Source organism: Platalea leucorodia (assembly GCF_965183815.1).
Source record: "Platalea leucorodia genome assembly, chromosome: 5".
Lineage (NCBI taxonomy): Eukaryota > Metazoa > Chordata > Aves > Pelecaniformes > Threskiornithidae > Platalea > Platalea leucorodia.
Genome location: NC_138827.1, coordinates 96,288,654 through 97,442,086, shown reverse-complemented (window position 1 = coordinate 97,442,086; position 1,153,433 = coordinate 96,288,654). Strand labels below are relative to the sequence as shown.

General features: G+C 38.3%; 2 protein-coding genes across 2 annotated transcripts in view; one reads left to right on the top strand and one right to left on the bottom strand.

The window, feature by feature from the left end:
• The window catches only part of KYNU (kynureninase), a gene marked incomplete at its 3' end in the record, with an annotated part of 60,319 nt that extends 44,429 nt beyond the window's left edge, over nt 1-15,890 (bottom strand). Inside the window, exons 1-3 of the mRNA XM_082314581.1 lie at nt 15,852-15,890; nt 10,981-11,170; nt 5,447-5,567 (exon numbers count right to left, since the gene is read on the bottom strand). Of these exons, the coding sequence (XP_082170707.1) occupies nt 5,447-5,567; nt 10,981-11,170; nt 15,852-15,884 (344 nt within the window). The 5' untranslated portion in view covers nt 15,885-15,890. The remainder of the gene's footprint in view (nt 1-5,446; nt 5,568-10,980; nt 11,171-15,851) is intronic.
• A 241,291-nt stretch (nt 15,891-257,181) lies between these two features.
• On the top strand, nt 257,182-1,012,278 carry LRP1B (LDL receptor related protein 1B; the record flags this gene model as incomplete). The annotated part of the gene is made up of 91 exons (XM_082312062.1): nt 257,182-257,263; nt 428,314-428,439; nt 545,481-545,618; nt 635,094-635,213; nt 636,596-636,724; nt 644,613-644,870; nt 665,795-665,957; nt 705,730-705,952; nt 708,924-709,095; nt 711,120-711,263; nt 712,711-712,947; nt 721,440-721,620; nt 724,581-724,800; nt 728,192-728,381; nt 734,587-734,709; nt 736,316-736,456; nt 740,672-740,797; nt 742,663-742,779; nt 748,376-748,456; nt 749,649-749,816; nt 751,700-751,882; nt 758,842-759,042; nt 761,508-761,753; nt 770,475-770,672; nt 772,316-772,520; nt 776,312-776,476; nt 777,421-777,665; nt 787,883-788,014; nt 789,242-789,469; nt 792,992-793,166; nt 793,462-793,556; nt 799,005-799,154; nt 811,926-812,066; nt 814,251-814,376; nt 816,341-816,472; nt 823,777-823,911; nt 824,413-824,542; nt 829,538-829,664; nt 829,819-829,970; nt 830,262-830,386; nt 833,499-833,870; nt 849,872-850,061; nt 851,474-851,678; nt 864,115-864,307; nt 864,781-864,906; nt 871,241-871,369; nt 874,108-874,227; nt 875,245-875,358; nt 875,557-875,706; nt 879,564-879,686; nt 881,444-881,563; nt 884,236-884,364; nt 885,341-885,463; nt 888,554-888,694; nt 889,837-890,024; nt 891,916-892,099; nt 894,164-894,249; nt 897,845-897,967; nt 901,721-901,902; nt 904,061-904,260; nt 917,810-917,998; nt 918,806-918,954; nt 922,077-922,170; nt 923,805-923,921; nt 924,096-924,215; nt 927,134-927,253; nt 934,809-934,925; nt 942,152-942,258; nt 942,926-943,055; nt 944,107-944,213; nt 945,133-945,265; nt 948,595-948,717; nt 949,223-949,345; nt 949,605-949,742; nt 950,243-950,377; nt 951,409-951,528; nt 953,204-953,445; nt 959,432-959,655; nt 959,909-960,015; nt 963,290-963,406; nt 965,801-965,974; nt 966,533-966,658; nt 975,057-975,221; nt 985,388-985,549; nt 990,007-990,181; nt 990,801-990,905; nt 1,003,599-1,003,675; nt 1,005,835-1,005,925; nt 1,008,335-1,008,479; nt 1,009,506-1,009,604; nt 1,012,138-1,012,278. The coding sequence occupies 91 exons, from the start codon at nt 257,182-257,184 to the stop codon at nt 1,012,276-1,012,278; spliced, it is 13,800 nt and encodes a 4,599-aa protein (XP_082168188.1).
• Between the last annotated feature and the right edge of the window lie 141,155 nt (nt 1,012,279-1,153,433).

Below are 1,153,433 nucleotides of genomic sequence, written 5' to 3'. Positions count from 1 at the left end.
ATCCACCTCCTACTGTCCCTTCTCAGGTAGAATTTTGTTCCATCTCCCACACAAATTATCTGGATTTTTATAGTCAGACCCTTTCTGATTGACTTGGGTGTAATTCGCGCCTCCTAGGGATATCTCCAAAAGAACCACAGTCCTAAAGAAAAGAACTGCTGCAAAAAGCACAATTTGTATTAACCATTTCATGACTCTTATCTTTGCAAAATACCATTTGCTTTTGGACTACTTTAGGTCAACAGCTGAAGGAGGGCACAGGTACAGCTGAACATCTCTTACAGATAAAATAACCTCCCTACGTTCAACAAGTCCAACCACAGAGGGACGACAAGAAGGACCCTGACCCCTAATTTGGATAAGGTTGCGGTACACTAGCTCACCGCTTTTCTCCATTTTAGAATTGCTCTCCGATGAGACCTTGATAGCAGAAAGCAGGCAGTGTAAAATAACACTCGTTTACAAGAACATTTCATACATGAGGAATAAAGGCAGTAGGTTGGTAGGGGAGAAAATGCGGTAAGGGGCAGGATTAGTGCTAACAGTTCCTCCTTCTATCAAACCAAAATGCAGCTACTTTCCCTAAAGACAGTGGTATGTGTTACATAAACAGCAAGACATTTATTGCTAATTTCCCTTCTTATTCTTAACTGTAATATAGTGATCAAAGGACTTCTTCGAGGTAATACAGACTGTTAAAATAAAAAAACCCCAAAGATTTTCAGTGGCTCCCAGCCCGAGGGGATCTGTATTTCTGAAAGAGGATAGCAAACATAATAAGACAGGAAAAAGAAGACCTAACTACCTATGGGATTCTCTTTCATTAGCTTTCTCTGATTTTATAGCCATTAGTGTCCTTCTAATGGGAATTTACTGATGAAAGCTCTTTCTACCAGCACACAGGACTAACAAAATTTCAGAATAAATTTCCAAGTTATCATGAAAACAGATATGAGATTTTGAGCATAAGAATATTTTATTTTGAGAAGAAAACATGGAAATTTAAGTATATTGAAAGAGGGGAGAGCCAGCATTAATTATTATTCCTATTATTATTATTATTACAGCACAGCTTACAGCTTGCCTCCCTCTTGATGGCCAATATAAATGCCAAGAGACAAAAATTATTGCAGCTAAAATGGTAGTTAAAGGCATATTCTTGGACCCTTTTTTTATTTTAATCACATGAAACTCTGTAGCCTTTGCTGATGGCACAATACATCCTATTACACTTAGGTTGTAAAATTCTATGCTCTGCCTCAGAGAATTTATATCTCTGTATATTATGCCACCCCTCTCTCAGCTCTGGTAGGCACTGGGGGTAATCTTTAAGGACACAACTGCAGTGCTTCTGGCATTTCCCTCAGACACGGATAGCCTACGTCTCATTTTCTTTCCTCTGCACCCTAGGTAGCAAGAGAGAGATTTAAATCGAGGTACCCAAATTAATGAATACAAAACATGGCCTATCAAATCATAAAGCATCACACAAACAGAATTATTTCTTAAACTACTGTGAGAGTTCTTCATTGCGCAAATTAATTTTTAGTCGGTTACCATTTTATTTTCAATTTGGCAAGAAATCACAATGCCACGTTTTATTCGTTGAGGTCTGGTTGATTTAAAGCTCACTAGGGGAGCTAGAAACGCGTTTTCTTATATGATCCCAGGGTTTCAAAGGAGGTAACAAAAGGGATTTAAATTAATTGCCAGCTTCAGGAATCCTCTTCGCTCATCCAAATCTTGTTCAAGTGGAAATGTCCTTCTTGTTTCTTTGCCAAAAATGATGCAAAGCATTTAATAAGCCAATACAGACTCTTAAGTTTGATGATGGTTTCAAGCAAAGAAATAGCCAAGAGAAAGGAAGACATATCCAAAGAAAAAGAACTGTATGGAGCAGTAGATTGAAGGCAAAACTAAAAAAGCTAGGGCATTAAACCAGGCATTTACAGCTCTAACATACAACCTGCTGAAAGGTACTATGCAGAGATGACTCCTGCCAAATGGCAGAAGAAGTGAGTTTGTCAAACAGAATATGACCAAGCCCTGCCAAGCTGCACTGCTGCTTGCAGGGCTGTTATATCTTGCAGGATTAGTTCAGAACATAGAATCAAAGATACTTTTTGACTCACTGAGAACAGTCCTTTGCTACTGCAGGTGCTATATTATAAAGCCCTCCACAGACTTGGGTTTTTTTGTCTACTATACTCACGTCAGAAGCCTGTTGCCAGACTACTTCAATGCTTAGAAGTATATATACATATTTAGGTTCTAGCCTAAATTTATTAATTCCTAGTTTATATTTACTGTGCCAGCATGTTATTTCATATAAGTGGCTCCTTTTTTCTCCTATGTTTATCCCTTGATACGTTCACAGAGAACAATCATTTTTCCTTTCAGTCTTCATTTTGCTCAGCTAAACAACTCTAATCCTCAAGACTTCCATTAAGCAGGTTCTCCACTCCCCAATCACCCTACCAGCCCTTCACAAGAGCACAACTGGCTATGGCAGACTCCCTTCTGTTTTAATAGTTGCACTTTAATGAGCTACTCGGACGTGAGAGACATTGCCCGCTGCAGCGAGTTTGTTCGCATGCAATAACAATTCTATAAAATACATTAATTGCTTAAACAGTTGTGGAGGGGGAAAGGAAAACAAGACACTGCAAAGCACCTATTGGCCTTTATCCAACCAAACAGGTCACTTGATCCTTGGTCTTTTAGATTTCAAAAAACTGGATTATTGGCTACTCTAAGCACAGAAGAGAAAACTCTTCATTCTTTTTTGCCCCTCATTCAGTAAATCTTGGATTTAGCTGAAATCAAAACAGAAAGATGAAGTCTCAAAGGCTCTTTTTTAATCCATACTAAGAATGCCAGTGGCTTGAATTTGTAATCTTTATACATTAGCATAAAAAAGAGGACTGAGGAATGTGGAAAGAAAGAATACAAAAACAGAACAGGTACGTGGGAGGCAGATATAAGAGAAGAAAGTTATAACCTGTCATTTAAAGGCAAGGGGGGAGAAAAAAAGGACAGTGACACTGTAAGAGGGAACACAACCAGAAAGAAATGCATGCAAAGGCCTCTTTCTCTCCAGGCCTTACTCTAATGAGTTGCCATCACCATACAGAGCTAAAGCTATGAGCTTCCCTGCCCTTGACAACAGCTACCAAGTAATCTTCCTTCTCACTCTTGCCATCAGCTATAAGCAGTGAAAACCATTTAAATAGACAAGTATAGTAGCTATTTGAGATGAGTCCCAAGACACAACAAACAGAAAATGCAGTAAACCAATTTATAAGAGAGCCAGAATCTATATCATTGCTGACTTGAAGGATGTACCTAATTTGCATGCCATTTCTTAGTTTCTTGCTACTTATTTATCTAAGCCACAGACACTAAATTCCATGCTGCCAACACACAAGACATTGAACAGGCTTCGGCTGGTAACAGCTACTACCTTAGACTGCATTTTGCTAAGCTATCCTTGGTGACTGGAATAAAAGCATCCATTTGTGTATCTCCAACCACCTATTCCTTTGCAGCCTCCAGCACCCAATTCCACCCATCAGCTTCTTTAAGCATAAATTGCTCTGTTCAAATTCAGCTTGACCTCACCCTGACTTTCTGAGTTGCCTTAGGTGCATCTGCAACTAGCAGGATTTTGTTGTGGGGTTTTGTTGGGTTTAGTTTGTGTTGAGGTTTTTTTTTGTTGTTGTTGTTTTTTCCGAAACTTTCTGATTTATTCTGGGTAAGGTGTTTGGGGCCAAGCTGTACTTTTGGCAAACAGCCTTCTAGATTTACTCCCTCTCTTCCAATGGCTTGAAATCATGTTCAGCCATATTTCCCCCTTAGATACAGCTACTGAAGGTACTTTTGATCTTCTGGAGGAACATGCTGCCTACCCTTTTCTCTCAGATTTTTATAATCATCAAGGAAAAAAAATATCCTTCACTGTAGCAAAGACAAACATAACAATGAAAGTGAACCAATGAAAAGGTACAGTGAAGGAGTTGAAATATGTTTGCACTCCCGGTGCATCACTCTAACAGATAAGAGTGCTATCTGACTTTTACCTTTCGAGAGAGCTCAGCTGTTTCCCTGATAAAGTACGATAATCATACAGAAATGGACAGGGTTGCAATTTTTTCAAATGACTGGAGAAATTGCAGTGTTGTGCTGAATGAATAACCAGAAGGAACAAGTATTTCCCAAAGTTCACATTCATTCCCATTCATTCTCAATCTTCTTCTCACTTACAAGAATACAAGTAATAAATAGGAAAGAGTAAACCATTTTTATTAACCCACAGCATTCGTATATTAAGTGAAACAGCAGCTACAGAGTTTTCGCACTTACATTGCAAAGCCTCCATTTATAGCATTTCTACTGAAACAAGGTTGCCCAGTTAGCAGAATTAGCTTTTCTTCTTCTACCTCCCCATATTTCCTCTGCTCTCTCACCATGAAATCACATCAGTTCCACTCATATCCCGCACCCTATAAAAGCATTCATCTCTTTTCCAGCTCACTCACTCATCTGGATGTTATTTTCCTTTGCCACCTTCAGCTCCCTGGTTTTTACTTATCTTTTTCCTTACTCCTCCCTGCTTCAGTTGCTCAGACTGGTGCTGGACATCTCAAAGCACAGGCTCTCCAGGGAAACAAAGTATAATATATATATATATATATATATTAAAAATAAAGCTATTTTCCCCCTCCTATATATCTAAAAGTTTCTCATCTGTTATGATGACAATGCTCCTTTCCCTGCAATGCTGAAATGTGTCCCTCTTTTGTCCTCCTGTCTCTCTTACATCAGCTCTGTTCAGCACAGCTCATTGCAATCTACCCTCAGCTCCTCGCTGAGATGCTCCTGAGAAGACAGGAATGCTTCTTTCTAAATAAAATGAACTTGTCAGGCAGAGACCTGGTTTAAGAGGAGCCAAAAACCTGCCAGCACTGGCAGCAGCACCACCTGCGCTCGGTGCTATTTCAAGGGGAACTGCCCACTGCAAGGCCTGCGGGGTGAATCAGACACAGTTAAAAATACTAATTAGAAAATCACAGGGTCTGAAACTGAATCATGTTCACCAGCAAGCAGCAGTAACCAAATGAGTTTGTGTGTCTTGTGTATAAGCACACACAGCAATTGGATGGGGCTGGTTAAACGATACAGGTCCTCCAGATGAGCCAAAGCAGAGCCACCATGTGCAGTACAGGTTATCACAGCTGGAAGTTTCTCTTTCCCCATTTTACTGCTCATACCTTTAAAGGAGATTTAAATAGTGCTAGGGAAACACTGAACATGTTTTACTCCTGGGCTATAGTGGTTTTAACACACTATTCTTCTATTTGAGTGTTTTCAAGGCAGATCCAAAAAAAACCCAAAGTGCTCATCTGAAGCATGGGTTAGCATCTCGCATACCCTGCTGTGTACTCACGTTCGAGCCCACTTGTCCAGTTCTTCATCCAAGTAAGTTTTAACTTTTCTTGGCTGGAGCCCGAGGGAATTCCCAGCAAAGTATACACAGCTCTCCTCTCCGTTCACCAGGCTCAGATCAGCTGTGGAGGGAAACCACAGAAACAACACGCACGTGGGAGTGAGCCCAGGAGGGACAGCACACGCACACACACACACACACACACACACACACACGTGCCACCACACAGAGGTCTGCCCGTTCAGGAGCACCCTCGGACACCATGGTCCCTATGCGCAAATGGAGGTGCCGCATCCTGACCTTCCTCCTGGGACACCACGCAGGCGACCCTGCAAAGGGATCTAAGGAGGCGGACAGCAGGGCAATTTGCAAGCAGTTATTCCCCTCATCCTCCTGCAATTTTCGGCTGAGTCCATCCATACCTGTTCTGGAGCTAATGTGAGTTCAGGCAGCATTAAATCCCCAGGTGTCTGGGGCTGTGTGGGAAGCAGCCACTGGCACCGATTTTGTCAGGTCTGTAACCAACGGTGAGTGGAGAGGGAGTATTTTCCTGACCAGGCTATCCACCTTTCTTCTATCATCAATATATTCCTACTCCAAGTCATGAAACTACTTGAATCGTGCATTTAATAAAAGTTAAGACTAGGTAAATCTGCGTCTTTCGTGTAAGTTCTCCCTGCATGATTAAATCATTATTTAGAAAAATGTAGTCTTTGCACAGAATATTTTAAGGCAGTCTCAAAAGTTCTTGCCTTGTCAGCATATATTGTGGGCTGCACTTCATGTCATCATCTGTGGAGGAGGAGGAAATCTATGTTGACAAATCCTTTCAATGATTAGGAGAAAGGCAAGGCAGTAGAAATTTATAAATAATAGCTCTAGTGATGTTCTGAACAATCTAATTACCCCGTGTCATCATCTATCAATCCAAACATTGCCTTTTTCTATTATTTCTCATGTTACAGATTCTTGGAGGGACAAGTGATGGTGACCTTCTAGAAGTAGTAAGTAATTTGCATTCATCTATACATATACTTACAATACCCCAAAAGCTAACATTACATGTATTTTTGGTAAATATAGCCGATATTCCTCAGAAAAAAGATCAAATGAATTAATATGCTAAGATACATTCTAGAAATGAATGATAAGATTGCATTTCTGTCTGTGAAAATTTTATGTTAGGGCTGTAGAAAAATAGATTAGATGCCTGGAAAAGGTCTCTTACTATTTTTTGCACTAACAATTACCAACTTCATTGAACCTCACCAGAAACACATTTTTAAGAAGTATAGACAACACGGGTAATTTCTTAACTAAAGCTTTAGAAGCTTTTAAAAAGCATAAATCAGAGAGCAATTTCAGCCTAATCTGTTTTACAGATGCTATGTCTGTTTTTCATCTCTATTCTAATATGAATGAAAACAGAGAGGCATAAATATTATCCATGCTCCTACATTGGTTCTATCAACAGTTCTTTTCCTATCAAGACACACAATAATACTGTCTCATTGGGAATAGAGAGAAGGATCTTTGCTCAAGAATTTGGAGCTCAATCTCACTAATACTCTTTATAGTCCAATCAACCAATTAAAACAGGTAAGGAATTATAAGCAAGTTAGCTTTTCTTGCACCACAGTCCTTTCCAAATAAAAATGCCCCTTGGGTCACTGTTGGACAGAGATGGCATTACCACTTCGACAAAGTGTATTTTTCTACTTTTACGCCTGTTACTTGGTCATTCTTTTTTTGGCATGTTATCAACTCTATATTGGGCTGTACTCTTTTCCTTTTCACAAAAAGCCGTTTACTTCCCCCTCTCTGACATCATTAAAAGACTCATTTTGGACCACTGCTGCTTCCCAAACTAGGCTTGTTTTTTGCAGCATCTTTGCCATTTCACAGCTTCTCCTGACCAGCACACCCTTGTGCTCCAACATTTCCTTGGTCACTGTGATATTCTTTACAGTAATGCATTTGTTTTCTTAAGACTTGTCTTTCCCCAAATTACCCTCATTTCTTACAGTATCGGCCCTATTTATTTCTGGAGAAGCTGTGGCTAACATGCAATATATATTGAAATATTCAAATAGGAAATAAGCACAACTGATGAAATAAAGGCTGGTGCAAAACAAGCAGGAGATAATTATTGAAATGTGTCCTTAGAGTAGCCTGAATAAAAAAAAAAATACATGAACAATAATTTACATTAAGATTAATTAGATACATTATAAATTATTCTCACACCTACTCAGATTCATGCAAACTAGTCAGATCAAGTAACGTATATTATTTTGCATACTAAATATACCCATTTGTCTACATTAAAGATGTATTTCTATACCTTTTAAACCTCAAAGAAAAAGTAAGTTTATTTTCAGAAATATTCAGTCCAAAAAAAAGGGAAAAATACAATGTCTTTATTAACCAGAAAGGAAGGACTAAATCTGTTTATACATTATCTGAGTCCTACCCCTTGTTGAAAGATAAAAGATCACCTCTTTCACACCTTCCCATACCCCCCTCACAAGCTGTCCAAACAAAGAGCCAGATTTATAAGATTAACCACTACCTTTAACCATCTCTTCAGGGAAATATAGCTCAACACTTTCAATCTGGGACATCTTTTTATTCCCAAGAAGCCCAAATGATCCTCTATTCCTTTACAAGATGACAAAGCACAAGCAATAGCCTTAATCAGATTGGTGATTTGGTGCCTGACTGCCAACTGCAATCCAGTCATTCCTACCTCCCCCCAGTGCACGAAAAAGCGTTAAAGAGACTTTGTTGTCATCTCAGAGCAGGGCGAAGAGATCCAAACATTTCTGTAAATCTTCTGTTGTCATCTTTTGCTATTTGCTCACCTGAACCTCGCCTCATCCCTCATGCTTGCACATAAAAACTCAAAGATTTGCCAGGGAGTTAGTCTGCTAGAGGTTTCCACTTGATCGATATAACAAATAAACAGCCGTGACAGTTTTTAAGTTGATAACTAAATTAAACTATTATAATGACTTTCTAAATATTTTTATGTACGTAATCTTACAATTGTCTCCTATGGATGTTCTCATCTGCTTCTTGTAAGGCTTCATTTTAAAATCTCATTGTAATGCTTTATGTAAATATATAAAGAATATATGATGCCTAATATCTGTAATGACATTTATCTTCAGAAGCATGTTATCTAGGATCCGCTCCTGTGCTCAGATAAATGTCATGGGAGATCTGTCTCTATCGTATAGTCAAACAATGTAAATATACATATGTATTTACACCCCTGCTGTTTTTCAGTGGGGAAGCTGTTCCTGATGACAGCTGAAGCACAGAAAAGAGAGACAGGGGAAAAAGAGGAGGAAAAAACTCCTCAATTTGATAACACAAGAATGATAGGTTCTCTGTGCTATTCAGCTGGTACTACTATGTAGGCTGCTTATCTTCACTAAAACATGTATATCCACAGTCTCAGGACTAAATATTGTAGTAACTGGGAGAAAAAAACCACATCAACAGTCTTTGAGTCTAAATATGATGGCAAATGATAAATAAACTATAATGGAGGTTAGAAGGGAAGCAATGAAAACTGTCACAGCGGTATCAAAACCTTTACGTACTTCTTGGAAGATTCTTTAATCTGAAGCTGCTGAGACACTACACTGAAAAGTGACCTTTTATATTCTTGAGAGACATTTCACACACTGCAGTCAAAGACACGGCTGCAGTTCAGGTGCCCTAGTTGAGCTGGATTTTAATAGCACAGCCAGATTAAGGGCAGCAGCGCAATGGCCATGTGCGCTGCCTTCCAGCATCTCTCCAGCTTCGGAGGGACATTTTGCAGTGGCATGGTGGCAGCTGAAGTGGCTTTGAGCACAGAATAGTCATACCCAAACAAACAGATGGGGTTTACGAAACCCTTTTAAGCAACCAGAGCGAAAAAGAAAAAAAAGGACTTCTTGGCAGACAGGCTGAGAACACCTCCTCCGTGCGGAGGAAGCACCTAGTTTAAATATTTGTAAAGTGTCCAGTTCTGCTCTGAATAACACAAATAGCAAAACTCAAGGATTTAAATGTGGGGAAAGATAAGCCAATACCACTGGTACTTAGAGAATTAAGATTTATCATGTCCTAAGGACAGGAGCAGGCTGCATTCCTGACATTCATCATCTCTAGGCAAAAAGATATTGAAGACAAAGGTAGTTTCAAAAGATGTCCAGAAATTCAGACAATTGATACCATTTTCTACCATGGATCTTTACTGGATATAATTTAGTGAATGTACCTGTAATTTCTCATGTACTGTCAGTGCCGTTCTTTTGAGAAAAAGAAATCTGCAGAAAATTGTATCTGCATTTATTAGAAAGTGAAAATATTTTGCAAGAAAGTTCTATGATATTTTTTCCTTTAATTTTTAATAGATGCTTTCTGCCAAGGCAGAACAGGACGAGAATGACTATGCCTATATAAGTTGACCATCTAAGGAAATAATATGCCGTTTCTTCAGCTTCCAGCGTGTGATGACCAGGGCCTGCAGAGCAGGGGCAGCTTTTGCTTCCCATGTATTTGACATGTGAGCTGAAAATAAACCCAGATAGGACTTGGGAAGCCGGAGAAGAGCCCAGGACCATGTTGCCTTCATAGGTGGGTGCTTCCACTACGTTTCCCCGCATGATTTTGGCCAGACACTGCAGCAGTGGTGGGTACAAAATAAAACCTTGGAAATGTTTTGTACTTTCGCTGGGCTAGGAGCGCTAACTCGAAGAAAATGCCTCTCTCTCAGCTTGCCAGCCCTCCTGCACACCCCTCCTGCCTCCCTGCCTGTACACCAAGTCCTCTCAATAAATCAAAGATACCCCTGCTCCCATGCCCAGGCATGCCACAGGCTCCTCGAAACAACCTACAGACCAGGAACGAAGTAGAAAAATTTTGAGAGCCATTTCGCACAGCTACCTTGAAGCCATGTGCAGTTATCAATTCATGAGGAAAGTGGGAAAGATCTTCAAATACAAGGTTTCATTATGAATTATTTGCTCAGATCAATTATTTATTCTAAGGCACAGTCTTCCATTTGGCCTCAGGAAGAAAATAATCTCTACTATATATGTACCATCTCTTTCATTAACTAAAATAATTGTAACTAGATAGATAATACCAAACTATATTACACCAAGGAAGCAACTACTCTGAACTATTGTAAGCTACATTGCCGTTTCAAACCATTAGATAGAAATGCTTCTGCCTATAATTTTCAATCAGTCACTATATTGTTCAAAGCAGCTGACTGACAGCATAAGCACCATGTAAGTACTGTATCCTCGCATTTTATTCAGGACGGGAATGAGAGCATAAAGCTTTTGGTGCCAGAATAAGTTGATGGATTGATTTAGCAACATCAGGGACATACTGTGCTCAGATATGACTGCAATTGCTCAATTATCTCATAAGTGACAATGATTTCCAAAGATTTGTGATAAACACATGCAGACGATGTGAAGCCCCACCCTTTCCCCCCGCTCCCCCACTGTAATTATAATTCTCACTTGGAGGCAGATCCTTGACTTTTGGGATACAGAAACATTCACGAAGATGTTTTAACTCATCCTCTTCATCTAAGTGAAAAGCAAGTTTCTTGTCTGCGGGACTGCATCCTAGCCGCAAGGCAGTTTGCTCTAAAATGGTTGCTGGTAACACAGGAGAAGATGGATCCATTTTCAGGTCATTCAATTTCACCTTAAAATGAAAAATGCCACAGTTTAGCTTCTGCAGTATGCATATTCACGAGTGGCTGATAAGCAGCCACTAAAGCTACATCATTCAAGACCCAAACTTACTTGATGTAAAGCTTTTAAAAAGTGAAGTATTTGAATAGAATGGTAAAACTGATCAATTCAAGTATTTCCAAGGCAACATATTGCTGTAACCCCAAAGGCTTTTTTTTTTTTTCCTCTCTATAGATACAATGTTCTTTTTTTAAGCTATATCAGCAGCTTCTAAGTTCTCCCACCAGACTGGTAGCAGTTACAAATGCTGAAGTGTCATTCACAATTTTGAGATCTCAAAGCCAGAGGCAGCATTATTGTTTCTGCAGTCTGTGCTCAGCTACACTGAGGCTGTTTCCAGGCTGTGCCACATTCAACCTCATTCAGCTTTTCTTCCTTAAAAATATGAGGGGGTGTTTTTGTGCAGCCATGCTCACGTACAAGGGCAGAGCAGGCGGGATACAGATGGCAGACAAAGGCATCGTTAGAAATGTAGCTTTCAAGACCAGGAACTTGAATTACTGTTGCCTTCTAGCAACACCAAATATCCTAGTGTTTTAGCTCCGTTTGTCCTGGGAAAGGAGAGAAGCCCAAGTCAAGCTGCAAACATGACAGACCATAGTTTCTAACAGAATATCCAAAAGTGTATCTGCAAAATTTACAAGCTCGTTGATCTTTATAAGAAGAAGAGTTCTGTAACTGTAATGCTCAGAGACACCATCGAGTTCAAAATAGCATTTGTGCACTGGGCTTTACAGATCTATTGGCAAAGAAAATTTATGACATGTACTCTGTATTTTAGGGAAAATCTTCGCCAGTGTTGCCTGCTGCGTTCTGTTGCAGAAGGTAGTCAAGAGGCTCACTGAGGTACTCGGTGGTTTCCCCAGTTTAGGGAACTGTATAGTTAGACCACAAAATATTCTCTGCCTTTTTAAACATCTCCAAGAGTTTTGGTGCAACAGAAAAACTCTAGGGGATAGGCAGAAATAGGACAAGGTTAGCCCATAATACGCAGCATAGAGCCACAAGAGAATATAGCTTTTTCCCCTCTTTGAGAAAGAAAACTCTTGAAGTATGTATCTTCCATAAGTACCAGCTCTCTTTTATTAAAACCAATAGTATATTACAGAGAGTTCTCTAGAAACAAGCTGTAGAAAGAACGACAGATGATTATATGGGTTGTAGCCAGCTGAGCATTACATTCATTGTCACTGAACCTAGCTCGGGTTTTTGTAGAAGGGTTCTGAGAGTCAGTGTGATGGTATGTTCCAAATTATAGAAATTTTTTAAAATTAAATCCCTTAAGACACATTTGTCTCTATTCTTTTTGGTACAAATACATAAATGCAGATCAGGTTTTTTTATCAAATTTTTATGCCAGTCCCTGAAGACCATCCATAAGAGCTTCATCGATGCATATGGGAAGGACAACAGTTGGTATTTAAATATAAACTCCTAAATAGCACAGCCTCATTAGTGCCAATTAATCCAAACCTGTTTATACTTTAGCCAAATGGCCAGCATGATGCTAATACCTGGTTTAATTTGCTATCATTTAGTTTATGATGAGAACATTTTCTTTTTCCCCTTCAGACTTGATATCTTACACAGTAGCAATTTTTCCTCTCCTACCAGCACGCAGAGTTAAAAAAAAAAAGTATGCCAATAGAGCTCTTTAAGACAGCAGTTTTCATTTAGCTAATGTTCACCTTCTCCTGGGAGGTATTGGAGACATCCTATTTTTGTGCTGTCTCCACACTGGTTGTTCACACCTCCTCATTGTCACCAAATTTATCATTCCCACTCATTCATCCTAATCATCCCTTAGCTGGTAAAAAGGAAAATAAAATGGCAAAAATGAAAAAAAAAAAAAATATTTAAACTTCTTTGTTCTCAGAGTGTTTTTCAAGGCTCCTAGAAGGCAGAGGGATACACCTAAGCAAGTAGTTTGGTGTGATGTTAGAGTGGCTGAGCTGGCTGGAATCAATACACCCAACGAGTCACCTCCCAAAGAGCTGCCACCCCACCGTAAGCGCCACAAGAGATGTGGCCAGGCTCCCTATTGCCCAGGGAACCACTTTTCAGTTCCTCTACAGCTGAACAGCAGATCCAAGACCTTGCCTCTGCCAGCTCCCCTGCTGGGGTATTGGTAACAACTTGTGTGCTCTTCTGCAGGTCAGAAGAGTATTGACCTTCTGGACCTCATTTGGCAGTCACCAGGGAGGATGGTTTAGAGATCTTTATTTTCTCCAGTAGATGTTGTGAAACATCTAGAAAAGCAAGCTAGGCTCACGGACACTATGGCTACCACTAATACAGGCACCTTGTTATAATCTAAAGACACTGTAAGGTAACTTAAGTTTCACTTCTCCAAATTACAAATTTTAAGAACCCATGGGCTTAATCAGCAAATCAGGCTTTATTTTCAAGCAATATTGGGATCAGCACTGGGAAAGTAAAACCACTTTTTGTTTCTAAAGGCTTATTTCCTTGATTTACAATACTAGCATGGGTGTCCTGATCCCATAGACATTATCAATGCATGTCCAATACATACTCATATAAACAAGATATAGTCCTCTGTTTTTAATAATGAGTGTTTAATGCAAATTATGGAAAAAATTCTTGGAGAAGGGGCTGGAAATCAAGTCTCCCTGACTGTCTCCTTCCAGATAAAAGGACCACACAGTAGTCTGTGTAGTCTTTTCTGCTCAGTCAATCTTCCTCCCACTCAAGTTAATGCCTGGATTTTTTTTGCTCCCCAGTGCCGTAGCTCCTGAAGTAAGGGAAGGAGCCTTTTAATCTCTCTAAACAGATGACTCATATGAGTTAGGGATATTTGTTTGGTGATGCTCAGCTCCTCTGGTCCCTAGGAGGGGGACCGTGCAGCATCGGCATTGCCATCAGCTATGTTCTCTCCTGGATACAGCCTATGAGGAAGGTTTGGGAGTCTCCAATGTTTATCTCCTAGGGCCCACACAGGCAATGCCAGCTAATCCCCTTTCAATTTATGATCAGGAGATGGATGATAAGGGTGCTTGAAGGACAGTTTGGTTTTATACACCAGATCCCCCTCATCTGCTCTGTAGATTCTCTGCTTTACACCATGTGAACACAACGCAGCATCCTCCCATTTGTCTTACTAGTCACCATTTTTCAGTAAGGACACACAGTTATTACAGTGGATTAATGGCTATCATATTCCAGGCCATCCGCTGACCTGCCTGGCAAGCATAGGTGGCTTTTGTTTCCATTTGAGGCCTGACTCAAAACCCACTGAAGTCAATAGGTGTCTCTATTACAGTTAAAGATTTCTGGCTGGGGCTTTTTGTTCCCTGTCATTGCTGCAGCTTGCTGCATCTGATCAATGACTTTCGTTTATTATGATTCTTATTTATATTAAATTTTGACAGCAAATATAATATTAAATACAAAGATCTAGAAGCTAAAAATGATTAAGTGCTCAGAGGTATCTGATTTAATACAAACATTATGAAATAAGATAAAACTACTAAAATAAAATCAATCAAAATCCTATTGAGGAATGAAATCCCAGAGATCCAATTCTAAGACCAGAATAAGAAAGTACTTTTGTCCTTCGAATGGGAATTAGGCTTCATAGAGAGGGAAACCCAGAATTGCTTGGGTTTTTTCTTTTCTTTTCTTTACTTCTCTTTTTTTTTTTTTTTTTTTACTCTGACTGGCATTATTGCATTTTCTAATTGCTGCAGAATAGAGTCCCATGCAATTATTTTACAATAATTCATGAATCATTTGTTATTTTCTATACGTAAATACATTTGTATAAAAACAGCACAACTTTAGTCCATCCAATTATTTTCATTTAACTGAAAACTATATTCTGTATCATCTTCAAATTAAAATTCAGTCCCATAGTGCAAAATGATTCCCACCTTGATAAACATGGTTCCTTATAAGGATTTTTTTCATACAACTTAGAGCCAAAGTAATCAACATTTTAAGAGAAACAACTTGCCTCCACCACCTACTCTGGAAAAAACAGTCAGGTGTTTTCTTCTCCCTTTCCTTGAAACTTCCTTACACTGTTTGACTTCATAGATAGAGATGACATGAAGTCAACATTTTTTTTTTATTTTTTTTTTTTACTCTTTCTTTGCTCTTTTGACTCTTCCACAGAATTTGCCTCTTCTGCATACTGATTCAAGGTAAAGAATTCACCAATGACTGTTGGCAATCTCATTTTCAAAAAGAGCATATGCAACTTAAATTAAGAAAACAGTCCTTATTACATATTTTATCAGCATAGATATCAGCCCCACTACTTCATCTCCCATTTTACAACTATAAAAGACAATGGATGAGAATTAGTCAGACCTAAGTGACATGAATGTCTGGGTGATTATTTCTGTTTTGTCCTTTATGCATAATTTACTGACTAAATAGAAAAAAATCGTGTGAATATTAGCAAGCCATCCTATCAAACTTACACAGGAAGGTCCATTAGGCTTAATTATACAAATGATAATTTCTCCTATTTTTAGATCCACTGACGATATTTTTATAGATCTACCCTCTGTCTATAATTGTATCTTGATGTCTTTATGAAAAAACTGTAAAGTCCTCTCACCCCCCCTTAAATATTCCTTTAAATATTCCAAGATGTTACTCACAGTCTTTCTACCCAGCACAGTGCTGACAGGCATACAATGAATCCCTATTTAAAAAGCTGTATAAGTACCATCAGAGAAAGAGAGTTTATCATGGAAATAGCATATCCTGCACTTTCTGCCCTCCAATAGCTGTTTACCAGGTTGCTAAACACAGCTCAGCCCACAGACCTTTGACATTTTTAGGTTAGCGTCCAAATGAACTCTTTGGAAGGAAAGCTGGGGGTGGGCACATGAATAAGCGTGCAAGTTTGCAGTATAGGTCCATGCTGTCAAAATACACCCACTGAAAGCACCAATAGCACTGTGGATTGAAGCTGCTTTAAAAACAAACATTGAAAAACTACAGAAATGCACAGCGCATAAGGGCTGGTTCTTCTTCCCATCTTTACACAAACAAAATTGCTTTTGTGAATACAATTTTGCAGAAGGAAGTTCCTAAAAAAGCACAGCCCAAAGCAACACACATTCTTGATTACTTCAGGTTAAATACACTTCAGTGAATTTGTTTAAATTACGGAACTGCAGAGAAAGAAAAATCTAAATATTCATAGCACACCCAACAACAGACACACAGCAGCAAACACAACTGTATAATTAAATAAGTTACACAGCACAGTGTCACAGCTGCAGCAAGGGAATGTGACAGAGAGGAATTATAATAAACTCAGTAACTTAGAGCAATTTAGGCACATATTGACCTTTATGTCAAGAAGTGTTTTGGTGTTAAAAGTAATTTTACATATAAAACTCATCTCTTCCCCTCCACAGTGAAACTACGTTACCCTGCGGTTGGCAGCTGTTCCTGAGAAAGGATGATGAAACTCTTGTGCAAATACTCGGCGTTGCATGCAGAAACAGCCATAGTCACGTGCCTGCTCCTCCAGACTCTGACCCGTACAGCGACCAAACACATGACCTCTGGGAGTTAACCAAAAACCAGGTGTATATATTTATTTATTTATTTTCCTTTGTTACCACAGAAAAATTTAAAGCTCTGATTAAATTAAGACGACACCTTTCTCCTATACAGGAACAAGAATACACACACAATTATAATGAAAATTCTTTTAAACCAAACTCTTTCGCTTGAGTGAAGGAGTAGATTGATGGCATAACAGCTAGAAGTCACCAATGTTCACAGCCACAAGGCAGAGGGAGTGGTGGCAATTTAGACGGAGCATGGATTTGCCAGGGTGGAAAAGAGAAGAAGAATTAGAGGTGAAATTAGAGAAGAACAGAGTTGATATCTCTCTTTACTCTCTATAAACATTATCTCAAACCAGCCACATGTTAGCCCAGTCCCCTCCCTTCAAGCTTGAATGACACCCATTCCTACACATAGAATATAGTCATCTGGAAGCAACAAAACTCATTTCTCTCTATTCAGCCTCTGAAGGTTTGTTTTTGTTTTTTTTTTGTTTGTTTGTTTGGGGTTTTTTGTTTGTTTTTTGGGGGGGGAGGGGGGCAGAAACCCACAGGGTAAAAAAACAAACAAACAAACATTGAGGAGAGATATAGGGGCAAAGGGGTCAGAGTTGTGGACTAACAATGTAATTTAGAGATACTACTCCATCTTGGTGTTTTGCATGCACAGACCCCTGAGTAATGCTTGTTTATTATCTGTATTTCCATTTTCAGTAAGCACCAATATATTTGACACTCTTGAACTGTAAAATTTCATCTTCTTTGCTAGGAAAAAAACCAACGAAACAAACAAACACAAAACAGCAAAATAACCACACAAAGCAATCTAATATTGACCCAAAATAAAGCTAACCTCTATCCATCAGTTCTTGCAGTATCCTTACCCTGCACTATCAAATGATTTTTTGGACTTCCCACCAACTTGTCTTGTTCACTCCACCAGCAAGACAACTGGACTGCAGCTCAGCAAACTTTGTACCACCAGGAATTTGGACCAAAAAAGAGAAGCAGGAGATTGAGGCACTTCAGCTACTGAGGCAAGAGGGATCCAATGTCAAACTTACCCCAAAAGGGTATTTATTTCTTGTTTGGTTGGCCATTTAGGTCAAACCTGCAACTTTTCATTTTGCCCTTCGAAATAAAACTACATGAGTGACTTTCCCACTGCATTTTCCTTTCAAAAAGCGCCTTGAGTTTTATCCTTGATTGTCAATGGTGGCAGGAAAGCAGCTGTGCTGGCAAAAGCCATATGTTTGTAGACTTTCATGAGCGTAGGAATATTCACCCCTTTTTCCCAGCTATTCTTCTCAACTCTTCAGATGAAATGAAAGAAAAACAAAGACAAAAACCTTTGCCCTTAAATTCAAGGCTCAAAAATCAGCAAACTTGTCTCCTTGGTACCTTTTTTAGCTGCAGAACTGATCTAACAGTCTGTATTTTTTTTTCCTGTGATGCAGTGAAGTAACCAGAGTGCAGGAAGAGAAGAAGGAGCCACTGGGAGCCACGATGAGACCAACATGCAAGGGAGCGAGGCCACACAAGACAGCCAAAGTCTCAGTGGGCACTGGCTGATGCGGCAGAGAGAAAGCAGAAAATGCAACGGAGGGCAGCCCTGCCATCACTCTCTCAAAGGAGCTGTTAGGAGAGCGATAGGAAGGCAGTGACGTTTGACAGACAGTTCAGAGAAGGAAAAAGAAAAGAAAAAAAGAAAAAAAAAAGGATTTGCAGCTTTGTGGGAAGACAAGCTCTGCGGGAAGATAAGCTCTGCATGTCTGTAACTGAGGGTTGTATGGGGTACATGGGGCAGAGAAGAAATTAAGGGGTGGACAGACAAACACATTCTTTATACCTACAGCTTCCCTGTCTCATTCGGAGGTGCTTAACCATGTTAAGCCACAGGCTGCCAGACAAATCCATGAGCGTGCTGATACCGCTTCGTCTCATCCTTCACCCTAACCATTTGCCGTACCCGCCTGCTATCCGTCACTGCCAGCCCCAGGCTCACCGGAGCACGTTCGAGCCCTTGTCATGGGAGCCGTGTCCCTTGGCTGAAAAAAAACTATGCGAGCTTTTCCACAGGAACACCAATAAAACTTGTAATAAATTAATTTGACAAAACATATGCCTTCTTCTCAAGACATGTGACAACAACAAATAACCAAGTGTGCCCTGAAGCACGCCCACCCCATGCCAGATGGGATGCTAGGACACTTGGCCCATCAGGTCATGAAAGCTTGCCTTGGCACTGCTAGCCCAGAGCACTCTTTCTGTCAAGAGGGTAAAATGATCCAGCAAACAAAGAAGGATTCTCTTTAACTGAAAAAGGCAGGTCTTACCCAGGATGAGATGGCCTGGAAGACCCTCGGGCAGGAAAACACTGTGGTTTCTACAGTCTGAAAAGGAGCAGCAAGGCAGTGATTTGTCCAAGCAGCACACACTGCACCTGCAGCAGAGCTCTGCTCAGCACACAGATGCTTAGAAAAACTAAGGTTGTCTGTACTTGTAAGGCAAGCCCCCCAGCTATTTTTTAAAGCATGCCATCTGCACTTTATGATGGCATGATGCATTTCACCTCAGGCCTAACAGCAGTGACTTGGTAAACAACAGCATAAAACCTTTGGTCTGTCTTTCTGCTGAGCTTGCTATACCAACTTTCTTATCACTTTTGTTTTCTCTTCACCCCATCAACACTTCTGCTCTGCCTGAAAAGCTCATCTTTTACCTCAAGCTGCATTTAAACCCTACTTGATCAGGATGCCCTACACCTGCTCTCACTTACCTTGTTCTCCTCCCTCCCAGACCCTAGAGAGTTATATTTTGCTCCTGAAGTGAATATTTGGCATGTTTGCAGCAGTGGATCACTCTGGTTGTGTGATTCTGACTTTTGGTCTTCTGGTTAAAACTGAAAAAAACCTGACTCAGTCCATTTAGCTTTACTTTACAGGGTTAACTCTCTATAACTATGATCCAGGGTTTTTTTTTTTTTTTTTTTTTTATTTATGGGGCAGTGATTAGTAGCTCCTGCTAAATTATTGACTGCCTTTTCGGTAGCCAAAGTGAGCCCCTGAAATCTTCTTGCTTGTCTGAAGCACTTTTCCTTATTCTCTTTTCTGTTGGACTGTTAGGCACACCTCCTTAAGTACATATGGATTTTTCCCTGTTCTGTGACCTGCTCCTAATACTGTTATTTTTCATGCTCTGTATCAGTTATCATTTTCATTTCTTTCTGAGTCTTTAAACATAGTATTTGTCCTTTAAAATCTATTCTTAAAGTAGAGTCTCTATGGAGGAAAAAAAAAAACAGAGATAAAAAATTATTTACTTTTCTGCAGTAACATTTAGGGAGAAATATTCCACCAGTGCACTAATAATAGTAATACCCAGAGAGGGACAATAAGGGAATCAGGGTCAAGTGATTTCCACGTAAAGAGAAACAAGAACAGTAACTCCCCCCGGCTTTGATAACTCCACGGTAGCTGCAACAGCAAGACAACATATTTTGAATAGCTGAAACTTCCTTGCATCTCTCCAAGTTAGCTGCTACTAATAAAAGATGACTGTACTTCTGATGCCCTCACCCGCATTTCCAGGTGGAAAGCACATACATGTGTTTTAAAAGCCTCTTGCTATAAGGAATTGTTCATCACTGTTGTTTATCTTAACGTTTTGCAAAGGATAAGAGCTTTTTTTTTTTCCCCTGTGGTCAAATATTTGGTGTTAATGTTTGCTTTGGACAGAGAGGACTTTTTGAGCCATTTTTACCAAATACAAGGACTGGAGTGAGGATGTGTCTGTCCCTTCCCAAGGGAGCAGTAGTATCACAGCAAAGGGGGAATCTGAGAGACTGAAAGGAAAATGGGGGACCTGGCACCCCCTTTTCTCATGGCAGCTACTTGCTATGTTTTGCATAACCTTCTCAAAAATAAATGTGAGTGCTTTGGGGATGGATTTACAGCAAATCTCCTAACTACTCTTTCTCCAAGGTCCTCTGAAAGACAGGTGAAAGTGTCTGTGTATCAGATATAGCCTCTCTCTATATAGCCACTGTTTCATCTGCAGGTCCTCACCCACCAAATGACCAGCTGTGTGTCCGGGCTCTCACAGTACAGGCCAATTGCCAACTTCTTCATCTACTTGTAGCACATTTCCTGCCTGTGGTCAAAGAGCTTCTGAGAAAGGGGAAATCAGAAATCAGCTACAGGCCAGATGCAGTGGGGTAATAACAACAAGACCTTATTGAGAGGCTCCCCACAATACCAGAGCTTTCTTTTTTTCTTAAATATTTGTGTACGGTGTCTTTTACGATGTACTTCATACCACTGCAGGTTGACTAATGGCTGAGGACACCAATTGAAGCGAGGTAGACAAACGATCCCGGTGCATTTTCCCTCCTTTCCCTGCCCCCTGTTTGCAGCTCCATAAAGGTGAATGCACTTCACACTTTCATTTTTATTTTTAAGCTCTTGCAGCAGTTACCATCTGGAGCAAGACTCAGGGAGGGAAGAAGGAAGAAAAGACAGGTCAGAAAATAATAAGCTGATCTTGTACTACATGTGTGTTGTATCAAAAAAAAAAAAAAGTACTACAGCGTAGTACTGATTAATGAGAAGCACCATGCAGATCCGGACCCTCCAAGAGCTGAAGTTGTGAAGACAGGCTATGCCTGATTTAAATAGCATGCAACTGTTCTGGATGGCCTGGAAGCAGTAGAGGAAGCAACAGTACATAAAGGATCGTGACAGGCAGCAAAGTGGTGTGTGACACCCGGGGGAGGCCACCATAAAGACCTAGCGGTGGCTTAGGAAGGGGATATATTCATACATGTTCTGTGATAAGAAACTCATTCTGCAGCTTTCTATCAGAGGGGGTTTAACAGCACAAATTTAAACAGTGGTAGATCTTTTCGGCAAAGCTGAAATTCCTGAAAAATACTTTAATGTCAAATAACAAGAAAACCAACAAGCTCCTGCATTAAGGCCACTGGGGCATGGCATCGTTCTTGCAAGGGGGCAGAGGTGAGAAGAAAACCTTGCCCTTTATTCATAAACTCAGCAGGTTCCGTGGGAATGACAGAGAAGTACCAAACTCTTTCTAGAACAAATACAGGTTCTTGTGCCACTCACAGCAGCCTTTTGATATCCATACACTCACTCCTTCCTTCAAATCGCCAGATTTGAACCTCTCAGCCTTTCCTATCCGAAGATTTTATCTTTGTTTGATTCACTAATAAAATGATTATGCAGCAAATCAGACTGCAAACCGGCCAAGGTCTAAATGAAGCTTTGCCAATACCCGACTTCCTACCAATATTTATAATCCTCAAATAACCCTTTGCTTGAACCCCTGGTTGCAGACAGTGACTCAGCAGTCGCAGGGCTCCTATTAGTATTCTCAGAGCATTTCCAGAGCGTTTTAAACTGACTGTCTCACTTGTGCTGTGATCAGACTTATCAGTTTGTGGTGAATTGCTCTGAGGAAGGTTACAGGTCTCCATAGGGACTGCACATGATCTTTGAAAAGTGTATTTCCCTCTAGCAAGTCATAAATGCTCAGGAGAGTTGCTAAAGATCACTCAAAATACATTATTGAATACTTTGATGCCGTACTCTCATTCTGTGTTATCATACACTTAAAGTATATTAAAAGGTTCCCTAAATACCAAGTGCATTTGCGTGGAATAGATTTTTGTTTTCCAAAGCCAGAAGAAAATAGTTTTGTATTGTTACAGGATATATAACACTTTTTCTGCAATTCTGCAGAATGGATTATAAGTGTTTGACAGTGCTTTTTTTTTTTTTTCCTCTTTTTTTTTCCCCAGCTCCAATGACTGTTGTGATAGACTTTAGTTAACTCCTTTGTATTGTTTTTTTCCTTGCTAACAGTCCGCAGTCAAAATGAAAAATAAGAACCTTCTGGATCCTGTCTTGATAAGGTCAGATTGTAGAATTTTTCTTTCCAGCAATTTAGCCAGGCTCTCTCCTTCCAGAATACATTTACTCGGTAATAAACATCTCCAGACAGCCGGGCTGTACAGACTGGAAACAATTAAGCCAAAATTGGGGAAAGCAACACATGAATAAGTATTCCACTTTAATGAAATTAGACTGAAAAATTCAGGAGCAAAGGAAGTAAAAGCATTTTCAAATTGTATTAATTAGGCATATTTGTAAAAATCTGTGCTCATGCAAGTACCTTATGCATTTTTTAATATCAAACTATGAACAAAATATGTTGGGTAATCACAAGCTTTTGGTGCTGTAATGTTGCGGTCAAGCACCGGGCACACACCAATATTTGGGGTACATAGGTCTAGTAGGAAAAACAAAGAAGTTTAACCAATTTTCTTTAAACTACATAAAAGGAAGGCTGCCAAGCAGCAGTTTAAAAGGGTTTGTCTTACTGAAGCAGAATAAGGTTAAAAAACAGCTTATTCTAGAAATGAGTTAACTTATGCTATGAAGAAGCCTCATCTCTCAATTAGGTAAGCAATTAAGTAAATATGTTTAGCCGTCCTAACTTGTTAGAGATCCAAGTAAAATCCCTCTGAAACAACCCAGAATTTTCCTGTCATCACGAACATTTCACCAGATCCTAAATTTTATAGCTTTCTAATTTTTGCATAAATGCATTTACCACTTAGACATCACACACTTAATTGCAAATCCATCACCTGTTTACTTGCAGTAAGAGAACAAAAAGCACCTGTGCCATTATTTTTAATTAGGTTATCCTCCTACACCTCCGCTGTCCAACATCCTCAAATAGCTTATACATAAATTCTAAAATAATTCAGAATTGAATAATTACACACCATGCTTGTGAAATCTGTCGGTGTGGTTTTCTCGAGAGACTCAAAACTAGTACAAAACTAAACTTGGGTTTATAAAGCACTGTTTCAATTTGGAAAGTTCACAGCATTTTCAAGAGGAATTAATGAACATTGCTAATAGCTGGATCCAAGTTATAAGGCATTAGGAGGACACAATCATGAGGAAAGGCAATATATAACCTTTAGATGGGACAATTAGAGATCAATTATTAGAGCCAGAGAAGAGCATTCGAAAGCAGCTTCTTCATTAATCAAAGATTGTCTCAAATTAGAATGTTTAATTATTTGCCAAGGTTCTTTGTATATTCTTTTGTATCAAAAAAAAAGAAAAAAAAAAGCCAGGGGCTTTTGGAAAACTGCTAGCTTTTTGAACATTTCATTTTAACGTGGTTTTAAAGCTAAAATACCAAATATTTTAAAGAACATGTAACACAGTGAAAGTTGCATAACTCAGAAAATTACATCAAAGATGCCACAGCTGCTGGTTTTTAGTATGCTAAGTCTGGTGGGTATTGTTAACTATTTGGATGTCTGGCTACATGGAAAAAATGTTTTAACAGAAACGGCAAGAAAGGAAAAGATGTGAATATCCTATGCACTGTAATGATTTGCAGCAAGATCCTAGGATCTGATGTTAGGTTTAGATCAAACTTGTAGGCATTTGAGGTTTAGGTTCCCAAAGCACTGAGCATATCCAAAATCTAGAGTGGGAGGCAGCATCATGAACAGGCACAGAAAGGGTGATTAGACCAGCTGGTGGGCAGAAAATGCTGGGCACCAGTATCTGCTCCCCTGCCACCGCATGGAGAGCACCACCTCCCATGTCAGAGGCAGTCCTCCAAATACAAGCTGCAAAACATGCTGGAAGTCAGTTCAGCATTACCTTTCCTGGGCTAGGAGCCATCACTGACCAAATCACCATGTATATTTGTATATTCTGACAGTTTAGATAATAGCTGGGAGGAGATACACCTGGACTGGAGGAAAGGCCTTTTGCAAACAGGAATTTTTGAGAAACACAAGGGGAGGAGAGCTTTGCTGAGACCCCTTTGCAGTCTAGGCAGGTGCAAAGTACCTGGCTCAGGAGAAACGATAACTCCTACTCATCTGTATAAGAGCTGAAGCGCTTGGGCAAGTCCCCTCTAAAACAGCCCTAAAAGTTACCAGCTTTAGGGAGCACATCTTCAGCTGTGACAGCATGAACAGGAGCAGGAGTGGCTGAGCTGTCCTGCAAAGGCATCGTGGCCATCCCAGAGCACAGTTATCCCGTTCTTAGGGAAATGCCATCCACCGGTTGTTCACGATGTAAAGTCTGTTCAACCTGTGCTTGGCACACTCACCATTTGTCTCCTACGAGGGAGATAAATGCTTGATGGGCACAATGCGAGCTGTCCGTGGGGCTGTGGGCACCTGAGTACCTGCTCATGGATCTTCTCGGGAAGTGTGTCCCAGTGCAGTGCCTGGGCAGTTATTCTTCAGTGACAGCCAGACACAGATATAGATGTAGTCTGGGGAACCAAGCTGTTCCCATTATGAAATACCTTTCTTACACAATTATATTTTTCCTCATGGCCAACCTTATATTCAAGCCACAATGAAACTCTTTTATGTCTTTATTCCTTGGTAATGTGTATCCTGAAAGTGGATACAGACTTTCTTCTTCTCATAGATGACCTTCTTTTCTTGCAAGTCTCCGTCCTTGGTCAGCTAGGTCAGGATGATCCCAGGCATGTTCAGAGTCATTTGAACTAGACTTTTGAACATATTGCAACCACAAACCTTTGTGGTACAACTCTGCTTTTAACAGAAATGCCTCCTGAGTAATAACTAACCCTGAGAGATTCTGATTAAAACCTGTCACTGTGAGAAAGAATACTAGCAACCTGAGACAAACAAATGGCTCTCAGTCTGTCTTTCACCAAGTCTCTCCCCTACTGTTCATTAGTTTACCTGCTGTTATAATGAAGATTTGTCAAACATTCATGCTTGATGCAGCAATCTAAGTCACCACTAAAGAAGATGGCAGTGATACTTGTAGCACATGGCAACTCCTGCTGTTGTAGCATACCTTGTGTAGTACACATACAGCGAGGTGTGAATTCAGGCGATGCAGAAGGGCTTCCTTCCCACAGAGTGCTTAGCACGAGTTCAGAGAGGCGTTCCTCCACAGATGGCCATAAGAGAAGGTGGTATAAGGGATACTGGGGTGATCCTCGCTGATAAAAGGAGATAAATGAAGATGAAGTCAAGGACGTAGGGAAATCCACATGGTCACTTGTCTTTATAGAGACCAGAGCTAGGGTCCTACAACATCTGTTGGCAGTGTCACCAGAACAAAGTAAAATGTTTGACCCTTTCACACCAAATTGTGATGAGTGAGGGGTGCCAAGTGTGCCATCACTCTCTTATTTAATCATTACCTTTTTTTCCACTTTGAATTCTTGACATTCTGCTAAATAAAAGGCAAAATGATGGATAGCTAGTTATGCTGTGTGCTGTTTGCTGCAATTAAAGTCCATTCTTGAAACTATTTGGCCTGCTTTTTCTTAGATTCCAGGGAAAAAGTTATTTTCACACTTCCCGCAGTTTTCTTAAATGCTTTAATTCTTACTGGTGTAAGAACGTAACAAAATGAGGTGCTATTTAGAACTACTCAAATATTCAGCTAATAGTAGTGCATGACATAACTATCATATAGACTTTATCAGAGAGGCTGTAGCCAAAATAGTCTGTCTATGGGAATATCATGCAGACATATGTGAACATTCAATATAATAAGCAGAATATAATACAGTTGTTCCCACGTTGTTCCTATTTTCTGCAGCAGGAAAAGCATCCAGGTCTGAGGAAACAGGACTGTGGCCATGGCATGTCTTACACGTTATCGATTCCTGGCTCCTTTCTCTGCCCTTTGAATCAGCCACTAATTGCCTTGGTGAGAGCAGATTTCAGGATGCTCAAGGTCATTGCCACTCAAACCAACTATGCCAGACTCTGCTCCATTTGTTAATTATTTATGCCTCCTCACAGCATAAGTCACAAATGCCACGGTGCCCTGCACTTCACTTGCCATTCCATAAAGCTTTATAGGTAAGATGCATCTCTCAGGTTGAAGAAAGGAGTTAAAAGATTGAAGTTCCAGAATCACTTTTAAGTTGGTGCAAGGCTTGGCTAATGCTGACAGGTTTGATCTCTCTCTGTCGAAACTGTATCTTAATGCTCACCCCCTTTTTTGCTAGCACTAGCACTTCTACAACCAAATCAAGAACTGCAGCTATATATATTGAATTGCTGGATTAATTTTCAGCCATAGATTTGCAGGGGTGTTAGAACTCACATGGGGAAAATAGCAAGAATAAATAGCCACTCCAAAGTAGGGTTGTCCAGACTTCAGTTGTCTGTGGCATTGCAGCCTAAATCAACCACTACACTGCCTAAGGGGGTGGCTACTGCATTATGCATCTCCATTTCTCGAATGCATGGAGTTTAGCAATGCAACGCTAAGGCATACGTAAACATCTGGCCCAATAAAGAGCAAGTAAATCACAGTAGGATGTCCACATATTTGAAAACTGTTAAACAAACAGCTTCACTGTTTCAAGTAGTAAATTCATGTGTTTTTAGACTAGACAAGCAAAAGCCCAGGCTCCTTCATGGGTCGGTTCGGGGCTGTGGCAAGGAGTCCCAAATGATGGGCCAAATTTAAGGCACAAACTCTCCTTAGTGCTTTCTACAGGCAAACTCTATGTTGTTTCTTTCTCAGCATGCTGGATATTACTTAAAAAAAAAAAAAAAAAACCTCTCACATATAAGATAGGAAGAACTTAAAATTATTCTATAGACTAAATACTTATGGATGAAATACTTGGTGGGTTAAATATATCCTCAATGGAAAAAATATTGGTATAAATTGAATTATGCAGCAATCTCTCTGAAACCTGAAAGAGTTTCTGATAGTAGATATCACTCAGTTCCCTGATACAGACTTACTTATTAATTTGTGGCAGAAGAGCCACATCTTAGAGCTGCCCATTGACTTCAGCCAGAATTTGAGCCAAAACAGTGAGATCCCTTTGCAAGTTTTTTGTTATTATATCAGTCTGGGGAAAATTACTTGTCCCACATTTTAAGAAAGCACACAATTTTCTTGTAAATTACAAAAAAATACACCAATTCTACCATCTATTGGCATGAAAATTGCTTGTTGATTCAAAGAAAATGCTAGAAATGTTTTACATAAAATTACTGTGTTAAAACTAGAGTTTATAACACTGAGAACTTTTGCGAAAAAGTTTGAAATTAGTTTTATGATGCTAAAGGATAAAATAGGTTTTAAAAATGTTTTGCAAAAAAATTAAATGCAGAAGTTTTGGGTTTTTTTTAAATCAAGCTATTTCTATTTAAGATGTACAAATATTAAAAAATTTATTGTTTCTTCTAGCTCATTTTAATTCATACCAAAGCAATGATATCTGTATAGAAATGCAGGGTTTTTTCTTCAGAAAGCAGAATCATTTATAGCAATGTAATATATCAATCAGATAAAATTATTATAACAAACAATTCAGAGTAAAGCATAAATGTAAGCATTGTGGCTATGCTAGAATCATAGAATCGTTTAGGTTGGAAAAGACCTTTAAGATCATCAAGTCCAACCGTTAACCCAGCACTAAGTCCACCACTAAGCCATGTCCCTAAGCGCCACATCTACCCGCCAGGGATGGGGACTCAAGCCCTTCCCTGGCAGCCTGTTCCAATGCTTGGCAACCCTTTTGGTGAAGAAATTTTTCCTAATATCCAATCTAAACCTGCCCTGGCGCAGCTTGAGGCCATTTCCTCTTGTCCTAATAGAATCACAGAATCATGCTGCTGTACCACAGAGGTAACTCTCAACCTGTTTAATCATTTCCATTCTCTGCACCACAGAAATATGTGAGAGAGGGCAAGAGAGCCAGGAGAGAGCTGGTACTCATGCACCAGCACCGGCTTTCCTTTATCAGCGCTGAATGGAAGTAAGCACCCTGCCTTGACTTCACAAAGTTATTCTTTAGGATTATTCACACACCTAAAATTAAACACCTGCTTAAGTGTGGCTAGATCAAAGCCAGAGGTCCCCCAGTAACAACCTTTCCCTGTTCTGCTGGTGGAAAATTTCTATTTCTGATTCAGCAAAGCACTTAAGCATGCAGGTTGATTCATCTAAGTCCCCGTAAATCAACATAAATATACACACACTTACAGTCAAGTACGTGCATAATTGCTTTGCTGGAACTAGACCTATATCAACAAGGGAGCTTCTTGCCACTCTCTTAATCCTGGTTTATTGTATGTGAATCCTTCAGTGCCGAAAGTGTGTCCAAGACAGAGAGCAGGAAGAGAATTTGCAGACATTTGGGCTTCTGAGGCCATTTTAATGAAGCAAAGGCATAATATGCTTCTTACTGGCGTAGGCTGAAGAAGTTTACACCAGCCAGAGACTTTGAAAGATAGAGCCCATAAAAATTATGTTACCTGACAGTGGCACCGGCTGCACATTTCTGGCAGAAAACAAGTTTCACTTGACCTTGGAGGAAAAAGTTCCCAACAATTTAGAACTAAGGGCTCATCTGCTTATACGTTTCCACTGGCTTTACCTGTGAGCTCTCCTCATCCTTCTCCCATATATTGTTGAAAAAATAAGGCCATGACTTCACAGGCAGTTGCAAAACTAAGTTTAAGATAAACTTTGTGCAGCAGGGTGCATCTTTTCATTGTGGATGTTCAAAGTGTGATATAAAAGGATCCCAATACGTTCCTGCAACCACTATGAGCTTTTGCCAAAAAAAAAAAAAAAAAAAAAAAAAGCATTAATACAGGTGCTGGAGCTCTGGTCAGCATTTCAAATTGCCCCAGTCTGTTAAACATATTAACCCACCTTTGAAAATAAAATACCTGCCTGGAGCAATTTTCAATGCATTTCCCATTAAAAAAAAAAATCCCAGTTCAGCTACTTGAAAATAGGTTGCATATGTGATGAGGTATTTCTACAGTATGCCAGGCTTAACCCCAAAATGTCCCCAGTTATTCCTCTACACTCTATTACAAATGCCTGAAAACAGGATTTATTACAGAAGTGCTTGATCATAGCTTTACAAAAGACAACACCATTATTTTGGTGTCTCGGGAGTTGATTGGCAAAACACCTCACTGCAGGTTATCTCAAATTTTTATAGTCAATATCTATTTTTGTTCTGCATCACATATAAAATATTACTCTTTTTAAGTTTCTCAGAGCAGTGCTAAGATGCAGTATCTGCCAGGTAAGTACCTGTCCTCCCAGCCAAGCTCTCAACTTCACTGCAGGCTTTTTCTACAGTTCCTGTACTGCAAAAGGTATATAAATACCACCAATAAAACCTCTCACATGTCTTCCCAGTACAAGCCTTAGGGATTTCACTGCTGGAGCAGTACCCTTCCTCCTCCAGAAGGTTATCTATATGGAAAGAAAAAAAATATATATCTACAGCTAAAAAACCTCAGTGCCACAGCAAGTACTACTCATGAAATCAGTCAGAAACTAGAGAGTTACGGCAATATCGTTCATGATTGTGGCGGGGGTAAAGTGGCTGCTCAGCACACAGCATAGCAGGGGTGCAAAGCCAGGTTGCCTTCTCCTGCAGAAGGCATTGCCCTGCAGAGGGGGTGGTTCCCATCAGGAATCAGCAGTGACCCCATGCACAAAGCAATTGCAACATGGGGTCCATAGGAGAATGACTCCTGCATAAAAATGCTAGTGAAAATTGAGGAAATGGAAGAATTCTGGGAGAATATTCATGGTGGCAAAGGCCACATATATGTGCAGAAAAATGGAAGTTTTTATTTCAAAATTGGTGCTTTAACGCCAAGTCTCAGTAATAAGGGGTGTTCAGTTTTAAAAGTCTGATATCAGATGCTGGACTAATTAACAGTGTGTTGTGAAAAATCACATTCTCTACTCCACTTTTTCCTATGACTTTAGAAGGACAAATGTGATTAGCAGAGAACACATCCACCTGCATAAGAACATTTTCTAATTATTCATGTGGCTATAAATGACCTCTGGCAGCTCATAACACGGTGAAAACTGAAGATGAACAGGACATGCCATTGGGAAAATAATGCAAATCCTTACCCGTTTCCCTTGAAATGAAATTTTTGGCCTTGCTATGGCAAAGAAATAAAATTGAACACACAGTTTTATTAAGGTTTAAGATCCGCCTTTGTCTTGGCCACATGCTTTCAGTACCTCTCCTGTGCCAGCACCGGCAATCATGGTTGAGAAATTATTTTTGTTCTTATCCTTTTGTTTGTTTGTTTGTTTTTAATCTATTTTAATTTTCATCCATGTCAATTCCTGATACAGCTCACTGTAAGGTCCCTCAAAAGTAGGACTGCTGGCTTGAGATGCATAGATGTTTTGCACAAACAGAAGAGGGGATGAAGGGATGTTATATTCAATGTTAACATATTTGGACCTGTTCAAACTAGTTGCAAACTTGCAGCCTGATTCACCCTCATCTGAGGTAGCATAGATGTCCATATTATATGAAGACCTGTGCAATCTTTCATGTTGTGTTTGTAACTATTAACTGCAGTGTAAACACCACACAATATAATAAAACAAATTGGTTCTGTCTGAAAATGGGAGAGGCAAACTTGTCAGATAAGATGAAAATCTCTGCATTTCACTCAGAAACAAGCTTTACAGATTACCCATAAATACCTAAAAATCTTGTTTTCTAATAGAAATGTGATACAAGTTAATTTATTTTATTTCTGGGTGGCACACGTAGCACTAGAAAATCCAGTGTGTCCCCATGGCAAACCTATGCCTGGAAGATGCAATGTTAGTTTTTTGATACAGCTTACCTACAGGATCCAAGTTCAACCTAGCCCCAGCTGAGAGTTAACTCAGTCATAGTGTTTACTACAGCAGCCCACAAAATAAATTATATCATAGTAGTATTGCCATTAAATTATGGTATATAGTTTTGAGGTAGCAATGCTAAATAAATATTTATGAATTTCTTACTGTACTGATCTTGAATAGTGGTTATTCCACAATTTGCTTTGTCCAATAAGCAGAATAATTTGCAGATGGAAATATTAAACTCTTCCTATTATTTCTGTTTTCATAGAAGGATATCCTTATTGTCCTATTCTGTTTCACAATAATTATGCTATACTGAGATAGCTTTAACAATTCAGTAGTCATTTAGGAAAAAAATGCCAAAAAATTATGCAGTTATTAAAGTAACATTAAGTGCTTTAATAATAATTTTTGGTCGGGGCACACATGTTATAAATAAATTCAAATGCCATATTAACCTTAGATTAAAAAAATAGAAAAATTGCAGTCAGCAAGAAAATTAGATGTCTTACCAAACTTTGTATTGCAACTTTTAAATTCCCTGAGAAGATTTTACTGGAAGTGATACTTAACCTTTATGTGTCATGATCTTGGAATGGCAAGGTCTACACTTCTATGGCCAGGCCAATTATCTTCAATTAAGCAATAAATGTGCAAGGCTTGTTCAGTGACAGTATAAATTCCCTAGCTTTATACCATACGTTCAGAAATGCACGAAGAGTTAAAAAACAGAATCACCTTCCAGTAACATTTTAATGAAACACACCTTTATGTAACTCCACCATTTAATACTTTTCATTTAGATAAGGTTTTACAGCAGCCTTAAATAAAACTGCTTGGCTACCCTAATTTGAAATAGAAAGCATACTGCCCTAGTGCCTTACAGGGGTGTCTTAACTATCCACCATGTACATTTCTTCTGGAAAATGACCATATAAAAGATTAACATGTTGAGTGTGTTCATTGTAAAACATGAAATTTATTGGAGCACTTCATTTTTTTTGAATTTCTATAAAAGATTACAATCACCTACCCTGCAGGAACAATGGTAATATATCTGCAACATACCTTACTCACCCAGTTCTTTTGGCTTTGGTATCAAAAAGGTATATGAAATATATCTGAGACGCATGTTGAGATTTTTTTTTTCAAGATGAATCAAAAATATTTTTTTTTCTCAAAAGTAACATATTCTACTGAAGTGCTCTTATTAGAAAAAAGATATTAATTATAAAGGTATAAAAGAGTGGCTGTATGGGCTAGTCTGGCATTACCAGGGCATGATAGAAAAGATCAAAATGTGTAGGAGTGAAGTGAGATACAGCGTTCTCCCTGATTTTCACTGAGTGTGTATGGGCCACTTAGATCACATTTTGCTTTACAACACAATCCCAGTGTACGCAGAACTTTTAGGATTCACAGAAAGACTGTTATGCATTCCTTGACCCAAAAAAATATCAGAGACTTTTTAGTGTCTAGAGAGACAAAGCAATACAGGAAAAATAAACCACAAATGATTTTACAAAATGCAGCATGGCATTTACTACCATCTGATGTGCCTTTTAAGCACATTTATTCCTCCAATACGTGTTTCCCAAAGTGAGTCTTGCAAATAATCGTGAAATAAAAGATCACAGTAACCGTGTCCTTTCCTTACTAACTGGTGAGACCAATCACTTTTTATATCATTTTTTATGCATAGCCACTTTTTTCTTACCAATGCATTGCTTTACAAAATTGTAGGACCAGATCAGTCCTACTATATTAATACCACATTCACTGGGGTTTACCCGGATGATGCTTTCCAGACTGAAGACACCAAGTTAAATTACCAATGGGTTTGAGAGGAGAAGGCTTTGAAGCAAGACAGGGCACAACAGCACCGAGAATGACACCAAGGACCCTCAGAGAAGCACAAAGCAGCTATTTGCTAGTCAATGGCAAATATCTCCAACAAGGAGGTTGAGGATATCCTTCTTGGTACAAAGAGAGAAAAAGGAGAAGGAAAGCCCTGGGCAGGTCCAGTCTCCAAGAAATATCATCAACTGCTGACAGAAGGCAAAGAAGAAATGCAAAACCATGATGCAGAGGGCAACCCATGGCTGCAGCTCACCACTGGGATTCACTTGGTCGTGCTCACCTCAGCTTTCTAACTTCACATTTCCAATGCAATGAGTGAGTCTCACCAAAAACGTGCTGAGAACTCTGATCTGCCAAACTTTCAGAAGCCAAGGTTAAAATATCAAAAATATTTAATTCTACTTCTGCATATAAGTCTTCTGATGTTTCATGCACTGTTTTCTGTGTTTTGCATTGCTATCTGTATGTGAAATAAGTGCATGTTGTCTGGCACCCAGAAATCTGGGTTTAATCACTCAAAACAAGCAGAAAAGACTCCAAAGAACAAGACAGCTGGGCAAGGGATAACACAGATTGCTGGATGGAGCCTCTAGCCACATTTCCCTGCCCTCCAACTTACTGGCACAAGGGAATTCACTGGGCTTAACATTAACCAAACAAAAGAAAACAATAGTACCAGCTGCCAGGCAGCCTCAGAGAAAGTACCTCATTATTTACTGCAGTGAAAAAATATTCAATTTGTCCTTAAATATTTTCAAATGTTTTAGGATTCATTCTTTAAAATTTGTTAAATAAAGCTGCTAGGTTGTAAATCTTTGCTGTTCTGTATTAAAATAAAAACCTTTGCTGACATTACAAATATTTTGCTGCAAGGTTCCAAAGCATATATGCATATTTTACAACTAGTATATTTGTATAGATATATTATGATCATCCTGCAGAATCAGGTTTTAAAATGACCTTAAAAGAGCCTGTGTTTGTTAATTGGATTCTCCAGAGCCCAGAAACTCATTTTTCGTCTGAGTCAGAATCCCATCAGCAAAGTAATATTCAAAAGATGCTGTCAGATCCCTCACTTTCAGTTGTCTCCTTGGTTTCTACAGGGAGGAGTGCTGTAATTCATACTCAAAGATACGCAGATCATTCATAGCCAGAGATGCACATATTATGATGCAGCCTTCCCAGCAGACATTTTTCATGGCAGATAATTGAAAAAGGAAGGGCTAACATTGATGCAACAGCTTTAATACATGTACTCTAACTCTCCTCCCACCTCCGCTTCTCGCTGGTTTAGAGGGTGAACGTGCAAGACTGCTCTCCGTAGTGGAAACTTTTTGTAGAGTTTCAAAAGCAGCTATTGAACGTGTCTAACAACCATACTCCTCTCAGTGTCTTTGAATCCTTCCAACAAATTGCTTTGCCTGGTTCTCAGTAGAGATAAAAAGGATTCAACTAAAAATCTGTGATGTCTCACGCCTTCTCTTTCCTGTTACCTTCTCTGTCTGTGGGCTTAAAACTGAAGTCAATGCTGTAGCACAGGGGTGAGTCTGTGATAGAAACATGGTTCTTAGCTTCTGAACGAAGGACACCAAGGCGCTTCCTTTAGCATAGTTTAAGATCAATCACAATAGCTAAAAAGGAATCCATTTCTCAGGTTTGCCCTTGTTTGGCTTTAGCCAAATGAATTTGACAGCAATTTTTCTTTAACTTTATAATGAGAGTAAAGAAACAAAACCATGAAATATCCATATATTTAATCAGAGCCTTATATGTACTCTAACTGATACATCAGTTGGACCTAGAGGAGTAGCTATACGGTTAATGAAACCTTTATTTTGTAGATGGTATTTCCTGATGGTGAGTTATTTTACAATGCAGTGCTTTTATTCCTGTGGCACTGCTAATTATGATAGCATTTCTTCTTATTAACTAAATAAACTATCAGAAATATGCCTTTTTGATGTCTTTGTTGAAAGCCCAATCATAATGTCAGCAAGTTCATCAGGAAGCCGTTGGAGGCTTCCATACTACCTTTTTCTCTGAAAAATTATCATTTGTAGTGTGGGCATTTCTATACAGTACATGTTACATAGAGCACGTTTTCGTTGTACCTGGCCACCACATGTAACATCATAGCCTACAGCTGGTTCTCATCTGCAAGTCACAGAGACAGCACCGCTCCATCAGTGTCATGATAATTTAAAGCATTGTGAGCTGACGTCTTACACGCTTCTGCTCCCTTTCTTAAGCCAGCATTAACGCTCATCTGTTTCCAGGATGAGCTGATGTGAGGAATTATCAAACAACTCACCAAGCGAGAAGAGTGGCTGGCTCAGCTTGCAGCAGTGCGGCAGCTGCAGGCCTAGAGAAAACAAAATGCCTTCAGCCTGCACCCTCTTATGTACCCCTAGCACAGACAGCAGCTTTGTTGGGTATACAGTGGTAAAAAAGACAAAAACCCTGACAATTTTGTCTAATTTAGTGTTCTTCCCAGAGCAGAACCTGAGCATCCACAGAAGAGCTATAGATCTCAGCATCACATTGCTACCTCCCTCCCAAGACTGAGCATATCCTCAACAGGAGGAATACAAAAGCAGAAAGCTGAAAAATCAGACATAAGAGTACTTCTAAGGGAATATCACCACCGCTTGAGATGTTGGAATTAAGAAAAATTCTGAGATTTAAAATTTTATCAAGTATGCCTCTCTTTCTTAATCTGAATAAGCTCTGAAATATTAACTGTTTTTCTAATGTAGGTTGCACTTCAAATCAGAAAATAAAGTCATGACTGTGCTTAGAAGAGTCGTCAGAAAACTGTAAAACCCATTTCTGTGAAGCGTGAAAAAAAGGACTGTTGAGAGACTGAGCAGAACCAACACCGGCTTTTTGCTGTGCCCATGACCAGAAGGACACCTTCACAACCCATGTAAGCGCTCCGGCCACTGCCACTACACCCGCAGCAACACCTGGGTGAGCTATTATAGGACAGATGTGCAAAAGAGCAAAGATAAAATTGCACAGACAATTACACACTGGGCATTTCTTAATTCTGAAGTGTTTAACTTCACAATTAAAATACTGCTTAGCCAATAGAGTTACTTTGTATGTAATATATGCTTTATGAACATATATGGAGATGCTGTACTAAAATCAATACAAACATCTCAAAAACACTTTAAATTTTTTTTTATTAAATTAAGCCAGTGGATTTGCTAATCTCTATGTGTAAATCTATTCATTTCAATTTAATGTCTCCCCTGTGTTGTTTTTTATTTCTTTATCTGGCTTTGATCAGGCTCATGACTGATTCCAAATTGTGAAGCCACTCCTTGCAAAATGCCTATGATGTGGTGTACCAAGTCTATGTGTTTAAGAACATTAACATTAATAATGATTTGAAGTTTTTCACACATATCTAAAGCAATCAAATTGGGATTATTTTCAGCAACTTGAGAACTAATTTTTATTTCTGTGATGAATATCTCTTTCTCTTTCAAGATGAGATTTCTTATAGAATACAGTGTAACAGTTTTTATAGGAATTTGCCACTGATAATATTTATAAATTTCAAGGACATTTTAGAATTGTCAGCATGAGGCCGCCAGTATTCTGTCACTCAAACTGAAGTCCTCTTTGACAAAACAGCATTTTCCCCCAATATTACTGACAGATGTCTCAAGAGCGAGTCACCTGTTACATTCAGCGGTCTGTAGCTGACACTTCTCTTATTTTATATGATAGAACATTACTCCACAATAATTTTAAATTATTTTTCTCTTCAATGACTTTGAAACTGATAAAGCCATTTGTAACACAAGCCAGAATATTTTTACACTGTGGCAGCACATCACACGTCCCACATTTTTCTCTTCTGCAAGGGTTTCACTGACAGCAGGAAAAGACACCTATTTAATATCATCCAGGGTAAAACTCACAAATTTTTGTGTTCAATTTACCAAGAAAAGCAATGAGGTTCTAAATATTTAAAGTAAAGGCACCCTGCGTAACTCTGTTTCTTGCTGAACAGTTTGCTAATTCAAAGGGATATCAGGAAGAAACAACATTTAACTAGCTGCGATATGCATTGATTTTATGAAAGATTAAGTTTTGCCAAATTGCAAGAAGAAAATATTAGGCTTCAGAAATTTGCTTCATATAAGGGAAAGAATGGTGGAGGTTCATTAATCAAAGTCTATAAGGACTTTATTAATAACCTTACCTGTTAAAGGAAAACAATGATATTTTAAAACATTTAGAACATTTAGGGTACCTGCAGGAATTGCCTTTGTTAGAAACTGTGTTCATAGTTAAGCTCCACTAATACAATGAAAATTGCTGGTATCAGTTTGAGGAAAATATAAAAGAGTAATTTGGGCAAAGATGTGCTTGCAAGAATGCATAGTTAATGAAAGCATCTGAGAGTAGTTATTTGGAGCTTTCCCTGGGCTGTATCTATTGACACAACAGCATCTCAACCTACCAGACCACATTAAAAAGTTGTAAAAGTAAAAAAAGGAAAAGAGCTGATGTTCATACTGTTTGCTGTCTTCAATGAGTTGACACAGAAAACTGTTTGGGTTTTAGTATGGGGTGCAAACCATTTCTTTAGATTTTGCACAACAAACCTATTAATTTTTGTAATTAGTCAATGAAATGCATGCAATTAAGCCTATCTATCTCATCTGAACTAATCTTGACAGTGAACCCAGTATTATTGGGAGTATATCAAGTTTTGTGGGTAAAGATTAATTCTAGTCTAATTCTTAATGTACCAAAATGTTACTTGGAAAGCAGTTGAAAAAGATCATTCCAAGCTATAAAAGGATTCAGGGATTAAAAATCCCAGAAGCAAATATACAACATTGATAATTAGGTTATTGGAGAATTGAATTAACCAAAGTATCTGTAGTGGAAGCCTTATCCTGAACTATGATGCATACTACCTAAAATTATTTTCATGTTAAATAATATAATATATATATAAATATATAAATATACAAATGAACACAGACTTTTCATGAATGTTCAACCAAATAGAAAATATATGCTTTTCCAGTTTACATAATCCTTATTTTTCATCTGCACAGTCCTATTCCTTTTAAATTTTACTTTAAATCTTCCCCTTTCTCTGCAAAATTATTCTGCACAGCATTTGGCAAGGACCCCCACAAAGCATAAGATTTGAAAATAAATAATATCCTCTATTTCAGTGCTTTTGTTCTGGTGAATTTGTGTAGGTACTGTTAACAAAATTATGACTTTTTTTGGAAAGACCTCGATGTAGAACCACTAAATTATCTTTATTGTACTGTAACGTACCTCTACAACAGTTTTCAGTGAAAGCAATCAGGCCATATTTTCCACTCATGCTTATGTAAATCAAAAATAAATCATTTGAAGCCAGCAGGCATGACCCAGCGAGAACAGGTTCCCAGCTGTTAAGTATGGGCTTAGTCAGGAAAGATTTGTTGGATTCTGTGGTTTACGCTAAATGCAAGTAAAGAGCAGATTTATCTTTGCTCCTGGTTTATAGAACATGTCTGGAATCTGGGCTTTTGTAACACACATTATCACTTTGTTTTTCCCTAAATGTACACAGTGTGTTAATTACTACAAGTAGAAGGAGTTGTGATCCCCTTCAAACTCTGATTCAGACCCAGGTACTCACTAACATCCTACTGTCACCTGAACATCCTCTTCTTTACACTTATCACACACAATAGAGGCAATTTACTGACAAACTGCAGAGCCAGGGAGAGAAATAATGTATCCCCATCTTACCATTCTTCTGGATTCATTTCTTCAGGGTTTCAGCTAAAACTCCCAACCCTGAGCAGCTTCAAATATCTGATCCTTTTTTCCACTGCATTTATCCTACTGCCTGTCTCAGATCTGCCCTTTGCAGGCTGTACCATGAATCATAGAATGATAGAATGGTTTGGGTTGGAAGGGACCTTAAAGATCATTTAGTTCCAACCCCCCTGCCATGGGCAGGGACACCTTCCACTAGACCAGGTTGCTCAAAGCCCCATCCAACCTGGCCTTGAACACTTCCAGGGAGGAGGCATCCACAGCTTCTCTGGGCAACCTGTTCCAGTGCCTCACCACCCTCATGGTGAAGAATTTCTTCCTTATATCTAATCTAAATCTACCCTCTTTCAGTTTAAAGCCATTACCCCTTGTCCTATCACTACGTGCCCTTGTAAAAGTCCCTCTCCAGCTTTCTTGCAGACCCCCTTCAGGTACTAGAAGGCTGCTATAAGGTCTCCCTGCAGCCTTCTCTTCTCCAGGCTGAACAACCCCAACTCTCTCAGCCTGTCCTCATAGCAGAGGTGCTCCAGCCCTCTGATCATCTTCGTGGCCCTCCTCTGGACCCGCTCCAACAGGTCCATGTCCTTCTTATGTTGGGGGCCCCAGAGCTGAACGCAGTGCTCCAGGTGGGGCCTCACCAGAGCGGAGTAGAGGGGCAGAATCACCTCCCTTGACCTGCTGGCCACACTTCTTTTGATGCAGCCCAGGATACGGTTCGCCTTCTGGGCTGCAAGAGCACATTGCCAGGTCATGTTGAGCTTCTCATCAACCAACAACCCCAAGTCCTTCTCCTCAGGGCTGCTCTCTATCCACTCTCTGCCCAGCCTGTGTTTGTGCTTGGGATTGCCCCGACCCATGTGCAGGAACTTGCACTTGGCCTTATTGAGCTTCATGAGATTTGCATGGGCAGGGCTCAGAGAAAAGGCACGAGACATCATGCTGCAGGGTTGAAGGGCAGCATCAAAAAACATTTTACATTTCTTGATGCCTTATTTATCTATTTGTAAAATATGCTAATCACAGTCTCTCTGATATAAGCTGGCTCACTTTGTGGCTATTCTGAACATAACATTTTATATGTCTGAGAAGAGACAAATAAGACGGTCTGGGATGGATAAGGGTGGAGTTTATAGAGTTTCCCCACACTGTGACAGATGAATATACATTCATCCTCATACAGACCGAGTGCATGCAAACATCAAAATCAAATTTAATTTATTCTCTATCAAATAAGACAGAGCATACTGTATTCTTCAAGCAATCAGTATTATCTACTCAGGCACTGATATTTCTCATCTCCTAAACTCTGTTAGCTTGGCCTTTGAAGATCTTTCTCTGTGATTAGATAGTGGATATAATGTGGTCAAATGAACAGTTGTATCAGTTCACATACACAACCACTGATGTCTAGGCATTGATACTGGGAAAAACAGATCCCTTCTGGTCTGCATCCCAAAATTTGGGGAGAAGGTAGTGGTCTGTTAAATAAAGTTACATCAAATTAGAGGGAACAGGCTCTGCTTTCCCAGCTCTAAATTTACTAAAATTTCTCTAAAATTACTCAGTACAAAAAGGCATGCAATATCAAATCCAGCATGTAAAAGAAAAGATTCTCCCCAGAACCTGCTGAATCACTGGTTAATAGATTGAATTAAACTAAGGGATGATTTTTTTCCTTAGTATGGAACTTTCTGGGGAATAAAAGACAATAGTTGTTTCAAAAACACATATTCCAAAACTAATATTTCCTTTTGATAAAGCAGATGCATTAAGGGACCGAGGCCTTATTCAATCTAAGCATTCAAATTACTTAATGGAATGTAAAACAGAAGCAAAAAGTTAAACTGATGGCTATCGACAGTCCTCAGCTGCCATGGGCTTAATCGGGTACTTTCTGGACAATATTCATCAGTCTAACCAGGGTTCCTCACCTGAACAGCTGATGGTAAAGTCAATGGCCGCTGTTGTGCTGAGGTTGAGATCTAACAGTCTTGTGCAGCCTTCAGAGCTCGTGTACCAGCCCTGCATGTTTAAGGGCTTTTTATAATCTGCCCAGTGTAATTACACCCGATATAACTCAGTCTGTCTTTGTGCTCCCTGTGCTGGATTCTGGTCTCCACAGATCACCCTTAAGCATATGGGATCATTTCACCAGACCTCATGCAGAGCCAGGGCTTAACTCTCACTTCCACCATCATCAACCTTTTCTTTTACAAGTCTGGCTTAGTTTAAAAGCCACTTAATTAGGGTCTAGCATCTGCCTTTATGAAGAGATATTAGTATATGTTTGTTTTTTATTGTTAAAGAGTTACATTTTCCAGTAAAAAACAATAACTTTAATAGGTTTCTTTATATGATTAATTCTATTTTTAAATAGACATAGCAGCGGCAAGCAATAGTGAGAGTTCAGATCTTCTTGAGTCCTGGAATCAGGAATCATTCAAGCAAGTAAACTCAAAACAGCTGCAGTAATTGGCTGAAATTGCCACTTTTAATGACACAAATTATACCAGAGTGATGCTTAATGAAAGCTACAATTCCCAGCTTCCACACGCAAAATTTAAAACATTCTCCTAAATTGTGTTGACCTCTCTTGTTTAATACCCTGCTAATCTTTGAAAATTGGAAACAAATGCTTCAATTAAGAGACAATTAATTGACAATTAATTCAACAATAAGCAGATGGCCAGAAAGAGCATCCTGCTATTAAACGAATCAAATGTGAGAAGGAGCATTTGACCTTTCTTACGTAAAGCTCCCCCCCTCCAAAAACCCCTTTTCTTAAAAAAAAAGAAAGCGTGTGGATTTTTTTGTGTCATACTGTGCTGAGCTATAACTTTGAAAAATGAAAATAAAAAGCTTATTTACATCAGTATTTTGGTCTAGGGGATAGGAAATGTGAATTAGGATAGGAATAAAGAGAAATAGCATGCACAAGTGCAAGAGGATTTACAATAGCTCGTGCACCCCAAGGCCTAATAGAAGAAAATAAAGCCGCCATTATCATCAAAACTGCAGATGATCTCATAAAGGGCTTGTCTACATGGGGAGGTCAGCGCAGAACAAGCTCTGTTATGAATTTAAAGTGCATCTGCAACTTTGCCTAGCTCCCTGCGCAGGCACGACGGCTGCTTTTCCATGGTTACAATGGATGAGGTGCATTAAGAGGCTCGGGGTAGAAATGCCCGCTCTGATCCCCGTGCATTAACCAAAACTGGACTAAGACACTGAAAGCACAAAGCAAAGGTCAAGTATGTACCTTTTGTGGGGTGCAGCCAGGGGGATTACTGATATGCATCGGGTCACCACCTTCTCAGCTGTTCTGCAGGTGGGAAAGGGGCAGTTTGGCATGCCAGGAGAGAAAAGACTCTTTACATTCATCCTTCCACTCCTTCCGCAATAACATCCCCATGCAGGCTAGCTGAAGGGTTTATTATCCTTATTATATCTTAGTACATGTCTAATCATTTTGCAGTGAGGGTGAAGAGAATATGAGTAAAGCCTTGAATTCCTGAAGTCCATGGCAGAACTCCCTCAGCCAAGCCAGGACTTCACTCTACATATCTCAAAAGATCAAAGCCAGATTGTCAGTGACATTGAGGATATTTTCCGATAATTTCAAAAAAATGGTCCTTCTTCAGCTCTTTGCTTCTTTGAGAAGATAAGAAAATTCTAATTTTTCTCAGAAAACTGTCATATGTGTAAATACAAATTTATTCTGAATTTGTAAGGCAGTGTGTAGAACAGAGAAGACACTATCCCATGAAAAAAGAATTATGTTTATGGGACACTAAGAAATCAATTTTCTAGAAAAGAAAATATTATTTTGTCTCAAATAAATTACAAAAGATAAACCAATGAAAAAAGATAGACTTGTCCAAGGTGAGAGTTCCTGTCAAAGAACCTGACCTACAGATAAACCAATGTTGCTATTCTCCAAATTTTATTTAGCCTATATGAAAAAATTAACATGATTAATGATTGAGACATACAAATAAAACATTTCAGTCATCCTACACACAGCACTGCAGGAGCTCTTGCTATGTTTCATTTGTTAGTGTGTTTTATGCAGTCTGGCTATGACTTCATTGGTAATTTATACTGCATAAACCTTGACACCTTTTGTGGCAGAAGCAGTAAGCCTGGCTTTCTAAGACTTTGACATAGGCGAAGCAAGCAGGGTAATCATTGCTTATACCTGGAGCTGTCTGAGTTTTGTTAATATTTATCAGATACTCCTGCCCTTTATTTCAATGTATGTCTCTTAATCCCACCATGAGAACAACCTAATCCAAAAGCTGGAGCAGCAAGACCATTAAGCAAATTCATGAATACTTTCCTCATAATACTCATCTTTCCTATGTCAACATAATAGTGAAGTTTTTTTCCTTTAATATTAATAATACATTTGTACTTGAAAAAGGTTTTCTTAAGTATTCTAGAAGTTAAACAACCAAATAAAAATTGCTGTATAAAATCAGATGTGTTCTGTGATTTGTGCTTGGGTACAGTGGTGTCTCCTGGAAAGTACCTCCTGAACTTGTGAGACTCTAGGTAAAAGTTTGCATGGTTTAGACAAGAAATGTGTAGACAGAAATAATTAAGCTTGATTTCTCCAGGTAGTTCCTGGAAAGTGGAAGATATCAATGGAACTGGAAATACACGTGAACAACATCAGGGCAAGTATGTTTGTTATCTGTCAGAGATCTGGGAACTCCAAGTGCGTAATAACACAAGTACCATTCAGGACAGGTCAGACAAAAGCTTTATTAACTATGATCATAGTGAGAGAATATTTGGACAGCATCTCCCCCTCTGCTGCCCTGGTCCCTCCCAAGTGATTGGGGAGACCTAACCTATATATTGCTTCAGGAAAAAAAAAAAAAAAAAAAAAAAAAAAAAAAAAAAAAAAAAAGAGGTGAGGAAAAACAATCATTTCAGTGTTAACCAAGCCAGACCTCTTAAGTAGTTTGCTAAGTGCCACAAATATAAGAAGGAACCAGGCAGTAAGTAACGTGACAATATGGAGAGATGGCTCTTAGCAGAGCCCACTGGAGTGGCACAGTCGGTATTATCTTAGCTCAGCATTGGGGAGTTGGAAACAATCACAGCTTTTAGTTGAAAGGAATGTTCTTTAGTTAGGATACACTTCTTAGCCAGACCTCTCAAATCTTAAATATTAATGATTTTACCACCACACATCTTTGATTCCTTTTCAGTTTCCTCCTGCTCAAGCTTAGGATTTGAGACTGTGAAATAAAAATGACTAATTATAAATAAATTTATTATGTTCAGAGCCATAAAGGAATAAATTTTTTCTCCCTTATAAAGACTGTTTTACACTTGAATAGTGAAGATTTGATTACCCATGTCGTTATCTCCGTTGTTTTCATTTTCAAGAAGAGAGGGCTTGTTACTGATTACTGAATTATCTTGCCTTTTGCCAAATTTAGCCATAGATGTTTCATCAAACTTCATGTGTAAAGTGAACTCTACAAACTGCTTTAAAATTGTAGCATTGGTTCCAATTTCATTCTTTAATTAAACTTTGAGTCCCCCAGCAGTTTTGTGCCTGTCCCTTCACTTGGAATGTCTCAATCAATTCCTGGTCGGCGTGCTGCACAGTGCTGAGTCTGCACACTCATTAGCAGATGCCATATTGGTGGGGGAAAAAAAAAAAGAAAAATGAAGATAGAGAATATGATTCAGGAAAATGTGCTGAGTTTGTCTTCACAGCTCATTACAATTTTAAAATATTTTTAATTGTTCTCAAATATGAAAGAAGTAAAAGGAAAAACATTTTTTTTAAAAGAATCAATTTTGATTAACATCTTGACATAATTAGTTTTTAAACTTGAAATAAGGAAAAAAGTATATTTTTATTTTTTTCATTTTGTTTTCTATTTTGAAATGCCTTTTCAAACTTTATGTTGTAATAAAGGATTCTAAAAAGTAAAATACAAAAAACAAGCAAACAAACAAAAAAACATCCCCCCCAAACAAATACATCAAAAACATGACAGTAAAAAGTTTAGCTTAATACGAAGTAAGTTTTCTTGGGAAATTTGCTGTTTTTAATTCTCATCCCAATAAGAGATTAGGAAAAAAGTATAGATCAGCAAGAAAGAACAACTGCCACTCATGGTCAGGCTGTATAATGTGAATTTTGGGTAAACATTATTTTTTCAAAAAAAAATCTTCGCATTTTCTGAAGTTCAGGAAAACAACTTGTTGAGTGCTATTATTTTGTCTAATATTGCTAAGATTAAGATGTCCTTTGATTTTCTGAAAACTATGTCAATGATTTCATTCCTGTAGTAATCAAGATAATTAGGAAAAAAACGGGTTTTTATTAGTTCCATGCCAGAATTTTTAAATGTCTGGCAAAGCAGCTATTATAACCATTAATATAACTCATATTTGTAAGTATTCATTATTATATTAGTATAATATAATATTAGAATAATCTGGGGACATTCCAAATGACCAGAAGAAATCTGGACAAAAACACCTTGTCAATATTTTAAGAGAGTGCACAAGAGCATCTGTGTAATTATATTCCTTAGCCTTTGATTCCAGGCTCAATCTACTTCTCTAATGACACCAAAATTGAGGGTTTAACTAATACAATACACCATCATTCTATAACAATCATTACTGTGAACCAATTGATGAGTGCTCCTCAACACTACACTGAAATCAAATAGGTATGTTAGATATTTAAAATGGTAAATTCAAGTACAGTTGGTTTCCTTTGACAGTGAAGGTATTTCAAATAATAAAATACCTAAATAAGGGTGTGTTTACTATTCCATCATTAATGATATCTAAAGGTGACATCTTATTTCACTACAGCTATTTGAAGAATTTGTATAAAGCCAGTACAATCCACGGGTTGGATGTGGGACCAGAGATCTAAAGGGACCCATGCTCAGTGATGGGCTGTGTTCAGTTTTGCAAATTAAAAAAAGAAAAAAATTAACAGGTTTTCTAGTCTTTTGCCCTCATTTTTCTTTGTTGCTACTGGAACATAGGCTTAACTGGTTTTTTGTAGCCCTTCATAAAGACTTGGCAGCTTATCACAAGCTCCAAGGCAGGATACAGGTTAGCAGAGTATTAGCTCTGTGTCGTCTTCACTTGAGACCAAAAAAACATGCAGTCAGCTAATGAAAGATATAGTAGACCTGGCAGTTTATTATAAATCCTGTGCACTCATAAATGGTCCCAACAAGCAGGTACACTCCTGCGGCTCTCTGATCCGCAGTCAGGCATTTCAGGGATGCGCAGAGGATAATGTTCCCTTTAGATCCAGCTCTGTCCTTTGCTAATCTCCTGTCAGCCAAATTCTCCTTGCTCTTCTCCATTTTGCACCATGTTTCATTTTAGAAATCCTTAATTAGACAGCGAGGCAGGTTACAAAGCCGTGACATCACTGATGAGTCAGCATTTCAGCTAACAATTGCCGAAGTTTTTTGATTTCCTTTTTTTTTTTTTTTAAGTCCCAAACTCAAGAAGTATCTGGCTCTGCAGCTCACTTTCTGGGTCTTTGAAATGCAAATAAGTAAGTCCAGTAGACTGAAACTCAATCTGAACTACTCAGAAATGTCAGAAGAAAAGCTTTGCAAGTGCAATGCCCTATTTAACAAACCTTTTTAAAAAGATGGCAGAAAGCATGGAGTTTGTCACTTGGAAGTCTTTAAAAAGTAGTCTGCCTAATCACAGTTATCAGACCTTTCTGAGGAAGATTTTGAACATACAGGTATAAAAGTGTCCTTAGCTAAACTACACAGTTTGCATCCAGTTCACCAAAAACCCTCTAACTGGTTTTATATATAGTGTGGTGCAAGTGTGGTGGTGCAAAGGGTGATGAGCTCAACAAGTTAAGTGTCAAATCCTCAAAAACAGCTTTATTGAGCCATGATTTCTGCAATTCACATCATGTTTCCGTGGTGCACATGAAAAGTGACCTTAGTCCCAGTTAAATCACACTTCCATGAGGAGACGTGAGCAAATATATGAGAATCCCCTTGACTGGATGCTTCTCTGACAGACTGCTTCCTCCCATGCAATAATTAGTAGGAGTTAATTCAACATAGGAATTTGCTTCTATAAGATTTTTTAGAAGCATGGGCCTTCAAAGCCCACACCAACCTAAATATCCTACACAGTCATTAACTGTATGATTCACCAGATTTAAATGTTATACAAAAATATCTATGTGGACACTCATTCCCAGACACGTGACATCTGATCTCCTTTTCCAGAGTGTTTAAATACGCTGGTTGAATACCCTTATTTGCCATGTTGTTGCCTTGTTCCCTCACAGATATGGGGCCCTGTCCCCTTTTCCCAGCTGCTCCTGCTCATTCTCCCTCTCCGACTCTTGTACTCAGTGCACTCAGTGCAGCTCCCTAAGCCTTCATGCAAGTTGTCAGCTACATCAGTCTACAAATAAAACATATCACAAGACAGACACCTTTCCTTAGGTGAACAGAACAAATGGATAGAAAAGATGCACTGGCAACTGCTTATCATTTACTCGCCTTTTACAAAGCAAACAGCCCAGATTATACTACAAAGGCTCTTCAGAACAGACATTAAGACTAATCTCAAGGTGAATGCTTCGTAATATGATGTAAAAGTCTGTTAGTTTTCTAACCCACTGAATACTTCTGGAGGGTCAGAGTGTACAACGGGGTGGCTGCTGCCATCAGGGCTTGGAAGCTGCTTGGCAGAGCTCTGGATGACAGCCACCTATCTGCCCTCCTGCTCCACCTGGGCAATGCTACCCGGGCAAAGAGTGGTTTGCCTTTCAAACACAGCCCTTCAGTATTTCCACGTGGATTCACTCAAGAGCTCTCAGTAAGGACTGCCTGAAGGAGAATGGATGCAATCACAAGCTCTACAGCCGCTCCTTGCAGAGCTGAGTTGGTGTTGTTCACCAAGGTCTTCTACCTTGCATTCCACAGATCGGTAAAGGCTGCTGGGTACCACCTAGTTTCCCAACTAATTATACCCACTTGGGATCTCTAAACACAAGAGTTTTCCTACAAACACAGCCAGGAACCTATTTTGAGATGATGAGAGCAACTCCCTGCTTCATGCTGAGGTGAAGCCTTAGGTCAGCATTTTGCTGCTACAATACACAGATGAGCTCAGCAAAGGTCTTTAAGAAAACAGACCTTCTTAGACCTAATTTCAACCACCAGTGAGCAGTTCGTGTCATCATTCTTTCTCAACAGTCAATGCCTGTGAGCTCAGCCATTTCGTCTCACCCAGTAAGTTACTTCAGATCAGTGCTGTCAAGAATATAAATAACTTTCTTATTTCACCCCATTGCCGTTCCTCCTCCTCCAACGGATTCAGAGCTTGAGCACCCTACTGGAATAGCAGACAGAAATTCATCCCCTTGTTTGAGTCCAAACACCTGAGCACCATCTCACTTGCATGATGATTGCTGCGCTCCTGGTCCAACCAGTGCATATTCCACATTTGGCAATTTATAAACAATGGCAATTCCACGGTATTTGGCAATTTATAAACATAGCTGAGAAACTAAGGCATGTATGCTGTATGGCTGCCTGTTTACCCCCAGCTTCTGTTTGACATCTTCCATATATATGAAGAAAAACAAAACAAAATAAATTATAGGAATAATGAAAGACTATACCATGAGGTACCTGCTCAGAATAGAGTGATTAATTCAAATTAGCATAGGGACTTTAGTGGGCCGCAGGGACACAATGATTAATGTGAAAAATACTTCATGCTAGAATAACAAAGTAGACTTACTCAGTTCCATATATTACTGCAATTAGAGCAAAAAAAAAGTAGACTGTGTAATATTTCCAAGGAGGCTAAGCTAAAGGTACATCTATATCAGTCCTTAGTGTGCATGTCTTTAGCCCAAAACCTTACCCCCAGCGCTTCCGAGCTCTTCCCAGTGGGGCCCCTGCCATGCCAAACCCCCCCGTGCCTCATCCCTGTGCCTGCCCCTTCCCTCCAGACACAAGCCAGTCTCCCTCCCTCCAGCAAGTTTCACTTGGCTCAGTCGCGCCTTCTTAAAGGAATGTAAAACAACTGCGGAGAAAGTGCAAACAAACAGGAGCCATCACATACGTGTTCTGGAAGAGCTGATTCCTGTGTGGGAAGTGCTAGAGTGCGCAAAAGAACTTTTATATCTGTGTAAGCGTAATGCCTTGGGATCGTGCCAGCAGTGCCAAAGAAGGAGAATTCCACGTCCCTGGTTAATCTGACTATGAAAACTTCGTGCAGGCCAAAATTAGATGTTATTAACATTGTTCATTGCTTACAGAGTGTGCCTGTGCATAACACTGAAATGGGATGAATAATGTCCTGCTTCCAATGCTGGAACTGATAAACAGCCGAAATAGTTAGTCTGCATGAGTACATTTTCAGTTATACACTTCATGTGTTGCGCAGGAGTACCATGACCTGAGGTCTGAGGCTCCCTGGCATCCGCAAAGTGAACAAATACTCCATGAAAACTTCTACCTGCCCTGTATACGGAAAGACTCTGACTATAACGTACCATGTGCAATCGAGTTCTTTTTTACCATGTATTTTTAATGAATGAGGAAATGTCCTGACTAAAACCTAGAAATTTATATTAATAAGGATCAATCAGTAAATAAAAGCATTCAAATGCAATGTTGTCCTCCAGGGCTAAAGACAATACCTTTTATTTACCTTAGCACAGTGGAGTCATTGAACTGATAAATAAATAATAACAGCTAGCACAGAGACTACTGTCAATGTTATGTGCCAAAAGAAATAACACACTGTATTTGCCAGGAACAAAGACAAAAACAATACCTTGCATAATGTGGTTTGCAAAGTAAAATTTAACTATCCTCTGAAGTAATTAGCAAGTACATGAAACATGTAAACAGAGAAAAAGGGACATCTCCTGTTTCTGCATCTCAGACTGTCAGGCGCGGATCGGGAGTGTGAACCTGTTTGACAGTGACAAGGCAGCAGCAGAAAGCATGGCACCACTCGGTTGGCAGGATTTCATAAAACCACAGCTCTTTCAGAAGGGCAAATTAGCTGTTCTTGTTCTGCTTTCTGCCCCTCCTAAAATATGCTGTCTGCGCCCAAATAGAGACATAGGGACGCAAGACAGCTGGGCTGTCAGGGATCCTGCTAACCTAGATCTGTCACGGTGAACATGTGAAAGACTTCAATTTTCCGTAGACTGGTTGGAGGAGGAAAATGATGTGCTGTCCGTGCTAAGCTGCTGCCATTGGGGAGTCAGTAAGCTTTCAGCAGCACTCACCGGTGTTTGAATACATAACATATTCAACATTTTATGCATAGTGTGAGGATGCAGCAATTAGGTGCCCACGTGGAGGGGCTGCTGCTAAGACAAGACATGGGAAAAAATCATGGCTTTGTTTGTTGTGTGGAGGGAAGAGCCAGGGTTGTTTCATAGTTCGCAGGTTTTCTTTACTTGAGGCCCAGGCACCCGCCCTGATAGCATCAGACTCCCTGAACCGAAAAGTTAACAATCCCAGCAGCGTTGACTCAGTTTTTTTATCTTTCTGTGGCAGAAATTACTTTAAGGCTGTGTACTATAGGTGCTGGCGTCCTTTGGGGTGAAATGTTAAAATGGGGAATCATGTCTGTTCCACCTGGGCATTTAAGAGCTGGTGGCATTTTGGTTACATGCTGGAGTTCACCACAGTCTTCCTGGCTTCTCCCAGAGATATTACTTCAAATTCTGACAATACTTTCTAAGACATATCATTGAAGTTAAAGTTTTGCACGTTTTTCTAAGATTCATGCACAGACAGAAGCACAGTGGTACATGCACCACTGTAGAAAAGAATTTTACTAAAATAAGAATTAGAGAACATCAAATGAAGAAAAGGCTACACTGGTAAGTGGTATCTTGACAGCATGCTCAGCAGATATCTTTTCCAGATAAACCTAGTCAATACTAGGATGAGTTAAGAGAACACTTAGAGAAAGCAATAGGTGTTTTCAAAATGGATGGGCCATTAACAGCAGTTAATTGAATCCTTGTGGCTAAGAAGACCCATTGAATTCAATAGGACATACATTTGAAGCCAACACATGCTTTTGACAGACACCAGAAAAGCTCATGGGAGAGCAGCACAATTCTGAGCAGAAAAAAAAAGAAGCATTAGTTTACAATAAAAATTTAAAATACAAATTGAGGCTCAAATATTTTTACCATGGCCAAACTTTTCCCAAAGTAGTGAAAAGCTTAGGTGGAAATATGTGATTCACTCCCCTTGGTGCTGCTTCAAAAATAGACAAAGTCTCCCTTCCCTCCGGTCTGGTCTGGGGAAAAAGAAAACACTGGGCTGTTTCACCAGAGACTTGAGATGGGGGAGTTATTGTTATGTGGGTCTGCCATAAATTTTCCTTTGCCATCTTCCACTTATGTTGAGGAATATATATACACACACACACACTCTTAAAGAGTTTGTGTTCAAATTCAGTATCACTTAGCTTCGCTCCCATGCAAGGAGCAAGAAAACTGCTCCTACATCAAGATATTCCTGCTTGTTCAAGAGTTTTGACATCCTCCAGACCAATAAATGAGGTCTGTCAGGGGTTTTATACAGCTTAATAATCTCCCATAGGGAAACCAGAGAATTCACATGATAACCTGACTAAAGCGGTTGCTGGAACATGCACCTCAGGCACATGCTGGCAGGTAGATCACCTTCCAGCTATATTCAAATCCAGCCAGTGTTATAGGTTCATTTTTGCTGCCTTTAGATCATCTTATTGCATGTAAGCAAACTCCAGATAACGTCTCAACGGTATCTGAAGGCAGTAATTATCCATCTCGCTGTAATGAGCCAGTACAGTGATGCGTCACAGTTAACGCAGAGCTTATACCAGCTTCTCATTGATTTATAGGGAAACATTCAGTCTGGTGGGTTCATGTTTGTGCCTGTGAGATCACAGCAGCAGATAAAGTCAAAACCAAGATTTCATGGACTTCCTTCATGTTGTGAGCCTTGACTTCCTTAATACAGAAGTGCCAGAGCTGACCTGAACGCTTTGACAACTTCTCTTCAACCTTACCCCATCAGTTAGCTCTTTGTTACATTGCTAAATGCACATTAGCGTCTTCTTATCCCAGTTTTTTTGTCTTTGGCTTCAGCTGCCACATATTTGATTATCTCCCTACTTAACTAAAAACGGCACTCCAAATATTCCTGTTGCTTCTGCTTTCATTTTGGAACTAATTATGCCCTGTTTTCATCTTTAATTTGGATTATGGCTGTACAGTTGCAAAAATGCTTTTCTGGGAATGCATGCAGCATATATTGCCAGCAACTGTTCTCAAAATATGCCTACTGAAGAAGCTCCTATGCCAGAAAAAAAATTGCAAACTTCAAAAGAGTTGCACAGAACTTACAAGACTTTCTCCTAATTAAAACTTTATTATTTGTATTAAGTGTTTGAAATATGAGGTGAATTTTTGCAGCCTCAGAATATTATTTTCCTGTAAATTTTGTCAATCTGCAAAGGTATTTATTTGCTATTTCCCAATATTTCTCCAGTATTTCTACATATTTTAGTAGGCCGCTGTTGATTATAGTTGTAAAATACAAATTAGCTCACAATTCTCTTGAAGACAGTGTTAGGACTAAATCTATAATGCTCTTCCCAATACATTTGAAAAAGACAGAGTGAGGATTTCAGAGACATAACACATACTAATGTCTGTGCTATGTGATACTTCACAGACATTTTTCCCAAAATAAAAATGATTAATTTAGTCAAACCTTGGATTTTGAATCTGTAATCACTGATAGGATGTTCCCCTGATATAAAATGACATTGTTCCACTGACACTGATGTTGAAAAACCAAAAAGCTTTCTATCTCTTATCTTTGGTTGTGCTTCAACCATTTTCATTTAAATAACTGCTTTCAAGAGCTAAAATAATCATAGATTGAAGCTGATTTTCAGTAAATTTTTTTGATGAATCAGAAACCTGACATTTTTTGCCAATTCTGCTGGTCATCCATATGGGCCACAAGAAGGGGAGTCTCCATTGTACAAACTATCCAAGTAATCTTACAACTAAATATTTTGAAGCAATGCCAGAATGATATCTTGGTCTCCCAAAGGTGACCTATGGTCATACTTTTGTTTACAAATTACTCCTCTATAATCTCTAGATATTGTTTTATTACTGGTGCTGTTCTCTAAAATTGAAGATGTTATATTTTATCACTTGAGAGATGTTGAATATAAAACTGCAACCTGCGTGATTCTGCTTTGTGAGCAGCCTACCAGCACCAAAACATCTCTTTAGACTGATAAATATCTGTGGATAGCTCCATTTGTATCAGGAATTAAATAGACAACGAGGAACATGACCACTTGAAAATAATTTGTGTCTCCCCATCAGGCTTCCACTTGGTCTTAGCCTTTTCCTAAGAAATATTTAGCTATTGTGAAAAATGATTGCAGAAATTCTGCACATTAAAAAAAAAAAAAAATCACAGATTTTTATCCTTGCAGCTGACAAGAAAGAAATCACTGTGAGCCATTATGTTTTGGAGAATTGGGAATACCTTGGGCAAGGGTAATGGTGCCAGTGATGCTGTTGATCCTTTTGGGAGCAGTGACCTTTACGAAGAGCAGCAGCATCCAGCACCTTCCTTCCCCACCCAAAAGCACTAATCTGCAAAGACAGAGGAGAGATGCACAGAGTCCATAAGCACCTGGGACTAGTTGCTAAGAAGGCAGCCCATGAATATGAAAATCCAGCGCACAGAGCACCAGGCAGCTCTCTGGCAGGCAATGTCAGCAAGAGCTATGCCCTTCCAGTATGGAGCATATATATATTTTTTTTTTTTTTTTTTTTCAGTCCATCAGAATTTGCGCTTGTGCTCTGAGAATTCATCAGTCAGCTATAAAAGCATAACAATAGCTGGTCAAGGACAGAGCACACAATGCCTTTTCACAAGGGGCAAAGGCAATCAAGAGATTTCACACATATTTGTGCTGCCTGAGAAACATCCTTAATGTGTGGGGACACAGACAAGGGTAAGAGCAAGAAAGATAAATTATCTTGCTCCTAGCTACAGTCAGCCTGTGGATAGAAGCAGATTGACACAGTTGAGTACAAGCACCATGAGCCAGAGACTGTAAATACCTGTTAGAGTGCAAGCTGAGCTGAGCAAGGAAAAATGCCTCTCTCCTTCTTCCTAACCCTTCTGCTCATCTTTATTTGTCTCTCCTGGTAATTTTATCATTCTTCTCAGAGAGCAAAGAGGGGATGGAGAGGGTAAGTGGCATTTCTAACCCCAACCCTGGATATTAAGGGTGAGGTATTTAAAACTGTAAGGTAGATTTAAGAGTCGTCAGTCCCTGGAGACAAGCTCTTAGATTAGCGGCTCTAAAAACTCTTCGGGAATTACAGCTAAAGCAACTCATACAAAGCCTCCCAGTAATCCCATTTTTGCACATTTGCAAAAATGGATTGAGGCAGCTGAGAAATATTCAGACCTTCTGAAACCTGGTAGCTTAAGTGGCTACTGCTGCAGACTTCAGCTAATTACACTACTGGGTGCAGATCCTACAGAAAGATTTAGACCTGGGAAGAAATACATAAGAAAATGCTGAAAATTTCTGTGAAATATTCCTACCTGTCCTCTTCCTAAGTCCTCCTGTATCCTGCATATGTTGTAAAACTGCTTCTGCTTTGTGATGGCTGAAAGTTTTATAGAGAATACTACTTACTGGGACAACATCTCATTTGCTGGATTCAGGTCTTGCACTGCACCCATCATTCCTGAGGAGATTAAGATACCAGGAACTTGCCAGATACGGCCAAGAAGATAAGGGCCAACCTTTAGGTTTCGTTGTATCCTTACCATGCCAGTGTAGCATAAGGCTCTGTTTTGGATCTGACCTAGAATGTAGCCCACCACACTGCTTTTGGAGGATGGTCCCTGCAGATGTCACGCCTGTATAGATCACAGATAGCTTTAGCACTGCCTTGTGGGAATCCAGAACTAACAAAAGGTCGCTACCAAGCTGATAGTGCTGCTGTGCCCTGCCATACCTGAGGATCTGGCTTTCCTCATCATTTAAACTACAGAGTGGGACACCCTTTTACTCCTTTCCAAACTGTGTGTGCAGGTTTCTCTTCATGAAAACTAGGTCAGGGGAAGGAAAGTTGCTGAGTTTCTGAACCTTCTCCTACCATTTGCAGGACACAACTAGGGCGTGGAAACTTGGAAGCATTTACACTAGTTTATGTGTAACTAGAGGTAGGTACAGCTATAGCTATGCCTAACCTAAGTAGGAACTGCACCTGGGAACATCCCAGAGAATCGCTCAGGAGAGAGTCTGAGCTCCACAAGAAGAGGTGGTCCAGAGCTTACCATGCATGTGTGTAATGGACAGGAAAAGTGGGAGTCTTGCTGTAAGAGTTGCCGGTCACTTTGTCGTCTTACATTCCTGCACTGGAAAAGACATGGGAGAGTTCTTTGTACTGGGAATAACCGATATCCTGAAATCCTGACGGTGTCCAAGAACAGCACAGTGATCATCTGGACACATGACCATATGGCAGGTTGTATGTGGCAGATGAAGGGCCCAGGAGAGGAGTTTCCACCTTCAGAATATCACTTTCCTCCAGATTGTGACAAGCAAAATGCACAGGACCCCATCAGAATCATACAGAGGTCTATAAAAGAGCTAACATGTTCTGTATGTAGCAAATTTAGTACAATATTGAAATATGAATAAAAATAGAATATATTGGAATAATATTATCAATGTGTTTTGAAACACAGCAGTAATACTGTTTGATGGTCTCCAATTGAATATTCTTGTTTTGTTTCTCTTCAACTTTTGAATTTTGTTTTTTCACTTTGATTTGGAACTTATTTCATCTACAATGAATTTACCACAAAACAGAAAAAAAATATGTTGCTCATCAGTCAAAAGCAAACGGTTTGCATTTAACATGGAAACACGACTCCTTAGAATAGCATGAATCCCTGATCAAAAGAGAAACTTCACTGTTTTTCAAAATCAAATATTAGTGATTACTGTAAGGATCACTGTAAATACCATCTATATGAGTGCTCAGGAGCCCATTAAACTCCGGATCTATTCACAAAAGCAGCTATGCTAATAACCATAAATTAGACTAGAGTTTACTGAATGTTAAGATTGCTGAATATTAAATAAGAAACTTCTAAATTCCAACACAGCTGATCATCCTCCAGATGAGCCAGTGAATAAAATCATCCCTGAAGTGTTCAAATTCATGTACTGTTGAATCACATTTTCCATCTCTGATTGAAAAGCAGAATGACTCTATGTTATCTTAGTTTTATCTCCATGGAGAGCTAAAGACAGCTACTGTCATCTTGTATGCCAGTTCTGTCACACTTGGGATATCTTGCGCTGGGACCCTAAGAATATTGCAATTCTTAAAGGCAAGATACAAGCTCTGAAAAATTCTTACCAAAAGAGGAAATAAGAAAATAATTCCTTAAGTTGCAAGTCAGATGGAAAGGCACACTTCTTTGCTGTTTCATTTCCAGAGAGAAGAAAAACAAAAATCATAATCAAATGCAACAGTTCATGATTAAAAACACGATTAAACCAAAATATCACAAATAATGTCTGCTTGCTGCAGTTAAAACTTAAGGCACAGAACTGACTGCCTTCTAGGCAGTTCTCATTGTCTGCTGGAATCCATGTGCTTGCTTAGATACCATGTTGGTAACTGCTTAAGAAATGATGATACATGTATACAGTTGAAATATTATTGGCCAACTGTGAAATAACAACAAAAACATTTTACTTATAAAAACAGATAAGTTAATGACAATACTTTTTTTTATATAAATAATTTCTTTTTTTCATTGTTACAATAAAGTGTGACGTGGAGTCAAGGCCCATAAATGAGATAGATAAAAGAGAAATCGTGGTATCTGAAAAGTGATCACCCCAACCTTCCTCTTCTTTTGTTGTTCTCCGTAAAGAGAAGAGCCTCAACAATCACGTTAAGGTTTTGAGTGGACACTTGCATCAACTTGGGTGTAATTCCCCAATAACCGGAGCCTTCAGGAGTTTCTGCAGCCCCCAGAGAGAGAATTCAGTGCAGCTGGAGAAGGGCCGAAAGGTGGTTTTTGTTTGCGTGATGCCCCAAAATACCTGTGCATTACCGAGCTGGCAGCCTAGCACAGAGCAGACTTGGTGGTACTGAATGAGCCCATAAGCAAAAGATTTGACCAGTAAGATCTTCATTTTTATGCTGGAGGAACTGTGTCAAAAACAATGTCTTTGCTATTAAAAATTAATTGTCTTAAGCAGTATATGACATTAAAATGTAAATTTAAAGCTCAGCCTTTTAAGGTGCTGAACTGTATGGCTTTAATCCATGGAGGTGTTAATGCATGTACTTAAACTTTGTACATGTGTAGTCTTACCGATGTAAGCACTTTGCTAAAAGGGGCCAGATTACAAAGCCTCTTTGAGGATCTATTCCTCAACCGTGAAAAGTAGTAGTTTAGGCCAAAGCCATCAGAGTGGGCTAGAACCCACATGTATTATTTGCATTTTGAATGAAAGCATTTTAATAATTTAATCACTTTTGAAAACCATTGTACAGAGACGATCCCTAGTCACTTTGAGGAACTAAGTCCTCTTAAATTCTAATTCTTACCCTTCCACTTATTCACAAAATGGCTTTAAGAAATATCTTGCCACCTCTCAGCTTTTCCATCTCTACAATACTTACCTCAAAGGGCTATTGTGCATGTCATTAGATAATGCTGGTAAAGCATTCTGAAGATCTGCACTGGCATATACATTCGAAGATAAATCATTATTGTAGTGTTAGTACCATATGAAGTTTGATACAAATCCATGAACTATACCATTGGTTACAATTCTTTAAACACAATCTCCAGCATAAAGATATTAAGTTTAAGAAATAGTTGACTACTTTTGAACATAGTTCTGTAAAACCTTTATTCTTATAGCTATATTATATTCAAGTGTCAGAATATATACAAACCCCTATTTTTATTTTAAGCTTGGCTGATTTATTGATGGCTGTGCTTAATTTTTAAAACATTTTCTCCTTTAGAAATTAGTCTTCTGTCAACCTTTCTAATGTACACAGTCTGGAGTCACAGCGTTCATCTTAAGCAGCTTAGCATTAATGTTTAATTCTGCAGTCTTTACCCTGGCTGTGCAGAACAGTTTGATAGTTTATGTACTTTTGCAACCGGTACCTCGCACATATTCCTGTATTCTCAACTGTACTGATAGTAAGTTGCCATTCCCTCCCACTCTGTTTTCCCTGTTTTTTCCCCTGTAATTTCTACCTGGTTTAATATCCTTAAATTTTTCAGTAACAGGGAATTTTGAAAGCCAGCAATGGAAATGCTGAAGTACACAGGCTCTCTGGCCCCTCTTTGGATGCCGGAGTTCATGAGATGCTTTTGAATCAGATTGTCCAAGCACCGGTGAACGTGGTCTGCTTATTTGCTTCTGTGGGTCATCCCTTTGCCACCAAGGGCTTTAGACACAGCAGTTCTTGCTGTTATGAGTAGCTCCTTTCCCACAGAGCAGACCTTCACATAAGTATTACTTTTGTTTTAACAAGCAGAAACAATACCTTAACCCTCTCTCACATTTCATATAGGACAAAATAAAACATGGGGTGCCTTACGCACTGATGCATGCTCCCCACTGGAGTTTAAGTTAGCTTAAATGAACTGCTTTTCTTCATTTTTCATGTCCTCTGTCTACATTTATACCTTATACACATACATTTCTTGTATACCCCAGGTTTTGCTATCTACTAGAATCCACACAAAAGAAAAACCCTTTTTACTGTAGAAGAGTTTCAAGTCCGCTACTCTGAAGTATATGGAGATTGGGCAGGTCCTGATTCAACAAAGTATGTGCTTAACATTAGCCCATGCTTATCTTCTATTAAACCTAATAGGACTAGGCACTTGTTTAATGTTAATTATACACTTATGTGTTTTATGGATTGGGGCCTGGATTAGTTATTTGATTACAATTAGGCCTGTGATTGCATGTTCACTGAGCTGATACTATTCAGCAATGAGCCTGACTGCTTGCCTACTCCCCACCTACCCTCATTTTGAGTAACAGACGTTGCTACATCTGCAGTGCTAAGGGGTTTCTATTAGCCTTGTGGTAATGATGGATTCTATTCTTTTTACACGGTCAACCACAAAAATAAAAATACCGTTACTCTTTTTCTCAGTGCCTCATGATCATGTACAGAGACAAAGCTTTCTCAATGAGAGCATATGCAAACTATCCCCAAAACACAAACCTTGTACATCTTCAATATATGAATACACACGTATATTACTTTTATCCAGAGAAGCTGTAAACAAGCTGAACTCTTCTAACCTCACTCAAGACTATCAAACTAAAATCAAGAGAATAACTGCTCTAGGGAAAAAGAAGAGGTAGAGCAACCTTTAGCAGAGCGACAAGGAGATCTCACTGTTTCCAACTGTAAAAGCAGAAACTTCAGGGGAGAAACTCCTGCCCTGTGAAACACTAACAGGCTTAGAGCTTAGTGTGACTGCAGCAATTTAACAGTTGACCTTGCAGAGTCAAAAACGACTGTCAGCTGGAAACAATATTAATTATAGTGGTACAAGAACAATGCATTTAAAAATCATTTTATAGAGGGTAATGACTATAAAGTTTTTTAAATAGTTCATTTCTTTATGCAAAGTGTCTTCTCTAGACAAACACATTAAGAAAAGCTGATATCCTCGTCAGAATGGCCTTGTGGTTAAGGTAACAGATTGGGAGTCATTTCCGAGGTCTATGTCCTTTTCGTGTCTTATCTTTGAGAGACAGATTGTGAACCAGTTATTCTCATTGATGAGTAGTACTCGCACTAGTTGTCCCATACAAAATAATGATACAGCTCGTGCAGGCAGTCATCCATCACTGCAGAAAAGACATTCTTAGTGTAACCTTTAGATTGCATGAGATGTTGAGGGAAGTTACTATCTCCTGCATTTAGCACAAAGGTCTCCCTGCAGCTGGTGTGTCAAACTATCTGCAATATAGGTAAAGACAACCTTAAGTGTAGCCAAACAATATCTTTTGAGAATATTTAAGTAAAGTTATTATAGGCAAAATACTAAATTCTCAATAGTTTCCACTGTAAAATTATTATAGTCCACATCCCTACATCTGTTTGAGGCCTCAAGAATAAATTTGAGGCTGAAGGTATAAAAGAAAAGGAATAGTTAAATACTGATTCATATATAAAAGCTGGGTTTGTTTTTTTCATAAATGACAATCTTTCAAACTATCAATCATCTGGAGAGGAAGAATCAGCAGGCAATCTAATTCAGGGAATTAGATTGTAATGCCTGATGTAGATCTACCAGTTAATTTAAATAATGAGTCACCTGGTAGGCAATCAAATCTAGGTCAGGACATTTAGCAGGCTGAAAATAATGAGTCTAACAGCAACAGAGCTAACAAAACAATCCAGATGATAATAATGACAGCACAGAATGACAGTCCTAACATAATCAGACAGTGCACACAAACTGTAAATAGACAGAGTAAAGAGAATGAACTTGCGTAGGGAGGCAAAACATATTCTCCAATGAAACTATTACAGAAGAATTACGTTTGGTTAAAAGGAAGCATAGTGACAATCACAGCGAAGACATACAATATTTATGTGCTCTTACTGCATCTACGATATCTGTGAAAGCGTTCTTTTCCAGCTTTATTTTTTATTATTTATTTTGTATGTAAAACAAATATAGTAAAATTTGATTGTTGTTGCTTTTAGGCAGTGAGGCAGAAAGGCAAAACTTCTCCTAGTGGCTTTTCCTGACTTTTGCTTGCATTGATTGATGATCTTGATTTTAGAAACTGCTTCTTAGTTCAAGAAAATAAGACTAGAGGGGGAAAAAGAAAGTAAATGTTCAAATGCAGCTCCCCCTGCAGTCCTCTCTGCCTCGGTGTGCAAATGGATAGGTATATTAGAAGCACAGCTAATATGGACAGGCACCAGCGTCGGGGAATTTCAAGCCTGCATCCTCTGCAACCCCCTCACTAAATTGATGTCATGAAGCCTTGCACCCTGTGCTCTCTGAGCAACCCAGGGGTTGTAACCAAATACAGGTACTTCTGCTCCTTAAGAGTACCAGCAGACGATTTGTTTAAGTAGAAAACACTAGATGTCAGCAGTCCTCCTCGCTCTCCAAAGTGTGCTCCCCACTCGAGAACACAGCACTCGGTTTGCAGCTAATCCATTTGTTCCCGGCCAGGACACTGTTACCATTTTATGGGGTATTTTTATCTCCACATAGTCCTACCTGTGTCTGGCTGCCACAAGGTGTTTTCATCTTGTGTTTGATTTCAGTCTTGTTCATTTGCACAAGCAGAGCGTAACTTGTTCAGCTGGTGTGTCGGGATGCTGGGGTCTGAAAATGCTCTTACATGTAGTCCATTGGGTAAAGCACTTCACCTATACTGCGGGGAGGCCGGTGATACCTTCCTGCCTTCCCCGGTGGTCTGGTCCAGAATTTTTAAATGCCTTCTTTTTTTTTTTTTTTTTTTTTTGTATTAAGAACAGCTTTCGCTTACCAACAGCATTATTAAGTTATTTGATAAAATGTGGAATGGCAACAGATTTACCTATTGAGATGCATTTTATAATCCATTACCCATATGATGCTCCAGGCAACTGGCGCTCTGTTGGCTTGTTACTAATGCTGGTCTGTTGAATTTATTCAGCTTAAACTAATAGGGAAGCATATAGGAGATGACTACCAAATAAATATTCTTCAGTTTTGGCATCTCATTATGCCTTCAACTTTGGCATCTCATTATGTCTTAGAATGAATGATGGCACTTCTTTTTGTAACTCCAGGTAGCTAGGTAATGTTGAAAGCCCATTTTTTCCTCTGTGAGCTGTTTTTATAGTTTATAAATACAATTTCAGTTTTAAAGGCATTGTTGAGTTACACCCACAGATTTAAGAAAGGATAGGGCTTTGCAGCTCAGCTTCATGTTTTCAAACGTGTCATCGCCTTCTTTGCTTCTTCAAGAGAATCTGTGGGAGCTCTGGTGATTCCTTACATCATGCTTTTTTTCTTAGGAATGTCAAAAGGGAATGATCAGACTTTATTCTTACATACATCAGTGTGAATTATATTTGCCTATGGACTGGATCTACTGTGGTGATAAAGCAACATTTGGTACTTCATCAGGTTTCAGTAATGCAAAATGGGTGACACAGAGCCCAAACTGGATTTTATAGAAGTAAAAATTTCATCTTCTAAGACAATCTTAATCATTGGCTTAAGAGTTAGCCATAACATTTCAATTTTGTTTACCTTTTTACTGCATTTTTACACACAAAAAAACCAGTGAAAGCTGTTTCAAAAGCATTCAGTATCAAAAGAGCAATAGCTCTGCATATCTGCAGCAGCACAAGTTGAATCGCATCTGGATCATAATATCCATGTCCAAGGGGGCCTGACACAGTGCTCAGGACAATGGGCGCTGAATGAAAAGATCCCAGCTATTCCTCCAGTTCTGCTAATGATTTCTGTCTCACCTTGCTGAAATCACTGTACGTTTTTGCGCTAATTCCTCTCTCACCCTCTGTTTATATTGCAGATTTCTTTTAGGCCTTCTGAGCTGTACTGGAATGCAAGTGCTAACAGGAACAAGATGTTGCAGAGACGTATTACTCCATCTTCCCTACTCTGTGCTAAAGTTGGCTATTCACAGTATTACAAACTCAGATGTCTTTGTTGTCGTTGTTATTTAATTCTATTTTATGTTAATCATTTTTATGCATTCTCAAACTTAACAAGAACCAGGCCAGCAGGACCAGGGAGGTGATGGTGCCCCTGCATTCGGCACTGGTGAGGCCGCACCTCGAGTCCTGTGTTCAGTGTTGGGCCCCTCACTCCAAGAAGGACATGGAGGGGCTGGAGCGTGGCCAGAGAAGGGCAATGAAGCTGGGGAAGGGTCTGGAGCACAAGTCTGGTGAGGAGCGGCTGAGGGAGCTGGGGGTGTTTAGCCTGGAGAAGAGGAGGCTGAGGGGAGACCTTATTGCTCTCTACAACTGCCTGAAAGGAGGCTGTAGCGAGGTGGGGGTCGGTCTCTTCTCCCAAGTAACAAGCAATAGGACAAGAGGAAACGGCCTCAAGCTGCGCCAGGGGAGGTTTAGGTTAGACATTAGGAAAAACTTCTTCACCGAAAGGGTGGTCAAGCATTGGAACAGGCTGCCCAGGGAAGTGGTTGAGTCCCCATCCCTGGAGGTATTTAAAGAACGGGTAGATGTGGTGCTCGAGGACACGGTATAGACGGACTTGGCAGTGTTAGGTTAACGGTTGGACTCGATGATGTTAAGGGTCTTTTCCAACCTTGACGATTCTATGATTCTAACTTCCTAATATATCAGAGAAGTAGAATTCATTGCGCAAAGTGGGTTGTGGAGTGTTTTGAGGTCCACTTAAATGAAGGGAGCCTTGCAAATGAGAAATTATAACCAAAGAGCAGGTTGAACATTTTAGAATACACAAGAAAGCACCAGCCTGTACGGGCAAGATGGAAATCACAACCTTATACCTAGTCCCTCTATTTAATTTGTATGATTTTTGTTTCACATATATCAGAGCCTGTCACAGTTAGAATGTTTTTCACAACCTGGGAGTAACACATTTAAGTTGTAAGTAGTAAAAACATTTGGCTAGCTGGCCTGCTAAAATGGTAATCCTTGAAATAGTAATTTTCCTCTTTTTACTTATATTTTACAGTTTATAGATGCCTGAAATAGTAATGCCATATGTAATTCTCTTTCTAGCCAAGCTTACTTAAAATGCTCGTTCAAAAGTAATAAGCGCAATATTTTTTCTAATCAGGTCCCCTTGGAATGAAATCATGGAAAAAATGTTCCTGCCAGTTCATGCTGATTACCTGTGTGTCTCATTATTCCAAACCCTATCTGACAGCCGCACAGTCATAACTGCCTTTCAAAAAGAACTACCACCGAGTCTTTTAAAAATAATTTTATTTCAATTTCTAGCTAGTTCTAGCTTAAACAGCACATATAATTGCCTAATAAGCAGTTCATAAGAAGAACATAATTTCAAAGTAAAATGTTGGACCTATCCAGTCTTTGACAGTAACAGAAATTAGAGATGCCTTTTAAGTTCTCCAGAGCAAGTTATTCTGCAACAGAGGAATCAGCAACCTGGAAACTCGTTAGAATACTGATTAAACTTTCAAAGTATGCACAGAATTAAAAAAAAAAATATATTGTTAATATTAAGCAACTACTGAACTTAAAAGGTAAAATCTAGTCACTGTTTCAGAAGTAGTAGTATGCTCTAAAATAATAAAAATCCCAACAGGTTTGGTATATGGACAGGGAAAACTTTCCATGCCACTGGAAATTGCTGTTATTTTGTTACCACATACAATACCTGTACAAATATACAATGTACCATATGCAGGGTCTAATTTTGTCTGATCTTCTGTGTCAAAAAGGCCACAGCATTTAATCCAAGTATTTTTTCTTTTAGTTCAATTATATGTGCCTGATGAACTCCCAGTTTCAAAAAGCTGCATTATCTTGAGGAGTGCCAGGAGATGATGCACAGGACAAAGTTGTCTTAAGTCCTTGAGGTTCTCTAGGAAATTTTCTAAGGACTTATTGCAGGTTGACTTCAGTCACCAGTATCAGATATCTCACCTCAATTGCTTTGTCCACATGTGTATCTGCGTCTGTGCATATGTAATGGATCCCCCAGCTCCCCTGCAAGCCCAGGTCTGTCCGAGGAAAGCCAGGCTGCAAGGGAAAACAGGCAGGGAGGAAGACAGGAGGCCCAGAATCCTTCAACATGGAGCTGGGACATAGCTGTAAAATATTTTGGAGTTAATCATATTCAAACAAGGCATGGTCACAGATCTAAAATCCTAATTCACCATGTTACATGTGACAGAATAAGTCCCTCACTCACCTTCTGGACTTTTGTCATGTCTTGAATCCTCAAATAATAAAATATTAAAGTCCAAAGCCTGAAACAGAGATAATGGATAAGGACGCTACCCCCTGCTTTTCCTTTTTGAATAGCAGAGGTGCTGAGTGGTCTAGATAATGTGTTTCCTGCCAGTGTGATCACTCTAGGATGAATAAAAATTTTTGGCAAATACCAAGAGAAGCAAAAGTGGCTGGCAGATCGGGTAAACTACCAACCTGGGCATTTATTTAACATCCCGGACCTTTTTCTGTGTCTGGAAGACAGTAAAACCAGTTACTACAAGAGATATGCTGTAGGAAGGTAGTAGAATCAGGTGAGATCTTTAATAGGAATGCTTTTCTGTTGAAACAATATTCAGTTCTGGAAATTGATACATTTTGTCAGAATGTCTTGTCTCTCATGAAACTGTGCAAATAAAAAAGAAATAAAAGAATTAAACCCCAATGATTTTCGTAAGGTCAAATGCACTGCAGTATCTCCATCCATTATTTTAAATTACTTTTTCTTTTTTTTGTGATACCATTACAAATTGGATAACCATGATGTAAAAAATTCTAAGATTTCTGTATTCTGCTCTTACCTGAATCAAACGGGAGACTCTTAGCCTCATTTTAAAAGATAATATTGTGTTATTAAGATGTTGCAAATATTTTATGAGATTACTTTTAGTAAAAAAAAAAAAAAATCAACAAACTGTAGCTACATAGAACAAATAACATACAAAGTGAAATAAAATTGCATAATCAAAAAATAGAAGACATTGGTTAGTACAGGAAATACTTCTGAAGAAGAAATTTCCTTCTGCCATCAGCTCAAGATAGAATTGCCTGTGTTTTTACTCCCAGAAAATAAGAAAATAATTTTGTTTATGTGCATGAAGATTTAAAAAAAAACTAATAAACTAAAATTATAAAGTCATAAATCAAATGTAAGAAAAATTTCAGAAGTGATAAATAATAACACATTTTCTGCTGTAGATCTGTCTGTAGCTGTGCATGTGAAATACCCCTTTAACCTGCCTTTTCCCATGATTTGGGGAAAGTTTGGTATATTCAGTTCCTCAACAAAATTCTTATTAGTTAAAGCATTAATCACTGGGTAATTGTAATTATTTAGCCTGTGGAAAATCTGGGAATGGAATTAGACTGCGACTACAAGTCAAATAAAGTTTGCTTTTACTATTGATTTAAACATTTTTGAGACAGATGTTCAATATGGTTTGCTTAGCTTTTTTTTTTTTTCTTTGGTAATGTTTGGTCAATGTGCTGAATATTAATTGAACTCAGTCTTTACACAAATTTTTGTATCACATATAAGTTACCTTGTAATCATCAAGGTTCTTAATAATAGAGGACAACACACGTTGCTTTTCCAATATATCTGTGCACAAAATTACAAACCAAGATATTTTTGAGCTTCTATAAAATTTGTTGTTCAATTGCATGTACCTGACAACGTTAAAATTATTTAAAGCCTGCAATATACACTTTGATGCCTTCTTTAAACACTTTTAAACTTTTTCAGTATCATAGTCTAATGCCCTTTTCTTAGTCTTACAAAATTTTAATTATGCTCAGAAGGCCAGATCCCAAACAGGCTGTCAGTGTTGCAAAGCACCGACTGAGGATGGGGATCTGTCTACATCTGACACTGGATTTTCTTCAGTCATTCAGGGCAAGACTCTGAAAGTTAAGATCAAGGGCTTAATTCTTCTATCATTGAAGTCAGTGCCTTCTTTTTTTTTCTTCTTTTTTTCTTATCACCTTTAGTGTTGATGACTTCAACTATGTGAAAAAAATATTCTATTTTTCACTGAATTTGTTGGAAACTGGATGCGGTTACTTTCAGAGCTAGTGAAACCCCTTCCCCTCTGTCCTTCCATCTATGCCACAGAGCTCTTCTACAATGTAGGTCTCCCAAAGCCTCCTCTACCTCTGGTAGATCATCTGTAATACAAAAAGTTCATGAGCACCTGAAGAAACAGATTTGTGACTTGGAAGGCATTGGCTTTTTAACCAAATTACATCAGTGGTTCACCTCTTCCTGTGTCTGAGTCTGCAAGGGGACAGACATCAGGCTGCCTTACTCACAGACACAAATCAGTGCAAGTCACCAGGGAACGCAGGCGGGAAGACATTTTAACTGAATGGCAGAGATGGTGTCTAATAAGTTGTTTCACTATGTCTTTCTCGCTTATCCACCTGCCTATTTCACAAAACCTGTGGGAAGTACTTATTACCCTCGAGGCTCAACGCCTCTGTTGAAACTGGATGAAATTAGCCCAGTGCTCTAAAAGTCCATCCACTTGGAAAAACAAATAAGCAGCAAATAAGAACTTCAGAATAACTGTTCCTGTAAATGATATCTCCCCAGTCTGAGAGCTTGAGATTGGTGATGTTGATGTATATTTAGTAAATGTATCACAATTTGAGCTGGTGAAAATGATGCACACCTTCCAGGGGAAACTATAATTCCAAAAAGGTTAATTGACTTTTAAATTTAAAAGGAAATTGAAATGTATTACTTTTAGAAAGTGAGAAGTTTGAGCTATTGGATCTTCCATTTTCTCTTTTGTTCTTTCTATTTTCTCTTTTTTTAAAGAGATGTATAAATATAGAGGGAGAGAAATAAAAACGGGGAAAGGAGACATTGAAGGAAGAGAATTAAACCACCAATAAAAAGACTTCAGCCATGATGGTAAAATTTTGCCAAAAAATGATTTTTTTGCAAAACTTTAAAATGGTAGCAAAGAAAAACTTCCCTGTAATATCATAACGTAATGATAAAACAATATGTATTTGCACAGCAAATAAGTAATTCACTAGTATTTAAAGTTACTATGGAAATTTTTCATGGGCTTCTGAACCAACCACACATTACCACTTCTAGTGGTAGATTATCTCACTTTCCCAAGTTTTATTTTTCTAAACTTAAGTCTGAATAATAACAGCATTATTTTCTCTTTTCCATTCAGATTTCAAATATAATGACATTTTATTATGACGTATTACTTAGTCATGCAGTTTGAATCTCTTGTCAAATACTTACTTTTAAAATAATATCTGAAAATATTCCCAAATGGAGGGAAAAACGTATTTATTTAGAATATTTGGAGTTGTTTTATTTTAAATTCCATACAGAACTGATGCTGCTTCTTCAGTTCCCACCATGACCGATGGTAACATGACTCATCTAAGATAGCTATGTCTATTATTATGCAGCAAAAAGGTAGGAGGTATTATTTTTCTCAAACACTTTTAGCTAACTTCTTCCTCATTTCCAGTGAAGGCTAAGGTAATAATTTATTGCTTAGCAGAAAATTACAAGACTTCCACAGTGATTCATCTGTGTTGGTTGGGTTGTATGTAAAAGCAGACGTATAGCTCATCTTTTTCCCACTCTTTATAACCTGTTTTATTCTTAGGTTTAAGATTTGGATACTTTTTGAATAACAAAATGGGTACGAAAATGAAAAGATTTTGACACCTTAAAATTTTTAAGCTCTTCAGCTCTAAGTTGCTACAGCAAGAGCAGGCAGACAAACCAGGCTGAATTCCTGGCTTGACCCTCGACCCCAGCTTCTCCAGAAACCCGTACTGGCCAAGCCATATTTGTATTCCTCACGCCAAAGAACCAGCATTTACAGAAACACCACAGGACTGCATGCTTCTATTTCACCTTTCTTTTTTAACTGAGGTGATAGAATAAAACTCATTAATGAGAATGCAAAGTCCTTCTGATACTCACAGAATTCCCCATATTACCCCAATCCACAAGAAGGGGCTCGGATGCAAGTCATGGGCCAAATTTCATCAGGCCATGTGGGTGTTTATATGGGAAGAAGCACTCGTCATGAATAATACATCAATAAATAAAAACGTATTGCCTCTCTCAGAACTCTTTCCTACAAAGGATCGTAGTAATCATGAGTCTGTTCTTATGTACAGACATTTTTACATACACAAACGAAGACAACGATTCAAAGTAAAAACTTGAAGAGAGGATGAATACAGAGCAGCAGAAGTCAAGACTTACAATATAACTGTAGAGGACAATATCAGCAAAACATTGCATTGGCCTCTCTGCGTTTGGTCATGATATAATTAAGCCAGTCCAAATCCTTTTGTAAAAGAAATAACTACTAAGATAATTTTAATGAGTTTTAAATTGCATGTTATACTTCACATTCTTTCTAAATTTAAATATTGGCAATAATTCCTTCACCAAAATATTTTCTTCTATTATAATTTCAATAACTACAGTGTATGTAAGCCAAGATATGCCTTAGTAGAAGACAAGAAACTTTGGATAATATATCATTAACCTTAGGCCATATTTTAATCTTCATTTCTAAAGGTTTCCCTTTCCGTACAGTTTATTCATTACACACTGCCCGCTTACAAGAAGCAAATTCAGCAAACATTATTTATCAGAGTTCCTTTGTAGGCTAACGGCTGCCTGGGTTTCCTGTTGTGTTGTGGAGGACAAATCAAGGAGGCAGATTCAACCGAAAATAAATGGTCGATGCCCAGGTTTGCACTCTATTTCTTTAAACATAGTGGAAATGTCCTTAAAAGCTGCAAGGACACATAGTAAAGTGTCCCAAGAGGAGACTAATTCATGCTCTGACCTTTTATACCAGTTTGGTTATAGCATATATTCAATTACCCAATTAAAAAAAAAAAAAAAAAGAGAAAGAAATGAAGAAAACAGCATAATCTATGCCAACATCATCTTGATGCCTCTGATTCTTCAACTGAGTTATGCCTTACTTATAGACTACAGTGAGGCCCTCAAAAACTAATAATCCAAGGATAATAATATTTTTTGAGAAAATATTCCAAACTGAATTAAACTGTTTTGATCAGGAGCTCTTTTTACAAAACTGTCAATTTTTTTCTGTTATGTAATATCTGAATTTTCTGCCCACTCCTTACTTTCCTGTCTTTAGAAACCTGGAAATGAAAAATATGTCCTCATTTAAAAGAAGGAGGAGATTCTTTATATCAAAAGCTAAACAGTGCATTTCCATCATGGTAAATGAGGTCATTTTTTTATTACTCCACTCTGCTTTTTTCTTTATTCTCCTGGATACCAAAGTCTGAAACTAAATTATCTGCAGTTCCTTTTCTGGGGAACTGAAAAAGCAACTTTTGTGTACATCATAATGTTTATTAAAAACCACAAGGGTTTAAATTTTGTAGTTTGTAGATAAATGTAGTGCTTTCTTTTAGTTAAAAGAACATATTGTTCTTTTTCTAGTATTTCAGTGTGTTATTTAATTGCATTGTACGTTCCATTTCTTAGCTGTGTGAAAGTTGCAAAGCCACAAGAATCATAATAAAATTTAATGAAGTTTTCATATGACACCCAAGGGAATATTGTCACAAACTTTGGTACCTACTAAGAACAATATATTCAAAAATATCTGCTTATTTTGGTTTATTTAGTCATTGTATGATTACTATAGATGCTGTATCTGTGGAGGACATCCACTGGTCTTATTTAAAATTGTAGGCATTCATCAATTTTCAGAATCCAAACTCCTATAACAGCCTTTTTTCTTGGCATCACTGATGTCAACCTGAGTTCTATTGATGAGCCAATGGTACCACATTCAAGTCTGTAAATTCATGTGACATTGGGAAAGTTTAAGTTTCATCAATACCATATAATAACGGAAAGAGTTTTCAGGGATTTCTTATCCAACAAGATTTTGTTGCACAAGAAGCACAAAATCATCTCTATTGCATCCAAGACTGATGCTAATCCACGTTCAATAAGATACCTTACTTGAGTAAAAATTACTCACGCAATTAAAAAAAGTTTGAAGGAGTGGCAGTAATATTTGTTGCGATTGTACAATTACTTTCATAATGGAGAAATCATTGATCAGTTTTATTTTTAAAAGAAATTATTACATTTTTTCCAAAATTCCATCGTGAGTCATTTTAAAGAATGGCTGAAGACTGAATAGAATTACAATATTCTGTCGGGAAGAGAAAGATTAGATTACACTTCATATTTTATGTGAAGAAAATTGTGGCTATTTTGGCCATAAATATAGCCTGTAAGAAAAAAAATACTGAATTTGGATTGCCAGTGCAATGCTATTATGCCAGAGTAATATAATATTCACACAGATATGATAGGTGCTTTCAAAAAAGTACAGATATGTAACACTCTGTAGATGAAACGTTCTCTCTTAATATATATCCTACATAACAATTTCAGTATAATAAATGGTGGGTGGATTTCTTATTATTGATTTTACCATCTCAGACAGTTGGAGGTCAGCATACATTTATACAGGACAAACTACAAATCCCAGTAGTCATAAGTACACTGCCTCAGCTTTTTTTTTTCCCCCATATAGTTGGTACAACAGTAAACACAGATAATAATAATCCTTAGTGCTTAGCAATTTCTTTTATTGTCCTTTATATTATATACAATCTTTTGGTGTGAAAGCCCTTAAGAGAAACAAAATCAATAGGACACTATGAAACTGTAATAGGAATCTACAGAAATCACTCTAAGAACCATCAGATATAATAGAAAGTGATAATCTCTCCATAGGGCTTTTCTTTCTACGGCAAAGCATCTAATAATTATAAAAAAGGTAAAAAGCTTGTTTGCTTTTTCCTAGTAGATTGTTTTATATTCTACCAGGGCTGACGGAGAGAAGGTGTCACTGTAGCTCTGAACATATCATTGAAGTGCAAATGCAGAGGAAAAGCTCAGCCCTCAGAGGAGTTGTTCCTTCCTCTGAAGGCCTCACAGAAGATGACTCTCCCAGAGCCTCCACCAAGCTTCAAAAGAGATAATGATATTAAAAAAAAAATTGGGAAAATTGGAAGGGGGGGGGGGGGTGGTATTTCTGCAGGTAGTTTGAGATCACTGAGTACTAAACTTCCAAAGCAATTCCTGAGATACTGTACTGCATCAAGGCCTTTTAGAGAATAAACAGATGATACAGCTCCTTCATAGAGCCACCAGTGCTTCTCTATTTATCCCTTGGAAGGAAATCCCAAAGCAAAACAGTTTAGTTTACTGCACAACTTTTTTTTTTTGCAGGTTTTCGGTATCAGACCACCCAATTCTGTAACAGTTTGAGAGCTTTAGCTGTGAAAGGTTCCTTCCCATAATGGCACATCCTGATGAGCTGATGACTCTCAAAATACATAATACTAACTCCTCTAGGCACACCACAAAGTTATTCTTATTTAATTTCTATGTTTAGTGATACACTCAAAACCTTTCAAGAAGTTTGAGTGATGACAGCAGTATAGGCCCTGATCCAAACTTACCTACAGTCAGTAAGAACCTAGACTTTGATTCATTTAATCCTGATTTAGCTAGATAATAAAGCCAGTGCTGAATTTTAAGTATACAAATAGTTCTATTAAATCTGATGAGCTTAAAATTATGTATACAAATCCATTTCCAGATTGGTGTATATGTTAATGTACAAAACACAGATATAACTTCTGCAATAAGCTTCCTTTTCACAACTAATAAATTCACAATGGGAAGACTCAGAATGAGTATTTCAAAATTATATTCAAAGATATGTAAAAGCTTCAATGAATTGCTGGGTTAGAGACTGGAATATTCCCTGTCAACTATCATACTTCTGAAACCTGTAACCACAGGCTCTTCTGCATACAGTTTAACTTCTGGTATCTCACGAAGGTATTTTCAATCACTATCTGCAGACACCTGTCTTTCCTATAGTGCCTACTCAAGCTCCTAGCTTTGGACAGTTAAATACCTAAGCTAAATGCCTAAAGAATCTGAAATACATGGTGAACACATCCTCAAGTCAACAAGAGATCCTGTCAAACCCTACGCTCTTCCAAGTTCACACAAATTTATTGAACTGAATGGAGTCAAGACCCATTTGCACTATATATGTATTTGGTTCGTATTAATCCTCAAATCGTTTGTGTAGCTCTAGAGTAACGGTGGAAATAATTTTTTTTTTTAGCAACATAACTTTCTTTTTGCTAAATACCTAAAACAGTCCAGACCGAAGGCTGAACTGATTCATAGCAATGGTAGTACTGAGCACATTAGTGTTCTATTTTCCCTCACTATCCCAACCACAGAAACACTGCTCAGCCCATATATTCATCAGAGTGTTTTAGTGTACCTTTTATATTTTCATCTTTCTCTTTGCTCCATTAATAGAACTATTTGCATGAAAGAAAGAACAAATTGTCTTCTAACTGGTCTATTACAAGGTACATTAATGAATATAGGGGAACTTTATTAGTACTTTTATGGTGTACCCGTTCACTTCAGATTATCATTGGTGTTAGTGTTATAACGGGTTGCTTCACAGACATCTTAAAGTGCTGCTAGGTACAACAAACAATGTATTAAAAAACAACTTTTACACTTGTATTTTTTCCTTTTCCTTGTAAAATAGGTATTTTCTGAGCAACATTTACCACCAGTCATTTGATGGCATCTTAAATGTACTTGCCAAGCCAGGCACTTCAAGTTCTATATGACTTTGTCCCTGCAAAGTGACTTTTTTTTAAAAAACAAAAACCAGTTGTAAAATAAATTTTGAAGAGCAGAGTATTAACTTAATGTTTTATCACATTAACTAAACAATGTCCTGTAAAAAACTTTCCTATAAAATACTACATTAAAGTTAATGCAAGATTGAATATTTTACACGGGTATATTCACTGCAACTTAGATCCTCACTAGGAGTAAGCTTCCATGGACAGCTTTGAGAACTTGGCTTGACTAAACATGGGAAAATTAAACCTTATATTAAGGAGGAAAATGACCTTCCAGAACATGGGTCATATATAACTTCTTTTTTTTTTTTTTTTAAGGCTGGCCATCACCGTTGAATACTGGAAATGAAAAGGCAAATTAAAAGGCCTTGTTACTTGTTACTGTTGTTATCCCCAGATCAGCAAAGGCTATGGGCCACCATGGGATGGGCTGGATGTAAATGTCATATACAGGATATAAAATGTGTAAATTCCATAGCGATTTCTCACACTGTCCCAAAGCATCATCATCATGGTTTCCTTTGTTAGAAACATTTTCAGCCATTTCCTGTGAGGGAGAGTGAGCTATTTATGCTTCAGAAAAGTATTACATAAAAGGAAAATATTATAAAACCATAATATTTACTTTGCAAATATAAATTTATTGTTGCTCAAGTGACTCTTCTGTATATTTCAATGCTTAAAGACCATATATATCTAAATTATACATATATGTATATATTACATACTGGATAAGGTTGCAATCCTTTCATAAAGAGTCCAAAATAATGAGAAATTAAGTCAAAACCTTAAAATAAACTGATACTAAGGAGGGATAGTTTAAGGAGACATATATATAAAACATATGTATAATGTGAAATTTCTATCATTGAAAATGGCACAGTATACGTTTCAATGACTTCAGTTACATTTTTCATCGCCAAAGCAAACTGAATATTTTTTTTCATAAATCACTATCTAAAACTCTAAATACTTTTTCCTCTTCATTTCTGGAAGAAATACAGAAAGACTCCTCTATTGAAAAGTAAGGTAAAAAGCCTTTTGCAAGATTGTCTTGCTTTTTATCTGGTTTAAGAGAAAGGATTGCAAGTGGGCAGAAGAAGATCTGGAGTCACCTTGTCCAGTGGGACCTAACAGTGACAGAATTGTGATAATATTTACAAATGTGCATAGTACAGATATCTTTGACATGACCTAATTTCACTCCATATTCATAATCTGTTCATTCATAATCATTTATCAACTTGTGGTTTTTTTATGAAGTACTGTTTGTCAAAAAGGTTTGAATAAAACTTAATCTGGTGAAAGGGCTTAAACATCTCAGAAGTAGTACAATGAGGCTGAAGTTAACATTAATGTTTATATTCATGAAAATCATTATTGTCTGAGCATTTTTATACTGCCTTTTTTTCCAAGTTCATAACATAGGCTGACGTACCATGATGCATTTTTTATTAAGTGTTTGATTATTCAGTTTGATTTCCTGAAGGCTTTAGTGTCTAATTTACTGAGGAGGGAGGGGATCAGCTTAAACTTTGCGCAGAAAAATGAGAATGACACATTTTTATGCAGACCTGTTATGGAGTGGCATGATTATATGAGGCCAGTCTTCAGGAGGCTACAGAAATAATCTCAGTTCATGATAAGTGCCAGTGTGGCAGAGTATATGAGGTTACTAGTAATATTTAAAAAGGAATACAAGCTTTATGTAAAATCCTCAAACTTTAAGAAGTAGGAAAGAAAATATACTGCCACCAGATTTAGTGCCCATTTTGGTGTTGATTTTGCAATATCTACATTGCAATGACTAAAATGCCACACAGCTGTGATTATGTACTTTTTCATTGCAGAGTTCAGCACTATTCTACTGACATTTTACAATCTAGACAGAGGACTATTAACTAGTCTAATTTTACAACAGGTGAAAATAAGCCCAACTAACCCTTCTCTGATACCAAGTTTAAAATTAAAAAAAAAAAAAAAATCTACCTTCTCAAGGTTTATAAAGAGATAATCTAGTTTAAGTGCTGTGTCTAATATTTTGCACTCTATTGCTATATATGGCATGGTAGGTTGAATATAATTTACATGTTGCTTAACATCATATTAAGAGTTATATGCAAGAAATATTAGGATGGAGTGCATACTGCCATCAAAAGATTCCTCCAGAAGTTAAGAGAAAGGCTGTATGCAAGGTAACAGCAGCATCAAACCTTTGGGTTCTTTGACTAAATCTTGACTAATGTTCAGGAATGAGGATATTCACTATCAGAAATGCAGAGATACCTTCCACTCAGTTTATTTTGTATCCAAAATCCAGCTTATCCAATTTTGTGTTTGAGGCTGGTAGCACATATACTGGAGGAGGCGCAGCTAACTGCAGTGTCATTTCTCATTTACTTTTTTTTTTAATACCATGTATACTTGTTTTGATAGATATACTACTGTTGTTGTTAGAGGTGCTTCGAGTAACAAAGTGAAATGTAAATTCCAAGAAGTATACCTGTAGGACAAAATTAATGTGACACAAAAGAAAACATATATGTATTCCAGTAGAAAGGCTTTATGGGGTTTTGAGTTAGACAAACTTATGTGGAAAGTAACCAAAAATGGAGGTAAATTATATCAACATAGATTTATCCCTGTATTTAGTTCAATGCTTTATAATACTGATACAAATACTCACACAGGTTATTTTAAAACACAAAGCACAGGAAACACAGACAGCGAGACAGAAAGACTCAACCAATTTTTTTCAGTTAAGCCTCTGACATTCATAAATCACCAGGAAGGCTGACCAGATATTCCAAAGCCCGTCCAATTTATCATTGCACTGATAGGTTACAGTTTCTAAACTTGCTTGTTCATTCTGATCATTATACTAATTTGAAATGGCAAGATAAATGCTTATATTGATTTCATTAAGACCATTTTTTGCCGTTAGAAGCGCTGTTTAATTTTTTCCTCCTCAGGTTTAGGCACCAGCTCAGGAAAGCATCTGTGCATGGAGTTAAACATGTACTTACTTTACTCTGAGTTTAAGCATCTACTGAAAGCATGAAAGCATTTAAATAATGCACTTAAATGCCTTCTGCATAGAAACCTCAATATCAGCATTTTTTTATAGAAGGCTATTGATCGCAGCTGGCCTTGCTGTCACCTGCAGCTCCTGGCTCCAGCGGAGCAGCCCACTCCCTGCTCCCAGCCACAATCCGCCCTCCCGGGGGTCCTGTTCCCCCTTGCCTTGTGAAAACACAAACAACTGATCAAAAACATATTTCATTAGTTTCAATGTTTGTCTTCTTGTGTGCTGAGTCTAAGATGCACTTGTAAAACCGAAGCTGTATTTTGCAGAACAAAAATAATTGGAAAAATCCTAAACGTTATGTCAATCAAATACTAGAATTGCTTTTGTGAAATCCACTGGTTTGTTGCATTTCACAAAAAGCAGAACACCTCCTCCAGGTTTAATGGATGGCATATGCCTGAAGCTGTACATTAGAATAAATGATGCTCCAAGTGTTCTTTGTCCTAATTATACCGCTGTTTAAAGAATATATGGCATTTATAGAGATGTGACTTGTCAAAAGTTAGAAATGATGCCTCTTGGCAGGCCGGCACACTCAGATGACATGTCAATGTACAGTGTACACCCATCTAAACATTGCCATAAATAGCAGAAGGAAAGGGGAAAACTTTGCTATTTACCAAGGGGTAAAGTTCATTTAAATAATACTCTTGATCCTTGCTGCAGCCTGTTCTCCTTTCTGAGTTCTACAACTTTTTTTTTTTTTTTTTTTTTTTTACACTGTTCCTCCAGGATTCACAGAGCTAACTGCTCTTAATAAAATTCCTCAGAGAATTTTCTCATATAAAGTGGTAAGGGAAAGGCCTGCTCCAAGAGTTAGCCACCGAATTGGTGATAGTCCTCATTTTGATGCACGTCTCTCTGCTTTCCCTGACTGAGCTTTAGAGTCAACAAAGTCATGACCATATCTTTGCATTAAAGTCTCTTCACAGTTATTTTTTCATAGCTGACTATCACTCCTGTCATTAAAATATTAAGGATGAATGCTCAGCATGCATCCAGTAGTGTTTCTAAGAGCCCTATTGCCTTCCATTAGTAATAAGCAGATTGGAGCAAATCTAACTCAAAGCCTTTGAAGAAGGAACTAAGGAAATCATGTCATTATTTATAACACAGTAGCACCTGGGACTATCAGCCAAGAACCTGACTTCCATTGTGCTAGGCATGATACTGACAGAAAATTAAAGGATTGTTTTCCTATACAAAACTTTTAAGGTGGTTGAAATAAATGATTGGAATGTCTTTAAACAGTATTTAAGCTTGAGCATTTTTCTGTCTGCTGATGGCTTGTTAGTCATTCTGCTTTCCTAGCAAACTTCTTAAGCAAAAGCTTAATTTTAATATATTTGACTTGATTGGACTTAAGCTTATACTTAATTGCTTGAATCAAGTCCTATTAAATAGCTCTACAAATATTGATAAACTGTGTAATCTTTCCATGCAAGAAGCGTGATCATGGAAAATACACCAACAAATGAGAGTCAACATTACAGTGAAACAAATACATTGGCTGTCCAGGTATCAGTTGCTCTCTAAACAGGGGTCCATCTAAGAGTCAGTATTTGAAAGACAGGGTCACTTCAGTAAAGAGACAGTCCAAATACGTTAATCTCAAAGGATTACAACCAGTACAAATGGAAACAAACTTTCTAGCTCTTTTCTAAATTAAACAATTCACTCTAATATTCACATCCTCAGAGACATTTCAGTTGAGCTAGCATGTCTAATTTATAATCAATGATTAACAGAAGATGCAACTAATTTGTCTTTGTTATTTGATTTTGCCACAGTCAAATTTACTCAGCAAAATGGATTGAAACAATGTTCTAAAGACTGGTAAGCATTGAATTAAAAATCTGGTATGTGGCTTCTTTGTAGACTAGCATTAAATAGATGTAATACAGGACAATATCTCTTGCATTAAGTAGTTTTAACAAATTAATTTTGACCCATGAGCTTAATAAAGTCTGTTAAGTAGGCCCAACATCTCTGTTAAGTTAAACGGAGACTGAGTATTTAATTATTTTAATTGTCTGATAAATTTGAAATTGAGAAAGTAACAGCCCTGCAAATCTTAAAATATATTTTCAGCCCTGTGTGTCATTAAGCATTACTCTAGTGATTTTACTGCATTCAAGAGGTTACAAGTCAAACCCAGCCACCCCTGATTAAATGAGAATTGCACATTAGTTCAAGAAAAAAGTAGTTTTCCCCAAAGTTAAAGTACCAGTCCAGGGAAGCCAAGACACATTTTCAGGAATATTTAGAATGGTGGTTAGGCAGCAGAAGAACTAACAAAGATGGGCAGCCTTAATAATGATAAAATACATTGCGCTGGTCAGTTGCAGTCATTCTTATAGTAAAGGACAAGAAATTTTAGTAGTTTATGCAGAACTATCACTTTCATAGTAATCTTCTATGCTAAATTGAGGTGTAAACATTGAAAGACAAGGTAGCTGCAGCAGAACTACGCTGTTAGCCACAGCATGGCTGCGTGCACCCTCTCAGCTCTCCGAATTACCACCAATACACAGTCTCTGCAGGCAAGCGGCAATCTTCTCCCAGTTCTTTTTTGGGTTTAAGTGCTTTTTTTACACAAACTTACTCTGATGTACATCAGTGAGTCACTCTTTCACAGAAACCTCTCATGCCTGCAACACAATAGCTTTACACTCAGTTTAAGCTGGTGCTGCCATTGAAAGACTATGTCGTGCATCCCCCAGCATTTGGCACCTGATTTGTGACACCCGTACCCAAAGGGTCTGCTGACCTGGGTCAGCAACTAACTGTATTGTCACAAAGCAAGAAGGTGCAGGGAATGGAGAAATATTGGGGGGTAGAAGTAAAGATGCAACTAAACCTTCGAATAGCAGTATCCGATTATTCAGCTACCGCTCACATATAAAGTTTTTGAACAATCTAGTTACTGAGCAGCACCACTGAAGTCAGCAATAATTGAGACTGTGATATTTCCTAGAAAGAGCTTTGGAAAAAAAAAAAAAAAGAAAAAAGTCTTAACAAGGATCACAAACAAACAGAAAAGTGACTTTGCTGCTGAGAGGAAGAAAAGTATTCCTTTCATGGGAAATAGCCTGTGCAAAGATGTAGTTGTAGAGGGGCAGATTAACAAGACACCAAAGGGAAGGAATGTTGTGATATGCTGGGAGATACACATGTTCATGCTGTACGTGTACATTTGCATATTTACGTGTCACAGGAAGACAATTATGACCATGTTGCTAATACAGGATTTAATTCACTGCACAGAAATAAAAATTAAATGTCCAATACAATAGAGTAACTCAAGTATTTTTACTGTGGAGTATGCTAATCACAAAGAAATATTTATTCACTTCATTGGTTCCAGGTATTCATTCCACCTTCAGACCAGTTGGTACATTGCTTTTCTCATGCAGCTTTCTCACTTTTGTGGAGTACCTATGCCACAACCTCATATTTTCCTGCAAGATTGTTTTCAAAATGGTTTGAACTGAAATCATCTATAGTTTATGGGCATACAGTACAACAGGCCTCTTAGGAAAATAAGAATATATATACACATCTTTTAATTTTCCATAATAATCCAATAAGAACATAAGATGATTCAACTGCAGTTGTTATGTCTAATCTCTTCAAGTAATTATTTTAATAAGGAAAAAAAGAGTATCTGTGAAAGTGCTCTCTCCAGAGGATGGTTCTGCACTGGACATAGAAGGGCAGACACTCATCAGCAGCAGTAAAATAAGAAGGACAAAAAGCAACTACAGTCAGTATGCTGTAGTCATCCCTGTTAAAAATCAATACTGTGATTAATGCTGAAACACAGGAGATCAGAATCCATCATGCAATATTTTTCCTGTCTGTGCTGTTATTTTTATTGCTTTAACTTTGCTATGCTGATCTGCTTTACTTCTGAATAATTGCTGGAAACCAGCTCCAACCCTTCTGTCAGAAACAAAGGGAGGCTGAGGTTCATGCTTAGCTAAGAAGAAAGAGTAGGAGAAGGAAAAACAAAGTGAAAGCAAATCTGTGTTATTTTTTTATTTCTCAGGTGAACTTTGTAGCATAAACTAAACCATACTACCTGGCAGAGAATTCCTGCTGAAATTGCCGCAAAATCTCTCAAGGTTTTCTGAGAAGTCACTCTCTGCCACAGACACCATCGCTCCGGTGACCCTGGACCTCACTGGTGGAAGACTGGTGGTCACAGTATTTCTGCCCCTTGTGCTGTTCTTTTCTGGATTCATTTTCCACTGCAAGAATCATCACGTCCTCAATTTCTATCCCCTGAAAAGCAAACACTGCAAAGTAACCATGATGCACTGATATACAATTTTAAAAGACAAGATCAGGTCCATATAATTAAAAAAGTAGCTGTTCAGAATATTTCAGTCTTACAACTTTTTTTTTTTTTTAAAGAGTTTGATTGCTGCAATAAAGAATGACCTTGATGCATAATAAATGTGTTGGTAGTTTAACAGGTAAGTTGCAGTGTGGGGTAGACTGCTTTACAGAAAGGGACAAAATTGTATTTGCTTGGATTCTTGAAATAAAATAACTAGCCATGTATCTGCAAAATTTGGCTGGTGACATATCAGTATTTACTGTGTGGAAACATATGACTGAGCACATTGTGAAATAACACAAAGAACTTTTTCTACCCATAAAGCTACAGTTTAGAAAGTAGTCATTAATTCCAGCTATTCGCCATCTACCCACAGTGTGTCTTAGCATACCCTGGTATACCTTGACAGAACTGCACTGGGGACAGACTGGTGAGTACCAGCAACTTTATAAAGAAGGAAAACTAACATTGGAGCATCTTAATTACAGAGTCTTAACTTCAGAAATCCTGCCCCATACAGACAAACGTTACTCTAAAGAGACTAACAAGGAGTGACATCCATTATTTATGAAAAAATACCATAACAGGGTTCTCTTCTACTCAAAAACTATGCACAAGCAATTCCACTAAGGTCTACAGAATTACACTGATATTACGTGAATAGAATAAATGAGATAGCATATCATATTTAAAACAAAAAAAGAAAAAACAAACCCCAAGTAATTCCCATACTTGCTGCTTGGTTGGGCTCTCTGGAAATAGATCTATTTATAAATAATTAGAAGTAGACCCCAGAAACATGGCAGTCTAATGCATTGCGCCTTTAATATTGTCCCTCTTCCACAACAGTAGCCCATAATATTACTGGTTTCTAAACAATTAAAGTAATTTGCATTTGTCTTACAACTGACATGGGCTGAACATGTTTTTAAATCCCTTACTGAATTGTTGGTCTCATAGCACTAACGTATAGAAACTGCAGAAGTGTATATTTCACAATTTTGCTAAAGATCATTATTTAGCCATTGCTAATTATAACAATAAATGATTTAGCGTTAATTATAAAGTCATATTGTAGAGGAAAGGTACATATATTTTATACACCTAGCAGATTTTATTAGACAGCTATATCGGGCTTTGCTTTTCATCATCTTGCACAAGTTTTTACATCAAAGATTTTGGTTTGACATTTGCTTTTTTATTCTGTTCCGTTTTATAATATTATTGATGTATAATTTAATGATAGAAGATTTTGAATGCATTTGTTGATAAATAGGCGAGAAACTTTGTTCTCTATAAGATCATTGCTTTTTATCTTTTCTTCATTGAATTGTCAAGACTGCATACTTAATCACAGCTAGGTGTTGGGCCTCATCTTGAACGCCATAAAGTCAATGAGAGTTTTGCAACTGATTTTTATTGGAATGGAACTGAGCACACTATTGGTAATGTGCAACTTATAAATGCCATTTGCACACATATCAATTTTATTAACTCCCTTAGTATGGAATTTTCAGAATGTAATAGTTTGGCAGGCATTACTTTAGATTTATAGTGCTCCAAGATGACACTATTAAGCCACATTCACACCTCTGAATATTGCTATAGCAACAGATTAGGACCAGTTCTTCCTCCACACTGGTGGGTGAGAATCATCTCAACTGAAGCTTCTGCTGCCACGTTTCACGGGGTGTCACTTAAGGAAAAGGTGGCTATGTGAGATATATTCACCAATATATACACACAAATAAATATAGATGCAAATAGTACAAGCAGATGGTCACAAACTCTAGGGTAAACCAGAGATAATATGGGAAGGCATGGGATGTGTGGGACTATCTGATTTCTAACTGAACTGCTACAGTGGAGTTCCCCTCTTTGGGAAGATGCCTTCTGAAACTTTTGTCTTCTACAGACCTGGAAACCTGAGACAAATACTGGAAAGATGGTTTGAGCATTTCTTAAAATATCAGTAATTCCTACAAAAAGAGAGAAAGTGATTGACCAGTCTGGCTCGCAGTGCTGTCTCCAAAACTCTGCACAAACCACAGTTGACCTTGCCAGAGCCCCTTTTCTGCCATTGCAGGGGAAATATGTACTCACTTCATCCCCGTGAGGTTCTTGAGAGCAAAAGCAGTGAAATCATCAGGTTTCTACGCACCCCCAAAGTCACCGACCATTGCACAGAGCACGCAGAAGAGCTGAACAGACAAGGAAAGATGAAGTCAAGCTTCACTGAGGATGCTGCTGGAGTGAAACCTCCACTCACCTTCATGGAAGAAGGGCGATAATCCAGGTAGAGACAAAGCCAAGTCACTGGACTGATTCCTCTGGGAGAAGAAACAGAGATTCGCCCTTCATCTCAGAGAACAGCTAACTAAAGAAAACCCAGAGGAAAGGCAATCTCCTGTTGCTATTTCCTACACTTTGAGGTTAGCCTTTATCCTGGCTGTGAAACTAGTGTTTTAAAATGTGAAATACTAAGGGACCATTATTTGCTTATAAGGATACTTTATATCTTCATACTTTTAACTAAATCTTTACATTTCTATTTGCCTAGGGAATAAAATGCATCTCTGACTCCAATGACATGTCAGGTTATTGTACTTTTAAATGGTATTTCAGAATTAGCATACTGGTCCATCTCCTCTGTAACTGTAACGCATGGTAGAGCCTGACTCACTTTTTTGGCAATGGTGACACTCCTGACTAATGCTGAATCACACTAGCAATGCTATTTAATAATTTTCTAGCAGAAGAGCTACGAGCAGTACTTTCACAAAACTATGAACTAAGATTTATTTTCTACAAAAAAATTAAACTCATTATATACTTGTGAGTTTGAGATGTTCTCAAAGAGTTACCTAATTCTGAATTAATGCCTTCTAAAGCATTTCTGAACAATTGCTTTTTGATAAGATTATAGAGATATAGGTAGTTAGCAGATAATCTTTTGAAATAAAGAGATTTAAAAGCCAGAGGAGTAATCTTCTCAGTGCCTGGAGATGGAGTGTAACCATCACAAAAACCTCTTCACTTTTTGTCCTTTGAAAGATGATAAAAAGAATAAAACTGAGGATCAAATTGATGCAACACAGAGATGCTGGCAGAAAGCAGAGTAAGGAGGCTGTGGCTACTTCACAGGTCCAGCATTGGTGGGCAGCAAAGCAGTAGGAGCTTCCCTCTTCCACAATAGCTGGTTGGAGGGCAAACACCTGATTGCTTCAAACCAGATGCTTGAACCTGGGTGGTCTGCATTCCCTCTGTTTTCTAACCACTGGGCAACAGATTCTCTCTTTCTGCAGTAACATTAATTAGACAATACTCCAGCAGAAGACTCTTGTCCTCCAAGACATACTGAGACAAGAGCTGACGGGGGCATAAATCATAACATCTTAAATCAGCTGTGCTGAATCTGGCCCAAAGCTCTTATGATTTGCTGTGCTTAAAGGTTTTTACTAAAATGTCAAACCATTGCTATGGCCACTGCCATTGGCTATGTCACTGTTCTGGCTCCAGTGTATTCTCTGGCTAGTCGCTGTGTCATGAGCACAGGATGATACCAGCAGACACTTCTTGAAGAGGGCTTGAGAAGAAGAAGAAAAAAGTAAAAAATTATTTCACAGTTAGCAAGTGAAATGGTATTGTCCTTGCAAAATACCTACTGCATCAAACCTGAGAGGCAGCTGTTTCATCCCTACTTCACTGCACGTCTGCTTATGCCTATGCATAATTTGAGTTCTCCTCTATGCACACATCTGCTGATATGTAGCTATGAAGGAGTTTTGAAAGGGTGGCTTAGCTCACCAGCTGTGGAACGTATTTTCTTTTTTTGTTGAACTGAGCACTTCCTTATAGAGAATGCAGTCACTATGCAACTTTATATATATATTTATATCTTCCTGAAAAATACATTACATATTGATAATATAATTAGTCTTATTTGTTGACAGGTCACTAGTCATCCTGGAGAAGTAAAAGGCCCCACATTAGGAAAGAAAAAACAGTGAAGTTTAAAGACAGGGAAACTGTTTTTGAGGAGCATTTAAAAGAACTGAGAGTCAATGGGCAAAAATAGGAGTCTACCAACACTTTCTATGAAAATAATTTTAAAATGCTTGCCATTTGGGGCAATACTCTCCATGCCAGGGGTAAAATAATACATACTTTCCAACAACCTTCAGCTCCTGCCAGCTCAGTTCTGCCTACCCATCTTCAACTTGCTTTAAGTTTCCTATGGATCAAGGTCTAGATTATTATATGCCAGCTGTATAAGCTACACATAATCTGAGAAAATTCTGTCAGTACTTTTTCTCATTTACCATTTTCTTTTCTTCAGATAGATTGTTCAGATATGCTTTCCCCAAATTTCCCCACTATTTTAGCTAGTCTCTTAAATCTTCTTTCTCTTTCCTCCAGACTGATCTCTGACAAAGCTCTTTCCTCTGACAAAGCCATTCCAAGGATTACTAAACTGCAAATCACTATTGAAAAGAAACTAAGGTATTTCACACATAAAACTCAATGTGAGCCAAACATGATTTATCTTTAAAAAGCTACAAAACAACAGTCTTAAGATAGACACAGAAAACATTCAGCAAAAAGTGCAATCGCTCATTTAGAGCAAAGGTAGATCAAGACACAGGTTACAAAGTCCTGATATTTGCACTTGTGTTTTCCCAGGCTGTATTGTTGGTGTTATTCATTTCATGTGTAAATTTAAGTCCCAACTCTTTAATGTGTAGACAGGCTTGTAAAAATAGGTGTCGTTAAATGCTACTGTCTTTATAAAGACCTCTACAAAAACAGAAACCAATATGAGTGCAACATATATTTATATTTTCTGTTTTCCTTCTAATGTGTATCAGCTGATTATCTCTCAAACAGATTGCTTATTCAAAGGAAGGCTGAACCTATGCTATACTATTTCACTCTAAAGTAAGAACCAGTTTCCTGATTTCTTTTAATCTATCTGTAAACTGTGAAGTCTGCCATCAAGTAGCTACATATTAGTTGTGGGTGTTACAACCTGTCAATCATGGAAGATTATTTAAATTAGTAGGTTTCTTAGTGATTTTGTCCCAGATATCAAGTTATTTCCTACTTAAAAAGGACAAAACTTCAGAGACCTATATGAAAAATCCACATGAAGCTCCTGGAACTTGTAGATTTGTTCCCATGTATAGTTTTGTGATATTCTTAAATTCCACATAAAGTCCTCGTTATATGAGTGATTTTCCATCTTTGGTGATTAAAACTTCAGGACTGCAATTACAAATTTTCTAGTAGAGAGAAAAAATACATAAAGCACTCTAATCGATTCTCTTCAACATGTTGAGTATAATCCTCTGTTACGGGCATAAGAAGTTCCCTACTGGGTGAGACCCGTAGTCCATCTAGTCCAGCTGGGAGCCTGCATAACTTGCTATGATCCTCAGTGTTCTTCAACATACACATTTCTTGGATTAGGGATATTAGCGCAGACATCTCTGCCTGATCCCTTCCTTCAGTATATTTTCATGGACTTGTTATCCATGGATTTGTCTAACCCCTTTTTGAACAGGCTGATGCTGTCTGCCTCCACAACCTCCTGAGACAGTCGGTTCCAGAACTTCACTTCCACAGTGGAAAAAAGTACTTCTCTTGTATGTTTTGAACAGATTTTCTTCTAGTTCCAATGAGTTTCAAACCAAGAAGAGTTTGATATTAAAATGTTCCTTTGGTCTACCCAAAGCCCAGACCTCAGAGAGCACAGGACTACACACTTCTCTCTTTTCCCACAGTTTTCCAGCATGTGACCATGCCTGCAAAATTCACCGTCCTGTGTTAGTGATCATACAGGCTCTTCCAGTCTTTTCAGCACTACCACATCACAGCTTACTGAATCCACAGATCTTCCCTTTCAGTTAGTCACTCCACTTCATTTGCCTTCAACTGTAGGGCGAAAAGTCTCCCTGTTGCATAGTCTACCCTTACTCCTTGCATGGACATCAATGGCAGCAGTGAGCCTGAACACGCGGCAGAGACCAGCGAAGCCGTGCGTGGTGCGGATCAGAGGTTGGCACTTTGCCCTTGCTCAGATGCCAGCTGGGCGAATGGGACCCTTTAGCTGGGAAGCGCCACAAAAGCAAATGAAAACACAATTTCTGCAAATACACCAGCCCAGGAAAGGCTGATGCCATAACATCCTGTGTCAATAAGCTTAATTTAACCATTAAAATTAATCTAAGAATGATCATTGCAAATGTAGGAAGTAAAGACATTTCCCTAATAACACTCATTTAGATTAAATACTCTTCTCTTGTGGTTTCTTAATAACACATGGCAGGTCCCATTAACTGGTATACATAAGTGTCTACAATGCTGTGAGGAATGAAATGGGCTAAGAGAAAAAGTGGTTGAATTTGTTAGCTTGGTTTTGCAAACTAATTCCTTAAGCCTGTTTCAACTTTTTCTTTGAAGTGGAATTTAGATAGGTGCCACTTGGAGGCACTCTTATACTGTTCTCACTTGAAGTTTCTTATAAGCATTTCATGCAAGGAACCAGTAATTTTTTTAAAATTTCTTTTTTTCTCTTAATAATAATCTAGAAATGGGTAATTAACAATGGTTTGGGTAGTTAAACTTTGACATTACTCGTATTTATTACCTTGTAATTTTGTCTGAGGTAAACAGTCCCCTATACTTTCAGTAACACTCACTTAATTCCCATGTGTAACAGATAAAATGTTGTCTGTGATGCAATACTGTTTCAAAGAAGTGGTTAGAAAGGACTGCAAACTTACACAAATTGTTCACTTTAGAACTGTGTGTGGTTTTATCACTTCAGATTTGAAATTAAACACCCAGCTTATAATTATATTCTATATATGTTAAATTATATATAATTATCTTTGAGAAGCAGAGAAAAGTATTTCTGTTTTATAGGCACATATAATCTCTCCATTTTGATTCATGTTAGATATGGAACTTTGGAACACATTTCATTGTATTTGCAGCAGTGTATTTCTTACACAGAACTCAAATAATTATTCTCAGCCTAAGCAGAGATGACATTTTGCAAAGCATTTGTGCACAGTACTTTTAGATTTTAAACATGTGTTTGTTAATTTTCCCTAGCTCACCAAAGAAAAAATTAATTGGGTTCAAAGAAAGCTTGCCCATTGCTTGCAAGGCAACACATTGCACACCTGTGAAAGACTATAAAGAAAAAGATTTGGATTACAGTGTTGTCCTTAGTAAAGGGTACATAAAGGGAACTGGTCTACTAACAGGGGGGGAAAGAAATCATGACTCAAAAATCACAGATTTCCTTTTCACTCTAACCCAGGGCTATAGCACCCATGCTCCTCTACCACCTCACACCTCTGCACTGGTCAACTGACCAAGGTTTGTAAAGGAATGATGCAGGATCCTGTTTCCTGCTCATCCTGCTGAGGATGTGCCATTAACAGCAGCACAGGACCTGTACTGAGGTGCTGCTGGAAAATCCTCTCTCAGACTGCAGAGAGGTGAGCTCACTCTCCTACACGAGCACAGCCTTATGGCATCTCAGCATCAAGCAAACAGCAATATTACAAGCAAGTTCCTAGCAAGATCTTCTCATTTCAAATGACTTTCACAGCTAAATTGCACCATTGAAAACACTTTTGAACAATGCATGCAGTTCAGAGAGATGTACCTCATGTTCATCTTTCCAAAGAAAACCTTGCATATGCTCTAGATATGTATTAGGAATTCCTGAGAGTGAAGGAGATTATCACAAACTATACTTGAGCACAGCGTAAGTCTAAATACTGAGTGGTGAGAGATAATATCTACCTAGGGAGGCATAAGGACAAAAGTGTACTTAAGGAGAATGATGGGTTTCAGCAATGTCATAAAGAAGGCAGCAAGTGGAAGCCACCTCGTCAGGAGGAAGGGAAGGAGCTGAAAGCCAGGGAAGTCGTGTGCCACAAGAAGAGCAAAGGGAAATGGATATTAACCCTTTGGAAATCTTCTGGCTCTGCTTGCACCCTTCTTTTTAAAGTCTATAAACATTCCTTCACAGCATGCACTGATCATGCTTTTCTGCCAGCATTGTTTTCTTTTCCTGACATAGGACCAGCCCTAAAGGGACAGACCAGCAGTGCCAGACCACATCTCCCATCTCCAACAAGGAGCAAAAGCCAAAGCCTGCCCCTGCCCATCCCATCGCCAGCAGCTCAGCACCCAACAGATGTGCTTTCCAAATAGCAAGTAACCCACAGGGGATTTTTCTTCAATGAATGTGTCTACCTTCTACCTGAACATAAAGTATCTTTACTACGCCTTTTTATTTTGTCCTCTCTGCTAAAGACATCTACGCTAAACATGTGCAGCATGTGGAAATAATATTGACTGGGAAAAAGCAATGGAGAGAGTACAAATTTTCCCAGCATCCCGTGGCAGGAGTTTCAGAGCTTACCCCCACACTCTATAGCTTGTTTGTTTTGAACCTGCCACCTCCTACTCATCCCTCTCTTCATCTTCAACCGCTTGAAACACTACTACTTCTTTTCGCCCTTTTCCCTTTCCCTTGTTATTTATTTACTGTTTCTCTTTTTCACTTTATCCCCACTCTTTCCTTCTTGTTCTTCTCCCCTGCCTTTATTTTTCCCTCCAGTTTCTACAGCTCGCTCTCTCATGTCAGGCATTTCTTATTGGCATAAAAATGTTCTCACAAAATTAAGCAGGAATTGGAAAGCCATGTCCCCTAAGAGGCAGGATTTCTTCTAGGTCTTATTCTGTTCAGAGAAGTCTTCTGGCACTATTCATAATGCAGAACTGTACTGAGCAAATAACTAAATGTTTTTTTCAGTGAACTGAAGTAGCTGGTTTGCCACATCTTCCTCCCCCCAAGACTTTCTGCACAAAAAAAATATCTAAACAGAACATCACCTAAGCCAAGCATTTGCTACATGAAAGTCAAATTTCCTGAGAACAAAGTAATGGAGGCAGCACAAAGGATCTGATATTTGTTATACTTAAACTATGCATACTTGATTATAAGGTGGTATTACACCACTCATGTCAGTTAAACATTGCTTTCTAAACAGCCCTTCATTAAGGATGGTCTGGAGTCAAAATCAACAGTAGTAAGATTGCGCAGCCATCAGACCCTGGCATTAAGGACTCACAAATATCCTTTCCAGCCCTTCCGTTATTTCATGGTAGAGCAGTAGGCACCTCCATGACCTCAGTGTAGAAGGACACACACCCCGCACAAAAGAGGTCAGCTCCAACTTGTCAACCTCTCTGCTTGATGATGTTATCAGAGCACAGAAAAGGCTTTTCTTCAAGTTAAAAGTTTCCTTTTAGCTAATACTTCATCCACCCTCAGGTCACCAAATGATTTATGCTTGTGATTTTACACCCAAACTGGTCCCTGATGCTAATTTGACAAGCCAACTGGTGAATCCTTAAAACACTTTCCTGTTAAAGTGACTAGACAGAGTTGAAACTGTGCATTAGGGCGTCAATCACAGAAACCATCTGTTCGAAGAGGGCTTTTTGTGCTTTCCAAATTCAAGCTTTCTGAATGAGATGCTGACTGTTTTATAAAATACTGACAAGAATCGGTATACAAGAAATTACCTATTCAGCATCTCTTAGAGATGATAATTGACAGTAGTCAGTTAACAACTAAAGATGTTTTGAATGATTAACATTAGGGAGGATGAGTAATAGAGTCTCTTCATTAATTCTGTATTAAATTAACCTTCTTAACACTTACAGTTTGAGAATTGCTTTGCAAAACATTGCATACAAGCCTTAAGTGCAAGTCATTGTTTCCCATGACTAGCCACAACTGCCATAAAATAAATCTGGGATCTGGAAGAGTTTTGTTGTCTTTCTTCAAGACAATATCTTAAGGTAATTTTATTTTTGGTCATGAATGCTTCACTATCACCATCATCTTTTCATTTATCACTCTAATTTTTCAAAATTAAAGAGTGATTCAGAGTAGATATGATGATAAACCCTCTCCCCATGAGGACAGTCAAGCAGGGGAGCAGCTTGCCAGATATGTCACACCATCTCCAGCCTCAGATTTGCAGGACCTGAGTGGATCAAGCCCTGAGGAAGTGAGTCAGACCTCAGAGCCAACTCTGCTAGATCTGACCACAGACCTCCTAGGACCCCTTCCCACCTAAATTATTCTGCCACCCTTGGATCCCAAAATAGTCCACTTGCACCCAATATTCCACCATTACAATTTACAGACATTAGGCTGACCCTGCCTTATCTCAGATACCTGAACATTCCCCAATCCTCCACAAGTTTAAAGCAGAGTCATTATATTGTTTCAATTCCCACCAAACTAACTACAACCCTGATCTCTGCTCTGCCCCTTTCAGCAGAGCTGACAGTGACTTGCCACACCAGGTTTTTCTAGAGAGATAAAATTGCTTCCCTAGAATTTCTTCCTTCCAGACACTCTACAGATATTTTGATAGCAGAGCATCACATGGAGAAATACAAATATCTTGGATACAATTATTTCCAAATTTTGTGCCCTTCAGTAGCTATGTGGCATTGCCATCCCAAACCTCTTACAGTAAACTGTAACCAGTCTCTCTTTTGGTATCTGCAGGTGGTTGGGGAGACACTTTCCTATCCCGAGGACACAATTTATATAGAGAGAACAAGATAATACTGAGAACTCAAAAAGGAAAGAACATTGTAACATCAGGCCCCTGTTAATCTACAGTAAAATTAGTCTTCAGTTTATTTTGAAAGTAGCAGGCACCAACTTTCTTCACCCTATATTTCCTGTAGGTCTTTATCAAGACTTTTAAGACATATATATCCTCTCAGATATATGCCTTTTTTCCTTCGTGATACCAGAACACTCTACAAACAATGCAGTGTTCACCTGTTGGTATGCAGCTACAGAAGGCACAATTCCTTCCCAATACGCCACACAAGACAATACAAAGTGATTCTAAGAGAAAGCAATACATAAACTTTGGGGAAGAAATGTCCACAGAGTGGGAAGAACCTCTCCATTAAGGTCTTCCTTTTATGTGTTGGTATACAAAGCAAGAAAATGGGGGAGTGAACATGACACTACAATTTATTTTTCTAAATTAAAAAAGTCTGAGAGATATATATTACATTACAGCACAGCATTCCTTTCTATCAGCAGCCTGTGAAGCTCACGATGCCCTAGGTGTTCTCGGAAGGGCTGCTGAACAGACTGCGGTGATAGAACAGACCTTCGCTCTGTGAAATCCTGCTGACAGCTAGGAGCTGAATGCTGCAGTTTCTTGTACCCTTAAGATAACACAATTGCTTGGATGCAGCAACATCTTACGCTGTTTATGAGGTAGTGATCAATCTCTGATTGACAATTCTAATTAGCAGCTCTCTTATGTGCAACATTATGGCATTTTATAGCAACTTTCTGCTGCCTATTAAATCTCTGCAGTCATCTTATATGAAATTGAGTACTTTATAGATCATTTGATACCCAACACTGTCAGTTATGTTTGTTTATACTGAAAGGCTTCATTGGTATTGCAACATGCTGGTTTTGATATAAAAGTTCATATCTATAATACCTAGTGATATCTTCCAAGACCTGAGCTTTTCTTCTCTGAAGAGCTACTAGCATTTGAGGCTGACACAGGAGGACTACTGTGTCCTATTATTATTGTTTCCAGAACACAGTGTATTTCAGGTATAATGTTTTGTACATTTAGAGATGAATTTTTTTCTCCCTCCAACAGAGGTGATTCATAATGGAATACAGTAATCTTAAGAAAAATGACATCTGTTTAAAAATATGGTTCTCTGTTACAGTCACGATGACATATCACATTTTGCTTGGTTGAAAACATGCTAGAAAATGGTGTTCATTTGAGATGTGTTATGAAATGTCCAAATAGATTTTTTCATGGAATAACATCTTTCCCTTGAAATCAACAACAAACTAGACAATAATTACAGAGCAGGGTCATACCTTAGCATCCCCATTAGAATTTGTAACTAGCAGACCAAGTTCCATCAGAACCACAGGAAATAAGCTTGTCTTTTAGTCATCAAGTTCCTCACCTGTATGGAATATGAGTTTCAGGGTTTGTTTTTTTTCTCCCTGATATTTCTTTTGGAAAAGTAGGCTTTCCATCATACAGAAAGTGATAAATTACTGAGAAAAAACACTATCTTTTTTTGTCATGTGTGTAGATTGTACCAGAGATCTGTTTTCCCTGGTGTTCTTGGAGGAAAAGACAGTATATAAAATAAAGTTCTCCTTCCTCCTCCCCAGAAATCCCAGAACAGCAATTTGAGCTTAAATGTTACCTTAAGCATACTTTAAATTAACCACTGAACACTTCCAAAACTAAATTTAAAGATGAGTGATCAGCAAAAATTTTGTAACAACACCAAAAAAGAAAAAAGTGATTGTAAAGTACAGATAAGGAGGTCGATGATATATGCACTTGAAATACTAGGTATCAGCAGACAGAATGCAAAGCACAGCAGGGCAGTTACAACTCAGTGTGATTCATCTTTTAAATAAGGCTTTTCTAATTTTATGAAGTATTTGTCATATCAAATGCTTCCTAGTTCCATGAAAAATTTCTTTGATTTCCATCCCTTAGGATTTTGAGGTACAGTATGGCATTGCCTTCATGTAAGGATTAATGCTGGAATTATAAATAAACCGCTCAATATTTAGGACTATTGATGGTGGTAAGTGGCACCCTGAAAGTTGAATTCCCTCACTTCACAGTAACTTTACTGTATCACACAAGACTAGAAGCTGTACAGGAAGGACTCCCTCTATTTTATTCAGAAGGGAGAGGGCCTGAAGATGCATCGCTTTCAAACTTATTTTGCAAGTTACCTTTTAAAAGATATTATAAACCTTCCCTGTAACTTGAGAAAATATTTTTTTTTCCTTGGGAAATTAGTCAGGAGGTAATATCTATGCATATATCTAATGCACAGGCACACAAACATATAAAAATGTTATTGGAGAGGAAAGATTGTATTGCACCGCATTAATAAAAGCAAAAATAAAAATTCAAATAGTAGCTTCAGCATAACCAGTCTCTCCTAGTCATATTGACTGTGCAGGAGCTAAACCATCCAAGACTGCCTTTGGCTTTCCCTGCCTTCCTGCCAGGTCACCCTCCTCCCGCACCCTGGCCACCTCCCACTTTCTGGCTCAGGGATTTTTCCTTCAGCTGCCAGCCCCAATCACTTTTTGCACTGCCAGGTGCTCTGCATATCCTCTGCTAACAAGGCATTTCTTCTGCTCTGCTGATAAACTTTGTCTTTTGCTATTTTGGCAGCCTTCATTCCCTCCCAGCTCTTCCTTTTCACCCTCATCCCCCTCCTGCCAAAACATACCTTCCTTGAACCACTCTTCTCCAATTCACTTCCATAATGCTGTGGGATCATATAGGGCAATTCCTGTGCGAGCCATCTAAATAACCCTGGTCCCCAAACATCTTCTGCTACACACTCAGGGATGGTATGTTTTACTTTTAAATTGAGTCTTTCCATGACACAAAACAATTTTCATTAAATATTTTCACACAAACTATTGAAGAATGAGAGACCTTGTTCAAATTTAAACAGGACCCTCTCCTACGCATTGAAAAAGCTAGCCAAATTTGCTTAGTGTGTTAAATAGCAATAATCAGAAGTGGCAAAGAATGTTAATACCAAATACCATTTTGTACTTGGAGAGAGGGAGGAATAGGCATCACCCATCCTGAAATCATTGTTAAATTTGGCATCACTAACAGTGCCATAGACAAGGATAAATCTTCCCTCTCATCCGCATTCAAGTGCAGTTTGGATCTCTGCTCTATGTTCTGCACTTCTGTTATTCTCTACTGATTTTTGGTAGAGATGCATAAAATATGCAGCAGAAACCTGTGGTGCAACTGGAGGGTGTAAGATTACTCCTGCTTTGATGAAGGGAAAATACACTTCTCATTTATTCCCCTTGGACCACATAGGCAGGAAAATGGAGTTCCATGGTACGCCTTTGGAAAAGAGAATGCTGTTAGCCCAAATAATCCAGCAATAAAGTAAAACCATAAAAAAATGACAGTTCTAATACTTGACTAGAACTGTGTGACTTTCCCTGTGTAGCAGAAATACCTCTACAATTTTTAAGGTGTTGAACTCATGGAGTTAGAGTTTACATTTTAACTGTATAATATAGCTTAGACCTCACCTAAGACTCAAATTTAATAAAAATCTATTGGAAAGCCTTAGGTGCATTTTAAACAAAATCCATTGTTTTTTATCCAGTGTTTCGAGATCTATACCCAAAATGGAACTTAAATAATGTAGCATGTAAGCAACACTCATGCTGAGGGTCTTTTACTTTCTTATAACTATCTTTTTTTGTACATACACACACACAATGAATCAACTTCCATGGTATATCTTCATATTTTTCAACTTCTGCTCTTTGTTTTTTATTTTGTTTGGGTGGCTACCCAAAATACAAGCATTTACATATAATGAAGAGTTAAATATAAACCAACAATTTTGCATTAACATTAATTTTATCTCAGATATTTATGCCACTTTTAAAAGTTAGAGCTACTAAATTTTAATTTAAAAGCTTAATTTATATTGAATTTTTAGAGCTAGCCTTATTTAAAATAGACTTTCTGTACAGTAGACTTTGTCATTTAAAATGACCTATAAAACATAAAGACAAAGCACCTTCTGATATGTGTGTCCCTTGTACCAGGTTGATCTACTGGCATGCCCTCAAATATTGGCTTACAAGGAAATTATTTCAAAATGCTCTTCCATTTTTCTTTATCATTGTATAGATAAGAAATAGGTTAACAAAAAATTAATTTGCCCAAGATTATCTAGACTGTTATCTAGGAACTCAGAGTTAAGATGGGGATTGAACATGCATCTTCCAGCTCTTGTAACACTGATGCCTTCCTAACAGAACATGTTATCTCCTATACCATACCACTTAAAATACCCACAAGATAAATAGTAGACAGGTCAGACTGCAGCCCTGCCTGCTACTTTCCCTAGTTAGAAATGCAAACAAGAATTGACCTGTACCACTCCTCCTGATCTCAAACCAGTTAGAGTGCATCTCCTCCAGAAGCCAGGCCAAGGAAACTCAAATCAATGACCGTGGATAAAAGCTTTTCCGATAAACTCTCAATTCATTAAATCAAATGGAGACTTTAAATTGATGAAGATTATAATAAATTATTTCTTAATCCTGCTGTATCAATCTATCATACATGGTACTACAACGCAACGAGCAGTAACATTAAAAGCTTTATGAAAGTCATCATCTCTTCATTCAGATCTCAGGGGTGGCTGGGGGCAGGAGAAGAGTTACAGTGGAGGATGTAGAGGAGTAATGGGTTACAACTTCTGAGCAAGTAGGAAGGAGGGCCTCACTTTGGCATTGCTCTGTGAAAAGTGACACTCAGATGTCAGCATTTGCAGTGGCTTGCACACCTTTGCCACAAGCTTCTTCCATACTCTTCCCCACCCCCTGGCCAGATTTCCAAGCCCTGTGCTCATAAAGGGCAGCCCAGTGGCAATATCTAAATACACAGTAGGTAGACCAGCCAGTCCAGTCAGTCTAGAAGGAGTACAACAAAGCCCAGTGAAAAATATCTGATTCACATTATGGTACAGAGGTTGACAGTGCCATAGATAGGACCAATCTGTTCTGGTTGCTTTGAAGAGCGTAAGGAATAGGACGTTTCCTCAAATGTAGGGAATATTTACAGTTGTTAGCTATCCCTATACTATTATTATTAAGATTGTGAAGCACAGAGCCCCATTAGTCTGCTGCTGATATGCTAGTTATTTTGAACTCTGCTAGCTTATGATTATCATATTAATTTAGGAAATTGCAATACCATTAGTTAACTCTTTTTTAAGCATGCTAACAGATATTTTGCAAACAATGAAAAATCAAAATAGCAGCTGTTTTCAAAGCTCTTGGTATTACTCAAAGGAGGAAGCAGTAACTCTAAGAACTTTTATTTATTTTTAAACAAAAACAGCTTGATCAAAGAAACATACCTTGAAAACAGTCAGATATGGGTTGTATTCACTGACTAGCTCAGAACCTGGCTATTTTATTACTATTATACATTTCTGCCTGATGTATTTCTTGCTGGTACTTCTGGATTCAAGACCTTACCTCAACATCGACTGGTAAAATGCAGTGTTATTTTGATCCATTAGACTGGATCCTCATGATCCCAGACTGTTTGTGTACTTTGCTACCACAAAGGAAAAAGTGATAATACCTCCAGGGAATTGCCTGAAGTGGGATGGCACGAGGGGCTGCGTGGGTGGCCCTATGCAAGTGTCACAAGCTGTGCAACCTTCCCCTTGCTGCCTTTAGTTGGAAATGCTAACGTGTGCTCATCAGGCTGGTGGTCGCTCAGGGCCCTTACACCCTATTGACTTTCAGTAACTCATGGGAACTTCCCAGTGATTTGTATTTAAGCACATATGGTTTTACATTAGGACAATGACATCATTACAAACCCACCTTCCTTTCACACTGAATTTTATATGCTTAAAAAGACCAAATGAGTTTTCCTATGACCTTGCAGTTCCTCGGGAGTTTGGTCCAATGAGTACTCAGATGATCTTTATTTTATAGTCTATGCTTCACAGGTCAATAGAGCTCTATCTACCCATATCTGCTCTGAGCTGCAACATCCAAGAGCTCTAAAAAACCAAAAACAAACCAAGAAATGTATGACTGAGTCGCATTTCACTGCAGATATTTTCTATGCACCACAGCACACTCAAACAGCAAATCTGATAGGAATATTGCATGAAAGGGTGTTGTCGTAAGTTTTCAAGTCCAGTATTGAAGACTCAAGACTTCAGATAAAAATCCAAAGATTTGACGTTCTCTTTGTAATAGTGTTTTATGCTTACACAGCCATACAAGCAACTCAAAATATTTTCTGTTTCCTATAGAAATAAATCTTGCAATATCCCTGTGAGATAGAGACATAGTACAGCCATTTTACAGATGAGGAAACTTAAGCACAGAGCAAAGTACATGACTATCAAATTGACATTTACTTTCAATATCTAAAATGGACTCTTAGGCATCTAAATGGCGGCTTAAGTATTCACATTCAGAAATAAGCATCTTACTCCAATTCAAAAACAGGAGTTGGCAAATGTAAAATATATAAAATACTAAAAATAACCTAGCCAACATCTTAGGTTAATTAAAAGACTTAAATAGACAACACCTACCTGGTAAATTTTCAAACAGCAACCCTAGGGGGAAAGCAGAGGTCTAAATATTAATAGCAGTTCTTTTACCACTGGACCTAGTACTACTGTAAACAAAAGCAATTATTTTTGGCTTAAGAGTATGTGGTTGGGATGTTATTTATTACCTTGGTAAATGAAAGAAAAATTCAATTCACAAATAGAAGCACAGTAGGACAGTTAGCAACTACTATTGCCAAAAGTTGGTCCATCTCATCAGAAGAAAAAAATATGTCTCTCCTAGCTAAACAGTTTTGGTTATTTTCTGTAGCAGGACATTCTTTAACAATTTTTTCTGTGTGAGGCAGCTGTATGTTTTCCCCAAACTGTGAACCCAGGGCATGCATTTCATTGTGATTTTTTGTGCCTTTAGAGTTTGGTCATGCCACCTTCACCCACCTGCCACTTCCCAAACCTCTTTTCTTCTCTGTGTGCACAGGAGATGGACCAGACAATATAGAAATCATTCAAATCACTTTACATCTCCAGCACCTGCTCTTCTGCACACAGGTTGGATCTGCTATGGCTTTGCACTGCTTCTATCCCCTGCAATAAATTTTAATCAGATACTTTGTACCCAGTTGTACTCTTGTCTGAAACCATCCAAAGTGCTGTTGTTGCTAAGGAAACCACTTCCCCGTTATCCTCACACTCAGCTCTGCTGCCTCCTTCCCTCCATTTCCCCTCCCTTTCCTTCTCCCCATTTTTCCTTAGCTCGAAGGGGCAACTCTGGTACCATATTATGAGTGCTGAGCCATTTACCCCACCTCCCTTGAAGTGCAAACTCACTTGGAACACATAAGTCACTGCAATCAGAATTTGTGTCATTTAAAGTATGACTGTCCTTGCACAGGCCCATTATGTTTAATTAGTCCCTATGCAGCAAGAGACAAGCCAATCCCAATGGGCCGTAAGAGGAGGAGCTCTAACCCACTCTGAAAATAGGTAAAAAACCCCTCAGCTCTAGGCTCTTCTTGCAGGAGACGAAAGAAGAAATACATGGAAGAGAGCAGATATGGGCTGGATATGTGAGTGCTTGAGTATTTTTTTTTTTCCTAAGCATTAAAGTTCCAGACCCCTTCACTCTCCTCTGCTGATCATTGCCTCCATGCCAGCCCCACTGCAGGAAGACTTGTTTACCTCTTTCAGAGAAATAAAGTCCCCTGAGCCATTTAACTGCAGAATTGATTTCTGACCCTTTGCTTCCTTCCAATCTCCTAATGTTTAAATTATGCGGCTGACAAGCAGACCACAAGAGCAGCTCACATTTAGGGTTATGTTCTCAAAGCTGTGTGTAGTGCATGCAGAACACAACTCCATCACCACAAGGGCATGGGAAAAAAAAAAAAAAAAAAAAAAAGAGTGGGGAATTCAGCTTTTGCCACGTCCCTCCCTCCACGTATGTCCAGACCCAGAAGGCAAAAGTGTAAATCAAGGTGTTAACTGAAAAAGGCACAGGGAAAGCACAATAAGGAAGGAAAGTCAACAAAATTAGAGTGCTTTCTTGTACAGCATTTGAATAAAGCCTCATTTTACTTTGTAGATCTTTTAGGGAAAAGGGAATACATTCAACATACACAACTCCCTGTTGAAAGGGCCCCTTTAACTATCCGTTGTGCTTGTCAGTAATGGTAATTTTGACACATTTCAGCTTTTTCTGCACTCATTACTCCCCCCCCCCTTGCTTTTGCTTTTTATCACACTCATCTTTGTATGGTGGGATATAGAAGATACAAAAGGTAAAATTCAGAACTAAAGAGCAAGTAACCTCTAATATTATAGAGGCTTCTCTGTGCTTTTGCTTTTCCAAACTAAGCATCATTGCCATTAGTATTGAGTGTAAGGATCCTGCTGGGTCTGTTGCGGTTGTCCTATTGACTTTCTCTGGATGAATAAGTTCCTGTCAAGAGCACCACTAAATATCCACTTTAGAAAAGCACTTTTAGCCATAAAGAGCACATTTTCCCTTCCTTCCTAGAGTCAGAGCCAGCACTGCAAAACAAAATGAAAATGCAGTCTTTGGAGACAGATATAATTATAAGTAAATACTTCATGGGCATTAATTAGCAACATTTTTTCACCTGTGTTTTGTATAGGGAGTCAAACATCCCTCAACAGAATTTGCTGGTGCTCCTATACTTGCTACTACCACTTTACAAGTAATAATTACACCAAACACTTGTACTGCACCAAGCTTCAGATGCTTGAATAATATGAATCTAAATTCTTCAGTTGTAGATTTTTTTTGTAGTCAAAAAAAGCCAAGATACTGATTCAGAATCAACTGCATGGCAGTTTCTTAGTGGTCATGAACAAAAGCAGGGATAGGTTCATCACATAAAACATCCTCAGAGTTCCAGAATGTTTATTTAAGACTTCAGTTAATTATCTGAAAACAGTCTTTGAGAGGAATGAAGCAATGGCTCATCTGCATTCAACATCAGTGCCATAAGATGAAGGTTAAAGAAAAAACCCTACAGAAATAGGACAGCAGAAGAGATGAAAAATAAAGGTCACTATTGGCCTTCACACTTCTAGAAACAGCAGAGCAAATGCTCACTGAGAATATAAGCCACTAGGTCTGCATTTGCAAGCAAATAGAACAGCCAATTTCTTTGGGCTGTTTATGTCCAAGGCTATGCAGTTTTTAATCAAAGGCTACTGCTCTCTCCAACATAGACAATGCATTACTGATATTGTAAAGAGCCTTAAAGAATTTCTTGAGTTATTTTTCATATAAGAAATTTAAGAATTCTTAACTCACTTGTCAGAGTTCAGCCCTTTTCTTTAGACACAAGCCATGAAAGATGTCTGTTCCTGTGCTTTGCTGGGATGTTCAGAGTTAGGGCTCCTACACCAATGCAGAACACCACAAATCCCACAGAGACACTCGTGCATATATTGCTAAATATTTACAAAGGTTTTATTCTAGTGAATATTATCATCAATAAACCCATGTGTTATAGAAGGGTCAGAGGCAGATGGAAGAGAAACGCTGAGGTATTAATCTGAAAAATAAAATAAATGGTAGAAAGACTGGAATTATTTTGCAGAAGTCTTGAAATGCATGCCACCAGCATATCCCTAGAGCAGCTATAAGAAGTGCTGGCTGTGAAGGCAGACTAGTGGAAAAACAACACAGCCACTTACGGCGGTGACTCAGCATCATGACTGTCTTCTGACATACAGTCTACTGCGATCATGTACTCAAAGGGGTCCTTATCATCAAGCAGCAGAACCTGTATTTTCATTCTTAAATGCCTTCAGGTTTGCTTAACCTGGGGCTTGTGAATGCCTAGTTTACCTCATCCCTTAGCTGGGCAGAGGGGAACATCCTTATAGCTGTCTTAAGATTTCTGTCTGAGATGTAGAGTTCACTGTTTGAACACATGAATATGCAGTTAGGAGTCAGAAGCTGTCAGAAAATCATGCAGCTGTTCACTGGAACAAACAAGAGGAGAAATGTCTTAATATCAGAACTGTCTTGACATTTCCCAGCATAACCAGATCTCACTGTGGTCTGCAAGAAATCAATTCACAGAGAAGCCACAAATATCAGCTAATGCCTTGATTCATAAACTTTTATCCATGCTGGTATGAAAGTCCTATTAAAGTAAACAGGACTATCATCTCATATACTCAGGTTGCAGGACCAGGGCAGGTGAGAAGTCAAGCGGCCTCTTTGAAAGCTCCCTAGGGGCAAGGGCAGGGGTGGTGTTTGGAAACCAGCCCTAAAGTTTTTCCTTCATACAGATTCACGTTGTCCTCATTTTACCCACCCTGGACAGTCTGAACTAATGAGATTGCTTAGTGCCTTAGTTTTGGTAAGGAGTACATAAATATTGATCACTACTGGAAAGGTTCCAAAAACCTTTTAAAGTGACACTTTTGTTTTGCACTAATTATTATTCACATAGTTTGGATAGAAAAGTTCTTGGTTCCACTTACTTGACAAATGCTTTTATTGAGTACTGTGAATAAGAAGCTTTTATAGGACAAGGTAAATCGTTGGAAGATTTTTATTTTCAGGACTACAGTTGACTCCTTTAGATCTGTTATTTTTGACAAGAGGGAAGAAAGGTTAGAGTAGTGTACAGCATAAATAATTTTCAATGAATGACCTAAAACTTCAGGGTCAAGTCTTTTATGGGTTTATTATTAATCTCTTGACTTCAACTGACTTACAGTTTCATTTGGGGGAATTGTTTTTAAAGAAAATGAAGGTTTTCTTTTTTGAAAAGTAGTTAGTTTTAGCTGTTTTCTCAGATTTTCATTGATGGGTGTCTTGATTATGAATTTCCTGAATGCATGGTATGCTTCTGATGAAGAGGGGGACTTGAGGGCTATTTAGTTGGTGGCAGGATGTAAACACTAATTGGGGCTACACTGGGAATTATTCTTACAGGTATTATTTCAATGGAAATAGAAATAGCCAAGAGGACATACACTTATTTAGTGGACAGATACATTTAATGTAACTGTGCTTGCAATAATTAATATTTCAGAAACCTGTGAAAGTAAATTGGCAGTAAAGAGCCAGAATTGCAGCTTGATTTCCAAATCTCTGCTCGAAAACTAACCAAGGTCAGGGATGGCATTAATTTCTTCCATGCAGGTTACAATCTCAGTGGTTGTTTAAAACCTGTATAACCATAAAACAAGTATGACTGGTGGAGAAGAAAGTGGAAGAGTATTGTTTATCCCTCCAGCTGATAAAAATCAAGACCCATTGGAACTTTCTCCAAGGATACTGGATGAGGTAAAGGGTACTGCATTTCCAGGTACAAAGAACTGTTTAAATGTTGGCCCCACGACCCAGCAATGCGACACACAAGTGTATAGGTTTCCCATTACACACGTCATTGCTCAATTAAAAACACAGCACTAAGCGAGCCCTCAAAGTCCTGACCCAAGATGGTGCTAATATCAAATCTAGGGGAGGTTCCCCTCAGGAAAACATCTAATTCCTTCTCTAAAGCACTGCATAGGGCAGTTCAACTTCAGCTCTAAGCTTTTTTTAAGTTTTCAGACAGTTCTTTATTAGCAGTCATACAAGCATGGACTGCAGAACCTTACAGCATTGTGTTAAACATGTAACATCTAATCACAAAGAGAGTATTTCTATGTACTAATCAAAACCACTACACTTTAAGAGATAAAGCCTATTGAAAATATACTTTGTCAGGAAGAGCTCTGATTTTCTATCAGGTGCCCTTTACTTGTAGCTCTGTGTAGTAAAGAGCAGCAGTGGCTGAGAACAGCAGCAAAGCTCTGGTTTACAGACACAGCTGAATCCCACAGCCCTTGCAAGAGCACAAGCCCATCTGAAAGGAAGGGACTGACTGTGCTAAAGCAAAACCTGCTGTTCTGCAAGGAGCAACTCAGCAGGGGAAAAGGCAAAGTCTCCCCTTCTGCTAGGAAGCTAGGGCTGAGAAACTGTGCACACAAAACTCCAGCTCTTCTAATGCGTCCTCTTACACTGCCAGACTCATGAACACATAAGAGTAATTCCCATTTAGGTGAAACGCATTAATAACTGCTTTATATACCTACTGGAGGAATTTTTATTTTAAATATGCAGAGAAGTTAAGCCATCTATACTCTGAAATTATCCTTTACAAATTCTGGGAAATACACACTTGCCACTGCTGAAGCGATCACGTGGTTGGTTGAACTGGCCTGGATGTCTCCACACTGCTTTTTCTTGCAATGTGGAAGGAACTAGCTGAACAAAAACCCCTACACCCTGTAGGCAGACCTTGCAGCTGATTAGTCAGCCACACACTTAAGTCTATTAATATATAGCTCTATTGCCATGGCAGCAGGTTAAAGTTAGAAGTAACTAGATCTGAATAATTTAAATATGCTAAAAATACCAACTTCTAGGCTTAAGTGGTTCTATTTGTCACTACACGTTGTCATCCATAGTGACAATTGCCACCTATGTTAGAAAGTCTCCTTAGAAAACTCAGTCACTGCATATGCACGTAGTTCTCCTGTCTACGTATTCATACTACAAAATCCATGTCAAATAGTTCCAATTGCAGACACTGAACCCGGTAGTTTTCTTCCTCAGATATAGTGAATACATGCTTTATGATAGAAATGAAACTGCAATAACCAGATATTGGAAGAAGGTTGAATAGATTTAGTTCGATTCAGTACGTCCCAGCCAAGTCTGCCTCCAGACAAACCCGAGTACAATTTTATAAGTTTCTCTTTTCCTACATGCTTACAACTATACAAAGACCACACAAAAAAATTTAACAAATTTAGATTTTAAAAAGTAATTTTGCAGTGCAAACATATGATAAAAACCTACAAAAGATGCAGAGAATACTGAACCATATTGTCCTATCACCTCAAAATAATGACCACGCTTGGGGAAAAAAAAAAAAAACCCCACACCACAAAAATTAACACTGGGTTTCAGAAAGGCAGTAGAAAACGTAGTTCCTCTACATCAGTTTGCCAAAGAGTAAACCCAATGTAAGCTAAAACTTTTCCTGTTCCTGAGAATTTCTGACTGAGTGCTCCAGAGCCTCCAAATTAATCCAGTGCCAATCCCAATCAATATAAACCACTCGCCTAAGTAAAATCATTCAGGTGCTTTAGTGTTTCCAGGACTGCCTTTTTGACAGCAATGGGAAAGAGATATGGCTCACAGTTAACAAAAATTAAAAAAATAATTCTATCTGTATCTGCATTTAGCACAGACAGTATTCAAGGTCTTCTTGGCTTGTCGTATTCATTTCTTAATTAAAAAACTAACAGGGAACATTAAACATCTCCCCATTTCAGCTTTCAATATGCAAATTATAGATACAAGCCTACTAGTAGCAGCCTACTGAAAGATATGGCTGTATGCCACGCAGGTGCAAGAAAAAGATCATTTTAACATCAAGGCATTACAACTACAAATTTACCCATCAGTAACCCAGCTGGGAAGCTGGTCTAGTGGACACTGGATTGAAGATTTTGAAAGAGAAGAGAAAGGAATGTACTTCATAACACTGAATAATATATGGTCAGTTCTATAATTTAATGTACTTTGGGAATGGACAATCTTATTCACCTTCTAGGGGATAAAAAAATGTTTTTTTTTCTTATTTCTGTGCCAAATCTACAGAGATTGAAACATTTTCACTTGCAGTTTACAAGTGATTCCCCCTCCCCATCCATCTGGTCCAACTCTTCCCTGCTGGTCAGACCACAAAGCTATGGATAGACATAACCACATTGATTTCAATATTTATAAGAACAAATCCAACTCTTGCACCATGATTTTCTCCCTGTACACCAGTAGAATTGACTATGTACTACTTCGACTACATTGCCTCTCAGTCCATGCACTGAAGGTGGCCTTGCACAAGATGAGGAAGAGCTTTTGTGCATAAAAAAAATGTGGGGAAACTGCTTTCATCTGCAGCACCTTCTCTTCAATGAGACTCCAAAGATGGTAATAGCTCAATATAACTAAAGGGAAAGGTGTGCCTCAGTCCCCACATCTGGCTCCATGATCACTCCTAAGACAACAGACAGCAGCCATGCATGCAGCCTGTGACATGCTGCCTCAAAGGAGGCTCTCCTCCTTCCTATATCTTGTGCAGCTCAATGCAAGTGGAGAAGAAAAGGTTTTGTTGATTTTGTTTTTCTGGAGGGAGAGGAAGGAATGAGGCAGCATTACGGCTTTGATGGAGCAGAGCTGCTGGGAGACACCCTCAGCCAAGGGCCAGTATGGATGCAGATGTCTCTACACATCTCCCCTGGATTCCCAGGGGCAGAGCAATCCTATTTTGGTTGGGGGATAAAGGACTGAATGATGAAATGGCCTCTGCCTGACTGCCCATGGTACAATCGTGGGTAGGAGATAATAGAACTGTGGTCCTGGAAGGCCAAAGGCCCTCCTTGGGCATGACAAAAGCAAGGCAGCTCATTTCCAGAGGTGGAATAAAAAGTATTGAATTTTCCTAAAATGATGTCTCTGCATGCAACAGGGACAGGAGGCTAATTGGCAAATAGGGCTGCAGCAAGGAGCTTCTGAGAGGGGTTTTAAAGAAGAGAAGAGCCAGCTAAACTTACAGAACAAGCTGATACTGATAGCTGTGTGAGATGCAGATACAGGGAGCCAGAAATATTTTAAATTTGAGCTGTTGTTGCGACCATGGATTCCCAGCATTGCCTCATTTGCTGCCCCCACTAGGCTGCCACTCTAAATTTCTGCTAGATTATGCTGTGCTGGGAGATCCTTCTCCTGGGATCATTAGGCATATCTCAATTTAGTTTTCCAATAAAAATCTGAAAGTTACAATTTAGTGGCACAGCTGCAGTTACTGAAATAGCTTTGGCTCTACTGGCTGAGGGCTCTGAGATGGGGAAAGAAGGGGAGAGCAACAGCCACAGCACAGAGGAGGTGGTTGGGGACGGACATAGAAAAGACATAGGAAGGACAAGGAGGCTCACATCAGCAGAAGCAGCCAGGAGAAGAGAAGGTGATGCATGTCAGCAGAGACTTTATTTCATTGTGTTCCTATTTCATACTTTAATTCATTAAAGAAATCTTGTTCAAACCAAGGCCAACACTGGTAGTTCACCTCCCTGTTCCATCTCACTGTTTGACCCAGTCACAGTCCTCCCAACACATGCTGGGTATTACCTGCATACAACCAACAGCTTGACTATCTTATAAAAAAGAAGCAAAACCAAGACATCTACTCACTGCATGAAGCAATTATATAGCATAGCACCACACTGAACAGACTGTCATGCTTGCTGAACGCCTAGGACAGCTTTTCGTATTTTGTATAGGCTGACCCATGTTAAGTACCCATGTCAATTGTGTTTCTTATGCAGCCAGTTTAAGCACCTGAAATGGTGCTGCTTTATTTTTATCAGCGGATAGGTATGACCAAACTGCAAATAGACTTGCCCATCAAAAGTCTTGAATGACACTGTTAGTACTATAAGCTTCCACACTTCGAATCGGCACCTCTAGGTTTTTTGGCTTTGTCTATTCACAGAAGCAAGAAAGCGAGAGAATGAGAATAAGAATTGTTGGCTGAAAATCTGAAGGCAGAAGATGTAAACACTCAATTATGTTCACAATTCCAAAGGAACAGAAAAAGGAAAACGTACATTAAAAAGGACATGTCAGCAAATTTGGAGGAATAGTCAAGGCAGTCCCTGGGGTTAAAACACACTCTAAAAGAAAGCATAGGACAGCTGGTAGTTATGGACAGCCTATTAAGGGCACAATATCAAATAAATCTGGTGCAGGGAAAACGGAAGAAAGAGCCTCAAGACCTCTTTAACAATCCAGATAATCAAAAGGGAATTGTATTTAAAGTGGAATTGTGCTGAAAGTGGAAACGTCATTAAGGACAAGTGTAAAAGAATAGCACAAGTATGTAGGCATAGAATTGAAAAGGCAGAGGCACAAAGCAAGTTATAACCAGCTATTAATGTAAATGAAAACAAGAAAAAAGTTCTGTTATGGATGATGCATTTATAGAAGACAAAGAACCATCAAGTTCACTTATAATAGTCAAACAAATAATGGCAAATGCAGGAAAGCTCAAGTACCCAAAGCCCGCCTTTCTTCAGTTTTCACTAAGGTTAATTACAGCCAGATATTTGAACAATTAATATTAACTGAGATAAAAGTGTAGGACAGGAATATGAAAAGGACAGGTTGAAGAATATTTAAGTTAGACACGGTCAAATTTTAGGGACAAATGAAATGCACTTTCAAGGAATTAACTTAGGCCATCTAAGAACAATTAGCAATTATCTTTGAGAACTCAGAGGACAGGGAATTCCTGGGGGACCAGGGAGGGGCAAACAGAGCACCAACTCTTAGAAAAGATGACAGAAGGAAGGTCCAAAGATTTAAAGATCAGTCAACCTTGCTTTTATACTTGGAAGTGTATCAGAACAGTGCTTAAAATGAGACAAAAATGTGAATATAGACCATACGAATTTCTTGAACAAATTAACCCAGTCACCAAAAAGAGGTATTCCTGACACTGATGAGCACATGGAAAGTTGCAGGCATGCTCCAGTAAGGCTTTTGATAGCTAGATTAGCTCTTATAAGTTTCACAAGTAAACTCAGGAAATATGGCCTAAATGAAGTTATTATGAAGTATATAGACAGTTGGTTTAAAAATAGCACTTAAAGCTACTACCTTTGATCATCCAATGAAATGCAAAGACACTTCCAGGGGCCCTCCATGGGAGGCCTTTCCTGGACTTTTTTCTGTTTTGTGTTTTCATCTGGGGTGGTGGAATTGGCTGCACTTCATCGGCCTGAGAGATAATTCATTCTTTAGCAAGAGATGCATGTTTTCACAAATATAACCATTTGTGTGGTCCCAAAGTAGTAAAATAATAGAGTAGCATTTTGCTAGAGGACTGGGAACAGTTATTTTACATGGGAGGCATTTCTGTAAAGGTTGTCTTGCATGAAATGCTGCATGCAGTTACCATGCTTAGCAAGTCTAAGGTTACCTCCTGTTTCTAAAAGAAATGCAGTAGCAGAGCCAAGCATTCAAGTGACAGTGCTGGAGACAGATATAAGGAGATGAGGATTTATCAGCTCAGATAAGGGTCTTTGGCTTCCTCATTACAGTCACTGTGGTTGAGCAACTGCATAGCCTCCTCATCCAGACTGGGGCGGGACAAAGCTAGCTACAAATTGCTGTGAATGCTGCATTTATCATTAGCTCAAATTCACTTTCAATCTGAGTTGTATTTATACCTCATTCAGGGAAAAAAATTTAATAGTCATAATAGAAACAGGCATTCTGCAGCAGTTTGATCCAAACCCTATTTCAGACTTTGGGAATGCAAGAAGCTTATAGTGCCCACCAGAACCAAATAAGCAGTGCAACACCAGCCATACAGGAATATCATTTCTTGAGAACCAGCCAACCATAAGGATAAGTTAGCCCAGCTGAGAAGCAGGCCATGTAATCTGTAAAGGCGCTGTGCTCATCTAGTACAGCAATATTGCTCCTGGCACTCAAAGCACATCTTGCTCAAGACTACAGAAATCAGAAAATATTTTACCCTTTTTGTTAGATTTCCTTTACCATCTCCTGTACAAACAGATAAGGAACATGCTCTCCCTCATGAAATCAAGGTGCCTTTTCAAAATCTTAAGCAAGATTGAAAGTCACAACAAGTAACAGAAGACCAACCAGTCACAGTAACTGAAAAAAAGTACAGTTGTAGGGCTTGTCTGCTGTCTTCCCTTAGGGAAAAAAAACCTCTATGGTATTGGTCTTTTTGTAAAAAGAAATAAAAAACACTGATGAACCGTGAATGGCTCAGCATTAGATATGATCTAGAGAAAATTTTCCCTGCGCCTCTGTAGTGTTAAAAACAGACCATACACCTCTTCTTCCTTCCAAGAGGCTCACATATTTTCATGCATAATATGGCTTGACCTAGAAGAATATTAATTCAAGGAATACATGCCTTGACAGCAGAACTGAAGATAAAACTAAGCATGGTACAGTAAATTTAAATTGTTGATATGATAGTTGCATATTAATCAAAAGAAAAAGTTGCTGAGGTCTTGCATATTGAGCTAAATTAGATTCACATAGAGGGACATCAAGAACAGTGTGAAAGGAGTTCTTCCTCACTTGTGCTCTTCCACATGCTTTGACTCTAAGCCTGAGGACCAGGAGTGAAGCAACAGCACAAACAACTAAAAGGAGAAGAATGGATAAGACTAAGGCTATTACTTTTCCATGTGTAGGCTTCTCAGCAAGCCAATGGGGGTATGAGCACATGATATTTGGAAAGAGAACAGCAAGGGAGAAACAGGGCTTGTGCTTCTTTGCTTCTCTGAAAGTATTTTCTGCAGGTTCTTTTCTTCACATGGAATTAAGGTTAGTCTTCCCAAGTTTGGCTGAATGATGAGGATATTCAGCATGAATGCTCTTGTCTTAAAAAGATTGGTGGGTTGAGAAGTTAAACTTTAACAAACCCTGTTTTGTAGAAACTCATTGGACCTCTGAATCCACAGAAAAGCAAGAAGTTATTTCCCTAAAATGCTCTATTTTTATGTCATCAATGTTACTCCGTGCGCCAGTGATTTGGGCGCTACAGGATCTTTCAACCTTAACGAGACCAGACTTCTAAGATAAAACATGAGCAGAGTTCTCCCCCACTCCTTCACAAATATTGCAACTCTAATACAAAGCAGCAAGACAGGTCACCATCCTTTTTTGTCCAAGTAATAAGGTGTTTCGAAGCCATGTCCCCCAGGCATTGTATACACAGACACACATGCACAGATCCCACTGTGCACTGAGACTTGAAACTACAATACAACGTTAAAAGGTATATTTTTCCTTCAAAGTCCATTTATAATTCCCACCAACACTTATGGGAGCTGTGCAAACACATTAAGAAAGAGATGAATATACTTCCCTCCCGAGCATAGCCTTGAATTATAAGCCAAGAAGAGCTACAGAGGTCTGACACCTAGAAGAAAAGCTTGAAAATCTATAATTCTAATGGAGATGCATCTGCTTCTCTCACTCCAGCAGCGCTACAGTACAGTGTGCTACGCTCACCTCCGCTGCCGTCATTATGCAGATATACTCTCTATGGTAAAAATTAAGTGCTAATGATATTTAAAATCCATTTCCAAATCAGTCCTTTCTGCATCTCTCTTCCCATCTGTATCTGTTTACTTGGCTGAAAATCTGTCTGCAGTACTCCGGTATTTTTCTGTAGAAAAGTCACGTAGACATTTATTCAAGGATCTTTAGCAGGTTTCCAAGCTACTTTGGTATTTGTCATTTCCAAAATGTTTTCTCGCTTTCCATTATAAACAATAATCATAATGAAACATGCTTTGGAAAACAGGGAAATAAAAAAAAAATCAGCTAACAGCTACTTATTTCCCCCATCCACCTGCCCAGGAGGCAGACAGGAGTCCTCACTAGTAGCTTTTCATAGACACAAAGCTATATTAAAAAGTACTTTATGGTGGCCTTTCTTGCTTCCAAAACTACAGATCTCTCATCAAGGCCAGGTTTTGATCCTCCTCAGACCTTAAAGTCCAGTGATGTCAAACACCTGCTGAAGCACAAGCACGGGCACTCAATGGGATTGGCGATTTGTCCTTCACAGGTAACATGGGAAGAAACACAATGAAGTTACTTTATACAGAAGGAGCATATGATTACATTGGAGTTCATATGTGTGAAAAATTAATTTATCAAAATCAGCTCCCTATTTGTCTTTAAGGGTGTAATGAACTAATTCTTACCACTGCCTCCTCCAGCACAATTTCATTGCTTAGACTTCAATAAGCATAGATTGAAGCAAACTCAGAATTAACTGTAATTTGTCCTACTTCAGGAAAAATTTCCTGGACTAGCTCTCAAGAAACCCCAGTTCTTTTGTACCTGTGTTACTTACTCACTGACCTGCTCATGTTCTTTTGTCTCTGTACCTTATTTCTTTACTTGCAAGAGGAGAGTAATAATTTCCAACTTGAATACTGCCAGATCAATTCGCCTTAAAAACAGCTGTATATGCATAACTGCGTAAGAATTTCCAAAATGCTAAAGGCAATCTGGTGCCAATCTCTCATTGCCCATCAGTGAAGCTAACCACCATACCACTGGAAATCTTCATTTTCCCCCCTAACCTGGGCTAACAACTAACCCCTAAGAAACTCCTAGCACGCAGTAACGCCTTTATTTTCAACACTTCACTGTCATTTACAGATAACTTCTGAAATTAACCCTTTGTACAAAGCATGTTTGCTTACAGGTAGATGGTGATTTAAAGCACACCAGGTGGTGATGGTGCTCATGCAGAAACCAGAGAAATTTGTGTCAGTCAAATGACCCCAGGGAGCTCTCTGTTGTACAGCTGCCATAAGGATGGCTGGTGGCCATTTCTGCCCCTTTGAAATATAGATTCTTTAGGCTCATCTGAGATGTCTGGACAGGGACTGCCCAGAAACCCTTCGCTTGTTCTCCACTGTATACAAATCAACCCTTCAGCCCATGCTCACTGCCACTGAGGAGTGTCCAACCTACTGCCTGCCTGCTTTAAAATTGATTTTTTACATCTTGGCAAATTTAAAAGCCCCAACAGTACAGGATTCATTGCACATTTACACTACATCACAGATGCATTGGACACACTGCACATGACCCACCACACATCTGAGCACATACTTCTGTTCAGAAACTCAGAGAAAGAAATGCAACAGCTTCACCTTGCTACAAATACATCTCAAGTAGGTGCCTCTCAGCAGCACTGACCTACCTGAATTTCTGCAGCCCCTACTCATCTGGTAGTCTGCCTTGCTCTTGCCACTAATGGATGCAGCAGATGCAGTGCTGGCTCATGATAGTTTTAGATTTCATCCTAAATTAGCCCACTGGACTCAACTGCTAAAGGAAGTGTTATCACAGGTGACTAGACACAGCAAGTTGAATATAGACAGGTGTTCTTTTCCACTGAAAAAAGCTTCCAAAAAAATGCCGTGCCTGGGGTTTCAAGATTTCTCATCAGAATTCAACACAGTACCAACACCTCTAGGTAGAACAAACACCGCACAGGAAAGCAAGCCTTGGTGAAGAAATGAGTGAAGCAAGGTGTTTTAAACACTGTACTTAATTCACTCTCCCTTTTTCCAAACGTGCTTGTCTTTCACCGCTGCACCCCACTCACCCAAGAGAAGCTCCTGCCCTGTGGCTCTTCCAGCACAGGTTAAGCCATGCCTGCGTACAGCTGTGCGTGTCTGGGCATGCGAGTCTCATGTTGTATTTGCTGGCTCACAGCAACACAACAAACGGCTTTTTTAGGGGATGGTGGAAAAGGGTGAAGGGTGCCAGAGCCTCAGGGAATCAGTCACAACTATTGCAAAGGAGAAACAAAGAGTTTACTGAAACAAATCCTAGTAGCAACAGCAGACTGCAAACTAGCCTGTTTGCAACTCTACTTGCGTTGACGAGCCAGAAAAGTCTGTATACTAACATTAGAGGAGAGCAGGACTCAGCTTTCTAGCCAGCTCTCTTTTGCTACGTAGGAGTTCAACTTTTCGATTATTCCTGGTGGCTTAAGGATGAACCTTGTTCTAAATTATTAATCCATGGCAATGGGCTAAGCAGGTGATCCTTCTAATGGAAAATTGATTACACAGCAAAGTTTGGTGCAGAACTGAAATGGTATGGATATTAAATGGCTCTTAAGCAAGGAAAAATGATTAGTCATTGAAAGTCCTAACTAAGTTCTGATTTAAAATAAAAGTCAATGTTTTTTAGAAAAATAACCTCAGCTTCACTGAGATATTGTTTTGACAAACATCTTTGAGGGTTAGGGGGTTTTAGAGGTTTAAAAAACAAAGGGAAAATTAGAAGTCAAATGCATTTTCAAACATATTTTAGTCAAAGCACTGAAAATATAGCTTTCCTACCTTTTGTTAAAGTTCGCTTCATAAGAATTATGAAACAACTATATTCAAACATGCATGCTGTCAAATCTGCACTTTGTCAAAGATTCCATGGGGAAACCTCCACACTACTGTTTTCAATCACTTTATTGGCTTTTACTGTATTTGAAGGCCTTTTTTTTTTTTTTTAAACTGAGCCCTACTCCCCAGCAGCATTCAAGGCCAATGCTGAGGTGTATGTGCCTGTACTCAGGCCACATTTCTGCTCCGACCTGTTATATCAGATAACTGCACTTCTCCAGGCTCACTCAGACTCCTCTCCTGTTACACCTCAAGTAGTTACCTTAACTAAACCCGGTATTGCTGCCTGTCAGATTCCCCTGACAACAGCCATTAGCACAGTTCAATGAAACACTGCACTGAGTACATGGAGTTTCCCTCCTGATCAGAGGTGCACAAGAAAACTTAGTTCTGTATTGGGTGCAAAACCCACTCAGTGGCTGAACAAAAGCAGTTCAGTTTTCACCCATCTTATGTCTCACCTGGCCACTTCCACCAGTGAAATGCAAAAAAACCTGCCATTTAAGAAGAGAAATAGGCTATACCTACTGCAAACCTGCTTTGCCCACATGTAATCATCCAGCAGAGCCAGCTTCACACACTCAGCATCACTTAATTCATAAGGCTCTCCAGTGGAGCTCAAAGACAAAGTCTAATAGAGGAGGTAAGGAGAAAGTGAAAAACAGGGAAGAAAGAGTAAGAACAAATGTTGCTGGACATAATCTGGAAAAAGGACAAGACTGAAAAAGGACTTCTCTCAGATACTCATTCAATAAACATAACTATCCCAACATGCAAACACATAGGGCAGTAGCAAAAATTTATGTCTTAGTGTTATTTGAGAGATTCATATTGTCCAATGTAGAGGGAACAACAGCCAAGCTCAATTTCAATGCTTTGGCACAAAGACACCATAAAATAAGAAAACAATATGTACCAGCGCATTCACACTCTGGAATACAGGAGAACAACAACATGGTGAGGCAACTTCCTGACCTAAGAGCCAGAAGTTCAATGTGTTTCATTTACTACAGGTAGCAGAGACCAGCAATGTTATCCAAAATACAACCTCACTTCTGATAGTGGTTTGACACACTAAAGGTATTTAATATTTGTCGTTAAATTCATTATCTCAGTGGAAGCAGCTAAGCAACCGTAACCATTAGTAACTTTTGAGAATTACTGCATACCACAGGATCTTAAGTGTAATTTTCATTAGGGAATACAAAGAAAGGGAGACTAAAATTCTGCAACCTACAAGCAGTTAAAGAGAAAATAGCCTCCAAAGCCCTCTTCATTATTAGGGGCAGAGGCAGAAAAGAGCAAGAGTGGGATACAACTACCGGTCATTGCAGAAAAGGGAGCAAAATAGGTTCATTTGTGTACAGATGCTGAAGAATAAGCAACAGCATCCTTCAAAGGAGACAAACAGCTTCCATTTTGTTTGAGAAGGTCTCATATGGCCAACAGTGATAACTGGTTAAATAGCTACATCCAAGCACACTTTTCATCTGAATAAATGTGCTCTCAAAGTGCCAACATCTCAGAGGACCAATAAGTTCAAGTGGTACTGAAATGCATGTGAAATGAATTGAGTGTAATGAAAGTGGTTAATGGTTTGGTAAGTTTTTGAAGTTATGCTCATTGTTATTGTTAAACTTGGATGCAAAAAGAGCAATCAAGCTGCTTTATCTGGGGGAATCTGGGGGCAAGTGCCACCAAGGCACTTAATGAATGCTGGTAAAACATCTTTCCCAAGCAACTCTGAAAATCCACATGTATGCAAGAAGTCCATTTGAGGTGTTTTGCCTTGAAAAGGGAGACTAGGAGTTAAGGTGTCATGAACTCTATTTGTATTGAAAATACCCTGAAACAGGGTCTAGGTGAATGACGAGAACATGTCCACCACAACACAGCTTCCAGACTTGATGCTTAGGGCTTCGGAGAAGCAGAGACAACACACCTTTTTACAGACAAATAGGACTGCCGAGAAGATTACTTGTTTCTGCAGCTTCAAAGACACCCTGTCTAATAGCTGTCAGTGTAGGTGAAAATGCCTTCTGGGGATGAGAAATCACTTCTGTGGAAGTGCTTTTCCTCCTATTGCTACCACCCCCCCATGCAAGACATGTGTGGCCCCCTGAATGCTGGCTTTGGGAAACACAACCTGAAGTGAGCACTTTCCACATTCTCTTTTTCACCTGAGCTCACTAAATTGTGACTAATGACTCCAATAAAACACTGCAGATCTTAAGCCATGAACAAAATGAGAAAACCCTCACTTTACTTGCCTAGCCAATATATTTCAGACTCCTGCATAATCAGTGCTATACCTGGCTGCTGCCCCGGAGCCCTCTCAGGCTGTACATTTCCGAAGTCCCTTCTGCAACCACCAGTTAAAATGGGAAGTTTCAAACTGAGAAATAATCAGTGTGGGTTTTATGAATTTTTTTAAAAGCATATTTACCTCCTACCATTAAACAGGTATTATCTTGGTAAAAATAGACTCAAATTATGGCCAATGGTGTTCTTAAACTTTTGGGAACCCTGCAAAAGTCAAGGGGAAGAAACACTTAGTAAAAGGAGAACAGGTAAGAAGTCACTTTTACATTCTCCCTCACATATGGGGAAAATAATATATACTTTAATCATTGGCACACACACCTATATACTTAGTTACTTTTCTTACAGATCTCAAAGCCACACTGGAGCAGGGAGAGTCACTCACATTTTCTAAAAGAAAATAGATTCTTCTATATAGCTTGGAAGGAGAAATTTTCATATTATATTGCACAGTCAGGACCATACAGTGAACATTATCCTCTGCTCCTTTATTGAGATAATACCTGCCAGATTTTGTTATTGACCTTCCATTGAAGCCTCAATACTAAGCTGTCAAAAGACTGTTTATTTTTTGTACCACACAAGTTAAAGGGTCATCATCCGCCAAACAATACTGTGACAAAAAAGTGCTTAAAGGATTGAAAGAAATAGGAATTTTGCGCTCTAACATGAATATAATTTTTACCTAGCAATAAATAGGAACCAAAGTTAGTCTACTATTGCCTATGATTTCCTGAAAGTAATTTGAGACAAATATATGCTGCAATTCAATCACATATGGAGCTTGGGCACCTCACATTAGAAGTTCTTCAACAACATTTCTTCAGGTCTTGCTTTGTGATGTATGACATTAACACAGCTCTCGATGTGAAAAAACTTTTAGCCTTTCATGCCACTTCACACATATGTAGATTGCCATGTCGTGTTATAGCTTGTGTATTCTCTCATTTGGAGGTTACGAGATGTAAACATTCCCTGTGGCTAAGTGCTTGTAATTAAATACAGTGCTGAAGAAGCTAATTAAAAAATGTTCTGATGATAGCTGCATAATATTTAATAACCTTCACAGTGGAACAGCTGTGCAGAAAATACTAGATTTGTTAACATTTTTACGAGTGTTACATTAATACCATGTTTACATGACTGCAGGCACTAAGAACCAGAGGAAACAAGCATTAGCTTGGGTGGCTTGCGGGCTTACCACAGGGGCTAGGTGTCACCTAACCTGCCCCAGGACCTGGGCACAGGGGAACACTGCTCTGCTCCAGTGCCTTCTGTAAGTGCAGGTACCACTGCTGAGATGGGGTTTTAAATGCACATATACCCTTATCATAAACTCAGGCTTGGACATCTTGGGTGCAAAAGTTACAGAAAAGCAGATATCCAGGCAAAAATCTGCTTACCATCTCCTGGTGAGGAGCTTCCCTTTCACAATAGGAGTGTTTGGGGCTGCATGTGTACTCTCTGCCCTTTGCTCTATAGGGGACCTCAATGCAAAGTTTGGGATTTCTGGATTCCACTCTGGGGCCAGAAACTAAGAGGCAGAGGATACAGCATATATAGTGACCACTTTCTTACCCGAACCAGCTCACATACCACAGATTTAGCTATTTTCTTTTGTACTAAATCATCACACCTCAACAGTCGCTGAGACTCTGCAGCTCACTGAAGTCACAAATGGTCTCATAATAAAAATCACTCTGTTCCATGCCTCAACAGCACAATAAGTTTTCACAAATCACAGAAGTAACAAACAGATCTCTGTAAGGGACAGATCGCAAACAAATATTTCAACTTCATATGTGCATGGAAAAAAGGGGACAAAGCAAAATCAATAGCAATATGCTTGCTAATATGTGTCTTAGCCACAGGCTGCAGCATAGAATGCAATATACATAAGGTAAACATTTTCAATGCAATACAGTTCAATAAAATGATAGATATTCTAAAAATAAAGTGTCCCCAAAGAAACAGAAAACATAATATCTGCCCTAGAAAAAGAAAATCCTTGTAGTCTCAGCAATCAGTATACAATGATATATGTTTTCAAGGCTAACTTTGTAACAAAAAGGTCTTTTTGAAAAAAAAAAAAAAAAAAAAAAAGTAAAGTTTCGCATATATTGCAGTCCTGCAGATAGGCCAGGCATCCCAGAGCCGCTCACAAGAAGATGGTGGTCAGTAACGCTTGCACCTTGAAAGGTCTTTGTTCCTCCTGCACTTCTCACCTCTCATCACTGTCACTGTGGGACTAATTTCATACAACATTGCCAAGGTTTCAACCGATGGCTGTATGGAAAACGCAAATCAATCCTCACTGCCTGTTTGGCAATCATCTGATTTTTAAAGCAATCCCCTAGTGCATGTGATTTGTAGGGGAGAATCTGAATTTGACAGCCAAGTCTCACAATACTGCACATAAATTTAAAACATATCATGGACTTCTCAAAATCTTTGAAACACTTGGCTGGGCTTGTTGCATCAGAACAGATCAACTCCTTATCAGGTATCTTCCTATCCAAAACGGATCATCAGTTTTCCAGCCAATTGACAAGAGTCAGAAATTGGGAGGATGACCAACGAAGCACAACTTATTTTTTTATTGTTTATACTAAAGAGCCTTAAAACATTGAATTGTAATCCAGTTAAATGCAGGCACTAAGGATTTGGTCTAATTGCTCCTTTTTTCATCTTGCCAGGTTATTTGCTTTAATCCTAACAGTGACTTCCACAACCTAATTACACCTTGCAGAACCAAGTACAAAACTAAAACAGAACATGGCCAAGGTTTCTTGAACACTGTCTTAAGTCATTAATAAAAATGAAAAATCATTTAGGAAAACAATAGTTCTCCACCAAAAAAAAGAGAAAGGTGATTCTTCATATGAGTATTTTGCAAGACTAAGTATTTGTTGTGGCTGCAAGATTTTTGTTGCAAAAGAATGTATTCTTGGATGGCAAAAGTTTCTTGAACCTTGAATGACTGAGTACCATTTTTCATTATGTTAATTTAAGTGGTAAAAGGGTTTCCTGACTGACACTAATTGATGGTCCCTCCTGGGGCTTAATTGACATGAGTTTGTCTCTATAAACTTGCACTGTTAATCAGCTCCTTACCCACTTTGAAAAATGTTTGCAGCTGAAGTGTCAGTGGGGGTTCCAGACAGACACACTGATTCTAAGTGAGGGTACTTTTGAGCACTCTAGTTGTGGTATTTCATTAAACTGATATTTTCCTAATCTCACTCTAAAGTAGAAAGATAGTGTCTTGGATTCGTTTACTGCTGGAATTATTTTTTGTTGTTGTTTTGTAAGCATTTCCTTTAGATGTTAAATGTTTCCTTTTATCTATTGCAAATCAGTAGGCTTAGATAACTAGAAGTTAAATACTGTTTGAAAACATACAGAATTAGCTAAGATATCAAGTCATCCTGTTCCTCAAGGAGAGAGTCATCCTTTTGATTGCTACACCCACAGTATTCCTGTAGTGATATCCTATTTAGGAAATAAAAGGAAAAAATTGTGTTATGATATAGTGATTGGATAAATATCCTTTCTTCCCTAACAGAACCAGCATTGAATATTTTCTGAAGTTTCTGTCAACTGTCAAACTACACCAGTATTGAATTACCCCAACAACTCTGCCCCTTGGGCTAAGATCTTTGTATTTTAATTTAGATAGTCCTTGTAAAAACAATGCTTACTACCCAAATTGAGCTATACTCATAGTCCTTTCTCCTATACCAGTTGCCAGTGCTATTTCTAACTTCTCATTTTTAGCACATCTTTTATTTCCATCAGTTTTCTTATTTCTTAAGAAATCCTGTGCATTCACAATATAAGCCATTACCTATTAATAATAATGGTACAGTTATAAACTTCCAAGATAGGTGATAAATTTGAAAATCTGAATTCCTATCTATCATGCATATAAGGAAGAGGCGACTTCATTGCATTGTTTCTCAACAGAAAGTACAGCAAGTATCAAGTACCACTTTGCATTTGATTTACTTGGCCGATTATGGTCTTTGTTCACTAGCAGTATCAGCAAACTGGTTAAAAACAGTTTTAAAGAGTAAAAAGGGTGATTTATGAAGCATAACCAATTATTTTATTGCCCATTGCAGATGGCAGGGATGCTTGGCAGAAATAGGAACTGCTGAGCAATGGCACTGTAGCTGACTTATACAGAGGCAGAGAGCCCACTCTACATGTTAGAAGGACTCTCTTTTCAGCATTTAATTTTCAAAAGATGTTTGGGAAGATAACGTTATTTATAACTGTTTCGCTTTAAGTTACGCAGAACTAATCTACAAGATATTTTGGGAATGCAACTTTTCCTCTTGCCTTAAGTCATTGGCCAGGCTCTCAGCTTTTTGGCCTCAGGTACAGTACCACTTTCCTGCAGCCCCAAAAGCAATCCTGCTCTACTGATCCACATTCATAATTCTGATGTAAAGCGCATTTTACTCACCCATCATGCTGACTACACTGCTCCTCTCTATGCATCCCTCTACTCACTACCCTCCCTAAAAGCACCAAACAAGTTGTTTATTTACTTTCACAGCCCTCAGCAAAATAACATCTGCTCTAACATCCCTCCTGCCATATCAAGAGCTCAGTCTTTCCCCATTCACTCTACAACATTGGCTTTCATCACTCAGGTTTTTCAAACAATCATCTTCATGCCATCTTTTACTCTTGGGAGGAACACTTTAGAAATACCTGTAAAGGTATTTAATTTTTCCTCTTTACAACTCTTCATAATTCATCTGCTGTGAAGCACTTTGGAACAGTAACTAGATCTTGGAGGGGGTTTTGCTCTGTGTTTGTACAGTGCTTTCTATAAGGTCATAGAAACTATAGACAAGTTGATAATAATGGTAATATTTGGTAGGTTCCCAAAAATGCTGAACTACCTCCAATTTTATAATAGCTACCTGAGTGGGAAACACACAGCAGTAAACATGGCTAAATCCATTTTTATAGACATGTATATAAATTATTGGGATAAACTCATCAAAAGCACAGCAGGTAACTGGTATACCAAGTGAAAAAATCTGATGACGTCCTAAAAACAGCAATATAAGCGTGGCCTTTAAATTGTTAAATTATTTGGACAGGGAAAATTATGTAGATAAAGATAAATTATTCAGTATGCATCCTATGCTTATTTCACTTCAAGTTTTTGTTTCCTGAGAAGTCAAAGCTTGTGGGTTGCTTTGAATTTACAAGTCATAATGGGCTGACCCAATTTAAACAAGCACATTACAAGTCTCCAGAACCATTTTTCACATCATCCATTTAACATCTTTCTTTTTGATGGCTGTATTGTTTAGCTGGTCATACGTCAAAAGGTACTACATGCTGTCAGGATATTTTCTTAAAGTTACACCAAGGAAAAGAAAGACCAAAAAGATTTTAAGATGGGCTCATGAAAACTTTCAATCATATATTATTCCACAATACATAAATCATACAGTTGTTCAGATACCAGCACTCAGTGTATGATGGTATACATCTGTTAGGCAAGGAGCTATCAAAGCCATCTCATATTTCTTCCATTCTGTTATATTTGCCTGCCTGATACTCCGTCCAGTGTTTTCTCTCTCCTCTTGCATGAAATGAAATATATACAAAATACATAGATAGGGTTCACTGTTACATCAACTCAATTTTATGAATGTTTAACAACAAACCACTGAGAAATAATAATTATTAACTGCTCTTAAGTAGAAGAACAGTGCTTATAAAGCAAACTCCAGACTGGACAGTGAAAGAGTCATGTACTTATTCTAGCAAGTTATAGTCATATAGTGAAAGCTGCCATTGTAAACTTCAAGCCCAAGTTACCTATGCTTCTTACTTAGAATTCCCCAACACATTTTACTGCTAACATAAACAAGAATTTTTCCCTCCAAAGCATTCTCTGGCATACCCTGCTTCTACTGCTATCTCCAAGATGTTGAACATCTAGATAATACTAGCCAACACTCACTGTATTTTACAGTAATTAAATACATTCATAGGCTCCAGCATAAGCATCTCTTGAATAGCTCAGTAGATGACTGGTCCAGCCTTACAAATTTGCACCGTGGCTGTGTTACCTGAGCTGAAACAGACATAAAAATCATTTAATCTAAAAAATTTTGTAGCAAGCAGAAATGCCTTCAGCAACTGAGAACATGTTATAGCTGAAAACAAAGCTCTACAGTCATCCCTGACAAATTCCTCAATAAAATGTTTTTTCTAAGTAGATTACATAAATTTATGGCTCTAGAAGAGTGGCTGTGTGGCATGTTTTCCAGCAATTAGCTCAGGAATTGAAGAAGGTTTTCCAAAGCCTCTTGGGAAGCTCAGAGCTCAAGCATTTTTCCCCTACTACCTTGAAGCTGTTCAGTGCAAATGGCTAAACACCAGTCACTGGGAACTGCTTATTCCGCTCCCATGTTTGTGATACCAGCTCCTGAAGCATCCTCACATTGAGAAGGATCTCTTACGAATCCTATAGCTACACACTGGCCTCAGATATTTTGTTCCTTAATATCAGAATATCTGAACACTCCAGAATTTGTTTCTACCTTAACAAGGCTTGGCTAAATGAAAACACACTTGTTCAAAGTCCAAACAAAACCAAAGGCTTAGAAGGATGCAAATGGGGAATACAGCAAGTCTCATTTAATACACTTACTCCAAGGTTATGCAGAAAAGACCTTTTCTGTTCTCAATCTAGCAGGCAAGCTTTAGACTCATAGTTAATCTAAGTAGGCAGAAGCCTAGTTTTAATCCACATCCATATCCCCAGGCTTGTTTTCGCAGGCACAAATTTGGGGTTGGGGGATATCACCCTCAGCCAGATTTGCTGTTTGCCTGGGGATTCACTCACATCTCATCTGTTCTACGCTTGGACTTGTTCAGAAAGGTATTTTTCCTTCAAAACTTCACCTATTTTTAAATATAAAATTCACTTCAGCAGTCCATTCTTTTTTATGTTTAAGTGGCTGGAAAACTGGAAACCCATTGAGCCATAAAAGGCTCTTTCTCACCCATTAACACCATAGCAAACCTAAGTGCTGAATGTTTCCAGTCAGCCAGGGACATAGAACATTTATATGCAAGCAGACAGTCATACTTTAGAAATCTATAAACTTTAAACCCATTTATATAATTAATAATTCTTGATTAACCACTCTGGGAAAAATGGCTGATGTATAACCCTTGTCTGGATGTTACCAAACCAGAGAATTTAATTGTAAGAAACCTAGCATGTGTAACAAAGTTTATGGTGGTAAGATACTAAGAGTTTAGACAGAATGGCAGTGTTTGCTGATTTACATGCCATGAGCCACACTAGCAGGCTCTGGGAATCTTCTTATGCTAATAGCATTTGGGGTAGACCAAAACGGGATTCCAAATAAAAATACATATACAGGTCATAAATCTAGTAACTGTCTGTAGTAAACACATCAAGAATAAAAGTAGAGAAGAGGAACAAGAAATCCTTAAACAAACTCTGGAGTATTATTAGGGTATTTTATACAAACCAAAAAACCCCAACTTCATGCATTTGCATATTCATATCATAGAGGTATCATGCAGTAGTGCAGCCTTCAAGCATGTATACAAGCTATCCATTCTTGGTACAGAATGGATTTATGTAGGACATCGAGCTCATCTCCAAAGACTCAAGTTATCAAAAACAAAAATGGGTGGCTCAGATTTTAAGCAAGCCATTTCATCATGTAGCTCTAACATGAAATGTATGCTTTATCATAAAGTCAAGGAAAGTGTGCACATTTCTATTGGCTAATAGTTACACATCTACACTGCTTTTATACACATATGAGTTTCTGCTAGAAGAGTTAGTTTATGAACTGGCTGGTCTAATTAATTTGCGCTTTCTGCTTGGGTACTGTGGTTGTCACAACTCGGTAATTAGGCATATGCAAACAGACTTGGTATAAGTCAGCACTGAATCACAAAAAGTTGGTCTGACTATCAAAACTTTCACTTATATCCCAGTTACTAGTCAAACATCCAGGCTTGGTTCACCGAGCATACTAGCGGCATGTAATTGTAGCCTTGTGGGGGCATTTCAAGCCTATCTTGACATAATCGATAAACTATTCTCCATGGAGAACAAGTAGAGTATTGGAAATAAGCATCTGTGTCACCAAGTCAGGTCCATGCTTTCTTTTCCATTTGCTGCGCTGCATACATTTTTACAAGGACTTATTGCCCCTGAAGTTATGTTAACAAGAAGCAAATAAACCATTACCAACCAGCTCATATTACCAGCATGCTCAGAGAGAACTTTGTTCTTTTGAAAAGGTGGTGCTTTTATTAGTCAGAGACTGACTGAAAAAGGGCAAGGAGTCATTTTCCCTGTGCGGTTTCACAGATACTCACTCAGGTTGCTCCTGTATCTCTTCTGCAAATTCCCCCTCACTGTATTTTCTTAGAGTCAAACTAGGTAATACCACTCCTCATAAACTGTTTGACCCTTCAGAGGTAACCCCTATCTTCTTGTGGATCTTTCTAGAAAACTAATCTTTTATCTTTTGGGGGTTGTCAATGATACTGAGTAGGAACTCTTACCTGTTTTGGCCCCCCTCCTCCTTCCATGGTTTTATCTGCATTTACACACAGGTAAGGGAATGTGCAATACTTCAACAGATATTGAATAGTTTCTTGTTGAAAAGAAATACCTTAAATTTAAAAGCCCACAGAGAAAAGAAACTGAGAGCTAACATTAAGGGCTCTGCACTAAGTTCTCCATACACAATTACTGTGAAGTGTTGTGGGACAAAAGAGTATCCTTGCTAAACACTGCTTTCAAACTGTCTCACCACATTACATTATTATATTGCAGCTTTTAAAACGTAAGGAGTAACTCTTAACCCCATATCTTTTTGCCTTTTTCTTACACTTTTGAAAGTGACAGCTGCAATCAGTTGTCTTTTCTGATAACATTAGGAGTTGTCCATATAAAATGCTGCCAAGGAAGACTCGTATTTTATGGGCTTTTTTTAGGAAAGAGGCCCTTCCTTAAGTCTAAGAAATAGGAGAACTACTCCAAATGCACTAATAAAAGAAACAAAACAGATCAAGGAGTTAAATTCTATCTGAGAAGTGAATGTTTTCAAAAAGATTAGCTTATGAATTTTCCAAGTTTAGACCAATGTAGACAGAGTAATTAAGTCTAGGAAAAAACCCAAACACACATGGAAAAAAAGAATGCATTTCTGAACATGCCATTTCATGGCTGTGCATGTTAGTCCAACTCTTCCTACTGGATATATTTAGTGCTTTCCTTATTCTGGGTTGCTACATAGTCAGCAAGATTGACAAGATAAATGAGTCAAAAACCAATCCCACCAAAACCAGGTGATATTTCTTTGTATCAGTGACCTAAGCTAGCCTAGAGCAGGTACAAGAGAAGAAAATGGAAAATGGGGCAGGGGGGAGTGCAGTGAATTCTTCACCCTTTCGGTGGATGCACTGGCTGAGCTAACTAACCTGCACTAGGATGCACTAACCTGAGCTCCTCAAGAAGCCACATCCTGGTAAAAACAGACACAATCATTTTGCAAAGTGGACATGAATAAGGAGGCATTTTTTATTGTCAGCCAGTTGAAAACCAAGACAGGCAGAATCACCTTTTGCAACCTGAAAGCTCACATGATGATATTTTGAACCCAACACTGAATAACACATATTTGGACACTCAGCAAAATTTAGCTTACATCAGCAATCACACCTGCCATTACATTGGCAGAAATTTCATTAAAACACCACCCCTTTTTTGCACTCCTGGAAAACAGATTAACATCTTGGTTAAAAATTCTTGGGGTTACAATTCCTCTAGCTAAAAAAAGAGCCTGCACAGCCTTTTAATACATGGATTAAAAACAAACCTAAAGAAACTGAGAAACCACTTCACAAAACACCAGGCTCACTACTGCCATGGGAGGAGACCTTGGATGCTCTGTTTAAGCCTAGAGTTGATTACTTCTCACACAATAGGTGTTCACACTGGGGAAAACTACTTTAATATCAAGTTGCTGTTGGGCATCTCTATAATACTGTGCTGTGTCTACAGTGCCTCCAATAAATATAATAAAAAGTAGTAATGCACTGCCATGATACACTCTGACCTCAGAAACGTAACAAGTAGGGGCAAAAGCACCAGAATCTTAGAAATGGGGAAAGCAATGCAAGAAGGGGGGGAAGCAACTCTACTTTAAGCATGTCAAGGCAATGAAAGGAAATTACAGAGAAAAAAAAATCAATGTGGATTTAAAAAAATGCAGGGAGTTACTATTAGGGATACCTGGCTGGATGAAGAAAGGTAGAATTTAGGTGGTTGTATTTAGTCCCTCTAAGGTGCTCTATATCTGGAAAGATATTGAGGAGTCAGAGGACTTGAAATTAATCAATTGACTTTTAGTCACAAGCAGCCATTGCAATGATGCTACAAGAGAGACATACGACCTGACTCTCTTAATCAAAGCTGGAGAAGTTACTCCTCATGCTGGGGAAGATTACATGTACTCTTCCTAAATCTACCCAGCCTGTTTTCCTGCTTATTTAGTTTATGCTGTATTTGTGTGTGTAGTTACAGAATGAGATTTTCATGACGCTAAGCCACAAACATTGGAGGGAAGAGTTTCTCTCTATTCATAAACTGTATGCCATAACTAAATAGGTGTTAAGGTTGCAATTCAACTGAGTGTCAATAGCTGACACTGAATTGTGATAATAGAAGCAGAATTGCATAAAGGATGTTCTCCTCACTCTTAAATTAGATTATTTCACCTTTGTCTTATTCAAGGTTTTCTTCTTTATAAAAAGGAAAAGAAAGCCTCAGAGTTCTGACTCATCTGACAAGTGATGAGGAAAATATGAACATGTTGGACTGAGGGAAAGATGGCTTGTAACTCTGGCTCTGTCCCAAAAATCTGTACGATATGGAGCCACCTCTGTTTCCCCTTATGCTTTTAGGGACCTGACTCACCTTGCACGTGTCCCAGACCAAGCAACCATTGTGCAACTATGAATAAAACCTACAACAAAACTTCAAACTCCAAGTCTGTAAATACAGTATTTGCCAATACAAGTTATCCTGTATCATTATATTTAAAATGAAAAAAATATCAAGAATAACATCCCAGGGAGAGTATGAAAAATAGTGGCATCTATCCTAAAAAGGCACCAAACCTCTCAGAATACCATCCTCACCAGTATTTTTAACTTCACAGCATAAAACTTCTGTACTTCTAACAATTTTTTTTTTTCTTTTTTGTGATCAGACATTGGTTCTGCCAGTAACAGCCACAGTAAAATACAACTTCCTGAAAAAGATGGAAAGCTTATAATATTTCTACCTTTTTTTTAGTGTGCCCTTGGAAAACATCACGCAGAATATGAAACAGCACAAGCATAATTACTATGTTGCTCAGCCTCCTCTGTCTGAGCCAGGTGTCTACATAAAGGGAACATATCTTCAAAAGTAGTTGGTACCTCATGGCTTCACTTGATGAAGGTACTAACAGCTCTGAAAGTCTGGTCTCCTCAATCTCATGGTTTAACTATTTTTGCATATAATAAGAAACTAATACAAATAATGTATGCAGTCACAAGCTACTAATACCTGCAGAAGACCTGCTACTGTGACCAGGAGCATCCTGGAGACTCTCCATGAAGAGAAACTTTCTTCTTCACCCCTGCCCCAGGTGGAGTGTCACAGTTTACAAGAACAAGGCAGAGAACTTGGAAGAAATCCCGTGCCAAATGCTCCAAGATGCAGAAGGTCTTTCCAAGTGACAGACCTGTAACTAAATGGACTAGCAAGAAAACTAGAAATATTCACATTTCAGTTGGCAAGTTCTTGCTCATACGTTAAGAAATAAATTTGGAACCATTTAAAGGATAAAAACACCTTTTTTTGTTTAAAGGATTAATCAGGAATTTCAAAGGGCTCTTAAAGGGTTTAAGCATTCTTCCAGCACCACAGGGAAACCAATAATTAGCTTTTCTCGGCCAATATGTACTTGGAGCACTGGAAAATGATGAATTATATTCTGTATGCCTACCTCCACAGAGGAGGCAAAGTTTATCCTTATCACTAAGAACCAAGTCCAAGTTCAGCTGGCCAGGCTGCAAGTGGTTGTAGACTTCTGCTAATGTTAAGAAAGGTATAGGCATTCATTTGGGGGGAATTTACTGTACAATACACGGACCAACTAAGCAATTCTTAAACTTGCATACTTTGTGGAACATTCCATTCATTCAAACCACCCTTATTACATTAATCTAGCTAAACCAAGTTTTAGAACAAACAAGCAGCCATAAACTGTTTCTCTGCTAAATAAAAACATGACAGAATATGTAGGTGTACATTTTGAAAGCTTTCCTACTTTTTTTAAAGTATCTTTAAAGGTAACAGCAGGATCAGTGGCAGGCAACACAAAGCACCAGTGAAGCAGTATCTGCAGAGGTTTGCTTGGGCAAATTCATCATTGCTTGGCAAACTAAGCACTTTCCTCAGGAAAATCTTTGTCCTTTGGAGTTTTTGATTTAAACATAGTTAGTTGATGCAGCTTCTTCATAAGTCTCTCTTTCTTAAAAGCACCTCTGGCAAAAAGTAGAGGATAAAAGCAGAGCAGAGCCAAGTAACCAAGGATCTACATGCAGCTAATGCCTCTGTGCAACAGCCCACCGAGTCCCAGCTGCACTCCCAGGAGCCAAGGACAGGACACAACCTTGACTGTAAAGTCCTTGGGCAGCCACAAATTGGAAGAGGACCTGCCTTACAGCAAGGGCAAAAACCACCAGGAGGGTTGCATTACCAGTTTTCCTAAGTTAAAATAAAACCTGTGCAGCTTTGCCATGGGAGTCCCACTATCCCCAACCCAGCCACACACATGTACCTGCCTCACTGCTGGCCCTAGGCTTGCTCCCATCCCTCTTCCCAGCAATCTTTTCCATGTGTGCTCCCTTGCTCTTAAATATTCTTCCTTGCAATTAGACATGTAATTCCTCCCACCTGCGCTACAGGGCAGCCTGGTTCACCCTCACCCTCTAAAGGCCCGTAACACTAATATATGCTATGCTGCAAAAAGATGGTGTCTATCTCAGGCCGCCACCACTTGCATGCTGAGTACAGGCTGGAAAGATGAGAAAGACCAAATGAAAGCCCTAAATATTTTCAATCATGAGTATCAAATAATGAATAGAGTCATGGATCGCTTCTAAGAGTAAAGCTTATGGGAAAAGAAACCAAATACTGGAAATTTCTTAACTGTGTTACATAAGTTGTGTAAATCCACCCAGGCGAAGAAGATGAGCTTTCTAACTTGGACGTTTATGGAGCCAGAGTAGGTATGCAGATGCCAGCACCTCATTAGTAGAGGAGACCTGGTTACCAGAGAGCAGTAACAGGATTTATCCCAGCAGCAGCATTGTGGTGTCCATCCAACACGCTGATAATTCACCCAGACCACATAGTTCCTGGCTGTTTGCCACACAGCCTCTGAGTCTGTGTAGTTTTGAAAACAGTGTCCGCGTAGTAGGGGGAACCCCAGTGCTGCAAGTGGCGCGTTAGAGGAACTTGGGCTCCTAACGGTGAAGGTCCTCAGGGCCATCCTGGCTGCCGTCTGTCATGACAGCATCCCATGGGGATCTGGAGGAGCAACCTGTCACCTCCATGATCATCAGGGGCAATTTTGAAGTCAGCTGCAAGTCACCAATGTTATTTCCATTGTGAAATCCTAGCGAGAGTCCTGAGCAACTCTGGGGCGTCCAGTGTGCTCTTGGAGATGAAATAAGAGTTTGCTTTCTGCCAACGACAGCATCTTGCAGGTCATAATCGTGGGAAACCCCCTCTCCTGGCTGCTGTCTCTAGTGACAGAGAGCCCAGACCTCTGCAGAGGGGCTGGGTACCCCACCGACCAACTCAGAGCCCACAGGGTCCGTCTCGGGACACCTGACTCTGCAGAGCAGAACTACATAGATTAGGCTGGGCAAAGAGCAGAGGCAAGAGCAGAAAGGGAAAGAGTTTATGTGGCTTAGCTGAGTGTGAATACCAGAGAGGCTGAACCTAAATATCAATATAATCTATTTCCTTCCAAGAATGTATTTCTTGGCCACTGACTGATCTGTTAATCCTCTTTTTCATTCTCCTCCCTTCAGTAAAACTCCCAAGTTATTACAGTGATATCTAGGGACACAATATTCATGGTTCTACTGTAGTATGTTTTACTGCTCCCAATAAAATTTGTACAAAGGTTACAGACTGAACTTGAATTGTGCACTTACTGGAAGCAGCTTGAACCCCTTGGTTCTGCATTTTCATCCTGTAAAATGAAGATTATCCTCAGAACTATCTGAATGATAAATGAACCCCTTGCATCATTTCTCTTCCTTCTCTTTTTCATAATTTCTGCTCTTATTTTTCTTTCTCTATGTCCCGAGCCTTGCTTTTTATATATCTTTCAAAGTTCAGCATATGCATATACCTCAGTATGGGCCTATCTTGAATTGCTAATATCATAGGCTATACGTGCTTTCCGTCTTGCTGGAGTGAATACGGTAAAAGAACAGAATGCATTTTTCGGAGATGTCATGTAACATGAGATATGCAAATTGTCTCTGATTGGGAAGAAGAGATTATTTTTCCTGTCAAATACATATGCTTTATGTACACTGCTTGTTAGAACAATGTTCAACAAACTTTCAATTTTTAAAAGCTAGAATAGTCCAAAAATGAGTTTTGCATGTGAAATCTTCAACTATAAGAAGAAAAACGAAAGTACTACACAGTGTATTCTGTTATCAGGACTAAACACGGGTAACAAGAAAGGTCTGAGGCAAAGTGAGGAATGGAGACTGCCAAGTTTGTCTATACAATGTTGGTTTTGTCCTTTTTTTTTCTTGACCTGCATGGTGGGGTAGAGGGGGAGGGAAAATGTACAGCAGTGGTGCCAGCCCCATTGCCAGCGCTAAGAGGAGGGAGGGACGGTTGTCAGGACGCGGTGGCTCTGTGCAAGCTCTGTGATATCCATAGGATTTAGCCAATCTGTTCCTGCAGATGTCAGTTTTATGCATGATTTACCTGGCTTGACGCGGCTTCTGCTCCTGCGCCAGCACTGCCAACTCGCAGGTTGGAAAGCCGTGGTGCCCCGCAGCCGCCGCGCTGCCAGGGCTGTGCAGAGCATCTATTCAGCCCTCTGCTGCCCCAGAAAAGGGAGGATAAGGCCTCTGTGATTTTGGTCTCCTTTGTTCTAGGGTTTTTCCTGAGCTTTTCTATATAGCTCTGAACATTTGCAGAATTTTTGTCTTTTTTTTCCTTTTTTTTTTTTTTCCAGATGGGCTTCTACTAAAGACTACAAGTAAACAAAGGAAAACAGACACAAAAAAATGCTTTTTGAGCCAGACACTGGGACAGCACAGACACTTGTCATCCCTCCATGAAGTATTGGCTATTAAAGATGTAATATTTCCACTATATCTCAATTGCAGTATAACAAGACTGACTCTGAGTGAGTGTATGCAGCTGACCTTCTGTGAGCATTTTCAATACACTTCAAAATATCATATTATTTACCGGTTGTGGGAAAGTGTTCTTTAGTAAGTAGTACAAAGCAATCACAGTGGCTTTGGAGATTTTAAAGATTTCCTAAGGAGCCACTAGTGTCTGTAAGATGCCCTTGGGGCTTCTGTTTTGCACTGTGATTGTGCAGTGTTTTATTTCTGTCATAAAATGCATACAAAGGGAAAAGGAAAGAAGTAATCTTCTACAGCTGGAAACCAAATTACAGGACTCTCTTATAATAAGGAGAGATTTTCCCCAAAGTGACACAGTGGGACATTAAGGCTTTGAATTTGATCCTACCTAAATGAACAGGAAAAAATTCCATTGACTTTAGTGGTAGAAGATCAAACTCCAAAGGAGCTATTTAAAATGTTATGTAGGTGATTTATGAATGTGGTTTTATATATGTTCATTAAGGGTCTTTTTATCCACCTACCTCCAGAAATACTATAGAAATATTATCAAAGTCTGTGATTACAGCTATGTGGTGATATGGCAATGGTATCTCTGTGAACAACATTTCTGTTGAGGTTCTTACTCAAATGGGCTTTATATTAACATGGATTCACAAATAAGGATTTGTTATCTCTACTTTTGGCAATTGTCAATACACACTAAAGCATTTATAACATTCATGCAATCAGAAAAGAAAATACTACACCTCAGCGCCGATAATGTGTTGGTACCTTCAGGATCCAAGCATTATCAGTAATTTGAGTTCCAGTTTCCTATCTAATCTACCTTTTAGCAGTATTTCCAGAAAAGAAAGAACAAAAATAGTAAGAAAGCAGAGTTTCTGAGAAGGACTCTCCAGCATCTTAAAACCTCGAATTCTCTTTGGAGAAAAAAATGTATGCATCTGTAAATTTAATGCTGCATGCACCCTACTATGTGGGTGTGATTCACATTTAGGAAATTCAGCTTCTGTGGTCAATTTTACAGAAGTCAGTATTTCCTATTTTGCCACTCCATAGATACTATGTGGAACACCTAGAACTGAGCTCAACTTGAGAGGAAATAGGAATTTTACAATGATTATTTTAAGTATGAAAATGAGTATAGTTTAATATAATGCAATGACAAAGTGATTGTAATCCACCTAACTTTACCTTTTGTATTTGCACTAAACTGTGAAGTTACTTGCAAGCCACCTGCCTCTAGGTTATACTTAGAAGTACATTAGAGGGAAGGAATTACAGCTTATGAGGTCCAGCATTTCAGTCTCATTCCAGTCAACCTGATGTCCTGAAAGGACGGATTTGGCTTGATGCTTCTTTGGCAATAGGATAGTTAATGAATCGTCAAAAAGGAGTTCAGCTCCTTGGATTATTTTGGAAAGCCACAACTGTTTCGTTGTAAGACCTGATCCAGCGACTGCTTGTGTCCATCTTCCCATTCACTACAACAGGCTTTAGAAAATGTTTACTAGAGAGTCAGAAAGTGATATGAGAGCAATCATACATTTGGTTGCTAACTGTTGAAAGAAGAAATGAGCTAAAACTGAGCTAATGGTTTGCCTTGAGAGATTCTTATAAAATAAGATTATACTTAAATGAAAACTGTCAAGAACAGGTCTTCTAATTTTGTGATAGTCACTCAAGTCACCAGAGTAACTTTGCTTTTCCCACAGAAAGAACTTTTAGTTTACAAATGTAGGGCATAAAATTGCAATATGGGATAAACCAGGCAGCTTCAGGACAACAGCCAATGAAGCTAACTAACCTTTGAAGAAAAAAAAAAAAAAAAAAAAGCCTTTTAAAAGCAGTCTCCTGAACATCCAAAGAGGATAATGATTTTGTAATTCGCTTTCTTAACAAAATCCTTGCTAATACTTACATTCCTGTAAGCTCAGAAGTGCTGCTTTCATACAGGCAAGCAAGTCCAGACAGCCCAAACCTGAGCTGAGGCCTCCCAAACCCTAAGCATTTCAGAAAAACCCAATAAGATCCCTAACGAAAGTAGCTGCAGTTGCTGTTTGTTTGACTCCTGGCGATTGCTTTATCACTTGCCTTCGCTTTCTGTTGTTGCCTTTACGCTGCTGTGTGCGCATCACTGCCATTCTTGTGCTGGGCTCTCAGGTTTTTCTCTCTCCTACTTACCAGTATTTTAGCTTAGTGCTTTGAATCACTGTTTATGAGATCCTGTTTTATTTTAAAAAGAAACTAAAGGCTGGGGCTGCACACAAGCTAATGCGCTGTGATGTTTTGCTGCTCCCAGGTGGGAGGTCTTGTCTCCTCTGCCTTTCCTGCCCTGGTGGTCCCTCATCTCTCCTGCCAGCTCTGTCTTCACTGGGCTTGTCTGTGAGCCCAGTCATCTGTATCACGTAGCAGGAACATATCTTTTTGCTGGGTGCATTTTCCACCAGCTTTTGTAGTTGAATTAGCTCATGGAGGGGTCTGATAGGCAGCAAAACTGGTGCAAATTAGACAGTTGGAGCATGTAACAGGGAGCACGGGATGGGAAGAGTGAGGTCTCCCCTTTCCAGTGGCAATAAGCTCTTATGTCAGCTTACCGCCTCGTGGAAATGCACCCACAGGCATCTAATTGGTGCTGTAATATCTTTCAGTCTACTCCTGTTTAAAGCAGTGTTTTGTTAGGGTCGAAAACAGCCAGCACAAGAGAGCAGGCTAAAATTGATAGGCTTAGACTAAAGCTGCCAAGAGGGAGAAGCAGCACATCCTGAGCGCGGGGCTGCGTTCAGCAAAAGCCCCCTGTTTGGTATCATTAATGTCACACACTCTTCTGCAGATACCTCAGCTGGATTCCTCAGGGAGCACAGCAAAAGCTCACATTATTATTTTTGTTCAAACCACAGACTGAGGCTAGAATGACACATCTTCCTAAAGAGAGCTGTGGCTACAGCACTTCCCCAAAATGCGGAAGACACATCCCGGTCCTCATGCCATTCAATCATTTTAATCACCTGCACAGCAGCATATAGCCTGGCCTCCACTTGGCTGTTACAGCTTTGTGTCCTAGTTTAGGCCTGAACGTGAATCTCTGCTTCAAGGGAATGATTATACAGTTTACATGCAGCTCCACTACATAAATAGCCGGTCTTTGAGGCAAGGACTACACTCCAAGGTCCATTGCTCCTTAGCAGCCAAACCACAAGTCTACAAAAGTTTCTTTTGTGTTTTTTATCCTTCTCCCAGTATACTCTGAAGTACTTTATGCAAAGTGAGGCAGCTTGAAAAAGAGACGATGGGTGCCTTCAGCCTGCATAGTCTGTAGGCTGGTGGCTGGTACGCGCTGCCCAAAGAGGCAGGTTCACGTCTTGCCAGGCAAAGCTGGGAATTCAGCACGTTGCTTTCACCTCAGGCAAGAGCTCTCCATGATAAGCAATGAATAAGAAGGGATATATAACCACCTACTCTGAAAGAAAACAGAGTCTGTAGTCATATTTTATGTGAAGCTTAGTTTTCCACGGAGCATTGCTGGCAATGTAAGGGCGTGATGGGTACAAGGGAAGTTATAGCTCAGCTGAGACTAAAGAACTTTCTGCAGCCAGTCCTGGTGTGAAAGGAGAAAGGGAAAGGCTGTAAAGGTTGTACATTGCCACATGGTATTCTGGGGAAAATATCTTGCTGAAATGGCTTCAGCAATTTCTGGAAAGCTATTGCATTCAGGTACTTTAACAACTCCAGTTTTGATTGCTTGATATGTTTTCTGTTCAGTAATTTGAAGCTGTAAATCACTGTCTAAGCCCCTAAAAATGAAGTGATCATTAAGTAATTAAGAGTATAGTACTCTCAGTGATATCTGATCCTCTGAGACTTTGGAAGAGTAACTTTCTTCCACCACATAACATCTCTTTAAGTATCTCTGTGGAAATTGCGGGGAAGGAGTTGACTTTTTTTTTAATCAGACCTTAGATTCAGAATTCCAGCAGTGCAAACTGGGAATACGATGTTCACAAGAAGCGTGATGGCCTGAAATCCAAATAGCTTTTACCTAGATTTTTTTTTTTCTTTTAAGAACACAAGCAGTATGGAACACAAGTGGAAGTTTGCTGAATTGGACCACTGATTTTACTCAGAAATGTTCGAAAAGCAGTCTTTTGAATACATACAGCACAGAAGCAGGAAGAGTAATCAATCAGTCAATAAGATTGGCCTGGACTAAGCAATAGGTTAACCTTTCTGAAAAAGCATTATTTCAGTTTGAGATCTGACTTCTCATCAGAGCAGACCAGGGTCTGTTTCCAAACAAGCATTCCGATCTCAGTTAGATACCGTAAGACCGAAGTAAAAAAAAAAATTTAGCCTGAGAACAGAATTTAAAACTCAAAACAGAATCATAACTAAGAGTTTAGATATCTATAGCTCTAAGAGTAATCTAGAAAACTTTCGCATTGTGTGGGGCATTACTAGGAGCTAGCTATTAGGAAATGCTAAACACATAACTGTATTGGAAGTCTCCGTCCTCTCTGGAGATTAAATGCCAGGCTGAATCAGGTTGGAAAAAAGGCACTCCTATTCCCCCCAGGCTCTACAGTCTGCAGTATATTCCTGAGGGTTTAAATCAAAAGTTTAAAAAGTTTAACTTTGCAATAGTCTCAACTTCAGTGCAAAAGCCTGGCATACGTACCATGACTCAATTCCCTGCTCTGGGTAAGCAGATAAAACATGCATTTTTCACCTCAGAGAACATTGCAGATAGGTAGTATTTGCACAGCTGTGGGGTCACTGTATGGCAAAGGATGCAGGAGTTCAGGAGTCAGAAAGAATTAGCAAGATAGGGCATAAAACTCAAGCTGTAGCGGATAGTCTGCCTCTCAAGGAGCAGGAAACCTGGGTTCAAGTCCATGCTTAGACAGTAGTTTGTGCATTGTTCTTCATTACGATAATTGGAGCAGAAAGATAATAATGTTGGGGGTTGGAGCACAGGACTCATTGTGTCTGCTGAGCCTTTCAGCCTCTGAACATCTCTTCAGGTCATGCATCACCTTGCTAACTATAGAAACCTGGATTTGGAGCAAGAAGGTGCTTTGACCCAGATCAGCCTACAGGTTCATTTCTAGGTTGGAATTTCAACCATAAGGCATGTCTGAGACACAAACTTTGTCTTCTGGAATGTCTTCTACAGCTAAGGTAGGGGGTTATCCCCATCCCCTGCCCAGCAGTTCCCACACTGGGGCCAGAAGACAACCAGTGCTCAGCAGGTCACAGCAGGCCCAGCTCAAAGGGGCCTTGATGGGTGGCTCACCTGGGGTCACAGGGTAGTGCTACAGCTCCTTTTCTGATCAGCCAAATTTATTGCATGCCACATGCAAACCTTTTATATTGCATTTCAGTCTACAAGGAAAAAAAAAAGGAGGTGAGGGATTTTGATCTAGGAATGATATAAAAGTATGGTGGGTTTTTTTTTGCTTTTCCTTTTTTTTTTTTTTTTTTTTTACTTCAGGATGTCTTATTTAAATATATGGTGCTTGCTGTCGTTTTTGAAAGGGAAGAGTTTCAGAACTTAGCTGTGCAGCTTTGAAGATTTATCAGAAAACTGAAGATTTAGCTGGAAGCTTGTTTTCGACTGTCCTTCGAAATTTTTAGTAAGGTTCAATTTCATGTATTCATAACAATTTCATTTGTTTCCTATTGAGTGACAGGCTGGAGATAAAAACATCTTTGAAGAACTGGTGTTTTTATTGGATATGAATGTAGGTCATTTTTTTCTTTGGGCTCCTTAGGTAGAGCCTAAAATTCAAACCATTTTAAGGCAAATTTCTAATGGTAGCATGATAAGATTGCGAGAGAACAACTATTCTTGAGGTAATTTCTGTTATCAATGACACAGATTTTTCCAGCAGAAAATGTACCTCTACTGTGTGCTGCAATTCATGTGACAGATCTTGGTGCTGCACAAGTCAAAGGCACTGTTTTCAATACATTGAAGAAGGATGGTACAGTACTAGACCCTTGTTAGGAAAGAATATTTTAAAAATTATTATCTAATGCTGCAAAAAGCAAAAAATAATGGAAATGTAGTTACGTTCTCCATATCATCTATTGAATCAATCTCTGGTCTTGTTAGGCAAGGAAAAAAAAATGCACCTGTCTTTGATAAGGTGAAATACTTCATCAGGAACAATTCTTGTAGCTTTCTGGAATTGGCATAGAAGTTTTTTATGCAATGTGTTGCTTGATTTAATTTCTGGCATGATAATCTCTCTCCCTTGGTGGATTTTCAGATGTTTGAGGAGAAGAAAGATGACGGATTTGATCTATGTGAGAAAAATCTTCCTCAATGAAGCAAACTGGCAATTTCATCTAATTCCAACTCGAATGAATGAACACCACAGAGATGATAAGTAAAAACAAAAAAAAAGTTTGAACGACATTTAAGTCTTGCGTTGACTTTCACTGGGAAATAAAATACTTCACAAAAAAAATATTAGGATCACCAGACAGCTTCATGCCCAGACTAGGGAGGAAATACTTAGAAAACTTTCAATTAGACTGAACCTTTAAGCTTATCCCTGCACATAATTGGACTCTGGACATACAGATGTTTAAGTCCTCCTCTTTTATGGCTGAAACAATGAAATAATTTTTCTTAGAGCACGGCTCCACTAACAGCATAGAGGCACTTTAAAATCTACCTGTAAGCCTGTTTTGTATTCCTTTTAGTTTCTCCTTGAACCTCCTGCTCCTTCTCCTCCTTTCCACTACAGATTTTATCCATGGTTTTCTCTGCACCTCAAGTCTGCAGGTCTGGGATAGAAATTTATATTTCTCACAAGCCTTAGTGGATCTGCAGCCATTAATACGTGTATAAAACTTTTGTAACTTGAGAGATACTTTTCTTTTCATCTTTGTCATTGGCATCTTTGTCACAGGCATCTTTGTCACAGAAGCTCTTTGGATAAATGGACAAGCCCAAAAAATACCCAGTTATCTAACTAAATCAAGCTTTGGGCAAGCTTAACTGGCTTTAAGTGGCTTAACTGGCTGAAATGTTTGCCTCTTGTCCATATGGACACTGAAAATTCTGTACAAAAATTACAAATATGTAAAATAGGGAGGCAATATAAATGTTGGGTTTGTCCATTAGGATGTACAACATAGAACCGCAAGTTTTTCTTTTCATCCCCTTTCATTTAGCAGCAAGATTGCTGCAGCTTATTATGCCTCATTATGTGTCTAGCAAAATCACAAACAAGTTCAGCAACTGAATAACTAAAGAGGATCACACACATGTGAAATTGTACAGGAGGCAGAAGTACAGAACTACAAGCTAAAAATCTTTGTAGGAAGAAGCAGCTCTCAGTAACGTTTGCCTGTGATCCTTGATCATGCAGACACAGCAACCATCTGAGTGAGGGAACTGCTATTCAGCAGGGGAATTGTTTGAGTAATTATGGTAAGAGTTGCTTAAATCTTATGCATGTTCTGCTAAATAAATTTGTGTCTCGATAGATGTGCCTCTTGTGAAGCCGAGAGGGCTGCTTCAGCACAGGGCCGGGAGCGTGGCACCTTGGTAGCCTCGGTGGTTCCCTTCTGCTTCAATAAACATCTTGAAGATGCTAAAAAATCTACTGAAAACAAAGATAAGAGGAGGACTTCTAAGAGCAGACATCTCTCCTTCCTTCATAGTGGAAGTGATCTGTCTGTTCTGTCTTCCACTGGTGATGCAAGTGCTGCCCATGCACCCATACTCATATCCTGCGGGTGCCTGTGGGGTCTTTTGTTTTCATTCAAGCCATCCCTTATATAAAGAACAATTCCTCCCTTTTTACATTTTCAGCTGATTCATAGATAATTTTACACATCAGTGTTTCACTCTTTCAAAGACAATATTTAGAACTATTATCTGTGGAAAAGATGTTCCAGAGAAATATCGACAAGGACAGGCGAGAAATAAAGATCACTAGGTTGAATTTTGCTCTAAACTGATCTTTGTTCTATGCTGAATAAAACTTTAGCCAAAATCAAATGCCAAATTCATTTCTTCCTTCCTCAGCTCCATTATCTCTACAACTGGAATATCAGTCTGCAACTGAGGGTTACAGTCTCTTTTCTAGACTTTTAGGAAGTCTTCCAATGTAAATATTAAAAATGTTTGAACAGTACCAATCTATAAAAGTTGATGGAAAGTCTTACTGGCTAAGCTGACTCTGCTCCTTAATGGCACCCCCAAGTGCTATCCATCATTCAGCAGGATAGGCTGCAATATCAAACATCCCCACACGTCAGAGGTTGAGGTCACTTCTGCAGTGTCCTGTCTCCCTCTGCACTGCACTGAGACAGTGTGCGGTGCTTCAGGTAACATGCAACAGTTTGGTATGTGCTCCTTTAGACTCTTCTAGCCTTTCTGCTGCACAGGACCTTTCTGAACCGTGAAGAGCTTGCGACCTACATCACCCCCTTTCCTCAAAAGACACGACATTAGTGCTCTCCCTATGATGAGCCTCATCATTAAATGAAATCTCAGTGCCCAGATCCAATGCATCCCTGCAGCTTTGGAGAAGGAGACCAGCCAGAGGCCCATGTGGCTTTTCCATGAGGTAAGGAAATGCACCCGAAACTGCAGATTGGGGCACTACTGGGGCAGCCATACCCCCACAGGCACTGAGTAGGATTGTCCCTGGCCTACTGCACCTTCATTTGTCCATTTTGTCAGGTATTTTTCATTCACATGTACAGCATGATTGCTGAGGAGTCCTGCCAGTGAATTCATGCCCCATCCTTCTCCCTGGCGTTCCCATCACCAGCAGGAGCACAAGCCGCATGCAGAGCAGTTGCCATGTGAGAAGCCCATGCCACACCATCTCAGGTGGTGCTAATGCATGCATGCAGCGTGGTGGCCAGCGTCTTCTCTGCCAGGGGAAGCCATCCTAGATGACATCTGCACCAGGCTTTGGTGGAGGAGAGCCCCTGACCAGCAATGCCCCTCAGCCTCTGGTGTGCAGGTGGGTTCTCATGGAGCATCTGGCATGGAAATAATCGCCCAACCCATCCCTTGCCTTGTCAGCTGCAGAGGCCACACACCTTCCTGAACTCCAGTCTGCTCTGGCCTGCTGGAGATATCGAAGGCTGATGATGTGTCTGGTGCGGCATGAGCAGGCCATGAGCGGTGTTACCCAGGCAGTAACACAAAAAAGGGAGCAGGCTGTTGGCATTCAACAGCTGGATCTGGCAGTGGTGTTCAGGCACTTGCTGGAGCCTTTTCAGATTTCTTGGGAGCTTGTGTGGCTGGCAAAGATGGGTCTGGTAAGCCTTAGATCTCCCATGGTAGTTTCTGGCAGGCTTGAGGCACTTCATATTTTAGGAGAATTCAATGTGTACATCTACTGGCATGCCCTCGTGTTGGTTCCAGAGTTGTTCCTCTCAGCTGAAAAGTGTGAATAATCTATGCCAACGCCATGGATGCCCTCACAAGTCAGACAGCTACTTCATCTTAATGGTGTTAAAAATCTGTGGTTGTGTAGGAACTGCAGAGGATACTTATTTACCTTAGGAAAACAAGTGTATTAATGTGCTTTTAAAATGTAAAGCACAGTTTCCACTAAGAAGCCACAATGAATCTGTAGAGAATCTGATACAATTGATTATTGCATTATTGTCAGATTATCGCATTGAAAAAGTGTGGCTGTTCCCCTCCGATTTCTATGTGGTAAAAGCTCCTCAATTTTTCAGAAAGTAGGCAGGAATTTTGCTTACTGTATCTTCATTTTCAATGTATCGCGATCCTACAATGTTATGTTGAGTGTAAGGTGGAAGATGCTTTTTCTTTTATCTGTAATACTTTCTAAATTCTCTAGGACTGCTGTGTCTCATCTTGCATAACACAGCAGATGGGAGAGAGAACAGAGTGGGGCAGAATCCAGTAACATCCTTTGGATGGTTGGACTGGCAGATTGCAGGAAACTGTGTTGATGGTACCTGCCAAGTCACCAATCAGTCTGAATCAATTAATTGTCAAACTGGCACACAACTCCTAGCAGGAAGCTCTGTGTCTCATTCCGGTTGGTCGTCTTTGTTTTTCTATTTTTATCAATCCAATGTCACATTTATTAAAAAAAATAGCTTCATTCTTTTGGATGAAGGTTCATCTTTTTGTTTACTGACATCTTGAGTATCCATACTTCTTGTAACTCTGTAGATAATGCATCAAAGTCAGTACAGCCTGATTTTGCTAGTGTTTAATGTTTTCTGGATAACAAATTGTTTTCAGAAAGTGAAAATATTATTCAAGGGAAGATATGTTTAAGATATCAGAAGTTAAAATATCAGTGACAATACTGGAAAAGAAAATATGTTTTATTTCTTCATTAGCAACATCCTCTAGACACTACACTTAAAAGTTTTATTTTCTATTTTTGCATGTGTCTTTCTCCAGCAGTAATATTGCTGCTGGCTTCACATAAATGACCTTGTTTATGGCTTCATATTTATTCATAGCACCACGCTATGATATAGTATACAAATGTAACATACACATGACTAACAGCATTTAAATTAAATATGGTCTGTAGCAGAGGCAGCTCTTTCCTTGGGGATAGTGAGGTCCATCCCCACCAACCTTTTCCTCTTGGTAAAATCTTTCTGAGCCTTATTTCCTCCAGGGCAGAGGACATGCCAGCCCCACGCTGGCACTGGGGCAGTAGGCACACGCAAAGCAGGAGATACCCTGTGCAGCCCCCGTGGGCATCCCCACCGCCTAGGAAGCGTTACAGCTGCCCTTCATCTATATATTATTTTATTCTGGCTTGTTTTTGCCCCAGATCTAGCTCTGCCTCATCTCCCTGCCTGCCGAAATGCCTGTAAAGATATGAGGCTCCAACCCCAGCAGGAGCAACGTTTCACAGCACAGTGGGAGCACCCCATGTCTTCATACCCGCTGTCACAAAATCTGGAGTAACATTGATTAAAGCTGCTGTGGTATGGACAGAAGCTACCTGCCTGGCTGCACCGGCACTCGCAAATCCACCATGTCCCCGCTAGTTTTTCGGTAAAATGTAGTGCTCTTCATAAGTGGGTTGGGAGCTGCGATGTGATCTCTATGCAAAGAACTGCTCTTCAATGGACTCACTCGGCAAAAAAGTTCATTTTTCACAAGTGTAACTTTCTTGAAGATGTTTTTTTGTCAGTGTGTGGAAGACACGATACGCCTGTAGAAGTGGGGGCCTGGCCTGTAGGAAGCAGGTGTTCCCTCCCAGTCTCACGTTGCCATCAACGGTCTCAAGACATATGTCATTGTGCACAGAAAGGTAGTCTGAGCTGGAGAAAAAATGCATATGTAACTAGATAAGTTTGTATCAAATGAAAGAGTTGCAAATGTTTCAGAAAAGAAATGAATGTTAAATACCGCAGCCTGTGCAGCATCTAGGAGAATCTCGTAACCTAAGATGGTCCCACAGGTTCAACACTGGGTGCCAAGGGTCAAATACAAAGTGATGAAGGACTCTGGGTCCTGCCAGGCGTAGATCTTCACTATTAATACTAGATCTTTACACCAGATTTGACCTGGTGTCTCCATTTCTCTCAAAGTAACCAGTGCACACAACATGGATTTTGTGTTTTGTGTTATGACACTGAAGGAAGACAAATATTGGATGTCCCAGCATCCAATGATAATGATGAGCATGGTGTCTCCTCATACAAACTTAACCCATCAAAAAATTCCTGAACACATTTGAATCAGCCAAGTGGGTTTGAATCAGGCTAGTGCTCTGTATCATCTGGCCACAGTGGCTCTAACCTGGTAGCAAAAGCCCTGCCAGATGATGACTGAGTTGGGGATCTTGGGTAGCCCGTGGTCTGTCATATCCATGGTCTCAGCCTTCTCCTAGGCTGCAAACATTACTCCCATTCATGTCAGAATGGAACTGTATTGGGGCAATATTCATTGGATCTAGGAAGTCGAAGCACTAGGGAGATCAAATGGCCAAAAAGCAAGAATAAGAGCTGACATGGTTTTCAGAAATACAGATCCTCTGAAGACCAAAGAACAAATGCACAAGAACATGTCTGTCATGGAGGTGAAATCACTGTCTGCACACACAACCGGAGAATTTGAGTGCACAACTTTTCCCGGAGCCAAACACTCACATGCCCAAATATAGAATTGCACATGAAATCTTAGTAATTTTTAATGTATTTTAATCCAGCCCTTAGAGTTTATTTGGACACTTGTCACTTTTCCCACATCAGTGCATTATTCAATAATAAGTTAAACCTATTAAAATCTTGCTTTGTGTTGGCTGAAGGATAGAGTTTGAATTGCTGTACAAAGGATTTTTCCACTGATCAGCCTAGCATATGGTGACTCTCTCTCTCCACTTGTCGAATTAATTTTAATTCTAAACTTGAAAAAAAAATCTTGTATCAGGATAGTTCCTGTTCACTTCAATGTGATTTTGATTACATTATACTACAGAAGTAACACTGGCCTTCCTTCAAGTCTAGGTGAGAAGCTAATTGGTTTCAAACTGTTTTAAATATGCTGAAGTTATAGTTGTCAATTATTTTTCTGGAACAATAATAATTTCTCAGATTGAACTCTGCATTGTTAAAGAGCTTTAAAAGCTAAAATAATTAAATAACTGACATTATTTTCCCTGTTTTCCTCCGCTTTCACATTTAGAATCCTTTGGTTTCTGACCTCCGTATCCTGTTAATTTTGATCAGCTTTCATTCTGAATTTAAAGAGTGTGCTGTGTTCTCTTCTTTTAAATTGATATTGTGTTAATATATTTTACATAGCTTAAAGTTACTTCAGGAACTGGTGCCGAAGGAGACGTGGCAATATCATTTAATAAGCTTGCTATTCATGCTTACTTTTAATGTCTTTTTACTGATCTAATCAATAATTTTAAAGCAGCGTTGCACCATCCTTGTAGCCATCTCTCATCTAACTGATTACAAAATCTTTTTAATAGGTATTCAAGGCTAATGTGCTGTTATAAAATTTAGCTATAGAGATGTAATAGTGCTGAATGTGCACAGAATTGCCTTCAAAACTTCAGTTGAGATTTAGTTACACAATTATTATCCAGTTTCCAAAAAGAGAAATGCTTCTACAAACATTGCATTAGATGTGTGTTTGCCACAACACCGCATTCAAAACACGTCTGGTTACTCACAGATACAGCAGTCTTTTAGTGTTCTCTGGGTAATATATTGTTGTCACAGAACATTTATCACTTTTGATACATAATTATCTGTAAAACAGGGATTAAGATTTTGTTGGGTGAGGCCCAGCCATATGTGAAATCAGAACAAGGGTCATTACCTTTAATGCCTTTTTATCTCTTTGGATGCTGAAACAATTACCGTTTGGAAAGAAGGAGGACCAGGAGTGACAATGGGCATATTCCAAGGTGTTCGAGACATCTGTTTGCCTGGATCGGTGTGCAAGAGAAAAAGGAAAATCAAGAGATTCAACCAAAAATTAGCAGCTAATCCTCCTCAAAGGCACATAGCAAAACCCATTGCAGGGAATGGAGCACGTGCTGGAGACGGATGGGATGCTGATGGGGCAGAGTGACTGGATTTCCTGATGGAAGAAAGAGGATTTCTTTGGTTGTGTATGGCCAGAGCCATTTTTCCAGTTTTAGCACTCTGTTTTCAAAAGTGATTTAGGGTTTAACCAATGGAAATGAATAGATTTGATATTGAAGCCTGGGGGACTTAGCTTTAGTTTTGGAGGGGTTTTACATGAAAAGACAATATGCCTTTTATGAGTATTAGGAATATAGGATTCACCTTGCCAGATCACATTAATCTAGTGCAAGATCCGTCTATCAACAGTGGCCGATACTGATATCTGACACCGCTCAGATAGTTCTTGGATATGTCTATAACAACTGCTCACCCTGACCCTGAGCAGCCAGATAACTTCTCTCTTGGTGTGCAGGGATTTATGACCCTCATACATTTCTATTCTCTCAGTGTAACTGCAGACATTTTATTGGGTTATTTTTGTTTTATTTCAAATATTTTTTTAAATCTTCTTTGACTCTTACTAAGCTTCCCTATTATTAGCTGTAAGGCTGAGCTGGTGTCACTGCAGCTCAGTATGTTTACCTAAAAGGATGCCTTAAAAAAGATGCTTATAAAGCCCGACGTACTCCTCTGAAAACCTGGAGCACAGACATCTGATCCTGCTCCCATTGACATCAGGGAAACTGCTGCTGGTGACGTATGTGGGAAGAAGAGGAGATCCTGCAGGTGTGGATTTTTACGGCTTTATACTAGGTGCCGTGAAGTCGTGATCAAAGCCATGTAGTCTGAGGTGTGCGCAGTGCTTGCGAGCGAGATCTGAGCGCCTGCTGGAGCCTCTCCGAGACAGCGGGCTGACGCACGGTGGGCACAGATGAGGAGAGGGTTTGCAGTAGCTCCAAATATCCTTTAAAGAACTGCTTGCTTCTCCTACCCGCTTACGTTTGCTGCGGCATGCTCGTCTTCCCACTTACCTGCTAGTTAAAGAGAACTGAAGCAGCAAGGAGACCCCCTGCCCTGCCAGCAGAAGGCTTTCTGGAGCACACAGAGGGAAAAGGGAACTCCATTTTTTTTGTCCTCTGGTAACTTTATCCATGTAGAGAGACTCCTGCAGAGTGTCACGAAACCAGGACAAATGTTATGAAAATGGACTAGATGATCACTGTAGGTGCCTTCCAACTGAAAATTATTCTATTCTATTCTATTCTATTCTATTCTATTCTATTCTATTCTATTCTATTCTAATTTTAACTACCAAATGACCCCAAAAGAACTATCTGACAAAAAGTACCTGCTAACATAAGGTGCGCTGCACTTGGGGGCCAGAGGAAAGATTGGTTTGGAATAGCTTTTTTTCTGTTTGGTTGAAAATGTACTTAGTGACTTCAGAGATCAGGCTGTAAGACCCAGAAAACAATTCTTTCTCCAGATCGAGAGTACGAGCCGCAGCAGCAGGCTCTGCTTGTTCATTCTGCCAACGTGTTCCCAGCCTGACGAGGAGAGGCCACATATTGAGAAATGCAAGTAATTCGCTTTCCACACCAATTCATTTTTTGGCTCCTTCACTAAGATTAATTCTTCTCCTTTGTATTTAATAACACCTTTAACTAGCACAACAAAAACAGCTTTATGAATATCAGCAAACAAACCTCCAGCCAGATTGCCAGCTACTGTAGTGGGTTTGCAGGAGAGACATCTGTCCGATGGCAGCTTGACCAAGACCACCGGCAGAGCAGCAGTCACAGTCCCACGTGCCGACTTCAAGCTGGTAACCTCCAAGGACTAAAGGAAAAGTTGAGATTTCTCAGTTCTGTTACCAGTGCTCTGAAATTTCCAATCTGTTTCTAAAAAATGCTCTTTATTTCGCAGTTGGCACAGGAAATGCCTCAAAATGCAGCACAAAGTTTTAAAAGCAAAATAGCCTGGTTTTCTTTCCATGGAGCCTATGCACAGTCTTTTCTCCAAGGCCTCATTTTTGTTATCCAAAAGATACTCGGACAAATTTCAGCCCCTGTCATAGTCACAGCCTGAATAGAATTTCAATTTAAATTTATCAGAATAAAATAAAATCCCAGCTAAGTATACCCAGAATCTGGAACCTAAGGTTGAAATGTAAATCCCTTGGATCAGAACACAAACCCATTTTTAAGCCCAAAACCACAATGGACCTATTCCTCCCTTAAGTCATGGTTGCATTCACATGAGAAAAGCTATTTTTGTAAAACTTTGGCTTTTGATGGCAGGACTCTTAGATCTAATTTCTACAATTTGAGGCTGAGCAGCTATGATACATATGTTGTGAAATGCAGAATAGAGTATCTGACCCTTCACTCCAGCACTTCTCAGCCTCCTGCTCCCTAGCATCCCTTTCTGAGCCCTCAGGTCCCAGTTTGTGCACAAAGTGCCAGCTTTTCCCTCCTTTCTGTGCCAGCCCCAATCTTATGTCTGTTCTAAATACAGTTTTGGCAATGGTTTAAGCGTTTCGTTGAAGCGTGTGTGTGTTTTAACCGGTACGTTTTTTCTGCACAATTCCTTTACGGGAACATGCCAGACTGATTTGAAAGCGCCTGATACAGGAATGGTGTATTTGCCTTTCCACCCAGGAACTGGAATGCTCTTAAAAAGCACAGTTACACTGGAATAACTGGATCTACGCCAGTACAGGTAAAGCGATGCAACCTCCTGGCACTCGCAATGCTATTCTCCAGTTCATAGCATCACTCCTTGCCATGACAACTCGATCTCTGCTTTTGGCACGTTTAGCATCTCAGTCCCCAAACCAGGGTCTCAGGGCAGGGTGGACAGAGCCCACCAAAGCTCTGTTATAATCTCCAGGTCTTTTTAAAAGAAATGTAATCAATAGTCCAACTTTGAACTTCCAGCGTGCTCTGAAGCTGGCTGAGCATATTCTTCCATCTTCAGTTTCTAATATGCCTATGTTTGTCCTTGTTGTACAAGTAGTTCTTGGCTAGACATAACTGTCAACTTTGCTGGAGACACAGTGTAAATATTTTGCACTTGTACAGCAGTGTACTTACTGAAGGAAATTGTGATGCATACCAGTCTGTGCTGGGTTAAAAGAAAAAGCGAGTTTTCTCATCTCTTTGGAGCAGCTCAATCTGTAGTGTGGTGCATGATTTAACAGCATTTGTGATGTTTCCCTGATTAATTCTTAAACAGGTCTCCTAGCAACAGGCAAAGGGAGACCACAAGTACTCTGCCATAGGAGAAACATCTTTGTATTTTCACGTGGTGTCAAGTATTAGGATTCTTACCTTCCCATTTATGAATGTGCACAGAGGTCTCTGGCATGCAGTCACTTCTCCACATATATATTCCTGAGATAAGGCATTGGGTTAGGGAAGCTTCTGCAGGCGTGATGGAAGTAAGAAAAGTACCTAATTTCTTAAAATCCTGGCAACTGGATTTGAAATTCACAGTAATTACTTGATTAAAGTATTTCTTAAAGGATGCCAGGTTCAATTTTAGAGATTTTTAGGATACGTTCTGTACGCTTCTAGGTAATTCACAGATGAAACGAATGAGAAAAGTAAGGCAAAACTCTTTTTTTGATATTTCTGCACACAGAACAACTGTATTTGCAATTAATTTCCACTGTTACAGAAACTACGTATAAATATATATTTAAGCTCCTGTCTGATATGATAAAAAAATTTGATATTAGAATGTGACCTGTATACATTTTTTTATATGTGAAACTGAAATAAGACTGCAATAGAATAAATGCACCATTTCCATTATTTCTTTCTACCTTCCAGCCTATAAAAGCCTATTCCTTTAAAAATTAGGCACAGTGCCTACAAAAGAAAGCATCATTAGCAAAAAAGCAGCGTGTTTCCACTAAAACACAAAGTATCAGTAGAACTCATCTGTGATTTGAATTAAAATTGCACCAAAAGACTGCAGCACTTGTGCATCCTTCTGAAAAATAAAGGTGGAGCCCCAGATTTGTCTTTGCACTCAAGGAAACCTCTCATTGGGCACGCTAGGAGGAAAAAGCTGTTTTTTTCCTAAGGGCAGTAAGACAACTAGTTAACCCAGGGAAAAGACAGCTGGATAATTGTAAGCTGTTAAATCCTGAATTAAAGGACGGTACAAAGGCATCTCAGCAGACACACACGCAAGGTATTTGTCCTCTCCCCAGTTCTAATAAACTTGTTGTTTCGATGGATTTATTAATTGACTTCAGGATTAGACACTTTCCTTAGATGTGTCTTCATGACCTGGAAGTAAAATTAACATAACACCAGAATGCAGATTCCAAAGTCAAAAAGGAGTTGAAGGACTCAAGAACTGAGAAGCAAGGATAAGTGCTTAGTTGAGGGGTTAGACCTCTTTAGGAAGCAAAATCTAACAAAACAGATTTGTTTTCTTACAAATTATACCTGGGGAAGCAGGACTTTATGTGAAATTAATCCCAACTTTAGAGTGAATATTCTCTGTGTATGGCTTATTTCTTGTGTACAGATTTGCAAGATTGAGCTCTCCGCATACATTCCTGGGTCATTACCTTTAAAACAAGTCTTGAAAACTAAATATTGAGTTTCTGAAGCCCCCATGATGAGTGCTTGCGTCAGTAGGAAGGTGGGATGGGCAGATGGGCCGAGAGGCAGGTTTGGGTTCCCCTGTGCCGGGGAGCAGGGAGGGGATGGTGAGGACAGCAATGCCCCGGCACACGTGCTGGGCTGCTGCTCCATCCTGCACCCAGAGCTCTGCACAGCTTCCAGCTCAGCTTGTCCTCCGCTTAGCTGCCTCCTAAGGCAGATGTGTTCAAAAGTTTGAAGCCTCAGCTCCCCTGTTTCCACTTCTCAGCTTTCTGCTCTTTGCACTGCAAGCAGGCAGTTATCTATGCTGAGAAACAGCTTGACAATTTAAAGAAGCGTATAAGGCTATCCATCATTAATATGAAGCCTTGAAAATATGTTTAATTTTGTTGTCTTCGGGAAACCAGCAGACTAAAATTCCAGCTGCTCAAAATATGTCAGTGTTAACTGCAACTGCAGGGCTTTGAGAGTAAATCATAGAAGTCACTTTGATTTATACATCTGCCTGCTTCTGCGGTGCAAAGTTTGGTCTCTATCTTTTATCATTGGTTCGTTATTGGTGCATCCCACCACACTTGGTGGATTTTTATTCTCAAATTTTGTGTAGTTCAAAATGCAGGGCCAGTTCCTGAAGATGCTGCCATCTTCAGAGAGGTTGAACTACATCGGCACAATCCTGTTATGATTTTCTTGTCTCGTGCTAGTAGGACACCCCTCCAAAGAAACATTGGTTGCAGCTTTCACAGCCAAGCCCACCCTACATTAACACCCCACTTCTCTCGCAGAAAGGTATTTCAGAAGATAAAGGGTAGCGTGGTTTCCATATCCTTTCAGCATATGGCATCAATTAATCCATCATGAATCAATTAATCTTCTAACTCAAAATGTTGATATTTTATAAGAATGAGAGAACATTCACTTATTTTATTCCGCTTCCCATGGGCATACACTTAAAAAATGTTTCCTAACTTATCTTAATTCATATCTCCTATTTCATAATTACCATTTTACTATACTTTCTGCCCCTGTCATAGCTTAGTTGTGTTTTTTGAAATTTAATCAAATAATAATTAAATTCTGAGGGTAACACCTCTGGTTATCTCTTCATAATTAAACTTTACTTTTTTATTCAGAAATATTTGAAAGGAAAAGGCAATTGCTTGTAAGAATGCATGCATATCATTTGTGTGTGAGTTTGGTGACTGCAATGACTTTGTCAGTGAATTCAGAGGAGATATACTTCATGCATTCAGATACTGGCTTTTTGGAATTTTTCTTTTTTCATTTGGGTTTGGTTAGCTAGTTTCAAGAAGTCCCAAATACATACCAAATACAAAACCCAAGAGGTTTGTAGGCCTTCTATCTTAAACATTGGTTTTGCTGAGCAAGGTAGGCAATACGAATTTTTCTCTTTTTTACCTTCCCTCACAGGCAGACTAAATTATGCTGCAGTTTAACATAACGCAAAGTTCTTTCCTAGATGGGTTCAAGAAGGATCTCTCAATATTTGCATAATGGGGCAGTAGATACTCCCTGAAAACCTAGGGCAAAATCCAAATCTCACTTTGCTGAAGAGGAGTGAGACAGAGTGCTATTAATACAGTGAGAGCCGTGCCCAGGCTACCATTCTGCTTAGGCAACAATCTTTCGTCGCTCAAGGCAAGGGTTACTTGGCATCTGAGACTCACAAAGGGAAAAAAAAAACCACCACACCATAACCCTCTCAATATTTCAGAGTTTACATTGACAAAATTGTTCTTAATATTTTATTGGACTATCTCCTCACCAGACGGCTTGAGGGTATTTTCCTCAAAATAAATAATGGTCAAGAAGATCTAAAATAATAGCTTTTTATTCTATGGTTATTTACAGTCCCATGATTAAGTCATGAAACTGCAGAATACGGAAAGAGGTGATTATAACATTGTCAGTGTCAAGCAAGGTGACTGACAAGAGTTAGCTGGGCAAGTAAATCCCCAGCGGTGACAGATGTGGCAGCCAGTAGAAAGAACATAGTTTTAGCCTATCAGCAATGGAAAGCTAGATTTGAAAAGTGCTGTCAGAGATGAAGAGGGGAAATGATTATGATGACAGAGAAAGTGATGCAAGTTTCCCCAAAGCTGAACTTACAGCAGGGCAAGGAGAGGGAACGGTAAATAATAATCAGTGCATATGTTACAGGCAGAATGATGTGTTTGTTCTTGGTTACGTGGAATAATTCTGCAAGTAAAATGGGTTGTTAAGTATTGCACATCAATGTTTCTCTACCTTATTAGATTACAAGGTTTTACCGCACTCTCTCAGAACCTGATAACAGTTCAGACTCCCTCTCCTTACACAAACCTTGACAAGTATACAACATTTTGAATTTAATTACTCTAGCTGAAACTGTTCCTTGTACAAAGGTTGTTTTCAAATTAATTAATCTGCTTCCTCCATATGTCACAATTCTCTTTTGTATCCTTCATGATCTTTCAGACATGAACAAAACTCAGCCAAGATCCATATGTCTATATATTTGCTGTTGTTCTGCATTTGTACTTGTTTTTTTTTTTTATTTAAACTTTCATTGAAAAGCTACTTTTAAAAATAATAAAAAGCTTTTCAGAATGTCATCTAATCATAATATACTTTTTTTTATTATGTGAGAACTGTTATCCCTGATATGAACACTAATCTCATTCATATAACAACTACCTAAGGAAGCTACTGGGCATTTGGCCTTTTAATGCAATCCAACTTAAGCCCATAGATAACCAGCAGGAATTCTGCAGATCACGGTCTAGCTGTCCACAGACCATACAGCTAACTGCTAATATTCTAGAGCAGTTAGCACCTAATCTAATTAGTTTCCTTGGGAAAAAAAAAAAAAAAAATAGAGAGCACTATCTCCCTGGGTTTATAATGTCTAGTTTTTAATCCTATAATTAGCATTGCAGTGGCTTATCCTGGTGGAATGAGATATTCAAAGTTATCAGTTTTGCTACCCAAATTAGAACTCTTAGCCTCTCCCAGTTCAAACTATCTCAAAACAATTATAATAATAATTTTTATAAAAAAGGACAGGAATCTCACAGTTGTGTCCTCACACAGTACATTTGCTGACAAAAATGAGCATCTCATTATTTTACAGTGGTTCTCAGAGGCTGGGCTGGCAGAGGACAATCCTTTGGCATCCTCACATGTTTTGGTACAAAATCACAGTAGAAGTGCTCTGGGTCTCAGAAACCTCTGGGCCTCTTGATGGAGGAAGGGCTGGTGCAACCCAGGGAATAGGGAGTGCTTGAACCACTGCTGCTCCCAGCTGCAAAAGCCTCAGCCGTTCCCATTCTGGGAAGGTTTGGAGGTCACTGGACCAGCAAAATCTTCACTAGTAACAGTCACAAACATTAGAAAACTATGAATAGTTTCTGCCCAACTCTTTACAATCATGAGTTTTGTTGTCAGAAAGCTGAAAGAAAATGGATTGTTTTTCTCCACCTTAATTTTGTTACTCCTTAGGATGAAAAAAAAAAACCAAAACCAAACATCCATTGCCTAAATATCGACCTCTGATCTAGAGCCCTATGGAAATTTTTCATAGTTTAAATGTGGAGGAAAAAAAAAAAATAAGGCTGGTAACATCAGCAGTTAACTGTGATGACTATCATCATTGGTCTGCCACAAGAAAGCCAAGACATCTTAAATGTTCTGCTGATCTTGTGCCTTCTGTGCCATCAATTTCCTTTATTTTTCCATCAACTGCTCTTGATTGCAAAGCTGCATTTTGTTTCACCTTGATTTGTTAATATAATGGTGAAATTCTGGGAGTCAGCTGAAGTTTCAACGATTCTAGTCTTTAGGAGAAGTTGGCAAGGTGGATAGAAGGGAGCTCTTGTTATGACAACTTTGTTGGGGGTCAATACATGAAGTCTGGATTTTTCTGGATCCTGCTTAATCTTTTTCAGATTTTGCCAAAACAGCAGAGCTCCATCTTCAGGGGATGCACTAAAGTATGAAAGGAGCAGAGCATATATTAACAGCAACATACCAGGTCATGAGTTCAGTCACATTGTTAGGAATCCGCTGATAAAAAAATATTAATTTGGTAGATTATAACAACATAGTAAGTGCTATATAAAAAAGAAAAAAATATAGCCAACTTCTACTCTGAGGTTTTTTTTTTTCTTTTCTTCTTTCTTTGTCCTTTTTTTTTGCCATATTAAAGACAGATAGAGAAAAGTACATGGTTTTCACTTCAGATTTTACCGTGTAATTCTGAGTACACCTCAGACCATGAAGGATGAGGCATGGAATACCAAGAATTATCCATGCTGCAGAAAAAAAGGAGAAGTTACTAGCATAGTTTTGTCCACAGTTCTTCTTTACAAACAACAGCAAACAGGGAGGAGGATGGCGAAATGAGAAGACAGTGGTTTATTACTGGCAAAAGCTCCAAACCTGGACAGCCTGGCACAAGACTCAAAATGTGACAATTAAAATATATGAAATTTCAGAGGATTAGGAAGACTATTCTCTGACTAGTAATGTCATATTGAAACACACTACACAATCATCTGCCACAAAAGTGGAGCCATTTAATTTTAAGGCAATTTTAAAATCAAAGTGAACACATCTCTCACTCAAAGCGAGTGAGACTTGGCAGGCCCTTTACAGACAAGAAGAGTTAAGCCCTGGTGCAGACTGTAAGCTCTGGTTCATAGAGGCAGAAACTACAGAAGGGAAAAAAATCCCTAACAACATCTATGACTGAGGGGAGAAGTGTGCCCCTGAAAATCAGAAGGGAAATCAGAAGAGTCGGTGGTGTGGGAATTTTTATCTCCCGATCAAAGGGTTCGGAGCAATACAAGCTGTTTATGTAAGAAAACATCTTTAGAGCAGGGAGAAGAAAAAAAGATAACAAGCACATGGGAGTATTTGCTCTAAGTCAATGAAAAATAAGCATTCATTACTAGAGAAGAAACATTTGCACAGTTCAGCAAACAGCCGATGAGCAACAGAGGAAAAGGCAGAAAGCACAACAAATTTTGAGTGTGATCCTAAGAAATTACTTTAATAATCTTAAACTCATGTATGATTGAATGGGTTTGTAACTCAGTTTGGACCATCAATGTGAATGAGACAAATAACTTGATACACAGAAAAAAACCAGGCTAAACTCTGCAAAAGTGCCTAGCAATCAAATCTATTAAGTTATTCAAGTGACTAAACATGTACAGAAGTATCAAAGTGGATTTTTCAAAAGCACCTAGATATTTCCACATACCCTTGGCCCCAACTCAAGTTCTCAAAATGACCTAGGGTCGGATTTGTGGAGTTATTCAACAGCCTAAAATATACACATAGATACTAATGGGACCTACATAGTTGCTTAACTAATTCAGTTGCCTGACTTCTGTTAAAAATTTCAATTAATATATTCCACTGAGCTTTGAAAAGAAATTGTAAATGCTGAGAATTTATTCATTAAGCGTTCATCTTCATAATCTGGTGTGTAAGCATAACAATGATGTTAAATGCTCCTTGCTGGCATCAGATGTATCTTTTGACCACCTAAATCCAAGCAGTCTGAAGTTATCTTCTGTACTCTAGACTGTTCACTGTGACTTTATCAAACATGGCAAGACAATTGCACTGTTATTTCTCCTAGCATAAAATTTGAGTTTTATCTTCTTATGTATCAATATGATTTTGGCTCCGTCTGCACTTGCTAAGTAAAATTAATTGGAATCACATTTACCACTATCAAACTAAAATTAAATAAGATTATTGAGCTGGAGACTTTTTTTTTTTCTGTTTTAGGTAGATTTAAAACAGAGATTTTTCCTGTTCTTTCTTGGCTGTGGAATTTTTTCTGTTCACTCTTAAACCCAAAGAAATAGAAGGAATTCAGCATAATACTCTGCTTTTTCTTTTCTCTATTACCAGTTAAAAACACTATCCATGCTGTCCTTTTCATTTTAAAACTCCAACAGGAGAATTACAGACTTTTCTATTTCTTAAAAAGGGTACCATTTTGAAAATATACAGGGAAAATGATTAATAAAAAATGGAGCACCGGCACTGATTGAACATTATTGTATATGCTCAGCCACTAAGCTGGTCTGTGTAAGATGTGCTTTATACTCAGAACATTGTGCGCATTCAGAATGAGAAAATTAGTTTAAAACTTTCCGAGAACTTCTGAACTGCAGATTAAGTTCCATCATCCTCTTCAGAAAGGGAAAGCAATTGTCGTCCACTAGCTGCCAATACAATCCAGGAAAGGAATGCTTTGCCCTCTTTTCTTTACGTACATAGAAATGGCATGCAATTTTAATTCGTTTCTTGGTGAAGATCCTGAGGCTGTTTTCCTGTATTACCTCTAACTGTTTATTTTGTGTCCACTGACAAGTCAGGTAGAGGAATAAAAATTGAGTAAGAAAACCTTAAAAATATGACAGCATTTAATCTGCAGATCATCTCTGCCCAGAGTGCTGTTACCGAACCCTTGATATCCTCCATTACACACTTCTGATGGTTCCCTCTAACCTCGAGTTAAAGGTCCACCTCCTCTCCTCCTCCTTTTAAGCAAATTTTTCAGGCTGAGCTCTTAAGACAACAACGTTATTTTCCACTTTGATTTTTAGAAAGCGTTCGATTTCTGAAATACTTTCAATTAGCAGAACATGGCAAAGGGTGTCTGAGGCATCCTTCATTTCTGAAAAGAACACAAGTTTTCATCACTAAACTGTCAATGCAATGAACCATATTCTTGATCTGATACATTTCTCCAGAGCACTACCTTTCTGTTTATTGTCAAGGACCACATATCTATGACAAACCTTTCAAAATGAGTGAAAAGGTTAAAAACATCTCCTCTGAGTTTGTGTTCAAACGTTCTGCATGTTCTCAAACATCCCCCTCTCCAGCTGATTTTCCCAGGTCATGGTTTTCATTCTTATTCTGGTCCTGTGGTTGCTATGACTTTAGACACTGTGATACCATATGAGAAAACCCTAAATAACAGCGTATTGTGAGTGCTGACTTAGTAACTAACAAAACGAGAGCTTTACTGAACCACACAAAAGATCCATGTTTCCTTACATTTAACAAACTGTTGAAAGACCTGTAATTTAGATAGCAGGAACTAAGAAGTTCTGTGCTCTAAATAGGGAAGAGATAAAGGGCTATAAGGCAGAGGAAGGGAAAAGATAAAGAGCATCACTGCAAGATCCATTTTTGATACTATCAATCCCTTTTAGCCATCCCTTTTACTCGAAAGGTTTGTTTATGCCACCGTGGGTTTTTATTCCAAATGTCAAAGCGACAGGCATGATATGAAAAACATAGATTAGAAAGCAATTGCCCGAGTGCAATGTCCTCTGAGGTAGAGAGAGAGAGTTGCTTTATGAAGCCTTGCACAGAGAGAACATGGTAGTTCTTTCATACTCCAGATTGCAAGCCAGCTGACTACAACAATACTGCTAAAACTCAGGATCTCCCTAAGTCCCTACTTGCATTAATCAGCAACTGCTGCCTATACTACACCAAGCACACTAGTTCCTGGAGTTCCTTCAATGAAGGAAAAGGAAAATCGCTTCTGTCTCTCTTGCAGACCGTGTCAAGGAGAGAGCCTTGACCTTCAGCCAAAGGAGGTGGGTAACCTCACTCCCATCATGGGCAGAGCTATTGCTCCTTGGAGCAGACTGGTCAGCTCTAAAGTGTAGAGCGCTTGGTTTGCATTCCCATGCATTGCATATGTCTCCTGTGGCTAAGCAGGGGTCATGGGAAGAAACTAGGATGCATGCCACACGGATTATCCAGAGAGCAGGGCTTTGGAGAGAAGTGGGAAATAAGACAGTGTAGACTTGGTTCCTTTTTGGAGGAGGGGAAATAAGTATTTGCATAAGCCTTCCATATTGTCAAAACCACCTTTACACTCTGGACCAGTGTGAAACTGGGTCTGGTATATGGGATCATTATATATGCAAGGAAATGGGTGCTTGGTTCTTGATGTGCAATAGTTTATGCTACTTTGAAATGAAAAAAAAAAAGCTTTTAAAAACTGGTGGGACTTTTTGGAGAAAGCATTAAAAAATGATACTTTGCATAGCTATATGACATATTTTAAATGCATGAAAACACCGACTAGTTCTTTACAGCATTGTCTCTGTACTAGATTTTGCAGCAACCCTATCTGCAGAGTCCTACTCATTTGGGAACACCAAACAGTACTGATCGCTTCTCTTTCTGAGGTGCTGCTCGGCAACATTCTGTTACAAATAGCTTTCACTGAGCTTCAAAAGGAGTTCATGTGTTATCGGAGGACTTAGTGTCTGTGATCCATGGTCACTGCAGGGAATGACTAAAGTAACCAGAGTGGTTGCAAATTTGGCCAAGGCATGTCCATGCAAGCGCAGCTACCAGGTTTTATTGTGTCCAAGTCAGTACTTGAGCTCGCTGTGTGCATGTCCGCACAGTTCAAGAAATAGCCCAAGCTCCAGAAGAGATCATAGGAGCAAAGCAGCATGCATGCAGGGCGGGCAATCAAGAGCCCAGGGCTTCACAGTGAATTAGAAAGCAAACAACTTCTAAGCTATGGCTTGAATGAAAATGAAGACTTTGGATTGGATTATCAGGAGGTGGGTAATTCAGCTGCTCGCTATGTTCTTGCATAGAGGGACTAATGGCAGCTCTGAGACTTGTCTCAGTTTGAGCTGTGCCCTGAACTCCTAACGTTTCTAGCTGAAATGCAATGATTGACTGTGTGAGTGATATCAGTCCGGCTCAGTGCAAAGGTGAGCAGAGCAGTTTAAACCATTCTTCAGCAGTCATTTAGACTAAACTGGATTGAATTAGGAACAGCCCTTTACAGTCATACCACCTACAGCTGAGGAGAGCTTTAAAAAGCTGTCCTTGACACCCCTTAGCATTTAGTTAGTCTTATCTTGTTTCTTTATGACTCTGTCATTCAATCCACCATCCAAGCTGCATCTTGCTCTGGCCAATCCCATGGTTTTCAAGAAAAAAAAAAAATGATAGCTAAAGAACAGAGAGTGTCCGAGGGCAGGACCAGGGGACTTGGCAGCAAGGAAGAAGCAGGACCTTGAAAGAGTGGTAGTACAGCTGGATGTAACTGCAGCTGCTCCTCTTCCTCCTGTCCCTCTATGTGAGCAGATGAGGTCTGAGCCTGATTCAGGGTTGAAAAATGCCATCTCTTTGGTGAAAGACAGACAGAGTAGCTCCTGGAGAGGGATAGCAGCTGTGAATACTCTGGTGTTATGGTGAAAATTATTAACAGCTCTCTTGGCAACAATTATGAGAATTAGATTGACACTTTTCCTTCTAACTTTTGGCTGTTCACTCATTTTTGTATGAATTAAGCATCACAAAATCACCTTTTCTTTAATATCTACAACATTCTGGGTCTATCTGAAATAGACTTAATATTTTGCACATATTCTGCCCCAAATTTAGATTCAGAGTTCTGTCTTAAATCTGTCTGTAACCCCATATACCTTTAATTGGGTTTTCATGAATCATAAATTCTTTCAAAATATTTCACTGCAAATCACACACAATCCCTTGTTATCACTGTGGTGGATTATAGAAGGGCTTAATTTGCTGGACCCTGTAACTGGGCTCACAGGAGCCATGCTGTATACACTTCACCACTTTGATAACCTACTCAGATTTACTCTGTGGTAATAAGATGTAATAAAAAAAGAAAACATATAATTTTGCCGCCACATAATATCATGTATGTATCAAGTTTGGTCTGGTCTTCTCTCATCTTGGGCTGGCTTGGGTTGCTGAGCTCTGTGTTTGGCACAGATACAACGGGAGCAGGGCCGGTGTGGTGCTCACGTTCATGCTGTTCTTGCTCAAGCAACAGCAAAGTGCCAGCGCAGCACAGATTAGAGCAAGATTTGATGCTCCCAGCGTACTCACTTTGAAATGTTCAAGAAACCGGAGTGGGATCAGTGAAGGCAATACTCAGATATCCTTTTTAATCAGGTGTTCCTCTCCAGCTTTCAAAGCCTGAATGGGGGAATATATAGAAACAGTAAAAGACACAACGCAATGTGTGCATATAATTAAAAACCAGTAGCAGCATAATTAAAATGATAACAGAGGCAGAAAGGTAACCAGTCTTCAGAGGTGATTTGAGAAAGCACCAAGGTGAAATGGAATTTTTGCCATTAACTGAACCAGGGCTCGGCTTTCCCTACAAATTTAACACCTTCCTAGGCATCCGCCTTAATTTCTATACTTACTAGGAGCTATACAGGTGAAAATCAAGTAGATCATTTTCATTGTGTCATCCTTTCAAAAAACTGCAATAGAAAGTTGTCCCCTAGAAAAATAATATTTTAATTTTAGAGCATAATATTTATTTGATAGCTCAGTGCACTATTTCAGCATTTCCTTTTACATGAAATAATATGTATGCAGCACGGTGATACAGAATGGTATTATAAAAAACATTTCACAAAGTTCAATTGCACATAATGGTTTATATTGCCTATGCATATGCACATACACAGTATAAGTTTTATTTCAGGGGAAAAAATAAAAGTGGAATTTTGCAGTATTTGTTACACTTATCAGACTAGAACACCTTTAAAAGGTTTCTTTTGAAAGATGTTTCTATGTGACCAAAAGCAGTTAATAGTAGTTTCTTGTTGAAGACCTCAAGCTATCTTTCTATAAAAGACTGATACCGTAAAGTCCTGTATATCTATTTCTGCTACGGTCTATGAAAATCCAGTTGCACCACTGCAGAAGAAGGAGTTGTACTTGTGCAGTCGGTTTTGTTTAGAAGGGCTGTGCTATGCATCTTGTCTGTGTTTTCACAACAATCCGCTGCTGCTTAATAACAATCCATAATGTTCTAAAAATAATAAGCTTAGGTGGTCTGGAAAAATAGAAAATGGAAATCCTGTCACATTTTATCCAGAGGGAATTGATACATTTTGTTTTGCTCTGTTCCCTAAAGGGTACAGCAGATGTACAGGTGCTAGGCTAGAAATTGTTATAATTACAAAACCTGTATTCAGTTCCTCGGAGAGCCTTGAAATTTTCAACATACAGTAGAAACTCGAGCTTTGAAGAGAAAAAAAATCCATATGCCTGGAGAACAATAGAGTACAGGATGATTTCCTGAATTATTTACTGCAGCAAGTCGATCATTAAGAAATACAGCACAACAAACAAAACTCAGAAGAAGCACTGTAAATCTAAACAATATCAAAACCAAAATTGCTGGCCCACAAAGGGTTTTTATATATATATATACACACACACAACTTTTGTTTTATATTTTGTGCACCTTTGGAGTGGTTATATAAGAATCTATACAGACTGACATCACTCTTCTCCTCACTATCTCTGTTGCCTGTGAATTGCAGCTATTTTTTTTTTTCTGTGAGGGGAAAAGTCTGTATTATTACTAACATAGGAAAATGAGTTGAATTCTGTATGTTCCTATGCAGCTGAAAAAAAAAAAAAGAAATTATGCTTACTCTTTATTTGCAAAAGGTCTATCATTGATGATGGCAATAAAAGAGAAAAGATGTTCAGGTCCTTGCTTACAATTCTGTTGTGCTGTTGGGTACCACGCCGTTCTCTTAAGTCCACGCAGCCATGGGTAAATCCTCTGGTTTCTTGGGCAGCTCCAAAACTTACTGACATCAGTGTGAGGCTCATAGCCTTTCATCAGTACTGCTGGGACATTCACATGTTCCTTCTAAATCAAGATATATAATTTATGGATATCTTCTGGAGACTAGAACACTTTATGTAGATTTGTCCCAATTATTTGACAATCTGCATTGTTCAAATTTCATCCCTTCCTTCTATCATTTGAAATTCATATGGAAATTGAAATGCACTGTAAGATGGTTTCAAATTTCTACTGGGAGTTTGGCAAAAGTGAAGTTTTCTTGTGTTTAGCATTTTAACCCCCTGTCGTATTTACCTGCAGCCACTTTGCCACAGGGAAATGCAGCAGCCATCTCAGGGATGAATGGGGAGAAGCTGAGTGAATTTGGTGCCTGGAGCATTTGATGACTGGCATAGCACCAAATTATTAATACTGTGATAACAGCTTTAAATCAGGTCCTGTGATGTACATCCTTTTCCTTTTAATCGCTGAGTGGTTTTCTGCTAGTCACTGTCACAGCTCTTATTTAACCTCTTATGTTTAACAGATTGTGCTTAGGTAGTAAGAATGAGGCAGAGGAAAGAAGGGCTGAGCGACGTCGAAGGAGGAGGACGAGGGCAGAAGGCTCAAGGCAATGGCTCAGACCAATTAACTGAGCCCAGGGCAGCCATCGTGATGCCCTGTGAGAAGACGTGAACTCGTGCACTGGTACCCCCAAACAGAATGAAGCAGGAACAGTGGGTTTTCTATTTTTTCATTTTGATTTCTAGTCTGTTTGCAGATCATGCATTATGTGCTACTCCTTACTTAGGATGGTTTACAAATAACAGCCTAATCCCAATCGTTACTTAAATTATTTGATAAATAATCTGTTATACTAGCAAAACTTCAGTCTCATTGAAAACATGAAAGCTATTATACAATGAATTTTTCACAGTCTCACTGGAGCTCATTCTGATAAAATCTATAGGGAAATCACTCCCTGCGTTGCTGTTCTCATTACACAGCTTTTTAGACAATAGGCTCACTATGGCTAAATAGAAAAGTTTTACTGCTTTTCCTCTGTACAAGAGCAACTTTATTCTTTGCTGATTTTCACATAAAACAAATCCAAACACCAACAAATAAAGAAGTTATCATTTAGCTATTGCTGTCACTTCTGAGGGACCTTACAGAGCAGGAACTTTCTATTCAGTCTCTGCAACTGAGAAGGAAAAAGTGTTTGCTCTTCTGTTCACCTTAAAGACAGCAGCAGGTTCCAATGGACTTCACAAGCTCAGCTCCATCAGCAGACACAGAAGGAATTCAATGTCACAGTTATTTTTGTGTGTGTTTTGAGTCAGTATAGCTATTTTTGTTATGGAAATGTACCTTTCAAGTCTTCAAGATTTGTATTCTCCAATACAGAATAACATGAATTTAATAGTATTGTCTGCTTCCTTAGATGCCCTGACTCGAGAAACAAAGCAGGAACCTATCTTACAGACTTTTACATACAAAACGTATGAAATGGGAAGCTGAAAATCTCTGTAAGTATCATCATTCTGTGAGCTTTATGGGTTTTTTATGTATGTAGTAAATTGTGTTAGCGTGGCTGATAAACGGAAGCATGTAAAAGAAGAGTATTTCAGTTTTAAAAAAAAAAAGAACAAACAAACAAAAAACAAAGAACTGAAAAATAACCCTCAGAGAATATGCTGGCACTTACATTTCTCACAATTAAGCTCCAAGCAAGAGATTTTTTTCTAATTTGAAGGAAACTTCTGTAGTAACCTTTCCAAAATTTACAAAAAAAAAAAAGAAAAATATGTACTAGAATTGCATCACATTGTGTTTCATCTGGCATAGCTCTTCAATCTCTTCAATAATTTCTGGTGCCACAAAATGTCTTCATGTAACATAGCAACAGTTTCAGCAACTGTGCAGATTTAGAATCATCAAAAACATTGTCATTTGGTCTAAATCACATGGATCCCTTCCCTGTTCTATCCATTGTGTAATGTGTAGGTATAGTATTTACAAATAGCTGTGTCCCCTCCCACAGCAAAAGAGAAGACTAATAAAGCAATATGAATGGATACTACGTCTGATGCTTGAAATCCCTACGAGGTATCCGAGACATTTTGGAAAGGAAAAAGCTCCTGATTTAAGGGGAAGATACCTCGGTTCTTTCTGAACACATAAGAGCAACACATTAACGATCAAAATAACCAGATAACAATAAATAAAATGGAAATGCTAGAACGAAGAAAGATGTATTGCTTACAGAATGTGTGTTTTCTCATGCAATTCACTGGGTTTCAAAACAGCTTTCAAATAGATATTCAGTGTACAATGTTATGTTACCAACAGGGTATGGACAAAGTGACCGAGTTCAAAGAACATTGTCAGAAGTGCCACAGCCTGGGACGCACTGATTCATGAGCAGTAGCTTACATATAGAGTGCAGCTTAATCACATTAAACAAACACTATAATAAGGCTTTAAATATACTTGTACGGTTCCCTATTTAAACAAGGAAATGTGTAGGATTCACTTGCTAAGGGGTTGGTTAGTTATTTGGGTTTTTGGGGTTTTGTTTGTTTGTTTGTTTATTACAGTGTAGTATATTTTCCAAAAAGGAACATTGGAAGTTGTTTAATTTTTTTTTTTTTTTAATAGATTGAATGAAAACCTAGAAATTTATAATTCCCCAGAAAACCTAGAAAATACAGTTCTTCCACCAGTCAACATGAAATGGCCTTCATGGTCTGGTAGGTCTTTGCCAGTGTAGACATGTATTCTTATTATACTGCAGTTTGTTAAAGGATACTATCATGAGCTACCTTTAATCTGTGGAGCAGTGACAGCTGATGGTCGGTGAGGGGTGCTCAGTGCTGTAGTTACACTTATGTGTATATAAACACTTATGTGTATGTGTATAAAATATATGTGGGTGAATATAACTTGAATGCGGAAACTCTATTCTGAAAGGAAACTTCTTTCTCACCATCTCTCTCTGTTATGCTCTAAAATTATGACTGCAGGGAGTTTTTCTTCCTAGCAGAAACTCTACAATCAGAGCAGGGGAAAGGAGCAGCCTCATAGTGGAATGAGCCCCTCAGTGGGATGATGCATTAAATGTCTCTTGATCACACTGAGATCAAATCAAGACTTCTAGAACATGAAATGAAGACCACGCTGGTCTGAAAACACTGAAGAATGTTATTAAAACACAAAAATCCCTCCTGCAGTTGAGTTTACTGACCTGAAATTTGGAACGAGCATCCTTGCATTCGGGTGCCTTCCAAATACAAATAGCCATGCATGTCTGGGTAAGACACTGCACAGAGATGCCACCAGGCTCTGCTCCCACCCCAGAGAGATGAGTGCTGTCTTTGCCTACGTGCTGAGCCAAGACGAACCTCATAACCCTGCCCTAGGAACTGAGCTGATGTACCCCTGGCCACGGGGAGCAAAAGCAGAGGGAGGTGACCCACCACACAAAGCAGCCTCTGACAATAACCGTGGAGCACTACGCTGCTGTTTTCACACAGCCTTCCTCTCCGACTGGAGCAGAGCTGCAGCTAATACGAAAGGCACAGGTTTCACATTTCAGTAGCTGTTGAGATGTTCAGGACATGAGCTGCTGGTAGCCAAGTGAGCAATTAGCTCATTCTGAAGATGCAGTTTCTGGAAAGATCTCATTTTCCTTCTTGTACAATACATCCTAGCAAATAATGGTGAACTCAAAGATGGATATGAACATTACAAGAGTTAGATACTAAAAATTCACTACTGGTGCCTGACTTCATCTTTAGCAAACAGCACATTGTAAGAGTAGGAGAAAGTGTAATCTAAATAATCACGTTTAAAACAAAATACATGATATTAGGGGAAATCTTGTCGATAATGAAGTCCGTTAGGTCTTGCAATTAATCTCATTATAACCAGGATTTCATGTAAATAGTTGCTAGCAATATTAATGCTGACAATAACACTTGCCACTGCTGGAGGTCATAAGAACTTAAGGGCATTTTCCAGCCCTCTTCCCTGAGCACCAGTTTCACAAGGAATAATTATGTAGAGTGAAAGCTGATGGATTGTTCCGATATCAGTGAAGCCTTCATGTCTTTTCACCAGATGTATAGTGTAATCAGAATTTTACAGAAGTACTTCTGAATGTCATTTTTACAGTTTTCTTGGCAGCTTTTTAGAATCCATTTCCTGTCATACACGGAGGTACAAAGAGGCAGAATTGTAAAAATGTTGCATTTCTTTTCCTCCTTTTTCTTAAGCAGGGGAAAGCTAATGACAAGAAGCAGAGGATCGAATCGATATCAGATGTGTAACACTGTGGAAACTTCGGTAGCCCTGTAAGCTGGCTGTGGTTTTTTGCATAGTCTGATCGTGCCAGGTTGCCTATTATCTCAACTTTTGTTTTGTAATTAAAACATCTTTAGTCAGAAGTATCACTGTATTGCTCTGCTTACTGACTGAAAATTCCAGATCATCAGCATCCCTTGCCAAACGCCTCGTGCATGCTGCGCCTAGCACCTGGAACGTGTGGTTTACAGCAGTTTCCTATACTGCAAAGAGGAAATATTTGGATTGCAATTCAGGACTCTCAATGGCAAAGCAGAGCTGATACCGGAGTGTGGTGGTGTGCTGCTGTGCCAATGGCAACAGCAGATCGGAGCAGGGGAAGAGCTCAGCAGAAGATTGCTCAATTATTTTTATAGACAATCTACCTACCTGGCCAAACCGTGGAGAAGCCCGTGGCCAGTCACCAACTTACTATCGTTACTGGACCTTTAATTAAAGTCTATCGCTTCTGATTGCTGATACTGCACAGTTAATTTAGTGTTGGTAGATCAACTGTATAGACTGTAGTCATGGACATTCGTGAGACCACAGTGCCAGGTCATAAAAAGATTGGCAGCGCGCAGCAATACTGAGAATCTTACACCTGTAAAGCTGTCAAACTGTAGATAATGTACATATTCATTGTCTTACAAAACAGATGAATAGAAAGGTTTATCAACAGTAAAGAGTTGTGTCTGCCTGACTGCTCCAGATTGAAAGGAAAGATCCATATTGGCAACATCTTTATCAATTTAAGGCTGTTTTCTGGAATCAGCAAGGGTATTTTTGCTTCTCAGATTTCCTTCTGACTGCTATTCTGGGAGATTCAGCTTAATCTTTGCTTCTCTTCTACGTTTTGATCCTTAGTGAGCATTTGTACATTGGGAAATAGGCTCTTTCCCTTTAGACTGGACATGGGACAACTGGGGATTATTTCAGGAGATCTGAACGCATAGCAAGGGGTCAAAACTTGAAAGCTCTTATCATGCTTAGTGTTGTACAATAAGTTGTATTGTAGCCCACATTTCTGAAAGATCAAGGGAGAAAGTGTTGCCCAGAGAACAAAAAGTGCAGGCAAATGATGCCACACGTCATGACCAGCTAGCGAAGGTACCTCTGGAAAACATTTTGGTGAAATAAGGCCAGGAAAGTTTTATTTGTTTTTTACTTTGATGACATGACTTCAGTAGCAAGGATGTATTTGAAATTGTTTGGTTTTGATCTTGTTAGGAGTTAAATCAATGGGTTGGTGAGTGACTGGAGGAGCTGTTCTCCCATAAGGTCTTTTACGCAGGAACAAAAAAATTGTCATGCATCACACGAGTAAAACCAGGAACAATGCAGCTCAACATAGTGACATGTTTGTGGAGCAGGAACAGTCCAAACAGTTTGCCTTTGGTGTGGTTAATTAGCCCAGTAAGGGCTTGCAAAGTTAGAGACGAAATGATGTTCTGCTGTTTTTCCTCAATCATCTGCATGACATGGTTGCGCTGGGAAATTGTGCTGGAGCTTGGAAACAAATGCAGTCTAAAACAGCTGTCTGCCTGTGCATCCTATACATAACGCAAGCTCCATGAGCTCTTTTTCACGACTACTCACTTCTATCCGAGTCTGCTAAATTGCCCTTCCTGTTCCTTCTCTCATTGTTATGGTCCTATTTTAAGACAGATTTGCCATTCCCTGAACCTTCTTATTTACCCTGTTTGGCTTTTCTCTCAAAGGCTTGGCAGCTTTCCATAGATAAGGTTGCTACTGAAGACATAGTATTTCAATGCCAATGATGTAGTCAGAAAGAAATTTAACTAATTATTATCCAAATACCAGTATCCATGCCAACAGTGATAATGTTGCTTTTATGACAAATTAGAATGCATTTTCTAAATCTGCTTTCAGATTTTCTTCAAAGCGGTGAGATGTTTTCCAATACACTGTGCCTTTGTACCAGACTGCTGCACTGGTGGTATGTGGCTGATAGGTAAACAGAGAATGTGAGTATGAACAAGAAAGGTTAATAATTACTGCAAGATATATTTAACCTGGGAGATGTCATAATCCCTGAGGCAAAGGACATAAGACATAGGGGTCTTATATGAGCTGACAATCAAGACATGCAATGCTGTTACCAGCACTAGAAGAAAGTTTATTTCTATTCCTGTAATTTCAAGTAGGTCTTAAGAAGAATGTAAGTATCTCTTATGTTTGCTGTCTGCACAGCTGTGAATTTCATCGAGCTCCAATGTAGTTCTTATGCATTTAAAGAAAGAGCTTCTAAAACAGCAAAGGGCTGGGTTTTCTCCAGAAATGCAGCAAAACCAACTTCTCTAGGCATCACATGTCTCCAGCTCCGTTTCTTATGGCTTTGTGCGACACAGAGCATCATAACCTTCTCACACACACCCAAAAGGAAGGGTGTTTTGTTTTAAAGGAACCTTTTAACTTTTCTTTGCCACCCCCAAGGTGCCTAAATAACGTAGTCAAGTCATCCAACCTTGAAGCCAACTTATCCAGCCTTGATTTTTCCAGACCCACACACCAATATGAAAAGAAATACTGTCTCAAAGTCAATAGGTTTATGTATGCATTCAGGAAGATTTAAGCCTGTGTCAAACACAAATACTTGCTTTCAGGTTTATCTGAGTACAATCAAAACTCTTGTCAGATATGTCTTTAATTAGATTTCTTTTTTCCCATGCTATTTCTACAGTAACATTTATTTAACCAGTGAGAACTGGTAATATCATTCTCCTTGAGGCATATTTACACTCCAGCAAGTTCCTGTGTCTGTAAACGCACCCAGAGAGTACATCAGCTGCCACCATTCCACGGCCAAGAGCCAAAACAGAAGAAAAAGGGCAAAGCTGATAGTATATTTTTTCAACAAACTAAAGACAAAGAGTCAGTCATGAGAGCAAAATGATTGCCACTTGTTGTGGTTTAACCCCAGCCAGCAACTAAGCCCCACACACAGGCCCTCGCTCACTCCCCCCCGGTGGGATGGGGAGAGAATCAGAAGAGTAAAAGTGAGAAAACTCGTGGGTTGAGACAAAGACAGGCTAATAGGTAAAGCAAAAGCTGCGCGCACAAGCAAAGCAAAGCAAGGAATTCATTCACTACTTCCCATCGGCAGGCAGGTGCTCAGCCATCCTCAGGAAAGAAGGGCTCCATCCCATGTAACGGTTACTTGGGAAGACAAACACCATCACTCCAAACATTCCCTTCCTTCTTCTTCCCCCAGCTTTATATACTGAGCTTGATGTTATATGGTGTGGGACAGCCCTGTCCCAGCTGTGCCCCCTCCCAGCTTCTTGTGCACCTGGCAGAGCAGGGGAAGCTGAAAAGTCCTTGACTGGTGTAAATTCTACTCAGCAAGAACCAAAACATCAGTGTGTTATCAACATTATTCTCATCCTAAATCCAAAACACAGCACTATACCAGCTACTAAGAAGAAAATTTACTCTATCCCAGGTGAAACCAGGACACCACTCTAGGAGAGATAAGAAGACCGCAGCTGCAGAATACAAAAGAATTTCATTGACCTGTTGTTGGTTTGAAAAGATAAAAGGCTTTCTCTAGAAGTGCTTTAAACATGCATATATACACATGCACCCATACACATGCACACATGCAAGGTTAGTAGAAAGCTAAAAAAGTTCAGCTGACAGCAGTGGTTAGAAGTTATACCGGGGGGTATTATCTCTTCATATGACCGTGGATGCATTGTAGTTGTCTCATTGCTTGTTAAGGAGTTTCTGAATGTCTGGGAAACAGAGAAATCCCTACTAATTAAAGCTGAGAATGGGAGAAATAATGAATCAGTAAGAAATAAAGGGATGGAGGTAATCAATGAGGAAGGAGGATCCTGCTGGTAGGATGCAATTAGACTTCAAGGAAAAGGACACAGTGTGATTGATCTTATGATAGCTCCCTGGCTATCATGAAATATTTTACTCCACTCACTGTGAGGACACAAAAGTGGTAATTGTGTCAATCTTGCAGTCAAAGTTTTAAAACTACAGAAAGTTGACACAGATAATTGTATTGAATGAAAATTTAACGAAAAAAAAACACCAAGTATTGAGAATCACAGCTTCTTTCTATTAGATATTGGGAAAGACAGAAAAATGGAATAACAAACGTATTGCACTGATGACAATTTGGTCTCAATAATTAACTCTGAAACACAGAATTAAAAGCTGAATTGTCTAGGATGATCTTACACAACAAAGCTCAGCAGAATTGTGGACAAAAGTTTCTCCTAAGCAAGCTTGGTAGTAGCAGGAAGTGGTTTTGATTGAAAGTAAAAGAATGAATAAATATGTAAAATAAAGAAGATCTGATAAGGAGCAGAAAAGCATGTGAGATTTCCTTTTCTGTAGAACCCACAGGACTGTAGCTGAGATGGATGTCTCCCTTTGCAGCTGCTGTGGGTGGAGATTCTTTGAAATGGGTGTGCCATGGAGTGAGGGATGGACCACTGTGAAAGGCTAGGTGAAATGTTTTTGACCCAAATCTCATCCTATTGTGTGAATTCACATTTTAATATTGAATTTCATTCTGGCTCTGGCAGGGGGTCAGGACACCACTGTGGTAATGCCTGTCAAATTCATATTAGATGGGGTGGTCTCAAGAGCTCATAACTAATTACCATCTTAGTTGTTTACTAACAACTAATCCAAGCCCTATATTTTTTATAGAAAATTGGATTAATCTGGTTTTCAACTTCCATCAGCCCAGTATGCCTTCTGGATTATTCTTCATATAGGCTCTGTTTGTTTTTTTTTTTCCCAAATCCTTCAACACCATATGACAAATGCCCCCAAAAGACAAACCATCAGGGGCACAGGCTGGACTGGGGCAGGATATTACAGGACATAAATAGAAAGAAGAAGCTGTAAATTCCTAATATGCTGACTACCTTCCTTACCTTCACCGCTGGGGCTCTCAGGATATATTGCTGCTGTTGAGGAAGTCACCTCTGAAACCGAAATGGAGAAATGGCAAGTGCTATGTTCTTCCTGCAAGATGTTTTCTCAGAGGTGTTTATTTGTTTTCCTTTCCAGCAGGGAAGCCACAGCAGTTCATTCTGCTTTTCTTCTTCTTGAAATTAATGTTATGAGCAAATGAAAAAGTCACACCTAAAATAATTCGCCATCTGTAAAAATGGGGGTAATAACGTCTTCTTCACAGGGGTGTTGTACATCCCAGCTAAGGGTTTGGCACTCTCTGAGCCAGCTTCTCTCTCTCTCTGCGTGGCTTGCTCAGCCCTCGGCTCCCTCCCCATGCATTTGCACAGGAGCTGAACCTCAGCAACATCTTAGATGCCTTGATTTTCTTTAAAACTAGTGGCTTAAAACTCATAGCTTACCCTCCAAATTTCTAGTCTCTAACCTGTAGATCTTGAGTTTTACTCAGATACAGACTTCAGAAGAACGCAGTAAAATACAATACATGTTCGATGAACTTTTAAGACACTTTTTGTAATAACATGCACTAAACAATGTACAGCTTTTGGGTACCGCTAGGTAATACCCCAGGGCTGGCCAAGTGGGAGGAGACGCAACTTGCACTCCTGGAGCTGAAGGACCCACACCCAGCCGATGCCCTACATACTGTGCTGTCTGCAGTATTGCATTCATAACATAGCCACCCTTCATGCAACTTTATGGAAATTATGTGAAATAATTTTTTTTCTTTTCCTTCTACTTCCTCTAAGATTCAAGCTGATGTGAATTTGGATATGGGTTTTTTTCAGGTTGGGTTCTTCCTTTCCCGCATGCAATGTGACAGCTGTTGACAGCTGGGTGACAATTCTTTGACAGGAAGTTGGGTTTTTTTGTTGGAGGAGGTGGTGGGAATCAAATTTGGCAGCCATGAAACATTTAACAAATTTGCTTTGGTCTCTCTGAGGTGCTTGTGCTTAACAAATTTTGTAAAAAGCACTTAGATTTGTGTTGTACTTTGCAACATAAAAATAATATCATAACATCTTAGTGACCACTACTATTGTGCAATGGAAGTGCATATGGCCAAAAGATATTTAATGAAAAGAAGTTTTAAAGACACTAAATCTAGATTTAAAAAACCCTTTGTTTCTTACAGCACTCATCTCCTCAAAGAAGAATGCTTTCTTAACAAAATTTTAATGTTAAAATACTTTCCACCATCAAGGGCTAGAGTGACCTGCAGTTCAGGCTGAAGACAATTGTTTGTCTTTAAAAATTAGTGGGAGAGAGGATTTTTTCTCCTTACTGCACAAGCACGTTGCTGCCTTTCCAGGGTCCCATGCTGCCGGACAGGAGTGCTGCCTTCCCCATCTGTGCTTTCTGCCCACCACTGGAAACGGCACCCAGTGCAAGAAGGTAGAGATACGGGTTTCCTATTTTGTAAACGTCCTTCTTATTGAGGGATACCAGCTCTGCCAGCCTTCACTGGTGTAAATCACAACTCAATAAGCAGAGATGCTTTGGTGTGAAACCAGCCTAAGGAAGGGAAGAATTAGACCCCTGTCTCTGAGGAGTTCCTGGTAACATGCTTTTGCCTGTGGCGATGGTTTACTTTTCAGGTCACCTTTCTACAAAATGTTCTTTCAACAACTTTATGCTGTTTTCCAAGTATTTGGAATATATTTGCAGCAGTTCAGGGGAGTCAGGAGTCTAAAAAAGCAAGTGAGATACCCATACTGTCTTTAAACATCACTTTAAATATTCTTTTTTCTGCCCAATTGCATATGCACATGCACTTTAAACAGGATATATTTATCACTAAACTTACACATTTTTCAAAATTAAACATTAGACTCGGTTTCACAATACACAGTCCAAAAGTGAGCAAAAGTAGCGGCGTAAGGACACTTCACTCCAGCCCGCCTTCCCCTTCCAGAGGGTCCCAGGGCTGTGCTGAGACCCAGCTGCAGCCCCCCTGCGCGGCGGCTGCCCTCCCACTGGCCGCCGCTCCTGCCAGCGTTTCCTAATTGCTGCCACCAGCGCCTCTTTGCTGCGGGATTTCTCCTCCTAACAAATGTGAGCGCCTCGGTGAATGTCAGACCAACCCTGTCGGGATGAAAATCCTCAACAAAAAGATGATGATTACAGACTCATTAGGCAAACCTATAGTGAAAGTGCTGTGACCAAATGTTCAGTACTTACAGTGCCATAAATTTTCCTAAATGGTAAAGCAATGTTTTAAGCAGCCTCACACTTATTCTGGGTCAGGGTCATTAGAGAAGGATTCTCTCCTGCTTTAACTCATGTGGCAGTAACAGAGGTTGTATATTTTGGGGTTGCTTCATTTTTACTTTTAAGAGATGGTCTCAAGCCAAAAGCCTGGATCCGAACTCAAGCTTTGAACCCAGGCTTGCACTATCAAAGCATCCCTCTAAGAGGCAAGAGCAGTGGAGCATAGGAAATGTTTCTTTCGGATTTGAATTTCAAACTTCCAGCTGAAAGATCTGGATCCTTGATTTTTGGCCCACATACAGTATCTGTACACAGAACAACAATTTTGTTTTGAAGCTCTTTTATATTTGGGGAGCATAGATTGCTTTATAAAGAAAGAGAAGGCTAGCATATTCACAGCAGCATTTAATATTAAATATGATGTATATACAATTGATGGTGATGATGACTGAGCAAATTAACTCTGGGATTTATTTTTCTTGGAGAGGTTTGTGTGTTTTGTCCAAAATTGATTAGTTGTTTTGCCTTGACGTTATCACACCGTATTGAACTCACTGGCACTGAACCCGTTGCACCTGTGTCTTTGTGGGAATGAGTAATGCAACCTCCATAAAGTGTCATATGAAGGAAATAGTAATCTGGACAGAGAAACAGAGTTATTGATGTCTGTCTTGTAGTAAGCTAAAATGATGCTCGCCGCACCCGCCACTGGGTCCGCCAGTACTGGGGCGTGTTGGACATCACTCAGATATTTTCTTGAAGGAACATCCAAATGGAAATCTTGGCCTCCTACAAAAAAATGGAGGTAACAAAAAAAGAATTAGTCTTTGGGTACAATTCTACTATGATTAATAGTAGAAATAGTGAAAATATTTTTTTATAATAGTCCATGGGGTTGCTAAGGTTGACACAAGCGTACCTGAATGTTAAATTTGGTCAATTTTTTCCTGCGTACTGCAGTATTTTGTCAGCTGTATCAGGAGTTACTGTTTAGCTCTGGTCACCAGAAGGATAAGCAAAACAAGGTGAGCAATAATAGAGACATTTGTGCAATCCCAACCACTCTTGCATTTGCTTTTTGAGTGACAAGTGGCAGGGAGCCAACTTTTCAGCTAGTGTTTTGAAAGAAGGGATGAGTTCATTGTAGTCCTGTTCAAAGCATGCCCACAGGTAACCGAGTGGAACAATTTACCACTGCTGAAAGGCAGAGAGGGGACATGATCTCCTTTCTGAATACAGCATGGAGCTTAACACTGGGAAGGAAGAAGAGCTGCTTAACTGAAAGACAATATTGGCACAGGAGTAAAACAAAAAGAATTAAATGGTCATTAATAAATGGAACTGGAAATGGGAAGGTTTTTAACTATTACAGGAGTAAAGTTATGGAAACATCTTTAGATTTAGGTCCGCATGTCAGCAGAATCTTAGTCCTGGAGATGACCCCACAGTTTTTATTTGAGTTCTTTCATTCCGCTCTTGAAAAAGAAAATGAAAAAATGACTCATAGAAATGCTCTATTGACATGGTGTCAGTCCCATGAGCCTGCCATATTCTGCAGAGAACTAACTATAGCTCTACACTTATCCACCTGGATTTTACTGTTAGATTTGCACATTTGCTTTCTCTTTTTTTCTTTACTGATATTCCTGTATGCAATAGCTTTCAAAGATTAAATAAATTACTATTCAAAAGGCAACATTACAATTCTATTAATACTCTCAGGTTCTTCACTGAAACTCAGTACTACAATGTAGTTTCTAAAAGTGAAAGAATTTGCTTTTTTGTAAAATACATTAATATAGAAAGCTTTTGAAGGAGAAGGAACTTGAAAGACTCTGTAATGCTCTATTATTATCTAGTCCATAAAAAGGGTATCACAGTCGCTTACCTTGCTGACAGTGCATACGACTACCTATTTTTTGGGAGTTTAGGATATATAAGGGGGAATGAATTAAACTATCATCAGTCATTTCACAAAATGTTTCTAGGGAAAGATTAAGCTTCACCTGTGAATTTCCCTCAAGTACAGTCATTTGTGTACATACATGAAGCAAAATGCACTTTTACGGTATCGTGTCATTATATAGAACTGTTTTCCCCTAAATAAGTAGTCAGCAAATGGGCATTTTTGCAGCTTTGATGTTTTTTTTTTTGCTTGAAGGATTACCTTAGTTACTCTTCTTCATATCCTGTGGATTATTACTTGACTGAAGGACCTGGGAGCTTGTGTAGGTGTTTCACCTGGGGATGTTAAAAAGGAGTTCAGTGTCTTGCCGCTGCATTGCTGTCGCTACAAAGCTTTCTGGGTCTGCTTCAGTGAGCACATGAGCCCAGAGCAGGATCTGCCCCCCCAGTGGGTGCTGCTGGATTCATTAGAGTTGTACCCCTCTAGCTGCTGGGCATCTCGGGGGGCTAGAGGAATACAAGGGGGATGGACCACAGAGAGGGGTAGTAGTCTCAGCCCTCCCATATATTGCCACTATATTCTCCTCTACCTCTGTCAACAAACATAATATCTCTTACATACTTTAATCACTGGGGATCTTTTCATTAATGAACATTTTTTTAAAAAAAAAATTAGACTCACACACATACACATATATATACTGATATTAATCACGCAAGATATTGCATATGCTCCGAGCCATGGAAACTTCTTAGTCTCCAAAGACAGTTACAGAAGCTGTAATCATTATTAAAGAAAAGAAAACAACAAGAACCTCAAACTGTCAAACCTTCAGAAAGAAGTTTATGAAGATTTCTGGAGGTCTCTGAAAGGCAACGGGGAGCATTGCTTCCGCAGCGTGCCCATCAGAGGAAACCCACAGCGCACGATGCTCCAACGGGCAAGTTACCCTGCCCCACGCTCACACGGCAGTGAACGGCACCCGGGAACAACAGCCGGCTACATAAACCATTATTCCACTGAATATCAACTATTTTTTTGCTTTGAAACAAAGCCTGTAAATGTATGTTTAGAAATCTTTCCTGCTGCCTTCTCTCAGAAGGTTATAGCACAATGCAGCTCCGGATGGATTCTCTCTAGTCTGTATTTAGTATACAAGACGGAAAGAAGGCAGAGCTTTGCAATGCAGGCAGGTGCCCATAGTGCTTTATCTTGGGGCTCAGTGGGGGGCAGGGGAGGCATAGAACAGATTGGGAAAAAATCACCCCTTTTCAATTCTCTTTCTTACCATGCCTTAATTCTATTTTAAGAAAACTGCACACTGCCAGAAGTCAAGGCATGAGAAATCTGTCTTTCCTCATTTTTGTAGCGCAGTTATTCTATGAGTACTGTCTGATGCACATCCTACAGTTATCTTTTTATATTTTGCACCTTTTTAATTGAAAATATTTCTTCTATCATTTTCTTTTAAAGTGCTGTTTACTTTTTCTGTCATTGTAAGGTTACTGAAATTTAGAGGAGGAAAAGCAGTAAGCATGAGATCTTGGGGTGCGTGGGTGAACTGAACCACGGGAAGAGCCTGTAACAAGGTATTACAACAGGAATAAGCATCAGACAGGTGTGTCATCCCTGAGAAGTCAGTGAAAGCAGAGAAATGACAGGACAAATTAGGTTCTATAAATTAAAATGTAGAGAAACTCTGACTAAGCATCTTGAATGTCTCATGAAATAAGAGGTCACTAAAAGATTGCTCTTGCTTGTGTCAACAGAATCCCTTCAAAAACAAACGCCTGTCTTCTGCTGGTACGATGATATATCTATTCCTCCATTACTAACTTCTACATTTTTGCTTTGCATCTCTGTCAAACATTGAACACAGCATCTTTACTCATTACCTTATAAATCTACTGTAGCAACCTAGAAGTCATAAAATTGCCAATGTGTATTTATGGAGTAGGTGTATTTTATCAGGGCTTTTTCTTCTATATCTTTTAGTCGTAGTAGACTGATACCTACTGAAATTCAGAAACATTTTGTATAAATAGATGTTTATTTTGTTGTTATTTAAATATATGAGACTGTACTATATGTGTGGCTCCTGATACTTACATGCAAATTTCTTTTAAAAAGATGACTAAGCCAATTTAAACTGCATGTAAAGAAAACATTTCTTTACCGAGACTTACATGTCAAATTTCAGCCAGAGAAAATTTTAATACAGAACCCTTAGACTTACAAACCCCTCAGAAACAATATTTATAATGGAAATTTTGACAGCACCTTCAGTACAGCGGTGAAAATAACACCACCATAATGAAAAAGAAATGATGATAAACAGAATATATTATAAAGTAGGGTCTAACAAATTCATAGCCTTTACTTTTGTCAGCAAGCTGGCGACAGGCAGTGAAATACAAAACAAGGCTTAGCTTTTAAATAAGAACAGTCTGAACAACAAAAGGGCTTCTGTAAAATAGATTAAGAAAATATAACACCAACCTTACTGCATAAAGCACTATTTTCATTAGAAACCATAATTCACAAATTAACACTAAGAGCACTTAGAACTGAAGAGGTGAAAAATGTGGCTATCTGTCATTTTGGTAGCATATTTTCTTCAAAAAGACATTCTTATTACATTTCCCAGGCAGGTTTGTTAATGCCTTTTGTTTAAATATTCATACATGGGCTTTTGAGTCTGACTCCTGTGAAGAGAGACAGAGCCTGGGAGCTCCTGCTGAAGCTGCTCAGAGATGCAATCCATGGCACAACGGGGCGACAGCCACGGGTGGGTGTACTGCCCTCCTTCCCACAGGGTCCTGGTGGCTGCCCCACGTCAGAACATACGTACATACCTACATACCTACAAACAGGCCACTCAGGACGCTGGCCCATACTAGAATTTGCAAAACAAATACTGGGAATGATCTTCTTCCCATATATTCTAACTACATTTCTGCATTACAGCTTCCAAAGACAGCAGCAGAGGACAGGTTCCTGTAGTGGTATGTTGTGGGGCTGGGGAAGATCTTCCTTTGCCTAACGTGACACCAAAGTGACATCTCCATATGGAGGCAAGATGGAAACACTCCCATAGAAACAAACGTTGCTTTTCATCAATTTTTTTTGGCATGAATACAACTATTAGCCTACACAATGAGCCTGTCTATGTAATAATATGGTTAACATGGTATCAGCCATTCTGCTATTGGTGGAAAAAACTATATTTAGTGAAAACATACGTCTCAATAGAGTTTAGGTTTTGTGAAAGGTAAAAGATATAATCCAGACACTACTTGGTTTCTATATTTAATCTGTCTAATGTGTTGCAGTATTTAAAAAACAAAATGTAAGACAAAAATTTCAGAACAATGACACCCTACCTCACTACTTGGCATGTTCACCCACTCCTGAGTTTGCAATGTATTTCATTTTCCATTCAAGACAAATATCAAGACTAAACCACTAGAAATATATATTATTTCAGCTCTCACATAATTTCATTGCAAAGCATTGCCATTTGTTGGCTAATGTGAACTAAGTTCTTTAAAGCAAAGAAATCAGTAACATCCTATATAATTTCAAAATGATCTTTGCAAGAAATGTGGTTCCTCACATGGGCACCCTCAGATACACAGCGATGTCTATTCATGCATATCCATTACTGTTGTCCTTTCAATACCCATTTGAGAGGCCATGCTGTAATTTATCTGCTCTGCACAGAAGATCTCTTGATTTCTAAAGGTTACTATGAACAGAGAAACTGTCCCTGCCTATGCTAGTTTAGCTTTGTGTCTCTTGGAGTATCACTCCTTTCAGGATCCGACCCAGCAGGTATTCTTTCCGTACCCAGCACGGTCACATAAGTCGTGAGGAGCTCCTTACCATGTCACCTCACCTCCTAATGGGCATATGAGGATGACAATTACATGATAAAAGCTATAATAATGAAATTACTTTATCCTGTGCATTACATGATTTGTCACAGTGTAAAAGATTAAACTAGATGGCAGGTTGTTTTCTTCTGTATCTGTGAAAGCTGGACCTTAAGTCTCGATTGAGGTCTTGGAACACTTTACCACTATAAAAAGTGATAAATACTAATGGTTAATTAAATCTTGGTTTTCTGCTAAGAAAGGATCCTATTTCATGTTCTTTTCTTGGAAAATCCTTTGCACAGGTATCCTGTGCACCCTAGTTTATTAGAAAATTAGATGCATAACATAAAGTGAGAAATTTTATCACCCATTATTTTTACTTTGAAGAATAACATTCACTCTTCACTTGAGGGCAGTCTATCTTGTATCTCAATTTCTATGATGCCTCTCTCTAGTGTGTTGGCAATATATATAGTAACCAGAGAAGCCATCTTTAATCTCTCTATTAATTTGCTCCCGAGGAGCGTCCTCTTTGCACTCACAACTCTCTCCTTCAGATTATCTGAATTTCAGGCATGCTCCATACTATTGTGGAATATCTATGGACTTGACCCCCAGCCTATAAGTCATTGTAACCTTGGCAAGGTGCTTCTAGCACTTCAAAGTGCTGCATCATCTGTCCTATCTGTGGATTTAAATAAAATCACCTACATTTCTGTTTTTGGCCAAGACATGACAGCACAGAGGATGAGGCACAGGGGCAGTGATGCTGGGCCAAGGTCAGATCCAGACTCCTGGGGACCACAGCCAGGCAGGGGAGAGCGATGAGCACCTGACCCTTGGGTTCAGCCCCTCTGGCTGCCTGCACAGAGACAGTGCCTCCTCCTCTGCCTGTGACACCGGGACCAGCTTGGACCAAGCAGCAACCTCTGCAGTGATCTTACAGCAAACCAGATGATAAGCAGCAAAAACTGGGCCTCTAAATGTCTCTTTACATGCTGACCCGCGCAGCAGCTGACAAATGCATTGTCCCTTCATTAGGGTGTACCTGGCAAAAAACACTCTCTTCTCATTTTCGTTGCTGACAATTTCCTTTGGCATTAACCACGTTAGGCACACATTATGTCCCGTCACTAATTTTCTATTAACACATAACACTTTCTGGCCTCAGATGACCTAACCCGCCTACATGCTTCATTTGAATAAAAAGCTTTCTTCTCCGTGAGCACTGTGGACGATACCATCATGCTGTCATTTCATCAGTTTCTAGCTCTTCTCCAGGTAAAATCTTGCAGATATTTTCTGCTCAGCACGTCTAGTATGCATAAGTATTATAAATATCAAAACAGCTAGAAATTACCCAGGCTCTCTTCATCATGAATTTCAGCTTCTGCACTACTCTCTGTGGCATTATCAATACATGCCTGCCTCAAGCAGAATGCTGTTCTTAATCCTCTGGCTTGCTTGTATTACTCCTCCTGCTTCCTCTGCCGTCTCAAACACAAACTTCTTGTTTCCTCCTCCAAAGTCATGCTGTATCCCCACCTCTGACCAGATCATACTGCTAAACTCCGGTTTTAAAACGTTCATTTTTCAAGTTGGCAACTTCATGCTTTCTCCCATACTATCACTCCCTCTTTGCAGGAGCTCCCCATAAACATAAGAAAAAATAACTACTCCTCCTCCAGAATGTCCCTCAAACCTCTCTTTTCTTGAAATGGCTTTGTTTTTCATTGGCTATGGGCACACTGAGATGTACTACATACCATGTAATCAATATTACCTCATTGCTTTCTCATATTCGCCCATTCTTTTTTATTTATTTCTACATTCTTGCCTGTCTTACTCGGAGATTAAAAAATCATCTTTTAGTCCTGTATGTTCACCTTATTTAGATAGCTGCCCACGCCTATGATGAGGCCTTATAGACAATATAGTGATACTAAAAATAAAGAGTTATAGGAATATAAAGATGTCTGTGAATCGGAAGCATTCTCCTAAAGGGAGCAGAGTGGAAATTTACTGGTGAACATTAAATCTCAACTGTTCTTTGATTTTAAAAAGATGATGCACCCAGTCTTGGATGGAGACATACTGGTGAGCAGCATGTGGTTTCTCATTAAGTACAGAGATACACTTTGAGTTATAGACACACCTTGGCTCATTTTTTACAGGAGAAAAGTATAGATCCTCAATAGGATTTCCCTCTAGGTAAATATGCCTGCCCGTCTCCGTGAGACCAGCGTTTCGCAGTCTGGCCCCAACAAGGGGTTGTACTTTAGTGCTTATTTCTGGAAGGAGACAAGGGAGCAAATTCTGAGAATGCTTTTTTTTCCTCTTCTTCAGGATAGATGTTTCCTGGTATATAATATATATAATGTAGCATATGTACTTGAATATGCAGGAACAAGTAATACAAGACTCCCCACCTTTTACCAGTCACTGTCTGCAAACATTATGATGAAAAATTGTAGTTGTTTTCTCATCTTACACTGTTCTTCATAATAACTAGCATAGGAGAAGTATGACAGGAGACACAGGATGCATCACTCTATTACTGTTTAGAGACAAAACTTTACAATATATTATTGACTAAAATGCTCTTGACATGGTGATGATACCACCTCTTTTTTCTCTTAAGGACAAAAAAGCGGTAAGCTCCAATATTTTTTAATACTTCTTTACATGTACGGATGATGGAATGCCAAAGAAAATCATGCAAACAAAACCTTCATCAGCCTGTCCTGGAGGCCAGCCAGAGACTAGATAATTTGGACAAGACCATGATGGGCCGGATGAATGAGTGGGAATGAGGTACTGCTTCCAGGCTTTGTAAAACTGCTGTAGACAGTCTGTCCCTTTCTAAAATGTACTTAGGGTTTGTTGGTTTTTTTTCAGAGTAAAAACAGAGCCCAACATTTTTGCCCAGTTCATTTGAAAATAAAGTCTTGAGAAGAAGAAGGAGAGAAACCATGTTTTGCTGTAATGGTGCTATCCAATTCAGTCATAATCTCATGGCACAAAGAGTACACCACTTAAGAATCTGCTTTTTAAGATCTGACAGGATTTTTAACCTCTTCTCAAAATACATGAAAGACCTATTAAATGTATTGCCTTAGCACATTGCAAATCTATTCATTTAGAAGTTGTATCAGATATATTTCTTTGTCAGCTACCCATTTAAGAAGGGATCATCTTAAAAGGCACTGACATAAATTGTTGTGCAGAAGATCGATTAGTTTAAAAGGTTTTTCCTTTTAACAGATCAGATAGCTATTATATCTCACCATTTGGTATATGGAATTTTCATTGAACAATTTCAGTATTTAATCACTTCTTTAAACACATATTCATTTTAAATGATTTCACCCAGATTCCATGATCACGAGTTACTCAAATGAGTTTTCCACTCGTGTGTTGTATTGAATGGATGTGACCAAGTGGCCAGGAAATTCTTCTGAAGAAACCAGTTTAATTAGCTAGAAGAGGCTTTTGGTGCAAAGGTAGGCATTATTCAGCTGAGGCAAATAAAAGCAGCTTTTATGAAGTAGGTCATAAATTATCAAAATTTTGCTAAGTACTAGGGAGCATACAGGTGAGCATTACACATCTCTAGCAGTCATGGCAGGGGCAGTTTGTTGGATCCCATCCTTCCCAGGGTGAATCACTGAATTAATTCCTACAGGTGTGTAAAGGAGCACACATGAACTGTTATTTACTGTTCTGAAAATCACAGTTTTTGACAGATATGTAATTGCTATTGTGTTTTGAAATTAGTTCATAAGAAAGATGCTGAAAACAGCAATCTGGTAAATAACTTTAATTGAATTCTAAGGGCAAAATTCTGCCAATCATTATTCCCATTGGGTAACACTTCTCTCTGCAATTAGTCTATTGATTTAGTTGAGATTACTGTTGAGGTTCACATTAGGTACCACACAAGTAAATGACAGAGCAGAACTTCACCTTAGCACTGAAACGTGGCAAAGATGTTTCCTTTCTCGGGGTGTTTCTAGCTTGCTTAGGCTGATGGACTCCATCCCCTATCCTGGGCCATCAGCGTTTATTCTATAGCAGAAATTAGACAGGTAGGCTGGGGTAGTGCTGAGCATCTGTGTTAGTCACTTTGTTTCCTTCCTATCTGGAGAGAGCCTGGCAGTAAGAGTCCTTCTCACATTCAGTGGCCACGATCTATTTCTTCTCTGGAAGAAGAGCCTACAATGCCCATACAGTCATCCCGCTTTAACACCATCTTGGATACTATAAATAGTGTATAACAGAAGCATAAAGTTCCAGTGACAGACTTCGGTTATGCGGTTTCTTCTGTATGAATCCCAACTATTAATTTTTTTTACTTGACCTGATAAAAAAAATGTTTGACAGCTCCACAAACTTCAGACTCAGTGAGAATTAAATAAACTAACTGCAGCAGAACTATGATCTCATCAGCCTCCCACACATTTACTTTTGTGTTGTACTCATTTATATTGCATGCCTAATTAATCGGGGGACTTGACAATTACAAAACTAAACTACCAATAGATTTTCTTATGTTCTTAAAGCTTTGGAAAAAGAAACAGAATTAAAAAGAAAGGATTATGAATCAGAAACTTGCTGGAAGTGGTATAGCCACAATCCCTCATATTTAGAAATCATTCAGCTATCTTTTCAAGCCTGCCAATGACTTTTCAGGCTAAGTCTCACAGCAAACCCAGATTTATACCACTGCTGAGGGATTTTTTTATTATTTATAGTTTGTTTTCTTGTGAAAGCCATATAGACAGAAAAAAAGCATTTCCATCTTTTTTCCTTTTTTTAGCATACTTCCATAATCTCAACAGGAACAAGAAGAGGTCACATTTCAGATGAGTTTATACAGATTCACAGAGTTTTGGAGGCAAGAATATCTCCATATGAATGGCATTTCAAAACTGAATTCAAACATTATACGGTAATTCCCTCTGAAGATGCTCTTTCACACACTACACATTGAATAATAACCTGAAAGGACTCCATGTTTCTAAAACTAAACTGTTTTTTTATTGTGATAATTATTTACAGAGAAGCTGCGCACTCCACATAAAATACACTGACTTTCTGATTCCCCCTGACCCTCTTTTCTCTGCTAACCTAGGCTCTTGTTTAAGCTCCTTGTTGGCTGCTACAAATTCTTTTTTAATGTTTGCTGTTTGTATTTCACATAAATGTTTGCTGGGGACAGAAGTTGTATAACTCAAAGAAGATTCATTTTCTAAAGCCACTGACCTCCCAAGTGACAGAAGGGACACTTATGCCTAAAATTATTAGTTTCTTCACTCTTGAAAATTCATTTTTGCATCTCTCATCTTTTTCAGGTTGCATCATTATGTGCATACCATTGTGTTTGTACCAAATCCATCTGGAGAGTAGGAAGGAACCGGACTGCTTTCCTATTTTCTCTCTATTTTCTGGACTTTCGGCACAGCTCTTCAGAAGTCAGCAGATGTCCTGCATAGGACACTTCTTTAAGGATCAAAAGAATTTGTTACAATATTCCTATATTATATTCTGTTCTCCTCACAGTCAGAAGGACACTAACTGTAGCTTGAACTACACGGGAAGTAGATGTGTGTTGTAGTTTAACCCCAGCCAGCAACTAAGCACCACCCAGCCGCTCACTCACTCCCCCACCCCCAGTGGGATGGGGGAGAGAATCAGAAGAGTAAAAGTGAGAAAACTCGTGGGTTGAGATAAGAACAGTTTAATAATTGAAATAAAATAAAGTATGATAATCATCATCATCATCATAAAGCATATACAAAGCAAGCGATGTACAATGCAGTTGCTCACCACGCGCCGACCGATGCCCAGCCCATTCCCGAGCAGCAATCGCTGCCCCCAGCCAACTCCCCCAGTTTCTATACTGGGCATGACGCCATACGGTATGGCATAGCCCTTGGGCCAGGCTGGGCCAGCTGTCCTGGCTGTGCCCCCTCCCAGCTTCTTGTGCACCGGGCAGAGCATGGGAAGCTGAAAAGTCCTTGACTGGTGTAAGCACTACTGAGCAACAACTAAAACATCAGGGTGTTATCAACATTATTCTCTTATTAAATCCAAAACTCAGCACTATACCAGCTACTAGGAAGAAAATTAACTCCATCCCAGCCGAAACCAGGACAACATCCTTCAAGCACAGAGTTTCTGCAAGAGCTCCTGGACCCCATAGACATGCATGCCAAAAGAGGCATCTTGAAAGATGCTGTCAAGTGGCTCCATGACTCCAGAAGATCGATATGTCAGAAGTCACCAAGAGCAAATACATTTGTTCTGCACAGGTCAGACAATCTGTCCGCTGAAACTGATAATGAATAGGCATTTCTGTTTGTTCTTTGTTCAGTGACAGTAGATGAATTCAAAACCAGCCTACCCACAAAACTATCTGGTTTGCAATACCTGCAATAGGCATATTTTGCCTTTCCTTGCAGGTTTCCAGCTTCCCTCCTGCTGGATTTTACTCAAATCAGTAGAAGTTTGTATTTCAGTTGTGTTTCAAGTTGCTCTTGGGAGGCAACTGAGGAGGGAAGTTTGTTGTTTCTAAGTCTTGCTTGCTCTCCAGGAGTACCTGGAATAGGTGCGTACTTTCAGTAGGCTTGGCAACAGGTTACTGCTCTCCCACATTGAGAACCGCATGGTGTATTCAATAAACCCCACACCTTACATTGCCCTGTCACCACACTGTTGAGTAGACTCTACTCTTGTGCACCTACTTCAGGCAAAGTTCGGATAAACAGTATATATTACACTTGTTGGATTTTTCTCAGTAGCCTCAATTTTCTCACTAGTTTCAGAATATTTTTACTATACATTACTACTACTTGGCCATATTTCTTCACGTTGCTTTTGGGATTACATTGTTTCTTGCTTTCCAGTGCGGCTGGAATTAAATGATTTGAGAGCAAGTAATTGCAAATACTGTCTCCAAATACCTAGCAACCTTTTTTCCTACATTGTACTTATTACTGATGTCATTTATTACATTGTTTTTCTCAGTCATTGAATTTTTTTTTTTTTTGCCTTTCGTGTTACTTTATGGACTGTATATACTCAACATGAGCATCTGTCAGTGTGTTTAGCTCTTCACCGAATATTCTAGCCATGAGCACAGAAACCAACTTGCTGAAATACTTTCCAAACGTTCCCTTTCTGGTTTTCTCTTGAAGTACCACTTGCAACAAATTAGAAAGAACTGACAGCAATCTATCAGGAAACTGGACCAAATGTACTTGGACAAAAAAACCCTATGATTGGAGACATTTGTATCAGACTGTTGGGGCTTTAGTTATCTACCCAGGCAGAGTACATGCCCTAATAAAGCAGATAAAGCAGTGAGATTTTGAATTAGTTCATTCAGGTAACAATTTTTATTGACATGTGCAATGATGAGTTATGTGGTATTTCTTACGTACTAATGATGAACAGCATTTTCATGTACATAAACCAGGTACTTCTGCAAAACAGACTCATGACACACATTGGGATTTGAGAATACAGCATTAGAGTTTCATCTCTAACCACACTAAACCTACATTGTAGGACACTTTCCCAAAATACGCATTAGTAACATGTTCTGTGTCCTCTCTGTGTACAAGCCAAAAGTAGGCAATAGTTCCCAATCACATAGAAGGAAGAATCTCTTGAATAATCAAAGGAGATTTGTGACTACTTAGTGTTTCAGAGTTGTTTCTAATCTGGGGAGAGCACTAAGAGCTTCTCAGGTAAAGGTGGCATACTGTAATATACAGGCAAGATAAAGATTCATATCTGCTTTTAAATATATATAAGAACAACTGCAGATAAAATAAGAATTCAAACATTTCATGTATTATGCTTGAGGGCATTCAAGCTCCTAGCCAATAGGTATAACGAGAAACTTCCCATTTAGCTATTATACTGTTGTGCTGTATAGGGTTTTTCCCCCTTTCTCTGAAGCATCTGGTATGAGTTATTGTCAAAACCCTACTTTGAGCATTGCTTTGGCTTAACATAATAATTTCTATGCTCCTGAAACTGGGACATTCTAATTATCTTTCAACATTACAGTACTGTGCTACTAAAACCATTTTAATCTATAATAATAACAGAAAAGAATCATAAGCCAAAAGACTGTTTACAAGTTGACACAAATGACCTAATCTTTGCGAAGAGCCATAGTGGAAAAAGTGTGAAAAATGTACTTCACGGAAGCATCCTTGGAAGAAGAAGTGAATTCAGTGAAAAGGTTTAGTACATTATAACAAAAGCCTGAATTGGATGACAGAGCTATAAGAAGTGTGTCTTGTACCAAAAGAGTGGCCAGAAAAGATCTCGGAAAATACAGTACATATCTGCTATGTTACTGAACTCAGTTTAAAATAGCAAATATAATAAACAGAGAAATGGCAAGAAAACATCTAAACACAACAAACTAACCTCTGTAAGATTCTTCACGGCTTTATCCCCTTGTGTATGACCTGTGATTTGAATGTATATCAATATTCTTCTAGCAGTTGTATGGGTCCATTAGCCAAATGCTATTCTTCGTAACAAACCCATTATAAATACATGGCCTCAAAGTGCTTTTGGCCTGAGTCCAGCTGATCCCATATTTCAGCAAGCCCATTTCAATATAGGGAAAAGAGAAAGAAAAAAGGAAATCTTTTTTTGAGCATGTCATATCTCCAAATGTGTAGTGGGACAGATTGGGCAGGTTTCTCTATTGTCCAAAAGTTATAAGTTAAACCTGGCAGAGAGTGTTTAAGAAAGTATGAGCACTACCTGGCTTTAGCAAAATACGAAACCCGTGATGTTAACCTCAATACTGCTGTCTTAACAGCATTTAGTTTTCTCTATGGAAAGAGAAGTGAGATTTGAAATTCCATACTCAAAGAAGAAATGCCCTGTAGTATTGCAGACTAGAAGATGACAAATAGAAATAATTATTTTATAAGGCCTTACCAATACTATTATTATTTTATTATTATTTTATTTTTATTTTATTTAAGTAAGAGAAGTGAGAAAAATTATTGTCACGTCACCCTGAAGTAAATTGTGCTTACAACAGCGCTTAAAGCAAAGCCAACACAGTTCACCAATACTTGGTCTCTGAGAATCGATCTTTCTTAGCAAAATAAAGGGGAGGGCTGTCTCAGGCAGCACTGTTATGGCACAAGCATAACTTAAGTGCTGGAAGGAGAAAAGTTAATGTGGGTAAAGCAAAAGGCCAAGGCCACATTTTTTTGACTACCATTTCCCAGATTTATTGTTATGCCCCGGTGCAGATTCCTTAATTTTCACTTTGTCTCAACTTCCACATCTATAAACTAGGCATAATTTGCCTTAGCTGCCTTGTGTATCTATTCAGTCTAATTCATTTGCACTGAGTACCCAAGGTACACGGAGATGAGTACTATCAGCAGAAGCCTTCTCTGCCTAGCTGATCTTGTTTTGTCACTCACTATTGAATTTTTTTTCTCATTTCCATAGGAATCACATACAGCCAAGCTCTTGCGCAAGTCTCAGAAGCTGACCTGCAAGAGTGGGAGCTTCTGCGCACGGTGAGCGGCAGCTGACCACTTCTGGTGGCCTAATGGCAGCAAGACCGTTGGGTGTGAAAACCCTCTGCTAGTTATAAAGGAATCTGACAATCAGATCTAGGCTAGGGAAAATATTTATTTTCACATGTTAGCTAACATACGTTAGCATTCTAGCATAAACAGAATTTAATTTTAATTGTGGACTTGTTAAAGTAAAATATATTTAGATGGTTTTTGTTTGTTTGTTTTCTTAGAACACAAGGTACAATGTGAAATCAAGTAATTCCAGTAATGGGATCATAAACAATCAGCTGATCAACAGGTGGGATTTTCCCCACCCTGTATGTAGTATGATGATGTAGTATGGATTAAGGCAGAAAAGTGCCAGCAAGATGCAAAGGTTCTTGACAGCATATAGACACCACGTAACAGAACGATAAACAGAGGCAAAGAAACAATAAAAAATACAAGGAGATTAAAAATCAGGCATCCCTGCACTTAGTGCCACAAAAATAAGACTTCTAACAACTGAGAGCTTTTTGGAAAGGGCTTGATTTCAAATTGCTTGAAAACTCCCCAATTCCTTTTCTCTTTCCCTAGCCCCTGTTTGTTCCCCCTCCCCCCCAAGAAAGCTGAAAGAAGACCAATACGCAGACAAAAAAAAAAAAAAAAAAACACAAAAAAAAAATAGCACAGATGAAAAAAATAACTCGAGGGATTGAAATTTATCTTACATAGTTGGAGCAAAGCACAAATTCCATGATTCAGTACAGCAACAAAAGGTAGGTATCAGCGAGGGCTTAGCTAGCTCCATCCAAGACAAAGACATTTTAGCCAGAGGTCTCAGAATAATGAGAGATTCCACAAAAGCAATCACTGGAAGTAAACAAATATTTGAGCCTGTAGTAAAAGGGGCTTTGTATACATGCGTGACAAGAAATCCAATGAATAAACAAATTACATATAAACACTGCAAAGGCCCTCAGCTCTGCGGAAGAAGTTCTGAAGCAATTTGTGGTTGCAAAAACATTTAGAGAGCAGGAGAGATTCAGCGCCAAGTTACCTTTCCCTGTCCCAGTTTGCAAGGTAGTGTGGCACTGGGAACATAAGGCTCATAGGAGGCTACTCACACCCAGAGGCTACAGGTCAGCTTGACCACAGGTCAACACCATGGCAAAACTAAGCCACATAAGCCCTATCTGGAGTGTCAATGCAGCAAGAAATTCCCTAACCTAGTCCCTCCTCTGGGAGGAGACTTCCAGCAAAAATAAAAATCAGGTGTGCTGGCACAACGGCTCCAAACTACCAAACACCAAATCCCCACCATGTGCTGAGAGAAAGCGTCAGGGTTTCAGGTGAAAGCCTATTATGACTGTCTGAGCCATCAGGTGAGGGTTATCTTAGCAAGGCACTAACGTATGAGGGAGCTAGGAAAAGAATATGTATTCATTTCAGTTCATGATTTTGCAATTATTAATTTGGTTTTAAAGATTTCTCATCAATAACATATTCCCTAATTTTTCCACTGTCTGAACTTGTCAGACAGCTCTGAACCAAAGCCAGACCACATGTACTGTCTCAAATTAATGAAAAAAGTGAAATAAGAAAGTTCTATTTCAGGTAAACCAAATAAGAAAGCTCTGTTGCAAGTAAAACAAATCCACAAACAAAACCTAAGCAAGATGAATGCATTCTTAACAGTTCTGAGAATCATATTACAAAGAAAAGTGTACAATTTTCAAAAAACATTTTAATCCTATTAAAAAAAAAAAAAACCACAGTGCTTTGGGGCTGTGCTGGTTTTAGCTGGGGTAGAGTTAATTTTCTGCAGAGTAGCTAGTACAGGGCTATGCTTTGGATTTGTGCTGGAAACAGTGTTGATAACACCGGGATGTTTTCGTTGTGCTGAGCAGTGCTTACACAGAGTCAAGGCCTTTTCTGCCTCTCCCCCCACCCCACCAGCGAGGAGGCCGGGGGGCGCAAGAAGCTGGGAGGGGGCACGGCTGGGACAGCTGACCCCAACTGCCCAAAGGGCTATTCCATACCATATGGTGTCATGCTCAGCATAGAGAGCTGGGGGAAGAAGAAGGAAGGGGGGGACGTTCGTAGTGATGGCGTTTGTCTTCCCAAGTCACTGTTACACGGGATGGAGCCCTGCTTCCCTGGGGATGGCTGAACACCTGCCTGCCCATGGGAAGCAGTGAGTGAATTCCTTGTTTTGCTTTGCTTGCGTACACGGCTTTTTCTTTACCTATTAAACTGTCTTTATCTCAACCCACGAGTTTTCTCATTTTCACTCTTCTGATTCTCTCCCCCATCCCACTGCAGGGGAGTGAGTGAGCAGCTGGGTGGGGCTTAGTTGCCGGCTGGGGTTAAACCACAACAGGGACTCAAGTCCCATGCTCCTTTGTGGCTTTAGGTACATTGGGAAATTGTATTCACAACCGTAAGTTCAGCTACGGGTGATTCAGCTCTGTTGCACCAAATGAGCGGGCCTTTATGCCAGCTGAAGTTAAGGCTCGGTTCAAGAGACATTTATTTTTCCCCTTTAGAAACTTGTGAAAACATGATACTTGGATTGAGACACTCCTCTTGAGAAACAGCTCTTTCTTTTCAAATCTGCAAAAGTCATTTGGGCAGCACGTACTTTCTGGTCCTTCATATTTAATGGCCACAATACTTCCATTGTACAGTTGTCATTAAACATAACACAGCCATCCGACCTTTGAATCACCACTAGAAGCCACCATGAACACTTTATATGCCAATCTTGATTCCCAGAGAAGGCTCAGGCACAGTTTTTTTGTGGCCTCTCCTTTTAAAATGTCCACACATGCTTTGTATCAAAATAGAAAGTAATATACTTGTGAAGTACTTACCATTGATTACAAATACCTGTTGCAAACTTAAGTTGGTGGAAGGTTCTTTTATGCCCAGAAACTTTAAAGAATTGCCAAAAGCTGAAATCTGTCAGATGTTCTAAGTAGGTTTATAACAGAATACCGTATCTTTGGCTTTAGCATATCATGAGTGTAAAGCTAAACTGACAGAATTAAAGCTATTCATACTGGAAAAACCCACAGTGTAGTTATCAGACTCCAGGACTAATATGCATAATGAAAGAAGTCTTACGATCAGAAGGGAATTAAAGAAAAAAGTTTGAGGAAAAACTCATTAAAGGACTGATCCTCGATGTTGATATGTTATTAGCACATGGGGGTGCTAGGCACCTTTCCAGACCAAAGCCTAAAAGCATTAGATGCTTCAAATGCCTTTTGTAATCAGATAAGGGTATTCTGTATTTCACTATTGTGTATGACCATTTGCTTTATGCAGGATTTTGATAGTGGGAAGTGTTATGAATTATTTTTAATAATTAGCCTTATTTTTTAAGCCTTTAAAATTGCTTTTGTACCATTTGCAAAGGATTTTGTCTTTTTTTAGTATTTCTCCTCCCATCCACCTACAAAACCACTTTTAATCCATTTATTCTAAAGAACAATGTAGTAATATCTTCTGTTTATATGAACAAGCATGGCTCTCTTAAGCATCTTGAGCTCTTGTAAAGGCTCCACATACCAGGAGAAGTGAGGTGGGCATTGATGCACGTACATTAGGTATTACGCACTGCTTGCAGGATGCCTTTCAAATTAGGGGACCGTGAGATGGTCCCCGTGGGCCCATGCTTTGAGACAGCACCGCTTATGAGCATGAGAATAAAGTAGTTACAAGAGCCAAAATGCCACTGTGCTCTGCATATTTTATGTGGTTTAATTGTATTATATTGATTTGAGTCCATTATAGCCTGGTTTGTTACTCTAATAAATTACATTGTTCTTTGAAACAATGATGGCTTAAGATTGAAATATCATATTAAATCTTATATCTGACTGGCATGCTTCAAATTTGATATTTACCACTGGCTATGGAAAAAGTAATCCTTGAAAGGTTTTCACTCTTTGAATAAAATCTCTAAATAAGAACGTGGAACTTTTTAAAACTGGTCCTCAAGCATTGGTTAGAGGGAGGAAGAGAACAGCAGAGGGAACAGCAATTTTTCAGGCTGAGATTTACAAACAGGACATGTAAGCAAAAGAAAAGGAATAACTTCTCATTTAGATCTGAGGAACAGAAAAGTTTTAGCTTTTAAACCCCAAATAAAGCTTTATTAAAATAATTGATCTCCAGTGCTTATGCCTTTTTGTATATATCTTAAGTTGGGGCTTTGGAAGAGTTAATTAGTGAAAGAAAAACAACTTTCCAAAGACATATCTGTATTAAATATATCATTTATTATTGGTTGTATGCTTTATGTGGCAATTCATATGAAATCTGAAGCTAAAAGAATTTTCTTAAGACAGCATGTAAGGATGAATGATTTTTATGGCTGCGCTTGATTTTTATTAAAAACACAACAAAAATGGAACGTTTTCAAGGTAAATACCAAGACAAGATTGAAAATTAATTTACTTAAAAAACATGCTAGGCAATACGCATTCTACATATTCTATGTGTTTTTCTGGAATTACAAAGTTTTTTTAGGTGAAGTAAAAGGGAAATGGGATATGGCTGGAATGGAAAACAGTGTAAACAGGAGCTCAGAGTAGCTTAAAAAAAGAAATTTAGTGACATCTGAAGTACTGATACCATGTATTAAATAATGAAGGTGAGTCATCAACATGAGTATCTTATCTTTTAAACCCCATGGGACTCCTCTTTGATGAGCAGCAGCATAGTCACTGCAGGTAGATGCATGTTGAGAGGCAAAATGCTGCATTGCACTACTTTTCTTTGTTGGAAATTCCCACCACAGCACTGAGATTATATTCTTGCAGGATTTAGCTCCTGGGATGCAGCAAGTCTAGTGATGGGACCCTGCAGAAGTAGGTGTTCAGTGGCAGAAGTGGAAGCTGTTACCGAATAAGGAAAGAGTCCCTCTACAGCCCAGGCAAATTATTGAACACTACCCTCAGACATGCAGAATTTTAAACTTTATATAAACTTATTTACAAAAATGAACTTCATTTAAAATACTGATGCACCTCTTTTACAAATACCTTGAAAAGGTGTAACTAACAGAAATTGAATTTTTGTAGTTGTGTTCAAATTTGTTCATATTTTGGTGCTTAGTTTGAAAATACATATATAATCTACTTCATTGATGATTACTTATCTTGCCTTCTGATGAGTCTGACAAATACACGTATCACCTGACAGCAGGTATAAAAGCAACTCTACGTGCTGTCTCTGTGTTGGACAGTGTGGGACCGGGTTACTTGCTCCAAGTGCCTCCGCTTTGAACGGAAGCAGGACTGAAGCCAAGGAGGTCCGACGTCCTGCATCACGCGAACAAGAGGAGTTGATGTCCGTAGTCCCTCCCGGTCCCTCTCCCCAGCTAGGTCTGCAGACAACCGGGGGTTTGGTGGGTTGTGCCATTGCTGGAATTACCACTGGGACTGACATTACAGAATTGGTCATTCATCATGTTTGACACCGGGGCTATTTCAGAAAGTACTGCTTTGGCACATTCAGGAATAATTATATCAAAGTTGGTGCTGTGCATTGCTTCAGAGAGAGGTCATGCAGACCATAATAATGCATCACATTTTTTTCTCTATTGTAATGCTACCTATGTCTTATATATGTCTCTTGTTATTTGTCTGTAACCTTCTGGTGCTGTGTGCCAGGGCTGTTTGCCTTCAGAGAGAGCCTGCATGCAAACATCAGTCAAATAGCTGAGAAAAGTGGAGAGCAATACAGATCAAAACAAGAAGAAACAAAAAAAAAAAAAGCATTTGGAAAAAAGTAGGATTCTTATACAAAATAATATATGTTAAATATATTCAAAAGAATTCCTAAGTCAATGTGACTTGCATAAATCTCAAACTTATAGAACAATATGCAAACTACCATTATGCGTTCAAAACAACATATTATGTTTCATTTATAAAGGCATATTTCACAGTCACAGGAATAGACACTACAAAATGATCTGATTTACACAAAGTAGAATATACACAAACCAAATTATAAATAAAAACCAGAATATTTTAAATACAATCAAAAGGCCTATCTGTATACCCTTTGTACTAATAGCAAAATTCTGTTTCCAGGAGGCATAAGATTGGCTCATAATGGCCTAATCCCACCGATGTTACTTACCTTGGCATAGTCTGACGTCAGACTTATGAATAATTCTATGGGTGTCAGGAAAGATGCAGCTGTTAAAATGGTAAGCCAGGCCTGATCATTAGATTTGCCTGAAAACAGGGACTTAAAAAATAGGAGTTCTCACAACTGACTTCTGATGTTAAACCTTTAGGATCACAGAGGTAACTTTCACAAGCTTTTCTCCACCAAGATGTAAAATTAAGATTTCCTCTTTTTTCTTTATCATTCTGTTCCCTTTTGAAAAGCTCAATTTTCATCACTAACCATAGCTCATAAGGGGGATTTAAGGGGAATATCAACCGAGACAAGATTAACAACAAACAGGCAAGAATCAGCAACATGGAGTTTGCAAGAGATCTCTTCATTTACCGAGTACTGTTTTAAGGAGACACAAACTATTCAGTCCTGCACAAATAACAATATTATGTCTTTTTGTATTAGTACAAAGTGAACTTTAAGCTCAAGAAACTGTATCGATCTAGTTATATTACATGCTGTTCAGAAAGATTATTTACTTGACAACAAAACCAGCAGAATCGAGGTGATTTCAGTCCTTGCATGTACACAGTACCTCAGTTTTAACAGTCGGTGTGCATCACAGACAAACAGAGCACCTTAAAACACAGTTAATTATATCTACTGCTGCGTGCTTCAGATGATACAAAAATATAAATCTGTTTATTAGGAAAGGCATTAGGACTTTGACCTACTGGCAGTTTTCACTGAAAATAAAGGATCAAACAGCCCTCTAAACATTTAAAGGTCAGGTTTTCTCATGCCAGGAAAGAGCAATATTAAAAGTGCTGGTTATTATTTATATTTTTGTCTTCTTTATAACGATGATGAAAACAGGTCATGAAAATAGTTCCAGAAAAAACCCTACGAAATATCCTTATGCATTCTATTTTTACAGCTGTAGATTACATATTGAACATTCATCACTACTGTCCTCGATTTCTTATAGGCAAAGCACTCCTAGGAGTTAAACTGCACACAAAAACCTAACGAATGTACTTGCTTTCACTGCACTGGCAGGAATGCTTTAAGATTTTGTAAAGGATTTTTTTACCCTACAGAGTTATGGCTGAACATACCCTACTGCAACATAAAGTTATGTTTTAACTTTTTAACCACAACCAAAATACTCCATTTCTGACACGGGAGCCATACAAAACTTCCCTGAGAAACACAGATTAGCAGCTGATAATGGGGATAATTCTCAGTTTCAGGCACTAGTAGCTCCAAAAGAGGAGTCCAAAGGTACAGGCATTAATGACAGTGGCAGGCAGAACCGGGAGCGGGAGGAAGGTGATGTCAGAGGATGAGGAAGGAGGAGGCGATGCAGGAGTGCAGGCAGAACTGATCCTCCTCTGATATGCATGATCCTCTGGGACCTTATGGACAAAAGGAGAAACACTTTGTTTTAATATAAGAAAATTGCCCAAAAAATTCCACATAGAGAAAATATGACAATCTGTTTGAGACCCTGGTGAAGATGAGCATGATTGAGTTTCCCAATTAGAAAATGTAGGTATAGTCGGAATTATAACTATACCTGGAGAAAACCATGAACTTTGAAACTATGCAGTTAAGACCCACAAGACAATCTCTGTACTACATCTCAATCATTAACTGAAAAACAATCATCTCATCCTTAAAAAGGCACTTCTTCCCTGTTTCTGGTGTCAGGAAGCAATCTGCCTAACTTGCTATCTGGCTCCACTGATTCCAACTGACTGTAATAGTCAGACGAAGGTGTGCCTACACCCATCTGTTCCTGACACTTTTAAGACCCTACATTGCTTTGACGAAATGAAAGGTTTTTCCTTTTTTTCTTTTCTTTTTTTTTTTTTTTTTTTTTACCATTTCAGTGCAAGGTTTGAGGATAATTATCCTCAGATAAAGGAGAGGTGAAATTCAAATCTCTTCTCATGTTTTGAGACTTAACATATACTCCTAGGTATCAACTGCGGGATCATATCTGCTGGGTGGCCACCCTAAAATACGTTATACAATAAATGTTCAGTATAGCAATGATGATACTTGGCAAGGATCAGATTTCCAGCTGAAGTTACACATTCCAGAGCTTGTTAGAACCATATAAAACTAAATCAAACAAAACTGATTCAAGTATATTGTGAAAATCCTTCTACCTTCTAAAAACCCTCCTAAAATACTAAAAAATGTACTATGTAAAATTTCCTCTGAAACAAGGGTGATAATATTTTTTGTCTCTCCTTACCTACAAGGATAACCCAAAGCAAGCCCCAGATTTTCACTTTTGAAAATAAGCCCATATCTTGGAGGGAAACTCTGAGGAAAATGTTAATACTTAGCAAGACAAGAAGTCCCTTTTAGGTAAACACTCTTTCTTCCCAATAGCTATTAAGAAAGGCAAAGGAAAGTTTTTGGAACACGAAGGATACAAAACCTCATCACTTACTTACACTACAAGTTGCCTTGGAACAAAAATAAAAGCCTTATGTTTGACTAGCATGAGAAGCTTCAGTTTCTATGTGGTGTAATTCTTTCAACTCTCATGTCAAACAAACAAAAAAGAGGCATTCAGGCATAAAATCCTCTAATAATTCACTGTAACACTTTTGACTTATTCAAGAGGCATCAGGTAGAGAACCAGTGACGTTGCTGAAACTGGAAGAAATTAGTACATATATTGCATAGTAATGCAAGAACTTCATTTGGATAAAATGATAAAACTTTGATTAAGCATCGCCGTATACAAGAAGGAATTTTTACAGATAGATTTGCTGGCTTGCTCATTTGCCCAGAGTTACCATAAAGCACCAGCAAAATTGCATCTGTAGCCTGGAATTACCCTGTTTTACCCATGATGTTACACTCACAAAATTACAACATAGTTTAAGATTTCTTGTCCCTACACTAATTGAACTGACACAGCCCTATTAAAATGCATACAATCTAATAACAGCATTTCAATGGATGGGAAATACATTTTCTTGTTTTTCTTAAGAGACAAGAAGGGGGGGAAAAGGTATTTTGGGGCTGGTTAAGCATCTATTTCCAACCCATAATAAGGTTGTTATCAACCAGAAAAGCCTATTAAGCAAGAAAATGAATACTGAAAGCTTTCTAATTAAACACTTTCCACTTACATGATACTGAAAGAACAGAGTGGGAGATGGTGGTACTGACACTGTATTAGTCATTGTATCACTCATACCACAATGTTGTAATCAGCTTTCGGGATGTGTACATGAATAGCCCAGGTGCCCAAGCTGTGCTACAATTTGTAATTGGAAATATCTTTGGATAATAGGTGTCTCATGAGTTGTTTTCTCTTCTTGTCATATTTTTTAATGTTATGTGACTTATAATTGAGTTTTTTATTAACTGTCATGGAATTGTTTTTTAAAACTTCGAGTCTGATCCTGCCAAGCTGCTCTGTGCAGATTTGTCCTGGGCTTGAGTGGAGTATCTCCATGGAAATGGTACGGTACGGGTCCTGCCCCTCTGAAGCAGATGGCAGGATTAGGGCTGCAAGCTTTTTATTCTTTGGGGAAGGATATCATTTTCACATCTATCCACAAAGATCCCCACAATGCAGTGTATACCCGGGTATTGGTATTAAATTATTCTAATAGCAACAAAGCTAAACCAAGAGCAGCATTCCTCTTCTTCAGATGGATATCTCATATCACTTGTCACAAAAATTTTATGTAGCAGAGGATGCCATGAGTTACAAAGATTTCATTACATTGAAAGAGTAATGCAATATTCCAAAATGTTACTAACAAGAAGCGTAACTTTTGCCACACCTGCCAATAAGTTCATGATTCTACACATCTGGTTTGTTTAAAATGTAGTAATGACTTTGTCATTATGAGACTTCCAAGAAAGGGGAAGGATTTGGTGGCCAGCCTGATTTGAAAGAAGCTTGAGAAATGCAGAAATTAAATTTGGTCTGAGTGGAAGGTTAAAATCATACCATCTCAGCTACATAAAAACTGCTGCTATGTTGTAGATTCAAAACAGAGTCACAGTGAAACCTATAATATTTCAATTTACATAATTTATTTCCTTCATATTTTTAATTAGGTATTTCCACAGATCTGGCACATATTGTTCATGCACTTTACCAAGTCACAGCACAAGTCTATACAACAAATAATTTTGACTGAAGCACAAAAATCATGATTAGCTTTAATGTTCTCAAGTGTAAACTGTTTCTAATATACATTCTTCAATGTAGTCTAGTCAAAAACTTTTAAATTATGCAATACATGGGGTATAGAGGTATACCGATAACGGCATGGATGTGAGAGCACTTGATGCAGTCCTTTCACAGAGGTGAAGCAGATTAAAAAGTTGGATGCAAATATATAGTCAATCTATTAAATATATTAATTACAGTTCATTTTAAAGGGCTTAATGCTTTGTGAGAGAGCATTCCTGCCACAGGAGCACATGGCAGCCTGCGCACAGGAGACCAACCCTCCTGCAGCACAGTGGCCTGCAAGGAGAGGATGATTTAGAGAAGTTCCCGTTTGTTGTGGTTCTTCCAAATCCCTTTTTGGGGATGTTTGTTCTTCAATTTTAGGAACACGACCATACTCAGTGGCTATTTATTCTCTTGGCTTTCCCCCATGGCCAGTGGTAATTCTCCAAGTGCCCATAGCAAGGATGTACAATAGTAGGGGCTCCTTTTTGGACACAGAAGAAGTGCAATTGGCTGTGGTAATATTGGATTATGGTGATTGTTGAAATCTTTGTGAAATTTTAGACAGCAGATTGGTTTTGACCCAGAAGGAACAGTGGCTCTCTGGCAGTGCTGCCCTGCAGAGAAGGCTGTTTGTGTTACCAGCCTTCCTTGGCTGATTAACTACAGGGTGATATGTAAAACTGCAGTCCAGGTTTTAATTGCACTCTCCTTTGAAAGAGATGACTGCGGACTGTTGAATACAAGCCTCATGGCTTCCTCATCCGATTTTGCTGGCCTGGCTCCTTTGCCCCACTCCCCTCTATGTTTGGTTACACACAGAGATACATTTAGAATCATAGAATCATAGAATCATTAAGGTTGGAAAAGACCCTTAAGATCATCGAGTCCAACTGTTAACCTATCATTGCCAAGTCCACCACTAAACCATGTTCTCGAGCTCCAGCCTTATACTGTACAGTGGCAGAGGCTGCCCAAAAAACTATCCTTACTAAGCCAAACAACTGTGCAATGTAGAAGGTTGAAATACCCTGTAGAGGCAGCAGACAAGAGCAGCCCTATGAACAGTTACAACACCTGGTCATCCTTAAAAATCATAAATGAGGACAAGCTGGTAGAAGAGGTGGTATGAATTTGATAGAATTTACAGGTACTGTTCTAATATGACGGGGCTTCCTATGCACTTTCTATATACTTCTTATGCACTCTGTTTTCAGTAAATATTTCCCAACATCTTTGACCTACGAGAGCCTGAACTTACTGTATAACGGTAGTGGAAACATTTTGTTCTGACAGAGACAAATATCAGAAACTTGACTTAATTCTTCACATTTAAAAAAAAAAAAAAATCAAGCACGTAGATGAGCCTCCTTGAACCTGCATAAATTAGAGCTGGCCTGTTCCTTTGTGCTTTGTTCCCAATTGCTGTTACTTTCTTCTACAGACAAGATTTTATTTTGGAAGTCACAAGTTCTTACTTAAAACAGGTTTAACTATTTAGCATCAGATTCATCCACCTACATAAAACTCTCCAACTGCTGAAGTTGTTAAAGGGACACTGTCAATTTTAAAACTGTACGTCTGTTTAAAAATCTTTTACCTTCTGTTGTTAGGAGTGAGCCCTAAGGTTGTATACTTGAAAGGCATTAGAGGGAAAATATCTCCTTTGACAGTATTTTGGGTATCATTCATTTCACTGGTTTTCTTCCTAACTTGCCTAGGCCAGATCGTGCAACAACATGCACTGATGTCTCCATGTGGGACTCAGGCTGCAGTGTAACTGCTCTAGCTTTAAATAGATTTTTCTTCCTAAGTGATTGCCTGTCGAGGTGATACTCTTCTGTTAGTTCAAATATAGGATAAAGTATAGTACAAACTTTCAATATTGTCAGCTAAAAAGAGCTGAAAGAGGCAGAGTTAACTTCAATGTTGCACCCCTTGCTTGATACTGCATCCTCTCTCAGCCCCTATGGCCTGAACCCTGCCCTTGAGCAACAACTCAACATCTTCTGATACTTACCAAGAATTAATTCTTCCACTAGTACTGTGGGAGTTACATTAGATATTAGAAAGGCAGACGTCTAATGAGACTGATGAGGCAGTGATTGTGAAGGTTATATGACAGTGTGAGAGGTCAGCAAACGTCCATGAGTTTAATTAGAGGCGGTGAGACACAGGCTGCAGGCTGAGAAGGTGGGCGGGGTGGAGAGGGACGGGAGCGTGGGAGAGGAGATTTCAGTGGTTTCAGGGATGTGGAAGAAATAAGATGTGCTGGTTCTGGCTGGGATAGAGTTAATTTTCTGCATAGTAGCTAGCATGGCACTATGTTTTGGATTTGTGCTGGGAACAGTGTTGATAACACCGGGATGTTTTCGTTGTGCTGAGCAGTGCTTACACAGAGTCAAGCCCTTTTCTGCCTCTCCCCCCACCCCACCAGCGAGGAGGCCGGGGGGCACAAGAAGCTGGGAGGGGGCACGGCTGGGACAGCTGACCCCAACTGCCCAAAGGGCTGTTCCATACCATACGGTGTCATGCTCAGCATAGGGAGCTGGGGGAAGAAGAAGGAAGGGGAGGATGTTCGGGATTACAGCATTTGTCTTCCCAAGTAACCATTACTCGGGATGGAGCCCTGCTTCCCTGGGGATGGCTGAACACCTGCCTGCCCATGGGAAGCAGTGAGTGAATTCCTTGTTTTGCTTTGCTTGTGTGCATGGCTTTTGCTTTCCTTATTAAACTGTCTTTATCTCAACCCACGATTTTTCTCACTTCTACTCTTCTGATTCTCCCCCCCCTCATCCCGCCGGGGGGCAGTGAGCAAGCAGCTATGTGGGGCTTAGTTGCCGGCTGGGGTTAAACCACAACAGTCCTTTTTGTCACCCAGCGTGGGGCTTGAAGGCTTTGAGATAACAACAGATTTGATTGGAATGTGCTAGATCGAATTTATAGCTGTTATTGCTGTTTAGCTATTAATCGGCAGGTTTCTGTGCTTGCCACAGGGCTTGCCTGCCTTACCGTATACTCAAGTCTAGTTCTCGTTAGTGGCTGCTTTTTGCTTTCGCTGCTCGCTGTACTGCTGTACTGCCGATCATCTCAGTCTGCTGTGCCTGGGAACATCTGATAACAGCAGTGGCCATGCGCCTGGGCTGGCAGATGGCCAGGGCATCGCTGCCGTTTCTCTGCTGCTGTACTGGACAGACTGGAACTCCAGTGTGAACTTGAGTTGAAAAGACTGTGACCTGTGGTTGAGTCCACGTGGGAGCAAGACACTGAAGCATCTGTGGCCATGGATAAGCCCATGCCAGAGCAGGTACATCTTGAAGCATCTGTGGCCATGGTTACATCTGTGCCGCAGCAGATATACCGCTGAAGGGATTGTGGCCCAAAGATAAGTCCATGCTGGGGAAGGCACACCTTGAAGCATCCGTGGCTGTAGATAAGTCCATGCTGCAGTACGTACACCTTGAAGCATCAGCGGCTGTGCATGAAGTCATGCTGGAGCACCTCAAAGCTTGTGCCAATGGATAAGCCCATGACAGAGTAGGTACACCCCTGGAGGGATTGCAGCCATGCGCAAGGCCATATTGGAGCAGGTTTACTTCTGAAGGTCCTTTTCCGCCGGGCAGCTCTCCAGCCACTCCTCCCCAAGCCTATAGCATTGCATGGGGTTGTTGTGACCCAAGTGCAGGACCCGGCACTGAGCCTCTTGAACTTCATGCAGAACCTCATACCCCATACAGTTGGCCTCGGCCCATCGATCCAGCCTGCCCAGGTCCCTCTGTAGGGCCTTCCTACACTCCAGCAGATCGACACTCCCACCCAACTTGGTGTCGTCTGCAAACTGACTGAGGTGCACTCAATCCCCTCGTCCAGATCATTGATAAAGATATTAAACAGAACTGGCCCCAGTACCGAGCCCTGGGGAACACCACTTGTGACCGGCCGCCAACTGGATTTGACTCCCTTCACCACCACTCTTTGGCCCCGGCCATCCAGCCAGTTTTTTACCCAGCAAAGAGCGCACCCATCCAAGCTGTGAGCAGCAGTTTCTCCAGGAGAATGCTGTGGGAGACAGTGTCAAAGGCCTTACTGAAGTCCAAGTAGGCAACATCCACAGCCTTTCCCTCATCCACTGAGCAGGGTCACTTTGTCACAGAAGGAGATCAGGTTGGTCAAGCAGGACCTGCCTTTCACAAACCCACGCTGACTGGGCCTGATCCCCTGGTTGTCCCATACATGCCACGTGATGGCACTCAGGATGATCTGCTCCATGACCTTCCCCAGCACCGAGGTCAGGCTGACAGGCCTGTATTTCCCTGGATCCTCCTTCCAGCCCTTCTTGTAGATGGGCATCACATTTGCTAACCTCCAGTTGACTGGGACCTACCCGGTTAGCCAGGACTGATGATAGATGATGGAAAGTAGCTTGGTGAGCACGTCCGCCAGCTCCCTCAGTACTCGGGTGGATCCCATCCAGCCCCATGTTTTGGATTTGTGCTGGGAACAGTGTTGATAACACAGGGATGTTTTCGTTGTGCTGAGCAGTGCTTACAAAGAGTCGAGGCCTTTTCTGCCTCTCACCCCACCCCACCAGCGAGGAGGCTGGGGGGGGCACAAGAAGCTGGGAGGGGGCACGGCTGGGACAGCTGACCCCAACTGCCCAAAGGGCTGTTCCATACCATGTGGTGTCATGCTCAGCATAGAGAGCTGGGGGAAGAAGAAGGAAGGGGAGGATGTTCGGGATTACAGCATTTGTCTTCCCGGAGCTCTGCTTTCCTGGGGATGGCTGAACACCTGTCTGCCCATGGGAAGTAGTGAATGAATTCCTTGGTTTGCTTTGCTTGTGTGCACGGCTTTTTCTTTACCTATTAAACGGTCTTTATCTCAACCCACGAGTTTTCTCATTTTCACTCTTCTGATTCTCTCCCTCATCCCGCTGCAGGGGAGTGAGTGAGCAGCTGGGTGAGGCTTAGTTGCAGCTGGGGTTAAACCACGACAGGAGAGAAAAGTAAAGGTGAATGAAGAAGTAAGAATATTTAAGGACAGGTGAGATAAGGCAAAGGGAGACTACTACTGCGAAGGAGCGAGGGAGAGGTTTTGTTGAAAAGGTATGAAAAGCTGTTATTAAAGACATTATTGTATTTCATACACAGAAGGAGGCTTAGTCTGAAGTGGCATGAGGTAGCAATGGTTTTTTATGGCATTTCCAAGCTTCTAAGTGTTTGATTTTGCTAACTTAATATTCTTTCAATGTATTTTTTTATATGTAATATAGAGATTTGGGATGTTTTATTTTTTGTGAATGTAATGTATAATTACTCAGCTCTTAATCAATTTCCTCTTCGTAGTTCAGATTAGAGGACTTAAATGGGGCTGTACAATATAAGTGAACTTCCTATCCTTTAACTGCATAGGCACAGGAGATTTTGGTAAATATAGGTTTCATAGAGCTTTGTCTCTGGCAGAATAACTGGAAAGAAGTAGTGAGAAACACTGAGGAGATGCTGGCAGGCGGTCGAGGAGCACCCCACACCACCAATGCCGCAGGCTTCCCGGGCAGCACAGCAAGAAGCAGCCACTGGAGAAGCCAAAAGACACTCCCAGGATAAACTCTCTCAATGGCTCATGTCCATATTTTTGCATACTGATGCATCCTAAAGGGCAGGGAAAGTTTTGTTGCTGCCTTGAGAAGCAGAACTGGCTCCCAATGCATTTTAGATGTTGTGTAAATTACCTACATAAACCCGTGTTGTCCTCATATGATCCTTCGAATGTTTCTAAATAAGCAAACCAATGTGTCTCAGCAGTTACATTTTTGGAATGAAGTCTAAGTGGGTGCACATCATTGTGTTCCTAATCTGTAAGAGAAGGTAGGATGTATATTCAGAAAAAGAGGGAAAAGGAGCATTTGGTTACTTTCTTGTCTTTCTAGGATGTTCTGTCTTTCTACAGTTTTATATTTTTAAGCATCGTAAATTGTAGTAATGAAGACTAACGTCCTCTTCCTAATTTTAACTAAAGAAGATATGAATAAACTAATATGCACTCTGATAGACGGATATAATGGCTATTTAGAGGGACAAGAGAGAGAAATAGATATAAACATATTCACAATCACAGTTCACTATTTGTCAGTAAAACTGCCTGAATGAATGCAAGCATTTAATGGCACTCCTCTTCTGAGTAGAATTACTTTCTCCGTATAAATACCTGAAGAATAGGGATATCAGCTACCTGATATTTCTCTTCAGGACCATAGCAAGGGATATTCATTCTGATTTCAATATCCCAGTCTATAAGATAGTAGAATTTTTATCAATATCATAACGTTTTTTTCTGAAAGACCTGATTTTAAAGGTGAACTATGCATACTAGAAATGCAGGAAAATAAAGGCTTAGTGTCTATGTGAAGAACTTTTGCTCATATTCTGGCATAACCAAGAATATTAACAAATTTTCTGAATAAAGAAGTTCTGTATTAGATGACATTCATTTTTCCAAAAGATATAACTGCTTTACTTAATGCCTGATCTAAAGCCCTGTGAAATTTTACTCACTTCATTGTACTCCCATCTTCTCTGTGGAATACATATTTGGTCAAACAATTAACAATTAAGTAAATTAACTACTTTGGCCCCAACTTTTTTCCAGTAAGACTTGAGTAATAATAATGATATCAGTGTGTGACATATGTGCAATGAAGTCAGCATTTGACATAATGCTTCTAAAGAAAATTTCAGTGAAGTATGTACCATTAATGATGATAAAGCTAAGAGAATAGGCTTAAAAATCGCATTCTCTTACTTAGCAGATCTGATCCTGATGATCACCGGGAGTCTGTCAGATATATGTTTGACTCCAAAACATATGTGCATCACAGTTGCCGGAAGGCAATAAAAAACGTTTAATGGTATTTTTTCAGAGTATATTTTCATAGGCGCTTCAATGAGAATGAGGCAAGTTTATGGGGATGGGGAAGTTAAGGAGTTATTACCACTTAAACATGCTATAGTTTTAGTGCAAAGGGAAAACAGAATCAAGCAGAAAAAAATCCACAGAAGTCTCCAAGCACAACATCCTGGAGTGACAGACATTTCAGATGAAAGAGAGACAAAGAGATGGAGAAAAGTCTTTTCTGAGCTATAATATGAATGAGAAATATTCTAAATAGTCCAGAGAGAGCTGGAAAGAATTGTGTTGCTTTTGTTGTTGCCATTTTCACTCAAAGTAAGATTTGTGTATTTGTAAATTAAAATAGATTAAGTTAATTTTAACATTTTTCCCTGTTGTAGCTTTATGATGTTAGCTGCTTTACTGGTGAAGAAACAGAACTTGCTCTGGAGGTTTGCTTAAGAGCCATTAGTGTATACAGTAATTTACAGCTACTCAAAACTATCCATTGAGTTACTAATTGATTGCTAATGCTGACGTGCTTGATTGAATGTCAAGTTATGTGTAAAATTTATTGCAAATAATTTTGTTTCTTTCCTCTCTCTACAACTATAGTCATTAACTTGAGACAGATATGCAAGGTAGTTATATCTGTCTCCTCAGGGCTGATCTCTTATAGAACCTCCCACCAGCTAAGACCTTTTCAGACTATACGATCAGGATATCCTAAAATTTGTTACTAAGAATAAGCAAAATACAATATTCTTGTGCCCTCCTTTCCCCCACTATTTCTCACAAAGACATGAGAAATGCTGATAGCACCCAGTGTCAGAAGAACTACTCCAAGATTTCAAATTATATTCAATTTAATAAAAGCATAATGAAAAGTCAACAAAATCATGAATTGTAGCATGACCATTTCATATTCGTTTTTCTTGTGTTTTTCTTCTTGGATTTTAAGTGAAAATAGAGCAAATGTGCTGAGCATTTTATTCAAAGATCCAATGTGCCAGCAGGGATTAATGAAAGGTGTCTAAGGTGTCTGTGATAGGAGTTTCTGCAGTAAAAAAAACCAGCAAACAGTACAGCTTCCGATTTTCTAAACTTCCATTGACCTGTCTTCAAGCTGCTTCATTACCCATATAAGCAGATTTAACCTACTGTGCTTTGAAATCAGCTGGAACATTAACTGTGATACTTCTCCTTCCTCTGCGAGCTGCTCAAAGTCCCCACGGTCTTTTAAACTGGGAGTTACAGGTGCTGAATTACCTACGCGAGACGAAAGAGCGATAGGTCTGAACTCCGCCAGCCGCTCGGGAGGCGGAGAGTACGGCACCCCGGGGAAAAAAGCAAACCCAAGAAGCACCGGCACTGCGGATGTCGCTGTGTGCTACCGGCAGCGCCATTCGCGATAGGATGTTGCATGATTTTTTCCTTGGCTTTGTACGTGCTTCAGGACATGCTCAAAATGATCAACTGAGCAAAAAATTTTTCTAATCCCAAAAGAAATTGCAGCTATTAATGCATATATATTGACTCAACAGTTGGAAAGCTAGCTCAGGATCAAAACACCTGAAGGTTTACTTTCTCTCTAACAGGTAGAGGGGAAAAAAGATACTTTCAGACATTTTAGAATAGTATTTGTTTCAGTTATTGAGCACTGAAATAGCACTACTGCCCATCTAATAAAAGGAATAGTTTAAAAAAGGCTGGACTTTGTGCTCCCTGGCATGCTGAGGCGGGGAAGATTGGAGAGGAGATAGGAGGAACCCAGTACTTGCGACAAAGTTGATGCAGAAGCATCAACCGCATGGTTTGCATTCAAGACCTTAGAGATATTTCTCTGTTTGTATGTTCGTGGAACAGGATACTTTTTAATCTAGAGGAAGGCAAAAGTGTTTATAATGGCTTTTTCATTTCCTCTCCAAAGATGGGCTAGACAGAAGAGAATGACTCCTGAGAAAAACAAGTTAGGAGGAAGAAGAACAGATTTGATCAAAGTGCCATAAAAAGTACCCTGTCTTGGAGGAGATGTGGGATGATCTAACCAATATTTTTGTTTTAAAGATTAACCGAAAAAATTGCTTTTCAAAAGCATCAATATTACTAAGCAAAACCCAAAACATTTCTTAAAGTCTATGACATAAAGATATTAAGATTTCTTTCTGGGACTTTTTTTAATGTCCCTTCTGAGACAGCATCAAGATTGGAGCACGTATTCCGTCTTTTCACAGTAACTTTACACTTTTGCCTGCTGAAGCCCGTGCCACTTGTGCTAGGCAGATCCTCCCGTGGCAGTGCAATGCGACAGCAACTCCACAGGGTAAACACTGAAGACGTCTTGGAACACCAACCTGCTTCCCGGGACACCTTCCAAAGGAAAAGCCAAACTATCCTACAGAGCCCAATTCAAGATGTTCCATGAGTTTTAAATTTCTTTTATTTAAGGGATAAGTAATACACAATTGTATCATAAAAGAGAGAAACTTTACAGAAGTAGGAGCCGTGTCTGTAATTTATTCTTTTAAAACAAATTGCAGTACTTTAGATGGATATTTTGAATGAAACATTTCACCAGTTATTGTTGCAATATTTTGCTGTCTAAACATCCTGTTCTCTACTGTCATCCTATTCATTTTTCAGCTCTCAATGGCAAAGACATGCAAATAGCAAAAGTCCAAATTAGCTTATATAATCATGAGTAGAGCAGAGTAAATAATTTAACGTGAACTACATATCTGGAAAACCTAGCTTTATTTTTTTTTCTGTTAAGAGTACATTTGAAAGAAGTTCAGAATTTACATGAATTAATTCACATACTGTTTTTGCATGGAGAATTTTCAGCTTGCAGTCTCGTCTTGAATACTTCTTCATTAGGTTTTAACAATCCATGTCTGAAAAGAAGGCTGCCCCAGTGCTCAGTGCTCCTGCATGGGAACTGGGAGAACAGCATCACATCTGGGAGGGGGTTGGCCTGAATTTCTCTGTGCCTCTAATATCCACCTGAAAGATGATGAGAGTATCACAGTCTTTTTCAGAAGCACAAAGGAAGCCTCTTCCCTTGCAAAACAGGGGAAATCCTTTGAAAGTGACTGTCTGTGCTTCATATTCTTGGGTACCACCTAGTGGCACCGCCTTGGTTAACGACGGATGTAACTAATTTACAGAGCACTCCAGAGTTTGGTTACCATGATTCTGAGATGAACTTTATGTCCTTAATAACTGATCTTTTCAGTGTATATAGAAAGTGACCAAAAATAACTGCAGTAACCTACTGAAAAGAAACAGGCCAGATATTCATAGACATTATATAGCAATATATATTCCAATCTCATCACAAGAACCCATGTCCATCACTTCACCATAGTGGTTGCTGTGATTAATCTCAGTCTTTTTCCTTAAATTGCAACTGATTTACTAGCAGCCGAATAACTTTAAGATAGTTTTTATCAGTTTGCTACTGCAGACATATTATTATTCCCATGGAGAACAGCTTCTAACTAAACAGGAGAAGCATACCAGACTCTTTCTCTAGGTTTGATGGTACATCCACCAGCAGCATAAACTATCTGCAGACAATGCAAAATGCCTTCATTTTATAGATTCTTTCCCCAGCGTCCTGAATGAAATGCATATCACTAACCTATTAAGTACAAATCGCTTAAAGATGTAAATTTTTTATGACTTGCTAAATGTTAATGTATGACTTGTAAAATGTTAAAGTAGTAAATAGCTTCTTTGAGCTCGTACACACTAAATTTCATTTTGTAGCCCTAAGCATTTAAGGTAACAGTCACAGGGTATTAGTCAGAGAGATTTCCATAATCCTCATTGACTTTAATTTATTATTGTTTAAGAAAAAAAAAAAAAAAAAGATAATTAAGAGTTAATGTCAGTAGAATAGAAAAATAGGCCATTGTCAAAGGATAATGGTCTTCCACTAATAGGAGACTGTTGAGACATACACTGAGAATAAATGTTATGAAATATGAAACACATGATACAATACCACAATGTGTAATTATAGCTATTTTATGTTAGCTCTTCTGAATGACTCTAGAAGACGTTATCAAAATCTGATTAATGTTTCCACATTTGAGACTTCTTGATTTATTGATGTAATAACCAGCTGAGAAGGACTCCTCACAAACCCAATTTATTTAAAGTTTGCCATATAAGCTCATATACACCCTGCTTTCCATCTGCTAGAATATTTCCTATATTTAGAATAATATATGTATATAAATGAAAGCCACCAAGCGGAATTTGTTCTGGCTGAAAATATCAGAGGCTGATATGGTTATTTGTTGAGAAGGGAGCAAGCCAGTTTCCGGAGAATATTGATGAATGGTCTCCAGATACACAGAAAAGAGCCAAATTCAGAGGTGTGAAATTACTGTGACTGCACCTGTGGAAACTAGCCATGAATTTGATCCAAAATGATATATTATGAATATGTGGAGATAGCAAAGATATCCAGGGCTTTGAAATAGATATTGTTGTAAATCACAAAGATCCTAGCATTACAAGAAAAAAAAAGGAAATACAGTTGCTTTTTACCTCCCCTTTGCTTAGCTATTTCAAAGTCATCTAGATATTTAGTATCAAATTTTGATTCTGTCATTCATGGAATATTTTAATTTTCAGGGACTGTTTAGGAATTGGTTCTTGCTATCAGTACAGGTTTTCCCTTCAGGTCCCAAGTGAGTAGATATGCTAAATACTTTCATCTTCTAGAATAAAGATCATTCTGTTTCAATTTTAATAACATTTTGAGATCTAATCCAAACGTGATTCATTTAAATAAAAATCAATAGGTTTAGCTGCTGCTTTTGAATCATTTAGGGCAACATTTTGTCATTGGCTCTTCACCAGGGGCCAAATTCTGACCTGATTTATGCTCTGATTTACATTGCAACCCGTTGACTTTAGAGGATTTGCACATTGTGTAAATTAGCACAGATTTGACTCCAGGGATCTTTGGTAAGTGGCATAAATTAAGAACAGGGAAATTCTGCTCTCTTTTAAAACCCCATAAAGGTCAATACAAAATTGAGAACAAGATACAGCCCCAAGTCTCTTAGTTAAAATGTATTAAAAGGTTTCATGAAGCCCTTTTATCCTCCCTACCACAATCTGCCCTCATTCTCCCGTCCCGCGGTGTCTCATTTCACATCCACCAGGCCAGTATGCTGAGAATAATATGAGTCAGATTTTGCCCCCCAGAGAAGCATATTTCGCATACTGTGTTGACTTCTAAATTGGATGATAGCACCTGGCATCAGCTTAAGTAAAGGTGACTGTGGCCGAAACAATCTTTTTAATCGACTGCGCTCCCACAGGCTGAAACTTCCGTCTGAGGAAAGGATTTACGCAATTGCTAATCTGAGCATTTCATTACAAGTATTAATATTTGAGGACATCTGAGACTTTTTCTGCAAGACAACTACATAAAAAATTCAGCAGTACCAAGGAGCCTTATTTCTTCTGGGTTTTTTGCAAAGAGGCTCCCTTCTGGCAAGAGCACCTTCCCGTACCATACAACATGTAGGGAAATGGATATTTGTGGCTGGTGCCTAATGTTGTGCTCTCTCCGGGTAATCAATCACTTCTCCTTGGTCACCAGGATGGCTAGGGCAGATTGCCCACTGCCATTTGTGCTGACAGGGCCATTTTGGCAGAAGTAGGAAAGCCACTAAGGAAGGTGAGATGTGGTCCTTTCGAACTGTGCAGCACATGAGCAGAATGAAAGCTGTGGAGAGCTGTATTGGAATTATTTAGGTTTTCCTTAACAAGCATCAGTGCTGTTTCCTTGTAAGACATTGGGTCTCTTTTACAAAGATCACCAATGGTCAAAGCGATGCTCAGCTGTAGATTATCCGCTATTTTTATGAGAAAGACTGGCTAAAAGAATCACTCTGCAGTTGTGATATGCAGTAATCTCACATGGCCTGACTCATGACCATGTCCTAAGTTCACGTGCCCTGTGAAAATATGCCCTACTAGAACATGTCCCATGAAGCTGTAGGTTGTGCATTAGCTTCTTGTAAGACAAGCAATATCTTTCACCTTTTCTTTCTGAGTACGCAAGCAATGACTGCGGTGTATATCATGAGATCCTGAAAATGGAATTAATGGGATGCAGAAAATATTTTGGCCAGTATAATCTACGACTCATACAAAACAAGAACTAGGGGACCAGACATCAAATCTGAAATTAAAATTCAATTTACTCTCACGGCTGCAGGCAACTAGACTTTCTGATGTGTGAACAAGCACAGCAAATAGTCCTGATGGACTGGGCTCTTTAATGTATTGTGGACAGAGTTAATAGCAGTGAGGCGAGGATTTTTGTGCATTTGATGAATTCAGAGAGTGATGAATTCTTTTAGGTTTGCTAAGGAGAACTTTTTTTGCAAAGCTGAGAGAAGCACAGGGCTTATTACTCACATGATAAGTGATGCAAATTAATGCAAATATTTTGTGTGGGCCATAACAGAGAGAATTTTACCTTTAAAGAATAAGATAAATTCCCTTTTAATCCCAGACATGCAGCTATGTGTAAGCATCCAAAGCACTCGGTATATAGACAAGTTCACAAATGCAGGATTCCACGACAGTCCACATAGTTCTCAGAAGCTATCTCCAGTCCTCCAAGGAATGAAGTTCAGTTTTCAAACGGAATTGAGAATATTTGTCCCTTTCTGAGTCATGCTTAACACTTCCCGCTGCCTGTCTTTGCAGGAAGTGTGAAGGCACTGCCTTCAAAAACTATTGCAGAGGGTGCAGAGATCCATTGCAGCTATGGTTTCTAGCATTTGATACATTAAGCACCTGGTTCTTCTGCAAGCAGTAGTCAACAGTAAGAATTGCAAACGTCTTGCTGTAATACTTGAGTCGTGGAACTAGGAAAATTGCATATTACATCTACGTGTATACCAAATGCATTTATAATGAGTACTGCCGTTGCAGTGAAGAGCAAAACAATGAACGGTGATTAACCTCTTCTTGTGAAGTGTTGCCATTAATTTTGGCATTTACTATGGAAATACTTTTGAAATTTTACAGGAGATTTGAATAATTCTATTGATATTTTCACGGGCTTTTTTGATTACTGACAAAGGAATTAGCTGAACATTTTAAAGTCATGAATATACAAGAGATGAGGAAATGTGACAATATATATCAAAATGTTCTATCTTCTTCATTAAAATCGGCTTTAAGGCACAGGACATAGGGAATTAAAAAGCTGGTCTAGCTAAACTATTTATAACTATCTGATACCCTTTCAATCACTTTAGTTAGCATTAGGCTATTTTGACAAAGACATAAAATAAACTCCTCATCACACTTAAATTCACTGACTTCAAAACCTTCAAGATTTCAACTATATTCTGATATTTTTAAGGAACAAAAGCTGAATGAAGGATAAATTAATTAATTCAAGTTCAGCTATTCAATTATACAAATACTCATCTAGTTTCAGAATTTCCCAAGCTTTTCCTCTGGATTCATTTTCTGAGGTGAAACCGGGCTGCACCAGAGTGGCCTTTAGAGGTCCCCCACTTAGATGAATTAGACACTCGTAAAAATTGTCCAGTGGATGAATGGGGTAAGGATTGGGGCTCACATGTTTACAAAAGTCTGACAACATTTCTTATCTGCACTTACAGAAGGCATTAGGGTAAGAATTATGTTGTTTGCTTCTACTGTCGATCAATGCGTATTTCTAGTTTATGCCTTATTGATGTATTTCAGAAAAAAAACCAGTAAAAATAATCTTATCTAGAGTATAATTTAAACAAGATAGGAGATTCTGGTGTCAAAGAAGTATTTATGACAACACATAGCATTTTATTCAATTAAGGAAAATGTGAATTTGTTACTAACACTTATAATTTATTCATACAAAGTAAAGGTCCTTTTGGCCTCATGAGTTCAAACGTACGTCAGATGTTTCAGATGGAGGAACAAGCCCTCTATCCTCCTGAGACGAAACACAAAAAAAAAGACACAAAAAAATAGATCAACTGGGAAGTAAAGAATCAAAAGCAATGAGCACATCTCTACAAAACAAACATAAATCAGGAAGAAGTCATGCAAGAAGTTTTCTGAACTGATTGCCAATGCATTTTACAGTCAACTCGTGCTCTTCAGAGACCCAGTGACCACTGTAGATGAACTGGAGGCATGGAGGGGACAAAGAGCTGACAGTGGCAGTGATGGGCCATTGGCCACAGTTCTACTGAGCAGGGGAAGGCGAGAGAGACAGCCTTGACCAGGTTTTCAGACACTCCAGCTTTCAGAGCAGTTCTGCCTCCAGGTTGACAACCCAGAGCAGATCACCCAGCGTAGTGGAAACAGCAGAGTGTAAGCATTCAGTTGATCCTCATAGATTAATCTCATTTGACTGTGAGGGTCAGATTAAACTTCTAGATAAATTAAATGATAATTTAATAGATGATTAGATAGTTAGGAAGAAGCAACACCTGACTTTGTCCTAAAAGCCACTGAGTAATAGAAAGTCTAGCTGTACTAAGGTGCTAGCAGCTTTACTGAATCAATAAATCATCCTAAATTTTATACAGTAGTTTTCAAATGAATATATGGCATAAGGAAAACTATAGACAGTTGAGAAAACCTTTTAAAAAGTTGCTAAAAGGGGAAGTCAAATGGGTGAAATATTTGCAGTAGGCAAAAAAAAAAAAAATCTTGTTTTTGACTTAAGGCAAACTCTTAGCAAAAATATCTTTAGAAAGGTCAAGAAAAAAAATAATCATGGGCCTTACTTAAAGAACACCGCACAGGTGATAATTAGAAAAAAAAAAAAGACATCCTTAAAAAAATCAAATCCAAGCAAAGGAAATAGAAAACAGTATGAGCTCTGTCAATTTAAATGTGAAAGCACGGTCAGGCAAACCTGAGCAATATGAATGCCTTCTGCAAGGAGCAGTGAAAGGATTTCACAGTGCTGAGTAACGGAGGAATAAAATAGCTAAAGAAATTATAGGTGTAGAAGCGTTATGGAAAGTCAGTACTCACTCAAATTCAGAAAAGCAAACCAAATGCCAGGACATGTTAGGGAAGGCACAAAAAGTGAAACAGCAAAGTCACACAGCACTGTGTCACTGCACAAATCCGTGGTACACGCACGTCCTGAACAAAGAGTGTAAAGGCATAGCGGAATGGAAGAGTTCGAAGAAGATGACCAGAGATTTTTAAAAAATGGGATGGCTGCTATATGAACACTAACAAAATGGAACGGCACCTGTGGTCTGGCCACAAATTTCTTTTTTTCCTCTTCTTCTACCCATGGCAAAGGATAGCAGCATGTGTCCAGTCTCATTTGGAGAGTTGGCATTGTTATTTAATATTTTTTTGTGTGTGTGATGCCAAACCTTTGATAACATATAAAGCAGAGGCGATATGTGGGAATTTGCAATATTTTATATCATAGTTTGAGCGGAATTTAAATAGTCGATTTGACTGATTCATGATTTAAGGAGCCCTTACATTATCAGTTGGCCTCTGTGGTCTGAATGTATGTTTTTTCATACTTGCACCTCACTAGTAAACAGTAAGATGTAGGTTTCCAACTTTTCTGCCTTGGTCACTTTGAGAGTAGATTCCCACAAAGTGCTCCCCATGCAAATGCACCTTCAGTCTACTTGGAGATCGATTGAGTTGCAGAAGGCACACGTGCTCCTAAGTCACACCAGTGGGTTATGAGTTTTTCTAATGGCTTCTGCCTTGGATCTGGGGTGGAATTTTGTCATCTATTAATTCCTGAATGCCACATGATCTGCCTCTAGGAAAGCCTGCATCTCCTCCTCAGCAGTATCTTCTTGAGGATAGTAACCCCTTCAAAAGTCATTTTAAGTGGTCACATTCAAATAAGAACTTTCTAATAATTTCCATGTTCATGAACATTTAATGTATCCAGATTTTATTCTTCACAGGTAACAGAAAGCATGGTCTAACACTGATCCCCTCAATCGGTTTATACTTTACATGTAAGTATAACATTACTTATGCCAGTGATGTTGCATTCTATCCTTAATTTACAAACTGGGATAGTCATGCCTAATGTAAATTAAATTGCAAGTTACCCTGAAAAGAAGGTAAACAACTAATAGATCGAACATTTTATTTGACACCATCTATTCATGGAAAGAATAAACTTTTTAAAGCTAACCTCTAACCTGCCCTTTGGTTACACATCCCTAGGTTCCTGTCACACATTAATGAGAGTTACAGGAGTGTAATACTGGACTGTATTTGACCCTTATATACAATATCGATGCCCTGTGATTTATTGCCATTTCAAACCTGTAAGAGAAAAAGCTGAATTTTAGTCTACCAGATATTCAATTTGAACAAGCAAAAAATTAGTAAACTCATCACTTTCTGAATAACATTAGGTAATCAAATGAGAAATAGAAATGATATCATTTAGGCAGAGGGGGCAACACTTTGCAAGCCACAAGTTCTCTCTTTTAATAGCTTTTATAAGGCTTCACTTTAATTTTGTTTCCAAAAAGCAATAAAGCAGAAGTTGTTTTCACAAAGCAGACAGAAAATTGATTCACTAAGTGTTGATCATTTTCCAAGGGTAGTCCAGAATTTCTAAACTCTTGCATATTTAATAGTAGTTTTGTCTTTATTTTAAATAAAAATCTCAATAAATAGATTAACAGTTAAATTGCTTATGATTTACATATTGATATGTGTTACTGTTTCTGGTACAATTATCCATTTTGTCCTTCTGTTTGCTCATATTCAAAAGTCAGACTTGTAACATTTTTGTCCTTTTTTACATTGATTGTTCTTTTTGCTCACTTCAAGTAAACTACTGTATAGCTGAAAATAAGAATCTGAATATTATAGCATATTGCAAGCAATTTACTGCTTGTATTGCTCATTTCAACTTTTTTTCAGTTCTTTGACAGGAATGCAATTTGCATTTTCTTATTAATACTGATAAGCAGCCGGACATTACAGTTATTGGAAACACAAGTCAATTTGGTTTGCCCTTCAAACAAAATACTCCTTTGTTACGAGATTTGGCAGCTCTGCGTTAAAAGATTGATAGGTCTGAATGTTGAATTCTTTGTAACTGAAAGGTTACCAGCAAAGACTATTTATACTAAAGCTGAGACAGAATCTGATGCTACCTGAAGAAAAAAAAAAAAGAAAAAAAAATATGAATATGTGTGTGTATTTTAAGCCTAAGTATTTCTGAAACAAATGTGAATTTTAACCAGTGACTCAGTGTACAAGACAGTGTCATCTCAAAGGAGTTATTAGAGAGATGCTGAAATAGAAAGTACAAATGAATGAGCTACAAGAACAACACACCAAACCTGTTTAAGGGAAGGGGATTTTTTTTTTATACAGTTCAGTTTATAGGTTTTTTATAGCCAAGGTCACATAATTTTATAGATAATAAAACCAGTGCCAAGCAGATAATAGGCTGCTCTGCTCAGAATGTTTGTTTTTCAGAAAAATTTAAAGTATAGTAGTTCCACTTCTCTTGCCAGTAACTGGGTATTTTATTTGATAAATTTTGACAGAAAAATCCACATTTTTTTTCCATAGGAAGGCTTTCTTCTCAGTCCATACCTAAGGACATAACTCGATTCTGAAGTAATATTCACTTAGGCTTCTTAATATTTTTTTTGTTTTAATTGAAACCTTAAAAAATAATAATATTATGTCTAAAAAAAAGTCTGAGAGGGAAGAGGGAACAATGAAAGAGATCACAAGAGAGAATGAGAGAAAAGTGGGGCTGACCATAAAAGTATTTTTTCTTTGTCCTCCCTTTTTATTTTCATTATTATTAATTCTTCCACCTTAAACTTAGGTTCCTGAAATATTGGAAGAAATATTCACCTCAGCCTCTTTGCCCTTTCAAAACAACCCTCTGCTGCCCCATTCTCACTGCACGCTTTCCCTCTGGATAAAAAGCCTACCCATTTTAGGTTGTTTGTTCGTTGGGTTTTTTTCTGCATACAAAGCAGGAGTAATGCAAGCAGTGGTCCAAGCCCATTTCCAGTAATAACACTACGAGTTTCACTGCTGAGTTTTTAGGATTCGTACTTTGCAAGACTGTATGCATGAGTTGTTTTCCTCTCGGTTGGAAGTATCACTCAGTGTAAGAGTCAGGTGTGACAACCAAATGACTCAGGCTTTGCACTTGCTGACAACTTATGAGCAGGTCATTTATTAGAGTTTAGCCTGGGCTGTACATCACCATATGAAGAATGCCTTTATTGATAAAGGTATTCTTTTTATTTAGATGCATGCCCCTGGCGAATGACAGAACAAAAAGAAGAGATGGCACATAGTTCCTCTGGTGCTTAAAATAGAGTTTGCTTCTAACTTTATAGAAACACATCAGGGCTTGGGGATCATATGACACCAATCTGATTTATATAAACTAGCTCCACTGTTTGCCTTTGTAGGTTGTACTAGACTTCAAGGACAGTTTTCATGTTGGAATGACAGAATGGCAGGATTCAAGTAAACAGAACAGTCAGGGTTTTTTTTATTTTGTTCTCCTATTTAATATAATTGCTAGGTTTTTTTCTCAGAGTGACCCTGAAAGTCACCCCAGTGGTAATGAAATCGAGCTGCATAAACAAAGCTGTCTGACTTGAAAAAAAAATTAAGGTCCTAGTTTTTCAAAGCTAAGGAGCCCTCCACAGACTGATGATTTGTTTTTAAATTGACCATCTCCGACGGAATATACGCCTTTATCACAAAAAGCACTACTGTTTTCGTGATTAGCAGTTATAGAAGAGAGAAATATGTCTTGACCTACCGTGTTTAGTTAACTGAAGACCTGTATGCTCTCTAACTTCACCACTCCCCGCCATCCTGCAAGCCAGGCAAGTCAGGGCTGGTCTTATTCACTGACCAGTGTGGTGAAGCTCCCACTCCCTCTGTCCATGAGACTTAAAGAAGGAGTTAGGAGGATTTGAATCTACCACGCTGTACATCCAACACCTAAAAGGAACATTGGTTGCTTTTTACATACATACGTTGGACACAGTAGGATTTACCTAGTTTGCTTGCTTTCAAATATCTGCTACATTGACCTAAAAATGCTTTGCGTAAGGTTTATGCAGAATGATGGTGATGAGAAGGTGGCTATAGTCTTGCTATGGTATTGTCACTGCTCCTTTTTAATTCTGCCCTTTATGAAAGAATATGGAGGCATCACCTAGGTCATTCCCTATCTATGATCACAAGGCATGGGAGTGAGAAAAAATGCAGCTCAGCTCAGGCACTTAGCGAGTCTCCATGGGATAATCCTGTTGTAATGGGAGAGAGTTCAGAGTTCCCAAACAAGGAACCCTTGAGTTCACTGCAGAGAAGACCTTAAATAGACACTAACTTGTGTGCTAGGTAGAGGGCTGTGGGACTAAGACAACACAAAAGGAGGAACTCACTAGCAAGATCATTTTGGTTCAGTATCTGAGCAACTAAGTAAAGATTAAAGCCACCACTTCATAAAGCCCAAGACCACCTTCAGCACAGGAGCTACACAGACTTCTCTGCCCAGCCACAGACATCATCTTCTAAGGGTCCCGATTCTGGCTGTTGAAGCTGAAGGAGACAAAGTAACTTAACTGGTTACCCTGAGTGCCTAAATGGAGTGGTACGGGCAGCTGGGATGGTGGCTCCTGTTTCCCTGGAAGTGCAGACAGCCTCAGCCCTCTCTTCAGCACATTTGCAGCTCCTTCATTCTCTGAAGTTGCTGCCCTCAGTGTGCTCTTAGACCACCTTAAAACATTAAAACATTTTTATATATATAAATCCACCATCTCTGAAGAACTGAGCATGTTGTCAAGATGTGAGCATTCATATGATATACCCTATTAGACCTATAGGATGTAAATGGTATAGGCTACTCATTACACCCAATTTCTCTAACTTTGGAAAGAAGGACTATGCCTCCTCCCTGCTTTGTTACTGTTGTCTCTTCACAACACTTCTGAACTATTCCTTATCTATTCTGTCATCCTCATATCTGAAATGTTAACAAACAGAAAGTTTGATGCTCTTCGTACTGAAGCCAAGATACGCTTCGCTGAGACCATAAAAATCAGCAGTAGGTGAATTTGGCCAATTATTTGTAGATTTTTTTGACTTGACTTTCTCCTAGCATGAAGTTTTCATTAAGTTTTCTTAATTGAAAGCAGCCAAGTTTAAGTAACAGAGCCAGTTTGCTTTGGGGTGACTTTTCCAAATTCTGACAGTAGGTGCTACACATGCTGTCTCTTCAACACAACACCATATCCACCAGTTACTTCTGTGTTAAGTTTCATCCAGTAATGATTTTTGTCCAATATCAATCAGAACCATAAAGCAGAATGGATAGCTAGAAGTAAGAGTCAAGATTTTGATTGACAGTGAATAGCAAACAATATTTCCAGCTCAATAAATGTCAGTGAGCTTTTGATAAGCAAGATAAACTATAATAATCTCCAGAGTAGAATATAGTACAAGAATAGTAAAAAAAAAATCTAAAAAATTTAATCTAGGTTAAAGAAGCAAACCCAGCTATTTGAAATGTTGTGATCACTTCTGCAAAATGTGGTTCACAATTCCGTATTAACAGATGTATTTGGAAAAAGGAAAGGTAAAGAGCTTGTTTTCATTAATTCTGTAGAAATAATTAAATGACCTAAAATAAAGATAGCAACGTAAAGAAAAAAAAAAAAAAGGTTAGTTTTGTATTCTGCAAATTAATGTTCACTTCTTCTTGGGGCAAAAAAAAAATTTAACGGTTGGACTCAATGATCTTAAGCATCTTTTCCAACCTTAACGATTCTATGATTCTATGATTCTTATACAAAAACTATTAAAAGAGTAAGTTTAATCACCATATATAATCTGTCTAATATTATACCTGGTCTAAGTAAAAGGGTAATATAATACATAATAGGAATATTTAAGGATCATTCTCAAAAGCTAGAAAGACAAAAACAAAATAGATGAAGCAGTAGAAAACATTTTCAAACTGTGTATGAAAACCCTCTTTCAGTTTGTTTGGTGCAGTTGACTAAGTTTACAGGTGGATATATTTGTGATCTCTGGACATTCATTTCCATTGTGCATATATTATATGTCTGCAAAACTCGTTAGAGTTGAGTATTGTCATGTATATATTTTTTCTTTCCTTTTGGGGCAGGGGAGAGGGGAAACATAGAGCATTGATTTCTTGTGCTTAGAAATCATCATGTCGTCTTCTCATTAATCAGGGATATGCCCAGTCCTAGATGATTACAAATTTTGTAGTCCATCCTTATATTTTCAGTCTCTAGAGATCTTCTCAGGGAGCATGGCAAATCAGCAGTCAATACTTGGACTTAGGTAGACCTAGATTAATAAACAGGATATCTTTTTGCTTTCTGAAACCTGTCATGCTGCACCATAACTTGCTTCAATAACCCAGCACAACAAATAGAAACACTTCAAAATTTTAAAGCGATTCTAAATCTTGAACTTCTACATGATTTCCTAAATTTATTTAGTAAACCCTTGATTTAAGTAGTGGATTCACACCTTATTCTCAGCTGAACAACTGTTTATATTTTTCCCCAACATGCCATAACAGATTGCAGACAGGAAAGTTTTGGAGAATTTTCTGTGCCTATAAGGAGGTAGGAGGTAAGGTGTGTTTGACTGAGAACTAGTTTTTGATGTATAGTAACTCATATGGATGTTTTGGAGGTAAGAGTACGTTATTTATTTCCTGATAGAGTACTTTTTGCACAGTGCAAATGATACTATGATTTATCTGCCTGGTCAAAGTCTAGTGGACATAAAAATCTATAATGAAACAATGTCAATTAGGCTTCTAATGACATATTATTATTTTGGTAGATTCAGGATTGTGATGGATGTGGATCAAGGCTTAAAAGGGTGTTTTGGGGTTTTTTTGTGTCACATATTTCATTTTCTATAACAAGATGTCAATACTTAGGAAGGAATTTTTTGTGGGAGACACAGATTACAGCTATTCAGGAAGCTGAAGACCTTCTCAGTTGTGAATATCCTTCTAAAATCCCAGTAGCTGTACATGATCGTGACCCAGATAAGTTGATAATGCGCCGTAGAGTCACATCGGAAGCTTCTTTGTAGCATCATTTGGTGTGTTGCTTTGGTCTGGGCCTTGTTTTTATTTAATCCTGTCAACATCTGTGTGAAACAAAAGTGCATTGAAGACTTTGTCAAAAAATAGATTACAAAAGAGAAGATCTTCAACATCGTTAAGTGTTCACTGATTTCTAGTGCCTCCATTTTGGGAGAGGGAAAGGACAGGCACTCATCAGAGACATCTGAAGCTTGTTCAGAGATGTAAAAATTACTATAATCAGCCTCTACTCCTAATCAGTTTCAGTGAGTAAGTATTCAGCTAATCTAAAAATTGATCTCAAGAGTGTCTGTAGCTGCATGTTCAAATGGGACCCAGAATGAGCGAGCACCCTTGGGACTCTGGGTGCGCTGCCTGGCCAGGGCCGGCCACACAGGCTTCGGTAGCACCGGGAATCAATCTGCTCTAGTCCAGCCTCATTCTGCAGCAAACCCTCCACCTCAATTCAGATCGATTTACATCAGAACCAACTGCTCCACTATGGAGATCTGCTCCTGGTCATTGCTGCAGGTTAATGCAGATACAGCCACTAATCACATGCATAAATCTGGGGGGGCTGCATTTACAATTGGGGTTTCACGCCCAGCACCAGGTATGTATCCTGTTCCTTTTCTTTTGGAGAGAGTAGGATGAACTAGATGGTCTTTTCCTCTGAGCAGATCATAAGAGATCTGATAGTCTGACAAATGCCTAATATATTTTCCCCCCACTTGTGGAAATGTTACACTTTTAACACACATTTCTTACTAACCAAACTACTATACTTGGTCTCTTATCTATTCACTGCCATCAACTTACCTCAAAATAAAATAAGAAAATCTAACAATTAGAATTCAATGTCTGGGAATGATGTTGCCTTGACTGAGAGCCCTGGAAATGGCATTGTCATTTTACCACAAAGAATAGCAACAATTTGTTCAGTGACACTGAAAGGCCACCCAAACTCTTTTACCTCTCATGACATTGATTTGATGGGATCCATCTCAAAGACAGAGAAAGTAATTTTAGCTATGAAATTCTTGCCTTTTCCCTTTCTGCAAGGCTGGCCACCAGTGATTATTCAGTGTAAACACCTCTCCATCATAATACAGGCTGCGAACATCCGCGGAGAGCGTGGCGGATCAGCTGGGATGGGGTAGTAACAGTCTTCTCTCAGCAACAGAGGCGACCAGATTTAAACAAGACCTCAAGTGAATTGCACGTATATAGGATTGAATGTGGATATCCATTTTGGTCTGATATTAATTTACATTAAGGTAAGAAAAAAAAAAAAAAAGACAAGTGTTGGAGTAGCCAGAGTTTTGCCTTTTTTCTTGTAAGTCATTCAAGTTGAAATTACCTAAAGCCTTTCTCTTAGCTATCAATTTGGCAGATTTCTTACATTTTAGGATATAGTCCATTGTAAATAAAAAGATGGGGACATCTGTTACAAGATTAAATACTTCTTATCCTGTTACTTATCCCCTCAACTATCAACTGCCTGCCCAGTTCCCTCACACGTGTCTCATACTTGCACTTTTCCCCTTACATACTGAATGACAACCCTGTATTGATCTGGCAAAAAAACTCTCCTAATTTAAATCCCCTTCAAGCCTTTCCTCTGTCGTGACAACTTTGGGAAATCATCCAAAAAATGGAAAATTATTTGGATGAGGAGAAGCATGAAAAAGTGTGTCTTTAAAGATAAAAAGTGTATGTAAGCCCCATCTTCCTCCTCTTTTCCAACCTTATGCTTGTAAGCCGGCAGCAGAACTGCCTCATTTTCAGAAGCCAGTTAGCCAAACCTGAGGGGAGGAGCTCTCTGGCCCCATCCATTGGGAGAAAAGAAGAAATAGGGCTATATGGAGAATAGAGCTTCCATGGACTTTCTGCCCAGAGCCAGCAGTTCCCGCGCTGTAGTGCTGTGGCTGTGCTGCCGCACGCACCCACGCCTGGCCAGATGTTGCAACATCTGCAGCTCACCGCCGAGCGACGAGCCGCCGCGGGCACAGGGAGCAGAGTTCAGCTCATCATCCGTCCTCCTCTTCCCTGTAGCCATTTCCCGACTCCTGTCAGTCAAAAAGGGCAAGCCAAAAGGGACATCCAGCCTGAGACCCCTGAACGAGGCCAGTACTGCTACTGGCAGCGCTACACCACTGATCCTCGGGAGCTAAATGCAATATGGTGCATCGATTGGACTGAATTAATCATTTCACAGATGCCATTAATGTCATCATTCAATCAATTTGGAGTTTGCTTACATTTGTAATGACTCCTAAATAATTGCCAAAGTTATCTGGGAACAAAGGTTCATGTAAATAACACGGTGCACATAGCCCACTGATGGGGGTGGAAAGCTTCTCCTTTTCTGGAGTCTCTCACCATCTGCAGCTCTGGGTTTTTGTTGTGGTACTGTGCTGTAAAAGTTATTTGGGTTCCCCTGAAAAAAAATCAAGGTGGGATTTTCTCTTCTTTTGCCTCCTTCATTCTCTGTCCCAGAAGATGCTGGAGGCATAGTCTTCTTAACAGAAACGTTTCAGTTCCCTTGATCATAACATGCTTCTCTTGCTTTGCATGTTGTTGTTCTTAACTGCACCATTAAGTCCTAATATACTTTTTTTATTGCTTTACACCACAGTGACTCGAGGAAGAGTCAGGTTCTAGAGGAATTATTTTAAATCTGACTTTAGAGGACCTTGGAAAGGATCCTGAATTCGAAATACATCATTCTGCCATCTTAGAAACACATTTTGGCACTCCCTGTTTGAAGATATCATAAACTGCATATATGATCTTTTATTCATAATCTACTGTTGCAGCTGATACAGTTAGATTTAACTATGTTTTTTTCTTCATAGATAAATGCATTCTTTAAATGGCTTTGAACCTTTTTTAAGTATGGATGTACCATACAGTATGTTGTGACAACTGGTTAATTAGACCTGTTTTCTTTTTTTTCTTTTGGAAGTTTTCCTTTCATGTGCACACTCACCTGTGAATTATGTTTACTTTCCAGTGTCAGTGATACCAAAAACTAAAAAGCTATTCACAAAAAGTCAGCTACCAAAATTTGTTTTGGGGTTTTGTTATGATTTTTTTTTTTTTTTGCATTGGCTGGGCTACCATTTCTGATACATTAAAGAGAGCAATTTGTAGCCATGCATATCAAAGAAATTCAAAAAAATGGCTAGACTCATGCTCTCACATGTATTTGATCTTCCATGGTTATTTGATCTTTGGTCTGCATTATGCTGGAAGTCAGATTGGCAAAGTTGCAATCAATGCGACGCAGGGCTGAGCTGCTCAGCGCGGCGGCCGGCAGCGGGTGGCCGCAGCAGCCTGGGACAAGCGTTCGTTGCTCCCTGAATTCATTGGTTTTCATGCTCTTCTCCATCCCCATCTGTGCACTCCTGCCCTTCCTCAGACGACTTCTGGTGCTCAATGGAAACCGTGATAAGGTCTGACCTAAATTGCTGACTCTAACTACAGCCACAATAATGTAGACGGACGCTATGTTGTTATGATAACTGTTATCCTTAAAATCTATGAATCTGTGGGAAAATTATGAGTTGTGAAAGCAGTTACATACATGAATAAGACAATTCATTTGATCAATTCCAATTTTAGTGCTATTGACTGTATATTCCTTTGGAACAAGAAAATCCATATATCGATAGTCATCATCTCCAAAACCCACCAAATTGAATTAGTGTTAATTCACATTTCATTATAATATTACTTTTATCTATCATCTAGAGCCTGTTATGTAACAAAGCCGACAGTATACAACAGAGAAAGAGTGCCAGGAAATTAAATCAGAAAAACTTACAAAATACATTATCTATATTAAACCTATGATTCTGCAGATATTTAAATTCAGCATAAAATTGATCCACAATATTCCAGAAGGAAGAAGATTGCATTTTGGTCATAAAAGTACCCAGTCTGGTCTCTTCTGTGTTATCATGCCAGCTCTTATCTTCCTCTCCTTGCAGGTGGGAGGCAGGAGGGATGACAGTAGATGTATACTTTCCATATCTTTCCAAGTACCTTTCAAAGGCAGAAGTGCGTTAACCCAAATATCAAGGAATTTCATACATTCTCAGTACTTATGTATTTTGAATAATAATTATATATCATTAAATCCTGAAAGTCTTTGGGATTTTTCTCTGTGTATAGCCAGACAAACTCCCATTCATACAACAATCCACCAAGCCCATGAACTAGTAGTTGAAATTTCTCGCCTTTGACATATAGATCCTAGAAAGGTCAGTTATAATTTCAGTTTTAAAAAAGTTTCTGTCTTGTTCTATGTATAGTGATCACTATAGCTCATTACCTGTTGTACCTAAAATTAGCTCTCAAAAGTTTCTGAAATTTTGAAAAATATGACCTTACGTACATTGATTTTCTGAGAGTATATCAGCTATGTGTCATTTCACTCCTGGTAAAACTGGGGCAGACACGAGCAGGCCCCTGTCTCCTCCTGTCTTCCTTGCTTCAGGAAAAAACATAGCTTGATGGGATTTCTGAGAGCATGAGTTGGAGAGGTGGACATTGAGCCTGAGCTCTTGCCTGGGAGCGAGTGGGGTCCCTCCCCTCCATATCCTGCTTTTGTTTGTGTGGTCAGTTGTACAAATTAATTGTGCAGTTATGCTCTTGAACTCTTGAACCTTTTTATGATGGAGTTTTGTGTTGGAAAACAGGTTCGGTGAATGCATCAGTGGATTCTGGTGCCTTCATGCACCAAGCACCAGCCCTCGGTGGGGGTTTCATGGGTTGCCTCAACCTTGCAGAGACGGGCATGAGGCAACTCTGGCTACCCACAAAAAGTGCTGCAGAGAAGGAGGTTGCAAGGACATTTACAAAGAAATGTCTCCTCCTTCTGTTTTCCCAAATGTAACTAAATATTCTTGTCTTGCTCAAATTATTTTGAAAATTAATCACTCACTCACAATGGTTTTGTTTTGTACAATACAATCATTTGTATACAATTTGTTTGTACAAATACAATCTCAAACCTCCACTGCATACAGACACACGCACACACACACGTCCACTGCAAGCTTTTTTTGCTGAGAACCCCACCAGCTAGAAAGCATTAGAGCCACCGCCGCTGTGCACATAATCAAACACGTCTGAGTTATAGCAGTTTAACAGATTACACTTATTAGCTGAGTGACTGCGGCTGACTTTGTACATAGTTTGGGCTTTTTTTTACAATGACAAGCATAACACTTTAGCTTAAACCTCTGCGGAGGTGATTTAGGTAAGGTCTGCCGCTTTATGATTTCAGCTTTGAAAGTGCCTTTCTGTGGTCTTGGTAAAATAATTTAATTTTACCCCATGATGTCTCAACCACTTTCCCCTAAAACAGGAAGAACACTTGTTTGACATGAAGGACCATAAAATAATTAAAGCTGTTTTGTTAACTGTTTATTTAAAATGCTAAAAGGAGATCAATATGGTGATTTGTGTGAGCAGATATTGATTTGCATGAGCAGATATTTGAGAATGTGAATAAAGTGTTAACGTTCTTTCCTAACTAATTAATACCTGCAGAACGCTAAAAAGTCTTGCAATTCACTGAATATAGGAGTATTCAAGGCCTGAAATTCCCTTCAGTTTATTCAGGCAATTACTGCCAAAATTTTTTTCTTTAAAATGGTATAAAAGCTTCATCATGATGGAGTCAATGCAGTTACCAGCCAGGACAACCTAAAAACTATTCAATAATGGTACTTTGGGTCCAATTTGAAAAGTAGCCCGAGACAGGAAGTAATTTCCTCATCCCATAAAACATTTTCAGATTACAAAAGTCCTATTCTGAGTTGAGGTATAACCAAGAAGTTTCAGAAGTTTTCACCATAAAGGAAAATTATAAAAACTCATTGTTGGAGGCATTCACCTAAGGTGTGCCCAAGCCAAGTTCAGCTCTGCTCATGTCTGCTTCAGGGACTTCAGTCTAGGGCTGCTCCTGGACCTGGTGCCTGCCAACCTATTACATATTCCTGTGCCGTCCGTCTCCTGGCTGAGTCTACTTGTTACAGATAAATAAATAGTTTTTGAACAAGCAGAGGTGTAAGGGTGAGGAAAGGAGGCTGATGAACTACTTGACTCAAAACAATGACATGATCCTTTTTGGAGGTGGGGACCATAACAAATTGTTCAGAAAGTCTTTATCACAGTGGTTCCTCTTTGTATAAATGCTATTTTGGAATAGGAAAAAAGAATGAGACTATACCCCAATGGGGATACATGCTGACATGATATTTGGGGAAAGATGGGTTCAAGTCTCTAGTTTGCATCAGATAAAAATGGACACTTATTTCTAGAGGTAGGTTTCTCTCTATATTACCAGAATCAGAATTTTCACCCTCAATTTGTAAAACATTTGAGACAAAAGTTTTCCCAAAACTGATACTTTTCCATGAAACACTTCACTGTTCTACAGTGAATCAGAATTTCCTTATTAAAAAATTCTGCTTAAAAAAAAAATGCCTGTTTGACTATACTGTAATTTTTTCCTTCCATCAGTAATGCTGTTAGTGGAATTTGGTGCGTGCTGGAGTCAAGGTTGGAAGACCATTGCCCATATGTGAAATAAGCCATTTAAGTATAAAGTCTGCTATATACTGAGGTCATGGTGGACTGACTTGACGTATCTTTGCTGCAGAGAAGCAACAAACTATTCTTTTTCCCACCTTCTGCTCAGTCAGCCATCTCAGCTCCTATTGATTTTGCTTGCTTTAATGTTTGGTTTGTAACTTATACATTTTGCATTTGACCTATTACCAAGATACATTTTTACCCATTTTCTCCATTTCTATCCATGCATTTTAATCCAAATAAAATTTTACAAAGGAATAGAGCATCTAATTATAAAAAAAACCCTTCTCTTTTAAAGCCAAATTAGAAAATATACAACTTTTAAAATGTTCGCAAAGACCCATCATTTTCTTTGTCATATTCATCTTTTCTGTATCATGAGCAGAAATAGAATGAAAATAATTACCTTTGCCTTCATAACTGAGGAGAATCTTAACAGAATGGGATAGGCTTCTAGTTTTCTTCCTCCACTTATGGCCTGACTTAGGAAATTATTCGGTGTGATTGTGGACAAGATCTAAAAATGATGGAGGTGTGACAGGTGAAATTGAAGCATCTGAGTCAAAGGCTTTGCTCAAAATGTCCTTCTGGCTCCAAGGTTTTGGCCTCCTCTACTGCCCACAGCTTCTCTCCTCTCGGCAGGGTGGTGCCTACTTCACCCACCAGGCTGAGCAGGGCTCAGAAATCAGCTTTCTTTTCCCTAAACCTCTTGAGGAATTTGATCTAATAGCTGTTCACAGATCACAGCCAACAAACATGTGAAAAATACAGATGAAGTCGCTTTATTTTTAAAACTTGGCCCTCAAGAGCATGATTGGTAGTAGTGCTTATGTGTTATATATGCTAGCTATTTCTTACAGCGTTTGCCCAAGAAATGGAGAATATATATTTAATTTCACCTTCTGTCAGGGAAAGTTCAAGCCCACATCTCCAGCCCCACAGTATAGCTCCTTAACCATTGCACTACAAGCTACTGGTGGGTTTCTGATCTCAGGACCAGAGGTATTTTCCAAAGACAGTTTAATCTAGCAGCAGGGAGTTTAATTGCTTCCAACTGGGAAGGGAGCTGCACTCCAGGCTTCTGCGTCTGTACAAATGATCAAACCAGTTGGCTGTTTCACAGGCGCTGGACGTGACTGCTGGCCCTTCTTAAAACAAACCATCAACCTCGGTTGGTCTGTGAAAGGATGGTCAGAGGTACCTCTCCCAGGCTGAGGGTATCAGCCGGACAATTCCCCCACCACGGCTGTCGCCTCGCCAGCAGACAGCTAAGCCTAGACGTGGGCAGGGTGTGGAAGCCTTCTCTGTGCTCAGCATTTGCTACCACCTTAAGCGTTGCCCTTACCAGGCTCCTTTCCTCAATAGCCTCTTGGAGACTTTCCACAGGGTGTGTTCACCGTCCCAAAGATGTTTCATGAAAAACAAGTAGCCCTCAGTAAACTGCCTTTGTTGAAACACTTCCCTCTGTTTTTTTTTTTCCTTAGTTATTTAAATAGTACATTACTATAGCAACTAGTGCCTCACTATCTTTAATGTATTAAACTTCATTACACCATATGAGGCAAGGGAATATTATTATTTCACTTTACAAAGGTGGGAGCGAGATACAGATACTAAATGGGTGTTTACATAGAAAAGCTAAGTTAGGATTTCAGCAAAGAAGGCATACCCAGGTTAACTCTAATTTAGCAGTCATTGGTAACAACAGGAGCAAAGACAAACAATCTAGTGCGGACTAGTAACTGGGAGCCCGAAAATCCCAGCTCACACTGGAACCCACATCGTCGTCTGCCCCCTGCTCCCCTGCTCCAGGTCCACATCTCAGACAGAGGAAAGCCAAGGGAAACTCACATTCATGCACATTTTGCAGCCAAATATTATTTCGCCTGGATGATCAGGGGGCTGAGTATGATGGGCACGAGCTTTCCTTCCATGAGTCGTAAGGCAATGTTTCAATCCTTACATTTCTGCAGAGAGGAACCCAGTCCTGGACAAAGCTGAAGCATCGCTCAGCGAAGAGGCGTAGCCCCCGCGCCATGCTCCGTCCCACGCCTGGGTCAATACTGCACTGAGCGGGCAAGCGCTACATCACACAGGGTTTTGTGAGTGTGCGTATCGCGTATCATACAGTACTATACAATTTAAGATATGTCACTTCTTGAAGTCAACAGTATTTAACTGAGAAAGCACATGAATTGATAGCGCTTTATTAGCATTGCTGGCACATCGCTCCTGTAAAGCAGAGTGCCAAACGAGGTCGCTCCCTCATGTGAAGAAATGCGTTGTATTATTTCAATACTCATTTTGATCTTTAATTTATTTGCTTCATTTAAAAAAAAATCACTGACAGATATGTTGATTCAGAACGTCTGCTAACACTAGTGCTCTGAGGCTTATCAAAGGAAGAGATGCTTGAAAAGTAAGCTATATTTTGAAAAAGAAAGAAAAATCAGAAGTGGTATATAACACCAGGGTATTTTTTCTTAATATCCTGCATGAAAATTATCCTCGAAATTTTAACAGCAGCTGTTGCTTCAAATACATTTTCAATTTTCTTTTTACTTTTTCAATTAAGACGTTAGAAGAACTAAGTTTAAACTTAGATTTAACTTAACCAGTGAGTCAATAATTATAAAATACTGCGTATGATCAGGGGATCTAGGGCTAACATGAGTAGAAGTTGGCCACTCGTGCAGACAGCTAATATATACAGGCCTGAGACACAGTCTCCAGGAGTCACCTGAAGTCTCCTTACTGACTTTAGCAAGCTGCAAGCAAAAATATCGAATAGAATATTGCAAGGCCTGACTGTGCCCTGCATCAGAATTTGCATGGAAAACTGTTCTTTACTATGAAATCATCTTCTGGAGTCTCAGGTTATGGTTTTTAAATGCTCTGCTGCTAGTCGCGATGGTTACAAAGAAGAGCTTGAAAAAGCTAACTGAAGGTAAGATGCTACAAGAACATATCCCTGAGTTTTCAAAGTCTGAAATAGTGCTTGTGAAAAGCAGGAATACAGCGTTCATCTGAAAGGCTTGTTAAATCCCAGACCCTGGGGTAACAGCAGGCAGAGAATTGAATGTGTGGGGACCTAAAGGAACAGTGAATTTCAAATCAATATAAAAATATATAACACAATTGTTACTGTAACTGAATGTTGTTCTTTTTTTTTCCATTCAAACTCCACTTCCCCTTTGGCCATATTCCTGTTATTATTACACTAAGAAGCAGAGACTTCATTAATTTCACTACCCCAGTAACTAATCTATAACCCGAACTGCTGCCACATACAAGATCAAAACCGGTGTTTTAAAAAAGGTGCATATTACTATGTTTATGAAAAAAAGGTTATTATAAATTTTGCAAGCATTTCTTTCAGCATTGCAAAGGGGAAAAAAATAAGTAATGAGGGAGAGTCAATGCTGATATGAGGAAAAGCCTTGGGATCTGCCTTGCATTGCAGCGAGCCATAACACACTGTCAGGGATGCTCTCTCTTTCTAAGGACACCTGCGTGTGCTTCCCAGAGAGACAACAACTCCTTTCCCAGGCAGCAAGTCCTCTGCTGACTGTAAGGACAAGAATAGTGTGGCCAGCAGGACCAGGGAGGTGATGGTGCCCCTGTACTCGGCACTGGTGAGGCCGCACCTCGAGTCCTGTGTTCAGTTTTGGGCCCCTCACTCCAAGAAGGACATGGAGGTGCTGGAGCGTGGCCAGAGGAGGGCAACGAAGCTGGGGAAGGGTCTGGAGCACAAGTCTTATGAGGAGCGGCTGAGGGAGCTGGGGTTGTTTAGCCTGGAGAAGAGGAGGCTGAGGGGAGACCTTATTGCTCTCTACAACTACCTGAAAGGAGGCTGTAGCGAGGTGGGGGTCGGTCTCTTCTCCCAAGTAACAAGCGATAGGACGAGAGGAAAAGGCCTCAAGCTGCGCCAGGGGAGGTTTAGGTTGGATATTAGGAAAAATTTCTTCACCGAAAGGGCAGTGAGGCACTGGCACAGGCTGCCCAGGGAAGGGGTTGAGTCCCCATCCCTGGAGGTATTTAAAGAACAGATAGATGTGGCACTCGAGGACACTGTATAGATGGACTTGGCAGTGTTAGGTTAACGGTTGGACTCGATGATCTTAAGGGTCTTTTCCAACCTTGACGATTCTATGATTGTATGATTCTATGACGTGGGACGGAGGGGATTGCTGCCAGGTGGAGAAACGCAGGGGAGTGTTCCCGCAGCCCAGAGGGGAGGCAAAACAGATAAACCGCTTGTACGTTTCTCCTAAGGGAAAAAGTCAACACTAGCAAGCCGTTATGTGAAAAGAGCTTAATGCTCTTCCAAAGCCTGGGAATAATCTTGTGAGATGTCTGGGGGCACCAGAAAGGAGCCCTGCTTGGAGAACAGGCTCCTGAGGTTGCAAAGATTGTTTCAGCTTTCTTTTTGTCGTTTTAAAGTGTATAAGCTGAGGGGGTCTTATTGGTCTATTTGGGGATTTTTTTTAGTTTTTTACAGGATTTTTTTTGAGTTTTTAACACATTCAGAAGTTGTCTTGAAAATGTAAATGGGGTAAAAAAAACCCAATCTGATTGGCAGATTTGAAGGGGAATTGCTGTTGGCAGCATGGTATGGCCCAAGCAGAACCTAAGGAGCCACCGTCCTTCTCGCTTTACTTTATTCACCTTATGGCACGACCCAGCAAACAGCGAGTGGCCGACGCTCCGCTCATGCTCCTCTTCCTCCGCTCTGCTCTGGCCCTTTGAAACAGCCCGTTTGCCTCTGTGCCCTGCCTGAGTGCTCCTTGTCCACTATATCCATCTTTTGTTGTTTGATATGGAGTGATGTGAACCCTGAGTCACTGGCTTAAAAGCCCCGCTTTCGGGAATCCTGTGAAAAGCATTTCTCTTAAAATGAAAAAAGCAAACAAAACATTTTTTTTTTTTTACCATCAAGGCTACAGATAAGAGCATAGAAATATGTGAAAGTAACCAGCTTATTGGTGCTGGAGGTGTCTACTTTGGATAGAATATAAAACCCATCTCCAAATATTCCAAGGCACATTTTATAACAGACATTTGACTACTGAAACAATAGTAAAAGCAAAAATAACGGAATAATATTTTTTTTTTTTTAATCAGGTTCTCTCTTCAATCTATAACAATATTCCAGTTAATGACTTGATCTATTATATAGTTCTGTTATATGCTAATAAATTTAATACAGTCCCATTTCAAAAGTGCTTTCCAAGATTACTCTACCAATTATTCTTATTAAAGTCTTCTGATGGTCCTGTGGGGTGGATTGTGCGAATTCGAGGTACATTGTTATTACACCTCCCTAACCCTCTGAAACACGGCTAGTGTAGATGCTACATTATTACACCAACATGTTGCTTTTTTGAATTAGCAAACCCTTTCACAATAACACTGTCAAAGGAAAGTAATGCCATGGTTAGCTGTACATTGAGCAAACTAATGGATCTGAAAGAAATTGCAATGTGGTAAATAATCTTCTGTCTACTATAATTAAGGATGTAGTTGAGAAGAGGAAGATTACTTATCTGCTAGCACGAAAGGAAAAGGCCGTGAATGAAAATAAATTACGTGCAGCCCTCTCCAGCAAAGAGGACTGGCCCTTGGCGCTCACTCCGGGAGATTTATGCATTTCTGCCGACATTCCTGCATCTGCCCCCGCTCCGGCGCGGAGCAGGCAGCTGCCCCGGCAGCCACTCCTGCTGGGCCTGAGTCCCGCAGGGCTGGCGGGAGGATGGAGGGGAAACCTGCAACCCAACGGCTGCCACTGCTCCTCTTCTACGTCAGGAAAAGGTAACGCCAACGTCATCGCGGCACCAGCCTCCTCATGCTGCACCAGCGACCTAACACCTCATTATACAACATTAGCAAATTATTCTCCATTCAGATGTTGCAAGTACTGGCTCATTTCTTTGGCTGATGTGGCCTGATGTACGCCTATGTATATATCATGTCATATTGAACCATGGTAACTAAAAGCTCCTGAAAACTGGGAAATCCTTGAATGACTCGACAGCAAGTACTGTTTAACTACAACATGAACTATCCTCCTCCTCCCTGCCCTGCCCTTTAGAAGTGTTTACAGGATGTTCGTTCCTCAGGCCCCAGCTCTCAGCACACATGATGGTTTGACAGCAAAACCAGCAGATAGATGGAGAATAATTTCACCTGGGGGTGATTTCACACGAGATTGTTTTCAGGGAATGTAGCATGATGTACTTTGAAGAGTAGTGAATGACCCATCTACCTGTGTGCAAGCCAAAGAGACTGTATCAATACAGTGCCAAAACCAAACTAAAACAAATGTTGCATCCCACCTCCTCTTTATTTGTGGGTTTCTTCCCATCTGCAAAGATAAGGTCCTGGCTACCTCCAGTGAAAGACAGTGCTATAGAGGAAAAAGCTGGGAGGAATAATTTCTGGAACAGAAGATGTGAATTCCATGAAATATGAAATTATTCATATTCATAGGGGTTCAGAGACCCTGTGCAATGTTGCTAATACTTTGGATGCAGAAAAAATCAAAATCACTTTTATTATATTTCAGGAGATGTTGCAATCTCACTATTGATCTTGGCATGCTCAAAAGAACAGGATTTCCTTCTCTCCAGCACTTGCAAGAAAGACACAAGGACACCTCAGAATGGACAACAAAGTTACACAGAGAGTTTTCTCCTAACTCCAGTATGTGGCTGGCTAATTCCATGAAGTGTAAGCATCTTATGAAGTTGTCACTATACATTTGACGGTGGATGCTCTTACTGTCTATACAAACCCTTATTCTTTAGAATCGCAACATTGGGATTCTAAACATTGAGTTCCAGAGGTTAATAGCGTGAGAAGAAGGTGGGAGAGAAGATGTATAATTTTATGTTTTCTTATATGTTTGAAAGGAGAGAGCTTTCAGTTTTATTGGATGTTTTATCCCTCTTACATTACGAAAGTTTATATGATCTCAGAGTTTACCTCCTGGTACGTAATATACAGCACTTAGCATTTTATTTACTGCTTCCTTTTTTAACATTTCTGCACAAGTTAAACCAACTTACTATTTTCTCTCTCTCCACATGCAAAACCAAAATTATCTAAAGGTTTCTCTTTTTTTACAGTTTGCATCTTTGCTCAGTATATCCCTTTATTAGTGTTACACATTCTATGAAATAACCAAAATTGAAGACATAATTACAGTTCAGGCCATACCGTTGAGATGATTTGTTGATACTATAACCTCTCCAGCAGTAAAAAATGCAGCAGAAAGATATCCTAGTATTTTGTTTGCCTTTCGTTCTACCCTTATGGCCAGGTATAGTATTATACATTCCACTACACCAACTCAAAAATCTGAGAGAATGGATTAAAATAGATATGTTTATTTTTACCAGCAACTGTAATGCTTTCAAGCAGTACTTCCTGGTTAAAAGGTGCAGACTTAGTGGTTCTTTTTGTCCTTTTGCAATCATAGCATCACCTAAGCTGATAAGCATTCTGGCTCTCACAGACCTTAGGATTAGAAATACTGGCTCATAATCATTCTGAAAGCTCCTGGAGCAAACCAGAGGCCAAACTATATTACTCTGCATTGGTACAATATTGCTTCACAGGAGAACCTGAAGAAATGTAGTAATTTGAATGGACGGGAGTTCAGATGGAGGCTTTGATTGAACCTATTTTATCCAGAAAATCCAGGTGTGTAAACTGTAAGTTGTGACTCCGTGAGCCAGTCTGGGGAACAAACATCCTCTTTAAGTGCAAAGGATAAATTCCAGCTCAGTGTTCTCAACATCATTGCCTCTTCCTTTTCTCCTTACCAGTTTCCAGATGTCCCATAGAGTGTCCCCTCATCGCTGCTTTCTGGAAGAGCAGCGCAACACTAAGAAAAATGAGGTATCAATCCTTTTTCTGCCTCCACCTTCCCACATTAGCTTGGCCAAGTCGGTCAAGATTTGAATCTCGTTTCTGATTTAAGGCTGTGCCAATATGTTTTTCTGCAAAGCACTGGCTGCATGAGGACCCATAAGCTGTATATATATATATACACACATACATATAGTGCCAGGTCTAGGCAGAAGCGCCATAAATATCCCAGAAAGTTTCCCAGGAAGGTGAGCTCTTGCTTTAGTGGAAGTACCAAACTAGAGTTTTTGCTGTTATTTTTCTTCTCAGTCTAATTTCTAATTCTGTTTACTTTCTTGATATGACCACTGACATCTGAGGAGAAGAGATTGCTGACTGCAAATATATCTCTCTTTGGCAGAGTCATCCCAGTAATTTGTGCTGATCGTATGAATATTTAGGTATCTAATACAGCAGGGGAAGGTTTTCTTTTTTCAAAGGGGAAAAGAAGCTCTCTCTACATGGCATTGGGTGAAAATATGGGATCTCCTTGAACAATTCAGTTAGGAAGAAATTTTGAGTTCGAGTGAAAAATGCTTATTTTCAGTCACTCCAGTGTAGATTTGAAATTACTTTATTGAAGTAAGTGAATTTATTTTTGTGCTACCTTGGGTTAAATGCTCAGAATTTAGCCACACTGCACCATTTTTCCCTACTAAAAAGGCAGGATAGCATAGCGTATTTTTTAATGGTGAAGAAGAAGGCATTAGCACCGTATTTGAAGTGGAAGTTTTAGCTCCTGTGTCACACAACTGCCAGGGAAATGTCACATATGAGCAAAGGACTGCAGCCTGCCTACCTCGGGCAGTAATTACTTTCCTGGCTTGGAGTAGTTTGCTTGTGGTGTATTTCATTTAAAAGAAGGTTTTTTCCATATAAATGTGGAAAAATATATATATGACATATACCTGTACATACATATATGCACGTGTATATATTCTGGCAATGAGAAAAAGCAGTTTAGGAAATATGCAGCATAAGTGGCATCCCTCTAGTAAGGTCAAGAATGAGACTGAAGACAAGTCACATTGAAAAAAAAAAAAACCAACCCCCAAAATCAGGAGACCTTCAGTGCAGGAATTAGTTAGCCTAAAGTCAACCCAATTACTGTCTCTCCAGTGTTGATTCTAATTCCTTCTGGATATTTTTATTCATTTCCTTGAGCTTCCCTCAGGCTGATTTCTGAGTTTTTAAGCTAATTTTTAAGTTTGGGGTTGTTTGTTTTGGAAACTTCAGAATATTTGTAGTTTTCATGTCGCAGATATCATGGCTTAATGGACTAAGCCCGCAGCTCTATATTTCACACTAAATGAAGGGAAAATAAAAATCTGTTAATGACTTACTTTATAATAACTCCTAAATATGTGAATTATATTTTGGAGTAAAAATAGAATGGCTTTTAAAATCAAAACTAAGGAAACAATCTCTGTGTATTCAGAATGGCTCTTAAATCAAATGATTGTTTTGGGTTTGGGTTTTTATTACTGTTGTTAACATTTTCAAGGAAAAGTATGTAAAACAACCCAGTATTCCATTTCAAATCTAGTGAGTTTTATAGGAGATCATTGGTTATTGGAAAAAAAATCGATATAACTCCAAATGTCCCTTGCAGTGTGAATGCAAAGCTATTAGCCTAGCTACTGAGATTATCCGGATTTGGAGTTTCTTATAAAATCACTGCAAACAGAAGGGATCAGTAAAAGAAAATATCCTGAAATCTCTGCTTAACAGACAGGAAAAACAAGTGAGGAAGGGGGAGAGAGAGAAGGATGGAGCTGATGGTAGATTAAAACCCCTATTGTCCTAAGAGTCAACTTTGAAGAAGTTCAAAGAAACATAAAGCCTTTATAGAGAGAGTTTTAAAGAGAAAGGGAATAAAAATGATCATTCTAAAATTGCTAACATATTCACTTGTGGCTCTATTACTCCAGCAAGACACCCACAGCTTCCCTTCATGCCAAACGGAGTAGCGCACATGCATCAGCAGACTGACAAGACAAACTAACAACATTTTATGTAGGGAGCTATATTTGACATAGCTCAGTGCAGTCTTTTATAATTCTATAAAACTACAGTTGTGGTTTTTCAAAATCACCATTACCAAACCTATTTTCTCCATTTGTGCATACTCATCCTATCCAGAAAAGTACTAAAAATATGTGCAACAATTGTGGGTCCCTTTTTCCTACTTCTAAATTTAACATTGCTCTACCAACAGAATCCCATAGTTTTGGTCCTGTCCTGAAATTCAGACTTACATTAATTTAATGTTATTATTAATCGACGACATCTATAAGGTCCGTGTAGCAAGACCTTGCATAAATTTAATATATGTCAATAAAATTGAATCCATGCTAATGAAATAATAATTTGCTAACATTTTCATGTTCTCTTAATGAGCAGAAGACAAAGGTGCTGCTTGAATCATGACTGCATATCGCTTTTGTGAGATTATTTCACCTTATTCCTTTAAACAAATCTGAACTACATGAGTCAAGATGAGATTGCATCAGAAATGGGATGGAAGGAGCAGCAGCAGCTATTTTTCTGCAGCATAATCTCTTACAATACATTCTTGCTGATAACTTTGCGGGGGGGGGGGGGGTCTTTTTGTGCCGATGCACACAGTTTAAGCTCTCACCTTGAAGTTAATTTTATACTGCAGTAGGCAGAGCAGCCATTACATAGGAGTAAAATGAAATTCAGAGAAACTGGTTTCACATGCAAACACACGGGACCTGTGAGTGCTCTGGAGTGCTGCTACGATGCAAAGGCCTGCCTTCCTGAGACAGTGGGGGAGAGCGGCTCAGCAGGAGGACGGTCCTCAATGACCTGTAGAAATGCAAATACATCTCGCTAACCAGCCACGAGTCACTTAAGTCTAGAATTAAAAATGATGAGAAATAGCAGAACTCAAAGCTCTAGGTATTAGGAACTTGGACTAAAAGTTGAATGCCTTGTAGGTATGAACCAAAAACCACAAGGCACTGCGCAGGGATGCGCTCTGATCTGCAACAAGAAATACCAATGACAGAGGTGAGCCTAAAATCGCATTGCTGTCCTGAGCTCAGCTGCCCGAGCTGAGGCTGAGGGCACAGTACCTGTGTTGCCTGGAATGAAGCGTAGAGACATCTTGCAAAGGCAGCTGCCCATTGCTGCCCTTCCAGGTAGGGCTTTCTCCCTTTATAACCCAGCTGGATGATGACCCATACACAATGTAAGAGTTTCTGTCCAAAAGACCCATTTCTAGACCCACCCTAAGGAGATGTGAACTCCTCTTCCCTTGTGTCAGAGGGTGCCTGGCTGGAGGGACACCCTCTGGGTCTCCTATTTCAACTCGCCAGAGGATCAGAAGTGGGGAAGAACAGGATTTTCCGAGTTTAACATTTAGGGCTCTCAGTTGGTAGAAAGTAGCTCTGGTTCCATGTCTTGCTCCCATACATCTTATTCTTCATACCATGAATAGTTATTGGATATACATGGAAATAACTCTGATTAACAGAGTGTTATCAGAGATAACAGGCAAGAACATAACCATGAAAGAAAAAAACCCCAAAACCGAAAGACGACATTTTGAGATGCCTGAGAGGCTTGTTTTCTTCACGAATACTTGGGTACTGCAAGGTAAATCTATTACTTCTGCACGAATGGGATAACTGATACCCGAGCACATTCTGCAGCATAGAATAAACTGGATAAAATTGTGAGGAATTCAGATTTGAACTAACAGTATTTTTTTTCTCTCCTCCATATTTTTTTTGTGAGGACAGGGAGGTGTTTAGGGGAGGAGAGGGACAAGGCTGTGGCGACTCTAGATTTTCACCTGGCATTTCTCAGGTGAGAGACAGGTGCTGGGAATTACTCAGAACTCCTGTGCCAAGGTTGCCATTTTTCTTCGGATAAAGCTGCTTTTGCCAATATGGTCCTAATTCTCAATGTTTACCTTGACCACAATCCAGTTTTAGATCCAGTAATTCTTGGCTCATCAGGTCCTAAGAAACCTACCGAACCAGTTTTGACATATACACAGATGCACGCCATACTGGGGTGCACATTAAAGCCTTCTTTGCAGGATCGAAGCTTTGACTGGGGAAGCTGTGAATGGGATGTTCTTGGCATTTCTGGTGGGCAAAGTCGAAACGAGTATTTATGTACAGGTGCTTCCTGACTGTGTTCCCCCACCCATAGCCTTTTACATAGTTTATTACTTTTACTGGTATGGGAGTGGAGCAATACTACGCTGGCTTGCTGCCAAGCTGAGGATGCTATTAAAACTGCATTTTAAGGTTTACATTTTGAGTGCTCTTTTATGCAACTTTAGATTTTGGTTGAAATGTTGTAATGCTGGAGAAATGTCTAAAAATAATACTTTATAATTGCAACGTATAAATCTTACATAACGCTGCCTTTCAGCTGAGACAGGTACATTTGCAATGGGAAACTGAAGCCCTTGGTGCTTCTGGTTACAGCAGAGATTCAAATGGTGAGGGGAAAAAGAAAAAGCCTTGTTCAAATGGTGAGGGAAAAAAGAAAAAGCCTTGTTCTTTCCTGTAGACTTGTTTGATATTACTGTCAGTATTCACGTCTATTCCGAGTGGCATCTCAAGACCCGAACAAGATACTAACCATGGTGCAAATACGGAGTACGTGAATTTACACAAGGACATGGCAGACGGGACTGAGTAAGATGGCAGCAAATCTGTTAGGGCTGCAATCTTTTTTCTCTAGGCTTGAGTGAGGGTTGATCTAAGTGAGTGATGGGGACAGGCTGGGGCAGCTAGAGGGAAGTGTGAAAATAGATGCCAAGGTGAAGAGGCTGAAGGAAGTCGGCAGGATTCATCGCCAGTAGGACAGGATCAAGCGAAATTTTGCACATTTGAGCTATAAGCAATCAGTGCAAAGCATTTAGCAAGCAGCAGGCTCGAGTTTGGGACTCAGGATTTCCTTTTTCTCATCTTTCTGTTTGTACCTTATATTAATTTCTCTGAAATTTAAAATATGGTTGAAGTAAGGGAATTATAAGTTAACTAATAATCATTAGACCCAAACTAAATAAAGTTTTGTCTGTAAGAAGCACAAAAAGAAACCAAGTCTATCTCTGGATATAAAAGAAATTTCAAAACAGAGCTATTTTTTAAGCATCTCTGGACTTTAAGCAGGAACAAGACTTTTCCTGTTTAATTTGGGTGAGGTGTGAAACCAGTTTTTACTCTTCTGGATCCACTTTTTAGCATACTTAATTTTTTGGTTTGGTAAAGAAAAAGCATATAATTGCCATAGCTATGGCTATATTTTTGCAATTTAAGGATCAGAACATGCAAATTCTATCTTGAAATTATTGCACATTTTAATCTACTCATCGGAGGCCTTCAGCATATGATTGTACAGGTGTGTACTGACTTCCTAACAAGGTCCAAAATGCAAATCCCTCTCAATAAGCCATTTTTTATTCAGCAAGAAGTAAAACTAATAATTAAATGGATTTTTTCCTCACTATCATTAGGTGGGAGAGGATAGAATACTGGGCAAGAATAAGACACCTGCTTATTACATTGTAAGATATTTTCCCATTCCCCTGTTGAGCATGCTATGAATAATGGCTTTTGATAAATTTCTCCAGTCTTATTCAAGGAAAAATTGTTGTCTTCATCAGCAGAGGCAAAAGAAATCTTTTTCTCTTTTTCCTTTTGCCCGGATCTCATATGTCTGTGGTTGCTATAGAAAGCTATTACTGGAACTCATATCTAATAAGTTTTCTTCTCCATCATCAAATAACTCTCTAACACCCAGTATTCCTAGGTGTTTGTTTTAGATATTGTTCTCCATGATCTTTTTTTTTTTTTTTCTTTTTTTAACCTGCAAAAGGGTCAAGGTTTTCTTTTCCCTCCAGACACCTTCTAACGTCAAAATTTCTGAATTTAATGTAATTCCTCCTTTGTCAAGCAACAGCCACCAATATATATAGAAAACCACTCTCACTTGTTTTGCTTTTGCTCTATTGTGAAAATAGTGTTTCAGATGGATGCTGAATGTTCATGGTTCCTGCTGTAGCCGACAAGGACCAGCTTCGGTTGCCTGACATTTTCAGGTGGAGTGATTTATGCAGGGTGGCAAGTCTTTGCATCTTTCTTCCATAGTAGCAGGGATGCTCTTCGCCTCTGCTGGGCCAGCAGGAGCCAGGATGGGAATGGGAAGTGGGGTGGGCAGGAAGAGTTTTAGGAAGGAAAAAAAAAAAAAAAGAAGAAAAGTGGCAAAGCACAGAACTAATGTTTTTTCCATTTGCAGACAAAATAGCCATGGCAGCAGCCTTGCTTCTGAAAAGCAGATGTAACGTGGGTGACAGGAAAAGGGTGAACTTAAAAGTCTTGAGAGCAGTTCTTGCAAAACATGCAGCACCCGTTTGTATGGGTGACTGGTAAAGATGCAGTTTTGCCTAGGGCAGCAGAGCCCCTCCAGTCTGACCGAGTAAAGGGATTATTCAGGAAAGCTGATTTTCAGTCAGTGTCAGGTACGTGCAGCAGATGATGCATAACTTGAAGATGCATCATTTATGCTATTGTCCTAAGAGGGTTATAAATTCCAAAATGTAGAAAGGACTGTATGACACACATCTACTTTTTTCCACTCCCTTTAGTGAAATACAGAAGTAAAGATGCACCAAAAGCAGAAATGTTAGCCGAATTATACGCCATCACAAGAGTTTTAGATATCAAACAAAAAAGATTCATACTTTTAATTATGCAGAGTGAAATGCAATAGTAAACTCAAAGACCTTTTTTTATCTTAATGCTTAAATGTTAAGCTAGATATAAAAAGGATGCATAAATAAATGATAAATTGTTGATTACTTTGAAAGCTTATTTGAAATTTGTGCATTGTGTTGCTGACAGTGAGTGTCCCGAATTGGCCTAACGGATGCAACTTACTCTAGAAAACACCACGACGGCGTGTATATTCATTCACCTGATGGCGAGATGGGGGGTTGCGGTTCAAAGTATTGAAGTGATTCTGTCCACATGAAAATAAAGCTATTGCATAATCTGTTACAACAAGTTTGTGAGATTTCTAACAGAGGAACAGTGAAGGGAAAAAATAACTCTAAATTCAGCCGTTAAATCTGACCTGGACTTGAAGTATGCATACAAAAAATATAACCTTGACTTCCCCGTATTGAGTATTTCAGTGTAGCATAAATCTATGTTTAGCTAGTTCCCCACTGCCTGCCTTCATTTCCACCAAACATTGCATTTGTACAGATGCATGCTCACACTTCACCATATGTACGCTCATTCCACAGCATCTTTTAAGGTGCCTGGAATTGGCACAGCAAGTGGCAGAGCATGGGTTTAATGGTCTGACTTCAAAATAATACCTATTCTTCATGCACTGTGCATTCACTCACTTCAAAACAGGAGCTACTACCCTTAATCAGTCCTTTTCTTCAGGTTGTCATCATGTCTTCTTCAATCTGTCCTGGTGTTCTTGCTCAGGTGCTGGCATTTATAGGCTCCTGGCAAGCTCACAAATCCTCTCTCTACCACCCAGCGGGATGAGCGTTGGTTTTCAATAGCTGAGGGCAAGGCATGCAGGCCGGCAGGCAAGTAACAGCACGGTCCTTCTTCTTTGCAGCCTGCGGACAGGTCAGGTGTTACTGAGAGTTAACACACCATGGAGTGGGATGTGGAGCTGGCATCCGAATCTCTGTTTGCTTTTACAGCTCTCTCTGCTGTTTGATTAGAAAATCAGGGTTAGTCACTTCCACTGGGAAACACCACTCCCCTCCAAGGCAACTGCTGTGCTCTGGAAGTCTACATGAATATTGGCCTGTGATGCCCTTCTGGGAATACATAGATATTTGGTACAGTGGAAACGGCTTTTATGCATTGCATGGAAAAGCCAGAGGAACCTGCTATCACAGCCCCTTCCCGCCACAGCTACTTTATAGAGCCACGCAGACACTGAAATCAGCTGCTCTTTGAAAAAGCTCAGACAAAGGGAGAATATTTGATCCAGTGATGCATACTTTTCACTAGATTAATTTCATGCTATTTAGACCTCTCCTGGAGGAACTGGTAAACGACTGGGGCAACCAACAGCAATGCCTGACAATTTTAGCACAAAGCCGTCATCCAGTGGAAGAGCAGGACCTTGCCGCATAGGTACTGCCCCATCCGCATTCCCCTTTGAATGACCTTATTGCTGGCAGTCCAGCTCCATCTGTGCTACAGCCTTAGCGGGTTGTGTGTTTCCTATCAGAGCTCTGCAAAATTAGGAAGGCAGTTTTACTTCTGTCTTGAATTGCCATGATTAAGATGCTTTTTGCATCTGATGCCTCTCTGCGTGCTGAAAACAGATCACGTTTCCTGGATCGTCCCCCCGCTTCTTCCCGTGCCATCCACCACCCACCTCTGCTTGCGCTGGCTGCCTTCCGCACTGCGCAGGGAAGGGCAACATATGCTCCATAATCAGGAGCATCTCCCCTCCAAAATTCGGGATGGATGGGTGGCTAGCCGCAGTATGACAGGCGACAGACAGAACGCAGCTCATGCGTAGGACCTAAGGGTAGGGAGAACAATGCATGCCAAAATCTCCGAGGTCTGGGTGTGCTCCTGGTGGGTTTTGATGCTGGGCCAGACTTGCTGCCCCAGCTCCTCGGCTGCTCCGTGCCCTCACTCCCCCATGGCAAAATGCGGTGGGGCTGCGTCTTTAGGAAACTCGGGTGAGCCCTGAAGCTGGGGGTTTCACCTTGCGTTGCCCGCCTCCTTGGAGAGGAGCATACGCTTCTCCCTGAGGTGGTAATGAGGAATGCAGGTCCCGGGAAGTGGGATCACGGTGCTGAATGCCAGGGCTGACATCCCGCAGCCCTGGGAAGGAGGCCAGTGCGTCTCTTGAATCTGAATTTAAGGCCCTAGGCTGCCAGGATTTTGTTAAATAGATCTCATTCTCTATGCGCCGGACCAGATCTTGCACTTTGAACGTATCACTCAAGCTGCTGACAACAGGGTTCAGCGAGCTGAACCTGCAGGATCAGACTCTGCCCGCTATGTAAAGTCTGAGCTCAGGCAGCAGGCTGGGCTTTAAAGGAAGGAAATCTCATATTTATTCATGATTTAATTAAGAGAGATCAGGCTTTTCAGCCTGTTTTGAATATACATGAAAACAAATATATAGATAAGGCTATCGTTCCTCGTATCATCCCTGTGCTTCTAAACAGAATATAAGCAGTTCCAAATACTCTTGATAGAGTGATTTAATCCATCACTGGGGTCAGACCCTTCCTTTCCCCTATAGGGATTTAGAGCGTGGTACTACAGGTTTGAATCCCGAATACCAAACAAAAGACGCACGAAAAGCAAAAATCCCTCACTGAATTTTGTTCAAGCCTTGTTTGAACACAAACCTCCCTATGCTCCGGGTTTTATTCATTAAAATAAAGCACACAAAATAACTCTCACCTACTATTATTAATCATAAGGATTTGCTCAGGAAAACAAATATACTTGGGTTTTCAGAACAAATCGATTCAGGGAAAGGGAATATTTTGGCTGCCATGAAGAGGGTAAAACCAAACATCTTCACTGCTGCTAGTTTGCAGCAGACTCCAAGATGGGCTGTTGGTGATGTGTGATGCTATTTTTAAACAGCAATTGTTTAATCACTTCTGTTCCCCTGGGCTGAGACTAAAAATGGTGCCCCCAGAGCACTTTGTCTACAAGCAGGTAGAAATAATTTGATCACATCCTTTATGGCTGCAGAGGAGACGGAGCTGTATGGAGTATGGGTAACACATTTCACAAAGAATCTAAATATTGAGCAGAAGCGAGAGTGTGTTGATCGTGACATCTAAGTAAGTGGCGTAATGTCACCAAGTGATCTGCTATGAAACATATCATCATCTCCAACAGAAAAGGGAATAGCTCGCTTCAAACTGTATATTCTTTCCTGGCTTTCTTTTTTTTGCTGCAGAGTTAACTCTTGGGGCTCATGTACTCGCTTTACATGAAATGCATAGATTATTCTGAAGGACATATGTAATTGTATGTAAGCATTTCAAGCGTGGGTATTTCTGAAATTGTTTATTGGACTTGCTGTTGGTTTGTTAGAGTTGACAGCTCTATTGTGAACTTCTACCAGGGAAAGCATAATTAAGTACAGATGGACTTGCCAGGAAGACAGCGTGACAGTGTCTCACCAACAAGATCTAAACCTTAGCATCCTTGCAATTCTTTACCAAAAAAAGGTGTTTCTATATCTGGACTTTTACAGCACACCTGGATCTTACTTGTAATACAGAAACAATTCCTATTACTAATGTTAGAAGCGGTGACTCTTGCAGAAAAGCATTCATTTCAGCAAACTGGAGATATTTCCTCGGTCAAACTGTGATGTAACTCTGCGTAAATCAGCAGCGTTAGGCAAGCGAGAAACTTGACCTAAGAGACAGAGCAAACACTTAAACCTCCAGCACACAGAGTAATAGCCCGGCTTCACGGATGTCAATGGGAATTTCACTATTGACTTCCATAGGGCCAGGATCTCACCCATATCTGCATAGATGATTAATAGCTCCCCTGCCTTTCAATATCCTCTCTGGCTAACAATAAATTATCTCTGCCAGTGATTACTTTTAAGATGTAGCTCATAAAAATGCTTGTGAAAAGCAAATAGTTTTGCCTTTGGGACAGACTATATTAAAGTAAATGTTGGATATTTTTGAAATCTTCCCCAGATGGATTGCCATAGGGCACTACAAGATCTTCCTGCCTTCGTTTCAAATAATCCCAGCCGCTTGTCCTGCTATAGTGTTATCCTTGTAGATTTTTTCAGAAAGAAGGAATTAAGCTTTCTATCAAAGTGCATTTAATATGAGTGTTTGTTAAATGGTTTTGCCTCCTTCCTTGTTTATGGGTTTGCAGAGATACTTTTGTTTACTTTGAGAAAAGATATAAATACAGTCCCTGGCATCTGGGTGGTGGTTTTGGTTTTTTTTTTTGCATACACATGTACCCCTAAGAAATAGCGCTCAGTACAAGTTGATGACAGGAATCTGTTATTGTAATTTTATTTTCATTGTCTTAAAATATTGGCCAAGTGCCAGCTTCAGGATATACATCACTGAAAGAAAAAGCTTACTGATGAAGAAGTAAATAAGCTCTGATTTTGAAAGCTGCAGGACCCCTTCATTCAATTATCTTCCTGTGGGTCACTGGCTATTTAACACCTCTTTCTGTCAGATAAGTCATTCCCATTCCTGCCTCTCCTCCCCTTTTTTCTTTATTTGAATAAGCTTTTAAGATCAGCTGGAGAAGGCTTCCACCAGGACCACTATTCCCATCTGGTCCAGCTGCCAGCGAGTTTCTCTTTACTGTTCATTTCTTGGGCTACCCTTTCTGTCTTTTCTTTCTCCCTGTATCATGTATTCACTCTTCTTCAATCTCTCTCCCGCATTCTTATGCGGAGGAAGGGCACCGAGTTACTGGTGTATACAAGGCTTCTGCATGTATTAAGATAGACAAAGTGTAAACCGCAATGTAAGTAAGTGATGTCTTCCTGGCTTGTATGTCATGTTGCAGAAATATTCGGTCTCCTTGGGGACTCCAGTAGTGACTTCCACTTTCTCCACTGAGAAAATAATAATTTACTGCTACCCTTTGTTTCTTATCTGTTATTTATCCATGAAAGAACTTCCTCTCTCATCCTGCTGCAATTTTCTTTTAAGACTTCTTTGACAGGAATCCCTGAAAGCCCTTTGAAAATGAACAGGCAGATGTTGAACTGTGTCCCTCTTGCATGGAGCAGAGCAGCTGAGCTCCATTTTTCTACATGTGGGGAGAAGAGTTGTCATGTTGTCATCAAGGAAAAAGGGCTGGAGAACAACAGGTCCATATTCATATCCTCGTGATCAGACCTGGAAGTGAAGTCTCAGTATCTCAGGCCAGGTCCCTCACAGCCACACACATATGTTTTGATATCACCTGCCCTCTTTTGCTGCTGTTCCAGCATTGAACAAAAGTTTTGAAGCCCTTGAAGCTATTCTGCACACATAACTGGCATGGATATTACCTAATATTGAGTGCCCTTTTATTCCTGTATGAGCACACGGCCTGCTGTTGCTTTCTCTTTAGATGGGCACGTAGCACGCAGCCATGAAAGAGCTTCTCAGGTTATTGAAGTGAGTACCCATATGAACCAGGATCACTGGAACAAGGGATCAGTTTATCCTAAAGGATAAAGTCTCTCTACTCTTGTCCTTTTCCTCCAGTACCACTGCCTTTATCCTCATCCCAGGTAAAGAACGTGACAGAATTTGTACTGCCCAGAGGAGGAGGAGGATAGCCATCTTTTAGAGGAGGGAGGGAGAGAGGAAGAGGAGCAAATCAGCATTTTGAATTATAATCACATTTTTCAAGAGGAATCTATCTAAAGCCCTAAGCAGTGATTGCGAAACTATTACCAAGGAAGACATACCTAGCAACTTGCTTAAGCAACCTTCTTCCAGATCTACTCAGGGTACACGGCAGAGCTTGGGAAGGACAACAGGCTTCTGCGTGTTCCACTAGATCAGCCATGCCCAAGTGAGAAAAACTCCTCCCTGTGAGGGCAGGCTAACAGCAAATGAGTTGCACTTCAAACCCAGGACAGTCAAAGTCATTCTATGGGAAGAGTCACTCCGCAGTTTTGGGACAGGGATTAAATTTAATATACAGGGCCATGCTATACTCATTTGTGCGCTCACACAGAGAGCAGATCTACCTGCTTCTGCTATAAGGACGAAGAGTTATATAAAGACGAATGTGATCTTTGTTTAGAAATTGAATTTGAATTTTCAATACCTTGTTGTTTCCCTCAGCATCATTCACTGTATTTTCTCATTTCTAACTCTTTCTCTCCTCCATGTAGCAATTTCTGACTTTCACTGTTATTCCATCTACTGACATGAAAGAGTAAATGCTGTGATTCCCTAACAGCATGAGCCGAATGAGCCGGGGGTAGTTAACCCCTCTGAGGGTTTCTGTTCCATTGTGCAGCACGTTGTAACATGTTTCGCAGCGGCTGCACCTCTTGAACTTTTTCTTTTTTTTAAATATCAGACTTGAATTTTTTTTCCCCAGTACTTTCCTTTGCCCCTTCTGCCACCTTCCTTCTTCATGCTCCAGAAGCGCGTTTATGCAGACACAAGACGCTCCAAAGGCGGGCAGGTGTTTGACAAGGAGGTATTTGACACCCCCAAGGTCATATGCGTAAAGTTTTGTTAGCTACAAAGTGCGACGTTTACTCTAACATCAACCAGCAGATAAAAGGACAATATATTTTAATGTTCTACCAAAGATAAGTGGAAGGCAGCCATAAAAAGAGAATATTAACATAACTTTAAAATTCCTACTTTTTAAGTATGCATCATAATTAACTCGTTTTTTTTGTCTAATAGAATACATGAATTTATGTCAATTCTCTTATTTTGAGAACCACATCGTTGCAGTTACAATATCCTTTTGCAGTTTCTATTCCCATAAACCCTGAATTCTTTGTTAATTCTGTTGGAAAAGTAATTATTCTGCTTTTTAAAATACAGTATAACTATGAGGGAAGACAATTTATCAATTTAAGTGGTCACACATTAAATAAGTTCTATTTAGAATTAACTGCAGCCTTCACCCCGCTCTACACACATAGTTCTCAAAAACCAAAATAGAACGTAAAGAGTGATTGGCATTAGGGATACGTCACTGTAATTTTCCCTTGTGAGCTATACCTTGACGGGGGAGAAGCTGTTTGTTTTTAAGGTTTTAGGCTCCTTTTCCCCAAGACTGAAAGATTTTCGGTTTTATGCCTAGTTTAAAACAATTATTTGAGCAGTAGCCTATGGGGGGCACTCAAGTACTGCAAACAGATCCTACTCTTCCCAAACGAGTCAGATTATGCTGCGCTGGAATGGGGCAGACCCTGGGGCACATTTTCATATTACCTTTTATACAGAGAACCAAAGTGAGTAAAATAAACTAAAACATTTTTTGTCGCAGCCTTACTATTCCCTGATGAAAGACAAAGTGATATTAAAAGGTGCATTTAAATGGCATTCAGAGCCTGATTATGCTAAAAGCGTAAAAGCGTCGCGTAGACTGTGGAGCTTGTCTGCATTTTTTAAATTCTAAACAAGGTACCTTGTACATTATGTTTCGATGGTAGATACAATTATTATTCGCCTACTGAGTTTTTGGGATTGTTTTAAACTTTAATGACAGTCACATTCTTGATTTTATGAAGTGAAACAATTATTTATTCAAATTACTTTTGAAATATTTTTTTTTTCCCATGAAGGAAAATTTTGCCTACTGTTGTAGTCGTGGCTGTTTGCCACAGCAGTCATTTGGACTGCTAGTGTAAAGCCTTTATCCGATGGCAAAAACCTTGTACCAGATGTTCCTTTATTTGATCTGTGTTATGATTAATCAGATTTAGCCCAAAACCAGAATGAAAATCCTGCTATGGCACCTGGCTGCCATCACAAAATAATTTGCTTTGAAGTGGGGGAGAAGGCTCATTTAATCTTTAAAATGCTGTGGTGCAGACCCATAAGTTTTCATTCCGCTAGATTTTGGAGGAAGATACTGTAAAAGCGAATATAATAGCTGTCGGCAGGATAATTTTCCAAACATCTCAAACTGGTAAATACTACTAATTTCTCCTAAAGGAAATGTTAAAGGAAGTTTGGGTAGTAAACAGTTACGCGCACAAGCTCTGGTGCCTGGCCAGGCGGCACCGATGCCGCTGCAATGCAATAAGGCTGGGAGGGGGGCCGGTACGATGCACCAGCAGCCATAGGGCTAAACCCCGGCGAAGTAATAAAATGCAGCTTCTCTGTAGAATAAAAAGTTGTGCCAGAAGGAAAGTGTTCGCACAGGCTTCTTCAGTAATGCACGTGTCCAACATTTATCAAGAAGGGCAAATTTTATGAGTTTATAACACTGATGAATCAAGCAGTGTGGAGGTATGTTTGGGATGGCAAGGGAGCACTTCCCTTGGGAAAAGCTCCTGTAATATAATCCCACAAAATCAGGAAAGGTGAAGTGATATCACTAATTTGCTCCAAACCGAGGTATTTTTTGCCTGTGGAGCTGATATACAATAGATAGTGGCAACTTTACTTTTTATATATAAATAAAACTATTATAATTGATTTTATTGTCATAAGGAGAGGTGATTTACGTATTTCCAGGGCATGTTAGATAAACACGAGCTTCCCAGGTTTGTCAGTTTAGGCACACCTACTTGTGTGATATACCATCTTTTTCTTCGTGATACGCTGCACGATTGTGAATACATGATTGATATCTGTCATAACGGGATGCATTTACAATACTTATTAAGCGGCACGAATTCTCTCCAATTTCGGCACCACCAGACGTAAGTCTTAAAAAAAATACTTGTTTTTTTAAATATTACTTCTGGTTTCTCTGCTTCTGGCAAATAGCAAATATATGCTCCCAGAGAGCAGTAAAATATGGAAACCTAGTAGAAGATTGTGGAAATGGATAATGGCTTCTGTCAAATGACATTATGCATTATGTATTATTATTATTTTAATCATTCACTGTCACTGAGAAAGATCCCACTAGGTTATTCCTGATGCCGTGTTTAGGAAATCAAAGAGGTAGACAAAGCTGTACACTTCACAACACTTAGGTGATGAAATGGAAAGTTTCATAAATTAGTTGTATTGAGATCTAATAAAAAAAAAAAAAAGATGAGTTCTCTCCTTAGGCAATTTTCCTGTAGATTTCTGAATAGGTCCTGCATGAATGTTATGGATGACAAAATTCATCCAAAGTTACTATTGGTAGGACTGGGTACCTCTGCCTCCCCTTGGTAGTACTGTAGAGGTACCTAGGTGTCCAAATCTCAGTCATTTCAGTAACTGGACCTTCAGGACTAATGACGTGGTGTATTTACATTTGTGTTTAACTTTAAGCATGTGCTCACGAGTATCTGTGAGATGAACTCAAGGTGTCCACTGTCGTGGAAAATCACATTTAATTAAACAAAGGTAATTTTATTATGGTGCTCGGAGCTACAGAGTATATTTATTTTGGGATAAACGGGAGAAAGAAGTACTTTGAACTGGTTAATATGCCACAAGGTCTTGACACAAATTTTACCATGGGAGTTTGAAACAGATTGAACCAGATATTTTTCTCTCTTTTTTCTACTTTTCATATTTTTTCTCAGCATCAGCCATAAACATTATTTTTTTGGACAAGGGGTTTCTACTCCACCTATTGGAAATAATTTTGATCTCTCCTGGCACGTTGGTGCAGCACCTCTGAGTGCAGCATGGTGCCAGGTAGAGAAAGTTGGCCTGTTTTATATAAGCAAGTTAATTTATTGGGTAATAAAATAATTGGAAAGTTTCTTTTGAAAGAGATTCTTCTTTTTTTTTTTCCTCAAAATTGTCATTTAAACAGACTTCAAAAGATGATGAGTTCTTTTCTGTTCTAATAACTTTTATGAGCCTATTTTTATGAGAAACAAACGTTGCAATCAGCATTAGGATCTCCCATTTATGTCTTCGCTAAAGCATATCCAGTGAACTGCACCGTGTCACCTGTCCCAAGCAGGTGTCTCGGGTACCATAAGCTGGTGTTTAGCTGCCTTGTCTTTAGCAGACTTGCATCAGCTCATTGCTTTTCCCCTGAACTGGCGTACGGTCCAGTACCACCTCTCAAGCTTTTGCAAGCAAAACGATATAACGGAATTTCTTTACGACGGTCGGAAGACAGAGATCAGGAATAGCTCAAGATCATGGTTTCCAGGTTTAGGACTTTGAGTTTTTCTTGCCCCATTTATTGTCGCACTTGTGAGGCAGGTCTTCACACCGACCTATTTTCATGTCTTTTTTAATACCTCCCAATTTACGTATTAAAGCCATGCCAAAACATCTTGAATGCCAGGCAGCAATTTCCATCCATGGCGCTTGGTATGCAAATATACACATTACAGCTCACACATGAAGAACTTTTCCAGCAGCTGTTGAAGATGCACATTCAGAAAGTCTTTAATAATGAAACCACTGTTGCACTGCAGTAATGAAAAATTCCTTTAGGGATGTTTTCTCCAGCAGGGACAGCTTGTAATGCAAAACCATGAATTCAGATAGGGTGGGTTTTTTTGTTCTTTTTTTACTCTTTGGTCTTTCTTCCCTTCTCGCTCCCCTCAAATACTTTCTTCCTTCTTTCTGCTCCTGTGTCAGCTGCTGCCTGGCAACTTTTCTCTATCTGGTGGGACAGGGCAGGGCACCCAACCGCCTTCAGACTGGCTGCCAGCACCATCCCCTAGCAACCCGGCCAGGCGCCCGCGATGCTCTGCAAAGGGCCGCACACATCGCCAGCAACCTTCGGACCTACCGCCCCGCGTCCGCAGCACCCCTTCACTCACCCACTGTCACCTCGGGCAGTGGGGGCATCGTCGATGCGTCCGTCCCTACCTACCCATGCACCTACGCGAAGGCCATGGCTGATGTACAATAAATAAATAACGCCATAAGCCAATTTTTAGTGATGCAATTGAGGTAGTTTCACAGTGGCTAATGTCAGAATTACCTTTGGCTGATAATTAATATTCCTGTGTTGTGTTATACAGTGAGGACGAATGATTGGTTCTACTTTGTTTAATTTATCTCAATAAGAGATTTCATAATATTCTATAGCTTGATGAATTAATTTATTTAACCTGTCAGTGTTAATAACTCTGATTAGGAGAAAGAAGTTGTAAAGCACCATAGGAGCAAACAGATCTCTAACAGCATGTTTAACTTTGAATTTTCTGTCCAGCAGTACTTCACTCTAGTCTCCTGTATAATTAACTTTTTTTGGCTGTAGCAAGGAAGACATTTCTACACGCTCAATTCCTTTTTGTCCCTCTCCTCCGTGTCCGCCCTTAGTTCAACTCCCCGGTGCTTCTGGTTCGTTTCTTTCAAATGGGAGTGGCTGGAGACTTCAATAAGTGTTGAGCAAACCCATCTGGTTCCTGATCTGTGTATCTGCCACCAGTCCTGCGTCTCGATGTTCACCCACCACGCAGAAATCCCAATGAAGTCGCGTCCATGCAAACAACGGCAGGGAGGCTGGAAGCGCAGAAACTGTATCCAGCTAAAATCTCCATTTCCTTTTTTTTTCCCCTCAGGTCTAAGGTATAGGAAAAGCACGTTATACAGCAGGTGATTGCTTAAAGTGTTTGAATTATAGTACACGTATAGATACCAGCTTGGATTCTGTCTCTGGTCACTTCAGCAAACTTTTTTGGTTTATTCTTAGAAGATATGCATCAAAACTTTCATACACCTCTTGGTGCTGCCTTTTTTGGAGGTGGAAAGAAGACATGAGAATGCCAGTTGCTCATACACTTTTTTACTATATTGTTGGAGTCGTCCTATCCCATCACATAGAGACATCCCATCACCCCATCACCTCACAGCGAGTGATGCTTAATGGAAATGAAGCTGAGGAGTATGTTTTATCAAAGGTCAACTTGTATTTGTTCAACAGCCTGTATTTTAAAAGCCGGCTTCTATGATAATTATCGACTCATAGCACTATCTTAAAGCAAACTACATTTTTAGGCAGCAATTTGACAAATGATTACTTACAGGTAATTGCATTTTTAGTCATAACTCTGCATACTCCGTATTGACACTTTATGTCCTGTAAACAAGGAGGCCATTGACTTTTATTATAAATATTATTTAAATGTTTTTAATAAGTTTATGTGCATATGTGATCTGCAGTATTGAAAGCAAGATCAATTAATTCTTCAAAGACTCTCATAAATGTTAATGTTTAAAATGGGCAGTAAATTGTACTGTATCGTTAAAGGAAATTATTCAAGAAGAGTAGTGAGGACTGTTGTTAAGTAAGTATGGAATGAGACCGAAAAGGAGCAAATTAGAAATAAAGCATCAGATGGTTGAAAAGAAGGATTTTAGTCAAGGTGTTTTTGTGAGAAGGCATGAAAGGGCAGCACACCAATTAACAGATAATGTTGGGGGGAAAAGCATGACCGCTTGTAACCTTACAGACCTTGAGACTTTTGCAGAAGACGCAAGAAGTCAAGATGAAAGAAGACTATTCTGTAAAGATAGTTCCGTATCCTGAGAATACAGGGACAGCATGTTCACTTGCAAATATGTGTTTCTTTATACCATGTGACAGTCCTGGCATGTGGGAAATGTCACTGATTTAAGCAGGAGTTCCTCACAACTTGGAATTCCGTGGTTTTCCTTCACACATTTTCTCATTTGGCTCCAGCATCCACGTATTTTCGTATTTGAAATGTAAAAGGTTCAAATAAAATCATAATTAATGCGCACGAGACATACAGGTGGCTCTGGTGGTTTACAGGACGCAAAGCAATCTCGTCTGTAAATGCGGTGGAATAACATTTCAGTGTGCCACTCAGCACGACTTCATTTTGGTTATAAAAACAACTGATTTCCGAGACCATGGACACTGCCAGATTTTTCCACCTTAATTCAGATCTGCTCGTTTCTGTATTAGCAAAGGTTTTCTACACTGGGCTCTGTAATTCTGCTCATTTATGGATCTATATATACTAATTGACTGTAGGGGAATTACATAGGCTTTAAAGACAGTAGATAAATGCAGAATTTGATCCAACTGGATTTTTCCCCTCAGCTGTAAATTATTTGCGATAATAAAGTTACCAGCAACCCCCTGTGAGTCCTGCCAGGCCCTCGCCTCGAGGAGCCCCTGAGACCAGGACTGGGCTTTCCAGTTCTTGGGCAACCGTGTCACAGGGTCCTTCCCCCATTTCAACAGAAATAATTAAATATTTTGTATTTCTCTTAGGTTGTGCGTTACTCCGTCCTTCAGCATCGCCTGGTCTTTCCGCCCCTGCAAGTCTCTTGGCTGTACTGCTTCATATAAAAGGTATTTAGGTTCTGTGTTGGGGAATATAAACACGAAGTTAAAAGGACTGAAGCTTTACCCTTGAAATGTAAAGGTCTCAGCAGTCAATTTTAGCACCTTGCTGTCTTTGGAGAAAACTCATATCTGAGGATGATGTAAAAGCTTTATCACCTTTCATCTGTTAAAGGGCTTGGTTTTCGAAAAAAATTGTGAAAATGCGGTAAGCAAACCATTTTTGTGTTACGTGACAATTTCAAGGTAATATGCCGATGTAAAGTAAGTTACGATGCAGCCGCACAAAGCGGGGAAGAGATACTAAACGTGAGCTTACTATGTAAAGGTACTTGAAGGAGCGTCATTAACTGAAGCCAAGTTCGCCAGAGCTGCTTTGGACGTCAACTTTTTGTTTGCGGACGGCCACGGCACGCGGCCTTCTCACGGCGCTGCCATCCCCGCAGCGCGATCTTCTGTGGGATTTTTTATCTTTTTTTCTTTCTGCTGACTCACCCGCCCTGCCCCCCAAGCCTTCCCGAGGTCTGTCTGCGTGAATTTAAAAAAAACCACCTCAAACGTCGAGGGCGAAGCCAAGGCCGGGGTGGGAGCGGCAGGGGCGAGCGGCGCTTCCCGCCGGGGGCGGGCCGGCGGCGCGGGGCGGGGCGTGGCGGGGGGCGGGCGGGGGCGGAGCGCGGCGCTGCCGGCCGCCGGCGCCCCGCGCTGCCCGCTCGCTGCGCGAGGCGAGCCCAGCCGCGCTCCGCGTTGAAAAGTGACGCCGCGGCGGCGGCGGCTGCTCCTCACGCAGCGGCTCGGTGCGCGCGCGGCGGCGCTGCCGCTCCACACCCGCTCCGCACCCGCGGACGGCCCTCGGTCAGTCAGGCTGCTTCCGCGGCGCGGTCGCCGCGATGTCCGCGCTCCTCCTGGCCCTGGCGACGCTCTGGGGATTACCGCCCGTCGCCGAGGCGCTGGCAGCGGCAGCCCGCGGAGGTAAGGCGCGTCCGCGGCGGAAGGCGGAGCGGTGCGCTCCCTAACGCGCCGCCCGCTGAACTTTCCGCCGGTGTCGGCTTCTCCACGGGAAGTTTTGCGCCGGGCGGGCGCGGCCGCGGAGCGCTCCGGTGAAAACTTGGGTGCCGGCGGCGCCGTGCCGGGCTGCGGCTCTCGGCGGAGCGGGAGCTGGGCGAGCCCTGCAGCGGCGGCAAGTGGATGGGGAGCGGGGGGGGACGTGCCCCCACGGTGCTCCGGCTTGAACGCACCGGCCCCGAATTACCGCCTGGCTCTCCGAAAGCCCCGCGGGCGTTAATTGCGGGGTCCGGTCCCCCCGGCGGTGGGAACAGCGGCCGCTGGAGAGAGCCTGGGGCCGGTCCTGTGGAGCGGCACCGGGCGGGGGGAGCCAGCCCCGGGGCTGGGCGGCGATGTGCCGCAGGATCGGGGAATGCCCTCCGCCTTCCCGGCTGTGTCAAAAGTTCCTTCGTTTAATTTTGTTCTGAACTTGTAGCTGCGCAGCTTGGTAGAGGGAGAAGGAGCTCAGGACCTCTGAGCCGAGGTGGGGGAGATTTCAGAAGTTGCAACTCTTTTCTTCTCAGAAGAAGTCCCCGATCAGAGCGGGTAGTGGTCCTCCCGCCGGAGTTAACTCTCAGGGTTTCTTGTCGCATTTTGTACTGTTACCAGACCTCTCTTATTTTCCTGGGAGATGCTTGAATTGACTGTTTCCTAAGTACAGGCGAAGTCCCCCTTCTGTTCTGCTCAGGTGCAGGGATGGCAGTCTGTGCTGCTCTGACTCAGGTTTTCTTACCGCTGTAGCAAACACTGCTAATCAGAAAACAGTCTGCCGGCTTGTTTGTAGCCCTTTAGCTTCAAAACTGCGTGGTCTCATGAATGAGACTGCTCGGAATGTTGTTGTACCCAGTCCGTGAGGATTTAGCTAGATTTCAGTAGCAATACAACTCTATAAAGCGTTGAATTCTCACTGTTAGACACCCGGCTCCTCTCCATCACGTAACTGCTACCTACTAAATTGTTTACTAACTGCTTACAACTCGTTTGGGTGAGCGTGGATGCCTCTAGATAGTTCGACTGAAGCAGATATCTATACCCCAGACTGACTGCTAAACCTTTACAGTCCCTTTCCCACCTAGCTATCAGAACTACATAGGTGATTCATGCTGTAAAAATGAGAAATAACTACCTATCAAAGAGAAAAGTATTGCTGCAGCATCACAAACTTGCATGTTTAAAACACTGCATCGTAAGGTACAAGGATATTGCAAAGAAATGAGGGTAGTATTCAATATAATGGCACCTGAACAGCCAGATAGGAAAAGATCTTAGAAAATCCTTCAGTTTTATGAAGGGTACATATGCTTTTACTTTGATACATGAAGATTCGTGGTCGTGATAGTGCTTGTTTGATGGAAAATATTTCAAGAACTTTCCACGGTATTCACAAAATGGTCAGATTACATTTCAGCAGCTGTAGCGTGCATCTGATCTTATGAATAAAAATCAAACTTTCGAACATCTTGTGGAATTGTTCTGGAAACTGATTTGTCACTCTGTTTTCCTTGATGGAGATAAGCAGGTGCCACTTATTAATGAACATTAATTTCTGGTGTTTAAATTTTGCATCATTTTCCCTTTGTTTTGTTTTCATAGTTACCTTGCTCTGATTTAGTGTTTCACAAAAAAAAAAAAAATGTTCTGTCAGCTTACATTAAAATCAATCCCATCTTAAAAGGCAACATCCTTGTAAATCATACCAGCCCAAAAAGTGGGATAAGTCAAATTTACTTAGAATCAACTAACTCATCATATCATAATGTCATGTCTTATCAAAACTGAGTGGAGTACAAATTAGGACTTAAAAGGCATTTTGTTCAAATAAAAAAAAAAAAAGTCAAGCGGTCTCAACCTAAAAGGGATTCAGGATGAGGCATCCAGAAAGAGAATTACATTTGCACATCAGATAAACTTTATGATACACCGCAAAAATTATTGACTATACCAAGCTGATTTTCCTTCACAGGAGGAAATTCTGAATCACTGGAGCATGCTAAGCTTAATGTATGTGAAAGGCACTGAAATTTGGAATGCACTGAGGCTCACCATTGGTAATAAGAGAATTGGGAAAATGTCATGGGTTGTGTTAATAGCAGTGTTGTGGTAGCCATGGTAATGTAAAATATTAGGGAGGTGCTGTAGGGAGAGGTAATGCCTTATATTAGACCAGTGGATAACATCAGGAAAAAAAGAGGTGGTGGTGGGGAAACCCCAGCGAAGTTTGAATTATCTAAACCTTTTCTCTGGGTTTGAAGTACAATGAAATTCTTCCACTCTATCAGGTCTGTCCTCAGCCAGGTTACAGCTCCTCTAATTTGATATAAAGATTAAAAAATTAGGGAGAGAAAATGGTACGGAGATGGGGAGGTGGAAAAGAGATGGGAAAAGGAAGTGAGGAGAAGGGAATCCAGCCAGGAGGGTGATAGGATAAGGGAGAGGTCCTGCAATTGAGGTTGTGCCATTTAAGCCATGAAGAGGTATGATTTCCTTTTCCTATGCTGCCGTCAGTCTCTTCCTGAGGAAGCTCGTGGACCCAGATTCCCTTGCAGTTATCCTGTGAAGGAGTTGCAACTGTTGCAATAAATGAATTTCAGAAGCCTGAGGAAAAACCTTGCTAATAGCTTGCGAAGCTGCAAAGACTACGTTTGTTACCTGCTCTACCTAAAAAACATGCAGGGGAACTTCACAGGTCCCATCTCCACCTCCTGAGGGCTTCAGCTGAAGGTGCTCTGCAGCTCTGGTGGGTGTATTGCCTTCCCACAGCTCTCTCCAGCCTTGGAGCTTCTCCTTGGCTTCATGCCTAGGCTCCTACACCCCTTTTTTGTTGTACTCGTTCAGTTTTTGTGTCTCTGCTGCTGTGGAACGGCATTACATGAATCCACTGTACTAATCGGCGTGATTACCTAGAGGTTATCCAAATTACATAGATGCCCCAGATAACAGGAGCTTGATTTGGATAATCTTCACAAACGTGGGGTGTTGTCAGTGAAATGCGTATCCACAGTAGTGTTGATGAGTGCATTGCTCGTTATTAATTGACTTACTGTCTGTGGTGAAGCTGCTGGTTTGTTTGTGTTCGGTTTCGGTGGCAGATCACTTCTGTTGGCAGCACTGAAGTGGTGTCTTGCTACGGGCTCTTTCACATGCGGTTGTAGTGTTTCGGATCTGTCGTTCAGGTGCTGGTGTGATGAAACAGCTTGTCAGCTAAGTCTTGCAAGAGGTCTTCCTGTAAAGGTAGACTTTATACTGAATGGGAAAATGTTGTATGTATCTCACACGTTTGATTTTTTTTTTTTTTTTAATTTTTAAGCTGTTTTAAAGAAGGAAAGGCAAATTGTCATGAACATTACTCCACTCTGGAGTCACAAATGCTTCCAAAACTTCTGTCTTTATTCCACTTAGCAGGGAATTTATTGTTTTCGCAGTGTCCTTTGACTGTATTTAAGTGAAAGCTGGAAACAAATTACTTTGAAATGGAATTTTCAGGTTTAAGGTTCAGCTGATGTGAGTTTGGATTACTCACCCTGGTAGCAAAACAGAAACCAGGTGAAATAAATCTGTCTCCTTGTGATGACTGCTGATGGCCTTCATTCCCTGTAAGGTGTCACAGCAGGCAACAGTGAGTACATCAGGAGGCTTTACAACTATCTCGTTATTAGTAGCTTAATGTTTGAAACCGGGTGTACCAAGCACTGCTGTAGTTCACCAGACTGAGCTCCGGCTTGGCCATCCGTTGGAAAGTATTCTCAAAAAAAAAAAAGCTGTTTCTGTGCTGTACTACAGAGGTGTATGTTCTCATACTGAGGTTTGCTATGTCTTGAACCTAGATAATAAGTATCTTGCATGTGAAAGAGATGCTTCCAAGGTCACAGTGACATTGCTATTTATTTTTTTTTTTATTCCAAAGAACAATATTACTTAAGAACTTACCTGTCATTGGAGAGGCAGAATTACAGAGGAGGATGAAAATATATCGAGGAATTTAGGACAGTAGTTAGAAGGATGTGTGAGAAGGGGTAATTAAAGATAGATATTGCGGGAGATGTCCACGAGTGCAATTTCAGTGACTGGTTTTATAGGCAATCAGTAACGTATGGGTGTCCTCAGTTGAGTATATGAGTGCGTGCACAAAACCCTGACACTTCAGGAGACTGAACAAACTGTGTGTGTGGTTTTCTGTGAACTGACACGCATGTTCTTGCTTACCCAGATATTTTAAGTTCAGTGGTTTTGGAGAGCTTTAGTATAATAAAAGGAAAAATGGTAGAAACACAAACTATTCAAAAGGGTAAAATGCATTTTAAAATTCAAAACTAGGTGTTAGATGTGAAAAGACTATATGTAAACTTGATTTGTAGCAAACCTTTTACTAATTTATGGTAGAGTTTCTGCTGATACTCCTGCAGGTTGAAGTAGGTGTCCTTCAAAGGCTTAGAGGAAAGCTCTTACTTCATACAGTGGCTCTTTTGAAGTGTTATGTGACTGCCTTTATGTAAATTTGAGCATATGTCGTACCTTTAAGATTCATATAGACCCCAATCTTTCTCCATTTAAAGAAAGTGGTGAAACTTGCATTAACTTCAGTCTGCAGCTTGGAAGTGCGTGTTCCTCTAGCGCCTTGTTACAGGTCCTTTTATCTGTTGTTTGCAGTTGAAGAAAATAGGTTTCTCTTTATCGTATTGACTCAAAGGATGTATGTAATTTTAATTTGTGAATTTAGAATTATGGCTATCTGTAGAAATGCTAGTAATTTAGATAGCAGAACATTGTTTTTGTTACAGTAGCATACTTTGAATCACAGCATGTTGTTGCTTTTTCCTGGTTTTTGTGTATTAATCTGTTCTTTAATAGTCTTGTTCCTTCTTCAAATGCAATTAAAAAAATTTTGCTTAGAGAACTCATTTTAATTGCACTTACCCAAAACATTCTTAATGATGAACAGTGAAGATGAAAATATCAGAACTTGGCTATTTTTATGCAAGTCATGCAGACTGTTGAGTCTGTATTTAGTGTGAGTTTGGGCTAAGTGTAGACATTGCAGAACTAGGTCCTAAATTTGTAAGTGCAATTAGGAACTAATTGGATTTTTTTAATATAATTACTCAAATAATGACTGTGCACCTTCTGTCCAACCCGCTAGTTTGTTTTTAATTAAACAAGTTGATTTTTTTGCCCTTAAAATCTATCTATTGAGAAGATGAAAATATTTGTAAATGTAGTTATATTCCAGCTAGCTAGTGAGTTGTTGATGATAATGTGAAAAATTCCTGAGATGTATCAAAACTTCCTAGTGCTGTAAAGCAGAATCTTCCTTTTTAGCTAGTTGGTAAAATGAAACAACCAGGACTCGTTACTGTAAAATCAGCCACCCAACCCAGCCGCGGTCCCACCGACAGGGAGCCCTCGCTTTGTGCGTGCGAGGGTGCTCCAGAGCCTCTGCGGGCTGGGGAAGGGCCGTTTCCCGTAGGTGCCAGGCTGTGCGCGAGCAGGATTGGACCTCGGTAATGGAATTCCAATAAAACTCAGTCAGTGCCTTTTAATTCGATTTAATGGGAACTGGGAAGGATCATTAGAGAGACAAACACATGCTTTTGCCAGTAATATGTTCACTATATTATTAATCTGATTTAATTTGTAAGATCCTCGTAGCAGGAATAAGATCTTTCTATGTACCTGGAAAGTGTTATATGGGTCTATTATATTTTGTTGTTATATATGTCATTGCTTCCCAAGCAGTATGTAAACATAGAATTGGAATTGGGCTCTATGTATGGTGTTTATGAACCCTACCAATTTGAGGATAGAATTGGATGCTAGGAAGAAGGTTGTATGTCTTTTTAGCAACCACATTTTTATTGACCATTTTGTAGTAAATTGCAATTGTGTATTAATAACAGAACACTGCCGTATGTAAGTGTGTCACTAATTAATAGGGCTTTTTAAAGATGATGTAATGGCAGTCTGGAAGTGAGGTACGCTTTGAGTTTTTTTTTTATTTATATTCTGTTAGAAATACAGTGTAATCCTCTGAGGTGGAAAAAGAGAGATTACAGTATTATGAGTTCTAGATACGGTACATTGAATCCTGAAATGCGCTTTCAACACCCGCCGGATGTTCCCAAACATCTCACGTGCTGCTTCCCACTGAATGATGCAGCCTTCCAGAGGAGCCAAACCGTTGAAACTTCGCTTCACTTCACAAATAAGAATGTACCTATTTCCTTTTCTTGGTAGTATCAATGTATTTTGGACTATCTTTTGCCTTATTGTCAGTAGGACATCCCTTGGTAACTTTTGTGTGTGACATTATTGAATGACTTATACTTCAAGTGTAATAGGATAAGTGCTGTAAGATAAATCTTAAGCTTTGAGAATAAGAAGAATATGTACAATTCCTCAAGGTTTTTGCCACCATGGAGCTCTTTTTTTTTTTTAATAGCAGTTCCTAGGCTTCACTATTGTTTTTCCTCAAACAAAGAAAACTTGGAGAATGAAAAGGTGCAGTTTTGTTTTTCAGTGATATCTTGGAGGGGGAATAGACCATGTGCAAGACAGATGCTGATGCAATGCTTTGCAAAAGCTGTATTTTTAATGTGAGGTGTTCTGTCGAGGAGAAAGACTCTTCTGTTAACAGGTACACACGCTCCCACAGAACAAAAAGATACCCATCCATCTTTCATATAATATTTTTGATTTTAATTTACCTACCTGCAAACTAGCGGAAATACTCTTGCCAACAGTTTTTAAAATACAATTATGATATTGTCGAGTAGTTTGTGCTGCTACTTACGCTATTGCCAGCAGCTGTGATACCGTGGAGAGCACTTGGGTTTCCACCTGCAGGTCCCTTAACATGCAGACAAGTATTTTCCCTCAAACATAGTTCTGAATAATTCTAAGGTACTGGAAGTACCACAGGGCTACAGTTTCTGGTACATCCTTTTCAAATGTACCTTTTTGGAGAATTGCTGCAGTCATAAAAATACAAATCAAAAAAAAGTTACACTCGTGCAAGAACATTGTGGAAAAATCACAGTAATTTTCTACATGATAGATAGGTTTCCCCAAAACACCTGCCTCTTTTTTGCTTGCAAATACTGTGAAGATAAAAGAGGAGAGAGCAAAGTAAGAACATAGCTAGTTGGATGCTCTTTGCATATGCAAACACACACTGATTTACCCAAAGTATATTGGTATTTGTGTAAAACTGTGTGCTTATGAAATGAAAGTATGTCATTTGCCAATGAAACCCTTTCTTCTCTGGAGAAGAACAGTTCTTATTTATGTTTTACTGTGCTAACAAATAGATTACAGACCTGAATCTACACCATTGAAATCCGTGCATTCTTTGTTTTGTCCTTGATGGTTATATGGTCAGGCTGTGTATTGTGCTATGGCTTTTTATTCCAAACTTTGATTCAGTTTTGCCTGGGTTCCTTATATTGGACCCAGTTTTATATATCCCACATCTAATTTTAAAATATATGGATCAAAGTCTTGATTGCTTTTCATTTCTCAGTTTGTAATAGTCCTCTAGAAGATGAGTTATTACATAAATTATGGTTTTTTTAATAAATGATAAATTGACAAGTTCTCATTTAAAAAAAATCCATTTTTTGTGAAGAGACCACCTCCTCATGAGGTCAGAAAACCAGAGGAAATTCAAGACAGCTCAATATGCTAGGATGTATATGGTCTACTACTTGGAAGTCATTAGGTTAGTTAAACCTAGTTCTGTGTAATACAGAGGAAGCTGCTGTCTTGTTTAGATAAAGCGCTGCACTTTTCATTGTGGAAAATTTGTCTTGCTTTTGGTGGGTTTTGGTTCAGTTCCAAAATGCTGATTTGGAGGAACGTAAAGGTGGTACCTTCTCATGCAGCACGTCTGTTGCCTATGAACCTTTGCAGGCTTATCCAGGGATGAGCACACTTGACTTTCTTTTGAGACCTATCTTAAAATAGCTATTTTTCCAGCAGTATTTCATAAAGCGTAACTAGGGGTGGGTCAAGCCTGTGCGTTCTCCAGTACTGATACTTGTGTACTGCCTGGAGGGAAACTGGCCTGTCTTCCAAGTTCATCAGAAACACTTGGTTTAAAATGTGCTTATTGTGTGTAACTGTATTGAAGTAGTTTTTCGAGGGATGTTTGCAGGCAGTGGGAGTTAAGGACTGGAAGCGAGGGAAGAAGACTGCCAAACTGAACTCATTCCTCTTGGGTCCTGTGTTCTAAGCCAAGTGGTTTATTCTTATATTCAGATTACAGAAGGAATGGTAAACAGTGAGTGGGTTCTTCATAGTAGTCTTAGGCAAAACACTTGAGGCTGCAATATTAAATCATATACGAGGGAGATGAAGCAAGTCAAGACTACAGAAGTGTGAAAACTGAGGCACTATCCCATGCCTACAGCTTGTCGGGTTAAATTGCTTTTACGCTTTTGATAGAAACAAAGCCACATTGGAGTAAGAAGGTATTTTGCGGGCAGTGTCTTGGAGGCTAACTTGAGCTGCAGCAGTTAACAATATAGGGCTGCTATATACCGCTTCTATGAGAACGTATTGCGTGAATATACATGTGTATATAAAACCTTGGATATATAGGGAGAGCCATGAAAGGTAATATTGCTAGGTACAGCAAAACCAGGAGTGCCGGGGGGTTTTGAGCAGGCAAAATCTTATGCCATGACCCAAGTGGCCCATTATCGCATTTCTTCAAATTGGAGCAAGCTATTCAGGTCAGCGTGTATGTACAGATGCATCTGAATGGATTCCTCAGCTTGCACTTGCTACGTTACATTTCTTTCTCCGGGTTTCGAATGGCTGTGACTTGAACAGAGTTGACAGTACACAATATTACCCATTTACTCTGTAGATTATACTCCTCTGGAGAATTGGTGTCAGCTAATCTGCCACTTCTGTGTTTTCATAGAGACCTGCAAACTGCATCGCCAGTAATATCGCAGGAGTGTCAGATCCAGGTTTCTGTAATTTTCTTGTTTGTTTCCCCCAGATTTCTAGGCAGGTATGTCCAGGTCTCCAGCCTTTGTCACTTACTTTGTCCTATGAATAGTTTCCTTTCTGTGCAGAAATTCTGTCTGTCAATACCCAATTTTGGCCACTCTTAGGGCGGTAAGAAGTTTGAAGCAGATGGTCGTCAACAGATGATGACGAAATTCTGAAATACTGCTCAAAAGCAAACTGTGATGCTCGGTATTTAAAGCACATTCAAGCATATAAAACCTGATTATATTTCTACCTTTGCTGTGGAATATTCTGGGTACAATTCAGAGGTTTCCGTGATAAAAAATTGTTTCTTTTACTGAAAACAGCAGAACTCCCCTAACCAATTAGTGGTATTCAGTAATGAGTAAAACACTACGAACCCTGTTATGATTTTATGTCAGTTAGAATTGTTAAATTCTCCTCAATGAAACAGCACTGATTTACATTAATTGGTGGCCTGTCTTCTCACAGTAGTATCACACTGTGTCAAAAGTGCCTTGCAAGAAGTTGTAATACAACTAAACTCCCAGTGACTGCCTGTGATTGCCGTTGTGTTGTTGACTGGTGCTGCTGAAAGACTTCAAAATTCAGGAGAACTTAATACGTGGCTGTGAATCTTAGGAGCATAGCTAAAAGCTTTTGCATAAAATAAGTGCTAAAGAGCTAGTAGGTATGGCACAACTTGGATTCTGCATTGCGTTTGCAAATCCAACAGCTCAAAGTAATTTAAGTGCATTATAAAAGGCTGTTTATGTGTCTATGAAAAGCATGATGCAAATATGCAAATTTAAGAGAGTGTCTTCTACAAGTTTATATATCTTAATGAAAAATGTCAGAGTGTAATAGATTAACAGTCTGTTGAGCCCCAGTGTAGCCAGTTTTTTCTAAAGATAGCACAGCATGTCCTTGGTGGTCCTCGGAGTAAATTAACACTGCTGAGAGCTTTCTCTTGAAGCCAGCTAATGACTCTTTCTCTGATTTTTGGGGAGGAAATACCTGTCTGTTCAGGATGGTCATCTTGAAGTAGTTACCACTGCCTGATTGTGCATACATACAAGTAATTTCTCCTTACTAGTTTCAAGAAAATCCCTTTATGTTTCATTGCATTTCCCATCCTGTTTTATGTTGAGTGGAAAAGTTGCCCCACCTAAGTGGAAGTCTTTGAATATTTGTTTTTTGTGTGACACTTGAGAAGCGTATGCTGGCCATGGGCTTTGTGTTCATACTGTGGGCAAGTGGATTCTGATTTCACATTGGTACCTTGAGTAGGATATCTCTCTTTTTTTTTTTTTTTTTTTCCCCCTCTATCAAATTTACAAAACCGTACGCCTGGGAAAATCTCTTACAACTTCAGGTGACCAGTGGCTGCAGAGCTTATCAGAGAGTAACAGCTTTTGACAATACAGGTGCCTGTTGAATGCTGCTTTTATTTGGGATTGCAGCCTTAGGGAAACAAACAGACCAGAAGTGGATAATGGAAACAAAGAGAGGCAGGGAGGGTTACTGGTTAAATTACAGGATTATTTTATTTGGTAGAGAGCAAGAAAGGCCGTGTCCAGTATGGGGGGGGGAGGGGAAAAGCCCCAAGAGCTTCCACAGTGCTTCTGAACCAAAAAGAGCTTGTATTTCTGAATAGGTGAGGAGATAAGCAGCAACATTTGGCATGTGCAAGTGTTGTCTTCTATAAGCTATGGGGAAATCAAGCTTCCTTCTTTCTTTCCTGAAAATACAGGAGCCTCCTTGAAGCACTTGCTTTTGGGAATGAATGTATTACTGAAGAATTCATGGATGATCCAGATCTAATTTTTATAGAAATGAATGGTAACACGCTGTGGGACTTCAGGTCTGCATAGGTGTATTTTACATTCACCTGCTGAATTCTAGACTTAAAGAGTTATTTTTTTTGCGACTGATAAATAACTGAAGGTTTAAAGTAGCTCATCCCAATAGAAATTGCTACCACTAGAAAGGGAAAAAATGTTAGCAGTAGTGCAGTGACGTTTTAATAACACAAAGTAATCCCCCCATACTTCAGTAATAAAGTTGCATGGGTTACAGTTAACTTTCTTGTCAGCATCTTTCTATTGACACCTTTCTGTCAAAAAGATGAAGTGAAGAGTAAAACTGAACTCTGTTTTCCCTTCTGTTAAATGTATTCTGCAAAGCTTTTGTGAAATACAAAGCATGTGGACTTTGCAGATAGTGTTTGCATTTGGGACTTCTGGGGAAATTTATGTGAACTTTGTGCTGTGGAAATCATTGCCCTTTAAAGCAACTGGTTATATTAAAAATAAGCACATCCCTCAAAATGTATTTTGTAGAGTAGTCTAATCTTTAGAGCTTTTTTTTGGTTTTTAGGAGCAGAACCATATAATTATTGGTATAAACTGAGTTTTCAAAATTGGCCACTTTGAATGCATAGATAGACCTAGCATTTTTTCTGAGAAATCTTAGTGTTTAAAACGTACAGACAAAACCCAAACCCTGGCAAAGTAAGCCAGAGTACTTTGCAGTTGTGGGCTGAAACTGTCTAATAACATCGTCCAAAAGCTCGTTAATATTGATCTTCTTAATTCTCTCAGTAACCTGAACATTGTGTCTAATTACAAGAGGAATAAAAAGCAGACTAATATGTTCTTAGATGTCAAAGTCTGATGGACCACAAAACATCCAAAAGGATATCCTTCAAAAGCAGTTAGTAGGAGGTATGTGTATGAATTTCATTAGCTGGTAACAATATGCGTACCCATACTTGGGGCGAGAAAAACACTGCTTAAAATACGTACTTTCTGCTAGAACAGTGGGGCTCATATCCTTCCCAAGGTTAGACCTTCTGCCTCCCCTTTGCAAGTTTTTCTTCGGAAGTGGCTGGGGCAAGCTTTTGCAAAACTATTAAATATAATTTTTAAAGGAAAGTATCTGAACAGTTGGAATTAGGTAAGGTGCTGCAGGAAAGATTGGAGTTGGGCTTCAGCTGCGCCCGTGCTGGTGGTGGAGCAGGGTTGCTCATGGGCATGTTCTTCAAGCTTCCTGCATGAGTGAGGCAGGCATCAGGAATGAGGCTAGTTCTTTGGCCAAACGTTATGCGTTTAAATGCATGCTCCTTAAGAAAAAAGGAAGCATTTGTGTTTTTCAGGTCAATGATAAGTGTTACAGAGTGGGGAAGAAAGTCTCTTTCCTTTTTCCTTCCCTCTTTGCCCTTAGTAGCCCTTTGATTGTGAGATAATCTGATCTGAGAGCCAGAGATGCCTTCTGTGCTGGAGGTGGCGGTGCTGGTGATGCTGTGCCTGGAGCGTGGGCTCACGGATGCACCTCTGCGACCTGCCCACCTGGGCCCTATCCTGGCTTTTGCCCGGAGGAGGATGCCCATTCCTCAGATCTCTCTCCCTGCCAGGGCCAGGCAACTCACTTTGATTTACGTTGGCTGTGAACCACATAATGAGTAAAACGAGGAGGGGAAACCTGAGCAGACCTTGGGCATGGCGATATTGCCCTTGGGGTTGAGGTTGCTCTTCTTTCCACGCTCTCATCAGGTGGGTGATGCTAAAGCTTGAGACCACGTAAATTTCGGCAGCAGAGATTTGGAGTGGATTGGTTAGTAATAGCTCGGGGAGGAGAAGCTGTGTCCCAGAAAAGGCAAAGATATTGCTGAAGAAGGAAAACCCAAGGGATTTCCTTCCCTGAGCACTTGCAGCTGGGCTCTGCCCCGCATGGAGGAACAAAAGGAAAGGCCCCATCAATCTCCCTATTGTCAAATTGGCACGGCTAATATAATCTGCTAAAATGTGTTCATCATGCTGTTTAAAACAACCAGGTTAGAAATCTACTGACAATAAATGAAGATTTATTGTTTTCAGTGTCATTGGGGCACCTAATACAGGTTTGGAATACTAATTGGAATTTGTGAAAGGGGGGGGAAAAATGACGTGGTGCCATTTAATTAACTATCTGGCCAATATTTCTCCCTTTTTATTGAAAAAAATCTGTAAATTGCAACTGGCTTCAAGCACACTCTTGTACAACTCTGCCAACAGTTAGCAAATAAACACATTACAATACAGAAAGCCTTGTACAGCTCCGCATATACCAGATCAAAATCATGCCTTGAACTGTGGAGGTGGTTTGTTGTAACAAACCAGAATATAATAATTACATTTTGTAATTAAAAGGAAGTGATTAGAAGAAAATTAGTATTTATAAGCATAGCAGGAATATCTCTTGGTAAGCATGCCTATGTGGGATAACTAAGAGATCAGTGCAAATGCGAACAACGCTTTCTTTTTAACTTAAAACATAGTGGTAGCCCAACGTAAATAACCTATTTTATGCAAGTAACACTGCACAGGCATTTTTATTAGTTGTTCTCTGTATTATATTGTTATTCTAAGTGACGCTGCAAGCTTTGATCAAAATACAAGAGATGCAAGTCTTAAAATTTCTACAAGAGTTTGAATCAAGTTTGGGGATTAAAGCCTTACAAGATTTAATAAAAAAACCAAACAAAGACCAAAAAACAACAAACGCACAGAGTGTATTGCCTTTTTGGAGAGCTGATTTAAATAAACTTCCATATAATTTGCCCAAGCAACTGAGAGAGCGAGCGAGAGCAGTATGAATTGCGAGTCCTCGCTCTCTTGGTGGGATGCCCCAGCAGTTTGAACGGGAGGTTTCTGTGCTGCGCTGGTGGCGGTGCCTCTCCTGACTCCCGTCCTGGGCTCGGGGCTTCCCGCGCGGGTGCTGCCCCGTGGTGCCGTTGCAGCTCCCTGACCCTCATGGAGGTTGCACCCGCTGTTTGGGGAGCTACGAGCGTAACGGAGATTCTGGATATGTCGCTCAAGGTCAAGGCATTGGCACCAAATGAATAGTTCAGTATTTAGCTTAAAATACTGCAGACAGCATTTCATGGGCACGGAATATGTAAAGCTCAGCTTTGCTCTAAGACCTACCAAAGAGGGGGAAAAATTCTAAACCTGTCTGGTGACACGTTAATGCCATGTCAAGCGACTATGTTTCGGGGAGATGGAGACCAAGTTTGGAATAGCTTTAAAGACAACTAAAAGAAATCTAAAACTACTGAATTAGCTTTATGGCGTGACTTGCAGCCGCTGGACTTCTTGCAGTCCCTCTGGTCAGGCTTCCAGTGGTAGCTCTCAGGTTGAAAGGTTAACGACTCATTTACTAAGCGGTGCAGTTTTCTTTCATTTTTCATTTACAATTATCTCGACTCCTTTAAAAACTGAGAGGCCCTTCCAAAATCCATTGTACTTACGCGTTATCGCTGTCAATTAAAGTTATTGGATCATAGATCCTTAAAAGTGAAATCTAAATATGCATAAATGTATTCAGTCTCTGCATAGCCACTCTGTTATTGAAGTGACAAGTATCATATCGAGGGAGCTCTGGATGTTGGCAGCTGTTTCTTTCCAAGGACCAAAATCTTTATTTGAATATTCATTTTGTGGCATTTCTGGGGGAAGGACAGACACAGAAGGAAGAGCCTTAAGGATGGCAGAGTAGGGGAGCGGAGCAGATCCCGCTGCAGGGTTGTGAGTTGCTGGGGCAGAAGCTCAGTGTGAGAGCTGGAGAAAATTAGGGTGAGCAGATGAGATGGTGATGCCTTGTACGTAGGCATAATAAAAGAGAAGAGCCACATCCTGAGCCCTGGTTAGAGGGGTGATGAGGAGAAAAGAGGAATTGCCGATAACTTGCAAATCATAGGCCTAAAAGACCGAAATGCTGCTAGTGATTTCGGGGAATAGAAGATGACGAGGGCAAAAGCCAAATTTTTCACAGCCGTTTGATACTGTGTTCGTGCTCCTTTGTGAATTCCTTAAATTAGCAATTTCACTTTTCTGCAAGTCTACTGTACTTTGACTCTTAACTGAATTAAGTCCCATTATAAATGACATCTTTCCAACAGTCAGAATACAGGTTAGCGCTCCCGAGAGGGGTGCTTTAATGAGGTTGTTGCTATGACAGCTCAGCTTCAGGCGGCACACGTGCCACTTCGAAATACCCTCTCTTCCCTCAAATGTTACAGCAACTTCTGTAAGTGCATCTTTAAAACTTGCCTTTTAGTGGAATTTATGACCAGCACTTTGTATTTGTATTCTCCCAGAAATAGCACTGAGGTTTTGACAGTCTGCACTGTTTATTTCTGCTTTTATTTCTGAAATGTTAATAGCAATGCATGGTTTGACAAGTTAAAGAAACAACAAGGTGTTAACTGTATGATGATTTCAAAGGATACTCAGAAGATTTACAGAAAGAACAGGCACATACACTAGAGTGTTTACAGTGGAAATGTATGAGGCCTGTGTTAAATTCACATTGGAGAACTTCTCAATGGATGGAAATTGATTATTATACACTGTGGTAACTGGTAGGAATACAAGCATTCGCATTACGATGCAACCACGTAGGTGGGTGCGATGATTTGCCTCTTCAGGGCAGCTGGCTGTGGTCTATGGCTGTGCCGTGTATAATGTCTCTGATATCTCAAAGATGTTAAATCATGCAGTTATATTTTTCAGAAAGACTTTCAGTGTGAGTCTGAGAGGTTAATATAGAGGCAAATACTGGTGTAGAAGCCAGCAGTCAGGGGCTGCTTCTGTTGCCTGCAAAGCAAAAGGTGTCAGTCGTTGGGACTCCTGGACAGGCACTGAGGTTGTATTTGCTTTTCCACTGCTGCGTCCCTGGGTAGGAGAGAAAGAAGCCTGTCCTCTCGGAAACCGGTTCACCCCTTCCTTACCTTTCTCCACTGGCTCTGTTCTTGTCTAATACCAACTTTTGTATGGTTAAATGTGTGTAAGGTAGTTCCAAGCCCAAGGCTTTGAACCTCAATATGGTCCAGAATAATGTTGATATTAGTATCTTTACAAAAAAAAAAAAAGAAAGGCAAAAGTCTGAACCACTATTTAACAATGTCATTCCATGAAAATGTTGGGCCAGCATTTGGGAAGGATGGTGGCAGAGTAAGCAGTCAGTATTGTGAATATTTCTCTGTTGTTGCTCACCTACAAAATAGCGAAATGTCATGTTTAAGCTCAAATGAGCAGCTCTAAAATGTATTTCTGCTGCCTCAGTGTTTTCCAGTTGCTTTGTAGACATGGGTAACTTCATTGTTCTGTCTCTTCTTCCTTCCAAGCTTTGAAAGTGAGTTTTTAAATGTATGACTTTGACATACAGAAGGGAGTCGTACTCAACTCTGACATGACCTATATAAATACTGCCTTAAACATTGGCCTGGATGAAAAGACTTATTCCCTTTCCATAGTTGTTCAGTTTTCTTGTCTGCTTAGCTGTGAATTGTTGCAGTCGCTTCTCATCTAATATGTGCCTCTACCTACCAGTGGGTGCTCTGCCACCTCACTACCTGTTGGAAACAAACTTCTTTATCACCACCCATCTTGGTGGAATTAAGCCCAGGGAGATGCTCAGGAACTATGTATTCAACCCCACAAAGCTTTGCCTTTAAATTAATTGGCTTAAAAGATTTTTTTTTTTCCCTGCTGCTTTAGAAACAGTGTGCTATAAAGATCTGGATTTTTTTTTTTTGAGTATTTTATTGTAAGCTAAAATACCTTGGTACTAAAGAGTAAAAAGGCTGGCTATATAAATCAATGCTTCATTGTATTTATTATGCTATTTACTAGGCTTCCAACTATACTAAATTTTCATAAATGCAAAATCATTCAGCTGTATCCAAATCGGTTCAAAAGATGCTGATGAGAACATTTAAGGTTTTTGCAGGTTCTGATAATACTATTTGCCATAAGAGTGCTTGTCCCAGTTTCTTTCTATGACTGAACTGAAAGTGCAATTTCTGTATAACTTTAATTACTGGTAAATAGGTTCAAATATTCCACACATTATATTCTTTTTCCTATTCTCTGTTTGGCTGGCTTGGCCATTAGTGCCACTTATTCCCCGGTCATAATTTTGTCCTCTTTGGCAAGAAGGTGAGATGGAGATTAGCAGGTGTCCCCCCAGAGAAAAACACAACAGGAAAAGCAAACCTAACACCCAGGATACATCGACAAAAGCAGACCAGATGCAGAGTGAAAGGCACATGGTACGGATTCTGGCTTTTCCTTACAAAGATTGCTGCAAGAACAGAAAACACGCTGTGATTTATTCTCGTGGCAAAAAACTGCAAATGGAACAAGAAGTACAGAAATCTCAATATGTTGTTGCTAATACAATTTACATTTAGAACAGTGTGTCCTCCTTTGCCATTATGCTCTGTTTAAACATAGCTAAATTAAACTAGTCTATAGGCAGAGCTTCTTGAACTGCAGTCAGAAGTTTCACTAAATGAACATCTAACACTTAATGGTAATTATACAGCTTCTCAAAAAAAAATTCCCATGTAGTATTTGTTCAGTAGTTATCTACATGTATAATAATATCAAATTATTATGCTGTCTCTCAAAGCTGTAAATTGTATCATTTTTTTACACAGACCAGAAAATGACTTGCACTTAAAGATATGTTTATCTGTATATATATGTGGTGGATTTTAAATTGAACAGTTCCAGACATAATTTTCCTAATATTGGTTAATCCATCTTTAATTAAAATGTTAATTGCTAATCCAGATATTACACACAGAAAAATCAGCCTACAGTAAACTGTGCCTTATTTGCACAAGGACGAAAAATGTGCAATTACATGGCAATCTGCTCTTTGGAATTGCAATGTAGTCATCTTTCATCTGTGGTAACTGACTAAAAACATATTGTTGAGTTATTGTACTAATGTTTACCCCCCAAAAAAGGAGGGGAGGAGTTAATTTAGTGCTAGTTAAAAATTCCCACTTGGGTCAGAGTAGGGCCTGAAATCCTCTTTTAGGGGAATTGTGGCCCAGAATGGGTTATGCAAGTGCTGCTGGGGCCGAAGTTGCCTCTGACAGTTCCTCGGCTAGAAAACACTGCTGAAATCATGTCTCCTATGTAGTCCAGAACAAAACTCCCTCTGTGTCTGAGCAATGCACTTCAGAAGTCAGACCCAGTCAATCTTGTTTTCCAGCCAAGGGTTACAGAAGGTAAAGTCAGCAAGCTGAAGGTTGTGCTTGTCATGTAAAAAGTGCATTAAAGCTGCTAACTTGCTTTGGAGGGCTGCAGTGAGGAAGACTCACTTTTGCTTTTCATCATTGAGATACAGTCTGTGTGCAGCTGATTACTGATTTTTTTTTCTTTTTTTTTTTTTTGACAATACTCCCTACAGAGTTAAGCAAGTAGAGTTAGAGCATTTCACACTTGGCAAGTAATAATCCTGCGATTCCCTGTGCAAAGTCACACATGTAACTGGGGCCAATCAGTCTGTGGAGGGGGGCTTGAATTAAATGACCTTGTTAACAGAAGATAATTACAATCCTAGTGGCTGAAAATTTGTTATTCATGTAAAATATTAGGAAATACTTAGTTGCTAAATGGAATGACATACAGCACTTTACCTCTAAAATCATTCAGATCTTTTGGCTTGTACATAACTTTCATCTCTAATGGCGTTGTTAGGGACAATACAATTTAAACAGGTTCACACAACTTTTTCAGAGTAGTCATGTTCAAATTGCATACTCTTCAAATCACACAAGATTTTTTCAGTTAAAGCCATATATTAAATGAGGAAAATAGAGACTTGCCTATAGACTGCCATCTGTTGATTTTTATTTAATTAGAAAATGGTTTTCATAAATCTGTCTCACTTATACAAAGTGTATACTAATAGATAGGCTTTTAAAAATATCCTCATTTTTTTTCCAAAAGTCTGAAAGGAAAAACATTCCCCCAAAATACATGTAGAATATTAACTCTCACTAAATAGTATTTAACAAAAATCATGTTTCTTAATTCCAGAAATCTTAACAGTCTGTTCCTATTTGGGGTTTGTCTGAGTACCATTGGAAAGGCTTGAGCTCCTGGGTTTCAGATGTGCTTTTTCATTTTTTTTTTAACCTGTTCATTTTTTCATCAAAGGAGGTCACCTCTTCACCTTTCTTTTAATCTTTCCTCCCTTTCATTCCCCTTATTCCAGTGTTCTTTCCAACTTGTGAAAGTCACTTAATCTCTGTTTGAAACTGTACCTGATTTGCTCCGGCAGCACAGCTTCTCTTAGCAAGTTCATCCAAATGGATAAAGAGGAAGATGCCTTTGACATTTCTGCTGTACCAGGAGGATGCAGCCACTCCTTGCTAAGACCTACAAAAGAGGTTATTTTAGGAATGGTATGGATTTGTATGTATTGCTTTGGCTTGGTTTACAGTCACTCTGTCTTTGAGATGTGTTTGAATATCTGCTATCGATGCATGAATAATACTGCTATTTATAACTTGTTTTCAGGCAAGAAAACTGGCCACTGCCACCAGGAGAGGCAGTATGCCTGCCTGCATGGAAATTGCCTTCGTTTTGGTTCCTTACAAGGCCAGAATAAATCTAAAAATGTCCAAGCTCCACCACTGTTTCAAGGTGAGGTGGTGTTTTTGAGCTGTGTTACTCTGCCAGGCGGAGCCCTCTACGGAGTAGCTTATGCCACCTGACCCATCCAGGCAAGCCCGAAGCCAGGCTCTTGGGGGAGCTCTCGTCTTTCCCTTTGCCGAGTCTGTAAACCATCTCCAGTAATAAAGGTGAAGTTGTGCTATCTGGTGAAACCGTGCCATCCTACCACCTGGTATCCTTATTTCTGCAACCTGCCTGAAAACTGATCTTCTTCCCCATGGTCTTCCAATGTCTAGTCTACTTAACGCAGGTGGGTAGCTGGGGCTCTGGAGCAAGTTCACTTGTGCCTCAATTGTATAATTTCCTTTTCTTCTTAGCTAGATGGAGTGGATTAAGAATTCTTTCCTTTTCCTCTTGTGTTGTGGGCTAGGACTAACAAAATCTAAAGACAAATCTGCTATTACAGCAGTTGTCTATGAGGGAACAGGGTGAATGATAAGGTTCAGGATTGGTAAGGGTGTAGAAACTAATAGACATGTAAATCCGATCTTCACAAGATATTCCCAAAGCCATTATTCAGTGAATAATCTTATAAGTTTGCCTTTGCAAGCTGATTTTTCTTGAACCTGCAAAATTGAGTTCTTTCCTAAAGAGAGGATCAATTACAAAAAATTATGAAATGCATATTGGATGTATGTTGAGTCAGGGGTTATCTGGTGTAGAAGGGATAGGTTTAGGAGGAAAGCATGCAGGTAAATCAAAGTTTCTCTTCAGAAGAGATCAGGACACCCACTCCATGAGCCTGAGGAACTGCCAGGCTTCAAATGCCACATGTTAACTAGTGATGAAGTGGGAAGGGGAATGTGAAGGTGGGCCGATCGGGAAACAGTTTGAGTAGGTGTTTAAAAAAAAAAAAAAAAAAGGCAAAGGCTTCTGTTAGGGTGATAAAAAGGAAGGATGGGAGGTCTGACTCAGGTGCTTTGGGTGGATAAAGTGGCCAGAAGAGTCCTTAAGTTTTGAAGCAAAAAAAAAAAAAAAAGATGATTAGGGTGAGGTAGGTAGTTCAGTGGAAGAAAAGGACAAATGAAAAGGAAAAGTCCTTAATTTCTCAAGAATGTTTTCTTTTTTCTTCCTTGTTCTACATGAGCAGATTCACTCGGGGTCTGTAAAGCTCTTGCATTTATCTTGCAATAACCGTCCCCAGAGCTTCAACCTTTTTACTAAACTACCTTTAAAAAAAGCTCTAAGTGAAGGTTTAACAACCCCTCTCCTCCAATAAAGATTGTTCAATAAAATCATAACTGTGTATTTCTTGGCCCAGATCCATGTATCTGATTCTGCATAGATGCAGGGCAAAACCTGCTGAAAGACTAGGAGAATATCCACCAGATTTACTCGCTTTGTTTTTTCATTGCATATTTTATCTCTGCCTGCCCCCTTCCCCCTGCCACACTTTTCCTTTTTATGCTTTTGGTGCAGCAGAAGTTTCTGAGACAGTATTGGTGTCTCTGGTGTATAAGCCCTATCTTCACATCTTCTTGCCATACCTATTTTAAACTAGCTTTAAAAAGGATGCCTTTCTAATACAACACCCATAGTTTTATGATTGGAAAGCTGTGTGAACAAAACACCATTGCTTATTTACTGTCGTGCAGGTTCTCCTGGATTGGTCTGCTGTCAGGCCGGGTTGATGCACTTCTATCCTATGTGGTTCTCGTTGTGGTTAGCCATTTATTTCCCGCTATAGTCTTTTAAAAATCCTACTAGCTTTGTATTTAATATGCTATGCTTGTCATCATCAATTTAGAATTTCCTTGCAAAGTAAGCACAACCCTTCTTATGCTCAGGCAACACCTTAACACCTAAAACTGTGAGTGCAGTTACAGTTAGTTATAGGGGAAAAAGTCTGCCTTTAAAAATACATCTAATAACTGTGTTCGTATTTCTTCAGTGGTATAGCAATAACTTCTAAGTGCCTTCCCACTGTGGTGATTTCTAGTTCACTTTCAAAAATGCAGCTTATTGAAAATGTCACTATTAATAGCCTTCTGCTGGTACAATAAAAGATAATTCAATAGGATATCCCAGTTAAGCAGGGTACCTTGTTTACATTGGGTTTCTGCCCAGCAGCTGCTTATGTTAAAGTTCTACAAATAATACAGGAATTACTCAAGGTGTAACCACGGGGACAGTTTTGTGTTGATATTCACCCCATGCAAGTGCAGTCACCATAATGTGACCTGTAAAGATGAATTACATAATTCACCTGCAATTTGGTATGATCATAGGTAATAAGCTACCCATTTCTTGACTGCCTTGGGGATATGGTACTGCTGTTGTTGCTGATGCTTCCCAGAACAGCTGAAGAAAAGGTAAAAACAGTATTTACTGAATTAGGGCTCTGTTTTTCTGAGAGATCTGTCCATAAGGTTGAAATTAGGTTCCAAATATGTATATATACACATATACAAATGTGTATGGGTATATATGTGTATATATACATATTTGTATATACATATATAGATACAATAGCATAACCATGTTTCTGGGTGCAAATTCCATGAGAACTTGCGCATGTTTTCTGAGTAAAAGGTGCAGGGAAAAACAACTGGTCAGTAGTAGGGAGAATAAAGTCATTTAATTGGATTTTTCATATTTATTTTTAGCTTGTAAGATAATTGCCTCACTATGGGCGGTAGATTCTGATTTTATTATATCAGTGTTTATTAGAACTACATGCAGTTCCCGGAAAGCTGTAACCAGTCACAAAACCCCTTTGGATGCTCAGAAATGGCTATTAAGAAAGAAACAGTTCAAATATATAAAGATGGGATATCTAGCGAAACAGCCATTTTGGTGGGAGGGCAAGGATAATTACGTTGTTATGTTAAATTAATAGTACTATTTCAGTTAACTTGATCCTACATTTAGAGCTCATCAAGACACCCGTGGGAATATATGAATTAGTTTGTTTTAATTGCATTATTTAATTTGATTGTTTAAATTGCTTTTCTATTTTTATATGCAACCATTTTTTAGTTGAAAACATTTTCTGATTTGGATTTGCATGTGTGCTTGTTGTGTATGCTCACTACTTTGGTTTTCCTCCAAAGATCTTTTCTTTTTCCTCAGAAAAATAGCGAGAATTAATGTATTGGCAAAATCCAGCCATGACTTCAGAGAGAGTTGTGAATAATGAATGCAGGATCTTTCTCTTTCACTGCAATGGCAGTAAAACATTAGCCAGCTTTTTATTAAAAATGCTGCATTTGTAATTATGCCCCAGAAAAGAACAATTCAAGTGCAGAAAACTCTTAGACCCTGATCCGCCAATATATTCTGTGTGAGTGGACAGATGGGGCCTGATTTGAATCAGTGCAAAACTCTGTTTACATCAAACAGCTCTATGTACATGTTGCTGGATCTGGGTTTAAATGTTCCTGGAGAAGAAACAAAGTCGGCTTTCAACCAGGGCTGGTTAAAAGATAAACGTGGGAGGGGGCGACGTGGGGAAAGCTTTCTGACTGTATGTTTCCTTAGTCTTACAGCGTGAGGTTATGCAATTCTTGATGCTGTTCTATGTCAGTCTATAAAACACATTTATCACATGTGGCTAATAATTGTTTAAACGGGATTCTGGCAAAACCAGGGAAGAGTTTGGTTTGTGCAGCCTAAGGGAATGGCAGCTTTGTCATTGACTTTAAAGATTAAAGGGTTCGGTAAGGTGAATGGACTTAAAGTGATATAGCTCGCATTTAAACCAACAAGCAGAAGACTTTGATTTAAATAATTGATTATAATCTTATTGTGAATTTATAGTGTTAGCTATTTTCTTAGAGACAAATTACTTGACTGGTATATCAGTTTAAATGTACTGATTTGTGACCAAAGAGAAGTTTAGCAGATATATTTTTGGCCAAACAGTGAAAACACTCCTCTCTTCCCAGTTACATGGGTCTTTTCCTGACCAGGTCCATATTCAGCCTTAACTCTTCATAAATTTTTAGCTCCTGTTTGAAATGTGAATGGGTGAAATTTAATGAAGTATCTATTAATTTTCAAGTCATGCATTAGTTTTTATATGCCTTTATTTTAAAACTAGATATGACTTAACTCTGATTCCATGCACTTTATTTGCTGTTTGGAGTGGATTTTTGTGGACACTAGAGGGAGCACATATTGTTTCAGGAACTTAAAATTTTAGTTCTGTCAAACCAGATGATCTAATCAGGCAGTATATATATATACATATGATATTAGTAGTCAAGTTTGTATATCTCAGGTCACTTGTCAAGAGGGAAAAATGCAAAAGATAAAGGACTTTTTTTTTTTTTTTTTAAAAGAACTTCTCTAAAAAAATTTCTCACATTTTCTAGGATGCAAGAATGGCACCTTGTGTTCTCCAGCATAGTTTAGAATACAAATCAGGCACAAAGTGGCAGGGCAATGTAGGCAGATTTCAGACCATATACTGTTTTTCAGTCAATACTGCTGCATGGTTGGATGTGAGAGGGAGGTACTGGCAGCATCTGCCTGCTCTTCTGCCGAGCCGTCGTTTCCCACAGGGCTCAGTGTTTTCCTTGCCCCATCACAGGAAACCCCACAGAAACCATAGCATCCAGGCAATACAGATATGAATTGGAGGGTGTTTTTCATGAAATTCCTAAAATACATAGGAAAATAAAAAGAGAAATTAAAAAAAAAAAAAAGGAAATAGTGCAGTGCTCTTCAGACTTCATCCTTCTTTCTGTATTAAGGAAATCTATTGTCTGACTAAAATGAGATTGCCAGGGTCTAAAATATCTTTTGGGCAGGGACATGAAGGTGTTGATACTACATTAAATTGTACAATATGAATGAGGTTAGAGTTTTGTGATGAAGAAATAGAAATATTTTGTGTTTTCTGATACATAGTAAGGGTTGGAGGGTAATTTTTTTGTCTGTTTTTTCTTCTCTTAAGCCTTTTAAGCAGTTTTAACTTTGAGTTCCAATGACTTTAGGTTGGTTTCAGTAATGTTATGTACATTCCAGGGGAAATGTATTGGTTATAATAAGAATATTTTGTCTCAGATGTAATTTTATTGGCTTGTGTTAAAATGCATTGATTTTTTTGGCTGAAGTATTTGGGCTTCGGGGTAGATGCATTTGTTCTGGTTAGGAGTGCATTGGAGTCAGCAGAGCTCTTGTGTTTCAGCAAATACATTTCCATTTAAAAGCAAATGTAACATTTGAAAAGATTAAATGGACATTAATCGGTCAGGCATCGTATTTTCAAACATGCCATTCTTTCTAACATGTAAAACATTGACACCTGAAAGAATGCTTTCTAATCTTACTCTATTAATCTTAATGTACGTAATTGTAAATCTATTGCGTAATGCGGTGTTTGCCTACTAAAATATGCGTTTATATTAGTGATTTCGGTCTTTTTGTCTTAACTCAGAGGTAATAAGGTTGGCTCACTAATGCCTATTTAATTTCTCTTACCTCTGCAATGTAATTGAAGTGAGATGTGAACGCAATGTCCTTAACCTGTCCTCAAACAAGAGTCTTCAAGTTTCTGGTCTGAAGCAGTGCTAGCAACATCATCCGTGATCACAGGTAATCATTTGCATCTGTTGACTTGACACGGATTTCCATCACTTCTGCCAAGCATGTGGTAACCCCTCCAAAGCCTCTGCTAGTCTAAAGTTACTGTTTTCTCTTCTGTGCCTCCTTTTCTGCATTTAAAATGGGGGTACTTTCCTATCTTGCATGGTGAAGAATAAATAATGATGTTTTAAAAGCATTATAAAGTTCTAGAGCCTTCTGGTGCTGTCAGAGTCCCAAACTTTGTCATTAGTGTACAGAGTAAAGTTCACTGGTGCCAGTACTGGAAACCTGTACCCCTTTGCATAAGAAGCTACCATCTTTGAACCAGAATAGAGACCTGATATGAAGCTCAAACCAGTGACTGTATGACTCTCTCCCAACAAATGACTCTTCCTTGTGTACGCTTATTATGCAAGGTATTGGCTGTGGTCCTTAGCAAATATATACAGTCATACACATACATATATATGAAAAATACATATATATTTAACACATACATAGACCCATATTTTCCCTTCCCATGTTGAAATCCATGGAAAAGGCTTTGGCAGAGTGTTGGGGGAGCCTCTCCCCCCCATTTTTATTTCCTCCTTGTAATTCTCAACCAGTCATCTCCCATCAGGAAAAGTTGCTCTTGCTTCCTTCTCCATGACTAACCACTAGCTCAGATTTTTGACAGGTCTCTGCCAGAGATGAAAGATCTGTGGAAATTATGGATGTGATAATTCCGGATGAGCTTTTGCAGAGTTGGTTGTCCATGTCAGCAGATGGAGCTCCGATGGACCTCGGCTCTGTTGCCAACACTGAAATTGCCTGACTGGCTGGGCAGCACAGTTGTTGCTCGATGCCTGGCAGTCTGGTCCTAGGTTCATAAATAAAATGCATTATTTGTGTTTTTTGTGTTGTTTTCCGTGACGGACGTGACCAGCTATAACACAGATGGAGTGAGCAGGCTGTGGTGGAAACAGCTTACAAAGCCATTACTTCTGTAAAAGAAATACACCTGTGATGTGGCTGTAGCCTGCTGCGGTCTGTGCTGCTTGGCCACGTTGGGGAGGGTGGAGAAGCCCTCCTCTTGCTCCCTTCCTCCTGCCAAGTACCCTTCCCCCTGATAAATCTGTGCCCAGACTGTGAGGAGAATGGCATTAGATTCAAAGATTGCTTACAATGTACAACATTAAGCCAACCCCAACATTTTTATGAAAGTATGTGCCTAACTTAACTGTTTTTCACATTTGGCTGCTCATCTATCCCTAAATCTCATGCAAGTAGAAAGTTAATATTCAAATTCTGTTACGGCTGCCTTTAATTCATATAAGTGTAAGAATGTTGTGTTGTTTTTTTTTTTTTTTTTTTAAGTACTGAGTCTTGCTACATACAGAAGTCCTATCAACTCTAATGGCTGTTACTCAAAGTTAAACAGAGGCAAATAGACTTTTATGTGTTTAAATCCAACTAGTATGCCTATCAACAAATTAATAACTTACAAAACCAAACGCAATTCTGCCACATTTAATATTCTGTAACTGCAAGTCGATGTATTATATACATTAATCAATTTGTCATAAATGAACCCGTTTTGTATACAAGCAAATAAAATAGATATGCCACAATGTATTTTATTCATAAACCAATATGTAACAAACAAATGGACATAGATTTAATCTCTCACTTTTTAAATAAAATATGCTTACATCAATCTGCTTGTTACACAAATTTATATAGCCTATATCAATCAATATGTGATATATATATATATATAACCTACTTTTAACTCTGACATGTTTGGTACTTCATAGTTACCTCAATTTAATGAAAAGTTTCTAGTTTTAAGACAGTCGTAGAAGCAACTCGGATTTTAATTAAAAGTTTTTACCTTGGTGTTAAAAAGGCCATTTTAGCCAAGGGGAGATAATGTGCTTTTATAGTAGCACATCTTGCCTCTATTCCTAATTGATGTTATTTGCTGCCTGCTGAAGAATAATTCATGCTGCTGTTAAGGAGGGGGGATGGGAGTTCAGTAGTGTTGTTAGAATTTTTTTAGAATGATATTTTTCAGTATCACAATGTTCATACTTTTTCTTTGTCCTAGTAGGTAAACAGTGTTTAAAAAAAGAAACGCATAATGATGTTCTTAATTGGTGGAAAAATATGAACTACTAACGAAGTAAAAGTGACTGCCAAGATGTGTTTACTGATGAGACAGCAGTGTGTGCTGTGGCCCACTGGAAAATTATATGTTGAAGCAGGTACCTGTCCTTTAGCTTCCAACCCAGTCCTGGCATTATGTCACTTCTTCTCATTTTGGTTGGGAAGGTATACTGTCTGTGATGTTCACTGCGGAGTATTTGTTCCAGCACTGTGAATGTATGATTACAGAAAAAGACTGCTAGGTACCTTTTAAAAAACTGCAGATTATTAAAACTAAAAAAAGAACAAAACAATGTGACAGTTCAAAGAGAATATGTAAAGCAAGAGCTGAGCATCATTCAAAAATCAAAATAGCCAGTCTTTAAATCCAACTAAACTTTTCTGAAAACATGTCACCTCTGATGTAAAATACTTTCTTTAGGAGACTAAAAACTAAGGGAATAGGTGATGGGAGATGAATCAAACCAAGGGGAAGATGTAGATTGACGAAAGCAAGCAAGGGAACAGTAAGCAAAATGAGAAGAATAAGGGGAGATTTTTGACATCTTGATCCTAAGGAAATCTCTTCCTAGCCATCCTAGTATCTGTAAGAGTGATCCTGCCCTCGTGGTGGGGTGCATGTTTAACTCGAGGGAGACCCAGGGTTGGAATAACAAGAACTGGAAGGCAAAAGCTGGTCCTGCTGATACACGTCTCCACTAGCCAGATCACAGCCGACAAGGACAAAAAGGAGAACTCTTTGAGAAGTTATTTTTCCTTTGCCATGTGCATGGTAATGGGATGCCCAGCCCAAAGACACTGAGGAATATTTCAGTATAATTCAAGAAACTCATGCGTGTGGCTGAATTTATTTAATTTATTGACTCCATCATTGCTTCATTACGAATAACCCTTGTGTTTAAGCCACTTCTTTGTCCTAAAATGATAAAAAAAAAAATTTTTTTTCATATTTATCAAAGAAATTGGGTGACTACCTAGCTGTTGTTTTCATAAAACTAATCACAAGGATTGAGCACTACAGTGACAGATGTACATGTAACTTTGTTAAATATTCAAAAGATAAATTTGCTAAAAAAGAGCTTAGACATCTTTTGTTAAGGCACTTACAACTTAGGAGACAGATTTACAAATAGTCACTGTCGGCCTGCTCTGAGAATCAAGGATCCTGCTGAGCACTAAGAATTATTGAAAATCAATGGATTCTTAGTATGCAGAAGGTCAGATGTGTTTCTAAAATACAAAGATGCATAATTAAAGTATTACAGTGCAGATGTGCCTTGTTTAAAAGATCTCTTTATGACAGATTGTTATTCCCCTCAATCTATCAAGTAGTTAACTTTAAATCCTAAGGAAACACATATCCGTATGTATGTTACTCTGGAAAGCTGTTATGTTGCTTTGAGCATAATAACGCGTATTTTTAATGTTTGTGCTTCTGTTTTCATATCAAATGGCTTTCAGAGCCATTGTTATCTTTTATACTAGTTACAAAGTTATCCCCTTTGCTGTTCTGTAGTATATCTCCTGGAGTTTTATGTTTCAACCTTTTTTTTTCTTTCTTCTTTTTTTTTTTTTTCCCTCCTAGACAGCATAGTGCTCTGTCTTTACACCCCAAGCCAGCCTGAGTATTCCTGCATTAACCCAGATTACTTGATTTACTACCTGATTCACTTGATCTGGAGCCTGGGTTTTCAGAAACATACCCTAAAGCATAGCATATGAATTAATGCTTAGGTACCAGAATAAGTAAGTTGATCATCAAAATTGCAAAGTTCCCTGCACTTCCCACAGAGTCAGGCAAGAGCTGCTCATTATTCAGGGGGGTTGAATTTAGCAGGCTGGGAGCGGGGCAGGTTCTAGTTTTAAAATCTTGGTCCAGGTTGTTACTTTTGCCAGGCCAATAAAGTTGGGCAGTCTGTCTGTCTGCCTGCCTGTCTCAGAAGGTACCTGCAGTGTCGGATGATGTTGCAGTGTTTGATCACGAATTTTCAGTGTATCGTGGAATCAACTGCTGGCACTATCTACTAGAAATCCTGCAGAGTCTGTTCTTATTTTATGTTGGCAGTATTAACAGTCATTTTACTGCTGTGTGTCAACAATCCTCAAGTCAGGAGCCAACACTCCTTAAGAAGTTCTGAATAATCAGTGTAATAATCAGTAAAAAGCTCATTAAAAAAAAAAAAAAGTATTAATTGAGCTAAGAGCTTTCCCAGTCTCCCTCAAAGGTAACAGCAGAGTGGAGATGGCTCATCCCACAGCTGGTATCGCCACAGTCTGGTTGGTAACCTGTGCCTGGTCTCATTAGAAAAAAACAAGCCAACCAAGGAACCAACCTAAAACCCAAGAAAAGGCAATAAGCATGTGTTAATCCCCCTATATGTCATGTGCATGTTTATCTGAAAAATATTCAGTGGTTTGAATGCTGCCCCTGAGCAGTTAGGGGCTGGCTAGGGAGGAGCAGCGTTTCTGCCCAGTGGGTGGGAGACGACTTTCTCTGGTTTTAGCGGTGCACAGCAAAACGACATTAGGAAATGGTCATGAATTGCAGCAAGGGAAACTCCAACTAGAGAGAACAAAATTTCACCATGAGAGGTTGTTTAGTGGTGGTGCTGGTGATATCTCCATCCTTAGAAACATTCAACAGTATACTTGACAAGCTCTAGCGCAAGGTGATCTAATTCTGAATTTAATTCTGCTTTGAGCAAGGGAGTTGGACAAGGACCTTCAGAGGTCTGTTCCAACTTGCAGTAGTGTATGATTTCCAAAACAGGAGGGTCCAAACAGCATTATAGTCTTAAAAGATTTTGAACCGCTTTCCCAGTTAAATACTTACGAAATAAGAGGTATATTTGTCATCCACTGAGAAGTGCAGGGGCTGTGAAAGAAGCCTTTAAAACGTCCCTGAAAATTGCAACAAAATAGTAGGCTCCTTGAAGAGGCGGTCCCATAATTGAGGCCCGATATACACGTATTTCCAGTTAGCTTGAATCGTGGTTTATTTCAAAAAGATTTGTGAAAGCTCTGGTATTTGAGCAAACCATTATTTTTAGATAGCACAAAATATCAAAAGTTCAAGAAGGAGCCACTATGTAAATTTGCAAAGGAAGTTTTCAGAATATAAAAGGCTTTTCTTTAGAAAAGCTGTTTTGTCTCTGGAGGTGTTTCTAACCAGTGCAGTAACTGCTACAGGACGTATGTAGGGTAGCTGATAATACAGTGATGGCATTGTAATGTAATGTCAACCTCAGAGGTGGGTTTTCACTGAAAACCAACTTTTGGGTTGCAAAACCGGTTAAGATAGGTATGATGAGCAGCTTGATAAAGCGGAGGAAGACAGGTTTTGCTTTGCACAGTGACATTGATCATACTTGGAAATTTTATAAAGAACTCCAAGCCTTGCTGACACAAAACAGCTGGAAAAAAAGACTGGCAGGAGAGGTTCAGCTTTGGAAAGTTAGCTTCAGCCTGGGCTAGTCAAAAGTGGTGTTAATCCTCGGGTAAAGGTAGCCTTGACTTTGACTTGTCAAGACTATGAATGTGAAGGGGAGGACATGGTGTGCGGGCTGTCTGCTAAAGGGGCTATATAGCAACATTTATCTCGTTGCACTTGGAGAACTGTGTAATAGTTGAGCCAAAGCAATGGAAGTGTTATTTGGACAAGGCACCTAGAGCTTTTCATCCATAAGGGACCTTCTAAGTGGAAGACCGAGGTTTTTTGACTAATGCCAACTTGTGTTGGAAAACCATCCTTCAGTGTGACGTGCAGCCACTGAACATATTCAGAAACTCCGCAATGATTTGAAAGTCAATGTTGGATTTGGTGGAGCAGAGCCAGTCCCAGAGGCCTTCCCCACACCAGCGGTCATTCTTTTATGTGTTTGTCTTGCTCTGTGAGGTGCAAACATTTTGGGGAGAAACCTTTTGAAGTGGTAGTATGTGTTCATGGAGCTAGCTGGGACAAAAAGCAACCTCACCAGTTGTACTGCAGACCATATGTGTCAACAAACTGGTAAACTATCACATCTAGAAGTTAGCCATAAGCAGAGCTGAGAAGGTGTCATGACTCTAGATTGACCTTGAGGACTGAAATCTGCAGAGGATGTTGTGGTGGGCAGTAGAAATCACTGTGCAGATGCACTGAAGAGACTATCATGAGCCAAGCTACTCGTGGGTTACTTGAATTACCAAAGACACAAACATGGTGGGACAGAGGTAGCCTGTGAGGAGGTAAGAGTCCTAGTGAAACCAGGATTAAAGTCAGGTCTTAGAGACGCTGAGTTTTTGCAGTGGCTATGAGTGATGAAGCTTAAGAGAGGTGTGAATTATGGTGGTTTAACACAGCGATGAGGCCAACAGCCATGGGGGGGTCTAATAGGAGCCCTGACCGGGTCCAAATGACTGATTACAAAGGTTGCTTGTTCAGGAGGAAATCTGTTTTATGGATGAAGGACAAGGCTGTTTTGGTTATTATAGCAGTAATAAGAAATTGGTCAAAAAATGTGTCTTGGAGCTGTGCACGTACACCCAGTCTGTATTGCTGGCAGAGCAAATTACACAGTAACATGGGAAAATACAGAAAAAGTGAATTGTATATTGAGAAGGCAGGAGTAGAAGGGAAAATTAAAGGGTCTTTGCAACTTCCTAGTTGGACCAGTGGTATTAACTAGCTTGAGGTTTAATAGGGGGAAAATAAAAAGAGAAATCTGAGAACAAAACAAAACTATTCTGAAATAGTGCTTGGCAGTGTCAACAAATCACTATAAAATACTGAAAAGCTGATAGATGACAATTCTGCTTAGTTGTAGGGGCTGCTTTAGGGGCCACAAGGTTTGAGAGGAGGAAATGCTTCTCTGGGAACGGACAGTAATGTGGAGAAATGTCTGTAAATGATAACAATCCTCCCAGGGCAAGGGAGCTAGTGAGAGGGGCAAATTTTAATAAATGTTTCTCTGAAAGTCTGTAAAGGTTAAGAAATATCAGCTTTATGTTCTTCTGGAATAGTCTGGCTTTAGCAGCGACCTTGTTTTGACTTCCTGCTTTCTTCTTATTTAATTTTAAAAAGAAGTTGGAAATTCATTTATCTCATAAGTAATATGTCTAATTACAGAATTTATCTGTTTTAAAGTGTTTGTTCTCTTCTTTGGACATCCCTATCATAGTTTATTATTCTAATAGCCATGGAAAAATACTAAAATATAACCAGTAAAAATACATCTTGGTAATGTCTCCAATAATCTAAAATAATTGCATAAAATTGTGCTGTTTAATGAGTGATGGCCTTACCCCACCCATATGGAAACTGCTGTTCCTCTCGTTTCCTCATTTTGGACCTGTAATTTCCTACGAACAGGTTTTATTTTCTTTTTGGCTGTGAATGCAATATGGAAGTTCAGAAGAATGCCACTTTTCATTAAACTGGTGTGTTCATCTAAAAGATTAAAGAAGTTCAGGTTTTAAGTTTTTGACAGCACTTTGGGTCAATTCCTGGTTTTAGCTAAATTGGTTCAGTCTTCCCAAGCTACACTAATACAAATTCCTCCACGTATAAAAAAGCTTTGTGAAGCATAACATGTCTACGGACTTTTCTGTAGATGTAGCAAGGAAAAATCAGACAAGATGGGTACATCAAGGGGAAAAAGCCTGGCTAAGCAGTCAACTTGCAATAAAAATAAGAAAAGTAAAGGCTGTGTAAATTAATTCTGAAGTAGCACAGTATCCTTTTTGAAGGTGTAGAGGAGAAGTGTGAAGGACAAGAGTGACTCAGCTGAGATTTTATAAATCACAAACTTTAGGCATTCAGTTTCTTTTCAGATTCTGACATATATACTAATCCCAACCAAACCGCTGTTCATTCAATATTCATGAATGAGAAGTCATTTTGTTCTTAAGTCTGCTTCAAAGAAAGTGTTCCCAGTACTGAGATCAGCCTTTGGAAGTTGAAAATTTTGGATGAAGAGGTGAGTTCGGAGAGATGGTAAAATAATAGAAAAATGAATAAATGTCAACCCCAAACATAACTGAAGCGGTTTCCATAGGAACACAGATGTGTGGCTCCTGTGCATGACACATTTAGCAATTTGATTGCATGTTTGTTCTGACCTTAAAATTGAAAAAGGCCATTCCAAGAAACTAGCATTTGAGGATTCTAACAAGGGACCGTTATGCTAATGGCTCCTGAAATATCCCTAAACTCTTGTGTCAGAGTTCATAGCTGTAAATGGCTCACAAAGAATCTGAAGCATAAATCATTAAATGACTGAGTTCCACCTTACCCTCGGCAAAGTACTCTACTGACTGTTAGCACAAAGAAAATGTGCACGGACATGTTCTTTAATGTATGTCATGGTGATTTTGAAAGCCGAAGCAGAAGTAATGTTGAGCAGTAACCTTTATCCAGTACGTACTGTGTTTTTGTAGGTTGCCATTAGGGTAAATTTACCCTAACGCTCGTTTTGTGGTAGCCCACCAGCAGTCGCGCAAAGCCCTTCAGGGGGTCTGCAGCCTCTCCTGCCTCTGATACTCCTCTCCTTACTGCACTATACATTAAAAAAAAAAAGTCTCCCAAGGCAAAAGCTGCATTTGTAGAGATGTGTAACTCCATAGAGACCTTTGGAAACATAATTGATTACAGATAACTTGTTGATTAGCGTGAAACATTTCAAAGTGTCCAATAACTTAGCTGTTTAGGCTGAGCTTTGTAGAGCTTGCAAAATGAATCGAGTCTACATGAAACTTTCTAATCTGCATAAATTTTAGCCTCTACTGATTTGAAGACATAGAAACGTGAAAAGCTTTCCATGCTAACTCATGTGGCTTAGCATTATTTTTTTTTTGATGTGCAGGTTCAAAGTCGCAACCTGAGCAGTGGCCCCTCTGTTGTGGCCCTGTACCCCAGCAGGTGCTGAGGACACTTAATCGCCTCGAAGGCACCGTGCCGTGACTTTCTCGCTGTGAAATTCTCTTATTTCTGCTGTAGTTATAAGGGGTATCTAAATTGGAACATAAATTGTCTCTAGTTAATTATTCCATTAAATGAGCAATGTGGACTGCTAAGCATTATTATTCCCATTTTACAATAGAAGAAACGAAGTTAGCGATGTCTTAGTGATACGGATGTGAGTAGTTGCATATCTGGACTCTCATGAGTATCATAAATAAGACCAAAATCTGGCATGTTTCAAGTGTTCTGGTCATTGAAAACAGACTGATAATGAAGATAAATTTGTGCATATGCTGTACTTGTTCTGAATGTACAATTGCTACTCATCTCTGCAAGAATCAAATGCGAGGTCTGAACTCTGGCTACCGAATGCTCCAGGATAATTAGCAAGCCCAAAAAATTAATCCCAAAATGGGATATGGTAATACTGCTGATCTCTCTGTTGTAGGAAACTCAGGTGCTCTAACAGAGATCTCTACATTTAAATCCTCTCTTTCGTCTGGCACATGATTTTTCTGGGCATAAGGATACACATTACGATCTGGTGGTATTTTTCAAGGATTTTTATATGTTTTTTTTTTTTTAAATGAAAAAAACAGTTTGTTTTGTGGCAGATCACTTCTTTTAGCAAAATGTACGTTACCTTTCAAACCAGTGGGAGTACGTGACCTGACTGGGTGCCTGTAAGGATTTCCTTACATTCCCAGACATTTTCTTGTTAAGTCTTGACAATATGTGGGTTTTAGCACTTACTGGAGTTAATCAAAGATGTCTGAATGGAACATCAAGGACACTTAGCTCTCAGGTGGGTCTGTGACTGCTCTTGGAGTACTTGAGTTGTGAAAGAAAGAAATGGATTTCACCGGCTTTAACTTTCATGAGAAGACTTATTAAAATACTTTATTTTGGCTTATCAAATCACCTTGCAGTGCAAAAACAGAATGTAAATTACCGGTGCAAAATGAGACTGGTGTCAGCATTTTTTTTTCCTCTGGTATGCAATATTTTTCCAGATCCAAATTTTCTTTTAGGCATGCCAGGCTTAGGTGGAGTGGCATTGCCAAAATACCTACATGGAGTGTGCTTATCGTTTCCTTCTCTAGTGTGGATGGAGCGAACACAGGGTGTCATATAGCTTCAAATGACTATTTTCTCTTAAGGGTCATTGTCCACGTAACATGATATTATTATTCATTGCAACAGATGATTATGTTATTAAAATATTCAGAGTTGAGTATTCGCATAGAGCTTTTAGGCATGCATACGCTTCAATGTTGTAATTAGATAGTTGAGGGTTTCTTCTTAATGTGACCTAGCACCAGTGCTGGGGCACTTGGAGGACCTCGTAGGCAAATGTAAACGCCGATTTGTGGAGGGCTGAGTTCCTCAGTGAGATGGATTTGCGAGATCCTGCGGGGAGCTGAGGAAATCTATGTTTCAAATACACTGTGCCCTGCGGAGAGAGCTTTCACGTAGGCACTTGCTGCAGATCTTGGAGAAAACGCTGAACTTTTAAGTGCTCACCCGTGTGTGTCTCATCCAGCCCAAGGGAAATAATTGGAAAGTGTTTATAAAATACAGCCTTGCCATCAACATTCAGGAGGAAATGGGAGAAAATGGGATCCCATGTCATGGTAACCGTACTCATTATCGTAATAAAACAAAGAAAGAGGATTTGTTGTAACTAGAGAGAAGATCAGGAGCTGCCACCTCTGCAGGCTTGTTGTGGAATGAATGAGGAATATTTTTATTTCTTATTTTATTATCATTATGCCAATCCTTTAAAAACATTCCTGAAGAAGAGTGGCTCACAGTTAGGAAGACTTACAACTTTTCTGCAGTCAGTTTAGTATGAATGTAGGATATTTATTTCACATTATTGAAATGTTTGTCATCTTACCTTCAAATCAGACGCACCATGTAGACATCTGCCTATTAACATATGACTTACAAAATGGCACGTAAAAATGTGATGGTTATTTTTAATAGCGAGGGTCACATTTGGTTACAAAAATCTGTCGGTACTTCGTGACCAACATAAGATGATTTTGCTTTAGGGCAGTTCTATTGCGTGGGGCTGCTACAAATGAAAGCTCTCATTTAACTGTTATTTCCAGGCACTGAATAAAGATGCGAGCTCTAACTTTCAGCCTGGAAAGCAGAAGCAGGTAGCTAGAGGGTGCAGGGTTTGATCTGTGCCGTTTTGTGGGGTGGGGTGTGAGTGCCGGGGGTAGCGTGAATCTCGTATGTTCTTACACTTCAGATGTGAGAGCCAAGACAATTTCTACAGAGTTCTCATGAATGCTGCTTCATCCTGCAGTTCCCCGTGTGTAAATTAGGGGTAGCTCAAGGAAGCTGCAGGGTTTCACTGATGCAAAATGAGTGCTTCTTCCCCCGAAATCTTCAGAGTTTGCAACTTTTAATAAAATTTTTCATGTAGCAGTATTCACTCCTCTTCACATTCCTGAAATAGAAATGATCACAATCTGGTGCCCTTAGACCAGCTCTGCTGACCGTGCGCAGAGTGGTTATGTTAATCACTGTGGGAGGGATGCATTTTACGAGAGAACAGAAAACATTTTTTCTTACCATTTTTAGAAAGCCTTTCAAGAAAGACTTCTTCCTTTCAGGTGCTTGTACTGTGTAATCTTGGATATTGTTGAATATCAGATGGATCCGAAAAGGGATGCTGGGTGATACCAAGAGTAGCTGCACCCTCTGAACATCTGGGAGGCTTTTGTATCTGAAATGTGCAGATTCCCACCCTGCCAGCGAAGTCTGTGCTGTAGAAGCACGATTTCTAATGCAAAGTAAAGCAAACTCAGAAAAAAAAAAGTTGCACAGCTTTCTACTTTCATCCTTGCATCATGTTTTTAGCCTAAATAAGATGGCTATGCTTAAGCGGATGCAGATGAATAGTGGGATTTGCTTCATCTACAGTATCTATGGCCCAAGCGAAACATGCTTGACAATAAAAACACCCAAATGTACTAATGCTGTCTCCCACGTATTGAGTTTAGAGGCCAGTTTGGTTAAACCCCATGACCAAAACAGCAGTGGCTAAAGGCAAAGAAAATTAGATGGGAAAAGGCAATTTCTAAATAAATATTTTTCACGGCCTCATGCATTTGGAGTTTGGTATACTGACAGAAATGTTTTTTCCAAGGAAGCTGAACGTCCTCTCACCCATGGGACAGTAGCCAGAGGAGGGTGACATGGCTGGTTTGGATGACTTGAAGCATCTTTGGATTTGCCAGGGCCACAGAGGCCCTCTGGCTTCTTCCTCAGAGCTGTGCTTGCTTCATTGCCAAGCATTGTGTGGGTAATGTTGGAAAGTATTGACATCTAAAGAGAAAGGGTTGTATAAAAGGCAGCACTTTACAAACTCAAGAAGATACATCTTACTATTTAATCATAGCCTCAAAATCACAGATCCAAAAGTGTTTATGTTTTTTTCCTCTTTGGCTACAATTACGATAAAACAGAAGTTCTTCACAAGATATCGTATGAAATTCTTGAAAAGGAGGCAAAGGAGATTGTTTTGTGGCTCCATCAAAGTATTCAAAGAACACAAATTTGACTTTCAGGCTATTATCAATCGAATACTTATTTTGGAGTTTTTGCTATCATCCAAGTCTAGGTTTGAAGATGAAATCAGAAGGTCAAGATTTCACAGACATTTCTCTCCGTGGACCTCTTCTGTGCATATTGGTTTTTTGATTCAAAGATAGATGGCTGCATTTTGAAAGCTGTTTAGTACATAGCAACTGCGAATGATCTCAAAGGGAAGATTTTCAAAGCCCCAAAGGAGCACAGAGCAGCTATACCCTTTAGCATCTTGTCTCAAGTTCATGAAGTGAACGGGAACGACTCCGCCCAGATAACCTGCTACCCTGGGTAGGGGCCTGGCTGTCGGCTAATGTGTTTTTTAATGTCATGGCCAGAACAATGCTTTTGAAGTTAGTGAGACTCTGCTTTGAGCATATTTGAAATTACAAGCATATGATCATTGTGAACATTTACTTGTGTCATAGAAAGAAAAATCCACCTTCTTCAAAGAGAGACTAGGGCACTGATTAAAAAAAAAAAATAAATTAAACTAATAGCGTGGCATTAAGTTGGCCTAGTATAAACAAATGCCAAATTACTTACTGTCCTCTTATGCAAAGTACTGCATATTCCGAGAGGCTTGGTTTGTACATGTCTAAAAAAAGGGGGATGTTCTGCTACCGTATCAACTGATGTTTGGCTTTAAAGTGTGTTCTTTTTGTCTCAAATGAAATACCTTTCCTTTTGCAGTACAAAAGGATGATGATCTTTTCCTGCAGTCCCTTCCCGTAACACTGGAATGTAAAACTCGCTACCAGCTAATGTACAAAGCAGCTGGCACTGAACAGAAAAGACACAAAAGATTGACCAGAATTCAAAATACCACAATATGAAATGAAAATAATCTATCAGAAGCATCTCAGAAGTATGGTTTCCTTTGAACAGTGAAAACTAGCATTTAAATTACATAATGGACCTGAACAGAACCACAGAGCATAAGAGGGAAATATATAACACTTAGGTCAGCTGAGCTCCTCTGAGCTTTTCTTGTCTAAAAGGAAAAGCAATGGCAGATGGATGCACTCAAATACTGTAAAAATAATAATGCTTGCTGGTATTTAATGCCTTTCAGTGGAAGACCTCCAGGTTTTTTTCTTTAAATAATAACTATGCATTGCAACTAATTTTAATATCCTATTAAGGGAGGCTTGATTATGTTCCTTCATAAGTACTAGAAACAGGGTTCTGTCCTTATTTATCCCAGCTTAGAAATACGGCAAATGGTAAATCTAGGAATAAAATCAAGATGTCGTAAGCAGAGCGACTGAACGTTTTCACTCTGCTATGTCAAAACAGGAGAAATTCATTTTCTTTCCCTTTAAGTTCAAACACCACAAATATCACAGGCTGTCTGGTCTTAGATTTATCTTGTCATTTCCCCAAAGGGCCGTTTCCCTTCCCGGTAGGTGAGTACTTGCCATGGGCTGCTCTCCTGCCTTCTCCTGCCTGGGGGGTGGTCTTCATTTTGCAGAAGCCCAAATCTCCCCAAAAAAAGTTATACTTAAATTCACCTGAATATATAAATCAATGAGTTTGAAAAATAGCCGTAATCTGGGTACCTGGTACCTTTTTTTAAATCATTAAACCATATAATAGGCAAAAGGAAATTAGAGCAAAATTAATTAGAAGTGAGGAAACTGGGTATTTTTTCACCTCTGATTTTTAACAGGTGAATTTAATGGAAGATCAATAATGCTGGCTAGGGTCAGCTTTACTTTAGGAAGGTAATATGTGCAGTTCTCCACATGGTCTTCTACAGCATCTCAACCATGACCGTCAATACCCTTGGATTCCAGTAGTGCATCGGTTTGAAGCAAAAAATGCCAATCATGCTGTCTTGTGCGCTGATGTATGAGGAAATCAATAATAATGGAATTTAGTCATCAAAGCATGTTACAAGGTAGTGTACAAACATTAATTAACCTTTAGAAGTAAGTATGAAAAAAGTAATATTGTTCCCGTTTCAGAGCTTGTGATAAATGGAATATATGAAGGTAAGCATGGGTGGGTTTTTCAAAAATCGCAGGGGTCTCATTGAATATGAAGGAAGGGCAAATCTTCAAATCCCGGGGTGCAATTTTTCGTGTAAGACATCACTAGAAAATATCAGGTTATCACTAAAGGCTTCTAACTTTCCCACCCTCGCCTAGCACAGTTACAGCGGAGTAGCACAAGTCATAGATGGGTGCAGAACCAGAGCTTTGGCTTTCTCGTGTTTGATGCAAGACCAGATCTTAGCTAGCAGGCTGTACTTGAGGCAATGCGTTTTAAAGGAGGTTTTGCTGGTAACGAGAGGGGGTTTCAGGTTAATTTGTCTATGTGTTAACAGTGTGGATTTATGCTGGTGTCCAGTGTGAAAACACAGTGACATAAATCCTGAAATAGAAGCTTTGCATGGCCCATTACAATGCATTTTTTTAACTTGTGGGTGTGGGTGCCACTCTGTACACCTGTGGCAGCGTCTGCTCTGGAACTGTGTGAACTCTTTGCTTTTTCCTAGTATATAAAATAGTAGGTCCTTGTGACATATTGTAGGCTCTTTCATTAGATTTAATTTCTTCTCTTGTTTATTTTATTGCACTGAATTTAGAAAAATACGATACCATGCTTGTCACTGCCTTAAGGTTTTTTTTCTATAGAAATATTATCTTTTTGATGATTCCGAGAATTCTGAGGAAAAAAAATATTGATTTCTCTATGTCAAAAGGCTCTTCTGTATCTCATAAATATTCTTTTTGTCAAGATTTAATAATTCGTTGTCCAAGCCAGTGCTTAAGTGGAATAGATTTATGTTAATACAAACTTTCTTTGGTACTAAGATGATCAATTTTTCAAGTGGGGAAAAAAGGGAAGGTGTCAGGAGCAACAAATGATCATATGTGCTATGGTTTACTTGTAACCTCAGGTTCAAATCAGATGATTTTGGGGAAGAGTTCATTGGGTAGATGTTAAAATATATACAGGGAAAGAGGTACTCTTTGCATAGCTGCCTGTAGGGGAAATACGAATGTGCATCAAAGTCAACAGGTGTGGAAGCAAAATGTTTGCAAGATGGTATTCCACACTCCTCTGGGATAGCATCTGGGAACGTGAAAATTAGGAGTCAATATTCAGATTTCAGTTAAGCCTGAAGAACCCAATCCAGTGAGCTTAAAAAGCAGCGGGATGGTTTTCCATGTTGTTCGCTGGGCTCCTGGCCAGGCTGCAGCCACGCACCCACAAAGCAGGGAGAGGCTTTCCACGGCCTTGAATAGGAGTCCCCGTAACGAGGCAAAAGCATCCCTTCTCCTTACTAGAGGTAAGAGTAATTAGATTTTAAAGTACTTCATGTGTCAGCGAAACCACAGTGATTCCAGTTAGAGTAGATGAAAATGAGACAAGATACTCAATTTTACTAAGTGTGATAAAAGCCAGTTTGGGACTGAGGAGATAAAGACGACTGTTACAGCATTAATCTTTTGGGGCTATTTGTGCCTATTAAAGAAAAGCACTTGATAAATGATGACTATATGCATGTTACAGCCGAGATGCACCCTACAACTTGTATAGGATCACCTCTGATTGAAAAAGTTAAAAAAAAAAAAGCTGTTGCCTGCCTTCACTGACCTGCTTTATCAATGTGGTTTTTCTTATGGACATTCTGTCTAAATGTAGGCTGAGTTTTGTTGCTGACTTTCTAACCACGAGGAATACAATTTAGAAATAAATCAGTTCTTAATTTAATTACCTGGGCTTTGTTTTTGATTATATGCTTCTACTAATCGAACAACAAATCATGTAAAATTGAGAATAGAAAAATAAATGTGCAGGATATTTTTCTATGCGGTTCTGGTGAGTCACTTTGTTATGAAATCATACCTCATTCATGAACTGAGTTGGGAAGGTAAACTTGAATGTAGATATTTTGTTACCTGTGTATTGATGTTTTGTATTTTAATATGACTCGAAGTTTGACTTGCTGCCTGACAAAAATAAGAGAGTTATATTTCTTTCTGCAGCAAAGTTTCAGACCAATGAGCCTTCTGGCAGGATGATCACAGTTGCGTTTCAGCGATGGCTGTACAGATTGCCAGGTTATATTGTATATAATTAGCATATGTTGTTCAAAATTCTTCTTGGTTATACCAGTGAGAAGCCAGAAGTACTCTCCTGAGACCAATGTATTTGCTCTGCTATTTACACTGCTGAAATCACAGTTTAGCTCATTGTGTGTTTTTATAATATGTTGTACACAACTGTGAATACATATTTGATTATAATAGAAATGTGATTAAATTTCAGCTTTGTTCACTTCACCTGCCTTTGCTCACTATCTCTCTACTGAGATTTATTCCATCGTTCAAAACTCTTCAGCTGCTTCAGATAGCTGCCAGAAAAATGAAAACAGCAAACAACAAACAAACAAAATCCCTTCTGCCAAGACCTTGATTTCTTTTCCTCCTACAAATACGGGTTTCATCTTTGCCACTGTGGCAAATTTATACATCGGATATTTCCATTCTCTGTAATGACAGAAATAGAGGCTCGCAGCCAAACTATAAGAAATGAATAGGTCTTCAAATACTAACTTTAAAATAGTGGTCTTTTTATGTAGCAGATAAGTATAATTTCCTGTATTTCATGCGCAGTGGCTTGTTTTCCAAGAGGAAAATTTAAAATTGTTCTGATAATTTTAGCAACATTGCAATCTCTCAAAAGAGGCTTTCTGTAGCGTACGTGGCGGTACTGGAGCGCCTTATCGATGTGCACATGGCGTGAGTCTCAGCTTTGTCATTTATGAGGACTTCTGCAATCCCAAATACCAAGTAGCTCTAAAATGATAAATAAAACTTTGCTGGCGTTATTGTCCTGTCTTTATACGTGAGAGGCAAGCTCTTGGGTAAATCAGCACTGTTGCTTTAATGCCGGTCGACATAAGCTGAAGTTCTCTTGCTGCAATTTTTCTTTTAGTATTGCATCTAGTTTTATGAAGTGAGCCTGTGTTTATTATCGTCTCCTCTCCCTGTTTGAAGCAGAAAAATACAAGATATCTTTTCTGAAAAAGAAGGCCAGATACGGTCATGGAACTTGCTTCTCTATAGTGCCCTGAATTTGCATGACATAACTTTCCTTTTTGTTGGAAACAATGTGCCAGCCACTGACTGGATCAATAAAAATTGATTTTTGAATAGTGAGTAGAAGCAAACAATTGCATAAAAGGGGAAATAATCTTATGCTGAAAGCAATTGGATAATACACATTTTGCCAGTAACTGATGGGTGTGTAGAGATAAAAAATAAAGCAGGGCATTTATGACCTGGAAAAAAAATGTTAAATGAGGTTTTAATTCTGATTTGTGATATTTTTATGACTGATATAGAACAAAGTATCTTATTTTATTCTAAGCAGGGTGCTTTGGGGTTCTTTTTTTTCATCTTTGCTGGCTTATTTCTGTTTAGTTGTGAGAGAAGTGTGCTAAGTAGCCCCAGAAGGGCTTTCAAAGGGTAGATTGCTATTGCTTTCGGTTGTACAAAAAGGTTAATTATGGAGGTTGGGAAAATGTTGCTGCTTTAATGATAAGGGGCTACTATACAGAAATGACTAACTGAGCTAGTTTTCACGGTCATCTTAACTTTAAAATAAATGACAAAACATCAGGCTCCTTGATCATTCTGAGCATTAAAAATGAAAGGTCTGACATGCATGAGAAACACCTAATGACCAGCAAATCTGGGATAGGTAACAGAGGAGGAGATCAACCAAAAAAAAATTCATTAGAATTTCTATGTAATGCAGTCTTTCTAAAAACTAATTAAAAAAAGGTAGAAACCCAAAGTTGTAGAATTTTTGCCAGAGTTCATAGACTGTTAAATAAAACAGAATTTGTAATAAATTAAACTGTAATTTAAACCCCTGTTTTTTATGCTTCTCTTCATGGATCTTATTCTGTGATTCAAGTCAATTAGGTACTGCAGGATTTCAAAGGAGAACAGAATTTGGATTTTATTGTTGACATATTAAAGTTGACGAATTACCACCATTTTTGCTTTAGTGCTGGTCCTGGAATGCAAGTTTTCAAATAGAAAATATGCATTTCCCCCCATTTTTTCACAAAGTGACTGAAAAAGGAAAAGGTCTATTCAAGGTTTGTGCAACGTTTCTTTGCCAGGAATATGAAGACCTGTAAATTACAGCGTTTACTAGAAAATACAAGGAAGACCGTACCTGCCAAATTAAAGAACGATTGCTTAAGAGCATCATCCTTGAAAAGTGTTGAGCCCAATGGTGGGTAAACCTCCATAGGTACCAGAAATTCACATTCTGCTTAAATAAGTGTTCTTACCTGAATTCATTGAGTTCAATGAAAATTGCTCCGGGCTAGCGAGCCTCTAAGAAATCTCGCAATAACCTGAGTCTTCTGAGAGTGTCTCAGCCAGGTGCCCTTGAGGATCACCTCTGTGAGCAGCGCTAAATGCGGGTTGTTGGGATCCGGGGCTGTTCTGTGTTAGGAATGGTTGGTTCTCTGCCGCCAAGGCAGTCCTGGCAGAATTTCACAGCAGAGGGAAATCCTCTACGGCTTAGATGCGATTTGTTTTTTAATACCTTCTGTATCCATTACCTTATGGCTTTTGACTACTGTCATTATTTTAAGTCATCTGTTAGACTCTTGAGTTACATTTGAGGACCAAGATAATGCAGCCCAGGCTACAAGGAGTTTGAGTTTTGCGTGTTCCACTCTGTCTTTGGGATTGCAAGAATTTGCGTTGAACTCTGAAGACAGACACGTTTCAGTCCTATTCCACCCTACACTTTACTGACTTGAATGAATTGAAAAGCATCCTCCATCTGCCTGCTACGCAGAGTATCTGTAGGAAGTGACCAAGCAACAGTTTCATTAGTATTCCCAATTTTAATTCTTCAAAATCCAATACCCCAGTATTTTAAAAATTTATACCTCGGATATAGCCTGTTGCTGTTGCAGTCAATGGAAAAATGTATTCAAGTAATGCAGAACTGCTAATACAGTAGAAATTAGCAAAGGTAGATGTTTGGAAGTTATTGCATTAATTTATAATTCATAAAATTAATGAGTTTTGTGTAAAAGTTAATATCTTGACAAACTTAGAATGAAAAAAGTTATTAGAAACATTATTAACATTGGAGCGAAGAAATGTTTTGCTTTTCATATTCATTTTTTGCACATGACTTTTACGGTTCGGAAATGTGTTTGTCTTCCAAATTATGATGACGCAGGAAAAATAGTTGTGGAAGTTTAGTAGTATTGGAACGGTGGTGAAATATGGGATCTCAGCAAAGCGTTATCTATGTGAATTATTAATATTTGCATATTTTACTTCTGTTTGTTCCTTTATTTGTTCTTTAATATAAGCGAGAAAGATTTTTCCAGTGTTTGAGAGCAGGACTGGCCCTCGCTTGGGGTGTGTCTGTGGTAGGTTTTAGTTCATGTCAGCAGCGGCACTTGCCCGGTGGCATCACACTACTTCCCAGTGCAGGCACAGACTGAGCTCTAAACTACAGCAGGTATCAGGAGGTTGTAGCTATTCCTCAAAATTGCATGTGTATTAAAAAAATAGATATGTTTGTGAGCTTTTGCCCTTCTGTGGTTTCTTTTCCTGTCTTGTTGGTAAGAGTTACAAGACTTATTCCCAAAATTACGTAGAACATTGGCTACCATACTCTACAACGAAGGAGCAAAACTGGTGCTCGTTCCAAGATCCTGAGATCTTGGCAGAGACAAAATGTTGAGATGATGTGGAGTTAAAGAAAATACTGCTGGTGAAATAATGTGGGAAAGTTGGTCATAGAAGCTGACGCTGGTTGTGATGAGAGCAAGAGCTGTAGCTGCAGGAAGGGGCTGGTTGGTGGATAGAAGGGGCCATCGCAAACTGAAATAGGTGGGCATTGCAAACAAAGACAGGCAACTGAAAGCAAGCCAAAGACCTGGAGAAGGAAAGCATTTAGTAGGAAAACACTGTGCTGAGCAATGGTTTTAGTAGCTTGTGAGTTTGTGGTTTATCCAAGAGAATCTTGGATGCTGAGAGCAATAAAAATCAAAAAATGTAGAAAATTAAAATAGTGGATATTGAGAGTCGAGAAGATTATGGGGATGAAAAAGACTGAACGGAGGGGTTGGGAGGGAAGGTGGCTTGGTGTGGCTGTGTTTGCAGTGAACAGATCAAGCCATTGGTGAAGGCTCCCCAGTGCTTGCGGTTTGCTTGGGGGAGTAACCACGGAATACCTCTGCGCTCCAGAGGTCTCTTGGGCATTAGAGCCACCTGGCTCAGGCTGGCACTGAGCTCCTTTCTGGTAGACTACATTTTGTTTAATTTGTAGGTTTTTGCACATGTAAAAATGTAGTGTATATATAGTAAGTATATAAAAGCAGTGTGTCTTTTATTGAAATACCTCCCCCAATAAATCTAAAATATAAGCAGTTGGCTCTGTTTATTCTGAAACATGTAGTTTTGCTATGACAAATAGCTTCATTTGCTTTTGTTTCACATAAATACAGGAAATAAATATTTTTATTTACTGTAGTTATTCCTGACTAGCATATGTTAGTTTGCAGCATAAGCAGCACATATAGATTTAAGAGTTAAGCAGGACTTAAGTGTAATTCCTTTTGAGCATTTAGCTATTAGCTTCACGCAAGTAAAACCATTGAGTTGCTTATTTAATGACTTATTTGTTTATATGGAAAATCAATTAGCACGGCCCCTGTGGTTCCCTTACCTTTTCTCTTCAAGGATTCTCACCAGGAGGGGTACTGCCACAGCGTGCTTTTGGCACCCGCAAAGTCCCGCGGTTCGCCGGGGGCTCCCGTGGCGCAGGGACGTGCCAAGTCAGTGCGTCAGAGCCAGGTAGGAGCTGGGGAGTGAGACTTCAGGGCCTTTAAACTTACTCTTAAGGCTAGCATTCATAAATACCAGCCTCAGGTATCGATGGGGAAGATAACATTAAGGGAAAGGGAAACATCATTGTTTTGTTTGAATAATTGGTGGCTCAGAAAGGCTCGGTTCCAGCCTGTGCTGTATGAGCACTTGCAACTGTTTTTTATGGCTTTTTTTTTTTTTTCTCCTTTTGTTAAGAGATGGATGTCCTTTAGGACACAAAGTCGTGTATGTATTGGGGAGGAACGTGCTGCAATAGCTCTGTATATGCGTGGGGATGGAGGCGAGAGGCGCTGGGCGCATCTCTCTCATTTGCTGCCAGTTCAGCTGGTTCTGGGCCGTGGCGGTTCCAGGTCTGGGTCTCCTCGGAGCAGGAGCAGCCAAGAGCCAGTACTTCTAAGCTCTTTTCTGGGCCTTTCTGTCACTGCTTTGAAGCAGGCACATATCCTCTCAGGAGTCTCTTGTGAAGCCTCCAGCATTTTTTGCGCTAGTGACTATGCCTAAATTGGCCCAGATTTACAACGAGGTCCGTATATGCTTGCTACACTGAGATAAATCAGTCTTTTTTTCATGGAAAGTCAATTGTATTCCCATTTATCTGCCTGCATATGGTTATTGATAGGAACCCTTCTGCTCCAGGAAAGCACAAAGGAAAAGCAGGCGATGGGCAGTGAACCCCACACCTTTCTTGTGGCGTTAAGGTACTGAATCGGCACCAGCATGCACCAAGACAGCATTGGAGAATGGGGCTGTTGACAGCAACACGTGCTTGTAGCTACCGAATCCCAGATTAAAAATAAATGGCAGTGACAGCATGAGTGAGACGTGCTATTAATAACATTATTCTGATACAGCATGTGAAGGAGTGGCAGTGGGGTTGGATCAATAAAACACAGCCAAAGCACTGGCAAGGGCAGCCGTCGTCTGGCGCAATGAGCCCTCTTGGCCATGTCACTGTTTTCAGTAGACATTCAAGAATACTTGATTTTTAATTCCAGATTTCCCTAAACAATCGCTGCAATTAATAAAAGAAACTCTGGAAATAAAATAGCAATACCTGATCTTCTGAATTCTTCTCTATTTTAATCATTGGTATCACAGAGCTTCCTAAAGACCAGGAGATATTTTGATGGTTCTATTTAGCTTATTTGGAGTCTAAATCTTTAATTTTTTTATTGTAGAAATGGAGAGAGAACATTTATTTTTAAGAAGGCAGCTGTTGAAATAGTCTGCTTTAGATGGTTTTTCATAAGTTTGGTGACTTCGAAAGGAAGTGGAAAAATGAGGAATATTTTAACCTGGTTGGAAATACTACGCCTCCAACTGAATATTGATTTATTTAAATAATTGTGCTCAATTTTGAAACTAAAAAATCTAAAAGGCAAAGAGATTATTATTCATATAAAGGATGTAATGAGTCATTTCACAGTTTATTAACCCATGCTGCTCAGCAGAGGAGAGGCGGAGGAAATATCAGGTCCCCACTGAATAGAGTTTGATCATTGTGTTGGGTGTTGATGAACTGAAACAGTGACATTCAGCAAACAGGTTTTAAGGCTTTTGTGGCAGATATGAAATGGAGAGTAAATATTCCTAGTGGACTGTATAAGCTTATACCATCAGCGTCTCCGATTGCCTCAGTCAATCATAACCCCCCCGAGACCGCACTAGAATTGGCCTTGTATTACGCAGGCTCATTGACTTTTATTGTGTAATGTATTTCATCCTCTGCAGGAAGAAGACAGAGGGGCAAACATAGTCTTTGCATTCAACTTGTTCTTAATTGCAAGGAAGGGAGTTTGTTGGAAAGGAAATCAGGACAGCCACTTGCTCTTGGTAAAGGAGGAGATGCTCTGACTATTTTAGGAGACATCATCAACCTGAAATCCAATTAATTAATTATATTTTTACAATACTCCACACAAACTTTCAGGTGTTGTATCTGTGCCCCATGTGAACAACGTCATTTTTTCTACGTCTCTCAGTTTTCACCTCTACAGCTCCATGAGAGCCCGACACGTACAGAAGGCAGCCAGACTGAGACTTTATTCTGCCGTCTGCCCCTGATGGGAATATGTGCACAGTACCCATTAAAGTGAAGGGATTTCAGCACAGGAGCAGTGGTCTGCTTGGACACAGCTGGAAAAACTGGAGCTTAAAAATATTATTTCAGAACAGCAACTGTGAAGCTGGTGACTCACTGCAAAAAGTGCTGACAGTATCTTACTATGCACGTATTTTTAACATTCACAGAAATACATGTATAAAATACAGTTAAAAATATAGAGTATTGGATTACCATTAAAAGAAGGGGCAATAATTACGGAGCACAGAATTTCTCTAGGAAAAATTCAGGTTCTCAGAAGTCCCAGAAGACAAATTAGATGGGTTACATCACTAATTCTTGTTTAAGCTGTGGAGATCCTGGGTTTGGAGATGGCTGCAGAAAGGTGAAAAAATGAGATATTTTGAACGTATGTGAAAGGGGGAGATTGGAATAAGTGCTCAGGTTCAGAATGGAACAGTCATTTCGAGTGCAAGACCGAGGGAAGCTGGTGGGCTGGGGTGAAGGAAAATCATTTTGGGGGAAGCCTTTTTAAGTGCTCTGTAAGAAGATACTTTCTTTGTGGTGTTTATTACAGAATAGAGAGATTCTGGTCATAAATGAGTATGTTTCACAATGAAAATACCCAATTCTGTGTTATCAGCCTCTATGCCAAACAGGAGATAGACCTGCGAGGCCTGCTGGCAAAAGGATAACACATTTCCATTTAATGGAAATTAAATGATGTCACATGTAAGAACTTGGGTGCAGTTGGCTAAGAGAAGCAGAAGTAGTAAAAGATTATTTATCATTAAAGACCGTAAATCAGCATGGTCAGATCTCTTTAGCAGGGAATGGTGCCTCAGCTGGTTGGATGTCATCCCTGGTGAGCAATAACTGAGTAATGGCATTCCTGTTAGGGCAAATTGAACCCAAGGAGAGTTCTGTAAATGTTCCCAGTTAATTAAGATATTACCAGTTCAGCAAAAATAATAAAAACATTAAAAAATGGAATGAATGTAGATACAATTATCATGTTTTAATGGATTCATTCTTTGATCATTTATCTCCTGGTCAGCATTACTTTTAAAGACAATAAAAATGGAAGAGATATGGAGTGTAACTGGGATAAGTGTGGTTGTGAACTTCTCGAGGTGTGGTGCAGTGCTAATGCTCTTGATCACCACTCACACCTACACGCTGACACTTTAGCTGAAAGCACTTGCAATTAAAAAATGAATCCAGGTGTCTGTTGGTGTCGAGGAAAAGAGAGAGCATGTTATATTTTCAAAATATCTGTAAAATTTAATATGACACATCTGGCAGCAGGTGGAAAGACTTGCTACTTGAATTGTAGGAAGAAAATCTTATTTATATTAGCTCTCTTACCTTTTAGATGCTTTTAGAAAGGCTGAATGTATAGCTCAAAGGAAAAATATTCTGCCTGAAGCTAGGGGAAGAAAAAAAAGTCAGGCCTGTTCCTCTTTTATCTTGCTGCAATTAGAATACAACACAAAACTGTAAACCATGTATTTCAAAAATTGTTTATGAACTCACAGATCTGAACTGAGTAACCATCTGTAAAATTTTAAAAATTAAAATCCCTTTAGGAAGTAGTGACCTTGCAGAGCTTAAATTGCTTATAAAATTCTGAAGGCTGAATTAGTTAGGAATAGTCATGAACTAGATAAAAACTATGTAAAAAAAAAAGTTCAAGCTGTTCCTCTCCATCTATCCAAAGGGCTTGAAGAAAAACCTGACTTCTCACTGAACTCTGTATATTATTTCTTCCAGTTTGTTTCTTATCGTATTTATGATCAGACCCCAGCAGCTTTAGCAAACAACTCGCGCAGTAGCTCAGCTTGGAGTGATGAACTAAGTATCTCCTGCGACTGCAATCGATGCTGTCAGCGGGATGGACCGGCACGTGCCGGTGGGGAAGGACGAATGTAAAACGGCACTTACACAACAGAAGCATTTCTTGCAAACCGTAGGTCGAAGCCGGGTTACAGAAGTGGATCCATCCTATTGCGCACTGGAGCGGTGCTTGCGTTGGGGCTCGTCGGTGTTTAGTTGTTTTCTGTATAGAATTCAAGTCTAGATAAAAGGGGGGACGCTGAATGCCAAGCCTTGCAAACTGAGCTGAGCTAAGGTAATGTTACACCTACTCGTCTGCGTGTTGCAGACCCTACACTGTTAGTAGTAATGGGGTGGTTGTCTTATCTCGGGTGGTGGTGGTCTGCTGCGGTGAGAAAGGTCTCGCTCTGCTCGCTCTTCTCTACCTTTGTGTCAAAGGTGATGCTCCTGAGGAAATTTTTGGTGGCAGTAGAAAAGTTCCCAGTGGCCTCTGATTGTCAAGCATTATAGACGTTTTATTAAATGGTAAATAAAAGATGTTATGGAAGAAAAGCCATAAAGAGAGAGATCTTGGCCAAAATACCATGCTGCAAAATGGTCTATAAATTAACATGCTAGTTAACTCAAACACCAGCAGAAGCAAAGAAGCTTATATTGGCCATTATGGGGCACTTAGGGGTTTTTACAGCAGGCTGAACTTTCTGCCAGTTAATTTTTATGTTGTTTTTAAACTTGATCATCTTCACTACTATTGTCCAAATGCCATTAATTTAAAGAACTGTCAATCAAAGCTGATTATTAGCATGCAGGGGTTGTGCTATGCTGCGTGTATAGCAGAATTCATTGAAAGCTGACATGCTTTAGTCCATTTTGCTTGTGTACAGGATGGAGATCAAATATGACGGTGGCTGTTAACAAAATGAAGAATCTCACAAAGCGCACAATGTATTTTAAATAGTACTTTGAAGTTGGAGTTTTAAAATTTCATTATTTAACGTTTAACCATAACAAAAGTACTTTCTAAAGACTAGGTAGCAGCGACGTGATGTAGTCAGCTTTTAAGGTTTTTCTTTCAGATACAAACCAGAAGTTGCCAAATTAAGAGTTTAAATCTGAAATGGACAGAATTGTTGGTCCAGTGGTGCAAAAATAACAATTAAATACCTGTAAGAATGAGCATTACTGCAAATAGGGAATAAAATGCTCTGCAGAAAACCCCAAGTATAAGATTATTCTACTAGTTGAAAACTTTTACTTGCTTTATCAGAGATCTGATAAATGGCTGAGCCATGTTGGTTACAAGTTTGGTCTGTTGACTTTCTGCTCTTTGTTATAGGTAGTGTCAGATTTGTACCTAAAACAGAGCAAGAAACAGTAATAAAACTCTGATATAACCATCACAAAATCTTAATAGTGTACAAAATGTCACTCTTTGATGTTTGTGGAAACAGGGTATTAGCTTTATTTGTCAGGTCTTTCCATTTGCATTTCTGTGCTCTTTGCTTCCTAAGGAAATCTTACTCCATTTAATTAAAAAGAGAAGCTAAGATGCATACTTGTTAACAGGCTTAATTTGCAGTGCTATGCCAAAGGTTGTTTGCAAGTCTTTGTAGGGAGCGTGGAAAGAGAAGAGCAGTTCATATTGTTCCTACTAAGCCCCAACGATAATGGTGATTGCTGCTTTCATATCACTGTCTCCATTATATCTGCTGTTGAGCTCCACGCTTTTTTGCTCTTAATCAAATTTTAAGAAGACCCTATCTCACCTGCCTCACCACCTCGTGCACCCGCAGGTGGGTATGTAACACCACCAGTTCTAGGTGGTGGTAAGCCTGTGACTTTCAAAATCCCATAACTTTAGTCAGGTACCTATATAATCAAAATTTGGGATATAATCTCATGAAAACAAAGTTTTTAAAAATTTTCTAACATTTTAAGTTCAATTAGGATTACGGTCATCTCTTGCCTTTGTTGATTTTTAGAACCACGTAAAAAACACGGTGTGAAATATTATGAAATTAATTTCTCTTGTACACAAAAATATATATAACATGAATGTCCTAATTTTCAGTTTCACAAACTTTTCTTTGTGTGTGGACTTTCTGTACCAAACCATACCATGTTTGCAGCATAATTTTTCATGCAAAGTAACTTTTTTTTGACAGTTTACATGTCCTCTTAAAAGGTACTCTCTCTCTTTTTTATACAGATAGGTTGCTTACCGATATTTTGCAAATAATGGTAAAAAAATCATTCCGTCCATCAGGATGGATTAGGGAAGCTAGGGATTAATAATGACAGAGACAAACTTATGTTCTCCTTTAAAAAAGAATTTATGAACCAAATTGAATCCTGGACTTCCATCGGCTTGTTGATGAGTACTCCAAAAAATACCAAATTGTTGACAGATGGAGTATGTTAATATCCATGGAGAAATTGCCATATCGCAATATTTGTGCAGAATGTCTCAGCCTGAGAAAGCTGCCCCGTGTAATTCGCAATATTCCACCTAATGAAGGACTAACTCTCCAGAAAGCCACACATCTCCACTGTCACAAGCCTGATGGCCAGCAGTAGTTACTCGTAATGCCAAACACTTGTTGCCAAGCACATTCGTTACTTTAAACTAATCACCATACTAAACCAGCAGCAGTCTAATCCCAAAAGGTAACTTCTAAATCATAGGGATTTCCAAATGCCGGCAAAATGCAGCTGGGAATTGACTCACTTCGGGTGTTCTGTAATAGCAGAAGATGACTGAATTGTCAGAATGCAAACATTTAGCAGCAATCATTTGATTTCAACAAAATGGTGATGGAACTGAGACAGAATTGATTGTTTTCTGCTGGCTTGCTCACAGATTTCCTTGCAGATCAGCACAGGAGCTGCTGGCTACTGGGAGCCCAGGCAGTCCCCCAGCATCACCCTGGCTTTCTCTGGCTGTGTTCTCCTTCGCGGAGGTGCTTAGGGGAGGGAATAATTCTTCAGATTTAGACAACAGGGTGATTAACTATCATAGTTTGTCTTCCAGCAAAAATTAACGACTTGCCAACCCGTCTGTGAGTTTTCCTAAAACTTCTTTGTAATTGCCACACTGAAGGTTTGCAAAACGGCCCCTTACAAGTTTCGGGACCGAGGCAGGGTGGTTTGCTCTAGCAGCATCCAGCCCGGCTCCCCCGTACAGCACTTCTGGAGAGAATTAGTGTGCAGGTGTAAATTAAGATTAACACATTCCTATTTTGTGTAGTCCCTGGCATTTTCTACACAGTGGATACATGGCCTATTTGGACTATATGTATAAGCTTGGAAGCAATTTAACTCTTTAATTACATTTTATGTGATAGCAAGTTACTAGAGTATACATAAGTAATTTACCCATTGAGCAGTATATTGCCCTCATCCTCTCTTCTTCTTAATTCCTTCTTAAAAACAACATCTGCAAGTAACTTCTTTGTAGGAAAAGTCCTCATGCTTTCCAGGATTTGTTGCAAAATAAAATTTCACTATTTTATCATTCCTTTAGTTGGTTACCATCTTTTCATACTCTCAAAGCAGTGATGTATACTGTAGTGCTTGAGACTTATTTCATAGCAGTCCACAGTACCCACCTTCCCACTGAAATTCCTTCTGTTTGGTGCTGCTAAGGGGGTCTCTGCCCCTGCAAACAGCTGCAAGAGAGGGGGCCTGGATTTTCAGATCGTTAAATCACCAGATAATGGTTTGTATTTTAAAGCACAATGTTCATTTATAGTACTGTTTGCAGAGTAAAGAATTTACACACTCATTTACGCCCTGGAATATGTTAAATGAGAAAAACTAGTAAGCATAAGAACTGTAAAAAAATTAAACTCATTGTATCCCAAATAAATGGTATAATTAATTCTATTTAATTTCACTCCACTGCTGAAAGCTACTCCCAAAGCAGGTTTTATAGATACTAGGAGTGGAACAGTTGAATTTATTTCTATAGCGACCGTTGCACTGAGGCAGTTCAGGCTCACATTTTGGAGACCTGTGATTCGGGCTCGATCCTTGGTCCTCTGCCTGTGCAGCAGCTTGGCTTCAGTGTCTCTCCGTCTAAACCTGAACACCTGCAAACTTTCACAATTTCACAAGCAAAGACTGCGAGTTCAGTTCGACGATTGCAGTTTTTTTTCCTCGGTCGATTTTGAATAAAAACCTGTTACTCGTAGGCGCGATTGGCAGATGGCCGTGCGAGGTGTTATTAGTTAGATTTGTGGAGACTTGCAATGCTCGATTCAGTCCTCTTGGGTTGCCTCAGCAAGACTTTAGGAAAGATGCTTGCACATCGTTAACATGCTGGTAGCTACAGAGAGAGGTTTAGGAGGCTATTTCGCAGCCTGGAGGAGTTGTCATGTGTTCCACATAAAAAGCTAATGTAGCCTTCTTTTAGAAATAACAGCTGGAAATCACACTGCAGCGGGTAGGATGAGCTATACTTGAACTGGTTTTGCAATGCCCAAAGAAAAATAAACAGAGCATCTATGCTGAGACCTGGGGCTACAAGAGGATTACAGGGCTCGAGTTCATGGGATGTCAAACTGCGTGGGGAGAAGCAGAAATGCCAAGGGGACACTCGTGTCCCAATCCACCGGGGACTTTGCAGAGAAGCCACCAAATAACCTTCACTGCACCCAGTCGCCACCATCTCTGCTGGCTCAGTTAGGCTGTGGGCAGCTATTGCATGTTGGGACACTATTTCAGAGGAAAATCCTGGGAAGTTTTTCTATGAGGCAATGCTGAAGCGTCCCATTTGATCATTTTTTTAGAAATGTTTCTGGATTTGAATTTGAAATTATTCTTGTTAAGTGGTTTATTTTGCATTTACAAGATGATATAACACAACAAGGACAGGCCTGATTTAAAATAAATTATTTGGATCCCCTTAATTTTTTTTTTTTTTAGAATGTTCATTTATGCACATTTTGAAAATTTAGGGCTTGTCCAGAATTGAAATAAAAATAAGACTAAAAGTATCTAGGTTATGTAGGGTATTAGTTATGTGCTTCATATCTGATTTGACTAAAATTATGCTATGCTGAATGCAGATGATACCATGCCCCCCTCACCCCAAATCAAGCAAGTTAATAACACACTTCCATTATTATATATTTGTAACGTTGTACTGAATATGCTATGTAAATTGAGGGATTTTGATCAAGAAGAAAAATCATTGGTAATGTCTGACTTACATCTACACTCACTGTAGCATTCAGAGCTAAGACTGAATTACTACTTAATTGACAAACCAAAGGTATAAGAGATTGTAGATCTAACAACATTTCAGAACCTTCCTATATTTCAAGTGAGAAGCAATGGTCTGCTTTATCAGGCAATATAGGGTTTTAATTCCTACTATCCCTTCAACCCGTACCATCACAAATGAGTCATGATTTATATGTGAACCTGTACGTGATGAGCCATTAACAGTGGCAATGTATCCTATTGTGTATGATACGTATACACTATACATATAAAACAAAAACCAAAAGGCATACGTATGTACACAAATGCACAGTTTTAATAGTGTATACATACCGAATCCACTCCATCTGGAAAAGGATGACCTTCTGCAGTACAGAATTACAAAATCTTTTCTAGGTACTACAAGTGTATAGATCATATTCTTTGAGCACCCATAAAAGTCATAGTTACTGTCAATTTGAAAAATTTTAGCTCGGTGCTCCTGTTTCTTTTTTGCTGTCACGGGAGGAAAGAAATCCTTCTTATTAGAAGGAGAAGACGTACTACTGGCTCGTATCTTGACAAATGACCTTTTCCTGGCTTTAATAGCTCTAGGACCGGTATCCTTGAAAACAAGTGGGAATTTACATTTGCCATTTGAATGAGGGAGCATTGCATGTTTTGCTTGGCCTCTTTGGGTAACGTGGGTGAAAATTGCCTTTTGATATACGTATCCTATACGTTTCTCCTGAGCTAAGGAGCAGCCTGAAATTTCTCATAGTGCTTTTGTTTTACTAAACTCTTCAGTTTCATAAAAATAGTTAGTGAATATCTTGAGGAAACAGGTTCATGCAGTATTGCTTGGTGTAATATTGCATTGCTGCATTAAGTGGAAAAAAGGCATTAATGCAACTTTTCACTAAGGAAGGACAAAATACATCCTTCCTTATTCATTAGACCCTTTCAGGCTGTGACCGTTCTGTCACAGCTGAGATGACAGGAGGCCATCCTTCACAGCGATGAACATGTCAGCCCGTCCTCTTCTCAGCTGTCACCGCATCATTATGCATATGGCAGAGGAAAAAAAAAAAGGTGCGATTTGATTGAAGCATGGGTTTGTGCAGACATAAGGATCGTGGCTCAACAGATGTGATCCTTACGTTTGAAATAGGAATGAAAATACGCATCAGCCTTTATTAAAGTTTGCACAGCTGCCTCTTATTACTGACGTGTTGGGTGAGAGGGGTTCTGTTTCTTCAGCTTTCCTGCACGAAACACTTGCTTTCTGATGACATTCACTATTTGGTCACCCACAAAACAAGCTCCTTTATTTTTAATAAGACTACTGCTATGTCTTACAGTGTTTGAATAACAGATACAGCTCCCAGCCCTGACCTTCACAAATTAAAGTAGGAATACCTAGTAAAGACTTCACTGAGTAGCTTGTTGCCTGTCTGAACCTTTAGAAAGCACAGGTTTAAGTCTGTAGTGGTCGGAGGAAGAGCGGGGCTCTAAGAGGAAGGCTGTGCTGGAGCTGAATGTATAGCTTGCAGCAGGACCTTGAGTAAGTAGCTGAATCTTAAAAGTCTTTTAATAAGCACAGCTCAGATAATGCAAATTTTATTTTTTGTGTAACTAGTAAGAAGCTGCTGTACAAATACCTTAAATTAAAATTACTATTGCAGTTAGAAATCTATGTTATTCTTACAATTCACTACATACTACTTTGACCCAGACTATTTATGCAGCTTCTTAGCTTATTAACTATACAGCTGTCTAGAGAGAATAAATCATCCCATGCAGATTTCCCAACTGCTGGTGTCGGAAGAAGTGACATTGAAAACCATTATATTTGAAGTCCGTTTTAGGATGGAGTTTTGGTGCAGCAAAATCATACATTGAGTATACTGTCGTTTAAGTTATTTGAAAACTTGATGATAATGTGACAGAAAAAAATAAATGTGAAAACATTGACCTGTGTAGAAAAGGAACTGTTGAAGGGAAGTAAATCAGATGTAACTCCTGTGATGACCACATCAAAGCGCTGGGCGATGTGATATGTGAAGAGGAACCAATGTCTAGAGAAAGGGCAGAGGAAAGGAAGAACTGGAAAGATTTTAGAAAATACTTAAAATTCTGACTTTATGCTTTTTGATTAGACTGATAAAGGGAAAACAAAACCAAATCCAAACTCACGACTGCTGAAATTCACGTAATGCGTTTAGTCTGTTTTGAGATTCACTAGTAATAAAAAGGCTTGCTAGAGGATCCAAGGGCTACCTGAGAAGAAGAAGAAAAAATGTGATTCAATGTCCCGGCCTAAACTTGATCTCATTTACTCTAGTTATTGCAAAGTAGTGGAAACTAATTTAAGCCTTACTTACTGCAGAGGTGCTACTCTGATCTACAGAGTCAGGAGGGAAACGTGAACTCCGGTATCAGCCAGCTGTACAGTGCTTTTTGTGGAGGCCCTGAAAAAACCCCACACTCAGTACTTTTTTAACTTACATAATGTGTTTCAGTCCCAATTGCTCTATCTATCTATTAACCTATATACGTCTATACTGGGAAAAAGAGTGCAAATCTAAGATGCCATTTGCTATTTCAGTCTGTCCTTGAAACTTCAAATAAATCCGACAGAATAAGACCACTCTGATTTCCACCAGCACCACACATAGGAGGGTTTCACAGGGAGTAAGTAGCAGGGCTCTCACTGCAGTAACTCTGTAGCTGCAGTGTATTTACAGAGGGTTTTTTTTGTTATTTTCAGATCAAAACGTAGCATCAGTGATAATGCACTTCCTTGTAACCACACTCCAGGCAATAACACATCTTTTGAAGTCTGATCAGTGCTGTATGCAAAGCTCCTATTTTTTAGAAATAGAAATGCTGAATATTTTTAACTATGACATGCTTTTAAAATACTACCCTCCACTGTCACTAGGCTTTAATAAGGGCAAACATCACACAATAAAATAAAAGGTCATTTATGACAAGAATGTAAATATATGGTAAATCCTTAGCAAAGATATGCCTTGAAGTTTGTTGGGGGAGTTCATTCCAGTCTAGCTTTCATAAGGGTAGAGTATCTTAAGCTATTTGTTTATCAACAAATACTACTCTTCATAAATTTCATACTGTGCTTAAGTCTTTCTTCCCTGTTTGCTTTGTCTGCAAATACAGACTCTGTCTGTGGCTTCTTTAAGCTGATCCTATGCAATCCCTAGCTTAAGAGGAGCTGGTCCAGCTAGGTGGTGGGGTTTTTGGGGGGGGGAAAAGGTTGAGGTTATTTAATTTTTTAAAATTTTTTTCAGGAGCACTTATTTTACTCAGTGAGCCAATATGAGCTATATTTGAGGAAAAAAAAAAAAAAGAACAGAAAAACTGGGATAACTTAAACTGATGTTTAGAGGCTTTGCTAGCAGAGCTGCACCACTGTAATTGCTGCTGACAAGACTGAGGCATAGAGCTGGCCTGGCACAGGAGCTGCAAAGCTTCATTGTAGGGCCCTGAAAACTTGCCTGTAGGTCCCTCCCAGCCGCTGGTCCCAGGTACTCAGCTTACCCCAGGGATTAATTACATGGATTGACAATTAGGAGGACGAAACTAGATTCAGCTGCACTATTGCAGATTTAAGAATTCCTGCCATTACTGTAAAATGGTGTATTTCCTCAAAGGCTTGGAAATTCATCTGAGTCTGAGCTAAACAAGAGATGGGACTAAGAGGAGAATAAACCAAGAGTAAGAAAATCCTTGGCCTAAATCTAACCATTCAAAGATTTACTTTGTGCTTGATTTCATTCACTTCCTATGTGCCCAGATAGAGGACGTTGTTTTCTCTGTGCATATTAATAACATCATGCAGGGAGACTAATAAGATGCAGTGAACGTTTGGGGGAGCAGGTAGTGTTAGTCTTTTAATTCATTTCTACAGCAATTATTGTTTTTCTACATTTTTGGTTCTAGTCTAATACCTTTTTTTCAGAAGCACTTACATCCAGGTCTCATTTTTCACTTTTCTGCCATTCTCTTTAAATAGAGGTGTTTATTTAAGGACAAGTGAGAGGTGCTGGGAGGGGCAGGCATCATGATTGAACTGCAGGCTCCAAATTGAAAAGACTTTTAAAGTTGGGTGTTATTAAGAGCACATTTAATCAGGGAAAGTGACAAACAATTTGTTGTAAGACACATAAATACTAGTGGGAAACTAATTTCTGTGGCATAAAAAACAATCAACTCTTGCATATAAAGTAAATGGAAAAAGGGTGCCCCTGCATGTTATTGCTCCTGCTATGTACCACATTCATTTACAGCAATTACTCTCTTCTCTTGACCAAAACAGCCTTTTTTTATCCACAGAGTAAAGCAAGGGCAGAAAAATATTCAGAAAACATAGTAATATGCAAAACCAGCTACGGGATTTTCCTTTTTTGCTTCTTAGTTGGTCATATTTAATAATCATAAACTGCCTTGTTGCTTAAGAGCCTGACCTTCTCTGTTAGCAAAGCTTGCGCCTAAAAATCCTGCAAAGTTTCAATTTCTAAATGTCACAAAATATCAAATGGGTGCAGAAGACAAGAAGCAAGTCAATAAATGTTTGTATTCTTCTCTTGATGCTCTTTTGTATTTCATTTTATATGGAAAAAAAAATTAACCCAAAGTTTAATCTCTCCTCCAAATAAAAGAAAGAGAGCAGAGCCTGGGGTAACAGTCAGTTAAAATATTGATTACAGTGCATAGCAATTTACTGAAAAATAAATAAATAAACCCCAAATGCCTTCAAACTGTTTAGGAGAAAGCATACTGTTTCCTATGGTGGGAAGAAGTATAATTAAAAAGCTATCAACAGTCTGGGATTGTCAAAAGTACTTTGTCACCTGAAGCACATTCCTTGTAATTATCTTTTGGGCTTTAAGCTAGATCACCATTAACCTCCAAAGAAGAAGGGTTACTATGCTTTCTGGTGTGAGAAATTGTATCGTCATGTAAATTAAACCCTGTTAGGTAGTCAAATTGGATTTGGGAAACGATTGAGTATTAAACCTAGTCATGTATATTATCAAATGGTACAAAGCATGAAATGCTAAGAGGGAAAGAAACAGAAAAATATTTTTTTTCCTTCCTTAAAAATGTCAACATTCTGCTACAAAAAGTATTTTTTTTTCGTGAAGGTAAAAACAAGAAAAGGAAGTAATATGTATATACAATTTGATTACATAATTAATTTTTTTTATATTTCCAGAGAATAGAAAATGAAACAACCCAGTGCTAGCTGATACTAATATAGCAGTACTTGAAATCACACTTACCTATTACTCAGGATCTCATACCCTGACACATAATTACCAGGGCTGATAGGCAACGGCTCCTTCTAGCCATATGAATCCAGTTGCCCAAAGTTCCTGCTGATGCATCTGCAGCAATAGTGGCTGGATGGAAGGCAACTTTCTTCATCTCTGCAACTTAATCTAACTGGTGTTATGGAACACATCAAGAAGTTTTAACCAGATGCTGAAAACCTAATAATATTCTTTGGAACATGGAAGGTATTATTTAGGAAAAAACGAAAGGAAAAAAATGACCAAATTTTCTTTTTACTGTAGTCAATATATGCCTGAAGAGTTCGTGTTTTGAATGCAAGGAGAGTAAATGCCGTTTAAGTATAGATTTCTTTTCTTGTTAGCTTTTCTAGCTGTGTTTACAAAGGTGCGGTATTTCAATGACCAGCATAAATTAAAGGGTGGTTTCACTCTGCTTGATAACAAGTTAGTACTTGGCAGCACTACAGGTGAGGCTGCAAAGAAGCCAAGCCTGCAGATAGGTTTAATGATTGCATGTTCCTGCAGGTGTTTTAGATGGGCCAAACTGAGGCGTGTTATCAACATTTCAGGATTTCAAAATTGCTTGCGGTGGCACACTTGTTCATTGTCCTGTTTCGTGCCATCCCCTGGGTCTGCTGCCTGCTTGCTGAAATACCATAAGCTCTTCCCGAAATCTCAAGCTCATAACAAGTGTCTCTGTGTACCAAGCCCAAATGCGGCGATACGAGCTCAACGTGTCCATCAGATCGCCCAGTTCACCTTCGTGAGCTGCCACGCTCGGCCCTGTGGCCAATGTGATGTTTGCACCCAACACCCAACACAACAAGCACCGTTCAGCCGTGCTTAATGAGGCCCTGGCTTGACGTAGGCTTCTTAACATGGAAAAGAAAATCTTTTCCCTTTTGCAAAAAAAGGTGTGCAGAAAGGAGGGCGCTGACTTCAGGTAATGGCGAGGGAAGAGTGGATAATACGTGCTTCTCAGAAAGAGGAGTGAAACCCAGAGCTTTGCAAATTGCTAACACGCAGTTCCATCATTAAGGAGCACAAACTTCTTTGTAGTTGCTAAATATAAAAATAATTTGCCAACAATCTCCAAAGCTTTCTGAGAGTTTAAATATTTTTTTTTTATTTTGAAGAGAACTTTTTTTTTAATTTTTCTGCTAAATTACTGCATGTTGACAATGGGCTGTATCCAGCATTTATAGTCTTTCTGCTTTCAACTTGTGGAAAGTGGGTAATTGAAGTGGTGTGCACAATAAATGAGAACATCCATTGGTTCCATATAAACCTTTTAAAAGCCTCGGAATGGAAAGTAAGGCAGGCTAATATGAATTGCAAAAGGACACAATTAATTTGTACATGAAAGAAGATTTTTAGTATGCCATTAGCCTCTGTAACAGCCAAAAATAAAAAGGCAATCGTGTCTAACCTTGCCAAAAGTATGACAAACGGCTTGTCATGAAAAAGTTTTGTATTTTAAGCAAATGCATAATGTTTTTATAAAAATTATTCTGTTAACTCTTACTTGCTGCCAATGAACTTAGGTTTAAAAAACAATATTAAAAGGCACAATCATTTCAGAGCAGTCAAAAAAAATCAGGAGCATCTGCTAAAGCAAGTGGAAGTGCTGTTGCTGTTTGGAAGACTTGAATTTTCAGCAAACCAATTCTGTCGCGTTTCCTCTGTGTCCCTACTCCTTTTCATATGCCTTGTTAATGGAAGCATCAGTTAAAAGAAGTCACGAGGAAGCTGTGAATCTCTGTTCTATATCCCATATCTTGAAGAAGCTAATTTTTCCCATCTTTTTTTTTTTTTTTTTAATGAAAGTCTCTTCTCTTTTATTCCCCTTTCTTCTCCCTAAGTTACTTAATCTTTTTCAGCGTATATTATCTGCATGTTATATAGCATATATTCTATTTTTAGAAAAAGTATGTAAATTCTAACAAATTATTAAGTGGTTTTATTTCTAGGTATAGCTAGCCACAGCCATAAACTGCTCTTGAAGATTCCTAACAATGAAAGTTAAATTGCACTACAGATATTAAAAAAACAAGATTGTGTGACTGATAAATTATTTTCTGCATACCGTGAAAAAAAATGCATCATGGGATTTCAGTAACTTGATTTAATCAATAACTCTGTAATTCCTAGTCAGTCATAGCTTACTTTTATCCATCATTACAAGGGTGAAATAATTATTAGTCCTCTATGAAAGTATCTGACATTATTAAATAATATAGGTAGAACAGGAGCACTCAGAAACAACAGGGAGCTGGTGTCTTGTCAGTGATTGTAAGCAACCATCATTTATGTTAATAACACTTAAAATACCACAGTAGCTGGAAGAGAGACCCCTGAATCTTACAGCAATAACAGGGATTACAAATTGTGTCTACCGGAAATAAGGTGAGGGATATTTGCTGGAAAAATGTATTTCTCAAATATTGCGTGGTTTGCAATGTTTAGTATGTATTTATTTGAAAAAAATCATTATGATAATTTATGGTACAATAAACTGCAGTATGAGTGAATTTTATAAGCCTTTCTTGTGTGCCTACTAGGGAAGAGTCTTATCGATTATCAGTCTGATTTTTTCATCAGTGCAGCTCATTTGTAACTCCATTCAAAATCATTTGGTAGAAGGAGAAGAGACAGTTTCTCAGTGCCTATGGCGATCGAGACAATTTCTCTCCAGACAGAAATCTCCTCTCTGAGTCGCAGTGATCCGGTGGCAGCTTGGTAGCTTCTGTGCAAAGTCCTGGCTGATGCGAATCCAGTCCCTCCTTGCTATTTCCTCACCTTTGTACTCTTCCTATGCAAAGGTTTTTATATTTCTTTTGATATCTGTTTGATTGTAGATGCCTGCATGAGTGACTTCTTAAAAAGATCCAGTTGTGTCTCTGTGTTGGGTAGATTTATAATTGCCTGTGTTGGCACTTTAGTCTGGCATATTTTGCCATATACATATACATATTTAGACTAATCATATTAATTATGTCCTGGGTTTCCCTCTTTTCTTCTTTGATGCTGTAAATCTGTAGGAAATAGGACTGATGAGAAACGCGTAGTCAGTGCATCTTGTGTAGCAGAGAATCTGTTTCTCACCATTACACCCAGATTTTTCTTCTTCCTCTGTGATCCTTCTTTGCCATTTCTGACAAATTTCTCCACTCCACGTTTTTTTATTTCTCTCATTTTTCCTTCCTCCGCTGGATAAATGCTGCCTTATTCAGCCTCTCATATTTTCTGTGGTTGTGTACCACTCAAGGCTGTGCTCAGCCCCGGGCAGTGTTTCTTCTGTCTTGCTCTCCACTACAATCCGTTCTCATCGTAGCCATGGCACAGATTTTGCGTTTCAGGTTTGCAATAACTCAAATTTTCTGCCCCTTTTCCAGCTGTGGAAAATACCCCTCTTGATGAGCCATCCATTGCTATAAAGCAAGTAATGACAATTACAACCCCATTAAGGATTCCTTCTATATGTTGGCTATCTATAGCGCTAACCCCAGGATGGGATTGAATGGCGGGGACAAAGATCTACAACCTGACCTAATGTTGACATCAAGCCTTGTATGGGCAGGGGGGTGGGCCTCCTGAGGTCCTTACAACTTAAATTGTTGTCTGGTTCCTAATATAGCCTTTTTTCCAAAGAATTCTTTAAAGAGATCTGTAAGACTCCCTAAGGATGCGTGAAGCATCTCTTCTTCTCCATCTGGATTTCTGCACTTCATTTTGTCTCCCAAAGAATCCACGCTTGAAAGCACAGCTGGAGCGTTAGGCTTCTTTCCAAAAGAGTTAAAGAAATAACAAGTTCCAATTGGTCTTAGATGTCTTGATTTTTTTTCTGCTTTATGTTCTGAGACAGGGGAAATTAATAATGATTGCTCCCATATAGAAAACTGGGAATTATATTAAAAAGGATAATAATAATAATAATCCTGGATTTTACTTGAATGATTTCCTCCAGGTCACTACCATTTTCTTGGCTTATATATTTAGGAAAAAAAAAAAAAAGTTGGTGAAGTATTGCACCATTTGCACTATAACTTTTGAGAAGAAATGTGGCAAGGCAAAGAGTCCGACTCACCCTGGCATAATTTGATCAGTTTCGGTGAAGTTGCACCAGGGACTAATTTGGCCCGAGAAGTTGGTAATCATGTACCACAGATGTTACAGTATTTGAAGGCAATGGTCCATAATCGTAGAAGGAACAATATTATGCCCCAAAGGACCTATCAAGTGAATGAGATGTTGGAGAGGTTTTTTAGGCAAACACTGAATCCACACTGGTTGCAAGATCCAAGCATGCCTGAGAAAATGAAACTCTACTTTATCTGAACATTTTAGATTAAACCTGCTGATGTCTGTTTCAGAGTGACTAGAGGGCATTTTAATATCATCCCTTAACTGCCTATAAAGAAATGGACAGTTCATTATGGAAATGGCATCTCTATTTCTTTACCAATAGTCTTAAAAATTTTGAAGTAATGTCTTCAAATATAGCTCTAAATCCTGCTAAATTTTTGTCTTAATAGAAATGCTAAATGTAAGTTCTTAAAATATTCTCAAATATTTAGTGTAACTAAATGTATGTGAGAATGTACAGACATTTATGTATTTTGAAAACCAGCTACACGGTTTATCATCTGGAGGATAGAGGTCAGAGACGTATTAGAAGTAGAACAATTATGGTTTGTACTCTGTGATTAAATATCAGAAGCATTAACCAGCCACAGCATTACAGTCATAATATTAGAATAAAAATGACAGTTACTCTTGTAAAAGGCTAATGAGGTTGTATGTGTATATAGCTCTTCTGTAATTTAAAATCAGATACAGCCATGCACATACTGATTCATTCTTCCCCCTCAAAAAAGGAGGAGACTTCCCAATCTTTCGTATGCCCCAAGGTAAACATTGAGTCCTTTGTTACACTCCAGCCAAACTCTGAATCACTGGTGGTGGCTCATTCCCAGCAAAGCAGCTAGTTAAAACAGGCAGCTCAATAGCGCAGTCCTTTTGGGTTTCCTTCACCAGGCAAGTCATAAGGGACACAGATGATGAACCTCGAAAGAAGCTTTGGTTTCCTTACTACTTCTTTAACTGGCAGTGGAAAGAACTTCCCAGGCAGCTTGAAGTATCCAGTAGAGTCCGTTTACTTCTCCTGGCGCCTGAATAGCAAGTGCTCTATAGGCTGAGAAAATGTCTTACTGCAGTTTCTCATTGCTTAGCAGTTTGGGGCTTTTTTTGCTGGTTGGTTTGTTTTGTCGGAATTACTCCTGATTACTTACTACACGTGAGTCTCAAATACTGCTCGTCTTGGCATCAGTTGCAGACTTCTCCATCATTGCTGGTTTGCTATGCATGTATTTTATTTAGATTAAAAGGCAAAGTACATTCATTCAAGGCTTAGGCAGTTTAGCATAATTAATTGTACAATACAAATAATTTAATTAAGTTTAAACATTGCTAAATTAAAGTCCTCAGAAACCACATTTACCGTTTTTATACTGCCAGGCGTACACTCTCTGTCTTCACTGGAGATCATTTGTTTCAGTGTACTCAGCACAAGGAAGCGCCCGGGAATAGGAACAGTCCAAAAAAACCCCAAACCCCAGTGAGGGCCCCTCACACTTGAAAGAAGGGGGTCGAGTGCTCTTACTGTAAGACAAGTGATTTCCCTTAGCTGTTGGATGGCCATCGCATTGAAAAGGCTGAAATGGTTCATCTCTCTCTCTCTCCCCCTTCAATCCCTCTGCTGGAAAGGTGGTCCCGGCCCCGTATAACAATGTATATTGTAATATTGCGTTGCGTTTCGCGTGTCTGTCCTACAGAAAATGGCTTGCACGTGTCTGTCAGCCCCATGCGGTTTCCAGACAATTATAATTTCTTCATTACTCTTCCCATGATTGGATGTCAATTAGTGACTTAAAAATAAAGTCTTCATCAAGTTAGCAATCCCTTGGGCTCATGAGTCTCCCAACACCTCAACCATTTTATCTAATTTATTATATGGATAGAAATGAAGTAGCGCTGTCAGGATGCACTGGGGAGAGGGAGCAGATGAGCTCCTGTGTGCTGTGAGGTCTCGGAGACCCAACCTCCATCCAGAGGGACCACGGCGCGTCCTCCGAGGGCCTCGTCCTTAAACCAACTCACTCCTTTCGGCTCGGTGACTGTTTTCATCTACATGATACAAACGCTTCTAGATATGCCTAGCACTGCATATTTCTGCCTTTTTGCTACTGAAGAAAAAGGTTAAGAATGAAAATATCTGCCAACTAAGGTCTTTTCAACTGATTTTTCAAGATAGAGTCCAGCCGAAAGATTTTGTATTGACAGCTGGTGAAATGTTCATAGAAATGACATCTGCCCATTAAAAATGTCCCTCTTACTTTCCCCTGTCCTCGGGGATTTCAAGACTGCAAATCATTTTCATGAGAGATGTAACCTTAGATCAAGTTATGTAAAAATCTATCACTTCCATCAAGTGAAATAATCACAGTATGATACAGGAATATTAAACAACTGCCTTCCCGCATGGTATGCACAGGAATTTTCAGAGTTTTCCTCTAAGTGTCTTCGATTGTTATTTCGTATTGTGACACCTGTAATTGTATATAGCAATCTAGATTTTAAAATCCTGACAAGGCTGCTATGGATTCCACAGCATACATAAACCCATCACGGCGTACAAGATAGATTTTAAATTGATGGTACCACACCAAGCACTGAAATAAAAGCACTAGCAGCACTTATCCTTGTAGACTAATAGCTGCAAATGATTTTATGAATCATTAGTTCAGATCCTGTAGTCCTACCCATTTTAAACCATTTCTAGATTAATGCTTTTTTGTCTGTGATACAATATTAATCGTCTACTAAAAAGCGTGCAGTTTCTAGCGGTGTGTCACAGCAACATTTCGGTGATGGAAGGGAGTTTGTAGTATTGCAATAACTGATTAATTGCTCTGATTTGGGTAGCTGGTGCTTTTTCAAGAGACCGTCTCCTGAGAGCTAGTATCCTGTGAACAGATCCGACTTCTGAGCACAGATTACCTGCTACTGAGGAGTTACGCTTGGATGATAACATGGGACAAAAACCCCTCAGATTTTATACCCCAAAAGTGCAATCCGGGTTATGTTGGTAGAGCAGCGAGCAAACTGGAGCATCAGCTGTTGCATAGTCTGTTGTTGCTCCTCTTCCTCCCTAACTTAAGGCAACACGGACACCTCACGGCAAGCACAGCGCCAGCAGAACGGGGTTTTGCCTGTAGCTGGTGGGTGGGAGCTGGGGAAGGATGGGGCGCAGGGACGGGTGTCGCTGCAGCTGGTCCCCGCGTTTTGCTCCTGCGCCCTCTCCAGAACGGAGTCCTTCCCTTTCTGATCACATTCAGGACTTTCTGTATGTGCCACAGCAAAGAAGGGCTGAGAACTGTTTTCTTTTTCACTGACTAAATTAAGACCATGAATTCTCCATTTTGTGGAGGAAGCGTCATCTCAGGCCTCTGATCTTAAGTCTGCAAAAAAGATCCCATTGTACAAAGGTGGATATTTTTTCTGTATGGTAACTATGCATTTAACCAGTCGTCATCTTGTTCAATTCAATTAGTTATTCCCAGTATTTCTCTAAACACCATGTGGTAAATGTCGTCAGTGGTTTGCAGCAGTTAGCTGTGTAGCTCTTGCTAACGTGAGCTGTATCGTATCGATGAATCCTGATCCTGCTTTAAGTATTTAGCTGCTATTTTCTACCTATTCACCTCTCAAAATGCAGTGAAATGTGCTTGCTCTGAGTAGGTTTTTTCATAACTAGTGTTTACTGCTGATGACTTAGACGTGATCCCTACATGATGTGCTTTAAGGATAAAGTCAGCACGAGGAGGACTTTGCATTCAGATGCCGGAGGTTCATTGCCCAGCTTTGGGAACTGTGGGTACCTTTCCTTCCAGGGGGTTAGTTGCAAAATAAAGGGTGACAATTTAGAAAATCAATGTATATCACGCTTGTACCTTACCTTTTCCTGCAGCTGAAGAGGACAGCTGGGTGTCTTCTAATACTCCTACCGCCCTCCATACGAATGTCCTTTCCTTGATGAGCGGCTGCACCCTGGCAATGACTGTCCTGGCCAGAGCTGTATGGGTTTATCTGCCTCGCATTACCAGGGACACTGACCACAGGCCTTTAACTTACGGGCTATGGAAAGGCCACGCATCCTACTGCATGCCTAGGGCTTTGCGTAAGCTCAGTAATCACAACTGTTTCAAATACAGCTCTGTTAGAGTAATTAACAATTACATAGAATGAGCAAAACTATTTAAGTGGTTATTTTAAATTAAATGAGTCTCATCTCCTACCTTTTGGCTTAATAGGTGTTTAATATTAATGATACTAAAAAGGTGAAATAGAATTGGGTAGAAAAATAAAACCCGGTGTGTCTGCTCCTACTCAGGCAGGCAAAACAACAGTTGTATTTTCCACCTCCCTGTCCTCCTCCCTAGAGAAGTCAGGGCGAGTGGCCTTTGGAGGAGCCTCTCTACTTTCCATTAAGTGTACAGAGCCAAGGAGATTAGGCTTTTCATCTTACATATTTAGACAATGATGGTATGACGTCACGTCTTTAACACGATGGCAGAAAAAAAATCTATGGATCCGTCGTTACTTAGCTGGCTTGCTTTATTGTGCTGTTGAATCCAGGAGGAGCAGAGGTTAGTAATAACAACGTGATATAAGGGCCCGGAGCGCTGGAGGGCTGACACTTGAAAGGGATGCACTTTCTGTAATGATAAGGTCTTGGAAACTGTTGCAGTTTTAATGTTGTTACTGCTGCATTTAATTTGCTTCTCTTTCTACACTGGGTAGTAAATGACATTGAATATATTTTTTTCTCTATCCCAGGTGAGAGACTGACATCCATCTATACCTCATTTGAAGTGAAAGTTAGAACCATAACTTTTTTTTTCCCTTTTCTTCTATTCTATTCTAAATTCATAGGCCATAGTATCTGGTTTACAGTACTAGAAATAATAGAAGTCTGTGCATTTTTCAGATGTCTGTAAATAAAACATGCAGGCATGCCGACATTTTTAAGTCGCAGCATATAATGTTATCATATATTAGTAGGTGCGGAAGTCAAATTCTGCTATTGACATGTTAACACTTAACTTTTACGTAGATACATAGAGAGACAATTTTATATTTAGATCGTGTTACCAGACACCTTATTCAATCACTGCACCGCAGACCTTGAACACACACAGGCTGACATTGATAGCTACCCAACGTGCTGCGGACGTTACAGGAGAGTTATCTCTACCATTAGGTGCCTCCGTGTTTTTTAAATAAGCTGTAGGAATAAAAGAGGGAAGAAATGCAAGAACAAGATTTCGAGAGGATGACTGTGTAAACCTGGGAAGACGAATGGGTGTTACATCCAGCACACATGCTCGTGTAGGAGGCTCCTTCAGACCAATGTGACCCACATTCTTGCTGGAGGAGAATGGCACAAAGTCAATGTTGCTCCCCCTCTTCCTGAGGTTTTTTTTTCTTTTTTTTTTTTTTTTTCTTCCCTATTCAAGGTTAATCACTGAAGGATCTCATGCCATATAAATTAAAATAACCCATCAACTTCAGTAGCACTACCAGGTTTTCCACCAGCTGGGGGATCAGTCCTCGAGTCCTTCCAGAGGTTAGCAGGGGGTATCGCATACCTGAGTCAGCCTTCTCTATCTAGTTGCCTTAATCAATTTCTGTATGCTGTGCTCAGACGTATCATGATATTCATCAATTCCCCTCTCCAAATAAGCAAGGAAAATTCCAGGAAGGTTTTTCTGTCATTACTGATGTTCATAATGTAGGGAGATTGATGGATTGCACTAAAATCCTCGCTGTGGCAATGGCGCATTTTGAAATGTGTTGGAAAAGAAAATGGCTTTAGTGCAGAGGTATGCAAGAATATTTAAAGGTGTTTTGGTGAAATGTGCTTGCTTTAGAAGGGGTATGGGAATATTAGGAAGAAGCGTAAGATTAAACATGTGTAAATCACGAGATCAAAACTTGTTACTGAGCTTTAAAAAGATTGCATTTTTGCAAATGCATTCCTTTTATAGTTTAATTTTTTTAATTTGTAATAAAAAATGTGGTGTGTTGTGGACAGTCTTTGAGAAAACCTTAGTGGTTCTCTAACATGCAAAAGCCTTTACAGGAGGTACTTAAAGCACTTGTCAGTAAATTTAAAAAATGGGGTTGCTTAGAAGGACTTATAGTTAACATCATACACGCAGACATTTTTGTAGGAGGAAAATTAGTTTTCATATATAATTTGTATCTAAAAATGAGCAGGGAACAAAGCACAGGATCAAAGTAAATGAGCTTTTAGATCGTGCAGTATGTTGGTGGCAAATGTAACATTCGCCAATATTATTTGACTCCATATATTAATTAACATATTTGTGGAAAATGTGCATGTAACCATAAAAAAAATCCACAAATGTCCCCTACAGAACTGTCCAGTTTGCCTTTATTTATCACTAAAAGCAGGAGAATTTCTTCTACAGTAGAGAAAATCATGTCTTTACAAAGATAGAAGGCACAGATAGTAAATCCCAGGAAACACCACTCCCAAAACTAAACTGCCACTTCCATCTGAGAAACAGCATTTCAACTTGAAAACTGTTTCTTGATCTTGAGCATTTGACACTCAGTGCAGCTGTCTTGTATGGTCAACAAGATGAAACTATCAGGGACTTCCATGTAAAAGGTCACACAAGGCTATCAAGTCTGCTTTAGCCAGATCTGAACAATCACAGCAAATCACATTCCTGAATCCTGTATTGAAAACTTTAATTTCTGCCTCTGAGATCATACCTACTCTATCTTATTTTTTCCAAGAACGTATCAAGTTTCCTTTCAAATCAATTTGCCTATACCAGCTTCTTTGGGAGGTCTGCAAATTGTCAGAAATCTCCTAAATTCCAGTCTAAATTTATTCATGAACAATTTATAGCCCCTCGGTCTTGTATGAGTATCAGCCTTTAAAGTTAAATAATTCTTCTCCCTCCCTGCTGTTTACTTCCAAATGTACCTATAAAGAATAATTGTATCCCCTCTCAGACTTCATTTTGCTAGGCTAAACAGACCAAGCTCTTTTTAATTTCCTTCTCTTTAATCATCCTACCAGGACTTAGCTGTACTTTTTCAAACCAAGGTATATAGAATAGTTCTCAGTGTTCTGCATTGCATCCTGCTAATGCTTCGTGTGACGGTCTTGTCTCTGCTTAAAACTTACCTTCATGAGTTATCTATTACTAAATTCTGCAAATAACAGAATGTACTTGCAAGTTAATTTCAAAAAACTTACCGGAGTCAGGAATTATCCATTTGATGGCAGTGCCTGTTAGTGCCTAATTGCTTGGGTTGGACTCAAGCCTTTGCATTCAAACATGCAAAAGCTTCTGAGAACCCTGATTTCTCTTAACTAGTTTTATTGTTCTGTGTGCAAGAAAGAGGCATCTTCACTTTAGGAATGCAATTTTTAGGTTGAATTGTAACTGCTCTAAAGCCATCCTAAGCAGGCTTCCACTTGCTATAAACAGAATAAAACGTATTTGCCATCCTCCCTGATTTCATCAACCGTGGCATAGGACAAGTTCTTCGTTGTGTGCTAAGATCCATAAACTTCCAGTTTCACCTATGTGTTGCTCAGTTTGCACTTTAGGCTCCTTTTGACACCTTGCCCGGTTCATCAAATTCATTTAAATACAATTTTTCACTAATTGGGTGATTAGCCAACTTTCACTTTTCTTTTGTCCTCTGGGATTTTCACCCAGTGCAAGGAAATTCATCGTTTATGTTGTTCCAGATTGTGTAAGTATTTATGAATGAGTATTAAAATCTCGGATGTCAAGTACAGTGCATAGTATCAGAAATGCAAAAACCCAGACTCATAAATCTCCTTCCGTGATCTCATTTTGTGATCATTAGGTGACCTGCCAGCCAGTCAGACGGCCATTCAGTGATCTTACAATTTTCTGTCTGCTCCTGAAAGACCAAATGGATAAGAGGCGAGTCTGTCTAACAGCAGCATGGACTCCGTTCCCAGGTCTGCCTGCCACGACCTGCCCAGCCTCTCCGTCACCGTAGCTGTACATTTGGTAAATTACAGTTATCTGTCCCCTGGCAGGGACTGGGGACCTTGGTTATTAAGAATTATAAGGAGCAGAGAATTATTACAGGCAGTCAGTAGGAGCGCTGAGATGATAACTGATGGTCTCTTCACCTGGACCTCGGTGCTCTTTGTGCCGAAGTCGAGGGTATTGTGGCGAGTGGCTTTTGGAGCAAGCGCATGGCATTTTATCAGTTTCTGCAGAAGTACGTTGCAGAGCTACAAAATTCATGACACTCCCCCAAGACGCCTGGCAGGTCTGTATATAAGTGTCTTCAGATTTCCAGCCCTGTGCTTTAACCTCTGGCCATGCATCTTCTCAGGGCTCCGTTCTGGCTAAGAGGAGGGTTCGAACGAGTGACCTCTGGGATAAAAAGAGTGAGTTGGTACCTCCTCTGTGCCAGGTCGGGCTCTGCGGCAGGGAGGCGTGATTGACTGCCTGCCCCCGTGTGCGGGGCTGGGAGGGACGTCGGAGCACGGGGTGGGAGCGAACCTGGCTGTGGACAGCCCCAAGGTCACCCGCGGGATGGTGATAGCAGGTGGCTGAGTAAAGAGGCACAGCATCATCCTGCCGAATGAGTGAGATGATTCTTCTTTTTCTTTGTTAGAGATGGGCAGAGGTTTTGGTAAGTGAAGCACTCCTTTGTATTCATGCTCTTACAGATAGAAAAGACTTGTGAAATTGTATTTATTTAATCAAAGGCTAAATGCTGCTTTGTCAGAAATAAAGTCTAAGCCTATAGCATTTCATATTGGACAAATGTATCTCAATTAATGTCAATCCTGTATTGTACCAGTGAGCGGCCACAGAGGATTGTGCTCTCAAACCATCCACTGTTGAGAGCAGAGACATTTTCAACATCAAATCATCATTCCCCTTCTGCCTGGCTTGGACACCAGTGGCCACTTCTGTGTCTTCCCCCGTCCTCTCTGCTGTGCCCAGCAGTTCTGCTCTGGAGATGTTCCCTGCGCTCTTAATGATGTGCTGCTGGAGAGGCTGTGGGACGTCCATGGATGTCAGTATGGTTTTCCCACCTCATCAGACTTCGTGTTGGACTTCTTCCCCAGGGTTTGTGAGAAGTCACCTGTGCAGGGGTACCTGCTTTTCCACAATATGCGGAAAACTTGACATTTGGAGACATTAGATGTCATCCCATTTGCTATAAAAGCGGATTAGAAGGGTGTTAGAGAAACATGCAGGGGATTAGGTGTTGGTTGAGCAAAGTCAGTTAGAAAGTTCCCTGTAAGAACACATACGCGAAGGTGAGATATGCGAGAGATGGAAATCACCTTCTTCCAAACCAGCCCAAGAGGCTACCCAACTTGATTCACTTGATGGGTGGTTCTGTTTTCTGCAGTATATGTGACATCTTTGTGTGTGCAGGATAAGAGAATGGCTGTTATAGGTAAAGATTATGTTACTTATTTAAAAACAGTAAAATGTAGATTTACACACACGCACGCACACACATCCCCTCAGATCATAATTGCACTCCCTTGCAAAAGGCAAGCTGGAATTATCTCTCCACAGATGCATGTAGATGATCGTGTGATTTATACATCTGAAGGCTGCATTGTGGAACTGCTATTGGAAAAATATCTACAGAAAAGCATATATACGTTAAGTGCCAAAGCCTTCAGTCTGAAAGCAGCCTTTGGAAATACTTTTTTGAAAGCCTGTATTGACAGGCTGAGCTCTAAGCACAGTTACAGTGATTATACAGAAGTATAGTCTCCTCTGGACTAAAGTGCACTGCTATTAGATGGATTTTTAGTCAGGTGTTACGCAAATCTTCAAGAAGCACAACCAATATACTGGAGCAGTTAGGTTTTCTTTTCTATTATTAGTGGCAACGTTCTCCTGAATATTGAAAGAAGTGTGCATTTTCCACTGAAAACCTCATGGATAAAAGACATCAGATAGCAGGGGCTGGTCTGTCTGGAAGAAGACATCCCAACAGCGGAGGAAAATGGGGTCACCAAATGCCCACCATTCATCTTTAAGGGGTTCTCATACTGCTGCTATGCTGTCATTGTCTCTCTTTTGCCACCACCTCTGTCTTTAGTTATATATCATTGCCTGCAAGGCTTACTCAATTTTTCTTAAAGCAATTATCCACTTTTTTCTGGGCTGCTCTGTAGAGCTGCTGCCACAGTTAGACCTTCACACTCAGGTCCTTTCCTCACCTTGCCTCTGGTGTGGTATTTACAGCATCCTCAATAACAGCCATGCATTTGCGTGCTGTAGATGCTGACTGTGGCGCGGAGCATCATCATTTCGCCGTCATGGTGTGCGGCTTTAACCTTTTGTTGTACCCATCTGTTGTTTCTGCCTCACCTTATGCTTTGGTTATGAAATCGTTGTTGTGGGGATTGTCTGCCTGGGATCACTGTTTGTGCAGCACTTGGCATACTCCAGTCCTAATCCCAAATCAGAGCTTTTAATTGTTGCTGCAATACAAACACATTGACAAGGTCAGGCCAGCTGTTATAAAAATTAAAGCTACCTTTTGCCTGTCTTCCTCTATTCCAGTGCCCTTTGCTTACAGAGAGAAACACTATTGATGCGCCCTCAGTTGCCCTCCATGTATCTCCAGTGCTTCCGCACTGTGGGCTTTTACCCACTTCTCTCTCCCATTTAGGTTATTTCTGTAGTTCCTTTCTGGTACCATACATTCTGCCACGATATCTCCAAGCCAGGGAACATGGCTGAGATGCGGGGTGGTTCCCGTATGGCTCAGGAGACTCCTCGGGTACCGCTTTGGGGTCCTTGTCCTAACTCTTTCACCCCTCTGGGAAGCCCCATGGAGATGTCGTGGACAGGCCCAGCTGTGATGATGGATAGTCCTCATGCCAGCGATCAGGGGTAAAGGATTCCTTTCCCTTCGTGCATCTGTGAGTGCCTAGCAACTGTTTTCCCCTGGGTTTTGAAGCATACTTTGCAGGCTACCATAATTTAAAAGGTTAGGTGAAATGGCTGGTGAATTTAAAACTGATAGCATTGTCTCATGTAATTTCTTTATGCTTGTTAATGAGCCTTCATCTCCTTCTGTTCATATTAGGGGGTAAAACAGTAGCGGAAGTTGAGATACATAGACAGGCTTTGACAAAAGCCAGTCTTCCATGAAATAGAATCTCAACTTTAAGGAAAAAATGACCCACTAATAAATTACATTCCAAAATGTGTCTTCAAATAATGCATGAAGTCTGATTTACATAAAAACATGTCTGGGAGCGCTTAAGCTCTCATTCTGCAGCAAGCCAGGATCTCTTTCTGAAAGACAAACGAGAAGTGTCCCCGCTTGCAATCTTAGCGTAGAAAACTGATCATTTTCCCATGTCCCCTGTTCTGATGAAGTTGTTTTCCTAAGCTTAGTCTGTTGACAGACCAATGCAGAGGATGCTTGGGAATATTGGAGTCCAGATACACTGTATACATCCCCCCCAGGACTGTGGAAAATCCCGTGCACCTTTTGATGTGTGTGGTCACTGGTGGGGACCACACCTGCAGGTTTGAGCCCTTAGAGACAAGGAGACTTTTTTCCCCGGAGGAATATCATAGGCAGCAGAAGTAAGTAATGATGCTAGCTAATGCCAATGGTGATTAGGGTTTGTAGAAGAACACCCGTTATGGGATTAATCACCCTCCTCTGTGCTGCGAAGGACTCTGCCTGCCTTAAACCTGATGTGTTTTCACTCAGCGTGTGCCCAGGCTTGGGCACACAGGTTAGCTCTGGGGGAGCGCGTCAGGCTTCCTATGGGCACAATAGTCAATTTTTAGAAAAACCTTGGTTTTGAGGATCTACAGGCAATTCTGCTGAAGAGCAGCCTAGTACACAGCATTACAGATGCGATGAAAGGTCGTTGTGTCCCACTTTCAGAGGGGCTCTTGTTGGGCTCTGCGTTGAGCAGGATTTCTCCTCATGGGCTCTGTAATGTGTAAATGGCACTGATTCCCTCAAAGCTCTGCTCCTCGCCAGGCTTCCATCAAGTGTGTATTTGTTGATTAGGCTCATTCTCTACAAAACAGCAGTTATGGAAATACTGCAGACCCATAACATATGTTACTTACAGAAAGGTTAAGTAAAGAATTCGACAAAAATAAATAATTTCCTTTATTTTTCTTCATGATTGTACTTTGTGGGGGTAAGATGCTTTCAGAGGGAGGAGGGACAGCAGCTTAAGGTGGGAAATTCAGATGAAACCACAAATGAATTAGTATTCAGTCTTGGTATCAGGGATTTTTTAATCCTTCCTTAGCCTCACATCTCCCCAAAACAGTCTTATGAGAAAAGCAGACCACGAAAAAAAGGAGCTTATAACAGCAACTTACAGGTTTTCTCGAAGATTAATTAATTGCAATTAATTGTGAAGTACTGTAGCAATGAACAGTAGCTTTGAATTTGATAATGAAAACCAAAAAAGAAAAAAAAGAAAGAAACAAGGAAAAACCCATATGGAACAATCCTGAGCTTGCAGATGCGGTTTTTTCCTCCCCTCTCGGTAGGTTCGGTTTGCAAACCTAACTCAGACAATTTACAAATATAATTACAGCGGAGAATTAATTTAGGGGCTGTGCGGCGTGGTGGAAAGAACAAAATGTTTTCATTAGGAAAGTTGAGACCAGCAATTCTGTGAAGGACTTGGTGAGCAAGACTGTACCCATGCGCTTCACAAAAAAAGGGCGATTTGAGATAAGTTTGTCCCCTGATTTTGGGTCATTTGTATTTAGATTAAAATAGATATTGAATCAGTAGTAAAAAGAATGGAAGGCTCTTTTTTTTGCCTTCTGTTGCTCTGGGGGAAGAATCTTCTCGGAAAATGAGCTGGCTGGTTTGGGTGTGCACCATGGAGCACAGAAAGACGACTGGGATAGTCACTGGGAGGGACCGGGGTGACTGTTTCCGTCTTCTCTTTCTCTTTCCAGTTCAATGCTCTGAAGAGCCTGTTGTTCCTTAGCATTAAGGTAGCTCCAAGAAGCTCCAACCAAAACTGTTGTGGGCAAATGTTAAGAGATGGTTTCTAACCGAGAGAGCTCAGCAGCACAACAGGGTAGGGGATGGAGATGGTAGAAGATGGCGTAATTTGTTCAAGGCCAAAGTCAGTGCAGAGTTAAAAACAAACCCAGAACCCACTACTTTTGTATTGGTGTGCCATTCCCTCCGTCATCTCTCTCTCTGCCTCTTGCCTACCATGATCGCAATGTTTGAGCGGGTGGTTCAGCTGAAAGCCCCTGCCTGGTAGCTGGGAAACGCGTGGCCAGGAGGGCCGTGTTGCTGTCACACCTCCGGGGATGCTGCCGGGCCCGCGGTGAGCAGGCGCTGGCACTGATGAGCCGGAGGAATTCATGGCACAGCCTCCCCACTTACCTTGGCCCAAAACAAGAGTCTCACTGTGCAGGGGAATTAATTTTGCTTGCTTTCTCGTCTGCTGAACTAATAGGGTCAGATCAGTGGGGAAAGCAAAAATTACTTTCAAGTTCCCCAACTCCCTAAGAAGGCTGCTCTCCGTATATGATGTGGTTACAGCTCCCAAACTGATGTATTTATTTTACGGCTGTAGCTCTGAGCTCACAGAGCAGGGTTACAAAACAAAAAAGTTTACAAAAAGAGATACTTACCTAGAAAACCAAAAGCTAAAATAACAGGCTGCAGGTACACTTGGAGATATGTGAGGTATAGCTGGTAATGTTTGTTCATAACAGACTCATCCTGTCATAATAAAGGATCCCTTGAGCCATCTCAAAGTCTTATTTTGAAATTTATTATACTGTTTAGCATATACAAGGTTAAGAAAATCAGCACCACAGCCAGATGGCTGGGGAATTGTCTCATCCTGTTGCTCTCTCTTCCCTACTGCCAATAAATTTGGTGGCCAAGGCAGGGCACCAGATGCAAGATGCTGCCAACGGGGCCGGCTGTGGGAGTGAGCGCCTGGAGCTCCTCTGGTCCGCTGCCGGTCCCTGGGGACTGCCCCCGTGCTTGGGCTGGATAGTCTCAGTCACGTAGGGAGTTATGCTGCAAGAGGAGAGCACAACAGGGATGGGATCAGAGGAATCGGCACTTTATCCACCCGTTAAAGAGAAGAAATATTACCAGCACCACAAGGTTGTTATGAAATGAATTAGATAAAGAAGAAAAGTCATATTCAATTAAATTGTGCCCTTTTTCTCTTGTAGACAATGTGACACTGAAGCTATGCTTCACAGTTTATAGATTTGTATAGAAATTGGTGCTAATAGTTCAATTTTGTGTAATTATCGTGCTAGTAAGATTGAAAATGAGGAATCTGGGTAGAGGGAAGAGGAGACAATACTTCTATAAATAGTTAGTATCCACAGGAGGTAGATGGGGTAAAAATATATTCAGGGATTAAACTGTCAGCAAAGAACCTCCACAATCTAATTCCAGCTCCGACCCGGAGTTTTCTGTCCATCATGCCACTAAAGCTCTCTGGGTTTGGGTTATTTTTTTTTTAAGTCTTTTACATGAAAATAATACCTTGCTATCTCACTGGGGCTTTGTGACAATTCATGTCTGTGTAACGCTTTGAAGCGGAGCTTGTAAAGTGCTAAGTATTATTAAGATGAGATGAGGGGAATCTCTTATCTCAAACATCAAGTTCTTCGGGGATGGAGAAGGAGGCAGTGATCTTTTATCCATAATACTTCTCTTCAGACTAAGTTTGATCAGCCTTAGTGTGATTCAACAAAACCCTGTTCAACTGTGGACAAATGGACATCTCTATTATAAGTGATGAAATGGAAAGCTGTATAAAGGGAGAAATCGCCTGACACCGTCTTTGATCATAATCTATCTGTGCCTCAAAGGAGAACATAATAATACAAACATATTTGCAGGAGAAAGCCAAAAATAACTCGTATTGTTGTTCTGCCTGCATAAAGCCATCAGGAGCGCGCACAGACAGTTGTTGTTGTTGTCGTCAGTGTTGCACGCTGTTGCTGTGCCAGTTAAGAGACTGCCAAGTAGCTCGCTATCGGGGCCGTATTCTGGTGATGTGGTCCCTCTTTGCGAAATTTGTAAAGCACTTAAGCATCTTTCAAAAAGGAAATGAAGAATTATGATAAACTATCACTCGGTAATGATAAACACCCGCTGGACTGTCTCTGAGTTAATTTAAAAAAATAAAGTCATGTTCTCAGGCAAAAGCTTATTGCAGAGAAAAAGACGGGACAGAAGGGCTATGGGGGCAGATGGCAGCAGGACGCATGTAGATAAGTTTTAAGCAGTAGCACAGATTCTCATCAAGTCTTTGAGGAAGAACAGGAGGGAGTCATTTTGTATGTAAAAATGTTTTTATCTGTCAATAAGAGTGTTACGAAGCAGCCCAGAGACACACTCTAACGTTCAGAGGCTATGCTTTGCTCTTTCAGCAATTTGAGCTTTCTGGACATTATTTCAAGGTCATACGTCACTGTCGCCCCTGTTGTCAATCAAATAAGCAGCATCTCGCTCACTCCTCCTCACTCTTTCTGCCTGATACTCCGTTCTGCATCCCCGTGCACAGGGTCAGCTTTTGCAGCCTTAATGCCTTTTACTTAAAGGATGCCTTTTACTTAAAAGATATGGTGGTTCAAATAAGACTTTGAATTCTTCTGATTTGCAAATCTTTGAGTATTATGCTTTCCTTTTCAGGGAGAGTTTCCTTTAAGTAAAAGCCTGGGGAATGCATGCAGATTCCTAAACTAGCTGTTACTCATTTGTTTTCCTTGTGGATCTGCAGCACCTTTCTGTGAGACATCATACTTGATGAATATTGACACGGAAGTAATGACTGCCCATTGCTACAGTGCCACTCGCGTTATCTGTGGGAGCCAATGCCTTCATTACTTAATAAAAATAAACTAATAAAATCTATTAGATTCATTTGCAAGGTGACCTATAAATTGTACCATAAATTCTTATCTAAAATAATCGTGTACTTCAAAGAATGAGTGTGCTGATTGGAATAGAGTTTTTAGAGTATTTGTACTCCCCGAAGGACGTATTTCAACCAATTTTCATTAATAATTAATCATGACATACTGGTTCTAGAAGGTTAACAAGAACATAACAAGTATAATAGTCCCAGAATTATAAGCTGTGGGGGAACGTGGAATGATATGTTGGCATCATCTTTTGCCGCTTTTGGAGCGGGTCCTGCGGAGGGCCACAAAAATGATGCGAGGGCTGGAGCACCTCTGCTATGAGGAAAGGCTGAGAGAGCTGGGGTTGTTCAGCCCGGAGAAGAGAAGGCTGCGGGGAGACCTTATTGCAGCCTTTCAGTACTTAAAGGGGGCTTATAAGAAAGTTGGGTACAGACTTTTTATCAGGGCCAATAGCGATAGGACAAGGGGTAAAGGTTTTAAACTAAAAGAGGGGAGATTCAGACTAGATATAAGGAAGAAATTTTTTACGATGACACTGGAGTGGTTGCCCAGAGCAGTGGTAGATGGCCCATCCTTGGAAACATTCAAGGCCAGGCTGGATGGGGCTCTGAGCAACCTGATCTGGTTGTAGATGTCCCTGCCAGCTGCAGGGGGGATGCACTGGATGACCTGTAAAGGTCCCTTCCATCCCAAAGCATTCTATGATTCTATGATTTTATCTGCTGTGGCCAGTACTTTGGATGGGGATGAATAACAGATAAGTGTTTGTTCTCTGTCCTTTCCGGCTGTGTGTCTCTTTCTTCCCAAAGACATTTTTCCATGTCACTAATGATGGATTTACTTATATATGTGTTCACTTGTGAATCTCTACTTCATATATAGTCATATATGTATAGGAGATATATATGGGAAATACTAGTAGAAGCATCTTGACTTGACTTTTTACCTTTAAAGGTTTCATGTACTCTCTTCGGAACCATCCGTCTCTGTGAGAGACAGCATTTTTGTATTTCCTATCAGCATAGTGTTCCAGGACTTTCCTAATTGTGTGCATTGGGTTTTGCCCTGGAGCCTGTGAGCCCCTCCATGCTCACTAAGTAATCCTTTCAGGATAGCTAGGATGCTCCTTGTTACTGATGTATTGTTTTTTCAATATGCACTTTGGAATTTCAAGATACTAGAAGGTAAAATTGCATACTATAGAAGCTCTTAAAAGTTAGATTTTGCCAACCACAGACTTGTCAAAGGCAAGTATATAAGGCTAATGAAGGAAGAGTAATGGTATCTTGAATCTCACAGTGCTTTATATTAATTGCTTGCAAATGCTGACTGCTGCCAACTGTTCCATAGTCAAAGCATAATGGACTTGAGAGGCCAAACTTGCATTCCTGCAATGTAGCAATTTTTTATAATGCAGTCAAAATAATTGCAGAGGACATTTAAGTGTCTCTTTCTGCCTGGTGTGGTTTGGGAGGTCTGCAGAAGAGCAGCCTTTATCCGAGAGCAGGAGAGGAGGAGCAGGGGAGAAGTAGCGGTTACTCTGCAGGTGTCGTTTGGTGGTCTTGAAAACCAGCAATGCGCTACGTGCAGCTGGAGAAGTGACTGGTTCTGCACGAGGTCACAGGCTTCGTTTTCTCCTAGTCCTCACCTCGCAACGGGTATTTTTCAGACCCATGCAAAGGCATAACACCACCATGCCAGGCATCTCTCTCGTTTGGTACCTGGCAGTCATTAACGCCTACATGTGCAGGTTTTGAGAGTGTGAATTCCCGTGTCAGTACATGCTAGGGTGAAAAAGCGTTAAATTCTTGGGAAGGTTTTAGTATATGAAATCCCGAGCTGCCAGAGTTCAGGTGAAGAAGATATCGACTGATGCTTTTTACCAGATGGGTAGACTAAGGAAAACCAGGTCCAGCTGTTACAGTATTGGCTTGCTATTTTGAGGCTTAAAACTGAGCGTTCGTGCTTATTTTCGTACAACGACTTAAAATAGTTCCAATGGGTAAAACAAACATAGTCCGTGTTTTACATTTTTGGGGGCGGTAAGAGAGTTCATATTAAGAACATTTTTGTTCCATTAAAATTAAAGCCTGTGTTACATTTATACAAACACGAGATCATAGAAATGACGCATTATCAAATCTAAAAAAAAAAAAAAATAAACAACAAATGCTTTTGATTTCATAGTAATAATAAAATAATTGTATAAAATGTAAATACAACTTACCTAGCATGTTGTGTACACTTAAATTAGCTCTTGCCACATTTTCAGATGCACTCTGTAGAGATGCAGGACACAGAAAAAGAAGGGCCAATATCCCAGCCCTTCTGCTGGCTGTTAAAGCAATTTGTCTCAATTTACCAGCATAGTCATAGATGATACTCAAAATATATCAGTTCAAAAACTGGTGCAGACGAATGGAGTTAAAATTCTAGACTTTACCTACTCAAAATATATTGTCTGTCTTTTTTCGGAAGAAGAAGTAAAAGATATATTAACGACAGGGAAGCATTGCTCATCTAGTCTGATAGATTAAAAAATGTTGGGAGACGAGGTGGGGAAAGGCACGCCTAGCACAGGGAGCCTGGGAGAGCAACAGTTTGGCTTCATTTGCCTCCGTTTTGTAAGATAGTTTCCAAGTTTTTGGCAGTCTTTATTAAACTGAGGTGTTCTGTCTTTCTTTGTACATCACGGCCTACTTTTATTCTTTCTTGCTCTTTCCTTTTACCCTGAAACGTATGTTCTCCTACCTATAGAAACCAAGTGAATATGCAGAAATGGAAAAGATAGGATGGCACATTATAATGTGTCTCTTTTTCCAGCCTGAAATGTTTTAACATTTTGTCTGTAGAGGTATGTTTGCAGGTTTTTTGCATATGAAGCCTCAGGAGTTTTTAAGAGCTGCTAACGGACAAGTTAAAAATAAAACAGCAACCATGACGACTTTGGGGAGTATTCTGTTTATGGAACATGTTTCCAGCATTTCCCTTTATTCACTGGGAAGCGTTAGGATATTATGCACGTGCACGTTCCAGAAAGTTGATATTTACTTGTAGCCCTGTGCCGTGGAAATGATAATGAATGAGCAATCATAGCTTCTAATTAAAAGACCTGGGGAAAAGTATCAGGAAGAATGACGTTTGAAGAAACAAAACTCCATTTTCCTGCACCTGTGATTAGCAATGGAAAATAAAGGAGAATTTAATAATTACAATACATTACATTAAAACCTTGCTTCTACCTTAGGTGTCAGCTCCCCGTAAGTGGGTGGGTTAGTTACTAAAGTGACTCGCCGTGTTTTTGGGGTGCCAGCAGTGGGAGGCTGAGGTGGTCCCCACGGACCCACTGCGAGTTGTTGGGGGACCGGCTGCGGTGGCCCCGGCACAGCTCAGTGAAAGTTTCCCAGTTTGACAGGTGACTCGTTTGGCTGAAGCTGATCCCCCTTTGACAAATGACCTCTGCTGCCAAATTGCTCTTGTGCAACGCGAGCGTTTAATAACACTGCACCAAGACTTTGGGAAAATGTACGGGCTTGGAGGGCGCTTGTGCAGCATTGCTCCTGGCAGGCTTTCACCCATAAAAATCACTCCGTTGACATCAGAAGAGGTGTCTGTGTTAATCAGCTCGTGCTCATCTTTATGAACAGGCTTGACGTAGCTGCAGGCTCAAGATTCAAGGCAAGATTTCAATCAGAATATAGACCACAGTCATTTTTGTGGCCAGATCTGCACCCTGTGCTGTGACAGAAGAGCTGTCGCTATCTGTGGCATGGAGCATTCATAAAAGACCTCAAAGGCATCCCACAGACCAAGGCAAACTGAATTGTGGCTCCTGCAGAACTAGCCAAAAGATGGATCGAGACAGTCATGTGCTTTTCACCGTGCTCTGTGTAGCCAGACCATCACCCTTAAACAAGCTGGGTGGGCCCCAGGCTTACCTGAAATTTAAGTGTCCCCATAAATAACAGAAACCTATTGCAATAATTATTTTTTAAACATTAGAGATTTGGTGTTTCTCCAAAAACACTTAAAGGTTTTTTTAAAAGTTGCTAGAAGATGTATGTAAATTTATTTTTGCTTATGCTAACAGTAAATAAGCTCATACGCAAATTAACTTTGAAAAGATACGAGCGTTCCTAGAATGCTTCATGTTATTTTACCTAAAATACGTACACGAAACCAAGAGTAAATGATCCTTCCTTCTGTATTTAGACAGAAACCAGGTAGGTTTCCACACTAGGCAGCAAAAATGATAACTCTAGCAGAGCGATGGCGATAAGCTCATTCAACCCAACTAAAATGTTCTCATTTTCAATACCTTTTCTTATTCTGCATGACGAAAATTATGTTGAAGTCTCAAAAAATTAAGCAAAATTACAGCTGCATAATGAAGCTAAGCTCTTTATGGCTGGTAATAGAGGAGCAAGAATTTAGAGTTTAGTAAATTCATGGTGGTTTGGAAATGTTATGACAGAAAGAGGGCAATGCAGATACAATAACAGAAGAACTTTCCATCCTATGACTTCATGCTTCCTATGAGCAGATTGCAAGTTCTGGCACAATCTGTAGCAGAAAACATATCTATTTTTCATCTTGCAATTACCAGAAAGATCAGCGGTTCCTATTTCTGTAGATTTTGCTGGGGGAATTTGGTGAAGTTGTTCAGAAGCTAATCCCTAAGTGTTTTTATAAATCACGTGCACATATGTGCACCTACTCATGGTAGCTCTTTGCTCAGTGAGCAGCCTCATCAAGATTTACAGTGACGGGAGGGCCTTCCCCACCAAGAAGGACCAGCAAAGCGTAGCTCAAAGCATTTCCATGGCTCACCTCAAGTTCCTTCACAAGTCCTGGGCTCCTCTCCGCCTCTGCCATCTAACTCACCTGCCTCTTACACGTGCTGCAGCCTAATCCAGCCGCCGACTGAAATACTGTGCGGTGAGACTCATGCAGTCGTTTCATCCCTTCTGGTTCAAAATTGGGCTGGAAGGCATAAAGAAAGAGAAAAATGTTAATGGAGCATTTCTGAACAACAGGATATACGTAAGTGTAATTCTGGCAAAGAGTCGGGGCTGTGAGGTACAATTTGTTTTGATTTGCTTATGTGTAATCTTGTCAAAGTGATTTTTTTCTCTCTGTAAGGCTCTTGTATGAATGGGAGCTTCAAAGGCAACAGTACAGAAAGTCAAACATGACTTGGTGTATGCCGTCTGTAAGCAGTAGCTCTTCCACGCACAAAGGAGAAAATGAAAACAAATGAAAACATCCTTCAGAGACGGTGTTTCTTCTGCATCAAGATCACTGGCTCTGTGATGCGAGGGCTGATTTCTGAGATATATTCACAGAGAACAGCGAGAGCTTTGATACCACACGTACATGGGCTACAGTGATTTTAACACTGCAAGCGCGAAGGAAGGCATGTACTTGGATTGTTCCGTGGTTTTTTTAAATTAAGGATTCATTATACTAATAAGCAAAACAGATGCACGGGAAAAGGTGTCCTGTGATGAATGTAGAAGGCTCTGTTATACATAACTTTGCAGAGCATTTGAAATGCTCCTTGGCTTTCCTTTGTGGATGCTCAGCTGCTTAATGTCAGGCATTTTTATACTCACAAAACCAAGCGAGCTCTTCTGTAGTGCCTATTGCCTTGGCATTTCAGAGACATGCAGCATGACAGAAGGTTTCGTATTTCTTACTTTTGTCTTAGCTCGTCCCTAGATGAACTGTGATTATCACAACTTGGGGACCACTCTGATTTGCATCGCGTACCGTCAGTCCCCGCTGCTTCTGCTGAGCGGGCACCAGCCACTCCCTCCATCTCCATCCTTTTTTCTACAGGCTCTACAGAGATCAGACAGCAGCTCCCGGATCCTCCCTGCGCGCAGAGAGAACTAGGGGTTGCCATAAGCATAAAGAGCACAGATGGTTTAGTTCTTAACATCTCAAGAACTTTTATTTTTGATTTAATTTGGGCTAATGACGGAAAAGGCAATTAACCTTCCATCATGAAAAGAGTTTCCCTAAATAACTGCGGTACAGATACAGTTCAGGACAAGAAGGAAGAGGACATCTGCTTCACCTCTTTTGGGCCAAAAAGTGTGCATATTTGTGCTGAACGCAGTTGCAGTATTCTTTCAGGTGCCCAGGCCCCTAGATGGACGTAAGTTGTGGGAAAGTGGTGGGGTTTTTATTATTGCAAGGCACAGAGCATCTGCACGCAGCCTCTGGTAAGCAGGCGATACCATCTTCAGTTACGTATCACCCATCCCTGGACCAAAATACTGAAGTGCAGCGTTGTTGATAGTCATTTCTCTTTCACTTCTTTCTTTGTGCAGGTTCAAACAGTATTTACTGCTTCTCTAAAACAAGGTGCTTGTAGGAAATCTAAACCTCTGCTATGTTTTCTGCAGAGCATAAAACAATATCCGCAACAAACTTCTTCAACGTTACCTGCCTGAAAGCCTGGAAACAAGTTGGCCCCAGGGCTAACAATGCAATCTCTCACCATTCTTCCTGCCTGAAAATTCCTCTGTATCTCTTCCTTCTGACTGGTCCGTGGCGGAGCTGCTCTCAAGGATTGCTATTTCAGGTTAATTTTCAGCTCATGTCAGCTGGCGGCTTCATAAGAAACAGCACAGGCGTTCAGGGAACGAAGACTTAACCCCAAGCAGGCAGGTAACCAGGCAGAGAAAAACAGAAGACAGCACGAGATGATATTCCTCACCCAAAACGTTCAACCATGCTATGCCTGATTTCCTTTTCCTAATCCACCCTGTCCCAAAGCCAGTGCCTCGTGTCCCGGCACGCAGGCCCCGCGGAGCCCTCCGCTCCCGCCCCTGCTGCGGGGTGGCTGTGGTACCAACCTCTCTGTTGCCCATCAAAACTAAGTGATATTTAATTACACCAAAGAGAAAAAGTGTGAATGCTGTTATAAATATGAATGCCAAATATGATGAGATATTTAAGAAACACATTACTTGCAAGTGGAAGGCAGCACAGCCCTGCATGACGCAGATAAGGACCGGGACTAGCACTGAGCCCAACTCGGAGCTTGTGACTTATGAAAAAGTTTTGTCTAATGGGAAAAAAAAAGCTGAAGCAATCAGTGCTGCAGAGTGCTGACTGGAAGAATAAACATTAAAGAGATAAAGCAGACCAGAAGGCAAAAGCAATCAGATTTGTAAAAGAGAGCAGATTCTGATTTTATCTTATGGAAATAAATGCAATAAAAGCTTTCTAACTGGAGTTGTATAGAGTTGCAAATTTTTCTATGCAATAGGAGAAAAATTGATGCCAGTGGTTGTTTTAATATTTTATGGAAATGCTTCAGCAAATAAATTGAAGTGTTTTTTATTTGCAAACAGAAGGTAAATGGGAGAACTGAAGCGTTTTGCTACATATATTTTTTCTATTAGACAACTTCACCCTATGGTTGGGTAGCTTTTGCAAATAGTTTTTAGGTATCATTTAAACACCATGAGCCAAGCCATCTCTGAACATCCAGGACTGAGTGTGAGGGATTAGAAACGCTTGCCTCCGTTTTAGCACAGCGCTGGATGTTGTAGCCACGAAAACCCATACCAGTGGTTCCCAAGAAGAGCAGTGCCGGACGGATCAGGTATTTTGCATTTTGGTGTTCGCTCTCCTGAAGTCCCGTTGGCACCCCAGTGATTTGAGAGCCTCTCTGAGCACACCGAGCGTGGACCATCAATCTGACCTAATGGCCAGCATTCAGATCCTGTCTTGATGTTGCTAATGTAAAGCCTGTAGTATAATAAAACTGACGGCGAAACTGCAGCACGTACAGACATCTATGGCTTTTCCTTTGAAAAGTAAGGGAGCCAGCACAATGCATTAAAGCAGTCATTTCCTTTTATCTGATAAAGGGAAAAAAATTAACCCAACTAAAAACAGTCAGGGCATTTTGCCCTATGATCTCTCTTCATCCTATGGATCAATATGTCCTGAGCTTGCATCCCGTACATAAATAGCTTTCATGGGCCAGATGACCTTGCTGCGGAATAGCTGGATCTTTAATCAACAGACCCATGGTACAGTCGTGTGAGCAGGGTGGAGGCTAACGGAGTTTATAAATAACTGAATTCAATTAAAATCAAACCAAGATAAATCAGAAAATATTCCCCTAAAACCTCAAGATTTAGCGGTCATGGAGATGTCTTAGTGCCATGGGAGAACCTTGCCGATAGTAGAAGTACGTTACCAAAACCTGGCAGGTCTTCTCTTCAGTGACTGTGGGGTTTTTGGAGGGAGGGCATAAAAATAGACCCTGCTTTCCTGATTTACCTCTGGCAGGTGGAAACCGGAGGGGCAGGAGAAGAGCACAGCACGCAGGGATCGTGATGAAACAGGAAAGTTAGGGCTGGCTGTGAAACGAGTCATCACACTAAATACCTTTGCTATTTTAATGTGCAAGGAGAGTTTGGTTTGCACAGTTTCTATCCCTAAAATTAGTAATAATTGATGACATCTCGCGCTTTTTGGAAAGTTGTGGTTCTTTCATCAGTAAAGTGCTGGGCGCAGTGTCCCTCGTGAGTCATCAGAAGCACATGGAGACTTACCTGCATGATTTTGTGCTTCGATTATTTGGTCATATGCTAGAAGAATTGTGTTGATTTTTAAAGTTAAGAAAGAATTATTTTATTTATTTTGAGATTTTGTTACTAAAATGCAGGCTAGGCCCTAAATTAACAGAAAGAATAGCCACTAATATATTTCATTTATATTATTTCCTTGTCATTTTTCTTTCTTCATAATTAGGAAACAATTTTCTTCAGTAACATAATTCAAGAAGTTCATAGGAACTGTAAAAGTTCTCTGTTTAAGAACCACAGCGGGCAGATGGGACCAGCACGCTTGTGCGCGTGTGCGACATGTGACGGCACACATGGGGACCCGCAGGAAAAAAACACTTGATGGGTTTTTCCTTCCTCTCTGCAAGGCTGCACCGTGTTAATGCAGCCAGCAGCAAGGCAAGTAAAAAGCATTTGGAGTGGGGAAAACCTGAGTGTAATAAATACAAAAGCTCTGCAGTAAGTAATGTCAGACATGTTCAGTTCTAAATTACATCTGGAGTATGCCGGGGCTGCTTTGTGAGAAACTACAACTGGTTGAAAGAGGATAATATACTTCACACATTCAGACTGCACCAAAGTATGCTACTGAAATGGTCCAAGAGTCCGCAATTACATTGGTACTCCAGCATTCAGCACTGCGTTGAATTTTTATGATTTCCATGCTGTTTGTGAGTCTCAGACTCTGCGATCCGCGGTGCGTGAGTCAGCCTGCCTCGGGAAAGGGGGACCGATAATTAACCCCGGCCATTAGGACAGCCCAGTTCAGTCCAGTCTGACGGGTGTCCTGTCACACTTGATTTATTTAATATCTGCCTTGATTAATATCAACTTTTATTAACACTTCAATTTACAATTTTCATATCGGTTTTAAGCAAAGTTCAAGTAAAAGATGTAAAGAATTAGAATTAGGTGAAATCCTTCGTGTCCTGATTTGATTTCTGCCAACAGGAGAGTTGCAAAGGAGAGGAAACATCCGTGGAAGTACAGAATGCAAATCGCTCAGCATGCAGCGAGTCCTGACACAAGCTGGGTGCTAATTTATTTAAAACTCATGATATTGTAATGAATTCAGGGTGTGCTTGGCTTTGAGGGAGAAATTGTGCATATATCAGGTAGCAGTAGGATATAACATTCAACCGGTTAGTCTGGCCTCTGCTGTTGCGGATAAAGCCCACGCTGCTTCCTCCTTCACCCTTTGAAAGCAGTGGCACAGATCCTCGGGAGCAGGATCAAATCCTTGTAAAACTGTGCCCTGGAAGGAAGGAAAGAAGGAAAGAAGCCCATTACGCAGGTGAAACAACATCCTCTCAATGTCGGGCATACCACGTCTTCTCGTTCAGGTGAATGGCAAACTCAGAGGAGGAAAGGCTGAGCCATTTAAATTTTATAGCCATATAAATTATAGATAGAAATCGCTTCTGGAATAGGGTGAATTACAATTGCCATGTTCAAACCGACCATTCAAATGGCAGCTGATGGTTAAGTTTTGCGAGGTGGTGATCACTGGTAATAGTCGCTAGTAATAATTTTATTTGAATTTCAACAATGTCCAGAGACTTCAATTGAGCTCAGAGCCACTGAGGAAGTCTTTGCACAAACACCTGACAAGAGGCCTTCACAGCATTTAGAGTAGGAGATAAGAATTGTTATTATTCTCATTTTAGAGATTTAGAGAGATCGAGCAATTTGGGAAACGGCTCCCGGGAAGTCTAAGGCAGGGCATTGAACTGCTGTTAGTAAGCAAAGAAGAAATCCAGTCGATACTTTGTTGGCTGCAATTTAACTATTGTGCTTTTATAAGCCATGCCTTTTCTGCCTTTGCTTTTGGAAATACTTGGTGTTACAGTTCAACTAATGAACAGCTCCTAAGTCCTTTGGCAATTTTTTTCTCGTGGTTGCACAGGTCCATATATATTAGCCCGTAACCATTATTCAAAGACAACTTTCTCTTACTTAATATGCCTGTATTATGGCTTTTGTTCCAGTGTTATCTTTGAGTTCAGTACATAAATTTTAAAGTTTTCCACCCCAAGTCCATATAAGCAGAACGGAAGAATAATAAATATAACATTAAATTATGCATGGCACAATAGCGTGTTAACCACTTTCACGTTCACCAAGTAAAATGGAGAAAAGCAATTTGTGTCTAAACAGGGGCAGCATTTTTACGTTGTGGAGGTCACTGGAACACATTGTACTCATTAGATACACAGCAGCCTCGGTAAGAAGTTGAATCCTAGATAAGCACAAGCAAACCTCTAATGGATAGTCTGAGTATATCAGCTGATTTGTAATATGTAAATGTTTTATGAGTAATAGGGTTTTAAAGCTGATTTTGATTAATGAAATGCAATCTACTTATTCCTTCAGCAGTCAGCCTACAAGCATCTAACCAACTAATTAGTCTGTTTAGGTAAAGTATTAAATCTGCCTTTTGTTTAAAAATAGGAAAAGAAAAACAACTCAGACCTGCTCTGGAAGGTAGGTGCGGGGAAAAAACTTCACTGGTGTGAATGACTTAATTAGAAAAGTACAATAATTAGATAAAACTTTTCAAAGCTTTGTAGTTCTAAACATAACAACTATTTCAATCTCAGAAGTGAAATTATTAAGTGGAAAAAATGGGGGGAAACAAAAATTGCATCTTTATATTTTGCAGACTTCTGCAGACTAAGGCAAAGCTGGGTTTGTGAAATGAGGGGAGGTCACGAAGCTCACAGTCAGTTTAGCGGTCATTAAGATGGACAAGCTCTGAAAGTCTAAGGAGTCTTTTCTCATTTATTATTTTAATTCACATCCACACCCCAGATACCTTAGCGCGATCAGTTATGAGTTATGATCACTATGACATTTGTGAACTGGATTCCTTAGATGGTGCGCTGGAGAAAACGCTCCCAACGAGAACTTGCTGAAAGCCATTGACACAGATGTTATCCATGTGGTACCACTGGTTTTGATGTTCATAATATTCGCAATGGGAAGCATTAAAGTGGATTTGGCAGATTTTGTTTGTTCCAGTTTTACCATTCTTCCTAGTTTTGTTTTATCTTGGCTATCCCATTAAAACAAGAAGACCAGTTCCAAACACGTTCCGTTCCAGCATATTCCTCTCACAGGGATACAGTCACAAGACTGAAAACTGCAGGTGATTAACACCAATGCCTGAATCAACCACCCACCCTGGGATTATATTGTGTTATATGCCCCGATTAATAAAAAAACAGTCCGAGGCAGAAAGGTAACACCATACCTTCATCCTATGCCAATGTCCATCAAATATGGTGACTGGAGAGCAAAGACACTTCAAAAGGCAGCGAGATGACACCTTTGCAGGGATAAGAGATGGGAGAGTGGCAGAGAGTCTGGAGGAGACAAGTGGAGGCTCGTCTCCTTCCCAAGAACTCTTCAGTTTTCTGAAATAGTTCGCTGGTTGGGCTGTTCCATTGCAATTCATGACGATGTCCTCTCAACCAGAGCTTGTAATGAAGCCTGAGATGAGATGAGGCCAGATACCTGCATATTGCTGTTAATATGATCATTCCCCAATGCTCAAACAATGTTGGAGCTGTTAAAACACTTCAGAAAGACTGCATTTCATCTCATACGTGTTTGGCCACTGATGATAAGTAATCATTCTCCTACTTCACTGAACTATCGGCCTTTGCATAATTCTTCTTTTACATTTGTTTACTTACTATACTGACAGCTGCCAGGGAGAGATGGTAATTTTCACAGGACACAATCTGGAGTGATAACAATATTTTATTAAACCCCAATGAAATTGTGCCTTCCTGACTAACTAAAGTCTTCGTTGGGTACAGCTTGAACAAATGTAAAAGCTCTGGTTTGTCTTCAGTCCGGTAAGATCGTACATCTGAGCGACAGCTCCACTGCTGCAGAAGGAAGGTTCAGTCCTTCATCAGTGGTAGAGATTTTGTCGAGACATTTCTCTGATTCCATTTCACATCATCTCAAAAATAATCTATTTTTTTTTTAAAGAATATCTATTTTCTTTGTTAATATTTCCCTTCTTTCAAATATATTTCAGATGCGTCTCTTTTCCTCTGCCTTCCCATTTCCCATTCGTTCTCAGAATAACGTGCCTTGATTGTTCTTTACTGGTAGTGCCAAGATCACCCTGGCAGTACATCAGCTATTTCCCTTGGGAAATGCATTACTTCTTCCTGGAAGAGAGGAAAGTACGAAAAAAATATTCTGTTTCCATTATATTTCTAAAATAATCTAAATTATCTGCTTCAGTACATGTGTAGACAGTACAGCAGAACAGTCAGAGTCAAACCTGTTTTCTCTTGTTTCAGAAATTTTCCATTATTGCACATCGTGATCGTTTCTTTAAGTGAAGAAACTTCTGCAAAAAACGTCACACAAAATCCCTCTATTTCTCCATTTCATGCGATCGGAAAGATTTGATACATAAACACCATTTCCTCCTGAAACTGTACTAATCCACGTATTATTAATTTCAGTGTTTCCTCAATCCTACTTAGGATGACTTTGGTAAAGATCCTCTGGCTGTTATTCAACACACTTATCCTGCTAATATTTTCATGATTATCCCATTCTCTCTCTTTTGGATGAGAATTAGGATTTATTCTTCCACTACTCTGGAACCTTCTCACCCTTTCAGACATCCCAGGGGGATCTTTCATAATTCAGTTACTGTTACTCCACAGCTCTGGCTGTAAAAGCTCAGGCAAAGCTGCTTAGCAAATAAGTGAGCTCACTTTAGGAAAAAAATGCTGGATTCACCCGGCTTTTATGTTTGACATATCAGTACCACATGTCGTTTTACTGGGGTCTCCGATTCCGTCACTTCCTCGTAGCGTTTGCGTCGGCAAAAATGGGTTGCCAACCAAAAAGTGACAGAAGCTCTGTACCTTGCCCTTTGCTTTGTATCGATATATTTGTAAAGTCTTTTAGCGCGTTTCTGTTTTATTTCCCGCGAGATGCTTTTAGCACTTACCCTCTTTAATACCTCTGAGCATTCAGAACACAACAAATTACATCAGAAAAGGTTTATAACTAGGTCCAAGAAGGGAAATGTTGCCATCTTTCCACAGCGGAGTGGCAAATCCTTGTACCAGGAGAAAGCCTAGGAGTTACTAGTGAGGATGGAGGTGGGAAAACCGCTGCTTTTATTCCGAGCTTTCTGGCACAATGATGCTATAAAGCCTCGGACCATTGCCCCAACAACCTACAGCATCTTGGCACTCTCCTTACATTTGAGCAGCGCAGCTGATGCTGCCCGTAGAAGCAGTATCCTCCTCTGCAGATGCAGAAGTAAAGGAATCCCAAGAATATCCATGGAAACACAGAACAATTAAGGTCCATATGAAAACTGAATCCTAGCCAGCGCGCCTCGGTTGGTGGAGAGCCCATCTGAAACGTAGGGATGAAAAAGCGCTAAAAGGCCACAGTTAGTTCATGTTGCTGGTTCATCACAAAAATTACTAAACATATTCGTCATCGGGATACATTTATTTTAAAAAATGGACAAATGCTTTTTGCTGCGACGCCGTTAGACCATTTACAAAAGTCAAAATGGTTGTACATTCTGTTAATGTGTTACTGGAATAAAATCATGCTGCACATTTAGCGCTGGATTATGTGGAGAGCAGCCAATACTTGTAGCATTGATTACAAGGTCTATGCCTAAGTAGTTCTTTTCCTGATTTATGAGCAATGCATTATCATTCATTGAGTGACAGAGTAAGCTACTAGATTTGTTAATTGGACAGTAAACGTTACAGCATTTTTCATTAAAAAAGAGACATATCTAACATTTAATGAAATGCTTAAATAAATAAATGGCTATAGAAGTGTTGAATATAGACCCTTTGCTTGTTTCAGCAGAAGGGAGTAGCGTACAGTGTGTTTATTAATTAGTCTGGCAAAACGTAATTAAAGGGCTGTAAACTCTGTGAGGAAGTTAACCAGCCTTGTAATAAATACCAATTTATAGGTACAGTAGGTCAGCTAGTATTAAGTAAAGAGGTAACCTGCATAGAAACTCATTTTTAGCATGGAGACAATATAAATAGTTATCATCGTGAAAAATACAGCTGACCTTGCAGTTTCAAAGGCAGCAGATTGCGATGTTTTTACAAGTTCACATAGTTTTTTATCTCCTAGCAACTGTATGTCATTTACATATTTTACCACATCGAACATCTTAAAGAGATTTTCTGATGACTGTTGTCAGAAAAAAGTCATTGTAGTGTAGTTCCTGGAAGACCGTTGTTTTTCATAACTGTGCTTAATGTCTTTATGGGAAGCTCTGAAGCTACATAAAAGATTTTGGTGTAGGAATTTGATATTACAAGCACGCTCAGTTATTTTGTGGTGTTTACAAAAACACGGGGGTCTGAGTTCAAGAACTGATGTGGCTCCTGCTGACATCAGTCTGCGAGGCACCAGTATAAAGTATACATAGCTATATCTCTAAAAAAAGTGTATATATATAATTAATTACAAATACACTTTTTATATATATAAAGTATAATAATTTTCTTCATTAGTGTTTTTATTCACTAGTTTATCAGCGGAGTTCTGCTCATTAATTTTCTTACGGCTTCTGCAATAGCAGGGCTTCAATTAACACACAGGGCTCCCAGCAGTGGCAAGGGAAGGAGGCTAGGGCCGTGGTCTGACACAAGTCGTAGTGTTTCTGTCTGAAAGGTTAGACATGAATTAGGCTGTACATTTTTATTTGTGCAGGAAATCTTTCGTTCTTGTACCACTAATGGTAATAGACGGCGAAATTTCAGAAGAACATGTGAAAATCTTGTTCTTTTCCACGCTGATGCCAGGAAAATACTGGATCTAGATGCAGACTTCATCCAAGATACATGAGGAGAACTGAAAGTTTGTTGCTATATCATCCATCCAACCTTCTCTTTCCTGTAGCTGAGAAGCAGAAAGACTCATGACAAGACTTGAGCTGCCGTGGTGAAATAAGGGCAGGACAGACCCTCTCTCTGTGTGGCATATGGAAAATCATTTGAGCTCGTTTGAGCCTCATCACCTGGGCCCATGAAATCACAAGCACTCTCCTCAGTTAGAGGTAAATCTGACAAGAGCTGAACTCAATGGCTAAAAATCTCATTCGCTCACAGAGAGAAATGTTAGGGCACTTAAAAGCAGACCTTGCGTTTGCAGAAGTTTGTCTGATGACTGAGGGCTCTACCTGCCGAGCGAAGTGAACAGGAGAGTAAAGATGCCCATAGCAAAGCTGGTGTCAGGCCAGCATCACTTGCAGAGAGCCAGGGAAACAACTTGGGATTCAGTTTCACGGAACGAAACACAGGCATTTAATCGCCGAGCTCAGGCTTTTCCCTGCGATACGCACTGGGAAACTGTGCCGTCCCGCTGGAAATTACCCCAGGCCGATCCGCTGGCAGAGTCTATGCAGAATCACTTCTTATGTGATCTGTAACTTAACGGTGAGCCGAAGACGTGAGTATTGTACCTGTCCCTGCCATTAGGAGTTTAGTTGTGGTTGCTATAAATCGCTCTTTGGTCCCACCAATTTTCTATCAATGTAATTGATAGCGTGCTCGTTTCTCCATCCCGGCAATTTTGTGTAATCAATTACAGCACCCCAGTCAGAGCAGTTGCTTTGTGAAATTTGTGAGATGACACAGACCTCATGCAAGCTGTACAAAATTACCAATTATGGAACTACACAATCTTTTCTAGGATGCCATAAAGTGTCGTTATTTACCCTAGAAAGAGAATGTCTAAACAGATCGGTTTCTCATCAGATGCCATTGCTCACGGATCTGAAAAATATGGAAATGCCTGAGTTTAAATCATCCGTATGCCTGAAACGGCATAAGAAATTAGTTTCTTGAGCTATTTTTATGTTTTTCTAGCTTACAGCTAAATCATGTATTATGGTGAATCATTAACTACTGACTTTTATAGCTAATCCTTATATAGCCCATTTTTAGCTTCGATGATATTTTTGAAATACAAGATTTTATAGACTACAAATATGCGTCAGACAATGCAATTATCTGTTTGCAACATGTCTCCGAGTCTAGTCTTTCTCTGGAGAAAATACAGAGAGAGGCTGACCTTTATTTATAGTGTGCTTTGTACTGTACTTCGATTCCTTCCACAGCCTCACCTTCATGGGGAGTGATTTTCCCATCATTTGGGAGAGATGCACAATTCAATTCCTGCTACACATAAAATCCCCGCCGATTTGCCGCACGGACCGAAATAGCCTACATCTGCAATACCAAGTGCTCTGCATTCACTCTCTGTCACCAGGGAGGGGACAAATCAGTTCAAACTGATTCCTGTCAGGATAAGATTGGAGAGACATATCTGTTTGCTTGCTACATTTCAATTGAGAACAACTCAAATGCAAGTTCTCCTGTAATTTCTTTGTACGGAAATGCAGATAATCAAATCTTTTTCTTGCCAGAGACAATGTAATTTTATGCTTTGATTTATTCTGAAGCATTCGATTTGTAGTTTTCCCTAGTCCCAAAGAGTCCTGTTGGAATTTAATAAAGCAGTGGATAACATCCCAATGAGAGTTTTCAGGAGAGAAATAAAATAAATAAAGGAAACTCCACCAGAAAGAGATCCTTGATGGAACCTGGGGCTCGTAGGTGGTTTAGCACATGTAACTCTTGGTGACAGTGACAAAATACAGATAATACTGAGGATGTAAATAGACAAGTATGTGGGTTTAACTCCATATGTGTATCTCCAAACTATGGAGAGATGCAGGAGCCTCAGCTGGGTCCACATGAGGTCCATGGGGTGTGGGATCTCTTTATGCTGCCAGCAGAAAATCAGAGAATCATAGAATTGTTAAGGCTGGAAAGGACTTCTGAGATCTTCGAGTCCAACCTGTTAGCCTAACTGCCAGGTCCAGCTCTAAACCATGTCCCTAAGCACGACATCCACACAGTCTTTGAATACTTCCAGGGACTGTGATTGTACCACTTCCCCGGGCAGTCTGTTCCAATGCCTGACCGCTCTCTCCATGCAGAAATTTTTCCTAATATCCAACCTAAACCTCCCCTGGCGCAGCTTGAGGCCGTTTCCTCTCATCCTGTCGCTTGTTACCTGGGAGAAGAGACCGACCCCCACCTGGCTCCAGCCTCCTTTCAGGCAGTTGTAGAGAGTGATGAGGGCTCCCCTCAGCCTCCTCTTCTCCAGGCTAAACAACCCCAGCTCCCTCAGCCGCTCCTCATAAAACTTGTGCTCCAGACCCCTCACCAAATGCCTGGCATGGCCAAAGACTGAAGACTGGGTCTCCTGCTGAGAGCTGTTCTTTTGCACGGCATACTGAAATGGTTAGTAAAATAAAATAGGAAAGGAGTGAGGGAGAGCAGGAATAAGACTGATGGTGCAGGTGTCATCTTCATCCCTGGGTGTGGGGAGCACGGACAGCCGGGGAGCTGCCTGGTCTCGTGCTCCCAGAGCTCAGATTGCACTGGGACCTTGATAAAATAAGAAAAATAACAATAAGGTGCTTTGGGGAAAGAGGTTCATGCTAAAAATGGACAATATACTGGCCCTGAAGGAGGGCAGGGAAGCAATGAGGCAGGGAGCGAAAGCTGGCAGGGCTGATGGTACTTTGCGAGACATAGACATCAGAGAGTCCAAGGGGATTTTATCCAAATCCTGCTTAAATTTCTCTTCTGAATCTTTGAATCTACCTTCCAGATAGAAGAGTAAAAGGACCAATAAAAGTATGCTGAAAAATATAGTTGTGTTTTTGATTGCTCCCTTCTCAAGAACCTCTCAGCATTACTCACAACCCAGTTCATTCTCTTCATTATATTTAGAAATGCTTCACAATATTTTATTTTTTAACAAAAATGAAAAGACCCCTTGGCAATTCAGACAGGTATACATTAATATTGAATGATTTGATTTAGATTGACAAATTGAGATGCTTAGGTTAAATTTCAGCTATCTGAAACAAAATTATTTGTTTCCATTTTTCAAGGAAACGGTGGCAAAAATCAAACTTTATGTAAGCTTTATTTACCTGGAAACTTCACAAGTATCTCTGCTTTCACCTGAGTTTCTGGGGTTCACGTCTAGGGTTTGTTCAGGATTAATCTAAGTCTGTACGTAGATGATGATACCTTTGTATCTCCTTCTCCGTGCCAACACCATTATGGGCTCCTGCGTGGTAGTCAGGAAACCAAGGAATCAATCTGTTTGAATCTGTCAAAAAAAAGAAAGAGAAAAGAATATAAAAAAAAAAGAAAGAGAAGGTTACAGCTGGGACAGCTGCTGGATGCGGCTGGTTGCAGAGGGCGGGAGCCTGGAGCTGGAGGCAGGGGCAGGGCAGGATGGCTGCAGCAGCGGCAGGGATCCACGTTGGCGTGGGATGAAGGTTAAACTGTGTCCTCACACGGGGAATGGGCTGGAGGGCACAGGAGTTGGGTGAGAGGTGCTGGGTTCACATCACCTGTAGTATGTGATGGTAAAGAGATGCCAGCTCACCTGGGCCAGTTCTCAAAAAGGTAATAAATGGGCCCAAAAAAGTGAAAAAGAAAAAATGACTCATGCCGAAGCTGAGGTTTTAATCTTTTTGAGGTGGTGGATGTAAAACTAATAAAAAAGGAGAGTTTTGAGCTTAATTTAAAGATAAGCCTCATCATAAGCACTTGTCTTGCCTCGTAAAGGTAAGGCAGGCAATTCATCCTCATATGCAGATGCAGCAGCAAGGCTGGGAGTATTATGCAGTACACGGTGGGTAATGATGCTTTAAGGGAGAGAATATAACATTTTTGAATTTTTCACAGCTCTCCTTTTTGTTCTTTGTGGACAGGAAAACAATTAGACCTAAAAAGCTCTCCGATGAGGCACTAGGATGGGCAGCGACATATCAAATGCCTTTTCTCATGGGGAGGTTAAAGCATTGTGGGTAAAGTTTTAAATAAACAGAAGATTTATTCACAGGAGTTGGGTGCCTTTCTTCCAAACTGAAGGCATCCTTTTAATAAAAATTATCCAGTTCCCCCTTCCCCTGTGGCCTCTGGGGGTGTGCGCCCACAGGGGCGAGCGCGGGGAGCACGTTCCCGCTGGCTTTGGATGCCTCACAAGTCTTTCTGTGTGTGCCTTAATAGCCTTCCGAGGGAACTGAAGTCTCATTTTGTGCGACTGTGAATTTAAATCCAGGTCACAGAGATGTTAAATAGCAAATGACACATTTACTGTGCCACCCAGCTGCCTTCTGTAATGCAGCAGGAATGCTTTCTGAGCAGGGACAGTATGCCAATATTAACTTACATACAGGTTGTTTTGTTGTGGATGCTAATGTTAAAAAATAAGGAAAAAAAAAGGGATGCTGCTCACATTTAAATAGCTACTTATTTCCTTTGCACCTTCTCTCCTGAAGTGCTGATGCTCTTTCCTGACTGAAAAATTCTGAAAACATTAGTTCTTTTCGGTTCAGACCTTTACATTTAAGTTTATTATACCAAAAAAAACCAATTCTGGTTTCCAGGTCACCAGAAATCAAGATGATACTGTCAATATGCTTTTCTAACTCCTGTGCTTGGTTAAAAACCCAAATTACCTCTTCAGTTTATGATGCCGTCTGTAATATTCTCCTTTTGTAAAGGCACATACTTGATTTCTCAGGGAGGAAAGCGGTTTGTCAGAGGCTGCTGCATTATTGCAGCCTTACGAGCAAATAATGAAGTTGGACACCTGCATTCTGTACAAAAAGGCTTTTATCAGGCAGATGGAGAATGTGTTCCAGGGCACCAAAAAGGCTCATCACAAGATAGAAAAGATGGGGATATTGGGGTATTTGCTACACAGATGTCCTTTCTGGAATACTATTGCAAAATACATACCCAAACAGCAGCTAAATTGACTTTTGACCAATAGATGGAGACAAAAAGTGTTTTTCTTCATTAACCTCTGTGGTTCATTCCTACTGAGCAGGTCAATTTATCTGCAGTTCCCTCTCTGGTAGCAAGTTTGTTCAAAGCAGGTGGGTTTCTCTCTTTTTTTTTTTTTCTTTCCCCCAATAAATATTATCAGATGAAGGATTTAGCTCTGCTGAGTGCTTTCTCAAGTGCCACGGTTTGTTTTCCCTGAGTGCGTGATGCTGTTCTGATGCTGTGGAACAGCTTTTCAGGTTCAGGACTTCAGGTCTGCTTTAGTTTTTTTAACCTCGTATAGGCACTTGCTGAAGGTCAAGTATGGCAGTTGCCATCTTGCTAAACATCAGGAAATTTTCTTTGCGAACCCCAGGACCCAAAGCATGTATCTGTCTCCTCAAGACAGGGGAACCCTTCAGCCCCTTGGTCCTGCAGCTGACCTCCAGAATGCTTTGGTGTAGACCAGTGTCACCATTGCCCACCCTAGTGGCATGCCCAAACCTCTTAACTTAGGGCTCAGGAGATGCAGAGAAAGCCCTAATGACCTGGTATGGGCTGGTGGAGCAAACAGCACCTGGCTTCAGCTTTCATCTTGTTAAGCATTTCTGTTTTATAGCACCACGTATTTGCCATGAATTTCACAGATGTTTGTTCCTAAATATGGAACAACTCAGCCACCGAATCGAAGAACTTGCTTTACTTTATGGCTTCTGGCATTTCCATCCACTGCAGTGGGATATTTCATATCGGCAGTTGAAAGCACGGTTGTGTATATGTATATGGGTGTGTGCATGTGTAGGTGTATTTATTTGTGAGGTTTTAGCTAGCTAGCTGTTTAATACGGCAGGGTTGAAGGTAGAAAATCGAGTAGATGCTAATCCAGCAGTAGCACGTGAGCAATGTAGCGTCACAAACTGGACTGGAGAAGCACTCCCAAGTACACCTGGGAGAAGTACTAGCTGGAGCCGCAGTGTAGAGAGCTTTCTTCCAAAGATCTTTTTGTTGTACACTTCTGCTATATTTCCATGAATTAGGGAAATGTGGACAATAATTAGGCTTGGCTTCATGTTTTTTCTCTGCTCGTTTGCCAGTGTTTCTAATTTAAAAGTCAATCTCGTATTGCTACTTACCCTCTTCTGAATCTCTCTGCCTTCTAGGACTGAGTTACCCCAATGTCTAAGTTAGAAGTCTCTGCTTCCAGACACAAGGTGCATGGGTTCACCTCTTTCTTCTTTCTTATGTGTTCTAAAATTGCCACATTTTTAAAACACACATTTATTCCCGAATCCTTGTTAAACTCTGATGCTGTTGTCTTATAAATCTGGTGTAGATAAGTGTGTGCTAAGAAAAAAATACACAAAAAACCCCCAAACCCCAGTAGTGTTCTGCCATCTGTTGATTATGTTTTGATATGCTGTAGTGAATCAGTACATATTTCTGATCCATGAATCTAAACATAATTTCGGTTTAGCTCTGATTTCCTCAAACCACAAACTACCGTGTTTAATTTATAAATTGCTTCTTACATATTCTGCTCATGGCTGGTGAATGTAATTAACATTTTCTTTCGAAAAACCTGTACCTATAAATATCAAGGCCATGACACACATTATTAATTAAAAAAAATGATGGGGGTTGTTGGTTTTGCAAATATATAAATAGCTTTCCAAAACTCTGTAATAAATGTTCACATCCCCTTTCTAATAAGTATATTTATTTTATGTTTATTAGGAAGGGGATGTGAGAATACCATAGTAGTATTTAAGTATTGCAGTAGGATAAAATTAATGAGACCTGGAATCACTGCTCAGTACTAAATAGCCTTTCCCATGCATACAGCTGATTTAGGTCCTGAAGGAGGTGTGTAAGAAGTTTGCATTAAAATATCATTTCTATCCGAGGATCAAGGCAGCCTGACATCTCTACCCTTTCACTAGTATTTACTTCTCCTTCGCAAAAAAAGGCTCCATTGCCCTTGAAAGAATGTTTGTGTTTGGTGCCATTAGAAATAGTCTTTAAACTGAAAGTTAATCAGTTAAAATTTGTTGGGAGTTCTGAGTCTTTTGAACGACAGTGAAGTGTAAATCCTCAGCATCGGTCTGTCTCAAACAAACCATCAGAAGAGGGACTTTGATTAAAACCATACAAGCCAGAGTCTGAATTTCAGTGCGATCTTCTGTCTGTTTACTGGTTGGAAAATAAACCGACTCACTTCAATAAACTGGAGAAAGTAAAGCCAGAAATAATCTGTGCAAAATGGGTTATAATCTGGACACTTTGAGTGAATTTGTGAAAAACTCTCTGTGACTGTGGTGCAAGCCAGCTGTTAGTGCTGCTCCTCTAGCTGCTCCTGGTTTCTTTGGCTTTCTTAGGATTGTCTTCTTGCCCCTTTTTCCAAGACTTTGATCCCAGTATCTATAGGAATTCCCTGGGCAGCCGATAGGGGAAGTTTACCTCTTACTGCTCATCTTTTCATAATTAAAAAAACACATGAGATTTAAACACAGAGACCCAATTTTGAAAACTTACGTACAAACAAGCGACGAAAGTCCCTTAAACACAACTACGTTTTTAATTACCCACTTACTATTGATCTTCTCAGGCTTTGGTGGTGGTGGTGCAGCAGCAGCATGCTCTTCTGCCAGCTGAGGATGCAGGTTTGGGAGGATGAAGTGGTTTCAAGTGTCCGACTCTCGCTCCCGGGGCTGCATTTTCCTCTTTGCTCCCTGGTGAAGAGTTCTGATAGATTTTCTCCCTTTCTTGGCTAGATGGCAGGCAGATCCTTGAGACCTTTATTTTCTGGCACACACAAACAAGGCTTTTCTTCCAATATGAAATATTCATAGAATAAAACACTTACAAAGATGTTAAAGGACAAATAGCATTTTGTCCTGGTCCCAACCCTTCCACCAATTCATTTAACCCCATAAAGGTGAAATTCTGCTGGGAGTTAACACAGAGCTGTGACTCAGAAATAAAGTAATGAGCTTCAAAACGGGTTGGAGTAGGCATGCTGAGTATGAAGTTGCTCATAATTTAGCCCTAAGTGCATAAGGGGTTTATTTAAAAATACATTTTACTGCAGGTAAACTTGACAGACTGCCTTGAGCAATGCAAAGTTTTAGCTCGTTTTCTGATGTACCCTGCACCCACTTTTCTGCGTGTTATTGTGCCAAACAATATTTGGCCATGAACAAGCCCAGATCAACTGGGGATTTGATTAGGACAAGAAAATTAATTTTTACTGGGATTTAGGTTTATTTGAACCCACTAAAGAGAGCATAGCCCTATATTTCACCTTGATTAAAGGAAAAAAAAATGTCTGGTATTATACAATTACACCAAAAGTGACATTATGATTTATTGTGTCAAACCTTTCATTCTTCTTGCAGCACCACAAAGGTCAGTGACAAAACAAGTCTGCTGCATAAGATCGAGAAAGAAACTGGTAGTGTGAATAAAAGGCAGGAACGTCATTTTTAATTTTCAATGTCCCTGCTCTTGTGGCAGGGAGCCAGACCATAACATTTCACTTGCTTTTAAAAAAATTATATGCAATGCTTTTTTCAAAGGAGTCCAGTTGAGCTCCCTGGAGAATTGGGGTCAGGGCTAGAAGTGTAGTTAAGGGGATGTTAGAAAAAAACATTTGCAAACTTTTTTTAATGACATAACCTGCTCTGATGGGATTCCTAGTGATTAATTTTTTTAATCCAGTTTTATGGCAAAAGGGGGAAAGAAGTTGCTTAGAAAAACTTGCAGTGGCACATGTTGGCATTGCCCCCTTATGTCATGGAAATTGTTTCTAATTCTTCCAACTCGTCGTGCAATTAGAAAGCAAAAGGAACACCCTGAGCTGATAAATTTTGTAAATCAATATTATTTATAAATTAAGAGTATAAATAGCAGAGGAAATAAAGAGTAAACATCCAGAGGTCTAAGATAGTGTGCAGGCAGTGTATGTTGATGAGTTTCTTCTGAAGTGAATTGCTCAGTTGTTCTAAAGACTATTAGTAGTAGGATTTTAATACAATCTTAGTGACACTTTACAAAGGATTACAGAAGACTTTTGATAATTTAATAAGTAACTCACTTTGGTTACTTTTGTCAGTAAATATGATTATCTTTAATGTGAAGATGCTGTCTTTGGGAAGGAGAGCAGCTCAATTCTCAGGCCTCGTTCTTCTAATCTTCCAAAGTGTTTTATAAAGTGGTGTCTTTACATGTCGGACATTGGAGTGCAGGAGGCCCATACGCCAGAGATCACTGAGGTTAATAGTGATTTTTCAGCTGGCTGCAGTGATCTTTGATGTGGTTGGCAATATTTAACTAAGTTTTTAACTGCTGCTGTTCCTGCAGGTTGGGTTCAGAAGCCACAATGCAGAAAGACTGAAACTAGTCGAATAAAGAGATTGTTCTACAAAAACAAGCAATCAGCAAAGGGCTAGAAAATCCCATTTTGGCAAGAAAACGCTCCAGCTTTGTTCTTCTGATGTTATGATGTTCTGAAGAGCCCTCAACAGAGCTATAAATTTGTGTCACATGGAAGTTTATCTCGTGACCTCTATGCACGCAGTGTATAATTTGAAACACTATCCATGCTCTTTTCTTGCGCATTTGTTGCTTCACCTCCCCTGGTCTCTTTTTACAGGAGGTCTCCATTTCATACAAGCTTAGGTGATTCAGATAAATTAAAACAAGCGTCTCTACAGACAGTATTATTTCAGTTTATGTGACATATTCCACTTTACCGCAGATTGCCTGTGGTACAGAAATCTGTTACGGTAACGAGTTCCTGTGTCCAAGACTTTAATCTGTTTTTTTTAAATTGATTTAAACCATGGTAAAAGTGGTTTATGAGGTTTACAAAGTCTTTTCACTAGTTGTACCTAGATTGATTTAAAATCATGCTACGTCAAGTAACAGCTTGGGGTAGATAAGTCCTTATTCTTTTCCTGTCCTTCTCTTTCACATGTCCCTTGTTCTTATAATCTCTTATGACTATGTATATTACAGGACACGTTTTGGTATAATTTAACAAGAAGAACTTTTGAACTCTTTCCCTGGCAGCTGTGGGAGATGGCCAGGTTTTTGAAAGAAGATATTTGCAGCTTGCTGTTGTAAAAATAGTACTTCCATCAGTACCTAAAGATCATGAAAATGAACCACATGCCCAGTCAGCTCAATGGCTAGGAAACATCTCCGTCTTGGAAACCCAAAACACAGTGCTCTAAATTTTGTTCTTGTCTTGGTCACTAGGTGTAACTGGATTGACTTCAGTAACGCCACATTTGGGAATTAAAATAGGTTGGCTCCATAATAGTATCGCTGCACAACTCCATGATCTGTGGACGGAAACTTCATATACAAAGTTCACATTTCTGGGGATATTTGCACATACATTTTATCAAGTCCGTGCATGTGTGATGGGAAGAATGTGGCTGCGGTACAGATAATTATTGAATTGCTTATATAGTGAAAATAAATGGAGGGATAGGAAATCATTGTCAATTGAACCTAGACAATTTCTAGTTAAGCATATTAAAAAGAGGTCATTTTGGAAGAAATCTTAACTTTTGCATGTAGTGGTATCAGTGCTGAAGAGGGCTGATGACAGCGTGCTCTGCTCAGAGAAAAGGCTTTCATTTAGCTCGGCCAGAAGTGCCAAGGATGGGGTCTGCCTCTCAGCAGCAGGCGAATCCAGCCTGCAGCGCTGCCGTGATGCCCGCCAGCTGGGTTCCCATTGCAGGGGATACCCGAGAGGTGCTTCGTGGGTTTGAGATACATACCGTACAGTATGTGAGAACGGTGGAGTGAAGGTAGGCGATAGCATGGATTCTGTAGGGAAAGCGTGGGAAAATTGTCATGGAAGGCTGAGTAGGTAAGACTGGTAATGCTACATTACATTAATGGTGTGGTAGAGGTGAGTGGGATGGATTAGCACCCCTGTCTTAGCATCACTGTCTTCTTTTCAAGCTTCTAAAACCAGACTGTGATGATCCTAGCAAAAATGAACACAATGGTATTACCCAAACTCTCCTCATGGACTCAAACACTATTCAAGTTAATATGGAGGAAAAAGAAGTTCACAAAGATTCAGTGAAAAGAGTAGACTCGTTTCCAGAAAAAAAAGCCTTTTCAAAACTTCTTAAGTAGTGACTCAACTCCAGGCTCTTTTGGTGGGATTCAATACGAGACTAACTTAAATGTCAGTATCTACATGCAGCCAACGCGTCTCATCTGCTGTGCCAGTGGAGACCTGATCGATAAAGCCAATGAACCCTGGGGAGTGGCTGGGCTCTGGCTCCCCATCGCGTTGCGCTTCAAATTCCTCTGCCTGCATGCGCTGGATCTCCAGTGGCGATGGGGTTTTAGGCATCTGGCTTATATACAGGCACATCCATACTGGCATGGAAATTTAAACTTCTTGTACTGCGGCTTTCTTGCCATGACCTCAAGACAGTCATGCTATTTTTGAGCTTATAAACTTTTAACTCTATCTTAATGAAGTTGCGCTAGTAGAAGGTCCCATATAAATAATTTAATAATATGTCTGAATGAAATGACTGCTATCTAACTAGTAGAAATAACAGAAGTGATTAAATTAAATTCAATATACACATTAGCCACTGAACTACATAGCCATAAAAGAAAGAAGAGTGTGGTCTAAAGAGTTGTCTCTTTTCCTCCCACAGCTTTATAATTATATCTTCAGGGAAATGCCACAGCTCAGCATTTAACGATCTGCCATCAGAGACATTTATAAGGAGATTTTCAGGGAAGGAGAGAGTTGACGGTATCTTTTTCACAAAAAAAGCAGTCATTGAATAGTCTGACAATCGTCTGCTGAGAGGAGCATTGATCTATATATCTACATATCATGCGAAGTTAATAATTCTAAGTTTTTCTCCCAAGAAAATCCACAACAAGGCCATGATCTCCCAGTACATGTTTGGAAAATAGAGCATAAATCTTCGACAATGTCAATCTGTCACTGCCCTACAGCAGATTTGTGTAGTTTGAAAGAGCACAGCTGGTCAATTCAGTGACTCTGAATGTTTTCTATGAGGGATGGCTCCGGCAAAACCCAGCCCCTTTGCAACGCTAAACTACGGGGTGTGCTGAAAAAGGGGGAGACATTAGCAACGTAGGAAGCGGTGGAATGAAGTGTTCATGCAGAATTAACAGATGGCACAGAGTAAATAAATGGAAAAATTAGCAAAATACTTTTCCTATTGCCAGACTGTAAAGTAAATTGAAATACCCTTTGTAGCTGTAGCTGGTACGTATATGCAGATATCACTGTTACTTTTGAGGTAAAAACTAAAAGTCTGGATGAAGACTGATCTGTTAAGTGCTCAGTGTGAGTAATTTCCAACTTAATGGAAATATGTAATTTCCCAAATGGACAAGAAAGAGTCCAGGTTGTGGCTGTCAAGTGTTTCTTAGGCATTTCAAAACATGGCTTGTGTAACTGCTCATCTCTCTGAGCAGATTAGATTGTCCAAACAGACTCTGAGATGCAGGAAAAGATCAAGTACCCTTAAGAAGAAGACGACAAACTTAAACAGATCTGTGAGTGCATTTATTTGACTGACTGAAACACTCAATAAAAGTTGAAGAAGTCTCGTTAATTAAGTTACATGCGCTCCTAATCTAGTGAGACAGGGATTTCCAAGACGATATTGTCAGATTCCAAGTGAGGTGGTAACAACATCTACTGCTTTGGCATTTACAGTGACCGTTTAGCACTTGCATCTCTCCCAGCGTAGGCGGTCAAATAGGTAAATCACAATCATTTCTACTTACAGCAAAAACCAAAATACTTTATCACGTTTTATCCATTTTTAAAGTGGTAGCTCCTGCTGACATCATTCATGGATTGAACGTCTCAGAGTAGCACTGCCATGTGTGTGAGAGTGACAATAGTATGCTTTTATCTTTTGGCATCCTCTGCCGCAGCCCGTGAACAGGAGAGCCCGTCATCACTGCTGGGATTTTGCAAAGCAGGAAGTAACCAAAAAAGCTGGTTTAATTTCAGGCTCCATTAGACACAGTGTTTGCCAAATGGAAGACGACCAAATTGGTTGGAAATCTTGTCCTCAGACCTCTATGTTGGGATTAAAAATCAGAAAGAGTAGGTAGTAATAAACAGAAATCACATAATATATCATCTGAATCATTTACTTTGAAATCACTTTAAGTCTTTTAATGCCTTTTTTTTTTTTTCCCCTCCTCATAGAAGTGTAATTACTCTGGGAATATTGATTACAGAACTGTAGTATCAACCTGGGTTTTCCAATACCAGGTTATTGAGATCAGTATTTGAATGACTTAAACATAATTAGACCGTGCGTGTCTGTGTGTGTGCGTGTGTGTATACACACACAGAGTATACACACACATAAACTTTACTTTTCTTTATCCTTTTAAAATGTTGCAAATGCATGCATAGCGCTATATGATTTGAACGCTGTAATTAGAGGGAGAAAACAGTATGATTAATAAAGAGTAAAGCTGATTTTAATCCAATCTATTATTTTTACCATGACGATTAGTTTGAGTGGCAAGATTTATTCCTCACTGCATCCTGAAGTGCTTGTTTTCATGTAGAACTTTTCCCCCAGGAAGCTCTATGTTCAAGTCTCATTCGATGCGCTGCCGTTGCGATGTTGATATGTTATTCTTCCTGCAAGTGTTGCGTTACCACAGATGCTGGGGGTGGTGGGCATGAATTGAGATCCTGTTGAGTAGGTTGAATGATACGTTTTACAATTTCACATTTACGTTTAAATGGTGAAGTCATACTCAAGTTTTTAAGGTCGGTAGAAGTCACTAGAGTACCCTAAAAGGACGTCCAGGAGAACGCGGGCCACAGAAAGTCTTCTGCTCATTTTGCGTCCAGCTCAAGTATTTGTAGGGGAAGGTCAGTAATTAATGTAAGAAATATCTCACTGACTCTAATAAGAAGTGGGTCGGGCCTCTGCTCTGATGTATCGGTTCAATTGATTCAACAGCCAGAATGATTGATACGAAGGTATTCGAACCCGGCCCTGCAATTTGGGCTGATAGTCATTAGCTGCGCGCACAGGCCCTGGCCTGTCATTTGTAGGCTTGCCAAGCCCGCGAGTAGCTGTCGGGCATCTGAACTGTACGGCTCTATTCTCCATTTCTAAAATTTTCCCCTCGAGAGCTATTACCAGAGTTACCAGCAGAAGGTAGTGTGAAATATTAAAACTATCCTTAGTTTGAAAAATAAGGACCCTAAAAAGGCGATAGCGGTGCAGGATCTCAAGTCACGTCCCCGTGAGGGAGAGGGGGCTCCGGCTGGTGGTGTTGCCACAGGTAAGGTAGGAGAGACGAGCAGGAGAATTAAATTGCTTCGATGGAACTGATTTAAGTTGAATCAAATTTAAAATGGATATGTATTTGTGCGCTTGTTTGTTAGGAACGATGGAATCGGTTCTCAAAGCCGCCTTCGGGGGCTGCGCCGGCCGCCCACGCGCGGTGTTGATAGTCAGTGCCAGCAGCGGGCTGCTGCATCCCAGAGTGCTGGAGAGTGAATGTCAGCTCATTTAATCTTTGTCAGCGTGGTCCTCCCCTGAAAACGAAGTTTAAAAGGATGCATTTAAAGAAATGTTTTCAAGATTTGCTGGGGGAAGTGTGCTTCTCAGTATCTCTTGGCTTTAGTTTAACCCGTTCCTCTCCAGGCAAGTGATTTCCAAGTCACCTCCAACGCCAGGGCTGGAGTGGTTAGTTCTTACTGAAGCTCAAAATACAGTGATTGCTCTGTAGCTCGGGAGGGAAATAGCGGTGTGTGTGCTGGGCACTGTTTAAAAAGCCAGTGTTTACCAGGAGGTAGCAAATCCTAGGGCTTGCTGTAGTTGGAGCTGGACCCATCCTTGTCTGCCACTAATATTTTGTATATATGTGTATGTGTGAATGTATGTGTCTATATATATATGTATGCCAGTATATCTATCTGTCTGTCTTTCTGTCTATCTATCTATCTATCTATCTACATGTATATCAAGGTTGGTAAGGAAAGAAATTGATATGGTCTCATATAAAGAACTATTTTAAAGAAATATTTTCACATGTGAGTTTAGCTTGAAACAAGTGATTCTCAACACTTTGGGGCATAAAGATCTGACCGGTCGTTTTGAGAATGCGTTGAATATATTGGCGCCTTTTTAATTCGTCAGATCCTTTGGATGCTCTGTCGTTGTGGGAGGACAGGAGACTTTTAGAGCCGGGAAAGAGCAGCTCGTATAGTCTTTCGTACAGAAGCCTCCTCTCCCATACCAGAGATTTCTGCTTCCCAGGGAGCGGAAGACGGCACACACTGCTCGGCTTTATTGCAAGGCACTGCACCAGCTGAAGAAATGGATCCACTCATTCAGGACAAGTAAGCAAATTCAGCTGGCTGATGAAAGGAAGCCTAGACAACGGTGTTCAAACACTCGCTCCCATTTCCTCCTCCCCCCCCCCCCCAGATGTCTGGTTTCAGTTTTAAAACATAATAACATTTCATTAAGGAGCCATAGCAACCCTTCACTAATTTGTGAAGAGTACATCGTGAGCTACATTCTGTACTTATCAACATTTGAGCACTTTAGATCTTGTTTCATCTCATTAGTGGATGTTTATGGGACCTGAGGGTTTCAGCACTCTCTGACTCATTAGTCAGCCTGTGGTGGTGCAGGTTATATACTACGAGAAACGATTTCCCCAGCCTTTAAATGCTCACACAACCTTCAACGGAAGTTCAGTCAGAAATGTTTTCTCACATTAAACCGTCAGTCAGAAAGGAATGAGCAAAGGTGTGTTGTTTTTCTTGAAAAAACACCGCTTAGTATAACACCGTGTATATCAAAGTCATATCATGCTCAGTCGCAGACAGCTGCACCACTGAAGAGATGTAATTTCAAAGGGCTGGATATTTAAATTGCTGGCTCTGGAAAATTTAGCCACAGGATGGCATTTACAGGAAGCAGCAAATCAGAAGAATGTGTCGTATTGGAACTTGCTTGGTGGTAACATCAGAAAGAGTAGGAATCCTGTTTTCCCACTCGTTTACTGGACCGAAGCCTTTTTTTCCCCAAACGCTGCGGTTAACATAGATTCATGCATGATCTAATTTGTATGAAAAAAAATGTTCTTTTTCCTCTACTAAATTTATTAAGCAGTGCACCATTTAGTAAACTGTCAGTAGCATCTGTTGGAGAAAGGCAAATAAAATACTGATGCAGGAGGAGGTAGTTTGTCCAGATTACCGGCATGTAGTTTCACGTACTGTGAAAAAATTCCCTGGGTGCCTAATTTAATAGGAAATAATCCACCAATCTGCTTTTTGTGGCTTTGTTTCTAATATTGCTTTTCTTCCCCATCATAATGTACAGTTTTCTCTGAATACACTAACAAATAGGAAAAACAAATAGATGTGTGAATTAACAGTGTGATGTAAATGATGGAGCAGGAAATGGCATCTTAAATTTGTTTACAATATGCTGCAAGTCAAAGCATAGGAAACTGCTTTATTAATAAGCAGTTGATAGTCATGTTAATTAGGAAATCACAGAAAAAAAATGTGCCGCTTGTCTGGTAATTGCCTTATTAACACTGCATAGACTGTATCCATTTTTTCGAGGATTAATGTGGAAGTCAGATTCACATGTGCTTTTGCAAAGATAGTAGAGATTTGCCTCGTTATAGGTGGAGCTCTGGTACTGTAATTGGGAGAACATAACTGGTAAGGTCCTTAAAAATCTCTGCCAAAATGGAAATGTGATGAAGATCAGTATCAGATCTTATCTGAATAAATATTCCTAAATTTTACAGTTGCTACATGGCAAACTGTGCTTATGGAATAATAACTTTACAAATTGGAAATCTCTAGGCTCACTCAGCAAGTATACCTACACAAGCATCGCATGAGTTTGCTACCAATCTTTTCTGCATGAGTCACTGTGCACATTGTGGTTTTGACGGGAAATGAAAAACTGAGGGCTCATTGAGGGGACTCGGATTTGAAAGAAAAAAGGCAATATTTTATTTCAAAAGGCTGAGGTACAGATAGAAGCAATACCAATGCTTTTCTTTCACGCCAGCGACGTGGCTGAACAGTTTGTAGAACAACAAGTTATTAAGTTCCAGCACGTCATCCTCTGAGAGCCTCGTGCTGCTGAAGTTGTCAGAGGACACAGCAGCTCGGCCGCAAAACCCGCTGATGTGAGGCAGAGGCTGTCAGGGATGCTGCAGGAGGACGTGCCGCAGCTCCGGCATCGGGGCAGGGTGCCGGGGCAGCACCGGCACTCGCTGCACCCGCAGCTTTCCCCTCGCTCGTGTGAATCCGAAGTAATTTGCAGGCGCCGGATGGTTTACAGGAGGGTGAAACCGCTGCACTTAGTCCGCGTTATACCGTTTTCAGCAATTAGTTCAAGATGATGTTGGTAATTGTGATGTGAGGACCCTGCTACTTGAAAACAGCCCAACTCAGTACCTGAGCACCCGCTAGAGTGGCTGTGCTTTAGAACCAGACGGCACTTAAGAACATCTTCAAGCTCTAGTGCTTGTTCCATTTTATCCATGTTTCTTCAGTCATTTCTTCAGCTGCAGAAGTTTCCGTACTTACAGGAAGGGTAAAAGCTGTGTTCATAGAGCTATCTGGCAGCACAGCTTTCCAAGCTTGTTTTGTTTTTTTTTAATGTTACTTGAAGCAAAGTGCTTGCTTTTCTGCTGTGCAGAACTGATGGCTTTGTAGCAGGATGGCAGCATCTGCACACACCTGGGCTCGTGCCATTGCTGTATCATCTTTGTAGAGGTATCCAGGTGGTGGGCTTCAGAACAGTTTGAGAGAACCATGAGGAATCTTCTCAAATGGAAGCTGAAGGCTGGAGTCCTCTAGCAGGATTTGGGATAAATGTGATATTTTCATGATCAAGATGTAAGGATAGGAACAACTGTAGCTCTGCCTGGAAGCAAAGCGTCCTCTTCCCATGGTGGGCTTGCAGCTCGATGGAGGGTCATGAGGCAAATGAGTCAAGGAAATAAATGAGGGAAAGGGCTGACAGGTTAGGGAAGGTTTGGGGCATTGCTTTATCTCTAGAATTTTGCCCTGGGTTGCCACAGATTGTCCTGTAGCATTTTCTTTCAGAACAGGACAATTCTGTCACTCCGACATAAATCTTGTTTAGGTGATCAGCCTTGAAGAACCAAGGGAAGGTGCTCTTCTCCGAAGCGTTTAGGGGCAAGAGTGTTTGCTGCAAGAGCAAAGGGACTAAACATTAAATGCTGTCTTAAGCTTGTCCATCTCTTGTTAATTTTCTTTCTCCAGGTCCTGGTGACATAGTCCTGGCTGTTTGTCAGGTATTTCCAGTAGTCCAGGCCAAGTTAATAGAGATCCTTCAGCTTTTGGCTTTCTGTAACTTCTGGGGGACAAGAGGGCACTGAGGCACTGGAACTGCTCCTTTTAAAGGCTGTTTTGAGGACTTTTTTCTTTGGCCCATACCCTGTGTGAGTGGAGTGTTTAGTCCTGGGCAGCAGCCACTGATTTTTGCTCTTCATGTTGATAAGCTGCATCACCTGATGACTCAACAGGGATCTTCTCTCTTGATCTGTGCTGGCTTCCTTCTCTCCTCAAAATCTTACCTGTCTTCCCCACCATCCTTTTCCTGTGTTGCTCTTCTTGCTCTGTCCCTGGTGTGCACCCTCTGCAGTTCAGGCCAGGTCTGCAGTGCTCTGCAGGGGCCAAGGGGGTGTTGCCAACAGATGCCTGGAGGGTCACAGCAGGAATGTGCAGGGTGTGCTCCAGACCTGTCATGCTGGTGACTGTTGGGAGGACAGGGGTTATCCTGTCACCTTGAGGTGTCCAGGTGGGAGAAGCCAGTGGGCTGTGTTGGGCCATGCTGGTAGCCAGCACCATCTCCCCTCCACAGAGAATCCCGCTGCTGGACTTCTGCTAGGAAAGATTCATAACTCCTTCAAAAATACTAATAAAAACTATCTTTGTAGGTAAATTTGCCACAGATTCCCTGAATAAAAGCATTACTTCTTATCTAAAATCAAATTTAAATGTGCTTTTGCAAAGTCTACCTTCTTATGAAGCATTTGTCCTTGGCAATGGTCCATCCAATGTAGCATCCTGGCTGTGGCCTCACATTTGATTAAGTAGATTACTTATATCTTATTTACGATATAGTGATACATCTGGACTAGAGCTCAGCAGACACTGAAGCGTTTTATTAAATTCAGAGACATGTAAAAATATATTGCTGAGCTGCCGTAGACAAAGTTCTTTGGTGAACTGGAAAATGAAGAAGAAGGTGTTGCTGCAGGGGTCTGATTCGCTGCTCCACTATGGTTCCGTTGAAATTACTGGAGTCACAGAGATGTCAGACTGGGGTGAGACGGTGCTGAAACTGGTCCCTTGCCTTGCACTTAGAAACACAGGCTCTGCACTTTCCAATTGCTTTATGATTTTACCGCGTCGATGCTGAGCAAGGGGAACAGGCGCAGATCTCATTTCCTGTTGTTATCAATAACAGTGACAGTTCATAACTCCCCGGTAAGTTAGATAATATTTTTGTTCATTTTTTACTTTTATATAAATGAACAAAAAGAACTAGCAATAAGCACATAGTAATCAAGAGCATCTTGATGCTCACCACGTGCAAAATTTATACAGTGATCGCAGTAGTAAAAATAAGTGACTATTCCGGTTTAAATCCACTCTTTGCTTTGGTCTGGCTCACCTATATGGCAAAAAATACTTCTCCTAGCTATGAGATAGATGGCACTTTTTATAAAGATACGAGGAAAACCAGTAATTGTTCCAGTCAACGATGACATTTGTCATATCCCGTTTAGTGAACTCAATCTCTTTACTGCTTCAAAGTGCTGTTTGTGAAGTCCTTGATGTCCGACACATTGATTTGTCCGTGTAAAAAGCAGAAATACCTAACATTTACCAAAGAACAAAGTTTCCCAACAGGTGTCCAAGCTGGAGGTCCTTCTGGGCTACATGGTGGGAGCTTCTTTAGCTGCAACCCAGAGGACGCATGGAGGGGGATAAGGGAGGCTGCATTTTGGCCTCATCCTGCCACATCCATCCCAGGAGCTGGGAACTGCTAGCAGGTTCCCGCGTCTAAGCAAAGCCTTAGAGATTATGTCTGCTGCTTTCAGCATCAGCTCCTCTAGTCCCTTACTTACGGAGAACATTGTTTATATAAGGCGCTGTCTCTCAGGTTAAAAAAAAAAAAAAGCTAATATATAAATGTTGTGATTTTGATTGAATAACATAACTGACACATTTGCTGTTTAATATCCTATTCCACACTGAACAAAGTCCCCAGACTCATCATGCGCTGTTTATCTAAAGTAATAGCAAAATACATTCTTTTCTGTTTTAAAGGTCTATAAAGCAGATATTAGCTGATCTTAAAATGCATGTACTTCATGATCTTGTGCAAAGAAATCAGTCTTCCCAGTTCTGTTCGATTGCAATTCTGCAGAACAATTTTTCTTGTGCTCAGTCAGTTTTTTTTCCTGTGAATGTTTAATCTGGGGATGAAATTTGACTTCTTTCACTGTTCAGGGCACTAGCACAAGTCATGCTGTGCAACGTACATTTTACATGCTATTCTGCTTTCACAAAAAGCTAATGAACATGAACATTTGGGATTCATTGAAAATGGTCTACTTAATGTGATGCTTCTGTAGCAGATATAGTACTTTCCAAAAGTTACTGCTTCTCCAGTCCTTGCAGCTATTCCTGTCATGTACACGGGGGAGCACTGGCAAGGACATGTAGTACACTAGCTTTTTTAGTGCCAAAATGACTCCGATCGATCTTAATTCTTATTTGTTCTTTGCACTAACATTCAACAGAAAGACAAGCTCCAAATTCTGACTTGTGACAGCGTCTTCACTAAGACATGAGTGAGGAATTCAGAGAACTTCAGTGCTTGGGACACTTCTTAATCGACATTTCTGAGTATTTCCATGTCAACAGGAGTCTGACCTGATCTTACTCTTTCTGAAGCCTACAATGATTTTCTTATTAAATGCGCTGGCTCGGCATTGGCTGGTAATAAAGGAAGAGGGCGATTGTCCTTAATACTAAACCTTTCAGCCCAGATCATTGTAAAAGTGGTGTTAGTATGATTACGAAGAACCAGGCCAAGACTATTTAACTGCTTAATCTTAGAAATGAGAGAGCACAGATTGCAGTGCAAATGCCCGGGCTGCAAGATCAGCACAAGGCATGCCTTTAAAAAAAAATGTATGTGAAATTGTCTTGTCTGTCCGTGAAAAACACTGCATGAATGCATTTGTCCTACCTCTGCTGCGAAGACAGCAAGAATGAGGGAAGGCCTGCCATCATGCCACGCAGAGAGAGAGACCCAACCATCCTCCTCTGGCAAGTTTTCTGGGCCCCTCTCAGAGAGGATTTGAGGGGCAGAGGTATAACTCAGCAATTATATAGCTACTGTTCTTTACAAAGGGAGCAGAGCACAGCCGATCCTCTGCTTCTTGAACCCATCATTTGTGGAACCAGTTCAGTTTTAAGGTCGGAGACTTCATTCACCCAGTCCCAGTCTTCATCCACTTTAGATACCAAAGCTGTGTGCTGCCAGCTCCCTAATGAATCCCTCGTTCTTTAATCTATCAATCTTGATAATTCCTCTGTGAAGTTAGGAAAAGCACAGAAATTTTAATTGTGGCATTAAAAGCCACCTAGATCCTTGTACTGAAATCCAAAGGTACCTGTGAGATTTCTAAAAAATCTTGTATCTGGAAATCTGACAGGGAACTGAATCTGCATCCTTTTCATTACAGACTATTGGTGTAATGATTAAAGCATCTTTTCCTCATCAGGGACAGCATATTTACCGTGCTATCCATTAGGGAGACAATTGTTCCTGGAAGATATGCCAAAATACCACTTTTTTGATGTGTGAATGTTCACAGTCACCTGTATAAATAGCAGCAGGCTGCTAGTGAAAACTATATTGATGCTTTTGCCTTTACTTCTGGGATTTAGTCTATTTGCCTTTCATGATCAGTGAGAATTTTGTGGAACTGCTTCCCCAGAACAACGCCTGTAAGGAGCGGGGGGGCAGTGGGCGAGCGCTGCGGTCCTGGGGGGCCGAGCTGTCAGCTGGAGCTGATATCTGTCTGAAACCGTGAGCTTAATGTAAAAAATCTTCAGTGTCTGCAACAGGTTTTATTTCGAGACCCGTACTTTGAGACGGAAGAGGGGCAGGGATCTGAGGAGAGTTATCTGTTATTGTTGCCCCCTACGCTGCTGCACCAAAGCAGCAATAGATGCCAATAGGTTTCCAGTCGGTAATTCAATGGTGACTTTCTTCTGAGCACTGCAGCGTGGGAGCCTTTGAAAGAAAGAGGTTAAGAGACGAGTAAGTAGGACTGAAGTGCTATTATTACAGCTATTTTTCTTTGCTTCTAATACATGTCATCCTCTTTTATTAGGAGCTGACTGTTGAACCAGGAAAACCGATGCCACAGTATAAAAATGATACATAGGCAAGGAAGTATCATTGATAAGTGATCTGAATGGTACTGACCTTTCAGAAAAATTGAATAAAAATATACATGTCTTGAGACTTTCAAAAGTAAAAGATCACCTGCATCCTCTCATTGTGCACAGAGAGCACGAGTACTTCTAGCAGTGACAGGGAAAACAAAGCTGCTGTGATCCCCACCTTAACCTCCCAGCCACGGGACCTAGTACAGCAGGCATTGTGTATCGCTAAAATCACAGCTCTCACTGCACCAGGGAGCTGAAAAGAGAACTGAGAACACCAGAGATGTCAAATTTGAGTGAATGCTCCCCAAATCCCACTTGTACAACTGTTACACTCTCAGTATGCTATTCAAATATCAATTAATTAGTGTTTGCTATTGTGTGTGATTTAACCATAAATTCAGGGCTTCTTTGTTCACTTAGCAGCAATAAGATGTCACTGCAAGATCTACCGAGAGACGAGGGGGAAAGTCAATTTTTAAGTGCAGCCTTGTGAGCTTTCAGTGATTTCCTATAAATTTGTACTGGCGCTCTCCCAAATTCACACTCTTATCTTTCCTGGTTCTCCGTACCCATAGGCACCCATCCTTCCTGTTTCACATAGGAGAACACAGTGTTTGTCTTAAACATTAATTTTTCATAGGTTAGATTTTGTAAATACATTGCTTTTTCTACCAGTCTGCTTACATGCATTTGGTGTGAAACTCGCCTACTTCCCTTTTCATCTCCATAAACAAGGTTTGTGCATCCTGCTCTGCAGAGGCTGTTGCTCTCAGCCTTCCAGGACTCTGAACAGGGAGTTTTGGCTGAGATGTCTTTTTGTGGGCTTCTGCTTGGCTGCAGCAAAGCAGTCTGCGGAAAAGACATTAGCCAGCTAATAGCAGCTTACTACATCTCAGCTTTCTGGTACCTTAGGAAAGAATTCTGTTTAGAATACATTTTGCAGCAGTGGAGGCATCCTCAATCAATCAGCTGAATATAGCTTGAACAGAGGAGGTTTTAGTCATATGCATCCCATTCTCTAATGTACTGTAAACATGTATCTACAGAAAGAAAAAGTAGGCGATGAGGCTGGGGATGAGAACAAGAAAGCTTCATAAACTTCTTTGTGCGGACATTATGTAAGTAGCGTATACATGCACATATAGGTGCATCTATGTACACTTAGATAAGCTTTCCATTAAAGAGTATAGCTAGGGAGATTGGTCAAATCTGACCCTTTAAACCCTCCTTATGATTGCTTTCTGCCGGCGTGTCAGTACAGGGGTACCTGTATGTCCGTTTGCAGGAGGCTTGGAGGAGCCTGTGGCTGGCTGAACGCTGGCGTGGGGCTCCCTTAGGCATGGGGATAACTGCTGGTGGAGAAAAATAATTTACACAAGAAACAGCATTCCTCAAGAGACATACAGAAATAACAAAATAATAAATAAAGATCTCTACATCATCCAAACATGGATTTTCTTCTTCTAATAGAATCATAGAAACACAGAATTGTTTAGGTTGGAAAAGACCTTTAAGATCATCAAGTCCAACTGTTAACCCAGCACTGCCAAGTCCACCACTAAACCATGGCCCTAAGCACCACATCTACCCGTCTTTTAAATACCTCCAGGGATGGAGGCTCAACCACTTCCCTGGGCAGCCTGTGCCAGTGCTTGACAAACCTTTCAGTGAAGAAATTTTTCCTAATATCCAACCTAAACCTCCCCTGACGCAACTTGAGGCCATTTCCTCTTGTTCTATTGCTTGTCACTTGGGAGAAGAGACCGACCCCCACCTCACTACAGCCTCCTTTCAGGAGCAATAAGGTCTCCCCTCAGCCTCCTCTTCTCCAGGCTAAACAACCCCAGCTCCCTCAGCCGCTCCTCACCAGACTTGTGCTCCAGACCCTTCACCAGCTTCGTTGCCCTCCTCTGGCCACGCTCCAGCACCTCCATGTCCTTCTTGTAGTGAGGGGCCCAACACTGAACACAGGACTCGAGGTGCGGCCTCACCACTGCCCAGTACAGGGGGACGATCACTGCCCTGGTCCTGCCGATCACACTATTCCTGATACAAGCCAGGATGCCATTGGCCTTCTTGGCCAACTGGGCACACTGCTGGCTCATATTCAGCCAGCTGTTGTCCAGCACCCCTAGGTCCTTTTCCACTGGGCAGCTCTCCAGCCACTCCTCCCCAAGCCTGTAGCGTTGCATGGGGTTGTTGTGACCCAAGTGCAGGACCTGGCACTGAGCCTTGTTGAACCTCGTGCAATTGGCCTCGGCCCATCGATCCAGCCTGTCCAGGTCCCTCTGCAGGGCCTTCCTACCCTCCAGCACATCAACGCTTCCACCCAACTTGGTGTTGTCTGCAAACTGACTGAAGGTGCACTCGATCCCCTCGTCCAGATCATTGATAAAGATATTAAACAGAACTGGCCCCAGTACTGAGCCCTGGGGACCAACACTTGTGACCGGCCGCCAACTGGATTTAACTCCATTCACCACAACTCTTTGGGCCCGGCCATCCAGCCAGTTTTTTACCCAACAAAGAGTACGCCCGTCCAAGCCATGAGCAGCCAGTTTCTCCAGGAGAATGCTGTGGGAAACGGTGTCAAAGGCCTTACTAAAGTCCAGGTAGACAACATCCACAGCCTTCCCCTCATCCACTGAGCGGGTTACCTTGTCATAGAAGGAGATCAGGTTAGTGAAGCAGGACCTGCCTTTCACAAACCCACGCTGGCTGGGCCTGATCCCCTGGTTGTCCTGCACGTGCTGCGTGATGGCACTCAGGATGACCTGCTCCATGACCTTCCCCAGCACTGAGGTCAGGCTGACAGGCCTGTAGTTCCCTGGATCCTCCTTCCAGCCCTTCTTGTAGATGGGTGTCACATTTGCTAACTTCGAGTCACTTGGGACCTCCCCGGTTAGCCAAGACTAATGCTCAGTACTATTGGAGAACTTAGGGAGAGCTGATTTCCAGAGACCTCACAATGTAGCGTACTGCCAGGTAACTCGGAGCTGCCTAATTTCCCCCTGCTGTTTTGTTCATTTCTTTTTTACACACATTGTCCAAACAAATATTGAGAAACTGGGAACGAGGAGAGAAAGAAATAGCCCCAGTGTCACTTCTGAATTTGGCTATGCTATGGGCTTTGTGTTATGCTGATAAAAAAATCAACCAACTGAAGCGTTAAAAGATGGATTTTCTTTTAAATAAATGAGGTTGGATTTAGCTTGATGTTCCACATGGCAGGACTGCCAATCTTTCTTCTGTGAACCTGGAAGCTGTCAGTCATATGGAAGTGAAGGCCATATGTATGTAAAGGTGGTGGAAATTTTTCCTTTTGACTTTCAGCAGTTGTCCTCTGGGTAACACAGAACAAAACTGCTGAGGTCTTGGGGGTGACCACAGTCTTTGTCTCCACTGGGATCTCTAAAATAGGGAAAAGAACCCTATTTTAGGAACCTGTCTTTCTCTTAGCAGGGGAAAAAAGCTAGCAAGGAGACTGGGAGGTTAAGGGGAGCAGATAAGAGGTAGGGAATGAAACGAGAGCCAAGAGGACTGCCGTCAGCTGAGGCTGGGCTGTAGTGTTGACTTGGCTCGTTGGAGATGGTATGTGAGTCTTGGCCTAGCAACGGCTGGTGATTGCACTGGAAGTCTGACTTGATGTTTTGGCCTGCCGTGTACAGGCCAGTCTGTCATTTCCTTGGGGAAAAAAATTTCTTCACTTCCAGACTGCTAGTGGGAAAAAAAAAAAAGCATTTTTTTTCCTACTCAAACCCTCCCTATCAGGATGTTGGGTTGGTGAAAATTATCTGGCAGCAGAGGTCTGGTGTAATGACATTTTGTAAGGCATTGGCTTCTTAATAAAGTGGAATTAAAAGCTGATTTAGGGAATCGCCTCCTAAAGAAGCAGCAGCAGAAGGTATTGACACCTACATGTGATATAAAACGATCCCTTCCCCAGCTCATCATACAGAGGAGGTCTGAGAGCACCCTAGCAATTGCCTTACTCCAGGTGTGAACGCAGGTGTTTCAACAGCTTGCTAAAAAACAGAGAGAGAGAAATGGCAAAACCCAATTGTGTTTCTGGCCACAGGTGGTATTTTCAGGAATAGAAAAGTAAGTCAAAATGTACCAGTTCTGCTGGTAAACAGGAGACTGTGTGGCAGTTGTGACTATTGCTCCAAGGCAGTGCAGGGTCTGACCATCAAGGTTCTCACCTCTCCTCCCGAGTAAGCCACACAAAAATGGAGCCTGTTAATTTACTTTAGAGATTGTAGTGTAAAATGCAGGTAGAAATACAAGCCTTTAGGCCAAGATTTTAATCTTCAGGTTCAATTTAAATTGTTGCTTAAACTATCCACCGAAATAGTGTTATGTGAGTGATTAGCAAATTAATAGCTCACCATGTTGTGCAGAAATGTCAGCCCCTAGAAATGTCATTGCTATTTCTTTACGAGCTTAACTTTTCATTTTTAGACCAATAATTTTGTCTCCACTAAGAATGTGCTGCCTTGCTGCTGAATAACGGAACAATATTTATAAGAAGGCTAGAATTTTAGCATTTTTAAGACAGCTTAATTGACATTAATTGACACTTCACATACATAAATAGCTTTTTTTGCCAAGGTGATGTTCTTCAGCCTGCTGGAGGCAGGGGAGAGGTTTGCATCCCATCTCCTACTGCCACAGCTCCCAGATGAAACAGAAGATCCCGGAGGTTTTGGTGCTTCAGCCGTCCTCAGGATTTGAAGCAGCCAGAGACGTGACTGGCACCTTGTGGAGAGACCCACTGTTGTCCATCAGCCACGTCTGGGTCTGCATCGAGAGCAGGCAGCTTTCAGCCGTGTCCTTCATTCAGAGAGCTCACTCACGGCGTGTTCCCCGAGGTGACAAGGGTCCACCCGTTTGTTACACACTGGCAATATTTTTTTTCCTTTAGCCATTCTCAGACAGCCCCTTTAAAAATAACGATCGGGACGCGGGAGCACAGATCTGGTGGCATCCATGAGTAATGCAGCACTTAGTGCTTTAAGTGCCCCGGCGCTGCCAGTCAAGCGGCGCTCGTACGGCCCCGCGGACGTGCGCATGATGTATGTGCTGCCGTTCCTGCCGCTCCCGTGGAAGTAATTAGATCACCCAAAGGGCACGTCGCTGGGTGTGTTGACTGCGCCACTTGAAGAAGTAACAAGGCATCTTATTCTCCTTCAAGCCATAGCAATGCGTGTTACAGTTTGTGCTTCTCTGTTACGTACTGCGCTCTGGGATGAAAAAGTCAGCTTTGGTTTGCTGTAGGAACGCAGTTGCAGAGCTGGAACGAACTGGTGAAGGGTGAGAGCGTGGATCGTGTCTTCAGTTTCTGTAGAAATCTGTTTTATCCCCATTGCGAAAGACATCCTGGAATCTGGTAACTCAGCAAGGAGTTCAACTCCGTTATAAAAAAGCAAATGGATAATGAAAATACTATATTGCATTGCATTATGCCTACAGAAAACATGCAAAATGAGGCTGATTTTCCATCCTGGTACCTGCCATTTAAAATTAGTTACCCCCCAGTTAGCGTTCATTTGTGTTTGGCTGGATAATTAGATGGCTATTTCATCTTGTTAGAGCAAGTGCGAACAAATTGATCACATTATTTTCAAAATGTTTTGCTTTCTTAAAAGTAATTGAAAAGCTGGAACCAGAAAACCACCATCAATACCCATATTTATCTCATTTAAAGTTTTATAGAAACTTTTCAGGAGGGGAAATATATATTAAGATGACTTTTTGATGCTGATGAAAGTAAAACTGGCGTTTTCTTTTGTGTGGTTTTTTTTAAGCTAAACCCCTTTGTTATATACTCCCCTGTAAGAATTATTTGAAGGTTACTATGAGATAAACACAAATAGTTGGTAACTCCTTTTTCAGTTGTTTTATCCTAATTAAAATCCAGAATGTTGTTTACTGCATAATATTTATTTAACTGGGGTTTGCAAACCCCAAGTAACAATTTATTTTTATTGTTTCAGCAGTTCAGCTTGGTTTCATTTTGATCACAGAAGGGCTACCAAGTAAACAGTTCATCTGCATACCATAGATTTTTTTTTTTTTTTCCTGGTGGGAATTTTTCCTGGTGGATTAACTCTTTCAATAGCGACTTTGACATTTTTGTAATTACACCTCATATATAACCTATCACATCAGTAGGAGGAAAAAATTAAGAGAAACAGCCGTTAATTTTGTTCATTCAAATTGTGTTTGCTCGCAAGAAGACAGGCTATTATTTCTTCTTACAAAAGCCATAATGAGAAATTTTCTGAGCTGATTGTTCAGATCAAGCAAAGGGCAATGTGGATTTGATTAAAGTCCACCTGAAGCCTTGAGCCCAGGCATATCGAATGGGAAAGCAAACTCGGTTTCTAAATCCTAGAACAGTTAGGTAGACCTCGGGACAATGTCAGTTGGGATGTTTTATCAGGAAAAAAAAAATTGTAGGGCTAGATTGGCTGGAAAGGTTAAAGCTAAGTGAGAAAAAAAAAACAACCCCCAAAAAAACCCAAGCCCAAGAAGATCTATTGTGAGGACTTCATACCTGGAAAAGCACTGTTGATAAGACCCAGATAAAATCTTTTCTTGCCTAGGGTAAATGCCACTTAGTTTTTGTAAGTTCATTTTATATTCACTTTTTAAAGATTATTTCCCTCCTGCACTGTTAGTACCTCTGTTTCCTCACACGCAGCGCCAGGAAAATAACAAGCAATATGAAATTTGTAAAAATATCAGTCAGTCTGATGCCCCTTACGTGTTTATATCCATAATCTCCCTGGGTAGACATGCCATTTCACAGGATCGGATCAGTAAGGGAGCAGCAGCAGTCTGCCAGCTCCGGCAGCGCGTTAATAAATCCCACTTTCCTGGTGAGCCGTATATGAGCTCGCGTTAAAGTCACCTGGAGTTTGGTGGGCTGATCAATGGCAGGATTGGACTCCAAAGCCTAATGAAGAGGGAGAAAAAAATATTCTGCTGCTCCAAGTGTCATTGCCACCAGGAATATGAGAAACTTTATGTTTTTGTCGTATGACTTGCTGCACAAAGTAAATTATTTAAGTAACAACAGCAGAGTTTTGCTGATGCTGAAGACTGTGTGAAAGTTACAGAGAATAAGTTAAGGTGACACAGATCAATCCCAAATGTTTACTGCCAGTTACATTTGCAAAGAAAGAGGCAAAATATTTCACGTCGCAGTGCACTCGGAGCTGCTCACCCCCGTCGGGCTACGGCCCTTTGGCCGTCAAAGATGTTCTCAAGTGGATTTTTTTCCCCAGGAAGAAGCTCTACACAGAAGTTGAAGGAAAAGGTGAATAAAAAAAGGATAGCTTTTCCATCCTAGCTTAGCAAGCGCTCGTGCGGTCTTGCAGTGCTGCAGTTGTGCCCTTGCCTGGTGTTACCCTCCCTGCTCATTGAACCTGGCTGTCGGATAAGACCTGGGATAAAATCTCAAGAGGTGAATTGGTGCAACTCTAACGGTGGGATCACGAGCACCATTAGCCACCCCGGTAGCCTTTTATTTCATTTACTTTGCTATTTTTACTTTGTCTTATCTACCCAATGAAGTCTACAAAAATTAACTGATCTCTTGTTAAAAAACGCTGTTGGGACTCAGAGTAAATGTGCTGTATGTGTTTTCTAAAGAAAAAACAAAAAAGAACAACCTTGCAAGCAAGCTAAAGTATCAGGTAGAGAACGGGTAAGATTGCTCTCTCGTGAATTAGAAACTTTCCCATCTATGAAAAGACTAAGGGGACGGTCCACAATTTGGGCTTGGTAGCTTAGAAGTACTTGGCTTCGCCATTCAGTACCGATGTGGGTCAGTAGAAGCAGCAGCTACTGTAGCATCTGCTTCACCAGAGAGTATTTTGGATGGTTTTTGCCCTGGTTCTGGTATGTGCAGCCTGCACAGTGGATCTGCATTAGAGCTCTGACGGTGGGGCAGGGTTTTGCAAGGATGAACATGAGCCCCATCAGAGGTAAATCAGGAACTCCACCGTATTTTCTCTAATAATGCCTGTTATTAGATCATGTAATGTGGCAAAGGCTCAAGATTGAGCTACTGTGTTTAAACAGGAGCGATGGAAATGCTTCCTCCAAGGGGCTCCCATTGCAAAAAGAGATGGGAGTGGAGAAGGGCTCGGCTCGGAGGGCTGGCTTTGCGCTTGTAGTTACACAACGCGATGCATCTTGTTTTCTGGCTAGCCTGTATCCTGGTGGAAAGGTATATTCTTTTCAACCTGACCTGCCTGCGGCCGTGATATTTTGCTTGCGGTTAATTGAATGATTTTTTTTTAGCTGATACTCTATTTGGTGAAAACCACAGGTTTTACCAATATAAAAACGTTTGTGAAGCCAGCTGGATTCTTCTCATACTTCCAGCTATTTCAGCATAAACAATGTTGTGTGCATGAAAGGAAGTTTTCAAAATATTAATCAAAAAATGGAAAATGTCGGGTTTCCTGAAAACATCTCTGGCCAGATAACCAAAAAAGAGGAAGGACACAAAGTGTTGTGTCTAGTTGTGATTTCAACATAGGGCTTTGTCTCAAAGCTGTTAGAGCATTTGTTACTGACTTGGATATTTCCTTGTACACTAACCGAAAAGATAAGAATATGCATGTGCAACTGCATCATCTTTCATTTCTACCCTATGAGTTTAGTCATTAGTATTCATTGCTCTATAGTCTTTTCCCAGGGATTTTTTGCAAAGGACAGTTACTGTGTGGGAAATGTTGAATGTTTTTGTAGCTTGATGTTTGAAATACAAGCGGCTTTAGATCGTGGAGTATATTTTATTCTCCGGTTAGGTGTCTGCTCCCATGCCCAGTGAAGACAACGGAAGATCTTCTATTGATCTGACAGACTTTATTATTAGGATGAGATTATCATCAGGAGGTAGATGAGTGAAAAAAAAAAATAATTATTTTTGCATAAACATGATTATGAATTTAAAATTCATGTCCTAATGATATTCTATTCATATTCTGGGATATTAATTTTAAATTCACTGCTTCAGTGATTAATCTGTCCTTAAACAAATTTGCTAGAATATTGAAACTCAGGGAACACAAAGGGACACGAATGGAGTCAAAAGAAATTCTTTTAACAATCTGGATATTTCTAAAATGGTTGCTGTTCTGGTACTTACTTAGCACTAATTCTTTTTCTTTCTACGTTTTTGTTTTGCCTGGTTTTTAAACTTGCTGGTTTTGTAAGTGAAGGCAATGGCAGTTTTTCCATTAACTTCATTGAACTACGAACCAGGCACCCCAGCTCATTGGGTACATCAAGCCGTCAGGTTACTCTGAGTGTCTTATTTTTTTGAATGAAACAAAATAATAACTCTGTAGGGCAGCTGATCACCTTATTATTTTCCATAAATCTACATTACTGTCACACGCAAGAACTGCCTCTCTGCCAGAGAAGAGATTCGATTAAAAGGCTGCCAGAACAAATGTACCTGCCCTGCATCCCAAAGTCAGACTCGTTTGGTTCCAGCAAGGTACAAGAGCAGCTTTCTCAGATGAAGGCCCTCCGCTTGGAATGTCTCGCCACCGTTTTTACAGAGTTTGCTTGAGGAATTGATAGCTGAAGTGTCTTTTTACTGCCCTGATGGATCATAGCTCGCTTTTTCTCTATCTAGACAGGGATCGGATCATCATAAGATAGAGCTTTTCACTACAGACGATGATGTAGTTTTGCTTTGCCAACTATTTACAAAAAACTACCTAAACATGTTACCTCTTGTTCAGTGTAGAAGTTTCCTGGCCCCTCATTACAAGATATCTTAATCCTAGATGGGATCATGGTAGATAATAATCTACAAAATGTAAAAAGTAAGTTACTTTTTTCAGGAGCCACCTCTAAATCGGGAGGATTTGTTCAGGTGCCCTGTGCTTCCAACAAGGGTCCATCAGTTGCCCATATTGGTGACAGGGGAATTGTGTTTAAAGAGCCTTGCACATTGTAATTAGTTACTGGCAGTATATTAAAACTATATTGAAATCACATCTTTAAAAGCTTGTATTTAAAAAGAATTTCAACTTTCTATTTATTTATGTATATGAGTTAAGTTCTTGCACCTGAAGTCAAAACTTAAAAGACTGATCCAGGATCTGATTTTTTTTATTTATTGCTTATTACTTTTACCTGTTAATAAGTTGGCTTTTTCAGGGTTACAGACATCAGTCACCTCTTTCAGTAGCCTTTCGCTTCTTATGTGCAATATCTAAAGGTAGCACAAAGGCTCATTGGAATCTCATACTTAGTTTATCACTTTGGTGTATTTAGTAGGCTTTTCAAGGCTTTATTTTTCTGTCTTACAGCAGCAAAAATAGGTGTCATCTGTCATCTCCTTGTTCCGCATTAAGAGGTCTCACACTTTTTGAATCTGTAGCTCCTTAGCTATGTGCGTGCACATTCGCTGCTGACATTTCTGCGGTGCTGTTAGTGCCCAGCTTCACTCAGGTCTCGCATTCTTATTCTCTTATTATTTCTCCTGGTGTTAGTTTATTGTTGTCGGTTCAAGTTTGCTCATTTTTAAAGTTGTTGGTGACATTGTAGAAGTAGTTTAGTTTCCGTCTGATAAAATGACTTGTATTTCTCATACTTTCCTGAATCTTAGTAAATTTTTGGGGAGGAGAGCCATCGCCTTTTTCCTGTGTGCTAGGAGGTGTAGTTACTTGCATGGGAAGGGGAATTAGTTGCATGCTGTTGTACCCTCCAGGTCATCAAATAAAGCTGCTGTTTAATAAGAAAATCTGCCTTTGCGGATTCGTAGCAGATTGGTATCAGTACAGAGCTCATTCTGCATCCGTTATTGGTGCAAGTGTCTGAGTGCGAAAACCAACGGGGGCTGGGAGTGGTTGTATAACTGGCATATAAAGAAAAACTGCAGGTAGATTCAAAAAAAAAATAATACTTGCATCAGATGCATCTAGAATTAGGGTATTTAAAGGGGAAGTGTTCTGTAACCTACCTTAAGGAAAAATTAGGGAAATCCTTCTGCAGCAGTGCGCATCAGCATACAGCAGAGCTTAACGGCAGCAGATGCCAGTAACTGCAACATAACCTCCGCGGCGTGACAGGCAATTTAAGGCTAAGCCCGCATACTGATGTTCTTTGCATGTGAGCTTCCCTTCCCTGGGTAGCTTGGAGAATGGTGAAGATGCGAGAAATATCCCAGCCTCCTCCCTGAAACACTCGCCCTCTTTGGAGTAAGCAAGCACAGGGAGGCTTGGGGAGGTACGGACCTTTCTGTCCCCCCGTCCGCCCTGACGCACCTCCTGCACCAGCGATTGCCTATGCGGCGTGTGTATGTGCGGTTTAAGAATGATTTTGCACTAATCAAAATACGGTACCTAAAGAAGCCTTTGAGAGGTGAGGTTTCTAGCAGTGAAGTCGGCTTCAAGCCTTCCAGAAAGCCTGTGGACACAGCAGGTCGTTTATAGTGTTTGCCAGCTATCTCATCTCCAAAGCTACAGCAGAATTGGAGACACAGTGTGGGGAAAATCAGTCTGGTCCCAACAAGCCAATTTAAAATCATTTTAAGGGTAAAAAGCAGCAAAGAGCCTATGTTGATCCTGTTGCAAAAGGCGTCTATGTCATACCTTCCATGAGCTCCGCTAAGTTTTCATTTCTCTGAACTTTTGGAAGTAATTGTTATTACAGATATGATAAAAAAGCAGAAAAGCTCCCCTCAAGCAATACGTAGATATTTTTTGTCCCAGCAAATGACTAACGATACGAGGATTTATTTGATGACATGAAAGATGTATTTAAAACTGCTTTGTCCTTTGGTAGCCCATCTAAAGAAAATGATACTGGTAGAGGTATACTGCATTTGAAGTCTTTTTTTTTTTGCTCCTAAAGTGCCATTGCGGAGTGTGGGCATGAAGCTGTAGTGCTGCGATGTGATGTATGTGCTGGACCTCAGTTACACGTAAAGCAGAGGAGATGGTAGCAACCAGGGTGTAGTACAGTAGTAAGTACTCCAAATTCTCAACTATTTTTTGCACCTTCCTAAAATAATACAGAAAACAGGACAATATTATTTCAGAGTAACAGCACATGGCAAACCTGCAAGAGTGAGTACGCTAGGGTCTCTTTGGAGGCTGATCCCCTTTACCCCTCTCTCTACAGGAAGGTCTTTATGGAAAACAAGAGTTCTGCGTGAGCTTTGCCTCCATCCGAAATCTCATCTCCTGCTCTGGGATTTCTCTGCCAGCGAGCTGTAACTCTGCCAACTGTTACAGAAACAAAAGCTCTTTCCAGTTCACTTCACCCAGAAATAGCCTGCTGTCTAAATTCCTTCCTAGCCCAGCTTTCTCCTCTCTAGTTTAACATCCCCCCCCCCCCTCCCCCCCCCCCCCCAATTCTGTGGGGTCCTAAAAACCTGCAAGGTTTTTTTTCCTGCAGGTCTGGCCTCGACCGCCCTGCGGGCTGGGCTGCGGGATGCTGTGCCATGGCCTCCTTTCAAGGCGCAGGGCACAGAGGCTGCTGCAGAGAAAGGTCAGAGCACTTTGTGGCAAGAGATCCAAGGGGAATGCAGCTTCATAAGCTCTCAAAGACAAAATCTTGCAAAGGCTATCAAGGAAACGGATATGTAATATCTCAATTCTATTTTAAAGCTGCCAGACAATAAAATAACACCAAATCCCTGGCCTGATAATCACATTCCAACCAGAAGGAGACAGAGGAAAAATACTTTATTTCTCAGGAAAAAGTCAGATTGTACGCTGACATCCAGAAATCCTCAAAGAGCAGCCAGTAGACACTAAAGGGCAAAATGTTAGATCGCCCATTTAGTTTACAGATAGCTGGATTTAAAACAAATAATTATATGAAATTTTCCATGCTGATGTATGCACAATGCAATGTACTGACAGGCTTCCCAAAGTGTGTTCTGCAACAAATAACTGGTGTGTATCACCTTTGTGCTGTAGACAGAACGGAGTGCCCAGATCATGTGGCACCCTGGATCGGGCTCAGCGAAACAGATGCAAGAATTTTCTTTGGTCAGGCCCAAATTACTGCTATAATCACTAGTATATGCTTAAACGAGAGTTTGCGTAGCCACTAACCGATTATTGATTGATAGGAAAAATAGACGAATTGCTGAAAGTTACTTTGAAGTTTGAAACATTATTTTGTTTCAGCCTCCTTTGATCAGAAGCAGAGCTTTTATGAGATTTTTTTAATGCATTTTCAAATACACCTTTAAGTCTTTCCCATTTAATTTTAGGAAGTAAATACATTAGTTCCACCAGAACAGAATATATCTACTAGATATGCTGAACCCCTGAGCTCCCCTCCCTGGTACATCGCTGGGAAACTTTGTGTTGGAAACTCGGAGATCACGTATGACACTATTCCAGCTACCTACATCAAAATTTCTTGATTGCTTTACAGACCTGGCTTACTTTGCAAATCCTGCAAGTACATTTCAATCAAGCTTGAATTTGACTTAAAAATAAAAATATTTCATCCAAGAAATTGGATTTTTCAATTTATTATAACTTTAAAAAAGATTCAAGCTAGTGTGGATGACCCAATATAGTATGACTATGATGTTTTAAAAATCATCAAAGCAATTCTTTCTTATCATGTGAATTTGCTTGCAAGTTTGACCTTACTTGCTACATTTTCTACATGTACTGCAGTGCTTTAACCACATGATTTCCAGTAATCTTTCATGGCTATAGCTCTGCTTAGAAAGTCAGGTGGATAACAGCATTTCAATGATGTCACTTTTCTTTGTATCAACTTAATCTGAAGATTTAATACATTGAAATTACAGGGAAATTGAGGGTGAAACAGAAGCTCTTTTTTCTTACGGAAATTATTTAAGATTTTTATATACATCTCTCAAGCCCGTTAAAAGCTGCAGTAGACAGAATGGTGTTCCTCTCTTCATCTGTGAAATTCGGGAAGCTGTGAATGATAGCTCTTATTTGTGTAACCTTAGCGTTGCTGTGAGGACACGATTGCTGCATGTGCTGTACATGTTACCACTCTGGCATTTCCTAGGCTGATAAATCAAACTAAGGCTTTTATCCACATTCAAGTGGGACTCGGAAGAACAGATGACTGAACTTACTAAGACTGTGAATCAAGTTAGAAGGGGCTGTGATTCCGCCAACACACAGCAAAGTGGTTTCTGAGGTTTCTGGGAAAGATAACTACTTGTTGATCAAAGCTCCAGAAACAAAGTAGAAAAGAAAATCTCTTCTTTTTTGCAAGTCTTGTGACTCCTCATCCTAAAATCATTCTTCTTATGCTCCAGTCATTGTGTAGGACCCCAATGCTAGTGGTGAAAGGCCTCCCCTAATCAAGGATCTTGCTTTTCAGAGATGTAATAAAGAATAGTAAGGAGTGTGGCATCAGAAATTCAGATTAACACAGCCTTGATCATCTCCTCGGATATTCTTCTCTCTTTTCCTGTGTGTTACTGGCACCAAGATACAAAAATACCAGGCTTTTTATAAATGTCCCACACAAAGTACAGTGATTAAGTGCTGAATTTTATGAATTGGGAAGCTTAAAACCATGAGCTCTAGGAAACAATCTACTCTCCATACAGTATTTTATACTTGCCTTTTTTACTTAGTGCATGGTTTTGGTCTTCTGAATAGTTTTAAGTGTTATAAGTAGAACTCTATTGAGTGCATTGTGCTTAAGGCCACAGCCCTTGAGCCATGGTACCTGTGAACCTGAGGTTCGCAGAGGTTTTGACCCCATTAGCTGGGCAAACCTGAGCTCATTTGAGTCACAGCTGTGCTTTGGGGAAATCTTGATCATATTCCAATATAATTAAGGAAATCTAGGCCGCAGTGGTTCAACGTGGAGTGTTTTTTGCTCACTCAAGTAGCATTATAGGGTCCTGTTGGAGAGGTGTGTTAAAATCTCCAGGATTGTGATCTGTGACTGTGATTGCCAAGCAAAAAACTGAGACGGTTATTCGTGAATGTTGTATTTTGCCACTTGTAAAGACTATATTGTCAAACAGGATAATTTACACTTCTGCAAAAACAAGTTCAGTAAACATAGTTTGTATATAATATCTATTTAATATAACAAATCTTCCTATATTGCATTTTCTTGGCAGCGTAGCTGGGACAGGCCGGCCGTGGCTGCGATGTGAACGGGCAGCCTGTGCATCGTGACCAGGAGCACAGGCTGGGCACACAGTCCGCATCATGGGCTGGAGTTTTACTCTTTGTGCAGCAAGAGGAGAGTGAAATTTTGCATCATTTGCATGTCTCAAAGGACAGAATTGGAATTCCCACTAGAATAAGGTCAGAATGATAAAAGCGACATGAAAGAGGGTCTTTTTAGAAGGATGTCATTGAAAAACTTGGGCTTTAGAAGGAAAAAATGTCTCAGGGAGTTGGTAATGGGATACGGATTATATTTCCTATAGGTCACTGTCTCTATTCGTATATAGATCAGTAGTAGTGGCTGAACATCACAACTAGCTAATAGCTGAGTTAGGCAGGCGATGTGAATGTACTGACTGTTTCGGTCTATTTTTTTGTGTGATTATTCACATCTCAAAAATGCCATCTTGACTCTGAGTAACTGCTGTCCCCATTAGCACTGTAAACAAGGAGGTCAAGGACTGAACTGGAACAAAGGCTGAGCTATTACCTCTTCTCAGCCTAGATTGAGCCTAGAAGCTCACAGGGAAAATAAAGTCACTCTGTGGTGAGATTTCCATCTGCAAGAGACTTTTCTTAAAGGGCTGAAATGTCCCCCTATATTTATACCCTGACATAGGACTGATTAGAAATTAAAATAATGTGATGAATAGTTTAAAAAAGAGTATTCAAGCTCACACAGAGAGAACAAGCAAGGTAACTTTTTACATAAGACAGAAAAATTGCAATATTATTTTGAAGACAGTTTTCTGCCTCAGTCCTGTAAGTAGCCTTTAAAAATTGTAATCTTATTTACATTTCTAATTTTACACATTTCTAATCCCCTACATTTCTAATCCCATGCATTTCAATGAACATTATGCACTGAAATACGTTTAATCCTGTTCTCTCCTCCCCAAACAGAATCTCTGCTTCAGGGCCCAGTGTTGCCCCGATGGAGAATTGACCGACACTTTTTTAAGTGAGAACATCAAAACTCCACCGTGAATCTTTCAGTCTCTAAAGCTGTATTTTATTAGAACACAAACCTAATAATCTAGTAAAAGGTAGACTCTGGTTTGCTGGATGATACAAATTGTGTGTTAAAATAAGAAAAAAAAAAAAAAAATTGAAGGGAACACCATCCCGTTTATTTCCAGCCTAGTGATATTCGTAGCCCTCCAGGTTGCTCCAACAGCACACAGTAAGAGGAATGAGTAAGAAGTAACGAGCACCTCATTTCTGCCCCCCAGTTGCACTCTGTTGCTGAAACACAGAATAAATGCTGCTTATCCACTCAGCTGCAAGCAAGCAAATTAAATGCTTCTACCACCTGTCCTCCATGGTTATATTATTTATCTCACAGGGATGCCGATGAAGACATTGAGCACTGCAAAGGACTATTAGGTCTTTGGAAAGGACCTGAGTACTGTATAGTTCAGCACGGTGGTAGCAAAGCACCCCACCATCTTTTAGTATCTGCAGTCCCAGGGAAATGCTTGCCGTCCTTATCGATTGCCCGAGGAGAGTTAAGTGCTGGAAATGGAGTCGGCGGCGCTGCCGCCTGCCGCGCGGGGCCGCGCTGCTCTCTTGGCCGAGGAATAAATTGGTACGTGAAGGCAACGGTGTCAGCAGGACCCTGCCACTTCGCAGGTGTTACACAGCTGAACAGGGCGCAGGGGCTGAGTGCCGGGATCCCCGCCTTGCTCAGCGATAAACTCGGTGATCACAATTAGCATTTTGTCGTCTTTATTGCAGGTAGCACTTCTTTTCTTTGCTGTCGTCTCTGTGCATTCCAGATGTGCTCTGACAAGGCATGTCAGGTCTACCTCTGGAGACAAGAATATCCGTTTTTTTTAAGGCATGTAGCTATTTCTGATCGTTTCTGTACTTGCGCAGCTGTAGGTATTTTGGGCAGTTTTATATGGGAAACAAAACGTGGTTTTAGCATTTGTTTGGACCCGTTTGTGGATCTCGTTCACAGCTGATATGGTGGTGGATGAAGCCGGGGGCTATGTGGGACAGGGCAGATCTTCCTGGATCGTGGCATGGCCACATAATCTCTTTTATTAATTAATCAAACTCTGTTTTAAGCTGATTGGGTTTATGGTGTACTTTTGTCTCTGCTGTCCTTCCTGGGAGGCTGTCCAAGAAGTTGGTGTCTTGTAAGGAGCTGTCAACTTCTTAACCTTTGCTATTCCTAGACAAAAAATATATAGTAACTTACTCCTTGGCAATGTCATCCTTAAACTTGGATAATTCTTTCCTCCTGATGTCTGCTCCTTTTTCTCCCTATCCCGTCCAGCCTTACCTCAGTGTTTAAAGATATATCACATAAATCTGATTTTTTGGTTTCAGGGTAATTAGTAATATATTGGACCTATTTTTTTTTAAAAGGAAACCTCAGGTAAGAAGCGTAACATCAACATAAAGTCTAATTTTTATGGCAGTGTTATTTTGGAATGATTCAGTATATGTGTCTGCAATGTGACTGGAAGGTTGATAAAGTAATTACCGTTTTTATGAATCTTGGAGTTATTATTCCCTTAGTACAAGCCCTTGTAACTTGTCAGCTTCAGGGGGAACATTCATCACAATTTTTTTTATGGTGACATGATATGAAAATGGCTTATGCAAGAAAATTCAGCTTACATGTTCTAATAACTGCTTTCAATTTGTTCTTCCCATCAGCACCATTAATATGCAAATACAATATGAAATTATGATGTCACATTATAGAGCTGTTCACTATATTCTACTTTGTATATGATATTTGCTATTCTTCTGGAAAAATACAAAGTACAGGGAAAAAAATAATGATGACCCTAATCATTGTTCACCATAACCATGATAAAAGAAAGGTAGAAAAGGAAAAATGAATATTGGAAAAAAGAATGAGACCTCTGGGTCAGCCACTGGCAGGAATCCTTTTTAGACAACTGAAATGTGTCAATAATGTCTCTGGAAAGCATTAGTTTATCTATATTGGTTTTCTATTACGTGAGTCAGAAGATCATGTTGACACTCAGATTTGTGATCTTGTCTGATTTGCTCTGTTGTACTGTTTTGCAATTTATTTACATAAAATTATTTTTAAAAATAGTATTCCTGATTGGCTGCAGCAGTGATACATAAATAGGCTGTTACGATATTTGTATTGATTTGTAAACTTTAACTTCTCAATAAGTATGAAACTTTTAAAGCATTCAGATAAATGCTAATTTAGAATCCATCTCGAAAACTGTACAGGATACGCACAGAATGAGTGCAGCCGGCACAGAATCAGCGGGTGTAAAAACCCAGAAAAATACGAAAAGAAGAAGTGTTTCCAACGGCTAATTTGAGATGTCCATCCCTGATCTCTATGAATCCACAGACTGTGGTGTAAAAATAATTTGTTGGAAATATCAATAGGCAGTAAGAAAAAGTGGTGTCTTTAACCAGTCTTCAACCAGGGCTTCTATAAACCTACTGCTTTTTAAATTTTCAGAATCACAATACCCTGTCCTGATGATGCACAACTTTGACATGTTACTTAAAAATGTTTTTCTTGGGGTAAGAAGAACAATGCAAGAAAGGCAGTGCATTACGTATTGCTACAGGAGAGTTGCTTGAACTTAGCATCGATTTTATTTTAAAGCCGTATTTTAATATGATTTCCGGTTCTGTTTGTTTTGTTCTTTAATAGCCCCACGGGCAGGTGAGCCTGAAAATATCTATCATTTTCTTCGAAGCTTCATCTGATGGCAGTAATTATAACTTTATAAACTCCATCACTGGATCCTCCCTGCAAGACCCAGACACTAATGCGAGATTTATGAAGTATTTAAGTACTCGGTCTAGAACTGAGATCCATCAACCACCCTTCCTCCGCTGATTTTTTGGCTAAAGGTTACCCAGACATCTAAAGATCTGCAGGACCTCCTCTCTCTTCTGGAAAGAGGTGCCTGGCTCAAAGTGGCTATAAGCCTCCTCCAGCATTTATAAAACATGCAGGTACTGGGATCGCACTATTATAAAGCACACGGGTATTGGGATCGTGCCAGCAGCTTGTTTATTTGCCCTTTCTCCTTCCAGGAAGGGCCGAGGGCTGCTCCTGGCCGGGGTGAGGGAGCAGGGCGAGGAGGCACTGCCTATTCGGAGCAAAACACTGCAAAAAGTAGTGATTTCCGCTAACGGTCCCATAATCTAAAAACACGTACCATTGCGGTAGAGCAAGCTAGTTCAATTTTTTTTATTTCCTGTGTATTTATGTTCTATCATACAGTTTTTAAAAGAACATAGATAAAGTTACATGGCATCCTGCAGGATTTCAAATTTTTTTAAGATGGTGAAAATTCAGGTCAGGTGTGATTAAAGAGAAGAAGAGTTTGGGTCAGCTGGGATTAATCAGTTGCCTCCTTGTTAGACTTGGTGGAAAACACCTGGACCCTATAAGGATTCAGGAGGCAAGGATGGAAAGAGAAAAGCAGCAGCTTTTATGGTGCTGTAAGAGAAAGCAGCTTCTGGGATTTAATGTGGGAAGAATGAATAATCGGAAATATAGAGCTGTGCAGAATGAACAGGGTGAGTAGTAGAAGCTTAATGATATTTAGATAAATATACAGTTTTGGGTGTGAAAGGAGAGAGCCATCTTAACTAAGGGTGGCTTTGGGTCTGGAAAAAGAGTGTTGTTTTTTATGCTTGGTGAGGGTGAGGCTGGTAAGGGTCTGGGAACTGAAATGGGAGAGGACGCTTCTTTACAGAAGCCTTGAGGCAGTGATTACACTGAAAGAGTAGCAAATTTTGTGAAGATAAGAAAAGTAAGGCAGGGGATATTGTCTCTGGGGTAGGTCTCCAGCATTCATGCCCTAAGCCCAAAAACCCAGGGGGCTCCAGTGGTCTCGAGTGTGAGAGCTGTTCTGCTGAGAATTTAATGCATTGATACTGCCCATCTTATAAATTATTCTTGAAAATAGGTCTCAGGTTGAACTTGGGGGAAGAGCAAAGATTATTTTCAGTGTTCAGGAAAAGTAACTTGTTGTTCAGGTCTATTGGTAGGAGAAATTTGTTGTTTTCTTACTTGGGGCCTGGGGGAGAGAAAATGGATGTGGGGGGTGAGATGGGGGAGATGCAAGGGGACGGTTTATTTTTTGGGAAGACCTGTGCAAGCAAGTTTAAATACAAAACAGAGAAACAGTCACATTGTGTATTATTAGCCATAGTTGAACTGTGACTTCCGAGTGCTGTACAGAAGGCACAACAGCACTGTAACAACTGGAGACACCTAAGTATACAAAAGAAAAAGGAAAAAACCTGCCCAGGTGTCAGTGGGGAAACTTGGACTAGAGCTGGTGTTGACCGTGGCTTATGCAAGTGGCTTACAAAACCTTGCAGAGCTGATTAGGTTTGCAACCTCAGAAACGCTTCTTGATAGCTTCTTTGAAGTTGGCTGTTAAAGTGTGATGGATTTTGCATGACACGGAACTGGCGCTGAAGTTTACTTGTGTATTGATCGGGCTCCTCGTGGAAAAAAACACTGTCTTTCTATCATTTGGAACAAACCTTATCAAGCATACATAACTCTCAGAGCAACTTGGACTAAAAAATACCCGTGTACGTTGTTCTGCTGTGTCAGAGCGCTTTTGCCAAGCCAGACTGTACCCCTGGTCAAAGCAGAGGAGAATCATTTAGGTTCTTGGATATAAATGGATAGAGAAATGGGATTGACTGTCCACTTGAAAGTGATTTGTGTGTCTGGGTTGTATCAATTCTCTGTTTCCTGAGGTTTGAGGCAGCCGCTTTGAAAAGCAAAGAGAGTTTATTTCTTAGCTTCAGGCACAGTGCGCTGTATCCATGCACCTAGATAATAACTATACAAATTTCCAGCAAAGATCTTGCTCATGTTTCCTTTTATTTTGGAGAAGAGGGAAAGGTAGAAGGCAAAGAGGATGCTGAAATAGCATCGTTTAGACATTCTGGAACATATGTGGGGCGCAATCCTGATTTTGGTTAGATAAGAGTAAATCACGTTGACTCCCATGGCTGAGTATTTTGGTAGACGGGTGAACTGCTTTCATTTCCCTGTACTTCTGTATATAACCCTGCATGCTCAGTCTGTCTGTTGCGTAATATGTTTTCAAGGGCAAACTTAAATTTGCCTCAGCTTGTTACTCCGTTATATTAAAATAAATGTTTCTGGCAATGTCAGCAAAATATATCGGTCTAATCGGTATCACACAGTGGATCCCTTCTTAATATGAACTGAGAAGTACTGTCTGGTGTTTGAGGCTGACTGGCAGCCGCAGTGCTACTGTGCAATTTAAAATCCCAGGGTTACGTCTCGGGATGTTGTAGTGTTCCCTCGAGTCCCAGAACAATCTAAATTGCTCTTCTCTTTTTCTACCTGTGCTGTTCAGCACTGAGCTTTGTGGGCTAGGGCTAATCAAAAATATGTTTGCCCAAGGGAGAAGGTGAGTTTTGTATCAAGCGCTTCCTTCCTTTTAAAGAAGTTCAACTGATTGATATATATATATATAAATTTAAACAGAAGTCATGGGGGAATTCCTTCACCAAAATGTCTGAAAGCTTCTAAGAAGTTCCCGTTTTGTGCGCTGTCGACAAAGGAATATCCTTCAAATGTAGTCATATCTATCTTTATTTGAAAAATGGAAGTTTATCAAACTTTGAAACCCCAGTTTTCAGTAAATGGAAACATAAATATTATTTAAATTTTAGGAAAAAAACCAACCTTTTCAATAGTTACTTTAATTTGAAGTAACATGATTTTTTAGGCCATTTCTGACCTATTTATCTGTCGCAATTGGTGAGAGTGGTGTACTCACAAAAGCCAAGGTGGAGCATTAAAAGTGAAGAAGGATCACTGTAATTTGTGTACAACAGTTGTTGTAAAGGATGTGATAACCACCTAGAGATATCTCCAGATTATTGGGAGTCTCCAAGAGAAGGCCCATGTCTCTAATTAGCTGTTAATTAAAATCCTGATTAGCTGGCCTGTATCCAGTGGCATTTCCAAACAAGATGAAAACATGATGCCTCTGTAATTGTCATGTTAGAAAACTTTAACTAGATTTCGTACCAGCTCTTGTCACGTAGCTAAACTGCTACAACCATTTTTTTTTTTTTTTTTTTTAAATTTTCTAAAAAGTGGGTATGAAAAGCCCAGGAGAAATACATTTTAAAAAAACAAACTGAATGGATGAAATGGTCCCAAGTAATTGTGGCAATGTAACAGTTTTTCCTTTGTCTCTGCTTCTCTTGGAGTTGTTTCTTCCTTGCACCTAGCTCGCATTTGAGTTGGGTAACAGCCTGTTAGCAAGTGAGAAATATCAAGGTTTCAAATGCAAAATACTAAGGCTTCAGCTGCAGAGTTAGTGTAAAAAGAGGCTGGCAACGGGGAACAGTCTGGACCTCCCTATGTATTGGACTTTGTGATAGCACTGTGTTTTAAGACTCTCTTTCCTACCTGAAAGCCTTTGCCCCTTGGTTGTGGAGCTAATGTGAAAGCTGCTTTCATGCAGCTTGTATAATTCATTGAGCTTTTCTCCTTTCAGCAGCTGCCAGTATCTTTCATCATCTGGTCCTTGGGGAATATAACGTAGTGGAAGGTACTGTGTTTCCATTTGCTGATTACAGTGGTCCTGATGTTACTGCATGATCCTGACGTTGTTCTGAAGCGTTACATATTGTACGTGGTTCTCCGTGATCATAAGCTGTAGGAGACAGGTCAGCAGCATGCTGCCGTAATGCAGGGGAGATCATTTGCTTACAAAATTTGTTTCCTGATGGCTTAATTATAAAGGAAAGTGACTTTTAGTAAGGAGCAGAATAACTTTATAGAATCGTAGACTCGGTGGTCACTTACCACCAGCTATTTTTAAGCCTAGGTAACTTACTGGTATTATCAACTTAAGTTTTCTTTATAAGAACTGCCACAAGTGAAAGATTTAAAAAAAGAAGGAGAGAAAAAAAAAAAGCCAAAAAAAGCATGTGTGCCATATTTGTTGAGTTTTAATTTAGTACAGTTAGCTATTGCTAGTGGTTTACTCATTTTAATGACTGAAAGGACTAATCAAGTACCTCTTTTTGCAAAAAGTCCATAAATGCCATGCGCAAGTTATTTATTCCCTTCCGTCTTTAACAGAAGATGATTTTCTTTGGCAATTAATTCTTGTTGACTTCTCAAGATAGCTTTCACAGGTATATTAAACTTTTCCATTCACTTTTCTCAGAGAGGTTTGAGCGTCCTCCTGGAAAGATGATAGAGGTGTAACTGGAAAACAAGTTAGACTTTTCAATGTAGCTGTTGGGTTGTTTTTATTGTTATTTAGTAATTGTTCAACGTGAAATTGTCTGAGCCTTCCTAGAAGCGGAGACCGGAGCTCAGTCGTGACACGTGGTCTGATGGACTCCTGGGTGCAGATGCTCCCTCTCGTCCAGAGAAGCTTGTGGTACCAGCCGTGTGCTGACCTGGTTTCGGACGAGGAGTGTGGAGTCCCTAGCCAAAAGCCCTAGTTTGGTTGTTCCCCTGGGAGATGGAAATTTTGGGTGAAGTGTCTGTCTTAGCCGAGAAGTTTGAGATGTATGTCAACTGCTTTGACATACATACTGTAACCATTTGGCTGCTATGGAAAGGGCCCTCCAGCATGGTTTGAAAGGAAAAAAGTAAGTTTTTGTTATTTATCTAATGGATGTTGATACCGTCCTCGAGGAGAGGGCTCCAGTCTGCGACTCTTGTGCGGGTGGGGGCACATACCAGTGTATTCAGTCAGAAGTACCTGCTCCAGAAGGAGCTAGACTTCAAGCCCATATGGGTAGCGTTTTTCATTAACTTTAATCCTAGGCCAGTCTTTCTACAGTGTGCATCCCTTTGAACCGCCAGCATTGGAGTTGTTCAGGTGTCCCTGTATGCTCTACAGAGACCCGCTCCCTTAGCTGGGGGTTTCTGTCTCCGCTGCTCTGGACCCTTTTCGTGGCATCCCTGATATCACTAGCAGAGACTGAGACTGCATAAAGCAGCATCTTCTGGCTCTGGGCACAGCGTTGTTACTGGTTCAGAGTGGTTTTGTTTCTCTACGAGAGTGTGAGCAGTGCTGGCAGCAGGAATCGGAAGCTGATACACTCGACTGAATGTGAGTGCGTTTGCCCTGCTCATGTCCTTGGGTTTCATAAAGCTTGTAATGAGTGGTCTGAGAGGCCAGATCTCCTTTCCCCCCCCTGCCCCGTGACTAATTTCTTTAATGTTCAAGTATTGTTAATCCTGTTAGTCTTAGTTTGGAAAGCATAAGGCATTTACTGTTCATCTATTCTTGCTTTCGTAACTTTTTTTTTAAAAAAAAAACAAACCTACTAAAATGAAATAAGAAAGTCAGTTTGCTTTTTCACCTAGCTGTAGTGATAAAGTGCCATTCTGTTAATGAAGACAGCGGTGATGTCAGGAGCTCGGCAAGCGTACGCGGTGAGGGACGGATCCGTTTGTTCACCGCGGTTTTCTCAGGCACGTTCTCATGCACCTTTACAGATAAACCCACTGGAACGCGGCTGTTCGTGCACTGAAAGCTGGCAAGTGTTAATGTCATCTTGAGCAAAGCTCTTGGCTTATTTTATGCTAATCTTATGAAAGTTTTACAAAAATAACAACTTTTGTATGTAATTTTGCTAAGGGGAAGATCCCAGCCCTTTTGAAGTTGGTGGCAAAACGCCATTGGCTTGTTCAGCCTTTAAATCTTCCATGTATCAACAAGACCGTACAAGTAAATAACCTTTTTCCGTGACTTTGACTAAGCCTCGCTACACAGACACAAGTTTTGCAGCACATGTACTATTTATACGTTGAAGAATTCCAATTTTCTTCAAAGCCAGATCTTCTGCAGTATCATACAATTACTTTCACCTGCGTATATGCTCTTACTTCCAGGACTTGCCTTAAATGTGTTTAAAAGATAGGAAGGAATTTCTACCAGGAGATAGCATGAAAGATCAAATATTTTCCCTGTCTTCATTTTCTTTATCTCTTTAGAAGGCTTAGAGACAGCAGCAGGTAATTTGGGGTCTACATTTTTGAAGAACTTCAGCCCCTGGCTGTTCCCATTACCAAACCAAGCCTTCAGAAAAACATGGTCACTTCATAAGGATGTCTAACAAGAGCTGTCGTCTTTTGAAAAAAAAAACTGTTCATCCTTAGCTTCTATTTAAATAAAAATTGAAATAATCTAAAAAGAGAAAAAGCAAAAAGGAAAAAAAAAAAAAGGCAAACATGGAATATATATGGTAAGGGAAGTAGCTCCTCCAGTAGGATTATAAATGAGTGAGGAAAACATGGTTTTGCCTGGCTTTTTCCTTGTGCACTCAAGTAATTAAAAAGGGGCAGCAGGTTTGGGTTTGGCAAACGGGAGGAATGCGTGGTAGCAGCACTGGGGGGGGGTTAATCCTATCGTTAGAGTTCACAAAAGTCCTTTCCTGAGTCTAGTTTGAGAAAACATTACACGATGCCCTTGGTGGCTCGTGACAAATAGCTGCAATCGCAAACAGGTCGCTGGTTGTTTAAAAACAAGACATGAAGTTTGTGTGGAGCAAAAATAGCGAGTGTCTGCTGGCTTGTGAAAGTTGAATTTGGAGGAAAGTGAGGATTTTCACTCTGAATGTGTTCTCACGCTGAATTTATCACATACCACGTTCCTCCTCTTCATCCTCCCCTTCTTCTTTTCTCTCAATGATACTAAACAAAACGCCATCAGTGTTTCTTAGAACTAAAAATGTTTGCCACCACTCCGGCATTTTACTTAAACACGAAATGTGGTTTAGTTTCCTTAGATGGAAGACTTGTTTCCTTGCATATGGCTCCTTAAATTTTCCTGTATTATCAAAAACCTATTAAAAATTAAATAGACCTCTTTAAAAAGGCAATCTAGCTTTTCATAGCTCTATTCCCTGAATTCATCCTCTTTGCTCAGCGGCTCCCAGCCTTGCCTTGATGGCATCCATCGCTGCTTGGCGCTGGTAGCCCTGACTGCCTGGCTGCTTTCACAGCCAAGGGACTGGTCAAGTGGTTCTGCAAGTCCCGGGCTGTGTAACTCTGTGTAAATTCAGAAAAGCAGGATAATGAACAGTTTTAATTCTGTTTCTGTTTGTCTGAGCTGCATTTGTGTCCTTGTTATTCTCCCACATTGCATAGTATCTGCCCTGTAAAATGTAGTCAATAAAGACATTAAATGGACTTAGGTTCACCGCGGATATTAAACGTGTAAGTTTGAAGCTAGTGGGAGGAAGAGCGAGTGAGGTTGAACTGTTCTCCTCTTCTTTCTGGAATGGCACTACTCAAAATTTCCATGAAGGCTTAAGGAAGAAGCTAATATTTTAAGTGTCTTCTATTTCTCCAGCTGAGATTAATAGCGCTGTCAGTGCATGAGATGACGCAAAGCTGAAATACACGCAGGAAAATGCATGGCAAGAAATACAAAGGCTCACTGATTCACTCTGAAGGGCCAAATCCTGTTCCTTGGAGCATGTCACTGGCTCTGCGGTGTGGAGATTTGCGGCCAGCTGGTCATGGTTATATTATACTGCAGTTGGAGTAGATGATTGTGGTAGGTCCCTTCCAACTCAGCTATTCTACTCTGTCACCTACCCTCAGCTATAACGTAAATGTGTGTATATATACATAAATATAAGAACTTGCTCAGTAATTCCTGATGGAAAATCCATAACTTCTGTGGAAGGAAAACAGATTTATAACTGGGTCCCTGTGCCTGAGCCATCTGCCAGGGCACTGAGGAAGGGGAGCTGAGTAGCAGGTACCTTCCACTGTACTGAGGCGGGTTTGAAGCTGAAACTTCGAAGCTGAAATGTTGATATGCTGGTGTCACTTGTAACCCTACTTCTAAATCTGGTGCCTCTGTTTCTTATACTGAATGGTTCCCCCTTCTAATTACTGGTCCATGAGCATGTATATGCATCGTTGCTTACATTATAAACCTGAAGGGCACCACAACTAAGTGGGAAGAAGTGTTGCTCTTAGATTTGTGGGTTTTTTCCACTCTAATGTGGGAAGAAAATCTTCATGTTGACTCTTTAGCGTACACTGGGAATAAAAAAAAAAATAAAAAAATCCTATTGTAAGGGAAGAAATATTAATAACAGAGAAAGAAAACATCGAAATTTGCTATTTGGTGTTTGCTCCTCTGAGGGTTTTTAAGGTTGTCAGCTGGCAGGGGGTGTTCAGCCCAAACAGATGTCGCTCTTCTCAACTGGAGACCGAAAGCAGAGGAACGAACGGGATTTTCTTTGCTCATATTTCTCATGAGAGAGAAAGTAATGTGAAACTTAGTTTCTACATTACCAGAGAGAAAACAGCTGTTTCTGCGAGCCTGGGCTACAGATTTCCAGTCATCTTTCTGCTTAGCACTACATCTAAGCCTGGCTGCCAGCGAATGCTGGTGGCTGGTACGGTGCGTGGTACGGTGCGTGGTACGTGCAGAAGGACACAGCAGGAGGTGGGGAGAGCTGGCATTTGTGGGTGCCTTATAGCCTCCATACGGGGTATTAGATTTGTTTGTGCAACTAATGGATTTTGTAAATTGAACTTATACTTGAGGTAATGCTCATCTCTAAGTCTCTAGAAAGTATGTGTAAGAGGGTTGGGGTTTTTACCTGCTTAATATGTGCAACTAATATGTGCGACTAATTTGCGTCTCTTATTCAGAGGACTAAGCAGGGTAAGATATGGTACAAATGTTTCCTGTACTTGCTCTTGGAAAGGAACATTGTCAAAGATCTCTTGGAACAAAGGAGGAAAAGATAGGCTACTTAGAAATAATAAAATATAGCTATGCTTGTATTTTATTTGTCATTTTAGGAGGTGAGGGGATGAATCTGTGGAATAACGCACATTATTGTGAAGAAGTCCTAGTTACAGTCTCCTGTTTTTCTGCAGTAGGAGAGATGGACGTGCGCTTAGTCTCCTGGTTTTATTTCCCCTGGTGAATGCCAGTCGTGATTCATTCTCATTAATGAGATCAAAGCAGAGTTCCCCTTGCCCTAACACACTACCTTGAAGGCATTAATTGCTTCTCCAAAATGTATGTATGTTGGCAAACCCACAGACCTTCCTTTTGTTTTTGCAGGTGCTTAACCAACCTTTGAGCTTGAAAAAAATATTATTCATTTTATTGCACTTCATGCCAAATCAGTCGATGAGAGATTACTCTTCAGCTTAGCTTATGGGAGGTAGCAGCTCTCTGTGAGCGTAGCCAAAGGTGAGTCCCGGGCTGGGTGTGGGAGCTGGTGTAGGACGTGCTGGTAGAGGTAAGGGTGATGAACTTTCATTTTCTAGCCTGAGAAATTGGTAGGGCAGTAGAACTGGTAGGATAATAAAGTAATGCCTTTCTAAATGGGCTTAAATAGGATTGGCACTGAAAAGGTGTTGGCAAATTATGGCGTATTCACTTCTACTTTTGTGAAATGTATTCCAGTTCATCTAAATTGGTTTTGACTGCTACCATGAATCAAAAAAGTTGACCTGTAGGGCAATTATTTTCTTTGACTTAAACAGTTCAGATTGTGGACAATGTTAGTTTAAAATAATTAAAAAAAAAAAAAAAAAGACAGGCTGGTCCAGTTGTTTCATAATGCCAGTTAAATTCCAGCAGATGTGTATTGCAGGTGTAGATGATCAACGCTTTATGACAATCCTGTTTTTAATTTTCCTCTAATTTCCTTGATTGCTTATGAGTTAATTGTGTGTGTAGTGATAGGAAGACTTCAGAATGCTGCTTCATCAGTTAATTAAGAATAAATCAACACATTTTAAAAGGTGGTAAAATAGTTTTAGACTTTTATTTATGTTTTGTTGAGTGGTAACTGCTTTTTTAAATTTCCTTTTTTTTCCTCTTCTGAACTCAGTGCTCTGCAAACCTGATGTGTAATTGGTGATTGGCTACTGAATTGGAAGTTAACTGATTAAACAACTGTTAGCATGCTAATTATGAGATACTTTTATATTTCTGATTCTCTCAAACACCTTTGCACTGCTTGTATAAAGAATACTGAGACTGAGCGATGCTTTGGTTTTAGTTCAGTAAGGAGTTTACACGAGTATAAATATAATTGCACCTCTTTTTGCCAATTGATTTTATTACAGTGCTTAATGGTTTGTTGAATAGTTTATAGGATAATGAATGTCATTTCCTTGTATTATACTATAAATAACTTGGCAAATTTTTAATTAGGATAATCATGGTAGCTTTCTCTACTGCTGTAATCAAGCTTTACTTTTTGCATCCAAGAACTAAGGTACATCTATATCAAGTTAGACCAATTATGTTTTTCTAGAGATTACAAGTTTTTGTTGATTGTATGTTTGGGGTTTTTTTTAATAGCACTTCCCTTCTTGAATCTTGGCTGTGCTTCTGTTGAAATGATAATTAGCTCCATTGGATGACTTTTAATTACGTTAATATTCTGATTAGAAGAATGCAGAGGACAGAAGTTTTGTTCCATGAAAGATTTTGAAGTTCGGCTGTCTGTAGCGTTTGAAGAAAGTCAGGCGCTTCCTTGTTGAGTGTATAAAGAAATTTTGAAAACCACTAGTAAAGTTAAATGCTTACTTTGGTTTCAGTTGTAATCTTAAAGCTTATTAACAGTCTTAAAAATAAAAAATACAGAAAAAGAGAAGCATTTCAAGCAAAAGATTGCAAGTGCTCCAAGTACCACATGGAGCGATCTCCAGTTTGGGGGAACCTGATGTGCAAGCCCATATCTCCAGCACGACTCGGAGGTGCCCAAGGGTCCCCGGCTCCTAAGGGCTGGCAGGACAGCATGCGGTGCCCACGGGCCCACCCAATGCTGTTATCCTGACTTTGGAAAGCATTTCCATAGCCGCAGCGCTGTATATTGTGAGGGAATAGTTTCCCTTTGCTTGGTTTATTGCCTGTATAATGTTTACTCCTTATGTGGTTAATTAGTGTATGACTGGTCTTTACAAATCAGGTTTGGTACCGACGTAGTGCTGTGGATCTTCCACTGACAAAATTCACCCAAATGGGAGTTTTGGCCAAGTAAATACTACAAATTTATGCAGACGCTTCATTTTGGTGCAGAATCGTACACTGTCAATTCAGTAGGATTCTTCTTTGCGGCCAGGATTTGAGTAGCGCAGCACAGGGTGGATCTGAGCCATGCTGCTATACCGGCAGGTGGATGAAGCCTTGAAGTCTGTGGGAAGCAATGTGCAGCTGCAGATGAGGGTTTCAGTTAATATCTCAATTTCAGTTACATTCTTCTGCTTTCGTAGTTTGGAGATCAACCTGAAGAGGGCAAAAGTGCTCAGGGCTTCTTCAGTGCCTTGAAAAAACTACATTTACATCCTCAGCTAAGACTGTCAAGAGCTGAAAGCCTTAGCAAGCTGTGTTGTGATTCAAGAGTGAAATATTGTTCTGTGTTTGATGACTTGTTATCTTCTAGAGCTCTTCTGGAGGGATGATCTAATGAGTCGCCCATGAGACAGCAGGACAGATACTTGCAGTTACTGTTAAATCCCCCCGCCCCGTGCGCCTCTCGTGCTGCTGCACCTCGAGCGTGTTCTCTTTGGAGTGTTTCAGAAGTTACTGATTGGCCATTTTTTTCAATTAAGTAGACTTAATCAGAAAAAAGCCTGTGTGTCAAAAAGTGAAACATCTTGCCATGTATGTGGAAAGCATACCACTTCTAGTGAAACTTTTAATTAAGAAGAGGGTCCTTGGGTTCACGAAGGAATTCTTGACGAGAAAAAGATTCTAACTCTAATTTTGCTCTTTTGAGCAAGAAGCAGTTTTCTACCACCTACAACTTCATAAAACATTCATGAAGTTTCTGTCGTACCATATTGCTGTATTGTAAACGATGATAGATTGCAGAAAGGCCAACTCCTCTTCTCCACAGAAACCAGCAGCTTGGACAGATTCAGATTTGCTGTTTCCTCTGTTACTTTTGTAAAAGTAACAGAGGGACCTAGTTTATGTTAAGGGCTGCCTGGTTTCATGCTTTTACTATAGCTGACAATATAAATACCTATCTCCTTGCGAAGATTTGGAAGTTGTTAATGTGGCTTTCACTGCATTGCAGAAGGTTTCCAGCTCTGCGGCCACAGCACAGCTAACGTGCAGAGCTCTAGCTGCTTGCTCGCTGCAGTTTTGCAATTATGTCATCAAATACAAATCTAAACATATGGTCATTTCTATAAAATACGGAGCCTGAGAAAACTGGAGAGAGCAATGATGAGTCGGAAAAAAATCCAGTGGAAATACAGAGTTAAATGTCAATGTCTGCATTGTGCCTAGTTAATATTTCACAGGAACGCCGTCAACTTGTTATAGAGCCCAAAGGATTTATACATTTTTCTGACAGATGATCATGATTCCCATCAGTACACTTAATGCCAACATCTGTAGGGTTCCACCTAATTTGGGAAACAAATATATTCTGTCCTCGTCAAAAAAGAATACTTTGTATGTTCCAGGAAATGCTTATTACTTTAGGGTCATTGCAATTAAGTGGAGGACAGATTTTTAAAGGGGTACGGCACGGTAACGTTATGCTTTCCTTTTGGCTGCTGTTTTTAAATGCAAGTTGGCTGATGACAGCTTCTGGTCTTCGTAATGCAGTCAAAAAATGCTATTGAGACTAGCTCGGAGTAAACACATTAAAGTGTAAACACGGTCGTTAGTACAGACTATGGAAAGTTTTGGTCATACCGTCTGTGCTTTATATATAGTACATTCCCAACGTTCTTGATCCATAACAGCTTTATATTCCATTCATAACTTTCTTTAAGCTCCACTGTAATTTTATTTATTTATTTATTTGTTTTATGCCTTTATTGGTCCTTAGGGAAAGTCTCTCAAAATCTAGCTTTTCTAACCTTCTTAACATTAAATCATGGCCAGCTTAGATACTAATGCACAAGGACACCTGTATAAACATTCCTTTTTCCTGTGTCTCTTCTAACATCTTCATCGATGGTGAAGATATTTCCGTCAGCCTTTGTTTCGTTCTGCTAAATAAATAAATTTCCCTTGATCTCTTCCCTTGGTGATCTTCATTCCCCAGATCACATTTCAGCAAGCTGGATTTCTTAATTATTTATGTGAGTGTATTAATACTCCAAGAAAAGTTATACTTCATGTTTTGCATCAGTTAGTTTTGTATATACAAATATAGTTGGTGATATCCATGTAACATTACTGCAAGTAGAAATAGAGCTTAGTGCTCTTATGTTCTTCTGTGGAAAGTACACCAGAAAACTGAGGGAAGACTTGTCTGTCTGGGTTAATGGTATAATGGCATGCCTGGAGGAGGAAAAGCATCACCAAAAATTCTGAAAAAGGATGACAGAATTTCTCATGAGCTATTTGTAAAAGACTAGAAAGTGCAGAAAGTGGGAAATGTTAGCTTGTATCTGGTAAGACAAAAGGAATGCAACTTGAGTTTATCCTAAGAGGTCGTTACTTTTGGAACACTCATAAAATGACTTTCCTATAATCTGTGTAGTTCTGCAGATTTTTCTGTTATTCAGAAACTTTTTGTTTTCTGTAACTTCTAAGTTACGTAAGGTAACTATCTAGGTTAAGTTCAGTGTTGCTGTGTTTTAATTTCTGCAGTGCTTAAAGCAGTTACCTTCAGAGTTGGGGGGAAAATAGGAATTTTTCATGAAGTGGTCTCTTTTATGTTGGTGGTGTTTGACCAAAACCATGATTAGAAAACTTAGAAGGATTTTTACCTGCCATAGGAAGCTGGTTGCAATATTTTTTTAAATAAAATGTTTGCTTTTGAATGATAAATGTACTATTATGTACTGAAATGTCAGCCTTGAGGTTGTCTTGGTCCTGTGTTCTTTTGACAAGACGAGGAAGCACAACGGTGTCTATCAGTGGATCTGATCAGAATAAAAATGAACTTGTAAGCCAATAAAGTGAGTCTAAACCACTTTATTAGAAGCAGCATTGAGTTAAACAGGAGCGATACTGCATTTGGTTTTGAATGATGAATAGGACTTCAGTTTCAAAGGTTATTTTCTCTGTCTACTTGATGCAAACTTAGTGTAGCACTGATAAAAGGTTCCTTCTGACTCACCTGATTCCTCGGCGGATTTTAGATGTGAAGAGGTCCCATTTCTAAGTGTATAAAAGACGTTTCACACAAGCTGGTAACTCCTTGGGCTGCTCTTTGTTTTGTCTTCTTCCTGATAATTTTTAATATTTTTAGTTGTCTCTCTTTTCATCTTTTTCTTGTCTGTCTTATCTCCGACATCATTTCATCTTGGTTTTGCTTCCTTAGCAACAGTCCCACGGTGATGTTGGCCTTTTCCCTCTTCAAGTGAGAGAGACTTCTTTCCTCCCAGTGGCTTTTCTGGGGCATCATTAAGTAATGTCACTGGTAGAAATGAGAGGGGAGATGGTGTCCAGTGATGTGTTCTGGGCCAATGCAGAAAACCCTGAGGACCAAACATCTTTGTTGTCCTTGCTGAGGTCAGGCACAGCAGGGGAGTGAAACCATGAAAAGCAGTTGTCATGCAAGCGTCCAATAAAAGCCTTAAAGACCTGATTTTTCTGGGGTAAAATCAATGTAGTTTGGCATAGTTCTGTGGAAACATGGATTTGTAACTGGCTTATATTTGTAAAGCATGAGAGACTTGACTTTTCCTCCCTAGTGCTCACAAATACGCAAGTATTTCTGCTGCAGAAGGTAAAATTCATTTGGAAGGGCAGATAAACCTCTGTGGGAGGTTAAACCGGTCGCACGTCTGCCGAGAGGGGGAAACTATGGAGCCGGCTCTACCTCCTCGCTCCTCAGGCTGCACGGTGTCATGCCCCTTTTAGCTAAAACGGGTTCACGGTGTGATATTTCTGATTGAACACAGGCAAGGGGAGGTCCTGCCCGAGGTCCAGGCTGGGCTAAAGTGCTGCTCTGGCGTGGGTCTCCATCAACACGGCAGGAGGTGGAAAGAGAAAAAGTAATCCAACTGGAAAATATAAGCCAATGGCCAAGACGGTTTAAAAATAATTTCTTTTGTGAAGTATAACATAGATAGTTTGCATGTTTATGCCTCCGTCCACGGGGATGATGGAAACAGTGTGCAGAGATCTGAACAGAGCCTTGAACCTTAAGCTACTCTGGGTGTGAGGTACAACTGGCCTGGCGCGTCCTCAGGAGGCCTCGCGCTGCCCCCTCCAGTGACTGCTTAAAACACATTAGTGTTCCCGGCTGGAGATTTTGGGAAAGTCATGGCCACCTGTGTTTGACTTGGCATCTTCTCTGTTATATTCCAATAGTAATGATAAAAAAAGTCCTTGGTCCATTTAGCAAAGTACTGAACAGAATATTGTGCGACTAGGGCATCTTACCCTATTTTTATTCTGCGTTGTGTCTTGGGCTTCAAAATTGTGAATGTTTTGATCAACTGTGTGCAATATTACAATGTCATCTTCTTTTCTCCAAAGGCCAGTTTCCAAAATACTTTAAAGTATCGAGTCATTTTAATGTGTATGTCAAGGGGTCTTCAAAATAACTTTATACAGGTGGTGTGAGTTTAAAAAAAGTCTTCCCATGTGTGTTCAGCTGCATTCATCACCTTAGGTCTTCTTCAATATTCATGTCTTTTACCTGGAATACTACTTTTGTCCTCAGTGATAACATGTGATTTTCTTCAAAACGAAACACGCAGTTTATTTTTCTTGTCAAATCGCCCTTAAAAATCTCTTGGATTTTTTTTCTACTATTTGTATCTCCCAGGATTTGAGCACTTGTTGATGCTTAAACTTTCTTTATATTTATGATAGTGATCATTACCAGGTAGCAAATAACAGAAAAATATATTTTCTTTGTGCAGATGCACAAAGCAGCTTTCAAAACATCTTGTGTATGTTGCTGGATCTTACTTAATGTTTCCTCCTAACTCATCATAAATGGGTCTCACAATGCAGTCTTTTGGAAATATATCCGAAACCATTGCTGCTTTTTTTTTTTTTTTCTTTAATGCCACTGCAAAAAATGAATCTAAAAAAAAAAAGTTTTAAAAATGTGTCCTTGAAACATAGAGTGGAATTTGATGGGGAAAAAAATATCCTGTATTGTTATCAGTCAAATAGAAGGTAAATGATGAAAAACTATTAATTTATTACTTCCTAAGCCTCAGTTGAGTTAGACTTGGTTCAATCAATATAGGTCTTCTGGTATCTGAACTAAATTGCTTATATTTTAAAGAAGCTTGTTGCAATGTGGTAATTGTTCTTTATACTAATCAGCCCACCATGGCTTCATGAGAAATACATTTGAATAACTTAAAATAATAATCGGAACAAAAGTCAAAAGCTGTGTGAGGGGAAACATGGACTTCTCTTAAGGTGAGAAGATTAATTTCCCTGCTGATCTCATAGTTTAAGTAGACGAAAGGCACGGCTGAGATGGCAAGGGAGGAGTTCCTTCCAGCCGTGGTGCTCTGTAGGTGCATTCAACGGTGAAGTCATACAATGTGCTTAATACCAGTTTGACACAACTTCACGGGCTGATTTAATTGCAGTCCATAAGTGATGGTGTAATTGTATCTCCAATTCAATTAAGGAACAAGGTTTTTACCACACTTCTTAAGTGGAAGTAAATACACAGGTCTTTGGAGCTATCTTAGGAGTTAGTGAGCCTTAGTTACTGGTGCTTGAACATATTTCAGTGAGCCATAGCTATACATTTTAATAATTTTTTTTTAGATAAAAGAAGAATAGGTGCTGCCATTCTCCTACAGGTGTGCTTTCTGTCAAATGGCACTTTAAATCTACTTGAGCATCATTATTGAAGAGACTCAAACAGTTTAGATCTTAATTGATATTAATAGGAATAACCCTCAATGACGTGAACTTGGCAAGCCAGGAATTGCAGCTGTTCTCAGCAGTAGTGGCAGTAACAAAGATAATTAATTGTTTTTCCCTGGGAGATATATTTAGATTGTACAATCTAAATATTCCATTCCCTGAGCCCTCATTCAGGCTTGTATTTGTTCTGCAAATACAGTAAGTGAAACTAAAGTTAATGTTTTTTGACTGTCATGCCATAACATGAGCTATTGCAATTATTTTTAAGAAATAAAATATTTAAAATATTTATTATGCAAGCCTTCAAGTGATGACTTAAACAGTTAATGCCGTACATGAATTTATTAGCATAAATTAAGTACTAATTAGTTTAGTGTTTTTTTTTTTTGGCGAGGGGAAGCTTTGTGAGAGTTGGTTTATAAGAGTTGGTTTGTAAGTTGGTTGATATACTTCAGCTGGCCTCAGTAGTAATGTACAAAGGGTATTGTATTGAATATAGCAGAGCATGTGCTCCTGGCAGAGTTTTAGACAAAAAGTATTCTTGAGTGAGCACAGCTTCGTTTGCTAAGAACTCGCAGTCAGCATTATAATCCTTCTGGGTTATTAAAGAATATGTCAAGGTTCAGTCTTGAAGTGCGCAAGGATGCGTTCATGGCACTGTCAAATGTTAAGACCCATCGTGCAAGAGACCTCTGCTAGGGTTATTGACGGCCAGGCTTTAAATTCTTTAAATTTTGCTTAAAACATTGTTCTGAGTGGTGATGAATCTTCGTGGGTACTTCCCGCAAAGATAACCCCAAATGGCGATGACCGTTGAAGTGCTTGGGACCTGGGAGGGAGTGAGACACCGGAGCTGCGCTGCAGCAAACGCCTCCTGCGTCCCCGTCTTCAGGGGCGTTACAGCGTAAGTGGGCTGCGTGCTTGAGCAGTACTTCTGGTCCTGGTTCTTGAAGCTGTAACAGATACACCCACAAGAGTGTATATTCCTATGCTTTAAGCGTGTGGTTTTTATTAACACTTATTTTAATAGGGATCGTAAAACTCGCACATTTAAATGACGTTCTATAAAGCGACGTTGTTCTGACTGAGGGTTTCTTTCACCAGTTATTTATTTCCACAATACGAAGTCGCTAGTGTGGGTATAATTTTGTCAACGCCAATAACATCCACCCTGTAAAGGCAACATTCATGGGACGCTCTGTGGCTCACTACGATAGTAATTTCCTATTACAGGTTTAAAATCTGTGTATCTTAAAAAACAGATAGGAGCTGCGGGGTGGGAGCTGCCGCCGTCTGTGCTGGGCTGGTGGTGGAGGCGGTGGTGCGGGCTCTTACGGAGGCAAAGCAGGTGCCCTCCAGCAGCTCCACAAACACGTCCCTTCATAGTCAACACATGAGGCTTTATTTCCCCCTAAACTAATATGGCACTAAACCACCAAACTAAACATTTACCTTTGGGATGTAAGTATTTCCTAAGCTGAGCTTCTATCAAATCGTGCATTTATTTGCACTGCTGGGTGAGAGATACAGACTTTGCAGCAGGAAAATCTGTCGTGTATGAATGGGATGCAGCTCTTTTTTCACTTGCATCTTAAATGAAATCTAAATTATACATCATGCCTTGCATACAGCAAAAGTAATAGGTATAATGAAAAAAATGATTGCATATGATCAGTAGTAGTAGTGATTTGAATGTTTTGCCCTGTATCTTTCCTTCAGCCTACTGCCCAGAAAAACTAGTTTGTTAGTGTATTGAAAGAAGTTACTTGAGTTCATCAACTGAGATATTTCAAAACCCCGTTCCTCTGGATCTCCCCATGTTATTTTGGCCATTATATGGCTGGAATATCAGTTGCTTAGGATGCATATTAAAAAATATTGCACAATCTAGGTTGGCGTTCAGGTCTGCCTCTTTTCAACAACAGTGGATTTGAGAGGAAAAACTGCTTTTGCTGGTGTTGTAAAGTACAGTGGACCGCTCTTAATGAATATCCAGCTGGGGGAAACTTAGAAATATGGTGCCATAAATTAAAAAAAAAAAAAAAAAAAGTATTGTTATCATTGGGATCATAGATCAGGCCAGACCAGCTCTTTCTGGAGTGTGTGTACGTACACATATGTTTCCAAGGAATCACAAGGATTGTGTCTGCTTCAGTGATTTAGCCCTGTCGCCGAGGTTCTGTAGAACAGCTGCAAAGAATAACTAGTGCAGCACCAAAGAAACAGCCTCCTCGGTAACTCCCTGACTCGAAATCACTCGCAAGTAAAATCGTTCTGCTGCGGAGCTCCAAAGCCGTGTCTGTCTTCTGGGGAGAATTGACTGGTCCTATGGTTCTGCATCTCTTTCTTTCCTGCTGCTAGAATATAATTAAAGTTGCTAAAAATATATGCTTCCTAATATTGTTTTTTCTGTGTAGGCATCTGCTATTATTCTATCCTCACGGGAGGAGATGGTACAAGGATGAATGCTACTTAACTCTATCAAGTGGTCCATACTACATAGAAATGTGAGAGCTCCTTATTTATGGCCTGATCTAAAGTCCCCTGAAGTCTTTAAATCATTAAAAAAAAAAAAAAAAAAAAAAAAATCAGAGGAACCTGCTGGCTTTGTTAGTTTTACAGAAGTATTTTTACCCATCAGATGAGAGGAGACTTCTGAACTGTGAACTACCAGTTTCTTGCTAGCCTGTGAGAATTCGCGTTGTTAGTGCTAAGGAAATTAGTAGAACAAATGGGGGCATAATTACTGCGCTTTTACAATACTGACATCATACCTAATTATGGTTTAATCTACAGAACATACTGTTTGTTTAGTAAGTCCCAGCAGAGGTAGTTCAAGCATATGTTTTCACATCACCTGGAGGTAGCTGGGAACGACTGTGGTAACACTGTCAAGAAAGTGACGGTTTACAAGATTTTACGTATTTTACAGTATACGGCATGGCTCACTGTCGATATGCATGAAATCACTTAAAGGTAAGCAGTAATAAGCATGTAGAGCCCAAGTAGCTCGATGCAAAGAGAGTCTTTGTTCCCCTTTATGTGTGGTAAAATCAAGGCATAATTTCCTTAGCACAATCTCAGCAGCTAGCAAAGCTGGTAATAAAATCCTCAGCATCGCTCCTGCTGAACTGAGATCTGGGTATTGCTAATAAAGGTTAAACATCGATCATCCTTTTGACCTGCTAAAATGATGATATCTGCAGGTTTTATCCTGAACTTACTACCTGAGGATGTCTTTTCTTGGTTTTTCTTTAAAGCTGGCCAATTTTTCCTCAATATGAAGCTCTTGGTTTCCTCTCCTGTCTCCTCAGCCATCACTTGAATTTTAATTATTGTTCCTCACGTGGAAAGTCTCAAAAGTAACATAAAGGTTTTTGGAGAGAGGAGACTGGGGACCCGAGTATGTATTTGTGGTGGTTGTCCTCCAGCCGGTTTTGTTGTAAGGTGGGACCATCCTCTGTGAAAGCCGTTGTATGTCATATTTATTCAGGTGCCCGCTAACTCCTTACTCAGCACATCAGGCTTACGAGCCTGATTTCCGTGACTGCGGTGCAAGTTTTTAAAAGTTAGGATTGCCTTGGCCGCCCTTCAATCCTTGGATACCACGACAGTGTTAAGAAAGCAGTTACATTAAAAATGAAATTATTTCATCCTTGGTTTCCGTAAAACTATAACCTTTAGCATGTGTGTGGAATAATGCATACCATCGTATCGATTCTGTTCTTCGGGGTGTCTTTAGTTTTCTGATTGACTGTTTTCATCCTCTTGACCATCCTGTGTGACACAAATAGCTCTAGGGATGGCAGGGATCTGAAAAATCCTGCATAAGGATCTGGGTCTCTTTTTGTTTATCAAGTGTCCGTGTGTGTTGGCAATAAACTTTTTTTTATTATTTCTACAAAGTTGCTTGATAATACTGTATCAAAAATTGTCTTTATTTTCCCTTATATCTGTTTTGATATGTGTGCAGTATTTTTTAAAAATACAAGTTAACATTTATGAAGGATAATAGAATTTCACCTTAATAAGCCAAAGAAATAATTATCTAAAATGATAGTTCTTTGGTTTTGACTTGCCTTTGGATAATTCAATACTTTATATATATACATGATAGATTTTTAAAAAGATGTTAATGTTTCCAAGCATTCAATAAATACATTTTTATGATTTTTTGTATAACATGAGATAATTCAGAGCAATAGCACTTGGTTTTCCTTGCGTGATGAACTGACGGTGATCCCAGAATGCAACCTACGGCAAGAGCTCCTTCCTGCAAGAAAGCTCCCATCAGAGATGGGTGATGCCTAGCTTGCTTTAAAAATAAAAGGTTTTGTTATCGGTCCGTACTTGAGGCCTGTGATGGTCTTCTCATCCTTTTATCAACTCAACTCTTCTCCCTAGTGTCAAAGCTTTGACTGTTTCCTTCTTGTTTCCGAGGAGCAAATGGGCATATGTGCTCATTAATCCTCTGTGTCGTTACTCGAGGCTCCCATAACTCGCCCCGTGCTATTCCCGCTGTCCTGGGTGAGGCAATAAATCCAAGCAGGGGTAGTTTCAAAACCGGTTTGTAGGTAGCTGGGTGACACTGTGCTGTTCTAGGTGATGCAATATGTATATATATTGGCTATAATTTTACAAAGCAGAAGGGTGCTTCAGATATGAAGTCCATCCGTTATTTTGATGTGATCCTTTGTAACATTGTCGTTTTAGACAGAATACAAGCTGCTCTTGTAAATGCCACTTAAAATTTTCCAGTAATAACTTTTTACTAAATATTACATCTTCCTACCTCAAAATAATATGTTTGCTTGCTCAGGTATTCACATTCAAGGCATACTGACAGCAGCAGCTAAAATCACGATACATTGTTCTCTAGTGGTGTGAAAATTATTATTCAACGAATACTTTTCTAAATTACACCTTAAATTATCAGTCTTGGATCATGCTATCAAAAAAGTCAGACCTGAACTGCAGAAGATCATAATTTTAACTACTTTCCCGATGGTTAAATTGCAATTAAGCCTATATTAGGTGACCCTTTGGTGTGCTATTGACTTAATTCTTACAATTCAACTTAGAACTGTTGATTGGAGTTATTTAAAATAATGGATATGGCTTCAGTAGGGCCCAGCATAAATATGGAGCTATTTGTAGGATTGGAGTCAATTTTAAAATGATTTATATGAAAAATAGGTTTTGTTGTTGTTGTTGCAAGTTTCTAATGTTATTACCACATTTTTAATATTTGTTCTGAGCTTTTTCGGTATTAAAGTTACGCAGCATCCAATTCGAATGGAATACTTAACCCGGGTAATAACTCTCCTTTTAGCTGTTTATGTAGACTGTATTTAGAAAGGAATTTTAGCTTGGTTTTCTGATAGTGCTTTCATCCTTTTAATCATTGAGTTTAGTATAAGGATATCTTATAGTCTTTAACCCCATTTCCCTGTAGATTAATTATTCCAATATAAAATGAACATGTATTAAACATATGTAGCTGCTTACGGTGGCAGATTTGGCTGTTTCATTTCATATAAATCTCTTGTTGCACGAAACAAAACCTTTGTATTTAAGATTTCTCTGGTCATTAAAATGGAATTATGTAATAGGCTTCCATCTGCTATCGAAACCTGTTCATCATTATTTCATGTCATTTTAAGTGGGATCATTCTGAGATACGGTTAGTGACAGCAGGCTTGCCGCTCCTGACTATGAGAGCATCGTAGGACAGGGCTTCCTTCCTGGCTGCAAAAATATCTTAATGTTTATTGTCTTCTGATAAGGTTTTCTCCAAGAGTTTGGTTCTCGCTTCTCCTGCCGTGCCATTCTCCGTGTCATTATGTACTATGTTCGCCTACTTAAGTTGTGTGCAAGTCGCAAGTTCTTCCATACATCTCCCCCAGCCCGTTACATTAATCGCTGTGGGATAAAAACCAGCTTTGCTATCCATCAAACTCGGCCACTGTCTCCGTGACACTGATCATGGTTAGTAGAGCAGTTAGTATTAAATGATTGGCAATGGAGCGACGAAAGAGTGGGTAGAGAAGATGGATAGCCCCGTGTTAGTGCGCTTAAGTGTGAGCTGCAAGCGGCAGTTCAGAGCTGGGTAAATATTATCTGATTGCTGTAATGACAGCTAGGCTGCCCGTTACGGCAAATGTTCTCTCTGTAAGAGTAGCCGAGTACCGGAATAGATGAGCTAAGGAGGACAGAAATTTCACTGCAGGATTTAAGAACTGCATTGATAACTGTGTGCTGGATAGGCCTCGGGAAACAAGGCTGTGCTTTACGTCCGAGGAGCTGGGCTGGGTAACGTCATGAGGTCGCTGCCAGTCCTCTGTGTTTTGAGGTTCTCTGAAGTCGCTGATGACTCCCGGTTGTTCCTGAAGCACACGGGTGGGAGGGCAGGCAGAAACGCTCGCTGAATCCAAAAGAAGTAATAGAGTATATGAGCTCTTGGGGTTTTTCTTGAACAAACCATTTAGTTGCTGGAAGACTGTAAATTTCAGAATTAAACTATCTGGTACAATATTGAAAACATAATTTTTGGCAAAAGGAACAAAATTAGTCCTTGAGTCCTAAAGCAAAGCAAAAAAGCAAGTCAACCACCAATGATAACAAAGCCTCAACATCCTTCTCCAGGGAAATAAAAGAGAAAGCAAAAAAGACGGCTCAGTTCAGTCCAGATACTATGCAGTTCCTTTCACACTGCTTTAGGTTTTTTTCATCGTTTAAGATAACTCGCTGGTTATAGTTCTTTTTTTCTGTTTTTTAAGTATAACTTTGTTTTCCCGTTATACAGTCATCTGAATTACCTACATCTTACCTAGCTGTAGCTCTCCTTCATGAAGTTACCTACACTTTAAAAGAAGACTTAAAACTTTACTTTTAATGACAGTGTCAATGAGCAGAGCAGAATTTTTTTAATTTCCACGATGTTCTGAGTGTCTGCAAATACTGCAATAGTTTATGTGCTTTTCCTTCTTTGCTTGGGCAGATGTCATTCTATTAGAGTTTGAATGATGCAAAGGAAATGGTTTTGTTACGTTTTCCATGGTAATAAAACTACTGAATTAAAACCATGACATCATTGATTACCCTTTGATATATGAAATTTATCTAAATTAATTCTCTTCCAATATTTGCTAAAAATGTTAGTGTGTGAAAATTCACAATGATAGAACATCTGCTCAACAGAAGACTTATCAAAGGTATTGTAATAAGCTATGTAATGAATGTTTTCAGCTTTCAAAAGAGAAAATACTGTGTATGCCATTTATTTAAGTAATTTGTCCATCTTAAGAAAAAAAAAAAAAACAATTTTGCTTTGAAAACATGACAATTAAATTTGGAAGCTTTACAACGAGCGAAGTTAAAAGTGTAACTTGGAAATATCTAAGTGAAAACAGCTAGCACAGATAGTAGATGAAAAAGATTCGTTTGAAGTCCTGCTTAGAGGCACAGTAAGTGGCGCAGTGCGTCGAATTGGGTTTGAAATCGGCTCAGGGTGACTTGTTCTTAGTCCCAATCCTTCTGCTCATTTCTTCTGCTTTTCAGGAGTTTGTCTGTCAGCCCTTTTTTGAGATTTGATCCTGGGAGTAGCTGAAAGCCTTAGTCTTTTCTCCGTTGAGCTTCCTGAAGAAGCATCAAGCGTGTATGTGTGCAAAAAATGTATTATGCAAGTCATCTCTCCTAGAATTTCTTTTGCATGTGAAAGTTTGTGTTGCTTATCCAGGTATATACTCGGACTGGGAAGGACGTGTTGTCCTCATATGTGAGCTCTTGGGTGTCCTGTGAAGGGTCCTGCCAAGATCCTCACAATTTCTCACAAAGACTAATTTTTTATTTATGTTTGTGGGTTTTCTTTTGTTTGGTTTTTTTTTGGTTGTTTTTTTTTTTTTTTTTTTAAGTTGTCTGGTGCAACCATTTCCTCCTGGCGAGGAGGCTTATACCAGAGCAAATGAAATGATAATATTATGAACACATGATGATAATACAGACCAAAGTGGAGAGGCTCAGAGGTTTTCGCGTTCCGTGTAAATGGTTTCTTCGAAGACATTTTGTTCTGTGACATGGGAAAGAGAGAAGACTTGTTCCAGTGGAAATCTTTGAGGGCTTTCCACAAATAAGAGCACTCTTGCTCCTGTTCACCCTGGCACTGTCTAGCTGTCAGCAGCTGAAAGGGCACGTTGTTGACTCTGTTATGGGGCTTGTCATTCTTCATACATAGAGGGATAAGTGATGGCTACTTTGACCCTCCATCCTGACATTAACACTCAGTCTAAGTCTGGCTGTTTGGAAAGAAGGACAACTTCACCCTGGGGAGCGTGTTTGCATGTTTGCTCCAGTTTTCAGGGAGGTGAAAGATAATTGTGAAGACCTGGTTTGTCGTGAGCTTGTTGGGACTTCAACTTCCCTCCTGTATAGGGCTACTTGGAGTAGGGATTGGTAAATGACAAGATTATAGGTGATGTTTTTCTATTAGTATCTCTCTATTGTATTAAAGAAGGCATCTGGCTATTCTGTAGTATTTTTATGTCATTAGAGACCATCACTATCATGTCATTTTGTAGTTTGCTGAGATACGTGTTATTGCGTGACCCTTTGCTGATTAGGTAAAAATTGTCTCGGGAATATTTGGGTCTTTCTCGTTATCTGAATGTCTTGGATTTCTCTGTCCATAAAGTGTGCCAAATTAAGGCTGAATAACAACCTTCTCTGGATCAAATCCACAAGAGGGGGCGCAGGGTCAGCGCTCTTAATGCAAATACTTTTTTGTCAAAGGAAGAGCAAAGAATGAGAGGAACAAGGCTGCCCCTGGACTTATCACCTGCCCACCTCCAGAAATACTTCAGGATTTGTACAAAGCATGTTTCTAGTCGTCTTGTTAATACTGATCTCTAACAATATTTGCTCAGCCTGATCCATGAGTTATAGTAGCACTGAGCAAGTCTGAAAAATATGAAGAATTATTGTAGCTGTGTGGTGTAAATATGGAATTTGAGCGTGAATATTTATGGACTAGGTTATGGGCTGAGAAGTAGGATGTCTGATGTCAATCAAAAGACTGACCAGACTCTAAACAAGATGCCTGTGACCTTGCTGGGGGAAAGATGTGCAGACTGAGAAAAGCTTGCGTGTGGCATTTAAGGATGTATAGCATAAACTGAACATACAGTGCTTCTAGTGACTGGTCCCTGTGCATGTGCTTTGCCTGTGGATAAAGCAATTACTTGCTTAATAAGTGCTGAGTAAGTGATAACTAATATGCTATGAACTGAATAAATACGCATAAAACATATATATTCCTGTTTAGGAATGCTGTATAGGTATGAACATACCCACAGCTGGTTAAGCCCCTTTGCACCGCAGAAGCACGAATCGGGGTCTGGTAGATCTTGAGAGAGATTTTTGGATCCTGTGAATAAATCTTTGCTCTCTGACTTTGAACACGGCATTGTACTGAGCTGGGTAGGACAGAACTAAATGATAACAATTTTTTTTATACTCTGAATGTAAAACTCTGTTTACTGTTTTGCAAGACTTATTCCAGGGATTTTGTCTGTAGTTCAGTGCAGCCAAAACATAAATGTTTTACTGTATGCTGGGCTCTAAAAATGTAGATTTAACTCAAAAGGTATAAAAGGTAGGAAAAGTATTATATAAAAGTCTGAAAAGTTGTAGGTAGGAAGTACTGTGCATGCTCTTTCTTCCCATCTCCCTTTCAGTTACAGTAATTTAGGTTTTAGCATATGATGAATTCTCTCATAAATTACTACTGGAATATACTTTTCAACTTTTGAGTAAATTTTGCAGAAATTAATCTGCAAACCCTTCCATGTTTCAGTGAGAGATCAAAGAAAATCCCAAATGGAAAACATGCTTTTGGGGGGGGGGGGGGGGGGGGGGAATGAGTTCTTAAGCTCTTGTATTGAAGATAACTTAATTAAAATCAAAGCAAAACTAATTAAGAACTTAAAAGTGCAAGGTTTTGGTTGCATAATATCCCTGAAACACGGCAGAATGGGTTTATTATCATCGGTAGAAGCTCCTGGTCATGCGGGCAGGTGATGCAGTCACCAGGGGATCCGAATGAAAATGTGCAGCTGGATTACAGTTTTCTGACCACTTTACACTCTTTCTTAGTCTTCCTGCTCTCTTGCTTCTGAAAAGTTTGCTATTTTGGCAGGCAATTCCCCTTCTTTCCTGGGAGTTTTGTCTGGGTACGCAGTTGGGGACAAACCAGCTGAGCACTTGTATGTGTTTATCTTTTTTATTCATGGTTTTCATGGTTCTTTCCTTGATCTTGCAATTCCCAAGTTGAAAAGGAAAACATGTTTACACACACATCCCCCTATTCTATGTGCGCCTTTTCTTGCCCTTTTCACTCCTTGAAAAAGGAGAGGAAATTGAAAATTCCAGAGTTTTTTGTTTCACTTGAACCATGGTAAAGATATCTTTTATTTTTTAATGAGTGCAAAATGTAATGAAATTGAATTCATGAAACGTTCTTACTTGAAGTTAATCTTAAGCTATTTTTATAAAAAACTTCTAAAAATTATGTTATGATGATCTTTTATCCCTAAACATCTATTCATATAGAGCTGTATCATATCATTCAAAAGCTTCTGTTTGACTGTGGGTTTTGGATTAGTCTGCACATATGATTTTTATGGATCTTTAGTGAAAGCCTAATGAGCAGACTCCCTGCTAGAATGGATCAAGACTTTATTAGGCTGGGTTTTGTTCACTTTGAAGAGTGTTGCCATATGGGAGATTTGTTTCTTTGGGCTCTCAGGTGCTCTTAGATGGAGACTGAAGTGCTCTGAAGACAGCCCACCAAGCAGCTGCCATCTAAGTGGGGTGGTGGGGTCACCTAGACCATAGCAGAAGCCTGGCAGATCTGTAGAGCGCCGAAGCAATGGACTTGTGAAAGTGGGGATGGTGCTGACGCCTGCAGAGAAAAACAATTCTAGAAATCACCAGCTTCTCTGCACGTCTGGTTCCTTGACGAAGGCAGATATTAATTAGATTCACAGCGAATCATTGACATTCTCAAGATAGCACTGAAGAAGCACTCAATTGTATAAATGTTATCTCCTGTATAGTTCCTTCCACGAACCCTGTTGACCTGCTTTTCATAATTGCATTCCCTCAGATAAGAAGGATCCAGATACCTTTGACCTCTACCAGTCAATGTGATCACGGAGAGTGATCTTTATCCCTCATCATTTAGGTGCTGAACGCATGTTTACAGAGGCAACTGCCTTATTAAACTAGGAGCATTCCTGTGGTAGGCGTGCATTGGCTGCTGTCTTGTGGGCTGGTTGGTTGGTTGATTTGCTTGCTGTTTTTTTCCCCCTTGTCTGTTAACAGCATAATGGAATTTTGGTTTTCCAAGTTTAGTGTAATTGCAGAAATTATAATTGTAATTACTCTTCTAATGGAGATTTTGAGCATTGTCCTCTTAATAATGTGCCTATCAAAAAAAAAAAAACCAAACAAACAACAACAAAAAACAAAAACAAACCCCAAAACCAAGACATTTTTGGCTCTAGAAGCATTGACTTTAAAACTAAGGCACTGGCTTTTTTTAAAAAACAAAACAAAACTTTCCTTCTAAGAGGCATTGCCAGGTGTTTGCAACACAGGATAGGAGTACTATCCTTAGGGAGGCAAAGCTTTCATTTACCCATAGAGAGATGATTTCTAACCATCTGCTCTGTATCTCAAAGAAGCGGTATGTTAAAAATGTGAATTTTCTCATCCGCTGGGAGCCCTCCTGTGCAGCACACACAACACAGAGGGAAACAGTGTGCGGAGAGGTGTCACTGGGAAGAACTGTTTTCTTCCCTTAGAAGGCCATCTTAGATGACCATTTTTTAGGAAGCTTTTTTAAAACAAAAAAAAAAAAACACCCGCTAATCAGTGTGTGTTTATGATTAACTGGTCCAATTAATTTTTGTAAAAATAGCAGCTGAAAATAAAGATAATTCTATAGATATGCAAAAGAAAACAATTTGAAAAAGCAGTTTCGGAGCCAATAAAACCCTGAGCTAATATTAAGCTGCTTTATTCGAAACAAGATCTGTTTTTCAGTGTTAGTGCTTTTTTCACTCTGCTGTTTTTTTTTCTCAAGAGAGAATATAAAAAGCTTAGATCTCCATAATTTCTGTACTGTTGAATAAAATACAAGCAAGAGTTTAATTGTATGGGAATAGTGAAATTATTTCAATTTTAGAAAAATGTGAAAAACAAACCCTTTTTCCAATCACATGTGCTCGAAACTGAGCTATGTACGAAATAGCTTTTTAAAAGTTGTTTATGTCCAGTTAGGCTTTTTTGGTATTCTTTGCCCAAAATAAGAAAAAAATTGGGATTTATTTGTGTAGACATATGTGACCAGCTGCAGCTTTAAAAAAACCTGGTGCAGTCAGAGGCAAGGGATAATCACCTACACCAGTGCTTGCTGACTGCTGTGTCAATGTTCCTCCTCCAAAAAAAAAAGCTTGATATCTTATTTCCATCAGCAAGATACCAGTTTTTTGTGTCAGACTCTCATTACCCTTGAGCATGGTGAGAGGATACCTCCCTGTTCCACATAGCTCCTCGTTTGAATGCCACTTACCAGGCATTTATGGTGTTTTTCAGAGGTTTCCATCAGATTCCTGTTCATTACGGCTGGCAGTAGCACTGTTCGGATGCGTTTTGACTGGCAGTTGACACTGGGTAGCGAAAAGGGATTTTATTACAGATAAAATTATAAAACATAAGGGAATGTTGCAGAGGAGAAAGGTCTTTAACTTAATGGTAGCGTGGCTTTACTGGTTGTCTTTCTCTCTGCCTTAAATTTTACATTTCCAAGGGAGCGATGTTAAGGGCTGGGTAGAACGGGGATCGGTTCCTGTCGTACCTGCCTCCTCCCTTACTGCTGGGGTTTCGTCGGTGACAGCCCCAGGACTTGGGGACAGGGTTGAATACAGGCGTTGCACTGAAAAGCTACGAAAGAGCCGTTCTGCACGTTTCACCGTGATTTTATTGGCATCACTGTAAGGTTTGGTTACAAACTAGACTGAAATTCTTCATCGGCTTCAAATGTGGTTTTCTTAACACTGGGCTCTGCTTGCTGCCATATATAATTAGACTTGGGAGTATTACATTTTGGCATAAATGGCAGCATTGATTTCTCCTTTTACCCAGTTATTGATGGGACTTAGGAAAGAAACACGATTTCTTTTTCTATAGATATTTTGCATGTAGGTAATTGAGTAGGTTCATGTAGAACCAGTCACTTGTGTAAATTTGACTGTATAAGTGTTTTTACAACTTTGCATTTTTATATTTATTAATTAACTTTTTTTCCACTTAGCTGTCAGTTCAGATATCTATAAAAACTAACATTTGGAAAAGTCTAATTTGAAATAATTTGATCTTATGAATCTTAACTCATGAAGTTAGCCATTTCAACTATTTTTTTCTCTGAGAAATAATTGTTCTTGAGTGGCATAAATAAGTGGACATGGTAGATAACTGTTTTTTTGCTAGTTTTAATATTCCCAGGTCTGTTACAAAGAGACATGTTATACACAGAAAATAATAGTTCACACTTTAGTACAAGGTTTCCATAAAGAAACAGAAATTTATTGTGGATTTCAAGAATATTATGAAAACAACTATTAAACAGTTCTTTATACAGGTCTTGCTCATACTGCTGTATATCTTCGAAATGTGGAACTTGCCAAACTCCTTCCCTCTTTGACTTCCAAGATGTTTTTTCAAGAGGCGCTATTGAAGCTGGATCTTTAATCATCTCCTTGAAAGATTGAAGAAAACCACATCCATGTTGTATTGGATTTGCGAGGCAGGGTTTTGGTAGCGGGGGGGCTACAGGGGTGGCTTCTGGGAGAAGCTGCCAGAAGCTTCCCCTGTGCCCGACAGAGCCAACGCCAGCCGGCTCCAAGACGGACCCACCGCTGGCCGAGGCCGAGCCCATCAGTAATGGTGGTAGTGCCTCTGGGACAGCATAGTTAAGAAGGGGGGGAAACCCTGCGCAACTGCAGCGGGAGAGAGGAGTGAGAATGTGTGAGAGGCACAGCCCTGCAGGCACCCAGGTCAGGGAAGAAGGAGGGGAGGAGGTGCTCCAGGCGCCGGAGCAGAGATTCCCCTGCAGCCCCTGGAGAAGACCATGGCGAGGCAGGCTGTGCCCCTGCAGCCCATGGAGGTCCACGGTGCAGCAGATCTCCACCTGCAGCCCCGGGAGGACCCCACGCCGGAGCAGGGGGATGCCCGAAGGAGGCTGTGACCCCGTGGGAAGCCCACGCTGGAGCAGGCTCCTGGCAGGAGCTGTGGCCCCGTGGAGAGAGGAGCCCAGGCTGGAGCAGGTTTGCTGGCAGGGCTGGTGACCCCGCGGGGGACCCAGGCTGGAGCAGTCTGTTCCTGCAGGACTGCGCCCCGTGGGAGGGACCCACGCTGGAGCAGCTCGTGAAGGGCTGCAGCCCGTGGGAAGGACCCACACTGGAGCAGTTTGTGGAGGACGGTCTGCCGTGGGAGGGACCCGCGCTGGAGCAGGGGCAGAGCGTGAGGAGTCCTCCCCTGCAGAGACAGCGTGTGATGAACTGACCCCAACCCCCATTCCCCGTCCCCCTGCGCCGCTGGAGGGGAGGAGGTGGAGAAATCAGGAGTGAAGTTGAGCCTGGGAAGAAGGGAGGGATGGGGGGAAGGTGTTTTAAGATTTGGTTTTATTTCTCATTACTTTACTCCAATTTGATTGGCAATAAATTAAACTAATTTCCCCAAGTCGAGTCTGTTTTGCCCTATGACGGTAACCGGTGAATGATCTCTCCCTGCCCTTATCTTGACCCATGAGCCTTCTGTTATATTTTCTCTCCTGTGTCCAGCTGAGGAGGGGAGCGATAGAGCGGCTTTGGTGGGCACCTGGTGTCCAGCCAGGGTCAACCCACCACACCTGTGCATGTGAACTTACACTTTTAATTATACAGTCGCTCATTTTATACAGTCGCTCATTTTTTACAAAGGTAAACAACTTAAACAACTGAGCGCTGTTTGCTGTTGTATTTTAATTCCTTGCATTTACTACAACAAAAACGCTTTGATTCCTACATATAGGTATAGGAGCAGTGTTGTAGCTAGGTTAAGCAATGTGAAACATATCTACGTAATAGTTGCACCTTTGACTCGTGTGAAACTGTAGCCATCGATAGTTTTAGAAACTGACCTTGAAAATGAGGGGTGCACATAGGAAATGAGTTAGTTTTAACAAGGTGTTCCCATTGTTATTTTCTAGAGTAATAATACATAAATGTCCCAAAAACTGTGCCGCTAGAGTTTTCCTTTGAAGCTCAGAGTCAGGTTTACAAGCATGTTCAGAAACACATCTTACAGTGATTAGTGTATCGTGTCTGCAAAATAGATATTTTGTTCAGAAGACCAGTTGAGGTCTTCTGAGGAACAGTGGTTTTTTGTTATCATGCTGATTGCCGGTTGACGTATCAGACTAAGAAATTAATATCGTAACCAATTTACTTCATGGTGAAATAGAGAGAAATAGAATTTCTTAAAATTCTGTTTCATAGAGGTAGTTTACGCTAATGCTGCTCATGCCTGGTTGGAACGGTTATGGGATGCTCCCGCTGAAGCACTGCGGCTGGATGTTAGGCTCTGCAGCCTAAGTAAGGGCATTAGATATCTCATTAAATTATTTCTTCACATTGTTTCTATTGTTTGTTTTGCTTTCTGATTTCACAATCGCTTTATTTTCACTTTTCATTTTGCCACTTTGTTTTCCTTCATTTTTAATCATTGCGTTCTAAACCATTCTCGTTTTCAGAAGAACATCAGTTATGTGACGTAGGAGAGTTTCTGTGTCGTGATCGCGTGACTTGTGTCTCCCAGCACTGGCTGTGTGATGGAGAGCCTGATTGTCCTGATGATTCAGATGAGTCTTTAGACACATGTAAGTAAAGAAAGACCCAGTCTTATTTTATCTTCCTTTTAACGGTAACATCTATAGTTGCACTAACTATACAATTGAAAGGTTGGATTCAGGTTTTTTTTTTTTGTAAATCCTGAATAAATCTTCATATCAAGGGGAACAGGTTACATTCACTGTGTAGGTGAGAGACAAAAGAAATGGAAGAGATGGAAGGTGTTTTGTTCGTGTGCCACTTTGTAATGAGCACTGTCGCCAGAGCATATGTTCCCTATGCTCTCGCTGAGCTGTGGATGAGCTGTAGAAGGCAGAGGCAAAGTCAGACAGAGGAAAAATGTATTCCTCTAAAACAGTGTAGGTGGGCTGGAAATGAATAGTGCAAAATGTTTTCAATAAAAGTATGAAAAGCATGCAAACACCAAAGGGAGGAAGGAAAGAAGATGTAAAAACTATGAGGGGGGGAAAGAAGCAAAGAAAGGAAAATGAAGGAAAGCTCTAATAAAACATGTTTAATTATAGTAAAAGACCTTGTTTTTTATTTAATGTGGCTAAGAGCTTCTGAAGACCAGAGTAGCAAGCTTACAGGCTTTTTTCTTATCAGCCTTGTAGACTACTGATGAGGTGATATTAAACCTTAATGTTCCCTTGTTTCCTGCGTTCTGAGGAAAATGAGGGAATTTCCTGATTTTATCCCCAGCATAATCACTTAATGTAAGAGAAGAACCATGTATTTTGTATCAGAGCAATACTGACAATCAGGAAAGCTAGAAATGTGGTTTACTGCTGTAAGAAAAGAAAATATCAAATATCAGACAGTATTTAGGAGTCTAATCTTTAAAACGAGCGACAGAAATTCAAGGTGTCTGGAAACCATTTCTGTCTGGGCAAACATTGCGCCGATGATTGCAACCTTCCTGCTCCAGCGTTTGGTCTCTGGAACAGATAGGAAAATTGCCTCCGGGGCTGCGGTGAGGGTGCTCTGATTAACCGCCTTTGAAACACTTTGGGATTCTCAAAAACATAGTATTGTAGTTGGAAGCATCAGGTACAGTTAAGATTTTATTACTGCACTGATGATTGATTACTGTCTAATATAATATTTTCAAGCATAGTGTTAGTATCTGCAGTTAAAAGTTTTTCTGCTAACTAATGAATATTGTGATAAGAGCACAAAAATGGTCACACACAGAGAGTATTTAATTTGCCTCCTGATATTTAGCACCTAATTCCAAATCCAGCAGCTTGCTGGATGCCTAGATGTTCCTCTCACGAACTTTGCATGTTTATTGTGCTGGACCATATGATTTGTACTCAGTAATGCCATTCAAAGTCATGGCATATTAAAAGCATAACCTTTTGAAGTTTATTGATGGCTTGAAGAAAGGGGGATGGGGTGGGGAAGCAAACCTACGCTCTTCCTGACATCAGCCAGCCTGGTCCTCTTGGAAGCACCTTCCACTTTGCAAATGCTAACAGTTTCTGTAGGATGTGTTACTCTGGCTCTCCGAAGTCAAAGGTAGGAATTGGCATCATTGCTTTTCTGGTTGTCAAGCAGGAAGATGTTTGAATCCTTACGCAAATATAGCTTATGTAGCCCTTTGCTGATGAGCTGCTGGTTAATGAGGTGCCTGGGCCAACGCTTGACTGTACGGGTTGAGGTGGTAGTCGTGTCGGGTCTGGTGCCTGTCTCACCCTTCCAGTTCAACTCCTCCCAGGCCTCTGCAAGAAAAGCAAGTGACGGCGCTGGGATGCTGGGTGTAACTTTCTTACATATATGCTCACAATTATGTTTTGGTCTTGATGGTTCTGTATCTGTTTAGTCAGCGTAATTGAGTGTCAAACGTAGTATTTCTTGAAATACGTGTATGTACTCAGACTTCATCAAGTAAGTTGTTTCTCATTAGAGATGAATACAATGTTCCCGAATTTTTATGCCGATGCTTTATATCGCCATATCTGTAAGGAGTTATAAACTACCTTAAAAATATTCTTATGAAATATTTGAGGACTCTGTGGTGTTAATGCCAGGGACACAGCACCTTCCAGTTTTAGTGCACTGAGTCATGTGTCTGTTTGTTTATAGATGAATGCAGCCTCTATTTGTCAGCTCTTTGCTGACTTACATACGATGAATTATTTGGTGTAGCCTGACAGATATTGCTAGTTGTTGCTATAGCCATAAACAAATGGAGTTTGATTGATTTTCTGTGGATTTGTGCCTAGTAATAGGGTTTTCTGGGTTCTAATAACGTGCAAGCATTGATCAAAGCTTTTCCTGCAAGTGGAAGTTCTTAACTTCTCTCCCATGAGGATTTCAAGGTGTCTAAAAGGAGAGAAATTCTCATGCTGCAGTTTTTCCCATGGTGAGAATATGAAAAGTGTCATTAGTCTCATCACTCAACCATCTATTTGCAGAAAACTTCTAGGAATTAAATATCTTTGTGGCCTCTCTCCTGGTGGCATTTTAACCAGGTTTTGCAATAGAACCTGCAAGTTATTAGGCTGTGCAAACACATATGGTATGACTGTATCAACTAATTTCCTCAGGAATCCACCTGAAATCATCCAATCTAGTCCCTTTATTAGTATCAGTAAAGAGATCTAGGATAGGACAGAAAGGAGAAAAAGGTGGCATTCTTGGTTATTGTTGAATTCAGTCTCTGTGTGGGCAGAGATTGGGGCAGGGCTTTAGGCAGACACAGCTTCCGTGGGCTTTCGATGAGTGCGATGGAGGTGTCCCACCATTGCCTGTGCTCTTCTGAGCCGACAGACGGCTTCCATCACCAGTCTGTTGCCCTTCTACTTCCCATCTTCCACTAAATGGTCTCACAAATAGCTTTGTAAAACCAGAAGTGAATTCCTACGGCACCTGTACTTGGGTTCTCCTCTGTTTCTTAGCAGCTGTAATTCTTTCTGCTCTCAGTGGAGCTGCTGCTTTTTATGCTGCTAAAGAACCTGGTTCAGTAATTTCTAATGAAGAAATAAGTGAACAAATTTTGTTGCTTTTCTGTTAGTGAGTTGTTCATGAGAAAATTGATTTTAAAAAAATTATATTAATAAAACACTTGACCATGTAATGTCTACCCTTTCTTGGGTGGTAAGTCTCTAGGTGGTTCATAATGTTTTTGCAAATAGTAAGGATTCAAAAATCAATTTACTTAACCTAATCGGATGATGCTGGGTTCTTCAGTAGGCTAAATCGGCAAGCTCACTTGAAATCAATATAACTCTATCAGACGCCCCAGAATCTGACCAGACATGTTTGATTTTTACAGATAGCTGTTGGTCTGGAGGTTGATGCAGATGTTTAGAGGACTTCCTTACTGTAAAAAGAAAAAAAAAATGCTGTCTGTAGACTCATCTGCCAAACTATTGTGGTGGGACAATTACAAAAGTCAAATATACTGCTGAAAAGCATAGAGTTTAAAAAAGAAAAATAATTACAACCTTTTGTATCACCTAGTGTTTGTTCACTATTGCCTGCTATAGGCACTCAGTAGTTGGAAACACCTGTTTAATACTGTTTTTCTTGGGGTTTTTTTGCTAATTTTACCATTCTTGCCACTCGTGTTGGTCTTAAGCTGTAAGCATTTGCCTGCCTCAGCAACCTTTATAGCGGTTTAAGTAGGGAAGGTCACTAACTGTATCTCAAAGATCCAATTTTAAAAATTGTCTTTTTAGGGTACCAGTGTGTGTTGTGTTCCACAGTTGTACCTCTGAATAACATATCCGTCTCTAAATAAGCCATGTGGTTGCCCAAGGAGTATCAATGGCTTCTGAAATCTAGACATTTGATTTGATGTACTACTACTTGGTTTCCTCCTCAACCTCCTACTAACAGGGTTGAGACCTAAAAGGTATATTGGCAAATGACTTCATCCATTTAGTACTTAAGGACTTTTTTTTTTTTTTTTTTTGGTGTTTGCAGCTTCAGGATTTGTCTGGCTTGCACATTGTTTTCTAATCTCAGTTCACAAGCTCCTCTCTGTCAGAATGCGTCGTGCTAAGGCAAGGTGAAACAAAGGAGCAGGAAAAGAAATTGCTTATTTTCTCTAGCTTCTTTCTGGAACTGTACACATTGATTGTGTTTGGGTTTTGTAATGCTTGGTGCAGCAGCAGTTCCAGCAAGGGCTGGTTTATTGTCTCTTAGCCATGAAGTAAAGGAAGGTGCTATAACACTGCCCGATACTTGCCCTATGAAGAGAGACTTGAGGTCTGGCACAAGTATACCCTGAGCTCTTTTCATATCACTTTGTGGTGTGTTGCAGGCAGCAGTGCTTTGCTACAGCACAGTTGCCCATTAGAACCATCTATGACCCGAAGTATTGCTTGAATATCATGAATACCTTATGAGAGGGGAAAAAAACCACAGTACAATATGAGATCTCCTGCTACCAAGACATGAAAGTAGTTGACAGAGAGTTATTTTAGCAGCATCAAAATTCTGAAAGCAATTCACTCTGCACCACCAGACTGCAACTTTGTCTCTCGTATTGTCTGCAACTGCACTTTCTTTGTTATCCTGGCACTGTTGTTCTTGTATTTGAGCTTTCTGAAACGGTATCCGAATGACTGAATACATGCTACCCACACAATGTCTTTGTAGCTGACTGGTCCTGAGTTGAAACAACCCCGGTTTCTATTAACAAATCATCAAATTTGAATGGTCCCTGTCTCTAGAAGTTTGAGGAGATGTAGCTTTATCATAACGTTGAAATTATCTCTGATAATAATCTTTCTTTGGGATTTTGAGGGAATTTCATCTTCTTGTAATCATGATTAAACTGAAGTTGGAGGAGCAAAAGAAAGGCAGCAACCAGAAATACCTTGTTTGAAAGCTTGAGTCTCACTTTGTTTGCTAAAATAGCTTCTTTCATTCTCTGGATGCTAATTATGTGAGACTAGTTTCACAAGCTTAAAAATTGTTAATTGAGTACCTCAGTTACAGTTCTTCTACCAGCAAAGGATAAGATAATTGAATGCCACGTTGCTCCTGTGATATGAAACAATAAAGATAAAATTTCCTAAAGCTCCTAATTCTTTTACAAGTAGATCCATTGAAATTCAATAGAAGCCAGCTTCCCAAACCACTCATAAGTAGCTTTGGAAAATCCCGGATCAATAAATAACTTGCATACGTTGAAGATGAGCTGCCATGAGGTTATTGAAGGTAAATGAAGAAAATGCTGGACATGAGTGAAATAGCTGGTCTTGTGTTTTCACTCTTTATAATTTTGCTGTATGTAGTTACTATTGAACAAGGAATCTGCTGCATAAAATAGCTGCTTACACCTATTCTGGACCGTGTTACTGGTCATGCTAATTTGAACTGCTTTGAGTTGAATGTATACTCGCTTTTTCTCTCTGAATCAGAAACTTTCATATCAGTAGCGTAAACCTTAACTTCTAAAGCTCTTGTAGGAAATGAACCAAAACAAAATGACAAATGTCAACAAACTTTGTGAAACTGCTGCTAGTTTACATACAATTAAGTTAAATGCTTAATGCAACAATACAATATTGCCATGATTTTATGTTAGCTGGTGAAAAGAAGTGCTTCTGACAGAACAAGGTGAGTGTTTTGAAGTAGGATTAACTTTCCCAATACCATTTTTACAGACCTGAAAGAAAACACACTTCCCACTGAGGGACTTCTTGCAGTTTACCCTGGCAAAGCTACATGGTTGGTAACCACTGGTAAAGAAAAGATGTATAAAGGTGTATTTATTATGGCCGGTGTTTTTGCCATCCTATTTTTCTGGCATATAGCCTCTCAGGTCTGCTGTGCTTGATCCTGTTTAGATAGTTTGCTGTTCTCTGCCCCCTTTACCCCATGGTGAACACCTGCCTGACTGCTACCTGGGCTTCAGCTTCCGACCTCTGCTTTCTCCTTACTCCGTCGTTTGGGAAAACCACTGTGCTCGGCCCCTCCAGGAAAGGTCGTTTTGCTGGTGTGATGGGATTGCTGATGTTCTGGTAGTTAACCGAATATTAGAGCAAATAGTCTGGAAAGGATGAATGTCGATGGTGCTCATACCCTCTAAGCCTTTTGGAAAGGTTAGAGAGAAGCACCCCGTTGAGACGAATCCTGCATTGCAGTCGGTCTGGAGGTGTTCAGGTTGTTGCACTGTGGTGTTTGGGACCGGTGTTGATGAGTTTGTACTTTGGGGATGTTCCCACATTTCTCACCGCTAACTCTGCTACTTTTCCCTCTGGGCCGCCCCATCTTTGAGTGCAGGGGAGCACTCGTCTTGGGCCGGGGAATAACCTTCGTGTTTTTACACTTACTTTCTGTCACAGCCAGCATATAAGCAATGGTATTGAGGCCCTAGAGAACATTTAGAGGCAATTCCTTTTTATAATTTCCCAAGGGACAGTAATATTACTTCTGAGACATAAGCACATTGTCAAATTACTGGAATACGTGCATTATCCTTCTCTGAATAAAACTAGTTCGTTCATTTTGTATGGGAGTGACTTTGAATACTTGGTGTGGTTAAATGTATGGCTGTAGCCCCTGATATAGGAAGCGTCTGCCTAATATCGTTCGGACTTGTACCAGGTGTGCGTGTCTGGGTGTGGGCAGCCATGGCTGTGGGGCCTCTGTGAGGAGAGGCCAGGGCTACCCTGTGCCAGACACAGACGGTTCTACAGCTGGGCAAGTCAGCGGCGCTGGTGGCACCTCTGGGAACGTGTATTTAAGAAAGGGCAAGGCTCTGCCTGGCAGTGGGGAGTGAGGAAAGAAACAGCCCTGTGAACACCCAGGTCAGGGGATTCCTCTGCAGCCTGTGGGGAGACCATGGAGGAGCAGGTGGATGTTTTCTGAAGAAACTGTGGCCTGTGGAGAGGAGCCCACGCTGGAGCAAGTTCTCCTGACAGGGACTGCAGTCCGGCTGTGAATTAAATTAATCTTCCCGTACTCAAATGTGTTTTGCCTGTGACAGTAACTGGTGAGTGACCTCCTTGTCTTTATCTCGACCGATGAGTTTTGTCATCTTATTTTCTCCCACATGCTGTTGAGGTTGGGGGAGTGAGTGAGCAGCTGGGTGGGCGTCGGGCAACTGGCTACAGTCAGCCCACTCCAGGACTGTCTCTATCTGATCCCAGCGTTATATGGGCTGTGTCTATGCAGCCTATATACAAATCTAAACTTGCAGTGGATGAAAGCTGAGCAAATGTGCTGGCCTAACACTGAATGCTGGTATAGCCCTGAACGCAAGCTGGTGGGTCCCACCAGAAGGAGGTTATATGGCTTTTGCTTGGAGCTGCACTGCATTCTGCCATCTGAAGTATGGAATGACTAAGCTTGTGCCTGCTTTCAATTTTTTTTAAATTTTTTTTTTTTTTTTAATAATAAAGGGTGGCTCTATGTGTCCATGATAAGTATGGGAACTGGAGTAGGATAGGAAGATCAGATCCACAAGAGGGAATGTTTGAAAGGACAGATAATCAAGTGCTTGAGGAATGCCATGGAACACTGAACACGTATTGTATACATCATATACCCTGTCAGCCGGGTGACGCTGCGGTGGCTAAAATTGACACCATACTGAACACAAGGATCTTGCAAGAGCAAGGTGTGAGTCTGTCCAACTGGTATCAGAAGTATAGTAAGTCTTGTACGTGGTGACTTGTCAGGCACTGCTGCCTTATCTGTAAAGGGTTAGCAACAGGGGTTGGCTTCCAGCAGCATTCATTTTGTAGGGGGCTGCAATTTCAGTTTTGTGAATAAAAAAATATTTTTTTCCTTAAATGATTGTTTTGAAAGTGATATGCTACAGTCAGGTAAATATTGGAATTTGGCAGGGAATAGAATTACTTGCTTCTGCTAATTTTTTTCTGTAAATAATTTTAAAGACTAGAAGCATTCAATAACTCTTTTTTAATAGTTTATTTTCTATTTTGTGTATTCATTTCTACTCTGGTTTCCAGTCTGAATGTTCTTTAACGTTGTCCTTTACATAGTCCATACACCCAACCATGTTTCAGCCAAACCTAATTGCCATAAAAGGTAGCTGAAGACTTTGCAACAGATTTTGATTATCATTCTGAAGTTAGTGTGTTATATATGCAGATACTTAAACAATTATTTACAGCTTACCAATATAAATAGTTACATTAACTGTCATTAAAGACCAATAGGTTTTTTTAAGGCTAGCTTGTTTCTGGTTTACTAGTAATGATTCACGCCTTGCAAATGTGTAGCAGGAGATGTGTGTGGTGAACAAAAAGTTTAAGAAAGAATTCCTTTGTTTTTCAGATGCTTTGAGGTCATAATATGAAATGATCTTTAGACAAGATTTTCCCTTGTACTTGGGAAAGCGCTAGAGTTTGTGACCATCTGAGTGCATAAAATGCAGCATTAGGTTTCTTTTTGTCTTTTCACATGGGTCAATTTTTTCAAAATGTTTATTTTTGAATTTGGGGGGTGGGGTGGTGGTGTCAAAATCACAGAATCTCCAGTCTGAGTGAAAGATGAGAACTACGCGGGGAATCACGGTGGTGTTATTGCGCAGAAACTCAGCATCCCTGGCTAGAGGTCCAGATTCAAATAGGTATAATTTCTATAGCTCTCTGCCTGCATGTTTTCTTTTGGAATAAAGTATGCAACAAGAAGTTCAGGATTGAAGGACTCAAAGGTCATTGTATCTCTCGATGACATGGTCATTAGAAATATTACCTTTTTTTTTTCTTTTGTCTACGGCTGATTATCTTGTGCATGGTTTTCCAAAAGTGGCTCACAGGGAATTCAATTAAATGATTGCCAACAAAATGAGCCTCTTTTAAGGTCCGTGGAAACATGTAGGTGTAATACGAGGCCAGGATAGAGCCTTTGAAGGATGATGCCCAATACCTAAAACTCTGAAACAGCTCATTTATGGATTAATTGCTTGCTAAAATTGCACTTCCTACACAGAAGCAGATCTAATGGGATATATACTCATAAGACAAGAAAATGAAAAGATCAATCTTTTGAAAAACCTATGAAAGTAATTCATACTTCCACCAAAACTTTGTTTTCAAGTTTTTAACCCAAAGCAATTTTATTTTCATAGCTAAGCTATAAATTACACCCAAAAAAAAGTGCACATGTGGAGAGAGAGAAGAGATGGAAGGATGTGGCACAGTTTCTCTTTCATGAGGTTGTGCTGGCTGTTAAGCCTAATCTAATGACTTTCTCCCCCCCCAGCATTGACTTTCTTGACAGTATTTGGCCCCAAATAAGACACGTTTCAGTGTTAATCACAGTTTGGGTGTGGGCCGCCTTTCAGGTGCAGATGCCGTCCTCTCTGGTGTTACGGGAGGGATGTGTCTCCTGCACTGTCAACACAGGAGACCCCGGTGCGGAGCTAGACAAGAGCGCTTTTACAACTTAACAATTTTATTACTTCTTTTCTTTTCTCCTCTTTCCTTTCATATTTATGTCCTTGCAACGCTTTCAGGACCTTCTGTACTTGAGTTATCCTTTTACTCCAGCTCTGCATTTCCCACAATTTTTTTGTTTAGCCCTCAACCTCCCTCTTGCTTTATTCATTACTTTCCCACTTTTCTCACCTTTTTTTAGTTCTGCTGACAAAACTACTAAAACTACGATGAAAAACTATTTTCCATTCTCCGTGTTCCTTTATTTTTCCTTTGTCATCATCCTAAACAGATTCCCTTTCCCCTCTCGTAGGTCTCGCCCTTTTCTCTTCACTGATGTCCTAATTCTTATTCCTTCATTTTCTGTCTCAGTTTGGATCTTCCCGTTAACAGTCCTTTGTCTCTTGCTGTCTTGTCATGTTACTGCTGTTCAATAGCATCAGGGCAAGAGTATTTTGGGAAATGAGGAGTGCACCTTAAGCAGGATAATTCAGCCAAATATCAAGATGATTGTGAGAGCATTGATTCTTAGGCTGTCATTGCACTCTCTACCAGGAATAGCTTTGGTAAAAGGAGATAGAGAAATTACTGTATCGCGGCATTGTCTATTGATTAGGCATTGATAAAATTTAAAAACATATTTAGAAAAAAATGCAACTACATAGCATCATCAAAAGCCTTTTTGGCTTTGCTGGTATAAAAAGGTAATTTTTGATAATGCAGGGATTTATAAATTACAGCGATCTTATGTATGAAATTTCTTGTTGAAAGATTTTTATCTGAGGTGATGCCACTTCACTGTGGGCCCCAATTGCACCAAGACTCATTACACATGTTCATAATTAGAATGATGCATCTGGCCTGCAGATCCTGTGCTGGGAGAAATGTAGTGTATTTAAGTAGTGGGCTGGATGGTGTTCTTTATTTGTCACTTAAAAAGTGCTAAAGTGTAATAAGCATTTTTCTTCTCAAAATTACTGATGAAAACAACTCTCATTAGCAAGCAGATGGCTTTCTGGAAGAAAAGTAAAATTGCTCTTTTTGAAAATAGGGCTGTGATTTAAAATAAGAATTTAGGTGCGTTATTAGTGATAAAATGCATAGTAGTTTTAGTCAGCAAAGAGGGCACTTTGCTATGGACGGAGGAATAATGCAAGGCAAAAACCTCTGCTCACAAAGAATAATGCATAGCTATGACAAAGGAGCGTAACTCACTGTAGCCAGCAGTCTGGGTTCAACTGTGCTGCGTTTTAGCTTTTTAATAAAGCAGAAGAGGAAATGATGGCAAAGATCTCATTTCAAAAAGTATCCTTCAGGATTTAGTTTCTTATGTTAACTTACTGATGCACAGATCTAATCCAGAAAGTCCATGTTTTAGCAGCTCTTAGTCATGCCCCAGTACTTCTGGGTGAAACTCAACTCTGCCAAATGAAACATTTTAAAGTCTGCATTGCTTAACGCCTTCATCTTGCATTATTCAAAGATGCGTCGACACCCCTGTGCATCTGCTTTGTAGGACTGTGAGCTGTGCCCTCGGAAATAGGTCTTAAATTGTATGTAAAACTGGGGTATGCCCAATACGAAATAATTTCGAGTTAGTTCTACTCATGAGAACAGGTGTTTATAGGATTGGACTCAATTTTGTGTGTATATTTCCTCATGGAGAATGCTAAATTAATTTTTACCATCTGACATTTATAACCTCATTAAAGGCACGGCTTCGTAGAAGGTATAGCTGTTAATGGTGTGTTTGCAATAACATGAGTAACTCCAAAGTAAAGATGTGGCAAGCTTATTTTTCATTATTGAAGTGTTGAAACAAAATCTAGGTGGAAAAAGAGAATTTCTTTTTTTTCCATCTTAAAATAAAATTACCTCTAAAGTGTTTCTTCTCTTTGCTCCACTTCTTAAACATTCATAAGTATGCCAAGGCTACAAAGAGCATCTCTCACTGCCTTTATGCTAAGGCTATAGAGAATACTGAGATGGCATTTTCTAACTCATTCTGACTTTTTCTGCTCTGCTTCTATACCAGGCTATTTGATATTTTAATTATTTTTTTAAACTATTTAAAGTTGTCTAAGGTAGATCTCTAATGTGCTGCCATCTTTGGTTTTCTAGCTTCTTGTTGCAAGTGGTAATTTAGTTTACAAGTGTGCTGCATAACCTAAAGCCAATGGTGAGTTCAGGTATAAAAGCCAGGTACAAATAGTGGATCGTATAAATAATAGATGTCTGCTCTGCTATTAAGAGAGACGTTCTATAGTATAATACCTGTTCAGTGCAATAATAAAATAAAGATACATTAGTCTTACTGAAATCTGTCTTCTCTGACTATATTTTCAGTAAAATACATAGCACCTGTTTTTGTCTTGCCTTTCAATGAATTTGTCTCCAGCCTCCTCACCCCCATCAAGCCGGGGTGCTGGTGGTGGCCCTAGCTCTGCTTTCAGGCCCCGGGAACATGCGGGGAGCTGGGGCCGCGGGGCAGCCTGCGCTTTGTCCAGCATATAAAGTTAGTAAGGGAACCTACTCAGACGTTGGATTTTCCATATTAACAAATGCTTTGTTTCATTGATTTGTAATTCCCTGTTCAAAATGAGACAATTCGGTTTAATAGCAGACTTATTTTCACAGTTGGGTTTTTATTCAGTAAGGCAGTAGTAAGTTCTCTATCCAAGATAGATAGTAAAATTGCTCTATCTCTATCCAAGATATATCTCTATCCAAGACAGAGAATAGTCTTCTCTCTCTCCACCTTACCCGAAGCAGGGTTTTTAGTTTTTTATTTATTTCTGTGACCTGTATGCAGATGTAAGGGTACCGAAGGTTGACGGCTTTCCTCATTAGGCTCCCATAACGCCAAATCTCATTTTACTTTGGTTGCACTGGAGATGTCTATGAGGTCAGCCAGGTCAAAGCTGCAGTTGCTGCAAGCGACTATGTAATTCCTTTCCTGCTAACAGTCCTGGGGATTTGAATGCGCCTGATGAATAAGGTCAGTTGATCTGAACTATTTTTGTATTTACGAAATTATTTCATTTGCCTTGTTCTTATCTTCCTTTGCAGTGACTTTGGCTTGGCCTTCCGCCCCAGTCACTTCTCGATATGTAGTGGATTTCAGGCATATCCTGACTCTGTGACTTCAGAGCAGGAGGAGGAAATTACAAGAAGATCATTAAAGTGTGAAATTAAATTCTTAAAGATGAAACATCCGAAATAGCTAAAACATTACCCCAAAAACAAACAGTGCAATTGATCCTACTTAATTACATGCTTAATAATTTTATACCAATGTAAAGCACATTGACGATGTACTAATCCATTTCATATTCACTGCCACCACAGATTTCCTCCTTCTTATTTGCTTTGAATCTCATCATTATCATGCACATAAAACTAGTATTCTTAGAATTTTTATAGTATTATTTCCATATAAAATGAGGAAAAGTGTAATATATGAATGCTAAACAGCTCATTAACACGGTTTGTAATATATCTATTCATGATAAAAGCAGCTGAGAAATGCTGTTATAAACTAGTACTTCAGTCCCAGAGTATAGCTAAGATTAGAAGAATCATGCCTTGGAAAATAAATACTTCAGGGAAAACAAGAAATCTTAAATACAAATAACATCAAATAAAGAGCTTTGTATGCTTAATTAAACACATTAACAGATGCATTTATTTCAGTTAAATAATTAATATATTACTAGTACTGGCAGCAAGAAATTTTTTGTGATAAAAAACAAAACCACAAAAACCTGACAAGGTTTTAATTTCAGGATAAAAAAATGCTACATAGCATTTAAAAGACATTAAGGATGTTTTTATCTGGAACCGGCACAAAGATTGTTAATGACCGAATTACACAGCGAGCAAAATGTGTGGACGAAAAGCCTAATCTACCATGTCAAGAACCCTGATCTTTAAAGTTGCTTTATATGGGCAGGCCGCTGTCTCCAGCCTAAGAAGCAGGCGTGGCTTTGAAACAGTTTAGGTGATGAACGGTTCCTTCTGAAGCCACGTGCGTTAAGGTTTGGTCCTTGAAGTCCCCGGCCTTGTAGCCGTGCTTCCCTTGTCCAGGCCACGGGAGCAGGCTGTTGTGAATTACCTGTCCAAAACTGTCCGGAGGTTGTGTGACGGAGAAGAATCCTGCATTCACGGCGAGCGTTTGTTAGAGGTTGGAGCTGAAATTTAGGAAGATAAACTGCAGGATTAAGTGATGTATTTGGGGCTTAAGTTGTCAACAATTTATATTTTGGTATAGATTTACCTATGTGCTTTTTCCCTTTCTAGAAGCTTTTTGTACTGACCTAAACCAGACTGGCTTTGCTACTGTTTGGTTGCAGTTGTGTCATAACAATTCAGCTTAAGTTTCGTATTCAACCCCAGAATTCTAATCTCTGAAGAAACACTGCTGACAGCTTTATAAAGGGGTCAGGTGTGGTCCTTAACCTTGCTCAAATACCAAATTATACAAAATATAATTGCGATCAAGATGTAACAATGTTTGGTCATCTGAAATGTCAATAAATAAATATCCCACAAATTATTTATATTGGAAATGCATCTGCTATTGTTGACAGAAAATATTATGCAATGTGCTTTCTACACTTCCGAATATTGAGCCCCAGATTGGAAAACTCCCACTGATATGTGTATATATATATATTTTTTTTTATACATATATATATATTTTTTTTTTTAGATGAACGAGAATTTCTCCTGTGTTTTTAACTTGGTTTATCAAGGACAAGTTACCAAGGCAGGAAAAATGGGAGATCGCTCAGAGGGAGAATGAATTCATACATAAGCAAGGTAGAATGCATACTTGTGCAGCAGATCAGTAGAAGGACCATTCATAATGTCCCTTTTTGCTTGTGAAGGAGAGAGCACAACCCTGGTGTGGGTCTTGGGCATAGAGCTGCCCTCCAAGCATCCCTTTCATCGTTCATGAGCATTGTTCACACTAACGGTACAGATAAGCAAGAATATTAAAAGAAGCCATTTCATAGCGCTATTCTTTAGTCTGACCCAGAAAAGGATGCTGGAAGAAGGGACTTGGCTAATTTACCGTTACTATGAAGTATGGTGATATTTGCTTCAAGTATGTATATGGATATAAACGTTTTATTTAACTTTCTTTTGTATTTCCCTAGAAGTACTGGAAAAATGTGAAACAGATAAATGTTTCTTGGTAAGCTAGAACAAGGTTAACTTTGACTAAGCTAAGCTTAAAGAAAAAGAGGTTTGGTGGTTGGGTTTTTTTGAGCTGATGATAGGTTGAAATGACACATATAACACTCCTTGACCTTTAAGAGCTGGTCTCTTTGTTTTTTGGCTTGCTGCTGTCAGGAATAGTACCCAGAAAGATGAGAGCGCACCGTAGTTACACAGCCAGCATCTGTAATGCAGCCAGAGCTTAGTAATGTAGGAAGCGCAGCTAATGCCGCTGCGATGATCTCTGCAGCTGCCCATCTGAAAAGCCTCCAAAGGCTGTGTGGGACGAATGGCTGAGGAGGAGCCCTTGGCCTCACGAGGGGAAGCTGTAGATGGAGGAGCAACAGGATCTAATCAGTTCCCAAGTCTTCCAGCAGCCTACACAGGTCAATGCAAACTGTGCAACCTTTACACCTCAACCCAGATTACAAACGGCTGCTGCCGAACAGTGACACGTGCGGGCTCACGCTTGTGATTCACCTGCCCCTACCTGATCTGCCAGACACTTAGTCACAGACTGCTGTTGAGTGCTTTTCAGCTCCTTTTCTTACAGCCAGACAGCTTTATCTTGTGGTCCTGCCTGCTGTGTACAATGTTATTTTTTTTTTTTTTTTAAAAAAAGGAATTAGTTTTCAAAGTAATTGAAATACTTTGCTCTAATTGGGAGTGATCCAAGCCTGAGAGGGAAGAAAAAATTGCAGTGATCCAGACAGGTCAGTTGCTTTTCTGTGGTAAATCGTGAAACTATAGATCATGGTATGTTTATTCTGTTTTTCCATGACTCAGCTGTATTTGTGGCCGTATTTTAGTTGCCAGCAGGCTTACAATTTTGAATGCATAAAAAAGACTGAGATTCTTTAAGAGAATTTTACTTTTTTCAATCTATTTTTTTGTATGGCAGTAAATAGCTGAAAAACTTCATGCACAGTCAAGGGGAATGTTCCTTTTCCATTGTGGAGAAGAATGCTAAGAGATGTATAAAATTGCAACTGAGGAGTCAATCGCGTAGAAAAAGCAGTGATGCAGCACCCATAATTACCTCAAACTTTATTTATTTTTTTTTTAATCCAGATTTGGACTCCTTGTGTGTATGACCCTCATTGGAAGGGGTTGGTAACTAAAAAAACTCCTGGTGCTTGGAAAATCAATGTGAAAAGTTACTTAAAGCAGAAGGTGGTGATGGATTTAAGGTGCTTCTCTATGGCTGTCTCTGCTGGGGAGCTCTGTTTTGTGATTGAGCTCTGTTCCTATTTTTCTGGCTGTGCAGGGGAGCGCTACGTCAGACATGCTTTTATTTTTATTTGAATTTGAAGATTTCCTTCTATTCTCAGAGCAGTGCAAAAGAACCTTCTCATAAATGTGTTTGTGTGGGGGTGTATGTTTCTATAACAAACCTGCTCTTAATTGTACATAGCACGGAAGGAGCTCCATGCTTGTAAATGCAGAGGTAAGTGCATGGATTCAGTTTAAGCCTGAAAGCAGATCTTGCACTACTCCGGTGCAAAGCTGGACTGAGGCTGAATCCCATCTCTCAGGGAGCGCGTCTTACTATCTTGATTAAAGCTATACATGTACGTGAACCATCTGTAGCACCGCAGGTCAGTAGAGTAGTACTAACCTGGTAGTACACTAGTGTGGTACTCTGTCTACTTGTAAAGGCTGAGATCAGAGGGTTTGCCCAGGGTAATGCTGTTTCAGTGCGCAGGGGTAGGCAGGACTCCTTCTCAGGCACAGGCTTATTAGTGGTGCAATTTAATGATGCTGAGATGTTCTTTGAAGGGATTTTGTCTTATACCAAATATATGTATCAGGTTGACAGTAAGATCTCTTTTAGCAACTGAAATTGCCAGAATAAAAAATACATGCAAAAACCATAACCATTATCAGCATAGAAACAGGCCAAGTACCAAAGCTAATTCCTACCACCACGTGATGGCCTTGGTAACTGTATTACACTGCGTGCCCACTTTAATGTCACTTATTTGACAGACTCATTTTAGCAAGATGTTTCTAGCTTGTTAAAACTGCGTTCGTTAGTCTGCAGCTAGCAGTAAGAGTTGGACAGTGATCCGCGCCCGCCCTAATAAACTGCTCACGAGGCGGTGATCTTTGGTGTAGGCCTCTGTGCATGGTTGTGCTGAGCTCATTAAGATGTCTTACCTCGTAGAAGGTATCAGCTTTATTAAGTACGGAATCCTGGCAATAATAACAAATGCAGCATGGCATGGAAATACATTAACATCCCCTGGGTCACTGTAGCATCATGTTTTCAGGGAAACAAAGAAAGGTGATAGAATAAACTGAGCTGGCATCAGCCCAGTTACTCTCGGTGAACTGTAATGGCTTTCACAGGGTTCAGGGCTGGGTCTTCTGCATCATTAATATTCCTCTAAAGGCACGCGGGATCTTTGTTGTTGAAATAAGGAGTGAATAAAATAAAAATTAGAAATCGTTGAAGGCTGTACAGGACCTTACGCTCATGTATTACTGAGAGATGTTTAACAAAATAAAAAGCTCGGACGCAGTGGAGATGTTTCTTCTGGTAGCTGTTAGGGCCTCCTCCAGCCACCCACTGATGCCACCGCAGTGGTGCCACTACTTATTATGGACCATTCAGACATTAGTTAAAACCAGGTACTTTTGCACGTCTGCTTTGCGCAGTGCCTAAACTCTGAGTGCTCGGTGTGGCTCGTTAATAAACTGTCTAAAAGCAGTTTTACGCGGCCAAACCATCTCAAAGTAGTAGTTCTCTGTCTCGTATTTTGCCAGACAGATGTAATGGTGTATGGACAAATCGGGAGGAGCGTGGCTTGTGCAAACTAATGATTTCTCATTAATCTATGTGGCACCCTCCGTTGCCACCTGGATAGCAGATTTCATCCTCCGCAGCAGCTTTGGCAATCACTTTTTAGCTGGTGTAGGGAAAGATTTTACAGATATGTAGGCTCTGCTTCTAGTTTGGGCTTCATGAATATTTTGTCTACAGAGCTCAAGTACTCAGTTCGATGGTTTTGGAGGTCAGTTTGTAAAACCTCTACTGGTAACTGATTTTTTCCTTTTTTCTCCCCCCCCCCCCCCCCCCCATCTCTCCTCCTCCAGAAGGGCTTTTGCAAGGCTGTTTTAGCAAGGATGGTATGAGGCTGATTGTGAAGTGCAGCTAATTCTGGCATCTTGAAATATCAAAACAACACATTTTGTTTTTACACTAATGTGCTAAGGTCAAAGTTGCCTTTCTGTTTGAACAGATAAGCATTTCATCTTTGTTAATATCTACAACTTAAAAGCTGAAGGAGGAAACCAGCATTTTTAATACTGATGTGTTGATGTTTCAGCTTACTTCTCCGAGGAAATCTTCTAAATACAAATGTAAAAGAACAGTATAGCATTCTGGTGTATGCCAGCTTGCTTTGAGTCCTATGTATGGAGGTATGTATGCTGCTTTCTGGCCGTGGTACTGTGAAAGGACTGGCCAGGGCTTTTCTTGGCGATGTTCTTAGCTCTGTGCTTACTCTTGTTTCAGGATTGTTCTCTCCAAACTGTCTGTTGAGATTGGAGTCTGATATCCTTTAGACATTTCTGAACAGTAGCTTTTTCATATTGCTGACTCGGTTGGCATTATTCCCCCTGTATCATTGTATGTTATTTACTTTATGTGTGCATCTATTTAGATCTCATACTCCCTCCGGGCATACAAGATCACTAAGTCCTCAGTTTTAGCTCACTACTTTCTTATTCTTGCAGTTTGCTGTGCAGTATAAATATCATCGTTGCTTGAGCACTAATGTACAATTTAAAACCAATAAATACCCCATTTGCTGAAGGCTAATAGTCTATTCATTTTGTGCTGCAATATCCCCTGTTACTTCTGTGAAGAATTTGTCTTCTGAGGAGGTGATTCTGTGATCTTTGCTATGCCATGCAAACTCTTGCAAAGTGATGTAATTCCAGTTCTTTCATCTCTTTTCTGGCAAATACCAGACACAGCCTCAACTGTCTGCCTTTTCATGGGTTTAGCCTGATTGCCAGAGTGCCTCTGCGTGCCAGAGCAAGCAGTCACCCCAGGGCGATGCTTTGAGTGGTGGAAACATGGTAAAACCGGACTTGGGCTCTTGAGGAATTGGTGCTAGTGCTGCCTGGACCCCCGCTCAAATGGAGGTTGTCTTGAGATGAAGGGTAGCTCTGTTTCTTGGTGATATCCTCAGGTATAAGGCTGGGGGCACACAGGCCTTGCCTTATACTCAGCATAGCTTGATTTAATGTTATTTTACCTCCAACATGTTAATCAGTGCTGTCCGTGCATGTGAATTGTAGTCCTTAAGTTTGGCATTTTTTTGTTTATTTGTTTATTTATTATTTAAGGGCTGATTCGCTCATGAGGAGCGTGGTTCTTCGTTTCAGTCTTGCATTACCTTGAATCTCTTCTGTTTCTACTTTCTTTTTGTACCCTGTAACACAGGAGAAATATAGCTCAATATTTTTTCATATTTAAGTGTAATGCAGTGGTCCTTGAGTGTCATAGTTTTTCTAATGTGAGTCAGCTGGAAACTTTTTGCTGTTCTAACAGAATTTTCACCCCGTATTTTGAGAGACGGTATATCCTGTAATGGGCTCTATTTCAGCCATGTCATTAAAAGAAAGTTATACAGTTACAAATATTATTCTTTAATCACTCAGCCAGGAAGGGTCTGAAGAAAGGTTGGTTAGGTGTGGCCGTAAAAATGTGACCGCTATATTGCAATATTAGCTTTGGCATAACACAGCAACCACTTTGACACTGTTGCCAGAGACTTTTAAATACACAGATTCTCACATGCTAAGGCTGCTCTGAGAAGTTCCAGGAATTGTGAGAGAATAAAAAAATGTTTTAGCCCCATCTTTAATAAGGGTTTCCAGCTTCAGTCTGTGACGCGTGTTGTAACATGAGTAGAAAATAAGAAATGTCAATAGGTGCAATAAAATAACCTTTGCTTGATTTTAAAATGCAAAGTGGCACATAAAAAATATGGGTCTATCTAGAAGGAAAATTTTAATGAAGAAAATATATGATATTTTATTATTTCCAGGATTGTCTCTGTTCAACAGTGAGGGGAAAAAAGGGTTTTTTTCCCTTTTTTCTTTTTTTTAAATAGTAAGGTGAAATAAAGAGTATCATCAGCTTTTGTGGCGAGTAGTGGTATGATCAGTTTATCGACCTATCAGCACTTGATAAATATCTACTGGAGAAGAACTACATATATGAAAAGAATCTCAAATAAAAACCATAGCTATATAACTTCTGTGGAGTTGTCTGTTAATAGATGTCACACATCACATGGTAGATGTAGCTGAAAGGTAAAGCATTTTAACGTCTTTTAAAGGTGACAATTCAGATAAAGATCGACACGTATACACACACGCGCAGGTGCACGGAGTCATACATACATACATAAAAAAAGTATCTCTTGCAGTGGTAGGTTATTCTGAAGAAGGTTTATAGTGGTACCACAAGTGAAGTATACGGTGAACGTTGTGAGTAGGGAAACAAAAGATGCTTTGGATGGCGTGTTAGCATACTTCTAGTAGAACACCAACCAGAAAGGGTGGTGTGAACCCTGTGGTGTTGCTGTATGGGGGAGTTAGAGAGGCTGAGCTACCACTCAGGTTGCAACAGTTTCTGAGCTTGAATCAGCAGGCTAATAGCTTTGAGAAAGGCTGTATCTCTTGGTGACCAGTTTTTTTACGAGTAAGTCACAATCACTTAATTGTTTGAACAAATTCAATATTTGGGGATTTTAAAAAAAGATAATGTTTGATTGCCTGTACCCGTAGTCTGAGTCAGCAGCATCACTGTCAAGAGAGCAGTGAAGTCTATGAACCAAGACAGGGAAAAGCAGCAGTGCGAACGTGCGCTTGGCCTGACAAATGGGGACTGTTTCCAGTCCTCGCGCAGGGTCCTTGTGCAAATGTACCTTGCTCCTATACTGTCGCTGTAAGCGGTACTGCTCTTTAAGGCAGGCTTTTTTCCTCCTGAAAATTTAATAAACAGAATCAGTAGAACATTTGGCCATTTTTCCAGTAAGTATTTTTATTTCACACTTTAATTTAGAAGGTTACAGTGATACTTACCTTATAAAATGGCCTGTGAAACAGTATTCAAAGTGTTCTAAACACGTATAGGACAAGAACAAAGTATATCGAATGTCAGAAGTAGTGGGCAGAAGTAGAGCCTATGGTGACTTCATATTTGGCAGGTACCTATCGCATCAATATTTGTTTATGGGTTTACGTAAACATGCTGGGTTTCTTTCCCTGGATTTCAAATCTGCGTTGATTCTGGATCAGGAGTTTGCTAGATGATGGCTTTGCAAGAACTGCCAGGCTTCTGTCATGTTGATGACAGAATATGATAATTAAAGTATTGATCATACGAGGAATTCAGTCGCCATTTAGTGAACTTTATTTACTAATATTCCAGTCGACATATTACTTTCTCCTTTGTAGTCATTATGTACTTCAAGATTCATGTGACCGTTTTTGGGATATGGGGTTGTTAAAACCGTCAGCTAAGAACCACCACTTTAATGAGATGGTTGGAAAACAGTTGCAGTTTGTAACAGGTAAGAAGTAAATTAATCTGCCTACTAACTTGGGAAACTCCTTACTCTCTGTATCAGGCAAAAGGTGCCTCACAGCGTGAGGTTACCTACGTGATATATTGTGCAAAATACATCAAAAGAGTTGGAAAAACTTTTTTTCATTTCATGATACACGATTGGATAACATGGTATAGGCGATGAGGATAAGGACCATTTAATGATAATGATTAATGATAATGATTTAATGATAATGGTTATTACTGGTGCACATAAATTGCTAATGAACCAGGAGGTGCACTCTTAAGCTTTCTAAAGCTTTTTAGAAAGTCTTTTATTTACAAGGTAGGAAATATAGATGCATGCATTTCTTTCACTGATCACAGCAGCACAAAATTATTAAAAGAAACTGTTGCAATATTTGTGGTGGCTTGCAGGCAAACTGTTTCAGAAAGATGCGAGACTCGTACTGTAGTTATTTGCCAAAAGAGAAAAACGTGAAGATGAGTTCTCATTTTGAAACCTGCACAAGAAAAGTATGTGATGGATTTGAGCTTAGGGATGGGAAGGGAAGAGGAAGCCAAAGCTTTGAGGGTGTCCTTTTAATCTGACAACGGGAATCCTTGTGTTTGAGCGTTAGGAGTGTTAGAGCAGCGTTGTGCAGAGCATATTGAATTGGCTTATTGGTACAACAGTGTTGTATATTTATCTTAATTTCCTCTTACACATGACAGCACGGGACTTCTTTCCTCAGTATACCAGACCGAGACAGTAGTGTACTTACAGGTGTGTTTCTCAGGTAGACAGAATCTATAAAAACATATTTCGGAAGGAAAGCAGGATCATAGTTATTTATGACATTGCTCAGTGATCGTAACAATACTGAGCTTTCTTTAAAGGCTTCTCTAAAACCTTAGATATTTTCAGTGTAAAATATAGTTTTGTTGTTTGTTTACTTTTTAATTGTATTTTTCACACTAAACTTCTTAAATGCCCTTTTCAGCTTTCTTCAGTAAAGTATCACAAATAAAGTTGAAGACTTCATCTACAAATCCCTTTGTCATGTCCTATAATAAAAAGATGAGCAGAAGGTAGTTAAAGCTATTTATCACAGCATACTTGGCAAGTCTGGAATGTGTTAAGTTAGATAAATTGGCAACTACCTGTTCTTCATTCTTTATCTTATAAGACAGAACTAAAACCAAATGAAGCATAGAGCCTTCTTGCTTTAGGAAGATACTGGAGGTTACTACTGTATATTTTATTTATTGAACTCAGAAAGTGTTGAGAACTTAAGACACTATGCCTTTGCTTCTATTAAAAGTTATCTTCTGTATAGTATCTTTATTTAACGAGTATAATTTGCCTTTCAAAGTGATTTTTTTTTCTTTTTTTTTTAAAACTATGTCTGTCAGGACATTATTACCTATACCTGGTCGTTTCAACCACTTACAGTACATGCTAAATACACTCAATAAGCATTTCATTTAGCATTAATGGGATAATTATTGTATGTGAAATACTGATTTATGATAAAAGACACATTTACTAGGATCTGACATTTGTTCAATTCATTACTCGTGTTAGATAGCAATTAAACTTTACAAGGTTATTTTAAATTGATCGGTACAGAATTTTTGTAACAATAGTTACTGTAATACATGTGCAGTGATAACATCATCTGCAGTGCCGTGTTAACCAAACATTAATTTTCACTCATGTCTAGACATTCAACCGCTAATTATAGTTACTCATTGTTTACAATATGTTGTAGCATAGAAGGCAGGGTATTGTTAGTAGGTATAATGGGTATTTTGTCCAAGAATGGTTTTGAACTAAATTCTGTTGAAACCAGTGATATGGTACTTTGGATCTCTTAATTACGTAGCAAATGGCACACAAAAGCCACGTAGGAGGATGGAAAATACATCAGAAATGTTGTTTCTCTGTACGCTGTGCAGATGGATATAAAGGCTGCTGGTTTTCATGAAAGGCACTTTTAGCACCTCCAGCTTTAGTCTCCTCTTTCCTTAATCTCCTGTACTTTTTGGAAGAGCCTTGGGGAGTTACTGTTTCATTGTAAAATTCCTATTAAATAAATGTATCAAGTCCCTGTCCATCCCATGAAAAGTCAGAGAAAGCGAACGCTAAGTTTCATTTTAAGAATGAGGGTGTGTTAGACAAGAAGCTGACCTTCGTGTCGATCACTGCCTTTGAACAGTGAAAGTTCTCAGCCTTCCCGTAGAGAAGAGTAATACTGCACTGGGAGAGGGATATTGAGCTCAGACAAGGGAGGCAAATGAGCAATTGTGTAGCTTGTATGGGACTCCCGAGCTGCCTCTATAGCTCCTGCCAAGATTTCATGTCGGCGAGCTCCCCGCGGCTGTTGAACATCTCGAAGGGAATGGGCAGCTTCGGGCTGCCTAGCACCACTGGCTGCCCCGGCAAATTCTTACTCTTCCACCAACAGCGGCAACAGTTGGTCCTGAGTAGCTGGGGAGCCAAATACTAAAACCCCCCTCACTTTTGGCTTGTTGCTTGCTATTTCTGCTCTTTCATGTGCTTAGTAGCTGTTGAAATTGCACTGCTGTGTAGCTTTTTATATTTTTTTCTTTCTCTTTTCTCCAAAAAATAAAAGGGAGGCATAAAAAGAACAGGATGCTGAAATGGGAGGATACTCTAGAGACTAGAAATGAGAAAAAAAGGGACCTGGCTTTGGGAGGGAGTTGAAAGAAAAGATCTTGGGTCCAGCATTAAGTTAGGGCTGTGAATTCAGAAAACTGGTATTTCCAAGCTTTTTAAGTCTGTTTCCTACCAAAGATCCCTTCCTTCTACCAAGATAATTGCTCTTTATTATAGAGAAAAAGCACAAGCAGGTTTTGCAGTATTTGGTTGAGGAACCAAAAATATATATTTGCGGGAAATAGCGTGGATAACCTTTAGTTAGCTGGCAGCTCTGGTATCTAAAAGAAATCACTCTTACATACAGCTTTTAAAGTTGGTATTACACTGATTAATAGCAATGGTATGAGGCTACAAATTCTTGAAGACTTGTGGAAAATAATTAGGAAAATAATAGCAAGTACTTAACTGTTATTGGCAGGGTATTTTTAATATTGTGTTTTGATTTAAAAAGGGGGAAAACCCCGCAAACTTTCTTTGGGCAATAAACTGGAGGAAGACACTCACACATAAGCCCTAAGCATATCGAGAAGAGCAAAGTGCCGCATGTTAGTAAGAAGCAGATCTGATAGCATCTTTATGTAAAGTGCCCAAATTAATTCTGTATACGAAGGGGGAGGACTGGGAAGGAGAGTGGTTGTCATCAGAAAACTTGGATTTTGAGGCCAGTTCCTTTGATCACAATGCGTTTTCAGTTGTCCTATTAGAATAATTGAACAAAATATATGGGGCTAGATTCTTACATATGGTACGAACTCTTTACAGTTCCTGTGGCTGACCCTTCCTATTGCTGTGGCTCTTTACTAACATTTGCCATAACACTTAGTTGTAATTTTGTTGTAGTCATGGGGATATCTAATAGGTTAAGATACAAAAACAAACGACAAAAAGGTAAATGTGCATTTAACTCTATACATTATACTTGCAATGACACTTACAGTGCAAATATTTACAAATTCTAAGCATTTGAAGGGGTTTTTTTTAAGTGTTCATTTTCTTGATGCTATGAAAGACTGTATGCCCATGGTTTACTGTGCTGTGGTATGCTAACTCTGTTACATTATTAGAAGTTATTTGTCTTCTACAGTCTCCCAGGATTAAAAAAAAAATCTTTTGTCAAAGTCAGATGGTTTCTCAGAACTTTATATATGAGAAAACTCCGTCTTTTCAAGCCCTTGGAAATTGGAAAAAGTTCTTGTAGAGAAGAACTCTAATCTCTTGCTCTGATTTATGTAACATATAAAATGTATCCATTCTTTTTAAACTTTCAATTAAATAGATTCTCACTCATTGTTATACTGTTCCAAGGAGGAAAAAATTGAAATCATACGGAAAAAGGAGAAAACCTTTTTTAGAGAGACTTCTTCCTCCTCTTAGAATTGGCAAGTTGGATTTTATGTAACAGCCAGTGACTGAAACATCAGTTCAGAAATTAAAACTCCTCTGTAGTTTTGAAATGTTATCAACTTCCCTATCACTTCTGTTTTAATGTTCTTGTGATTCCAAAAAGAAATTAGAAGTTTATCACAAGAGCACTGTAAATAATTTTATTTTTGTTCTTCTCTCTGATGCAGACAACCTAAATCACTTGGGTAGATTAAAAAAAAACAACCAAACAAACAAAAAAAACCCAACCAAACAAACCACCATTGTCAGCTTTTTATTTTTTGTCCCTTTTTTTAATGTTTAATGCAGAAAAATGCTTAATGTTACTTGATAGTAAAACAAAAGAACACTTTGGATACAGCAAGATGAAACATCTCAGGTTTTTAGAGTTTTGGGGGGCCTGCCCGCCTTGAACTTGTGCATCAGATTCTGCCTGATGTTAACTCCAGGCTGTGATTTCCCCCCCGGACCCCCAATGATTTTTTTTTTGTCTGAAACTCCTTTCAGTTATCAAAATAAAACTCGCTCTCATCATTATTTTTATCCCAGCAATATATACCTCAGATGACCAAGTATTTGCAGGGTTTGTGCTGCTTAAGATTAGAAATAGGTGCCTGCCCTGTGCCACAAAAACTATAAATGAGTGTGTATATGGTCAGTATCCTCAGCCCATGTGCTGTTACGGGAGTAGATATTCTTAATATAAAGCCAAAACTAATTATGAGCAGGTTTGATAAATTAAAATGAAAAAGCAGAGCCAAGAAACCAGAGTAAAAAAGGACAGGTATGTGCTTTTCGATTGTTTTCAGGCTTTCAGTACCTTGAGTAACTCTACACATATAGCATATTTCAGTGGAGTTAAAACCAGCATTTCCTCCATTCTTTTCATATTTTTAGCTTTCAAATTTCAGCTCACATGTCCACAGAACTTTCTAACATAATATACTAGGATGAACTTCTGTAGCTATAGCATATTTGATTGCATAGGTACTTTTGGAATAATTAGAAGCTTGAAGCAGTTAAAAAAATGAAGTGTTACTTAAATTAAAAACAAAAAAAAGGGCATAATTCTGATTTTCTATTAGGTAATTAATTTGTTTAACTAAGTGGAGAGAAGTAAAATGCCCCAAAGTATGCCTTTTACAGAGGATTACTCCCACAGTGTTATTTAATTTTGTCTGTTTGTATGTATCCTATGGAAACTGCCTCTGTTCATTCTTTCTTTCTTCCTGTTCATACATGCTCACCAAGCCACTCTCCATCTATCAGTCCTGGCTAACCGGGTAGGTCCCAGTCAACTGGAGGTTAGCAAATGTGACGCCCATGTACAAGAAGGGCTGGAAGGAGGATCCAGGGAACTACAGGCCTGTCAGCCTGACCTCAGTGTCGGGGAAGGTCATGGAGCAGATCGTCCTGAGTGCCATCACGTGGCATGTACAGGACAACCAGGGGATCAGGCCCAGTCAGCGTGGGTTTATGAAAGGCAGGTCCTGTTTGACCAACCTGATCTCCTTCTATGGCAAGGCGACCCGCTCAGTGGATGAGGGAAAGGCTGTGGATGTTGTCTACCTGGACTTTAGTAAAGCCTTTGACATGTTTTCCCACAGCATTCTCCTGGAGAAGCTGCTGCTCATGGCTTGGACAAGTGCGCTCTTTGCTGGGTAAAAAACTGGCAGGATGGCCGGGCCCAGAGAGTGGTGGTGAAGGGAGTCAAATCCAGTTGGCGGCCGGTCACAAGTGGTGTTCCCCAGGGCTCGGTACTGGGGCCAGTTCTGTTTAATATCTTTATCAATGATCTGGACAAGGGGATTGAGTGCACCTCAGTAAGTTTGCAGACGACACCAAGTTGGGTGGAAGCGTTGATGTGCTGGAGGGTAGGAAGGCCCTGCAGAGGGACCTGGACAGGCTGGATCAATGGGCTGAGTCCAGCTGTATGAGATTCAACAAGGCTCAGTGCTGGGTCCTGCACTTGGGTCACAACAACCCCATGCAACGCTACAGGCTTGGGGAGGAGTGGCTGGAGAGCTGCCTGGCGGAAAAGGACCTGGAGGGGTTGTTTGACAGCCGCCTGAACATGAGCCAGCAGTGTGCTCAGGTGGCCAAGAAGGCCGATAGCATCCTGGCTTGTATCAGAAATAGTGTGGCCAGCAGGACCAGGGCAGTGATCGTCCCCCTGTACTGGGCACTGGTGAGGCCGCACCTCGAGTCCTGTGTTCAGTTTTGGGCCCCTCACTCCAAGAAGGACATGGAGGTGCTGGAGCGTGGCCAGAGGAGGGCAACGAAGCTGGTGAAGGGTGTGGAGCACAAGTCTGGTGAGGAGCGGCTGAGGGAGCTGGGGTTGTTTAGCCTGGAGAAGAGGAGGCTGAGGGGAGACCTTATCGCTCTCTACAACTGCCTGAAAGGAGGTTGTAGCGAGGTGGGGGTCGGTCTCTTCTCCCAAGTAACAAGCGATAGGACAAGAGGAAATGGCCTCAAGCTGCGCCAGGGGAGGTTTAGGTTGGATATTAGGAAAAATTTCTCTTCTGAAAGGGCAGTGAGGCACTGGCACAGGCTGCCCAGGGAAGTGGTTGAGCCTCCATCCCTGGAGGTATTTAAAAGACGGGTAGATGTGGTGCTTAGGGCCATGGTTTAGTGGTGGCCTTGGCAGTGCTAGGTTAACGGTTGGACTTCATGATCTTAAGGGTCTTTTCCAACCCAAACAATTCTTTGATACTCTGATTCTATACGGAATCTTATTAGCACATCAATAATTTGTAATCTAGATTTCCTTGGGGGATTGTATTTTTCCTGCACTTTTTATGCAGCTCTCCCAGGTGTTGGTGTTCAAAGTACAATGAGGAAACCTCAGGTTTGCAAAAGAAATTCTCCTGTGTCATCAAGGCACTCATTCTTTTTATATTGAAGAAATGCAAAGGCTAATGTAATTGAAAGGAAAGTTATTGCAAAAATTGCTTTCTCTCACAAACTGGCGTCCTAGCTCCAGAAATAAGAGCAGATTGAAATGGGAAAAGTAAAGTTTTGCTTGCGGCAGTAGGCCATAATGGGTCATAGGATCTAAGTGTTTTTACAGGTTTGCATTCTGTAACTTTACCTTCACATTTTTTGCCCATCTCTGTTTCTTATGCTGTCTTAGTAAGTTCTTTATCTCTCTGGTTATAAAAGAGGAGCAGTGGGGAGACCATTACCTCCAGAGAAGAGCTATTTGCTTTTTCTCCTACCAGAATTATAACTTGAGCTGTTCCTCTGCTTCTAGTAGAGACTGTCCTACCTCCTGAGGTAAGGAACTTGCCCGAGTATCCAGGATTCACTTTTTATGTTGTGTACAGGTTAACAATTCAAACTGGCAGTGAAATTCTCTATTTCATGCTTGGCATGCTGTGCTTCACAATGTCATCCATAGCACAGGCTCCTCACGTACAGCTTGCTGTTTGGTGGGAATACGCTGTGGTTGAGCAGAACGTCTACATGGCCATTTTCTTGTCCGCTTGGGCTGCTAGACACTGGAACAATTAAAGGCTACATCCAGTTAAGACAGACGCCTGTCGCTTAAGAAGTCTAAGTCCAGGCATTAGATCTACAACAAGCAGCTCATTTGCCACTCAAACTGGCAGTTTCCACCAGCCGCTTGCGCTTTCCAAGGAATCGTGCTCTGCTGTGCAGAGTGTGCGTGACGGATTGGGTTATGTAGGAAACCCTGGTGGCACCTGTAGATTAAGTATTTGGCATTCACTGGAGCGGGACTGCAAGTGAGGCAGTCGTCATTAGCTGAATGTCCTGACCAGCTGGTTCTTGAATGTGATTTTTTACTCAAATGCTCTGTTGACACTGACCCAATGAATATTATATGTGTAAAATGGAGCAGTGCCAGCAAGCAGAATGAGGTTGCCTGCTGCACCTTGCTCAAAGATGCTGCGTGGGGCAGCGTGCGGCGTAGGAGAACTGGCAGATGCACGTTGAGGCTCATCTCGTGAGTTCTGGGCCAGTTTTTGAAAGACAAGCTATCACGGAGGTGTGGTGTTAGGGCACGGAATTGTGAATGAAAGCAGGAATATACTTTCATCTTATCCCACAAAGTAAAGGACCGTATTTCATATCTTCTTTTTTGTGTTGTAATTAAAGTGATGGAAAGATGAAAAATACAAGATCTTATTAATCATAAATGGCCTTTCACCTGCTTCAGCACCTCAGTTCACTTTCTGCTATGCTTCTAGGCTATGACAGACTTTGCATCTTTTAACTTAAACTAAGGTCTCTCTTGATCCTGCCTTCCTCTTCATCCTGCCCTGCCCCAGGGTAAGGGGATGGGAACGGACCAAAGGGAAATTTGAAATTCAGTTTCCCGAGAATAGCTTGGGGAGCCAAGCTGGTGCTTGGGCCGGCGAGGCAGAGCCCCACGGAGGCTGCCGTGCCAGCAGACCCGGGCAGCCTCTCTGCCAGGGGCTGTTACTGCTGCTCCCCATTTCCAGCAGCTGCCGTGCCCGCAGCCCCCGAGGCTGAAAGCCCAAGGCCCGCTCTTCCGATGACTGTGGGTGATAGGGTTTGGTTGTGGAGTGGGGGGGGAAAAAGAAGGATCCTTGGTGGTCTGGTAAAAAACAGCTTTTCTCGATGTAATATGGGAACAAAGAAAGTTAGGTTGTAAACTGCAAGCTTAATTATAGTGTCTTTAACCTCCGGCTTTTCCTTTCATGTATCTTTTTAGTGTATTTGTTTCCTCTAATATAGTATCTCTGTCACAGAGATTAAATCTTTGAATAGGAATTGAACCTACTAAATGAAAAAATATTAAGAATCATACTAGGCTTCTTAATACCATAGGGTCTCTGTAGTAAAATATCTTTGTTAAGATTAATAATTACATTATAATTTTTTGTAACTATATGAGGGTTGATGGAGTAGGAATGTGGTTTATGGAGGAATTCCTTTTACAGAATTGCTTAAAAAATTTCAAGTAGAATAGTACTGAACTATGTTTTTTTCAGTTCAGGAAATCTGTTTCAGTGGGAATTGTACTAGATTCAGACAAAACTTACTATTCCAATGCAACTAACATCTTTCATTTTTAAAGTCGTAGTTTGAATGCTTTGTCTGTGGGATAACTACTCGTAGTGGCTTTGCTATACTCGTATCACTTACAGCTCTCCTGTACTATCAGGGAAAGGACATTGATTTAAAATAAGAAAATCCTGCCTGGGAGTAGATCCTATAGTTTGTTCCAAAGCAAAAAAAAAAATCTATTGATTTTATTCAAGACGGTAGCTTTTCCAAAACAAACTGGTCCTATTTATGTATTACTGTTGCTTGAAGGTTGTGGAGAAGAAAACAAAAGTAGCTTTAAAGTTAACCACCAAAATAGAAAGGGCACACAATAATTTCCTTTAACCGGTGGGACCTGAACATAGATACTGTTGTGCAAAAGAAATTATAAACTCTGGCAAAAACAAGTTTCAGGAGTCCATCTGGTGTATAAAATAGAAAAAGCTTACCCTCAAGTGAAGAACAGGATGGAGATAAAGTATAGCAGGTTCCACTCCTTGTTCTTTCTTAGCTGCTGTCCACAGAGGCCTGGGAAAGCTTTAATGCTACTTGAAAATACTGGCTGCTGAAAGGCAAAGTAAACCAGGGAAGGCTGTGGAATAGCAGTAGGAAAGCTGAGGCTGCCCTCAGATACAGAGGTTTGGCACGCTGCACATTGGGAACCGCCATCCTGATGTTGTAACGTGTTCAGAATTTGTGATTCTTGGGAGAGCGAGACCTCGGAGACAGTGGTGGAAATATGAAGAAAGGGGTGAAATCTTAAGTGATTTTTGTTGTTTCCAGAAAAAACTTACGTTTGCCCCTTTGCACTGGGGGCGGGGAAGGGAGAATGGACTGTGCTGCATTACTGAGGGCTAGCAAGGGGCCAGTTTGCTCAAGAGCCTTCCCAGCGTGGTGCCAGTTGGCAAACTGGGCTTGTGTTCAAGCATCAGTCAAGAGATTATGGGATGAAATTGTTTTGCAAACAGTGCCTCTCCGTGTGATTTTAATGATAAGTCTACAACATCTGGCTGGGGTTTTGGAATCAGAGCTCATACATTTGCATGCCCTGGTCCCTCCAGAATTGATTACGCTCTTGGAGAGTGAACGGTGGACTCTGTATGAACACTACATCCATGGTTCATAGTATTGCCTCTTTTGATTGTTTCTTAGCAGCCCAGAACAGATATTTAGAAACCGCTTAGGAACATGTTAATTTTAAAAGAGTTTGCTGGAAATTTCTGTATTTAATTGTGCCTGAGTTGTTGTTTTCAAACTCCTTCATAAGTTTTACTGTTGTTTCAACCAGTTTTGTTCCACCAGAACATGGGGCACTGCAACCTTTTCCGTGCAAACCCGAGATGCCAAGGGCTGTGTTACATGGAGCTGACCTCAAACGTGGCCACAGAAGTTTGCATCTGATATCTACTGAGCTCCAGAGCTACCAATTCTGATGGAATTGAGATGTTTCTGTCAAAAAGACTTAGAATGTACATTCTCGTTCTCATGTTGAATTAGCAGTGAAATCTGAATATGTTTGTTAATTTTTTAATTGTTACATTTTGGAGGTGATTTCATTATCTCAGTGTCACCATTAAGGATAATAACTGGAAGATGGGAGTAGAAGTAGTTTTAATTGTCCAAGAATCAACAGAGACAGAAAGAAGGAAGCAAATACAGAAATAAAATACCCTAATGTTTTAGAACCTGAGTAAACAGCAGTGTTATTGAATGCACTGAATGAAATCACTGAAATTTATATGTAGCGTGGGTGCATGTAGTATTTTATTTAGAGGATATTTAAAAAAAAATTTGCAAAAATGTTAAACTTCCTAATTTGATGTAGTAAAATGAATAAGATACGCAGGATCTGCCTTAGGCAATTGATTGGAGATGCATTTATACTTACCAATAAAATGCTTTTACATCCCTTTAACTTTCAGTTATGGTTCTGAGATCTGGATTCCATGTTTCCACGGAAAAACTGAATGCTATTGCCGATACCTAATGAAATGCAGGCAAATGCCCTTCTTTGTGCTGGAGTTTTGTTATCAATAGCACATTAGTTTGTGTGGGAATGCAGCATGGGATATCACAGCCTGCAGCTGCTTACCTCTGCTCCTGTCCCTCCTCTCCTTGCAAGGATACTGGCTACTCAGTTATTTTGAACGTTCCTATGCCCAACAGACTGCTCCATGAGCAAATTTAGCTTGCTGAAATGGGAGTAATTTTTTTTTTTTTAATGGATATTTACCTATGAGGCTTGCAAGTTAAGTGATTCAGTGGAAGATCTGGCAAGTGCCAGTGTCTTGGAGGAAGGGAAGATGTAGAACCCTGAGGCCAGAGCAGCAGAGGGAGAAGGAGATGGGCGGCGGGAGGCTGCCCTCCTCCTGGCAGCACTGAGCCACGTCCTGGCAAAAAGCAGGCTCTGACCCTCTTAAACCACGCTGTGCCAACAGAAACTGGGAACTGGTAGTGAACGAGGTGGGAGTGTGAATGGAGAAAGATTTGTGATTTCGGCAGGTGAGCCAGCTCCCACCAGTGCACATAGACCGCCGTGGTGGGCGCAGCACCGTGCACGCAGCTGTTCTGCTCCATGCATGACCTGAGTTGGTAGGTCTCTGCACTTTGTGTGGCTCTACCAGCAGTCTCTCTGGTAGCTCAGAACTCCTTGCAGAGGACTGCACTTTTGGAAAGAGGCTGGAGACTCTGTATGGGTGGGAATGGCGCAGCTTGGGATGGCTGTTGTGCAGTGCTGGGGTTTTATTGGTTGGTTGTTTTTTGTGTTTTTGTTTTTTTTCTCTTTTGACATTGCACTTTTCCCTTTTTTCTGAGTTTGGATCTGAAATAGCCTTTATTGCAACTTCTTTTTGCAGTGACAGAAAATCAGAAACAGATAAAACACAGTGGGAGAGTAAAAATAATCCCCATCGATAGATGGAGCACTAATAGACATAGAACACTCCTGTAATGACCGAAGTGCTCCAGTGTCACTGTATGCAACGTGAAATATGTTTCTCGTCGAATGCAGTGTTAACTCTGTTGTCAGTGGGCAGTTCCTAAAAGTCTGTGCTCAGTTTGTTTCCCTTTGGAGTCTGAAAGCGGGAGGTGTTCTTCTTTGTGTAATGGCTCAGTGCACCTCCAGCTGCACCGCGAGCTGTCACCAGGAATGAAGTACGGGAACAACGTGGACTCGCTGAGAGAGGCAACAAAGGCAACAAACTCATCTGTACAACGTGACTTCATTTCAGTGGCAACCACGTGTAATAAAAATAACTGACTTTGAGTCACAGTCAAATCAACACTTGTAAAAGGAGGAGCAAGAGATGGATCGTGTAGTAATTATACTGGGGAAAAAAGTGTAACAGTTCTGGTAATAGGGCTGGAAGCGACTAATGGTTTCTTTATGAGCACTCCTAAACTAAGTCTCTCAAGAGCATGCCAGTGCATAGGAGATCCAGCATAAAAATGTATCATTTAAAAGGGACTTCTTGTAATGGCCCATCTTGCATCAAAGATAGCTTCTGAATTTTTGTGTTTATCAGACCAATGAATTGTTCCTTATTTACTGTACCGCTTCATTTTCTTTTTGTTTATGGTAGCACATATAGGAGTGTTTTTCTTAATGTTCTGTAGATTCTTCATTTAAAACTCCAACGTGAATGCCATATCCCAGATTTGACAGGACATTTGCAGCTCACAGTTCTGTGATTTTTACTAATTCAAACTACCAAGCATAAAGGACTGCATAGTGTGATACACGATGGGGGTGGTATTTCTGGTTGGCTTTCTACCACCGCCATCGCGCGTTGCTTCGGCTGTAGGAAACAAGCGTTGCAGGCCTGGGAGGTCTGGCCCGTGCCCTGAGAACGGGAGCTACAATGGGTGCGTTTTGCAGTTTGCTGCCGCTGAAGTCAATGGTAAAGGGTTCATTGATTCCAGTGGACTGGGATCAATTGGTCTTCAATGAGAACACGACCTTCATACTTTTTTTTTTCTAATCAGCATTTCCCTATTACCTGAGTGCTGCTTGGCACTGTCCTAGGTCCAGTCTGAGTAATTTTTGTTTCTATGGATCTACATTACTGCTTTTAGTTTGAAGTAAAGTAAATTGAAGTAAATTTCTTCCTTTGCTTTATGCCTGTACCGATGCGAATCTTTTCCTTAATGCAACCCATTAGTTGCCTTTCTCTCTCATCTATTATCCATGATTTTTTTTTTAATTTAGAAGCTATAGATTTGCTTCATTAGTCTTTCAGTTTTCCTATAGAATCTGTAGTAATTATTTAAACAAAAAAGAAAAAGAGATCATATAAAATGCACGCAGCAAATACACCAGTTGTAAGTCACATGAAATTTATTTATTACCTTTTAAGACACAGAACTGCACATTTCCATAAACTCTTTAAATATACTAGTTAATTGGTATGTGATCTTTCCTAAATGTGCCAGGTCCCTTCAGCCTGAGTGCCATTCAGTGTTGTAAATTTTGTTTTCTGACTTTTAATCGTTAGTGGTTATTCCCCTGTTGATCTTATTAGCCTTGAGCACAAATACTTCATATATCCCACTGAATAACTAAAAGAACTCCTTAAATATGCATGGATATCCAAAGATATTTTTAGTCTTTTTTTTTTTCTTCTTCGCAGGAGGTAAAATGAAGTGACGCTGTCACTATATGGCATCATCTTCACTAATTCTACTGTTATGAGGCTGAAGACTGTCATATTTTGTAGGGATAGGCAATGTCTCTTGCTTGATTGATATAGATGGAAAATACAAGCCAGCGTTTTACGTACAAGCTATCTGAAAAAGCTCTATATCTTATTTGTTTGCTGTTTTTTTCCCCAAAAAATTATATTTACTAGTCCAGTAAAAGGTACCGCGTTTCTGTACAGATTTTATCTCTTTCAAGTCTTTAGATAGTAACACATACTGCACTTTTTCAGTGCTGTTTTAGCAAGGGCCGAGTGTGCTCCAAGGACACTTTTTCTTTATTGATCTATGATGACAGATAATAATACATAACTATGTCTTATATAAAAATGATAAATTGGAATGTAGAAGTGTTATTTTGGTGATGATACTTCTATATGGAGATTGTAATTTGAAAACCGAGGTGACTGGCTGAAGTTTTGATAGTGCTTTTTCATATTTTTTCTGTTTACTCTCAAGTTCATCACTTGTGTCTTTTTGTGTAGTCTGTATGCCAGACTGGTTTCATCCTCTTCAGTGATGTTTCTCTGCAGGTTTTTAATCCTGGTACCCTAGACTCTGCATTGACAGGGACTCTGTGAATTGCTAGTGTCGGACGGTAATTACAAATGTTACTTCTCCTTAGAGTTGGAGAGGAAAGTTGAAATTTCTTTGGCATTTATGTCTTTTTTCCTTTTCTGGAGTTAGGATTATATTACAAGGTCCTTATAAACTCTGGAACAGCTGCTGACTCCAACTGCTTCCATCAGCCTATACAGATTGAATGCTTTTCTGGCTTTGCTGTGGTGGTGGGGGGGGGTTGTCTTTTTTTTTTTGTTTGTTTTGTATTTTTTGTGTGGATTGGTTTGTGGTTTCTGGTTTGTTTGTGGTTTTTGGTTTTTTTGTTTGTTTGTTTGTTTTTTTGTGTGTGTGGTTTTTCTGTTTTGTTTCTAGGTCCCTCCTCCCAGCTCCAGTTAGAGACCTTGGTGTTGTAGTTCACGACTAAGGGTAAGGTTGGCTTCAACATAACTAAGTGCAGGGGCAAGTATTCTGGTCACAGGCAAGATTATTCTGAGTTTTCATTATCAGGGTAAACATTGGGGGGGTTTTTTATTGCTCTGCAACGGAGCAGAAAAATGACTAAATCTATGACCAATTTGAACCAGTCTGCTTCTAATGGGACACGGGACAGAACAGAGGAGCTGGGACCTGAAACAGGAAAATAGCAGTAGGGATTTTATTAAAAGATTTAAGTGTAAGATCACATCAGGGAAGGTGCAGTTTCTTGAGCAGTTTGTTTTAACTGCCAACCCGTTGCTTTTTCTCTGGGTTTCTGAGGATTTCTAGATGCTGAAGTCTCCCAGCATACTTCAAAGTTTTATAAACACTTATTATCCTTGCTTTTTTCAGATGATACACTGAGGCACAAAGGGGTTATGTGGTTTCTCAAGCGAAAATGAGAATAATGGAACATTGGAATCCTGTTTTTTTAGCACTAAATACATGTATAGTGTGTGTGTCTGTATATATATATAGTGCTTATTTATATGTAGTGCTAAAAATACATATTTTATATATATTATTTTTTCTCAAACGTCTTGTTTTGTTGGTGATAGGTTTAAGTTGATTTTCTTTTTTTAACCTACTTAAAACTTAGCCTTTCCTCAAATATTGCCAAATACTATGAAACATTTGTAGCTGTCCTAATTCTGGCTCATAAGCCATGCTAAAAATTCCTCCCTCAATCGACAGCTTTCTTTGCCAGATTATAATATTCCCAGCTGATTAGTTATCTTAACCGCAGGGTTTTTTTCTGAAAAGTACAATTAGCAGAATTTGTTTCAAGCTACTACTAGCAGTTTGCTGTAGAATGTAATTTCTTTAATGTTTTCTGAGCAATGAATGTTATTTATGTATTTTTGAAAAATCTGTTGCTAAGAGTATATTTTCATCCCTTTCCTTTCTTTCCTCCTTCCCCAATGCCAAGAAATAAAAATTAAAGTCGTGAGTAAATCTGGAACGGAGAACAGCCCTGGCATTTAACTGTGTGGGATTCTGGATATGCCACAGTGCTTATTGTTAAATTATAACTATTTATGAAAATAATGCCAGGTAGAGAGGTCGTTGGGAGGAGAGGGGGAAAGCAGGGGGATTAGGAGCTTTCAGGAGCGCAGAGTTGGGGATTTCTGTAGCTCTGAGCAGGGTGTGCACTGCTGGGCTCATTTAGACGAGGTTTCACCTCATAGCTGAAATTCAGGAGAGTCAGAAATGAAGGTTGTACCCTTTGCCAGCATGGCCATTTCATTTTCATTCATTAGGAAATTCAGACTGTAAGCTATAAAGCAGAAAGCAGTTGTTTTACACCTCTTTATTTATCAGCACTGATTGAAAAGGCAGACAGCAATCTTCATGTAGCTTTTATAGAACTTTTTATAAAGATAAAAACCCTATAATATATCCTTCACTTCTAATACGGCAGCTGACATTTGCTGAATGTCTGCTAAAGTGTGATTAAATTCTTGGAAAAAAAAAAAAAGAAAAACTACTGCAAAGAGCTGTTAAAAAGCATTAGAAATAAATGCTGAAGACTGGATGTGTCTGGTTTCCGTCGTCGTGGGCCCGGCGGTGGTGGGAGGTAATGCAGCAGATCTGAGGGGAAGAGGGAGGACGCAAGAAGAGACCGGAGCCGGTCCCACGTTTCACACTGTCACGGTCTGGCTGTTTTGCAAGGGTTTTTTTAGAAGTTGAACAACAATTTGAAGAAGTGATGTTGAAAAACCCCTGTCTCAATGTGCGTTAACTACATCCCACGTGTTTATAAATTAGAGTCGTGGGCTACTGTGGCAAGAAAGAGGTGGATTGGCTTTCTGTTGCTCAGAATTAGGAAGGCATAAGCTCTGTCTGCTTCTGTTTATACTTAATTGTTCTGACTTCATATTTCATTGAAACAGTGAGAAGGCTAAAATGCTACACAGGGACTTGGGAAAATGCCATAGATTGCTCTTTTAGCTGCATAGAAAATCTATTTTTTTTAAAAAAATAAGTGTTAATAAAATTAAAGGATCTGAATCTACTATTATAGTAAGCTTTCCATTTTACAAATCTCTTCCACAGATTCGTTGAATTTAAAGATATTGCACTAGACATTAAACGAGAAGCTGGACTGAGTATTTACAAGACATAGGTAGAATTTTCATGGAATAGGGAAATGTCAGTTGTGCGCATTAGACCATTAATGATCATTTTCACATTTACCAATTAGTGGAAGGCAATGTAGCTGTTTAAACTCAGGATAATATTTATTTTAAATTGAATGGTTATTTTCAAACTGAAGTCATAGGAGATTGCAGCCTGCTTCTCTCTTTGATTCTTTCTGTTCTTCCTTTCTGTTTGCTTTTAAAAAGAAATAAAAAGACCAAAGAGATTTACATTGACCAGAGTTTAATTTGTATTGACATTTATATCTTACCTCTGAGGTTTAGAAAAAAATGGAATCAAATTAGGTCAGACACATACAAATGAGAAGATATTGCTTGGAGCTGCGTGAGCACTGAAACACCTAAATCCAACTTAAACAAAAGTGAGCTGGAAACTCAACCCAGCATGTGAGACATGGTCTGGGGGGCTGCAGAAATCCGTTTATGTTTTACGGAGTATTTCTTGAAGGCATGGAACTCTGGGTTGGAGGGAAAGAATTCAGAATACCAAATTTATTTTAATAATAATCTCATCAACAATATTTGTATGGGAGAAAAAGATGGGTTTATCTGCCATCCTGTAGATGATAAAGAACGTACGAACTGAACTCGTCTGCAGTAGTAATGCTGCAGGTCCTGATCATCCCACACAATTTAGCGCAGCAGGCATTTTATATTACAAAATAAACTTGGCTTTAGGGGATTATGACTTGTATATAGGACAAACCTACTATGTAAGGAAGTTATAAGACCATACACTGAATTGGTTTCCTGATCAAAATTAGGATTGATTTTTCTTCTTTAAGCAATTATTTACATTTTATGAGAAATTAATCATACCGATTGGTTGTTGTTGCGATACTTTTTGTAATGCTGCCTTAGCTGGTGTTTCGAACAGACCTTCATGAAACAAATTTTAAGGGAAAAGTAAGATGAATTCTCACTTTCTTTTTTTTTTTCCTGGTAAAGTAGATGCACAAATATCCCAAGATTTCCTTCACTATCACCCTACTATCTACCAATTTGTGGTATATGTTCAGTGTTCTCAAAAGCTTTTTTATAAACTTGTTTTGTCATCGTGTATTGAGTACAGAAACTTTGTTTTCCACAATGAATGCTTAAAGTCAAGGAAAGGGAGTATCAGTTGAATTTTCAGTTATAAGGAGAAATTACAGAACTCGGCTTTCTGTTAACTATAGATTTCTACCCAGAGTCTTTTATTCCCAAGAACTTTGTGTTCATATCAAGTGGGATAAACGCTTTGCTATTTACACGTTAATACTAACGTGGTACTTGGTGTTAAATAACAAAAGCTGCATCTGACGTGTTCCGTCACAATGGTGTTGCTGATCACGTAATTATTACTGTTGTTTTTGATCAACCAGCTCTTGCGGCGGTGCTGCGTGGAGCAGGGAAGTCATCGCTAGCCAAAGCAGCGTAAGACCGTAGTCAAAGGAGGTGGTGTTGAAATCACCCTGTACATCCTGCCGATGAAATGGGTCCTCTGAACATTATCTGCTGACCCTGATGGCTGCTGGTATTTTAAAATCACTAATAAAAAGCTGGTTGTGATGATAGGAGTTCTTGGCCAATGGGGGATTACCTGACCCTTTTAAGGCAAGATGCGCTGCCTCCGTATATCAGCTATCTGTAAAATGCATTGCTGGAAAATTATGAAGTTAGGTATGTTGTCATGGAGATTTTTGTGAGATGAAAGGGGTGCTTAAAGAAATCTATTTAAATAAACTTGGGTTTCTTTAATAGGATGTAGCTTGAATGAAATTCCTTACATTTCAGTATTAATGACCCTAAAAGTAAAATTACTTTTTTTATGAGCATTTATATCAATATAATTGAGAGCTTATTCAAAACCACGCAGCTGTGCAGTTTCCTGCCCAACCAGGGAAACAACCTCGGTGTAAAGCATCAGTATGTGCGAGGATTCGTCCTCTCCCATCTCTCACTGATGTTTGAGCATAATAGTATGTGGCAGTATGACAGATACCTTTTGGGAGCACTTAGCACTTAAAATGGACTCTCTGTATTGCAATACTAAATTGTAGAGTTACCAGCATAAAACACCCCAAATAAATTTACATTTAAATTGTAACAGAACGAGGGAGATAATGTCACAACAAGGCACCAAAATGGGAAAGCAAATCCCAACATACATCGTCTCCTTATTTCAGTCTCCAGTTAGTCGGCAAGTTAGGAACTTAATTTTGAGTCACACCTTGCCAGGAAATAAATACATTAAGTTGTTCCTCTGAAGCTCTTCAGCTGCAGGGATAAACCCTCTCCAGTGGCAGCGTGGACCAGGGTGAGGGGTAGGACAGATCTGGTGGCTCACTGCAGCGGCTGTCCCTGTCTCCCACAGCTCTTCCTTCTCATCTCTTTCCCTCCACATTGTTTAGAATCTTTACTTTTTGTAGTTTTCCATTATTCATTTTAAGCCTTCTTTTAATCCATGGTGGTGTGGTGTGGGTTTTGTTCCCCCCCCCCCCCCCCCCCCCCTTTTACTTATACTTTTTCACCTATGGCCTTCTACACCATCTCTCTTTCTCTCTCCCAGAATGTTATTTCTTCAGGTTTTAGGAATAATCTAAGTGCAACCTGTCTTCCTTGATACAGTGGGTGTATTAGTGTAAAAGTGGTATGTAAACAACTGGTTCTTGAGAACATGGGGTAGAATATATCTAATTTTTCCTCTGGTCCATAGAACCACAGTGGATTAAGTCAACTCCTAATAGTGAATGGAGTGCCAGTGATTTTTCTCTAGCCCATCATTGCAACATGGAATAAATATTGAAATATCAGTGGAGCTTTTTTAGGAGTTAACTTCTGCTTGGACAGTTAACTCCATGAGAGGGGTGGGGGGTTGATCTCAGAAGTGTGCTTTGTGAGGATGGGTCTTCTCTTCGTTCTCAAACAACTTGTGTGCTAGTCAAACTGGTGCAGATAAATTCCGCTTTAGTGATATGGCTTTCCTGTGGTTGAAAAATGGACTTTTCCGTTGCCTGAATCTGTGGGTTTTCCCAAAGTCTAGTTAATTCACTAAGAAAACTTTTTAATACTAAGAAAATAAAACACACTTTTAAAAAGGGCCTAGCCTGTAGTAGTATTTTGTGTGACTTACAGAAAATGTATTTGTCTTAATACTAGCATTGATTTTTATAGCTCTTATAACTACAGAAATAATTAATAGCATGTCACTGAACTAAAGAGGGATGTTTCCTATTCACTTGAGAGTCAATTTAAATTACAAATGAAATAAGGAGAGAGTGCCCTAAAAACTGATGTGTACATATCCATACCACAGCGAACAGATAGCAATTAGTGATAAGTGATGTGCCTCAAAGTTGCTTTGAATAACCCATGATGCAAAGCTCAATACACAGCAAATAAACTTAGACTCGCTGGAGAGAAGACAGAGAAGTTAATCTCCCCTCCAGGGCAATAACGTTCCAGGTGATATACTTACAATGGATTTTGTCACATTGTGTTTTAACGCTCCCAAACAATGGGTTTCCACTACTTTTTTTCCTTATGAGATTCTTTCACAAATGATCTACTTAGCAAGACTTAGACTTCCCTTGGAAGCTTGTGTCTTTTCTTTCCAAACGAATCAATAGCATCAATTAGGATTGATTAGTAAGGTCAGAGTTGGTATTGCACCGGAAAGCTACGTGACCAGAGAAGGTCGTGGCGTGAGCGTACAGCATTGACTCCTTACGCTGTCCTAGGCGAGCATGAGAATTAAAAGCAATTGCTGCACCTGGAGGCAACTAAAATACACATTACATGGGAATGCGTGAAAAAGCCAGTAACTGAGCCAGGATTCAGTCCATCTGAGTTGGAGACTGGTAAGAAAAAGGGGTCTCTTGACACTGTTTATTGATGAAATAAATAATTTTCTAATTGGTAGTTGAAGAACATTGCAATGGCTGTAACGAAGTGTCAGCTATTTTGCTTCTACTAATATGTGAAAATAACTAAAGTTATTCACTTATTATAGATGGTTTTTATATTGTTCTGTCAAATTTACTACCCTTAGTGATGACAACTTTGAAATCTTTTAGGGATTCATATAGCTGTCTAAACTTATACTGTATTTTACTGACCAACCTGTCTCAATTACATTTCATAGCAGAGAATTATTCCATATATACATTTTTTTTTATTGATCGGTTTTGAATCAGTTGTGTTTTATACACTTCAGCTATTTCTGTTTCTTGGGTTTGGTTTTGATTATTTGGTTTGCTTCCTGAGAATTGTATAGTACAATTTGACATTACCCAGCAGAAGTTTGTTTGAAGGCAGATTTTTTTTTTTTTCCCCTGCATTCTAGTTTGGCAGGAGTAGGAATACTGCATGTCTTTATTTCCCTGAATACGTTTATTTTCCTGATGGAATATCTTTTCTGGCTGAAGTGGAAAACTTCAGACCAGACATCCTGTAGTGTTGTCATAGCCAGTGCTTTGGTTAGACTGGAAAAATCCAGGTCTGCTCTTGAACCACAGCAGGTCAACAGATCAGCTCTTGTGCTCCACGGTAAGCCCAAACAAATAAGACACGCTGAATATGACAGATGCAGGTGTGCATGTATTTCTGGCTAGGTAATCCAGGACAGAAATATGTGAGTCTTAATGACATGGTAAAAATAAAAATAACTGGAGCCTTAAAGCATTATTTTCTGCCAAGTCTCTCCTCAGAAGCAATTTTTATTCACCGCATTATTTATATGACTGATTTCTTTGATGTATTTCTTTCACGGAGAGGAAGATGGGGTGGTGGGGACTCTTGGCAAGTCAATTAAAATGTTGTGGGAAGTCTGGGTGATTCTGGTGCGTACCCTTAAATTGCTGGCTGCCTCCCGGGGGGCAGAGGCTTCCCTGTCCCCCGCCGGCACGGCACTGGCTCGGCGCTCAGCCCTGTGTTCCCCAGTCGGCAGCCAGCTTTATCGAGCCACCTGAAATCCCTGGGGATGTGCTGCGCAAAAAATGAACGGCAAGGTTAAATCTTCACACTGAATGGCAAACGTGAAAGAAAGTTAAAAAAAGGCGGAAAAACAAGAGTTTGGCTTTATCCCAGTATCCATCTTATTACAGGAGGTCTTACAGGAAGCTGAAGTAGTCACTTATGCAGCCGGCGCCAGCTCATTTGCAAATCCGCATGGCGAGTTTGGGCAACTTGTAAGCCCCTCCACCCCCTTCAGAGTCTACCAAGGGTATTTGCTGAATGCCAGATACGGACTGCCTCATTAAAGCAGAAATTACTTGCGTTGATTTTGATGATGTTGGGCTTCATTTCAAAAGCTTGAGATGTTGCTCTAGCGTGGAAGTTGAATAAAAGGACTTCAAAATTAAAAAATAAAATCCCTGTAAAACTCCAGGAGTAAGCTGGCAATCAGAAAAGTGCTGGCACCTTTCCATGATCTGTAGTCTTATTGGAATAAATGCAAATCATCTTTGGGCTGAAAGTTGCACATGTGAAAGCTTTTAATTTTGTTAAAATGAATTACCTATAATTATCTTGTTGTTAATATGTAGAAGTAGACTACTAAAAGACATTGAATATTCACAGTAATTTACCATTAATCAAGGAAAAAAAAACTGGAAAGACAGGTTAAAATCACATTACTGCAAAAACAGCGTACATCTTTCTTACATTGGTAATTTGCTGTGTAAAATTCAGAATGGAAATAACAGTGGTGTGTGAGACTGTTTATTGACGAGGTTTGTATGCAGGTGTTGCTTACATCAGTAAGAGGTCAGAGAGGTACTTTGCAAGCGAACATAAAAGCAAAAGAAATAGTTGTCCCAAAATGTCCATAATCCGACAGGCACATATGAAAAATTGTTTTGCTAAAAGTTGTGACCCCTCTTGGGGCTGCTCGTTGTCCCCAAGGGATGTGCGGTCTGTCTTTCCAGCAAATTGATATCAAGTACTCGGAGGTCCTGTGGTGAAAAGAGGGGCCATGCATCCATCTTCCCTCATTTTGGCGCCTTTCTTCCAAAGGAAAGGAGAGCAAACACGAATCCCTGTTGCACACATTAGAGCGAGCACAGATTGTACCTCTCTGCGTGGTCACGCAAAAGCAAAGGAGTGCTATGTCTTCGGCATGTGTTGCAGTATCACGGCCACCCTGAGTTTTCACTCTATAGGCTTAGTTCACATGTTTTCTTTATTTCCATTTCCCCCTTCCTTTAACAGGGGATAGTCTGGACTTGGTCGGTACTCTGCCTGGAGCTGCCTGCTGGGAGCAACGTGGTGCTGATGCTTAAATTGTTGTGTTTGTTGTACTGTGTATAATCAGGTTAACCTTGGGTTTTGAGCTATAATTATTACACAGAAGGGTGAAATTTTGCAAGGAAGGGCAGCTTTATTCTAATGAGCACACTTCTGTAAATATTCTTATTCTGTTTGTTCTCATTCTTGCGATTTATTAACAAACAAGACAAAGAGCAACCTTACTAACTCCTACAGCTAAAATTACAGCAGACAGATATTAAGTTTCCTTGAAAAGCCAAACCCACAAATTTTCTATGTTTTCAAACTGTGGAAACCTTTCCAATGGGTGTCTGGAAGATACTCTATCTTTGCCTGCCTCTTTACATCTCTCTTACTACGAATGATGGTTGATACTTACCATAACGGTAGTCCCTTCAGAGTTACTTAGTGAACACAGATGCGCTTAAAGTTTGTCATGTGCTGAAATAGGTTTTTTGTATCAGGCTGCAAGTGAGAAAGAGGTGCAAATTCTTTAAAGTCTGGTAAGCAAATTTAAACAATATAATGATGATAGTGTTGCTGCAAGAATGTGAGTGCATGCCATTAAGGGGAAGGTCTTCCAAAAGCACCTCAGCACTGAAGACTTAACTGCTCGCATTGTTAAAGAGCGAAGGTGTAGGCTCCTAAATCATTCTAGTGCTCCTATAGGCATTGCTATACAAGCTGCTGTGACTTTAGATAGCCCCCTATCATTTTCCTCAACTTTACGTGTTGCTGTGAAGCTTTGATCTTTGTACAAAGCTGACAAATGATGAGAAGGTTTCTGGAGTCATGGTCTGTTACTGTATGGTTTATCTTGTTAGCAGCAAAAGAACAAACATTCGGGCAGATGCGTTTTGGAGGTAGGATTCGGTTACTGTAGCAAATGCTGTTTTGGGATTTAGCCTTTGCAGTTTCTCAAATCCTTCAGTGTTTCCCATTGTAGTGTTTTAAAAACAAGAGCAGAAGCATGTTTTTTAATCTGATAATGTGCAGGAATGTTTCGTAAATTATAACAAGCGATATAACAATTATAACAAGCGATAGGACAAGAGGAAACGGCCTCAAGCTGCGCCAGGGGAAGTTTAGGTTGGATATTAGGAAAAACTTCTTCACCGAAAGCGTAGTCGGGCATTGGCACAGGCTGCCCAGGGAAGGGGTTGAGTCTCCATCCCTGGAGGTATTTAGAAGACGGGTTGACGTGGTGCTCGAGGACATGGTTTAGTGGTGGACTTGGCAGTGTTAGGTTAACGGTTGGACTCGATGATCTTAAGGGTCTCTTCCAACCTTAACGATTCTATGATTCTATATATGAATGTGCACGCTAAACTGATGGAAGACCTTGAAATATGCTACATGTTAGCATATAACATTATTCAGTTCTCATTTTTAGAGTTTCAGATTAGGTCATCACTTAAAATAGTCCTTCAAAACTGATTTAAAAACATTGGCATTAAGATAACTTGTGTTTTTATTCACTGTTGGTATATGCAAGCTGCCATGTACCACACCCTAATATATATATGGGATTTCAGAGGCTGGCCTACTGCTCTTTCATCTGAAGTCATTAATATATTCTCTTGTTGAGCTCAGTTAGGTCAATGCTGAGAGTTTATAAAAAGTCCTTAGATTTTACTGTGTAACTAAAGGTAGATCATTGAAAAATTAATTGATGGCAGCTCTTGGGAAAGTGTTTTATCACTATTACATTGCATGAATTAGGGAGGGGCAATGTATACTAATTCACATACAGGCAAACATAGAGGTTACATCCTGAGTACATTTATCAAAGAAGAGTGGTAATGGAAAGCTTCTTGTTAGCTGAATAGCATGCTCAAATTTCTTCTCTCGCATGGCTTTATGTGTTATCTTTTCTGTCCATTAAAATGAAATATTTTGAGGCTTGAGGATTTTATTAATCAAGTAAGCTCATCCAAATTAGTTTAATTTACTTGAAAAGCTCTGTCAAGACACATGAATCCGTGTGATCTCACCGTTTTTAACCAGGAAGGGAGAATCTAGATGAAAATAAAAATTGCAACTCCTAAGTCTTGCTAATCCTTCTCTTAAAGATCAGAACAGAAACCTAAATGTTTCTCTCTGTGGTCACTGAAAGATATGAAGCCAAACAGGTAACATGCTTCACAGTCAAAGGAGCAGAAGCTTTTTGGTTATTTATGCTTATTTTCCTTTTGCTTTCACTCTTCCAGATGTAATTTTTTTCCCCGCCAGCTTAGCATATTTCTCCTTATAAAAATACACTTAGTTAGAACATATGGGTTACTTGTACCACAGCACGGCCTAGGAAAATGCAAAGGGACATAATTAATCGGAATGCTTGGAAACAGCATGTTCCCAAACCACAGTGAAATTCAAGATAATAATTTTATCCTAATTTGTTTCAACTGTTTTGAAAGATAAAGTTGATTGTGAGAGCAGCTGGACCTTGAACTTTTGTCCTTAAGACATTTTTGAGGATTTATTGTGGAAAATGAAGGAATGAAAATATAAATCAGTTAAGCAGTTTAGTCTCTAGGAAATATATAAGTCAAGACTGAAAGCATTCACGGGTATTGCACTTCATATTCTGACTGCTTTATTGGCAAGCATTGACTTGTGTTGCTTATGCAGCTGACCATTCTAAACAAATGCACAGATTTCAAACAACTTTATTTTATTATTTATTGTGCCACAAGTATGTTTCATTTAAAATCTATGTTTCAATTAGGCTTTATATTTAGATGGAGGAGAGGCCACACTTGCACAGTGAAATTTTGTTGTAGGTTTTAAAATGGATTAGTGTGGTGGTGTCCATTTTATGCTAGCATGAAATGTTAAGGAGTATCAGTGCTGTGTATCAATTTGACTGGTTCTTAAGCATTTTCATATTCTGTTCACAAATGCAATTAATGTTAAACTACTTATTACCTTCTATTGGACTCGAAGATGCTTATGTGAATCAGTGATTCAGTTCTTCCATTTTTCGTACTGTTACTAGACAGTAAAAACAACAAAAAACTATTCCGTGTTTTTAAGAGCAGTCTTCCAGAAAAGAAGTTCAATCAAACTCCCCATTTTCAGAATGCCTGGAATAAGTCCAAATGAGGTATGGCATAGCAGGGTAGATTTCCCCTTCCCTCAAACACTGTTTCTTCTCTCTTTTACTGTCCCATCTTCAATGCCGCAATTATCTGATTTAAGGTATGGCCATATAGGTTTTTTCTCTCTTTTCACCACTCTTTTTGTTTTTCTTCTTTATTGTTGATGCTGATAAAATTGTATCATTTTGTCCAAGATGGAATAGTTACTCTCTTCAAAGCACTGCACCTGCAGGTTCACTTTATTGAAAGGCATTTTTAGCTGTAGACTGTAAAACTTAACAATTCTTCTGTTAGATTTTTTTATATGGAATACCGTTAAAAAGATAAGTAAAACAACAACAGAGAGTAAGAAAAGGAGCACAGGAAGAGGTTTTTTTCATAGGCTCTATCCTGCTCTAAAAGACTGACCTGTATTAAAAGTAGAAGGACATTACATTTTGGATCTTGTAATCTGCTTATCACAACTATTTTGTTCACAACATTTGATAGTTTGCAGGAAATGGAAAGGAAATCTTTTGAAATGTTTAAAGGGGAGAGTATTTTAAGTATCAGGAGTGCAATCCCTGATCACATAGGAATGTCTTCAGTATGGTTATGTTTTTGTATGGTGTAAATCCACTTCCTACACCATTCTCACCAAACCTAATGGGAATGCAGTTGAATTTCATGTGGGATTATGGTGTTGTACACAAATTGTTTACTATGGTGGGTCTTCAGCCTTCAGTAACATCTACACTGACTAAATAAAGGGCTGCAAATAAGCTTATACCACTCTTTTTCGGTCTGGTTTGGTGGTTGTTGTTTTTTTGTTTGTTTGTTTACTTTTTCAATTGTAAGCAATGTCAGAAATTTTAAGTGATGTAATATCCCTGAGAACTGTTTCTACCATGCTAATGGTGACTCAGTGAGTTCTTAAAGTTGAGCTCTTAAAACTGACCTTTAAATCAGGAACCAGCTGCTATGAGAAAACGTGGCCCTAGGGTGACCTGCTACCAAGACTATGGAACTTCAGCTGTCACAACTATATTTATAGTTATTGGTAACTTAATATAGGAAATGATTCACCTATTAAATCTATTAAGTCATTTCTTTGGGAGCTACTGGCTAGCAAGGTTGTTGGCAGGAAAAAAGTGTCTGTTCTCTTTCCTTAGTAATGTAAGTAAAAAGGAGTTTGCCAAAACCCAATTTCATTCTCTCTCTTTTGTCAGCATCTTTCTTGGGAGCCTTTTTGCCTTCCCAAAGTAGATCTTTCCATAGAACCCTGAGCCTTTCAAGGGGGAAGTCTGTCCCTCTCTCTGGTCCTTAGAGGCTTAGGTAGTTTAGGACTTATGTGTGGTGCAGCAAAATGCACCAAAGAATCTTCAGGGTTTTTAAAGTTTTGTAGACCCTCTTTTCACATGACTGGTTGCTTAACTTTGGCCATGGCTCTGCCAAATGGCTTCAGAAATGGTGTTTATTGTGTCAGCAAGTCTCCTACCTCAGTTCACCACAAATGCTGCCTTATTTCCTGGGAGAGAGCCGTGCTATTAATGAGTACCCACCTGCCTACCTTTCAGAGCCAAACAGGCCACAGCCTTTAGTCTGTAGCTCCATAAGCTCCACATCAATTCACCAGACAAAAACATTTATTCAGAGTCTGACTCTGCCCTGATTCCTTGGGACCGAAAGCCCCTTCTCAAAGCAAAGATTGGCCTACCCAGGACCAAATGGGTTGTTGTACCCAGTGCTGAGTTTGTTCCTACCTTTTCAGTAAAGCTCTGGGATGTAATGACTCGAAGTAGCTGCAGAGGAGGCTGACTGCATCCTTTCATGGAACAATAGCTCTCATCTCTGTTCATTAAAGAAAAAGGTTTGCTGAAAAGAAGGATCATAAAATAAAATGCTTATGCCTGATACTCTTTGCCAGTGTTCTTCGTGAGGGAGCTAAGTATTGGCAAAGGAGAGCTTGCAGGGGAAGAAAAAAAAAAAATCATTGAATCATAGAATCACAGAATTGTTTATGTTGGAAAAGACCTTTAAAGACCATCAGGTCCAGCCATTAACCTAGCACTACCAAGGCCACCACTAAACCATGGCCCTAAGCACCACATCTACCCGTCTTTTAAATACCTCCAGGGATGGGGACTCAACCACTGCCCTGGGCAGCCTGTGCCAGTGCCTCACTGCCCTTGCGGTGAAGAAGTTTTTTCTAATATCCAACCTAAACTTCCCCTGGCGCAGCTTGAGGCCGTTTCCTCTTGTCTTATTACTTGTTACTTGGGAGAAGAGACTGACCCCCACCTCACTACAGCCTCCTTTCAGGAGCAATAAGGTCTCCCCTCAGCCTCCTCTTCTCCAGGCTAAACAACCCCAGCTCCCTCAGCCGCTCCTCATAAAGTTGTGCTCTTTTCTGCCAGGCAGCTCTCCAGCCACTCCTCCCCAAGCCTGTAGCGTTGCAAGGGGTTGTTGGGACCCAAGTGCAGGACCTCACACTTCGCCTTGTTGAACCTCATACAGTTGGCCTTGGCCCATCGATCCAGCCTGTCCAGGTCCCTCTGTAGGGCCTTCCTGCTCTCCAGAAGATCAACACTCCTGCCCAACTTGGTGTCGTCTGCAAACTTACTGACTGAAGGTGCACTTGATCCCCTCGTCCACGTCATTGATAAAGGTATTAAACAGAACTGGCCCCAGTACCGAGCCCTGGGGACCACCACTTGTAACTGGCTGCCAACTGGATTTAACTCCCTTCACCACAACTCTTTGGGCCCAGCCATCCAGCCAGTTTTTTACTGGCGAAGCATACTCCTGTCCAAGCCACAAGCAGCCAGTTTCTCCAGGAGAATGCTGTGGGAAGTGGTGTCAGAGGCTTTACTAGGCTTTACTAAAGTCCAGGTAGACAACATCCACAGCCTTTCCCTCATCCACTGAGCGGGTTGCCTTGCCATAGAAGGAGGTCAGGTTGGTCAAACAGGACCTGCCTTTCATAAACCCACGCTGACTGGGCCTGATCCCCTGGTTGTCCCGTACGTGCCGCGTGATGGCACTCAGGATGATCTGCTCCATGACCTTCCCCAGCACTGAGGTCAGGCGGACAGGCCTGTATTTCCCTGGATCCTCCTTCCAGCCCTTCTTGTAGATGGGCATCACATTTGCTAACTTCGAGTCATCTGGGACCTCCCCCATTAGCCAGGACTGCTGATAGATGATGGAGAGTGGCTTGGTGAGCACTTCCACCAGCTCCCACAGTACCCTTGGGTAGATCCCACCTGGCCCCGTAGACTTGTGCATGTCTAAGTGGTGTAGCAGGTCAATAACCGTTTCCCCTTGGATTATGGGTGTTTCATTCTGCTCCCCATCCCTTTCTTCCAGCTCAGGGGGTTGGGTATCTGAAGAAAAACTGGTCTTACTTGCTGGGTAAGTAAAGCAAAGTGCAGTGCTGGGTATCTCAATTGCTTTTACAAGCACTTTGTCTTCTGGCCATAGGCAGAAGGATGCTAGTTTGTTGGGAATTTCGTGGCCTTATGTGATAGACCGTCTCCCCCTGCTGTTATCCCCATGAAGAGCTGCCTTTGTCCATGCGATCCATCCCACTGCTGTGCGATTCTGGCTTGATGTGTTAGGTAGAGTTGTCCTGCTGTCCTCAAATAGCTGCTGAGGACCAGCCTCCTGTTGCTTATTTGTGGGTGCTGCAGTGAGGTGGAAGGTACAGGACAGGTTACTGTTCTCCTTACTCTTCCTGCCTCCTCCAGAGTAAAATCTAATTAAAGGACTAAGGGGACATTGTCCCTTCATCACCTGATCTGTGACATGTGTTTGGGAAGGCTTTGGGATATGCCACCAAATAAAAGTACTGCCATAGTACCTGCATAACACTTCTTAAAGCAGTACAATTGTGAGTAAATAGCAAGTCTTTCTGTTATAGGTAAGATATTTTTGGCAAGGTATATAGTATGACCTATTAAGTAACAACGATTGCTGGTAGCTGAGAATTTCAGTTATGGACATGGTTATTGACTAAGGCACAATAATGGGCTCTGGCAGAAACGGGGGAACCTCCCACTCAAATTTCATTATACCCAATTGAAATTAGGAGAGAAATTATAATTACAAACCCAAATCCAGGCTTAGGAAAACATCTACCTTTCTGTTCAGGCCTGTGAAGCAGGTTTTTGTAAACATGAACTTTAGGTATTACTGATGATTAACAAGAAGTCTTAGTTGACATATGCAAGTATGGGGTGTCTTTCTGACAATGGCTGAGAAGCAGTGGAGGGCTGCGGGGTGAAGGAGGGATCTGTACCTTTAACTTTATGCCAGGATGCTTAATCATCGGGTTAAGGGCTTAAAGTTCAGGCCAGGCTCCTTCCAAGGCTGACTGATCTCACTTGGCAGTGGCTTTTCCTGCTGCTTTCTGCCTTCTGCAGAGCACAGGATGTGCAGAAGGTCTTCTGATTTGCTCCTTTATCCATGGAGACCTGCTGGCGAGGGCGGTCAGGGGAGCTCAGAGGTGTCGGAGAGCTGCTGCTGGCTTGCTACGCCTCTCCGCATTTTACTCTTGATGAGTGGGTGTACAAGAGTCCATAAAATAGTTTGTATATGCAAATGAGCAAACAAGTGAATTATCAAGAACCTATCAGTTGAGGAAGAAAAAAAAGTCCAGTGTCTTATCTTTCCTGGAGACATATGCTATGACCAGATAAGCAATTCATCTTCCCAGGTATGTTCTATTAAGTATATTATGCAATCAACTAGGATATATAAGACATCGCAACTAATCTCCTCAGGCAAGTAGTATTCAATTATACTTACCTTTTTAAAAAGAGAAATATCCTGAGCATTTAGAGTGCTTGCGTTTTTGGCACTCAGACTTGTTATGTGAAGGCTAACAAAGAACATTCCAACTAAGAAGGCATAGGACAGGCAGATGAAATATTGGAAAAATAATGTTATAGAAGTCCTGAAGTGGAAGTGTTCACCATCCCTCAGAATAGTTTCCTGACATCTTATCTAATGTTTTGAAATGAGAGAGAATTGCCATCCATTTCTATGTCTACAGTGTATGTTTTGTGTATATAGTTATAATTAAAATAGACATGCTGCTGAATACATTGTTTGCACGTGCCCTTTCTGTTTTAAAAGTGCACTCAATGATGTACTTTGTTTTGTTATGTAAATTGCTTTTTGGATTGAATAGTGTTCAGACAGACCAATTTTCCTGTTACTCTTCTAAGCAAATATAAGAGATGTCAGAAGTCTATCTGTCGCAGCTCCTGCAAGCTCTCTCGAAGAGATGTCTGCTTTACCACATAAGATGTAGCATATCGGCAGATAAGGTCAGTCACAGACAGGTTCATAATTTGGTAGGAGACTACCACTTCTATTGGTTTGACTTGAAAAGAATCTAACATAATATCTTCGGAGGGTTATGGGAAAAGCTCTGCTTCATATCTGTTACTGGAAGAACTTGCAGCAGGGGTTACAGTTATGGTTGTTTACCGCCCTCCCATATCAAACCCTATTTTCAGTTGTTTATCTTCTGCTAAGCTTTAAATATATTGGCAGAAATTTCAATGTCACTTGTATGAGGTAAGCTAAATGCTGGGATATTTCAGTCTATGAAACGTGTCCAGTATTTAAGGGAAAATACATTGTTTGGCTGAATATTGCAAATAAATGGTACAGCCTTTTGCTGAGATGCTCTAAAGACGCAGGGAAGCAAGGAAGCATTTCCCAAATTCCTTTATCCCTTCATCCCTTTCCGAAGTGACCCATGACCTTCTTCATTCAAACTGCAATTAAAAAATGTTGTTGAGAGTATACATATTCTATTTTTGCTCCTACCCATGAAATACCCCAGTATCTTTATTCTTCATATCCGTATTTGGCTAAGGTATAAACATCTAAAAATTCATGCATATTTACTTGATATTTTCTTACATTTTAGCATCTACTTTCTTTAAAGGTCATTTGCTTTTTGCACAGAGCATGTTCCATACACCCATGCAAATGATCACCCATGCAATGTTATTTCCCCCCTCGTTCCTTTTTGTTCCCTGTTGTTCCACCAGCACCGAACAGATGTCATCTCTGGACTGAAAAGAATGAGCCAACCCTGTGCTCCCTGTTTCTCCTCTTGCATGTAGGTGCAGCACAAAACGTGAGGCTGCTTGCAGCCAAACAGATCCTCCCATATATGCCCTCCTCTAAAGCCTTCCTTTTGCTCCTTTCCGGTGATTCGAGCCAAGGAAAGTAGTTGTTTCCCGATTCAGTAGCAGAGATATGAGATCCAATGCAGGCAAAGGAATGGTGAGAAATATAAGCATAGTCTTATATGTCATCCAGGTGACCTTCCCTGGTAGAATGGGATTCTTCATCAAAATTGATATGCATTAACCTGCTTATTAGATCGGCAGATTCTGCCTATAGATTTTTAGTCTTCACGTGTGCCTTTCAGCGTGACTAGTCAGAGCTGAAACCTTGCAAAAGTTAACAAATCTTTAATTAGCCCTATGTGATCTGGAAGTGAGCAATGCACAATATATAAAAAGGTAATTGCACAAGAATTTCAATGTTTGCAAGCACAGAGAGAAACTGAGACCTGTGGATGTGCTCCAGAGGATGCGTTTGGCCAAATTTATTTTTATATATTCTTGAAATACCTGGCATAACATCCATTTACAGAAGAAATAAATTTGTTAAGGCAAGTGGGCAAGTTAGTGAGGATACATATTTATTAAGGGAAGAAATATATGTACTTGAGCTGAAATTGGAAGCTGACATCAGAGGACTGATATTTCCCTGCCTACACCTCTCCGTACCCCATAGTTGTTTTCTACTTCATTTATATTGTTCTCAGAGCAGTGCTAACCTAATCAAGTAGAATACTTTTTTTTTTTTTCTTTTCCCTTGGCTAGAGCACAAAGCTATTTGTAAATTAAGGATTTTGGAGACTGGCTTTTTCCCTCGCTTACAGTTTTTCAACACAAAACCAAAATGAAAGAAAAACCCTAATGTGGTAAATAGGGCTTATTACTTAGCGACGTTGCCTTCTATTTCCAACCTCAGGTTCCCAGTGGGTCCATACACTTGCCTCGCTAGCTAACTTTGCAATGAACTGTTCATCTCTTTCAAAGAGAAATGGCTTTTCAGAAGATAAGCAGTTAAGACAGCATTAATAAAAACCTCTCTTGCAACACGTACCTTCTGGTGGCCGCTTGGGAAATGCTGCCTTCTTTTACATTACTTCTTTCCTGTTTTATGCAGGAAAGAAAAGTATTTGTCTGGTTGTCCCCATAGCTCTTGCAGTCTAAATCAGACCAGTCACAGATACTTAGGTCATGCTACATGTTTCCTCCTGAATTCCAATTTTTAGAAAAGTTCAAGACTCCCAGCGGATCAAATTAATTGGGGAGTGAACTCTGAATCAGTTTCTTGACCTTCCTTCTCCCTTAGTGTTTGTTTCTCTTGTCCTCACTGAGTAAATAGTTTGCAGCAGTCCAAATACCAGGAATTTCAAATAGCCAGTTTATAAATAAGCACCCTACACTACCAGAACATGCTACACAAAGATTATTTCACTTTTTATAGGAGTATGTTAGACCAAGAAAAGTGGCATTCATGTTAAAATCTCTAATCTCTCTCTGAATGAGTTTTAGTGGAAGAGCCTGTTACATTACTTACGTCACGGCTGCTGTTGCTCAAACACGAGAACTACTGAAGGAGAAGAGAGTTTATCTGAAGTAAACAGATCTGAATTGGTTCTGTCACAAAGCCAAAAACTTTAATTAAACTTTCAAAACTAGGCTTCATTCTTTGTTCACAGAATAACAGCTGTAATGATGGATCTGTAAGGTGGAAACATTATGGAAAATAAAGAAACTTTTCTCTTAATTTTTTCTCCCTACATTTCTATTACATCTTCACCGTAAATATAGTAGAATAAATACGGTATCGTATTGTTTGCCCTATGGCTTTAGTGACCAGAAAACATTTTCAGATAAACTATATATAATGTCTCCTGCCTAAGCAGCAATTCTTATATTTGGTAAGCAATTCCCAGTACTGAACTAGAAGTCCAACTATTAATAAGATACTTGACAGAGTTCACACTTTCAACTAAAATCTGTGTATTCAACAGTTCAGTACATTGTAGTGTGTAAGGAATACTAGTGCCAGGAAGAGTAAGCCAGAAATAGCTAATAACAGGAGTCCAATACAAGCTTGCAGCTGAAGGAAACCATACCCTCTGCTGTGAGCCTTGGTTACTCTACCAAGAGCATGTGCCTGTCACTAGCTCAGCTAATTACCATGGTTGCAACTGAAGAAACGGCTATTTTGCAAATAATAATACCCCTTGATCTCCTGCGGTGCGGGTCTGGAGTTATCTTTTACTGCCTCTGTAAAACCTCAGTATAATTGGTCGTGACTAAATCTCCCATGACAAAATTTTGAAATGGTTTTTCATCTTGGCGTTTCAGATGCACACCGTGCGTGCCAAATTTTCAAGCATTAGTTCAAAAATTGTCTGAAGATAGCTTATAGGGTCACTAATGCACCTGAATGGCATTATTAGAAATTTCATGAAAGATAAAAAGTATTGGGGCCTAATGAATATTTAACCAGAAGCACATTAATTCTTTTTATTGTTCATCAAAGTTTATTGTTCATCATCAAAGTAGTTTTTAAGATTAAATTTTACATAGAATGTAGTATGCTAAACTGTAGAGGCTTTTTTTTTTTTTTTCTTTTGTCAATCATAGAATTTAGGAGATATTCATAGGTACCTCTGTAGGAGATTTACTGAGCTTTGCTGTTATTTACTGTCACTTCAGACCCAAACCTCTAGGCTTTGAGTTTAAGGAAAAGGGGGTATAATCTTGCACATCAAATACTTTTCTTCATTTCCATATTGCCCTAGCTAAATATCGTTGATGTATGCCCTCAGCCTACCACTCAGTATTTTAAGGTCATGGAGGAAAATAAAGCACGGTATGGTTTTGATTTCACCAGCAGCTGCTTCCTTCAGAAAAAAGGTGCTGCTGTTGATAGGTGACACCATCCTTCTGTGCCAAGCACACCAGCCGGTAGCACCTTCTTAGGCGTGAAAATGGTGATCAGTTCAAAGTAGCAGTTCCCTACAAGTTTCTGCCACTATTGAGAATGCAGGTGTTTGCCTAATTAAAGGTAGTGATAACGAGGATGTGTTACTGCTCAATATTTTAAAACTGAAGTGATAGTAGAGGGAGTTTCATGATGGTCACTGCTACCAGCATTTCCATCATCTTAATGAAATCACCTTTTCAAGGACTGTCGCTCATTTTCATATTCATATCTGAGACTCCTGAGATGAAGTGAATGATTTTGTAGTTTCTTGCTGTGTATAGCTTCCTATCAACAGCTTTATCTTTCAGTTTTTATTGCAAAAAAATCGGGTGAATCTAATCCAGAATGAAACATTTAATAGAAAAGGAAGAAAAAGGCAGAGAAGTCAGAAGTGTAACATATGCAAAGGTATTTACTGTATGTGGATTTTGCATAGATGCTCAGCAAGTGGAGACTCTCTAACTTCCTGATTAGGTTTCTCAGGTTCATGAAATATATGCTGTTTTAAGAAGTAACGAAGAATATTGAGGAACAAAATTTATTCTTTTCTCCTTTCCTTTTTCAACAGTTTTAATGATATATAAAATCAGCAAGCCTTTAGAAAATCTCTTTTTCTTTTTAGAGAAATAGAAAATCTTAACCTAAAGAATTCTGTGGAAATATTGCCTGGGGATATCAAATTTATTCTGCATTTTAATGAAATCACAAATGAGTCAATTTAAAACTAGTATACCATAAACTATGCTTCCTTCCTACATCTGTTCATAAACATAGAAGGATGTATACCTAGGGGAAACTCGGTTCCTCTTACATGCAAGGAGGAAAAATTCTAACTAGGAATACATATTTTTCTGCATTCCCTGTGGGTAAACATCACAGAAGAAAACCTAGTTAAGTTTCATTTCTAAGACACAGAGCTTCTTGTCAATTATCGTTGTTAATAAGGTTTGGTGGAGTCAGAAGCGTGTCACTATATATATCCGTGTAGTGTTGCAATTTGCATTGAGCCAGTCGAGCGTACCTCTTGCCTAACAAACCATACAAAACATAATAGCAAAACATAAGACCAAGAAAACTCTTATTTACTAACAGCTTGTTTTGCAGAAAGTTTCCTGGATTCTATAGCGACCAGCAACTCTGCTTTTAGAGAAACCTTAAAAAGACCAAAACAAAACAAACTTTGAAGACATGTTTAGTAAATACAGATAATTGAAATAGGTATATGTAATTTCTAGGTCTTCTAAATGGACATTTTTAGAAGTTAGAACTGACACATGCAGCCAGATTATAAATGAACTCTTGTGTAATTGTTGTCTGCTTTTATCAAAACTGGATCCCCGAACTCTGCTGAATGGCATTGTGTACATAAGTATTTCTCAAGTAGTATTTGTGCTAATTGACATAATCGGACATCAGCGGTTACAACTGACATCTTGGCTGTCATCCGTTAAGTCACACGATGATACAGTGCTTATGTTGACTGTTAATTTTATTCAAAATGAGCGGGACGTGAATAGGGTAATCCTCGTTTGCCAAAACTTGGGTCCTAAATCCATGTCTCATTTGATAGCAGTGATGATCATAGTCGTATTTGGTGAATGGAAGGTATGTTTTGACCACTGTTAACTTTTTTTTTTTTGGTGACTTTTTGAGTACTATTATTCTTACATTTCTCCTAAACTAACTATTTATATCACTTCAGAAAAGTAGAACTTATGGCAAGAACTGCAAGTTTTTCATTCAGGTTAAGCAGTAATTCTTGAATTCATTTTTGTTCCTGAAATGCTCGAAGGAGTATAATTGTCTGAACTGTAGAAGGGAGATTCAGACTTGAGAGTATGAACGTGGGCTTTAGTGCTTACTGCATTAATTGTGCAAGTTTCTTGTCCCTAAAAGTATACATGGACTTAATTAGCCCATGAAGATTCTGCTACGTTTCTTGTTGCCATAAGTAGCAGTAGAGAAATTAAGAGATCTGCCATCTGAAGTGCTGATCCACCATCACCACAATATGATCTCCAGAAGGTGTTTTACAAACATTACCATGTAGCGGGAACACTACAGTGATACATATTCTCCTTAATTCCTGTAAATTAATATTTTCTTAGCATCTCTTAATTTCCGTACTGAATCAGTTAGAAATGGTCACAATATTTTAACAGCTTTTCTTCTTCTAATACGACACTTCTGTTTGAGGTGAAAGTTGTGCTCTCCTCCATCTCGAATTAATTGTGCCAGCAGCCATAACATTTTATTATGTGATTCACACAGCTTTTATTTGGCATGAAATAGAAGTGAGCTAGCTTTGGGGTATGAGCTGTTCCAAGAGCAGAGCCTTTTATTTAATTCTCTTTAACATCACCTTAGAAGATATTTGAAGATTCCTTTTAGTTTTGCTCAGGTATTTTTAGGGACCTTGGTTGTTGTTCTCTTCAGAAGTTGTTAGCTGACAGTTCAAAGATCAGCCATCCTGGTGATGCCCCTTTTCTTCTGCATATGCTGCGCATCTCCAGCCCTGCAGTAGGGTTTTGCTGGTTGGTATCTGATCTCTGCTCACCGCAGCATGATGACAGGGCCTGCCAAAAGAGTTAGGATAAAAGTAAGCTTAATCCATAAACCAGCCAGTTGTCATTCACTGTTTCTCTTTTCTCAGCTCTAGGTACATTAATGTATTGCAGTGACATCGGTTGTGGTCAAAATGCTTATCAAGGAAAATAAACAGTAGAAAGAGAACAGCAGAACAGGCTCTGTAGATCAGCTCCTTTTTTTTCTAGCTTTCATACAGGCTATTGACTCAAACCACAGTGTCATAGTGGATATACCTCTGCCAGGGCACGGGGGGAAAGGATACGTCCCAATTACAGAGAGAGAAAGAACTTGAGCTTACAGTCTGCTTTCTCTGTTGTGGTAGTAGAGTCGTCATTAGTCATACATTATTGCACGACACCGTAAATACTGGTTTTAATTACAACTCAGATCACTGTGTTTTGTAATAATCTCGTATACAAGATATCTCTATCCAAGATCAGAATAAATTTAGTAGAATGTTTTCCATGGTAGCAGCCTTTAACTCATCAAGACAGCTATATTAGATAAACAGGGCGAAGATTTTATTTCTAGTGGTTGATTAGCAAAGGCTGGATCTATTTGGTTTAAACATAATATGAAGCAAGATGAAGGGGAGAAAAACCAGTATTTTATGATGGAATCATTTGGTGTAGCTTCTATAAAATTTCTGCCTTCTACCTAACGTCATGTAATTTCAATATTAAAAAATTAAAAAGATTCAAAAAGTAGATGGCGTTAGGTCACTGTAGTTGCTGAAACAAATGGACAAAAGTGGAAGAGCAATCCAGCATTTTAACAGCTAGTAGAGCTGAGATCTTATGTCGGGTTCATGGCAGGACAATGCCAACAATCAGGCAAAACCTGGGAGTCTGGGTTGGCAGTGTTAAGAACTCATCTATCCTATCCATGCGCTTCCGGAGCAACCAAAGGGAAGGATTAATCTTTGGCTTCTGTGACATTGACACCTATATACAAAAAATAATTTCATTGCAGAATAGTTACTATTCACCCCTGTGGCCATTACATGAATATTTAGCATAAGATCAAAATGCTATAACCATGTTCTTCCTTCTGATTCAAAACACACGATCAGGAGTGATTTGCTGTTAATATCAGAGAGCCTCTAGGTGACAACTGCCTCGCAGGAACCAACCTTCATAAAATGGCATTCAAATGCTGTCTGATTTGCAAATGCGGAATTCTCCGGGGCTTTCTGTATAATAACCTCAGATACTAAGTACAGTTTTGTCTTCCCAGAAGTGGCTTTGGGAGGCTCTGTGCTTGAAGTTAGTTTTATTCGTGTTTTGTAACTTACTGATATAATACTTCAAAGCAAATTCCTTAGACCTTTTTCATTTTTAAGATCTATTGATTTACCAAGAAACAACTTCAGAAAAAAACCCCAAACAAACGGTCCAAAGTATTAAAAGCTGGGTGGGAATGGAAGAATAAGTCTGGTAAACGTACTTTGAATTACAGTAGCACTTGCAAACTTAAGAGCTTTGAGCCAAGCATAATCTAATTTGTGTACACAATCTGTTGCTGATTCTTTTCTTTCTAGAAAATTATGTAAAAAAAACCCCAAACCAAAATGCAGACTTCTCAGAAATCTCTGTCCTTCAGCAGATTCCAAAAGGTCAAAACTGTCGTTCTGATATTTACGGGGTACCATTCAAAACTGCAAGCCAGGTCTTGTGCCTGTTTTCCTCTCTTCTGTGTGCTTTCTCTTAAAGGTTGGTACTTATTGGGAGAATTAAGACTAATAGGATAACATCACGTCAATGTCAGTGTCTTTGGTGGAGGGCAGCAAATCTTTTTTTCTAGTCCAAACTAATTATCTCTCTAACACACACACAAACACATGAATTAGAGTGTATCTTACAAGTTGCCTATCTATTTCACTTCAGGTTTTGCAGAGCCAAGAGGGTGAGTGGCAAATGCATGTAACCATTCAACCATTAAATGTTTGACCATATTCCAGTGAGGATTGCGCTGTGGAATGGACTGTAGACACAGAGGAAAATTGCAACATTCACTGTCAGTACAGAATATCTCACACTTTACTTTTTTCTGTGCACTTCCCTATCTGTATAGCTTTGAATATAGCAAAACTATTAACTCCTGAGAGAAGGGTTTATAACATTGAACAGGAAGAAGAACGTTTTACAAGCATGGCAATGATTTAAGTATTTTGTAGGCAATTTCCTTGCTTTTAAGCAAAACTGATGGTAATACACGTTGCAGTTTCTCAAATGTGTGCGTGCTTTCAGGTTTATGCAGAAATTCGTAAGTGCTTTGCTGAATGGGGGTCACTGGCCTGTGCTGAGTAGAGATGGACTTGGGCACATCCTTAAATGTAAGCACGCAGTTATGTGCTTTGCTGATTTGCCCTAAATACACTACATCGCTAAATATTACTTATTACTAAGGAAAGATTGCTAGGATAATGAACCGTAAATGGTGCCTTTCTCGAGGGTATAATGCCCTTTATGAGATCTCTTAATGCATCTGTGTAAAGATATATAGCTTTTTGCTTATTACAGTACACTTACCTTTGCCTCTGACTTGAATGGAACATGTGCCGTGCAGTATATTTACACAGAGGTAAACTTAGGGAGAAAGTCTTGGCAAGAAACACCGTAGATTGTTAAATGAACAAAAAATGACTGCTAAAGTTTGTGGTCTGTATAGAGGAGTGTGTAAACTCAAAAAACGTAAGTTACTCCGTGTCACAAAGTATGATTTCTTATTCCAAATGAAATATTAATTGGTAGAAAAATCCCACAGTAACCATCAGTTTACAAGAAGATCAAAGAGATGTGAAATAGTTATAAAGAAATGTTGAAGAATATTTACAAAACCTTCAGTTCGGGTAGGCAATCAGCATTGGTCAAAGCCTTACATTGAATTCTCCTTTCATGCTATTCTTTTCTCATTTCTAAAAAGAAGGCTTCTAACGACCATGGAAGTGAGGTTCTTGAACTGCCTTTGATAGAAACAAAGGTAAAAAAATATTAGCTAATTCTAAGGTAGACCGCTCTTCATCAGCTTATTAAACTGATTATAGAACTTGGCCTTAAGAGCAGAGACTGACCACATGACAGAGATTTCCCTTGAAGTCTTGAGTACCTATATGAGAGCTATGTTGAGATGAATCACCATTTCAAGTGTTCTAGAACTTTTCCATGTCCAGCTGTGACGTGCAGTCCGCATGATCAGGCTGATGTTTTGCCAACAGGATGAGCAAAGCTTGTCCGCTGTGCCCCGGTCCTCCGTGCCTCCCGGCACCGTCAGCAGCAGAGACGCTCTCTGTTCTCTTCCTGCGGCTGCTTTCTCTGAAATTCAGAAATACCTTGGCCTTAAAGGTTTCTGGATTCTGCCCACTTCTCTCTCCTGCCTGTGCCTTCAGAGTGAAGCCACTTGGTTAGTCCTTTTCTGTCCCATTGTAGAAAGTCTCCTAACTATCGGTTTTCTTAGGAACAAAATTCCCAAGGATTTAAATCAACTGAGACCAAACTATCTATTAAACTGCCCTGCCAAATCAGCTCCTGAGCTTTACTACCCTCATTTGCTACTTCTTGACCCTTTTAAGAACATGAGCGGAGGAGAGGTTGCTCTCTGGTGCATCCTCCCCTAACACCCTCCAGCTAGGAAGGACCATAGAGACTGGGAGCACTGGTATCGGTCTTGCACCTGGATACAAGGAGAGCCGAGCTGTGCATCCTGGCCCTAAGATCATGCCTCACTTCACATTTGTATTTCTTAGTAAAAGAAGTTCACGATTGACCTTAGCACTTCTCTCCAGAGTGCCATCTCCCATTGTTCTCTCAGAGTAGCTATTAAAATGGAAAAACTGGGTTTGTTTTGCAGTTACCTTGGAATGCCATTACTTTTGTTACGAAATGATTTGACAGCTACATGTATTAATATTTTAAATCAACCTTGACCTCCTTTTGTAAAGAAAGGAAAAACAGATGACTGGAGTTAAATAATCCTTTTACTTCTAAAAAAACCTCCATTATCTCTGTCCCTGCTTAGTTCTTTTGCTATCACAATATTTGCATACATGCATATAACTATAGGTAAAAATATATGAATAAATTGTACTAACCTGTGATGCAGAAGGAAGATGAACCCAAATTTCGGTACTATTTGCTGTATTGAACCTGCCATTTTGTTTTGGAATAGAACGAAAGTTGCAACCACGGGTGTGCAAAGGCAGGGTCTAGCGTCTCATACCCGGTGCGGAACAGGTATGCTAGGCTGTTACCACTATTAGCTTGCTTAATTTGTTTAACAACATTTTTGTTTACTAATACTTGCACGTGTTTAAGGTCAGCCTATTCTCATCAAAGCAAACATTCTTAAATAGTTTTATTGTAAAACTGAAACCAGGATTTGGGCCTCCATTTTTGTCTCTTTTTCTCAGTATGAAATATTTCTATATGTGTTTTTGCTGAGTATCAAGGCCTTTTGTGATTATATACATGGGCGGATGACCTGCAGTCTTTTGTCATAAAATAATGTAACTTACTGGTTTATAGAGAGGATTTTTTTTTTTTTTTAATTCTAAGTAATAATTAAATTAAATGTAATTAATGTTTTAGTAAGAACACATTATATTTCTCACTGACAATTGGAAATAAGATTATTTTCTAATTATACCAAGTAAAATCATTTTGATATAATATCCTTTAGTTTTCAAAACAGAACTTGATTACTTCCTTCAGAGAAAATAAAAAGAGGAAGAAGCATAATCTTTCTTGATGTATTTTGATTAAAAAAGCTAACCTGTTTTCATTTATATTCATGTACATCTAGGTCCACCTTAAGAAAATAGCTTAAAATAGTCCTCCATATGTACATTAGGATATTTTTCAATACTGTTTTTGTTTTCAAATGTGGTTCAAATTTAGTGTGTTCGTGTTGGACTACATACATGAAAATATCAAAGAAGTGTATCATTAAAGCAATTTGTGAAGGATGACTGAAAGATTCCTATGGTCATGTGAAGTATGATCAGCTCTAATAATATTCTTGGCAGTACTTGGGTCACAGAATTATAAAATCATAGAATTATAGAATTGTTTAGGTTGGAAAAAACCCTTAAGATCATCAAGTCCAACTGTTAACCCAGCACTGCCAAGGCCACCACTAAACCATGGCCCTAAGCACCACATCTTCCTGTCTTTTAAATACCTCCAGGGATGGGGACTCAACCACTTCCCTGGGCAGCCTGTGCCAGTGCCTGACTGCCCTTTCGGTGAAGAAGTTTTTCCTAATATCCAACCTAAATCTGCTCTGGCGCAGCTTGAGGCCGTTTCCTCTTCTCCTATCACTTGTTACTTGGGAGAAGAGACAGACCCCCACCTGGCTCCAGCCTCTTTTCAGGCAGCTGTAGAGAGCGATAAGGTCTCCCCTCAGCCTCCTCTTCTCCAGGCTAAACAACCCCAGCTCCCTCAGCTGCTCCTCATAAGACTTGTGCTCCAGACCCTTCACCAGCTTCGTTGCGCTTCTTTGGACACGCTCCAGCACCTCCATGTCCTTAGAATCATAGAATCATTAAGGTTGGAAAAGACCTTTAAGATCATCGAGTCCAACCATTAACCTGGCACTGCCAAGTCCACCCCTAAACCATGTCCTTGAGCACCACGTCTACCCTTCTTTTTAAATACCTCCGGGGATGGGGACTCAACCACTTCCCTGGGCAGCCTGTGCCAGTGCCTGACTGCCCTTTCAGTGAAGAAGTTTTTCCTAATATCCCACCTAAACCTCCCCTGGTGCAGCTTGAGGCTGTTTCCTCTTGTCCTATCGCTTGTTACTTGGGAGAAGAGACCGACCCCCACCTGGCTCCAGCCTCCTTTCAGGCAGTTGTAGAGAGCGATAAGGTCTCCCCTCAGCCTCCTCTTCTCCAGGCTAAACAACCCCAGCTCCCTCAGCCGCTCCTCACCAGACTTGTGCTCCAGACCCTTCACCAGCCTCGTTGCTCTTCTTTGGACACACTCCAGCAGTGTAAGTGAAGCCAGCATAGTGCCAGCACTAGTATGGTGGGACACTTAGGGGTATGCAAGTCAAAATTATTTGTTGATACGTTTTCCTAGTGAAAAAATACAGAACTAGAATTTCAGTGAAATATGAATTTAAGAGACAGATAATGAATATACATGTCAATATAGGCAAGCTTTATTTATATACTGGATCTGGAAATGATTTATAACAGAAAATTAACCTTTTTTTTCTAGCTAGATTTGAAAGGACAAATGAGAGGATGCTGGCTTGCAATAGAGCATATTCAGAGGTTGGACCTTTGTCATCTCTGTGTTATGCCTACAATTGCACTTACCTATTGCAGCTTCTCGTATTTTTCAGCAATTTCTGACTAAACAGCAATTACCTTCAGTGCAGGACAGCAAGGGGTGTACAGGGAAAGAAAGAGCATTTTATGTTCCTTGTATATTCTACGGATTTGCGCTTTATTTCACTTGACAGGAAAAAGCACTGAAGATAAAATAGGCAGCATTAGGTTTTGATTTGGGTTTTTTCTTTTTAAATGTCCTGAGACACTAACATTGTTCAAGCTGTGAGATTCAGATTTTGAACACTTTTATTTCAAGTGTCATTGCTTATCGTTATGATAAAAATACATTGCAACTGAGAGGAAGAAGATAGTCGTCTGTATGTATTTTCAGACCCTCTTTCCAGTGGGTATTTTCAAACACAAGATCCTGTTGAATTTGAAGTGCAGGGAGGTTAATTGATGCTGTAATTGATTTAAAGCTGATTTCTCTTAGAACTGTCGTTGGAAGAGCAGAGGTGATAACACAGCTTTCATGATGAGCACTGCATATGGCTTACTGATAAGGAAGTTGGAGAGGAAATACTATATTTAAAAACCTTCAGGGTGGGTGGAAGAGAAGAGGAAAGAAGGAAAAAGCTCTGACAGTGTTAATGTTTCTGCTGGATCCAAACCAGCATGGAGTCCTGCAGCAGGGCCAAAAGGATGCATGCAAATCAAAGAACTGGAACCCAGATCAAAGCAAAGCAAAAGAAGTTTTCAAAACAGCAGTACTTACTTAAGAAAAAATGCATATTTAAAAAAAAAAAAACCAACACAAAAACATAGTGGTAAATTATTGTAGGACTTGGATATTCCTCAAAATACTCTGACAAATTCCTCTAATGTTACTGTCTAATTTACCTTCTGCGGTCAGTTTAGCCCAGCTGACTTGAAACTCTGACATACAGATTTATATATACTTGTATGTGATTTTGCATTTTAAAAGGCATATTATTTTAGACTTTGCTTTCTAGTTTTGATAGCTCTTCAGGTGCCTGAAAACGGCACTTTTCTCTAATTTTTTAATTCTTATGGTTTTGGAAGTTGCTCAAGTTCATTCACACCTTGAGAACAGCTTGAAAAACTCTGAACTAGTTTGTTCCTGAAATGTTTCTGATACCCAAAATGGGAAAATGCAGTAAAACTGGCAGGTGCTTATAGAAATCTTAAGCTGATACATCATGCTGTGATTTAAGTGCAAAAATCATAATAGTAAACAATTCATACACTGTAATTTGTTAATTTAATTTTGTGATCTTTATGTGGAAGATGAATAACCCTCCCAAAATTTATGCCTTGATTCACATATCTATCTCAAAAACTGGGATTTTAGCTGTGGCATCTCTCTCCAAAGTGCAGTTGGACATATGTAGTACCAGCAGGGGCTATTCTGCCTCCAAGGTTTTGATTCTTTATAGGTCTGCCAACACTTTGGAACCCATATATAGAAATACATGAGGTCAGCAAATGTTATTTGTAGCATTTAATATGTGTGAAGTTTTTTATTACTTTTTTTTTTTTTTTTAGTGGTGCTATCTCTTTAATCTTCTTTGGCTATAAAATGAAAGAACAGTGGCGATTAAGTCTATTTTATGCAAATGTAGGTAATGATCCATTAACCCATGGTAGCAAAGCTATTTTCACATTCATCATTCAGTGACCTTCTAACACGGGGAAAATAAGTACCATTCCAGCCTATTCTGTTGAACTAATTCATTTTCTAAGAGTATAAGCACCTTGTAGTAAAATAATCAAATTTTGAATTATAAGTGAGGAATGAGGAGCTCAGTCTTGGACTTCCCCCCCGCCTCCAATTATAAAAAAACCCAAAAAACAAAAACCAGAAAACTTTAACTTGTGTTTTACTTGTGTTTACTTGTGTTTTACTTTTGGTTTTGGCACTTGGACGTCAGAGTGTAAAGAGCAACAGCGAATAACAATTAACTGTAACAGTGATAAGAGAAAAGCTGTTGTAAGCATAGTACATAATATTAACAGACAATGAAATCAGGGTCTCTTTTTTAACATTTTTCTCCCCATATGCATATATTTAGAATACTTGTGACTGGAAAAGGTACCTGCATCTTCTGTTTTATCCATATGGTCCCATAGTAACAGATGCCTGAAATGGCTTGGGAAAGGTGTGACTCATACTATCTGCTGGATTTTTCCTGGCATTTTTTCCCTTGATTTGTCAAAATATTGCACAAAAGAATGTTCATTTATAGGATTACAGACTAAAACCTACATTTAGAAATGCTGTCATAAATGCCTGCATGCAGTCTGGCTGTCTTTCCTGCCAAGGACTGTTAATGCTTAAATTAGCCATCTGATGGACTGCTGCCTTGTTGTTCACAAATGTCAACTGCTCATGAAAGAAATAACAGGTTTTTTCTATCAATTCACAGAATAACATTCTGAGTGAGCTCATAAACCCCACTAATTGCTGGCTAAAATTTGCCTTTACTTTCTTTTGCATTGTTTAGTGCTCCTTTGTAGGTTAAACGGCAGCGCATAGAGCTGCCACCAAGGCTGCGAGTTGGACTCTTCAAACTTTGTCTCCTTTGAAAGAAAAACTGGCTGAGACAAGAAAGCAGAAAACTCAATCTTAGTCTTGCTTCTGGTTATAATTGTATATAATTATTAGGTAAAGAATTCAAATTACAGGCTTCTTCTCTATACAGGGTTTATTCCGATAAAAGGCATATTAATTTTCTATGTTTTTCTTCCATTGAAGTGTACTTAATGTTTAAGATGATTCATTTCTTTGATTTCTCCATCTCCTCTTTGCCTTCTCTCCTCCAGTTTTGAATTCCCCAAAATCCAGAACCTTTATCAAAGTCCAATTTAATTAAAGACAAAACCAAAACAAAACAAAACAGTTTCTAATTTGGGAAGCAGTATTTAAGAAATTTCATCTTCTAAAAACTTTTTTCTTGCGTTGTCAAAAAAAAAATCAAAATCAATCTGTGACGTGTTTCCTATAATTCTATTTAATTTCTAAAATCACGTTACCAAAATAGCTATTTAATTTGTACTTTTCAGCAATTTTAAACTAGTCCTCTACTGTAGTCTTAGGAACTGTTCCTTAGGACACATTTTACTTCAGACATATAACTGCCCCTTGAAGCTCAGATGTCCACAGCCTGACTGAAAATGTGATTTTTACAGCTCTCTACCAAACTATTCTGAGAACCAGTTAATTAGTTTGGGTAGCTGCAAATATCTGGAATTCCCATAGCTCGCTAGCAGGTTATTTGACAGTAAGCAAATGGAAATATTTTCAAAGAAATAGAGGCTTTAGCGGACAGACTGAGAAAACAGAGTGCCCAGCAGGAATATTGTCACTGTTGACGTGTTTGTATCAAGCATGAAGATAAGTTTTTTTTGCCTCTGTAGATCTCCAACGGCAGAGCCTCCAGAGATGGTCTTTAAATCTCTGCCTCCTCTCGACCTGTTCCAGAAAGGCTAGTCAGCATATTCAAAAAAGAATGTTCTTAGTTTAGCAGTTTCATATATCCAAACTTTCAAATACTCAGAACATGGTGAGATTATAGGCCTAAAAAGAGGCAGCGGATTGAGATTGGAAGTGCTGAGGGGACAGAGTCACCTTGGAGGTAGGAAATGGCAGCAATCCTTTGCGACTTGCCTGGTTTGCAGTGGGATGATGTTTCCCAAAGCACCCTCTCACAAGGGAGGTAAAAGGGAAATTTTTCTTAAATATCTACCCTCTTGAACATTTTTATGTTTCCAAAATTCACAGCCGATAAGACAAATCCTCTTTCTGATTCTTCATCTCATAGCACCATCCCTAGGCTTGGTTTTGTCCTGTGCTATCCACAACAAGGACAGGTCACCAGAAAAGGGGAAATGCCCAAGTGTGGCTGCTCCCAAGGTGCATAACGTACCTGGGACAGGCCATGAGGTTTATCGAGACACAGTATGTTATTTGCGAAAGATTTTTTTTTTTTTTCCCTCTAACTGACAGCGAAGGAACATTTAAAGCAGTTATTTTATGTACCTAATCTGAATTTGATCAAGACGGGCCACACTTTTTTAAAAAGGGTAGGGGACCAGTTAGCCAAAGGCGGCAATCAACTGTTCCGTTCTATTTCCTGCATGTTACCTCCGTGTGGGGTGGTGAAGTATCTTGCTTTCAGAATGTGAGTGTATGTGAGCCAGCATTTGAAAATGAAGACGAGGGCACAAAGAGATCTGGGATTCACAGCAGGAACTTCAAACCTCGCGTCTGGCACACACTGCTTACTTTTAATAGCTTGTGCTCTGAAAATCTGTTAAAAACTCCTTATGCTAGTTAAAACCAGGCAATAATGAGTCCACAAGTAACTGTTTGCTTTGGACCGTAATGGAATATGGCAGTTTTCTGACTAGGCTCAACCTGATGAAAATGTTCAAATATAGATGTTGTGAACACAGCAGGGTAACAGCTAAGGGTTGGCAATATAAACTATTCATCTGATATGAACAGCGTACGAAATGGCTGTATCAAAACATAACTGATTTGAGGGTTTTACAGCATATTTAATCTGTGTTCAAACTTTTTTCCTTAAGCCATATCGATCCCCTAAGCTTGTTAAAGTTGTAACTGATCATAATTAGCAGTAAGCTTCTAGGCTACTGTTGTAATAATAGAGTAAAAAGGCTACAGGACTTCGTATATAAATTATATATAGGATTAGGATAAGTAGGCTTGGTTAACTTAAACTATACAATGTTTCTAAGAAATGTGTTATACCTTTTTTTTTTTTTATATGGATTTGATAAGAGGTTCCCAAGGCTTTCTGGAATAAGTAATTTTCTTCTATTTTCTCCATCTTTCCTTGCCTGTATTTATTTGTGGCTAAAAATCAATTGACTAGATGACTCCTTTTGCTTCATTTTTTGTTGTTTTTTTTGTGCCCCCCCCTTTTTTTTTTACCCCAGCCTTGCTTTCTAATCCTCTTATGTAATTTTATGTAATGAGAGAGTAGTGTGGTCTAGACATGGCTTCAACTGGTATTTTAGTTTGGAGGAAGGGTTGAGGTTTTTTTTTTTTAAATTTAGGAAGTATTTGTCTGTGGTTTGGTATCACAAAAAATAGCTAGTCATCTCCAGGTTGGCTTGTGAAAATTGTCCTGCTTCTGCTACGGGACATCACTTCCACTTTATTTAGATCAGCTGCTATGCTCCAGCAAAGTACTCTGTGAGAAACTAGCCATTTCACTGGGCATTAAGAATTAATAGAAAAAACTAGTTAACATGGGGATTCCGTGGAGAATCTTGGTATTGCGATCTTTTGTTATGCATTATTTATGTATATTTGTTATAGTGGTGAGTGAAATGGATAAGCATTTGGCATTTTAACACTGCACAGAACACACTAACGTAGAAAAGAATTCACGCATGTTGAAATTGCTTCTGTGCCGTGTATTCACTTAAATGCAAACAGCTCATTGTCATTGTTATATAGGCTGAATGAAAGGGTTGGAGCCGTGCAAAATTTTCCTTTTTTATAGACTACAGAACATTTCTTAGAAAATAAACCGAGTTCTATTACTTTGAGGGGCATATCAGGGAGGCTGTCAACTCACTTTGCGTTTCCGTGAGATTTTCTGAAGCAGAGTTGGAAAACAAGTCCAAGTTTCAAAGATGATTGTATTGGTGCAGAGCATTATTTGATGTGGTTGAGGGTTATTATACACTTTTGCTGCTGTTTTCAGTGAACTGTCAGTAGAGTAAATAAGAAAAAAAATTAGGCACAGATTAGCAGTAACTAAGAATAGGGTTACTTTTAGTGGTGCAGTTAGAAAGGCAGGGAACAGAAACTGCTCCTATGGGTATTGTGTACTCTGGTTTACTAGTATTGCTGCTTCAAAAGCTTTGTAAAGCGAAAAAGGAAATCTGCTGGGCACCATATAGTTGAATGTCATAAGCCAGTGATATTCCATATCTTGAAAAATTAGCTGATAAAAGAAAGATTGTAATTATGTCACCCATATTAACATTTTAGGGAAAAAACAGTTAAATAATTGGCACTGATTTGAAATACTATGTTGTTTGTGGAAGATAATTTATCTCTCAGAAAGACGTATTTTTGAAAAAAATGTATTAAGAGATATGTGAACAGTAAAGCAGCTAAACCAATTTTCTGTGCAATGTTTTTGACCAGAGTATGAGCTTTTTTCAAGTTCTAAAACTTTTATTAGCTCCCATCTGCATCACTGCTGTCTTCAGTTAACAGCAGGTTTACATAAGCTCCTCATTGTGTTTTGATAGTGTCAAAATTTTTCATCTTGACATCTGCAACATTTCATTTTTGCTTCATAATTTTGATTCATTTATCTAGATGTATAAGCTACGCTAAATCTATATTGTAACAACATCTATTTTTTAATAAGATACGTGGGTGCTTGTTCTGCATAACACAGTGCAGTACAGTATCCAGAAGTAGAAGGAAAGTGAAATGACATTTCATTTGTTTCAGAACTTCCAATGCAGTTCATGTTCTATAGGGATGTCAATTTTTATTTCACTGCAGTCTTTATTTTTAAATATATAAATATATGTGTGTGTTTGTGTATGAATATATGAATACATGAATATATATATATAGGAATATAGATACGCAAACATAGTTTAAGAAATTTCAGGAACAATTTCCTTCTGGGTGTTTTTAATCAATAGCTTTCTGTTACTCTCTGCTCTGCAATAATTTTTGGCCATAGCCGGCGCCGTGTTCTTCAATCAATTAGCTACATTGCTCTTTAAAAGCCTCTTCTCAACCATTAGCTCACTGGCTAGAGCACACCACCAAAATAGTGAATGGTGGTCGCAGCAGGGCCAGGAGATGTAGCTCTTCCCTCCACCCGCAGTGCAGAGTCAGGTTTACTTTTTCCCTCTTTTTAGCTCAGTGACTACGTGCGTAATGCATATAAAATGTGATAGCAACAACAGATGGAGTTGCATAATACCCGACAGCATAACAGTTGGGAACCCTCCAAGGAGGTGTGAAATAAGGATTAAAGTCTCCTCAGCTGGAGGAGGATACGGACCGGGATCTCCCCTGGGAATGTCTTGTCAGCAGGGTAGGCAGAAGTAGGCGGGGGGGCACCTTTTTTTTTTTTTTTTCTTTTTTTCCTGAAATAATCAGAGCTCATCCACATGATGGGCCCGACAAGTGGAAGAGCTGAATGTAGTCTTGCCCTGATGGGTCTTGACCATAAACTTGAACATTTTCAGACCTCATTTTTGTGCCTGCTCTGTAAGAGGAGCTCTGGGTACCCATAAGCGCTAGAAAGTTGGATGTAAGCTCTTAATGTTTATGGATTTAGATGCCTAAGGCTTCTTGAAAATGTATTCTAGAGTTTTATATCAAAAATGTCAAATTAAAGTTACTTTGGCAATGGCATTTTTGTTGTTTGTATAGAACCGTTCTTTGTAATAACTAAAATAACTCATCTGGGGAAGGTACAGATGCCAGACAGAAGGATAATGTTATGCCAATATTTAAAAAGAGTAAATGCAACGATCCTGGTGATTGCTGGCCTGTTAGCCCGATACTGATCTGGAGCAAAATAATGCAGTGGTTAATACAAGGCTTGCTTTATAAAAATTTAAGGAAGGTAATGTAATTAATGCCTAACAGCATTGGCTGAGAGAAAATAGATCCTACCAAGCTATCTTGATATTGGTCTTGATGAGATTACAAGCTTGACTGATAAAACAAAGATGTTGACATTAGTCATATGCCTCGGAAAAAATATCTGTAGCACGTGATACCTTAAGCACAGCAAAACACCACAGTGCAGTCGATTAAAAATAAGCAACTGGTGTATTTTAAAACAATTTTGTTTAAAACAATTTTGGCATCACTGAGCAGATGAGTTTTCAGGTTCTTTTTTCTGTACTATTTAACACTTTTTATCATGCATAATAAATATAAAATGAGTATTCATAAAATTTTCAGATTACACAGGGGTTGGGGATGCGATTAACGATGGTAATAACAGATCCGATTCAGAGCGGCTGGAATTTCTTGTGTGCAAGCAAGCAGCGTGTGAAAATGCCCATGCCTTTCATAAAGTCACTTTTTCAGAAATGAAGATCCTACCTAGGAATTCATTACTCTTTCAGGCTGTTATTTTGATGGAAATTAATTAAATATGAGTTCTTAGTGCTATGTATGTGTACACAAGGTGTATCAGGTAGGAATGGAATAATGGTACCTCTGAATTTTGTTCGTTTATAAGCACTGTCAGAAAGGCACCTATCTCTGTTAACAGTTCAAGGCATGCACTGACAATTTAAACAACATTCGTAAAAGACTTCCTTCCAAGAAAGATGAAAAGTCTATATGCTTTCCCTGTAATGGAAAACTGGGAGAAACTAAAAGATCTTAGTTTGTCCAAAATGTAGAAGTGAAAGTTAAGGCCTAACTTTGGTTTTGGATGGGGAACAGTAATTTGATAGATAATTGGAGGGGAAGGGGTACTTTCCTGTCAGACAAATAATAATTGCTAAAGGCTGAAACCATAGGTTTTGGCTGAATTTCTAAATAGTGGAAAATTCAAGGAATTTTTTAGCCTTAGGTACAGAGTTGACTGAGCTGTCTCACTGCAGAGGTGCTTTCCATTTTACACTGAAGGATTACCATCATTATGGTGGCAGCGGTGTGTTTGTGAGGCCAGCTGAGCCACTGTCCAACAAAACATTCCAAAGCTATGGAACCTGGAGCTTTGCTTGGTGAGGGCATTAAAACTTGTTCCAGCAGAAAATGCCGAACACTGTTGTATGGGTAAATATGCAACTCTGTCTTATAACATTTCTGTCTTAATAGTAATGAAATGGAAATTACTGATAGCTAAAGACATATTAAAAAATTCCATGCGCAAATTCAAGAGTGGGTAGATGTTGGCTGTGCGAGTCCTGTCTGCAAGAGCAGGGAAAACCTCTATCAAGCTAAAGAATCAGCATTGTCAAGAAAGAGCAATATATACCTTACTGGTACATATTATTTTGAGAAGCTTCAAGACAGAAATGACAGTAAGTGGATTTTTGAAAGGTGAGAAAGAATAGAATATAGACAGAACAAGCCCCATACCCGAGTTATGCAAGACAAATTCCCAATTTTATTTTTAGCAAGATAGAACAGTCATAGAGAATAGAGCAATATGCTATAAATGAAGAGTGCTGACAAAGCATATGTTGTTACAAACTGAGAAAGGATAATTAAATAGGACAGAGAAGGCTGAAATTTTGTCAGCATTCCATAATGCAAATGAAAAGAAGCCATTACAGCTGATCTTCCTTGAGGAAGTGGTCTATGTATATTCATTTCTTAAATAAAAAAAGAGATTAAATGCTTCAATAAAGAATTCTGAATTTTCTACTTCAGTTCATTATAAATATCCTGATAGAACTAGATTTAGAGTTCTACAACTAGAAAAGATGAAATGGAGAATGATTGTCACAGATTTTTTTTAATTATTATTATTATTGTGTTAAAATTTCGCGTAAATTAAAAGAGATCCTTTTTGGGAAAGGGAAGAAGTGGCAGTTGATCATGTAGGGAGAAGAGGAGAAACTGGCATTAGGAAAGTAAGTGCTAATTTTGAACATAGAAATGATTTAGAATATCTATGCCAAATTCGTTTTTGTTTTAAGGGCTTAGTTTACTAAAATATGTCTCTGAAAGGATCCTAGACAATGTTCTAAGTCTAGTTTTTCAGCACACTTAAAATTGCTTTTCTTCTCTGCTGCTACCTTTGTGAGCACATAAAAATGAATAGAGTTCACTCACTGTTCATATGCTTAAATAATAAGTGTTATAAATCTGTGTTCAGGTATGTGCCCCGATGTGTAGTGCTCATCCTCAAGATAGTCATGCTTTTGATATATGTATTTTTAATTATCTTACTGTTTAGTGTGCATTACTCAATCAAGCTAGATAAATTCTGATTGTCTTGAGAGCAGACAGGATAATAAAACCAGGACATTAGTAAACCCCAGACTACAGTTTCAGGTAAGCCTGAAGCAAGAATGGTTAAATGTTCCTAAATACCCATATGCTTAACATAGTGATAATGTATTTCATTTTTACAGACCTGTGTACTTTTGGTGCATGACCTGGTTTTGGGGTGAGGGGGAAATTGCTGAAAACAATCTAAGGCAAGCTTTTCCTTGTGCTATGCTTAGAAGTAGGAGGAATGCTATAAATCTGTCATTGGAGGCATCCTTCCCGGTTTCCAAATCTTCGGTCTTAATAGGAGATTCTTCTGTTGAACATCTGAAACACCAAGGACCTCCTCATACCTGAGCCTCAGGCTCAATTAACTCCGTCTCTTACTGGTATTGAACAAATATGTTGTTGAAAGCAAAAGTATTTTTCAATTTGCCGCCATTCTTACTAAAAGAGATTTTAAAAAGTACGGAGAGTTCCTGGTGATATCATATGGTCCCTATATTAAACTGTTTTTCCCATCCCTGTGGCGTAGTTCATTATCAGTACGGCTTAAACATGAACACTTATTCATCCTGCCTGGGCCTGGGATCCTTGTAATCCCCTGACCCAGGCTGGCTAGCTGAACAAAAGCAAGCCTTAATTAAATTATTGCATAAATTCCCTTTGGAGAAGCTGAATAAAATTCACTAGATGTAGGATATCCAGCTCTGAGCAGATGTGAAAGGAAATCTGGAAGCCTAGCGAACTGGCAAAGAAATCCCAAATCTAAGCTATTGAAATGTGATGCTTCCAGAGATGATTATTTTTGAAAGAATTGCATCCCCTTTTGAAGCAGTCTTGTTTTTTTCTCGACCTAGCTAGTGTCTGGGAGGTTTGTTTGGATTTGATTAAATACATTGCACTTACGACTTGACAGTCTAGTTGGTGCAAAAGGGGGGAGCATCTAGGTTTGCTGTCTCATTGCTGTGCAGCGTAGACACTTGTCAGAAGAGAAACAGAGAAATGTATCTGTTTCCCTGATATGACAGGGTGCTGGAGAAGAGCAAATACTATATGTAGAGCCTGTTGCCTTTGTGAAGCCAGCAGGGATCTGTCAGTTTGGTATTTTGGGCAAAAAGGGGAAGGGGAAAAAGGACTTCCCGAAATACTGTGTTAGTAAGAACTGTGCTGAAGACATCTAAAATGACTGCGTTTGAGTGCCCTGGATCAGGTGCTGGGAGAGATGGGGAGCAGAACCTTGAGCATGGTCTGTGATGGGCTGTACACTCCTCCCAAGTACCATCTTACAGACGTGAGGTCCTGAAACCAAGGGCTGCAAGTATAAGTCAGAAACAAGACATTTCAGCCTGCCAGTACTGGGTAAGCACTCAGGACACTTTTTATTTTTCTCAATTTAGAACAACCGTAGATTTTGAAATACTAAAACTGCTGCTGTAGAGTATTGCTGCAGCCTTGCAAGGCTTTAATTGCCTGCCTGTGTTTGGGGCTTTCTGTCTAGCACTAACTGCTAAGTGAACGGATTTAGGAGGTTATTGTTAACTGCGCTACCCCATGGCTTGTCATGAGCTTTGATGGAGGAGCCATCGCTTCCATTTCAGGATGGAGGTCTATAGCTCAAACTCAAATTGCTGTCTGAGTTTGAACCCCAGCCCACAAAAACATACAGAGATGACATGCATGAGGACCAACGGTGTTACATCAGATTTAGCTGTTGTATTACATTTAGCTGCCTGACAGCTGGGATGTTCCTTAACAAGATGTACTCTGGTAATAATACTAACAGTACAAAACCTGCCATCATACCTTAACAATAGCATGTTCTTTCGGTTCTCCTATGCTCTCTTAATGCCGCTGCACAAGTAGCAGAGACAATTGCTCATTGACCAATTCAATTATTTTTAGGTAGTTGGACATGTTGCTAATGCTAATCAATTAGGATCTCCTTGTACTACTGGGAGGTCTTTATTTATCTATGGGTCTGAAAGCATTTTAAATCTCCTTAGAGAAATATCTTTCTAGAGAGGTGAATAATTATCTAAAAAGATGAGGAAACCACCCACTTTTTCCTCTTTAGTAAGGACTTTTTTTTTCAGGGAAATAAGATGTTGTGGAAGTATGGGCTTTTGTTTTACACTGAACAATAATAATAATAATGAGGATAAAAAACAGAGTGAATCAGGCTGTTTGCATATGGTTCCCCTAGCAGCAGTGTTTCTGTTGTTTCCTTCTATGCTGTCACTTAAAATCTGTCCATCTGTACAGCGAGCCATGTTGGGAGCTGATCTCTCTGCAGACTATTCATTTTTGTGATCGGTAGGGTTAGCTTTTGCACGTTCAGGCTTTCTAAGCAGGCTTGGATCGTGCAAGCGCTGGTGTGGGCACGCAGGAGGAGGACAGCCAAGGCTGGGTTATGGAGGAAGATCGGGAGCAGGTATTTGAAACTGCCATGGGATTGTAATCCTGGTGTATTGTCTGCCTGATGCGTGTCTTGAATTGGAGGAATTTAGCAATTTGCTGGGTAAGTTGTTGTTTTAGAGAAAAATAGTGGATAATACTGTCCAGTGGCTCAGGCAGAATCTCTTTCTGTTGATTTCAGTCCTTGACCTTTGCCATTAAGTTGTCTTTCACTTTTTGCAGTACAGCAAATTTTTAGCAGATTTTCAGCTCTCAATTAGCATGAGGAGGTTCTGCATGAGGAGGTTCACGCTGGTTTAAATGGTGTCTCACTGCTGACCTTGTGCAGAGCGTTCTCAACCCACTCTTTGCACAGATACAAGTTTTTGAGTGGGGCGAGGAAAACATTCCTTCTGTCCCATGTAAAATGGAGTTTAAATAACTTGTTTGGAAAGCTATGAGAATGCAAAATCAAGAAATAAGTTAAAAAAAAAAAAAAAAGGAAGGAGAGAAAATGTTTGATATTGGGAAATAGCTTTATAATGAACTCTTACCTCCTAACTGTTTCAACTAGATATGATAACTCTTATCCAGTAATAAATAAAATAAAATAGTAGCTAAATCAAAGTTCATTTGGATCAGGTATACGCTAATAACAAATAAGATAAAGGATTCAGAAGCATAGTCCAGAAGCATAAAAACAGCTAAGCTGCTGATACCAAGAGTCCAACCAATTCAGTAAAGTCTTTTGGAAGGTGGCCACTAGGAAAACATAAAAGCCACAGGACAAATGGAGACTTACCCAACCTTGGGATACCTCACAGGTTTTAACTGGTGACTTAAGGAGAAAAGAAAGGCACTTCTTAGCTGGAATTTCTGTCTGTGCCATCATAACTGATAGGCAATGACAGACTCTGCCCCCGACCTGGTTTTGAACCCATTGGCTTCCATCAAATCCTACAACAGTGTGTTGCAAAACTGTGGTTTTAAATGGTGGCTTTACAGCATTCTTTCTTTTTAAATTTACCCTCTTTTTTGGATGAAACACATGAAATAAGAATTTGTTTTTCAGCTTCATCATATGATTCATTATTTTATAGACTCTTGTCTTGTTCCTGTTTCTTTATCAGACTGAAAAATTTTACTCTAATTGTGGGTTTTTTTCCCTTTTTTTTTTTTTTTTTCTATTTAGAAACTTCTGTACATTGTGTCTTAATTTTTTTGTACTTTTCCATAGTTCTGCTCTAAGTCCTTCTTGAGGTAAGGTGTCTAGGATTGCATGGAAAATTCCAGACAGGGTACATCATGAATTTATACAATAGCATAGTGATGTTTTTGAGATATTCTTAATAGTTTTCTATTTGCCTTTTTGAGTGCTACTGAGCATTAAGGTGACGCTTTTAGAGAACTGTCTGACATGACACCAGATGTCTTGTATGCATGGCACTGTATTATCTAGGGCCTGTTATTGTGCTAGGTAGGGTTATTTTTACTTGTGTGCAGCTCATTGCCATTGAGCTGTATCTGCCATTTTATCACCAGGCATTCTGTATTGTCTGCGCCTTTTCAATCAAACTTCTGTACAAATGTTCAAACGTTCATGATTTGCTTAAATGTTGTATATCACGGATCTGAGCACTGATCCTTGAAATAACCTACATCTCCTGTTATGAAAAAAAAAAAGGTAATTCTACCATATCCTTTTTATCTTTTAGGGAATCTTTAATTCACAAGATGACCCTCTCTCTTATCTTATGATAAGAGCTATTTTCAGATATTTAGGTAAGGGACACTAGCAAAAAAGGATATCATATAGACATAGCTTATGTTAATTATTCTTTTCCAGCAGCTTCTTGCCTTTTCAGTGGGCTTGTATAGACTTGAGAGGCACTTGAACACTATTTTAACTATTTTTCTATGTATCCTATTAATTCTCTTAGCTTATATGTCTGTTAGTTCTTTTTTTTTGATACAATTTCCACCTGTTTTCTAAGATTAGAAATCTCATTTTGTATCTATACTGACTTCTGGTTTGTGTAGATACTAATAACATGCTACTTGCTGTAATACTGCACCTATTAGTGGTACTTCAAGGGATGCGAGAATGATCTGTCACACGTAGGTTGCTCATCAGTCCTAAAAAGGACAAGAAATGGAGTGAAATACTATATTTTCTTGCAGGGCATTGATTTTGCTTTGGGGAATGGAATTTCTTAGGTGGGATGGAGGAGTTTCTATTTGTGTTTACATAGGCACAGAACTATGCATTTCTGCTGGAGAGACCCAAGGTCAACCAAACTCATAGACCTCAATGTTTAACAAGGCTTCATTCTGCTGAAAGGGGCACGGAGATTCCTCTTACCTTGAAGACCCTCCCCCCAGTTTCTGATCTGGGTTAGACTCGGTCCTGTTGTTGAAGATACAAAATGCCGAAAATGGAGGCCACCAGAGATTTTGGCATAGAGGCATGTTAAAGGACAGTTAAGGACAGACTAATAGTAGTATAGAATGGGAATATCTGAACGGTTTTATTTGCATTTGTTGGTTGGTTGGTTGGGTTTTTTTAAGCTATAGTGACCAAGGCGATAATTCCTTTTAAGCAGAAAACTAAGACAATTGTCTGTGTCTGAGCTGATACTGTAAGAATCTCTGTACAAACCTGGATTTTTTGATGATTGTGGTTAGTTATTTACATGAAGTAGGGAGGGAAAAAAGGTTCCCTTAGCAATTTTTTTAATCTGGATTTTTACTAAGCTCACATTATGAAAATGACTTGCCTCTGAAGAATTGTTCTATATAAATTTAGCCTTCATTATTAGATTTAGCAATACAGTGAAACAGAATTTTAACTCATTTAGAAAATCTCAATCCATCTCTTAATGAAGTTTCCATAATCAACTTATATGGGGGGAAAGAATATTAAGAAAATTCAATATTTAACAGTTAAAATGTGACACTGTGCAGACCCCAAGACACTAGGAAAAAGAAAGTCCTGCTAGGCTTTCCTTTAAAGAACATTTTCCATTGTTGTCTAGAAGCTAATTTTCAAGGTTCATTTTCACCAGTGGAGTAGTACTGTGTTTTGAATAGCAAAATTTGATGTTTTCTTTTATTACTGCTAGAAAACTTACTCAGTTTAAGCTAAAAAAGATTTTTTGATACATTGTCTTTCTCAAATAAATTCCCAGCAGTGAGAAATTATAGATTAGTGTCAAATGGTGATTCCCCGTCACTGAAATATGTTCTTAAACAGCAGTTCTCACGACACGAAGCTGTCTGGAATGGTACTACGTAGTGCCTCAAAGACAGTGCGTTTTCTTGAGTTGTTCCTGGGGGAATTAATACCCTACACCACTCTTGAAAAGACATAATTTTTCTCTCTTTTTCCCCCGCATTTTTACCCATGTAAGTTCTGCAATAAAGCCAAAAAATGAGATTTGGTATTAATAATGTTTCTAACCTTCTGAATGATTAATATTTAGATGATGGCTTAGTACGAATAAGATAATTCAGTTCTTCTGATTATAAGACTTAACAGTGATAGTGAACTCAAGGTTAAATAATGCTTATATAGCACCTTTCAGTGGAGGAGTTCAAATGTTATATACACATAATTACTTATGCTTTAGAAGATTACTATTACAAGCATGTGAGTAGTGTTAAGGAAAAGCAAAAAGGTAGCAAACCCAGTATTTTGTCCCAGGTCCACATTGTGAGCCAGGGAGACAGAGATGGGGGCAGAACCAAGCAATCCTGAGTTTCAGGCCCTCTCTTAATTACAGGACACAAATACTTTATTAAAACCAAACCAAAACCAAACCACATTAAAAACAGAGAAATAGCTAACTCTGCACTCGAATTGCTCCTCTGTTAACTTCAGTTAGCTAAATGAGGGGGAGGAGTGAGTAAATGTGAGCAAAACTTTGGGGGAGGCAGACGTTTTTTATGAGAATGTCACTTCAGTGGCACTGTGTTGAGGTACCTGTGATGGGCACAAAGAGACTAAGCAGCAGAGAACATTTAAGTGCAAACAAAAGGTGAGGTTCCCACTCAAACAGAAAAGGGTGGCTGTCGAGGAGACTGAGAACTTGCTGCAACTTTGCTGTTCCAGTACACGAACAGGTCTCTTTGTTTGGCTCAGGTTTCCCTGCTGCCTTTGCAGTCAGCCAGCCTTTAAATGTGAACAAAGAGGTAGGGTTTAGGGTCTTTATTTTATTTTATTTTATTTTATTTTATTTTATTTTATTTTATTTTATTTTGATTTCTTCAGAGCTTTATTAGTGAATAGGATTTCAATTAGTCAAAAAAGAAAAAATTTAGGTGTACAGTTCACAGCATGGATGCTCTTTCCCAAAAGCAAAAGTAAATCTGAATTATAAAATACTTTGAATACTTCTCTTCTTTCAGTAGATGTAGAACATTTTGATTTGGATGTACTCATTTTTTTCTGTTATGAGAAGTGGAGGGGAGAAGGGGCAGGCATGGAAGACATTTGTCACTTCGAAGAAGAGATACGGTGCTGCCCAAAATAATGGAGAATCGAGTCCCACTAGAGGTGTTTTTATGAGAGTCAATGCCACAAAATGTTGCCTTTTACCGTTTTCCCGCAGAACAAGCCGTGAGGTGAGAAGTCAGCCAGTGCCCGCTCAGTCCTGTGATGGGGATCTGGGAATCCATCAGGCTGAGGGTTTACACCTCCGAGCTATGGGAACCCCTTGCTCGCATCTTCGTGACTATTTGATCCCAAGTGTACTCCTGCTCGTGGAAAACGGAGGAATGTGGCACGCACATGCACACGGTCACATCAGGGTGCGTTTGCCGCTGGAGTCCGGCAGCTCGTCTGTTCTGGCCCGCACCTCCCGTGTGTCTCCAGGGTGAGGGGAGGTTTTCTGCACTCCTTAGTTAGCTGAGAAACAGAGCACATTCAGCTCTGGCAATTCAAAATGAGTGCAAATTAAGGTAAATTAGAAAATCATGAACTATTTAATATTCCTATTTCCACATTATTTATTCAGAAGAAATTTCTATTAACAGTGTGTTGGACTCACAAAGCAATTAACTCCGTCCCTTTCACAGATCCCTCTACAGATACGCTGACATGCTCTGCAGAACAAAGGATTTGATCTTTTGGGACTAAGATGCTGTTATTCTTTTTTTCATTTGCTTATCACTGTGTTAACATGTGAGGGAAAATGGTTAGTTACACTGCTGCATTCTGTGAAGACATAGAAGGTCAGGAAGATGTATCTAGATCTACATCCACTTCAGAAATATTTTCCGTTGCTGATATTCAGAACATCCCAAACGATTGTCTGTTCTTCCTTCAAGTCTGCTTTGCCCTTGTCTCCCTGAGAAATAACGGCTGAGCACACAGCCTCCGATTTCTATGTTTAGTTTGGTACCTGACAGAGATACAAAACACAGATAATGGTTCCTCTCGAAGAGGACAAGTGTTGTTAGATAGACTATCAAGTATTTCATTGACAGAAAGATGCATTCTTTCTCAGTTCCATGGGGTTCAGGAGTCACTTCTGGGATGGCGGATGCCTTTGTGCAAGATGGTTTGTTTTCTACATAGCTCTAATAAATACTGTAGTGCTGAAGTAAATGCACACTTTAATTATTCTAAAACATAATTTATACATTAGTTTCCATAGTAACTTGTCATTGCTGTGGCATGGTTGGAGCTAGTGACATTTGTGAGTGTAGAAAGTCAATTTATGCAATGATTTACAACGTAGCGTTTGATTTCTCAAGTAAATACTGGTTTTGTTGGTTATGGCCAGCTGCATTTATATTGAAATTGTTATATATTCCATAGGTATAAACTAGATGGGAAAATAAGTCAATGAGGTCACTGTATTTTAAGCATTAAGAACTGTAATTGAAATCTGTTTCTGCAGAAGGCTGTATTTTCAAAAATATACTACTTCGACACGTGGTAATATTGTTTCTTCAGGGCTTGCTCCACTGTTAAATAAAGATTTAAGTGTTTAGCTCTGAAGGAGTCATCACTTTCAAGCAGGGACAATTCACTGTGCCAATAAAAAGGTTGTGTACAATTTACAACAAGAAAACAATGTTCTTAGCTCTAATTATTTTTCTTGATATATAAAGTAATATATTTCTCAGAAGGATATAAATGATACTAACACTTTTATTTTGACATAATAAGCCTTCTAAAGAATTACTGAGTTTAAATGAAAAATACATACACTGCTTGCAACCCTGTTTTCCACTGTTATGCTTGCAACTATTGTTGCATGTATCTGGACATGGAGGAAACTCTCACGGATGAAACCATGAGCTATTGCTGCTGCAAACTTCTTATTTTTTAATAGGCATCTTTAACAGATTACGGAAATCTGCAGCAGTAGAATATCTTAGAGAAGAGCTAATTCATCCCAGAATGGGTTTGCTGGTGTGTAAGAGAAGTGACGCACAAATCTTGTCTTGACTACAGAATCTGACAGCTGTAAAACCACAACTTACCCAAGAATGCTTTGAAAAAGACACCACAGTCAATGCAGATAAAGTTAGAATGCGAAATACCGGTGATTTGATGCAGATTTATCTGTGTTTAGTTGACATTATTGTGAGTACAACTTGAGCTTCTCTATACTGATCTCAAAGTCAGGGCACCATATGGTAACAAGTTTAATTCTTCCAAGCCTCAAAGGTTTCCTTTGGTAATAGGTTCACTTGATTATCTGCTAGTACATGGGATAAAAACTGGATATATTCAACAGTAGTTTCATATAAGATTTTTTTATTATAATGTCAGTTTTTAGAATGTAGGTGACTAGTTATTCAGTTTGAGGAGGAAGTACAGAACAAAGAATAAGGGCAAATGTGACTTACAAATATTTAAACTAATATAATAGAAGCAAAGGAGGAGAGAGGAGTATTTCTGCTGTGCAGGGACCCTGGTGGAAAGGCCTCTGTGGAGTTAGCAGTACTCTGACAGTAATACAGACAGCAGTACCAACATGCACAGTTAAAGGATTTTGTGTGGTCCCGTAGGTGCCTTCCCCGTTGTGTAGCTACAGGCCTTGCATTTGCAATTCGGCAGCCTGCCTTTTGCTTTCAGCTGTCTCACCTCTTGCGTAGCTGCTGCAGCAGCTGTGTTTTCCAGGCCCCTGCGGCAGCGGTGCACCTTGCTGTTGTCACGCCGTGGTGCCATGCAAACCTGCGGCGGGTTCTCATGGGAAGCAACTGCTGCTGGGGTGAGAATCGCCCCGCTCCTCCCCTCCTTTCACAGCTGCTTCCTACCCCTTATTCTCTGCTTTCTGGTTTTCATTAGTGGAAAACAAAACTTTGCATGTAATGAAGCAGATAGCAGTCATTCAAATATCTGGTGTTACCCAGTAATACTTGTGCACAAAAGCGTGGTCAGTAATCACAACACCGCGATTGCGCCTGATCAAGCACCCTCCAGTCGGCACCAACAGCGTCAGAACCAGTAACCATTGCTGGGGAGTTCGAGCCAGCTCCAGCGAAAAGTGTATCAAACTGGGGGAGAGCGTAGCAAAAAGTCCCTGCTGGCCTCGCCGCCTGCTGCATTGCAGAAGCTTGTCTCAGCGTCCTCTGCCACATCTTAACGCTTACACCAGCTCATCAGTAAATCACTACCTGAATTACAGAGCATAAATACTGCAATTGTAACTGTGCCCAGTTCACAAACAGGTGTTGCATTGTAAAGGGACAGGGTGGGAAGTGGGGATGGAGCACAGCAAATTATCAGAAAGCATCCGTGCTCCTCTCCTGCCGGCCTGAGAAATGTTCGGTGTCCGTTGCGGCTATTGTTTTCGTTCTCCTTTTCATTCTCATTTGATGACGGAGGAATAAGAAATAGATTTGTTCCTGGGAGGTCAGTCACAACGCTGATGAAGAAATAGATTGAGATTGTGTTTTGGAGGATATTTTCTAAGGCATTTGAATGTGGCTTTCCTTTTTCATTCTTCCCTCCCCTGCTCTCCCCCAGTTGCCAGAAACAACTGGCCAGTGGAAATTATAGAGAAACTGCTGGACTTCCACCAGCTACAAATTAATTTATATTTTCATATTTACCCATTCTGTGTGTTTCCAGCTCCTGATGGAGATAGTAAAAGGTTGAGCACAGCATTATAAAAAGCTGCCTTGAAAAAGAATTGGGGTTTGGAGGGGTAACACGTATGAATAAAATTGGAAAACAATAACAAGTCACATCAGTGAAGTTTCTCTAGTACCTGGCATGCTTAATTTTAGTAAATTTTCTTGATACTTTTATATCCTACAAAAGATCTACACATACCTCTATTGCAACTGTTGCAATACTAAAAAGATTGTAAAAATTAACTTGAAAAAGGCAAAGTATGGAAGACTACTGACAACTGGCTGTATCTTGAAGACAGTGTGGAAACAGCAAGGGCACATTAGAAATGAAGAACCAGAAGTTTATCTGTCACCATTTTGCTATTTTACTCTGTCTCAGTTATTTCATCTGTAAAATGAGGATAATAGGCTGTCTGTCGGGTGGACTGGTCAGAATACAGTCACGTAGAGAAATTGCAGTAGTTCAGGAAGTTACTGCTCGTCAAATGAGCAGAAAAAAAGGTATGAATATTCCATCTTGTTTCAAAGTAAAATGTGATAGCTTAACCCGTGTGCATTATACTTGGGAAATGGAGTGTATTTTACGTACACACACATAGTCACGCACACACAGAGTTAATGACTGTGACTTGACAGATAAACTATAATTTAACTGTTATCACGTGAACGTGACCAGTGATTCGCATGCAGAACTGTAACACCCCTCACCAGCTTTGTAATTCAGGTTTTCTGAATATACAGACATACACCATATGCGGGTGGTCTTTTGCCAGAGGAGAATGTTTGGGCTAGAGTACACAGATGCCATTGCTAGTTAGTAGGTTTTATGCCCATGCTTTGTTGCAATGTTAGGAAGGCTGCTGTTGGAACTGCAGCCATTTATCTAAGGGACTAAAATGTTTTCGCTGTGGCCAGTTGCTTGAGATGTTTTGCTCCTTCACTCTGCTTTTGTTAACAGTAAACCTAAAGGAATCCAAATATTTTGCCAGTATTCTGTCAATACTACAAAAATATTTTGGTCGACTGGTGCAATGTACTTTTCCATACAGTAAATTCATATCTGAGGGCCAAAAGCACTAGGAGAAAAATGGCCTTTTTCTGAACTAAAATGGCCTTTTTCTGAACTAAAGAAAAGTTCATAATTCTGTCAGTAGCTTACCTCTGTGTGTGATCCCATCCGCCCTCCTTCAGCCGCTAACGGGAGGTGGAGGCTCTTGAAACTTTCTGGACTCTTTTTAATAGGAAGATGTACCAGGCTTTGCTTTTCTGTGCATCCAAAACCCGCCTTAGCTAGAGAAATTGGGGATAAACTCTTACCTAAGCTCGGCAGATCTAGTTCATAAGTAAGACATGGGGATAATTAAAACTTCAGGGACGCTTTTATTAACTTAGTGCTTGAGGTACAAGAACCCGTGGTGTTCCTGCCGTCCCGCTCAGCTGTAGTGGCTTAGCGGTCAGAGCACTCTTTCTGTTCCCTTTTCTTTCTGAAGGATTCGTATCCATGCCTACCCCGCAGGCTGTGGACCACCGCATTCAGTTTTCTTTCAGTCTTAGTTTCCAATTAAAAGATGTGTAATATGTAGCCAACGTTTCCCTGTGCCTCTTTGCTCCGTGTGTGTGTGTTCAGAAGATCCTTTGGGAATGTCACGTTTTGTGTGATGGAGAGGCTGAAGTGCTTAATTCTTGATTGTGGATTCCACGTTGCTGTTAGATCTGGTTTGTTAGAAGGAAAAGGAAACTGAGGAAAAAAACTGAAGCAGTGGTTAAGCATAAGAAGGGAGAGCTTTAATGAGAGAGTTACAGCCAGCCTGAGCTGACTGTCAGGGAGGTGTCACCTCTTCCTCTCACGATCGGCAGGGAGAAGGACGATGAGAATCTCCTCTCTACTTTCTCATCATTTCATATCCACAAGTGCAATATTTTTACTCCGTTCAAGATTGGGTTCTGAATTGTTTAGATCTGGACTTCTTAAACTCTGGATTAGATTTTCTTTTCAGTGACCTGCATTGCTATCAGTTTCCATTACTGTACAGTTCTGCTATATACTCTGTACCCATTTGAGTCCCCATCCCTGGAGGTATTTAAAGAACGGATAGATGTGGTGCTCGAGGACATGGTATAGATGGACTTGGCAGTGACAGGTTAACGGTTGGACTCGATGATCTTAAGGGTCTTTTCCAACCTTGAGGATTCTATGATTCTGTGATTCTGTATAAGCAATGTGTTCTTCAGTTAGCGTCTGAAGGGATTATCAAAAGCATCCATTTGGTGACTGAAAAACGTCTATGTTTTAGACTTATTTCTTGAAAGTAATGAAATACAGCATGTGAAATGCTGCACTGTATAATGCTCAGGAATCACTGGATACCATACAAAAGTTTGTAAAATACTGCTGTTTCAGTTAATTATAGTGTTGTGAGTCTACATAGGTATCTGAAAAAAAGATTTAAAACAATGAAAGGATTTTAGTTTAGCAAAGTATTTATTGCACTGTGATCAATAAGATGAAAACAATCTTAATGCATGTCTAGACTTCCACTGAAAAATGGTTGCAGCTCTGAAATGCATGCACAACAGAAATCAGCAGGACTTCATTCTTCTACATGACGTGTATACACATTAAAAACATGTAGTTGTGAAAATCTATCAGTTTTCACCACATATCTCTATGCTGCCATGCTTTGGTGGTTGCTGCATCATTTTTTTCACTACAAAAAGTGGCATATGTAATTATAGGGGAAGGCACAATTACAAATTGCATGCAATTACATCCAAACAAGTAAACAAAATAAAACTACATTCAGCAAGCTAAGGAATAGCTGAAAGCCGCCTAATGGAGATGCCAAAGATGAGCTTTTGCAGCTCTACAATTTGCCAGTCAAATTGTTGTCATTTAGGAGAACTTCCCCACAGAAGCTCAGAGTAGAGCAAATGATTGGCAAATTGTCTTTCTAAATTATTATATACTGCTATGATTGGTTTTCCCCTATTATTCTGTGACAAGATCTTAATATTTTCAAAGCTGAGAACTTGCGTACTTTTCTTCAAAACCTGAACTTTCCTATTCTGCATGTCTCATGAAGTGAGACACATTCTCTGTGTGGGACACATCTCAGGAAATAAGTAATATTTTGAAGGTGTGATTCTAATAAAAAAGCTTTATGAGTTTTTAAAAAGATGGCACAAAAGAGGATAAATACCGCGTCTATGTTGTTCAGAATTTTATCACTGAAATAAGTTCTATCTTCTAAATCAATGGGAGAAGTAAACAAAGCTGCAGAGATAAGGTCGTGCTCTCAGTTATAGACACATCCTATTCTAAAGAAATTAAATTTTGGTTGTAAACGACTGCTGAGAATTTCTTTGTTGTCTTGTATACAGTTGCTAGAGCTGCAGTATAATTACGCTGGTTAGCACTGCAGGACACACGGATCAAACGGATGTTTTCTCTTACCTTTTCTACCGTGACATGCAACTGCCTTTCACACAGGGCTACGACTGCCCTAGTGGGATTTCTGACGCTTTCTTGTGCAAAGGGACAGATTCCCACGCAGGGCACTTTTTGCTTTCTCATTTTTTTGAATGATTAAAAGTTATTGAGGGTTTTGGATAAAAGGGAGAGCTGGCATAGGGATTCTTCCATATCCCTTTAACGAGAAAGAATGATGAAAAAAAATGTTCTTCAGCCTACCCAGACACAGTCAGATTATCTTATGGTATGATGGAACGCGCCTGCAGCTGCACCCTCTCGACAAATAATCCTCCCTCTCCGCCAACGGCGTACTTCAGGATAATTGGCTGAAATTTTCTTAGCAAATAATTGTTTGACCAATTAAAGCTGTTAGTCTGCAGAGTAATGAACTGTGAATACGGTTTTAATTCCTGTGAAATCCTCCATTTTTACGAATGGAGGGAAGATAAAGAACATCTTAAAGTTGTTCAACAAATAATTTCTTTTGAGAACACTAAAAAGATACAAGTTTTTCTTTCTGCAAATACTTATGGAAACTCAGCGCTATTCAGATGGATACTTAAAGGAAGAAAGCAGTAAAATGAGAGTTGAATACTGACATATCACATTTATAGAGTTGCTTTTAGAGAGGGTTTTTGAATTCTTTTTTATTCACCTAGAATCATATAGTAAAAGATTATCTGTAGAAGTTAAGACCTACACGTAAGGGCCTACCCTGTTCTGTGAAGAATTTTCCATTTAACACTTACTATGTTCAAGCTACTTTAAAATATTGTGCAATTAAATGATACATCAAATAGAAACTATATATGGCATATTTCTCCTGCACCAGTGTAACAAATAATCAAGCAATTTATATCGATATTAGATTAACAGTCTGTGTTCAAGCTATGGAGCATGTCACCAACTCCCTGCTTTGTCAACTCGTAAGAAACCAGCAATGAAGTTTCTCGGAGAAGGAACATCTTTAAAAGGACCTTGTCATTGGGCAGTAATAGTCTCAGACCTGAAATATTTTCATTTGTGATGTTTAAGCTGAGTGGGTGAGCTACTGCAATGACTTGGATTAAAAATGCTATTGGAAAATAAGGGGAAAAAAAATAAGAAGCAACCCAAACTATGGGGAGAAAACCTGCTTGCTTATATATTAAAGAAGAAAGCAGATAACTAATAAGTGTAGGTGGAAAAAAACATCAAATCTGAGAGCAGATGACCAAGCCAGGAAAATCTTGAAAATAAATAAGATACTGGGCAAAGGAGTATTAGCTAAAGCAGCAGGACCTAAAGACTAAAGCCAAAGTATTTTAAGTGCAAGAGTGGAAAAAGTAGCTGAAAGCATGGCATTTATCAGATTGAAACAATGGCACATTTGCACCATTATATTCTGAAGTAATTTGCCTGTAGGACAGAAAAATACCTTGTTTTGAAATCAGCTGGAAATTAAAATGCAGCAGTGTCTCCCAGGATCTTGGTTTAGGTAAGTTTTTTGACAGCTACCAATGTCAGAAAAAGCTTCCTATCTTAGTGTCTGTAATTTGGGTTAAGAAAAATAAGTGAGAAGACTTTGATGAATCTTGTGTCAGTGTGGACATGGATATAGATTTGAGTTATCTATTACTTTCTGGATAGTCTGCAGAGAAGTTGCTTAGATTCCAGTAGTGTGAACTTAATTTAAAGTAAAGGTGGTTAAAAATTTAAATGTATGAGAAAGTACAGATTTAAAATCAACATGCGCTTCAAAAAAATCTCACCTCGCTACTTTTACTCAGTGTCGCATTAAACAGTCGAGCTTAAAATTTTAAGAAATGAAAAAAAATTGTTTTATACTTGATTTCTGCATAATTTGCTGATGCCTCAAATTGGAAGCGTTCACCAAATTGTCCCCAAAGACCATCCAGCTGAATCCCAGCACTGGTTCTCCCAAGCTTCGAATTTGCACACTTCTAAAATATTTTAGCAGCATTTGGTCTGACTGCAAACTGTCCTGCCTCTGAAATTGTGAAGAACATTTCACACGGCACGTGCACAAGTTCAGTTAAGATTTTCGCGTACGCAGTGTGGTACTGATGTGATTCCTCCCTAAATGCCCCACCATCTCCATCCTTACGCTGGCGTTAGCTCCCACTTAGCCTCTCTGGGAGCTGACACGTCTTGCTGTGGTTAGGACAAGAATTCATCTTTACAAATTTTGTTTTCCCTGTATTGGTTTTCTGCCCACTTTGCTCAATGGAGCCAGCAATGATTCTGCCTCACTACCAGGCTGTCTCTACAGTAGTGTTTTAGTTCGGCTCAGGGATATGCACTTCTTAAGTGAGTAAAGGAGATCTTCTAGTCCTCTGAACAAATTTCATTGATTGAATATTAGCAATTTATCAAGACTAGTTCTTTCTCTTTGGGCAAATTTGTATCCTTCTCATGTGCATTTGTTTAAATAGAGAGAGACCGTGTTGAAATGGGGCAAATTTTCTTAGTTCCTCAAGTTAATGATATTTTGTGATTGTCAGATGTAATAGGTTTTACAAAATTTAGGAGGAAGGAAGGAATGGAAGCAGGGATGCAAGGAGGATATTTTTTTGTTTTTTCTTTCATCTCCTCTTGTTAATCTGAATAGTAGCATACAGAATCTTTCTTCAGTCTCAAACTCAGGGTTAATGTTGGACTGCTTAACCCTGTTGTGGAACTGCAGAATGAACAACAAATAGCACAGGGGAGTTTGAAAGCCAGTTCATCCAGCAGTACAACCTCCCGTTCACCCAGTCGGTACTCAGAGGCTGCAGCTTTAATTAGAACTGCAAGTAACCTTGATTTGATCCTTAGTTTAAGTAAAAATGTCGTCGTATATCAGCAATTAGACCAAAGCAAATATTGCAGAGTTATTTGCCAGTCCAAGTTGCAAGAAAATCCATAAATTGTTTTTTTTTTATTCCTGGGGCCTTTTATTTTGTCGCTGCAACATTAATAGAAACATATTCACAAAACTGTGCAAAAGAAATGATACATAAACATCCGTGAAGTTATGTTTATAGCTAGCTTGGTTGAAGAGAGATTAGATCAGGGAAGGAATGTCACTGGAATTCAGAAACCAATTATATAGCATCACAAGATACATAGCCAAATGGCTAGTAAGAAACTTATGCTGACAAGTGTGTTGCATAAATGATTAATCTGATTTTGAATAATGACTAAATATGATCAGGTAAAGGGTTCTATGTCTCTTGGATACTTTGTTCATGGGAAATAGTCCCCTCATCGTCAATCAAGTCTTCCTACTTGAAAAGCAGCCATAATGAACCTTTATTCTAATGGGGTAGGTTATTTTTACCTGCATCTATTTTACAGTCCTGTAATTGCCTTGATTTCTGTGAACTTACTCTTGATTTATGTTGCTGTAAATAAATAAAGAAAAAATATTAACTAGTATAACCACACAATCTCCATGTAATTATATAGATATTAGCTATATTAGCCTCTTAGCATCATACCTGAAAGTCTGGAATAAAGAACATCAACTGCCTTACAGAAAGGTCAGAGAATATTAATATCTCCAAATAGAAGAAAGAATTCAATTACAAGTCTAATAAACAAATTGCTCAAAAAAATATTGTGCATGCACTTAGCATGTAGTCAATTATGTGTGATCTTGCATACATTTTTTGCTTTTCCTGTATATTCGATTACTTGAATTTAATAATTTACATACTGTCTCTCCATCAACATACCCTTGAGACCCTGATCTGATGTTTTTTCAAATTAGAGCCTCATTGGTTATGTTAAATGGAGCTAAATATGTATTTCAGAAAAATGAGAAGGACATATCAATATTGACATCTCTTCCTGGAATTCAGGGACTGGAATGAAAAACATCTTGAAATCTTGATCTGAACCTTGTTTGAAGATTTTATTTGAATCAAACTTTCACAATTTTCCATTAATATATCTTGATGATTTGTATAAATATATGCGTTTCTGGGGAATTACAGGGTCCCATAGTACAGTAAACTTCTTTTATTTGAAGCAAATGGTGACTGTGAAGATCATAATTGTACTAAACCATATGAATAGTTCTTATTTCGTGTGTGGTGTTAGTATAGAGGGGTTATGTTACATACACATTATGACAGAGTACCTGTTGCACTTACATACTATATAATTAGTAGCAATATTTAATTTAAAGGCAACTGAGCTGCGTTTCTGCTAGCGTTCAGTGTATGTGAATGATTCGTCTGTAATTATGTATGTTGCTTCAAACTGGGAATTTGTGATTTTAAAATGTTATTAAGTAGTTCTGAATAAATAGAATAATTAAGGAGGCCATCGCACGGGTGGTGTGTGCAAGATTCCCAGCCTGCACTTTACTTTCTGATGGCCATCCAGTCTGTCTCCCTATATTACGCCTGAGCACATATGTGAGAGTGTTTATTTGGTGTGAATAATCCCTGTCATAACTAATACATGTCGTGTGCTCTTCTTAACGTAGCAGTATTACGGAGAACTGCATGTGAAGCTTCATGCTTTTGCATTTGAGTGAAATAATTACCTGTCTCGGAAATAGTGTTATTGAGAAGTGCATCATCATCTACTTTGTGAAACCCTAGATACTTGCATCAGACCCGCGTCAGATTCTTGTGCGGTTTTTTCTGTATTTTGTGGTTGTGTCTTCTAGTTGCTACCACTATGGCTTTTTTCGATGTTTCATCTGATTTTTATTTTTATCATTGTTTTTCCCAGCTAGTGACTTTTGTCATTTGATTACATTATCTGCTTGCTCAGATTAAAGATTTTGTTTCCTACCAAATACCCAGATGAGGTGTGTCTATACAAAAAGGATGAAAAAAATCAGTTACAAATACATGAGGAGTGGCTTCTGCTTTGTGACTCTAACAGTTTTCAGAAAAGACTTCTCCGACTAAAAGGTGGTAGCACTTCATTAAAGGGTCAGCAACATAAAAGCAGCTGTTGCTCTTGAAGACGTATCCACTGAAAGACGTATCAAACCCAGTGCTCTCAAAGCTTTTTCCGTTATAAATGTAATTACTGTTCTTCATCCTTCCTGTTCTTGCTGTTTGTCATCCTCTTAAAATGATTTCACATACATTATTTTGTATCTTTTTACTGACATTTGCCTTTTTCTTTCTGAAGTCTCTCTGTCGCTGTAAAATGGTGTTTTTGCATGCTTTCTGTATGCCTCATCTGATGCAGAAAAAGAGAAATCAATGATGGGTACACTTCTCTATTCACTCTGTGCTCTCCCTTTCAGAATGTCGGTTCTTCTGACGTGAATTCAGAGAATGTAACAAATAAGCAAAATATCCCATCTGTCTACCTAATTGCCTACCAATCTGCCCACCTATTTATCTGCCTATGTACCAGACTGGGCAAGATTCATTCCATGTCCTGAAGACCAATGCATCATCCTGGCCTTCGCTTAGACCTTGTAGTTTGCAAGGGTTAACATTTGGCTTACTCATTTCATAGGGGATGGAGAGAGATTTTGATAAAATTATCATAATGAGCTCAATCAGAATCAAATCTTGTAGTTCTGGGAGAATTTTGCCTTACTAAAAGGCACCCCTGATATGCAGTTTGATACAATGCAGTTTATGTATAGAATTAATTTGTGGGTTTTGAGTTTACTTTTATTTATCGTCGTTGTTTGTTCGTTGGAGAGAATGTAGGTTTTAGATTGGAGAGGGGTAAGTATTTTTTCCCCTTTGCCTTCTCTTTTAAGGTTATTTTTGTATTAAACACCAAAACAGGGTCAAAGCCTGATTGTTATGCTGGCCTAAAGAATAAATGTCAGTGAGCTCATGTGCACTGAGGGACTTGTTCTCCTGAGATTGTATCTCTGTTCAGCAGCTCGCTGAAGCTCTACAAAAGACCGATTACAGTCAGATCTGACAATCATTTGAATCTCTGTGCATGTCAACAACTGTCCTCAGATCAAGGGTGACAGAGCTGTATGGAAACAGATGTCAAGTCACTCAAGCAGTCTTCCCCGTTGTTGAACGTAGATAAATTGCAAATCTCCTTAGGTCAAGGGAAAAACCACTTGCGAGAAGGCACAGGGAGAGCTAGGTGAAAAAGTGAGATAACAGCTGGAAAAGCAGCTTGTAAAAGCTTCAATTCCTTCAAAGCGTCAATAACTATAACAGCATTTGGATTTTCTACTTTAATTAATGCGGCTGCTTGTGACAATGCAGCCTTCAAACAAGCAGTCTGGCTTTAGAAATTTTCATCTAAGGGGTTGAACTAGTGGTTACAGCATTGCCACCAGAAAAAAGATAGGGGTTTGAAGGATGGCATGCTTGGCTGAATAGGAGGCACTTACAAGAATCAAAAGTGATAATCCGTTTCTATAACACGCAGTGCACTGTTGCGTTCCAGGATGAACATGATAAAGCTTTGCCATGCTCAAGGGATGTCTGAGGTTGCGCTGACTTCCCAGCATCACCACGCTACTCGATTTTGGTCCTATCAAGTTCTTGTAACATAAAACAAAACAGCAGTCATAGTGCCTGCAAAACTGCATACAGGAGGGAGAAGGGGTGTAATTACCTACAGCTTTCTGCTGGGGAGCTCTTAGAAGACATAACAAGAATTAAGGTATTTGGTTGCCAGCGTGTGAGTGCTTACATGTGACTGTGCCTCTAACTTTCAAACAGTCTTTGATAGGGAAAACTATCCTTCTCTGAAACCTGGAGGGAGATAGCAGAAGAAAAAATTGTTTTAAGTCATTTTCAAAACTTGGAAGAAAAAAAAAAAAATACCACTTTCTTTATGAGGCAGTTTTGCCAAGTTCAGTGCAGGCATAAAATCAATTTCTTCCCATTGAAAACTGCTTTGCATTTCACTGAATTGTAACGTGTGCATGACGGGCCGGAGGTGGAGTTGTCTGTCAAGGCTGAAATAACTCTTGCTGCATCGCTTGTTCTTGGTCTAAAAGTTGCCTACCTGATGACACTACCCACAGTTCATATGAGAAGTGATGGGAGGTAGCAGAAGGTTCAAACCCTTATGAAAATTGGTTATTTGTTTTCTTGAGTTCACGTGCATGCTGTATTTAAAATAAATTGTAAAGTACGCTCTTAAGGGGGGATGATTTCCTGCAAATGAAGGTAAATATGGTTATAAACCAGGAAAGACTTGCAGTGTAAAGAAACCAGAGCCAAAGGATGAGTGTGGCAATAACTATCAAGTCTCTTTCTGTAAGTATTTGTTTGTCTATGGCATGTGTCCAGCACGAACCAGATGGTATCTGAAATGCTGAACAATTTAAGCTACAGGCTGAAGAAGTCTCAGTTTGCCCATTAAAAACAAAGCAAAACAAAATTATTTTACTTAATGATCTTACTGATGTTGTCTAAGAGCTACAGTAATGGACAGTGCAGACGCTTAGCATAGTCTCAAAAATATGAACTGGTGCAAGACAGAGTTACGTTGTTAAGAGTCACGTGGGTATGTTGGAATATATGGACTTCGTTGGTGAACTGGAGATGCTGACTTGCAATAGACACACTGCATGGACAGCATCAGTTCTATATAAATGTTATTGAGAAATTTATGATAATCGGAGAGCACAGAATAATCCAGTGGCTAGGGTATTCATCAGAGATGTGGGAAATTCTAGTTCACGTGTTTCTTCTACTCCAGTTGAGAAATCTCAACTAGATTACAACATTCTGGGGACCGTTTTCAGAAACAAAAACAATTTTCTTCTTCCTATTCCATTTCTATTTGGAAAGCAAAAAGTGAGCTGCAGCAAAACACCTAATGAAGATTAGCAATGAAAAACCTAGGAAAATTCTCAGAAAAAAAAAAAAAAAAAAAAAAAAAAAAAAGTATAAACCTCTATAAATGCTGAAAGGGGTCATTCAAAAGTCTGCCTGCATTTTGTTACAAAAATCTTCTTTGCTTTTACCGAGATCTGTTGGGAAATCTACTTCTCTAGAAGATGAGGAAAGTTGGTAAAATGTACAGTCTCCTTGGAATTGCTATGGCACAAGGACTAACTGACGCTGATGAAAACAAAGGTGCAGAAGTGTTCAGAAAAATGAAATCTTGGTGGTAAATAGAGTTTTAGAAGTGAGATGAAATGGGAAGTCTGAAGGAAAAAAAAGAAGACTATTAATAGTGTGTGGTTGGTGGACTAAGACGACTGAGACACCATTGTGAATACACATCAAGAGGAAAAAATGTATTTAGTTAACATTTAGATTTCTTTCTTTGGCTATAAAAGGACACTAATTGTATAATTTGCAGTTCGTGTTCAGAAAGGGAAGAGATTTGCTGTGAACTAAAAGTCATGCTATGAAATAGCCGTGCAGTAGGGAAATTGGCAGTTCTGCACAATAGGCCAAGCATGAATTCCATTACCCCCATGGCATGGTCGCTCTGAAAGCAAAGCTCGCCGTACACTACCCAAAAACTGTGTAAAAGTCAAACTGTGTAACGGGAAGGAGGCTGTTCAGTTCAGCAATTAGTCATCAAATAACATAACGCCTCTGAAGAAGCAGCTGAATGATGAACAAAATGCTGTGCCTGTCTCGAAATCCACTTGTTAAACCAGTTAAAATCCTGGCGGTGGAAGTTCAGAATTTCAATAGTCTGATAAACTGATTTTGTGGATGTAAAATTTAAACTTTGAATAATTCATTGAGAACAAAGGGTTTTTGGAAACGCAGAATGTTTCAGACTTTAAGTATCTAAAAAATAGGTTTCTGCTTTTAGGGACCTAAGTCTATGGACTATTTTGTTCAGAAACCATGGCAATTTCTCTAAGAGCTTAACTGGGAACTAAGAAAGTTACCTTAGACCTCTGAAAATCTTTCAGGTAATAGTTGTTTGTGGCTGCACACCAGTAAATATACCAAGGAAACAATGTGAGTACTGACGGGGTTTTGGAACTTTTATGGAGCTCCACAAATCTCCCTCTTGTTTATCTTTCTACGTATAAATGTGCTTCTATGGCAGTGAATAAAGTATGTATCTATCTATCTATTTATTTGTAGACATACAAATACATTTATTGAATATATATAGAGAGATATGTAAGACTTTTTTTTTCAATTCATTTAAGTTAAGGAAGAAGCTATTTTCTTACTCATCAATCAAAGCCTTTCAGCAAACATTTTAGGTCTTTAAGAAAAGAAGTGCACAAAATGTTATAGCAAATGTAGGTCTTGAGTTTTTTTTATTTTTTTTTTTTTTCTTCTCCCATTTGCTGCATGCATCTGTTATCTAATTTATTGTCTCTAATCCTGGGCTATGCTTTGACTATGCAGATAGGTTTGTACTCATACATTTATTTATTTTTTTTTAATTTTATCTTTAATATCTATGCTTACTGATGGATTCTGTAGCTACTCTGTAGGCAGTGTGAGGGCAAGAAACTTTTAAAACTAATATTCATATGAGCCACTGCCTGGAGCAAGGAGCCTCACAACTGTTGTTTTATGAAAGTAAATGGGAAAAGCCCTTCTGTTTAACTGTAAAATAAAGTCCTTGAAATTTATTGGGATACTGGTTCGTAGGCGGGGAGCTTTACTTGTTACTGTTCTTCTGATAAAAGAGAATTACCTTGAAGCAAACCTGATACAAGCAAAGTTGAGGAATAAGATTTCAAGGAACAGATCTGAAAATCAGGCGATATATTTGCAAGGAAAAATGGGGCCAATATTTTTGTGATCTCGGCTTCAATACTTTTAATGTGTAAAGCAAATGCACTAGGATAAAACCAGTGACTGTCAGAGAAAGGAATGTGAACAGCAGAAAATGAGTCAGGACTAAAGAAGCACTTGAAAGCGGTATTTTTTTTTAAAATAAAAACTCAAAAAACAAAGACCACCAGGAGGCAGAGATAAAAAAAGATGGGAGAAATGTCCCCCAAAACAGCATGTTGATTTTTTTTTTTCACCATAAAAGCATCCACAGGACAATAGCAGAGAGAAAGGGAAACATCACTCTTCAAGTATTTGTTGTAGTTAAGAGGTCCAGAGGCTGAGACCATTCTTCATGATGTGGGCTTCTCTTTTTTAATCATCTCTAGCATGGGAAAAAGAAAAAGCTTCTGTGAGAAAGAGCAAGAATAAAAGTTACGTTTAAAATACTTCCCTCCAACTCCATTGTTTACTTATACTCTTTATAATTGAGATGTATAGGTCAAAGATTAAGGAAAAAAAGAAATTTCCTACATTCTTTTAAAACTGAAACAAATTTCAATGGCACAAAGATGAAACATCATTTTTGAAACAGCAAAATGGAGATAAAAGGTCATCCCAGCTACTGATGTTCTTAACTGATCTTCTTGGATTTAGAAGGGCATCAAAAAATTCTCACGCAAAATGGGCAAATCAAGTGCCACAAATTGACGGTAAACCAAACACTATCGGTTTTGGTCTCTGTTTTTAGTCTGAGAACAAATGCAGGTTTTACTAGGGAGAGGTTCCGATGTTTTTTCTTTTTTACGGAAGAATAACAAGGCAAAAATGGGTAGTTTGGCACAACATTGGATCCCTACAGGCTTTGTACTAAAATATTATGCATGTTCACACAGCATACTGCTGCGGAGTATTTGTGCAGCAAATGGACGGCTCTCAAGAAGACTGGTAATGTACCTACCTCCATCTTTTTCCAGTAAAACACAAAAAAGACAATACGAATTCTTCAGTCTATTAGCAGCTCACATCCTTCCTAACCTGCAATTCAGTTCTTGGGCTAGGAAATAAGAAACAACATTCAGTTTCCCCTTTGCCTTAGGGCTATAAGAACCAGCATTCGTATAGTTGCAGCACTGAAAGCCCAGGTTGATCCCAGCTGGACTTAATGATCAAGGTAAATTAATTTAAATTAGTTTAAAGTTTGTTTGTGGCAGCTGAGCTAGCATTTCTACCACAATGCTTCAGAGTGCTATGCAAACACCTCTGTTTTGAGCTATCTCAGGTGTTTCTACATAGTGCCACTTGGAAGTGAAAATGGATGTCACTTACTGACCTTAGCTGACTTTTCCCATCTCAATGTTTAATTTAGTTGTCCAAATTTCACCTGATTTTACTCCATAGGCCTTACATGCTCTGGATCTAGACCCAGAACTTTTGAAGGTGTGGGAGGTAGTGAACAGACACAAAATTAAATGTTTGCAAAATGTTTTTAAAGCAAAATATCTGTGGACACCATTGATTGTTCTACTTCGGAAGGAAATAAGAGACATTGAGGTGTAAGAAACTGAACATTAAAAAAAAATACGAATACACTATAACTAAAATCACATCCTACTCTTGTGGCAGTTGCTTAAGGTTAATAGGAGTTGAGCATGGATGAAAGCTAGGCAATGCTAAGAAAAGGAACACAATTATGTTACTTTTTATCTCCTATCCCAGAAATATACAGCACAAAGGCAAACTGTTGAGATTAATAGGATAGCATTGTCAATGCAGCAGTCTGTAAATGGAATGCTTTAAATATATATGTCCTAAAAGTCCTTAGGAATGTATTCAGGTAAAATATGAATATTAGAATCTTTTCTTTCTGAGGTGCTTTCATCAGAATAAAGCGACTTTTGTGCTTCACCAAATGCCAGAGCAAAGCAGATAGGTTCAGTAACCACAAAAAAGAATTTCTTGAAATTATATTCAAGTAAACGAACTACTTCTCCTATAATCTGACTGTAAAGAGTGTAAATAATTCTGACAGCATTCAAACTCACCCATGCATCTTCTGTAGTTACCTGGCATATGCTTTCTGTCATTATTTAGTCAACCATTGTAGAATTTAAAAAAAAAAAAACACTGGTACCCCAACAGTATCTGTTACGTACTGTCGCTTTCCTGGAAAATTTCCACTTTTTATTTGAAGTGAACAACAAAATGTCCCTACTCAAAAGATACTTAAATTGCAGCACTTACTCAGAGCTGTGGTAAGTCTATCCATTGTATAGGTACTGCTCATTCTCAGCAAGAATTACTGAACACTAATTCACTAGTAGTATTTAGGAACCAAGTCTTAAAGTTTTTGTTGTTTGGTTTTTTGTTTTTGTTTTTATTTGTTTGTTTTGTTTGTTGGTTTTTTTTTTTTAAATATAGTAGAAAAATAATCAGTTTGATGTCATTAGCGTCACCACTGTTCTTGAAGGGCAGGATTCTCTGCCCATACATGTAAAGCTCAGTATAGAATTGGAGTTGAAAATACCAAGTTCATACCAGAAAATTCATGCATACCAAAATGGCCTAGGTCTATCTTGCCTACAGGTAGATCACTGGGAAGGATAATATTTCTCTACTCAACACCTGGTAAAGGATTTTCTATTTTTTTTAATCATTGTGAAATTACAGGGACAATTGTATGATTTTCCTGTCTAAATCTGAAAGGATTTGTTTATAGATCTGTACAAGAACTTTAGATTGTTTGCTAAATATAGATCCAGTGTTAAATAATGTTTTTTCTATATTGAATTTTCCTGTAACTGTTGAGTCACAATGTATAAGGACAAGACAGTAAAAAAGTTCTAGACAGAAACTCCACTTTTAGTTTGACAGAGTAGCATGTTCTACCGTTTAGAATATTATATATAAACCCAGCATAATATACATCTTGTTTATAAACCATTTTGACACTTTCTTGGATTTGATGTTTGAAAACATTACAACTATTCACCTGAATACATTTTTAAATCTTGATTCTTGACAGTTAAAGCCCAATATTGGGGCAAATGGTCTTAACAGCTATCATAAGTCCAGCTCAGCGCACTCTGTTGCGATTAACTGGAAATCTCTTCACTACTAGTCCTATTGTGAAAGAGATGAAATACTTTCAATAAACTGTTTTTATGACTAAAAAATACAAGCATATCTTCATTCCTCTCTTCAACACACTAATTTTACCTAATTAGTTTTATCACCATAAACTTCTAGTATAGCTACATAAAACCTTTCTAAAAATAGTATGCGCAGATGTTAAGACAAATTGTGTACTGTGTCCATTTTTCTTTGTAATTTTTTACCATTTCATATAGATTTATGTGGAACAGGTTTGATTTTATTTTATAATTTCATAACAAGAAGTTAAATGGCTTGGATCCATTGAAATATGTTGTTATATAAATCAAAAAGCTTTTTTCTCACTTCGGAGTCTAATTTTTGGAGGCTTTTCCATGACACCATACCTCTCTGCTAGACCTTGGCAAGTACCAGTAAAGGCTGGATTATTTAGTAAGCACTGTCTCAAGCTCCCCTTGATGGAATTGATTTCCCTAGTCACAAACGATGAATCTCATGGCTTCACAACACTACTTTATTGAAGAGAGAAGAGAAGAGAAAGAAGATTGAGAAGATCATAGAATCATAGAATGGTTTGAGTTGGAAGGGACCTTTACAGGTCATCTAGTCCAACCCCCCTGCAATGAGCAGGGACATCTTCAATTAGATCAGGTTGCTCAGAGCCCTGTCCTACCTGACCTTGAATGTTTCCAGGGATGGGGCATCTACCATTTTGAAGTACAAGATGAAGTACAAAATCCAACTGCTTCTCTTTCCTCATTTAAGCTCCTTCTTGGGAGTAGGTGGCTGTCCTGGTTTCAGCTGGGATAGCGTTGATTTTTCTTCCTAGTAGCTGGTATAGTGCTGTGTTTTGGATTTAGGATGAGAATAATGTTGATAACACACTGATGGTTCAGTTGTTGCTCAGTAGTGCTTACACTAGGCAAGGACTTCTCAGCTTCCCATGCTCTGCCCGGTGCACAAGAAGCTGGGAGGGGGCACAGCCAGGACAGCTGGCCCAGCCTGGCCCAAGGGCTATGCCATAACGTATGGCGTCATGCTCAGTATAGAAACTGGGGGAGTTGGCTGGGGGGCGGTGATCGCTGCTCGGGGACGGGCTGGTCATCGGTCGGCGGGTGGTGAGCCAATTGCATTGTGCATCACTTGCTTTGTATATATTATTATTATTATTATTATTATTATTACTACTACTACTACTACTACTACTATTACTAGTATTCTATTTCATTTTACTTCAATCATTAAACTGTTCTTATCTCAGCCCATGAGTTTTCTGACTTTCACCCTTCCAATTCTCTCCCCCATCCCACGGGGGTGGGGGGAGTCAGCGAGTGGCTGGGTGGTGCTTAGTTGCTGACTGGGGTGAAACCACGACAGGGCTTTCTTCTCTCTCTACAATGCTTCCTCACAGCATGCCTTGCCAAGTAGGAAAGCCTCGAGCAAGTCACACTGGAGACTTGCATGAGTTGCTTTTACTCATATTGTAGTGATCATTCACATTTAGGCACAGCAGATTTTGTTCAGACTTTTCAGGTTGCAACTGTACCATTTCCTCACTTTTATGGCATTCTTGTTTTTAGAATTAAACTGCCAGATATGGTAAAAGATGAAAAGCTGAACGTATTTTGGGTTATTGTCTTCCAGTGTTCAGTAGGCATTAGCATTTAGGTATTACCATTCACTTCCCTTTGCCTCTACCAAAGTCCCTATGCTTCTGGACTCCCTTTCCTCTTAGGTCCTCTGAAGTGTTCAGGTCTTCCAGGACATGGTGGAAAGCTTAAAATACATTATAAGCAATGAAAAGTCTGAAAAACTGTTATTGGCTGATGAGGGAGAAAGTCTCTGTAGCTCTCTTTGGGGACCAGAACTCAGCAGATAAATAATACTTTTTCCCACTGTTTTTCCTCTGTATTTCACGTGAAATTGTTCTTGCTTCTTCAGACTGACCAGACTTTAATGCCCCTGTCCCCTTCTCTTGGTGAGGATTCTGTTACCAGCCAGGCACGGGCTCCTGGAAATGCCAGTAAGCTGGACTATTATTTTAGTGGTGAACTACCAATTTTTGTTTCAAGCAACATTATTATTATATTGCTCTTTGCAGTCTTGCCTTTGCGGCAGCAGAAGCCTCCAGGAGTTGCTGAGCAGGTGGATAAGGTTCATGTCTCTAGGCGTTTGTATTCAATCGCAGTTGAGGTGGCCCGGCCTTGAGTTCAGCACAATCTTGTTTCAAAGGGAACGGAGCTGAATGAGCTGGAACTTTCCCATGAATTTCATTAGTATATGTCCAATAATGGGGGAAGATCTGGCTTGAAAGGGCTAGAGCGTGTTGGCTTGTTCACTCAGATTTACTGCATTTGGGTCTAATATGGGTTCTTTGTCTGCTTTCACCGTGCTGTTATCTGAAGGCGCTTTGGGGTTTGTATTGTGAAAAAGATACAGCCGAGGCTGAATCATGTTAAATAATGCCTCTTTAGAATCATTCTAGGAGTACAGAAATGAGGAGGGAAGGTTATTTTATTTTGTAGCTGGTAAACACATGAAACTAATTTTCTCTTTGAATTGTAGTACCTATCACACTGCAAGCCTTTTAGAAGTCTCTGAGAACTACTAATTTAACATTTTCTATAAGTAATACAGGATTTCTTACCAGCTGTGCTAATTTTTTGTCCGTACGAGTTCTGCTTCACCTGTTACTAAAGAAGTAAGGAGGTGGATATGTTGTGAGAGATGGAAACTTCACTTTGATAGACACTACAACATATGTTACTCTTCGTTTGAAATTAAAGGCGTTTCAGGTCAGTTCATAGTTATAGGCCAATACTGAATCAAGTAAGACCCTCAGAGTCTATACAGTATGAAGCCTTGTAATTTTTACCTTTTTGACATAGTGTATGCTCCAACAAACCTGATTAAATCTTTTATAGTGTCAAATTTTAAACAATTAAAATTGGTTCTCATCATTTCAGTGTGTGACTGCATAAGAAGAAGCAAGTCACACAATTTATTTTAATTAGATGTAATTTACATTTATGTATCTGTGTACAAAATAAAAATGAATAACTTTCTGATTGCAAACTACCTAGCTCAGTTTAAAAATGCATGAGATGTATTTCTAAGTTACTGCAGTAAAGCTGAATCACACATATAAGATAATCTTTAAAATGAATAAGTAATGTGGATTTAATAACTTTTTTAAAAAAAAAACAGCTCAAATACTTAGAAAATGTTGGCCCTCGGCTAAATTTTCATGTGGTTATAGAACACAGTTACGCATTTTAATGGTAAATTTCTACCCCAAAATCATAAATAAAACATGCATGTTGATACTAACATCATCTACTAAAAAGTCTTGATGTATTGCAAACGAGATGGAAACTTCATTTTTTGCTGTTTAAAATAAGAAGTTAAGGTATCAATGTGTGTTCCAGTCCGTTCTTGTTTTTAAAACGCTTGTGTCTTATATTATAATTCTCATCAAACCCTGTGAAATTTCACGTTATTTGGGACTTGAGAACTATTTCTGGGTTTGAATTCCAGTTCTACTGATGCAAACACGAACTTAGCAAATTCTGTCTCAATCCATAGATGTTTCTGAGGTTGCGTGTGGGTGCATAAACGTCCACAAGATGTGGGCCAGGGAAGGATTTCTGTCAAAATTTCCCGAGCTTGTTACAGATGTGATCCAGTAAATAACTCCTACTATTTCCTTGTTTTAATAGAATTTCTGCAGTCTAATGAAGAACTGAGCTGGAACAGGATAGAATAGAATATATATAGATGGATGATGTGTGTAAATGTCGTCAAGCACATTTTTATGACGTCTAATAGAGCTTGTATGGGGCAGAGATTCAGGTATATTCCGTGTTGTATCCAGCCGTTCTATTACACCGCTATATTATTCTATAAAGAACATCTACACACATTTTTCCACTGACATTTATACACTTTGGATATGTAAATATCTATAACATAAGTGTTGATGTGTTACAGTGTTGCTGGTAGTAGGTACTCTAATTGTGTAAGTAATTAACACTTCTTTTGTTCACCTCATTATCATTTTTCTCAAACTGAGACTCTATTAGCAGCCCATTCTGTATTGCACGGAGACATCAAGTCATTACAACAGTTGACACAAGACAGCCTTGAGATGTGTGACACTAATTAAGTAAAAATCTCCAAATTAAAAATAGGTTCCTTATACCTAATGAGGAATGACCATCTACATGAGACAGCATTCATTTTTTACTTCATTGGTCATAAAGTGTTGCTTTAGTGTGTAGTAGTAAATCACCAAAAAAATCCATTAACAAAGCTTTTCTGTGTCTGCAAGGACAAAGAATATTAATTATTTTTACTTCCTGAAACCTGAGAGCATTTTTTTCTCCTCTTCCTACAGCTTTCATTCACAAATGTTTGCAAATCCATTCTCCAAAAAGAACCAGGGTATATAAATTTGCAATGGTTTTGCTTATGTATAGGTGCATACAAGGATCTTCCTTTATATTCTGATATATCCTACATGCAGAAGCTTAGGAAAACTGTGGTTTAGCTTTTTAATTTTTAGGGATGGTAGCAAAGAACATAAATTCTCTTGTTCTTGTTGTCTATATGGTAAGTTTTACTGCACAAGTTACAGCCGTCGTCATTGTGCAAGTATATAAAAATCCTAAAACTCGTTGATGTGTAACTATAGTTTTCGGGGCAGTTGTGATGGATGATTATGATGGAGAATTGTTTTATTGTTTGTTTTTTTTTTTTTTTTTTTTTTAATCAAACACCACTGGCATAATAAATTTTGCAAGACAAAAGAGCGACTTGATTTTTAAGAAAAGTTCATGATACATACATCCTCTTGTGGGTTCTTCATTCTTCTTGCTGTTTTCTCTACAGCTAGATATTTTTATTAGTATTTTCTGACTGCAAACAGGGGGTTTTTTGATAGTTTGTGTGAGATAATGCATTTTTTTCCATGCTGTGTAATTTTGCAAGGTTACATTTTTTCATTTATGACAAATTCAAGTGAAAAGTTTAACGGTGAAATTTAGTGATATTTAAGAAAAATCAGAGGTTTAAAAACTATGTGAGACCCATTTCCAATATTTATATTTACAACTCCAGGATATTATAGAATGGAGAATGGGAAAGTGTGATTTACTGCATTAACAAAGTAGTAGGTCATATATGTACATATGCATGTATTACAGGCTGGATCGTTGGGCCAAGGCCAACTGTATGAGGTTCAACAAGGCTCAGTGCCGAGTCCTGCACTTGCGTCCCAACAACCCCATGCAACGCTACAGGCGTGGGGAGGAGTGGCTGGAGAGCTGCCTGGCAGAAAAGGACCTGGGGGTGCTGGTTGACAGCCGCCTGAACATGAGCCAGCAGTGTGCTCAGGTGGCCAAGAAGGCCAATGGCATCCTGGCTTGTATCAGGAATAGTGTGGCCAGCAGGACCAGGGAGGTGATCGTGCCCCTGTACTCGGCACTGGTGAGGCCGCACCTCGAGTCCTGTGTTCAGTTTTGGGCCCCTCACTCCAAGAAGGACATGGAGGGGCTGGAGCGTGGCCAGAGGAGGGCAACGAAGCTGGTGAAGGGTGTGGAGCACAAGTCTGGTGAGGAGCGGCTGAGGGAGCTGGGGTTGTTTAGCCTGGAGAAGAGGAGGCTGATGGGGGAGACCTTATCGCTCTCTACAACTGCCTGAAAGGAGGCTGTAGCGAGGTGGGGGTCGGTCTCTTCTCCCAAGTAACAAGCGATAGGACAAGAGGAAACGGCCTCAAGCTGCTCCAGGGGAGGTTTAGGTTGGATATTAGGAAAAACTTCTTCACTGAAAGGTTTGTCAAGCATTGGCACAGGCTGCCCAGGGAAGTGGTTGAGTCCCCATCCCTGGAGGTATTTAAAGAACGGATAGATACGGTGCTCGAGGACACGGTATAGATGGACTTGGCAGTGCCAGGTTAACGGTTGGACTCGATGATCTTAAGGGTCTTTTCAAACCTTGACGATTCTATGATTCTATTTATCGAGTCCATAAGAAAGGTAGTTGTTAAGTCTGGGACAATGAAAGTCATATGATATGTATAGAAAAGATGAGATGCCAGCATCTAGTGAAGCAGTGAGAGAATAGAAGGTTTTGATTTAAGCAATAGACAAAAGTTAAGATATTTACCTAAATTTTAGTAAAGACCAGAATTTTTTAATCTGTTCTATAGGGATGGAAATGTCCTAGAAATGTGTGATATGCAAAGTACACTCCGTTGCCTTATTGCATAAAGATGCAGCCTCCCTGGTGATATCAATAGAGACGTTTTCACTGACATCCGAAAAAATGCAAGCGCAAAGAAAAAAAATCACATTAAAACATATTTGTCTTTTGGACTTTAGGTCCTCGTCAGTTCCTCTGTAAAGTACAGTTACGTATCTGTGTTACCCTCTCCCCTAAACTAATTTTCATTCTGATACAGTGTGGCAGTCTTTAAGCACTATATATTTATTGATTTATTACATTAATCTTCCGACACAGTGGATGAACTCTTTGGAAAGGATATTGGAACACTCCAGGCGGCTCCACTCTCATTTCCCCTCCCTTCTCTTTGCCTCTGCCATCGTTTCTTCTTTGCTTTTTTTCTATAACTAGAGAGGCTGCGGAAAAGTTGGTGGGCAGGTAAGGTTTGGTGTTCCCTGCGTGGCCATTCATTCCTCGAACCACTTTAACCTTGTCATGCTATTCAATCCAGAAATGGTTAAATTTAGAGCTGTTCAGTGAAAAATTACTCCAGTCTTGTAGAACTGTTAGATGGGTTTTGGCTGAGGGGGTACTCTTTTCTCCTTTTGGCCAGGTAAATTTTCTATTTGAGGTAATTTTTGGATGCGAAATGTCCAACTTATGGAAAATGTTCTAATTTAGGAATGTAGGTAGATTTTGCTGTTATGAGCTGATTTTACTATTATCAATCCAATTACATCCATGGCTTTTACAGCTGTAGTAGGTAGATTTATGTTAGGCAAGCCCCACTTTTAGTTCAGGTCCTGATTCTGGTGGCTGCTGTTGGCCCCATCACCCAAAGAGCTGTACCCTGACTCCAGCCCCGTCCCAGCCCATGGGTGCCCAGAGGGATTTTTGGATAATGATCCAAAGCTGAGCTGTTTTAGAAAGATTTCCGCTACCTCATTTTTCCTCTTTGTTAGCCTTTGAGCAACCTTCAGCATAGTTTTTCTACTTCTCTCCAGTGGCTATCAGCTACATTACAGTAGAAAAGATGAGTCCTGTGGCTCCGTTAAGTATTTACATCTGTGTAGCGAAGATGAGCAAGTGTCTGACACACAGAAAGCAGTGATCGGGAAAAAGATAGCCGAAGGGAAAGTGTTTGCTGGAGAGCCATGTCAAATAGAGCTCCTGACAGAGTCATTATAATGGCAGTATGCAAACAGTGTTCATGTTTTTAAACAAAAAAAAGTATTTAAACAATTAAAGTTATTGTATAATATTAGATTTAGACTGTCTGCTGTTTGCTTTTCTCTAGTACTTACAAAAATACACAAAGAGGAAAAGGCAAGCAACTGTAGAGCATCATAAACCCAGTATCCATATGCTCTGTTTTGCACCTGTGAGTGAGTTCATTTGTACCTCATGCTAGTGCCAATGCTAAAAGCCTGTCACAGGAGTACAGAAATGGGAGTTTTGTGTGCCACTGCGAGGTTTGGTAAGCTTTACAGATAGATAACCGTTTGAACTATTTTGTCAACGTAACACACAAAATTGGAAACCATCCTTTGGAAGTGAATTTCAATGGTGTTTTGTGGGTGTTTTTTTTTTTTTGTTTTTTGTTTTTTTTTTATTATGAGTTCTTGACTGCCTAAATTATGTATCAGCACTCTAAACACAGATCAATGCAAATCCTTGACTGGATTTGGAAAACTTTGGCGTGGATAGCTGTGTTTCTTCTCCCTGTACAAAGCACAACGAGCCAAAGCCTGTTCTTGAAAAGGGAGGTAGATACCAGAGGACTGATTGTGTCCACGCTCCTCCACACTTACACAGAGAGAGGGGAGAGGAGACACTTGGTGCTGGACACGTAAGGGCTGTGAATCAGCACAGATGACTGATTTTCAAACTGTGATGACTCAAAGCCATCTTTTGATTTCTAAAGTTCTTCATTTTCTCTTTCGTTTCTGCTTGTTTCAGTATTGCTTTCTACAGTCGCTAGCTCATCCCTTATATTTGGTCATAAGTTATGAGGGCGTACTATAACAATATTCATTCATTTGCACACTCACAAACCTGCTAGCTGCCACTGGTTTTATTCTTTCTTGTGAAATATTATTTTGGAGACAGTATGCTGTGGGGTCAGAGATTGCAGCCGTTGTTCTGCTGCAAACAGCGCAATACGTCGCCTGCTTTCCTCTTCAGTTGTCCACATCCTACCATAAGTGTTTATTATTCTTCCTCTTTCGTGGACAGCTAAATACCTGATTTAAATGAAGGTGACTTCAAATTTATATTCATTATCAGTCTACGTGGTTGAATAAAGCACATGGATAAAAGTAGCAATGAATAAGGGGTTACTTATGATACATAAATCCTTATTAAATACAAAATCCTTTCTTTGCATATATATAAGATACCAAAGAGTTAAGATTTTAAGTAATTTCCAGAAATTTATTCCAGTGTTTCAAAGTCCTGATATTAAAACTGCGCATCTAGTCTGTGTGAAAAATTACTTTTTAAAGCATTTATGATACTGTTGTATATCACGTGTGTTTAGTTTACACTTTACACATTTACCTGTAACTGCAGAAATTAATATGTAGTATTCAACCTCTTGGAAGTTTTCAAACATTTAACATAAAAAAAAAAAAAAGAATCATGGAAGTATAGTCTCTTTTTCCCATTAATCTTTACTTTTCCCACAAAAGCAACCTCTTCTCATGGCCATAATTTATCCCTAAACCTTAAATATCTTTAAGGTACAGTATGTCTTGTCTTGGCAGGTTCAGAAACATTACTTTGAGATGTCATGATTTCAAGTTTTATAAAAGATAAGTGCTTTTAAAATCCCTCGTTATTGATGATGAACAGGACAAAAAAATAAATTTAAAAAAGCATCTGTGAGGATGACTTCTCACACTTTTAAAACTTATCAGATATTTTATGTTACTTTGGCTGCATGTGGCAGGTTGTTTCTTGTGGCCAAGAGCTACGTTAAAGAATAAATATTAAGTTTTTTAGTCAATTCTGTAATCTTAAATATCCTATACCATGTTCTGAGTCCACAGTAGAAATGGGGTACCAGCAATGCTATGGAGGCGAGTTAACAGGGAGAAACAGGTCTCTCAATCTTATATGTGTGTTTGACAAGCCCCATACCGTACTGTACCATTTTCATTTAAGCCCATATTTATCCAGAGAGATCCTAAAAGTCATGTGGGTTATTCATTCTTAAAGTTTGGGCTATTTTAGCTTAATTACAGTCTTTAATCAACTTCATTTAATAGTACCACAGAGAAGACCTAGGTAGTTGCTATACCAAAACTTCTCTAGAGGAATGTGTGCTGCAGTCAGAACAGTAAAAGACATTTTTTGACAACTGTTATTTGCTTCAAAATTATCAATTTTGTATTTGGGTCAGATTCCATTCTCTGCGTGTTGGTGCTTTTGTACTTGGAAAGGTCCAAAATACCTTTTCCAGGGCTCTCACCTATGCATGCAAACAGAGTTGAATTCAAAGGCCATTGAACCAATGGAATAAAGTTTTGTTCAGGAGAACGGCTCACCGTGGGGAAGGTTCACTCCATAAAGACACTTAGGGGAGCAGGATGGATCTGTAAGTCGCTGATGTACAACACAAGTGGGAATTTTGAAGGCATCCCACAGTTTGGTATAATTGATGGATAAAAGTAGCAATAGAGCTGCTAGAAAATTGTTGGTCTTCAAGTAAATTGGATGCAGTGATGTAAAAGGGATGAACCACATTTGGCTGCCTAGTCTCTTATTTAAAAGTGCAAGCTACTGCCTAACTACTTACCTGAAATGTTGAAACACTTTGTAAAAACTTAGCTGAGAAAGACGAAGGTGAAAAAATAAACTCAGAAGTAGCAGCTTTGATGCTTTTTTTGTAACAGTTGTCAAATACGAGCATTTCGAAATGAATTTGCAAGAAGTGTGGGGGTATTTTACTGTAATTTAGTAACTTTTTGTGGACCTTGAATTTGTGCTGGGCACCGTAGGATGTCTCCTTTCATCTGGCTATCTCCACAATCTTTGCAAATATCTTTTATACATACTTTGTAAGTCCTTAGCAAACTTAGCACACAAAATTGTACCTTAATTTACATTAAATTAAGGGGAGTGTTTCTAGCAGAAGGAAACATACATAATGAAATAATGTTTATCCATAATTTTTGCTAATAAACACCTGTATATTGCTTATGATGACAGAAAGTAGTGGAAGTAATCAGCTTGTAGATTCTCAGTTGCATTCTCTAGTTAGAAATTTAGTATAGCAGGGGCCTGAAGCGAGGCAGGTACAGTTCTGGTTAGGCACAAATTCAAGATAGATACCATATCAAAAGTGTGTGGTAAAATGTGTCTGCTAATTCTGACAGAGGCCTTTAATACTTTCTCACGATGCTTCTTTAGCGGGAAACCAGAGGTTATGTTTGATTGATCCCACCGTCTCCTGCTGGAGGATGTCACAAGGACTCCCTTACCTCTTCTCAACGCCCCCCCACAGTAAGGGCACTTTCCTTGAAGGGACTTCAGCTAGATTCACTGTACACTGCACGGGTATTGCCAAAACACGGTGCAGTTTTCTTCCATACTTTCTCACTCGCTGGGAAAGTGCAGGGAGCCTTGACACAGTGTGACCAAATCAGAAATGGCTGTCCCAGTCAATTCAAGAGGCAAAGAAATCTGGATCTGAAATGAGTTGCTCCTGGGCACAGCCTGCCTTCTGGAAGACTTGGGGAAAGATGGCCTGCCTGGCCATCCCAACACTGCGTCTAACCTTGGTGCTGTCACCAGGCCTGATCCTGACCCCCACCCATGGGCGGACATCGTGGCTCATCCCTACGGAGGTGCCCAATGCCCCAGGCTGGGGCTGCCCCAGTCTCCCACCAGTCAGGATGGGACAGCCCTGGCTGCCAGCCCCGGGGGGATCCCCCGTGGCCCCGGCTCAACTTTCTGCAGCTCAGCTTTTTTACCATTTCTCATTTAGCCGTCTGTTAAGAGACAGTTACACCAAGGAGACAGGTAGATATTCCGCTTCCTGAGCCAGGGTCTCTTGAGCTGCACAGCGCTGCATGCGCAACGCTGCTTCCATCCTCTTCACCCTCCAAGCAGTGTCCTGGTATGAGTGTTTGGAACATCGAGATGGTGTATTACCATAATTGCAGCCAGCAGTTTTGACTATTTTTCCACCAACTGGCAAGGCTAGGAATTATTGTGTCTTTTGAAAGGAAGAAAAGACACTATCCGTCTTTTATATTCTTAGCATTCTTGCACTGATGTAAAATACACTGAGATTATTTTGAAGAACTCTTTTAAATTCCTTTTCTCAAAGTTCACTTGATAACGCTGCCAGAAGTGGCTGTCTGCTAAAGGAAGAGGGAAGAGGAGTAAACAAGATAAAAAGCAACTCATCTTTATTTGCATTAGACATTTCAGAAAGTGCAGTAGCTGGGTAGAATTCAGCGGGAAAATCATGTGCTGCTTCAAAGGCATTGCAACACGCACCTTTGTTTAGCTTAATCTTTTTATTCAAGGAAGGTGGTAGGAATTATGGGCAGGGAGGCCTTGGGACATAGTGTCTTGTTCCACCGACGCTGTTGGATGGTTGAGACCTGTTCCCTGAGTCATTTTGCAGAGAAAATAGGACACAAGTCTTCTATAAAACAGGGCTTTTTTGGACTGAAGTTCATCTTCATTTGTAAGTCAAGTTGACTTCCAAAGCATCATGCTAGTAAGGAAACAGAAAGTACATATGAATTTATCTTAAGCACGTGAGTAAGTTAATCGCTTCTAATCTTAACCTTTCTGTTTTCACAAGTGGTGCACAAAATTTCTCTTGAAAACAAACCAATGTGAGTAATGCTTCTTGGAGCATATTTCAGTTTCCCCTCATATGCAGTTCCCAATCAAAGAAATCTAATTTAGGAAGCTCCCCTACTAGTGTTTTAAGTTGGATAATATATTTAAAATTGCACGATGTTTGTGTCCTGAAGGAATCTTGTATTTTAAAAGGAAGAAGCATCACATCAAAATTAAATCCCAAAATCTTTAGACAGGAGCATATCGGACTAGTCCTGTTGAGATTTTAAATGTCAATTAAGAGATTCATTCTTTTCACTTGTTAAATTTAGGAGATAAATATATATGCTTATATATTTTTGGTCACAGATCTCACTTTTCTGCTGAAAAAAGGTATGAATGCTGAAAGCCCTCTAACAATCTTGGGTTTATATGTAAGTAATGCAAGTACGATGGTTTAGAGGCTTCACAGATTTAAGTTTTTTTCATGAATGTTCTCTATTTTAGAAAAAAAGATCTTTTTTACCCCTCACACTCTATTCACAGTTGCTCTAATGCAATGAATAAGCAAGCTATAAATGGCAAATCAGAAAATTAGTTTGGTTTTGTTAAATGTTAGGTGCCTTCAAGTCCTGATGCAACTGAAACGGGAATCAAATCAAACCTTTCAGTTTTATATCACCTACCTGACCTTGAGCGCTATCCGAAGCTGCTTTATTTACGTTCTTCTTTGAAAGCTCTGCAGAGTTAAACCAGTCCTGGAGGAACGCTGGGCACTGCCAGAGGTTGTACGTACTGCAGTGAGCTTTATGTGCGTGTGTGCATGGGGTGCTTCGTGGGATGAAGTGTCCTACCTCCAGGTCAACAAAAGAAGAATGAGTAAATTGCCCGAAGCCCAGGCAAAAACCCCCAACGCCCCAGCCAGTGGCCGTGCTGCCTGGGAAGGGCATGGAGCCCCACTGCCCCCGCCTCTTGTGTTCCTGCATGGTGCAGGGGTCTCTGCCATTCTTACTACTGTGGTCTTCAAGTCCTAACATCTAGGATAAGTTTTAATCATCTCTCGGATTTCTGTTGTTACTTTCCTCCTATATTTTACTGGAAAATACAGGAAAAGTGTATTCTTTGTGAAGTGTTCTAATACCTCTATCTTTGCTAAGCACTTATTTAACCAAGAGCATTGTGAGAATAGTTAGTTATTTCTTTTCTTTGAGTTCAGAAGGTGTTTATACCCCTTCTCTTTACCTTAGGAATGTAGTTTTCTTGAAAAACTGTATGTAGCATATAGCCGTAATAAAAAATACGGGTTTTTTTCATCCTGGAAGCACACAAGTTGTTTGAGACAGAGTACATTCATCCCCGTATACATTACCTTTTTATCCCTAGTACCAGCGTGCTACGTTTCTGTTAATCAGTGATACCTCCAGGATGTAATTGGTGTCACTCCATCGGTGCAAGGTGTGAAGCTGGAAGGGTCAGAGGAGGGGAGCAGGCTGCCGTGCCTCGCGCCTTCCTGCGCAGCGGGCGCGCGCGCTCTGCTTGGGGAAGGGAGCGCCTGCCCTGTGCTGGCGGGAGCTGCGTAAAAGAATACAGGCAAAAGCACTGTAAACCACTGAAAATTGGTGTTTGTTGTGCCCGCTCTAAATGGTGGGTGGATTCCTGACGTGTAGCGCAGCAGTAGGAATTTTTAATTTAAGTTTTCTAATTGGGAAAAGTTTCCTGAATTAGGATTTTTTATTTAATGGGCTGTGCTAAGACCTATCTGTATTTGTTATAGAAATCGTAAATTCCCCCCAGAGCTCTCCTTTGCTTTCTCCTGAGACCAGATCTGCCAAAGCTGAGATTTTCCCACTTTTGAGGGAGCTTTCAGCTACTGCCTGTGATTTCTGTCCTTCGTCTCGGAGATAGTGCCTCGAAGAAGGTGAAAGCATATTGCACTTCAGCACAGTGCATCCTAGGGTATATTTCCCTTGAGGACTGTTACAAGCTGTCAGACTTTAACACAGACCCAAGGCTCCAACACAAGCAATCAAGGAGCTTTAAGTTGTTTCCTGAAAAATTTCCACACCTTCAGTCTCTGTGTAGCTAATCGTGTACTGTGTACAAATTATGATTCATCCTCTAAATGAGCTAAACCCCTCAGACCTCTAAATGTTCTTTGCAGTGTGTTAAAAATCTCAGAGTCTTTATCATGTGAAATTATGTTTGGGGTTTTTTTTATCAGTCAGAATCCTCTCTAAGAGGTAAACAAAAGAGATCCTCAAAAATCCCTGTACTTAACACTTCAGAGATAAGGGGACACAGAGTGATTGCAGCTGGGATGGTATCCCAAAGGGAGCAATCACAGCATCCTTATCCTCTCCCTACCATCCTGTGCTGCGCAGGTTCAGAGGCAGACTCCTGGGCTGGAGGAACAGTTTCTCTGATCTAATGCAACCATAAATATGTAACATTTATATGTAATTTCATAAATATCTACAATTATCTATATAGCACAACAGTGAATGGAAATACTGGTACCTATGACTCTTGATATGACTTTTGATATGATGTGATAGTCACAAGGCAATTGAAAATCTTGTGATACTTTTAATGTTTGCAAAGCTTAATTTTAGCATCTGTGAAACACCTGTATTTTGGGAAATAACACTCTCTGACTCATTGATTTCCTTTTAATTGCGCTAATCATTTCTTGATGATTTTAGTTCTCCTAAATACAGCAATGATAATGCACTAAAAATCTGCAAAATGGACTAATACATGGAGTGTTGCCCTTAGCTTTAAAATGGAAATGCAATATAGAACTTTCTTTGCCTTGTTGTAGATATAAAAATATGTCTATGAAATTTTCTGTGTATTTTTTAGGTCCTGAGGAAGCAGATGCCAAGTGCCCCCCGAATTACGTTAGCTGCATCGGTACAAACAAATGCATTCACTTGTCCCAGCTCTGCAATGGGGTTTATGACTGTTCTGATGGCTATGACGAAGGAGTACATTGCCGGGGTAAGTAAATTTGCTAAGGAAAAAATGCTTTAACCTGAAATCTTCTGCTATATTTTCTTTTTGAGTTCAAAGAGAACCAGAGCTTGCTTCTTCTTGGGAATACATATACATATAAAACAGAAGTGGATTGATAGAGGCATATTTTAATGTATGTTTCAGGTTCATTTTAGAAATATTTTGTTATGTGAAGCAAATGCAAGTAAAAAGGACATACAGGTTTTCAGACTTTTTCTTTAATGAGTACTAACCTTGTATGATGGAAATGGTTATACCAAGAGAAGGATGAGGAAGCCCTTTCGTAGGCAGCAAAGGCTGGGCAGCACACTGTTTGCCACAATATTGTTGTCTCCCATAACTTTTTTTTAAACAAAAAGTCCAAAGAAAACCACTGAAAAATACATCAGATTTGCTATGAGCATTATTTTGCGTTGAGGACTTGCTTTGGGGGGGCGGATTTTATTCTGATAATCTACTGTTTAAGAGTGTAGATACCAAATTCTGGTAATGAGAAATCTTAAGGAGAAATTGGTGGAGGTCAACTTTTTTAATATCTCAGCTCTACTACTCAGAAGACTTATTAAGGTCTGCCTTGGGGGTAGTTATGAGTCTGCCTTATTAAGCCCAAATCTTGGATACTATGAGTTGTTAACATGTCAGTTACTCTCACTTAGGAGACTTGACTGCTAGGCAAAGGATTGTTGATGATCCTCAACAGATCTCATGTTGAAACCTAGAAACTCAAGAATAGATCCTGGGACTTCTGCTACAATCCAATGTGACAATATACAGTAAAGGATACATTTAATGGCATAGTTCAGGAAGTTAAATTAGAATTTAAGAGTTCATGTGGACAGATTTCCAGAACTGTCATGGTAACATCTAAGCTCATACCAAAAATAACCATATTAAAAAAAACAAACTTAAAATAAGAAAAAAAAAAAATATCAGCTGGAATTACTCATTGTTATACTGCTGACTTCACAAAACTACAAATAGTTATTTTTGTATAACCAGGTGAGGATACAGGCTGTCATAAAATATATGATAATTCATATTCACAGCGATAGGAATAATTTCTTTTCTTGAAGGCTCTACTTTTATATAGTCCTTGTTCAATGAACATTACACAAAATCAAAATTTGTGTCAGCATATTGATTTTGGTCCCAACATCCAAAAAACTCCAAAAGTTAAACTGGCCAAAGCAGTATTCGGCCCACACTGAAGCCTTCTGAAGTTGCAGATGAGTGTTTTTCAGAGAACAGTATTGATCTATTAAGCACTGTTTAAATGTATATTCCTCAATAATTCATATATTTGTATAAATTACTTTGGATTAAATGGCAGAGGATTAAAAACTTCCAGTGCTGAATAATTATTGTATTGTAACTCTCCTTTATTTTTATTGTATTTTAACTCTTTAAATTTGGAGATTAATGGAATCAGAAAAAATATATAGACTAAAAATAAAATCCTATGTTAGTGTAAATTAAATATGTTTGGTTTTCATATGTAGCATTTTACATAAGTAGCTTGTACTTTGGAATGTGATAGCACATGAAATACTTAATCTTTATTCATGCCCTTTTAATTTATGCTTAAATACACCTTGTAGGGTTCATGTTGATTCCCACTCCTTTCTTTATTATCATATATGAATATGAAAACTTCCCAATGGTAAAATTAATGTCTGCTCTAATAAATTACCATAGAATTTAGTAAAATATACTAAACAAACATTTGGTCTAAACCACACGGAACACACAGATAATGAAGTTCTCCTATATTATTAAGAATTTAAAGTTGTCTCCCAGTACTTCATCTAGTAAATGGTTAACAACTCGTTAATATTGGGTTTTGTAGCAATTACGTATTTTGACTTGCTTATTAGAGGCAGTTCTTGAAATTATTAGTGGACACATTTCTATTGACAAAGCCAAAGAATACAGAAAACAATAACTTTACATTATGATCATGTAATGTGATACTAACAACTGTCACTAATGTGTCGGTATGATACGTTCCTGTGTATTAGGTATTTGGAATGAATGCAATATAGTTGTAAGTATTCTTCCTGTATATCTATAGAATCATAGAATTGTTTAGATTGGCAAAGACCTTTAAGATCATCAAGTGCAACCATTAACCTGGCACTGCCAAGCCCACCAAGTCCACTATGTATTAGAACAATGCATGGGTAACCGTTGAGCCGTTCTGTTGTTGTACTTTCTAAGTCCTGAATATACAAGTCATATGTTTAGATCATCTGTGTGGTCAAAAGATGCAGAGTTGCTTCAGAAACCTATCCAAATAGCTATCTTTTTCTTGATATTAGTAACAAAAATGGCATTGTAAAGTATGTTCCTCTTTGATTAACATTGTTCATAGGAAATTTTTGATTGATCAAGAAGATAATAGCAGTTTTAAATATTTAATTGCAAACAACTCGGTCACAGAGCTGACTATGTTAAAATAATCTATTGCTAGCAACACTGATAGTGCTGTGTAAATAAGTCACGGTCTATGCACCAGGAAAATAAGTTATGATGTGAAGTATGGGGTGTGTGACCATGGGAAAGACCATTTCAGCGTACAGGTCACAACTCCACAGGGGTGAAAACTTCTAGTAATGCTTAAGAACTAATGGAGTATAAGCATTCAGTAACGGGAACTATTCTAATTTCTTTCTCTAAATTTAACATTCTTATGTTAATTCATTATATTATGATCTTTGAGAGATATATTCAGGCCTCCACATTTCCCTGGCAAGTAAAAATATGATCATATCTGCAGTGTGAAATGGTAATGTGTGTGAAATTTCAAGGAAATAGTAGTAAATACAATGACATTCCTGTCTCATCATCTTTTATTTCAGGCACATATGCATTTTTGCTGGTGAATGTAATGCATAAATTCAGGAGGGGTTGTGGCAATATGAAATAAAAAATGTTTTATTATATATGGTTGTTTCACATTATGTGTTTCAATGTCCTTCAGCGGAGAAGGGGCGCATAGTTCACTGAAACTAAACTCCCAGGATATAATAGTGATAAGACATCTGTATTTGGTCCTTTTGGATTCTTTGCTATTTTTTGACTGAAGAATGCTTTAGGGAGGCTGAATAAGCAAGGGATCAAAGTATATACTAACCCTCCTATAAAGCGTGGGCTTTCTGTTCAGCTTTCTGAGATTCATCAGATAGTTTCACCACAATCCAATCCTGCTGAATGGGGGAGTTGGTGCCCATCAGCTACTTGGAGGCTTGATAAGGCTCAGATAAAATTTACCAGTGCCAGAACTAGACCCAGCCTTGAGTAGTTCTGGTAGAAGACTGCTCCGGAGCTGCTCTGGGCAATTAAGCTTCTTTCTTTAACACAGTTATTCAGGTTTCTTTTGAGAACCAGGTCTTTGTTTCAGGTGCATTTTCAGCCACTTTTAAAGCTCAGCCATGCGATGAGCTGAGAAGTCTTCAGCTACAGGGGAGTCGCTGCATTATTGCAAGCTAAACTATTTAGCTCCAAGTCTTTCCTTCCCACGGTTCGTCCCAGTCCCGTATTGGTGAACCCTCGGTGCACTCGCCAAGGGCATCGCCAGTACGGGACTGGGACTGGCTGTGGGCAGCTAAAGCAGGTGTCATGTGGCTACAGCTTGCTCCAGCCTCTGATTTTGTGGTCTTTTGAAGGTTAAAATACCTCATTATTTTTCTGAAGGTTTTAGGAACAGCTTAGACAAATATCCGTCACGGATTAGATGGAGTAACCTGGCCTTGAGTAGGTAAAGGATTAGATATATCCTTAAGATAATTTCTAAAGAATTACAATCACATTCCCCTAAATCTTAGCAAAGGTTTTTTACAGGACTGCAGAGGTAATTTGCACAGTTTTGTAAATCAGTACTTTATATATATATATGGCAAAAAATTGAAGGTGATATGCCAAAATTAGTTTTTCGTCTGAGTTAGAGCTATAGAAAACTAAAACTTTTACAGAATATAGAAATGTTCTTTTTCTCTTAATTAACTTAAGAGATAAGTTATTATTAATAGCTGCAGGAATAGTTATGCTAAAATTCTAGATATTCCAGCCAGAAAATACTAAAAGAATACTGAAAAAAACGCTAGCACAAATACTCTGCATATCTTTGGTTTATGCCAGTTTGTCATAAAATGGAACATTTTTGGAACAATTACTGAGAAGCAGAAGTGACATGGAGTTAAAAGAGGCCCAGGGAAGAGCCCAGTGAAGGCAATAATTACACACTGATGCTCTGACTTTAAAGTTGAAGTATATTTTCCATTATACTGCAGCATCTCTTGCATTTCTATGGACTGTGTTGTATTATGCACTGGGAATACTGCAGCAAGTTTATCCATCCTAGCTGACAAGACAAAATAATAACAACATTAATAGTCTGCAGGTACTCTTCTCCAATGGGCACATTAACGATAGAGTACATTGGGATCTCATTAAATAGTCTTCTGTCACAGCCTCGACATGGATTGTGCTCTGTACTTCTTTGGTTTGAGGATAGACAACCCAATGCTTCGGAAAGGGGAAAGCAGGAATGCTGTAGGGATTCCCTGGAAGTCTGTACTCGCACTAAAGCCCTGAAGTGGATAGAAGTGAGCAGGTTTTTGAGGACACTTTCATTCCAGTCACCGCTACTATCAGTAGTATCTGGCCAGTATGCCGTCTCTGGGACATGCAGGAGACGCTGGACCGGGGCTCAGGGGAGCTCAGGATGTTGCTCTTCCTGGCTCTGAATCACAGCAGCTCCCCACTGAGGTCAGAGTTGCATGGGAAATGTGACTGTATCTTTTCCCATCTGAAATACTGATTATTCAGATTGCTTAGACCATCTCATATTGAAATGAATCATAATGGCAAGACTGCAACACCCATTAAAGCCCCTTGCTATTTGGCGAGTCACCATGCATAAGGTAATTGCCTGCATGTTTACCCATCTGCCTACCTAGCACTGCTGACAAGATGAGCCTGGGTATACGGGAGAAGCTGCATTACCTTTGGAAGACTAAATATCTTATGAAAGTAACCTCAAATTTTTGCTTGATATAATAACTAGATGTAACCCAACAAATTTTTAAGTTAATTAAGACTAAGAAAATCTAGGAGAGATCACAGAGGTTACTTGAGATACTGAAAGTTTTACTGAACTTAACAAATCTCATAGAAACCTGCCACGTCTTCGGATTGTTTGGATCTTTGCGAACCATGATCTGAGCCATAATCTCTAGTCAATAAAATATATAAAGGCAAACTCTGGATCATTTAGCATTAAAAAGCTGCAAAACACACACAGAGAAGATTTGGCCGAATAGTTGTTATATTTGTAGCAGCCTATAATCAGAGTATTATTTTTCTGTTTAGCCTTTTTGAATGAATTGTTATCATAAGACGAAGATAAATGCTGCTATTACTGAACCATGTTTTTGTTCTGGCACTTCTACAGATGGAACACTGGGAAATTTTAAGTAGTGTTTGCCAGAGGGGAAAATACAAATTTCAGAATTATATGGAAACTTCAGGCTTTCAAGAATGAGGCAAAATTATAAAACTGAAAGTTATGGAGCTACATTTACATCCTAGTCCTAACTTTTTTTCTTTATTTATTTATTTTTTGTTTTTCTTTCTTTCTCATGAAGTCGTGTAACAAAGTAACAAAGGAAATCTAAAATAGTGTAGGATTATAAATATTCCCACCTTTTTCACATGAGACTGTTGCTGGAAGTAGTGCACACCAGCAAAAGAAATCCTTGTAAACTCATTTGGTTTATTCTGATGAGCTTTAAATCAGTCATCCTTTAAGACTGTGATGTTCAAAGTGTCACATCAGGTTCCTGAAACCTAGAACGCCCAGGAAATCTCACAGTGCTCCTGAAGTACCGGTGGGGCTGCGGGAACCGTCGGGTAACATTGAAAATTATTCCCTCTGCAACCGTTCTGCGTTCTGCATCAAGCTTTTTACTTGTGGTTATAAGACAGAAAAGAGAAGAAAGTGTAGGCACTAAAATAAGGCGATGATAGGTATTTTTGCTTTGGAACAGAACTGCTAGTAAATAACTACATTTGTCTGGACAAAGGCTTATTTTGCTTTTTTTGGTTTTATTGTATCTCGGTCTCATTTCACCATCCAAATATCCAGTTTCTTGTATATTACTCTCTTTCTCATCTTTTTGCCTTAATAGAGCATGATGTGGCTCATTGAAATTAGCCAAGGTCATTTAGTCTATTCTGCTGTCAAGACAAAGAAGTCATGGGCTTGGTGATTTAATAACTTTCTATCACAAAATCCTATTGCAGTGAAGCAAATTAAAGGGGGCTGGCAGGGGGATAGAGCAGTGGAAGACACTTGAGTGATGTGATTTCATCCCACCTTTTATGGGCTGTTGCTAAAGAGATTTTTTAAGCCAGAATACACAAAAGGACACCATTGTTAAGGTATCAGCATTGTCTATGTGGCAAATTAAGTGTAGAATTTAAATGTTTGACCATATATGATAATAATACACGATAACAGATTATTATGTAGTACATAGTTCACATAGAGTATTGCGATCCTGTCCATTGAAGGAGCAACGTATGTCTTGTCTGCTTCTAATCAATATTTCCATTTCAAGTAGCAGTATTCATTTTCCTGAGAGAAAATGTTGGGTACTGTTCCTTCCTGCCAAAATCAAGGGTTGGCCAGTTATGGCCTCCCTGAATACAAATACTGATTAGTTTTCCTATTTAGCACACGTTTTAAATACATATACTTTCTTCAAGGTCATGGAAACCATGTTTACAATAGGAAATGCAGTGTTGAATGGTTGCACCATGGAGTTCTTTTTAATCTTCCTTGTGAGAGAGAGGAGTAAAGATTATAACCCCAATATTTCAGTTTTTCTATGATCCTGTTGCTTAATAAAATGCACAACGTGTAGTGGACATGTTAATATGTCATATTTTAAACAAGATCATGGTAGTTAAGAGGGCCAGTTAGTCGTGATGGTAGTTAAAGGGCTCGTGTTCAGGGCTCCACAGACCTGATGAAAACAGCTACAGTCAGCGTCGCAGGGGATGCGATGGAATGATCTGAGAAAGCTTTGTTTTACTTTCCAGGGATTTAGGTTAAATGGTATTTATTGTTGCCTGCTGTTGTTGTTGCCTGCTGTTACTGTTTGGAGGCTGCCCTCTATTGAGAAAAGAAAACAAACACGTAAACTCTTACTATGAGCATCCTCTTTTCAGTTTTATTCAACAATTTTTATTATCTTTCTGTTGATTAGTGTGTATAGTTACCTGATTATTTTTTCCTGTTACAGCTACTAAAACTTTTTAAGGAATTATCTTATGTAAGCAATGTAAGATCATTTTTGTACAAATAAATTTCAAAGTACTTTTATCAAGATAAATATTCTGGGCATAATCTCTGTAGCAGGAGTTCCAGATATAATCACATGGCAAAAAAACCTGACGCTCATAAACTTGCCCCGCAAGCAGGAATTGTAGCTGCTGCCAGGCTCGCATTAGTTCACATTATAGACTATATCTTAACTGCCTTTTCGATATATAGACGTCAGAGACAGCTTTTCAGTGAGGAGAAACTAGGGCCTGACACCAAATGCTTACGAGCCACTAATAACCTTGAGGCATAGGGAGAACGATAGCACACGGTTTATCTTCAGCTATTGTCACCAATATTCGGGGTGCAGGGGATAGCTTAGATTTACTGAAATCGTATTTAGAAGGAGTAATGCTTTTTTTAGTTTCCTTTTGAACAGTTTTTTTTTTCTTCTTCAGAGTATACAGGAGCTTTTAAATTTACACCTGTAGGGTAAGAATTAAATTAATAATTCTTACATTGACTAATAGTAAAATTATATCTAATGAGGAAAAATGCATCTGAAGCACTTGCCCATCAATAAAACACGTGATTATTTAATTTCCATGGCCTCTTCTTCCAGTGACATTATTTGTGTAATCATTGCTCATATCAAGAGAGTTTTAAAATAATTGAGCAACCTGTAGTTTGAAGTGAGGAAGAAAATTAAGTGAAAGGCACATGTGCTAAACCCCATGTTTTTTCATCCTCCTAAAGCTGTTGATAAAGGCGACCTAAATGTACAGAATGGTATTGGATTGAAGATGGAAAAGAAGAAAGAAAAGAGCAAATTCCAGGGCTAGCATCACATAATTTGTCAGAAGTGCAGTTGTCAGTTTTCTGCCCCAGGAGTCCTCAGCCAAGCTAAATTATGAGACTCGGTTTCAAGTTCTTTCACTCCCTGCCGGAGGGGATTTGTCTTCCCAGCTCCTTATCTTCCCAAGGTGAATAAACAAACGAGCAAACTACAACATGTTCTGCATGGGGGTGCTTTTGCTCCTCGTGGCCCTCTGTGGACTAAACAGTTAAACATTTATTAGAGCAAATACTTGAAGCTCCAGGAGTGTTCATTGTCATTCTCATAGCAAAGAGGCAATTCTGGTCTCTCACTTGTTCCCATCTCAACAACTATTTGTGTATTGTTAACTAACGTGGGTAAATTCTGGGCGTTGGGGTAGGTGTAGTCCCACCTGGAATACAGATGCCTCTACACAACATCCACCTGCCTGGCCGTGTATATACGGCATATACCGTATTCTGCCTTTTCACACAATACAATTTATAGCTGGAAAAAAAAAGAGCACTCATAAATTTTTCTTCTGGACAAGGACTTTAATTTCTTACTGCATCCCACTTCTTGCATGTCACAATTTTAAGCTCATGAAGCTGTGTAACCAAAAAGTCTTAAGTCATTTTCAAATCATGTAATATAGTTTAAAAATTAAAAGTTACCATCATTTCTTAGACTATGATAAACAAGTCAAGAATGTCACCAGCAATCTTAAGTGAGATTGATAATATTCAGTGGTGTGAAGAAGTTTGCTTTGACAGTTTGAGAAATAACTCTTGGTCTTCCACTCAGAAGGAAGAACATGCACAGAGCATACAAAAACTGATTTCCAGAATTCATTATATCCTCTCTGGAAGATTTCAATCATCTTTTCTCCGGAAGAATCTGTGTCAAGAAAGCGTAACTTAGTCTTTAACTCACAGGAATAATGCCTATAATTCGAGTTACCTGTGAAATGTGCAGATTTAAATACTGTGAGATGAAATGGAAAGAGTTAAAAATTGTGGGAGAAAGAAAAGAAAAAGAAGTGGTACCATGGGAAAGTACAGACAGTAAATGGCAGGTAAGAAGAATCACTGGAAGCAACCAAGTCAGAACAAAAACTGGGAAAATACAGAGAAAATAAAAAGGTTCAGTATAATCCTTTATATGAGGGCTAGTAAAGCAGACCCGGTTTAAGTCAGTGCTCTCTGTTTGGAAATACGTGCGTCAAAGAGTAGGAAAGTGTTCCCACTGCGCTGACTCATATAAAAAACCAAGAGTTTGCCAGGAGACTCCATAATCTAAGAGTATTTTCTCTTTTGTGAAAACGGGTGTATTGAAAGCATCGTTGCTGTGCGTGCAAGAGTACCAGGCTATATGGCTCATCATCATTTCTTTGTGGTAGTTACACCCTCGGCCCTTTGCGTCTCTGACTGTCGGTACTGGCCCTTTAGAACATCACAGATGTTACCACCGTTGCTCCACATACCACTTGTCTTACCGGTATGCAAGATAGTACACAACATATGTTTTAAATGCTCAAAAGTTACGATTTGTCATCATGCTCTTACCGATTTTGAAGAAACTGCATGCTTCCATGCTACATACTGCAAACTTCCATTCCCTGAAATTTGAAGAGAGAGCCAAAAATCACCTGAAACTAGGAAGTTCAGAAAAATGGCAGATGATCTAAAATGATACTGATATATGCTCCAGTACTGTTCACTAAATAAATGTAACAGTATTGTAATGCATGTGAATCACATATAATCTATATTGTTGGCATACAGCAGAATAGACAGATTAATAATTTCTGCTAATATTGTTTTTTTAAACCCAACACATTATGCCAAGGAAATATAGACCTAATTTACTGTTCTCTGTGCAGATAATGTCCTCTCAAGTTAAGTTCATTAACAACTTCTTCAAGCGTGAAGACGCTTGTTAAAAAAAATTAAAATAAGCAGTGTGCAAGAATAAAAAAAAAAATTAGTTAGGATGAGACTTGAATCCTGCTGGAATTAATGGCAATATTGCCATTATTTTAGGCTGCTGGACTGGACCTATCCAAACCAAAAACTGTCCTTCATTTTTTTTAATCACTGGTATCCAGGTGTTGTTTAAGCATTTACGTATGCGAATGGGTTTGGGATTTTTTTTTTTTTAAGAAACACTAGGAAAATGCTACATCTGGAGAAGGATGAGCCATATATAAAGTTCAGGATTCGACCATGATCCACTCTGTGCAAAACAGCCATGTTTTCTGGCGTGCAGCTGTTGAATAAGGCTGCTGTGGTTGTATTGGCTGCTCTCGGGGCGTCTCTCTTCAACTGTGGGCTGTCCTGTGGTAGAACATATTCTATGAAATCAAACTTTCTGAGACTATATTGAGCATCTTTCTAAAATACTTTTTGTCTATCCAGTCATTGTTAAAAGCCATTTGCATGTAGCAAAGTATTAAAAATGCTGTTTGGAAGATAAGATATCTTATACGTGGGATGGATTAGTGGAACAATAGACCATTGTCAGCCTTCCCATTTTCTCAGAGGAAGCGATGACCAGTAAGATTAAAAAAGAGGAGGAATTAGCAGCAGACCAGATTATGATTCCAAAAATAGGCTTATCTGATGCACAGTGACACATTTCTGACCCCTTCATGATGCGGCTTGGTTTCCACACTCGTGTGAGGTTCTATAAGAGCTGATCTCATGTTCCCAGAGCCAGATCAGCCAGAGAGAAAATGTCTGTGTTTTAAAATAAAAGACTCATTTATAGTAATTTAAGCCCCAAACACATCTCTTCGCCCTGCTATGGAAGGTCAGAATCCTCGCTCATTAAGAACTATGTATGATCTTTTAAACAAATGCACTTTTTAATTACCAGCAGGCAATTCAGCACAATTTGTTGCTGTCTAAGGTACTTTTTATTTTCTAATGGTCTTGCATATTTGATAGCCTCTTTCAAAATTATGCATCAGATGAAGGACCTACCACTTGTTTAATTGACTTTTTTCCTCTTTTAATGATGTGCATCTCCTAGAATTTTAGCAGAAGTGAATCCAGCTACATATGGGAAAGGCAGCTCTTTGTAGCAGTTATGTATGCTTGTAACGCAGCTGTAAAGGTGATGGGGTCCAAGCCGAAGCCTGTGCTGACTCCCAGAGGATCGTTTTGGAGTAGGGACACTGGAGCTGTGACCTATGTACTTTTCTCAAAGGGGATATATGAGAGAAAATGCCCTCTGCTGAAGGACAGGAGCTGGTACTTGCTCTACCCCCTCTTTTTCTGGTAATCTGGAACACACTCTGCCTATTCAGAAACTATTCCTTGCAGGGTGGGGTTTTTTTTTCCTGCTTTTAGGGTAAAGCTTTGGTATTTGAAGGAGCAATCTCAATCTGTCTATTAATTTTAAACATGGTAAGAAGGTACCACCATGGCATGCTGCCTCAGTGTTATTCTAAGATGATTTCAGTTGCTGTCCCAAAATAATAGCTTGTGCCCTGGGCTGGTTGTGTCATCATTTTTGTCATCATTTGTTTAGATGCATTCTTTGTTATTGATTCTTATAATTTATTTATTAGAAACAAACATCTTCATTTAATGAGCATTCAGATCTTGATTTACTCGCTAAACAAAACTCTTGAACAAAAATAAAAACAAGGTGAAGTCACGTTTTATATTCAATTTTAAAATATTTATGGTAGAACAGTTCCATCTGGGATCAAGGCAGAAAGTGACATAGACTTATAGATTAAAAAGAGAATAGTTCACAATTCTGAAGTAGCAAAACATTTAGTTGTCTTTTAGCAAATTGGAGCTTTTCTACTTCACTGAAAGACAATGGAGTGATAGAAGAATGGCATGAAACATTTATGTGCAGGTAATTTTTAGGTGTAAGAGTTGATTTCTACAGGAAAGCCATGAATATATTTTTGAGTTCTCAAACTAATGGCACGCAGTGGCATCAGGGGGGTAATACAGGGCAGCAATAGTTCTGTTCTGCAAATTGTTGCATAAAATGTGCAGTTCCATAAACACAAAACTGTTCTGACATCCTGAGTACTCGCGTTTAAGGTACCTTGTAATTAAAAATAATTTTGTGAAGTGCAACTGTTCTGCTTTCTGCCATGAACTGACACTAATGTTTTATGTTAAAAAATAATCAGAGAATTACTCACAAATTTAAGTGAACACAGCGTGGGGCCCATACTTGTGCTTTCTGATAAACTCGAATGTTCTACGATGCATAGAAATGTGAAGTGCTATACTAGCCCTTCAGGAAAATCTGGGCTTGCTTCCTGCCCTTAACACGGGAGCTGGATGTTTTGATTTTTAGAGAAGGGAAGAAAACACAAGCCCAACCCAAATCTCGTGTCGGTCATAATGTCTGATATTAGAGGAAAGCATAAAACACAGTGATCTTCAAACTGTAATTTCCCCCTCATGAGCTTAATGGAAAAATGCTTTACATAGCCATACATAGCTTTTAGTTGTGGATTACTGTTCAGATGAAGTAAAAAGGGGATCATGGATGCTTCCTCTCTTACTTGAAAAGGTTACTGGTTTCTACATATATGTCCTATTTGGGTTTACAAAGGAGAACTAGATGAAAGACAAAAAAATGCTCGTACGTGATCCCCACAGAAAGTAAGGCTTTCTACTAGTTGAAAACTTTTTGTTTTGAAGTCCACCAATATGCGCCAGGTTTCTTTGATATTGTCTTGAAACTGTTGTAAAGACATGAATCATTCCAGTGCTAAAATTTAAAGTATTAAATTTGCAGGATGTAAGAACTAACAAACATTCCCTGTTAAATGCAGAAATTTGCAATCTTATGATTTACATACCTTAAAAAGTCCATACATTACATTTAACAACAAATCATTCTGCCAGTCCAGGAAATTGTTCCTGATGCCAAAGGAGCGTATAGCTGGGAGGAGCCATTTGCAAAATGCCTCAGATTTTTAAGACTCATCACAAAGTCAGAAAGAACCCTTGCTGCATACCTAAGGATATTCATAATACGTACGATACATACTTAAGGATGTACATAAGTCATATGCAAGTTCCCAGCATGCAGCAGGAGAGAGAAGCTGGGTCTAATGTAAATTCACATCGAGCAGCCCAGCTACTGGGCTGTTTTGAACCCTTATAGCTCTGTAGATGTCGGTGTCCACCCCAGCATGCTTATAAAAGGAACCGCAGCGCTTTCAAAGTACTTAACCCTCCAGTACGTACGTGAGGAAAGTCAGTCTGTTGGTCTTAATAAAGCCGCTGTCAGCGTTCACCAAAGGATCCAGGAAGCTTTCTTCAATATATGGACTGTAAATGAAAGTAGAAATTGCTGTTGTCTCGCGTTAGCACGAGTCAGAATGATCTTCCAAGTAAAAAGTAATGTGAATGAAATACAATTCTTGTTAATGGATGCATCTGCAGGCCTTTGCTTCTGACTTCAGCTGTGAAAGTGCTTCTCACATCTTTCTTTTTCCCCTAATGAAGGCACAGCTGTGCATTTAGGGACTTGACAAAGAGTGTGATTAGGAGTTCTAGACTTCCAAAATAATTTATCTGCCTTCAAAAAGAGTTGTTACTAGCAACTAATTCTTGCTGAGATTTATTATTGTCTCATGTTGTGGGCATTTTTGGTAGTAGAAGCATGGAAGGGCTGTAGCAGTTTAGTAAATCTTTGCATTTTCCAGAATTTATATTGTGTTTCAATTTGATTTTGAGGTCTGGATGAACAAGTCACAGACCCCATAAAATCTGAAAGCATTTAGTTCATATAGAAATTACTGGCTGTTTCTTTGGTTTTTGTTTGTTTTGGTATTTTTTTTTTGTCGTTTCTTGTTCATTGCCACAAGTTTTACTGCTTTTGTATTGCCATTCCTGCCTCCTGTGGGACACGTTTCTGGGGCTAGCTGGATGATTGCTGGAAGCGACAAATCTAAACAAGAGAACAAGAGCATCTTTTAACTACGCTCGTTCTCTCCCAGCCTGTACACATACCAGCTGGAGTTTTCTCATAGTCATGCCCTATTCCTGACCATGGCAAAAGGTGAGTAGGCAGCCACAGACCTACTAACTTCCCCTTACCAGCTCTCATCCTTGGTAGTGGTGTTTGCCTAATGGAGAGGTGGGCTCTACTCATCCATCCCATGCTGATTATGTGCAGAGAAGTTACCATGCTGCGATCTTCTTTAGCTGTAATACATGTTCTATCCTGAATTTCTATTCAAGAGCTTGCCTGCCTGTGGGAAAGGATTATTAATGTAGATGAGAAATCTAGTTGGGCTATGTAAAATACGTCAGATTTCCAAGGAGCTGACAATGCTGATGTTCAGCACTGTGAGTTCTGCTGGCAAGGAGCTTGGAAATGTTGATTGTAGTACTAAACATACATCAAGAATATATTTCATGCTTTAGGTGTAACAGAGACTGTTTTCTATTCTAAACTGACCTGTGCTGTAGAAAATATAGTTTTAATTTTAAAAAGCTACTAATCATTGCTTGTCACTCTGGGAAGTCCTGTCATTCCTGAAAGTGTGACCATAGCTAAAGCTTGCCTATTTGTAATTCCAGTATTTGGGAAACTATAATCAGAACAAACTTGAGCATTAGTAGGAAGCTGATAATTAGGATTGTATAGACTCCACTGCAGTTACACTATATGTATTTCTAAAGACCTGATCATTTACAGACTTAGTGCAAGTAGATGCTGGGATTCAGCTGTCAGTCTGAGGCACAGCCTGAGTACTTCCTCAGTTTTTACTTAGATTTTTTTCAGGTTTGCTACCAGTGAGCAAGACTCTTACATAGATAGTTTTGGCACAATAAGTGGTTTTCTTGAGCATAGCCAATATGGACATTTTTTATTTGCGGCGTTTTATTGCTAACTTTGTGGAGGAAGGTACTTGCATCTGAATGTTAAAAATGACATTTGGGGGGGACAATAACATGATAATTGATTTTGTTCTTTCTTAACATACATTATCCAACAAATTGGGGAGTTTTTATTGAAAACTCTAATCTAAATGATTTTAAATTTTGCTGTATACAGAAGACTAAAATATTTGTAAATTAAAAAGTCAAAGGTGAATTTTTAAAACAATTTTATATGAGCTTTTTAGTAAAACATCACAGAAACTCTGCCTTTTTAAATATGAAGAATATGGTCTTTGGTTGTTTGTTGTTTTTTTTTTCCCCTCATGCTGATGCATGTTAAGAAGAGAGTTGCAGAAACCTCCAATAAACCCATGCTGTACATTGAGATGTTTACATTAGAGAAAGGTCAGACAATATATTACAGAATTAGAATCTAGAATTTTGGAAAAATAGATTTTATTCATTGTGATAAAGATTTAAAATAGTCACTGGAAATCGGGATCTCACAGAACATGAAGTATTTTAAGAATTTGAAGATTCCCTGCATTTGGATCAGAGGTGCCTTGTCTGTCTGATATTATCGTGGTAACTTTTCTGTGCAACTTGCAAAGCACAGTTAGTTGGTGAACTTGGGAAAACAAAACAGTTGATCAAGTACATTCTGGCTGTGGAGGGAGTGGAGGTGGTGCTGAGATGCAGGAGACCTGTGGGTCCAGGCTGGAAAACGCCGGAGGGAGGAGGAGAGCACTGTGCTACCTGAAATCACAGAGTTCGAATGGGGACTCTTCTTCTGGGTTCATCATTGTTCTTCTTGGGGTGTCCTCCCCTCGTTTGCTCCGAGCAGATCGTTCAGTGGGCAGGACATAACCCCTGATGCTGATGTATGAGTGTGACTGGTAGGAACCTTTGAAAGCACATCTAATGTTACCTGGAATAAATAGCCATGCCATTGTAAAGAAGCTTACTAATTCTTTTTACCTTAATCCATATATGCTATTTTTAAAGAGATGTGTGTCACCAGCTGCAGTGTAATTTACTTTTAGAATATAGTGCTAAAATGTCTCTAGTCTCCTCAGAGAGTCATCTAACAATGGATGTTTTCAGGGAAAAAACAGATACATAATCCAAAACACTGCAGGATAAAGCTTTTATTACTGTTTTGAAGTTGATTAGAATTCATACTGTTCATTCATATTTCTTGTCAAAAAGGTTTTAAAAAATAAAGTTTGTGTTAAACATTGTGGGTACTTAATATCTTTAAGAAAATCAAGAAATGTATTGATGTTCTGGAAAGACACAAAAAGGTCTAATTAGTCCGTATGAAATGAAGTCCTTGGCACATTAGGGGAGGCCTCTCATACTGGCCATCGTATTTGCTGTCATTCGTTATTTCCCTGCCTAGCCGGTTTGTAAAGGATTGCAAGTTTTCTGTCATAGAGAAAACTCTGACTTGATAAAGGGAATCTGGTCTGTGGCTGGAACTCCTGGCTACTAAGGTAATAATTATTACTGTATAATAATTCTAGCCAGTCAATCCAGAGACAATTATCACATGCATAAGTATGCAATAAGGCAAAACCGGTTGGTTATTACATGGAGTCAGGATCAATGAGCCTGTAGGGTACCATAGCATAAAATACAAACAACGTGACTGCTATATTCAGAACACTCAACAGGCCCTCCTAGTGAAAAAATATACTAAGAAGAGTAGAGAAAATGTTGCTTGCTGTGCCTCAGTGAAAAAACAAAAGAGTTTCTATGAAATTTGATTGATTTGTAAACTAAAAGGAAGTTTGAGGGGGAAAACATAGCACAGACTCCACAAAATTGCTAACAGTGCAGTGCTGCTTAGCATTTAAGAAAAAAGAATCACAAGTTAAAGAAGAGATTTTAAAGGAATAGTTTAAATGTTTGCTTTTTCTCCTTCCTTTAGCAGTTCATGTAATAAGAATCAATGGCTATTTGCCTTTTCAGTTCCCATAATCTCTTTGTGGAATGAAAATTTCAGATTATGTTTCCCTGGTACAGTCAAATGCTTTGCGGATTTATATTGATGAAGATCTGTAGCCTATTTGCAGCGGTGATATGTGCTCCTTTTAACCTATCCATCTTTCAACAGTGACAAAAGGTGGCTGTTCGCTTTTTAGTCATAAAGTTAACTTCAAAAAGGAGATGTCAGTAGGTAAAAGAAAGTGATTTTCATCTTTTAATATCACCACAAACCCATTTTTTATTGATAGATGCCAAAAAAGGTTGCAATCATTTCGCATGGCTTTAAAGCAGTGATAGCTTTACTTTCAGCACATTAAAGCTGCACTGGTGACTTAAAGAAGGCAGCAATTACCGCGTGGCTGTTGTTACTCACAGAGAAAATGATGAAGTTCATAAGTACAAGAGTTAGATATTTTAATCATTTACAGGAATACTTAAATCTATTAATCATTTTGTTGTTGTTTGACTAATGCTCTATTGTTAGGCTTGCTTTGCCAACGCATTCATTTCTTGCTGGTTATTTTGTCACTGAATCATGATTTCATTCTCTGACCTTGTTTGTCCTTTGCTCACGCAGTTGCAATGTAAGGGTGGTTGAAACCATTTGGACAAAATAAAAACCAATCCAAACTTTTGTTTTTCAATGAAACTGCATGGAGCGTAAATCTCAGGTTCAGCTGATTTTCCACTGTGGTTGCAGCCATGACTGCTGGCAAAGGACCAAACACAGCGAGAGAGTCCAACCCGGAGAGCTACCCGGGTAGGCCCGCAGCATGGTGGACTAGACATCTCTGAAATGTCTGACGGTCCTTCATAAAATCTCATAAACTATAGTTTGGGGACTGCTGAAATTGTATTTTGAATTGTTTTAAAACTAATAAGCCAGATACGTTGTATATATGTATATTTTTATATTTCTATTATTGCTTCAGTTGTTATTTACAGCAAAACGAATTGGCTTTTGTTTAACTGCAAAATATCTGCAGCACCTTTCCTCTTCTAATTTGGTGCTATAGATAGAAAATACAGGACTACTTTCATTTTAGAGTATTCCATGTGCTAAAAAACTAATATAGTGGAGTAGTTATTCATGGGGGGAGGGGAACGTTTTTATGCCCTAGTTTCTAGTACATAGGGAAAAGCTGATGGAACATTTTGAAAACATGAATTTGGTGCGCTCCAAAATGTTTGAATTCTAATCTTCCCCGGAGTTCAGGGTTACTCTGGTGCATCGATGTAATTTTCACCCACTATTCATATTTTACACTAGCGTGGAGCCAGAAGTACTGGAAAGCCGGCCTCAGAGGACTTCATCTTAAGTTGCAAATTAAATTTCCTATGCATTCATATATGAGCATGTGTATCTAAACCCAGACCAAACTAATCAATCTTTCTGCCTGTAACTAATATTATGATAATGATAATTAATAAGATAATGGATCTAACATTTGTGTGATAAACTTTTCTTTGGGATAATGGGACTGTGTAGAAAAAAGAAATAACAAAACCTTTCACTTCCAAGGGATTTTCTATCATTTAAATTGGAATCACATGAGAGATGAGGAGAGGAGAGAGACTGTCCTTCCCTGCTCTGATAGCCTCCAAGATAACACATTTTTATGATTACAGAACTCACCTGTTCACCAAGGTTAATAGCTGTTTGAAACAGTGGCTTCTCTTTGGTTTGTAGCCTGTACTGCAGCAGGCATGTTAATAAATGGTTCTGTCTAATAGCTCTAGCTGGGCTTAAAGGCTTAAACAGAAGAGTCCATCCCCGCCTGGAACAGCGAGTTTGTGCCTTTCTTGCCTTGCGTGCTAGCATTCTCACTAGTGATCAGGGCACCGACTCCATGCCTTAAAATCTCCCGGAGCTCCTCACCTTAGATTTGGATTCAGCTCTAAGCCTGTCATGGAGGATGATTATTATTGTTGCTAGTTAACTGCCTTCTCCATCTGTGCATCAGTTGAGGGGATATCCTCCCAAACGCAAACAAATCTGGCGGCTGCCTGGAAATTTCAAGCAGCTGTGTCCTATATAGGTACAGTTTTATGTGTGCTACTGCTGAGCGGTCTGCAAAACACACCGCCACTGAGACTGTTGCCTTGCTCAGGGTGGATTGGGAACGTGATCTGTTAAAGAGAAAATTAACAGCACAATGAAAGAAGAATGTTTGCTTTTAACAGCTCTTCTTTTATCTTCTTTTCAGAGCTTGTTTGTGCTTTATCTCCTTCACGCTATGGCAGAAGTTATGAATGTTGATGAACCAATGCAGATCTTTAAGAACTTAGTCTAGGAACCGTTTACCTATTCACACAGTAGAAGCTTGAGTCAGATTGAGTCCATTTTACATAATTTATTTCCGAAAAGCTGCCTACAGAGTGTTTTGGGTAGCACGGAGGGCAATATGGATTGAACAGGATTATGTGTGTTCCAGTTTTAGCCTATGCGTAACTTGCATCAACGTCCTTGGCTGTAGAAAGGGCAACAAAATGCGTGTGTTCCTAAATGGCAATGGGCTAAAGGTGAAAATACAGTATGCTGGGCACATGAGTACAAACGGAGAAGAGTGGCCATGCCAAAGGCCTCAGGAATAACCAAGTGACGGGCCTGGCACTGCTTCTCCTGCCTCACAAGCCCTCTGCGTGTGTTGAGAGCAAAACTAGACCTCCATGTCTCAGGTTAGGAAAGCACTTGGTTCTTGCAGTATTTTATTCCAAAGTCCAGGTGTGCTGTGTTCATTATCTTGACTATATTTGTTCTGGAAGGTCTGTTTAGACTTAACTTTCACTAGATACTCTATTTTATTTTATCCTGAGTTATCACTGTTAGAAGGACTAGGGCTGCTGTAACAAATTCCTTGCCTTCCATCCCAGACATGGATGCATTTCAGTTTGAGGACGGTTCTTAGATAGCTTGCAATTACTTTATGATCCTTTTGCATGGAAGATTATTACTGTTCAGCACTGACCTGAATATTTTTCTTATGTGTTAATACAAGTGCTTGGCACTTTGAAGCAAAATAGAGGAATAAAAGCATAACCTCCCACACCAAAGAGCCGTGGTATGAAATGGTTATAAGAAACAGTTACGAAATCCTAATGTCCTGGCCATACTTTTGATTTTTGGGAGGGTGGTACGTTGCTCCTGTGCCCAGCCGGGGGATTTGTGCAGCATGGAAGCGGCCCTTGGCGTGCGTGGGAGGGGGAAGGCTCAGCGTGCAGGGCTCGGGGGTTGCTGTGCCTTTCCCTCAATGGCTTCTCAACGTCGGTGTCTCGGTCCTCATGCTTTTTCCCAAAACACATTTAAATCTTCTGCGTGGAGATCAAATAGGGAAGAAATTACTTTCATTATGTTGGTTTTATTTGTTTTCTGAGAGTCTAAAGCACAGGATTATTCTCGCCAAAATAAATTACACATTAGAAGCAGTACAACAAAGGTATGTACTGTTTCAATGGAAAGAAGTTGATATCGGCAAAAGTGCATAAATATGAGAGAAGTCCAACTGTGCATGTTAAGAAGACGATAAATGCAAGTAGGCTGTTTTTACACAATTTTTAAACAAAATTGTTATTCATTACTGCACTGTCTGTGCTTTCGTCCCTTCTTCTGTGTTCTCCACCTCCTCCTTGATATTGACGTCTGGAAGAAGAATAATATTCTACAGAAGAGGGGTTTGTAATTTGTGATTATAATTCACGTGCGTCCCCAAGAACACCGCACCCTGCTAGAGTTATGCCGTCCTGGCCTAGAGGTGGAAGCAGACTTTCTTGATCTTGCACCCCATTGAGCTGAGAGTAATGAAGGTAGTGGAGGGCAGCCAAGGCATCAAAAGCAGCCACCATCCACTCTGCTGTCAGGTTTCCTGATTTTTTTATTCCTTTTTTAATGCAATACTCAGAAATAATCAAGTGTATTGTTGTAAATATCAGCATGTTATTGCCATGGATAAGTTGTACTGAAAAATCTATATTTCATGGAGTCTAAATTGTGCTGAATATCCAGAGGTATTCACTAGCTATTTCTACTGTTCCTGCTGTTTTTTTATGTACTTCAGGGAAGTCATTTATGATGCTTGAGTCACCAAAATTTAAGGTGACATGACAACCCGTAAAAGCATTTCAGTCTCCCAGAGACGCTTACGTGCCATAAGAAAAGCAGTTAAAAACCTGAGAATCCCGATGTTGATTCTGTCAATCTTCCTTACTGTCTACTTTCAAAAAAGGGATTCACAATTCAATATTTCACACTGACTAACCCCTCTTTGCCCCTGCATGACCAACGTAATCGTGCAGTTTGCTCTGGCGCAGGGAAGCCAGCAGGCAGCCACCGCCTGTCCCGCGCAGGAGCGTTAACCTTGTGAGTGACCCCCGTAGCACGAAGGCAAGAACAAATGGGGAATGTGCTGCTCTAATATTCCATACTGCACAAAATTAGAATCTATTTTAATGATGTTCCATTTTTCTTGTGTCCACCTCAACACTTACTCATATCAGATGTACTTTCTTTAAGGACAAGCTGCAGGGTCTTTTCTGTTGCAAATTCTAACCGTCTTTTCTGCAAAGCTGGAACTCTAGAAGGAAAAAGAAAACTGTTTCGCTACTGATTTTCCTCCTGCATGGGAGGAATTGCAATCTGCTACTCATGCTAAGGGAAACTCATGGGAGCAATGGCACAGGATAAACTACGCTATCAAGAGCACTCATTAGAGGATGCTTGTCTTCTTCAAGAGAGAACTATTCCATTACTAGGGTATATATGCTGGGTTCGTTTTCCAAAAAGAAGAGGTTTTTGCAGTCCGTGATCTCTAGTGTCAAACTGGATGTGATGCCAGGCGTTACTTTCACACTTCCGAGCAGTGCCTGCTGGGCGCTAACTGTCCAGCAATTCTGATCTGAAGTTCATTGGCCATCCTGCCAAAACATGGTGAAAAACACCTTGCTTCATGGTGAAAAATACATTGTAATACATTGTCTTTTAAGTTTTCCAGTTGGTTACAAAGCAGCTTTCTGTACTTAAATCACAAGCAACTGCCAGTCTCTCTCCTAGCCATGCATTTGATCTGTGCATTCTTGTCGTGTTCAGAAGTGACTTGCTTTAACCAGGGTAGGGGATGCGTGCGTGTGGAAATACATACAACGACCTATAAACGGAGCTGGTTTTGACTGAAGGCTGTAGTCATTTCCACGGCACTACCCAGCACCGCGTAGGCATCTACACTGCCCCGAAATAGATGACTACTTTCCTGCTAGCTTTAATGCATAATTTTTATCGTCAGTTAAATCCAAGTCCGCGTAACAGACTCCTGATACTCTCCTCAATCTTTTCAACCATTGAACGCCAAAGTGGATTTGACTAAACGGAGCCCATTTATATATACTCTCGTTTAGTCCTGACTGCATCATAAATAGACAGTCTGCCCTCTCCTCTTCATCTCTAACATCATCTTCATTGCCCTTCTAGACAGTTGAAGCATACTTCAGTGCTATAGTCACTGTGACTGTATATGGTCACAGTCACTTCTTTTACTATTAGTTGCTATCCTATTGCTATTATTCCTTTAATATGTCCTTTACCTCCTGGGAGAGTTCCAGTTTCTAAGTTTTCTTTTTATTTTCTAACCCCATACTGCAGTGTCCCAACACCTCGAGTGTTTCTTTTGACCTCTCCCAAATACATACCTAGGGTGCGTCGGTTCCTTTATCCAGCGTATCACCTATGCAATTACTGCTTCTTTAATCAGTCCCATCACAAGTACTTCACCTGTCCTTGTTGTTTGTAGTGGTACTCTTTGCTATGTATCTTAAAAAAAGTATGTCCCTCACAGTGTGTTCAGACTAGCACTGAAATTGCATGAGTTGTCCTGTTTTCTAGTGAATGTCCCCAATTTAAGTAACCTCAAACCTGTTTTGTTTACTTTCTCTTCTGTCTTTTAAGTGGCTCGTCCTCTTCTCTTACCACATTTCAAATTCTTCTGCCTCTTTCCTGATGACCTCTAATGTTTCATAGCTCAGAAGCTTCCAGACTGTAATCCACTGAAGGTTAATTAATGTACATCTCTCTCCATTTCATCATCTTCAGAGATTTCCCTCTTAGATCGCTCCCAGTAGTCTCTCATTAGAAACCACCAGTTTCTCTCCTTACTCTGTAAACTTGAAAAAATTGTGAGAACAGCAGATTTCTTCCTTTAAGGTGTCTTTTTCACTTCAAGGCAATTTCTAAACCTTTTGCCTTTGTCTTCTCTGTTCCAGTTTCTGAAATTGCCAATGATTATAAGCAGAGCTCCAGTCATAGGTGAGACTTGATGAGCGATAGCATAAAGGGGGCATTGAGACTCCTCTTGTATTTTCTGTCTTTCCTCCAGGTCCTATCCAGTGGTCTCTTTGCAAACAGCTTTTCCTTCTAATTAAAACTGCGTTGAGTGAGCTAGGGGGATGCATGCAGATAATCACCAGAAGAGTTCCTGGCAACTGTGTGTTTCTTCCGTTCTTGTCATACACATGCCAAGAGGACACTTCATGTTAGTTTGTTGTGATAAACATAAACGGGACACATACACGTAGATGCGTACAGGTAAATCGCTCCTCAGGTCTTAAGCTTCAAGACTATCAGAATCGGTGGGATATCTGCTGGCTTATGTGAGCACCCATTTTCTGTAGTTTCTCATATCCTAGATCTGCTCAAATAACTTCCAGTCTTTCTGTTGGGTAGATCAGATGGACCTGAAAAAAAGGCTTTGACTGTCTGCTGGGGGGGGGGTCGCGTCACATGAAAACCTTCAGTCTAAAAAAGCTACGGGTTATTGCTAAACTGTTACCTCTTGAGTTGGGGGTAGAGGGCCAGATGTGGTGCTTACTTTCCCGCTTGAAATACTTTACATTTTCAAACTTGGCACAAAATTTTAAAAGTAGAAGTTATTTTTGCTAACGGTCTTACATCTGTGTATAAAGGCATGTGTAATGATGCCTTGGTTGATAACCACCACTTGGGAGGCTTTTTCTACTGTTACTCCAAATCAATATTTTTATGTGAGAAAACGTTTTACATTTTTTTCTTGTACGTTTGCCTTGTCCCATACATTCCAATACTATTTCATTCTTCTCTGTTTTCCTCCTGATATATTTAGGGCTTTATTTTTGTCAGCTTTGTTTCATGTTCCAGCATTTTTCTTGTCCATGATAATCAGTTTCTGACACTGGAAGCTGATGAGAGCCAACAGTAGCGGTAAATTCATTTAAAGGAGGCAGCAAATACATATTTAATGCAAATGTTAATGTTAAAAATCAGATTAAGTTTATATATTTTGGTTGTGTAACCAAGACTGAGACGCCTACAAAAATCTCCGTTTACATTCTCTTTTCATTCCTGTTAGTGTGTAATAAGTACCACACATGACAGTAAGGAAACTGGCTGAACAAGAACAACAAAAAAATATCCTGCATAGAAATTTTCTATTTCAGCATCTTAGTTTTTGGGTTGTGTGGGGTTTTTTTGGTTTTTGTTTGTTTGTTTGTCTTTTTTTTTCCCCTCCTAAATGCCATTCACAGGTATATAAACTAAATTAAGTTCGTTTCCACAGCTTTAACAGATGTTACACTGTTGACGAGTATTCCCCAGCCAAAAGTATGTGCATTTTAGTTATTTTAATGTCATTTAACTGATTAAAGAGGCAAAGGAAAATAATACAGACCTTTGAATCAATAGATTAAAAAAGCATTCGGTCTTCCCAAGCTCCTGCTTCTTTCCTTTCTCTAGGTTTTATAGTTCAGCGATGCATTGATTAAAAGAAATTATAAACAGGAAAGCTCCAAGGGATAAAAATTAAACCTGTATCAATCTTGATGATTCTTAAATTTTGTCAGAATTTAAATTCAAATTCTTGTCAACTTTGAGCCAGCGTAATTCAATTGATTTCAGTGAGATTATCTGAATGATAATTGTCAGAACTGGCTCCTGAACATAACCAAGCAAGCCTTTCTTAGGTGAGTTCTCCAGTAAAATGCAATCAAATATACGAACTTGTGTCCTTGTTCATGCAAAGAGAGACAGATGGACAGCCTTTACCCTGTGTTCTACAGCATGAAAGACAGCAAGTCTAAGTACTTGGAAAATAAAAGTATAAAGGCTTCAGACTGAGAGCAGAACCTTTGAGGACCTGCAATTTTAGTTGAAAGAAGTGGACTTATGCGTTGTTCTTCCTGAACTGATCTCTGGAGTTTTATTACCTAGTCAAATATACTCTAGTATTCAGGTCATTGTATTTGCCATTTTTCTTTAAATTCTTGAGAGAATTCCAGACATAGGTAGACTAATTGTTGTAGCAAATTTAAGTTTACAATGAAGGAAATATACTTTCTTTTCCTAAAGCATATCTGCATTTAATATAAAAGGAGACAGCAAGTTCCAGAATACGGAAGGTATTAAGATAATGTTATTTATTTACTAATTGTATAGTCTAGAGACATCGACAGTGCAAAAGGTCACGTTAATATTCTGATGGTACTTTTTGAGATTTCAGAAAGGTTTCTGCTTTATATTAGAATGGATTCAACAGTCTCAGTTTTTCCTCCCCACAAACCACAGAAAAAGAGTCATACCCTAAAATACCCAACTGCCTGAATTAATCATTCTCACCGGTATTGTCATTGGCTAGAGTGAGATTATAGTCAGACCGCAGTTTCAAAACACAGCTGAAAAGATGTCAGACAATATTGTTATTTCCATTTTATAGATAAGGAGGAAAACCAAAAGAGTTTAGGTGACTTGTCAGGAAGCCTGTTGCCTCACCAGGAAATAAAATGAAATTTCAAAGCACCTAAAACGTGTGGTTATATGTCCTCTCTGTATTATTATGGCACTGTAAAAGTAGCATATTTGCTGACTTTCTTTTCAGTTGGTGCCAATGAAATTAATCACTGGGTTAATTCTAAATACAGTTTTGCTGACTTACCCAAACTATGCTGTCATATATTATTATAGCAATTTATACATGCTGATGGTTTTATACTCTTGAGGATGAAGTTTCAAAAAGTACAGTATTATTTATACTAACATGTTAAGTGACAGGAAATTCACTAAATATAAAAGCATGGTCTAAAATTCCTCAGAGCTTTCCCTGTCTGAGTGATCCGCTAGTGAGATTTTATGTATCGTTTCAGGTCCAGTTAGAGAACTTGTCTTCATAAATCTCGTCAGCATCTAGCCAGGTGATAAAATTCATGTCAAACATGACTGTGCTGTTTATCATTTTATGTGCAAGTTTGTACGCATTCCCACTCCTTCCATTACTACTAGATCTAAGTAGACAAATATGATATATATATCCTGTGAAAAAGTGTGGATCAATATATCTTCCAGTGCTTGAAAATAAAGATTTCAGGTTAACAAATTGATGGAACTCTACTGGTCTTTGGGAAGAAGAAATCTTTGTTGTTGGGTAGATTGCGAATTTCCCATGAGAACAGAATAATACTGAGAGATTATCAGTAAGTATTTTCCTGGACCATAAAGTATCAATTAGTATAAAGCATTGCCAAGAAATTTCCATCAAACTATGTTCTGTTACTACAAAAGATTCCCTGAACACTCCAGAAAAAGTGTGGAGAAAAATAGGAGGAAATATTAAGGAGTGGGAGGACTCTCCCCACCTCCCCTTTCCAAGGTAAATAATACTTTTCCCCTTCTTGACAAGTGGTACCAAACATCAGAATTTTGTGGCTTGCTTTCAAATGAAAAAAATGAGCATTACACAACCAGAGCTTTAAGCTCTTTGTGCAATGAGTATATTTTACACTACATGTGTTGGTCTTCGAAACAAAGAAGTCAAAAGCAGCCCACATGAGCAATTGCCTCTCATTGGAGAACTTAAACCAAAGATCTCAGGAGATCACGCCTTCTCTGTTATTGATTCTGGTTAGCGAAATCAAGACGGACAGAAAACTTCCTAATTAATTGTCAGAGCTTCCTCAAAGATTCGCTCTCCAAAAAGCAACACAACAGCATTTTCTTTTAAGACTAAAACCTTGCTCACCTAAAAAAATAAATCTTTATCAGTTAAATCTTTAAATGTTTAACAGTGCCATCTGGTGACCTTTGCCATAACAACAGCAGTATATTTCAGAGCATCTTTCTTTTGAGGATCTGAAAGGACCGCACAAACAGCTGCGTATTACCAGCTGAAAACCCTGCTCAGGGAAAACCCGAGACATTTGTTATTTCTATTCGTCTGCTTTTACTCTGCAGCTTCCAAAACTGAGATAAGCTGATTCATAAACTCACATTTTCTTCCTAATGATAATGCAATTGAAATAAGATCTATGTAATATTTTATAGCTATAAAGTTACCTGTAGAAAGACACATGCGATTATTGCTGGGTACCCAGCCATAAACACAATTAATAGTCCCTAATTGAAAGATTGCTGTGAACTATGGTAGGAGTGCAGGCAGTGCCTAAAGACAAATCACTTAAATCACTGATGGGGACCCCATATCCAGTGATGAAACTTAACTGTGACAGTTTCCCTTCTTTTCTCATCCAAGCTGATATTTTTAATGTATGGTTTATTGTAAAACGCCTAAACTTTCCATGGCTGTTTTTCCCCCAGTGACAAGATAGAGGTAATGCGTATTCTTAATACTTGCCTGTTTTGTGCATTGAAATTTGAAACATTGCAGGACAGGGACTCACTCTAAACTCACTCTGAATGTGAGCTGGGGGAATCTCACTATTGATCTCTGGAGACTACTAGCAGTAAACCAGGCTGTTAGAAATATATATATTTTTTTTTTTTTTTTTTTTTTTTTTTAATTTTGAAGACGGTTTAGGAAGAGCAGTAATTAAAAATGCCATTGAATGTTGTTCATCCTTCATGGTTACAAAATTGGTCCAAGAATACTCCTCCCTTCAGAAGAGGAAAGAAGAAAACTAAGTAGTTTAAGTGGTTTGGAGAATTGTCCTCAAGCATCTACTAAACATGACATAAGGAAGCTGTTCATTGACTGGGGAGGTGGTGGGAATACCTTTCTCAGACAAACATGGAACACCTGCTAAGCTCTCAGACTTTCAGTATTCATTTGCAAACAGCATGCTTTGACATGTAGAATAGATACAGGTAAACGAACAGAAATAGAAACCCTACAAACAGCTTAAAAGTGGCATACACGTCTTCTGCCTCATAAAGATGCACTTGTCAGTTTGGTGTTGACCCAATTAGAGGAAAAGTGAAAAATTGAAAACAAGACCCATGCAATGGGAGACATCGCACTGCATATTTGCCTCGATGCAAACCCATTTTTTCACATCTTTTTTAGTGACAATATTTCTTCATTTTCTTATTTCAATTGACTCGTCACTAAGTAGTTATTGCCTATCCTGCTCCCTCCATCCATCAGTTCTTTGTCACATATTATTCAAAACTCAACTTTGACATTTTATTCCCTTTCTGAATTTCAGATTTAATGTGTTGTTCAGGTCTAGAGATTGTGGGAGTGTGTTTGTTTGCATACTACGCTTGGCTGCTGCCTTGCAAAATACATTGTGTGAAAACATTATGTTCCCGCGCGTGAAGAGGAATGCTGCATGTTACTGAGTTTTGTAACATTCTAAAGCATTGTAGGAAATAGATCCACTGGGTTGATTTGAATTTAAAAAAATAGTACTTTTTTCTGGAAAACAAAGGTTGGTAACAGACTAGGACTCGGTAAATGTTTTTGAGTTGAAATTTCAGGTTTTACTGAACAATATGAAAGTGATGGTGAATTTTAATCACATTTTCAGAACATGTTATCCCAAGATGCACAGAATTTTGGGGAAGGGCCCTTGCTTTAACTAAAATGTCTGTGCTTAAATGATTTCATCAGGAAACAAGAGAAACTGTTTCAAACTCTGTCTGCTTGGGTCAACATGAACTTCTCTCTGTCTCTCTCAATACAGTTTACTAGATCATCATGCTGCAAGGTATTTTGGGTGGGCAGCTCTCAACCTCTGCTGACACTCATTTCTCATTAAGTTACGGTGATATCCTGTAGTGAACAAATGGAGCCTAGGCGTATATTTCTGGAGGATGAGTACTGAGTTCTAGAGTAATTATCTTTTAATCTTTTTGTTACAATACATATGTAACTTCTCCAAGTGGAACACCTTAACCAAGATTTTGCCTGGGAAGACGTAATTTCAAGTCAGGCAAGTGGGATCTCTGTTTCAGTCTCCCACAAACTGGGTATCAACGAGACTCGTTAGGGAATGAAAGACAGCTTCTTCCTGTCTGTTTTGATGACAAATGTCTAAATTTGTCCTTAAGTTTTATTGGCTAACTTCATTAAAAATGCCCAAGATAGAAATAAAATACTTTGTAGAACTGGGGAGAAATTAGTGAAGGGCAACAAGTTTTGTTGAACAAGGATGATGGAGTAACATTTTATTAGGAATAATGGAGCAAGCTAAGACTCTTCATCCTCAAAAATGGTTGTCCATGTTGGAATATTTTAGGGGTCTATAAAAGCATGAGTGATATGGATAGGGGTTGTTGTTCAGTATCTCTTCTATAACAAAAATTGCAGGGCATCAGACAAAACCGATGTGTGGCAGGTTTCAGAACAATCAGCAGAAGGTATTTCTTCAAGACGTTGGATAAGAAGCCTATGAAATCTTCACCAAAGAGTGTTGTAAATGTGCGTGTTTACATGGGTGCAAGGGCAAACTGGGTAAATGCATGGAAGAAAAATACACTGAGGGTTATTGAATATATAGCAAATATAGCTTCCTGAGAAAATCACTGACCTGAATAAGTTTAGAGTCTGACTACTAAGGGGGAAGTGTCACATACGTGCCCTGTTCTTACTCTTCTGTGGGCATCAGATATGGTCATTGTTAGTAACTGAGCTGGATCCACTGCTGGCCAAATGCCTTACTGATTCTGAATTAGAAAATATCTGGGGGGAAAGGTGGTTCTGCCAAAAATAAATAAATCACTACTTGTGAATATACATTTTTGGCTCACCCAGACATTTTTTTAACTCCTGTTTTTCAGTTTGCTCGAGGAATTTGGTGAAGGAAATAGAATTAAAATGATACAGTTGCCTCATTTAAACGTATATACAGTCTTATTGGTTCCACATGCAGATGTGTATTCATGAATAAATAGGACATATTGATCACAAGAAAGGTACATAATTTGATATGTATTTCCTTTTAAGACTGGTCAGATCTAGGCCTTATTCTAACTGCTATATTTCTGTTTGGTTTGGTTTTGTTTTTTTCTTTTTGGTGTCATCCTTATTTTATTCTTGGAATTAGCAATAAATCTCATTTCTAGAAAGAAAATAGAGTATACTCTACCATGTATCATTCCTAAACCTCAAAGTGAAAAGGTCTCTCATCTTTGAAACTCATAAACCCATGCAGCGGAGACAGAGTTTGATACATACCAGTAGGAGCAATTATCTGTGTCTCAGGGGATCCTTCAGTTTGTGCTAACACTGATACCTTATTTTGTACACAGGTCATGAATGCTCTAATGACCACAATTCATGTTGCCATTTAGAGGCCAAGAGAGCACGCTGTGCCTTGCCTTGCTTTTACAAGACTAACTGACACAAACAATCAGGGCAAAATCACAGGATATATGAAGTTGCTTTTATCATATCAGCACAACCAACCATGCAACAGTTAAATGTGTGTAAGCATTTCCGTTATAAATACAATGCTTGGCATTTAAGATCTCAGCTGTTAAAAATCCCATTAAATAAAACAGTGTTTTCTACTTTGTTTAAAAAAAAAAAAATCAACATCTATTAAAATAAAATACTTCATGTTTATTAAACTTTCTTTTAAATGGGATAATGAAAAATTTTAACTGTGCTAGGCCACCTGATCGATGATTTTAAGTGATGACACTGCTTTATATTGTGTAGTAAGTTAGATTCAAGCATAAAAGCAAACCTAGGGAATCAGTTAGTTCAGCTCAAGCCAGGAAGGAGTAGCAATGTACGTTGCACATTGGTTTGCCTGCAGAGCTGCTCTACAAGTGTGGGAAGGAAAGGAGGGTGCAAGGGGCAGATCCTCCCGGTGTGCCTTTCATAGAATTATAGAATCATTAAGGTTGGAAAAGACCCTTAAGATCATCGAGTCCAACCATTAACCTGTCACTGCCAAGTCCACCACTAAACCATGTCCTTGAGCACCACATCTACCCGTCTTTTAAATACCTCCAGGGATGGGGACTCAACCACTTCCCTGGGCAGCCTGTGCCAGTGCCTGACCACCTTTTCAGTGAAGAAGTTTTTCCTAATATCCAACCTAAACCTCCCCTGGCGCAGCTTGAGGCCGTTTCCTCTTGTCCTATCGCTTGTTACTAGGGAGAAGAGACCGACCCCCACCTCGCTACAGCCTCCTTTCAGGCAGTTGTAGAGAGCAATAAGGTCTCCCCTCAGCCTCCTCTTCTCCAGGCTAAACAACCCCAGCTCCCTCAGCCGCTCCTCACCAGACTTGTGCTCCAGACCCTTCACCAGCTTCGTTGCCCTTCTCTGGCCACGCTCCAGCCCCTCCGTGTCCTTTTTGGAGTGAGGGGCCCAACACTGAACACAGGATTCAAGGTGCAGCCTCACCAGTGCCAAGTACAGGGCAACGATCACTTCCCTGGTCCTGCTGGCCACACTATTCCTGACACAAGCCAGGATGCCATTGGCCTTCTTGGCCACCTGAGCACACTGCTGGCTCATGTTCAGGCGGCTGTCAGCCAATACCCCCAGGTCCTTTTCTGCCAGGCAGCTCTCCAGCCACTCCTCCCCACTTTCAAGGGCCACTCCACTGCCATGTTTAGGACAGGCTCATTTTGCACCCAAGCGTGTAACCTCCTCAGCGGGAGCACCGGGGAAATGTGGTTTAGAAGCAGCAGAGGTGGGCTCGTGCCTGCATGGGTATGTCCAGTCTCACCTGCGCAGCAGCACAGCTCTCGCTGGTTTTCTCGTCATTCTGGTTCCCGTTTGGGGAAGCTCTAAGACGTGGATCAAACATAGTACATGGTAGTGGGTTTATGCGTCGATTTATGCCTTGCTCTCTTCTCTTTTCCGTATTTCCTGTAATTACAGTGTTATTTACAAAATCAGTGCCGAACTTGATAGTTGTTTTAAATCTTCACATTATAATATTGTGTATTTTATCCCAAACTAGAGCACTGGGACCATAATTCTAGCAATTATAGATTCTTCCTTCTTACTCAGTCAAGCAGGAGCCCATCTTTGCTGAGCGTGTAGCTACGTTAATTGCTGAGTGGATTACATGGAGCTCTTGTTAACAAGTTAGAAAACAGCACATACGAAAGAGGTATATGAGCTGGTCATCATAAAGGGTGTTTTCCAGGCAGTAACATTTATGCAAATGTGCTTGCCCGATCTGGGCTTTGGAAGGCTTTGATAAAGTATAATGCAAAACACTAATTGGTGAATGTATCAAGAGTAGAACCATGAGGGACTTCAGTGGATAAAGATACTGATGACAGATGGGTCTTCTGAGGCGAGATAGTGACTGAAGGGGTGTCTTCAGATAATGCAGGTTTCTTTTCTGCATTTTATTTCTACAGAGAACAATGCAGTGAGATGCTGAAGTTTGGTAATGACATTAAACAGTTGGGAGAAGTCAGTTCAAAGGAAATGATAATGTTCCAAATTACATAGCAAGATTAAGGGAATACACAGAGATGTAATCAAGATACAAAAGAAAATTAATTCTGAAAATAAAACAATAGTCAAGCTACAGCAAGGGTGTAAAGTCATCCTGTAAATATCTACATTCTGTAGCATCAAACTTGTGAGCTTGAGTGATTAGTTGGCTTCTTTCTTCTTCCCCACGCTCCTTTAGAAACCTAACAATCTTAGATATTTAAAATACTGAGACAGAGAGGCCAAAGACTGAGACCTTGAAACTGCTTCTGCAGCTGTTGTGGTTTAACCCCAGCCGGCAACTAAGCCCCACCCAGCCGCTCGCTCACTCCCCTGCAGTGGGATGGGGGAGAGAATCAGAAGAGTGAAAATGAGAAAACTCGTGGGTTGAGATAAAGACAGTTTAATAGGTAAAGAAAAAGCCACGCACGCAAGCAAAGCAAAACAAGGAATTCACTCACTGCTTCCCATGGGCAGGCAGGTGTTCAGCCATCCTCAGGAAAGCAGGGCCCCATCACGGTGACTTGGGAAGACAAACGCCATCACTCCGAACGTCCCCCCCTTCCTCCTCCTTCCCCCAGCTCTCTATGCTGAGCAGGACGCCATACGGTGTGGGATGGCCCTGTGGGCAGTTGGGGTCAGCTGTCCCAGCCGTGCCCCCTCCCAGCTTCTTGTGCCCCCCGGCCTCCTCGCTGGTGGGGTGGGGTGAGAGGCAGAAAAGGCCTCGACTCTGTGTAAGCACTGCTCAGCACAACGAAAACATCCCTGTGTTATCAACACTGTTCCCAGCACAAATTGAAAACACAGCCCCATACCAGCTACTATAAAGAAAATTAACTCTATCCCAGCCAAAACCAGTACAGCAGCTTTGAGAGGTTTGCTCTAAAAATGTTCCTTTGAGCCAAGAGTGTTGGCTCCTTTGCTCTTCTGAGCTACTGCTGAAGTGTATCGGCCTCAGCTTGAGTATCAACCACACTGATGGAAATGACAGTGTAGGAACTGAGTCATCAGTGCTAAGGAAACTAAATAAAAATAAAAGCTATGTGTCAAATCACGAGCTAGGAAGGAACTGAGATGACAGACAATTTTTTTCATTTTAGCTATTTATTTATCCCTATGGATGACTGCAGGAATTCTAGAACAGACTTTTTAAAGCATTAGGAAAAATGGTGAGGAATGCACAGTTTGTAGTACACAGAGAGTTGATGAGATATCTGCTAAGTTAGTTTTGTTCCCTTTTATTTACTTTGCTTTTGATCATGAAAGATCTTTACCAGATTTTACATAACTATTAAATTAAGTCAGATATATTTATTTTTTGTTTTATGGAAATTCAGATATCAGATTTAAATAAATTCCACTAAAATACTGTGCCTGTTGCTTTGTCTAAATTGCAATGAAAAAATAATTATTATTTTTGCAGTGTAGCTTTGCATATATGAGGTTGCCTCTTTATTAAAGTTACACAAGAGTAGATTTTTAGACCGCTTTATTAAATGCAAAACTCTCTATTGTTTTATGTGTACACACTGTATACATTCTGTAGGCTACCGGAGAATGCATACACCATTAAGAGAGAGGTTCAAGGATTAAGTGTCTGATAATTTTTACATGCTGTAGCATACTCAGTCTTGAGCTGTTACTCCACGTAGGCATAAGTCTCCCACAGATCCTTAGTCAGGTGTGCCCGCCCTATGCAAGGGCCGTGATTTGTTTTCGACATACGTTGTTGTTACGGGAATCATTTACCGTAAGGACCTGAAGTGCTTTTTCTCTGTTGATCTGTAGCTAGTCTCCATGAGACACTGTTGTCCCTTCATCCACAGATGAGTGTGTAGCTCATTTATTTGACGAAATACTTTTATATTTGTGATATTACATGATTTCTGTAAGATTAAACATCCTCATTTAAATATATACATGCTATTTCTTTTCCTAAGAAGGAATGAACCTAAAAAAATTGAATACCAGGTGCTGGTACAAGATGTTTGAATGACTTGAACATACATGCCTTGGCTGGCTTCCGATTTTGACAGATAAAGAATGAAGATTTCTTGTATTGGTAGTCCTTCTTGCTCCACCCTGAAAAAGGCAAAGCATGTAAAATGAAGGAAGCCACATCTAAATATGTCACAACATCAAGAAAGTTAAGTGGGAGCAAGTTTTCCTGTATACCTTTTTCGCACATGTTCAGTTTTTTTGTAAATATTAAAATATGTGAAATATTTTGCTCTGTGGTATTCCTTAAAACATTTAACAAAAATATTGGTCTGTTGTGACTGCACCTATTACATTTTATTGTTCCATCAATTTTTTGTCACAATACATGACGCACATGCATCATAGATCACACAATTGATATATGCTCCCATTCATCTGATGTGCCACATGAATCACTTCAGATAGTGATATAATATTTTAAAGAATTGACAGGCAGAATTGTTTTTCTTTTCTCTTCTCTTGCTGAGATGATTTGGTGGAAATAAAAGAGTGGAAAGGTTCTTGGTAGGTCAAAATTTTGTGGTTCTTAAGAGAAGAAAAAGGTGCAAGTGATCAGTGACCCTGCACATAATTGACCTTGACATTAAAATCATTGTACACAGATAATCTATCAATGGAAGCAATACAGAAAGATATGTTCATAGTGCTGGAACAGAGCAACTATGCTTAACCTAAAACTTCTCATGGCAAACAAAATAAGAATAAATGTTGGATTCTAGAGAGCATTGTATCACGAAGTTGAACAGTACATATTACCAGTCTGAAGATATCTGAGATATCCTATGAAATACTCAGCCAAACCTTTGAACAGACTTTGAATAAGAGAGCTTCAGACAACTCTTCTCTCTAACTCTGAATGCAGAAATTTTCCAGGCTAATGATTTGACCTTTATGTTGTGTAAGAGAAGCATATAATTTTTCAGGAGTGCACAATATAAATGAAATGTGATCTCCTTTACAAAGTAGTATTTAGTCACCAGAACTCTCCTGAGAGCATTGCTATATTAAATACATATTATAGGCCAGATACAGCTAAACTTTGGGAGTGGATGTGTATGTGGTTAAGCATTTTGTTTCCTTTATACCAATGGAACATACAACATCTGAGCTTAATGCTTTCAACAGTTAGGACTTCACCCACTGAATTAAGTATGCATCGCAAGTGCTCACTGGCTTCCAATTCTAACAGGCTCCACTGCGTCCTCCAAGGGAAAAAAGTATTGTGTTTGCTAGTACAAAATTTTCATCAGCTTTATTTTTTATTAATTTTTCATTTCTCCTTTTATTTGCCTTTCAAATATACTACACCTGTGCCTATTTTATTTTAAGATCCTAGCCTTTCTTAATTGACCTTTTCATCATGTTTGGATTTGGCAGGTGAGATACTGCTCATCGTCCTAGTAGTGCTGGGAATTGCAGTACGTTCAGCCGTTGCTGTATATTTCTTAAAATTATCAAATATGGCATTTTTGGAAGAAAAAATTGGGAATTTATAACCTTGCTGAATAACTCATGAAAACAGTTGTAGTAAACACTGTGTATTACTAAGCACATACAAAATAAGTGAAGATGAGCTTTCCTAGCATTAGGAACCTATACAACTCTTACAGCTTCTCTACCTACCTTCTCAGCTGGCCCCACGCGAAATGGTTTGATGCGGCCCAGGATCTCGGCAGTTCCTTGGCGGCGCAGGAGCCGTACCGCTGTGCCTGCGCACCACGCAGCGGGCAAGTGGCTCATGGCCAGGTCACAGGACGGCATTGTTTCCCAATGTGAGTTTATAATAGATGTTCAAATGGGTGAGATTTATGAGATGATAGTCAGATCTTAGCTAAAAAACGTAGCTTAGTTGACTTCATCTTTCACTTACAGAGGTTTACGGAAGCTGTCTTAACTGTGCGATTTTAAAAATTTTCACTCCTGTTGTGCTTTACTCCTTGGGAATGACGATTCTGACAATAGCTTTGTATATTTTTGTGGCAGATTTTGTTATAAAGCCAAAGCTTTGCAAATTTTAAAATATAATTATGTTCAGGACTCATAATATATATTTTATCTTAACCAAGAAAGCACAGTAAATTGACAACATTTTCCTTCTTTTTTTTTGAAGAGTCCTTAACACCCTGTACCTCAGTGTCTGGCCATAGATAGTTCTACAGTGTCTGCATTTTCATTTATTGAGAGGAAATTCTCATGGCTTATGTTCACAGTGTAGGTTATCTTTCTGCAAAATTATTCACACATCTTTCCTACATTTCAACGGTTTTAGCATGCAACATTGCCTAATATAACAAACAAACTGATGAGGCAGGTCATGCACTATCACCACCATTAGCCTTTTAAATATGGCCAAGTTCAAAGGCCATGACTTTAAATTAAAACAGGCCTTGGCTTGCTCTGTAAGCAATCTCTCCCTCTCCTTCAAATCCACTTCCAGTTGCCAATACCCTCCTTTTATGTGGTGTGGAGAAAAACGATTGAACTTTCTAATGCATCTAGGATGTTAATGAGTAAGAATCCTTTAAAATGATGTTGACCCTATTGAGATTTTTAACTTTGCAGAAATTCAAGCAGAGCAATTTAGGTGCTTGAGAGACATGGTTAATTAGAAGTTTTCCTGCCTGACCTAAGTGGATTGAACTGTGGGAATGCTGATATAAACAAGTTACTGTATAACCGAGAAAGGTTATTTAAATTGTTGGTCAGGAAATAAAACAAATGTAAGAAATTATGCAGATAAGTTAATAATACAAGAAACATTGATACTGATTAACATATATAAATGAATCACTCATATACCCAATAAAATTAGACACTCTAATAGACTAGTAAGTATAGGTAAGAAGTATTTGGATACATACAATTATTAAGATCAACGTGTGATGCCTGCTCCCTTGCGGTGTATCCTGAGTGAAGTTTGGGGTTTTTTTGGAACTGGGTGGATACTTACAAATGGCCCAGGGCTCAGTTACACCTTTGATAAATGGCCAAATGGCCTGGAAAGTTCCTTTCTTCTTTACTAAACGCTGAAGTAGAGCCTCGTAGAAATATTTCTTTCAGTTTTTTTCCAATTTCAGTTTTTGGCTGGACAAGTTAAATTTGTCTTTATTGAACGGTGCAAGTGCGGTCCCAAACTGGAAAGCGTCCTAAAAATGGACTTGCCCATTTGAAGGGAAGCACCACCTTCTTGTGACGCCTTCTATCCCACTACTTACTCAGGCTTCTACTTCAGGTTTGCACCAGTGTTTCCTTCTTTACCGTTTTCTGCCAGTTAAGACATTCAGCAGGCAATGATAGGTACGGCATTTCTCCTCCAGATCCGCAAGAACTTGAGCAGCTAATATTCCCCCAGGCTGCCTCAGCAGATCTGATCTGATAACTATTAAGTTTCAGCAAATATCTACTATTCCTGTACATAATTGCATTACTAACATTATTATTACTTTGCAGTAAGCAAAGGAAAACAGAGGTCCAGAGGTAAACACCACTTGCAGACTGGTGCCTCCAAGTTGTGTTGCCTCTTTTTCTCGCAACAGGAAAGTGACTTTCAACTAACGTTTGGTTTATGTTTGTTTATAACTTGGTCTGCAGCATCGCTGGACTTCTTAATAGTTGTGGTGCATTGGGTTTTGTAGCCATTCTCTTCACGACTTTTTTACTCAGGACGTAGTTAAATTATCCCTGCAGTTAAAAAAAAAAAATAGTAGGTGCAGAAAAGGGATTAGTCACATTCCTGGTAGTAATATTGATCAGTAGCTAGTATACCTGATACAACCATTAGTTTGAGACGTTCACTGGCCACTGGCTGTCAGTACCTGGGAAGATAAACCAGAGGAAAGATGACTCTGCACATGTCTTGTTGGTAGTATATTTTCCTAAGCATTTGCTTCTGGCAATTTTCAGAAACAGGACACTGAGCTGATGGATTTTGTGACTGAGCCAATATGGTATTACATATATCTCCCTGAGCTACTTTCCTCAGTTTTTTTCACTACTTTTTGTTTTTCTTATTTTACAACCTGATCATATTTGTTAAGGGATGTCATGGAGCAGATGAGAACCCTCTGTCCCATGGACATCTTAGACATCAGGATGCATTGGGGACTATTGCAAACAGCTTGCTTTCCCTGCCCTGGTAGATGCTTCCTCTCCTGGTTATCACTGCAAGTTCCATGACAAATTTCATAGGAGCTATAAAATGGGTCATTTCTGGTTTATCCTAGAAGCAATTAATCTGGTATGCCAAGAAGGCAAGTCTCCCAGAGTCCTCTATCAGCTTGGATAGAGTTTCTTCTTTATACCTCCTTTTAGCTTTCAACTGTGCTTTACCCATCCTGACAAATGGCTGGAACAAAACTTTGTAAAAAGACCAGACACTAAACTGGGATAACCGAGTCACATTAGTGATACAAATTCTAAGTTGTTCAGCACCATTGGTTGGTTGTTGGAAATAGGGTTGGGCTTTTTTTCTGTCAATATTCCAAATATTACCAGATAAGCACTCTGCAGTCTTTTCTAGTCCTCTCTCAGGTGCTTAAGTCCTTGCTCTGGTTCTTTTCTATTAAGAAATTGCAAGTTTCCTTTAACTTCTCTACCCTTTTACCATGAAAAATATTTTGGTCGGTAGTAATTGCATTCCTAGTCACTTCATCCTGATTTGTCTTGCCATTGTGAGACAAATGGACTTCATAATCTGTCTAGACGGTCTGGTTGTTACTTTAACAGATGTTTGATCTCCAAAAGAAAGACATCCCTCAGTTGTTTTCTAGAAACCTTTCAGACACGGCTTTAATTCATTTTTATGTGTCCAGCCCTTGTTTTAAATCATATTTTTCATTTTCTGAGACATCAATGAGCTAGGAAAGTACCTACACTGTTTGTTCCATCATGGGTCATCAGGAGGACCAATTCCTAGCTTCTTCCCTTGGAAACCGAATTCCTTATGTAACATTTACATTGCACCTTTTTTCTTTAAGCAGTTAACCAAATTCAGGCTCGTGGAGTTTGTTTCAGGTAGGAAGAAAAAAACGTTGCTGCAAGTAATTTTTTCTTTTTTTTTTTTTTTTTTTCCACAGTCCTATTTAGTCACAAAAAATTTCCAAAGCTCTTTTTCCTTGGCCAGGAATTGTATCACAGATGATGTCTCCGGCTCTCCGACATTCAGCCCAGGAGCTTTCCTTCTCAGCTTTTTTTTCTTTTTTTTTTTTAAAGGACAGAGCTTCCAGAACCTCTTTGGCTGTGCCCCAGGCTTATTTGCAGCTTTTTTTCTCTGCTTCACTGGTCTTTTTACTTCTCACTCATTAATAGAAAAACAGTCACAAAATAATACTCAGTGAAACTCCGGTTCCCACGTGTCCTGTGCGTATCCTATCAAGCTGAATAGTGACGAAGGAAGTCTCAAATTGTTTTAGCTACCTGGTTCCACAAAAAAGCTTACTGCCTTCTTACCAGTATCTTTAATGAATTCACACAGACAGCTAATTCTAAGACCTATCATCCACTCAAGAAGCAGAAGATAGCAAGCTTATAATCAAAGCAGCTCTACTTTTGGATTATTGAGTGTTTAACTCCAGTATAAATAGGGTGCAGACAAAGAATTGTTCAAAGAAATTAGAGAATGATTTAAAACAAGAGATAGTTATTTGGGAATGTTGAGAAGCCAACAGAATTGTTGAGCTTCATTCTTAATATATATTTACCACAGATATTTTTTTTTCCTTCTAATTTTAGCTATAGAAATGGGGAAAAAAAGCTTGTCTCAAAAAAAGGACTTTTTTTCTAAGGCTTCCTTTCATAACACTGTTTATTCTCCAGAAGCATTTCACTGTTTTTTCTTTGATGTGTTAGTATATCTTTTTATTTCTGGTTATTTTTCCCCTATGAAAAAAATGTATGCCTCTGCATTTCTTTAACACAGGCTGTGTATGTGAATATTTTTCTAATTCTTTTTATAAGTGAATAGTTTTGCACAATTTCAGTTATCTAGCAATATTCATAACATGTTCTGTTAGTAGATAAATATTTTTTTTAGTAGTATTAGGATGAGTTCAATATTGTGGAATTAGTAATTATACAGTTTGGAAAGAAGGATAGTCTCCAGGCAGCTATTTTTTATACTGCTATAGTTGTGGTGTTTTAATAATTACATATAGCATTAATTACGTATGGGTTAAATCCATTCATTGCTAGTTCTTGCTTTCCAAGTTGAAAGCTCTCTGAATTTATATATGTACTTATTTTCTACCCTATACATGCCTGCATATCCACACCTTTATTTCCCTCTTATTTTCCTTGGTTTCTGGACAGACTAAAGGCTTGTGAAAAATATTAAAAACAGGAAGAATAATGTCTGAAGCAGCGAGGCGCATGTTTTATTCATGTAGAGAGTTGTTTTGGTCCTGGAACAAAACCATTAGATATTCTATACATTGTTAGCAGAGGATGCTTGCTTTCATTCCTTGTCAGTTCCATATCTTTTTCTGTTCTTAACATAGTTCCTTGCTCCTCCCTACCGATCCCCGCTCTGGTTACTTGTGTATTGAGATTTTTCCCTTTTTACTTTCATACAGACTCCAGATCTGAGACTGGTGTTTGACTCTCTTGCCCCCGAGGCTGGAAGAGTACCAGAACAGAAGCAACCCTCAGCGAATGCAAAGACATACCTATTTCATATCTTACTCTCCAATGACATTGCAGAAAGATCGCAAACCACTGTTACACACATAATTTTAGTAGTTCAAATGAACGTGGTTTTTGGTATATTCAACCCGTCTAGTGGTTTTAGTGACAAGAATGCTTATAGAAACTTAGATTTTAAAATAATATTGTGGAAAATTTTGCTTTAGATGCAAAAATTTAATATTCACAGCAGAAAATAATTGTAGTTATGGCAGCTATCCAAATACATGACAGAAACATAATATGCAATCTATGGTTTCAGATAATTATTTCAGTCTGTAAGTGCTGAATAACAAATGCCCTGGAGGATCCCTTACAAAACTAGAAACTACAGACAAAGAATTATTTACAGAAATAGTTCACAGGGTATTTCCAAAGGCAATAATAAAAATATTTGCAAAAAAATGGCAGTCGTCTTATGAGTAAAAAGTGTATCTTAAATCATGTAGTAAATTGTTAATTATTTATCCATCTCTGCTTGGGAGTTCAAGTAAGTGTAATTGGTTGGTCCCTAATGAGATGCGGTGAAGAGTCACACTTTCCCTGTTGAGTTGATAAAAATCAAATTAGAAGAACCTCTAAATATGGCTGTCAATGCTGTGTATGCAGATAGGCTAATTTCAGCTGTGCTCGGGAAAGGTCTATAAGGGCAGCGGGAGAGGAAAAGAAGGTTGGGAGCATGAGGAGGTGCTAAATTGGTGGCAGTGTTCTTGTCTTTTTCTATTTTGATAGAAATGCAAATTGGATACTTACTATCTGAATTAATGGCTAGTCTCCAGACAGACAAAGTGCCATTGATGTGTGCTATCCGATTTTCCAAAGTATCAGTAAGAAAAAACAAAACAAAACAAAATTAGATTTAATCATTTGTGGAACTGGGAATACAAAAGTGCATTTCTACAAAAAAATAAAATGCTACATGAGATGGGAGCTATAGTCCGAAGTCATGCCTAAGGATTCAGTGTTATATAAATTTGCTGGTTTATTGCATTTGTATGACTTTCATTGTAACAAAATAGTGCTGTTTTAATGAATTCTAAAAATCTAAACTTTAAGGGCCTCACATCATTAATATTTTGCACTGTATGCCTCACAACTGATAGTCAATGGGGGAATGTTACCTATATGTTTTCTTTACCTTCCTTCATTGCTTTCCTTGCCTTTAGCTCTTATAGCTCGTGTTCCAATGACCATTACAGCCACAGTGACTATGTAGTCTTTAGCAATCCTTTCCTAGTTCAAGTTTGTACAATAAACACATCTTTACTTCAAATGGGGATTAAAATAAGATATTCATGTAACCCAACAAAAGTACGATACACATTCCTAAAAAGGCATTGCTGAAATGTACGGTAGTCAGGTTGTGCTATGTCATTTTAATCCCAGAGCCTGAAGAGAGGAGGAAGGGCTGGCCATGCCCTTAAAATGTCTTAAAAAAAGATGTTCACAAAAGCCAACAGGTGTGATTAATGACTTGTGGTGAACCAAGAGGTGAAGCCTTTCTGCTGTTTGATCCGCTTGCTGATTACACAGAGCTACCCTCCATGCCCTGGCCATCTACCGATAGCCTGGGGTTACCTTCCCACTGACCTGCCCATCTGCTGCCCGTTCACTGCTGCCTGCCTGCTATCAGCTGTCCTCTGTACCTGCTGGAAATGCACCTCGAAGGTGTATCAGATTCAACCACCTTTTTAAAAGTCCTGGTTTTGGAATGGGGAGTAGTGGCTTCCCGCACCTTGAGCCGCATTGAAAGTAGGGTCAACGGGAGCAGCGCGCGTCTCCTTTTCTTTCCCCCAGCTATTGCTGTCTTCAGCAAAGTTTCAAAATACTGATAGCAATAATAATAAAAACCATCTCTGCATTTGTAATGTGGTGATTTAAATTTTAGTGTAAACAGCGTGTCCTAGTGCAGATTCTCTGGTCTAAACACCCAGACACAGCATTTCAAGGGTGCGTGCAAATCCCACTCCAGAGGTTTAGATTTCATTTGCGATGGGAGCTGCCAGATGGAAGAAATTAAAAGACCTCTTACGACACAGTCAAGAATCAGACTGTTCCCTATGGAAGGCTTCTGCCCCAAATGTTGCCTGCTTGTGCATCTCAACACACCTGGTGAACATCTGATGAGGAGAGCTCTGGCAGAGGGACGAACAATGCCAGATTGTTATGAGCACATTCAGCTAAAAATCTGAGTGTTGCATACAATTGCATAAGCTATTTTTGTTACGGATCTATAAGCCCTACTTAACAATTCCTTTTTCAAAAGACATTTTGAAGCATTGAGCAACAAACAATGAGGACCCTGATTTCCTTATTGTTTCATGGAAGCGTTTTGTTTTGGAGATGTATGTGGAAATGCTTAGTTTTGTATTAAAAAATATAAATGACATGTAGAAGATGGTCAGGTACAATGGAGTCTAAATTATCTTCATTCAAGAGGCACAGCATCAAAATATAAAGCATAAAACCTTTTTTTTTGTGTGTGTGTGTTGTCGTATAAATCCAAAGAATTAATCTTGATTTACATCAATATAAATTAATAGAATTTGACCCAAAGTCACTGTCTTATTACAGTAGTTGTTATTTTTTCCTTGATAAATGTATTTGAAGATATTTATCACTATGAAAGCTCTACTATAATTAGTGTCAAATCCAAGTAAATAAAAGATTATAGTTAACTGACAATAACAAGATTTATTTAGTTTGCTGTGGCCTTAAATTAAGGCTGTATTAGCTACATGGCCTTGTAGAAACACAGCAATCAGATCTGCTGCATCTGAGAAAGATCACAGTCTACCTCACAAATTTCTTTTCCCAGATATATAAAAAACAGTCCTCAGAGAATAAAATAATTGGATATGTATGTGTGGAGCACTTGTCACTAAATTTTATTCTTTAACACAAATAGTTGTCTATTGAAGGTAAGAACAGAGAGAAAAAATTATTGTATTCCCTACTATAGCTGATCCTAAACCAAGCTCTTCTTCTTACATGTTTGTTGAATGTAAAAATTACTCTCAATTCCTACTGCTTTGTGCAATTAGGTTAACTATGCTTTTGGATAGGAAAATAGGTTATACTTAGGAGTTTGTTAACATGTTCAGTTCAAATCTGGATACTTACTCAATGGATCAAAATCCCAATGCAAGTAAGGTTGGTGGGTTGGTTTTTCTTTGCACTTCATGTTTCATAACATCTTTTCATAAAGTCGTCTGCTTTTGCATTATTTATTGTAGCATCAAAACTGATGGAAATAGGGGCTTCAAAAGCTTTTAGGGAGGAATGTATAGTATTTTCCCCAAGTATTGCAAGTCAGAGTGGGTCAAATCCTGCACAACAGTAGTTGTAACTTCCACTGAAAGCAACTGGAAGGGCAAAGGGGAACTCTGGTGAATTTTAAGGGTGTGCTGCCAAGGCTTTTCAAAGGAGCTCTGACAGAGTAAAGCCATCTGGATGAGGTGATCTTAAATAAGAAAGGGAAATAGTTAGAACATAGTTCTTTCTCTTCTAGTAAAGTCAGCAAAGGTCCACGTTTTTTCCTGACATTCAAGAGGAATCCCTTCATTCTACCAACCAGTGAACAGAAAAATATCCCTCCAGTCTTTCCGTCTTTAACTAACAGTCTAATAAAAGTCAGATGGAGGATCCCTCTTATTCAGAATTTCCTTTCATTTTTGTAAAACTTTTACCTAACTGTGATAATGCGGTTTTTGCAAGATAACTGTGCAGTTTTAAGTCAGTATGTAAGATAACCAGTTTTTAAATTAGTAGTGAAAGTACTCAGCTATGTCCGATTTTACCCTGTGACTGCAAGATCCATGACTATAGCCTTTTTCTTCTTTGTTAGAACCAATCATACATTGATATCTTTATTTCCTACTTTACTTTGGCAGTAAGGCATTTTCATGCGCTACTTTAAAGGGTACTAATAGTAGAGTCAAACTCATTTTCATCAAATTATGGGATTTTGGAAATATTGCTCAATAGTTCATCCAATAATAGTTCATCCATATGAAAAATGAATCTTGACCCTGCTCTGTATCAGAGATACTAGATACTTAATGCTTGCATTGTGTAACTGAGAGCTACAGATGGGAACATTATTTCCTCACTCCTATAACCTCCAATTAGATGTTCAGATACAACCCTTTCAGCTTCAAGAGATACCAGACTACTGTCCATCTGTCAGGGCAGAGATTTATTTAACTAAAAATGGGTAAGATCTGAGCAACCAAATCATAATTACCCAAATGACTTCCCTATCAATTAGCCGTTCCTTTGATCAGCTGGCCGCTGCAGACTTGGGTGATCAGCGCTTCTCTCCCTGCAGCAGCCTTTCTACTGCAATGCAGACAAACCCAAAGACCCTGCCTTGATCGTCTTCACGTATAAACCTTCGTGCCTCATTGGATGCATTGGATGATCTCTTTCAGCTACTTGATTGCTAACTTTGTTTGCTAATTTTGCTAAATATATGCTCATACATAAGCTGTAGCAGACTGATTGCTAAATTCAAACAAAACAAAAAGCTTATTATCCCATTCCTTGATTAACATACTAACGGACGTAAGCAGCACCTTGACTGCTTCCCTATTTCTTTTTTTCTATAAGCTTTTCCAGCCAGAGTTTCCATGGCTAAGATGTAATCTGTACGTCAGTTAGACAAAGATTCGGACCTACGTTCAGCGTCTACATAACATCGCTCTTGGGAATAAAATTCACTCTTTCTTGATTCAGTTCAGCAAGTTTCTGCTGATCTGCATTCTGATATCTGGTATGCAATGAGGCTGAAATCTGTAATTGTCCTGTGTGCAGCAGAGGGAGATTTATGTTGGTTTTTAGTTGTTTATGAAATATCAGAGATGCATGTAATTGGAGAAGGGAAATTTGGTTGGGCAGTGCCATTACTATGTATGTAATATTTTGTTATAGAGAGTTTGTTACTCTGCTGTTACATATTCGTACTATACGGTGTATAAACCGTTGTGAAAATACAATTCAAACATGCAAATTGGCCAAAATGCTGTATTGTGTAGTTTTAGCTGCCGTAAGAGGAATTCCCTACATTTAAGACTCTGTAAGTTAATTAAAAATTAATTACCAAATGGGAAACCACTGCAGAGTTACAACACTAAAACTATGTGTTCTGCATTGCTTAAGCCCCTGAAATGCCACCATTTAAACAAGAATTGGCCTAACAATAAACATACTGTTTTAAGTGGTGGGGCGAGGGGATGATTCTGCTTAGTGATGACTGTATGAGATGTCTTTCCTTAATGTGGTTTTGGATGCTCAGGATTGATCAGAAATTGTCAGCTCTGAGGGAAGGTGCTGCATTATGAAAAGCTCCTTGGAAATGAAAGATACTGTTTCTTATGGATAGCAATGCTGAAGTTAGATGGCCACCAAGACAGGTTTTATATATTATCACAGCTAAGTTTAGGAGGTGATGGTACTTTGTCTTAATACATCAGCATTCTAACAAGACCTCACCATACGAAACAACAATGTTCATAGCATGCTATAAATCATTCTTAGCAGTACAATAAGTTTTCGTAGGGCGTCCTGATGGGTGTCAGATCTCAGCAGAACACTTCATACATCTGAGAGAGAAAGACTTGACTACCAGATTTCTTCTTGTCTGTTTATGTGAAGTGATAAATGAAATGTAATATCGGTTTTGACCAGCTTATGTCACACAGAATTCATGTACTGAGTTTCAGTTTAAAGGCCTAGAATTTGCATTTTAATTGTAAACAATATTTGTACTTTGTAGTCATTTCTAAGTTTTTTTTTCCTTGCAAAATATTGATAATAATCTGTCCACACAATTACCTTTTTTCTTTTAATTGGGTTTGGATTTGTGCAATACAACATAAGAGAGAGATAAGAATTAACAGTTTTAAATAGGGAAAACCAGAACCATTTACTAAGATTTTGGTAAAAGGGAGCTGGTAAATGAGTAATTGGTTATCACAAACAAGAAGCTATTATAGCTTTTCTATAAAAGAGAATCTATGGGAGAAATTATGAACAGCTGAAAAACAGAATTTTGGCGTAATTCCCACTGATTTTCATGGTAGCAAGGTTAATTCTTAGCATTTCATTTTCAAACATTTTACAAATATTAATCGAGCTTCACAACATCCTGCTGGATTACCTGCAAGTTAATGGCTTGCGTGAGCAGATATTGCAGGACTGCAGTTAAGTGTCTGACATTCCTGATGTCATCTTGGACTCGGTAAAACAGACTTGTATCTTCCTCAGAAGCAGAGAGCCATTACCCTTCTACAAACTTTTCCTCACCTGTGTAGTTCGTTCGGTTTGATTTGCAGTTAATCTTTCCGCTCTGCTTCTCATGCTCATCGGAGGCATGGCACGCTGCTAGAGCCAGTCGCGTAAGGTCGGTGCAATTCTGAAACTTGACAGTTGTAATGGAAACACAACAAACTGTCACTTTTTAATAGCACCAGGTCTATTACTACAATTGCAGCAGAGCCTGTTCATAAAACAAGCTGATTTTCTTTATATACTCATAGTTAATACTGAGATATATGTGCTGTCAGTTGAAATACGGCTAATATTTTTAATGCTTCTTAGGTTTTTATCTTACCACAACACTCTACAAACAGAGATATATAGATCCCTGAACAAAGCCAGCCGTCAGAGACATCGAATCCACATTTGCCTTTTGGTATAGAAGAAAAATAACTGATTCCGAGCCATTCAGGCTGAAGGAAATTGTATTCACTGTAACACCTCAAGACGTTTGTAAAAGCAGCTGAAAAACAGCTGCAGGCTATTCAAGAAGTTTGATGACCGGCAAGTCCTGAAAGTGGCTATAAACTGCTGTTAGAGACTGGGGGCACCATTTTGGTCCTCTCTTTCCTTTCATGCTACAGAAATGAAAATAAGACGGAGGGGAAGAGGCAGGAAAACTGGATGCCTGCACTTTGCAGTAGATAGGAAAACGCCTGGGATAGGCATTGTAGGAGGATGTGGGGCTAGGGCTGTGAAAACCAGAGAGAGGAAAACAAGATGTGAATCGAAGCACTGTAGGAGGACTGGCGGGATTAAAGGCAGGAGTCAGCAAGAAGAGCTGCTGCTGTTGAATTCTCAAGGTAAGGCAAGAATGCAGCATGCTCCTGGAAAGGGGGAAGCACAGGGTTCAACTATAGGAAACACTGCAAAGACCAAGAAAGTAGTGAGCCAGAAAGTGAAAAGGTCTTTATTCACCAAGGACCAAGAGAAAAAGAGTTGTTTCATAAGCATAAATTATATTAAAAAATGGAATCGTATCTTGCGTCTTCATCCATCCCCCCAAAAATGCCAGGTTGCTGTAATCTTCCCTGAAACCCACAAGTGTACCTGCGCTATCCCAAACCGTCCTTCCAGACCTACCCCTGCTGCCGTCCTTCCCACCACGGTCTGCGCGTCCCCGTATCTGCTCTCCAGCTCCCTGCCTGCCTCCCTGCCGTGCTCCCCAAAGCCCCCGCTCGTCCCCTCGCCCTTCCCCCTCTGCGCTCAACCTCCTCCGGGCCGTCCCTGCCTTCGTTGCCCAGGCAGAGTATGCGGGGCGGTGGCCAAGCCCGCTGGCCCAAACCAGGAAAGGAGATTTTTTCACAGCTTCCCTGTTAGCGGAGGCAGGGAAGTAAGTTTCTCACCTGCCACGCTATTGATTTTCACAAATCTTGTCAGGATTTAATACCTTTGAAACTCCCAACCTTCAGTTTGGTTGAAATAGGCCAATAGCTTCAAAAATTGTAAACTGACTGTTCAAGTGGAAAACCACTTGAAAAATGTAGCTGTGTTTTGAAGAGGAATGCTCTTCTTTTTGTAACATTATTCTTAAATTCTTCATTATTGTGAGTGCATAACTGCACATACAATGTGCTCCTTTCAGGTTGAATTCCCACTCTGAATTATATATGAACAAAAATGAATGTCCAGTGGCTTTGCCGTGAAAAGATGTCATGTCAAGTCCCAGCATTTCTCTTGCATATTTTTATATATGCCTTCTGATTTTGAAGATCATGAGACACACATTTGCTCTGATAGCAGTGTTATTAGAAAGGACAAGAGCATCTCTGCAGGACTCAGGACAGGAGGTTGACCTGAACACGTGGATGCAGACAAAGCTGACTTTACCTCCAGTAGAGATCAGTGCAAGATACATAGCATATTTTTATATATACTTATGTGTATGTAGATGTGTATATGAATATACATTAATTCAGTACCACATAAAAGCCTGCCCAGTGGAACTGGAACAGATAAGCGAATTGAAGTCTGCATAGACTTTCTCTCTATTGACAGATTATTTTTAAACCACCCCCTGTATTCCCACAGTGCGGTTTAGTTTCATGGATACTTGCTGCACCTGCTAACAGGCACAGAGGAGCTGGATGCCAGTTGTTTTGCTGCTCCTCCTCTTAAGCACCACACGTAATTATCTGTGTGGCTCCCGCATCCTTTCTCAGTGCTCCTGCCGCTTTCTCCTACGTGTCAGTGCCACCTGGTCCCATGGCGAGGTGATAGACAGTAACAGCCTGCCTAACAGGAAAGGCAGGAGAGAGAAGGTGAATGTGAAAAAAAGCACAGAGAAAGATAGTCACGCATGTATTTGCAGTCTTACGGAGCGTATTTGCTTTACAGCCCCAAAGGAGAGTATAACCACTTCGCCTCCTCTGTCGCTACTTACTTCTCATGCAGTTTCTCCCACATCTTTCAAACCTGCTAAGAAGGACAGGGAACAAGGTCACTTTTTCCTTGGCCAAGAGAAAAGCTGATGCATGGAGCTTCTGGCTGGCTCCCACCTGCAGACAGAATACTCTGAGTCTGCAATGCATGCACTTTCCCTAGGGGTGGGAAACTTAACGACTGTTTTGCATTTGCAAACTGTAACACGAGGCTTTAGCGAGATACACTGAATGTGACAATTCCAGAGCCCTGAATGATACAAAGGAGTCTCAAGTCTACGCTCAGATCTATGTGTAAATGGAATTATATACTGAAATATTGCTGCCTACCTGTTTCCTAACAGAATCACAATGAGAAGAAAAAAAGTGCTGGAGTACTGCTGCTTTATCTCAGAAAACATTTTAAAACCTATTACTTTAAGTAGTCATTCCCATTCAGCTGCTACAGAAAATGGATGGGCCTGGGGTTCCCTACCGAAGGTATTATTCCCTTGGGTGTAGATGTTGATACTGCACTCTTTCTTTTGTTTGTACTAGCAGAAAATAACCTCCAGCACCCAAATCAATTCTAAATTGTAAATATGCAGAAGAAAAATACTAAATTCTGAGTAATTGTTGTACACAAAAATGTAAGCCTTGTGCTAATAATATCCTAGGGACCCTTCTGATCAGAGAGGCTCAGAGCGGTAATGGCTTCAGCCAAGGTTTGGGCTCGCTCTTCACTTCTGCAGAGCCTCATCGTTGGTGCTCACGCAGGACCAAAGCTGAGCGGGAGACTGGAGACTTATGGTGGCATTACTGCTCTGTGAAGTTTTAGGATGTTTGCATTTCAAGTACCCTTGATGCTCTTCTGTTACATTACCAAGAAAAAAAAAAGTACTACTGAAAGGCGTATTAGTTTTAAATGCACAGAAATGGATTTTTACTTTCACTGAAGACAGCATAGGTAGCATTTTCTGCGCTTCAGCATCCTGAAATAAGCAGTAGAAGAGCCTTTTCTCCCAACTCTGTGGTCCTGCAGTTCGTATTACTTTCTTCTATTGCTACACAACTTGGTTTTGTTTATTAAGAATCAAGTGACATAGCTGCTATGTTCCTACTAATTGCAACCCACAGCTATTTATGTATATATGTCTATCTTTTTGGCTTATCTTATTCAGTCTTTCTAAGAACAAGCTTAATTATTTCTATATGGAGATAAATATAAAAAGCAGTTTGCAAATACAAAACATATACCTATGGTAATCATTGTCTTCCTGTTTTAATCCTTAGCACTGTGAATTTCCCCCAGCATCGTCTGTAGTGATAATCCTGTGAATTAGGTCTGTATTACTCACCGGATTGTTAGCAAAAATAGTGTTAGATTAGGCCCGTTGAGCTCTACATAGTACGAATCTGTGGCAGAATTTAAGAAACCAAAGTTGGGATAATTTTGGCTGGATGATAAGATACTTTAAGGGATGGTGGCAGCACGGTTCAGGATAGCGTGTTAGAATACAAATTGCAGCTTGCTGATGACTTTTTCAAATCATCAATAAAATACTCCACTTTCTCTCTGCTTCTCTGTCACACAAATATAAGTTATCTTGGTCTTTATAAGCCACCTGGGAGAATTGCTTTTAGATGAAAGAATTAAAATATACCTCATTTGTTAAGGTTTATAAGCCACAGCGCTCTTGTTAGAAAACATACTACCGCGCAACGGCAGTTGTATAGCCCTGTGCAGAAAGAACTATGTTTTCAAATCAGGCTGCAGACTTGCACAGCGAGCAGGAGGGTAACCATTTGTCAGTCATGGGCCGTTCTGGTGCCTTCCCCGTCGTTTGAATTCAGCCTAAATTCTTCTTGTACATACATTGCAAGGGCACATTAGGGAATTGCGTGCACTAACTTGGCCTAGTAGTGCAAGTTATTTGGCGCAGAATAACTGTTTTCAAATATAAATTGTGATATCTGAAGCTCATTTAATCAGTGTAAGGATTATAATAGAAGAATAAGAGAAAGACATAATTATTGATAAAACTAGAGAAGCATTCCCTGTTCGTGATTCTCTGAAAAATCCTGTGCAAATGATTCAGTGATTTTAGGAGGGGTTTTTTTCCAAATAATTCAGTTTACTTATGAATAAATGCATTTCTTAAGTTGAAAATTTCAGAAGCATTTTCATACTATGTTCACATATTGCAAGTATCCATTTTTGCTGAATGAAGTATTACTCTTTTTTTTTTAAGCTGGTATGGTTGGCTTCTTTTCATCTAGCTGCATCTGTTACTTTTTATAAATAAGCCTTTTTTCCCCTAAGAATCAAGCAGAACTTCTTCCAAGCCTTCTATTCTCAAGTGTAACTTCAGAAGTGCAGAAATAATAGCTTTAATACTTGGCCTTTATTGACTAATTCAATAGCTTTATGTACTGTAACTAAGAAAGGTAAATGTAAAGGGGATTATAAGGCAAAGGGAGAAACTTTTTCTTGTAATTCTGACCCCAAAAGAACTTCCCTGCAAAGGTCCATCTGGTCAAGGATCTGGCCTCTGCCAGGAGCCAGGAGTCAGCGTTTGGGAATAATATAAGAAATAATTTTAAATATAAGATATAAATAATTAAGATATTAAATAATTTTCAATATAAGAAATAAAGGCTGGTGGAGAGACTAGGTGTGCACGCCCTCTGTTTTGGGAAGATTAGCATCTTCCAGAGTCAGGTGGCATCTGGACCACCCTTTTCTGCCTAGTTTTATGAATTTCTTTCATCCGTTTTGAGACGTCTTATACTTTTTCCTCCATAACAGTATGACCATGATCTGGTCTATTAGCTATTAGCTCCTAGTAATACGATCAATGACTATAACAACAGGCATAGAGGAGATCTGTATTAAATGTCTTAAACTTCTTCACAGCTGAAGAATCTACAACCTCCATCAGACTTCATGTGTTAAGACATGAGACCGCTCAACCGGATAGATGGATTTTGATGAGCGAGATCAAACCTCGTGCTCTGCACTGGTGTCATCCCTGAGGTCGGGAGGATTTGTGGAAGGCCCCAGAGGAGCTGGGAGCAGCTCGCTCTGAGCCAGAGTGAAAATCCTCCTCCTCCATTTGCCTTATCGCCACTTGGTGTCACTTGTGAAGGAGTGGATTTTAGCAACCCTCGGAAGGACTGCTATCCTAACTTATTACCGCTGTCTAATTCAGGGACTGATGCGGGGTAGATCTGACTCTTTCCAATAAAATAAGCAATAGCTGACAGCTGTTTTGACAGTCAGTCATATATTTTGCTATATTCTTTGAGGTTCTTAGCAATAATGAAAGTCTTCCTACGATTAGCTATAGTTTATCATACAGAAAAGTACATAGTTTATTAATTTTCATTTTCCATTTACTAATTATTCCTGGAGGCTGTAGATTTCAGCTTATTTAGTGGCACACATCTGGAGTGTATAACAGATAACAGTATAAGTTCACTGGGGTTACATAAAACAAAAAAATCCGTCGGGAATGAATGGTGGTTATTATCAGTGACCTGAATTCTGTTACAATTTCAAAAATGAAAGCGTAATCTAACCAAACAATGATGTACTAATAAATGCCAATGTATCCATGTTAGTGCCTTTCTTCAACAAGCACATTTACTCTTACTGAGTGCTGTATATGACATCTCCGTAAAGTAAAAGGTTTATGGTGAGGTCAGTGAAATTCATCCATCAAATTCAAATCTTATTAACACAACATTCTGAAACATCCAAGTTTTATTATTGGTTGTCAAAACCATTTTTCTCTGACTTCAGATAAAGTAGTTTATTGAATTAAATAGTCTAAGCCAGTTTTGAAAACATCTCTTTGCTTTATGGTGCTGTAATAATTTTTCGTCTTTATTTCAAATTTCACAGAAGATATCTTTCTTTTGAAATCTAAAGATAATTCAAAGAACAGAATATTCTAAGGAAAAGTCAATCTTCCTCTCACCCTACAACTCATTTTTTTCCTCAACTGCTGTCAAATGTGTCGACCACTCATGTGAGTAATATAATCCTGGATTTGGAATATGCTGGTGGTTGGACATATGTACAGCGCCAGTGGGGGTCCTGCTGCTGCTCTGAACCCAAGAGTTTGTTGTCTCTTTCTGGTCTTTGTTATTTTACTGTCCTTTAAGATGGTGTGAGATGATGCTAATATCAAATAAGCATGAGCTTTTGAAAGAGTAAATGTTTTATTTTTACACAATGGAAACTTATGCAAGCAGAGCTTTGAAAGTGGCTGCAAAATGAGAGTAATTGTGACGATTATAGCAATACAGGTATGGCCCTCTTCACTGAATTCTTGTGTGCATAAGAAACCTCATATCAATAAGGAAAAATATAATTCTAACACCTGTGCATACATTCTAAGGACAAATCCACAGATTGAGAGGATTTTCCAAATCACGTGATATACAAAGTTAGAATAAAAATCACATAGCAACAGACTTTGGAGGGCAAATTACAAAACGTTTTGATTTTAGTTAGATCAATGCAAAGAGCATCCATCATTAACGGCTAGTAAAAACTGTGCATTATATTTTCTTGTGAATTATGTAGGGGAAGGAAACTGTAAGTTGATACTGTACATTAAAACAGATCTGTAAGGCTTTTAATTTATGATGATACGTATATTGATGTAAGAAATTTCAAGTAGCTGTCTTTCCTAAGTAAACCACAACTTTGATCTTTATAGGTTCAGAAAATTCTGGCTTTTTTGAGGTTGTCTTTCATATACCAAGTGAATTCAAAAGGTGTCTTTTGTATTAGAAGTAGTAAGTCCTGTGCTTTGAAACTCCAGACGTATACTGAGCAACAGAGATGGCTATATATTAATGTTTGCATTCTTTATTAGTTGAAGCTTGATGGAATTTCGGAGTGCCAAAACAAAAATGCAGAATTAATATGCATAGAAGTTGTAAATTCAATTAGCTGGTATTATCAATTAGGCACACTCAGTGGAACTCCAGTATGAATTTGGATTTAGTATATCTGCTGAAGAGTTGGACAAAATGCAAAATGAATATTCAAGTAAAAAATGAAATTGATCAAATATTCATTTTTTACATCCAGTAATCTACTAGAACCAGTAGAGAGGTAAATATTCATTCACTGGAACACTCGAAGTGGTAATGACCAGTTTTGAACAAGTAGGGTGCGATCCTGTAGTTCTCCCTACTAATTGCTATTAAGCATAAACCAATTTCTAGGTTTTGATCTAGGGGTGGAGAATTTTTGACTATTATACTCTGGGCACAGCCCTACTCAGCAATCTATTTCTCATTCATAAAGCACTCTTAACAATTACTATGATCAACTCACAGAGTTATTTATCAATGAATCTAAGAAATTTCGCATTAAATATTTATGTTATATCTTCTGGTCATCCCTCTTTTAGTTCAGAATTGCTCCCTGTAGTATAATTTTGATGAGCCTTCCACCATTTCCCTTTGAAAATGAAATAACCATTCATAGTATATTAAAAAAGAAACACTTTTCCTTTAGATTGTAAAATATGGGCAGGAAGTTTAGCAGTTGGGAAAGTGAACTTGCTGGAATGGTTTTACTCTACAGCCTGATTTCTTCAGCCCACTGCGTATTATAGGCCAAAGGGAAAAACAAGATAGTATATACATTTCTATAATCTTTAGGAAGGTGTTTGTTGTTTTTTTTTTTTTTTTAATATAAGAGAAGAACTTCCTAAAGAGTGTCATTAGGCAGTCCTCTTCTAGTACAATGACATGGAATTGAAATGCAGTACATTTGCTCATTTGTCCCAACTGTAGATAGTCTCGTTACTCAGAGAGTGCCCTTTGTTTTTAGTATTTCTTTTTATGTCACAATGCTTTTTCGTGTGAATGGGAAGAAAGAAGGAAAGAGGGAAATTATGCATCTCGTCTCCTTTCTTACCAGGTTTTCTTCTGGTTGTGTTTCTTCCTGTTTTACCCATGCATGTTTAGTCCTAACCATTCAGGGCTTTGGCCAAAGTTCTCAGTTTCCAGGGTCCAAACACCAAACTAGAAAAGAACTTTTGATATAAGTAATGTTTCAAAAAATGTAAGTAAGAAGAGGATAAGAAATTATGTTTTCCCATTGGATGTAAGCTACTAATTAAGCTGTTATCAGATGTCTAGGCAAGCAGAAGGGCAATTTTAAAGTGTAGCTCTACTCTACATAGCACCGTCAAGCATGACCCAAAAGTGATCTGGAAGTCATTTTCTTTATCACTAAGCCACTAGAATATTTATATTTCATTAACATCACCTTTGTTAATTAACATTTAGTACTTCAATTTTTGGTGGCTCCAATATGCATCACCAGTTAGTACCAAGTTAAAAGAGGGTTTGTTTTGAAATCCAACTCTGTAAAAGTAGAATCTGATTACATGTTAAATCTGCCCCCTACCTGCATTCAATACAGTCAAGAAAGAATACCTGCTGCTTTTTTTAATAGAGGCACATCTCTACTATTTTTTCAGTGTGAGCCAGTATGAGAAATTCAGCTATTCATGCATCACCAAGAAAATGGGTAAATTACAGTTATAGGGAATTCTGCCCTCAGTGACTGGCAAAAAATTTCTGAAAGAAGTTTATATTTATGTTGAGTAGCCACAGGGTAGCACACATTACACATTTTAAAATATTTACTTTACAGAATTAATTTTTGAGGCTGTTCATTGGTGTCCAAGTACAAACTAAAATTTAGAGAAATGTAGGTAACGAGTTATAATATTCTTTTGTAGGAAAATATATTTCATGCTGGTGAGGTTCCTACACTAACCACCACAGTATCTGACACCTTAATGCGAGGACCTTAAACTATGTGTCACATTTTATTAATTATTGAATTTCAAACCAAAATACTGTCTCATAACAAAAGACAGTTGTCTTATTAGATGATAATTATTCTAGGGACGCTATCAGGGAAAATATTTTACCACAAGGAAAAATATAAGCAAAATATTTTATAGTAAAAAGAGTTCTAACATGATGTAGTAGTGTTTTAAAGAATATTTCTGTGGGGGTTTTTTAAGCTCAAATACTAATTAAACACAGGGCTGTACAATAAAGCTATCAAAATCAAATATTTTAAAAAAATATCATTAATAGTATTTAGTGATTTATCCTTCTTGGTTTGGAATCCACTGACAAAGAGCACCCTGTATAGGTAGGAACTTTTCTTGGTAAAAGCCAGGTCTCAGCACCCGTCTCAGCTTCCCTGCGCTTGAGCTGGTTGTACCTCATTTTAGCAATTGTGCAGTGAGTAAGCAAATATTACCTGACCTGGCTTAGCTTTAAAGTACCCTATTATTATTGAGGCTTTTCTGTGTTAATTGTATAGTTTATTTGGACTAGTGGACTTTTGTTCCATAAGCAAGAATCGGACTAACAATGAATTTTTTGTTCCGTGTATATGGTGTTGCCCCTTTTGCTCGGAACAAGACTTTGAGCGTGACCTTGCAAACCCTACGTCCGATTCCTCCAGACAAGTCGACAGCACATCCTGATCCGCTCTCTCGAGGACTGCCGGTCGAACTAATGTGTGGGCATAATGTTAGCAACTGTGCAGTAGTCAACATTTTTATTTACTGCTCTTAAATCTGACAAACTAATTTCCAAATCCTTCAAATTGTAGAAACAGAATTAAATAATCTGGGAATATATTCCCCAGTTTTAGTCTCCTCTAATTTCCTATACTGTTTCAAAATTAGACTTGAAAGGAACTGATTTCCCTCTTCCCTGGATCAAAACATACATTTTGAACAACTTAGAATAACAGATGTGGTCAACATAGGGCTACCTGCTGCTTCTTGGGTAGGGCAGGTATTTTTATTTGTTCCAGGATTTAATGCAGAAAGTGTGAAATAGGAATGTTCATATTTGAAGAAACCTTGCTCTGCATAAAAGGTGCCTAATCAAAGCTGAGCAAGTTGTTAGAAAAACAGGGCATGAGTCTAGGCTGGAGCCGATTGCATAAATGAAGAAACAATGAAATGGGCAGAAAAACTTCAAGTTAGGATAAGATCCTTAGAACAGTAGCTAGGCAGTAAAAGACTTGGCATTCAGCATGCCTGAAATACATGGGGAAAAAACAACAACAGCTTGCAACGAGGAGCATAACAGTTCTCATCAAGATGAGTGACAATTATCACCGAGATACAGAAAAGAGCCACTCTGCAGGAATTGTGGGGTTTAGTTTAATTTGCATTATGCAACTTCTGTAGCTTTGCAGGTGGGCTCAGCACCAGGTCCTGTCCATGCCAATTTGCTGCTCTCTCAAGGTTTTCATTTTCCACAGCTCCCAGGGGAACAAAGCTGTCATACAGAGCATTTCTACTGTCCCAAACCTGAAAATCCTAAGAATGGAGATTCCTGTGAGGATTCTCAATGTTCTTTATGATATGCTCATGTCATCAAGAGGCACTCGGGCAAGGATCAGTACACAATAGGGTACACACAGCCATTACATGTATATACAAAATGTGTCCTTTGCCAGCTACAGTTTTTTCTGACTATTGAAGTTGTCCTTTCTATCCTCTAAATCTCTTTTCCTCCCAGTCCTAATCCTCTACCTCAAACTCTTATTTCCATGCATTTTCCCCAGGCTTGTCCAGCTTCTTATTTTTTTAGGGTTCTCACCATATTCCAGCTGACACCTGTAGCCAGATGGTGGATGCCATTTTTCCATTCCAGCCATGAAGAGTAGGGTGTTCTGACAGAGAACAAAAACCATATTGCAATCTTAATCTCAACCTCACAATGTCATACTGAAATTACAGCTGTTTTGGAAAAGACGTGAGCTGCCTGCCTTGCCTCGTGAGACAGTTTACTATGCAGAACCTTCAAAATCTCTGGTGTTGTAGTAAAAGCTCAGCAGCCTGCAAACTTCCTAAGAGAGGGAAGCTGCTGGCTGTGAAATCATACTTTTTATACTTCTGATTTAAAAACTCAGTTGTACAGAGTTGTAGAGAAGTAGTTTATACCAATAATAAACAGTGATTTAACAATAAATTTGCACGGTATGTGGCTGAAGAGTCACTGAAACAGTAGTTTTCCCACTAGAACTCAAATCGTGTACTAGATCTCCCCCGAGAACAGTCTCTTTCTTTCTTCATTTCTAGTCCTGCGCCAGGAGCACTACTGTATCTTCAACAATAATTATTATTCTGTGGTATCGGATAGCTCTTGTAATGTGGTATTAGTTAGATTTCAATAAATGATGTTTAAGCAAGCAAAGGACAATCTAAGGAAAAATCTGGAACATCAAAAAGGGTGAAAGATGGTGAGCGCATGAACTGGCATATATGCACAGATTGTTATATATGCAGGGAGTGATTTTAATTTTAACAGGACAGGTTTTGAATACATGGCCATGGGCAGATACACAGAGGTGAAACAGCTCTGATGGGGTAAGACGCTATCGCTCTCTACCAGCTGGCTTTGCTCTGAAGCAGATGAGCTGTGCTCACGCATTTGATTGACTCCACAGAGAGCAATAACAAATAAGTGAAATAATGATAGCCATCTTATTACTTTCTGTGCTAGCTATTTGCTGTGTGAATGTGCCTCCACACTCCAAAGAATTTGGAGTTCCCCTTCTGCAGAGCCTTACATGTTTAACTGGAGGGCAGTTGGTCAATATTGGTCCTAGTTTGACTTTAATAAGAGAGCTGGACAAATACATTCCATTTACTTAGAAGTTTTCCCTGATTTAGAAGCTTTTTAACCAGATGCAGACATATTTGCCATCTTTAAAAAGTATATTCAAACCTAAATATGAGAACTTAAATTATTTCTGCAAATACTGTTGTTCGTCACATTGGTTTTCTGCCTAATTTTTTTCTTATTTTCTTTGCTACTCACACAAAATTGTGTATGTATTGTTTTGCAGCATGATTCAGATGTAAAAGAACAAAAATTCTTAAAAAATTAAGAGATGGCTATGTGAAGAGAATTTCTTAGAGTTATCCAGTACTCTTAAAGATTTTTACCAAAGATTATATCTAATTTTTTAAAAGAAATTTTAATCTTCCCACCTGATATTATATGGTTTGTTGTTTTTTTTTTTTCTCTCCCCCCTCCCCGTAGTTAAGGAACAAGTTCTTGCAAATAGTTTAGAGTTGTCAATTGAATGTTGAAGCATAGCATGGAAGAGGTGAGGGGTTTTGGTTTTTTTCTTTAAGGATGAAATATGGTAGTTCTGCTATCAAAGTGTTGGATGTAACACGTGTCTGCACCCTACCCATTCCCAGGTACCATAACCCCCTTTTTAAACATTTTGACATCAAAGGCTCAGGGATTCAGTCTAATCATACCATTTTAATATAAAACATCGCTTTTATCAAGAAGAAATATTTAACAGGTAGAGTTTGTGTAATCAAGTAGAAATATCCATAAAGTAATATCCAACATGCAATAGGTGAAACAGTAACTATCACTGAACTGTAGGGCTCCATCAGTTAGCCTGGGAATTCGGTGATCTAAGGGCTGCTGTTCATTTGGATGCCCTGGAGACCTAAGAGTATGTTTTAGAAATATCACCATTTACACAGAAGCAAAGGTTTTGAAACAGATGAAAACTGGGTTGAACCAGAAAAAAAAATTGTATAGATTATTGCCCACAAAAATTTATCATGAAAAAGCAGAGGATGTTAAAGGAAAGGGCATGCACACAGACAGCACAACGTAATTCATGGTGCTGAAAAGAACAGTAGAGCATAAAACCGCTTTCTTCCACGTTCTTCTGAGTCCATCATTCAGGAAGCCTCTAGGCCTTTCCAGCTCTTCGTGTGCTTTCTGTCTAAGATCTTACTAAGTCTGATATCATTCATTCCTGTTTGTTACCTCTACTTGCTTTTCTTCTTACAGATATGCAGCGGTGTTTTCCACTCAGTCTCTCATTCTGTTTTAATATCTCATTTTTTTATTTCTTGGTCTTAGTTAAGTGGATTTTGTTCATGTAACACTTCTGTGGAATTCTTTACCACATTAATTCTTCTTTGGTTTTGTTAAAAACAAAATGAAAAGTAGATTAATTCTGTAATTATTACAGCTCTTATTTGTTTGACATGTTGGGTTTTGGTACTGTTTGCTTTGGGGTGCACAAAACACTGAGTTGTAGATTTGTCAAGTGTGGCATATTCAGTTTAAAAAAAGATTTATGAAAAATCGTAATAGAAATTCTTTAAAAACTCAGAAGATATGGTAACGAAAAAGACTCGGCAATAAAAGACTCATAGAAAGTCAAAGTAACAAGAAGATCAAGAAGTTATGTTAGTAACTACAAAGCACTGAAGGTTAAAAGGAAAAAAAAAACAACAGAAAACATTTACTGGAAGACAAAATTATGAAAGAATTATTGAATTACAAAGGTGGAGGGAGAGGAAATAGAAACTGGTCACAGATTTTTTTTTTATTACATTGCAGGTGGGAAAGAAAAAAGTTATTTAACTAATTAGAATTAGAAAGTCTTCTGGACAATTTTTTTCTTGTTTTTTCCTTTCTTTTTTTGATGGAGCAGCCTAAGAAATAACTAATTCTGCTGGTCCCCCTAGTGTTCAGAGCGCGTGGGGATGGAGAGGGTACGACGGGGCGGAGGGACCTTGAAGTCGTGCAGTTGAAGAAGAGCAGGATGTCAAGAGAGAAGGCAGAAGATGTTCAGAGCTAGAAAAAAGTATCACAGAGGGAAGTGAGTGGGAGATGTATTGGCAAGAGATAAAGACTCGGAGATTTGAGGCAGAACTCTCCTTGGTGACATTGAAAACACTCTGTTAGGCATTTGGAAGTAATGCGCTGTATTGATTCTGTGCTCAGTGTGGAAATGATTATTGTGTTTGTGTACCAGCTACTAAACATGCTAAGCTGTTTTGTCAGCATCTTTTAGCTTTAATATTTTGAACGATAGCCTTTTGCCACTGTAGTCCCATGCAGAGAAAGGAATTCTAATCCCTCCTTGTACCTCATTTGCTTTTAGTAACACATTTCCTCTCTGACTGACAGGTTCCTTTCATTAAATTATGAAATCCAGGTTAATCCCAGGCTCTGTGTTCTCTGTCATTCCTTGTCAGGGTCAAGGGAAACTAGCCCAAAGGATGCCATTGGCTTTTTTTTTTTTCCTTTTTTCCTTTGCAGATCTTATTATTTAAAATAAGGATTGAACTGTATCTCTCATCTGTTCTGAAATACTTTGATGGTTCATTACAAACAGCTTTAAATGGATCAAAATACATATTTATTAGTACTCGCTGTAGAATTAGGAATACTGCCCAGTTTGAGAAGAGTCTGTGGATATCCACACGTGTGTTTCCCGCAGAAGAGGTATCGGGTTCTTTTGCACAATAAAACCAATATGGCTGTGAAGAGCTTCTGCAGCATTAGCCAGCCAATTTTGCAGCCTTTTCTATTCACGAGGCGGAGAAAAAAAAAAGCATCCAACTTCCAAATTCTCTAAATGAGGTCTACCTCCCTTTCTTTGAAAGAAAATAGAAAGCTTGTTGCCTGGTAGAGCTCAGCTGGGGCCTGTTACCTGAGAGTGATTAGGAGAACATGCTTTCTGCCCACTCTTTTCTCAGTCAGGGAGCACTTCTCTCCTTTGGAAAAAAAAAGATGGGACAAAGGTATTGTTGCTGACCAGTATTTTTCAATCAGGTCATCTTCTCTCTTTTTAAAAATCTAAAGAAGAATATTGCAGCTGCTACCAGTTGTTCTTCTTGAAGGGCTTTTTGAATGTCATTTCATTAAAGAAAAAAAAAAAAAGATTTTATCTAGGGATATAGTCATTCTTGTAAGAGATGGGAGATCATGAAAATACATTAGCTTTTTATTTTTTAGCTGTAATTGTCATCTTACCAGGTCTTTTAACTTGGGATTTTTGGTGTTCTACTGTTCATTTTTTTCCAGTTTTCAGTTGCTTTTCCACAGATTTTTATCAATATCCACCTTTTATATTTGCTGTCTCCATCTTTGAAGAATGAAATGAAACAATTTCATCTGAACTTAAATTAAATCAGTTAAATATGGAATTAAATGGTAAATGTAGCTAATAAATACTTGCTTATCAATATACGCAGTACGTGTCCATGTAATTGTGGAAAATACAACCAAAGGTAAAGTGGTTGCCAAAAGTCTGGGAGACATCAGTATCTTAAATATGGACTTAATACCTTTCTGGATTTGTTTTTTTCAGTTTTGAATCGTGTTTTGGGTATAAATAGCTGTATTTTTATAGTCCATATGGTCCAATAGTCCGTTATATTAGTCCGTTGACCTGCCTGACACAGCAATACTTGGAGTGTTGTGCCTCCTGTCTTACTCTTTCAATGAAAACAGGAATATTGAGTTCAGTATAGCCTTTCCCGTATGATTATGCCTCCTTTGGTTAATTTATTTTGTGCATGCTCTTTATGAGTTAAGTCAGTCATTTGCTGTTTCTGGGAGTCCTGCTTTCCGACACTGAGGACTAATGTGTTAGTGCCACTGAGAAGAAATTTTTTATGTGAGCTGTTTTATATAGCAAGTTGATAGTGAGTTCCTTCAATTTTTCAGAAATGTTTTCAAGAGTGACTATAAATTTTTCATATGTAAAAAGATAAAATACACAGCAGACAACCATCCTGTAACAAATGGTACCATCTGAAAATGTGAAGTTATGATTGTCATATTTTAAAGGGCATGATTTTACGCCGAGTTGGAGGCTGCACAAATCGTGTGGATGCGGATGCGTGTGTGTGCCATATCTCAGGTTGCTCACGGAAAGCAGTGACACTTTGCTCTGAATGCTCCTTTAAGTCATCCTCCTGTTACATGGCAATGGCTGTGGGAAGTTGTGATGTACTGCAGCTGCAGCTACCTGGGTGGAGCACAGGAGCGTGCGGGTTTTTTAATAGCAGCACTCTCCTATGCTAGAGATAATATTCTGCTAATGAGAAAGACAAGGCATTTGCATACTCACTATTTTCTAAACAGTCTTTCATCTTCCGACTTTACCAATGTGCCTAATGCTACGTAGACTTCGTGACCTTCCCGCGCTGCCTTCTTGATGTTTGACAATGCAGATCCGAGTTCATCAGACTGCCTGAATTGTGGAGCAGCAGTAGCAAAAGAGCAACTCGACGCAGCGGTATCAGCCTCATTAGCAGCAATAATGGGCTCTTAGTGCAGTCTTGATTCTCGTATGATTTTAATGGCACAGCATTCTCTGTCATTTTTTTTGTATGGAGAAAGCATGAAGTCAGAGAACTTTTGTAGCCAATAAAATATGGAGGGTTGCAGATGCACATTTCTTATTCTCAAGGTGTAGTTCGCTTTGTTCTGAAGAGCAGACCATTGTCAATAAAAAAGTGTTTGATGGGAGATTTTCATTAGGAAACTCTGAATTTGAAATATTCAGGTCAGGAAGAGCACACTGTGATAGTCGGCATTTGGTTTGAACTTCTGAATGTTGGAAGGGTTTTTGGAGGTGCTGCTTGAAAGAAAGTAAATCTCTGATCCTAGATGGTCTCTCAATTTATTAAACCCTGAATGAACTAATAAAGGCACTTCAGAGAACATTATACATTGTAAAAAGTCAGTAAAGGTAATACTGGTTGGTCCCTTAAAAGTTCTCCATACGCATTTTTGGAAAGAGTTTTGGATGTAGTTGTATTTTTCTGATAGTTAAACCTGGTAGGCAGCTGGGATCTGCAGAACAATTGGATTTCTCACTGGTTGACACGTTGCTCGATTTTGCTGGTGTAATTTTAATTGGGAGTCTTAGTAGTCCTTACATCAGAGTATAATCCCATTTTTGTTCTCATTTGTATTGAAATAAAGATCTGGTTTTGCCTTTAAGAGATGGAGTCTGAACTTTGGCACAGCTCTGCCTGATACTGTGCCTCATTCTCACAAGGAAATCGACTTTCCTTGCCATTTTATCCTTACTCCAAGGAGCCAATATTATTATAATGATTAGCAGTTTGTTTAAATCTATAAATTAGAGTGAATCCTAGAGGCCAACCAAGGTTTCCTCCCTTATCAGCCGAGTGGGTCAGAATAGCACAGTAACAAGTGGTAGTAGGGATGTGATTCTTCACAATCCCAGTTTTCATGCCTGCGTAGCTATCACGCAACTTGCTATCCTTATCAGAGACAAGAAGAGCTCTACAAAGAGAGAACCGTAGGAATATGTGCCTCTTCACTAAAAACGGTGGGAGCCCAAACCTTACATGCCCTTTACCTATCCTTCAGTAAACTGATGAAGGGGAAGTGGTAGTCTGTTCCTGTATATATTTTGGGACAGAGAGTGAGTAACAACATCACATCCCCAGGTATATAAAGCACATAAACTGTCGCAATCTAACCTCAGAGTGAACAGACATAATTTTAATACTGTAGCGTATCAGCAGAGTATAAAGATACATTCATTGGCTCCATCAGTGGGATGTTTCTCCCTTTATCACTACGGTGCTTGGGTACCCTCAGAATAATCCATACGTTTCACCTTTATACCAACCATGCCAAAACCGAAGAACTTGATTATCTCTAATTTTAATCAACTTTAACATCAGAGTCAAGAGGATGTGTATGAATCCTACTTTAATCTTAGGTTGTGAAATTATTATTTTTTTGCAAATGGTAGCCACTATTAACTTCACTAAACTAAAATCAGTGTAGAACAAGAAACCTGCTAAGTTTGATGTTTTTAATAAATGTTCCCATTATCTCAAAAAAAAAGAACTTTGTATTGGGGGGGACTGCTAGGAGGATCATAGTGGTGTTTTATTAATACAGAAAATTTTGTTTGAAGGAAAGCTAGAATTTCTGGTTCTTCAATATTTTCTTCAAGCTTCTTTTTAAAATGTAAATTTTCCTTGTTTGTACTAAAAGCTATTAAAAAATTGTATTTCCCTCCCTGCAAAAAGAGTAAGGGGTGGGATATGCTGATACTACTTAATTTACACAACTTTCTTATTAATTTAAGAATTCAGGGTTGTTTTTTTCCCCGTGTTTTATAGTCATGGCCATGTATGTGTAATGAGTCTGAAGGATTATAGTAAAACTGTGGAAATATTTCTTACACCAGTAGCTAACATCCTGCAGCTCATCTGCACCCTGTAGCTGAATCACCTACTGCAGAGACAAGTAGAGCAAATGGAAGCAAAATAAAATACAAAATAAAAGAAGCTATTCACTGCAGTTGACAATACGACCTAAAATAAGCATCACTTCTAGGTCCCACAACAACCTTTATGGCACCTGAATAATAATTATTATTTTCTATGTAAATATTCCATAGGATTTTCCTTTTTTACCAGTAGCCAGATATGATACCCCGAAATCTGAATCAAGTCTGGAGCCTCAGCTGTACTAAGAATTGTGCAAGTCAGTGCAGCAACATATGGTCTTTGTACTGAAAAGCCTGTTTTCGGGAGATACTGCAATAAAGTCTTGTGATAGGGTTGAGACTTTACAAAATATTTCTAACCTGGCTTCAGATTACCTCACTAATATACTGATATTTGTGTTCCTGGGCTAGAAAAAAGTCTCAGAAGCTGGGGCCTGTCACAGCCACATTTTTCTGGGTAGGTTTTGGTGTTGTCATGTGCTGCGTGGCCGGACGAGCCGCGTTAGAGATGAGTATTGCCTGTGCCAAAATAACCAGCCCAGGCGGAGCATGCTCAGCCTCCAGGGAATTTTCAAAAGGATTGGTTCTCGTCTGCTTTCGCTGCCTCCCATGTTTCCGTCAGTGCATGAATGGTTTGGGGGAAGGCAGGCAACTGGTGAGAAATCATTTCTATACCTATCAACCAAACACATATGTGCGTAAGGATACGTGCAAATAGTTCCACATATTGTTGACCTGTAAAACATACGTGCAGGGCAACGCCTATGCATGAGTAGATATCCTAACATCTGTTTATGTCCTGCTTCATATGAGGCTGTGTGGGAAATGGTTATATTTTTGCTTCTTCTATTAAATGATATTTTTGGTTGGAATATTTGCTTTCTTTGCCTTGTATTTTTTTTTTTTTTTTTCTTATGGAATAACAGTGTGGTATACAACATTGGTCTCTTGCTCTTTGATTTCCAGATTCCTTTTTTGGATCAAAACCACTGTTTTATAGATATATTTCACATTTCTGTAATGCTGAGATTTTTCAAGCAAGCCCCATGCATAACTGCATGTACTTAAAAATATTCTCCAAACCAAAAAACTTCATGTAAAATAGGAAAAGGGATATCAAATAGGAAAAGGAATACATGAAATAAATGTGCAAATTGTAGTAGCACTAAATATGGCTTATATGCTCATGCGGCTCTTGCTGCGACTTGGGACATCGTTCATAGAAGTGTCACCTTTAGGAGGCTATTTTTGGCAATGATGTTTCAGCATGGGATTTTAAGGGTAACAGTGGGTATTGGATATATTCTCAAGAGATCACCTTCACATTCCCTGAAATATTTCTAGGCGTATTAAAAAAGTGAGCAGTATATATTGCTGAATAGCTATGCACGCTTGTTTTATTCTTTCTCATAAAACCAGATTCAGTAAAAACTTCGCCAGTATTATGGTATATTTTTCGACAGGATTCAAAGCCATTACTTCCTTTGGATAAACAGCAGTTAGTACAAATCTTAAATATGCATGTAGGAAAATATTCAGGCTCTATAACATTTGTCACTTGCAGAACAGCTAAAGCAACAGAGATGCACAGCCTGAGCTAGAAAAATGTTAATTTAAGCTTTATACCCAGAGAGTCTGGAATTAGCGACCTTTCACTTTCTTTAGCCATGAATAGGCAGAAGCGGAGACGTTTCTGAAACTTAACTGACTCTTAGTTTTTCTTCTTTCTTCAAAGAGTATGAAACTGTTATATGTTTTAGGAACCTGCAGCTTCCTAAGGGCTTGCTGTGTATGAACTGTTTAACGGAGCTCTGCAAACTCTGCTAGCAAAGGCTTTGACGTTTTCATGGCTTGTAGAGAAGTCAGTCATTACAGAGAGGCTGCTAAATTGTGGAAGCAATTTTTATCTTCCAGTTCTTTGCTACTATCGCTTCCTATAAACTTCGAGGACATTTGAGGAAAAAGTATTGGTGTACTTGGTTGGCTGAGTGGCTCTCTGAGTTACTTACAGCCTTTCGTTTCTAGGCTGTTCACAGATTTCTTATGTTGGCCTGCGCCCTTTTTGGCCGTGCCAGCAGGTAGGCTGATCTCCAGCTCACTTCGCAGCCAGTTCTAGGAGGCTACAGAGAAAAGAAACTTTCTTTTGCTTTTCCTCACGCCAAATCCATTCTGAGGATTCCTTCCAGAGCTCTGCTTCTGTCATTGCAGTGCTCTCTGTGCACAGCCTCCAGTCATGGAGCAGATGAAAAAAGGCAGAGAGACAGAAAGAATTTTTAAAAAGGGGAGGCAAATACTGTGACTTTCTGCTTTGCTGCATCCTTGGTATGTTCCCTGTCAGAATTTAACTTAGTAAATAACTCTTTGAATCTATATTTAGAATGGGAAGTATTTTAGCAAGAAATAAGACTGAGCACCACCAAATCTATTTAAATGCAGCATAATTGAAATGTCAACATAGTCATGAAATGCCTCAAGGTGTTTTTCAGTGAGGCTGGATATGACATAAAATAGATGTCTGAATACCGTGGTACAGAATAAAGCCTTTGTGTACTCCTCAAATCTAATCTTGCACTCACCCTACTGAATGTTTGAAAATGCTTGGCTGAAGCCTGACTGCCGCTGTGGTCCCTGCTCTTCCCTTCTTCCAGGGAATCTGACAGTTCAGAGGAGGTTTTGATCTTGAAGGAGAGAGAAGTTCAACAGCTCTCCGTGCTTGCAAGTGGGGAGCCTTTCCTGCAGGGACAGCCGGCATTTGCTTGGAGCTCCTGCCCTGCTTTGAGTACAGATCTTGTACCTACTCAGTGAGTGCTGGTGGGCACGCTTCATTCAGGAAATGTGTTGGGAATCTTGTTTTTCTCAAAGTGATGGTTGAGTCTTCATCCAACTGCTGATGGAGTGGCTTGAAAAAGACAGCACCGTTTTACACAAGCTGCTATCCTACCCTTTTGGGAAGGGCCCGTAGCCCACTAAGAATGGAGAGTAGAAAGTACCATGAAAGTGTCTTTTCATCTTTCATATTTTTGAAAATTAAACAGTTACTGTGTATTACTTCTTTCTTAGGAAAGTCCTCTACTTGGTGACCTCTAATGTTGAAGTATGCTGCCCTGCTGGCCTTCCAGTGGAAATAAAACCTCCATGATAAATGGTAGCCACAAGCAAAAGTGGTGCCCTTGCTGTTCTCCCCCACCCTCCTGGCTGGTGCTGCTGGAGAAGGATGGGCCATGGTCATGGGGCCTATTGTGGTTATAATTATGCCATGTTTCATTTGTATGTCTATCCTAGCCAGCACTCGGGCTCTAAATTTCAGTCTGCCAGTGCAAAGCATCTTTTTTTAGCAGTTGATAGGCAGAGAAGACTAATCCGTCCGACTCCTGCTTTATGAGGCAATACAGTTTTCTTTAAAGAGGTTAAGTTCAGCTAGATCTTTATCAGCAAACTGTGATTTCAGAAGGAAAATGAACCTGACAACTGTTTTAACAACCTGAATGTTTATGTATGTCTTTGGTTAATGCCTAAAGTCAATATTTGTTAAGTCTGATTGATAAAAATATGTGCCTTTCATCAAGGTCAAATTAATTTGTGGAGATTTGCTTTTGCTTACCATACTGCTTTTGCACAGAATCCCTGTCAGACTTTGCTAAAACTATGCAGGCATTTTCTCATTTAAATTATGATTATCTTCGCTGTGAACTTCCCTGTGAACACTACCTCATTTGAATGTGTCTTTTTTAAAGGATGCCTCAGATTGGATTCCAATTCAGTCAGGTGATGAATTACCTGACTTGACCTAATTCATTAATTTTAATGGTACTTGAAGTCTTTATTTTATTCAGGGCTCCTCTGATGGACCTATCTTATAGAGATCTTTATAATAATGTCCATTCATCAGCCACTTAAAGGACATAACTTGAAACCGGTTGTGACAGCTAGGATGCACGCTGTCTATTTGTTTGGGTTGTGTTCTGGCTTAGGTTTTCAATGGATGTTGCAGGTTACATCAGGCAAATGCAAGGCTGACCGCATTAGGTAGTAAGGCTTGGAAAGGAGTTCTGAAACTGTGTGTTAAATATGTATGGATGAATTTATGTATATTCAAATGTTCATATAATTAAACTGTGTTTTAAGTGATGTTTTCACACAGTACAACCACGCCATATGTTGTACCATAGTTCTTAAGTTTCACTGTGTAATGTAGTATAGGACTAAGTAAATGGCATAATTTTGTCACTGGGGCATTAGAGTATGGCTTTATGGTGTACAGAGATGGAGGATTTTTTCCTGGTATTTTAAGTATTATTACAAATCTAAAAGCCAAGCTATGCAATAATGAAGTTAATTCTGGAAAGAAAAAAATAACCAAACAGCCCTCTGTTGCTATCTTCTTAATGCAGATTCATCTCGTAACCTACTGTATTCTTCTAATGTCTGTGTCTGTTATCAGTTGGTTCCTATCGTATGTTTCTGAAAACGGTACATGCCTGGATTATAAGATACAACTTATATGTGTTTCTATATAACTAACTGTGGGGAAAAAACAGGAAGGAAGGATCGGTTTAGGGAAGGGAAACATGACAAAGCTGAAAGAGCAAGTTAGCACCAGAATTGGAGTGGGAAACCAGCAATTTTTGTTGCCATCCACAGAACAATTCTCTCATATTAAAAGAAAGACACATACAACAGTAATGCTACACCAAAGAAATCATCAAAGCTGCTTATGAACTGAAGTTTAACCACTGAAGGCTGCTGGAGTTGCCTTCTCCTTTTGAGTATGGCTAGAGTTATGGAGAGATGCATGGAAGGACTGTGAAAGCTGCTGCAGGAGATGGTAGTTACTGCCTCCTCATCACTCTGAAATGTCGCTGTCACTTACATAAAGAAAAATCCTGATTAAGTTCATGAAAACTCTGCATTTGCAATGCTTCAGATGATGGCGGGATGGAAGCATTCGGTGGCAACCTGCCTTGAGGGGAGGTGGTGTCCATAGCTGGTAGAGGGAGGCTGGCAGCAGGTACGGTTGGAGGTAAGGAAGTTCACTCACAGTAGTCACTAAAGTGTGAAACAAAAAGATACATTATGGACTTAATGTATATTAAATAGCTTCAATTAATAGTACAGTTGTAGTCAGGTTACAGCGAGGAGCTTTCAGTAATGATTTTTCTATTCTGACTTACCCTACAAGCTCGTTAACAGGAACGAGAAAGGAAAAGTGCTGCAAAATAATACCTTTTTGCCTTCTGAAACCTCTCTTCTTTTAAAAGTGGTAGTAGAATTATTTTTCACAGTTGTGTAAGTATGGCATATTATTTTTTTTTTAGTTGGAGAGATTGTGTATGTTAGAGGCAGTTGGAAAGAAAAGCCTTTTGTTTCTCGTGTCCTTTGTTCTGTACGCTGAGCTGAGGACACTTAAACAGTTTGGGAGAAGTAGAAAATGGTGCTTTTGGGAGAACTATGGAGTGTGTCCAGAATGGAGAACTTTTGGTGGAGCACTGGGGACACAGAAAATGGGGAGCGTGCAGCAAAATTAAAAACTTGGGAGATATCAAAAAGAAGGCAAGCCCCAGAAACCTGGAAGCAAAAGAAAAAAACCTCCCTTAGACAGAAACGTCAGAATTTGTTCAGCCCTTGCCATTGTAAGTCGATGGGGCTGCAAAAGAACCATGAATAAATATACACTTGGTTTTCCTGTTTCAGCAGACCTTATTTTTTCTTTGTTGGTAGAGATGGCAGCTAAATTAATCACTTAAATTCCGATTTAGATGCACAAATTAAATGCTTTCCTGAGATATGGTGAACAGCTATAGCTCCCATTGAGTCAATTCCTTCTAGCAGCTGGAGTTAAAAAATGCTCAGTGCTTCTGAAATTCAACTACTTAATTTAGGAACTAGATCAGATGAAGGATTTAGTTAGAAAATAATTATTTTCTTAAAAAAAAAATTCAAACTCCTCAAGCCTGTAAGTGCTGTTTTATATCTTGTTTGGCAACTAAGATTGTTGCTGAAAACAAGTAATAGCTGACTCTGTGTTAGAAGTTGTATTTGTAAGTTTTTAGACTCCATCTCCAATCCTGGGCTGAAAACAAGGCCTGTCTGTTGAAACAAATGCAGAAAAAGAGAGGCCCAGGTAATGTTCTCGAAGATCAATATAGAAATATATAACATGTAACATGTAATATGTTATATATGTTATATATAATTGTCATATAATATTGTATTATCATTTTATATAATGTAAATATATGAATATAATCAAGCCATAATAAATCAGTTACCAGTATGTCTTCAGCAGCCGTCATGGGTAGATGAAGGAAAATTTGACCCTCAGCCAAAAGAAACTGTGAGCAAACGGATCCAGGAGATACAAAGGTGCAGCAGGAATAATGAGTTCAAGGAGCAGAGTTGAAACTCAAACTGCTTAAGCGTCAATCTCCTAGTCAGAAGCAGTATTTATAGAGTTAAGTTGCCTAGAAATTAATAAGCATCACAATATCCAAAGAAATTTGTGTGTGTTTTGGGCTTCTTTGCTAAGAAAGAAGGACAGCACAGAAATGCTGCTTTGCTGTAGGCATAGACCATCCCCTTCAGTTACCTGGCAGCAGTCATGGACCAATCAATTCCAACACTTTCTATATAGGGTCAATCACTTTGGAACAGGAAGAAAAAAACAGTTTGTGCTGATAGGCTTTACAAAATAAAGCAAGGCTTTTTCTAAATTTAAATAGAATTATTATATCCCGGTTGTTAGAAAAAGTGAAGGTGAACTGTACACACTTAAATTTAGCTGCTGCTGCAAATGCTTTCCCAATTTAATTTTCAATTTCTGTTTTCTTCATGAAAAATTTAATTATGCTGCAACTATTTTAAATCATTCCCTCTTTAATTGCCTTTTTATTTTCACAGTAATCATCTATTCAGATTTTCTACTGTACAGATTGTACTGAAATTCATGTACTTAATGGCTTTTATTAAAAGTCACTAAATAAATAAAGGACTTTTTTTTTTTTTTTTTTTTCTCAGCTACTCCAATCTCATCTTTAACTTTGGGTATACCTAAGCTTTTCCACTAGGCTTGGTAACAGGGAATAGCAAGAAGATCATTAAGAGCCATGTACCAAGTTTGTTTCACTGATGTTTTATGAATACGTTTGTGCATGTCTCTTCACATGCGTGCCAAAGGACGTAGCTATCACCAGTATGTAAACAGTACAATGTTTCAGGCACAAGTCCAGCAGTAATAATACAAATATACTGTAGGCAAGATGCTTGTATCCTCTTCTTATTTTAATATTACTTTTCAAGGAAAAAAAGGTGATTCTATAACTGTGAATTTCTTGTAATTGCTGTTCAAACTCCTAACACGATTGAATTTTCTAGCAATGATGGGAGCGCTTATCTCTGTGGAGAAAAAGTCTCTTGGAAGTCTGAGCATCCTCTAAGAAGTGCCGCTAGTAAGTCAAGCGAAAAGGACATCTAATCCCAACTAAAGATGTTCCACAGTTGTAAAAGGCTTCCTCCCTTCAGAGAGCTCTTCGGCTAAAAGATTTTTGTTACTCTTGCCAGTGATAAAAGCTGCTGTAGATTCCTTTGACTGCATAACTAGTAACCTACCAACAAACAAACATGGTTCGGGAGAAAGGTTTGCTTCTTGTTTTTTGATCTGATGAAGACTACAGGACATAAATTAATAATGAGACATTTTGTCCAATTTCAAAACCATGTTTGATGAGGGCAAAACTCAATTCTTTATGAAAGTCTTCAAATGACATGCAAAACTTACAGCATACTGGAAACAGTCTCCTGTAAGAAGCATTTACAGGGAAGTAAATGAATCTATTCTTCATTTTTCCAAATGATAAGGTCTTTATCTTCTGCTGTGTAACTTCTGATGATATTACTAGATAGGAGAACCTTGTAACATAGGTCTTCAAAAAATAGTGTTAACTATATATTATACAGTACTTATTCTGTATTTCATATCTAGAATATAATTAGGATGTAGACATAATTAACAGTATTTTAACAATATTTTTACATTAAGTTTTTACACATAGTTATTTAGAACTATTAACTATAAATCTAACTTTTACTTATATACAATATAGAGGAAACACTATTGCAATAATGTTGATATTGTACTGTTATACTGAATAATTTTGTTTCTGAGTAATCTAATTTTGCAAAAATCCATTCTTTTGATGCTAAGATGCAAAAAAAAATAGCTACAGATACAAACTAAGGCGATGCATTTATTTACTAAGTTCCTAATTTGGATGTAGGTGACTTTGCTTACTGAGTCCTACATAGCTGGAGCATAATAGTTCTTTAATGAGAAAATAGGTTCTCTGCCAAACTTGGAATGAGCCAAGAGCAACTAGAGTTACATCCATCTCCTGTGTTTCTACTTGAAGAAGTTGTGAAAAGCTACACTGAGAGATGCTAGAGTTTTGCTATACTTTGTGGAGAGAATATATCAAAAATAGAGTTTGACAGAAGCGGCAATCCCCACCAAACCTGTGCAATATTCACTGGCTTAAGCGAAGCACTCAGCGCAGTTGGACTGTTCTCTAAAAAAAAATCAGAAGCTTTAGAAAAGGAAACTGGAGAAAAAAGAAACATATGATTTTTTTTCCCCTCCTTTTGCTTTTTCTCCTCCCTCCAGAAGCCAGGGAAGAGCCGGGGTAACTTCTAATGTGCCAGAATGTAGTAGCCAAATGTTGAAGTAATACATGCAGCCCTTGTGTAAATACCATGGCAATTCCTTATTTATTCTCAGTAGCTAGAAATAGGGCTGATCTTTGTAGTACAGTTTAACCTCTACAGCACATCACCTGAGTCGCTCATTTTCGGTGTTACCCTTTGCAGCTGTGTGTCCCTCTAATAATCTCAGGCTCCAGCATGCTGAAATTGGCATTCAGAATTTTTACATCATGTTTTATTAACTTATTTATCAGCCTTTTCTGCTTACACCCTGGAAAATGAAGCTAAAGGGGCAGGATACAAGGATGATACTTATTTACACTATCCCCACTGATAAAATGTGTCAATGACATCTCCTGTAAAAAACTGCATTTTTCTTTTTCTATACATGCAAAGGTACATACAGCTACATAAAAATATCACCGTTACCTAACCATAAAAACTACACTTGGCTGAAAAGATTCATCACTGGAGTATGCTACCTACCAGTTGTTTGATTTATAGGATGCTTTAAGGGAAGAGGTTTATTTTGGGCTCTAGAGGCTTGAAGGGCTTTGAAAAAAAGTCCTGAAACAACAGCTGGGGAACTCAGAATGAAAAATAGCAAATGTCGTTGTCCTATGGAAAACAGTCAGTAAAAATTAAGCTTTCCTGTGTATTATTTGTGCCTATGACAATAGCATGTCTGGGCAATAATGATGCACAGTCTTGAGCAGCGGAGCTGCTGCGCTGGGTAGATCACTGAGTTACAAGTAAATGAAGCAATGAATGAAAAGCAGTTCTTGTGCTTCTGTTGCTTTCAAACTCAGCAACACTGAATCAATTACACATTGCCAAAGGCTAAAGTCTCGTTAGTTGGGTAAAATATAAGAAAAGCAATGAGGAAAGATGAGTCATGGTAAAATGGCAGGAGATGTTACCATACTTTACAGTGTTATTGCTGATCATGTTTTCAGCTGGTGCTCTGAGTATATTTAGTTCTTCCACAAAAGTTACCGCTAAACAGTCCTAGCTGGATGCAAGGTGAGATGACGGCAAAACACCAAACATACAACTGTGCCTCTCCTCCCAGACATCAGGAGAGCAGGTTTGAATCACAGTCATTTTCCAGGCTTTGGGATTCGAAGGTTCGTATTTTCTAGCTTCTCTGAACGTCTGCATTTCTGCACACTAACGTACACGTATGAGACAAGACCCAGATTTGTAACACTCGGGTAAGTGAGCTGTTAAGAAAACCACTTGCAATAGTATTTTGAGAATTGGCAACTGTGAGTCTTTCCAGACGGCAGCAGCAATATACAACTCTAAGTGGAATTTGTCATGAATTGTGCACCTCCAATGGGGCAAGCACGCTCCCAAAGCCAACTTGCAATCCAACCCTGCTTGCTGCAGAGAAAAATTTAAACGTTCAGTCTCTTTAGTTGGCAGACACTGTAAATGCTGCTTGTGAAAAAATATATCACTTATTCCAGCCCCTGCCACAGTTCAGAAGTCTATATGTCTGTTTCCCAGGAAAAAAAAGTAACAATTGAATAAGAATTTTATTTCTCCAGGGTAATTTTTCCTTGCTACCAGTTTTTAATTCTCTTCTAGCTTAAAGTCCTTTCTCTTATCCTTCACTGGGTTTAGTTGTGCATATAAAAAAAGTTCAGTTACTGAATCGCACGTTCGGTTCTCTGGGATCCGTTGTTATTCAATCCCTTTATGTAATTGATTGCCAGTCCTTGGCTGAGTTTCCAGGAAGGCACTGCCTCGTGAGCCTGAGGTTTCTGCTTGGCAATTTTTTGAGGATTTTATCTGTCAAGTGAAGTTGTATTCATGAAGAGAAGCAATTTCTGAGGTACTACTTCCATGAAGAGGCATGAAATTGGACGTTGGGCAAAGCTATTATAGGTGTCTTTTATGATTTCAAAATGATTTAATTATGTTTTTCCACATAACTGAGAACTGAGCAAAGTAAATAAAGATGCTAGCTTTTTTTTCCCCCCCCCCAGTATCAGGAAAAGTAATAATCTTTTGGCCTCTCTAGAATGTTTTAAAACTCTCACACCCTTGCCAGCTACATTGCCCCATTATATCTGCAGCACTAGTTGAGGCAACAGAACAAAGATGGAGGCTAAATTTGTGATTTATCTCTGCAAACTGTCATTCCAGAAGAGGACCAAGACATCTTGGTGTGCCACATAAGGGGAACATGGCATTGCAACTGCCAGGCTGTATCTGCTTGAGGCACAAAGGAGGTTATCAACTGAACTTACTGGGCCATTGGACTGGACACTCGGCATATATCGATATAGGAAAATACACAAATTCCTTGCTTTACATTGTTGGATGGCCCAGGGGCCACATGACAGCTCTTACACTCCACAGAGCACTTGTGGCTGTGCACAATGCTCCTCAACATTATTAATGCTTGCGTGAAATGTCCTTTGCGTCCTGCTTTGCTCATGTAAGAGTCTGGCAACACTGCCATCCCATGTTCTTGCAGCAGCGCATTAAAGTGCCAACTAATAGCCCTCTACTCCTTGTATGCACCTTCTCCCAAATCCGGGATTCTTAGTGAGAGGGAGCACTTGTAAATACCACCATTTCACAGCAGTCTGTGTGCTGTAACACTCTCACTGATTTTATTTTTAATAGAGGCTTGATGTTTTAAAATATTTTGATTCTGATTCATAACATAATGAAAGACTAAGCAGCAATTTACTGTGAAGTCAGAACAGAGATGTGGGAGCTGGGAGCAGAATAACTCCTCTTATCCAGATGGATTTAGTGCAAGATAAAACATGAACTGCACATATGTTTGATACCTGATCCCAGAGCTCTTGGGCTCCGCTGTTCGAAGGTACATGTACGCAGAATAACTTGGGATATTATCAATCCTGAACAATGGTATTTTTTGCATTTCTGAATTATCTTTGAAAAACAACTACACTGAGGTTTTTTTCTAACCTATACTACTAACTTGCAGGACATCTCATTTCCACAAAGTTTATTTACTAATGAAACTTGGTGACTTAGAAACCAGTACACTGTAGTTAGATAATTGGAAAAGTAATTCTTCTTAAAATGTATTGCTTAATGGATCTTTTTTCTTAAGCTTAAGTACCCAGCGGAAGAAGCAAACTAAGTGCCCCCCAGCATAAACGCATGCTACATCTCACCACAGCTGATCAAAAAGTGATCAGTAACGGCTGAAAGGCTAAAAAGATTTTGCCTGATTTGGGGGGAATTGATAGGCATTCATGACTATTAATGATGTTGTTTCTATAATGTGGGCAAAGGTGAGCCAATAGAAACCTAAGAAGATTTGTGTGATTTCCAGTGACCTCGTATGTGGCTCCCAAGTTGCAGAAAGCATCAAAAATATAACTTTGTTTGAACTTGCTGAGTGGTTGAAATGTTAGTGCCTGTAGAGAAGGTGTAAGGTCCAAGCCTAGCAGCCACTAGGACTGAAAGAAACACTTTCTACTGGTTTCATTAGATATAGATAGCAGTACTGAAAATTGCAGTGTTAAGAATCTCAGCAGAAGCATTTTGTACAAGAAAATTGACTGATGTTGGTTAACTGAGAACTGTTGTGATGATCTGGGTCTGTGGCTGTAGCACGTAGTATCAGTTGCTGTTATTTAAGTATGGGAGAGGGATTCCTGCTTTCTAGTGTCTTCCCTTGGTCACTGGATCTAAATCAGCCTTGGACCAGTGCAAGTGCTGCTCTTTACACCGAGTTGTTCAGAGCTGCTGCAGAGGTCACGTCTTTCTGAGACACGTGGAGGTGTTGCTGTGTGGCTGCTGCTTTGGCTTCACAAAGCGGGGAGGAAGGTTACTGGTGTGGAGGGCCTCCCATAATTTCATTGTAATTAAAAGATCCGTTAAAAACCTTCAGAATCATAGTCTGGTCTATTTTATGATAAAACTCTGATTAGCGTAAAATGGCAACAGACATTAATTTGGCAACAATGGTGTCAGTCATGAGTCTTCACTGATGAGATGTTACAAAGTTTTAGTTTAGAGCCTTAATAAAAAGATTTTAATTCTTTTCTGTGGCTTCTCAATCAATAATATTTCAAAACATAAATATTTCCCTTAAGTTTATAGGAAACTCTCATCAGAATTGCTTTCTGGACTATAAAAAGTGTTAAGATATGTAGTATGATTTTGGTACTGAAGTACATTTTAACGAAGGAGATTTTTCTTAATTCGTGTGTTATATGATGCTATACAACAAATTCATATGAACTTTGTATTGCTTAATGTAGATGGATTTTAATACAATTGGTTTTGAATGAGATCTGCATGAGGAAGTTAGATGTTTCAGTCATCTACAAGAGACTATTTTAAGAGAGACACTGAAGAGCGATGATGACATACTGTGAGCTGCCTTCCCATTAAACAGAGCTGCAAAACACGTATAAAACTACAGTAACAGTCGCGCTTCTTCCACTTAGAAGTCCTTGTTATCCAGTGGCTGGATGAGCTAAGGGGAATCGTATGCAGGAGTGTGCAGCACTGCTGAACTTACCCTAATGATGTAGTGGGTAACTGCTACAGCAGAACACTGTGGGGCTTCAATTATTAATTAATGTTTCCAGAGCACTCTGGGACTCTCTCAGTAGTTTTTAGTTGGAGGTTGTTGTATTAAAAAAATGCTTAAAATTATTAATTCTGAGATGACTTCTTAGAATGCATTCAGTAAATGTTTGATGCTACTGACATGGAGGTATGTGTGCACATAAGTATATATTTTTACAAACAAAAAAGCCAGAAGTATACAGCATTTAAAAAATGAATGCTGTAAAGATTCAACAGGGGTTTGTTTGAGCACATTAAAAAATATCATCAGCAGAATGTGAAATAAGGCTGAGTATATAAATATGAGAGTGAACAAGGTCATTGAAATACCTGATGGTCAAAGTAAGTGATATTAAAGAAGCTGAAGTGGAAGATGTTGTTTCATCAGAGAGAAAGCTTATGTATTACCTCTTCTGAAATTCATAACTTTACTTTTTCAGACAGAAGTGTCTGTAACTTAATTTGGTTGACCTCGCACCAAAGCACATGAGGAGCACTTGTACAGCCCGTTACGATGTCCAGACCTTCCAATTGCTTTCAGTTTTACAAAATAACCAGTGCGAGGGCTGTATGAGTATGCCATATTGGTCCTGTCAGTGTGTTATTTCTCCTCCACAATTGCTTGCTACTTTTCACATCCAAAGGTTAACTGTACAGAGTCTTACAACAGCACTTGTATGGTAGCGTAGAACAGCATCATGTGGGAGTTTACATTTGAGTGTCTGTCAATTATGAAATTTAAATTCCTTTTTTCCTTCATTTGGGGAATATAGCATGCATTTCCTATTCCCTAGTGTGTGACTTTGCTTTTTGTTGAATTAAGATACAAGAGCTAGCTCTATTTATTGCCTAAGTAGATAGCTGACTAGTGCAAAAGTCTCGAAGGTGACATGCTGTGTGCTTTGCCTGAAGAAGTGGAGATTTACTGTGCAAGGATGAACAGCCTCCTGTGTCCTGCCAACTCTGTGCAGCTGTCACTGCTGGAGAGATGTTAGGGGTTAGAAGAGATGTGGGAGAGGGAGGCAATAGCAGCTTCCACAGGGAGCGATCACTGCCCGATCTGCCTTCCCACCACCCTCCTGCCTGCAGGAGACAGGAGAGGAAGAGAAAGCTCTTCCTCAGCTCTCCATCTTGACCTTATTCTCTTCCCAGTGCCGCCTGCCCTCTGCAGATGGTATTTCATTGTGCCCCTTCCTCGTCGTACGTCTCAGGCTGCTGCAGGATGAAGTGATGATAGCAGGTCTTTGCAAGGAAAGGGACAGCCTGTAGGATCCACAGATTCCCCGAGGTTGGCAGGGACCTCTGGAGACCATCTAGCTGACGAACTCGCTGCTGGAAGCAGGGTCACCTAGATCAAGTTGCCCAGCACCATGTCCAGTCGCGTTTTGAGTATCAAGGATGGAAGCTCCACCACTTCTCTGGGCAACCTGTTCCCGTGTTCAGCCACCCTCACAGTGGAAAAGTCTTTTCTTATGTTCAGATGGAGATCTCAGAAAGACTTTTGGTGGGAGGCGTATAGGGTTCATACCTCTGGATTGTGAATAATTAAAGACAGGCCTTAGTGAAAGGACAGCCTAGGAGAAGGGGACCTGCCTCACAGGGACAGACTCCTCAACTGTGTTTAGATTTCCAGAGCTCCCCCTGAGAAGATTTCTAACATCACTTACCTCCCCAAAACATTACTGAACTTTTTTCACACCAGACCCTGCTCTGCCACTGCCACCAAATTACATTTGTTTTGCTCTTCAAGCATTCTCAGGCACTGAAATGCAATTTACTTATAAGGCTGAGAAATCGTGAGCTAACTCTGTGAATGCATTTTATATCACTAGGTCCAGACTACTGAGAAGGCCAGGTGGTCTGCTCTCTGTAGTTTATCTATTCTGCCAGTCTTTGTCACCATTCACAAACTTATTAGTCGCTAGTTTTGCTTCTGGATTATTAACGAACATGTTCAGTATTGTCAGGCTTCATATCTCATTAGACACAATTTAATGATGATTCTCTGTAACCCAATGAACCTGCTTCAGTATGTATTCAATACTGTGAAAATACCTAAAACTGTAAACTGATTTATATAAACTTAAACATGTGTGTTCTTCTCATATGAAGGGTATCTCTTCTTTTAAATCTATATCTTGTATCCAGATTAATAACCAGATAAATGACTCTCTCTAGTCATGAAATCACTTACCCAGTTTAAATTTTCCCATGTGAACTTTTCTTTAGCTTATGCTTACGCTTGTGTATGGCAGCCAAGGTATAACTAACACAGCAAAAGGTCAAAATAATGAGCCATTTCCACTGGTGAAGCTAATATTTTACTACATGCCTACTACCTGCTGATCTCATCTTTTCAAGTGTTTTGTGCTGCTATGGTTGAAGAACACCACATAAAACAAATTGTTTTGAAGCTCAGCCAAATATTGTAGGTCAGGCAGGAAGAAATTTCAATAGTACATCCTTGAAAAATAAATTTATCCATGAACATGGTGGGGAGATACTGTTAGGTAATATTTTGAAGATGGATATACTCACATCTGAAAAGGAGTGCTGACTGGGGCATGGATTTGGAAGATTTGATTTGCTTATTTAAGCTTTGTTCTTCCTGCAACATTCCTTCTTTCTGACTTCATTAGGTTGGGGAAAAAAGGGAAACAAAAAAAAACCTGGAAAAAAATCTGTCTTTTTTAAGATAATATCTTGTTAATCACAACCAGCCTGAAGTTACCTAGCAAGACGTGCCCATTTTCACTGAACAATAATCACAGTAAGACACTTCTGGTTCTGAGCAGGCTGACAAGTGCATTAAACAAGATGTGTAATTTTCTTGTAATCATAAAATAGACAAATGCATTGTAATGTCTATTTAAAATAATATATTAAGCTGTTCAGCAACTGATTGCCAACACATAGACAGTGATGTGTAGAAAGATCCAATAGAGGGTTGAGATACATCAGGTAGAATTTGTGAAGTACAACCCGTGTGCCACCGTGCTCAGAAGTGCTTACCTTGAGCAGACGCCTTCCCTATTTCAGGTAAAACTTTCTGCATCACTCGGTGTTAAGGACCAAGGTTTCCCAATGTGGAGACACCTACTGATGGGGCTGAACTCTGATACAGTATAGTTAAGGCAACTTTTTCTTATAAATGATAACGATTATGACAAAAGCTGGTGCTCAGCTTTTTTTACGGGACAGCTTTGTCCTTATAGCACTTGCTTAGGAGGTGGGACCCAGGATTACCCAGCTGTGCCTTCAGCCTCAGGGGTATCCACACCTCACATCCCGTCAACCGTTCCCCCATAGGATGCACCAGTCACTACGTCTTATGGATGTTGAATCAATACTGTTAGGAAAAAGGGAGTTTTGTGGACTCAGAGAATGCACATTAGAGTATAACTCTGTTGCTTCATGATTATAGTAACAGCAAAGGGTGGAAATACAGCAATCTGTTAATATGTTTTATCCGGTGACTATTTTATGGAAGAAAATTCAGGAGCAGCCTGGTACCCAGGGCAAAGCAGCATTCTCAAGCATCATTTCTCTGCTTATGTCCTAGAAATATTACTGTAACACTCTAGCCTTAGGAAAAGATTCTGCGCTCTGGAGTTTAAGCAAATGGAGTTACCTAACAGCAGTTCAGGCTTAGACATCTAAGCTCTATGAAGGAAAAGGATTGCAGTTATACCCAGGACTTACAATTTGCTTTAACTTGCTGTAGGCAGTTCAGGATGCAGGGTTTTTCAGTTGTCGTTCTGGGTTATCGTTACCCTATCTGTGCATTATACAGAAATCCTGTACTGCCTAACAGATCTCTGGAGCTAGGCAGCTGGAGGCTGGCTTGCGGACCCTAACTGTAAACGTCTCAGTCCTTACCGCATCTAACTTAGCTAATTTTTCTAAATGGATGGTTATTTTAGTGGCTATTAAAAAACAACTTTAGTCCTGTGTTTTCCCACGCCTCCTAACCGTGAGTCAGGGAGCAGCAGTGGCTTGGCTGGTGCCCGGGCGCAGAGGCTGCAGCTTGGCCCGGGCCGGCCATGGGAAACACCAGATAGGTGGATGTTCATCCAAGCACTTGTCTAAGGGCAAACAGGAATCTTTTTCCTAGCTTAAAGTGTTGTTCCTCTTCTCTCCCCCCCATTTGAGTGTAATGGGGCACATCTGCCGTATATTGCATGGGTTTTTTTAAATTTGACTCCTTCTTCTTCTCTGCTGATGTTTGACTGAGGTTACCCATAGTGGGAGTGTAAGGATATGAATCTGGTCTCTGATTTCCATATCTCTTTTTTCAGTGGTATATCTACCATAACAGAGTTATGGGATGAGGTGTGTGACAAAGATCATTGCAGTTTTATCTTTTTTTTTTTTTTTTTTTACAGTACGATAGTCAAAACTAATAAAACGACCAACAAATGTAAGATAAAAACATCCTGCATTATTTCAATCCAGCAATTGAATTCTATCAATCAAGCTACCCTTTTCTGTCAGAGAAGCAAACTGTAGAGCTTTATATTGTGCATATAGCATCAACAATAACAAACAAGCAAAAAACTTAGGGTAGATTACATTAGAGTCTAATCTATAAAAGAATTGTACTTCAAAAACTTGGAAAATGAACTAGAAAAGAAAAATAAGGCTTACAGCATATGTGTGATAAGAATAGTCTAGACATCAGTGTATGAATATTGAATCACAAAAACCGAATGAATAACACAGTGATAAGATCAAGTAAATTCATGAAACACAAAGCTGCCAAAAAGAATACGAATATTTAAGAGAAATAAGAATATGCATGGTGTACAATTAGAAGACTAGTTCAGTAACAAGCTCCCCTAAGTTTTCCTTTGGGTATGTTCCAGAGACAAAGAAAAAAGAATTAATCTTAGATCCATAATTAAAAATGATGTTTTAGCATAAGATAGTTTGTCCCTTGAGGAATATAGTAGTAGAAGGAACCTCCTGGGTCACGAACGTAGTTTCTGGTATTGCAGGGGCCTTTCCATATGCTGTCTTTCAGGAATCTATCATGATCCATGTCAAAAGCATTTATTTATTTTTCTGTCCCTGCTGTTCCCACTCAAAGAGGAGTTCCAGAACCTGATTATGGTAATAGCTAAGAACATTCTCATTTTCAGCCAGAATTTATTAATGGCCAATTTATACCCATTTGTACTTCTGCCAATAGCCCTTTAGCTTAAATTATCTCTTTCTCTGCTGTTGATCCTCTGATATATTCGTAGACAGCAGTCATAATTCCTCTTCGTTTTTGTCTCCTGGCACCAATCAACACAAAAAAATTCAGTCTCCCCTCAGATTGCAGCTCTCCGTTCCCCTGCTAATCCCTGAAGCCATTCTCTGATCCTGTTCAAATCTGAGTTTACCCTGCAGCTATCCATCGGGGTGGGCACCGCCACAAACGGCTGCATCCTGGAAGAAAAGGACTCACGAGCATCCTGGGCCTTGGTATCAACCCTTTCCCTATGGGAAATACTTATCCCAGTGCTCCCAGTGATGCATTTCCCTTTTTCCCAAGCAACGTTGCACTGGTAGCTCGTAGTCATTCTCTGATGAACTAGTTGTTCTTTTGTTGTTTCAAATTGTGAAATCCCAAACTGACAGCAGAAGCTTTGCTATTATTCCCTAAGCATATTATCTTGCACTTTGAACTATTAAACTTCAGCCAATTTCTGTTATTTACTCCAGCTCTGTATCATTGATGATTATCAACATTATGTAATCGGTAAATTTTAATTTACAGAGTACTGTGAAGTTGTGTGTACTCGCCAACATATATTTTCATTACAAAAAGAGCAGTATAGAGTTTATATATTACATATGTATTTATGAAACATAATTGGGAACCCACTATAGCCAAAAGGCCTTATTATCATCCAACTGGCTCAGAAATAATGGCATCTAAATGCATTTCGCTGGGTAGGAATCTAGTCCTCTTTCATCCTCTCAGGAAAGGCAAAGCTAACTGAGGTATCTTCATAAATCCACTCTACTGCTTGACAATCCCCAAGAGCCAAAAAAGCTTCCCGTTTTAAGAAAATGCAAGCTGAACTCCTTTTCTTGTTAATAGAAACAGCCAAAACATCTAAGCTTGAGAACCTGGTGTGAACCTATTGTGAACCTCATGTCAGCTCAGGAGGAACTGACAAAAAGGATAGTCAGATCAATTGGTTAATCCTTTCATTAAAAAGCCATTCAAGAGAGAGTTCCTTATATCATTCATCTTGAATGAACTATGATAAGCCGTGTATTTCCTTGAACACAGAAGGAATAAATGAAGCCAGGATTTTATTACTATGAAGTCCTGTGGGAGCAGTTTGTCCAAGAAGCTTACAGCTCCTCTGAGTCATTGTCAAAGGTATATCACTTTAGGGGAGGTGAGATCAGCAGCATCTTTGCCTGATTGACTGCTCTCCTACGGGACTAGATACCTGGGAGCTAGAGGGATGTGAAAGTCAGGGAGCGTAAGATTGACATGGGTGTCTTTGAGAAAGCAGGGTGGCTTTTGTGGTAGAGCTGGCGCACAACTTTAGAGAGGCTCGTTCATGGGGATGTAGGGAAGAAAAAAATGCTGCCCTTCATGTCTCCTGTGGAAGAAAGAAAACACTGAACAAAATGACCTAAATCAGAGCTGGATGAATTGTCAGTACTCCCTGGGCTTGGAGAAAATAGATCCTCCTAAAGGCATTCACAACTCCTTCTGCTACCCTGTATTTCTGCAAATCTCATGCCTTGCTCTGCAGCTCCAGGTCTTGAATTGTGGGTCTCCTTGTGAGCTATAAAGCTCTGTCCTTTTGCTTTCCCTCAGTGCAGCATCTTCCTTTAAATCTTCCAGCAGAAATACCATGCTTTGACAAATTCAGAGGTTTCTGTAGCTGTAATAAAAGTGGAAAGCTCAGTGATGCTCATTCTTCACTGCCTATGTACTTTGTAAACCATTTCACTTTGAGAAAGGGAGACCAAAGTGGGTGCAGAATTTTACTCTGATCCAAAAGCAAGGTGGGAAAGAACAAGAAATGAGGGTCCCTGGCTTTTATCTCTTTAAATTTTCTATCTGGAGCATTAAAAATATCAGTGTTCACTGCTTCGTGATTTTTCTGTGCCTCCTCTCCTCTTCCCAAGAAGCCTGTTACAAATCTAACCAAACCATAAATGTATACGCTGTCTTCCATAGCACGTCCTTCAATGCTTCAGACATTTTCAGGGGCAAGCAAACTGTTTTCTTCCAAAGGTTTTCAGGATCAGTTACTTAAAATGAAGAAAACAAAAGAACTTGTGAAACAGAAGATATATTTACTTACCCTTGATGATAATGTTGTATTTTTTGCTTTTCCACTTGTGGATTCCCCTGGCTGGTTTAGCAGATCAGGGGCATGAAGGTGTCTCTCACACAGGCAGTAAGAAAGCTGTTCACTGGAGCGGTGAATGGAGACAAATTACTGTTGTAATAATATGGTGGATAATTTGGTGGGGGGGAATATTAATTTGAAGTAGAAACGTGGTGGTCAACAGTGCTTTTTAAATGGATTTGTGGGAAAGTCTGGTGTGTTTGAAGAATTCCCGGCTGGCTGCCTGGCCAGCCCTCTGCCTCCAGGGACACTGGTAAAAGTAGCTGTAGTGTAAAACTTGAGGCAAGTGATAGGTTGCTGCTTTTCCTAGCTGGCTAAAATGAGAGAAGATGACTTTGTTTTTCTCACTGGTCCAGTTTTAACTGTCTCAAACCATTATCGAAAGTGGACCACGAAACATGGCTTTTGAGGAAACAAATTTGAAGTGAATTCCTTAATTGATCAGTAGGATCAGCCAGTATTCACAATGAAGGGAATGTAAGGACTTGCGTAGGAGAAGGCAGTGGAACACCTCCTCAGAGAAGCCCTTCCTAAAAGCGTGGCAGATGGGATGAGGACACCAATGAAGTTGTGAGAGACAGCGTGAAAAATAGAAAAGTGCTGAAGGAATGAGGGTTGAGATGTGTGACAAGAAATATTTTTGGCAGAAATGGTCTATCCACAGCACTTCAGTTATACTAACTGTAAGGAAAATGCAACCGTGTTGTTGTTAAAAGCCACCCACGTGATACTACAATGACTTAAAATCAATGAAATACAACAGTTTTTGTAAATATATGAGCAGATAGGCTAGTTTTATTAATTTTCCCTTAACGGATCTCACATGGAAATTTATTGTTGCTGTTCTCCAGCAGCCTTTACCGGCTGTGTGCTGGTCCCACTATTCTGGTTTAAGCTGCTGGCTGTCTGCATCCATTATGGAAAGAGTGCAAACAAGCCAAGTCCTGTTTGTGAGTCAAATAGTTATCATCCAGTAAAAGCTCCTGGCTGTATAGCGTAAGGCAAATATTTGAGGAAGAAAATTATAGGTTGTAAAGGGTGGTTGATCCATGTTTGCTTAGAAAATGAAATGTATATGTCGATTTTGTTCAGATAGAGATATTAAATAAACAGATACCACCTAATCTGCCTTGGTTCCAGCTCCACACCTTGGAGTGCAGTCCCATTTTCGGTTACCTTTAGGGAGGTTTCCTGGTTTGCATTCTGTGTGGGACTTGTTCTTGGAAAGGTGCAAGAGATTTAGGGACTGGACTGGGGACAAGAAACCACCAAAGCACGCTACGGCCAAAAAATGTATTATCTTCCCATTCACAAGGGCACAAAAGGCAGAGAAATAACCACAAACCACTTGAAAAATGGGCAGGTTTAGACAGTGGATGGTTTATCAGCCTGTAGCCAGTCTGTAGATTGTCTGGATTACAGAATTCTAGGGAATGCCCTGGGATAATTATGCGAAACCTCTTTGTTTTTAGAATGGTTGCATTATAGTAAATAGTAACTTTGGGTGCCAGCCACATCCACTTTTCTCCCAAAATTTCAGCTTTGACAGTGGCAGACATTCCAGAATTGAAGCCCCAGGGCTCAGATGCTGATGCAGACTCTTCTTCATATTCATTTTCATACTACTCCCAAGTAGAACTTGGGATGAATGATGATCAGATGGATTAAAACTGCCCCCATATTGAACTACAGATTTCTCTTCTTCTTTAGGACATACCCAGTTACATAAAGCCAACCCTGTAACAGAACCTTTCTTTGTCCATTTGCAGGTTATTTTCTGAGCCTTCTGCATGTAGGTTTGAAAAATAGCTTCAGATCAACACATTAAGCTGTTTACCTCAATCCTTTTCTTATTTTCCTGCAGGAAAAAATGTTATTACTCATTAAAATACAATTTTTTTGATCAGCAAAATTATTGATACATGTCATGCAGCTTGGGGCTGGGAAGTGTTTTGAGGTTTTTTTAGTTTGTTTTCATGCTGGAAATCATTACAGTGTATATTTCTACAATATTTCCTCTGGTTGTTAGCATCACACCTTGTGCTGATGATAGGTATTTAAGCAATAGATTCTATGAAGGACTTCAATAGTAATGACATATACCGTGTCCACTGTTTATCCAACACTACGTGTCCAACGTTAAATTGTTGAGCCAGAACGTATTCCCATTGATTGCTGTGAAGGTTATATGTGTATCAGTAAATCAAAACAAGCTTTAAAAAGATAGAAAATCAATTGATATGAGGAATAGGAAAGACAGAGATGTTGAAACCTTTCTCATAACCTTGGCTGTTTTTTATAACTATAATCTAACTGTTGGAGCTTTGGTGGTTTTTTTTCCCAAATCATTGCTTTGACTGAAAATGACTGATGTGCAAAAAATGGATGTCTAATCAGAGCAACAGTACACCTCGATAATAAACTTGTGAGCAACTTTTGATAGAAATAAAATGCTGATTTCTACTTATTAACTTGCTGAAATGCAGTTTTCAAAGCAAGCATTTTGCAATGTATTATGTATCACATTTCCAACAACAGCTAATGTAAATAGTGGTGTTTCCTTCCTGAGACATGTACTTACATATATATAAAAGTTTCTAAAGTTTGCAATTTAGGAATAATAAAAATGTTTAGTAACATTTTGCTTTAAATAACATTATTACAGAATTGCTACCCAAATGCCAACAGATGAACTGCCAGTACAAATGTGCCATTGCCAGGAACGGCACCAGGTGTTACTGCGGAGATGGATATGAAACAAGCAGCGATGGAAGAAGCTGCACAGGTAAAGAAGACACACACTGTAGCATTAGCACCCAGGTGTCCTAATGGTCCCTGCTGGCCCTCAGGGGCAGAGAGGCGGCGGTGGGCTGCCAGCTCTGGCCAGCAGCGGGCTGGCCAGCACAGCCGCTTCCTCGCCCACCTTCAAAGGTGTTCGTCAGGAATGAGCGTGGGCTTGTAGGGTCAGACAGGGGGAAAGAGTCCCCCTCCGAAATGAGAGTCGGGGCCTCCCTGCTGATCCTTTGGTGCTTCCGTGCCCCAGCGGTAGCTGTTCTGAAGTTACTGGGAGGAAAGCATCCTCAGCCAGGCTGGAGGAGGCGGGGAGCGTTTCCCACTGCTCAGACAAGCTCACAGCTCATTTGTGCGAGCTGCTCTCCAGATCTCACCACCAGGAGACCCTGTAAAACTTGTAGCGTTTCGCCTTGTGCCCATAAAGTCACATCTAGATTAGAATTTGATAAATGAACACTCCTAGATCATACAACTTAGCGGGGAATGATATTTTGGCGCAATTAATTGCAGACTGAAATTGGTGTTCTTTTCCATTTTATAAATATATGACTTCTTAATCCTCTATCCAGGTATTTGTTTCTTGTTTTATTTTTTCTCTTTTTATAAGCAGATTGGAGTTCTGTTGCCTTATGTATGTGCTCATTACCAATCACTCCTCTCTCCAAGTAATAGTGCTAAGCCAGATTCTTCATAAATATAATTTATTATAAGTTCTTTTGCTCTATGGTTGTCAAGTTTTGTGATTGAAAATATATCTGAGGAAATAATTTCAACGGCAGTTTTTTAAAATGCCAATTTATTACTTAAACCCTCAACCACTGTTAAATAGCATACCTTGATTTTATGACATTATGCCTATACAACCTAGTTGAGAAAATTGTTCTTTATATCTATTAGACAAATATATAGGTTTTGATGTAGTGGATGATGGTTTAATGTAGAAGTTGTGACAGTTCATTTAAGGAACTATAAGACATTGCCAGCATAAATAGGTTGAGAAGGATAATAAATTATTTCCTCTATTGAAATGTTGCTTCATTCATCGATCCTGATAACTAGTGGTCTCTAGAATTAACAAGAACCCAAATGTCTCCCTAACATGATGTAGACATTGTCTACTACTTGAACAAATGAAGGTTTAATCTTTCAAAATTAATAGCTATTAAACTTGCAAACTCCTAGCCTTCTATTTGATTACTGGAGTAATTTCAACAGCCAACATCCGTGGTAAGGTCATGGCTTGAAAAGGGAGAAAACATAAAGCATCATACCATAATGACTTAATGACTTAAACTTTTCTCTTAGAATTCTGATTTTTTGTTTAATTTCTTTTTTATCTAATCCTTAAACATGATCTCGTTAATGTCCCTTTAGATTTGAATGAGTGTAATACATATGGAAGCTGTAGCCAGATGTGTACAAATACAGATGGATCATACACTTGCACCTGTGTGGAGGGTTATGTGCTTCAGCCTGATAACAGATCCTGCAAGGCCAAAAATGGTAAGTTTTAACATCTTTTTACCTTAATGAAAATATTTTGTGTTTTGGTCCTATCTAGAGGATACATACGGGACAGAGAGGAACACAGAAGAGGTGGACTTTCCTTCACTCTACTACAAGGAGCCACAGCAACCCTAGAAAAAACTTTTCACATAGTACAACAATACTCCAAGGGAAATATTAGAAGTTATTATATGGTTATTATTAATTAAAGTGAAATAATCAATTCAGCCAAGATTAGAACATTTCCCAGTTTTCCTGTTCATAAATAAATCAAAGATTTTCCTCACACAAACAAAACAGGCTGTTTACTCTGGGAAGACAAGGGAGATATTGAGAAGACAGAGGATATGATTGTGAGGTAATTGTACCCTTAGGATAGAAAAAGACATGAGATTGCGTTCTCCTTGCAATATCCCAAGAGGTGAATTTCGTGATATACATATTCACACTAGGCTTTTTGTTGCTTAGCGCATGTTTTCATTAGTAATGGTGAACTGGGTATTTGAGGAAATTAGTGAATTGTGTTTAATGAAGCGATATTGTGCACAATATTTTCTTACTCAGCATATTGAATTAATTTTATATTAAAAAAAAAAAGTTCCTTAAGCAATTATTCAACATCCACAATGATTCAACAGCCAATTATAAAGCCATGTTTGTTACATAGTTTTTGAGTCTTCCTTTTTGTAGTTATTTTGCCATCAGAAAATAGGAAGGTGTACTGTTTTTTTGAGGCTTTCTCATGTAAAGAGCATTGCTAAATATGTTCTGACTTGAGCACCAGTAAGAGTTACAGAATTTTTTACTGCTTGTACTGTTTTGTATTGATCCACACAACATAGCTGAGCAATTTTTTAAAAATCCACAGCGAAGTATTGTGAGATAAGAAAGTCCATACGAAGTAAAAATATTTTAATATTCTTCTTCCTCCACTACATGAAAATCAATAATGCAATTCTAGATCAGGAAATCCTCATGGTGCCAGTACTGGGCTTGAGATGAGCCTTTGAGTTTCCCTTCTTCGATCCTGCAGACCATGTAACAACTGAGCGTTGTAGTGAGCTCTCAGTGTCTTGGTGGTGTTGATGAAATGAATCAGATTAACAGAGAAAAACTACTCCTCTTTCTTAATACTTCATCATGTTTATTTTATGGTAGTTTTTGTCTTTTCTGTTATTTTCAGAAGGGAATCGCTAGTCGGTCAGAGAAGTCACTGCAGGACAGTACAAATCAAGATCATGGTGCTGCAAAGGAATGAGTGTTGCTCATTACACTGGGTTTTTGTGTAAACACAACTTTTCTTTGAATTAATGCTGCATTAAATTATCAATATAATTTATATTTGGGTCAAATACTTCATAGGGCACAGAGGTCAAAACGACTCCTGGCACAGTAATGAAGGTGCTTTTATCGCAGAGCTCTGCAAGAGCTGCAATGACTTGTAATAGCTTATGTTGCTTCACTGGGCCTGACTTACAGTGTGGAAAATAGTGAAGTTTCCATATACCGGCAGGTTGCTTCCCTACACCCTTACCGTTACATTCATAGCTTCACTGGTCATACAAGGTGCTTTTCACAAGTTTCTGCCTTGTAGGATAAGGTTTCAGCAGGGACGAAAGCAAAGCGTGGCCCTGCACAAATAGACTGGTGAAAAGTATCTAAAATGTGTAATGGATCACAAGTCAAAAATGAGTCCATGTCATCTCGTTGCGCAGGGGAAGAGGTACTACCCTGGCATGTAGAAATAGGATTATTACTTCCAAGACATATGAGGTAATCCTGCTACTTATTCAATGATGGGAAGTCTTCAGCTGGAGTATGACATCCAGTGAGAGGCATCCCACAAGGCAGCTGTGGACCAATAGAACAGGATCCAGGAAAAAAAGGTGTCTAAGAAAAAAAAAAAAAAGACACTTAGAAAGATTATCAACATTTTTTTTTTCCTTAAAAAGCCTAAAGAAAACAAGGATGGAAAGAGCAAGCTATCAGCTTTATCTATATTTGACAAAAGTAGTTGTCAAATAGATAAAGAAAATGAGCTAAGAAATATTCTGCTCTATGTGTAAGAGCTATGAAAGATAAGAAGCAGCAGTAGAGGTTTAGGTTAGATTAGGCATTATGTAAAACTTTCAATGTTAATAACAGCAGATCTGCTAAGAATATGAATTACCGTCCACGTTGAGATCCCAGATACGGCACCATACGCAACACCAAACTGTCGGCCCTTTGCCACATCTTAGTTGTCTCTGCAAATTGAGCGGGAGGTTTCTGAATATTTACAAGTAGAGAAGTGGGGGACATGGTGGAGGCCCCGGTTACCGAAGGTGCTGAGCAGGTGACACGTGTTTGTGAGCATGGGTCTGGAGGAGCCCTGCCCTGGGGCAGGGGACGGGGACGGTGGCCACTGGAGATCGCCTGCAGCTCTTGCACGGCCTCGGAGCCCGTCCCCGCACAACCGGCTTTCCGCATGTGGTATGGTACAATTAGCAAAGAAGTTCACAGAAGCTACTTTTTTTCACTACCCTTCAGGCAGCCAAATGCTTGGCTGTGAAAGTGGTAAGCTTTATCCCTCATTAAATTCTGCATTTTCTTCCTCAGCTCATTTAAATAACTTTGCAGCCGGAAACTTCTAGCTGCACAGTACCTTTGGGAAGGACGTTAAAATAGGTATCAAAACAGCTGGGGGCACACCGTGGTTTTTTCCAGACTTCTTAACCACATTTTCTTTTATGAATAAAGAAGCAGTTAATGACTTCTTCCGAGGTGCAAATGAAACAAAATATAGCTTTGCTGAACAGAGTTTTAGAACTTCTTTGTTTACCAAGTTTGTATGCCTATATTGCAAGGCCTGCATTTGATGAAAAGAATATTTAAGGAAACAAAATGACAGAATTGGAAATCTTTAGCTGAGGAAAAAAAAAACCATCTTTCTTCCAAAAGTTCCTGGTATGTTTTAGATCTGCATAGCCCATAGAGAGAGAAATGCCACGTGATGAGAAACATCTGTCATGTAGATAAAGCAGGTGAACCAATAATGACTAAAGCAAAAAGCTTTTCCTGATATTTAGTAAACAGTCATCATTCTTAAATTCATTTCACAAGACAGTTTTCTTGTAAAATCTCACAGAACCAAGTTTTGAGGGTTTAGAAATAAAGCAGCCGGTTTGTGGGGCATATTGTGGATAAACATTGAAAAATAATTTCAAAATAAAATTGGGCTGCCTTTTATTCTACACTACTAAATATTTTTCAGACTTTTATACAATACATGTATTGCTAAGAGCAAAGTACTTATAATTTACAATGCGTACCTCAGGAGAAGGGTTTTTAAGCTGCTTGTAAACACTGAATTCTGTTTTTTATCCTTTTCATATCATTGTAGTGAATAAAAAAAAAATTGCTTCCATTTCTGAAGCTTTTCTTCCAGAGAAGCAGGACTGTTGGCAGAGCAAAACGCCTCAGGTTCTGATTTGTTGTGACATCACTTATTGATCTGTATTTTAGACAAGATCAGGGAGGGGGGAAATGCAAGTCTTTCATCTTTTCCACTACTCTATCTTAAACATAATTCAAAGGAAGATGCTTTCATTTTAGTCAAGAGGGATGAATCATAAAACTTTTTTGGATTAGAGAGCTATTCACTTCTTATGTTTCCTATAAAATGGGGGGGGGAGTAAAACTCCTGAAAAGATAACACACATGATGTCCAGTTATTTGAAAAGCTGCTGTCAGCTCACTGTAACTCATCCTAGATCTGTCCACTAAACTTTTAAGATTTGTAGATTCTGTTCTTGAGACACAGACAAGCAGGTTTTGTGAGGGAGAGGACATGATTTTTTTTTCATCTTCTTTTCTGTTTTTCATCTGCATTATACAATACAGTAAGATGCTTTACATATTTTTTGTCTTTTTTGGAGGAACTTTTAATATTTTTGGCATAGTTTTATCATTAAAATAATTTTACTCTTTTTTTAATAAGTAGTTATGAAATCAGCCTTTGTCTGAGCAACACTGAAACAAGCAGGTTAGCCACCCTACTGTGAAAAAACATGATGAACTGATCCAATCCATTGAATTATTTCATGTATAGGCTGCTTGAAAAATATAATTTTGAGCTCAGTAATCGAGTTTCTGGATACGTTCTGCCAGAACGCAGATGTATTTTTAATGTTTAATAGTGCCTGCTGAGCAGAACCTCTTAGCAGTGCCACGAACCCTTATGATTCCTTTGTCTGCAGCCAGGTTTGATTACAACTGTTGCTCAGGAGGTTTGACGCTAATTCTTTTTCAGAATTCCCTTATGTCGTAGACATTAATACTAAAATACAACCTTTCTCCGGAGTTTAGTGAGGTATTAAATCCTCGTTACAGTTTTCAATAGGTCAGTTCAAAGCCATGCGAGGAAGGATATGGTTCTCTATTGCAACCTCAGACAATTGAACAACCATGCTGGCTTTGTAACTGCAAACAGCTCCTATGTAGCTGCCTCCTCTTGACGGCTTTATAGATCACAGAAAGTGGAAATATCTTGCTTAAAACAAAGTATAAGAGCAAAAATAATCAGAGTAAAGGATTTTTCACACTGTTGGTGGTTGGGAAAGGAGTGATTGAATCCAGAATTAGGCAGTGGTATTATTTTGTGGGAAAAGAGCAGCTGAGCACAGAGCTGTTAGATAGAAAAAAAGAATCCCCCAAACTTAGGAGGCTGCAGATGGAAACACAGGGGAGTGGGTGATAGAGACAGAAGCTCTTAAGTCTGGCTCTCTTCTTCTAATAGGTGGCAGAAGTTTTGAAGAAAGGGGGGAGAGATATACATACACCAGCCACCTGTTGACTGCAAATGGACCTACCAGGCAGATTCCAAATAAAATTGCTTGCTAAGAACCCAACTGCTTTCTCTTTTGGAAAAAGCAAGACTAGGGAGCTTCACTCGTGGCTTACACCACAAGAGGTTGATTCACAAATCAGTTCAATCCCTTCAGTTGTTAGACATCTTCCAAAATTAAAAAAAAAAAAAATCTTATGCATGGATATGACTAATGTATTTGTGGAAGTGAATTTGAGGCAGATGAGGATGGTCAGTAAATTTGCAAAGTCATGTTAGAGAAGTGTGGTTTTGCAGATGTCAGTGTGGGATTCACTGGGGACGGAAAAAGTATGGGACAAGGTAGAATATACGTTATGGAATGAGAAACAATAGGAAAAGAATAAATGAAATCCACTTTAGAAAGAATACATGCCGATCCATTATAGCAAAGAACCTTTTTATGTAAAAAAAAAAAAAAAAAAAAAAAAAGGTCAGCAAAAGAGATGTTTCAATAAAAGCAGATAGTACCAAAGAAGAGAATTTAACACCTACGTCTGTGGATTTGAGTGAGACCACTGAGCATTCACTGAAGCATTTTTTTTTCTCTTTAATCAGACTTGCTGATGAAGTATTATTTGTCAAATCCTTTTATTTATGCAAATTTTTTTCACCATTTAGGCAGCTGGAATTGCTTAGTAAAATTTTGAAAACTTTATTAAGTAGAATGTTGATTGAAAGTACTACGTTTCAATACAGAATTTAAACATTGATTTATTCCTTCGAATACAAGCAGATTACATTGAGGTGAGAGCTCTTGACTGGGCATCACAAATATTTTTCACATACGCTTGCAGCTGCAGTGCAAGTTTGTGGTTTAGGGTAATTTTTTTAAATACAACATCCAAAAGTTTGCCCACTTGACAACTTTATTTAATTTAACAAATGAACGAGGACAAATAGGAATGTTGTAGTGGCATTGACCATGTTGCAAAGGACAACTTTCCATTAAGTGATTCACATGAACGTACCTCATTGCAAAATTAGACATCACTGTTATTCCAGTTAAACTGGAAGCAATTTTTAAGAGTCACCCTGTCTTCCTCTGTCAGGGAACCTTCTCATAAGGTCCTGCATCAGCTGAATCTCAGTTGGAGCAGGACTTTGAATGCTGAACAACATCTAATAGGAAGGGGATATTTCAGCAAGCAGTTTCTCTGTCCTCTATCTTAACACGTACATCTGTCTTGATGTTTTTTTCCAGCCATTTCACATAATATTTTATGTCAACAGCAGTTCTTCTTTATAAATTGAAGCAAAGCAATGTTACCAATGCTGGCATATGGTTTTGATATAGATGTCCCTCTGACAGTTCTGAATTAAGTGGGACCTTATTTCAGTTTAAAGTACTAGTCTAGATCTAGAACAAGATGTCACTCAATTTCAGACCGTATGAAATACACCACATGTAACAGACTCCTCATCAGACGGAGACTAATATTCATTTGCAGTTGACTAAGTCAACTGGCATTGGTGAGGCCTCACCTCGAGTCCTGTGTTCAGTTTTGGGCCCCTCACTCCAAGAAGGACATGGAGGGGCTGAAGCGTGGCCAGAGGAGGGCAACGAAGTTGGTAAAGGGTCTGGAGCACAAGTCTTATGAGGAGCGGCTGAGGGAGCTGGGGTTGTTTAGCCTGGAGAAGAGGAGGCTGAGGGGAGACCTTATTGCTCTCTACAGCTGCCTGAAAGGAGGTTGTAGCGAGGTGGGGGTCGGTCTCTTCTCCCTAGTAACAAGTGATAGGACAAGAGGAAACAGCCTCAAGCTGCGCTAGGGGAGGTTTAGGTTGGATATTAGGAAAAACTTCTTCACTGAAAGGGCAGTGAGGCACTGGCACAGGCTGCCCGGGGCAGTGGTTGAGTCCCCATCCCTGGAGGTATTTAAAAGAAGGGTAGAGGTGGTGCTCGAGGACATGGTTTAGTGGTGGACTTGGCAGTGCTGGGTTAATGGTTGGACTCTGTGATCTTAAGAGTCTTTTCCAACCTTAATGATTCTATGATTCTAAGTCAGACACATAATTTCAGACCAGCCCTGGGTGTTCGAGACAGTAATGCAATTAAAGATACACCTAAAGCGAGAACAGCTGCTTTTGTGCCCAATAGCGCTCATCATAACACTAGAAATATTTTCTCTCAATGAGAATTGTTTGTTCCTCTGTGTGGAAAACGTAGCTTTTTAAAGTTTTAACTGGAACTGGAAATTCTGTATTTTAAGATACTTATTCTTCACTATTGGGGTCTTATTTCCTTATTATTCACACATTGCTCAAGTATTTTTACAAATTACTGGCAGGATTTCTAGGTAAAGTGATTCAGGTGAATGGGACAACACTTTGAGTTGCATATAATACCTTAATATGAATTGCTTCTTCGTATTTTTTGTTTGTTTGTTTATTGTGACATTAATGGTAACCCAATGGAAACTACACATTCTCTGTTCCCTTTTTGCTGTCAGGAAACTCCACTGCATGATGCTTTCTCCTTTATAATGCATGTTATTAGGCCCATCATCTGTATGATGTAGCCACGGTTCATTGCATTGGGTTTTCTGTTAGGTTGGTTTTTGGTTTTTTTAGCAGCATCAACTTCTCAGTTTTTGTCTTATTTTACAGATTCTAATATGAAAAGTACCTTACTATTTCACATGTACTCATAAGTTCTGCAGATTTTCTTGGCCTTCATTCTTTTAGAAATGCCAGTAATCTGGATAGAAATAATTTGCATAACTTGTATTTCATTTTATGACTTAGGCATGAAAAATGTTGCAATAATGATACTTGGAATTAAACAGAAGCTGTGGGGCTAGGGTAATTAATTTTCTTTAATGATGTGAACCATTAGAGCAGCAGGATAAAATAGACTAGTAATTTGGAATATATGATAGTTATGAAAATAAAAACAAAACCAATTTATTATATCTCTTAAAACATGCAGGTAAGAACATTAAAAACTACATTAAAACTGAACAGATAAACAAGGTATGCACAGTCTCTTAACCCTTTAAATTCTCTTTACTTTGTTTTTAGAGCCTGCTGATAGACCTCCTCTTCTTCTGATTGCAAGCTCTGAAACAATTGAGGTATTATATCTTAATGGAAGCAAAGTGTCTGCCCAAACTCCTGTAAAAGGATCTGCAATTCTGACACTAGACTATAGCTACAGAGAGGACACAATTTGTTGGATTGAATCAAGAGATCTTTCAAGTCAGCTGAAGTGTACCAAGATAACAAAAGCTGGAGAGTTAACAGATGAGTGGATAATAAACATTGCTCAGTATCTTCACAGTAAGTATTTGACAGTGTTTTAGCAAAACAGTGGCGTCTGTCTTGGCAAACTGTTGCAGGAGCCTTCAGAAGTATTTTGGGGCTTGCTGTTGAAAATAGTCTTAAGGCATTAATAATTGCAACTCATACTGAAGCACTTTTATGTTTCTCACTCCTGTATATATACATATATTCAGTGTGACTTGCAATATTTATATCTATGCAAAGTTTTTAAAGATGTGCATTTTTATAGACTAAATATGATGTGTGGAAGTTACAAAAACGGCAGTGTGATAGAGGAAGAAATGTAAAATGCTTCCTTTTCCCTGGCAAAGTAGTGCTACGTAAAGCTTGAAAATGATTCTTTGCTACTGGGACAATATTAACAATGAATTAGAGAGACACATGCTTATCACATTTGCTGTCAACTATCATAGGTATGTTAGTTCTTGAAAATAACAAAATATTTCCTGACTTACTGGAAATAAATTGCTGCCCTTTTTTGCAATAAAGAATAAAAATTTTAAAAGACCTAAACTCATTATACTGAATTAGTCTTTGGCATTACAGCATCATTTCTCAATCAACTTTTCAGTTTGTGGAACACTGTTATCTTCTGAAGGAGGTGTTCATCCGCTTACACGTTCTCATGTGAACAGACTGCAAAATAGCATGCAGTCAAAAAAAAAAAGCCATTTTCTTCATCTTTCACAGAAGAGGTGTCCACAGATCAGCTTACAAACCACAGCACTGAGGAGTGCAATGGTGGTGTTAGTAACAGGCTTCTAAAAACTCAAGACTGGAAGCTAAGACTGGACCTAAGATTTTGAAAAATCCTGCTAAGAAGAGATGGGCATCAAAGAATAACTCTGAATGGTCTCGAACTCTTTGACCATCCAGTTCAGGAATATTCAAATCACAAATTTGATTATAACTCTTGAGGTGCATGTCAAAGTGATAAAGTCTTCATAGAGATTGTGCTTTAGACTATCAAGATAGCTGTTGTAGGATGTGGTCATTTCTGCAGAGTAAGGGGTGGGGTTTAACCTATTTTCCTAATTATAGATTTACCAGAATACAAAATTAAGTTTAGAAAAAAATAGGGTTTGGGTTTTGTTTTTTTGTTCACTACTTATTGTGACTAATCTGCTTTTAAAGGACTCTCTTATCCTAGATGTATAGTTGTATTTTTTTTTTTTTGCCTTCTTCGTATTTTATTCAGGTTTTTTTTTAATGTATTTTAGAGAGCTTTTCATACTTTAGATATCTAAGAACCCTATAAATCTTGGTGGTAGTATTTGATTGTGTTTTTTTAATTCACTCTGTTATTGATATTTTATTTTCTTTCCCTTTTAGTAAGTACAATCAAATTAACTACGGTCCTTAGCAAAATTTGTTTTGTATCAAACTAGATGTGTGTCTGTTCTGTCACTTATCTTCATCGTCAGAGTGGACCTTAGCACCGTGTTTTGTAGTTCTCCACCAGCTCTCTCCTGCATTTCTCTCCTTCTGTTCTCTGCATGTGAAGAGAATTGCTAATCTCTGTGGTGTTGAGATCTGCATTAGTGCATCTGTTTGCAAAATTAAGGCTGTATGATGGGTTTGAAATTAATACAGTGCCTGGAATTAATGAGCTAATCGTTTTTCATAGTGCTAGTACACATCAGCCTGTGGTCTCTAATATTTTTCTGAAACTTCACTGTAATCGTTCAGTCTTTTCTTTAAATGAAGTCTCTCCTTTAAATGAAGAATAGAAATTCCCATGGACGTGAATCGACTGCAGAGACTTGTTCCAACTTCTTGTTTAATTCTGATTTGGGAAATAGCACTTGGAGACTTACAGAAACATTGCTTGGAGACAGGTTTGGAGCTCTGACTGACAAAATGTAGCAGATTTAGCTGTGGTGGTGTTTTTCCCAGGCACGCACATCCACAGATGCTCTTCTTGGGTTGCTGCAGCAGAGGAGCATCAGTCCCCATGGTCTGAGCATGCCTTCTCAGAGGGACAAGCAGTGTGAAAGCTGCCGTTGTCCCTCTCCTGCTCACAGCTCTGCGGTGATCGGTCTCAACAGAGTGGTTCACTGGGGCATCTGAGGCATGAGACAGCACGGACACCATGCTGCTCCTTATGGGAATAATAACTTCCAAAGGTTCAGTCAGAACTCATCTGTTGCAGATTTGTTGGTTGTGGGGTTTGGTTTTGTTTTTGTTTTTGCTTTTTTCCCCCAGTACTCAATGGTATCAGTACTCAATCAGTACTCAAAAATTATCCACCTGATTAATATCTTCTCTTCCAGACGTGTATCTGGAGTTATGTCTGCAAGGACATGGCAGGAGTCTGGTGTTACTGTATCTATTATACATGCCTGCACACATGTATAGGTAATTTTGTGGCTACTGAGCAATTGAGTTTTAATTTTAAATTCTTCCTTTTCTTCCCTCCACTTTCTGTTACCCATCAGGTGACTTCTGGTATTTCTCTTCATTATATAGCACTACATCTGATGAGGCAAATTAGTTCATTTTCACTCTTTGTCAAGAATTTCAGCCTGAGCATTTTCAAATGCAATTGCGTTCTCTGGCAGCTCAAGCCAAATAAATGGTCATGCCCATGGAGTTATTCACATAAAAATGGAAGATCTGTTCTTCATAGAAAACTGTGGTTTTTGTGTTTATGTGGAACCAGAAAGAGAATGTTCCTAGAAGTACTAGGAAAAAAAGAAAAAAGTGTTATGAGCAGTGTTTGTGGAATTTTGATTTTTTTTTTTTTTTTTTTTTTTATCCCAGTCTTCTAATCTGTTCTTTTTGTTAGTGGAAGAAAACATGTTATCTGCATATGACACAGAAAGTGGTAGAAAAGTCAGTTACAAAGTGATTGGGACTGCTTGAAGTGGACTTACTCAAGGTGTTTGTTTTAGTGAAGGCAAGTAAGTCTTGTAGTTAGGAACAAAGAATGTAGATCATGTTTTAAGACAAAAGACTACATTTATGAAAGCAGGACTATGATAATTACTTCATTTTCATGCTAGGTCATATAGTACCAGCTCTAGGTCGTGAGCATATGATTTGGATTCACAGAAGAAAAGAAATTACAGTCCTTTACTACGTAGCATTCTCCCTCAAAAGACAGTCCAACATGGCTTCATTTTGGTATGTATGTGTCCCAGGTGGATACAACCAGATTCCTTTGAAGAGTGGTGGTAACTTGGTCTGCATCTGTACCTCATTCTGCATACGGGTAAAGGCGGCGGAGAGGCTGATCCTGCACTCGGGTGTCGCTTGCTGCGGGAGAATGGGGTGCAACTCCAGTGGTGGCATTCCTTGTGCTTAGTTATTAAGCTAGTTTCAGGCTTGTGAGATTTATTATATCATGGATAGGTTTATCCTTTAAATAAGGATAGGTTTCTGTAGGCATGGTAATGTCAGGACAGGCATTCTTGTTTTAGCCCAGGCCAGGCATTGTCATGTTGTTTCATCTTTTTTTTTAAGACCTAGAAGTTTTTGGAAGAGAAGCTGGAAAATTTCCTCTTGGAAAGATTTACGCAAACAGTAGGCTTTCAGGGAAGATTCTCATATAAGGCAGGCTTGTGCAACCACTGCCCATAATAACAGGCATGCTGCTTGACACTTTACACTAGCTTACGGTCCACTTCCAGTTAGTAGAGCGAGACTTCCAGCAGCAATCATTTATGTAAAGTGCTACCTCTAGGACCAAACCAGTAAAAATTCTTTTTAGTGGCACAAAGGTGGAAAATCTGTCACGATTTTCTGCCCTTCCAAAGTCATGATGTGCAATCTTATACTAATGCTTTTGTGTGTTGGAATGGGGGGGTGGCAAGAGCAGCATCTTCTGGATAACAGAATCTCCTTCTTCCTCATTTTAATAGGCGTTTTGTGCCTTCATCATTGCAAGTACCAAGCACCTTACGTGCTCTTCAAACAAGCACCAGACAGCACAGCCTGGGTTTTAGGCACTATTCTTCTGCAGAATATAACAAAATTTCTTCTGGGATGATGCTTCAGAGCATGATATTTTCTGCTTGGCTGATATTTGATTCAGGTTTTCTTGGCATTCGGTTATCACAGTACACCAGTACAAATCCTTAAAGGCTTGTGTTTAGCTTTGCCACCTTGTGGTGTTTTATACCTCCAGACAGTTGATCCTACCTCGACTTGGAAGGCACACAGGCTTGTCTGTTGGCAGATGTGCGTGTACAGGACCAATCTGGATGAAAAGAAACATCTTGCTTCTTCCATTCTAATTCAGTTTTAATCTAGCTGCTTTCCCTAGCCTGCCCTACCACAGCACGGGGGAAGAGTCACTCCAAGGTTGGAAACTGGTGATGGGTATGGAGGGTCGGTAGTCTCCGGTGGGGAGAAGTATTTGTCTCTCTGCTTGTGGAACCCAGCACCTTCTCTCTGTCCTTATAAGCACAAGCCAAAGCTGACCTTTTGGCTCTCCCGCTTTTTGGATGTGGTTGCTGTGAAGACCATCAGCCAGAGAGCCCAGAGGATTTGACCAGGACCCAACAGCGTCTGTTTGGTTACATTCCTGTTTTCTTCCATGGTTTTGGTCCCGCTAATTGCCCCCCCACCCCCTGACCTAAAACACTTCCTAGCAGTGATTAACCACAACTTCTAGTGCTGTGTTCAGAATAGCTACAATCATTTAGCTTGGCATTGATGAGGCTCAATCATTGAAAGAAACACTAAGCACTAGGGACGGGGCTTCTGTCAGCAACCTTCCTGTGAAGTTCCTCTGAATATTCATGAGAAATCAAAGCACAGTTTGGCTTACTCAGGAGAACAACTGTGAAGATCTGGGGGGAGGTGTTTATTCCTACATAAAGTCTGCCCTGAGTTTGTCTCCAGACAGGCGTTATAAGCTGTCATATAGTTGTAGAATGTGATTTTTCTTCTTCTTCTGTGATAGACAGCCCATGCTTACAGACCCCCTAGAAGATGAACAGAAATGAGAAGGCTTCATGTCAAAGGTCATTTACACCTCAAATGGCACTTTAGTAGTGTTCAGAGCATCTGATACGGTAATGGGAGCCAGAATGGGATGTGAGAAGAGTATGCTAAAGAAATATCACAGTGTACTTGTCCTGTATATGGCATCTACTTCGCACTCCTAGAGCCCTGGCTGATCTTGCATTGCTGTTCTTGCACTTCTGGAAAGACTGGACAAATGCTGTTTCTGGGATAGCGACCTTTCTTACTTTGTCCAAAGGTTTTTGTTTGTTGTTTTGTTTGCTTCTTTTTTTTTTTTTATAGTGTCAATATCTCATTCCTAAGGGCTCTAGACAGAGCCATCATTAAATATACAAAACTAAGATACTTTTCGCATGAATTTAATGTTTATTCAGCTTGAATTTCCCATCTCCTTTTACTGTCTCAGTCTCCTGAGGTCCTGCAGTTCTTCGAATCTGACCTTCCTCTTTACTATTCTCAAACCTTATTTTTATTATTGGACTTTATCACCTTGTTATTCATGTCTTCTTCCAAGTGACCTGTCAATGTCATCTCACACAAGTTCCAGCACAGACCACTGTTGTGGAACTTGGTGATGCTTAATGGGGAACCAGGTTTGGCCCCCATCTTAGGTAGTTACATGGGTCCATCACCATCATATGTGTAAGACTACATCTTTCCTGAGTCTTCCCTCATGTCTTCCTGAATGCCTCTTGGGATTTTCATATGTTTCCATGTTTACATTTTGTTTTAATTTCCCTGTGCTTTTACTTGTTCCCCTTCAGAGCAGCCACAAGCCCAGATCTTTAGTTGGATGTCCATACTCCATGGCCTGATATGGGAAATGTTTTCTTTGCCTCATCTTTGCATCTGTCCATACATTCATTCCTTATTCTGGTGTACCTGGACTTACAGAACTTTTGATCCAGTATTTGATACGGCCTTAATGAAGTGCTTTCCTGGTGCAGTATGGACTTTTATTTAGTGCAGGAAGCAATGCTATCTGATAATTTTCCTTTTGCATACAGTTTTTCTGTCCCCAGTAATGACAACGCTCCTTTGGAGACTCAGACCTGTATAGAAACTTCCTTTGATCAGTATGCTCCTATCTTTAGCTCCTGGCTAGTCTTTTCTGATTATTGGTTAGTCATAGCCTTTTTGATGATCATCAGGTTTACTAGAAGAATAAGGGTAGTTCATGTCTTTTCATTCAACCTTCCTATTCCAACAAGCACAATCAGTTGGATCTCATCCTTTGACCATGTTGGGTCCTGCAAATCCATTATCTTGTTTTATGAATAGTATTCATATATTCGGGTGTATATCTCAATGCTTAATGGTATTTGCACAAAAGTTAAGATATAATCTGTATGTCAGAGATCCTAAGAGAGCCTTGCGTATATTAGGAGCTTCTAAATGTTAGCTGTGAAGGATCTGTCTGCTTGTGGTGCATCTTTTGGATACAGTCCATTCAATTGGACTTGAGGATCGTGCTACCGGTTTGAATAGTGTCCCTGTAACATTGCATGATGTCATTTTGAGGCACAAGCTTCCATGGAAGATGCCCTGAATTGGTGGCATTTCCCCCCAAAGTTAGGTTACCTGCACATTAATCCTTTTTGACACAAGAGCTACTTATTAACTGCTTGTTAATTGCCAGGAGTGGAAATTTTCAGTCATTCAAAGATATAATACTACTATTTTTTCAAGCTTTGTTACTTATCCAGCTTCCACAACTGATCTTTCACTGACATCAGTCAAAACATTGCTTCTGTTCTTAGCAAAGCTGGCATGCTGTCTATTTTCTTTTTATATGCTTTTCAGTAGTCATGCCCTGGACAGTTAATTCTCAGGTGGAGTACAGAAAATAAAATGTCTTATTTCAATGGCATTTCTCAGTGCAAATTTGTGATTGCTTCCCCCCACCTCCCAAACTCCTGGGCTCTGCCTGGGACAGTCTCCTGAATGCTGTCTCTGCAAAGCCTGTGTCTCTTCATGTCCTTATTCTCAGTGCTGCACTGTCAGATTCCCTTTTCCCAGATTTGTCAGCTTCTTAGCTGACCAGTTTTGGACTTCCATCTTAATTAGCTTCATTAATGCCCTAACAGTAGGACATGACTGTATGTTTTGTGGGTCTTCCTTACATCCCAACTCCTCCTTGGTAGAAAAGCTCTTGCACCAGGGAGGAAATCCAGGAGCAAGCAGGCTATCTCCCACAGTAGCAGAAGGATTTTGTAGATAAAAAATGGACACTTAGTCATAGTATCAGTAACCAGGTAAATTTATCTTTATCAGGCATAATGCTGAGGGACTCTTCCTCTCTCTTAAACTGAATTGTTATACTGCTTGTAAAACAGTAACATTTGCATTTTGTTAACAAAGTTTTGAAGATTGAATAAAATAATTGTGGGGGCTGTAGAGATCTAATGTATAGATAACTAAGTTGCCACAAATATAAAATGCCCAGTTCTGTAGTGAATATTTTACAAATGCATTTATATGCCAGATACAAGAATAATGAAATGTCAGTGAAAAAACCAAACCAAACCAAATCAAAACACAAGTAATTTTTTTTCTGAAATGTGGAATTAAATAATGCATGTTTTATGGAATTAGACACACATTTTCCCATAAGCCTTTGACATCCCTATGCACCATGTTGGCTTCGTTCTGATTTTTACTTGGTAGCCACTGGAACTGTTCTTTGTAATATGATTTTCACAAAATCTGTACTTGTTCTGCTTCTGTAAATTCAGTGTGGACTTCAATAACAGGCAACAGTCTAGGGAGACGCAGACATTTGCATAGCACAGCCTTCTCAGAGATCAGGAAAAATGCTCCCTCGTTCCTCTGATTCCAGTGCTGGTTGAGTCGTTTCTTTGCTGTCTGCTGGAACCAGAAAGTCCTTTTGTTTGTAACATGCTGCAAATGAAACAAGAACAGAATAGTGTTGCCTTTTACAACCAAAACTTGTACTCTCTTCTGATCCTATGCAGGACCTAAGCAACTGTCTAGCTACAGTAATTGTTAAAAGCCCTCTACTCCCTACGCTACAGCTTTCAGGCTCTTGGGATGTCCTCAGTATTCACAGAAGCTTGTCTTCTGCCTTTCTTCTAAGGGAGGAGATATACGTAGGAGATATGTAGGAGACATATAGTTATAACCTGCCCTTTTCAGTAAAGTTGGTTATGAACTTGAGGCTTCAGGTGCACACTCTTAGAAATTGTCTTCAATGGCAATAAAATACCTGATTAATATTTTAGTATTAGATACCGTCAATGAATTGTGTATGCATGAACTTTTTTCATTTTCTACTGGTACTTTATTATTTTATGTATAAATTTCACATTTTTTTATGCTATAGCTAGTGGTTTTCTTCCTAAGTGGAGATATTTCTTTGTAAATTCATGTCACATACAATGCTAATCAAGTTTGTTTCAATTAGACTAATTGACAGCAAATTTGCCACTTACTTCCAGATGTTACTTTATTAATGCAAATATTTCATTCAGACTTCATCCAAAAAAACCCACTAGAGTCAACTGAAGAAGTCAAGAAACCTTTCTTTTTACGTAATTTACTTTGGATTATGTCATTAAAATTAGTTGTTCTGCCTCCTAAAGACTTTTCTCTGAGACAGAGATCATAGAACACAAGTTGCACCAACATTGCAATAAAATTAAAAAAGAAAAGTCTGTGGCTTCTACAAAAGTACTTTTGTCTTTATAGGAAAGAAGGGGACATAAGAAAAACTATAAACCCAAAATACTGTTTGTTTACATCCAACATCATAACTGGTATCATATTTTGATACTAAAATATGGCACCAGTTGTGAAGCACTTAAGCAATTACAGACCAAAGTCCATCCCAGACAGAGATTTATCCAATAGCTAAAACCATAAGGAAACAGTATGTTTTCAGCAAAAAAACTGAGAAGTTTTAGGAATGCGCTGTGCTGTGTCTGCTATATACAGAACTGAGCCTACAGGACATCAGTGAAGTGACCGGTAGTGAATTGGCACAACCCCTGTTGGTCAGGGACTTAATCACACGTGTTATGACCTTGCCCTTCTATATCAGGTGCAGAGTGATACAAAAACTCTGCCTGCTGCGTGGTTTTGGGGAAGCAGCAGGAAGAAAAAAAATCTGCTTACATAGCTGCTGCAGTGAAAAGGGTATTAGAATAAAAACAGAAATAGTATGAGTTGCGATCTAGCTGGTGGCCTCTACTAATTGTGTTTTGCAGCTCATGTTTTGATCTGATGCTTTGTATTGCTACAGGGAAAAGGGTAAATAAAGATCATGCTTTTCATAAATGAATAAGAAATTGCATTAATCCAAGTAAAGCTGAAATCAGAAGCTATGCATCTGATAAAATAAAAAACAGTTGCAGCATCTTTGTTACTGCTTTTTAAGAAATTAGATAAGCTATATCACTTTAGGCTGTGGGCTAGCCTGCTTTCCGTCCTCACTGCAGCTGGGGAGTTTCTGTGCTGTACTGGAGCCTATGCTGGAGACACACCAAAGAGTTTGTATGGGTCAGAATGGCAGAAAGGGCTTGCTCCTTACTTCGTACTTTATCAGGAGCTCTTACAGAAAGAGGAATTGCATATTTGCAAAAGTTGATAAAATTGTGATTATTATTTGCACTGTGGTGGACATGGCAAATTACAACCACCATCTGATTTGGGGGTTTAATATATGATTTCTTTTTTCAGTTTTTAAGTTCTTTGAATGGCAGAAGCAATGGCTAGCTCAAAAAGTATTACCTCCAGTTCACAGAAATATTCTTGTCTTCTCAATCCACAAAACTTACATTGTGGTTTTCTACTTACTATGAAAGAAATTTGATTTAAAACTTAATCTTTTGACTTCAGCTTTGGAGTAGAACCTGAAATGCTGAAACCCTTATGGATCATGTCAGTTTTATGAAATAAATAAAAGGGAAGAACAAATCCTATCCTTCTCACTATTTGTCAGTTAGGTTGAATAAAATAAAATCTTGGGTTGGCTTTACAATTTTCAATGGTGATTTTAGTGAAGCACTTATTCTGAAATTAAAAAATTACATGCAACAAATCTTTTAAGCAAGGTAAATCACTTTTGCTAAAGCCAGGCTTAAGCTATATAAATTTTCTTGTTCTGGAAAAAAGCATTTTAATCATTGTAAGTAATTAAATGAGAAGAGAAGGACAGAATATGCAAAAGGATTGGTCTGTTTGTGCAAACCTGAAGCCCTGCATTTTATCAAGATGTCACAGAACAGCTGTGGTTTGATGTGTTGGGTTAGGCATTCACCATGACAGTTCTCCAGCTGGTGGTAAAGTTTGGATAGTCTTTGCATGTGTAATTGCATAACATCTCTGTCACACTATAGAAGCAAAAATAATGAGCTGATTCCGAGGTGTGTGGGGATACTTGCCACAATTTGCATTTCCAGGGACTCTCGCTCTTTTTGGCATTTTTGGACATGCTTGCATGTTGCATGTTGCTACTTTCCTTAAGTATATGATTCCATTTTTTAATATGGGGGAGTATTTTTGCATTTATATATAAAGAGATAAGTATAATGTGTTTAAAAAGATCAGTGCTCTTTCTCTTCTAGTTATGAATATACTGAAAATATGTATTTTCATTTTAAGACTCTCTGGAGGATATATTGGTTAGTCATTGAGTCTGTTGAACTGGTTGCAAAATTCAGCTTTGTTTTAAATAGTCATAACTTCTGCATTCACTTCAGAAACGAACCCATTGGGAAAAGGCAACTCAAGTAAGATGAAGCAGTGGAAAAACATATTTTATAACAGTCTGTGAATGCATTGTAATCCATGTTCTGTATCTTCCAAAATAATTGGTCACAGTCTGAGTTTTTGGGGTTTTTCCTTTTGCAAATGTATGCTTGGACAACTATTATTTCATAAAATACTGAGCAAAAAAATATTTGAAGATAGCTGCTCTGAAAAGAACTGAAATACGTTTCTGCATGAGCTGTCAGATTGTCTAGAGGGCCTCGCGCAAGGCAGAGCCGACTGCTGGCTGGAAGGATGCTGGGCAAGGAGAAGGCAGATCCTGGGCAGCACCCGGTGCCGTGCTCCTGCTCCACTCTCTCTAACACCAAGAGCTGTAACACCGTGTCTCTTGCTGCCTGTGGGATCACTCACCGCACAAGTAATTTAACATTAGGGTAGGCAAAAAACATTACCACGTGGAACACGAGAGCATAAGTTGCAGAGGGGACCCGGAGGAGGGATGCAATGCATATTCATGTCTCTCCTCTGTATTTCTTTGCAAGTGTTGGGACAGATTCTTTTTACTGTTTACATGAAAGGAGGAGTGATTGAGGAAGAAAGGCAATATGATGGTAGTCAGGAGACCACTGTTTTTCCCGAGACTTAGAGGATGACATTTAGCAAGTAATCTTGTCTTTTCCCCTCTAAATGTAAAATGAGAATAACAGTATTTCCATATGGCATAGGGATGCTATGAGGTTTAAAAACTGAAATGCTAAAATGATAGGGGATACACAAGGTAGAAAGAGTTAGCACAAAGTACACAAGGCTTCTGTAGTTGAGAAGAGGTGGGATTATGGCCTCATATCTTTCTAAAGTGGCTAGTTTTGGAAAGGGCTGGAAGCTTTCTGAAAGCAAAGTTCAAGTTCTGCAAATGTAAGAGCATTGAGTTTGAGCCATATTACTGGAAGCAACAGCTGTTTGAGTGGTTTATGAGACTTTTTAATGGAATCTATGGTGGCATTCCATTTTAAGATAATGCTCAGGTAGACCAATGCTTGGATCCCACCACTATAGTGATGATGATAGAAATAAATAAACCAAGAAAAAGCCGTGTCCTGATGCCTGGTAGAAAATGGATAGAAAAATAAATAATGCATAACTTTAAACCCATGTTTTATTTTTATTTCTTGCAATACTGGAAATAAGTTAGCAAGAAAAAATAACTTTTTTTTTTTTAAGTGCACCAACAATATCTGTATTTTAAGTCTGGGCAGTTGTCTGCTTTGTTGGTTAGGTCACATATAATAAATAACAGTCTTCTCCTCAAAGGCTCCTGTGTGAGCCAACACAGGCAGGACGCAGGAACGACCACAAAACCACGAATGAAAGAGTAAATTTATTTTCATTACCTCGCAAACCAGGGGATCCTCGAAGCAGCACCCAGGCAGAGGCACACAGGTGGGAGCACGGGCACCGCGGAGCTCGGTCCTTGCTAGAGGATCACCAAACCCGCCGTTTTCCGCCTGGATTTCAGGGATTCGCGCAGGTGTGGTTTACCACTGTGCTTTGATGTTTCCCACAGCAGGGCAGGAATATCAAGCATGTTCGGTAGGGTGCCTCTAAGTCTATCACAGGCCTATGTTACCTAAACACAGATGTTCTACTTGTCCAACACACAAGGCCAAACAAAAATTAGTACGATAGGTGTGTTTTTCGCCACCCCAGCTGAAAGTCTCTTGAGCACGTTTACAGTCCTCCTCGCCAATCTTCCGTTATTTTCCCACAGTTACTGTTTTGATATTGAAAAGCTGTAATAAATGGATGAAAAAAAGAAAAGGACAGGTAGGAAGAAAGGGAGGATGAGGTAATGATTACATGAGTATGCATTTGCTATAGTCAGTTGGCAGTCAGCCTTCATAGACATGAAGGGTTTTATTTGTTTGTTTTGCTCCAACTATATGAGGCGAGTGACATTAGTGGGTGCTGTGCAGGGGGTTTGAGTGTTTTGCAGAAGAACGAGCATGCTGGTGACATGTGATGGTGCCAGGGATTCCTCTGCTAGAGGGAGGGAAAAAGATGAAGAAAACAGCTTAATGTCCTTTAATGTAAGAAGCAATTTCTTTTTCTTTCCGTAGCAACCCTAAAAAAAAGCGACTATCTCATCTAGTAAAGTACATGATATGGTTTTGTTTGAGAGATATTATGTGGAACAATGAGGTATATATTTGCTAACTGTGCAGGTTATATTTTTTATAATTGAAGATATTTTTAAATTTTCCAGTATTCTCTAAGTTGTAATTCTCAGGCTGGATTTAAATTGGACTCCTTGTGCAGAGTTTAATTATATTATAAAAAAGTTCTGTAATAAAATTTATTTTAGCAAAAAAAATTTTTTTGAAAGTGTAATGTCTTTTCCTTTTCCCCTAATAATCTGTGAGATGAAGATAAAGACGTTTGTGCCCAATATGAATATATCTATATATCAGAATGAAATACTCTGTGGTCAGTATTACCTTCTGATTAAAATTGAATGTAATAATGCCCTTTGGGGAAAAGAAACAGATTGATTTATAGCACTAGGTCATGCCATGTACTGCATATTCGTATTGTCTAGACCATATATTGCTTATAGCAACTATAGTGGGCTCAAAATTAAATTATCCTACAAAATTATGACCTGCATTTTACCTGCAAGAAACTACAGCATGCTCTAGACCCTGTGAACCAGGGCTGTCTGACAAATGTTACTTTCTACAAAAAATGTGCAATATGAGTTTCCTTTGTTTCCTAAGCCTTTCTTTAAGAGCTGATGAAGATAATTTACTTCTACATTATCCCGCCAAAAGCCTTCCTTAAAGCACCATTGCCTACCTCTCATATTAAACTATTCAAACTTTCTCTGAAAGTCATTTTCCTTAAATACTTTGTATTGCAAAAGTAACTCCATATTTTATTGACGTATCTTCAAAATTGTAATACTCTACTGCTTAGCGTCTTTATGGGAAAATGTTTAAGTGACCTTATTTTTGTGTGAGGATGGTTTATGAAGTTTGTAATACGTGCGGCAGGCAGTCCTCGGAAGGTGGAAGGTTGTAGACTTTTGCCGTTGATGGAAGGTGGTTAAACGAGGCAAGTGATAGAGCCTAATGTAGCCACATCGCTTTCCCTGCAGCAGTTCTCTTAGTCCACATGCTTGATGGGATGCCTATTGAGGCTGAATTATGCTTTAATTTTAACAGTGGATGACTTAACTGCTTTGAAGTAAATAACTGGGTTTGATTTACAGTCTCAGCAGATTTATAAGAAGCTTTTGAATGTGCAGTTAAAAAAAAAAAGAGACTGTTATAGCTATGTACCTCTATAAATCTGTCTTTATTGTTCAGCATGTACACAGGCTACTGGGACCCCATTACAAGTTTACAATCACTGGGCAATGTGTTTGAAACTCAGTAATGCAGAAATTAGAAACGTTATGGTTTTCGACTATTCTTACTCGTTTCTGACATGAGATTGATGTCAGAAAATTGACTCCTTATAAAAATCATAATACTTAGGATTAAAAGATAGGGCCATTCGTAAGGCCCTTATTTCATTGTTTCACACTTTTTCCTTGCTCGTTTAATCTGTTGGCGTCACAGCCAACTCTATGACACAAGACCCAGTAACGGAAAATTTCACTCATTTTACTCATTCCAGAAACTTGATGCATTGTGTGGTAGAATCATTCCATAACATGAGTAAAAGAAGAAATATGCTAAAAAATTTAGGAGCAGATTTTGCTACCTTGCTTTAAAATTCCTGGCAAAGGCACAGACCTAAGCATACCTGGGGTCTGCCATCATCACATTTCCTCTGAATCCTCTGTATACAGAGAGATTTGTTAGAAGAGGAAGATGTGATTTTTTGTTGTTATTGTTCTGTAGATCCCTGGGTTCCCAATGGGAGGAAGAAGTTTATCGTCAAACCTGCATTTCTCTCTCAGTACCTACTCAATGTGCAACCTCCACCAATGTAATACAGCATGTCTGTCTTAATAACACTCAGTTGCCTGACTTCCATCTGTAGTAACATGCCTCATAGCGGCCTAAGAAACTAAGCCATAAAAAACCTGAAAATGTCTAGCTTCTATAGAAATAGAATTGTACAACAGGACTATTGCAAGGCAAGAGATAGGTAGAACAGGGCCACTGGGTGGGCTAAGATTGTATTTTGAGCGGAGAAGAAAACATAAATAGCTATCTGCTGGATTGCTTTAAAGGCCCCAAAACTGGCTTGTATGACCGTATCTTATCAGCAGTTATCACATATTAATTCATAAATGTGAGGATTGACAGGGATCTTGTAGGCCAGACTGTGTCATGGTCTTCGTGGAGTCCTTTGAAAGGTATGGAACCACTAATTTTAGAAACTCCTAAATCGTGTGAAGTTTCAGGCGTTGGATCTTGTCTTCTTGATAAGTAGGCTGCATCCAATAGAAGGATAAAAGTCAGATATTTAAACAGAAATTCCCATACAGACTAAGTGCCTAAAGGTGTCTGTACCTAGTTGGGAGCTGAATGCTTGAATCTCTGAGTGACTGGATAGACTACATCTCTGAGAGACTAGGTGTCTTCATGAGCTATTGGGATGCTTTCATTAAGTATTCATAATATTTAGATTAGGCTCATATTTTTGAAAACTCTTCAGCTTGGGAAAACTGCTGTTGCTTAAATGTTCACATTTATAGGTTTCTAAAGCAGCATCTTCTAATATCCTGTAGATTTGGAAGAATACCAACTGTACTTTCGACAGTAACCCAATTTATTGAAATTTAAATTATGTTACTCAGCAAACAAGAGAAAAAGCTTTTTCTTTTGAGGAATTTGAAGTCTGGATTCTTTAAAGTGCTTATTTAAATTTAGTATGTTTTAGGTTTTGCATTATACTCTTTACAAACAGTATCCGAGAAGGCTGCTTTTAATTCAAAGGAATGAGATATTTGAGGATGAATCATTTGGAAGAGATAGATGGATATTTTTCATTTGATTTTTCATCTTTAAACATATACGATAATCACTCAGGATATGGCTGTTAGAAGTTTAGACACCCACGTGTCTAACTTATTGAATGATGACATTTTTAATAAAAATCACATTTTGTAAATGGCATTGCAGACATAATTACGGCAAATTGCTGTCAGTAGAAGGGGCACAGAAAAATCTACGCCAGCTTAACTTTCCCAAGCCACAGTGTCAGTATAAGGTTGTCTGGGCTGCTAATTAGGAACATTATTCTCAGAAGAGAGGCACAACAAAAGCAGTGCTTTTGCAAGATTTCACAGCCTGTCATTTAAGCGTGTTTTAACTACTGTTTACCTGGTCTCGCCACTACTGGCTATTTTAGAAAAAGAAAGGCTTGCTACTGTTTGTCCTGTTATTCAAAACTTGTCTTTTTACTCAGGTGGAGGCAAAAAGCCTATCCTCAAGCCGCTTGCTCTTCTTCGTTGGAAGAAAATTTGTTGGTTCCTTTGAAAATGTGCAATTTTATCTCTTTTTTTCTAAATAGTAAAATAAACTAAACAGGTCTGTCCATGACTGGCACTTTTATCATTTACCTACCTGACACAATTCACAAAGCCTCACCTGCTAAAATCTCAGCTTTCAGTCAAAAAATTAAAGCAGCTTTCTAGTTGTGGAGAAGTAAAATGCTTATATGTGGAAAAAATACACCCTGAAGATTGAGAAAACATGGGGAAAAATGTCTCAAATATGTTGTCCTGTTTTTAGTTATTTTTTATGTTATCTCATTTTTCATGGTTTTGGCTTTCCGATTAATCTCTTTTTTTACCTTTGTTTCTGTCTCACCGCTTTTGACTCAGCAGCAAGCAGGAGATGCTTGCTTAGTCAAATCACAGTGAAGCAAACTCTTATTTACTCCAGGCTGGTTTATGAAGGCGAGCCCTGGAGGCAAACAGGTACTGACATAACAGGTTGTAGAGTAAGCGGGTGTGAACATGCCTGGGAGATCTGCAGATTTGTTGTCCTGGCCTTTGGGGAAAGAGGGACCAGAAGGTGACTCTTCCTGGTACGAGGCGCTTGAGCAGTACCACCCTTGCACTCCTATATTGCACTACTGTTAGGGACTACATTGACATCTTCCATGTGTTGGGATGCTCATTACAGAAATGTTAAGCTCCTGAAAGTTTTATTACAGCGATCCTCTCTTGCTTCTCTGAAGCATTTATTCCCCTAGCATATGGCCAACCATCCAAACAACTGTTGCACAATCCTCAGAACTGCCCTGCTTGTATAACAAAATAAATTAAACAAGTGACTTGTAGTAGACCTGACTACCTGTGACAACACTCAGCTGCTTTCTGCAAAGTGGAAAGATTTCTAAAAAATAAACGCTTGATGTTTTGGTGGGGTAGGAGTAGCAAACGCTTCCCCCCCTGCAACCGTGGTTTCGAGGCTGCAATCATGGGGAGCCGGGGTACCTGCCCACCCGTGCTCTTGTATTGAAGATACAACCACCACTTTTTAAACCACTTCCCCTTCTCTCATATTGCCCAAGCAAGCCAGGATACTTTCCTTGTGGAAGTCTGGATGTTATATTCATTCAGAAGAGATGTATATGGGTTATGGAAGAAAAATTAGTACCTTTTTTTTTAAGCTTTTTGGGTAATTCAAAATAATTCTTCGTGTAAGATCAACTGCTACAAAAGAAAAAAAAAAATTGTGACAAGAAGAAAGATTATTTTTAGGCGTTTTCAAATGTATACATTAATTTTGGGAAAATGCAAGCAAGAAATCAATACTGAATTGATATATATATATGTATATATATTAAAAAAAAAAGGTTCAAAACCATGCCCAAAGAGAAGGAATGACTCATGGTTCTAATTTCCCATAGTAACTGTCAATGAAATTATTGCACCTTCAGTCTTGAGTAGATTTCCAAGTTCCTTTAGGCAGTCCTCATTGCAGTCATGTTCAGAGCAAGGAAAATTTTAAATGCATAAGGCAGTAGAAGCTAAGTTCTTTCGCTTAAAATAGAGAGGGTTGTCTGTCTTGAATACAGTGTATTCAATGCGTGTGATAACTGGAGAGCCATTCAAAGCAGCTTAATGCATAGCTGCTCGCAAAACCATAGAGATTAAAAGTTTGATTCATAAAAACTGTTACCTGCTAGCTAAGTGAGTTTTTCATGTAGAATATAGTTTTATGGGGGAGTGGACTTGGACAATTCTTTATAAACTTCTCTTGTGAGAAATTGTGTCCGATTCACTGCAAAGAGCATGGTACAAAAAAGACAAAACCCAAACCAGATCAATGGTATCTACAATGCTCAAGGTGTTTATAACTGTTAAATGCAAATGCTACTGTGCGTTGCGTGTCCGGGTTAATTACGAGGTTACAGTGATGTACTGCCCCAGAAGGTCTATTTTTGAGAGAGGTGTTCTTTGCATAGTGGGAGGTCTTTCCTCCATTTCACGCAGTAGACTTCTGAAGAAAAACGTGACTCAATCTGCCTCTTTTTCTGGAAAATCTGTGATTAAGTCTTTAAGCCTAGCATGCTTTGTAATGAACAGCTTTGTAAGGAATGCAGTTGTAATGAGCCTAAGTCTCTCAAATAGCCTGTGCTGCTGGTACCTCCGTGCCCTTCCCAAAGACAGCCTGCTGGGGAAGGGAGAGCAGGTAAATTGGTGTTAAGGGCTACCAATTTTTTTTGAAGCCTTTGACACAAAGGTTATGGTGTGAAATTGCTTCTGGATGTCTCGTTTTCCTGGATTGCTGAGCAACCTCAGTTTTAACTAGTTGATGCAAATGGTTATCCCTAATATGACCACCTATTAATTATCCTTGTTTTCCATATAAAAAGCCTGTTTCGTGCCATTTCTTGTGATGTGTTAATGAATGACTAAGGAAAAAATACAGCCAACATTTTATAAATGTGATTATTGTTATGGTAACAGACCTAACAACCTGTGTGTGATATGCCTTTCAGGTATATATCACATTTATGTAAAAATAGGTACTTTTCCCATACGTTAAAGAAGAAAACAGTACCCTCCTCCAGCGGGCTGTTACTTAAGCTTGTTTCTTCCCAATGTATAGCAATCTTCCAGAGCTCTCATTGCAGGAATTTAATTACTAGTTTTATTTCTACAAATATTTAAAATGGAATCTCTTTTGTAACTTTCCTTCTTTATAAATGTTGTTTTCAGAATTGCTTCTATTACATGGAAGCCTATGTTCAATTTTCAAGTGTCTCATTGAATCGGTGAGCCATAAACCTTTAATTCCATTAATCCAACTTCTGAAAAAGGACAGCAGACACATTGAAAATGCTTAAACTATTGCCGATTTCCAGAGGGACAGAGTTTTTCTGATATTTTTAAAAGCATGTCCTGTATTTTGTTTGGACAAGGAAAAAAAAAAATCCTTTTGCTCCCTATTGTCTAAAATATATTAGTGCGCGCATACGCCTCATGGTGCACCTGACATTGGCCTCCTCTGGAGGTTGGATACTGCACTAAATGGAGCATTTCTTTATTCTGGCTCAGCATATCTTTGTAATAGGAGCTATCAGAAGGGAAGAGACGTAATATTCACTTTGAATTAAAAGGAAAATGAATAGCAGAAGGGGAGAAATCTGAGACAGAAGAGACAGCACTGAACTGTGTAATGGGATGGCTGAGATGGAATACAGCTGGAAGCTATTCCTGATGTTTTATTGAGTATATCTTGTTTATGTTACCTCCACTTTGAAGGACAACACATGAGTCTCCATGTCTATTTTAAGTATTTAGCAAATGCATGACTTGTAAGCCCTCAGTTATTGTCAAAAACTTAATGACTAAATTTCTTTCTGAATCAAGTTTACTTTATATTCTGCAATGCAGCATGTATGTGATGGTAGCAACAAGTTCTTGTTGGAGTGGGGAAAAGCCCTAAAAATTCAACTTGTGAAGGATGATAAAAACAGGGAAAACTGAAAGTAACAAAAAAAAAAAAAGCTGCTATGTGAAATGATATTTTATTACATCTGGCTTTTGTCATCATGAAAGAATTGCAACTTACGTTAGCAGTATTTTGAAACCATCGTAATATAATGAATATACATTTTTTAAATAGAAAGTTATTAATATTTAACATTGAAAATACTTAACCAGAAATATTGTTACAGAGTTATTAATTTAAGAATAACTAATTCAATCTTACAGAGTGTTATACAGTACTGTCAATGAGAATAGGAAATAAATCTTAGTTAAAGTTATGTTCTTTGTGCTTCTTTATACTTTTGCTCACCGTAACAGTGAGACTATGTATGGACAGGGAGATTGACTTATAAGAAAAATGCAGGATTTAGAAGACATTTACAAAAAGTGGTTCCAGGATCCCACAAGAAAAAGAACTGACTGTTTTAAAACACTTGTGTGAGGCAGCTGTGAAGCCACCCCCGTGTCCCGAGAAGGACGGCGCCCGGCATCGTTAAGGAACTTCTCTATATACGTACCACGCGGACGGGTACTTTGCTGCTGCTGATTGAGGCAGTTGAATCAGAAATCTGGCAGCATCCAGATTTCTCAGAACTACAAAAAAAAAAAAAAGTCATTTAAATGAAACTGAATGCACACACACGCATATCTGCTATTACGTACAGGGGTTTTAGACATGCATATCTACACATAGGTTTTTTTGAATTTCTCTGAAGTATTTGTTATCTGGTTTCAGTCACCTTTAAACATGACTAATAACCTTTTAGAAGCTTTATCAGTGTAGCATCCCCACGGTGGAACAGACGTCCTAGAGCACTGACTTCAGAACTCGAGGGGCTTCAGAAGCTGCCTTCCCACTGCGATCTGCTACCGTCAGCGTTTCGGACCCCTGTTTCACAGAGGCACCATCATTCAGTGGTGTTGCTTCTGAATAATAAATTCACAATAAAAAAAAAAAAATAAAAAAAATTCACGATGACGAAATTTAAAATATTTAAGAGAACTACAAACAAATGTGTATTTTTCATGCCCTTGAAGCTGCAGTCAGACTTTTGTACTTAAAAAGGAAAAATTCTCTCCAACCAATGTTTGTGTTTTGAGAACTGGATTCCTTATTATATACCCTATAATACATGTAAAACCAGCTTGAGCTCTTTAACTGAGTAGAGCATCTGCTTGGTGAAGCAGCTAGCAGTTCAGTTATTTGTATTACAGTTGCACTTCTGAGCTTTTTTTCCTTTCTTTTTTTTTTTGGCAGATGTACAGCAAATAGCAATCGACTGGATCACTGGGAATTTTTACTTTGTGGATCATGTCAGTGACAGGATCTTTGTTTGCAACCAGAACGGATCAGTGTGCGTTACCCTCATCGAACTGGATCTTAATAACCCTAAGGCCATAGCTGTTGATCCAACATCAGGGTAAGACGATTTATCTGCATTAGGATTTATTCTATACGATGTGTGCTTGTCTGTGACTGCCTATAGTATATCTGTTTCATTCAGGTGTTATAAAGACTATTTTTTCATTGCTGTATTGACTTGCTTGCATAGTTGCTATAATAAAACACTAACATGTAATGAACTTGTAGCAAGTAGTTAACTATGTTAATTGTAACATGTGCCTTGTAACTTCTCAAAATGGAATCGAAAATTAAAAAACAATTTTATCCCTACTTGTCCTAAGATTTTCTTTTGCCTCTGTTTTTCTGTAAATTGTGTTTCTAACTAGAGTATGTGGAAAAGGAACTTTTGAGTTTTTTTATACTGTGTCCTCTCAGTTGCAGGAATATTGGAAATGGTTTAACAGGTTTAATTACATAAAAAAGTGGAAAAATTTTACTCTGCTTTAGAGGGTCAGCTACAATGGTAAAATTACATTGTATTTGCTTTTTCTCTTCCATAGGCACATTCAGTGTCAGTTGGGAATAAAGCCTTGCTTAAAATACGGAGTACTAAAAGTCTTCCATTCTGTAACAGGCACCAGCTGGGAAAAGTTTTCAAGCAAGTGATGAAGTAAAAGCACAACTAAATAGGAACAGAATCAAGTTAATTTAAAAACTAAATTTTGGGGAGGATTTTAGAACAGGGTTTTTATCTTGGTTTTAAAAGTCTGTAAGTAGTTTAGACTGAAATGCCTGGTGGAATATGTCCTAAACTGCCATAAGCCCCTTCTCAATAAATACAAAAATATTTACTGTAGAACAGCTTGTCATCCATATGTGGACTTTTGTCATTCTTTATTTAAAGCCTGATGGAATATTAAGATGCATTATCACAATGACTTTAATTCTGACAAGAACAGCTTGCATGTAAAGTTTACAAAGAAGTTTTATAATGTAATTCTTGAATATAGCTGTATTTCTATCTGCAGCAGATGGTAAGCTTGACTTGATCTGACTGCAGAGTTGTTTTAAAAGAAAAATAAAAATTCACGTATAAATTGATTTTCTGCAAGTTCTGATCTGAAAGAACTTGAAGCTTTCAAATTTGCCAACAGCGGCCTTTTTTCTATACGTTTGCTTGTATATTCTTTGCTGGATTTACCAGACGAATCCAAAGCTTGTCATTAGCTAATCTTCTCTGTCAGGGATGTGAGAATTGTATCCAGCCCTTTGAATCTGTCAGGAGGGGTGGAACAGAGAGACTGTTTTTCCTCAGTTTGTTATCTGCTAGCTACAAACAATTCTTATTCAGCTGGTCGCCTTTTTCCGTGCCATGTACGAGAGTAATAGTGTCTATTTTAGCGTAGATGTAGGTGCTGGCCTGTAGGAAAGACCCGAATTGATATTTCACAGTGTGATTCTTCATAGAGCAATACCAATTTATGTCGTGATGGAAACACTGGGTGGAAAATTTTCTCAGAATACGTTTTGCATTTCAGCCGTTATTTACTGGTTTTATTGGCATTTTTATTAATTATCTGACATACGTTGTTCTGTTAATCAGATATCTAACGTACATTTTAACTGATAAGCCCCAACTAATATATTAGTTCTGCTTGTGTGTGACGGGGTTTTGGTACAGAATGCAAACAGATAATCAAAAGGCATTCTGGCTACTTAAAAATGTTTGATTCCTCTTTTTTTTTGGTCTTTTTTGCTTTCTTTTTACTCTTTCATGCTGATAGTAGTTGAGACATGTCTCTCTGTCAAAGTATTAGCATGATATTGCTGTCCAGGCTGGTTTTATTTTATTTAAAGAATCACAAAAACATCCATAGTAAAAAAATGTTGCAAGCTGAGCACTGAATGAATGAGTTGCATAAAAGTGTGTGTGCAATCGCTTCTTAAGGCGGTTATGTTTATACACTGTACGCATATGATTATAAATCACATTTTGGTTTGTTTTGTTTTATAAACTTCCTGCAGTAGTACCGGGTCAAGCCCTGCTGTTCTTCCGCGTTCACGTCTGTGCGTTACGCATTTAGTTGTTTCGTGAACCAGAAATCCTGCATTTATCTGTAGAACAGCTAAAGCACTGGTGGAAAATTTCTTAATTCCGAATGGTTCCCCTCGTTGCACTCCAGAATATATTTGGACTGTGGTTAATATTATACCTCTGTGCCTGCGAGTTTTGTTAGATGTTTAGTGGTGATGGCTTTATATATACTTCTATAACCTTACAATGGAACTTGAGCTGCTAAGCTTATTTCATATCATACAATGAATGAAAGAACTGATTTTATTTTTCTAAAACTGAACTTTAAATTGAGAGAAGAAAGATTCTGCTATTCAAAAACCTCTTGAACAAGCACGTTTGTTATGTTTCTAATCTAAGCATATTACTTTGGTTTAGGATTTCAGCACTTTTATTCACCTGAATTGTGCTTCATTTTTTGGTTATTCCAGACTATGCCTAATGGAAGCCCACTGAAAAAAATTTAGGGAAAAAAATCAAACCCCCCTTCCCCCCAAACAACTAACTAATAATTTACCTAGTTAGAGGTTTTGCAGTACTAATACTCATCTGCTACATCGACTAATTTTCCGTTAAGAGTAGCACAGGGTAAGTATGGGACCTGTGTTAGGGAGGCCGTTACCAGAGGGAACGGCTGTCTCTGCTGATCGCTGTGAGTACTTCAGAGTCCAGACTTGTCAGTGAAGCATCCATTGAAGAAAAAGCTAGAACAACGCTAGTAGGAAATAAAGTGGCAATCAGAAAGAGTAGGAGAAAAAATTGTTTTGCAGTAATATATTATTTATCAAATGTCTTTGAAGTAAGATGTTTGGCTCCTTATGTCTGCAGTTCATAGTTTTGATAAATTTTAATATGGGACTTCTTTTCTTCAGTGGTCAAGAAACAGAAGCTATTACTCCTGCTGGTCCTTGAAACTGGTGTAAAATTGATGATGGTGCTGACGACTACCACATGAAACAAATATGAGCAGAGTTGGAATGATTTTATCTCTAGCTAAGGTCTTCAGTGTAGGTCTGCTGTACTCATGGGGAATGACTTTTTAAAAGATTCCAGCTAGCTTGGCAATCAGCTTGCATATTCATAAGGCTTTGATCACCGTACATATATGATAGGGAAGGTGATACATTTAAAACTCACAAGAGGATAGATCAGATTTAGATTCTCTCCCAGCTCTGCCACCAACCAGCTAAGTGTCTACAGACAAGGCATTTTATTTTTTTTTTTTAATGTCTCAGTGTGCCCTTGTATTTAATAGGGAGCATAAAATGCATGTTGTGTAAGTTATCTGATATTTGGATGCATTCAGGAACATTAGGAATTAATATTGTAGAATGCACTGCTAACTGTGTACATCTACATATTTATACTCTGAATATGTATACTTAATTACCTCCAGTGTTCAAGGTAAATTGTTGCCTTCCACTGCAGCACAATGGCAACGGAGAATGAACAGCAACATCTTACAAAGGAAAAATGCATTGGAGTAGGGACATACTGCAGTTCCCTCCCAACATGAGCGCTTGAAACGTTCAGTCCAGATCATACTGCTTAGACATCTACCATACACGGAGTAATATAAATATCAGGGTGTCTTAATTTCTCTTCAGACCCACTTTCCAGTTTCTTTGGGAATGCCAGGAAACGGGGAAAGGCAGGAATAGCAGATAGGGCTGTTGGCTCAGGGCTACTCCTGGTTCCAGTAACGTGTGACTTGTGACGATGGCTCTGATGCTATTTGTGATGCCGATCATAATTTTCTACTATATTTCATAGGCTTATGGACAAAGATTAATTTTAAGGAGAACGTTTGAAAGGCAGAGGGTATTGACTTAGCACCCACTTAGAAAACTCTTCCAAACATAAGGAGATGTGGAGGGTGAGATTACAAAGAGGATGTGCAGAGCAAAGCTGGCGTGTGGGAGGATGCGCGGAGCAGAGCGTAGAGAAGTACTGGGAGTGAGGAGATGGGTCAGACGCCTCCTACATGAATCCCTCTCAAGGCAAGGCCTGCTGGAGCGGGAGAGGAGGAGGAGGGAGAGAAGAACTGGAGAGGACGCCCAGTTAGAGGCTGAAGTCATTGAAACTGGTAACTACCATTTAAAAGTTGTATTAGTAACAATGGGGAGAAAAGACTTAGTGCTAAAGAGGTTTCTAAAAGGAGCAAGCTCACACTTTAATACTGCAACAGTGTGTGTCATGTAAATATTTGAATAAATCTTTTAATCGGCTTTTCCTTCTGCTATGTTGTAGAAATAAAAAAAAAACCAAAAGCTCTGCTTATTTCTTTCACACAACATTTGTAAATACAAGAATAGATTGTGATATGATGATGTTAGAAGAGCAACATCTATTAATGTGTTATGGTGTTGTGTACCATTTCTTGGTAAGGTTAATAAGTCAGGAAAAAAAAAAAACAAACAACCGCACAACAGAAAAAAAAATATTCTGTTGCATTTTAAGTCTGTAATAGCAATCAGTTGATACCTTTCTGATCCACAAAGGTGAATAAAGGAAACAAGGGAAGAATTAATAGCTTGAGTTTCCCCTTCCTCATCTCAGAAATGTGTTCTGAGGTAAAAATACAAAAATTTTATTCCATTAACTTCCTCTTTGATTCTAAGGATTCTAAGCACAGATTTTTCTGTGGCTAGAATCAAAGACGCAGTAAGAAAATAGTAATAATAATAAAAAATACATAGTGATATTTTTGAAACACAGTAAGGAAATTTGTCTCAGTCTAAAATTTCAGAAAATAGGAGAAAGCAAGGGGTAAGATGACATTTTTAAATGCAGCCTTCTGTGTAAGGACAAAGTTGAGCAGCATCTTTAAAATACCGTGTTTGAGAGAATAGCTAGAAGAATCTTAACAGTTGTTTCTGCCTTTTAAAGTTTTTCTTTTTACTTGCAAATTTATTCTTCTGCTGCAATAATTCTGGTAGGCGTAAGAGGAGGAAGTTGGAGGTCGGCCACGTGAACCCTGTTATCGTCCGGAGCGATGAGCTGCTGTTGCGTTTATTCTTCCTCGGGCTGTGTGTGATTGGGCTCCTGGGAGGTTTGCGTTTATTGGACAGACTGAAATGTAGTGTAAGGTCCAGTGAGCAGTTCACACTAAAAAGCCAAGGGAATGGGAAAGGTTTTACACATCATTGAATCAAAAGTTTTCCTTGCTAGAGAGCTAAGCACAGGAGATGCTCAGCTGCGTATGGAAAAGCCATGCCAGAGGATGGAAAACAACCCTTAAGAGGTCAAAGAGATTTTCTTTTCTTTTACTTTTTTGTTTCCCTGGGAAGATATAAATAGAAGGAGTTCAGGGCTGACAATTCAATCTGTGTGGCAGCATGGGAAGACGTGTAAGCCAGTAAGAGTTATCCTACTTGGTGGGATCTTAGAAAAAAGCTAAGAGGAACTTTAGCATGGGTAAAGTCATTGATGGAGCATCTGACTAGACAGAGCCTGAGGCCAAATCTGAAATCCTGTATTACAAAGCTTGCGATAGCCAGAAGAGAGCATGTCAGCTGATGAGGAGGTGAAGAGAGACATTTCTGAATCAAATTTACTGAAAGTAATTCCATTTTTCTTCTTTTCTGTACCTATATCTTTCAAAAAAACCAATGCACTTTTAGAAGTGATGAATGGAGTTTGCATTTGCCTTTTATTTGCCTTGAGTTAAGCATAGTATAAGGTAAACGGATGGGTGACAAAACACACCTACAGAGTAAAGCGGAGGAGAGCTGGCACCCAGGGTGCTGGGTGGCACTGCCGGCACTTTGGCACGTAGCAACCCACCGGGCTGTGCACTTCAAGATTTTGGACCTTAGTGAGAGTATTAAAAGTATCTATTTTAAACCCCTACTTTTATTTTTTTTTTAATTTCTTTTTTTTTTATTAGAAATGATTTGATTTGAATTGTTTCTCCCGTTTAGCCTGACTAGTGAAGGGGGGTCCCCGCGTCCGGGCTGCAGAGGGCCATGGCCTTTTACTTCTTGCCTGCTCTTCGACAGCAGCTGGAGACGGCGTGATGCCCGAGGGGTTGCTCGGGTAGGCAGAGAGAAAGAAAAAAGTCTTCAGCCTGACCTGGCAGAATGCCCTGACAGTGCAATAAATGGCAATTGGATTTTGAGTGATTTCTTGGATAAGGAGAAGGGAGAGAAAGTCGAGGAATTTGTTATCAATGAGGAGATCAAGTTTCTTACGGGGGAGGAAGAGAGTAGAAATTCAGAAAGCAGGGGAGGTCAAACCAGTATATATTTTTCTTTATTTGCTTGATTGTTATTTAGACAGCAGAGTCTTTCAGGGTAAAAATAAAACATCTACACTTACTGTCTGCTGCCTTTTTTATTCTCCTTTTACTCTCTTGTCTCTGAGCTTTTATAGCGGTCACAAGGCTTGGGAGAGATCTCTGTCTTAAAACTTTTTTTTTTCCCCCTCTCAGATTAGTCACCATTTCTGCTGATCAAAGAGGAGTGTTACAGTCATTAAACCTCACTTTTAAACAGCAAAATCATTAGTATTTTAATAACATGCCATTATTAAAGGAGCTCAGTTCCTTTTCTTGTCACAAAGCAGTTTCAAAGAGCTGTAAGATACATATAAGACACACTAACTTCTGGCAAGTTTTAAAGGTGACCTGAAAAAGAATCCTCTTCATAAAAAAAAAACCACCAAAAAACTTTATAATAACTAATGATATCATGAAAGTTTTCATTAAGAATTCAGATTTTGTTACTCATCCGCCCCCTCCACAACCGCTTGCAGGCTGTGAACAGTCGGAAATGGTATAATAGTGGAGCCAAAACAACGGAGAGGAGAAAAGATACTTAATCAGACAAAAAAAATCTTTTAAAGTTGTGTTTGCCTTTGTTGTCATCTATTTAGCTCAAATGCTTGCGAAACATTTAGGAAAAAAGATTTATTTTTTTTTTTTTTCTGATCTCAGGTTTTCAGAAAACTGCTTCCAGTTCTGTGCTATTCCGTCTTTTAATTTTAATGGTCTCTAACTGAACTGAGGCATAAAACTCTGTCACCTTTGCATTTCCCTCCGGACCTCATCTCCTTTGAAACTTTGTTTCTGTGCAGCGGTGCAGATCTGCTCGCCGGGAAACCTTGCTGCTGCTGCTGCTGCACTTAATAACAAAAAGGCACTAGGGACAGCTTCACCTGCTGTCGTTCCCAAAATAACATGATATGAGTTGGCATGCATGTGCAAGCAGACAATAGAAGAAATAATGTTTTTTGTTTAATAAATTTAAAAAAAAATGGCTTTATGAACATAGAAAGATACAGGCTTGTATGAAAAAGTCAGCTAAATCAGCTGAAAAGCGTGCGCAGTCACTGACAAAACTGAAGGAGTCAAACTGCCAAGCACATTACATGACTACATTAAAAGGGAACTCATTAACAACGTCAGGTTATAGACTTTGATCAAAGTGACTAAGTGACTACTATAATCAGGACAATAAAAATAGAATAAGCTTGAACAAGTTCGGTACATGCATGTTTTCAAGTAATTATGTGAGTGCATTTGCTATTGTGCATACTTTTTTATTAATCAAATATTACTGAAATTAATAATTGATGACTACAGTTAATGTCTAATCTTTTGTATATATTTGAAGATGTACTGTACTGGGTACCCAAAACAAGTGTATTAAAAGAAAAAACGGGTACTAATAGCAATGATAATCTGTGTGTGACAAAGAATATATTTTTCCAGTGATCATAAAGCTTTGTGAAAGAGCTGGCAAAGTGAACACTGGCGGTGTTACTTTCGAATAGCTTACTGATGTTCTGAGCGATGGTGTCGTCTAATAATCAGTACTAATGTCCAGAGAATAAAAAGCTAACCAGTGTAACACTGATGAAACATCCATTGCAGCATGAACCTAAGTAAGCTTGTTTCTTATGCAGCATGTGCCTGGTAATGGATTTCATAGCTGCTAGTTGTTGCTACTAGTAGGAACAATATTTGAGCAGTGTCAATAATTATAGAAAAAGTTCAGTGGGAATACAAAAACATTGATGAAATAACAAAATAGCTGTAGTTTGTAAAAAAAATTGCAAAAAATAAAATAGCTTGTAAGTCAGTAAAACTTTTTTCACTTGTCAAAAGTTGCCTTCCAGCTAGTTGGTCCGGAGGACCTTGAATGCAGCATCACACCTCCCTCGCTTGGGTGAGGTTCTCCTGAACCCACCTGAAGAACTCAGCTGTCCTCTGACCACAGCATCTTCATTACCCAAACCTGCTTTTTTATGGGGTGTCCCTGGAGCTTTTGGTTACTAACCATTTGAACTGTCTCAACAAACCGAGCTGAAGACATGAACAGCAGCCACACTCATAAAACTCCATGAGTTTGATTGCTTGGGGCAATTCACAGCTGATGCAGCACACGTCCTCTCACTTATGTTTTAAACTGTCTCTGTGTAATTAGTGTAGTTACTCTTATGCCTGTCCTCAGAGTCCTGTCCTTCAATCCTTAGCTAATTAAGCTTCTGATCAAAACGCTCATCTTTTACTGAAATTACTATGAATTAGAATTTGTTATTTGTGAAGGAGACGGAAAATGGGCATGTTATTCTGCCTGGTATGGAAATCTTGAAATACTTTTTTTTTTTTTTTTTTTTAATAACTGAAATGTCCAGGCAAAAGCTACATGATTTAAATCACCCTATCAATGATTTTCTTCAAGATGAAAGCAATTAAGCTGGAGAGAATTGAGGCCACTTTGTTTCTGAACAAGAATATAAATGGGAGTTTAAGGCTCTATAATGCATGTACATTATGTTCATGTCCATCTGAATTCTCCTTTTATTTTTTTTTTATTACCTGATTGTCTTCTTATCTTACCAGCTTCTGTAAGGTCATTTATGTTGAAGACAGGTTCTGATATGAATTAGAGCATTGTATGAGTGGAACCACAGAAAAATATCTTAAAAAATAACTGTTCAGGACCTGTCTGTTTTTTAAGTTTTACTTGCATTATCGTGGACTTAGAGAGAGAGTGTGTGTGTGTGTATGTATGTGTAGATATATTTAGAGAGAGAGAGACTTTAAAGTTTTTTCTATAAAATGAACAAAATGAAAATAATCCAAAAAGTTCATATGTTTAATACAGATACTATACTGTGGTATAAAGTTCCCCAAATCTTTTTGTCTAGTGATGACCGCAGATTTCTTGTGTTGTTTTTACACCAGTCTTTGTATTGTAGCAGTACCAAATTGTGTAAACCACAGGTTTTCTACTAAGCTATTGTCATGCCATTCAGTTCCTTCCTCACTGACAATAAATCACCACCTGCATATATGCAAGGTTTGACGTATAAAAACATCGGCATTACTCTTCTTCTGGATTAACCAGAACCACCCAAACTCACAAAAATTATGAAACCCATTCAGTTAATTCATCAGCAGTACGATGATATCATCCTGATAGAAACTGCTGGTCTGTTGAGGCTGCTTACATGGATAGTTAGTTTTTCATATTGTTTTTTTCCAAATTTTGTTTTCCTGAGGTTTCATGCATGTCGGCACCGTCGTCATTACGCTCAGCAGTGTGAACGTGGCTTGCTAAAGCTCAGCTAAAATGTGACCCCTTTTGGTGGAAGATATAGAAAAGCCAGAGGAAATCTGGAGATAACAATAAGAAATAAAAGATGTAAAAAACTGTGGCCTATGCAAAACTTGCAGGAACTGTGGTAGTCTAATCTAGAAAATAGAAGGTTGAGAAAATCCGTAACTATTTTCTATAAAAGACCATTTAAATAGAAAGGTGGTTTATTATTCTCCTTGTTAAAGAAAGAACAGGGAAAAAAAAATAATTAGCAGAGATTTTTATAGATACAGGAAAAATTTAGAAGGCTGAGGAGGCATTAGCATATGACTCATGTAGAAGTTGTAATCTCTGTCATTAGGGACGCTTAGGACTACGTCTGCCTGGCAGGGATATTCTAGCCTTGCGTTACACTTCCTCAGTACGGGAGGCTGGGTGTGTGTGCATGTCTGTAAGCTCATAATGTCAAAGAATGGGATACTAGAAGAATAAATGTGAATAAATGTATTTACTAAAATTTCATTGTTACTATTTAAAAAGTACAGCTGAAACATTACCAAAGTAATAATTTGGGTTGTTTCCCCACCAGAAGGGACTGGAGACCTTTTAAGCAAAAAGGGTCAAAAAGTAAATTTTAGGGTATTTTTTTTTCCTTTTCTTTTAGAGATGGTTAGGATTTACTGCAAATGAAACTGAAAACTGGGTTTTAAAAGGATTTTGATACCAAAATAAAAAACGTACAATGGAACATCTGCAAAAGTTCCTGTCCATAAGCCGCATCCTTGCCTTTTAAGAACTGCTTTCATTTTAACAGAGACTGCAATTGAATTGTGAGTTTAAAAGTTGTACGTAGTTCTGCATCCATAAAGCAGCGTGAGCAGCTTTCGCCTGTTGTGCTTGAGAAGGCTGATTACTGCGTTGGGTAGAAGGTTATGGACATTGTGGGTGATGAACAGTTTTTCTTTAAAGATGAGTGTTTCCAAGGTATTGACAAAATTTCTCTGTCTCCTGTTTGATCAGTTATGTAGCTGTTAAATAAGTTGTCTGAAGTTATCTCCCACAGTACACAACTATGTCAACCTGCAGTGGAAGGAGAATCAATCACTGCTTTACCATATTGAAAACTACAGCAAAATAACTGAAAGTGGGGGATCGCTTGCTTTCTTTAGTTTTCAAAATGAATATGCTCTGCTGCTAGAAACTTTTTTTTGGCTTTGTTTGCTCATTACCAGTGAGCTTGAGCCAGTTAATTCATTTTCAGAGGTAAGATAACACGCACGCACACATACAAACACAAACACGTGCACACACACAAAAAGTGCTGTCGAAGTTTGCAGCTGGCCTCAGGCTCAGTGTTTCTAAGCTCCAGAATTTATGAGTTTGGGCAGTGTCCAGACTGGCACATGAAAACATGTTTACCGTGAATCAGTTGGTAATTAGCTCATTGAAGATGCAAACCTTTAGGACAGAGAAGTCTGGAAGAAGGCCGTCAAGAAAAAAAAGTGGTCTTTTTGACTCGGCTTCGGCTTGATTTAGATAATTTTTATTCATTAGGATTTGACAGCAAATCTACAAATCCCAAACAAAAATGCTCAGGGATTTATATTTAACAGATTTTAAACGAGAACATTATATTAATAGTAGGATATTTGACACTCGCTGCCTTTTTTACCTGCCGAAAAATAACCACTCATAATCTTACAGTTTTGTAAGTTTTACAAATGTAGACTTTTGCTTATAGACTTCTTCAGACACAAAAATTGTACAGCACCGCCTCTTGGCTGATCCTATCCAGCAGAATTATAATATATGGTACTTTCTACTGGCACAGCTCATTTGTCTGAGCACAGGGAGAGGAGAATAAGCAAACTGCTTTTCCAACAGGGATTACACTGACTTCAACAGAAAATCAGAGCTCTAACCAAAATATTTAAATTGGAACAGAAATCGGTTGACTACAGCAAGCCAAGCTCTTGTTTTCATTCCAAAGTGTTTGACATGGTTTACAGATGTGAAAGTGTTACATCTTCTGAAAGTTTAAGGAGTTTTTGTTTGTTTGTTTTTTACGTAGTAGGCTCCCTGTTAAATTACTGTTTTGTTACTTGTCATGTAGACAGTTTTTCTGAACGTTGTAATATTTTAGCATACCGTAATACTTTAGTGTATGCAGCTCACATTTCAAAAAATGATATATATTCTAACATTTTCAAAAGTGAAATCTTAACATTGGCACTTAAACGCATGTTTAAACATTCAATATACTGGCAGCTTTATTTTGAAAGATTTGAATGCCTACAGGTCATACCCAATTCAGTTAACAGCTGAGACTGTTCAGAATTGTGTAAGTTAGGCTGCTTACATAGCATGTGTGTGTCCGTGTGTGATGTACGCATAAAATACACATGCACGGATGTTCATTTCTCTTACCACAGCTGGCTTGCACATTGCAGACCATAGTGACTCTCAGGCTTAATGAAGCTCTCCTCGGTTGTTATCTCCATTTGGTAGGAAGGACGTGAATGAGGTAGGGATAGTATGAAGAGTAAATATTTTTTTTTCCTTGGGAAAGAAACCTGAATTCTACGTAGGATTTTGTCCAAGATTTTAGGAGAGGATTCCCGTCTGTTGCTGGTGAATTATTTTAGCCAAATGTTCTACAAGACACTACTGCTTATGTATTTTGTGTTATTTGAATAGCCAGCATGAGCCACCTGTGTCCTTGGTATGCAGAAGTTTTGACTGTGTTCAGCTGTCTGGGATTTGGAATAAGGTTTTGAAAACATAATGTCTCACTGTCAAAGGCAAAATCAGGCTGTGCAATATCAGGCTTACCATATTTTAAGTTGAGCAGCCGTAATTAATGGGTGGGTTTAAAATTCTGGGTTCTGTGGGAGATTACTTCATTTAAGCTTGGGAGGATTTTGTGAAGAAGAATTCATTAATATATGGGAAGCAGCAGGAGACAGTGGTGCAAACGCTGGTAAGGTGCCCGTTCGGAAATGAACAGCTTTGTATTCAGAGCAGGATTTGAACAAAATGCATTTCTGTTGAAGGGCACGAGGCTGCACATAATGCAAAAAAGCAATAGTCACTCTTCAGGGCATGAGGCAGGGTGCTCTGAAATAGTAAGAAGCATGGATGTAATCAAAGAATTTTGATTGGTCATATCATGGGATAATTTAAGGCAACACAGGAATTGCAATACTTGCTAGCATTTGAATGCTTGAATTTGTGCTTGTAACACTTTTGATGCAAGTTTTTATTTTGTTCTTGCTTATCTCACAGTGTGGAGATAAGTTACATAAATCCACACCTGCTCTACCTTCTCCTGTTCGTATAGAAAAAGAGTAGAGATTAGAGTTAGAGGTTGAGGGGTCACCTATTTTATCACCTTGTTTGAAGGCAGAACAAACTAGCTTGCAGCGTTCCTCAAGGAGGTTTTGTCGAACAGTTTCATAATATTCAGAGAAGAGATTCCATGACCCTATACATTCCTTGCCTCTTACGACTTAAGGTTATTGCCTTTAATTATGCTGCGAGCTGACATGAAGAATAATTTATTTCCCTCCTCTTGCAGTGACTTTTCAGATACTTCAGGACAACTAACAGACCTTCTTTTAATCTAGACTAAGAAAACTCACTTCTTGCAACATTTTTCCATATATTCCCCACCACCAGCACCTCCTTCATCCAAACTTTTGATTATTTAGTGGCTGTGCTTTGTGTAGTCTCTGCTTGGTTTCTGTTTTCCTAGGAAGCTAAGAGAAGTAGGAAAATTTGTTTCCTGTTGTAAACACTTCAGTATAATACTTAATATTTTTCTGGAGTTTTTGCTTAGCACTGTGATATAACTGACTTGGGGCTAGGTTCTGGGTTAGGTGTTACCTTGGTTAAAGTGATTTAGTCATTCTGATTCCCTGCTTCCAGTTACATTTTTCTGCTCTTACTTGTTCTTTCCACACCCTTCCAGCTGTCCTTCCCTCAACTGAGGGAGGGCAACAGAGAGCAGTTTGTGTTGCCACACTCTAAACCAGACCTGTAAAAGAGTCCAAGATAAACAAAAAACAGTTTTAAAGCAGTGCTTGAACATGGTCACAGCAGAAGGTGACTTAGCAGAACAGAGTGGGTAAGCATCTGCCAGAGAAGATGCAATGGACTCAGTGTGAGAGTAAAACCAACCCAAGCTATGTCTGCTGCTGTCAAGAGAAGACTAACAGGACTGGGACCTTTATGTTTGCTTTGAGATCCTCCCAGGCCTTAGATCCTTTCCTGAAGACATATTGCTGAGCCAGGTGTTCCCTATCTTGTACCTGTGTAGATGATTCACTGATCAATGAAGAGCAGGTCAAGGGGATTTTGCACAGGGGTGAGCCATTGGGTTTGGTTCAGCTTCTGTTGAAATCAATGGGAACATACAGCTTTTCCTATGCGTCCTCACTCAATTATATCCCATTTCAGTTGGAACAGTATGCTGTCTAATTTTCTTTCCCATATTGCTTGTCATCCCTTACATTTTGGTGCTGTTTTGAAAAGCAAGAGGTGTTCTATATTCTGTTATCCACTGTTCATTATTCTTAAATATAATTTTCTTCTGCCCAGTAGAACTTCAGAAAATTATTTCTACAGTCTTTCCACTTGCATTTTTGTAAGTAACATTGGAAGGTACAGAGAGGCACAGCTGCCAGCGTGGGGAGTGCGAACTCCTGCCTGTCATCACCTTAATGTTACACCGCGCACAGGAGAGCGAAGTTGGCAGTGGCTGCCTATCAGCACGATAGTGCATGAGCTGGCTTTTGACCCATCTATAAAACAGAAAAAAATAAACACATACGGGATAATGCTGGTTTTAGTTTGAGTACAGGTGCTGAGAAACAAAATGCAAAAGCTTTCTGATAAGAGATGTATTACTGTGAATATCCACACACAAACCATGAGACTGAGTAAGGATATTCATATCCTTCATCTAATGTATTCCTTAGAGATGTGGCTGTATTATCTGTTTCCGTGTTGCCAGTTAGTAACAGGAAATATTGCTTGACTAAATTCTGTTAATAGTTTTCATTAGCTTCAGAATATTTCCATTTAGTCTGTAGCTAGTTAATCAAATCTATGTTCATCTGTCCATACAAGCCATAAAGTTCTGCTATGAACAGCTAATTGTCATTAACATCATTGACCAGTTACAAGGCGTAAGCAGTAACGTAGCCACGAGTGAGTGCGCTGTGCTTGCTGACGATACAAGTGACACCAGATGGGGCCCTTGGTGCCTCCTGCGCCCCGCGGCGCTTTCCGTGCTGTGTCAGGTGGTGCTTTTGCTTTCTGTGAGATCACTATTACAAAATGTTGGGGGCTTTTTTTATCACCCAAAGACCAACTAGCTATATCACCTTGAAGGCATCAGCTTTCACAGATGAAGGTGGTAGGTGATACTGCATATGAAATGTTAATATGTTAATGTAAAGTTTTGCTTGCATTCTAGGATAGCAAGAATACAATTAAAAACGGCAGCAACAAAGTGACTGTGTGCTCACTGCAGGTGCTCACAGGCAAGCTCCAGTCATCTCTCACAATGTACTGCTCTTAAATATGGACTTTTCTTCATTTCATTGTAAAACTGTGCACAATCGTTAATATAATTTTAAATATGGAGTGAAGACATGTTGTGGTATTCAGTTTAAGACATATTGTTTAGCCCTAACAAACTCATTAGTTCATAGGGTTTCAGGAGAGCGTAAGACCTGAAGTCAGGGGCTAAAGTACCGCAGCTGTATTCAAGTCACTGACGTCAAGGCAGCGGTCTTGTGGGGCAAACATTGTCATGGAGACCACGAATATGTCTTGTGGATAAAATAGCGTTGTGTTTTGGCTGCCTGAATTTATACATATATCACACCCCAATAAGCAGCATGCAGTCCGCTCCATTTTTGCAGCAATATGCATTCTGCTCCATTTTTGCAGCAATAGGTCAGACCTTCAGGCTCCTGCAAAGTAGAGCTCAGAATTCCACAAAGTTTAGGTACCCTTAGCACAAGCAAGGTCAAACTGGGATTTCAATAAGCTGACAGTTTTCTTTCTTTCTTGTTAGAAAATGCAATACTGATGTGTATATTGACACTGCTTTTCCTTTTGCCTCAGCTGGCTCCAACATCAGCTAGTTAAAAAATTGCACACAAACAAGTCTGGGCATTTGCATTCAAGTAAATGTATGGATAAAGGGGCTGTAGCACTGACTGCAATGCATAATAAACTACATAAAGCAAAACTGAGAAACAGCTGCAGCAAAATCTCCAGAAAATTCTGCTATCAGCTTCTGCAACTGATTGAGTACATTGTAGAATAAACGTTCCTGGATTTTAAAGTTCCGAGTAGCACAACTAAACAAATACAACATGGATTATCCTCTAATATATTAAATGGCAAACGTTATTTTGCAGAAAGATAAATAAGTTTTGGTATCCTACAGAGAAGGATTGGAATCCCAGGCAGAAATACAAGTTTTCTTGCTTGCACATACAAAAGATGGTGTACACCTCTGCAGCTGTTCAACATCTGTCCCCTGAAGATAATGATAGAAACACATGACAAACAACATGTAAATATCTGGCAATTAATATACCTAGAATCATGGGGGAGGGGGAACAAATCTGAAATCAAGTTACTGGAGCTGGACCACAGTTATAAGACAGTATAAAACTCCAAAAATCACTCCAAAAATATAAACGTGGTACAATCACAAGAGTTTATTTGGAGTCAGTGCCTGATCTGTGGGTTTTGGTTTTGTTGCACTGGCCTTTAACCAGCAATCTGCAGAAATTTTTTGATTGCATCTGAGGGTTTGTAAAAGGTGAATGAGAAAAGCAAGCTCATATATAGACTGTCGTACCATACATAGATGGGATTGCGTAAGACAGCTGCCTTAGAGGTCCAGTTTTCCACTGGGAGAAGAAAGATCTTACCTACCAATAACACCCTGGAGGTATTATTATTAGTATCCTTCATAATGACATGACCCCACCAATTCTCTTTGTATGAAATCTCATTTTAATAGTTCCTAGGCCTAGAATAGCAGTTTGATTGCAGTTGGTATAACTCCTTTCTATTTATCATTCACACATTTAAATGCACCTTAACTGCTCAACTGAATAAATACAATCCAGATTACCACTTAATATATTAAATGCCAAATACTATCTTGCCAAAAGCCAAATAAGCGATCTATTTCTGTTTTGGCTTACCTCCATATTCACACAAACTGGAGCTTAATGATGGGTACTTTATTCTATCATGTTATTTCTTTGCAGAGATGTTTCAGGGGAAAAGAGACTGTAATAAAGATGTGAACTTCACAATTACGGAGTCTTCTCTGTGATCAAGTTTAAATGTATGGGGTTTAGTGTCTTTAGGCCATCGCTTCTTCAGTTTTGATACATCACTTTGGAAAGTTCCAATTCCTTTCTCTTATCATGTATTGTAGAAAAGAAAGTACAATTTAGTGCTTAAAATGAGTATGGACAGATGTGGAAAAGACAATATGAAATGCCAGGTTGTAGACAGTGCAGTAAAAATAGTCTGAGATCAGACAAGTAGATACAAGTGAAAATGCAAAAGGAGCAAATTGGGTGAGATGGGACAAAAGTATGTGAGGAGGATGTGGAGAACCTTATTTGGAGAAGAAAATAAGGAGAACAGTCCAGGGAAACAAGGAAGAAAGCGAAGAAAGCTTCAGGATGAAGACTAATGCTAGGATGTTGCAGATGGAGATGACATGGGTAGGTATTAGGAAACAGAAAAGATGTGATCCCACACATTCATAAAAATTCATGTAATTTTTGGACTGTTCCCAGGGCACAGGTTTTGTTTTGATTCACAGTTTTTAAGATGAGCTGGCCGCAGTTCGAACCCAGACTGTCTGCTGTGGAGAATCCTGCTCTCGGGATGGCCAGCCGGCCACCTCCCAGGGCGTACAATTTCATTTCTCTGTGCTTTCTGTACTGGGATTTTACTTGTTATCACTAAAGTACCACTGTAAAATCAGATAATGAAGTCTTACAGGCCTCTTAGAATAAAAAAAATATGACAGCTAGTAATAACAAGGGGCACCTGGGCTGTATTTTCTCCTCAGCATGTGGTGGGTTTGAGAGTTCGCATTAACAATTTGCCATGGATGAGAAAGGTAATTTAGCCATTTTTGTATCTGCTGAAAGAGAATATGGTAGATAGAAGAGCTATGACAGTAATTTTTATATGTTTATGAAGTTGTAAGTTCTGTCTTAATGTCATGTAAGTAATTATGTGCAGTTATAAAATGTGCATGTATTAAATAATCCTTGGTGACATTTTCAGTCTTCCAAGCAGCTAGAAAGCAACTATGATCCTATGTAAACAACATGTTTACTCAGTGTCTTCCTCGATGTAGTCACACAGTCTGTATGTTCCTAAATGCATGTCTATCCAAACATCCAAAGGAAAATGAAGGGAATGTACTTCTGTGGTGGGAAAATATCTTCTCCAGTGCTGTGACACAAGTCTCCATTTGTTAATCGTCTTTGGTTGAGCAGCATATCAACTTAAGTAACCTACTTTTGTTTATGTAAAGAGAAAATAAGAGCAATGAATGGGCTGCTTCATGTAAAACAGAATTAAAAAAATTGTAGAAGCTTCAATTTTCCCTTACCCTTGGATGGGGCCCAAATCTTCCTTGACGAGCCAAATCCTAGCTTTTTCACATCTGGTGTCCTGCTGGTATTTTATTTTGCTGTTGTGATACTGCAGAGAAATACAGCTCCTAATTTGCAATTTGAAATCCACAGGTGTTGATAGGAAGCTTCTGCCACTGCAATGTAGTATAGATTTCTACAAATGGTAAGAAAACCTCGAGATGAAGATTGCAGAGACTTCCTTTTCTAAGTAGAGATCCTATGGGTTTTGGAGATGATACTGTATTTCAACATGAAGAGTAATGACTGTCACTGTCAGTGCCAAATGTCTGGGGAAAGATGTTTCTATTTGGGCTAGGAAAGATTGGGGAGAAAAGAAAGTATACATAACACTTCTCAGTCACTACTCGTTTGCAACCAAAATGAATAAAATGAAAGCTGCTCAAGTACTTTTTCTAACAATAAAATGCTTTCCCTGACTCCTGGAACTGGTACCATCATGGAATAGATTTTTTTCTGGGAAGCTGCAAGCAAGGTAATGCCAGCCACTGTGAATTATGGAAGAGAAGGAAAGATAAATTAGCTCTTACGGTGTTCAGCAGCCCCTTTCGCCTGGGTAGTACTGGCACTGCGTCTAGCTCTAATGGCATTATGTATACATCACTGAACTCGGTCTGATAGTTTCCATATTTTGTTTGCCTCTCTGTGAAAGTAAATAGTATCATTTTAAACCAGTACCGTCAAGTCCAATCTATTGAAGTGCTAAACAGACTAGCGCTGTGGATGTTAGAGCTAACCCTCAAGCTTCAAGGGATATTGATGGACCGTATTTTCTGCTTCCTCCATTTCCCTAATCTAATTGTCAGGCAAACTGTACTTCAAATTTCGGATTCTCTGTAGGATTCGGTGTTCTTGGAAGCTACTTTGACAGGAATTATGCTATAAAACCAGGGAAAAAGGTAAGATGCTAAAGATTTATCTGGGAGGTGGCTGTTACTAACCAGCCTGATTTCCTGCAGATACATATTTTATCTTGTCTGTGGCTACGAATTATTTTCCTAACTAGGAAGTCTCATGAAACTTTAGACATCCGTGCGTAGCCCCATTACTTCATTCATTTATAGCAAAAAGTAGACTTAAAGAAACCTGGAAAATTCCCTGTGGAGAACCCTTCCTGTGTTGCTGCTGGGCCCAGACATGGCTCAGAAGATTGTTCCAGTTCTGGTTTATGTGATTTTTTTACCCCTATTTTCTGTTTCTGACACCATTCTCCCAAAGAAGATATATAAAGCAAAGGTCAGTCTGCAGTTGTCAGCACCAGGGACGTTTTGCAGTCTGCTTCTCAGAGGTCGTTGGCTGACCATGCCCTGGCCTCTATAAGTGAATTCTCTGTGTAGCATGCATATTTGCATGTATCATACAGTTTAAAGAAAAAATTCATACACAGTATTTGTTATAAGATTGAAGTCTTCTCTAATTGTATTTTAAATCATAAGATTGGTGACATTTACCTTTCACTGTGTCATTTGATTTTTCATTTTGTGCTTCAAGCCAGCGTTCCCCAAACTCAGTGCTGCTTAAAAATGCTTAGTCAAATAAAAATGCTTATTTTTCATCAGTGGATTTATAAGTACAGTCATGATAGATTAAAGAAAAAAAATTAAACGGCTTTGTGACAGAAATGAAGAAATACTCCTAATCATTATATGCATTTTAATATTCATTGTATGTTTAAAATACAGTGAATTTATCTATGTGCAACATGAGGGGTTTTAATAATATGCAATTACTCGATATTGAATGCCAAACTCAAAATCTCAAAAACAAGCTGAAAGAATTGAGCCTTTTATCTCCTAAATGGAGGCAGCTGAGGCTGCTTAACCTCCGTGGCTTTCAGTCAAGGGGCAGTGCTTTAAAGCAGTGAGGTGACTGACTTGGGTAAGGATAAACATTTAGTTGAGGAGCTCAGTGTTAGTATGAAAGTGTAGATGGCTGGAGAGAGACTTGGAAAGAAGCAGGAGTTTAGGCTAAAGAAAAAATAGAATGGGTCTTATTTTACGCTGGGAGTAGATATAAAGAAAGAATATAAAGAAACTCCATAATTTTGAAGAGAAGCCACAGGTAGGTGGTACAATCTTAGTCTTTAACTTAAATCTACAAGTGTTCAATGCTCACGGGGAAGCTGTGGTGCACCTGAATATGTATGGTAGCTAGTGACGTAAAAATTGATTGCTGGGAGAACCCACAGAGAGTATGTGCGTCTTTTTGTTGCATCAAGTGCATGTGCTTGAAAACTGAACTATGAATTCAGCATGCCAAAAGCAACTGGATCTCAGCAAAAATGAATGTAAGGACTTGTGAGTATAAGGCAGTTTAGTTGCAAAATCTCAGTCCCTTAAAGCGAATCCTCTGCACAGAAATATGTCTGGGAAATTTGTCAGAGAAACAGGGGAAAACAAGGAATGTATGTTGTTGTGCGTGTTGATGAAGTTAAGCATCTTGTCTTAATTATAGCAGCTGCCATTGTGGCTATGCAGTATTGCCTGTAGCAGAGGCCTAAAACCTTTACCAAAAAGGTAGAGAAGGTCTTAATGAAAACTTACCAAAACTCATTTATATCAAGTTTTGTAGCTGCATGTTCAGGAGAAGGCAGAACTGAGCACTTAAGTTGTGTTTATAAATTTTTGGTGTGTGTCACGGCCATGTAGAGTCCTCCTCTTCTTCTGTAGTACATCAAATTAATTTTCAATGAGCCAAATTGTACAATTTTGAGGGTTTATACTCAATAGATGTATAAATTATTTTACATCAATGCGGGCCTTGGGAAATGAAAGCAAATATTTGCTATACCTAGCAAACAAGGTAATGTGAATATATCTCTGTCACTTGATGATGTATTTAAGCTCTAGGCATGCTGCCTGGTTGGTGTTTAGTAAAGGCCCTACTATAAACAGATGGATAAAGCACAGGGGTAAGAGCTAAAAAAACCCTGAGGTTTTTTCCTGTTTTAATACTTGTCAATTGTGTGAGCTCACTGCTCTACACCTCAACCTCCCCACCTCTAAAAATACCCTACTTTTGCTGAGCCCTTTTAGAAGGATGAAAATTAATGAGTATTTGTTATGAATGACTGATTACTGACAGTATTTTTATTAGGAAAACTTGAAAAGAGGCTTAATAAATATCATCCTTTTCAGTCCTTTTACCCTGTGATTTTCTTAGCTTTCTTGGATCACTGACTTCATTGCGTGACATTAGAGAATGCATTCTTAAAACAACTGCTAATAAAACACGTGTATTCTGCTCTTATTGCTTCCATTTCTGTACTTCAAACAGAATGTGTTCCCATTCAAATTGAAACAAAGATTAATTAATATCTCGCTAATGTCCAGTGATCTGTTATGAGCACTGAACAGCTTTATACCAAATTTTTTTTTTCTATAAATAGCTAGTGTTTTCATAAATATGTGATGGCAGTGTGCAGTTTAAAAAATACTGACCATTGATTTGAAACAGCTTATCTGTTCCTGAATATGAGACTAGCTGGATATCCTTAACAGATCAGGGAAGCACAAAGTATGTCAAACGGCACACCTACTGCCCTGCTGAGCTGCTTCCTTCAGTTTAGGCTGTACGGGAGTATGATTCAAGGAGGGCGTTTCAGAATCAAGAATAACTTGATATCTAGGATTCCTAGCATCGAAATGGGTTGGACTTTGTTTGTTTGTAAAGGAAGAATGACTTTTGTGTTTTAGTGCTTCAAAAGTAGAGTTGCTGGGGAAAACATTTTCTGTCCTGCAGAAGATTTTGTGCTCTATATTGAGGTGAACCTGGGAACTTTCAAAGTTTTCATGTAGGAGAAAACATCTTAGGAAAGCCATGGTCACAGGAGATCCTTGTATAAGGTCTGGGACTTCCAGGTTCAGGTATCTCCATTCCTTCCATACAGCAGACAAGAGTTTAGCCACCAGATATTCTCTTATTGAAGCTTTTTATCAATGTATAAATAAATAATCGAATAAGAGATGAGAATTTCTTTTGTCTCTCATGCATGCTTCTGTTGCTTTTGTTCTGTATGGTTAATTAGTAATAGAAAACATAAAAGCTTGAAGAGGAAATGCTGGAACAGGTTCTCTGATATTGAAATAGGTGCATGCAGATTTGAAAAACCCAGCTAGTCAGCAACAGATTTAACCCAGCCGGTGAGGTATCTGTTAAACTATGCTGCCCTTTTAACGGGAAATTCATGTGATGCCAGAATCACTGCTTGATAAAGCATTCAACCGCAATTCCCAATGAGGAATAATGTAACCAATAAACAGAAGAAATGCGCTCTCCCATCTACACTTCCTTTTAATTTTTCCTCACCTTTGGAATTGTCCTTAGATTTTCCACTATTGTGTAGATAGTGAGATGACTGCTGCCTTTTCCAAGACACATTTAATAGCATGATGCTCAGATGGTAATTTAGTTCCTGTTTACAGCTCTCTGATCCTTGCAGATTAGATGTTCCAGCCTGGACTTCGAGCGGCATAGTTTTGAGCTCATGTTTTGAACATATGCTGACATATTTAATTGAGTTCAGCACATAGGACAGCCTCAATTACGAGTTTAATTAAAAAAAAAAAGAGAGAAAACCAACAATAACAGGAAGGATGTAGTTTTTCATTATAATTGAGTAGTGCTACTGTGAATCCTGGTTCAAAGTGCTTCACTCCCTCTAGTTGCTGTGGAGGGACTTGGGGTTCATAACTTGTGTTGTGAATTCTTGTTTGAATCTGGCTTTCCAGGGATGAAGACTAGATTTCAAAGATGTTTAGACATGGGAAGAAAGCAATCAGGACTTTTCAAAGGCATCTGCACAACTAATTTTCAGGGGTTTATCCTTTATATTGCCATGGGTTTCACTGGGATTTGGGCACCATATGATCTGCTGTGCTGATTGTCACCGCTGCGCTCTCTCCGCTATGCTTTGACCAGTAAGCACATCCCTCGCCAGGTACCCTCAAGAAGCAGGCTATATCAAGCAGTTACTGGTTGCCGAACACAGGAACACCTTTAAACAACATAAAGTAGTATCTGTACCGCTCTTCTCTTTTCCTTCTTTTGGAATAAAAAGTGAAAAAAACAGGAACACATCTTTTAGTAAGGTAAGAAAGGAAATAACTGTTCTGCAGCAGGCGGGGTCTTGTATGTCCCAAGCCAGGGTATCTTCCACCTTGTCACAGAGAGCAGCGAGGAATTTGAGTGATTAAAATAGTGCTGGAGATTGTAGGATTATTCACTGGGGTTATGTCAGAGGAGGACAATTATGTTGAAACAAAGTGGGTGGAAAAAAAAAAAAAGCCTCAAGTTAATCTGTGCTCCCTTCACCTCAGGCTGATTAGAGTAAATTAACTGCTATTGCAATTAATATGCAAAGTAGATATTAATTATTTTTCTGACAGCAAGTAAAATAATGTATAAATATAACAAAAATAGTCTTGAAATATATTTTGTTAATTATGCCTGTAGACTATTGCTTTCATTTTATAAAGCAAACAAACAGCCTGCTGTCCCCCCTCTCCAAAACCCACAAGGCTGTATTCTGATCCGCTCTCCACTCACATCAGTGTGTGTCCATTTTCTTTTTTTTTTTTAAATAAAGAAGTTAAACCTTCCTGACACGTAGACACGCCATGATATACTTTAAGACTTGAAGGGCTGTCTATCGGAAAGGGAATCTTCTCCTCAGACTGTATCAGTTGCTTTAATAAAAGATATCTCCATTGATAAATCTTGGCCTGGTACGTGTAGCTCCCTTCCCTGCAAGGTGTTGGAAGAAGAGGTGTTCACCTCCTTTTCTGCTGTCACCACAGCACATAGGATATAATGTACTCAGCATTATTATTGGGTTTTAGATTGTTTCTTCTGTTCCTAAAATTAAATAATTAGTTAATTAATAAAACTAATTAACTAATTAGCTCTAAAATGCAAAGGTATGCATCACTGTGTGCTCAGTGGCCTGGAGACTGAGGGGGGCAGTACTATGTGGAGCAGGGGAAGAGTTAGTGACCACTTACGCAGGTTTGGCATATAAAAACCTGTGAGACTAGGTGTGGTGCATCACAAATATGCTGGAATCCCATTTTTCATATATTTTTTTTTAATGACATGAGCTCTAACTGTCACTTCTTTGAGTGTGAAAATTGTCTTAGAATTGGTATTAACTTTTGTGAGGTAGCTTGGAGAGCTCAGCTACCAATGCATCAGTTCATGCTGGCATAATCTAATTACTTTGCACATGGCTATAATCCTATACTTGGCCAGAAAAGTATTTTTATTTTATTTTTCTGCAATTCTTTCTTCACTTTTTCCGGTTTAGACAATTTCTGAAAATGACTTCCTGTCTAATTCTACATAGGGTACGTCGGTATTTGAAAGAATTATTATGGAAATGGCATATGCAGGTATCACAGGGTTGTACTGGTTTCCTCTCCCATCCAAACCTGTTTCCTCTTTCTCCTCGTTGTGCTCGGGAGTCAGTGCTGCGAAAACATCTCAACATCTTCTGGGTTTCAGAAGAGTAATCGGGGAAATAGATTTGTGCACTTGCTTTGAAATTGCTTATGAAGTTTCTTACTTGAGTTGCTAATCCAGGCACTGGATCATTGCAGATTACGAAGTGAAACGTGGGGTGAGGAGGTACGGCATGGCCCCCTTCCTCAGTAACGTGCACAGCCTGGTGCAGACCCACTCGGGGTCACCCACTTCTCCCCGAAACCTTCTGGGTGTGCGCAGGCACCAGGCCTGTGAGTGGACTAGGGCAGGACGGGAAGGCAATTAGTAAAGTGGCCTTCAGTTTTCTGTTTTATTAATTCAGAAATGGTTTGTGACTTTCTGGGGTTCTTTCCATGCTGCATGTGCTGTCATGCTGTGCTTTTCCCCCTGGGAGACAAGCAGGTGTGGAGCAGGAGTTACAATCTTATAGCCGAAGGTGTCTGCCAGATAGAGAGATAGATACAGATAGCTAGATACAGATGTAAACCTGCCCAGTATTTCCCTAAAATACTCTTTTTTTTTGTTGTTGCATAGCTTGGTGAAGTTTTCCCATGACCAGTTGTTTTGTGGCTTCTTTGGGGGACAGAGGGAGAGCTGGGTTTTTTTGTTTGTTTGTTTGTTTGTTTGCTTTATTTCAGCTAAATCCCTTTGATCATTTCAGTAAACAAAGATAATACATAATTTTATGCTAGTAAATTTTACTAACATCTTAAAACAAAAAACAATCCAAAGGTGTGTTTGGAGCAGAAGTGGATGCTATGCCCCTGGATCGGCTGACAGCCTCTTTAATCCTGCGATTCCCAGGTTGCTTCCTGCAGTTTCTTGTTTAATTCATTACTTATGTTCAAAGTTCTGTAACAAGTACAGCAAGTGTATTACAGATACAGCTTTTCTATAAAGTACTTCGTCATGCTAGCACAGGTTTTCACTGTTCTTGAAATGAGACAAGCTTCATGTGGAAAATAGCGGCAGATGATTCAGTAAATGAGGATTAGAATGATCCACTCAAATGAAATGGGAAATTTCAAGCCAATAACTCAAATATATCTATAAGCAAAATTTCAGACATCTTTCAGATCTTTCAAATTTCAGATATGTTGTGCACTCATGGCAATTAACAGCTTCCAAAAAATCTCAAACCAAATTCATTAATTCTGAGTGCTAACAGTTTCTCAAGCAAAATTTAGGAGAACAAAGGTAGCACTTGGAATCCTTAGGAAAGGTGAGAGAATACAGAATTGGAAGTTGCCTATGAATACTCTGGGAATAAAAGCCACAAATTTGCTTTGCAGATATTTTAAAATCCTGATATGTATTAGCAACAGCTTAGGTCGTATGGTTTTGGTTGAGAATATTTTTGCAAAACGTATTTTGGAGTAACCACTAACGCTGTATATTTCAAGACTATTTAGGCTGGAAGTACTGTTACAGCCAGTTGTAAAACATTCATCTCTGGAATGGTTGCAAGTGTTTTTGAATAAATGGGAGATAGGAAAGGCCGCTAAAAGCTGTAACGTAGGTTAAGCCCTGTTTGTCATGAACAGTAACAATTCTTTATCAGTTTTGAAACTATTCTACGAATACAATTTGATTGTCTACATGCCATTCATTGAACAGCTATGAACACCAACAAAAATATTAAAAGAAGTTGACTGTCAGGTTCTACGGCTGTGGTTTGTAGATATTGGATCTTAATCAGTATTGTACTAAGAAAAATCAGATTTTGTTTTCTTCCAGAGGGGAAATTGCCTTATTAATCTTCTCATATTTTCAGTTGATTATCTGAGTGAATGAAATTTAACTCTGACTAGTTGACATTAATACCAGTTCTGTGATGAGGTGTAATTTTGGATAGGGATTTAATACCCACTGACCATATTTTACTTATAAATAAATAAATAAAGTCTATATAAATGGAGGATAATAAACGTTTGTCACTTTTCCTATGAAATAATAAGAACTCTGGAGGACTGGAAGCCATTATACTTTTCCAACACTGAAGTAGACACCATAGCTTAGCACTTACAAATACATGACTGAAATGTGAATATTCTGATCTTTGTCTACCAAATCATTGCTCACACATAAAGAGGGGAAAAGCAGTTCCTCCCATATGTCCCATTCCTGTAAGAGGGCGTTAGGGAATGAGCCCTAGAGTCATTCAATAACTCGTATCAGAGTATAGTTCATCTAATTGGTGCCAATGTGCTAGTTTTCTGATTGAGACTCAACAAATATTAATCAAGAATCAATTAATCTCCACTGAAAATTGGTAGGGAAGTCAAGAATGTAAACTACTGAAAGCAAACTATACGTGACTGTAGACCCTCAGGAAAAAATATTTTTCTATGGCCACTGTCTTAGGCAATAAAGTTGTTTTTAATGAGAGGATAATGCAGCTTTCAGAAGTTATGTGTATTTAGCCATTGCCATGAATTTGAAAGTATCAAAAAGCCTCAGGACTGAAAAATAACCTCTTATCATAGCTTGGCTGAGCAAAATGAAAGTGACAATACTGCAAATTCCAAGCAGCTGCATGAACTGCTGAGTTATGCCTTAAATTTATGATTATGTGCTGGTAAGCGTTAGTGAAACAGAAAGAAATGTGGAAATGTGCCTAAATTCCTCCTTAGATGTGCTGTAACTGCTTACTTTCTGATCTCCTGAGCAGGGGACTCCACCTTTCTGTCAGTGCTCAGCTGGGGGAAGCCATTCTCAGCCTGGTAAGAGGCATGAATGTGTTCTGGAAGTACTCCCAAGAAACGAGGGGCTGTTTGGTCGGACCGTAGCGTGTGGCTGCGAAAAGCATTTATTGCCTCTCGCTTTCCTGTTCTGGTGATCTCCCTTGGAACAGCTCTGACCTGTTTCTGCCTCAGTATCTGAGCTTCTGTTTGTCGTATCTGTCTCTCAGTACAAAAAAAAGCGGAAAAAAGTACAAAACATTCTGTAATACAAAATGGTTTAAATCTTATTTCATATGTTGTCACTTGCCATAAAATACCAGAGTAACACAGCCATTCCATCCTTTCACTAATGTAGGTGCATGCATGCACCATGTGTGGTACCTTGTTTCAATGCCCCAGCTCAATTAAAACCACTTTGAGCATCAAAATACACAGCCTCCATCAATCTACTGTTACACTCCCGTCAGTATCTGCTTATCATTAGATACCACCATGTATAGAAACTTTTTTGTCCTTGTTTTCTTCATAGCATTCAGCAAAACTTTGAGGAAAAGTTTATGGAAACACTGGCTAACTAGGGCAGCATGCATTAACATTTTTGGATGATGATGATTTGTGTAACTTCTCTGCCACAGTGGAAATATAACGAGTAGTGCCACAGGCCATCGGTGGGCTCTCAGTTATGGCAACCTTTGGAAGTCAAAATTGAACTCCTTCTGTTGTTTATGAATTTGTGTTTCAAATCAGCATTCTTTGGCTGTGTATCTTGCATATATACACCAGTCAGTTTTCTAGCAGTTTCATATTAGTTCTAGTGATTAGGCACTAATATTAGTAGTATTATGAATAATTCTGCCTTCTCACTAGGACTAGCTGCTGAAAATTAAAGGTTAAGAGAGCAAGAGTAGAGCAGCAACAGCAAAAACACGAGAGCCTTCTCTATGGTGGAATACAACCAATTTCTTTGCCACTTAACCAAAATTGAGTTCTGTTTCATAATGCCTTAAGAAAAAATATCATGAAGATTTAAAGAGTCTTTGATCTCATATAATCTAGAATAATGCAAATAGACTATTTTCAACCTAATTTCAAATGTTATGATTCTGTATAAATCATGCTTTACTCTTTCTTTCTATTAACTTGGTAATTAATTGTCTATGATCGTTGTTTCAGACCAGACTTTGGTTTTGGGTTTGGTTTTTTGTTTGTTTGTTTTATTTAGCTTGCAAGTACAATTTTGGGGAGAAAAATGACTTGGTTAGTTGGCAGTTAATGGGGAAGCAGAACTGCCTGTTTTTCTTAACTTGCTGTCAAATGCAAAGGTGAGGCATGGCATCAAATAATTGGGTTGTTGCTGTCATTAAACAACGCTCTAGCTAGGAGTCTGTAGTGGGGAGATCGTGGGCTCTGCAGACCTGCATAAAGAGGTGCCATTAACAAGCCTTGCGTAGACTGGCAGCGTCTGAACCAATCTCTCCAGCAGAAGATATTCGATCAGAAACTCGGGATGTAGGGCAAGTTCTAATAGTCACTTCAGAATTTATTACCTTATAAAAAGCATTAAACAAAGGAGATTTCTAAACAGGAACAGGGACGTGTTGGATAAAAATCTATTTTTATTTCATTTTGAACAGCTGTTATAGTTTGGGTAGATACAATTTTTTTTTTCTTTGTGGGCCCTGAGTACCTCCTCATTGCTGTTCACAACTGGAATCATCAATTAGATTGGAGTAATTCCCTAACCTGCAAAGTTTAGTGCTTCATCCCCAAGGAAAGCTGCATGTTGAAATAAAGATCGGCTCTGTCTGTTGCTGTCAAATACAGGCTATTTTCTATTCGACACTGCCCTAAATAGCCATATGCACAATTTAACTAGCTTAAGGATTCATTGTGTTAGCAGTGTTTGCTTGTGTAGATCAAATATGAAACGTATATGCTCCCCTTTGTCATAAGGTGACATTACTAGCATGTGTAAAGATTGCTTTAAAGTATATTTAATATATAAAATTTATATAAATATTTAAAATATAAATTTAAAGTGTAATTTTTGTCAAATTAGTTATTCTACAGCATAGCCTCTGTCTTCATCTAAGATCATCTTCAGCTTTGATGTCACTGATTGCATTTAATGATTTAAATCTAAGCCAAAAGCTTTGAGAAGAGTGGTATTGAAGAATGTACTAGCACAGTCCCTTAGCATAGCATCCTAGATGTGACTTTTGATAACTGTACCAAAATGACATGCTTAGATGAGAAACTAAGAATAAAGCAAGCAAACAGTAGTAGTTCTTACAGCAAACCTGTCAGCTTCCAGCAGTGTGCAATATTGTGATTTTGAGAGTTAGAAACATCATTACATTTAATAGCCACTGATACATTCTTCCATGAATTTATTGGAAAGAAGAAATCCCCGTCCTTGCTGTTGACTGCTAATTCATCAGGCCTTTAAATCATCACTTTTCAAAACTGGGGTCTGAAGCATTTGGGATCTAAAGGGTACACCTCTAAATATAATCCTAGCCTTTCTTCAGGTCTGCCTGTGAAGGAGAAGCCCTGAGAGTCCTAAAGCCTGCAAACTGTGGATTTTTGATTAATTTAATATAATCCTATATAATGATGATTATTGTAGCATTTTCTGTATAAGATGGATGAGACAAGTTCTCAAATGCCAGCTATTACTGACATTTAATCTGGTATAGGTCATAAAATACCAAGGCGGAAGAACCGTTATAATTTATTTTTCACATTAATAATAAATTTTAAATAAATTATATTGCAAAAATGCTACCTTTTTCATTCTGTGTAACTCTAAATAGAAGAAGTTGATTGACAAATCACAAATTTGAAGACAAAGCATTCCTAGTTTAAAGTAGATATCTGTATTGTGATAGATGTAGGCGATGCAGAAAACATGATTTTAAATCTCTGACAAAATGAATGGGTGCATTTTTTGCATTTCATAGTGCCAAACAGTCCATATAACTAACGTTTCTCAAATTTGGTTGAAAGGGCCATGTCTCAAATTCTGGGAAAGAAAGCCACTGGAGAAGTGGAATTGTTTGGGAAATAATAGCCTCCTGTGGCTAGGCGGTCATTTTTAAAAAGCGAGTTACTGTTAGCGCTGTCCTGATCTGCTGCGTAGCTGAACTGAGCTCTGGGACAAAAGAGCCACCAAGCTCCAGACTGCTTTCCTCCTAGCCTGAGTTTCATCAGGCTGCAAGTCAGACACACTTTCAGGGGTTGTCTTTGTTTCTATTTTTTTTTTTCCCCCCCTACAAGTACTGAACAATTAATGAATTCCCGCCCCCCCCCAATCCTATTTTTAAAGAGTAATTTTAAAAATTGTCTCTTTTCAACTAAAGAAAAAAGATTGTTTCTAAAATGGAATAAAAAAATAGGGTCTGACTGCATATAATAACATATTGTGAAAATTAAATAGCTTCAGGAAAAGTACTGTGTTTATTTTTTCTGTGAAAGAGCTTCAGTACAATACTAATTAAATCAGTGAAAATAAGTTTATCTGTATTCTGCTGTGTACTTGGATTTATGTAAATAGTATAAAAGGTCAAGTGGCACCATTTTGTTGCTCCAGAAATCATTCAAAGCAGAATAAAAAATATTACATTAAAAACACATATCTCTAGTTGAGTTTGAATGATAGCATACATGTCAGACCCTGAGTTTCCAATGAAGAAACAGAATTTTAATTTTCTATGGCAAAATTATTTCACTGCATCTTAGATATCTGAGAAAATATACAGCAGTTTAACCATCTAATCCTCAGAAATAATTGCTTAGGGTAATCCAAGGACTATATTCACCATCGTGTTCTCTTCAGACTCGGAGTTACAGATTTAAGTATATCTAACAGCGGTGTGTGCATGATTTGGATGTAAACACACCTTTTATAAATATATAAAGGTCTGTTTGTGAAATAGTTTTGGGTTTATACGTACTATTTTTAAAATAGTATAAAGACTTCTTGGCCATCACATCAAAAGTCTACTTAAGTGATGATATAAAACCATGTTATATGACAGTTTGAGTGTCTTTAAAAAATGAATTTTCTCAGTGGATCAACATAGCAATTTGATAAACTGGGAATAATCAATGTTTCTTCATTCTTATTCTAATTGATGAGCTTGTACTAACACATGGGCAAGGACACGTACAGTCTGAAAGGGCTCTACTTCCAGATTTCTGCACCTGCTTTAAATCCCAATCAATCCATTTTCAGATGAATGGCAATAACTGGACAAATTAAATACTAATGTTGAGGGCCCTTAATGAATCTGCAATGTGTCTTTCAAATAAAAATAAGTTATCAATCCTTTGCATATATTTATGAAAAAAGTGACATAAAAGGTAAATTGTGATTGACTTCCTATAATTTTATATTGGGAATAAATTTTCAAAATTCAGACAACATCCTTTTGCTCAGAAGAGAGAGACATAGAATGAAAATGCACCATTGCCGCACAAAATTACTCAAGGTAATTACATGGCTTTAATGAAAGGATATTGAATTGTATTTAGACAGAAAGCAGATTAAGCAAGTATAAATCTGATATATGCTAAGGGATGCAGTTTTTCAAGAGTACGTCTCATAGCTTTAATCTTGTTGATGGGGGGGAAATAAAACCAGACTTAACTATTATGACAAGAACGCATGTAAGAAAAACTTTCTTTTCATTTTTATCTTCTGGCAAAACTTATGAATTGAATTTCCATTTCTGTGGGTGTTTGTCTTTGATTTATTGGTGTTATATTCCAGGCATGCATTTTTTTTAGCATGTACAGAAACTCACACCTATTCATAAGTGGAGCAAGAAAGAGAATATGGTACGGCTGCTACGGGTTTGCTACATATTTACTCTGAGCGTGAAGAAGTATAGCTTGTGAGAGAAAATTGAAACTGCGAGAAGATAGTTAGCTGTACATCTTACTATCATATTATTCCTGCTGAACCCAGAGATGGTAAATAGGTGCACTGGAGTGCCTTTTGCAGTTACCTCCCTGCAGAGGAAGCGTATTTGGGTGGAAAAAACTTCTTAAGGGTCATTCTGACCTTTAAAAAACCCCTTTATTTTATGTATATTTGGTTGCCATTCCAAAGACAAAAGGAAGTGAAGGCTTTTATCCCCTCAAAAGTGGAAAGGAACAAACTTGAAAAATTCTATGCAGGGTTTTGTTTTGTTAGGCTAAAACAATAGTAGAGCATAGTCGCAACAATGTAACAAATCACAGTCCTGAATTACCATATTACATTCACTTTATAACATCTCTGACAATGCATTTTTCTGTGTGTCAAAGGAAATTGTATTGGGGGGTCCTGTTGATGGCAAACCAATTTGGCTTTATACTAGGCATATTTCTATAGAGGGACAGTTTTAGCAAGAAATAAAAAAGAAAAAAAAAAAAAAAAACAGTTGCGGGATTTTCCTCTTTACCCCCATGTGCTGCTCTGTTCAATAAGAACTCCACAGATTATGACAATTTGTAGCTACTTTAGCAGTGAACTGGATTTGCTCTTTTTTAAATCTGTCCCCAAATTCACAGCTGTTTACCCTGTTTGCTGCTCAGATTGCCATCCCTGTTACTACAAATATGAAAACCTTTGTTTGAACTGGTGATTTCTGAGTAAAGAGAAAGGTATTTTATTAGAAATGTCCCCCCTAAGGCATTTGGATTGAGCTTTTGCTGATTTTGCCCATGTTCTGTTGCGCAGCAAAGGGTGATTTGGGCTTGGCGCTGTGCGGTGCGAATGAGTTGTCTAACTGGGTTTTACAGTTATCCGCAGCTCGGCTCTGTGCTGCTTCCTGCGTGGCACTAAATCTGCAGCTCTCTGTGAGAAGAAACCATTATTATTTTTACTCTATGCACTCATTGCCAGGATTCCAAAATATCAGGAATATTTGGAACGTATGTCCTCCTTTACATTGCAGAAATCCCAGAGGAGTTTAATAGAATTTCACTCTTATGTAGCCCAAACAACATCCACCCAATGTTTTCTTCCAAAACCAGTGACAAAAATTAAGGCATGTTGCTGGAGAGCGTGCTGGTCTCTAACCCCTCCTAAAATAGCGTGGATTTGCAAGGAGAAATTATCCTCAAGGTGATGGGTGCTGCCTTGTGCTAGAAAGAAGCAGAGGGAGGAGGAACCCAAATGCCCAAATCCAATGGCTTTTACGTTCCTGCCCTGGGGAAAAATTTGCCTGTGCCCCAAACCTGGCAATTGTTTTAAACGTGGGTGTGTTAGCAAGCAGTACTCTCCCAGTACCTAAGATCTGGCTGTTACACTAAGGGCCGTGGCTCATTTACCACCGAAAATGGGCTAAATCTGAGTGTGGCTGATTTCTTGTTCTTCAGATGCAGATGAAAAAGAAAACTACTGAACCCAGAAATCAACTTAAACATCAACAGAGGGGAGAATGTTCCTGGACCATGCTATAAAGCATGCTATTAATTAAATGCAATGCAAATTAAATCAAATCGGGTTCACTTTGATTAAATGCAGCAGAAATCAGATACAGGACTGCATGGCAGTTCCCTTCTGAGAATCCAGTAAGTAGATCCATAAGTAGTAAGTAGATCCTGCTACCGTAAGCTTTCATATACAAGCAGACCATCCCACAGATGTTTTCACAGTCTTTTTAATTAGGTGTTTTGATCATCTTCTCTGAAAAGGTTCCCTGTTCACCACAATCCCCATAATTTTAGTTATCCTACAGTGTATCTTTCTGCGTTTACAATTTGTCCTCCAGTATATCTGGCTGGTGCCACTTAATTCCAACAGCCTTCTCATTAGGTTTTAAATGGATTAATTTGCACCCCATTTCTGTTACTCCAATTCAGAGTTTTTTCCCACACCATAATCCCTCTTCTAAATTAGAAAAAAGCCTCCAACTTGTTGTCACTCATTCATTTTCCGAAGATCAACAGAATATCTTTAGTAGCTTTCTGTCTTGATAAATGATCCTTTCAGTGTAATTTCTGGAAATCAAATACTGCTCTTTCTGCTCTTAGCTCCTGTTAAGGTATGCTATCAACTATTTTACTTTAATCTAGATAGGTCTGGTCCACAGCAGTAACTTTGTCTAAGAAAGCAGCCTTCTTTCTTTATATACTATATTAATTTACCTCTGATAAACTTGCATTGCAGTTGACTCATCCCTGTGAACTGCCAAGCCCTCTGTCATTCTTCCCTTCAAAATTTGCCCCAGCAGTTCCCACCTTCTTGACATTAAGCTAGTGGACCTGAATTACTTCGGAAGAACATCCTTTCTGGTTCTTCAGCTTAAGTAGAAGGTGCTATCCTTTACGTGTGTGTGTATTTGTAATCTTTATCCTTTTCCTATCAAGTGGTGCTTACGCTACACTAACACATCTTTATCTCTGATAAGAGATGACCAGAGGAAGAGAGAAACAGATGGAGAGGTGAAAGATGGTATTTTCCCTGACATTGCCATTTGACCGCTATGCGGCAACTGGCACAGGTTGGGCCTCGCTGACAGTAGTCTTCATATATGAGCTTTAGGTAACACTATAGGATGCTATGTCTTCCCTCCTGAAGAAGAGGGAAGGTGTGTAATTTGGATACATCTGCAATTAAAATGTTTTGGTACCTGAGTCCATTTAGCCTCCACACTTCCATTTGGTCTTAAACCACATCACGCTACCAGATGTATAATGGTTTATCTTCTGCACCTCTGTCCTGTTTGGGCATGGCTGAAACTGCATTTTGCTTCTTCTCATAAGGGATTGGGGGTACTGTACAATAACACGTTTCTCTTCCGTAGGTCCACTGAAGGAGCACTTGAGGTTTAAAAGGCAACCTGGGAATTAAAGGAGCAATAAGAGGTGGAAATAGGCTGGCTTATGAGTTATACAGGGAACAGTGTCGAGTCTGAGGCCTGGCAGCTGAACAGATGAGCTTCTGGACATGGTGACAAGTGTACCTCTTCCCTATTACAAAGAGTTATGAGAGACTGAGGAGGGAAATAAAGAATAAAAACATAATAATAATGGCACATGAATACACTCAACTGTGAAGCACAGTTGCATGTGTCCGGAAAAAATTGAAAACTACTTCATGATACCTTATAATATTCTTCCATACCTGGGTGGTGGGTTTTTTGCCAGAGTTGCAGAACTGGGAAATTTTTTCCCCCAAACGTCTGATTGTTCTATACAGTGTTTGGCTTCTTAGGTGCATCAGAAATTAAGTTTTCAGTCATCCAAATACCCAAATGTAGCCTTATAAGGAGAACAGATTTCTTAGCAAATTAAATAGGTGGATTATGAATGTGGTGACTGAAAGCTTGGAAAACAAAAGGAAAAGACCAGAGAGAAGCTGCTGGACAAAACCAGTGGTGATAAGGGGAATATATAACGTTGGCAGCTGAACTAAGACAGTAACTACCTGGGTCTGAAAGGAAGTTTCTATCGAGGACAGGCATCTTCTGTCAGGAAAGAACAGCAGGCCTTTTGAGGCCCTCCTTATGTGTTTTTGGGGCCTGATAATGAAGGAAAGAGAAATCTGTGACCACTGGTATGAGAACAGGGACAGGGAAGTTCACTGTCACTTTTGTCTTGTGATGGCATTCTTCTCCTCTGGAATTAGTTTTATTTGGTAACGTGACGTTATTGCTATTTTTAGTTGGCGGGTTTGTCCGTTGAGGATATTTTAAAATGTTATAGAGATTTCATTGCTCAGCTGTGGAGGGAATATTCCCTGTGTTTTCCTAGTTGAAACCAAACTCTTGTTGGAAAAACTCCAACCATAACTTTTTAAGACGAAGTTGTTAAGTTATGAAACGGGTTGTATTTCATAGACTGGAGAAAGTCAGCTAAACCCTGGGAAATCAGCAGAGGGAGGAGGATGTACATAATAGCTGGTGAGAGGATGACTGTAAATCAGCAATGTAATAGAGCTGTGAAAATAGCAAATGTCATCCAGTGATGGCTGAATCTCCAGCTGATTCAGGGAAGTTACAGTGCCATTGTACAGACACCTGTGAACTCCTCTCTGGAACAGCGCATCCAATGCTGACTATGCTTGTTCAATAACATGACCTAAAATTGGAATAACTGCACAGAAGGGCAACATAAAGAGCCTGTCCTATGAGATGAGAAAGATTGACTTCCTTTGCTTATCTCTAGCTGGTAGGTAGAGAGTGAAAGAATTTTATTGCCGTCTAGAAATAACTTTAGAGGGGAAGACAGGTGAAAAGAACTGTTTAAGCCAAATGTGCCGCAGAAATCGGTAGGTATAATTTAGCCTTGAAGATATCATCATTAGTGATTAGATGTAGATTCCTCGCCATTGGAACAACAATGAAACCATTCTGGAAGAGCTTCTGGACGGAACATTGGGTCAAAACAACTAAGTACTTTTATGAGTTTAAGAAGTTTGAAAAAAGAATAGTATAGGATGCCTGCAAAGCACCTGGACTTGATGAAGATGATGGCCCTTTTTGTTGATTAACAATGGGCAGAACATAGGGTTTGTACGGTTTCAAAGAGCCAGGAGAATATTCAGAATTTCTGTGCGTGAAGAAGTCTGTAGCTTTCAAAAGATAACATGCCTTAATAAAATTCAATTTAGTGCCAAAATTTTTACTATTTTATAGCGGCCTCAATTTGCATCCTCATTGGTAGTCTCAGGAAAGAAAGGCTGTAATGAACAGAGCTCTCCCTGTCCCTGTGGAGCCGGTCCCTCGAGGTCAGTACTAATGCATAGTGCTTGGGCTGTACAGGGAAATGCACATGGTCAGTATTCCTGCTGGAATTGCTCTATGAATTGATAAAAAAATTTCACTATCCCTGCTGAAAATGGGTAGGCAGCACCGTTTGTGAGCAGGAACATTAGTTTCGAGCTGAAATAAGTACTACTAAAACGTATCCTTGAGAACTCCCACGGCAAGGAAACACAGTGTAATTGTGGGTCAGCTTCATGTGTTATAAATGCAATTCCGATTTAAACCTCATTCTAAAAATCTGCATTAGTCTTTAAATACAGAATTGCCTTTCAACATTACATGGTAAAGAATTTAATTTTCTTAATTTAATTTTCAGTATGCTTTGATCGTACGGCAGCAGTTAGGCAACTACTTTCTTGCTCTTTTGCCTCTACATTAAAAGATAAAGCTTTATTATTATCAGTCTCCTGGAGAAGAGTAATTATTTTTAATATGAAAAGTATGTCATTTACACATAAAGTCATGCTAGCTTCCTCAGCACAAATGATGTTAATATAAAACAGATATTTAGAAAACAAAGAAATGACGCCCCCATCGCCGAAAGCTGGAGAAGCATCTTAAATTCGATAATCTTTATGGTATCTGTTATTGACATAAAACATTTTTTCATCTGATCTGAAAAGATAATTATTTGCCCTTTACTACTATATTATTATTTCTAACTTGTGCATTAGTCTGTTTTGTGATATCATGTAGAAATGTTAAGTCTTGTGTAAGAATACTGTGCACTAAGCAATCAAGAGTCAGCCTGAAGTCAAGCTCCAGGTCTTTGTAGTTGCTGTGCGTATGTACGCGTCGTGATACGTAGGCACGGGGGTGGGTGGGTGTGCTTCATCACAGCACAGCCCGTTTGCTTCTGTGATTGCGAAATGAGCTTTAGTTTGAATTTTTGAGATACAAAGTTCCATTAAATAACCTAAATCAAATCCTCAGAAGTACCGATTGTACACTAGAGTACATGTAACGTTTTCACAACTTATTTTAAGTGTAATAGGTATTGGCCTCGATATTGCTGATGAAATACATACATGTGTATTCACATATATATATACACACAGTTCTTTGGCTGTTTTCATTCCAAATTAAACATTTGCTTTGCAGACATAATTTTTACTTTGCACATCATCTGTAGTATGCACATTTTGATTTATATGGACCTGAATGTTAAGTATGTGGTTTCTAAAATGTTCTTAAAGTACAGCTGGGATACAGAATTACAATGAAGGACAGGACAGGAATTCAGAATGATTTTGATAAATAAAGATCCCTGTCAGGAATGGAGTTATCCCTCAGGAATGTTATAGGTAAAGTTTATTCTGCCTTATGGCCCGGTGATGGACTGCATGACCTTTCAAATTCTCCTCAAGCCCTATTTTATGATTCTGTGATCAATTCATTTTGGCATTTGACAGCTGCTGTACATATACTATAGATAATTCTACAGCCTTCAATACTTTTAATGATGTTTTTTTAAATGTACCTGTTTTAACTACATTTAAAATGTATTCTTATTTATTTGAAGATTGTAATAATAAAGGGTATGGGTCTCATTTGGCTATTAGGAAACATGTATTCTTTCCAGCCTAAAATCTACTACAGTGCTGAATTTCTATGAGAGGTTACAAGGCTATAAATTACTACTCTTTATGTTAAAGATATCTCAAGGTTTATATGCTGTTGATCCAATGTTATTCCCATTAGTGGTAATAACTAGGAGATAATTCACTTCATTTTCAAAAATGAAATCCTGATTCTCAAAGTAGTTTTTAGTAACACTCAGTCTGGAATCAGATTATTCTTTATAGCATGTTAAAGTCGTGGCAAGGTGGTCTTCAGATTGCAAGTGTAATTTAGTCTCACAAATAGGTAATCTTGTTAAAATATTGTTAGGTTAATCAAAATGGATTTGTGCATGCTAAACCCAGTGAATGCTAATCAAGTATCAGGTTAGGAAGCTTTAGTAGCAATTTTAAGTCTTTGATAGTTTCCCATCATTCTTGGATGGAATGACTCATTGGATTTGTGGAAACATTTTAAAGCCTGAACATCCTTCCAAGTCTGGATACAAATGCACTGTAGACTAAAGCATCTTCTTTAGAAATATATTTTCAAAAACTTGACAGTGTGGATCGCTGTATTTGTTATACCTTATATGCAACGAATTGTTCTCCAAACCATGTAAGTGCTTTGTGGTTTTGCCACTCTTTGTTATTTGTAACTATCTTGCCATTTTTTATAAGTAATGGTTAAAGAGATATTTAAGACTGTAATGTAGTCTCTGTACATATGAATGCCATCCATTTAAAAGACAAGTATTACGTGGTGTATCTGTGGTGTAAGGAAATGTATTTAGAACTTCTGTACATTCCATTTGAAAGAAAATTCTGTGTAATTGTGAATTTGTTAGAAGATATGGTGAAATTTTTTGGTAATTATATGATTATCAATATGGGTTGTATGAGTTATTGATAGATGGACCCCCTGAAATGATGAAGAATGAAAACTTACTTTGCACAGAGCCACCAGGAGCTTTGCACTCTGCTCACACCCTTTAAAACTTAAAACATCTTATTTTCTTTCAACAGAAAGCTTTTCTTCACAGACTATGGGAATGCTGCCAAGGTTGAGAGATGTGACATGGATGGAATGAACAGGACGTGGATAGTAGACTCTAAAATTGAACAGCCAACTGCTCTTGCACTAGACCTCGTCAATAAATATGTGTACTGGGTTGACATATATCTGGATAGTGTGGAAGTTGTTGACTATGAAGGGAGAATGAGGCATACAATAACTAAAGGCAGACAAGTAGGTATTTATTTGCAAATGAGTAAAAAGCAATGGTATCAATAAATAAATGTACGTAATGCTAACAGTAACGGTAACTTCAGATTTTTTTTTTCTCTTTTTAGTTCAAATGTGTTAGTAAAATATCCATCTGCATGTTTTGTTTTCTTTGCAATTTAGCCTGTTTTGCAACCTATAGACAAGCAAGTGTCTCATTAACAATGCACCATGTAAGTCACACTCCCCATGGTAGAAGACTTCAGGAGGGAAAATACGGGGCAATGGAAAGATACTAAGGGTTAAATTATTAATGACGAGGATATCCTTGCCAATTCAGGAAGGAGAGACTAACAGGCACCAGAATATGAAACAAGAGCAAAAGCTATTCACCTTTTCAGACCAATCTGGATGCCCTTAAATCATATTTTGTTGATGGCAATGATGCTTTTCACAGTTGATCCAGATGTTCAGAGTCATAAATACAAATGCTGAGACTGTATGAGTCTTTGAGCAGGAGTATATCAATCTGTAATTGTTGCTTCAGTTTGGAGAGCAGGGTAGTAGGTAGCAGGGAAGGGAAGGGTTCCCTGGTAGTTGTGAGGCTTGTGCAAATCGAGGGGAAAATTAGCAAAGACCAAAGTCTTCCTCGTTGCTACTTGGACTCCCAGAGCTGGTGTGGGTACCATGAGTATATCTCCTTCTGCCTGAGGTTAAACAGTGTGTGTGTGTAAAAAAAAAAAAAAAAAAAAAAAAAAAAAAAAAAAAAAAAGTGCAGAGAGAATAAACATTTATTTTACTGTTCTGCTGTCATTCTTTGCTTGCTTCCAAGTAGTCACTGTTTACCAAGAGACAACTGGGTAGCATAACTACCATTTAAAGATAGGCAGAAAATGTGACAAACAAGTCTGGGTCACCTGGCTAAATAGCAGATACCTTCCTATTTTCTACCAAATTACTCCCAGTCTTTAGCCAGTTGTTCTAGAATAATGGCTCTCGTAAATGATTTTTTTTTTTTTTTTTGGGGGGGGTAACATTTTGGAATAGATACTTAAAAAAAAAAAAAAGTCATTTTCAGAAGCAACCTACAAATACTTTTACAAGCTAGTTAACTGTGTTTTACTGGTGTCATAGGAGAGATGCTTGTTCTTTCTCTTCTTTCTGCAATTTAGATGCAAAAGAGGAGTCCTTATCAAGTTCAGAGGGATTCTTTCTTCTCTAAACTAGATAAGAAAGGAGAAGCATGTCTGTTTCTTTCAATGTGGGTGAAGGGTATTAAAAAGTTTGGCCTTTCAGTTGGTCACTGCTATCACAAAAGAAGCAGATTGGTTGTCTTTCCACTCAAATGAAAAATTGGTGGTTTCACATTTTGTGCTTGCGTTTGCCGGGATTTAGAATCACAGTTACTCCAAGTTACTCATCAGTCCAGGGAAAGAGCAGACCAGAAAACTATTCTCAAGTAATTTTAGGGATTAAAGTTTATTTCATAAGTACAAGCGTATCAAAAGACATGCTTTCCAATTGATACAGGCTTTTATGATTGATGGTCTGTGTGGCTTTCAGAGGACTACTCTTTGTAGCAAGCAACATTTCCATTCATGCATAGGATAGCTGGAAAGCTTCATGAGATGTAAAAACCAACAAATACATAAATTAAATACAAATAATTAAGTCATTATAAAATATATTGTAAAAAGAGTCGCATAGTTTTAATAGTGTAAATATAGAAAAGCTCTCCTAGGAGTTAAATAATAAAGCTTTTAACTGAGTGCAAATGGAAATAGGGAAGAAAGGATTATAATGCAGAGGAGAATTCAACAATTTGGTACAGATGCATCATTATTTTCAAGGCTGTTTTCTTTTCCATCTTACTATAATTGGATTGAATTTTTATTGGGTCTTAACCAAACACTTCTATTGATCTCAATTATTTTTTATTTTTTTTCCTGGGTAAGGGCAGAATACAATAGCAAGATTTGGCCAACTGGGGGTAATTTCCAGAAAGGACTGAAATATTTGATGCACAACAGGGTTTTTTTGTTTGGGTGGGTTTTTTTTGTCATGCATGTCTGAATTTGTGAGTACATGAGCTAAGTAAATGCTTTGTGGTGAACAATTTATTGATTAAGCTAATAAGATATTCAGCCTCTGAATATCTGAGCGTCTGCCAACAAATTCTGTTTAATTTGTTCAGCTTTCAAAATTGTCAATGAGAGATTTCACATTTTCTAAATCTATAAATCAAGCACAACTGCTAGATTATCAAACACTTCATGTTCGAGCTGTGATTGGCTAACTAACTAACATTAAGTAATTTTTAATCAATGTACGCAGACACATCACAGATAAATACAATTTTGGAATTCACTTCTTGAGAAACAAGCAATACTGTGCGACCACAACTATATTCAAAGACACCAACACAAAAGGAACACAAGCATAGCTGAGAGAATTTATTTATTCATTTATTTAATTAAGAAAATATTTAGTGGGTGTATCTTGTACTATTTGCCTTGCCTTGATTATAACATAATAAAGAAATACATCAATTCAACCTACAAACTGTGTTTTAAATATCTATATTTACTATATTAGTTAATGCTAGTTAATATTAGTTAATTTAGCTTAGCTATTGTTAGTTAATTAATATTAGTTAATACTAAAATAAGCTGTTGCACTTGAAGTGTGCAGGAGTTGTTAATTTAAAAGAGAAACTGGGAAATTCAGAGGATGAATTCATTTGGATTGCTAAATATTTTTAATTTTCTGCCTTTCTTGCACAAAGCTTTTCCAGTTATAGACTTTGGACTACAGGAATGTGAACTATACTTGTAGCGTAGTTTGTGTTTATTATTTACAAATATTTGTCGACATACTCAGAATTCCTTTTGTACAGTTTAGCATGTACAATTCACAGTAATGTTTGATGTCTACAAATCATAGATATACCTAAAATATTCAGCTAAAATAACGATATCATTTTTTTCTTTTCCAGATTAGGCATCTTTGTGGTTTGGCAGTATTTGAAAGCTATTTATATACGTTTAATTCCGATAGCCTCAGCATTTTACAAATAAACAGATATAATGGCACGGATGTTCAGTCTCTTGCTAGACTTGACAATGCTAAAGAGATCCGTGTATACCAGAAAAGAACTCAAACAGCAGGTAAGATCAAAATTCCTCTTTCTAGGAAACCTAAACCCAGATATTAGGTGGATGTGTGGTTAAAAAGGTTCTTCCAGCAAATTATATCAGAAGATGCAGTGAAAATTTGTCACTGCGGCAAAAGTCTCTGTTGCTTCTTCATCTGCCCAGTTTTCTGTGTGCTTACTGCCAGTTTTCCTGCGTCTCTAAGCTCCTAACACAACTGCTTCCTGAGCATTCAGCTTGGAGAACCGCCAAAGAACCCTGGTCGGCAAGTTTTCTGGTACCACACACTTAACGCTTTCAGAATTTAACACCTTCAAAATTGTTAGGTGGCCAATACCGTCCACCCGCTTGGCGCTCCGACCTCAGAGGTTCCTGGTTTCTCTGGGCCTGCTTTTCAGACAGACTACAAACCTCAAGAGAGCCCATGTCTTCGGGGTTGCCAAAAAAGCATGGAGACGTGGGCAGCTAGCCGGCCTAACTGCCAGCACAGCAACTGGTGAGATAGGAAATTGCTGTTAAGTTTTCCTTGGTTTGTATAAATATCATCTTTGCCTTTTGTGAAGCAAATCTTCATTTTTGTCTAGAATGAAAAACTCTTTATAATCTCAGAATTTTCAATATATATATATATATATATGTCAAATAGCAAATTCTGAGGTCCATAGTCCGGTATGACTCTAATCATGGATCTGATCACATACTTTCTGCATTCAGAACAGCAGCGTGATTTGTGGGAACTTTGTGCAAAGACAGCAAGATCCAGAATGTTTACAGTGATCCTTTATGAGAGTTTTTTGATATGACTGCTAGCAATAAATCCTTGCCATGACTGCTCGGACAGAAAAGCTAACACATCAATTCTGATGATCAACATCAATATTACTAAACAGACTGACTGCTTTTAGAGAAGTTTCTGAAGTGGTAACAAACTCTAAATTGATGTGGACTGGGTGAACTAATTTTCACCCTATAGCTGAGGGCATTGATTTGCAGATGTCAGTGTCTGAAGAAGGTTGCAAAGACTCTCTCCTTGCTATAGGCCCCCCTCTTGTACCCCTGAGGGAGTCAGAGAGGTTGAGTAGAGGAGAGACATGAGCACAGTGTAATCTTTTATTACATCCTGTGATTACTCTGTTCCTCTTGCCCTTTGTTCACTTTGCTACTTCTTTTGTTTTGAATGGACATGTTTGTTGCTTGTCAAGGTTCGCTGTAAAGGCTGTCTCAGTTTGGTAGAGTTTCTGTATACCTTTAACAATATTGACCTTAAAACACTTGCTTACTTTTTTTTAAAAAACAGCTAAAAAGCTTGAGGGAAAGGAGAGAGAAGAGAAAACCATTTTTTTGAGCTAAAATACTGCTGGCCTGTTGTATGCCAGCTTAGTAAAAGTAGGGTAGCAAGATAGCTTTTGTTTTCTCATCGGATTTACGTTAAAGAGTTTAAAAGAATAAGTTGATACATTAGTCTGCTAATTTAGAACTGTGCATTTGAAGACAGAAGTCAAGGGAAAGGAATTCTTTGGCTGCTTCAGCTGGATTTATGTCCCAACTGTACAAATACGGAAAAATGCTACAAGGCTCGTTCTGTTCTTTAGTTTCTGCGCAGGCATCTGCCCCAGAAAGGTGCTGTCTAATGGGGTTGAATGAATAGCAAACTGCATTGGCATGGGGTTTGCCCTGTTCTCAAAAAGGCAACAAACCAACCAAATGAACCAAAGCAACAAATAAAAACAGGGGAAAGTGTCAGCTGTCCCAGGGGAGTGCTGCCTGGCAAACGCTGTGCAGGAGCCTATTCAAACAGGGGTGATCGCATACAACGCTGTAGGGTATGGCTTGATAGCCGCAAGATGGCCCTTTGGATTACTTGTCTGGCTTGGGTATCTTCTTAAAAAAACACCTTCTTTTGTACTTATATTCTGGGGAAAGATTTATTGTGACACAAATTCCCTTTTTTTCCCCCTGTCTAAACTTTCTACATGCTGATGCATATAATTATCTTGCTTTAAATGGATTTCAATCGTGCTGTTTTTTACTCGCCGTAGTCCGAAGCCATGCATGTGAAGTGGACCCATATGGAATGCCGGGGGGATGTTCACACATCTGTCTGCTCAGCAGCAACTACAAAGCACGGACTTGTCGCTGCAGGACTGGCTTCGTCTTGGGAAGTGATGGCAGGTCATGCAAAAGTATGTTATTTAAATCAAAGAGTCTGCCAGCCGCTAATATTTCAGGGTATAGTTCTGGGTGTTATTTAACATGCTTATCAATAACAACAGAAATCACATGGACCGGTTTTGGGTAAAATTTGTTTGCAACGTGTACCTGACACTTTGTTCATATACTCCTTTCATTCCCTTACAATGATTTGATTTGGCTTAGTTCATAGAATTGGCAAGTTAAACCTGAGAGGCTCTTTAAAGAATTCTAAAAATTATCACTGGTTTTAAGTTAATCAGTCGTATGCTTTTTTTTATATACTGTGCATTCTCACAGCACATAGGTACCGAAATGCTGTTAAATAGCTTGTCACGCCTAATTTCCACCCATACAATCAACTTGCAACTCAGAAGCAGACCATTCATGTGAATAAGTCAAGCAAGGTTTTTCTCATAATACTTTGTGAACGCAAGTTTGATTTGTATAACTATGGTTATACTTAACATTAGGTATACACAATCTGTGGGTCACCTACAGCCAACAGGACAGTCCCGAAAGTTTTGGGGAATACCTGTTTTTGCCTGGTTTCTTGATCAAATGGCATCGATTTAGTTCAGATGAAAGGCATGCAATTGGATACTTTTATGGATGCTGGTAGATGGATATATTTGACCACAGTCAAATTCACAGGCAGAACGGTTTTCACTAACAATTCCAACAAAAAACCCTGAGAGGCATTAGGAAAAGTATATATATCTTAGAGAGTTTTAAGAGGTATATTGATAGTACTAAGGATGTAAGCATACTTATAAGTATCTTCAAGGAAAGAAAATCACCTTACTAAGCTTCAGCTATTTGTAATTAACCTACTTGATTAAATTGTAAAAAATCTCCTCAGAAATAGGACATACCGGTATCCATGTTTTGTATCTTGGTATGAAAGAATAGTGTGTGTTGACTTGTTGTATTCCTTCCCATTTGAAAGAAATTTACTGTAATCTTTTGTCGGCTTTGTTTCTGAGAAACTTCTGGTGGAAAAAAAAATGGTGTTTTATATTTGCTGGAGTTTATGGTCTTGTTAGATTTGATGATTCCTTCAGTCATGGTCTACATTACCCTGGTAGATCCTAATGAATTGTAAAATTAAACGCCTACAAAGCTATATACGTCCATTTCACAGTGGATGCGAAGTTATTCTGTGATCTCGCATTGCTTTTCAGTGTGAACTTTTATAGAAAAAAAAATAATTAGATGTAAGCAGCTCAGTGAAGTAATTTGTATTTTAATTAAGGTAATGTAATTAGCTAGATTTCTTGAGTTTAGATACCTTCGGAATATATGAAAGTTTAATTTTTGGTATTGAGTAAGGCTCCTGCTCCCTCACTAATTGTGCCAGTTAATTAAACAGTGACATTATGCACTGTAACGAAGATTAGGCAGCATCAGTTGTTTATGTTTGTAATCTTTCTTTTGCAGGACCAAAGAATGAACTGTTTCTTTTTTATGGAAAGGGACGCCCAGGAATAATACGGGGAATGGACCTGAATACCAAAGTATCTGATGAATACATGATCCCTATAGAAAACCTGGTCAATCCTCGTGCTCTGGACTTCCATGCCGAAACCAATTACATTTACTTTGCTGATACTACCAGTTTCCTAATTGGACGACAGAAAATTGACGGCACAGAGCGAGAAACAATCCTCAAAGATGGTAGGCAAAGCTAACTGATAGTGACATTCAGAGAATCTCACCTAGGAGAAGCTGAACTGACATTTACAGATAGTTTAAAGCTTTATTTAAGTCTCCCATGGAAAACAGACCCAAACTAGACCTCGAACAGAGTTGGAGATAATTCTTTTTTTACAACTTCCTCTTTATTTTTCCTGAGTGCGAAATGTAAAGTTTGCTTAAGCAACAAATTCTTACTTTGTCCATTTAAGCTTATGCCCCCCAGTGACTAACTCGTATATCTCCACTGTATTCTTTCAGTAGTTAGATACAATGGATCCGTAATGTAGTTCTTCGTAATCGTTCACTGAGCCATCCCATATCCTTGTGGACTTTATAAGACTTCTTCACTCCAACCTGTATCACAGTGTGGATTCTGGAGCTTATTCAAGTAGTTTGGTAGAGTGAGAATTGCTGTGGTGCTTGCAAACTCATGAGAAAAAAAGCATTGTCTTTCCTGATGTGTTTTCCATTGTACATGTGGAAGCAACAGGAAGACCTAAACATTTTTGGAACCTTAATTAAGACGTTTGTACCATTTATTATAGCAATGAGAGAAAATACCAGCAGCTCTCTAGTTTCCACCTCTCCCACCACAATTCACAGAATCTCCCTGGTCTAGAATCGTCTCTCTTCATACTCATTGGTCTTTCAGTGATAAAGCCTCCAGTTTGTCAACCCATATTTCTTTTTCTTTTATGGACCCCTTTCATGAAAGACTGCTTCAGCGGGAGGTAACAATTGCCTCCGTTGAAATCCATTCTACGGTAATTATTTTCTAGTACTCAATAAAATAAGCAGTATGAATATTCATCTTGGCCTTCAGAGAGCTTAATATCTTTACTTGTAAATTGAAGCTCGAGACAGTGAAAGTAACTAAAATACCATTGGTTTAGCACAGGGATTTTCATTCCCTGTCATTCATAATGCATGTTTTTAATCCACCTGTCTCGGAGAAGTTATCTGCAGTTTGCAGTGATATGGTGCTGTTTTGGTATAAGGTCTCTCCACAGACCTCGGGGCCTGCACAAAGATCCCTTCAGCAGTAGTTGCAAGGAATAGATGGCTCTTTACCCTATATTGGTGATTGCTTAATGAAAGGCAGCTGTCTGAGTAGTAAATAATGAACACTCAGCTGTCATTCTGGTAATTCTTCATTTCGCTGCAAATATGGAAATGGATGATATAAATCACAGAAATTTCATTGCTGACTTTCTTTTACTAAGCAACCCACATTTCATTTTACAACAAAGAAATCCAAATGTGGAGTAGAGGAAGGAGCAGACAGTATGTAGATTTAGACATTACAAGGCAGCACCAAGGAGCATCCTTGCTGAAAGGTGTCTGACAGGTTTAGGTTACTCTCATCAAACATGAATAAACTTTGTATACCAAACCAGCAAATTGAAGAGACTCTTATAAATAATGTTTAACTGGAATTTCTACTCTTTATAAGTACAACACAGCAAAAATACCAGTGCAATACCAAAAGAGTTATGGGTTATCTGATGATATATTATTGGTGGTCCTAATACTTACAAAGACCAAAAAAAAAGTCACTGTCATTCTCTCCCCCCCCAGTCCTTCCCCAGGAGCTTACATTTTTTAGTTTAGAACTTGGTGTAGTTTCATAACTTTAAAGTATGCTTAAAGAACACTTGTTAATGTATTTTTCATGATTTAAAAAATTAATATGGCCTCCAGCCATACCACCTCAGCTTTTATTGTTGTCAGCTCTCAAGAACTCAGCAGGGACAGATTAAATAGTTTCTTAGTGGAAGGCTACTAGAGAAAATCAGGTGTGTCAGGAGGTGGTTTAATATTCGGTCTGAACAGCATGCTGCTAAGGAACTCTATCTGTGGTAGGTGTCACTTCTCAGATTAGAAGTTGTCATTTTTTGTGACTATCAGGTTTTGCAAGAACAGATATGCTAGGTCAAACAACACTGTAACTCAGATAATTACAGTTTGCCTACATGAGAGCCTGATCCTACAAGCTGTTGACTGGGAATTGAGAAGGCTGAGCACCTAATGCTGCTGGAGTTTGATTTCCCATATAGTTTCAGCTGTGATTTCTTATTCTTCACTTAGGGAAACAAACTGCTGTGTCGTATTGATAACTATTTGACAGCCCACAGCATGGCCTACCCTAGAGTTGGTGGCACAACCGCAATAGTAGTGTACTTTCACCAGCAACAGAAATTGCTGTAATTAAGGTTTCAAACTTGCATGTGAAATCAGTGTTTTAAATAAAAAAAAATAGAACAAACCAGACACTTTTAAAAGGATTTAAATATTGTTCAATTGAAGTAACATAAACACAAACTCTGGGTTTTGGTTTTTTTACTTGTCTTCATCCCCCTTATGTTGTTTGGGGCTGCTGTGAGCCTTAAAATGCTATATTATTCACTTGTAAATATTGGCAAAGATGGTCAAGGGCTAACTTTTTGCTTAAATAAGTCTGTAAAGATCTTTGGAAGCTGTTTAGCTGGTTGGTATATAGAAGAATTTTTTTTTTTTCACCCGTTTTCACATTAATCTAGTATTTTAGGCACTATTAATGTACATGATCTATCTGACACTGATGAGCTAGGCCATTCTGTACCAAATTACACACCGTGCTTATAATCTCTTGCATATTTAAAATCAATGTGGCAAGTTGTTGCCTCTAGAAATATGAGGGTTTAAAAATCTTGTATCTATATTCAGTATATTTGGAGCCCATATACTACTGTTAACTGTAAAATTCTGGTAGTATTTCCAGAATTACAAATGTTAATTTTTCAATTGTCAAGTGAACAACAATCAAAATGATATTTTATTCACCTCATCCTTTTTACGTTGAAAGGGCTTTACTGCAGAAAGCCTGGCTTACTCGAGTCAAATCAATTTTAACCAGAATGGCTGTTATTTTGTTCCTGTTTATTACTTGATGTGAAGCCCACCTTAAAGCTTTTAGATAGTTAAACAAAAGTGAAATTTAAACCATAAGCTTCACAAAAAGAATGCAAACTGTCTCTATAAGATTGTGCTGTAGAATTCTCCTTTATTTTTAAATTTTCTGATATATTTAATATCTAATTACCATGAGGTTTTTTTTAACTTAGATTGTATTTGTTCTAGAAATATGCTCCAAAATTACCGCAAAAGGCATGGTAGCTCAGATACAGTAGCTATTATATGAAATTGAATAGACCTGGAGCAATAGGCTTGTAAATTTTAGGAGGTATCCAGAATTCTAATCTAATATTTAACTTTGCTGTTGATCCTAATACAGTCCGTATTTGGACTGTTTTGTCTCCCGAAGAAGCAAAAAAACCCAACATTTTCATTAAAAAGCTGACCTTATTAGCATAAAAACTGTGTTTAACCCAAAATGTCTAGGTCAGACATGATAAAAATAAAATGGGTTTTGAACAAATCACTCCTTGTCCTCAAGCTTGATCTTAGTCATGTCAGTGTTTCCTTGAGTAAAATCTGCTGAGTAAAACCCCTCCAAGCCCTAAAGGACTTTTCTTTCACTCCTGAAGCTCGTCTTTGTTGCCTGTTCTGTTCAGCAGTCTTTCTCTGTCAGCCTTGGGCTCCCAGGTCCTTGGTGAGATGCTCTCTTCTTTTCCCTACCATACTTTGCACTTCTCTCTTCTCAACATACTTGATCACTCCAAGACCAAAGGCCGCGCTTTCCCACTTTGGGAGAGTTCCAGCTGACTCTGACATTGCTTTTTTAAAAGAATGTAGCAAAGGCACTGAGAGACGACAAATAAAACTGGCAGTGTCCATCAGCCTGGGAAGGCTGGGTGAGCTGCTGGCACTGATCTCACCCACTCGGACTGATCCACGGTTGTTCTGTCCTTTGACTGGATGATTCTTGTCAGACTAGGTGGTTGCTGGGTTAGGTATATCATGATACTGTTCTTCATATCCTCCATCTGGAGAGTGAATTTTGACACCATTGCTTCCTTCAAGCTTTTTAGATCACAAGGAAAAATAGTTCCCCAAAAGCATAGTGATGTTTAGGTGTATCAGAAATAGGGATGAAAATGTTAAACACATTTTGGAAAACCCCTCAGCATATGCCAATCTTCCCCCCCCATAATTTTCTCATATTGTGTCTCAGAGGATAACCGATTTACTAAATTTAGGTCTAGTTTCTTATGTGAACAAGGCTTAGTTGATACTGTGGTGGGTATTTTGTCTCTCTGTAATATCTTTTGGACCTTCAGCATGATTTCAACTTAATTTGATATATAGGGCAGAGGTCCAACTATAATTAAAATCCTAAAATATTGTAAAAATAAGGAGAGGAGATATCAAGGACCGATGATTTGCAAGTTCAATCTTATTTTATTGATTTCTGCAGCTGGGCATAGCAATGTGAACACAGAAATTGTGAAATGGAATTATAATGGAAGAGAAGAAAAAATTTCATTGTTCTTCTGCGAAGTAGTCAAAAAAACAAAGGAACACATCAATACAGAGGTAGTCAGGCTTCAATTGTTCCCATGTTCAAAGAAGTACACATTTAAAAATGGCTGCTGGAGATGTTACCCTTAATTCCTGTTACTGTCCAGGTCACTGCAGTTGGTAGATTGTACTTTGCAGTTCAAGGGTTAAAGAAAAAAAGTAACAAACGAAACCTAGCAAGTGTAAAATACATCACAGTTTTATATGCAAACATACATACATCTCCACAAGTGTTTAATTTAACATAATCAATATGCATGGGATAGGATGATTACACACTTGGAATTATAGACAGCATTAAAGCTAGAACCTCTATTTTGAATTCTGAACTACTCTAGACCTCATTAACTTCTCCAAGACAAGTAAACTCATTTCTCAATTACTTTCACATATAATTCGATGTTATTGACAAGAATTTCTTTCATGTTAAAAAAACGACCTCATTTGCATATTTATCTTTATTCATCTGTGCTGTTTGTCCACTGCCATTGTCCCCAGACAGAGGATACTGATAAGGGAAAAAAGCAGTTTTAAAAATATTACGTGGCTGTCATGCTATGACTTTGAGTAGCCACCAGCTTCTTTTAATTTTCTATTTTTAAACATTGAAAACATACTGAGGTATCTCTTTTAATAAGGGCATCCTTGTTATTTTTAACGTTTAGTATACAGTGCAAGTTTATATCATAATATACTTCAACATTATATTTAAATGCATTTTGCTTTTATTAAAAAGGAAATAGTTATAAAATTAACAAAAAATGAAACATTTTGCAATAACAAGGTATTTGAAAACATTATAGCTCTGCTAATTTGATAGGGAATATGGTGGTATTGCAGTCACTAAAAAACATTGTTCAACAAAGAAGCTGTGAAGTAATTTCTCATGTTCCAATGCTATTGAGATTGTAACAGCACCTTTTATAGATGCTGTTATTGCATCCAAGTGTATAAAAAGCCCAATATTTCATTTATTGGGTAAAACTGTCATATTATATCTTAGTGTATGGTTGATGACATACCGTGTTATCTATGGGTTATAGTAAGCGGAAAGTTTTCTGTACTGCACTAAAGTTATGTAGAGTGTGACCTGGTAAAAGAGCTTTGCATTCCCATCCATCAGAAAGAATTTTACTGGTTTCTTGTACAGAATTAGATTATTAGAGTCATAGTTAATAAAGGTATTTGAGGTCTAAAAGATATTATAGGTGAAGAGTTTGTCCCAAGGAAAACAAATCTGATGGGTTGCAAAAAAATTATAGATACACTGAAGTTATGGATTTTAGTGAGTAAGATCTTTCCATTAGTACTTGCTGATTTTATGGTGGGGACGCATCTTGGTGGAGAAATCTGAGGGAAGGTTTAGACGATGGCAACACAGCACCAATGCATGATGCCCTTGCAGTAAAAATGACTCTGAAAACAACTTGAAGTGTCCCAAGTCTGTGCTTCAGGAGTTCATGCGAAGTTGTTGTCTGGAAAGCTGACAGTTAAATTACATGTGTCTGGCAGCACAGATTAAATAGTAAACAGTTGGTTTTAAGTTCAAATAGTAAGCAGGATTTAAGTAGGATCAGTGATTTTGACATATCGGCATTTCTTAAAAGATGGTAATGCATGAATTTGTTATGTGCATTGTGATAAAAATCTCTCTGCATCATGTTTGCTGTGAGAAAATCTTTCAAAAAACTCCAGCATTGATCAGAAAGTGATGTCAACAATGGTGAGAAAGCATGAATCTGATGAAACCTTGGGGCTAGATGGCATTACTGGTGTAAATGTGAACAGAAAAAGCAATTTACAGTCCTTTTTTAAAGTCTTGATGATTCCTGTCATGAAATTGTACTGTAGGATTGCATATTCAAGTATGATGAACAAGTAATACAATCCATGTTGTCAAGAAGCGTTGTAGTAAGGAAGAGGGTTTTTCAGGGTGGTTTTTTGCTTGGTTTTTGTTTGGGTTTTTGTTTTTTTGGTGTTTTGTTTTGGTTTTGTTTTTTTTTTACCTTTGCAGCCATACTGACCTTCATTTTTATCACAGCAAAGGGAGGCACCAGTTCGGTGCTGTGAATTTTCAGGCTCAGTGGAAACACTGGAGTCACAGCTATTATGCTGTTAACCCAATATCTTTTTTAATCCAGGCGCACGCCCTGGCTACCTGTGAGAAGATACCAAACAAGGTAACAGTAAAATGAGCATTTCCACCCCAAGTTTCACCTCAGAAAGGGTACTGAGACAAGCAAACACGGCTTCCTCAGCTTTAGGAAGGCGGTGGGAGGCAGCAGCTGGTAACCTGCCCCTCGGGCCTCTGTCAGGCGCCGCTGCTGGGTGCCATGTTTTGGTTGCCAGCTGCCCAGGGCTGCTCAGGACTGGTCCCAGCCACCCCTGAGGAAACGGGCAGCCTGAGGGCTGGTGCCTGTGTCAGGGGTTTGTGGGTGCTGCGGGGCCGGGGCTGCCGGGGAAGCGGCGTGGAGAGGCGGCTGTGTGTGCCAAACCGGGCTCCTCAGGAGGGGCTGGGGCCGCCGAGCTGAGCCGGGGAGTCGACCTGGAGGGCTGAGCTGTGGTAACGGCCCGCTAACAGGGCTGTGGGCGAGTGCTCCAAGGCGGGCATAGGCCCTCGCTTGGAGGTAGCAGCGGCCACCGGGGCTGAACCGGCCCTGTTACAGGGTGCGAGCTGAACCGCTGCCGGCGCAGCTCGGGGGAGTTTGGGCCTGTGCCACTTGTAAGCACTCCCCTGTGCTCGGGAGGGCTTTGGCGTCAGCTGATGGAGGGGTACATGGAGCAGTGGCTCCATCCTGCCCAGAGAAATACTCCTTGGAGAGACTGGGGAAAAGAGGGTAGCAAGTGGCAGGTGCTTGGGCTGCTAGAGCGAGTTTACAGGTGAGGGAGAGGGACCAGAAATGTGGTGGTCACCAGTGCTGTGGCCCAGGCTCCATCGCTCTCCTCAGTGTTAACTTCCCTCTGGTATCGCCTGACAAATGGCGGGCTCATCCCGGAGGTGAGGAGTGACCGCAGTGGGAGGACCGTGCCGGAGGGCTGGTGTGAGATCGGCTGCGTGGCACAGGGTGATGGCTGAAGTCGGGTAGTGCCCCGACCTTCACAATGCTACAAAGGCCAGGAGAGAATGACTGGAAATTCTCCATATCCCACCCCGTGCACTTGGAATTTGAGATCTTTCTGAAAGAAAAGGGGAAGGGTATGATGAAGAGAGGTGGAAAACCTTTTAGAGACCTTAAGTTAAGGAATTGGGATCATGTGAGAGAGGGCAGAGCTCAGTTAATGTTACAGGCTGTTGGGTAAGCTTGAGGAAAAACTTGTTGCTTGGGGAATTGTTTTACTACTACTCAAATGGGGAAAGCTTCACACTGTATGGAATGAACATTATTGACTCATTTTGGTTCTGGATGGAGCCCTACGGCTGTCAAACTCCTGAGCCCATTGGTACATTCAGTGTAGCATTGCTCTTTGCTCATGCCTTGCTTACTGTGTTAATAGTTTGCTCATGTACCTAGCTGTGGAGAATAACTCGGTCTGTTGTGACGTTCTTGCTTACATGTTTTGCAAGGTCAAGGGACAATGGAACAAATGTAAATTGAATGCCCGTTTTGCTTATTTTTTAATAAGAATGAAACTTGTGATTTGAGTAAAAGCAAGGTAATTGAGAGTACTAGAGCTAATCCTGGAAGCTGTTCTTGACTTGAGTGATATTCCTACGTAGGGTTAAAATTAAGTAGGGTTTTGTTAAATAGTGATTTGCCCAGAGCCAGCTATGGTTAACATATGGTGCCTTATGGTTTAATACGCAAGTTTTATAACCAGTCTTTGTCTTTTGTAGGGTGTTTTCAGCAAAGACTAATTCGGACAGACACAGCAAATATAATTCAGATTCAAGGAAATAATCTAATTTAGCTATATGGACCATATATTGTCCACTGTTTATACTAATGGATAATGTTAGAACATAAACATATAATATTAGTCTCTTATTACTGTCTTCTCTCTCTCAACAGATCTTGATAATGTAGAAGGCATAGCAGTGGACTGGATTGGAAATAATCTTTATTGGACAAACGATGGCCACAGGAAAACGATTGCTGTAGCCAGACTGGAAAAAGCTGCTCAGAGTAGAAAAACTTTGTTGGAGGGAGACATGTCCCACCCTAGAGGAATTGTTGTTGATCCTGTCAATGGGTATGAAGTAGACTAATTTATGTTGTTTAATACATGTCTTTATAGTATAAATACAGGATTGAATTTTACTTAGGATGGGGTTTGTAGAGTCATGTGGTTGTCTGTAATTCTACGGTAGTCTATAATACCTGTAATTCCTGTCCAGCATTCTTGCCTGAAGCCTTCAGAAGAATGTGTATGCCCAGACATTATTGAACCTATGTCAAGTTAATTTGAATGTGATTCACCTTTTTTCTCAAACAAATTGAGTGTATCAGACCTGTATGCATTTTTAATACTAAGTGAACTTTATAATACTCTCCTTTATTTCTCTCTTTGTAAGTCTCAATTTCTGAAGATAATTATAACCATATCCTTGTACACATTGGTTTACGAAACTAAATGAGACAGGTGCTTTTCATTACTTACTAGCATAATTAATTGTGATAGGCTGCATAATAAAAAGAACATTATATTAGTGTGGTATAGTTGTGGTTTACCTAAAAATTCAGTTACATTTATTCAGGGAATTGTCACTGGAGAATGATGTAGACAGGTAATTCTAGTGTGGCTGGATTGATTGCTGTTTTCCTAGTAGAAGAATGTATTTACATTATCAGGTTTTCACTTTTGAGCTTGTCCTTTGAGGAATGGAAGTGACTGTGGAAAGGCTACAATTAATTAAGGTCAGATAGTAAGGATGTAAAATCAGACCACAAACCATAACCATACCTACAATTACTTTGTTAAATTTTCCAGCTCAGTAAATGCATGGCACAGGAAATAGTGTATGAAGATGTATTGTCTGAAAAGGGCTATTATATAAAACACTTCTCTAATAAAATAACGTGCCTTTCATGATTATACTTCTCATGGAAGCTTTTCCTGAGGGATAGCATTTATTATGGCATTTTAATTATATTTAGAAAATATTAGTCTTGATTTAACCAATATAGAAGCATTAACTGCATTTTGAGATACAATTAAAGCACATTAATGTAAAGGTCTGTTACTATAAGCATGTTTTAGCTTATGACATGATAACTAGAATAAGTACAGACAAAATGTTAATGGAGAAAAGCTCAGTAATTGCTGTTGAGCAGTCATGTAAATATTTGGAAAACATATTTTGTCTTCCAATAAAATAAATACCATACCGACCTGCATCTCTGCCTGAGCTTTAGGGTATATGCAGGTTTTATAATTCTGTGATTAAACCTAGGGTTGTTTGAGTCAAACATGCAATGAATTTTATAAGCCACATGGATCAAAAATTGGTTGATGTTCTTAGCATACATTTACAAAAATATTAAAAGAATCCAAAACAACCTTCTGGCAGGTGACTTGGAAGAGACAGGAAAGAAACAAAAAAGGTACATTTGCATATCTATAAACCTGTGTAATGATGGTGCAATTTTTTCTTTATCTTTTTCAATTTCTTATATTAAAAAAATATGAAATTATGCTTATACATAAAAGTGTGTTTGAATAGAATTTTTGACCAGTAGATTTGGCATCATTTACACAGATTTGATAACAAAACTGGTTTTCACTTCAGTATTTCATTCTTTGTAAATTCAGAATTTAAATTTCAGGACTTTATTCTTCAAAGTACAGACAGGTTAAGTGGGTTAGGTTCACACAACTTATTTCAGAAATTTGTATAACTTTAGAAATGTAAATCTAGTGAAATCAAAGGTAACACAAAAATACCAAATAAATCGTGACAACTTTAACAAGTAGGATCCATTTCAGATCCATATGATATTTTTCCTCTATTTAATGCTTAATAATTGAATTCCTAGATTTGACTTTAAAAGTAAATGTCTACTATCTAGTAAATGTTTTCAGCATATTAATGTGGCTGTGTGTCATATGATCTGAAATGCAGTTTAGACGCTTCATACATTACACACAGGCTTCTATGCGTTTCTTTCCATGAACCTGTTTTTCCTTTGGGGGGGGAAAAAAAGTGAGAAAAAAGAGAAAATTGGTGTTTCTTAGCATATTTGCTACCTTCTGCTTTTATATAAGTTCAAGTTGTGTGTTTTAAATTGTTGAAATCAGAGTTGTCACCAGCAAATTCTGTAATAAAACATGATAATCGGATTAATTCAATAAGGAAAAACAAAAAAAAGAAACATAGGGTGTGTTCTGTAGCATGCAGTAGAGAATGCCTCAGAGAACTCATCTGAGCTAATACTTTTAGATTACTTACTAAAATGTGTGCTTAATTTTTCCATAGGTAGCATAGGTACTTATTTTTCAGAGTTGTTTTGGTTATCTGTATTGCCGCACTATAAACCATAAAACTATGCTAAAATTGCCTACCAGCTATTTTTCAAAAATTTTTTGTAGCCATCTATCTTTCTAAAAATTTTTGTGAGGGACAGAGTGCTCATAATAGTTTTTTGAGTAATTTAGCTGCTTTCATGTGGGATGTGAAGTTCACAGAATGTCAAGGTTATCCTGTAGCTATTAAACTAGAGTGCAATTAATTCATATATTGCAGCTTTTTTGATAGTATTAAGCATCATAAAAAGCAGATTTGCATCATAAAGGCAAACTACACTTGGCCAAAAAACAAACAAACAAACAAACAAAAAACAACAAAAAAAAAAAACCCAAACCAGTAAAAGTTTGAACTTTGTGACAAAGTCAATAAAATTGCTGGTTTTAGGAAAAAAAAAAATCATAGTTGTGGTAAATAAGGTCTTAAACAATTATTTCTCTTCTCATGTCAGTTAGCCCATTTGGTATTCATGTAATTAATTACAATATGAGCAAAACACCCTAAGTGTCATTTCAGCAGCATCCAGTACATAGGAAAAGTAAATATAGAAATAGCAGTGGAAAGAAACATGCAAAATTCAAAATGTCTCTGGCTTGTGGATATATTGTTATGAACTTCTGCTAAAAGCCTACAGTATAATTCAGATGATTAAAATGGTATCTAAATGTTCGTTTTTATAATTTCATAGCTGGATGTATTGGACAGACTGGGAAGAAGATGAAATAGATGACAGTGTGGGAAGAATTGAGAAGGCATGGATGGATGGCTACAGTCGGCAGATTTTTGTAACATCTAAGATGCTATGGCCCAATGGTTTGACTCTGGACTATCATGCCAATGTGTTATACTGGTGTGACGCCTATTATGATCACATTGAAAGGATATTTTTGAATGGAACTGAGAGAAAGGTAAAAGAAAAATACTGCTGTTTTGCCACAGGCATGCTTTTTCTCTGGCTTTTATTGTTATGTTAAAAATACTTTTCAAGCTTTTTAAAGTCTGCATAACCTTGCGGCATGTCCAGCGTCATCTCTGTTGAAACAAGCGATGTTGGCAGTCTCCTGTAGGAGACTATAATACAGCTTAAAATTTTCATCTTTAGAAAGTGACACAAAAGTTGATTTTTTTTTTTTTAATCTCATTTTCTCATGTGACAATGAGTTACATTTTGATTGAGCCACAAAGCTACAAAGAGATTTTCAGTAGGAAAAAAAAAAACCTTCTTTTGGCTCTGCCAGAAAGAGGCTTTCATTTAACTTCACTGGATAAGCTGCTTTTGATGAATCTTAGTGCCCTGTTTGATCATTTGTGGTAATATGCAGAGGGGAAACACTCAACAAGTGCAGTCAAAGACGGAGAGAGATTGTTTTAGCTGTTACCAATGGCTATACTAGCTAGATATAAGTCTGTATAGAAGTTCTGTGTTGTTTTGTAGAAGTAACAAGTGCAGAATAGACATCTGGAAAATGGTTAACACTTAGGCTGGAGTCTGATAATTTGGGGAAGGTTTGGCATCTGCTTCATAAAATTAGTACCCTGACAACTGAAACTTTACTATTAATTGAGAATGGCAGGCATTAAGTCCTTCGGCGGGAGGATGTACACAAAATGTACGTGTCTTGTGACTTCTCATTTATCCTTCACTCATGATTCCCTCTGTGTGATGGCCTTGATAGGACCAATATGCAGATCTCTACTACTGAAAGTAGTAGCTGTAGACACAGTCCTCCCTGGAACTCATCCCTGACCAAGCTCATATTGCTTTAATGTTGCTTTTAAAATCCTTTATACTGAGTGATCTGTTGTTAAGCCTGTACTAATGCTGTAGCGTTGCAGTTTGTCACAATGGTGAGGTTGGGATTTACATTTAGCGCTTCTACTTTTGCTCCAAATCCATTATGGTCCTGTAATGGGGAGGGGAGGAGGGTAAGCACATTGGCAGAAAGACATTTTTTAATTAAAGATCCTTAGGTCTGCTAGCGATGCTAGACTTCCTGAAAAGTTCCTGGACAGAACAGGTCTAGGAAGGTTAAATGCAGCTGCCATGGATTACACATGGATTGCTAGTGAGAACTGCTGGGTTTGCTGTTTTTGCCTCCCACCAGAACTGGTGAATAAGAAGCACCTGTCTTTATAGGTTTTATTTTGAAGTGTGTCACAGAATGGTTCAGTTCTTTTGAGAAGTGTTTTTCTGTAATCCTGTGATTTAAATAAAATGCATAGCCATTCGAATGAAACTTCTGTAGCCAAAAATAACTAAAAGGTACTTGCTTTTGATGCTGAATAATTTGTTCTTTATTATCGGATATTTTGGCCAAAATATAACTGGGTCAATAGCATCTTTAATTTTTGAAGTGTCAGTATAGTGAAGATTTTACAGGGTGTGGAAGTCCTAATAAATTCCACCAGTAGGTGGTGGATGATTGACTGATAGATTAATTTTGATCAAAAGCAGTTAACCGAGATGAGGAGTTCTGACCAAAAGAATTCCAAGCCCAAAGACAAAATTTGAAGGGCAAAAGGGGGTGATGTTTGTCACCTCATAGTAGCTGTATTTTAGTGGGCTTTATCTCCTTGTTCTCTTGGGTTTGTGTATCTAAATAGGGACAAGGTAGGTGTCGTGGTTTAACCCCAGCCAGCAACTAAGCACCACGCAGCTGCTCGCTCACTCCCCACCAGTGGGATGGGGAGAGAATCGGAAGGGTAAAAGGGAGGAAACTCGTGGGTTGAGATAAGAACAGTTTAATAATTGAAGTAAAATAAATTAGAACAGTTAAATAGGCAAAGCAAAAACCGTGCACGCAAACAAAACAAAACAAGGAATTCATTCACTACTTCCCATCGGCAGGCAGGTGTTCAGCCATCTCCAGGAAAGCAGGGCTCCATCACGCGTAATGGTTACTTGGGAGGACAAACACCATCATACCCAATGTCCCCCCTTCCTTCTTCTTCCCCCAGCTTATATACTGAGCATGATGTCATATGGTATGGAATAGCCCTTTGGCCAGTCTGGGTCAGCCCCCCCCCGGCTGTGCCCCCTCCCAGCTTCTTGTGCCCCCGGCAGAGCAGGAGAAGCTGAAAAGGCCTTGACCAGTGTGAGCGCCACTTAGCACCTATTTAGAGACAGCTTAGCACTACTTAGCAAGAACAAAAGCATCAGTGTATCCTCGACATTGTTCTCATCCTAAACCCAAAACACAGCCCCATACCGGCTACCAAGACGAAAATTAACTCTATCCCAGCTGAAACCAGGACAGTAGGGCATCTGATGAACTGCTTTTCTCCTTCTAGAGGCAAGATAGAAATACACTGTTGGGCATTGGTTCAAGCAAGGACCCCAGCCAGCAGGAGAAGAGTGGAACTTAGTCATTCCAAACTGCAGCTGCTATGATGAAGTATAAAGGCAGGGCTCCCAAAAGTAGATGATTTAGAGTTCTGCAGTTTTCTATGTCTTTTTAAAGTAAATAATTCTAATTACTGTAATTTACTTGATGGCAAGTTTAGACTCCTTTTAAAGTTTTGGTTTCATTCTATAGGGATTGAAAATATTTTTAAACCGTTCCTCTTTATCAGACAGCTCTTGTGTACTGGTAGTTGCAGTTCTTTTGAAGGAGTCCTGAAACTGGAGCTATAGTAAATGACACTGGTTTAGAACACTTCTGTGGCCAATAAAACAAAGACAAGATTTGGGGTGTAATTTGTAGTTTTATGTATGAATTAATAAACCAGAAGTAGAAGGTGCATGGAAGAAAGTTTGTCTTATTTTGGGAACAAACTGTGGCATGTCTTTTTGTTTGATTTTTTTGTTTGTTTTGTTTTGTTTTGTTTTTTTTTAAGTTACCACAACTGAAACTAGAGAGGAAGTTCACAGAAATGAATAAGCAATCTCTGCACTTACTTCACACTTCAACAAAAATAAGCAACTCGTACACACTATTCTTTGCTTTAAAAGAAGCTGATGTTTGATATACTTGACAGATACTCAAAGTTCCTTGCTAGGGAAGAAGGTAGATATTTACTGACCATAATGATTGCATGGTTACCTACATTCCTCTGCATTATCTGACAGGGGACACTTAAAATGAATTTATATGAAGTTTTGACGTTAGATACTGATGCTGACACATAGAACGGCTTTACACTCTGTATTTGGTTTTATTGCATTAAATCATTATATTTGGGCACAGTGCTTATTTCAGTTTTCCTATTTCCTGTTTTATGTTCTCTGCAGTGTATGCTAAGAAAAATTACTTATTATTTTGCCCTTGCTAATGCTCACCTACCACTAATTAATTGCAGGTAGTCTACAATGGAAAAGATTTGAATCATCCTTTTGGACTATCGCATCATGGAAATTATATTTACTGGACAGATTATATGAATGGGTCAATTTTCCAGTTGGATCTGCTCACAAGGAATGTGACACTGTTAAGAAGTGAGAGACCACCTTTGTTTGGGCTCCAGATTTATGATCCACGTAAACAGCAAGGTATAAAACATATAAGGTTATAAAACATATGATTTTTCCAAAGGTCTGTTATAAAAGGATATTTTCCCTGGCAGTTCCCTAGTATTTTGAGGTGACTAGATGAACAACAATAGGAAAAAGAGTATGATTCATGACATGAGCAAGATACTTTCAAATGTTTCAATCCATTGATGTTGAAATTGATCATCTCATACTTACTAAAAAGTGAATCATAGTATTATACCTGTCTGAATTTCTTCCATGTATTTACACTGCTTTTATTGCCATTCTTCTTGTGTGTCAAAGAGATACTGTGAAAGGATAAAATAGAATAGATAATATATACACATTGGCTCATAGCCATAAAATATATTATTGCATTTACCTTTTCTTAAATAGGATCATAGATCCTGTCTGTCTTTTCCTTTTTGTAATTTTCTCCCCCATCTTGGTCTACACCAGCACCGCATGACTTAATCTCCAGAAAGTATGTGGTGCTGTTACACAGAATCAGAGCAAGTGGCCTTAGAGAGTAGTGGAAAAAAAATCCATAATTGTTGTTACTTATATCAGTAGAGAAATGAGATAAAGGCCATAGGTTTGCATGGATGGAGATTAGAAAATGCAATTGCTACTATACAGGTAAATTTACAAATTTATTTTACTGAAGAAAACTTTGGAGTCCATTTACTGCATGCAGCGTTCAGATGAGTTGTTGAATATTTGCTCTCTTTAATGAAAACAGTTCTAGTTAACGTCTGGTACCAAACATAAAACTGAACATCAGGAATTAGTATAAATAAAATACTGTTTAAAAAACGACCATATTAAATATTAATGTCTGTGGGTCTCATTAATCTCTACAGATCATCAGTTTTGGCATGTAGAAGTAGAACATTTCAACGGTTCCTATAGAAAATCGGAGACACTAAGGTGTTGGCAGTCCTGCTACATTTGATTCTGTACATGAACTAGAAAAGTAACAAAATGGAAATTTCACCATTTATCCAAATGCTGCTTATACAGATACAATGTCAAACTGTGCTGCTTAAAACAGTGGGTTTGGGGTTTTCTTTGTTTGTTTGTTTGTTTGAAGTACTACAAGTACTTTGTCACTGTGCATAAAGCCCAATTTTATTTTCACGGTATCATCACCTTCAGATCTGGATGTGGGTACAGTGTCTTGTTCATGTATGTTCGTAGTGCTTGGAAGATTTCACTGTGTCTCTGTTATTTGTAGTCAATGAAGGGCTTAGAGAGCAACTGATAATACTAGTACAAAGCGGATAGAATCAAAACATTAGAAAAAATATTTGGCACTCATAGATACAGAGAAAATACTCAGCCTTTGTATTTGTTATAGGTATAGATACATTTCTCTGTGTGTATACAAAAATGATACACGTATCTATGAAAATAAAATATAGTGAATATTTTCCCTATATGTACTGGTTAAATATTTTGCATAGGTTTATTTCAGAGGTTTTATATACCACACATACTAAGTATTTTTTTATTGTTTTTCTTCTGTCTAATCTTACCATTTTTTTTCTGTCCAGCAAAAAAACAGCTGGTGATTTACAAAGGGAAGAAACAGTTCAGTTTTCAAAATGGTGCTAAAGTACAAAATGGAAAGTGCATATGTGTATAAGCAAAATACTTGGCATGTAATATATGCATGTATAGGGTTGTTTAATTTTATGTTTCATTTTAAAATTTACTATATTTGAAGACTTAGATATGTAGTTAATATTCTTTGGAGAAGACAAAGACTTATTCTCTATCTAAAAGTACGTCTTCCAGTTTGTTTTTCCTTGGGAAAACCACGTTTTACAATGTCTCACTTAACCAGCTGAGGCCTTACTGAAAAGGTTAGTGATTTTCTTTACGGCCAGTTAATATGAAGTTTTCCCTTTTCTGCTGAATTATATTTTTATGTGTCCAGATAGGCTTTCTTAGGGAAAGCCATTGAGATTAATACTTGATTATGGAGTGCTGAGGTCCAGGCAGCCAACTTGTAATTGGTTTTATGAGTATGCAGGCAATACTGAAAATGTCTCCTTTCTGATATTGTAATATCTAAATTTTCAATACCTAAACCAAACTGTAGTATGTCAAGGTCATTGTAACAGTTCGTCTCTTATCACAGATTCTTTTCAGGGACTCTCACTTCCAAAGTCATGTAAAAACATAGCGTGTTTGGGTTTTTTGTTGGGTTTGGGTTTTTTTTTCGAGGCAAAATCTGCCCCCAAATCTACCCTTAGGTTGGCCAAATTTCAGAATAATTTGAACTGTGTCTGCTAAGAGAGGATGTGGTGATTGCTTTAAATACTTAGTACTTCTCCTGTTTTATTCATTACTCAGAAGGGTCCTTTATTTTTAGAAAAAATGGAAACTTAAAAATGAATGCAATTGCTGTTAGCTTCCAAATAAGCTAGCACCAGAGATAGAAGACTAAAATATTACCTCTTAGACATTCTTAGCTGAATGAGCTTAAATCTTGAGAAGGAGAATTTGGCTCATTAATGCATTCTTTGTTTGAAATTGCAGTTGGAATTTTGTAAGCTAACTCTGCAGCCTTTAGGATCTTTACTTTTTGTCATGCTCAGTGAGGCAGATCTTGCATTGTTCCCAAAGGAGCATAAGCATTTATTTTAAAGAAAGTGAAACTAATTGCGTGCGTGTGTGTGTGTGTGTATTTATTCTAAAAGAGCAAGATCAAGGCTTAATCATGTGGTACAGAGAAAACTATAGTAGTTCATTTTATGATATGAGTTATATTTTATAGCTTATGCACACGTATCTTACAAACATTTGGCTCTGATATTTTGTGGTTACTGTTTTGATGCTGTCGTTGTTGTCACTGTCTGCACAAGCAGAAACCATGTCAATTAATTTTGGCATAGTTGAATTGAGACTGGCATTTTCATTTAGGAGATCTTTTACAGGATACTTGACTGTGCCAATCCTGCTTTGCTTAGGACTATGGGTAGGGACATTAAGCTTCTTTTGGTATCTCCTTAAGAAGAGGTGCTTTTCACTGTCTTTGTATCTCATGAGGTATGATCCTCTTGCAGAGGAACGTTTTTTTTCTTGCTTTCAGAGATTAGAATTCATCTTACTTTCTTAGGCATAGTCTTTGGGTCTGTATGCATCAGGAATACCTTAAAAAATGGGGTGGTGGGAAGCATAGTAATTACAGGAGTTGGATTTACAGCATATGAAACTGCCAAGGCCTGCGGGTATTTCCACTGCTATGAAAAGGAAGATTGCTATTCACATGTAAGTAATTCTTGTGTAAGTCCGTTTACAGCAGTTAAAATAGCCTCTTTTGAAATCAGTTGATATTTTAACTCCTCAGATTGCAAAGAAGAGCTGCTTGAGCCCTAGGCTGCTGCTCTTCATATGTGTCGTATGATGCTAAAAGTAGGCTTACGCAATTTTAGCAGTACTTGATGTTAGGTTTACGGAAAGGTACAAACATAAATGAATACTCATGAAAACATAGAAGTTCAATAATTTCTAAGCAATGATAAATACTTCACAGTATCTTTTAAATGAGACGATTAAACAAATGCATATGGTTTACGTAATTTTTTTTCTGAGAACAATGACTGAGCTGCAACTATCTTGTTTTAGCTCTGCCTAATTTTTAGCAAAAATGGAATCAGTCTAATTTAATCATGTACAAGTGGCAGAGCAGCAGCTGTTTTAAAAGCTAGCAAAAAATGTGAAAACTATGATAATAGCTTTGAAAGTAGTTTCAAAATTTTGGGAATATTTTAAGAACACCCATATAAAATAGCTGTTATGAAAACCAGTCAAGGAAATTTAATTTCATAAATACTTGGTAGCTAAATGAGTTCCACAGCTTATTCAGTAAAGAGACTTAAGCTTTTTGTTGTACTGCATTTCAGGAGACATTTTGGCCTAAGAGTCTCTTCAGCAAGACTGACGGGACTGAAGGTCACATTGCACCTTCAGGCTCAAGACTCCCTTAAAGCTCACTTTATGAACCTATTTATCTGGGATCTTGTGGCTTTAACTCTTGGTACTTGGTATTTTCCTTGTTTTCATCCTCTTTTATAACTTATTTAGCAAGTAACCCACTCTACTGTAGGTTGTCATCCCAATTATGAGGTAAAGTAGGAACCTTCATCTTCAAGATGCACCAGTTGACTTTGATCTAGTGTTTTAATTTTGATTTTATTGGGCTTCAGAATCATCATGGGTTTCAAAGTGTTTTCTATATTTGTCTTAAATAATCTTTTGTTCGATAGCCTACTCCTTTTTTTAGTGATCTGACAAACTAATGTATATTCTTTAATTAAAAAATTGCAATTCTCCTTGACTTGTGCTCTATAATTTTGGATTCAGTTTTGAAGATTTTATTGTGGTTTGTTTGATTTGGCAGCTTCTGATATCTTCCTAAATCATTGCATTACTGACATCCTTTGATTTGAATAATAGGTGTCCCTGTAAAGATGTAGAGAGTTTCAAGGCTACTTTTTCCTGAGGTGGTGGTGTATATGAGGTTTTCCGAGATTTAGATGCAAATACATCTCTTACTCTTTTAATGTTTTGTTAATATTATTTGGGTTTCGGTGAGCATAGACATAATAAAAGAGTTGATTTTTGTACAGTGTTTTAGGTCCTAGTCTAAAACATGCAGTCAAGATCTAATAAAGAATTTCAAGTGCCCAGTCCAAGTTGGAACTGCTCTGTCTAAAATTGTGATCCAGCCCTCCATACTTCATAGAGTTATCCCTGTTTGTACAGCTGTTTTCTTGCCATCTCCCTCACACCCCACTCAATGAAAGTACAAGTATCACAGCGGCTTCCCACAGAATTCTGTATTGGTTTACACACACTTATTTGAAAGTTCAGTGGGCTTTTAATGGACTGTAGAACACATTTGCTTCTAAGAAGTGATGTATGTTGGGTCACAAAAAAGTCTGGGAATAGATTATTATGAATGCTCAAGGACTGTATTGTAAGATGTATTGAGGTACAGCTTAAAACTTGAAAATTTTTAAAATCTTAAGTTATTTGCTGGTTATCTGATTTCATAATTTGAAAATGTTTCTCTGCACATGCAGGTACGGCTCTGACAGGACAGTTTATTATGTGTGTCTGTAGCTACCTCTATGAGAACTTAATATTATGTTTTCTATGAAAAGAGAAGTGGTAGTGCTTTGAGGAGAGGGAATTGTGTGGAGTCTGTTTTAACCCAGGAAGCTGATGAATGTTTCGTACACCTAAAAAGGAGGTGCAGAGGAAGGAACACCTCCTTTTTTACTAGGATGGGAAGATGAAAAAAAGTAGTTTTAATTTAAAGTCGCAGCAGACATTAAGTTTTATAGCTTGCCTGATCATAGCCAGTTATCACCAACACTTGAAATTAACAGAGCTTTTAATCATGAGAAGTTGAATGTCCTCAGCGGTGCATATCTAAGCAGTTAGGTCGTGACCAAAGTGACACAAACAGAAATCGTAACATTTGCTTCGGTGAGCTTTGGTTTTAAGTTTGCTTGCCTAAGAAATGAGGTAGTGAGGATGCAGCAGTCCTTGGTAGATGATAAAAACACCTGACAGCTGTCAGTATCTTCATGTGAACAGCGTACAGCTTTTGGGAAGAAACAATAACACAGAAAAAGAAGGCAGAGAAATAGCAGATGTGTTCAGAAGAGAGTAGTGGAATACTTGCCTTGCATTCTATCTGCAATAGATCTCATTATGCTTTTAATTTCTGTTTCCTTTCTCTTTTTTCTTAATCTGCATTTGTAGTCACATTGTTTTAACACGTGCAGATGCCAATATACTTCAGAACATTTAATTTCTTAAAACTACTATGTGCATGTAGCCCCGTCTTATGAAATATTTCGTAATATTTGTTCCCCTCATAAAAAAGGGAGATACAATGTTGTGAGCTGATGCTGTAGCTGTTTAGGTTTGTTTGTTTGTTTGTTTTTTTATTTTTATTTTTACAGGTTATTGCAACCTGTAACTAAAATTGTTTAAATATTATAACCTGTAGTAACCAAACTATGAGAATAATGTGTCCCTAAAATGAGAGGAAAATAACTGTAAAAAATTCTTCATGTGCTTAACATTCTAAAAAAAAAAAAAAAAAACAAAAACCAACCAAACAAACAAAAAACCAAAAACCAAACCTTCTCTTCTAGCATGGCTGTTAGTTTTAAAGTTGTTTTTTTTATTTTCTCAGGTGACAATGCATGTCGTGTTAATAATGGAGGCTGCAGCACTCTTTGTTTAGCCGTTCCTGGAGGCAGAGTTTGTGCCTGTGCTGATAATCAGCTTTTGGAGGAAAACAGTACAACCTGCATGAGTAAGATTTTTAAAGAATATCTGAGTTGATACTACTGTTAAGGGGTCAAGTCAAATCTGAAAATTAAACAAGAAGATGCAGTCTCCTAGATGCTTTTTGCGATTCTATAGGACAAACAAATATTCCTTGAATAAAGATTCTAATTGAAGACAGTTTATTAAATATAATAAAGATTTTTCAAAAAAGACAAAATATTAAGTACACCATATTTGAGGATAAAATGCATTGGAAAATATTTCAGAATGTCTGAGATGATGAAGCAGTTAAATATTTCATTGACCTCTTTTAAAGAATATCAGAAATACCAGAAAATGTTGTGATTAAATCAATATAAACTGGTTTGATATTATTATATGGACTAAATTGAACTCTAGCATAGAAAATGTTCATGCTGAAACTGTTCATAAAACATGTCAAGCAGATGTATTTGTGTACAATAAGTCCTGACACAGACTACGCAAATTTCGCTGTCTTTTTCTTGCATCTCTTCCTTGGATATCTTCATTGAAACACCAATAAAAAAAAAATTGTGCTAATAACAAAATGTGGGATTTTCAATTAAAAATAATAACTCATCAGATAATTCAGGTATTTTTTAAATGTTTAGACTTAATATTTGTAACTTACTCAAAATTCTTTTTTTTTTTTTTTTTTAATCTCATTGATTATTTCTTGAAGTGTAGTGTGTAAAACTTTACATAGGTCTCCAGCTGTAGGCCTAGTAGAGATGAGTAAAGCATAAGGATTATTTCATAACATGATGAACATTACTGAGCTTGCAATTACCTTGAATTTGACCCAAATGCATGGCTGGCAGAGCCATCACTGTTGCTAAAGAAAACTATTTTTCTTTTTAGCAGAAAATACTGGAAGGTGGACTTCTCACTGGTAAGATGGAATGTAAGCATTAGGAAGAGAGGTTAGACACTTTTAGATCTGAATGAAGCAGGTTTCCTGTATTTTCCCCAACACACTTCATTGCCTGACTCTTTCCAAGGACTTTGATGCTCCTCGTAGGGTCATAGAGTGATGTGTGGTATTTACACATCAAGCATTCTGAACCTTATGTTGAGAAATGTATCTGTCTGGATTTATCAGTAAGCTTGTAGCTTGCTACTTAATTCTACCTCAGTAGAATTTTATCCTTTTTTCTTTGCCAAGTCTGTACCAGTGCATAATGCAGGTGTTTGAGTTGTTGTGTGGATACAAGAATCAGCTCTTCAGTAATCATTTTCTAGCCCTTTAACATGTACCAGAATTTGGTCTGTGTCTGTAAGAATATTTTCTTTTCGCTGTTGATGAGGCATTGCGATATTTTAAACTGATATTTTTACACTATCATCTAAGCACCAATTTAAAAAAAACAGTTTGAGTGCCATTCTGTCCTGAGTTCTTCCATTTATTAAAAATATATTACCTCAACCATACACTCAGATATGCATGCTGCTACAGGCTTCAGGTGGAATTACCTAAAATATGCAAAGTTTACTAAAATATTTTCTGAAGAGTGATAACAAGAACTTATATCTATTTGTATTGAGGTACTATTGCATTCTGTATGTGTCAAGCTAATAAAATAGATGTGCTTCTTGGATATTTTTCCTAGTTAAACATGGAGAAGTGCTACCACAGTTGTGCAAAGCTGAACAGTTTCAGTGTAACAATAAGCGCTGTATCCAGGATCGCTGGCGCTGTGATGGGGATGATGACTGTCTGGATGGCAGTGATGAGCATTCTGAAATTTGCTGTATGTATGCTTTTACATTTTAACCCACAATTCATAGTTTATTTTAAAAAATGGAAACAAAATAATGTAAGTCTGAGGGGAATCAAACAAAAGCAATAATCCTTAAGTCATTCATGTAAATCTTTCATTTTCTTCTTTTCCTGCATATAATAATGGTAGTCCTTTCAAATGACACTGGTGTACGTGTTTCATAGCATAGTACAAGAGCCTTTATCTTTAGGTTTTGACATTGTAATTTCTGATTCTTTAAATGTCGGTGGTTTTTGTTTTGTTTCCCACTATTGCGCTTTTTTATATGGGTCACAGGATAATTCAGGTTGGAAGGGGCCTCAGAATATCTCTAGTCCAGCCTTCACAAAGCAGGGCCAGCCTCACCTCAACCTCTAGGAAAGTGATGGAGCAATTAGTCCTGGAAACCATTTCCAAAGACATGAAGGACAAGAAAGTGATTGGGAGTAGTCAGCATGGATTTATGAAGGGGAAGTCACGCTTAGCCAACCTCATAGCCTTCTACAGTGATGTGACTAGTTTGGTGGATGAGTGAAAAGCAGTGGATATTTTTTACCTCAACTTTAGTAAGGCTTTTGACTCTGCCATAACAGCCTCGTAAACAAGCTGACAAAGGATGGATTAGGTAAGTGGACAGTGAGATGGATTGGAAACTGTCTGAATAGCCAGGCCCTGGGGCTTGTGATCAGTGGCACAATGTCCAGCTGGAGCTAAGTCACTAGCAGTGTACCCCAGGGGTTAATGCTGGGGCCAGTAACCTCTTCATTAATGACTTGGTCAGAGCGCACACTTGGCAAGTTTGCAGGTGATATGAAGTTAGGAAGAATGGCTCATGCACCAGATGAGTGTGCTGCCATTCAGAGGAACCTTGACAGGCTGGAGAATTGGATGGAGAGGAATATGGTGAAATTCAGCAAGGAGAAATGCATCTGGGGAGGAGTAACTCCAGGCCTCAGTATATGCTGGGGTCCACCCAGATAGAAAGCAGCTTTGCAGACAAGGACCTTGGGGTCCTGGTGGACAACAAGCTGACCATTAGCTAGCAATGCACCTCATAGCAATGAAGGCTAGGAGCATCCTGGGCTGCTTTAGGAAGAGCATGACCAGCAGGTTGAGGGGGTGATCCTTCCTCTCTACTTGGCCCTGATGAGGTTGTATCTGGAGGACTGTGTCCAGTTCTGAGTTCCCCAACACAAAAAAGATAGGGACTTACTGGAGTGAGTCCAGGAAAGGGCCACTGAAATGATTAAGGGACTGGCATATCTGTCCCAGAAGTTGGGAGAGCTGGGATTGTTCAGTCAGGGGGAAGGGAAGGCTCAGGAGGGATCTTACCAACGTGTATAAATACCTGATGGGAGAAGACGGAATGAAGACGGAATGAAGAACAGGGAACCAGGCTCCTCTTAGTAGTGCCCACTAGCAGGACGGGAGGTAATGGACACAAACTGAAAAGCATGAAATTTTATCTGAACACAAGAAAACGTGTTTTTTACTGTGAGGAGAGTCAAACACTGGAATAGATTGCCCAGAGAGGTTGTGGAGTTTCTGTCTATGGAGGTACTTGAAACATATATGGACACGGTCCTGGGAAACCTGCTCTGGTTGACCCTGCTTGAGCAGGGAATTAGTCTAGGTGACCTCAACAGGTCCCTTCCAACCTTAAACATTTCTGTGATTCTGTAATGTATTTCTTAAAAAAACCAACCAAACACAAAAAATCCCACAAAACATAAACAAACAAAAATCAACCACCACACACTCTTCCATTTTTAAATTAGATGTACTTTATCTTTAAAAATACGGTTTTACAAGACCTGTATTTTTTTGCTGTAGAGGAGTCCCGATGTTGAAATGAAAAATAATAGAAAACATACCAATTACATATGTATGTCATTCCTGGAAGATACCTAGGTAGCCTGCTATAAAATTAGAGTGGCAGCAGTGAAAATTCCTTTCCTCACTCGGTTTGTCGCAGTGCTATTTCTATCATTAGTTCATTTCTCGAAACCAAATCTCCTTTACTGAAATGAAAATACATTCCTTTTTTCCCCGTAAATTGTAGACATGAAGAATTGATACACTCTTCTACAGTGCAGCATTGTTCTGGGTGTCTGAAAACTTATCATGGTCTCTCTTTCTTATCTCTTTGAGATAAAACAGCTCTAATCTGTTCTTTTTTCCCAGTAGATTATGGGTTTTTTTAGATTTCCTTGCTCTTTTCTGAACTTTGCCAACTGATCCTTGGGGTTGGATGTCCAAAACCGGATGTATGTACTTCTGCTGAGGCCTTTGTGAAGCTGGTTAGGCTGAGAGAACGTGTTTGTGAGGGTCGATAGTCCTGCTTATACATCCTGGGGTAAATCTTACCTGCCTCACACTGGTCTGATGTTGCTGGTACATACTGAGCTTGTGATCCTCTGTAATGCCTAGGTCTTTTTCTGTATGTCTGTTACCTAGCCAGTTTGGGTTTTTTCCCTGCATTTATATATTTTGGTAGCTCCACGTAGTTGTCATTACTGACTTTGGTCCTAATTCTTTTCAAAACATTTGTCCAGTTCTGAACTGCAGTGCTTACTAACATTTTATTTTAATACCAAGGATTCTTACACTTAAATAAGGAGCTCAACTAATAAAGACAGTGAGAAAGAAAATCTTTTGGCAGAGTTGACTTGATTCTCATTTAAATATTAGACCAATTCATTGATCAAAGCTTGTAATCCTCAGAGGATTTATTCAGATATAAATGAAATCATGATCTAGTCCCAAATCTGTATGTGATATATAGTTTAAGTGGCCAGTATGATAACAGTGATCTCTTTTCAGCAGTTGCTATAGTAACTTCAATAGTTCTTTTTGAGTTAGTCTGAAATATTTGCAGTTACGAATAGAATACACATACAACATGTTAGTAAATATATATGAGCAAAAACTTAACTACCATTTAAAACAATGTCTATGTCTAGTGTTGAGGTCAGATTTAAAAAAAAAAAAGTCTTCAATTTTTAATTTTATTACATGGATGATAACAGTTTTGTTCTCCAGTCACATTGCAAACTAGGTTGCTTCATAAGTATTATGAGACTTGGAATACCTTTCTGCTCAGATTATTAATTAATCTTTACTTCCAGTGTTCTTTCACCCTCCACGCAAAACACTCATGAAGGGTTCATGTGTTATTGATATCGCACTCGCTCTGTGTTGTTTTCAATAGGAAGAATAGGTAGAAAGGTCAAAGATAAAAGCTACTAAAATGTCAAGGATAAGCCTGCAAGTCGTCCTTTCATTTTAAATACCATTTGTTTCCAGATATATGTTAAACTTTAAAAAAGAGACTGTGGATGGCTGAGTAGGTGGAGAATAGCTTGCGATTATTTTTAACCCAGCATTTGAAACTGTGTGTAGTTTACTGCTCTTGTGCAGCTCAGGATTAGGAAGATCTGCTAAAAATAGATCTTGTTATTACCATGAAAGAAGCAGATCATATATACTTACTATAGCTGTAAGAGCAGGCCAATAGTATTTACAAAATTTCTGTGCTTTCAGTCTTCATCCTTCCCATGATATTTGGTAGCTATCAAAAACATGTTTATGAGATACCTTGTTCACTCTTGAATACCAGATTTTTTTGTCAGTTTTACACTGTGTTGCATATTTCACTTTTTGACACCTACAATTTCATGGTAAGTAAACAGCAGATCTATATGTGGCCATTGACAGTAATGTGCATCATTTTAGAAGCATTTTATAACCTGCCCGAATCCCTGCTCACTGTGGTATATTATTTTGGATATGCACTTAGCAACTTGCATCCGTTCCCTGTGGTGTTTTCTTTTGTTTATATGCACTTCAGTTTGCAAACCTCGTCACATTGATAAAATGCGATTGAGGACATTTTTCTTTAAGCAAATAGCAACGCTGTAAAATGCTGCTACCTTTTATCACCTAGTAGCTAATAGGAGAGGATCTCCATATTGACACTATATGATAGGAGACTCTTTACTATGTATTGTTTAATTTATTATTGAAGTACTGCAATATTTTTTATTTAACTGGTTTGCTGAACAATTTTTTTATCATGGTGATTATATATAAAGGATAACCATACTAACTGCATCACCAGGGAATACCATTTAATGTATTCTTTTCAGCTGGTTTTCTCTGATTATTTTCTTAGGAAAAGAACTCTCTTTTTTTTTTTCTCCCCAGTCAATCATAGCTGTCCTGATGATCAGTTTAAGTGCCAAAATAATCGTTGCATTCCCAAGAGGTGGCTTTGTGATGGAGCTAATGATTGTGGTAATAACGAAGATGAATCAAATGAAACCTGTGCAGGTAAAGATTTTACTTGGTTGTGCACACAAGTTCTCTAACTCCAGTTCCGTAACTAGTTCAAGACTGCTCTGAACTCAACTGAACCAGTCTGCTACTAGTAATCTGATTATTGCCATTTTAAATTCATTCAGATTTTGATGCCACTAAGGCTGGAATACAAATTATATTTTACTTAATCCTTATGCTTGACTGTGCTTTCCAAAGTAATTCAGCACTTAATCTATCCATATGGGTTGACTGTCAAAGCAGTGCTTAAGTACAAACTTGTCCCTGCTAAATCTTTTTCGTCAGCCTAGAATTTTGTTTGTTAACATGCTGTGATGAGTGCCATGTCACTGGTAAATTTTATTTTATGCTGACAAAAGCATAATTAGTTATTCAGTTTCCCCTCGGTAGCTTGAAATTGTTTTCATTTGTAAGTTATTAACTCTATAGTGGATTTTTAAGTAAATACCAAGATGAAGATTGTTTACTTATTCCACTGCAATAAATCATGGAGTTCCAAATCTGTCCTTTGCTTGTATGGAAGTGATGTTTAGTGCTTGTCAGTAGAGTACACTAAGCACTCATTAAATATCTTATATACAAAATATCAGGCATCAATAATAGTGTGATAGGCAGCATATATTGTATATGAAAATATTCCCTCAACTCATTTTCCTTGATTTAAATTTTCATATGTATAATAACCTGTTCTGGTTGTTACTTAGCAGTTTGGCTTAAAGAACTCTAGCACAAATGCGGACCTATAGTGTCTATATCGTCTCTACAGTATTATTGTGTATTGTAATACATCTTGATATCCTTTGATATTCAACTGTTTGCTTGTAGTATAGAGTCTGATTTGAAAACAATATTTTGCATCCCTGTGTCAGTTGGCTGTGGGTTGAATTTTGTATTCTTGTTTTTCCTTTTGTTCCTGCAGTGGCAAACACAATTCATGTTTTAAAAAAAAATACTTCTTTGAAATATTTTAAACTTCTATTCTTCTATTGTATTTTGGGCTATTTCTATGAAGAAAAAGGAGAATGGTAATTGAGAATAGTAAATGAAGAAATATTCTTCATATAGATGAACTCTAAAAGCTTAAATTTGGAATAAAAATCTGTGTCACTATCACTGGCATTGTAGTTACGGGTTCGCATTTTGAATAAACAAAATTATAAGTAATGTTAGTTTTATGTGTTAGATTTTTATTGAAATTTTACTGTTCATCAGCTTTCAAAGTAATTTATGTAGTTACATAGGATGATTTCTTTTAGTGATCTTTATTTCTTCAGAAGAAAGGCATACATCATTTCTTTTAATGGATCATTACAGTTGCATATTTGCAAAGGCAAAGATTCTAAGAACAGTGAGGCCAGGCACATCACACACATGCTATATTACCATTTTTCTGTGTAAATATGAATCTTACTAGATCATTGTTTATGTTATGAAATACGATTTGTTAATCTTCCAACTGTAAGTTAGACATTTTTATACCCTGATTATTGTTTACTTACCTCTAGTGCTAATGTTATTTTATCAAACATTAATGCTCTTCTACCACCTAGTTTTGTGTAAATTACAATTTGCAATAATTACATGTAATTTGCAATAATTACATGTAAAACTTCATGTTCTCGTATGTTGAAGAAACCACCAAGAATTCTACATAACAGAGGTAGACCACAGTCCTGCAGATGGCCTCAATTTTCTCTGAAATCAAAGGTGGTGAATGATGTTTAGTCAGATCAGGTAAAATGTGCAGCAGGCCAGGAGATGCCCTCCAGACTTGCAGCTTATACACAGAGACACGCACCAAGACACCTAACAGATTTAGTCCATTTCCCTTGCATTTTTGGAGTGTTTTGTCTTGACAGCAAGAACGTGTCAGGTTGACCAGTTTTCTTGTGGGAATGGACGCTGTATTCCAACATCGTGGCTATGTGACAGGGAGGACGACTGTGGAGATGAAACTGATGAAATGACATCCTGTGGTAAGTAAATTTGCTTTTGGGGAAAAAAGCACAATTATTCTATAAAAAGTTAAACATATAAGGATGTCTTTTCATGAGAACTGATGGGTAGAAGTAGTATGATGGTCCTTTTTTGGTTTTATATGAACTAATAATATTCTTTCTGAAATGGCAAATATAATTTATTTGATTAATAAATAAACCCAAAGCAAAGGCTGCATTTTCTATTAATGAGTTTTTAACTACAATACCAAATATGCAGATCAGTCAACTTAATATTTTTCTAATTTACAGCCCATTATCAAATACTATCACCCTCAAAAATTGGTATTTGTCTTGGCTGTGTACCTCTTCACATGGGCATATACTAGCTGTCAATAAAATCAGACTTTCACTTCTGAACAGAAGGATATTTTGATGTTGTATTTTGCAGAAAAATATAGTCTTTCTTGGTTGTCATGAGATAGTAGCAGCAGCTCTGCTGATTGCTGCTTTGCTGAGATATTGCAAAGAGAGGTGCACGGTCTCTAATCAACTGCTTCCAAACAATTAAGGTTTTTTGTAAGTCAGCATGACTGCCTTCATCTGTTTGGCGGGTCACAGGTAAATGTTGTGAGTCTGAGAGCAAAAGGGTCAATGAGCTGTCTGCAAAATATTGTATCAGCGTGTTCCCAGTTTACAAGGGAATATTTGTGATATTATTTGACTTACTAATGTGAATCAGTAAGTGTGTCGCAATATAATAGGATACGTTTACAAAATGACTTTTCAAGAGTTTTCAAGAAAGAATGCTGACTGATTATTTTAGTAGCATCAACCATGTAAACATGAACTGACAGGTTGCGCACAAAAAAATTAAAATCTAAAGTGCACTTGTTAGGATACTTAGTTAGACCTGTATTTTCCTCAGATATAGCTGATATTCTAACTTGATTCACTGTTAAAAAAAAATATATTGTTTCTTAATCAAATTCAAACTATGAAAGCAATGCAGTTGATAAAACATTACCTTTTTTTTGCTTTTTTGAAACTTCTTACTGCTGTAAAACTTTTCAGTAGAGTTATTAGAGTTCTATTACTGATAGCAGTTCTGCAAAAATCTCAATGCCTTTGAAGCACTTGCAGTGGAGAGGAGAAAAAAAATAGAAAGTAAACACATAAATGGAAGTCATAGGCTGACACTGTGATGCCCTGTGTTCCATAAACATAAATATCCAGGACTTCAATTACGAGAGAATCTATGGAAGGCAACATGTAGGATCCAATCAGTAAATTCTGTTGATCCATAGTCCCTTAAGTTTGTTTAATTTTGAATTATTCATGACTGGCAACCAGCTAATACCCATTAGCTCAGTTCACGTTGTTACTTTTTAAAGTCCATATGTAATTCTCAGCATCTCCTTCTTCTATAACTGCATTCAAGATTTCAGGATTTTTAAGTGTAAATAGTTGTTAGGTTTCCTGGAATATTCACCTGCTTTCTCTTGTCTTATTTGTTATGACTTTCCTCGTCTTTCTTCTTTTAATAATGATATAAACCAGAAAAAAAGAAAGCTAATTTTATATTGACAGTAATTAATATATGATCAGTTACTTCAAAATAGATGACATATTTGATAAATTCTAAATCAAAATAAAATCATTGTGTGAGTGAACATGAGGATATTATTAAGGTAGACTTCTAATTGCCATGCTTCAAATCAGGTAAGTTCTGTTGTATACAGAGGCGGAATAGGTGATCCCAGTGGACTTACTGTATTTTTGCAGTCTCTGAAATTATAACATTCTATGTAATGGGACAGCATGGCACTTGGTACTAGAATAGTTTATCTGACTAGCTGTACCTTGTGTTCTTAGACACCTTATCAATATATAGATGTTAATGTCATCTTTTTAATTTCTTCCTGTGTGTTTTGTATGACGTTCTGTCAGATGATCTGGAGTATTTCTTCAGATCATTTAATCAGCATTCGTTTCACCTGCTGTTTTTCAGTTTGGCCATACTTTACATAGACTTCATGTTTTAGAATCTTGTTTGTTTATTCTCGAGCACTGTGGTTGTGCAAATATGTCAAATATTTCATTTTTCATTCTGCCTTATAATTTGAGGACTAATGGGCACACTAATGGCATTTATTTAGCTATTCTATTGATTGGTGTATATTTTCTTCTATGAAGCAGTTTAAAATTCTTCTTGTATTTGCAGGTTTTTATAGTAAAAGTAAAATCATGGTTTGCTTTTTGTTACCATTACAAATAGTTGATTTTCAACTGCACCAGTCTTTAGCTATGAATAACTTTTGGCTCCTATTGATTCAGGAACTTAAGCATACTTATATTGCTGTATAGCTGGGGTGAGCAGGACTGGAAAGATGATGTCAATATCATAACGCATACACTTTTTCATAAGATACAATCAGATTTACTAAGAAGCATGACATTTCCGAAGATGATTTGAAATGAGACCCTCCTTATTTTTCTACTGCTTTCCTAAAGGAAACAAGACTTGTGCTTATTTTTTTTGTGTCCATCTGTTTATCAGTTTATTGTCATACCATTTGCACTCAATAACAGAAGGGTAAAAGTAGTATCAAAGAACCGGAGCTTTTACAAGACTGCTGGATAGCAGAGAGAAATGCAATTCGTGTCTACACTGTGGAGAGGCTTCACTGTGAGCTCAAGAGGCAGCTTTTTTGTTTTGTCTGTCTGCAGAGCAGTCAGCACAGGGAAGGCTGTGAATCAGCTACAGGATGTGCATCTCTTTGCTGCGAAATAGGGAAAGGAAAGGAGTACTGGGGAGGCCATAGGGACAATGAGGGGAAGTACTGTGCCTGTCTTCTAGGATGTGAGAGGGAGCTGTGGATGACGGTGGAGGCTGGGGCTATGAGAAGCAAACACTGGAGACACTGCAAAACATCCTTGGAAAGACCGTGGTGGTCCGAGAATCATGAGAAATCATGAGATGGGGGGGGTGGGGTGGTGGTGGTGATGAGGATAATCACAATTCGTTTTAATTAGTTTCTGTGTCTTTATATAGGTCTTGGGAAGACAGATGAACATAAAGAAAATAAAGTCATGAAGACATTCATGTATGGGAAAGGGGAAAATTGCATTTAATATATGAGTTAAATTTGTGGGAAAATTATTGAAGAGCTAAAAAGCAAAATTAAAATTGCTTTCAGCTTTGCTTGAGGCACCTAAGGCATATATTGTAGCTAAGTACCATCATAGTTGCACATCTGCATTGTTTGTCTTGGAACAGATTTTTGTTGTCACTGTAATGTGTTCCCCCAAGAAAAACAGGTTTGTTTGTTTGTTTGTTTGTTTTAATTTAAGAAAAAAAAAAAAAACCAACCTTTCTAGGAGTAATTGACAAAGTGTTGTCATCAGTGTTAACTTTTCTTCCCACCCTTTTCTGTGTCGAAGAAGAATTGTCACTTCAATTGTATGATGTTCTTGATGATCTCTAAATTTTACTGTTTGCAGCTGGTTTGGTTCGGTGCTTCATGCATGACTTTTTTTAAGCCAAAACTTTCCCTAAGCGTCTATAAAGAAAAAAAAAAAAAAAAGAAGCTTTTGAATTAACTTTAAAACATTTTCTACACCAACAACGGCAAGAGACAGCAAACCCAAGTCAGAAATTCATTGACTTCAATGACTATTTCAATTCTTGTCTTAAGGAAATTTTACATTTATGTGGCATGTTTTAAAAGTTTAGAAAAACTCTTCAGTTCTAATTACATGGCCTAATTCTCAAAATCTTTGTGAAGTTTAGCTTTGTGTCTCAATTGTAACAACACTAGAACAACCCAATGTAGTCAGAGCGATCTAATGAGGAATACCTTTGGAGAGTTGTTCTCATCTGGGGCAGTTTTGGCGTGGCTGACAGGACTATGCACCATTTTGGACATGCCTTTCTGTTGCATTTAGGGTGTACTGTGTAGGAACTTCCAACCTGAAATCCTTCAGTGAAGGACAAACTTGCCTTTAAGTAGCAGTTCAGGCAGATTGTCCATGTTGTCGTCTTTGGTTTGCATTAAGTATCAGTTACTGAGAGGTGTCTTTTTTTCTTGATGGTCTGTATAGAGAATTTAGGCTCCTCCTTATTCATTTTGAATCAAGTTAGGCTTTTGAATTGTTTCTTATGAATTGCCAGGTTTTGTAAAGTAGATCTTGTATTTTCCAAACTGAATAGGTACAGGCACTGTTTAACATGCTAATGGTATGAATGCACATACCTAGCTATCATATTGGTTTTAGAAGAAAAAGAAGTCTGAAAAAAATCAAGTTGTTCTATGCAAAACTTATTAAACAATTATAAAAATTCTGTGTGTAATATAGATGAGTCTCTACTATCAATAATATTGTCTCAATTTTTTACTACTTTTACTGGAATGCTTGGAGGAAATTATTTTAAATGTTTGTAAATCATTCGGCCGGCTGAATGTGAGCCAGCAGTGTGCTCAGGTGGCCAAGAAGGCCAATGGCATCCTGGCTTGTATCAGAAATAGTGTGGCCAGCAGGACCAGGGCAGTGATCGTCGCCCTGTACTCGGCATTGGTGAGGCAGCACCTCGAGTCCTGTGTTCAGTGTTGGGCCCCTCACTCCAAGAAGGACATGGAGGTGCTGGAGCGTGGCCAGAGGAGGGCAACGAAGCTGGGGAAGGGTCTGGAGCACAAGTCTTATGAGGAGCGGCTGAGGGAGCTGGGGTTGTTTAGCCTGGAGAAGAGGAGGCTGAGGGGAGACCTTATTGCTCTCTACAACTACCTGAAAGGAGGCTGTAGCGAGGTGGGGGTCGGTCTCTTCTCCCAAGTAACAAGCGATAGGACGAGAGGAAAAGGCCTCAAGCTGCGCCAGGGGAGGTTTAGGTTGGATATTAGGAAAAATTTCTTCACCGAAAGGGCAGTGAGGCACTGGCACAGGCTGCCCAGGGAAGGGGTTGAGTCCCCATCCCTGGAGGTATTTAAAAGAAGGGTAGACGTGGTGCTCGAGGACATGATTTAGTGGTGGGCCTGGCAATGCCAGGTTAACGGTTGGACTTGATGACCTTAAGGGTCTTTTCCAACCTAAACAATTCTGTGATTCTGAATACTGACATTTTAATTTTGGATTTTATTATGTCAGTGCACAGTGACTTTATTTCTTGACTGTTCTTTTGCTTGGTACTCAACCTTCTCATTTTATACTCTCCCATTTCTTGTCTTTTACTAGCAGTGTTATTGCAGTTAGAGAACTTTTTAAATATAAATAAAAACATTGAAAATACGGTTTGTATCAGTCATCAAACTATAATTAGTCATAAATATTAGCATGCTTAGTGGCAAAGACAGCCCTGGTCTGATCGGAATATAGGGCCATGTTATGTGACACAGAATGATGCATTTCAGTGGTCTGTGTTGAGGAAGGATAGGGTTTTGGCTAGTATTTACGGTTAAAAGCCTTTTTATCCGCTCTTTTTGGTGTCTCACCTCTTTCTTCTCTCCAGATTAAGTATTTGGCAGGTGCAAATGTTTGATACAATACATTTGTGTAATTTATGCATATAGGAGGGTAGAAGAATATTACTAAAGAGGATATACATTAAATAGTTTTTATTTCTTTTTGAACACTTTCACAGAATTCCCAACATGTGAGCCACTAACTCAATTTATATGCAAAAATGGAAGATGCATTAGCAGCAAATGGCTCTGTGATTCAGGCAAGTATCAAGTGCTCCATATCTGAAATGAATATGGTAGATATTACATAAATATTGCTTTGATACTCACTCTTTTCTTCTGAGACTGATATTGCCAGTTTGGCTGGTAAGTGGCGAGAGAATAAATACAATATTTTTAAATTACTGACCTGACCTAGAAAGCGGCAATATTGGAGCTTCGTATAAGGAATGATGCAGTAGATATAGTAATAGTTACAAATAGTATATTCTGTAGAATGAAGTGTGATGTAATCTTTCATTATTAAAAAAAAAAAAGCTAAGCTATCGCATATGAAAGTATTTTCTACTTTTAGAAAACAAAATAGTTCCAGTTACCAAAATACCTAATTTTTTGTTGTTTGTGGGCGAGTTTAATTTAATAAATAGCATCCTTCAAGAGGGAAGGCCAGGAAGGCTTTACAATGTAGTTATTTCTTTTGTCTGAAAGAATACATATTGGAATGACAGCTGTTCAGATGAATCTTTTCTTAGAGCTTGTGATGTGGGAGTGATGTCATGCCAATCCTAATAACATTAGGTTGGTTCTTCATCCACCATAGCCTTTGATATTACTATAATTTTATGAAGCTGAAAGGAATTCATTCAAATTATCGGAATTGCCTTAAGATTGTTGTAATGACTACATTAGAGTAATGAGAAACTACATTCCACCCTTATTTATGTGCTGCCATCTTTCTCCACCTTGCACCATTGCATGTACATGGAAACAACATTTGTAATACTATTGAAAAGAAATTCTGACATCAGGTTTTCATTTTGGTTTATGTGAAGCTCTGTGTGTGTGTACTTAACTGTCTAAGTTAGCTTAACGAGTCACTGAGAATAAAGTAAAACCACTGTGTTCGGAAGCCTGTTTAGTTACACGTGACTGAAGGAATGAAGAAAATCTGAAGCCTTCTCATACTTGCTGGTGTCTGTGATTGAATAATTGTGAATAAGTGTAAGGGGTTAGACTATGCAAAATGACAGAGTCAAGTGCTGCTGGTAAATTAGAGTTAAGGAAATTACCTGCATTAGAAATAATTTTACCATATGCCTGTGGGCAGTAAACATACTATTTTATTTACTGCACGTTATTTTTCTCTTGCTTTTTGGAAATATCTTTTTCTCCTCACATCTTTTATTTGGATTTTTTATCTTTTACAATAATAAAGAAAATTAATATTTGCAGATGACGACTGTGGTGATGGAAGTGATGAACTAGGCTGTATTCACTCGTGTTCTGCTGATCAGTTCAGATGCTATAATGGTAGATGTATCCCAAGCCATTGGGCGTGTGATGGTGACAATGACTGTGGAGATTTCAGTGATGAAACCAAAACAAACTGCAGCAAGGAAGGTTAGCTTTTTTTTTCTTCCTAAATTTTAATACTTATAAACACAAATACTTTATTATAAATACAGAGAAGCCGTCTTCAGTCAATGGAAAAAGAGAAAATGCTTTTAACCTTGGTAAAGGTTGGAATGGAAAATATGTCAAGTATAATATGATAATACAGAAATGTATCATAGAAGAAGGATGCATTTGAAAACAGAATGGGTATTATACTGAGATAAGTTTTGTAGTTTTATTTTACTGAATTATGCTAAATGTGATGTTTGTCCTTTTACAGAGATGCATGCTGCCTAAAGAGACAGTAAGCAGCATTTCTTAAGTTACCATTTCTGTTTTCTGGGGGTTTTATGCAGTAACACTCTCATTTTTGTGTGATCCAAGTTTTGGGTTTTTTTTTTCAGTAGTGTTACTGAAGCATAAAAATGTTTTAACAAACTACAGTCCCATTTAGATGCCGTACATTATATTTATTTGGGTGAGGAGAGAAGGGGAGCATGCTTGTAGCAAAGGACAAAGAATAATAAGCGTGAGGGAATATTTTTCTCTCATATTTTTCTTACAGTGATTTTTCCACAGCAAAGTAAACGTACACGATTTTATTGTCCTTTTTAATGAGTTTATATTCTAAATCTAGTTGCAGACCTCATACAAATAGGTGAATTAGCAGAATGCCGTGCATGAGTAAAGTCCTTAATTTTTATATATTTACAAAAATTATTATTATTATTTATCTGTATCAAAATAATCGATCTGGAACTAAACTACTCACTTGCCCCCCTGTTCATGTCATTCTCAGAGCTTAAAGTCCCACTCTATCTGTTTATACAATACCATGTTATGTTGGGATTTGCAACGCTGTCTCTGAAATAGCACAGTTTTATGGTTATTATCAGTTCATATGTCTTCTGTGTCCTTCTCTGCTATGTGATGCACACTTTCTAGCAACTTGTCTTTGCTTTATTTACAACAGAAGGGAAGAATGCAGATTATTTAGAAAAAAAAAATAAGGCAACTTTTAATAAAATAAACCATATATTTATACACAGTGCTATAAGAATGTATTCAAATAATGCTTTTTGGTACAGAAATGTATAATTGTATGGAATGGATAATGTATCATTACTTTAAAATACATGTTATTGTCGTTAGTATGTTATGAAACACTAGAAATACTCACGGCGGTAATAGTTTGGGAAAAGGAGGGCAAGGATAAAATTGAAAAGGCCATCATCTAGAAAATACTAAGACAATTAGGTATGTGATGAATAATTAAAATCACATAGTTATTTTGTTTTGAAACATTCAAAACTGATTCCGTAGCTGCACTGAACTGAAGTTCATTGCTGTGGAATTCAGAAGGGCTACAACTGGTCTGCCAGTGCTGTGATAGCACAGTCCAGGCAGGTGTTGGGGCCAGAGCTCTTGTGTCAGTTAGAGCAGAGGTGTGACCTTTCATGTTTTGTGAACTAGGAGATGGACCTTGTTGGAAAAAAGAGAAGAATGAAGAAGGAGGAGGGTATGTAGCTTGAGGGTGAGAGGCAGGGCTAACAAAGCACCAGGAAAACTTCATCAGCCTTGGCCCTCCCTACATCTCCAAATTCATTCTTGTCTGACAGTTGTGAAAAAAAAAAATAAAAATGGTATTTACCTATTTACCTTGAGCCTGTGGTGGAGGGGGGAGTGAGGGGAGTGAGCAGGATAAGAAAGAGCTTGTCTGCAGCTTGTGTTGGATTGATGAGTTAGAAAGTAAGAGTGAGTTTTGAGTGTTCTACTTGGGGAGTCTGATTTTTGCTTTGGTTAGGAAGGGGGATTCTAAGTCGTTGTAGACTTGGCATGGAAAAAATTCACATGAGCAAGCTCTTCAATGTAATTCTTATTTTTCTAAGAAACTCCCTCACCTGGAAGATGCAATGGGAAGGAATTTCAGTGCAGTCCTGATGGGAACTGTGTTCCTGAGTTGTGGCGCTGTGATGGAGAAAAGGACTGTGAAGATGGTAGTGATGAAAAAGGCTGTAATGGAACTATACGACTATGTGATGAAAAAACAAAGTTCTCCTGCAAGAGTACAGGTATATGCTTGCAGATATGTTTTGCTCTCATATGCTCCTTGTGTGTGTATGTGTGTGTGTGTCTGTCTGTGTGATTTGATCATATACCTACTATTTGAATACTACTTTGAATGTTTAAGACTACTGAGGTGATGTTACTTATTGTACTCACACCAGGGAAAGAATATTAGTATACTTCCCCCAACCTGTTTTCTGATCTACAATATAAAATGGTTGGGTTTTGAGACTACTTAAAGCTGAAAGTGTTCTGTGTGATAGTACATCAAACCAAATACTTAAAGTACTTCAAAGTCCAGGTGTTTTCTTCTATTTTCCATCTTTGGCCCTAGAAGTAAGTTGATTGAAATGGTATAAAGTAATTAGCTAGAAGACTTCAAAGAATTAGAACTACAGCACTAGAAATTTGAACTGCAGTACTGGAAGAAAAATACATTCTTTGAGAATGTTTAAAATTAAATTTTTCTAAGTATACTTCATTAAAAAATGTGAAAAGAATGTGACAATCTTTACATGAGGATATTTTGCAAAATAATGCTTAGATGGAACATTTTCTTAAGGGACAGTCCAGTTAAGGAAGAAATTAATGTATGTCAGCATTGTATTAATCTTTTTTACAGTTTCTTTCAAAGCTTAATGAAATACTGGGGGTAAAATAACTTTTAAAAGCAAAATTTAATTCAGGATGTAATAAGTAGTAATATTGTTGCCATTAGGCAACTATAATTATTACAGGAAAGGAGAATCCATTCTACTGCCTGTGTTATAGCTAAGCATGATAAATGTTGCGGTCTAGTTACGTGAGCTCTGTCCAAAAGTATTTGTGAACGTGTATGGATACAGTAAGATATTTTATGCAAATCTACAGTGTGAAGAGAGTTCATTTTTAATATGTGCATTACTTTAGGATGTCTTAGAAATGCTTGGAGGCTTGCTGCTACTTGGATTTTTTATAAATCATAATGTCCAGGTAAATAAATATGGATTACTGAATTTTGTCTAAACAAAACATTTCCTTTTGTGCTCTTACAGTTTCCCTAAAATTGTATAGAACAAGTAGCTGTTAAATGGAATAGTTTCAATAAGTAAAAAGGGATTATTCACTTTTAATAGCAAAGTCTGTTCCCTGAAATAGATGGACAGAAACCCTGACACAGGAAGTACGCTTCTTCCTGATACGTTTTCCTAGTGGTTAAATGGGGAAAAGGTCTCAAACTATGCTGCCTCATTTTACACTTACCTGTGTTTACGGTCGTGCATAAGGAAGGCAATATCTCAGTCAGTTTACAGGATGAAGGATGAAATGTGACTTCTCCTAGATGCCAAATATAAATACAGCAAAAAAAATATTTTTATCAAAGGTTTGCTAAATTCAAGGGTATATGGCTTTGATTTAGAGGAAAATGCAATCATGCTTGTTGGTTGTGTGGAAACATCACTTTAAGAATCATTTGTGACAGTTTCATCCATAATTTTTTTTCTTTCACTGTTTTCCTTCCATCAGTCCTGGAAGGAGCAAAACTGCTCATCTGGAGGAGGCATGTTGGTAATGCGTTGGAACAGAAAACAGCAAAAGCAGATTTTTGTTTATCTACTTTTCAATTTAATTCTACATGGTGGGACAAATGACTAATAATGGTTTTATCAGAAATAGTTTCTGTCATGATCCTCTCAGGCTTCAGAATAAACATCATTTTTTCTGTGGATTATTCTAAAGAGATAATACTGTCTGGCTTCCACATCTATGAGAATTGTTCAGATGAGGAGAAATTGGCTAATTTTCCCCTTATAGATTGCTAGGTGGTGCCATCTGATTTCCTAATACAGAATACGATGGGTCTGGGTAGGAATGTGTCTGTGGGCGGAGGTGAAACAACCAATACGGTTTGAGGGAAATGACAGTTGGTGAGGACAGTAATAGTGAAATGTTACTGCCCACTTTTTTGCTTACTTCTTTTTTGGTTTATGGCTGTAAACGGTAGCTGCAGGGTCTTTCCTTACTGTAGTTTTTGTTGGCTCTGGTTAATCTGTCACAATGCCACAGGCATGCGTGTCATGTTACAATTACAGCATTTGTCAGCCTTCAGCCAAATGTGATTTTTCTGCTTAGAGTAATGGTGGTCTCAAGAACCCATCATATCCAGCCCCTTTTCTGATATGGACTTAAGAATATCCAATAGAGGGTATTCTATAAATTATATAGATAGCCTTTTAGTAATTTGAATCTAATAGTTGAACATTTTCTCCTAATAAGTCATCTGAATCTTTGCTGCAAGCTTAGCTGATTGTCTTCATCTTTTCACCAGTATAAAAATCTTTTGAATACTGAAAGACTTCTTAATGTCTCCTTAACCACATTTTTTACTGAATAAACAAATACTTTTTCTTCCCCCTTGCATGTCTTCTATTTTTATTTTATGTTTTTAAACCTTTAGTATTTTGTTGGTCTCACTGGAACTGTCTGATCTGTGCAGTTCTTGAGCTGTGGTATCCAAAGTCAGCCAAAATGCTGCAGGGCACTTGAGTTAACAGATTTCAGAATGACATTTCTAATTTTTTCAAGACATCAGACAGTTGTTTGTGGTGATGTGTCATGAAAAATATACTAGAGTTTGCGCAGCAGTAGGATATGAGATGCAATGACTACCTGATTGAGATTGACTACTGTTGGGCTGCTTCTAGCCAGTTATCTTCTGCTTTTAAATTAGACTAGACTAAATTAGATTAGACTAAGATCCAACTTCCTATTTTAAATTCTGATTCTATCCTCCAAAAATTATTACAGGCATGTACTTCAACTCAGTTTTATGTACTACATAAATTTATCTTTTTATTCCATCTTTCTACTTTGTGGTTAGTAGTACTGGACCAAGAGCAGAATCTGTGCAATCTCACTTAAAAAGTCATCTAATTATTCTAATGATCATAATCAAGTTCTTCTGTGAGGACAAATGCAAAAGAGCCATGCATACTTCAGCTTAGTAAGCAGTGGATCTGAACTGTATTGTATATTTGTCATACTTACTGGTTTTGTATTTCTTTCAAGAAGCAGTTAATTTTATATCTTACCATTTTTAATGCTACCCTGTGGGCTATTATTTTGTACTTCTTTTTTCTCACATGTTAATAATATACTAGAGGGGAAGAAAAAAAAAGATGAGGGAAGAGGTAGGATTTCTTTGGAATGGAAAATAAGGAACGTACATAGAGAGGAAATAAAGTCAAGGGGTGATCATCGCAGTGATACTGGAAGAGGAGGGCAGCAGCAGTAGTACTGTCTGGATGGGGAGTGTAAGTCAAGATACAAGTATGTGGCAAGTAGAGAAGAATGGAGAGAAGTTGATACTGAGGAAGGCTGGGAAGGAAGGGTTTTTGAGAAAGATGAGGAGGAGGAAATTGGTAGGGCTGCCCTACAGGTTCTGTGAGGGCTGATGAGGAGGAAAGGGTCAATGTGGAGAGAGATGGCATGAGACGAGTTTTGGAAGAGGAAAAGATGTAGTGAGAACATAAGAATGGAAAGCACGGGGGAGTTCAGAGGGTGCATGGAAAGGATATTGGTTGTGAGGTGGGTTTACCAGCATTGCTTCTACTTGTTCCCTGCCTGCTCCGTCTCCTCTCTCACTTTTAGATCTTTAGAGCTGCACTTCTTGTACAATTACTTTAATAAGCTTTTTGAACATAATGATGTTTCAGAATGATGAAATTTCTGACTGGAGGGGTGGATTCAGTTGACATTAAAAATTTAAATAAAAAGAAACCAACACAGCAAGTAAACTAGAAAATGATATATGTTGTTCCAATGCTGTTTTTATCCTCAGTTCGTGCTATCCTTGTTTTCTGTGGTAACAGCTGTCTTCTTTAGGCCCTGACATTTTTTATTCTGTTTCATCCAGGAGACATTTATAAATATCTGCTTTCTACTAAAAGCTTTTAAATACCAGAAACGAACATTTTCTTGAAACAAAGTAGTTCAGTCTAAGTCTCAGGTTTGTTCTACAGGACAAGCAAGATCATTGACCATCACAACATTTTGTTAAATATGCCAGATTAGAACATTCTTTCATTTTGACAGGAATGAGGTTGAGTCTATTCTATAGGTGAGGAAGGCATTACAGCGTTAGGCAGTAAGAAGTAACTGTAAGAGGAAACTGAATGCAATTAATGCTCCACCAAAGTAGTTTTCCTACAGTTGAATATATAATCAGTCGAAAAACTTCCTGGGCTCAGTATCCCAAAAAAGGCTGAACAGTATATAAAAAGTTAATTCTGTTGTACTTGCTAGTATTTGTAGGAAATAAAAAAATGTTGGAGAATCATTTGGATCTGGCTTTTCCACGTACTTGTGGCTTCAGAACTTCTGATTCACTACTTCACATGTATTTCTTCTGTGTTACACAAAAGAGCTATGGAAAAGAACAGGTGTATCCACTGAGGCAATTAATTTGTGATGGAATTTTACTAAAAAGGTTCCTGGAATCCAAAAATGTGAATTTCAAAGGGGCAATAAAGTAAAAATACTCCAGTGAATTTGAAGTGAGGATTTCAAGACAGTCCTAATACTTCATTAAGTCCATCTCTTTAGAATTTTGGCAAAGATTAATTCCTTGTAAGTATATTCTACTTAAGAACATGTCATAGCTATCATAGTGGAAGATGAATCTTATTATAAAATATATCTTCATTAAGGTAAGAGAAAGGCAGGAAAACTGATTTGCTCTGTAAACATTTGTATCTATAAAAGATTAAAAACCAGATTAGGAGCTCTACTGGAAGCAACGTCAATTTTCTCTGGGATCTGATTAGTTTGCTTGACGTTGGTGTTTTTATTAGCTTTCATTCTACAGCTGTGTTCTAATAATACATAAAATCAATGATCGTTTCAAGATAATAATGAATATGGGCACTTTTTTTAAAACACTTGTGATTGCATGTAAGGATAAACTGCATGCATAGCATGCATACAACTTTGTTTTCTTGTTTCTGTGCAATTCTGTCTTTTCAGTGTAGGATATTTGGGACTTTGACCGTTCTAGAAAATGGTGAAAGCTTTTCATTCTAGTTGACACCACTCCCTGTTTAAGTTTTCCAGGTGATTTTGCACTGGTAAAAATATGTTCTGTTGTTTGAAACTACACTCACTGTAGTATGACCCTGAAGTTTCATTTCTTGATTTTCTTCACCAAAAGTGAAAGCGGTCTCACATTTGCTTTGTAAGATGCTACAGAAACATATTTTTTTCATTGTTCTTATTTCACTGTGTTTTATCCCATTGTCATTCTGTGAGGACGATGGCACCCATCCCATTAAAAGAAGAGTAAAATATCAAAGGAAAAGCGTTACAGTAATCTTAAGCAAATATTTCCTTTAAAGGAAATTGAAATCTGCTACTGCTTTGTGGCAGACAGTGGAGTTACAGTTAGGGACAGCTGCTACATTGTGTGGACAGCTGTACAGAATCTGTCTTGAGGTACTTTTGTATTGAACCGTGTCACGGGCGATACAGAGGAAAAGACAGCCTGTAGTGAATTTGGCAGTGACGTGTATTGAAGAGCCAATGAGATTAGGGTTTTACCCTCGTTGATTATTTCACACATTCACTCTCTTGCTTCCCCCACAAAGTCATAATCAGTCTCAATTTCCTATCGGGGAGATTGCTGCTAAACTGGGAACATTGGGCAGAAAATCCACGTCAGTTCATGGTGTGCAACAGTTTGCGCTTACCGGTCTGGGGGATAACCAGCCAGTCCCTGGGCACCCACCAGCATTGCTGTCAGTGGACCCACACATTTCCAGGATCTTCCTTCCCATTCCAGCCCGATTTTCTCTACCTAAATAGTTTATAAGCAGAAACAGTGTAAGATCAGCATCCTAACCCGTGGTTCTACCAGTTAGAATCATAGAATAGAATCATAGAATCATTTAGGTTGGAATAGACCTTTAAGATCAAGTCCAACCGTAAACGTAACACTGCCAAGTGCACCACTAAACCATGTCCCTAAGTACCACATCTACACGTCTTTTAAATACTTCCAGGGATGGGGACTCATCAGAGATGTTGTCTTTTTATTAATTGGAGAACAAAGTACATGCCAATTCTGTTCAGTCGAGGTATTATGAAAATTTACAACTAACCTCTAATGGTTGTAGCTAGCAAGTCACAAGTTTATACTTGAGAGTTGACGAATAGTTTGGGACAGGAGCGCACACACACGCACGCCTGTAAGTGGTAGCATTGACAATCTTTGTTATTTTTCACCTATTAAAATCCCTGGCTTGGGTGATTCTAATTTAATACCTGTATGTTTTTTAAAGATCATAACCCCTTTCTCAATCAAGAGACTGTCTTGCATCTCTAAAAACTGACGGTCAGCATGAAAGTGGAAATTTTTTTTTTCCTCTTTTGAGGAGTGAAGGAAATGATCTGAAGCCTGGTTTGATAAAACTGAAATCATGTAAGAAATTTCATTTCCTGTAGTTGTTTCATCCAAAAGCTGACATAATCTGACATGTATTGTGTATACTTCCTAGAAAGATTTTTGTTTCTCAAACCCATGCTAATAGAAAGTCATACATTGAAACATTGCTCCTATGGAAGGCTGTTGGAGTAGAAGATAAAGGAAGGGAGATGAAGAAAACCAGAAGTTAACAAAAAAAAAAAAAAAAGAACATTTTAGTATAATTTGTATATTTAACCGATTATGAGGATGTGTCCTGCCTATATGCAGTTCTGTTCAGCATAGAAATAGTTACGACTGACGTTTGGAAGATTAGACTGTCAACACTGATGTGGATGGTGCTTCAGAGTATAAGTACAAGTTGATTTCTTTCTGTTCATCTAAGAGGAAAGTACTATTAATAGAAAAGCGTAATAAAAAATATATCTGTGTAATGTTACTGAAGGTTTTTTTCCTGAAGTTTTCTTCCAGTCTGATTTCCTGTGTTTATTGTCTCTTTTCTCCAAGGGAGATGCATTAGCAAAGCGTGGCTATGTGATGGCGATATTGATTGTGAGGATCAGTCTGATGAGGATAATTGCGAGGGCTATATGTGTGGACCACCAAAATACCCTTGTGCTAATGATACCTCCATCTGCCTACAGCCTGAGAAGCTCTGCAATGGGAGAAGAGATTGTCCCGATGGATCTGATGAAGGCGATCTTTGTGGTACTTCTTTTAGACACATTTTCCTGATTATTCTTGATATTGTCTGTCACAATACTACCTGTTGAAAAAACAGTTCTCGTGTTAATCTTACTGAAATTTTATCACAGTAGCCTATGTGAGGATTTTTATTTAATTTAAATCATACTGGTTTTGTGCTTGAAGTCTTAGTTTTCTTCAAATAAGGGACAACATAGTTCTTTAGGTAAGTCTTTCATTTCCTAGCCCCTTAAACTAGTCCTAGAGGTAAACAATTTAAAAGGCTCTGGTATATATGAAAGGATTTAAGCTAATTTGCAGTTCTCTCAAACTGCAGAAGCTTGGGTTGATAGAACCCTGTCAGTAGCTGTGTAGGAGTTCATGAAGAAAGGCATTGGGACGAGTAGGAGGAGTTAACATGGTGGTGTTGAAAGGGTGGTGGTGTTGATGGTCCCTGATGGTGGTGTTAAAAGGATTCCATGGCATGTCAGACAATGTAGATTATCTCAGCAAAATTGTATTCAGTAAAAAATGTACAAAAATAATTTTATAAATCTGACAGAAGTATAACAGATAACCTAATTGAATGATTAGAAAATATATGCAAAGATAAAATGAAGACATTTTAAAAGACTCTATAGCAGTAGTATTGTACTATAGCGATGGTTTAGGGATGAGAAGTGAAACATGGTTTTAGGTAATTTTATAATTCTTTTTTATTATATCAATAATTTGCCTCTTCCCACTGACCTTGCTTTGCATAAAATGTTTTACAATCTCCAGCATTCTGTTACAAAGCATTTGGAGACGTTTATAAGCATTTTCACCCTCTAGGCTCTATCTTTACTAGGAGACCCTGCCCTGGGCTGTGCTGAGTCACCTGAATTGCTTAGCACAGGAGGCAGAGTTCACTGGCTGGGCAACGGCTGCTGCAGGACATGGCAAAGAGATCTTTGCACCGTCCTGCTCTCTTGGCCTGCAGACTGTAGCGTAAGAGGGAATCTTAAATTCAGTGTTCCTCTGGAATATGTTAAGATTATGTTGTAGACCTAAATCCTCTGAGATCTACATATGAATCCCATGCTGTCTAGATTCCAGGTGAAAGAAAGCATAGCGTAAGGTCATTTACATTATTTCTGTGCCATTTCTGTGTTTGGACAATTATCTTCCTACTAGTAGTAGCCCATTATGACACCTATATCCTGTTGGATATTGTATAGGGACAAGCTTGCTTTTTAACAGTTGTTACAACTTTTAGACGGTGTGTTTATTAGTCAACAAGTATTTCAGCAGTTGTTAATGATTTAGTTATAAAACATACCTAAGCATAAACTGAAGGACAAATATGGGATGTTGGGCAACACATTTGCATGTTAGACATATTAAGGAGCTTGATCCTTTTTTGTCATGATAAAAAAAAACCACAAAATAACCAAACTTGAAATCTGAACGAAGGACTGTTAGAAGGGCTCTTTTTTTTTTTTTAAAAAAAAAAAGACAAGGAAATAATTCTTTTGTAGAAAACTTGTGTTTTATACATCTTATCACAAGTGAGCAAGGCTTTCAGAGACTTGTTAGAATCAAACAAAATAACTAAAAGACACAAATAGATTAAAAAATAAAAGTGAAGCCTAGTTTTTCCAGTGTAACAATGGACCAGTTTGGCCCTCCCGTTGATTCCTTGGATGTCAGTAGTACTATGAGGTAAGGAGTAGTTCTATGCTTTTTTGCTTCAGAGGTCACAGAATTTCTCACAGACACAATTATCATGCTTTTAATTCAGATGCTTTAAAGGTTTCACAAATCACCTTCAATCCATTTAGCAAAGCTTTGCAAATTACGAGTTACCTGCAGAACATAATGTGAGAGCACTGACACAGAGAATGCGGAAGCAGTATTCTCTAGTAGCTGTTATTGGAAAAGGAAGAGAAAAAAATCCTGATTTTTAAATCTTATTTATGCGTGTTTCTTTGACAAGTTGCTTGGGATGTAGATACATAGGACTAAGAGTTGGAGCCTTCTCCCCACAAGCTCAAGTGGCTGGAGGCAAGGGAAGTATTTGGAAAAGTATGCTTATTTCCCTGTGCATCAGCTTTTGGTCACCATTGAAGGTGGCTGACCCATAATGGTCTTTGGATTGACTCTGTATGGACACTCTTTAATTCTTAAGTGAATGAAATAATATGCATGAAAGTCTGTGAAAATGAGTATACATTGTACATCTGCCGTTCTAAAATCCTGAAAGACTGCTGTAAAGCTGCCATGCTGAATACTTGCAAATTAGATAATTTTAAAAATAAATATAGAAAGCTGTTTAACAAATGGAAAATTTAGTTTGTGCTTCTTAGGGGCTTTTTATGTGTGTTAGTTGACCTATTGACTTTAAGAATATGCAATAGAACAGACAGCCCTTGCAGCCCTTAATGTTTGGTTTGTTTGTTTTTTGTTTTTTGTTTTTTGTTTTTTTTTTTCCCACCATGTTATTTCAGATGAATGTTCTCTTAACAATGGTGGATGTAGCCATCAATGTTCTGTGGTTCCTGGAGGAAGAATTGTATGCTCCTGCCCTGCAGGATTCAGTCTTAGTATAGACAACAAAACTTGTGAGATTATGGATTACTGTACCAAGCACCTTAAGTGTAGTCAAGTATGTGAACAGCATAAAAATACTGTCAAGTGCTCATGTTACGAAGGCTGGAAGCTCAGTAAGGATGGAGAAAATTGCGTTAGTACTGGTAAGTTGAAATTCACTGTATTTTCAATATTCCAGATGTTAATAGCTGTTATGTCCATTTAGTGAGGGGTTATTTCCTTTTTTCTAATAAGAAATATAGGCTTGGATTATCCAAATGTGGGGCTGATAGCAATCTGAAGCACTTGTTAAAGCCGTCCATATTCTTGATGCAGGATGAAGGGGTATTGCAGTACTAGTTCACTGCTTCTAAGACTTTCCAAGAATGCTAATTGCAAATAATTTCTAAGTTGTTTGAAGTTTTATATAGTTTTTCCTGTATATGTAATATGCACATATACGTATGTGTGTGTGTATATACACACGTGTGTGTACATATATGGAATATGGGGGATTTACTATGTATTTTGAAGAAATGGATCAATTTGTGACATCATGATATTGACCAGTATTACTTGAGGGTTCAGAAGTTTAATTCTGAACATGCGTGCACACACATGTAGTCAATTATCTGCTGCCTGTTAGTGTTCACAATTTAAGCTATTTTTTCACCTACGACATTCTGGTACTTGTTTTTTGACATTAGTAAGCCCATTCAGCTCACTTATCAAGAAAATGACAGTGGCAGTGTTAGGTTAACGGTTGGACTTGATGATCTTAAGGGTCTTTTCCAACCTAAACGATTCTATAATTCTATGAAAACCAACATAAGCCAAAATGGGAGAGGGGAATGCATTCCCCTCATTGTTCATTACTGATACGTACTGAAGCATGATTTAGAAACTATTGTTAGGGGTGTCTTTTTCAAGTGCAGTGTGAATATGTGCATGCAATACAAACATGTACGTGCAATATAAACTGTCATCACAACTTTACCCCTCCCTGTAGAGAGTTAAAAATAGCATTGATTTTGCTGTTTAGATTTTCAAAATTTCAGTTTAGGATTCTTTGCTATTTTTGTTCTTTATTGTCTTTATTTTTTGATAGTATCTTATCAATTCTGAGTAGAAATATCTCCCAAACTGTCTATTGTTCCTTTGGATATTTCATAATTCAATAGATAAAATGATTAAGATATTCTTGATTTATTCCAGATACTCAACATTTCCTCAGATGGATCACATGAAAAAATTCTGACTCAGAATGCTAGAAGTAAAAGCCCAAGTTTCCTATTGCTAGTCACCTGAAATAATTTAGTAGCTAGCAGCCAACTTAGTGGTCCATATTTCAGAAAAGGCAAATTCTAATCCTTCTGCTTTAACAAAGTTTGAGCTAAATTACGAAACATTTTAGAACTTCGTTACAGTAGTAATGAAGCCCATAATTTACTTATGGCCAAAATGTCTGTTGCGTGTAATAAAAATAATGTTTCTTTTTGCCAAAACAATGGATGATTAAAATTTAGTTTTATGTCATGGATGTTCTCTTAAATTGTACATCTTGCCTTTGAGCTATTTTTTTAATTCATTAAGAATGGGGTTTTCATTCATCAGGCTGAAATAACTGTTGTTATAATTTCCAGAATGATCTCCAAATTGAATCTTTGTGTCTCTGTAATTGTTACTATTGTATGTAAATAGTTACTATTACAGTATGAGATCAGGAATGTATGTTGTTCAGATGTTACTGAGCTATGCTGATAGCAGACTCTCAAATCATGCTTCACTGGCATATTACTGTAGTTCTGTATATCTGAAATCTATTTTATTGCTGTTAAAATTCTTATTTGATGACACTGCTTTAGTCTTATTCTCATTGAGTTTTGATCAATCTAATTTGTTTTATTATGGACATTTCCAGTAATTCAAAAAGTGCATTCTTACTGGGTTACAGAAATGAAAGGATTAAAAGCATTTAAGACAGTGATAGTAACCTGGTGGAGGAAAGCTTGAAACAAACATTAAAGTAAATAGAAATGACCAGTATTTGGAAGCTAACGGAAAAAAAACCAAAGTGAAATATACTCACTTGTGCTGAAAATTAAGAACAGTGAGACTGTGGCTTCTCAGTTTTTCCTAAGCCCATGAGATATTTCTGCTAATGTTTACTGATGTTGGTGAGAATCTGAAGTTACAAATTGATTTTTATGGATTTTCTCAAAGAATGTAATATTAAATATATGATCCGAGACTGGTGATGTCAGCTGGTATAAACAAAAATGGTGCCTTTCTTTACAAACCATAAAGGTACTATCCTAATGCCATCAAAGTTGTAACAAAATTATTCCATATTAAATATGACATATGTTTTTATAGTCATTAATAATCTTGGCCCCTTTCAGTTTGTTTCATTTGAAAGGCATGATAAATACTCGGAAGGACAGATCCTCTGATACTTCAGTTGTTGACTGTGTGAACAGCATTTTAGTAAAGTGAGTTTTGGTCTCATTTGTGAATCTGTTAGCCTTAAAATGTCCATACCATTTACGTCTCTGTGCATGAGATCTTAAATAAACATAAAATAAAGAAAAAAGCTTTCATATAATACTGTTACAAGTAGAGTTCAAAGTGATTTTGTGAAGATAAACAGTCTCCCAAATGCCAAACTACTTCTTCAATAATACCAGTTGGTAAAAAGTAATTCCTAGAATAGCCATAGTGATTTAAAATGCCTTGAACCAGGAGTAGATGTGTATTATATTGGAGCAGTAACTAAAAATCCTTTTTCCAGGAGAAAAAAATTACTCAGAGGAAAAATTATTACCTTGCACTTCGCTACATTTGTTTGCTATCTAAAATAGCACTTCCCTATATACAGTCAAACATTTCACTAGTACACAGGAATAATGTGTAAAGTTAGTATGCAGCACTTCACTTTTTCAAAATGTTGTAAAAACATTTAGTTGAGTCTCCATCAGAAATCTCATGGGAATATGAATGATGAAAATGCAGTAATGTATGTGATTTTTTTTTTGGGGGGGGGGCGGGGTGGCATATCGGAATCAAATAGTGTGTTTGTCAGAGGAATCTAATGAATTATCAGAGAAACATAATGAGTTATGGAATAATAAGTATATAGAAATAAATTGCCTGAGTTGAGCAGTTCTTTTCTTTTTAGTTTCTCTTTCAATGTCTCTTTCAATATCTTTCTCCTAGTTTCCCCTGTTTTTCCTTATTTCTGCTTATGTTCTCTTTGTTTCTTGTCGTGTTTTTCTCCTTCAGACTTTCTTCACTTTCCATATCGCTTGTTTATCTAGTTTGCTTTCTGCTGTTCTGGCATGTGTACTGTTACATTACTGACTTCCCAAAGACTAAATGTTTCATTCACGTTTAAATTTGTATTGATTGAACTAAAAGTATGCTACAGAGCTCCATTACTTAGATAGAAAGTCAATATAAATTATATATTTTCATACTCTTCTTCCTAGTTTCTCTTGGAACACATTTCAAGATAAGTTGTGCTCATATTGCACTTGAACTCTTTTAGATGATAATAAGCATACAGAAAAAAAAATGTTCTTGAAAGATATTTAAATTCCATGTGTATGTTCAGCCTTTCAGAATTTGGTATAATAAAAGTTAGATGAACTCAGAAACACTTAGCTTAGTATAGATTTAGTTAAAAAATGCCTGTCAACCTTTTCTAAGCTGTGGGAACTCTGTTATATCACTATATCACATATTTGGAAAAGAGGATGATGTGTCTGTATGTTTGATCTGGTTTAGCTGGGTCTAAATTCAATTTTATTATAATTTCCAGATAGCTTTCAATATTAAAATGGGGGGCAGGAGGGAAGGGTTGTTCAATCCTCTCTGAGCAATGTCAAACTTTTAGTGTTTTTTCAGACTCTTTATGGAGTTATAATTTTCCTTTGAGGTAAATTTCATAAAAGCACGGTGCAGGTTGCTGTTGTTACAGTAAGCTTCAATTAGCATTTTTCCCAAGAAAGAATTTTAAATTAAAACTACTGGAAAAGGTGAAGCGTTATTCTTTCTGTACAGTCTTTTTTGAGTGTGTTGTTTAGGCGGTTTTCTTCTATCAGAATTTTTTCTTACAACTGTTAATGCAGTTCATGCTTTATGTTTGTATCATATATTTTATACATTTACCTATGTGGTAAAAAATCTTGGTGCAGTCATGAAATCAGAAGGTACAGTAATGTATGATTTTTCTCTAATAAATTATCAATTACTTTTCTTTAAAAAAAGCTTTAAAGAATGGAATTAATAACCGTTACATTGAATTGAGTTAAGGTGAGATTTTATGAAAATACTCTTAATCAATTGGTAAAATAAAACGTATTTGCTCTCAATTTCCAGAAGAGGAATCAAGTGGGAAAATAACATCAAATTTTTGTTTTATACGGTGATGGGAGCATAACCTTAAATAAAATTGATTTGATTCAGTCTGAAAAGTCTAATTCAGTATAATATAGCTTATTTTATGCAGGCATTGAATGATAAGGTTGGAAGGAAGATCAAAGGCTATCTGTTTATCTGCTTTCAAAGACCTTCAAGACACCTTCACTGGTGAGCTCCAGGTTTCCCAGGGGTGAGATGTTTCCATGCCTCACTCTCCTTAATTATTTTTTTTTCTAGTCTTTCTGAGTCTTCCTGCTCCAGTTTAAGCCTTTAATCCTTGGCCTACTTGTTATTTATATAGAAAACAAGATTTTTCCCATTTTCAATTCATCAGCCTTTTATGTCTTCGGAGAATTTCATGTACTTCCACTCATCATCTTATTCCATTGTTTTTTAAATTAAGCAATTCCAGTTTGTTCATTCTTTCCTTGCAGGCCATACTTCCTAGACCTCTTACAACACTTGCTGGTTTCCTCTTGCATTCCTGTAGTTGATTCACATTCTTCTTTATGAGCCGTGCTCAGAACAGGGTACAGTATTGTAGACTGTCTTCACCGAAGCTTAGGAGGAGGGACTGGAAGGGTTATGTCATTTTTCTTTTAAGTACAAATGTTGAGTTGACTTTCTTTACAGTGCCATGTTGGTCTAATTTTCTAGATTCTTTCCTACAGATCTGGTATCCCATCAGTTATATACTCAATTTTATGCAGTTTATTATCCTTGATATGTGGCACTTACTACACACTACTACTAAAATAATGGGGGGAGGGTTCAGACAGTAATAAGTAAAATTCTAGACTACTCCAATGTGTTGGGTTTGTGTGGCAAAGTTTTTGGTAGTGGGGAAGTTACAGAAGTGGCTCCTGCAAGAAGCTGCTAAAAGCTTCCCCTGTGTCCGATAGAGCCAACGCCAGCCGGCTCCAAGATGGACCCATCGCTGGCCAAGGCCAAGCCCATCAGCGACAGTGGTAGCGCCCCTGGGATAGCATAGTTAAGAAGGGGAAAAAATCCCCTGTGCAACAGCAGCAGCAGTCAGAAGAGAGGAGTGAGAATATGTGAGGGAAACAACCCTGCAGACACCAAGGTCGGTGCAGAAGGAGGGGAGGAGGTGCTCCAGGTGCCAGAGCAGAGATTCCCCTGCAGCCCCTGGAGAAGACCATGGCGAGGCAGGCTGTGCCCCTGCAGCCCATGGAGGTCCACGGTGGAGCAGATCTCCACCTGCAGCCCCGGGAGGACCCCACGCCGGAGCAGGGGGATGCCCGAAGGAGGCTGTGACCCCCTGGGAAGCCCACGCTGGAGCAGGCTCCTGGCAGGAGCTGTGGCCCCGTGGAGAGAGGAGCCCAGGCTGGAGCAGGTTTGCTGGCAGGGCTGGTGACCCCGCGGGGGACCCAGGCTGGAGCAGTCTGTTCCTGAAGGACTGCACCCTGTGGGAGGGACCCACGCTGGAGCAGCTCGTGAAGGGCTGCAGCCCGTGGGAAGGACTCACGATGGAGCAGTTTGTGGAGGACGGTCTGCCGTGGGAGGGACCCGCGCTGGAGCAGGGGCAGAGCGTGAGGAGTCCTCCCCTGGGGAGGAAGGAGCAGCAGAGACAGCGTGTGACGAACTGACCCCAACCCCCATTCCCCGTCCCCCTGCGCCACTGGAGGGGAGGAGGTGGAGAAATCGGGAGTGAAGTTAAACCCAGGAAGAAGGGAGGGGTGAGGAGAAGGTGTTTGAAGATTCAGTTTTATTTCTCATCATCCTACTCTGATTTGATTGGTAATAAGTTAAATTAATTGTTTCCCCAAGTCTGTTTTGCCCTATGACGGTAACTGGTAAATGATCTCTCCCTGCCCTTATCTCGACCCATGAGCCTTTCGTTATATTTTCTCTCCCGTGTCCAGCTGAGGAGGGGAGCGATAGAGTGGCTTTGGTGGGCACCTGGTGCCCAGCCAAGGTCAACCCACCACACCCAGTCATCCAGGCTATGGTGATTGATTGCTACTTTATGTAAAGCAGAGTAGTGGCTGGACTCTGGCTCACAACTCACCAGCCAGGCAATAATTACTGCTATCCATTTGGCTGTATTTAAATAGCCATATCATAGAGGAGCCTATGTAAAACTGGTTTCTGTCTACTTTCTGAATTCCTTCCAGAGAAATTTTGCACTGCGATGCAGTGCCTCTTGTTTATTGCAGAATCAGTCATTCTTTTGTTTTATGTAGTGTCACATCTGTGACTTGACTGTATAGCAGCCACAATAACCAAGGATTTGGATTTACATCTTTGCGTTGTTATGGGAAGGGTAAGAAAGAGGGGGGGAAAAAAGCAGCATGTGACCCACTCATTTAAATCAAAATGTCCAAATAAACAAAATGTTATTACTTTGCCTACACATATTTTCTTACCCATTTCTCATTGTTGATTTACATTCTTAAGTATTCTACCTTAAATTTGTCAAGATCCCGTTGAACTCTAATCCTTTTCATCAGTGTACTTGATAATTTGCACCGTGGGTTATGTAGCTTAAGTTAGACTTCCTCTACTTTGAATGAAGAACACACATCCAACATAGCACAGATTTATTAGGTTTCTTTTTTTCCATTGTGATGTTAATTACTGGGAGATATAAAAGAAGCTACTGGTCATGTCCATCATGTGCATTCTTACGCATTGGAGTTGCCTAAAAAGCAGTATGGCAATAGTCTGTGGTCTCCTGCATAATAGCTGCCAATTTATCAGAAATTGGGAAGTGCCATTAAAGTGTTTCTCAGGTTCAGATAACTGGTACTTGTGAAATAGCTACTAATGTCAGTGATCCTGTTCTTCATTACATTATTTAACTACTGTAGAGCTTTGAAAAATTGCCTTCGCAGAAAGTCATTCATTGCTTTAACAAATAGGAGGAACATTTGGAAAGTCCAAGCCAGATTATGAACAAGTGCTTCAAGAGCAGAAACATAGCTCTACTGAGGCATCTGATTAACTGAAAGTGTTATAGATAATTTAATCTGTATGTGCAATGTTTATCAAGAGAATAGCGTGAAATTAATCTTTTCGAAAAGAGGTATATAAGCATCTTTCTATTTGGTGATAATTTGTACAACCTTTGAATATTTTGGAAGAACAATGCAATGTTGCCTATTGCCATAAACTGCCAATAACCTGTCTTTTATATAAAATGGAGGTTTAATTGTATGGAAAACAGAAAGAACTGGAGAAAAAAACAAACAAAAAAACCCAAAACAAAACAAAAAAAACCCAAGCTACTTTCCCACAGAAAAGGATTGGTGTGAAAAACTTTCTTTATTGAAGTGGATATACCGAGATATATGAGCGGATATACTATATGTACAGAATCATAGAATGATAGAATGGTTTGGGTTGGAAGGGACCTTAAAGATCATCTGGTTTCAAGTGCCCTGCCATGGGGCAGGGACACCTTCCGCTAGACCAGGTTGCTCAAAGCCCCATCCAACCTGGCCTTGAACACTTCCAGGGAGGGGGCATCCACAGCTTCTCTGGGCAACCTGCTCCAGTGCCTCACCACCCTCATGGTGAAGAATCTCGTCCTTATATCCAATCTAAATCTGCCCTCTTTCAGTTTAAAGCCATTACCCCTTGTCCTATCACTACGTGCCCTTGTAAAAAGTCCCTCTCCAGCTTTCTTGTAGGCCCCCCTTCAGGTACTGGAAGGCTGCTGTAGTCCAATTTTTGTCTTTCTTGTTTGTTTTATTAACACAGCTACTTGTTTGAAAAACTTTTCCTAAACTAAAATATGTAAGAACTGTAATAAAAAATCAGTTTTATAGTATGGTTGACCTATGTGAGAGTGTTTACAGATTTTTATATATAATTTGATATAAGTTCACATGCACAAATAAGCTAGCATTAATTGAATAACAAAGAAAGGAGAACTTTAGTGGTAGTTGGATTTGTGATGGGGTGTATCAATAAGCATACAAAGTGTTCATTTCCTTGCTCGGTAGTTTGGGGTGAGGATTTTTAAACACTTCAATTGAAAAAACAAGGTACATTATATATATTCAAAAGGTACGTTACATATATATTAGTAAATTGTTTCCACTAACTGGCATTTGAAACAATGTATGATTTAATGGATTAATTTTTCTGAAACTTTTGAAAAAACAGATTTTAATTTTGATAACGTGCAACTTTTTAAAGCTCTAATTATGGACTCCTTGTGGTAAAGCTACAAAACATGGTTCAATAGTTGAGTTTGATATTCCTGAATTTAATGTTTAATATCTCTAGTTGTGATCAAAGGTAATGCTAGAAGGGAGAAGTGAGAAGTCTGTGGGACTAAAAATGTATTTGAAAGACTCCTTATGAGAAGATGAATTGTTTAATCATGTTTCTCCTGATAAAGTATTCTGTTGTTCTTATTCCACTTGTCATTTATATCAATATGTAACAGTATCTTCTTTATTATTCTTTTGAAATGTATAATCTTCTGCTTCCAGATCCATTTGAGGCTTTCATAATTTTTTCTATTCGACACGAGATCAGAAAAATTGATCTTCACAAACGTGACTACAGCCTCTTAGTTCCTGGTTTAAGAAATACGATAGCACTTGATTTTCATTTCAGTCAGAGTTTACTGTACTGGACAGATGTGGTAGAGGACAAAATTTACAGAGGCAAGCTCTCTGACACTGGAGGTATGAATTTAATCTTTAAGAAATTTCTTAACAGTAAGAACAACTACAGTCACAGGGTGTTAGACCTGATAAATCGTAACTGAGCTACCATTCAGGAACAGAATTTATTATGGCATTCTGCCTTTAAAAAGGTGTATATCTCTATTGTACTTGATGTAAAGCTACAAAAAGACTTTTTGTTATAACAGTTTCCTTTTGCAATAGGCTATAGGAGGAAGAAAACGGCAAATGCAAAGGGCTGATATTTCTTCCTGGTCCAATGAGTGCAATATTGATTTTTCTCATTTTTTGTAATTTACCTTCGCCTTATTAAAAAAGTATAAGAATTTATCAGACATCTGATAAATTATCTGCTCTCACTAGGTGAAAGATTTTGCTTCATAATTTTATAGCATTCAGAAAGACTTGTTCTTTGCCCTGGTGACATAATTATGGCCTATAACTCAATATAATCTCATAATATACACAAAAGTGTTTCTACAAAATGTTCTTTGTTGAAGTGTATATTCAGGTGCTTTCATTCCCGCATGAGCTAACAGGCATAAGCATATTTAACTTGCTTTTGTAAAAGTTCACATATGCATTTGTGCGTATGTTCTCTGACACATTTGGGTTTTGGTTTCGGGTTTTTTTAATTCTTCTTAGTAGATGGTATTTGTGGCTGTTTTTATATCCACACATCCAGACCAGGAAAGAAATATCCTACGCTGCTAAGTATGTAAAGACAGCCAAAGGCGTGCTTCTTTTCATTAATGGTTGTGGAGTTTGTATGAAACCAGTAAGGTGGTCTGTTGTCGTCACGCTATGTTATAATCACACTATACCAAAGCCCACGTGAATTCTGTGCTCTATTAAAAAGAAAAATAATTTACTCCCTCAGTCTTGCAGCTGTCAAGAACTAACTTGCATCTGCAAAAAGCACTGTGCCTTCCTAGAAGTCCTGAGGGCTAACAGAGTGCTTCTGTAGTTGTTGTTTGTGTGAAAAATTTCGAGACCCTCCAGAGGAAGTATTTGGTAGGGAAGAGCTGTTAGTAGACAGTGACAGTATGAACTGTGCACGTGAATTCAAAGGAACAAAATAAGGCTATTTATGGTAGAGCTTTTCAAAATGCATAGTCCAAACAGCATTCTCCCTGACATTTCTGTCTGCATCACAATGTGTTTTCTCTTTTTCTGATTGAGAAAGAACTGAAATAGAGCTCCATGAGCCTTGTCTAGTATGTTTGGTCACTGGGAGGTGAAGCATGAGCACGTCCTTCACAGATGCTACAAAAGAGGTCCCTGGTAATAGGGCACATGTACGTCCCCTGTGCTACTCTGCATATGATCTCTGACCTTTATTGAAAGTTTCAGAGCTTTACTTACTAGAGCATCAGAGAACTAAAAATCTCTATTACTGTGGAATGAAGTTTATTTGTATATTGGCAAAAGTGTACTTATTTACAGCAGTCTATCTCATTTGTGAAGAAAAAATGTCACGTGGAACAAAGTATTATCCATCAGATTAATTAAGAATTCACTCCAAGAGCGTATGATAGACTTGTATATCCATGTTCACCATATCAGACTATATAGTAGTTCTTTAAGACTCTGTCTTCCTTTTTTCTCCTCCCCGCCCCCCCTTCTTTTTTTTTTTTTTTAAGGTGTTGGTGCCATTGAGGTGGTAGTACAACATGGTCTGGCCACACCTGAAGGTCTTACTGTAGATTGGATTGCAGGAAACATATACTGGATAGACAGCAATTTGGACCAAATTGAAGTAGCAAAACTAGATGGCACTTTGAGAACAACGTTAATAGCAGGAGCTATGGAACACCCAAGGGCTATTGCTTTGGATCCTAGATATGGGTAATTAGAAAAAAGATTACTTTTTCATGTTGCAAAGTATTTTAAAGAGAGATTTAAGTGTGAGATTATTTGATTTCCTTTTTTTGCTGTGAGCTGTAGTTCCTAATTTGTCTTTAATAGTTCCTGAAAGTATATTTTAAGGGAAATGCAATCCATTATTAGTGTGTTTTGCCCCAATGAAAAGGGTTAAGAAAAGGTAAGTCGGGAGATACAGGGGTCTGTTTGTTGGCAAATGACTTCCCTTGCTATGTGATTGTTTCATTTAATTTTTTAATGTGGATGATAGTAACTGAAGCCTTTGGTCCAACCTTCCAGTGTGGTTAATGGACAGATTTAGGTATTGCCAAGGTGATTCATCTCACTTAGAGACTGACTTTTTGGTGGGACTGTAAAAGTATAGCTTAGATGTTACTGGAAGACTAAAAGTTGAGTGAGGTAAATCCCACCTTTTGTGTTTGGTTCTCCATCTTTAAAGTGGAGATAATGGTTGCCAACTTCTGTCAGTATTTTTTGTACCCATTCATAAGGCATATTCCATGAACTGGAATATTATTACTCATAAGCAACTGAGTGTAGTAGATTCAGCCTACTACCATAAATATGTATTTTATCTAATGCCTGTCATAATTAAATTTTTCTAATACATATTAGAATGTTTTCATAATATCAAACAAAATATTAATTAAAACAGGCCAAAATTGGGTGTTTTTAAAAAGTATGCTTAAGTTAAAATATTGCCTGGTTTGGTAGTATGCTAACACAATAAAACCTGTTTTCCCACAAAGTGTAATTTTAGCAATCCTCGAACATATAAATGTATTTCACAATTCAATTTTAAAATCTTCACAGTAAAAAATCCACTAACATTAAAACTTTACTTAGGATATTTTTGCTCTGTTTTAAAATCAGCCTCTCATTATTTTGGCAGAGCAAGAATTACCCATACATGCCATTTATGTTAAAATTTAAGTCAACAGACTTAAGTAGTGGAAGGGAGGTAGAACTGTTAATGAACGCTTAACTCCCTGTTGAGCTAGGTATCGGTTCTGATTCTGTATTGAAATTCAGTGTACTACTACAAATACTTTATGATTCTTGGAGTTAGAGCAGTGTTTTGAGGCTATATGAAATTGCAAACTCATTACAGAAACCTCGTTATCCAATATTATGTAGCTGGATCCTCCTAGAGTGACCAAAAGGCACTGGTCAGTAGCCACACCCTCTTCTCATAATTATTGTTCTTTCAGAGAGGAAAAAATTAAAAAAAAAAAAAAGTGGCCAAAAATCATGTAAATTACAATGTTTGTGGAAACATCATGTTTAATTTTCTTTAGGAACCTGCTGTGGTCTATCATGTGTCTTCACTGAATATTTATTTCAGAAAAACTGCTGTGGACATAAAAATAAAAGTAGATTAAGGTCCCAGATGCTGGGACCCAAGGTCCCTCTGGGACCTAAAATTCTGAATTAGGAAGTATGTGCGTTAATGAGTAAGGACCCTGCCCTCTCAATTCAGATACTGGAAAGCTTATTTACAGAGTGCATCACTTATCTATAGAGATCTTTAAAAAGAGGCATCCTGTTGGCAGAAGAATTGGCAGATAAGTTGTTCAAATTAAATGGTTGGGAGGGAAAAAAAAAATCAAATCACCACTCTTCCTGAAACTGAAGGCTTAATCTGCCTTTTGAAAAGCTAGAAGCAATTGTGTGCTACATTTTGTTAGAAGTGAGGAAAGAATAAAACCTCTGAACACAGATGGGAACAGGTCTTCAATCTTTTCACGAATAAATATGAATAAACAAACACCGAAGTTTCAGAGTAGACGGTTGTGTTAGGATTGCACAAATCCTGCATCCCAATGGAGGCGAGACTGCCATATCTCCATGCCTTTGATTCCAACCTGCAATGAGACTGAGCACGTATTCCCAGTCCACACACACACAGATGCACATACACAACATACATAAACATATATACATATACACATGACTGGCCACGAAGGTCTACGCAGGCAGAAACTCTCAGCACTGAGACAAACAAACAGCACCAGTGGTCTCATCCTGTTAACCTCTCTGGCTGTTAAGGATGAAGGTCTCTTAGTGGGAAATACATATGTATGTATAATGTGGATTCCTCCAGTAGCTGGGTTTAGACAGTCAGTACCCAGTGGCTGGCCCCGGGATCGCTGGGCTGCCCAGCTGCTGGCTCCAGGATGTGTGAGCCCCCAAGGCTGCAGCCCTGCGCCAGCCGCTGGTGAGGATCCCATCACGCATCCCTGTAGCTGGGAGTAGGCACCCCGTCCTACCCAGCAGCTAGCCCCGGATCCTCACTCTCCCTAGCTGCCACACGCATGTAAATGTCTCTCAGTCAGGCCCCAGACCTCACGGTCTCTCTGCCAGTCAGCCTGACCTCCCTGGTCCCTTTAGTAGCCAACTCCCCCAGGTGCCTCGCTCCCAGAGGCACACACATATCTGGCTCCCATCCATTTAACCCACTCACCAGCCCGGCTTCACCTTTGCCAGTGATCACACACTGACATGCACACCCTCACTTGCCCCAGTTGCTGGCACCCGAGACGTACAAGCCCTGTGAGCTGTCGTCTGGCTCCAGCCGCTGGCACGCAGCTGGCTATACACACAGCACACACACGGAGCAGAGACCCGCACCCCAGGGAGAGAGTTAGAAATGGAGTTTGGTAGGAAGACAGGCCTTTTTATAGCCTTATGCCTAATTATTTAAATGTAGCATCTGCTATTGTTCACAGGCACTAAATGGAGAGGCCTTATTAGAATGTATCATAGAATCATAGAATACCAGGTTGGAAGGGACCTCGAGGATCATCTGGTCCAACCTTTCTAGCACAATCTAGAGGAGATGGCCCAGCACCCTGTCCAGCTGAGTCTTAAATGTGCTCAGCGTAGCGGAGTCAACCACTTCCCTGGGGAGATTATTCCAATGATTGACTGTTCTCATTGTGAAAAATTTACCTCTCGTGTCGAATTGGAATCTCCTTGGGAATAATTTATCAAAGGTATTGTTTTCCTTTAACATAAAAAAAAAAAAAGTATGTTGTTGAAAACTTCATAAGCTAAGAATAGTTAGAGTGTATTTTTGGCCTTTTGGTGACACTGCTGCTATTACTTAACAAGAAACTTCTTTGGTTACACAGGTGAAAGTTCTCCTTATTGGAAAAAAATCAGGAGATAGTACATAACTGAAAAAGCCTACCATACAACACATCTTTTCAGTTTTCTTAGCAAGACTAATCTGTATAAAATTCGTTAGGGACATACCAAAATCTCAAGGTGTTCATTGGAACACTTGTAATAATAAATAGAAATCTCTAGTTTATCATGTTCCTTAATCACTGCTACCTCAAATCACCTTTCTTCCCTTTCTCCCCTCCCCATCCTCCTCCTGTGTGGATCGCTTTCAAAGGCTCTCATTATAATTTTTTTTTAATGAGCTGGGTTTCTAATTATAGAAGGAAGACAAGACAAGCTGTTGTATTAATGGACATGAAAAAGGGAATGCTATTAAACTACTAGTTTTTAAAAAACTTGGAGTTTCATGATTACTCTAACACTAATAATGAAATATTACCTCCATGTTACCCTATTACTTCAAGGAATTTATATAGTTCCCTAAATTCATCTATGTTTATTGCTTTCATTTAAAACGTGTGAAGGTTTGAACTTTTTTTCCAACTATTGTCTTATTGAACCATTTGAAATTATTCTGCATGCTTTAATATTTTCTTAAATATCTCTTTTCCTTTTTCTCTCACCAGAATTCTGTTTTGGACAGACTGGGATGCAAATTTTCCTCGCATTGAATCCGCTTCCATGAGCGGAGCGGAAAGAAAGATCATATATAAAGATATGGATACTGGAGCCTGGCCTAATGGCCTCACTGTCGATCACTTTGAAAAAAGAATAGTGTGGACAGATGCCAGGTAATGTTAGTACAGTAGTCTTTTATCTGTTTATAAAACCTTATTCTTGCATACAAAAATACAAACTACATTGTAAGTGGAATGTAGTTATGTACGTTATGTATGTAAAGAGTCTTCTGTGCAAGGGTGCTGTATGTACATGTCTTTAATTGCATTCCTATTATATATAATTTCTTCACAGTCTTCATGGTCTGTACCATCAGACCTTAATGGCCCTTACCAGGCTTCTCAGGGACCTCCCTCCACGCGTGCTGCCCATAGTCCCAGGAGCCCATTTCAGCACAGCCCTGGAGCTCGGCCCCTGCCTGAGTGACACCACTGGAGCACCAGTCTCCAGCCCAGCCACAGCACTGCTTGGCAATGGGCCCTGTTGGTCCAGACCCCAGCCCACAGAGTGGCTTCCTGGTCTGACCCTGTCTCATCACCACAAACTTTTCTGGTGATTTGGACTCGTGGTTGAACCTGGCTGCCATCCCTGGGGCCTGCGCTGCTCGCTTTGCTTGGGGGCAGTGGGATGTGACCCTGGACAGTGAAGCCTCTGCTCTGCCAGCTGTGGTATCATCCATGGCTCTTGGCTCCCTCTGCCTTAGAGAGCAGTCGCCCAGTTGTCCTCCCTGACACTTACACATGGAAGACCCAAGCTATTTCACTATTTTTTCCATAAGTTCATCTGAATGGAAACTGGTTTTTCTGCTGTATTTTCACAGCATGGAGATAAATTTGAATTTAAAAACAGTATACAAGCAAACCAGTATTTCAAAGCCTTAGTTAAATTAATAATGTGAACTAAATAATCTCTGAAGTTAATGATTGCCCTGTAAACATTCTTTGGTCTTACCAGTAGGTAAGAGTAAGGTTTTTATACATTTTGCACCAATGTCATAATGGTTGTGTGATTTTTTATTTTATTTTTATGTAATCTTTAATTTGGGGTTATCTTGTAGATCGGATGCCATTTATTCTGCATTATATGATGGAACCGGCATGATAGAGATTATACGGGGTCATGAATATCTTTCTCACCCTTTTGCTGTTTCTTTGTATGGGAGTGAAGTATATTGGACAGATTGGCGGACCAATACACTTGCAAAAGCCAATAAATGGACTGGCCAAAATGTCAGTGTAATACAAAAAACAAGTGCTCAGCCATTTGATCTTCAGATATATCATCCAAGTCGTCAACCACAAGGTGACTATTTATAGAATAATTAATTATTATGCCTATGAGGGGAAAAAAAGTATTATTTTATACAAATATCTATATATATTTTATACAAATATCTATATATGAATTTTCTTTGAACTGACAATTCTTAATTAAATGTCGTATTCAGCACTAGTGTTCCTTGGGTGGCAATAGAATCTTTATTCGAGCCAGAAGCTTGATGGGATCAGCATCTGTGAATTTTGCCCACTTGGACTCTTGTTCTTGATCCCTTACAAATATAGTGTAGAACCACATTTATTTAAAAGGCTTCCAACTTATTTATTTTGTTAACTGGAGTAACTAGTCTGACAAAAATAACCATAACAATGTTAGCTCTTGCTTCTCTCCAGAGGAAGATGAACTTTTCTGTGAAATAAATTCTGTATACAATTATTAGTTGTAAATATTCACTTTGTGCTGTAATTTGCCTTAATTTACTCATTCACTTGTCTGCCTCTATTTGCTGCTTGGTCTCCTTGTTCACTCTTAGGACTGCATAATTTACGTTCCACTATTGTAGACCGCTATTTTTCTACGTAAATAGCCTCAGTTGGGTGTTGTCCATAAACTGTCGCTTTTCCAAAGCACATCCTGTTCACTAAACAGCTTTTATTTTAAAATAACATTTACAATTTTCAATTTCAAATTAACACAGTATGTCTTTCATGGGAGAATGAACTCAACCTGCTGGAGGCATGAGTTCGGAGTTTAAAACTTCAAGAATCATCAAAACTTATTTTTGGTGTGAATAATCAAAACTGAAAGGAAGTTCACAGTATATGCATTAATTAAATAATAGGAAATTCTTTAATTATTTCTTGATACATTATTTTGTAACTTTAACTTCCCATTTTCGTCTGTATAAAGCTTACCTCTTCATGTGTGTATATTTCCATTTCAATTTTATACCAGCTTTTATAGTGTAACATCTATTTATACCAGAGCACTGCTGTACAATTATGGCAAGTGCATAGGCTTTGTCATTAGATAGATAGTCCAGCAGTAGTTGTGTATTTAGTAATCTTCAGCTACTATAACTTAAGATAAAACTGTATTAATCTTGAAAATTAAAACTGACCAGATTGTATCTATCTAGTTTAATGACAGATTCTATTTAATTCCTAATGAAAAATGCAGGAACCTGCTAAAACTTAACTCTTTGAGACAGATTTACAATGTCTGTCACATAGCTAAAAAGGCTAATGATTTTCCTAGACTTTCAGCTGAAGCTTCAAATGATTTTATCACTGAATCGTGAATCTCTCATTTAGATGGTAAACATTTAGTCAAGAAATGTAAGTTATTGACTTCAGTGGTGGTACGTGTGAAGGTTCATGAGGACCAAGAAAGAAATCAGAGAGTAGCCCCTTAGTTGCACATCTAGTATTTTTCTAGAGTAAACTAACTATTACTTCTCTGAGGATTACAAATACAGAGATTTTATTGAACTGGTGTAAAATTATTTTCCACTCTAAATTTTCTGGCTTCAGTTATGGCAATATATAGACTGTACCTAAACATACTGCTAATAACATAAGCAATAATTAAATCCAAATTAATTGTAGGGAGACTTGGAACATTTGCTGTCATTTCATCCTGATACCTACCTGTTGGTAGCACTATCTACTACTGGTCCAAACACGTCTTCCTGCCTTCCCTCGTACTTCCTTTCTTCTCCAACTGCTGTCGAGTTGAGGATAGGTGAATCCAAGATACTTAGTACATTGCTGACAACTGGCAATTTTCTTCTTCTTAACAGTTATCTCCACTTCTACACTCACAAAAAAGAGAATTTTTATTGGGCTTTATAGTTCCTCCTTCTCTGACTTTTCAAATGTTGAGCTCTTCGAAGTCCGTGTATACCTGACTTGGGAATCATAAATGTTAATGGAAATAGTTGGAAAGTGTTGTTACATAGTAATTTACTAGGAGTCTTTGGACTTAGGAATCAGATGCTTGACTTTATTCAATGTGAAATAACGTGGATGAGGTGGTTAGCTGAGCAGAAGAAAATGGTCCTGATTAAATTTCTTCAGTTGTTTTGTTGGAAGGATACTCGGAGATCAGTCCTCTCAGTGGATCCCCATGTGAAATGAAGAACTAATTAAAGTGACATATTTTGGTACCACTATAGCTACGTTGATGTTTAAAATAAATTTAAAGTAACAAAACCAAATATAGGGCAGGAAGACATTATTATGATATTGCTGACAATTGCAAAACTCATTTTTGGAAAGAGATACGTTAGAGTATTGATCACAAAGAGAACAGAGCTCAGAACCTTTTACCCACAGCTGAAATGTCAGCTTTCTCAAGACAGTCCAACTCTTCAGTGTAGCTTTCCTATACACATGTAGCAAATCTTTTATTGTATCAGCCATTGGAGGGAAGAATTAAGTCTGTAGGCTTTTTTATATTTTTATATCAATAAATTATGGGTTATTTGTAAACAACAAAACAGATCATCCAGAACAGGACAAGTCATGATTAATGAATGAGGTGAGTTGCCCTCTTATTGATTATACATATGATTAAGTTTACTCCAGCAACTATTCTTCCGCGGTGGTATCCTATCTCCCATAAGCTGTTCATTCTTCCCTAGTAACTTCACCGTCTTTAATTCTCCATGACATGTCTTTGAATTTCTGTAGGTTATTTATCGTAAATGGGCTTAAGGATACAGATTATCTAGGGTGTGAATAATGCATGTTTTATAGATATCACATCTATAATAATGCATAGTTAATATGTGAATGTATACTTAAACATACACATTTGTACATATATGTACTTCAGATGTGCAAATGTATATGTACACTTTTCCCCTTATTTTTATAGGTTTGAGTTCAACATTATATTCTGACATGCTTGAGATACCATCAGGTGGATTATCTATTAGTAAATTAAGTTCTGTTGTTATAGGACACATCTGGGCTGTATCTAGGTATAGAAGCTCTTGGGATGTGCCATGGAAAATACCGATGCTGAAAAAAGAATTGAATATATGTTTTTATTGTGAGATATAACAAAATACAATGACTTAATTTGTATGTAAATATAGGAAAGTAAAAAATACTGCTGGAGGATGACCACCAATTGGTTATAGAATGTTCCATGATCTCTGGATAAATTTCAACTCTTTTGCCAAAAAGTTGATGGTAATAGAAAGTACTTTAAAATTTGTAGCACGTATACTTGTTTTTTTAAAAATTGAGAAATGATATTTTGTTTTTCTTCTCACCCAGGGTTTGTAGTGTTCAGTAAGCTATTCAGACTTTTATGTTAGTAGGTTCTGAGCAATCTTTATTTGAAAACATTAAATACTGACAATTTTGTATGGCTTTGTACATGTCTTAGAACCCAGTTCTGCATTAGTTATACATAGAAGACTATGGATATAGCTCTAATGTAAATGAGTACCAGCAAGTGAAATTCTCCCTGCACACTAGTTGTCAAAAGATTTGAAGAATGCTCTCTAACAGCATACACTGAAAAAAGGAGAGCAATGAATACAAGTCACTGTTAGTTCGTGAGTCTAAGCATGATGACAACTGATAAAGACTCACAGTGAACAACTCCTAATCTACCTTGCAATATGTGACATATGCTGTCAGGATACATTTTTCTGATGGTTTTGTTTAAAATTAATAATGATCTTCTATTAAAGAAGAATGTTAGTGTTTTTCAGTGAATGTCAAGTTGCTTGGGCTTTATTACTTTTTGAAATAAGCCTCTTATGAGAATATACTCTTTAGGCTAGGGTACTGTTCTAACAAAGCTGTCTGTCCAAAAAGTATCTATGTCCAGGATCTTAAAATATAGGAGGAGTAAATATGCACCTGTGCACAGCCCTTTTGAGTAATGGGTTTTGCTATTTTTTATAATTAGCCACTTCCCAAACTTTGGGATTTGAGGAACTGTGTTCTTTATTTGGTGTTTTCACAGTAGCACTAGAGTTCCCATTAGCCATTTCTTGCTGTCAGGAAAAAAAACAACTATTTTCTGTTTAGACTGGGGCCAGGCAACGTCTTTAAAGAGAGACTATAGCCTAGGGAGACATCAGTCAGTATTCCATAGTCGCAGGTACCTTGGCCTCAAGGCAAAGTATAAGCTGTAGAAGAGTTTTCAGCAGTTATTTGCCAGAATCAAGACGTTCAAATATCAAGTTGTATAATTGCAGCTTTTATTTTGTGATGTAGAAACACCAGATTTCGATTTATGATTGGCCTTCTGGCTTTGCTCTAAATTATTCTCTTTCAATGGAAGCAATTTCTTTCTACAAATCTCCAGTACCTAGCTTTATTGGAGCTAGAGAAAAATGGTGATACTATGCGATTACTTCTTAATTTTTCTTTTGAATTTGTAGCAATTTTGCAATAAATGAAAGAAGGTAACATACACTTTAGAATCCCAAGATAAAATTAACAGTAGATTTACACTGCAAAATGTCAGCATAAATATAGCACTCAAGGACAAACATTTTGTAGTCTCAGCTCCATAGGTATACATCTGGGTCACCTATGTAGGCAAAAGGTTATTAGCTTTTAAAATATCTCATGCAACTTATATTGATTGAAATAAAGTAGAGCAGAGCTAAATAAATTCCTGTAGCCTAAAGCAACATTATTTCAGTTAACCTAGACAGATGCTAATTTAAGGTAGTGACGTTATAGCTAGATATTTGTATGGGTGATAGGTTCATCTGTTAGTAAACCACAGGAGATTGTGGAAGGCTTCATGATCTAATGCAGAATGATGTCACATCTCAGGAATATGAGTTTGAGACCTACTCATCTTCACAGAATCAAAGCTGCGTGTCAGGAATGCTATTAACATAGCAAACAGGTTTTCTAGGAAGAGTATTTTCTCAACTACCATTTTATTTTAAAAAAACCACTTGCTGCAAAGAATGAGGTCTTCTATTTTAGGCACAAGATGTTGTACTTGTACCATGAGGTGTACTACTGAGCTTAGTGATGAGGGGAGTAAATATAGTGCATTGGAAGGATCACAGCTTGAAAACAGTTAGAAAGCGGTGAATTCCTCACACATTCCCCAGTTTTTTGTATTTCTTAAGGGTATTACTTTGAATTTAAAAAAAAAAAAAAAAAAAAAAAATGGCCATGGCATTATTTTTCTTTTTGCAGATTGAATTTTTATAGACTAAAAATCAGGATAAGCAGTATAATAACTGCTGAATATAAAGTATATTGGTACCACTGGGCTCTTTTGTAATTAAAACATGAAAAACATTTAACTTCATGGCACTTTTGTTACGATATTCTGTTGAGGCCTGGATTTCCAGCTGTTTAAAATAAATAACTTTTTACAGAAATGCAGCTTAAGATGCACATGAGCAAAGTTTTGGCTATTTTATTTTGGGAGGATTTAAAAAATTTTATTAGTTTGAGATTTTATCACAACCTTCTTGTGTACATTCTTTTTACTTTAAAGCCAGCAGCAAGATTGGTATATGTATCGTGCAAAATATATGCAATCTTTCTGAACTTTAAATTGGATTCCTTTGTGCCTTGTGAAAGTTCTGGTTTTGTTTTAGGAATTATAAAAGCAGTCTTTCCTACCTTCGTCTTAACTCAGCATCCTGTCTTTGACAATGGCTGATCCGTGCCTACACGAAAGTATGGACCTGGGGGAAGATAACAGCCATGCCCCTCCCATATAGCCTGTCAGCTTCCAGTAACCTGTAACTCAATGATGTTTGAACCTAAAAAGGTATCTTTGTGCTTCAAAGGCTTTAAAGCCTTTGACTGATTCTTCTTGCATGAACTTTTCTAGTTGACTTTTGAACTTACACAAACTCTTGATGTCCACAACTTTTGGGTCAGATGGCTCTGGTGCGTAGCTATGCACTGTGTGAGAGAGGACATCGTCTTGCTTGTTTTGACCCTAATACTTGATAATTCTGTTTAGCATGTCCCAGCTTTTGTAATAAGAGGGGTATTGGACAGCCATTTCATCAGTATAAATATAATCTGTTGCTTCAGAACAGGATCTCTTAGGTATGGATGCTATTTCAGTGCTCATCCTCCTGTATGTAACTTGAGATTGTTTTTTTCCTTGTATATTAGTATATATGTATTGAATTTTATCAGACATTTTATTTCTCAGTCACTCTGTCATGTGACTCTTCTGTAGATTTTCACACTTGGATTTAATTTAATCCTTTGTTACTGCTTAGTAAATTTCTGATTTTTTTTTTTAAGTTTTCTATAAAGCATAGCACCCGCTCCTAAAAGTATTATTGGCTTTGGCTTTTCACATGGTAATACCCTAGCTGTACAACATTTGTTATTCTTTTACATCTGTGTTTCTTATCTGCCTAGTATGTCAGTATGCTTTTTTAAGTTTAGTCATTCCAGGCAGTCCCTTCTTAGTTTTGGACTTATATCATTAATTACATTTTTCTCTGTTACTTTTTTGCAGTACCCTTTCATCTCATACTGTACACTGGAGGGGGTGGGAAACAAAAGATTCATTAACAAGAATTTCAGAATTACCATAAAGCTATCATACCATATACAACAGAGTGTCATGAAGAATTGTGCTAACTTTGACCTAGTAATATTCTTGTTTATTTTGTTCCATGGTGAATATGTAAATTTTTGTTAGATGATATACTGGCTAATTCTTCAAGTGAATGATTAAAAACTGAAGTAGAAATAGTGAATATAGGAAGTAAATATGTATTTTAGAACTAATGCATTCTCTGATCAGTCCTAAGTTGCAAATTCCAAAGACTAATGCTAAAATAATCAGATATAATCAGGTAATATGAAGATTTTAACTTGACCGACTACAACGGAAAGTTCTTTGGCCCTATGAAAAGCAATACTACAGAAAGTATTGACAGTACGCAGAGGATTAGATCTATAACTGGTTTTATATATGAGTGGGAATAGATTGTCAGCAATTTAAAAATATCCTTTTGATGTAACTCTAGTGCATATATTTGAAGGTGTAGTCAGAATTTAATCATGTCGCACACCATTAAAGTATAAGATTAAAATTTTGCCTAGTTAAAATCTGATGCCAAGAAGGGACAGGTTCAATATGAAGTTAATATGGAGGGTAAGTTGGTCCGTAGTGAATGCATATTCAGAGGTTGTCAGAGTAACTGACATTTGTCAAGTGGTGATAGAATGTCGGAAGGGTTTTTTTAAGGGTTACTGGTCAAGAAAAATAAACATTTTGTTTAAATAATGTTTTAGAGAGCAGTCAAGAAGAAATATGATGTCAAAGAGAGATATATGTATATCTGTGCGCAGTACTGCAAGAGAAACAGATTGACAAGCAATCAGCAGTGGAAATCAATTAAATAATGCAGAAGGCTGGCCAGTTGGTGAAAATGCCAGTTCTGTGGGTTGCTGTGATCAAAAGGAAAATAGATTGGTGGAAATTAGGAAAGGAATAAAGAAACACACATAGTGAATTGTGATGCTGTATAATATCACTCCCATATCTTGAATACTGTATACAGATCATATAAAAGAGACCGAGAAAGCCTGACAGGCTGATCAAGAGCATGGGAAAGGTTTTTGTATGAGGACAGGTAAGCTGATGTGTCTTGAAATACAGCTTATAGACAGGCTTCTGTATGATGGCAGTCTGTGAAATTGTAAATGGCATGGTGAAGGTGAATAAGGAATGGTTATGTGGTTATTCACAATAGAAATAGAAGGAAGTATCAGAACTAGCACAAGGAAATAAAAGACCCACATTTTTGAGAGTCAAAGCAATAGCATACCTATTTGCCTTCAAGAGAATTAGTTTTTATTAGAAAGTAAAGAATGGGCTTAGCCGTTATTCACTGAAAGCAGCATGAATATGAAAGGAACATATACGTATGTACTGGTATAAGTAATTTTTAGAGTATGGTAGTTTACTCCTCCAATTGTGCATGCATGTGGAAACAAGTACATCTGCTTTATAACACTTTTTCCACTAATTTTGTATTCCATGATATATGAAGGGAATTGTGATGTGGACAGACAATACACAAATTGTACTGCCTCTTCTTTGTTGATGCTCGTAGCATACTTTAACCACAACCAGCATGCCTTTGATTTTTTCTTCTGTATGTTCTTCTATTTGAATTCCATACTCAAATAGCAACTTCGGTAGAGAAGAGCACAATGCGCTACTTGCACAGAAAGACAAGATGGGGATTGTTTTTCTTAGGCCCTAAGTAGATCCTTGCCACAGAGGGTTGTATGCGTATAAAGAGGTGGAGGTTCCACTCAAATTACTGCTTCATATTGGGAAATAAATTAAAGGAAGTGCTGTTTTACAAAACGTATGACTAAATTTTAAGTCTTGCAGCAACAGTGTTAAGAATGCCAAAAAGCGCAGGAAGCTGAATCACTAGATGATCTCCTGAGATCCCTTACAACCTAAATGATTCTATGATCTACTTCACAATATTGTCAAAACCCTAAAATTGTGTTTCATTTTTGATGTGTAGTTCATAGGGATACATGACTTATATTTACTAATATTAATAGTCCATTAATAATTGTTTCTTATCCTGAAGGGCTCCTGGAACCATCTTAACTTCAGTCTCTTTTCCTCAGCTTCACATTTTTTATCTTCCACATGAAGCTGTGAACTTAAGAGATCAATCCGGATTTTTTCACATTGTTACTACAGATACAAGAAAAGTGATGATGTTAAATGAACACTTCTCTAGTGTAATTTTGGGGAAAGTCAGAAACAAATATAGTCATCAAATAAGGGTAACAAGGTATTTACAGTCCATTAGCAGTCAAAGAAGATATTAATCCATTAACCAAGAATAAATATTTTTAAGTTTATTGGCCCAGCTGACTTTTTGTCAAAGGTTTAGAAGAGCTGACAGAGAGGGTATGGGATGCTTCTTTAAGAAACCTTGGAATAGCAGGAGAAACTGCAAAGGCTGGGATAGTGCTGAGTGGCTTCCAGTGCTGCCAGTGTTTGGCAGGGGCAAATGGGATGACTTTACAGAAAACTGTAAAAGCCTGTGATTTTTTGATTGCATGTTGGAAGATGCTGGATAGAATTTCATTAACCTGTTTATCCAAAGTTTTGAAAGTTTCATTCTTCCTGTAATACTGGTCAGACAAGTAAGTAGTTAAAGGATTCAAGAGTTGGTGGATAAATTTAAGCAAGCATGCATTGATGAAAAAGAAATGGTTCAATGAAGCAAACCTTGAGTTTGTCTTCAAATTTTAGTGCTTGAGTTTGAGCTAAATTTATTTCATGAAGAAATTCATACATCAGAGTTCTCTAGTTATCTAATTACTTATATTGCAGGCTAGCACAGTGTTGGAGGAATATATTATAAACTAATTGATTTTGTTAATTATAGGTTTGTCTTTATGAGTCAGTCATTCCTGCTTCCCTTTTCATCACTGTTAATTTTCTAAGGTTTTTTGGTAAATGGAAAATTCAACATTGCTTTCTGTTTATGCTTGGAATGTCTCTTCAGGAGTGCCCAGGAACTGTGTGTGTATAATAATGAATGAAGTTAAGAAGAGTAGTTTCTAGGTTTTGTAAGACTAAGAATTCTTCTCCGGTCAGCTTTCTTTCTGCTCTTTAAAGCAATTTTAGCACATCAGTAAACTATAGGAAGCCACTGGAAAAAAGCTACACTTAGAAGAGGTTTTTCTTTGAGAAAAGTAGAAATACTTTGGCATGTTTTTTTCCAAATTATCTTTGCATGTTAGATTTCAAACTAATATTCTAGTAGGTAGATCAAATTGAGAAGAAACATTGAATTTGCCAAAATTCATCGCATAATCTAGGCTTTGACTCTTCACAAAATGAAATTTGTTCTTCAGGTCCTCATCATATTAACATCTTTTTATGCCGTGTGTCCTGGTTAGGAGCGTACCATTCTTTACATTTTAATGTTATAAATAGACTGCAAAATTAATATCTCACTGGGAAAATTTTATGAAGTTACAATGATAAATTTTGTGGCTGTACTAACAAAAAAAATATAAAAAATATATGCTTGGACAAGAGTTGAATATTAGCCTGAAAAAAGTGATAAGAGTACAAGCTCAGTGAATCAATGAGGCCAGGTTTGTCTTCAAACAGAATTTTCACTGCTTTCTCACCAGTGTAGCTTATGCTAGTTTGACAAACCTTAGTTCCAAAAGGTGTTTTTATATTTTGTGTATTTCATTATTCAATTTTAGCTTCCAACCCGTGTGCTGCTAATGAGGGCAGAGGTCCATGTTCTCACATGTGTCTGATCAATCACAACAGAAGTGCTGCATGTGCCTGTCCACATCTGATGAAACTGTCTTTAGACAAGAAAACGTGTTATGGTAAGTTTTCCTCCCAAAGCCTGACAGTTACGTTGATTTTAGAATTTTGAGCTGTACAAATTAAAATACATAATTGTAAAAACAATCTCTACAGTGCATTATAATGATATATTTTAAAGGTACATCTACTTTTGGGGAATTGATAACATTCTAAAATATGAGGTGTGTGGAGCTTTGATATTTATTGCCACAGCCATTTTTTCTGTTGCTTGTGTGTATGATATGTTGGTAAAACTTATCTCTGCAAAACACAAAGATTTATACTGTGAAGTGCGTCATCAGAAAATGATGAGTCAAGCTGAATAACAAAAAAGGTACTTAACAGTTTAAATTTCTACCTGTTCTTCTAAAGTTGCCTTAGTTTCATTTTCAAGGATTAAGAAAATAAAATGAAGAGCAAATATTAGACATCCAGCCTTGCAGAGGAGTTTTATAAAATATTACAATAAACACTTTTAAGTTATAAAAACCCTCAGAATGTCAAATAATTGTGTCTGTTGTCTGTAAAACCTTGTACTACGTTACTCTTTTCAGTGTTGATTAATAACATTTAGGAAATAAAAAAAAATAAAAAATTGTCGTATCAAGGATATTGCAGGGGAAAAAGTTACCTTTACTGTTCATTTACAGACATTTGCTCCAATAATTTAGACTTTGAGATAAAAAAAGAGTTCTGTTTTGCCTTTAATGTATCACCTTTTTCATTAGTGGATGTCTAAATTAGAACAATCAATGTGTTCTTTTTCTTCCACCTGTTTGCCTTTCACTGCTTACACATACATTGTGGAATTCCTCCTAAGTGGTGGTGGTTGCAAAACTTCCCTGTTACAGCAATACTCTGTTCCCCTGAGATACCAAATGTTAATGTCTGTTATGAAGTACAAGTGAAACAGTATTTGTATTTTTTTTTTTTTTTTATTATTGGGATAAGTGGGGTAAATTTTTTTTAAATATCATTTAACTTTTTTTTCCTCAGACTTGCACAACACCATAATGATTTAGTGGCATAGTAACTTCTTATCCAGTGTCCAGAATTAATATATTTTTCCTGTGATTTATATGTTCTGTAATGTACTTTATTTCTCAAGGCTGCAGGTTTTCTGGAGATGTTATATCATTTCATATAAACTTTATTTACACATTTGTAAAGTGGTCTCGAATGACTTTGACTTCTGTTACCTATGTTGTGAAGAGGATGAGGAGTGATGTTTTCCTTTTTTCTAACAGAAAGGAAGAAATTTCTTCTTTATGCAAGGCGTTCAGAAATAAGAGGGGTGGACATAGAAAACCCATACTTCAACTTCATCACAGCCTTCACTGTTCCTGACATTGATGATGTGACGGTCATAGATTTTGATGCTGTTGAGGAGCGCTTATACTGGACTGATGTGAAAACACAGACCATCAAGCGTGCCTTCATTAATGGCACTGGCTTAGAAACCATTATTTCAAGAGGTAAATAGCATAACATTGAAGTAAAAATAATTCATTATAGGTAAATGTGTGTTATAAGTATGCTAAAGTATGAGTGTGCAAGTTCTTGTTAGGTATACCTTTCACTAGTATTGGATAATTGATCTAAACAATAAGAAAGCACAATTTTGTTTAGGATTCTAGTTCATTTTATTGATTCATAATTCATGTTTATTTCAATAAAATGGGATGTAATTGTGACACTGCTTTTATACAATATTGAAATATGTAGTAAAAAATGGAAATCATGTCTTCTGGGGAAGGTAGAAAGAATAAAGGTGAAAAGCAGAAAAATAACAGCATCCTGACATAGCTTTGCATTGAAGAATTTCATGTGGATTTCTATGGCCTTCGGCTGTCTGTGTTGACCTAGCAAAGAAACTAGCTCCATCAGAGTTATTTTTTCTTTCCAGTCCGCGTAGATCTTTTGGCTTTGGCACCATTGGTGAAATACACGATATGGTAGCTTTATAATTTTGGTGATACTGGTGTTATGTATTTACATGTTGTCTTCTTGCGACATGTGTCATGTTCAGACTGATTGCCATCAGGCTGTTTGCAGTGCTTGAATGCTGTGAGGAAGTGGAGTCTTTTGATTTTGTATCTTTGAATCCTGTATACGTTTGTTCTGTTGTTGCTGACTCAGTTACTTAAAATACTACATTTCAGGTTTTCCTTTTTACTGAGCTTTTTCATTATAGGTAGGTTACTTCCAGCAATAAAAGGAAACTAAAATATTGCAAATGGAAAATCATGACTGGCAGTTTTTTCTGCAGTTAACACCTTCATTGTTCTGACACTTTTGCTCTGTACTTTGAATAGAGAAACTTAATGGATTGTAAAATCTATACCTGGTTGCTACCTATGTCAGTGGCTCCGGTATTAAAGCGATACCATTTGTTGTCCTTGCTAGTGGTGTGTGTGTGTTTGTTTCCAGCCACTGTCAGTTCCTCTCCTGGCGGCACATGGTGTTCTGCTATTTTGTAATACACCTACCTGCTTGAAAATAGGAAAAATGTCTGACAGGGACTATCTGGAGGCAAATTTTGCAAACTCTGGTTCCTCAACTGTTAGATGTATGTTTGAAGGGGAAGAGGAAAAAAGAAATAACTCACTTCTGTAAGATCAGACCTTTTTTGATTTTGAGAACAAATTAAAAAAAAAAAAGAAAATACTTCTTATTTGAGGACTTCAGAAAATTAATTAAAGCTCTGCCCCTGGTGTTGCTTGAGAAGAAACTTGTTCCATAGTAGCATATTTTGGGAAATAATTGGACAAATAAGGCAATATCCCCACTTAACTGTGTAGATTGGTGAACATATTATGTGGGGGTATCTTTATTTTTCCTCTGATATCTCAGAGACAAATTTATTAACAATTGGAGAGGTTTTTCAGTACCAGTAATGAGAACAAGCTTTAGAGTGCCTCTTAAAGCTCTTCTTTACATCATGAATTGAGGTACCCAAAAGAGAAGGAGGAGGAGTTGTTGTTGTTGTTGTTGTTGTTGTTGTTTTAAATGGTAGTAGAATAAAAACATTGTTTACTACATAAAATATATAGTGAAAAATCACAAAACTTATCAAGAAACTTAATGAAACTTAAAGAAACATACTATGTGTGTGTGTGTGTTTCTGTTTATCAGCATTCTTTCATATTCTTTTTATTATGATAGCTTCTGTGGTGGAGTTTTGGGTTTTTTTTTTTTTGTGCCAGATGTATCTTATTATATATAAAATTTGCAAAATGATGATGTTCTGGTACATCAAGACATGATAAAGACTACTTATTATGTGTAAATGATCTCATTTGCTTACAGTTATATTTTTATACTTCTTATAAGAACATAAGAAGCTTTGTAAGCATACTAGTAGGATTCTCGTTGGATGAAGTCTTACTCCAATGTCACAAAGATGCCAAAGTCATACTTTAATCTTTTTAAGAGTACAAAATGCTTGTTTTCTAGTTCTTCCAGCCAAAAAATTAAAACAAAAACAAAAGCAAAAAAAACAAAAACAAAAAACAAAACAAAACAAACAAACAAACAAACAAACAAACAAAAAGAAGGCAGGGGATCAGTTTAAAATGGGTCAAGGCTATGTATTCGGTGTCCTTTGTTGCATTCTTTAAAGTTGGTGAACTTCCTAATGCCCAGACACCATTTGGCCTTATGTATATGCAAGCCAGTCCAGAGCCACATCCATGTTAGTTTGTCAGTGACAATAATTCTGTCAGTGGAAGTAACCACATTAAGTTGACAAAGAGGTGGTGTACAAACTATGAACTATAACAAAATCATTAAATCACCCTTGGCCTGTTTCCTCGTCTGCAAAGATGCTGGCCGATACGAATGATTGCTATGCCAAGGCAGAGTGGCATGTTGGTATCTAGATCTTGAGCAGCATTTAAGGCAGATATTAATATATATTAACATATTTTTAATCAATATCTTGCTAAGGAAGACCATCACATAGAAAGACACTTGTGAAGCTACCAAATTAATCATATCTTACTTATGTTTTGCTACCTCAAGTAATACTGATGGTGTGGGTTAACTCCAGAAGGCAGCTAAGCCTCGCACAGTGGGATGGGGAAGAGAATCCGAAGGGTAAAAGTGAGAAAACTCATGGGTTGAGGTAAAGACAGTTTAATCGGTAAAGCAAAAGCTGCGTGCAGAAGCAAAGCAAAATAAAGAATTCCTTCTCTACTTCCCATTGGCTGACAGATGTTTAGCCATTTCCAGGAAAGCAGGGGAGTAAGTTGGAGCCTTTAAAGTCTTCAGAAATAAAACCAAAAAACTTCTTCAGTGATGTAGCTACTTACCTGCTTGTGTGCTGTAGAACTATGCTATAGACCAGTAGTTTTAATTCAGATATTCTCTACTGAGCCTTCCTGGTGCTAAAGAAGGAAGTAGGCTTTTAAACTTCAGCATAGTTTTGTTTTAGAAAGCCACTTAATGTTCTATATGTAAAATATAACTCACAACTAAAGAAATATGAACCTTCCTCTTATGTCATGAGTAATCCTTATGTTTATTAAATATGATTGTTGAACTTCCTAGTGGAGGCTAACTCATTCTACGTCATCATCACTTAAAAAAAAAAAAAAAAATCCAAACAAACAAAAAACACTTTTTAATAGTGCACTGAGTAATAAATGTTTTCTTAAGTAGAAAAATACACTGCAAAAATTCAGTGTCTGCCTGATTATTATTTTTGCACAACAGGTTTTATGCTAATTTTTAAAGAAGTATTTATGGAGGTTTTCTCAAATTTTCAGTGCAATTTCCATGTTCTTATTCCAAGTATATCAGGTCGAAGAAGAAAAATAATGATTATTAACTCTTGGCAAGTAGTTTATAAATACATCTGAATAGAATATTGCACAATATTGTTAACAAAATGTAGAAGAAATTGTTTTGGGTTTCTTTTGTGGGTTTAGGTTTTTTTTGGACTGAGAATAATCCAGAAAGAAAATCAAAAGAACAACTGCTTTCACTTTTTGCAGATATTCAGAGTATCAGAGGTCTTGCAGTGGATTGGATATCGCGTAATTTGTATTGGATTAGCTCAGAATTTGATGAAACACAAATTAATGTGGCACATTTAGATGGTTCCTTGAAAACCTCAATCATCCATGGAATTGATAAACCCCAGTGTCTTGCAGTTCACCCAGTAAAAGGGTAAGATTATCTGTAGTTTTAATAAATAAACTACAGTAAAGCTCATCAGATTTCTTCTTTGTTCAGATTTTGAGTTTGCTCATTCTGTTTTCTTTCAAACTTAAAGTAAATGCATGCGTTTGAAAGATTTTGCTGAGAATTTTTTAACTGAGTACTGCTTCCTGTTGATTAAATCATGTAATTATGAGTTATATATTTTGCCTGCTTCTACACTTACGAATGTTTTCACTACTTGTGCGTTAAAAATACTGTGTACACAATGCAACATTATAAATATGTTCATTTTCTTCTTCAGTAAGCTCTACTGGACAGATGGTAACACAATTAACATGGCAAACATGGATGGCAGCAACAGCAAAATACTCTTTCAGAATCAAAAAGATCCTGTCGGTAAATACCATTTTTCCTGTTTCTTTTTTATTTGATGGTTCTTTATTATGGACATTATCTTAAAATGCTATTTAAGTGTACCGTGGTGTTTTTCATATACTACATAACAGTGATAAGAACAGGTATAAAGACATGAAAAACACTGATGTACTTTCATGTTTCACTACTTAAGATTTTTTGGCCCATTCTAATTTAAATCTACTGTAGTGGGTTAAGTATAGTATTATTAACTTCTAGGATTACAGTAGTTGTGTGGGATGAAGGTGAAGGAGAACCCGTCTGTATCTCTCAGTCTTTAGATCATGGGTAAAAAAATGTAGAGAGTGGGGTTTTAATAACTTATGGATATATGTCAGAGGATACTTTGACTGGAAATGTAGAACCTTCCTCACCAGAATCCCAGCTGCATGATCAAAAGATAATTTGGCTCTTAACTTTTCACATACTGAAAAGAGCAACAGTTGAAGCATACATTTCATATAATGACTTAACCTCAGTTTTAGTGTTTGAGAATTAATATAGTTGATAAATTATGGCGCTTTCGGGGGGGGGGGGGGAGCTCTCCCTATATGTACTATTTATTTATTTTTGGTTCAGGTCCCTTTCTTTTTGTAATTTCATTTTTTAGAGAGTTAAAGTGGTTACATCAATTGTTGTTGCCTTATTAATGGCCCATCAATAAGGTGATTACATTTTAAAGCATTTATGGGTTTTCATAACTGAATGCATTAAGCAAGCAGAAGCAAAAATGACTTAGTTAAATAATTCAATAAATCTGACATTAGAGCAACACGACATGCATTTTAGACCCTAAATTGAAAGAATTTTGTAGAAATTATTTGGTAACTGTTTTATTGTTGATTTGTTTTGCTATCTGTCCACTTGAAGAGACAGTTATCTATTTATCTGGAGAAAAAAGAGTGGTAAACCCACTAATTTTAAGGTGAAGCATAAACACATTTAATAATATTACAACAATATTAAAAAGTAAGGCTGCGTGCAACATTTTGCACTGAATATCCTGTGATCATAGGTCACAAGATCCTAAATTGCAATTCTTATGGTTTCTGTCATTGTGTTTGTTCTGAGTAGCAGTAAAGCCACTGAACCAAATACATAGTAGAATGGTAAATAGTCTTTTTTTTTTTTTCTTCTTTCTTTTCCCCTTCTCTGCTGTAAGTATATCAGTACTGTCAAAGGCTGCATGTGCAAATCCATGTGGGTTTTGTGATGTTTTTCTTCAAGGACATGTATAGTCTCACTGGTATCAGATGGACTATTCATGAAGTTAAACATTCCTGTAAGCCTTGTAGGAATGATGATTGCGACATAAGTTTTTTAGTTCACCACAGACCTGCAAGTGAAACAATTTGTTTTCTTTCTGTAGTATTGGATTATTTTTTAACACCTTTGAGATTCCAGATTGAAGGTTCTTATTGCATAATAATGAGACCTATTGCATAATAAGGAGACCATAGAGAGATTTAATTGTTTTTCACTTCTTGGCAGTCTGAAAGCATGCTAAATTGTAAATTATGTCAAGTGTAAAATACGTAGTATGTAAAGAGCGTAGATATATTTATATGTACGTAAAGGGAAATTAAAGCTTGCACCTATCTATTGCTGAAAAACTTTTTAACTGGTAGACATCTTGGCACAGTTTTATTGTCAGTTAGGATGGACAGGAAAACAGATTCTGTTGCATGTCTGAGGAAAAATGATCAGATAAACTACAGGTAAAACAAGTGTTAAATTTCTAATATCAAACTCTAAATTCAAATATATGCGAAATGCCTGTTTTGATAGTTTTAATTATTCTCACCACTAGCATAAGACATTTCCATGCTAAGAACAAGAAAACACTGCTGAAGAGCCAGAGAGTAGCAGTCGTAAAAGCTTAATTTAATATTTGATTTCTAACTGAGAAACTGTCTTTCTCCATAAGTGAAACTCTAGTTCATGCAGTGCTCATTTTGAGTATTTGGGGAGTGAGGTGAATGATCTAATGAGTGAGTTCACAGGTGGATTACTGAAAAAGACAAATATATGGCTTATTAGAGTTGGATGTCCTGATAATTGATGGGGTTTTTAGTTTTCTTGAGACATAATTTCAGAATATGAAGAATGAGGGAAAGTTTTTCAATCTGTACCTGAAGTATGCTGATGGATTTTTTTCTCAATCTGAGTTCTATCAAAAGAAGCAGACAATTTCAATTAAAATAGTTTGTATTAACACCAAGAGTATGTAGTTTGGAGATTTTGGAAACTGATAATCTTAGGACGACTGATTGTGTCTCTTATTTTCATCTTAGCTAGCACATACTAGATATGGCTTGCTAGTCCATTCTGCAGTTCTAAAAGGCTTGCATACTGACACACATAGGTCAGTTGAAAAAGGAATAAGTCGCTGGAGTTCCATTAAGCTGCATTCTTAGGGATTCAGAATTAGTGCTTAATTTTATACTTTGTGAGGCAGATCACTTGATCATTGGTGCCTTGAACTTATTTTCAGTTAAGCAGTTGTTTGTTATAAAACTCTCAAGATACAAACTATACATCCATTGGATTGTTTTTAAGAAAATGGCTATTATTAAATTGTAGGGTATTGTATTCTTAGTAAGTTTTGAAATAACTTGGATAAATAACCTTTAAAAACATACTGGATCACCCTCTCAGCTACATTCAAAGGACTCCATAATTATAGGTTGGGGGCGGGGGTATTGTTTTTGTATTTTTTTGTGTGTGGGGGTTTTTTTGGGTTTTTGTTTTTTGGTGGTTTTTTTTTTTTTTTTTAAATAGAGTTCAGTCCTTTCTTCTGAACAAACTTAGAGTTTCCATTTTGCTCATGATTATAGTACAGCCCTATTTGCTGTTTTACCTGTTCTTGTTTCATTTTCTTGGCTGAGTCTCTACTTTAATATTCGTTGCTAATTTGGTCTTTCTTTTGAATATATAGCATAGACTACAAACAAAATTGTTGCAGATGTGAACCAAAAATCTTCTTGAGACTGGCTCTAGAATTTTCCGTCTTAAATTTATTTTGTTTGTTTAAAAAAAGTTATTTCTTAAGTATGCAGGTGCATTTAGTAGAGAAACAAACCTAATGATTAACTAATTTTAAGCACTGTTTTTTCACCTGAAATGTAATCAGCCATAAACAGTTAAAAAAACCTTTCTTAAATCACTTAAGTGGGAAATGTGGACAAAAATTCCAAATACTGTTCCTATAATTCATCTTAGCTGTAATAGCAGTGTCCAACATTTAATTGATTTAGATGGAAAGAATGAATACCATCTTTAATGTTCTCAGAACACACATAGTTTAAACAATAATTATACAAAAAAATGGTATCAAGAGCCATTTCCTTGATCTTCAGGGATGCACCAAATTAAAATATTAAACTTGGTTTTCTGGTAGTGGAAGCTAAGATCTCATTCTATATATGGCTTTAAGATTTGGAACCTCTGTGTATGAATTGCTGGAATAACCTTTGTGATATACTTTTTAAGTAGTAGCATATTTCTGCAAATTTGAGTAAGGAAATTGGAAAATGCATGTGAAAACAGTGATGGCCTAAGTCATGGTAATATTTTTTTTAAAACACAACAGAATTCTCTGAGACCAATATTTTACAATCCACATGTTCAGGTTGACTTTGGCAGCTGGGACATAAGGTGTAAGCCAGTCACCCGCTCTAGAATGCATCATGAGTATCTGTGACACTTACGGCTAGTAAGTCACCTATTTTCATTAGTAAAAACAGGACAATTCCTGAAAACATCTAAATAAACATGCTCTGCCTACATTATAAGTAATATGTTTTCACAAAGGTTGGTAATAGGTGGAATAACACAACAGAAAAATACTTTGGGATGAAAAATGTGGTAGACTTGGGTAGAAGAAGGAGATAGGAATGTTATTTCTGCCAGTTGTTGCTGTGTAATTGGAATACCCATGTGTAGAAATGCCAGTTTAATATCTGAAGAAGTAGAAAACCTGACAAGATAACATTGTAATTACTGTGTAGATTGCATTCGCAGCAACCCCATAAATAGATCTGTCCAGGTGAAATTAGTGAGCAGCCGACTGGTAGCAGTCAGAAGTTACAGAGAATAGCAAATGCTATCCATCTCAGAGGAAGGAAACCTTTATAGGTGCATATTACCTTTGTAACCCATTGCAAGGTTCATCCATATTCCCAGGAAAGTCTCCTGTGCTAAGCCTAAGTACTGCAAGCGCTGCTTGTCTCCAAGGTCTGTGGCACTATCTTTTCACTTTGAGCAATGCTTGTTGTGCAAGCATGAGAACATGTATGGGCAGAGAGATGCTGCAAGACCAATCTCTCCTGAAGGCACTACTCAGTATCCTTATCCTCTCTTGAGCGTGTACTGTTTTCTTCCGGGTGATACGCTTGCAGAGAGGGGAAAAAATATCAGTAACTGTAAAGGAACTGGAAGGCTGTTTTTCAAAGCTTAGAAAGCAGACCTCTTTTGGCCTACCATGTCAAATGTGTGTAAAGAAGTAGTGGCGTGATGCCAGCTGTAAGTACTGCAGCACATGGCACTGCTTTCTCCCATCAGGATTTTGAAAATAGATCTGGCTTTCCACAGAGAAGCAGTTTACAGGATGGAAGAAGAGTACTGTACAATATCTAGAGGTTGACCTATGGAGTGAAATACAGTATTTTTTGGCAACTTGCTCCTGGATACGTAACATGAGTTCTAGGAAAAGTCCAGTACAAAAGCAAATTATTATGGCATGTATTGTCACCGTGCCAAGTGTATTTCACTGTGGAAAATCTCCTGCTAGAATTACTCGAAGATTTTTAAAGGACTGTAGAAGTCTGAAATACCGTTCTCTTGCTTCTAACTCCAGAGAACTGATCATGAGGTCAGTTCACTATGAAGTGAAATTAAAATTAACACTATAAATTTATTGAGAATTAGTATTAGGTTTTGGCATTTCAGCATTCTAAGAAGAGGGCTGTGCATGTAGGGAAAGAACAGACTTTTTGTGGTTCTGAATCACAAAAAGTAGCTTGTTTTCTGACTCTTTGTGTTCATAATTTTAGAATATAAATGATGGCTTCTGGTTCGCATTTACTAGTAGTTAATGACCTCACTTAGGACCTCAGTTCATTCAAGTAATTGTTCATTGCCAGATAATGCTCTTTCATCAGTCAGTCACTGATTGATTTCTGTAGATGTTGGGAGAAATAAAAGGCAGAAATCTTTTTAAAAGCATGGATTTTTTCACTATAAATGGCCAAGTTTGTTTGGTTTTCTCAGTTGTTTTTTTAAAAGTTTGAGTGGATGACTAGATGGATAACATAATTGTATGTGTGTATATATATATTTCTTAAATACACTTTTATTAAGAAAACAGCTTAACACTAAATGTTTATTATCTATTCAAGCCTCGGTTAAAGTTGTATACATTAATTACAGGTTTATCGATAGATTATGGGGAGAACAAACTTTACTGGATCAGTTCAGGAAATGGAACCATAAATAGATGCAACTTGGATGGTGGTAATCTTGAAATAATAGAATCAATGAAAGAAGACTTAACAAAACCCACAGCATTAACCATTATGGGTAAGTCCAGTGGTAATAACTTAGTTTTTAAATCGTTGGAAGCTAATTAATAATGAAATATCACAAGCTTGGAGAGGCTATTGTTTTTATGTAAATAACACATACAGTACATTCACTAGTGAGATTGTTTGAGAAAATTTTTTTTATATTTCATTGAACAGACAGTTTACAGTCTGTATTACATGTTCCTAAATATAGTCTTGTGTATATATACACAGGATGAAGGTAACAGCCATGGCTTATATTTACTATAGTTACTTGGAAGCATGTTGGAAGGAGGTGTGTTATGCTCTTTATTACAGAGAATTATTTATGACTTGTTTCTTCTGCTGCTCACTTCTTTCTACTATCTTAGTTCAGAATAGCCCTAGTTTGTTGGATTGGCTTGCACTTTGTGAAGACTTCTTTGTGTTATGAATTGCTGATTGCTGATTTGGATTTTCAGATGTCTGCTAATATTCTGTGTATTGAATTGGTTGGGGAAAAAAAAAAAAAAAAGTTGTTCTGTTTGTTATACTTTGCACTTAGAAATGTTTAGTATTTTCAAAAACATCTAAATTATCTTCCCCCCAAAATCAAAAGAATGGTAACATAATGAAAAATTCCTAAAAAATTCAAGAAGTCTTTTAAGTTGCAGATTGCTGAATATTATGAGAATACTGCTTCGAATTTACTGTTTCTCATATGCATCTTCAGCTCTTGGCCCTTGCTGGAGCTAGGATACAATGTCTTAAGAAATTCCAGTCTGACTCAGAACTGGTATTTACATTATTCTAGAGATAACTTTAGAGCTTTCCATATTTCCTCCAAATGCTTTCTTGACCTCTGTTCTGGTTCAGTTAAAGATTATTTATATTTGTCTTGGATGTTCCAAAAAAAAGTCCAGTTGATAAGTAGACTTCTGTTGGGATAGTTGACTCACGAACTGCCACAGTCTTTTTATGAAGTATTTTACTTGATTGATTAATTATGTAATGTACATATAGATGGTGTGCTTGTGAAAGTTATGCTAAATGAACTCCAAAGGCTTTATGCACATAGTGTAAATTAAGTCATATTTTAAAGTAGTAACTGCTAAAATAGTTTTATTATAGACATATTTGGCCAGTATTGAACTCTAAATGCTGTCAAAATCTGGTGGAGAGAGGATGCTTTTATATATGCATTCATAAACAAAAGCAAGTTTTGTGTCAGAAGGAGTCATGACTGTTAATATAGACAAACTGTCTTTTGTTGATTTGATTGTGACTAGAAATAGAATGAAGACATGACCTTTACTTTAGGGAGCTATTGGAAGTCTTTAAGATGAGAAGTTGTAAAGAGCATTTGTTCATACTGTCACTGAGATGTCTGTGGTGTCAGTTCTTCATCTGTGAGTCACAGAAGCTACAACAGTGATGATCCATCTGGGATACTGAACAAAGAATTTATAGCTGCCATTTAAAGAAGAGTGTTTCGTGCTTGTTTGCATGACAGTAGTTGAATTTTTGCAGGTGTGGAGATGCAGGAATTTCTGCTGGGTAGTCTTTAAACGTATATATTTATATATCTAATATTCCTAGTTTGGGATGCTTTGTTCTTATGGGTGATGACAATTCTTCCTACTCAAAATTGGTAAACAAAACTTACAATGTGTTTGGCTTTTTCTGTTTGTTTTGCTTCTGAGTTTTGTCTTTGTTTTGGAGCCATAGGTGTGATAAACTGCAATATGACATTGCAGTATGATTCCGTATATAAATCTGTTGGAGAAAAATGCAAACAGAGTTTTATAAACAATACTGTAGGTGCTGATTGAAAAACATGAAAAGTTTCTGTATTCATTTCTCCTGTTTGTTTTTATATTGTGAAACATACTGTAGCAACATAAATGCCATTTATTTTCCTAAGTGCTGCTGGCTTTACATCAGCTTCTTATAGTCAGGCTTTCATGCATGTAAAATGCATCAGAACAGAAAATCCAATATGATACAAAGCAAGGTAAGAGATCTGTAATTGGTAAATGGTCATAGATAAGAATATATAAATAAAGAAGAATGAATAATTTGTTCTAATGTAAGATTTAACATGATAGTGTGTGAAAATTTAGCAACCCTGTGGATCTGTTTGCCCACAAGTTTAATACAAAGTTTTAGCAGGTGAATCACAGTAATTACAATGTTTATTGCATCATTTTTGGTCCATTTCATCAATTTTCTTGACTGCTTTTACCTAGAGCCACAGTAAACACATAAAAACCAGCATGAGCTGGAATGTTTCTTCTCTCTGTATATGCTAAACTAACTTTGTTTACCATTTGAATTCATCAGTGACTGAAAAGAAAACAGATATGATATCTGTGCCAAACTCTTAACTGCTTTGTGCTATTTAGGTTCCACTCAGTGCTACAGAGTCCTGTAGGCTTCTGCTGTCTTTTGCATTTTTCTGTTTTTTGCATTTAGTGTCTCCCCAGGTAAAAGCAGTCAAGTTGGACAGCTTGTATTTTTTGTTCCTTTAAGTATATGATCATGTCTTATTTTTGGGTTATGTTTCCACTGGGGCAGAAAGAGGAGGTAGAGTTCGGTATTTTGAGACTCCCCTTGGACAGCAGTCTCACCAGGTTATACACTGGTCAGTTGTTGTTGATCATCAGAACCTTTATTGGTCTGAAGAGCTAAAACAAGGAAATGGTGGAGGGAACCTCAGTGGATTGAGGGGACAGGGCAATGTGATCTGAGATAGCCCTGGTTCCTGTGCCGCCCTCCCCCCTGCCAAGGGTGGGTGCACTGGGGGAGAAAGGATTGTCAGAAAAATTGCTGAATTTCTAATAAATTTACTGTACCAGTGATCTCGCACCTCAGTCCTTCTTGCTTCTGAATTTTTTTTTTTTTTTCCTGTTTGTGAAGCACCTCCTTACTAGCACCTTTCCCAGCCATCAGAGTCTCCTTGTCAGAAAGCATGAGCTCCCAGAGACACCCGAGAATAATCCCGTAGTCTGCATGAAGAGCTAGTGTCTTCCATTCTTTGTCTGGAAAGCCTTTTACACAGAAAGCTAACAGATCTTCTGACAGTTTCCAGTGTTTTTTGCTATATCTTATAGTTTATGTTCCAGAAGATTTTTCAGAACTATAAAAACTAATGACTGACAGGCTTGACCCAAGACTGACTTCTTTCTTGCTTTGGTAGTCTCTGTGCTGTTCTGATATCTCTGTGTTATCTTGGTCTTTGATTCTGTTAATTTCAAAATGGTAAAAGAAATGAGAAGCACTTAGGCACTCCATGGTTATGTACTGTGATATGACCTCAATAAATAATGCTAGCTAAGTCAGTAAAGTTTTGTTTTGCTTTTTAATACAGCTTATGGAGTAGTTCAGAGCTTCACCAGGCAATGACGAATGCCACTCCCCTTTAGTACTACTCCTCCATGTCCTCACTCCTTGTACTTCATTGCTTTCAATCCCTCTGTTTTAGTGTTGCAGTTTAGCCATTGGAAGTTACCACACCTGTTTCAGACGTTTACTGTTGTTTAGTCCTTTCCAGGCTCTGTTTAACATTTTCCTACTATTATATCCTTTAGCAGGAGCATATCATTACCTTCTGGTAATGAGACATGAAAAAATAATGTTAGCCAACAAGTTGGTGCCAAAGTGACTGTCAGGTTTATCCTTGAGGGAAATGGAAACAAGTTATATGATTCACATCTTTCTGTATTTTGGTTCTTTCATTTATTGGTTTTCTACTCAGTAGTGTCAGTCATCTTTCTTTTTCCATATGCTGAGCTCCAAAGTTCCTAGTCTTTTCGTGCCGGCTTTTGCTACATCTTTTTGAGCATAATATAGATGGGATGAAAATTATATTCCATTTGAAAGTAAAGCATTTGATTATATATAAAATTACTGTTTTTCATGCCCTTAAGCATACAAAAAAAATATTTTTGCTGTTGCCATTCTGTATTACAAAGATGTTGCTATAAATCCATGATGAAGTCACATTTGCTTTTCTACTCTTCCCACTTTTTCTTCAAATACACATTCACTGTATGAAATGTCAGTGCATGCAACATCAGCCATTTTTAGTTAATTTACCATTCAAAAGTGCATGTGAATGCTTTGTTTAGTACCTCTCACTGTTTATTGTCTTGCATTTGGTCAATTATAATTTTCTTCTGCTACTATGATAACTGTTAATTTTATTTTATTCAAAAACCTCTGAAGTTTATTCTGGTCTTTTAGAAGCTTATCTAATTCACAGCACCCTATGGCCTGCATAATTTTCAACACTTACTACTGACACCATTTACAAGTTGGTAACAAATATATCCACTGTTTTGGAAACTCAGGATATTCCGTGTGAGAGAATCTCTGATTTTCTTAGATGGTACAGCGATACTCTTTACAACATTAAGAAAATGCTTCCAATACTTGTGTTAAGGTTGGAGTTTAATATATCATAGTGACTATCTGATTTTAGCAGTTTTCCTGATAGCCAGTGTCTGAGTATGATCAAATTATCTAGATGTATTTGGCATTCTGCATGAAGTCTCGTTTCCTGCCTTCTAAGTTACTTAATGAAAATGGTTCCTTAACTGTAACTGCAACTGTTTGGAAATTTACCTTTGTGGTGAGACCTATATGTATTTCTGGATTGGTGAACAGAGTCATTATATTACAAGATTTGAATTACAAAGGAACTTGCAGCAATATCTGATGTATTTCCAAACTGGTGTATTCTTTCTTGAATGATATATGGCTCTGAATCACAAACTGAGCATTGCTAGAACAGTATTGATTAGTTACTTTAAGTTTGTCGCTGAGAAGAAAAGGATATTGAATGCTTCTGTCAGCAGTTTTGGTGGAGGTATTTGATTGGATTTTGTATCAGATCCTCACAGAAATACAGTTCACACAAAATCACAAAATCCAGCTCATTTCACTACAAAATAGCAATATGACGTAGATTGTATAATGAGGATATAATTTGTCGTGCATTGGTGTTTTGTTTTTTTTTTTTAAATACTTGTGCTAGAAACCTCAAAGGAAACATTCCGTGATGCTAGGTAGTAGCCGCCTTCTGGTTGTTGTTTACTAGCACAAAATAGAGTAACTTCATGTAGTGAATGATTCTACGTAAAAGTGCTATTTCTGTTGAAATTCATGTAAAAAAATTCAATCAGCAATACAACATAATAGGACAGAGAATAGCTTTTCAATGGGAGTGCTGATATTAGAACAATGTCTTTTGAACAAAAGCTGTATATAATACAGCCATCAAGGTGTATTATCAGACAATCAAAATAGACGGTAACAATTACTGTATTTCATTGTAGACAGAAAACATGGGTTCATATTACCAGAATATATTCATGGTGCCATTTACTTTCATCATTTGGTTAAATGATATATTGGTTATTTGATTTTTGTTTTATCCTAAACACAGTTTCAAAAATAACACCAGAATGCATTTCTAGTAAGTCAAATGGTGGGAGCTGTGACTTTGCTGGATGTAATTGTGACGTGAAAGGTGCTCCTTAGATCAGGAAACTTCAAATGCATACACCTTAATTTTCCAAGTCGTCAGTCTTCTAATTGCCATAACACCATTCATTACATTAGCATTAATATATGAAATATATCTAGGCAATTTGCCCAGTTCTAAGTACAGTACATAGTTGTCTTCCATAAATACTCAAACCACCATTAATGAAAACTAATGGCCCATCAAAATTTGCATTCAGAGTACTGCTTGAAATCTCCAAAGGACTGTCCACAATGCTAGTGTAGCAATTTTTGGCATTTGAAAGTGCTGTTTCCCAACATGTTGCTGTGCTTAATGCTAATTACCCAACAGAATGGATAAATACAACAATTTTAATGTATATCATAACCCAGTTTCAGCAACGAGATTGTAATTAGTGATCGAACAACACTCTTGTTAGCATAATCAAGCAAATAAATAATTTAACTTCAGTTTGATATTTGAAGGTTTCAAATAGCATTATTTCTTCCCTAGTTTGTGAAAGCAAGTTGTATTTATGCCAAAGTCAAGTGGTTTTGTAAAATCATCTAGTATATTTTAAAATGAATACAGAAATAGATTAATTCATCCTACTACTAGAAATCACAGCTGTGTTACATGTTGGGGTTTTTTTTGTATGAGACTGTGTTGTGGTCTATATCGGCTACCCAGCAGTTTCTGAACAATTAAAACCTCTATTCTTTGGGTCTTAGGGCATAACTAGCCAGCTGGGACCAGTTTGTGTTTTTTGGCAGGTAGCCATAAGAGGTTTGACCTCAAGATGTCTGTACTTCAGAATTTGTGGGTTGTATTTTTGGGGTTTGGTTTGGTTTTGGTTTTTTTATGTTTGAGGTTGGTTTTGGTTTGTGGGTTGTTTGGTGGTGTGGGGTTTTTTTTTGTTTTGTTTTGGTTTGGTTTTTTTTTGTTAATATATCTGAAATGTCATGATTTGCATGAGCTCCATCTTACTTAAATTTTGAAGTTATCTTTCTCATTTAACTCCCCATACTGTATCCATATCTCTTTCTAAAACTTGTCGTGCACCATATAAAGCCTTCATGTAAAAGAAGAATAAATACTAGTTCAGTAAGATTTTGAGAGTTATACTTTCAATTAAATGTTTATCCAGGTGTCACGTTAACAGGGATGGAAGAAGATAAAAGAATCATTATGAAGTGTATTTTGAGTATTCACTTGTGATTTGTCGTGATTTGTCATTTTTAATGGTATAGGTGTCGTAGGAGACTACTCAACCTCTGTGTTCACAGTCAGGTACTTCAAGGACTAGTAATGAGTTTATGCTGTGATGATTTCTGTTTCTTGTGTTGTAAAGGGAGGGAAAGAAGAACTCTTATGATCTGACATGTCTGACACCATTGCTGGAAATTATCTAGATACTGTTAAGTGTATATGAAAGCAGCAACAGTCTCAATTTAGTAGCTCAGTAAGAAAAAGAGGCATACAGGGGAACATTCAGTTGGTGATGCAGAAATGCTTTGGCTCTACACTAATACTAAAAGGGAGAAAGGAAACTATTTGCGGTGTAGATAATTACTGGTAATTGAACTTCTTGATTAAGCACATGCCGTGACTTCATGTCTTGGCAAAAGAATATGCGAAGTTGGTTATTTGGGCGGTTTTGCTTGTTTCCTTTCCCTAAAGAGACAGGGAAGTGAGCAAATTGCAGTTTTGAGAGGCTGTCGAAACCATAGCCAAGCATGAGGTTTTGCACAAAACACTGAAGAAATGCCTGAAAGAGTTTGATCACTTCTTTGAAGTAAATGATGCAAAACACCAAAACTGTATGTGTTTTGCTTCCTTCCTGTACTCCAGTCTTAAAAAAAAAATATTTTATGGATGGGTTTGGATGTGTAAAACAGTAAGTTCTAGTATACTATGCGCAAGACAGCAGTCATTACCAAAATTATTTAACGGACCATTCTGATTAGTGGTCAAATAGAGGATTCGAAGACTGAAATCACTTCTTCACATACAACCATTTCGTCGAAAAAGTTAGCCTAAACTTTTAGGATAGATAATTTATTATTGTGCGTCACAATCTCACAGAAAAAAAAAAAAGTCAAATTCCTATGATTTCCCTTATGGATTATAACACATAGTCACTTTTATATTCTTATCTCACATCTGTCTTTTTGCTATAATTCACACTATCAAAACTGAGCACAGGAATTTCTTGTTCTAAGGACTGTCTGATAAAAGAATCATCAGGTGCAAGCTACTATTTAACAGATTGATATTGCAGGATGATCTTTTCACTCAGTTAATTCTAGCACCTTTGAATGCATGGGATGATAGATTGCCTTTAAATTTTACACAGGTTTCACCGGAGAGTTCCATTTGTGTCTCCAAGTCTTCATATTCAGAATATTTTCATTCTGTAGATTGTTGTCTCATCATGTACCTATGAAGATTACTCAGTAAATGCTTTTTTTCCTTGATATTTTCAGAGTTTATTTTCTTTTGTGTAGTAGCTTTTTACAGTTACTGCAATGGAAATTATTTTTCAGATCTGCAGCTTTCATCATGGAACACTTAACTGTCTGGCTCTATAAATTGGTTATTTAAATATTAAAACTGCAGCATAGACAATAATTCATTTAACTGAAAAGAAAATTAACTGGAAATGAAGTTAATACACAATATTTGTTGGCAAGGCAGTGTTCCCGAAGTTTAAAAGTTTTTTTCGATCTAGAGTTTTACTTTTGGTTCATCTACAGTAATAATTTTTTCTGTCTGAAATGAAAATGCTGATGATGTTAAACTCATAATTATACAGACTTGCCCCATTTATTTCAAGATGTTTAAAAGATACATAACTATTTGGAGGAAAAAAGGAAGTGTTCGTACTTTTTTCTTCATGTAGAACATCGCTGTGAGATTGTATTTCACAGTAATTAATACTTTAAATGTGGTTATGAGTAAAATGTTAACTCACTGCAAAGCAGTAGTTTGTTAGTAACCTAAGCGCGCGGTACTGCCCGTATACCGCTATTTACGTTGTTGCAGTTTAAAAATACACGTGACAAACTGAAGATAAATTCAAATTGCTCCTATAATTTCTTTTCCTTTTTCTGTTGTTTTCTCTTTCATGGTTAAATTTAACATTCACACAAAAACTACATTGTGTTGCCCTTGAGACTATTGGTCAAATCTAGGTCTGAGGTAATATGGTATTAAAATGTTAGCTAGTTCAGTTTATTTAAAATAGTCACTTTTCCAAAAGGCTGAGAGCAGAGAAAAGTTGCTTGCACTTGTTTTTATCCCATTTTATTAACTCGGAGAATATAACAGAGGTGGGCCAATGAAACCTTGTTTCTTTACTGAGACTTCCTAGAAGGCTAGTACCAGAACTACGTTTTATTTGATTGGTTAAGTTTTACTAACAAAATAGCTTAAATTTCTTTATAATATAGGAATATAGGAAAAATATAGATTGTGGATCCTCAGAAGTATAATTTTAAATTCATAACATAAAAATTCGTAACTTCTTTTCTGAAGTGGTGAGCTACAGAGTGTTAGCCAGTCACTAAGGTGAGTGACTTCACCTAAGTCAAGAGAAACTGATAAGTTGAAATGAGGTCATCGTGCTGTTTAAGTCTTGTGAAGGGAGTGAGGACTCAGGTAGGGTGTTCTGGCATTCAAAGAAAATGAGAAACAGACACTGTGAAATGTATTTTGGACTGTGGAACTTGTCAGCCTGGAACATTGAGGCCATCTAATCATAGATATGATCATAGATATCATAGATAGATATGATTAGAATGATATTCTGATGCACTGGGAGGTAGAGCCTGCTTTTCATTTTTTTTAGTTATTGATTGTAATTTGTTTTTAATGAAAAATTTGTGTTAGCATTGCAAGCAATTTTGTTCACTTGCAAAAATGAATTTCTTCCCTAGCGTAAAGTCAGTAGAATTTCCATATATAACTAGGCATTTTAATTTAGGATTTTCTATAAAGTAGCCTCAAATCAGTAGTTGTTGCAGCAGAAGTGGAACTGGTGAAGAGTGCTTTCATGTCTCCTGAATCTTAATAACACAGTACTGTTCAGCTTCACTCCAGAACCTTCTCTCCGTAATACCTCCAGTGCAATACCCCACATCTTTCATCTGAAGACCTCACCCCAGTTTCTCTCCTGCTCTTCTGCACAATAGATGTCTCTACTGTAAGCACTTGCAGAGCCTTCCCCCATTCACAATTCCACAACTCGCTATCACAATACCTCATTTTCCTCAAGTATTCCTTAAATTTCTCTTTTTTATCTCCCCTCCATTCCCCATCTTCTCTGTGTCAAAACAAAGCACAGGCTGTTGCCGCTCTGGAGCTACACATGAAGTGATACGCTGGCCAGCACATGTGCTGCATGGCCATCTGGCTGCCAGCAAACTGAAGGGATTCAACCCGTCAATCATTCCGCTATTTTGCAGTATGCTGGGGCTCAGTCAGGCAAGATTTTGTATGGAGTGGCTTTTGAGTTCATCAAGGACATATAGCATATGTGTATTCTTGGTTTTGCTTCAAAAAGAAATCTGTATTTTGACAAAGGTTGCGTTAGCTCTGTGCATTGATTTTTCCTAAGGTTTTAAATAGTTATCAACATCTAGCAGAAGTATCTGATGCCCCTGCTGTGAAAAGTAGAATACAGTATGTTGTTATTCCCGTTACATTTGATAGAAATAGCTGGCAGTTCTTTGCATTTGGATTTGTTTGTCTACAGCTAGAAACATCAGTAAGTTCTTCACTGAAATAATGCTCTTATGCATTGTCTGAAGGCTGACATTAAGAGTTAGCATTGGCTAAGCGTTTTCCGTGCGTTCGGTATGCTCTGTGTTTGTCTCACTCAGACAGGAAAGGACTGATTTGCTTTGCTTCCAGCAACCATTGAGATTTGATGAATAATGGGAACAAGCTGGCTGAAATTAATTATGACAAAAATGAAAAGATTATGTTACAAGGGAAACAGCTGAAGGACTTGGCATTGGTTAGGTAAGGAGCTCTTCACTGTGAACATTCAGTTGCTATGAGTTAGCCGAGTTCTTGTTTCGGATGCAAGTTTAAGTTCTCAAGTGCTTAGTCTGTTAAAATTAGGCAGTAAGCATAGTTAGACAGTAATCATCATTACTACGTTTATTATTCTTTTGGATCTGACAAAAGTTTGCTCGTCTTTCAGAACTACACTTTTGCAATTTCAGTCCATTCTTTAGTTTCCTCTAGACTGAACTGTCACCACATACCTCATGGAAGATATTTATGTAGAATATGTTAGTTGGTATTAAACAAATGGTCGCACCTTGAGTGTGTAATGCTGGTGCCTGCGTATGTGAAATATAAAGGTTGGGGTTTTTCTCTCTTGGCACATGGCAAGTCACAAAAGCATGTCATGGCTGATTTCAGTACCCCGATTCTCAAGTTGCGATAGTCTCAGATGTGATAGAACAGTGAGGAGTCCTTGGGCACCCCTGATATATGACACTTGACGGTGGTCCCTGACAGTATGGCGATTACGAGTAGCAGTGCCATACTACAGAGCTTTTCCATCATCACCCGAGCGTCTTCATTGAAAGACTGACAGGACGTAGCTGTTGTAGAAAGCAGTTCTATGATCTTGATGTCATCGTTCAGAGCTACAGTAAAGCTAATAACTGTGGCCTTTTATATTAGTGGGGTTATAAAGAAATGCCAAGAGAGTGAAGGGCATTTCTAGCATTCTTCTGATTTCCCCTCATTTTAACCTATTCCGTCTTCCAAGTCTTAGCAATAGCGAATACAGATTTTCTATGAGAGCTGCTGTGAAGGTTTTCAAAAGTGCATATTTAATATTCTTTTCTTCTGTTTGCATTATTTCTTCTTGCTGTGTTTCCTCATAGGTCGTCTTTGCTTTTTTCTTTTTGCTTTGTGGTTGTTGTGACTTATTTTATACCTCATTTGTTCAATATCAAGTGATGGCATGAAACATGAAATATTCAAAACTTGGTAGGAATACCACCCTAATACTGGTTTGAGGAAAAGTAGTAAAGAGTATAACCATAAAGCAACTATAAACCATCGACTCTGAGGCATCTCACTAGCTTTTGTTAGGTGAATAAAAGACTAACAAGCTCTTTAACTGAAGAGGCTCTTTCATTAATTCCAGCAGGTAATGAGTCAAAGTCTCAGAATGACAACCTGGTAACACTGATAAATGCTGTATATTTCTGAACAAAACTAAAGCAATCCCTAATGTTGATATTTAAATTGTTAATGGGGCTTCAAAACCAACATTTTCCTGAAGTGATATAAGTGAAATGAAGTAGAGAATATACATCTCATGTATACTTTTCATTTTCTTGAAATTTCTTTTAAATTGCTTGTTTTCCTATGCTGTTGTTTGAATTGTTATGAAGATTATCTTTACATTAATACTGACATTTGTATCTTAATTTCTTTTTTAATGAAAATTTACATTCCACAGTAACCAATACGGCCACAGCAATATGACCAAACTTAGTGTTTCTGTCCTCCTGTTGCTTAGAATCCTGTATGAATTTAAGTGAAATATATATGACTAAGGTCACCTGAAATCCAACCCTTGAAAAAATATGTTGCATATACTGCAGTTGCGCATCAAGTGAGAATTCTCTGTCATAAATTTTTGACCAGTCCTACATACTATAATTCAAGTATTCTGCACATGTGGATTGACAAGGATGGTTTGAAGTTTTATCCTAGTATGCACATAGTATGTCTCATTTTTTCTGTTATTTTAAAATCTTGTGTGAATTACGGTAAAAAAGTTACTGTTAATTTAAGTTGTTAATTTCAATAATTTCTTTAAGACAGTAACAAGGCTCTTAATTATTTCTATGGTCATTGTCATACTTATTAATTTGAACACTCAAGTCAAGTAATGAAAACCTGGAACCAGAGTTCCTGTCATCTCTACGTACATAAGGAATAGATATAGCAAAGTTAGAGAACAAACCCTGTGTTGCAGTAGTATATGATCTATGAATACGGTTTTGTAACTTTCAGTTGTAAATTGGGCATAATTCAGGCTTTCCACTTAAAAATGTGTGAAAACCTATCACCTAAAGAGAAAAAATTAAATTTTTAAATCAAAAAATTTCTAGTTTAAAAATAAAATAAAAAAATTCTTCTTTGAGCAATTTTTGTTAAAATTGATCTGAGAATTAACCTCAAAAGCTTTTTTCCACCTTAGGTTTCAAACATATATAATTTGATAGTAATCCTCTTAATTTTTAAAACTTGAAAATTTTACAGATAAAAAGCTTTGGTGGGCAGACCAGAACTTAGCTCAGATCGGTACCTGTAATAAAAAAGATGGAAGAAACCCAACTGTCCTGCGAAACAAAACTTCAGGTGTTGTACATATGAAAGTGTATGATAAAGCAGCACAGCAAGGTATGTTAAATTTTAAGCATGTTTAACCAACTTTTAGACTGCATAGTATTTTTTCCCATGTTATTCTCCAAACATGGCTAGAACAAAAGAATATGTATTTCATTGTAATTCAGTGGTAAAATACTATAAAATATTTTATTATTGAATAAATTACTGAATATAATAGGATAATTGATTTAGAATATCTTCCTGATATATTTTATCAGGTGTTTTCTGAAGTTTACACGATAGTGAAGTTTGAAGTTCTTTTAGAGACTCTAAGTTTAAAAATTTTAGTCAAAAAAAATCAGTTAGTGGGTGATCCTGATCTCATATTACTGAAATTTTAAGAAAGTGAAGTATTATAATTCATTAATATTCTTAATAATCTGTTTGTTTTAAGACAGTTTAATTTAATCTAAATTGACAGAAGTGACAGTAGTATAAATCAAAAGTGAGACAGCAGAAAAATGGGGGAATATTGCTAATAATGGTAAAACAGTTGACAAAGTGGGATCTAAGATAATATGAAAAAGTGTAATTTGGGGTCATGCACACAGTTTTATGAATTTGGAGATCAGAGATGAAGACATTTGGGAGATTGTTTAGAAAGAGATTATTTCTGATTCCAGCTACTTTCAAAGTGTTGGTTGATGGTTGCACTGAAAGTGATGAGGATAGGATCTACATGAAACAAATAATTTTGCAAAGAAGCTTCCAAAAGAACACAGGATGGAGCTAAGCTGTCTGATATCAGATGGACAATAAGTAGTCTGTGTACGGAGTACATTAATTCGGCTCCATACTGTGCAGGTCTGGGAACACTTGCCATTTTACCTAATCTAGGAAACACCAGAGATGCTGTGCCAGTTTTACCCTTAGTTTTAAAAGTAGTGGAACACTAAGTAATAAAAATTTAGGCATTTAGCAATGTTTCTGTCCTTTTAAAATGCTTGAGCTCCCTACCATGGAGACACACAGATAGCCTCATGAGTGCCCAAATGTTAGCAATATCTGGTGTCTGTGGCATTAATATGCATCTTCCATTGTACAAAGGTCAAGAAAAGGAACACTTCTGTCTTTTTGTACTACTGAACTTTAACCATAATGAGAGCCCTGAAGGCGTGTAGTGAAATGCCACCTTGCTGATCTATATTTTGACAGAGCAATGTCAATGTTTTGGATATGAGAATTAAACACTGTAGATGGGATTCAGCTTTACACTTGCATATTTTTTTTAAAGAATCTTTGTGTGTCTCATATGCATCTTGCATTTCATTAAATCAAAGTGATATAAGAGCAAACGTGATTTGAGGGCACTGACAGATTTCTCTGTATACAAATACAAGCTTTATCTGAGGATACCTGAGACTTTGAAACCTCACCTGTCTTTTCCATTTGTATGGTTGGATCGTTAGAGAACATCTATGATTTTAGATGAAGAAATGCTTTCTACTTCAAAATTAGGAATGCAAAAATAAATGTGACAGGTAGCTCTCTGATTCATGTGGGCTTGCTAACTTGTAATCAACTAATTCCTTAAATGTCTCAGTAGACTTCAGTGGTTGTTCGTGAAGCTTCAAATTTCTGAGGTGTTTATTATACTATGTAGAATGTTTATTATAAATCTGTTAAAAATGTTCATCTATTACTTAAAAATAAATATTGCTTTAATTAAGAAGTAGAAGCATGGATCTGTGAGATCACATTGGAGCGTATTTTAAATATACTAAACAAACGGTGGTTCATGAAGATATGAGGTTAACATAACATTTGATGAATTAATACAACATGATCAATGATTTGCTCATGATCTAGAATATGGTGCATCTAGACTAATGTCAGTGAAATTTCAGCATTGCTACTCACAAACTTAATGTAGTATTTTGAGTTTTAACATATGCTTTTACTTTAAAATAGGCAGATTCTTCTTCAGAAAAAGTGACTTATTTAAAAAAATCTTTTAAGGAAAATATCTGCTATTCTAAGTGCGCAGGTAAAATATTGTAAGAGTGAAGCATGGAAGAGTATATGAATAGTAGCAGAGCCTGAACTATTTCATGCATATCTCAATTTTTCAAAGTAGTTAGCTGAACAAAATTTGGTTTTGGTAATATTAATAAATTGATGCCAACACACATTTTTAGTCAGGATTGCACTGTTCAAATTTTGTTTCCTCTTGTCTCTTCTCCTGTCATGTTATAGGTAGCAATTCCTGTCAGTTAAACAATGGTGGATGTTCCCAGCTCTGTTTACCAACATCAGAAACCACCAGGACCTGTGTGTGTACAGTAGGCTACAACCTTCAAAAAAACCGTATTGCATGCAAAGGTAAAATGCCCTTTAATATTTATTTTAACTAACTTCAGTTTTATGGGAACACTGTAATGAGTAAATAAACTTACTTTATTGATTTTAAGTTAAATAGCCTTACTTAATATGCTTGATGAAAGCAGAGACAGAGAAATGTCTGTTGTGGTTAGGACAGAATTTCAATTTTGCGCTCTAATTTCTTTATTTAGTTCTGCACAGCTTTTTGTGGAAACTGAGGAATATTTTTTAGGTTTTGTTTGTTTTGGTTTGGTTTTGTTTTGTTTTTTTTGGTTTTTTTGGTTTTTTGTTGTTTTTTTTTTTTAATGTAGGCAGAAAAACAGACCATTTGAGCGATCATTAATAGCAGTACGTATTTGTCCAAGGTCATACACCTTAACTTATAAATTATAGGCTACAGTATCTGAAAGGCTGGGTATCTAATCTTATTGTATTGCCCCAGTAAGGCCTGATTATTTTTTTTTTTTTTTAATTTTATTTAATTTTAAATCTTTTGTCTATTTGAGCAGGAAAAAAATCAAAGGATAGCTTACGTCCAAAGTCCTACTTTTTGCCTGAATAATACAAAACAGCCTTATGGTCAAGGTGCCTTATAGTTGTATAAATTTAATATTTATTCCTATGAGGGATTGCTACCTCATCTAGTTAACAGTAGAGTATACATGGAAGCAGAATTAAGCAACATACATGTGGCTTTTCTACTTCTTCAGTGCTTTTCGTATGTGACAATAATATGTTCTTAACATTTTTTACTTTTTTTTTTTTAACATAGTCATGTTTACTTTTACAATTACTTCTTCAGATATTTATCATTTTCAGTTGTGGGTTAAGGTAAAACTGGTGGATGTTGTGTATTTGAAATGTATACCTCCTTTAGATATACTGTTTTCTAGACCATAACAGCTTTTTATGATTAAATTTTCCTTCAATTAAAAAGAGATCATGAGTCAAAAACATTTTTATTCTGTCTTGAATATTCATGAAGAAAATTTGACAAGTACTGTTCTGTACATATATACTTGTTTAGCATTGCTCTTTTCATTTGCTAGCTAGATTTCTTCTTGCTTAGAAGAAAATTTTGTTATTCACTAAATGAAACTTTTTAGTCCACATTCTTAGGGTCTTCTACTAGCTAGCTCTTTACAAAGAAAGAAATTTTCAAAGAATTGATGTGAAGAAAAAAAAGAACTATTTTTGTGTATAGTAGTTAAAATTCTTCAAGAAATAGTTATGTATCATCATGCTGCATAATTTCTCTTGAACTTAGAAGTGTTCTGATATATGAACAGATTAGGGCAACAGAGTATTGGTTCTAATTTTGGTTGTCGACAATTAGCTGTGATTCATCTCAACTGGGAATGACTACATAACAAGACCCCTACACAATTAAGTTTCTTTCTACCTTATAGAAATAGGTGTATCTGGAGTGTGATTAATCTAACATGAAAGCAGACATTTCAAATGCATCAACTGCATTATTCACTAAAACTATGTATTTCTCTCTATTGTCTAAAGGAAGTCTGCATGACTAAATGAGGTGAGATGAATCTCATGCCTCAAAAGACAATTTACAGCCTTGAGTCCTGCTTTCCACAAGTTCTTTAAAATTCTCTCTTGCTAAATGTGGACAGAAAGTGCAGATGTGCACTGAAAACTTTCTTAAATTTCTCATAATTCAAAAACATTTGCTTCTTAAGTTTTAATTTTCATTACTGCTAATTACTTAATGCTCAGGTGATGCTTGAAACAGACAGTGATTCCCTTCTCTTTGTAAGACTGCGTTTATCATTTAATGAGAAATACGCCATAATAATTCATGGATGTTTTTTCAAAGAGATGGAGTTATTCTGGAAAACTACAGAGCAGTATCGGAAAATTATGTCTAGTGCTTGTTAATTCCTCAAGTCCTGTTAATTGGGGAAGTCTCCACTTTGCTCTCATTGTCTATTTTGTTTTTACCATAGGTATTGAATCATTTCTTATGTATTCTGTTCATGAAGGAATTAGAGGAATTCCTCTTGATCCAAATGATAAAATGGATGCTTTAATGCCTATATCTGGAACTTCATTTGCTGTGGGCATAGACTTCCATGCAGGTAAATGTTATGTATAGTTTATTTTATGTATGGTAAATATTGTATACTATTCTTATAAATGAAATAAACCCCCAGTTTTCAAACCTTCTAATTACAACTATATTTGAAGGAATTGGAAGTTGGTTGTGTGTTATAGTGTTACCCTCTAGCTATTTATTATTTATAGTAAATGGAAAAACATGTATTATGTATATGTAGCTTGCACTAGCAACATTATGCGCTGTTTTTCAATGGAGACATCACTGAGAACCTGAGTAGGAAACTTGTGGTTTTAGAGAAAGTGGTCATAAATCCATAAGAAAGCAGGTTTCGTTCATTTTTCATAGAAAAAAAGCTCGTTCCTGTCATGAGACCTTTTTTCCACTGAATTTTCTTAGTCCTATGTGTTGTACCTAGCAGGTGGTTTTGGCAGCTGAGTGGGATAGTTTTCTTTGTCCAGTAGAGCTCGGCCACTTCACCGCAGTGTGCAAGCCAACTCTGTATCTGTTTCTTCCTTTTAGAAGCGGATGCTCTAACAGCCTGAAGAAGAGGCATTTCTATCTTAAGTACACTACGTACCTTTCCACTGCAGCGTATAAATAAGGAAACAGGTTTTGGTTTAGATAATCTCACAAATTTCCTATGAAATGAGGAGGTTTCTGTTTTGCATACATGTGAAAGAAGGTGGAAAGAAATTAAGGATCAGATCCTGAAAAGTAGTTGGGTATATCACCCACTGGTACTAAAAGGTGTCTGAGTATCTTCAAAGGCATTAGGAATTTATGGTTAGTTTACAGACAATAAGAAATCTGTGACCAGGTAGTGACCTGAAAACTTCTTGTAACTCCATATTTTTTACCCGTTAGCTCCTTGATCAGCCTTCCTTCTAAACTGATTTTCTCATGAGCCATTTTGGTTACCCATTGAGTTTACAAACTAGCAGTTTAGAAATAAAATATTATCTATGTTATACACACATGGACACTGGCTTCTTGAAACATGCAATTATTTTGTTATACTTCATTGTTTTTCATTTTGAAATAAATTCTGCCTGGGAATTCAGCATTGAGAGATCCTAAGTTTTTGCTTAAGTACATGTTAATATATGCCTTCGTATTAAAACCAGACCTTTTTCTGCTTCTTCTGTTTGACTACTTCGTCACACAGATGTCATTAACCTTTTGTTAACAGGTTAGGAGTTAAACTCATTTAAGTCTTCTCTTCTTTTGGCCTGCCTTCTTCACTGATGCTCCTGTACCTCTACTCTGCCTAGTAAAATTCCAAGTTCACTTAAGATTTTATGGTGCCCTCATAATTGTATATTTTGCTTTCAAATCAGTGACAGCTAATGTTCAGAGTTTCCATTACATCATAGGTATAGTTCAGTCACGGTCTGCTGAGACATAAAAATCACTTAAAAGCCAATGCCTTTATACACATATCTTAGATGGGAAAGACTATGATACAGCTGATTTCATCTGTTTCTGGAAAGGTACAGAATGATCGAGAAGGGGTAGCTATGCATGTTCTTGACAGAGTACTAAGACAATGCAGTTGGATTTTCCAGGGATTTTACTTTTTATTATAGTATACTTACCTTAAAAAAATACCATTTTTGAATTCAAGTCTTGCAAGCTTTACAAAATTACGCTTTGTAATACAGAAATCTGAAATTGACTTTTTGTTCTAAAATACTGATACTAGGATTTTATTGGGGATTTTGCATCTTGTGTTTTCTTTGCTTTGGGGATTTTTTTTTTTAGCATAGTCTAATTATAGGATATGCTAGCTCCTACTTTAGAGAGCTTGCTTTGGAGTTCACTAGACAATATCAAATTAATATTTTGGAAGAATAAGATGCATGTACTAATTTTTAGCTTTTTGGAAAAATGAGATTTGAGGAAGGATGAAATTGAGTGAGGTTCGCCAACTTGCATGATGATCAGTTACAGCACAGGGAACAGGAATACAGTTGACAGTGACAAATGCCTTGCTAAACATGAATGTAAATCTTCTGTAGCAGTGAAATCACAAGGGGATACTGTGTCATAAAAAGTTACGGTACAGCTTTCAACTGCTTTTCAGCTTAAAAAGCAATTGTTTTTCTCATTTTGATACCTTAGCTTGAATTTTCTAAATTCATCCCTTAAAGTTTTGTTCATCAAATATGATTCAGAAGGCAAGTGGAGGTACTTTCAGATTTCATCTTGTTTTTTTTTTTTTTCACTTACTGACTATTGCTTTCATTTCATTCTTAATCATGAAACATTCCCAAGTTCTGATTTACTCTCAGTAATGTTTAGGTATGCAAAGTGGCTAAAATACATTAACATATGCTAGTAGTACAGCATATCATAGTTAAAAGACTTAGGGCAATATTTTTTGCAGACATGAAAGGGCTAGAAGATAAATGTACCTTTTTTCTCCCTATGTCTTGATACTTCTAAATTCTCATTAAAGAACTACAAGAGTAGTTTTGACCTTTGGACTTTTTTAGAGGCTGTTGGGGAGTGGAGTTGCCAGTGTTATTTAAGACATAGGTTTATAAAACTGAGTGTCATCCTAGTAGCCTTTCATTTCTGTATTGTTAAAGATAATGGCACTGATTCTTCCTTCCTGCCAAAGACCTCTTCACAGTATGTCAGGCAAATGCTCATTGTTTTTTCCTCTTGACATTATTCCAGGAAGCTCACCAAACTTTTTACCTTAGTATCTGGTTTGCATTTGTTGAAATCATTATTTCACATGGTGGGAGGTACTCTGTACTTCAGCGTGGTCTGGTTGGAGGAGAATCTGCATGGCAGAGAAACACTACTGTATTTGAGACATCAAGGGCATTCTAAGTATTGAAGAAATGAGAATGTCATATTTATTCGCAGAATGATGGTCTTCAAACTCATGGGTAGAACTGTGTCTCCAAGAAAGTGATCCTGTTCATCAGGAGACACTATCTTAACTCCTACTGACTTAGAAGGCACAAACTGCTTAATGAATGGTAGTATTTCTGTCTTTTAAAAGTACAACAGTGCAGAACAGTTACGTGAATGTTTTCATTAGTGCCAAAAAGCCTCCATAAAGGTGGAGTAATAGTTAAAATTGTTGATAGTTTTGAAAGAATAGTGTTATTGCTGAGCCCCTTTCAGTCCTACAGTAGTTCATCTCAGAAACAGCTTTAGATTTGCAAGGTTTTTGCCTCTGTGAAAAGCAGAGTCTTCCCAATCCCTCACTGAGTTTTGCTGAACTTAGTGGGAGCTGGGAACCCAGACGTGTTCTGTCACGTATTTTTCCCCACTTTTCTCTCCGTTTTCTATGTGCCTCTTACTCATGTTATCATTGTGCCTCCAGGCATTTGTATCTGTGGTGTATAGGTGGGAGGAGAATAGATTTTATTCTCTTTGTTGAAATAAGCATTTTGAACATTTACAGACTAAGCTGACAAGGCCTAGGAAAAGGGGTGATACTCAGCAAATACTTTGTATGTTGAATTTTGAGTTACTGGATTTTATTGGCAAAATACTAATGCATTAAATGGAATTAATTTTCAGTGCTTGCTGATAAGCTGTCAGTGGACTGTAGGAGTCAATGCGAGGCCGTGGTTACTAATGCTCACCACTTAGCAGAATGCTTATAGAAGTTGCGTAAAGTTGCAGACAGTTGTTTCCCATTTTGTGGCGACTGTCATTTCCAGGTAGTTTATCTTCTCTTCAGATTCCAGCAATAGAATAAATAGATAGTGAAGGCTCCAGATTGAGTATAGGCCTTCTTTCCATCTGTGTGAAGCCAGAACTGACTTCAGGAACCAGATGCTGCAGGGATTTTTCATCTCTATCTCTGTTATTTTTCAGAGTAATTGGGAAAATAAAACAGGTTTGTGCAATTATAATATTAACAGTGCTACCTGACAGAGACAGCATCGACACACACATCTGTGAAAACGTCATCCACTTTTATAAGGGAACAGATGACAACAAAATAAAGGCCAATTGCTTAATCTGAATTCCTATTAGCTTGTTCTGTATGGCATGGGTCTTCAGTGACTGAGTCTTACCGAGAATGTTACGTTTTATTAACATACGGAGAACTTTGATTATTAGCAGAAAGGAACCTGTAAACATTGCTGTCTCCACAAAATGAGAGGGGTTTGTCATTTGGATCATACCATCTGTATCCAAATGCAAACTGAAACTCAGCAAATGTTGTAGTATTATATGTATTTGAAACCCACAGAGATCTCTAGTAGTTTAATGAAAATTATTTCAATAGATATTTTTACACTGTAGATCACAGGAGTATAGCTTTTTTCTTTTCTTAAGCTGTCATGAAGTACCTGAAAATAAAAAAAAAAAATAAAATCACCAATGTAAGGTATAGAACATAGTGACTGAAGAGTTTTGCATTGCTGTGAATAAATAACCTTTATCAGTACTTCAGAAAAAAATAGGTCTTTCTTTTTTTTGTCTTGGAGCATCTTTGAATAATTATATCAAAATGTCATAGTCAATGCATTTTACAGCTATGTTTAATGAAGATTTAATTCAGAATATAAAATGTAGGCAAGTAAGGTGTAGGACTGTAAAAGAATATGAGAATTTAAGGAAATTATGTTAGCTGAGGTTTAATATCAGTGTATGGTTGGATAATTCTTATCATTGCATACTGAAGCTGTTAGCATTTACTTTTAAGGATACTTTCTAGAAGCAGTGAACTGCATGTGCTTTGTGAACTTCCTCCAACACAGCCAGTATTACTTGAGTTTCCCTGATTAGTTCCAGTCCCAAAACTACTTCCATAATTTTTGTTTGTAGAACAGATTCATTCTGCTTAAAAATTCTGGTCATTTTACAGGAACACTACTAATTAAATAAAAATTGAATTTGACTGATGTTAAAATAGTATTCCCTGTAATATTTGTCTCGAAAATGTGTTTTCCTTTGTTATTGGGAAGTATTTTTATATCTCTGAAGGTACATCTCCACATCTCTATGATTTTGTATGTCCTCACCATCCTTTTTTTTTTTTTTTTTTGTACATGCACATAACCATTAGTTGCTTTGTACCTGTTTATGCTCCTGTCAGGTATAGTGTGTATTAAGGAAAAATGTTGATCATTAACAAAACAAAGCTGTGTCGCAAAATACTGCATTTTACAGAAAATAAATTAGTAATTTAAACAGACGTTTAATGGTTGTTGTGTGTAATGATATATTTTAGAGAAATATGATTTTTTTTTAAATTGGTTTTCTCTCTTTAACATGTGATTATCTGGAAGCAAATCCAGGTAATTCAGTTGTTTGAATATTTGGATTACTGAAAAATACTATTTTCGGAAATAGTCGTTCAAGTCTTTAATGTGGGAAGACAGCACTACAAAGTCAGTTGTGCTATATACATTAAGATTTAGTCATGGAAGTGAAACCACAGAGACCCTTGTGTTCTTATAATGGAGTTTCTAATCTGTTATGTGGATTGCTGCTCACATGGCTGACTTAAATGGTCATATGGTTGTAGTATGAATACAAAGTGGTTTATTTTTATGGAGATGATTTACACTGGAATATGAAATACATAAATTTCACTTGTGGAATGTCTTATCCAGTTGGTAAACATAATAGATAGACTTTATTATTATTATTATTATTATTATTATTATTATTATTATTATTATTATTATTAACTAGGTAATTTCCGATAAAACTTTGTAGTAATTCTGTATATCTCATATTCCACTGAAGGGTATTTGGTATACACCTGTAGGCAGTCATAGATCAGTATCTTATTGTTGGGTATATGTGCAGCTAGTATTAAGATCTGTGGTATTTTCATACTCATTAGAAATAAGTAGCAAAATACATGGCTCTAGTAATCAAAGTATATGTTTGGGATACTTGAAGTCAGAATTTGTCATATGTTTTATTGTATGCCATTTCTTCCAAATATAATTTGCCAAAATGAGAGGTAGTGTGGCTAGGGTTCTTGTGCATACCAAACTGTTTTGGTCTTGGAATTGACTTTTATCTGTGTAAATATTGTTTTGTTTTGTTTTTTTTATATATATATATATGCGTGTGTGTATATATATGTATATATTATATAATATATATTATATATGTAATATGTTTGTAATATAAATGTAATATGTTTGTAATATAAATATATATATGCACACACATTCAATTGGAATTAAAAGCAGATTTTTAAAGTATGAAAAAGTTTTTATATTTTAAAATATGAAAAAATAAGGAAGGAAATATATTATTATATTATTATTATATTATATTATTAAAATTCTTATTATAAAAATGTCATTATCAATATCATAAATGATACTATAAAAATATCATTATTTGAGCAATGTCTTTCCCTGAGAAAATAGGTCACTCAGGAGGTCCCCAGCTGACGACTTTAAAACCAGAATATGGGTTGCAGCATGGCTGTGTTGTTAACTCAGATCTCTGTCAATGGAAATACAGAGAATTCTGCTTGAGAGACGTCATCATTTTGTCTGCCCCATCTCTTTATCAAGGGTACTTTGTGGCAACAGAGGGGAGTGCATGTCTGTGCTTTGGCCACTCCAAATTCTGAGCCTGGCTGACGAGTTTAAATGGTCAGTGAAAATAGGTTTGTACTCTAAGACTACATAGCAGTCCCTCTCTTCCACCTTATGGACAGCCAACTGCAGCAGAATGGCAGGGAAGACAGCTGAAATGCCTTCAAACACCAGAAAAGACTCTTAGTGAAAGCTTGTCAGGACATTTAAAATAAAAGATGAACTGTGGATAGAGTCAATTTTTTATTCTTTTATCAGTATATCACACTCAAATGTAACTTTTTTTTTATTAATTAGATTTTTTTTTTTATACTGCCAAATTTCAGTCTATATGACTACTGAAGGAAAAGGCTGTATAGGCAGTTTTACACAATAGTTTTTGAGACCTCTAAATATTTTGGAATGGTGATTAATAAACAAAACAAAATGTTTTCAAACAGGTATCCCATTAGGGGGAAAAAAAAAAAAAAAGAACAAAGCAAGACAACATATTTGTTGTCTGATTTTTGGCAGGGGTAGTGGCTTCCGTATGTTGCCACAGCCCTATTGTGTTATATGTGCAGTACTACACAACCAGTAGAAAACCTAATATTCTACTTTAATTATTTAAAAAAAAAAAAGGAAAAAGGAATTAAAGATTATAGTGTTGATGCCATTCTTCTATTTACTCTGAGACATATTAATAAAGTTATAACTGGCATTTTTTATAGTTACTGATGTAGATATTTGGACTGAAGGAACTGAATTAATCCAAGAATCCTTACCATGTATTTTATAGGAAATGATACAATCTATTGGACAGACATGGGTTTCAACAAAATTAGCAGATCTAAACGAGACCAAACATGGAAAGAAGACATTGTTACAAATGGTTTGGGAAGAGTTGAAGGCATTGCAGTGGACTGGATAGCAGGTAGGTCTTAACCTGCTTCAGGAATTGTCACGATTTCTGACAGTATACACTTGCATCCTCAGCTCAAGACTAAATAACTTGGTTTGCTTTCATCTCTGATTTCTAATATTCCAAGTGTCTAGATATCTTTCTCTGAAGATACCACCACTGGGTTTTTTTGGGTTTTTGGGGGTTTTTTTGGTTTTGTTTTGGTTTGTGGGTTTTTTTTTGTTTTGGTTTGGTTTTTGTTTTTTGTGGGTTTTTTTAGTTTTACTACAGACAGAAAAATTGTTTAAATATCTTGCACAACATTTCTTAGGTAGACAGTCTCAATGGTGACAACCATGAATGCAAGTTTATAGTTTAAAACGGAAGGCTGAATAGGACTAGAAATTACAAATATAAGATACATATAAGTTAAAAGACAGCAGTTAGTTTCTGCTCCTAACTTACACACTTAAGATTTAAACACTTTTCAGGTAGTCTTTTCTTTTTCCAGTAACTTCAAGGTATTTTTCCTAGGTAACATATATTGGACGGATCATGGCTTCAACTTAATTGAAGTTGCCAGGCTCAACGGCACATTCCGATATGTAATTATATCCCAGGGTTTGGACCAGCCAAGATCTATTGCGGTACACCCAGAAAAAGGGTAACATGACCATGGCTACTTGCATTTCTTTTAAAGTTTGCATGCTAGCACTAAAGCTCTTGGATAAGTAAATCAAGGCCTGCGTTCTAATAGATAAGTGTTTTAACAAAACCCAAAAGGATTGTATTGGAAACTATTGTACTGTAACTAAGCACAGGTGGAAGGAAGCGCAATTCTTTTCACATGCTAAGTTTTTTCGTTGGTCTCTGTATACATGACATACTGTACTTTCTTTACAAAACGGTTTTCATTTTCTAAGACAACAATTTCAACTGAAGTTTAGACGTTGCTTGGAAGCATGCTTAAAGCTGTTCTTAAGTTTCCAGCAAATCCAAGGAAGTCATATTAGCTAATGGAGACCTCAATGTCATGATGAAATTATAGAACAGTTTAATCCTTGGTAGTTATAAATTCTAGTATCATGTAACATCCCACTATCAACAACCAAGGAGATTGCCCAGCGTAGCTTAAAATAATGTGAGATGAAGCGTGTGAGTAAGAGAAAAAGGGTAATCAAAAATGACATCTGTATTCATCCAACTGTTTGTTGAGAGTAGGGAATACATTGCAGCATTAACAGAAATAGGGAACTTTCTGTCCCCCTCCAGCTCCAAAACTATTGTTAGCAGAGCTACAAGTAAAACAGAAGCAGTAAATTCTGCAAAGAATTCCCATCTTTTTTTCATGGGAATATGCAATGTGCTTTCTGAGGAAAAGGCATATAAGCAAGACTCAGAGGATTTAACTGGTACACTTACTTTGCTGAAACAGAAGCTCTAAATGGTGTGTATCCAAAATCTTAAAGAAGTATTTGAGCAACTACCTGCCCCCAAAACCAGAGATGATGCTATATAGCTCATTTTTCCCCAGTTTCAATCAAATCAGTATCTCACTATTTGCAGGAAAGCAGTCTCTGTACTCAGAGGAGTTTGCAGCCATAGTAATGAAGAATTCTGATTTCTCAGTGAGGCCAGACTGATACCAGTGATGCAAAATGCAGTTTGGATCTTTGCCATGATTTGCTTTATGAGAATTTAGACATAGTGATCTGTGTATTTTGCAGACTAGAACATTGCAACTGAGTGTATTTAAGAATGAAATGAAAGCAATAATAGTTTTTATTTTCTGCATAATGTAATAGCTTTTGCCACAAATCATTACAGCTGTGTTCATATAGCACCGTTGTTTGATTGGCAGTATCTGCTAACAGTTTAGGATTCATGCTGTTCTTCAGAGTAGGATCTTCTCCAGATCCTACTCAGGATTTGGCTGAATTATTTATTGTATGTTTATCCATAATGTACCAGAATAGCTGTGCTTGTCTATTAGAAAAAATTAAAAAAAAACTTTTGAAGGTGAGTACACAGAAGCCTGATAAAATTCTTCTGACCAGAAGGGTAGGCCAAACTTCTTCAAAACAGTAGTTAATTTACAGTGTAATTTTCCTCAACATGTATGTAATGTATTTGCTGTACACATATACAGATAGGTTTTCACCCCTTACATCAAAGGAAAGGAAGAGCCCCCATGAAGTCTATGAGGACTAAGTGCAGCAGATGCAGTTTCTCTGGAGAACCCTTAGATATTACAATAATACGAATTATATAAATAAAATCCGTTATTTTCAACTAGAAATGATAAAAAATGTAATCAACTCTTCTGCAGTATTTGGAGAGGGAAAATGGGTTGTAGCTGAGATCCAGCATTTAACAATTGCTATAGGAAAGAATAAATGCAGAACCCCTGATGGAATATTTCATACTACTATTGATAGAAAAGTTGCTTTTTTACTGAAGTGTGGGGGGTTTTATTTTAATGACAATATTTTCACATGATACTTTCTGACTCAACGGCCCATGGTTTTATTTTACCAAAATCATAAATGTGCACATAAGCAGATAAAATAATAGCCAACAACATTAAAAAGATTCTTTGTTTAAGTTAACGGATATTTAGAGGTGCCACTGAGCCATCTTCTTAGGTCTTAGAATAGTCTAATGCCACCAAAAAGCAGATATTAATAAAATGTGGTTAAAATATAATTTGGAGGAGTTTGAATTATTGCATTTGAAACAAAAAACAGTAAAGAGAAATGCTAAATGTAGAAACGAATTCAGTTGTGCAACATTCCTTAGCTGTTTTGATCTTGTTGAGTTTTATAGGTAGTTTTTGGATGTGTTTAGAATGCTTAAAAAAACATAAGAGGATGAGAGGACCACAGATCAGTAATTGTTTTACATGTCTGGTAGAACGGTGTATCTTCTGTGAAAGCAGATAAGCTTCATCTCTCTTTTTTTTTTATACTGTGCCACAAAATGATATCTTGAGATGTCTCCAATCGAAGTTCCTTCATGAGAAGCATAGCAATGTTTTGCTGGTGAAGTACAGGTATACCTTTCTGTGGGAAGATTGAGGCCTTTTTACCCTCTGCATTATTGTCATGTCTCTTTCCCTTTACAAGGCAAAACTTTCAAAGGTATTCTTCTCTCCCCTTGCCCTGACTTCACATTCTTCATTTCTCTTGAAGCTTGAGTTGACAGCTATAAGAATGGAGAGGAAAATAGCAGTTATTAGATCTCATTGAATCTGCCAGTTATACCAAGATATGAAGCAGCCAGCATTCAGCTGGTTGGTAACATTATTTATTGTTATCAAGGAAAAAAAAAAAGAATGTGTAGTCCCACAAAGGAGTGTCTTTGTCCCTCATCAGGTATACTTATTCATGTAACATACACTTGGCTGACTTTTTTTTTTTTTCCAATTATATAATAGTCTTCTGATCAAGCTCAGAATTTGATTGAAATACGGAGTTAAGCTAACACCAAAATAATTATTAGACTTTGAAGATACTCCTTCAAAAACATTTCGGGAATTTCATTTGTGTTTAGGGTTTGGGGTGGGGCAGGGGGGCAGAGTTTAAACCCTGATTTAATTTTTTTCCAAAGAAGTTTTTATGAAAGTTGATTCTAGCCCAGCATCAAATTTCTGCCACTTGTATATGTCCATGTCAGCTATGTAAATTATATATGGGATAGTTCTGAAATAAGTTGAATCGTAGTTATTCTAGCATTGCAGTATATACATCAAACATGTTGGTAGCATATTGCTACCTACAAAGGTCCAGAAAACAAGTATTTTAGAAATTATTAGGATTATTAGGAAATTATTAAGAAACAAGCCTTTAGATCTTGTGGGAAGATATGGGAAGATCAAGTTTTTCTATACTAGTTAATAGTTTATGTAAGTTTATATATCAATATATTTATAATCATTAATGCTCTAAGAAAGTATTAGGTAACTTGCCTTACACTTCTGGCAGCTATTCAGGATTTTCTTTGAAGGATTCTAGGTTCATTTAACCTGCTAATTATGGTTTTTATTTTTTTTTTTTTCCTCAGAGTAACTAGTCTAAGGAAAGAGCATGGGATGTTTAATTGAAATATAGTGAATGCCTGCTTTTCTGTAGTCAACATTTAGGTGATATCTTGTGTTAAGAAAGTACCTCTGACTAGATGCCTGAAAGCAAGTTCAGTTCTGTTTAGAGCTGCTGTTAGTAATCTGGTTAAAGCTGCATTAAACTTAAGCAGTGATTGCTGATATCCAGCTGGTTAATAGTGTCTATTTTAACATTTCTAAAACATATTTTTAATTTATCTAATATAGCAGTTCAATTTCCTAATGTAGTATAAGTTTTATAGTTAGTATTCATATTACTGTTTGTTATGTCAAGAAATATGAGAACAAATTCATTTTTGTTATAGCTAGAAAGCCCTACAATTAGAGTCCAAGTAAGCTGGATATTGTTTCAGAAGCTAAATTTGATGAGCTAATTATAAGATCCATATTTGTTCTCCCTTGTCCCATTTTTATCCCTCTTTATTTCACGTATCTGCAGTCATCCAATCAAATTTAGCTATTTAACAACAGATTGGTGTAACGATATCCCCACACTCAGGGGTAGAACTGGTTAGTAATGCACAGACTTTTGTAATCTTTAAAAACAGAGTACATACATTCCACACTGAGAAAAACAATGGAGAGTGGTTTTGTATGTTCTGTTCACTTCGTGTACAGCCTATTACTAAACTATGTTTTAGTGTGTTCTTATGAATATTTGCTATGAAAATGCTTCTCTTCAGGTGACTAGTAATATGCTAGACCTCAATTATGTTATCTTAGAAAGAGATTTATTGCTCAGAATATATATATATTTGTATGTGTGTTTATAATATATTTTAATGCAAATATATATACATACATATATATATTTGTAGACACATAGACATTTACTTAAAGCTATTCCATAGGTTACTATTCAGTAAAGGAAGTGCTCTGTGTAGATTAACTGGCCTCATTTTGCTATACCTAAAGCAGCAGATTGAGAAGTAGGAGGTCAAGGCAGAGGTTTGACCTAGCATCTTATCCCAAAATAGTAATGTTACTGTACCAGTAAGTATACAGTAATATAAAATTAGATAAGTAAGAAGCAGATAAGAGGCATTAGGGAGAATAGGAGAAATAATTTTTTCCCAAATAAAATCCCTTTGCTCTACCATTTCCCACGGTGCTCCTCACTGCTTCATATTTAAAGCATTTTTAAGTTAGACATACATCTCTTGTATTATCACAGCATTTGTTAGTAATTAGGTGCGAGAGCTTCTGTTCCAGTAATTGTTTTTCTAATTTGCTTTTATTTTTCCAAGCACAAGGCTGAATTCTTTGAGGAATAAAACTGCATATTGACTGATTGAATACAGTTTTAAGAATTACTTCATATATATCATTTGCAAAAAATCTCTTAACAAAGTGTTCTATGAAACAAGTATTATGATACATTTAATCTCTTAAGATTTTTTAGAGACATGAGCCTTATGTTTTTTAAATACCTATTTAATGGTAATGGTGCTTTTTGTTTGCAATTGAAGTACAGTATTACATATTTTCAACTCTTATTTTGATGCTAAATTTTAATTGGTAATTTCTACAACATTTTAGGTATTTATTTTGGACAGAGTGGGGACAGACTCCTTGCATAGGCAAGGCACACTTAGATGGGTCTGAGAAGGTTGTGCTTGTGAGCCTGGGGATTGCGTGGCCTAATGGGATTTCCATCGACTATGAGGTTAGTTCATCTGTCTTCCAGTATATGTTAAAATGTACAGTATTTGTTATGTTTCATTAAAGCCAGCTGGTCTTCCACTTTGATGTAATCTTAATAACTCTTAATTAAATACTTGGACAAGACTGTTGATGTTTCCTTTAAAATTAATCTTTAGGAAAATAAATTATATTGGTGTGATGCTCGTACCGACAAGATAGAAAGAATTGACCTTGAGAGTGGAGGGAATCGGGAGATTGTGCTGTCAGGGAGCAATGTGGATATGTTTTCAGTCGCGGTGTTTGGAGCTTACATCTACTGGTCTGACAGGTAATTTATTTTTCATAAGTATTTGAGTCTCAAAACGTTATTTCAGTGCCAGGTGCTTCACCTTTGTAGGATTAGCCATTCCTTAGCAAGGTCACAGAACGGATCGCAGAAATCTATGCAATTTCCAAAGAAAGGGCATTTCTGATGCTGAAAGCTAAAGCGTACCAGTGTCGTAGATGAGAATAGGTTTCTTCACCTTCTGTTAGGTGAACTCTCCACTGCCCTTCAGTCATTTGTTTGGTGTGAATTAGTTGAGGATTGTTGATGAGACATCTTCAACTTTTTTGGCAGAGCACATGCAAATGGCTCTATTAGAAGAGGCCACAAGAATGAGGCCACGGATGCTGTGACCATGAGGACTGGCCTTGGAATAAACCTGAAGGAAGTGAAAGTCTTTAATAGAGCACGAGAGAAAGGTTGGCTGTTCTTAAGGATGCTATTAATTGTTTTAATATCACCTGCTACTTTTTATGTATATTAAAACATACCAAAAGTTAAGTAATCACTGATTTTATCTCCACTTTTTACTCTTGAAGTATTTTTTTAAGCTAAAATTAATGTACTAAAGAAAACATATAGTACAAATTCTACTAAAATTCTTCTGAGTGTTTTAAGGAGAAAATCTAAACCCAAAACACTTCCTGTCTTTCAAGGTTTGGTGGGTTTTGGTTGTTTTTTGGGTTTTTTTTTAGTTGTTTGGGGGTTTTTTTGGTTTTTTTTTGTTTTTTTTTTTTTTCTTTTTAAAAAAAGGCAGAAAAAGAGTCTTAGGAATGAGAGTCTCAGATTTCTGTTGGAAAGCAAACCAGATTTTTTTTTTTTCACAGCTAGAAATTCACAGCCTCTGTGTCTTGAATATTTATTTCCTGAAATTACTTCGTTTTGAGTCCTAGTTTTTTTTGTGTGGGAAGAAACCTTGTAAATAATCAGACTTCCTTTATATTCAATTTGTTTAGCAAATTCAAGAGACAAAAGTTATCATATACTCTTGGTGATTTATGGTATCAATGGTCAAATTTTATTCTCCACTACCTGACTAAGAATAAACTTGCTTTTAGCTATCTTCTTCCTCCTAAAATTCTGGGTTTGAAGACACCTTGAAAAACTTCTTTCAGTGAGCAAAGGTGGCTACAAGTCTGCAAAAACTGATGATGATTTCCTCAGAACAAACTGCTACCAGGCAAACCAGATTCAAAAAGAGACAAAAAAAAAAAAAGTTACTGTAATACAAGATAAACTTATTAATACAAATATATCTCTGGTGTTGGTAGCTCTCAAGAGTTGCTTTAATCACAGCATTACAGAAGATCCTATTTTTTTTTATATACATCTTTCCTAAATAATGGCATTAAATATGACATGTAAAATAAATCTGCATTTTGAAAGAAAGCGTATTTAACAATCAATAAGAAAAACTGTCTTTTAATTTTTTTTTCCAAGGGAACTTTAAATAGTTTTGAAAAAAAATTACTTTGCAAACATATGCATATTCATTTGACTAAGAATTTCTGCATGTAATTTCAGAGTACTGTGGGCATCATATTTTGTGGATAAAAATAAAATCCACACAAAAATTTATCATTTCTTCTAACTAGGCTAGAAATAGTTAATGTCTGCTTGCTTGGAAGGGCTGCTTTATATTATAGTCTTAGGAAAATTGAATAAAAAGATGCATCTTTACATGTAATGATATTTATTGATAGCTTTAAAGACTTGATTGCACTAGGAATAAGAGAAACAGTTACTGAGGCTAAAAATCTTTTGATGTTAGTTTGAAAAACATAACGGAATGATTTTTTAATACGTTTTTCAAATTTTACTAGGGTACAAATGGTTAATGTCTTTGGGAGGGGCTGTCAGTGAGCCAGGAGGACAAAAGGGAAAAAACAGGTGAAAAATGTTTTTGGAATGTTTTTCTATATCACATTATTATATATATTTTTTAAGTTCATTGAACTAGAAGTAGTTAATGGTATTTTAAAAAAAAAATTAATTAGCTAGCTTCCTGACCTGCTATTATTAAAACAAACAAATGAACAAAAAAACCCCAAACAAAACAGAAGAGAACCCCAAACAAAACAAAACAAAACAAAACAAAAAACAAACAAACAAACAAAAACTCCAACAACCTGTGCTGATTGTGATTAATGCTTTTTTTTCAAACACCTGTTTTACCCTTTCTGATGAGCCAGTCCTGCAGTGCTATTTGCAAGTGGATTCCTATCCTTCAGTGCTATGCGTGCAAGGATGTGCCCTAACTACACTGATTTCAGAACTGGCCATTTTAAAAGATATTTACAGTTGGTGAACTGTGGAAGCATTGAAGTTTTCAAAGAGAGATTTTAGAAGCTTGAGGATCTTTTTCATATGTTTTCCTTTCTCTTCTCAACCTCTCATCCTTCCAAACAGATATTAACTTTTCTAGCCTAATAAAACTTTAAAAGAATCTTTAAAACAAACCAAATGTAAAAGTGTATACAGCTAAATCTCCAAATGTTTTTACATAACTATAGAGGAATATGTCTCATGTAACTTTGCCTAGGAACACAAAATTCAACGTTTCTAATTTGAAGAGCAAGTTAACTCTCATCCCCCATTATTTTTCCTTAAAAGTATCTTCAGCTTGGAATGTAGCAGTCAGACAATGCAATCAACAGTACTTTCAGACAATACATATTCCCCAACAATTATTGCTACCTGAAAACAGTCTATTTAAAATGTTTTCTTCTCCTTCACTATGTGGAAAACTTTCAGAAATGGGAAAATGACTATATTGAAAGAGTTGAGTGGTTACATGGAAAGTGCTGTCAGAAACAGAATCTAAATTATCTAAACTAACTGTAATAGTAATTCATACATAGTCCAAAAAAGACAAAGGAAAATAGCTCCTAATTACTGAAAATTATTGTAATTTTAAATATTGCTTGCAACAAGTGTAGTTTAAGTCATTGAAGTTACTAATTTGACAATGATTTCTTAATGGTATGCAATTGTCAAGGAGTAAGTTTTTAAAGTCAGGCTTTAAAGGAAATTAGAACAAAACGTTAGCAAATATCTTTATTAAAAACAGGGAACTGAATTGACACAGTTTTGTACCTGTCAATATATATGTTTTTATTTTGATAGAAATCATCTAAAAACAGTACTGTATTCTGGTGGTATCTAAATTTGACTTCTTGCCAGTAACAGGTGTTTTAAAAAAAAAAAAAAAAAAAATCTTTCAAAGCACTTGAAACAGTCTCTAAGTCTTTAGCTGATTATGGAGGAATAACCCATTTTATCATTTACTATTCATAACATAAATACTCTTGTGAATTGGAAAGGACATTATTTATATTTGCTTATTAATTGTATTCTTTAAAATTGTCTTTAGGTTGTGGTTAAAGTTACATTCTTTACTATTTTGGCCTTTGTTTTACTGTGAATATTGTAGAAACAGTTTTAAGAGAAGAATTCTTAGAATTTTTGATTTAAGTTAGCTAAGTGTAATATTATGAAAGATAGATTTTTATTTTTTTTTCCTATTTACAGGTACTAATGTTTGTGCCAAGAATAATGGTGGATGTCATCAACTTTGCCTTTATCGGGGAAACGCACAGAGAACATGTGCTTGTGCACATGGCTATCTTGCAGAAGATGGAATTACTTGCCTGAGACATGAAGGTTACCTGTTGTACTCAGGAAGGACAATATTAAAAAGTATACATCTTTCAGATGAAACCAACTTAAATTCACCAATAAGGCCATATGAAAATCCAGAGTACTTCAAAAATGTGATAGCTCTTGCTTTTGACTACAGTCTGAAAGGACGAGGTACGAATCGCATATTCTTCAGTGATGCACACTTTGGAAATATACAAGTTATTAAAGACAACTGGGCTGGCAGAAAAGTGCTAATTGAAAGTAAGTAAAAAATTATTTCCCAAAATACATATTTTATTCCAATAAACTTTATTAAGTGAAAAGTTGATAATCACTTGACTTTACCGAGTAAAAAATGTCAGTAAAGTTTTACCATACTGAAGTATATAACACAATTATTGTAATTTATCCCTGTAAGATACATTTAAACATTATCTGTAGAATTGCAACTTCAAAATCATTTCTTTTATAACAATCTTACTATGCATGACGCATATTACTAGAAAACAGAAGTGATAATGACAGCGCTTAACTGTTGAAACAAAACCTCATTGTGCAAGGCCTGGAAATGAAAGAAGTCCCCTTACCCCATGAACGTATTGGTTGTTTATTTTTCTAGTTAGTGGGGGGTGAAGTACTGTAAGATATATCTGCTGACATAACCATTCCTCAGTATAAAATACTAGGACCCTAGTCACTGTGTCCAGTTGACTCACCCTTGTAGTGAGCCCAAGAAAAGTGATTTGTCCTCAGTGATAATCAGAGGCAAATTCGAACCTACAAAATCATACATTTTTAGTAGAGGCTTACTCGGTAGCTTTGCATGTTTACTATGCCTTCATTCACCGCACTAGTAGGAGGAGTTGTATGAATCTTGACATTTTTTTAGCCTCTGAATACTTGAAGCCTGACACTGCTGTCAAGGAATTGATGCCAATATCATCACCAAAGTCTTCAGGACAAGACACAAAACATATTTTGCAGCTGAGGCCTCAGTAAAATCTTCTGAGGATATGGCACTGAAATCTTTATCAACAAAGTCTAACATAACTTTAATGCAAGGTGTACGTAAAAAGTCATCATGATTTGCCATGGTAAAATTAGAATTCAAGGCAAATCTGAATGTGGATGTGTAAGAAATATATCCGTAATGCTAAACATCCGAAAATCCATGCTACAGAAATCTAAATTTGAAAAACGTCTGCTGTCTTTCATTTCTGTTCCAATTTAATTGTTCTAAAACATACAATAAACCTCATTCATCTGTAGTGAGTTATCAGATGCATACCTTTACTGTGTTTCTTCTCTTCCTTGTCATTTTTGAGTACTGTCTGGTTTTTTTGGAGGCTGCAGTTCATTTCAGTAACCGTTTTCCAAAATGTCTGAACTGTTGTATAGTTTTTGCTCCTTATGTTGTGGATAATTCTCATCTGAAAATCATAAGTGTAGCAATGCCATAGGCAACATAATTTAGCTATTTGTTTGGGTCAAACAGTTTAATAACAAGACCAAAGAAAGCAATTAGGAAAAATGGAAGTAGATTTGATGTGGAACGTATCGCCCTTTGCTGTTGGATATTAATGGAAATATTTTTACAAAAGAAAGAAGTTAAACAGCTGCAAACTGACAAAATATTATTCTGCAACTGACATTGGATAATTGTATCATTATGTCCCTCTGCACTGTGGTTCTGGGAAGGTATCCGTGGTCATGAAAACTGTTGACACTAATGAATAGAAAAGCATTTTTCAAATATAATACAAGGCCTTTTTTTACTTTGAGTTTTTATGTGTGCATATTTTAGAGGAATTAATGATAGCTGTATTAAGATATAGTAAAGAGAAACTAAGCAATGTTTTCAGGATGCTCTCATTACTCCCAGGAAAGCATTAAAACCTGGGGATTCAGAGTTGATGTTAGCCACACAAGAGAGACAAACAGCTCACAGAAATGTGCGGTGGTGACATAAAAGCACTATTTTAACTCTGGTGTTACAGGAGGAGATTAAAAGTATTACATGAAAAGCCACTGGAAATTTTTACATTTAAAACAGACAAAGAGGAGAAAGAAATACTGGTGAAGCACCAATGCAGATACAAATTGGTTTTTTAAAAGAACAATGAAGTATTCCTCATTACTTTATAATAGGTTGTTGTACAAGAGCTAAAGACATTCCATAAAGTACAGTTGAGTATTATACTTTTAAGAAATTGTTAGGAAGTGTTTCTACTTGTAATCTTAATATGCCCGATTTCATTTTTCATTAGCAGAGTCAGCACTCTGAATAATTGAATGTCAGATTAAATTTTCTATCCTTGCAAAAATTTACTGTATATGCTTGGGATGTGTTTGTGAGCAATGGTGTTTGTTTTCTAGAAATGCTTCAGTTGTTTTTTTCATTGTAAATGAGAAGGGATATCACATCTCAGTATATGTTAGTTTATTGTTCTCCTTCATGTGTTTTAAACCCCCTTTCTGTACATTGAGTCATTCATTTTAAACTGGTATTTTTGTACTACATATCCTTCCTTTCCACAGTCTGCACAGGACTTTCTCTGACTGTAAACAGGAAACAGTTCATGAGGCTGCTTGATATAGTGGAAGTATTTGACCAAGAGTGATACCTGTAAAGGAAAAAGCAGTGGTAAGACTGGTTGACACCAGTCGTTCCATTCACTGGAAGACGTAAAATTCTAAAATTTTCTGATTTCCATGTTAACTATATGTGATTACAATGAAATTGTTAAATGGAATCCAGCTGAGAGATTTTAGTAATAGTATTTAATTTCAGGATTAAAAAATAACATCTTTGACATTCATTTTGCTATCTTTTCCCTCCAAAATTATTAGTACGCATCTGTAGCAAGTTTTACTTTATTAGGAAGAGATTCAGAACCACATTGGAAATACCTAGTGTGGTTCTAACAATTCTACAACTCCTTTCTACCTCATTAAGTTGAAGTCTACAAATCATGCAAACTTTTACTCAGTATTTGACTCAAATAGTGAAAATAGAGTACATTATATACAAAATACTATTGTCCCAGATTTTTAGTTCACTGAACGTAGATCTGCTCATAAAGAATCCATTAGCCGATGGATTTCTAGCTCACTGAAATCAGATATGCCACTCAAATCTAACACATTATTGAACTTTTCTGCACACTAAAAACAGAGTTAAGATATATAAAGAGCCCTTTATTAAACAGGTTTCCAGTTCACTAAAAACAGATTTACAACTCTGGAGCAACGCATTATCTAATATGTTTTTAGCTCACTAAGAACAGATTTACTACCTAGAAACAAACCATTATCTAACGTGTTTCCAGTTCTCTGAAAACAGATTTACAACCCATACGCAAGCTATTATCTAACATAGTTCCGACTCACTGAATATTGATTTAGAATTCATAAACAACCCATTATCTGACAAATTTTCACCTCACTGAACAGATTTGCAACTCATAAACAACCCATTAGCTAACACATTTTCAGCTCAGGGAAAGTAGATTTACAGCATATAAACAACTTTATCTAACTTGTTCCAGTTCACTAAAAACAGATTCAAAACTCACCAAGAACCCAGTACCTGATAGGGTTCTGTCTTCAGCAGGAAGAAACAACAACAAAAAAATGGTGTAGCATGTGCTTTGTATGCCATACCCTAACACCTTTATTTTTTGTGCAGCATAGGTTTTTGGAGTGGATTCTTTCTTATCTCTGAACGCTGCTGACGAAATGAGCATTATTTCCTTTGGTCAGTCAGTAGAGACTCTTTCTTTTGTGATTTTATAAGTAACTTGATGGGGTTAATCTTTCTTGACTGCCAGTTTTTAAAAATTTACCTTGTTCTTGGCTGTGGTTTCCCACGAATACTCTCTTGGGTGGTAAGTTATCTAACCATTCAGTATCACTCACGATTTTATTGCTATAGCATCATGTACAGTTTAATCCAGTCTGAAGACATTTTTAAAATTAACTTATCAATGCAGCGATACCTATTTTAAATATGTTGTGATATGACTACCATCTATATCATGTGTTTTGATCTCAGTCTTTCCTTCCAAAAAGAGTGCAAGAGGTTATATTTTGTTGTCTTTCTTGCTTTAAGTACACACTTCAAGACGTATCAGCCTATGAAGGAATGCCTAGGTGCTTACAGTGTGGTCCCACCCACTCACTATTTTCTTTTTAACTTTCCACTTTTTAGTTGTAAAGGTCAGCCTTGCAGTTCACTTTGCACAGGTTAGACTGCTTCTGCTTTTAACCTGTAACCTAAGCTAGCTATACGTATGTGTACTTTTGTATTCTGTTGTGTTGTAAAAGCTTCTTGAACCTGTTAAGGCAAAATGGTGGAGAACCTTGATGACATTCCTATTTTTCATTGTCAATGGTAGTCCTTTGTAAAACCAAACACAGTCACAGGGATTATATTTGCAAAAGTCATGCTATACATATATACACTTTCTCTGTTCTTCCAGTTTGAGGAATTGTGCAGGATTCACTCTGCAACAAGGAGTATTTTTTCATTTCACATAAGCTTTCTGGAGCTTTTGATTGTGAGAACCAGTGCCTCGACAAATCAAATCCTAACTTGGTATTCTAGAGAAGATCCAGAGAGATTACATACACTTCAGAAGTTGTTTTTCATTTAATTTTAGCCCCCGATGGACTGTAGGCTTGTAGAAAATTGAAAGGAGGCATTTAATACAAAAGGAGGTAGAAAAGGTAACAAATTTACATGGAAGTGACAGTATAAATCAATATGTTGGGGTGGCCATCTCTGAATAATCTTTACAATTTCTGTTCAGCCCTACCAGAAGTAGACCTTGTAATTGTTGCTGGTCTCTCTGGGAAAATTTGTTACTGAAAACCTAGGTTAAAATGAGGTAATGGAGCAGTATACAGAAAAAAAGAACAGAAATCAGTAGCAGTTAAAGGCACAGAGTTAATGTAAGGAGGTATTTGGAAATCTGACCTGTTCAAAATTTCTACAGGTGATCAGTTTCATTTGGAACAATAGGGTCTATTCTCCTCTCCGATGGAGCCCAGGGGAGAATTTTACTCTTATTTTCTTTGTCGTTAGTCACTTCTAGACAGAACAACACTATTATTTCAAACTTCTGAACCAGTTTCTGTAGTATTCAAACTGGAAGCCATTTCAAAGGCACTCTGATAAACATATATGAAGTACTTTAAATCTTTATAGGTCTAAATAGACCTGTCTTCCACCTGCAAGTAATTTTAGAGTAGTTTGAAATGACTGAAAATGAAAATGTTTCAACAGAAGCAAGCATCTCTTTGATATATGAGATTTTTAATATTATATGCTTATCCCCTCTCATACCACATCTCCCATTGACTGTAGTTTGTTTTCTCAACTGATAAATGGTGAGTTGACTTTATTTTTAATGATGTGATAATCTGAATAGAGATTTCTTCTACATAGAATTAGAGGTCTCAGTTTGATCCAGAGAAAGTCAGTGAAAGATAATATATTATTCACAAAGTAAATTCTTTGTGGTTTTAATGGAGCAAACAACTAATGGAAGCCTTAATTAAATTAAAATCATGAAGACCAGTATGCTAAACTTTTTGTTTCCTGTTACTCATAAGACGATTACCGCTGTGGATTGACCCACTAAGCAAAAAATACATTGTATTGGGTGGGATAAGTGTATGGGTTTTTCTTCTGTAATATCCAAGATTAAGCCCTAGTTTGCAAACCATCTGCTAAACTTCTTTACTTCGACATCCTTCCTTCTCTACCTGCCTAGAAGCAGAGAGCCAGAGGAGTGTCTGTTTTCCTTCTTCCTTCCCTCGTGAACATGACATTGCGGATCAGCAGCTCTGGAAAATATCGACGATTTCTGTCAACTGAGAACAGAGAGAAGCCCATCTTAAACCATGTTTAAATGTGTGAGCTATCTTCCATCCCAGTAAAAACGCAAATTAAGACTAGCTTTAGACAGTGGATGACATGCTAGTTGATGACTAATTTGCAGCGGGAACAAGAAGCTGCCTCATAGCATTTCTGGAGCCTGCTTTTGGTTTTCCTAACTTGTTTCAAAGCTTATGTTTATGCAATGAAGACTTTTTTTTTTTTTTTTTTTTTTTTTTTTAAAAACTGTGTGTCAGTTTCTAACCTAATAGGGCAGTCTCCTTTTTTTTATCATAGGTAGAAGTTTGAGGTAATATATTCATTAACCAAAGCCTGCCTCAGTGTATCTGTAGAGAACCAGTGCAGCGTTCAAGTAGGTTTAGTGTAGTGGTACAACACTAGAAAGAAGAGCAGTCAAGAAGTTAGAAACTAAATAAGAGAAAGGAGGAAAAAAAAGGGGGAGGAAAGGCAAAAGAAAGCAAATTAGAAAGAGGGAAAAGTATTAAGATGAGACACTCTCAATGAGCTGGTTTTTTTCCTAACTGTGTAAACAGTGGCACTGAGACATTTTGCCAGTGTAACGTCTTTCACAGCACAAAAGGAAGTGTTATGGGAAAAAATGTTGCTTCTGTTTTGAACTTTAGGTGCTAGTGTCTACAGAAGGCAAAAATCTTTTCACGGCTAACATAAAGTGTCAGATCCTGTGATGTATTATAAGGCTTTTTACAGTCTGAATCTTTTAAAGGTATTCCAATGTGTGCTACTATTCTTTCTAACTAAATGGGTCCAATTTAACTGTCAAAAAGGCATTTATGTTCCCATTTCTCTTACAGAGCATTAAATTTGGTACATTGTATGAGGTCCCTTTAGTTTTGGAGCTTTCTTCTCCGGGAAAGAAATTTTTAATCTGTTAAGAATAAATAATATTGTTGCTTTTCATTTCATAAATGAATTGGATTCATTATAATTGTATATGTTGGAATATAGGTCCAGTGATTTTCACTTTATAAGGGAGGGAAAGTGAGAGGCTATTGTTAAGTCTAGGACATTTAGGCAGTAAAAACTAAAATTTATTATTACAACTGCTGCTTTGAGAATGAAAACCAAAGTGTCTCGTTTATCACTATATTTTTTTTTTCTGGATGTGGCTGCATATTATGATTAATGGGTAAAGTTTATGAGCTGTTCAGTAAATAACTGTTACTATATGTGGATAAAGTTTACTAACTTCATATTAAGCAGTTGTTATTCTAGAAATATGTATTTCTTCACATTTCATGCTTTGTTTAGCTGTTCCTGGTTTGCAACTCTGAAATGTATTCATGATGGGAGCTGACATACACTGGTCTTTCAGTTCAGTGTGTCCCCAGCACTCCCAACCTCAGTATTCAGGAAAGGTGCTTCTGCCTATTAAACTTGAGATTATTCATGAAGAATTAATATTGTTTGTGACAGCTTCTACTTTCTACATCGCCCTTAAATTTTTATTGATGTAGATATTTGCTGATGTAAATTTTTACATCATCAGCAGTGGCTTAGTTGCATAAAATGCAAAACTATATTTGGTGAATTGTCAGTAAAAAGCTGTACAGAGGAACATCTCTTGACATTTCTCCTTTGTTTTATTCTAAAGAGTAATGTCATCCAGCAAATATTAACAGGTTATTAGGCTATTCTGCTATTAATGTTTCTAATATCTCTGTACTGTTTGGTTTCACTTCAACAATAACAAGAAAAATGTGTGATTATATGTATTTATTAGAGGTCTTAGGGTAGGCGCTCTAATGGTAATGGTAATTTTTATTGATTTAAAGGTGGTAAGACTGAGTAGTAATTTTTCTTCTTTTTTTGAGAGAGAGTCTACATGTAAGGTATAAAAAGATAATGTGGGCTCTTGTAATTAGGAAAAAAATTTCTTCCATGACAATTGTTGAGATTTTTTAAAACTTACTAAAACACTTCCATCTCTATATGCTAGCTTTCCATTCTAGAAGTCTTTCTGCTTTTAAAGCCTCTTTTACATGGATAAGTATTTCGAACTTATGATACTGGAACACTTGTTAACTTGTAATGATATATTGAACTATACTGGGAGGGTTACAGTTTACAGTTATACAAAATGCTGTTGTTTTTCTAATTTGCTGAGTTCCCTATATTTCCTTAAGTATATGAGGTATCATTATTGCTTTGTTACATTATTCTACACTGACCTGAATACAGTCCCTAAACCTAATCAAGGAGTAACTTATATCTAGGATAATAGAGGACAAAATATTGCAGGTTTACGTTTCTGTTGATGTGGTTTTCTTCAGTGAGCTGTCAGCGAACAACTATGGAAGGGTTATATCCATTGTTGGGAAAAAAAGTAATCAGAGGTAGATATAGATTTCCTCATGAAAAGTTGTTGGTTATTTTTCCCCTCATGATAAAAGGGCTAAATCATTCTTTGAAGAAATATTATGGTCCACAAGAATGTAGACATAGAATTAAATACATAATTTTTGTATTTAGTAACATAAAACAGACTTGATTTTTAAAAGCTGATTATCACGACAAATTATGATGATATTATTTACTGTGGCTTGACTAGTGTGTTTTTTAAATGCTGTTAACTGGGAGCCAAAAAGAAACCCAGCATTTATGTGTATAAAAGTATAGTTCTGGAACAAGCTTGCTACTTTCAAAGTGACTTTTTTCCTGATTACTTGTTCCATGTATGTTCGGGTAAAAATGACCAAAAAGTTAGTGACATTGTGAGTGTCTGAGCTCATCTGTTTGATCCAGAAGTAAGCTAAACTATATAGCAAAATGTAGAAAAACCACCAGTGCTGGTAGGGGACAAAAAAAAATTCAAATAATCTAAAAGTTGAAATGCTACTATTAATTATCTATTTCTTGGCATAAAACTTTTACAGAGCTCTGCCTGAATAATTGAAAATGTTTGTAAGAGTGAATAACGTATTTCTGTAGGTCTCCATAATGAAATTAAAAACAAAGAAACAAAATTTTCCAGAAACACTGTACAACTTGCTGATTGATCCTTTCAGAATTAGCGTTTCCTTCTGGTATCTCTGTCCTATTTCCATCATCGGCACTCCCTGAGTTGTAACCTCGTATTAGTGAGCATGCAGGTATTCAGCAAGTGTTGGTAGGTCACCTGCTCTCAGAGGTCCAGCTTTGCCCAAAGGGGCAGACATGCCTCATCTAGCTCCAAACTGGGCTTTACCAATGTTGTACCACTAGTACATTGAATCAATACCTAATGCACTTAATTGCACAGAAATATCATCCGTCTATCATATACTTCAGTTCAGTTCAGTTGGTTGGTTAGTTCATATAAGTATGATTAAAGTAATCTACTGCAGGTTAGGTTCATGGTATTTCTTATGCTGAATTTTGATGTTTACTACTCTAGTAATCCCATCAGGTGTTTTCTATAGACTTCTGTAAGTTCACTGGTAGACTATAAATATCCTACTACATAGTCATCTGCCTGTCTTTCTTTCACACTGTACTTATTTCACAGATACAGTAATTACATACAATATTTTGTATTTTTTCATTGACATAGACTAAAGCCATGTTATAAATCCAGAAAGATATTTACCTGGTAGTTTCTTTTTGCTGAATGTATTAGAAGTGTTTCTCGAGCAATTATCCAGTATTTACATTTTCATTTTTATTTGCACATAGACTGAATTTTTAGTTGTCATTAGGAAGACACCAAACATTTTGGAAGATGTGAGATTTCAGTATTAGACGTTCTACAAAAACAGAGGGTTGTTGTTTTTTTTTTTTTTTTTTCCTAGATTCCAGAATTATTTTCTTTCCCTTTAGATTATTCCCAACAAATATTCATTCTTTCCAGTACTGGCTACCGCAGTAAGTTTGAAGGAACAATGAGGTTACATCCGTGGAGATGTTTATGGTGTCTTGAACTTAAGCTAGTTGTTGCCTTGAAGAACCCAAAGCCTTTGTTTATACTATCTTATTACATTTAATAATCTTTAATGTGTAATAGCATATAGCATGGGTTTATATTTTGGAGATACAGAAAATGATACAGATGTTCGCTGATTTATGGTATAATTTTAGCAAACTTTACATGTGCTGTAAAATAAAATAATATTCTTAGGCTAAATAGGACAATGAAATAGTTATTACAGTTCAGAGTTGTTTATGCTGTATTTGATATTTAATATTTCTGTCATAATAGAATATATGATGGCCTTGTTTTACGAATGGCTAACATAAGCAATTAAGAAATTAAATCACCCTCTGATTTTTGAGACAAATGGAACTCATCCTGCCTTTTTTTTATTACAACTTATTATTGTCTTAGAATTTTTGTTTAGCAGAAAGACTTCCTGCTTTATGGCTACTTGAAGAGCAAAGTAGAAGGGTAAAGAATTGTTTCAAATTCTAATTGTGCAGTCAGTTAGATATGTGAACTATAAACCCTTTTCTTCAGGTACTTTATTGCTTGTGAGGCATTCTTTTCACCTTAGGTCAAATGGTGACCACCTGTTGTCTATCACCATTAACTTACACAAACAGATTAATGGAAAGCAGTATCATCTCCTGTGACCGGTCTGGTATAACAAGTGACAGGCTGTATCCTGAAAGGTAAATTGTGAAAGCCAATTCAGAGAATGACTAAAGATCAAGCAGGTGTTTAATGTTAAGTACTGAACATTAAAGCCTTCTCCAAAGTTCTGATATTGAAGTGCTGTTTATGCTCAATTTTATTACTTTGATTGCTTTTCAGTATTAAAAAAACTACGATGTCAACAGTTGTTCTTACTTTACAACTTTGCTAAAGAAAAGGAGTTGGTAAGAATATGAAATTAAAGGAAAAAGGTAGTTGAACTGATGCAACTGGAAAAGTTTTGACTGTAAACTTTCTAGAGAATTTTAAAAGTAGAAGATAGGAAACAAAAATCTAGGAAACTGAGGAATAGTATATACATTACCAGAAGTCAGTGGCAATAACTATTGGATAATTTATATCCGTTAGTATTTTTATTTTGTGTTTGCAATAACGACGGAGCTCTAATCTGAGTTCTTCAGTTATTGATTTGTTGCTTGTCTGTTCCCTGGGAAAGTCAGATGAAGATCAGCATGACAATATTTATAGGCTGCATCTCATCTATGGGACGCAATCCATCTTCGTTAAGTTCAGTAAAAGTGATAGATAGCATTTGGCAACATAATGATGTGATCACTCTACCATTGCCTTTGTAAATCATAAGCTGTTGCATTCTCTTGTGTAGATATTTAATCAGTTATACACCCCATTACTGATTTAATTCAGAATGTCAGTGGCAGGTGAATAATGTGAGTATTTGTATATTAATATCATATTGTATTAATGTTCCTTTCATTTAAGTATGCTATTCATGTGAAAATCATAAACTGTTGCTTCATGGCTAGAATAAATTTAATCAGTGCTGTAGGCATCTAATGCCATCAGTGTTTTAATTCAATATGTCAGTGAAACAAATGTGTTTCTTTTCATTTCCAGTTTCTTTATGCTTTACTAATTCAGAATATTATATGATGCTGTGAAAATATGAAGCTGAGAGTAAACAAATTGCTAATTTTCATCCTGTCAGTAGATTTTGGGCCTGAATCCTCCAATTGCAGCACTGGATAGGATGAGTACATATTTCTGATATATTTATAGTTACTGAATAGCTAATGATAAATTAACTTTTTTTTTTTTAAGTGGTCTAGAATATTCCTTAAGGAGGTGTGAAATAAGTAAATATAAAATTATATCAATGCAAACTGGTAATGATATAACACTAGAATGCAGTTGTTTTGGAATCTTCTCTGTCCTTGGCAATATGAAGTTGCTTGGAAGGTTTTAGTTTTAAGGAACCACCTGGAAGTGGCTGGAGGACCATTTCTAGGTCCATTTCTGTCCTCAGTTGGTATCTGCTTTATCTCTGATAAAAGGATTCATATGAATTTGGGGATTCTTGACTAACCTCTGAAACAAAAAGTTTATTTTAACGTAGAAACAATATAACAACAATATTGTATTACCACTCATTACACTGAAGACTTGCCTGAGTAGTGTGCTGATGGTACTTCATCAAGCTCATACTACATGCTAATAAGAACAAAGTTAGTTGTATTTTCTGTTGTAAGAAGTTATCTAAATCTTGGATTGCTTTAGCACCTACTCTCTAGGTCTTATGCCATTGACTTTAAAACCATCTTACTTACAGATTTCTAAAAGTATTAAATAATTTTCTTCTGTACTGGTGGAATTCTCAATTCCAGAAGTAAGGAACGTGATAAAACTAAAAGTTTATTGACAAATAAAAGAGAGTGCTTGGTATAAATCCTTCAGAATTTATACTTTTGGTGGAGCTAAGCAAATACACTTGGTACGTGTTTGCAGCAGAGAGTTTTATATTTAATTAGTGCTCTTTTTCTTGTCTTACGTCAAGGCAATTAAATTCCTCTGAATGTTTGGGGGTTTTTTGTTTGGTTTTTTGTTTTTAAAGAAAAGCATATTTTTTTACTCTGAATTTTTGTGTTTGCGGTTTTTATGAAACCATTATCAACCACAGGCTTGTCACCTGAACCTTTTGATAGTTTCAGACTTAATTTGCTCGAAGATGTGATTATCTACTAAGGAGCCCTCTCTTCTTTTTTAAAAAGCATGTATACATCAAGCAGTTCCTGAAGTTTTATCTGTGATAAAATATTTCCTTAATTGGATATCAGGTATTTGATTTCAGGCAGCTTTCACAGCCCGATTCTGTTGCTGGGTTATTTTCAGATTTTTTTTTTTTTTCTTTTCTTTTCAGTCACAGTCTTAATATTTGAAATGCCCATTTAGATAGAGATTTCTTAGGGTTGGTTTTTTTTTTTTTTTATCTTAGCTTCTTTATTTTCTTTTAAAGTTGTTGCTGCTGTTCTCTTTTAAATAAAATGTTTTATTGATTGCTTTGTTTTAGTTCTGCTCCACTCAGAACATATGTATTTATGGCAAGGTTTTTCAAAACTGCATATTTTAGATATTTTATTAAAACAAGCAAAGATGCATTTTTCATCTGTATGCTGAATGTATATATGGCATAATTTTCCATGACTCTGTTTTCTAAAATCTTAGAAATTACCATTTTATAAATAGTAATATTGAATTAAACCTTCTTCTGTCACCATTTAGAGACCTTGATATGGAGTTGCAGTATGATGTGTTGGTCCAGTTTAAGAATGTGAAGCTATACTTTCTGATTCCTGTAGAAAAATGGAGTTCTGCTTAAGTATAGAAATTACAAGTAAACCTACGCATCTTGTATTTGAAGAGCACTTTCATCATTCTAGTTGTGTTCTAGTTCATCACATCTAGCTGTGGCAGGAACAACATCATTATCTTTTGTCTACTACAGAAGAGTTTTAGGCTATGTTGTATAAACAGTTTGCTTTTAAATTTCTTGACAGATTCAGACAAGAAACAAAGCTAAAGTTGATAGAAATTCAAGAGTTTACATGAGGGAAATGATTTTTTTTTTTTTTTTTTTTTCTGGTAGTCACCTTTCAAATGAAGAAGAATGATTTGCAGCAAATCTTAGTTAAATCCTCACCTCCTAATGGCTATGTCTTTAACCACAAGACAAAGACTTGATTTCATTTTTCTAAAAACTTCCATAATAAAGATGAGGAAACACTTGACATTCATAGATATGAAAGGTAAAAATATTGCAATAAATGCTCTGATGATTTGTTCATTACAAAATAAAGTGCACAGTTGGTCAGAAAATGTCAGTATAAATTCTGTCATTTTTTTAAAGGAATTACAGGATATCCCAAGTTGGAAGGGACCCACAAGGATCATCGAGACCAACTCCTGAACTCCATGTAGGGAAACCTAGGAGTTAAACCATATATCTAAGAGTGTTTTTTTTTGGTTTTTTTTTGTTTGTTTGTTTGTTTTAGATAATTGTTAGTAGTGGTAAATTGGGATTCAGCATACAATTTTAATGGAAATTAGTAGATTAAGTTACAATTGTATTCCTGGCTCTTTATTTTAATATTTATCACACTTATATTTCATTTCACAGTTAGTGGAAAATGTGCAAGAAGTGACCAAGAAGTATATCAGAGCCTGTATCGAAACTGTACAGATTTCTGCCTCTGGGAGTGATCCCTGGGCCCAGACCAGGGGACAGAGTGGTTCATGTATGCAGTGCTTGGCTTGGTGCCTCTAGGATGATTTGGGCAGTCCAGGTTTCCTTTGAATCCTATGTTGTGTTTCTCTGACTCTGAGATATTATCGTTATTTTTAGGATTTCTTCTGGCTCATGCTGCCTAAAATTGTGTGCTGGCTGTATGTCAGTCCTAAGAGTGACATTTTGATGTTATGATCAAGGATATTTTTTGCATGTCCTGAAGCATGGTGTGAGAAAGTTAAGGTGTGTTTGAGATTTAGAGATTTTAGTGGTTGGGAGGTCTCTGCAAGCAAAAGGAACAAATCCTGATGCGGTCTTGTTTATACTCCCAAAAGAGCATTTTTTCAGAAAGGGTAGCACATTTTTGCCAGAATACCTAGGTTACATCTCAGAAAGAATTAGTTGTTTTGTTCCAGAAGGTTGGCCTGGTATAAAGTAACATGCATGTGGTGTGGGCGCTCAGAGGAGCGAGACCCAAGAATGGCTTTCTCGGCTCATAGTATAGACAGACATATCCAGAAACTGCATAAACCATAGTTGATCATAAGCCTGCATTCAGGCATGTGCTAACTGTTTCAAAATACTTTAGTAGGTGTTTGCACATCTCTGTCATGATGTTTGAAAGAACTGTTTATCTTTGATTTCAGTTGGTGATTTCTGAAACAAAAAATAAAACCTTTGCTATATCTTAATATGGTTTTGATGCTTAAAATTAAAAATAAATTAATGAGGCAACTAAATTCCGCATTTAAAGAAAGAATACTTGTAACACATTCATCTTTTTGAAAACCAGAATTCTTATCATCTAAAGGGTCATCTTTGCAATGGTCAGAAGAACTTTTTGTAATTTTCAAGTTGCCTTCAATGCCATTTTTAAAGTTAAACTCAGTCACTTTTTTGAGTTACTGTGTAAGTGAGCTGAATATATCTTTTTTTCATAAATTCTCCTTCATAAGTAGGAAAAACCATTTTACACATATTCACCTCCATTTAAGGAGTGTCACCTAATTTATTTTTTCTATTCTTTCTTCTTTAAGACAAGTCACTGAGACTTCTCAATAGATATGTCATGAAAATGTAGTCAGAAGATCTCCAAATGCTTTAGAAAGAGGAAATATAAAAAACCTGATAAGTAATTGTCTCATAGTTTTAATTTATTTGCTTCAGAGTTTTGATTTAGTGTTAGCACTTTCAGTGTGATCAAACTTATTTTGGGACTTTCTGTACTGTGTATATGAATTGCATGGTAAAAATTACATCTCCCAGCAAGCCAAATGTAAATTGTAATAACCAGCGTAATGTAATCCTTATTATATTTCTAGATTTTTGCCTTCTGTAGGTCATTAATAAGCTGCATGAACCTTCTGGTCTAAAATTATTTGTTTCTAACAAAATAATAAGTGAAGTAATCAACGTACATTTCTGTAGTAATTCAAAAATAATGGTAGGAAATAATTACTCCTATTTCTCACAGTCTGTCACTTTTATATATTGGAATCAGATACAATTTATCTTTTTCTGGATGTTAAATATATGCTTTAGCTGATTGTTAATATTTGCTTTTGTTTCTAGCTCACTTTTTTTATGTAGAATGAAAGAGTGTGGTATTATAGCTTATTAAAATGATGTATTGATGCTGAGACCTTCAGAGTTAGTCTTTTTTTCAGTATTTTTCAGGTGTTTAAAAAACAGCCTGTACAGTTAATAACAACAGGACGCTTTGATCCCCATTAATATAATGTGTATCTGTGTTAGAAAATACATGGAAAGATAATGCTAAATAATACACATAATTAGTGAAAACATACCCAAGACTTGGCTTAAATGATGTTTGAAGTTGTGACTAAATTATTGCTGTCTTGAATAAAAGCTTATTATTCCTAATGTATTATCTGGGGACACCGTAGTAAAAACATTAATTTAATGAGTGTTAGAATTGACAAATATAGTACAGGAATATTAATAATGATCTTGCTCTCTCTGTTTTTTTTTTTTTTATTTAAATTTATGAAAAAATAATAAGACTTTGATTCCACTAAAAAATTAAGAGGTGAAATGATGAAAGTATCAACAGACTCAATAGGCTGAAATAGCTGAACTCTGTGAGTCTGCAGGATCAACTTTGAGGAAAAAGAAAAGCAAACGTCTTGTTAGAAGGAGTTTTATTTGCTGTCTGTAATCATGTCTTCCAGATGTTGGGTCAGTGGAGGGACTTGCTTATCATAGAGCTTGGGACACTCTTTATTGGACCAGTTCAACCACGTCCTCAATCACGAGACACACTGTTGACCAGAGACGTCGAGGAGCTTTCAACCGGGAAGCAGTAATAACAATGTCTGAAGATGATCATCCACACGTGTTAGCTCTAGACGAATGTCAAAAGTATGTATTATATCTTTCTTACCAGATTTTAATTTTTGCCTAATGTCAAGGATACAGCAGCACTTCTTTAGTTCACAGTCAACTAAAACTGCTGAACCGTATGAAGGTTAAGTAGATTTCTTGGTTTAGGAGACGAATGTTAGTATTAATTTTCTTAAAGCAATTGCAGAATTAAGAGACAATATTGTATATGTTTTTATGTTTCAGATCAAATAATCATTACATTTTCATGGAATGTTAAAAAATTCAAGCTGGTTTTAAGAAAGTGAGTTAAATGCAAATTATCAAGAATGATCATTTTAGTGATTTCTTTTGTCAGACAAGTTACTCTCATTGCTTGAATAGAAACAGAATAAATGTAAGCATTTACAAAAAAGAATCTGAGTTTCTTGTGTGGCAAATTGATAGGCCCGTGTGTTTATCACAAAGATCAATTTATATAATAAGAGATGTACAGTTACGGTGCTCGTGGACAACATCCTGGAAAGAAATCTAATTTAGTTCCTTTCCTGCCACTCTAAAGAAGATTATGTTTCCTAGTAAGATAATAGGAGGGTTTATATTTCTACTTCAGCCTCTTGCTAATAAGTGTCTTACAAATTTGAGTTACTTTAATCTTCTCTGTAATTTTCTGGAAGAAAGGCAACCCGCTTTTTCTGCTTCTTGTAACGATCTCCCCTTTGGGGAGGCTAGGCTACATTTCTGCCTTATTATGTTCTGTTTGTAATTTGTGATAGCTGAATGTACGATGTTGCATGGGTAGTCAAGGAGGTTATTTCCGTGTGTGACTTCACGTACAGTTTATGCAAATTAAGAGTTTATGCTGTATTGTAAAATATGATTTATCTAGGTATCATAAAAAAACCAACTAAATACTGCTGGAAGTTCCAATGAGAGGATGGGCTGGTTCTGATCAGTGTATAAATTACATCCACAGCTCATTCCATAACATTTTGTCCACCATTGTTTAACAGTAGGAAGGGGCCAATTGCGCCTCCTGTAGAGCATATTGAGGTCACTTGATTCCCCGTTATCAACCTTCTGCATACCAGTTCTAATATGGGAAAAGCTGCAAATTAATTTCACTGTTAGAAATTACTAATATACACATTAGCAGAATTGAGTTTATATTGTAATGGCATATTAGTATAAAGACATGATCAGAATTGAATGGACCTGTGAGGAGAAAAAAAATCTGTACTTGTATCCAAGTTAATGAACTAGGAAACTGCTATAATTTATAGGATGTTGGCTATCACATTTTCTTATTCACCACTGACTATCACAATTTCTTATAGATGCCATTCATAATTGTCTCTGAAGGCATATGTTTTTTCTGTTGCTCATTTCATAGAGAATTAAATTATAAAATGTATCTTATGGTTTTGTTTGTTATTTTGATTTTAATACAGCTTAATGTTTTGGACTAACTGGAATGAGCAGCTCCCAAGCATCATGAGATCTACCCTCTCAGGCAAAAATGCACAGGTTATCATTAGTACAGATATTCTGACACCAAATGGACTTACCATTGATCATAGGGCGGAGAAACTTTACTTTTCAGATGGCAGCCTGGGAAAAATTGAGAGGTGTGAATATGATGGATCACAAAGATATGTAAGTAAAACAAAAATCCCAAACATATTAATTGTAAATCTGCTTGTTTGCATTTCTTAGCGTCTTTAAAATGAAAATGTTACAGAAAGATCTTTAGTTGCCTAAGTTTCTCCTAATTAGTTGTATATTATATTTGAAACTGTAAACAATTCTGAACTAACAAGTAATATTCTTTTTACTCAACACATTCCAGTTTCTGGATGACATTCTGGAGATGCAGGCCCTTACACAAAATCTATTTGGCTTGGTATTGAGCCTGAAGCATCTCTGTCCTAAATAATTGTCCTGGTTTCGGCGGGGATGGAGTTCATTTTCTTCCTAGTAGCTGGTGTAGTGCTGTGTTTTGGCTTTAGTATGAGAATAATGTTGATAACACCCTGATGTTTTAGCTGTTGCTCAATAGTGCTTATACCAGTCAAGGACTTTTCAGCTTCCCATGCTCTGCCCGGTGCACAAGAAGCTGGGAGGGGGCACAGCCAGGACAGCTGGCCCAGACTGGCCCAAGGGCTATGCCATACCGTATGGCATCATGCTCAGTACAGAAACTGGGGGAGTTGGCTGGGGGGCAGTGATCGCTGCTCGGGGACGGGCTGGGCATCGGTCAGCGGGTGGTGAGCAGTTGCATTGTGCATCACTTGCTTTGTATATTAGTATTATTACTATTACTACTGCTGCTAGTAGTATTTTTCTTTATTTAATTTTATTTCAATTATTAAACTGTTCTTATCTCAACCCACGAGTTTTCTCACTTTTACTCTTCCAATTCTCTTCCCCCATCCCGTCCTGGGGGCGGGGGGTGGGGGGGGGAGTCAGCGAGCGGCTGTGTGGTGCTTAGTTGCTGGCTGGGGTTAAACCACAACAATAATCTGTATCAGCTTGAAAAATTTGTAAAACTAACTTCAGTAGAAGAGTTATAGAAATGTTCTGCTTTACATAGGACGATTATAATTTTCCTTCCAGTGCCAAATTTTTCTGAATGCACTAGAATTTGTTTGTGTAACGCTTAAGTGTTACTCTACAAATATATATATTTTTTTTTTTTTTTCTTTTCCAACTATCCATTTTCAGATATATTCAACAGCACTCCATTGCTCTTTTATCACAACACATTTCGGTCCTTGAGTGCTCTATTAGTTTCAGCTCAAGTAGACCTTTGCTTGGAGTATGCTGAAGGCAGATGATCTGTGCTCACGACTTTGTTGCATGTTTGGTTCTACATTTCTCATATTTCATGAAGTCTTCCTTTCTGGGATTTTGTACCTCCCAAAGTGCATGATAAAATAAATGAAGGGCATGTTCTGGCTTGTATTTTCAATTCCCAGCTCTACAAGATAATGTTTGGTACATCAGCTCACTTTCATATCTATTAATGTAAAAAAAAAAAAAAAAATCCTTCATATACTATGTAAAAGCTTTGAAATCTTTCTGCATCTTAAATGAGAATTACATGTTCTTCTGGAATCTTATCCAGGAGATGTTATTCCATCACGTGATGTATTCATCTACATTATTATAATTGTAAATTACAAACTCCTGTCTTGAAGTAAGGTTCATTAGTCAATTAAAAATGCTATTTAAAAGACACATGCAACTTTTATTTCTTTGACAAGTAGGAACTTGTGGTAATACTTCATTGTGTTTGCCTGTAAGTTTATTGCAAATTCAGACATTTATTCTTAACTTCCTGGAGCTTAAGGAAGTACATAAATATTTACATACCTGCCATTTTATTCCACTGATTTGCTTTGCTTAAGTACATTACCATCTCTATCTATTAAGTTATTTGTCTATGTCACTACTGGTTTTGTCACATTTATTAGGGAGAAGAGAAAAATATCTCATTAAGATCATCATCAGTAAATAATTTTAAAAATTATTTCCTTCATCTTCTATGCTTTCTTCAATTGTCGTCTTAGAAAATACCCGTTTCTAGATTGGATATTCTTTTGTTTCTCTTCTAGTTCAACAGGGATTCTTAAATTATTTTCTTACACTTTTTTTCATTTAGAATTACTTTTTTCTTCCTCTTCATCTTGGCTGCATTTCCACTTTCTAATATATACATCTGTCTTGTACTGCTTTTTCTTTTCCATTTTGCTATCATGTTTATTTTTACTTTCCTGATCCTGTTTACTTAAGGTTTTGAATATGCTGTCAGTTAAGTACAAGGTAATTAGTAGGTTATGTGGAAACAGTTTGACTTCGTCTACGCACAGGGTCTAACAAAATACGCATCACAAACCTGAAATGGGAGATGATGCAACTTAGTTGCAGAAACCATTACTAAAATCTTACTTTTTTATCGGCTTTCAGTTTGCATCAGCAAGACAAACTGGTCATTCAATTTTCTCAGCCATTGAACGTTGAAACTTCTAACATTCCTAGTATATCATCTCTTTGTTTGGCTTTCCGTCATTTTAACTCTCCTTCCCTATTACAGTAGACAAAAAAAAAACTCCTGAAAGCAATAAGCTGAGTTCAGCATGCTCTTCTGAAGTCTTTTTGGGAGCTCTAGTGTGTTACCTATACAAAGCTGTACTACTATTTCTTGTGCTACATCAATACCTGTTCTGGGAGGATCATCTGACTCTGTTGTCAAAAATACTGATCTGAGTTCTCACATGCTATGAGCTTTGAAACACAATTATGTGTATTTCTTGGGTTCTGAAGGCACTTCTGTAGTAGTTAGATGGGGATTGTCGTACCAGGAAAAAAAAACAACAAAACAAAACAAAAAAACCCACACAACACAACACCAGGCTGCTTCATTCAAATCTGCACTTAAACTGTATTGGCCTCACTAGCAGTGCTCCAGCAGAGTTGCTTATCGCCAGGTAGATGCATTCTTATTGACACAAGAATGCCAGAGTCCAACCATGGAATTGTATTATTGATCTGGTGAAATAATATTTCCAGGGCGGTTGTTTGTCTTCATTCATATGCTGTCCAGCTTGACGTGATCTCTGGTTTCTGTAACATTAGGATAATGCAAGTAATAATCATTCTGATGTTCTGGTGATCTGAGATTCTTTAGGGTGCTTCAGCAAGGTCCTACCATCAGCCACCCCTCACAGTTTAAACAGATTACCCTTTTCCTAACTATCTCTGCTTAGTTGCTTTCTAGTTTCTGTTAGGTTAACAAAGGTAGAAATCATAGAATCACAGAATCATTGAGGTTGGAAAAGACCCTTAAGATCAGAGTCCAACTGTTAACCTATCACTGCCAAGTCCACCACTAAACCATGTCCCTAAGCACCACATCGCCCTGTCTTTTAAATACCTCCAGGGATGGGGACTCCACCACTGCCCTGGGCAGCCTGTGCCAGTGCCTGACTGCCCTTGCGGTGAAGAAGTTTTTCCTAATATCCAACCTAAACCTCCCCTGGAGCAGCTTGAGGCCGTTTCCTCTCGTCCTGTCGCTTGTTACTAGGGAGAAGAGACCGACCCCCACCTCGCTACAACCTCCTTTCAGGCAGCTGTAGAGAGCAATAAGGTCTCCCCTCAGCCTCCTCTTCTCCAGGCTAAACACCCCCAGCTCCCTCAGCCGCTCCTCACCAGCCTTGTGCTCCAGACCCTTCCCCAGCTTCGTTGCCCTTCTCTGGCCACGCTCCAGCACCTCCATGTCCTTCTTGGAGTGAGGGGCCCAAAACTGAACACAGGACTCGAGGTGCGGCCTCACCAGTGCCGAATACAGAGGCACTATCACCTTTGTATAGTATTGTATTGTAATTGTATAGTAGAACATGAAATGCTAATGTAATGTAATGAATTTTCTTCCAGGGTAGCAGCTCCTTTCTTCATTCCACTCACCACAATAATCTAGTACAATGAATGGGTAGAAAATAGTTTTGCAGTATTGAATTGACTCTTTTAAGTGGATTGTAAGAGTTTATTGATTTTGTGTTAAGCTGATATTTTAATACTAGTATTTGGTTGCTGGAGTACTCTTTCAAGTTTGGAAGGATGTTGTTGCTTTTGTTCCTTTTTATTACTTAGAAGATATGCAGGGGCTTTTTAAACATTGCTTGTTCTGCTCTGTCAGATCTTCCTGCTTATAAAAAAAATGGCAATTGTTTTTTTCACAATCCCTTCTCCTTTTTCTTCTGTTTTTGCTCCTGCCCTTAATTGCATTTAATATTGTGGCCACAGCTGGTTTTAGCTGCTTAGTGCTTTAATTATAACATTTTGTTCATGAACACAGAGACTGAGCCAAGAGCAAATAAAGCTGATTTTATGTTTTGGACACTTTATTTATTTTTTCCAATAAATCATGAGCTATTTTGATTTTTTTCCTTTTCTTCTTCAGTCTTGAGTATTCTGTAACATTTTATGTATCAAGAATCTAGAAATATAGTTAATTTCTTGTAAACAGAAGTCTGGTTATTTTCTAACATCAGGGTTGGAATGGTTTGGTCTCAGTTATGGCTTTGTGGGCCTACAGGTGTAATTGTTAAAACCAATATGGTTTTAGAGGTGTCTCCAGTGATTATAACCTTCATGTAATTGCAACCTTCTGGTAATTATAACTTTCAATTTCTAGAATATATGTTTTTATTCTGTTAGAATTCTGTATTTAAGCAATTAAACAAGTTCTGAAGTTGGTGTTCAACTTCTGTTATCTTCGGTAATATTTTATCAGATCTGTTTTTCAAACTACTAAATGCGGAAATAGAAGTTAAGGTTTTGGCTGTGCATTTACAAAAAACTTCACTTTATGACTGACAGCTAAAATTACTTTTCGGACATGTCATTATATTTATTTGTAGTAAAAGTAAGATTGAGGACAGCAGAGTAATTTTGGTCAGTTCTTGGAAGGTATTAATTGATTATCAACGTTACCTTGAGAAGTGGCTGAATAGAAATGAGGTCGGCCAAGGTAGCCAGATCAGAGGTAAATCATGCAAAATATTAACAATTAGAAATGTAGAATGTCTAACCCCATTAAAATCAGAATGTGCTAAAAAGTCTTAGAAAAGATTCTCACTAAGATCTGAACATGAGCAGTTACAAAAAGATGCAGGTCCTAAATGTGATTCTGAGTTGAAGAATCATATTGCTGTATTCCCTATATACTAGTAAATAATCAGATGTGAAAACTAACCCGTAGGAAAATAATGTCGACTAGAAGGCAGATATTTTAATAAGCATGGATGGTTGTCTAGAAATAAAATAAAATTGAGCCTACTCTCCATGGAGAAATTATTTCATCAGTTTCTACTGCTTCCTTGTGATTTTGTTAAACAGCACTAGAAGCAATAATAGTAGAGAAACAAGAAATGCTAGTAAAAATTGATATTGTTAGCACAACATGCACAGTTTACCACCTAGACATTTAAGTTCATCATGTTTTGCCTCTCCTATATTACCCATATGATGATAGTTTATTGTTAAGTTCTGGGCTTTTTAATCAATTCATTCTTTCTGTGTTTGAAAAGCAGCTAGACTGGTGTGGGTAATCTTGGAAATTAATGGTACCAGAAGTGAATTGGTGGTGGATTTTTTAATTTTCTCTGTTCAGCAGTATAAATATATTAGTTGTAGTGGGAATGTTCTGTTCTTGATCCTTTTCTCTTGCAAAGCTGATCAAAAAGAATTTTTGTTTCTCAACTTTCCAAATGTCCGCGTTTCCCTTTAACATTTGTGTAAAGAAGTCCAGAACCAATACGAAGAGTGAAATACCCCTCTGCTTAATTAGTTGTTTTTCTAGGGAGGTCACTCCATTGACAATGATGAATTGCTTTCTTTGAGTAGTTCTGTAAAGTAATGTTAAGATCGAACCTAATGAAAGTGATTCTCTAACCAATGGCAATAAAATCCTCTAATCCATGTGAGCCAGGTAGCTGGTTGACACAGAGCCAACGCTGTTAGTTTGTGACTGTTTGCTGAAATATCTTGATGTCCAGTGTTAGTAGCCTGTTAGAAATTAACTGAAAGAAGGTATTAATGAAAAGATAAAAATAAACTCTAAGGCTATGGAGAATAAGGTTATTTATAGTACCTCAGGATCCCACAAAATTCTGGGAGATTGAAGTAAATGTAACATTAGATGAAATTTGTCATTTCCATTTATGATGTTGAAAATAAGTATTGTGTAATTAATACACATGTAGTTGCAAAGAACCTGGTTAATACAGTCGTAATTTACAGAGATGTATACTTCCCATTTGAATGGCACTGAAAAGTACAGGCCTGTTATAAACAGTTGCTTTATATATCATTCAGCTGAACTGCAAATCTAAATAGCAGCTGAAGCACTGCAAATTTAGCACTGCGGTTTAGTTTTCAGTGTCTTAAACATTCATTTCTAGCGTGGAGAAACAAATCTTGAAGAGGAAGCACTTCTGGTTTTGTTACATTGCACTTGGACAATTCTATGGAAACAGGATCTTACTGTGAATGAGGTATTCATAGAATCATAGAATCGTTTAGGTTGGAAAAGACCCTTAAGATCATCAAGTCCAACCGTTAACCTGGCACTGTGAAGCCCACCACTAAACCATGTCCCTGAGCACCACATTTACACATCTTTTAAATACCTCCAGTGGATGAGTAGGGACTCAACCACTTCCCTGGGCAGCCTGTGCCAGTGCTTGGCAACCCTTTCGGTGAAGAAATTTTTCCTAATATCCAATCTAAAATTCTAGTATGTCCATTGTATCCTTTGCTATGTGATTGCAATTCGAGTTATGATGAAGGTATTTTTGGAAGATGCAATAAATGAAAAGATAATCCATGCATTAAAGATATGACAATGATGAAAATACAGTCTTTATTCAGACCAATCAACAAAAAACATGATTATTTTTAGTAGGGTATAGCAGCGATTGTCACTGTTCTTCCACAAAACCCAACATACACCTAGACTAGAAATTCTTCTAATTTCTTTTGTGGCTTTAGGAATGAGGAATTGGTAAACTCACAAGTGTTATCTTCAGTACCAAATTTCTTTCTTCTTCTGTCTTTAACCTCCCCTTCTACCTCACCCCCCTGCAATTGTTTTTGGATTTTTCTGGTTAACGTACGATTTTTGTCTTAATAACATCACAGTGTTGGAAGGGCGGAATTTGGATACTCCAGGTCAAGGCTGATAAATTTGTTTATCCAGCAAGAGATAGGATTTTTGCTTTTTATTAAAGTGACCTCATCAATAACAAGTAAAACAAGGAGTCTGATCTAAGTGTATCATTTTTAGCTGGCTAAATCAAACACATAAAAGTTATGACTTAGATTATTTTATTTTTTTTCCCCTGGCTGTGCAGCTTGTTTCCCTGTATCACAGTCTCATATAATTTTTTTTCGTAGATTCCTTGTCTATACTCTTTCAAAAACAGTATTCATAACCAAATAATAAATATGGAATACTATTTCGTGTCTTCCATTTGAAAGAATAAAATACATTATCTAATTTTGATGAATGTGGTGTTCTGTGTAAGTCAGTTCTGTCAGACTGAGTTTTCTCATATTCATCTAAAATATTTATTTTTAGATTACTGATATTGCTTTATACTTATGCAATGATTTTATTGTGCAATTGACTTTAAATTGTCATTGATTTTAACCTTTTTAAATGGAGTTTTCCATACTAGATTTGTCATTCTGTTATAGAAGTAGATTTGGGTATCTTTAGAAGAGTAAAGAGCCATTAAAAAACTTTTAAAAGCTTAATTAGATGACACTGCCCATTTATTAAGCATTTTGAAAAAGAAGTATTATCAATAAGCCATTCATTAGAGTTAAAATACTTAAAAGCAACTCATATTTTAAATTGATGTATTAATTTTATGCACTCATCTTTAAAAAAACCCTGTCTTTCTATAAAAGTTAAGCGTTGTCATGGTACGAATTGTTATGAATCTAATTCTTACTGACAATCCAATAAGAGTTTTATATAAATCATTCAAATTACAGTATTCTGGCACAAATTGTCTACCTGACATGTCTACCTGACTGGCTCCTCCCCTTTTTCAATCATGTTTCTCTACAGAAACTGCTACACATACCTCAAATTTAGATGAGCTATATGTTAAAACAAAAGTTTTCTAGAGAACTTAAAAATCAGAACTTAAAAAAGGAAGGACCATAGTTAAAATTAAATTGCCCTGCTAGTTGTGACATTCCTCCCCCAGTCCCCAGTCTCCTTCTCTCTTTACAGGAAGCAGAGAAAACTTTTCATCAGTTATTCAGAGCTCAAAGCTCGTGCTGTAACTGAACGTTGGTATCATGTTAAAACACGTGACATACTATTGGATGTGTCTGACTTCTCTGGTTCAGGCGGAAGGGATGGTAAGGATGTCGTGTTCAGGTTTCCTTAATGTTTTAAAATTGTACATATGTTGTTGCAATTTTTGGTATCAATTTAGACTTATGATAAAATATGTCAAGACAGGGTCTTTATATGATTGATTTTATTTCATGCTGTTAAAAACCCTGTTTAAAACCTTGTTACTGTAAAAAAAAAAAATAAATCTGTTCAGTTCAGATCTTTGTGATGCAGAATGGCAGTGCATTGCTTTTTTCAATGTGTGCACGTTCATTCAGTACCACATTTCCCTCTTCTGTGACTGAAAACATTGCTGATGACCATAATTATTCTTACTTTTTTTCTGTGGCACAGGGTGCGTTTTGGCAGTTTCCGTCCTTTGTAGAAAAGGTCTTAAGCATTTATACAGTACTGCAGTAGTTTGCGGGAGAGCATGAATGTGGCCTTTGTGAATTAAATTTCTGTGCCATTGTGATCTGTATCATGCTTGACTAAATTTGATGGTTGAGGTCGTACCTTCTAGCTCTCATCACCTGTATGTTGTCTGCACATGTTAAAAAGTTATGGTACTCTGTGTAACACAGATGCTCAGTTTCTTATGGAACTGTGTCCTTTTTTTCTTCTGACTCAGCGTATGCAATGGCTCTCCGATTCCAGCACAGTTTATGCAACCTTAATTGAACAACAGGCAGCATATACTGCAGTTTTATGATTGCGGATTAACTGGGCATTATGCTTGTGTTGATATTATACTTCCGGATGGAATATGTAAAGAGGTTTTTGCCTGTATTCTCGTAAGTGAGAGCACTGCTTTAGGTCATTTGGTGCCACCCAGCCACCAGTTTAGATGAAACTTTCTATAAGTTGATTATCTTGGAGTTTTTACAGTTTGAAAACATATTTTTCTTATGGTTGAATGGTAATCACTGATTCTGCATTGGCTTTCTTATCTATGTTACGTATTTTGGTACGTGCATTCCCGGAAAGACTGCAACAGTCATCTTATGTCTTGATCCAAGGCTTATGAGGTTACTATTCATAACTCGGAGGAATAAATCTGCAAAGTGCTTGTATTGGCTTCCATCATTATTTTTGTTAGAGACAAGCAATCAGCAAGAAAAAAGGAAGCGGGAAGTAATGGGCAGACCCTTTTGTGCTTTCTACCCCTCCTGGGCCAGCCAGATGAGGCCACCCAAGGAGGATTTCAATAGGGTTACAGTGTAAGAACCTGAATTTTCCTTATATGATCCTGCCGCTGAATCTGCAGGTATCTCTGTCCAGAGCTGCAGACACTGCTGGGAAAACGAACGCGCAAGCTGTACAGAATACAAGATTTAGAAACATAGATGACTTACAATGGGTTTGATACACAGCAAATTTGAATCCTCAGGACTTAAACATGATTTGGCAGGTAACCAAAGGATGAACAAACTTTTAAAGGTGACTCATTTTCCGTTTCTTCTGATCATCGAGGAGTGCTATCAATATTTAAAAAAAAAAAAAAAAAGTCAATACTTTTCAGCATTATTCTATAAACTAGAATGTTAAAAGGACTGAAAAGTTGGCCAAAAGCTGGCAGAAATAGGAACTCTTTCTTTTGGATGCTAAAATAAAACCAGTGTCCTTGGATAGTGCTGTGGCACAATAGAGGAGACCCTGGTGAATGAAATGCTATGAGCATTAGTGAACAAATGTTCCCGAATGCTAGCTTTTGTGACCCTTTATTTGAATCTCAAATCTCCCAAGGTTGAACAACAATGATCAGTTCTGTAATGAATTTACATCCTTTGTTACAATTTGAGAAAAATTATGACAGTGCTACAGAACACAGGACACTGAACAGAATAGCGCCTTCCTTGGCATTGGTTGTGACAATAATATCCTTCAAATTGTGACAGTTTCACATTACCATGGAGAACAAATATGGAGTTGCAAAATCCACATGGCCAGATTTCGTACAGATCTTTCAGAAACATACATGATTGATTTTTTTTTTTTTTCCTGAAATGTGTCTGAATATGAATAGCATAGACTTTTAAGAGTGTATTATGAAAAGGGTCTTACAGTAAATGTGCACAATTGCAGAAGAGGTCTTTTTGCCATTAACACATTCCCATCTATCTTTTAATACTTTTAATTTTGAAAAAAGGTTGGTTAGAGAAAAGTTGTCCTCCTGGGACATTTATCACTGGAAAAAGTCTTTGCTGGAAAAAAAGATTTGCTGGTCAAATCTTCTTACAAATATGCAGAAATATATAATGTGCATAGTGGTGCAGAATTTGTTATAATTATCTGATTAATAAGTAATTTTGACACTGTATCTGTATAAGTGAATTTAAACATGGCCAGGAATGCTCCTGTGCACTGGAATACAATTATTTATGTTAACAAATTGTTGAAATGTTCACATGTCTCAACTTTGCTTGTGTGAGCTAATGCTCTTTCCAGACAGTTCTTGGGAGTAATTTGGCACTGAGTCAGTCTGAGGACATTCCCAAAGGCATTTTGCAAGCCACTGTTTTGGAGGCTGCTCACTGCCTGGCCCTGGGCAGGGAACCAGCAGAGGTGTGAACAAACTGCCAATGAAGCATTACTTGGTACTGAATACTGCGGAGTTACAGCACCTTCTTAATCTCCAAGGCATAGCTGTAGTGGGAAAAATGTTTTTTTTCATTCCACAAAATTGTATTTGGACCTCCTATGTATTAGGTGAATTCCTTATGTGATGAGAAAGACTTTTTTTTAATTACATATGGGATTGACCATTAGTACTTCTTTCTTGTTCCATCATTAAAAAAAAAAAAAACAACAAAAAAAAAACAAACCACCAAACAAAACAAAAAAAACCCAAAATGGTACACAGCAACCACTTGCAAGTAGGCTAAAGTGCACCAGTAGGCTCTGCATGTACAGTGCAGCCGGTGTGCATGTGTGCAGTCAGCACGAATAGCTCAGATTCATTAGATGTGCTGTGTATTAGATGTGCTGTGCAGATAATTATCCTCTATATTTCAGGTTGATTTCCATGAACTCACATAGTTATCAAAAGGTCCTTTGGGAAAGGGGATAAAGGACAGAAAGCCGATAGAAAACTGTGGTGACCTAAGTAAACATATAGGTTGAGCATTGATGATTATAAAAAAAGAGGGATTTCTGTTGGGTTGTTAAAAGAAAGGCATTCTTCTTCTGGTTTTATCCTAGTTTTCCTGTGATAAGCAGCAGCTAGATACATAGATACAGGTGTTTTTTTACAGCCTGGATCGGAAGAACTGTTCCCACTTTATACAAATGCCTAAGTTACTAATTTTCCCAGAGAAACATGGAAGAATATAATGCAATAAATACATTCCGAATATTATGTATTTCCATAATCTCTCAAAAATTCTAATGGAGAAATAATGAACCCCTTCCAATAATTCTGCTTTTCAGCCAAAATTAAATTTTCAACTAGAGAACTGATTAAAAATCTGTTGTATTCTTCAGAACAGAAACTGTACATGTTAAATTTTTAATTCTGATACACAGAAAGAAAATACATGAAAATACTTTACAGGAACTGTGATTTAGACTGGGATTAAATTCGTTGTATCTCTGCAGTTGTCATTCTAACCCTACCATATAGTGAACTGCAATTCATATTTTCTGTTTAGGTTTTAAATTGATAATTAATATTGTGACTGAAGAGATTTTTTTTGATTGGAAAACACAAAACATTTATTGTCTTGGGTTCAGGTTTCTAATGTGATTACAGTGGTGAATGCTCTTCACTTCTGAAACATGTTTCTGGCTTTGATTCATAAAGACTCAGAATTTTTACACTTTCAGCCATGCTACAGTACCTCTTTTTCTCTGTTCTGTTCGGGCTATTAAGCAGGTAATGTGCTGAGTAGGTATTTTTACAAGCACATTTAGATAAACTGATTTTTTACTTAAGGAACAAATTCCTGGTTTTCTGAAGTTCGGTTGTATCAAGAAATAATAAGTTAACCCTTGCAGCATCCTTTTAACACATTTTAAGTGCTGTTATCTCATTTTTCCAGGTGCTGTAAGTATAGAAGAATTAAGTGTTTTGTCTAAAACTATAAAGTGATGTGAGTCACAGTTTGCACTTTTAAAACTGCTTATTCTGAGGCAACATTCCTTCTCATGCTTCCCTTCTGTACTTATCTATTCTAGGTAATTGTCAAATCTGGACCAGGTACCTTTCTCAGCCTGGCTGTATATGATGATTATATCTTCTGGTCAGATGGAGTGAGGAGAGCTATTCTGCGTTCCAGTAAATACACAGGAGGAGATACAAAAGTTCTTCGCTCTGATATCCCACATCAGCCAATGGGCATTATTGCTGTTGCCAATGACACTAACAGTTGTAAGTTACAAAGCAAGAGACACTATTTTGCTAATTCCAGTATCAGTCATTTCAAGAATTTTACTTAGTTTTAACCAAGTTAAAACACTTCTTGGTGTTTCATAAATTATTTTTGTTGTAGGAACTGTTAACAAAAGATGGGATATAACCTCTTTCCCAAGTAAATAAATATTATTGAATGACCATTTTCTGCTATGGACATTGTGCTCATTTGATAGCAGTTAAATCATTTCTTGTCAAATATCAGCAGTTTTGAATGTTGTGGATTTTTTAAATTATTGTATTCAGGGTAACTCCATTTGTTTATCTTTAGTATGCTAGCATCTGAGGCATGCTGACATTTTCATCTGACTGATAAAACTTGAATCAATTGCCCGTGAATCTGAGATATGGTGATCTTTGCGCTCTCAAAGACATTGACCATTGAAGCAAATTTAATAAAATAGAGTCCATCTTTATCATTTGTTTTTCAGGTGAGTTATCTCCTTGTGCACAAATGAATGGAGGTTGTCATGATTTATGCCTTCTGACTCCTGATGGACGAGTGAACTGTTCGTGTCGAGGGGATAGAATACTGATAGATGATAACAGATGTGTGAGTAAGTAATACTAGCTGACACAATGCTTTTCTATGCTGTGATGCTGTTGGCTATCATAAGCAAAGACAGTTGTCCCAAGCCATTAATTTTATTGCTTCTATATACTGTAAAAATTCATCTGGCAATTCAGCACATACCAGGCTTTTAACTATTTTATGTCTTATAAGGCTTTTGGGGGGTTAAAAAGCATTAATACTTATATTCTCCTTAAATTTCTGTTTGGGTGGTTGTGTTCTACTGAACATTTCCTATTTGCAATTTGTTTCTGTTGAGTACAAATATTTTCATTTCATGTCCTTAGACATATAAAATAATTGTAGCTTATTAGTCAGCTGTTGTATTTAATCATGTAGAATTGGTTTTTTAATAATTCGGGGATGTATCACTTTAAGTTGGCAGACTACTTGGAGACTGGTTTTGTTGGAGAATATTCTGTATTACACTGTTCTAAGTTCTCTTCTCATATCTTCTCGTGCTTCCTCTGAACCAGTATGTCTCAGCACACAGAATCATAGAATAGTTTGGGTTGAAAGGCACCTTTAACAGCCATCTAGTCCAACCCCCCTGCAATGGGCAGGGACATCTTCAACTCGATCAGGTTGCTCAGAGCCCCCTCCAGCCTGGCCTTGGATGTTTCCAGGGATGGGGCATCTACCACCTCTCTGGGCAACCTGTGCCAGTGTTTCACCACCCTCATTGTAAAAAAATTTCTTCCTTGTATCTAGTCTGAATCTACCCTCTTTTAGTTTAAAACCATCACCCCTTGTCCTATCACAACAGGCCCTGATAAAATGTTTGTCCCCATCTTATAGGCCCCCTTTAAGTACTGAAAGGCTGCAATAAGTTCTTGCTGAAGCCTTCTCTTCTCCAGGCTGAACAACCCCAGCTCTCTCAGCCTTTCCTCATAGCAGAGGTGCTCCAGCCCTCGGATCATTTTTGTGCCCTCCTCTGGACCCGCTCCAACAGGTCCATGTCCTTCCTGTGCTGAGGACCCCAGAGCTGGAGGCAGGGCTCCAGGGGGGGTCTCACCAGGGCAGAATCCCCTCCCTCGCCCTGCTGGCCACCCTTCTTTTGATGCAGCCCAGGGTACGGTTGGCCTTCTGGGCTGCGAGCGCACATTGTTGGCTCACGTCCAGCTTTTCATCCACCAGTACCCCTAAGTCCTTCTCCCCAGGGCTGCTCTCAATGCCTTTGTCCCCCGGTCTGTATTGATACTGGGGGTTGCCCCAACCCAGGTGCAGGACCCTGCACTTGGCCTTGTTGAACATCCTGAAGTTCATACGGGCCCACTTCTGGAGCACATGATAAAGAAAATACGAGAAAACTATTTCTTCGAGTTCAGAAGTGCGTCAGAGCATATGGTCATCTATTGCAGCTTCTTTATATCACACTGTCCCTGTGCAGAATTGATGTTTATGAACATGGAAGTATGTGCTGCTAATTTGGAAGGATGTGAGAGATATATATATACACACTCTGTACTCTTCCAGCTTTTCTAATAATTTGGAAAACATCTCTGTCACTTTGCTAATGCTATGCCTTAGCAGGAGTGAATTAACTGGAAAGCTTTGGGCTGTTTCCCGAGGGATGACCCACATTCATAACGTGGAACATTGACTTTGTGCTTCTCCCCTCAACAAGTGTAGCTGGCTGGATTTGGAATGGAGGGAAAGCTGGAGGGGAACCGTGCGGTTCCTTATGTCTTTGTTAATGTCACTGTATTGTATCGCTGTATTGCATTGCTCTTCTGTCACAGTTAGAGTCCCCTTACAAATTCCGATGGTTTATTGGACCTTTACCTCTGTGGGGCAGAAATCCCAGCTCTTTAGATTCTCCGCTTCCATATCTATCTGCCAAGCATGCCTGTTCTGCTGCTTCAGTTTCCTAGCTTTGACCCACCTGCTTTCTCTAAATCAAATTCTTTGATCGTAACAGTAGAGCGTCACTATAATATTGAAGAAAAAATATATTTGTTTTGTATATGATTTAGCAAGATTTACCATCCTGCCAGGTGCTTTTATGGGTTACCTGCTTCAGACTCTACTGTAGCAGTCTGTTGCTCCTGAACAGTCTAACAAGTGGCTTCTCTTCTACTGATACAGAGTCACTTTTAAAATGCTGCTCTGTATATGCAGAGCTGTGTTGATGTGGGATATGAAGAGATGTAGACCTTCATTGACATACCTCTACTGGTTATTTTGCAAACTACTCCTTTGCTAATAGAGCTTATTTTGGTCATACTACTGATATTTTTCATGCTAGAATGATATTGGGCTTTCCTGGTACATCTGAGTCAATAGTATTCTCATATCACTATTTTCATAACAGGGAAGAATACTGTTGTTTAATGATCAGTTGAAGAAGAACAAGAAGTGTGCTTCTGCTAAGGACAGTCTTATTCTCCCTCCCACCATATGCCTTTCATCAGCAATAACAGTTGTGTAACTGAATGATGACTTAACTAACTTGCTTGACTGGGAATCAGGATTTTTTTATTTTAGACCTAGTTTTGGTGGGATCAGTGAGCAGAGCTTATTCAACTTGACACTACAAGATCACTAAAGCCAGTTAAAGAGAACTAGTGAGAACAGAAGGCTCTGATGAGGGAAAGAGTAGAATTACACCTTTAAGTATTGGTGTGATTTTAAATTCGGTTAAGGCATCCTTAAGGCTGGACCCCAGTCCTTTAGGATCAGATTTTTAGGCTTGGCAGTTCAGCTGCATAGCTTTCTGAGGAGCCTGTAATTAGTTTTATACCACACCAAGCTAATTGCTTGGTTATTGTATCTAAGATTTTAATCCTAAGATTTCTTTTGCCATGTTTATTTTGGATTCATAGCTTTGCCTCTTGCTTAATTTTCTAAAATACTGCTATTAAATGAAAGCAGATGCATACATTAATTATGCGTATAATCAGTATAATCATACAGTAGCTACCAACATGTCCCAAACAAATACGTGAATTACTACTGTTTTAATCTGCACTTTCACGCACTTCATAGTTCACCTTCAACCTTTACCTTTGGCTCACACATGCATGTTGTTGTAAGTTGTTAACTAAGTCTTTACATAGTGCATTGTAAGGTCACTGAGATTTCACAAGATGACCTGGTTCTGTAATTAAATATATGGAAGTATGAGGGTTAAAACTCTTATCCTTCACAACAGGGAATATACAGCTGATCTAGAGTCGAGATGCAGTAGTAACGTTATTACAGCTCTTAGTCAAAAGCCGCTTTGTCTAGCTGCATAATTGAGACACAATGAATTTTACAGATGATTTGCAGTGATAAAGATTTCAATTTAAACTGTAACACTGTTTCAGAGTAGCAGACCTTTAGTCTAGTAACAGAATCCAGTGATCAACTGAGATTGTATGGACAGGTATCTGATTGTTAATGGTTCAGAAATATTAATTAAGACTTTACTACTTTACAAAAAGATATTTTCCACTAGAGCCAATGTTTCTGCTTCCTGCATATCGAATATTACCACCAGGCTTATATAATCACCTTATTTCACTCTCCCACACTGTCAGATTTTATTGATTTTGATCATTCAAGAGACCTCTTGGAGCTGGAAAATTTCCTTAAGTTCCATTGCCTACCAGTCTGCACTTGGTCTTGTGGGTCAGGTCTGTCACTTGCTCAGCTAGCATTCTCCTATTCCTTTACCCAGGAGACAGAGTATGGTAAAGTACAGGAATTGCTAAGGACTTGGAATTGACTGCTGCCGCCTTCTCTGAATCTGGCAAGGAATTTTTCCTTCATTGCTAGGCTGGCAAGAGCCTAGTGTGTTTTTTCACTTTCTCACAGCAGGGCAGAAACCTCAGTGGCTGATAAAGAAGACAGAATCAAAATGTAGCAGGTTAAAAGTTTTTCAATGCTTGGCTAAGGTATTTCTAGCATAAATATTTCAGTTTCCTAGATTAATTAGAATCAGAGAAAATACAAAGATTTGGAATTTGTAACATCTGGAGCAGTAAGGAGACAAATCTCTCACTGATCCTCATTTTACCTTCATTAAATGTAATGGACTTTATTTCATGTAATGATTTAAACTTGTTGCATGAATGCAATGAAAGTCCTGGTTTGTCTGGAGGTGGGAGAGGAAGATGGCTGCTGGCATCCCAAAGAGGCTGAGAAAAAAACACAACCAAGATGAAAAACATAACTTCTATTATGGTAGTAAGATATTACTTACTTAGTTATGATTTTCAAATATCTATCATAGATGATAAAAGTATCTACATGCATCCACCGAGTCTGTCTAGGGCTATATCAGATGAGTTACTGAAGTTGAACCTTAACTAAAGCACTTTCTCACCTGTTTCTTTACCTTGTCGAGGCAGTGATCAGCAGTGGAAGTGAAAGAGGTTCAGCAGATAAATTCATAGGTCTGATAATTTATTTTATAATATTATATGGCATTTATATTTTCCAAAAGCATTACAAATCTTAAAATTTCTGTTAGCTAAAACAGTGTTTAAATCCTCATCTAGACCATGATGTAAGATTCCATCTTCTAAATTATTTTGTAGGATGTTTGCAGGAAATGTTGACCTGAGTTATTAGTTAAAAAAAAAAAAAACCAGACAGACATTAAATGCTGGGGTTGACTAGCACAGGAAGGATGGAAACAAGACAGACTTTATAGCTAGCAATTCCAACTGATAAAAGGAATTAACTGCCCTTTCAAAGTGTAATTAGACTATATAACTTACTGCCAGTCAAGATTCTTGACACAAAGCTTCAGTAAAATTCGAAGAGGGATTGGATGATTATATGGGTAATAAGACTACGCAGACTACTTGTTTCTAATAAAATAAACTGTTTTGCAAGGCGTTCAACTGCCTTGTTTCTGAAAGCTGGGGTTTGAAGCAATCTCTACAAGGGTTTTCAGTTAGACTCTTTAACTGAGGGCAGATTATGCAATACATACATTTTGATTTTTTTTTTCCCATCTTTGTCTAAAGATTGCACTCTAAGATGCTGAACTAGATGAACTACAAATGTTATTGAGAATGACTTATCCTAAGGTCTAAGTTCTTACAATGCTAAAAAATGAGGGAAAAAGGAGAGAAAAACAAATGCTGTGATAAACTTGATTAACATTTAAAGGACTGTATAAATCATGTAGAAGATCAGATCTCACCTTGTCCAGAATCTATATTTTACAGCACTTCTTTTATATTTTTCTTCATCTTTGAATCAAATCAAGAAATGTTTTCAATGTATACTGGCTTGACTTTTGCATATAGCAGACATCAGTTCTTCCTGAATTTATGCTGAAGTAATTATAATGGAAACAAGGAAAAAAGCATAATAATTAGGTATCATTTCCCTATTCTTCCTCTTCAGTTGTCCTATATACTTCTCCTTTCTCTCAAATCTGATAATTCGTTTAGAATCATACACATGAAGTAAATGTACTATCACGAAGTTCATGACTGAATTGTTCTGTGTAAATTTTGTGATACTTTTTTAGTTTCTCATTGAACTAATAGAAAATCTATACGCAAGAGAAAGCAGGAGTCAAAATTTTAAGTGTACATCTTGTTCTCTTCTAAAGTAATAGATAAAACATTCACTCTGAGAAGACGAGAACACAAAAAATTTACATGTCTACCAATGATTTTTTGTGAGTAAAAAGATATAGCTAAAGTACAAACAGCAGGTTTTCTTCATTGGATGTTACGCTGTATCTTCAACATCAGATGTAATACGTTGATGCTGGTACCTGTGTACACACTGAGCGGCTGCACAGTGCCACAAAACAGAGTTGAGAGTTCAAATGAACTGCTAGGTAACGGCAAGTGTTTGCTTCTTGCTCTTGGATGTGCTGTGTTGAAGAGGTTTTTTTAAACATCTATTAAGAAACGGTTGCACGCAAGGTGGGGGTTGTGGAGAGGCATGTGTGAGTAGAGCATAGCTGAGCGCTGTAGTTACAATGTCATCATTTTATCAGAATCGCTGCCTTTAAATTGCTTCACTACATGTTCCTTCATGGATATTTGGCTGTGTATTTTTCTTTTACAGACTCTCTCTTACCTTGATTTGGAATTCACTCCAACATAAAATTTCTGAAAATTGTTTCCTATTTATATATCTGTCCTCAATCCTGCATAATATCAACAAACTTACAGAGAAGTATAGCAGTCTTGCAGACCACCACTCTGTAGAAGCTTTTAAGTTCTGATGCCATGGTGGGGTTTTTTTGTACTTAGGTTTTCAGAAACAGCATAGGCGATATTTTAAATGCAGCCAAAATTTTTCTCATTTTCACTAAGTGTAAAAGCTATTAAAAACTATGTGTCGATATGTTTTATTTTTAGCTAAAAATTCTACTTGCAACATTTATTCTGAGTTTGAATGCGGAAATGGTGAATGCATTGATTATCAGCTGACTTGTGATGGCATTGCTCATTGTAAGGACAAGTCTGATGAGAAACTTTTCTACTGTGGTAAGTATTTCCAGATGTTTCACCTTCACATTCTTATTTTGGTTTTAAATGCTTATATTGGCTCCTCTGTAACTTTTCTACTTACTCATACCAACTGCTTGCCAAGATGCACAAGAAGAAAATGCCAACTCGCGCATTAAAAAACTCCTGACATTGTATGGGTAGAATTACTTATACATGAATATATTTTCTTCATAAACTTCATGTATTAGGTGACTTATATTTTAAAAAAGCATCTCAAATATTCTCATATTTCTGTCTCTAAACCAAAAATAAGGAAAACAGCAGCTAGCTGCTTTTTCAAAGATGAAAAATTGAATATTTTCAGCTTTAATTTAGCAATTTTGATTTAGCTTTCCATATTTAATAAAATTTTCTGTGATTGTGAATAGAAAACACCAAAATAGAAGTATTATAAAATACAAAAATGGGTGTGTAATAGAAATTTTTACACTCTGTTTTCTGTTTATAATATCATTATTCTTCCCACCAATCAGTCTGCGTCTTGCAACAAGTTAGATGCAAGGGATTCTACTCTTTACTTTCATATTTTTCCCAAGGGACTGTATCTTTCTCTTCCCGCCACCCCCACCCCACCCCACCCCCCGCCTAATAATCACTAACTGAATCGCTTCCAGGTTTTTTGTGTCCAACTGAGTTTACCTGCTGCAGTGTCTAAAACACTACTGTTGAAATAATTTTCCTAAACCACTGAGTCACCTTAGTGAATTCCTGTATCCTGCATGTTAAGTGAAATCTCCTTGTTACCTGTGTTCCTGTAACTCTTGGCCTTTATCTTGTTTTGTATATTCATATCACAGCCTTTGCATCTCTTCTGTTTCCCATATGAACAATGTCATGTCAGTTCAAACCTACCCATTATGTTTATACCTGCCACTTCTATAATTTTATGAAAATGTCTGCTTTAATTCCTGAAGTCCACTTCTGCCATTTTAATAGAATCATAGAATATCTCAAGCTGGAAGGGTCCCATAAGGATCATTGAGTCTAACTCCAAGGTTTATACTGGAATAATAGCCAAGGTTGATACTGGAAAAAAGAAACAGAATCGATTTCTTCTTTTTTCTTCTTCCTTACAAAAATTAACACCAACCATCTGAGTATAGCAACAGATACTATTTTTTTTTTTCTTCTTTCATCTTCAGTTTGTGCCCCATTAACTTTCAGACTTCTATGTGATAATTGCTTTGATCATGTCATGTAAAACTAACAACAACATTTGATCAGATCATCTACATGTAGATAATGAAGGAGGTTGGTTTGTTTGAATCTGAAAAAAAAGATGACACATCAGACAAGGAAATAAGAATCTGGAATATGCAGAACACTTCCAGTTACGAGGGGGGGAAAGGCCCTTGAATTACAAGGGACAGCTTCAAATCACTGAAAAGTAAATGACTTATGTCTGTGAATTCCTTCTTAGGTTTCCTTATTGAGTATGTGTTGACATATTTGTATTTATGTATGAATCTTGCCTAGACATAAGAAGTAATTAAAAAAAAAAAAGACACCACTACGAAAAAAAACAATCAGCTATATTTTTATATTGATTAAACCTCTTTATCTCTACTATTAATTTTAGTCATTTATTTCATTCACAGTTCATCAAAGAATGATTAAGATTTCATAGTTTCTTTTACTTTGTTAGGAGAGGAGAGTAGAATGAGGGGATAGAGAGCAAGTCATCTGTGAATAAATAAGAAAGTTGTAGTTGGTGAGGAATCTCAAAATACTCCTTCTTGTCATGCCAGAGATGTTGTCTTATATGTCACTATAGGTTTGAAGTTTACTGAGCTGCTAAAACTATTTTATACTTTGTTCTACAATACTGAAAAGATATAAATGCAAGATCCAACAGTTTGTCTTTCCATGGATTGGCCATGTAATTTTATGAAGGACATTATATTAATTTGTAGTATGACAGTGTACGTTTTGCCTGATTTAAATCAACCATACTGAACTTTTTGCTACACATTGGAAAAAGCAGGAAGAACTGTGGTTCTGCCATGCACTAGGTCATATACAGTATGTTGTTTTCTGAATCTGATAAAGTACAGGATGCTGGGCTCATTGATTAACTAATCCAATGAAAGTTATTTATTTATTTATTATTGTGGTATGACTTCTACAATGGTTAGGGCTTTAGAAAATAATTCCTGAATTTTCAAGCATATTAACATACGTAAAATTCATACGTCCTTCAACAGCGTACCTGCTGGAGTGGAACACTTGCAGTATTGGTATTCAGAAATCCAGAAACTTTTCTGCTAATATTTTTTTTTATTTTACTCTCCATTTATTCCTAATTTGATTTAGGGCAAATTTGGTATGTTTCATTCTGTATGATAGAATTACTGATGCTATATGCAAACATTGTCACAAGCCTGACAAAGGTGTGTCTAAACAAATGCATTTAAAGCACGTAAGCTTTTTATACCACGAGATAATGAAAACTGGGAATTAGGCTTTCCTTTTTAATTTTTTGTCCTTCTTTCGTTCTTTCTCGTCGTGCTTTAGTTTATTATTCTTTATCTGTTTATCGGTCCAAGTTCTGCTGGACAATAAATGAAAAATTTCTGAAGTTTTTCCTGTAGCTTCAAATGCATTTTCATTTAAAATGTTTTTTTCTGGATCATTTGTCTGGTTTTAATGTAGGGCTATTTTTATTATATATCAAGTGTCTAAATGAAATTATGCGCTTGTACTCAACTTTCCAGAAAACAGAGGCTGTCGGAAGGGTTTCAAGCCATGTTCTAATCGTCGCTGTGTTTCACATAACAAAGTATGTGATGGTGCAAATGACTGTGGTGACAATTCTGATGAATTTGACTGTAAAGGTAAATGACAGTTACTTCCAAGGTGATTTCAGAATATTACTCTGTAAATACTTAGTTTGTAAATAGAAGTACCTAGAAAATGCATATAACTTTATTGGAATTACAGGTGCTGGAATTTGTTTTGTTAGAATTCAAAAACAAGCAGGTGCACACTGGTATGTTCAAGAGAGCATACGTTGGGGTTGATATGAAGACTGATTTTGGTTTACACCTACAGTTCTCTAGAAGGGGAGTGGTTTTGGCTATGGAAAACTCAGAAAATACAGTTGCTGCTTCTTCTGTGAAGTAATAAATTGAAAGGTTGAAAGATGGACAATTTCTTCTCTGCATCCATCTGCTGCACTGTTTTTTCTTTGAAGTAGCTAGTGTTCTATTTCATGCATGGCGATGTCTATGTCCTTTGCAAAACTTACCAGAATTGTTCTCCTTTTTATATCAGAATTGTTTTTCTTTGTATGTCTTAAAACATGAATATTTATATCTGTGCATCAGCTGATGAATAAAGACTAGCTAGCAGACAACACAAATCCTTAGTTACAATTCAGAAAGATTGGAGGGGAAATTATTCCACAAAATATAGCTAAAACCTACGTAGCTGTAGTAACTAGCATTTTTTTGAAAGCAGTGCATGTTTTTTTAATCATTTAGCTGAATATCAGTAGAGAGAAAAGCATACACGCAAAAACCCCAACCTGGTGTTATGTGAAAGAAACCTTGAGAGATTCATAGATGGTCCTGAAAGTGCTTCTTCCTTCCTCACGTGGTGGTTATCTCAAATTGAGTTGAATTACCTAGAGAGAGACTTTTAGACTCAAAAATAAATTTAAAAGTTAGAAACTTATGCTTTCAAGTTTATGAGACTTTATATTTCTACTGAATTTTTAGCTATGGAAGGTACAGCGTGTTCTGAATGCCTCATCCTAAAAGGTAGAAGGATTAAACATGATACATATAATATGCATCTGAAGAGTCTGATTTAGTACACAAATTTACATCTTTTATAACCATATGTTACAGATTCAACGTGTGCTTCAACAGAATTCCATTGTGCAGATGGGATTTGCATTGGAAAATCAGCACAATGCAACCAGATCATTGATTGTGCAGATGCTTCAGATGAAAAGAACTGTAGTAAGTTCCTGTTTGTCTGTGCTTCATCGTAGCATCTGTTCCATGATTATTCCTTGTTATATAGCAGTTAATTCATAGTCATTACTAGCTGGATACCAGCTGCATGGTCTGTGCAAACTTAAGCTAAACCTGAAAACCAAACTATAAGGCTCTCAATCTATATTAGGTGTGATGATGTAATTTACTGTCTCTTTCCAGATAATACAAACTGTGCTTACTTCTATAAACTTGGAATAAAATCTTCGGGATTTATTAGCTGTAATTCAACTTCACTTTGTATACTGCCAGAATGGATATGTGATGGATCTAATGACTGTGGAGATTATACAGATGAACTAAAATGCCCAGGTAACTGTGAAAAAGATAAAGAAAAAATTAATCTACTTTTTTTGAAAAATATATTCCTATATTTCTGGTTCTTTTTTCTAATTGTGTTGCAAACTGTTTATTCAGTCAATACTGTTTTATTTAATGCAGACATTGATATAATGCTGAATGCAGTTTTTTTTGCCAGTCTTTATTTTGTGTTTCATTAGATTAGGCAAATTATTACAAATTACTAATGCATTTCTCTGAAGAAAACTAATGTCTGGCTTTCTATTTCCTCAAGGTTAGGTCTGTCATTAATCATTTTTATTTAAGTAAAATATCAGTCATTAAAAAGTCAAGCTCATCAAGCTTCAGCACAATCACTCAGGAACTTTTATTACCTACTGCTTTAGTGGATGGTATTTCTTTTCTTATTTACTTTAACTTTCTCATTTATTTTTTTAAGGTACTTGGGGTAGGCTTGTTCTGGTCTTCAGCCAGCACAAAGGGATCATGGTATACTTGAGTCCCAGTCCTAGGGTTGAGTTTGTAGGCTTCCAGAAAAGGAAGAGGTATTTACAGCTGGAGATTGTGTTACTTTTCTAGGTTTTCCCTGTCTTTTTCTGCTCTCCTATGGGAAAGACATTACACCCTTATGACATGTAGGGGAAAAAAAAAAAAAAAAATCATAAACTTAGTGTCTTAGAAAATGAATCATATGAAAAACTTATTAAAATAGAGATGGGCAAAGAACCAATAACAACAAGAACTGAGGTAAATATCTTACATGGAAGAAACAAGAAGCAAACTTACTTGACATTTGCAAGTCTTCTCATCTGACAGTTTTTCGTGAGAAGGCAGAAGACTAGCATGTTAGAAACATACGTTTTCAAGATATATGCATATATAAATTTGAAGGAAAGCCTCTAATTTCATGAGACTTTATGATGCAATTTTTATCAGAATGACTGGAGTGTTAGTGAACTTCAGAAGTTAACATAAAGTTTTTAATGTTTAAATAGTTTTGCCCTCTGAGCTATCTAGTAGCAATGGAGGGAAAGATCCCTCATGCAGGAGTATAGTGCTTTTGGGCAAGTCTCTTCTGCAGTCTTGAGAAATGGTCATTATCTCATAATCATTGTTTTAGCATCTGCTTTCTATTATTTCATAGGTTATTTGGGTTACCCTAAATTCTGAAGTGTTGCATAAAATCAAATTCTTAATGATAAATGAGTATATATATCTAGCTGTATTATGAATAAATAATTATTTTCTGATTTGTTTGGGGTTATAGGATTTTTTAGGGATTATACATTTCTAACCCCAATCGTTGAGACATTTAATGCCATATTTAATGTTAACCAATGAATTATTCACAATATTAAATTATTCCCTAATGAAGGATGGCATTTATGTGTTTGCTCCTTTATTATTCAGAACCCCTCATTAAAGTTTGAGAATATTAAGTACAATATGTAAACATACCTGTAAATAAATAAGTGATAAACTGTATTTAGAATGAGAATACTTTAATAAACACAGGTTTATTGATACATATTTGTAGGATTAGATCCATCCTGTGAAATTCTGGTCAAACCGAAGACAGTCCACTAGCAAAAAAAATTCCAGGGATGTCAAGCCTGTATCTCCTCTCCTGTACCTAGAGCTTTTGTACAAAAATCTGTAGAATTAAAAATCAGTAGTGTTTTTTGCTCATAGTATTCCTATTACTATCATCTTCCAGAACCTCATTCAGTCTTTTAATTTCTAGTCTACACATATTCCAGTTTATAGCTGCTCTTATGCTGAGAAGGACCTAGTAATCCTTCAGTAATCACGTCCTTACTCTTTACTTGCAATGGCGAATAAGCCGAGGCATTTTAGAATTCCTCCTTTCAAGATAGGGATATCTGTCTGTGTCATCTTAGTCATCTCAGCCTGCATCTCTCTTGAATATACCAGACCAGTATGCAGTATATCAGATGAAGTCTTACTTTTGCCTTGTATCAGTGAAAATACATTTTAAATTTTTGTTTATGTTTGTCTTCATAATTGACTCATGCAAGATTGTAATTGTCTTCCTGTGACTAATACCTCTCTTTCTTCTAAAAATTATTATTTAGTAAAAATAAATATTTACTAATTAATAAATGTTGTTAATTAGTAAAAATAAAACTTTTGATTTTATGTTGTTAATTACCATCCAATTTTTGATAGACTAATAATTAACATCATCTGATTATTCCCATTTAATATTCTGGTTTTCTGTGTGATGAGCCCATTGTGTCACCAAAAGCTTCTGTTAGAATTCTCATATATTTTGTGCCAACTTTATTGATGAAAATATAACCAGGATCCAGAAGGAACCTAGAACTTCAGCACTAATGTCAATCAATCTTACATTAAGAACTTTCCTCCTCCCTATAAGCCAGATGCATATTAAATTACAGTTTTTATTCTAATCTACATATTCTCCAGATTATCTAATAATTCTTTAGAATTTGCTATATATAATGCTTCACTGAGCTCAAAATAGCTTAGTTTTACTGTATTTCCTTTGTCTATTGGGGTTTTTTTCCACATCAAAGAAGATTTTGAGGGCAGTGTGCTATAGCTTCAGTAAACTAATGTTGCATAAGTAAACTAATGTTGCATTTTATTCCATCATCCATTTATTTGTATTACTTTATTCTGTCTTTTAAATGTATGCCAAAAAGTTCCATCATTTTAATGTTTGACTAATTGCCTGGATCATTCCTTCCTTTACTTGGAAGCGATACCATTCCAATTCAACGTACCTGTGATTTCCTTTGCCATTTCATTAAAACTGACCAACTTTGGAACATTAAGTTTTTGAGCGTTGTTTCTATTATGACTATGATAATTCCCATTAACAGTCTTTGTTGTCATTCTTACAGAAAATTAAGGCAAAATATTAATTTAGGGCTGGCTATACTTAGACAATCTTTAATATCTAACCAGTCATCATAGACACCCCACTTCTTTCTTTATTCTTTTTTCTGTTCAAACAGCTGTAGAAGCCATAAATATGATAACTTTAACTTTTCTTTTTAAGGGGGGGTGGGGGGTGGACAGAACCAGTGTCGGTATCCCCAGTACATTAAAGGAGTAATAGAAGCCTTGGCAGAGAGCTTCAGTGATCTCCAGTGCTTGGAACTAGCATGTATCGCGCCTGGGTTTTCCCAGGCAAAGACCTTGCTTGAGATTTTGAAAATACCCTGTGCCACTCGTTAGACAAATATTTGTGCTTATGTCATGAAACTAAATATATGGTATGTTTTCTTTCCTCACGTCTGTTTTCTAAGCATTCATAAAAGCAAAATCTTAAATTACTTTCACACTCTACAAAGAAGAAAGGCAAGGAAGAAGAACTTTTTCATTTGTGACAAAGTCTAAATCTGGCTCCAGCATCAGTGCTATAACTCCAGTTAGTCGGTGCATGCATCAGATTTGTAGCGTATCCTAGTGAACGTGACGAAAATACTGCCACAATTAGGTTATCTTGTAGATGCTGGCAGATAGACCAGAAGGGCAATTTCTTCAGCTGGTGTAAAACATCAAGGTTGATCTTTCTGAGCTCAAAACCCGTAAACTGAACTACTTTTCTCTATAGGTCCTTTTAATTCAGATTGAAGCTGTGCTCTGATTCTTCTCTAAATAAATGAAGTATTTAAGCTCCCTAAACGACTTAGCTATCACTATTTTCTAATTTGTGTGATGAACACAATTAAATAATATAAATAGTATTTTTCTTTGCATTTTTAGACATAAACGCTTTGTTGTCCATTAGAATTCAGAAATTTAGCAGAAATGTATTAGACTCCTAATCATACTAGTAGAGACCATTTTACATTACATTCTTTATTTTATCACAGTTCAAAACAAACCCACATGTGAAGAAAATTATTTTGGTTGTCCTAGTGGAAGATGTATTCTGACCACCTGGCTTTGTGATGGGCAGAAAGACTGTGAGGATGGAGTAGATGAATTGCACTGTGGTGAGCGTTTTATCTTATTTGTATTTCTATAATCAGTAATGCACTTTGAAAACAGAAAAAAATTGTGCATTTATGTCTCAAAGATTGAATCTAGAGCTATATAAAAAGGTCTTTAATACTACATTTTCAGACTCAAGTCTCTAATGCTTCACACTGCCAATATTTTAAACCCTATATCATGCCAGAATGAAAGCCCTATCAAATTTTTTTTTTTTTTTTTTTTTTGTCCTAAAGGTATATTTGTGTACAGACTTTCTATTGCTTTAATATATAACAATTTCACTAATTCTTCATAATTCCTCATTAGGACAGTTTTATAAATATAATCAATTCATATCAATGTTGTGTGACAGTAGGAAGTAACAACAATAGGAAGTAACCAAAATAGACCTTTATGACATAAAAATAGACATTTCTTTCCATGAGAGGCCATAGAGATATAATTATTTAAAGTAACAACAAAAGTAATGTGAACAAAATACAGCAGAAACTGTGAACCAAGTTAAGGGTCCATTCTGTCTCAGATCTTTTAGGATTCTTAAACACTATCTAATTGAGAAGCAATGCAGGTTGGTTTTGCTCATAGTGAGAGCTGGTCTTTTAACTTAAATTTGTATGGATTACCTGAACAGATTATTTCTATAATGAAATTGTATCAGAACAGCAAAAGCAGTATCAAATTTTCCTAGTATGGCTGAAAGTTATGTGTTGCTCTCTTCATGACCTAGTTTCCATTAGCATGCTTCCATGTTTGGTTTGCAGTTTACATTGTGTGCATATATATATATATATATATCTTATAACTTCAAAATTAGAGACTGCTGTGCACTATGAAAATCAGAAGGTTTTGTGTTGATTCAGTGTTTATGTTTTCACGTTTTATTACACATGCATACTTACATGCCATATTGTAAAACCTGTTAGTCGATTTTTATGGGAGAGAGGGAAGGGGGTTTAGTACATTCTTTTTTCCCTACTTATTGCTCTTACCCATTTTGAGGTAGTTGTTACAACACTCTACTTTTAAATTCAGACTGTATTACCTAAAATTCTTTTTATTGTTAATATTAAAATTTGTTGTTTTCAGTTAAAACAAAATAAATTTTATTCTTAAAGAGGTCTGGGAAAAGCAGATGATTTAAAGTTTTGAGGAAAGGTCATAATAGTAGCACTTACTTAGAACGGTTGTACAGAGTGATTTTGAAATGCAGAAGCATGCCATTATTTTCAATGTATACAAAAGTGTAAATGGGACAATAGAATGCAAATACACAACAATTTTTCTTGTGAGAGAAAAGAACATGAAATCTTTCAAAGGTGCAATTAAATACTGCAATACCAAGAGGAAGGCTGTGTTGGAAAAGTTGAACTGTGCCGCCTCTGCCCTAGTACCAAAATAAAGCAGTTCACTATAGTTATAACATCCATGTGAAATACACAAACCAGACTTAGGTTTTTAAAGTGTTTGTCCTCATCCAACTTGCAAAATGTTTAAAAATATTAGAATGTAAGCGTTTTGAATGTTTTACTGTTTATTTATTTATTTATTTTTATTAAAGTATTGGTGAATGCAAAATCTTAGACAAACTGGTAACATCCTGAATGCCAAGATTAGGATTATACTGTGAGTTATTTAATACACTAAAATTGGGAGGAGAGAAAGGAGCAATGTAGGGATTCCTAAGCTATGCTAGAAAATACAGGGAACGCAGTACTGTTGTGAAGCTAACAAATGCAGTGACTGGTGTCATTCCTAGATTCATCTTGTTCATGGAACCAGTTTGCATGCTCTGCAAACAAATGCATCTCTAGGCAATGGACTTGCGATGGTGAGGATGACTGTGGAGATGGTTTAGATGAGAGTGATGCTATTTGCGGTAAGTAGAATAATCGTAGTTCTGTATTGTGTCAGATCATACATACTGAAAGAGACCAAGTGATCATGAAGGTGGTGGAAAGGGAACAAATACAGCATCTCCAAAGAGCGCGTGCTTTAAGGACAGGGTATTAGAGGATATCCTCCCCCAGTCCCCTCCAAGCAGCAGCTAAATACCTTTTTATGGGGACTATATGATTTGTGTGTAGTCTGTCAGTGAAGATATGAATGGCCCATCAGCATGGGCAAAAGGAGAACCAAACTTTTCTCCAATTCCCATCCTTGAGGTAAAACCCCTGTATCACTATTTGAGTTTCACATTTCACTGGTAGGTACCTGAAGACTCTAAAGTTGTTTTTCTTCCCCAGCTCTTTCTCCTGTTCTCTACAACTACCTGAAAGGAGGCTGTAGCGAGGTGGGGGTCAGTCTCTTCTCCCTAGTAACAAGCAATAAGACAAGAGGAAATGGCCTCAAGTTGCACCAGGGGAGGTTTAGGTTGGATATTAGGAAAAAAAATTTCACCAAAAGGGTTATCAAGCAATGGCACAGGCTGCCCAGGGAAGTGGTGGAGTCCCCATCCCTGGAGGTATTTAAAAGATGGGTAGATGTGGTGCTTAGGGACATGGTTTAGTGGTGGACTTGGCAGTGCTGGGTTAACGGTTGGACTAGATGATCTTAAGGGTCTTTTCCAACCTAAATGATTCTATGATTCTATTCCCTTTAAATTTTTATATATACAGTCATAAGCATTATAGCATAATATACCTCTCAAATTCCCAAACCCTTCAAATTGCATAAGGAATTGAAAATTTGACTTTCGTTCTGGGGCTCAGTTGACTGGAAATGTGTTAGTGAATTCTTTTCAAAAGAAAATCACATTGTGTCGTCATATTGTCACAATTTCATGATATTTTATCCATTGTTTCCATCCTTATCTATGCTGCATTTTAAAATTTTCTTTTTAAAATTTCAACTTTTAACTCTTAAATATTTGTTCCTTTTCAAAAACCCTCTTAATTATAGTCCATTCAACAAAGACTATTTTATTCCATATTTTGTGTGTGATATCAACAATATTTTTACGGTGGTAACTTCTTCTCTGTCTACTTAACACTTCCAGTAATCTCTTCAGCTTATGTTCAGAGTTGTGGTTTGTTAAAATAGTTTCTTAATCAAACACAGATGTAGAAATGCCAACAAATGAAAAGGATGAAGGTGGAAATTATACTGTTCCAATGTGGCAAAATATGAATGAATTACTACATTAACTTCAAGTTGACATCCATCTATGTCACATTTTTTGATGGTATTCAGGTCATGCTGAGGACTGGGGAGTTGGAGGCAATGTCTGTTTGAAAGGGAAGATTTCTCTCTGCCTCTCTCCCCTAGGAAAAGGAAAAGGTGTGAAATGAGAAGACAAGTACCTCGTCTGGGACTACTATAGAACAACCTGAAACCCTAAGAAGCATCAAGGCCTGAAGCGTAATAGGAAACTTAGAGCAAAAAATAGAAAAAGGGAGGGGAAAAAAAAGGCCAGCAAGTTGCAAAGTGTCACTACAACATACCTTTTCGTGTTTTTTTTTTTTTTTTTCTTTTGAGGTTGTTCAGAATTACTTCTTTTGATATCTTGACTTGAAATACATTGTAGATCTCTTATTAGAAGAAAGCCCACCAATAAAATTGTAAGCCATCTCTTGAAGAGGGAAAAATCCACACCAGTTTTGAAGAGGGGAGAGTTAAGGCTGTATATGTCCTTAGGAACAGGAGGCAGATCTGAACTGCAAGAAGAAAAGAGAGATCAAGATGACTTTAGATTTTTTCAGTCTTACAAAATCAATATTTATTTAATAGGAAGTTTAACTTCAGAAGTATCAAAAAATGGCAATTGAGTATAAGTAAACAAAAGTAGTCTCTCTTGCATAAATAGTACAAAAAATCAAATTTTTAAATTTGTTTTACTATTTTATTAATTTCCTATTAAAATTAGCACAAAATACACTGTCTTCTTTTTAGTGAAGTATATTTAACTTATCAAAGAGAATACATTAAGTGATGGATTGCACAAAAGTTTACTTCCAAACAGAGTAAAATTAATCCTAGGATATAATATTCTTATCTGAGAAAAGACTGTTAAAAAAAAAAATATTAGCCAAATAAACATGTTGAGTTACTTGCATTGGAACTGCCAGAGATTTTCTTACTCCCACTGCTATTGTACTTGGTGCACATCGTTGTCTTCTACATGGGGCTGACTCATGCAAGTTTTGAATACCTTTAGCCTCCTGCCATAGAGTATAGCGATGTGAGGATTATGCGGTTTACAAGATGAGTTCCTTTGTTCGGTCAGTCCAAACATGCAGTCAAACATAAAGACCAAAACCGGTTTGAAAAGTTATTCTGTTGGATAGTTTTCATGAAGGATGGTAAATTAAATTTCCCTGCAGAAAATTAAGAGACTGACTAAATGGAAAGAATGGAAGAAACAGTAGGTTGTCAAAATTTTACTGTAAAATACAGTCTTAGCCAATATTTTTATCATACTGTGCAGAACAAAATCTTCTCTTAGCTTCATTTTAAAATAAAAAACCCTTACCCAGTCTTTACCCATAAAAAAAAAAAAAAAAAAAAAATCAGTTAGAACATGTTCAGGACTCACATATAATGTTTTTTCAGGTTCAGTGACCTGTGCAGCAGATACATTCAGTTGTTTAGGCTCCCATGCCTGTGTTCCCCAACACTGGCTTTGCGACGGTGAAAGAGACTGTCCTAATGGAAGTGACGAACTGTCGACAGCAGGCTGTGGTATGTTTGCATGTTAAAAGTGTATAGTATTTTTTTTTTCTTGGTACTTTTGCCTTTACAATATCCAGGTGCTGTTTATGTCTGTAGTATCATACCCTTGCACTGTCAAGATTGTTACTAAAGATTAATGGACCACATGTGAGCATACATACCAGGATCCTTCAATGTTTTAATCAGCCTAACATCTTCAGGTTTTGTTAATATATAGAGGCACACCAGCTGATGATCAGTATGTGTGTCACATCATAGACATTATACAACATGTTTACTAATGAAAATTAGCACATTATTGACAATGCGTTTTTATTCCTCTTCCTGAAGAAAATGCTGCTGCGTGTCAGGCAGGTTGTGCATCAGAAAAGGAGATACAGTTCTGTCTCCCATTTATTCTGGCTAATTGTTCAGATCTTGACATTTCTTGCCCTATAAACTACTACTTCCAGTCTTCTGAGATACATTTCTATTAAAAGTGCCAGGAGTTCAGTAGTAGTTTCATTAGGGGGTTTGCTTTATTAATGTATATAAAAATGGTATACGTTAAAAATATTAAAATACGTTCTCTCCACTGAAAGCATATTCTGTCACCGTTTCTGGGCTGAGTTATATTTTGAGTATTTACATATTTTAAAGAGCAGAGTTCAGGAGCAGAGTAAAATCAGAAGGACATCTCTACTTTCCAAATGTTCTTTTCCTCAGAGGCTTAGGTTAGTTGTAGACATCATCAACTTCTGAAGCCTTTCTGTCTTGGATTACATGAGATTTTAGCTATCCTTGCTTCTTTAGCTATCTTTGTGATAATGATTAGCTTTTCCTGCTATTGAATTGTGTGGTGCTTTTTGTATGACTCAAAAGTTATGGTTGTTTCCATTGAATCCACTCAGACTAACTACTTCCCATTTCATCTTTCTATAAGAAAACGGCTGGATATCTTACTGTTCTCGATTTCATTTCTTTTTCTGTACTGTATTTTCCTTAGCTCCTAATAACACTTGTGATGAGAATGCGTTCATGTGCCATAACAAAGTCTGCATTCCCAAACAGTTTGTATGTGACCATGATGATGACTGTGGAGATGGATCAGATGAATCTCTGGAATGTGGCAAGTATAACAAAAGTAGAGTAAACAGAAAAATTTCAGACTGTTAACTCTAAGGCCTTCTGCAAGGTCTGTTGCTTTAAGTCACTATTGAAAAAGAAAGCTCCTTGCTTTTTAAAATTGTTGTTATGTTGAATTTTAAATTATGCATTAATGAATACAACTTGGTGTTAACTCAGAGCTGGAGCTACAGTGACAAATTATTTGCTATAGTTGTGACTTACAGTTGATTGCTAATAACATTTAACAGAATTTAAAAATGTACAGTCTATAACTTCTTGTTCATTATGTATCTCTTTGTCTCTATACACATTTTTTCTATCACATAATGAAACATCTCTGTTATGATTATCGCTGAAGTTAAATGATATCAACTAAAGACATATATGAATGTTTAATTTTCACCATTCATATGAATTTAAGGTTTCTTATATTATCTGAATGTCTGTACAGTATATCTAGGCCATACTCAGAAACATCCATCTATCTAAATAATATTAATGGAAAATACAGAGCAGCTATTCTGTCCAAAAAGGCAAGTTATTGATTATCATGCCTGATTTTGTGCAGTTAAAATCTGTATTGCTTATTTACTCTATTAAATGTTCTCAAGAGATGAGAACCACAGCAGAAGATAGCTAGCTATGTATTTTAGGCATTTCTATTGTACACACCACCTCAAGAGTGTATGTGCATAAATGATGCAAGTAGACATCCAAAGATTGTAAGAAAAAGTATGTTTGGTATTTGCATTTAGTAAAATTTTTCATGTAAAGTTTGAGTCAAACATGTAATGGAACATTGTAGGAAAAGAATATCATGTAGCAAATAAGAACTTATTTGTTTGCTGGTCATATAAAGAACAGATTTCATCCACATCACTTAGAATTGTATACGACATGGAAAAAATCTGTTCCTGTGATGAACTGGGAAGTCACCAAATTGTCCTTTTTCTCTCTCTGCTCACCAGAAGCAGGCTGGTACTTAAGAGGCAACAGCCATTCCTGCCACGTCAACATTAGATAGGTCAGACCAGGAGAGCACCTTTGAAGCCAGTCTCCCACTCACTCCCACATACTGTGTTTTGCCTCGCATGGAACAGTGTCGAAGCAAGTAAACTGATAGGAAAAACACAAAAAACCTCTGAAGCTGGACCAGCTAATATACTTCAGCCAGTAGCGGGCATGAAGTCGCCAAGAGCAGAAGAGAGAGTGTGTAAAGTAAAATCCTGAAATGCATCTAGTGTGGATTTTGGGTTCTCCTTACCAGCTGTTTCATTCTACTGCTCCTCCCTTACTGCGCCACACTGCTTGCCAGCGTAGACTTCTAGATCCTTGAAGAAGGGAACAAATACACCTTTTCTAGCAAACTCCATTTGCTTTTCACTAACATAAACTACATGGTGTTTTGAAAGGAGCAGTTTGCAACAATAAGCTGTTGTAGTGAAAAACTGCTTTCCTGTTCACGTAGTTTAAACCAGATCAGGATCAAAGCAGGTAATTGATTAATTAATGATGGATAACTAATTGGAAATTGTGAACTATACATTCAATATCAATAGCAGCAACGCAATGGGTAAATCACACCTGCAAAATGTTGATGTATCTTACGCATTTTTAAACACCACTTTATAACTAGTCCCAAAAAGTTCTGAACACACAGACACACACGGAGCAGAGTTACGTGCACCTTCTGCCCCAGCCCGGGACACGGGGGTACAAGCACACGTGCCCACTAGTCCACAGAGGGCTGTAGCTCTCCATGAGGTCAGATATGCAACTCCACTTGGTGTACCCATCCTGCCAGGTTCAAAGCACGCGCTGTTATACTCACGTTGCTATCTTAACAGCTGGGGTTAGCCAGGCCATTTTGCCAAAAGGAGGCTGTGAGAGCGGACCCACACAATAATGAAACTGTACAGTTCCTCCGTTACTAATAGTTTGCGTTGCCAGAACCCTTTATAGAAAGTGACTCGTTATGGGTTTGGTCCTCTATATAGCACTATATGATTAAGTTGAATGGTGGGGCGAGTGGGACAACCTTTCTGATCAAATTTTACTTGGAAGCAGTCTTCAATTCCTAAATAAGTATTTAGAACTAAACAGTCACAAACTTTGGAAATAGGTGCATTTTTTCTACATGCTTATAATTTCTTGCTGGTGTATTTCATTTGTTTTCCATAGCATCATATACATGCATGGTCCCTTAAAATACTGACAAATAAATAGTGATAGTCTGAAAGACTTGGAAAGAAACAGGAGGAAACAGCAACAAAAGCAGAGGATGAACAAACTCCTGGTCTAGTCGTAGTATGGACAGCCCTTTAGGCACTGACTCTATTTAATTTCTGCTGAGTAAACTGACATCTACAGCAACATTTGTTACATGTTGCACTGCTCTAATGCAATTTTCTGTTAGCTAGTAATCAAATACACATGTTAGTGTGTGACTAGTATGGTAAACTCGTTATAGTGTAATTTTAGGAAAGGGTTACATTATTTTATGAGAAAAGGAACTATTAGAGAGTAGGAATCAAATTCCAAAACAGAGTTTTCAGGGTGTTGTCAGGTTGTACAAATACACCGCCCAATTCACCAAGATTTTAAACATGTGATTTCTGATCCACTTTAACTTTGAAAATGTATACATTTTATAGATATTGATTTTGTGGCCATCTTAGAAAATGCATGTTTAGTGTGGTTAAAATGATCAGTGTTCTACATGTTTTAATGGGAAAGCATATAGTAGAAAGCATATCACAAAAATATTTGTTGGGTATAGTAATTTCTAAAATATCTGTTAGAATGCTATTTCATAATAATAGCAAAAAGTTAAATTACACCTAGAATAAAACATATTTATGATTAAGAGCTGCATAAATATGTTTTACATCTGTAGGAATTGTTTTGTGACTATACTGTGCTGCATGAGACATTGGATTTCTCTCTTTGTAGACACTAGTGTACAAGCATATAATGCTTTGTGTCTCTTTATGGAACAAAAAATACTTTTACTTACATTGCCTTGTACATGCAAAATTTTATGTTGAAAGTATGAAGCAAAGTATGAAGTAATTGATTGCTGTATTTCTAGGGTATCGTCACTGTCGTCCTGGAGAGTTCACTTGTGCTGATGGAAGATGCCTGTTAAATTCCCAGTGGCAATGTGATGGTGATTTTGACTGCCCAGACCATTCTGATGAAGCACCTATAAACATAAAATGCAAAAGTTCAGGTTCGTATTTAATTTTTTGAATAACATGTGTGACCTTTCTTTTTGGAAAGCAATGGTTTAGGATTGTAGATAGGCAGATATAAAACCTCGTAGCTTGAATCTCTAGTGCTTTCATAGTGCTGTTCCTTAGGTCTTTCAAGAATAATGTGTTGTCAGTCCTCAGCGTCCAAAACCTCAGCTCACAAAGTTCAAGCCATCAGTTTCTATGGCATAAGATGGCTGCTAGTTCATTAATGCATAAATTCTATTAGTACTAAAATACAATGATATTAATGTAATTATTGTCAAAGTTTAGAGCTTGCCCTAAAAATATGTAATATATTTATTATACTCAATCACACAGAAGTAGATTATACAAAAGGGGATGTTAGGTTGTTCTTCCTATATTAAACACTGGTCTGTTTTTATTAGTAAATTACCGATCAAATGTGATTTCTTTTATTGATATTTTCTACTGGCATAAGTTTGCTGAGGTCTGACTGGTTTGTGAGGGGAATATGAATCCTGGTGTGTATATCATGTCCTGTTCTGTGGCTTTTTGAAAGACCAATTCTTTTGTCTAGATCTTATGACTTTATTCTACAGTAGTCCAGTCCTTTATACCAGTTTTAATGGAAATCACTCTTTTGCTTTAAGGTAAGGCAACATACCTGCTTTAAATATAAGTGTTCTGATTCTGATTTGAAGAACCTGAATGCAGCTGAGCCAATGTATTCTAAGGTTTACCAAACAGGAAAAAAAAGCATGTATGCATGTCCTCAGAGAAGGAATGCCCCGGAATTCAGTCAGTCATGTTACTAAACACCTGAGCATCCAGAGGAGAGAAGCCCTGCTTTTTAAGTTTTGCAAACTATAGAACTATATTTTGTGCAGAGATAATGTAGAGGATTCTCAATTAAATGAAAACAAATGTGTAGGAGGGAATAATAAGTTGAAGTCTTCATACATTTTCCAGGAGAGGAATAAACCTTTAAAGACACTGAAATGTAAAAAGGTATTATAATACTGTCAATATAAAATGAATATTCAATTTTTACACAATTGTTCCATCTCACATGCACACATTGCAGCTGGTCCATGAGAATATTCATTCCAAATACTAATAGACTACACAAAGTTGTGTTCTCTTTTTTGTTTTCCAGAGCAGTCATGTAACAGCTCTTTTTTTATGTGCAAAAATGGCAAGTGTATTCCTCAAAGTGATGTTTGTGATAACAAAGAAGATTGTAGTGATGGATCTGATGAGAAAAGCTGCCACATTAATGAATGCCTCAGTAAGAAAGTTAGTGGCTGTTCTCAAGATTGTCAGGATCTTCCTGTTGGATACAAGGTGAATAATAACAAAATGTGGTGTAATATAATGCAGATTCTTAATTCTTAACTGTTTCTTAAAAACTGCGTGATTATAATAAAACTCCAATGTGTTGTACTTCCTTGTAATGAAGTAGCTTACCTACCATAGTAAGAACATTCACATTTTTATTTCCAGTAAGTAAACAATTGCCAATTGTATAAAAAACCTGGTACAGTACATACTTTAAACCTATGGAAAAGGACATACAATGCTTTAAATACAACAAAACATACTGATGTATGCAGAGCACTGAAAATCAGTTGTGAAAAAGGGAAACACATTGGAGTGAATAACAGGAATAACAGTTTTCTCCAATTTTTTTTCTTCTGTCAAAGAGATTTACAGAAATATTTAAACAAAGTATAATTGCCTTAGTTGCAGAATAAAACAATTAGTTGTCTGCATGTGATGGTGCTTTCTGAATCACCTGAATCTGCTCTTTGTCCTTGAGACGTAGAGAGGAATGTTATGTAAACCTTAGCCACTGACTGCACTAACCTGTAAATAGAAGCTGGGAATAGAAGAGAGATTTTTTCAGGGGTTTAACTCTGAAGTAACCCTAACTGCACCCCCAAACATTTCATCTTTTTGATAGAATATTAGCCCAGTCAGAACTAAGTTAAATCTGTCTAACAAGGCTTAGCTCTAAAGGTATTCAGACCTCTGAAACCATGTCCTAGTCAGGAGGCCATAGACTAGAGAGCTGGAGACTATCTGGAGACTAGGTTGGGTACGGCAAAAACCTTGTTAAAGTAGCATGGTTGTGGAGAAAGCGCATCATGGGTCTCTGCAGAGAGTAAGAAAGACAATACAGGAGGGAACATGACACAAAGTTTTTCATTGATGAAACTATATCGCTGTTTCAAAACTGCTCTACCCAGTTGCATTTTGCATCACTCGCATTTTATAAGCTTGCCATGGTGATCATCAGACCTCAGTAAAAATTAGCTTCAAGTGTTCTCATTCACATTACTGTATGATGATCAGTGGACTGGAGCACCTCTCCTGTCAGAGAGTTATGAGGCTGAGAGAGTTGGGGTTGTTCAGCCTGGAGAAGAGAAGGCTCCGGGGAGACCTTACTGCAGCCCTCCAGTACCTGAAGGGGGTCTGCAAGAAAGCTGAAGAGGGACTTTTACAAGGGCACGTAGTGATAGGACAAGGGGTAATGGCTTTGAACTGAAAGAGGGCAGATTTAGATTGGATATAAGGACGAAATTCTTCACCATGAGGGTGGTGAGGCACTGGAACAGGTTGCCCAGAGAAGCTGTGGATGCCTCATCCCTGGAAGTGTTCAAGGCCAGGTTGGATGGGGCTTTGAGCAACCTGGTCCTAGTGGAAGGTGTCCCTGCCCATGGCAGGGCAGTTGAAACCAGATGATCTTTAAGGTCCCTTCCAACCCAAACCATTCTATCATTCTATGATTTGTTACATGGAATGCTAGTTGTTATCGATCCTTCAAGAAAAACGATTAAAAACTGTATATCTTTACCAAAAAGCACATGTGTACTTGAAAATAAAGAACTCCAAAGGGTCCATCCATCATTATTTTCATGGAAGAATCCTTTCCATATTTTTGAAAAGGTGAGTTTTACTTTTTCTTCAGTTAAAGAAGAAAGAATAATTACTCATTCTACAGGGTTACTTGGGAGGGAATGGTACTTAGGATCACATCAGCAATAGCTGAAAAGAAATGTAGGTCTGTCTGTCTGTAAACAGTATAAATAGCAATGTAATTAAGATGTTACTTGAAAAACTGAGACTACGTGAAAAAGTTTTTATACATTTATATATTCAGAAGAAAGTACATAAGATAACAAACAGAATCAATGAGTAATTCAAAATTAATGTATTTGGCTTTCTTTCCCAGTGCAAATGCTGGCCTGGATTCCTGCTGAAGGATGATGGCAAAACATGTATAGATATTGATGAATGTTCATCTGGATTTCCCTGTAGCCAGCAATGCATCAATACGTATGGAACCTACAAATGCTTGTGTGCAGATGGGTATGAAATACAGCCTGATAACCTAAATGGCTGCAAATCCCTTTCAGGTATTGCTTTTTTTTTTTTTTAAAACCCACAGCTGTATCCAAAATAATTTGTGAAATACCTTAGCCCCAAGGTCTGTGTTACCCTTTTATGTAAGATAAACAGAGTTACTTTGAAGCACACTACTGCTTCAATAAACAATAGGAATGTGATTCAGTGTCTGAATGTAATAAGTTCTGGTTTTAGTATGTATTGTGCTCAAATTGTTTGTGGTGAATAGTTACAGTCGATTATGAAAGTTTGAATTGGTGACTTTATTAGAAAAAGTATTAGGAAAGTTAAAATACATCACAATTCTACTTCTGAGTTACATGATAATAGTATGTTTATAAGTGTTTAAAAGACTTCTGCTGTTTTATTTCATCAACTTGAGAATATTAGAATGTACTTCAAACTTCCTGATATGAAACAATAATAGAAATTGCAAAATCCATTATTTCTATATCATATGAAATCCGTCAGTCTTATGTGTAACACAGAGTAAAGTTCAAGATCTTATATAAGAACACTGGTTATTTCCTCACCCCTCTGTCTATGCCACTAATGTTATTTTTATGTGCGTCAGTGAGTAGGATTTGCTAGATCAGTGAAAGGAAGAGCAAAATGTCAACAGGAAAGAAACAAAAAAAAACATTACTGCATTCTGCTGGGTTCCCTTCATAGTGCAGGCAACCTTCAGCTTGAGCAGACTCCTCCTTATTCCAGTCTTGCACAAAGTTGTTTGTTTGTGTCTTGTTTTTAAATATAAAAAAACCTTCTATTTTCTTTCTAAATGGCAAGAAGACTGGAACCTCTGTCTGCCTCATATTTCTGTCTCAGGTGCTTCCCTGAGTAATCATGGGAAACACAGGAGAGGGCAGAAACACAGTATCTGTGTTTTGCTTTACTCCTATCTCACGCTTTGCAAGCCACTCGTACATTTAGAAGCCATAGATCACTAAAATCAGAAGGGGAGCTGGAACACACCATAGTACAGTTTATTGGACTTGTAATATATCAAACTTCAAAAGTGATCATGACAAAGCTGTTTGTGCTGCGGTAAGGATGGTTGTGCTGTGAGGAGTTGCCAACATGAATGTTTGGCCTAATGCTGATTTCTTGCATAAATTGCCTTGAACTCTTTACAACAGAGCAGAGCATTACAGCCCTTCTCCACAAACCACTAACAGTCAGTGCTGAGGACGATGCCTCGGATCATTTAAGAACTGGAGAATGTCTCGGGTTGTACATAAAACGCAAGCAAGGTGGTACAATGTATTCAGTAGAAGAGCAGAGTAGGTTGGACAACACATTACATTCCAGAATGCATAAGCAGTAGATACAAGTCTTTAAATACATTTTTAATGATTAGTGGGTTGTTTTTGTTTTGGTGTTTGTTTTTGTTTTTTTTTTTATTTGAGCTGAGGTTTCTGTTAATAGAGCTAAAATAAAGACAGGTGTTTTAAATATATATATATATATTTAATATATATTTTTACTATTATGTTTGTCAGTGTCAGAGGTGTTTCAAAGTAAGTGATGGCATGAAGGAATATTTTTTGATAAACTAGAAAACCAGGGGTAAAAAAGCCAAATCTGGCTTCAGTTCAGAATTAGAGAATCAAGGTTTGTCCAAATAGCTGTTTCTTTAAGTCTATACTGTTGAGAGTATTGAAATCTCAAAAAGCAACGGTCAAAACATGCTTGGTTTGCAAACATAACAAGTAATAGTCTTAGTGATAATTTGAAAGCGAATGTTGAAATTAAAACCAGTGGTATGAAATATATTTGAAATTTAATCTCTGACATTAAATTAACATAAAATACAGTATGCTTCCCATATTACAAAGGCAAAAAAATTAAATTACATTGAAAGATATACTAATTGATTGCTTTGTTCATTTTTATACTGCATCATTGATCTTTCTTGGAACATTTGAATGTTTTAAATATTTCTTTCATCCATAACATTGATCAGAGCATGTAACATTTATTTTTCAAACCATCTGTATTTCAGCATTGTATTCCTGATTTTCCATAAATTAACGTAAAAGCTAGTCTAATATATTCTTTCTCCCGGGGTTTAGATGAGGAACCTTTCTTAATTCTGGCTGATCATCATGAAATAAGAAAAATTAGCACTGATGGATCCAACTACACTTTGTTGAAACAGGTATAATCATAGTACCATGCTCTAAGTTTAACTCAATACTTTTATTCTTTTCTAAAGTGTGCAACTGACAGAAACATCATCCTACAATTGGCATTGTATGCACCATAGAACAACTGCAGCATCTTCGGAGTTTTTATAATATTTTAAATTGACTATTTTATCTGAATTTGACATGATTAAAGCTCAGGCAGTTGTTTCGTCAGTCATTCTGATGTACTAAAAATTATGTTATTTGTGATCCTCTTCCATCACAAGATGTTTTGCACAATTTGTATATTTCAGTTTAAAAAAAAAAAAAAGAAAAAAAAAAACTATTTGGCCATGTATTATTTGGGCTACTTACTGTCATAATCCAAATCTATTTTTTTGATTTAGACAGACAATTCCAAGATTTACAATATTACAATAAATTAACATATATCTTTGGCTAAATCTAATTTTTAAAATAATTAATCTAAATTATTATAACAGGGAAAAAAAAAAACTTATTTGAAAAAAACTACAAAAATAGAAAGTCACCCAGTAAGTACAGAGCTGTCATTTTTAGCAGTTTCTGCTCTGCTTCTATGCTTCACCTAAGTGTAGTTACTTACCATAGATTAGAGTTCCAAAATATGTTTTAATAAAAACATCCCTTTCCTTGAGTACTAATTAATGAATTGTAGAAAGACTAGAAAATCAGTTATTGCCAGTCAATAGTGTTAGGCTTTTTGTGACTTCTTGTGTCAGTAAGCTGTGCATCTTAATGTCACAAGAGAGGTGCTCAGGTCTTCACAACAGTAATTACAAAATTAACCATCTTGCATTAAACATTGACTTTATTTAAGCATAGCAAGCATTATGTTAAAGTCTGTTTGTTCTTCTGAAATCCTTCTGACTGCCTCTCATTTACATCTCACTGCCTCTCTCCTCTTTTGCTGGTATATCTATTAATAGAAGCCTGTGAAAAGAGGGGAGCAACAGTAAATTTTCTTTATGGTTGGTGCTGACAGAATGGCTCAGAGCTTCATCAGTCTTGAATTTAATGGACTTCTCTTCAGTATGTAGAGAAGTGCAGCTCCAGCCATTGAAGAGAATCTGTGTTTTCCATATCACGTCAATTCACTAGTCTAATAAATACCTCTGCTATTGAACCTACTGGCCTTTGGTCCTACAAATACAGCATTTTTAAAAGCATCCAGATTTGAAAGCAAAAGAGGGAGCTATACCAGCAGAACAGGTGGGCTGTCTTCCTCATAAGGACATCTTTTTGTCCTGGTAATGTTATGATGGATCGGCTCGCTCTTAGACATCAACCAGATGAAGGCAAATACCAGAGCTGCTCTGGCAAAGGAGCAGAACCACCCTTCTCTGTGTATTTGATCTGTGCTTTGCCATTCTAACAGTTGTTCATATAAACTCAGAGTAAAGGAGCTGAAAGTAGGAATTCAGTCAGTCTTCTCTGAGTTGTTATGTGCCAGCTTTTTCCTCTTTTTTTTTTTCCAAATATACATAAACAGTACAGCTGTTTGAATTGCATCTCATCTATGTTCTTTGCCTTCCATTTCCTTCACTCCTAGTCATCAAAATTCGTAGAGTTTCCATAGAAAGAGTAGATAGAGATAATCTTCCTCCTCATTATTTGTGATTTTTACCTGCATTTTTTTAATTGGGGCACCAAGGCAATGCAAATCACAGCCTAGGATATGCTGTGTCTAAAAGAAACAAACAGAACCACAGGTTTAAGATGAGAGACTAACGCAGCTGATGCCACTTGAAACCTTCCCTATTCCTTCTAAAAGCAGATTACATGAGAAATGACAAAGAATTATGCTGGAAGGACTTAAAAGTCACATGTAGATCATGAAGAGGAGACATTGTCTAGACAGAGAACTCTATTGCAGATGTACAGAAATAATTTTACCTGCAGTTGATGTTCTGATAAATATTGGAACTAAACTGACCCAAAATAAAACACTTGAAACCAAAGATTTGCAGGCAGTCAATTCTCTTTATTAGTCTGGATACCTAAAAAACTTTTACAGTGTTGTAGTATATGTAGTTATAAGGCTAACTTTTCACAAATTACTGACTTCGATTTCTAGAATGTTATACATTTTTTTATAGTCTTTTGTATTCATTCAGCTGTTGTCTCCTTTGTTAATAATTTGGGGTGGGGGGTTATCTGTGATTCATTTATACTAATAGTAGAAGAAGAGGCAGGAAAAGTGTTTTGCAGCACAGTTACAACTGACAGATCTGTCGTTGGTTTTGTTAAAACACTGTGGGCATGGATATGTGATTTTTGAAAATGAGAGTGGTCCTCCAACACTGTATTGTTGCAGGCTTTCTTTAGTGATGGTTTGTGCAGCCTAATCACTCCTTTCCTCTACATTTTGATCAAAAGATAGATTTACAGTATTACACCGTAGTAGTTGGCAGATAAGCCATGTATCACTTTCTGTACAATTAAATATTGTTCCTAGTTGTTTATTTTAGAGCTGGCTAGTCCAGCACATCCCTTCTACAACTATGAATTACATTAATGAGGGAAGTTGCTGATCTACCTGAGAGTAGAATGTCGTTGGGCTGATAAGGGAATTGATTAACTGATCTTGCAGTTTTAAAAGGAGTGCAAACTGCATTAATTCTTTTTACCACTGCTGCTCCATCTTTGATTGATAGCAACACCTTTGTATATTAAGAATAATTGTGATTTCACTACACATCAGAATGTTAAGCAGATTATGGGCAAGGCACTCCTCTTCTCAGATAAGGAAATAAGAGCCATCATCTGAATGCAATACCTCTTTCTTGTCTGACATTGCGGATGAAAATCCATTATTATATGACTGCTCTTTCCAACCTGTAGGAGTACCTCAAGTATGATCACCACTCTTTCTTACAATGTATTGGCTCAGTAACTGGAGCCATAGGAGACTTCCAGATGCCTGCTGGATCTCTAACCTTCACACTTTATGTATATACTACCTCTGTGTGTGTGTGTGTGTGTGTATACACACAGGCATATATCTGCATACAGTACCTATAATATAGCATCTAAGAACTGAAAAACTTATTCAAGAATTAAAGTTAATGCTTTTTGAACATCACAGTTTTGAATTCTGGATTAATTTCTGTTAATAATGAAATGTTTTCATTAAGTAAAGATAATAAATTTTATGCTATTTCTGAGTTTATTGAATACTAATATTCTATATTATTCATTATAAAATGAATGTCATCTAGTTTGCTAAAGTAATGCCAAAGGTAGTAATTAACAGAGAAATTGAGCAAAAGTTAAAATATTTACTGTTAAAGTTCATTTAAATAATAAGAAGGAAAAACGCAGAAGCTTCATTTAGTTTCATACGTCATCTGCCTTTTTGAAGTGAGATAGTTCTCTGCCACAATATTTATTTCTGTTACAATTTTTATCTTATTCTGATTGTTTACAAGTAGTGTATGGAAAAATGAGAGAGGTACTTCAAAAATGTGCAGTCAGTAAAATAAAGCATTTTGAATATTACATGCAATGTATTTTGCATTCTGAATGCTACCCAACAGTTTGTATTCAAACATTTGAATAAATGGACTTTTTTTTTTCTTTTTGTAGGGGCTGAACAATGTGATTGCAATAGACTTCGACTATAGAGAAGAGTTCATCTATTGGATTGATTCCAGCAGACCAAATGGCAGTCGCATAAATAGAATGTGTTTAAACGGAAGTGACATCAAGGTAATTGGGGATTAATAATGTCACTACTAGAATTAATTTTTTTTAGTATTTTGGGAAATGCTCCTTCATGGTTTTAACCCAGATTGTGAGGTTTTGGTATGTGCATACAAACACAGCATGAGCTAGCAAGTCCTAGTTACATTTAATTTCATTTGCATCTTATCTGAAATAGAGATAGGGACTAAGTGGACTGTATTTATGAGCTAAATTCCTTATGACTTAATTCACAGTTGACTGAATTGACAGTTCAGTGTGGTTTACAGGATGCCAGAGAAAAAAGAGGTATAATTAGGTGCAAGCTGTGTAAATACACTGATGTATTATTTCTTCATATACAGTTTTCTGTGGTCTTCAGTTTGTTTTTGTCGCATCTCCACTACACTGGTAACGAAAATAACTCAATGTCTTTGCTGTGAATAATCCAAGGTAAAACTGCACTCCCATTTCTGCACAGCCTGTCTGTTTTGCCTCAGTGGTGGAATAAGTTCAAAATCCACCATTAAGCGCACTTGTTGACTTACGTGAACATTTTTCCAAAATTTGTGATAAGCAGTAAGGAGTTCTTCTTTGCTTATTCTTTTATGCCTGACCTTCTTAAACAAGGAACAAATGAGCAGTAACATATCCTGTGAATTTTGTTCCCTCATTGTACACCAGTATATTGTATAGAGAGAAAAGATTTCTATTTTTCATTTGCAGCTTAGAACATGGACTGACACATCCTCAGAGCACACTGACTTTAGTCTTTTTGAGGGTTAAGGTTTGAAACTGGCTGGCATCAGTGAACCTTGTTTTCATCCTTCACACAGAAATAATCGTTCTTAGAACTTAAAAAAAATGTGGATGCGTGTAAGTTATGGCACTCTGATGCCATTGAGGTAAAACTAAAATCCAGCAAGCACTCAAAAGTTCTAGTTAGTCACTGCAAAGATTCTTCCTGAACAAAAATAGGAGACAGGAGAGTCTGGGCTTCAAAATCTGTTAAATCCTTGAATCATAGTTATTGCCTTTAAACATTTTACAAAGCATCCTATTCAGCTTCTTGTCCATTCTGGATGAATCTTTGTTTTAGGGAATGTTTTCAGGACTGGGGATGACCCCAGACTTTTTCTTTCTAATCTTAACTATTCCAAGAAGAACAAAGAATTTTTCCCAGTCAAAAAGTTGTAATTGCCAGCTGGGAGAGTGCAAAATCTCCTATCGCTTTCAAATGATGTAATAATAATTCCATTTTTTAAGGAAACATTTCAGAAATTTGAACAAACATTAGAAGAAAATTAGGTTGGGATCATGGAGGATATTTCTTTTTTCCTTCATTAATATTTTGCAGTTTACAGAACAAGTGTCATCTTGACAGAGATTTTACTCAAATGTGATGCCAAATTCAAAGCAAAAATTGTGAAAATGAGGCATTTACTTTTCATAAGAATATTTGGTTTTTTCACTGAAAAACTTGGCCCAGGTTTGGCCTCCGAAAGCTAAAAATGTGTGCAAAAATTTATCAAGAATTAAATATTGTAGCTGTCTGATATTCTGTCAGTAATCTTTTATCCAGTGCCAAATGATAACTTTATGTCTCTTTGACTTAGATTTTAATAGGTTACCAGAGCACAAATTTAATAATTGATGTCACAAGTAATTAGTTTTGCAGTAAACCTGTTTAATTTTTTTTTTTTTTTTTTGTCATGAAAGAAAGATTTTATGGTCGACAACCTTTTCCCTTGAAGTATGAATTTCTTATTTCATTTCCTTCATGCTTCTTGTTTTACTATTTAGTATAAATAAATATACTATTAGTGTAAATGATACTATTTGATATATTACCTAGCATTTCCCTTTTAGAAGATCTTGTCAGCATACCAACTCTAGCTTTCTTGGTCTGGGAAACCTGATGGCATCTCATTTTTGTTCTGCATCTGATCATGGAGGAGATATTTATCCAATTGAAGCGACAACTTTTTCACATAAAGGTGTTCAAACATTAACACAGTGTTTTATGTATAGTATTGTAGATCCAAATGAAATCTGTTGTTGGAAAATGCTGTGGTAAGCTGGATTGTGTACATTAAATGTCACGCTGGTGATCTCAGTGACTGGAATAAGCTTAAAGTGACCCTCCAAAGGAAAAGTCATCAGAAGAGAGAGGCTAATTACTTTGGTTGATGTTTGTAGATAGTGTAGCTAAACCACTATCTAAGTTTGCAGAGCTATCCATTTCTACGTGAAATGTCCCATGTTACAGTGCAGCAGTTGCTGCAATTACACATTTATAAAATAGTGAAGCTGGCAGTGCCAAGGTATTAGAAAATAAAGTATTTTGTTCATATTAAAAAATTCATGCATGCCTGGATTTAATTTTTAAAAGATTTTATAAGGTGATAAATAACGAAATAATCTGAAAAGGTGCTTTTACGTATTCATGACTATAAAATTGGTTTAAAGTATCTCACAGTGTCCTTTCTTATCTTGAAGGCTTTTCAATATCTTCAAATGGTAAATAAAATTAAAAATAACACAGTTATACATAATCATGTTTATGTGTAAAGTTTATACTCTATTGCATATGCTTTTAGTGATGAACATGACGATAAATTAGAATGTACGCTACAGTAATAAACCCATTATTAGTACTTAAGAAATCTCAATTATTTTCAAGTATTGCTCTCTCTGATTTTTTTTTTTTTTTCCATAAGTTCTAGTTGCACAGACCTAATCAGGATGTAATCAGGAATAGAATAGGTCAGAATAGACCTTATCAGGAATAGAATTTTTAAGCCTAGAAGAAGTTGGACTCTAATGATTGGGAATATTCAAATGTCACTCAACACTTAACATGAAGTACTCCCAGCCAAGCAAGATTGAGTCATACAATCATGATGAGATTTCTAATCATGTATATCTAGAGGCATTTATTCAAGTCTCAGAATTATTCAAGTCATCAAAAACCTTGAGAATAACACATCCCTATCAGTAGAGTATAGGCTTTCCAGTAGGTCACTAAATTGCTTCAGTCTCTAAGTTTATTCCTTAATAATGTAGTCCTTTTGAAATTTAAGTAATTCTTAGAAAGTTCCTCTTTCTTCTGCCATATGAATAAAAATGGAAATAAAAGCACAGTATTTACTTTCCAACTAGGTAATCTTTTTCTGTTTGCCTGAGTTGAGTGCCCTTATGGTCTATCTGTCATGATGATATATGGCACCACTGTGATATTAAAATGAAATATATGCTGATGTAGACTGGTGAGAGAACTGGTGAGCTAATAAGCAAACATGTTTGAGGGCACACTATGGGGAAAGAAACCTCATCCTTCTGTTCTGTGAAAAATAAACAGAATAGTAAAGGGGAAGAAAGTTTTGTTTCTTGGTATTTGGTTTTTTTTTTTTTTTTTTTTTTTTTTTTTAAATTAAGACAAAAGGAAAACTGGGAACTTAAGATGGAAAAATGAAAGATACAAAATTCTTAAAATTTAGTGTATAATGCAGGGAAGTTGGAAATCTGATATTTACTACATCCTGGTATTCTCCATTCTCTCTTACTGTAAGGAAGGTGTCACATTGTCTTAGTTACTTAAGAAGTGTCATTACTTCAGAAGTGTCATTGTTTAACAGGGAATAATACCTATTTTTCGCATGTTGTGTGTCACTGTATCATATATCCAACCTCTCAGTATTCTGGTATTATTAACTCTTGAATTTTTCTTCCTTTTCCCAGTATTTAGATGAATAATTTTTGTAATTTTTGCTTTTCTAGGTAGTCCACAATACAGCTGTTCCCAATGCACTGGCTGTCGACTGGATTGGCAAGAATCTCTATTGGTCTGACACTGAAAAGAGAATTATTGAGGTGTCTAAACTCAATGGCTTATACCCTACCGTCCTTGTGAGCAAAAGAGTGAAGTTTCCTAGAGATCTGTCCTTAGATCCTCAAGCTGGGTATGAAGCAGCCATTTTGCAGTAATGAATATTTAATCCTAATTATACATTTAAATATTTTTTATAAAAACAGGAAATAGGAAATATTAATTAGGTTTTTATCTAACTTTCAGCTACACTGGATATCAGTAGTCTAAAATGCATTACCATTGCTTACTATATCATCATTACATACAAAATTGGTATACTAGAAAGATGAATGAAGGTACTAAACCATGTTTTGTTGTATTTACTACTCTGTAAATGTTTTCTTTTGGTAGGAGGAAAGCAGATATTTCAAAAAATAACCCTCTCTCTTTTTAAGAAGTGCGTTACTAAATAACAAAAAGTTCATATTACATGGAAGACAATTCTTATGTTTTACTTCATTTATTCACCAAACTGTCTTGTTAGCACTCTTTTCTGTGTTTACTAGTTTCCAAAATAATTTAGGCCATTCAACAACCACATATTTGAAGACTTTTTTTCTGATAGCTTTTGCGTGTTAATCAAAGAGTGAAAATGTTTAATCCTGCATAATTTGAAGATAGAATATGAATAAAGCTATTGTAGTGTCTTATAACACTTTTATAGTATCATGGCAAATTAATGATTCTTTTCCATCTCTAAATCCTAAGGCTCAAGTAATCATCTCAAACGTCAGTGACAGGAGAAAATTGTTGAGTTGGTCTGGACTCTATCTAAACTAAGAAAAGCAGTGTATTTCCTAGCTAAGAAATGTAACCTATCTACTTTACTGTTTTTAAGAGAAAAGCCATTTTCTACCAGTTCTTAGAACTAGCATTGAATTTTCTTGTAACTGTACCCTTTCTTCCTGTAAAATTTGGCAGGGAGGATGTAGACATTTGTTAAATATATTCAAGATATCAATACATGGTATCTCTCTCTGGTTGCCTGGACATCCAGGATACGTTCCCGGTGTATGCAAAAATCAACTCTACAAAGTTTGTACAGAGAGTCCCAGTCTTCCAGGAAGGTTTAGATATACACAGGCATAGTAAACTTATTGTGCTCCTGCTCAGTGCACAGTATGTCTACAGACTTAGATTCCTGAGGCCAAGCTCTTTTTTTTTTTTAATAAATATATTTATTTGTTTTTTCATTTATTTTAATATGAAAAGCTGCTGGAAATAAAAGCTGTGTTTGCATTTCAAATTCTGAGTTAATGTTTGATATAGTATTAATTGTATCTTATTTTTTTTTTTCCCCACAAATGAGAAATGCTAAATCAACTATATTGCTGATGCCATACAATAGTAATGATATGTTTCCAAAGAAAGTTTTCTGTTGGAGTCAGTGGAGAAAGTTCCCTTTCTCTACTGCTTTTGTGGAGCAGGCTCAGTGCCAACATATTGCACCTGTGTTTCATAGGATACCTGTAGCTGTTCTTAGGGCCACCATTTTCTCTTGCACACAAATAGTATTCCAGGTGGCTATTAAGAATATGAGCTGCATCTGGGCTTTTGAGACCCTGTCCAAAACCTGTAGGGTAGAAGCATAGCAGCTTCCCAGCTGGAAAGATCTATCCTGAGGTTCTAAGTAATGGCATACAGCAGTAGCGACATGCATCCATGTACCAAATAATAGGACTTTTTTTTTTTAAAAAAACAAAACAAAACATGCTCTCTGTTGTGGCTAAATAGCATATTAAAGAGAAAATTGCTACTCAGCTTTCCAACAGTCTTCCTTAGTGCTTTACCCATTTTTTTTAAGCCCTTTATGTGAGAAAATGTTCTAATGTTTTGGAACTAGGACTTGAAGTAATATAATTTGCATCATACTACTGTTGACAAAAAAACCAAAGTTTCGTAATATGTGTTAAAAAAGTAACTGTAATATAATATTTGTCATCAGTTCAGCAGTGATGCCATTTTTGCAGGGCATGAGATTCGCGAAGTCTAATCTGGGCAGTACTTCAAATTCTAAGGTATCAAGACTAAGCAATTTAAATGCACTTTTTACTAGTCCATAATGAATTTGATGAAATCACATCTAACATTTACAGACAGGTCTAGAAAAATCCAAAAATCTATCTGGAAAATGGAAACGTTGTAGAATAATTACTGGTTTATTCTTGTGGCCAACTAAATAAATTAATTATTTATTGTTATTATTTTTGCATCTCTAAACGAAGCAGCTGTTGTATTTTGTTTTATAGATACTTGTACTGGATTGATTGCTGTGAGTATCCTCACATTGGCCGTGTTGGTATGGATGGCTCCAGTCAAACAGTTGTCATAGAAACACAGATCTCTAGACCTATGGCTCTTACAATAGATTATGTCAACCATAGACTGTATTGGGCTGATGAAAATCATATTGAGTTTTCTGACATGGACGGATCTCATAGACATAAAGGTTGGTCAACACCTTTTTTTTTTTTTTTTTTTTTTTTTGAATTTTTGGTAATTTTTAAATCAAAGATGTTTTGCATGTTATGTATAATTATGTAAAAACTGTACTTTAAAACATTTTTGCAACCTTTATTGATACTTTTTTTCCTTTTAATCAATATTTTAAAAGTTGCTTTTCATATTCCTTCTCTGTTATGAATATGAATAGTTTTTAAACATGCAGTAATACATGTCCATGGAAAAAACGTCAAATGAAAACAGAAACTCTAGGAACAAACTCAGCAATCAGAGGCTGCCCTGTCAGTTCTGTACTCTAGTGTATATTCACAACACATGTTGTCAACCAAGTTACAAAGCCAGTGTAACGTGGCTGTTAAAAGTGGAGGGGCTATGTAACGTGTGCCATGTGTCAGAATGTGGCTAAAAGCAGCCTTTCCTCCAGCCTGAGAAAGCCTGGAAATGCCCATTAGTCTGCTCAGCATGAGTCAGTAAGGAGACCAGTATTGCAGATGTAATTTGGGGTTTTCCTGGTAGATGAGTAAGATAATAACTTTTGAAATACTTATATAATGTAGTAATCTTTATCCCTGTGTTCTGCTTCTCACCTGACAGATAATTAAAAAGCTAGTATCTTTTATCTATAAAGTGTTTTAAAAAGCAAAGTTTTACACTATGATGAATAGTTCTCAAGTTCCAAATGGTATAATTAAAGATCTTTCTCTTTAATTCCAATATATTAAATAGTATCAGTGTGCTGGGTTAGTGGTGGGTTTTTTGTTGGTTTTTGGGTTGTTTTTTTTTGAGATGAAACTGTTACTTGAGCTCCCTCATACAAGCTTTACTCAAACCACAGAACTGCTCCTATCCTGGTAAAACTTCATGCCTTTGGGCTTTTTTAGGCTTTTTAGCTCATACTGGGTGCCTCCAGGTTTTCTCCAAACCAGAGTTCATGAAATAACTATTTTCTTTTCAGATCGAAGCTTCGCAGTGAAATAAAACAAACAAACAAAAGTTTTCTAGCCCTTGTATTTGTGAATAGTAAGTTATAAATAGATAATGAACAATTCAATGACAGTTATTTGAGATGGTAGATTGGAGACACTACAGCAATAGCTATGAGAGCTTTAAACGTTCCCGTTAATCTCGGTATTAACTTCCATGGTTTTTGTAAAGAACACAGGACAGTCGTAACCTGCTCACCTCAGCAGTACTTGCCCAGACATACTCCCCAGTGCCAGCTGGGTTCCTGCTGACAGATGAAGCTGTTCCTGCTGTTCTGACAGATGAAGCAAAGCTCCATACTCTTCTTGATGTTATTCCCTGTGCTGCTATCCTGCTATTTTGTTCTCATACAATTATCCTCTAACTCTTATTTCTGGATCTTTCAAAGGAAAGAAGTAAACAATAGCCAATGTGTCCCTCTTAGCCCTAACCTGGCTGCAGTGGTCAAACCTTTCTCAATTTTCTCTTTCAACCTGAAAGTTTCAGAATTTTTCTTTCTCAGAAAATGTCCTCCTATCACTAAATTTCAGAAGATATCTGCAAAATTCCAGTCATGCTGTCTTTGGTGTCCATTGCCTCAGTATCCAGCCTGTGGATTTCTCTGCCTGAGTGGGTAAAATCATCTTCAACTATTTTTGTATTCACGGAGCTAATGTCTTCCCCTGAGGATATGTGAACCTAGAGAAGGAGGAAGCCATAGCTGCTACCAGTGGACAGCGGTGTTTCATAAAACAAATTCTCTGTCTTGTTAACAGAGCACCACCACTGCTGGTTTTAGACAGCTGAATGCGTTCATGACTGCTTAAGGAGTATGTCTGACTCTCTAGGTATCACAGTGAAAGTGTTAGAAGTCAACTATTACTGGACGTTCTGTAGGCTTTTGTGGCTGACAGTTTTACCATTTCCATTTGTGAATGAAAATTTATAGAAATTTGGTACCAGTTAAATATCTGAGGCAAGCTCCATAAGTGACAGTGACTTTGTGTAAACCTGGTATCATACTACTTTTGAAAGTACAGATGATATATAAAACATTCAAGCAATAAGAAACTTTTGCTTTGGGAGAAAGATCCTGAGTTATCTAAATTATGTGGCAGGAAGATTATCTGCTTAGCTAATGCTGTTTGTCCATTTCTGTTGTCAGGAGCTTCACTCAAAATGTGATTATCAAACCAAAATTAAGTTGTAGAAAAGTTTCTGTCAATTTAACAAAGAGTGATAGAATTCTTGGTGTCTGAAATGGATCAAACATGCCTGTAGGTGCTCCAAAGGGTGCTTTGAGAATTTTGCAAATCTCCTACATAATGATCATAGAATGATAGAATGGCTTGGGCTGGAAGGGACCTTAAAGATCATCCAACTCCAGTCCCCCTGCCATGGGCAGGGATGTCATGCACTAGACCAGATTGCTCAGGGCCCCATCCAATGTGGCCTTGAACACTTGATCAATTTGGCAGAATCTTTTCCCTGCCTTCCCGCTTCTCCTGAAACAAACTACCAAATAAATTTTGCATGTCTTCATGTTTTAACAGAAGACTAGAAATATTTCTGGAAGATAAAGTTTAACCATTGCAAATTAATTGTCTTAATAAGGGAAACTTGGGGAAGTTTAGTGGTTGGGGTTTAGAGGAGGTGAAGCTGTGATCCCTTCTAGCCTTCTGATATGAGAAATTGTAATCCATGTTGATAAGCACTTAAATGAGAAAGATCAGTTTCATATCTTGTGATAACTGTGTTTCTTGACGAATTGTTCACGTGGATTTCATGGTCCATTTTCCTTTGTCATTTTGAGACACTTTGTATTGTCAAAGTTAGCTAAAGGATGGTTGAGTTTATACTATCCTTTGTGTTTTCAAATGGAGAAGGATAAAGGCACAGATATGATGGCCATAAAATACGTACTCAGGGAGCAGAGAAAAATGTCCGAATGGGAATCATGTGAGTGCTGCACTCTGAAGTGCTAGTTATCGTAAGCTAAGTATTTTTTCGCCTGTTTCTGTGACCTTTGAAGATAAGGCTAGTTGGCTGGGAGTTTTTTCTGAGAATATGTTTTTTGGATCTTAAATTACCTGTTACAAAATGTATCAGAAAATGCCACAGAGATTTCACAAGACCCAGCAAATAAGTATCTTGTCAGAATGGGTGGATCTTGTATCATAAAGACATAGTATGGTATGAGATAGACTGCAGTGTTCTGTGCTCTGCACTAGATACTTCACGAGGACAAACAGAACAATCTTAGGGTAATTATTGACATGCTGTGTGTTAAACTAAGGAGTGTTCATTCCATGCAATGGGCGTTTACATGTATTTAGTGTTAACGCTTTTTGCAACAAGTATTTTTTTTCTTTCTTTCCTATGAATCTTAAAGATTTTCCAGGAAAAGAGAACATCTGCTGCTTTTCTCTTGTAAAGTTCCTCTGCATTTCAATAGAGAAATGGGCTTTTATAATTATCAAGAGAGTCCTAGTAAGAACTTTGAAAACTTGCTAACTAGGCCAGAAATCTTACAGTACTTGGGAGCAATTCTTGGCGCTAGGGGCAGCAATGACCTTGCTTATCTATTTGAAGCTTAATGCTTGATTATGTAAACTGTCTTTAGAGCTTAGCCAATTGAGCACTGCAGCATTCAAAAATGTTATGCACAGTAAATGATAAAGCAAGCATTGAAGCACTAATCTGGCTAAGCACTAAGCTGGTTTACTTCTGTGAGCATTAAAAAAAAAATTAAGAATTTGTCAGACTTAACAGCTGCTTTTGGTTCCCACTGCCCAGAGGAAATGCAAGTTTCGCAGTTCCCTAGGTATCCGATTGCCTCATGCAGGTTTTCCTATCCTTCAGAGCTCTTAAAACCCAGAGGTGCCTACCATTTTCCCGTTTCACTCTTTGAAGATGAGAATTTCAGTATAATGAAACTATAAAAGTGGAATCTGATAGTCCAGTTTAGGAAGTACAGAAGCTTCTCTGAGCTGAGATTAGTCCTTAACTGTGTCGAGTTCTTTGATGTTTTGTACTGTAAAAACAAAAGTTGAGTGCTGCGTTGCTTCATCTTACAGGGGCATGAAAATTAAGCAATGAAAAAGTGTTGAACCTTAAATGAATTGAGTATTCGTAAATGACTTCTTTAGCTGTAATATAGTTAACAGAGAGAAACTTTCCTATAGTATCTCAATTTGAAAAAAACATTTTCTTCAGAATTGGCTTCTGCCCGAGTGTTTACAAACTTCAGAATTGGTGTAGTACACATATACAAGTTTTAAAGTATCAAGTGTAAAGGTATTTGGAGACTATAACCTTTTTTCATTTTTAGCACTTGTGATTTCAAAAATTGCTAATTGTAAGGGCTTTGTAGGTAGAAAGTGAGTATTTGTGTCTAATTCTGAATTCTGCCGCCAGATTTTTATAAAAGAGTAAATCCAGGTATTTATGAAATTGTCCTAATGTGAAAGTAATCCAAGGGATTACAGAAACCAATTCCTTCCAGATTTATACTGCAGTTTTCATAGCTCAAAAATTAGGGAAGTCTAGAAAGAGTATTTCTCACAGCAGATGAGAAATAAACAGTAATCCTGATATTGCAACATTTTTTTTCCCAACTTTTGAGGAGTCTGTAGAATTACTTATTACAGCCACATCTGATAGCACAAACTGACAATTGCTTCACCTCCACTATTGCATTCTGGATGCAGTTTTCATAATTGTTCAGATAAAATTCTCCAATTCATATGTCTTCCTAAATCTGATTATTTTATTTTATTGTATTCTATCTCTTTTAAAGGATAATATTCAGGAAAAATACACAGATCCACCTGTAATAAAGGCAGTTCACACAGTTACATTACTCTAAGGTTCCACAGTCTCCAGTTTATGGAGCCCAGTTTATGAAGATTGCCAACAGGTTGGTTTCTGTATCTTCCACTGTTCCTGTGATAGTATGTCCAAATTTGATTAGATTAGATTATAATCTTCTGAAAATAATTTTTCTACATGATCATTAAAAACTTGGTGACACTCACTGGTAAAGTCTATGAAGTTTCCATATGAGCTGCACCTGCTCCATCACAATTTTTAAGGGATGGGCGTTACTTTCCATGTAGTTGTTCCTGTCAGAAAGCAACCAAAATAGAGAACATAAAATACAGATTTTCTTGTGTCACAGTGTCTCCCCCTGTTCATATCAAAGCAATCAAAAATGGGAGGCAAGAGGCAGCCTCCCATTTTTGCTGAAGAAAGTTGCAGTGTGTTGAACTGCTCCTGCAGTTGCGGTAGAAGATAAATGAGATAAAGCAAAGGGGCTTACCAGTTTGTGTACTCAGCTGGGTGACAGCAGGAGATAATCCGCACAGAAGCATGGAGAGGCAAAGCTGAAGGAAGGAATAGCCTGGGGGGCAGAGTGCAGATGAACATTGAAACCAGTGGCAAGGCACGGGTCCAAGGTGTAGGGGCTGGTGGGCACGTAACTGGTCTCCATAAATTTGAAAATGAATTAAAGAATCCCTGAAACTCATTAGCACACTGGGTAATTCTACTCGAATGGTGCCTTGTATGTATTTGAGAATAACTTAATCACTGCTGTGACAGCATGTTACTCTGTACTACTACGGGGTAACACATAGAAACAACTACTCGCAGTGAAATTAAAAAGGCAATAAAAGATTTTAAAGTGGGACAATAGAATCTTTCAGTCCTAGATTTGATCAACTGATTTTATAGGCAGATTTTTGAAAATTTATTCATATCTGCTCATGGTATCATTATAAGTCATATGTAACTGTCAGCTTTAATACCACAGACACATTTGTGCCTTAAGATGTTTAGATTTAATTTTAACTCCAAATTTCCTGCTACTTTGGTGATAGTAGTTTTGGGATGTATAACAATTTTTGTGTGAGTTTATCATACTGAGATATTCTCAGTTTTGAATATTTCAATTATATTTTTTGACTGGCAAAATATCCTGCCACTTAACACTAGGACTTGTATCTTCCATACTTACCCAGTATGGATGTGTGATGTATATATTGCATTTGCAGAAAGAAATATGTACGCAGGCACATGTTGTTATTAAAGATATCAGTAATATCATCCTAAAAGTGTATTCATATGTATATTTTTTCTGTGAAACATGGCTTCAATTACTGGAATTAATGTATATAGTCTATGAACAATGAGTAAGTTCTATACAGACACAAAAAAGTATTGACTGTGTCTCGAAGGGGGTTACAAGTTGAATGTAAAATGAGACAAAAAATGGTTACAAGAGAGTTCAAATGAAAAAGAGGATGTATGGACCAGTAATTTCTGCACAAGAGAGGATCAGCAGTTTCCAAGTTTGTTTGGTTTTGTAGGTATAACAGCTATTTTCTTACTAAGTGTTGTTCTTCCTTGATGCAATGTGTGTTTGGAAGATTCTTAATTCTTCCTACGAGTTCATCACTGGTTCCATTTGGGTCAAGATGTCAGTAGGCTTTTTATTTTATTGCAGTTCAGGAAATTAAGAGTTTCAGAGAGTGGCATGCAAAATAATGTAGCCTGTTTTTTAAGGTTTTATCATCAATGTAAATCTTCTGTCTTTGGGTGCCAAAATTCTTAAACAGAAACTGCTCTAATGCCATGGTGGGGGAAGAAGGTCATTTAAAATGTTGCTTAACAACAATTAATTACTTTTAGCAGTTACTTACCACCACTGGAACTCTATCTGGGTGCATTTTGGGGAGGAGCATGGCAGGTATCTTTCACCCCTTCTCCTCTTGTAGACTTTGCACAATGGCATGGCAAGGTTCCAGTCCCTTCTTTTTGGAAAGGAAAGGGACCGATCTCTTTCTAGCTTGGAAGTGAAGTGATCAGCCAGCTTCAGCTTGAACAGGAGCCGAACGCCAAAGAAAATCTAACCTTGGTGGACATGACAGAGTACAGGTATTTTTGTGATGTTTATTGGTTAGAAGAAGTTAGCATTTGTCCTTTTTAAGGACACTATTTCTTGGCGCATGGATTTTACCAGCTGATAATGAGACTTTTTTTTTTTTTTTTTTTTTTTTCTTTCTTCATTTTAGAGTATTTTCTTCCAGTTTTGGAAATATTTGTGTTTCAATAAGAGCTCACTGAAACTGGGCTTCACTTCTTCTGTACGGCTTCTTCAATAAGCACATTTTGTGATTAAGAAATCCTAGATGGCATGATTTTCACCTCTGAAATCAAATGAACATTTTCTGATGCTTAAGTAGAGGTACTCAAAGAATATAAGGGAAACAGAGTTCACACGAGAAAAGTAGACATTTTTATCACAGATATGTCTTACAGCATATGAATTTATGTTCTTGGATGAAAATTAGTACAAAATGCAGGACAGAGATGTACATTTTAAGTCTGTGCATGCATCTCATACGTCTATGTAATTGTGTTCCCTCTTACGGAGTTATGTGGCTCTTCTTCCCTTAAGTTCAGGCAGCACTTTATCTCCCTTTAGTATGTGATCTATTGTCATTTTCATTTGTGTTCAAGTATCTTACAAGTTTTATTTTCCACTGCTTCTGATCTGTTGCAAGCCTCCCCTTTTTTCCCTTTCACTATGCACCTGTATTTCTTCCTCCTATTTTCTGCAGCTTTCTGATAGGCCTGTGCATTCCTTCTCTTTTCTGCCTTCTCTTTCTTACCACATTTCTCATCTTCTTGTTGTTTGGTCAAGCACTGTTTCAGATTAGCATTCAGTGTAAGAGAATCCATTATTTTTGTAAAAAATGAAACCCCACTAGAGAACTAGAGGTGGCAGTATAGAAGGCCTGTTGGAAAAGGAGGGATTGCAAGGGACTCGCCCATCTCTGGAAGGAGGCTGTGGTAGGAAAAGGAATCACAAAAGCAAATTTCAGGTGCAGTTTTTCCTCAGAAATTACATTTCCTCAGAAAAAAATGTTCCATGTTTTTTGTCCCTCATAATTGTTGAGTAAGTTGTTGAATATGCCCCCATAATGCATTTTATTGCACAAATAAGAAGGGTCTTGAAAATCAAAGTAAGTATCAGTCTGAATTAATAAGATTCTGTTGCTGGCACAAAGTAAAGCATTTTTTACTCATATATGATACATAGTGTATGTTGCAGTATATGAAAACTGGCGTTTATGTTCCAAGATGTACTGTATCGTAAGCTGTAAGAAACTTGAGTCACTGAAATAACTATTTGGGACTCAGTGAGTAATACTGTTCAGGCAAGGATTTATGAAAGGGGCTAAAGGCACTTCTCGCCTCTTCCCTTACGCCATAGCAGCTGTCCGGTGTGCCTGTCCATGGTGATGGAGTCTGAGTCCTGTGGCTGCTGGGCAGTTATCCCTTTTCTGATTGAACTGCACTTCAGTTATACTTGTTGAGATTTCTTCATCCGAGAGAAAAGAAAAGTAATATGCATGGGTTACAAGGGATTATTTAAGGATTTGATGCTCTAACAATGAGGGGGAAAAAGCACATGAAAGTACTGGTCTAGTAAAATACTTACGGACTGCTAGAGCTGTATCCAGTGGATTATTGGTCTGCAGGTGTTTTATTAGTTATTTTTCTGTGTGAGTTGAGATATGGATTGGGCTTCAGCTTACTGAACCCAATTTTGGAAGCTTTCATAGAGGCCATAGGGTGACATTGTTATGAGAAACCTTAAAAGAAGAAAAAAAACCTATTGAATACATAGGTAATTCTAGAAAATAATTAATATTGAGTGCCATTCTCATGACTCTGTGTTAAAACATGACTATTTAAATCCTCCATGAATTTGCTGGTAGAGATCTGACCCTTGTGTTGGTGTAATGTAATTTTTGTGTTTAACAGAATATATTACTTTCTTACTAATGGATTGTCAAGTAGACATCTTGATTAAATGTTTCCAAATAGGTGATGCAGGGAAAGCAGAGGTACTTATTAGTTGTGACTAACCTGGCTTTACTTTAAATTTGCATAAAGTAGTCCATTTTCACAGTGCTTGCCAAAGAAAGGAGAGCAATTAGTCTTGCTTTCCTGTTTAAAACCGTGATTCACACTGTAATGCCTGCTGTGAGGTTAGTAATTAGTATTACAACATATAACTAATGTATGTCATTTATGAAGAGGTAGATCAGTAATGCAGCTAAGGTTCTCTTGAAGTTAAAGGGAAGACTGAAGTAAGAAAATGGAGGTTTCTTCTACTACATACATTTATGATAAATCAATAGCTGTCACTGCCTGAAATTTTGGAAAGCTCGAAACACTGATGTCCTCAAAGGCAAAGAATAAAGAGTGTGAGAGACTATTTTACTGTTCCATCAGAAAACAAGATGTTAAAATTCCCTCAGTTTTGTGTTCATTTGTGGTCATTCACAGTTGATGTGAACTGTAGATTTTTATAACCTATTACATGTCAAGAGTTCTCATGTTACATTATTTATAATATACTAAAGTTAAGGTAAAGAAAAATAATATTCAGCTATGATAGAACTGTTCCTTAAACAGTAAAGTAAATCAGAATTAGCTGCTATTGAATGCCTGTTTTCAGAAACTTCTCTCGGTCTTTACAGCTGTATCAACTGCAAGAAAATACATGGAGTTTTATGGTCAGCTTAGAAGAATTTTTATAAGAGTTTTTATATTATTTAATTATTAATAATTCTTATTTTATAAGAATTTTTATATTTTTATGGTCAGCTTAGTATTTTTAAGAAATATTTGTATCCAGTGATACTATACTTATTTTCTGTCTGTTTTACTTTACATACTTTACTTTCTCTAAATTTCATAGTCACAACAGAGTGCATATAGCTTTTACAGCTATAAACGGCGCAAGCTTCTGAAAGAATTTTGATCAAGTTTGTGTTGAACGTTACTTAATGAAAAGTTGACTTTAACACAGAAGCCCATTAAACTTACAATGCTACTCACAAACAAGAAATAGTGGCAGGACAAAATACAACCCTGATCTGCAAGTGTTTAAACCGTTGACAGTTTCAACTTTTGACCGATATGTGGTAATAATGGAAAATCCAGTTTTTAGAAACAGATATCTCTGTCATACTTCTTTTAAAGAGCATAAAAAAGAGAGTATAATATTTGTTACATTGTGTTTGATATTGTGGGTTTGATTTTAAGATAATTGGAAGATTTAAGCTTTTAAACCTGGTGTTTACAGAATTGGCTTTAAAAAAAAGCAGAGAAAAATGTACTTGAGTCAATGAACAGTTTTCTGAAATGCAGTGCTCTAACTGTAGTATTTAACATTTTACACCCCACATTTAACTTAGCTTCCCTATTAATAAGGTGTGATGAGACAATTCAGACAGTATGTGTTACTCTCCTGAATCGTGTTTAGTTCATGAATGTAAAGTTTCATCTGGATTCTGATGTATGCATAATCCATGGAAGCTAGGATGAATTGTATGGCAACCACAAACGTACACAGAAACAAAAGTGAACATTTGCTGATGCATCTGTTCTAAGGATATGGTGTTTACGTGTAATTTCTGGATGGCCAAGAAGAGGATGACTGCTAGACATATTTTTCATTGGTGGGGAATAACGAAGACGACGAAATCAAAATAATTTTCCTGTGTAAATCCTCTTCATGTGCATTAAGGCCTTTACATGCCTATTTATTCTGATTTTAGTCTTAACTGTGATCAGAATAAGAGAAAACACAAAGAAAAAAGCACTTTTGTTTTATTTACAAAGACTGGAGTGCTACCTTTGACATCTTTAATTTGATGTCAAAAGTAGCAGCAAAGGTTATAATTTATATGAACAAATATTTTTCCAGAACTCAAGCAAAAATAAAATTAATAGCTTTACAGATAGCTTCAGGGTTTCACTCAGAGTAGCGGTTTCTCTTTCTGCTGTTCCTTCCTGCTTCTTCCGTCAGCCTGGTTTGTGTTTCTCATTAGAAACTGCCCTTTAAGATCAGTGGGGAACGTCCTGCAGTTTTGCAGATGTACCTAAAATTCCTGCTTGTCTTTTAATTTTTATACTGTGGCACAATCATGTGACTTATAAGTTACAAGAAAACTTTCAATAGCAAATGTTTATCATCTACGTAAAATAAAAAGTGCTGAGTTTAATATACCTAAGTCTCCATATATGAAGATAGCACAATGGATTGTGCCCAGATGTACTCAAAATGCCATGGTAAATATAACAGCACAATAAAGCAGCCGAATGACTTAAATTCCATGAAGTAACTAACTGGGGAGAGTGGCAACAGGGGAAGTCGGAGAGAGTCCAGTTTTTCAGGGGTCTGCTGAAATATTGGCTAGTGATTCAAACCAAAAGGTGTTGCTTTTACAGAGCATGCATGTGCACAGGTTTTGATGAACTAATAATTCTGAAATAGTTCAGAATTATAATTTCCTTTTTTTCTGAATGACATGAATGTGTAAATTCTATGCTTCCTTAATTAATTGCAGTAATCGGGTAGTAAGCATATGATATGATAATTAGTACTCCCGATTAATAATTATGCTAAAGCCTTTTAAAGATCATTCACTTTTTAAAATTAAAATTAGAGATACATGCTTTTTCTGGAACAGTATTAAGTTGAATTCATCATTATCAAAGATTTATGCAGAGGAATCTCTCAAGAAGGTTCAAGAAAAATCACCCATGTTAAGCAAAAGAATGTAAAAATTCAGGTAATGACTGGGATTTGATTGCTTAGGCTCAGTTGTGAGTAGGTGCAGAGTTCGTTTTGCTGTTTGCAGTACTGGAGATCCCCACACTCCGTACTACATCTAGGGTGAAGCTGGGTACTCATCTAGTCTACAGCTTATTTTCCCCACCAAGGGAATTATTTAGTTCACTCCAGAGCAGAGTGGGGATAAAATTAACATACAAGCAGTTGATCTAGTTAGGTGATAATGCATATAGGTGTTCCAGTGGACAGAAAACCCCAGCTCTAGCCTTTGGGTGTTTTCTTGAATCTGGGAGATTTTTCTTGCAATTTATTCTGATAAATCTAGTGGTGAGAAAATAAGGAAAAAGAGGAAAAAGAATCAATATAATGGAAATACCTGTACTTGTAATGTCTGTGTTCTTGTTTCATTGTAATTGATTTGTTAGTTTGGCAGCAAAACTAAAAGTAATGGTACTTCAAGAATTCTTCCCTTCCTCACTCAAAGGAACAGGACAGCAACAATCACCCTGGGGAGTGATTCACTTCTAGTTGGTAGAGCCCCTTTTCACAATGTGATTCTACAAATAAGGGAAATTATAAGAGCTTTTCTCGAGGGTACTATAGTATGTAATGAGCCATGCCAAAGTTGCCTATGTAATAAGTGACAAAATTAAGATTTCTTTGCATTTTAACCAATTTCTTAAAAGAATATCGTACTGTTATTTCAGTATGATGGCTATGGTATATGTAAACATACAAGAAGGGAAAATAATTTCAGGTCTAAGAAGCAAGGTTTCCTTGACCAGAAGGCAACATACCCTACACTGGAGTTCACTATCAGCAAGGCTGTTGTACACAAAATTGAATTTGCTACGTTGTCACTCCATATACTCGGTATCAGTCATCAGTTGTCAGTGAACTATGAAATATTCCAACTGGAATTTGAGATTTGCCAACTCTATTTCAGCACATTCCAGGTAAAAAGATGAAGCTATTTTCATCTAAGAAAACAAGGTAACAGTGTTAAGGACATATGGGTTAAAAATGTCAGGCTCAGCTGCTCTGATCTGCCTTTTCTGCTCTATCAGTTATTAGAGTGATTCAGCGACAAAAGATTATCATTTACAAATTGGCCATTGTGGTTAGGTATTCTCCTGTGACATTTATGATTACAGCTATATACATTAAAAGAAAAAAAAAGTGGAGTTCAGTTTATGTTTACCAAGAACAAATAGTTCAAGATTAAAGAGTATACAGTAGCGTAAAGAACGCTTTTTCTCCCTTTTGTCCTTTCATCCTTTTTAAAACGATGTTGGCTCGTAATTTTGTGATATTGTAACAATGGGGTATTATCATCACTTAATTTTTTTAAATTATATGGTTGTTTATGCTAGGAATAAGCAATAAGCCCTCTTACTACTGTGTTTATTTATTGCAAAACTTTTTTTCTCGCATCTCTCTTCTCAGTATATTTTGCTGAAATAAAATACTCTTAATTTTCTTAAAGGCTGTTAAACACAGTGCATCTGGAGATGTATACCTTACGTCTTACATGTTTCCTAATAACTTTTTTTCCCCTAAAACAGCAAATGAATATTGGCCTTCTGTAAAGAGTAGGTTAAGTTATATTTATGTTATGTACTACTTTAACTCTTAACATGTCATTGGTTTACAATCTGGAGGTGATTTTTGTTAACTGAAATTCTTTCATTTCCTTAGCACTGATTGGCCCAACTAATTCTAAGCAAGCAGAGCTCATACCCCATCCATCTTTATCGTAACTGGTAATAAAGAACCCTCTAGGCTTGACATATTGTCATGACAATTATTCTCAAGACATTATATAGCAGTTGTATCTGTCAACCCATGCAGTATGGAATATTTTAACTGGCAGTCTTCCAAGAGTGAACATTAATCTTAGCATCTCTTCTTACAGTCCCTAATCAAGATATTCCAGGGGTGATTGCACTAACATTGTTTGAAGACTACATCTACTGGACAGACGGGAAAACCAAATCACTCAGCCGTGCCCACAAAACCTCGGGATCAGACAGACTATCACTGATTAACTCATGGCACACCATAACAGACATCCAGGTGTATCATTCTTACAGGCAGCCTGATGGTAATTATTCTGTCTATGCTTTCTGTACAGCACATTGATGTGTTTCACTTAGTAGCCAGTTGCTGAGTTAATGGAAGCTCATTTATCTGCAGTGATTTATTTTTATTTCTGTTTTATTTCAAATTGTGGATGTTTTCAAACTAGCATTTTTAAACATAAATCTGTGATTAATGTTGTAAGTATATCTGGTATTAAATAAATGTGATATATCTTGTTCGGTGGTGAGATACCAATTTGGGTGCTTAAAAATTAACTGAGATACTGACTGGAAGTACAGAGCTGTTAAGTTGCATTACAGTCCAAGTTACCAGTTATCACGATGGGAACAGTGCGTTATGAAAACATTTAACCTTGTTATTTGAAAAGTGAGAGAGAGTTAATAATACAGAAGAATACTGTTATTTAGAAACTTTTTGGACTGAGGGAATGTCAGAGAATGTAGGCGTTACGATTGTGTCTGATCTCCCAATGTCCCTGTATTTGAGTTGTTACTGAATACAATTTGGCACTTGACCTAGATAAACTAATTTTTTGTCTCATTATAAAAAAAAAAAAAACCTAGTGCTTTTTTCTTCCTCTCATTCTTTCAGTATTGAATCTACATCCATAGTAATAATTAAATTTTGCATACAACAGAGAATAGCTTAAAGGCAAAAGGAAAAGGTTGCCTCTTATGGGTTTTTGATTTGAGACGTTCCATTGTAAAAAGAGTATGTGTAATACATTTTTTTCTTCCTCTATAAAGCAGATACCCTAAAGTATACTGAAATAATAGGCTCTGATATTCTTTTCCTATTCTGTCCACAGTGTCTAAACATCTGTGTACACTAAACAATGGTGGTTGCAGTCATTTATGCCTTCTGGCCCCTGACAAGATGTATACTTGTGCCTGTCCCACTAACTTTTACCTTGCTGCAGATAACAAGACGTGCTTATCGAACTGCACTGCTAGTCAGGTAGGTGCATACGCGTGGGGGAAGGGGGAGTGGGGATTACATTTTACTGTGTTTCCACCTGCTTTTAAATAATGTATGCTGGTGCCCATGAAACGTGGAAGCATCAGTCAAAGGAGCTGAAGACTAGGTAACTCACGGGTGCATTTAAAGCATTTCATCTTCAAGGCTATTAGTTGAAAATAGGCTTGCAAATGCCTTTTTTCCAGAGAATGCAGAACTTGTTCCCTTTCAAATGTGGATGTTTCTGCCAGTCACTGGAACAAATACAGCTACTAAACTCATAAAAAGTGCTTTGAAAAAATATTTGTATAAAATATGAAACATAAAAATACAAAATGTATATAACAATAACACAAAGTGTATATAACAATTATTTGGGAGTATTCATGCATGAACGAACTTTACATTAATACAAGAAAACAAGCTCAGTCCAGTTAGCTAGATAGGTAAACGATAGGGTTACATTAAAAACAATCCAGTAGTTGAAATGGAAATGATAGAATATGCAATTAATTAACAATTTCATCAATTAAAACATGGAGTTCTTTATGGGAGGTAGATTCTCTAGTACTTGAAATAAATATTTGGTGATTTTTTTTTTTTTCTTAAAATATAAGGTAGATTAAGTAGAACATACTGATTTCTTATAAGAGAACCACTTTGATAAAAGCCTTTGGACTATTCTATCCAGACAATTAATTGGTTGATTATAATAGTACATATGGCCTTTAAAATCTACCTAGTAGTCCAGCTTTTCTAGTAGTCCACTTTTACTATACGTATGCTAATGACCTCTTACAACGTTCTACATCATGATGCATTTTGTCTGTACTCATTAAGGAAAGGGTTTTACTCTTAATTTTTAGGGAATGCTGGTCATCTTAATAAATGATGTACAATTTCATTCACATAATGTTGTTGTTTAAGAAATCTTCCCACTGTCTTCCTCTGTTCCCTTAAGGTAGTGTTTGGTGTGATTTTATTATGTTCATCGTATCTTTTCTGTTTCAATTGTCTGCTTGTTACTTCCCATTAAGTGATGAACAAAAAAGAACGTGTAAAACGTTTGTAAAATGAGGAATTTCTTATGTCTTTTTTCCCCCCCATATCTAGCTTCTCAAATTTGTTTGGTTAAAAAAAACAGCACTGTTTTTCTTTTTCTCTTTTTTTAAACTTTCTTTAAATGGCACTGGAAGCTTATTCCACAGTGACTTCATATGCTAACAGTTGATTGAATGGCTCTTTTCCTTTCAAAATAATTCATGGGTAGTCTGAATTGATGGATAGCATCGCATTGTGGATCCTCCAGGAGCAATATTTTATCACTTGTGGATTCTATAGGAGGGAGAGCAGGGTTAAACAGAGGAGGCTGCTTCAGACAGACAGTTACGAGTTGACATGGGTTATTAGTAATTTTCTTCCAATTTTGAAATCTGTTTACTGTTTGATAATTCATCAGTCTGATGGCATCAGATGCAGAGATCAGTGGCAAAAATGTACTTTGCTACGTAAGATTTTCAGACGATGCTGTAAAATCATAGCTGTTCCTATGATGTAATCGCTCTTGACAACACGCCCACTGTTAGCTATTTCTGATGAAAAGGAGTTGGATGGCTGATGCACTGGTCTTGCACATCTGCAGACTTTCAGCTGTCTTTTGATGGCTAATCTGACGTGAGAAATCATTTAGTACAAAACACATCAAACTCTAGAACACCAAAACTCAGGCCATTCCAGGCACATCCGTATGACTCAGACCCCTAATTTTGCAAAGTATCTGGCTCCCCAGTTTAGAAGGGAATGCAAGCATTTTCACACAGAGCATAACAGCATCTAAGAGTTAGTACCCATTTCCTGGAATTAAATTCATAATGTCATTTTAACAGCCTGAAGTCTCTTGTGGTGAGCAAAGTGAGGCTGGCACCTTAAAACAATTAAGCAGCAGGAAAGCTACGCTAGCAAGTAGAAAATACTAAGAATGAGAATTGTCTGAGTTTCTGTTTGTCTCCTACATTTGGAGGCCTTCTGCTGAGCTACTCTGAGATGCATACCTTTGTGGAACAGTTGAACAGTTTAGAATAGCTGCCTTTCAAACCCAACCTGTTATACAGCATGTCCCTCGACATGGTACAACAGTGATGTAGCTCCAACTATAGATCCTACTACATGAATGGCCACAAACCCCTAAATTTTCTTTGCAGAAAAGATAAAACTGAGCTAATGCACCAAATTTAATACACCTTTTAAATGCAGCTTTATTGAATAATCACTGATTTTAAAAATGTGAAGAAATTAAAAAATTATGCCTAGTCACAGAAAATAAAAATGTCTTGCACTCCTAAACCTGTTGATTTCCTTCTTTTCTGTGTTCATACAGACACCAGGTAGGAAACACAACATTTCCTGAAAGTTGCTGATAATCTATCCGGATTTTTCTCCTAGCATTAGCCACATAATGAACTCTGATTTTAGGTTTAGTCCTACAAAATTGCATCAAGTAATTTCTACTCTTTGTTTTGTTTGCATTCCTCGTTCAGTCAGAACAAAGGTACAGTGTTGCCTGAGATCAGAGTAAAGGCACTGCCAAGACCTTATAAAGACTTTTTTTTTTCTTTTTTTGTACAAATATTTCATCCTTTTGAAAGGTTGGAAAGCCTAGCTTCTGGTTTTCTCATTTAATTCAAACAATACAACACTGCACATTAAGGCCCTTTTCTGTAACTGTGGGTGTTTTGGTTTATCTGGAAAAATGATATTAAGTCTGCTTCAACAGCCTACAAAGACTGTTTAAGAGTTGAAGTGGTTGTTTTGAATAAGATCTTAAAGAATCAAATCACAGAATGCAGCAAAATGCAATGAGTGGTTTATATAAGGGTCACTATAAGTCAGCGTAACAATGTCATTGAAACTACAATGATTCATATCAGTGGAAGTCTCAGTGCAAAACATCTCCAAGAAAAGAATATTTTAAAAATAAGTCTTATAAATTAACAGCCAGAGTTGATTAATGGAACAATGACTTAAGCAGTGAATCTATTTTTTCACAAACTGTACTGTTTCTGTCTAAAAATAAATAAATATTCATATCAAAGCTTTTCTTCCTTCTTTCCTTCCTTTTACAGTTCCGTTGCAAAACTGACAAATGTATTCCGTTTTGGTGGAAATGTGACACTGTCGATGACTGTGGAGATGGCTCGGATGAGCCTGAGGAATGCCGTAAGTGCATTCTGAATTTGGAAGCCAGTTTTGTCAGTAGGGTCCAAATCAAATGTAATGCTGTACAGATGTTAGGAAGAGGATTTTTTTGAATGCTTTTGTTTGCAACACTGTGTTCTTTTCCTTGGTGTCTGTCAAATTTACAAAGGGTGCAGTCTCTTGTTTGTCAGCCTGTAAAGGGCTTTCATTAACTCATGTCTACTAAGGGTCTTTTAAGGTCTTTGAATCTAAGAACATGCTTTTCATGTTTTACACCTTTACTTGATCCCATTTATGTTTTTGCTAAAGATTTTTATTTTAAAGCTGTGTTCTGAGGTTGCTCATTTTTATATATAAATACAAGATTGTGCCAGGCTTATTTGGTTTATTTTTGTATATAATAGAAATGTGAAATTCTAATCTCATTTGGTTATGTTTCATTGCAATTTTACAAGTTTAGCTACACTTTATTATTTAGTGCAATTTTCTGAACAACAACGTTCTCTATGTGATTCCTGCTAAGATTCTGTATATTTTTCACAATAAGTTTTATATAAATATTTTCATTCTATAGTTTTATATAAATATTGTCAAAGGCAAGTTTTGGAGAGCTAAATGGCACCCCTCCAGTATGAACACTTTTATGCAATGAACATTTTTCATGCATCCTGTGTAACTTTGACACACTATCCTGAAGGTGGTGCAGATATAGCACGTTTCTCGATAGCCTCCCATAGCCCAAATAGTAGGTTACTGTAGTATTCCCCCATTGAATTGTAGACAACTGGAAGTCAATTATGATGATGTTTTCAGCATCCCAAAGGATGGTTGCTCTGAGGGTAGGTGACTGCAAGTTTTCTTCTTAGAAAAGTACCTTTCTAGTGTACTGGATTCGTAAGCAGTCATATCTGTTGATGATGCTATTTTTCAGTCCTAGTCACTGACTACTTTAATACTATTATATTAATCTATGTAAATCAAAAGATTCTTGCCTTCTTCCCTTAAGCTTACATACACAAAATGCTCTATTATGTATGCTATAATCTTCTGGTTAAGTAACAATTAATTTGAATTTTCTATTGAAAATTCTCACCCATATTTTTACACTTTTATAATTAGTTCTCTTTTTCTGCTGCAGAGGCCTTTGAGGCAAGCTTTCACATATGTAATCATTCTACATAAGATTACATTTTAAGCTACACTATGTTTATATAAAATATTACTATAGAGGTGCATAATTTCTCATTCACTCAAATGATAGTGGCTGTGAGAAGGAACAATGTTAGACCTTTCATGGGAAATAGAATTAGAGTGGGATAGTGAGTTTCTTAAATGCAGGCTTGAACTCAAGTGTTTAGATCCTAAATTGCAAGTCTCAGTTGAGCTAATAGTAAGCATCAATCTGTAGAGGGTTGCACTCTGTATCATTAGTAAGGTATAACTATAGTTATGCAAATTTAAAATCTCAGACTTTGAAATTAATTTTTGAATAGTATGTGCACATTTTAGTTACTAATATATACTCAGATTGAGATTATATGGGCAAACACAAAGGTTTATAAATTCTTTTGATTAGTCCATAGAGGAAGAACAGCACTATTGATACTTTAACCATTCCTCTGATAGTATTCATAAGCAGTTTTCTTTTTTCTCAGCTGAATTCAGATGTCAGCCAGGACGTTTTCAGTGCGGAACTGGACTTTGTGCCCTTCCAGCCTTTATCTGTGATGGAGAGAACGATTGTGGGGACAATTCTGATGAACTGAACTGTGGTGGGTGATTATATGCATTGTAGACTTCAGAAACATGCTCAGCTGATTTAAATGCCATGCTTTAAATTCTGTCAAGAAACTATATTTTTATTCTTTTACTTTTTAATTTTTAAATATGTTAATCTTTAACTTTTAATCTTTTTAACTTGATATTTTTATTTTTTTAACTTGCAGACACACATGTGTGTCTGTCAGGTCAGTTCAAGTGCACAAAGAATCAGAAATGTATTCCAATAAATCTGAGATGCAATGGACAGGATGACTGTGGTGATGAAGAAGATGAAAGAGACTGTCGTAAGTTCTGTTTAGAGAATTTTGCTGTGACCACTTGTAGCTGGTTTTAAGCAAGCAGTTGAAGTTGAAAATATGTAAAATAATGTAAATGTCCTCTCTGTAAAATAATTTGAGGAACAAGCAAAACAGTTAATTCATGCGGTTGATTGATGTACAATGCTTCATATACAAGAGAACAAACTAAAATGTCATTTATTAACTTTGTTTTTTGAAGTCATTGCAAAGAAGAGGGGTGTGTAAACAATTAATTTCAAGCATTTAATTGGGTTTCTGACTTAGGCTGAAACATCCATTTTACTCTTAACCACCTCACAAATGACTCATCTTCTTGAGGCTTTCATCTTCCATGCCTTGCAGCAATGCATTTCAATGGAAAAAGATATTTTTCTGTGTCTTTTATTGGAAAAGATGTAGACCCATAGCTCCTTCTACATCCTTTCTTTGATGGAGCTTTCTACCTTTACTATTCCCTTTCCTCTGGGGACTTCTTCATTAATTTGCCTATGTAACTTGATTTTCATTTACTCAGCTTTTAATACATCTTACTTTTCATAAATTCATTTTCACTCCCTATTTCTTAGATATAAGTAGAGAAAATATTTTCAGATTTACAATGGAAATGTATTGAATAGCTTGTGTCTTTGATCATTTTGTAATTAAAGTGATGGTGTTCTCTTGAAATACATCTCTGTCCTTCACTCAATTCATTATTCCGTTCTAATGCTGATCTAAGGTACTTATTCCTATTTTCTGAATTAGCTTTCTCAAGGTTTGCATATACTGCATTTCTGCAAAGAACATGGCCTTCTCCAAGGGAAAGGTTGCTAAGGATACAAAGGCTTTGTTGATGGTCATGTTTAATGGCCATCTTCCAAACAGCTCAGCAGAACTGTAGCCTCTGACAGAGAGTATTGTCTGTTGGTTTGCATGTTACGTTTCTTTAAAAACTGATTAAGTGGGGTCGGGTAAACTCCTGTGGAAGATAGGGGAGATTGCTTTTTTTGTTTGAAAGAAGTGCACATGGCATATGGAAGGCTCCCAAAACCTTGAGGTGTAGCTGACAGAAATTAAATCAGATCAGCAGAGTCTGCAGCACAGCAGTGCTCAGGTACTGTGGGAGGGATAGGGTCAGGATCAGTGGTGATGGAGTTGAAAACTTCCTAGGGATTAGTAGGGATAGAACAGTCTGCTGTGACATAAAGCAAGCTTTTGAATTGTCTGAAACTTAACCATTAACTCACTTGCAAAGACACAGTGGAGAGTGGGGGAGGTTAATTATATACATTTTTTAATTTCTGTTCTGTCTTACCTAGACTTTATTAGCTTCTCTCTTAAGAAAGTTAAGTGTGCTAGTTTATATTTTAATAAAACCTCGCTTGTGGCTTCTGAAAACTTTTCAGTTGCCTTTGGGGAGATTACGAAAAGGGGTTTTAAGTAGGTCTACCACAAAGTTCATATTGACTTGGGCTCCTGTCACAAGACAGATAACAGGTGAGATTGTCTATTTCATTCTAATTTCACTGGACTAGGATTCGTAAGAATCAGGCCTTTTTTTCAGCTCTACCACTGTTTCGTTTTATATATCAAATGACCTTGAAAGAGTCACATTTTGTACTTGAGGCTTTCCATATGTAAAATGGAGGTAATTATGCTAGTCTTCCTTGTAAAGCACTTTGAAATCCCCTGGTGAGGTGTCTGAGCTGAGAATCAGTATTATTTTTTGTAAGTGTAGTTAGCGGCATATCCAAGTCTAACTGCTTTTTAATTCCAGCACTGTAATAGTATGTATGGAAACATGACACTGAAAGAAATAATGCACCAACTTTTAACAAACCTAAAATTTTTCATCTTGCCAAACCCAAGAAACAAGAACGATAGTATCGAGGAACAAATTGCTTTTCAACAGGAATAGGAAAGTTTGTTAAAAACCTTATGGAGTTCCCTAGGTAAAAGTGGGACAAACATTCATGTGGCAAAACATTATCAGAGAATAGACCGCACTGGTTTCCACCTATGTTCAATTCCATTTAGAACAATTTGGAGGTTCTCGTACATATGCTTATCTCTAAAGAAATCCTTATGCATCAGATCACAAGTAGCTTGCTCACAGTCCAGTCCAGATATAGGTCCTTTATTCATCTTGCCTCTATACTCTCAGTTATGAGTTTAAGAAATAGTAAGATCTGGCATATATGCGTGTGAGGAAGTCAATCTAGAATCATGTGAGTGCACTGAGGATCTTTTTTCTTGTCAAGTGGCTGTTCTAAGGTTAAAGCAGTTAAGCTTTAACTTAAAGCATCCTGAAAGAATAGGATGAAGGTTAGCCGCACCTTTACATCTTTATCTTGCTGTAGGATTCATTCAAAAAATTGATATTTTGAGTTTTTTCATTCAAAAATCTGCTAAATTGATAAAAAGAAATAATTGTCAAACTTTTCTCACCATTTACCCATGCCTCTTTTAACAGAGAGCACAGAATTTCACCAAAATTGTACATAATTTTGATTACCTTTCTGATTAAAGCATTGTGAGATGCCTTGGTCCTTCAAACTGACTTTCAGAATTGATAACTGGTGTTTTAGAAAGTTAGGAAAAAAAAAAAAAATCTGACTGCTTTTTACTAAAGTGGTTTGATTGTATCAATGTTAAGTCTATTTGTTGTTAAAAGAATATTACAATAGATACTTTGTTTATTCGATTCGTTGGACCTTAATGTTATATATAAAATAATACATAAAAAGATGACAAAATTATAAACAATATAAACCTGAATGCTGTTTTGTTACAGATGTTACGTAAATGATGCTAGAGATAGCCAATTTCTGAATTTTGAATCCTTAATTTATTTTTCTTTAGAAGAAATGTTTTGAATATTAGCAGAAATTTCTGGTTTTCATTTGGAATCCTTTTATTTAAAGCTGAAAACAGTTGTTCTCCAGACCATTTCCAGTGTAAAACAACAAAACACTGCATTTCTAAACTGTGGGTATGTGATGAAGACCCAGATTGTGCTGATGGATCAGACGAAGCTAACTGTGGTGAGTATGCCAGTGGTTTTGAATATATTACTGTAGCTTGATGCTTTTGAAAGAAGTGGTAAAAGGAAATAATCCTCCCACTTACTATGTCCTCTTTCAATGTATGATAATACCTATCTGATATGATAGCTGTATCTGGCTCACACAGTTCTTGTTGAATGGCAATCTTTATATGAGTAGTCTATGAACTTCATATAGACTACTACTTTATTGGCAGGAGCTGTAAATGAGTATCTCATTTGGAATATAGTGACATTCTTGATTTTTCTCACAGTATTATCCAGTTTCTGTCAATTTATTCTGCATACTTTGTTGCTGCTGGAGTTCATAAATAGTGAAAAATGTAATAATTTGCAAATCGTGTTAGTTAAGACTGGCTGTGCAAAAGGGTCCAGAGCAGATTCCAACTTAACATGACCAACTTTTGCTTCTCTCTGTGAGCTCCAGGGAGTTATGTGCCCTAACACACCACTCCACAAACTTTGCATCCCCAAAGAACTTCTCTAAGAACCCTTGATACTTATGAAACTTCTGTACTTAAATTTGATAGTTTGAAGAGGCAGATCCTCTACAGAGAAGATCAAGGATAGAATCACACCATTACCAAACCAAGCCCTAATTTCTGTCAGATTTTACACAATATCCAGAACCACAGTGTTTTACCCACTGAGGCAGATTTTTTAGAACATAAGTACTAGCTTTGAATCTAAGAATTTCCTTCATTGCTTTATTGAACATTAATTGTTGGATCACAAATATAACTCTACAGTTTTTAGCATGTTCCTCATTGACAGAACAGATGAATGTATTTCTGCAGAAATAGTTAAAATTATTTTATTAAGACAATACTCAGAGAAAGTTGAAAATCTAAGCAGTTTTCACATTGGTCTGTGCACGATATTTTATTGCATGTGCCTAGTATGCTCTTCATCATCACTTGGAAGAAAACAGATCACACTGTATAGTAGTAGTAGTAGCTGTTCTCAGTCATTGTCTGTATTGTTGGGAAGTACTGAGTCAGCTCTTTTGTTGTAAATGAAAGAAAATAATAAATATAAATATTCCACCTGGGAAATGGATTACAGATAATCAGAGTCTGAATAAGTGGATCAGTATTGTTGGAAAATCACTGAACATGGATGTCAATGCAAGACGCACACTCACCAAGAGCAGAAAAATTTGTGGAAATTTCAAGACAGCTCTATATGGAAAAATGTTCTGAGGCGGAAGAGAACAAGAAAAACAGTTGTACAGAACATTCAAAACTCTCACCATTATTCATCCACGCATCAATAAATGGTTTGATGAAACACATGAGTCTGGACAAGTTTGTGCTACCTCTGGGACAGCAGAGTAACAAAATTACAGGCTGTAATCAAGAACAAAGCCCTGAGACAGCCAAATTTCTTTGGATATGTTTCAAGACATTGACACAAGCACATATATGAAAAAGTTGAAGCTGGTGAATATGCCTAGGAAACTCTTCCTCAACACTGAAAATCCAAGACCATCATTTGAATTGTTAAGAAGGGGAAACTAATTAATCATATCAACTGGAGAGAAGTTACAGTCCAAGAAATCATTTGGCTTGAAGAAATAGTGAATGCAAAGGAGATGAACCTTTGCCATAGGGACTCTTTATATCTTCTTCTGGGCTATTATAGAACTACCCCCGCACTGCTCACTTTCTGATCCGCTTCATAGGTGCTTTCTCCTGCATTTTCCCCCATCACCTTGATCTCCAGCATGCCGTTTCTTTCCAATTTGGACAGCATTCCAAGCTTCCAAACCGTGGATTCACATTTTGAGTAACCCATGCAAGCCCAACTGATATGGCACAAAATGTCTTAAAATAATTAATCCAATAATATCCTCAAAACACAAAGTTGAAAAGCAAAGAGGAAAAAAAAAAAAAAAAAAAAAACCACAAAACTTACACTGAACAGGAAAAATTGTATTTATAATAGGTACTTCACTGTGATTCATCATTTTAGCCAATAGAAAGAATGATGTCCAAATTACTTGAACAATTAAATAGTATAGAGGTGCGGTGCATGCAATCCCAAATTAAATAGGTTTTTTCAGTCACAATATATACAACTGGCTATGCTGGTTCGTATCTAAGACTCCTCTTGCCTTTTGTTCTGTCTATGGCAGTGACTGAACACTAGTATCTAGGGAAGAATATGCGAGCAAAGCAGGCCTGCCATGAAACTTCCCTGGGATACTCTTCCATCCTCTAACAATTTGAGCATCAGAGATATTGAGAGTCAAACATGTCTCTGTATGTATTAATCCTTGATGGATTTCAGTCTCTTTTAACCTTTTGTAAAGTTTTCACAACATGCTGCAACAAGGAGTTCCACAGCTTAATTACATACCTCCCTGATAAAACACCTCCATTTCTATTTTAAATCTGCTAGCTGCATATAATGCTCTTAGTTTTTGTGTTGGAGAAGACAGAATGATTTATCCATATTCACGGTCTCTATGCCACACACAGTTATGTACACATAGAACAACTAAGCCTTGACAAGAACAGGATGGGTTTAATCACATTTTAAAGTTTTCTATAATTTTAGCATTTGAAATATGTTTAAATGACCTTATTATAACAGTAGTTTTAACACAGTTTGGTCTTCTGTGTTGTTTTCTTTTTTTAAATTTAAAGATGGGTTTTATAAACAAAATTTGATAGAATTAAACTCTAAAGCTGCAAACTGAGTATAAGAAAGATCTGCATATGTTGATGCTAATACTAACTTGTCGTTTATAGTTAATTTCTAAAGTGCTTACAATACAAAACTTATATAAAGGGTAATCTCCTTTTTGTTTAAGTGCTGCATACTCATATATTTTGTTTAGTCAACATCTGCTACTGTGTGTTACTGGAGATATTATATTGAGTAAATTTGTTACTAGCCTGAATGTATTTAGTCTTCTGTGGTTACTTTCCGACTCAGACAATTGAAGTAGAATTAGGAAATGTATGTTTATTAATGAGTGTATGATGTTTTTCAAAGAACAGTAGATAGAGTTAATTCATGCTTTCTGTCCAGGCAATTAAAAGAAGCCATTAGATTATGGTAATCCTTGCTCACAACTTTCAATACTTTACATCAAAAAGGCCCTGTTTGAGTTAGAATCTGAAGAAAGCTGTGTGTGGTCTTGGAAAGTGATTATAATCTGCTTTAAAGGTTACAGGTATTTCAGGTCTTTATTAGCATAATGTGTCAATGTTAGTATGACTGCTTTCTGCTTCCTCACTTTTTTTAATATTAATTTTATTTTTAGCCTAAAGACTCAAAGTAGGGTTTTTTTCTGATGATGAATAATATGTTCTTTGAGACATTTGAAGGATGCGTTATATAAACTTAAACTTCCTTCAACAAGCTTGTAATTTCCTGTATCCAGCACCAGTGACAGCCTGCCAGCGTCTAGAACAGCTAGCAATCAAAAGTGAGTTTCTTTCCATTTTGGATTTTATCCCTCTCAGGCACACGCACACACACAAATGTGTACATATATGGAATTAAAATCCCCAAACGGCAAGGTAGCGCAGTTAGTGACAAAATAGTGTTTTAATTCAGAAAGATTGATATTTGAATCAAAATGCTTTTAGGGTGCATATGTAATATTTTGGGGATTGTTTTGTTTTATTTTCCATTTAAGTCTTCATCCTATTTTCTTCGTGCTCATTTAGAAATATTTCTGAAATAAAATCCTAGTTTGGTATGCACAAAAGACGAACCCCAACCAACCAGCAGCTACCTCAGGCAGTCACACAAATTTCTGAGAAGGGGCCTTTGCCTGTTACAGTAGGTCAATGAATCTCTTAATAATAATTTGAAGAGAGAAATATGAAAAATTGATTTATCAGCACTTACTTCTTTGCCTTTGTACCATTCCTATCTGAACTTTCACATTTTAAGGTGGTCTCATTTTACGAAGAATGGAAAGCAATTTAGTGTTGACAAAATATGTGTGGGCCCATGTGTGCTTTTCAGGGTTCCACAATTCAGAAAAATAAGGTCTTGCACTGTTTCCTTTGAGTTGAGTAAATCAGTCTTTCTCGAAGATCAGATATTTGTTACACAGCTTTCTCAAATCTTCCTCTCTGTTATATCTTAGTTCCAGTATCCTAGTGTTTTCCTCAGCTCTCGTTAACATGAAGAAGGAAATACAAGACAAGCAAATCTGGTTTGTAAGGCATTGTCAAGTGTAAGCTGCTACGAGAGATCAGTCAACCCAAAGGAAGAATAAAGCTTTCAGATTTGTGAAGTGAAGAAGAGAGCGCCTTAGAAACATGCAAAATGTTTCGTATAAAAAATAATTAAATATTCCTTTGTGTTTTGTAAAAAGAGAGTAAGAAGAGAAAGATTAATATTTAAGTGGTAATCATAAGGTTAGACTACACTCGGATAAATTAAAAAAAAAAATCCACCCTTTCTTCACAAGTGTAAAGAAGCAATGCTAGAAAATGCATTTAGTATCCTTGAGAACTGGATAATTCTTTATGAAGAATAAGAAAAGATATATTACACGTTCTCTTCATCCTAGCAGGAAGCTGAAATGAAGGGATGTCATCTCCAGCTTCTGTTTATTACTTACTAGATCTTGGTATTTCTACTGAATGTGGAATGATAAATAGAATATAATCTGTCATTAGTCTTTAGGACTCATTTTGTGGGCAAATATCTTAATGGGAGATTGTAGACTTTACTATAGAATCATAGAATCATTAAGGTTGGAAAAGACCCTTAAGATCACAGAGTCCAACCGTTAACCTAGCACTGCCAAGTCCATCACTAAACCATGTCCTCAAGCACCATGTCTTTTAAATACCTCCAGGGATGGGGACTCAACCACTTCCCTGGGCAGCCTGTGCCAGTGCCTGACTGCCCTTGCGGTGAAGAAGTTTTTCCTAATATCCAACCTAAACCTCCCCTGGAGCAGCTTGAGGCTGTTTCCTCTTGTCCTATCGCTTGTTACTAGGGAGAAGAGACCGACCCCCACCTCGCTACAGCCTCCTTTCAGGTAGCTGTAGAGAGCAATAAGGTCTCCCCTCAGCCTCCTCTTCTCCAGGCTAAACAACCCCAGCTCCCTCAGCCGCTCCTCACCAGACTTGTGCTCCAGACCCTTCCCCAGCTTCGTTGCCCTTCTCTGGCCACGCTCCAGCACCTCCATGTCCTTCTTGGAGTGAGGGGCCCAAAACTGAACACAGGACTCGAGGTGCGGCCTCACCAGTGCCGAGTACAGGGGCACCATCACCTCCCTGCTCCTGCTGGCCACACTATTCCTGATACAAGCCAGGATGCCATTGGCCGCCTTGGCCACCTGAGCACACTGCTGGCTCATGTTCAGGTAGCTGTCGACCAACATCCCCAGGTCCTTTTCTGCCAGGCAGCTCTCCAGCCACTCCTCCCCAAGCCTGTAGTGTTGCACGGGGTTGTTGTGACCCACGTGCAGGACCCGGCACTGAGCCTTGTTGAATCTCATGCAGTTGGCCCCGGCCCATTGATCCAGCATGTCCAGGTCCCTCTGCAGGGCCTTCCTACCCTCCAGCAGATCGACACTTCCACCCAACTTGGTGTCGTCTGCAAACTTACTGAGGGTGCACTCGATCCCCTCATCCAGATCATCAATGAAGATATTGAACAGGACTGGCCCCAACACTGAGCCCTGGGGAACACCACTTGTAACCGGCCGCCAACTGGATTTGACTCCATTCACCACCACTCTCTGGGCTTGGCCATCCAGCCAGTTTTTAACCCAGCGCAGAGTGCACCCATCCAAGCCGTGAGCAGCCAGTTTCTCCAGGAGAATGCTGTGGGAAACGGTGTCAAAGGCCTTACTAAAGTCCAAGTAGACAACGTCCACAGCCTTCCCCTCATCCACGAAGCGGGTCACCTTGTCATAGAAGGAGACCAGGTTAGTGAAGCAGGACCTGCCCTTCATAAACCCATGCTGGCTGAGCCTGATACCCCAGTTTTCCCACGCGTGCCGTGTGATGGCACTCAAGATGATCTGCTCCACAACCTTAAAGTACTAGAAGTACTTTAATAAATATAGGATGGATTTCTGTTTTGAAACTTGATCTTTTGCAAAGCTACAGAAACAAGAGTGTCTTATTTTTGGGGGGCGGATATTTTTATGTTTTGTCATGTTAAATATTTTTTAAGTGCTTGCCAATGCAGGTATTTGAAATGTCGTGATTGAAATGTCATAGACTGTCATCTTGAGAAATATCGTAGGAAAAAGTATTTGGGGGTGAAAATTACTTACAGTGACAATATTGGCAAAGAATAAGGAACAAATGCAAAAGGCAGTATTATAATTACCACATTTTTGAGTGTACACAACTGAGCTGCAACAGCATTTACCTCCACCTTCTTGATATTCAAATGTTGTTTTGATTTATCACTCTAGTTCCAGAACCATACCTAAAACAAAGCACAAAAAGCAGCAGTTTGGGCCTCCGCATCAAAACTAATACCTCTAATTTGTGGTTCTTTCCGTTACACAGGCAGAGAAAGCAGGTTGATTTCAGCTAGTGTTTCAGTCCTCCTTCATTCTGTCAGTTATTAGAACTCATCGAGTTGTCATGATAGCAGTATGAAGTCTGAACTGACATGCTATGAAATAGCCTAATGGAAATTTAAAAAATTTCTATTGAAATATCATCACAGTGACATGTAATTTTAAATATGTCATTGAGGCTTTTACAAAGCAAACTTTTGTTTTCAGAGAAATTGTCACTGATAACTTTTTAATTTACTTCATTTCATCTCAGTCCTTAGAATCTGAAAGAATTACTCAAGAAATAAAAAATATAAATAAAACACAGAGGCAGCTCCTTCCTGCTGGAGGAGTTCAGGATGTTCATGCATCTGCAAGAGGCTTTGCCTACAGTGCTACTCTGTAAACAGGAAAGCTCATTGAGGATTTACTGCATGAAGGAAATTAATCTCAGTTTAGCATTATATTCTTTATAATGTTTTACTTTATACAAGTAGACTTCAAATCCAAGACATCAGAAGGTGAAAATGTAAATCAAAATGCAAAGTTTTCTGTCAAGTATGATTAGTCTTAAATTATTATATGCAAACATAACTTTTGAGAAATATATATTTTATACATTTTCAAATAAGTATCCTTCTAGTTTACTGTGACCTGATCTTTTGTAAAGCAATCTTACAGATAAATTCAAGGGAAAGTCAATGCAGGTTTTGAGGTTCAGTGCAATAATACCCTCTCTTCAAACTACTTTGTGATCATTTCTGAATTTCATTGTTTTTACTTTAAATGACAGTGGATACAGTCCCTATTTTAATTTTATCATCACATTTATAAGCATATCTCTTTTGGTAAGAATGGATAAGTAGAATCTTAAAGAATGTGGTATGAGAAATAAATTATTTCTGAAAGTAACATTTCAAGTATTATGGTTGCTCCTTCTTAAATATGTCTAGCAATATTGTCAAGTCACTGTTTAGTCTTTCCCATTTTGTTTCTTTGTCTTCAATGATGTAAAATATATTCATCTTAATTACAGATAAAAAAACTTGTGGGCCTCATGAATTCCAGTGCAAAAACAACAACTGTATTCCAGATCATTGGAGATGTGACAGCCAAAATGATTGTGGTGATAATTCTGATGAAGAAAACTGTAGTAAGTAACTTTTACCTAAGTACATGTTATCAGGAGTGGAGTCAGTTTAGCAACATGTAAGAGGAAACTTTTCAATTTTGATAAACTGCACATGTAAGTTTTTATGAAACACCATCTGATTTGTTGAAAATCAGTTGACCAGAATTGAAAATGTCCCTTGCTGAAATTCTCCAATTTCATTCATTCTTATAAAGAGATGTAATTCTGTATCAGCTATGCAAAAATGCCTGACCTATGGATTCTGAATAACCTGATGAATTCAAAATAAATATTACAGTTAGTTTTCCTTTGCCATTAAGTTACATATTGCATCTCTTATCTCTATATAAGAATCATAAAAAAAAGCTCAGTCATAAAGTGATAAACAGCTGTTAACAGTAAAATTTGATCAAACACTACCTGCCCATTATATTCATTATATTCCTGAGATGATTTGCCTTGTTTTGTATCATGACAAGTCCATTTCTGTAATACCTAATCACATTAAGAAGTAGATGTTGTTATTCAAAGTTGCTCACTTAGCCTAGATTTCTCCTACCTATGAGGAACTTGAATGCCTCTGTAATACCACTTTCAGTGAGTTAATTTAGATCTGCTTCTTCGGAAGAAATGACAAATTCTTAATGGTTTTATCTCATAATCATTGTCTTTATAAAATATTTCAAGAGGGGAATTCCACAAATTTTTCTGAAGTGCCTTCTCTTCTGTTGACAATTTCTGTTTGTATTTAGAAATCCAAGAAATTAATACCTTGTGTAGATAATCTTGAATGCATATTCCTGATTGTATATCATTAATGTATATTTAGTATCTTCAAGGTAATAACCTAGAAAGCTTAATAAATTAGGCATTCTAATGCTGAGTACGTGCTGTCTGCCCCTTCTCCAATTCGAGACACGGTATCCCTAGGTACAGGATGTCTGAAGACTAGTTCATTCTACTTGAAAGGTTAAAGTGAATTTTTCTGCCTTTTAATTTCTGTCTACATTTGAAAATGTTGTGTTACTGCAAGCAATAGTGTGCTGTAATTTTCATATGCAAGTGTTTCATCTAAAGGGGAAAATGTCATGTGGCTCAGTACTCACACAGAACCACCTATTGTATACCCCGGGGCGGGGGGCTTGACACACAAAAGCTTTCTTAACTTTGTGGGAGATTTTACTTAGGAATTGATTATTAGTGCCAGTAGGATTTTTCCATTTTTATTTATATTATAAATACCAAGAAATTATTTTATGTTCTTTTATTCTTACGTAAAAATCAAATAGACATAGTGTTTTGCTATAGCAGTGTTAATCTACATGACTAGATAATCTTCTGAAAATTTGAAAATTTAAAGAAGCCCAACTTCCACAAAACATTATTGCTGTTTGTAAAGTAAGTGTCAAGCATCTTATTTGCAATTTGCCATGTGTGAAGCGGGATTTATTTATCACCCAGTATTAATAATTTTCTTCCTTAAAGTTCAGATTATCATAGTACAAAGTGATTAAAAAAAAAAAGTTCAAATAATGAGGTAGCAATCATCTATCTGTTTTGTGTTTTGGTTTTTTTTTTTTTTTTAAATATTTATTAAGCTTGCCATCTTTGCGTTCACATGAATAATTAAGTTATATATTCAGTTCTTGGCTGTTCTCTAGACTTGCAGATAAAGAAATCCATAGTTAATCGTAATGGATGGAATTAGTGAGTTGAGAGTACCCAGACAGAGCCGGTGCATCCAACTAAAGGCCAGGGTAGTGAACTGTAGTTTGTGTTAGCTTTTTTTTGTTTATCTTTTGCTTGTCAAATGCATACTTCGCTTGTAACTGTTGAATCCCATATTCTGCTGTTTAAATTAAATACAGTAGGCTGACACAGTTGTAAAATTCAAAATCTTAGAAGCATTGGGAAAATACATAATACTGTTCAGCTGTTTGAAATAGATGTATAAAATTCTTCATAGGCTGTCAAGCCACTTATAGAGTAAAGTGTAATGAAACAAATATATACAAAATTAGAACTTCAAAAGCATTTGACAAAATGTATTACATTGCACATTACGATAAGTTGTTCATAGCATACATGAATATACAAAGGGCTTGTCAAGCAACTATATGAGAAAATGAGTTGTTTCTCAAGAATGCAGCATGAATTCATTGAATTATAGAAATCCAGCTCATGTACTTACATTTCTCTGTATAGTTTCTTTGCGTGCACACACAGCATCCTGGTGAAGTTGTCAGAAGTGAAACAGAATGCGTGTTAAAAAATATTGCATATGGATGTGAAAAATTATTAGTGGTATAATGCAAATAGTTCTGCCCATTATGACTTTGTTCTTTAACTGCATTTGTCTTACAGTCTGTTGTTCTTTAACTATATTTGGACTCTCCCAAATAAGTAAGAGTTGTTAGGAAGGTTATAGGTCCATACTGAGTTAGCACTAAGCAAAGTAGAATGCATTTTTAACTCTTGTGAGTTAATATCTTTTTGGAGGGGGAATTTACTTCCAGAGTTTATTTTGATTTTTAAAAACAAATTAGAGCAAAGATGGTATTTTCTCTTTCACGGAACTTCAGAAAAGGAAAATTCCATAGTAATGACTATCTTATTCCTGATGAAAAGAAGGCACCAGTAATGTTTTATTGAATGTAATTAAAGAAAATATAATATACTGTAAACTGAAGCAAAGCCAACTTAATACTGCTGTAGAAAGACATGAATTCAATCAGTGTAAAACTATTACTGTTGCTAGAGAGTCTTCTCAATGCTGTTTTGTTGGCTCCTACAAGTTGTCAAGAAAACAAATTAGTTAATTTTGTCCTGGGGTAAGTTTGTATCCCAACTGCAGTGAGAACTAGCAATTATTTAATGTTTAAGTGAAAACAGTTTAAACCAGCGTATTGAAAGACACTAAGCTGGAATATCTGGTAATGTCATTTTGAGTAAATTTTGAGTGGCCAGTGCTGTAAATTCAGTTCTTTACATTGCTTAAGGCTCAGCCGACTTGGTGCAAGTCAGGCAATGGCCTGTGTCAGTTTCCTAAAAGCAGCTAGGTGCTAGTGCTAGCCAAAGGCAAGTATGCTACTTTAGTGTGATAAAATGATGTGTACCAAAGGTTTCTTTTTTTATATACATCTACCAGTTTTATACCTAGATTCACGAAGAATAAACGTCGTCTTTGTTTTGGTGAAATACAATGCTAAGTAAAGTTATTGAAAATACATAAGTAAAGAAAATCTGCATTTAATGCCACATTAAACATATGAAAAAAACCCCACCTATGACCACTTTAATTATCCTGTGTTTACAGGAATTCATTCTGCAGGATGGTCCATGTTATTGTTTTTAGCAGTATTGTAATGGGGAATTATAAGGAAGGGTGTTTTTGTTTTTTCCTCCTCTTCCATTTTATCATGTGTACCGTTTTTGGCTGGGATAGATTTAATCTTCTTCATAGTAGCTCCTATGGTGCTGTATTTTGGATTTGTGACCAAAACGGTGTTGGTGACACACTGGTGTGTTAGTTGCTGCTGAGCAGTGCTTGCACAGCATCAAGGCCTTTTCTGCCTCTCACCCCACCCCACCAGCGAGGAGGCCGGGGGGCACAAGAAGCTGGGAGGGGGCACGGCTGGGACAGCTGACCCCAACTGCCCAAAGGGCTGTCCCACACTGTATGGCGTCATGCTCAGCAATAAAAAGCTGGGGAAAAGGAGGAGGAAGGGAGGATGTTCAGAGCTGTGGTATTTGATTTCCCAAGACAATTACACATGATGGAGCCCTGCTTTCCTGCAAGCAGCTAAACACCAGCCTGCTGATGGGAAGTAGTGAATGAATTATTATTTTGCTTCGCTTGTGCATGCAGCTTTTGCTTTACCTATTAAACTGTCTTTATCTCAACCCACAAGTTTTTGAGCTTTCACCCTTCTGAGTGGCTGTGTGTGGCTTAGCTGCCCTCCGGGGTTAACTCACATCATCATGGTAACGGTGTTTTGCTGATGTTATGTGGATGCATCATACTGGAGACTCCGGCTTGGCATATTGAAAGGTTTCAACTCCAACACAACCATCTAGTAGTAGTAGATCTTATGAATGCTCATTCATGACAAGAAAGTGTGGCCTAAGTATGTCCCCTAATTCCTCTATATCTTTGTGATCTACTGCCAAATGCCCAGATGAATCAAGAGGTCAATATACACTTCTAACTCATTTTGGCTGAGGTGCTCCTGTCCCATGTATGTGTTGCTGTTACTTCTTTTTCTCCATACAAGCTCCACCTTTCCTATTATACAAATTAGTTTCTCTAAAAGTTTGCTTTGTAACAGCTGTTACAGGACATAGAATTCTCACAAGGAGCAAACATATTTATCCTGTATAAATACAGGTAAAAAGTACACTGTAAGTTTGAACTTCATATCCTATTTTATGAAAAAAGGCAGTGTTTTTTTTTCCTCTCAGACTTGTATACAAGTACATCAGTCCCCCAAAAAATCCTTTCAATTCATGACTTAGTGCAACATCTGTGCCTATTAAATGCAAAATTGAACCCCAAATATGAAATAATTTTGAATGTTTCTCATGAGATCCTTTTCTTGCTGCCATTTAAGTTGATGACAAATGTCTGTTGGCTCTACAGATTATTTTCAGACTTTAAAATGTGAAAGAAGTAGATCATCTTATGTGCCGTGTTTCAAATGAAAGTCTTTCTAATAATTCAAAAATGCTTTTCTTGGGAAGGAGTTTCAGTGTTTTTATAAAGCAGAAGCTGAAACGTGCTCTCCTTCATTGGTTATACAGAAGTCTATTAATAGTTATTCCTTTCACTAACAGTCTGAGCACTGATGGGAAAGTACTCTTCTGAGCTCATATGTAAATCACAGAGAAGTATTCCAGCAGCGGGAGAAATATTTCTTGCAAACAGAGAATTGAGAAGTTAGCTCATTGTGTACATTTTTCCAGAATCAAATCTCTGTTTATAAATAATTCATTAGCAGTATAGAAAAGGTATTTGCTTATTTTTTGCAAATCAATATAGAAACATGATGAATGTTTATTTACATATGAATTACTTTTCCACAAATTCTTTCCTTTACATATTTATCATATTGTGAACTTCCTCTTCCTGGCCTGTTGACAACAAATAGAATCAAATGTCAGTGATTTGCTAACGTTTATACAATGAGCTTTTGCTTTGAAAAAAGTTCAAGGTAGTATGTGTATAATCTAAGAATCCATATAAATGCTAACCTTTGATTTGCTTAAATATAACACTGCTGGAGAACTGATGCAATTGCTGTAGATTTGCTTTTATTATGACTTTTCTACAACTCCAAAATGAAAAGTTGTGCCTACCTGAAAAATGAAATTTCTCTTAAAAACTTTCAAACAGGGTCATTTTGACTTTTTTTTTTTTTTTTATGAAGAGAGAAGAAAAAGAAAAAGTAGCTGAAAGGCTCATTAAAACTATTCCTTTCTTGAAACAGTTTTTGATTTTTTTATAAATCCAGAAAAAACCCTAAGTTCAGCTTTACCTTAGATCTGTGCAACTCATGTCTAGTATATTCTCATGCTGGTATTTACCAAATTCTTCTCAATTGGAAGCCTCTAATTTTGTGCTTGCTTTCCTCGTTTTTCACAAGCATTCGTGCTTCTACCTTCCATAACTAGCTAAAGGACCCTTCAGCATTACCCAGTCCATTACTGTCCATTGCTACTGTCTGCTCTCAGTCTCTCCTCTTCCTTTTTACCCTTCCTGCATTGATTTAGTCACTGTCATTTACCATGTGCCTGAACTCTTTTCCCATCTCTCTGTTGAAAAGGTCTTACTAATTAATCCGTATTGATTTTACATTATTTACATAATGCAATGTTTACTGCGATGGGAATAATCCCGCAAATAATCCTTGTTTGTTTTTTCAGTCCTGCTTTCCCAAAGCTCTCTGACTGGCAAAGTCTAAATTGCATGTAGAGACTTGCTTAAATTCTCCTCGATCCCCATGACTTCTCTACCTTTATTTAATCTAATGGTCCAAAGTCCAGACATTAACTTAATTTTTTCCAGTGTGTTTTGTAATGGTCCTCATTTTCAGGAGGAAAGCACACAGTATTCTGCTGGGGGAATCTTCCACGCTGGTCCCCTTGCCACTCTTTCTGTGGCAGCAGTAGCGAAAATGCAGAGCTGTGCAGACAGTGAAGCAAATAGTCTGAAACAGCCAGTCTCACCTTCTCAGGATTACTCCATCACTCCCTGCAGCCTGCTTCTCCTGTTTGCTTTGCCTGTTCCTTGAATTAATTTTGTGTCTACTCTTCCCCTTTATTGTGTCACCTTTTATAATGACTTCAGACTTCCCTGTGTTTTGTTTCTTCCCAGGGAGTAGAACAACGTACCCATTTATCACAAAATATCCCACTTACCTTCTGACCTTTACTGTCTCCTATCCATCTGTAAGCTCCTTAGATTCTTTTTATCTCACATCTCCCTTCTGTCTCCCTAAAATTACTTGAAAATTCCATCCTTATCCTTACCTTTTTTTTTTTCCTTTTCTGCGTTTTCTAACAAATTGACAGTAGTGGTTTTTTATGAAAGTATACTGTCCATTGACTTTTGCAACTTGCTGTATTCTCCTTCTGTTAAATATCTCTAACAATTTTGTCAGTATTTAAGTCAGTGGATTATTGTCATGCTTCTTCCCATACTTAATTTCTGGAAAATGGATTTTACTTGAAACTCCAAACCTTACCTCTTGGGCGTTCCATTTACCATCTCAATACTGTTCCCGAGTGCTTGGCACAGGGGAAGCTGACTCTTGACACATACCCATATGTTAAAAGGTATGTGATAAAGGGTATGCCATTGCATGTGGGAAAGTCAAAGATCTGGTTAGTTCTAATTACATTCGATATTAACAGGTGCAAAATTAATTTCCAGTCTGTAGCACATATCTCAGAAAACCTGTAATAACATACATGCATTGAAATAAATAATAGGCAGCATCACATAATTTTTCAAAGAAATTTGATAGAACTGAAATGAAAGTATTTTCATTACTATCTTACTATATGTAAATGAAATTTTGTTATAAAATGTTATGAAACAAAACCCTACAGAAGAAACATCCTTATAGCTTGCAAGTTAGTGGTTTTGACTTTGTTGTAGTCATTCATTGGTTGATTGAGGGGGTTTATGTATAAAAAATTGTATGGAAATGCTAATAAACCTAGGGTTGTTACTTTTCTTTATTCAGAGCCTCAAACGTGCACTTTGAAAGACTTTCTTTGTGCAAATGGAGACTGTGTTTCAGCAAGATTCTGGTGTGATGGAGACTATGACTGTGCAGATGGCTCAGATGAGGTAGGCTTCTTCCAGCAAAAATGTTTCTTTAGAAAATGAGTAGTTTTATATTGTTGGAGAATGGATTCCCACATACGAATATTTTAAAAAGCAGCAATAGGAATTCTACACATGAATCCATATATGAAAATGTCTTTACTAAATTAAAACTAAACCTATCGAAATAGTTATCCTAAAAAGAGAACATGCAAACAAAATCAAGTCACGTTTAACAATGGTCTACATCTTTCTGTCCCAGCAATGATCTGGACCTCTTCCCATCCTGGAAATGTTTTGTGTCCTGGTTGGGGAACCACTCTTTCTACACACAGAAGTGGTGTGGTTTGGTTTGGTTTGTGAGGGGGTTTTTTGAGAAAACACCACGTAGACTGTTCCTTGTGTAGCAGAAACTCACAGGATATTTGCTTTGCTGTTTTTCTGTTCTTTCCTGTCCCTGTTGTCTTTTCTCCTTTCCTGCCAGTGCTGGACCTCAGGTGCTTTCCACCCACTTAGATGGTGCAAGCCACCTTTCATGAATCATATCTACAAATATATTTTATTTCACAAGGCATTACTGTATTTCTTAGTGTGGAGGAGTATAGGCTGTAACTTCTCTGATCAGCTGTATATTTACCAATGTTTATGTTAAACTCTTGATCTCATATATACGTTGTTTTTATTGTGCCAGAGGTATTGTGAAACAGGCTGTTCAAGAGATCAGTTCCAGTGTTCCAATGGTCAGTGCATATCAGCAAAATGGAAATGTGATGGTCATGAAGACTGCAAACTTGGGGATGACGAGAAAAATTGTGAACCAGGTATTGTTTTAAGTAATGCTGAGAAATAAAATGAAGAAAGGAATAAATCAGAATGAACAAGGAGAAGATAAATCAACAAATCAAGATTCCTTGTACACTAGAAGTAGGGAGGAGTGCAAAGAAATCTGAAATACTTTGTCTTTTGAATGTGTATCATTGTGTTGTCCTACTCATGTTTTGAAAACGCCACTGAAGTACAGCTATGAAATATGAAGCTTGTTGGGGGGAATGGTATTTAATTTAATTATATTGAAATATAATTTGACAATGTATACTCAGCTTATAAAATTCTTCTCTGAAAAGAGCAGTAGTTCTTGGCATGTTACTAATGTGTCTCTGGGGATTTTTTGCTTTGTGGTGTTCACTCAATTTTACCAGTCCTTATGCAAAGGTTTTCTCTAGCAATTTATTGGTTTTGTTGTTATTATTTTATTTCTTTATTACTGTCTTGGAAAATGCAGTAGTTTATTTTTGCAGGAATTGTCCTAAATTTTTTGTAAGCTTCATCTAGATAGGTGCAACCGGTAGAAGCCTATGACAAAACTCCCCTGATTTACAATGTGACAAAAATATCCACCTGTATTTTCGATAAAACTGATTAATATGTATTTATTTTAATTGTAATAATGTATACTTTCTAAAACCATAGTTTCTTATAAATTAAGCTTATTTAATTATAAACACTTACATAACTTTAGCTAAACCCTCAGCCCGTTTTAAAGAATGCAATTTTATTGATATGCTTATTCAATGAATATGTGTATGTGTGTAGCAACCATTGTTACCAAGCACAAGGAAAACACAAAAAGAAATTTTTCAGTGAGTGATAAAACACAAACATCCATTCACTATGATTACACGTTTTCACTTAGGATGCAACAATTGCATTTTTTCAAATATTTAATTGCAGTTTATGAACATTTGGAAAAGCTCTGGTCAGCTACAAATACATATTTGTTCACTATGTTAACCAGATGAAAACATTAAATTATAAAGCAACTTATTTATTAATTCTCTTTTTCATAATGCTAAAATATGTGTTTGTAACCAGCATCTCCAACCTGCTCTCCAAGTGAGTACGTGTGTGCCAGTGGAGGCTGTATATCGGCATCTTTGAAATGCAATGGAGAGTATGACTGTGCTGATGGATCTGATGAGGTAGCTGACAAATTTCTGTTGATTTTTTTTTCCTGCCATCTGACATGAAATTTGTTAACAGTTTTAGAACTGAAAATAATTAAAAGGGGAAATGGGGTATTTTTGCATCCGTTGAAAACTGTCAGATAACTTAGCCCCATGATTTTTGTTCCTTGGCAGTTACACTGTGTTATGTTTGTTTGCTCTGTGACCACCTTTTGGAGTAGACAAATTTGTTTCCCCTAAGTCAAAACCTGAGCGTGGTTCTGGGGAGTTTTCTTCAGGAATTGTTCCGTACTGGCAGTGTGGACAAGTTTGTGTCACGTTTGGCTCCCTCTGTCCTCTAGATTCATCTAATACAATCCTGGCAGGCACTGCAGCCTCCGTGGGCCTTCGTGCTGTGCTCTTCCTACGTGTTGCACTGCTGGTATCTTTTTAAAAAATTACCACCTTTGTGAACAACTTCAAGAAAAAAGACCAAAAATAATTGTTACTTCTCAGAGCCATAAAGGTACCAGTTAGAGCCTGAAGGATGCCTAAGCCAAATGCTACACGCTGCAGGTGAAGACAATCCACTCCGGAGGTTTCTAGTCCTGATCAATGTGGATATGAGCCAGTTTGCGCTAACTGGCCTCATGTCCAGGGTTGGTTCTCTTAGGGCAGTTGACTTCAGAAACGTGAATGTACCCATTGTTTCCAATGCTAATACTAAGCAACATAATGAAGTAATATCAGAACATATATAATGTGTGGTTACAATTTCACTGGGACTTCAGTAACTATTTAAATTGCACATTCCATTGTCAGGGACAACTTTATTGTATTAAATGCAAAGAGCAATAAAAAACAGTGATGGTCAATTTTGTTACATTTGTCTTTAAGTATGTTGTTGTTGTTGTTCTCATCCATTAATACTTAGTTCATATCTGTATTCACACAGATGGATTGTGTAACAGAATGTAAAGAGGATCAGTTTCGATGCAAAAATAAGGCCTACTGTATCCCTGTCAGATGGCTTTGCGATGGGATCCATGACTGTGTGGATGGCAGTGACGAAGAAAACTGTGACCAAGGCAAGAGATGCTTTTCATTACAAGGCTTACTTTATTGGGTTTTGTATTAACACACGTTGTAAGTTAATGGCACCCTGGCCATTCTGAGTGACAAAATGAAAGCTCTGTGACCTCTTTCGACAGACAGTATAGCAGCTTCACAAGTGTTTTGCAGGATGAAGCAAAACTTATATTGTTTATAACTCACAGCTCATTGTTCCTTCTTTGTGTTTCCTTCCCCAAGGACCAAAAGGTTGTGTTATTTACTGGAATCATATTCTGTCTCATCAGAAAAATCAGTAATAAGTCTGGTTAATTTACAGTTTTATAGGCAACAATAAATTACAAAGCCATGCAATAAATGGAAAAATTGCTAAATAAGTAATCTTAAGACCCCAGTTTTCTATTTATTTCCATGGAGATGAAATGTTGCAATTAACCAGAACCCATAAAACCACATTTTGAATTCTCAGTCTCCTTAGAGAGCAGAACTACGCACGTAAGTTGATTCACATGAAGATAAACGCTACGCTCAGACTTTCATGCTTATGATTAAGATACCAAATATGTTTTTGAGAAATACATCTGTTGGTCTAATTCTCATAGTTGCTGCAAATTCACAAATCTTGTTCTAATATGTCTTTTCAATTGAGCATTCATATATATTTACGTACGTATCTATGTATACATACACACACATGCATAGATTTATGCAATTAAACATTATTAAATGAGTTCCCCATAGTATTCCTTCTGAGGGTAAGACCATGCAAGGCTTTATTTCTGATTTTTTTTTTTTTTTTTTTAACTGAACCTTGCTTCAGCTACCAGGCAGTAGCAGTGTAACTCTGCACGAAATTCTTAGTAAGTATAGTAATTCAATAATTGTGACAAACACAGAACTTCTTACTCAAATTAAAGAATTTTTTTTAGAAAGCAAAATTTTACTCAGCGTTTTGTCAGCTGCTTGTTTTTTCCAGACTTTTCTTCTTTCCTTTTCTTTAAAGTGAGTAGTTCTCTGTGTTAGTCATCTACAATCACATGATATGTGTGTAACTTCAAAAGCATAATGCAATACAATAATAAGTAATAATAATCAGAGATGAAGCAAGCAATTGAGGAGTAAAATATCCTTCCCTTATTTTGTCGTAAGTCTATTAACCAACACTTACCACTAGGAAAAAAAAAAGTTATAGGGGATGATTAAGTTTGAAAGAGAGGCCAGAAAATGAAGAAAATGGGAAGAATGTTCCAGAGATGTTGAGATGCAAAGAGAAAAACATCGTATTTGGAAGTGTTGAAGAATGAATTGTTTTGAGTAGACTGAGATCAACAAAGTTTTAAAAAACTTCTAGTCCATTTTAAAACTGCTTTTAAAATATCTGGACTGTATCTCTTTAAAAACCAATGAAGCTTAAGTAAGTACTAACGTGCTTATTTTATCTGAAGCCTACATTATTCTTCGGATAGCATAATGGAGCGTCTGTGAACTGCAAATTGCTTATAATGCAATAAGAAGTCTTTTGCCTAGTTGGTTATTGCTATAATACTTTGTATTTATGTCACAATTATGATTTCTGTTATAGAAATCTGTTCTATAAAGGAATTATGACAGGCAGAGCAATCACATGAAACAAATGCCAGTTTATCTCACTGATAACTAATTTTTTCCTCTTTGGAAATACAGCAAACACAAATGGAGTTTTATTCTACAGCATTCTAAAACAATCTCCATAATATTTATCTGTAGCCCACTGTGCATATTTATAAACATAGCTCTTTTCAATCTTATTATACAACTAGAATTATGGTTTTATTGTGATTACACACAGAATTATTTATATTCATGTCTTTCATCATGAAGAATACTTTAATTTTATATATTTTTCCTTGGATGATAATAAAGAATATTTCTGTTTATGTTCATAAGTTATATTTGCAATGGGAGTGAATTACATTTGGTAACATAGTGAGAGAGTTCCCAGCATCCTCTTACATGGTGGGTATTTCATGCAAAGTAATTTTCTGGAAAAAAAATGTAAGTCATTCTGAACCCTCCATAGCAAAAGAAAGCCTTCTGTTGACTTTAATGGGGTGTGAACAGGGCACTGAATGAATCAGTAAAAAGCCACTGGAGCCTGATCAAACTATTAGGATGGGTGTAATGCACTGAGGTAAGCCACAGTGAGGGTTTTGGTGTTATCGTATGAAATTCCATTGTTTCCTCCTCTGCAGATACACAGCTTTATTTCTTTTATTCTTTCTACTCCTCTCAGGAAATTGCGAATCCAGTTACCATAAAAATGTGTTATGTAGAAAATTAACTTCAAGAAGTTTCCATAACTTTGTTGATTGGTACTGGTAAAATTTAGTTACAATTTTGAAAAAAAAAAAAAAAGCCTTCATACTGCTACACATATTAAAACTGAATCCAGCTTGAACCAATTTTTAAAGCTTGAGTGCTCCAGCTTAAAACGTTTTCTCTCACCCTCTGTTCCGTTTTGTTAGATGATTCAGAGTTCAGTCAATACTAAAGTTACATGGAAGAATTTATTCTTGCTGCATCCGTGTTCATTAAATATCCTAATGAGAAATTTCAGAAGTTACAAAAAGGAAGAGACTGCTAGAGGTGACCTAGTCTTATCTACTCTGTGCCTACATGGCTAGATCTTCCCTAATTACAGAGTTTATAGCTGATGGGGATGATACAAGCCTGGCCAAGCCTATTACACCTCAGAAGAAAAAGATGCTACCTCATGGCTAAGGGACTGCGATCGCTTTGTCTCTTCTGAACACGATGTGTGTCTCAGAGAGTGGGAGTAGGAATAGGTGGAGGATCAGACATTTATGTGAAACAAACCTGGACCGAAATGGCCTTTCACAAGTTTGACCGTATTTCAGTCTTCTGGTTTGTACCATTCTCTGACAGCGCAAATTACTGATGTACCCATCCAGGTCTTTTCTGAAAGGCAGCATCACCAAAAGAAGTTACAGACAGAAAGATAGTTTAAGCATCTCCTTGCTAAATGCAAGGGGAACTTACCTAGCTGGTGAGTTGTCAGTGTCTTTGATAACTGTCCTTCCTAGTCAGGCCAAACAGGTAATTCCTAGCTAACAGTCATGAAAGGATAGAGAAGTGCATGGTCAAGGAAGAGATTTTTAAATTAGTATTTCTCTCTGTTTCTCCAACCCTTTCATTTGGGATTTGTTCATTTAGTTACGCTGTGTGCATATTTCTCTGCAGATAGTATGTGATAAGCAGTTGTACTGGTTTTATCAAGAATTGACGTTCTTTCTTTTGTCTTTCTGTTTTCTTGGGTTTTTCTCCTGTCGTCTTTTCATCCTTCCAGGGGGAAATATATGTAGAGCTGATGAATTTTTGTGCAACAATTCCCTCTGCAAACTACATTTTTGGGTTTGTGATGGCGAGGATGACTGCGGAGACAACTCTGATGAAGTTGCTGAAATGTGTGGTATGATGATATGTTTTTCAGGGCTTTTCATGTAGGAAATGACATGTGACAAATATATATAAGGACATATGCATCTAAGTTTATTTTTAGAAGATTAGCTTGAAATGTGGAATGTAGTTTTCTACATGCTACTCATGTAATTTTGGATATTTGTGAGAAAATAATCTTTTTGTAAGAAATGCACAGATGGGAAAAAGTTACTTCTACATTGAAATATTGATGATCATTAATTTTCCTACTTCCTTTGGTTTATTTCTGTCATATTTACTGATTCTCAAAAAGAAGTGCAATTACCCTTATCACACAAAATAATTTCATTCCCTAAAAGAACTTATACTGTAAACGTTGTTGAAGTGTTATTCCATTAGGTACCAGAAGTTAAAATCAAGTACCATTCATATGTCAAGTGTGTTCCCATGCCTGCGTATTGCTTTGATAAGGAGACGTTAAAGAAGGTTCAAGAATACTAGCTGGGTAATAGCTGATTCTTTTTTTTAATATACAGTAAAGTTTCCATGTCCTCCAACAAGGCCATACAGATGTAGAAACAACAGGGTTTGTCTGCGACCTGAGCAGATTTGCAATGAGGTTGATGACTGTGGTGATAACTCGGATGAAGATCACTGCGGTAGGTGACATTACCTTTCAAGGCATTCAGATCAAAGAAAACAACTTGAAGGCAAACTTTGTTACAGAGATCTGCTTGTCCTTCAGTAAAGCTTAACTGGAGGTTAGTAGATCAGAATTTGAAACTGAAAGAAATTAAGCCTGAAATAATTTCCAGTTGCTTAATGCTTCATGGTCATTCCCATTTGTATGTGTCTAAAATAATCTAAGAATCTTAAATACTGTTTTTTTTTTTCTCTTATTAATTTGTAATTATATAGATAAAATCACTTACAAAGCAAGACCATGTAAAAAAGATGAGTTTGCTTGTAATGATAAGAAATGTATTCCAATGGAGCTACAGTGCGATTGGTTTGATGACTGTGGAGATGGTTCAGATGAGCAAGACTGCAAAATAAGTGAGTTTGGCTGACAAGATATGTTTTTGTGATTGTAGCAGAAAAGAAATAATTAACTGAGACTTTCATCCATGCAAAACCTACTCAACAACACAGAAGTTAATTAAACTTAAAGTTAATTTTTTAGTTAAAAAAAAAAAAGAGTTAATTCTATTTGACATACCACAAGAGGAAGGCAAATTTTATAGCAATTCAGGTTGTATTACTCTTTAGAGTAGCTCTTGGATTTTTAAGTAGTTCAACTGTAAGCTGATTGCAATTTATTTCATATTTGCAACAAGATAAATTTTAGTACTAAATTCTTGATGTGAAATGAAGTATCTCGATTAAATACTGTAAATTCATATGCACATGTAGGTAAATACTGTAATGTCGTATATTTGTACCTGATACTCTTTTAAGAAAAAGATAAATTTGTTATTTATTGCTATTTTACATCTCATTTTTAACAGTTTAAACAAATCTATCAGTGTTCTTTTATACATTTTATTTATCTTTAGGCGTCGCTGAATATACGTGTGAAGATAATGTGAATCCTTGTGGAGATGATGCATACTGTAATCAAACAAAAACATCCCTACTGTGTCAGTGTAAACCTGGATTTCAGAGAAACAAGAGGAACAGGCAATGCGAAGGTACGGATCTTTTCCATCACCCCTTGCTGTAAAGTATTAAAAGTCAACTGCGTAGTCAATGTTCTATGCTGGAGAAGGAGATACATATCACATACTTTTTTCCGCAGAGTAAAAACTGTTTCATAGCTATGGGATTAAGAAATCAAGAAAAGAAACTGAAAGGATTTACAGGATGTAGATTTATGCATTCTACCTGGAGAGGTTATCAAAGATTAACATTGGTTGTGAATGTCGAAAGGTTCAGGTCAGACCATTAAATGATTTTATAATTTAAGGGGTAAATGGGTGATTTAAGGTCTAGTAGATTATTTAACTGAGCAATTGAGATTGGTGTTTAAGTTGGTATATTCAAATATTTTGAGATGCCTAAAATGATGAAGATGCATAAAACTGAAGGTGGAAATTAAAATAAACAGATTGAAAGTAAAATACCTTAGAAAACGTAGTCTTAATATATATGATGCCACATTGGTCAGAAAAAAAGACAGAGTTGTTATAATGAAAAAGTTCATCAAAAGGATAAGATAAATCTACCTTCCCAAAGAAGGTAGATTTCATTTTCTTACTGGTGAGCAGTAACTTACGGAAAAAGTGGAGGTCACCTCAGTGGGACTATCAAAGTGAACAGCTACTTGCATACAAAAACTTCATTGTTTGGCCCTTAAGAAAAAGGTACGCGCAGGAGGTTTTCCAGTAAGGGGTGAACATGTGCTTTTGACTGTAACAGAGATAGGTATGTTGGAGATAACTGTAACAGACATTTTCATTCTCGAAGTTGATTTCAAGCTTTAATGATAGTAGGTTGATATAAGAAGGATGGAGAAATAATATAAAATATCTTTCTGAGATATGTTGATTGCAGCAGAAATAGCATTAGTGATAATTGCAGAAGGCTTGCTTTTACTGTTGCAAGATACAGCAATGCTTATGAGTTCCTTTTGTTTATCTGCATTGTTCCATGATGTTCCGTACATGTTAAATAATAGTGTGTTAAACTATAGGTATATAAATTACAATTCTTTTCCTCATAGATATCAATGAGTGTATGGTATTTGGTGCCTGCTCCCAACACTGCAGTAATATTAAGGGGTCATACAAATGTGCATGCGAGAAAAATTATAAGGAGAGGAATAACAGTTGCATAGCAAAAGGTAAGGCAGTAAAAATCAAAATAGATTGACGGTACTAAATCATTTGTTATGTACATGGTTGGTAACACTAATGTGTTGCATATACAATTTATTTTTAGATAAATATTTCTTGAATAGTGCACAGAAATAAGTCTCTAAACCACTCAGATTTACCTTTGATTTCAGTAAGCGGTAAATTCTTATCAATTCCATGTAAATGAACATACTTAATGTGAAAGTCCATTTCCAACTCCAGCTTTCTCTGTTTACAAAAAGATACACACAAATAAGAAAAACAGAGATTATATATTAGCAAGCATATAAGCATTCTGATGAAGCTTTAGAAGCTTCAGAGAAGAATCAACTCTCATAGAAACATGTTTTAGAACTTTAGGAATAAGTTAAGTAGTATTTGGAGTTACACGTTTTGCTTTGTCTTGTTGAGAAATCTTATATAAGTCATTTAAGTGGGGGTTTTCTAAGTATAGGCACCTAAGAATATACTCCTCATATAAATCAGCTGGCTAGGTCATGGTACAGTGAAGGTAAAGAAATATGCACACATAGATGTTATTTCTGTCTTTCATAAGGCAGAGGTATTGCCGAAAATGGAGGTAATAGTTAAGTCTGGGTATTAACTAACTTTTAAATCATTCTAGAAATGAAACAAGCAATAATCCAGCTGCCTGAGTGAAGTTAACATAATCTTTATGGATCCGTATCTGAATAACTGAAAGTACGATCCTAACATCTCACCTGCAATTCAGTGAGATTTTGGTGTGAATTTGACTTACACCTACACTTGGAGTCTTCAGCGCAGCACCAGTGTTGAAGTTACAAGGTGTGGCTCCTTATGCACCTCTGTGCACATCTGGTGCACAGCTATGAGCAGTACCTGAGCTGAACCATACGGCCAGTAAGCACATGTTGTGGACGTTCATCCTAGAACCATAACAGACTGCATCGTGTTAATTCCAGGTCTTCCTTCTTTGCAGCACACCAGCCAGCAATGTAGGTACACCAATGCAGGGTAGCTAGATGGTGATAGTCAGGTATCTTACATGCTTCGTTCACATTTTCTTGAAGTAAGCTTATCATGGGAAGATCATATTAATGAGTCACTAGTGATTTCCTCTATACGTAACATGGACTCTCTCAAGATTTAGTATCATTACCTATTACTGAAGCAGCAGTCGGATTATGACATGGGAACAAACAAGGCTACTAATTGTGGATAGTGGCTTGTTATTAAAGAAACACAGACAGAAATCTGAGGGCTTATAATTTAAAAATCTGGAAATCATTATCCTACATCTGAATTTTTCACAAGCTTCATTTCATTTCCATTGTAATACAGTTAATGGTTCCCTCTTCCCCTCATTGATACTTGCTTTAATGGAGCTCCTCTGCTTGTATTTAGCAGGAGTGAGGGAACAAATGATTTTTGCTATTTCATAGCCTTAGGTGTCACAACGTGAGCTTGGAGAGCATTGAAGTAATATGTATTGGTATCAGAGTATGAAGAGTTGAAGGTATTGCCCAGAGTGTGAGTGTTTTTGCAGTCTTCAACCATCAGAAAATAATTTTAACATAAAAAAAAAATCAGATAAGCACCAAAAAGCTACTTGAGTGAAAAACACTGATTTTGCATTAGTTGACATTTACCTTATTTTTGTTTCATTATAATAACCCCTAGGCTCTGAAGATCAAGTTCTCTATGTTGCTAATGACACTGACATCCTGGGTTTTGCATATCCATTCAACTACAGTGATGTTCATCAGCAAATATCACATATAGAACATAATTCAAGGATAACTGGAATGGATGCATATTTTCAAGGGGACATGATTGTTTGGAGTACTCAGTTTAATCCAGGAGGGATTTTCTACAGAAAACTTCATGACAGAGAGCGAAGGCAAAGTAACAGTGGCTTGATAGTAAGTGATCAAAATCAAAGATTACATGATACAAATTTCTTTCTATATACTTCTCTATTCTAATTGTCTATAACGTGCTGGTTTAGTAAATTAAAACTTCTATTTGATAATGATTTTATTCAAATGGTATGTAGGTGTACTAATGCCTTTCCATTCAAGACTCTGACAGACTTGGTTGAGTCTCTAAGAGATCAAAACTGCAGTATTTAAAAAGGTTTTCTATAGAGAAATAACCAGTATATTAGAGGCTTGGAAAAACTGTATACCATGACGATGTTTTATTTTAAGAGGGAAAAGAAAATATAATAGACATATATAAGCAACACGTGGTTTAAAGAAAGGCATGAATTTCAAATACATGGAAAACAGAAAGTGTAGATAGGTCAAAGACATTCCCAATTTCCATAATGACCAGGTAAACAATAATATTAGCAAGGCTATGACCAAGATTTAAAGATTAGAACAGTAAATATTTATTCCTTTATATGTTGAATTGCATAGTATCTTCTTTTGAATAAACATAAATGTAATTTTGCACTTTACAACAGAAGTGTGGTTTTTTATAAACTAGGGTAATTTCAAGTGGTCTTTACTTGAAAATCAAATAAATGCAGATTGATACTCATTTTGCCTAATAGATTTCTACAAAATTCTCAAGGAAATGTTAGTGCTGAACTGAAGATAACAATGTGATCTTTATATTGGTGTTTCTATAATGCTGTAAATTTAGATATTTTTTTTTAATTTTTTTTTTTTTCTACTTTTTATTAAATGTGATGGCCGAGGAGCGTTTTTAAATTTGCTTGGCCAGTAATAAATCAGGTTAGAAATAACACCTGTCTGGCTGTTTCCTTAAACTTAGGAGAGGTAACAGGGATGATCTTGCATCACATGAATGCTTTTATATACCCAGTAGAATAAACAGCAGTAGCAACAGTACACTAATCTTTCATCTATCATTCAGCTCTTACACATCTCAAACCACTTCTAAGTACCTTTCATCCAAGGATACTTCCTTTGCAAACGAATGACATTCCTGACCTTTGATGCCAGCAGGGCAAAAAGCCTGGGGATGTAGACACCAATGGACATGAAAATACCTGGTGTCTGTGATGGCATAGATATGGGAAGAGTGGTTAAAAACCAACACTTCCATCTGCCCAGCAGAACACAGTCTAGATTTTGTTGACAGAAAGTGTATGTAAAGTAGATCTAAAGTAGAAAATTATCCCTAGTATTTCTGGGAGGTCACGTATGTCATCTGAGTTTTGGGGAAGGATACTTTGAGAACCTAAGTATGTATTCAAGATGTGGAGTAATTCTACTGTGGCATTTTTCTCATTTAAGTACGGCAAATACCTGTGCCTAAGAAATCCTGATAGACACATCTCTGTATTGAGTTCATTATTAGAAAATAACGAACTTCTAAAGTCTTGTGAAATTAAAAGGGGGGGGGGGGGTGTTATTTATTTATTTTATTTCTTTTTGATTGATATGCAGATGCCTTCTGTAAACATAAGTGTAGTCTGCTGACCCACAGCCTCTCTAATTGATCTACACTTTCTTACAGGTCCATAAACCTGAACATAAGCTTCCTTGAGACTTCTTCATAGGCCAGGGATTGAAATTTTCATAGCTGATTTGCCATTGTCTCATGGTTTAAACTAATAAAGATAAAATGTTCTTAGAATTAATATTATTTTTCTGAAGTACTGAAATATTTTTTGCTTTTCATATCTCTGTTTCACTGTTATGCCAGAATACTTTCTAGTCACTTCCTCTTAATTCAAAATTATTGAAAATATTATGTTTTTCTTTATACACCATTTTCCCCTAACTCTTCAGTGCAGGTAGGTGCTCATGAAGATGCTTGATGCAAGCCATACAAAGCTTTTTTACAAATCTGTATGTGGAAAATGCACACACTGTGTCTGAATATATCTTGGACACATTTCATTTATTCTGTGAAGCATTTACTTCTCATTGTGCTAAACTATTCAGAATATTTTCCCAGCGTTATGTTGCTAATACTCAAATATTATTGCCTTATATATAACTGATCACTAGGTTAATTGGTTTTATAGTGTTGCTTTAATATTGTCACTTAAATTTGGTTTTGAAAAGCGTGAGAATTCCTTAATTTTAACCCAAGTTTTTTAATGGATAAGTTTTCAAAGGTTACATTACAACTTTTATATCTAGACTTTGATATGTAAATCAGGACAGTAAACTTGAACAAAGTCACCTGCATTTTCAGGTAATTACATTAATGCAAAAATCCATCTCAACTGAAATTGCTCCATGGAATTAGCATATCAAGAGCCTTTCTCAGAGAATAGCTTTAAGTATCTCTTGTATTTTTCTGTGAAAAGGGATTTAAGCTTGGTATAAATTGAAGCATTAAAGGAAATCGTAAATATCAGCTCTTCAGAGTTTATTGACAGATGCAGGAGAGGATTGTATTCCAGTCAAGTTAAGACAGTATAAGTGAACTGGTGATAACTGGTGCAGCTGTTTACTGGCGTAATTCTTGGAGAGAGATGTATAAGTTATCTGAGGTGAATATTCAACAGAGTAACTTGCCACTTAAACTCAAGTGATGTTTTTCATGGAAGAGGACACAAAGCTGAACATTAGAATAATTATGCCACATAATAGGAAGAAAAACATAGGTTTTGTAATGCATCCAGTCAGTATATTAGCACCTTGCTCCAGCCCGTCTGTTCCGAGAGCTTAACAAGGACCCTTAATCACCCTTGTCATATATCCATACATATACTCCCAACGTTTGCCCCAAGGCCCAATGAAACTCAGTGCATCACTGTGAATGGAAACAGTTTCTAGACTGTTTTCTCTAAATAGCATTAATTGTTGGTTTTACCTTAAAGCTATAGCTCTGTATGGATGAAGTTTATGTACTTAGGAGACCCTCTCTTTCTGGAAACAGCTGGTTGGGATGTTTAAATGATCCTACTTATGTAACACAAATGGTGGTTTGGTGAACCATTGCACCTACTGGCCTGCTCATCTGCTGAGGAAAATTTTCTGTTTTGACGAGTAAAAGTCTGAAAGTTTTCTAATATTACTGCTTCTCATTTATTTTTACTGTTCTAATAATATATCATCAGATAATGTATTATTTCTAATGAAGATATTTTAAGCAACAGTAAATCATTAGCTTACTTTATTCCACAGCAATGCCATACCAAAAACATCTGTAAAGTAAATACAGAAAACATTGCTTCGCAGGTGCTTATGATATCAACTGGATTTGTAATTTAGTTTTCCTGTGTTAAAATGCTAAGCATTGCAAGGTGATGGGTTCCTGCTGCATGCGTGACATATTTTCTTCAGTCAAACTCAACTTCAGGGGCTGAAAATTTTTCTGTAATCTACCATTATATCAAAATGGTTTCCAAATCCAAGCTGTTACTGCAGCTTCTTTTTTTTCTTTGTTTTTCCTTTTTTTTTTTTTTTCCTTAATTCTTTAACTTTAAAACAGATTTTAAGATAGGCAGCAGTTCTAATCAAAAGTCGTCAAGCTGACATGGACTGTACTTGTGCAGAGACTACCATACTATAAAAGGCGATTAGGCTTCACACCCTAATTTTTCTAATAAGTTGTAGTATGTTATATTTAGCATCAAAGTGGGCTTAAATAACTGTAGAAAATACTAATGTGATTTTGTTCCTGTATTTTCATCCTTATTCTGTATGCAAAATCATTCCTCAACATTAACATAATCCAAATAAGCTATTAGGTAAAAGCTCATTTACAGTAAGTAATTTTCCTAGACAATATGAGAAGATGCATAAGACATCAGAAATATGATGTAGCTAGGCTGAAACTTAATGAACACAACTGAGAATTACACAGCCATAGCATTAGCTACTGGGTTTTATTCTTTTTTTTTTTAGTCTCTCACACCAGATGGCTGCTTTCCATTTCTTCTGGTTATCTCCTTGTTCATTAGATCTTTAATATGCACCCCAGCATTACTGGAGTTTCACTTCTTCTCTGTAGTTGAGAAGAATGAGAAAGGGTCAGTGTTAGTAAGCAACCCAACCTTGTTGCGGAATCTTTTTAGGACGTCCTTTTGTCTCATCTGCTTCTACTACCAGCTTTTTGGGAACCGTCTCTCACTCTGCATGGTAACTCCCATCATGTGCTTACCAGGTTCCAAAAAAAGCAGTCTTACCGTAAACGGTGGTTCTTGAACGGTCTAAAGAAAGGCAAAGGGCTGCGCTGTCCATGATAGCTGCTCTCCTTTTGAAAGAATATTTGGTTCCAGCCTTGCAGGCCAGTGCTATTAACCCTTGCAGTCTCCAAAGCAGTAACTGGAGATCTCCAGGTATGAGAGGCTTCTTGACACTGAATATTACCCAGAATTAAAAGGAGTTTGGATTAAAAATACAATGACGCTTATCTGCAAATACCCACATTTTGGGGTATCTTGTCCTTTATGTGAATGTTACTTGGATAATGTAAGAAAGAAAAAAAAGAGGTTGTTGCATGGAAATGCCATGTTTCTTGAAAAAACAGTTTATTTTTGTGGTATTTCTGGAAGCATATACTGCCAGTATCATCATTTCATAACAAAGAATTATAATACATTATTTTGTTTAACTTTAAAAAAAAAATGACTGTGACCCTGTTTTTAAAGAAATACTGTTTTGTAAATGCAGTGATTGATTTTGCTGCTTTAATATTCATCTGAATAGAAAGTCAGGGTTCTGTATATCTTTAGAACATGCATTCTATGACATTTTTGCAGAATTAAAGGTTTATGAACAATGAACTATCTAAATTCACCCTTGCAGTCCTATTATTTCACCTTGAGAATGAAATGACCTTTATTTTATGATGAAAATAGTCTACAAATGTCTTGTGGTATTAGGGAACTCTGACACCTGAGGAAAACAAGTTACTTTAGGATTTTCTTTCCTGATTTTTAGTTATGTAGTTTAGTAGCATTCCATTGCTGCATTTGTCAAGGCATAGACATTTTTTGTTCATAATTTAACTTGATGCCATTATAGGTAAACAGACAAACAATTGCATATGTATTTAGCTCATGCAGGTCTTGATTTTTTTATGATATGCTGCATTCATGTTAGAAATAGTTGGGTAGTCCCGTTTTCCAGATTTTACTCCTCTCTGCAGGAATTCTAGCAAACTTTAGAGAAACTTGTTCATATGTATCTCCTTTTTGCAATATGAACTTCTATCCTTAGGACCATTTTTTAGGATCTAGGCCTTAATGATAACTGTGAAATCATGGCAGCGATACTACAGTTTATAATTTTAAAGTAATAATCAGTCAAGCCTCTTTTACATGTGAAGCTGAATATTGCACTAACTCTAGTTTTAATCAGTGGTGGAAAACAGGAAGAGTTAGCAGCAAGGGAAGAGAAACATTTTAAAAAAATCCTTACAATCGCATACTAGTATTGGTCAGAATACTGAGGTAATTTATGCAGTTTTCTAAATGCAGTGGTGTTATTTATCCTTGGCAGACTGCTGAGCAGCCATACCTCAGGATGGTCTCAGGCACCGTTTTCACTGAGGGCTTTGGAACAGGGCATCATACCATAGTTCTGCATGGAGTATAATAGCTGTATAATCTTAATTCTTCCTTTTCCTATCCTTTTGAATTACAGTATGTAACATTTATTTGCTTCAGTATCAATATTTTAAGTAGTTCATGCCTATGTGCCTTTTTCTTAACGTAGGTAGACTTAGACTTGAGCAAACAGTTTTGAACCATTGACTTGTTCTTCTGCATTGAATAGAATTGTCAGCAGATCACTTAAAGGTTATCTCCTACAGGTGGAATTTACATCTTTCCAATGTGATGTTTTTAAATATTTCACCATATTAAAGGTAAAAGTTACTTAACTGTAAAAAGTTTCATAAATCTGTGACTATGCAGCTGCTGTGAAAGATCATTTCCATAAATCTGACTTTAACATCTGTTCCTTTTAGTGTCCAGAATTCAAAAGACCTAGGGGCATTGCTGTTGACTGGGTTGCTGGGAATATTTACTGGACTGATCATTCCAGAATGCATTGGTTCAGCTACTATACAACTCATTGGACTAGTCTGAGATACTCCATCAATGTAGGTCAATTGAATGGACCTAACTGTACAAGACTCCTTACGAGCATGGCAGGAGAACCATATGCAATTGCTGTAAATCCTAAAAAGGGGTATGTATGTTTTAACATTACTCTGTTTTGGTAATTCAAACAAAAATGCAAAGTAGAGTAAGAGAAATAAAATGATGTCTACAAACGTCTAAACTTTTCCAAGTCATTTACTTAACTTACCTGTTTGTAAATCAGGATGAGGTATCTCCCATGTTTCAGGTAGGTAGAAAGGCTCATAAGAATTTAATACCAGTGAAGTGTTCTGAGGTTCTGTATAGTTATCCAGCTTATTTTTTATGTTTAATACTTTTAGGATGATGTACTGGACAGTTATTGGGGATCGCTCTCACATAGAGGAATCATCTATGGATGGGACTCTGAGAAGGATATTGGTTCAAAAGAATTTACAAAGACCTACAGGTATACAGCTTATCTGTTTTGCCTCATTACATGGCACTTGCTAACTCAGTGTAGATTTGTTGGCTGAATTCCAGTTTCTCAGCACAAAAAAACCCTGATACTTTTTAAAATATGTGTTAAAATATGTATGTATTAATGTGCAGTTACTAATCAAATTCTTAGTTCTGTTTTCAAATGATACGTCTTGATATGACTTAAACTTTTATAACAAAGCAGTACCAAAGGACTATATATAATCAGTTAAAAAATGATTTGTTCAATAACACTGAACAAGCAAAATCAATTAAAGGAACGCCAGTTAGTGGTGAGACACATTTTTTAAGAGTGCATATGAAATCTCTCAGCCTGTTGCAGTTACTTCCCTGAATACACTGCAAAATAGTATAAAACAAGGTTTAGGTATTCAAAGAAGCAACAACCTAACGGGAGTTTTACAGAAGTATTTTGAAGCTTGACAGTAGGTGTTGAGATCTTGGGAATTACCATTAAGACTCCATTGGCAGGATAAAAGTAATTTTTATGACAAAGTAAATGATAAATCCAGAATGAAATGTGTCTCTCTTAAATAGCAGCATCCTGTCTTGAAACCATAAATGATTTGTTCATGACCCATTTTCACATGCAATATTTGATGTTTCTCCAGGCTTACAATGATAATTTGTTATTATTGCATTGCAAATTAGGGGTTGTCCAACTTTGGTACGCATATCTATTGAAACATAGGCTTCTTTCAAGAGGATGCTATCTGAATATCTAAGCATCTCAGAAGCTGCCGTTATCACAGTAACAAGTAATAATATTTTAAAAGACTGTTAAGTCCCATGTTACGGTGGCCTTATGGTGTTGCAGAGGCAAATTACACTCATCCCTTAAAGGAAACACTTTTTCTTTATTGACATGATTAGATTGAAATATAGCAACTTAAGAAGTTACATATGTGATAAGGAGAGCTTTGAGAGAGGAGAGGGAGCTTATGCTCCTTAGGTAAGTAAGAAGCGCAATAGTAATAATAATAAAAAATACATAGTCAATAGTAATTTAGTAAGAAGCTTCTGATTATTCAGACTAAAAGACAACAGTATTTTATATTTATCCGAGTTGTTATGTATTCTTTGCTGAACTACTTATATAAAACATTGTAAACATATCAGATATACAAATCATTAGGTTTAGTTCTAATTGCTGGAATTGTGCTTTTTTTGTCTCTCGTTATCAGTCTGGTTGATTGCCAAGGTTATGTCCTACAGAGCCAGTCACCACTTCCTTGGCCATTAAAGGGCATTTACCCCCTCCCCCCCCCCCCTTTTTTTTTTGGGCCATCAGTATTGGATTAGTGAACGTATTGAATTTTGTAGGTAGTAATGGTGTCAAACCTATCGGAAAATGCAGGTATTTACTTCTTCCCTGACTGGAAGCAGAACTGCAAGAGCTTTTCTTCATAAAATTTTCCTTGATATATTTTATATAGAATAGTTTCATATAAACATTTAACCAGACCTCTGTCTCCTTACAAGGATGAATAAAATGAAAATTAAGAAAATTAGCAGAATTACCAAAAACGAGCAGACTTTGCAAAGAGGGAATTTCAGAAATGCCTTGCCACAGTATTGCATATTGTACCTACTTTCTGCAAACACTTTTGTGGCATCCTTCTGTGCTTTTCTTCCTTTACTTCATGGTAGAAAGCAGACATTTATGGAGTCTTTTAATTTTTTGTCAGATATTTCACACAGATCCTTGTCTTTGTAGAGGGAATGCAAAGAAAGACTCCAAGCCTTTAATATTTCCTCCCAAATGAGACTTTACTACTATTGTTTAGATGAAGTTTAAGATTTTACTAAACATCTGTGTTCCACTGCCTTAAATTTATTACTAAATATGCCTGTCCTATTTCAAGTAAGAGAGAGTGAGAGTTTGAGCATTTGGGCTTGACTTCACAGGATTTACATGAAAATTACTATCACAGGAGTGCTATATGTATAAAACAAAAATAAGTACTTTTTTTACATTGTGTTATCTCTGATACTGTGAAAGATACATTGACAATGTTATTCATTTATTATTTGATATTTAAATATTCTTATTAAAATGCAAAGAATAATTTAAAGCTGGAGAGTGGGGACTGCTTCTAAACTATTCCCCCTTACAGGTACCATGTATCACGCAGAGCTGACACATTGTGATTATCTTTTACCAGAAATGATTCTCTTTAGCTGTACGCCTGAACACCAGTGTTTCTTTTAAAGAGGGTTTTTTTAATGGAGTTGCAAATGTAAACATATTTCACAGTTCTATGCGTCAGACTTCCTCCACTTCCTCTCATCTATCTGTAGCTGCTTAATTTATGACCTTAAGAGGAGAATTTCTGCTGTTATGTATAATTTCTTTTGATGTATTTTTTTCTGGCTTACCTACTTACATAAATAGGAAGAAAAATACTTTTTCCCATTCTTATTAAAAATACACTACAACTTCAAAAGCTCAGAATTAAATTATTTTATGGTTCAAATATTTTTTTCAGGCTGAAGCTTTTGACATGACCTACAGTGGCATATTAATCATTTAATCATCCTCTATGAAACATGGACTGCTTGATTTAACTATTTAGTTATTGCCTAGAGGCTGGGTAGTCACAATGTTATCTATCTTTTATTATCATTTGTGCTCTCAGTCATTCACTCTTGTGCTTTCTTTTCATATATTTGCGAATATATACATCTGTCAATATTGCTGTTTAACTCTTGCAGCACTAATGTAATTAAAATAATCTGATGTTTGATTCTGTAATAATTACTGCATGTGAATTATTGGTGATAAAAAAAGAACACAATTATATACCTGTGAAAACAGGACAGGTTAGGAAGACTCTATGAAATCTGAATGCCTTGTTTTTAACGCGTGGTCACACTGGTGCTACTGCTTAGAAATCTATTGACATAATAGATTTTTTGTTGGCAGAGCAAATTACAGGATTAGATTCTATATTTAATTCCCACCTGGTATACATCACTGCCTGCTGAGGATAATGGGTTTGAAAAGGTACTGACCTTGGAAGAGTAAGTTAAAGAAAGTAAAAAACCATGGTTGCCTTAAGGGGAAGGTTTAAGCAGACGTGTTATATTTTATTCTCCTTGGTTTCCAGTCATGTTTTTTCATTGTCACCATAGTTTGTGTTCACAAGAATACGAACGATATAAAAATGCACAGTTACATAAAAATATTAATTTTTTTTTTCAGGTTTTATATGGCTATTTGAACTTTATTTTCTTTGTAGGTCTCGTAGTTGATCAGTTCAGTCAGCGTTTGTTCTGGGCTGATTTTGAATTATCTGTTATTGGCAGCGTTCTTTTTGATGGTTCCGATTCAGTTGTGTCTGTGAGCACTAAACAAGGTATGGAGACCTTTTATATAACATGATTTCTATTTTATATTTTTTGGCTGAAGTTCCACTATTCAGAGAGACTGTGTAAGCAAAAAGCAGTGATTATTAAGTAATATTCCTTGCTTTTTTTAGAGAATACTTCAGATATTATCTAAACAAACAGATATTTAAGATAAGATAATTTTAGCTTTAAGATAATCTGATAAAGTTACTTTAGGGGAACAAAGATTCGGTGATATGTGCAAATCTCCAAGTTTGTTATCCAACCATTAGCTTCGGTATTATCAAATAGCATTGTGATTAATATTTATGCTTGGTCTCACTTGGACTTACATAGCAACAGGAGCACCTTGACTAGTTAGAAATTAGAGCTGTCTGCATTGCACAGGAATTGTATAGTTTGTAGAACAGTTGACCTGAATCAGTTCTGGGAAAAATAATGGGTTTGGCTTTCAGGTCAGTAAGTAATCACAGAATTCTGCTAAAAGAATGTGAATGAGGAAAGTTCCTTTCATAAGAAAAGAGATCCTGGTTAAGCAAACTTTGTTTTTGTAGAATTGCATGTTGGCTTTTTAACAATTTGATAATATATGTCTCAATTTATGAAATTTGAGTAGAAAAAAGAGGAAACAGATTTTAAAAATTTAAAAATTTGCAAGCAGGCTTTTTGGGAGGATTGCTTAGTGGGCGGTTGGTAGTGGAGTTTCATCAGGATGATATTACATTTAGTGCTACTGTTTTAACCAATGATCTGGAAGTCAGCAGGGGGTTCTGGAAAATACTAGGAAAAATCTCCCATAATCCAAATTGAGCAGGACCAGATTTAAATAATCTTATTCTGGTTTAATAGCATTTTATTTCACAACTTGGATCAATATACATGGAAGTAGTCATCTCAAGAAGGATCCCTTTGAGTGTAGGGATCTGACTACAACCTCCTGCAACACTGAACCATGCCGTGCAGATGCCTGACGAGATCTCAAAGACAGTACCTCCTCCTCATAACTTCGCTTGCACCTCCTTTGGTTATAGCATTTCATGGTGTCTAGGCTGTAATCTGTCATAAAATACATACTTAGTGCTTGTGCTCAGTGCTTGTGACTGGTACGAAGACTGACAGCGTATCCTAGATTGCATTTTAATGTCTCTCAATAGTAATTTGTACTTTAAGAATAAATGTGAGGTTATTCTTCGAGGGAAAAAAAAGACACAACAGTGCTACAAAATCGAAGGCATGTAAGTTGCTGACTTTCAAAATATTTTATAGCATGGAAGGGCTACACTACGCTGTGCCAAACGCAGCAAATTTGGGGTTTATAAAGGGGAAAGTGGAATGTAGAGACTTTGTTGCTTCCATGCATAACATTTAATACTGAAATACAAGATCACTAAAGCAATGCCACCTTTTTTCTCCTGTTGACATTTGTAGTAACTATGGAAAAATTAGAGAAATAGAACCAAAGGAAAATTGGGGGAGTTTAGAAATTGCTTTGCAATGAGACTAAAAACTTCAACCCATTTAATGAAACAAGCATAAAATAATGAATTAGAATTCATAAATATTCTTATTGAAATAAAATACTGAGTACCAAGTATTGATAGAGTGGAAAAGCAGTAGGAACAAAAAAGGCTGATAGTTGACAATAAATAAATATGAGTGAAATGTAAAACCATTTTTACAGTAAATGGGTATAACAGTAGGAAAAAGGTATCACAAGGAATGATAGATTCTGTTTCTTTGTGGCTTCAAATCAAGAAGAGATGTATCTCTGGCAAAGAAGTTTTAGTCAGAAGCCATTGCCGTGTTACATGGGTAAATGTGTGAAATTCTACAGCCAGTTGTGCATAGGAAATCCAACTATCGGATCTAATCAGCACTCGCAGCTCTTAAAAATGAGGAATTGGTGGGGTCTTAACATTTTATTTTGCATTAATTTACTATGATTATGAATTAAAATAAGCGTATTATGAAAGCTAGCATTTCAAATATGTTAAGAAGGAGCTGAAGAAATGTTTTGTCAGAATTGTTTCTTTTATATACAACAAAATAATCTGTTTCTTCCTTGTCACATACTTCTAGTTAAAGTGTTATACCTAAGTATGTTCTAATTAGCTAGCTATTACTGTGGGGCTCCCCTGCTTTTCAATAATCAACCAGTTTCTGAGGCTGAATTGTGTTGAAAGCTAATACAAAGCTTGAGATTTTAGTTGCTTGTAGTATGGGAAGAGTTCCTTTTAAGAAGATTGCTTTTTTTAAAGGCAATCTTTGTGGGTACAAACCAAGCTGTCTGAATAATAATGTCTTTAGATGGTAATTGCAATAATGCAATTGAAGTTATTATTAAAACAGTTGTTTATTATTTGAATATGAATATGTGTATTTATTATTCATTTTTATTTAAGGTTTACTGCATCCACATAGAATTGACATTTTTGAGGATTACATATATGGAGCAGCTCCTAAAAACGGTGCATTTAGAGTACACAAATTTGGCAGGAGCCTTGTAGAATATCTAAGTGTGGATGTTGATAAAGCAAAAAGTGCCTTGATTTTTCACCGCTACAAACAAATGGACTGTGAGTAAGCATAATTACTTTAAACTCAATATTGAGCAAGTTCACCTCGGGGGGGGGGGGGGGAGGGGGGAGGCGGAATTAACTACGTTGTATAAGTATAAAACAGAGCCTGATTGTACAAACTGAAAATAGATTTAGTCATATTTCTTTATGTAAGTTTGATTTAGATTTTTTGATGCATTTTCTCTCATTTGAAAGGACATTGGACAAATGCTTGCCTTGTGTACCTGCTCTGTAAATGAAGTATAAAAAAATTAGAAGAGAGCTGAATATAAATACATCTAGCCACAACCAGATGAGGTGTTTTTACTGCATATTACCAATACAGTTTTTACTGTTTTTACTGGAATAAATTCTGTCCTGGTGTGAGTCTTGCACTGCCATTTGAGTGAGTGTGTTCACTGTCTTCAGGCTGTTGATATCCTGGAAACTGGAAGTGTATCAGAATATTTATATCTGATTATTTTTCCTAGGTCTAGAACACTCTAATTCTAAAAAAAAAAAAAAAAAAAAAAAAAAAAAAATCAACATTTTAAATATTTTTTTCTTTTTAAACAGTGCCTAATCCATGCTTGGACCTGACATGTGAATTCATTTGTTTACTCAACCCTTCTGGTGCAACATGTGCTTGTCCAGAAGGAAAATCATTGGTGAATGGAACATGCATTGATCAGAGCCTCTTGGGTAGGTATTGAAAACTTCATGAGAACCAGAAAATAAACAACTGGTCAGTTTTTGTCATTGCAAAAGTCTACGCTGCTTGCGAGTCAATATAGGCTTGTTTGTTGTTCAATATACATATTACTTATCTGAAATGGAAATGAAATATGAAGAAGGAAAATCCCTGATTCAAAAAAAACCTGTTTATATTCATCAAAATGAAAAATCAGCTTTCAGCTGAACTGATACAAGATGCTATCTAAAAGTGAATATATATATTGACCAAAAGAAGCTTGAAAAGCTCTGAAGTATTTTGGATTCCAAATTAAATATTAGCCATTCAGGAGAAAAAAATAACCTTAAAGACCATCAAGAAATACCTCTGCTTAGACTGCAGAAATAGTCAAAAGGCAGTAACAGCAACATAGCAAATACTGATGACTTTGAAGTAACAGGCAAAAAAGAAAAAAAACAATTGAAATATTTTTATCTAAAATTCTATCTTTCAGTAACATCTATAATGACTAATATCAAGACACAGGAAACCAGGCTTCATGGTAAAAGAGCTACTCAGTTCTTGCTATATTTTAGGGGGAAAAAAATCTTCTTTTCCATAGAAGAATATTATTAAGTACTCTAAAACTATTCCCACTCTAATTGAGGCCAAACCTAAGGTGGTCAGACTGCTGGAATGAATTCTTAGCCAGCTTGAATTTTAAGAGGTTCTAGAAATCATAGAATAGGACTTCTTATGTGTATGAGAAGTCAGAACATATTGGGATGTTTTTCTAATATTTAATTCCAGGCTCAGAAGTGTGAGTGATAACGTATTTTGGTAGGATCCTCAGTACTTAATATGCTCAATTTAGCAATTAAATTAATTTACCTGAAATGTCATCATTCTGTGGAGAAAATCTCACCTATTTATACTGCCTAGTCTTCAAATATTGAATTAACACAACTGTGTTCTAGTGGTTTATGATGTGGTATTAATAAAGCTATCCTGTCTAGCAGTATTTCTCTTCCTGTATCAAGAAATTTAAGAATAATTTAGAGAGTAAAAAAATATTAGAAAACTTGTCCTGGATAACAAACCCATTCCTGTTTTTTGCTTATGTAGGAGCACATTGTATGCAGTGCATTTACAGTACCAACTTCTATATGTCCTACACCACGCTCTAGCAAAAATACAGTAAATGAAAGATTTATTACTGTACACCCTTGTCTGAATACCTATCAATGTGTATTTATATAATAGTTATACAACTATAAATTAGTTTACAGCTGTCTTACAACAATTTCCACTGTTAGGGGAGAAGTGATGTTACTGAAGTAGATGTAATGGAAAACATAAGTATACTGTAGAAGGTTTCTAACTCTTGAGACAAATCAGTCTAAACACCCTTTGTCTTCAGAGAGCATCCACCTCCCTGCCCCTCCAAGTGTCAGCTCCCTGTTCATCTGAGATGGATACTTGTCAAGATTTTCTGCTGATACAGTACCACATAAAAATTATTTCAAATGACCCATAGTTACTACTTAGGTGTTGAAGACAGGACAAATAAAAGAATATTGTTTTTCACTGGTGATTGGTAGTAATTTGTACCTGTAATTTCAGTAATGCTGCAGTTTTACTGGTGGTAGTGTTTTCAGGAAGGTATGTTTTTATTAGAGAAAGATCTGAAGAGGCTTTTACATTATTTCATTTCTGGTTGTAAATTTTTATGGATAGACAGAAAATGCCTAGAGAAGCATTTTTAATATATTGATAATTTTCAGTATCTTCCCACAACTGCAATATCTGTTATGCCTTTTTAAAGGGCTGCTGAATAAGTGTTTCTTAGTTTTCTGATTACAATTCTATTTCAAGTAATGTCTAACATAGGGGTTTTTTTGTACATATTTTCTTGTATGTTATTTTTGTAATAGTAAATTACAGGTTTTGTAGCCTCACAGATTATAAATTATGAATTAAAACACGCCTCAGTATCATAGCACACTAACAAGTGTGTGGTTTTGCACTATTTTAACTTTTTTAAAAAAGTATGAAGGGGATGTTAAATGTTTGTCTCATGCTGACACTCCACTTAGGCTTCCAAGGATCAACAGAGATCCTGGAAAGATCAGAGGTGACTTCAAGATGAGCATCTTGAATTAATACAGGTTAATAATTAATGGCTGGCTGACAACCCACTTGCCATTAATAGGTCACTAATAGCCTGCAAACAAAAGACAAGTCAAGTTCTAAACCAAGTTCTTTTCCTTTAGGAAGTTGTACAGTATGGAGTAAAAAAAATAGGAGCTGTAGTCTTCCTTTCCTTTTCTGATGAAGAGCTAGAAAATGTATATGAAATATTCCAAACCACATACATGCAACTTATTTAAATCTAGCTTTATATTGTCTTTGTTGTCTCAGAGCATTTTTGGCAGGGTTATGGATGTCAGTAACCCAAAACAGAAATTCCTGCCTTACATGGCTATCAAAACCTGTGTATTGCAGAAGGGTGACCTGACATTAATGCAAAGGGAGGTTATATAGTCATAGTTTTTGTTGGTCTACAATAAAATCCTGATTCATAGTCAGTTGAAATATTCCTGTTGATTTTGGTGGTCTTCTGGTTTTTCTCTAAAAGAATGAAATCCAGAAGATTTTGAGAGTATCTGTGAAACACTAGTCTCTTTTAGTGGACATAATTCATGTAGCAATAAAAGTGAGGTGTACGGGTTGTTTTGTACTTGTGCAGTAGCTATTTCAAGTCATATATTAAGTCTTTTAGTTTCACAAATTAGTAGTAATTGTGGAGATCAGGAACTAATGTGACTAAAATGTACTTTTTGAATAATATATAATTCAGGTTATAACAGTAAACAGTATTATATTGAACATTCATGATACTTTTTAGTGTCTTTGTGGTTTGAGTCTTCTAAAATGTAGTAAGGAAGTTAGTAGTAGATTTCCATGACTTGATAGAGTCAAAATGGGATGCCTATCTCCAGTTCCCATCCATCTTGAATAGTGCTGCCAGGAGAGTCTGCGTTCGAAGCTTCTGTTTTGACAATGCATATGTCTCTATCCTTGTGAAAAATGCCTCCCAACAAATAATGATTATTTTCAACACTATTATGCCATTCTTCATTTTGGTAGTTTTTAGCATGACTATTGTAAAGATGCCTTGCACGCTTTCTACAATTTCTTATTAGTCAGTCTACCTTAAGGTTGGTGACTGGGAGTAATCTCAGTCTTGCTGTTTCTTGTGACTATATCCCAAAAACTGACTAAGATTCTGGTTCATTGGATTGTTGTTTGTTTGTTTGTTTGTTTTTTAACAAAAGAAAATTGAGGTAAGTCTTGAAATTCTACATAATATTACTACTGGCTTGGTCCATTGAATTGATTTTTCTTCCTAAGTCCCGCATGAGGCATTCTAAATATTGAATCCTCAGCGGCTTTCTGTACGACTGAACCCAGATTGCTTCAGGCGGCTGTTTCACCAGCATCTCACACAACTGATGAGAAACAGCTTTTGGGTTTGATCTGGCTTTTTGAAGCCAGAGTTATTACAACATATGTGCGTTGTATCACTCCGAATGTTTTTATAACAAAATGAAAGCGAGTTCCTGTGTGTTCTCAGATAAGCTGCCATCTTATTTCTCCCTAGATGATTAGGATTGACAGAGCACAGTTTTTTTGCTGTTTATTTATTGACTATAGCAGGCCTGACTTTCAGTTTAGAAGCTACCCTTTAGTTTTCAAATGGGTAGAGTACCACTTCATTTTCCTAAAAGAGACCACTGGATTTGCATCCATTAGGTTTATTGTATCTAATTGCCTGTAGCACAATGAAGCTAAAAATGTACCAAGAGGATAAAAATGCAGAGCCTTGTACTGGAGGAAGACAGCGTGTACCACAGCTGAATGAGCAAGAGTAATGAACGCTTCCAAGAGTTCAGTATTCTGGAGCTGCATGTTTATCACTTTCACTTTAAGAAGGGAATATTTGTGCTCTCTTGGCTGGATGAAAAGCCTGAGAAAAATTACGAAGACTCAGATCTGACTTTGCTTCTGAACAGAGATGAAACATTTAATTTATCATGGTATTTCCTTCAGCACATTTCAGTGGGGACTTGCCCACTGCACACATAAATTGCAGGCAGACCAAGTGCTTTGGCTGGGAATGCAGAGGTTAATCCCTATATACCTTCTTTTTCATCCACAAAGTCTGCCTCAAGGACTAGCAAAAGCTATGGCAGTTCAATCCATGCTATCTTCTTCGGTTTTGTCCTGCTTTCAGTCTTTTAGGATATCAAATAGAACAGAGGTCACACAGAAATCTGCTTGTGGTTTGAAAAAGATCTTTTGTTTACAGCAGTATCTTCTATATTTACAAAGGACTTACCGTTGGGACTGGTATTTCCCAGAACAGAAGAAAATGGGTTACATTACAGCAGATGTCGGTTAGTTTTTTCCTCACTGTGCATCCTTTTCTTAGCCCGTCTCTTCCATTTAAAATTGTAAAGCAAACAGATTTTTAAAAGAAAAAAAATGTGAAGGGAAAACAAAGAGGAGGATCTCTCTTACAGCATTCAGACAGAATTTGGGATTACAACTTGTTCTGATATATTTCAGCATATGGAAAACTGGCAGATAGTAAGACCCTCATCTGGAGGGACAGGAAGATTTATACAACCTTACCATAACATTAGAACTCTGCACTTTATCTTAAATAAGTGCATTCAGCTCAATGAAGGATGAGCTACACCCATATCTGAAGGATAGGCAAGAACAAATACCTTTCTGCCCCATGAGATGAGTATTTTCCACTGTGGGGAGGGAAATTGTTCTTGTCCCAAAGAACGTAGTTCATTAACCTTGTGCTCCATAGCGTCATCTCTCCACTTACCTGCCTAGTCTGGAAATCAGTGGATATTTCAAAGGAAAAAAAAATAGAAAAAAGTAAGATGGATTTTTCTCAGGAAAGAAAGGGTTGTTATAGAAATGCCAAGAAAAGAGGGGGGGGGGGGGGTGGGGTGTGTGTGATTGGGGGAGATGGATGGAATATCAAAAAATTGAACGAGTGAGGACAAAAATACCAGTAGAGTTCACAAAGCTTTGTTTTGCTGCTTTATCAGTGTTTCTTCTGTGTAAGATTTTCCTTGTACTTTCAGTTAAAGGAAAGAGTCAAAGATGGAGCAAATAAGCCAGGAGTCCACTAATGTTTGTGTCAAGCAGTCATATCAGGAAGAAAAACATAAGAAAAAGTGAAAATCAAAGCTATTTAATTCTTTATTAAAGATATATTAAGATTGAAATAGGAAAATCAAGGCAGTAGAAGACTAAATAACTGGTCTAGGAGAGCACATATAAAATTACAAGACCTGTAACCCTTTCCTTTCTTTCATGTTAGAGAGCTCCAGTAGCTAGACTAGGAGTAGTGTAACAAGTGAAATTATTTACTTCTGTCATTTCAGAAGTGAAAAGAGCAGCTGAGAGGTCTTTGAGTCCAAGGTCCAGCAAGCTGAGACCAGTATTAAACTGACTCCAGATAGAAACTTTTCTAATTTTTTTTTTTTTTTTAAACTTTGTTCCAATAGCAGGTACTTACCAGAGCTGTTCCCAGCTCTTCTTTCAGAGGTCTTTATTCAGTAATTCAAATGGAGAGTATTCAGCTTTTTATAACAATTCTTCTGTGTCTCTCTCCTGTATTCTTTTTCTTCCTGTCTTCTCCTACGGGACCGTTCTGCTCCAGTCTCCCACACAAAAGCATCTGATCCTCTTTTGTACTCAGGTGATGTGAATCAGCAAGAATAATTTGATTCTTGTATTTACCTTCAGACAACAAAGCAGCAGCATTAAACCCCCTATATTGTTAAAGTCTAACATAGTATTTTAAATCTGGCTTATCCGTTACATCTTTCAGTCCTATTTCTTAGCTTATTTAACGTCCAAAATTGTTGTAGTAACTTTTCTCTGTTTCATATTAGATTTGTGTTGAAACCCTTTAATTTAAAATGTTTTATAGAGAACAAAATCACTAGAAATTTTAATAATCCTATGATGATACAAAATATTACAAACTTTTATGTTTTTCAGTCACATTCTCAGTTGACCATTGCATAAGGTTATAACAAATACTGCATTTTAAAAGTATAACACATGAGTGTCCCAATATTTGAAAGCCAATTGATTAGAAAATCTTTACTGTGGGCAGTTTTTGGCTCAGTATATTTTCCTGAAAGTATGAAGGCATGTATTTCGTTGCAGTTCATGTTTTATAGTTCTAAACATGCCTTTTGATACTTATTTTTGTCTTGAATTCATAGTCTGTCTTAATTTCCTTTTTTTTTCAAATTTTATATCTTAATTCTGCAGAATTGCTCTAGAAGATATATATAATATGTTTTTAATGTGCTATCAGAAAGGTTCATAAAAATGAACACTTGTCTGTACTTCAGTGTTATTTATTCTGTTTTTACCAAGTTCTGCTCTATAAACTCATGACTAATGATAAGTAAAAGAGATAAGCAAAACAAAAATAGACCTTCTCTCCAATAAGATATGCTACATTATCCATTTAAACAACTTCTATAATGAGTAACTGAAGAATGGTTCATGAAACATCAAACAATTTAATGAACTGCCCAAATAAATAAGATGCTGAGGCATCCTCAAACTCCCAAATACAAAGTAGCTTTGTTACAGCAGATGTATATATCCAGGGTGGATACCAAAAAATTGAAAGCCTGTGGTATTTCATGTTTTTATTGTAAACACATGAAATAATGATATGCCAGTCAGTTCCCCACAATAACTTTTAGATTTGTTGTCTAGTTTCAGCTTAATTTGAGATCTGCGCAATTGCCTGAAAGATGATCAGTTCCCAGAAGGTTTGTTTAAATGAGTTTGATCCCAGGTTACATGTCTGCACCATCTCAGCACACGCCGTGAACGGAGGCAGCCAGACCCTGCCAAGGAAGGGCGTACATGGGCAAGAAAGAGAGATTTGGGTGCATCCAAAGAAAAGGCTGCTGCATCAGCACAGTTATATTACTGAACTTTGCAGAGTCCGTGCTGGAGAAAACTATTCAGCTAGAGGATATCCATCATTCCTAAATTCTGCACTATAATACAATGTATTTCTTTAAACATCAAAAAGAGGAGTTGGTGTGCCTCTGCCAGTCAATGTCAGACCTCAATAGGACAAGTGGGAACCTTGACTCTTTTTTATTAGTTGGTTAAGTAAAACAGATTAATTCAGCAACACATCGGCAGCTGGTGAATATATTACTGAAGAGTTCTCAGGGTTTGTGGTATCCCTCTTGTTAAAAACCATGTACAAATGCTGGATTAGGTAGGCAGCAGTCTGGCTTCACAGGATTTGTTTTGCTATGTGAGAAATGAAAGGCCTTATTGCTGAAAGCATGCTTTGGGCTGGAAAGGTGCTTGTCTGTTTCTTTAGGATTACAGTTATTTGGATGTTTGGGCATTGTATGCGTGCTAGTCTATAAATTTCTTGTTGGTGTCATTGAATGATTTTATATCTTGTTCACTGAAATGAATAGAGATTTCTTTTTCAAAGTGTCTCCAAGACAGGCACAACTCTAATTGCAAAACAGCTTTATAGAAAGATTGAATCTGGCCTAATCGGAATTTGTGTCACCTCGTACCTCACCGCTAAGACGGTGGCACCACTGCCATAAGGACTCGGTGAACGCAGAGCAGCAGGCAGTATCTCTTCTCAGTGATTTTACAGACTGAGCAGATGACAAAAAGAATAAATCAGAAAATATGGTTTAGGAGTAACAACTTAGTATGCAAACATCGATTTGTGATGAGGATTTAAAAGCTGAATAATTTTCTTTTAGATACGTTGGATAGGGTTTAGTTAAGAAGGTTGTTAGTTAATAGAGTGGAAGAGAGATCCAAAAAGTCAAACAGGAAAAGGCTGAGGTCACCGGAAAATTACTGAGAAGTTTTCTGAGATCCCCCAGGTGAAACCAACTTTCATTTTTTCATTTCATAAACTAACTAGGAATGATAGTTTCAAGCAAGAACCCATATTGTCATTACTATGTTACGTCCTAAGGAGGTCAACTTTCTTGTGGCATCATTTGGATGAAGCATAACTGCTGAGCACAGGCCCCCAGCACGGTACGGTACAAGCTCACAGCCCTGCTATACAGGCTTGTGCAGTCCCCACCAACTCTGCAGCTCTCAGGGAGGGCTTACGGTCTCCTAAGTGTATTTTTTTTAGCACTGTGGAAGCAGAAGTGATAGTTTACTTATCTATTTTGAAAAGTGATTTTTTTCCTCCTCATTGACAGGGATCTGTAGCTCTATTTAAGATGCAAAGTTCTCTTTTGCCAGTTACGTAAAATGGAATTGTTGAAAACAACTCTGTGTGTGTGTGTGCTCTTGCTGCAGATGATACCTGTAAATTAACCTGTGAAAATGGAGGAAAGTGCATTATAAACGAGAAGGGGGATCCCCGATGTCACTGCTGGCCAAGTTACTCCGGTGAAAGGTGTGAAACTAACCATTGCTACAACTACTGCCAGAATGGAGGAACCTGTGGAGCATCTCTCCTTGGTAAATATTTCTGAGCAGCTGTATCTTACTATTATACCTGCCTTAATTTAAATGCTTGAATTTATTCTTTGTTTGTGATACTTTTTTCTCTTGGTAACTTATTTGCTTTGTCCATACTTAAACTATGTGCAACATAGCAGTATATACCATACATACACTTTATAATCAATAGTGCTTTTCATTCACGTACCTCGGTGTTTTAGCAGAATTAAGCTGCATCCCACAAGAGGGAGCATAGAAGTCTAAAGTATAAAGACGCACATGTTGAGGTGTAGAAATGGAATTGTAAAGCGTAAGGTCCAGTCAAACTACATCTGGAAGCACCCCACACATCTTGGTCTCTCTTTATCTCAATTCTTCCTCCAATTTTTTAGGTGTATACACGGAGATATCTCCTTAAATTAGAGAGTTGTGTGACCTCAAGCTTTTACCTTTGTCTTACTGGAATTCACAAAGTAGGCATTTTACGCATCTAATTCTCAGGAATATTTGTTTGATCAGAATTCAGATCCTTTGTTTTCCTGAAGGAATTTGAAATCCCATCTCTTATCTTCAGGGAGATTATCCTGTGTGTCAAAACACGGGTATTTGGCAGTTGATCTTTGTCCTAACACGTAGGCTGTTGTAGCTTGTATAATGCAATTAGTGTTTGGGCTAGAGAGGGAAAGTATGATAAGAAGTACTCTAAAATTTAGTAATTATGTGAGAAAGGAGAAGCTGAATTCTATTTTCTGCTCCAAGGAATATTTAAATATTTGATTCAAAGTAGAACAGCTGGAGAAGAGTTTGCTGTCTCATCTCTTCTCAGAAGCTTATCAGCTGCTGAAGATGGTGTGAATCATTCTCTCCTATGTGATGAAATGACCAACACTCTGGTCTCTGAAAGAAAAGTACAGTACCTGACTTTAGAAGAGGAGTTTGTGACTGTTTAGCACAAACAGAGCGAGCTCCCTGTAATGCAGAATTATGTATCTTAGTCTCTGTGACAGAGGGGGCTTGGATCTCAATGTTTTCCTCAGGACTCCTTACTAATTAACTTTAGCTGATATAGTTTAGTAATTTAGCTTCACTTACTATGCTGACTTCTCTGGAGTCTTCTCTTATTTACTGAGATGCGGTGGCAAAAATCCAAGTGAATGCAAATCTAGCAATCTGTTGTGTGCCAAACAAGACTTTTCGGTTCTGAATACTTGAGGGTTAATAATGTTGTTCATAGTTAACATCACTAATAATGACTAAATATTATAAAATGAGAATACTTGAACTTGAAGTTGATTAATTATACTTGAAACTGCTTCTAACAGCTGATGGAACTACTGACACAAATAATAAGCAGAGATTTTTCTCAATGTAGTGAGATCAATACGTGTTTAGTGAGGACATGCAAGTGAATGAAAGTAAGTCACGGGTGATTTAAATGACGTGCAGAACTTCCCTGTCATCTGAAGAGAGGATATTTACTACCATATCTTTACACGTCTGGCATTTAATTGATACTTTTGTAGAGTTAAAAGTCTTCATAAAATTAATAACGGCTCCTAGAACTCAGCTTAGTTCTGAATCCTGTGGAGACCTCAGGGTTTCATTTAATCCTTTTCTTTCGGCAGTAGCCATAGGGCTTACTCACCTCCAGCAGCTCGTGTTTTCTTTACCAGGCACCTAATACTTGCTGTGCTCACACAGCTATGCTATCGCTGGGGTATTTTTTTTTCCCTCCCTGATAAATCCAGCCTCTGAAATCTCTCAGCCTTGCTGAAATAATTAGTGTAGCAGGTTTGGTCACCAGTGAGTAAAGGAGAGATATGAGCAGATACTACAAGATACTTCTGCTAAATTGTTACTCATGGCCCCAGCTGCTACAGAGGGCCTGGAGATGCAGGCATTAGCCTTGTTTCTCCTTGGTCTCAAACAGGACAATGTGCCTGCACCAGAAATGCATCAGGAGAGCCAGCATGGATGTTACGACGGCCCACATTTCATTGTTCAACTGCCTGATTTTTGGGAATCCAGACCTTTAACTGCAACTAAAATTTACTGTACCACACATGGCCAAAGGGTGCCAAGCCTTTATGAGCCAAGACCAACGTAGAGCTGGTTCTGATGACTCTTACAGGGCATACCTGCTAACAGGAATATTCTTCTGCTGTGCTGTGTCCACCTTCCCAGTTTCATCGGATTTTTAATAAACATATTTAAAGTTAACCAGATTTCCTATCTGCCGTTTCCAATTCATGAGGGTCGCCATGCCTTGAAGGCTATGCCATAACTTTCATGTGCTGGAGATGTGGAAGACTGACTGTCTATCTTTCTAAATCAAAGTGACTCCATCCAGCATTCCAGATAAAATTTTTGAATTGATCCGCATCTCATCTTCCTTGCATGCTTAGCCCCTGGACCCTGTAAATCTCTATTTCTTATCAGACTATATTTCTTATCTATTTCAGGCCATAAATCGTGTGTTACTGAAACAAACTAGCGTGTCAGTGAGATGTCCCCTTATCCTAGTTCAATCTAATCCATGATATACTAAAGCCATTATGTATCTTACAGAAGGAAGCTAAACTGGAGGCCCCAAAAGCATTGAAAACTGTAATTAAATCAACAAAGCTTAATTCCTCAAGTGTTTTTGCAACAATCATTTCCTCATTCCAGTCAAATATACCACTGTGCAAAGCATGTCGTTCGGTCATTGCATCAGTGAGTGCATGTTTAGCATCAAGGGCTGCACACAGCATTCCCAGTTTGGACTGAGGGTGTGAAATCCAGACCAGAGCAGCATTCACTCACTTCTCGTTGTGTCAGCCTTCAAGGCAGAGTTGACCTGCTTTGTCAGGTTCATATGAGAGTCATTAGTGTATATGTTACTTTATTCTTGCACATTGCAACATGTAGGAATATAAAGGTTCTTTATTATCAGGAATTCCTCTGTTTTTCCTTAATGGTTGTAAAACTTCGGCATGACATTATGCATAGATTTAAAATATTATGTCCTACCAGGTTGACCTGTCTGCTAGCAATAGGTACATTGCACGCTTTTTTTTTTTTTTTTTGGTAGAGTATTCTCTCGCATTTCTGGAAAGTATAAAATTACTATTTTAAAATAAAGTCAAGCTCAATATCATCTTAATTTCTTCTACTGTGCTGCTGCTATCTGTGCATACTGCCTCCTGTACTACAATGCTCACAAGCACTTCCTCAAAAAGCAACATTTATACTTCTGATCCGTTATACAATTGCCTCATCAAACTGTCCTGCTAGACTGATGCAATCAAGTTGCACGTATTTTCCTAATTTTATCTTTTTTTAAAATTTATTTTTGTTCAAAATGATGAAGCTTTTTCCTCTGGAAGCTGCAGAAGCCGTATGTGTGCGAGTGCCAATCCAAATCCCATCCGCAGAATATAAATGACCTGTGATAATTTCAGTTTGCTTGACTCGGTCTTTCTTAGAAGCTCCAATTGCGCTTGTCAGTTCTTGTCTATTATCCAACAGCTTTGATGCAGTCGATCTAACAAGTGTCATTCTACACGCACGCCCTTTGGAAACCCTAGGGACTGCCACTAAGTGTAGCTTCACAGGGAGAAGAGCTTCTGCAGGGTCCCCGCTGCTGGGAGGCTTCCCTAGGAGTCAGGGAATTTCCTTGCTGTTGGCTTCCGGCTGGTAAACCGAGGAAGAGAGATCCTGAAAACAAACCTTTTGTCATATTCTGATATAAATAAAATGACACACCATATGAAATGCTCTTCTACTGAATGTGTGTTCTAGTGAATGTGTAAATCCTGCTCTTCTTCACCACCTAATATATAATAGTAATGTGATAACTAATTAAGTAAATTGCAGAGTATTACTAATTTTTTAAGACATGATTGTGCTAAATCTTTGCTGGATGTGTTAAGTTGTAGAACCTCATTATCTGCACACAAATGTTAATTTGTTAAACAAATCCCACTGGCAATTCAGGGATTATTCGCTGTTGGTTTACTTACTGCTAAGCCTTTTGGCAAATTCCTATGTGAACATTATATAGCTAGAGATTGGGGCAGCTTTAATTAAAATTTATAAGTTTATGACAGTTGTATTGAACTACAATAATTGAACAAAGAAAATGTCATCAGTTAATTAAAAGTACGCATCTGAGACACGTAATTAAAAGTTTGGGTATAATAATGAACACTTTCCGGTAAGCCAAATTAATGGGAATTTGGAAAAAAAATAAACGTTACCATAAAAATGGACTTCCTTTCTCCTTACAGCTTAAAGTAAAAATGTTGGAGCAATAATTTAATGCATGTCTTGAACACATTAACTAGATCTAACTGTTCACAAAATTAGATAAATACATAATTGTACTATACTTACAGTACGAAGAGTATGTCTAACCGTATAGAATTGTGATGTTTGTATCCAAATGAGTAAAAAGTTATTGTCTTTCCACTAAATGAAAGTTGATGAAATATTCTCAAAAATAATTCTATATAAAGCAGATATTATTTTATATTCTATTTTATAAGCAAAACAAGTTGATTTTGGGACTCGATGGTGCATACTGAAAACACTGTCAGTGAAGAACCTGTTTGCTTTGCCAATGGCATGGCAGTCCCAGTAATCTCAAAGGGGGCTGCTGCATCATCTTGTCCCCAGGACGGGGGCTGTGGGAAGGGGAGAGGGGTGGTATTTAGCTAGATGTTGAGGCTGGCTGGTCTGGTGCACAGCTGATCTAAGGGTCCCAACAGAACCACCACAACCCGCCTTAGTAAGAGCAGCCTTTGAGACTACTCTCATATATTTAGAGATTGTTCTTTGCTCCCTTTCTTTCACAACATGGAAAGACTGTGTATCTGTTGGGATTGATCCCGATCGGCTCGCCTACTAATTATGTACAGTGATACAGCTTCTCTCTGCTACTGTTGGTTCAGTAAAGCTAATTATGGTTCATCAGCCACACAGAAATGAATTATTGTGATTCCCACAGACTGCTGGTAACTACTCCAGAAGACATGATATTACTTAAAGTAGGCTGGTGTAGTGTCGCATTGTTTTCTTTAATAGTGACAGCAAGTGAAATATGCAAATTAAATGTGCATATTCACACATAACAACTTAAAAACACACATTGCTGGTAGTGAATTTATTGACTGGAATAAATAAATAACCTATGTCTTGGTGCAGGCATTCATCTGGATGATCTCGTTTTTTGAAACTTTCAGAAAGCTTGTAAAAATAGTGCTATTTTCCTAAAATATGTATTTTTTTTAATTGCAAAATACCTTATGTGGTCATATAAAATGCATAATATTTCTCTGTTTTTTAGGCAATAGCACAAATCAAAGTTGGTCTCCTTAGTGTTCTGTTCATTACAAAATAAATGTAAATAGGAGTTTAAGGTATATGAGTAGATTCCCCAAAGAAATCACCTAGATATTACAGAAACAGTGCACTAAAATATTTATTAGCTATTTTTGAAGAGTATTTGAAAAGTTATTTGCTATTATATAGCAAATTAAATTGGCAAACTGGGAGAAACTACAGTCTCTGTCATCAGAATCTAATTGAACATTGTAGGAATTTGATCCCTATCATCATCTTATGGATGATTTTTCTTTTTAAGAAAGGGGGAAACTGCATTTCATCTTCATGCCAAAACCTTCACATAGTTTGTTCATGTCCTGCTGCCAAAAATAACTTCACATGTTCTAGGGTCACCATAAAGTAGTCTCCTTTAATTTACTAAATTCTGTACAAAACATTTGAAGTAATATGTGAGAATGTTATGTTTGTTTCAAGTTCTATCCATTCTAGAATTAAGATTAAAAAATCTGTAAATTATTGTTCTTATTTTTTAGGAGAGAGGCTACATAGAGAATCTTCAGGGAATAGTGACTTTCAAGTGCATTGTTTCTATTTCATTATTATTTTTGTTACTTGTTTTATATGTCTTACCAGGCACCCTTTAATGTGTTCTATGCACTTCATTTCTTTAGAATTGTTATTTAGCATTATTTTAAATACAACATAGTCTCATCAATAGAGGAACTACATGCTTTATGTTTCCACTTGCATATACATATAGGGAGATACTCAGTGTATCCAAGAATTGGATTAGAGATAGTAAATAGCAAAGTACAGGCACATCAGTTGTAAATCACTGAGAGTGAAGAAATCCTGAACAAAAAAAAAAGGGTGCTTCCTGCTCTCTCGGTATTATTGCTGTGGCCTTGAAATTGGAACATTTGCACAGGAGATGCTGAGAATGTGCTGCTACCTTGTCCTCCTTGACACTTTGACAAACAACATTTTTCAACATAGGTAATTGAAACAGGATATTTTTCTTGGGATTATTATGTTAGGGAAGAGATTAAAGAAGAGGCTAGGCGAAAGCTAGGATGCTAATCTGTAATAGGCAGAGAAAAAGACAACTATTCTCTTACAGTAAATGCAGTCGAGGATTGCACTGAAGAAGGAAGAGCTCAAAACAGGGAAATTTTTTTTGTGTTTTCTTTCAGAAAATTATTTTTGCCCATTTTTGCATAAAATACACCAAAAGATGGTTATCTGAATTTGAAGCAGTTAGCATTCCTTAAACCACTTTCCTTATTAATATTTTTCTATACTATAATGTGTTGTGACCGTTTCTGTGGTGGTGAAGGTTGGGAATTAAGAGACAATTTTACTTCTGTCTCTGTACGGCTCTAATCCTGGTACTTCGTGACTTCATGATACATTCAGTTATGATACATTCATTTAAATGCTGAAGTTCCCTATGCATGAGATTACCATGCAATGTTTGTTAGTTAGGATATGCGACATCTTGGTTAACATGACTGTTGCCTTTGCAAACATAAATCAATATTCTGATTCTATGATACAAAACCTTATGGCATTGCTTGTCATTGTTTAATACTGCAGGTTTATTAAACTGTTCTTGGAACTATTTTGTATCGGCAATAATTTATGAGAATAAGGCAGATTGAAATGTCATTATTAGTATTATTTTAGATGCCAATAGTCTGTGTATAAATAGGCAATGAACTATTAATGCTACTAAAAGTCATGTTAAATTGAGTGACAAAAATGGGGTTTAGGCTATACTGTATTAAATTTTCATGTGAGTGTCAGCAGTTTGGCATATTTATCAGCCTACATTAGCAAAGAATAGAATAATCTTTTCTACAAACTAGGAAAATATCATTGCCCCATCATTTTAAAAAATAGAGGAGTATTAATAATAAAAATTGATTTCAAACCTCCAGATCTATGTTCTATCACTATTTTATTTTAATGTTTTTATTGAAATACTGATTCAGATGAAGGATTATGTGAAACCCCTTGGCTTAGGGGGAGAAATTTGAATATAAGTGTATACATGGGGAAAAACAAAAAGAGTCTGTGCTAACATGTGAGTTCAACATCTTTGATTTAATGTTTAGATCACAGGGGACAGATATGAATAACCAGGCTGATGCATATTAAACTACTTGGAGCTATTTTTAAGTCAATGGTTTTGTTCCTGCTGTACTCATTAGAGGAAGAGACTAACTGATCTCATGGCCTTTAGGATGATTTGCAAAACACTTTAAATTAGCATAGCTTAAAATAGAAAATATAGCATAGAATTGTGTGAAGGGTTTCATGTAAGAAGAGTAAGAAGTAAGTGAAAGAGAGAATAAATAAATCATTCTGCGTGAATCAGAAAGAGTAGAAAAAATGAGGGCACTTCACTTGCATTGAAAAATCCTTCAACAAATATGATATTAAATGATTACGTAGTATTAAAATAAAGGCAGACCAGAAGAAAATTAGAATTGTGGGGTTTATGGAATATTTAGTTTAATCTATGTTAATGAGACAACCAACAGAATTAGAGAAGGAAAAAAAAAAAAGGTAAGAAGTGTTGCACATTTCAGAGTTGTAGATGCAGCTGTGGTGAAAGACATCAGGAGGCAAATGTGAAAGTAGTTGTGGATACCTACACCAGACGTTGTATTACTGTGAGGAAATAACGAGACAGAAGACAGCAAGGGAGGGACCTGGTCGTATTGCATCAGTAAATCAGGTGGCAGTAAGGATTTCCTGGTAGATCAGTATGAAGATGAGAGATAATTATTATGGAAAAGTAACCAGTAAATGTTATTTCATTTGACTACTTAGGATATTGGCTCTTCTGAACGTTTTAAACCAAGTCAGGCCCAAGTCAAGCATTCCTTCTCTTGTGTGCTTGCTAACCCACCCCTTCATGAAGTAGGATTATTTGTATGTAAGAAGTTAATTTCTGCCTTATGGCATGGTGTGAAGTTTTTCAAGTGTAAATGCAGGCATAACTGGAGTTTCTCATCATTAATGTATTCCCTGACTTCCTCTGATTTCTTTCGGATTCCACAGTCATATCATTATCTTGATTGGGCTGTCAATAATAAAATCTAATAGGCTATTATTCCTGTTTATGCCTGTAATTCCAGTCCAAAAAGCTTCTGCATTGCACATACAGTACATTATGTAGTTAACTTGCTAATCTGATTGACTTTAACACTTCTTAACATGTAGCCCTATTCTATTACGGGCAAAGACTAGATATCAAGGAAGTGTGTATTAGTTTTACAATAACTCATTAGTTGCCTTCCTTCTCCAAATTTGCTATAGCCAATGATATTCATGTTCCCATTCAACACTAGACATTTTGGGTTTCCCATCTTAATTCTTGGACTTTTACCATTTATGTAAAGCACGTGTGTTTCTGTTTGGGTTTTCTGTAGTCTACTTATGAGGCATCTGTTTTGTTCTGCCTGATACCTATTTACTCTTTGACTATTGCTAGCCCATGCATGGTCCCTTACTCAGAGATACGGTATTTCTGCGACTTTACTCAAAGGGATGAGTCTTTGCCTGTCAGCTATCCCTCGCTCTGCAGTGACCCAGTTAAGCTCTTGATTGTACTGGCCAGCAGGTTGGGTTCCTTATGATTCAAATGAAGACCATCTTGTCTGCCCCTTGATTTCAGAAGTGTCCTCAGGTCCTGATTAATCTTCATCTCTTTCCTTACCCATCTTGGAAGCCAGGAAGAAGAAAAGTGTTAAACTCTGGTTTAAGAAAGGAGAGTGGGGGAAAAATAATGTTTTGTAAGAGGTAAACAAGAATGAGAATAGATTATTAGGAAGTGAGAAGGGAGATGGCTAGTTGGACACATCAGGTCATTTACTTGAAGAGCAGATTACAAATAAGATGTAAAAGCAAAGTCAGGAAATGGAAAAACATTTATGGGATCTAGAACTTTGTTTTAAAGAAGATAAGCCTTAAGGAAAAACTCAGGGAAAAGTAGAAGAGTTTAATAAAACAGTGGATTTGTAACAAAGTTATAAATCCTTTAGACGTGAGATTTAGATAAGGAAAAAAAATGGGAAAATTACAATAAGGAAGAATCATAGGAGGAAAACACATCGGGTTTTAAACACTATTTTAAAACCCTTTAAAAACAAAGCTATAGACTAGGAATTAATTTTGTGCAAATATTCATCCCTAGGTGTTCACTACTTTGCAGACACTGAATATTGACCTTACAGGCATCTTTGGTCTGGTGCAAGACAGCAATTTTTATGTTACAGTATTTATTATATGAGAGGGATAGGATAACAAAATAGGCACAGATATTTGTGTTTCAGTAAAAATTGTTATGTAAAGTTGGCTGTCAGTGCCTTAGTAAATATTTGTATATTCATGTGATTATATGTAAAGGTTTGTAGATTTGAGAATAATGGAGTGTATTCTGAAGAGGCGTTGATGTTGATTATACAAACATTTATCCTCTGCACCTGGTGGAACCCAGCCTAGCAACATAATTTGAAGAGCTTAGTCGTATCTTAAATTCCTACGTAAGACTGTCTTGTAAAATAATACCCAAATAAAGAGTCAATGACCAGACAGGCACAAGTGTAAAATGCATAGATGCAGTTTTTGAGGTGTCCGTATCTTACAGTGCTGACTTGCTTTTTAAAAAGTTCTGAATTCAAGCAATGTTTGCAAAGGCATGTTTTATTAGTGTCTAGAGAAAGGCAATTGGGCTCATACCCTAAGACTTGCTACCACTATGATAAATGTATCCATCTTTAAATTGCTGATTATTATTTTATGTTTGTTTATTTTTATCATAAAATAGTTTTCTTTGTTTCAAACAGGGAGGCCTACCTGCAACTGTGCGCTGGGTTTTACAGGACCAAACTGCAATCAGACTGTCTGCAATCATTTTTGCCAAAACGGAGGAACCTGCAGCGTCACTGCTGGGAATCAGCCCTTTTGCAACTGCTTGCCTGAGTATACAGGAGACAGGTGTCAGTATTGTAAGTAATCTTCACAAACTCTTAAATCTGGGTTTATAATAAAAGTTCTACAAAATGGAAGTTTAACATGATTTGAGTGATTTTTCTACGACACGCATTGGTAAACTTAGCTCCAAAATGATTCATACTGCTAAGGGAATGGAATCTGATGCATTCAAGTGGTCTTTGAACATATTTCCACAATATCCATCTACATGTGTAGGAGAACAAAAAGCCTTTTTAGGAATGATTTATTTTAGAATTTTCATGAATGAATACGTACAATGGAGCTGTACAAGACAGCTAACTTTGTCAATAGAAATGAGATAATTGTGTTGAATTTTTCTACTTCAGCTTCTCATATTTGGTATCTTATGCTGGTGGAATACCTAAACATAGCGAATTGATGTAGTTGGTTAAAGAATTTCTCTGGTATCCTTTATCTTCGCCGACCATCACTTGTATCTCCAACTGCTACCTTACCTTTTGTTTTTATTTCTAACCCCAGTAAGCAGCATATTGACTTTTGAGTTTCATGCCTCTGTATTCCTTCTTGCTCAGTCTAAGATCACCTTCAGTATGATTTCTGCCTCCTCCTAGTATTGAAAATCAGGATTTCTAAGCATTACTCTTGTTTAATTCTCAGGACTTAGGTTCTATCCTCTGCATCTAAAGTTCTCCAGTTTGCCTTTGACCCATCCGTCTCTTCTCATTGAGATACTGTTCTCCAAAGGTTTCCATTCCTTTAGAAGGGCTCCACTCACTTCTTAGAACTTTCTCTAATTTTTTACTTCCTTTACAGAGGAGAGGGGAAAGATGATTATCACCCAATAGGCCTTCTGTTCTTCCTCCATTTATCTTTCTTTTCTCTCCATGCTTACTCTTAGCATGGATCACCATAATCTGTTTTCCAGTGACTCAAGTCATTTGAACGTAATCTTGAATTTCTTCTTTTGGTCACTTATTTCAAAATTACAGTTTGTGTTCCTCATGTCTCTTCAACATGATGACTCACTAATGACTCACTAGCAACCCTAACCTAAAACTGGGTTGTTTTTTTTTCTTCCTGAGATCAGAATTATTTTTTTATTAATCTCCTTTTTTTCTACTCCTGCTTGGCTTTGGCTATAAAACTCTAAAATACAGGACTGTCATAGTGCTTGTTATAGAATAGAACATTAAATGTGAAAGCCATGATCTCTTTTGTACATAATTCAGTGAATTTGCTGAAGAAGGCTAGATTTCAACAAAATGGAAGGGAAATTAGCTGTTATAAAAGTCTGGTTTAGAATTATCTACAAGATACAAAAAGTATTTAGTTTTAGTGAAAGGTCTGTCAAACAAGGAAGGGGTTAGTGTGTATCTTAAATAGGATTTGTACTGAAGTAAACTGAATGTATTTCCAGTTGGGAGACTATAAAATAAATTGAAACCTTTGAAAGGAAAACCAGCAGTAATTGTGATTCGCTCCCACTTGGTATTAAACAAACTGCATGGATCCACAAATAACTATCTGCAAACACAATTGGGTATTTGAAAACAGTATAGTACATAAATCATGCCCAGACAGACACACAGATTAAGAAAAAATATTTACTTGAGGCTTACCCAAAACCAAACAAATTGTTTCTAGTTGAATGCTTCTGCAAACAGCTTTTTTTTTTTTTCTTTTTTTTTTTTAAAGAATTCATTTAAATGTAAATTTAGGGGTACTTTTTAAACAATGCTTATTATCAGATTGGATTGTCTGCTGACACTTTGGAAAAATGCCACAATACAGAGACTCGAACACATTATAAAATACAAAATAAAATTAAGCTTTTGTTTACTTAAACCTTAATACTTTTAGGAAAAAAAGTGTCTCACAATCTTTTAGAGTTTTTTTTTTTTTTTTTGCCAATAACAGTTCTATGAAATTGTACAGGTTTACAGTTGTTAATGTGTATATAAGTTCACATCTATGATTTTTTGCTTTATCCACACATATGTATGATTTTTCACTTTATTAATCACATTCACTTTGTATGCATGTTGAATATATTAATATAGTATTATTGCAAAGATTGGTTGCCTCTAAGATATCTTTTTCAGTCTTTCTATGATGTGATTGAAACTAGTTCATATGCAAAGGATGATACATGAATGTGCATAGGTATTTTACTCATGCTCCCAAGCTGAAAATATTATTAGTGTTTTTTATGGCAGGGAGAAGACATTTACTTGCAGTATTGGCAGATTGCAAAGGCCTTATTTTCCTCATACTTATCATCTCCAATTACCCAGTGCAGAGTTTCTCCTGTGATTAGTTCACATAAGGGCTAATAACCAAAATGTGTGCTCCGTGTCAAGGCACTGGCACTGCTGAAATAAATTTAAGTGAATGAATTTACATAGAATTCTACTAACATTGTGCATGTTATTATATGCACATGAATTTGATGTATTTGAATATAACTCCCTATTTTAAATTCCTGAAATAAGATATACAGACTAGTTAAAGTTCATTTCTTGTATCATTTAAGGCCCAAACAACCTAAAAAATAGAAAACGTTTTCACGCAGTTACAATCATTCAAAGTGCATATAGTGATCTCACAAGCTGTTACTTTCCCTGAAACTGAAATTCCTTTCTTTAGCGGGGAAAGAAAAAAAAAAAAAATATGTCGTTTCAGTCCACATGTAGCATATGCATTTTAGATACAACAGAAGATTAAAGGTGTTTGTGACTACAATCAATACTAAAAGCCAATAATCGCTTTAGAGTATGAACTTCCTATTCCTAGGTTTTGGGGTGGCTTTCTTTGTCCTAATGTACATGGAAACTTTTCCTTCTTGCAATGCTTTTTTCATAAAACATCTCTCAATATTAGCTTTCAAACTATGGTAGTTTTTGTTCAAAAAACAACCCCCCTGCTGCAAATTACCATTCTGTACCTTGAATTTGGGAACAGCAAACAACGGACTGCTTCATTTAGTGTTTTTTAAGCCTCTCTGGTTGCTCAGTAGTGATTCCAGAAGCAGATGAGTCTACAGCCTGCATAGATAGGTGGAGACATACAGTGAATAATCAAACAGAAATAACTCTTCCAACAGTCATGCTTTGTCCTTTAGCAAAACTCTTCCAGCATGGTGAGTACCAATGGCATGGCAGTCAGTACGTACTTCTCTGAGAGGGGGAAAAACTGAGCACAGAGAAGCATAAGCAAAATGTTTCCCACTTTGTGAGACAGATACCCTCCCAAATCATCCATCCTGAATACATTCAGTAAAATATATCAATTTTAGTAGTCTCCAATTTGCTGCTTACAACATGCCCCTCAAACGGCAGCTTGGGAGTTTACACTTCCAGACTCAGGGCTGAGGTTGCCATTTGGCCAAGGTTTCATTCTCTAGTGAACAGCTTGATAATGCCCTACTTCTAGCTGCTACTGACTCACCCTTAGCCATATCCTGAGCTTCAAAGGGCTTGAATTTTTTAGTTTTGTCAAAAAGGTAATATTTTATTAATATGGACCAGGTTAACTCTAAGTTAATACAGATGCATAATTCAGAATCAATACATCTTATGTATCAATTACTTCATCCATCGTCCATCAGGAACACTGCCAAAAGCTCAACGTGTGTTGACTATACAGAGCTGGAGAAAGTATTAGAAACAGAGAGAAATAGAGACTTTGAATGATTTGGCCCCATTAAGGAGCTTAAATGATGACTAAAAAAACAAAAGAAAGTTGTCACTATCACATAAATAAAAAGGAACCGAAATGTTAAGATACCAGTATATTGTAGCGCTGGAAGCTTCTTCAGTTAGGCAACTTGTTTTTTTTAAAGGGGTATGAATGAAACAGTTACTGGTGCTTCTAAAGAGTTAAAGAATTCACTACTTGAAATCTCAGTCCTGCTGGCATTTAAGCAGTCAAATAAGCTAATGGAATCTTGCACAGTCTATAAAGATAAGTATGTATGTAGTTTTTTGTAGAACTTATGGATTATGTCTTTATATATTATTATTAGAACTTCATGAAATTTTAATATGTGGATAAATGAAAATAAAACTTAATTATTTCAAAATACTATTTCCATTTCAGTTTAGGATAATGCTGTTAATGGTAATGTGAATGTATCAGAAGATTTTTATTCAGCCAATGTCCCATTAAATACATTAACAGTGCCCTGCTTTTCTCATCAGTAGTCTTTATAGTATGTGGGATGATGCCATAAATGGTTAGACAGCAAGAAGGAAAAAAAAAACCTCTTATGAGTTTATCCTTCTATTTCACTTCTCGAGACTACATCGTTAATATATTATGTATCTGTTTATGGGGTATTCTTGATTCTTCTATTTGCCAGTGAGCCACCAGCTTAATTCATCATTTTGTTTTTATTATAGTACCTTTTAAAACATAGAAAAGTAAGGCATTATTTTTTCTATGATACTCCTTAATGTCTTTTAGTAATTAGCTGTCATGTTGCTTGCAGATGTTTGCCACCATTATTGTGTGAATTCTGAATCATGTACTATTTCTGATGATGGAAGTGTAGAATGTGTCTGTCCAGTACGATTTGAAGGACCAAAATGCGAAGTGGACAAGTGTATCAGATGTCATGGGGGACACTGCTTAATAAGCAAGGACAGTAATGACATAGTGTGCAAGTAAGTGTGTGGGGAGGTGGTTATGGTCAAAATTATATATTTTATATCGATTATATTGCAGTATCCTTCAAATCTGTTACACAGTGGCTACCCCTGAATCAGTCACATCAGAATAGTTCCTTTGTGTGGCTCCTACCCACGCAAAACCCACTGGTTCCTGCCCTTTTAAACCAACTTTTGGAGCACTTCTCACTGGGGGAAGCATAATGTAGCAGGAGACTGAATGGGTCTTCACTTGGAAAAACTGGACTATTTAATAAAGTTAACAGTCAAGTTTTACCACACTGTTGAAATTTGTTCTTTCTGCAGTAGCTGTGACAGTGATAGAGACGTATTTTATACTAATGAAAGCATATGTAGTAAGATGTGCTGCTATATTGCCAAATGATTATTTTGTATAGTAATAGTTTATTTTCATAAGAGGAAAGATTGAAAATATTTTGTGTAAAAAGCTCACTGCCTGTGCTAGCTTTTCAAGGTGGAAACCTAGAATTCTTGCAACCAGTGGATCTTATACCTATTATAAAATCAATATTTTAACATATAGATAATTATAAGGGAATTCATCAGGTTTGATAAAATACTGATTGCTATTTGTGTTTTTTCTTAACCGTGACAGTTGCACTAATGGAAAGATTGCATCTACCTGTCAGTTATGTGATGGCTACTGTTACAATGGTGGTACATGTCAACTGGACCCAGAGACAAATATACCTGTCTGCCTGTGAGTATCCTGCATTGTGTAGATCATTGAAATATCTATGTGCCAACAAATAAGAAAATTATTATGCATGTGTCTGTATTTTTGATCTCTCTAGGATATATAATGTGCTGGTTGCAGTCATAACTCACAGTACTTTTTCTAGCTGTTTCTGTAACCCAATACTTTGTCTACCTTTTTGCAATATATGTATTGAAAGATATAACCAAGGAATATATTGTGAATGCATATAGATACAAAGATATATCTTTTGAGACTTCTAATAATTTCAGGCCAGATCTAAAGCCCATTTAAGCATTTGTTCAGGAATGGAATCAGGAGGCACAGGATGGTTGATCTCCCCTGTTTCTCAAAGGTGGATTAAGTCTTTTCTCCTATAAAGATGGTCAGAGGTGGGCCAATACATTCCTCCTGATGGCTAGAGAATAGGAAGAATAATGTCAGTGTTTATTTCCTTTATGGGTCTGAAGATATGCTCATGTATCTCTTCTTTCTGCCCTAACCTTCACACTGCCCACAGTAGCGTGGCTGTTCTGTGGTAAGATTGCTCTCTCCCACCTTGCTCCATGGTTGAGAGAATAATTCAGGATGCTTTTCTTAAGCCCAGACATCAAATACCAAAGGAAATGTGATTCTGTAGTCTAGGTGGTACTGTCGTAAGAGGTAGAAAAGTCTACATTCTAGTCCTTTCTTGAGAGCTATGGTGTATCTTCTTTTTCAGCTGCTAAATACAAAATATAGAAGCAGTCACTGTAGCAAGAAACTAATTTATTTCCTGCTCTCAGTTACACACTGAGCTACCTAGTCATACTCCTTGTTTTTCCACTTTTGCCTAATAAATGATCTAATCTTTTCTGCGCTGCTGAAAAGCTTCATTGTGGAATAGTCTTCCACTTCCCAGCACAACCTGGAGGTCAGAGCATCCTCCAGGAACGTATGAGGTGTTGGAAGAGAGAATTGGACTCGAGCGTCTCATTTCCAGGGTGACATAAGTAAGTTGTTGTCCAAAGGGATCTGGCATTACAACTTTGTAAATACAGATACAGCCATCCCTTCATTTTGTTGATGTGTATGAGGTAGGTGAACTTAAAAGGGGAGTGTCTGTTGCATTCAGGCTCTCAAGGAAGTTACATAGAGAAATGCCTAGATTTTGTAGGCTGACCAGTGTAAGAGATGGACCAACTGTTCCTCCTGTGGGAGCTCAAGCACTTCTCAATGTGCAAAGGGGCAAAACTGTAGTTGCTATACTATTGAAAAGAAGTTGTCAATACGTGTTAGCAGCTTTGGGGTTAGAGACAGTGGAATGCAGTTTGGCATGGCAGTCCTTATTCAGCTGAAAATGCTTTAAGTGCCTATGTCTCTCTTTCATTATTATTTTGAGCCAGCCCTTTTTACCAGTTATTTGTATCTCCTTAAATGTCTTTAGTTGAGGATGAGAGAGACTCATAAATCTCAGCAAAGGGAGAATATCACAGCTATAATATGTAAGGCCCAAATATGATGATTAAGTCTGGTGATTCATTTGCTTAAACACCTAGAATAGCTATTTTGGAAGCTTGTGATTCTTCCTTTCTTTTTCCTTATAAAACTGGCATATTCTTTTTCAAATTCATATGGAACACCATAGCATCTCAAAGAAAATAAGTTTCATACATTAATTTGTGGATGGATTTACAATACATAAATGCTGCAGCATATGTCAACACTGTTAGCTATGCTAAGAAAGCAGTCATGAACATTTTTAAGGCCACTGCACTCTGGATTGATCAATACAAATGTATAGTACATTTGCCAATAATACTTTGTTAAGAATGTTAGATTCCTGAAACCATCAGTTAGTGTAGGCCCATTGTTTTAAAAGTGTTTGATCAACGCTGATGAGCAAACTTTTCAGTACAGTCAGATTGGACCTTCCATGAAAAACAAGAGTATTAATTTTATTATCTGTGGGTGTGTGCCTGTGTATGTGCGTGTGTCTCTTGCCATCATTATATATATATTGCGTTTAAAATCTGTTCAGCAAAAGGTAGAATATTTATATAGGTCTATTTTACTGAAATTCTGCAGATGCTCTGTGGGGTTTAAAAGTCAGCGCTGTGACCAGAAAGTGAACCCTTGTGATTACTACTGTCAGAATGAGGGAATTTGCACTTTAACTGCGTTTAATGAACCGAGATGCAAGTAGGTTTAACCTTCCACTTAATGCTGCACATTCTGTGACATCATTTCAGGCCACAGTTCATTGGTTCAAGTCATGCACATTCACATACATTTCACAATATATACTTAATCTGGGGGCTCGTTTCTATAATACACACTTACCCTTTGATAGCTGCACTGATGAGTATATTTAAACATACTTTTGGAGTATCTATATCATTGGAAGAAGAAATAAAAAGTTTTATTTTTAATAAGTGAATTGAAAATACTGAAAATGCCACTTGGCTTTTATTGTTCATATTTTGCGATATCTTGCCAAGTTAATCCTACACAGCATAAAGTTTAGCAAACAGTGACATTGCACATGTTCTGTCGTCCAAAACTGACTTCCTATTTCTTATCTGTACAGGGGAAGGTACAGAAGAGCTATTTAGGTGCCACTTCAGGAGTTAAGCTTGTATTCATAAGTCCATTGTTAACTTTATAGAAATAATGCTGTAAAATAGAAACCGCTAAACAAAACGATGTGAGCTACATCATACTTTGACTTCTTCTCTGATAAAAAAAGAAAAGTATAAAACAGATACATTTGTATGCTGTATTTCTCTGAAGGATTTTGGGTCTATTTCTTAAAGAGAAAATTTTAATCCTCATCAGGGAAAGAAACAACTGTAGTCTTTGAAAATGCTGTAAGGCAAACATACCCAGAGATATGAAGTACCAGTCAGATGAACATAGCTTTCCTCAACACTTGTGATGCAAAAGTCAGAATTGAAATCATGAGCCTAAGACCTACACTTGGGATAAAATATGAAACTCCAACAGCTTTAATCTTATCTCATGTAAATGCATGTTTTATGAAAACATAAAATGCTGTGGGGATGTGCTGTGGTTGTCTGGTGGGTAGCAATGACAGTGACTAGGTATGGTGAATAATCTTCTAATTTTTTTAAAAAATATGGTCACAATTCCTTTGTCAGTGTTCTTCAGCAGTGAAACTCTATGACTTGAGCTATCATAACCCCATTGGAAAGTAGATTAGTCTTCCACTAACTACCACTTCTTAAACTTTGAAGAGTATGGAGTGGGTCTGTTGATCAGCGTTTGTGTGGGACATGGTTGCTTGGAACAGTTTGTATCTCCATGTGTCATACATAAGTACATAATTCACTTCTTCACATTCAGAATATAAGTATAGATAGAACTAGTGTTCTTGTTGTCTCTTTGGACTGATTGTTGGGTTAGTACGGCCACCACTGCCTGTATCTAGGAATTGTTAAGAGAATCTTCTAAATTGTTTCTTTTTTTACAAAGCCAAGGTGGCTTAGAGGAGAGGGAAGCAAAGCCGATAGAAGTTATTTCATGGAGTTGGAGAGTTACGGTGATAGAGATGAAGTGTAACTATATATCTCAGTTCTTACCAACCTCAGTTCAAGCTCCAGTTGTTCCCAATGCCTTTTTTTTTTTTTCTGGCGCCAAATTAGTTCTTAGCTGGAGCTTGTTTATAATTTTACCAACCTGATACGGGCAAGTAGAAGACCTCAGGAAGGAATGAAGTAATCCCATGCTTCACGAGAGTCATTGTGTCAGCGAACAGGAGTCTCAAAAAATTTCTCTGTAAGTTCTGCTTCATTGTTAAGGAAAATAGTTTATCCCTCCAGCCTGCATGTCTGGCTATGCTATGTGTGACATCTGTCTCTGGTCTCTGAGAGACACTAAGGGCTAACATTTTTCTTAACCAGTCTCTGATTTATAGGTGCGTGATTTTTAGAAGAACTGGGAAATGGCTGGGTTTATTGTCATTCAGCAAGAACTGCTCTCTCTCTCACAGCCAGATCAGTTGAGAATGCAGACTTTATACATAATCAAGCCCTTATTATCATTCAGTAAAGACAATAGAGAATAAGATTTATCTGTTCTAAAGGGCAATCCTAAAGCCATAATTACACAGAGGAACTGTAAGCCTGTAAGAACATACTCTCCTTTTACCAACCTGTACTGTTAGGGTACATTTTTATTTTATCTCCTATCTCAAGTTTTTTTTTAAACCTGAATGCAGTAAATATTAGGTGCACATTGGAAATAGAAGTTGTGCTTTTCAACTAACCAGTTCACGAATTAATTAAGGCCTCACTGTGGCTGCATAGAAGCCACCAGAAAAGGAAGGTTTTGTGAAGTTGGTCCCCAGTTTCAATGAATGCTCTGCCAGGTTCTAAAATATACAGAATATACTGTGATATCTCTTTGGATATAAGGTTCTACACAATCTAGATTATTAATTCTTAGCATTATTTTTAGGAATATAAAGAACATTCTCCCCCCCCCCCCCCTTATTGTCCTTCTTGCTCAATAACAAAGGTTGCAAGAGAACTTAATATCAAAATGTTAAAATTTGAGGCACTGACCTTTTCTGAAAAATGTACCACTAAGGGTGTCTTTTAAAGAAGTGTTATCTTACATATAGTTACTATCTTTTTAGTATTCACATCCTAAGTTTTTTAAGGATATCTTTAGTACTACTCGCTAATGGGTTGGGGTGTGTGTCCTGTATAATGCTAGAAGCATATGAGGTATGTCTGAATTGCTCCAGTAACTTCACAAATCCATTGAAAACAGAATGAACAGGAGATCAGATTCAGATGGGAAATAATCAAGAAATGCTTTTGCTGTTTATTTATTTCACATACTGTCAGTTCCATCTGTTCTATCAGTCTATCTTTTGTTTTAATAATTACCTTTATTTACCTCTCTGTTTCCTTCTCACTAATTACCTAACTGCATATACATTCATGGAAGAGAAGAAAGGTTTAGGGAGAGATTATATGTTGTTATTATACCAATGAAGACAGTTGGAAAAAAATTAAAACTTTCGAGAACACAAGATCATTATTGGTTGTTGCATAGGCAGTGGTCTATCAGTTTCTTTAGTACAGAATATTACCCTTTCTCACCTTTGTTTCTTTTATACCTTCACTGTAAGTATAGGTTGCTATAATTCCATCTTTGTATTACTATTATTATTTGCATCTGCACGTAGACGTGGGTTTTATTATTATTATTATTATTATTATTATTATTATTATTATTATTATTATTATTATTATTATTATTATTATTATCATCTGCAAATAAATGTGATCAAATCATAACCCCCTTACACTAGGCATTATAGAAATATAATGAAGGATAGTTTCTGTTATAAGTTTACAATCAAAACTGGCAGAAGATATAAATCCTATTGGTCCTTAACTAAAGCCAACTAAATTTCAAGAGAGTTTTTAAATGCTTTAGTGAGCTTTTGAGCAATGCTGCATGACTGTGGCTGAGGACTTTAAGGTGAAACAAGTAAGATTATATGATCCTGGCTAATTAAGACGATAGTAATTTATTCTTTCTTCGGTTACTCTCTGCATAGAGGTGTGTGCAATTCTGTGTATCTATGGTTTGGAGCCTCTGTTTCCTAGGTGTCATCAGAAACAGAGAGAAGTTCACAGGACAATGTACAGCATTAAATCAGTTGCCTATGGCTAGATGTGTTGACTCTTCAGAGCAGTTCAGGCTGTACGTGTTGTATTTCTACATTAGAATGAACATGATTTCTTCATTATAATGAAGAATAAGTCATCCTGGATAGTTTAATTGCTTGCAGTAAGCAGATGCATGTCTTTGAGAGCAAAGTAGACAGAGAAATCAGTGATCTTGCAGATTAATTAAAAGGCACATGCCATACAGGAGCTTGAAAGAAAGCATAACTTTGGTAGCAGAAGCAACTGAAAAGTGAAGGGTGGAGAAAGAACATATTACTTCATTTCTAAACTGAGAATTTTGGCAGAGTAATATGTTAAAGACAATAGTGAACAAATGGGGAGAGAACAAGTTGTGAAATTTCTTAAGAGTGATAACAAGAAGCTGGAACTTGGAAGTGGAGACATGGATAAATAAAAAATAATTCCTGCAGGAGGGAAATAAACAAGAGAGGTGTTCTTGCCAGCTTTATTTCCAGTAGGTTGGAGAGAGACACTGTGCGTGTGTCTGTGTGTGTGTGTATGTACACACGCGTGTGCGCCCATGTGCATGTGTTTATGTCACGGAAATCAGAAAGAAAAAGAGTACATTTCTCTTGATGGAGGAGCTTCCCTCCAGCTCATATTCCTGTGATGCTGTACCTCCCTCTTGACTTTCCTTTTCATTGAGAAATCCTCAAATAAATATGAACAGTTTTTATGTGAGTATATGTATGACTTGTACAAATACTGTAAGTACATGCAAGTTCACAAGTAAATGTAAAACTCATAACTACGGCAGCCCTCTGTTCAAAAAAAAAAAAAAAAAAAAGGTTAAGAAACACCCATAGTCCAGTGGACCAGAGCAAGACGGCACCGTGTGATCCCCTGACTGGCAGTTTCTAAAGGTTGAGTAGAAAAAGGTACTGCAGCGTACAACAATTGCAGCGTTGAGAAGACTGCCCAAGAGTAGAAGGCAATTGTAACCATGACAGGCAGCCTAAGTCAGAGAACAGAAAATTTTGTCAAGTATTTTTCAATAAATGTTTTCCATATGATTTCCTAGGGTATATTTAATGAGCTACCCAATCATAATTACAACAGGAATTTCAATGTTATGCTAGTTCTTTGAGAGCTTTCTTTTTCAACTAAAAATACCTTTGTTATAAATGTCTTTAATTTGAACATAATCAGCAGGATATAACTTCATATTATAGAAGATCTTTCATTCAGTCTGTATCACAAACTAGTATTAGTTCAAGAATTGAATGCAAACAGGTGTTTGAAGAGTGGTTGTCAAATAAAGAAATGACAAGACCTTGGAGGAGTATGTATATTTTTCATTGAACACTTACTAGCCAGGCTATAATGCAGATATACTTTGTCCATGAGTTTAAAATTGTTCACATAAAACTTGCATAGTAGCAGCTGCTGTATATCAGTGCTTACTTTGCCTCTATGAGGAGGACAGAAAAACGTGATTTCTCCTATACCTATTGATCCAGTCATTTCTCATTCTTTTCCCATTTTTACCACCTCAGTCTATTCTTCTTCTTTTGCTTTGTTGCTCGGTGTAATTTCAGCTACAGTAGCAGTCATCTAGACATGCTTTATTTTTATATATTTATGTTAATAATATTAATACTTGTATAGCATATATGCTGTACACATATTGCTAATAGCATGAAGTTTAATGACTCTCAATTTCTACTTTTTCTTACCTTGGGATGATAGAGGCTGAGTTGCATCTGAAGACTTGTTCCTTTACAGTGAACACCATGCAGGAACTGTGAATGTTGATTTGTATATAGTAATGTCATGCACAAATTAAATTCATGTTTAAAGTCACATTTTATTTTTTCCTGTATGTTGTTACTAAATTTAAGATTATTTGGGTTCCTCAAAAGTAATTTTCTGTTGTTTTTCCTGCTTTTGGGTTATGCAATTTTCCTGTTCTTAATTTATTGGATTGCAAGGTAATCTGTATTTCATTTTCAAGTAACATAGAGTTTCTATCCCTTAGCTTCTACATGGAGTTCTTTCACTTTGTTTTCCTTATAAAGATACCAAGTGATGCTCATTAGGCAAAAGTACTAAAATGTGGTCTGTTCTTGTATAAAATATTAAGGAAAAATTATTATTTGAAAATAATTAAACCCTACAATGCAGGAGAAGGTACAAGATGTGCTACTGATCAAAGTTGGGGTGGCTTTTTTTGTCTTTCGTTGTTACAAAATTTCTTTGTATCCTTGAGGGTTTATCTGTGGGTATAACTCTACAATATCAGCTACCTGTATGAAGAAAGCATACTTCCAAAAGTACTGCTAAATTTATTATAAGAAATAGTTTAGTGATTTAGTTTAATGCAAGGATTTTGTCGTCCTACAGAGTTTGGGGGAAAAGGGGGATTATTTTGATTTCTGTCTTTCAATGCAATTTGATACAGATAGTAAATAACTGTAATCCAGGTGTCCTCTTCTCTCCTCTTACATGTAGTTTTAATATTAACGATAAGACATGTTCCAGTGGAATTTTAATGTAAATGTTCTTAAAATAGTGAGGCTGAATACTTTCTTTAGGATATTTTACTATACATTACTATCTATGTTGTGACTAAAAAGAAAAGCAAAGTTAGAAAATTACTTTGTATAATGAAGAAATATCATCTCTAGGTAAGAAATATTTTCAGTTCCCCTTCCACCTCTATTTTGTAATGACTGTTTCACAGATTCTGTTATACTTTCTAGGCTAATCTTTCAATGCTCCTTTCTGTCATTTTTTTGATACACACTGGTATATTGAGTTAGAAAGCAGTTGTCTACAAAAGCACTTTTAACTGCATATTAGGCCTGCTATATTATATTTTTATGGCAATACCTGTAGCACAAAAAAAAAGGGGGAAAAAAAGAGAAACAAAACGAAAAAAATTGCACACTGCCACCAAATTAGCCTTTTTACTAGTTTTTTCTGTTTGTTTAGACATTTCATAATCAAATGGTTCCTTTTGGTCAAGTGTCCATACAATTGCATTTAGAGTGTTTCAGTGCACTGACCTGTAAGGGTTATACAAAAATAGAGGAGAGAGACATTTTCGCTCATGAACAGATTCTGTAACAACAGCATGATCAATCTCTGAAATGTAAATATCTTAATTCTAAATATTCCTCATTACAAGTGGGACATCTTTATAATTTCAGTTTGAAGTTTTTGTAACATTTCTCTTCTATAATACTATTTCCTCAAAATAAATAATTCCTATTGCGTGGGCATTCTGTATCTCAGAACGTGTTTCCCAAGCAGTCATCTCTTTCTAAATGTAGAGCTAAACTGTAACAGAGCGAGCTGTAGGATAGTCGTATTAACGACCTTGGCAGCACACCATGTACAACCTTTGTTGATTACACTTACTTTCAGTTTTTATATTGGCATTCTCTATGATATAGTTGCTCTTTGATCTGTTCACCGATTCTGTTGGGAACTGGAGATTTGCACCTTAAGATGTTCACTGTAGCGCCTTGCACCACTCAGCTGACTCCAACCTGTCCTTCGCTCTCAAGCTCCCCATCTGTTTCCATCTGTATTTGTTTATGTGTACCTCAGATTAGGCATTGTCACTGTTCTTTCTTCACAGTTCTTGATAATACGAATGTCTTGAGTGAAACCAGTGGCTTTATGTAGTTCTGCTTCGTTAATGCCTTTTTGTTTGCCCGTACTGCAAATGTCCTATCTCTGACCATCCAACTATTGGCAATGCTACAGAACAGAAGCTCCTGGTACCAAATGATTTGGGAAGGTACAAAATACTGTGCATCAAATTGAACCAGAATTCTGTTCCCATGCTAGGTACTGAGCAGTCTAAGTTTAAATGTCCTAATATCAGAAAATGTTATTATTAAGAACAATTTCTGTCTACGGTATCTGAAGACAATTGCACCTGGTTCAGACCTGCTCATTTCCCATGTTCCTACATAAACAGTTGTCCATGTCCCAACCCCATCATTATTCATGTGCCTGCTCATGGCTAATTTTCTGTGTCAAATTCCCTTGCAGACAACATACCTTTCCCCTGGGCTTTATTTCTTTTTGCTATTCTGTCTGCCCAAGACAAGTCTTTACTAGCTTGCTGGACCATAAAAGGGCAATCATTTTACCTCTGAGTAGAGAGGGAAATGACTGTCATCCTGTCAGCTTCAGTCCCTTTGAAGTTTATTGGAGACAGCAGGCATTTGGAAAAAATGAAAATGAAGTGGCAACTGCCTATCATGTTTTTATAAGACTTCTATCAAATGCCTCAGAAGTGTTTCAATATTGCTGGCTTTTACAATTAAAATGCCAAGATAGGTAAAGAACTGCTAATATTCTTACCTTAATTTGTTCGTCTGTTTGCTACATATATAGCTGTATGATTTCTGTCTTTACCAGCTGTTGTGGTGTCATATCTGCTGTAAGATTTTTGAAAAGCATAATTGTACATTATACACAATTTTCTCATAAGCTTATACTTGCATGCTTCATAGTGATTCTTTTGCTAGTATCGCTATCTTACATTCTTTAAACTGTTTTAAGACAGATTTATAGTAATAATTCTCTTATACAGTGGAAGCGTTTGAAATGTTCGATATAAGGATTTAGGTACAAAGTTAAGATACGGCTAACTCTCAAAGAAATCTTTCCCTTTCAGTAGTGCAGTATTAAATAAAAATTGCCTCTCATAACAAGCTTTAATCACATGAGCTGAATCCCCAACAGCAATGATGCAAAACTTCCATAAGAAATACAAAGACTTTATTTCATGGTTGTCACATGCCAACAGTTTGGATCCCAGTAGAATATTCTAAGTATAAAGATTCATGGTGTTTCTCTGCAAGAATGGAGATACTTATTTTGCAGCCATATGTTGAATAGTCATCTTTTGAAAAAAGAAGTTCCTTGAATAGTATCTTAGTAAGGTAGGCTGTCAGTGTAATCATTTCTGTTTGATATAATTGCTAAAAAGAGATCTGTAAAGAAATGGAACAGATGGATCCTTTAAAAGATTAAAATCATGTTTTCCATGTGACTTAGAATGTGCTAAAGTGGTGGTAAGCAGGAGTGGAAATGTCAGTTGGGTTCAGTTTTAAAATATATCGTTGTGAACCATAATGTGTGTAATTGATTAGTAATTGGGGGGTTCTTTTGCAGTGAGGAAATTTAAGTGTGTATTCACCATGTTTATTTAAGTAAACAAACTTATTTCAATAAACATGAAGAACTTCTAAATTATAATGCAATTTATCTGTTGTGTGAAAATTTTTGAACCAACTATCAATTAATAAACATGCTTTTAAAGACCATCTGTGCCTTACCTCTGTACAGTTTGAGTTAAGCACCTTCATAACGTACTCTACCAAAAATGAAATTAGTTTCCCCAAAAAAGGTTCATACTTAATATGAAACCCAGTAAAGAGATTTACCTGAACGTTGGATTGTGCTAGAATGGGCTTAGGAGCAAAGAGAGAAACTAGCCATTCTTCTGCAGTGATCTGCAAAGACAGAGTGAGTCAAAAGCATCACCAGCAAAGCTGGCTTGGGCTCTCCTGTAAGAATTCCACAATTTTTTTCTGGAATATTTTGTACCTTTCCAAACCTTTTTGTATTATAGCACAATATCAGTTGTTAAGCATGTCCACTTCTAAACTCTGCAATTTCTTAAGTCCTTAGAAAGGCATCAGATAACAGTAGTTCTTACAACTGCATGCAAGGTAATGCTCTATTGCATTTTCCTAAAGATAGCTCATGTTGAAATTCATAAATAATTGAAAAATATTTAGAAAAAATATCATTCATTGCACAGATGAAATGTGACTACTTCCTGCCATTTCCACAAGGAGAGTTTGAGGTTCCGTAGTAAACTAAATCATATTTACAGCAGGATGAGTAAGCAATTGAATTTCATTCAGGTATTTGTTTCCATTTTTGATGGATTTGCTGTGTCTGCAGACATGGACTCCTTGTGTTTGCTTGTATGCATGGAGAGCATTCTGAATCCCAATTGAAGAAATATTTGCATCTTGATTTTCACACAAGGAAATGATAGCAGAATAACTGTGTACTCCTCCAGGCACCTGGCTTATGAAGCATGTATTCTGAACATAAACAGTATTCAGGGGCCTCTGAAGCCAGTAGATACTCCTGTCCCTTCAGGACAGCTCTTTATGCTTTAGCTCTCACACCCACTTACACACACACACGTATATATTTCTGCAAATACATATCTAGTTATATAGTTCAAAATTGAAAGATAAAGCCATTCAGTTGTAGAATTTTCAGGAAAACATTTAAATCTGAAAGCAAAGAAAAGGGGAACTTCATTAATTTGTGAATACTGATCAAAGATAGGTCTTAATTGTTCAAGTAAATCATTACTACCAGGTCGGTAAGAACTATTCAACTGTAAACTTTGCATTATCCAGAGCAATGGGGGCCAGCAGAACTGTGGAAGGAGTCAATTGGTATGGATACTGCAGGTTACTGGATGCGTGTAGTAGTTTATGTCCAGCCAGATATGCTTTGTGCAATACGGACGTGGCTGCTAGAGCTTCTAGATCAAAGCTGACTCTAAAACAATACGGTGCAAAGAAAGTCAAATAAGCCTTGCTGGACTAACTTGGCTATATGTGGATCCAGCTCAAGTGTTCCTTCATTATTGTATTGTAGGTGGTAGTTGGTTTAATAGGACGTTAATATACTGTTGATTATGACTGTTGCTTTATTATTCAAGAATTTTAGAAAAGGTCTCTAGAATGAAGGTTGCAGTGATAATAACAAGAATTGAAGACACAAAGCTGTAGTTTTAAACTAAAAACGTGCTCAGAATGTTGTAAGTGCCGTGGCAGAGTACTGCTGACTCCTTCCATGAAGCTTATTGTTTATTTTGTAGAAACACTGTTGTCATTCGTGTAGCTCTTGAGAAGATGCTGGTGGTCTCTTTAATAGGTTAGTGTGTTAATGGCTGACATCTATTAACTTTACCATCTTAATTGGATCTTTTTAGATGTTCAGCCAACTGGTCAGGCACACAGTGTGAGAGGCCAGCTCCCAAAAGCAGCAAGTCTGACAATATCAGTACAAGTAAGTACTTCAAATAACTGCTATCACTTGTCAAATTCAGCTCAGTTTAGAAATTTTAACTTGGTGATATTTTAGAATGTGAGTTTGTGTCATGAAATGTGCTGGTTACCTGTATTAAAGAAAAAAAAAAAAAACGAAACAAAAAACCACAAATGTAGATATCCCTCAAGTTTTTGATTGGCATTCAGTGTTCCATGAGGTGATTTGGATGCAAGTGCAAGCCATATGCTGTACACTCACTGCTTCAAGGGCTAGCCTGCATTTTTCTTAAAGAAAGTGTATCAAGTGACAAGTGCTTGGTGATATCACTGCTGTGCAGAACTAGTACAAGACCTCTGACTATTTAAGTCCTACTGAAAGCATCAAAAATAGAGTTGTAAGTAGTTCATAACTTTTGCCTTGGCTGTCTGCAGAGGTTTGAATTTTACCTACTGTGAAAATCATCCTGAAAGTAAGAATAGCTCCTGTCATATTTTTTTAAACATGTCTGTAAGCATAAAAGGATGGTATTGCTACACTATTGGCAGTTTAAACTGGACAAGGTTCCCTGCGGTTCATTGAGTATGCTGATGGTACCCTGCTCTATGTCTCTTGGTCACATTTAACCCAACTGGAGCAGTAAAATGAATCGCCCACTATTCAGGTCAGCTTGATGCTTAGATGAAATCTTCCTAACAATCCAGACAAGTGAAATAACACTTGCAAGCTGGAAATGGGCACAAAAAGCAGCCAGAACCCAGATCAGTATTTCATGTTGAGGGAATATCTGCTACGATTTGGGAAATGGGTGTTTCTTGTGCCTGCTCCTAGACCCCAGGCTGCACCATGGTCACCAGGTGGCAATTCATGCCTGGTGCGCTGTTTTTCGGTTGTTTTTTTTTTTTTTGAATGCTTACCAGCTAAGACAAAATGAACCTTTCTTTTTTTTTTTTTTTTTTGCCTTCTAAGTAGATGTTATCTTAAAACAGCATTGATGTAATGTCTTTGACATGATGGATTTTCATAAGCTGAAGTGAACTCAGGATGCTTCAAGTTTTTATTCAGTAGTACTTCATTTCGGGCCTCTGACAACCTGACTTGGCTTTCAGTAAGCCTTCAGGCAGAATTCAAGGCATCCTTTTCAATTCTTTATTTAGACTGTGTTTAATGTAGAGCAGAGACTACCAACAGCTTAATTTTTTTAATAAATCAATAAATGTAACCAATGAAACAACCAGCAATATTTTTCGTTTTCCACCAGTTAAGGATTGTGATGTTAAAGGAAATGCATACCACATTGGCTTTATACTGGAGTCCTGTAGTTTATAAGGGCCAGTTTTTTATAACATAAAAGTATTTGTTGCATGTATTTCTTTATTGCCAGATACTTACATTAAAGCTGAGAAATTTTTAGAAGGGTACAATTGTTGACCTTATTTTTGCAGGTAGTCTCATTTCAGTGAAGTTACCTGCCAAAATAATGTTCAGCCCATTTTCTTCTTCTCTGTTCCCCTTCTCTGTTCTCTCCTTCAACATCGCTGTCTGATCTGTGCACTGTTTTTCTGCTGCATTAAGCATTATTGTAGTTTCCTTGATTGCCTATATCAACATAACAAAATTATTGGCTCTCGAGTACAATGCAGTAAAATGCAGGAATGCACCAACCATCTAGAAATGAATATTGCTTACTCCTCTTCATTTTCCCACAAATAAAAGTAATAAATACATATAAATGCTAATAATGGAATTCTTCAGAGACATGCCTACTGAATAGTTTAAATTAATAGTTGCATGACTGAAATAAACTACTGAAGATGATGGTGGCAGTTCAAGTCCGTGGGCAAGTCACTCCAATCGAAATTGTTCAGCAATTCCACACACCTTCATATGGTATCGCTGCAAATGAGGGCAGGGAATTAGTCCAAAGTATATTGGTATCCAGAAAGAGGACGCTCCTGATTTGTTGATAAAAGTACTTGTGTGTACACCATTATCTGTTATGATTTTTTTTTTTTGTTGATCAACATTAAAATCTCAAATCAGTGAAGCTCATCACATGAAATTGCATTTGTTGGTGAGGGAAATTATTCTTTTTAAATTACTTTAACTGTTTTACAGCTGTGAAGAAATTATTAGATGTAGCTGTGAGTATTCAATGATATTTCCTTTTGCTGTTTTAGGAAGCATTGCAATCATTGTTCCTCTTGTCTTACTGGTGACTTTGATCACTACTCTGGTAATTGGACTATTTCTTTGCAAAAGGAAACGAAGGTAAGTAATGTTATATTGATGTATGAAGTAAAACATAAATCTTTAAAGTGTGTGCATCTTTTTTATATCAAAAATTCACTTTATATATGTTGAGCAGATATTAAAAAAACCCACGGCAAACAACCCAAAACTTGTTTCTGGATGCAGTGAGTTAGTTATGTTTTGGTTCTTGCTGAAACAATCGTGTCTGTTATAGTTAGATTCCACATACGCTAGATAAGAAAACGTGGTTCTTTTCTTATCCAGTTTGCTCAATCGTGCCAAGGCTGTATAAGTGTTAATAATTTTATCCAGAGACTTAGCGAACTTAGTAAACAGAATTAATGTATTTCATTTGAACCACGTAATTAATAGTGTTCATTTCTATAAATACTTTCAGATAAAGCCTGTGCAGAATTTCCAGTTTCTAGTTACAGTTCAATTTATTTACTTTGTCTTTTCCATTTTATGTTATAGTGAAGATGTAAACAATGTTCAAAGTATCTACTGTCGAGTCCCAAGCCTTGTCGTCATTACTGTATTTCTTTAGTATCTTGCATAGGAAGCCAAATTCCAGCACTGAACAGTGAATCTTTTGTTCTCTGGAATTTAGCTGCCCTAGAGCTGATAATGAACTCAGGGAGTGTAGTAGACATTTTGACTTTGGCCATTTCTTCAAAGGCCATGTTGGGTGGCGGGGGAAGCAAGAGTGTTTCTACTGTGTGCAGGCACCTGAGAGAGCTGCTAACTTTCTCATGTTCAAAGAAATGAGAAAGTGATGTTAGCGGCAATGCAGATTTAACAAGGAAAGATTGCTAGTAGTAAGGACATGGCCGGCTAGGGAAGACCTGGAGTGGGAATCAGACAGCGAACCATTTACTTCAGGCCTATAGTTGGCCTGCTGGTGGGTCTTGAGCAGCTGTCTTCCTTTCTCATGGGGCTTGTTACCCCACCTCTGAAACGAAGATAATGTCTTCTTTTGTAAAGTCCTTTAGAAATATGTGATGAATCTACTGTTTCTGCAAATGTGACCATCTATGAGACTATTTCAGTCCTCCAGACTAAAAGAATCTTTTAGGTTACTGTCATCTAGCATCATACATAGCATCTCCCATGCAAACTCTGGTGCTAACTAGTAAGCATTAATTTATAAATCCTCTTTGAAAAGCCAACAAGATAAATACATTCCCCGATCATACTGTTAGTAATGCTGACCCTGCCAGGCTCCATGAATGTCATTACATGCTGCTGTACCTAAAAACCAAATTTAGCGATAGCCAAATCCTGAAAACCAGTTGCTGGTCTGCAAATTGTTTAAGTTATTGAGAATAACTTGTTAAATAATGGATCTTCAGTAGACAAATGGAACTAATCTCAGTAAAGAACTTTTTTTTCCTTAAAATTATATTTGAAAATGTATTTTAGGTTAGGTTTTTTTAAATCTCTTCAAAGAAAACTGTCAAGTATTAAACCAGGTATAGATGTTCAACCCTTGTACGCTACAGATAAGAGCTTATTTTAGGAAATATTTTTTCTATGCCGTTTCTGAAAAATACAGGTCCTTTAGTATATTGGATTTCAGACACTGACTGCATCTTCCTCAACCAAACAAGAGGACTCGACTGTTATCATCCTGACTGTGACCTCCCCATTATCCCCTTGTAATTCTAGAGAACATATTGCATTGGGAAAAATTACCCTCTTGAGGTTATTTCAATTGCTCAGACTAAAATCACCTCCTTAGCTGAAAGGAATGAATTCAGCAACTAAAACAATTCAACTCAATCACTTATCTTTACTGATATCTAATTCAAGGTTAAAAATAAGACTCTATCTTTTATTGAAGTTTGAAAAAATTCAAGTTGAACTTCAGCTTTCCAATAACCACTGGCAGGGAATACAAACTGGAACTATGAGAAGTTCATACATTTTTAATGCATCGTAATGAAACCATTTGCTTGTCCTCAGATTTCAACTGACTTTGGGCAACGGATTTCAAATGGAAGTGAAATGAATGAGCAAAGGAACATGACTCATGTTCGCTCCATCTTCATTACTGCAGGGAATCTGCAATGAATTTGCAAGGCTTTACTTGGGAAGTGGGGGAAATCTGGAAATAATAGGAAGAATTCAGGGTTATAGACAACAAGTGAGCACTTTGTATGAATTCATACCACTACAGCCAAACTGAGAAAAACAATAAAAAGCTACTTCCAGCTTATGTGAGATCTACATATAGACTCAGATTGCTACTTTGTTTGAAAAATGGAAGGATTTTTTGATTGTCTCTGTAGGAAACCCTTTTTCATCCTATTGGTCTTAATGATTAAAGAGAAATAAAATACAATTTGTACTATTTTAGGATGAAGCATCCAAGAAATGACTTTGAACAGTCACTACCTTCTTTTTTTTTGTGTTTATGCATTATAGGACAAAAACTATCAGAAGACAACCCATTATAAATGGAGGAATCAATGTAGAAATTGGCAATCCATCATATAACATGTATGAGGTGGGCCATGATCACACTGAAGGTGGTCTTTTAGCCTCAGATTTTACTGTAAATGCAGAAAAGGTAATTTTTTCTTTTTCTAGTGGCAAAACCAGTACTTATTTTATGTCTTACAAAGGTTTTGACTTTAAATGTAATTAATAGGAACATAAAACAATGACATTTATATTTATTTAATGAACATAAAGGCAAGTTAGATTTCATTAGAATAAATGTCATGTATGTATTAACAGCTGTTTTGCAGTCTGATGTTCGCTGATGGACAGTTTTCCTAGTGCCTGCATTTTACCAAAAGAGAGTTAGAACTAAACTACAAAATGAAGTTTTTGTCGTAGACACATCTCCCTTGAGTTGCCAAATCGCAACCTTTTTAGTCTAGTTGCAAATACCGAATGGAAATATATTATTGTACAGTCTACCGTTTGAAGCATGAAAGAGTGTATGCATACATATAAGACTAATTTAATTCACATATGAAAAATTCCAAAGGCATAAAGATTTCAGAGTCCTGGCTGGACAGATAGATCAAATGTTTACACAAAGCTAGTAAGATTTGTCATTTTCTTGCAAAAGATGCTGTCACTTCTGCAGCACCACTCTTCAGTGATTGAACTCCCTGAGTGATGTGACATGGGATGAACGGGGTAATGCTGCGATATCTTTCCTAGAGCTCCGTAATCAGACATACACCAAAGGGCAGCCATCATTCTGTGGCATTTCTGACAAAGCAATAACTGGATTACTGTTAGCTCTAGGAATGTCATCGCTGAATCACATAGGCAGCGTGCTGAATACAAGAGGTAAGCTGAAAATGGAGTTACTCACTGGAGGAAGAGTAACTGAGCCAATGCTTATTGTGAAGTCTGGCTCTGATCCTTAAGAGAAAATGATTTTAAAATGCTGAATTTTATTCTCTTATTAAATGCAAGATTTTTTCATGCTGAAAAATACCTGTAAGTAGATTTTTTTTAATTGTAGATCACTCTAAAAGAATGTTTTTAATCAGTGCACTGTTTGTTTAACAGTGTTGATAAGTACACATGGAAAATGCTCTATTAGCGCAGAAACTAAATTTTTCTGTTTATACAGGCCAGATACATAGGGGGAGGGCCCACTGCATTCAAGCTTCCCCACACAGCTCCATCAATCTACCTAAACTCTGACTTGAAAGGACCACTATCAACAGGGGTGAGAAATGATGATTCAAATCCATTTCATTCCACCACAGCCCCTTTCTAAAGAAAGTTTGTCTGTCATTTTTTTAAAAGAGGCATTTTCTCTTTGTTTTTAATTTTGTTTTTCTTCTTTTAATGGCAAGAAGAATGACAGTAAATAATACATTTTCTATTTGAAATAAAGGGTTCCTCTCTGCATGCAAAATTTCATCTGTACCCATCATTGTAACATGACCTAAAACTGCAAATGCGTCTTTGCAAAGGAATGCAAAACCAGTAAGCAACGTGATGCTTTTCCATAGTATTATATAAGTTTAGCATAGCATTCACAGCCATGTATCTTGGTATATTTGCAATTTATATGTAGTTACAGGCATTTAGTGAAGTTTATCAAACTGAAAGAAGTTCCCAAATAAAGGAAAACAAGTCCTTCTGTTATAGAGGAATTTGATGCACACTAAAATGAACAATTTCCTTTAATATTTGCAATGCATTTTTTGATTCTTCAGCTTTCAATCCGTTTTTATCATTAAACAGTTACTTTTAAAACATCAGATTTTGACTACAATTTAGGATGATGTTTGGAAACATTGAGATTTCAAATATTAAAAAGAGACATCAATATGACATTCATTTTCACATGCCTCATTATATCTATTCATCTTTTGTTCCATTTGCATTCTTGCATGATTGTAATGTGTTGTATTTGGAAGTTTAACAATTTGTACAGGGTATGATATTTCTGATGGAGCACAAAACCATGGATGATGAAAGCTAGAATATATGCCCTTTGCTAACATTACCTCGTGCTATTATTCAAGTCATTCCAGTTACTTTCTGTACCTCACTGTACTGCATTACACTATCAGTACCCACTCAAAGAGGTATCATGAGACAGACCCTGCTATTATATATAATTTGAGTAACTCCTTAAGGCACTATGTAGATACCAAGTGTCTCTGTTCTGTTGTGGTTATCGTCCTTCATAATGATTGTCAATGAAATAAAAAGTCCTGTCAATTGAAATAAAGCTAAATTTCTGTTTTCCTAAGTTTGTGATTATAATCATTATGACAAATGTAAAGACAGGTATAACTGAGAGTTTACTCTCATAAATTACTACAGCAGTTGATTGCATATTTATGTTCCATTAATATAGAAGAGTAGCTGCTTCTTTCTTTTTTTTAAATAAACGTGACTCACCTTTTTCTGCCTCCGTTCCAGGAAAGTGTGAAACACCAGGCAATCACTTTGTCATCTGTAATAAATGGAATAGGCAGCCTTTAGCTGACTAACTGAGTAGCTGCCGTAGCTAGCCAGCCTAAGGAATATCTGAATCCTGGGCTCAGAAATGGTATTGATCAACAGGGAAAGGAAGAACTAAGATTCTAGACATCTTTCTTTCCTTGTTACGCAAGGTGTACTCAGGATATTTGCAAGTCAAGAAAACCTACCCGCTTCTGTTTTGGGTAATTTAACGTTTAGCCACTTCTTACATACACCAAAAAAATTAATTTACCCATTTTAGAGCTTACTGGTCTTCCACTCAGTATTTGTGTAAGCAAAGCTGTGCTGTTTCATTAGTTACAAGAAAGAGGAAGATTTTGACCACAAGGTACCCTTTCCAGTTATTATAGGTAAAAAGCTGAGCATCTAGTTGGGTAGCAAAGGTCTTCTAGGAGACAATAAAGGTACAAAGTATGAAGGAATTAGCGGAGATGTTTACATGATAAACCTTCGATAGTGCTTTCTCCTTAGCACGAGTGATAGGAGAGTAAGTTTTCATCCATGTTATACATCTTTCTGTACTGACAGACTCAGGAGATTTCTCATATACTGAAGTGCTTTGCAGAATTAAAAATGGACTTGTCCTATACTGAAGTATCACTCATTTCAATAGATTTTTTTCATTACACTCCAAACTACCAAAATTGTTGAGAAAATACTTCTCAATATGTAACTACTATGATATATTAACAGTTATGCTGGTTTATTATTAAAGTTTAATTTACATTACTAAAGTATTGAATTTTTGGTCAAATCATGTTGTATATTTGGGCCACAGAATTCGAAAACATGGTCAGCTATTGATGGGATGCTGATGTCTTAGAACAGGTAATATATGGAAACTGTTGGTTGCAGTTTTCTACTGTTAAACTTGTCACATGGTCTCACAGTGCACCTTCTCTATAAACTTCTTCACATCTATTCTGAAATCTTCCAGTGTAATAAGGTGGACAAGTCAACTTCAGAGACATTTTTCAAGGTTTTTGTTTTAATTTTTGTCATTGTTTTTATGGTTTTAATATCATAATATGCTGCATGTCATGTCATTGATTATTTTAATAGCATGTCTCATCATGAATTTAATTTTTAACTAAATAATTAACTCATTATCAGGTTTGCAGAAGTCCAGGTATCTATTAAATATGTCCAATTATATTTTATGTGTACTTGTTCTTGCTTTAACAAAACCATTTCCATTTCCATAAACGTTTATTTTGGTTCAATCCGACTGATCTAACGTACGCTTAATTTCTCTGCAGCCAACAAATTACGCCAATCCAGTATATGCAAAGTTATACATGGATGGACAAAACTGTCGAAACTCCTTAGCAAGTGTTGATGAAAGAAGAGAACTCCTTCCAAAGAAAATAGATATTGGGATAAGGGAGACTGTGGCATAATCTGCTGTTACCTTTTATACTCTGTATAAATGTATAAAATATAAGGATTACTTTTCTATGTACCAACAGTATTATAATTGTTTTGGCATCAGCATTACCTCTGTTTTTTGTTTGGTTGATTGTTTCCTGGGTTTTTCTTTTGCTGATGACTTTTGACTGACCATTTGTAAGGTATTTTTATGAAAAAGAAACTGCACTACGGTACAATTTACAACAATGCTGCTGAAATAACACACCTTTAAATTTGTTAAAATTGCAAACAACATATTTGTTTGTAGCGTGAAAATGAGCAATCTATTTTCTATGAACATTTTTGGTTCTACTTAATCGATGAAGATGGTATCTGCACTTTTTCATTATGTAGTCTGGAAGCTGTAGTACAGTGTGTAATTTTGTTTATTTTAAATGGTGAAAGAATGATTGAATGGTCTACTCTCTTCTTTGTGCCCATTAGAATTTCTCTTCAGATCCTGATAAAGCTAGATAACTTTTCACAAACAAACATAACTTGCTTTTAAATTAGCTTTAGGTTGCCAAGAAGTAAACGAGACTATAGAAATGAAACATCTAATGATCTGCATGAACACAATGATTATGTTTCAGAAATTCAGTGACTGTACATGATATACTAAACATATATACCATGTAAACAAGCTTTGTATTTATTAAAACCTTATAGAACATAGTAACGATATATCTTGGAAGCTGAAACCTTACTTGCTGTGGGACAAAGCATATGAACTCCAACAGTCCTGTAGGACAGTAGCCACCCTAGAGCACAAGAGGGCATTGCCTACACATGCATTATATATTTATTCACTTAATCACATGCATTACTTATGTATTAATAATTCCCCAACACATAGCAAGCAGTAGGGAAAAAACCAAACCCAAACCTTAAGCACACGCAGATGATCACAGCATTCAGTTTTGACAATCACAAGTCATACCTGTTTAGAGATATTGAAGAATACAAAACACAGCAGTTTCTTTAAATGAAGGTAAACTGTGATATTGCAGAGGTAAAACATAACCAAATTGCGTATTAGTGAAACCTTACCTAAGCCTGAGTTTCAATAGTCTGGGTTAAATATCAAAATCAAATTATCGAAAGTGAAAAGCATCAGTATCAGTTTCCAGCACTTGCTCTGACCTGGTCTGCTTTCTGTTGTTGCTAAGAGGAAAAATCTGACTCACCTTTTTTTAATTTTGATGGAAATAAAGAATACAATTTCTTTCAGGTTTGAACTGAATCAAAATATTTTATACATAACTTTAAAGGCACAAAAGACTTATTCACACATATACTGTGGAGGACTCTTCCTTCCTCTGCTAGACATGACTGACTTTTAGCTATCATCATATATTAACCTAACAGATTAAATATGTTTGTGGTTGCTCTTTATTCCCTTTGTACAAGCATTACAAAAATAACTGCTGTTTTATAAAAGATTTTTGTTGTACTATTGTGCATGCATACTACCTATTTCTAAACTTTGCCATATTGGGGCCTTTATAAAACCCTTGATTTATGTAATACTAGTGCAATTTTGCTTGAACAATGTTATGCATATCATAAACTTTTTCAGGTTCTTGTTTAAGTACATTTTTTTAAATTGAACAGTATTTTTCATTTTGGTTATAATAGTCATTTTGCCTATGTTTCTACAATGAAGTGTTAAATACTTTATAAAAAAATTGTTGACTGATTTATTTAAATGAAAATCTACATACTTAATTCAGTGTGCTGACTAATTTTTAAATTTCACTTATAAAATGAAAGCTAAAGAAGAGCAAATTGAAGGGAGAGAACATTGCTTTGTACAAATGGCTAAATTCGTTTTATTGATGACAATTTTTGCTTTTTATACAACTTCTATTTGAATGTTTTTGCAGCTCTGCACGTGTTTGGATAACTTAGGTGTATAGCTGTATATTATGTCAATAGAATTTTAAAACGATTTTATTTTCTATAAAAATACTGTATTAAATAGTTTCATACCATACAGCTATGATTCCACAGGTTCTGCCTTTATTCCACTCTGACATCCTCAGAGATGGATTTGGCCCTCAATTTTTGCATAATTACACTTGTTATGAGGCATAAGTCGTTGGTCTTTTCAGAAATTTTATTTTCTGACAGAGAATCTCATATCTTTAATACTCAGGTAGAACTAAATTTTAACTAGTGGGTGTACAAGTAACATGAGTTTGAAATCGTGAACTCTTATATGGACCTGATGAAATTTATTTATTGTGATGTCTCACGTTTCATTTCAGTAAGACATTTTTATTTACTTTACACTTGCTTAAGTGTAAATTACTTTTTAAAAAATTAAATTTATTTATTTTCTTAGAAATACACAGTTGATGTCAGTGGAGCTATTAGATACTGGATATTAGATCAGAATCTGGTCTTAAGTTTATAGGCAGAATTTTGATGGAGATGTTGAGCTCTACCACTGCCATGCCTTAAAGATCTTTAAATTGCACATCGGTGTAATAATCCCCAATGGATATTTTTTGTTTGCTTTTTATTTTACCAAGGTTCTCCATAGGAACCGTTTCTCACAATCCTTTAACAGCCCCAGAATCCCCAGGCTCTGTAGCTGTGCAAAACACACAAGGATCTGGAAGGTGAAAGATTGAGAACCTGATCAACAACCGATACGTGCGTCCTCATAAGTTCAGTAAAATAATTTTGGGCAGGAAATTCTATAAGCTTTTACAAGGAACAACAAAAATTTTTAACTTTCTACATTTCCACAGCCGCCTTGCTGTTACTAATGCCACAGATTCATGTGTGTTTTAAGCTGACATGAGCTTAGAAGAAAAAAATTTGGATAATCGTGCTTGTATGGCTGATTAAAACATCTGTCTATTCAGGGTATAGTTGCAAGGCTTTTTGTGGTTGCTTTCCTGAAGATACTAATGACATTTCATGTGAAATGCTAGTACTGTACTATTTCACTGAATTCATCAGGGTAATATTTTTCTTCCAGAGTACTAATAATTTTTCTTAGCAATGTGAAGCACTTTGTGGGTTCCATAAATATCAGGTATTAAAATTATTCAGGGAAATGGAACTTCTGATAAATCTAACCCTGAAATACACTGTTCATTTACTTTTTACTCTTAGGCTAAGGAATGGTTCCAGGTTCCTGGGTGACCATGATACAGCTCTATATGTCATTTATTTTCATTACCTGCATTTTCATTCAACAGAAAAAAAAATACATGTAAGCTTGAAGGGTAACATGATGTGCCCCATCACAAACTAGGTTCTTGAATTCTTTGCTGAATGGAGAAGATCTACACGAAATATATGAAAAAAAAAAAAGCATTTGTGCCAAACTTTATGTCATTGTGTCTAATGGATCTTTTTTTTTTCCACAGAGGTTATACTAGTATATTTACACAGTGCAGTGGAGTCTCCACCTTGCGATAGGCCTCTTGTTCTATGCAAGAGTTTGCATGAGCGCTAAATTATGACAAGAAAAGTTCAAAACGACTAATTGAGATGGATGATGCTCTTGCTACTTTGATTAGTCATTCCGCACAATTAACGTTGCCAACATGAATACAGTCCTGTTGATAAACACACTAGGAAGTGCATTTGAGAATATTTTGATGTGCATTTTTTAATTGGTCTTTCATTTCCAAGACAGTTATGGAGTTTGTTGATGTTTGCAGAAGGAAAGCTGTGTAGTGGAATGCCTTTAAAACTTCTACGTAAGTTTATTATGTGTCAGTGAGATTGTGGAGAAGGTCCTAATATAACAGTAATTATTTTATTTTTATCAAGCTTTTCCTGACCAGAACCAGTGCAGTCACAAATGTAATAAAATGTTGTGTAAACACATTTCAGAAAATTTGTTTCACGTAAAAGTGCATAATGTATTAGAATAAAACCAAGTATCTTCTCATGCATCCTCCTTTTTGGAGGATGAGAAGATGATAAAGGAGAGAAATGTCAGTGATAATAAAAGGTCCTTAAGGTAATCAGCTTTAAAAATAAATACATTTCCACGTGGAGGGAATGACAATTTATCATCCTAGCTCTCTAATTTATTGCGCTTACCATCTCCACATGTGTGAAATACAGATCTGATGAAAATACGGGTTTCTAATTTAGGGCCCGTATTGTAAAATGACAAAAAGGTGCAGAGAAGCATAAAGCATCTTTTTGCTTCCCTATGCCAGCTGCACATCACTTAGTACAAGTTGTGACTCCCATGACCTCTGACAGTGGTCTTCAAAGTAGTACTTGAATAGAGGGAACTGTCTGCTGGCCTCAAGAGGATGTCGAATGAGTTTTTCCTGGAAAGAAGATGATGGTACTACTACCTCCACTACTGCTACTAAACCTAATAATGATCCATTTTTGTCCCCCCAAAAAAGTAATTTTTAAATATCAAGATACGTACATATACACAATATGTATAGTATCAGAACTGATGTGTAGCTACTCTGAGTAAAAACTTATTTTCACAGGTGAGTAGAAAGGAAGGTCTGAAACTGCCATGGAAACTCAAGGGATATGTTAATTTAGGATTACTGCTAAGCTCTCTTAAAGTGAGTGTTCAACCTGAAGAAAAAAAAAAAAGATTATAGAAGTTGGTCACTGAATTTTTCTGAATCTTAAATAAACAATTTTGAACATTACAAGAGTTGGCACCTCAAAAGATTTCAGAAAAAAAGCTGTGTAGTCAAACAGTTTCTCACTTGTGTTTCATGTCAGTAATGCACAAGCAGCAGTCTTGTGTCACATAAGTAGGTGTTTGATGATTTGTTAAATAGAATGAGATAAGCACATGTAGATTCACGACAGCATTAGCTGAAGACATGATCTGCTCAACAGAGCAGTGTTCAGCCACCTGAATAGCTCGAGAGTTTGTGAAGGGATTGCACTTGAGCCTCGGGGAATGGGTTTCCACCTGCATCGACATGCCTGGGTGTGCTGATCTCTAAATCTGGTGACCTCTGTGTGTGTGTGCTGCGCACTGAGCTCTGTAACAGGCCAACACCTAAATCAGGCCAGGAGCCCCAACGGTCTTGCTCTGTCCAAAGAGCAGGAGAGAATGTCAAGATACAAAGTTTTGATTCCATTGATGACTGTAAGGTTTGGGCATCACCTGCATGGCTAACAGGGTATCCCAGTCTAAGGGTGGGGGAGTCCTGGTCTATTGGAAAGGCAGGAGCGAACCTTTGAAGAGCACGTCGTTGCTGGGTGTGAGAGCAGTCACGTCTGATTGACAGGAAAGTTGTAGCAGAGAGCACATCAGATGGAGCTTTCTGTCTTCTGTCCCAGACCTCACGCCCTACTGGTGGACATTATCAGGGCCTGCCTTTCATGGTGTTCAGAAAGTATAACCAAGTACCCGTGCCTCTGACTGAGAGGTTACGGGGTGCACTGTCAGCTCGGAGGCTGTTTCCCTGGATAATTGACTGTATCTGGGCTTGTGTGTCAGACCGGAGCAAAGCGTGTGGGCTCCCGTGACGGTTAGAGCAGCTGCTTGGAGGTCCGTTCACACTTGTAACAGGTCTTACTCCAACCAGGAGGCTGCTCTTCCCCTTCGTTTAGGTGAGCAGCCTGCACCTTCCCCTGAGGAACTGATACAGGTATGGATAAACTCTCTGGTTCTCCTCTGGAGCATGTTCTCTATATGTAATTCACAGCCCCATCTTTCTATTTTTCACTGCCAAGAAACAGGGTATGGAAAACATTGTGACTTCATTTGAGAGTAAAAGAGAAGGTCTACTCCCCTTTTCCTTTCATGAAATTTTAAAAAATACTATAGTAAGAGCTTGGCCATGTCCTTATGGATACTGTGCCTGCAGTGTTTGCGTATAGACACACTTCCAGTGTGAGTGTACGTATAGACAAAACATCTTAAAGAAGAGCAGTGCCAGGTAAGTGACCTTTCTTTCCAGAGGGGAATTATGTTGTTGTTCAGATGCAATGAGTGTCCCCCGCACTGTGTTTTGCTGGAGCAAGTCTCTAAAATGGTTTTCTGCCTGTGTATCTGAGGGGATGTTGATAATTTAATGGAGAGAGTTTTCCCTGCGACACCACGGTGATCACTGTTGTACGGTGTCTGGTAGCAGCATGCTGATAACTCAGTTTTAGGTGTCCTCTAAGGTCGGTAAATAGCATTACATAGGGTGTAGGTGGCCCTTTTTACTGGGATACGTGCTTCCTGGTGACTTGCATGAGTCCTGAATTTCAAACAGTAGTTCCCAACGTTGGCAAATGTGAAGTACAGCAAATAGACCGTTGCTGGAATTATACACTGCCACTGTGAGCTTAAAATAGGAAAAAAAAAAACCCAAGATATTTATCTGTTGATTCTGAAGCCCAGACCTTGTTAAGAGCTTTGGTGTCAGCTGCGTAGCTGACATCCTTGTCCAGAACTTGCTGCCATGTAGTTAGCAAACTTTCCATCTCCTGTGGGAGCTAGCTCCCATAGCCTGTGGGAATTTGATAAATATTCTGGAAGCCTTAAAAAAGGTTGGAGGGAGGAGCTCAATATCAGTTTGGGAGTTGCCCAACAGAAATTCTGCACACTTGTTGAAATATGATATGAAAATAAGTATTTTGTAAAGCAGGAACCTCAAACTTACAGAAGTAAAAGTATAGCAGCTAGAGTCATGTTATTATTTTGAGCTGATAGAGGTCCACAACCAATTTTCTTTTTAAAAGGAAAAGGAAGCAATGCTCAAGTAATGTTCCCACATACTGGGAAGGGGTCTGCCACATCTTATAACAATACGTCGGAAGAGATGTCCTTAAGGAAGAATAGACTGGGGAGAGTGAGGTGGGATGGGAGATTTGTCTTGTGTATTAGGTTAAGGTTGCACTTCTCCAGGTGTGTCTGTAGATCCTAACATCTCTCTTGTTCTCCTGCCCCACCCAAAAACGTAACGTGTGTGTATCCTGCACTTGTAAGTGTGTACGCTCGTAAATGCTCTACTTTAAAAGTCTGATTGGATTTGCTGCTTTTCATAAGAGGAGGAGTGTAGCATCCAGGTATTTTTAAGGTGGCCAGTGCATCCTCCACAGATCAGAGCCCATTTGTTGAAATAGCAGAAGGTATGAAACTATGTAATGCTGCACTGCTGTCCTTACTGCAGTTATAGATTCTTGATAGTCATTCGAACTTCTTTTATGTCGTAAGACTATATCGGGATGCTTTGTACGGCATAATCAGAGTTGCGGTGCAGTAAAACCCATGCTGCATGTGAGCTCCCCAAGGCTGGTTTGCAGCCCATGCTTCCCCAGGCTGGAGATTGCATGGTCTTTTGGTGGCCTTTCAACTGGCTGTGGTGAGCTATGGCAGTTCAAAAAACCATATCTACCCTGTAGGGTTTTGTAGTTCAATAGGCATCCTGAAAATAGGTCTGTCATAAAAAGACGGTGACCTTCTTCAGGTTTTGTATGTATGTGCGTGATTGGGTTCATACGTTGTACTGCCCTGATGTGTCTTTATCTGACACTTTTCAGAAGACATTAAGCCTTTGTGAAAGATGTGTGATGATTTTCTGCGTATATTTAGCTATTCTAATCATCTTGAAATTCCTGAAGTCCTAATAGTTCATTGCCCTGAACAGTATTTTAATGTAAATTATTCTATAATTGCAGCTTTAATTCATTTTTTTTAGTTTGTTTCCTGTATTGCAGAATCAGATATCTTATCCCCTATTCTTAATGAACATGAATAAAATAAAGCATAATAAAATGGCTAATTTGAGATTGCCATTATATATACTGCCAAATTTGTGTCTGACAATATTAGGTTGTCCTTTTTTCTGCTTAAAATTAAAACATTAATGCAGCTTTCAGTGATAGGTACTAAAACATCTTTATAAATATTTGAAAAGACGCTGTTCAATGAACTGTGCAAGACAGGAGGCTGACCTCGCACAACTAACTAATTATCACAATCAGAGGAACTCCAGACAAAGTACCCTTTCCAGCAATTTGAAAGCTAATTAACATGCATGTCTCGTAAAAGTCACTTGACTTCCAATTATGATTAAATATGCAAGGTCACTGGGACACAGCAAGTGGAAGAGCTGAAAGTAATCCCCTAGTACTGTGGTGACAGTTAAAAAGTAATGTCGTGCACTGAAGGACTGTGCAAGAAATACAGATTACTACACGTCGTCGTGTCCCACTCTGCCGTGTGAAGGACTGACAGGGACACCACCACCACCATCAATGGTTTTGGCCCCGCTTCTATAGACCAGCAAAATGCTTAACGTCTTATTTCTGAAACTGAATCACACTGGCAGCTACAGCTGTCCATAGGCCTAATCAAAACATTGTCTACTCAGCTTTAAGAATATCTGTCAAACTATATGACTGGTCTCATCACTGCATTTTACAATAAAATTAATAAGTGTTAACGGATTGAACAGCATCTCTTGTCACTAAATAGTCCTAATTAATCACATCTGACTGGACCATAGTGCCCTTTCTTAAGGAATATCAAAATTGAAACAAACAATGTTACATTACTTTTAAAGGACTACGATCAGTAGGGCAAACCCTTTTTTTCATACTAAGAAGTTCATACATCCATTAACATTTGCGTCTACTGCTATAAGTATTTTAAAATGTGAATAACATATTTCAATATTTGAAAATAACTTAAAGAATTTTCTTCTCGTATCTTCTAAACCAGACTTTTTTAAAAAATATATTTTTTGAAAAACGAATATTTTAATGAAGAAATAAAATTATTTAGGTTAACAAGCACATTAACACTAAATGAAATAGCAATACATTGACCATAATGACAATGTAATCAAAAAGCAGCAATTATATTGTGTGCTTAAATAGCCGTATCCAATAAATACTGTATGACAGCCTAAATCTTGTCACATATTACTGTATCACGTCCGATTTTCGTGGACATCGTTATTATCAGAACAATTGTTACAGTCTACCAAAGAGAAAAATGTTGAGGTCAGTCACCCCACACTCGTTGTCACTCCAGCGTGGTTAATTGCTATCACGTCAGCCAGGAACAAGCAATAACCTGTGAACATTGAAACTCCATTTAGATGCCGCATCAAGTGTGTTTATTTGTACAGCGTGATGTAAAATATGAAAGTTCACTGAAGAGGACACTTCACACTGAGATGTGCTCGGTAACTCTCCAAAGGGGAGGGAGTAGGAAGCATTACCCTTCACTGGGACAAGGAGCAGTTAATTAGTCCATCAGGAAAGGAGATGGCTCTTGACCTAATAAAGCGACAGTTGTGTCTCAGAGGAAGTGAAACGATGCACTTCTTAATTAAGAACACCACCTACACAATCCTACAACAGCAAGTTTCGGAGAGCAAGATTAAATCTGGGACGAGCCTTTGAGGGACTTGCAAAATATGCTTGGCTACATGAGCAAGTGTTGTGCACTGAGAAGGGACTGTCTCCAAAGGTGCCGCCTCAGAGGGGTGCAAAAGGACGGAGACTCCAGGAGGTGCGTGGAAGACTACGTGCAAGTTACCTAAAATTAAAAAGGAAAAAGAATGAGACTACGATTTGGGTGGTTTTTTTTATTTTCATTTGCAACAACATAGTCTATTCTGAATGTTCATATTATGAAGCAATACTTCTGTTTAGAATTTCCCTTAGCTGGCTGGAGCTTTGGGGGAGGTCAAAGTACAAGATAACAACCAGGCACTCCACACAGGAAGGTATGGCAAAACTGTAAATCAGACGATTGATATCTCTTAACAGTTGCCTTGGCTTCGCAGATTATCCTCGAGAGGCTCCACAGAGCACGCAAATAAACCTCCGCTGATGACACGAGTCCTGTGAAGGATCTCAGCACACACCTCAGGAGAGGACAAAGTCTCCTGCCCTCTGGCAATCCAGAAGGTTTCACCAGCAGACTAACAAATACTGGGGACCACACCTGAACCCTAAAGACCTCCAGGGACTCTTGTTACAATGATTTTGCAATGTGGCGCTTTCTGTGCAAGGATTACAATCAGCAAGAATAGTGGCATGCTACACAAGGGAGGCTGAGTCCAGAATTAGGTGCCCCAGATTCTACCTCTTGCAGATAAAAATACTAACAGCATGCCCGTGCAGCAAGTGGAAACAGAGTTATACCCCAGTACTTGCCTATTTACCAATCAGTTTTGACTAACTGGGTATTCTTTTTCAAGTTGCTTGGAGTATTTAAACAAGAAAAGGAGTCTAGCCAGTAAATCACATTATATATTACATACATTAAAATAATTAGATTGGATTCTTTTAATTCTTCTTTTCAGCTGTTTTGCAGAGTATCTATGTTTATCTAAAGTCTGTAGGGCTTAGTGGTCAGCACCATCTTATTTGCTAAATTATTTTCAACCCTTTCTGATTCATATTCCAAAGTACTCAAATGCCTTTCTATTTCCTTATGTTTTCTTAGGGTTTTTTTTTTTTTTACTTCCTACTCTCTACAAAGCAGTTCACTGGCAGGTTGAAAAAAAATCAGGGAAATTAACTGGATTTCCATGGATACAGATAATATGAAATAGAATTCTTTGTACTGAACGGTTCTTTTTATTTGTACTTATTATATTTTTAGAGTTCGAATTGCAATTTAAAAACTTGTGATGTTTTTGCAAGATTTGAATGACAGAAAAAGAGTCATACTCATTACAGATGACAGAAACTCTGTAGACAGCGCTGAGGGAGGGAACCATTTAATTAAGAATAACAAATACAGAATCACAGGGCTTGACAGGACCTCGGGGAGCCACCTTGCCCTTTCTGTGTTTCCCAAACAGAATCAGCTATAGCTAAGCCAGCTTCTATAGGCACTTCTCCAGCATTTTTGAAGAGTGACAGCAATGTCCTTAAACAACCAATTCCAGCAATTGTTGTCCTTTTTTTTTTTTTTTGGTCATGCATATGTCTCAATTTTCCTTGCTGAAGTTTAAAGCTGCTTGTCCCATTCATCCCAGACAAACCATGCATCTTTCTACAGCCTTTAAGAAAGTGAAGAGGTAAAATGAAGCAGAGAAGATGACCCCATTGGGATGTGCACATCTTGGTCCTGCTCCACATCTCACGAGCACGGAGGCGGAGGAGCCTGCTGGAATGGCATCTCCAACCAGACTATGGGTGGCAGCACGAGGACCAACAGTGTCATATTGTCCTCTTTCACTGCAGCTCTGGACCATGCTTGCTCTCTGAAAATGTCTGTGAGCGACATGGGACTCGTGGAGCCACTTTCCTTCCTGTCTCCTTCTTATTGCAGTCCAAATGAACACAGAACTCCTCTAAATTGTCACTGCTTTGCTTATAAATCTTACTCTGTAAATGAAGACATGCATTGATCCCTTGCTAATGCTAGGCACAATCTGTAAGAAGCTAATCCTCAAACTGAAGTGGCACTGCGAGCAAATATCTTCATATGTCAGGAGAAAAAAGCAAGGCTATATCCATAGCCAATAAAGGCAAGAGGTAATTTCTCGGCAAAGCTCTGGACATCAGAGAATCACGTAGACAGTATCTAATGTATCTAATATAGCCAATGTATCTAATTTCATTATATCAATACCTGTAAAAACAAGACTTGGTCCTACAAAGAATTCCTAACCATTTCTGCCACAGAAACCTCTGAGCTTCATTACCTTGAAGGAAGGTCTCTGCTGACTCCCCTTCCCTGCCTTATTTCGCAGCAGCAGGCCGAGTCTATTGAAGCATCAGGTCAGTAACGCAGATAATGAATCAGTAATGCCAACAGTGCAACAAAACCCCTAAGTGTAATAAACTGAAATGCTAACTATGAAATTTAAAAGTGTCTTGAACAGGGCTGCTGAAAGAAGGGCATAGCTAAGCTATGGGACTGGAATGGGTCATTGATAAAAAAAGTACCTACAGCTTTGCAAACTTCTTACCACAAAGAATAGCTTAAGGGGTCATTTGATCAGAGTTTGCAGAGCCCTCCATCAGACAGGATAGAGGAATATAGATGACTCTGGAATCCACGGAAATCCATTAATTTAGAATCAGATGAGTGAAATTTGATGATGTTCAAGATAGAAGTGTATTTTTGTTTAGTTCTGAGGTTTTGGTTTTGATCAGTGAGGATATTTACTGCGCAATCAGATTACCAAGGGTCATTGTTGCAATCTCCATCCCTGGAAATCTTTAAATCAAAACTAAATTTTTTCTTCTAAACAGATAATGCTGTAATTCAGCCAAGATTTAATTCAAGTAGTTCTTATGTTATAGAAGAGGTCAAACTAGAAGTTCATGATGCTCAGGCCATGGGGACTATGATTCTGGGGCTTGTTAGAAAAGCAGTTCGTAAGTGGTTGAAAACTTCCTGAGGGGTGCGACATTCACCACAAAAACCCATCCACCAAACACCAGTAACATTCATTTTCATGTTTTATTTCAAAACAGTACAATTTCATTTTCTAGGATAAAAATTACTGTGGTAAGCTGCAAGTCACATATTTTACACATGTAACAGGCTGCACTTAATGGGCACAACATTATTCAGCCGTATTTTAAATGCAGAGCCACAGGTACGTGTGTGATTAAGTTGTCTGGTGATACTCATAACATCAGCAAGAAAGCAATGATGTGCTCCATTTGTAGTTCCTGAGATGAGTGAGTCCATTAACAGTTTAGCACTATGGACTGACTGTAAGAAGTACAACAGCGGATCGGCTGGCTGCAGAAAACATTCGGGCAGAGAACTGAGGGGCACAGCTACTAAAAAAGGTAGGTATCCAAGTCCCACCTAGCTCCCGTTACGTGCACTTTGGTTCAAAATCCATAGGTTTCTCCTTCAGCTGCCCCCCTCCCCTCTGTTACAATTAAGCCAAAAGATGAAAAAAAGGGAAAGAATAGTTAAAGCCTGGACCAACGCAGACGTACTTTGGTATAGATTCACAGTCAGGGAAAGCTGAGGAAGAGCAATCCATGGTATTTACCAAGCACACTGGGGCTGCTGGCGGTAGAAAGTCAACAAATACCCCAGGAGTCTGGTGCACCACTGAACTGTGCTTGGGAGTGTTATATTTAGGAATTGGCTGAATACTGTTAACCTTCAGGAAAAAAAATAGCATTGTATTTGTACTATAAAAAAAATATCATTTGTATTCCTTCTCTCGGTAATTACAACAGATAATGACTAATTTTCCAGTGGGTTCAGAGACTCAGGCCATAAGGCAGCTGGAAGAAAGACCTCTTTTCTTTAACAGGCCGAGGCTTTCTCTGGGATGACGGTTCAAATAGCTGGTGTCTTGTCATTTCCCAGGTCTTCTAGTGAGGTGTTTTGGATTTTCTGTTGTTGTTTTGGGTTTGTTCCCCAACTCCCCCTCAGCATTTAAGCACGTTCACTCCCTGTTAAAAAGAGGATTTCAGAGATCAGAAAAGAAGGCAAGAGAAGTGAATGTGGGTACGCAGAGCAATCCCAGGAATGCACCGACCACACATTTCCTTTGCAAAGGGGGGAAAAAATGCTTCTGCGTAAATGCTATAGTTGTATAAAGCCTTAGGTCTGTTCTGTGTAATCGCAACGATCACACCCTTTCTCTCCAGCTGGTTTTGGGGGCCCTTAACTTGCACTCCAGTCCCCTCCTCTCCCTCTTCACCCTTGCCACCACTCTCGCTGTTTCCTGGCCCCGAGGAATTGAAATTCTGCCGTTTCTCCTCCTGAAGGCTCTTGCGTTCACTCTTGCTTCCACTTCGTGCTGACCTCCCCGAGGGACCAGACACGCAAGCTGCAAAGGCCGCCTGGCTCGGCTGGCTCGCTTCCCTCACGAGGAGCGGGCTGCCTAGGCGTTTTGTGCAAAGATGCATATTTGCTTGGAGGCAATCAGGGGATCATGATAACCTTATAAAATGCTGGAGTTCCTGAAAGGTTATACATTTCTAAAGAATACATAGGGAAATGGAAGTTTATGATAATAAAGGCATCTTGTATTTTAGTTTTTATTGCTGTAACTTCATAGAAATTGTTTGTTTCTGTTAAAAACATTGTCTGACCTAACCTACAGCAGTTTTGCAAAGCAAAGTGCTCCATTATCCTACCTTTTCTCCTGTAATTTCAGTTCTGAATGCTTGTAAGTGTTCTCCATACCCATTCTGCATGCCAAGCTGGGGGAAACTTGGCAGCGATCACCACGGAGATGGACCTGCTTTATTTGATCCTGCTTGTGGTGCTGCTTAGCTTCGTACCTGAGTATCGAAATGCACTTCTGTAAGTGTCTCTTGTGTCAGCACGAGATGTGGTGACACTCGTCTTTTTAGGAATTTTTAGGAATTTAGGAATATTTGGGGCTATCGTGCCACAGAAACATGTAGATGACTTCTAAAGTCCAGGCACATGAGCAAGGAATAAAATTTCTGGCTTTCATAGCCTGGTCTCATGTAATTAAATTTCTAATAGGAAAAGGATATGTACATAACCTGCTTTTTATGAGTACTCTGGATTCCAAGCTTGCCAGGAACTGAGCAGTTATTATGATATAAGTAACATGTACTCAGTGTACATAACACAGCTGTTCATGGTGCTTTCCTTAGACTATGGCAAAGAAAAATGCCACCCATAGGACTAAACAGCTTTGCTCATAAAATATTGCAAGTGTGGAATTTTAATCTAATCTACTTAACTATTTTTTCAACATGCTTTGAGCTGATTAAATCGGTTTCTTTATGCTCTAGGATTTAAAATCTGGCTCTGGGTGTTTTGTGTGTGAGCTTGGAGTTCACCATCCAGTGTGTATGAGCAGTGTGTATGAGAATGTACAGTGGAAACTAAAGACTGCTCAAAATTCTGTGTAGCAAACCTCCTTCTTAATGATAGATATTTTTTTTTAGGTTCACTGTGCAGTCAGGGCACATGAGATTTTTTTTTCCCCTGAACCAAGTTTACTGCTGAAGGTAGCAGTGTAGTTCGCACTAAAGCATAAATCTGCAGTCTGAAACCCTTGTAAGAACACACAATATTGCTATTGAGAGTACTCAAGTGAAAAAAATGAAAAATTATGTATTTTAAAGTGCTTGTAAAACCCTGTTGCCCTATGGTTTGCTGATATGTACATGCATCTTGTTTACTTTCCTTTTTCAACAACAATAATAATAATGCCACTGTAATGAACATTGTTTGGACACTGCTGATGGGCATCTGGATGTGAAATGATACTTAGAGGCCAAAGGCCAAAAAGAGAGCAGGTCTTCTATCACCCTGTCAGAGCAGCACCACCTTCTCCAAAAAGCGTAGAGAAAAACTTATTTTTCCCGTATACACCGTGGGACTCTCCATGATCTAGTGCTGCAAGTAACAGTTTGGCCATTTTCTGGTCCCATGGGCTCTTTTGTGCATTGATGGAGTTTTTTGCTGTCCCATAATTAGTATTACCCAAAGGGGAGAGACTGGCAATACCCCACCTCCCCGAGCACAGGCCGGTCTTGTTGCGGACCACACCTATAAATACACCAAAACTTCACAGAAGAGAATTTCAAACTGATGAACACCGTCTCTACTTTCCCATCTTCTTCATTCTAAATAGCTTTTGCTCATGAAAAGATTTTATACATTTGAAGTGTATGCAGAATAGTTTCACTAGGAAAACATGTTGATTTAAAGTGGATGCTTAGATTTAACCAAGACTACAATATATAGCGTATATCTGCTGGAAGAGGAGAAAATCTAGTTCTTGGGAATGTATATAGCATATATCTGCTGAAAGAAGGAAAAATCTAGTTCTTGGGAGACAGAGAGAATTTAATTAACTTGAGTTACATCACTTACTGCCATATTCATGGATCCAAATTCAATTCTCTTTGACATACCTTTTAAAAAATCCATTGTTATGAAAAGTAAAGTGCAGCTTCATTACTAAAACTCATTTTGAGTTGCTGCTTTTATCTGCTACTTTTAAGTTCAGTACAGATTTGACAGGGAGCCCTGCTTGGCTCCCGAGACTGGAGAACTTGGGCTGTTAGCTGAAAGCAGCACAAGGTCATTAAAAATGTGTCCCTTCCTTTCCACCCACCCTGCTCCCTCGCTCCTCCTGGCACAACCAGATGGTTTTTAACCTCCTTCAGCAATCCAGATCCTATACAAATAACAATGTTTTATATATATTATCCAATCATGAGGGATAATTAGCTTTGCTGATGAGCCCCTGTATCCAGCAACTTCTCGTGTCTTTGCCGTCAATCCTCTGATACAGTATGCAGCTTGCATCGCATCGCATCGCATCGCATTATATTATATTATATTATATTATATTATATTATATTATATTATATTATATTATATTATATTATATTATTATATTATACTATACTATACTATACTATATTATATCATTATTTTCAGTTCTCAGCTGATATTTTGAGTAGAATTCCTCTGATTTCATTTCCTACACTGTTTACCATGTAGCTAGAGCTGGGAAACATGGTGGTGTCGCTTAATAGAGAAAGAAAATGCATAACAAAAAATTTGCCTTCCCACTTTACCCTTTTTCGTCTGGGATATATATGTCCTATTCATGCAAATATTCTGTAAGTGTGGGACTCTCAATGAGTAATATGAACTATGCTCACAAATCCTGGGCTAACGGTGTCACCGCTGGTTGTGGCATAGCAGACGATAGAGCAGTGAAAGGCACAGCTGGTGGCACTCTCACGCAGAGGGTTAATCATGCTTAATGAACCCAGTGAGGTGGAAAACAAAAATTCACCCACATCTAGCTTTAGTTCTTCGTGGCCCTGGTAAATTTTTCAGTAAAACTGTTTGCTGAGGAATAAAGGTTGCAGGAGGCTGTTGTTAATGGCAGGGCATTGTGAAATGCATATAATGCTCCTCTTGCTTTCCTATTATTCTTTGTTTGTCTATAAAAATAAGTTGGGGTAAGGCACTATGCTATTGTGTATGTGTATCCCGAGTGTCATACAGCACGTCTGGCTGTTGCTGAGGGCGATGGCTGAAAGCTATGAAATACAAAAGCCAGGCGCTTTAAGAATGAGCCTCTGCACTCCCAAAGTCATTTTTCAGCTCTGGCACATTTTTTTCTCTGTGTAGAAACCAACGGGAGCGTTTGTGAAATGGAAGAGGAAAAGCCAAACAACTGCAACGAAATGAGAGCCCGATTCCAAACAATTTTACCCGCTTTCGGAGGCCTGGCTCAGCTCTGCTCCACGCACCAGCCACTTCCCAAACTCGCCATGACCACATCCCCCTTTGCTGAAGCCTCGCCGTTGCAGGGCTGTGATGATAATTTATTTGCCTGTGCCCGTGCACTCGCTGCTCCTGGTTTGGGGAAGGTAAGCTGAACAAACCCTCCTGTTTGGAGCAATAATACCTGTGACTCTGAGGTGTACTTACAGCAAATATCTCCTGTGCCAATTTAAAAGCCCCAGCCTTTGGTGTTTAATCAACTGCAAAAGCTGTTTATTGCTTTCTATATATGAGTGTCTCAACGCCTCACTTTAATTAACTGTGTCAGGCTTGGCTGTCATTCGGCACAGGTTTTATTGGAATAGATGTTAAATCCCATCTTTCATAACTGTCTTAAACACATCTGTACTGAACTCTTTTAAGTAATAATTAGTTTCCTTCAGCTGTCTTTTATGTGTTTCACATTTGCTCATGGCAGCCTCATTAAAGTCCAGCACAGCTTTCTTACATGGCAACTTCTTCCACCTCCTTGGCTGGGGCAGGGAAGCTCTGGCCCTAACTTGTTTGCTCCTCTCCTGGGAAGCATGCCCAGCACTGACCTGCACAAAAACAACCTTCTTCTGGGGCTACTGCAGCTCCCTAAAAGATATCTCGTGCCCGGGAGCCCTCCCCAGGGATTCCCATGGCGGTAGTGCAATGTCAACGCTGGGTGTGCCTGAGAGATGGCAAGTTTTTACAAGTCTGTCTTGGTCTTGCAAAGCCACTTCTTCCTCCTCACCTTTCCTGGAGGTCCATAAACGTGTCCTCTGCTCCTTTCTCTCTTCCCTCATTGCATGACCGAGGCGTGGGTGCATTGCCCAAGCATGCAGGCTGCCGCAGCATCCCGGGCAGGCAGCTGGTTTTCCCTCCCGTCCACTTCAGGGCTCTATGTGAGACCCAGCACTCCTCCCTCCCACTGGTGTGTCCTCCCAGATGCACTTCGTCACACGAGATGTCATTTTTCTGGCTTTCCAGCCTGATTTAACCAGCTGCTGACCCACCACCACAATATTTTATATTCCTTCTTATAAATGTCAGGTTAGAGCTTTCTAATTTTACTGTTGTGGATCCTTGTAGAGTTTTTGGAAAGGAAAAGGATATATTTCTCTCTTGCTTTAGTCAGGGTTTTCAGAAGCAGCTAGCGAACTGGAGGTGACATATCTGCACTGGTCTCCTCTCCCCCAGCCTTGTCCTGAGGACAGGCGGTGCTCTCCGAGGAGCCCCCAAAGTGCTTTTGCTCTTCACAGCCCATGGCACAATCCCTTGGAGAGCTCCAGTCCCACCTCCCACACAGAGCAAGGCCACTGATTTGTCTTCTAACGAATGTGCTTTTATGCCTCCATTACCTCAGTGTTTGGGTTTTTTTATTTTTCCCTTCCTATTAGCATTTTAGACACTTGCTGTATTTGTCAGCTAATACAGCCCGGGTGTTTGTAAGTTAAGCAAGGTGGCCAATTTCCTCTTCACGACTCTTCATTAAATATTTAAGAGCACTTAGATACTAGCCCAATGCTTTCCTGTACATGCACTAGATCACTCCCAAATACATGTTGTTTTCTGTAGTGCACAAACCCCAAACCTTCTCCTGATATCTGAGCCACCAGCCCCACCACTGCCCGCTCTCGGGTAGGAAGGTGCTTCACTGATGGGGTAGGAGGAAAACAAAGACCAAAAAAAACCCGGCACATTATGTCTGACCCAAAACTGCTGCAGATTCTGGGGTTTTGTGTTCATTGGTGAGGCTGAGTCAACATGCACACCTACAAATGTCCTCCAGGCCTTTCATCCCCGTGTGAATTCATGGTTTACAGGTTCAAGCTACCTTGACATTACAGATCTCTATTTAGAGGATTAGAAATTATCAGAATAAATTTGCCCTCACAGGAGAGACCCAGATGGTAGGTTGTAAGGGGAATATTTAATGTGCAGAAATGTACATTCCTATGCACCGTGATACTTTTGCTTTTGTAATTGTACTTGAAGTTTTCCCATCATTTGTAAGTTCTTTTGGGAGATGCTATGAGGCTCATCTTTCTCTGTAAGGATATTTATGGATGAAGCTGATTTGAACTACCTTGAAAGTGTCATGCATTTATATTTAACATTTAATTCTTGCTACTTTCTCAGGCCTTTGGGGAATGATCTATTTTAGTACTCCTACGATGTGAACTTAGCTACTATTGCTTGTAATAGGGAAAACAACAACAACAAAAAAAATCAGTCTTTCCTTTTTGTCTTTATTATTCTAGAAGTGACCAAAACCACACAGCTGGTGGCTGTTTATGCTGAGGAGCCATAATACCAGACTGCCCCTAAGAGCTTACCTAGAAAGATGGTCGAGAAGTTGACAAAATGGCTCATTTAGTGAGGAGACGAACTACCTGTGGGAAAATCTTGCCGCTAAATGGTTTCCCTTAAAATCCTAATGGCAGATGTGTGGATGTTTGGCCTTACTCCAAGGGGTACACATCCTAGAGTCGGGACTGGGCATATTTTGAGACAACACATTAATGGCAATGGGAGGGTAGGGATTGATGATACATTTTATATCCCTTCTGAAAAACAAATTCTCTACCCTAAGTGCAGGCTACTATTAAGAAAGAATAAATTATTTTTGTCCTTCTTTTTATTTATGTAGGATGTCCATATCCTGTTCCAGTGAAAGTGGAGCAAAATTTGCAGGTACCAGCTGTAACACCCTTGCGGAGCCGCAGCCAGCACCGCTGCCTGCCATCGCATCACGCAGTCTTTGCTGGACAGGTGTGTACCGAGCAAAAGTAATAGCCCTGAACACTGTCCTCTCTCTCACAGCTGAAATACATCGGTTTTGTGAGCTCTTCCTCCCTTGCCAGCATACATCATGTTTTCTTCCCCCACGCTTACACTTCACTAATGCTATCAATAATGTCCTCCTTCTTTCACATATTTCTCTTTTTTTTTTTTTTTTTTTTTTCATTTCTCCTCCTGCATTCCTGGTATTTTATCAGCACTTTCTCCATATTCACCTCCCTCCACCCCCAGCTTCCTTCCCCAGCCCAAACATGCTGCAAAACCTTTAAAACCAGCAGCTCCCCCACACATTCCCATATGCATCTGGGACCTAATGGTGCTAGGTAGTGTTGCCGTGGAGGGTGGCCCTTCCTCAAATGCTGCCTTTGCCCTGCTCCCCCCCAGCCCTATCTTAAGGGCAGCTGCCCCATCTCAAGCGCAGCTGCCCCCAGCCCTGCTTTGCACCTGCCTCAGCGAGGGATGGGACACCTTCTCCTCCTCCGGCCATGGCATTCCTTCACTTGTCCATACTGGTCTCCATCCAACAGCAGGCAGCTCCTAAAGGACAAAAGAGAAATGTCTCCATTGAAAAAAGGGCAGAGTTTGGTTGTTAATAGAAGCAGCTCATCTCTTCATCAGTTGGAAACGACATGGAGAGATGTAGTAACTCTTCTTGAAGATGAAGGTGGGGAAAAAGCATTGCTTCTTTTCCATAAAATTGTGCCTATATCCCAGCTGCATGAGAAGAGGTTTGTCACACACCTCTCCCAACAGTGGCCATTGGGGTACAGGCTGCGCTGCCATCAAAGCTGCATGTGTGCTGACTGCGTGATGCTTCAAAGCCACCTTTGCCTTCCTGCCCGGACTTTTGCCTTCATTCCTATCTGTCTTGCGGTTCCTAGCCCAGGTGGAAAGAGCCAGCTGCAAGGCCAATGCTGAACGTTTTGATCTATTTTCAGCAACTTCTGTGTAAGATGTAAATGCCCTTTTGTTGTACAATGCAGCGTATTAAGCAACACCGAGCAATGCAAAAGCTCAAAATTCACTTTGATCTAATCCCTTGACAGAAGGATAAAAATAGGTCCCTACCTGTGTGCATAATGCTCTCTTTGATCCTGCACAGGGCCAGAGCCCGGCTTCGTTCTGCCTCTTGCGGCAGAGACGAGGTGCCCCACGCCAAGCCTCCTTGCCCAACTTGGGCAAACCAAGCCATGGAGTGGGTTATTCATTTTTCAAAGCAGGAGCTGGTGGATGGAGCCCAGAGCTCTCAGAAAACTCTTTGCTGCTGTCTGGGGTTGAGCCTGGTTCTTCTCTTCCAGCAGCCATTGCAGCGCTGGCCCGCGCCTCGGCTCAGCCTCTCCCTGCTGCTGCTACACTGCTGTTTTGGAGGGTGTGTGGTTATTTAATTTCTTTTTCTGCAGCAGCCCAGCTGGAGACGTAAGATAATATCCAAAATAATTAAGCACTGCTCACAATACAGCTCCTGCTCCGAGACATCTTCAAGGGGAGGTGTGCGAATGAGAGACCCGAGTGTCAGAAAGCTGACAGCAGAGGCGGACACGAGAAGAATTATAGGCATTCAACAAACATTAAAAGGACAATAACACACTGGCTTATGGCTATTTATTTTTTATGAGTGACTTTGGCAGTATTTTGTTTGAAGTTTTGATGGCCATATGTTTTCCAGGGAGGCACAGCGCTGTTTGTAAACTGTGCTATAATTGAAATTGAATTTTTATGAAATCTATGTGAAATATGATAACACATTAAAATACTCTCCTTTGGAGAGTTTCCTCATTGATTTTTGTTGCATTAAATCTGTTTACACATCAAAGGAAAATATTGCATTCTGCCTGTCTTCATTTCAGTCACACCCTTCCTTTTGTTTCCTGGAGACTACACATGGCAAAGCAAAATCCCCTCTGTTCAGAGCTCTTCCAGCACTCACACTTCTTTTAGTGAAATGATGCTTTACGCTATAATTGGCCTTCTTTCTCCCATCTGCTTAGCAAACCAGGAACTTTACAATGTCTTTTTCTTCCTTCATCTTTTCAGCAATTCAACTATATTTATACACTGGGACCAACCCTGCCCTACTGAAAATATATGGGTTTTGATGGCTGACTCACTAGGATCAGGATCAGTCTGCAGGCGTATCTGCTATGGACAAAATCTGTAGCTGGAGTACACAGAGTCATGGCTCAGTTCACTTCAGAGGAGCTATGCTGATTTATCTGAGCATCTGTCCCTGGAAAAAAATTTTGTTATGGCAGAAAACATTTTAAATTCAACAAGCATATTTTATCTCAGGCTCCTCAGATGTTGCTGTAAAGAACTGAGCTTTCTTTAATTTTCATGTGTGTGAAAATGCCATTTTGTATATGTGTGTGTGTCAAACTATTTTGTATGCTATTGAAAAGTGTATGCAAAGAACAGAAATGGTGTGGGTGAAGGGAAAGCATTAGCTTATTTTTAGCCTGGCACTAAGGAAAGACTTGCAGAGTGAATCCATCTTAATGACCAAACTAAAATGGAAAGTATTCTTAGGGCCGATAACTAGATCTATGATGATAAACCTTCCCTTGCTTTACTCACAAAGCTCCTTGTCAGAGCATCAGCGCCACGATAAGGCTGGTTGCATTATCCAGGCCAGGTTGTCCATGTGTGGAGCTAGGACAAAGGCCTATTTCAGACACAAAGGAAATGATCTATTTTGATGTTTTTCTCTGTCACTGTAGGCATAATAGCTAAATGCTATCACTAGCGCCTGTTGGATTTGCCTCTGAGTTAAAGCTGATCTCTAGCCAAATCTTATTTTCATTTCTCCTCTGCTAGTTGCAAAATTGCCCTGTTTTTAATTCTCCAACTTTCGTTTTCTTCTGTTTTCAGAACATAAAATGTGCTGCATTTGGTTAGACCCTGGGCCCACCAAAGCTGTCCCTGCACCCTACCCACGGAGCCTCCCACCGCTTTCAGGCGTCCTCCCTGGCAGAGGTCCAGGGCGCAGCAGGAGGCACCTGTAGCTGTCTGCACTGCCCGGAGCATGGGATTGCATTGCCTTTATCATCTTTGCTTCCATGGTTTGGCTACAAATGCTTTTATTGACAAGAAAAACTAACTAACTGCTTTTAAAACCTAGCAGAAGTGTATACCATCACAGCTTTCTGAATTGATACACTCCATGCTGCCAGCAGGCTACCTGATATGTTTATTTTTATTGCTTTTCTTTGCTGTGTCTGTGCTTTGGTTAATTTTTTAGGTGTAAAAAAAAATTGGTTAAGATGAAGAGCATCTAGAGAAGAGGTAACTGAGACTTACGTATGGGACTACCTTCTCTGATTGAGATGGAGGAACATCAGCTTGTGATGCTACAATGATGGCTCATAAGGTCACAATGTGAAATAAATAAAACCATAACCATGTGTATTAGGATTTAGAGGCAGCACTCAGATGCTGAGGTCACCTCTAAAATGGCTGTCCAGGTACTGAGAGAGTAGTTCCTATTTTAAGTATAAGATATATTTGCAATGAGAATAATGTCTCAAAATGTTAGGGACATTTGCTGCTCTGAAAGCTCCTTTAAGGAACAGCAAAGTTAACACAGACACTTCTTTAATTGATTTATTTATATAATAAATTAGTGTTCTAGGAAAAGCTTCTAAGCTGGCAAGGTAAACTGGTATGTATTTTCAACTCCCTATGTCTTCAAAGCCTAAATTTGAACCTCGTGCCCCCCATGAATACCATGGTGTACCAGCCCCAGCAGTTTCTTCTTCCTCTCTCCTCCTGTTGATGTGCATGGCAATGCATCTGAGGTAAGAAAATTCAAGATTTTGGGGTGCCAGAGATTGTGAAATTTGCTGCAAAACCTGATGGAGACTGTAGCAGCAGCAGCCGACCACTGACTTTTCTACCCACAGGCTGCTGGTCCAAAGAAGGCAACTTGGCTGCACGTTGAGGGGGGGAGATGCACGGGTGATTGTCCCACACCTTATAAAGAAAAGGTGAGGTCTGCTGTGCCCAGTTTACTGCTTGGAAGAGTGGAAATAGAAAGGGGGAGTGTATTTTAAAGCTAAGCCATAGCTTTCACAAAATACATGTTGTAACACAATGCCCAAGCAGGTACCTGAAAATGTGAAAGCCTGAGGAATTTCTACCCCTAAGTCTTACAGGCATTAAAAAAAAGATAAATTTTAAACGATTTTCTGATCTGACAAAAATGGATCTCTTCCACTGCCCTGTGTGTTAAGTGGGGACCAGCGCTGCCCATGCCTTTCTCTCTCCCAGGACAGATGTGATAGGACCCCAAACCAGCGCAATCTGAGAAGGCCCTTGCCTTTTCCTGGTTGTGAGCTTCCAAGAAAGAGCAGAGTACTTTAAATTAAAATAAAAAAAAACCAAAACAAAACAAAAAAAAAAAAAAAACAAACCAACAAAACAACAACAACAAAACAAAAACCAAAACCACAAGAAATCTTTTTTCTAAAGTTCAAATTTACCTTGTTACCTTCTAAACAACAATAAAAAAAACTCAAAGGAGTGAGATGAGACAGAACAACAGCAAAAAAGAGTTTCTCCTCCCTTCCTTGCTGTGCACTTGCAGGTCCGTGCTGGCTTGTGGGATTTGCTTTGGTTAATTCGGGGTTTCTGAGCTTCAGCAAACTGCGGTCCTCTCTCTCATCCCTGGGCACGTTTATTTGCTAATCATCTCCTCTGAGGCCAGGCTGTTGGCTCCCCATGCTTTACTGCAGCTTCTCTCCTGGAGCTACAGGCTCCCCGTCTGTAATTTTTCTTTTTCGTGCCCCTCCGCCATGCGGCATGTGGGGCAGGAGGCTCCAATGTGCCAGCCCTCGTGCTGCCTCCCTGCCTCTCTGCACGTAGGTCCACTTGCTCCACTCCTTCCTTTATTGGCCTCCAATTAAAATGGAAAAGAAACAAATCAAAGCTGTCGCCCATCAGCCTAGGTAGAAGGAAATACAGAGAGTTAAAAGTAACAAGGTGTTATAGACAAAAGGAAAAGAGATAAAAAATGATATTTTTTTTTTTTAAAAAAAAAGGCAGGAGAAAGTGATGGGGAGAAAGGGCAGAGAAAATCTGTAAAACAGAATAGAAAGGTAAATTTAGAAAACATTGTGGTGCCCCAGCTGTTGTGAGACCAGGTAGACAGGCAGGTTGCGACGAGCGGGAAATTACAATTTGTGTGTGCTGCAAGCATAACTTTTAAACAGCTTGCCATAGTGAAATGGCACGCACCTTTTGTATTAAAAATTAATAATAGTGCCTCCTCCTGTGACAAATTATTAAATAAAACATTAAGAATTTCTGGGGCTGAATATACAGAGTACAATTTCTCCCTTCTGTATGTCAGACCCCATCGGTGCAGGGGAGCAGGCTGCAAACCCTGTGCTGTTAAATCACACAGCACCCTCGACATGGAGACGCCTGCGGAAAGCGGAGATCGTCTTAGCACGGACACCCTCTGTGCCAAGCAGCGGTGCAAACTCCTCTCCTCTTTCTTCCGCAAATTGTGATCATGCCCTGAAGAAATAAGAATAATCTGTAGTTCTATTGTGGGAGGAGGTAGGGGAGCAGAAGTTGGAGGCTTTGCTTCTGTACAGAGTGTGTGTGTGTGTATACGCACATATAGATAGGTGTATGTGCGTATGCAAATATGTTATGCATGTGCATATTAAAAAATTTGCATAGATGAGTCAGTATCTGGATTAACTGCATTAAATGTAAATTAGACTAGCTATAAAGAAGCATTTTTTTACAATGAGGGTGGTGAAACACTGGCATAGATTGCCCAGAGAGGTGGTAGCTGCCCCATCCATGGAAACATTTCAAGGCCAGGCTGGATGGGGCTCTGAGCAACCTGATCGAGTTGAAGATGTCCCTGCCCATTGCAGGGGAGTTGGACGAGATGACCTTTAAAGGTTCGTTCCAACCCAAACTATTCTATGATTCTATGATTCTAAAGACAGGCCTCCCGTTTACAAAAAATGATGCCTATTTTTTTCAGGATAGCCTCCATAGCACTGATTCCCAGTCAGGAGGAGATGCCAGTCCTGGGAAGGACTTGTCCTGCACCTTTTTATGGGGCGCCCACTGGTTTCCAGCACACTGCCCTGGGTGCTCTACCTGCCCTACGCTCGCCTGGAAGCCAGGTAAACCCTTGCAGTCCCTTTCTGGGTATTGAACATTGGCCATATCAGATGCATAAAGTATTTTGTTCATGCTTAGGGTGGAAAACCTCACTTGGTGGTGTTCTGGCACCTAATTCTTATGAACCTCAGTGAAATCAGTGGGTCTGAGTCGCAGATGTGTTGTACAGTGCTTCAGATACTACAGGGGAGACTGCCGTGGCATTAGAAATGTTCATTTTAAAGAATAACAACTTGCTTATCCAATTACAGCTGTTCTAGGGGTATTCCACTGCTTTTGGTAATATGCTTAAACTACAGTTTGAAGTCCCAGCACATGTGGGCAGGCACATGAGCAACTGGGACAGGCGTTTGGGTGGGAACCGGAGCCCAACCTGTGGGTCAGTATGGGTGTAGCCTACATTGAAGCAGGATCAGTGCTGAGGACTAGGATGAACAGAAACCACCGCATTTCCTGCAGGAAACTTGGCATCCATTAATTATGAAGTAATGTTTAGGCTGAAGCGCCATATGACAAAAATAGCAATAGCATACAATTTAGGCAATAGTATTTCACAAATGGATTAATTAGCTAGTCACATTGTGGATGATAGTAAATATACGGCTGGTTAGTTTTGGCATAATACAAAGTAAATGTAGACACTAATAAACAGTTATGTATTTCTGCCAAAACTTTGATGTTAATTGTAGATTATGTGATATACTTGTTAAAATGAAATCTATAATACATGAGCTGTTTTTCTATTAATTAAACATATTGCACAAAGTATTTATTATGTTATCTCTCTGTTTATAAATAGAATAAAATGCAATAGCTGACCAAAATATTTCCATTTTTTAAGTGAAGATGGAAACACAGGTCTATACTATGAATACACTATCAAAATATTTTTTTCTAATACTTGTTCCTGTTTTATGTCTAGGTATCTCTTAAGCTTTCAAATCTTTCTAGAACTATGTTCAAAATAATATTTAGCATAGAGAAAAACACTAAATATTTCATTATATAATTAAATCTTATTAATGTAATTGTCTGTATAGTTTATATTAAAAATTTACAAGGACCCTTTTCCTTTTCATTAGAAGTTATAATTTCTTATGGATTTCCACAAATGTTTTGAGCTTAATCCTCAGCTGTGGGAACGATCGGAAGTTTTCTCGTGATTTGATGTTGAATCTAAGTTGTTTTACTCGTGTTTCTTTTAGCCCAGCCAGAGACACTTTGTCATGGAATTAGTACTCATGTAATTAAGGTACAAAAGATTAAGTAGTTGCTTTAGCAATTGTGGATCTAGACTCTGGCATTTAATGTTTTCTAACTTTTAGCATTCTATTTATTGTTTTTCTTGAGCAGACTTTTTTAAGGACTGGATACTTAATTTCTTGTATTTCTGCAGTGTGCTATGTGCAAGGCAAGTACAGAACTATATACAATTTTAACTTTAAAACAAATCTCTCTACAAAACCAACACTGTTTTATAATCTGAGCAATTCCAAGCAATTCCATGTTACTGCTTACTTGTAACACCAAAGAAATTGTATGGTAGGCTAGGGATACAGAGGAATAGCATGTAGCTACCAGTCATCACAATGCATTGCTTTCCCTACTACTATTTTAGAAAACTTCCTTCTCTGCCTCAAGCCCCCTGCCCAAATATCTCTTCTGCTGCAGTCAGAATCAGTATTTCAGTCCTTCCCTGAAGACTGACGTTTCTATAGATATAGAGACTGCATACTCGCTATTCCTTGTCTTAAAAAAATTTCATATTGTTGGATTGAAAAAAACCACCACAATTCCCTTTAAGCAGCAGGAAGAGAACACGTTTCTGTCTTTCTCTAATTTCCAAGACCTTTTTAATGAAATTGAAATTTTATGAAGTTGTCCTGAATCCATCAAATATTCATCCAAATGATTCTGTTTATTGGCATCTCCACATTAGCATATTGGTCTGTTAAAATTCATGTAACCATCCATCTGCCTAGTGGCTCCATATCTAAGCAGACTTCTACTCAGCTGCTAGTACCATTATAATAAGCTTTTTGACTTGAACTTGCTTTCATTTAAGGCACTGCTAATGTAGAAAGGAACTCATTTAGTGATGCTTTTTCACCTTTTAGGTTAACTCTGAATGCATCATTAACAGAAAGATGTTGACTAATTTGGAGGGAGTTTAGAGAAAAGCTATAAAAATGGCTAGCAGGTCGGCAAAGCACGCACTGTCCGGAAAGATAAAATGAGCTATTTATGTCTAGACTGGCTGGAAAATCATGATTAGAAATTTTTAGAGGATATAAACATGAGTAGCAGAAGAATTCAATCTGTTAAAATAATAATGAAGAGCTGACACAGGTTATGTGGGGACAAAGCAGAAAATCCCTCTTTTGATGTTTACGGTGGCCAGTTGGGGGTGGTCAGGACACCACAGTGCCGGGGGACTGACCAAAGGGTCTCAGGAGCTCTTGCCTAGTGCATATGGGTGTATTTTAGCAGTTAAACAAGGAAAAATGCCACCAAAAAGCAAGAGAAAAAACATGAATACAAGAAGGAGAGAATCACCATTTATTTGTGGCAATATTTTTTCTGGCAAGTGGAAGTCTCCCTTCTGAACTGTTGAGGGGGTTTAGCACACAAGGCTTTCGAAATCATAAAGCAGTAGTATGAAATAGGGAACAATTCCGCATTTCCAGAAATTTTTGACCTAATTCCCCACAGTGGGGCAGCTCTAATAATAACTGCCACCACCTGACAGCATTACTCGATCAGAGGGACTCTGGGTGGTCTGAGATAGTAGCCACTTGCAATTTGTTGTCTATTTTACTTTGATTTGACTCACAGCTGTGCGAGTCGGGGATTCTGAATTTGCAATTTCAGTATCACTGCAGAGTGATGCACAACTTAACCTTGCATGTCATGCAGACTTTGGGTTACATCCACTTTGCTTCATCTGGCCTTCATCCTCACAGAGAGCAGGTTATAAAGCAGGGCCAAAATTACGTGGCAGAAGCCCATGTAGGAACTACTTCGCACAGTCACAAAATACGATTGAATTTGTGGGTAGACTGCATGAACACTGGAAGATGGAGTTTAAAAAAGAAAGAAAGTTGGGAAGAATTCAAATGAAATATCTTCTACAGAGAGTAAACTCATTTGTATTCCAAAACGTAATTATAAAGTGGCCTCAGGAAACTCAGTACTCCTTGTCAGCAGCACTGGCAATATCTTTCCACAAGATCATGGATAGGTTTCATTTCCAAAGAGGAAACTCACCAACAGGAACACGAAAAACACTGTAAAGGTAAACATTTTATAAGCCAACTGACAACCACCCTAGAAATAATACACAAACTTAGGAAATGTTACTGAGTTCGCCTACAAACTGTAATGTGCTTGGAGAGAAAAATGTTAGCTGACTGCATCACAGGATCCAGTGATTAGAACTGAATGAGACCTAAAGACCATATATTTCAGTAATCCGTCTCTGTCAGCGGTGAGATGCCTGAAAAAAAACTAATGAAGCTCTTTTTCCCTAAACTCAGGATACAAAGATACAAACTACAATCCAGGCCACTAATATCTGAAACATAAATGTTTAAATTTCCTTCCAGCTTCTTCGGAGCTACTAATTATGTCTCTGGATACCTTGGATGTCCATAGGATTATCTACTCCCTTTGAAAATTCTTGTCCTGTGGCAAATTTAATCTACAAGTAAGGCTATAATGTAGGGACCGCGTCTGCAAAGGGATTAAGTAAGTTCTTGTTTGACTTCAAGTAGGGATGTATTTCAAACACTGCTGCTCATTTGCTTATAACTAAGTTTCTGTGTAAGCTTACACAACCCTAGACCAGTGGTCAAAACTTCTAATAACCTTTACAAAAAAAACCCCAAACAAACCCCAAAAACAGAGGAGAGAAGAAACTTTGTTGTGCTCTACTTACAGCCTTGGAAGTTGGAGACCCCTCCCTTCTCGCTCCATGGGAAGGAGGAGTGGAGGAGAGGGGTGGCTTGCTGCCCTGACTACATGATGGATCAGGAGAGTGAATTATAGCAGTTACTTATAGCAGATGTTCACGCAACATATGCTGCCAGGATTAGTGTTTGGCTTTCCATCGCCAATACAGTACATGACAGAGGAAAGAAGCTGTTGAGTCTGGCTTGACCTCAGTGTCCAGCCTTCCCAAGCCAAAACCAGGCACTTTTCTTCAGGTGATATTTAAAAAGGAATAAAATGAGATAGCTTTGTCCACTCCAGTGGTTGTCTATGTGTCTGTCTGTGGTTTATTGCTTTTTTTTTTCTGGAACCACTGACCACTGTATTCCTAAGGGAAATTTCCATGATGTGGTGGATTTTGCAGCAAATCCGTAATACACACTACTGTTCCAACGGGTATTGCAAGTGACATTTGATCCAAAGGCCAAAGCTTCCCCCATTAAACAGCAGAAAGAGGCATATACTTTCAAGAGAGTGATGTGTGCAGGGTAGAAACATAATGTAATAGCCTCTCCTGCAAGGTGGATTGACTCTGCTATGAGATGGCAACCCTGAGATTACTTGTTGTGCTTAAAAAAACTGGTGAAGAATGAGTTTAGCTTGAGGGAAATGCTGATGCAAAGGATACTCCAAGAGAAAAATGATGGGTAGAAAATGTAATTTATCTTGACCTTCCATCCTAATAGTTGCAATGCAAAAAAAAACCAAACCAACAAAAACCCCCACAACCACCTGAAAAACCTCCAAAAATCTACCCACCAAAACAAAGCTGAACAAAAGTAAAAACGTAAAAGGAAAGACCAACTAAATGGCAGTAAGTAGCTCCTTGTGTTTTATATACTAACAGTAAAAATAGCAAAATTTCAGGAGCAATTTTTTTTTGTTGCATTAAAAAGTTATTGATTTTTTTTAGCAATATTCTAATGAAAAATTCTCATGCTAGATATGGTCTTGATGAAAACCAGGCTTTTTTTCTACTAACCTTTTTTTTTTTTAATTTTAATTTGGAAATAATACACTTTGGAGTCAAAAAAGTCCATAACATGGTCTGTCTATAAAAAACTTCAGTATTTTCTGGAAGCCTGGTGGTAAATTGAGATTTATCAAGTATTACAGAAAATTAGGCTCCCTTCCTTCATTACACCAAAGTTCAGTGAAATCCAATGAATGAACAAGCTATGCCAAAGGTAAAAAATGTATTTCACTATTAAAAGCCTGAAGTATTATCACTCACAAAGGTGAGAAGATAAGACATGTTTATTCTTTCTAGTGCTTGTAGCTCTCTGCATTCAGCAACACGTATCACCAGAATTAGTTTATATATAAAGTGCCACATAACTGTGTTCTTGCAAGCAAATTTAAGCACGTGTTAAAATCTGCTTGATATTTCTTGGCTGGAAACCAACAGAAATATATTGCAAACATTTGATCTACACCTGTATAAGATCAGTCTGGAATCAAGTGAATCGAAAACAGCATCTTCCATTTCAGCGCCTGGTCTGCTCCTATCCGTATCGCTCTCTCTTGTTTGCCTTTCAGATAACACCAGCAATGAGCAGTTTCACAGCCCCAATTAGTGAATTTACTGACAGCTTGTGGTAAGAGGGGGAATACAAGCACTCTTCTCTTTCTCTTAGCAGGCTTTTGAAACTTGACAGTGCTGGTATCTAAACACGTTCTGTAGCTTCCCTGAGCACTTCAGAAATGAGACATTCAGCACGTAGCTTTGTTTCATGTTTACATCCAAAGTGCTTTATAGGAGATCACGTCATCTCCTATTGATATGTATCCAGGTATCTAACAGTAATAATGCAGTCCACAAAAAAGAAAAGAGAAAAAACCACCTTATTTTTCTGAAAGCAGTGAGGGATTTAAATTATGTCTACTCATTGGGAATTGCCTGTGCTAGCTGTAAGTGGAAAAGCTTTATTTCAGAGCTCTGCTTGGATTAGCTGGTGTGCCTGAGAAATGGGGAAGGTTGGGAGGAGCTGAGTGCTGCTGTGCCATGACCACGGCACTCCCACTATCTGGTGTAGCCCATATTATAATGCTATTATAATATTAAAGATGATGATATGATGAGCAGGCCTTTTTTTTTCTTCCAGGGAAGATGGTTTTATTTAGGCGCCCCAGTATTACAGTACTGCTAATATAAACTTCTAAATTAGATGGGATGAGCATCTGTTTTTCAAAGATTAGCAGCATATGCTTTAGGAACAGAATGATTAAGATTTGAGATGAAAAATTCAGTAAAAGACAGACATGCCAAATCCCTTCTTCAAGTACTATGCCTTACACTGAAGTGGTAGTGACTTGGAGGCAGAGTGTCTGACTTCTCCAGGACCATGTGTCTCAGAAATCTTCCATCCCGAGTGCTGCTGCTCCCAATGTAACTCTGCTAAAGAGTTAAGAACTCAGTACAGTATCATGTAGGCAACACTTAGAGCTGCTAATATTATCAATAAGGATATTGTGACTTTTGGTGAACCTAAAACAAAATACCAATGAACCCAACTGATGTTTGAAACTAAATATAGTTCACGTTAAATTTTAAAGCTTTGAATTACATGAAAAGCTTCACAAGTTATAGTTCAATTGACAGTAATTGCAATTTGCCTTCAGCTACTGTGTCTCTGTGTTATTTTTCCTTGTTGGTGTGGGAGATAACAAATGTGTGAATGACATTTCAGCCTGGTAATTGGGCCATTTATAGTTCCTTGTTAGTTCTTGCTGGATAAGGGCTGTGGTGCTGATTTTACATAAGGATCAAGCACCTCATTAAAGCCCGAGTGCTGAAAGCATGCCTGTGATACCTGACTGCAAGACAAGTGTAATACATGAAAAATAAGTGACTTTGTACTTGCCATTTTCATTAAAAGATGGAAATTTTGACAACTAAGGCAATCTCAGTCTTTTTCTATATTGACCTCTTCTTTAGGGAAGGCTTTGTTGGTTCAAGTGGTGTTACCCCTCCTTGTCCTGGCTTTGTTTTTGCAGGAGCTGAGCCAGGGTGTCCAGCACCACTCCTCACTGTTTGCCAGGGACGAGGCTGGTGCAAGGAGCCCAGAGATGTTGACGGTTCGTCTGTACAAAGCCCTGACTGCAACTAGCTCAGCCTGGGTCTCCACATTGGCACAGAGATTGCACAGCACATCGTCTTTCTTGGGATTTTTTTCACTATCTCCTATGATATGGTTTATTCCTCTTTATGTGTCACCAACCTCCATAGGTAGGTAAGCCAGGACAGAGAACCGCAGTCCTGTTTTAATCTCCATCTTTTTTGTACAATTTTCACCCCAAAGGCTGTGGAGAAGCTCTGAATGTTGCTTTAGAGTGAGATTTTTATTGTCTGTCTGTGGTCTCTGGCGGTGCCAGAGATAGTGAGGGTTAGAGGATTCCCCGGCATAGCTGGTGTGAATTAATTATAAGTAGTTGTAGGAAGAAGACCAATTGCTCTCAGTAGAGGAAAAAAAAAACCAACAGATATTTTCAGACACAGAACTTTTACCTGGGGCACAGAGTCGTCGTTCTTCCAGCTACGTCAACTGGTTTAATAAAAGGTATTACCTCTCCCCCTGAAAACCTTGTTTGTCTTATATTGTAAGACCATCACAGCTATTACAATGCTGCTATCATAATATTAGCAGGAAAATGTTAGCAGTATCTATTCAGCTGCAAGCCATTCCGTGATACTGTCAAGGAATATGAATTTTTTACTTGGGTATATAAAAGCAAGATGCTCAAGTTATGAATACATTTTTTGGAGAAAAAGATATTTCCTCGCAACTATCCACTGAAGGTTTGTAGCACAGTTTTATGTTTGGTTTTGGCTGCCTTGTTTCACTGCGGCGGCTGCTGGAATTTTTCAGTAGCAAAATGGGAGGAATTCAGTGAACATGTTCGAGAAAAAGTCTGTCTAGACTTGTTGAGATTGTCACTTACTTAGGAAAAAACCTATGAGAACTACAGGTTGCATTTAACACTACGCTAGCAGTGACTTGGAACCCTTTTTATTACTAAATTCATGGTGTTCACAGTGCTCAAAAGTGAGTGCAAAATGTGCCTGACTTCTCTAATGGGTTTTGGAATCAGAAAAATATGTAAATGCCTGAAGATCTTTCCAGTGGTGTTGTCATCATCCATCTGCATTACATTTTTGCCTTAAACTAGAAGATTCCTTCACAGCGAATAGGATGCTTAAAGAGGAGTCTTCTATTGCCTCTTTTATTGATTATTAATGAAATCACATTGCTCTCAGTCTGTTAAAGTTGCAGCCCTAAAATAAGGCTTGGCAGTGATAATCGCTTCTCTTAAATCATGAATATATTAAGAAAGGGAGCTTTTCTGTAATATTTTGTGATTTGTGAAAATTGTATAATAATCATTGCCTGATTTGCTGAGAATTTGGAGAAGTATTTGAAGCTCCTTAGGAGAATCAAACATATTTCATGTTCCTTGAATTTCCAGGCATAGGGTCAGGAGGAGTGGCTGAAAAACCCCAACAGATAATGATGAAAAATGTGAGTACACTGAAGACTCTTAATAAAAGGACACTATAGAAAGGCATTGTCTGGTTTAGTAGCTAAGAAACCAGAGAGCAAGTGATTATAAAGAAATCCTACACGAGTTTTTACTGTTTTTCAAAGAGCGGCGATGGACCGAATAGCAAATATATTTGCCACATGAAACATGAAGGCACATTGACAGAAGAAATACATGCCTAGGTTGTGAAAGCACAGGGGGACACAGCCCCTACTGCTGTCCTCTCATGTGCCCTCAGAGCTGAAGAACATCCTCTGCACAACTGTGCCAAAGCATGCAATGGGTGCCTTGACCTCTGCAAATTTTAGTAACAAATGTTCATGTACAGATCACCTGCTATTAGTGTTGAGTTTCTCCCCGTCACACTCCAAGCAACATTTTGTATCCTGGACCAGAAGTCCCTGGCTTGCCCTAGGCTCAGTGTGCAGCCATATCTGTGGGCTCATCCCATGGACATGCAAAGCAGATGTGCTCTGCACAGCCTCTTCTGTGGCTGCAGGGCATGTTCCCATGCCAATTTCCCCTGTGCAGGCCAACACTGCAAAGCCTGAGATGTTTACAGTGGTTTCCGTATGAATTATGAAATGGTACCCATGGCCTTTTCATTACTTCGGTCAGCTCATGACAATGATCATGCCACTACATTGGAGCAAGGTACAAGCAGTGTTGTAGATCTCATCCTAATGCTTGCTTCATCATAAGTTCAGGAATGAGCCTTAGTCACCTGCATTTCCTTGCTATGTCTTAGCATAAGTCCTCTATTCACATCAATATTTTCTTTCAGTAGGAAAGAAAAAAGAAACAAAGAGAACATTACATCAGTTACCACCTCTTTTGTAAGAATCTTGGTGCAGAGCTTTTGACAAAGATTGCAAATTTCCTAGTGGATCTGTGCTTGACCAGGCATATGTCCTTAGAGAGACAAAGCCAAAATGTCTTATGCCTCAGAGTGTCTTCTCCTGATGTTACAGGGAAACCTGAAGCTGTTTGTAAAGGGATAGAACAATTTCATGTAAAGATACATAAACTATACTTGATATAGTAAAACATTTTCGAAATGGTCGAAGCTGAATATTCAACTAAGTCCTGGGGGATCAAAGAAAATAATGAAAACAATTATTCAAGAGTTATTGGAGGAAATGTTTCAGAACAGCCAAATAGGTTAAAATTTAAAATTTTAAATTGCAAATAGCATAGCATTGTTTCTTAACATTTATCAAGACTAACTGTCATCTTCTTTCTGGCTGTGTAATTCTAACCTACCTGAGAAGCGTATGGTACAGAAGCTGATGATATTTTGTCCTACATTACCATCTAATTATTCCATAAAAACCTTACAAGGCACATTCGAATGTAACTCTTTGGCAGAGCTTTGGTCCACTCAGTCTCTTCCAAAACTGTGAAGAAAAGCAGCTATAACAGCAGGGTGGTTTGGGCAAGGCTCTGTCCCAGCACCTCGGCTGCTGCAGAGCCGGGGCTGAGAGGGGACCAGCCGCACTCCTCCCTTATCCACAGGGGCTTGCGCTCACCTGGCATCACCACATATCACACAGCATGAGACACCACCTCTGCAAGGCACTGGCTGATAAAAATCTTCACTCCCTTCATTTTTATCATTTCCCCTGTGTTTCCATGGAATTACCATGCCAGCAGGATCAGGTCATGACTAGTTAAGATGCTGCAACACGTGCAGCTGATTATAATTTTTACTGAGCTTGATGGCTGTGTGCCCTTTGTCTGGGCAGAAATAAATTACTGAATATTGTAAAAGTTTCCATTTTATTTTTTTCCTGCAGGACATTTCTTGTGCTACACCTTTAAGTTTTTGAGAGTTTGAAAAGGAGTCAAAATGCTGTTTCAGGTCAGTTCATTCTTATTTGAACAAAGAAAGACTTCCAGCTTTAAGCATGTCTTCTTAAATTCAGTTCTTACAAAGGCTTTGCATGGAGTGATCACCAAAGCAGGTATTGTCTCTTTTTAAGTATCTTTGTAGAGATATGTCTTTCTAGTTTTGGCAAGGAAATTGCTTAAGAATTGCCAGATAATGACTGCCTAAAGAATATTAATGGTTTTTAGCTTTTTGACTCTGTAGTCAGTTGAAGGAAGATCAAAATGACACAAAAATATAATTTTCAGAGCTATCATTTTAAAAAGTTTTGTAATTTTGATTGCAAGAAAACACAAAACATCTGAAAAGAGACACATCAGAAGAATATATCATTTTGGGGCTGTTAAGAAATGTATGTAAGTTTTCACCTTTAAGCATGCAAATGGATTTAGCAGTAAGAAACTTTTTCTACAAAACATTTCTCAGCAGTAAATGTTCTTAACATTTGAGGAATTAAGAGTTTAGACCGCTTATAAAAAGGATTAATTTTCATACGAATTTTTCAAGCCCACACAAAGGCATCTAGAAATGAGATCTTTTCCTGCAAATGGGGATGAGGAGAGAGCCATGGATGTGCCAGTTTGGGGGTTTGCTGTTCTCCTGCTGTTGGAGCAGGAAGGGCATCTCGAGCTCCCTGCCACAGGCTGCTGGTGCCCATGCTGTGGGGGGTGAGAAGACACCAAGATAAAACCAGGGTAGCTGAGGGGCTGCAAAAGGACATCTGTTTTGTACAGCATAGATAAGACTCCCGGAGCCTGATTTTTCATGATGCACAGTGGAAGAATAAAATATGCGCATCAGATACTCACCTCACTATGCACCTTTACATCTGCTCTTCTCTGAGATAGTAATATCATCATTAGCGTACTCGGCCAGGGGTAGCAGCTCAGCATATCTCACACAGTGCTATTTAGATTTTACACTCAATAAGATCTTAAGCAGGTTTTGCTTGGGACTTTTTTGGGTTTGGGGTTTTTTTTTGTGTTTTGGGTTTTTTTTTGAAAACCATCTCTCTCAAAGCTTTCACCATTCCCACCCAGGAGACCAAGTCTGTCAAGTGAAGAATGATTTTGCAGATCAATTTTACAGACCCATGGGCTTGGATAAACTCAATGGAAAGGCCATACACCCTCTTCATCTAGTGGGTATAAACAAAAGCAAAACAAAACCAGTCCCCAAAGCCATAACTAGTTATTTTTCTCTCTCTGACTTTCAGATGAAGACCTCCACCCCTGTGTCTCCTGGGAACTCTCACAGACAACATCTTCATCTTCTCCCATCTCCTCCCCTTCAAAACCACCTCCCAGTATTTCTGACTATGTTCATGCTGTATTAGAAGTCTCAGTCCAACAGAGGGTAACTGCCCGGGCCAGGCCTTGGTCTTTCCCCACCTTTCCTGTCCTTTCCTTTCCCTCTTCTCATCACTGGTGCTGGATGGGTCTAACCACCCTCTGATCTCCTCCTGTCTTTTTCTGTTCCAGCTGTCCCAGGCCAGGGCACCTCTGGTGGCTCTCCAGGGTACAAAGCAGAGAAAGCAGAAGGAAATGTAGGTGCTTCAAGCCCATCTCACACTACAAGGACACAGGTAAAGCACCTACCCCCTTGCTTTATTTTTACAGTTCTCATCTTTAAAGGTCACCTGGAGCTTTGTTTGAGTAATTATGATCCTTTACAGAAAGCACGGTAGAATTTTGCTTATAAACTGTTAAAGATTTATGGCTTTGCTGTGTTTGCACAGTCTTTTTTAACTTGGAGTTTATTAAGTTACTATCAAATGTAGTATTCCAAGAGTATCACATTGCAATATTTGTTTTGCATATGTAATGCAGATAATGCTGCTTTTAATGGAATTTTTACAAAGATATGTAGAGTTAAATATGCTTATAGATAATCACAATCTCCTTGTGTGTTTGTTAAAGATTGCTATCATTTAATTTAAGTACATGGGGTTCTTTTTCTAAAGCAAAACAAGATTTTCTAATTGATAAAAGGAATATATACATCCGTGCATTCCCTATATTTTACAATATCTTTCAGCAACAGTCTTTGAACTCAAGTAGTTATTACAATCAAATATAAAAAAAGTACTATAGATGTTGTCTGAGTCATACAGACTGCAATTTAATAAGTACTAAGTTATTCAGGTTTCCAACTCTACTAAACTATAGTTCTCTGAGAACCAAATCCTTCAGGTTCCCTTGAAAATTTCCAGCCTTAAAACTTAGAATGAGTTTTTGTCAGAGCAAAGTTAATGCTTCATCTTTTCTAGGTTATTAAGTTTTAGTCTTACACTACAAGTAAGAACAGCAATAGGTACATAGAGAGGGCAATTGACTGTCTCAAAAGGTTAACTGTCTTCTGGCTGAAAATGAGTACAATTACTCACCAAAAAGCAAATTACTAAAACCTTCATCTGAGGAGTTTTCAAATGCAACTTGAATGGACACTGTGCAGCCAAGGAAAGATGGAATTTATATAAAGAAATAAAAAATATCTCGAGAAAGGAAAGATTAAAGTGATTCATGGTAGTGTTCCAAAACAAATGTAGATTATTTTGGCTTTGGGAAGAGAATACACCATTCCAAGTCCTTTCTGAACTTGATTGCCTTAAAGTTGTGTTAATTTGTCTAGCTGTGTGGCGGAAGGTAGGGGAATGAGGGAAGGACACAAGTCACTGCATGGATCAGTTCATCCCTGTTTGCAGTATCACGAGAAAAAAACTATTTACCAAATTGAACAGAGCATTAGATATTGTTCTTTTGGGGCCAAGCCTGGCTCTGTTAAAACCGTTGAAATGTTTGCTATGTGATTCCATGAAAGCAGGATCAGGACATAACTGCATGGGACCATGTGGGAGTAAGAGATGCAGAAACTGCCAACTAACTCCGGTGAGCTGAGAGCTTCGGTGCGCTGGAACTAGCACTGCAGAGAGCCTCCTGCATCGCCAGAAGCGCTGGAGCACTGAGTGGTTTTAAACCAGTAGAAAAAATATAAATGAAGGAGAAAAATTAGTAGTCCACTGTTAAGATAGTTTGATTTTTTTTTTTCCTTTTTCTTTCTTTTATTTCTTTCTTCCTGTTAAAGAGAAGTTCAGCATTTAATCCTGCTCTAACAGGCCAGCCCAACCCCACCTGAACACAAGTGATGATCATTTCAGAAGTGGATGAGTTTCCTGGCTTTCTGGGATGATCCAGCGATGGGGGGATAAGAAGGAAAGTCTGAATAGCATAAAATAGTAACAAGATGGAAATACAACATAATTTGGACAATCAAGAGTGCTTAATTCAACCTAATGTGGTAAGTCTTGTAGCATTTTCAAATTAGGATTTTTTTTTTACGCTTTGATTATTTTTTTCATTGGAAAGAAAAATGGAGTCTTGTCCAAAACAAAACTGTTTTTTCAAAAGTATTGAAATGAAATATTTTCAAAATGTTCCACCAGATTTAAAACAAACAAACAAACAAAAAAACCAAACAACAAACCAGCTAATTAAATTTGAGTAAAAATTACAGAGGACTTTCCTCCCCAAAACTCTGTGACCACTGTGCCCCAAAATCCCCAAAACCACCATGTGCAAGAGCCTATTTTTCTTCCCTTTCTTTTCATTACACCCATGATTTCTTTAGAGACATCTCGCTCATAATTGTGGGGAGGTTGCATAACGCTGATGCTTGTCCTACAGCATTTGATTTTTCTTGCTTAAAAGCAAAGAGAGTGGGGAAGATAATTCAGATAGATAGCTTTTTTGTCTTTTTGTCAGGTAAAGGCAGAAGACAACCAAAAAATATTTGTAAGTCGTAGTAGTTGCTGGCCCTACTCAGTAGCAACATTTTCTGGGTATGGAACTCAACATGTGTGTGTGTGATCTGTAGAAACTGAGCACTTGCAGATGCAGCTGATGGCAATAGGAGAGGTGCACTGCACGTACCCAATGTCACAGAATGCTGAGCACTCTAAAAAATTCAGATCCCAGAGGTCCCAATCTGGACATCCAAAATTAGCAAAGCATTTTGACCTTCACCTGTTTGGACTTCAGTTTCCTACTATAAAATTAGCAGGCTACTGTTCTGTCATTGTGGTGTTGATGTGAAGATCAAATAGTTGTTCCACACAAATCTGGGGAAATAATGAATGTGGTTTGAAAGTCAGTGAGGAGTTTAGCAGGTCTGTCCTCCACATGATGTTTAAACAGTGCTGGTAAATACAATACAACCACACAATTAATGGTGGGGCTGAATTAAAATACTGACTAGCTGTGCTCATTAAAGGAGCCCTGGTTGATCCGTGCACCAAACGAGTCAAGGGTCCTATGGAAATAATAGCATGTCACGGTGTAATTACAGATCAAATCAATACAGTGCATGAGAGAGCAAAACAGAAGAGTGCCCAGACAACCTGGCTTATGAATGCTTGACTTGGCAATATTAATGACAAATGTTAATAAATTATTAACATTTATATTTTGTGTGTAGTGGGTATGAAATATAACAAAAAGCTTATCTAACCTTTCTGTCAGGTGTGGTTTGGCAAGACACAGACCCAGTTCAATAGCTAAGGCACATGCAAGTAGCATTCACCCAGGCTTTCTTGGGACCCTAAATTACCTCACCTGAGCTCCTACTAGGAACAGTTTTTCTCCAACCACAGAAAACAAGCTAAGGGGTTTAAACCAAAGGAAACTTTGCTAGGGAGGAAAGGAAATCCATAGAAATAGTAAGTTTGGAAAAAGAACTGAATAAGAAGTTGATAGCAGATAAACCTACCCTGTCCTCAGGTACTTGGGTGCCAGTCCCGAATGCTGCATTCCTCCTCATCAGGGGCTGTGAAAGCAGCCCCTTTATAAGTTACTGTCCCTTGTTCCCTTGGTCTTGTAGTTAATAAAATGACCAGTAATGGCTTATAGAGAGTCAAGAAAATGAAATGCTAACATCATTAAAAAATAGAAGATGATGTTAGGATATTGAAGGACAATAGGATATGTGGCTTCATCTCACGACAGCGTGCTGCGACTCTGGGGGTTGTGGTCCAGAAGTGCACTTTACAGGGCTAGACCATTTCCTCAGCCTGAAAACTAAGCAGAGAAGTTTTCTTAAAATTCCCCATAACTGCAAGTGCAACAGAAAACCATGAGTTTTGTAGTGACACAGATCTATGATCTGGAGGCCAAACAGCATTGCTTGCAAAGCTCCATGCAATGTCAGAGAGGACGCATCGTGGCAGCAGTGGGTAACATCAACAATTTGGACAATCCACTGTGTAGCAAGCTACTGTGCTCCAAGAGGTAGGGAACTGCTCATCCAGCTGGCTAGCATGAATTTAAAAGGGCCTAAGATCAGTTTTCATACTGAAAACTCTGTTTTCCAGTGAGCAGTAAATAACTGAAGTTAAACATATCCCAGTACTCCACTGGCAGCAGATAAAGTTTTCTGGTTTTCCTCCGTGGAAAATAGGCTTCAAAGGCTGCACTGAGAAAAGGCATAGGCTAATTTCTCTCTTAGTTTTCAGACAAAATTCCCAATTTTTAGTGCTGTTTGCTTAATAAACAATTGACTGCTGGTACAATATCCATAGGTTTTTGCTGAATTTAATTGATTTCACTTATTTAGGCATAAACCATGGCATTTAGCTCTGGTATAGACCTGACAGCTTCACTTCCATTCCTCTGAGACATACACAGCTTATTTTGTCCACCAGAGTTAGCGGGGGGTACCATTTGGATGAACAAAAGTTGCAGCTGATTTGGAGCTACATCTTTGTATCTTCTGGCTTTTTATAACAAAAAAGTTACGACCTTGTCCTTTCTTTTTCGTTTCTACTTTTGATTGATCTTAACTGACCCACAGCATTTCATACAAAATGCAAGCTTTTTCCTAAAGCTCTTCTGAGCATATGTCATGTTGTTTCCTAAACTCGTTAACAGCTCCATCTGTTTCGCAATCTTCATTTTCAAACATCATAAGATATTCAGGAATAGTAAAAAGTCATTTAGGCCTTGCAGCTTTGTTCTTTCTATCTCTGAGAGTTTTGTACCCAGCCATTTTACATTCTGTCTGGTCTCTCGGGCAATATATTTTAATAAGCCTCTAATGCAGAACTTAATTATCTGAGTCTGAAAATCCAAGCTCCTAAGCATTCTTTTCCTCCACTTCTTCAGAGAGCCTCAAAAATACAAAGAAATACATAATTTTCTTAATTACAGTTTGTTTTCTTTCGGCCATTAGCTGAACTTCAGTAATGTGTTTAGAAGCAAGTAATTTTGTAGTTTACGTGACCAGTATTAATTATTGCTAGGTGGTTGCTGCCTGCTCAGCGCTGCACCCTGGGGTTTTTGCTGGTGGGATGTGACTGCCCTCTCCTGCCAGAGGTTCTGGAGCTGCCAGGTTGGAGCTACCTGCTGAGAGGCCTCTGTGTACAAGGAAATCTCAGAATATAAAACATAAAACTGACTGCGCTGGGCTAGGCTATAAAGTCATCCCGTTCAGTATTTCATCTCTGGCAGTGGCTATTAGCAAATGCCTAAGGAATAAGAGTACACCTGCAGTTTGGCACTTCTGCTCTCACCCTTGCAGCTTAGCAGGGTCTGAACTGAAGGCTGTATCCGCATCTTATGTTGATTAGCCCCAGAAGTGCATTTCTTCCCTGTATTAGTCTAATTGCCTTTGAACCTTTTTATGATTTTAGCATCTGTAACACCCTATAATAATCAGTTCCACAGTTTAATTGTGAATGCGTGAAAAAAATGCTGCCCTTTGCTTGGTCTTAAATTACATAAATTAATTTAGTGCACCCTCCCAAACTCCTCTGTAGTAAGAAATAGTGAATAATTGCTCCCTATTAACTTTTTCTATGTTGTTCATAACTTTCCCCTGTGACACTGCACTTCAACCACCTCTTTCCCAGATTACACACCAATCTATTTAATCTCTACCCACATGTAGGCTGATCCCTATATCTAATAGTCTTTACCTTTCTTCTATATGCCTTTCCTAGCACTACTACGTATCTCACATTAAATAACTACCTACTTGATTTCTAGTCTGAGTTGTATCAGTTGAATTGTATAAAGTCAACTCTATGTAACACATGTGAGAAAACCTGTTCTAAAATCATGCTTTGATGTTACTTCAGATATAACTTTAGACTGGAGATCAAACTAAAGCACTAAATAGCGTCCCAGTGTGAATACATACATTTCCGTAGAGCAGTACTTAGGTTTCTTTTACAGAAGACAGTTCCACAATTCCTGCTTCAAATAAATCTGAGACACACAAGGTGTGAGTGAAATGAGAGCAGGACCCTAGGTTTCTGTATTTGTTCCTTTTATATGAGCAAATACAGTCCTTTCCCTCGTTCACTGCTCATTATCATGGGTTAGGCAACAGGCCTTGCTGTTGCAAGAACAGGAAGCCCCAGATCTGCGTAACCAGGAGCAAGTTACAGGATTGTCCGTGGAGCAGGAAAAGGGAGTGACTCCTAAACTGCTTTTACAGAAACTAATTTCTGAGGAAGGCTTCTGAGGGTTTGTACTAATTATATTTGAAACATTTATTTATGCTTAAAGATAGTTCAGCATCTGACCTTATGCACCAATCATCCCTTGGCCCCCAGATTTTAATTTAAAATGGGTTATACCTCTTATGCAGTCCACTGAGAAGATGCTCTCAGGCTGTTCCTCTGGTACGTTTGCAGCTGGTGGAGCAACACCACGAGGAATGCTGCTCACAGGCACGAGTGGTGTGCTTGCAGACCAAACTTAGAAAATTGGTGGGTTTTGTTATGTTGTGTGATTAAAGGCTCAGCCCCACACACTTGATGGGGCCCAGGGCACAACAGCACAAGACACATTATGGGATGTTGAAGGATGAAACCAAAAGTGGGGAAAATTGTCAGTCAGGGCTGGCTCTGGAGACTAGTGGGTCTGTGGGATGACTGCTGAAGGGATGGGGGTCCACATTGGCTACAGGGAAGATGATAAGGTCTGGAGGTTGGCTGGGAGATGTGCTGGTATATGTGTGTGTGTGTGTCTGTGTGTGAGGCAGCGTGAGACAGGAGCATCCAGGACTAGTTACTGGGTTGACTAGGTGTCTAAGTCCAGCTGGTGGAGGGATCCACACCACGTATGTGTGTGTACTTCCCACAAATGGACCTTCATCCAGATCAGCCAGAGAGGGAGACAGGACGAGGCCATTGGTACCATCTGTGTTTGCATGAGTATTACTGTGTCAGCCTGTGTATATGTGTGTTTGTGGTGTGCCTGTCGGGAATACACGCTCAGCCTCACCTCTGGTTGGGTCTCAGGGCATGGAGCTGCAGCAGCCTCACCTCCATTGGGCTACTGGATTGGGAAACTTGTAAGATTTTTGAGGGGAATTAGGAAAAATAGCTTGTAAACGGAAAATTGATACTTGGCTCAATGAGCGTTCCTTTCTTCTGTGTGTGTATTCTGCTTTTAGCTGTTGGAATTTGCTTGGTTAAATCAAAGCACCTAGCTAATGCAGGTTCTTCAAGAGAGTGCTGATGGCTCAGGCTTCAGGTTTCTGGTACATTTATTCAAGATTAAAGAAAATTCAGTGATTTACTGAAGATGCATTAGAAGTTAGGTGAGGTCTACTGAATTCGTACAGCTTTGATGGAATTGTCCATGATGTATCAGATGGCCCAGATACCAAAAATATTTTTTAAATGCAAGCACAGTTCTTCTTTGGCTTTGTTTCTTATAGTCTACAGCTGTACGTTTGAATGGACAAACCAGTATCTCCCCTAACCTCTCTCTGTGTGTTCCCAGCTAACCTGCTTTAGGAGAATGATCAAGCTTGCTGTGATTATGTCAGAGATATGATAAGTAAATTACAGGCTGCATGTTACCTTTTACTTTTACCAAATAAGAAACCTACAACTGAGTGGTAATCACCATGCTGACTATCTCTACGTTTTTGCTGCCTTAAAGGTGGTTAAATAATATGTCATATTTTCTTGTGCATAACAATAACATACTGAACAATTTTGGTTGTTCACCATAAGATCTGCGTTGTGGGAATCAGTAGCCAAAGTCGTACTTTATGGTGAGGGTCTGGCTGGGTAGGACGTCAACCACCAGTGCTAATAGTTCTCTGCTGAGAAAATTACTCTGAAAATGTAAATGCGAAAGAAGATGCATTTCAGATAATCTTAGAAAATAAAGGAGGAACAAACAAGCCAGCTGGGACTCAGTGGCATTTTCTGATTCGTGTAGGTCCTGTTCCCCTCTTGTTACCAGCATGTGTGCAAACAGTGGCCATGCATTTTGTACTGATTAGCCTGACGGTTTGAAAGATTAGCTTGGTTTGACGTGTAACAGTGAATGCAATTAGGAAAATAGGACCATATGTTATAAGGACCTTAGCTGGATAATGAGAATGGAGAGAGATGAAAAGTGTTCCAAAGTCTCAGTGAAGTGATACGTTTAGCAAACAGAGGCTGTCAAATCTCAACTGACTAGACAGAAGGGCTGTTGCGTGTAGTTATTACTGCAGAGGATTTACAGAACATGATGAGTTAATGGCAGATAATTTCATGAAGAAAAGACAAATAAGTTAACAAAGACAAAGTCATCAAGAGTCTACTTGAACTGAAAGCAACATTGTCATGGATGCTAATTCTCTTTAACTACAACATTTAAAGTTACAAATAACACATTTAAAGAGAAAGACAACCCGCAAGATGACGGTTATTTATAAGTTGTTTTGAAAATGAGGATCAAACCGATCTGAACTTTGCACAGCAATTTTTCCATGGTGGGTTAAGTTTTTCTTATTCAAGATATGTGGTTCTTGCTTATCACACACATTGAGAAGGCTTCTTCCCTTTTCCTTTTCTTGACAGCTTTTTTGAGCAGCGCAAAAGCTGCAAAGAAACCCAAGAGCCACCTGGTCAGGTATGGCTAGAAAAACTCGTCCTCAGAATCAGTCTGATCTCAAACATTTTTGCCCTTGTCTTTATCTATGAAATTACTGACTGTACCACCTTGTCATTTAGTACCATGCCTTTTCTTTCCCCAGAATCAAGGATGGTAGCCGTGTGTATGTGCCTATGTGAGTTGCATGTTTTATAAACCTCTGGTCATACTTTCTGCTCTTCTCAGGCACTTGGTCGAGCTCCGTGTCTTTTTATGATTTACAGCACTCCTAACTAGGTGCTCTTCACCATCCTGTATTTGTGCAGCTGATTGTTCCTGTTTAAACTTGAAATTTGTTCCTATTGAATAGCACCTTTTTGTTTTTTCCTCCCCCCCCCCCCCCCCCCAGGTCAACTCCACAATTCATCAAGACCATTTTGAATTTGGGGTTTTTTTTATTTTCATGTTCCAGTGTGCTTGCAGTTCCCTTCTGCTTCATGTTAAGTGTAAATTTTATAAGTCTGTGCTCTGACCTTCACTGGTGACTGATGAAACATGGATTTGCAGGAAGCGGAGGATGCAGCAGCTCTCCCAGGGGCTGCTTGCCAGGCCTTCCTCTTCTGACACTCAGGCCCCTCCTGCCTTTCTTCTCAGCGTGGGTTTTCTGACAGTTTTTCACTACCCACCCTAGCAAGCTCATCTAAGCCACGTTAGCATAAGAAAATGTGAAGGAGGTAGCACACGTCTCTTGCCTTGTGGTAGAAGAAAATAGTTGACACAGTTCTCAATGAAGAATCTTGTCACAATAGTGACAAAATTCTTGATGAACTTGTGTTGGCTGTTACCCATTTCCCTATTATCTTCTGGGTATTTGCAATTAGTTAATTTAACTACTTGTTCCAATGTTTTCTGGTAAGAGGGGTTAAAGTGACTGGTTTGTAAATCTCTGGCTCTTCTTTTATTGTTTGGTTTGGTTTTTTTTTCCCTCCAAGGTTGGGGGCTTTGACATTTTCCAGTCTTCCTTTTCCTCACCCATTTTCAATGCATTCTAGTTGACAGACTCGAAGTCAGAGCCACCCATCATGAAAGATTGTGCTGTAAAACATTTTCTAAAAGTGTGCAATATATTTACAAAATGTTCCTCAAAATCTACATGCTTCATTTTTCAAAACATCAACAAAAAAAAACCCCTGGGAGCAGAGAAATGCAAACACTGAGAGAACAGGTGAAACCCACACAAAATACTGGTGTGTTACAGTATTAACCTGGTGATCTTACCAAAGTTATCAAACATTTTCAAGAGATCGTTTCCCTGCTCTGAGTGATTGTATTTTTTCTCCTGTGATGCTCTCATTCCCCTTACACACCGAGAAGATAGGATTTTTTTTAATCTTTGCCTAATTAAAAACAAAAAAAAATCTCTAATAAAATAATGACTGCTACTTGGGGCCATCATCTCTTCCAGCTAGTCATTAATCCCAAGGAAATGAGCCAGGCTTGATTGTTATTACTAAAATATATTGCTAATGTAATTTAAAGCTTCCTAGAAACAGATTTCTTGAATGTATTCTAGTCCTTCTGGTCCACCTAAGAAAGTGTGCATGAATTTATCCATATACAAATTAAAATATGATTGCAATAAAGAAATTCAGGGTGTTAGTCAGAAAAGTAAGATAGAACTTAAAACAGCAATGGAAATGACAAATTTAATTTTAACATCTTTATATCAAGGTTGAGTGCCTTTCTGGAAGACAGGTGTTTGGTACACGTTACGGAAGGTCAGATACATCGATCCAGAGTCCCTTCTGGTCTCAAAGAAAGAAAAAAAAGAAAGAAAACAGTCATTAGGGAGTAGTGGGGTGTGCAAAAAGAGGCTGCAACACAATCAGTGTGAAGGGTGCAATTATTTTGGCAACATTTGGAAGGAGAAGAAGGAAACCAGAGAAAACGAGTGTGAGATGATTTAAAGATGACTGAGAGGTGACTAACCTGGAAATATTATCCCAGGGACTGAAAAGGCACATTTTTATAAATGCCTGCATGTATGAGGAATTTTGTTTCATTTTGGGGCAGAAGCCATGCAATCAGGTGCAATCAGGGTGTTTTCTTTGGTGATGACCTTGCTGGGATGAGCATGCGTTGGGGCGACACAACCCCTTGCACCAGCACGGCACTCAGATACAGTCCGTGCACAAACCTCCCCACAAACGTGAGCGGAGCTGCTGCTCATTTGGTCTCACAGGTTAATCAGCACCGCTGGCTCTGCTCGAGGGGCAGTCAGGGCCACAACGAAGGGGTCATTCCAACCAGAACGGATCGCCAGAGGAGAAGGACAAGTCGTATTTGGCATGGGAAAGCACCATGCTGAAACCTTCTGTCTGTGCTACCCCCAGCTTCCAGCCGTGTTTTCTTCATGTGTCTGAAAGTTTGTGAGCAGTTCCTCTCTTTTTTTGGTTTGGTTTTTTTTTTTTTCCTTATGTGGATCTTAATTGCTAAATCACATTAACGTAGATGGCTAAAAAAAAATCTAGTTATATAATGATATTGAGGATAGCTAATTACATAATTAATTTGAACCATGTATCTATTATTACTAAGAGATGCAAAAAGAAGTCCATCACAATCAATGAGACTTCTTATAAGTGAATGGCTATTGAACTTGGAGAGTTTAGTCTAAAATGAAATAAGAAAAATTAAAAAATTCATGTATGCCAACAAATTAGCTCAGAAATTTTTGTCAATGCTTTAAAGGTAGTGCAGGCTTCTAAATATTTCCCTAATGCAGAGGATAATACAAATAGTGTTCTGGAAAGACAAGAACACTAAAACTGCCTCTTTGTAATAATATGAACACAGATTCAACACTGAAGCATTTGAGACCTGCTAAGTTCTTTAGTTTGAAACTCGGTAAAGAGAATGGCAGCCAACGCCTGCTCCAGTCTCAGTTTAGTGTAAGTGCAGAACTCAATGAGTAACTGAGCCTGTAATATGCTGTACAAATGGCAAAAAAAGATACAGCAAACCATGATGTGAAAATGTTTTATTTCAGTCTTCTGAGTGATTAGAAGATACCTCTGTCTTCTTTAGAGCTTTATTTTGTCAAGCTGGAAATAGGTCTACAGAGATCAGGATTTAACAGACGGGTTGTGAAATTGATAATGTACGTACTGTACCTCTGGGGGACTCTTATGCCCTTTCTTTCTTGATTGTCACCTCCTAAATATGTGTGACAGCAGTAACCCTGAATTTGGCCTGTGTTTTGCAGCTGGAAGTGCTGTGTTAGGAAGAAGCTTCACAGCTTGGTGGAAACCCTGACCTCGCTGTCATCCATGGTTATGTGCTCAGTGACTTCACCAGCTCTCACTCTTAGACAGATGAAAAAAAAAAAAAAAGCAAATGACTGAAAACCCCTCAAAATTCTTTTTGGTCTCTGGGCAGTCATTTCCAATGCATGGTATGCGTACAGAAGATATAGCTATAGTGCCCCGGTGTACTTCTTGTACTGGGATCTCAGTACTGGGGGGTTCTGCTCACCTTAGCCCCTGCCCCAAGGGTACAATGCTGAGGTTTCAGTGGGACCCACAGATGCCCGTGTTGGGCCAGCAACATGGCACGACTCTCCCACAGGGCTCCCCAGACCCCTGTGCTGTCCAGGTTAACCAGGATAAAGGTACGTCCTCCATCTGGTAGCTTCTAAAGTTGCACTTTTCTATCAGCAGTATGTTTATGCTGGCATAATTGCCTCCATAAACAACAGTGCTGTGTCGTCAAGGTCCAAGGATTCCCACAAAAATTGGTTTTGCAGTATCGTTGATGCATTTCATATGCTGTAGTTCTTTTATTATTTTTCCTCTCTCCAAAATGATAGCTTTTGGGTTGTTATGATACATATTTGATGATGTTTGCTGATTAGTTTGAACTTCTGTCACTGATGTTCCCATGGATGTGCAATGGAGCTGATGCCTCCCCTGTGCTCTCCCTCCAGCAAACAGCAAGGATATTTGACTACCAAGTCACCGAATGATGAATGTAAAGTGTCAGCCAGGAAAAGCTTAATATTACAACAGGAAGACTGTGAATATAAGATCACATCACAGTTGCCTTAGGTTGAATGGAACAGACCGACTGGTGATTAGCAATCAGAAAATAAGGAAAATACCCATTTCTGTGCTAAAACCCAACTGCCTCCAAGTCGTTGTCTACAAGCAATGCACAAATTATCCTTGCTATGCTGTCTTAAATCAGTGTTTCTTGTATATTTTACAGAAGTAACTTTAAAATGTGTTGCTGTAGCTGTGTTTCCAATGCACATAGTGCGTGTGAAGGAAGGTGGCTCGCAGGGTGGAGGGGAGGACAAGCAGCCACCCTCCACTTCACTCCTGTTTTTTGTAAGCCCCCCTGCAAACATCTGACCCCAAATCCACTGAAGTTAAAGGAAACTCTTCTATGGGCTTCACTCTACTTTGTCCCTGACCCTAGCAGAAAAATGAAAAAGTTTGCCATCGAGGAAGGATGAGTTTTTTGTTGGCACACTAAAGCATACTTTGTTACATTTGCTTTATTTATTGTGTTGCTTTGAATATAAAGCCAGAAATTAGTAAGTCGCATTGTCTGCAGGGCCCCAATGAAAAGAAAGCACGTCAGAGAAATTTTGATTTGATGGACAGAGTAATTGCTGGATGCTTCAGGCTACTGATGCACCCAGCACCTAGACCACATGCGAGATGGGGGATCTTTATCCAGCACAGTCCCATCTGTAATTAGTTAGTGACGGGGTATTGTTTTCTGCCTTTCTGGTATGTACAGAGTGATTTCTACCTCGTTGATGACTGTAAACATTGTTCTAAGTACTATTTTATGATCCCTGTAGGAATAGTAATGTAAACAGCGTAATTATGTTCACCTTTGAGGCACATCTAGAAACTTTGTTCTTCCAGAAGAGTGATAACAGAAATGACTACTGCTAACAAGGTAAACAGAGAGACACCACAACGTGCTTGTTAGAGACAGCTAATGCTTGAGGGAACTACGCATTAAGCATCATAAAAAATAGTGTTATATATTTATCTTGTGCACATGTTGAGATTTATTCATACATGTATTACTACCTGGGAAAAATATGAAAAGCAATACATTTTGATCTTTCTTCTTCTGAAAGAAAGCATGAAGACTTACTATTAGTAAACCATATTTCTCTATATAGTTATTAAGGGTACCATAGATCGCATGCATATTGGTGTCTGGTTTTACCCACATTTTCACAGCACTGGCAGGGTTTCTCCGGGGTAGATCTGTATTTGGAAGACACACGCTAGGTTCAAAATTCAGCTTTTCTTTGTCTAAACAGAGTATGGCAAAGCCTCCTGCTTTAGCCTCTCTGGTTGTTAGCTCTTCTCAGCGAGGAAACCTCAGGAAAATTTCCTATCCCTTGGACTCCTTGGTGTAACACAAATAGATCCTTTTTCACAACTGCAGATATTTTCAAGGGGTTTTGGTACTTAAGATAAACACATAGATATGGTTAGGGGTTACAGAGCATAATTTAACCAATTGCTTTAGATGTTGTAAGATCTGCAGGGGGGATAAAAATGTCTATATACAATTCTGAGAAAATTCTCTACAGCTTTCTCAGTCTCCGTACCAAGATTGAATTTTTTTATGTTCTGGCTGTAGACATCAAAAGGCTCTTGGATCCTTGTACATAACTTTTATTCTGTTGCTCACAGTTTCCCTCCTCTGCAGCTCAGAGCTCAGCTGAACAGCAGAGACTGTACTGCAAAAGCAAGCTCTTTCCTCCAGCTCAAGCCTCCTGCAAGTTTGTTTGGGGTTTTTTTGTTTGGGTTTGTTTTTTTTTTTTTTAAGCTGTCCTTTGCTTCTCTGGCTTTTGGGAGAAGGGGTAACATCTGTCTTCTTTTTCACATGTGAGTCTATTCCATTCTGCAAACTCAAGTGCTTTGAAAAATCAATTGGGATGGATAGGTTTCTCATTTTTGTACCAAGGTATCATCCTGATTTGAATAGGAATCCTAATTTCTTCATGACCCTCCATTATTATATTAATTTGGGTTAATTGCATTTGGGTGCCATGTTCCTGTTGACAGACCTGAGAACAAATGCTGGATGCTAAACGCAGAGAGGCATTCATGATATAGTAGTTTCATAGCACTGAAGACAGTTTCATAACATAAGACAAATTCTACAAATAGATGCACCTGCTTATCTGCAGATGGAGAATATAAAGTGTGTTATTACTGTGGAACTTCTGAATGCAATTTATGTATTTGGCTTATTCATAAATTATATTCACAGTTTTAGAATAAACATCCTCAGCTTCCCACTGCAGAGAGAATTATTCTAAGCTTTTAAATACTGCTTTTCAGCAGATTAGTCCTGGTTGTAAGATATCGTAAGGTAATAAAGGTACATTTTTCCACCTAACTGCATTTGGGGATGGAAAATACCTAACGATAACAATAACAACAATTCTTGGCATTACTATAGCAACCTTCATCCAAATATCTCCAAATGCTTTCCAATAAGTAATTAATTAGGCCTCACAGCACCCTGGAGAGTTAATTACAAATTATCAAGCATAATCGCAAACTGTTTCCATTGAAACTATTCTTGTACTCTTTCCACAGGAAAACAAAATATGCTGGCTATAATACTATGACCTTTCTCTCCCCTGCTTCATTTTGAAAGCATAATTAGATGAGAATTTGAATATATCTAGTTTTAGGGAAAGCTAATATAATTACTGCCTGACCACAAAACTCATTACAATTTTCAGTTTCTTCAGTGAGATGATACTTTTTAATCTAGCTCTGTTTAATAAAACAACAACAACAACAACAACAACAAAAGAAAAACTGCTAAGTATTCCAGGGGAATTCCAGAGAGATTTTAAATTGTGGATGTCCATCTGTTCTTCTGTCACAAGGGTGTTTGGTTTTGAGGATGTTTGATCCAGGCCTTAGTTCTGACACAGCAAGAAGAGGAGGACATGTCTCTGCTGCCTCCAGACTGAGCGTTCCTCCTGGGATGCAGCAAGCTCTGCTAATCCAAATAGCAGAGTTTGGGCTTGAGAAGGTTGTCAGAGAGCGTTGTGGCCCAAGGAATATCAGAAGAGGACAATAGTATTTCATCTCATGTTTTCAAAGCAGCCCAGGGTATATGACCTCAAACGCATGTATAGAGTGAGATGCTCTAAGCTGGCCTTCTGAAGAAATTGAATTCTAGCTCTTAGTAAAATTGAAATAAAAAATTGGAGGAGGCAGAGAAAAGGAAGAAAAAGACTGAAATCTAAAACAATACCCCAAAATTGCATAATTGGAAATTTGGATTTCCACAAATGAGAAGTAGAAGGCGAGATATAACTCCTGCCCATCAGAGACCTGAAGCTGTAATTTTACCTTCATATATAATCATGGGAGTAATTAAAAACCCTTTTATTTATGCTAGGTTATGTCTTTTGTTGCAACATAATTATTGCCTTGCTTTTGATATAAGATGAAACTAGTTTACTTGGGTAATTATCTGAGGGCAGAGATTTCTCTCTTTTCATATACTGATTTTTGAAAAGAAAAAAAAAAGAAAATAATGATGCTCTTGTTTGCAAGGATAAAGCTTGTGGACAATTTGCCATCTGAGAAAGTTCCAATATTTTAGCAGTGAAAATATGGTACACATTCATGTTCATAGCAAAGATGTAAAAAAATCATACAGACATTTCAAAGGCTATTCTGCTTAATATGTGAAATTAACAGTGAAGACCAATTGTTTTTCCTCTAGCATAGGAGTCTAAAAGCAGTGATGAGAGAAAACCTGGTACTGTGGGACCTAATTGAAAGGTTTGCTTCCCTATCAGCTGTAAGTGTTGAGATACATATGTGTAAGCAGTAAGTATTTAAAGATGCATATGACATACCAAAGTAGTACTAAGTTTATGAGATACCTTCCCTTTTTTGAAAATTTTAGAGAGAAGCCATTAATAAGAGAATAAAAGGTTTATGAAATTTCATAAGAGCTACCAGAGGGACTTACCTTCCTAGTAAATTTACAGACAAATAAAGATAACCTTCCTTTGGGAAAATATTTGAGGGCTCTGAATTGTAAATATGCGTTTACAGTTGATTTCTTGCCACTGCTTTATCCCAGCAGAAAGGAGAGCTAATTTTCTGAAAGCGTTATTTTATTACGCATCCAATGATCTCGTTGTATTCTATTTTCATATTTACACATGCAATCCCAGCGAAGTCAACAGCTTCATCCAGGTGTGAAAGATAATTTGATCCCAGAAGTGATTCCAAAGTATAATAGAAATGAATGTTATTTGTCTCTACAGTTTTTTAAGTGTAACCAAACTAATGAGAAAGGATGCGGAGTCTGAATTCAGTTTGATTAAAGCTCTAAACATTGGTCCGGCCAAGAAGATAATTTAGAGGCACACACAGAGAAGTTTAGCGCTGGTGAAGGCATAATGAGAAGAAGAAAGCCCTAGGAAAAAGCTGAACTGATATAATTACATAAGGGAACAGGGTTGTTGGTGTGTGCTGTAAAACGCCCATATTGCAAATACGCACATTAACTGCTCAGGCATTCTGTTTTTCAAACAAAAGAAGATGTATGGTAAGAAATAAGAATTTGTAGTTGCACTGTGGGACAGAATTGAACTGAAGAATCTTCTTATAAACACTTACAAGAAACCATGGCTCTTAAGTAACTCTTACTTGCACAGATTCATCCATCTCCTAGAAATGAATGCTTGATTGGCAGTCCATCCTATTGAAATATTGAGTGAATAAAATCTATCCGCTCAGCTGTATGTACAAGTCAGCAAAAGCTGCACAGGGAGAACATGGGTGATTTTATCCGCTGTTCTGGGAGACAGAGGTTCTATGTTTGTTTTCAATGGATCAAGCCAATTAGAGCATCTTGAACAAAGTTTCTCTGGTTTACGTTTACCATTACTTTTAATAAGAGTAGCAATATTTTTCTGTATCAGAGACAGGCTAATGCTCAATATTTAGGGGAAGCTTAGATGATGAATTCTCCTTTAATGTTAGTCTTGAAAAGGACACTAAGGTGGGTCAATACAGTGTTAATCTTTTGCCAGCAAAGCTCTTAATTTCTTTATAGAATTTAAGCCATTCTTCTTCCCTTTCCTGGAAGTTATCAGATAAAAAGGGGCAATTATTAATAATACAATGCAGATTCAATACAAAGCAAAATATCTACTATGGGAGCTCAAAAAGGGAGCTAAAATCTTATATGTGCACTTTCATTCAGTCTAATAAAACTAAAAAATTACACATCCTGTCAATATGAAATTAAAATAATAGTCACCAAGTAACATTTCTAGTTTGTTTTAAAAATATACATCGGCAGCATAAATTTATGTGAAGCTATTTAGGCTCTGCTCATCATTAAAAGACTGAACTGTGGCTGTATCTCATTTTCAAATTAACAAGCACATAAGTCCAAACGGGGCCCACCTCTCTTTTCAGTGCTCCAGAAATAAATCTCTATATCTCATTCAGAGCACACAGGCAGCTGGCCACGGGGAAGGCAGAGGGCTCTGGGCAGCTCCCCAAGGTGGGAATACCAAGAGGACAGAGGGAGCTGCGGGCAGGCTGGAAGAAGAGCACCCATCCCCAAAGGAGGGTCCCGAACCAGCTTTCTTGGGGCTATGGACAGAGAGTAAAGTAATATCTGGATAAAGTGAAAAAATCTGAGCCCCAACGACCCAGAGTGATAAGGAGTAAAAGTTAGTGACTTGTTGCAACTTGGGCTATGGTAATTTTGGATGCTTTAATAATTTAACAATGAAAATAAAGGTCCACAGGACACATCTTTCTGCGGCCAAATCAATCTACGTTTCTCCTGCACTCTTTTTTTTTTTCTTTTTTTTGGGGCGGAGGGAATCAAGGGGAGGCCAAGGAAGCATTTCCAGGTACAGTGTGAATGTTAGAGTGTTAAGGTACACGGTGAATGTTAAAGCGTTATTTGCTTCTGGACTGATGCTGTCAAGGAAGGAGGTTGGACTAGTGACATTTGCCAGAACGTGACTCTTCCTGGGAAAGATGGTGGTGACATTCAGCCAAGTTTTACTCTGTGTAAACCCCCTGACATCAGTGAAAAGGCTGAATAGATCAGTCTAGGTGTGTTTCTGGGTTCATGTCAGTACTATATTTTCTTCCTGGGTCCTCATGTGAACCCCAAACCACATTAATCCAGCTTTCCACAGAGTTCTGTTTAAAAATAATAGAACGAGCTTTTTAAAAAGGTCACCCAGAGAACATAGTCTATGAATTATTTTTAAATGGAGAAAAGTTGAATGATAGCAGCTTTAACAGAAAAAAGGTGCTTCACGTAACAGCCATGGCAGAGTCTTTCCTTGAGCATGACCATGACCAGGCAGGAGCATGCAACTAAGTGCAGAATTTAACTCCACTGGACTTGAGTGACAGTAGAAGGGATTTCTTTCTTTTATTTCTGCTTTCTATCGGGCTGGGAATACTGGGTATTTCTGAACGTATAATGTTTGACAGTGTCAACTGAAACCTGGATCATGTGAAATATTGCTCTTTTTTTTCTGATGAGTCTTTCCTGAAATGTTTCACATGGTCAAAGATAAATGCAGAAAGGAAGTTGACTTTGCTGTTAATGTAATTACATGAGAAGAAAGGTAATCAGCTGTTTTCACGCAATCTGATAACAAACTACAAACTGTGCGAAATCTGCTCGCATAGTAATAAGAAAGATGCACAATAAGCACTGAGTGTGATTAATTATCTGAGTACATTTGTATCCAATTTAGCATCAAAGAGTGACATGATCAGAATATTTGGTCTGTCTGGAGACCAGAACAGAAGTATGAATGAAAGAAACTCAAGTGTATTCTAGCAAATGCTGCACTTAATATATTCAGTTTAGAATATAAAGCCTTGGAGGTAATTAGTAAACATAGTCCTGAGAGCATTATGTGCATGACTCCTATTATTGTTAATGGTGAACATGTGTTTAACACCCTGAGCGCTCTACCAAAACTTTATTGAAATAGTTTCAAAAGATATCCAAAATGCTGCAGCGCCTGAAGTAAAACAGACTGCTAATGCCAACTATCATGTGCAATAAAATCCATGGCAAGAGAGCACATTGATTAGGTGATGTTTTTCAGAATCTTATCTTTGGAGCATACTTAATCTTGAAAACCCAGTCAGCAGACACTACACTATATAGAATGCATTCTGCTCTATGATATAATTAAATAAATCTAAAGTTCCTTCACATAAATCAGACTTCTACAACTATGAGAGAATAGACGTCAGTCATTTCTCAGAACAGTAACATATTGATGCATTCTTGTCTCTCTAATTTGCATGCAATCAAAGTTTAAAATTCATCAGCCCGTGATTTCTGCTTAGTGCTATGGGCAAATCTTTTTAAAATCTAATGCATACTGTTGAAGAACGGCAAAATTACGAAATGGCAGAGCTCAGAGTGGAAATTTTGAAATTTGGGGGGAATAAGATCAAAGGTTTTGCAATAATAACTACTACCAACTGTAGGATGAGATGTTATGTACCTAACTTGTGTTAATTTGCCTGGCTTTCCAAGGGTGGGTTTTTTTTTTAAAGCTTCTGGTGTCATATCTTTTTGAAACATGAATTCTGATTGCCACTGCTTATGCAGTGGCAATTACCCTCTAATTTATTCTGCTACCTTAGGAGACCCCAAGCTGCTCCCCTGTCCTGGTAGGGTCTCACTCCTTCAGCCCATGTCTTTGCTGTCCGAAGCTCAGTCAACGAGTAGGTCTCAGAAATGTGACATGGTAACCATGGTGAACAGGCATCCGAGGGAAGTTACAACCATTATTCTGTATCTTTGAAAGCAAAACCTCACAGAAACTATTTATTAGGTTTTACTGAAAATAGCAAGCAGCAGAAAGAAGTTAGGATAAGAGAGGAATTATAACCAGAGTGGCTTTCATAACAGAGCATTCTATACTTGGAAGCATGGGTAAAAAACACCTCTCTGCTGTTCCTATTTATTTGCCCAGAACCCTACTATTTCAGAGTTATTCCTTGTGATCAATATCAGCTTAAAGACCCGCAGAGTAAATCCAGATGACTGGTGCTCAAAGTCTTGTTAAATGGTTGGTAATTTTTTTTCTGAAACTGGCTCTTCCTCAGCTCGCAAGCCAGGGTTTGCAGAAGCTGCAGTAGGAAGAGGAGTGATATATGCAGGGAACGACTGGGGCTCTGCACGCTATTGAACGGGAGAAGAACAAGCAGAAAGCACAAAGAGAGGAAATTGGTTGTGCATGGGTGTAATGAATATGTGGCACAAAGAGGTAATTAAATGAAGAATGGTTTAGTGAAGGAATAAAGGTATAGTATATATCTTCATGGAATAAACAGGCAGGGGATCTGGGTAAAGTTCACATCCGTGTGCCCATCTACTTGCTACTTCTATGTAAAAATATGCACTACAGTAAAATAACAAATGCTAGAAAGGCAGTTTGTGAATGCTCTCAGCTGTGGCCTCTATGTTTTTGAAAATAGATACTGTCATAGAATAGCCTGCATGTTCACCTCATGTGAGACTACCTAAAAGCTGCTTAAAGTAGATAACATGACTGAATAAAAATATTTCCAGGTTATAAAGCTGTAGTTTGTTCCAAATGCTGAAACACTGTTAGTCAAGGAAAGAGCAGTGTCTTTATGTGCAAGACTAAAGAAAAAGTTTGGAGCAAAGACAAAGCTCTGCAAGATGCTTAACAGTTGTTCATTATCATTACAGATGAGCTGCATATAGAAATGTAAATACTGCCAGAAAACATTCATCTCAAGTATTCACACACACACACACAATACACACAGACTAGGCTCAGAAAGGAAAATATTTACCAAAAGTGCAAAGAGATTTTATAACTCAGATCAGTTTCAGCATATTAACATTCAAAGAAAAGGTGTTTATTTTAGTTGGAGGGCTGACTATTTTAATAATGATGATTTATCCAATACTTACGCAACACTTCTGTGTGTGTATCTTACTATGAATGGTGTATTAAACTGGTGAAAGTGGTCAGCAGGCACTGCAAATGCATTTGCTTTAACTTTAATGTTGCATGTTACATTAGAAATGGCTGGATAAACGTGTCTAAGACATTTAGCAGTGTGAAGTGCAGCCCTAAAATTCAAGTAAATGTGTTTTTAATAGTGGTTGATGCGTTATGACTATCCTGTGCCATAAATGTTATGCATACTATTTTTGAGATATTTACACATTGCTAGATTCCATCTATAGTACTCCTGTGTTTATTAAATTATATAAACAAACATTAAAATAAGTGTAACAGTCAAGTGTAAAGTTCCCTCTCAGATCTACACAGCAGATACCAGTTTGGATATTTCTGTGTTGTTAAGTGTTCAGGACTCTCACTGAAAGCAGTAAGATCAAAACTACAGTTCAAATGAGCAGCTGAAGTGTTGGCATGTTTATCCGAGTTTTGTTGATAAGGAAATCAGAAATGGCAGATTTTCTTGTTTCCATACATTCTCAGCAAACTCAGATAAGATAGAACTTAACATGTTAAGGCCGGTTCATGAGGACTGCAAAACAGCTTATGCTGGAGTATTTCATTAGATCTAGACTTCTTTGTAAGTGGTATGGGAACCATATCTATAGTGAGAAATAAGATACATTTAAGTTAAGGTTGCCTACAGTTCCCATAATCAACCTCTAATTTTCAGTTGCTTATAACTCTCTCCACATTTATGTTTGCTTTTGGCTACATAATTTAAATTTTGGGATTTCATCTCCAGCTATACATGAGAACATGTTATTTGACAGCAGAGTCCTCTTGTATCAGAGAGGTGATTTTTGCTGACTTTGTAATAAAAACTTACCCAAAGGGGAATTCTTTGCAAACCTCGGTCCCCCCCAGCTTGCCAGAGAGTTGTTGCAGAGCTTTGCACTTGGCGTGCATGGTCCGTACTCCCACCGCTCCTACTGAGGGGTGACTCAGCCTGCTCATGTTGGGTCTCCAGCTGCTGGAGCAGTCATATCTTTTTGTATTTGGGGGTTTCTATTACAATAAGGCTCAAACTGACAACAAAAAGCCTATCTCGCCTTTGCTTTTAGCCGTGCTGGTGCCAGAGGCAGGTTGGGGATAAGAAAACTTATCTGACTCAAATGATGAAGGGTAAGGACTCAGATGAGTGTAAAGCAGGGAAATGAAGGAGGGGGACCAAATGAGGTAATAGGAAATGGATGGGATATGAGGTGAAAATAAAAATAAGAAAGCCAACGAGAATATTAGGCGCCATAAAGAAGGGACAGGAGTGATGACGATGGTAAAGGGGGAACTTGAATCAATGCAATCACCGGTCAGAGCATAAGTGGGGCAGGAACTGATAGGAAAAATAGCAGCAAGCAGAAGGAGCTGGTGGAAAGGGAATTGAAAATGCAAAGCGAGTTAGATCCACATAAGAACATAAGCCAGCCGACCACTGATGAACCGTGTTTGTCAAATGGACCATTTACTATCTGGTGCACAGCTAGCAAGGGCCCTTATGGTAAAATGTGGTCCTGTACCTATATATTGTGCACAGCTATGCAGTGTGTTGTAAAGTAAGTGCACAAAGAGGACACTGCAGTTCATAACTCCTTTAGTGTTTGAGTCAATCTAAACATGCTCTTGAGACGCAGAAACAAACGCACATATGAAGAAGGTCAGTCACAAGATGTCCCTCTTAGATGTGTCCCAGTGGCTGAATGCCGATGCTTTTATGTGTCTGTGATGAAAAAGATGAATCCGGGTAATTCAGTTCTGGAATGGATAAGTGTCAGAAAAAGGTCTTTGTCTGTGCGAGGCAGAGAAGCTTGCAGCGAGCCCTGAAAGGATGCCACTTATGGGGAAGCAGGCTGGGACGAAGGAAAGGACCCACCAGGTATCACCTGTGGGGCAACAAGACTTATTTCCCCTTCTGTTTGGTTTTTTGGGTTTTTTTTGGGGGGCAGGTAGTGTTTGGAAGCTCCCCCCTTTCTCATTCCCATCTTGGCAGGGATTGGGAAATGCTGAAATCACCAAAATCACCAGTCTACTAGCACACATGCAAAGTAGAGTGCAGCACATCAGATGGCTGAGATGGGGAGGCTTTATGCCTGTAATTGGGATCCACGATCCACATCCACAATTCTCCATTGCATAAATGAGATAACAGATCTCCTTGTCTGGGCAGAGTGTAACCATTTTCATGACTTTACAGACCTGTAAAAGCTCTTCCCGCGTTGCCTACAGTCTGACTTTCCTTAAATGAAATTTTTACCTCAACAGCTTGTACTATTTGCAACCTGCGAGAAGACCCACTGAAAAATGAACATTAGAGCATTTCAACGCTGTCCACAGCTCTGTTTAGCTCTAAATTATACAATTCTTGAATTAGCTACTGTCTGTTTTCAGTAGTTTTCCATTACAAGGGGTCAGGCACCAGAGGAAATAGTTTTCTAAATCAGAAAGGAATATTAAATGACACAGCTGATAAGTATGAACAGTGGTGCAGAAGATTTATTGAGTAATGTGTTAGGTTGATAAATGATAACATTTATTTGCAATTTGAGGATGTGACCCAAATGACACTCATTAGCTCAGCTTGTGTAGAACCGATTAGTTTTGTAAATTTATTATTTGTCTGGTGCTATTGGAAGAAGAGTCTGTTTTAATTGATTGGAAATCTGTTTTATTTCAGCTAATGTTACGTATTCTATTCTTAATTGTATTCTGTTGTTTCCTCCTGAATGTCAGGGGTATCATAGTCTATTACTTGAGCGGGGGAGTGCTTGGCGTCTTGCTAAAATGCTGTAGTGAATGTATTATTCTATACATAGAAGGGTGGTAATAAAGCAAGATTTCTGTTACACACTGGGCTTCTTAGGAGCAAACTGGGAATGAAATGAGGAAGCAGCTGGCTCACGGACAAGTTGCTCTCCTTCTGTTGGTGGAACTTGAACAATACATGTTCAGTTTCCCAAAAAGGTTCACGGATGTAAGAGCCTGATTCCAGTTACATGGAGCTTTTTGCCTGTGCCCATCACCAGTGGCAGATGAGGACAATGAGGAAATGTCTCTGGCTCTCTTCTGGACCCACAATAGTAAAGTGTAGGTGTTTGGAGAACCTGAGAAGAAACTGTTGTGTTTGGGGCTTTGCTGCAAAAGCCCAGTGAATGTTAAACAATTACAGTTTTCCATAGGTCTCTCTATTCCAGAAAATGAAAAAGGAAAAAAGAAAGTAAGGGGGTTCTGGGAGTTGGGGGTCTCTGCAATAGCCTGAATTAGGCAAGAACCTTCAAAAGGTATTTTAAGGAGGAACACTGGTCTGTTGAAATCAGGAAAATGTCTGTTTCCACAAAGATAGTGATGTAAAGCTCTTCAGAGAGGAAGGCTTGCGTGTTATTGACGTGTTCCATTGCAACCCTTTCTAAACCCATTTAGGTGTTTTCTGAAGGCTGGAAATGAGTTTTGTTTTGATACTTTGTTATCCCTTACTGAAGTGTAAACATTAGAAGATCAAAACTAAAATGAAACCTGAGAAAATAAAAATTTTGACTGGACGCACGAGATCTCCCTCAGCCTCACAGCCCTCTTGTAATGGGGGGCGAGACCTCGGCCCCTCACCCACACCTGGCAGCCACAAAAGTCCAAGACAGAAAAAATTCTGGTGACACCACAAAACTATTTCTTGCCTAGTTGTCACAAAGATTGAGATGATCATGGATAGTTGTTTCATTTAGTTTCAGCTAATTCCTGCTTCCTTCAAATAAGCTGTAACATATTTAAGAGAAGAGACAAAAAAAAGCAAGCTGTCCTTCTGTTTCAATAGGTGCTTTGTTTATCATATCATCATCAAAGATGGCAATATTTCCTAAATCTCAAAAAAAACCCCACCCTGGAATATTTTTTCTCTGTGCCCAGGTTTTTTTTAGGACACTGCAGACTAACTTTAGAGTGAGGAAAGCCGGCAAACGCACATGGTGCACGAAATAAGTCTGCAGATTCAATGGCTCCCGAGAAGAATTTCTCTGCCTGCTCACGTTCAACCAAACTTGAAAAAAATTCTGCAACCTCAGACACATCTATTTCTTTCTATCTGATTTCCCCTGACTCTTCATGTGTTTCCAAACTAGGGCTAAAGGAGATCTGCTGAAAGGTGGTCATGCAATGCTGGATGGTGTTGTTCAAAGAAAGCACAAAGGAACAACAAGCACTTCCTTCCTAAAAAGAAGCATTTCCCTCATTAGAAGAATTTGCCCTTCCTAGGAAATATTTAAATAGTTTTCCTTGGGAAAGCTGAGGTCTGGTGTTTGGAGGCATAGGACACACACACTCATGTCCTTGCACTGCCATTCCTCAATCTTCCAAGAGCAAGCCCTCACCTTGGGGTTATTGACTATTGCGCGGAGAGAGGGCTTTTAGCCTCTTTTGTTTGAGCCATACTAATTTGCAGAAATAAAGATGCACTCAATGGAAAAGGGACCTTTCCTTGCACATCCCTGTTGACTGTCCTGGGTATCAGTTTGCTAGTTACTTCAGGGAGGCATTTTTCATCCTGAACTGAACTTGCAGCTGAAAAATATTTCCTGACAAAAGGTTTGCTCAGCCAGTGTTTCCTACAAAAAAGGTTCAGCTATGATAAATTATTCTCCACTGATGGCAATTCATTTTGCCAAAAAAATCCCCAAATGTGGCCGGTACTGACACAGCTTGCTTGTTTGTTTGTGCGGTCAGTGCTCAAGGCTGGGTGACGGCAACCCGCTCTGTCTGAAGGCAGGACAACACAGCTCCTGCTGTATTACCAAGGGAGCCTGTGCGTGCACAGGGCAAGTACATTTTTCTAATGTGTAACAAATACACAAGCAGCCTGCTTTTTGACGCAAATAGCTACATAAAACTGCATTGTAACTTTCTTTGGTTGCATTTGCTTCCTTCAAAATGGGTTTCAGACCCATCTTAGGGAGAGATACTAACATTTGCCTGTCTCTTCATATTCTCGCATTATTGTCAGAGTCATTTTATATCTTCTTTTCCGGGATGTGACTTATTTCCTTCAAAAATCACATCTTTCTTCATGTAGTTATGAGCTACTAAAACCATGGAGCATACTGGTAGACCAATGCTATTGCACATGCTGAAAAGGCAGCTGCATGGAGCCCTGAGGACTTTCCGTACTTACTGTTATAAATCCTGGCATTGGGGTTTGTGCCAAAGTTTTGCTCAAGTAAAGCATGCAAAGTCAATACACGCATTGTCTCAGGAAATCTGGCCAGCGCTGCCATCTCCAGGGTGGGCTGCTTAAATTGTGTCTTTTGCTGGTTTGGCTGCTGGAGCAGAGACAGATAAGGCTTGAAGTCCATCTCTGCCCTAGCTATTTTCTTGGGTGTGGGAGATCTGTATTAAAAGCACAGCACAAGACAATACTTAAATGATGTTTTATTAATTAGCATACAAATGTGTTTAATCCAGATTTAAATTTCCTGAAACAAATTTTTCGTCTGCTATTTTAAGCAAGCACTTCAGTTACTGCAGTCAAATCTTTGGAGCAGAAAATGCTGTATGGCTTTGAATGAAAACATAAACCTGCTCATAACTACAGAGCTGCTACTTGCACCTCCATAATGACATTATCCCTTTTGTTGTTCACACATTATCATTTGCAGTGCAAAATAAATACGCATGGTAAAACTGTTAATGAATAGCATTTGGATGCACTTTCAGGAACAGATCTTAGGCATGCTTTGGTGGATGTGAGAAAGTGTAGCTCTATGCTCATATGACCAGCCAGACTTGAGCAAGTTAAAGCAATGACAGCATTTTTTTCCTGATAACTGTCATCTTCGGCTAGTTCCAGTCCACCAGTGTTAAAAGAATTGCTTGTGGTGCTTTATCTATCACACGGTCCTTTCTGCTTAGAATTTTTTCCTTTTTTTATACAAACACCAAAGAAGGACAAACAGCAGCCGAGCAAAGCAGCTGCAGCTCATACATTAAATGACAGCTGGGAACAAATATTTTAAAGTGCTACATGGTGCATGTCTATTGTGATAGCCTTGCAGCAAATGATGGCAATACGGACATTAGCCCGCTGTCTTTCTTGCACTTACATGACCTTGTCCTGGGTGCGGCTGCTGCCTGTCCTAGCTACTGAGCATCAGCTCCAACACTCTTTTATGTGTCTGACAATTTCTACTACATCTACCTCCAAAATCAACATCAAAATGTTCTTATTTATGCTATGGTAAATACCCCCTCCTATAGATTATTTTTTTTCTTCCTTGCAAGTAGAATAAATTATTGTCTTTCCTTGGTACAAACCATGCCAGCCCCATGAGACTGTAGACAGTACTGAAAAATAAATGCAGCATTTCCTCTTGGTTGTCTACTTATGCTTTCCACGTAACTCGGGGACATAGGAATTAATATTGCTAAACACTGAGAGGAAGGACATAGTCATTTCATTACTAGCCCACAGATAACACAAGAACTAGTTATTATTATTTTATACTGCAGCACAATCCATGGGTTCAGTGTTTCAGTTTCCTCTCACTACATCTATAATAAAGAAATACCTTTATAAGAGAGCACTCTGCATGTGCCAGACTGGACCTTGGGTTGTTTTGCTGAGGATTTACTCCATTTCCTACCAAAGCTCTGTGGTCTGCATGGTTTATAATAAAGGAGCAAGAATGCCTTGAGCCACTATCCTTCCCTCTATCTGGTGGGCTGCATGCTGGTAAGGATAACCATCAGGTCCCAGTATAACCAGCCAGAATAGTTAACATGTAAGGATTAGCAGTCGCCTTTTCTTTTTCCCCTCTCTTTTTTTTTCCTCTCTTCCCCCCCCCCCGCCCTGGTTTTTTTTGTTTTTTTTTTTGACTAGTGCTCTCAAATGGCAGCTTCTGTAACACTCAGCAGTGTCGTGGAGGTAGATCTTTCTGCTTAAGAAAGGTGTGAGAACTGTACCTAAGCTGGACCCACCGTAACTTTAAAATCGTCTATTAACTCAAAAGTACAAAGATTGAAATACCACCTACAGCTTTGACACTTTAGTCAGTTTTTAGAGTAGCGCGGTAAAGGTAAGGAGTTAAATTTATGCCATAGATGAGAAAAAGACTCAAAAAGTGTAGCATATTTAGCCTGAAAGAAAAAGCAGACTGGATGATGATCTCATTACAGTGTCCAAATATATAAAAGGATTATGGAATAATCTGGTCATGACCTACCTGGCTGGACTCTGTGAAAATTAAGGGAAGATATATTGACCATGATGGACAATGAAATCTGCACAGAAATGAAATGGGTAAAGTCTTAATAATGCCTTTTGAGCTGGACTGGAACACAAAGTCTCAAAATAGAAAATGCATATAAGAGAGTTTTACAGATAACCCAAGCTGAGGCGTGAAGAGTAGAGGTATACCTGTGAGCATAGTATTCTTATTACTGTTTCTTAAAGTTTATTAATACTCTAAGCATTGCAAAAATTATCAAGACAGCCCGGAGGAAAGTTTTTGTAGAAGCTGTGTTCTCATCTGTTGATGGTTGACATAGTAGAGGAGGATGGTTTAAATATACAATCCATAGAAAATATGAAAAAAACTAGTATGTTGGGAGGAAACTTGCCAAAGCTAGCAACTCGACTCAGGGCTATGTTTTTCTGGCCCGTGCCCAACCCTGGTAATGAGTCCCTGCTATATGTATAGTATATGTATGTATAGTGTAAAAGTAAGGTTTCTTAAAACTTTTTCCAAAATTACAGCTGGCATAAAAATGTGAAAAAGGCTACCCAAAGGTCTTTTAGTAAATTAACTGCCATTTAAAAAACAAAACAAAACAATAAACTTTTTAGCTAGTGAGAAAAAATAAACATCCATAAAAATAATGCTCATATTGGTGAGGAATTGAATAACCAGGGCAGACAGCCACACAACCTCAAAATTAGGAAATTAAGACCAATGAGGGAATTCACTCAGGCAGGGCTTTTTACTCAGGATGGAAAACACAAAGAGTAAGTTATCAAGTAAGGTCATAAAAGGCAATGGCATAAATGAATTTAAGAGACAGCTAGACATTTTTATGGAGAGAAGAGATTGAAGAATTCAGAGCCAGTGACAAATAAGGGAGATGGGGTTGAGATAAAATTAACGAGGGCAGGCTTGCTTGTGGCCAGAGGCATTTTACTGTCCAGCAATACCTTATGTCCTCTGTCATCACATCCTAATCTGACACTGACATCTGAAGGTAGCACGAAATCTTTTACACTTCTTTTAGTATATTAAAGCGGAAAAAGTGCTTTCAGAGTTTTCCCCCAAAGGGAAAAACATAATGTTGCTTATTCACTTTTCAACACATGCACATAGTTGCAGTGGATGCTGAAAGGACTCAGTCTCAGCAAGTACACAGTAGTCTGGTTAAGAGTATGGTCCCTTGGTTGCTTCAAAATTCTCCATAGAGGGGTTTCAATCATATCTCCTTCCATTTTTAAGCAAAACTGTGTTTATTTTTTCTGGAGTTACTTCTTTAGATCATGGAGAGCAACTGGAGATTCCCATGGCAGTGTCCTGCTTCTCCAGTGCTGGGTTAACTCATCCTGCTGCTGCATCAGCTCTGCTTGTTGATGCATTGCCATTAGCTGACGAGGCTGTGGCAGGCTTTGACAAGGTCCCTGGACCACCAGCAGCCAGGCAGTGCATCCAGAGGTGTCTGATGACTTTTTTTGCAAAAATCTGACCTTGAATAAAGGGAAGAGCATCTCACGTTGTTAATTTTATCCAGAATTGGAAGAGAACAGTGTGCCAGTCAGGAAACCATATGTATCCCACACTGTTTAAGAGTTAATGCTCATGAAAGGAAGATTGAAGGAAATGGGCCTTGACATTTTGAAGAATGTAGATTTACATTAGTTCAGGCTTAAAAGTAGAGAGGACAAGTAGAAGGCATGGACAAGGATATGAAGGATAACAGGACATCACAGACTGACACGAACAGCAAGACATGATATTGCCAGCAAGACACAGGGTAGAAGGACTTTTCCAGGAATTAGACAAACCTCAGGTAACTCAGAAACCTTTCTGAGAGCCTGTTGGCCACCTCTGGGACACCAGGTTCACCTGGCAGCCCAAACCTTTCCCTGGGTCCAGGAGAGCTTTCCAAGACCAGAGAGATCAAGCACAAAATAATGTGTATGCTTTCCTCAGAATTCATGCAGGTCTCTTGTAGCTGTGCTTTGTGGGAAATGTGTGTCTGTGTTTCCAGTGTCTTCTCTCAGCTTCTTCTTTGCAGGAAGGGCAGGAAAATGAGCCCAGCTCCTCCAGGGTCACCAAGCTGAGAGGAGCATGTAGCAGTAAGGGACACGTGTCCTAAGCTCCTCTCTGCATATGAGAGGCACTGAGCCCAGACTCTAGGGCAACATCGGGGTGGTGAGCTTTGCAATATACATATTCTGAAGAAAATACCCAGCTACAAAACATTTCCATCATACTGGTAAAACGCAGTGATGCTCTCTTCTTGGCAGAATCTTTTTCCTTCTGGCTAATAACTTCATCTTATTCATATAAATAAAATTCACACAAAAGCATGTGTGTTTTTTCCTTTCTAATCCTTTTCATGGATCTCTATAAATATATAGCCCTTATACCCCTTTGTAGAGGAGCTTAAGAGATTTTTACGGTGTGGCATTTAAAACAAAGCACGTCCCGGTTTGTGTAGGGTTTACTGTAACCTACTGCTTAATCTAAACTATGCTAATGAAGGCTAAACACAAATAATGCTAATTTGAAAAAAATGCCTGATGTGATTAGACTTCCGTTGAACACAACAGCAAGACTAGAATGCATTTTCCTTCCTCTTCAGCTACTTCCACCGTAATCTGAATATCAAGATCTTAAATCCATCAGGAACCCAGCAGGCAGCCCACCTTTATGAAGAACTTTACCTTTAAAAATAGAATGAAAATGGCTATTATGAGCCATCAAGGGATGGGCAGCCCTGCAGGCTCAGTGTGTTTAGCTAATACGGAACAGGAGGAGGTGGAAGTTCTCAAATTTGTTTTTGTTTTAAACGGCCCCTCTGCTTCCCAAGGAGCTGTATTGATGGACTCTGAAAGAAAGCTGAGGTCAACTCTTTGTCTTGATGAGTTAGTGGAGAAATATTTAACTGGGGCCTTATGAAAACTACTTAGCTGTAATAATAACATCAAATTGCTGTTAAATATGTTTCAGGAACTGTCATTAGCAACATAGCTATACAGCCTAATTCTATTTGTTTAAATAAAGATCTCCTGAGCTCACATTATTCTAGTATATATTTGAAAAGCTCAGCTGCTGAAACCAGAAAACTGGAGACAGAAAGCAGGGTTTGGATGATATCCAAGCTTTATCATATCCATTCTTTAGTGTGGGCATGTAGGGACAGAGATAGGGCTTTATGAGCTCTATAAGCAGTAACACCGTATGATTCCTTTTTGCCATTCTGTGATGCAGCTGCAAAATGAAATCACCAGCTCCATCTTATCACAGGGGTCCTGGCAGGAAATATTTATGATGGCTCAGGGGAAACTGTCCATTTTTCTCTTCTTTCCTGGAGATTAGAGAATCACTCTGCAGTGAAGACAGGAAACTTACTTAAAAAAAATGTTGCCCAAAGACAAGATGGGGAGCTACTAGTGCAAATGATGCTTAAGACTGAACGCATGAAAAAGAATAGAATAGATAACAGAGTATTTTCAGTTGGAAGGGACCTACAATGATGATCTAGTCCAACTGCAAGAAAAAAGAAAAAAAAAAAAATAGATTTCAGTTATTTCCATCCTAGTCTTTCTCTGCAGCTTCTGGGATCTGGGATCCAAAACTGTACAATGAGGAGACATCCTCAACTATTAGGATCCTCAACCATACAATCAGGGAGACATCCGCTTAAAAGAAGTAAGTGGAAGACATAAAAAGAGGAAAGTCACGTACATGCTGCTCCCACTGCAGCACAGGTCTCTCACTTGGGACTTTGGACACATGCCATCATCCATTTGCATCTCACTTGAAATTATTGAATTGAGAGGTATCTGTGTGCTTTCTTTTGAAGAACTGATGACAGCTCACTTAAGAATAGCACCCTGGCTAAATGTGGAACAGAACTTTTAGAAGCGAGGTAGTTTTGCACTCTTTATTAGTAGACTGAGGTTATACTAGTAGCCTTGGGATGGGGCTGAAAGATCTCCTCAGCCAGAGGTGGGATCAAATTTATCTCTTTCTCAGCAGTTTTTGGTGAGGATGCAATCGCCATCCCTCCCTCTAACTGTATTCCGCATTTCCGAAGTGATATAAGGTTCATTAGTCCAGGAAAATTGAATATGCAGCCCAAAAAAGCAAGGCCAGCTGCAAAAGAATCATTGTAAAGAGGATGCAGGAGAGAAACTTTATAAAGAAATGCAATTAAGACTAGTGTTGATGGACTAATTTTAAAGTGAGTATACAAAAGTGTAGTTGATAAGAGTGGAAAAAAACAGGTCAAAAGCATCTTGAGCATCCACTTCCAGACAACACTGGCTGGAGTGCCCCTCAGTGCACTCAAAAGCCCTGCAAGAAACATTTTAGATGAATATATGCAAAAAGCACTTTTATAGAACCACTGAGAGGAGGAGATAAAAATGGTAAATACTGTAGCTATTATCTGGAATAATATACTTGAAGTGGAGAGATGAAAACCCAAAGGATCGTGAATGAACTGTCAGGATCCAAATGAAATGCTTAGCTAGAAAAATATTTCTTTTCAGTCTGGAAATTATATTAGCCAGCTACGCCTCTCCTTCTGCAGGTGAAACTGGAAAAGGGCATTCTTAGGACCAGTTAAAAACATTTTAAATTGTGGATTATTGCTTTGAGTAAAATTCTTTAGCTAACCAATATTACATTTCTTTATCTAGTTTCCAAATTCCTTCACTCTGCACTCAGAATGAGAGCATATTGCAGATGACTGATGGTCCCTGAGCCTCCATTTGGAGCAGGATTGACCGATATGAACCATTCTCTGAGCCGGGAAGGAGACATTGCCCAAAAAACTGCCAGAGCAGGATGTGGTCAAGATTTGCCTTCAGTCAAACAGGTCCTGAAGTCAAAGATATTACTGTGGCTTTATCTGAAAGCAGAATTTGATCTAAAATCTTCATTACATGCGAATTCCACCAGGATATTACATAGTTAAGGTCTTTGAACGCATTTAAAATAATCCTCTTTTGCTTTATGTAATGAATAGAATAGATGGAATTGCTTTCCCAGACTTTCTGAGGAAATTGAAGTGATGTGTTAAAGATTTAACAGCTTTTATTTCTCTTTTCAGATCTTAACCCCGTATCAAATATTAAAGTACTAATATATTTAAGGAAACCAGAAGTTGCTGTTATAATTAATTTCCTTTCTGAGAAAAAGTATTGCCAACTTCTTTTGGAAAGAATGTGAGTAATCCTTTAAAAGAAAACCAGAACAAATGTGTGTGCATGTATGAAAGCCTTTTTCTTCTTTTCCTTAAATCTCAGCCATAAAGGTACATTGTTGATGTTGTACATAAAGGCAAAGACACATAATCTGAAATGAGCACATCATGTCACATCGATAACATAAAAGTGAAAAATGCATTTAAAATTTTAAAAAATTCAGATCCTGCAAGACACATGGTCTCTAACTCTGGTGGGAAACAGGCAGAGGAGTAAAAACTGAGCAACCCTGAACCCACTGAAATTTCTACCAAATCTCTGTCTTCCTAAATAGGAGTGTAATTTCAGCACAGGTAGCTAAGGATTTTAAAATGAGCTTAAATTGAGCCATGGGTTGGGAAGCATAGAGAAAGGCTGGCACCAAAATATCCAAACAACTATTTCACTTTTCTTTCCAATGCACTGTTAAAGTTACAGGCTTGTATTAATCACCTGGAAAAGCATGCAACGGCTTCATGAAGCAGTATTTCTGATAGTCCATGTGTATGTCTTCATTGCAGACATGCCAAATGGTTTCTGTTTTCTTTCTATCTGGAGACAAAGCAAAATGAGTCTTGCCAAGTATCTAAAATAGCTTTTTTTTTTTTTCTCTCTAATTTCCATATTGTAAAGAGCCATTTGTTTATCTTTTAACTTTATTTATGGATTACTCAATAAAAGACTAATCATGCATTTAAAAAAATTTCTGGTAGCTGCCGATGGTAGAAAGAACCATACAACTACATTGATTACCTCAGAAACTCTCATATAAAACCTGTGGATGAAGAGGAAAAGCAAAATTTCAGAGGTGGGCAATAGAAATATTTTTAAAGAACTATTTTTCCATACTGTTCTTCTTATCACCAGAAGGGTTGCCATTTGAAAACAGGCAGATACCCCTGGAAAAATGGACACCGCATTTGACACATGGCTTACCATCCCACTGGAGAAAGGGGTGAAGTGGGGTTAGCTCTACACATCCACTCAGGCTCCTTGGGGCAATTGTCCCTCTCTGAAATATGGGCTGGAGAAATCCCTTGTGCGGTGTCAACAGCACAAATTCAGTGTGTGAGGTCCTGGCTGAAGATCATGGCTTGGGGTGGGCTGATGGCCCCACTTCTGCACCCACATAGCCTCACTTTCCTTGGTGCAAGCAGACACCCAACAGGATGGAGAGGGAACATGTTGGCTTCACTGCTTTTGAATAAGTAATCTTCAGTTCAGTGGATCCACACTTGTCGTCAGCCACAAGAAGGTGTTGTTTTGTTTTGGTTGGTTGGGGTGTTGTTTATTTTTTATTTTTTGCAGTATAAAATTTTGGAGTAAAAAACAAATCCCAAAGAACAGGACCATCCTTTATGTGTGCAATATATGAAGGGGCTTAAAATTATTATTATTATTTTCTAGTTTCCTTGTTCGTTCAAAAAGTCAATGGAGACATCTGGTGTTTTTGCAACTAGATGAGCATGCCAAAAATACAGTAATAATAAAAAAACCCTGAACAAAAACTTCCTCAGGGCCACAGCTGGAAGCAAAATGATGTCTGACATAAAAGTGGCTAACCATGTCGCCTGTTTTCATTTACTCTTTGGTATGCTGCAAAATAAGTATGTGACAAGGCAAACCCATCTAGTAACAAACAATGTATATGGAATATATTGGCTAACATTTTTTTTCCTCTCTCTTGTTCAACTTCATCAAAGATTCATTTAAAATACTAATGTTCTTCAGTCTATTATCTGAAGTTAAAAGAAGCATATGGTGCTTTGCGACAAAAGATAATTAGATTTCTTGTCTGCCTTCAGTATTATAGTTTGTTAATGCACTTTAATGGAGTTTACAAACAGAATAGGCAGAATAAATGGTAGAATAGATTAAGATGTTTAAAATGATGAGTTTAGAATTTTTGGGTTTGTTTCTTGGAATGTCACAACTGTCCTATGGTCCATCTACTGCAGCATCCTTTGCTTCTTTAGGCATTGCTTGAAGTTTCAGAAGTACAATAATCGTGTTGGTGATAGAAAGACCGGTCATAACAGTATTTTTCTCTGAAGCACTGCAGTTAACTTGTTATGGCACAAGGGCTCATAGCCCCTTCATTATGTCCTTATTTGATGTTCTGTCAATGATGTTCACTCCATCCATACCAATGTCTAATCATTCATTTGAATCCTTCTAAACTCCTTCCCGGAATAATATCTGACAGCAATGAACTTAACTAATTGCATATGCACAGTCTAAAAACCAGTCCTTTCATTAACCCAATTTTGGTTTGCATTTTTCATGCTCAAAGTGATGCCAGCCAGGTAACTCAATAAGTTAAAGTCTTAAGAATCTTAAATAATCTTGACATGAGACTTCACACAAACATTGCCTAGACATTTTGATGTACCTTTTTCAAATCCTAGAAGGAGTCCTTGAGAAAAAAAGGTTTGAGGCAAGACATGAAACCACTGCCATACTTCTGCTAGGCTTACCTCCGTCTGCATTTGGAATGAAAAAAAATGCATATGAGGAAATAGAGTGAAATGCTCCACAAATTTACTCTAACTAAATCATCATGATTTTTTCTTAGACATTACATGTTTTTGAAAAAAGGAAAAGTTAATGGATATATTGGGTTTTGGCTTTCAGTGAAATATCTGATTTGGTATAATATAGATAATTATCATCATAGAATCATGGAATTGTTTACGTTGGAAAAGACCCTTAAGATCATCGAGTCCAACCACTAACGTAGCACTGCCAAGTCCACCACTAAACCATGTCCCTAAGTACCGCGTCTACACGTTTTTTAAATACCTCCATGGATGAGGACTCAACAACTTCCCTGGGCAGCCTGTGCCAGTGCCTGACTACCCTTTCAGAGACGAAATTTTTCCTAATAATATCCAATCTAAACCTTCCCTGGCACAACTTGAGGCCATTTCGTCTTGTCCTATCGCTTGTTACTTGGGAGAAGAGACCGACCCCCACCTCGCTACAACCTCCTTTCAGGTAGTTGTAGAGAGCAATAAGGTCTCCCCTCAGCCTCCTCTTCTCCAGGCTAAACAACCCCAGCTCCCTCAGCCGCTCCTCATAAGTCTTGTGCTCCAGACCCTTCACCAGCTTCGTTGCCCTTCTCTGGCCACGCTCCAGCACCTCCATGTCCTTCTTGGAGTGAGGGGCCCAACACTGAACACAGGATTCGAGGCGCGGCCTCACCAGTGCCCAGTACAGGGCGACGATCACTGCCCCGGTCCTGCTGGCCACACTATTTCTGATGCAAGCCAGGATGCTCTTGGCCTTCTGGGCCACCTGGGCACACTGCTGGCTCATATTCAGCCAGGTGTCGACCAGCACCCCCAAGTCCTTTTCCACCGGGCAGCTGTCTGGCCACTATTCCCCAAGCCTGTAGCGTTGCATGGGGTTGTTGTGACCCAAGTGCAGGACCTGGCACTGAGCCTTGTTGAACCTCACCCAGTTGGCCTCGGCCCATTGATCCAGCCTGTTCAGGTCCCTCTGTAGGGCTTCCTACCCTCCAGCAGATCAACACTCCCACCCAACTTGGTGTCATCTGCAAACTTACTGAGGGTGCACTCGATCCCCTCACCCAGATCACTGATAAAGATATTAAACAGAACTGGCCCCAGTACTGAGCCCTGGGGAACACCAAATGTGACCAGATGCCAACTGGATTTAACTCCATTCACCACCACTCTCTGGGCCCGGCCATCCAGCCAGTTTTTTACCCAGCAAAGAGTATGCCCATCCAAGCCACGAGCAGCCAGTTTCTCCAGGAGAATGCTGTGCGAAACGGTGTCAAAGGCCTTACTAAAGTCCAGGTAGACAACATCCACAGCCTTCCCCTCATCCACTAAGTGGGTCACCTTGCCATAGGAGGAGATCAGGTTAGTGAAGCAGGACCTGCCTTTCATAAACCCATGCTGACTGGGCCCGATCCCCTGGTTGTCCTGTATATGCCGTGTGATGGCACTCAGGACGATCTGCTCCATAACCTTCCCCGGCACTAGTTCATGTAGAGAAGGTAATGAAGTCATCAGTTTGACACATGCAAAAACATAACATATAGTATTCAGCTGCATGCTGTATAAGAGCTGCTCTGTAGGGTGTTAGAGAAGTGCAAGTGCAGCCTTTTTCCAGAGAAGATAATGAAATATTCAGGTTACTGAATAAGTCTCCGAAGTGAGTTGCTGCATACATTGCCTCTTGTCCATCTTCAGATAAGGTGAATCGGGACTGGAATAGGTACAGAGAAGGACTAAAGGATCAGCAGGTGAGGAGAGCTTGTTTACAAAAGCAGACTTGTTTCTGCTAAAACATTGAAGAGGGGAGATATGATTGCCCTTGATAATTTCATTTTTTGAGGTCACCAGTGGTATAGCCTTTTCAAATAATCCAAACTCAAGAACACATCGGTCACAGTAGCAAGGTTTGCATTCAAGAGGAACAGCTTTCATTTCCTACTAAAATGACAGTGAAAAATAACATTCGCCTGTGTCACATGTATTGCTAAGGTCTGGGAGTCAAATAAACTTCAGTCCTCTCTAAAGGAAAGGAAAATATAGTCCTGCCTATATAATGTCTTCCCTTAATGCAGCATGACCCCAGCCTAAATTGATTTAATCATTCAAATAGTATTGTATCATTTCCTTTATTTCTTGTCTAATTTCATTTTATGCTAAGGGTTTTGCATGTAATCATTATTTTTGCATCAGCTTACTGTTCAAAGACAGTTTGGTTTATTTCTTAAAATTAATTTATAAGATAAAACATTAGACCTCTGGCCTCCTTGGCTAACAGGACATAGGCAAAGTAATTTTTTATACTTATGTGGTAATTTAGAATATTAAAAAGACATTGGCTATAAAGTTTTATGTGTCTTATTTTTATGCAGACCCACAGCTGATACATTTACGTTACAGCATACTCTGGGTTATTTGATACGATTCTTCTCCTATACCATGATATGAAAGATACATATGACTCTTTTTTTACTCATTAAGGTTTACATAAATGCTTGCTACAGGGTCTTTGATTTTTTAGTCATTAATGAATCCCAAGGTCTAGTTATGAGGCAGTATAAGTAAACAGCCACTCATAAATGAAAAAACTGAAGGATTTCATCGCTTCCTTGGAGAATACAGCATAATTTGAAGGCTGTCTGTGACCCATCTTGTCCATCTGGTTTTCTTCATTTAGGATGGAACATAACAAGATTGGTCTAAAAAACTTCAGATATGGGTAAGCTGAGAAGCAAACTGAGAAGCAACTAATAATAATGCTGCAGTTAAGCTTTAAACTAGTACAAGTTGCTGCATTCACTGAGTTCTGAACCACGCATGTAAGATGAGCTCTCCAGAACAGATGTAGGGATACCTTTATTCAATGTTATTATTCTCCTATACAACAGCATTAACAATACATAGGAATTTCATTTCCTAATGTTTACACAAATACTTGCATTGAGTACTTTGACTGCTACTCACTCCTGATTCACCAAGTCCTTCCCAGACAGACACATTGACCCTCCAGCAGAAGGGGAGACATGAGCACAAGGAAAGTGACTGTCCCATCTCCTGCAGAGGAAAGCCCTCAAATTCCCCCTCAGAAAACAAAGAAGAAATGAGAAGTTGGCAGGAAAAAACCCCCAGAGCTTAAAATGGCTGTTGTTGAAACCTGGCAACAAGGATCTTTTAAAACTTGATTAAAAAAAAAGGAGAAAAGAAATGTAACCATCTCTTGCCAGCTCAGCAGCATGGAGGCCAGGTTTGTTTAAGCTGAGGAATGGGCATGTTTGCCTTCAACTCTTTTGAAACAGGTGACAGATATTGTGCCAGAAATAATTTACTGACACAATTATTGTTTCTTCGAGTCAATGTTTGACCTAGACCTAGGGCTAAGTGTGTTTACTCTCCTAACATAATCTCAAGCCATTTTTTCCCCAAAGGTGAGGAAGTTTACAGTGAGAAAAAGAATTAATGTGCACAGGCACACAGAAAGTTTACAAGTTGGTGGCAATCCAAAGCTAAAAATATTTGAAACACTGTGCAAGCACATGCACATACCTACTTGAGAGTCAGAGCCTGTTTGCACAGCCAAAAACTTGTGTCCTAGCAGTCCAGTCTAGAAAAATCCTTCCTTCTGCTTCAGCTCCTTTCCAGCTGAGAGGCTGCATATAAATGTACCATGACTGTCAAAACAGATTAGGGTCTTTGACAACAATTAACATTAAGAAAACAGGTACTGAGGATATTTTTTTTTTTTTTTTTTTTAGATGTGGAAGGAAGACATGTAGATCTATAGGAAAGCACAGTTTGATTTCAGGATTTGACCAAATTGCAAATACACCTTTCCTATGAAAAAGCCTTTTATGTAAGGTCTTTAACTTTTTTCCAAATGATTTCTGTATTTGCAGGAGAAGCTACTAAATATCCCAGTCTCTCTCTTTTTACTAGTTTAACGTCTTCTCTCTCACTGTCTGTTCCTTTTGTTTGCTAACTGTCCCTTCTTTTCCTACGTACTTATTAAACCTCTGACCTTCTTTTGTCCACCCTTCTAGAAAAAGTGTCATTAGAAAAGTATATGGGATCCTTTAAATTTGAGTAACAATTATGACTGATACTCTCCAGGGGAAGGGACAGTATAGTTCTTGACACATTTTCTACTTAACTGAGTAATGCTAAATCTTTTTGCCATACATGTTGTGTGAGTTCACTTTGTATTAATGATTTCATATATAACTTGCAGGTCTTTTTCTGTTAGTTTACTTCTTATTAAACTATTTGAAGATTTTCATCCCAATGCCCTGGTTCTCCTTTGTACTAATACCATTACTCTCTCCTCCAATTTTCCCCCTCTCCTTTGGTGGCTCTTTTCCCTCTCTTGTATATCAAAAAGGATAGACTTAAGTATCCTCTTAGAAGACACTCTTTATGCTGAAAATAAATATTCATTAGACACCTTTCTGATGTCAAAGATGAACTGTAGTATATTTTACTGTAATTGTTTTTGGCCTCTGTAAAGAAGCTTTTTTCCTATAATAGAAGTAGTAGCTTCAGTTCAGTTAGATCAAAATTTACTCCAACAATTTCCCTATGTCTGTTCGTTTCTTTCCAACAGTGCTCTTGAGAGAATTACAGGAGTCTGCTGAATAACTGGAGTGGATGCAGATTATATGTACTTCTCTGGATACTCTGAAGTGTGCTGGAATAGTCAGACCTTTGGTCAGAAACACATTTACATTATGACTCAGCCTTCTTACAATTGCTCCATTAGTAGACATTTAAAAAGGAAGAATAGATTTCCATCTGACCCACTCATTTGTATTCCGCTGAACAAGTGAGGAGAAAATGTGCAGTGCTTTTGCACTCAGAAAATATTTAATTGTTTTGTGCACAATCCAGTTGTTACATTCTCAGCCATGCAAGGATTCCTCTACAACCCAGACGTGTCCACCCTCATGGAAACTGTTGCAGTGAAACACAAACAAAAACACATTTAAAATTTTAGAGTTTTCTTTCAAGGTATTCAGGAAAACCTGAGTCCATAATACCTAAAAGAGTAATTAAAACTTAATGAGGAGCACTATGACTGATGGATTTTCTGTTAAGATGCAATGAAAGATGCAATGAAACTTTCTGTTGTAGCTGTATATCTCATGTAGGCAGGAAACAACTTTCTTGGGGGAAAGCACAGTGCTAAGCCCAAAACAGGAATAAACTGCAGAAGGAGCTAAGAACAATAATTAACTAAATCACCACTTTGCAAGGGAAATATGAGCTGTTTCAACCTGGTTGTCTCAAATACAAATGCAGGCTAGCATGAAAAATATATGACTCAATGCAATGATTTGAAGCCTATATAGAACAGGCGGACAACTCCATGCAATAGTTGAGGTCATTGATGACGAGTGGAGGAGAATAAGAGAAAAAATATGAAGGTGTTTCAAAGTCTGTATAATCCTTTATAAGACATTCCAGCAAGAGATATATGGCACCAAGGATTCATAACCACTTACAAAACACTTCTTGTCCTATCTGAATTGGTCAGTCATAGTGATGGGCTGGTTTGTTGTGGGATTTGTTTTCCAAAAACACCCCTTACTGGGCAGCATGACATTGTGTGCAGGACTGGACTCTGCTGCGTTGCAGATGGATCAAGAACCTGGGTAATATTTAATGACTATATGAAGCAAATCTGTGAAACTTTTTGAAAATCTGACTGTCAAGGGCAGCCAGCTGATTTTGCCGTGGGAAGATCTGAATAGCAAAACCCAATTTGTCTCAGCAGAGCAATTATGATTCATTAATATAAGCATTTAAGAGAAGCGCAGTCATAAATCCTAGCTGTAGTCAATGATAGTGAGCCTAGATTTAAAGCTTGACTTCTCGGTTATCAGGGTGAATAATCTGAGGGCCTGAGTTCATGGCATCAACCTCAACTGAACCATCTTGATGCGATCAAGAACTGAGCATAGATTTAAGATATGCATATATTTGGTGTTTTCCACAAGGTAAGGATGGAAAGTATTTTATGGGTTCAAACTGCAGATTTGTGAATACAAGAGCTTTGGGATAGGGAAACTTTCAGAAAACACAGCAAAATTGGAGATGCAATCTCCAGATGTGCCAGTTTCAGAGGTAAAGCAAAAAGATGCAGAGAAGGTGTTTTTGAGACATGGATGGAACAGGGACTTTTTTTTTTTTCTGTTAAAATGTCTGATGTTAAACAGGAAACAAAAGAGAGGATTTGGATTACAGTGAGGCATATTGTGTCTGTGCCAAAGCAGGATCAAAGGAAGCAGTATATTATCTTGGAAAGCTTTAGGTCTGGCAGTTGAATAAAGTGGATATTCTTCAAATCATTTCTTGGAAAAAATTAAATACGCAGAATTTGAGCTCTGTCTCATATGTGACCCACGAATGTAGGTCTTTTACTTCTTATTCTAGATTAAATCCTGTTATATGGCTGCCTTTTGAAGGATTTAACTGCTCTAAGGATTCATGCTTATACAGCATTCTTCACCTCTTAAAATCAGCCCAAGTTTAGCAGTGTTACCCTTTGATGGGAATATTTCATGGCCTGTGTAAAGTGGGTTATGACTTTGCTCATTCCCTTGTCAACACATATGAATCCTGGCCAAGATAAATGTCCTGTCTTATTGGCAGGGACCACTAAAAAAAAAAATCTTAGTCTTATTGAGGGGATTGCAAATGAAGGGCTTTTGCAGCTCCAGCAATGTTTTTATTCCAAAGACTGGAATATTTTGGAGCAAAATGTGGAGATCATGACAACAGTTATTGGCTGCTGCTGCCTGTATTAAGTCTGTTGTGCAGGTAAATAATAGCTCCAAAGCTTTGCTTTGCAAATAAGAAGATAAGTGTTGTCTTCTGTATTGGTGGATGGTTAAGAGAATAGAGTCAGAAATATGTTCATAATTTCCATGAAAAATGAGCTGAAGAGTTCTGAGGGCTCACAGAGGTAATAATAAGAAAACAGGACAAAAGAAAAAGTGTTTTCAGTTTTCAAGGTCTTAATTTTCAGAATACGCATATTTCACAAAGTGCTTGATTTTACTCCAGTGAGGGATTTTTGTTTTTCACTATGGACTTCAGTGGAGCTAAGATCACACTGCAAAAGTTGACAATGTAGTGGAAAACAAAAAAACAGGAATTGAAAAGGACTTCTCCCACTATTACTAAATATTTTTAAAGTGAAAAATATGTATTTTTTCGCTTAGGTTTACTCTAAGTATTTCTGCAAGTTTATTCTTCTGTGTTCTGCTTTGGTTAACAAGTGATTCCACTTGCAGATCAGCCTGAAATGCATGAAATAAATGTGAGCATCCAATTTTCTAAATTAACATTTTGAAAACATTCCATACTTCTTCTCAATAAAGTTTGAATCCATTATTTACTTTATTTTGTAAGACAAAGGTAATTTGTTATTTACTGTGAATTTATTTTCTGTCGAGCAGATTCAGATAGTTCCATCTCAAACTGTCATTGAAATAAAAATTCAGCCATTACAATTTCCATATTCTGAATATAATTATCCATGAAGCAAATGAAGAACAAGCAAAATTGGAGAGACACGTGAATTATTTCTCTGGAAATCAAACACTACCGAAAAGGTCCATTTTTTTTCCAAGAGAAAAAAAGGTGTATTTGCAGTTCCATAGAAGTAACTGCATGACTAATAGAAATACATTTTGATATCGTTATTTTGTTACTGTCAGGGTGCAATGACAGAGCTTTTATAATATTTATGAGTCAGTGACTGTACAGACCAGCACTTCCTGTTGATTAATTGTATTAGACGATGTGAGAAGAGGTGAGAAAGCTGCTGCCAAGAAAAACACAAGATAGCAATGAGAAACAGAAAAATAATAAATACCTAAGGATGCACTGATGCACCTAAAATCATGTAGATGCCAATATATTTAATATCACTGATGCCAATTTCAATGAGAAAACATCAAAGAAGATAGCATGACTTTATGTATAACAGTTTCCGTACATGAGAAAATCAAGATACTATGTTGGTTTACAGACACTGAAATCAAAATCTCTCTTTAAAAATAATACAAAGATCATAAAGAAAATACAAAATTTGGCTAGATTTAAATTTTCAAAGGATATGTCCTTCAAATCTAAAATGAAATATACAGTAATAGATTTCTTTCAGTAGAATTTTTTTAATCTTGCAACTGATCTCAATTAGGTCCAAAACCCTCTCAAAGTCAAGTTCATTGCAGAGCGGGGCCTGAAATTTTCAGTGTGGCTAGTGGGCTGCTGTGAATAGGGAAATTAAGTATTTTGCTAATGTGCATTGTGAACATGCTTAAAGGTTTTTGGACATCTTAGGCCAAATTCTGTCTTCAGATAAATGTGTACTTTTAAGATTTATTTTAGTGTTACTAAACATATAATGTCATCTGCTACTTTATTTGTTTATTTTACTTACATAAACACTTACACTTACCCACATATATTCACAGCTGACTTAGCAGTGACGGTTCAGGGAATCTGTTTATGCAGAATTCATGAATTCTGGGTAGAGGTCTAAAATTGTTCCTCAAATGGATGCTTTGTTATATACTGAGTCCTGTGCAGTCTATCATTGGCACCATTTTCTCTAGAAATAATAGAAAGTAGTTAAAGCTTGATGACCATTCAGACACATGGATCACAATCAGACCTGAAACATAGCCACTGTTTCGGAAAAAAACCACACTGGAACACTTAATTCCCCTGCTGAGGTTGAGCTGGGAGTCATTTTAAATGCACCTTGAAATTATAAAAGGGAATATCCCTGTTCTAGGTTTTTTAAAAAAGCTTTACATGAGAGAAAAAAAAAAGAGAAGGGATATTTTAATAATAGATAGCTCCTGTTCAACTATGAAACCAGTAAGAGAAGAAGGAAACTTATTGGTCAGGTGAAATAGCGGATCCTTGCTTAGCAGAAGAGAAACAGGAGACAGGAAGGACTGTTAGGGTCAAGGTCTATGTGTAAAAGTAACGGAGAAAATGAAGAAAAGAAATACCTACAGGGTTTTATTATTAAATCCAGATCAATGTCTTTGCTACCCCAGCCAAAGCAAAGAGTGACTAATGAGCATCTAAAACCAGATGTCTGCTTCTTATGAAGTGCTGTGTGGCGGTCTGCAGCCATTCATTTTAGAGGAATTACTTTACTTCGAAAAAATCTCGTTTAAACATTCATCTTAAAAAAACATATCAATGCAAAGAAGGTTCCCAGACTTGGATCATAGGTGCTTTTATGGGGAGCCCTGCAACAGCCATGCTGCATCCTGGTTTCCAAGGACGGGAGGCCAACAACAAGTATCCAGCAAGGATATCTGGTTCAGAGCAAAGGGATGCTGCTCACCCACCTCATTTTGATATAGAGACACTTGAAAACATTCATATTTGATGGGGTGAGACCCAAATGCTACAACTTAGCAATTGTCTATCCGGGTGAGTCCTAGTGGTGCAATGTGAGACCCAAAATTGCCAGGAGGATTTCTTCTGGGCAAGACAAGAAGGGGAATGGTCTCACGAGCTTCCTGCTAATGATTTGTCCATTATTGTTATTATCACCATTGTTGGTATTATTAAACAGAGCTTTAAACTACATAGAAACTCATAACAATAAATGACACTTTTGGTATATTACCTGTTTAATACTACAGTAATTGCTTGTGATTAGATATAACTAATAAAAAGACTTCTTGCCAACATGATCTTTTTAATTAAGTATTTTATAGCTTCCAGTAAAAGTAAAATATGCTCTTAGTTGGTGTTCTATTAGCTTGGGACACCAGCCCTGATGGTGTATTTTTTCCTACTTTTCTCAAAAGTTGTCTTTTCATTTTGTTCCTCACAAGAACTAAAGGCTTCTGATGTCACTTTCTCCAAATAATTGTACTAACTCCTTTTTACTTTAGATGTAATCATTCAGATTTTCATGGAATCATAGAACCACAGAATCACAGAATCTTTTAGGTTGGAAAAGACCCTTAAGATCATCGAGTCCAACTACTAACGTAGCACTGCCAAGTCCACCACTAAACCATGTCCCTAAGCACCACATCTACACGTCTTTAATACCTCCAGGGATGGAGACTCAACCACTTCCCTGGGAAGCCTGCGCCAGTGCCTGACTACCCTTTCAGAGAAGAAGTTTTTCCTAATATCCAATCTAAACCTTCCCTGGCACAACTTGAGGCCATTTCGTCTTGTCCTATCGCAAGCCAGGATGCTCTTGGCCTTCTTGGCTACCTGGGCACACTGCTGGCTCATATTCAGCCAGGTGTCGACCAGCACCCCCAAGTCCTTTTCCACCGGGCAGCTCTCCAGCCATTCTTCCTGTAGCATTGCATGGGGTTGTTGTGGAAATGAGCTGGAAAACTTGAGGAATTTTGAAGAATCCAGTCTTTCTCCACTTCTGAATTACATTCTACAATTACTAACATACACATTCAATATTAAATGGATTAACAGGCACCAGGGCTCTGACTGGATTATTGACTTGTCTAGAGATTAAGGACATAGGCAGAAAGTCCAAGTTTCTGCCCAGACTCCATAGTTCTCTGATACATGGGAGCTCTTACAGGAATTGTCATAGTTTGCTTCTCAAAAACCCAAGTTTCTTACTTCCATTCCGTTCACCCCAAATCAGATCTTGAGGTTCAGATCTTTATCAAATATTAATACCTACTTGAATAAGGTTTTATTTAATGACCTTCCTAACATTTATGAGGAGAATTTTCAAGAGCGGTGGTACCCATTTCTGCTTCATTTCAGCACTGTCAGTTTTTATCCCCTCACTCTGTGTCTACACTCACTGGTGATGGTTTTTAGAGCCTAAATAACCAAAAACTTTCTGCTACTGTATCATAGCCCACCCTAATCCAGAGATGTGATCCTGCCTACAGCAAAACCAGCTATAAGCAACATAACCCAACCCATGTCTCTAAGACTCTAAGTATTAAATCCTTGTATGTATTAGTGTGTCCCAGAGCTGGGATGGGGAATTATGATTTATTTTTTTTAAGGAAAAGGGTTGAGTGGCAGCCTACCAAGAACAATCTATAGATTGAAAACACTCAAGAAGATAGCAGCAGCAGGAGATGTTGCCCAGCTATCTGATTAAAGTACCCGGTCTAATCAACCACTGGAATTCATCTGTAGCCTGGGTACTTGATGAAAATTTACAGATGTTCAATGGTTGCAAAAGAACTGCAGGTGGAGTTTCAGCCCAATTTTTATATTTATTTTGATAGTACTGATTTTTCCAAGCTAAGACGAAAGAAACAAGCAAATCTTTCCCCATATGTAGCAGTAGGAAGAAAACACTTCAAGTACACACATATCTTCTGAAAACTGCTTTTTTTCACAGTTCTTAGACCACAGCTTTCAGTTCGTCAAATGATTCATTTCGAAGTTATGTTGACACGGAAAGCTGAGCAGATATTGTTTGCAGAAGGGAAAAAACAATCTTAATAGAAATGCTCTGTTTTTCCAGGGTCACTTTATACACTTTTACAGTAGGGTTTCAACCTCATGCTGGCCAACAGAGACTCCTTCAGGGAGATATTTAGGATATTTGTAGATTACATGAGAGAAAAGAGGCAAAATATGTAATAGAAATACTCTTGCACTTAGACTATTTATTATTTTCAGCTGTAGACTGGTAGTAAATATGGCTTTTCTGGGATTGCTCCTGGCAAACAAACTAACTATAGAAATGCAAAGTTGTGGAATTTCCATTTCATTTCTTGCCTCATTAATTTCATTAACTTACAAATAGATGAATACATAAAATTAAAAAGTAATTTCCTTTTAATATTTTTAAATTACTCTCTCCAAGTATTCAAACCTTTTAATCTGTTCTTTTAAGGTCTCCATCTAATTGCTTTTACAGAGGCATAATTGAGCTTTTGTGAATCAGATATCAGTGTGATTGATTATAAGAAAGCTAATCAGAGGTTGCCATTCACAAGATAAATGCAATTGTTTCTAAAATATTTGCTTGCTGTCTGTGGCATTTCACTAACTTGGCAGCATATATGAAATGATGTGTGGGTGGGGTGTGTGAAGGTGTGGATTTATGTGGGGAAATCAAATCTAGCCATGGAGGAAAGGCTATTTCTTCTTTTTTTCTTATACAAGGACAGATTGCATGGGAATTATAGTGTTTCCCATTTAATAGAAGTAGCCTTCATTTTGATGTTTTTCACAACAGTGACAAATGGCAGCTAAAAAGAAAGAGGAAGAATGTAATCAATCTTTATACCTTTAAAAATAGTTGAAAACTAAGACGAAAACTAAACCATTTCAGAAAAAAAAAAAAAAAGTTTGAAACAAACAATTGTCTGGAAGATAAGGAAAGTGCAGAAGATGATTTGGGGCTAAGTGCTGGGTCTTGGAGGAGGCAAAATCTGCTGTTCTGTTTTTCTTGCCTGTTTGGAACTCCAGTTTCCATGGACACAGCACTGTAACACGTATGTCCAAAAAGGAGAATATTCCCCCTAAAGGCTGCAGAGTGAGTCTGAGAGCAGAAAGCATGTAAGGGAGAAATCAGGAAGAACAATTGAACTCTCTTCCAAGAATTCCCAGGTATCGATGACTGTTACATAGCAACAGTACCAAGGGCTGCAGGTGTAGTTCAGACTAGAAATCATCTAGCTATTTAACATTTATTTAATGTTAATATTTTAATTACGCATTAGCATAACATTAATATTTATTAATATTACTGGAAAAGGCATAAAAATAAAATTTAATCCAGTCATACTTTAGTGAGATTTCATAGACATTAGAATAAACTACAAAAACACAAAATGCAAAAACTTCTGTTGTATCCTCAGGAATCCATTCTAAAAGCTCATATTATAAGGGAAAGGTGAAAACAGGGAGTCTTGAAGATTTTGCTGAACTCAATGGAAATTAACTCCTAGGAGGATTAGATCAGACTCTGCTAGGTACACTTTCGGTGATGGAAGACTTGGAAGGGAAAACTCGGCACTTCTCAAATTACGTGAGTTGAGAAATGAACAGGTCAGAGGCAGAAAATGGTCACTTATTTATTCTGTTATTCAAATGACCCTCATACAGTTGTGGGCCGCAGCTGGATTTGCAGACTTTAAGTTAAGGCATTCTTTATCAGGCTTGTTTTTGTGCCTGTAGAAAATGCCAACCAAATGTTTTCTCAGTGACGCAGCTGAGGGAAGAAATTCTGTTATTGCAATGCATGGTTATTGAAAAAAGACGTACAGATGCTGACACCTCTAGAGTTTTACAAAACTCACCATTCTTCCTTTTTAAATCAAGTATTGATTTGGCCTGGATTCAATGTGTGCTTTAAACTAATGCACCATAATGAAAAGTCATGGCAAGATTACTTAGGGATAAGTTTTTTTAGACTTAGCTGAACTGCACTGTTTTCATAATTTTAATGAAGACACTTAGGAGCATATTTTTCATGTAATGCCTGGCAGTACTCCAATGTGATTCCCATTAAAATAACCTGGTCTGAAATTTAAGGCCCTGGTGCTTGAAAACTGTAATTTTCAAGTAACAAATTATTTTTTCTTAAGTGAAATTTAAAAAACCCCAAACATTTATATATGTAGTATTTATTATATCAGAATTGAATGTCATTCTTTAACAGGTCGTAGAAGAGAATAACACAAGTTTATTTTTAATTTTTACTGTAGGCAAAAAGGACAAGTTGGAATTGAAATTTTTGGATAACCGCACAAAAAGGAGATGACAGTTGAAATATACATTGATTTTAAGGAACTAGTTTTCATAATACAGTAAATACTTGTTTCCTTTGGATTTTTCACAGCCAAGGTTTTCTGCACATCCAGACAATTATTGATTATGTATACTTCACTTTTCATAATAATCTCAAAATATATTTTTCAGTCATTTCCTCAGAAACTGTTATGATGGTATCTTGATATACCTGTCTAACTGAGGTTACAACTTCCCCACGTGGAGTTTATAAGGCCTTTTCTTACACTCTTTTCTTGGACTGGGGATGAAGGTCTAATTGTTGCACCACGCCTGTGATGTCGCCTTTGTTTCTGACTTTGTCTCTGTACTTGTCTACCCAAGACTTAAAAAAGTCAGCAGTAGCATGTTCAGGAGAGCTATGCCATTTACAGATACTTTTATTAGTACCTTCATCGTTGTGTCTTTGCAGATGGTTGGAACGTGACATGATTTGGCAGCAGATTTGTCCCTCTGCTGCACCCAAATGCACTATGAAAGGTAAGTTTCCCTTTGGGGAGTATGTGTGAGCTGCTCCTGTTTCAGCTCCCTATATCCAGTTTTTTCCCTTTGAGACACTGAAAACCTCTTAATGTCTTACCACCCTCACTCATTTCTAAATATAGACCCAGCTCTGACCACTCTTTTTTTGTGTGTGTCATTCTCTAGCAACTTTCTTACATTTCAAGCATTACACTTGTCTAACACAGACTTCATAAACTCATCATGCTCCATTGCTTCTGACATCTGTATTGGGTCTTGCTGAGATGGAGTTAATTTTCCCCACAGCAGCCCTCATAGTGCTGTGCTTTGTATTGGTAGCTGGAAAGGTGTTGATAACACACCAGCGTTTTGGCTACTGCTGAGCAGTACTCGCACAGCATCAAGGCTGTCTCTCCAGCATTTCCCCCCCTCACCAGTAGGCTGGGTGTGGGCAAGATCTTGGGATCTTGGACATAGCCGGGACAGCTGACCCGACCTGACCAAAGGGATATTCCATACCATATGACATCTGCTCAGCAATAAAAGCTAAGAGAGAGGAGGAAGGGGGGGCATTAGTTATTTACGACGTTTGTCTTACTGAGCAACCGCTGTATGTACTGAAGCCCTGCTTCCTGGGAAGTGGCTGGACATCATCTGCTGGTAGGAAGTAGAGAATAAAATCTTTGTTTTCCTTTTGCTTCCACACACAGCCTTTGCTTTAGCTTTTATTAAAATGCCTTTATCTTGACCCACAAGGTTTTTTTTCCCCATCTCATTTTCTCCCCACCCCATCCGGCTGAGGAGGGGAGTGATAGAGTGGCTTGGTGGCACCTGGCATTCAGCCAGGGTCAACCCACCACAACCTCTTAATTTACTGCTCTACCTCTTTGGTCCACTTTTCCCTCTATGCTTTTTCTGTGCTTTTGTACAGACTATTCAAAAGGAGATAAAATCTAGAGTTGCCGACCTTCTTGGTGTTTCTTCTACTGGTCCTTTCCCTGGCAGACCTTTCATAAGTTGATTCCCTCAAAGCACCACTTTGTATCTGCACAGAGAGTAAGGCGGTCAGTCATAGTGGTCCAATTTTCAAGGGACCATCCCTTTGATATAGAGTGGAAATACCTTCAAAAATCTGGCTTGCTCCTGGAGAAGTCGGGATTTCAGATGAGTCATGAGAAAATATGAGCAGAGAGCCAATGCCCAAAGCAAAATTTAAAGGATGGATGTTTCCCTCTCTACTCCCTGATCCGCCACTTTGAGATAAGAAAGGCAGCAAGCAACACACACTTGGAGTGCACAAGGTGATGCTGGCAGCCAGAAAACATCTCCAAGCAAGATGAAAATTCAGTTTGCTGGGAACATCTTTGTCAACATCGAGACTCCCAAAATAAAGCTAACCTTCAGTGAGGGTCAGGCAGAAAAAGTAGTAAAATGCCAGCAAAACTGGGAAATGCTGTCAAGGTATCTGACAAGCTCAGCAAATACTAGAATTGCCTCCCCAGTGAAGTTTTTAATTAAAAAGTCTATTGTTTCCATTATTGCTTAATGATTCCTCCAAAAGTAGAGTAAAAGTTTATTTTAGAGGTTAATTATTCCTGGATATTTTAAAGGGATATGAGAGTATTTCCCTCTATCTCATTTGGTAACTGAACCATTAAAGAGAGTGAAGCAAATGGTGGTGTAAGAATTGGTGAAAACAATTTAAGTCACAGAAGAAAGCATACCGTGTCAGATGTCGTGGTACTTTTGCATGAAAACCAGTCTACTAGCAAATTAAATTAACTTCCTGTGCTGGAAGAAACTTGTCAATGACTTTTCCACTTTTGCTCCTGAATTCTAACAGAGACTCAGCATGAGGAAATGGTGCAGTTGTTTCTGCAAGCAAACGAGAAAATGCATCCATCAGGGCATAGCACTCACTGCCCATAAAGTTTCATTCTTCTCCCTCATACTTGTGTATGCTAATGACCATGCTGGGTTTTGTCATCTGTCCAATAAGTCATACATCAAAACTCAAGATTTAACATTAAAACCTCACGCTAATGGAAAAAAGAGGTATAAATTAATAATTTTTCAACAGAGTGAATAGTAGAAGAGATTATTGCATGTGAGGAAACATTAACATTAGGAAAAGAAAAGAGCTTAAGAAGTATTGTTACGCACAGGTCCTTATATCACCTTAATTTTCTACCAACTGCATGTCTTCCAGAAGCACATTAATCAGTATACTAACATCTGACATGTGAAGTCTATTCTTTCTCAGTCCTCTCCCAAAAAATTAAGTGGCAACAATTATAAAGGCCATAAAAAGCAGAATTTCCAAAAATACTGAAGTGAAAGTCAGTAGGACTCCTGCTTCCCAGTCACGTAGACCTAGATATTTAACTATAATCAGGTATCTTATTTCCTTCTTAAGAAATGTGCCATGACCTGAGCCACCCAAACTGATGCAGGTTATGCGAGCCCAGGACATACTGAAATGTCTCTGAGATAACAACAATACTTCAGTAATAATTTTACTAAGAGACAGTCATAGCAGTACAGAAAATGTAGCAATCCCAGTCACCTGAAAAGACAACATTATAACCTACTCCACAACTAAAGATATTTCGAATGTTGCAGACAGTGTAAACATTGAATGAGTACAAGAGAAAGAGCCAGAAAAAGCCCCATATTTTAACTTCCAGGGATTTCCTGTAAAGAAAGCATTTTAAGTGGGTACCTGTGCAGGTTTTTTCATGTGTACGCTCAGTGGTATTTCTGAAAAGTGTTAATATTTCTTACGCTAATATTTTTGGTAGACAATCTCATTGTTATCTCTACTCCAGTCTAAATGCCAATGGGATTTGAATGCTTTGGAAAGCGTGTGCTCAAGTGTGAGGTGCAATTGATGTGCTGGTTGGGTGACCTTGCAGTATATATTATTTTTGCATCATGAATATTTATTTGATTTACATCTACCACTCCCCTACCTATTCATTTCTCAGATCATCTTCTGGAGTGTGCATCAATATCACTTCTTATTGTTATTTATTATTATCACCACTTTCTACATATTATTGGTACTACAAGCAGTGTTTGTTTTCCCACTCAACTTTTATCTCCCTCTTGTGGTTTAACCCCAGCCAGCAACTAAGCCCCACCCAGCTGCTCGCTCACTCCCCCCCAGTGGAATGGGGGAGAGAATTGGAAGAGTAAAAGTGAGAAAAGTCGTGGGTTGAGGTAAAGACAGGTTAATCGGTAAAGCAAAAGCCATACGCGCAAGCAAAACAAAGCAAGGAATTCATTCACTCCTTCCCATTGTCAGGCAGGTGTTCAGCCATGTTCAGGAAAGCAGGGCTCCACCTGCGTAAGTTACTTGGGAAGACAAACATCATAACTCCGAATGTCCCCCCTCTTCCTTCTTCTTTCCCCAGCTTTCTATGCTGAGCATGACGCCATATGGTGTGGGATATCCCTTTGGCCAGTTGGGGTCAGCTGTCCCAGCCGTGCCCCCTCCCAACGTCTTGTGCACCCCCAGCCTCCTCGCTGGTGGGGTGGGGTGAGAAGCAGAAAAGGCCTTGACTCTGTGTAAGCACTGCTCAGCAGGAATGGAAACATCCCTGCATTATCAACATTGTCTTCAGCGCAAATCCAAGACATAGCCCCATACCAGCTGCTATGAAGAAAATTAACTCTATCCCAGCCAAAACTAGCACGCTCCCTCACTTCCTGTGGTAACGTGGCCTTGTTTATCATTAGAAGTAGTTTACTTGAGCATACAAGAAATGTATTAACTCTATTTTTCTGTAGTTTTAAAAGGACATTCTTCATGTTTCATTGACATTTTTACCAGGTACTCTTATGTATTGCTGCTTATTTATCTTTTCCTTTTAAGTACACAGAGAGGACAGGGAAACTCTTTTAAAGCCTTGGGGGTCTCAGTAACTTCAATCCTTTAACCTTTCTTATTCTTGCAGTTTTTGAATGGGTTTGAACCAATGACCTGGTTGTGAAAGATCATTTTCCATCAGGAACATTTGTCTTTCTGATATTGCCTTTACGGCCTTGCTCTATGTGGCATTTTCTTTTGCTCAGGCCCATCTGTGTATGTGTGAAGGTTAACTGCAGGAATCACTCACTGGCGTCTTTCCTCTTGTTAGTGTGAACTACCAGTATCCAGCAACGATTTTTGACACAGCAGTGTCTTCATTCGTTCATTTGCTGGCATCGAGGAAATTGATCTCCTCAGGAGAAGACGACGGCATCTGACCTGCTAGAAAAGCGGAGGTTTAATGTTCTGGGATGGGAATCAGAGCAGAGAGCCTGGGAGCTGCACACAATTTGGTGCAGCCTTCGCAATGACCTGTCAAAACCAATCATGTCTTTCCTAAATGAGTAAAATTGTCAGTATTGATAACCAAGTGAAAATGATTCCTGGGTGAAAAATAGAGGCAACACTTACTTAAAGCGTAGTCCACAGAAGCTGAAAGAAAATGGCTTCTAATTTTTTCTGCTTTTCTGTCATAAGTGGTTCTTTTTGGGGGACTTTAGATATCACAAAAGAACTGGAAAAGAGTGGGCTTCCTGAGGAAACACTAAAGCAATATAAATTTATTTTTTTATTAAATCTTCCCCCAGTGGAGGAAGATACAGACTGATGTTTTTGTAGTAAAAATGCATTATGTCAAGCATCTTGCTGAAAAACAAACATTTAAGCTCTATTTTAAATTAATTCTACAAGAAATTTTTTTCAAGGAATGGATTTATTTTTTTTCCCATTAAATCTTGAATTACTAGAAGTGGTAGAACTAGTAATAAAAGAAAAACTCTTGTAGGTGAGCCTGAAAAATCTCAGTAATTTAGTTTATTCAGGCACTCACGTTTCGTTTATTATTTGCAATCTAACAATCTTCACGCTCAATCTAAAACCTTTAATTTTCTCTCTAATGTATATCTCCATGAAAATGAACAGCTCAGAAGACTTAGAAGCTACAGACACGATAGAGGACAATTAGTCTTCAGCAGCATCTTTTTAAAAGCTCAATGTATCATACTTTTAAAATATTCTTAAGGTTTCACTTGAAGAGGAAATTATGTCAACGAGCATTCATCATTTTGGAGGCTTCATATTGCCTCACAGATATTTATGGTATTAACAAGATCAGCGATGTTGTTAGGAACTAGAGTGTGTATCAAAAAGCTCATCTGCCCTGATAACAGCAGAAAACAGAAACTGTTCTCATGTAAGGACGTTGCAGCATTCTAGGTTGTCTTCTATAGAAAAATCTTGTGGGTATCATGACATTCAGATATGTCTAGCAAGATGTGTTATTTTACAAAGCATGGTATCGGTTGGAAAAGAGAGAAAGGTGAGATGTGCATGTGTTTCTTTACATTGTAAATTATACAACAGCAATTTTTCTGCTTCCATCCACAGTTTTCTTGTGTTTGTGCTTTGCTTAACCAAAATGGGCAGTGACAGAGATTTTAAAGTTCCTTTTTTTTTTATGATTTTGGTGTTTTGGTAAGTTCTGAGGATAAAATAAACCAGTGATTTCTGTCTTATTTCTTTATTACTTTTTTCTAATGTAGGCAATTTCATTCCCAGATGTTTACAAGAATAAATTATGTAAACCTTAAAAAAAACGAGAGAGAGATAATGACACAGAGAGAGCGACAAGCTAAAACACTCTAAAGAATAATGATTTAAAGCTCCCCAGACTTTTTGCTGTAGGGTTATATGCTGTATGTGTGATGTTGAAACAATTGGTTGTGATCATTGCTGGCAAGTGGTTGAATACGGGCTTATTTATATCATTAGACATCTCCTGTGCAATGCCTTTGCTGTTGAGGGTGATACAAACGTAGACTCCGTTTCAGAGTCTGCAGACCCAGCAAATGGAGCCCAGCTAGAAATAACTGATTTTCACCTATATAAGTTCCTATTTTACTGTGTTGCCAGAAGCCTGATGCCAAAGTGCTTTGGTACATAGGCCCTCTGTGAGACATCCTTGTCATGTTACCTTATCGGGCCCTAAATATAATTATTCACAGTCAAAACTCAAATACACTTTTAGAGAGCCGTTGTATTACAGACCTTAAGAAATCAACAAGAGGAGTGCTTTTTGCATATGTTTTCAGTATGTCATCATTCACTTCAAATATCTGTTAAAGTTTTCTAGAAATAATTTACTCAAAATGAAAAAAGAACAAGCACTGGAAAAGTTATGAAAAAAAGATAGAGTGTGTGTGCAAAACAGAAGAAAGCAAGGAAGAGAGAAACAGAAAGAAATGGAGAAATGGAGAAAGAACAAAAGAAAGAAAAAAAAAACAGAAAGAAAAAAGAAAGAAACAAAAAAAGAAAGAAACATATACAGTATTTGATAGCTGTAATTGCTGTGCTCTGTATAAAGGCTTCGGGTTTAGATTAGAGACTTTAAGACAGTTACTACTGAAAACAGTATTTAAAATTCGTTCTTTTCCTCCTTTTTCTTTGAATTCTTCATTATGTAAAACATGTACTCCAGTGCTCTTGAAATGTTTTGTTCCCCTCATTAAATTGCTCCATTTTTATTTTAATGCCCTTGTAGTCTGGATATTCTCTAAAAATGCCTACCTATCTGCTAAGAACAAATGTTCTTTCAGGGCCTGTTTCCCATTTCCTCTTTTAAATTCCTTTTCCAAGTGAAAATGTAGTTTTGTTTGCTTGCTTGTTTCTTTTAAATACCTGCCTGCTTTTGTTTCTAAAACAGATTTTTTACACCAGCACAGTTCCCAATAGCCAGGTCCAGACTCACTTTACTTGTCCAAATCTGGCCAAAGATGAGGGCAGCACATGATTACTAGGTATGATAGATGCAAAATTAAGTAATTGTGATTTTGCTTTCATAAGTATTAATTTTTATGCCCTTGCCTAAAGATCTAAAAATGAGCATTTACAAGTATGTTACTAAAGTAAACTTCACTCCTGTTGACATTTCTGAAAAGCTAGTTTACTTAATCAGGATAATACACAGGTACAAGTTCCCGTCTCAATTTATCAAGCATCACCCACCTTTGGGCTTATGTTTTGTAGGAGGAAAGAAAGCCAGAGGAGCAGCTCAGACCACTGAAATGTGTGTCTTTCTGCTCCTTTCTGCTCCCCAAAGTGTGTTGAGCAAATGGCTACTTAGTTAGGCAAGTTCTTTTCATATAGGCTTATAGGTCTTCACTTAAGGAAACATTTTTATTGAGGGAGAAAAGCCTCATGATGGTAGTTGTTTTTACTGTGGGTTTCAGCACTGCAAGAGCTATGGACACCATCTAACCAGTGCTAATGTGCAAAGGCACTATCAGGCTGATATACTGAGCATCATTACTTACTGTGGACTTTTTAAGAAGTTAGAAATTGAAGGCTGAAATCTCAAGACAGTCCTCTCAGCAGTCCAAGGACTTGGATTTAGAGTTATCCATAAATTTTGTTTATGCTTACCCAATAAGAACTTAGTCAGTGAATGCTGTGAAGAATCATTTACTTAAACATAAATGGGACTTAATTAGTCCATCAAATGAAAGCAAAGGAAATTCTGAGCCAGGGATGCACTCACAGTCACAGCAACACATCATTTCTTTGCTTGATGTGCCTGAAATTTCTTTTAAGGGTGGCTGCCAAATAATCTTGTTTCTTTTGTTTATTAGCCAATTTATACAAACATGTCACTTGAAATGAGAAAACTTCCGGCCTTTTCTATGTTACCTATGACAGCCATTTTACTGGTTGATTTCTTATTGGAAAATATTCCTCTGAAGAATACATTTTGCTATTTATTGATTAATGATCATTTTACTGGAGCTTTTTCGTAGAGATTCAGTGTCAGGTGCATGTCTAACCTCCCAGCCCCCTATTCAGCCCATCAATTGGTGCACTGCTCAGTTTGCCAGTCCTGCACTAAAAGAAATTAATGGAGTATCCTACTTCATTTCATGGCATCCGGTTGATGGAGTACAGAAACTGCTATAAAACCAGGGTTCGGTGGGACTGCTGGCATGAGCAAGCTGTACAGCATTTGGCCCACATTTTGCATCATCCTTGACCAGGCAGACTTAAAATTATCACAGCAGCCTGTCTTGAGTGAAGCAGAGAAAGTGGTGCAGGCTGTGCAACCTCCCGACTATTAAATTGACCTATTCTCTCTTTTATTTTTTCCTTAACTTAATTCTGTGCTATACTGAAATAAATGAAACTACTTATATTATAAGAGGAAGGACTGGTTAATCTGGCCAATACAGCATATTAAAATTATATGTATTCCACGGTTTATAACCATATATGATGCTCTTCCTGAAATAAGCACTATCTGGCTGTAGTGATAATCTCTAATGGGTCAACTGGGTACCAGAGCACTGTAAATTCAGATGATGAGTACATGGGGATGCTGTAGATTTTTTTTTGCTTTTGTGTTATTTTAATAGAGAGAAGAGTCAGGCAAATAAGGGAAAATTTTCTCTAAGGTATACCAATAAAATCTCATTAAATTGTATCTTATAAATGTCATGCTAGTTAATGTTTTCTTAAAGCTTCAACACTTAGAATCACGTTCCTTAAAATGGATTTCCCTGAATGGGAAAAATGGTATTCTTCATAGACAGGAAGAAAATCTTGAAAATGGCACTTGAAGCTGAAAAAGCAGATGGAAAACACAAATAAAAGTAAAATCTTTTGCTGCTGAAGCCTGGCTCATGAATTCAGAACATGAAGGTCAGCACTGCTGTTATATAGTCCCTATACCTCGACAAGGCTCCTCAGGATCCTCATAGCCACAAGGAACAGGAGGACAGGGTGGAAACAAGTATTCTCTGAATGACAGCTATATTTTTAAAGATATTGGGTGCTCACAGGGTACTCAGTTACAAGCCTAAGGATAGACATAAATACTTTTCTCTGCCCTTTCAGACGAAGCAAATGCAGCAGATCGGAGAATTTTGCACCACAGAAAGAGAGAGTGATTCAGCATTATGACTTATTTATAGTCTACACCTTGTAAAAAAGAAAAACGGAGGGACAGGGGTGAAATCACAGGCTGAGCGAGGTCAACAGAATAACGTCCTTAGAGCAGGAGTTCATGCCAAAATTCAGCAGCGGACAGATTTCCAAGATTTCCTGAGTTCTTGATCACCAATATCTTTTGTTAATTAGGTAGAAATTGCAGGTGAGCACTTGATATTTTGAAACTCCCTTGGTACACTCAGTACTTTGAAACTCCCTTGGCATGTTTTCCTTCCTGTTCTATTTCTGTCTGGTTTTTATTCCTCTATTGATTTTAATGGACTTCAATTAGGGTCTCTTGTCTCTGAATCTTTAGAGCTTTATTTATACAGCGTACAGACTGCTAGATCACTACTCTCATTTTTCCCCCCCTCAGAGTCCTTAAAGCACTATTTTTTTACACTGGTCTATTATTTTAATTGGGCTAAATTTAGAAACATTTAGATACCTTTCAAACCATCTGCAGTTTCACTGCTGTTTAATGACTTTGTCTTTATGGATATATTGCAATAATTGACAATTACATCTTATTGCGTGCCATCCAGCTCTGATGTTCTAAAATTGGTTAAATCTGTATCTTAGTCACAAAGTAAATTCATAAACCATTCCATCATTAGCTACAGCAAATGGTAAGAGAGTTTTAGAGCAGGAGAACATTATTCCCTATTCATAAATTCAAATCACTTCCTTATCCTCATATTTCATGTTTATGGGACTGTAGCTTGAATTTTAGGTTTAGCAGCTCTGACTATTGAAGTGTTAACTGCCAACTCCTCCCCTCATCTTTCCAACCACCGTAAATCTTCTGTACCCACTGCCAATGAGACACAATATCAATTATGTACAAATAAAACCATGCAAATCCACTGCACAATTTCCTTCTTGGCGCAAGAGTGATCGCAATCAGTGTCAGTAACCAAAAATCTTCAGAAGTGGACATTTTAATTCAGATTTATGCTCTCACTAATTGGCCAGACTTTCAATGTCATTCTAATAAGTTATGTACATTTGAAGGCTGGAATTGCCCTTAGAGGCTCCAAGAGTAGCTCTCAGGGAGGAGAATTCAGTGAAGCAGAGTCTGGCTATAGTCTGAGTTTAACTTACTTTGTACATATACACATCAATCTCGTAATAAGAAAAAGTCATATGCAGGCAATCCATAATCCATTCTTCCGAAAACTTTAACCCATGTACCACGGTTCAGTTCCCAGAAAGCTACTCTGTCCTGGGAACTGCCTTGAAAGATGGAGAATAAAATGAAAGAACAAGTTCTCAACTATCTGACAATTTCTCTCGAAGGACCACTCTTTAGCAGAACAAAGAACAATACTGTGTTTTTTCCAGACAAAAATTCTGCTTTGCCTTCTCTCAGAAAAAAAATAACTTTGAGACTGTCGTTAACAAAATTGCCTGGTGACTCCTGCCACAACATGATTAATCAGTGGTGCTTTTCATAAAAATGACAATGAGGACACTAATTTCTGTAACCAAATTCCTGCTTAGTAGTTAAAACCTACTCTCTGACACACATACCCAGTTAAAACTGGATAACCTATTATTCATTATACCCTAAATTTGACATACACAGAAAATTCCTCTTCTTCTATCACAGAAGTGATACACAGCTTACTGTGTAGGGAAACACCCTAAATGAATTTTAACTGTGTGCTACTCAGTTTGGAAACCCACCCAGCAAACTCAAGTTAGAAGTGCAATGTCGACCTGTGGTTAACCTCCAGCTTCAGTAATCTGTCCCAATCTAGTGGCTGGGAAAAACTAACCTGAGACTCAGGTATGCTATAAAAGAACTTAAAGAAAAAAATTTCTAGTCTAAGGCAATATCCTCTATTTCTTAGCCTGTGCCGTTCAGTGCTAGCACTGCTGGAGAGAGGGTGAGGAACAAGACTGCCTTCGGCCCTGATTTTATATTCTTAATTATGATCATCCATCCTTTACTCCACGTCTAGCAAAGCACAGCTTGCCGCAGCGAGCTCCCCACCAGCAAAGCAAGGGACACCATTGGACCTGATCCGTCAGCACAGGTCAGGCACCAGCACCAGCTCCTGCACCTTTCAGAGAAGTTGTCTGCTTTTTGGAAGTTCACTGTTGATGCTCACTTTGGCAACAGGGGAAGCTTTTCAAGACAGCCTGCCTGAACACCACCTCTTCCCTCCCAGCAAGGCAAAGGTAGCTTTAAACAACACAGCCTTTTAGCAGCATAATGTATTTCCAGGAGCAATACCCCACATCTTTATTCATGATGTGAATGATGATCCGAGCAGTAATAATGAAACAGGGTCATAAAGGTTTTCCATTGTGAACTAGTATTAATCTAATTTCCTACAAGATGTTTATCTAAGTCAGAAAAAAGCAAGCAGTTCAAAATACTTTGGCAAGTCTCTGATGAAAAGAAGCCTGGGAAGTGCTAAGGATTGCTGGAGAATGCTAAATTGCATTCACTCAGCTGCTGAGAAGGCTAAGCTGGTTCTGGCAGGGTTTTGCTAGGATCTATCAAGTGCAAATTGGCTTCTTATTTTTATGAATGTTAAGAATCATCAATATTTAAAAAAAAAAAAAAATCCAACAACAATCATTCAGGACTTTCATCCATGAATAACAACAATTTTACCATACTGCAAATTTTGCATAAATATTGTAAATTCTACGGGTCTTTTTTAAATTAAATAATAAAATGTAGCATCAATGTAGGTACCTCACAGCTTTGTATGTCCAACAAAGTTCTATGTTTATTTTTTAACCACAAACCATTCCCAACATACAAAAGGCATGAGTTACCCACTCTCCCATTAACATACTTTGAGGCTGTCAGCAGAGCAATTTTTTCTGCAAGTCTGTTTCCATTTGAATGCAATTTCCCTGCCTTGCCAGCACAAAAACTAAGGGCTGCTGGGCACAGACTGTCTTTAAAGATTTGTACACTTTCAAAGATGGGGGAGCTCAGCATTTGGTTGGTGCCACTTCCATATAGGTAGACTTGAGTCCTTCCAAGAGAAACACAAGCCCATCCACCTCTCATTTCTGTTCCTAGCAATTTTTTGGCTATCTTCCCCGCTGAGATCGCTTACCTTCTTGGGATGTGATCCAATGCTAGTTAAGTTAAGGTTTTTAATGGCAATGGTAGAGCAGACACCTGCCTGGGCTTGCCTCCCTGATCCTGCACACATGTCGATGGGTTCTGGGTTCATCCAGCTCCCCCAGCTCCTGGCTGTAGCCCAGGAAGATGTGTTTTTGATGCCTCAGTTGCACCTCTCTTTCCATGAGCCATTCGCCAAGGGCAGTTTAACAGGAAAGATGCTTTGCTGTCCCGAGAGCAGGACTTTTGCTTTGTGTTTGGTGCAGCCTGAGCTGGTTCTGGCACTGGCAGGTCTGCGGGGCTGTGCTGGAAAGGCAGGGTGGTACAGCCATGTCTACACTGTGCCTGGGCACAGGACTCCTGAGCGAAGTCCTTTTTCCCATTCTTAGAAGTTAAAAGGAGGGGTGACCCCTTCCCAGTAAGCAGCGCCACTCTTTGCTGTACCAGCACAGATGCAGCTGGAGAGCCTCTGGGAACTGGAGCTCCCATTTGAGAAGCAATTCCCTAAATCACAGCATGGGAATGTCTTACATGATGTGTAAAATGGCTTGGGTGAATTAGCGTATCTGACAGGCAAGGAATTTAACTTGCATTCAACCTCATACTTAATGAATAGTCCATATGTCCAGAGAAGCAGGTAATTTATAGTCTAACATTTTCTTTTGATCTGTCATTTGCTCTTTCTCTTTAGAATTAAATCACTTCAAAATGCACAAGGGAAGAAGGCAAAGGGAAGAAGTCTTTTTATTTTTAATTAGAATGTGCTAAATGGTAATAAAGTAATGTGAATACAGTGGAGACCTCTTAAATCCATAACAGTAAATCTATTGCTGCAACAGGTCCATCCTTTATCTGGTGTTCACTTAAGAAGGTTTCACCTGAAGTGTAACAGTGACACGAACTGATGCTAATAGAGTAATATATTTAAAGAATTCAATAAAGCACCTGTTGTAGATTGCGATATGCCTTGTAATTTTATTGACAGAGGTTTGTTTTGTCCTGAGACGTATAAAATGCTTGGTTAAATGGTTTGATTATATAGTACTTTTAAAAAATATGCACTCAGCTGATTTCTTGTACTGTGCAGCTTGTCAGTGATTAGCCAAGATGATTTTTAAAACACAAATAATTGGATAGGCTCTTCAAAATTAGGATTTCACTCACTTGGGAAGGAATTCTAATGTGTGTGGCAGAAGCCATAATTTGAAAATTACATGCCTTTGTATGTAAGTGTTAAGGCATTAGGTAAAACAACACGAAAGGATGTTTTAAAGCCTTATATGCAGAACAGGAAAGAGATAATTTCTGAAACATAAATGCAACCAAAAAGTTATGGTTTTTTTCTTTATTAGTTAAGGAAAATATGCAAGAGTTTAGACACATTTCCATGAAGCTTTTTTTTTTTCCCCCTGTGTATATAGTCGGCTTGCTTCTACTTGAGTAAAAGTGGATTTTGGATATGACTGTAAGCTTCTTTCACCTGAAAGCAATTATCCCCACATTGTGTATGCAATAGCCTATTCGCTCAATCCTTTCTGGTCCCGAGGAGCTGAAAAAGGCCCTGGCGACATGAGGCACTATCTGTACCATTTACTCCTTTGGCTGAGAGGACACGTGTGGTGTTTGGACGCAGTACAGATTAATATGGGAAGATGATTACTTTATTTCCAGGTTAGCAGGAGGCTTGTATTTGGAAGAACTACTAATTTGTGTTAGATAGGATGGCTGCTTGGTTTGAAACAGGGCTATTTTCCTAAAACAACTATCTTCTCTGCTTCTTTTCTAAGGACTTGATCCCGGGCCAAGGACTCTGGCAGCTCTCCTCTGCCCAGACTCAACACTGCATAATGTCATGGTTTTCGTCAACCATTCCTGTTCCCTATTTCTCTCACTTTTCAAGCAGGTATGTTTTCCTCTTGTCAGAAGGAGAATTTATGACTTCATGTTTCAGCATGCTTTGTGAAAAGGAAAGTAAATGATTTCTTGGAGGGATTATTGGTCCTTGAGGACAGGGCCTTGAGGTGCTTATAGGATGCACGTGTGGACATATTGTGGAGCTCTTCCAGTCAGTGTCTTGATTTATGTATTGTTGGTGCACTTTGTTCTTTCATTTTTAACTGAAATATTTTAAGAGATGTTGCTACTTTTGCTTTGGTAGAAACAAGCGTGATTGCACACATCGTAAGGTTTTGTACCGCCAGCTTTTTGCTTTAATCTTAAATGACAGCTACATCTGTTGGAAGTTTGTTCCTATCTCCTGGCTTTTTTTTTAAACTTGACAGGTTGAAGGAGCCCTTTTAATGACAATGTTGGTGGTTGCAGATAGTTTTTGAGATGCTCTTCCCAGGCTGTAAGCTGCTCAACACTGTTTTTGCTCTCCAGTGAAAGTTCCAGGTGACTCCAGAGCTTTTGTGCCAGCAGTCCCTGGGGGAAAGGTAGAAGCAGTCACTTATTTAACTTACCCTAGCTGTTCTTTTGGATTCTGCAGGCTGGGTATTGTATCTTGTCACACCGGGGTTAAACTCAGTGGACCCACATATGGGTTTAGGTGGTGGATTATGGCCAAAGCCTGTCACAAGTTATAGCAGCAGTTTCAGTCAGCATCATTCCATTTTCCTTCTTCTGGAGCCAGGTATTGTTTCACTGTTTTAATTTGATGTCAGATTTTCATTGATTCTTTACTGATGGTCACAGGATGATAGGCCATGGTACCACAGATGTTAGAGACATTGTAGTTAAAAGTCATTGATACGATTAATTCTGTACATAATAGTTTTGTAAGGACGTGGCATTGTTAGCAAGGTTAGAAAGCATAAAAAGGTGCTTGAAGTTTTTGTGCTTTGAAGTCCTTGAGCATTACAGTGATGGGTAAAACATCCCAGAGAAAACAGAAAAAAAACTGTTGGAAAGTGTGTTGTCCTTGCAAAAACAGACTGAAGGTGCTGGGTGCTAGCTGAGCCTTCTCTGACAAGGCAGTGCCAAAGGTACATGGGATACGAATCTGCCTCGAGTATGCAGCTCCCCAATGGCCCTGCTGAAAGCCAAAACAACAGATGTTACCAGTCAGCTATGAAGGCCCACAAGTCTGAGTGAGAAGCAACGCTTGCTGCACCTCCTTCAGTTCCCATAATTAAAAAAAATAGTAATCATTTACCTTTTTATGTGTTTTCTGCACTGTACATCTCAATATTTCCATCATGGCATTCTCATTTATTATTAGTTTAGTCAACTGGAAGCTGCAATAGAAGCTACTTGTTCAATTATTTTGAATTTTTCTAGGTTTATTCATGTTGACACATTCATTTTTAGTATGACACTCTTGATAAAATAACCAAGATGTTGCCCAGTGTTTACATTAAGCAGCAGAGAAATCCAACATTACAAAATGTGTGAGTGCAAACAGTTTAAATAAGCCAAATGAAGAGAGTGCTTTAGCTAGAAAAAAAAATTATTTTCCATAAAATTACATTTTAGCTAAAAAATTCATATTTTGAGCTCACTTAAAATGTTCCAAAAAATCACTTATACCTTCTTTTCTCTGGACTCTGGTGTGGCCATTCGTTTTGTTGCAGAGATTGCCCAGGATCATTATAGACTTGCCTCCAGATATCGCAGTCCAAAGGATTTCCCTCCCAGCTAGTGGTATTGATCTAACAGCTTTTAGGGAAGACACTGCTACCATCTTCGAGATGCTCTCGATGTCCCAAGCACCCTTCCTGCTGTAGGTCTGCTTGGGAACTCACCCTGCATACCAGGAGGTGGCCACAAGACAAGATCTCAGGGTTTGCCCCAAGTGCATACCCATAGCCCAGGTCAGAAACATCTCCTGAAATTGTGCAAGCTAAAGAATTATATTTCTGCCTCTTTTACCTCTTCCATAGATTTTTTTCTAATTCCAAAATATTTTCAGATGATACAGTAAAAATCAAAATGTTATTGCAATAAATGCATTATAATAAATGTATGCTGGGCTTTTAGCTAGCATTTTAATCTTTTTAAGCTGTTGCACAATCTCAGGTCATCAGTTCTAGATGGGGAACATTTAATTTCTCTTAAGCTTCTGCTCTTAAGATTCAGCTAAGTGTCATTAAACCCAGGACATCAAAGAGCCCAGAACAGCTCCATAGATGCAATTCACATCCTTATTTAACCATTAGCTATGATTGCTCTAATTGTATAACTTCATCAGTCATTCTTTTCCCCATTTAAAAGTAACATGGAATCTTTAGGCAATTACAGTGACTAACTAGCATTGTCCAGTAGTAATGCTAAGCCACTAATACTTTAAATGCAATCTAATAGTAGTTTGATGTGAAATTAGCTACAAATATTGCCACTAAAATACTACTTTTAGTGAAAATTGTTACCAAAGATGCTGCAATATTGACCTATATTCAGGTAAAATGTAGTTAGGTGTGGGTAAATGTTGACCTTATTGCACTGAGTATAATTTCTTTGTGCCCTACTTGCAATGTGTGTCTTCACTAAATAACTGTATTTTACATATAAGAAACTCTTCGTGTTACTTCAACAGTTACCTGAGCAACCTTGTTAACATCTGCAGATTTTTTCAAAGATGTTGCTAGTTATATTTTACTTAGAGTACTCATTTCTTAAACATGAATTTTTTTTTACATGAAATGTTATTTTTACAAATATTCATATTGATATATATGTATCTGTATTGATATCAATGTTGATATCTATTTATGTCTACCAATACAGATATCAATACAGACATATTAGTATGTATATAGATGTATGTACACATATGTAGTATATAAAAGTAGTATAATAGCAACATATTTTGTAAATAAAAAGGAATATGTACCAAACATTGTTTTTAGTCCTTCTTTACAAAATATTTTATGAACTAAAGCAAGCAAACAAATGCATCACGATATAAGAAATAAACCATAGTTCTAAACTACTGCCAAATAACATTAGATCAGTGTGCTGACCTCAGAGTTAATATATTTTTTCTCTTCAAGTGGAAAAACAACATATCTGCATCCACCTACTCCCTTCCCAGAGCACATGGCTACATACACCATGGGAAGAATTGTAACATTTCCTAATCTGGATGTTGGAAAGAGGTTGGATTTGTGGCTGAAAACACATGAAAGGCAACTGATTTTGCTTTCCTTGACACGTCCCATGACTCCAGTTTTCATGCCACTTCAGCCCCTGGTATCTCATCTGTACGGTGCAAAATGCATCACTTCTAATCCAGCTGAGGGCAGCTAAAAGAGCATTGGCAGTGGTGCTTCTCCCAGCTCCTCCTCCAGCTTTTCTCCCTCCTGTATTTATTTTGTTTCCTGTTCAGGCCATTTCAAGCTTCTCTGCTCTTTCTAGGAGTTCAACATGCAAATATATTAGAAATGCAATCCGCTTTCACAGTCTTATTACGTTGGTTTCCTAACTACTTTACAAAGCAGAAAAAGGCTCTCCTACTTGTGTGTGGCCATTCAATTATGCAACATTCAAGCCACAAAAACTTAACCAACATTTCCTGCTGCGTTTTATTTTGGCAAGGTTTCCCAGCTGCAGTGCAAAAGCGATGTCTCTGTGCGTGGCACGCTCGAGTGCGGGTGGAATCAGGAAGCATAACACCAAGAGATGTACTGTAAACAAGGTACAAGGCTGGAAGTAACAGATTTGATCACAGCAGTTTTGGGTTTTTTTTTCAGTTTATCTCTATTTATAGAGCTTAAATCAGACTTGTCTTTAAGCATAGGCAGGTGCTGAACACAGGAGACAGTCAGGGTCAGCAAAGCATTCTCTGTTGGGATCCTGTACATGCAGATGCACCCAAGTGCTGCCTCCACCTCGATATCTGTTCTCCTCTACACTGGGGAGGAGGCAAGAGCAGAGCAAAGCTGACCTTGCACTGCCGCTGCCACACAATACTGGAACCCGCCCGCGAACTCTGAGCTGGCAAAGCAGGGAAGAAGGGACAGCTTCTGATTTTCCAAGCCATTGCATGAGTCCCAACTGACCGGACCGTCCAGAGAAGATTAAACCCAAAGCAGTAGCGATGGAGGGTTTTTACTTGTTCCTGGTGAAGTGACAGCTCTGCTGGATATGGTCAGAGAGAAGACATGGGAAAAATGACAAGATTACTTTTTTAAATGAATGAAAAAATTGAATTACAATTCATTTATCAAAGACAATTCACACAGAGGTGCATATGCTTAGTAAGGTACATTTGAAAAAAAAAAAGCTATTTTATTTGGCTATCTACTTAACAGCCCTCTGGCATTTAATCAAATCACTATGGCAGTGAACTTGGTGATACCCTTTAATGAAAGTGCCAACGTGGGATCCTTGAACATAAGAGAAGCAACAATAGCCTGACTATTTTCACAAGATGGTTTGGACAATCAGATGACCAGATGGAGGAGAGGCAAACACTTCACTGCTGGCAAGCACCCAAAGCTTCTTCAACCTCATGTACTGTTCCCTAATAAATATGTCATTTCAATACCAGCCATGGTAATGTAGTGATAACAGCAGGAGAATAACTCTCCTTATAATTGTGTGAGACACCCAGGTATATTCCCCTGTCTCCCTGACTAATGTTTCCAACATGACTTGTTAGCTTCCGCAATGATCAAGCAGCTATTAAAGATAAAACTGTGTTAACCTTTTCAAAAATTAGAAGAGCATGACTGTAACTGGAACTACAGTGGCTTCCCGGAGACTAGAGCAAAAGGGTGAAAGATCATCCTGCTGAGACGTTAGTAATGGATATATTATTTATTTAGTACGTCTGAAATGCATATGAAGGATGTGGCCCCATCCAAATGCCTCCCCCTCACGGTGTGATTGCTCTAACCAACGTTGGTAGGTAAGTAGAAAGATCCTGGATCAGTGTTTACAAGAGAGGTAAATTATCTCTCTGTCTAGTTTCCCTCCCTGACACATAGTCTAGCAGACTGATCATAGGAAAAGAACTCTTGAAACTCTAAAGTCAACCACATTTTTCTTAATTCTGAGTTTAAATTGGACCCCAAACCATCTTAATCCTAAGGAACTTGTGAGAACCCATCCACCCATCACAGTTTGTTCATATTTGTACCTTCAGTCACAGATCCATGAATTAGACACTAACGTAATATTTAACATAGCTAGACCCTCAACAATGACAACAGGGGTGTCATGTCATCCCATGAACTGACAAACTAGAGGTGCAGGATATTCAGAAATCAGCTTGTCTGATGTCAAAGGTAAGTAGAAAAATCATCCTTGACATGCATAAGCTTTAATAAAAGACAGGTCTTTGTTTACTGATAAATATAATCTGCAGACTACAAGTGACAAACAGGCAATAAATCCTGACTAGAAATAAGAATGACTGACAGCCAAAAAACCCCACTAACTTAGTCTACAATGAAAACCTTTTTGCATTTGTTTTCTTAAATAAAGTTTTTACTGAAGTTATCAAAGCTGCTGATAGAATAAAGCTCATAATAAAAATAGATAATAGCAGTATGAAAATTGCAGGAATGCAATACACAATCCCAGGCACATGGAATATTTATAAGTTCTGACTTCTATTAAATTAGCATCTCAGTCGCATTTTTGAGATTTTAATATCTGCAAGTAATTCATTGTCTTCCCAAAAGGACTGGTAAAAAGATCATCTAAGTGAGCACGCCCAAATTAACTGTTTCCCTCTCTCAAGTCAGGTTAGCAAACATTGCGAACCATCCTTTTTGGAAACTGTCTGCTGCCTGCTTTTGTAGAACAAAATGGAAAAAGTAAACTCCATAAGGAAATACATGAAGGGCTAAGCTGCCCTGTGTGAAAATGTTTCATAATGTAGGAGCTGCTGTTCTCTCAACAGAGCTAAAATACAGCCCATAAAAATTCAGGCAAGAGAAGAATGGAGTAGGCAATGGTGAAAGTGCCTGATTTAGAGATAAAAGAGAGATTTCTCCCTGAACTTGGATGTTGGTGGTAATTTCCAATATCAGAAAGTTGGCTCAAATGGGCAGTTCAGCAATTGTTGACCTCCTTGCCCCGATGTCTACCAGCAAAGAACAATTGACCCATCGATTTCTGACCGTTTCTCAGTTTATTCTTTTTATTTTACAAAGAAACTTAAAAACAGAACAAGCCCAAATGATTAAACAAAAGCATTTTGAGCTCTAAGCAAGAGTATAGTTTTCTTATAGCATCTCTTCTTACTTCAGCTGCTCTTCCCACATTTAGTCATAAAACAAATAAACATGCATCTGCCATGTTACACACCTTTCTCATCTTGCATCTCATGCAAGACTTCAAAACTGCAGGATGAAATAGGTTTCTCTCATATCAGTGTAAACAAGGCAGCCAGGGATATTATATTTTACATATCCTGTATGATACTGGAGTATCAGAGTTCCACCTGCTCAGTAAAATATTTGCCTGTGAAAAGAAATGGGGGAAAAATAATCTCTCGTTTTTCCTCACGGAGGATAAGTACTAACATGTTATTAACAAGTTAATGTTTATTCTGAACTACATTAGTACAGAATGATGCTGTTTGCCCAAAGGAGGACACGTACTAGGTTATTCTCTTCCTTCACTCAATTCGTGTAACTGAGAGGGATGATCACGTAGGGATGCATGAAACCTCCCGGACACCCAGCCCATGCGCTAGGAGATTTAATACCAGAAAGATGGAAAGGCAAAATTTGCTGGAAAAGAAACCCGAATCTAACAATAAAAAACACTTGACAGCTAAAAGAAGTACCAGGGCATCTTTTCTCAGTAGGGCATCTAGTTCCACCTCTAATGTGAGCAGAGCCATGAGAAGTTGGTGCAGTACCTGGGAAACTCTGACCTCGTTCCCAGCACTGTGTTTCAGCTGAGGGCTGAAATATGACAGGCATAAAATTTCTATTGAACTGGGACAAAAATGGAGTACTGTAATACTTGTATGAAAATTATTAGAGAATAAGAGGGCAATACTAAAGCTATCAACTAGAAAATTACTTCAATACTGTAGCATATCATTTTTTTCAAACATAAACTTTGTGAAGTCAGAGATATTAAGAAAAAAATTCTATAAATCCCTCTGGTAATAAGCAGTGGAATTAAAATCCAGGCAAAATTAAATTCCAGAAGATTAATGTTCCTTTTTATATTTTGATGACAACTATAAACATAATGTAATTTTCTGAATTTACAGCTTTTAAATGCAAGCTGATACCCCACAATGGTGCAATTTAAGTCACAAAGCAAATAAGTACTTTTTATTCTAATATCCCCACAGATAAATTTTGCAGTAGTAATGAAATGGCTTTGAACTTCTTAACTACCGTTTAAAATAATACAGAAACAAGTAAGTAATTTATAATTGAAGCCCTGTCTTATTTAAAATATATGTAGCAGTGCGTTGATAATAGTTGCATATCATCAAGGTAGATGTCCCAGATGCCTCAATACAGTCTGGAGAATTCTTCTCCAAAAAGATTTTATAAAGTTCTGTGGCTTAAACTGCATATTTCTTTTTCTCAGTCCTCTGAGATATAAGCGCTTTAGGGGCAATAACCTTGTTAAGTCTTTTGAAAAACCATTAAATAACCTACAAGGACTCTGAGTTCACTGGAGGGTGGAAGCAAATGGGAATCCTGGTGGATGAGTTGGAGACAATATGATGTCCTGGAACAAACAAGGGGAAACTGGAGAGCTCCTTCACAGAAATAAGGAATATCTTGCAATATCTGGTTTGTATACTGCACACACCCCAACACCACCACAAACACATGCATAAACACAATAAAAAAAATAGGGAAAATTCCAAAAGGAGTGAAGGGAAAGACCAGATAACATAACCAGAAGACAATTTTAAGAGAAGGTACAATGTGAAGGAGGTGCTCAGATACTTTATGGAACTTCAACTGGAAGTCAAGTGGCAAGGGACGACAAATGCTGTTTTCCTCGGCGCCATGCCTGTAGTCACAGTACCAGGGTTTTTCACAGTAAGATTGTTTTACCCTTGTTGAGTGAAAACAAGAGTTCTGTACAAATAATAAAAAGGATGTTCCCACCTGTTTTCACACTTAGGAATTGTGCTAAATTTGCCCCAGCTGAAATTTTCTCTCTGGATTTCCTATACAGAACATTTGGGGAAAATGAACACCTTATCTTCACTGGCTCTCTAATTCTTTTTAAAATTCTAGTTATGCTTTAAAAGGAACCTTAATGATCAGATCTCCCCATTTCTGAAGTCAGAATTGTTCTGCTACTATTAGATAAAATGTAATCAAATAAGATTGTCTAACTTTTTTCAATATGTATTCGGCCTATCTGCAGAATGTAATGCCTAGAGGACATTTTAAATCTATTTTCCTCACCAGTATTTTTTCAGAAATCAGTTCTCGCAAAGCACAAATGTGCATAATAATCCACCCGGATGAATAAGCAGTCAAAACAATTAGGAGGGAACAATGTCATGTAGTTACCATAGAAGTGACATAGCCACGCTGCAGAGTAACAGGTTTCGGAAAACTCTTTAGGGGATTTCACAATTTAAGGTCCTGTTTCCACCAAAATTACAGCAAAACCTCCATTAAGTTTGCAGAAACAGGTCTGGCCCTATGCCAGCTGCAGAGTGGGTATGACAAGGAGAAGGGAGGAGACCAGGACAGCATGAGCTACCAAGGGCAGGGAGGAGAAAGAGCCTTGGCGCCTGCCACTTGCTTTCAATTAAATCCATAGAGTCTTGCTAGCAAAAGAGGGATTTTGCCACATCTTGCAAAGAGAGATAATGGATTGGAAAAGAAGAGTCTTTGAGTGGCAGCTTCAACATCCCCAACTCCCTAGGGCTTGCCTCAAGGACAGGCATCAGCCATGGGATGATGTAGAAGTCTTTGGCCTGACCCAAGAACACCGGGTCTCGGCACTGCTGGGGCTTGCTCGTGCATGAACTGGTTTCCCCTCGCTTTGGCAATTGCCTTGCAGACAGCCTTGGCTGGTTTTTGTCCAGGACTCACTCACCATTTCTCTGGTTTCCAAACTAAGGAACGTATTGCTACTCCTATCAAGAAGAAACATATGCAGTACCCACCACTGACATCCCTACAAAAATATTTTTAAATGCAGAATTATAACAGCGATTAAATATTTAATATTAAGTAACCTGTGGGAATTTTAATGTATTCTACTTGAAGAGAATACGTAAGGTAATAATAAAAAGGTGAAAAGAAATGCAATAGCTGGTTCATCTGAAAGCATGTAGCAATTTAAACTTGTATTTTATATATGAACCCATAAAATTTATATAGAAGAAATTAAATGTATAAAATGATTTATAGGTGGATTAAAAAGGCTTGCAATTTTTTTAGTTTCATACGTCTTCATGAAAACAGTTATAAATCTCTGTAACTTAAATTGCTTATCCAAGTTCTACAGAAACAGCATAAACAGAGCAAGCAATTATCTGTAATAAACTTTTTCTTTAATATTGTGGCATTGACCCGTTTGTAAAACTACATATCATAATTTATCTTGTGCTGTATTAGAAAATAAGATATTATTTCCTAGGCTCACATATTTTTTAAATTGTACTGAAATTGTCATCTTCCTGGTAGGGTGATCCAGTCATTAAGTGTTAATAAAATAATAACGCAATATAATCTGTACTTCTGGAAATTAATTTATGTATTAATAATATATATATAATGATGCTTTCTCCTTCATACACCACAGAATTCTCAAAACTCTAGAAAAAAATCTCTTTGCAAGTGTGCTTCTTGGAATTGTTGAAAATTCAGTTTTCATTATAGCCAGTGCTGACATTTTAAATGATAATTTGAGCAGTGTTTTCTGGGATTCAGGCATTGACTTTTATACTCAACAGAAGAGTTTGATGTTTTTTGTGGCAGCCATCTAAAAATGTTCAATTTGAATTGGTGTCAGCTATGTTGAAGAAAAGCTCCACAATGGTGGAAGATGTGGGATTTTTCAGAAAAGCAATCTTAGCCCTCTATCTACATCCTAAAATATGAGTGAAGTGTTATCATTTACTTGGGGAATCAGGGCTCTATGAGGCACAAAACAAAACTCAGAGTAGAAGTGATCCAGGAGCAGAATGAGATCAATGCTTACCTCCTTTGGAGAGCAAAAGCACTCAGATTAATTGCAATAGATGCAGAGTATATTGCTAGTATATTGTGGTATAAAAAAAAACCCAGAAGTCTGCTTTGATTAGAGAAAAAGACAAGCTACAGAGATTTATCTCTGGAGAGAGAGAGAGAGAGTTGTACTTAGGCTGCATGAGGGTTTCAGAAGAGAGGACACTTGCAAGTGGTATGGAGATGTGCCAGCACTGTGGGTCAAGCCGTGAGGTGTGCAACCCTGATATTCACCTAAGGAGATTACAGCCAGAAATACAATTTCAATTCAGCATAACACTCTCCGGGCATATTAATATATGCAGTGGCTTTTCTATGCAGTGCTTGCTCATTGTGGTATTCCACAGCCTGAACTGTGTGTGTTAAACTTCATGCAGATTTTGAGGTCGTGGTAGACAGTTTTGCCTTGGGTAACCGAAGCTTTGAGTAAGCTGCTTCACGGACACACACCAAGTCGCTGCTGGCATGGATGGTATCAGAGACAGTTCCTAGAGTCTGCAGACTCCAGAAGGCAGCTCGTAAATGAGGATGTCTGATACTGTTATCGGTAGCTGTAGACAGCTTTTAATCTCTGCGGGCCTTCAGTAGCTCAGACATATACATCCTGACTGCAGCCCACACAATGCTTCACCTTAGCATGAAATCAATGTTGGCTCTTGACATGAAGATGTTGGCATAACTGATGGCATAAATCTGTATGTCTAATACCCTGAGTACTGGATAAATCAGAGCAAACCACACGTCTATTCAGTGTAGCGTTCTGCTTCGCAAACAGGGAAATCAAGATTATAGTAACAGCTATAAAAACACTCTGGTTTCAATTTGCACATTTAGGCAATCTGTGCACCTAACTGCACAGGCTGGCTGTGAGTTCAAGTCATTTGCAGCTAAATCTCAGACAGCGGCTGGTTAGACTTAGTGCTGCCATTCTTGTGCTTCACCGCAAGACGGAGGCTTTGTAACCTGCATTGCAAGACGCTGATTTTCCCAGGAGCGCTGGGGCTCTCTCCTTTGCCTTCATGGTCCATGGCATGGGAACATCTATCTGTCACCATCCCAGTTTATGTCTGCAATGAAGAAAACAAGACAAAATGTCTCTAGCTGATATTAAAAGAGCAGTCTCTTATATTTAAGAGATCCTATTGGTTCACTGTGCTCATTTCTGCCCTTGACCCATGTCAAGAAGCCTCAGAGCAGTGGAAAGTTTCCACCCTGTTTCCTGAAAGCAGAAGGATCAACTGGGCACTCAGCCCAATTCACTTTTTATCCTTCTAATAAAAAAAAAGTACATAATTTTATTGCAAACATCTTCCACGCCTACTTGCCTTTAGATTTAATCTTTCAAATCCTACTGTTAGCAGCAAGAGTCAGATTCAAATAACAAGCTGATCTCTTTAAAAGAAAACTACTACTGGCTTAGGCAGCTTCTGTGAATTCCTGGGATTAATAGTATTTTGCTAAGCCCTACTTACAAACAGTGAAATAATTGCACTAGACTTGGGATGGCTACACAGGTAAGATAGCTGGTTAAAGCTTCTTACCTTGGTGCCCGCTGTTTCACCGCCTGTAAAGGCTGATCCAATCCATCTTAAAATATGTCTGAAACCTCAGGAGCAGTTTAGGCTGGATAACCTCGGTGATTTCTGTCCCCAGCTGGGGCTTCCCTGAGTCGTCGTCCCTTTGTAGGATTCTGTAGATGACGTGACAGCTATTGAATTACCAATGTTTTCTGTGAAATGCATTAAGTTAATCCAATATCAGCCTCCCCTGAAGGTAAGTGACGTGAATTTTTCTCTGGAGGAGTGTTTTTGCCTTAACTGATTGGGTGATGGCTATCGCATACGAGGCAGCTAAATTTCAGTGGTATAAATCCCACCCTGAGTCTGTGTACAAAACAAGGGAAACTTTTAGGGGTAAAAAAGAGTGAACAGTCCTATTAGGAAGACAGCAGTGCCATATGAATCACAATTCCTGTTTTTCCAGTGGAAGAGCATTTCCTCCAAACAGGTGCTCCATCTTTAATCTCTCAGAGTTGATCCTCACAGAAGACCCAGAAAAATACCTTCAAAAGACAAGCCAGGAACTGAAAGCTTAGAAATCAACTGATTAATACAATTCTGCAAAAGCTCTGGTTTTACAGCACATTAAAATCTTCCTCTCACCCACTCTACAACACTGAGCACCTTCATATTTCACCCAAACTAAGGTGACAGTCCCTGTCCCCTGTTAACAGCCCTCACTGCACCATGGTGCCAGCTCCCTTCTCTGCCACAAAGTGATTAAAATAATTAGATTGAATTATGAGTTGTTGGGTCTGACCTACATTAGGTTGAATTTTGTTCTTCTTGTCAGACTGAAAAAGGGACTCTGGCTTGAAAGTCTATCTGTTTTCTAATTATATTAGTCGGTTTAATAAGGGATATTACCTTTCCTTATAAAAGTTATTTCTCTTAATATTAAGGAATGCATTCACTCACAGAAACATTGTCAGTATTTCATTAACTCAATTCCCCCAGACCAAGTGAAGAGCATATGGAAAAATGTCACTTTGGATATCACTTCCCCCCTCTTCTTCTTCCTTGGCTAAGCTATGTCCCTGCTTTGTTGCCAGGGAATATTATCATATCAGAGTTTGGGTGCAACCAGCCTGGCCTGTCTTCCAGCCCATTTGCCGAGCCTGGGCCTCTCTTGAGGCACCGTAATCCAGCTCTGATGACGTGAGTCACATTCAGTGGTTGAGTTGGTGAGATCTCGCCAGCGTTGGTTCATCTCTGCTATCCCCTCCTGCAGAAGGGCTTTACAATGTATCTCAGTGAGATGCAGGCTTTCACCAGTTCCCATCAAAGCATCCTCCCACCAACACAGAGGGGCCACGAGCAGAGAGAAAAAGCTCCTTGATATAAAAGAGCAGAAGCTCTTTTAGCTCCACTCCTCAGTCTATTCTGCACTTCTTTTAGGCAGGGCGCGTCCTGCCGTTTCACTGCAAATGCTCTGTATAGAAAGTATATGTACATTAAACCATCTCTGTGACCATGTTTGACTTCCACTGTACAAATAAATGGAAGTAGGTAGCTGCTTTCCCTCAGGAACTTCTGCCTGCCGAAAATTGAGAATTGCTGGGATATGCAGATGAAACAGCTCTTTCTCTCCACTCAGGTATGAAAGCAGAGAGCTCCTTACCCTTTCGAGTTTCAGGCCAAGGGGCTTCGACACACACAGAGCAAATGGGAAGATGTGTGATCAGGTAGCTTCCAAACTTCAGAAGCATTTTCATTTCAAATTCTGACTTCCTGCCATGCACATATTCTTCTGTAACCAGACTCCGAGGCAATTTATTAACAACTCCAGAGGAGTAATATCTTCAGAATCTGTTTTTCAACTTTTGACAGCCAAGCAGGGCTAATGTTACTGTTTCAGAGTGCCATCGCTCGAGTAATGTGTATTCTGTATATTCAATGAAGAAGTGTCCTTTGAAGGTGCAAATGAAATAGCTTATCTGGGGAAAAAAGCTAAAAAACCCATTTTAATATTTTAGATCATTTATCAGAACATAGGAAAAAAAATGAGAGGAAATAAAAGCTAGACCATATTTTCCAAAGAAGATTTTTAACCACAAAGTACTGGAATTTTTAAGCTGTGTCTCTTTTTTACTTTACTTAAGTAAATATTTTAATGGAGTGTTCTGCATTTCAACAACAACAACAACAACAAATCTAAGTTAAACACTTCTACTATTTTAATTTTCTAAAATAAAAAAGACCAGTGAAGACACTTCTACAGCCTTGAAATCTAAAAAAGAAACATTCAGACCTGAGCTCTGAAATGAGGGGTTTTAAAAAAGACTCTAAGTATTATATAAAGAAAAGTTACAGAGGTGTTCAGGGAAGGAATAAAGGGACTTTTGATCACATTAGGGATTTAAAATGAATGTGAAATCATGGAAGTCTTAACATTGTTCTTGAACTTTCCCAGAACAGAGGTCTTCCTTGGATGAATGTTACAAGGAGGGTGGAAGAAGGAGTTAGACTAAAGCAGGATTGACATGCATGATGAATTACAGTTCATTAATCCAATTAATGAGTAATTCCAGAAGCTTTAATCCCAGCTAAAGCTCTTTTTCATAGCTCTGTTGGCTAGTGCTGCACTAAGAGCCTGTCAGCAAATCCATTGTAAACCTCTATTATATAAAGCCTGCCATGCACTGCCGTAGCTTTTTTGGTAATATTCGCCCCCAAAATAACGAGAAAAACAGAGAAGGGAGTTGTGCCTACTGTTATTTGACCAGATTCATATTACAAAAGAATTCAAGGTACATTTAAAAAGACACAGGCCAGCTGAATGTAACTTCAAATATTTATAAACTCTCTTGGTTTAGAAGGCAAATGTATGTTCCTGCTTCTGATGTCATCTGTATGCATGATTTCTTCATGCACATCCTGTTGACTGACGGGAGCCAATAAAGTATACCAAGCAGTTTTTGAAAATAACCTCTGTTTCATATTTACTCTATTTAATTTTTGGTAGCACTACCTACAAGTGTGATGCTTTCGGAATACTTCAGAAATACAGTCCCTCCTCTGCAAATCTCACAGGCAAAGAGGGATAAAGAGAGGGAATAAAGAGAGAGAATAATATGAGTTTACATACCGGTTGCCTTCATTCACTGCAGACAGCACAGCAGAATAGAGTACCTAAGAGGGAGTTAAGTGTGAGACAAGCATCTGAACTTCTAGTGTGTGCCTTAAGAAGGCCAAACCATGAATTAAAATCTATATAGCAGAAAGGACAGTGTTTCAGGACTTCTAAGAAAACCAGGAGGACTCCCCTGTCCAGAAACCAGTTCAAATTCCCACCTAATATCCCTGTTGCAGCAGCCCTCTTCCTCCCAGCAGCTGGCCAGCTCAAATATTTGTTCATCCACTGTGATGGGACTAACAACAGCTGGGCCTTCACTGCGACCCTTCTGAAAACCGTCAGGCTGACAGCTCTGGATACTGCTGTGCAGTGATTTGGTTTGGTGAGTACATGGCTACTCAACACTACAACCATAAATTCATCGATTTTAATAATGGAGAAGACTTGCAGTATCATGAGAGCCTGTGCAATACGCTCAAAGGTTGCTCCTAACTTCTTTGAGCAGCTATGTCAAATTATCTTCTGCATTCTCAGTTAGTAAAAGCTGTATTACCAAGAGACAAGATCCTGCTATGATGACTATTTAAGTAAAAGTGCATCCTTTCTGATGTTGCCAAAGTGCCTGTTGTGGGATGATGACAGTTCACACCCAATTACACACTGTGATGGATTCATATTTCTTGATCAATGACTTTGAAGCCTTCTGGAAAAACATTGCACAATGACCCTTCATTTTAAAGACTAAATAAGATGATTAGTGACACACAATAAAAAGAGTCAGAATTTCATGCATGTCAGAACTAGTTTTAACCAGTCTCTCTCCATAGCAGTGCTCCTGAACTGGAAGAAACTTCAATCACTCCAGCACAGAGAAAGCTGTTCGATGGAAACCAGCAATTGCAGAGATTATTGGAGCAGGAACACAATTGTCTCAAAAGGACTTCCATTTAGCAGAAGCAACATCACAATTTGAAATCAAAGGCTAAATACTTGTGCACCTACTGATAGAACTTCAGACTTCTGGAGCTTGAAAATAGAATGGAAAACATGAACTTTGATGAAGACTCAGTGTACTTCAGTGTGGCAAGGCGTATTATTACAGCTGACAGATTTTTACTTACATGTTTGAATCAGGGTCACAACAGAGTGTGGTATTTAAAAAGGTCTTTCATACTACTAGAGCTATAAAGGCCTCTTGGTTAAAGCCCTAAAAGTTTGTCCTAGATTATCCGAAGGGAATGTTATATCCTTCAGAAAACACAACAGCCTGTAGAATGGAAATGGACTTGATCCACATGTCTTGTTCATGTTGTGCAAAAGCAATCATGACTGTACAACATCTATCGAGGAGAAACAGCATGTGAATCAATATTTGACTAATGAGAACAATAATCCCTGTATTTGTTTTAATAACAGCCATGGCTGCGAGCATTCAGAAGCACCAGCCAGGTCATGTTGAAAATTGTTCAGCAGATCAGAAAACAAATTAAAACAAAAGTCATTCTGAACTTTAGGGCCACTCACTCTAGCGCTGGCTGCCCGCTGCTGCTAATGGGGTTCATACCAGATCGCCAGTGTATTTACACATGGTCGGTTCAACTCTCCGAAGGCCAGATCTGCCAGGTCATTTGGTTTTGCAAAATCCATGGGTTAAGCTGTGAATTGGGGCACCTATGATGGCTCAACCTGTTGGGAAAGGGAGGAGGAAGAGGAGGCTCCCACCTCTGCAAATCCATGAGGAAGAGCAGATGTTCCTTGGGAGCATTTCTGTAGGGTAGGAGCTGCCATTGGTGCCAGCAGATTTGCTGGGTCCTACCTTTCACCCTCTTTCTGGGGGTGCCTGGGACACTTCTGCTGCTATCAGAAGCTTTCACACCCACAGCTCAGGGCCTCCCAGTGCAGCAGCAGCATTAGCATTTTCAGGGACACAAGAGGAATTACAAAACATATGGCAAGTCACAGGAACTGCAAGAGTCTGACCTTGAGCGATATAAAAGCCATCGCACTGGGCAGCCGCAGTGCATTTCATACCTTGAGAGGGAGCGGGGAAGTGAGAGACAGTAAGTGTATGCACTTGGAGGGGAAGAAATGGAAAAGAAGGTGAAAAACTAAAACTGATAAAAGCGCAAGATTAAGACAGAAATGGAAAGAAGGAAAGTCATCAAAAATGACCAGGTTCTTCAATGTGGGGAGAAGATGCATGCTATAGTCTTCCAAATGCTTTTAAAGCCAAATAGGCATTTACATTTCTTTTCCTGCACTTTTGAAACTTCAGTGGTAAAAGCTGTAAACAGTTAACCTAAAAGAAGCAAAACAAATCCACCTTGTTCAGACCTTCTGATATGTTACTGCTTGTAAACTTCCTTAAAAAATGCCTTTTGCAACTGAGAAACTTGCCACATGTGCACTGGTTTGTAAATGAGAAATTAAAGATAAGAAAGCATGAATAAAGTAAGACTACTTGGTATTTGCATTCAAAGCACTTTGCAAGTATCAGTCAATTACCTCAATGCGCTTTCTTACCATCCCCAATCTGGCTGAAAAATGCAAGCTCACAACTTCCCTGCAAGATGGGCGTTATTAACCCATTTTTCATAGCTGGAAACAGAGACACAGGAGAGGTGGGTGGCTCACCTTGGGTCACGGTGGTGCTAGTGGCAGAGCTGGAAATAGACCTTTGGTCTAGATTATAAGGCAAGACACGGGGCATTTCATTTCAACAGATGTTTCCACATCAGAGTTTTATAAGCCTCCATCATATGAATGAATTAAAATTTCCATATCTCCAGTCACAAAAACTACTCACATAACTAATTTTTATTCTGATGCTAATTATAATAAAAATATTTCTCCTTTATGAAATCCTACTTTTAGCTCAGTGTTTTCCTCCACCACTGACCCTCCACTGCATCAGGACAGGAATCTCTGTGTTCTTATAACTAGACTCCAATTTTTTTAGGCAAGATTAAGAAGAGCAGTGGGAGGACAGAGGTATGCTCTGATGGTATTTATCAGTATCAGTTGTCAGCTTACAAAGCATTATGTGATGTACGTGTCCAGCTTTCACCGTTTGCACTGCTGCCAGATTGTATGATTCCTCTTTATTGCCTTTTGGCTTATTCCCTTAAAAACAAACAAACAATCTACTGTTCCCCAGAGAAAGAAAGGTAGTGTTTTTTACACCCAATAATAAGCCAAAAAGGAATCTATTCCAAGACACTCATTTTCACTCTGATGCTGATCATAACCACAGTACTTCTCTTCTACGAGCAGTCTGCTGTTGCTACTAAAGCATTATATGCATTATTTGCTGTGTATAGTTAAATCATATTTTATTTATGATCTTTTTCCTGATGACAGCTCACTTTGCGTCCAGGTAAAAGTATTTTGGTGTCAGAGGAAAATTAGCTGGTTTGCATTCACTATCAGAGGGAACTATACACTTTTTTTCTCCCCACCTATGCAGGGAACAGTGTGCAAGGAATATTTGGATCTCCCTGTCCAAATGCCAGGCAAATCTATTCTAATGAGAGGTTTTAAATAGTTAAATAAAATGGATTTAGATTTTTCAGTCATTAGAATAGTTTCTAATATGGCACATCATTTTTTCTTGAATACCATGGTGATGTGAGTCTCCTGTTAAAGCCTAAGGACGAAATAATTAAAAACGGCTATGTGACCTTGAAAGTCATGTCTTTCTGAGAGTCAATAGGGGCTGTGCACATTAATTAGTGTTTTTCAAATTCTATTCTTAATATTTACCAAAGCAGAAAAGCTTTCCCTCAGTCAGTCAAGGGCAGGACTGGCTAGTCTGTGACTGTTGAAATACTTGCTTTTGTCATGATTTCCTTTATGCATTATTTAATTTGCAAAAAATGCATCTAATATTTTGTTAAAGAAAGGTCTTTTGAAAATATTTGTTTATTTCAGCTGCATTTGAAAACATGCCTATGAATAACAGATTTGATTGCTAGCATTGTAGGGTAGCTACTTCTTATCAGTGACAGAAATATGAGATAAGGGACACAAAAATACGATTTATTAGAAGGGTCATTAGCTCAAAGGTTGCAAATGCAACTAGTTAAATTTTATCAGCCATGATCATAATCAAATCCTAGTTTTAGCGTGACTTTAAAAAAAATCTTTGTTTTCATTCTATTTAATAAAAAAAACCCTGCAAAGAAGAACTTTTAGTTAAGCTTTACATTTATTCACTTGTTAATAAGAGAAGAGTGAAATGTCTGGCAAATAGCAATACATAGCAAAGAGAAAATTTTAACAGCAGTATCTCTTTTGTTGCCAAATTATTTCAGAAGTCTCATAGTCAGGAACACTGGAGACTAGAAAAGACACTGAGGAAACAAAAGGCAAAACAGTCTTGTGCTAATAGAGAAGTGAACAAGATGAATGTTTTCCATTCTCTTTAGTGTTTTTATGCTAGGCCAGTAAGTTATTGTAATCACAGCACAGAGAAAATCTCTTGTTGAGATTTTGCTGTTACATTTTACCTACCTGCCATGGGTCTTTCAACACCATTTTATTAGATTAAATGATGGCATGATTAGACTTTTATGAATGATAAACAAAGTAAATAATTTTAAATAAGGAACTTTAATATATTTGTTCTTTACCTAGACAAAGGTTAATCATTCTGTATTTGTTGACTCTGAAGACAAATAACCTTGTCAGGGGATGCCTAATTGCCAACGAATACCATATGTGCTTGCAGAGTTTGAAATATGCACTTGTATTTGCAAAGGTAACTCAAGCCCAGAGTCAACTCTCCACACACAGCCAAATTTCAATTCTCTGGTAGAATTTGCCTACCTGGTTCTTCTCCGGGCTTGAATTACTGCTTGGATGAAATGAACTGATTCAGTTCCACCAGATGAAACAGAAATTCCAGCTGTGAAGGACTTCTGAAATGTAATCATTTTCCAACGTAGCTGACTCCAAGTATTAGTTCAGATTCTTTCCCATACGGGGCGGTAAGCTTTTATAAGCCACTGATTGTGCTCCAGTAGAGGCTAAGCAAAGAATGACTTTTTTTTGCTTCCATCTTACAGAAGTTGTTGGGTAGAACGTGCTATATGGCAGATGGTCCGTAACCAGAGCAGTGTGTTGCACTGCCCAGCAAGGGCTGGTAATGCATCCAGGACAGATATAACTTGTTTATAAATTTAATTTAGCTTGAGACGCTACTTTCTGCTGCTTCCCTTGATCATCACTGAATTTCAACGTTATCACTAACAATCCAAGTAGAAGAGTAATGTAACATTGTGTGAGTAAAAGTATTTTCAGTAAATATTTTTAAAGCATTAATAAGATTTTTTTTTTTTTGTTATACATTCCTCTACATTGCAAGAGTTCCAGCACAAAGCTGGTCCAAAGACTAGGGCCCAAAGACCAGCTAGATGCAAATGACATTTCCTCGTCTCACTATCTAAGGTAGCTAATGCTTTCTGAAGATTTTAAATGGGCAACACTCAAGTCATGATCTTGCTTAACTTCATGGACATAAGGAGCAGTTACACTGGAACTGCTTGAAAACAAGCATGTAAATTCAAACACATGCATTTGCTTACTCTTTCATGTGCATAAATTTACTTTAATCTTGACAGTTCTTAACAGTATTAAGTTAAGGATCACCAGCTTGTATGGGGGCTGGTTCTCAAATGCCATCAGGAAATAAAGATACTCATATTTGCTTTAGATTGCAGTATAATATGAGGGCACTGATTTCCCAGTAATAGTATTTAAGCCATGTCTTGTAATCACTTATTTCTTTGGTGTCACACCCATACACAGGGTATTATTGATATCTTCTTACATCATTTTAGCTATTGCCAGTCACTCTGACATATTTCTTTGCTGTTCTTGATTTTTTAAAACAAATATTTATATAGTTATGAATGGAGTAGCTACATATAGACTTTAAATCAAACCATATTGAGCTGATAAAGGTAGATTTCAGCACTAATATTATCCTACTGCTGCATTTGTGAGAACTAAAAGAGTTTTACCGAAAAGGAAGAACAAAACTGCTCTCAAGCTGCTACTCTTGCATTGGCAGCAGCTCGGGAACAGTTATCTGAGACAGAAAAGTTTATTAAAAGTCAACGGTCATCTTAGATTGAAAATATATTTTATAGTAGCCACAATTCTTTTTATAAACATGTTCCACCACCTCCCATTTACATGAGCTGCAGATTTTGGATCAAAGGCAATTAGAGAGGAGCTGTGAGTAAGACCCAGATCCAGACTTGTGCACCCAAAAGACTTCATGGTTGAATGAAAATCAAAGTGAGCTCTTGAGGATTTCCAACTCCCCAAGACAGCCTCTTAATAAGTTAAAGAGGCACCTAAGGCCCATGCTCAGAGATGATGCCATTGTGCCTAAGCTGATTTTATACCATCAAGCAGGCAGGACCAGAGGAGCCTAGAAATGTCAGCTGAATAAACATCTGAAGGTCATCTACTCCAGCCTGCTTGAAGCAGGATGATCACCAAGACCAGATCAGATCAGCCAGGGCCAAGTCTTGGAAAACCTCTGGAAGAGGAGCCGCAGTCCACTTCTGCTGCAGAGGCAGGTGAGATGGCTGGACAGCCTCAGCTGTGTGATCAGTCTGGCAGGGAAATGAGGGTAAGCACAAATGTATTTCAGAGCACTCATGAGACTCCTCAGAGGAGGTAGACAGAGCTGGTAACTGGAGGCCATCAGCCACATTAATTCAAGAACATGAATGAAGTGCTCAAAGAGCTCCAGCTTTGCCAAGGAAATGTGGAGAAATGTGTCTAATACCCACCTCAGGCTGGCAACATTTACACCTTCCAGTTGGGATCTCTCAGCAGAGCCTCAATTACCTGACCAGTATATTACCTGTGGTCTAACGGGAATGACTCTATCCCCTCCTGGCAAGACTGTGCAGTCAACACCGGATTAACAAGCGCAAGCATACAGATGAGAGAAAAAAACAAGGTTTCCAAGCCTCCTTTGCTGTTATGTTACAGCTGACAGCTTAAGCCTCTTGCAATGAGCTAACTGCGGCCTTTATATAAATCATGTCTTTTGCCCACTAACCAGCTACATTAAAATTAATAAAAATGTAAAGAGAAGGTCTAAGATTAATTAGCAACTGAGTATGGACTACACTTTATTATCTTTAGATTTTAGGCAGTTGCAAGATCTCTTTAGTGCATAACATACAGCCAAAAAATGAAAGCATGCATTTATAAATCTCATAAATTTATATTGCACTCTGTGTATATATAGAATTGTTGTTTGCATGTACCACACACATTACAGTACTGAACAAAACTAGTATTACAAAATTACATTTTTGCAATTCACCTTTCTAGAAAATACTGCTATAAGCAATGTCCAGTTTTCACTCTGGCTCTATGTTACCTTTAATTTTCTGGCTGGCTTGAGTGAAGCAAAAGAAGGTCAAGTGACTGCTCCAACACTACACAGCCACTCCAAGGCTCAGCTGGCTCCCAGGGCTTGCTTCATCCATTACACCATACAGCCTCCTTACACCACACAGCCTCCCACAACGCAATGATAGAAGATGACAGGGAGATTGCCAGTTATTTTTCTCTATTAAAGTCTTATGATGTGGTATTTCCTATATTCTAGTTTTAATTTAGAAACCTTCTAGGCTGAGGCTGCTACGCAGACGTGAGAGGAAATACCGCAGAAGTACTTGAAGTAATATAAAGTACCTAACCCTTTATCATGACCTGCTTGTTACAGCTATATTTGTTTTGTCATCTTCCTGGTCTGAATTTGTTAAATTGAGTTCTTGACTTGGATGAAGTACTGCAGAAGGGACTTTGAAAGCACGCTGACAAAGAGATGGCGGGCTGGTGTCTGTTCCCACAAAATCAGCAATAAAATCCTCATTGACTTCAATAAGTGCAGGGTGAGGTAGGGAATGACTCAATGCAGCGGTGCACTGCTGCTTGCGGTGACCCTTCTTCGGTGGGTTTGAAAGCCGTTTTTTGAGGAAGACAAACTCTGCCCTGATTTTGCCATCAAACTGAAGTCAGTCAGAGCTGATGGAGGCTAGAAGATCTGACACTGAGAACATCTAAATTTTTTGTAGGCTGATCACATTTTTCAAGTGCAAATGTTGAGGCACTTTGAAAGTGAATTGCATATAAGCAATTTAAATAAATTAAGATCTGTAGCTGATTGGTATCCCAGTATTTTTTAATGTAATTAATAGCATATCAAATGGATTGCTCTTCTAAGACAGGTGAATTATCAGAGAGATGGCTGTTATCTACTACAAATACTTTTTTTGTAACATGCTAGGTTTTCTGGAGGTCAGCCATGCTGTGATGTGAGTGACTGTTGCAAAAATTAGAGATTTTTATCCTGTACTCTTACTGTTATTATTATAAGAATTGTATAAATACTCAACCTTTGACTCCTAGTTTTGACAAAAAGTATTGTGTGTCCCCTACACTGATCCAGCAACTGTTGTATGTGGGAAACCAGAGAAGTGATTTTTTTTTTTCATTCATTGAAACTATAGGGTGAAATGACTGACTGAGAGGTTAAATCCCAGTTTGAGCTACAAGTGAAGTGAAACAAGGAAAAATTTTGCTTTGATGAGTCAGATTTAAGAATGTTGCTGTAATGAAGGATAATTATGATGATGGAAATTAAGGACAGAATTACGATAATTGAAAACTCTGTTGTGGCAGATATTAAAAGACCCTGGAGTTCTGGGGCTGTTAAACATTACCATTAAAATCCTGGTAATTAGAAATACTTGACAAAGGATGGGTGAACATTTAGTAGAACAAAACCTTAACTATTACTTTCTGATAATCCTGTTAAATTATTACATGTTTAAGTCTTCTGTGAGTGAGACTGCTTGACGGCATAGCTGGTTTCCAGCATCTAAACCTTCCGTCTTATTGCTTTAGAAATAGATTTAACCAGACAAGAAAATACTGGAAGACCTCTTGCACTTCAGCCCACTGCTCTAATCAAGCACAGGCCAGATATTTAAAGGTCTAATTCCCATGAAATTTAGCTTGTGATTCTGCATTGTATGAGTGAAATTTCCCAATTCCTATATAGCTGTCCAAAGTTCATTTCAGGCTGAGCTTGTGGCTGTATGGTATGCACTAATTCCACTCTCTTTAGTGAATTTTTGGGGTGCTTTTTCTTTAAGCAATGGAACTGCTTATGTTTTCTACTTTGAGATCTCCTTAGTTTCTTTTCCTTGGGTTACGTGAAAAGCTGCTTTCTGATCATCCAGCTAGAAATCAAGTGCAGTAGAAGGTCATCCAAAAGACCAGGGACATGCATGATCCAAAGGTTATTTTCTTACTGGGGTACACCAAGGTAATTAGGTAAGACTTGTTTAGTTTATGCATTATTTTAGACAACTTGAAAATGAAGTGGTTTGGGTCCTGGAACACAAAGAAGAAAGAAATAGCTAGAATATTCCTATTAGAGCCAATTTAACAGAATTTACCACTTGACTAGCAAGTAGCTCCCATCATTTTAGGGGCAGTATGGGGTCCGACCCTGTAAACACACAATCGTGGCAAGAAGTCATTCTGCCCATAGCAACACGCTGCAGTGTGAAGTATTTCTGCACCTCCTCAGCTCCCATCCTGGCACTGCTGGGGACACAGACCAGCTGTGCGTGACTGATCCTGTTTATGTCACCACTATTTTAACTCCACATTACAAACCTTGTTTCCCCTGCAAAGAGCATCTGCTCTCTGAGTGACATGTTTTTAATGTGCTGATTTATCATTGTCAGATACAGGATTTTTATTGCTGGAATTTGAATATTGTATTTAAGCCACTTTTGTGATTACAGATGTTTTACATATAAATTGCCTTATATTACGAAAAATATATTCTGTACTTCTCAAGCAGTCTCATTCTCATGTATTTTACATTTTTATACCTTACTGTGCATGGCTAAGTGGATGTGAATGGCTGTCTGCTTGGGATAACTGCAACCGAGGCTACAGTGCTGCATTAGCAACTGCTCCTTGATCGTGCATGGGCCGTGGTGCTTGAGGAAACACGCTGGAAACAGAAGTTTGGGTCCTGCCCACAGATTTCAGCTGTATCTGCACTGTGGGTCCCCCAAAACTTTGAGATTTCTGCGAGCTCCCACTAGGGCCAGAAATGCCAGAGGCTGCAAGTGCACTGCTGTCTCCATGCAGCCTGGCTTGGAGGTAACTAATGCAGCCTTGGGCAAAGCACACTGCAAGTGAGCTGCTGACTTGGAGCCATCTCTGCGCTCCCTGGGAAGGGGCAGGGACTGGGAATAAAGGCTTGCGGGACCTCTGCAGGGCAGTGCAACTGGTGGAGTGCTCCTCCCTGGAAGCTGTCAGACCCTAAAGGATGATGAGAGGAGGCTGACTCCTGCCTTCGGCACCGCTCAGGGGAAACAGCACAGCGGTGGAGAGGTTTGCAGCCACACAGCAACAGCCACGCTCTCTTGGAGAGATCAGCTGCTGTTTGCAGTCTGTGACACCAAGGAGCTGCCAGTCTGCCGTGCAAACAGCCCAGTGTGCAGCAGGTCAGCTGGGCCTCCCTCTCATCCACGCCCAGCCATGGGTTTGCCTGGGCTAGTGGCCGCTACGGATGTGAAAAGTCCAGCAGCTCAATTCATGATCAAAGAGTGGAAAAAATAGTATTATCAAAAGTGTGTTGACATAGATATATGCCTGTGTTGAACTCTATTTTACTGTAGGTCATTAAGGGCATTCATGTCAAAAGTTGCTTGGACTCCTAGGTCTTGTTAAAGGTTTTGCCATAGCCAAGAAACAGGTTTGGTCCTAAACTTTTCTAGTTATTATATAATATTTATAATCAATCAGTTATTGCTTTCTTAGCATTATAATATGGAAACACAGACCTAAACAAATATTATAAATTTCTGCTCTTGCTGGCATTAGAAAAATTGCTTGCATCATATTTCAGACTTTGAGTTCATATAAAATATTCATGAAGACACACGCCAGCTAACTAAATACATGGAGCAACTCAAAAAGTATGCACTGAAACATGCCATACCTCAAATATAAGTTAGTCTCCAGATATTGTGTCAGACCGTAATTGATTGAATATCATCAATTGAGCAAACAAATTTCTCAGACTGCCTTTGGATGACCATTTCCAGCTGGTGACTGACCATGTCACGCTGCAACGGCTATAATAATTATTTAAAGTATGCAAAAAGATTAAGCACAACTTGGTTTAGTGCTTGGAGAGACAGACTCGACCCTAAAAATACTATTTCCCCCCTGTAGCTCCCATCCAAAGGGGGAAACACCACCAACTCTGTGATGGGGTTTACTGTTCCTTTGTGGGCTCTTACTCCATGACAGCCAAATAGCCAGGAGCTGAGCTGCTGCGTTTCTAGATGTGGCCAGTAGCTTGAGAAGGAAAAGCACACTTTACAGACTGCAAAAAAGAGATGCAAGAGAGTCAGCAAATCTAATGAAGTATCTGCTCAGGAGGGGACAGGAACAAAGAAGAATAGAAATGTTACAAGAACGGAAAAAGAAAGGACCAGGGTATTGCTGGTAAAGAGCATGAGTAATTAGGTTATCCCACATAAGCTGCGGAGAAGACTAGAAATCCCAGAAGGAGGTAATTACACTACCAGACCAGGGCTGGAGCGCAGCTTGTAGCAGACTGAAATTTCTGGAAAAGAGATCCTTGAAAGAAATATTTCCTGCTGCTTGTGAGAAGGGGTGCTTCCTCCTGTCACCAGCGTTTTCATCAAGACAATTGTAAGAATGTTTAATCTAATATATAGATCAGTAACATTTATTTCTACAAGAAGGAATATCAGAATGCTGCAGGAAATAACCTGTAGGTGTAATTCTAGGAGCTGCGAAATCCTAAAGCAACTTTTCCCATAGTTGTTCTGTGCAGCCTGGCTGCTTCCCAGGGAGCGCAGAGCAAGGTAGTTGAAATAACACCACCATCTACTGGGCAGCCGGTTAATACAGCAAACGGAGAGGTTGTACGGAGACAAAAGCGTCTGCGACTCCCAGCCACGGCTTCTTTGGTACATACCAGAACATGCTTGGTAAGCCTTCATCATGTAATTCTTCATTATTTTTATTATTAATGTTGACTGATGCTTTTCCAGACTGCTTTCTATGTAAGACATAGCTAAATAGATACATAATAAAAAATGACTGCCTTGCGTGGATATACATGAGTAGGGAAATGGGGAACATTTTTCATAGCATTTCTGTGCAGGGAGCAGCACCAGTACAGCAGCTGTGCCCCGTAAAAGATATATTAATTTGATTCCTATCAAGATTGATATGATTTGCTCTTACAGATCTGTTGCTAGGTCACATGCAGTTGCACACATCAAGCCTGCAAAGCAGAAACCTAGAAATAGCAACGTCCACTGACAAGTTGAGACGCACGCTATGGCCAGATGTGGGAAGCAGCATGTGACAAAGACCCAGAAATTATTCTTGCAGGAAGTATAAATGCTGCATGATTTCTTGCTGTTGGGTGTATTAGGCTTACCGTAGCCTCCTTCTACGCTTATTGCTGATACAAATGATTTCCAGTAACAATGTGGGGTGTCTGTGATACATAGGTGGTATTCTGCAAAAACGAGCTGAAAAGCCACAAGTCTATCAACTCAGCTAACATGGTTAAGGCACATCATTTTCTACAGCCTAAGGCACAAACAAGGATGATGTGGACGGTATCGCATGGAGCATTTTTGCCCCCCTCCCCTGCCCAAAACACCAGAGACTTGCTAACAATTGGATCAGTAGAGAATAGCTTTCACAGGAGTCAGAAACAAGGCTAAAACATGCCTCCATTAATGTGGGGAGACAATCTGTTATTGTCCCTTAAAATAAGATGAGGAACAGCCCTCACATGAAAGACAGTGAGATTTCCTCCTTCTGCAGAGGAAGAATTGCTGGAGCTATGCAAGACCCCCCCACTCCATCAGCCCTTTGAGTTTTTACAAAGTTATAAGGTCTCTTCATGCCTCTAGCTATTTCAGGCCCCCACGGGGTAAAAGAAAAAAAGGATGAAGTCATTAAACCTCCTTGTGTTCCTGCTAGGTGCTACTGAAATTTAAAATGCTTTCCCTTTCGGGAAGAAATGTCCAGAGGAGATGCAATCTGCCACCTGAGCTGCAAAGATTTTCCTGGAGGCAGGACAGTGCCACACGCAATGAAACGCTGTTGGGTGGGGATTGTGAGGCTGGATGAAGAACCTGGCCATTTTGTTATGGGATATGTGGAGACCGGGGCAATAGTCGTTAATGCAAGGCTGAGGATAGGTACAAGCTTAGGCCAGCTCCTATACCAGTACAGGCATAGGTACGGTTGCAGCATCCCTGCTCGGCGCCTTGCCAGGGCTTTCTCCCATAAAGATCAATGCAACCACAGCTGAAAAGACTCACTGGGGATATTTAAGTTTTTTTTTTTTTCTGGGTGGTTATTAGATTAGATAGTTTAATATTAATGTATATTTTTACAGCTGAATGGTGGTAAAACCCTAGCCTTAGAAACCTACTTTCCCTCTCAGAAAAAAAATATCTTTCCTTCTAATATATTTATTCACTTAAATTTACATATAAATGAAAATTAATAGCATCAGATGGCTAAGGTGCATTTTCTCCGTCAGTAGCAGAAGCAACAGTAGATCCTGTGCATTTATTATGATTAAATGTTATCGGTGTCTGTCACACATGAATGAAGCCATACCAGGAGCTGATTGTCTATCTTATACAGAAACAACTTGGAAGACAATTTTTTACGTGTTTTTTTAAACCTGTTGCCTACCCCCAAGCTATCCACTCATTTATGCCTAGGTATCTCTACTGTGCCTGAGATGTATCTGCCTCAGCACAGTATTTAATACTATGCAGACAATGTACCCAGCAAGCTTGCATGCAATTTATAAGTTCAGCAGAACTATGTAGGAATTATTTTCAATAGGACAGCTGAGAGCAATCACATTACTTAATACCATAATGTCAAACGAGATTATTGTAATATTGCCAAAATATTTATTAAATAATGTAGGGAGAGTGCATTTTCAGTTCAGTTGTAAAATGATCGCGTCTGAACACCTGGGATCCTGTAAGTATTTTTGACCTGAATTACCTTCAAGCTGTGATGACTCTGCATACTCTATATGTGTAAGTAAAGGAAGGGTATTGCTTCTCCTGATGATACTGCTTCAAAGAACATCACGTGCAGGAAGGAGACATGTTTTAATGCAGTATTACAATTGAATCATCTTAAATAGTTCTGTGTGCTTTGTAATTGCTTTCTTGCAAATACCAAGTGCCAGACTTTTTTTTTGCATATTTTCCTTCAACAGTTTTTTTTGATTTGAAGTGTGCTGTTTATTTTGAAGTGCCAATTTAGCGCTGCCATCCTGTGTATATCACCAAGGCAAGTTGCTTTAGTTAACCCAGGAAAATATTTTTTTATTGGGAATACAAACATTAATAAAGTTATTGGTGCAATAAATTATTTTCTTTTGTATGGAGATCAAGTAATTTAGTGCTTACTTCAGAAAAGACAATACAACCTACATTAGCAGCAATAACAAATCTTTTCTGGCTCTAGAGGAAGAATTAATTATTTACATGTTTCTCATTAACTTTTTACCTACTGTTAACAGTAGGATTTTAAAAGAATTCCTTTCTCTGTGTGATCAAAGTTTTCAACAAGCCCATTTACAAGCAGTATAGTTAGCCATTTTTAATTATTTGCAGTCTATCACAAAATGACATTTGCAATTTATAAGTATTGCTGAAACACTGCAGGTATTCCAGAAATTCCTGATGAGTCTTTTTGGGCGGCCAGTGCTTTTACTCACTGCCCTTGATGTGCTGTTGGATCCTATGCTACTGTATCAGATACCGTGTATATCTTGCCTTCACCTTACAAAATAATACCAAATCTCATGAAAGACTTGAAGCTGTCAGTACACTCATCTGTGGAGCTGACAGTCATGTATTTCTCTGGAGTTGTATCTCTGCTTCAGCGAATCCTGGTTGCACTGTTAGTGGGATTTAGGGCAACAGAACGTGGATCCATACTGCTATTTTAGGACAAAATCCCAAGTTTTTTTCCAGCTTAACCTGGACTCAGTTTTGGCAAGACAGTCTCAGAGAAACTTGTGATAAGATGGTCTTCATATTTCATCTGAAAATCTTACAGAATCAGGAAAATTCTTAATAATTTCAACAAAAAATAAGCAAAACTGGACTGTCTTTTGATACCATTTTGGCTCACTTAGATTTTAAAACCTAGAGAAAGCCACAACGTATCCAAATATATTTCCATTTATTATTTGATTTATTGAACCGCTTGGACTCTCATGTCTCTGTGAGCTTGCGAAACTGAATCCTTTACTAATCAATTCACCTTCCAAACAATTTAAATAAATAAAAAAATTAGAGAGGAGTAGTATAATAGGAATGAGGTTCTTAGATTTATCGAGTCGTGCTACAAAATGGATCTCGCTTTCCCAAAACGGCTGTTGAGTTTTCTTTGCGTCACTGATGTGCCTTATTCCCCATTTGTTCATCCCCAGCACCTAGTGCACGGCTCTCTAGGGCCAGGATCCTTACTCGGGGGAGAGTAATATGTTTCTTATCCAAAGGCTGAAAATACGGCTAATGCAATGGTTCCTGCACCATGAAACAACCAATCTCTGTTCTGTGACCCACTCCGAACTTGACAGACTTATTTGCCATGCGACAAGCCAGACTGTTGTTCATCTTGTCGAGCACTGCTCAGCACCAGCTGCTTGTGAGGAAAGTTCAGCAAACTTGATAATGAGCACTCAGGGAATAACAGAAGTTTCTTCTTCAGCTGAACAGTAGTCGGCTTATGTCTTAAATATTTTATGTCCATTAGACACTCAAAAATGCTGTAAAAGGGCTTTCTAAGCTCTTGATTTTCATATAGACATTTAGCCTGTATTTAAACACAAATAGTAAATTCAGTGTTGTGTAATGATATTGAATATCACAGATTTAAGATTTATTACCAAAAGAAATTGCACTGAAACAATTTATTGGAAACAAAACAAAACCTGTGACTTGATGATGCATGACTTTGTTCTCTAGTCTTAGACCAATTATTTAACAAAGCATTTGTTACATTTGACTTTAGGCCGAGCAACGACGTAAATTGACATATTCTAGAATAATTTAAAAAATGGACAATTTGTAATACATTAGAGAGCCTACAAAAGAGCAAAGTACATTTAGACAGAGTTATAAAATCAGCTACCTTCATAACTTAGCCAGTGGTATTTAGTCATAATTTAGCCATTGATATTTAGTCAGTTCTACTAAGTGTATAACAAAATGCCGTAACAAAATGAATCATAAGCTCCATGTCCCTTAATGCTCCTTATTGAGTTAACTTTTCAGCAAGATGCCATTACCTGCAGTGATTACAGGTTCACAGCATGGAAGTCGAAAGCAAATTTGCCAGGTGCAAATGCCTGCTTCTTTTTTTATAGCTGAAAAGTGTCCTGTAACCTAGTCTGCTTCAACTTGGTCCAGAGTTTTATAAAACTCTGTGCATGCTGGGGAAAAAAAAAAAAACCTTTCCTTCCTCCTGTGTAATTTTCTGAGAACTTATTTAGCTTCATCCAGTCTGCCCAGCTGGGTAGGCAAAGGGTTTGGCTCACATTTTGATAATTTTGAGTGCTGAAGAGAGATGTGCAGACCATTATTTTAGGCTAATAAATAACATTAGACTAACAATATGTGCTAACAGGAAACAGTTAGAGGAGTGTTTTATTGTCGATAATGTACACAGAGCAAGTCTGTCTTATTTTCATACTTCTGAAAAAGTGCTTTGTGCTGCTCTAGCACTGAACTCGAACCGAAAGGGCCTGGGCAGCCCCATCAGACTGCTCAGCCAGAGGATGAGGAGAAGAATCAGTCAGGATGAAACAACAACAAACATCACCTTTTCTACACAGCTATTAGAGAAATAGCTGCTTTAATGGGCTTTCAACCATTAAAAGGGAGAATTAGAGGCTGAATTAGAGTATTCAATTAATAGGCAGTCAGCTGTGTAAAACCTATCATGTGACATTGATGCTCTAAAATCCAAACAGGTAAATGTGATTAAAGTCCCTAATAAAGCAAAAATGCTTTTCTTGCTGTTATATAAACAGATACCATAATGATTGTATGAGATTTGCTGTGATAGGCTACTAATTTCAAGTACCTGCATTGCATCAGTTTGAGCCAAGATAAAAAATAAGACTGGAAAATGAAATATTTTCTTTGCTGCATTTGTACTGTTTTCATGATCCTTCAGAAGAAGTGATTGCAGAATTGTTGGGTGGTTAATAGCAAATCTCATGTTGCCAGTAAAACTGAAAGGATAAAAAAGCAACTGTAGAAGGGAACAATGGGACTAACAGACCATAGGCAAGATCTGAATTTTATGAATATTAGAAGCCAAGGGCTGTTGTACTCAAGGTGAAATGTCCCTTAAAAAAGTGGCTAAGAACAGCTAATCCAAAATGAGGTCATAAAAACGTCCATGCTTGTTGAAATGGATGACAACAGAAAAGTTGGGCCAAAAGAAAGGAAGCATTCAAAAAATAGCCTCAGAGAGGTCTATGTATAGCATGAGACAGCAACACGATTATTTAAGAGCAGCCCATTATCTACTGCCCAGAAAGCCAAACAGGTGTGTAAAGTAGAGTTATGATTCCAATTTATGTGATATTTGGAATGAATGCTTACCTTAGTGAAAAAAACCTGCACAAAATAAAACATATTCTAGAACCTTCATTCCCTCTAAAATGTTACTGGTCTATAACAATAAATGTTGTTCTATTAATTCTATATTACTAGGTTTTCAAAGGTAGGTAAATTAGATGAGATCTCTTCACAAGAGATGAATTTATGAGACATCTGTTATTTATAAGAGCTGAAATAATGTGTTTCAAGTGCTTCTGTTTTTATTTAACACCTGCTTTTCCCTCCACACAATTTTCTTCAGAAAAATTCAGTAATGAATTCATTTTTACCCATCTGAAAAGATGAAAACCCGGAATTTGCAAAATGTGTAGTTCAGAATACTGAACAGAGGAAGCCTTGTGGAAAATAAATTATTGAGCTGGCTATAAATTGGCCCTTAGCTCCCGTGAGGTCTTTCTGAGCCCTGTTGGAAACTTGGTTTTCCCGTGGGGTGATGTGTATAAATCAGATTAACTCCACTGAGAGCAATGGAGTAAATATATCTGAGAGAATCCAGCCCTGTATTTCCAATATTTCTCTAGTTTCAGTTATTTTCAAGGTGGGCTAAAGCCGGTGGCCGCTTAGAGGTTTATGACAATATTAGCAGTAAAAAAGCAGAGATTTTGAAAAAACAGTTTCTGTAAGAGGTGAAGGAGAGCCTCCCATCCATGGCTGGAAGTACGCTGTTTATCACCTGTACTTCAGCAGCTCCTGTTCCACCTTCCAAGGCACCACTAATGATATTCCCCACATATCTTTTCTAATATAAAAAGTTGTTAATTATTGTTTAATACAGAAAAGCTAAGCTCGTGAGAGGTACCGCCGCCCTTTTGTTCTTGAAACTGATGTATTCTGTAAAATCCCTAGAGGAAGAAGCTTTAGGAAAAAAGCAAAAGAGAAAAGCAGGGAGCAGCAGGTCCCTGTAGATGATAGTTGAGGTGCCACGGCTGATTTATAGGTCTGGAAAATATTTGCAATGTCCATATTATACTTGTTCTGGGGATAAAGACAGGATTTAATTCACTAGTACTATCAATCTGTTACCTTTCAAGGCAGTAAATTCACTAAATTCACTAAAAAAAGCAATTCAGCTTCATGAAGTTGTTGTTGTAATATATCATTTATCATTTACTGTATGTAAGTACCAATAGCACAAACATTTAAAATCATCAACAGAACTATAAAGAGATGAAAGAAAAATGTTTCAGAATAAATCTCTGTCTTTTCCAAAGCAACCTACTCTGTGATAAGGTTATAGAGTGAAACATGTTACTGGGAGCTTGAAATATAAAATTCTTATTTGTTCCGTTGCAAATGTTTAACAAAATCGTTAAAACTCATTTCCTATTTGTGTATGATACTGATGGCAGGAAAAAGAGGGGGAATTTCAAAGTAGGCTGATATGCCTTGGTTTCCTCTACAGTGATGCAGTGAGGTTTCTCCAGGCGATTTTTCAGAGACCCTAAAACTATATACTATGGGGAGCATCCTATGGAGAAATCTAACTGTCTTTATTAAATCTGCTGGGATGCCTGTCTCTTAAAGCTAATCTTTAGAGTTAACCTGATAATGATGAATATCCCCATTAATACTTAGATTAACCTATCATCTCTTAAAAGAAATAATATTTGCAATATTTTTCTTTCTTGAATGAATGTAAAAAGGCAATTGAATCGAATTAGGAGAGTGATCTACGCTGTAATACTCCCATTTCTCTGCCACTTATTTTCATTCTTCCACTAGTTAGCCATATTTTACATTTTGATACCATTTATATCATATTTTTGGTACAGTTATGATGGTTTTTTTTTTCATTTACTCCTAGCATCCCTTGCTCATTCAGCAATCTAAAAGCCTTGAAGAGGCAACATCTGTGTTGAAGAAGTAGAAGCAACCGTCAGGCCCGCTCGAGAGGAGCCCTGCCAAGGCCACTTGCAGTACTCGAGCTTCCTTTGAACACATCTGCTTACATAAAATCACTTACAAGATCCAATTGTAACAGCCAAGATGGAAAAGAAGGATGAAAGAAGAGATGACAGATATACGGATAGTCAGTTTTAATGTTGAGTTTATGCTGTTTTTAACCCAAGTCAGATTCCCACCTTTTGTTATTAAACCTGGTGGTTCTGCTCTGATTCTCATTATTACTCCTGGCTGGAAGATCTAGAGGAGTGATTGGCACTGCACTGGTTGCCCCTTATGATTTTGATTTCTTCAAAAAGAAAAGTTCCAGAAAAAGGCTGAATGAAATGGTTCAAGGTACACCTTTCCACTTCATGCCTTTCCACTGCTAATACTGATGAAAAACTCCTGTGAAATGCTTTTCTGCTGTCATTTCAAAGGAAACTGTTTCCTAAATGGAAAGTTCGCTCAATGAGAAAATTCAGTCTGCAATTTTTCTGAGTAACAGTGATTTTTGTATTGGTGTTATCTGTCCATAATCAAGGCTATGAGTAGCCATTTTTCTTACTCTTTCTTTTTACTGTCCAGTCATGATAAGTCAAGACTTAGGGACAACAGGCAAAGAAGTTTTTCAGAAAAAGTCCAATTCCTTTTCCCTGCTATATCCTGTGTTATTGGACTAATCCACCAATGTAAAAGTGTTTTGAGAATTTCCACTCTGTGAGAGTATTGTGGTACTTCCATACTTATTAATATTAATTTTGCAATACTTATTAATTTTGCAGAAGAACAATCAAAATGCAGGTGTTTTTTTTTTTAATCAAGTAATCCATTTCACCTAAGTTGCACAATAAATGATGTTCGCAGAAGCTGAAGCAGTTCCTTGTGGAAGACGGGACCATGATCGATTCAGGCACCAGAGCAGCTCACAAAAAATGAAAGAAATGCTGAGATGATCTAAGAATAAAAAAGATTTCTAAACAATTTATCTCCATCCTACTGATTTTGTGGACATGATGTATTTTTCTGAAAATGGATTCTGATGAGAAATCCCCAGCCAGTTCCAATATACACAGTTTGGACATGGGGGTCCTCTTGTTATTAGTATCTGCTAATTGCCAATCTCTTCACATAGAAAAGTTAGGTTTCGTTTTGAGCTGCTGAGCAACGACAACCATTCTGTTGGAAATATCTTAGGGCACTCTGGAGCAGAGGTGAATTGCAGATGTGATTTATATTGACATCTCTGCAATAGTTTGTTGTTTTCCAGTAAAGTAAGGAATTCATATGAAGAATGCACACCTCAGTTATGACCGTGCCTTAGCGCACGAGTTCACGGGGTGCTTGGCTCACGTATAGCTCACCTGCCCTGGCAGAGGTGTCCATCGGAGAAGGGCGCTAACGTTGCACCCTGCAAATTTAATAAGGGCATGCTGTGCCCAGCTAAAGTTCAGATGCCCAGGGCAACACATGTAGCAAAACAGTGAAGAGAGCAAAACAGAGGCTCATCCCCCTGCACGCCTGGAGCTGTGGGTGCACCATGTCAGGTCAGGGATCACATCCAACTTTGATCCATGCCAAGGGACAACGTAGTTACAAGGAACTGATTTAATTCCTCTCATAGGTTCTCTTATGCTGTCTCAAAGCCCAAGCGCTCATGCTCTATATACCCTTAAAAAACCTGGAGATAATGAATAGGTTTCTTCACTTTATCTCTGCTTTAGAGTTTGAACTCCCATAGTTTGGCCCACTGGCTAATGAGGAGTGATGCACTGAAAGCCATCAGAGTTCTCCCACAAGGGAATTAGAAGCTGAAAGATAAACACACCAAGTGATTGAATGTACAAATCACTCTCTATACTCCCAGAGCTGTGCAAAAGGGGATATGCTTTTGTATAATGAATTATTACCCTAAAAATCACAACTAGTCTTCACTTAAATGAAGAGCTTGGTCCTGTAAATTACATGTACTACTTCTCACATCACTTTTCTGAAGAACTAGAAATGCTGCGTTCTATACACTAGAACACAAAATAAATAGAGGAAAACACAAGCTTTAATCACGGTGCGACCACTCTCTATTTCCCCAAACTAGGCATAAACTGAGATTAAGTTCTTCCTATTTAACGTCACTCACCTGTGCAGTCTTGAAATAAGAGTGGTGAGATAAAGAGTAGTTGTTTGGGCTAAGGAGGTGCATGAATACTGCACCTTGGTTACAATAAGTGTGCTTGGCATTTCTCTAAAATATATGGACAGAGATGACAAAAAGAAATAGGAGCCAACAGCAAAGAGAGAGAATCCCAGGCCTGAACCCCTTCTTATCCCTTTTAGGAAAATCTTTTGGGGGAGGGTGCTTCCTGGAGACTGCTGGGACTCAGTTAAAATCCATCATGGCAACCTTACCACCTGCTCGGAAGCTGCAGAAAGGATTGCAAGAATCAGTGGACACAGCTAGCCCATATCAACAGAGAAGGGATTGCCCTGGGAGCACAGCGAGTTTATTCCTTGTCACTGGACTTGGGAGGTATTTTTGATCAGGTAAGACAAGCAAACAAAAATGCACAGAGGAGGTTTTTGGCACGCGTAAATGTGTAAATTCAGACTTGAAAAAAAATTTATACTATTTAATGAAGACATCTTTTCCCTCTGAAGAACTCTGTCCTAGTAGGAAAATGTGTGTACAGGCAGGGTCACGCTCTCTTTGTCACCCGTGAATAACAAATCTTTTCTATGCCTAAAGAGCCACCCCAGGGGACAGCCTCATAGTGAGGGTATTCCTCATAGGAAGCATAAGGAAATAAACCTGGACTGTCATTTTTAGAGCAGTTTCTAATGAGTGTGTCAGTGCTTAAAAGGACTGTGCAACTGTCTGCTGGCTCAAGTGCAAAAGGAAAGTGTTAGCTACACTCAATTTTTGAGAAGAGGAACACGGTATTACCCTCTCTTCTCCTTCCTGGGGTTCCAGGTAGATGGACACTTTCCACGTGACCTTCAGAAGATACTTGAGGGATGGGATTCATTCCTCCAAACTTCACTATTGCCCAGGACTTCTGCATGCAAATCTTAAATCTCCCACACTGACTCGGGAGCCTGAGCATTTCAATACTTGGAACAAAGCGTCAAAAAGTCACATCTTCGCAGTCCTTCAAGGCATTTGCATTTGTATCATCATGTTATCATTCAGTCTCATCCTGAGTTTTGGTTCTGCATCTGAAGAGAAAAGCAAAAATTGTTATCTTAATACTCTTCCCACAGCCTTCCTCCTACCTCTGCTACTTCCCCGTGGGTGGCCCAGTCCTCTCCAGCCCGAGTCAGCACGGCTCCTCCAGCCCATCCCCAGCATCGCAGCACCAACTTGCTGAGTGGGATGTTTCAGGCAAACACTGTCTTTCTTGCAAAGCAAAGAGATCTGAATACCTAACATGCGTATCCATCAAACAATTTTTGGCCAAGTCTGAAATGCTGCTGCCAACTTCCAGCTGTGACTTTTGGCTTGTTTAAACTCCCCGTATCCACCCCTACCATTGAAAATTAATTTAATACAAGAAGGACTGGTGTCAGGCTTTCAATGTTGTGCTGTCTTTTTGTACAGGCAGTGAAGCTAATCGTTTCAAGTCTTCACTACCCCACTTGACAACAGAAACTTTCTGGGGAGTTTCAGTTTCTCCTCTTACTGAGGTTAATGGTGTGGAGACTGTGAGAGTATTTTGCAATATTTTTATGCAGGTTCTCCATGGGTTTAATTTCCCATGATTTTTTAGATTAATGTTTGGGGGGAGGGAGAAAGTGTTGTTCGCTATTTTTCTGACTTCTGTAAGGTCTTGTCTTGGTCTGGGAGAGTGGTAAATGGGGAATATTTGTACCTCATTAGCTGACCTGGAGCTGGTTGTCCTCCCGAATTGAAGGGA